General features: G+C 35.0%; 8 protein-coding genes and 1 long non-coding RNA gene across 12 annotated transcripts; 2 read left to right on the forward strand and 7 right to left on the reverse strand.

Annotated features, from left to right (window-relative positions):
* Positions 1–349320: 349320 nt before the first annotated feature.
* LOC126966695 (uncharacterized) lies at positions 349321–376044 on the reverse strand. 2 transcript variants are annotated; one of them, XM_050810889.1, is made up of 3 exons: positions 375329–376044; positions 356561–356718; positions 349321–352201 (listed from the first exon to the last, which is right to left on the reverse strand). In XM_050810889.1, exons 2-3 carry the CDS (start codon positions 356698–356700, stop codon positions 349471–349473), a joined length of 2871 nt encoding a protein of 956 aa, XP_050666846.1. In that variant the 5' UTR covers positions 356701–356718; positions 375329–376044; the 3' UTR covers positions 349321–349470. The 2 variants fall into 2 exon arrangements, with proteins under 2 accessions (XP_050666846.1, XP_050666847.1); XM_050810890.1 differs by lacking the exon at positions 375329–376044 and adding an exon at positions 366346–366416.
* Positions 376045–425122: 49078 nt separating this feature from the next.
* LOC126966732 (acyl-CoA:lysophosphatidylglycerol acyltransferase 1-like) lies at positions 425123–879016 on the reverse strand. The gene is made up of 7 exons (XM_050810997.1): positions 878745–879016; positions 671089–671303; positions 499076–499212; positions 496252–496385; positions 494912–495096; positions 493203–493775; positions 425123–425132 (listed from the first exon to the last, which is right to left on the reverse strand). The coding sequence occupies exons 1-6, from the start codon at positions 878923–878925 to the stop codon at positions 493539–493541; spliced, it is 1089 nt and encodes a 362-aa protein (XP_050666954.1). The 5' UTR covers positions 878926–879016; the 3' UTR covers positions 425123–425132; positions 493203–493538.
* Positions 879017–879100: 84 nt separating this feature from the next.
* Positions 879101–886794, reverse strand: LOC126966688 (plexin A3). Its single transcript, XM_050810848.1, has 3 exons — positions 886492–886794; positions 885847–885967; positions 879101–885307 (listed from the first exon to the last, which is right to left on the reverse strand). The coding sequence occupies exon 3, from the start codon at positions 885250–885252 to the stop codon at positions 879556–879558; it is 5697 nt and encodes a 1898-aa protein (XP_050666805.1). The 5' UTR covers positions 885253–885307; positions 885847–885967; positions 886492–886794; the 3' UTR covers positions 879101–879555.
* A 556-nt stretch (positions 886795–887350) lies between these two features.
* On the forward strand, positions 887351–908066 carry LOC126966713 (fumarate hydratase, mitochondrial-like). Of its 2 annotated transcripts, none has more exons than XM_050810923.1 (11): positions 887351–887628; positions 894728–894844; positions 895034–895115; positions 895718–895839; positions 898227–898459; positions 900257–900462; positions 902081–902187; positions 903049–903145; positions 904508–904669; positions 905884–906014; positions 906928–908066. In XM_050810923.1, the coding sequence occupies exons 1-11, from the start codon at positions 887515–887517 to the stop codon at positions 907057–907059; spliced, it is 1503 nt and encodes a 500-aa protein (XP_050666880.1). In that variant the 5' UTR covers positions 887351–887514; the 3' UTR covers positions 907060–908066. The 2 variants fall into 2 exon arrangements, with proteins under 2 accessions (XP_050666880.1, XP_050666881.1); XM_050810924.1 differs by lacking the exon at positions 887351–887628 and adding an exon at positions 893085–893248.
* A 3974-nt stretch (positions 908067–912040) lies between these two features.
* Positions 912041–915154, reverse strand: LOC126966781 (uncharacterized). The gene is made up of 3 exons (XR_007729802.1): positions 914214–915154; positions 912275–913340; positions 912041–912196 (listed from the first exon to the last, which is right to left on the reverse strand). It is a non-coding gene; the product is annotated as an uncharacterized LOC126966781 (long non-coding RNA).
* Positions 915155–918428: 3274 nt separating this feature from the next.
* On the forward strand, positions 918429–921051 carry LOC126966710 (RUN domain-containing protein 1). Its single transcript, XM_050810918.1, has 2 exons — positions 918429–918545; positions 918641–921051. Exon 2 carries the CDS (start codon positions 918701–918703, stop codon positions 920324–920326), a length of 1626 nt encoding a protein of 541 aa, XP_050666875.1. The 5' UTR covers positions 918429–918545; positions 918641–918700; the 3' UTR covers positions 920327–921051.
* Positions 921052–925313: 4262 nt separating this feature from the next.
* LOC126966961 (uncharacterized) lies at positions 925314–927212 on the reverse strand. The gene is made up of 3 exons (XM_050811277.1): positions 927207–927212; positions 926100–926225; positions 925314–925424 (listed from the first exon to the last, which is right to left on the reverse strand). Exons 1-3 carry the CDS (start codon positions 927210–927212, stop codon positions 925314–925316), a joined length of 243 nt encoding a protein of 80 aa, XP_050667234.1.
* Positions 927213–936947: 9735 nt separating this feature from the next.
* On the reverse strand, positions 936948–949559 carry LOC126966759 (neuroglobin-like). Its single transcript, XM_050811041.1, has 4 exons — positions 949074–949559; positions 941400–941530; positions 939984–940084; positions 936948–937999 (listed from the first exon to the last, which is right to left on the reverse strand). Exons 1-4 carry the CDS (start codon positions 949250–949252, stop codon positions 937853–937855), a joined length of 558 nt encoding a protein of 185 aa, XP_050666998.1. The 5' UTR covers positions 949253–949559; the 3' UTR covers positions 936948–937852.
* Positions 949560–955691: 6132 nt separating this feature from the next.
* LOC126966758 (neuroglobin-like) lies at positions 955692–1064072 on the reverse strand. Of its 2 annotated transcripts, none has more exons than XM_050811039.1 (4): positions 1063965–1064072; positions 997286–997670; positions 964294–964525; positions 955692–960091 (listed from the first exon to the last, which is right to left on the reverse strand). In XM_050811039.1, exons 2-4 carry the CDS (start codon positions 997471–997473, stop codon positions 959936–959938), a joined length of 576 nt encoding a protein of 191 aa, XP_050666996.1. In that variant the 5' UTR covers positions 997474–997670; positions 1063965–1064072; the 3' UTR covers positions 955692–959935. The 2 variants fall into 2 exon arrangements, with proteins under 2 accessions (XP_050666996.1, XP_050666997.1); XM_050811040.1 differs by lacking the exon at positions 1063965–1064072 and adding an exon at positions 1045695–1045816.
* Between the last annotated feature and the right edge of the window lie 22701 nt (positions 1064073–1086773).

Genomic DNA, 1086773 nt, shown 5'->3' on the forward strand with positions numbered 1-1086773 from the left:
TGTCTATCTAAATATTTTTATCATTAAATAGTCATTAAATTTTTGAATTTGTAGTGTACGGTAAGTACAATGTGTGGATTATTATTGTATACGATAACATGTAAACAATTTGTTATGTTTTAAAGTTATAACCCTCACTTCTAGGATTAATAACACAGATAAAATTTGAAAACAAAATTTTATGAACGATGCGGGACTCGAAAACAGTTGGTAAAAGCACTCGCACGGAACGCGAGAGGTCACGGGTTCGAGTCCCGCGTTATAAAATCTTGTATGGTTTGTTCAACTCTCAGGTTGTGGCTTCATCTACAGGATCTACTTTACAGTTGATAACCTGCTTTACCCCAATATTTGCATATTAAGAAGTTGACTTGAGATGTCGCTCTTGTAAATCTAAGCAATTTGTTCTGTTTTTAAAGTGATAACCCTCACTTCTAGGATTAATACACAAATAAAATTTGAAAAACAACAAAATTTTATGAACGATGCGGGACTCGAACGTTTACCCCAGTTGGCTATAGCACTGGCAAGGAACGCTGGAGGTCGTGGGTTCGAGTCCCGCATCGTTCATAAAATTTTGTTATTCTTCAAATTTCATTTGTGTTTTAATCCTAGAAGTGAGGGTTATCACTTTAAAAACATAACAAATTATTATAATTTATATTCAAGATCTGCGCGGCAACCGCCGCTGCACGGTTTTATGACTATTAGTTCCGGAAAACTCATAGCCAATGAATTGATAGTATGGACGAGATCAGTATCACCGACATATGTGCATCAAATTTCAAGAGTGAGGACATCATCAACGCCAAGACGCTCCTGTACGAGGTTTTGATGAAAACCGACTAGATGCCGTCCCGCAGCAGGGATGAAAGGGGAGAGAGAAGTCTTCAGGACATGATAAATCTCCTGAAGGTAACTGACCCTGACGACGTACCGTCTTTCGTGGCAAGGAACTTAAACAAGTTACCGCCCGTCACCTTCGACCAGGTTGCTTAAGGACATCACAAACCTCAAGGCAGGCCTGGCAGATGTAGTGTTGAAATTAGAGTCATCTCAAAACACCGATCAGGGACCTGCAACGTGACTATGCTGCTGCCATTCGCCAGCAACCCAGAAAGCGGACAATGCTGAGGACAGACCCCGCTTGTAGAACTGTGTCGAAGGGTCTGACCGACAAGGATGGCTTCGTTAAGGTGGAGCGGAAGAAGAGGAGGCCTCCTAGTCATGACCAATGTGGCACAGCACCGATTGGACAGAACCAGCTCCTGCGTCTCGTAATCCTAGTGACGTATATCTACGTCTCTCGCTCTCACTACACCACCAATACCTCCGACATTGTTCAGTACTTGGTGGAAAGACAAGGTTCCGGTTGGGGGTCGAAAAGTTGGTGACGTTGGTCCCGACAGAACATATATCGACCTTCCTGGACGTGAAGCTGTGGCCGAAGGAGGTCGTGTTCCGCAAGTATCACGGACATCGCCGACCGCCGGAAGCTACCGAACTCGCGCCTCACATCGCCGCGAAAATGTGACGTAGATTTAAGGTATATATAATATGTATGTTAGACTATAAGGTATTTATTTTATGGGCCTGAAATAAAAGGATTTATTATTATTATTATCATTAAATATTGGAGCGTGAACACAATTTTCCAACTAAAATTATTTCTATCTGTATCTTTGTACTTACATCACGCAAAAACTACAACACTATATAACTTAAAATGTGGGGATTTTACCAAAGGAAAATAATATCTTATTCCCGTTGTTTTTTTATTTAATTTACAACGCTCACTACAATATTAAATATAAATTAACCAATTAACCAAATCTAAATCAATCAAATCTGTTGTCTGAATTCGTAAGTTAGTAATTTGATACTTGATGTAATTCTAAATTTTTATGTTTCTTGTCTTTCACACAATCTCTCTTGCACCGCAATTAAATGACTTTGGTTTCTAAAATATCTAGTATATCCTCTAGAAGTATCTATTATATTAGAAATGACATCAAAAAGTATTCTAAATTAACCAATTTTGAGAAAATGTATACCTTTTATGCCTGACTTTTGCCTTTTTAAACTCCAAAAATGGAATATTAGGTATGACGAAAACATACAAATATTTTCTTCGGGGAGGTAGAGACAGACCATCCACATAAAATGAACACATTTTCGTCTGAACAATGAATACGCAACTCGCAAATGAGATTACTCCTAGAATTGAATTAAAAGAATTTCACTTATTCCAAATAAAAACATGTTTTTTCGTTAATTCGGATTTGTTTCCCTTTTTACTGTAACAGGAAGAAATGTAAAACGTTATCCTCAATTTTATTACCGTAATCTTAATCTACGTAGCTTATGAAATACGACATCTTTCTTTATTTCGCTGCCATGTCTCGTAGATGGGGAAGTGACAAAATTACATTTTTAATCATTTTATTTGAACACGTCTTTTCATCTGCCAAAAAAGATTTCGTGCGGAACGAACGGCCTTTGTTATTTTCAAAGCGCGTCATTAAGAATATACATAAGAGCATCACTAGTCGCTTCAAAAGTAATTTTTCTACTTCTTAGAGTGAATTATGTTTGACTATAGTTTATTTTTTGTACTATTTGTTTTTTTTATATGAAAATAAGGGACGAGATGAGCAGGACGTTCAGCTGATGGTAATTGATACGCTCTGCCCATTACAATGCAGTGCCGCTCAGGATACTTGAAAGCCCAACAATTCTGAGCGGCAATACAATTGCGCTCGTCACCTTGAGATATAAGATGTTAAGTTTGCCCAGTAATTTCTGTAGCTATGGCGCCCTTCAGACCGAAACACAGCAATTTTTACACATTACGCTTCACGGCAGAAAAAGTCGCCGTTGTGGTACCCATAATCTAGCCAGCATCCTGTGCAAAGGAGCCTCCCACTGGTAATGCCCGACTAGTAAAGGTCTTTTGGTAAAATGTACCCATCACTACATAGTATAAACCAAAGTTGCTCCCCGCTGTCTGTCTCTTTGTACGCTTAGACTACGGAATGAATTTTGATGAAGTTTTTTTGTAGATAGAGTGATTTAAGAGGACGTTCCACTTAAATGTATAAAAATGCATATTATAGTAGAGAAAAGCTGATAATTTAAGAGGTCTCCAATATTATGATGTCGTAAATAAACATGTTTTTAGCGCTTACATTGCAAACGTAGGCTGAACTCTACGAGATAGATCAAAATAATGTAAAACAATATTGAACACCTTATAAAGATCTACAAAAAAGTTTTTAATGGTATATGTCTATCTCTTAGGGATAACCCACAATAACCATTTCTTATCCTTTACATTTTCGAGAAATAATGGCTTGTTATCTAAGCTATTTTAAGCAATACAGTATTAATCCTTCTTTAATCTTGTATCTATAAGAGATTTCCACGTATATAATCACTCATCACGATATCTCTGGAACCATTAGGCGTAGAGACTTGAAATTTGGTAGGAATATTCCTTTCGCCGAGTAGAGGTGAGCTAAGAACGGATTTTACGAAATTCCACCCGCAAGAGTTTATTTTTAAATGAACAGAACAACGTCTGTCGGGTCAGCTAGTTAAGTAAATAAAATACATTGTGCATTTAAAGTAAAGACGAAAATTCTCCCTCCAAGACTATTTTGAGCCCGGAACAACTGGAAAAGTTATTTAAATAATTTTCTTATTTATTTTAGAATTCTTGTTTATATTGTTTTCTCACCGTTCTGTTTAGATTTTAATTTAATTTAATTTATATGTCTATTAATTTAAATGTTTTTAATAATGCAACATTAGATATATACTACCAAAATATAAGGGGAATGAGAACTAAGTTGGAGGAGATTAATAAAAACGTATTATTACATAATTATATGATAATTATACTAACTGAGACCTGGCTCAATAGCAATATTTATGATGGAGAAATATTTGACGATCGCTATGAGATTTATAGACGTGATAGGCAGTCTAATTCTTCATATAGTAATAGGGATGGTGGCGGTGTTCTCATTGCCGTACATAAATGTATTAAATCTCATAGAATGACCTCTTTTGAAAGTATTGCTGAAGACTTATGGGTAGAATTAGAGATTAAAATTGCTAATGGGTTTGACAAATTAAGCTTATGCGCCGTATATATGTCTCCTCCTATTGATAAAACAGTTCTTCAGGCCTTTTTCTCGAAATCATCTATTGCTGTAAATGAATCTAAGAAACATTTGATAATTGGGGATTTTAATATGAGTTTTATAAAATGGACCAGAGAGGATGATAATAAATTTCTGGAACCCATTAATTTTCAAACTCCAATAGGTACCTCTTTGATTGACCACATGGCTTTTTGTAATAGTAAACAATTTAATTCTGTGTTAAATAAAAATAGTAGAGTTTTAGATTTGGTGCTGTCAGACATAAAGAGTGTGACGGTAGTGGAGACATTAGATGCTATCTCAAGTACGGATTATCATCATCCACCATTAAATGTTTCGTTAGACCTGCTTCAAATGAGTTATTTAAAAGAAAAAAATAATGTCCGTGAAAATTCTCTCAATTTCTTCAAGGGTGCATATGAATTAATAAAAAGTGAAATTTCATCGATAAACTGCTTTGTCAGAATTAAGTAGCTGTATGGATATAGATGCTATGGTAATGAAATTTTATTCCATTTTACATAAATTTATAAAACTACATGTTCCTAAACAATTCAAACGAAATTATAAATACCCTCCATGGTTCACACATAACCTTATTCAAGTGTTGAATGAGAAAGAAAAGATACAAAAACGCTACAAAAAATATATGAATGAAATGGATAAACTACAATATAACTTATTAAAAGAAAGATCTCGTGTGCTTATAAATAGTGCTTATGAAAAATATATAAAAAAAATAGAAGATAATATAAAAGTAAACCCAAAAATGTTCTGGTCTTACATAAAATCTAAAAGAGGTAATACAAGTGTAATTCCATCTTTAATGAAATTAAACGATAGTTCATCGAACGATGGCACTGAGATTGCTAACTTTTTTGCTGAGTTCTTTTCATCTATATATAATAACACATCAAAAATTGTATCACCACAAAAGGATAGACACACTACATCAAAATTTAATAAAAATAGTACAAATCACCTACAGGTAAGCGAAACAGAAGTTAAAAATAAGTTAATGTCTCTTGTCATTAATAAAAGTGCGGGAACTGATGGTATACCTCCCGTATTCTATAAAAATTGTGCTGCGGAATTATCGATACCTTTATCAATAATATATAATAAATCTCTGAGGGATGGTATATTTCCAAGTGAATGGAAAAAAGGGAAGGTGGTGCCTATATTCAAGAAGGGTAATAAATCGGATATTAAAAATTATAGACCAATTACTGTACTAAGTACTCCTGCCAAAATATTTGAATCTTTTGTCTGTTCCCAAATCTCATGGGAAACTAAACATTTAATAAGTGAAAAACAACATGGTTTCGTTAAAAAACGATCAACCCTTACAAATTTGATGTGTTTTACTGATTCTGCTATAACTGAAATGAGCAATGATAAGGAGGTTGACGCTGTGTATACAGATTTTAGTAAGGCGTTTGACAAAGTCGACCACACCCTGCTAATAAACAAGCTAAGAGATGCATACTGCTTCTCAGAAAGTGTATTGGTATGGTTAGAATCATATTTAGCTCATCGACCACAAGTAGTTAAAATAAGTGGGTATCAATCTAGAGAATTTCAACAAACATCTGGTGTTCCTCAAGGCTCTAATTTGGGACCATTATTGTTTACACTGTTTATAAACGACATTTCCAAAAGTATTCAAGAATCAAATTACGAGTTATATGCAGATGACTTAAAAATATATCGTACAGTTACTTGTTCAGAGGATCAAACGAAACTACAGAATGATATCCATCGTGTAATGTTATGGTGTAAAAATAATTTGATGGAACTCAATGCGTCCAAATGTCATTTTATAAAATTTTCTAGGAAACGAAAGAAATTGGAGATTAAATATCATATTGATGGCATACAAATAAATCAAATAAACCATATCAATGATTTGGGTGTCATTTTAGACGAGGAGTTGAGATTTGATAAACATATTGACAAAATAGCTCACAAAAGTTTTAAAATGCTTGGGTTTTTCTTACGTAACACCAAGGCTTTTACATCAATTCCTACGCTTAAAATACTATACTATTCCCTTGTAAGATCTCAGGTTGAATACAATTCGGTAGTTTGGTGCCCCTATTACAAAACGTACATCACTAGGATTGAGTCAGTTCAAAAGAAATTTATATCCAAATTGAGTTATGTCACTAATAATTACACTATTATAAGTTACAAAGACAAATTAAAATTTTTCAATATGAAAACCTTAGAATTGCGAAGAAATGCGTCACAAATTCTTTTCTTATATAAATTATTAAATAATCAATTAGACTGTCCATTACTTCTATCTAAGATTGGATTATGTGTACCACCTTATCCTTGTCGTATTAGTACATATCTGCCAGTACATGTACGATTTTTCAGAAACAATTATGGCTCAAATTCACCTATCCAACTTATCTCAAAATTATATAACAGTAAATTCCATAGTAATAGTAGTATAGATATAAATTTTAATACATTTGGAATTTTAAAAAATACGCTTTTGAACCCTTATAATTTGGATGTATAAAATTATAGTTTTAAGTAATAGTAAACACATATTGTAGTAGTATTACTTAACTTACAATAATAAATGAAGGCAACGCTGTGCATACCTATAAGTTAGATATACAAATATAAATATAAGAAATTTTATATTATAAGTAGTCATAATATTAATTGTGTGTCTAGTTGGTAAGCCTTTTCTAATAAATAAATAAATAAATAAATAAATAAATAAATAAATTTAATATAGTTAAATGCGGCCCTTTACAGCATGTAATATAAATGAATATTTTCGAAGATATTACAGATTTAAAATGCGGAGATATAGCGGTTGCTGCGTAACCGGCCGGGAAAGCACTAGGAATGAGAATTATCAAGTTCATAAAGTGTTGCAGTCTACGAAACTTATTGTAAGTTATCGACAGATATAAATAACGGCGCCACTCGGAAATTACAATATATTTATTTGATTTTCTGCCACGTGTAACCAAACTATGTAATGCGCTTTGCGCAGTGTTTTCGAGACTATACGATATATTGTGTAGGTTCAAAAAACTTTGTAGATGAAACTAAAACGCCAGCAACGCTTTGTGATTCCTCTGGTGATGCAGGATAACAGGACACTTACGTCATTTATCCATCACTTCTCAAGACGCTCTAACACATATTATATTTCGGCAAAATCGGGGGATGTTTCTGAGGAATATATTATATAAGTACTTACGTTAACACGAGTGAAAACAGCACAGAGGCAATCACAAGGCAAAATATTTCCACAAGTTGTTATCGACGTAAATTATATATCAGATGTTGAGAGACATATGTCAGAACAACAGACTATTGATGTGTGATAAAGATGATTTATTAGTTTTTGTATATTGGGAACAGTTTTGTTTATTCCAAATTTCACCTTTATCTCTTTATTTATACTCTCTCTTCTTGTACCGCTCTACTCTTGGAGGTTAGCCGTCAGCTCATCAAATTCATCCATTTTTGATCTATTAAGCTTATCATTAGGTAGTACTGCTCATGACGCAGCTTTTCTGCGTTTGATGGTCTACTTTGCAGATATTTGGTGAAATACATATCAAATACAAGGACAATTTTATTATGTTTGTTGTCTCTATGTCTTCTTTGGTTTCTTTCATGATATAAGAACATGAAAATAAAATCACGAAATAAGCTGAAAAAATATACCACCACCTTACAATCAGTTAATTTCTTTAAATTAATAATAAAACGATATCTTTTAAATGAACATCAAAGTCCAGTATTCCAGCATTAGTTGCGTTCAAAGAGACTAGGAGCTTTTTTTTATTATTTGTTATTACCATGATTATGTTCTATTTGTAATTACTTTTCATTAACTGTATGTTTTGTTATTGATTTTAAATTAAGTAGTAATTGTTCTTTATGTTTAATTAGTAAAGTAAATTTTATTCAGGCGAGGTGTCCCCCTTGAAGTCATGTATCACGCGGGGGCCACAGAAGATCAGCGCAGCAACACATTTGTATAGGAATACATGCTGAGTGGCTCCTTTTTTAAGCACCACCCTTTTTTATATTTTTAAGTTGTTTCGTTGTTGCTATTTGTGTGGGTGTGCATAAATTAATGTTTTTCTTTCTTTCAAATTTACAATAACCACAATATCATGTCTTCGAAATATGTTTGTATGAGTAACTTTGTCAATAAATCAAATAATGCAAGAATATTTTAATGTATGAAATTATCGTTTTATATTGTAAAATTCAAACTTTTTTGTTAGGTACAATAATATATTTCTTTATTGTAAGTATTTACCGCAGGGTACTTTTACATTTCTGCCATCTTACGGAAAGTTCATCCATACTTTTGCGGTAGACCTCTAGTGGACCTGAACTTAAAAAGCGGTTAGTGGCTTGTTGCTTCGTGGGTCATTCTTCAAGTCAAGACAAACGCACGGTGCTTTGAATGTTTTTATTCTCTCCAAACACAGAACTGAAATTACAAGCAATGCCCACAACGGAATAAGTATTGAAAAGAAACACTAATTTTCTTATTAACTTAATTTTAATGTCGATTAAGAAACCATTGAAATTTATGCAATAGGTACAATTTGTACATGATGTTAATCTAAAATGTTCTAGCTATCTTGTGAAAAAGTTTCACTCTGAAATTTTGCACTAAGGATATTGTAATTCTACAATACAATATACAATCAAAACTCTGGTATAAAGTAGAGTCAGCCAGAAATTAAAGGCCTACAAAGGGGCATTGTTTGGTTTAACAGAATTCAATTCAGTATGAATATAAAATCCTTTCTTTTACTTTTGGCTCAAAAACACCCTTAAGCACTCCATTTTATACTGAGGTAAAAGTAATTCTTTGCCCAGCCTCTTCGCTTTTCATCACCCATATTGCACCATTTACCCTGGCTCACTGAGCTTAAGAAACTTTTATCGAATGTTCAAGGAATGTTCGAGTAACTTATTTGGGATGTATAAGAGCATGACCCACCAGCTGGATATTCATCCTAAAAAGAGTTTTATTAGTTTAAAAAGTCTCTTTATTTGATTATTGTTTAAAAAGTGCATTATTGTATAAATTCTTGAGCATTCATCATGTGTTGTGGATGTATGATATGTAAAATAAATAACCCACTTTAAACCCAAGCACCGAAAAAATACCAACTGCTACATTTTGTAAAACTCAATAATTATTATAATAACTGTAAGTTTTTTTTATTAGAATAAATCAATAAATATTAGAACAATCGCTAACAAATAAAAGAAGTTTATCTATGCTACTAAGGCTGAGATATATCGAACGCACTTAGACTTTGCTGAGACTTAAAACTTAGCTGAGTGAGTGCTTAGCATAATCTTTGATTGCGTTTTTATAGAAATTTGATAGCTGAAATTATGCTGAGCATATAGATAAGAAAGACCTAATGGAAAAGTGAAGTTCTCGTTTTATCCCACTCGGTATATCTTTACGTAATTTAAATCTGAGCAAAGTATGAGTACGCTCTATAAATGTGTTTTTATTTGAGCAGGACGTTCAGGTTATGGTAATTGATACGCCTTGCCTATTACATATTATATGAGATGTTTAAGTCTCATTTGGCAAGTAATTTCACTAGCTACGGCGCCCTTCAGACCGAAGCACATTACTACTTCGTAGCAGAAATAGGCGCCGTTGTGGTACACATAATCTAGCCGGCATCCTGTGTAAAGGAGCCTCACACTGATAGAAATCTCAGCCTAACAGTTTTACTAAATGTTTTGCATACCATATTGTGTATAAGACGTAAACTTATTCAAAGCTAACGCATAGTCGTCATGAATTCGTTATAAAGTTTGGGGCAAGACGTAGTGAAGCATGATTTGAATTGCAAATCGAGTAAAGAAACAAGACAATTAATTGAATTTATGTGTGAGTAGTTAAGTTTAACACGCTTGTAGCGTCGGTGCCGCAGTAGGTAAAACCGTTGACTCTCACAACCACAGATAATCTAAACTAAAGGCTCACAACGGATCCACCGGTGCGCTCCTTACTTGCCCCCTTATCTACCAATGTGTTTTCGGTTTTCAAATTCAAATGTAGTAGTTCGTTTATTAGACGCTTTATAAGGTCGTAATAAGTTCCAAAAAAACAATATACCAAAATTTGTTCAATTAAAACCTTAACCTTCCGTAATCGGTAAGTTCCCCCGCGCCGCGGTATGCCATAGATCGGCGCGATTGTGGCGCGCGCACAGCGGCCTGTCAATGCGTATTATTTTACTTGTATTAATAGATTGCTTATAGAATATATATAAGACCATGCAAAATAAACTATCTAATAAACAAAATAAGGGTGTATATGAAAGATCTAGTGCCAAAGGGCACTTCCCGATTTACGAAGGGTTGAAGCATTTCTTGACACCTGTTGCTGTGGATGTCCATGGGTGGTTGCCTCACCTCTCCCCAGCCCGTTAACCTCTTGCCCGTTTGCTCCCTCTTATATTAAAAAAAATGCCCAAAATTTAATAAACAAGTAGTCGGGCTGGGCAGTAATAAGTAAATATCGTGCTTCACATATATCTCACTCGCACGCAAAACTACTAACACTCAACCCTAGTCCATACAGCATTATGATTGGGTTATTTATTTCATTAATTTGTTAACTTTAAAATTTATACTTTATTCTCACTTTTTGATCGACACTTACCTTCAGGTAAATCACACGCGTGATAATAATTTCATTATACGGGGTGGTTTTTTGAGAAGGGCGGTGATGGCTCAGTCGGAAACTACGAGACTAAGAGAAAAGTCTAATAATACAGGATGAATTTTTTTTGAAAAGTCATTCGGGTCGATTTCCGTCTAAAGTTCAAGAAATATTAAAAACTAAATATGCAGTTATTGGTTTCTTATAAATCGAGGGCATGATTCCTTTCACTAAGTCTCGTAGTTTCCGACTTGGCCATCACCGCTCTTCTCAAAAAACTACCCTGTATAGAACATATGTATATTTTAATAACCTTTGATAAAGAAAACGTTAAGTGCAATGAAACACATCTGGGAACTTTGTTATAATATCACGGTTTATAAACTAGTAAGCTTATGAACTAAATAAATTAACTAGTTAATTAGTTAACTAATTAACTTATGAATTATAAACTAGCTACATTTACTTATCTTATTCCAGCTAATATTTATGTTTAAATATAAATGCTGCTATCGCAACGTTTTCCATATGAGGTGAGTGTATAGTTTAGCAAATATTATGTTATTTTATGGAAGAGGAGGACAAACAAGCTACTTACATGCTCAGACGCCCCGCGCGCCCGCAGACGCCAACTGCTCAGCTGTTTTGGCGCCAAACCTGGCGCAGCCGCTTGAGACGCTTTAGCCACTTGTGTTTACATTAGCCGAGGTATCATTATGCGGTTTATGTTACGGGTTCTTAGATATACAAGCTTGGTTATTGTAAACAAAAAAATGTGCTTTGTTATAGATTCGTGCTGTGATATAGCCGCTCTTTCAGAGACTATTTTGTTAAATGCGTCAAAATAAAAATATTGCAATTGAAATCTTTGTATTGTTTTAGTATAGTGGACACGTTATAATATGATATCAACATTACTTAAAAAAAAATCTAAAAAAAACTTCACAAAATAATGTCGTGTGTTAACACCGCGTCGCATAATGTTTTGTAACACCAAAAAAATCACAAGAGCACAACTTCGGACGGCCAGTGGCAGTTGCTGCCAGTGTAACTAGGATCCGTACACTCATACAAATAGGTAGCACACATATTAAAATCCATTTTTATAAGTTTTAATAGCAGTAGTTGTGGAAGGTTTAATCAAACAAAATGGTATAAACACGACCAGTACAAGAATATTCCTTATTTATATTCCGATGGTTCTGGTATACACAATAAAAATTTAATACGCGTGCAAACTTTTACTTCAAACGAACGTCTTGGAGATAAAGAAAATAACTTAGAAAAGTTGCATAGGTCAGGATATTAATAACATCTTTAAAAGCAGTGAAACGATCATAAGTAAATGATATATCCTTGTGTCATATTAATTAATGCATTAATATGAATACTGATGACGTAGGAATTAGAATGATTTGCATAAACCAGCTTTAATAAACATTAACCAAATTATTTGATCGGTCGCCATGGTATGACTAATTATAATTATTACAAAGCGTCGATATGGGCTTTACTAGCTATGAAAATAATTTTATCTATGGATTGGCGGTTTTGCTCGTTAGTGCATGAAATAATTTAGAAATTTCTAGATCTATTTAGAAGAATTAATGACCCCAGAAACATTATTCCACTCTATATTTGAGTAATAACAGCCGAAATGTCGAATTAACGTACATGTGAAGTAGTAACCAAAATCACATTAGTATATTGCGGTCGAGGATCGAATCGGAGGCGCCGTGGTGAGTTCTATTTATTAAGCGACCAGCGCTTCATACTGTTCCTCCCACTGGTATTATCAGCTTTTGAGATTAATGTAAACAGCTATTAAATATCAACCACTGCTTAAAGGCTCCCCCACACAGGCACGTAATTCCTCCTCCTCTTTCAACTCGCGTCGTATTGCTCATTGCTGAGGGTCGTGATTTCTCTGAGGATTCAACTTTTTGACAATAGTTCGCCATCTGTGTCTGTCTTTGGCTACGTTCAACTACGTACTTCATGACGCATTCATGAAGTCCAGTGTTCAGAGATGTGCGGATTTGGTCAGACCATCTTATAGGGCTGCGATCTCTGGGGCGTCGTCCATCTACCTTCCCAGTAACCATCAGTTGTTCGAGGTTGTGGCCATATTTTCTGGCTATATGTCCAAAGAGCTCTAAGATTCTACGGAGGCAAATGGATGAGAGTCTGGTTTTTACACCTAGAGTGTGAAAGGATGGATTGGTTGGTGTGGAATGCTGTCCAAGGGATTTGGAGAATCTTCCTCCAGCACCACATCTAAAAAGGCATCAATCCGATCTCTGTCGGCCTTCTTTAGTGTCCATGTCTCAGCCCCATAGCTAAAGATGGAAAAAGTTAGTGTTGACTAGACTTTATTTTTCGGAGTTGAAACATTGCAGTTTTGTCCATTCCAATGCGACGTTCCAGCTTACATGACCCTTTGTTGCTGATACTAGATCCCAGACGTTATTACAGGTCGATAGTATCGCATGCGTTATTGCAATATCTGTTTTCAGTACATTTTTGTATTGGAGTTACACACTGCTGCGATAGTAACGCCGCAATGGAAGTAGGGCGTTGCGTTTCTCCGTCCTGCGAACCGATATTAGTTCTAGAATGTTTTGTATCAGGACGCAAACGACCGTACATACACCTGCGATAATAACGTTAGTTCTTGTAAGACGTTTGGTTTTTTCGATAGTTTGAGAATGGTTACATGAGTGTACGAGTGTCCGACGAACGAGTAAAAAAAGAAGGACTCCGTGTCACCTTACATAACAGTAAGGCACTAAAACAAGCCGGTAATCGTGTAAATACATAGCCCCACTCATACACTTACACTAATACAAGCTGATCGGCCGCCATTCTGAGATTTGTCATCATAAAAGTATTTGTGGATATATGATTATTTAAGAGAGGTGCTTCACTTGCTAATATCAGGGCGCGGAGTCCGTCTTTTTTACTAGTCCGTGGAGTGTCCTTAAAACTTTTCTATAATATGTTTAGTAATATATCATCAAATGAAGAATACTTATTACTAACAGTAGCAATGGAAGATGACGAAACGCAGGTAAGATAAAAACACAGCAAGGAATCGGAACGCATTATCGCAATAACGCATGCGATATTATCGACCTATAATAACGTGCCTGTGTGGGGGAGCCTTAATAATGACGAAACACTTAAAGTTATCATGAACACAAATGATTTCTCCTTATATTGATTTAAAATACGTGCTGTTTTATATAAATGTTAAATGTAAAACGTCAACTTTCATAAAAAGTATTTTGAATACCACACTAATTAGTGATATTTCTCGCTTAATTTAATGGTGATTTAAAAATGTTTTTGGACTTTACTAGTTCAGAATCGTTTTCAATTTCCGAAAGTGATAAGAATGATTATGAGGAGTAAAATTTAGTCTCGCCTAAAGGTGTCGCGTTAAGTTATATATTTTGAAATACATGATGGCGAGCCGTGCTAAATTAACGTTAAGAAAATATGGATATTTCTAAGGTTCTCGGGAAGCAGAATAACAATATTTGAAATACAATATAGCTGCTGTGTCTAAAGTGAGCATTTACTGAGGTATACCGTATATTGGAACGAAGTCCCATAAGGGACGGTTCGGAGGTACCCTGTAACCGGGAAAAAACGTCCGGAACGTAAGATTATTATTATTTATATATAATTAATTGAAAAGTAATAATTATTGACATTTGACATATTTCTGACAAATTAAGTACATTGATTGCTTATTTTATTTATTTAGAGCATTGGTAACAAGGCCAAACCAAACCAAAATTCAACAAACGAATATTTAAATCATATTTAAATAGGTTTATAACTGCAAAATTTCATTGACATAAAAACAAAACATGTACATTATGTATACCTTTTTGATGTTCTTGAAGATAATTTTCTTTGACTATTACGTTGCGCGCGCACAACGACATCTAAAAATAAAAGTTTTAAGAAATATTCTGACGTTTGCGACATTTTTTTTTTTGGTTTCTTCGTCTATTATTAGGACAGGCAAAGGGTTTCAATTTCAATAATTTATTTCACTATTTTTACAATATTGTTCTTTCTACAAACGTAGAATAGCACGACGAATAAATAATTTTAAGTTTTTGTTTTGCTACGTCAAAGATGAATAAATTAATTTAATTTTTCTTTTGATTAATTTGGTTATATTATTAATTAATTATTTAATAAAATAATTAATTAATAATATAACCAAATTAATCAAAAGAAATTCAAATATAGCTTATAATTCTTTTTATTTAAAAAAGGAACTGCATCGCATTGGTTAATTACTGAGAAATATAATTCTGAAACCCCTAAGCCATACAACAAGCCATTCAAAAATTTCTAGTTGCTCTCAATAGATGATAGATTTGTTTTCATGTAACGTTTCCATCGTTAGCTCTAGCTCACTCTATTAACAGAGATTCATAAATTCAAATGAAAACAAGATTCGACCACTCACCCAATTAGTTGGAACGAAATTCATCTCATTGAGCGCTGTAAAGCGCTTCACTTCGGCTATTCGGTAAATTGGAGGAATAATTTATTTTTCCACTCGATGGCACATGAAAGAGTACTGAGCCTGCAGGATATATTTGTAATCAAGTGACGAATGTGTTTTGTAAACTGGGAGGAGAAAAATATATAGAGTATACATTGTAAACAACAAATGAGTGTTGATATCATCCATTTGTAGTTTTAAGTACTTTTTACGATACATAATATAATATATCTCAATACATATAAATCCAGTGACCTGATGTTTGTTCCCAGTGAACTCCTAAACTAATGAAGGGATTTTAATGGGGATTACTTCATGGACTGCAGTTTCATGGAGTCCAACTAGAGATAGCGTAATATTTATTTCAAATTGGGACCCATAATTGTTTTAATTTCCAATATTTGTTTTGTATAGACATATTTTCTATGAGAGAAATATTTTATATTGATACATGGTTTGACAGTTCTGCTATGAAACGATTTCATTTTAACAACAGGGAGCATATTATTATTGACAAATTCATAAAAAAACTGTATTCTATTTATTATGTAGAGAACAACGACCGTCGGGTCACATTGTGTTGTATAATGTAATGATTTATCAAAATGAGATATATTTTGTTGTTAATAGCATGTTTGTATTATTTTTTTAATGGAAGGGACCGATTGGGAAAAGACAAATCGGAAGACCTCAGAGACGGTGGGTCGAAGACATACAAGCAACAGCAGGAAAGGAATGAATGAAAGCAGGCCAGGATAGAGAGATGGAAAAAGATGAAGGAAGCTTTTACCCGATAGGAGTCCGTATCAAATAAAAAATTCTATTACATCTTAGTTAAAAGCAGAAATTTTGAAAATTGTATTATACTAACACACTTTGGATGGAAACTATATCACCATAAATAAACCCATATTATAATATATTTTTATAGTGAAACTCTTATTACATCGTCTCAAACTTTTTCGTCTGTGTGTTGCATGTCGCGTGACGGTCGGGCGGCGCCTATAGTTCGCAGCAGCTGACCGTGTAGTGTATAGACTACTACTCATTTGTGCCAGTGCTCCACGCTATTTTGTTTGTTTTTTAAAATGTGTATATAATCTAAATAATTGTTAAGTATTAGGTATATCGTACTCTCCCTGATTAAAAATGTTGATTGAAAAGTATTGGGAATCAGACACCCCATATAAAATATATATCTATATAAAATACATGAAAAAGAATTGAAAATATTCAAAAGTACTCAAATTTCATAAGTTTTAATCCTTTTCAATCAATATTTTTAACCTGGGCTAAGACACAGAGTTCAATAAAAATATTAGTTGGATACTTGGTCTACTTTTATTATTTCTCAGTATCATTCAAATTTTCCAAGTATAAAATTAAGATTGATAAAGCGATTTTTATACTCATTCAAAAATTTTTAGTTAAATGTCTATTATATATCTAAGTTATATTTTGTTAATGTGGTGTCAAAAAAGTGTAATAAATAAATAAAAATATTATGTGAAAAAAAGTTTCAGTTTTTCCGTGGTTTCATAAAACCACGCAATGCTTTTTTCTATTCAATTTATTTTACCGTACTACGAATAATTCAAGACTTTATTAGAAAACAGCACTGTTCATGTTATAAAAACTAAAATATTGGACTTAGGGAACAAATATGACAACTGAACTGCTAAAACCCGTTAATTTCTGCAGCACGCGATTTTGTGTGCGATAAAACGGTGTGTTGTGAGAACGTTAATATTTATTGTTTCATTTATTTCAATCTAAAATTAAGAATACCTTTGAGACTGGTATATGAAGGCTTAAGAAAAAAAATCGTAACTTAAAACAACACGACAATACGAACGCGAGAGCGAAAGCTTCAAGATGGCGAAGTTAACTTTAATTCATACCTAATTGTAATTGAATGCTCGCGCTCTCGAGCCATCTTGACATGAAAAGAGTTACATAGTCGAGCGTGACGGCTCAGTTTCTCAGTTTCATTCAACACCCACAATATCTTGTTAATTAACACAACGCACTTATAAATGTTTTCACTTTAACAGTATATCAAAATTGTTCTTTGATATTTGCATCCTATTAATAAACAATTATTTAATTTTTTCCTTAATCTATGAATTATCAAACTGAACAATGGTATTGTAAATATCTAAAGGTCACATTAATCTGATTCTTTCGTGGATTTGTCTAAAAACATCTCTTATCGCTTGCCATTGTCTAACAACGGTTGCGAAAATGATTGATGGGTTCATAAAAGTCCATTCACAGATTTGTTCTATATTCATAACAATCATTATGAGAATTTATTATTTTCAAAATGTATAGCTTTAGTAGAGTTATGGATCAAGCGGCATATGGACGGTTGGCTTAGTTAACATAACCCGAGAGGCGCAGGTTCGAATCCCCGATTTGAAATTTCAAATATTAGTATACTTAATCCTAGTAATGATGGATATCACTTTCACACAAAATATTTAGAATATTAATGTGATTTCCAAGATTCACGCGGAAGATCAAGTTTGTGATCATTATTGTAATTCATAATGGAGGCAATCCAAAACTATTAAAACAACAATATGGATATATTTTTTTTTTGACTGCTTTTTTACTTACTTTTACTGATGGTAATTCACACATCCTGTATATTACAATGCAGTGCCATAAAGGATTCTTGAAAAACACAAAAATTCTGAGCGGCACTACAATTGCGCTCGTCACCTTGAGACATAAGATTTCAAATCTCATTTGCCCAGTAATTTCACTACACTATTATTATACTTAAGACCGCAACACAGTAATGTTTAAAAAAAACACTATCCTTATATTTTGGCTTTGTTTTCTGCAAAATCATGCTAAACTATAGTACATCCAACTAAGTTTGCGTAAGAAAATATAAAGTAGCATAGTGGGTATAACAACTTTTCCTTTGTTCCTGGTATAGCAATATGAATTCTCTCTATCTCTAGTCGTTCCCTCATGTCTGAGGAACGTGGTCATCAACACGTGGTCCACACTTGGAGTCATCTATTTGTTTCCATCGGATTCTATCCATCGCGACCCTGACGACGGATCTAAACCTCGTAGAACGGGAGTGTTTTATATGGTCGGTCCATTTGGTAGGAGTTTGGTCTTGGGCTCACATGCCAATATGAATTACACTATCGTAAATCACAAGTTTCCCATCGAATACTAGTAGAGTTTGAACCACAACAAGTAGATCATGACGACCTAATGAGAGAAACTTCTCATAATAGGATCTCTTCTTATTAACAAATACCTATCTCTCTAAAATATTTAAATTTCACCTAAGCTATAGTTCCTCAAAGCAACTAGCTAAAGTCTTAGTGGATATTTTGCTCTCTCATAATGTTTTACCTCGATGAGTAAAATGCAAAATTCAACGGAACCTTACCAGAATACCTTTTATATTTACCTTGAATGATGTCACTGACACTGTTAATAGCAAAATATAATTTTTCGCTAAAGCGGATGTCAATCAAAGCTCAAAACCAAATGAACATTTGGCTAAAACTTCGTTTTTTTACCGAAACGCGAAAATAAACTTTACCGTGCCAGTAATAAGGTTTCTTAGGCGTGAACCATTACTGGATTCGAGTAAATTTGACTTTGATCACGGTAATATAACTTATTAAAAACGTAATAAGGAAAGTGACAGGATGAATTCATCCTGTCGCGGCAGGAAATAATTTTTCGCTTTTAAAAAGTCTAATTTTGGTAGCGATAGAAAATTAAACAGATTTCTTAAAATAAAATGCCTGTTTCTAGTAATTAATTGCATATTTTGATTAAAAAGAGCGCAAAAAAAAGAATGCTGGGAGAACACTTGCACCGCTTCTTCTCTCTCAGAGCGCCATTTGTTTCCGAAGCGGTTGTAGAATCTAGTATATTACAAATGACATCAAAATTAATTCTAAAGGAATCTATTTTGAGAAAATAAATGCCTTTTATGCCTTTATTAAAATAATATATGTTTATTGTCGAAGAGATTCCTTTCAGGATTATTCAGTCAGCGACAGGCGTCAAGTATTGAGTATTTTAATCTTTTATTTTTATTTTTTGTTGGCACTATCTTCTAATTACTTCGACCTTGGAAAAACTACTGCATTTCTCGAAATGTTATAGAGTTCATATTACTGTGAGTCTAGTGTCGACCATATCCTAAAATCTAACTCATTTCGTTCAATATCTCTTAAGTCCTAAACTAATCATTGGTTAAAGTCGTTGTGTTATTAAATAAAGTAAACTAATAATTAAAGGCATTTTCATCAGAACTTTTGCCTATTCTAAAATTAAGCAATCTCTTTTATTTGTGGTTTTTAAAACGACTGTTATATGATTTTCTATTATCTATGTCTCTTATCTAAATAAAAATCATAGAAAATATCATTCTCGGGGTGTTAAAAAGGTGTTTTTCAATATTTATGTAACTTAAGTAATTTTTTATCTTAAGTAAAATTAAAGAATTATATAAAAACCCAACGTAATTCGGTAGTTTTATATTTTTATCGTTTCGAACGACATCAAATACCTTTAAAACTATAAAGTAAATAATATTTCAGTGTTCATAAAAGGAATTATTCTCAAGTCAAGGTATCAAGAAATAGCAATTTTCTCTACAAATCTCACTTCGACGAATCCCTTTGTGCCATGAAAATATTCCCGTCTGTGGTAAGAAAATTAATATCAATTGAATGAAATTAACGACGAATGAATCAAATTGGGGATTATTGAAATAGCATAAAATAAGACACGTGTATTCAAATTATTGAATAATATTTAATATTTTGTAGTACTTTGATTATCTTGTAATAAAATGATTTGTAAGTTTTAACCTTATGCACATTTAAAAAAAAGTATTAGCTTTGTTTTAAGATATCTGACTACTTCTCATCTATTTTTGGTTGATGCAAATACCACCTAAATTATTTTATTGAATATAATAAATCTTAACACAAAATTGATAGAACATTGATTATCAAGGGGAGAAAAATTACGTTGTATAACGAGGGTAACATTACACCCTCGTACACCTACAAATTACTGTAGGCTCGAGAAGAAGTCTTGAACTACGTCACAACATAATAGTGGAACCGCAATAAATATAACTAGTTAAATTCTAGTAGAATAAGATCCGAGATCTTAAAATACAGTTCCACGCTTACTACTTCTTAGTGACGCTGCAGTATAGCCATTTATTATATTATCTTAATCTGTGACGTGGTGACACCAATCCAAATTGCGTATAATAACTTGGCCACGCACCTAAACTATATAATATTTTGCTCAATCATTACATTATATTGGGAAACTGACAAGCACATTCGAATGAAATAAATAATTATTATTAAATAAACTAACACGCACAACTAGCTAACACGATTCCAGCTAGCTCAGTACCGACTGACGTCATTAAAACTTCTCCCAACAAAAATAGTTATGTAATAACTTCGGGCATACTTTTAATGACATTTTTACTATCACATTCGTTCGTTGTGTAAGTTTCTGTAATAGTTAGTGGCCTTTCGACGCAACATATAATTTTTGTTACTTAATCTAATTATCTAGTTATATCCAGTAAGGGATCGTGTAACTAAGCCTATTAAGTTGGACAAAATGTCGTTACAGTTTTAACTTATGTTCCTCGCTTAATAGAAGGTGACATCTAGTACTATGTTTGTACTAGTCTTGTTACTGACATAAATATTTACCAGTGGGAGGCTCAGCCTTGCCCAGAATGCCGGCTAGATTATGGGTACCATAACGGCGCCTACTTCTGCCGTGAAGCGTGAAGTAGTAATAAATAAGCATTATTGTGTTTCGGTTTAAAGGGCGCCGTATCTAGTGAAATTACTGGGCAATTGAGACTTAACATCTTTTGTCTCAAGGTGACGAGCGCAATTGTAATAACACTCACAATTTTTATTTAATGGGCAGGGCGTATCAATTACCATCAACGAAACATCCCGCTTATCTCGTACCTTATTTAGTGAAATTAAAAAAAGTAAAATAAAATAAGTTTTTCAATTTTCAACTCCCTCTAAGATCTAACTTTAAGCTAGCGTAAAAAACTATCCAAAACACCACAAATACCAAAAATTATTGATTTTGATTCTCAATTGTAATAAAATCGGTCATAAGCTAGTCCACCTTGCCCAAAAAGGCAAAACCTTTCGTTAAATTCCGTAAAATAATCGTTTCGTAAAAAACCATTGTAAAATTATCTTAGGATTCATTATGAAATTTGCAATATTGACACACTTTTACACAAATATCTTGCCCCAAGTTAAGCATATATAGCCTGTGTTATGGGTTACAAGACAATAATATATTATTTACAATTACAATTTACTTAAACAGACATAAATTCATATAAACATACATTTAAACATCCATATTCATCATATAAATGCTTGCACCTACCGGGTAGTTATGTATTAGTTACCTGAATTAGTATTACACACTCAGACAAAATTTTAGCTGTCTATTTCGGTTCATGAAATACAGCTCGTTGACAGTCATAATGGTAGGTAATTGATAAATCTTCATGTAGAACCCTAAAAAGTTCCTAGACCAATAAAACCATCAAATAATGCATAATACTACAAACACAATTTCAATTTATTAATTAATTAAAATAAAATTATAAAGTGAATCAAAAATATATAAAATTTTATTTTATTAAGTAATCACTCTGTATAAAAAAGAACAATACCTATATTATTGTTAATATTGAAGATAATCGTAAATTTTTTAGTTTGTAATGTTGTTCATAATATTATGTCCTAACACCTATGTTTAGGCTTTTGTTTGTTTTTACATAATTAATATTTTACGTATTTTTAGGTTTTTTCCTTTTTCTTTTATAATTAATTAAGTATTACATTTTAAATTTAAATAATATTATGTATTCCGACGACCTTTCGTACACGGTGAAACTCGAATAAGTCTATATATGTACAAGAATTTTAATATTTATAGTAATATGTTATGTTTTAATAAGAAATTAAAAAAATAAATAAATACATATTAGAAATCGTTTGATTATACATTTAAATATATGATTGAGTAATGATTTTCTTGATCTTTCTTTGACGTTTGATCCAAAAAGGAAATACAAAAATTTAATATAATTTTTTCCCATTCATTAAATGATATTAATATAAACATGGTAATCCTGTTTATGTTCATGTTTGACTGAAATTTTTAAATATCTTAGCAAGCAGGAGACGAATTAAATGCTTATTATTTCCGGAAAGCCCAAACCAAAATGAAAATGGGCCGCTTTTGATAAACAATACTTATTACGTTTTCAGGGACAGTTTGTTTAGGACGCGATCACAACCGTCGTGATGCGGATTGCGTTGTAGAGTTTATATTATTTATTTTTGTAATATCCTTTCAAAATGTTCACTGTCAACAATGGGAATTACTTAAAAGACGTGTTTCTTATAGCACTGTTGTGTTGGTTATAAGATATATTTTGTTATTTGTTATTATAACTTAACAATTTGTTATTTTTTAAAGTTTTAACCCCCACTTCTGGGATTAATAACACAAATTACATTTAAGAACAAAATTTATGAACGATGAGGAATTAACTAGAACCCGCGACCTCCCGCGTTCTGTGCGAGTGCTCTTTCCACCGAGCCAGCCCATCGAGTGACGTATCGTTACTGTGTTTGAGCAGGTTATCAACTGTAAAGTAGATCCTGTAGATGAAGCCACAACCTGAGAGTTGAACAACACATATAAGATTTATCAACGATACGTCACTCGAATGTTTGGCTCAGTGGAAACAGCACTCGCACGGAAAGCGAGAGGTCGCGGGTTCGAGTACCTACCGCATCGTTCAATGTCATTTTAAATTCAATATGTGTTATTATAACGTTCTCATTTTTGCTATTGAAATACAACTCTTCTCAAAAATAATTCAATTATTAATGCATATCCCCACTAAAAATAGTACACAGTATCTATATTATTTTCATATATTATTTTATCTTTAAGTGTTACCTAATAATAATGATAATGAGGTTAAAATTTTTGCACAGCAATAATAATAACAATAGTTGCTCTTTTTAAGTATTAAATTATAAATATTATAACGACTGAGTTTTTGCTTACTTTTTTATTGTTGAAGTTAGGTTGACAAAGGTTTTATATTTAAGCTCATATAATAGAATTAAATTTTGTTCCCTATATTTTAACGGCGTTACAATTAAACTTGGTATAAAGTTATACCTGAGAATAAACCAAGAATATGCAAAATGTTAACAAATACACATTGCTTATGATTGTTTTTTTTTAACGTTTCCCGCGTTTATTTGCAAGGCTGTTTGACATTCGGAAAACTTCAGATTTATCATTGTATTGACAGTAATGTCAGTGATATAGTCAATATTTTGCATTTTCTTGGTTTATTCACTGGTATAACTTTATACAAAGTTTTTTTTGTAAGGCCGTAAAATATTATCATTCATTCATTATTTTACTTTTTCTTGTTTTATTCTTACCCTTAAATAGTAATAAAGGGTTTTTTAAATAATATCATCAACAAAAAAATTATGAATTATGCATTTTAAGCCCTTTAATATATAAAGATAAGATCACATACGGTCTGAGATACCCCACATGGTTTACGGTGAAAGTTTAATGCAAGTGTTTCACGGAGGGTTGAATGGCACTTTATTCAAGCTTCGCGCAAAGTTTTAACTGCAGTATTATTTATAACTACCTTCTAACAGCGACTTTATGATTGAAACTTCTGAATTGATCGTTAGGGGCATATCATTGGAACTAAATAGAAGACAGGCGTGGCTTAACAACGTAGTTATAATTCTTTATACTAGGTAAAAGGAATAGCAAGTGGACAAAAGTGTGACCAAACTAAATTACAACTTGAAATATTGTGAAAAGCATTGTGCACAGCTCTTTACAAACATTTATTTTCAATTGCAAGTTGTTATAATAGTTCATCATAATAAAATAATAAGAAAAACCTAATCTGTTTGCAGACTATATTATAGAAAGTAAAATAAGAATCATGTTTGTATTCCCAACTATTTACTATAATAGAAACTCTTTACTGTTTAGTTAATCGACGAGTTATTATATTCTAGGTATAGTAATAATCGTACAAAGCAATTTAGTTATTTTTTTATGTAACAAACACACAAACACTCACCTTTATAATGTTGCTAAAATTAAAAATTGTATTTGTACTTAAAAATACTTTTTTGCCTGTATAAATTGGAATAAGAGATGCAATATTAGTTATGTACAAAGGCAAAACACATCATTATAGAACTATAAGTCTAGTGACAGTCACAGCTATTACTATATTAAGATCATTAAAATACTTACGTTGTAAGAATAATGTCAACCACACATCACATTGGTAAAGAATTGCATCGCAACTTACCACAGTTTAGATAAAAATGTTAAACAACGGATAGAACCAACTCTGCAAAAGAATTACAACGAAAATCAGTACTTTAGGATTATGTTATCAAGATACAGTCTTGACTAATGTAATTGTACGATGTTGTTTATTGCAAGTTTTACTTAAGGAGAGTCTTTTAATACCAACGTTAGATTTGTAGGGGATAAAAGTAGCAGGAAGCTTTATATATACCAACTAGTGTGTGATAAGTCAGACTACTCCAATAAGTTCTATAATTGCTTGACTAAAAATGCACAATAACGTCAGATAACACAAAAAATAATGTTAAGTAAAATAATAAGGTCTCCAACCATTTTTGTAAACAGGAAGTGTTTTTTTTTCATATTTCAAAGACCGCTTCCAAATATGGCCACACATTTATTTGTGGCAGTATTTCTCTTGCCCTTTTTTTCATAGTATGTTTTTGATCGAAACAGTGTTTTATACAAGTCAGTACAACTTCAATAACAATAACTGATATCCGTGCACGGGATGCAGGAGTGATTAATTAATCAGTGTGATGTCTCATTTTCAATACCAAAAAATAAAGAACAGCATGCGTTAAAAAGTATTTATTCACTCTAAAAAAAAGTCACGTAAGGATGGATTGACTTGACGTAGCCTTTCGATGAGCTTCCATTACATCAGCACAGTTTAAAATATTTTGATCACGCATTTTCTCATACTAAAATGGTTTTATGTTGACACATTGCCTCTCACACATTAACAATAGTTAACCAAAGTGAATTTGATATACGACAGAACTTACAACAACCCTAGAAATTACCAGTAGGAGGCTCCTTGACACAAGATAACGGTTAAATTATGGGAACCATAACGGCGCCTATTTCTGTCGTGAAGCAGTAATGTGTAAACATTACTGTGTTTTGGACCGAAGGGCGCCGTGGCTAGTGAATTACGGGGCAAATGGGACTTAACATCTTACGTCTGAAGGTGACGAGCGCAGTTGTAGTGCCGCTCAGAAGTTTTGGGTTTTTCAAAAATCCTGAGCGGTACTGCATTGTAATGGGCATGGCATATTAATTACCATTAGCTGAACGTCCTGCTCGTCTCGTCCCTTATTTTCATTAAAAAAAAAAATCAAAACAAATGGGCATTCAAATACAGATAAAATACTCTTTGAATCACACTAGTATAATAAAATATGAACATTCAGTTGATCCACTCAACAAAATGATTATAATATGTAAATCTTTTCCTCGCACAAAATCTTTTACTCGAACTTTATATAGCGGAAAATATTAAATTTCGCTAAACAGGTGTAAAAAGGTTACTTGTTTGGGTGTCCTATTTCCCCTCGGAGATTACGAGCCAGCTATATTAAATTTAACTTATTGACATTGGGCGTGGTTCAAGCCGAGAGCATAATTGAAATTGATAATTTCGTTTCTGTAATATTAATTTGAATGAATGAAATATCAATTATAAGCTATCATACTTCAAAGACGACAACATGTCAAATTGTTTCGATTTGTATTTCATTTTGTTATTATTTTTAAACTTTATTTATTTTAAGATAGATTAAATTTATCTCTTTAGTTTATGTAGTTTTTTTGTATACTCTTTGGCTATAAAGCAGTTGTTCTAGTCTTCCAAAGTGACGATTTCATTCAAAGTCAAAGTCAAAGTTTTTATTTGCATAAACATGTTAGATTGATGTTACATAAATATTATAAAGTACATTTTTGCCACATTTGTGACGTGCAAATTTTATAAATTACATTTCTAAATCATTAGTAACAATAATATCAATTTAACGAAAGATTAGTAGCAGTATTATATAGTATATAGTCAAGTTTTTAGTTGAAAATATTCGTCTAATGAATATAAGCAGTTTTTACTAAGGTATATTTTCAATTTAGATGAGAAATTCCTATTTGACGATACCTCTCTTATTATTTTTGGGATGTGATTATAGATTTTTATACACATACAATAACAGTTTCTCTGAAATAATGTAATTCTACAGCAAGGTACTTGTAGTTTGGTGGAATCCCTGGATGAGAAAAGAGAAGCGTTTTACTGTTTACTGAATTCGTTAATTGAATTGACGTTGACATTGACTTCTTGAAACATATTTGCTCGCCTTCAGGGGTTATATCTGCAAGGTCGGGACTGCATTGTGGTCTAATGCTAGTACAATATCTGCTAGCAATAACAACATTCTCTTGGTACAATTTTTATTATTTGAGGCCTTCAAAAACTCATTTGTTACCTAAGCGGAATATGAGGACATATTTTTGTGATGAAGGACGACTTTGGTGCGAGCACATTTTTTGCAAATATGTATTAACAAAAATCCTGCCAACTACTACTACATTTAAATACTAGATAATTTTTAGTAAATGACAATTTAGTTTTTAATTGGTACTATAGTACAATTACAAAAAGAAGTAAATCATTTCTCACGATTTTTCAACTTTGAATAACTTTCGTTAGCAAATCTTCAGAGGAAAGACCCAATCTGCCTTTTTCTTTTAGGCTCAAAGCAATATATCTATGTTGTGACAACATTATTTACAGCCAATCACTGTCTTCTTCTATGATATACAACATTTTTCGGCACCACTCTACATGCAGACTGTTGATTACTTATGTATATGTGGACTGTATAATAATAATACTATGACTGTCTATTGTCAGTACATTTAGGAAAATTTTATATACGTTCACAAAAATCGTCATCTTTTTACTCTTAATAGTGATTTTCATTATTATAACACTAGAAATAAGGGATTGCTTGTATATAATCCTAGTAGGCTTCATAAGATACATAATAGCTTTAAAGCTAAATGTATACACTTTTATAATAAAGTCCCAGGTACTATTCAGGCAGGATCAATAAATAAATTTAAATGTCTTATAAAAAAATAGCTCTGTCGTAAATCCTTCTAATCCACAGCTGACTGAATGACAGTACGATATTGTATATTTTATTAAAAAGGGCCTAAAAAATAATGCGGGGAGAGTTTCTTGTGCCGCTTCTTATCTCTCAGAGCGCCATTTGTTTCCGAAGCGGTAGTAGTATCTAGTATATTAGAATGTCATTTCTATAATAATTCTAAAGGAATGAATTTTGAGAAAATAAATGCCTTTTACACTATTATATTAGGTATACGAATGGTATGATGCTGTGATGAAATAATATACATTTTACTTCTAAAGATCTGTATTGATTCATTTCTCAGGCTAATTAGGATAGGTTTCGTTCACTATCCGCCCTGCCCGCGCGGCCCCCACCAGGTGCGGTGTTTCAGGCGTTTCTTGTTATCCGTTAAACCATGCCTTACTCATATCTTAAGTGTACATGAAATAGTTATTTATGAAACTGTTGCGTAATAAGGGGTGTTAAAACACGAATTTCGCCTCGTGCGATAATATCACATGAGTGTTTTAATACTTAATCATCAATAGTTGCATACAAGACTATCTACACCCATACTATTAATCTATAAAAGATTCTGAAACAGTTAGCTTACTGCTAACAATAAAAAGCCAGTCCTAGTAACCATAATATCATCCAAAAGAGTGTTATTATGAAAACGGATGATGTAATGTTGTACTGAATTTCAATACAACACACGTTTGTATGGTGTAATTGTTATTAGGATTTTGGGTGTTTTAATGTTGCCAATAAGCTAACTGTTTTAGAATCTTTAATAGAGGATTTACATCATTGGTGTAGATAAAACAAGTAACACTCGGCACATACTTATATCTAATACATACAGTATGAAGTTTGTTGTTAATGTTTTTTATGTCTGTTACCTCATATTTTCTTAGGATCCATCTTTATTATGTATAAATTATACTAATTCTTCCCAACTAGTCTTAAATTGAAATATGACCATCGGATTTATGACAAGTTATGGGAAATCCTCAAATTTTAAACTGGGAGATAGAGTAGTGTTTCAGTTTATTGGAATTCTTATAAAACTGTTAAATACAAATATATAAAAATGATATATTATTATATATTAAGACTTAATGCTGAATATTTTAATACAATTCAGAAATAATAAAACTGACTATCTTCAATTTTATAAGAGTATTTATTTATAAATTCTTAAATAACATGTTTCAAAACAAATAATTTATTTGAACTACTATTATACTATTTTCTTTTAGTCTTTTTATTCTAATAATTCACAAATTTACGAAAATGATGACAGCAAATTTAAGCTCCGAAACATTTAAGTTGATAAATAAAGTCAATTAACAACTTTGAAATCAAGTTGAGTCTCAATCAACTAAAATCTGTCCAGCGCAAGATAAAGTTACCTAGATGACTGTATGAATGGCGAAATTCATCTAACTAATTACAAGCTCTAAATTCGAAATACATTTTGTATTCACTTTAAAGTTTATAACATGGAAACAGAATTGTTTTCCTATTTGTTTCAACTAATTCGGTTAAATTACCCAAACTGTGGAATGAGCATCCGACATGGATACCTTAAATAAGAGCGCAAAACTTTTAGAAGGGTTGCAACGATTTTTTTTCATGGAAAATGAGGACAAACGAGCGTACGGGTACTAAGTGATTACCGCCCCTCACATTCTCTAGGCGAGGCTTTAAGGAAGGTGTTGTTGAAGAGCGGTGATACGCCCTTTTTTTTGTGGTAAACGCGCAAACTTGAGCCTTCTGGGGGTTAAATTGGACAAGGTTCTGGGATTCCTCTGGTATTTCAAAAGAGTGGGTATTAGTGTCAGTTTCAGAATATGTAAGAGCATGAAAAACAACTCAAACTCAGATATTATATGTATCTACATATAGCCTTAAGATATTATGCATTGTATTTCGGCTCTTGTAACATTTTGAATAATATATTTAAAAAATAACTAGGCATATAGAAATTGTAACCGCAATTTTATTGATGGAATAGATTTACGTCTTTTTTAAAAAGTTAGAACATAAATAAAATTTAGTCGTGCATCACTTAACTTTTCAATCGGCAGACAGTTTTTGAATTTGAATGAATCATAAGCCACAATTTATTAAAGTGGATGTCCTACATCAAGTAATTTCGATCAGGTTCAATACATGTTTGCAGAAGGATCGCATTGCATCGCTACCAAACTAATATATAGGAAAACACTAAAAAAAATATGCAAATGCAAAGTAGCCTTTAAGTCTGAACTACACAGCCTCTAAGCACAGTACTTGAATTGAAACATTGTACATTATATATTCATAAAAATTGTGCACATATAAAGCTTTCTCTTGCATAAAATAAAGACAAAATATAAAAGCTAAGCCTTTGTATAATATCGGAAAAAAACTCTAATTGCGGGCATTGTTAAAACATGTAACAATGGTCGACTTAAAACACCTTTAACGAATCTGGGTCGCTCCATTTTGTGTTATTTAAAGATTTTTTAAAAACACCTCTCAGTGTTAAAAGTCTTTGAAAAATATTAAACATATTTTCTCGGGCTTAAGTAGTACTCCACAGCTGAATATCTAAGTGATCGGACAGCCTGTGACTAGATTACGATTATTTTATAGCAATAGCAATGACAGTACATTGTATATCAATATAGTAGACAGTATAATGTATATTTTTATTGAAAAGAGCGCAAACAACAGTGCCGGGAGAGTTTCCGAAGCGGTAGTAGTACCTAGTATATTAGAAATGACATCATATAGAATTCTAAAGTAATCAATTTCGAGACAATACATGCCTAATTAATTCACATTTCTAAACAACCTCATAGTCCTGTGGATGTGACCCTGATATGAATAATCCCACATCAGGGTCACAAGTCAATTAAAGTCTTTTTATGATGAATATGTGTGTTTGTTTCCGAGTAATGAATTTTTAAGTTAAATACATCGTTGTCAAGCACCCATAGTACAGGTTAACTAGATTGAGACTTGATAATGTATGTAAATGGGTTCAAAGTTTTTATCGTTTTATACAATTTTTTTTTCATTGGTTTTTTACCATACTCCATTGCATTAGTTATCTCCAAGACGAGCGAGAAGTGCACCAGTATTCTTAAAAACCCCAATTTTCCGAGCGGCACTGCGTTATATTCATCACTTTGTGACGAGATTTTTGGTCTCATTACCCCATTTTTTCACTAGCTGCGGTACCCTAAACTACTCATTGCGACAAGCTGTATTTAAAATAAGGTTACGTTTATTATAGGAAGTTAATCTTAGCGCTACATACTCGAAAAGGAAAAAAGGAACCCTTATAAGGCCACATTGTTTATTGTCCGTCTGTCTATCAAGATCCTTTATCTCAGGAACGCGTGGAGAAATGGAGTCTGCAGTTTCTTGAAGCTGTAAAAAAATCAAACTAACTTAACGTTAAAAAACCAACCGTTTATGCTCCAAAAAACTTATATTTAAACACTTTAAAGGGAAACAACATTTATAAGATACTTTTCGCTAACGTGGAACTATGAGATTTTACATGTAATACCACCTTTTACTCCAAGTATAGGGAAATATGTGAAAACTTGACATTTGTAATTAAAGCATAAAAAAATGTGCGAAACCCTCGATGGGCAAGTCAGACTCGCTCTTGTCCGGTTAAACTGAAACACGCTAGCACATGACGGTAGAGAAAAGCGCAGCTATAGAACCTACCTACCCGGCATACTGTGCAAAGAAGTTGTGAGTAGTAAAGTGAACAATACAAAACAATGCTGTAAAACTTTTGAATATCCAAGAGCCTACGAGCAAAGGAAACTTAACTATTAAGTTGATCTACAGACTGCAAGATCATTATAATAAATAAATCTATCATTTTTGATATCTTCAATAATTGCTCGTAATAGAAGACTTAACGGAAGACGCAGTGTTGGTGGGCGGGAGTGTCGGCAGAAATGAAATCTTAAACATTAACGTTGTGCATTTTTGAATATTTTGGAATGGTTAGGGAATAATTTCACACGAATTGTTTTATTTATCTGTATAAAAGTACTAGCATTTATTGCATCGTACACAACGTGTGAACATATTTTTTATGTTATATAAATGACTATTTATATAACATAAAAAATTTACACTTCAGAACTATTACAATAATTTTACATTAAAAAGTTTATCTCTCAGAAAAATCGACATTCATCCATAATTTTTACGACTGTCTTACGAATTTTTGACCAGGTCACATGTTCTGACGCGAGTTTAACATTTTATAGCTATCCCAAGAAAACTTCTCAACGCCGTTAAAGAAGTTTTCACCTCAAAAACAATATTGTAATAAGAAGGTATAAGATGGTGTTAGATAATGACATAAAATTAATTCTTAAGAAATCAATTATGAGAAAATAAATGCCTTTTAAACCTACCAGTAAAAATATTACTATACCACTTAATTTAGTTAAATAACGTGTAATTAAATATATAATTATATTATTTTTATACGAACAGAGATATTTTTTTTAAATTTGTATATAAATTTAATTCTCGTTGTTTGTGGTTCAATAGACATGATACAAGTTACAAGAGGCGTGGTAGCTGAAGTATGCAAATAATCTAGTTGAGCAGCTAACGTCAGGGTGTTGAATTTGGGTGACGGTGTGCGAGCGCATCGTAAAAATTTACTCTGATAATTTTTCCCTAACGCCAATAACCTCAAAAAACTTATCTCTAACTCTTATTTTCTAACGTCACAAAATACCATGAAAAATTTATACAATAACTAGGATTTACCCGCGACTTCGTCCGCGTGGACTTTCATCTCTTATTTTATCTCCAAATAGATGATTGTTTACTTCTTATCAAGTACCTAAAGCAATGTTTCATGGTTTATCTCCGAAAACTACGAATTTCTATAAAAACTTTCATCCCTTACTTTAACCCCTTCATGCCTTTTTTAACAACAAACGGTAGCTTATGTGTCTATTTTAAACCAAAAATAATCACAATCGAATTCGGAGTTAGGCGTGAAAGCGTGACTTCGTTATGACTTCCATACGAACTTTCATTCCCATACATGTGGAAATTTCTAAAACGCTAAATAAATATTTGTGTCATCTTCGGTAATGTCAAGTTTCCATACAAACTTCCATCCCCTATTTCAAGCCCTACAAACCTTTAATCGCGATAAAATGTCATGTCTTTTCTCAAGCTCTAGTCTATCTATTTACTGAATTTCATCATAATCGGTTTATTGGTGTAGGCGTGAAATCGTAACAAACAAACTTACATTCACATCTACAATGTTAGTAGAGATATATTCTACGTACGATTTATAGCTATGTCATATATCTTTGCCTCGTGTTAACATTTTGCTTCGCAAATGATACTGATTGGAATAAATTTAGTGTTAAAATAGCTCGTCGCTCTTTGTTACAGTGATGACGTCGCTTCATTGCCTCCCTTTCGCTTCGTGGAGCAAATAATTTATTCAAGATTTTAATTTGATGCCCCACAGAACGCAATTCGTAAGGACAATAAGTTCAAGGCTCCTTGCTCTTGAAATTCACCGAATTATTTTATGTTAGACTTAAAGTATCATTGTCTTTTGAGTCGTCTTGATGAAATAATTAATTGACAGTTAAATATCTTAGATGTTTTCTAATAAGAACAAGCTTTCTTTATGGAAAAGGACGATATACGAGCGTACGGGACACCAGCTGGTGTTAAGTGATATCCGCCGCCCACTCTACCTCCTCTAACACCAGAGTAATCACAGGACTGTTGCCAGTCTTTTAGAAACATGTACGCGTGCTTTTTTTAAGGTACCCATGTCATATCGTCCCGGAAACACCGCACAAGGAAGCTCATTCCACAGCTTTGTGGTATGTGGAAGAAAGTTCCTTGTAAACCGCAATATAGAGGAACGCCACATATCCAGATGGCGGGGATCATATCCTTTGTGGCGTATAATACTTAACTGTCAAATGATTTATGTGTAAATTCTATATGAAATATGAAATAGATATAGAAATATTCTATATGAAATAGATGGGATGAATCACTGCCCTGTAAAAAGTCTCAAAGCTTCTAACGCTCTATGGTGTCTGATGCAAAAAAATCTATTTAGCTGAAAGCTTGGCGTGGCATATTGCTAACAGAGACCTTTGTTTCAATTATAGCAAATAAACAGTAAATTTGGTAATGAGTAATCAATTTTCTGTTCTGTAGTGATTTAAATAAGAATTAAATTTGGGAGCCGAAGCAACACGCAAAATTACCGGAGCATTTACGTAAATTGATATTGTTTGGACTGTCCTAACAATACCAATTACAGACTTTATAATGAGTATTTTGATTAACAATCCGAAAATAGAGAATAATATAAGCAAGTATTCCTTTTATTAAAATTGTAAATGATTATTATACTCCACCTAAACATGTTTTTATCTAATTCAGTACTTTAATACATTCTGATTATGATTATTTTATAGTGATAGAAATGACTGTACAATATTGTATATTTTTATTGAAAATAGCGCAAAAAAAGGATGCTGGAAGAGTTTCTTGCGCCGCTTCTTCTCTCTCAGAGCGCCATTTGTTTCCGAAGCGGTAGTAGTATCTAGTATATAGAAATGACATCAAAAAGAATTCTAAAGGAATCAATTTTGAGAAAATAAATGCCTTTATTTATTTCTTTTATGCCTTTATGCCTAATGCTATGTACCAAAAGTTGCTTCTTCTAAAGTAACGCGTGTTTATTTAAGAAATTTATTTATGAGGATGTTTTATTTTTTATATTTGCTTCAATATCTTGCAATCTGCCTAATAACTTGGCATTTAGTTAGAGGTTATACAGTTCTAATTAGTCTTGGAATGGTATTAGTCGAGTGACCAATACATTTTTTTAATGCCAATATGTTATACAATATTGAAGTGTTGAAGGGCTTTTCTCTTTAATCTTTTCAAAGAAGTTTTACTCATTAGATTGCGTTTGGGTGGGCTTTAATACGATTTGCGTAAAACTTGAGTTATATAAGAGGATGTGATTCGGAATCTTAGGATTACCTATTAAGAATTTCGCCTAGCATGGGAAAGTGTAAATTTTGCCACAGTGAGAGGAAAGCAGATGAAACTAAAAAGAATAAAATAGCACGACAATTATTAATAAATAAATTAAACAATTAAATCGTTGGATACTTTGAATACATTATTTTTAACGAGTTGGGAATCGATGCCGTTTCATGCGCCATTTTTGTGAACAGACTCTACTTGTGGTGGCCAGATGATCGTATCATCAAAAACCCTGCTTTTATTGATAAAATTCAAGCTATACATTTAGATACGTCAAATGCCTATTAGATATTCACATAATTCCCTTATTTATTTGATAATAAGTGACGCTGATCATGGGCCAAATACTCTAGGAAATGCTTATTACTAATGAGCATAGCCTGGGTCTCATTTTTTCGTTATTTCTGTATTTAACTGACCTACTCATTAACATTTGTGTTTTTTTTTTTATGTTAAGCTTGCACTAACCTAATTTGACAAGTTAGAATATTGTGTCATATGTGTCACTTTATAGAATGTATAGAAAATAGCTTGTACAGTTATGAGTTTAAAATATTAGTTATGATTTTCATGCCACTCCTTAGCCTTTTCGTCATCTAAATGATGGTAAATAGTAAAATAACTTGGCATTAAGTTTTGAGTTTGTCATTTTATTTATATCTGCATGTGTAAGAAATTTTTGAAATTGACTTTACAATATTTAAATGGAGACTCCAGTGACATAAAGTTGATGTGAAATATAAAAACAACTTATTTTTTTATCACTTAAACTAAAGAAGAGGTATGGACTATGGTGGAGAGATAGTTTTAAAATATATGCAATAGTATTTCCATTATTGTAAACTTCCTAGGAAATACTCACACAGAAAACTACCTTAGTATGTAGTTACATAAACATGGCGCGTCCCAGTAATACAGAGTACATTATGTATGTTGAAATCCTTAGAGTGTAGAATTTGACCCTGCAGGGCAATTCACTGACAATTTAGCGACCCGTCAGCTAAGAAAAGGGTTTGACTGCACTCGAGTTATAAAGGTCTATTTTAAAGACATTTACCTAAAATAAGCCTATTTATATTTAGTTCAAGTATAATAAGCTTATCAGGTCTAAAATATTGTACAATTAGTTTAAAAATGTTAAAAACATTGCATTTTTACATTATCAAATAACAATCCAGAAAAAATCAATGAAATTAATGAAATATATTATATTAGCAATCTTTTCTCAGTGTCTTATTCACAATTAAATTTATAAATATTAAATTATAAAAGATAATAATGATAATAATCATTATATAAAAAGTATATTATGTGGTTTTAAATAATACGTTTAAACTTTTAGTTTGGTACAAAATTTAAAACATAAATTGAAGCCAAAATACAAAGAAACACCTTTTCTTTTGCACTGATAAAATTCTAAATCTTCAAATATAAGTTAATCGTTAGGTGGTGGTAATAGTGACTCATTATACAAAAATTTATTGAGCTAGGTTTAAAAATCTAGGAGAAAACAGTCGAGAACGTTAGTATGGAACAATTACTGCAAATAAATCCTCTTGATATGGTGGGATTCTTTGTTTTTATCAAATAATTATTTTGGGTTTGATTATAAGAACTAATGTAAAACTTAAACATGATTACATTGTTTTTCTTTTTTTTTTTGCTATATTTATTTTTGGAAGTGCTACTTCACTTCATGCAGCGCTCAAACGGCTAAATCATATGTATAGGCCACAAAATCTTACTAGGTATACATATCCGTTAGAAATAAGCTGAAAAATTAACCCACACTCTCCGATATTTCGTTACGATAATTTAAGTGGGAGGCTCCTTAGCACAGGACGCCGGCTAGATTATGGGTACCACAACAGCGCTTATTTCTGTCGTGAAGCAGTAATGTAAAAACATTACTGAGTTTCGGTCTGAAGCCCCATAGCTAGTGATATTACTGGGCAAATGAGACTTAACATCTTATGTCTCAAGGTGACGAGCGCAATTGTAGTGCCGCTCAAAATTTTTGAGTTTTTCAAGAAAATAATCAAAACGAAACCCTGATTTTTAAGTATTTAACTCAAGATTTTTAGGCGGAACTGGACTTGTCCTACCGAGACAAAAATATTAATTTAGAATTATTATATTTGAGAAGGCGTTTTGTTGTTGTTGAATGATACTTCTTGAATACACTGGTGATTTAAACATATTTTTAAGGGAAAAGAGCTAACTCACTTGCAGTTTCTTCCTTCCTTGTTTTCTAGAGACTTCTTCCATAGGTATGCTAGGTTCGCCTTACTTCTAACACAACATCTTACTAGATTTTATTATTACTTCTAGTTGCACACGCTCTAAGTAGTTTAATAAGTCATGATTAATATGTGTCAGCTGGATGTGTTAACAAGTGCTACCAACGATCATGAACTACCATAAGATATCCCAATTAATAATTACATTTATTTTACTACTGTTAATATTTAAATACTATTTAAAATACTAGTAATTATGACTATGATTAGAAATAACTATAAAAGCATATAATATTCAGATCTTTAGTTAACTTGATTGGTGTAAGTTAGTTGGAACTACAGCAGTGCCAACTAACAGTTGGTAGCATCATCACGGTAGACTAGCCCTTTTAAGTTCGAGGTGGGATTACTTTTTGTGAATTGTAAGGAGACACGATGTCCTAATTGTCTTATAATGATTAATAATAAGTTTATATTGTAAGTTGGGAACTTTAAACTACAGATGTTACAGTTTTATTATGTGCGTTTAAATTACCAACCCCTTCTACATATGTAAGTACCTATACAGGTAAGGAAAGTTCAAACTCAATGAACAAATCAAAGAAGCGTGGAGCGGTGGATTTGAAAACTGAACCGCCGGGGTTAGGGGGAAGGCAGAGGTAAGTACATATTTAAAAGAATGATGGACTGCGCGTGTATGTATGTATATATTGATTTATAAAATTAATAATTATTATTGTTATGCAAATAAATAACACAGTAAAGAATAACTTACACTAACAATAAATTGCAACATAATTAAGAATCTGCTTAAGCTTGTGCCAATGAAATCCTTTCATACGTGACACAGTTAACTCAATTCGAAACTTAGACCGCCGTTTCTAGCACAAATATATAGTTTTCAGACTCTTCCTTATACTTGTAGTATGAGACGGTAATAATACTTGTTTAATTTCATCGTTTTTTGCTAGGAAAACACTCCATTAATTTTCATTTTCTTGAGAGTGTCGAAATATTTGTTTTTCGTGGCATAAACTGCCGTACCTATCTTTTTTTCGTTAGTTTAGCAGTTTGACTTTTTCCGCTTCAAGAGACTACAAATATTTATTAATAACCGTCTTATCGGTAAAGACGGCAAATTTATCTTATTAATAATAATTATCTTTTTGAAAATCTTCAGAATTATATCTAAGACGGAGCTCAAATGCTTGACCAGCACATCTTAATAATAGTGCCGACATTCAGATTCGCTCAGAATTCAGGACCTCAATATTTATCATAGATACGTATAATTCTAGCTTGCTAGCTAGGGTCAACGGCCAGATTTGGATATGAATAGCTTGGCGAAAGGAATGAGTGTAGTCTATTGATCAACCCGACACGTCGAAATAATGTGACCGAAGAACTGCGTAGTTTTCTTCAAGGGTAATTTTATTCGAACACTTTTCAATGTAAGGTTTTGCAAAAAGGGCATGAGTAAAGCTGTGTTAGTTATAAGTTCAGGTTATTCATATCAAATTTCAACGCGTTTACAGTTCTCGTAGCTAATAGAAACTTGTAAATTTATGCAAACAGATCTTATAAGAGTCGAAAATTTTTAAATAATTTTCTCTCTAACAACTCATTTAATTTATTTGTCCAATTAGATAATAAATAATACCCCATGCTTAGTTACGAGACAATAATTAGTAAACTTTTAACTAACGAATCATTTGATTAAGTCTCGTGCCGGATTTTGGCGAGTCAATACGTCCTAATGATGCCTCGTGTAGAGGCGAAACACGTGTTGAATTGCTTAAAGACAAATATAAGCGGAATTAACACTAAAGAAAACTCAAATCATTTGTACTAACCAATCTGATGATTCTAGGAAATTCACTACTCCGTCGAAGTCAATGTAACTGTGAAGATCTTCGTAATTCGAAATCTTTGACCACAACGTAACACGATATAATATTGAATCATGCGAATGTCAATTTATAATTGAGATAAGTACTCTATATATTACGTATTTGAATGAGAATTAATATTTTGTGAAGATGAACAAAAAAATAAAATAATGGTACAATTATTCGTATAGGGTTACGTTTTAGCGTATTTAGATAATTAGGCTCACCGTATGGATACCTACATATTTTATATATTATAAAATTGAAATCAAAATATTTATAACGATTACCACTATTCTATATAATTAAAAGAATGCGTAACTTAAACAATACTGTCCGATACCCATTTATCGCGTAAGGCAAAGAGTTCACCTATTTCTGCAGACTCCTTGCAGTGCTCTGTTGGAGACAAAACGCGTAGGCCGATTTTGATGATTCTTTATTTTATTATTTCGCGACAATTTTACTGCTTCCTTTTATAATTTTCCAATCGCAATGTTCTCCAGAGCTTATCGAGGCTCGAGTATGGGTTGCCAGCACGTCAAATTACAAAGCGGCCCTTGTAAGGATCCTAATTATTTTCCCTCAAATACAAGAAAAGGCAGCCAAGAAATATTGGGCACATCATATTATCTGGTATTAAAGCCCTAAATCTAAATATCTCAGTAGAAAGCAACAAAATTTTAACATTAAAAAACAAATTATCAAATGAGAGCATGGGCAGAATATAGTAAGCGATATTTCCTATTTCCATGAAAACTTAAAACCACCCATAAATAGTAAACAGTATTATTTATGTGGAATGGTCATTTTGTACCTTTGTACTTAGCAATTAATGTTTTTAGAATAGGTTGTAAGTAAAAGGATTAAGAAAAATTCATAAAATAACAGGTGTTTAGTTAGGACAGATGCGGGGGTGAGAAACCCAGATAGTATGCAAATTGTATGGGACTCGAGAAGGCACTCCCTATCTTCGATGTACGACAGACCTCTGTCCTTTAACTCTGTTATTTTTCTTAAATAAACACCACTCAAATTTTACCCACCCCGTGTCGTCTTAATTATAACATCATAATAAATATTAGTACTTACCCCACAAAATCCGATATTACGTTTTATAATTGCATATACAGGGCGTCGCAAAGTTATGGGACATGAAGGGAAAGTACCTTTAATATCGTAGATAGGATATTTTACTAAAATAATACTTTATGTTATTTTTAAAAGTTAGTAATTCTGCATTCAAAGATTTTCTAAAAATTACTTGCCTTAAATAATCAATGCTATCTATAGATAATATCGCTACTTTTCGAACGTTGTCGTCGGCAGTAAAATATAACTTTCTTGAAATTTGACTCAAACATTTTTCCTTTCTTTCAAAATACGTTATTAGTTTTTGCCCATTCTTTCGATTGGCATCATAAAAGTAGGGGTGTTTTTATTTTTTACACTTGAGTCGGTTCTATTCCCAGACGAGGCAAGTAATTTTTAAAAAATCTTTGAATGCAGAATTACCAACTTTAATAAATAACATAAATTCTTCTTTCAGTAAAATACCCTATCTACGATATTTAAGGTACTTCCCCTTCATGTCCCATAACTTTGGTACGCCCTGTATACTGAAAAACCGTCATAGTATCTATTATTTAACTTCTTTGGTAACCAGTCCTCATTATATTTCTATGTATAAATGGTTTTCAAATGCCCCTCGGCTTCGGCGGGTAGGATTTATTATCCATTTCAAGTCTATTAAATATCTACAATAACATTGGTCGGTTACAAGGGAATAACGTAAAGTTAACAATAGCAGTTGTGTCGAATTTCAAGCTGTGGGGATCGTAATGGAGCGGAAACGGGACTTTGACATTGTTAAAACCAAAAGAGAATATGATTGACCTCAAGTGAAATGGGCCCTGAGTAATGTGTGGATGCTATTGTGATTTTTTGTTATAACATTTTAATTGGGTTTTGGCTTTACCAGTTCGGTGACTAGGGTCCTTAGAGTTTCGTTCCCGAATGGTCTCTAAAAAACGGGAACTCAGTGTGATGCCGACTTTTCTGAATTGTCTTGTGTTTGATAATCTTAGGTTTTAGATTGTGTGGTTCAGAAATATATAAATCTTATAATTCTGAAATGTATTTAAAGAATATATCTATTTATCAGCGGGCTGAATAGCATATACCGTAGAAACTCGTGGTCGTACTCATTTGAAGTTCAAAATACTTACAATAAAATATGGTCGGCTGTTAGATTTGCTTTTTTTAATATACCTACAGATTTTGACTATAGTATTAACTTTATATTTAATTAGCTGACCCGACAGACGTTGTTCTGTACATACTTAATAAAATAATGTTTTTATATGAATTTGTCAGTAGTATATCATAACATCAAAAATTACTTCGTAAAATATGCACCCTGCCGTCGTAATGAAATTGTTTCACAGCAGAACTGTCAAACCGAGCGTCAATAAATTCTCTCATAGAAATTTTGTATGGACACATCAAAGGAAAAATAATTTGTTGTTTTTATTTAATTTGGCAGCATTTTCCTATTTATCCACCTTTCAAACCTTCTCTGGACTTCCACAAATAATTCAAGACCAAAATTAGCCAAATCGGTCCAGCCCTTCCCGAGTTTTAGCGAGACTAACGAACAGCAATTCATTTTTATATATATAGATGTAATATAATATAATGTTGTATTTGATATTAAAATATGATTTCTATTCAAGACTCGATTGTCATTATATTATTTATTTGTTATATCATAAATTGAGAGATTGTGATACTGCGCTTTTTATAGACCAACCCTTGATGGACGCAGTGTTCTTTAAGACTAATCTTAAACTTAACACTTAAATCTATTTTGAAATGCCGGATAAACATTCGTTGTTTTTGGTCTGTTATTTATTTATAAAATGTAATGGTACATTTCATAATAAATGAATAAAAAGTCATAATATGTCGTAAATGAGTGGCCGTTAAGTTTCTTATATGTTCTTCTCATGAGCTCTATTTTTATCGAATAATAAAGAAGATTCAGTTATTTAAATTAAATGTTTATAATGACGATTCTAAAGCGCTTATCTAAGGCCTTTTTGGAGTAAATTTTACTTGAAGATGACTTGTGGATGCTTATGACTCTCTCTTCGGAAATCAATAAAAACGCAAGGTGACGTTTACTGAGCTGTGACGTAATTCATTCTAATTGGTGTTTCAGTTATCATTACCGACTGTTGTATTTAATATTTTTATTTCATTGAATATGTACTTAACCTCGTTTTTCTATAAAAACTAACATAATATTTAGAAACCTTTTCTTTTACTGCGATATTTAAAAATCTTTGGTTCTTAATGCTTACATTATGCTCTGTATATATCAACGATAGTCAATATGTAGAGAATTTATACAGAATGAACTTGAAAATTATTAATTTTGAAAGTTTCCTGTAGCGTCCATGCTCTGAACTTTGTAATTAAATCTGCGCACCGCTGTAGATTATAAAAATATATTTTCTTGTAAGGAAAGGAAAATTTTCTACAAATATTTATCGAGCAGTTTTAATTTTTAACGATAATGTGGTAAATTTTTGTTTTGTTTAAACACTACTAAAGTGGTCTGGATGAGGTGGACAAACGAGCAAATAAACGGAACGCCTGATTGTGTGTGATTTCTGCGGCCTTTCTTCTACTGTAATACCAGAGGAATGAAAGAGAGTTTCTGATCTTACAAAGAGTATAATATATGAATTTTAAACCGAAAACACATTGGTACATGACATCGAGTCCGGGGAGCCGCGGTAAGAGCAAAAAATTCTACTTATTTTTTAAATTATAATATTATCAAGGCTTTTTAATGTTTTTCGTTTCCAATTAAAATGCTTTTAAAATTATAATATTATCAACGTGGCGTGGTGCTAAGATTAAAGTAAAGAAGTTTAATGTATTACGAGTTTTATAGAAACTGTTGCGTACTAGTAACAGGAAAGGCTAAAAGTCATTTACTTTCTAAAAATTGATTCCTTTAGAATTATTTTCGATGTCATTTCTAATACAGGCACTAGATACTACTGCTTCGGAAAGAAATCGCGCTCTGTGAGAGAAGAAGCGGTGCATTATTTGCATTCATGCATAAGTATCATCAAAAGTTTATAATCATAATATTTTTCTCAATCGTCGTGGCTAGTGGTTCAGATATCGTGAGAAATTGATTGATAATCGGCTTTCTTTAAAAATTTTAATGCTTTGTTCTACAAACGTAACAGCAATTGGCATTTCTTTGAGAAGGTTACAACTGAATGACTGACTCTAGTTGTCAGAGCTGTACGGTTGACTGCGATAGATGATATCATTTGCATCTGCAGACAGTTAATCGAGAAACTCAGCGTTCCACTGACAGACAAGTTTCACTAAGTTATACAATATAATTTCACAATTACTTTTGATTCATTGTGTAGAAACCACAGTTGCTCCAATTAATGTTAACTCTACATAAATATAGTATTATTTAAGCAAAATTAAAAAAAAATTATATGAACGGTGATAAATTTCAGTATCTGTTTTAAATAAATAATATTGTAATGCGTGACTTTTTCACTTAGGATTTTGGGCTAAAGTTGTACTTAGCACACTCATTTTTTTATCCTGGCTACCTTAGCGCAGCACAAATATTGATTAAGTATTCTAAATTCTAAAATCGGATAAAGGCCTTAGCTAATAAATATATACATACAGGGTGGGTTTTTAGACGGGCGGTGATGGCCAAGTCAGAAACTATGTTACTTATCATTAACAGAGTCAATTGGTTCAATAATACAGGATGTAATTTTTTTGAAAAATCATTCGAGTCGATTTCCGTCAAAAGTAAAAGAAATATTAAAAAACTAAATGTGCAGTTATTGGTTGGGAGGCATCATCGAGGGCATGACTCCATTCACGACTTTACTCTAAATCTCGTAGTTTCCGACTTGGCCATCACCGCCCTTCTCAAAAAACCATCCTGTATATATCTCTCAAATGGACATATTTATGACGGGTCAATTCTATTAATTTTATTCTATAACTTTGTAACCCTAATACCCAATTCTTACTCTTATTAATAAAATATTGATGAACTGATATAGGAAAACAAAATGTATCTCACGAATAAACTCGAATGTTCAAGAGGCGGATCAACAAACATATTATATTTATTGCGAGTAATATTAGTTACAAATGAGTTCTAACATAAAAACTAAATCCCGCTGAGTAAGGCTGTCAGGACACTTGGAAGTGGTCCAACCAAGTCCTCCGTACTTGAGTTGGACAATTTTGATTTATGCTGACAATATACGTACGAATCACCTCATTGCCGTAAACATTGCTACTTTCACGGTGACCTTTGTCGAGAATGTCAAAGTTGGATACAGAAGGCGAGTAGATCGATTACTATAAAAGGGATATATTGCGAACAAATAAACAAAAAGAGCGCAAAAAAAGAATGCTGGGAGAGTTTCTTGCTTTTCTTCTCTCTCAGAGCGCCATTTGTTTCCGAAGCGTTAGTAGTATATAGTATATTAGAAATGACATCAAAATGAATTCTAAAGGAATCAATTTTGAGAAAATAAATGTCTTTTATGCCCTTTAATGCTAACAATATGCTAATGTATATAAAAACAAAGCGTGCAAGAGAGAGGAAACATAACATTTAACGGTATCTCAGAAATATAGAAAAGGAAAGTGAATCTATTGTTAATGTAACTGGTTTTGATTAAGAAGTCGTAAACAGTCAGCCACGCTTGGATTAAGTTCTTGAGTGTTTTAATAGTTATTTACGCAACTGTCGTGTAAGAAGAGGTATTAAAACACGAATGCTTATCATTGATAAAAATATCACATGAGTGTTTTAATCCCTAATTATCAGCAGTTGCATACATGACTTTATCTACACACATTTTATTAATTTTCACATGCTGTGAAGTGTAATGATGTAAAGTTGCAGAGTAACTCTCATCTTTTGAGACTTGTTAATAACAGACACGAAAAACTTTGAGTAAATCAATATATATTATTATAAGATATTTTTTTATGGAATAGGAGGACAAACGAGTGAGGTCATCTGGTATTAAGTGATCACCGCCGCCCACATTCTCCTGCAATACCAGAGGAATCACAGCAGCTTTGACAGCCTTTAAGGAAGGTACGCACTTTTTTTGAATGTTCCCATGTCGTATCGTGCCGGAAACACCGCACAAGGAAGCTCATTCCACAGCTTTGTAGTACGTGGAAGAAAGCTCCTTGAAAACCGCAATGTGGAGGACCGCCACACATCCAGATGGTGGGAATGATATCTTAACTAGTGGCGTGTCGTGCGAAGGTGGAATTCGGCGGCAGGAATCAGGTTTAAACAGCTCTTCGGAACACTCCCCGAGATAAATGCGGTAGACGACACATAATGAAGCGACATCTCTACGCAACGCCAAGTGAACCAGCCGTTCACAGAGCACTGGGTCCCCGACAATTCGATCTGCTCTGCGTTAGAGGTATAGATAGTATAGTATAGATACATTTGTCAGTAATGCCTCTATTTACTATAACTTTGGAAGAAAATGTTGAATATTTTATTCACAAAAATATTATACAGAGATCATCAGGATTATTAAAAGTGATTATATCATATCGGCCCAGGATTTTCATCAATTAGATGAAAGATTAAATATAATATTTAAGGGTACTTGCCTATCCGTTAGTTGAATTATCCTTTCATTCCTGAAACAAAACATAATTTAACATTAATGAGAGTACGTTATAAGAATTTCATTGAAATATAAATTAAGGGGTTCAATTTAACAGAATCATGCATGTCCAAACGTTTTGTGGGACTTACATCGTGGGATTCATTTCATGTGCATAATATTATGGTTATTCAGAAGTGTTAATAAGCTGTCAAGAAACTATTTATATAGGTAACCCTTTGGTTACCTATATAAATAGTTTCTTAAAGTGACTGAAACACTTCTTTAAGTGTTGGCGATAAGTAGTCACTCTTACCCTTTATCATCATCATCATCATCAGCCGGAACGTACACTGCTGGACAAAGGCCTCCCCCAAAGCTCTCCACGATGACCGATCCTGCGCTACCTCGTCCAACGTCAGATCCTCGGTCCATCTTTTGGCGGGACCTACCAACACTGCATCGACTTCCAGTACATGGTCGCCATTCAAGGACTTTTCTACCCTACCGGCCATCTGTTCGTCGAACTATGTACCCTGCCACTGCCACTTTAGTTTCTCAATCAATTGGACTATGTCGGTGACTATGGTTCTTGTGCGGATCTCCTCATTTCTGATTTGATTTCACAAGGAAATTCGAGCATAGCCCTCTTACCTTTACTCTTACCCTTACATAGTTATAAATGAAGTTTATTATATACATTTTATAAACATGAAAACTTAAAACACTATGACCCAAATACCTAAAAAAGTATTGCTCTATTGAAGTTAATTCAGTAAAATGCATACAACAGGCATTCACTTCAGGCTCTCAAAATGAAACAATACAAAGAAAAGAAAAAATCTTAAACTGCTTCCGCAGCATAAGTGGAGCTACTTCACGCAATCCGTGTGCACCCAGCCGTTTAATGACCGTTAGGTCAAAGCGGATGTATGCTACAGTTAAAGTCTTAGAATCTTGTACAGAGTTCCGCCATTTGTCAAAGATTTAATTTAACTTTTATTTACAGAAAATTTATTGAATTAGGCGTTACTTTGCGGAAATCCATAATTATACAAATGATTTAAGTTTTCTTCAGTGTTAATTCCCCCAATATTTGTTTTTAAAACAATTCAACACGTGTTTCGCCCCTACACGAGGCATCCTCAGGACGTATTGTCTCGCCAAACAAATATTGGCGGAATTAACACTGAAGAAAACTAAAATCATTTGTATTTTATTTACAGGGCATTTAACGGCATAACTCTTCATAAATTGGTTCTGTATATTTATGAATCAACTTAAATAAAAATATCAATAGTTTTTTTTAATTTATCTTACTAGTCCTACTAATTCCTAATAATATTATAAATGTGAAAGTTTGTGAGAATGTCTGGATGTATTTTTGTAGCTCTTTAACGCAAAAACTTTAAAATAATATAGCTTACACACCACAATAACACATAGGCTATTATTTATAAAACTATTGTATGCATTATCCAAAATATAAAACAAATGTGAAATAAGTAGAAAAGAAATCTGCAATCCACAAGCTGTTCATGCCTTCTCCGCAAAAATCACAGGAGTTACAAATATCTTACAAAAAAGTGAACCATAATTTCAATAAAAAATATTAATTGATTTCTAACGCACATTTGGTAGTTAGTGCTTTTATCGCATCTTAAAGTGGATAATTTTTGTCTTTTACATTATTTTATTTGGACAAATATTTGAATAGTTATGACAATATTATATTGTAGTCTTGCATAGTATTCGCGTGATACAGCCAGCAAGCGATTGAAGACCACTTTTTTTTTTTGCGCCCAGACAAAGGGAAAGGGCTACCCTCCGGGATTACGAAGGGAGGGAGGTGGTGAATGCTCATGCATACATAACCAACGCAGCCTAAGGCTGCGTTGGTTATGTGGGACTCACGTAAGAACCTAAGTGCCTACCCACTAAACACCACCTGAGGTTGGCTTTGGGCAGTGTGCCCTCTAAGCCTTCATCGTAGGCGACCATCTCTCGGGGAAGAGAGGCGCAAGCGGCACTCCCTAGGGAGTGTTCGCTGGGAATGCACAGAAGGTGCTGTCTAATAGAGACTTGGCGACATCAGAGGGATTATCACAACCGGGAGGTGAGGCTTCATGTATCTGGTACCTGTCAATCCAGGTCAGACGAAAGATTGAAAGAGGAGAAAAAATTAAAAGTAGTGATTTGGTTAGATCGAGTGATACGCCCCTAGGCTTCACTCGTACCGCACTATGTGGTAAGCGTTAAGCGCTTTAGGTATTACAAGGAGGCCACCAAATGGTGGTGCTCCGCCAGCGCAAAGAGGCGCTCCTTGGAGGACTTAGCCGTCCTGAGTTTCCGTGCCAGGACGGATATTTAGTGGATGTCGACTTCGCCTAGTGAGGCGTAGATCTCTTCCAGGTCTTTCAGGGTGCTTTGCACCTGTGATTGAGCCTGGGGAGGTACTGCCCGCCTGGGGTCACTGAAGGTGGCCGGGGCGGGGCGGGAGTAGACATTGAATGCCTGAGAGGGAGGGGCTGATTGTCTCCATGAGGTGGAGAGTTGGGGCCCGACAGTTTTATTCCTCATATGAGGAAAATGGGATTGGGTGTTAGAAGCCAGAGGTGGCCTTTGTTTTGGCGGCCTGGAAGTCTGCTTATTAGCAGCCTTCGGGGCGAAACGAGGGGCACAGGGGCATCCGCGATAATTCGCGGTATGGCCCTCCTGCCCGCAGAGCACGCATGCGGGAGGTGTTACCTCGTCGCGAGTGCGTTTGCACTCTTTGGTGCTGTGGGGTTCGAGGCACTTTACGCACCTGGGAGGAGCATAGCAGTTTGCCGCTGCGTGACCATACATCTGGCAGCGGTGACATTGACCGGGGAACCCCCGCTTGTGTGGGGCTTCCACACGTATGTTGGAGAGCCCACATACGGTGAACTCTCCTTTGAAAAGTTCCCTGGCTTCAGGGACGTTAGTTGGAATGACTAACGCTAACGGGTATTTCTTCCCGGTACGGCTGTACATTTTATGTAAAGCCTCGACCGGAAAGCCTTTCTTGACAAGGTCCTCCTGTATGAGCTCATTAGAGAGCTCGTACGGGTGGCCTCGGAGGACAGCCTTGACCTTGCGCTCTTCCGGGAGCGCATAGGTGTGGTAAGGCACGTTGTTACGTGAGAGGAGGAGGGTGAGGTTGCGAAAGTCGTCCGTGGTCGGTACGACTATGCGTATTGTCTCACCTGTGTTTGAGGCACGGGTGTATCGCACCTTGTGATCGATGCAAAGTTGGGCTACGTATGTCCACTTTGCCTTATCACGGAGAAAGATTGGCGGTGGAGGCTTGTTGCTAGGGTGGACGGGCGAGCGTGTCGCCGGTTGGCAAGAGGAGGGGACAGAGTCCGGGGGTAAACTAATGTCGAGGGACATTAATGGTAATGGGTAGGAAGAGGAGGTTGAAACCTTATCAGACGCGATGCGCTTGGCCTGACGCTTCTTTCTGGACTGAACCAGTTGGAATGAATCGTCTGAGGGACGATAGGGACGGAGAGAGGTATCGAGTACGGAACCAGTGAGTGTTCCGTTATCTGATTCCTCCGAGGAGGTATGCACTGGCCGCTTGCGGGCGCAGGAGGCGGAGTCTGAGAACTCCATGTCAGCAGGGACTAGGGCATGAGTGTTGGGCTCGTCGGGGGACGCGGGGGAGTCAGCGAGGGGCTGACTCTGAGTGGCGGCCATGGAACGGTGTATTTTGAAGATTTCTTGGGTATCCTCGGGTGAGGAATTTTTAAGTAATGCCTTAATCTGGGGCACCAAAATCGCGAGGGCCTCCGCTGAGGATCCATGCTGTGGGAGCCTCCCTGCTGAGGGCAGGGAGCAACGGGGGTCGGAAGTGATGCGGCTATCCCTAATGGTTATAGCCGCGAACCGTCACCCTTGGGAAAGCCCAAGTGCAATGGGATCGGGTCGTCCGGTTTCTCTCAGGTCTGGAGGCCTGAGAAACGCACCGGGTCAACGTAAGCCGAGTTAGTTGTCACCGTTAGGTATCCTTCAGCTCAACCGCGATGACACGCAACTCACTTACTACAATAAAAATTGCTGTAAACAAGCTGCGGACCGGAACGCATTCGACGTAACCAGTCGAACTTGACGTGGCGTGGCGGCGTAGCGGGGCGTGAGCACAGGCGCGTGTAGTAGTCTGCTCGGCGCGGGGGCCGAGACAAGAAAAAAAAAAATAAAAAAATTGAAGACCACTGGCGAATGTCCCTTGGCTATGAATCTGTAGCTATGAGTCTGAACGGAACATAACACGATGTTAAACTATATAGTGTATACGGTTTAATTGCATTTCGTGAAATAAGTTTTAATGTTTTTTTTTATATATTTTTATGTTTAAGGCAAAACTAAATGCCAGCTACCTTGAGCGATTTGAGTTCACGGCTTCCGACCGCCATCTATGCAACAAAGACAATATTTTCTAAATTCTTGGGTGGAAAACAGTTTATATGCTTACAATCCTCGTTATTCATTACTAATCTGAATAAATATACCTACAAAAAAAAATTACAAGCTATAAGAATAACTTTTCTGAGAGTTGTACTAAAAGAATGCGTCATGCCATGCCAAAAAACTTGTTTAACTGCAAGGAAAAGTGGTAGTTCAAAAAGGCTCTGGAGTGTTAACTATAACCAACAGCAAGCATTAGCAACCTACAAATAAGACTTAAGGATATGTGTAAAAGGATTGAGTTGTGTTCCTAACTGGAAATGCTATATTTTCACCAAAAAACTTGTCTAAAAACACCTTGAATGCCTGTTTTCTGCTTACTCTTCGCCTTAATGGATCTAACGGTGTGCCACTGGCTCGGAGTGCTACAAAGTAGAAACTGGATTTTGCTGCTTAGCCTGGGGTAATGCGTAGCGTCTACGGAAGAGGCGTGGAGTTCCAATTTACATACATTACACAGTTGTTCGAACACTTATAAATAGAGAACGGCTGGACTGATCTTCATGATTTCTAATTTGTTGAATTTGTCTCCATTCAGAATTATAAAAACATTAAAATGTTCACAAATAAATAAAATTATTTCTAATAATGATAATCTCTGGATCTACTGATACGATTTCAAAATTTTTCTTAACAATGTAAAACCGAATTTTTTGAGTGTCTTATGCTATTTTATATTAACCTGAAAAATCAAAAACTTTTTCGTGGTCGTGGTTGTCGGCTTTAAAAAGAAAGTCTGAGACAAAACGGTCGAACACCAAAAATAATTTATATGGCAAAACAACGTTTGCCGGGTGAGCTAGTTCATTTATAAAGAGATGTACTGGAAAACTTAGTGTATATACCCAGAAAATATAGATATGTAGATTTGGAGAGATTCGGATGCCAGAGCTAGGTACGTATTATAATTGTAATACTGATCACCCTCCAAACAATTTACAAAAAGCAAGGTAATTCGTTTTACAGATTAATTTTTGTGTTCATATTCATCGCTCCATTCAAATACCGTATTCTTAATAATAATAACTACAATGATATGTGACAACCAAACAGAACTATATCAACTTAAATCATTTTTAAATAATTCATAATATTTACTATTAATTATAGTGTAGATAACAGGAATTAAGAGTGTCATATTTTTTTATAAAAGTAACACCCATAAAGTAATGTTGTAGAATTCAGGAGTCATTATTATTATTATATAAATAATATAAGAAAATATTAACAAAATTATAAAAAAGAACAACAAAACATAATCTTTTTTAATAATAATATTAATACATTTTAAGTTTTCTTGTTTTCATATTCTGTTATTACCTGTAAGTTTCTAATATAGAATATATTCAGTCGTACGTATAAGTTTTCCTCCCAAACTCTAATTTAAGAATATAAATGTTATATGTTATGATAGCTCACAAATTCTGAGTTAAACTGAGTTTATGTGACTTTGATTTCAGTTACATCGATAATCGTCCAGTAACGTGGAATAAGTGCATCGACGGCAGTGGCCCCATTGCAGTCGAGTGAACACAATTATGATGTCACAAAATTGTTCAGTTTTATACTTTTTTTTATTTTTTTAAGATAATTCTGATAGTACGTAGTATGTAACGTATAATGTGTCCTGAAATGGTAGAATAGAAACCTATTTGAGTTAATTATATTATATTTCTTTAATTTATCTGGTAAGATAAAAATAATTGAAAGTAAAATAGAGGAGCATTTTTAATTTTAAGTATGCGAGATCATGGAAACTCATCAATATCATATTTTTATATAAAAAATATCTTCCTATATTTTAAAGTACTATAATATTAATAATTGTTCATATATTAAGGTAAAATCTGTTGGTGGATCGATTAGAGCGTATAGCCTATTTATTGTTGATATCATTGTTCCATGTGATGATAAACTCACACACACACTCTCACACCTGTTTCGTCGTAGTAGGCACATACATCTGAATGCCACTTGCTTCTGTCATTACAAAGCTCACGGGCTTCTTCTACATTCCTTACTCTTTTCATACATGCTCGCCGGGTTCTTCCAAGCTTTCCTTTTTTCAAGACTTCCTAGATTTGGTCGATATGTTCTACAAGAACTCCCGCGACCAACTTGCCCACACACACTTGTCTTATAATATATATGATTTGACATTATTTCTTCACTCATTCGCTCCACGTGTTAAACTATTTTAGTATTTTTTTTTTGCAATATATAACATAGTATAAGCTACAAGACAAATTGTAGAAGTTGCTAGACCTAGCACACGAGTACGCCTTAGGGATTATTACGGCTGAACGTCGATTGAGTGTTTTTTTCTGTTATTTTCAACCATAATTAAATTTTGCAAATTTCAACCATATTTACATTATTTATAAATTATAGTTCACGAATCCAGTTCAACGTTTTTTTTTTTTTATGGAATAGGAGGACAAACGAGCGTACGGGTCACCTGGTGTTAAATGATCACCGCCGCCCACATTCTCTTGCAACACCAGAGGAATCACAAGAGCGTTGCCGGCCTTTAAGGAAGGTGTACGCGCTTTTTTTGAAGGTACCCATGTCATATTGTCCCGGAAACACCGCACAAGGAAGCTCATTCCATAGCTTTGTAGTACGAGGGAGAAAGCTCCTTGAAAACCGCACTGTGGAGGACCGCCACACATCCAGATGGTGAGGATGAAATCCTAACTTGTGGCGTGTCGTGCGAAGGTGGAATTCGGCGGCAGGAATCAGGTTAAACAGCTCTTCGGAACACTCCCCGTGATAAATGCGGTAGAAGACACACAATGATGCGACGTCTCTACGCAACGCCAAGAGATCCAGCCGTTCACAGAGCACTGAGTCCCCGACAATTCGAGCTGCTCTACGTTGCACGCGGTCAAATGGAACGAGCAGATACTGGGGTGCGCCAGACCAGAGATGACAGCAATACTCCATGTGTGGCTGGACCTGCGCTTTGTAGAGCGCTAGAATGTGGGCGGGCTTGAAGTATTGCCGTGCTCTATTGATGACGCCCAGCTTCATCGAAGCCAATATGGCTTTGCCCTCCAGATGGCCATGGAATTGGCAATCGCTCGAGATTTCGAGACCCAGTATTCCGATACTAGGCGCGGCTTTAAGAGTTACAAATGGTTTTTTTTAGTGGTAAACGCGCAAACTTGAGTCTTCTGGGGGTTAAATTGGACAAGGTTCAATTTACCCCATTCCGCGACCTTCTCGAGAGAGGACTCGATGGAAGACATAAGTTTCTCCCGGCACTGGTCGACGATTTCCCGAGAGAGACCTGCATGGCCCATGTATACGGCATCACCAGTGCTGTCGTCCGCAGAAGAAACAGCGTAGGAGATAGTACATAGCATAGCCTTGGGGCACTCCAGCATTAACGGGCTTTGGGTTCGAGCAATATCCGTCGACAACGACCTGTATGCTACGCCCAGTGAGGAAGCTGGAAGTCCACTTGCACAAGGTCTCGGGAAGCCCAAATGATGGAAGTTTTGAGAGGAGCGCCTTGTGCCATACACGATCAAAGGCCTTCGCTATATCCAGGCTAACTGCCAGGCCTTCCCCCTTGCTTTCAATAGCCGCCGCCCATCTATGTGTTAGGTATACCAGAAGATCACCTGCCGACCGTCCATGGCGAAAGCCGTACTGTCGGTCGTTGATCAACTGGTAACCCTCTAGGTATACTAAAAGCTGGCGGCTAATTATGATCTCCATGATTTTAGAGAGCAGGGAGGTGATAGCAATAGGCCTGTAGTTCGCCGGATCCGAACTGTCTCCTTTTTTTGGATCGGATGGACAAGGGCTGACTTCCATGAGTCAGGGACTACGCCTTTGGAATAAGAATGCCGGAATAAACGCGTTAGCACCGGCGTCAACTCAGGGGCACACGTTCTAAGCACGATTCGAGAAATGCCATCCGGCCCGCTCGACTTCCTGACATCCAACGAAAACAGAGCTCGCCTTACAGTTTTCTGTCTGAACTGTACTTCAGGCATAGAGCTCTGACACCGCGGGATGGTCGTCGGTGTTTTTCCGTTGTTGTCAAGTGTCGAGTTGGAGGCGAAAAGAGCGCACAGGCGCTCGGCATTCTCTTTTGCCGTATGGGCCAGGGTGTCATTCCTCATGTGCAACGGCGGCATGGACGGCTGGTTGAAGTTACCAAGAGCAGCTTTCGACAACGACCAGAACTTGAGTGTTCCGGTCGGGTAACTGGAAAGCTGCTCGGCGATTGACTGCTGCTTGACGATGTGCTTAGACTTCGCACGGGCGATTTGCCGCTTTAAAAATCTGGAGGCACGTTTATATTTCCTCTTAAGAACTTTGCAGTTCGGATCCTTTGTGCCCAGCGCCGCAACCCAAGTTCGATACGCCTGTTTTTTGCAGTCAGATGCTGCTTTAACTGACGCATCGAACCAGGGCTGTGATCTGCCACCGATCGGTACTACAGAGCTTGGTATAAAAATATCCATGCCCTGCAGTATCACATCGGCTACTGCAACGGCGCAGGCACTAGGATCATCCGAAGCGAAACAAACCATGCCCCAAGGGTAGGATGCAAAAAAGGAACGCATCCTATCCCTATCTGCTGACTTGTGCCAAACGCAGCGGGTCGCTGGTGGTCTGCGACGTTGGCGTCGGATAGGCACTACACTCCTGACCAGGCAATGGTCGGACGTTCCGAGAGGGGCGTCGACAAAGACCTGGTAACCATCGGGATGTGTAGTCAGCAGAAGATCCAATAAGGACGGCATGTGGCTATCCACATCCGGGAGCCGCGTTGGCGACTCATCCAATTGGGACAGACCATACGCCAATGCAAAATTATGCACAGATCGCCCTGCGTAGTCTGTGGTACGTGATCCAAGCCATTCGGCACTGTGCCCGTTGAAATCACCCAAGACTACGATTTCAGCGGAGGGGATCTGTGCAAGTACGTCGTCAATTGCCGCTTGAACGCAGCCCATGAGATGATCGGTTTCTGCGTTACCACTATGGGACCTGTAGACACACGCATAGATGCGGACGCGGTCCTCTAAATCTACGCGGAGCCAGAGTGTGGACAGGTCCCTACCCTCAAAATTGCCGAGACGGCGACAGCAGATATCCTCCCTAACGTACACACATACCCCGGCATGAGGCAAAAAATTGTGCTCAATTTTGTACCCGGGGTACGGTAAATATTACGTATTGCTAGGTCGAGATATCTGCGTCTCAGTAAGGAAACACAAGGCCTGCTGCGCCGTCTCTGGTGGTGGACGGCGTTTAAATTGGAGTGAATTCCCCTGATATTGCAAAAGTCCACGTTGAGTGTGGAGCGGGGTGCCGTGGTGATACTGCCTCGTTTGTCCTTGGTCATGCGCGGTTCTCTGCCCTCCCCAGAATACGAAGGGCAGCCCGAGCTAGAGTGCCCGGGGAGGGATTCTCCAGCTCTGGTAGAGCCGGTACACTCCTGGGGTAAAATCTTTTTTAGTACCGCTGTCATATTCTGGAATGACCACCTGTCCTCGACACTAACCTATGCGAAACATAGCGGCACTAGGCCGCTACTTCACGCCGGTATTCTGTGCGAGTGTGGTAATTAACCCGGACGAGTCTGGCCCGATTGTGCTGACGTCAAATCGGAAAAATTGAACCATAAAAGTAAATCGGATGCGATTCTTATGAAAAAATTCATGAACAGAACAATCAAGTTATTTCCATAAAATAAAATCGAAACAAAGTTAAAACGGTAAAATGAATATTATATTAAAATAACACTTTGTGGTCTACAAATAATACCCAACCCAAATGATGATGATGTCCGGTCAAAACGCAAAAAATACTGAATAAATATAATTTTTTTTTATTGACACACTTTTTACACAAATTATCTTGTCCCAAGTTAAGCATATATAGCCTGTGTTATGGGTTACAAGAAAATGATTTATTTAATACAATATACTTACTTAAACATTCATATATTCATATAAACATACATAAATACATTTAAACATCCGTGACTCGGAAACAAACATCTATATTCATCATATAAATGCTTGCATCTACCGGGATTCGAACCCGGGACCTCTAGCTTAGTAGGTAGGATCGCTAACCACTCGGCTATACAGGTTGTCATAATTCTAATTTTGATTGAATATTAACGTATTATAAACAATTTGTTATTTTTACGTGATATCCCTCACTTCTTAGTAAAAGTATACTAATTTAGTTTGTACCAAAATTCGAATCCCACATCTTCCATTAATTTTGATTTAAATTAAATTTGTATTTTTACATAAAGGTATACAAGCTATTATCAACCTAGTTCAGACTTAGTATTTTTGCCGCTTTTTTTGCGCCACTAGTATTTCATATTGTCTATATTAGTGAGAAAGGTCCATCCTAGGCCTATACCTTTGACCTGCCAAAAAATACACGCGGCGAATGAATTTAAAATTGATTCATGTCAAAAATTTTCAATCGCGATACAAGCGAAAGCATTTGCTGTTCATATCTTGTATCTTCAGCATTCAATATGTCTTTGTGTCCAATATTTTCTTCGATAAACTTCAATAAGCCGACGAGATATTAGGGCGTTGTCGCTGTATGGTTTGGCTCGTTGCCAATGTGGTAGAATTAGTAGAGCCATATATCAAGAACTGTTGGAAAACCAAGGTGTTATGAATCAAACTAACTTCTACTTGGAAGTACCGAAGTTCAAATTTTACTGCCACGTGGTTTCCGCTTTAAGATCTTATGGAATAATATAATATTGACACAAATTATCTTAACTTTGGGTACACAATTTACTTACTTTGGGTACAAGACAGCGATATACTCGTAATATCCAATACAATGTACTTACTAAAACAAACATAAATACAAATAAACACCCGTGACTCGGAAACAAACATTCATATTCATCATATAAATTATTGCACCTACCAAGATTCGAACCCGGGACCTCTAGCTCAGTAGGCAGGGTCAATAACCACGGGGCTAAAGGGGTCGTCAAATATCGGAATAGAGGTACTACATAACATTTTGTTTTAAGATTTGTGTAATAGAAATATGTGATGCAACAAGCAAATGGCCTATCTCATGTTAAGTGGCATTATCCACCCATAACAAAGCAAGTTATGCAATCAGACACCAATCAATTCCACCATAAGACAAGCTGGGATAGCATATGTGCCCAAATCTAAATCGGCTTTCATCCAAACTATAAGAGATAAAAAAGATATAGAACTCCAGCATTCTTGTTGTTATTTAAGAATGAAACTGTGAAAGAGTGAATGCAGTCAGAAATAAGTATAAATACACATAAAAATAAATAAAGAAGGACAAAACAATATGAATACTTTACTTTAACTAGCGGGAGGCTCCTTTGTACAAGACGCCGTCTAGGTTATGGGTACCAGGTTGGCGCCTTTTTCTGCCGTGAAGCAGTAATGTGTAAGCATTATTGTGTTTCAGTTTGAAGTGCACCGTAGCTAGTGAAATTACTGGGTGAATGAGACTTAACAACTTATCTCTCAATCAATCGAGAAAATTCTTTATTTGCGTATAAGCATGGTATGTTACAATGCTACCATCTTACAGATTCAAATGTTTCACCAGGTTTAACTAGGCATGCAAAGGTGACGAGCGCAATAATTGTAGTGCTGCTCAGAATTGTTTGTTATTTAAAAAATCCTGAGTGGCACTTTTTGTAATGCCAGCAGGGCGTATCAATTACCATCAGCTGAACATCCTCCTCGTGTCATCCCCTATTATTATAAAAAAAAAAACTAAAATAAACTGTGATACGCTTAACGCCTCCATACGCTATCAAGAAACACTCTTCAATAAATTTTCTGGTTGCAGGTTAATACGAAATTGTTACGTATAAGTAAATTTATGGTGATCACCAAAATATGTGGCGAAAATCCTAATATTTTTATTGGCATTGCAAGATATTATGGACTGCGGTGATCATTTTACCACTTGAAGATTATCATTTAACTTTTTACCTTTACATAAAACATTATAAATATCAGAAATTATTAAAACAAAAGACATTGTTAAAAAGCTTTCAAATTTCATTTGATATTCGTTTTATTAGACACGTCATACCATCTTTGTAACATTCCAGTGAAACCACGAAAGTACTTGACTCCCGACAGTAAAGTCTTTCATAGAATCACTTCATAAATATAGATGCGGTACGTTCAGTGTTCATGCCTTTGATAACATCACTGAATACAAACTTTGAACGTCGTGGCTTTGCTCTTGACTCGTCATATCCTTTGGGACTAATTGTGTTTTAATGACGAATAGTTTTTGTATGGGTTTACTTTTATGGGGTAACTATTTTGTTTCTTTATTTCTTATCATAGGGTTAGTAAATTAGTAGATTATTATTGCATAAATTAGGGTGGTCAACGTGTAGTTGTGAGTTTTGTAAACGATATTTATCTTTAGGTCGTAGATAAGGCCATAGTGCCACTGGTAACTCACTCACATTTTTATGAGCAGTGCTCTAGCGGCGTAAAGCTTTTTTTAAATCTTTATTTTTATTAAACGACAAGCATATATTGTAAGTATAATAGCTTGGAACAAAGACTGTAGATACTTCTAATATTTGTTCGATCCAATATCAAGAATTTGTACCACATTAATTATCATTGTATTTACTCTTTTTGGATTGTATTGCATCTTCTTGTGTTTGTTTTATTGTATTTTCAGCAATCAGAGGGTTAAGCTAAATAATAATCGCTTCATAGCTCATCTATTTGTATCATTTTATTATTGCTTACGATTTAACAATTCAAACCTTCTGACCACGTGGCATTAACTAATTCCCTTACATTTTCGAAGATTTGTTCAGGGTTTAATTCTTGGCTTAGCTGTCAGTAGTCGAGTCCAGTTATTTTGTTAAGAGCAATGTTGAATATTGTTTAACATCCAACCAGTCCAAATTCCTTACATTACGATAGTGTTTCGACTAGTTTTTACGTTACGTGGAGGAACATCTCCTAAGAAGTAGTAAATACCTCTTGCTTGGTAATATCAAAAAAGCTGCGTGGTTGTAGATTTTATTTACAGTATAATTGGATAAATTGTCATTTCACATGTGGTAATTAATTACAATATTTTTTAATTACAATATAGCGAAAACTTAAAAAAAATACAGGGGATACATAAGTTTTGGTTGTGGATCGCTGATGCCTGTGGTAGGTAATAAAATACCTGTATTACTGGTCACCAGGATTCCACTTTTACACAATGACTAAAAAGCTTGAAATTCCAAAGGATAGAGGTAAATGTGTGTGTGTGTGTGTGTGTGTGTGTGTGTATGTGTGAGTGTGTGTGTATGTGAGAGAGAGAGAGAGAGGGTGTATGTGCAAACATGCGTACGATAGGGTGTTCTCGGTTTATAGGTGTGCTAACTACCCAAGACCTCCAGAAGTCTCTCTGGGTGACAGTAATCTTCTACGAAAGGAGCCATTCGTGTGCAGTTGACCGACATTTGTACATATTTAGACCATACAAAAATAACACCTTGTGTAGCTTATTATAAAGGTACGGTCCCAGAAACAGAAAGAATCTGCAGCTAAATGATGTCCTTACCTTCGTAGATACTGCCACAAGATGATTGCGGCTAGTAGACTCTGGCCTAAACTCTGTTAAAATTTGTTTACTATTGAATTTTATTCCTACTCATTTGATTATTAAAATACTTCTTTAAATATGTCCTTCCACAATTTGACACTAGTATTATGTGAAGCTATTACACTATTACATATATATATCTATCACGCTATGTTTGCGCGCAACCCTGAATGAATAAATTCTTGAACAACACTATTTCCGGTCTCGGATTGTTCATTGCTATGTTAATTAGGTGACAACAAGATCTAAATATTCCTAGTAATTTATACGGCATGCTCGGTAAGGTCTGGCTTTTCTCCAAAACTGGTGTTAAATTTGTATGGGCAATGAAGACGCTCCTGCTTGAATAATGGAAAATAGAATTTCATTGTTGACAAGACTGTATTGTGTTTTATTTTTTATTTCATCAAAACATGCTGTTATAGTTATTTATGCAACGGTTGTGTAACAAGGGGTAATAAAACATGAATGTGGGGTATAACATGAGTGTTTTAATACCTAATTATCAACACTTGCTTACAAGACTTTATCTACACCCATAATATGAATCCTCTAAAATACTCTGAAACAGGTTACTGCTAACAATAAAACAGCCTAGGGAAACGCCCCAGCGCCTTAGCAAAAGTTTGGTTCTTAAATTAAATTTGTAAAATGTAAGTAAGTTTAACCACAATAAAAAAAAATATGAAATAAATCGAGCAAATTAAATGAATACGCAAATTAATCAAATAATTGTTTTCAAAATAAATATAATAATTACACGTTCTTGGCTAATTATTATTTTTATTAAATGTATGTCTTAACTTCTGAGTATTATTTATTTATTTATAGGAAAACAAACAGCTTAAGTTATATACACATTATATTACACAAGCCAATAAAGTTTCCACTTAAATATAAACAAAGTAGGAGTGAATATAATACAAAATATAACGATTTGATATACAATTAAACATAAGGCGAAAAAAGTACACAAAAATACAAATGAAACAATATTTATCAAATTTATCGGTTGGACATATTTTAAGGATGTTTAAGATATTCTTTAATTTTTTTTAGTAAAAGTTGGATAGCTGCTATGAAAAATGTCTAAGTGACTATAATTATTATTATAAGTGTTGCATGCTCTTATAATAAAACAATTGCTAGTATAATTAGTTCTACGAACAGGGATAAAGAATGTATCTATAGAACGTGTATAATGTTTTGGACAGTTAAGTATAATGTTACTTAAAATACGATTGGTATCAATCGACTCATGTAATATTTTGAAAAGGAAAACTTGATCTCTGTGTTCTCTACGCTGTTGTAAAGATAGGTAATTAAATTGACGAGTATTACAATTTTGAAACTTATAATTTAATCTTTTAATAAATTTTTAATTTAATTAATAAACAACCCTTAAAAAACCTCAGGTTAGGGGACTAGTGGTGGCAATCTGTACAGGTCCTCACCACTACAGATTGCCACCCCTGGTGGCGGAAATGACAGCTCGCCAGGTGGTAGAATTATATAATATGCACGGACCACACAGCAGTTGATAAAATACGGAGTTAGACCTGTGAAGGCCGCCCTCTACGAGCCTTTCGAAGTATTATTGTTGGTTTCGTTTACATTGTATTGTTTCGAGAGCTGGCCAGACCTTCAAAAAACATACGAAGATTCATTCAGCATATAGGATATGAAGATTCTGCAGTGGTTAGTAAAAAAAATGTAAACTAGTAAACACAAGAATTAATTAATAAATAAATAATTGGCCGCTCGATGTACAACTGTTAATAACGGCTGAATATACGGACACCCCAGAACTGAGATCGTCTAAAGTAAATGGTAACTGACAAGGAAGAAGAGGAAAAAAATAAAAAAAAAGGGTACTATTACACCACAGTAAATTTAAACAATTTAAATACTTTTTAATTGAAAATACTACACTGGCCTTCAAAAGTAAGTATCACACTTTTAAAATTGGGATAATGTTTTAAGTTCACAAGATATACTTTCGAAATAAAAAGGACTCCAAAGAGAATTTAATTTTGTACATAAAAACTTTATAGTCAGTTACCTTCTTTTAAGAATTGGCTGAAAAAAAACTTCAAAACCATTCCTTTTTCAAAGTGGACGTTTCCGAATTACAATTTTACCATTCACATTTTTCTTTCTGTTTTAAATTTTTTTCAAGATCGATGGGTCTTGCTTTAAAAATTTATGCTAAAAAGCACATAACATTTATTTATCATGCCTCTTTCAGTTGAAGAATGTGCTAGGATCATGGCTTTTCTGGAACTAGGCATCAGTATGCGTCGCACTGCAAGAATGGTGGGTGTGACGGTACGAACGGTCCAGAAGGTAAAGCGAAGGTACGAAGAGACTGGACACCATCTGAGGAGACCTTGTAATGGCAGACCCAGGTGTACCAGTGCCCAAGAAGATCGTTATATTATTTCCACTGTGTTAAGAAATTGCCATCAAAATGCAGTTGAAGTCCAGGAACAGCTACTTCAGACCCGGTGTAGTCCACATTAGTGACAGTACAGTGAGAAAAAGACTTGTTCAAGCAAATTTGAAACCCCGAAGACCAGCGAGCGGCCTCGAGAGACAGCATCGAGTAGCGAGACTGCGATACGCCCGTGAACACATGCAGTGGGATGAAGAAGAATGGTCAAGATTTTTTTTTGCAGATGAGTCTCGATTCTCCCGTTACACTTCTGATGGGAGGCGAAGTGTTTACAGGCGACCTGGTGAGCGATACCTTCAAGCCTGCATCTCAGAAAGAGTCCAATACGGTGGAGGCAGTGTACATGTATGGGCTGGCATATCTTCAGAAGGTCGCACAGAGCTAGTAGCCATAGAAAATGGCACCCTCACTGGGCAAAGATATGCTCAAGAGATTCTCAATGAGTATGCAGGGCCGTATTTAGCAAATATGGGTGATGGATCGATGCTGATGCATGATAGTGCCCGGCCACACGCGGCTCATATCGTACAAGAGTATATTCAGGGGGTCGGTATCAGCGTGATGGCTTGGCCATCAAGAAGTCCTGATCTCAACCCGATTGAACACGCCTGGGGTGAGCTTGGGAGGCTAGTCAGAAATCGCAGACCACCACCTACTACCCTCAGGGCGCTAAAGCAGGCCCTGGTAGAAGAATGGGAGATTGAATTGGGGATTCCCCAACATCGGCTCCGAAACCTAGTGTTCAGTATGCCAAACCGGCTCAAAGCTGTAATCAGAGCTCGAGGAGGCAATACCAGTTATTAAAAATTAAATAACATGTAATACATTTTAGTTGAATTTTTTTACACTAAACTAAAAATGTCTATTTTCATTGTTTTATCTTTTTTAAGTTAAAAATGTTACTTATGTATAATTTTAGTTTCTAAGAATTAAAGCCTATAAAATTTGCAACAAAACGTTTTTAATCTTAAATCTCTACCTTCTATAGTTAAGAAAAAAAAAATAATTAGAAAAGTGTGATACTTAGTTTTGCAGGCCAGTGTATTTAAAATTACTTACTGAACGTCAAAAACTACCACCCATTCAAAATAGTGTGCCTCAGACTTGAAAAGAAAGGGCGCAAAAAACTGAGTGGGCTAATTTTTATAAGAATATGAATATCAATGTAATAATAATAATATAGCCTTTATTCAGATAGTAGAATTTACATATATACTTAGATACTATCCTTAACTAATTATCTAGCACTATCTGTTTGTCTATTGACAAAGGCCTGTTCCAACTTCTTCCACTCTTTTCTATCTTAAGCTAACCTAGACCACGTTTTGCCTGCTATCGTCCTAAGTTCGTTTGACCAACTCCTGCATTGTCCAATGTGTGTCAATGTAGTATCGTACAATAAAATTTTATAATTAAAAAAAGTACGTTTAAAAAACCGACTTCTTAAAGTAAAAAGTATAAAATACTTACTTTAACTTTATAAAGATTTAATTTAATATAACTCTTATGCAAACCAATTACCTTTAATATTAATAAAATAATATTATTTGTATGTGCCACCTATTGATAGCTTTTAAGTCGGTGCCAAGCCCAAAACAATATAAAACTTAATATTATAAGCAGCTTACTTATAATAATTATCAACGACGTTCGCCCACTTGGGTTGTTTTGTTCTAGATGATGATATCAAAGATTCGCGTGCCGTGTACCTCTATTACATTTGGCTCGGCGCAATAACCAACAAACGTTTTTAATTTTTTTTTTTTGAAAATTAGTGACGAAAAGAGCAGGTCGCTCAGCTGATGGTAATTGATACGCCCCACCCAGTACAATGCAGAGCTGCTCAGGGTTCTTGTAAAACACAAAAAATATGATGAACAGTCTCATTTTCCCAGTGATTTCACAAGCTTCGCAAGCAAAGCGAAACAAGCGCCCTTCAGACCGAAACACAGTAATGTTTACACATTACTGCTTCACGTCAGTTGTGGTACCCATAATCTAGCCGGCTTCCTGTGGAAAGGAGCCTCCCACTGGTGACAAATTTCGTAACACATTACAGTAACCGTTAAAAAAAAACAGAAAGTTTGTGCTAGTATAACATGAATAAAGTTGTACAAGTAAAGCATTCAGAAATATACAATTAATTTTCAACATCCAACATTGTTTCACAGTAACAAGTTAAATAAAGTGGCAACACACCAACAGTATTATTCTATAATACATAACATGAAGAGCGTTCTCGAGTTTGATTTCAATTTGAGCAGGCTCAACAAACATACCATTTATAATTCTGTCGCGATGTTATTTACTTAGGCTCAGTGTACATTACATGTATTTCAATTAAGAGCATAATTTATATTACAAAACCGCTATGAACACTTGAGCTAGTACACGTAAACGTCCAGAAAGTCCTTACTGTAAATGTGAATACAATTTTGTTTTTTATAAGACATTCTCAAAAAGGTATGGATCACATTTTATTCTGTTTTTTTGTAAGTTATCTTGGGAGCCGAATTACATTCATGTGAATTCGGGAGTATAAGCTAATAAAATTATAGAAAAATCTTCTTTTAAGTCTTGCCTCTGAAAAATTTCTGTACTCTTTGGGGTTACAACGTACCCATATATCGAATCGTATCGCACCCCTTTCAAGTAAAAGTAGCTCAAGGCTACTATCATAATCAAAAATTATTTTATTGTTTTTTTTATCTACACCCATGCTTTAAATCCTCTATTAAAGATTCTGAAACAGTTGGCTTATTACCAATATTAAAACACCCAAGGTCATAATAACCATTACATCATCCAAACGAGTGTTATAATGTTGTACTGAATTTCATAACAACACTCCTTGGTTTTTTTTTCGATCCCTTCATGCCCAAAGAGTTTCAACAAACAGCCAAACAATAAGAATGCTTATTGCTGGATGCGTGGTATCTCTATGAATTTAAAAAAAAAACACATTTACGTTAAGGCGTCCCACACTACCAGAACGTGGCGCGCCGTAAAAAGTAGGTTATTCGAAACCCCGCCATTTTACACGAAAAAATGTGCGATTCAAGTTTTGACAACACACCGCTGGATATTTTAAACGTTGCAAAAGAACATAATATTCAAGTGAATTTTAATAATTGCACTATACAAAATGTAAATTACTACTAAAATAAATAATTTAACTAATACTTAGTTTATTTGTTTATAATCAGTAATGGATGAAATTAGGTTACGAGTACTACTAGGACTGGCTGTTTTAATGTTAGCAGTAAGCTGTTTCATATTCTGTGTATAGATAAAGTCTTGTATGCAACTGTTGATAATTAGGTATTAAAACACTCATGTTATACTATTATCATACTCGGCTTCGCCTCGTGTGATAAACCCACATTCGTGTTTTAATACACAACAGTTGCATAAATAACTATTAAACGACTTCCAAAAGGAGGAGGTTCTCAATTCGATCGGTATTTTTTTTATGTATGTACACCGATTACTCTAAGATCCGATTTACGTAATTCTTTCTCTTTAAGTTCGATGCGAAATAGATGCCATTTGGTCCCATAAAAATTTTACATAGTTTGGCCCAGTAGTTTTAATGTTATGAACATTTTTTATATCATGTGGTTACAAGCCCAAACTATATAATAATACTAGGGAAAGCAAGTTTTATTACAGGTATTAAGAACGCGTATGTTTTATAAAAATTGTGTTTGTTTGTGAAAACAAGAAATAAAGTCTATGAGACAATCACGATACAGCAAAGCTATACTTTCCTACCGCGTTGTAGAATTTAAATAAGTGAGTGGCACTACAATTGTGCTCGTCTCCTTGAAACATAAGATGTTAAGTCTCGTTTGCCCAGTAACTTCACTAGCTTCGGTATCCTATGCAGGTATATATTATAGGTCCTGTATAGGTAGAAGTTGTTTTCTAGTCTGATTTTTTTTACAGTGAAAACAATTCATTGACTTTTTAAGCTTTACAAATCGCTGAATACAATAATCATATAAAAGCAAGGTTTATTACATTCTGAAACTGGTACATAATACTTCCTGTAATACAGTACAATAAGAATTTTAATACACTTGTTCTTTCAGTTCGGGTGCTCGAAAAGAACTAACTTAAAACTAACCCTCCGCATTTAACACACATTGACACGTCATAACAAGAAATCGAAAAAAAAAAACAACGCATGGTCAAGCGAGTCGTATATTATGGATATAGTGTTAGCAAATGCGGGCAATTTTATTAGTGCACTGGAAAGATATTGGCCACAATCAAACATTGGTCCTTTAGATTCCTTTGACACAACAATATACTGAGTCAGCTCCTTTTAGCAGGGAATCACGCTCACACTGTTATTTTTATTTATTTATTTTTATTTTTTTTAATATTTGTTACGTTATTTAATTTAGTATTTTAATATTTTAATTCATATTGTAAATTATTGTTTTTTGTGTGAGTGTTTTTTATTGCTAATAAAGTGTGTTTCTATTTCTATTTCTAGATGGTATTGTTTGAAAATGATTATAGTTTTACTTATGAATACGTTAAAGACAATATTAAGATACTCCAAAGCGACTAATTTTAATTTTATAGCACGACACTGATCTTCCCACATCTAAAACGAAGCATTTAAATTATTTCCTTCACAATTCTAAGACAAATAAATTTTCTTTACGAGCGGAGTTACAAGATTCGTAGGCTTCAAACAAATCTCTGAAGACAGCCTTGACGAAGTAATTACCTATCCGTCTCAGTGGTAGAGTGTCTTCAGTTTACTTCAGATAAATTTTTGAATTGTATTGGATTTCTTTTTTTTTATAAATCAGATAGTTCACGACATCGGCTAAACTTGCCCAAACTCCCCTATTGCACAATGTTACAGTATACAGAAAATATTGTACACAATATCAATAAAACGAAAAAATAACGCGTTGCACTCCGGGAGTCCCAGCAGAGGTGAAAACTTGAACATTAACGTTGTGCATTTTGGAATGTTAAGGGAAAAATTTCTCACAAGTTGCTTTATTTATCAGTATAAAAGTATCAGGCATTTATGTAGTTAAATACAATCTTCATTCATTGCTATTGTACACAAATTTATATTACATAAAAATTTAACACTTTAGAAATATTACAATTATTTTACATTAAAAAGTTTATCCCTCACAAAAATCATCTTTCATCCATAATAATTATCGACTGTCTTACGAATTTCTGATCAGGTGACTTATCCTCACGTGAGTTTAACATTTTATACAAATCCGAAAAGTGCTCAACGCTTGCTAAAGAAGTTTTCCCTTCAAAAATTAGAAGGAATCAATAGAATTATATAAGTCACATATATGCATGTATTAAGAATATTGTAGTTTCATCCCGATTAATTTTGTACTTTTTTCGTGATAGAGCCTCATGGATGAGTATTTTATAGAAAAGTTGGGAGTCCCGCATTGTTCATAAAATTTTGTTTTCAGTTTTATTTGTGTAAGTCAACTGTTCTACCTATTGAGTCACCGACGCTTCTAGCGTGTTCAACTTAACGTAACTACAAACATACAAACTAAATTAATTGTCTTGTTTCTTTACTCGATTTGCAATTCAAATCATGCCATATTGCGTAAACTTTAAAGCGAATTCATGACATCTCTGCGTAATTCGCTTATGTCTTATACTTCCGATGCTTAAAGTTGATCGTTATATGTATCGGTAATAAAGAATAATGTATATTCTAATAGTTTATAATTAATTTATTTAAAAAAGCGTATTTTCAAAGTATATTTTAGTAACTTCTTTGATTAACTTAAACTTATTAAATATATTTTATCAAGTAGCTTAAGATTTCATAATTCATAATTTTATTTTAAAAATTATTCACTACACTTTATTATACATAAATAAGATACTAGACAAATCAGTAAATGAAATGAACAAAGTGCATTGAAATATTATTCCAATGCGACGTTTGAATCCTGATCAAGTATTCTCCAGTCGAGACTTTCAATAAAAGGAAAACTAATATCAAGCGCAAGTCTTGCCAGATCTTTGTGAGATTTTTTGTGCAAAAAAGAAAATTAATTTCGTTCGACGATCACACATGAATATTTATTACTGTTGGAGACTCCCTTTGTTATCAGAATACTTTAAGTGAAATAATTCTTTGTTTATTTTGGTACCATACTTTGTGATATGTTGAGCATCTAATTATTATTCAGGTTGGGATTTCATTTTGTCAAAATTACTAGTTTGAGACTACAAAATATGTAAAATAATACAATTTACTTTTAAATATATAATAATTATTTTCCGTGATTTAGCCTATCACATAAAAATGCTATAATTTTATCTAGATGAACAAGCACATAGCTCGACGGACAGATTTTCGGTTGGGGCAGTAAAGTCCTTGAATAGCGACCACGTACCGGAAGACGTAGTCCGCGTCCACAAGATGGACCGACGATTTGCTCAAGATAGTCGGAATACGTTGGATGAGGGCAACACAGGACCGACCGTCATGGTGATGTTTGGGGGAGGCCTTTGTCCAGCAGTGGACATCTTCCGGATGAAATGATGATGATGATGCGTTTATATAATATATTATATATTCCTTTATATATGAGAAATAAATAACTTAATAATTATTTTATCTCTTACAGATACTCAGTTTTTGTTTTTGTTTTTGCTTAATACCTACCATTGCACTTTCAGCCTCTAACAAGCCCTGGTATAAACATAGCAAAAATGTCACCTCTTTCAATATACAAAACTTACACTATACAAGCGTATATACAAACAAAGGATGCGAGAGAGAAGAACATCTCTAACGGAGTTATAGCAAGATAGAAAAAGTGATTTTTTTCTGTAACCTATTTTGATTGACACGCTGTAACCTATTTTGATTGACGTAATGGTGCGTACAGAATGGTGAAACGTAACATGAATGTATCATGCAATGAAAGAATTCGTCGTACACATTGCTGCAATGTTTCACAAACTTTGTAACAATTTCTCGTAGTTTGGACGTCTTCTGCGCGCGAAATGTGCATTTTATGCGCACGCTACGAGCATTACGGGTTTGAATCCCGGTAGGTGCAAGCATTTATATGATGAATATGGATGTTTGTTTCCGAGCCATGGATGTATGATTATATGTATGTTTATATGAATTTATGTATGTTTAAGTAAGTATATTGTATTAAATATATCGTTGTCTTGTAACCGATAACACAGGCTATATATGCTTAACTTGGGGCAAGATAATTTGTGTAAAAAGTGTGTCAATATTATTATTATTATTACAAATCGCTCACGGAGCGACCCGGGATCTGTCGGTTTTTCAAACGCACAAAGGGGCGCATTCGCGGCAATGGCGGAAACACGTTTGCGCGAGGTTCGTAGTGAATGCGTGGTATGAGCGCGCGATGCCTTCACGCTTGCAGCGAACGTGCACTGAAAGGTAAAATGATACATTTCATGTTACGTTTCACTAGTCTGTACGCACCTTAAGAAGTCAGCCATTAGCACTTAATTATTTTGAATACTAAATCTAATACCAAAAAGTAGGGTAGGTAGTCACGCATTTTCTGGCTGTAAGGTAAGGCTAAGTCTAGTACCATCTTAATTTTATATACACTATATTTAGGATGATAATGAATTCTTATTTATTCTTAAATTTAAGCTCCTGAGCACTTGTCTTAATAAGTGCCTTATTATTACTGTATTACTCGTAATCTTGAAAACTTAGAAATCCAATATGTTTAATTATAACATATTATTTATATTTGATTTATCAACACTAATGCTGAAGCCAAAATAATTTAAAATTAATGCTCTGTTAATAAGTATATTTTTTTCTAAAATCTTATCATATTATATTTTCATGTACTAACAATAATATCAGAAAAACAAACTGTAGAGTAATCAAACTTTTTCATTCGAACTGTGGATTAAATTTACAATATTATTTTATTGGTCAATAGAATGAAGAAAAAAAATGATATTAAAAAATTTCTAAACTGTAAACTTTTACGCTGATTACAATATTAAAAACGTGTAAATTTTTTTATTCATTCAAAATAAATCCAACATAATTTTCGAGCAAAATATAAAATCATAAAATCCAATTTACGGTGAAAATTCTTCGCATTTTGAAGCCAATTAAAAAGAGTATCTTTTTCTAATTCCCACGAATGTGACGAGACACTATGACTGATTGTAATCATCTAATTAACACATCTGCCCCGGCTCAGTCCCTTTCACGAGTTTAATTAATCACCAGCATTCTGGAGCCTGATTACGGGATTCTGAGAGATTTCCATTAATGTGGCTTACGTCGGAAGGGTAACATTTAAACAAGATTACTTATTGCCTGTAATTAACTCATATTGATATCTCTTATTTATTATACATATTACGTGTGAGTGTATTATTTATTTATATATAAAATTAATTAACTAATATAGTTCAAGAAAACAGTACTCGTTATAAATTTCAGACATCGCAGCTAAAGTGTGTACCTACCAGTATTTTATAAATACAGGTAAGTCCTTCCACGCTATAGGAAAACTCGTTATGGGGATTTTACCGTATAAAGCGTTATTACGACTCATTATTAGTAATAATAATTATAAAAAATAATCACTATTCGTTACAAGTATTTCCAATTGTTTGTCAAGTTTTACTATTTTAGTAAGGTTTTTAATACACAAATTTAATAATATAATTTAATTTTGTAGTAACACAATTGACACACGTGCTATGGTACGCGAAGCTAATTATGAACTGTACCAATCATTATAAATTAAACAGTAAAGAAATAATTAAATGGGAAATCACCGCGTTATGCGAGAAATGATCGTAGACGGACGTGGAATATTAAAACGCGTTATAGGGGCCATTACGTATAATAAGCTGGCGAAACTATCTTATTTTATCAACATATAGAGCGCATATTTTCTGTCAAGAACACAGTATACTCTATCGGTCTGATAAAAGCTGATTAGAGTTAATGGTGTTCTATAGCTTAAAATAAGATATAAACCAAAAAAATAAATCCAATCAATAAAAGCTCAAAGCCGTTTAAATATTCATAGAAAAGACTTTAAAATATTTTTTTTTCATTAATTCCCTGTCTACTTAGTTATTCCATTAAAACTAACGATTTCAGTTTGACAATATCTAGTCGAAATGACAGCAATTACAATCACTTTGCTGAAGGTTACACTCGTAGCTAAAACAATCATAAGAACAAAGCAAGTTACGAAAAGATAATGTTTGATATAATTTAAAAGTCACATCATTCTTAAGACTGTTCAAAGCCGAATTGGCAAAAGAATCGATAACTACGACAACCGGAATATTCAACGGAAGTGGTTGGATTCAGTCGAGTAGATTGTAACGAAGCCTGCAATTTAACCGCAAGCCTCTTGCTAACTTTGAGTTTAAGCCTACTGGGCTTACAGCTATTTCTAACTATTACAAATTTTAAGATTTTTTGGACCTAAGGATTTCGTTTCTGTAAGAAAAAAAAAACAGGATACGAACGTATTCCACTTCACTGTGTCGATATATGTTTTGTTTTTCTCGAAATAGCGTGAAGGAAATTTTAAATTTCAACAAAAACCATCTTCTAAAGAACAAAACTCATGCTTCTAAATGATTCCAGTCAAATGATACAGCTGTGTGCGTATATGTAACACGTAAACAAGTAAATGCAAACCATAGCCGTTACACTTATTTATTTATTTATTTAACCAATAAAGCCCCTATCCTTACATAGTGACCTATTACGATAGAGGCTTGACTTAAATTTAAGTATTTAAATTAATATAAACATAAATCTTAGAGCTACTACTAACAATCTATACCTACTATACTAGATTATTACTATACTAATTACTATTACTAGAACATACAACAACTACTCTAATTTTAAACACGTTCAGTGAGCAAGCAAACAAGTCAATCCTATGCGAAAGTTCATTTAAATTTCGTAAAGCGACTGTAAAAAGCGTGTCTCGCATAAGATTGGTTCTCGCTCGCGGAATTACGAGCTGCTGTCGCCTTCGCCTTGTAGCGCGTCCATCCGGTACCCACAGACGTATTCGCTCCAGTAAGGCTGGATGACTCACCATACCACGCAAAATTTTCCATAAATAATTAACCAGGAGTACATCCCTCCTAGTTTCTAGTTTATTATACCCAACCATGCCAAGAATAAAAAGTGTAGGATATAGAAGAGGATATCCTGGGTATACTTTGTAAAGTTTTAGATATATAAACCTAACAAATTTATTTTGTATTCATTCCAACATGAACTCTCTCATTTAAAAAAATTGTCAATCTGCTTTCTTTTTAATTCTTGTAATTATCATAAGATAACCATCCATGTGGTAGTTTGTACCTTAAGCGACCGTTTATTTTGACGTTCAATTTGATATTTTAAAAATCTTATTATTATACAACGCACCTGTCCCGAACCTCAAATAATGATCCTGTTATGTGATTTCCTCAACAGATTCCCTCAGGACATTTATCAACAAAAACAAACTGAAACTAAAGCCATGTGGGGCTCTCCATGCCTAGAAACCGCATGTACGTTTCAAAGTATTTATATATTTTACCAGTGGGAGTCTCCTTTGCACACGATGCCAGCTAGATTATGGGTACCACAACGGCGCCTATTTTTCGCTGTGAAGCAGTAATGTGGAAGCATTATTGTGTTTCTGTGTGAAGGACGTCGAAGCTAGTGAAATTACTGGGCAAATGAGACTTAACAGCCACTCAGAAATTATGGGTTTTTCGAGATTCCTGAGCAGCACTGCATTGTAATAGGCAGGGCGTATCAATTACCACCAGTCCCTTATTTTCATAAAAAAATATATATGATACAAAGATACATACACATTTATGTAGTTGAATAGGATTTATTTAATATATGCACATATTTATTAATTCATTAGAAATGTGATTATAGCCGTGTATGAAAAAAATATTGTAGGTAAAATGGCTGATGAAGGTAATCAGTAAGTACGATACGTTGCTAGTAGGATAATATGAGACGTGAATTTTGCTACAAGTCGAGAAAAAGAAAATTGATGCTATGGAGGTGTCGTGATGCAGGAGACTGCTGGGAGTTTCGTGGACCAAGTTTCGCACCAACGTCGCATTCTCCAAGAACTTGGCATAAAACAATGCCTTTCGATGTTAGAACAGAGTCGCATACTTAAGCTCTTCGGATACTTTTCCCAGCGCGAAAGTGAGTCCACCGAAGGCCTTGTCGTGCAGGACAAAGTAGAGGACGCCAGGGGGCGAAGCAGGTCGCCCATGCGATGGACCGACCAAATCAAGTCTGCTGTGGGCAGTCCATTGAAAGAGTAGTATACTGACTGTCGGCCAGCAGGGAACAGTGGGGAATCACACCTGCCCCAAAAGATGTAAATGTTAATAAAGTAGATGGTCACCCATGTTTTAATTAAGTATTAGTAGTAGCAATAAAAATTAAATTATCAGTAAATTCAGATTCGTACACAACCATGTGTGTTTTTCCATTCATGACGTTTGAATTCAATAAGGTGGCTCGACTACCTCATATTTTGTCTAACGAGTCATTATTAACGAAAATAGAATAAACATTTTCCGGTAATTTTATAATATTGAATTAGTCTAATGAGATAATAATTTTCGACATGATATCATTTTAGTTACTTGCACTCTAACTGTATTATTAATAAACGCAGTGTAAAGTTACAAAGTAAAGTCCAAGTTTAGAATAACTTCTCCCTGTCATGTAATTGTGTTACCACAAAGGTAAGATAAGAAATAAAAGTTTTACACTTGAAATAACTTTACTTTGCGTTTATTAACAACACGGTTAGCGTATGATGCGTTAATAAAGCACCAGTTTATTTTAAATGCTAAAATTTTATCGATAGGGAGACATATAACGTATCACGTAGATATTTCAAATGTACTTAGCTTCCCAAATGTACCGAGCCCAAATAATCGGCACTCAAGTAGCAGTTTAAAGGAAAAAATACAAATATAAAATGATTTATATTCGTACGTTAGAATGATATATCAAAATTCGCATTGCGAGCTCATTTTGTTGAGTAAATCCTGTTAAATTTTTATTTCGTGTATTGGAATTTAATACAAATCGTATATAATGACGTTGCTATCGTTTTTAAATTTCAGCTCGATTCAGTGGGTTGAAATTTTTAATAACTGTTATAAGATAGATGGACACAATAAATTGGTATATTAATAATATTTTAATTGACACATAGGTTAAAAAATGTAAAAATAGAGCAAAGTTGTTTATAAAAATATGGAGAAGTGGAAGATTTAGCTTAACCTGTATGTGAGCAATATGTGCAGAAATATTTTTTCGGTTATCTGACATATCATCCATAACATATTGTTTTAAAACAATATAAAGATCTATAGATATAACCAACAAATGCAGCTTTCGAAAAGGCTCAGAAATTGCATGTCCCAGACGGATTTCGTTAAAGCAGCACCCGCTTAGCACTTTGGCACGTGCTATTTGCAGCTTAAGTAATCTGGAGGTACGGTTGTACTTCATCTTTAAAACTTTGCAGTTCAGATCCTGAGAGATTTTTGGCGTAACCAATATGGGACCTTTAGGTACCCGTAGATGCGGACGCGGTCCTCAAAGTCTACGCATACCCAGACGTAGATAGGTCCCTATCCTTATAAATGCCGAGACGTCGACGGCACATTTCCTCCCTAACAAACACACAGACCCTGAAATGAGGATAAACTTCTGCTCGATTTTGAACCCAAGTTCTGAGTAAGATAATTATCTAAGTCTCCCAAAACAATAGCAAGATTGGCTGCGGCATATCAAGGTGGTATTGGACGGAGGAGTCCATTGCCCCATGACGCAAAAGTCCACATTAGGCATGGAGTGAGGTGCCATGTTGTTTTAAGGCCGTTCCCAATATTCAGTCTATCTGCGGTTGTGGCCTACTAGGGACAAAAATCGTAACTATCGTTGACTTTTCTGTCTCAATAAACTCGTCGACGGTAACTCACGTTAAGACGTTAGAAGTTTGAATTTAAATTACAATTCACGCGTCCCAATATAAGGCGATACGAATGATTTATCGGGTATATTGGGACAGTTTCAGATTATTGACAGCTAATTACTGACAGTAGAAGGTAGTAATTTATCTCTATTTCGACTGTCACTCATGTGAAACCCGTCATCGTAGCTCATACACGGCACGGCAAGAGAAAAGGCACCAACTCCCACTGTCAGCGCAGACCAACACAAATACGGCTTCAATTTTTAATAGTCAGTTTGACAATTGAGAAGTCTATAGCATTTTGTAAGACATTGTATACACTCTCATTTTAATGAAACCTCTTGGTATTGTTATAATTGCAACAATAAAGTCGAAGCACGTTATTCTTACACGCGTACAGAAAAATAAGAAAAAAATAACTTCAATTGAAATTCCGGATAATGCTTACGATACATTTAAATGGCGACGAATATAGGGGTCCATAAAATGATTTTGTTACATATTGGAGTAAATAGCCATAGTGTAAGTAAATGTACAACTTTGGGAATGATTGAAAAAAGAATATAAGTTTATATACTACAAGTTTTGTACAACATGTCCGATCAAGAACCATGTTTTATTTAAATCGATAGTATGTTTCCCAAATTTAATTTATTTAATATCATAATACTTTCATGTTTTAGTTTGTTATTTGTTTTGTCTATTCAATATCAACTTTAAAAAAAAGGGTCAAAATTCGGATAAAACTGAGATTTTTTCCATCCAAAGAGAAAGCTCGCTTAGTGTTAATATTTCTAAATAAGAAACAGCAAACGGCATATCCGAAATTATTGAGGAATTTTAATCTTTGGAACATTTTTTTTTAAAGTATAATTTGAGCTACTGAATTTATACAAATCTGATACTTTTTCACATTAAACATTAAATGGACTTAACACATAGAATAAATATTTAAGATTTGATTAGATTTTTAAAACCATAGGTTCAATTTAGTATAACATTGATAACATGTCATGGGCTTGAGAGATTGGGGATTTAATGAGTTATCCATTTAATTTTTTTTGAAGTGAAACTTCTTTATCGACGTTTTTTAATTGTTTTAATAGAACTTAAACTGAAAATAGGTATAAAGATAATGTCTACTAGTTTCACACTCATAATAATTAATACTTGTTTATTTCAATGGATTTATACATTTACTGGAGATACTTATTGATTGTAACTTTCACATCTTCCGTGTGTACACTATTACACACACCCTTTTTTGTTTTGGTTTTGTCACGCTCGCTTAAATGGCATCGCTTGAGGCGGTGTCATGGAGTTGGTCACTCTCTTCCCTAAAATATTTCGAGGAAACTAATGGCTGGTACATGCGTCATGCACGTGACCAGGCGCCGCTTGGGGTTCCTTGGGTGAACCTTAAAACCCTCGTGATCTCTGCTTTTGATGATTAGTTTTTTTAAATATTTCTTGAAAATACGTAACACGTTGATGAAATGTTCGCATTATATTATTATTCATTTACAATGTGTGTAGATCATGTATTAATAATTATTATAATTCTTGTCTCATAACTTTGCTTTGATTGTATCTAAATCAATTTGTGAAATGATTAAACTATAAATCTTATATATAAAATTCTCGTGCCACAATGTTAGTTACCTTACTCCTCCGAAACGGCTTTACTGACTTTTAACAAATTTTATATGCATATTCAGTAGGTCTGAGAATCGGCTAATATCTATTTTTCATACCCCTAAGTGATGGGGGTTGTTCACCCTTAACATTTTTTTTTAATTTTTGGACAAATATTTTATTATGAATTACATTAAAAATACCAATTTTCGTATCGCGATTTTATTCTGTTCCATCCACAGAATAGAGTTGCAAGATGACAATCGAATATAATGATTATTGTAGAACGATATATTTGGTTGGTCTGAGAATCGGTTGCATCTATTATTTATACCCCAAATTTTAACTATTGATTTTTTTTTATATGGCAATACAACGTTTACTGGGTCAGCTAGTAATTATTTAAAACATTGACAGTGAGTTTTTTGTCAATTCTTTGCTCAAATTTACTGGATTATAAAACTGTTTTCTTGAACTAATTGAATAAATTAATATGAAAAATAAAGGAATACCTGAAAACAATAAAAAAAAACTAAAATAAATAGGAATGTATGATCCAAGAGTATATAATATTTCTCAACCAACTTTCGTTCTGCCAATCCAAAGTAAACACTTTACGAGGTTTTCAGTTTGATCAAATATTTTAGCTCGCGTACCAATGGGAATTTTTTGTAAAAGTGTATTCTAAAGCATTTTAAGCAATTTCTTCATGGTACATCTTGAATCCCCAACAGGCATTTCTAATTTCTTTAAGAAAGTGGATCCGAGAAAGCGGAAGCTAATTCATTCGAAAGGCTCCCTGTGGGGACATTATATACACACTACCCACGAGACTCTACTTAAAAATGAATAACAATTAAAACAATTGTTGGAAGTGAAACTTACTGAACAAACATTCATGCAAATTGCGTCATTTGTAATATTTTAATTGAGCTTAATGTAAACAGAATTGTAATTATAAAGTACTATGGCCTTACAAAAAAGCTTGGTATAAAGTTACCTGTTAGATAATCTGAGAATAAACCAAGAGTATAACATAAAGTGTGCACTTTTCGTCTTAATGCTGAAAGAGCTGGAGATATTCTTTTTAGGGCCAGTTTTACGAGGTGGTTTAAATTCTTCAGTGGTTATATGACTTTTGAGTATGTTTGTTGCATTACTTTACATATTATTATATTCTAATTGAAATTTGTAAATCGATGAAAATGTAAATCTTGATATAAAAGAGTGGCAATGAGTTTCTTTCACTTCTTCTCATTACCTCAACCCTTTATGAAGTAGCGGTAGATTCAACAAGAAAAAATATTTTTTGACATTCATAAGTGTCATTTCCTGGGCCTACATGAATAAAGTGATTTTGATTTGATTTGAATTAATATTTTGCTCACTGTCACCGCAGAAATACCGAAAAATCTCTGCGGTCTTCTTTGCAATCACCTAAAGTCCAATACTAATGCTTAGGCCAGATTTTATGCATACGCTTATAGGCGTTCATTATCATAACCATTTCAGACACAGAAATCGGAGTGCGTTGTCTCTTTTTCGGCGGTGGCAGCATGTCCTGTTTGGTCATCGAACCAGGGAATGTGGATCAGTGAATGAACAAAACAATATGGCGACCAGTCATACCTGTCACTACGGCCAAGATTTTTTGTAACTAATAATAATGAACATCTTGTCTCAAATTGTCTATGCCGCAAAAAATTTGGGGGCAATTAAGAATTCTTATACCAATGCACAAGACCCGTTGAAATAAAGCAAACTTAAAGTATTATTTACAATATCTATTTAATTAGATATATTATCAAAACATTGAAATATGCTTCAGATATCCTCAACAATAATTCAACTTTAAAATATTTTGCCGTGTAACTTTATACAGCTTGTGAAATATTTGTGTGTAAACGTTAAGGCAGACAGGATTTCAGCTAAGCCATGGATTCTATTCTACGCGGCAACTTGAAAAGATTAGGATTTTTTAAAAGCATTTCTGTGTGCAATGTCAGTCTCTTTGAGTTCAGGGAACGAAGAATTAAACTTAAATAATAGTATGCTTTATATTTAGTTTAATGATTTATTTAATAAAGTTGAATGATTTATTTTTAAAATATCACTAGCCTTAGTAATTAGTTATTTTGATAATTATAGAAGTATTCAACTTATATCTTTAAACGAGCAATTGTTGTATATAAATATATATATATATATATCTATAATATGAATCTCAGAAATGGCTCCAACGATTTTAATGAAAGACTATAAAAGCTCAGATAGGATATAGGGTGATCCGGAAAGCAGATGACTCCGGTTCGAATCGCGATGTCCTATTAGTTTTTTTTTGTTTTTGTTTAAGTTATCTACCCTCTTGAAAATGCGAGCAAGGCTAGGTCATCCGGATATGTTTACATTAAGTACGGCAATAATAAATGTTAGGTACGAAATTGGTAGCATAAAAACTGAACAGAACATAATAATATTAAAGAAGCCATCAGGAATTTTAGTAACCTTAACATTTTATTATGCACTTATGATAACCGTCATTGGCCAGCCATAAATGTGAAGAATAACTTCTATTATTTTTTTCATGATAATAAGGTACGAGACAAGCAGGATGTTCAGCTGATGGTAATTGGTACGCCCTGCCCGATTCAATACAGTGACGCTCAGGATTCTTGAAAAATCTAAAAATTCTGAGTGGCAATAAAATTGCGCTCGTCACCTTGAGACATAAGATAAGTTAAGTCTCATTTGACCAGTAATCTCACTAGCTACGGTGTCATTCGAAACACTTACTGCTTGACGACAGAAATAGGCGCCGGCATAATATGAAAAAAATGTGGAAATTTTTATCCCAGTTCTAACATTTACATATTGCCTGTGTACTAACTAATAAAAGTGGTGTATGACTTGTATTCAGTGCAGACTTTGCATTTTTTCTCTCCCGGTGCAGGGAATGTCTTGCTTCGTAGAGATTAGTATGTCCTATGACAGCGGTAAAGATCAGAACAGTTACAAGAACTAATGCATCCTTCTCGACAAACTGATTTTTCTGTTAAATAGAACATGCTACGCCCAGGATTTGTACATAAAGCCATTTCAATTAAAAATATATTATTTTCAATAGCCATAACTCATCCACAACCGATAGTATCTTCGAGTGAAATAATGAGACTAAACTATCATCATCTTGGAAGATTCTCGATTACAATCAACTTCAGTTGGCCTAAACCATAAAAACTGTAAAAAACGCGACACGTAAGGATTCATAATTATATATTCAAATTCAAATATTTTTATTCAAAATAAGATGTGACATCACTTATTGAAAGTCAAAAACTACCACTGAGAAGAACGGGCGCAACAAACTCAGTGGGCTTTTTTTTCATCGAAAAAATATGTTTACAAAGTAATAATGTACAATTAAACTTATTATTTAATAGCCTGAGGGCGGTCACTCCATTCTTAATCTGTGGTATCATTAAGAAAGTCATTTATGTTATAGTAACCTTTACCACACAAACGTTTTCTAACAATTTTTTTGAATAACGTAAAACCTTTGTTTTGAACATTTTCTGGGATCTTGTTGTAAAAGCATATACATCGCCCCACAAAAGACTTACTAACTCGACTTAGCCAAGTAGTAGGCATCATCAGTTTATGTCTGTTCCTGGTGTTAACATTATGGTTATGACAGTTTCTGGCAAATTCACTTATGTGCCTATGAACATACATTACATTATCAAGAATATATTGAGAAGCAACAGTCAAGATTTTAATTTCTTTGAATTTTGCTCTCAATGATTCTTTAGGACCTAGGTTATAAATAGCGCGAATAGTCCTCTTCTGCAGCATAAATATTGTATTAATATCGGCAGCGTTACCCCATAGCAATATACCATAGGACATAATACTATGGAAATAACTAAAGTATACTATTCGCGCCGTATCTATGTCAGTTAATTGTCTAATCTTTTTACCGCGTATGCTGCAGAAATAAGTCTGTTTGCCAATCCTTCAATATTGCAATTTGCAATTGCAATCCCCATTGCAATTTGGAATCTAGAGTTATGCCAAGAAATATAGCAGATTCCACCGGTTCTATCACCTCTCATTATTCGTATTACACTCATACACTCACACACGTTATACACTCGTATTTAGTTTTCTTGCTATTTTACAATAGGTTATTAGCGCTAAACCAGTACACGATGTCAGATAGAATATTGTTCACTTCGTCATACATAGCTTGGTTTCTTTTCTCTTTGAAAATCAGTGAAGTGTCGTCCGCAAACAATACTACCTTATGTTTTTTCTCTATAAGATTAGGAAGATCATTTATATAGATAAGGAAGAGGAAATATATACTTTCCAGACCTTACTGGTTTAGATTTTCTAATGAAGCTCTCAATATTTTTTTCTGTAACGCATAGATATTTCTTTTAATTATCACTTTTTAAACTGTAATAACGGAGGACTACAGTTCTTCATCATTCATCATGCATGATGTTATTTTGGTTAAAATCTACATTTATATGTGTAGTAAGCAGGTTATAGTAAGGATGAATAATTTACTAAATGAATACTAAATTATGTAATAACTATTGCATTCTGTTACTAATTCAAACACTGAAAACGCCAGCAAGTAAATACAACATAACACGCTTACGTTGATTTAATCTAGTAGCTAACGATGACTTAATCGATTTTGCCCTCTCCAGGACCCATTCACTTGAAAGTCAAATTATCGATATTTAGTTTCCAGTTCCCTTAACTTATATAATTAACAGCAAAAAGTGCTTTTGTTTGAGAGCATTATTCACTATTATTGCTTAGTTAGTATACTTTTACATCGACTAAGAATCAAGATGCTTAACCGAAACATTTTAATTAATTGAGCAGATCAAATAATAATTAATTCACTGCACCTTTATCACAGTAAGTACTACTGCGCCTTGAGATTGAGTGGATATTTTTTAAGGTATTTACCAGTAATAGGAATAAGGCATTTCTACTTAATTTTATTTTCACATTACATAATATTCAGAATATTTACTCAGGGCAATCTTGTCTTATCAAGTTTGAATAATAAGAAATATACATGCCAGTTCATAAACGGAAAGTGCTTGATGATATTCATGACTTGCTCTTACAAATCTAAATAATTCTTTGTTTTTAAAGTGATAACCCTGACTTCTGGGATTAATTCATTTCAAGTGAGCCACAGCCTGAGAGTTGAACAAAGCACACAAGATTTTATCAATGATACGTCACTCGAATGGTTAGCTCAGTTGGAAAGAGTGCTCGCACGGAACGCGTTAGGTCGCGGATTCGAGACTCGCATCGTTCATAAGATTTTGTTTTCAGTTTTATTTGTGTAATTAATCCCAGGAGTGAGGGTTGTCACTTAAAAAAACATAAGAAATTGTTTAGATTTGCAAGAGCAACATCTCAAGTCAATTTCCTAATATACAATTAATATTGAGTTGAGCAGGCTATCAACTGTAAAGAAGATCCTGTAGATGAACCAAAACCTGAGAGTTAAACAAAGCATACAGGATTTTATGAACGATACGTCACTCGAACGGTTAGCTCAGTTGGAAAGAGCGATCAATTCAAGAGGTCGCGGGTTCGAGTCCCGCATCGTTCATAAAATTTTGTTTTATGTTTAATATCTGAATTCATTATTTCTATTGTAAACTATAAATATATTATTATAAATGAATTGGGAAGCTATTGTTAGAATTCCTGTGTGTTTAAGTAATTTCTAAGGGATTCTCTAGAATTCAGATTAAAGATGGCCTTAATCGCCCTTTTTTGCAAAGCCAATTTTGTTTCGATATCAGCTGTTTTCCCCCATTGCAAAATTCCATATGACATAATGCTATGGAAATAACTGAAATAAATATATCTTGCTGTGTTAGTATCAGAAAGACTTTTAATTCTTCTGATAGCAAAAGTAGGAGCACTGAGTTTATTTGAGATTGCCTTAATATGAGCGCCCCGTTGTAGCTTCTCATCTAATACAATTCCAAGAAATGCTATATCTTCTTTATACTTTTTTACATTTGGTAGGGAGAATTCAATACATTTTGTTTTGCTCGCGTTAAGTCTCAAATTATTTACTCTGAATCAATTAGATATGTTTTTTTGATTTCATTCATTTGACAGGCTTGTTTTATCTAAATTCTATGAATGCCTATCAATATTATAAACAAATGAAGTGTCGTCTGCGAAAAGAACAATTTCATATTATTTCGAGGCTACAAATGGCATTAATGAACACGAGGAATAAAAAGGGTCCTAGGATTGAACCCTCAGGCACGCACATCCACATTACAGCTCCTGATGAATGTTTATTATTAATACTACTTACTGGCTTCTATAAGGTAGGTATGAAGTAATCACATCAAGTGATTTGGTTCTTGCGTAGGATGGTCTACACAATTAAATTCTTTCGAAAGATAACAGAATATTTCTATTGCGTTATCTAATCTCTCCCATCCATTAAATATGTGTCGAATCAATGCTATACCAGAATCAGATGTTGAACGACCTTTCGTAAAACCAAATTGCTTAGAATGTAAGATGTTATTATTGCCAGAGAAATGGATTAACAGTTGATTTAATGTTATTTTCTCACAAATTTTTACTTATTGTAGGTAGAATAGAAACTGTTCTATAATTTTTAGTATCTTTCTTATCCCCTAACTTAAAAAATGTTATAACCGACTGTACTTTTGATAATCTGGAAAAAATCCAGTATTGTCATTGATTGTTTGTTATTTTGACAATTTACTTGCGAACGTGAATTGTAACAACACAAACAAAACAAAAAAGTATTTTAATAAAACATAAATTATATATTAAAACGTTATCATGACCAAGACAAGCAATATTTATGAAAGGTTTCATATGATCAAACGGAATGTAACAATATTTGCTAGAGATACAGTAACTTTTTTATTGAAACTTTTATACGGAGAGAAATATTACTATTATACAGTTTTTGTTCATGTCTAGATAATTAAATTCAGTTACTCAGAATGTTTTATTTATGTTAGTTACTAAAAGTATTAACTAGATTAAGTCATTTATATTTGCTTCAAATTATTAACATGTTTATATTTGATAAAAATTCGGAGAGTAAATTTATTATTTGTAATGATTATTTTCCCCGGATTTTCCTTTGACTTGTATATGGATATCCAGTTAAAGTTTTATTTTTATTATTATAAATAAAACTTGGCAATGTGCAACCTTGAGATTATTGTTAGAAAAGCGTTGACTCTCACCAAGGTACCTCTCCATCGATCCTCGTGACGTATCAATGTGTATTAGGTTGCGAATGTAAATGTATGTATATTCGATATAGAACTTATCGTCGGAAATTCGTGCCACTCGACAGTTATAACATATAACCGCAGGCCATCAGTTCACCCGTATGCTCATTTACCCTCCTCTTCTAGTAAATAATCTGTCATCGTCATCATCATCAGCCAGAAGACGCCCATTACCACTTCAGTTTCGCAATCATTTGGGCTATGTCAGTGACTTTGGTTCTCCTACAGATCTCTTAATTTCTGATTGGATCTCGCAGGGAAACTCCAAACATAGTCCTCTCCATTGCCCTCTGAGTGACCATGAGCTTTCTCATCAGGCCCATAGTTAGCGGTAATCACTGGCAACACACACTGGTTGAAAACCTTCGCTACCTGAACGCTGCCCATCCGAGTTGGATTCGACGAGTGACCTCTTTCGCGAAATTGGACCTGTCTAATTGAATTGTTTGTCCAAGGTAGCCGTACTCGTCAATAATTTCAAGAGTAAAGCTCCCAATTGTTACGGTAAAATAATCCATCGGTAGTGCAGTATTAAACGTGCGACCTTCAGTTTTTAACTGACTTCGAAAAGGAGGAGGTTCTCAATTCGGTTGGTATTATTTATTTATGTATTTTTTTATGTATGTCACCGATTACGCTGAGATTTATGATCCGATTTTCTTTGGTTTTCTTCTCTGTCTTTGCCATTTGGTCTCATAAAAATTTGACATAGTTTGGCCCTACTAAAACTACTTTTCATTTTCTGACCATTTTTTATGAATATTTTTTTAGGCGGATGATGTTATTATATTTTGTGTAGTACTTTTTTGTGAGTTTTCATTTAGTTTGATTATATATTATTATTATTTACCCGTTTGCCGAAAAGTGGGTCTTAGGCTACCTATCATTCAGTGTCTCACAAGAAAGTGAAATAGGGGATCTATATTGATTAAGGCACGCGGAACCTTTCGCAACCAAAGATAAATAAAAAAATTACTATTTATATGTATGAAAATAGTTTAGCTGATTAATGGCACTAAAAAGTAAACAATAAACAAACTACTACTTATTAATATTAAAGTTATAAGATTTGCATAAGAGGTATATTAGATTAAATTTATATTAAGTTATTTCATACTTTTGAGTTTTTAAAGTCGGTTTTTTTAATGTAGTTTTTATTATGTTCCACCTTTACTTCTGGTTATTGATTTGAAATATCATAAGGTAGTTTTTATAATAAATTGTTACCCTGCATTTAAATGCTAAAACTATATTTACAAAACTCAATATATATTATTGAATTTAGATGCAAATTATCAAATATTGTAAGCATTCGCTTATAGGTTATACAGTGCCGTATGTGTTTTACGATCGAACCCAGTTTCTAGATATGAGACTTATATGGCTTTCTTGTATAACTTAAATTTATTGACAAAACTTGTACGAAGAGAATTTCATTAAAATTCTTTATATTTTATAGCTAGATTGGGAGTATCCAAAACTGAATATATATTAATATACATCACAAATTAAATTTGAAAAACCAATTTTTTTATGAATTGAATGCTTGCTGATGAATTATGCGGGACTCGAACCCACGACTTTCGGCGTTCCGTGCCGGTGCTCTAACCAACTGAGCTAACCGTTCGAGTGACGTATCGTCATAAAATCTTGTATGCTTTTGGCATATATGTAAACCTTCCTTGAGCTTCAACGAATCTATTACAAAAGTTTCATTAAGATCGGTCGAATAGTTTAGGAGTTATTAGGGAACATACAAACATACATTCTCTTTTATATATATAGATAGAGATAGATAGATTAATCCTAGACGTGAGGGTTATCACTTTAAAAACATAACAAATTGTTAAATATACATCACTTTACTTACCAGTATTGAGCAATAATTTTTCACTATGAGCATCTTAATTTATTTGTTTTGATGATGAAATAAATACATTTTGCATTCCATTGCTGCACAAGGCCTTCAATTTCCACAGTATTGCAAGGGTATATAGCAATGTAAGGAAACAGCACTTTTATTACCTATTTAGAATCCAATGTGTATCACCAACAATCAACTCCAAAGCAAACTTAATATTATACAATTTGTATAGAATTATGGAGATATTATAATATTTATTTATATTGTTTTACTAGCTGACCCGACAGACGTTGTTCTGTCAATAAACGGTTCGAGAGATATGGTAAATGCATGAGTGCGTGGGTGGGATCGTGACACGACAAACTATATATGTAAACCTTCCTTGGGCTTCAACGAAATCGGTCGAATAGTTTACTAGTTATTAGGGAACATACAAACATACATTCTCTTTTATATGTAATATATAGATTTATTTATGTATTTACGATAAACAGACACACTATTGCATAATATTACGTATTTGGTCCCCACACTAGGCATAGCTTGTCTTGTAGGCAACCAATTTACATTCTATGGTTACTAATTAGAAGCGAAAGGTCAAAGAATGCTCTCTCTGTGTGTGTTCGTGTGTGTGTGTGACTATCTGTTAAATCAAGTATTAAAATTATGTGAATGCTAACCTATCACTTTAATAGATATAATCTATGAATCTTTGACGACCCATATAGCCGAATGGTTAGTGACCCTGACTACTAAGCTAAGTGATCCCGGGTTGGAATCCCGGTAGGTGCAATCATTTATATGATGAATGTTTGTTTCCGAGGATGTTTATAGGTATTTATGTATGTTTTAGTGAGTATATTGATTTAAATATGTCGTTGTACTATGGGTACAAGAGTACCCATTGTACAGGCAATGCCAAGTTTGGGGCAACATAATTTGTGTAAAAGTGTGTCAATATAAATCTGATCGGAATAATTATTTATAGAAACCAAGTAAGTGCACGAGGAATAAGTATTGGTAGGCTAACAGCATCATAATAGGTTCCCTGCTTAAATTGCCGTAAATATTTTAAACACTTTCTTTAAAAAAATTTAATTGCAGGCGAGACATTTGAGAGAGATTTAACGTTTTACATAGAAAAAGGTAAAAAAGATTTATTTAACCTTGAAGGCATGTTACAATTGTGGAATTAAGCCACGCTCGAATTTCAAATCCGTATTTTGACTTCATATTCAAATTTTATATTGCCATCTTTAGACTGCTTTTTTGACTATCTCAATAAAATTCCTTTTCGATTCTCAAGTTCACACACACAGAGCCTTGTGCTCGTCAGTAAGACAATCAACTGGTGGTAGATAAGTCTATACATAATATAAATTTATAGATTTCATAAGTATTGTTTTTAAATTTTGCTAAATATTAGATATTTTCTATTAATAAAGCAATATTTATATTCTTCAAACTCAACTTTCTGTCTAAAACTACACCAAAGTCCTTGAAATAGTTTTTTGATGTATAGAATATAAATATAATTTTAGCTCTTCCAGCTGACAATATTTTTTTTAAAGATACATTTGGATTTTTCTTTTCTACGAAAATAAGGGTCGAGACGAGGAGGACGTTCAGCTGATGGTAAATGATACGCCGTACCCATTACAATGCAGTGCCGCTCAGGATTCTTGAAAAACCCAAAAATTCTGAGCGGCACTACAATTGAGCTCGTCACCTAGATGTATTCCATCAGATTATTATTTTCATTACAATGTAGTTACAATATAATATGATCGATAGCTGCTTCTTTGATTGGTCCTCTGAACACATTATACAGTAATAGCACCAAAAATGCATTTTTGATAAGGTCTCTACCATCATACACTTACATATAAAGTATACGTTTTATACCATCGTACAAGGTATATACACCATATGCATTTTAGCCACAGGTTTTGACATACTATTGTAAAAGAAACAGAAAATGTTGCTATAACATGTCATGTCATAAAAAAATACATACACAAATAAAACTAAAAACAAAGTTTTATGAACGATGCGGGACTCGAACCCGCGACCTCTCGTGTTCCGTGCAATCGCTCTTTCCAACTGAGCCAAGCGTCCGAGTGACGTATCGTGCATAAATTTTTCTATGCTTTCTTCAACTCTCAGGTTATGGCTTCATCTACAGAATATCTACTGTAAAGTTGATAGCCTGCTCAACCCCAATATTTGCATATTAGGAAATTGACTTGAGATTAATAATAATAATAATTCTTTATTTGCATAATTACGCTCTTGCAAATCAATACAAATGTTTATTTGTGTAATTAATCACAAAAGTGAGGATTATCACTTTAAAAACATAAAAATTAAAAAAATAATAATACATATTCGAATTCGCCTTTCGGTACTGAATCTTAAGTGAAGTAAAGATCTAACAAGAAACTGAAAACTGTATATACAATCGTTAATATTTTATTCAAATTTTTCTTTCGTATCGATATATATTATGTAGAGTAGATTTTCATTACCGGATTAGACACGGTTGCAAATGTGAGTGGCATCTCGGAAATTAGAAGCTTTTGAGTTATCGAGGTTATTTTCACTGCTACGACGATGTAACTTTGTATTACACAATCTTTTACGAGAAAATACTGACATAATTGTTATACTATTTTTGTATCTGAAATATTCAGTATGAAAACATTTTTGAGGTATTGATTAGGTTGTTTTTGTATGTCTGTCAAAAGTGTGCCATTATGGGTTTTACATACCTGGATAATAATTAACTTTACTAATACAGAAGCTAAACAGAATCATGGAAAATAATTCTGCATACAAAATATTGATAAATAATACAATTCTAAATTACATGTATAATTATATAAGAATAAAGCTCAAACAATCTTTATTGAAAGATTCTTAAAGCTAGCGACATACATGGACTACATAATTTTTCAAAAATTTACCTGTAAAAAGTAGAGCCCGTGAGAAGCACGTATAAGAAAACGAACACTGGCATCTTAACTAAAGACCACATTTTTGAAAAAGAAAAACAATTAAATATCCCACGTGGATAAGCCATCGTCGACATCAACGTCGTCTCTTAATTTACATTTTTCTTCATAAATTGCTAGACCGTCGCGCGCCCCGAACTTGTCAAGTTACGCTACCACTAAAATTCCCCGCTTTGATAGACTTTCATTCATAGGCTAGTAAATAAATTCGAAAACGTTTTAGTTCATAATAAAATTCTTAAAAATATGAGCGATGGCTCATTCGATTCTGAATGACGTCTAGAAAAACATATACTTATAGGTAAAAGTGTATATTATAAGCACAAAATATCACTTTTCTGATGGAAATTTTAGGGATCTTTTTTCAAAATTCCTTAAGTGTTAATAATATTTGAGTCATTAGTGAAAAACTAAATGCTATTTCTTTCTATCTATCTTAATTGTGTGAAAAACAGTTGCTATTTATTTTACAGTCTTTCTAGACGTATAAATTATATAAGGCTAATCTTAACCGTTCCCTTACAACGCATGTACAAGTAAGCAAAGTTACATTCACACTACAATATTACTTAGGATAACAAATTGAAGAGCCATATGAGGTCATGGAACGACCCGGTACGCGATGCTGCTGTAAGCGAATTTTATTAAGATTTCTTTTTTACATAATAGCTCATGACGAGCTAAAATAATTCGCAATATTCATCAAACTGAGAATAACATGAAAATAACTTAAGAGTTAATTATTTCTTATGACTGCAATTATTTAAATGAGTCGTAAAAACTAAATAATTCTAGAAAAATTGTCGTCTTGTATTGGAAATGATGCTTCAGAAAGTTCATTCAGTCCATTCAGACTTGAAATTCGCAGGCAACGTAACAAGGGAATAAAGCCGCAACCTCAATTATCAATTGCAATTTGCGTGATCGGATTTCGATTCAGTAAATTGGCTTAATATTTTCATGATATAGTGTAGTCATCTTAATACTGCTTCACATTTATACAATGTTCTTTTTTCTTTGTTGTGATATAATATTTTATTTTATTTATTTCGAAAACCAACAGCTTTAAACCATAAACGATACTTAAGATAATTACAGAGAGCCAATAATAGGTTTCCACAATTAGTGCTAGAGTAGAAAAATTTAACTGACAACGTAAGCATATGCAATAGCCGATGTGATACTGCAGGGTATGGATATTTTTATACCAAACTCTGTAGTACCCATCGGTGGCAGATCACAGCCCTGGTTCGATGCGTCAGTTAAATCAGCATCTGACTGCAAAAAACAGGCGTATCGAGCTTGGGTTGCGGCGCTGGGCAAAAAGGAAATACAACCGTGCCTCCAGATTTTTTAAGCGGCAAATCACCCGTGCCATGTCAAAACACGTCGTCAAAATCGGCGAGCAGCTTTCCAGTTACCCAACCGGAACACGCAAGTTCTAGTCGTTGTCGAAAGCTGCTCTTGGTAATTTCAGGCAGCCGTCCATGCCGCCGTTGCACATGAGGAATGACACCCTGGCCCATACGGCAAAAGAGAAAGCCGATCTCTTGTGCACTCTTTTCGCCTCCAACTCGACTCTTGACGACAACGGAAAAACACCACCGACCATCCCGCGGTGTCAGAGCTCTATGCCTGAAGTACAGTTCAGACAGAAAACTGTTAGGCGAGCTCTGTTTTCGTTGGACGTCAGGAAGTCGAGTGGGCCGGATGGCATTTCTCCAATCGTGCTTAGAACACCGGTTTGACACCGGTGCTAACGCGTTTATTCCGGCACTCTTATTCTAAAGGCGTAGTCCCTGACTCATGGAAGTCAGCCCTTGTCCATCCGATCCAAAAAAAGAAGACAGTTCGGATCCGGCAAACTACAGGCCTATTGCTATTACCTCCCTGTTCTCCAAAATCATGGAGAGCATAATTAGCCGTCAGCTCTTGGTATACCTAGAGGGTCACCAGTTGATCAACGACCGACAATACGGGTTTCGCCATGGTCGGTCGGCAGGTGATCTTCTGGTATACCTTACACATAGATGAGCTGCGGCTATTGAAAGCAAGGGGGAAGACCTGGCAGTTAGCCTGGATATAGCGAAGGCCTTTGATCGTGTATGGCACAAGGCGCTCCTCTCCAAACTTCCTTCATTTGGGCTTCCCGAGAGCTTGTGCAAGTGGACCTCCAGCTTCCTCACTAGGCGCAGCATACAGGTCGTTGTCGACGGATATTGCTCGAACCCGAAGCCCGTGAATGCTGGAGTGCCCCAAGGCTGTGTGTCGTCACCCACGGTGTTTCTTCTGCATATCAATGATATGTTGGACACCTCTAACATTCATTGCTATGCAGACGACAGCACTGGTGATGCCGTATACACGGGCCATGCAGGTCTCTCTCGGGAAATCGGCGACCAGTGCCGGGAGAAACATGTGTTGAAAAAACTTAAACTTGAAACAGTGTCTTCTATCGAGTCCTCTCTTGAGAAGGTCGCGGAATGGGGTAAGTTGAACCTTGTCCAATTTAACCCCCAGAAGACTCAAGTTTGCGCGTTTACCACTAAAAAAAACCCATTTGTCATATCACCGCTCTTCGATAACACTTCCCTCAAAGCCTCGTCTAGTATCGGAATACTGGGTCTCGAAATCTCGAGCGATTGCCAATTTCGTGGTCATCTGGAACGCAAAGCCAAATTGGCTTCAAAGAAACTGGGCGTCATTAATAGAGCACGGCAATACTTCAAGCCGGCCCACATACTAGCGCTCTACAAAGCGCAGGTCCGGCCACATATGGAGTATTGCTGTCATCTCTGGTCTGGCACACCCCAGTATCAGCTCGATCCATTACACGGCGTGCAACGCAGAGCAGCTCGAATTGTCGGGGACCCAATGCTCTGCGAACGGCTGGATCACTTGGCGTTGCGTAGAGACGTCGCTTGATTGTGTGTCTTCTACCGCATTTATCACGGGGAGTGTTCCGAAGAGCTGTTTAACCTGATTCCTGCCCCCGAATTCCACCTTCGCACGACACGCCACAAGTTAGGATATCATCCTCACCTTCTGGATGTGTGGCGGTCCTCCACAGTGCGGTTTTCAAGGAGCTTTCTTCCACGTACTACAAAGCTGTGGAATGAGCTTCCTTGTGCGGTGTTTCAGGGACGATACGACATGGGTACCTTCAAAAACAGCGCGTACACCTTCCTTAAAGGCCGGCAACGCTCCTGTGATTCCTCTGGTGTTGCAAGAGATTGTGGGTGGCAGTGATCACTTACACTTAACAACAGGTACGCCCGTGTGTCCTCCTATTCCATAAAAAAAAAATATGCAATTCGAAAATTACAATTTACATTATCATTAAGGTTAAAGTTAATGTAACAACTTAAGAAGATGTAGGGTTATTAGTAAATAATTTGATGGCTAAGGCACGTCTTTACAGAGTCTACGCTTGAACAGAAGAGATCTAGATTATTATCACTACTTGAAAGATTGTTGAAGCTATTACTTGCTCGCCAAGTAAAAGTATTTCTTTTATAGTTTAGGTTAGTGTGTTGAAGTCTTGGTAATCATGCTGTCGCAGTAATCTAACAGGGATATTGAACTGAAGCTTAGCAAGAAGGTCTGGACAGTCCTAATTGACTTGGGCTATTTTTAAAAGGAGAGTAATATCGGCTATTTCACGACGATTCTTTAAAGGCAGGAGGTGATGTTTACTGCAAAGATTGAGGTAGTCATCAGAGCGGTATGTGACTTTCACACGATAACAAAGATGTTTGAGGAATTTCCTTTGTAATATGTAAGATAAAAGCTTTCTTGAAGCCTCGCATGCGTACTCTGGATCAAATTCCTCACGTTTTCATCTGGAATCTCCTCCCCGACACTATTTTAAGTGTCAATCAGTGCTGATGTAGACCCCTCGCTCATCCTCTCTAAGCCTTGTAAGGCCAGTTGATAGAATATGGCCGGAAAATAGAAAACAGTATCATTTGTGCCATAATTTCTGTTCCTAAAATATATTTTTGATGATTCAAAGACCTTGTGTTGCCATTCATGGCAGTCACCGTTGAACACCAATCACAAAATCACTGGATATAGTGGTTGGATAAGCGATTGTTTCCAGTGATTATATATCGATGACAATCACGTGTCAGTAGAAATATAGCGATAATAATTAAAGGAAACTTGTTCGTAGTTGGATCTGCGATATGCCACTATCATCAAGGTCCTAGGCTATTTTCTTTATACTTCAAAAAGTAGCCATGGGTATATTTGCCATTTGTTTTTGTATGCATGGTTATTGCCTGAATTTTGTATGTCATAACAACAACGTTTTTTCATATTATTTTAAATAAAAATAAGGGACAAGATGAGCAGGACGTTCAGCTGATGATAATTGATACGCCCTGCCCATTACAGTGCAGTACCGCTCAGGATTCTTAAAATACCCAAAAATTCTGAGCTGCTCTGCAACTGCGCTAGTTACCTTGAGACATTGGGATGTTAAGTCTTATTTGCCCAGTAATTTCACTAGCTTCAGCGCCCTGCTTTACGCATCACGGCAGAAATAGGTGCCGTTGTGGTGCCCATAATCTAACTGGCATCCTGTGGAAATGAGCCTCCCACTGGCATATATATTTCGCTACAACTTTGAAGTAAAATAGTTGTATTTATATCGTAATAATACTTAAATCATATAATATAATACAGAATATCAATTTAGTGATAACATTCTCCTACGAAGTAAAATATAAGGTATTACCAAAAGTATAACAGAACAACACAATGAATATTCAGTTTGTAGCGACACCTCGCCCTGCTGAGAGGATTAACACGAATAAAGAACTCACAGTAAATCCTTTTACATCCTCTCATAAATCATGTAATTCGATACATGAAATTTCCATACCACTGCCCCGATACTCCTATATAAGTATACGATTTTACTCTTTGAATAAATTCGTATACACTGTTTTTAATAGGATATGGAACTTTTGTTGCTATTTGAATATACATGTTTTTATGTCTTCATTACTTTGTTTTTCTACAATCCACATACGTGGGTAACACTGAAAATGTTTAGAACTAGCCAATTAGAAACATTGCTAATGAAAACATTTTTTGGATTTTAAATTTTAGAACTCTTTGGTATCCTCTAGTATATTGCATTCATTTGTCATTTGTTTTTTGCGAATTGGCGGCAAATCTAAAAATCTTGTTACACGTAAAAATGAACCTAACGCTAGAAAATTTTCGATCAATTATTTATTGTGACTTTCGTTGTGGGCTTACTCAACAACAAAGCTATGATAGGCTGCGATTAGCATTTCTTAATGAAGCCCCATCTCGTGCCACTATTTACAATTGGTTTAACGAGTTTAAGCGTGGACGTAGCAATCTCAATGATGATCCGCGTGAAGGACGTCTTTTAACAGCGACTACTGAAGATAATATCAGTGCTGTGCGACGCATGATAGAGGAAGATAAGAGAGTGACCTATCAGGATCCTCCTTCAACACAAAAATGCTGCAGCGCACTCCGCAAAACGGACTCTTGATTATTTGACTATGGCAGGTGTCGAGATAATAAGTCATCCGCCATACAATCCTGACCTGGCACCCTGCGACTTTTATTTATTCCCAAGAACTAAAGATAAAATTCGAGGTATTCACTTTACGAGCCCTGAAGATGCGGTGAAAGCGTACGAAAATTCCATAGAAGAGACCCCTAAGGAAGAATGGGCCCACTGCTTTTCTCAATGGTTCCATCGAATGCGACGATGTGTAGAGAGGAACGGAGATTACTTCGAAAAACAATAAAAGTTTTGGCAACTTTCTAAATTAAGCCGTTTTTCTTTTTCTAAACATTTTCAGTGTTTCCTAGGTATAAGTATTAAAAAAAATGAGTGATTCAATAAATTCAGTTAGACGCTAATTAGGTGTTCTATGTACGTTTCATAATAATAAATTAATATAAACTTGAAAATTCATAATCACATTTTGATAATATTTACTGTGTAAGTTAAAAATGTGTATATTGTAGGAGTCCTGTTTTGTGTTATACGACACGTTTCAATTATGACCTCTTAAAATAAATTTAAATATTGTATAAGGTAAATTATGTAAATATATAAATTTAGTATAAGGTATGTTTCAATTTCTGAATAAGTCTTACTTTTATGTCTTTCTACCACCATCAGTATAATTAAAAACGCCTTATTGATTCCTTAAAAACACACATGAATAGTATGCCTTATCATCCAAAGAGTACGTAAATACTACGCAATAAGGGACGGGATTGCCTGAGTTAAAATTGAAATTTAGTTTATAATGAAACGTGCAGTCATTTGACATAAGTTTGAAATAGTAGTAATTATAGTACTACATTTCAAGCAACTCAATTCAAATTTAGCCGGATTATACTCGTCGCCAATCGCCACACTGTAATTACTATTATTTCAAACTTATGTCAAATTACTCCACGTTTCATATTAAACTAAATTTAAATTTTTACTCCCGTCTCGCCTCTTACCTGACTTCTTACTGAATTACTCCTTTACTCCTTAATCTTACCTGAAATGTATCAATTTGGTTCACTTCCAAAGACAACACATTTTTATGATTGGCATTACCCGGAATTCCATCCACATAATGAAACTCTTCAGTCAATAATTTAGATACTAAATTATTTTCACGCATTCAATTTAATAAAATTTGTTACCGACAATAAAGTTTGCTACGCCACTGAAAATTAGCTCCTTTCAATTAACCTCCTCAATTGCACGAACATTTTGAATGAATCTCCATTAATATGCACAGAAGGAATGGGTAAACAAAAAAAAATGTGTTTGTATGTACAAAAGTATAACTTCTTGCGTGCTTCTTTGGTAGCCCACAAAGGTATTTTTATTTGGTGTAACGAAACAAATATCCTTAAAAAATATTCTTTGTGCTATTTTACGTTTGTAGAAAGAGAAATATTGTAATTAAGAATGTGTGGCGATCAACTTAGTCACAACCGCTAACCGCTCCGCTTATGCACCTTGGACCAGACCACAATACCGGCCGGATAAGTTAATGACGTTACTCAGTGTTTCATTTCAACCGAATATCTAAAACAAGGAGTGTATATGTGATATCGATCGAATCGATGAAAATATTATAACACCGCATAATTTAGTTATGTAACGTTTTTTTTAAATATCTTAAAATTATTTTTATGCCATTTTTATGGTAGGTGATATGTATATATATATAATATAGGTATGTATGATAAAAATGGTTTAGTTGACCAGCTAACATTAGGATGTCGAATTTGGGTGTAGGTGCGCGCGCGCATCGCTTAAATTCACTTGTATAGTTTTTTCTTAACGCGCCAAAAGAAATATTACTTCAAAAATCTTCTCAATTGATTAAGCTCAAGTTTTACATACATAATATTTTGTTTTAATTACAAAGCATTTTTTTTAATATCACTCCATAACGAAACTTTGTGAACGCGTTTAAATTTAAAATGATTTTATGTTCTAGGTTCATGGAAATGTTAATTCAATACTTACAATAATTATTATAGAATTCTTAGGTAATTGGAGACACTCCTCTATATAGCGTTTTATCATTTTGTCAACAACAAATCAAGCATTTTACCCAAAAATATACTTGATAAGTTTTCAAATGTTATAAATGTTATAAATTTAAAAGAATTACTGTAGTACGTATAAAAACGAAACCAAATTCACTGTTTATATGTGAAAGTATTCACGGATTTGTATCCAACGTGTGGTTTATCAATCGAAGCTAGCGGCTTTGGAACCAACTAATCAAAACGTCCGGTACGAGTAAACAAAATACAAAATGAATGGTATCAAATAGTTGTTGCGACCGCTTTTAACAAAACTACTATCAAAATATCCATTACTCTCGTTGTTTTTATAAGTGGTTCATAAATGTATAATAAGAACCTTCATCTTTTTCAAAGTCAAAGTCAAATAAACTTTATTCAATAAGGCTTAAATTAAGCACTTTTGAATCTTCAATATAAATGTTTATTTTAAATTACTGATTTAACCATAATTGTATAAAAATTGCACCCGTGAAAACAACATACAAAAAACTCAACGGCCACTCTTTTCAATCAAATAGTATTTTACAATGGCTCTAATATACAAAACAAATTACTTTGTAAGGTGCTGCATCCAACATATGAATCGTGTTTAAATTATATAAATTATTTCATTAAAAGTAATAAATAATAAACTGTATAAATATAAGCTATCGAATATTGGATGCATTATTTCAGCTGTCAATTGACTATAAAAATGAAATTAAAGATTATGCTAAGCTTACACTAAGCTAAGTTTTACAGAAGTAAAGTCTGAGTAAATTCTAAGTACGCTCTATAGATCTCAGCCGAAGACATTGTTTAAAATTCAGTTGTCTAATACAAGCCAAAGGCTTAGAAAATACTAGCGTATAGCTGACCTGAAAGCTCGGAAATGTGTGACCAATTTTGATTTGTCAATGTGTGCAATGTAAGAAAGAAAGATAGAAAATTATTTTATTTGATCACACAGTTTACAAAGAATAAAATAAAATTAACAAAAAAAATATTTATAATAAATAAAATACTAAATCTAGCAAATAATCAGCATTATTGTTTAATGTGATCAAATACAGGTCTCAGCATTATGCTGCAGCAAACTGCAGCGCTGGTTTTCAGTCAGAGCCTTACATGGTGTCATCACGGATACAGCCTGGTCAAGCTATCAATCAATTACTAACTAATTAATCTTATCTTATATCTTTAAACGAGCAATTCTTGTATATATATATATATACATATATATATATATATATAATCTGAATCTCGGAAACGGCTCCAACGATTTTCATAAAATTAAGTATGCAGGGGATTTCGGGGGTGATAAATCGATCTAGCTAGGTTTCAATTTAAAAAAAATGGTTTTATCCATGTTTGAATGAGAAACAGCTACAAAAACATTAGAATACAAAGGTAAATTTCGCCACTATATACAAGACTATTATAGCTCAGATTGGGTGATCCGGAAAGCAGAAGACCCCGGTTCGAATCCAGATGTCCTATTAGTTTTTTTTTTGTTCAAGTTTTGTACATTCTTAAAAATCCGAGCAAGGCTCGGTCGTCCGGATATTATTAAATTATGAGATATAACAAAAACAAAATAAAATAAATGAAATACAGTGTGTTCAATTGCTGACTGTGTACGACTTTTCAATCAAAAACAGTAGCAATAACTTCACTTTTCTATCTGGCTGTATCTGCGTTAGAAATGTCCGTCACTCTCGCATGCTTTGTTAGTTTATACGCTAGTATATTGTAAGTCTATGAATACAAGAACAGAAAAAGTAATGCTAATACTTTGCCAAATAGAGCAAATATGGAATTTTTATCACGTTTTCTGCTGATTTAGTCGAATATTTTTCACGCAAGTTTCATGATGAAACCGAGGAAAGCCTATCATTAACAGCTGTGCTGCGTGTGTTATACATATTGTGTAGGAACAAATCAAACGCCGCAGCCATAAAGAATATTTTGTATGACTCCGACAAAGATAAAATCATAAATATTTTTTTTTAAGGGACTAGGTAATTTATATGCTCTGCACAATGCAGTGCCGCTCAGGACTCTTGAAAAAACCCGAAAATTCAGAGCGGCATTACAATTGCGCTCGTTACCTTGAGACAGATGTTAAGTCTCATTTGCCCAGTGATTTCACTAGAAACGACGCCCTTCAGACCGACACAATAATGCTTACTCATTACTGCTTAACGACAGCAAAAAGAGGCCGTTGTGCTACCAATAACCTAGCCGTAATCCTGTGTAAAGGATCCTGCCACTGGTAAATTATTTAAGTATGAATCAGTAATAAATAATTAACAAATGAGCTAGTCTGCCTTTGCGTGTTGCCTTGATTTGATTTTTTTATTTAAATGCACGTTTATTTGATGATCCTAAGGTGAAGAAAAACATCTTGAGTATACTTACACATTGCTGCGAAGAACTTAAAAGGTTATGTGCATTATAGCCTAGAAACTATTGCTGAAACAGGCTTAAAACGAGTGACATTTTCACGCAAAGTAGGCGCACAATAGACGTCGAGTTGCGAAAAACAGCCCGTGAATGTGGTCCCTTTATTGATAGCGGTGGGTAACCTATTTAAATTGATGCCATCGTCTTTTTTCATGTTTGTTCATTTAAATCAATTCCCGTATAACTGATTAGTCGGTGCCCAAGCCACTAGTGTAGATTAAAAACCCACATATTGAACACAGATCGAATTCCAAATTAGAAAAACTCTGAGCGGCACTACAATTGCGCTCGTCACCCTGAGGCATTAGATATTAAGTCTCAATTGCCCAGTAACTTCACTAGCTATGGCGCCCTTCAGAACGAAACACAGTAATGCTAACACATTACTGCTAATTAATTCTAACATCTAATTAAAAATTTATAAACATTCCAGAACTTAAATATATATAATATAAATATTCAGTTATCTTTACATTGTATAAATAATGTAAAGATGGCGTTCAAAAGCGAATGTAGATAAAAAATAAACATTATTATTGAAGGAATTGTATGCGAAGTGATCAGTCAACCGTGGTTTTCTAACAGTACCGCGAATGCCTTCTATATGTTAATGAATAAATTTTCACGTCTCAATACATTGGAATCAACATTTCCCACAGAGAGGAATTGAAATTCAATTATTGGATGCTCATGTTTTTATCAAAATGCTAATTCACGGAGTTTGATCTTCCAGAGATGTGAATACAAAATGAATTTAAAGAGTTTGTGAGTAGGAAAACAAATGCGACTTGGTGCTTTATTGAGTTCAAATAATCGGATTTCCTTACGTGTGTTTCAAAACGTAACTTGAATTAGATTGTATTAAAATACGCATCTATTTTCATACTATTTAGTGCATATTATATCTATTGTTTTTGAAGCCGGTTGTTTTTTTGTTAATTTTTTTTTTATTTCAATTCACTGTATGTACCTTTGATTTTGCATATCTCAATAAGAAGGTACTAGAAGTTACATAACTGCGTCGAACATGTGAGCGCAAGGACTGGCGAGTGGGTAGTGATTTAGTATGAATCGCAACGGTGGACGTGAGAAAACGCATAAAAGGATTATGTATGTATTTCAGTGTATCTAACTGCAGAAACTGTTGGAAAATATGCTGCGTATATTTTCCAACAAGTAGTGTCCAACAAGTTTTTTTAAGTTGCTTTATTTTTGTTATTTGTGTGTGTTTAAGTATATGTTTTACTAAGCAATTTGTTATTTTATAAAGTGAAAATTTCTAAACAAATTTATTAACAACGCGGGACTCAAAACCGTCAAATAATTGGATTTCCTTACGTGTACATGCATGAAAAATCAAAATCAAAATTTATTTACTTTTTTTACCCGTTAAGAGGTTAGAATTGTTTTAGGTTAGGTTATTTTCTTGAAAACTGTATTACCTTGTAATAAGGATAGTAGCACTAGAATCGTGGACCAAACTCTATCAAATGCAATTTACAATAAGTGGTTAGGTAAGGTTAAGTTATGTAAGAACAGTTAACACAACGCAAGAGGCGAGCGTAGCGTGCCGCGGCAGCGAGGTCTGGCGAGTGCCAGAAACAAATTGTAGGCGTATCCCTTTTCTTTAAAAATGTCCCAACTCTTAAAAATGTCATAATTTGAGGTTTTGGTTATAAAGCTTTCTTCTCTGGAGCGGTGCATTACCTTGTAATAAGAGTGGTAGCATTATAATCGTGGACTAAAGCTCTATCAATTATAATATTTTTTACCTCATAATTTATGCTACGGGATTTGGTAAAAACTTACCAAAAAATTTGATCAGAAAAATGATTATTTATTATTCATACGACAATCGTATGACTAGCAACAGCGTTGAATAATTCGACATCATTTGAGATCAACACAAGAAACCATCGGGAGACTAGGGAATGCTTGAGCAAGTTACATTCGGCTCGCACCCAAACTTGTTTTTTTGCGGATAATAATATTATAATGAAAACGTCAGCAAATTTAAGTTTTTTATTAAAACTATTTCCTCTTATATTATGAATTTATTTTGTATAGTGCCATATTTAATTTTAGTGACATCAGTGGGGCTGCTAGGGTTTATAAGAGTAGTACAGTGTAATTTTATCAACGAAATCAACTATAACGATAGCGCAATTTGTTTATTTTTCTTTAAGTGGAAATGATATTTTTTCACAAATCCAAACACCATCAAAAAGGGGTTGTAGAGCATTTCATGTTCGCAATTTCAAGGATTAATCTAATACATAGGTAATAAATATATTATTCATTTTGCAAATTCTGTTCTAAAATTTTGCTTCCTAAATTAGACATGCATAGAATAAACAAATGAAATTCACCGATATGTCAAATTCCCACTTGTATACGATTCCAACACATAATTTTAAACCAAAATGTGTTAATTGTGTGCTGTACTATCAATTTTGAACAATATTGTCACACGCTAATTGGTGTGTTTAATTTTAATCAACGGTTTGTGCAACGAGTCAGAAATGGTCTAACAGTTAATTTGTTATTGAACTTTTTAAACTGTGTGACGCGAACTCAAGTTAATTCATTTCATTATTATTTCATTCATTAAATCAAAGTATTTGCACAATTTACTTAATTATCATCATCAACATTATTTCAGTCGGAAGACGTCCACTGCTGGACAAAGGCCTCCCTCAAATATAACCACGACGATCGGTCCTGAGCTGCCCTCATCCAACTTAACCAGATCCGCGTCGGTCCATCTTGGGGGGCCTACCAACACTATGTCTTCCGGTACGTGGTCACCATTCGAGGACTTTTCTGCCGAGATGGCCATCTGTCCGTCGAGCTATGTCCCCTGTCCACTGCCACTTTATATGCGCAACCATCTGGTCTATGTCAGTAACTTTGGTTCTCCTACGGATCTCTTCATTTCTGATTCGATCGCGCAGGGAAACTCCGAGCATAGCCCTCTCCAATGCCCTCTCAGCGACACTGAGCTTCCTCATAAGGCTCATAGTTAGCGACGACGTCTGCTTAATTAATTACTCAATAATAAAAATAATTGGCAATTTATTTTGCGATATTAAAGTTTACATAAATTTCCACTTACGCAAACATTGAGGCAATTATCAGAAAAATTGAATCAGTATCGAATAATTTTGAGACTTCTGATACGAAAAGCACTTTATTGATATTATATATATTACTTCCTACACAGGAGCAGGCATAAACCGATTCAAGAGCCCGAAGTCTTAGCATAAGACGGAAAACTAACCGCAAATTTAATTATACGTCGCCGGAGTGTCTCCGTAAACAGACGAGACAATTTCAACTTGAATGTCCGAATTATCTTCAACTTAATGAATTTGTTTTTTGTCTTATATATATAACTGTCATGATTAAATATTATTTGAAATGGTTAAACCACGATAAACGTAATTCCAATTTTTATCTTGTAATAATTTTAATGCATGACAAAATTTATCACTAATATTAAGTCCCCAAGCTCAATGTTAATTTTTGTATTATTGGAATATATTATGACAATAATTAACAGCTCTAATTATTCACAACAGTAATAATTACTGTTAATTACATACAAATGTATGATGTAGGTATGAAAAATATGAATATTTTTCCGAGTCATATTGGTTAGTAAATTGTCTTTGTTTCTTTATATTGTTGTAATGTTATGCCACCTCTTGGCATACCTATGAGTGACCAGTTGATCAACGACCGACAGTAGAGCTTACGCCATGGTGCGTCAGCGGGCGATAATCTTGTATACTAACACATATGGGCGTTGGCTATCCACAGCAAGGTAGTTCATAGACTATATTAAACAATAACACAATAAACAACTCTGTCTGTCCCTATGTATGCATAGATCTTTAACACTACGGAATTGATTTTGATGCGTTTTTTTAAATCATAGAGTGATTCAAGAGTAACGTTTATATGTGTAATACATGCATAATATAGTAGAGAAACACAGATAATTTTTGAGGTTTGTAATATGAATTGTCAGGGACCTAGTGCTCTGTGAAGGGCTGCATCACTTGGCGTTTCGTAGAGACGTCCGTCGCTTCATTGTGTGTCTTCTACCGCATTTATCGCGGAGAGTGTTCCGAAGAATTGTTTTACCTGACTGGGATATCATCCCCAGCATCTGGATGTGTGGCGGTCCTCCACAGTACGGTTTTCAATGAGCTTTGGCTGTGGAATGAGCTTCCTTGTCCGGTGTTTCCGGGACGGTACAACCTGGGTACCTACAAAAAGTCGCGTACATTCCATATGGTCTGGCAACGCTCCTGTGATACATATGGTGTTTCAAGATAATGTGAGCGGCGGTGATCACTTAACACCAGGTGACCCGTACGCTGTTTGGTCCTCCTTTTCCATAAAAAAAATGATGTCGCCAATAGGCACATTTTTTGCGCTTACATTGCAAACACTGGCTGAATGTAACGAGATAGACCAAAATAATGTACCACAATATAATACACCTTACAAATGACTAGAAAAAATATTGCAGTAGGATAACACACAGTAACCATTTTTCTCTATACGCTTTACGAGAAATTATGTTTTATTGACGAAGCGATTTTAATCAATATAGCATTAATCCTTATCCAATTAAGTACATTAAATACATTGTGCATTTAATGTAGATCAATATGGCCCTTTACAGCATGTAATTTAAATGAATATTTTCGAATATAGATCTAAAATGCAGGGCCTGGAAGCATTAGAATGAGTATCATAGTGAAATTACTGGGCAAATTAGATTTTTGGGTTTTTCAATAATCCTGAGCGGTACTGCATTGCAATGGGCACGGAGTATCAATTATCATCAACTCAACGTACTGCCCGTCTCGTCCCTTATTTTAATAAAAAAAAAAAACTAGTAATGAATATAATATATAATTTATATTGGACCACCAGCTTCCTCATCGCGCAGCATAACACTGCGGTTGGTGCAAATGCTCCGATCCGAAGCCTGTGAATGCTGTAGTTCTCCAAGGCTGTTCGCTATCTCCTACACTTCTGCAAATCCATGATATAATGTTTGATGTCAGCAACATATCATTAATATGCAGCCTATGCATGACATCAACATTCACTTAACGGCTGGTGTCCCGTACGCGCTTTTGTGCTTTTTGTGCTCGTTTACGTATATTGAACATTATAGTTATACTTTAGATTTTGACTTTATAATGAGCCCGGGACCAGTTGGTCAAATAAATTGCTGTATTTTTCTTAATCTAATTTTAATTAATTATAATTAGTAAGTGCTTCGTAAGAAGTGATGAAATCTTAAATATTAAATTGTATATTTGTGAACTATCTGCTACGAGTACTATTGCTAGGCTTCGACGCGCATGACAATGAATAAAACGGCGACGAAGCCAACACTAGTCAACTCAAATTTTTGATCCATTTTCACCACTCCTGTAATCGTTAACTTCGCAATACTCTCAGTATTAAATGTCCCGACAATTATTTTAAACGATCATCTTTGGAAATATGAATTCGCGATCTACCAATAGATTAAACACGGCAAATAGAGATAGTTAGGACACACACTCCGAAGGGAACCAACCGTAGAGATGAACCCTTAAGGAAAACGCAAAGACGGCCTTTCGAAGCAAACCTGACGTGGAGTGTCATTAATGAAGCAAAAGCCATCACGAAGACCTGGAGTGAAATCAAGAGACATGCTCAGGACCGATACCGATGGATCCCTCTGCTCCAGCTAGGATTATAGGAATTATGTTTAGTTTGTCAGTGCTACTATTTAAAACTTGGTGAAGTCATAAAATAGTTCTTAATAATGTCTAAATAAGGTCAGAGTGTATGAGAAATAAATATTCCAGGCAATTTCTACAAATCATAATTTAGAACATAAAAATATTTCTTGTTTTTTGGGTCATCTTCTTCTGAGAAAAGATACAAAACTGATAAAGAATATTAACAGAACAATAAACAAGACTACAAAAGGGGCTTTTATAACCCAATTTATAGCAATAAATCAACATCAAGTGCGTACACTTCAAATCCAACAAAGGAAAGGCTGAGATGTTATTTCACAAAGAAATATTACATCGCGACATTCGAAGACGTTTATGTAATCGTTTGTTTGCGAGTTTTTGTTGGTGATGAGAAAAACAACGCGACAGTTACGAGGAATGTGCCATTTCCACTGAGTAAATATTCAATGTTGCTGCATAATATATCTAATTATTTTTTAGATGCCGATGCTTATATTTATTTAAATTTGCTGAGAATGCGATAATTTTTAAGGCTTTAACTTTAAAAAAGAAAAGACGTCAGTAGTAAAATCATTACTGCTACGTAGACGTAAACTTTACCAGGGGGAGGATCCTTTGCACAGGATGCCGGCAAGATTATGGGTGCTACAACGGCGCCTATTTCTACTGTGAAGCAGTAATTTGTAAGCATTATTGTGTTTCGGTCTGAACGGCGTTGTAACTAGTGAAATCACTGGGCAAATGAGACTTAACATCTTAAGTCTCAAGGTGTCGAGCGCAATTGTATTGCCGCTCAGAATTTAAGGGCTTTCCTGCAGGCACATTGTAATGGGCAGGGCGTATCAATTACCATCAGCTAAACGTCCTGCTCGTCACGTTTCTTACTATCAAAAAAAAAAGACGATCGACTTGGGGTGATTTATGACTAGATAATAATAAAATTGTAACAAAATAAAAACTGCAAATTTTAATATTTTTTAAAAGAAAACTTGCTGTATGTTCCGCAAAAAAAACCGGATCCAAAAAAGTTCTATATATAATTTTTTTCTGTTTCTGTATGTATGGCCAGGCATAATGTTAAAACTACTTAATGCATTTTTAATTTTGAATGAATGTTAAATAGGTCGGGACATCATATTATAGGCTACATATTTTCACACTAGATGTAGTCATAGTATTTTTTCTGCTTTAGCGTCACCAAACAATATTTTTTACGCTGTTTTGTTTAGTTTTTTAAGTGTGGCTAATTTTCTAACTATAGTTACAATTCTATGATTACATTGAATTAATTCTATCATTACGGGGAAGTGTACCAAGAATACTGACAGCGTTTCCGCATTGGATAGCTAGGCTGATCCGTTGACCGAAATAGCTGCCAGCGCTTGAGTTTCCAGTAGCCCTGTTGAGGCGCGAAGATAGTACTTTGTACATTCTCCGCGCATCTGGGCCCCACGAGCCAAGTGTCTCAACCAAACCAAATGTAATAATAGTATTTCATAACCACTTTATAAGGACTAAAGGAACATCATAAACACGGTCTTAGATTGTAAAAATTTGTTTAACATATTGCAAAATAATGAATGTAGTGCTAGTTTTAGACGTATTAAATCAACACGGTATGTGTGATTACACTTATAACATTACTAGCAGATCCAACAAACGTTGTATTGCCATATAATGACGTAATTAAAAAATTCTATAATTAAAATTTTTGAGGTATAAAAAATATATGACGACCATTCTCAAACCTAATAAATTTATCGTACGACAGTAATCATTACATAGGATTGCCATCTTGCAACTCAATTGCGTAAATATATGTGGATGGAATAATATTAAAATCGCGATACAAGAATAGGTGTTGATCGTAGACGGGCGAAAACTTAAAGTTGTATGTATTTTTTTTAATGCTGAATCATAATAAAATAAAAAATCATTGTCAAAAAAAAATAAAAAAAATATTTAGGACCTTTATCATTTAGGGGTATAAAAATAGAAGTTGGCTGATTTTCAGTCCTACCCGACATACACACAAATTTTTTAAACAAATTGGTTTAGCCGAGAATTTTATGTATAATATTAATAGTAATGGATTTTTACTAATAACCGTCTCATTAAGTAAGGCTGTAATATTTTCTCGCCGTTTTGTAACAAATATTAACTAAAAGACGCGATCACCTAAAATATCACAAAACTGCAAATTTTTGTATGCAGTAGAGCGGTGCGTAGTTTGTTTCAAGTGTCGATTGCTATTTACACTACACCAGTTACACGTTACAAAATGGTTGTAGTAAATCCACGATGGACATATTGACTGGCTTCGGACGATTGTGAACGTGATTGGTTACAATGTCATGTATCATTTTGTACATATCGATATTAAATGAGGAATTACACAAATTAAATTTGAAAACAAATTTTATGAACGATGCGGATTTGAACCTGTGACCTCTCATGTTCCGTGCGAGCGCTTTCCACTGAGCCAACCGTTCGAGTGACGTATAGTTGATAATCTGCTCAACTACAATATGTGCATAGTAGGAAATTGACTTGACATGTCGCTTTTTTCGCTTTAAATCAATTTCCTAATATGCAAACATTGGGGTTGAGTAGGTTATCAACTGTAAAATAGATCCTGTAGGTGAAGCCAAAACCTGAGAGTTGAACAAGACATACAAGAATTATCAACGATACGTCACTCGAACGGTTCGCTCAGAAGAGCGCTCGCACGGAACGCGAGAGGTCGCGGGTTCGAGTCCCGCATCGTTCATAAATTTTGTTTTCAAATTTAATTTGTGTAGTGAATCCCAGAAGTGAGGGTTGTCACTTAAAAAATACCAAATTGTTTAGATATGAGGAAATATTGATTAATCCAAGCCAAAGTCTTAATATATCTATTTATTTCCGTAATCGTATCTGTAACTGCTTGATTTGCTTGCAAATCTCCATAATCATACTCTTTTCCTTTTCACAATTAATTCTTAATAAATTAAACTTCAAATAATACACCGGAATCAAAGTATTGAGACACTTTAAACAAAACTAGTCATACTTTGTAATATGCCAGTTGGCACTACTGGACAACGATATATTTAATACAATATATGTTTTTAAACATATTATATTAGTACGTATTTACATCCATGACTCAGAAAAAACATCCATATTCATCATGTTAAAGTTTGACCCAACCGTGTTTCAAACCTGGGACCTCGAGCTCAGTGAGCAGGGTCCAACCACTGGGCTATATGGATCTTAAAATATTAGAAAAAATATTTTAAATGAATCATTTTTGTCCTTTCTGTTATGCTTCAACAACTTGACAAGAAAAAAATTGAACAGCATTTAATCATGGTTTATTAAAAGTGCGCCAAAACATGGGAAAATTTTAAGTATTTATATCTGTAGTAAACTTTGGTGGCGTCCGTCTAAGTGGTATTTTACAATTTACAATGAATGTTCAATTTTTGTGTCCTTGACTGCACGCAATTTTTAAGTAAATAAGAGAGACTCAGATAATCAAAAGAAGAAAAAGGAAAAAAAATTTTTTTTCTTAAATGTTTTTCTGGAGACTTAAAAATCTAAATTGATATTCATGTCCGAATTTATGGTTGATGTGGGAGTAGAACCTGCGCCTTTAGAGTTGACAGCTCTGGCGGAATAACTATACTGTATAACTATATATATATATATATATATATATATATATGTGTGTGTGTGTATATATATATATATATATGTATATATAGTTATATATATTTGAAAGTATTTTTGACTCGTCAGTCGAGACACCATCTACAGGACCTACATTATATTTAAGGCCTACTCAACCATAATAATTGGACAAAGCGAAATTAACCCAAGATTTTTATCTTTTTTTTTATGAAAATACGGGATGAGACAAGCACGCCATTCATATGATGGTAATTGATACGCCCTGTCCATAACACTGGAGTGCTGGATTCTTGAAAAGCCCAAAAATTCTGAGCGGTACTACAATTGCGCTCGTTACCTTGAGACAAAAGATGTAAAGTCCCATTTGTCCAGTAATTTCACTAGCTACGGTGCCCTTCAGACCGAAACACAGTAATGTTTACACATTACTGCTTCATGGCAGAAATAGGGCTTCGTATCCATAATCTAGCTGGCATCCTGTGTAAAGGAGCCTCCCACTCCCACTCCTTTTTAATCATAGCTAAGTTTAATATGTTTAACCTCAATTCTAGATAAATCTGAAAAAATCAATCAAGAAAACAATGAAATATAAATAATAGATCGTGAAGTAGAACGTCATTCCAACTAACCCCTTCTGGCGAACCACTCTAGTAATACTTGTAGCCTCCATTTTTAATATTCTTTTATCAAACAGCGTGTTCCCCAAACAATTGAAGGAGGCTATTGTTACCGGAATTGATAAAAGCCAGAAAATGAAAACGGACCCTGGCGGCTATATACTGAGTATCTTACTCAATTCTCTCGGTAAAAGTTTACCAAAAGCTTACCAAAGAACAATTCGGGTTTTCCGCGCACTCATGCCCGCAACAAGTCACCTCACCGAATACATTCTTAGTGTCATCGATATCGCTTTAACACAGCTGCCGTGTTCATCGACGTCGTGAAGGTATTCGAAGGTCTGGTACAGCTCAAATATTTAGGATTATCAAACTAGGTGCGCCACAAAGACTTTTGTGGAGAATTCAAAACTGTGTTACGAATCTCAGATTTTATAATTGCATCGACGACAAACTCTCAACGGCACGACCCTAGAAGATTGGATGTCCCTCTGGGCTCAGTTCTTTCCCCAACCATATTCTAGCTATACATAAACGTAAACGTATATGTGTGACCTGTTGAGGCCTGAGAAGGTGTGGCTTACTCAGTACACTGGTGACACGGTACTATACTACCATGCTCCACGTAACCCTATTCTTGTGCGGAGGCTTCAAGCCACATTTGATAAACTTGGTTCCGAAAATGGCGTATTGAAGCTAACCCCACTTAGAGAGCAGTGCTACTCTTCTAAAGGATGCAACTATTAAGCCAAATAATTAGGACCCCATTCGGTCCCATAAACCTGTACAGTTCGCCCATTTGTTGGGCTGGTGACGCTAAGTATTAAGAAGTGACGCTAAATCGCAATAATGTGAGTTTCATATTTTTATTCAAAACAAAGACGCGATCTGGCGCTGCTCGCCATAGCTTAACATTTCAAAGAGCTTTCAGTATGCTTATTCAACAAGTCGACCCTAAGGCACGGTATCCACCAAAGCGGGGATGAGAGGAGACGAGAGGAGATAAGCCGTGAAGCTGTCTGGCTATCTTCACAAAGCGGAGAGGAGATGTGAGCTATCTATAGTGAAGATGTGAGCTGTGAGAACTCTCAAATCTCACAGCGAAATCACACACGCCTCTCCTCTCCTATCCGCTTGTTCCATTTCCACCGAAGCTATGCGGAGAGGAGATGTGGAAATAATGAAATCTGATTGGTTACCAAAATCCATCTCCTCTCCTCTCCGTTTTGGTGGATACCGGGCCTAACACCTCTATAAGTGAGGTATGTGACTACGCGAGACCACCACACCCGAGTATGAAACACAATATTATACTACCTCGAAACGTCCTAGTCGGTGCCAAAAACGACATCACCACAGCAAACGCTACACCGACACCACTAAACATGCTAAATAACCCATGCATTCGCATTAGATTAGAGTACACTGCCTTCGATGGCGAAGGCAAGTTCCCTTTTTTCAAACCGCTGCCAAGTGCAGCTGACACCAGTCGCCTAAGCGCGGTCGATCAATTAAATTTTAATATCACTTATTCACATTTGTTTAGCGTACAGATAGGCCAAGGCTCGAAGCTTGCAGGAGGAATCCTACACTGTTTCTTCTGCATATAGCAACGCTTTAACGTACACGACGTTTGTATAACTACAAGGCAAAGATAATTTCGACAGCACCATAAACAATACGCGGAAGCTCAGCGGAAAAAAAGAATATGATACGCTGTAGCCAGAGCCAAGTGTAAGGAATTTTTTGGGTTTTTTAAAGTTAAAGGAAATTTCTAATAAGTTCAGGGTAAATCGAACAGAGAAAAAAGGATGGAAAAAGTGTACGCAGTATAAAAATAGTTCAAAGATATTTCTAGTACAATTTAAATTTAAAGATTCAATGGAAGAGAATCATTTTGAAAATACAACAGATCCGGGGTTATAAAAGCGGTACTAAACGTGGCCTATGGCAGTTCTAGTTCAGACTCGAAAGGGAAAAGGAAAAGAAGGAAGAGAAGAAAAAGTAATGAAAAGTGGAAAGTAATCCAGGAGAAGAAGAAGAAGATAGAAGAGAACTAGTGTTCGATGCGGTGTGATCTGCTGAAGGCACCGCCAGCGGCAGAACGGCGTGAAAAAAGTGAATCCAATAAAGGCTCGTTCCTTTAAGCTTTATATTTATTTTCCAATCCCGGACCCACTCTCGTGTCAATATAAATGATATTTTGGATGCCTCCAACATACATGGGCATGCAGATCTCTCTCAAGAAATCACGTCCTCTCTTGAAATTAACTTTTTATAATTTTTATTTACGTTATTGTTTTTTTACTTCTTTTTAAAATGAAAATAAATCTAGTAGTATTTCCATAACATAGTTCCATTTATAAATTTAATTAACAATTTAAATAACTTTAATGGATCTCATAATGATTAACAATGTTATTGGATTTAAGTTTTAATAATTAACCAAACTGAGTAATGTGTAGATACATGTATTATAGTCATGTGTCAATCAGTCTTTTTCACTTTATTAACTAAAACTCATTGATTGTAAAATGTATCAAAGTAAATAAATAAAAAAGATTGCGGAATAAGGTAAAATGAACATAATCCAGTTTAACCCCTAGAAGAGTCAAGCTAGCGCGTTTACTACTAAAATACCCCATGTCGTCCCGCGTCGATACTTCCAATGCCTCGCCTAGTATGAAAATACTGGGTTTGAAATTTCGAGCGATTGCCAAGTCCACGGTCATGTGTAAGGCTACACACATGTGCAGTCCACATTTGGAGTATTGCTGTCACCTCTGGTCTGGTGCACCCCAGTATCAGTTCGAAACATTTCACCGTGGGGGGCGCAGTGCTGCTCGAATTGACGGGGACCCAGCGCTCTATGTCTTGGCGTTGCGGTTTTTATCTGGTTTGTGGTATATTTATATACCATCCGGATGTTTAGCGTTCCTCCACAGTGCGGTTTTCAAGGTACTTTCTTCCACGTACAACCAAGTTGTGGAGTGAATGAACTTCACTGTGCGGTGTTTGTTTGATCTTTGCGGTGACATGGGCACCTTCAAAAAAGCGCGTACAATTTTTCTAAAAGGCTGGCAACGCTCCTCTGGTGTTGCAATACAATGTGGGCGGCGGTGATCACTTTAAATCAGGTGTCTGACCTATGGCTGACTGATTAATAGTTAATTCGAAAAAACAGGGACTCATATTTTCTTTTCGTCAATGACTGATCGATAGATATTCGTCTTATTTATTCTCAAATAAAAACTGTCATATTAAAGAAAATAGACAAAGTTGATAATATAGAAACACAAAAACTATAAAGATAAATGGACTGAATTCAATTTACTGTTCAAAGTTCTTATTTACACAAATGTCGTTTTAGGTCTAGTTTAAATTGATTTGTTTGATATCACAGTTTTGGGTTGGGTGACCGGAAATTTAACCCTCACGTCGCCTTAATACACAGTGGACCCCGAGGACAGATATCTCCTTCACATTAATTCGCGGGTCATGAAATGCGAACATTTTTATACCGGTCAAAGGTTAGGGTGTTATTGAAAGGTTTTGTTTGTGAGGTTCGCAACTTTTATATAAAATTATAGGAATGGTATACCCTTGCTATGACAGAGATATCTGTTGCTTTATTATAGTATAAATATTATTGTGGTCCCAACCTATATTTTGAGCTTGACAATATATTGATAACTTTAGAATTATGATCCTCATTATATATGGAGTAATTGCAGCCTTTATAAACATGTTATGTAAAAATATTTTTTTACATTATGACATTTTTTTATGGAAAAGGAGGACAAACGAGCGTACGAATCACCTAGAGTTACGTGATCACTGCCATCCCCATTCTCTTGTAATGTCAGAGGTATCACAGGAGCGTTGTCGGCCTTTAATTAAATGCCGGAAGTGATGCTGCGATTCACAATAACATATTTAAATTGTAATTATTAAGACAAAGACAGAAACTATATGTTGAGATTATTATCTCACTTTTTGGAAAAATCTGCACAAAAAAGATTTAATACGCGCTATTTTAAATAATATTAAAACCACTAACCAAAGTATCTTTATCAACGAACACACAATATCCTTTGATGTTTGTATCAGCAAATCGTTTACAAGTGAATCACTATTGAAAAGTAGCTTTCACTGGTGCTTTCAATCAAATTGTGTTTGACCAGAAAATTTTACGAATACAATTTTAAAAAGTATGTTAACTGCACCAAAAATACCGATATTGATAAGAATTATAGGATAAAGTTACGGTTATTGGAAAACTCGTTAAAGCAATTATGTACGTATGTTTTAAGCATACAGGTTTATTTTACCAAAATATTTGCGGGGCTATAAAGACTTGGGTAAAATGGAGGCCTAGCCAGCAATTGTTCGAATTTATTTGCCCGCACTTATGTTCATAATTGGAACAACACAATAATATTATGTTTAAGTTTCTGTTGTGTTGTTCCAAAACTTATTTATTCATTTTAAATTGGCATTGAAGATTTGGAATAATTATTTCAAAATTTTGCAGGAGTTTCAGGCAAACCATTTAATATATTCTTCTTTAAATTTAAAATTAACTAAATTCATTTACTGCAAAGTCAAACAAAATTTTGACGAACTGTAATTATTTGTTCACTTAATAACATTGTATAATGTCTAACTACTGATTTACTATTTCTTGTAAATTAAACCACAGAAAAAACGCTTTACTTGAATTTGAAAGTAAATAATTTTTTTTAGTTTATTACTGGTAAAGATATGTATGGCTACTAGTTAAAATTTTAGTAACAGTAATGTCTCGTCATGAACATAATTAGATCAATTAAAAAATTAAAACAAATTTTATAATAATTAACCTGGATAGTTTAAGCCTGCCTGCACCGTTGCAGTAGCCGATGTGATACTACAGGGCATGGATATTGTTATACCAAGCCCTATAGTACCGATTAGGGGCAGATCGCAGCCCGGTTCGATGCGTCAGTTAAAGCAGCATCTGACTGCAAAATTCTAAAGAGGAAATATAACCTTGCCTCCAGATTTCCAGTTATCCTTTCCAGTTACCCAACTGGAACATCTAAGTTCTGTTCGTTGTCGAAAGTTGCACTTAGTAATAAGTTACTTAAGAGTTAAGAGCCAGCCGTCTCTGCCGTTGCTGCAGACCCAAACGGCAAAAGAGAAAGCCGATCGATCGAATTGGAAGCAAAAAGAGCAAACATACATGTCTGAAGTACAGTTCCGAAAGAAAACTATTCGGAGAGCTCTCGTTTCGTAAGGAAGTCGAGCAAGCCGAATGGCATTTCTCAAATCGTGCTTAGAACGTGTGTCCCTGAGTTGACGCCAGTGCTAACGCGTTTTGTCTATCCCAAAAATAGAAAACAGACAGTTCAGATCCAGCAAACTATAGGCCTATAGCTATTATCTTCCTGCTCTCCAAAATCACGAAGAGCATAATGAACCGCCGGCTCTTCGTATACCTGTAGGGCACCAGTTGATCAACGACCGACAATACGGCTTTCGCCATGGTCGGCCGGCAGGTGAACTTCTGGTATACCTAAACCATAGATGGGTGGCGGCTATCGAAAGCAAGGGAGAAGGCCTGGCAGTTAACCTGGATAAAGCGAAGACCTTTGAGCGTGTATGGTACAAGGCGCTTCTCTCAAAACTTCCATTAGCTCTTCAAGCTTGTCCACATTCTACCGGTCTACAAAGAACAAGTGCAGCCACATATGGAATATTGCTGTCATCTCTGATATGAGCATGATCCAATTGACCACTTGCAATGCCGAGCAGCTCCAATTGTCGGGGTGTACTCTATAAAGTCATTACATAATTCTGTATGAAAAACTCTTCAGTTTGCAAGAGATCACATAGTTGAAAGTAAACACTTCTACCCATTCTTCTGAAATAGCAGAGGAATCCCGGAACCTTGTCGAATTTAACTACCATAAGACCCAAGTTTGCGCGTTTACCACAAAAAAAAAAACAATTGTCGTATCACCGCTCTTCAACAACACTTCCCTAAAAGGCTCACCCAGTATCGGAATACTGGGTCTTGAAATCTCGTGCAATTGCCAATTCCGAGATCATCTGGATGGCAAACTGAAATTGGCATCTAAGAAGCTGCGCGTCATAAATAGAGCACGGCAATACTTTCTAGCCCTCTACATAGCGCAGGTCCTGCAGGCAGCACATATTATGGAGTATTGCTGTCATCTCTGTTCTGGCGCACCCCATTATCAGCTGAACCAATTGACCGCTTGCAATGCAGACCTGCTTGAATTCTCGGGGACCCAGTGCCCTGTGAACGGCTGGATCACTTGGCGTTGCGTACAGACGTCGCTTCAATGTGTGTCTTTTACCGCATTTATCAATGTTCCGAAGTGGTGTTTTACCTGATTCCTGCCGCCAAATTCCACCTTGGCACGACACGCCACAAATTAGGATATCAACCCCACAATCTTAATCAAATTTATGAAAACTTAATATACGTTCACAAAAATCGTTAACTTTTTGCTCTTAATAGTGATTTTCATTATTATAACACTAGATATAAGGGATTTCTTGTAACTAATTCTAGTAGGCTTCATAAGATACAAAATAGCTTTAAGGGTTAATGTATACACTTTTATAATAAAGTCCCAGCCACTGTTCACGCATTATCTATAAATAAATTTAAATGTTTTATAAAAAAAATGCCACTGTTGTAACCAGTGGCAACCACAGCTGAATATATAAGTGATCGGATAGCCTGGGACTAGATTATGATTATTTTATAGCAATAGCAATGAAAGTACAATATTGTATATTTTTATTAAAAAGAGCGCAAAAAAAGAATGCTGGGAGAGTTTCTTGAGCTGCTTCTTCCGAAGCGGTAGTAGTATGGTGGTCCACCACAGAACGGTTTTAAAGGAAATTTCTTCCACGTACCACAAAGCTGTCGAATGATCTTCCTAGCAAACAAGGTTTTCGGGACGACACCTTGGGAACCTTAAAAAAAAGCGAAAGCATCTTCCTGAACGGCTGGCAGTACTCCTGTGATTCCTCTGGTATGGGCGGCGGTGATCACTTAACACCAGGTGACACGTACGCTCGTTTGTCCTCCTTTTCCATAAAAAAAGTCATCAAAGCCGTTCCAATGCTCTTCCCACTTTAGTAATATAAGAGTATGATTGTCAAGCTTAGAAATCAACATAAAAAATTATCAAAGTATCCCAATCAATTACATGGTCTTTTTATTTAATGCCCGAGGTTAGAAAGAGCATGTTAATTCTTCGTAACGTTGTTAACCAAAAATCTTAAAGAACATTAAGTTCCAATTTGGCGTTTGTATGTTAAAAAGAGATTACAAATAATAATATATTTATAAGTAGTTTTTTTTTATTATAGTGGTCGTCAGGTTATTGCAAGACAATTAGATAATAATTAGCTGATGAAACCTCAATATTAGAAACTTTGCGTGCAGCTTTACCCTCCAGCTAAAATAATAAATTGTGAAATTTTTGTATGGTGTGAATACGTTGATTGTTGTGAATCAAATTACGATACGGATCGCGAAATGCAAGCCAGTGAAAATAATATGATCCATCACATTTGCCTATTTCAATTTAGGGCAATTTTATTCAGAACTCACCATGATCGACAGAGCATTGAGTTTCATGAAATAAAGATTCACGTCTATTTCGTTCCTGTTCTATTGATTTTATTTGCTGGCTATACCAGAACACAAAATTAATTCTTGCTCAAATTGCTCTCGCTCTTCAGTTTCTGCAACTAATTCCTCGGAATTTAATAATTCTATCTGACTTTGCAATTCATCGAATTTAAAAAACAAATTTCCTAATCTACCGAACTTCAAAGAAAGCTAAGCAAATTCGACAGTTGTAAATGTAGATTGCTTTGTTATTTTATCTTAATAATTTATAATTTAGTAATTTGACATTTAATTGAGATTCGTTTTGTAAACAACATTTTCATATCAGAATTAATATTCTGAGTTTCACCTTTACTTGCCATTTTTAGCAATTTTATGTTTTTTAGCAAATTATATTGAAGGAATGAATGAATATGAAAAAAAAGGTAAATCAATATTAATTCACGTTCCTCACTCGACGATATTCAACAAAGCTTATCAGGTCAGCCAAAGTGCGGGTAACGCACGCACCTGCTCTGGTTACCACCGTTAGGTATGCGTAACTAGTCTGGAATTATTCGGCAAGAACCTTTAAGTATTAACGAATGAACCAGCACGATTCTAAATTATTTGTGTTAAAGCTATTTGTAAACGTTAATTACTTATATAAGCTTGAATTACGTTAAATTAAAGAAATCCGAAAGGTTTTATAATAAAAAACAGATTAAGGTACTTTGAAAATAGTTATCGTTAATTTTACTAATACGTAAAAGTTTATTACATAAGTGGTGTTCTACTTAATAATGGAAAATGTGATGAATTTTAGGTTAATATATTGATACTTAGAATTATATGAAAAATAACCAAGGCACTTAGCTGATGAGTGATGAACTATACTGCAAGGTGATGTTTTAGCTGCGTCACTGCTTGGCGATGTTCAATATCTGTATATGCCACTATTTTACAAATATAAGAATCAAATCATTTATCAACCTCTTTTACATTGTAACGGATTGGTCTCTTATTAATTTTTAAGATGGTTGACTGACCATTCACGTGTTCAATATTTTATTAAGATTAATTATTTCTTTAAATTTCAGCTATATTTATACTTATGTTTGGATGAGTGCTGTCTTAACGTTACGTTTAAACCAAGCCTGCACTCCAATTTTTCTAGCTAAACTCAGAATTAGAGATTTCCTTTGTTTATGTAGCCTTGATGAGGGAAATGTGGATAATTTGTTCTTCAGTTGTCCATTATTCCAATCTTCTTTGTACAATTACATACCTACTGAAATTCCCCGTCCAACCTCCTTTAAATGTCTCCCTAGTTTTCACTCCTTTTATAAATACATTGTATAAATATATTAAAACAAATAAGATTAAGTTGTAAATATCATTAAGTATTTATATTTAATAATTTAAATAATTTTATCTGTGTATGTCCTTTATAGTCAACAGCATGTATATTATTTGTTTCGGATATTAGTGGAAAAAAACCTTGTCTAATCTTAACACCGATCATTACCGTTAAACTTAGGTACCACATAAGTACTCAAAACTTGGTAGCCTACCTTAACGTGATACTGGCAAAACTGTGGTGTATTTTCCAGAGAAGTTACAGTAGGAAGAATAGAATAGAATAGAAATATAATGAGATTGTTTAAAACAATTATTACAATTGACCTGGATAGTTTAATATCGACAGTAGGTACGAATATATATTGTACTAGCTGACCCGATAGACGATATTATGTACATCCATACTATAATATTATAAATGTGAATGAAGGTTGTTTGTTACGCTTTCACGCCTAAACCACCAAACCGATTTTGATAAAATTTAAAAAACAAAAATAGAGCAGAGCTTGAAAAAGGACATAGGCTACCTTTTATTGCAAAAAAATAAATGGAGGGGATGTAAAAAGGGATGGCAGTTTGCATGGAAATTCGTTACTATCGAAGATAAAACCCTGAAACTTTGTATTTAGGCACTTTATAAGAAATAATTTATAATTTTGTTCGAGCATTTTTGAAACTTTGACCTACAAGGTGATGAAATAGGAGATTAAAGTTCACAGTGAAATACTATTAAAGAGACACTGTGAGTCCACAATGACAAGTCATATGCGCTGAATCATAGAAGAGCGCTGCCAGCAGCGGAAAGAGCAGTTTGTATGTGTATTATTTGAAAAGTATCTTAAAAAATAAAAAATAAATTGCCCAAAGTTACCCATTCAACGCGGACGAAGTCGCGGGTAAGAGCTAGTAATAAATAAAATACTGTTTTTTTATGAATTTGTCAATAATATTTCATAACATCAAAAATTATTTCGTAAAATATGCTCACTGTTGTTGTATTGAAATTGTTTCACAGCAGAACTGTCAAACCGTGCGTCAATAAATTCTCTCATAGAAAATATGTCCATACAAAAGATATAATGGAAATAAAAATAATTATGGGTCCCAAATCGAAATAAAAACTATCCTATGACTCAAGTTGGACTTAAATGCATTCCATGAATTAATCAACATTAGAATCCGTTTATTAGTTTAGGAGGTCACTGGGAACAAACATAAGGACACTGGATTTATACATATAAAGATTAACAGAGAGTAACAATACAACAGAGAGTAATTTAATTATTTTAAAATAAAATAAAATAAATAATAAACACCTTTAAATTATTTTTCATTACAATTATGATTATCTAAGTATAGTGACTAGTGACTATCTCAACGGATACTCCATAGGGAGTGCCGCTTGCGCCTCTCTCTCCCCAAGAGAAGGTCGCCTTCGATGAAGGCTTAGAGGGCACCTGCCCAAAGCCAACTGCAGGTGGTGTTTAGTGCGTAGGCACCTAGGTTTTCACGTGAGTCCCACATAACCAACGCAGACTCAGGCTGCATTGGTATGCATGAGCATGCACCACCTCCCTCCCGTCGTTATCCCGGAGGGTGGCCCTTTCCCTTGTTTGGGCGCAAAAAAAAAACTAGTGACTTTGACAGGCGTTAACGGTATTTTTTTTTACGTAAATTTTAAGTTCAGGTATTTTAACGAAGCGATTGTAATTTGTTTTAAACGATATGTTTGAGTTGTTTAACGTAATATAAAATAATATATCTGCTTCACTCGCGCGACTCATGCATTAGTTGTAACGTGTTAGCAAAGAGCAACAATCCACTTCCTATATATGTGAACTACCTCGCAGGTGATTTTGGCGTTTATCCAGAAAATAAAGTTCCTGCATCCAGACTTAACAAGTAAAATAGACTGACACACGTTACAGAAATGTTTAATGGCGCTTGTGTTATCATCTTTAAAAAGTAACTAGCTGACCCAGCAAACGTTGTATTGCCTTATTGTAAAGTTATAAAAAAAAAAAAATTTTTGGAGTGTAAAAATAGATGCAACCTATTCTCAGCCATACCAAATATATCGTACTACAATAATTATTGTATTCAATTGCCCTCTTGCAACCCTACAGCGGATTTGTGGATGGAACAGAATAAAATAAAATTCAGCCGTTTCGGAGGAGTTTGGTAACAAACACCGGGACACGAGAATTTTATATTTTAGATATGTTTTACCATTCACTGTCCGTCACCTCGGAAAAGTTGAGCTTTACTGAGAAGAAGTGGCAAGAAACTCACTGCCACTCTTTTAAATTAATATTAATAACAGCTTCATTATTTTATTTTAGATATATTAGGAACGTGATGAAATAAAATATGTACTCAAACGTTTCAACTTATACAGTGAAAAAATAAAATATATTTAAAAAAAATTAACAGATGAAATTGCTAATATAAAATTAACTTGTTTTATTATTTATGTAACAATTTTTATAATCTTCATAAATAAGTGGAGAAGTCTCACAAAAGTCATAAACTACATACCAAAATACTTTTTTGCTTACTGTTGCTCCATCTATTTTTTAAATGTCTGTTTTTTGCTTTACATTGCTTGGCACAGTTTTATATTTCTGTATTATCAGAGCGTTTGTAGATTTTTCTTTCTTTGTTTTTACAAAAGCTTATCAAGCTATTTAACAGAATACTAACTTACACGACTAAAAATAGAAATAATCACAAAATAATTCCTATAAATTAATTCACTTAAATTTTAATGAAAATTTTGTATAACTCAATTTTAAAATTAAAGTAGGTTAGTGCTATGTACTGAATAAAAATAGAATCATTGACATAGGAGGCGGAAGAATAACAGAAAACTGAACTGCAGTATTTTCGTTTGGTCAGTAATGATTTTGGCCCCCTAGACCAGAATTGCATTAATGCTGGATTAAAGAGTGAATGCATATAAAATATGTTAGTATAATTTATTTACATTAAATAATAAATGCATGAGAAACTAATTGCGGGTAACTTACTAGTCGCATATGAAAATAGTAAGAGAGTAGGTTTTACAAGAAATTGAAGGGATCGAAAATGAAATGATACTTAACACAAATTAAAATATAACAAACAATATAAAAAAGCTTAATAAGAACTCATTTATTTTAATATGACATTGAAATTTATAAACAATAAAAGTAAAAAACTTAAAAAAATATTTTATAATTAGAATAATTATTATTGGTCTCTGCTGCGTTCCAACTAGATAGCGCAGGCATAGCTGTAATGAGTGGCCTCGTATACTACGCCCGTAGGCGTACTCGAGCCAGTCTCGTGTGGTCTCGTAGCGAACAACGTGTCACAATGTAATGTTCTGTCAAACGTTTAATTAATTTCAATGTAATATAACACGAACCGTATGTTATAACATTAGAAAGATGACATTGAGTGTCAAGGTGCCGCACACAAGCATCTAATAGTTGCCGTAATAAAAAAATTTATTGTTCTTAGATAGTGCGGTATCATAGATATCTACAAGCTATTTAAGTATAAGAGTCTCGTAATAATCAACCCACTCAATGACTGTTATTTTTAGGAGGAGGATAAACGAGCAAACGGGTGATGTGATGATGTGATCACCGCAGACCATACTCTCTAGTAACACCAGAGGAATCACATAAACCTTGGAGACATTTTACAGTACAAAAAGAATAAAAAACATGTTCTACTAGTCTAAGTGTTAGCATTTAGCACAATGTATAAAATACGAAAAAAGTTGAATAATCAAGAGATAAGAATCAAATTTTACCAATGTGAAGGTGCCAGCTGCTTTATATCGAAGCTAGGAGCTATTTCACATATTAAAATAATCAAAAGCCAGCTATTTTTAGTCATAATTTTTTTTAGAGTGATGTTACTTATCGATACACTTAATAATATCAAGTCGATTCCGAATATTTTTTTATTATGTTGGGTTCTATGTCACTTTTATAAAGTTTCAACGCTCATGGTCTACAGTATTTATGGAGTACGATTGACACAATAAAACTCCTTAAAACCGGGGAAAACTTACAAACTAAAAGTTGTTCAAAGTTAAAATATCTGTTTAATTCACTTAAATACATTTTGGGACGGAAAATGAGAACGAGCTTCTATATTGCTTTTTATTCGAGTTTGTTCTAATTTTATTGTGTCTTTAACTGTCTTCAACATATTTTAACTACTCTAAAGTTTACTTTTACTGTGGTATTAGCTATGTTCATTGCTTATTGTTTTTTTAGTGGCTTACATTCGAAAAATGTATATTTTCATCATTATGTTGTCTGCTGCTTATTGGACATCACATGAACAATTTACGGTTTAATATGATTAATATTACAATTTTATTTATAATTTTGTGTGCCTCAATAAGGGGTTAGATAAAAAGAACAAAAAATTACAAAAGAAATAAAAAATATTGCTTTTTATGAATTATGAAAATGGGAAAAATATCACTTTTTGCTTCAATAACTTAGTTTCAAATCGATTGATATTTTGCGAATAAGACCTTAATTAAAAGTGTGCTGTGGTAATATCTTATTATAATTTATTTTGGGCTATTTTAATTAGAGCATTACAACTTACTTTTATAAGAGATAAGGGCTAACTTTCAAGTATGTTAAGTAATATATATCCCAACATATTGGATACTTACTAATGTGTCTGCTAGTTAGTGCGATGCAGCAAGTTTGTGCAAGCCGTAAGATTGTTAAGTTACTTATTGTTGAGAAAAGCTTGCCTACACCAAGCGATAGTAACAAGTAAGTTTGCAAAATGCTATTCTGTTAATTCATGGCTACGAAATAGCCATCAAGATTTGAAACATCGTTTTCTTCCCTAAATTTACAAATGAAATAAAATACTATATTTTACTATCATTCACCACTAACGTATTAGCCCATTTGTCTTTTTTACTACTGATTAATCTACCTACCCACTTAATACTCATTTGTTTGAGATAGATAATGTACTGTCCCTCACCTAGTAGTATCCTAGTTGTAGTTGAAAGAAGATCCTTCTACGATTTCTAGTTCTATTCCGATCAGTTGAACTCTTTATCTTACATCTCTGGGTAATGCTGGTTCGAATAAATGTCTTAAATATTTTTCTTATATAATATGTTAATAATATTATTGGTCTCAATTACTTCTTAAAACTTAAGCTAAGTTCCATTGACGTCCGCCAAAATCGGTTCAGCCGTATAGGAGATTAGACGTAAATTATAAATGAAATTTGGCGTATCTTTCTTTCTTTTATGAAAATAAGGTACGAGACGTGCAGGACGTCCAGCTTATGGTAATGCAGTGCAGCTCAAGATTATTGAAATACCCAAAAATTCTGAGCGGCAGTACAACTGCGCACGTCACCTTGAGATTTAAGATGTCAAGTCTCATTTGCCCAGTAATTCCATTAGCTGCAGTGCCTTTCAAACTGAAACACAGTAATGCTTACACATTACTGCTTCACGGCAGAAATATGTATACGGCGTTGTATGTAAGTTTAGCTGTTATTCTTATAGTACAAGTAGACACTTCAGTTTTATTTATATCATCTAGAGATATTTCTATTATAAGCTTTTATTTAAATTTATAATTACATTTGTTAATATAGTTATAAAGTTTGTCAAAACATTTTGCAGATACCCTTTTAAGTAAGTGAACGCTCCAACAGCTCTAAGTCTCTTAAATCCTAATGGAAAATGAATTGATAGGATTCAGAGCTAGTCTTTACAATGATGGATGGATGCTTTTGACATCACATGAACAATTTACGGCTAAAAGTGTGATTAAGTATACAATTTTAATTAAATTCACTCAAATAAATTCTCAAAAAACATACTTCGAATCTGTTTATACAAAAATCAATTACTGTTTGAAAAAAACTCAGAAACGACTCAACCAATTTCATTTTTTTAAATTGTTTCGTGTGCCTCAATATGGGTGTGGTTTTAAAACCTATTCTTTAAGAATGGAAAATTACAAAATAAATCAACAATGGAGATTTTTATGAAAATGGGATGAAAATTAACTTTGTGAGTTAATAAAAATAGAAATCGATTGAGATTTTGCAAAAAATAATTTGATGTTTTTTTTTTTTTTATGGAATAGGAGGACAAACGAGCGTACGTGTTAAGTGATCACCGCCGCCCACATTCTCTTGCAACACCAGAGGAATCACAAGAGCGTTGCCGGCCTTTAAGGAAGGTGTACGCGCTTTTTTTGAAGGTACCTATGTCGTATTGTCCCGGAAACACCGCACAAGGAAGCTCATTCCATAGCTTTGTAGTACGAGGGAGAAAGCTCCTGGAAAACCGCACTGTAGAGGACCGCCACACATCCAGATGGTGGGGATGAAATCCTAACTTGTAGCGTGTCGTGCGAAGGTGGAATTCGGCGGCAGGAATCAGATAAAACAGCTCTTCGGAACACTCCCCGTGATAGATGCGGTAGAAGACACAGAATGAAGCGACGTCTCTACGATGTTAATAAATTGTTGTAATCATAACGTGTGGGACGCATTTGCACAGGATTCCGGCTACATTATGGATACCACAACGGCGCCTATTTCTGCCGTGAAGCAGTAATGTGTATAGCATTACTGTGTTTCGGTCTGAAGGTCGCCGTAGCTAGTGAAATTACTGGGCAAATGAGACTTAACATCCTATGTCTCAAGGTGACGAGCGCAGTTGTATTGCCGCTCAGTATTTTTCTGCCTTTCAAGAATCCTGATCGGCACTGCATTGTAATGGGCAGGGCGTTTCAATTACCATCAACTGAACGTCCTGCTCGTCTCGTCCCTTATTTTTATAAAAAAAAAAAACCACTATGATATCACAGCTTGTAATATAGTAAACATTACAAGCGCTGATACCCATCAATTTCATATTATATTCCGATTTACGGTAGTTTGGTCAAACAAAACTCCTCTGTTATCCTGACATCCTGGTTTATCGGGAGCTTGTCAGGTGCTGTCTGAGCAGTTTTTTCTTTCCCAAATGAAAACTTATAGTGGCACATTCAGCACTTTATTTGGTTGGATATTGAATGAGACTGAGCTGTCACATTTGATTATGTATCAACCGCTCGTTTGATTCAAGTGGGCTCGAATTTACCAAGGGAAACTCGAGAGGAGACCTCTTTTTCCCCATTAATTCATATAATGAAATACTTGTGCAATTATTCCCAGAAAAAAATGTTTTTTTATAATATTTCACATCTAATTTACAGCCTACATGAATGTGGTTGTTCTTGTATTAATATTAATTCTAGTCGATTCATCCAATAAAATTAATATTATACAGCTAAAAACTTTATTAAAAAATACTAGTACTGATTTTAAAACTGAAAATACTTTTACAAGCTATTTCTGAATTGAGAAAAGTAGCAGTTTTCAATGAAATACTTAAGAATTACGTGTCTCACAAATAAAAATTTGCTTTTCTCAAATGTCTATTAACTAAGTTCGTACTTAAGTATACTAGGGAACTTCTAACTTGTTTGGTTACTTATAATAAAAAACGAAGAAAATCGGCTTAAAACAACTTTTAAGCTAATAATTATCTATAATGAAGGTTTAAAGTTGATATTTTTTGCAAGTTCTTATCTATTTTACACTTCGTAACTTTCCGGTTACCATTTCATTTGTGGTATTCGTAACCAGTTCAACAGCTCCAAATGATACATTTTATATAGAAATGCTTGATTTTTTGATAAAAAACTCAAAAATGCTGTCTTTATAACTGGAGGAGATCTCTCAATTAATCATAGGTACCATAAGATCATTTTTTTCTAAATAATGAAAATGATTTTACACAAAATAAAGAGTGGAAATAAGAGGATGTAAAATGTTTTAAAATCATATAGTCGTGTCGAGAACCTCCTACTTGAAGTCAGAAAGTTAAAATTTGTTATTCGTTTATAAATTATATTTTTTGGGTACCGCTTACAATATGCATAGTCAAAGACAGTTTCTCTCCGTAAAGATTTCATAGCTTATAATAATGCATAAACTCCAACCATATTTCGCGACAGATACCTTACAATCTTCTTCGCATAAATGCTTTGTCGTTAAAATTGATATCACTTTGTGTTTCACTATGAAACATGCTCCACTTAAGGATGGGTTTGCTAAAATTAAATTTCGCTTGTCTACGTCGCGAAATATGGCGGTGCTCTAGAAAGTTGGCAATTTACAATTCATGGACTTTGAACTACTGCACTATAAAGTTCGAATCTATATGCAATGATCTATAAACATTACATCGCGAAATAGTTGAAGGAGACGGAAAAATACTTGCGTTGACTTTTAAAATGTGGTTTCTTCTGTGGCTTTGTAGAAACATAAAATAATTCAAGAGTTAACTTATTTCAATTCTGAAGTTCAGTCGTACTTTTTTATTCTTGCGAGATATAGCATCATTACGCAGTAACCTTATAAATAGTCCAGGAGGAATCGGCGCAAGAGTACCGAAAACTATTCCACCAATTTTTTTATGGGATCCTCTTGAAATTGCCCTATTTATTTTCCTTGCTTAGACACTATCATGCACACAGCATGGTACATGTATAAAAAAATTGTTATTTATTATTTTTCTTAACATTTAAACGCGTACCAATACTTTATTATTAATAATAATAATAATAATAGTCTTTATTAAAAGGTATATACCCAATATAATGTATGTTACTTAAAAATTAAATAAAAATAAAAATTAATAATTAAAAAGTGCCGCTGGTAATATGCTTATCATAATTAACATTTTGTCGTCACTCTTAATGCAAATTGGTCGTACCTGTTTGGTACCTGTCGTATCAGGGCTATTTTTTGTTCGCCTCTCTGTGCACTGAGTGCCACTGCATGAAAATGGAATAGTTGAAATCCTCCGCCAATGTACTGAGAATCTCGTTACTAGAAGTACGAAGACGACTCCAAAGTTATTTACATAATATAACTGTGATTCCAAAAAATGTTGAAACCCCATTATATCTTATCATTGTTATGAGCCCATTTCATCACAGTCACTTTGTATAAAATTATATAATCGTAATATACGGGACTTATCTGATAACAAAACCACGCAGAATCGTTTATTATTATAACAAAGAAAGGTTGAATACAATATTTTTACATCGCGGTACCCGTTAAACCGCTTTATTGATTCGCGATTTCATTCCATCCGATACGGTTACACAACTTTAGTGCTAAAATTTATATTTCTGTCTGAATACAAGATATTTTCAGCCGTAAAATAATTTTACGACTTCTAACATTCCTAACATTCGGTTACGTTTTATTTTTCACATTTCAATAAAGTTTTCGACGAAATTAAGCTTAAATTCTTAACTTAGAATATTGGAACGTTAAGTTATTCCGTGAAAGGTTATTATTACAAGAATGTGGACTAGTTTAATTATTGTTCCATATTTTTTTTGTTGATTTATCTTGAACTGTTGCCGTCTTTTCTAGATGCGCGACCTTCTGCGTACAAGTATGAAACATGGTAGCTAGAATATCACATTACTGATATAAATAACCAAAGAGTTACAAAATATTAAGTTATAGACAAAAAAAAATACGAGGAAGAAGGATTTTATTATGAAAATAAGTGACGAGACGGGCAGGACGTTCCGCTGATGGTAATTGTTACGCCAAGCCCATTACAATGCAATGCCACTCAGTATTTTTGCATGACCCAAAAATTCTGAGCAGCACTACAACTGCGCTCGTCACCTTAAAACATAATATGTTGTCTCATTTGCCCAGTAATTTCACCAGCTACGGCGCCCTTCTGACCCAAACACAGTAATGCTAATACATTACTGCTACACGGCAGAAATAGGCGCCGTTGTGGTACCCATAATCTAGCCGGCATCCTGTGCAAAGGAGCCTCCCTCTGGTAAAAACCATCTGTCACGGAGCATACACCATGTTAGAAAAGGTGAGTGAATCTATTATTAATGTAGGTAACCAAATTTTTATTTATAAGTCGTAAACAGTCGTTGCTTGTGTGAGTGTTCTACCACATTTATGACGGGGAGTATTCCGCATGATACACCATAAATTAGGATAACATCCCAACCATTTAGATCTGTGGCATTCCTCCACAGTGCAGTTTTCAAGACCCTTTCTTTCATGTACATTGACAACTTAGCTGTGGAATGAGCTTCCAAGTGCGGTGCTTCCGGGACGATACAATATGGGTACCTTCACCGCATACATCTTCCTTAACGGCTGGTAACGCTCCTGTGATTCGGCGGTTATCACTACACCCGGTCACTCGGCTGTCCTGCTTTTCCATAAAAAAAGCATTTCCATAAAATAATTAGTCGTATGTTCGTATATCGTAGTAGCGATAGCAACACCACCAAATCACCTGTCGAAGATCATAACAGATCGGGTCGGATCTATAAATAAGATGTTAATGCTGATAAAGTGAGCAAGCTAGATTTATCGGAAATTCTATATGGAAACAAAATAAATTGTAATCCCGCTTTGACTATTTCGCGTGTAATCCAAGAAGCCCTGAAATTTGGTGCTTATCATCGATATACGTGAATCAATCCCTACAGATAAATAGAATGGCTCGATGATACTGCTTGCTTTTCCGATATATGGGTCAAAAATACAGAAATATCTCTCTTACAGATCAAACAATTTCACAATAGTACAGCATTATAACAAGCAAAATAGCAAAGTGCACGCTCATAGCTCCAGAGAAGTATCACAATATGGAAAAGTACAACGTGGTCATTATCCTGCGTGAGTCATGATTAGGTGGAGGTGTCTTATTAAGGGTTCACAAAGGACAATTTTTGTAAAAAAAAGGAGGGAAAGTTTCAGCTAAGGTGTAGGAAACACTGACATAGATTGAGTTGTGAAACCTTTTAACAATGAGCACTACAACAAGCATAAAAGCAAATTGCTCGCTCATAGCTCCAGAAAAGTATGGAAAAGTACAACGTGGTCATTATCCTGCGTGAGTCATGATTTGGTGGAGGTGTCTTATCAAGGGTTCACAAAGGTTCATTTTGTGAAAAAGAAGTGAAGATTTCAGCTAAAGTGTATCAAATACTAACATATATCGTGTTGTGAAACCTATTAACAATTCGCTTTTTGAAATGTACCTAGACAAGACTCTGCACTTAGTTATAATAACAAACCGCCCAAGCTTGGCTGGAAGTCAACGAAGTCAACATTCCGGACTTTATCTGACCCCCTTTTACTACAAGACTTTATCTGAACCCCTTATATTACAAAATAATAGTCAGTTTTAGAAGGCCTCCTCTAAAAAACATGCCGAAATCGAGTCGTTAAAAAGTAAGAACAAGCAGTTACTTAATTTCCCATGGAAACAGTCCGTATATCTATAGATTCATGACCAGACCAGACTGGCCTGTTTGTTTATGTTACGACCGGTCATCATAGTCATTTCAAAAAAGTATTTTCTATGTTTTTTTGTAAATTTCTTTCTATATTTATATGTAAAAAAAGTATTTGAAGTAAAAGATACTTTGAAAATATGTGGTCCGATTAAGTAATACGATCAGTACCTAAAGTAGAATATGTATGCCTTTTATTGCAAAATTGTATTTTGGCCAAAAAATTTGGTAAAAAGCTTCGTTTCTTTCAAACCTTTTATTTTGTATAAATTTATGTAATATATATATATATCTCTCGGAGATTTATTTAGATTTAAAATCGGGCGTCACGGTGTTGGTAACCTCCATGTTGTTTTAAGTCGATCAGTGCGCACAACCGGCGCGGGCGCTAGCTTGAAGACGAATGCGACTTCTCAATACGCTCTACTGATGGACAATAATAACTAACTTCAATCACGTCACCGACAGTGACGTACACAGTGACAACTTCAAACACACTTTGAAAGATGACGTTTGCCATCAGTTCAGCCCAATACACAGAGTAGAATATAGTCATACAGGCCATATTACTTTTATATTCTAATTCTCCGACATATATATATATATATATACATATTAAAATCTAATAAATTAGTCTATTCCTTTGCTTGAACGCTTACTTAGCATTATTCTAAACCTTATCATGGTTACAATGAAATATTTTCCAATATTGACATATTAGGTATATCTGAATTACAAGTATTAAAATTAGCAGTTAAAAGCACATTGAAACAGCATGAATGTAATTGAAGTTATTATTATCATTGTTATTAAATTACCTAAGTATTCTGAATGGAGACTTATATATCATATTTAATCTCATTATAACATTCTAAGAAACTATATTTGTAATTATTATATCTTGATTACTGAGTATTTTATCACCTATTTTATATTAAGCAAAACTGTTTGTTTACCTAATAAAATAAAATAAATATTACACTTTACATCTAACTTGAACAAAATTATTTAAAAGAAATAAATTATTGTTTAATATATCATATTCTTTTTAGTTTAGTGCAAGAGTGAAAAGTTCGCCTCCCTCGCACCTCGAAGCTTTATAAGCTGTTTTTATATCGTTTGACCATGACGGAGGTGGTACTTCTAAAAATCCCATAACCTTTAATTTGTCGTCTTAGAAGTTAAGATTACGGATATTCCATAAAATATTGAAAATTAGTTAAGTTTTAAAATGATAACCCCAACTTCTGGGATTAAATACACAAATAGTACTTATATATCTCATAATAACATTGTAATAAAATATGTTTGTTAACCTCTTGATTACTTCGTAATTAGAGTCTTCTTTCTTGTCATTTAACACTTATGTATTAACCTGTGGACATTGTCGTCAGTTATACACTTAGTATTACTTACGATTTTACATTATGTAATGTAATTTAGATTTAATGTGTACTATTTATGTCTCAAATAAAATATTATATTACTGATTGAAAACTCAAATTATATCATAATATGTAATATATTAAAAAATACATTACTGTCGAAGTGCTTTAAGCTCCTCTCAATAGCACTCTAGTTGAGAAACCAAGAGGTGGCAGTTATTCCGGTCAGTGGATAAGCCTAATTATCAAACACGGAAATGCTCCTAGTGCTTTTGATATACTTTCGCCTAGAGATACTGTTACTAAAATATTACCTTCTTATATATAAAATTCTCGTGTCATGGTGTTAAACTTTAAACTCCTCCGAAACGGCATGACCGATTCTCATGAAATTTTGATTGGGTAGGTCTGAGAATCGGACAACATCTATTTTCATCTCCCTAAATGTTAAGGGTGGTCCACACGAAATTTTTATTTTTTTGACATTTTTATTTAAATTTGATTATGAGTCAGCATTAAAAAATACATACAACTTCAAATTAATTTACTTTAATTAATTAAAATTACTTTTGTATCGCGATTTTAATATCGGCAATACAACGTTTGCTGGGTCAGCTAGTATGTATATATTAGTGTGAATATAGTTAAATGCAAAAATTAAAACATTTTTCAAATTGAGATTCCCCTGAAAGATGTAGGTGTCTCCTGTGACTGTTAAAAACGTTTCCCTCCAAACAAAGACACCCAAATATCGGTTGTGTTAAACATAAAAAATTTAAGTACCTAATTCTTACCAAATCGCTCATTGCAAAATTGTTATTTGAAAAAAAGAAAGAAAAATTGTCATTTGAATTTAATCAATTCAAGAAGAAAGAATGAAATGTACGTGCCGTTTAACAAGTTAGCTAGAGTTAAGGGCTCCTTAATAGGTCTTGGTATTCAATTTATAACCGACTTCAAAAAAGGAGGAGGTTCTCAATTCGTCAGTTTTTTTTTTTCAATATAATTCCAGATAGTATACTAAGACTCACTGAGCACAAATTCAAGAAATACACACATCAAAAAAGTTTAAGCAACATGCATGATATTACAATTTTACCATTTATATTAATTAATTTCTAAGCCTTTATTCACTCAAAGTGCGTAGGTATGTAAACTTTTTTGTTGTTGATGACATACTGGCTAGTTGTAATAAAACTTTCGTTTATGTTTTGTTTTTTTTTTTTCATAAAATTAAATGAAAAGTAATTTGTTTCAATTTAAGTGCGTTTTTATTGCTACGTTTAGTCTTGATTTCATCATTTTAACAACCTTTTAAATAAAGTTAGCGACAAAATTGAATTGTTAGATATTCTTTACGTCATGGAGTGACGTCATTTGACGGCAAATGAAATGCAAAGAGCAGTAGGGATGTTTTAAGCGGGAAGTAATCAATCTCAGGTAGATACCTGACGGTATACTCGCACCGTTCTTGTATCAGGCCTAACCCCGAATCGCGACTCATCGGAAAACATAATTTTATCCCTTTGTTCCTGGGTCCATGTTCTGCGTTCTCTACACCATTCATTTCGACGAGCGCGATTCTCGTGACGTATCGATGGGCACCTAATTGGGCGTCGAGCTGGTAGGCCGTACTCATGCAGTTGATTTCACACAGTTTGGTGACTTACATCAACAGCACTTGAATTTTGTAGCCTCAAACTTATCTCTCGAGCGGTTACCATCGGCTGGCGTCTTGCAGTCAGTTGTATGTACCGGTCTTGCCGAGTGGTTGTACTCCGTTTACGGCCTGAATGAACGGCTGTTCAGCGTGTTCCCTTGTATTATTGTAGCGCTGCCAAATACGACAAATAACACTTCTATGAATGACGATCTCGTCATTTTGGGATCCGTCATTTGGGAAACATGAACGCTAAAAATTACGTTGAGAATATTCTCAGACCTTATGTCCATCCATTTGCCCAAACCTTTGGCTACAATTTTACGTTAATCCATAATCCATGACAATGCGCGTTCACATACAGCTCAGCGAACCAGTCAATACTTGGCAACGGTTTACATCCGGGTATAGCCCTGGCCTGCAAAATCGCCAGACATCAACCCCATCAAGCGCGTGGTTCCAGAGACGTGTTTTGATGGACTTCGACGGAGTGACAACAACCCAACAGCTGAAGGATTTGCTACAATTCCATTGGGAGCGAATACCGCAAGATGACATAAATAGTCTCATTAATTCAATGAATAATCGTTTCCGACAAGTTCTGAATAGCAGAGGAGGCCATACTTTGTATTAAATTATCCTATTCTTTCACAATACATTCATTTTCTTTAGTTGCTTATGTACCTTACTTTCTGCAGTATATTCTTATATTATTAATTTCTGTTATTTAAAGAAGTTATAAAGACAAATGCTGTTATTTTTACATCATAGGACCCTAAAATATTATTTTAAAAATAAAATACAACGTTATAATGTGAAAAACCATCCTAAAATTTAAATTAGTACGTGTTGCTTAGACTTTTTTGATGTGTGTAGTTATAAGTTACAAAAGCTTTAAATATCGATTTACGTATTCTAGGAATTGAGTAATTAAAATAAAGAGTAATCAAATTATTGTGAATATTAATTTATTTTTCAGCAGTAACGCAATAAATACAAATTACTACAAATCAGAACTCCACATTAATTGAATAAAATCCATTTTATCTGTAAATGAATTTATGCGAAAACTTTTAGGAAATTTTTAAACAACATTTCAATATATTTTAAACAGTTTATTCCAGTCAATGAAGTTTTCATTAAATTATGAATGCCGCTTACATGAAATTGCTCTCGGTAACAACAAGATTATCTTTTGAATATACATTATAATTAAAGTTTCCCAGGATCGCTTTTCATCTATAAATTACAATAGAGGTTTATTGAAAAATGTTTGTTTTTATATTTAAACGATCGACTACAGTCAACAGCTTTGATTGAAAAATTCCTTATAGACTTGTAGTTTTTTATAAATGGAATTGTTACTAAAATTCCATTTATAAAAGAAATATTCGGTTATTCTCAATATGATGGAATAACGTTAAAGGTGGACAAAGCCTAGTTTTATTGTGAAGCTTCCGGGAAGCTAACGGGAATGAAGCGAATTTCTATAAATATCACAAACAACTTGTTATGTGACTATTTTTGTTTGCATAAGAGATAACCCTCATTTCTGGGATTAAATACACAAATAAAACTAAAAACAAAATGTTATGAACGATGCGGGACTCAAACCAGCCACAACCTGAGAGTTGAACAAAGCATACAAGATCTTATCAACGATACGTCACTCGAACGGTTGGCTGAGTTGGAAAGAGCGCTCACACGGAACGCGAGTGTTCGGGGGATCGAGTCCCACATCTTTTATAATTTTTTTATCAGTTTTATTTGTGTTATAATTATCATAAAAAGTAACGTAATAGTATAATGTCAACTTTGCTGTTTATATTATTAGGGCGCCATTGCTCGAGTACATCACTACCTCAAATCCTGGTAATACAAGACGTAATGTTTTGACTCTCCAAATTATTAAAGTTCAATAGTTAGATATAAATTATCAAGCCATAGTTTTGAAATGAAAACTTCTTTAGCGGCGTTGAGCACTTCTCTTGGGATGGGTATAAAATGTTAAACTCGCGTCAGGACAGCCCTGATCGAAAATTCGTAAGACAGTCATGAAAATTATGGATGAAAGTTGATTTTTCTGAGAGATTATCTAAACTAGTTATAATAGTTTTGAAGTTTTAGATTATTAATGTAATATAAATTGTCTTTTTGTGTACGATATATACGAGCGCTATAAGTGAATATTATATTTTTAACCACATAAATGCTAGTTCTATTAACTGATAAATAAAGCATTTCGTATGAAATTATTCCCTAACTATACTAAAATATTCAAAAATGCACAATGTTAATGTTCAAGTTTTCACTTCTGAAAGCACTTCCGGAGTGCAAATCGTTTTTTTTTAATGTATTTTGGTTACAACAACACGAGTTTATTTGATTTGAAGTACAGGATTTTTTAAGTCAGTGTACGATCTTTTTTAGAAGGTATCAATATTATATTGATCATAGGAAACGGATGAAAGGTCCAAGAAAACCGTTCTATGAAAGAACGCCACATTTCATCCAAATGGAATTTCTATTTACCTGCGAACTCTTTGCAACAATATCAGGTTCTATGTCCGTATCTTATTAATGGAGTTTATAAAAATTTTATAAAAGATAAGACGGAAGCCTATGAGTTTCTTGCGCCCGTTCTTCTCAGATCTGAAGCATACTTTTTTGAATTTTTGACTTTAAATAAGTCATATCATTTCCTATTTTTATTAAAAATATTTGAATTGAAACAATATGTTATGATTAATCCTAGAAGTGAGGGTTATCACTTTAAAAAAAAACATAACATATTGTTTAGATTTACAAGAGCGACATCTCAAGTCAATTTACTAATATGGAAATATTAGGGTTGAGCAGGTTATCAACTGTAAAGTAGATCCTGTAGATAAAGCCATAACCTGAGAGTTGAACAAAGCAAATAGAATTTTATAACGAGGCGGTACTCGAACGGTTAGCTCAGTTGGTTCGAGCACCGGCACGGAACGCTGGAGGTCGTGGGTTCGAATCCCGCATAGTTCATAAAATTTTGTTTTTCTAATTAAATTTGTATATTTGAATCGTAGAGCATTGTAGAGAATTGTAGAGCTTAAAGTATGCTACATACTTATATCATCCTCACTCCTCTACGTGTAAAAATGCAAAGCACCGACAGTATATTTTTGCTAAGAAGATAATTCTTATTCTTCAACATAAGCTCATCTCTCAAAAGAACAATCAAGATAAAGTCAGACTTAAATACAATTCTGCATCATCACATTAATTTTAGATTCTTATAATTACTAAAACTTCAAAACTTAACACAACTCGAAAAAAGATTTCAAAACTTTTTGTGGTTAAACATGTACTGTGTTATTACAAAAAAGTTGAACATGTGTTGAACACTTGTTTAAAAAAAAAATTATTACAAATCTGTGGCTTCTGTTGTTTAGCGTTCAACAATCTTTAGACATTGCTTATATTTAAACACGAGTCGAAGCTTGTCCAAGGTATGTCTCTTATTTATATGGAGTATTTAGATAATATGACAGCAGATAGACGACAGCTGTCAAAGATTGCGTTCCGTTCCTTTAGTTCTTCCTGTATACTTCAGTTTATGTTGTGCTTAGCGATGATTTAGTTAAACACAACCTAAACACTGTTTTGTAATAGAAAAAGATAAACTCCATTTTAGACTTCGTTATTGTTAGGTCACTGTCTAACAAAACACGTGTCTGACCCATGTTTAAATATTTTTTTTTGTAATAACACCGGTAGTTTTCGGAAAACAAATAACTAAAGGTTCCATATCCTGCATTTTCATTTGTTTGACGAGAAATCAAACAATACCATCGAAATTTTACTCGAAAGATAAATATTTTTCAATCGAAATAGCACAATAGAGTGCTGTGACTGGCTCCCATTCGACGGAGCAATTGTACTGAAACCGTTTGATGCTCACAATATATTGGAAGTAAGTAGAAATTTATTAAAGGAACATCGGCGTATAGGTAGGTTATGTGTAGAGTAATTTTGATGCACTTTTAAGTGACTTCTGGCCCATTTCGCCAATGTTACCTTAAGGCGGATTTCACCTACGTTGTATATTATGTTACCAGTGGGACGCTCCTTTGCACAGGATACCGGCTAGATTATGGGTACCACAACGGCACCTTTTTCTACCGTGAAGCAGTTATGTATAAGCATTATTGTGTTTCGGATTGAAGGGCGCCGTAGCTAGTGAAATAACTGGGCTAATGAGACATCTATGTATCAAGGTGACGAGCGCAATTGTAGTGCCGCTCAGAATTTTTGTATTTTTCAAGAATCCGGAGCGGCACTGCATTTTAAAGTGCAGGGCATATCAATTACCACCAACTGAACATGCTGCTCGACTCGTGACTGATTTTCATAAAAAAAGAAACTCATTCCCGGAATAAGTTGTTATAAACTCGCGAGTAAGTACATTTCAGGTTTCACTAACATTTAACCTAGAGATAGAACCTCTATACCCGAGAAAATTCATCATTAACAACACTGATACTGTGTATATTTGAGACGAGAGACGGAGAAGATTTTACGGAGCTTCCCGAACGCTGCCCATTCGAGTTGGATGCATTTGTATGAAATGAACTCAAGTAAAACATCTTACTTTCTTGTGACAAGATACAGGTTAAGCTTAAATAACAAGGTAATGTGGTTAAAAATATTTTTGGAACGCCTTACTAAAATGTTTAATTTTAACAATTCAAATTAAACTAATGTTACATTAAGGTTAAGAAACTTATCGTGATATTCATAATCACCCATATTGTTAACCCATTGAACTAGAATTCAGATAAAATGCGAAAAAAATATTTATCAAATTTCTATGGACTTTGATTAGATAATCAAATAGCACTTAATTATTGCTAAGCGTTTCTTTGTGCATTTATTTTATATTGGCCTTACCTAGAATCATAATTTTTTTTATCTTTAATTTTTTTTTTTTTGGGTTTAGTCAAAGCTTTCTATGTCACCCCCGTTGCTTAAAAAAATCCTTAATTACATCACACAATATATAAAAAACACAAAAAGCCACATATAACCGAAAAATTAAAAAATACTATTAATATGTTTAGTTCTAACTAAAGTGGTATACTGTTTTATGAATAAATTAAAAAAAACAACACAAATCTTAACGAGAGATCGCGCGGCGCTGCATAACAACCTCCGCCGCGTCTGTCTGTTCGCAATAAACTCAAAAACTACTGCACCCATTTTCATGCTGTTTTCTCCAATAGATAGCGTGGTTCTTGAGGTTTTAGTATACAATTAGTTTTTGTATAAATTTTTGGATTCATTACCAATTTTTGTTAGATGTGTTGGAATAAATTAAGCCGTCTGGGAACTTTCAACGAAATCGCTGTCTAAACCCTTTGAGATATTACAAAATAATGTATGGTGGAATCGTGTATCTTATATAGTTCTACAGAATAGTTCGCGGTGGCATATGTCTAATAACATACTTGATCTAAATAAAACACGTTTAAAGGATTAAAACGCGTGTAACGGTTTTACATTAGGTGTTTGCGTAAAAGTTACATTTTTATTTTAGTTAAGACGACGTTTCAAGACCTTTCCAGATATCGTTTTCAGGGGGACTGCACTGTTGAACACATAACAGACCGTCCTAACCACTACATGAGATGGATGGATGGATGGATGAGAATAGATTTCTCCCAAGACTGGTACGTGAAGCCATCGAAACTAAAAAATACCCAAATTTCACTTTTATACTTAAAAAAATTTGCAATTATAAATCGGTACTATAAAAGCTGATTGCACAAATAGGGTATTTAATCCTTATCATTTTCTATTAACATCATATTATCGTCTGTCTGTTAATATACAAACAAAAAATACTGCCTGGAAAACTTGTGATTGCACCATTAAATTTTTTTTGGATATGTGTCATAATTTCATGGATAAATAACATTTTAATTCGGCATTATCTTAGTATAAAAATAAGTAAAGAAAAGCAATAATTAATAACTGTAATTGGAGAGTATTTAATATTAGCAAATCACCAATCACACTCGATAAATCTACGTAAAAACATTTTTAAATCCAATATTTTTGTAGGTCCGAGCTTGTCCGCCACAGACACGAAAAGTACACTAAAGTATAATTTATGGCATAGTTGCATTGTTAGCGGTGGCATATAAATCACGAGAAATTTTATATTTTATTCGATGCAAATCGAACTTCGGAGATGCCAATTTCCATTCTTGTCTTCCTGCGGCGGATGGTTTCAGTTTTCTATCAATGTAAACCTGTAAGGTTTTCTTTGTCGAAAAAAGATGTTAAAAAAAGCACATTACTTGCATGAACTACGTAAATATAGTAATATTGAATTTATTTTATAATTAGCGTGGTTTCGGTTGATTATTTTAACATAAGATGATATGTACGCAAGCATAATCGAAAAGATGAATAAATTAATAAAAATAAAGGGATTTTTTTCATCAAAACCAAAAATTCAGTTATTTCTGCATTATTATATTATGATTTACTTGCCACCACCTCTAAAATGTTGTAAAAACTACTTGTGGCTTTTTTCTGTTTTTTTCACACACCATACAGTTTTATAATTTCTTTTTTCAATTACACTCTCCATGTTTATTGATTATATTAATATTTTTTGACAATTTATTTGACTCCTTTTTAAATAAATTTATCAGATCTGGAAAATTTAAAGAAATAAACATTTTGACTATTGCATCTTAATTTAGTCTTTTTTATGTTATGTATTGTACGTTGGCACATATGTGAATTTTATAGAAACTGTCATAATTATGGTGGTCAACACCAAGAACAAACATAAACTTACTATGACTACTACTCGGCTAAGTCTTTTTTAGGGCGATGTATATGATTTTACAACAAGATCCCAGAAAATGAACAAAACAAATGTGTTACCAAATTCAAAAAAATTGTTAGAAATCGTTTGTGTGGTAAAGGTTACTATAACATAAATTATTTTCTTAAGGTACCACAGACTGGGAATGGAGCGAACGCCCTTAGGCTATTTAATTATGAATTTTATAGTACTACATAATAATATATTGTCAATAAATGAAGGTATAAAAACCGCTGTATTTCTTGCGCCTAGTCTTCTCAGATCTGAGACTTACTGTTGTAGTTTTTTGATTTTCAATAAGTGAATTTCACTCCTATTTTGAATAAAAATGTTTTTGAAGCTATACTTCTTTTGGCGGGATGGAGAAAAATGATGAGAGTGAATTTTTACGATGCACGCGCACACCGACACCTGAATTCTACATCGTGAAGTTAGTTCTAGGTGGCGTGAAAATCGATAACTATGTTCAAGTTATATATTCTAGTATTTTTATATTTAGAACACGTGTTTCATAACAGTACAATTAAACAGTGTGAATAAATAAATATTATTTTGGTGTTTTTATTAAATCAATTTCATATACGACGGTGATAGTATTTACTGATAATTTATTAGTATATCTATATATATTGAATATTAGTGATAAAACTGATTTGAATAAACTGTTTTCAGTGCATTTATAGATTTGAGGTTAATTGTCGGCATGTATAATTTATTTACATCGTTAATTAAAAATTATTACATTATTATCTAAAATTTTTTTTTTCGTTTTGTTTTATTTCTGGCATATTAACAAATTTTATGTATAAATAAAAAAAAAAAAATTCTTACTTGGTTATATTAACCTTGGGAGTTATATTAACCTGAGTGTTTATACTATCATTGATCTTAATTACTATTTGTTAAAATTTGGTTTATTTTTCCATACGCCAAAGAAGTATAACTTCTAACGCGTGTACATATACACACACTCATACACACATAGTACACCCACTCTTTTTATTTCACACAGCACTTCAAACTGAAAGTAAAGAAAACCCTTATCAAATGACGATATAGGTCATATATGTTTGATGCTTTTTCATTTTCAGAATATCGCTATCTCATTTCGTTTCAGAGAATACTTACACCTTAGGAATATTTGGCTCGTTCTTTCGGAAGTACTTGTTCAGGAATTAGGTAGAAATTTTCTAGATTATTCTTTGAGCTACGATGAAAGTTTTAAAAAATGATAGTTGCAAATTGTATGTCGACATTCATCCAACTTCAACTCACGGATAATATTAGTTAAGTTACACGAAAATGTAAACTCCTTTTTCAGTCAATGTCACTGTAATTTGATCCTTATCGTCATACTGGTAAATTGAATGTTGGGCACAATTTATTCGAGTAGAAAATATTTTTCTTGGTCGAATTGACCTTAATTCGTTCGTAATAACAGATTTTCATGAAATTGAAACGCCTAACTGAAGATTGTTCAAATCTCTGTGAATCGACTCGACTTTACATTATCTTATTACTTTAGAATACTTTACTTTAGTTTCCTACGATTAATTGTAGTTATTATTATACCATCTGCATCATACCACCGCATTTACCTTAGGAGGCTCTAAGATGCCGTCTAGATTTTGGGTACCTCAAGGGCGCCAATTTCTGCCATGAAGCAGTAATGTGTAAACATTACTATGTTTCGGTCTAAAGGGCGCCGTAGCTAGTGAAATTACTGGGCAAATGCGACTTAAGATCTTATGTCTCAAGGTGACGCGCGCAATTGTAGTGCCGCTCAGAATTTTTGGGTGTTTCAAGAATCTGTGCGACACTGCATTGTAATGGGCAGGGCGTATCAATTACCATAAGCTGAACGTACTGCTCGTCTCGTACCTAATTATCATTAAATTATAGTAAATTATACATTATAGAATGGTTGTTTTATAACTTATATTTATTTTATATAACTATTTCACACAATATAATTTAGCATGCGGTATTCACCTTAAAAGGTAATGCATTTAGTAATAAGACCCTTGTAAATTAGCATAATAATAATTATTATAAATGTATTATTGTAATTACCACTGGTGAATCTAAATAAATAAATAAAAATTAAAAAATGCTTTACCCCGTCGTAGGGCTAAAATGAAGACACTTCATACGAAGTAAGTAGGTGACTTATATAGAAATATGTGCTAACGCCAAAGTAAGTTATTTCAATTGTGTTTAATTCGGGTATGTTTGTACAATATTCCATACAAATCCGACGCTAATGTATCAACATTTTTTATTTATAATAATAATAATAATAACATATTTTATTTGCAGCTAAAAAATGTGTAATTAACAAAAGTAAACTTATTAAAACAAAATATATTACAGATTAAATTTAAAATGAAACTTAAACATAATAAAAATAAAAGAAGCTCAAACATCAGCTGCAAATAGGCACAAGCTCGGCATATGCTGACACACATCATGTATGTCCAGCGCCGATCTTCCGCTTGAGCCATTCTGTGACCTTGAAGCTGTCCCAATACGAATGTACGCTATGATTTTTATAATTTTTAAATTTGTTGTGAATTATTCGTTTTGATTTGCGACTTTCTTATTTGTTTAATATATTTGTTTACTTCCATTATTATTATAATTTCTCGAATAATTCAGATCTGATGATATACATGAAATCTATTATATGAAATTTCCACCTATATATTCACTCATCACGATATCTCTGGAATCGTAAGGGTAGCAAACTAGAATTTTTTTTTTAAAAAAGCAATAGATATAATATGCACCAAAAAGTATAAAACTTATACCTTTTGTTTTCGTTATACTTCTTAGTGCATAATATTAAATCTATTGTTTTGGAATAGTGTTTTTGAAGCCGGTTGTTTTTTTGTATTTTTTTTTTATGTTTTGATTTTTAGTGAATTTGAAGTACACTAACTAACAATTTGTCTAAATCCACAGATCGCACCCTAAGTAAGTCATTAAGGAGTTCCATTGATAACAATCGATCATTATATTCGACTACGACAATTACATGACCATAACTATGTTACGGTAGATGACTTAAATACCCTCATAGCATAAAAAATATTCGGCCTGGTATCACTAATTTGCTCCTAAGAATTGAAGAGTCCCATTACTTTGTCATGGATTACATAATCAGAACCCAACCGTTGATGTTGAACCGTTATATCCTTTCCAATAAAAAAAGAATCATCGAAATCGGTTGGAGCAATATTGAGTTATACGTAAATTTGTCAATTTGTATTAAAATTTAAGACTTTTATGGTTTTATCATGGATGCCATTGACAGATCTGGACCAAATTACAATGGGACTACACGGAAAGCATCAGTATTCAAATAAAAAAAATAATAATCAAAATCGGTTCACCCAGTCGAAAGTTTCTAGGAAACAAACATAAAAAAATACCGACGAATTGAGAACCTCCTCCCTTTTTGAAGTCGGTAAAAAATTGGTAGGAATATTCCTTTCGCCGAGTAGAGGTTGGATTTCGAATTACGAAATTCCACCCCCATGAGTTTTTTTATTATGAACAGAACAACGTCTATCAGGTCAGCTAGTGTTTTATATAAAAGAAAGTATTTCATAAGATAATTATTAATGTTTGTTGAACTGAAACTGAACAAGATACAAATGGCGACGGTGTTTTTATGTACGATTGTCTAGTGACTATTGCTATATTATATTATATATATGATATCCAGTACATATATTATGTACAAGCATATAATAACGCTAGTCTCCTAGTCCGAAATTGTTCCATATGCCTTAACCTTTGCCTCATATTGATTAAGGCGGCTTTTTGCCTTAATCTTCGTCAGCGCGACCTGTCTATCACTAACTTAACTATGATCTTCGGAGTGGTCATGACACTCCTTATGTATGTATAATTCTCGAGTTTAAGGTGAACATATATACACACATACATGATCTTTTATAAATTATAAAGATAATTACTATAATATTAACATATTAACTTGCTTATTCTATGCTGTTCTAAGTTATCTGGTATAATATAAACCGTTAAGCAGTTATTAACAGTAATAGAAGCAGTCTCAAATCATCGGGATTCATGATCTCTATCCATCAATATGTGGTCTGGTAACACAGAGCTGGCACGTATGAGCTGATTGTATTTAAGTTGGCACCCTCCCCAGATGGGGCGTGCCAGAGGCATGACGTGACCAAGTCACGTGACTACGTGATATCTTCCAACACAATCATGATGTCCTAACACTTCGACCTTCCAGTCCATTCAAACCTAATTCGATTCAAGTCAAATTTATTTGCATATACTTTTTCCACTATAAATGTATTTTAATTACAAGTCTTATCATAATTATTTGGTAAAAACCAAACCTTTTAAATACCAAAGATAATATTTTTTTGTCATTTCAGGGAACCAATTCTGGTATTTGATCAAATCACTAGATTTGATTCGAGAAATGATAAAATCGTGTGTTATTTACCATCCTCCGTGATTTGATCAGATCGCTTAGGCAATTTAACAAATCTCTGCTTTTATCAAATACCTTCGACATAGAATTCTAAAATTACATCAAGTATATGGCACTTTTTTCAGCCACCAAACAGTAGTAAGCAAGCACTAATTGTGCTAATATCTAGTGAAATTACTGGGTTACTTAACATCTTGTATATTTTATAGGTAGAATCTGCTTATACTTTAGATTTTTCAATAATCCTGAGCGCCAATTCATTGTTGTGATCAGTACGTATCATAAACCACCAGATAACTACGTCGCTGGCCTCGTCATTTCATATTTGCTAAGTTATATTTATTCGTTTTAAGTCTTACATGTTATGTCCAAGTTACGTCAGTTGGTGCTGGGGCGGCTGCTTCGACTGCCGAAGACAGCAAGCATTGCAAATATGATGGTCTCAGTGAGTCATACATTTTTGTGTCGTTTGGTGTCGAGATACTTGGCCCCTACGGCCCAGAGGCGCGTAGAATGTTCAACATACTATCTTCACGCCTCAATAAGGCTACTGGAAGGAAACCCAAACGTTGGCAGCTATTTTGGTCAACCTATAGCCTATCTATCCAACGCGGAAATGCTGCCAGTATTCTTGGTACGCTTTCACGTAATGATAGTTTTAGTTTTATGTAGTCATAGTATTGTAAATATAGTTATAAGATTTGTGCTATAAATAAATAACAATTAGTCTTACAACATTTTCACTATTTTTAATTTAATTAATAACTTGAATAGTGACATATTATTCTAATTATTAGCATTAATTGTAACGTATGTGGTTTTTTAGATGCTTAGTTGAGCTAGTTTTTTATATAAATAAATTGTATTATATATAAATGCGCTAAATTCATAAGCGTTGATCACGAAACCCAAAAACTCCGTCGTGTTGATTGGCGCCTAGAAATGGCTGAAACATTTAGTGGAGACATCTCCGAAATGCTCTGTTCGACATACTTACGTGTGACGAAAGCTTGACTCACTGTTGTGAGACCAAAACCAAACGACAACCTACTCAGTGCTTTTAAGACATTGCCAACTAAAGTGAAGAGAGGCCGAAGCGTGCGAAAAAAGATGGAGGACAGGTAATTACTGAACTATCGATTAGTGCAGAATGGTACACTAACAATAGTTTGCCACTTTTCTTGAACAAACTTCTCTCGGAACACAGCGCTAGGGAACGATCGACTATTTGCCGATGTCACACATATAATTACTGGTTCATCTACCATATAGCCCCGACCTCACACCTCTTGATTTTTATTTATTACCTAAACTAAAATAAAAAGTTCGAAAGAAAATTTATGGACACTGAGGCAGCTGTGGCTGCGTTTCAAAAGGCTGTCGAAGAGACCCCTAAGGACGAATCGGACAAACGAGCGTACGGGTCGTCTAGAGTTAAGTGATCACCGCCGCCCACATCTCTCTTGCAACACCAGAGGAATCACAGGAGCGTTGCCGGACTTTACGCGCTTTCTTTGAAGGTACCCATTTCGTACCGTTCTGGAAACACCGCACAAGGAAGCTCATTCCACAGCTTTGTAGTACGTGGAAGAAAGCTCCTAGAAAATCGTACTGTGGAGGACCGCCACACATCCAGATGGTGGGGTTGATATCCTAATTTGTGGCGTGTCGTGCGAAGGTGGAATTCGGCGGCAGGAATATTGACGTGAATGGACACTATTTCGAAAAGATATAATAATAGTAAGAACTTGCAAGTTTCATTTATTTTCAGTTTTTTTTTTTCTAAAAATATTCAACAAAGGTAACTAACAAATCAAATTGAAGTTAGTTCAGCTCATGTCAATATAACTTTGTTAAAAAATAAACTATAAAATATATCACAAATACTCACAACATTCTATTCTTAGTTTCTGTTTTAAGATAGCGGAACCTGCGTCAACAAAACATAAACCGAAAATGATTTGAGGTAACTCAGTCAAAGTCAATCTGAAGTCGTATCTTAAGAAGTTTGACTTCAATAATATTGATACATTTCTTATATTTTAGTTCTAAAGTTCTAGTGATGGATTGTGTATGATCTTTCAGAACGAGTTGGCCAAAAATTTATGTTCAGATGCCAAAAAGGTTTGTGGGCCATTCGACTGCCAGGCTATTATAACTGTCGTATGCAATTTAGTAACAATAAAAATTGACAAAAGAAAGGATAAGTAAAGTTCTTTATGAAGCCTATTTGTACTCACAATAATTTATTTAGTATTCATTGTAAACAATTCAAAGATATAACAATCTATTTTACAGATAATTAACAATTTTGACATTATTTTTAATACAACATTTTTAATCAATGTACCTAAAAAAAATCATTAACATAGATTTAGGATATGTCTCCGCTGCGCTACAACTAGATACCGCACTATCTAAGAACAATAGATTTTTTATTAGATGCTTGTGTGCGTGGAATTTTGACAGTCAATGGCAATCTTTCAAATTTTGTAACTTATATACACTTCGTGTTATTTTACATTGAAATTAATAAAATGTAAATAACTTACTGATGTTAAGTGATCCCAGTGTTTTTCTTATTTCTTGTAGTATTATTATTTTTACAAAGATTTACTACGCAACCCGGCGTTTTAGTTTCAATTATTAGCAAAGTTTAACAGAACATGTGGCACGTCAACGTCACACATTGTACGGGTCTGGCTTGAGTACGCCTGCGGTATCTAGAATGAGCGCAGCGGAGACCAATACTTAATCTGAGTTCATTATTCTACAAAATGATTTGACGTGTAAAATTAAAAGAATCTGATTATTATCAAACCTTTGTAAAATATTTTGAGTCAACTAATCTCTAGATTTCCAGCGGATAAACTTCAAAAGTTAAAACTTTGGTAGTTTGGAGCTAGCCCAAAATTTGTTAATTTAAAACGTGGGAATTAATGCTCGTACCTTGTACTAATATACAACTCAGCTTTTCAGGTTCCTTATCAAACTATTCTCTGAAAATTTTATTATGATACTGTACTCCTATTTTGTACTTTGATACTATTTAGGTGGTTACGTTTTTGATTTTTATTTTATTTTATTGGGAACAACATACAATTATACATGACATTTTACTTAATAATTACATATGTATAATCAACTACGTTATCCACATATTACATATTTGTGTTGGAGAAACAAATTCACTAAAATCACCTTATCACAAAGGTTTTAAAATACATAAATAAACATATTTTTATACAAAAAACAGAGAATCATACAAATATATATATTAATACTTATCCACATTATATAACAATATTAGTCAAAGATTACGTAATTCTTTTATGCAACTATTAAATATCAGTTTCTTAAAGGTACTCTTGATTCTAGTATGTCAATGTCAAGGAAGTTTTGGTTATAAGATGAGACCATCCTTTGAATTGGAGAGCGCATGCCAGCATTTGTACGACACTTTTTTGAGGCAAAAAGTTGATGAGCGCGTGTAGCCCTGGAGAGATGAAGCATAGGAACTCGGTAACACAGCTTGCGTGTTAGATCCACGCAATCATATTTATTATGGCATATGTCAAATAGAAGCATTACTTCAAGTTGTTCACGTCTGGCTTTTAAATCTAGAATATTGTATTTTCCAAGCAATTGATCATACGAAATATTGGCTATAGTATATCTGTAATGCATACTGCGTAAAAATCTTTTTTGTATTGATTAAAGATACTGTATGTATTTACTGTAAAGTGGGCTCCAAATAGAAACAGCATATTCAAGTTGTGATCGTACAAGCAATTTGTATAAAAGTAACAACGTTGAGGGTTTCTTAAAATTACGCATAGTTCGCATAATAAAACCATATATTTTGTTCGCTTTATTACCTATCCTATCAATATGTGTATCAAAAATTAATTTACTGTCTATACTAAGTCCCAAATCATGGACATTATCAACTTTAACAAGAGTAGTTCCACAAAGAGAGTAAGTGGAGTGATTAATGTTTTTTTACGTGTGAAGGATATTTAGTTACATTTGTTTAAGTTAAGATCCAACCTATTTTTGTCACAGTATACAGTCAAACGGTCCAAGTTTTTTTGTAGTTGATGACTATCATCTAAGTTGCTAATGGAGTGATATATCTTAACCTCATCAGCATACAGAAGAAAATTACTAAATTGAAAGCATCAGCTGATGTCATTTATAAATAAAATGAAAAGAAGGGGACCAAGAATTCAACCTTGTGGAACTCCGGAGCTTATCAGAACTGAGTCCGACTCATATCCGTTAATGGCAACCCTTTGAAAGCTATTGGTTATGTAAGATTTAAACCAATACCAAAGATTTCCACAAATGCCATTAAATGAAAGCTTTTCTAGTAACAGTTTAAGTTTGAGTGTTGTTGTCAATATTTTCAAAAAGCTCTGTAGTATACACTAACATATTTGAAACAGTAGATCGTCTTTGAACAAAACCCTGCTGATAAGCACCTATGATATTATGCAAAATGGGATAAATAGCCGCATGTACTAACTTTTCAAAAAGCTTCGACAGAGTAGGTAAGATAGATATGGGTCGATAATTTTCAACATTTTTCTTAGATCCACTTTTGTGCACTGGTGTTATACGACTTAACTTCCACACTGAGGGGAAAAAAACCTTCTTGTAAACATTTATTAAATATTAGGTGTATAGTTTTAAAAATAGATTGAGCAGTATTTTTCAAAAAAATTGGTGGAATATTATCTATCCCTGACCCTTTATTAATATCTAAGGACTTCAATCCTTTTATGACATCATCTGTTGAGATAGTTATGTCACTCAGCACAAGATCATTGTTTAATTGGTCACAATTTTTAAATTTAAGATCATAAAGGGTTTGAAGATACTACTTCTTTAGCATCGTTGTGATTTGAAAGTCAATAAAACGAAAAATCGCGACAGTAAATTGAGACAGACACATAAATTCATAAGATTTAACGTGGGAGAAAATGAGATAGGAAGCATTGTGCAGTGTTTTGGTACCAGGCGATCATAGTCGAAGATGAGATTGTCTTATGTGTGACGCGTGTATACCTGAACATTTTCTGACGTAATGCGCACGACATATTACTACAAAGACACCAGGAGAATATAAATATGGTATGGTGATTGTTTAATCTTTCATATCGGTTGAAATCATGTGTCATCCTAGCAATATGTACCAGGACTTAATATGCAGTTTAGACGTTCATGCACAATACAGGTTTCATGTCTTACATGTATTATTTATATGCACGCAATTTTATTATTTTTGGTGATAAAGTTTTTCTTCATATTGTTTTATTGTAAAAAAATAAATCTGATCGTAGGATCTATGAGTAATTAAGAGAAGTCCACAAATTGTACAAGTAAAGATAAAGTGTTTGGTGTTTTCAACAACACAAATAATTGTATTCAGAATGAAAACATAGAAAAAAAAACATAAAAATAATACAATAATACCAATCTGTTGAAGAAGGCATCGAAACTCCTGAATAAAAAATTTTTTATAAGGTATTTTTTTATGTAAAAGAAAACAGCGCTCTTCTCCGTGTGTGATTGTGAGTACATACGCAACACCAGGGGTCAAGAGATGCGTTGCCGGCCTTTAAGGTAGGAGTATGCTCTTTTCTTGGAGGTGTAATTCAACTTGAAACTCGAGCATAATAAGTTAATTTGAAATACACACCGTTGATATCATTCAAGTATGAAACGGCCAAACACTAATTTGAAAGGATAAAGATAAAAATAAATTAAATGGGCTGTTACTAGCATTTAGTAGAAACCTTTAACATACTCTTTGGTAAAGAAATGTTACTATCTAAACTATTTGTTATGATTTTAAAGTGATAACCCTCACTTCTAGGATTAATACACCAATAAAATTTTAAAACAAAATTTTATGAACAATGCGGGACTCGAACCCACGACCTCTCGCGTGCCGTGGGGTTGAGCAGGTTATCAACTGTAAGGTAGATCCTGTAGATGAAGCCACAACCTAAAAGTTGAACAAAGTATACAAGGTTTTATGACGAAATGTCACTCGAACGGTTATCTCAGTTGGAAGAGCACTCACACAGAACGCGAGAGGTCGTGGGTTCGAGTCCCGCATCGTTCATAAAATTTTGTTTCCAAATTTTATTTGTGAAATATTATTATCATTCCATAATGAACATAACGTATACATCAAATAATGATACAAAATTGACCTTAGAAACTCGCTTAACTGCAGTAAAATATTATAATCTATTAATTAAATATTCCAACAAGTAATAAGTTTTAAAATGAGAAAATACAATATGAATTCTCGTAATGAAAAGAACAGACTGCTCATTTAATTAACACATCCAGAAGGTTCTCATTAATTAATCACAATTTCAATGTCTCAATCTCGCCACAGGCGCGTAGGAAATAAAGAACTGAATTTCATTTCACTGAGATTTCAACATTTTAGATTAGTATTAGGAAGTGTTTTTTTTTTTATTTAAATCGTAATTCCTATGAAATTATATCGTTCAAATGTCATTGTTGACGGTTTCGTCAATTTTGACATTTTCTCTAATACATAGCCACCTAATGAGCCCGATTGTAATTTTTTTACAGTACTTTTTTAAGTCCATATTTCAAGGTAATCCGATTTAAAAACAATCTGATAATAGAATATAATATATTTGAGCAATTAGAGAAACTTCTTATATCTTGTTAACAAACTAATATCTTTTTAGATATATTTTAATACCTAACAAGTTTATTTACTTGACATCACTTATTTGCACTCAACTGTCACTTAATCTTGAATATGGTTTTACTTTTTAATATAATAATTATTATTTTTACATGATATCCCTAATTTCCGAGATTAAATGTACAGATTTAATTTCTAGCAAAATTTTGGAGCCACAACCCGAGAGTTGATAGACAAATTTACCGATTTACGGATCATGCGGCAAGTGGACAGTAAAATTCGTATAAAAGTTTATTTACTTGACGTCAACCAACAGTTTCAAATAGCACTGCTAACGACTATCTAAGCAGATTTGAAGCGCATGAGTGAGTATACCGTTTTATTTACTCATGTGATTTGAAGATTGTCAAATCTAAATAGCCACTACTTTAGCTAATGTAACGGTTGCTTCCTCAAATTACTTGTAAATCGACTAATGTTATAAGTTTGGTTGTTTACCTGCTTTCTGTTGTTTACAGTTATGTATTGTTATTTATAATCGATCGTTTTCATCGTCATCATCATCATCAGCCGGAAGACGTCACTGATAGACAAATACACTAAGGACGTCTCCCTCAAAAATCTCCACGACGATCGGTCCTGCACTGCCCTAATCCAACGTACTCCGGCGATGTTGACCAGATCGTCGGTCCATCTTATGGGGGACCTACCAACACTGCGTCTTTCGGTACGTGGTCGCGATTCGAGGACTTTACTGCCCCACAGGTCATCTGTCCGTCGAACTATGAGCCCTGCCGACGGCCTCTTCAATTCCGCAATCATTTGAGCTATGTCGGTGACTTTGGTTCTCCTATGGATCTCCTCATTTCTGATGAGCGGCCATAAGCTTTCTCATCAGACCCACAGTAAGCGACCACGTCTGCGTACTATAAGTTATCACTGGCAACACACACTGGTTGAAAACCTTCGTCTTCAGACACTGTGGTATTTGAGGCGAGAAGATTTTACGCATCTTCCCGAACGATGACCATCCGAGTTGGATTTGACGAGTGACCCCTTTTGCGAAATAGTTCGCCCTTGCTTTGCCCGAGACAATAGATTAAAATATAAACAAATAATGAAATAATATGAAGATAGACTTTGTAACTAATTTAAGCAAAATGGTATATTGAGCACACTTCTTTATTTGCAAAGAAATATTGTCAAAAACAGGCGTATAACACGACAATTTACAGTTCATTTCATCATATCATGAAAAATTTACATCCTAAAACGAGTTTAGTACATAACGTAACTATGGTCTAAGTATGTATATAATTTAGTCGACTAGACGTAAATAATAGTCTAGATATATATTTGCATAAGAATTTTTTTTATGTAAATAAGGGACGAGGCGAGCAGGACGTTCAGCTGATGGTAATTGATATGCCTATTACAATGTGGTAGGATTCCGCTCAGGATTCTTGAAAAAACCCAAAAATTCTGGGCGGCACTACAACTGCGCTCGTCACTATGAGACATAAGATGTGAAGTCGCATTTGCCTAGTAATTCCACTAGCTACGGCGCCCTTCAGACCGAATCACGGTAATGCAAACGCATAACTGCTTCACGGCGAAAATTGGCGCCGTTGTGGTACTCATAATCTAGCCGGCATCCTGTGCAAAGGAGCCTCCCACTGGTAAGGTAAAATAATACACAGCCACCATATTTCTAGGTACAAATGAAGATAAAAACAGAGTTTATCCTTTTATTGTTTCTTATAAATGAAGGCAGTGCAGTTATAACAATAAGCAGCACAATTTCGTTTATGCTATTCGTGTCACTGTGTTGGTAATCCGTTTAATCGTATTGCCGTAACAAACTTGCGGAAACAAAACTTCTTAAAACTTCTTACTTATAGGATAAAGTTATTTAAAACTCTTTCCGTATCGGAACAGAAATTCAATTCGATACATTTCTTATTTGTTTTCTCTTACAAATATATTATCAATAGTGATCAGGTAAATTTCGCAGCTATACCATGAAACAAAAAATAATATGTCGAATTCGTAGTTAGCTGTAGCTCCAGAGAATAAATAAATATTGAAGTGAACACCAGGAGTACATAAATATATATATTAGTGGTGGTAGTAATGTCTTTCAAAGCGGTTGAAATCATGTGCCATCCTAGCAATACGTACCAGGACTTCATATGCAGCTAGGTTCATGTACAATGCAGGTTTCACTTCTGACATGTGCGCTTTGTACGCACGCAATATTTTTGGATTGTATTTTTATACTACGACCAGCTGCTAGTCACTTCACCATGCTAGGTTCATTTTTTTTATGCGGAGACTATTAATTTTCTAATAAAACGATTATGTTTGTCACTCCTTACAAGATGTGATATCTCTATTAAGATGGATCCATTCGTATACACATAATAAATTATTCAAAAAAAAATTCTGTCACTCAGAAAAAAAATACAAATTACTACTTCGTTGTCATTTATATAGTGTATAATGTATATGTAACATTATTAAACATCATGCTCAAACTAATGAAACAGTTAGGGCTCAATCCAGATTAATCTAAATCTAAATACATCAATATATCACGGATTAGTGAGATTAATCGCTCGAACAAAGGAATGTATTTGTGTATGAAGCCGTTTGATAGACTCTCCAGTAATGAAGTGCAAACCATAATAAAACTAATTTATCAACGTCAAACGCAGCCTATTGTAGAATTGTATTGGAACTGGTAATTTGTTTTACTGCAACAAATACTTCCTGCCACAATTTGTGATATTAGTACGAGATCCGATTATGAAGCAACATGCACTCATACGTTTGATGCATGAAACGTACGTAAAATCTTTTTTACCAGTGGGCTCCTTTGCACACGATGTCGGCTAGATTATGGGTACCACATCGGCGCCTTTTTCTACCGTGAAGCAGTAATGTGTAAGCATTACTGTGTTTCGGTCTGAAGGGCGCCGTAGCTAGTGAAATTACTGGGCAAATGAGACATTACATCTTATGTCTCAAGGTGACGAGCGCAGTTGTAGTGCCATTTAGAATTTTTGGGGTTTTTTCAAAAATCCTAAATGGAACTGCATTGTTATGGGCAGGGCGTATCAGTTACCATCAGCTGAACGTCATGCACGTCTCGTCCCCTATTTTCATAAAATATCATAAAATCATAGTGCTGTCAATTATTTTAGGTAGGTTATTCAATTCTAGTAATAGGTTGATTTTAAAGGTAAAGTCAAAGTGTTAGTTTTTTTTTTTAATTTATATTTTCAAAACATAAACATTTAAATCGTGTTTAAATGAAGAATAATTTTTCGACGGCATTATCATTACAATACAAGCTACATTAATTAATATACAATACTATGCATTATTAATTTAATATACGAAGGAAAAGGTAAAAAGGCTGAAGAAAATAATGTAACTGCCAGCGTTTGAAATTCAGATAGCCTTAAATGGTAGACCTTCCAAATTACTTCAAAATGATATTGCCCAATAAGATCTTTAATAATGCTATTCGATTTTACGTCTCAGATTTTCTTCAATACCAATTGATGTTACATTCGTATAATACCCAGCCTGAATAATAATACGTACGGTTAGTGCTCAAAAGATTGAAAATTTTCAAGCCATAATCTATTATATGATATGATTTATGCTTTATTGTATTTAAATATCCGGACGACAGAGCCTTGCTTGGATTTTTAAGAATGTACAAAAGTTGAACCAAAAAAACCTAGTATGACATCTGGATTCGAACCGGGGTCTTCTGCTTTCCGGATCACCAAATGTCCCATCTGAGCGATTATAGTCCTGTATATAGTGTCGAAATTTACCTTTGTATTCTAATATTATTGTAGCTGTTTCTCATTAAAACACGAATAAAACTACATTTTTTATAAATTTATCTAGCTAGATATATTTATCGCCCCTGGAATCCTCTGTATACAAAATTTTATGAAAATCTGTGGAGCCGTTTCCGAGATTCGGATTATATATATTGCTCGTTTAAAGATATAAAATTACTTTTTGTGGGATTAAAAGGCAAACACCCTTATTGGTCACCTGATAGTTATTATCGCTGTAAACTTCTCTTACGATGAAGGAACTAAAGGTACCACAGTAGTGTTTCCAGCCTTTTATTAAGGACGCCTGCCAGGAAGTTCAAGCTACAGTTTGGATGGCACTGTTAAGGAACGCCAGTGGTGATGCTCTTGGTAGAGAGGTAGTATGACTGAAGAATCTCCGTTATGTCCGGTGTTCACCTCAGTATATTTGACAACTTGGCGTTGCGTAGAGATGTCGCTTCATTGTGTGTCTTCTACCGCATTTATCACCGGAAGTATTCCGAATAGATGTTTCACGTGATTCCTGCCGCCGAATTCCTACTTCGCACGACCCGCCACAAATTAGTATATCATCCTCTGGCGTTCCGTGCGAATGCTCTGCCAACTGAGCTAACCGTACGAGTGACGTATCATCATAAAATCTTGTATGCTTTGTTCAACTCTCATGCTGTGGCTTCATCTAAACCCCAACACCCTCAGTTGGTTCTAGCACTGGCACGGAACGCCAGAGGTCGTGGGTTCGAGTCCCGCATCGTTCATAAAATTTTGTCTTTCAAATATTATTTGTCGATTATGTTATTTGTTACTTTAAAATGTAAAAAACACACTAGTAGGAGGCTTTTTATCACAGGGTGCTGGCTAAGCCACCACACCACAGTAGTGCCTGTTTCATGCAGTAGCTTTACGGCAGAAACTGGGCTCAATGTGATGAACGCAAAATGCAATGTCGCTCAGAAATCCATCAAGATGAGTTTCATCAAGAATCCTGAGCGGCACTAAATTCTAAGAGGCGGGGCATATTACTACCATTATGTGGACGTTATATTCGTCTCATCACCTCTCATAAAGAAAGAAAAACAAGAGTTTTTGGTCGTGTGAATAATAATTGTTGATTTACTCAACATCATTCTTTAATGTGCTAGCAAGATTAATTCATTATAAGGTGGTAATCGGTCTTCCTTGCTTAGACCGCAACGCTGTCTGTTCAGTATAATGAAAACTGTGTGCACCTAAATTACTTCACTTACAACCACAACACTACTCAATTCAAGTATTTCATAATTCAGATTACAGCGGTTTGTGGAGAACACTTGGACGTTATCTAAGTGCTAGAAATGTCAGAGTTAATATGAATTATGCAGGTTTATACTTCTAACACTCGGATGCAGAAAAGATCTTTAAATTTAGTTAAAACTTCATTATATTTAATGTAATTGTAAATTTAACGACATTGCAAAAGTCTACCAAGCAGTTCATTAAATATATAAAATAATGTTGCGATGACTGAAGTCGCCTTTAAAATGGCACTGAATTTGACTATTTTCGCTCTCATCTTCCCTAGAATGTAGTTAGTATAAATGACATATTATACATGTCCACACATAAAAATTATTTGACTGTTGTTTGGGTTGAATCACGTTATATGGTTATAATTTAATCGGATATTATGCTTTTTTAACTTGATTGATCAAAAATGCTGAAATATTCGGTGTTTCACAAAAAAAGTATAATTAAGAGTTTATTTACTTGAGAAATGTTTGATTTTAAACTTTTAGCCCACTGTCTTTATTTGCCATCTCAGAATTTTGTCACCACGATATGACTTACAGAATAACACCCTATATTGACTATCCTTTTTTTATGGAATAGGAGGACAAACGAGCGTACTGGTCACCTATTGTTAAGTGATCACCGCCGCCCACAATATCTTGCCTTTAAGGAAGGTGTACGCGCTTTTTTTGAAGGTACCCATGTCGTATCGTCCCGGAAACACCGCACAAGGAAGCTCATTCCACAGCTTTGTAGTACGTGGAAGAAAGCTCCTTGAAAACCGCACTGTGGAGGACCGCCATACATCCAGATGGTGAGGATGGTATCCTAACTTGTGGCGTGTCGTGCGAAGGTGGAATTCGGCGGCAAGAATCAGGTTAAACAGCTCTTCGGAACACTCCCCGTGATAAATGCGGTAGAAGACACACAATGAAGCGTCGTCTCTACGCAACGCCAAGTGATCCAGCCGTTCACAGAGCACTGGAATCCTATGATCTTTTCAGGTTTTCAAACAATTTTCATATACAAAATACGTCTTAAATGGATTAATTTAGACAAATTTTTTGCTAAAATTAGTTTTTTAATTAAAATTATAATATTCTGCCCGATAATTCTCAGAAAATGCTCCTCCATTAAGAGCGCTTTCGCTCTACGTCCGATCAGGTTCCGATCCGTACTGGTAAAGAAACGGTCTGGTGTAGTCGTAGAACTATTTCTATGGTAGTTTACTTACTAGATCCGGCTTCTGTCATCCGATTTATTTACGTCAACCGTAGAAAACCGTTGTGCGAAAGCGCTCTCACTCATAAAATTTTCGGAATAATATATCTTTTCTGTTCTAACCTAAGATTTCTGCAGAGTTTCATAGTTAGCATAAAACTAAATGGATACTTGTCAAAATCTTTAAGCAAAACTAATTTTTGTCTATTAATAAGCAATCGCCTTTACTAACAAAAGAAAGGCAAATAAAATATATATAAATAAAATATATATATACAAGAAGAAATATAAACAAAGCTTCATAACTCATATAAGAAATTTTAATTAAAAATTATCCCTTTCTTAGCTGCAAAGTTTATCCTAAAATCTCCGTCCATCTCGGATTCTCATTAAGTGTTGGAATCTTTGATGGAATTCCGGAAAGCAATAACTATTGTACTAGATTTATCTGGACTCAACTTTCCATAAGGATGAACTTTATCATGCTCACTGGGTTTTTAATTAGAAATTTATTTATTTTCATTATTGAATGAAATTCGAAATTTTAAATTTGATGCTCCTGTGATTCGTACCGGCTGCATAAACAATGTTATCACATTAAGAGAGTAGTGGAATATTTTCAATAATTATTTATTTTACTAACTTCCTTTTTCAGGCTATACCATATAGCCATAAGAGTGGGAGGCTCCTTTGCACCGGATGCCGGCTAGATTGTGGGTACCAGAACGGCGTTCATTTCTGCCGTGTAGCAGTAATATGTAAGCACTTATGTGTTTCGGTCTGAAGGGCGCCGTAGCTAGTGAACTTACTGTCTCAATGTGACAATTTCAGTTGTAATGCCGCTCAGAATTTTTGGGTTTTTCAATAATCCTGAGCGGCACTGTATTATAATGGTCAGGGCGTATCAATAACCGCCAGATGAACGTCCTGCTCTTCTCATCCCTTATTTTCATAACAAAAATATCAACATTCTATAAGGATGCCATGATCTTTTTGTGCAGTTATATATCTACGTATTTATTAGCAGTTTGATTACCGTTTTATTGATTTTTTTTTAAAGAAGTGGAACACAAACAACTATACAGGTCACCTGATGGTAGGTGACCACCGCAGCCCATACTCTCGTGTAACACCAGAGGAATCAAAAGAGCGTTGCCGACATTATAAGTGTCGAATAAACGTTTATACAAATTAGCTACAAATTCAAATATTCAAAATAATATAATATCACTTCTTGAAAATCAAAAACTACCCGCCATTCGAAAAGGTATACCTAAGAACTGAGAAAAACGGGCGCAAAAAACTCAGCGGGCTTATTTTTTTAACCAACTTCAAAAAAGGAGGAGGTTCTCAATTCGTTGGTATGTTTTTTTATGTTTGTTACCTCAAAACTTTCAACTGGATGAACCGATTTTGATAATTCTTTTGCTTTATGCTTTATTTGAAAGCTGGTGCTTCCCGTGTAGTCCCATTCTAATTTGGTCCAGAGCTGACAATGGCATCCATGAGAAAACCATAAAAGTCTAAGATTTGCTGTACATCATATGTATAGCAAATTGGATGATAATTTTACGAATAACTCAATATCGCGCCGACCGATTTCGATGATTCTTTTTTAACTGGAAAGAATATACTTCAAAGATATGGTTAGGTTCTGATTACGGAATCCATGACAAAGTAACGGAAATCATAACTAGAATTAGATTAATTAATTAGATTGTATAAAATACGCAATTATTTTTATAGTTTTTAGTGCATATTATATCTATTGTTTAGGAATAGTGTTTTTGAAGTCGGTAGTTTTTTATTAATTTTTTTTATAAAAAAATATGGTTAGAATCTAAATTCGTACAATAAAATTTATTGTTTAATAGCCTGAGGGTGGTCGCTCCATTCCCAGTCATTGGTATCATATTTGATATCATTAAGAAATTCATTGGTGTTATAGTAATCTTTACCACACAAATGGTTTTTAACTTTAATCAAATACTTTTGTATTTCGTAATACAGGGTGGACAAAAAGTCCGTTTACATTTGAATCGGTTGCCGCGTCTAGCAACGGCGGCGGAGGGGGGTGGAAGGGTTACGCATTGCAAGAGCGGCCAATGGGAATTTAGTGCCATGGCGTCGTTTAGCGGTAGTCAACGTGCATTTTGTGTACGCAAGTACTATCGAAACAACGATTCTGCGACCTTAGCTCAACGAAAGTTTTGCAATCATTACAAGATACGACATAAAAATCAAGCTCCATCAGGTGTGTTAATTAAAAAATGGGTGCTCAAGTTTGAGAAGACGAGTTCAACAATGCATTTACGTTGATCTGGCCGGCCTAGAACGTCAAGGGACCCCGAAAACGTGGAGCGAGTAAAATCGTCTGTTCGTGACCAACCTGGACTATCAACTCGAAAGCGGTCTGCTGTCCTTAACGTGCCAAGATAATGATGTATTAAACCGCATTCTCAAGAAAGATTTAAGTCTACATTCCTATAAAATCCAAATGGTGCAGGAATTAAGGCCTCAGGACCATGCCACTAGGTTGCAGTTTGCGAACGAAATGGTAGAGCGATTCACCAGTTTTACAAACATTTTTTTCTCAACAAGGCACACTTCCACCTAAATGGGCATGTTAATAGACAAAATTGTCGTTATTGGAGGGACACTATGTCATGGTGATCAAAAACCCCTGCATTCCAGCCAACCAACCCAGTAACTCGAATTAAAGGATCGTATTCGCACAGAAATCCAAAACATCTCAACAGAAACATGTAAAGCTGTCATCGAAAATTTCCGCTCTAGATTGCAGCAATGCCAGAAATAATGAAGGATTGCAAATGGATGATGTGATTTTTAAGAAATAAATTCCCCTTTTGTTTACTATCGAAAACAATAAACAATTTTGATCTACTGTAATTAGTTTTTTTTTTAATCATCATTCCAATTATAAACGGACTTTTGGTCCACCCTGTACATTCGTTTTGAAAATTTTCTGGGATCTTGTTGTAAAAGCATATACATCGCCCCACAAAAGACTTACTTACTTGACTTAGCCGAGACGTAGGCAGGAGTACAAACTTGTGTGAGCTATAAAGTGTTGAAAACCTCGGAATATGCATGATTGCTTGTTATAAGCAAGACCTCTCGATAGCACACATAGTAATGGATCAGAGATAATGCGATCAGATCAGCTTTGCAAGTTTTTTTAAGGAAATAGGAGGTCAAACGAGCGTACCGGTTACCTGGTGTTAAGTGATCACCGCCGCCAACATTCTCTTGTTACACCAGAGGAATCACATGAGCGTTGCCGGCCCTTAAGAAAGGTGTAGGCGCTTTTTTTGAAGGTACCCATGTATCGTCCCGGAAACACCGCACAAGGAAGCTCATTCCACAACTTTGTGATACGTGGAAGAATGCTCCTTGAAAACCGCACTGTGGAGGACTGCCACACATCCAAATAAAAACATAACAAATTGTTTAGATTTATAAGAGCGACATAATATAAAGTCAATTTCTTAACATGCAAATATTGGGGTTGAGCATGTTATCAACTGTAAAGTAGATCCTGTAGATGAAGCCACAACCTGAGAGTTGAACAAAGCATACAAGATTTTTTGACGTTACGTCACTCGAACGGTTACCTCAGTTGGTTAGAGCACTGGCACGGAACGCCAGAGGTCGTGGGTTCGAGTCCCGCATCGTTCATAAAATTTTGTTTTTCAAATTTTATTTGTGTATTAATCCTAGAAGTGAGGGTTACCACTTTAAAAAAAAACATAAAAAATTGTTTAGATACTAATCGACTTCTAAGGTATTAAATATTTTCAGGCTATCAATTCATGCCTAATTTATCTTACAAGATCATATCTCGTTATTAATTCTAAGTGTGTTTTCGTTTGAAAATATATTTTCCATAAAAAAATGAGATTAGAAATAGAAGAAACCCCTCAAAATTTATAGGTGAACAAAGTATGGTGTTTTTACTCAGGTAAAATTTGTATCGATGGAAACCTAAACAAGTTAAAATGCCATAAACACGTACAAGCGTTTGTAGGAATAATATTACGGGTTCGCCTCTCTTACTAAAATTATTGTCGTCATTATAAATGAGTTACTTCCACATAACTGTTAGAAACGGTTGATCTGTTTAAATATTGGCCATTTAGAAACATCTTCCCTGAGGGATGACGTAGATGTTGAGGGGGAACGAAGGGTGAATTTGATGAATTTCATGCGCCCGTTCTTCTCTTCAAATGGGTGCTAGTTTTTGACAATCCATTAGCGATTTTGAATCCTATTTTGAATAAAAGATTTGAACTTGAATTTGATGTCGGTAAGAGCTAATATGGTCATCCGTAGGTTTGCAAGGTGTTCTTCAGATGTTAAGATTACTCTTTTTAGGACCTACTGCACCTCATTCTACACTTGCAGTATGTGGAGTGAGTATGCGCAAAGATCTTACAGCGCCCTTCGGGTCCAGTACAACAATGCTTTCAGGATGTTGTTGAGGCTCCCTCGCTATTACAGCGCCTCAGCGATGTTTGTCGAAGCACGTGTTTCTATGCAATAATGCGAATGAGAATCACGTTGCTGGTGCGTCGAGTCCGTGGGAGCAACAACAGCATGCTGGCTGAACTGGCAGATCGGCTCGACTGCTTTTATATAAACAGCTGTTGCGAAGTCCACGTTGCACACAAGGACTGAGGAATATGGGGCTTCTGTTATTTATAATGTAAAATTCAATCCTTTTAATAATTTATGCACGTATAATTATATCTGACTGTATTCTGACATTTGAGTGGGTCATAGTCAATCAATCAAAAACGCGAACTAATGCGTCATCAAGATGAGGAAAGTCGCATATTTGGGGCACGTGCTTAGGCACGAGAGATACCAACTCCTACAACTCATCATGATGGGAAAAGTTGCCGGAAGAGGAGGCCTAGGTCGTAGAAAAAAGTCTTGGCTGTGCAATATCCGAGAGTGGATAGGAATCGCGTGTGCGGCAGAACTATTTCGCCTCGCGAAGAACAAAAAGTAAAAATTACAAAACTGCCAACCTTCGCTAGCACGTGAAGAAGAAGAAGATAGTAGCCAAAATGAATAATTCAATTATATATATATTATATTACTACGTGTGCTTATCAATTTTCGTAACTTAAAACATTACTAAAATATATTAACGGAAAATACTGAATTAAAATGAAACAATTAAATATAATTATCAACGGTAAGTGGTTAATACTGTAAGAGAGCAATACATACACAGTATTGTAAGACATATTATTTTCTCGTTAAGTTGATGCTGACTTCAAAATATTGTAGAAAAATTAATAATTAATAGTTGTTACTACATATTGTTTTAAAACATATGAATATTTAAATTCTGATGAAGACCACAAATTACCACCATGATTTTTTTTATTTAATGTTTTTTATATTATGTCTATTTCCTTTGATTGGAACAAATAAATTGCCAAGAATAATTATTTCAAATTGAAACCGAAATTAAAATAACTTAATTTACATATTTGCAAAAGCTACCGTAAAATTATCAAAATCTTACATCCCTTATCCCAGACCCTGTGAAAATTTAATTAATTTAAATCCATAAGTAAGGGTATGTTTGCATATCTTTCGGTTTGTTTAATGTGATCTAATATTAGCATTTTTAATTACTTTGTTTTTATATCGTAACTTTTCTAGCTGAAGTTTCGCTTTATAATTTAAAACTAATGTTTTATTTTGAATTGTATCACGAGAAACTTTGAATTTAATCTAAATGTTCGCTTATTAATTTATTTATATAAAGGTGAACACAAAATTGGTGGAATATAAAACTATATTATGTTATACAATACAATAATACAATTATACAATTTTTTTTACAATTATTTAATTCAATCAGATAAAAGCAAAAAGAAAACAGCATTGCGTGCAAAGCTATTTTCTATTTGCTTCCCGATGTGTCGAGAGCCATTGAGCTGTCATTGGACTACGGTACTTGCTGATTTTATTAGGAATCATGAGAGTAGTTGTACGTGCTCCACTAGTCGTTGACACAAACTCCGCTTGGGTTGACAAGTGGACAGAGGCTATTCAGCTTTGCTCAGGCGTAGTCGCTAATACTACATCTGTAAGCCGTGCTTACATGACCCCGAGTGAAATCCTGTGATCATCAAGTCTACCACAAGCGTCATGACTCTCCACCAGTGTTTACGTTCAATGGTAGTGTCTTTCCGTTATCATTCATACAAATTTTGCAAGCTTGCGATCAGCAGTGTGACGTTCACCTTGGAATACCAGAATCAGGACCGTTGGAGCTGCTGCGCCGCCACCATCAGAGTAGGGTTGGTAGAGTAGGGTTGTTCAGCAGAGTGCATTTTACTTCTTTCCTCATGACTCTAGGTTGATGACAAGTCCCTACATAAATTCATTCATTAAACATTATAGGAAACCTTATGAGAGTCCCAGATATTATTCCTAGAGCCGAACACAGGTCCTGGCCCACCACGTAGAGGATGCTGTTACCAGCGCTACGCAATCTTTCCCAGAAGGAAAATATACGAGCTCTGATAACAGCAAAGAAATCGGGCATTCCCGCCCCAGCGAACATGCTCGACGCACTGTAGTACCTTGGAAACTTCATAAGAATGCGATATGCATCATTATATTGTACCCTAATGGTGCTTACACACATTACAGGCAGTTAATATTAAAACATTTTATTTTAGTTGTTTGGTGTTTTGTTATTTATGATAATATTAAAGTCAAATCATATGGTGGCTTATAACCTAAATCACATTATATTCCTTATTGGATGTGACTAGTCGATGTCATATATATTTTAAGTTTAGAAGCTTTTTGTGTACTGTCTCGATGGTCGTGCATGTAGGAAACGTATTACGGCTGACAACAGCGAGGGGGGACTGGATTATTTATGTGGCAGTCAGACACTATTATAAGGGCAGTTCTGAATTCAGACTATACCTACTGACTTGCCAATGTTTATTTTGTCCATGTTTCGTATTTATATATTCTGCAAAAGGTGGCCATTTTAAGTCCTTTTCATCAATTTCATTTCTCCAAATGATACGTTCAATCTTAAAAAAGGTGGCGATTCGTGGTCTTTAACATTAGCTTCATTTCACCAAATAATATCTTCAATCTATAAAATTTACGTTAATTTTTAAGCGTTAGTTAATTAAACTCGACGTTCGTAACCTACAACTTAAAAACACTTTTAGGAAAATTTATTCACTTTATAGATATTCGTTTGTTTTTTACCCGACATCCGAAAACTTTATTAATCTGAGTTTTTTTGAACTTGAAAAACTTTTTTTTTTATCTATTAGTTTTAATTCTGATAGTTTACTATCGTTTATAATCCAGTGTTCAATTAAATTAAATGAAATATGGTGTAATTCCTTAATATGACACACAATATCTCATTACGCTTACAGGCTTGTATACGAAAGCTCTTACAGTATTTACTGTAATTGAAACCGTATGCAAATGGCATTAGATGCCACAATTGTATTTTATGTAGTAAAGATGTGAGGTTATGAAATGCCTTGCTCTATTTTGCTTTAGTCAGACTGGGGATTAAACTGAACTTTGTGGTTTAAGTTACAAGATTTTTGCTTCTTCGTGTTACGTGTATTGTTTCACTGTAAATAATTGATTTAACTTGTAACAGTTGAGCTTGAGTTGAGTTGTAGCAGTCGAGCGATAGGTTACTGGTAATAATTTTTTTTCATCTAATCCATACGTGTCTATCTCATCCTCGGATAGGTCTCCAAAAATATATTGAGAGAAATATATATATTGACTCAATTTATATTATATTATATTTCATTATTGAGGTTGATATATTATAAGGAGAGGAGAGGAGGAGATATATATTGAGAGAGAGAGAGAAATATATAATTATATTGAGGATTTTGATACATTTTTTTGTGTCGTGAGACACTTCCAAAGTAGTAAAATGTGTCCCCACCGTAACTTCTAAGATAAGAGAATGATAAAATTGAAAAAAATATGATGTACATTACCAGCTACTATTCGAACTTCCACCGTGAATTGGTTTCAACGAGATCTAGTGAGTAGTATTTTTAAATAAATAAAATAAATGATGAGAGCCTATTTGCACTGTATGATTTTATGGCAAGATTTTTTGCCTTTTTCTTTTTAAATAATTGAATATTATTTTCATACCATATAATATATACTTTTGTATTAAGTAACGGAATGCTACGGAACCCTTCATGTGCGAGTCCAATTCGCAATTCGAAAGCGGCCAACGCTTTATTTTAAATGTGAAAGTAAAAATATAAACAAAAAATATGTATAAAAGGGCTATTTTATATTATTAATAACAAAACGGCACGGAACCGTCCTCCAAGATCATAAGCTATTATTCTAGTGTTGCAAAAGTCTGTATCAGTAATCCACTATTTAACTAAAAAGCTACCATTACAGTTCTTATGCTCTCCTAATAGTAATTGAATTAGTGATATTAGTTATAAAATAGCATATGAAAAATAAAATATCAGTGGAATGCTTCTAGGTCGCCACAACGGCGCCTTTTTCTGGATAAGCAGTAGTGTGCAGGCACTACTTGTACTCGTAAATCGGTATGAAGGGTTACCGTAACAAGTGCTATTGATATAGCTGACGATATACAAATTCAAATATTTTTATATAAAATAGGATGTGACATCACTTACTGAAAGTCAGAAACTATCATTCATTCCAAAACGAATGCCTCAGACCTGAGAAGAATGGGCGCAACAAACTCAGCGGGCTTTTTTTTTCATCGAAAAAATATGTTTACAAAGTAATATTTTACAATTAAACCTATTATTTAATAGCCTGAGGGCGGTCGCTCCAATCGCAATCTGTGGTATCATTAAGAAAGTCATTTATGTTATAGTAACCTTTTACCACACAATGGTTTTTTTAATAATTCTTTTTAATAACGACGTATTGAAAAATACCTTTGTTTTACAACATTTTCTGGGAAAAGTTACCAAAGCTAATGAGACGTTATATAGTATGTCTGCAGGTAACGTGTTCAGTGGCAATGCCACTCAGAATTTTGGATTTCACAATAATCCTGAGCAGCACTATATAGATATTCAATTGTTTTTTTTTATTCGACATCCGAAAACTTAATTATTCCGTCTTTTTTTTTCTTTTTTTTATTATTACTTTTAACTCTGAAGGTTAACTATCGTTTATAATAGGATGTTCGACTGAATGAAATGTAATATGGTACAATTTTTTAAATGGACTGGGTGTATCACTTACCATTATATGAACGAATTGCATGTTTCGTCCTTTTTGCCTTAACACCGATGGAACGCCACACCGAACTGCTCACTAATGCATAACACCATCCTTGGTGACTATACCCTACCCCAGGGTGATGACTCGTTAAGAAGATACTGCAGTTCGTAAATGCGACAGGGCTTGATAACAAGCTGCACAAAATAGTTCAATTTTCGACTCGGTGTTACTAGGTTTCATAAAGACTAGAGTCACTCTAAATAATAATAATTCATATTCACTTTAAAATTCAAATATTTTTATTCAAAATAGGATGTCACATCACTTATTGAAAGTCAAAAACTACCACGTATTCCAAAACGAATGCCTGAAACCTGAGAAGAATGGGCACAACAAACTCAGCGGGCTTTACTTTCATTATTAATTAGCCTGACGGTCGCGCCTTTCCCAATCTGTGGTATCATTAAGAAAGTCATTTAAGTTATTGTAACCTTTATCACACAAACGTTTTTTACTAATTCTTTTAAGTAATTAACTGTTGTTTTGAACATTTTCTGGGACCTTGTTGTAAAAGCATGTGCAACGCCCCACAAAAAACTAATTAACTCGACTTAGCCGAGTAGTAGGCATTATCATTGGTCTGTTCCTGGTGCTGAAATAGAGGTGATTGAAGTATTACCTCGGATATACACTGCACATAATAAAGCCAGTTCTACTGCTACTAAACTCTTATGTCTTGCACCATATATACACACGAAAGCTTTAGAGAAGGCTGTGCGATTTCACAGATTGCCATGTGAGGCTTTTGTACATTGTATACATCTGTAGGCTTTGATATTAAATGTTATGGGAACAGTTTTGCATAATTTGAAGCAAATAATGTAAACAATTCCGAATAATGTAATATAATACTAATAATTAAATTGCAATAAATTTTTTCTATACAATGCATAAAAAATATCACTATTTTATTTACTTACGTTCTCGTAACCAATTTCTCATAGCAAATTAATTAAAATTATAAATTCAAGTTCTATAGCTATAAAATGTTTCGTAAAACTCATTAATTTTGTAGGATACAAATTTATTGATACTGCAAATGTAAATTTGTGCAATATTATGAGTAAGAAATGGTTGTTTGGTCAACGTTTTTCAGCAGTTTCACATAAGAATATCATTCGATACCAAAGGTTTAATACAGTTATATGGTAGCCCTGTTTCACTGCGACTTATTGTGATAGTCACTGCAAATTATAGTTCACTGATTCAATTTATTATTTTTATGAATATTATCATATTTTTCTAGGGTGCTGACGTATCTTGATTGGTTAAAGTATTGGACATAAATTTACGTTTATGCAGTTAAAGAAACACATACAAAAAGGATATGTTACGAGGTTTCATCTCCAATATTACAGAATCTATATGCTCTATAATCTCTGAAGCATAGGATTGAGAGGTGTTTGGTTAGTCTGTATTGCTCTGTTAGGGGCTTAGTTAGGATGCGTATGTTTTCATTTTAGGTGCTGGGCTAGGACATAACGGTACAGAAGGAAATTCAAATAAGCTGATGTAAATATAACATCATGTCATTGTAGATCTAGTAAAATGTTATTAAAATAACATAAATCTTAATATGTAACATATCACATAAATATGTTAAGTAACATACTTGCAAATATACTTCTATATGTTACGTGTGTATGAAATGACATAATTATTTCGACAAATATATTTGCAAAGCAAAAATATTCGTGAATATTCTAGGGAAAATCCATCTCAATTAATTAAGAGTTAAAAATAACGGACGTAAATTATTTAACTGCGAGGAGCTGAAACTTTAATAAATTTACTTCCAATACGGGCCGCGATTTAAATTATATTCAAATACGGTTAACGGTAATCTACGGTGATATATTTTATTTACTGGCTGATTTTAAAGGTTCATTTTGAATAAAATTTTATGAGTACTAAGCATCTCTTTTCAACAAAAGCCTTGGCCTTAATGTTAAATTTGCATTTAACTGATATTTTGCTTCTGAAAAATCCCCATGTTCAAAGTCTTCTAATGTGGGATTAGGTTGCTATAAAAATGCTAAAATAAGTTGTATTTAACAAAAGTTTAAAAAATAAAGGTTGATTTTTAATTTGATTTTGAACATCAAAAAAATTGTTTTCTAATGGTTAAGTACCATGGAAAATTTCAACGTGCAATGTAAGTTTCAAATTACACGGAGTTTCTTTAATAACGTGGTCTCCTAAAAGTTATGAGTATGTATTAAAATGCTAATTTTATGGGCATCTGGGCTTGCCTCGTAGTCTTAATCATATAGGTATATGACTGATAATGAGATGATGATTTGGTAGATCACAGGATTAACCTTTGTGTTAATGTTATATTTACGAAAATCAGTGTATGATCGTATTAATTAACTCTTTCAGGTAACAAATTCTTCGTAACAGTTCTTAAATCATGATCAATTTCAAATTTATTCATCATCATCAAATCATCAGCAACGCATCTCTCTACCCCTGGTGTTGGATATTCATGGGCGGTTGCCTCACCATTTCTCACCACGTGAGCCTCTTGCCATGTGTGCAATAAAATAAAAATAAAATAAAAGGTATTTATTTCAGGCATAATAAAACCCATAGTTACAAAAAATTTTGGACACTGTAAAGGGGTGCCAAGTTAAAAGTAAAATGAGACTAACTAAAACTATATAAATATTGCACAAATTTGTGCAGTCATTTTTTGTTCTTGTCCATGAGAACAGAGATCCAGCGCTTAAACACTTGATTCCTGATGTCGTCAGAGACAGCCACAAGTATTTTGTTGTCGGAACGTTTCAGTCTCCACCAGAAAGAGGCAATGCGAGACCGAATTATGGCGAAAAAGTCGGGGACCCCAGCGTCTGCGAACATGCCCGACGCGCTGCAGCACCGCGGGAGCCGCATAAGAGCCCGGAACGCATTATTGTACTGGACTCTTATTCTGCTCATAGCTTTCTGAGAAAACGTTACCCACAGCTGGCAGGTGTACATGCCTAAACAGTATGCCTTGAATAATATGGTTTTTACATCCTTGCTGCATTTTGCAAATCGTCGAGCGAGCATGTTGCCTCTCTGACTGCAAGGGCCCTCCGCTCGCGCTCAATGTCATCATTGTCATACAACCGTTCCGTTAACAAATGTCCTAGGTACCTGAACTGCTTAACTACATCAACCACAGTGCCGTACAAAAACACACTCGGCACTCTCTCCGGAGGCTGTCTGGCCTTAAACACCATCATTTGAGTTTTAGAAACGTTGTATTTCAGTCCGTGCGCATTTCCATAATGCTCACAGACCGAAAGCAGCTTCCTCAACCCCTTGATCGAGGGGCTGAGGAGCACCATGTCATCCGCATAGCTTAGGTTATTCACGCAAACGTTCCCTATATGGCAGCCGATCTTGGTGCTCCTCAGCTCCTCAATCAGCCCATTGACATAGAGATTAAACAGATCCGGAGAGGTCACCCCCCCATGACGAACTCCACACTCTAGCCTATAATTGCTAGAAGTTGCGTCGCCCCATTTTACACAGTTCGTTTGGTTTCCGTACCAGAATCTCAGCAGCTCGACCACTTGTGTGGGTACTTGTGACGCCAATAGCTTGGCCCAAAGGATATTGTAGTTGACCAAGTCAAATGCGCGGCTTAGGTCTAAGAAACACGCATAGACAGTAGTATTTCTGGACGTGTAGTAACCAACAGTTCGCTTTAAACTAAATATAGCGGCATCTGTCGAGAGTCTGGGACGGAAACCAAACTGCGCGTCATCAATTTTGATGTTTTTAAGCAGCTCAATGCAATTCACACGTGGTAGAAGCGAAATCTTCAAAACTTTTGGCTTCAAGATGGTCAGCACTTGTAAAATAATTGTGCATGAACCTCTAAGCTGCATATAATACAAAAATATGAAGTCCTAATACATGTTGCTTGGATGACACATGATTTCAACCGCTATGAAAGACATTACTGTAACCGCTACCGTATTTATGTTCTCCTGGTGTCTATATACATACATCGTGCGCATGACCTAAGAATATATTATGGTATACTCGCGTCATACATAAGACAATCTTTTCTTCAACTATGATCATCCGGTACCAAAACACTGTATAATGCTTCCTATCTCATTCTCTGGCTGGCTGAATCCGGCCTATTTACCTATTTGTATATATATTTTATCGTCTCGCTTTATCGTTTCATCGAGTTTCAAATCATAACGATTCTAGAGAAGTTTCACATCAAAAAGAAAGGATAAAGAATACAGAAATACTATCTGATATAGATTTTTAACTATACAAATTGTATATTAAAACAATTTCGATTTTTTATTCTTATACATATGAAACCAAGAATTTGTTTTTCTTTGAAACCATATCCAATACCAGTTTACTACAATAAAAAACTAGCAAATCGAAATAACAAAAATATCATAAGTTTTATACTGCACAGAATAATTGAATGCAAGGGAAATCTCTACGGAAATAAACACAGGTCTACTCGACACAAATCGTATGAATATCAGATTACATTTAAACGATAAGAAACATTCTGGCAACTCTCCCGTATCCCCGTAGCCGGATTATATTGAGATAAATTTAAATTATACGAATATCGCCGTCCATTATATCGTCCGCTATATTTACACTTTTAATAGTTGACTTACCCACAGCAGGAATGATACACTTATATAGGTGAAGTATAAAAAAACGCAGTGTTAATTAAGATTACACAACAAAATACAACTATTTTTGTTCTATATTATTTTTCTCTAACCACAGAGTAAGGAGAGACACGAATTAAATTTTAACATAACCAGTATATAAAGTTATAGTTATCTAATAGTATATAAGCTACTCTGGTAAATATTCCTCTAACCTCGCTCCCATAGTTGATTCGAGCCAACAACACCGAAACGAGCGCTTCAAAGCCGAGCGTGACATCTCAGTTTCGTTCATCATCATCAGCCAAAAGACGTCCACTGCTAGACAAAGGTCTCCCTCAAAGATCTCCACGACGATCGGTCCTTCGAACGTATTCCAGCTCTCTACCAGATTTTCGGTCCATCTTGTGGGGGGTCTACCAACGCTGCGTCTTCCGGTACGTGGTCGCCATTCGAGGACTTTACTGCCCCAATGGCCATCTGTCTGTCAAACTGTGTGCCCTGCCCACTGTCCCTTCTATTTTGCAATCATTTGGTCTGTATCGGTGACTTTGGTTCTCCTATGGATCTCCTCATTCCCTACTCGATCTCGCAGGGAAACTCCGAGCATAACACTCCATTGCCCTCTCAGCGACCATGAGCCTTCTCATGAGACCCATAGTTAGCGACCACGTCTGCGTACCGTAAGTCATCAGTAACGGAATATGCATGATTGCTTGTTATAAGCAAGACCTCTCGATAGCACACATAGTAATGGATCAGAGATAATGCGATCAGATAAGCTTTGCAAGTTTTTTTAAGGAAATAGGAGGACAAACGAGCGTACGGGTCACCTGTTGTTAAGTGATCACCGCCGCCCACAATCTCTTGCAACACCAGAGGAATCACAGGAGCGTTGACGGCCTTTAAGGAAGGTGTACGCGCTTTTTTTGAAGGTACCCATGTCGTATCGTCCCGGAAACACCGCACAAGGAAGCTCATTCCACAGCTTTGTAGTACGTGGAAGAAAGCTCCTTGAAAACCGCACTGTGGAGGACCGCCACTCATCCAGATGGTGAGGATGATAGCCTAACTTGTGGCGTGTCGTGCGAAGGTGGAATTCGGCGGCAGGAATCAGGTTAAACAGCTCTTCGGAACACTCCCCGTGATAAATGCGGTAGAAGACACACAATGAAGCGACGTTTCTACGCAACGCCAAGTGATCCAGCCGTTCACAGAGCACTGTGTCCCCGACAATTCGAGCTGCTCTGCGTTGCACGCGGTCAAATGGATCGAGCTGATACTGGGGTGCGCTAGACCAGAGATGACAGCAATACTCCATGTGTGGCCGGACCTGCGCTTTGTAGAGCGCTAGTATGTGGGCCGGCTTGAAGTATTGCCGTGCTCTATTAATGACACCCAGTTTCTTTGAAGGCAATTTGGCTTTGCCTTCCAGATGACCACGAAATTGGCAATCGCTCGAGATTTCGAGACCCAGTATTCCGATACTAGGCGAGGCTTTGAGGGAAGTGTTGTCGAAGAGCGGTGATACGACAAATGGGGTTTTTTTAGTGGTAAACGCGCAAATTTGAGTCTTCTGGGGGTTAAATTGGACAAGGTTAAATTTTCCCCATTCCGCGACCTTCTCAAGAGAGGACTCGATAGAAGACACAAGTTTTTCCCGGCACTGATCGACGATTTCCCGAGAGAGACCTGCATGGCCAGTGTATACGGCATCACCAGTGCTGTCGTCTGCATAGCAATGAATGTTGGAGGTGTCCAACATATCATTGATATGCAGAAGAAACAGCGTGAGAGACAGCACACATCCTTGGGGTACTCCACCATTCACGGGCTTCGGGTTTGAGCAAGTCGACAACGACCTGTATGCTGCGCCTAGTGAGGAAGCTGAAGGTCCATTTGCGCAAGCTCTCGGGAAGCCCAAATGATGGAAATTTGGAGAGGAGCGCCTTGTGCCATACACGATCAAAGGCCTTCGCTATATCCAGGCTAACTGCCAGGCCTTCCCCCTTGCTTTCAATAGCCGCTGCCCATCTATGTGTTAGGTATACCAGAAGATCACCTGCCGACCGACCATGGCGAAACCCGTATTGTCGGTCGTTGATCAACTGGTGACCCTCTAGATATACCAAGAGCTGACGGCTAATTATGCTCTTCATGATTTTGGAGAGCAGGGAGGTAATAGCAATAGGCCTGTAGTTTGCCGGATCCGAACTGTCTCCTTTTTTTTGGATCTGATGGACAAGGGCTGACTTCCATGAGTCAGGGACTACGCCTTTAGAATAAGAGTGCCGGAATAAACGTGTTAGCACCGGCGCGCCGGCCCGCTCGACTTCCTGACATCCAACGAAAACAGAGCTCGCCTAACAGTTTTCTGTCTGAACTGTACTTCAGGCATAGAGCTCTGACACCGCGGGATGGTCGGCGGTGTTTTTCCGTTGTCGTCAAGAGTCGAGTTGGAGGCGAAAAGAGTGCACAAGAGATCGGCTTACTGTTTTGCTGTATGGGCCAGGTGTCATTCCTCATGTGCAATGGCGGCATGGACGGCTGGCTGAAGTTACCAAGAGCAGCTTTCGACAACGACCAGAACTTGCGTGTTCCGGTCGGGTAACTGGAAAGCTGCTCGCCAATTTTTACGCCGTGTTTTGACTTTAACTGACGCATTGAACCAAGGCTGTGATCTGCCACCGATGGGAACTACAGAGTTTGGTATAAAAATATCCATACCCTGTAGTATCACATCGGCCACTGCAACGGCGCAGGCACTAGGATCATCCGAAGGGAAACAAACCCTGTCTCAAGGGTAGGATGCAAAAAAGGATCGCATCCTATCCCAATCTGCTGAGTTGTAGTGCCAAACGCGGCGGGTCGCTGGTGGTCTGCGACGTTGGCGTCGGATAGGCACTACACTCCTGACCAGGCAATGGTTGGACGTTCCGAGAGGGCCGTCGACAAAGACCTGGTAACCATCGGGATGTGTAGTCAGCAGAAGATCCAATAAGGACGGCATGTGGCTATCCACATCCGGGAGCCACGTTGGCGACTCCACCAATTGGAACAGACAATACGCCAATGCAAAATTATGCACAGATCGCCCTGCGTAGTCTGTGGTACGTAATCCAAGCCATTCGGCATTGTGCCCGTTGAAATCACCCAAGACTACGATTTCAGCGGAGGGGATCTGTGCAAGCACGTCGTCAATTGCCGCTTGAACACAGCCCATGAGATGATCGGTTTCTGCGTTACCACTATGGGACCTGTAGACACACGCATAGATGCGGACGCGGTCCTCTAAATCTACGCGGAGCCAGAGAGTGGACAGGTCCCTACCCTCAAAATTGCCGAGACGGCGACAGCAGATATCCTCCCTAACGTATACACATACCCCGGCATGAGGCAAAAAATTGTGCTCAATTTTGTACCCGGGGTACGATAAATATGACGTATCGCTAGGTCGAGATATCTGCGTCTCCGTAAGGAAACACAAGGCCGGCTGCGCCGTCTCAAGGTGGTGGTGGACGGCGTTTAAATTAGAGTGAATTCCCCTGATATTGCAAAAGTCCACGTTGAGTGTGGAGCGGGGTGCCGTGGTGTTACTGCCTCGTTTGTCTTTGGTCATGCGCGGTTCTGTGCCCTCCCCAGAATACGAAGGGCAGCCCGAGCTAGAGTGCTCGGGGAGGGATTCTCCGAGTCTGGTAGAGCTGGTACCCTCCTGGGGTAAAATCTTTTTAAGTTCCGCTGTCATATTCGGGTGGAGGGGGGGTGAGAATGGCTACCGGTCCTCGACACTAACCTATGCGAAACATAGCGACACTAGGCCGCTACTTCACGCCTGTATTCTGTGCGAGTGTTGTAAATAACCCGGACGAGCCTGGCCCGATTGTGCTGACATCAAAAGACGGCAGCGTGACTCTCCCACTTCTAAAAAGCCCTTAGTCGCCTCTTACGACACCCACGGGCCTGGGACTCCCCTATTCTTTTTACGCCCCGGGAAAAGTACAGGGCAGAAGTACCTAAAGAAGTTTTCAATTTTATAATACTTTTCAATATTAATTATTATTGATCGAATAAGAATCCATATGGTTTGGTATTAGCCGTCAATATAACAATACTTTGAAATAGCTGGTACAACCACCCCAATTCTGATTCTTTTGGTGTAGCTAGAGCACTAGAGCTAGGTAGAGTCTATAGCCACTGGCATAGAAATCAAAATAATTAGGTACTAGAGGAGTCATAGCTGCAATAAACATGTCACCTCACAGGTGACTCTTAGACTACCTGATGTGATGTAGTGTTAATAGGATCGGCGCGCGTGAAACAACGTGCAAATATAATTACATTGTCACCTTTTCGTTTATTTGCAAAAATTTTTACATATACTACACATATACCCTAATAGATTTTGTAGAATATTATTATTATATTATTGTCCAGTCAATCTAGAGCAAAAAATGAGGCTGAAGGTGCTTAAATTACTAATTCAAACAAGCTGAAAATCAGTAAAATTGTTGAAAACAAAATTATAAATGAGTTTTATAATTTGAATAATATATATTTGAGTATTATGAATAAGTTTAAATATTTGAGTTACCCATCATTCCCGTGCATGGAAAAAAAATTATTCAAGCTCAAAAATCAAAAGAATGAATTTTTCACGATTTCCAGCAAAACGGTAAGTTTTATCATAAAACTACTCCATACAAAATTGTAGATTATAAAATTATCAATGAAAAATGTGTCGATACTTTTAATCCTACTAGCCAGAGTTTCTGGGATATAGAGTGGGTATCTAATAGATAAATATAGGTTGCAAAAAACAGTTAAAAATTCAACACCCTGCGTTTATTTGTGTAACATCTTACGTAGGTCATATTAAAGGCCATAATTTGTTATCACTTAGCTAAACCAAAAGCACATATCAATGCAATGGACTATCAACAAAGCGTTCAACTAGTTTGAGTGATGAACAAACATAACATCTTCGCTTAATGTATTGCGATGTCCACAGAGATGTGTACTCGATATTGTAATAGCATTAGTTTGAATATATTATGGTCAGAATATATCTGAAATAGTGGCTAGGTAATGATTATTACGTAAACTCAAGCGATTATAACTCCATAAAATAATCGCAATTTTATTTAAGAAATCAACAAATTTTTACATAATAAGAGAGAGATGCGTTACCACTCTCTTGGGCTGGGTATGATCTCAGTTACAGCTCATATTACAGTCGCTCATTGAAATCACGCAGTGGCTGTGTGGGGAAAATATTTCTTATGGCATAATGCGGGAAATACATTGAATAAGCTTCCGTTAATTTGTTTAAATGGAATATAGTATAGAATATAATGTATATTTTTTATATATAGTACTATACCAGCGAGAGGCTCCTTTGCACAGGATGCCGGCTAGATTATGGGTACCACAACGGCGCCTATTTCTGCCGTGAAGCAGTAATGTGTAAACATTACTGTGTTTCGGTATGAAGGTAGCTAGTGAAATTACTGGGTGAATGAGATTTAACATCTTATGTCTCAAGGTGACAAGCACAATTGTAGCGCCGCTCAAAATTTTTGGGCTTTTCAAGAGTCCTGAGCGGTACTGCATTGTAATGGGCGGGGCGTATCAATTATCATGAGCTGAACGTCCTGCTCGTCTCGTCTCGTATTTTAATTAAAAAAAATATTTTCATATTAATAAGACTGAACGACAAGTTGATTAATCCTCACGTCTTTTTCCGGCCATTCTAGATTCTAATATCTATCTGCTAACCATAACTTACGATTATTTCAATAACTTTTTATTCAAGTCGAAGTGAAGGAATGTTAAATCGTAACTGCTTAAAACAATGGCAGAATATTTTCGTAGAATACGCTGAGTGGTCACTCGAGAAGCTTCAAGCGATGGACCTACATTTTTGAAAACTTAGGGTTGGCACGCATATTCTATAATTTACAATCTATTAACGGCCGTTTTTAATATTCAGTCTATCTCCGGTTGTGGCCTACTTATGATAAAAAACCGTAACTATCGTTGACTTTTCTGTCCCAATAAACTTATCGACGGTAGCTCACCTTATCCGTACACGCTGTCTGTCAATGGGAGGACGTATAGCTTACCAGCGGTAGAAGTTTGTATGGAAATTTCAATTCACGCGTCCCAATATAAGGCGATAAGAATGACTTATCGGGTATATTGGGACAGCTTCAGATTATTGACAGCTAATTACTGACAGTAGAAGGTAGTAATTTTTCTCTTACTGTAGATAGTATATTGGGAGCGTCCATTAATATATATAATAAAGTAATGAAGCCCGTTTTAAAAGAGATATAGTTTTATATACTTATTATGCTTGAATAAATATGCATAATAAGTATTAAAATTATCAATATTATGGACACAAACTTAACACTTTTTAAATGAATAATTGAAGATTTTACTATGGGAAAAACAGAAATTAGTGTAATTCCAAATATTAACGTCATATAACACTTATTGAATGAATATTATAATATTGGATTAATGGAATAGGAGAAATTAGTTTATCTGCATTTATTTTAATTACCATTGTACACATGTTCCAATGTATACCAATAAACTGTTTGTAGTCATAATCTGTTAAATTTCTTCCGTAGTGACAACCCTGGGCGGATTTATATATAAATCGACTGATTTATTTTCCCATAACTGGATCGCAGTGTTATTGGGTCGGGCTTTTTGTTGAGATTTCTGGGAGATCCCTTATTTTAGGTAAAGTAATATTATTACGAAAAGAAACTTATGGTTCGTCCATATATTATTTGATATGAAATGGTGCTTGAATGAAATATATTTTTACCCACAAAAGACTTTGTCCAACAAAAATAATAATTATAACACAAATCATTTACTTACTTAAGATCTGGTACATAAGAAACTCAGTTTTGTTGCCATTTCAAAAACTTGTGGAAATTAGATTGTAATGAGCACATTATTTTACCCCAAACGATTGTGACATACCTCAGCTTGGTGGCTTAACCTAACCTAACCCAATAATAAAAAGTGATAACCTATGACGACCCATATAGCCGAATGGTTAGTGACCCTGACTAATAAGCTAGAGGCCTCGGGTTCGAATCCCGGTAGGTGCAATCATTTATATGATCAATATGGATGTTCGTTTCCGAGTAATGTATGTTTATATGTATTTATGTATGTTTTAGTAAGTATATTGTATTAAATATATCGGTGTCTTGTACCCATAGTACAGGCTATGCCTAGTTTGGGGCAAGATAATTTGTGTCAAAATTTTTATTATTATAGAAGTTTACAATTTAAGAAGAGTTTTAATATTATTAACCTCGAATTAATAAAGATTTTATCATATGGCATTTGACTGACCGTGTTTTATAGGTAGATTGATAATTTTAATATCTTATTAGAGGACAGTCAATTTTGTAGTTTATATAATAAATTCCAATGTGTAGGATCCCAATCTGCACATTTCCAATAATAGTCATTTTAGGTTTTAAAAAAGTTTTTGAAGGTATGGAGACTTAAGTAACTTGATTTCCTTATGAAACTGATAAAACATTTGCTCCAACAGGGAACGAAATCAAGATAAAAATATATTTGAATTTCCTTTATGTAAACGGAGGGAGTGCTAAGTAAATATGTCATATAAAAGAGGCTCTCACGTGTGACACACAAACGTCAACAACGTAATAGCAGTCTCCCATCCTCAAGTGTCAACTTTGATGCGGGTAAATCCCCTAAATATATGCGATATTTCAGTTTTTGAAATTTCAAAGATTTTCTTCTCGGATAAGCTAAACGGGCTTCTGTCAAGAAAAATGATAATTTATTATTGATACGAAACTTGCGTGTACTAAAATATTCTATAAGGAGATAATATTTGTGTTATATGTAAGTTTCAATATTTGTTCAACTCTCAGGTTGTGGCTTCATCTACAGGATCTACGTTACAGTTGAAAACCTGCTCAACCCCAATATTTGCATATTACGAAATTGACTTGAGATGTCGCTCTTGTAAATCTTAACAATTTGTTATGAAATATGTTAGAAATTTAGAATTGGCAAAGTAACAAGATTGCGCATTTATGTTAATCCGAAATAAGACTTAGATTTATGTCCCTGTCCACTCCACTTTATATTGTCACGAAGTGACAATTGCTATTATTTTTAGTTCATTTCGAAAGCAAATTACCAAGATTTGTGAGATTTATTTATATCTATAAAATTGTGTTCTAGTAGACAAACTTAATGGACCTTATAAATAAAGCAATTAGAGTAGATACATCTAACACTGTATTCGCGTTTGAATTTAAAATATTCCAAGAGCGGTAGCTGGTTCCTACGGTAATAATTTTTATAATTTATTTCCTCACTTTATTTATACTTCCTGTTACCCGCGAGTTCGTCATTATCTACCAGTGTAAGCATATAAGCTGGTGTACCAATGCTGCTACATATAAACAATACAATCTCATTTGTCTCAGTGAGTCTTACGTCTTTGCCGTGTGCCGTTTGGTATCGATACACTAGGGCCGTGGGGCCCAGAGGCGAGGAGAATGTATGATGTATTGAATGTATTGAATTTGAATTTGAATTTGAATTTGAATTTGAATTTGAATTTGAATTTGAATTTGAATTTGAATTTGAATTTGAATTTGAATTTGAATTTGAATTTGAATTTGAATTTGAATTTGAATTTGAATTTGAATTTGGTTTGAATTTGAATTTGAATTTGAATTTGAATTTGAATTTGAATTTGAATTTGAATTTGAATTTGAATTTGAATTTGAATTTGAATTTGAATTTGAATTTGAATTTGAATTTGAATTTGAATTTGAATTTGAATTTGAATTTGAATTTGAATTTGAATTTGAATTTGAATTTGAATTTGAATTTGAATTTGAATTTGAATTTGAATTTGAATTTGAATTTGAATTTGAATTTGAATTTGAATTTGAATTTGAATTTGAATTTGAATTTGAATTTGAATTTGAATTTGAATTTGAATTTGAATTTGAATTTGAATTTGAATTTGAATTTGAATTTGAATTTGAATTTGAATTTGAATTTGAATTTGAATTTGAATTTGAATTTGAATTTGAATTTGAATTTGAATTTGAATTTGAATTTGAATTTGAATTTGAATTTGAATTTGAATTTGAATTTGAATTTGAATTTGAATTTGAATTTGAATTTGAATTTGAATTTGAATTTGAATTTGAATTTGAATATGAATTTGAATTTGAATTTGAAAATAGTTTACCCTCTTAGTCCACTCCGACTTTCGTACTCGACGCTAGCACATTTTAACAGTGATATGTTTATGAAGTAGATGGACAAGATGGACCGACGATCTGGTCAAGATCTCAGCAATACGTTGGATTAGGGCACCGCAGGACCGATCGTCGTGGAAATCTTTGGGGGAGGCCTTTGTCCAGCAGTGGACGTCTTCCGGCAGATAATGATGATGTTCATGAAGTTAGAATTAGTACTTCATACTTTCTATTCAGTGTTTATTTAGGTTACATACGAATTGTAAGTAGTACCACGCTGTGTACATACGAACATATTACATTATTAAGTATTAGGACTACAGGGTTCGCAATACACTAGAATAATTCCAGAAATATTTTTATTACACTGTCTCAGTCATACTTCTTACTAGGTACCAATAACAATTACGAGATTCCGTTAGGCTATTAGATACCGCTCGAATTTAACGTATTTCAGTAAGAATAACATATCATATGAAAACATACATATATATAAATAAAATTGGAGTATCTGTTTGTAATATTAAAATAACCGTTTTTACTACATGTATAATATGAATATATATATATATATATATATATATATATATATATATATATATATATATATACAAAATAACTATTTCTACAATTTTGTCTGTCTGTTTGTCTGTTTGATCCGGCTTATCTCTGAAAAAGCTGGACCTATTTTGACGGGACTTTTATTGGCAGGTTGCAGATGTAATAAGGAGTAACTTAGGCTATGTTTATTTTAGAAAAATTGTTTATCGGCGCAAATACTACAACACGAATTGAAAACCTGTGCACGTGCACCGAGCCTCATAAATACGGCCGCATTTCAAAACACGTGGATTAGCACGTGTGCCGGGTCCTATAAATAAAGCCGCACGGTCGACACTTTAGTCAGTCGTGCTCGGGCTGTCATACGGTACGGACCTCTCTGGGACGTCGTAACGCTGCCCGTTGAATAAATGAAAGTAATAAAATACTTACTCGTGTAGTTTCCTTTGGAAGAACCAATGAGTGATCTTCAGCAAGATAGCAATTGTGATGTCAACAGTTATGACGTCACACCTTTTAAAAACAATACAGAGGTTCTGTCCTCGTCATCAGAAGTGGGATACGACCTAATCAACTGCAACCAACCAACATCCAGCAGAAGGGACCGTTGGTGGATAACAATTCGCCATTGGAAGCAGGGTCACAAGGACTGCAAGCATACCCATATTATGGAAATCAGATGGGAGAGATACCAAGTCATTTCTTGATGAAAATGATGGAGACGATGCAGAAAATTTCGGTGCACTTATGTGCTTTATCTACCGAAGCAAAAATAAAGGATTCAAGTCTACTTAATTAGACTGGAACGAGTGCGCTGCAATGTGTAGTGCAGAACGACGTGTGATGTTATAATAAAATATGATAATACCTTGCGCAGTATTCGCATGATACAGCGACGCTTAAGGGCTGGAAGACCGATGTCTCTGAGAAAGTGTATCGATGTGACAAATTAGTGTGATCTTTATATTAACTTCAGAGGGATAGGTCGTTTGGTCAGGTTCGACCGAACAAGATAACGGAACAAGACCCGATGAAGGAAGACTAGATAATTTTGTAGAAGGGCACGGTTACGTCTATAACACTTATGATCTCTGCGAGCTTGGCATTAATCTTGGCCGATTGCAATGATGGCAGTCATTCAGCGTGGGTAACGTAGCCGAAATTAGGAATTTTAGTCTCACGGTGCGGTTGCGTTGGAGTTATGTTGTGGTTGCAACTGACTGTATGGTGCACTAATTTTAAATCCGTCTGACACCTCAAACTGGTGAACAGTTGACCGTATCTGCGGAAAACGAATTACCCCTCACCGAGATCCTATTACACAACACACCCAGCCATCAATCATATGAGAAAGGCTGTCACTGCAGCCACACTTAGACTCAGTGTGAGGATAATCAGAGTAAAGGGAAGTACCTCTATTCAATAATTTAAAACAACCAGACGAATATCTTTTATAAATTCACGAGGGAGTCCTACGAGAAAAGTGCCTGAAACGTGGTACCTCTGGCGGTGGTAGCTCAGGCTAACAACGTCATACATTTGTGATAACCACGTTTGCTTTATGTATACATCAGAGATACCGTTCGGACGCCTTGTGGAATCGTGACTAGACTCGTAGACGCCACAGATCCTTATGAATATCTGGAGAGTGATACCCCTGAGCTAATCATGTCATAAACTTGGATAACCACGGAACCATGATGTATCCATAAGAGAACCATGGAGATACCGGTGAGAAGCCTTGTGGAATTGTGATTAGACACGTACACACCACAGATCCATACGAGTGTCTGGAGAGTGGTACCCCTGAGCTAATCATGTCATAAACTTGGATAACCACGGAACCATGATGTATCCATAAGAGAACCATGGAGATACCGGTGAGAAGCCTTGTGGAATTGTGATTAGACACGTACACACCACAGATCCATACGAGTGTCTGGAGAGTGGTACCTCTGAGCTAATCATGTCATAAACTTGGATAACCACGGACCCATGATGTATCCATAAGAGAACCATGGAGATACCGTTGGGAAGCCTTGTGGAATTGTGATTAGACACGTACACACCATAGATCCATACGAGTGTCTGGAGAGTGGTACCTCTGAGCTAATCATGTCATAAACTTGGATAACCACGGACCCATGATGTATCCATAAGAGAACCATGGAGATACCGTTGGGAAGCCTTGTGGAATTGTGATTAGACACGTACACACCACAGATCCATACGAGTGTCTGGAGAGTAGTACCTCTGCGCTAATCATGTCATAAACTTGGTTAACCACGGACCCATGATGTATCCATAAGAGAACCATGGAGATACCGTTGGGAAGCCTTGTGGAATTGTGATTAGACACGTACACACCACAGATGCATACGAGTGTCTAGAGCATGTTACCTCTGACCTACTCACGATACACACTTGTGCTAACGACGGACTCTTGATGGATACACAATGTGAACAGTTTTATTCTATAATTCAAAACATACTGATTAAAACCTTTTATTAATCTACGAGAACTCTACAAGACCCTCCGAGAACTCTACGAGACCCTCCGAGAACTCTACGAGACCCTCCGAGAACTCTACGAGACCCTCCGAGAACTCTACGAGACCCTCCGAGAACTCTACGAGACCCTCCGAGAACTCTACGATACCCTCCGAGAACTCTGCGAGACCCTACGAGAATTCTACGAGACCCTACGAGAACTCTACGAGACCCTCCGAGAACTCTACGAGACCCTCCGAGAACTCTACGAGACCATCCGAGAACTATTCGAGGACCTCCGAAAAGCCTCTTTAAACTTTATATTTTTGCAGTTCAACGAGAACTCTACGAGATCCTATGAGAATCTCCAAGAACTCTACGAGAACCACTGAGAACCCTCAGTTATAATTATAGCATTTGTGTTTATGTAACTACAACAAAGCAACTCAAGTTAATAACAGATGCACTACTCAGAAAAACTTTCTATACTTGCAGGTCAACAAGAACCTACGAGAATCTGCGAGGACTCTGCGAGAACATCCGAAACCTCTACGAAAACCTCCGAATCCTCTACGAGAATCTCCAAGAACTCTGCGAAAAACTACCAATCCTCTACGGGAATATCCGAGAACCTCCCAATTCTCTAAGAACATCTTTGAGAAATCTACGAGAACACTCAATCCTCTACGAGAATCTTCAAGCTCTTTACGAGAACCTTCGACAACCTACGGTTACAATATCAGTCGACAAGAACTAACCAGAATCTATAAGAATCCACTACAACTTACAAATACCAACCAGGCTGGTGCAGAGCGCGCACCGCCTGTCAGAATGGCCGTATGGGCGCAAATACTACAACACGAATTGAAAACACGTGCACGTGCACCGAGCCTCATAAATACGGCCACATTTCAAAACACGTGGATTAGCACGTGCGCCGGGTCCTATAAATACAGCCGCATGGTCGACACTTGAGTCATTCGTGCTCAGGCTGTCGTACGGTACGGACCTCTCTGGGACGTCGTAACGCTGCCCGTTGAATAAATGAAAGTAATAAAATACTTACTCGTGTAGTTTTCATGGAGACCTCATATTAATTAAGGTTTTTCCCGTTTTTTGGCCACCCCTGCACATTCCAGGGTTACGTGAGTGACCGTTTCGTCCTCGGCTAGACAGTTAGGACTGTCCATTACGCCGATTGTAAAAAGTTGCTTGTTTAGTGATAGTAATAATAATAACTTAAATAACTTTACTTCTGTATCCCAAACATAACAATAATTAATATTGTATTGCAAGTTAAAAATGTTTCTAAATTATATTATTAATTATTTACATACATTACAGGGAGCAAAGACAGCTTAACTAGTATGAAGTGTGTTTCAGCTATCAGTGAACTCTCGATACCAGACAGACCTACATAGTCAAATCAAAATCAGATAAAATAAAATGAAAAATATTGTCTAAATACAAATGTGAGAATAAAATAAAAATATAACTTCTAAGAATGAGTGTGTATGTAATGTGTGACCCGTTAGGTTGTCCACCATTATACGGATGTCAAGTCAGTTCTGTATAACTAAGACTCTTTCGCGTATCTTTTTCGATATAGAAAGCATGTTTGTAATCAAACCCTACCGTCAAAGAGAGTGACTTGAAAATGCTTGCTGTGTTGACAGCAAGTAAAAAGTACAGCTCTCCTTTACACTGATGAAAATAAATTCACGATTGAAGAGCGCAAAAACAAGCTAATTCTGTAAAAATCGATATTTAAACATGACGTGTTATTAAATGCAGAAATGCTGACATAACAAGTATTGAAAACATTGTCTACATTCCTAAATTATAGGAAGAAAAATCGAAAATTCTAATTCAAATTTGTGGTACTCCATTGTGTAGACTAAACTTACAGTTATTTAATGGCAAATTTATAAATATATCAATTACTTTTTTTAAATGCCATCAGATTTTTTTTGATAACATAAAAAACCACAAGATTCACTCCTTAATTTGCTTTAAAATATAAAATTCTAATGATAATTAGAACCAGCACCAATCGCGGTAAAAAGTATATTTCGAGAAAACCGAAAATAATATATCATTCAAATGTATTGTTTTAGTGTGTTACGTACAAAAATAAAATAACGTCTTATAATGCTCCATGACTGACACTGTGGCAAATAAACACCATATTTAATCATATCAACTTTTCGGATGCATCACTGCAAACTGCACTACTTTGAGTACTACAGTTTGGAGTGGATTTGGTAACATTTTCACAAGGGTTTTTGTAATGTCACAGATAAAACTTTTAACTTTGTTAATTTTCAACTATGCAAACTGCTAGCGCTATAACTTTTAATTTAAAATTTTTCATTGGGAACTATATTAAACAAACTTTACAAACCGGAATATCACTCATTGTTTTTGGACTGACAAACGTTAAAATGATAATTGAAACTTTGCTGTCAGTAATATTGGGAACAGCAATACATTCAGTAATAATTACTGCTTCCAGTTTTAAAACTTAACCTGAAAAAAATAGTGAATTTATAACATTTATTGTCTTATTTAGTAATGAGCCTCTGTGGCCATTAATGACAATCAAGAAATTTAGGATCTCGTAATAGAAGTGGAAAAATGTGCTGTTTTTGATAAGAGTAGAAATAATAATGAAGCTTATGGCTCACTGAATATCAATAAATAATGAATAATATGCCCAATAGTGACTGTACAGGCAAATGAATGATACCGTGGGTCAATATTTTTATGTAACGGGCGAATGGGTCTGAGGTTCACGTGATAGGAAGTAGTGAGGAACCCATGAACATCCGCAATACCAGGGGTTAAGAGATGTGTTGGTGGTATTCCAATTGGAAGTATGCCCTAAGCATAGAGATCCCTATGTCGGACCGGTTCAGGACAATTTTAAGTTAATTCAGGATATCAAGTTTTAAGTGCACGGTGGTCTAAGCTAAGGTGAGAAAAAAAGAATTTATGATTATATGAAAAGTGGACTGCGTACATCTCCATAATCGAAGCAGTAGAGTTAATTGTGAGTGTAGTACTAATTTGGGTAATTCTAGCTGGTTGTGATGTTGACAGCGATCTTTATTATTTATACTCTTATCATGAGAGAATTCAATGTACCTAATGGTCACAGTGACTCATTACTAAATAAGACAGCCATAATACATAATGTTATCAATTATCTATTGTTTTCAGGCTAAGTCTTAAAACTAGAAACAGTAATTATTACTGAATATATTACTGTTCCCTTTATATTGTCACGAAGCGAAAATATATCTTATTATTGCAAGTCATTTCGCGAGCAAATTGATACAATTTGTGTTACGTCACATTATATTCCGGAGATAACATAGATAGATAGAGAGGGCTTACAAATAAGTATATATCGTATATCAGATCATTAAATTAGGCTGTTTCTTTTTTTGTGACTTCACATTTTTTTCTTTTATTAATTACTAGCTGATGACTTTGTCCGCGTAGATAAAGGCGTTTTAAAAATAATAAGCAAGTTTGGAATTGAAGATTATCTCATGTCCTATTCCAGATCTGGTTCCCGTTTTTGCTCATTTCCAACATATTATTATATGAATCTTATGTCGAGGAAGATTTCTATGGCAAGCTAAACCTACTTATTATTGGTATAGTTATAGCTTATTGACGTGAATTTCAATCTGTCACAAATCCCGAGGCACCATGGATTTTCCGGGATAAAATGTAGCATATGTCGTTTCCCAAGTTATAGTCTATCCCTGTACCAAATTTCAACAAAATCGGTTCAGTAACTCCGGCGTAAAAGCGTAATAAACTAACTTAACTTGAAGAAATGCTACCTACTACAAAAGAAGCGCATCCAGTTTTACTCGTATTTTATGAGGGGTCAAAGCGCTTTATAAATGGCCGGGTAGCCGTTTCACGCCAAAAATTGTATACAATATCGGAAAACTCAGTAAACTGGATTTGAACCTTAAAATTAGCACGATTACTGAAACTAGCTAAATTACTGATGAATGCATACCAATATCCCTCGATTGCCAAGTGTTTGATAGCCGAATTCTGAATTCTAGTAATCCACCTTACTCGCTGGATCTCGTTAAGAGCATCGCCTATGTTTTTGCAGATTTTTTATGCATTAAAAGAAACCAGATTTGAGTCTATTGAAATTGTTTAGAATAAAGCGGCTTGTCACCTAAAGGACCTCAGGGAATAATAATGTTTTAAAACAAAAGAAGATTAGCATGAAAAATAAAAAAAAAATAGCATGGAACAATATAGGGAGTATTTAAATTATCAATAATATGTTTGAAATCAATATAAAAATATGCTACAGAGTCAGTTCGTTATATTATCAATCAGAAGAAATTTCGAATGTTCATTAATTTACAATAGATGAGATATTCCAGTGAAAATCGATAAAAACCAATATTGCAAACAAAGGAAAATGTTGCTTTTTGTAAGATTGATGTCGTTTATTGAAATGTTTTAATTCTTCCTCTTTGAATAGTTAATGTTTTTGGAGCTGTTTTTTAGTAATTAACACCATTGCTTAATTTTTTTGTACTTAAGTGGAGTGTTGCAATATTTGACTTACGGATAATGTTGGTTTTTTTTCTAGGGAATAGTTGGGGCCTGTGGGTAAGTTAGTTTCACTCGAGTTTGATAATTTCTGACCATCAATTATAAAATCTTTATTAAAGATACACATGGCCTATTTTAGTGTAAACGTGTAAGTATTTTAAAATACATTCATATAATAGCACACAATTTTTATTTATAAATAAAGCTGTCGTGTTCTTTAAGATTTGGCAGCATAAGGAGTGTATCACTTAAATGTTTAGTCTGTTGCACACTAGTCACAGATAACACTGTAAAATATAATCAAATTATGATATCATCCCCACCATCTAGATGTGTGGCGGTCCTCCACAGTGCGGTTTTCAAGGAGCTTTCTTCCACGTACTCTCACTCTGGAATGACCTTGCTTTTTTGGTATTTCCGGGATGATACGACATGGGACAATAAAATCGTGTACACTTTATTTAAAGGCAGGCAAGGCTTCTGTGATACCTCTGGTGTTGCAAGAGAATGTGGGCGGCGGTGATCATTGAGCACCAGGTAACCCGTACGATCGTTTGTCCTCCTTAAGATTTCAAGCCAAATGTTGTGATTCCATTAGTTTGTCGCCAGTGCACTTCCCTTCTTAATAAAGGCACATTTTATACAAATGCTTAAACAAAATTTAAAATATTTTTGTAATGACATTTGTAGAAGATCAATAATTCCAAAAAATATTTAATTATTCAGTTCTTGTAATGGAAATGTTTTATCAGATTACCAGATATTTCACTGTGCTATGTAATATTAAGGGTCACTGAACGAAATAAAAAGTATGCTCTTTCTCAAGTATCCAAACTACTAACAATGTGAAATTTTTTATTAAAATTGGTGCAGTAGTTTAAGAATTAAACATCGTGACACGATATTTTTATGCATAAAATTTTATTAATATTCAACTTTTCTTGCTTAATAAAACTTTCTTCGCTCAAGAAATGTCAAATAAATGAAAATCCCTCTTTAAAATTCTATACTTAGTTGAAATAGTGAACGTTTATTAAACTCAGATGACAAGTGGAAGCCCTTCAAAAGTTATATATTTAAAGTTTCTTTTAACAATATCAGAAAGCTACAAAATAACTGTAACTGAATTTTATTCTTAAAATTTATCAATAAAACTCGATACAACGAATACAGTTAGGCCTTATCAGCTATCTATTCCCGATATAAACCGCGCTTTTGTCTTAAAAATATAGTTATTATATCAACTATTAATGATTAATTAATGCTACATCAATAATATATAATCAATATAATGTCAAAATATCAATAAATAATGAATAATATGCCAATAGTGACTGTAAAGGCAAATGAATGATACGGTGGTTCAATATTTTTATGTTACGGGCGAAGGTTGTAGGGCCTTAGGTTCAAGTGATAGGAAGTAGTGAGGAATCCTTGAACATCCGCAATACCAGGGGTTAAGAGATGTGTTGGTGGTATTCAAATTTGAAGTATGACACAAAGCATAATATAACCTAATTTAATGATCTGATATACGATATTTACTTATTTGTAAGCTCCATTATGTTTATCTCCCGAATATAATGTGACGTAACACAAATAGTATCAATTTGCTCGCGAAATGACTTGCAATAATAAGATATATTTTCGCTTCGTGACAATATAAAGTGAAGTGGGCAGAGGCGCTTGAAATAAATCTACGTCTTATATCAGACAGATATAAATATGAATGTCTGTCATTTTGTCACGACTTACTTCGTCTGAAAGTTTATTATTCAACAGTCAATAATAATTTGACGTAGACAATTACGTTCTATGTATAGTGGTATAAAAGTTTTTTTTATAGTGTGATTAGAACGAGTACACAAATTAAACAATTGGGATTTAGAACAAGTTAGAATTTAGATTGTCACCCGATTTCAAACAGTGCACATAAAATAATATTATATTTCAGACGCGTGGAAGTGATACCTCGCTATGAGAAGGTGCTGACTGATTTGCTCGCCTATGACGGTGATGCTGTCGTATTTGAATGTCAAGTTTCTGGTGACCCGGAACCGGACATAACATGGTTTCACAATAATAAGGTGTTTATTTTCTTGTTATTTTAACATACCTTTATGAAACATTGCCAAGTTATATATTACCAATAACTAAAAAATATTATAATTAAAATCGATTTCATATCGACATGTGGACATATTATCATTTGGCAGTCTGAAAGCGAACGGAAAAGTGTGCTTAAACGCAATGTAAGTAGACTTTTCTCGTGTGTCAAATGTGTGTCAATCACCAAGTCTAATTGTGCTATAAAAAATGCTCAATAATACGCTTTCGACACAAAAAAGAATGGTATGACTTATCACCGGTAAGTTTACTTCATTTATATAAGATGGCTCGGCAAAATACGTGAATAATTTAGTAAAACGAACATTTTTTCATTAAATAAACGTAGAGCTCGTGAGAAGAACATACAAGAAACTCAACGGCCACTCATTTCGATCAAATACAGTATTTTAAAATGGCTGTAATAATAAATTATCTTGTGCATGCGAGGTGCTGCATCACATCTAAGAATTATCTTCAAGGTTAAACGTGTAATATTTGAAATAAGATGCATAAACCTTCAGACAGTGAATTCAATATTCGTAAAGAGAAATATTTTCTAGAAATTAATAAAATTAGTTCTAAGACTTTTACACAGATTTTTTTTCACCTATTAACGATCAAATTAGTTAACGATCTTATTATTTTCAATATTCATGGATATATAGATTAAAAGATTGCATAAAAGCAATCATACGTAGACAGCGTGCCAGAGGTTGTACATTTCCCAAAAGAATTCCTCAATTACTTGCAGCCTCCTGGATTGCCCCCACATGTTATATTGGTTCAATAAAGTTTAATTATCTTACGAAACCGAATACAATATGTCGACAGGTTAAACTTCCAAAAAGTGTGACGTGTTACTGGAGAAACCGCGCGTCTTCCCCGAAATACAATATGTATATTAAAATACGAAAATTTTTATTCCAAATAGGATTTTTAAGTATTAATTTTAAAGAACAAAAACTACCACCGATGGACATACTAACGAATCTTCCATTCCAATTCCAAAGACTGAAGTTTCAAATTATAAATTCCAGTTACAATTACATACACTCACGCCTTGTTCCCGTCGGGGTAGGCAGAGGCAATAGAATGCCACTTGCTTCTATCCTTACAAACCTCACGCGCTTCCTCTACATTCATTACTCTTTTCATACATGCTCGCCGGTTGCGAGTGCTACGGACCTTTCCTTTTCTCAAAACGTTCCCAATAAAAGAAGCCCGAATGGCTGTCCATAATGGAGTGCTTGTCGCCACGTTAATGTACGGAACTGAGAGTTGGGTATGGCAGAAGAAGCATAGAAGCAGAAGTAATGCAGTTGTGATGACCACTGCGTATTATGTGTGGGGTAAGACTTATTAATAGAAATCCGAATGCGGTAATACGAGCGTCAGTTACAATTAACAACTCAAAAACTGTTCAGTTCAGACATTAAATGTCGCGGACTGGACTTTTGCACGTCATTGGCTGTCGGGAATGTCGCATGTCGAGAAAAATAAGCCACCTAAGAGCTTTTAACTAAAACCTTTTGAGATATAACAAAATATAATGTATGATTTAATTGTGTATCTTGTATAGATCTAGAGAAAGTCCGTGATGGTATATGTCTATCTCTTAAGGGAAAACATATTATAACCATTTTAATACTTTAAAAATATATAATAAAATCATTCAGAAATACGATTTTGTTTCATTTATAACTCATTAACTTTGAATACATTACCAATGGCTTTAGAATACATTATTCCCGAATACATTTATTTCTATTGACAGAATATTGTCTATCGGGTCAGATAGTTAAAAATTAAGGTATTTATTATAAAACAGTAGCCCACCATACATTGTTTTTTCATATCTATATACAATGATATAGAACTTTTAATATTAGCAACCACATTTGTATGACCGAGCATTAAAAAAGTCATTCAAAAGTATCATAAATCGAGGAACAATAGACGGGATTGTTTAAACGAGGCAATATCAAACGTAGAGCTGCCTTCTTGCGATGTTCTAACAATAGAAGAGCAATTGTTTAGACAGATTGTCTTGATGCAATCATTTTATTACTTTACTTGGGGCTAGGAAACGTCGAAGTTTCAAAGTTATGAATGGTGTATTAACGGAGTTGTGATGGTTATGCTTGAGTTTAAGTTTTTTTTCTGCATCGTAAGTGTGTCCATCTACTGAGCCTATTTTCTCAAGCTTATTATTACATTACATTAGAAGAGCTAGTAATACGAATTTCGAATTTGAAGAATAATAATAGAAGACTCTTACCTTACAGTATGACGATTACATGACTGGCGCCTTCGACGGAACTTCGTAGGACCTGATGTTATAGTGGTGGTAGTATAGTTGTAATAAAACCATGGAAATCGTTTATTCTGTTATTATTTAAAAAACTTAGAAAAACGTTATTTTACTACAGAGATTTCTATTTAAAAATAGTATTTATTAATATCACATTGACTATCATTTGCCCAGTAATTTCACTAGCTACGTCACCCTTCGGACAGAAACACAGTAAAGCTTACACATAACTGCCTCACGGCAGAAATAGGCGCCGTCGTGATACCCATAATCTAGCCGGCATCCTGTGCAAAGGAGCCTCCCACTGGTGGGAGTAATTAAATTTTTAGCGATCCTTTTCATGTATTTTAAACTGAAAACATCATTATACGTGCTGGGTATTTTTGGCAAAGGGAAAAAACTATTAAATTCGCTACACTGTTACCGTTTCCAACTCTTCTGTATATAAGTATGTACATGTATTGTGTATGTATGTACATAGACAGATACACATGCATGTTGGCAGTTTTTGAGATGATATTAAACTATAATTGAACTCGCGTCACTGTTACCGTTCCCAAAAAGACTTCATTTAAACGTATTTTCTGTTTAATAGAAAATTTCCAGTAGACGCAAACAATATTTCCTGACGAACCTGATGCCTGCTGCCGAATTGTTTTCACTTCTATGGTGAAGTTTTTATCAAGCGCCGCCTTTTTCGCAAGAACGAGTAACGAAACAAATAGAATAATCTATACCTTAATAATAATATGTGTGATGGTGATATGTGATCTGAAAGCTATCACAACTCAGCACGACTGCCATTAGACCCGTGTCACATCAAACTGCGTCCGTCGTTTTTTTTTTACCGCCTCGATAATACGGTTCAATTTATATTGGAGATACACAATAAAATTTTAAAACACAATTCATGAACGATAACCTGCTCAACCCCAATATTTGCATATAAGGAAAATCCCAGAAGGGTTAACACTTTAAAAACAAATTGTTTGTATTGGAGATGTCATATTCACTAGCCATGCAGGCCTCCTTTGGGAAACTATCGACCAGTGCCAGAAGAAACTTACATAAAGGTAGAAGTATCGAGACCTCTCTTGAGAACATTGCTGAATGATAAAGTATTATTCGTTCAATTTAACCCCCAGGAGACTTAAGTTTGCGGTTTAACCATTAAAAATAACCATTTGGCGTATCACCGCTCCCCGACAACATTTCCCTTAAATTCCTCATCTAGTATCCTCGTCTTGGGGTTCTAGATTTCAAAGCTTCAGCGGTTAAAGTTAAAGACTAAGCCAAATTTTTTACGAAGAATCTGCACCAGTGGGAGGCTCCTTTGCACAGGATTCCGGCTATTATATGTTGTGGTACCCACAACGGCTACTTTTACTACCGTGAAGCAATAATGTGTAAGCATTATTGTGTTCGGGTCTGAAGAGCGCCATAGCTACTGAAATTACTGGGCAAATGAGACTTGACATCTTATGTTTAAAGGTGACGAGAGAAATTGTAGTGCCGCTCAGAATTTTTTCGATTTTCATGAATCCTGAGCGGCATAAAACAATTTCAGGATATCTTATCCTGAAATTGTAAATTCAAAATACGTCTAAATACGTATTTTTCTGTATCCCTGACAATTTGTCTGCAAAATTTCATTTCGAATTTCATTACGAAATTCGGTTACTGCTCAACCGAAAAGTGTGAAATTGTTAGAAACGAATTAAGTTATTTTCTCATTTATAATATTATTATAGTCTGGAAACAAATTAATTAAACAAATAATTTGCAACAAATTAATTAAACAGATAATTTGCAACGTCAGAAAAATTAAAGCGGTTTAATCATAGCCGCTATACATACACTCTATCTAAAAATACAAAAAACTTAGTTGGTAAATTCTAAGCATGCCATGTTGATTTATTAAAAAAATCTTCACTATGGGCCTTATGAGAAAGCTCATGGTCGCTCAGAGGGCAATGGAGAGGGCTATGCTCGGAGTTTCACTGCGAGATCGAATCAGGAATGAGGAGATCCGCAGGAGAAACAAAGTCACCGACATAGCCCAAATGATTGCAAAACTGAAGTGGCAGTGGGCGGGGCACATAGTTCGACGAACAGATGGCCGGTGGGGCAGAAAAGTCCTCGAATGGCGATCACGTACCAGGAGACGCAGTGTGGGTAGGCCCCCCACAAGATGGACCAACAATCTGGTCAAGATCGCCGGAATATGTTAAACGAGGGCAGTGCAGGACCGGTTTTCGTGGAGATCTTTGGAGAGGCCTTTATCCAGCAGTGGACGTCTTCCAGCTGATGATGAATTGACATAATTAGCGTTTAGATATATTATAAGCTCCCTATTGCAATCCAACTTGAGATAGTAAATAGAGCTCTTAATCAATAAAGTTTCGAAATAGTAATTATAACCACATACATTTATAAACAACGATGTCAACTGAAAATGATGATTTCCATATTGTATGATATTAATATAAGATATATTAAACCTAATTCGTAGTAGAACCCGTGTATAAACAAACGATCAAACGTTTGTACTGAATAAATTAAAATACTTTGGTGCGTTTGGAGTAAGTTTGCCTCTAATAGTTTTGATGTATACGACTATTCAATGTGATTAAAAACAGTATGTGGGCAAGGATTCCTCGCTTTAATTTGTTTTTCGATATTTTGACACTAATTTCAAACGCTTTCAGGTAAAATTATATGTTTAATGGGTCTTCTCTACTTAAAAAAGTAATATTATTAACCAGTGGGAGGCTCCTTTGCACAGGATGCCGGCTAGATTATGGGTACCACAACGGCCTGTACTTTTCCCGGGGCGTAAAAAGAATAGGGGAGTCCCAGGCCCATGGGTGTCGTAAGAGGCGACTAAGGGCTTTTTAGAAGTGGGAGAGTCACGCTGCCGTCTTTTGACGTCAGCACAATCGGGCCAGACTCGTCCGGGTTAATTACCACACTCGCACAGAATACCGGCGTGAAGTAGCGGCCTAGTGCCGCTATGTTTCGCATAGGTTAGTGTCGAGGACCGGCGGCCATTGCCTGGTCAGGAGTGTAGTGCCTATCCGACGCCAACATCGCAGACCACCAGCGACCCGCCGCGTTTGGCACTACAAGTCAGCAGATTGGGATAGGATGCGTTCCTTTTTTGCATCCTACCCTTGAGGCAGGGTTTGTTTCCCTTCGGATGATCCTAGTACCTGCGCTGTTGCAGTAGCCGATTTGATTCTACAGGGTATGGATATTTTTATACCAAACTCTGTAGTACCCATCGGTGGCAGATCACAGCCCTGGTTCGATGCGTCAGTTAAAGCAGCATCTGACTGCAAAAAACAGGCGTATTGAACTTGGGTTGCGGCGCTGAGCACAACGGATCCAAACTGCACAAGTTCTTAAAGTCAAAATACGTCGTCAAAATCGGCGAGCAGCTTTCCAGTTACCCGACCGGAACACGCAAGTTCTGGTCGTTGTCGAAAGCTGCTCTTGGTAACTTCAGCCAGCCGTCCATGCCGCCGTTGCACATGAGGAATGACACCCTGGCCCATACGGCAAAAGAGAAAGCCGATCTCTTGTGCACTCTTTTCGCCTCCAACTCGACTCTTGACGACAACGGAAAAACACCGCCGACCATCCCGCGGTGTCAGAGCTCTATGCCTGAAGTACAGTAGTAGTTCAGACAGAAAACTGTTAGGCGAGCTCTGGTTTCGTTGGACGTCAAGAAGTCGAGCAGGCCGGATGGCATTTCTCCAATCGTGCTTAGGACGTGTAACCCTGAGTTGACGCCGGTGCTAACGCGTTTATTCCGGCACTCTTATTCTAAAGGCGTAGTCCCTGACTCATGGAAGTCTGCCGTTGTCCATCCGATCCAAAAAAAAGGGACAGTTCGGATCCGGTTTATCACCAGTTGATCAACGACCGACAATACGGGTCTCGCCATGGTCGGTCGGCAGGTGATCTTCTGGTATACCTGACACATAGATGGGCTGCGGCTATTGAAAGCAAGGGGGAATGCCTGGCAGTTAGCCTGGATATAGCGAAGGCCTTTGATCGTGTATGGCACAAGGCGCTCCTCTCCAAACTTCCATCATATAGGCTTCCCGAGAGCTTGTGCAAGTGGACCTCCAGCTTCCTCACTGGGCGTAGCATACAGGTCGTTGTCGACGGATATTGCTCCAACCTGAAACCCGTGAATTCTGGAGTGCCCCAAGGCCGTGTGCTGTCTCCCACGCTGTTTCTTCTGCATATCAATGATATGTTGGACACCTCCAACATTCATTGCTATGCAGACGACAGCACTGGTGATGCCATATACACGGGCCATGCAGGTCTCTCTCGGGAAATCGTCGACCAGTGCCGGGAGAAACTTGTGTCTTCTATCGAGTCCTCTCTTGAGAAGGTCGCGGAATGGGGAAAATTGAATCTTGTCCAATTTAACCCCCAGAAGACTCAAGTTTGCGCGTTTACCACTAAAAAAACACCATTTGTCGTATCACCGCTCTACGACAACACTTCCCTCAAAGCCTCGCCTAGTATCGGAATACTGGGTCTCGAAATCTCGAGCGATTGCCAATTTCGTGGTCATCTGGAAGGCAAAGCCAAATTGGCTTCAAAGAAACTGGGCGTCATTAATAGAGCACGGCAATACTTCAAGCCGGCCCACATACTAGCGCTCTACAAAGCGCAGGTCCGGCCACACATGGAGTATTGCTGTCATCTCTGGTCTAGCGCACCCCAGTATCAGCTCGATCCATTTGACCGCATGCAACGCAGAGCAGCTCGAATTGTCGGGCACCCAGTGCTCTCTGAACTGCTGGATCACTTGGCGTTGCGTTGAGACGTCGCTTCATTGTGTGTCTTCTACCGCATTTATCATGGGGAGTGTTCCGAGGAGCTGTTTAACCTGATTCTTGCCGCCGAATTCCACCTTCGCACGACACGCCACAAGTTAGGATATCATCCTCACCATCTGGATGTGTGGCGGTCCTCCACAGTGCGGTTTTCAAGGAGCTTTCTTCCACGTACTACAAAGCTGTGGAATTGGTCTCGTCCCTTATTGTCATAAAAAAAAATATTGAGTCATTTCCCATTATAAGATAAAAAAAAAAACAATTTATGTCTTTCCATATCCATTGTGATGCGCTCAAATTGTTTGCTGTTAAGCTAATATTTTCACACAAACCATAATAGCGAAAACAAGCAATCATATTTGTTTGCCAACGTAGCACATGACATTTGACTGATCACAATATTACTCCGCATCCCTTGCCGCCCACGTATATGAGGCCAGTTTCCTGGACTTTTCCCCAAAAACGAGATGTAAATTAGTTATAAGGGTAATTAACTTTTTACCCCCCTACGTATATGGGGGTTGTAGAAATGAGTTTTCTGATACCTTATATACATATAAGTTCTAAATTGAATTATACAAATTATTTAAGTTTTCTTTACACAAGGCATCCTCAGGACGTGTTGTCTCGCCAAAATCTGGGACGAGACTGTCAGTCTCGTGCCAGAGGCAAAACACGTGTCGAATTGTTTTAAAAACAAATATTGGCGGAATTAACACTAAAGAAAACTTAAATAATTTGTATACTTATGGATTTCCGCAAAGTAACGCCTAATTCAATAAATTTTCTAAATTGAATTGTTAATTATTATTATTGAATACACTAGGAGCACTTAGTGCTGATGCTTGTATATTGCTGCACTTGTGTAAGTAAATGTTTGTCCAGTATATTTTTAAAGGAGTACAGTGAGGGTGCATTTATCACTGTTTGTGATAGTTGATTCCACTACTCGATTTTCCAGAAAGTGATGTCTGGGATTGCTTTTACTTAGATTGCGTGATAGTTTTAACGAGTGTCCCCTGCAATGCCTGTTTTGGTTCATAATGAAGATAACGGCATAGCCTAATTATCTTGGGAGTGTTGCCTACATATTTAATAGTAAAATTTAACTCACCCTTTTGCTCGCAGTTCAAGTTCATTTCGCAAACTCTTTAGGTACTCACTCTGATAGGGAGTTCGATCATTCTTCATTTTAATGTTAGAAGGTAATTTTTCTTATTATTAGGATATTTGTTGCTGGTTGCTTGTTGGCAAAAATAACCTTAATTTGGTGGGGAGACGAATCCTTTTTTGGCTTCGCTAAGCGGCTGACCGCTAAAGGACACTTTAAGGGATATTTTTCAACTATCTCACGGTGGTGTTGCTGTCGTGTTCAACTCCGGTTATTGCTGTTGGGTACTGGTATACCAACCTTGATCACATTACAACTTCTTTTCTCCCTTTCTGCTATCTCAGAAATCACTGCTTCGATACTGGTACACTGATTCTGCTTCTTTTCGAGCTCAAAGACTTTAGATTGTAATTGCGTTTCGAAGTTCCTCAAGACTGGTAGATGACGAGTCCCAGTTTGCAACCAGGGCGTAGATATTTTAACGTGAATTTAAAACAACCACACGTAATTCGCTAGCAAGCAATCCACTACACTTCACACATATCTGGCGATCACATCCATGACAAATTACTTTCGGGTTTTTATCATAGTTTTTAGGTATTTGTTTGTCACATTTAAAGCACGAAACTATGATAAGAGATAAAAAAAGTAGAACACAAATGAAAAGTTCTAAAAGTTAGGTAAGGTTTGGACTCTTTGAGCACAATATAAATCCTCCTTGTGCGGGGAAAACTGGGTTCTAATAAAACTAGGTAACATTAAGATATCGTTTTAAAAAATAATACCGATTTTAAACTAAAATCACGACTTGATAGTGGTTTGGAAAATTTAAAGCGCGTAACAACGCAGAACACAAGTGCTCTCAAAATGGCCGACACGTGAAAAAATTACCTGCTTTTATTAATTGGATAGTAAGCACTTATGTAAATATTCAATAGCTCTTAAAAAAATTTTGAGGTAGGAAGTTTTATTTTTAACGTATCTAAATCGTTAAATTTCTTCTGTATGCTGATAGTGTATATGTGTATGATTTTTAATTTTAATATAGCCCAAATATTTGAAGTATATGAAGTGTAACGTTTGTTTGCTAACGTTGCCTAGGTTCACCGGTGCGACCACCGGTCAGCCACGCAATACTCGTAAACTTCGCGGAACTATGTGAGAAATTGAGGAGGTTTTCAAAGGCATAAAAGGCATTTATTTTCTAAAAATTGATTCCTTTAGAATTCTTTTTGATGTCATTTCTAGTATACTAGATACTACTACCGCTTCGGACACAAATGGCGCTCTGAGAGAGAAGAAGAGGTGCAAGAAACTCTCCGAGCATTCTTTTTTTGCGCTTTTTTCAATAAAAATATACAATATTGTACAGTCATTTCTATCGCTATAAAAAATCACAATCTAGTCCCAGGCTGTCCGATCATTTAGATATTCAGCTGTGGACTAATTGGATTTACGACAGATCCATTTTTTTTATAAAACATTTAAATTTATATATAGATAATGCCTGAACAGTGGCTGGGACTTTATAATAGAAGTTTTAGTGGGTATTACCACTTGGCCCTCTTCCACCTCAGTGCCATGTATTTAGTAAACAAAAGACGCAAAAAACGTTGCAATAAAGATTATAATCAGCTGTTCAAAATGTTCAATTTATTACAGATAGATAAGAATTTTAAGTATTTAATAGGATTAGAATATTATTTAAGTGATACACATGAATTTAATAAAAAAATGTGTACGAAACAAAAATTGTAAGAAAAAGAAAATTATATCTAAAAATTAAATCATTAAATGACGTACAATTACTCAAAGAAAACACCCAATTATATTAAGTGTTGTATAATATCCAACCTAAAAATGTTTAAGTTTTCATGTGTGATAAGGTTATTGTTAATAAAATTCAGGGAGTATACAAATAAAATGAGTAACCAAAAATATATGAACGATGCGGGACTCGAACCCGCGACCTCTTAGGTTCTGTCCGTTCGAGTAAGCATGGGTCGTAAATTTTTGTATATTTATGTTGTTGAACTCTCAGTGTCTTCTGTAAGTATTAAATATATTTACATATAGTACTAGTGAACCCGACATACGTTGTCTAGTACACACGTCTTAAATTTGAAAAATAAGTCCAGCCGTTAGGAGTAGGTCACTAACATACACATGAGCAGGAGAATTATATTATATGGACGGAATTGAGAAACTAAACCAATCTCAAATTCACTGGAACACAAAAAAATCATCAAACTCGGTCCAGCCGTTTAGGAGGTATTTCAACCATTCTCGAATCCACATGAAGACAGCAAGAAAGTTTCATTGAAATCGGTCCAGCCGTTTAGGGGGAGTTCAGTTACAACAGACGCACAAAAGAAATATATAAGTACATATATTAAGATTACACCCATTGAAGTTTGCATTTTACAATGTATTGTTTTTTAAGAGCGTTATCTCGCCAACAAACGTTAAAGTTTGGCGAGAACAGTTAATAATTTAGCTTAAACTTTGTATACTGTTTTATTAAACAAATAAATAAAAAAAAACATTATAAAGTCTCATAACCGACAAAAGACCACCGACGTGTAATATAAAATTTAATAAATTGTTCAGAGATTTACGGCGATTTCATAAAAACTGCGTCGATTCCAGCTGTTATACTTTACATAGTTTTAATTAAATTTCGCTACCCATACTTCAATATTAATTTCAACGCTGTTCTTTTTACGGTTCAAGTAATCTTGCACGAAGGATCCACGTTTCACTTATTTTAGTTGAAGAGGAGAGTAATACAGTAGGGGGTCTCCTGATCAAAAGTGATCACCGCCGCCCATATTTTCCCCTTAACACCGTATTATTGTCTGCATTTACGTTATATGACCACAATCGTGCTTTTGACATTCCAATCAAATAAAATTTCTACTGCAATGAAAGTTAAATGTATATAGACGGAGCATTTTTTATTTTACCGAGAGTTATGTTCGGACGATCATAAAAGGTCTTTTTAAAAATTATTATTTATTACATAAAACTAATTACAATGATATTAAAATATGACGTGTTACTTATAACAAGACTGGAGCGAAAGTGAATTATAAAAATATTAAATTATAGACAATCGAAGTTCAGCGTCAGCATCTATTCACTTGTTCAATCTGCCACTCAGCTCTTTCACACCGATGGGGCCCCGGTAACGCGGGTGATACAGTTTTTTACTAAGAACATATTATTATATTTAATACATACAAGCAAAGTTTCTTCAGTACAACACAGTAAACAAAAGCATAATGTAAGCAGTAAAAAAAAGTATAGCCAAATATCATAACCTAACCTAACATTAATGTTTATCTTTCACGACACAAAACAAAACGTTCGCAATTACCTTACAAGAGCTTTAAGACAGCTCCCAGGCGGCTTAATTTTTTCCGACATCCTCAATAATTATTGTCATATTTTAACCATTATAAAATCATTACAATATTACGCCTTCTACTGTCTAAAAGACAAACTGCATGAAACTCAGTTCAGTAGTTTTTGAGTATATTGGAAATTCAATTAAACGATGTTAAAGTATAGAGATAAATAAAATATAAATGAAAAATAAACGAATTACAAGCGGTACGTAAAAAGTCGCGAGACAAACTTAGTAAATGTCGGAACACAATTACTTCCAAAGCAATAAATCTGATAGCAAAAAGTATGAATTATGAAAGTTAAAAAGCTGTAACAATAGTGAGGCCCCGTTTTTATTCACTCGTTTCTCGATGCTTTACAAGAAAACTTTCTGATAAACTTTTATAATATGTAACTTTCTTACTTAGCTATTTATTACGATAAATATAATAAATTGCGGGAAGCTTCTGGAAATGGTTTGCCAATGAAATGCGCCGATACATCCATTTGGTAACTATTAACAAATTACTATACAAGATGGTGGTTATGTTATATCTTTCGTTTTATCCGGTGAATAGGAATGTTTGAATATTGATATTGATAGGTTTGTTGAGTGGTTTAGTATTGTGAATAGAATGAATATTAGTTGAATGACTGAAATTATTTAAAAGCTAATGTATGTGGGAGTGTTGTTGAAGGTTGACAGAAGTGGACAATCCTCGGTCGGTTGGGGGATGTTATGAAAACGAGTCACGTCATTCAGTAAAGCTTGTATTAAATAGCTTGTATGTTACAATATATAATTTATATTATGATTGTAAACAGCAATAAAATATATTAATTAGTATATTGCAAATAGATGTTATACCAGCTCGATCGATACTCTATATAATTAGATGTGTACAGATTATAGATATAATAGTCATGTGTATCAGTCTTTGTTCCTTTGAAAACTAAAACTCATTGATTCTTAAACATATTATGATGTTGATATTCCGTATAATTAAAAGAAAACTAGTTTCATAATGACTTTTTGTTTTACAATAATAAATTATATCAACACCTTATCAGTACTACAATAGTTTATTATTAAAAGTGAAAATGTGATACGTCTGGTGATGGAAGAGAATGTGGGCGGCGGTGATCACTTATTCATCAAATCATCAGATGTCATGTACGCTTATTAATTTAGGATTCTCATCTTCTTTAACAAAACTTATTTATCTTGATACGTATGCCAAGCTGTGAACCCCAGTCCACTTAATCGAATCAACCCTTCAATTTATGTTAGGACTATTGTGGTTTGGGGAAGAGATTATTTATGATTCGCGAGTGTGGGTAACAAGCGTTAAATAATTTAATTTCTGAATATTTTCTGACTCTGATTCAGAATATGATTGGCCAGGTACCCATAATTTGTGTTTATCAGTATGCTTTATGTTCCTCTGTGAAGGTTTTTAAAGAAGAAAATGTATATCGTGTGAATAAAATTGTTCTCATGTTAGATGTGTTTTTTTTTAAATAGCAGATAATAAGAGTTCAACAAAACTAAATCAACTAGAGCTTTCGGCGACACATATAGCCCGGTGGCTAGTGAACCTGTCCAATGCGTAGCTTGGGCTAGGATAATCTATTTAAAATATATCAGTATTACTATTATTTGGCACAGATAAACATAATTATATTCTTTTGAAAGGAATTTGCGACTTAGTAAATAAGACAGTATCAAATAACATAAACACAAAACTGAGACAAAAAAATTAAATCATAAATGATACTACTGTCCATAACACCCTTCGTGTGATCACTAATAGGGTTACAGTGTGTTACGCAATGTCGAATTTTTTCCTTCCCAAATATGTCCTACTGGTCCATGCGTCATACCTACTCGTGAACGGTACTCATACGTACAGTATGTGTAAATGGACGCATTGACTATTCAGATATTTTTATGATGATCAAGTTACTCTTTAAACGTTTAAGTCTTTTACTGCATTACTTTGCATAAGTTGTGTTATATAATTTTTCAAATAGTGGCAATGAGATTCTTGCGACATTTTCTCATCTTTTCCGAAGCGGTGGTAAATGGTAAACTTATTACTTTGATATTTTGTGTAATAAATAAATTCTGAGTTTGAGTTTGGAAATAATATCAGTGGGAGGCTCTTTTGTACAGGATGTAGGCTAGGTTTTGGGTACTACAATGGCACCTATTTTTGCCGTTAAGCAGTAAGGTGTAAACATTACTGTGTTTCGGTCTGAAGGGCGCCGTAGCTAGTGATATTACTGGGCAAATGAGACTTGACATCTTACGTCTCAAGGTGATGAGAGTAGTTGCAGTGCCGCTCAGAATTTTTGGGTTTTCCAATAATCCTGAGCGGCACTGCATTGTAATGGGCAGGGCGTATCAATTACCATCAGCTGAACGTCCTGCTCGTCTCGTCCCTTATTAACATAAAAATGACGTGTGGCACTCGGGGACTGCCGCGGTAAAGCTATTGCATAGCATTTTTTATAAACTTATACAATTATAATTATTTATTTATGCAGTATTTTTTTTTGATAAAATTAATTAAAAAAAGAAAACGGGTAGTGAGTAAAATTTAACTTGCAAGATTTGATTACAGACAGACAACGGGACAGGTAAAACTAAACAAAAATGCTTGTCATAATAATAAAAATTAAAAAAAACGTGATAAAAAAATAAAGAATTTAAAAAAAATCAAGACATACCCCAGGCTCGAACCTGGGACCTTCTGCACAAAAAGCATACGTGATAACCGCTGTTCCGCGTCAACTGTAATGACCGTTGCGAAATATCTATATAAATCTAGTAAGTAAGTGTTAGGTTATTTTCGTTACGGAATTACTGGATTCGGTCTCCACGCCCAAGGCCCGCGATAGAAGCTATGCAATAGCTTAAAAATATCGACAAAATCCAATAATACAATCAATAAACAGTCCGGCTTTATTATATTATTATATTCGACAATGGAACGACCCGCTTCAATACTTTTCAAAAACGTGACTTACAGATTTGGTACGTTTTGTTCGTTAGAATATCTCGCAATCGTGAAAAACACTTCAAAGAACTCTCGATAATTTACATAAAACAAATTTGACAAGTACTCGATCAAACGCAGTACGGGGCGTTGTGGAATCTCTCTATATGGTAATGAATAAATTGTCTAGAAATTGATTGGTGTCAATATTTTCCCGGTTCCAGTGATTATTTATGGTTTTATAAATAGACATATTGCGTAGGTTGAGTGAATGTAAGTTAGGGTTTATATATTATTAGAAATATAGTGAATTTATATCAGTTTCAATAGGCTTATGGGGAAGTCTTTTGTGGGGCGATGTGTATGCTTTTACAATAAGATTTCAGAAAATATTCAAAACAAATGTATAACGAAATTCAAAAGAATTGTTAAAATGTTTGTGTGGTGATAATATAACATAAATGACTTTCTTAATGATACCACAGATTGGGAACGGAGCGACCGCCCTCAGGCTATTAAATAATAAGTTTTATTGTACTATATTACATTGTACCCATATTTTTATGAAAAAAAGAAGCCCGCTGAGTTTCTTGCGCCCGTTCTTTTCAGGCCTGAGGCATATTTATTAAATGGATAGTATTGACTTTCATTAAGTTATATCATATCCTTAAAATTATTTCTATTAAAATCATTTTATAATTCTTATGTCGACAATACTTCACTTCAAACCACTCAACTATAAATGGGAGTACCGTTCTCACCTTAGTACTAGATCCTTCCATTCAGCCGCATACAATTAAATGTGGTTTGAATCATGGACGATCTTTTTTTTGCCGTGTGCTGCCCCGGGGCGTAAAAAGAATAGGGTAGTCCCAGGTCCAAGGGTGTCGTAAGAGGCGACTACGGGCTTTTTGAAAGTGGGAGAGTCACGCTGCTGTCTTATGACGTCAGCACAATCGGGCCAGACTCGTCCGGGTTACTTACCACACTCGCACCGAATACCGGCGTGAAGTAGCGGCCTAGTGCCGCTATGTTTCGCATAGGTTAGTGTCGAGGACCGGAGGCCATTCCCCCCCGTCCTTTCCCCCCCCCCCCCCCCCCCCAAAAAGATTAGAGCGGTATTTAAAGAGAAATTACCCCAGGAGGGTACCGGCTCTTGTAGAGCCGGAGAATCCCTCCCCGAGCATTCGCGCTCGGGCTGCCCCTCGTATTCTGGGGAGGGCACAGTACCGCGTATGTCACAGGACAAACAGGGCAGCATCACAACGGCACCCCGCTCCACGCTTAATGTGGACTTTTGTATCATCCGGGGAATTCACTCCAACTTAAACGCCGTCCACCACCACCTTGAGACGGCACAGCCGGTCTTGTGTTTCCTTACGGAGACGCAGATATCTCGACCTAGCGATACGTCATATTTAACGTACCCCGGGTACAAAATTGAGCATAATTTCATGCCTCATGCCGGGGTATGTGTGTACGTTAGGGAGGATATCTGCTGTCGCCGTCTCGGCAATTTTGAGGGTAGGGGCCTGTCTACTCTCTGGCTCCGCGTAGATTTAGAGGACCGCGTCCGCATCTATGCGTGTGTCTACAGGTCCCATAGTGGTAACGCAGAAACGGATCACCTCATGGGCTACGTTCAAGCGGCATTTGATGACGTGCTTGCTCAGATCCCCTCCGCTGAAGTCGTAGTCTTGGGTGATTTCAACGGGCACAATGCCGAATGCCTTGGATCACGTACCACAGACTACGCAGGGCGATCTGTGCATAATTTTGCATTGGCGTATGGTCTGTCGTAATTGGTTGAGTCGCCGACGTGGCTCCCGGATGTGGATAGCCACATGCCGTCCTTATTAGATCTTCTGCTGACTACACATCCCGATGGTTACCAGGTCTCTGTCGACGCCCCTCTCGGAACGTCCGACCATTGCCCGGTCAGGAGTGCAAAAAACAGGCGTATCGAACTTGGGTTGCGGCGCTGGGCTCAAAGGATCTGAACTGCAAAGTTCTGAAGAGGAAATATAACCGTGCCTCCAGATTTTTTAAGCGGCAAATCGCCCGTGCGAAATCGAAGCACATCGTCAAAATTCGCGAGCAGCTTTCCAGTTACCCGACCGGAACACGCATGTTCTGGTCGTTGTCGAAAGCTGCTCTTGGTAACTTCAACCAGCCGTCCATGCCGCCGTTGCACATGAGGAATGACACCCTGGCCCATACGGCAAAAGAGAAAGCCGATCTCCTGTGCACTCTTTTTGCCTCCAACTCGACTCTTGACGACAACGGAAAAACACCGCCGACCATCCCGCGGTGCCAGAGCTCCATGCCTGAGGTACAGTTCCGACAGAAAACTGTTAGGCGAGCTCTGTTTTCGTTGGACGTCAGGAAGTCGAGCGGGCCGGATGGCATTTCTCCAATCGTGCGAAGAACGTGTGCCCCTGAGTTGACGCCGGTGCTAACGCGTTTATTCCGGCACTCTTATTCAAAAGGCGTAGTCCCTGATTCATGGAAGTCAGCCCTTGTCCATCCGATCCCAAAAAAAGGAGACAGTTCGGATCCGGCAAACTACAGGCCTATTGCTATTACCTCCCTACTCTCCAACCGCCAGCTCTTGGTATACCTTCAGGGTCACCAGTTGATCAACGACCGGCAGTACGGCTTTCGCTATGGTCGGTCGACTGGCGATCTTCTGGTATACCTAACACATAGATGGGCGGCGGCTATTGAAATCAAAGGGGGAAGGCCTGGCAGTTGGTCTGGATATAGCGAAGGCCTTTGATCGTGTATGGCACAACTTCTATCATTTGGGCTTCCCGAGAGCTTATGCAAGTGGACCTCCAGCTTCCTCACTGGGCGCAGCATACAGGTTGTTATCGACGCTTATTGCTCAAATCACAAGCCCGTGAACGCTGGAGTGCCCCAAGGTTGTGTGCTATCTCCCACGCTGTTTCTTCTGCATATCAATGATATGTTGGACACCGCCAACATGCATTGCTATGCAGACGACAGCACTGGTGATGCCGTATACACGGGCCATGCAGGTCTCTCTCGGGAAAACGTCGACCAGTGCCGGGAGAAACTTGTGTCTTCTATCGAGTCCTCTCTCGAGAAGGTCGTGGAATGGGGTAAGTTGAACCTTGTCCAATTTAACCCCCAGAAGACTCAAGTTTGCGCGTTTACCACTAAAAAAACCCCATTTGCCGTATCACCGCTCTTCGAGAACACTTCCCTTAAAGCCTCGCCTAGTATCGGAATACTGGATCTCGAAATCTCGAGCAATTGCCAATTCCGTGGCCATCTGGAGGGCAAAGCCAAACTGGCTTCGAAGAAACTCGGGGTCATAAATAGAGCACGGCAATACTTCAAGCCGGCCCACATTCTAGCGCTCTACAAAGCGCAGGTCCGGCCTCACATGGAGTATTGCTGTCATCTCTGGTCTGGCGCACCCCAGTATCAGCTCGATCCATTTGACCGCGTGCAACGCAGAGCAGCTCGAATTGTCGGAGACCTAGTACTCTGTGAACGGCTGGATCGCTTGGCGTTGCGTAGAGACGTCGCTTCATTGTGTGTCTTGTACCGCATTTATCACGGGGAGTGTTCCGAAGAGCTGTTCAACCAGATTCCTGCCGCCGAATTTCACCTTCGCACGACACGCCACAAGTTACGATATCATCCCCACCACCTGGATGTGTGGCTGTCCTCCACAGTGCTGTTTTCAAGGAGCTTTCTTCCTCGTACCCCGAAGCTGTGGAATGAGCTTCCTTGTGCGGTGTTTCCGGGACGATACGACATGGGTACTTTCAAGAAAAGCTCGTACACCTTCCTTAAAGGCCGGCAACGCTCTTGTGATTCCTCTGGTGTTGCAGGAGAGTGTGGGCGGCGGTGATCACTTAACACCAGGTGACCCGTACGCTCGTTTGTCCTCCTATTCCATAAAAAAAAAAACGATCAAGTAATGTAGTCTATCTCTGCATCAAACACGGCAGGTGTTCGCAGTAATTGACCAGGTTAACACCAATACTATACTTTGTTTTAATTTTTAAACAATACTAGCATTGTGCTGCCTAATTTTTGTAAATATATATAATCGCTTATAATATGCTCACAGAATACCTTTATTTATTTATGGTGTGTGTCAATGACGCAGCTACTGTACTCAATAAGTTTAGTTTGGACTATCTTACATTTCCTTTCTTGACTTACTCGTGTAAGGCATTGACTATTTGACGTTTGATTGTAATTGAAATGATTTGTAATACGATTAAAATGTAAATCTTGATTTAAAAGATTGGCGATGAGTTTTTTGCTACTTCTTCTCATTAGCCCAAACTTTTACGAAAAAGCAGTAGATTCAATAAGAAACAATTTTTTTTGACATTCATAAGTGTCATTTCCGTGACCTACATGAATAAAGTGATTTTGATTTGATTTGGTTTAAACATTTGTAAGTATAAAGTTTTTATCATTTCATCATTCCAGCACTCGGTGGTACTGTATCTAAAACTTCTGAAAATAACATGAAACGCGGTCCTCGTTTCAAAGTTTTACTAGTTGCGGTGTTCTAGCGATTCCAATTTGTACTATAAATATTTTGGTGTTCCATGATATAATACCAAAGAGAATCGTAGCTAAAAGAAGATATAAGTATTTTTTTCCTCGCGAACTTTGCAGAACTACATAGTACTATATACTACAATTACGCTTTATCCAGTGAACACAAATCACAGCATAATGAAATCTAATTAAACCAAAATAACTTTAATCATATAGGTCGCGGTATGACGGAATGACACTTAGGGATGTCAAAAAATTATATAAATGATTTAAGTTGTCTTTAGTGTTCCGCCAATATTTGTTTTTTAACAATTCGACACGTGTTTCGCCTCTACACGAGGCATCCTCAGAACGTGTTGTCTCGCCAATATCTGGCACGAGATAGTCTCGTGTGTCGTCGTGTTTAAAAACAAATATTGGCGGAATTAACACTTAAGAAAACTTAAATAATTTGTATAATTATGAATTTCCGCAAAGTATTTACTTCAATATTTTTTTTTGCATAAAATTAATTTTCTCGTTAAGTTCACCGCCACTTCTTAAAGGATTGACGAGAAGAAGTGGCAAAAAAGTCATTGCCACTTTTTTAAATCAACATTTACAATATTATCGTTTTATAAATTAATTCAATTAGAATATATGTAAAGTGATACAACAAAAACACTCAGACGTGAAATACCTAGTCAATGTCTTACACGAGTAAGTCAAAAATGTAAATGTAAATTAATACAAAACATAAGTTATTGAGTACAGTATTCGCATCATCCACATACACCGTAAATAAACGAAGGTGATATTGTAAGCATTTTATTAGCGATAAAAAAATATAATAACTTTAATTTTAAGAATCTGAAGCAGTTTCTGGTAACAGAATAAAAGTGCGATTCCATTACACAGCTGTATCGCCTTTGTCTTGAGCGTACTAATTGCACAAAAATTTTGAATTTACAAATTTCCCCCTTTATGATCAATGTACTATTTATTGGCTTTTTTGTATGTTTGTAACGATTCGATTTGGGATCGGTTAGTGAAACTACAACAAGTGAAACAGTGGTATTACAACACTTCAGACTAGTCATATTATAAAGCTTGGTTTCTCGGTGATGATTTGAAATTGAATGACTCTTTCACACTTTTGATGAATTAATATGTTATTAATGTTACGAACCAAGGACCAGAAACCTTTTTAACAAGTACACAGTTAATATGTTGTTGTATCCAGTCATTTACCTTGTGACTGACATTTTGGTTTTGCTATAGAGGGAAAAAAAAAGGACAAAATTATTGTTCCCAAAGGCGTGTTTTATATATAAGACATTAAACTTTAAAAAATTTCAAACTTTACTTGGAGTCGAAAATTTTAGTAATGGATATATTGAGGATAAGAAGATTCAAGAAAACTGAAATATTGAAAATAGGTACTATAGAAATTACCGTCATAAGTAAAACAGACAAAACTAAATGACGAAAAATCCAATGGTTATGATATACTAATAAATTTATTTTTGTGAGGTATCCAAATGTTTTGAGTTTTCTTTAGTGTTAATTCCACCAATGTTTGTCTTGTCACGAGATGCTCGTGCTAGAGTTTGGCTAGTCAACATCTCCTGGGGATGCCTCGTGTAGAGGTGAAAAACGTGTCGAATTTGTTTGAAGACAAATATTGGCGGAAGTATCACTAAAGAAAACTAAAAACATTTAGATAACTAACACCGCAAAATAACACCTACTTAAATAAATTTTCATGAAGTATAAAAGCGAATATAAAATGTAGTAAAATATGCTGTATATTTTTTCAATAGTGTTCTGTATCAAACATAAAATTTTTACAAGTAAACAAAGTACATCCCATAGTAATTTATTGATAGTAAGTTTATGCAGCATATGTCGGCTTAGTATGGCAAAGTCCAATATGTTAAGTTCATTCATGTTTGGTAAATTTATAGAGCATAAAATATGTATCATATCATGTTTGCTTCACTACCACTAAGATGTATAGAATCCGTTACAATATTAGCCTAATATTATATTATGGAAACTGCCTCAGCTTAACAATTTAAGCTTATAGGGGGGTCGGGGTATTTTAATTAAAAGTTTAAAGCAAAACTAGAAAATATTTAATCATTTCATTTCATTATTACAAATAAATTGTTGAAACAGAACTTAGACACGTGTTCTGTTAGACAGTGATCTAACTAACTATAACAACCACAATGACCTAACAATAACGACGTCTAAAATTGAGTTTATATTTATCTATTACAAAACAGTATTTCGGTTGTGTTCAACTAAACGTCGTTAAGCACAACATAAACTGAAGTGCACATGAACAATTAAAGTAAAGGAACGCAATTGGTGTCAGTTGTCAGATGACAACTGACACCAATTGCGTTCCTTTAATTGATAGATATCTGTCATCATATAATCTAACAGCCGTTTTCAATAACCTGTCTATCCTTAGTTTAACTTACTGGAGGTAGACAAATATATCCTTTTACGCCTACTTATATTTCAATAACCTGTCGACAGACAGATAGATTGGACATAACTATGGACATATAAGATCTTATCATTAAACGGTGATAGCAATCTATCCGTAACTAGAGAAACGTTATTGAAAACGCCCGTAAAACTTCCGATCTATCCGTTAGACATTCGGAGCGGATTCGGCAAACTATTCGGAGCGTGTTTAAATATAAGCAATCTCTAAAGATTGTTGAACGCTAAACAACAGAAGAGACAGATTTGTAATACAAGATCTTTTTAACAAAAGTGCTCGACACATGTTTAACTTTTTTGTACCACCACAATAAATTTTAATGAAAAACATTTTTAAAGCCTTCTGTATATTCTGCCTGCCAGAAGTAGTATACCTACTGTTATAATTACTAACAGTTTTTAATAATTGTTGTTTCTTATAGGTTCAATCAATGATTTGTGAGTAAGTATAGATGGTTTGGTAATTGATATTGTATGTAATCAAGATTTTTATTTGTCTCAACCCCCTGTAGGTATCGAAATAAAAGTACGTGTGGCGTCCCCTACAGATTAGGCCAGCCTGTAGGGACTCACGAGCGAGCTGTTACATACGCGCGAGCCTTGTTATCACCTACTTCACGGATCCGGCCGATATTTAAAAAGTGGAGAAACATAAATAATGGATATTAAAGGTCATTGCAATCTAAATTTAATTTTTTTAAACATAATAAAGACGCTGGAACAATTTGATTTAAAGTGATATTATTATAGTGAAATTAGCATTCATGATAGCAACCTATTTTATATGCTAAGTAGGCTTAACTATGTTGTGGTCTTCCAACGCATACATTCCTATCTGCAACTAATGTAGGTTTGACATCGCAAGAATATTGATTTAAAATTACGATTTATATTATAGAAAACACTGAGCTATTTTTATAAGATGACCTTATACTAGGTAGATACAGTTTTAGGGAAAGAAGACAACCCTAATCTCGTCAGAAGAGGTAAGAGTCACGCGATAGAAAGAGAGGCAAGTTCTAGGTGATAAGCGCTGCGCGATCTGAATTATACCTTATTGTATGCCCGCATGAGTCTCTATTTCTTTAACTATTATATTATATTATTTGCTTAATTAATTAATTTAATTATTATTAAGTTGTAAATAGGCATGTTGCGAGACTGTGGGAGAATACGAGCAAAAAATGAGTACATGGAAAAGACTGTAGCTAAATGCAAAACGAGGAAGACCAGAAAATTGTTGGGAAAACCACATAGCGCATGAAACTGGACCACTCTGAAGGGTGCCTTAACCACAGGAGTTTTTAATTTAATAAACTAATTTTATGTCAATATGTAAAAAAAACATAATAAAAATAAGTTATATAATTTAGCTTTATGTTTTTATTTTATTAGCATTAAAATCTTATTTTAAACATTGAACAGAGAGTTACAACCGGTCTACTCACAAGTAATTAAATATTCAGTTGTGAAATATCGATAGAGTCAGTTGCTTGAAGCGTAAATAAATATAGTCAGTTTTTTGTGTTAAGCCCAAATGTATTATTGTAGCCGTCTCTATAAAATCCTATAAGAGGTACCTTTTCATATTTAATTCGTAAAAAATAATCTAAAACAAAATTAACAATCTCTCCAACCTTTCAAGAAATCATCAAAGGGCGATCCCAATTTCTTTCATCAGATTTAAATTCGAACGAAAACATCCGCTATCTAAGCGGTGAGGATTAAGATTCCTCGTGTAATATAACTCGAAATCTAATTTGGATTTCGCAAAATTCGACCCAAATTATTTATACAGAAGGACGACTGACGCAGGTGCTTATCTTAATGTCTTTTATTCGCTTACTCCTTTATATTTATTATAATACTTGTTATTAAATTATTAAAACTTCCGTGATTCATTATAAAATTATTTATTATTACAGCTTTACTCACGTTTTTCACGTTCAAAACTTTGTGTCTCGCAAGCTGCTAGAAGCCATACAAATTGACAGTGGACCTAATTTTAATAGAGACAAGGGTTTGGCTCTGCCACCAATTTGGAAACCAAACGTGTCTCGCAATAAGACCCATAGTGCTGATGATCACGTAGTGGACATTGTGAGTATATTTTGTGCACCCGTGGACACCAATAGTGATACAGTGTCAGTGATACTGTGATCGTCATCACCACTGGCGCACCCCGCGCCGCTTGCTCTGTCCAGCCGCACACTTCGAGCCCAAGCCCGCAGTAAGAGGTGGGACGTTATCTCGAACCCACCACACTCAACCTGATGAAGGACCTCCGAATGGTCCGAAACTAGTCGGTACCGACACCGATAAAACGTGAGTAAAGCCGTAATAATACATAATACTTTTTATTGTTGATACTATCATCACGACCAGATCCCTCTAAGCTACAAATCGGTTGATTACCAAGCGATTTTGGCGCGACAATTTTACGCGCGCTAAAGTGCATGTATGCGATATGTGTAGCAAAAGCATGCTTGTAGTAAGGATTACCTCAATAAATGTATTTGAAGGTAATCGAAACATGTTATAAGACCATGCATAAATTATTAATGTGTTTTATTTTATTTAATAAATTTGAAAAACCGTTATATTCTTATTAGAATAAATGAGTACTTTCAATGGAAAAACCTAGTTTTATTTATCAGAGTTTATGGTTTTTTAATTATCTTTTTTCTTATTTTAATTATCAAAATTTATGCAAGATTTCACTGTAATAATTTGAGATATTCGTTCAGAAAGACTAATATAAAACCCTTGACCTTGATCAACCTTGAAGTGTGAGATTGCTTTTGTGTGTTTTGATTGGGATATAATATATTGGGACAAAATAAATACTGAAATATATTTTGCGATAGTTTTTCAAGTAAAGAAAAATATTTCAACATATTCCATAATAAATAAATAAAAACAGATAAAGAAAACGGTGCTTCAAACTCTTTTTTAAATTAGAATGGACGCTATTTCAAGTCGAATTTTTATTAAAAAAGTTACGATTCTATTATAATAATTCTAATGTCTTGGAAGTATTAAAGTCTAGCTATATTATTAAAATAGCAACTTTCAGTCCCATTTTCAGTATTTGTTCTAATTTGTATAGAATTTAACGGACTTTATTATTTATTTTTTAAGTACAAAGTAAAAAAGCAGTTCCTTATAATAAAACACGCTGACCCGACAGACGTTGTTCTGTACATAATAAGTAAATTACTATTTTTTATTAATTTGTCAATAATATTTCATAACATCAAGAATTATTTCGTAAAATATGCTCCGGCCTGTTGTTATAATGAAATTGTTTCACAGCAGAACTGTCAAATCGTGCGTCAATAAATTCTCTCAAAGTAAATATGTCCATACAAAACAAATATTGAAAATAAAAATAATTATGAGTCCCAAATCGAAATAAAAACTATCCTATCTCTCAAGTTGGATTAAAGTGCACTCCATGAAGTAATCCCCATTTAAATCAGTTCATTAGTTTAGGAGTACATCGCGGGCAAACAACGTGACACGTAATTTATATATATTAAGATAAGGTGAGAAATCGAATGAGTTTCGAATTTGTTATTATTTTAATTATCGAATGAAGAATTTGTCATTGCTCCATATGTAGCGGTGGTGTCACATTACGTTTTTTTTTTGGAATATGAGGACAAACGAGCGTACGGGTCACCTGGTGTTAAGTGATCACCGCCGCCTACACTCTCTTGCAACACCAGAGGAATCACAGGAGCGTTGCCGGCCTTTAAGGAAGGTGTACGCGCTTTTCTTGAAGGTACCCATGTCGTATCGTCCCGGTAACACCGCACAAGGAAGCTCATTCCACAGCTTCGTGGTACGACGAAGAAAGCTCCTTGAAAACCGCACTGTGGAGGACCGCCACACATCCAGATGGTGGGGATGAAATCCTTACTTGTGGCGTGTCGTGCGAAGGTGGAATTCGGCGGCAGGAATCAGGTTGAACAGCTCTTCAGAACAGTCCCCGTGATAAATGCGGTAGAAGACACACAATGAAGCGACGTCTCTAAGCAACGCCAAGTGATCCAGCCGTTCACAGAGCGCTAGGTCCCCGACAATTCGAGCTGCTCTGTGTTGCACGCGGTCAAATGGATCGAGCTGATACTGGGGTGCGCCAGACCAGAGATGACAGCAATACTCCATGTGAGGCCGAACCTGCGCTTTGTAGAGCGCTAGAATGTGGGCCGGCTTGAAGTATTGCCGTGCTCAATTTATGACGCCCAGTTTCTTCGAAGCCAATTTGGCTTTGCCCTCCAGATGGCCACGGAATTGGCAATCGCTCGATATTTCGAGACCCAGTATTCCGATACTAGGCGAGGCTTTAAGGGAAGTGTTCTCGAAGAGCGGTGATAGGGCAAATGGTTTTTTTTTAGTGGTAAACGCGCAAACTTGAGTCTTCTGGGGGTTAAATTGGACAAGGTTCAACTTACCCCATTCCGCGACCTTCTCGAGAGAGGATAGAAGACACAAGTTTCTCCCGACACTGCTCGACGTTTTCCCGAGAGAGACCTGCATGGCCCGTGTATACGGCATCACCAGTGCTGTCGTCTGCATAGCAATGCATGTTGGCGGTGTACAACATATCATTGATATGCAGAAGAAACAGCGTGGGAGATAGCACACAGCCTTGGGGCACTCCAGCGTTTACGGGCTTGGGATTCACTTGCATAAGCTCTCGGGAAGCCCAAATGATGAAAGTTTTGCGAGGAGCGCCTTGTGCCATACACGATCAAAGGCCTTCGCTATATCCAGACCAACTGCCAGGCCTTCCCCCTTGCTTTCAATAGCCACCGCCCATCTATGTGTTAGGTATACCAGAAGATCGCCAGTCGACCGACCATGGCGAAAGCCGTACTGCCGGTCGTTGATCAACTGGTGACCCTCAAGGTATACCAAAAGCTGGCGGTTTATTATGCTCTCCATGATTTTGGAGAGTAGGGAGGTAATAGCAATAGGGCTGTAGTTTGCCGGATCCGAACTGTCTCCTTTTTTTGGGATCGGATGGACAAGGGCTGACTTCCATGAATTAGGGACTACGCCTTTTGAATAAGAGTGCCGGAATAAACGCGTTAGCACCGGCGTCAACTCAGGGGCACACGTTCTAAGCACTATTGGAGAAATGCCATCCAGCCCGCTAGACTTCCTGACGTCCAACGAAAACAGAGCTCGTCTAACAGTCTTCTGTCGGAACTGTACTTCAGGCATGGAGCTCTGACACCGCGGGATGTTCGACGGTGTTTTTCCGTTGTCGTCAAGAGTCGAGTTGGAGGCAAAAAGATTGCACAGGAGATCGGCTTTCTCTTTTGCCGTATGGGCCAGGGTGTCATTCCTCATGTGCAACGGCGGCATGGACGGCTGGTTGAAATTACCAAGAGCAGCTTTCGACAACGACCAGAACTTGCGTGTTCCGGTTACTCGAATTGTTACATATGGAACTGCGGTACGCTAAGAGATGTTTTTCTTATTTTTTAATATTATTACCATAAAAAGTAAAAACTGTACATAGACTGCTTTTGAAGAACTTGATATGTGTGTTCCATAATAATCCCGAATCTAAAAAGTACTTTATAGATTTTTTGTCTGTTTGTCTGTATATGTTTCCCGGCTTAACGTAAAAACTGCTGAACACATTTAATTTCAATTTCGCATGTATTTCAAAAAGATGTCGAAACAACATTTTATGGGCAAAATCGCCTAAATAATATTATCAAGGTAGAAGTAGGCTTTTGTTTCTGCCTTCCTACTTTTTTCTCATTTTATAGATTCACGGGGACAATGTCGCGGGCAGCAGCTTGTTTATAATTGTATGATACTCGTGATAGTCGAATAAAATTCAAGTGTTAGGCCGAGCCCATACATACAACTGTTGCATCGACTAAACTCTTTCGTTAAGTTTTGTACTTTTCGTGATTTCTACTCAACTAAATACTTTAATTGATGGAAGTGCGCACACAGTCGATTTTTTATCTCCTCAAATCGACCAGTCTTTATTCAAGAAAGTTTAAGTTTGTGCTTTGTTTTATACAAATTTTAAGAGAGGTAAAAAAAGAAGATACTGTGTACATCCTGTACTCAGTGATAGGTTATCTAGTGGAATATTTCATACGTTACATTCTAAGCTAGACATGTTTATACGAGAATAGCAGTCGCGGTCAGTCGCGGATCGACTGTTTAGTCGATGATCTGCGCACATCAATACAATGTCATATAAATTGAGCGCTTGATCGATAGTTGGCCAAATTTTAAATCAAAAGCAAATCGATATTACTTTTTGACTTCTATTCGAGCAACTATCGAGTTGACAGTACGTGCGCTATAATATATTCTTTTAAACATAATATAATAAACAACAAAACAGTTGTTCAACTAAAAGTTGTAAATATGCGATAACCCTAAAGCTTCGGGTTTTTAATCTCGATTACACTAAGCATTACGGTATGTTATTTTAATATAGAAAGAAGACGTCATTAAATCCAACAACAACATAGAATGAAAATTACTTACCTTATTATGTTTTTCCTTTTGATGTCACTTGTGATTGAGACCTGAAACACAGTATCTTGTTTGTACTGCAGAGTTTTTACAAAACAAAGGATAATTTATTCTCTAATTAGCACAATAAATATTATGCAACAAAGCCCTTATTAAACTTATTTGTATATAAAAAAGGGAACAGATTACCAAATCGTGTGTATTTTTGGTGATTTTCTTTTTTTAATGGAATAGGAGGACAAACTAGCGTACGGGTTACCTGGTGTTAAGTGATCACCGCCGCCCACAATCTCTTGCAACACCACTGATTCCTCAAACCATAAATTTTGTATGAGAAGGTTCACAAATTTTAACTTTGTTTGGAAGAGTATACTCCCAGATTGATCCAATTATTTGAAAATAAAATTTGGATAAGGAACCTATGCGTAATTGACGGAGGTACTCTAATTCTGCAGGAGTATAGCGTAGATCTTCCACCAGAATTCAAAAATTACTTGCTCATGAACGGTCTACTTATATAATTTAACTAAATTAGAAGGCAGAGGTAACTTCTTAACATCACCTTTTTATGGAAAAGGAGGACAAACGAACGTACGTGTCACCTGATGTTGAGTGATCGCCGCCGCCCACTACCTCTTGTAAAACAACAGAATAACCTAGGATAATTGCCAGGCTTTAAGGTATACGAGCTTTTTATGAAGGAACCCGTCGTATCGAACCGGAGACACCGCACTAGAAAGCTCATTCTACAGCTTTGTTGTTTGTGGAAGAAAGTTCCTTCAAAACCACACTGAGGAAAAATGCCACACATCCAGATGGTGGGGTTGATATTTTGTTTCAATGTTTACCCTAGAACGTGACACTTAGCCGTGTATTGGAGTTGTCATGGGACGTACTCTCTATATTTTCCTTTTCCCTTCCTGAAAGAGCGGTGTCATTCACAGCACGAATCTGTCATAAATCATGTTTTTTGTTTACAATAACCAAGCTTGTATATTTAGCAACCCGTAACATAAACCGCATAATGATACATCGAGTATTATAAACACAAGTGGGTATCACGTTTCAAGTGGCCAGTGCCGGGTTTGGCGCCAAAACAGCTAAGGAAGAGGATTTTGCGGGCGCGTGGGACGTGTTGGTATACCAGAGGTTAAACTTCTTCGTGTAATACGTTTAACGTCGAATAATCATTTTAAGTATTGTCTGTATTATTATATTTTATTATTGACCCTGCCTACTGAGCTAGAGGTCCCGGGTTCGAATCCCGGTAGGTGTAATTATTTATATGATGAATATGAATGTTTGTTTCCGAGTCATGGATGTTTATATGAATTTATGTATGTTTAAGTAAGTATATTGTATTAAATATATCGGTGTCTTGCATTCATAGTACAGGCTATGCCTAGTTTGGAGAAAGATAATTTTTGTAAGAGTGTGTCAATATTATTATTATTGTAAGTATAGAAAGAATTTTTTTTTTTTTTTAAACTAACTTTTATTCTAAAAGTTAGAAGAAATACCGTATCATGTGATTAATAAATGATTTTATAACAACTAAAGGTTTGTGTTTAAATAGAAATACTTACATATTGAAGATCTTAGCACATTTCAGAAGGATCCTCATCTAATAAACGTTCAGGATCCAGGAAAATTATCAAGGGATTTTATAAGAGACTAAAGTACTTTATTATGCGTCTGTGATGCTCCTTGAAAGCAAATGGAGTGTTTTCGGGAAGCTTTTACGTTTATTGCCGCATAAATAAATAGATTCGGGATGTGTTGTGGTAGTTTTAATTAGCTTGGGGTGCTTAGCTTAAGAAGTCATGATATCTATACTTTACTTCCAATATACTGAATCCATTAACCCTTATCTATTATGTATTCGGCTGAATATTTTTAATCATCCATATTGTGGAAGTAAAAGCTAAATACATTTGTCGTGATGGATAAATTCATCACCCATAATCAAATGATAAAAGGCTTTACGAATAAGTTTTATTATATTATATTATCTTTATTAATATCGATTATATGGAACATTGAGAGCTTAGGGAAAAAAACATATTATCGTCTGTCTGTCTTCAATCAAGATCCTTTTAACTTTTAAATCAGCATCAAATACTTGCTTAAACCTATATACCGCTTAAAGCTATAAAAAAAATCCCGGCCGTGAAAATACGGTCCGGAGTAGGCGTTGAACTATTTCTATGGAAGCTTACGCACTAGATCCGGCTTCCGTCATCCAATTTCTTTTCGTTAACCGAGAATCTCCATTCCGGAAAATATTATTGACAGAATTAGCCATAGTGTTTTTTGTATGAACGCTCATGCATTGCGTCCGAATCGAATCCAAGATTCCGTGCTGTGTTGGAACACAGCGACAGCGTGGTAGGTAATAGTAGTAGTAGATCTATCTTCATAAGTATATATAACTAAATAATTATAGATATTGTCTGGTTTTTTTAAGGAGCTTTCTTCCTCGTACTACGTAGCTGTGGAATGAGCTTCCTTGTGCAGTGTTTCCGGGACGATACGACATAGGTACCTTCAAAAAAAGCGCGTACACCTTCCTTAAAGGCCGGCAACGCTCTTGTGATTCCTCTGGTGTTGCAAGAGAATGTGGGCGGCGGTGATCACTTAACACCAGGTGACCCGTACGCTCTTTTGTCCTCCTATTCCATAAAAAAAAAGATTAAGAACCGAGTTTTACTTACTTTAATGTGACTACGAGCATTTCATCTGGCGGTATATATTGTCTAAATTGTATGTGTTGTCGCAAAATATTATCATTTATGTGAAGTAAAATAATCAAAAGTGGACACACTCATTCGGTAGTAATTATAAATTTTCCTGTCGTATTAACGTTACACTGCGTGGTAATTGTAAAAAGCATATTTTAAATGTCGGACCACCAAGAGAGGTTGCACCCAGAATTCTCTACTTCTTCCGTGCCTTTATACGTACAATTGTCAGAAGTCGACGCCGATTGAAAGGACTCATAACTGACGTGAACGCTCTACTGTGCCGAAGTCCCAAAGTGCCGTATGCCAAAAAGTGTACCTGAATTGCTTTGCAGTTCGATATCTGATTCAAAAATCAGATATCGAACTAGTGCGTAAGTTTATCAAACTAGTGCGTTAGTAATATCAGAATTCCATCCGAGATTTCTAGATCTATATTTTCACGAGTACGGACTGGACGGAGTGCGAAAGCGCTAGAGCGTAGCTAGAGCTAGAGGTAGACAAATATATCCTTTTACACTTACTTACATTTCAATAACCTATCGACATAAAGCATTGGACTATAACTATATTGGACATAACTGTGGATAGATGAGATCTTGTCATTAAACGGTGACAGCAATGTATCCGTAACTAGAGATACGTTATTGAAATGGCCGTGTGAATTCAAATTTGAAAGAGAAATAAAATAAATAATACGATGTCACAACATTTTCATCGCGTAAAGGATTGGTCAAGCCAATATTTTTCTCATAATGGCTTTTGTTCAATTCTAATAAGAAACAATAATACATTTCCCCTTCAATCACAGTGATTGCAAACAAAAAGAAATTTTATAAAGGTCTGAACCCAAAGACCCGTTACCCAGTGAAGGCTAAAGAAAATCCTTTAGATAAAAATAGAAAGCAACCAAGTCCTTTCAACTCAAAACAATGCCCGTAATTTGTCGGATCGAAGCGAAATTCTTGGTGACACGAAAAAGGTTATTATTTAATGAAAGAGAAATTAAAGAGCCATTAATTTTGAGCTTTTGTTTTATGTCCGCTACGGGGTTCGCGCATTTCTTATTGAATTTCGTTTCAAAATTTACCTGGGCGAAATTAATCTGTTATATTAAAATTTGAATTATATATTATTGTTACTATATACAATCTAGCTATAAATATTTTTAAAATTAAAATTATCCAATAGGCTGTCAGATATAAAACTGAATGATATATGAACTGTTGAATTAAAAATCATAGTGGTAAGCTTTAACGGCTGTCCATACTATATTCCAACACCGGATAAATCACGAAATCACAAGAAATTTTAATACACCAGTTGGTTATGTGGAAGAAAGATTCTTAAAAACTTCATGACAGAAGAATGCCATCCATTCCGATGGTGAGATTAAAATTTTCGATTGTAGCGTTTAATTCGTGATCGTGAAATTCCACAACTGGGATCAGGTTTAATATCCATTAAGAGTTCGCTGCTTGCTGAAGAGTTTCCCGCCTGAATTGCACTTCAGGCATAGAGACTGGATATTCCCTTAATTTTCGTGAACACTATATAGCAGAGTGAAGTGGTAAAACACCACTGTTATAATATAATACAATCCCAGATAAGGCATAATGTTATAACATAGTATTTTCTTTGATTAACGCGAGTCTTACACATTTAAATAAAACGCTTTTAAAGACGCGTTTTAATCCTTTAAAAGTGTTTTATTTAAATGTTAATATCCGGATGACCGAGCCTTGCTCGGATTTTTAAGAATGTACAAAACTTGAACAAAAAAAAAACTAATAGGACATCTGGATTCGAACCGGGGTCTTCTGCTTTCTGGATCACTCAATGTCCCATCTGAGCTATAATAGTCTTGTATATAGTGGCGAAATTTACCTTTGTATTCTAATGTTATTGTAGATGTTTCTCATTCAAACATGGATAAAACCATTTTTTTTTAAATTGAAACATAGCTAGATCGATTTATCACCCCCGAAATCCCCTGCATACTTAATTTTATGAAAATCGTTGGAGCCGTTTCCGAGATTCAGATTATATATATATATATATATACAAGAATTGCTCGTTTAAAGATATAAGATAACAGATAACAGTTATTATTTGTTGACTTAATAATACTGTTGCCGTGAATGATATGATAAGACAGGGCATGGATGTGTATGACCAAACCCGTAGTACCATAAATGCATAAATTATAACAGCAGGTAACTTCAAACAACAGGCGTTACGACCTAGATAGCAGCGCTGGACACTTAAGATCCGAACGGCAATTTCTGAAGTGGAAACATAATCTTGCCTTTAGATACTATAAGACAACAATCCCAATCTAAATCAATGCCTTTGTCAAAATTGGCGAGTGGGTTTCAAGGCACCCGTACAAAATACGTAACTTGATAGTCTTTTCGAACGCTGCTCTTTGTAACTTTAGCTAGCTGTCCCTGCCGCTGTGGATGTTAAATAACTTTCTTTCTTTCTTTTTTTTCTACTCTATTTGTCTAAATTTTAATCTTATCGATGATAGAAAGACAACCCTGGCCGTCATTTCAGAACTTTAGCCGTAGTATAATGTTTTTTTTTATGAAAGATTAGCGCGTTCAAACAAACAAACACTGCAGCTTTATATATTAGTATAGATGAGAACAAACGAGCATAATATTATTATAGCTTATTTGTAACCACCTGCTTACGGATTCACCCTTGATAATAGACGCACGTGGTTCACAATCAACTGAGATAAAAGAATGTGGCCTTAACTGTGGACTTCTTTCATAGGGATCTATGTTTCGACTTCAGTCATAAGGACAATTAGATGTCATCCCCACCATCTGGTTGTGTGGCGGTCCTCCACATTGCGGTTTTCAAGGCACTACCAGTGGGAGGCGTCTTTGCACAGGATGCCGGCTAGATTATGGGTACCACAAGGGCGCTTATTTCTGCCGTGAAGCAGTAATGTGTAAGCATTACTGTGTTTCGGTCTGAAGGACGCCGTAGCTAGTGAAATTACTGGGCAAATGAGACTTAACATCTTATGTCTCAAGGTGACGACCGCAATTGTAGTGCCGGTCAGAATTTTTGAGTTTTTCAAGAATCCTGAGCGGCACTGCATTGTAATAGGCAGGGCGTATCAATTACCATCAGCTGAACGTTCTGCTCGTCTCGTTCCTTATTATCATAAAAAAAACTTTCTTACATGTACTACAAAGCTGTGGAATGAACTTCCTTGTGCGGTGTTTCCGGGACGATACGACATGGGTGACTTCAAATAAAGCGCGTACACCTTCCTTAAAGGCCGGCAACGCTCCTGTGATTGCTCTGGTGTTGCAAGTGAATGTGGGCGGCGGTGATCACTTAACACCCGTACGCTTGTTATTCTCCTTTTTCATTAAAAAGAAAAATAGAGAAGTCTCGGTGGTTAATCGCACGGGCACAGGACCTTCCGATACACCTTCGACACGCCGAGTCCTTGCCTCTAGCTGAGAGGGCTGCACCGGGGTCACCACCGTCAGGGGAGTACCGGACTACGACGTCGAACTAGATCAACTAACCATAAACCTAGGACCCTTGCTCATAACATATATAAATTCATCGTTTTCTATTAAACATATTTTTAAGGCCGGTATGGGTACTTTCTTTTAAAAACCCCGTAACTGTCGCAATATGCGGTTCGCATAATGGTATGTGATAATCGGGGCTTATATTCTCTTGTTACAACAGCGGAATGACAAGAAAATTGCCTCATCATCAACAGCTGGAAGACGACCACTGCTGGACAAAGGCGTCCCCCAAAGATTTCCACGACGATCGGTCCAGCGCTGCCCTCATCTAACATATTCCGACGTTTTTGACCAGATCGTCGGTCAATCTTGTGGGGGGCCTACCAACACTGCCCCTCGCAAGGTGCAGCACGTACCAGAGTACGTGGTCGCCATTCGAGGACTTTACTGCCCCAACGGCTATTCGTCCGTCAAACTATGTGCCCTGCCCATTGCCACTTCAGTTTCGCAATTATTTGGGCAATGTCGTTAACTTTGGTTCTCCTACGGATCTCCTCATTTCTGATTCGATCTCGCAGGGAAACTCCAAGCATAGCCCTCTCCATTGCCTTTTGAGAATTAAGAATTGCCTATACAGCGTTGAACAAATGTATATATGAATACTTAATCCGAAAACACTTTGGTACGTGGCGGGTGAGGTTCGAACCGGGGGCAACGTGATGACTGTCGACGTTTCTTCCTATTACGTCACTATTAGAAGTGACGTGAAGGTTTTTTGTATGATAGCCTAGTATGTTATATCTTTATATAGCGATAGCAACACAAAGAGATATACTAGAATATTTACCCATAATATATGGAGTGTCTAGTGAATAGTGTTACCTTTAATATAATGCTTATTAATTGCTTAATAATGGGCAAGACTCATTGGATTGACTAATTGAACCAACTGTCGTCAAGACTTCAAGATAATTAATAGCACGAAATGAAACAAATTTAATTATTTGTAGATAAAATTCTACCTCCATTAAATGTGTTAGAATTCTTCTTAGACTACATGGCTATGGTTAAGCCACTATGCCGTTATAACGAAATATAATTTCATTAAAAAGCGATCAGGTTGAGCCAATTCGAGTAAATTTATTATTTAGAAATGTTAGTAAAAACAAATTACTACATACACCTTAAAGTCTTTGTATATAATAATTATTTCTCCTTCCCTCAAACATGTGCGAGGGATACAATGGCTGGTCCATGCGTCAACTCGAGAACGGGTGCTGCTTGTGGTGCCAGGTCGACCTGTAATAGTTAATGAATCTTTGTATTTGTTGGATGCAATTACTAATTGTGATAGCAATCACGACCATCATGTTCACGAAGCATCCTTACACAAATAATAAGTTCAAGCTCTAAAGGTTGATGCATCAAATATACGATAATTTATATTTATGCATTTAATAATTTGTTACTTTTCATGAAATCATTTATATTATTTATACTAGACTCATATATGGGATACAGCACCTTACAAACTAATTTGTTATGTATATTTCAGCCATTATAAAATACTCTATTTGATTGAAAAGAGTGGTCGTTGAGTTTCTTGTATGTTCTTCTCACGAGCTCAACTTTTAACGAACATATGGTAAATTCAGTAATTCAAATGAAATATTTGTAGTCACGATTCAGAAGCGCTTAGTTTAAGCCTATTTGAATAAAGTTTATTTGACTTTGACTTTGAAATTAACCAGATGGAGCTTTCTTTGCATAAGTGCCGGCTATGTACCCTCATTAGCGGTACCTTTTTCTGCTGTGTAGCAGTAATCTGCAAGCGTAAATGCTTTTTCTTATGAGACAAAACATCTTATGTCTCAAAGTGACGAGCGTAATTTAGATGCCACACTGAATCTTTGGTCCAACTAACAACCCTGAGTGTTTTCAGGGATACGTGCTCTGAAAAGGTCACAAAACGTCGGGTAGCAAAAAAATAATAAAAATTTAACTTTTACTCAAAAACTTACGTAAAACCACAGTAACAATTACACGCGTTTTAATCCATCCAAATCAAATAATCCAAAAAATGTTTTTTTTTTACATTCTCATTTATAACAATAAGTTAAAAGTAATGGTATAAATTCTCACGTTTAAAATAAAAAAAATAAATAATAATACGAAATAAATCCTTTTTGCGTTTCATATAAAATTACTACCCTACTCCTTAGTCGTTCACTCTTGACAGAGTGGTCGTGGTTGCATGATGAGACTGTAGGTACACAGAAGACGTATCTATGGTGGATAATGCAGCCCTCGCCAGCCACCACTTGCCACGGTCTTCAGTGTTACGGTAACATTGGACTATGGTGGTTTGTGTCCAACGCGGAGGTGACCGTGACCTCGTGACCGCTTGCCTTCCACTCGTCCTTGGACGCGAGTCGTTCTACGGAGTTTTGGTTTCATGTAACGTGCCCAAAGTATAAATTACCATAGCGAGATAGATTTAAGTCTAGAATGCTGAAGCAGCGGGCACAGCTTGTAGTGTTATCATTCAGTGGATGGACGTTACATATCTGTTAGTTTATTTACATTTTTTTAAGTAATATTTGTCGTTTTATAAATAATTTGGTAAAGACACGTGTATCTTCCCCGAGTTAAAGCAAAAATTAAGATAACAACATATTCTTAAAACAATTATTCGGAGCTTTCATGAAAAACAAAAAGCAATTTTAAGTAAATCCATCTGCTAAAGAAATAAATTATAACACAACACAAAAGCATAACTGTAAAAAGTACAGAATTCGAAGACTAGTTACTAATACTGTACAATTAATTTACTGTAACGGGACTATTTATTATGTTAAAGATATGACATAATATATATAACGTAGTAGTTATATAGTCACCGAGAGCAGGAATAAGATGATTCATATAGCATCCGTTGGAAATATTAGCAAAATATAAATTTTAAGACTATATTTGTTTTAAGATTTTTTTTTCTAATTTATATTATGTTATATGAAGTTCAAAAATTATTTTTTGAGATGTATATTAGAGATAATGTTGATTTCATCACAACAAGTCATAATATAAAATTAAACTGGACAAGGGCATCTAGTAAGGAGTTACAAAAAACACTAAATGTTATCTGTTTATTTGCCATAATAAACAATAACCCCTTTTATTTACTAGGTACATAATAGCTTTAAGGGTAAATGTATAAACTTTTATAATAAAGTCCCGGCCACTGTTCAGGCATTATCTATAAATAAATTGAAATGTTTTATTAAAAAATATCTCTCTCGTAAATCCTACTACTCCACAGCTGAATATGTAAGTGATCCAACAGCCTGGGACTAGATTATGATTTTTTATAGCAATAGCAATTAAAGTACAATATTATATATTTTTATTAAAAAGAGCGCAAAAAAAAAATGCTGGGAGAGATTCTTGCGCGGCTTCTTCTCTCTCAGAGCACCATTTGTTTACGAAGTTGTAGTAGTTTCTAGTATATTAGAAATGACATCAAAAGGAATTCTAAAGGAATCAATTTTGAGAAAATAAATGCCTTTTATGCCTTTTATGATCCAACAGCCTGGGACTTGGTTATGATTATTTTATAGCAATAGCAATATTGTATATTTCATTGAATATAAATGCATTTATGCCTTTAGCATAGAGATGTCATTTAATAGTAGTAAAACTTACTCAATCAATCCTTATATGCAATACTCATTCCGAAACAGAACACGATCACATTAGTTCAAAGTCTAGCAACACGTCAACTTTTACGTAGACACGCGTTATTTCAACTTGCGGAACGTCTAAATATTCGCATGTCCACCGACGGACTGAAACTGAAATTCCCGCCATCGAGATTTCTAGTTCGACTCTGAATCTAGACATACATTCACGGTTTATTGGCGTTGAGTTGGTTGGACTCTTGAATTCTTTCATGTGTAGTAAATGATATTATAATATGCACATTATATCATCTGAGACTAGGTGTTTGGTTTGTGATGTGTATTTGACATTCGAAATTTGTGATGTGTTTTCTCTAAAACATTTAGTGACTTTAACATAAGATTTCACCAGTGGGAGGCTGCTTTGCACAGGATGCCTCCTAGATTATGGGTACCACAATAGCGCCTATTTCTGCCGTGAAGCAGTAATGTGTAAACATAACTGTGTTTCGGTCTGAAGGGTGCTGTAGCTAGTTAAATTAATGGGCAAATGAGACTTAACATTTTATGTCTCAATATGACAAGCGCAATTGTAGTGCCACTCAGAATTTTAGGGGCTTTTCAAGAATCCTGATTGCATACAGTGCCGCTGTATTGTAATGGGCCAGGCGTATCAGTTACACAGGCTGCACTAAAAGTATCGAGAATGGAATAGTTCCACTGTTCCTGAATACCATTTATTTATTCAAAAAAAGATTCTCGGTCTTGTCAAAAGGTCTTGTCAAACTTGTTACTAACACAAAAAAATCGTGGCCACGTTTGTCTCCAAAATCGGCCATGTTGTGACTATTCCTCTTGAAGGACAAAGAACGGTTAATGCAGAATGGTATGCTAGCTTTTGTTTGCCACAGGTTGTTTCTGAACTCCGTAAAGAGAACTGCAACCGCCGCATGATCCTCCATCACGGCAATGCGAGTTCTCACACCGCGCACAGAACAAAGAGTTTTTAGAGCAAGAAAACATAGAATTATTAGACCATCCGCCGTACAGCCCCGACCTAAGCCCTAATGATTTCTATGCTTTCCCTAAAATTAAGAATAAATTGGGTGGTCAGAGATTTTCACTACCTGCAAAAGTGTGTGTGGACGCCTACAAAACATGGTTACCATTCAGTCAAAGCTTGCCAGAACGAGAAAATAATCATAGACATAAGTTAAATTTATATATGCATACCTTGACATGTCGTCATGATCTTTTCCATTTTATGGACACCAATAAGTTTATTAGAAAGTATTTTTATTTGACTAATGATAATTATTATCTTTCTAAATATTGTATTCGACAATTATATGTGCTAAATTATTATTTTATTAACTTATCCTGTTCGGTGGACAGACAGACACCTGCTTCTATTGAGCAGGTTAGAAGTACCTTTGGTATTAAAACTGTGGAATATTTTCCAAACCATTTAAACCAGTTTATAAGACAACTGAGAACAACTCCGGCAGAAATTTGAAATCTAATACAACAAAAAATAATAACTTGAATATAAAGCATAGCACACCCGTATTAGATAAATTTAATAATAAAAAATTTATTAACCTGGTGCACCAAAATATTCAGGGCTTGTCTGGGAAACACTTGGATAATTGAGTTGTTTTTAAATAATAATGATATTGATATACTTTGTTTAACAGAACATTGGTTAAAAAGTCATCAGCTTATGTTTAATTTTGGCAAGCACCAGGTTGCTAGTTCGTTCAACAGACAAAATGCAATACACGGAGGCTCTAATACTGATTCATAACAGTTTAAAATATAAAGAACGTTCAGATATTGTGAGCCTGTCAGTTGAACAAACTATTGAGATAGCCTGTATAGAGCTTGAGCAGCATGTTGTAATGAGTGTATACAGACCACCAGCTGCATCATATGACATTTTTGAAAAAATTATGGATGAAGGTTTATTTTAAATTAGTAATAAAAATAATAAAAATAATCTTGTTTGTGGAGATTTTAATGTCCATTTATTAGTTGAATCCGGCCTGAGCACATATACAAGCTAATATCCCTATTTCGATGCTATAATCTAGTAGATTTATTTTTAGAGCCAACCTGAATTACAGTGACTACATCAACCTGTCTTGATAATATATTTACCAATATTGTTCCACAGTCAAAGTCAATTATAAATAAATTAGAATCAGACCACTGTGGCCTACTAACCACTTTTAATTTAAATTATAGTAAACCTAAGTACAGTGTTAAATATGTACCTGTGAACACTAGTCGCCTAAATAATTTTAGATCAAATACTTTAATGAAGTTACCTAATTTAAATTATTATGAGGACCCAAATGAACTATATGATTCTGTTATTGATGTTATCAAAGGTGAATATAATGTTATATTTAAGCCAAAGTATATACAGAAAAATAATTCATTGTCTTTCAGTGATTGGGCAACGGTGGGAATTCATATTAGCAGGAGGAAATTCTACTCACTTTATGAGGAAAAATTGTATAATCACTCAGAAAGATTTGCTAACTATGTAAAAAAATATTCAAAGATATTTAAACGCTCATGTACCTTAGCAACATCAATGTATATAAGTAATAAAATTAAAAATAGTTCAGATAAAATAAAATCAACATGGCAAGTAATAAACAGTGAGACTGGATGAAACAAACCTCGCAACTTAAATTTTAGTTTAAAAATAAATGATAAAATCTTGGATACAGACCAAGATGTTGCGGATGCTTTTGAAAGATTTTTTGCTGATATTCCAGTTTTCACCACCAAGGCCCTATAAAGTCATCGGCCACCCTTGCTTAATCTATAATTATGTCTAATGTAAATGAATGTAAAATAGAGTTCAAATTCATTCATGTTACTTACAATGATGTAATGAAAGCCTTTAAATCAGTAGAATTGAAAAAGGTTGCTGATCTTGATGGCTTATCCGTTTAAATAAATCAGTCCATAGCTGATTGTATTGCTCCATACTTGGTTGTCATATTTAACTTATGTGTTGACAATGGTGTGTTTCCTGATTTGATGAAACAGAGTAAAGTCATTGCATTATTCAAAGCCGGTAGTTCTTCTGACCCCACAAATTTTTAGACCAATATCTATTCTACCGACGCTAAGTAAAATATTTGAAAAGCTTATTTTACAACAATTGCTTATTCATTTTTATGGTAACAATTTAATGAGCACTAAACAATTTGGTTTTTCAAGGGGTCGCTCAACAACAGATGCTGGTGTTGAGCTTATTCAGCAAATTTTTGAAGCCTGGGATAATTGTCAGGATGCCGTTGGTATTTTCTGTGATTTATCCAAGGCATTTGACTGTGTTCATCATGAAATCTTAATCAGGAAACTACATCATTATGGTATCAAGGGAGAAGCACTTGGCCTTCTGAAGTCTTATTTGGGCAACAGGTTTCAGATGGTTGAAGTGAACAGTACGAGGTCAGTTGGATCTCCCATTACCATGGGCGTTCCACAGGGTTCGATTCTTGGGCCATTCCTATTCCTTGTATATATAAATGATTTACCATACTTTGTACAAAATAAACATGAGATAGTATTGTTTGCAGGTGATACTTCTTTACTTTTTAAACTACATAAACAGCATACTGCTTTTGATGACGTGAACAATGCTATCTCCAAAGTAGTGGAATGGTTCACTACGAATAATCTCCTTCTTAATGAAAAAAAAAATGTATTAAATTTTCCCTGCCTAATGTTAGACAGGTTGACACAAATATTGTAGTAAAAGACGATGAGTTGAAACCTGTAGATACAACCGTATTTTTAGGGATTACTTAGATACCAAACTTCAGTGGGGTCCTGATATTATGAATTTGGCGAAAAAGCTTAGTTCTGCAGCATACGCAGTTAAAAAAATTCGGCAACTTACGGATAAAAATACCGCGAGGTTGGTCTACTTCAGCTATTTTCATAGTCTGATGACATACGGTATTTTACTTTGGGGACATGCTGCCGATGTTAACACCATTTTCACACTGCAGAAGCGAGCTATTCGTGCCATCTATAAATTAGGACCAAGAGTGTCACTAAGGGAAAAATTTAAGGAAATAAAAGTTTTGACTTTGACATCGGAATACATATACGAAAACCTTGTTTATGTAAAAAAATATATAAATTCGTTTAAAAAAATTAGTGACACTCATAATGTCAATACTAGAAATAGGGATAGGCTTGCTGTTCATGTAAGTCGACTCCAAAAAGTCACAAATTCATTCAGAGGTCTGTGTATACGATTTAAAATAAGGTCCCTATTGACATTCAGAACTTACCTTTAAATGAATATAAATCAGTGCTAAAGAAAAAGTTGTATACAAAAGGGTAGTATAAAATATCTGAATATCTGGATCTAAAGAACCCTTGGGACTGAGCTGCTGGGCTGTTACATGTCTGTATCATTATCATGAGTTATGTAATTTGAAACAAAATTGTAAGTAGAGGCATTTAGTAAGTATTGCATAATATGTAGATGAACTTGAATTGTTTTGTTATTCGGTAGATTTCTCGTGGCAGGAATCGTCATGCTCGCTTAAATGCCTCTGCTTGTGGCGGCGACGTGGGGCGGTTCGTTCCCTTCCCTAAAATATGGTCGAGGGGGGCGATGGCTGGTCCATGCGTCATGCTCGTGAACGGGTGCTACTCGAGGGGGCTGGATGATCTTGTTACCGGGAGGTCTGCTTGATGTGTTTTTTATTATTATTATTTCCTTTAAAGTTAAAGTTATTATATATTTTATTTTATGAAATTCTCACACAATGCCTCTATTTATTTACGGTATGTGTGGATTGATGCATCTACTATACTCAATAGCTCTTGTGTTTATAATTATTTACATTTTTTTCTTTTTTTGACTTACTCATGTAAGCCTTTCAGTTTTTGACTTTTGAGTATTTTTGTTGCGTCACTTTGCATATATTGTAATTGAAATGATTTGTAAAACAACTTAAATGTAAATCTTGACTTAAGAGAGTGGCAATGAGTTTCTTGCTACTTCTTCTCATTAGCTCAACCCTTTACGAAGTAGCGGTAAATTCAATAAGAAACAATATTTATATATATTTTTTTTTTGACATTCATAAGTGTCATTTCTGTGACCTACATGAATAAAGTGTTTTTGAATTTTAATTTGAATTTGAAACGGCCATTTTGGAGACCCAACTTCCGAATGGAATGGTTGCTTCAATGATTTTATTCCATCGTATGGAAAAATGTGTCAAATTTCGCGGAGAATACTTCGGAAAGCAATAAATACATTTTTTAATAGTAATGTTTTGTCACTTCCTTGATTCCCGAAATTTTCAGTGCCGCCCTCGTATCATCAACTGAACGTTCTGATCGTCTCGTCCCTTATTTCCATAAAAAATAAAAATAAAACAGAGTATTGTACTCAATATCATGTAGGCATACTCTATAATCTATAACAATAATAGAATATGCTAAAATACTATTTTTTACACAATTCTTTTAAAAACCATGAAAATTGTCATGTGAAGAAGAAGTACAAAAAATACCTTTTTATAAATATAAAACAACAATTTAAAAATAAAAAAAATATAATCTATGCAAAAACGACCTGCATCGTTTACACGTAGATAGGAAACTGATTGGTCCAATAGAATTGCCACCAAATTTGAATGGCGCCAAATTTCTTAGTAAAATTGTCCCTGCTGAAATGGAGAGCTTGCCACTCGTCTACAGACGCCGAATTCACCTGCGAAATGCTCAATTGGATTACCGCAGTTTGTTTCGTAACACTATTTGACCCAATCGTTGTCTCTTTCTTACTCACAATAAAAATGTTTCCGTATCTGCTCACACACAACGCAACAAAGAAGCTGGGTCGCAAACGTCCGCTTGACCCCTAAGTAAAGGGGTCTATTTGATCAACAATAACTCTTAAACTATTAGACCAAGAGCAGTGATTTGTATAACAATTTGTTAAGTAACACAAATATTATTATGAAATTAGAAAAAAAATGCACAATTGTAAAATAAAGCGCCTAGATGTGCTCAAATACTGTCAAATAATATACTTTCTCCTTTTGCCTTTAAAATAGGACCAACATTGAGCCCCTACAGGACGTAGAATTTAAACCACCGTTGTTTTACAAAATAAAAGTAGCTGCATACTGGCAGGGTTTTGGACTTGACCCTTATAGGGCGTAAATCGAATGGGGTAATTCGTCGATGAAATAGTTACTACTCGACACATTGAATATATACCGTAGGTATATCTAAAAGAACAATTTGTAATCCGTAACACAGGATTATGTAACAGTTTTTTGAAAATTAAATTTGTTGCTTTGTTTTTCGGGAAGCCTCGTGACTGTAAAACTATCACGGTCTTGTCGCATTAGCACTCACAAACTTGGTCTGAAATTCATGTCGACATCTCCGAGTTTCTAACAGCCAGCTGTTGTACGAACTTGCGTCAATGTTAACTTTAAACTTCACACAGCAAGTCTTAAACAAGACCTATTAATTAAGATATGACTTCAATATTATAAAGTTGTTAAGCTTTTGCCTACGACTTTATATACGCATTTTTTGCCTGACTATGCGCAGATCTAACTTAACATTAAAATTTAATTATTTTGAAATAGTTTGACCTACACAAACTTGCCCTGTGCTTCCCCGGCGCGTAAAAAGAATAGGGTAGTCCCAGGCCCAAGGGTGTCGTAAGAGGCGACTACGGGCTTATTGAGAGTGAGAGAGTCACGCTACCGTCTTTTGACGTCCGGACGGCCAGACTCGTCCGGGTTACTTAGCATACTTGCACAGAATACGGGCGTGAAGTGGCGGCTTAGTGCCGCTATGTTTCGCATAGGTTAGTGTCGAGGACCGGAGGCCATTCCCCCCCCCCCTTCCCCGCAATAAAATATGAGAGCGGTCTTGAAAAAGAAATTACCCCAGGAGAGTACCGGCTCTACCAGAGCCGGAGAATCCCTCCCCGAGCACTCTGGCTCGGGCTGCCCTTCGTATTCTGGGGAGGGCACAGAACCGCGCATGACCGAGGACTAACGAGGCAGTTCCACCGCGGCACCCCGCTCCACACTCAACGTGGACTTTTGCAATATCAGGGGAATTCACTCCAACTTCAACGCCGTCCACCACCACCTTAAGACGGCGAAGCCGACCTTGTGTTTCCTTACGGAGACACAGATATCTCGACCTAGCGATACGTCATATTTAACGTACCCCGGGTACAAAATTGAGCACAATTTTTTGACTCATGCCGGGGTATGTGTGTACGTTAGGGAGGATATCAGCTGTCGCCGTCTCGGCAATTTTGAGGGTAGGGACCTGTCCACTCTCTGGCTCCGCGTAGATTTAGAGGACCGCGTCCGCATCTATGCGTGTGTCTACAGGTCCCATAGTGGTAACGCAGAAACCGATCATCTCATGGGCTGCGTTCAAGCGGAAATTGACGACGTGCTTGCACAGATCCCCTCCGCTGAAATCGTAGTCTTGGGTGATTTCAACGGGCACAATGCCGAATGGCTTGGATCACGTACCACAGACTACGCAGGGCGATCTGTGCACAATTTTGCGTTAGTGTATGGTCTGTCACAATTGGTTGAGTCGCCTACGCGGCTCCCGGATGTGGATAGCCACATGCCGTCCTTATTAGATCTTCTGCTGACTACACATCCCGATAGTGACCAGGTATCTGTCGACGCCCCTCTCGGAACGTCCGACCATTGCCTGGTCAGGAGTGTAGTGCCCATCCGACGCCAACGTCGCAGACCACCAGCCACCCGCCGCGTTTGGTACAACAAAACAGCAGATTGGGATAGGATGCGTTCCTTTTTTGCATCCTACCCCTGGGGCGAGGTTTGTTTCCCTTCGGATGGTCCTAGTGCCTGCGCCGTTGCAGTAGCCGATGTGATACTACAGGGCATGGATATTTTTATACCAAGCTCTGTAGTACCGATCGGTGGCAGATCACAGCCCTGGTTCGATGCTACAGTTAAAGCAGCATCTGATTGCAAAATGCAGGCGTATCGAACTTGCGTTGCAGCGCTGGGCACAAAGGATCCGAACTGCAAAGTTCTTAAGAGGAAATATAACCGTACCTCCAGATTTTTTAAGCGGCAAATCGCCCGTGCGAAGTCAAAGAACGTCGTCAAAATCGGCGAGCAGCTTTCCAGTTACCCGACCGAAACACGCAAGTTTTGGTCGTTGTCGAAAGCTGCTCTCGGTAACTTCAACCAGTCGTCCATGCCGCCGTTGCACATGAGAAAGGACACCCTGGCCCATACAGTAAAAGAGAAAGCCGATCTCCTGTGTGCTCTTTTCGCCTCCAACTCGACTCTTGACGACAACGGAAAAACAGCGCCGACCATCCCGCGATGAGCTCTATGCCTGAAGTACAGTACAGACAGAAAATTGTCAGGCGTGCTCTGTTTTCGATGGACGTCAGGAAGTGGAGCGGGCCGGATGGCATTTCTCCAATCGTGCTTAGAACGTGTGCCCCTGAATTGACGCCGGTGCTAATACGTTTATTCCGGTACTCTTATTCAAAAGGCGTAGTCCCTGACTCATGGAAATCAGCCCTTGTCCAACCGATCCAAAAAATAGGAGACAGTTCGGATCCGGCAAATGCTCCCTGCTCTCCAAAATCATGGAGAGCATAATTAGCCGCTAGCTTTTAGTATACCAAGAGGGTCACCAGTTGATCAACGACCGACAATACGGCTTTTGCCATGGTCGGTCGGCAGGTGATCTTCTGTTATACCTAACACATAGTTGTGCGGCGGCTATTAAAAGCAAGGGGGAATAAGCCTGGAAATAGCGAAGGCCTTTGATCGTGTATGGCACAAGGCGCTCCCCTCATAACTTCCATCATTTGGGCTTCCCGTGAGCTTATGTAAATGGACCCCCAGCTTCCTCACTGGGCGCAGTATACAAGTCGTTGTCGACGGTTTTTGCTCGAATCCCAAGCCCGTGAACGCTGGAGTGCCCCAAGGCTGTGTGCTATCTCCTACGCTGTTTCTTCTGCATATCAATGATATGTTGGACACCTCCAAATCTCGAGCGATTGCCAATTCCGTGGCCATCTGAAAGGCAAAGGAAATTGGCTTCAAAGAAGCTGGGCGTCATCAAAAGAGCACGGCAATACTTCAAGCCGGCCCACATTCTAGCGCTCTACAAAGCGCAGGTCCGGCAGCACATGGAGTTTTGATGTCATCTCTGGTCTGGCGCACCCCAGTGTCTGCTTGATCCATTTGACCGCGTGCAACGTAGAGCAGCTCAAATTGTCGGGGACTCCGTGCTCTGTGAACGGCTGGATCTCTTGGCATTGCGTAGAGACGTCGCTTCATTGTGTGTCTTCTACCGCATTTATCACGGGGAGTGTTCCGAAGAGCTGTTTTACCTGATTCCTGCCGCTTAATTCCACCTTCGCTAGACACGCCACAAGTTAGGATATCATCTCCACCATCTGCATGTGTGGCGGTCCTCCACAGTGCGGTTTTCAAGAAGCTTTCTTCCACGTACTACAAAGCTGTGGAATGAGCTTCCTTTTGCGGTGTTTGGGGACGATACGACAGTGGTTCCTTCAAAAAAAGCGCGTACACCTTCCTTAAAGGCCGGCAACGCTCTGGTGATTCCTCTGGTGTTGCAAGAGAATGTGAGCGTCGGTGATCACTTAACACCAGGTGACCCGTACGCTCGTTTGTCCTCCTATTCCATAAAAAAAACAAACAAACTATATTGCTCATATATTTTGCAAATTATTTTACCACTGGACATTACGTCAAAATGCGGAATTCCACCCACATTATGTTGATGTCTGGCATTCCAACACACAACAACCACGCATTTTGCAGCTAACTTCTTGCCTCGTATACCCCAATTTGTGGAATCACACAAACGCAGCCACACAACATCGGTGCGCTAGGTGAAGGCGCTTGTTACTTTCAGGGTGCAATACTGAAAAGGTAATCAACGGGAACTCTAGTATCTCTCTCTAATCGCTGTCTATCTATCTGTTCTAACTTGTTGCATCCGAGAAATACTATTAAAAAAGACTACATTTTTGTATGCCTCTATAATTTTCCGGAGCTCTCTCATTTACTCATACATCTCATAATAATTATCATGACTTCTTGATATATTTAAAATGGGATTAAACTGGAGTAACAATAATTTTAATTAATATACGGCGCAGATATGTGTATTGCAACGGCGACTATTTCTGCCGTGAAGTATTAATGTGTAAGCATTACTGTGTTTCGGTCTGAAAGGCGCCGTAGCTAGTGAAATTACTGGGCAAATAAGACTTAACTTCTTATGTCTCGAGGTGACGAGCGCAGTTGTAGTGCCGTTCAGAATGTTTAGGGATTTTCAAGAATCCTGATCGGCACTGCATTATAATGGGCAGTCCTGCTCATCTCGTTCCTTATTTTCATAAAAAAAGATATAAAATAATAAAGTTAAATAAATAGTAGTTAAAAAAAACTAAAAAACAGAAAATATTTCCTACTTTTTAGTTTGGTTTATATAAAAGAGCATGTTATTTTTTGAAGTAATATTTGCAACGTTGCATTAAAATTCTGTTTGGTATTCGAAAATGTCCTAATATTATACATATCGGTTAAAGATAATGGTTTAAATTTATAAGTAACATCATTTCCTGCCTTATAGACTTGTCTACTTACTTAGAATCTTATTTTGCAAATTGAAAAATGGAATAGATTTTATCAAATTATAATAATATAATAATAATATCTATTTATTTTCTCCTCACAAAGATCTTAAAGCTAAAACAGTACAGTAGTGTTACATTTTTTTTAACAGATAGTATTTTGTGAGGAGCTGGTGTCTGAAGTAGGTTGACCCTGTATTACAGATCACCAGGACCTCACCCCCAGATATAAGGATCACAATGATTAAAATAGTACACATCCGTACTAGTAGCTAGAAGAGCAACAATAGATCATAACAATAAATCACTTTAAATAAATCCCGCCTAAATGAGTCGGTTACATACAAACAAACATACAGGTGCAGCTAATAAAAAGCATGTAAAAAGAAATAAAATTGTGTTCGTATGATTCAAATATCTATCTATATAAGATATATTTTATAGTTAAATTACATAACACAAGATTAGACATATTTTTATAGTACAAAATATAAGAATATTATTACATTTCGGCGGTGGATATACAAAACTTTATATGTTACTATTCTATTCTATTTTGTTTTTAACGATAACAAACAGTTCTTGTCGTATTGCTCCCGTACTCGTCAAGTCAAGATATATTTCTATGAAAGTTTTCATTGTGAGCTATGACAAGTGTTTGCGATTTCACGAACGATAAAAGTTTGTCAACATCTTTTATTATTGTCGCTGGAAGTCGGGTAAAAGCCTTCATGGTTATGTTGTTTGTGTGAAAATATTTAAGACGTATATATTTAGAAATGGTCATATATTTTAGTTAATTAGGATCTAATACCCATTGTTGCCTGATACAATAATTCAATAGCACTTAGTTTTGGAACTCTACTGATTTTAATAAAGCAAACTCAAACTGAAGCCCCAAAAAGTGATGTTTAAGTTGACTTCTAGTTTTTTGTGCTATTAGTACTGAAGAATCCGTAGGTATATTCGGTAAGTTACAGGCTTTTATGATGATTTTTTCCCAATGCCAGCTATTTTCTCCATTTATAAGCCCAATGCCGATTCTTTTGTCTCTATAGACCCTGACAATAATAGGCATGATGACAATCTTCGCAAAATTAATAAAAGGATGTAAAATTATCTAATTAAGGTACAACTTGACATCATTAGCACACAGAGTACAGTCAGCATAAAAAAGTAATATCTAAAGAGATAACAATAACAAACTCGGATAAGATCAAACTGCAATATACCTAGTTAATACTGTAAAAGTTTAGAAAATGAAAAATGGCTTAATGTAGTAAGTTGTCAATACTTTTATTGTTTTTCGAAGTAATCTCCGTTCATCTCTACACATCGTCGCATTCGATGGAACCACTGAGAAATGCAGTGGGCCCATTCTTCCTTAGGGTTCTCTTCTTTGGCATTTTCGTACGTTTTCACCGCATCTTCATCTCTATTCATAAAGTGAAAAATACCTCGAATTTTATCTTTAGTTCTTGGGAATAAATAAAAGTCGCACGGCGCCAGATCAGGACTGTATGGCGGATGACTCATTATCTCGTCACCTGCCATAGTCAAATATTCAACAGTCTGTTTTGCGGAGTGCGCTAAAGCATTGTCGTGGTGAAGGAGGATCCCGCTTCGAGGGCGCTACTGTCGAATTTTTTCCAAGACAACAGGCAAACAGCGATTGACATTGCAGTAACTATCTTTCCATCTTCTGGCACCACTGTCGCGCAATGACCTTTCCGACTAAAAAATCAATCATCTTTTTTCCTCGACTTCTATCTTTCTTTACCTTAGTTGGCCGATTCTTGAAAGGAAACACCCACTGAGCTGATTGTCTTTTGGTTTCGGGTTCGTAACAATATATCCAGCTTTCATCACCTGTGAATCGTCACACGGCGGTGACTCAAATGCTGTATTTGACATCGGTCAAATACAGCATTTGAGTCACCGCCGTTGAATTTATCTAACATTTGGCGACACCTGTTCATGCGAAGGTGTTTCTGGTCGTCGGTTAAAGTATGGGGAATCCATCTGGTACAAAGCTTCCTGACGCCTAAATGTTCATCTAATTTTTTTGACCTTGACTCATACCAATGCATAGTCTTGCCCGTATCTACTGATAGGTAACTCTCTTATCTTCCTCTATCATGCTTCACACAGCACTGATGTTATCTTCATTAGTCGCTGTTAAAGGACGTCCCTCACGCGGATAATCATTGATATTGCTACGTCCACGCTTAAACTCGCTAAACCAATTGTAAATAGTGGCACGAGATGGGGCTTCATTAAGAAATGCTAATCGCAGCTTATCATAGCTTTGTTGTTTAGTTAGCCAACATCGAAAGTCATAATAAATCATTGAACGAAAAATTTCCCGCGTTAGGTTAATTTTCACGTGTAACAAGAGTTTAAGATTTGCCGCCAATTCACAAAAAAAAATGACAAATGAATGCAATTATACTATATTAGGTTACCAAAGAGTTATAAAATTGAAATTCAAAAAAAGTTGTCATTGACAATGTTTCTAACTTGCCATTTGTTAACATTTTCAGTGTTACCCACCTAGCCTTCTAAATAAACCGGTGTAAAAAGGTAGACACAGCTATTTACAATACACATATGTAAATAAACCCCACAAGAATACAGCGGGTCCGAAGTTCGAGGTCCCGTTTTGGATTTTCAATACGTAAATGTATTTTCCTCCTCTGAAAAAAATATAATTAAACAACAATAGAACAAGAGTATTAAAAAAATTAATGAAAACACTCATATGTGCTGTCCATAGATTTTGCCTAAAAATGAAGAGTTTATTTTTCTACCAGTACTTAGATCAATAAAATTTGTGTATGGCATCATATAAAAGTAGTTAATAAAATTGTTGCAAAACTAGGGGTATAAAAGTACTATTCACAATATAACTATTTTATCTACTCATATGCATTGATCCTGCTGCAAACTCATACATTTTAAATAAGAATAAAAATTTGGCACGAAATTTACTAAGAAAAAATGAATGAACCATTGGCATCATGGCATCATGGCACTCCATAAACCAGCATATCCCAGCACATGGGGTAGAACTTAAGGTATCAATGTGCTGGCAAAATCGCAACGTGTTTTTTTATTGTTTTTTTTTTTAATCCACAGAAAAATTTAAGCCCGGACTACAAGTTTTCAGTGCGAACCATCGGAAGCGTTTTGATAGCGGACCATATTCGATGGTATGTCGCATTGTCCATAATGTTGTATTATTATTACCACCTGAATCGTACCGAGTACGAGGCCGATTCGATTGGTGCTATCCGATGCGTCCAATGGGCCGGCCGTACCGAATTCGATCATGACTTAAGGCAATGAATTTTATGTTGTAAGAGGTAAATGTTAAATGGAATTCCATTAATGTCACCATTTTGTTTCTTGTAAGTCATTATAATATTTTTAAGTATTTTATTTTACCATATGAGACGAAATAAAATGTTTTATTGAAGAATATTTTATTAGCCCACTTTTTTTTTAGAAAAATAATATTTCTGCTTTAAAATAAAAAAGTATGATGATAAAAGAAATGAGAAACTTAGAAAAGTATCATAAGCACATTTTTTTTCAAGCGATACTAACATACTTATAACTCCTTAATTTATTATGGCAATTTTATTTTCCCAACGAAATCATAACAAAACATGTTTGTCGCGTAGAGGATTTTCTTCGTAAATCGTATTGTTGTGTCGGTGAAGTAATTTGGGTTGGCCGCGATTCATCGGCTTACCTTACTAAGAAGCTCTTTACAATTGTCAAATTGTAATTTTCTTCAACTAATTCGGGGCTTGAATTTTCAGATTGAAAATGCTTCTGTAAACGATTTAATTAAGAAAATTGGTTTGTTGGGAAAATTATTTTTTATTCTAAATATTATAATGCAAAAAGAGAATACAAATCTAACAAATTGTTTAGATTAGCAAGAGTGACATAACAAGTCAATTTCCTAATATGCAAACATTGGGGTTGAGCAGGTGATCAACTGTAAAGTAGATCCTGTAGATGAAGCCGCAATCTGAGAGTTCAACAATGCATACATGATTTTATGACGATACTTCACCCGAACCGTTAGCTCAGTTGGAAGAGCTCTCGCACGGAACACGAGAGGTCGTGGGTTCGAATCCCGCATCGTTCATAAAATTTTGTTTCAGGATACAGTTCTTAAGCTTTGTTACTCCTGTTGGTAATTTCAATTCTTCAATGTTTCTGTGCATTATATTTCAAAGATACACAAACTGTAGCTATGATGTGTACTTCGTGACGGCCTTTTTATTTTAAAACAATCAACCCGAAAACAGTTGAATACATCTATGAGACGTATACGGACCTGTTGCTTAATTGGCTCATACGTTCATATTGGTTGACTAACCAACAAATAATATACATTTCGTTTATTCAAATAATTCCTCTCTCAACTCTCAATTATGAAACGTAAAATCACTTATCTTGTATTTCTTGCAGTAAAATCATTTTTTTGTCGAAAAAGTGATTTTAAGTTTTTTTGAGTGCGGTGTTTTGTTCTGTACTTCTTTGAGTTCTACTTTTCCAGACTGGTAATAAATTATTATAATAATTGCACTAACAAGTTATAAAAATTCACTTCTAAGCTTCTTAGCTCGACGTCATAAATAGAGCAGGGCAATACTTCAAGTCGGTCATTCTAGCGCTCTACAAAGCGCAGATCCGGCCTCATATGGAGTATTGCTGTCATCTCTGATCTGGTGCACCCCAGCTCGAACCATTTGACCACGTGCAACGCAGAGCAGCTCGAATTGTTGGAGATCCAGTGCTCTGTGAATGGCTCTATCACTTGGAGTTGCGTACAGAAATCGCTTCATTGTGTGTCTTCTCACATTTATCATGGGGAGTGTTCCGAAGAGCAATTTGAACTGATTTCTGCCGCCGAATTCAACTTTCGCACGACACATGCTTATGTTATTATTTTTGAATTAGTTTTGGTTTATAAAGAAGTGTTGGTCACCAATTTAAACTTTATCTCTTTTAGCGTATTTGCTTATATTACTTTGCTGTTCGTCCTTACGTCTATCTGTCAAGACCCTTTACCCCGGGAACGCGAGAAGTTATCGTGTTAACCGATATACTATCATATCTACAGTTTCTTCAAGCTGTGAAAAAATCAAACTTCTAAGATTACGAAAAAAAAGCTGTAACCTGGTAAGTCAGCTATTCATTACGATGTGCCGATTATAAAGGCATTTATGTGGCTTCATGTGCCTGTTTAGTTATTATTATACTAACATAATTTATTAAGGACATGTTACAAACAATTATTATGGATTTATGCCCCAAAAAAAGGAAAAATTTTAAGGGTATTTTTCCGTTGATCTGAAACTATGAAATTTGACATGATATTCCGTAAAACTTTACAGATTTCGTTAAAAAACAGGGTCTTTATGCATAGAACGGCGCGGTGGTCCAAATTTTGAATTATCTTAACCGTGGCATGTGGGGTATCGCATCAAAGGGCTTTATTGGCACAAGTTTGAACATTTTTTGTATATTTATGATGTTTTTGATTTATGACGAAGGATGAAAAACACCTTTTTCCTTTTTTATAGTAATAGGTAGGTACCTAATAATATGGACGGAACCCTCGGTAGGCCAGTCCAAGTCGCAATTGTCCGGTTTTTAACATTATAATTACAAAAAAACGTATGAAAAAATATTCCCCAATCCGAATGCAAAAATATTGAAAAGAACAATATTTTGGCTTTACATATTTTGAGCGGAGGTATACGACCCAATAAATTACTATTCAAGCGAAAAACGGAAACCAAACCGTAAGGAATTAGTTAAATAAATTGAAGCCTGCTGAATAATGATAAGGCTTAACAAAAGAGTAACAAAGCGTATTCGAAATTCAAATTATTATCATTCTGCCAATTTTGTTAATAAAATAATATTATGTTTTGTTTTACTTAAGATATTATTAGATTTTATTTTATTAAATATTATTTATTACTCTATTACTATTTATCCTGAACAGAAAGATGAAGCTAATATTTTATATTTGGATAATATCGGATGGTAGGAAGGATACGTCAGAATATATAAAAAAAAACCCTACGATTATCATGTCTGCGCCCGTAGGAGATAATTTTATGAATCCCACTTTAAATTTCTTAACTACTGAATGGATTTTGATGAAACTTTACAATGATAACATCTTACACATCACAATAACTGTTCTGACTGATAAAGTTCAGAATTACTTGATGACTTAGGGAATAAAATCACGTATTTCTTCGATAATTGTTTATTGTGAACTAACTTTTAAAGGTTCTTTACTTAAATAACTTAACACTCAACATGTAGTGTGCGTGGAAACTTGTATCGGACAGTTGCTACCAAATACCTACTTCATAACTTAAAGTAATTTAGATCAAACAATAACACAAAGGCTATATAATTTATAAATGTATAGTGTCAAGTAAGTAGGTAGTAGGTAAGTAAAAACTTGCCATATGCAAGCTATTTTCTCAACCCCAGAAATAATTCTTTTTAGCGACAGACAATGTCGAATGGTGTTTGAGTATCTCTCTCCCTAAATGTGTATGTGTGTGTTTTTGAATACGCAATACATATCATCATCAGCCGGAAGAATTCTATTGCTGGACAAAGGCCTCGCTCAAAGATTTCCACGACGATCAGTTCTGCTTCGGACTGATCAGGACGTCGGACCACATCCAGACGTGGAGCCTACCAACACTGCGTCTTCCAGTACGTGGTCGCTATTCGATTATTTTTCTGCCGCACCGGCCATCTGCCGCACCGACCATCTGCCCGTCGAACTATGTGCCCTTGTGCCACTTCAGTTTCGCAATCATTTGAGCTATGTCGGTAACTTTGGTTCTCCTACGGATCTCCTCATTTCTGATTCGATCTCGCAGGGAAACTTCGAGCATAGCCCTCTCCATTGCCCTATGAGCGACTATGAGTTTTCTCATCAGGCCACTATAAATATCCACGAGCATAGCGTTTCTTTTTTTAAAAGAGGAGGAAAAACATGCGTATAAGTCACCTGATATAAAATGATCACCGCTTTGAACAATGTTTTTGCAACATTTAAGTTCTACAGCGATTTATTATAAAAAAAGCGTGTTTACTTTATATTCTATAGCCGTATTATTGATATTAAAAGATTATTATCACCTTATATTTATAATCTGGCATATTTATAAGTTTTATAAGTTTTAAATGATAATTTCTCTGTCAACAAGTGTTTACAGTCGAAATCTGTTCTTACTCTGCCGAAGTGTTTCTGTAAACAACACATAAATTATTATTCAATTTGAAATGATAATATACTAATTTAAATAAAACATAGGATTTCTCCTAAAAATGTGCTCTTGAAAGATCACGGAAAAATCAAACTTTTACACAAATTTAAAGTAAAAACACAGTTACAATTACACGCGATTTTAATCCTTTAAAACTGTTGTATTAAAATGTATAACACTCGCGTTAATCATAGAAAATACTCAATATACTTACTAATCTATCTATATATATAAAAATGAATTGCTGTTCGTTAGTCTCGCTACAACTCGAGAACGGCTGGACCGATTTGGCTAATTTTGGTCTTGAATTATTTGTGGAAGTCCAGAGAAGGTTTAAAAGGTGAATAAATAGGAAAATGCTGCTAAATTAAATAAAAACAACAAATTTGTTTATCCTTTGATGTGTCCATACATAACTTCTATGAGATTCTCTCATAGATTATTGACGCACGGTTTGACAGTTCTTCTGTGAAACAATTTCATTTCGACATCAGGGTGCATATTTTACGAAGTAATTTTTGATGTTATGATATACTATTGACAAATTCATATAAAAACATTATTTTATTTATTATAATATACAGAACAACGTCTGTCGGGCCAGCTACTTGTAAAATAAAAAAGGAAAAAATATGAATTCTTGTATTTATTCTTACAAACTTTATCAACTTACAAAGTCCTGTGTATGATTTATCGAGAACATCCTTCTTCAACCGACTTCAAAAAAGGAGGAGGTTCTCAATTCACCGGTACTTTTATTATGTTTATTACCTCAGAACTTTCGACTGGGTGAACCGATTTTGATAATTCTTTATTTATTTGAAATCTAGTGCTTCCCGTGTTTTCCAGTTCCAAATCAGAAAATGGCATCCATGAGAAAACCATAAAAGTCTTACATTTGCTATAAATATGTGCGCGAAGAATTTACGAATAACACAATATTGCGCCAACCGATTTCGATGATCCTTTTTTTTGTAAAGAATTTTTTTATTAAATAAATTACAATTATCGTAACTAAAATAAGATTAATTAATAAGATTGTATAAAATACGCAATTAATTGTATACTTATATCTATTGTTTTGGTTTATAGTGTTTTTGAAGTCAGTTGTTTATTTGCTAAAAATTTTTTTGCTAAGAAGGTATAAAATGTCGGTTTTGCAAAATCAGTTGAGATAAGCTCGTTATTCTATCATTGCAATGTATTGGATATTATAGCACCTTGATTGTAATAAAAGCCGTGAAAATATTATTTTCGCCGAGACACCTCCTTACGACTGCTTTTGCATTCCGCCCACAGCAATCCAATATACGTACAGTAAGTACACTTAAGCACATATTTGTTGCTTGTAATTGTTTTTAGACTTAACATTATATTAAGTTACTATATAAACTTTGTATGGTATTGAATGACTTTGAGCCGTCATGTTCGCGTGTGTAACGCTCGTTTTTATACGAACCAGACGTTAGATACGTGCGTTACCGTACATCCTGACTTCATATGCTAATAATTTCCGACGTTGCTTCCATTGCACCAGGCAATCATATTATTTCAGAGGCCAAGCTTATTTACATAGTTTAAAAAGAATTATTATTACTTTATTACTACAGATGTTTCTATTAGAAATAGTTTTTAATTTCTTAGTAAATTAATGATAATTAATATATGAATAATTGTATATTTTATTTTATTTTATTTTATTTATTCGGGTCAACAAACAGTAGCACGCAGTGCTTAGAAAATAATCAGTAATAATATAATAATTTCCCGCGTTAGGTTAATTTTCACGTGTAACAAGAGTTTAAGATTTGCCGCTAATTCACAAAAATAAATAACAAATGAATGCAATTATACTATATTAGGTTACCAAAGAGTTATAAAATTGAAATTCAAAAAAAGTTGTTATTGACAATGTTTCTAACTTGCCATTTGTAAACATTTTCAGTGTTACCCACCTAGCCTTCTAAATAAACCGGTGTAAAAAGGTAGATACAGCTATTTACAATACACATATGTAAATAAACCCCACAAGAATACAGCCGGTCCGAGGTTCGAGGCCCCGTTTTGGATTTTCAATACGTAAATGTATTTTCCTCCTCTGAAAAAAATATAATTAAACAACAATAGAACAAGAGTATTAAAAAAAATAATGAAAACAGTCATATGTGCTGTCCATAGATTTTGCCTAAAAATGAAGAGTTTATTTTTCTACCAGTACTTAGATCAATAAAATTTGTGTATGGCATCATATAAAAGTAGTTAATAAAATTGTTGCAAAACTAGGGGTATAAAAGTAGTTTACAATATAACTATTTTATCTACTCATATGCATTGATCCTGCTACAGACTCATACATTTTAAATAAGAATAAAAATTTGGCATGAAATTTACAAAGAAAAACTGAATGAACCATTGGCATCATGGCATCATGGCACTCCATAAACCAGCATATCCCAGCACATGGGGTAGAACTTAAGGTATCAATGTGCTGGCAAAATCGCAACGTGTTTTTTATTGTTTTTTTTTTTAATCCACAGAAAAATTTAAGCCCGGACTACAAGTTTTCAGTGCGAACCATCGGAAGCGTTTTGATAGCGGACCATAATATTCGATGGTATGTCGCATTGTCCATAATGTTATATTATTATTATTACCATCTGAACCGTACCGAGTACGAGGCCGATTCAATTGGTGCTATCCGATGCGTCCAATGGGCCGGCCGTACCGAATTCGATCATGACTTAAGGCAATGAATTTTATGTTGTAAGAGGTGAATGTTAAATGGAATTCCATTAATGTCACCATTTTGTTTCTAGTAAGTCATTATAATATTTTTAAGTATTTTATTTTACCATATGAGACGAAATAAAATGTTTTATTGAAGAATATTTCATTAGACCACTCTTTTCTTAGAAAAATAATATTTTTGCTTTAAAATAAAAAAAGTATGATGATAAAAGAAATGAGAAACTTAGAAAAGTCTCATAAGCACAATTTTTTTTTCAAGCGGTACTAACATACTTATAACTCCTTAATTTATAATGGCAATTTTATTTTCCCAACGAAATCATAACAAAACATGTTTGTCGCGTAGAGGATTTTCTTCGTAAATCGTATTGTTGTGTCGGTGAAGTAATTTGGGTTGGCCGCGATTCATCGGCTTACCTTACTAAGAAGCTCTTTACAATTGTCAAATTGTAATTTTCTTCAACTAATTCGGGGCTTGAATTTTCAGATTGAAAATGCTTCTGTAAACGATTTAATTAAGAAAATTGGTTTGTTGGGAAAATTATTTTTTATTCTAAATATTATAATGCAAAAAGAGAATACAAATCTAACAAATTGTTTAGATTAGCAAGAGTGACATAACAAGTCAATTTCCTAATATGCAAACATTGGGGTTGAGCAGGTGATCAACTGTAAAGTAGATCCTGTAGATGAAGCCGCAATCTGAGAGTTCAACAATGCATACATGATTTTATGACGATACTTCACCCGAACCGTTAGCTCAGTTGGAAGAGCTCTCGCACGGAACACGAGAGGTCGTGGGTTCGAATCCCGCATCGTTCATAAAATTTTGTTTCAGGATACAGTTCTTAAGCTTTGTTACTCCTGTTGGTAATTTCAATTCTTCAATGTTTCTGTGCATTATATTTCAAAGATACACAAACTGTAGCTATGATGTGTACTTCGTGACGGCCTTTTTATTTTAAAACAATCAACCCGAAAACAGTTGAATACATCTATGAGACGTATACGGACCTGTTGCTTAATTGGCTCATACGTTCATATTGGTTGACTAACCAACAAATAATATACATTTCGTTTATTCAAATAATTCCTCTCTCAACTCTCAATTATGAAACGTAAAATCACTTATCTTGTATTTCTTGCAGTAAAATCATTTTTTTGTCGAAAAAGTGATTTTAAGTTTTTTTGAGTGCGGTGTTTTGTTCTGTACTTCTTTGAGCTCTACTTTTCCAGACTGGTAATAAATTATTATAATAATTGCACTAACAAGTTATAAAAATTCACTTCTAAGCTTCTTAGCTCGACGTCATAAATAGAGCAGGGCAATACTTCAAGTCGGTCATTCTAGCGCTCTACAAAGCGCAGATCCGGCCTCATATGGAGTATTGCTGTCATCTCTGATCTGGTGCACCCCAGCTCGAACCATTTGACCACGTGCAACGCAGAGCAGCTCGAATTGTTGGAGATCCAGTGCTCTGTGAATGGCTCTATCACTTGGAGTTGCGTAGAGAAATCGCTTCATTGTGTGTCTTCTCACATTTATCATGGGGAGTGTTCCGAAGAGCAATTTGAACTGATTTCTGCCGCCGAATTCAACTTTCGCACGACACATGCTTATGTTATTATTTTTGAATTAGTTTTGGTTTGTAAAGAAGTGTTGGTCACCAATTTAAACTTTATCTCTTTTAGCGTATTTGCTTATATTACTTTGCTGTTCGTCCTTACGTCTATCTGTCAAGACCCTTTACCCCGGGAACGCGAGAAGTTATCGTGTTAACCGATATACTATCATATCTACAGTTTCTTCAAGCTGTGAAAAAATCAAACTTCTAAGATTACGAAAAAAAAGCTGTAACCTGGTAAGTCAGCTATTCATTACGATGTGCCGATTTTAAAGGCATTTATGTGGCTTCATGTGCCTGTTTAGTTATTATTATACTAACATAATTTATTAAGGACATGTTACAAACAATTATTATGGATTTATGCCCCAAAAAAAGGAAAAATTTTAAGGGTATTTTTCCGTTGATCTGAAACTATGAAATTTGACATGATATTCCGTAAAACTTTACAGATTTCGTTAAAAAACAGGGTCTTTATGCATAGAACGGCGTGGTGGTCCAAATTTTGAATTATCTTAACCGTGGCATGTGGGGTATCGCATCAAAGGGCTTTATTGGCACAAGTTTGAACATTTTTTGTATATTTATGATGTTTTTGATTTATGACGAAGGATGAAAAACACCTTTTTCCTTTTTTATAGTAATAGGTAGGTACCTAATAATATGGACGGAACCCTCGGTAGGCCAGTCCAAGTCGCAATTGTCCGGTTTTTAACATTATAATTACAAAAAAGCGTATGAAAAAATATTCCCTAATCCGAATGCAAAAATATTGAAAAGAACAATATTTTGGCTTTACATATTTTGAGCGGAGGTATACGACCCAATAAATTACTATTCAAGCGAAAAACGGAAACCAAACCGTAAGGAATTAGTTAAATAAATTGAAGCCTGCTGAATAATGATAAGGCTTAACAAAAGAGTAACAAAGCGTATTCGAAATTCAAATTATTATCATTCTGCCAATTTTGTTAATAAAATAATATTATGTTTTGTTTTACTTAAGATATTATTAGATTTTATTTTATTAAATATTATTTATTACTCTATTACTATTTATCCTGAACAGAAAGATGAAGCTAATATTTTATATTTGGATAATATCGGATGGTAGGAAGGATACGTCAGAATATATAAAAAAAAAACCCTACGATTATCATGTCTGCGCCCGTAGGAGATAATTTTATGAATCCCACTTTAAATTTCTTAACTACTGAATGGATTTTGATGAAACTTTACAATGATAACATCTTACACATCACAATAACTGTTCTGACTGATAAAGTTCAGAATTACTTGATGACTTAGGGAATAAAATCACGTATTTCTTCGATAATTGTTTATTGTGAACTAACTTTTAAAGGTTCTTTACTTAAATAACTTAACACTCAACATGTAGTGTGCGTGGAAACTTGTATCGGACAGTTGCTACCAAATACCTACTTCATAACTTAAAGTAATTTAGATCAAACAATAACACAAAGGCTATATAATTTATAAATGTATAGTGTCAAGTAAGTAGGTAGTAGGTAAGTAAAAACTTGCCATATGCAAGCTATTTTCTCAACCCCAGAAATAATTCTTTTTTGCGACAGACAATGTCGAATGGTGTTTGAGTATCTCTCTCCCTAAATGTGTGTGTGTGTGTGTTTTTGAATACGCATCACATCATCATCAGCCGCAAGAAGTCTATTGCTGGACAAAGGCCTCGCGCAAAGATTTCCACGACGATCAGTTCTGCTTCGGACGTCGGACCACTTCCAGACGGGGAGCCTACCAACACTGCGTCTTCCGGTACGTGGTCGCTATTCGATTATTTTTCTGCCGCAGCGGCCATCTGCCGCACCGACCATTTGCCCGTCGAACTATGTGCCCTTGTGTCACTTCAGTTTCGCAATCATTTGAGCTATGTCGGTAACTTTGGTTCTCCTACGGATCTCCTCATTTCTGATTCGATCTCGCAGGGAAACTTCGAGCATAGCCCTCTCCATTGCCCTATGAGCGACTATGAGTTTTCTCATCAGGCCACTATAAATACCCACGAGGATGGCGTTTCTTTTTTGAAAGAGGAGGAAAAACATGCGTATAAGTCACCTGATATTAAATCATCACCGCTTTGAACAATCCTTTTGCAACATTTAAAGTCTACAGCGATTTATATTCTATAGCCGTATTATTGATATTAAAAGATTATTATCGCCTTATATTTATAATCTGGCATATTTATAAGTTTTATAAGTTTTAAATGATAATTTCTCTGTCAACAAGTGTTTACAGTCGAAATCTGTTCTTACTCTGCCGAAGTGTTTCTGTAAACAACACATAAATTATTATTTAATATGAAATGATAATATACTAATTTAAATAAAACATAGGATTTCTCCTAAAAATGTGCTCTGGAAAGATCACGGAAAAATCAAACTTTTACACAAATTTAAAGTAAAAACACAGTTACAATTACACGAGATTTTAATCCTTTAAAACTGTTGTATCAAAATGTATAACACTCGCGTTTATCATAGAAAATACTCAATATACTTACTAATCTATCTATATATATAAAAATGAATTGCTGTTCGTTAGTCTCGCTACAACTCGAGAACGGCTGGACCGATTTGGCTAATTTTGGTCTTGAATTATTTGTGGAAGTCCAGAAAAGGTTTAAAAGGTGAATAAATAGGAAAATGCTGCTAAATTAAATAAAAACAACAAATTTGTTTTTCCTTTGATGTGTCCATACATAACTTCTATGAGAGAATTTATTGACGCACGGTTTGACAGTTCTTCTGTGAAACAATTTCATTTCGACATCAGGGTGCATATTTTACGAAGTAATTTTTGATGTTATGATATATTATTGACAAATTCATATAAAAACATTATTTTATTTATTAAAATATATAGAACAACGTCTGTCGGGCCAGCTAGTTGTAAAATAAAAAAGGAAAAAATATGAATTCTTGTATTTATTCTTACAAACTTTATCAACTTACAAAGTCCTGTGTATGATTTATCGAGAACATCCTTCTTCAACCGACTTCAAAAAAGGAGGAGGTTCTCAATTTATCGGTACTTTTTTTATGTTTATTACCTCAGAACTTTCGACTGGGTGAACCGATTTTGATAATTCTTTATTTATTTGAAATCTAGTGCTTCCCGTGTTTTCCAGTTCCAAATCAGAAAATCCATGAGAAAACGAAAAAATAACACAATATTGCGCCAACCGATTTCGATGATCCTTTTTTTTGGAAAGAATTTTTTTATTAAATAAATTAGAATTATCGTAACTAAAATAAGATTAATTAATAAGATTGTATAAAATACGCAATTAATCGTATACTTAAATCTATTGTTTTGGTTTATAGTGTTTTTGAAGTCGGTTGATTTTTGCTAAAAATTTTTTTGCTAAGAAGGTATAAAATGTCGGTTTTGCAAAATCAGTTGAGATAAGCTCGTTATTCTATCATTGTTTTATTCTAGTATTGGATATTAAAGCACCTTGATTGTAATAAAAGCCGTATAAATATTATTTTCGCCGAGACACCTCCTTACGACTGCGTTTGCATTCCGCCCACATCAATCCAATATACGTACAGTAAGTACACTTAAGCACAAATTTGTTGCTTGTAATTGTTTTTAGACTTAACATTATATTAAGTTACTATATAAACTTTGTATGGTATTGAATGACTTTGAGCCGTCATGTTCGCGTGTGTAACGCTCGTTTTTATACGAACCAGACGTTAGATACGTGCGTTACCGTACATCCTGACTTCATATGCTAATAATTTCCGACGTTGCTTCGATTGCACCAGGCAATTATATTATTTCAGAGGCCAAGCTTATTTACATAGTTTAAAAAGAAGTATTATTACTTTATTACTACAGATGTTTCTAGTAGAAATAGTTTTTAATTTCTTAGTAAATTAATGATAGTTAATATATGAAAATTGTATATTTGTTTATAAGATAATATACCTATTAATGTAAAAGTTATTTAGTTTGTTAGTTACAAAATTAATTTAACCAATATTAATAAATGGAATATTTCGCTTTTGTATTCAAGATTAAGCTAATATTTATTTCATAAACTTATTTTTTTTATTGAATGAAATAAATTATTTTTCATTCATTTTCAAATATATTAAAAATGTCAATATAATACTACTACTTTGTCAATATAAAACAACAAATACCTTTATTTAATAACCTCGCATTAATGATCATTTAATTTTTGTCGTCTCTTTTTTGACAAAATCAGTAGAAAAGATAAAAAGGCATAAAAGGCATTTATTTTCTCAAAATTGATTCCTTTAGAATTCTTTTTGATGTCATTTCTAATAACTACTAGATACTACTACCGCTTCGGAAAAAAATGACGCTCTGTGAGAGAAGAAGCGGCGCAAGAAACTCTCCCAGCATTCTTTTTTTGCGCTCTTTTCAATAAAAAATATGCAATATTGTTCAATCATTTCTATCGCTTTAAAATAATCACAATCTAGTCCTGCCTGAACAGTGGCTGGGACTTTATTAGAGAAGTGTATATACATTTATATTTATATGATTAAATTATACCCGGCATATTCCAATAGGATAAGATATCATATTGCTATAGGATTAAAGGGCATTTTGCAATGCCACGTTAAGGGACATATGAAGCATCGTTGCCATAGTTCTACAGAAGCAAAGATCATTAAAATTCAGATCTTAATGCTTCCCTTCTAATGATGAATTCAGCGGCAGATAAACCATATTTAACTAGTTATGAATGAAAAAAATCAACACAAGATCAGCCATTCCAAAATCGTTTAGTGTTAAATCTTTTTTTATGGAAAAGGAGGACAGACGAGCGTTTTAAGTGATCACCGCCTATGAAGAATATTGGCATATACTCTGGCAATACCAGAGGAGCCACAGGTTTGCGGCCATTAAGGAAGGTGTGCGCGCTGTTTTTGAAGGTATCCATGTTGTATCGTCCCGGAAACACCGCACAAGAAAGCTCATTCCACAGCTTTGTAGTTCGTGGAAGAGAGCTCCTTTAAAACCGCACTGTGGAGGACCGCCACACACCCAGGATGGTGGGGATGATATCTTCCTGGATACTGCAAATTCCATGCTTCGTTTCCTTATTTTTTGTTTCTCCAAACCTCCATAATATTACTATTTTGCACTGTTGCAACAAAAATTAAAAAAAAAAAAAAACAAAAAAAACAAGTTCACTACCTTCACCATTCATAACGATTACAGATTTAGATATCTCCAAAACGTTCCTGCAAAATAAAACAGAAATAAATTGCCCAAACGTAGTTTCTATTTGAATACAATATTTTTGTTTCATTAATTAGCCTTGCCGCGAGAAAATAACTGACGTATTCGTTCGTTACGTTATTTTAGTCGACTGGCTTAGTTACGGCCGGGTTTGGCGTTAAAATTAAATTGGTTACTCGTACATTGACATTTATGTCGTTGCAAACGTGAAATATTATGTAGTTATAATATTTGTAACATGTTTGGCTGCAATCTAAAACAAATGCATGAATGAATTCACTTAAAACATGTCAATGTGAACAGTTTGTATTGATAAACTAACCGTAAATACTAATGCCTAAACAAATGCAATAAATTTCGCCAAAAAACTTCTACGAATATACGCATAGCGAAATTGTGCCGCTTCTTCTTGTCATTAATTATAAGATATCTTATTTTTCACATAACTTATATAATAATTATATTTTATTATTGGTTCAATGCACATCGCATTCAAGTAGCTGCCATTATCTTATTAATATAATTTAATTTAACTATTATTTATAATAAGTGGTATTGATATTAGTAATCCATGCCTTGTATATGCCTTTACAACAAGATCCCAGAAAATGTTCAAAACAAAAGTATTACGTTATTGAAAAGAATTGTTAAAGAACATTTGTGTGGTAAAGGTTACTATAACATAAATGACTTTAATTATGATACCACAAATTGGAATGGAGCGACCGCCCTCGGGCTGTTAAATAATAAGTTTAATTACACAATGTTACTTTGTAAACAAATTTTTTGATGAAAATAAAGCCACGCCCTTTCTTCCCAGGTTTGAGGCATTCGTTTTGGAATGGGTGGTAGTTTTTTACTTTCTATAAGTGATGTCACATCCTATTTTGAATAAAAATATTTGAATTTGAATTTGTGTTTATTTTGCAATTGACTGTACCAAAATCAATTGTAAATGTTATTGAATATTCCTATAAAGCCGTAATCATATGCTTATTGACTTTTTTATGATTTATTCGCATAACGAATAATGTTGGCGAAATTGATGTGTGAATTTTTCCATCTCTGTGCCAATGAATATTTTTTTTTCACTTATTGTTCAAAACAAAGCATACAATAAAAGTTTAACATTTAAATACCACGAAAACTGCTAAAGGATTTATCTGGGTAAGTTGTCGCTTGCGATTTCAGCGTTACATTGCCATAAATAATATATCTTCATGAGCCTTCACATAACTATGGTTGTTGTTCTAAAAACATGTTAACATGATTTTATGACTATACGTCACTCGAACGGTTAGCTCAGTTGGCAGAGCACTGGCACGGAACGCCAGAGGTCGTGGGTTCCACTCCCGCATCGTTCATAAAAAAGATTGCTTTTAAATTTTATTCATGTTAATGGATTATTATAGGATCATCCTTGAATATTCTCGATTAACCAAACGATAAATATTTTTTATTTGGATCAAGCAAAAAAAAAATAACCGTCGCAAACTTCTGGTATCTTTCCTCTCATCTGAGAGGCGCCGCAGAGGAAATCTTGGAATGATAATATTGTAAAAAATTAATGAAGCCAACTTCAAACGCCGAGCGTTTCACCATTGCGTTCAATCATCGTTCACGCTGTAAATGGAAAAGGTACCATTTTAAATTAGTAAAAATATTAATAACCGTATAAATATTCATTTAGAAAAATGAAAAGTATGAAAATAGCTTCACAGCTGTATAAAGTTAAAATATAATAACGATGAAGTACTTAATAATTGGGATATTAATGTAAAAACGACATTACTTCATATATTTACGACATTACTTTATATCTTAAGAATTCTAAATAAAGTCAGCTTAAATTAGTATAAATATATGAATTTTTATAATAACAATATACACACCACACAAATACATTACGCTTTTTAGTTTTATTTTATTTAAGCCGGAAGACGTTCAAGCCTCCCCCAAAAGATGGCGTTGAGGATTGGTCCTGCGCTGGCCTCATCCAACCTATTCCGGCGATATTTCGACTACCAACACTGCACCTTCCGGTACGTGGTCACCATTCGCGGACTTTACTGCCCCACCGGCCATCTGTCCGTCACACTATGTGAACTGCCCACTACCAATTCAGTTTCGCAACCATCTGGACTATTTCGGTAAGTTTGATTGACCTACGGATCTCCTCATTTTTGATTCGATCTTGCAGGGAAACTCCAAGGATAGCCCTCTCCATTGCCCTCTGAGCGGCAAGGAACTTCCTCATAAGGCCCATAGTTAGCAACCACATCTGCATTCTGTATGTCATCATCTGTTTTTGTCTTTTTACTTTTGTATTAAATAATATGTGCGGCCAATTTTAATTTTAATGTTTACATACCGCTCAACAGTTTGACGGTGCAATCGTGTTTTATTAATTAAGCTTTGGAAGCCGGCGATACAGGTTGACCTAGTGCGGGTCCATTATGAAATAGCGCACAAAGGGTCTTTTATTTTCAAAGCGGTAGTAGTATCTAGTATATTAGAAATGACATCAAAAATAATTTTAAAGGAATCAATTTTGAGAAAATAAATTCCCTTTATGCCTATTAAACATTTTGTGATGTTTCATTTTGTGAATATTGTTTTGTATTTGAACATATTATGGTGTGTTAAAATAAGCAATTATGACCCTGCCTACTGAGCTAGAGGTCCCGGATACGAATCCCGGTAGGTACAAACATTTATATGATGAATATGGATGTTTGTTTCCGAGTCATGGATTTTTATATGCATGTTTAAGTTTGTTTATTGTATTAAATATATCTTTGTCTTACCCATACTATAGGCTATGCCTATAGTTTGGGGCAAGATAATTTGTGTAAAAGTGTGTCAATATTATTATTACCATTATTAAGTTCACTTATCATGTAAGATGCGGCCTCCTAAGTCATTTACCCTCCATAATACTATGATTAAGTATAAAAATAACTTCTTTATTAAATTAAGTTCGTCAGTTCTAAGATTCATAAAACTTATAGTTACTTAAAAAGGCTAATTAAAGTAAGTCGTTAAAAGTTTTACGCTTAAAAATATCTTAACAGGTTTAATATACGGGCAAATTTAAGTCTACATATTTCGAAAAACTTTAAAGTTTTCGAAAAGGAATAAATTTATTTACAATTGTGAGCAATATTATTACATTGATTAGTTAATAAGCTCTAACAATGTTATGGATTCATAAGATATCATAATTAATAATTACATTTATATATCAAAACTGTTATTTATTAACTCTGTTTGAAACGTTAATTTTTATAATTATCATTTCAGTTTAAAGATATATTAAATAACATTCAGATCTTTAGTTAGATTTATTTTGGTGTTAGTTAGTTGGCACTACAGCAGTGCCAACTAACATTTGCTAGCAGTAATACGGTTGGCTGTCGTTTCCTATTAAAGCTAGTTGTGCTATGTTGGAGTATTTGAGCGACATTCCCAAGTTTCTGAGTATCCAGCTCGCTCAGTACGCTGACGATTCAGCACTCTACTTTGGCTCCAACAGCTCAACCTTGAGCAAGAACATTAAAGCGCTTCAAGCCGCCGTCAATAAACTAGGCAACTGGTTCAGAAAATGCCGGCTTAAAGTGAACTCTACTAAGAGTGCAGCGGTACTCTTCGGTGACGCGAACAGCATTCGAGCTAAAAAACAATAGACCGATATAATTAAATTGTTTGAAACACCCATACCGTGGGTGAAGGATTACAAATACTTAAGAGTCACATTCAACAGCAATATGAACTTTAAGAAACATATCGATACGGTATGCAATAGAGCCTGATTTGTCCTCAGTCGCCTTTATCCACTTGTGTGTGGGCGAAGCAAACTTCCGCTCAAACATAAAGTGACGTTGTACAAAACCATCGTACGGCCCATACTGTCATACGCAAGCGTCGTATTCGCGCACACCTGACTGAGCTACGTACACCGCAAGTAGTTCAAAATAAATTCACGCGCATGACAACTGGAGCCCCGTGGTTCATCCGAAACGTGGACCTTCACCGCGATCTTGAGCTTCCGACGATAGCTGAACACTTTAAAGAGATATCGCGACGCTTCTTTAACAAGGCGCCTAACCATCCCCACATCTTGGTAAGGAAGGCATGTGGGCACACCCCGCTTCACCATAGTCTCATCCCACTAAGACGTTCCCAGCACGTCACGGTAGACCCTGATGACGACATCACCATCGCGAACGCGACACCCACACAAACACCGACACAGACGCGCACACACTGCCTTTGCAGGCGTAGGCGCGGTCAACTGCAGCAAACGGCTGGCACTCGTCACTATGACGATGGCCAGCGGCCCGCAACCTAGATACACCACACATTCTTTTGATTCTCGACGAGACGGAAGTTCTCGTCCTGTGTTCGTTTCACTCCACTCACACTCACACACGGACTGACATACACCACTTACACAATCACAAACACACTCCACAAACAGACAAAAACAAACATGCACACAAACATTTACACTACTTACATACATACAAACATACATACATACATTCATAAACACATACATACATACATTACACCAAACATCAACACACTCGCCGGCGAATGTGTTCTTCTCATTTTTTCATCTTTCATCTTCATTTTCATTCTCTCAACTTCCCACAAGCACACAGCCGGTCCGACGTTCGAGTCTCCTTAGAAGACGCCCCGTGACTGTTGTTGCGTAGTCTTTGCGGCCTCCACGGCCTAAGTCCTATGTCGCTGTAAAAGCCTCCAGGGCTAACAGCATAGAGGAGGTTTTTAGTCGGTAGGGGGAGTCCGCTTGCGCGGACACTCGTGTCCGATATATGGGCCCCGTTTTGGGGACTAAATACGTAAATTTATTTTCCTCCTCTAGAAAAAAAGTTCGAGTATTCGAATACGTCGTTCACATTCCTGTCTCGGCCCCTGCGCCGAGCAGTCAACTCGCAATCACCCTGTGCTCATCCGCTACGCTGCTAAGCTACACCCCGTGCTACGCTACGCCGCTCCGCTACGAGTGCTACAATGTAGCTCTCCGTTTGTGATGATTCGATGTCTTCAAGTCCCAATTAGATAGCACACTCCCAACGGAGTGACACTTGCGCTTCTCTTCCCCAAGAGATGGTCGCTTCCGATGAAGGCCTAGAGGGTACATTGCCCAAAGCCAACCTCAGGTGGTGTTTAGTGGGAAGGCACTTAGGTTATTACCTGAGTCCCACATTACCAACGGAAACTTAGGCTGAATTGGTACGCATGAGCATTCACCACCTAACTCCAGTCGTTATCCCGGAGGGTAGCCCTTTCTCACTGTCTGGGTGCAAAAAAAAATATCGAGTATTCATTAGTTATTGTGAATTGTAAGGGGAAACTATACCCCAAAACAGTAATATTTGTGAATTCTAAGTGGAAATATAGAAATTATAATTGTGAATGTTAATTGTGTGTTTAAATTGCCAACCCCTTCTAACACATTGTCGATTTTACTTAACATAAAATCATCTTAATTCGTCTTCGTCTGGCATTCCACAACCGCGCGTTTTCTTTGAAATTTCTTGCCTCGCACAGCCACTTTGTGGAATCAACTACCGACAGCGGTCTTCCCGAACAGATACGACTTAGGGACCTTCAAGAAAAAAGCATACTCTCACCTTAAAGGCCGGCAACGCATTTCTTGACACACCTGTTGTTGCGGATGTCCATGGGCGGTTGCCTCACCTCTCCCCATCCCGTGAGCCTCTTGCCCGTTTGCCTCTCATATATAAAAAAAAAAAAGTGCAATATACTACTAGACAGTCACATGAAAAAAATTATAGTATCACGTATAGGGTGTACGTGATACTCAACTCAACTAAAACTTTACCTGATAAAAGCTCATAATAAACTGTGGATAAATATCTGCTTTAAGACAGACAGTCAGGTGACATATTGAAAGCTATAAAACAGGAGTTAGGAAGGGGCATCTATCGCCTATTTAAATGGACCATCTGTAAAAGTTTTCCTCAAATTACTGCTACTTGATTTTAGATTTTAGAGATTAGTTTTTTAACTTACTCTATATTAAGGACAAAATGACGTACCTCAAGTATATCGGCGTTACATTCCGATACGATTATTATGTTACGATTAAATAAATATTGCATATAAATAAATGCTCTTAAATTAATTAGTATATAGTTAAATCATATTAGTATAAAGTAATTCAAATTACAGTTTATTATAACTATAATTAGTCATAGCTATGCTATGGTCCTGCCCAAGTGTGAAATAAAATACTTCTTATTACAGCCGAAGAACATTAATTTAAAAAAAAATACTTCAAGGATTGCCCGAACGTTTTCTCTAAAAATTTTACCAACTGAAAATCATAAATTATTAATACTAAGCGGAAATAAATCACGAATGTTCAGTTTTTGTAAGTTGATAACTAGCTGTACAAAGCGGGTCAATACTGACAGAGATACGACCGAATGAATGGAATCTATTCGTCTTTACGACGTCGACGTTTAGAACAATTTATTACATCGAAAAATTCAGCTCAATAGTTTATACCGGGTTATCGATGTCGATAAATGTTTTAATCACTTTCATCGTGCCGCATTTTTCAACAGTTGACAGTTTTATCACTGTCAATATCATAGAATCATAGCAGATACAACATAACTACACTATCTATATAAGATAACATGATTTGGATAAATTAAGACACATAAAATTTTATTTTATCTTCAATTAATACTTTATTAAGTCAACAGAATTGCCGTTATAACTTATAATGGTGTCTCCCATGAGTCAATGTCAACGTCAGTCAAAGCTTAAAGGAAGTTAAAAAACCATATTATATTAACCAATCATGATATGCGTAATTTCAGTCGTTCTAGGTTGCCTGGCATTTTCCAACATCATGTCTCACACAGGCACTTTGAGTGCATATACTACCAATATAGGCAAAAAATATTTTATAAATTTTAACTATGTGCGTTTTACTTTTTCCAAATTGCAAATTAGTTAAAAAGTTATAAGGCAGCATGAATTACGATTTGTCGTGTTATATTTTGATGTTATTTTTTTAACAGAAATATAGCGATATTTCGAAAAAAAAACGTATAAGCAAGGATAATAGTTCTCATGCTATTGTCATCAACATTAAAATATTTTACTCGAATTAGTAGGTGAAAATATTTTTTTCCTATGCTACAAGTTTCAGCAAAACTAAACTGAAATCGCCAACGGGCTGCATTCCTCTCGAACATACTTTTGGGAAACACCGTGACAGCCTTCTATCACGAAATACCTAAATTGAGGAAAATTGTTTCATCAAAATTGTTTAAACAATAATTAATATTAATCTATTTATAAAGCTTTTTACACAATATACTAGCGAACACAATACACGTTTACATACACACTTACTCACACATACATACACACCCACACCTTATTATTGTTAAGTAGGTACCTACTTAGTGATTATAGATATTGAAGAGCGGGATCTTCTGACACAGGTTTTGTCACCTAAAAGAAGGTCCCAACCAAATATATCATGTGACATAACTTTTGGTACCAATACAGAAATTTGAAATTTAAAAAAAAAAACAAAAATCTAATGTACTGAGTACTTAGACAATTTGTTTTTTATTTAAAAGTGATCCCCCTCACGTCTCAGTGCCAGAATTGAGGGTCACGTGACCCTCAATTCTGGGATTAATTATACTAAAAAAAATTGGAAGCAAAATTTCCGAACGATGCGGCACTCTAACCCGCGACCTCTTGGGTTCCGTTCGAGCGCTCTTTCCACTTGAGCCAACCGTTCAAATACGCATGGGTACCGTAAATTTTGGTATATCTTGTTCAACTCTCAGTTAGTGGCACCATCTACAGGATCTACTTTACAGTTGATAACCTGCTCAACCCCAATAATTGCGTATTAGGAAATTGACTTGAGATGTCGCTCTTTCAAATTGTTTAAATTAGATTATAACTTTTTCTGCAATTCCTTTACCGTAAAATGTAAAAGGCTTAAGTCTCGCTTTTTCATCAATAAATAATGCTTGTGTTATCTTTTTTTATGAAATTAAGGGACGAGACGAGCAGGACGTTCAGTTGGTATTTGACACGCCCTGCCCAATACAATACCTCTCAGAATTCTCGAAGAACACAAAAATTCTGAGCGGCAATACAATAGCGCTCGTCACCGATGTTAAGTCTCATTTGCCCAGTAATTTCACTAGCTACGGTGCCCTTCAGACCGAAACACAATAATGCTTACACATTTCTACTTCACGGCAGAAATAGGCGATTCGTTTATCTAATTTCTTAATAATATTTCATTCCAGTTCAAAATAATATACGGATACAAGTAATAAATGACAATATAACAACTGTACCAAATGCTTGTCTGTCGATTTTGCAATAACTTCCATCACTGAAACAGAACGTAATTGATCGTAAAGAAGTCACATTGCACCGCAGAGCTTGTTGGGTCGTTTCCAATAACCGAGGTTCAATCATGCGCGTTTGGTACTAAATAATCTTACTTTACACATGCTCATACAACACAACGTTACTCAAACAATACAATGTATATAAATCTTCAGGTTCTTTGACAAAGAAGGTTTACTATAATTATACCAGATGATATCTCTCTAATATATATAAAATTCTCGTGTCATGGTGTTAAACATTGAACTCCTCCAAAACGGCTTGAGCGATTCTCATGAAATTTTGAGTGCATATTGTGTAGGTCTGAGAATCGGACAACAAAAATCTATTTTTCATCCCCCTAAATATTAAGGGATGGGAACACGAAACTTTTTTTTTTAATTTTTTTAATTTGTTTGATTATGAGTCAGCATTAAAAAATACATACAACTTCAAATTTTCACCCATCTACGATCAACAGTTACGTTTGTATCGCGATTTTAATATCGGCAATACAACGTTTGCTGGGTCAGCTAGTAACAATATATATATCTATCTTTTATATGTATATGTATAATGAAAATTGTGTTTGTTTGAGGGTCCACTGATCGTATCGACATGAAACTACCACCATTCGATGCGAAATCTATCCTAGATGGTTAATGGCTTATTTTTCAAATTCCATCGTTCCTTCCTTTTAAAATTCGCCCATAGAAGCGAGCGGAACGGCTAGTCTACTATAAAATAAATAATTTTCTTAATGATACCACAGACTAAGAATTCAGCGAACGCCCTCAGGCTAAATATAAATTTTACTGTACGATACTTACTACCTTACATAATTTATACCTCTAGATACAGCGATAGAGCAAACCAATGAAAATAGGCCAGGTTTATTACTTTAGTGTGAATGACAAGCTACGTCTTACACTCGCGATTTGTATTTCATTTTGTGTTAGTGCATTGCTCAAAATAGAGGTTAACTGTCAACCACAATTTTCACAGCTGACACAGTCTATCTAGACGTATAAATGTTCTCAGGATACACTGTAACCAAATTAAGAAAAAAAGGTCACAGGCATACTATTTCGAATGGTTTGTAGTTTTTGACGTTCAATAAAAGATTTTAAATCCTATTTTGAATAAAAATATTGAATTCGAATTTGAATAGAAGATAATAATGCATGCTTCTTGACATGATTATTAAGGGCTCAGTTATTATAATGATTTTAAAGATGGGCTGGGAGTTTATTATTATCTCTGCTCCCCATGTCAAAGCCTTTACTAAATAAACATTTTCCAAGTATTGTTGCAATATCGTATTTTATTGTCACTCCCTATGGTAAATAGGTAAATATATTTCTAGTCTATTCTCAAATTTAATTGTATAAAAGTTCAGGCTTACGTAAAGTGGAATATAACTTAGAAGTACAACACTTCGCAAGAAAGCAATAAAAAAACAAATTTAGATTTATTTATTTATTTATTCATGTATAGGAAACAAACAGTATTATGATACTTAAATATTAACAAATCTTAAATCTTACACTTCCACCAGTGAAATTTCCAACAATTTATAGGACACTTTTAGTTAAAAGGTAAGCAACGGTAAGATAAAAAGCACAAAACAAAAGTAATACAAATTAACAACTAATTACAAGCTATATAAGTTACACAATATTATACACGCCTATTATACATTAAACATAATATAACTTTTTTATAAAAATATATAATATTTTATAAAATAGTTATATTATGTACTCCTGTAATAAATAAACAACGATAGGCATAATACCAAGTACGTAAAAATCACAAGACATATTTTAATTTTATAAAACATTTAAGAGAAACATGTCAAAAGATTTTTTTTTGTGGAATAGGAGGACAAACGAGCGTACGGGTCACCTGGTGTTAAGTGATCACCGCCGCCCACATTCTCTTGCAACACCAAAGGAATCACAAGAGCGTTGCCGGCCTTTAAGGAAGGTGTACGCGCTTTTTTTGAAGGTACCCATGTCGTATCGTCCCGGAAACACCGCACAAGGAAGCTCATTCCACAGCTTTGTAGTACGAGGGAGAAAGCTTCTTGAAAACCGCACTGTGGAGGACCGCCACACATCCAGATGGTGGGGATGATATCCTAACTTGTGGCGTGTCGTGCGATGGTGAAATTCGGCGGCAGGAATCAGGTTAAACAGCTCTTCGGAACACTCCCCGTGATAAATGCGGTAGAAGACACACAATGAAGCGACGTCTCTACGCAACGCCAAGTGATCCAGCCATTCACAGAGCACTGAGTCCCCGACAATTCGAGCTGCTCTACGTTGCACGCGGTCAAATGGATCGAGCAGATACTGGGGTGCACCAGACCAGAGATGACAGCAATACTCCATGTGTGGCCGGACCTGCGCTTTGTAGAGCGCTAGAATGTGGGCCGGCTTGAAGTATTGCCGTGCTCTATTGATGACGCCCAGCTTCTTTGAAGCCAATTTGGCTTTGCCCTCCAGATGGCCACGGAATTGGCAATCGCTCGAGATTTCGAGACCCAGTATTCCGATACTAGGCGCAGCTTTAAGAGAAGTGTTCTCCAAGAGCGGTGATACGACAAATGGGGTTTTTTTAGTGGTAAACGCGCAAACTTGAGTCTTCTGGGGGTTAAATTGGACAAGGTTCAATTTACCCCATTCCGCGACCTTCTCGAGAGAGGTCTCGATAGAAGACACAAGTTTCTCCCGGCACTGGTCGACGATTTCCCGAGAGAGACCTGCATGGCCCGTATATACGGCATCACCAGTGCTGTCATCTGCATAGCAATGCATGTTGGAGGTGTCCAACATATCATTGATATGCAGAAGAAACAGCGTAGGAGATAGCACACAGCCTTGGGGCACTCCAGGATTCACGGGCTTCGGGTTCGAGCAATATCCGTCGACAACGACCTGTATGCTACGCCCAGCGAGGAAGCTGGAGGTCCACTTGCACAAGCTCTCGGGAAGCCCAAATGATGGAAGTTTTGAGAGGAGCGCCTTGTGCCATACACGATCAAAGGCATTCGCTATATCCAGGCTAACTGCCAGGCCTTCCCCCTTGCTTTCAATAGCCGCCGCCCATCTATGTGTTAGGTATACCAGAAGATCATCTGCCGACCGTCCATGGCGAAAGCCGTACTGTCGGTCGTTGATCAACTGGTGACCCTCTAGGTATACTAAAAGCTGGTGGCTAATTATGCTCTCTATGATTTTGGAGAGCAGGGAGGTGATAGCAATAGGCCTGTAGTTCGCCGGATCCGAACTGTCTCCTTTTTTTTGGATCGGATGGACAAGGGCTGACTTCCATGAGTCAGGGACTACGCCTTTAGAATAAGAGTGCCGGAATAATCGCGTTAGCACCGGCATCAACTCAGGGGCACACGTTCTAAGCACAATTGGAGAAATGCCATCCGACCCGCTCGACTTCCTGACGTCCAACAAAAACAGGGCTCGCCTAACAGTTTTCTGTCTGAACTGTACTTCAGGCATAGAGCTCTGACACCGCGGGATGGTCGGCGGTGTTTTTCCGTTGTCGTCAAGAGTCGAGTTGGAGGCAAAAAGAGAGCACAAGAGATCGGCTTTCTCTTTTGCCGTATGGGCCAGGGTGTCATTCCTCATGTGCAACGGCGGCATGGACGGCTGGTTGAAGTTACCAAGAGCAGCTTTCGACAACGACCAGAACTTGCGTGTTCCGGTCGGGTAACTGGAAAGCTGCTCGCCGATTTTAACGACGTGCTTAGACTTCGCACGGGCGATTTGCCGCTTAAAAAATCTGGAGGCACGGTTATATTTCCTCTTTAGAACTTTGCAGTTCAGATCCTTTGTGCCCAGCGCCGCAACCCAAGTTCGATACGCCTGTTTTTTGCAGTCAGATGCTGCTTTAACTGACGCATCGAACCAGGGCTGTGATCTGCCACCGATCGGTACTACAGAGCTTGGTATAAAAATATCCATGCCCTGCAGTATCACATCACCTACTGCAATGGCGCAGGCACAAGGATCATCCGAAGGGAAACAAACCTTGCCCCAAGGGTAGCATGCAAAAAAGGAACGCATCCTATCCCAATCTGCTGACTTGTAGTGCCAAACGCGGCGGGTTGCTGGTGGTCTGCGACGTTGGCGTCGGATAGGCACTACACTCCTGACCAGGAAATGGTCGGACGTTCCGAGAGGGGCGTCGACAAAGACCTGGTAACCATCGGGATGTGTAGTCAGCAGAAGATCTAATAAGGACGGCATGTGGCTGTCCACATCCGGGAGCCGCGTTGGCGACTCAACCAATTGGGACAGACCATACGCCAATGCAAAAGTATGCACAGATCGCCCTGCGTAGTCTGTGGTACGTGATCCAAGCCATTCGGCATTGTGCCCGTTGAAATCACCCAAGACCACGATTTCAGCGGAGGGGATCTGTGCAAGCACGACGTCAATTGCCGCTTGAACGCAGCCCATGAGATGATCGGTTTCTGTGTTACCACTATGGGACCTGTAGACACACGCATAGATACGGACGCGGTCGTCTAAATCTACACGGAGCCAGAGAGTAGACAGGTCCCTACCCTCAAAATTGCCGAGACGGCGACAGCAGATATCCTCCCTAACGTACACACATACCCCGGCATGAGGCACAAAGTTGTGCTCAATTTTGTACCCGGGGTACGTTAAATATGACGTATCGCTAGGTCGAGATATCTGCGTCTCCGTAAGGAAACACAAGGCCAGCTGCGCCGTCTCAAGGTGGTGGTGGACGGCGATTAAATTGGAGTGAATTCCCCTGATATTGCAAAAGTCCACGTTGAGCGTGGAGCGGGGTGCCGTGGTGATACTGCCTCGTTTGTCCTCGGTCATGCGCGGTTCTGTGCCCACCCCAGAATACGAAAGGCGGCCCGAGCGAGAGTGCTCGGGGAGGGATTCTCCGGCTCTGGTAGAGCCGGTACCCTCCTGGGGTAATATCTTTTTACGGACCGCTCTCATAATTTGTGGGGGGTGGGGGGAAGGGAAGGCCTCCGGTCCTCGACAGTAACCTATGCGAAACATAGCGGCACTAGGCCGCCACTTCACGCCAGTATTCTGTGCGAGTGTGGTAATTAACCCGGACGAGTCTGGCCCGATTGTGCTGATGTCATAAGACGGCAGCGTGACTCTCCCACTTCTAAAAAGCCCCTAGTCGCTCTTACGACACCCATGGGCCCGGGACTCCCCTATTCTTTTTACGCCCCGGGGAAAGTACAGATTTATTTGAAATCATAATTTAAGAAAATGCTATTTTACTAAAAAAGTATATTAACACACTTGAGTGAGTTAATCCACAATTGTTAACTTCCTAAGTAAGTTGAAATAAAGACTATCCTCAACACTTTCGCCGCTGTCCGCCATAAGTCTTTCCTAAACATTATAAAATAATGAAGATCCTAAATAGTTTAAGGAGTGTTACAATACGTCTCCCGTTTTATATGTTCTGATTTATAAATAACTTAAAAAACAACTACTATCTTAAAATCGTGGCACAACTTTAAAGCAAAAAACCAACTGACGGAAAGCTGTCTTCTAAAATAAAATGTCTAAATAAGTAAAGAAGCCTTCATTATGTCGATTTTCAGTATTATTCTATATAATATTATATTTTATATTACAGTATTCATATCGTATTCACATTATGATCTCATTAAACGCTATAAATAACATTAATATATTTTATCGGTTAATGTAAAGCGCTTAAGAGTTAATAAGAAGCTTCAGGCAATCGTACACAAAAACGTTCACAGAAATTTGAACTTTAATAACTTAGTTGTAACAATACGAGTTCAAAGAATCTGGTGAAAATTCAAAATCGAATTTTCTACAAAATCAACGACGCGACAATAATATGGGGCTGTTTATCTTACTTACTTGTCATTTAAGGGTGAATTATGATGACACGGCCCAACGAGTGACGAAAACGTTTCACGGGAAGTCAATATTTAATCCCTTGAAATAATCATGCTTAGCAATACCTGAATTTTTGTTTATGTGTCAAGGACAAGGTGATCGAATACTTTGGGGATACTAATTTATCCTGTTTTTATACAATATATAATTTTTCCCTTACACAAATAAAATTTTAAAACAAACCTGAGAGTTGAACAAAGCATACAAGATTTTATCAACGATACGTCACTCGAACGATTAGCTCAGTTGGAAAGAGCGCTCGCACGGAACGCAAGAGGTCGCGGGTTCGAGTTCCGCAGCGTTCAAAAAAAAAAGTTTTCAGTTTTATTTGTGTAATTAATCCCAGAAAGGAAGATTTATCACTTTAAAAATATAACAAATTGTTTAGATTTACAAGAGCGACATCTCAAGTCAATTTCCTAATATGCAAATATTGGGGTTGAGCAGGTTATCAACTGTAGATGAAGCCACAACCTGAGAGTTGAACAAAGCATACAAGGTTTATGAACTTTACTTCACTCGAACGGATGGCTCAGTTGGAAAGAGCGCTCGCACGGAACGGGAAATTCGCGGGTTGGAGTCCTGCATCGTGTATACTTTTTTTTATTTTATTTGTGTAATTAATCTTATGAGGGTTATCACTTTAAAACATAACAAATTGTTTAATTTTTACCTTCATTAATTCATTCAATATAATAAATAATACAATTAATAATAATATATCCACGGCACTGATATGGGTCAAACAGAAGGATTTTGGGTTATTATAAAAACAAAGCTACGAAGACTGAGGCCTCAAGGCCATCGAGCCTATATGCCACACTTGTTATCATTTTATAAAAAAAAAAAAAACAATTCAAAAGTATGATGAAAGTTATAAAGTATTGTTAAATAGAGCACCAGCAATATCTCTAAAAAATCCCTAAAGATTTTTTATATTGGTGATGCATTACATAGTAATTTATATCCACATAAAGCTAAATATATTTCATACTTTGATGACCCAGGTATTGCCTATGTATTGTATAGAATACCTGATTGGTAACATACACATTACAAAGTTAGTAACCCAAAAAAAATCCCTACAAAAATAATAATTTGTTCCTTCTAATAAGGATGTTAATTTTTACGAGGCTTCATCAGTTACCGAACGTCAAAACAGCAGTCATCGTGCTAGCTCGATAATTATTTGCTGCTTCCGACGGCGTTAACTTTGAATTAATGTTATAAATTGGGCCCAGATAATCTCTGGTAACCACGACTCATTTACTGAGATGAAACGTCATGTTACTTTAGTAAATATATAGAACGTGATGTGAATTATTTTATGTGCTGACTTTATCATAAATGACATCGGATAGAATGGAATAATATAATTTCCGCAGCGATATATTGAGACAAATATAATTAGTAGAACGTTTGTTACCTAGTCTGAGGTTTTGTGACTATTAACAAAAGAAGAACACACCAACATTCAAACAAATAAAAATTAAACAAAAAATACCGACCTTAAACATGCAAAAAGAAAGTAATTAAATCTCTCCTACTTTTTCGATTGGCGCCGAGGAGCTGTCTATATTTTTTTGTATTCGAAACTTTTTTTTCAAATTATATTTATACTTTTATTGAGTATATAACAAATAATAAGTCAATATGAAATACCTAGTAATTAGTGCCTCATCAGTTGGGTGGGTCAAAACGAACAACTAGGTGATAGATAAACAGATAGCGTAGCGCTCAAGCAAAAAATAATTATTTTAAATCTCTTATCAAATCGATACCATATAAATATAGCTAAATACAAATACATAAAATATATACAAGAGAAATAAAAAAAAATTGAAATAAATCAGCATAATTTATTTTGTATTAAAATCATCTAAAAAAAATAAAAAGAATTGTGTGGTTTTATGAAACCACGGTAAAAGTGAACTTTTTTTTCCACATTATAGACATTTAACTAAAAATTTTTGGAATAATATTTACATTAAACACTGACAAAAGCAAACAAAATAGCGTGGAGCACTGGCACAAATGAGTAATCGTCTATACACTACACGGTCAGCTGCTGCGAACTGTAGGCGCCACCCGACCGTCACGCGACATGCAACACACAGACGAAAAAGTTTGAAACGATTTAATAAAAGTTTCACTTTAAAATCCCAACATGCTTTATTTATATAGACTATCCCAAAATGTTTAATATATTACGTACTAGTACCTCAATAATATAATAATAATATAATTACAAAAAAGCGTATGAAAAAATATTCCCTAATCCGAATGCAAAAATATTGAAAAGAACAATATTTTGGCTTTACATATTTTGAGCGGAGGTATACGACCCAATAAATTACTATTCAAGCGAAAAACGGAAACCAAACCGTAAGGAATTAGTTAAATAAATTGAAGCCTGCTGAATAATGATAAGGCTTAACAAAAGAGTAACAAAGCGTATTCGAAATTCAAATTATTATCATTCTGCCAATTTTGTTAATAAAATAATATTATGTTTTGTTTTACTTAAGATATTATTAGATTTTATTTTATTAAATATTATTTATTACTCTATTACTATTTATCCTGAACAGAAAGATGAAGCTAATATTTTATATTTGGATAATATCGGATGGTAGGAAGGATACGTCAGAATATATAAAAAAAAAACCCTACGATTATCATGTCTGCGCCCGTAGGAGATAATTTTATGAATCCCACTTTAAATTTCTTAACTACTGAATGGATTTTGATGAAACTTTACAATGATAACATCTTACACATCACAATAACTGTTCTGACTGATAAAGTTCAGAATTACTTGATGACTTAGGGAATAAAATCACGTATTTCTTCGATAATTGTTTATTGTGAACTAACTTTTAAAGGTTCTTTACTTAAATAACTTAACACTCAACATGTAGTGTGCGTGGAAACTTGTATCGGACAGTTGCTACCAAATACCTACTTCATAACTTAAAGTAATTTAGATCAAACAATAACACAAAGGCTATATAATTTATAAATGTATAGTGTCAAGTAAGTAGGTAGTAGGTAAGTAAAAACTTGCCATATGCAAGCTATTTTCTCAACCCCAGAAATAATTCTTTTTTGCGACAGACAATGTCGAATGGTGTTTGAGTATCTCTCTCCCTAAATGTGTGTGTGTGTGTGTTTTTGAATACGCATCACATCATCATCAGCCGCAAGAAGTCTATTGCTGGACAAAGGCCTCGCGCAAAGATTTCCACGACGATCAGTTCTGCTTCGGACGTCGGACCACTTCCAGACGGGGAGCCTACCAACACTGCGTCTTCCGGTACGTGGTCGCTATTCGATTATTTTTCTGCCGCAGCGGCCATCTGCCGCACCGACCATTTGCCCGTCGAACTATGTGCCCTTGTGTCACTTCAGTTTCGCAATCATTTGAGCTATGTCGGTAACTTTGGTTCTCCTACGGATCTCCTCATTTCTGATTCGATCTCGCAGGGAAACTTCGAGCATAGCCCTCTCCATTGCCCTATGAGCGACTATGAGTTTTCTCATCAGGCCACTATAAATACCCACGAGGATGGCGTTTCTTTTTTGAAAGAGGAGGAAAAACATGCGTATAAGTCACCTGATATTAAATCATCACCGCTTTGAACAATCCTTTTGCAACATTTAAAGTCTACAGCGATTTATATTCTATAGCCGTATTATTGATATTAAAAGATTATTATCGCCTTATATTTATAATCTGGCATATTTATAAGTTTTATAAGTTTTAAATGATAATTTCTCTGTCAACAAGTGTTTACAGTCGAAATCTGTTCTTACTCTGCCGAAGTGTTTCTGTAAACAACACATAAATTATTATTTAATATGAAATGATAATATACTAATTTAAATAAAACATAGGATTTCTCCTAAAAATGTGCTCTGGAAAGATCACGGAAAAATCAAACTTTTACACAAATTTAAAGTAAAAACACAGTTACAATTACACGAGATTTTAATCCTTTAAAACTGTTGTATCAAAATGTATAACACTCGCGTTTATCATAGAAAATACTCAATATACTTACTAATCTATCTATATATATAAAAATGAATTGCTGTTCGTTAGTCTCGCTACAACTCGAGAACGGCTGGACCGATTTGGCTAATTTTGGTCTTGAATTATTTGTGGAAGTCCAGAAAAGGTTTAAAAGGTGAATAAATAGGAAAATGCTGCTAAATTAAATAAAAACAACAAATTTGTTTTTCCTTTGATGTGTCCATACATAACTTCTATGAGAGAATTTATTGACGCACGGTTTGACAGTTCTTCTGTGAAACAATTTCATTTCGACATCAGGGTGCATATTTTACGAAGTAATTTTTGATGTTATGATATATTATTGACAAATTCATATAAAAACATTATTTTATTTATTAAAATATATAGAACAACGTCTGTCGGGCCAGCTAGTTGTAAAATAAAAAAGGAAAAAATATGAATTCTTGTATTTATTCTTACAAACTTTATCAACTTACAAAGTCCTGTGTATGATTTATCGAGAACATCCTTCTTCAACCGACTTCAAAAAAGGAGGAGGTTCTCAATTTATCGGTACTTTTTTTATGTTTATTACCTCAGAACTTTCGACTGGGTGAACCGATTTTGATAATTCTTTATTTATTTGAAATCTAGTGCTTCCCGTGTTTTCCAGTTCCAAATCAGAAAATCCATGAGAAAACGAAAAAATAACACAATATTGCGCCAACCGATTTCGATGATCCTTTTTTTTGGAAAGAATTTTTTTATTAAATAAATTAGAATTATCGTAACTAAAATAAGATTAATTAATAAGATTGTATAAAATACGCAATTAATCGTATACTTAAATCTATTGTTTTGGTTTATAGTGTTTTTGAAGTCGGTTGATTTTTGCTAAAAATTTTTTTGCTAAGAAGGTATAAAATGTCGGTTTTGCAAAATCAGTTGAGATAAGCTCGTTATTCTATCATTGTTTTATTCTAGTATTGGATATTAAAGCACCTTGATTGTAATAAAAGCCGTATAAATATTATTTTCGCCGAGACACCTCCTTACGACTGCGTTTGCATTCCGCCCACATCAATCCAATATACGTACAGTAAGTACACTTAAGCACAAATTTGTTGCTTGTAATTGTTTTTAGACTTAACATTATATTAAGTTACTATATAAACTTTGTATGGTATTGAATGACTTTGAGCCGTCATGTTCGCGTGTGTAACGCTCGTTTTTATACGAACCAGACGTTAGATACGTGCGTTACCGTACATCCTGACTTCATATGCTAATAATTTCCGACGTTGCTTCGATTGCACCAGGCAATTATATTATTTCAGAGGCCAAGCTTATTTACATAGTTTAAAAAGAAGTATTATTACTTTATTACTACAGATGTTTCTAGTAGAAATAGTTTTTAATTTCTTAGTAAATTAATGATAGTTAATATATGAAAATTGTATATTTGTTTATAAGATAATATACCTATTAATGTAAAAGTTATTTAGTTTGTTAGTTACAAAATTAATTTAACCAATATTAATAAATGGAATATTTCGCTTTTGTATTCAAGATTAAGCTAATATTTATTTCATAAACTTATTTTTTTTATTGAATGAAATAAATTATTTTTCATTCATTTTCAAATATATTAAAAATGTCAATATAATACTACTACTTTGTCAATATAAAACAACAAATACCTTTATTTAATAACCTCGCATTAATGATCATTTAATTTTTGTCGTCTCTTTTTTGACAAAATCAGTAGAAAAGATAAAAAGGCATAAAAGGCATTTATTTTCTCAAAATTGATTCCTTTAGAATTCTTTTTGATGTCATTTCTAATAACTACTAGATACTACTACCGCTTCGGAAAAAAATGACGCTCTGTGAGAGAAGAAGCGGCGCAAGAAACTCTCCCAGCATTCTTTTTTTGCGCTCTTTTCAATAAAAAATATGCAATATTGTTCAATCATTTCTATCGCTTTAAAATAATCACAATCTAGTCCTGCCTGAACAGTGGCTGGGACTTTATTAGAGAAGTGTATATACATTTATATTTATATGATTAAATTATACCCGGCATATTCCAATAGGATAAGATATCATATTGCTATAGGATTAAAGGGCATTTTGCAATGCCACGTTAAGGGACATATGAAGCATCGTTGCCATAGTTCTACAGAAGCAAAGATCATTAAAATTCAGATCTTAATGCTTCCCTTCTAATGATGAATTCAGCGGCAGATAAACCATATTTAACTAGTTATGAATGAAAAAAATCAACACAAGATCAGCCATTCCAAAATCGTTTAGTGTTAAATCTTTTTTTATGGAAAAGGAGGACAGACGAGCGTTTTAAGTGATCACCGCCTATGAAGAATATTGGCATATACTCTGGCAATACCAGAGGAGCCACAGGTTTGCGGCCATTAAGGAAGGTGTGCGCGCTGTTTTTGAAGGTATCCATGTTGTATCGTCCCGGAAACACCGCACAAGAAAGCTCATTCCACAGCTTTGTAGTTCGTGGAAGAGAGCTCCTTTAAAACCGCACTGTGGAGGACCGCCACACACCCAGGATGGTGGGGATGATATCTTCCTGGATACTGCAAATTCCATGCTTCGTTTCCTTATTTTTTGTTTCTCCAAACCTCCATAATATTACTATTTTGCACTGTTGCAACAAAAATTAAAAAAAAAAAAAAACAAAAAAAACAAGTTCACTACCTTCACCATTCATAACGATTACAGATTTAGATATCTCCAAAACGTTCCTGCAAAATAAAACAGAAATAAATTGCCCAAACGTAGTTTCTATTTGAATACAATATTTTTGTTTCATTAATTAGCCTTGCCGCGAGAAAATAACTGACGTATTCGTTCGTTACGTTATTTTAGTCGACTGGCTTAGTTACGGCCGGGTTTGGCGTTAAAATTAAATTGGTTACTCGTACATTGACATTTATGTCGTTGCAAACGTGAAATATTATGTAGTTATAATATTTGTAACATGTTTGGCTGCAATCTAAAACAAATGCATGAATGAATTCACTTAAAACATGTCAATGTGAACAGTTTGTATTGATAAACTAACCGTAAATACTAATGCCTAAACAAATGCAATAAATTTCGCCAAAAAACTTCTACGAATATACGCATAGCGAAATTGTGCCGCTTCTTCTTGTCATTAATTATAAGATATCTTATTTTTCACATAACTTATATAATAATTATATTTTATTATTGGTTCAATGCACATCGCATTCAAGTAGCTGCCATTATCTTATTAATATAATTTAATTTAACTATTATTTATAATAAGTGGTATTGATATTAGTAATCCATGCCTTGTATATGCCTTTACAACAAGATCCCAGAAAATGTTCAAAACAAAAGTATTACGTTATTGAAAAGAATTGTTAAAGAACATTTGTGTGGTAAAGGTTACTATAACATAAATGACTTTAATTATGATACCACAAATTGGAATGGAGCGACCGCCCTCGGGCTGTTAAATAATAAGTTTAATTACACAATGTTACTTTGTAAACAAATTTTTTGATGAAAATAAAGCCACGCCCTTTCTTCCCAGGTTTGAGGCATTCGTTTTGGAATGGGTGGTAGTTTTTTACTTTCTATAAGTGATGTCACATCCTATTTTGAATAAAAATATTTGAATTTGAATTTGTGTTTATTTTGCAATTGACTGTACCAAAATCAATTGTAAATGTTATTGAATATTCCTATAAAGCCGTAATCATATGCTTATTGACTTTTTTATGATTTATTCGCATAACGAATAATGTTGGCGAAATTGATGTGTGAATTTTTCCATCTCTGTGCCAATGAATATTTTTTTTTCACTTATTGTTCAAAACAAAGCATACAATAAAAGTTTAACATTTAAATACCACGAAAACTGCTAAAGGATTTATCTGGGTAAGTTGTCGCTTGCGATTTCAGCGTTACATTGCCATAAATAATATATCTTCATGAGCCTTCACATAACTATGGTTGTTGTTCTAAAAACATGTTAACATGATTTTATGACTATACGTCACTCGAACGGTTAGCTCAGTTGGCAGAGCACTGGCACGGAACGCCAGAGGTCGTGGGTTCCACTCCCGCATCGTTCATAAAAAAGATTGCTTTTAAATTTTATTCATGTTAATGGATTATTATAGGATCATCCTTGAATATTCTCGATTAACCAAACGATAAATATTTTTTATTTGGATCAAGCAAAAAAAAAATAACCGTCGCAAACTTCTGGTATCTTTCCTCTCATCTGAGAGGCGCCGCAGAGGAAATCTTGGAATGATAATATTGTAAAAAATTAATGAAGCCAACTTCAAACGCCGAGCGTTTCACCATTGCGTTCAATCATCGTTCACGCTGTAAATGGAAAAGGTACCATTTTAAATTAGTAAAAATATTAATAACCGTATAAATATTCATTTAGAAAAATGAAAAGTATGAAAATAGCTTCACAGCTGTATAAAGTTAAAATATAATAACGATGAAGTACTTAATAATTGGGATATTAATGTAAAAACGACATTACTTCATATATTTACGACATTACTTTATATCTTAAGAATTCTAAATAAAGTCAGCTTAAATTAGTATAAATATATGAATTTTTATAATAACAATATACACACCACACAAATACATTACGCTTTTTAGTTTTATTTTATTTAAGCCGGAAGACGTTCAAGCCTCCCCCAAAAGATGGCGTTGAGGATTGGTCCTGCGCTGGCCTCATCCAACCTATTCCGGCGATATTTCGACTACCAACACTGCACCTTCCGGTACGTGGTCACCATTCGCGGACTTTACTGCCCCACCGGCCATCTGTCCGTCACACTATGTGAACTGCCCACTACCAATTCAGTTTCGCAACCATCTGGACTATTTCGGTAAGTTTGATTGACCTACGGATCTCCTCATTTTTGATTCGATCTTGCAGGGAAACTCCAAGGATAGCCCTCTCCATTGCCCTCTGAGCGGCAAGGAACTTCCTCATAAGGCCCATAGTTAGCAACCACATCTGCATTCTGTATGTCATCATCTGTTTTTGTCTTTTTACTTTTGTATTAAATAATATGTGCGGCCAATTTTAATTTTAATGTTTACATACCGCTCAACAGTTTGACGGTGCAATCGTGTTTTATTAATTAAGCTTTGGAAGCCGGCGATACAGGTTGACCTAGTGCGGGTCCATTATGAAATAGCGCACAAAGGGTCTTTTATTTTCAAAGCGGTAGTAGTATCTAGTATATTAGAAATGACATCAAAAATAATTTTAAAGGAATCAATTTTGAGAAAATAAATTCCCTTTATGCCTATTAAACATTTTGTGATGTTTCATTTTGTGAATATTGTTTTGTATTTGAACATATTATGGTGTGTTAAAATAAGCAATTATGACCCTGCCTACTGAGCTAGAGGTCCCGGATACGAATCCCGGTAGGTACAAACATTTATATGATGAATATGGATGTTTGTTTCCGAGTCATGGATTTTTATATGCATGTTTAAGTTTGTTTATTGTATTAAATATATCTTTGTCTTACCCATACTATAGGCTATGCCTATAGTTTGGGGCAAGATAATTTGTGTAAAAGTGTGTCAATATTATTATTACCATTATTAAGTTCACTTATCATGTAAGATGCGGCCTCCTAAGTCATTTACCCTCCATAATACTATGATTAAGTATAAAAATAACTTCTTTATTAAATTAAGTTCGTCAGTTCTAAGATTCATAAAACTTATAGTTACTTAAAAAGGCTAATTAAAGTAAGTCGTTAAAAGTTTTACGCTTAAAAATATCTTAACAGGTTTAATATACGGGCAAATTTAAGTCTACATATTTCGAAAAACTTTAAAGTTTTCGAAAAGGAATAAATTTATTTACAATTGTGAGCAATATTATTACATTGATTAGTTAATAAGCTCTAACAATGTTATGGATTCATAAGATATCATAATTAATAATTACATTTATATATCAAAACTGTTATTTATTAACTCTGTTTGAAACGTTAATTTTTATAATTATCATTTCAGTTTAAAGATATATTAAATAACATTCAGATCTTTAGTTAGATTTATTTTGGTGTTAGTTAGTTGGCACTACAGCAGTGCCAACTAACATTTGCTAGCAGTAATACGGTTGGCTGTCGTTTCCTATTAAAGCTAGTTGTGCTATGTTGGAGTATTTGAGCGACATTCCCAAGTTTCTGAGTATCCAGCTCGCTCAGTACGCTGACGATTCAGCACTCTACTTTGGCTCCAACAGCTCAACCTTGAGCAAGAACATTAAAGCGCTTCAAGCCGCCGTCAATAAACTAGGCAACTGGTTCAGAAAATGCCGGCTTAAAGTGAACTCTACTAAGAGTGCAGCGGTACTCTTCGGTGACGCGAACAGCATTCGAGCTAAAAAACAATAGACCGATATAATTAAATTGTTTGAAACACCCATACCGTGGGTGAAGGATTACAAATACTTAAGAGTCACATTCAACAGCAATATGAACTTTAAGAAACATATCGATACGGTATGCAATAGAGCCTGATTTGTCCTCAGTCGCCTTTATCCACTTGTGTGTGGGCGAAGCAAACTTCCGCTCAAACATAAAGTGACGTTGTACAAAACCATCGTACGGCCCATACTGTCATACGCAAGCGTCGTATTCGCGCACACCTGACTGAGCTACGTACACCGCAAGTAGTTCAAAATAAATTCACGCGCATGACAACTGGAGCCCCGTGGTTCATCCGAAACGTGGACCTTCACCGCGATCTTGAGCTTCCGACGATAGCTGAACACTTTAAAGAGATATCGCGACGCTTCTTTAACAAGGCGCCTAACCATCCCCACATCTTGGTAAGGAAGGCATGTGGGCACACCCCGCTTCACCATAGTCTCATCCCACTAAGACGTTCCCAGCACGTCACGGTAGACCCTGATGACGACATCACCATCGCGAACGCGACACCCACACAAACACCGACACAGACGCGCACACACTGCCTTTGCAGGCGTAGGCGCGGTCAACTGCAGCAAACGGCTGGCACTCGTCACTATGACGATGGCCAGCGGCCCGCAACCTAGATACACCACACATTCTTTTGATTCTCGACGAGACGGAAGTTCTCGTCCTGTGTTCGTTTCACTCCACTCACACTCACACACGGACTGACATACACCACTTACACAATCACAAACACACTCCACAAACAGACAAAAACAAACATGCACACAAACATTTACACTACTTACATACATACAAACATACATACATACATTCATAAACACATACATACATACATTACACCAAACATCAACACACTCGCCGGCGAATGTGTTCTTCTCATTTTTTCATCTTTCATCTTCATTTTCATTCTCTCAACTTCCCACAAGCACACAGCCGGTCCGACGTTCGAGTCTCCTTAGAAGACGCCCCGTGACTGTTGTTGCGTAGTCTTTGCGGCCTCCACGGCCTAAGTCCTATGTCGCTGTAAAAGCCTCCAGGGCTAACAGCATAGAGGAGGTTTTTAGTCGGTAGGGGGAGTCCGCTTGCGCGGACACTCGTGTCCGATATATGGGCCCCGTTTTGGGGACTAAATACGTAAATTTATTTTCCTCCTCTAGAAAAAAAGTTCGAGTATTCGAATACGTCGTTCACATTCCTGTCTCGGCCCCTGCGCCGAGCAGTCAACTCGCAATCACCCTGTGCTCATCCGCTACGCTGCTAAGCTACACCCCGTGCTACGCTACGCCGCTCCGCTACGAGTGCTACAATGTAGCTCTCCGTTTGTGATGATTCGATGTCTTCAAGTCCCAATTAGATAGCACACTCCCAACGGAGTGACACTTGCGCTTCTCTTCCCCAAGAGATGGTCGCTTCCGATGAAGGCCTAGAGGGTACATTGCCCAAAGCCAACCTCAGGTGGTGTTTAGTGGGAAGGCACTTAGGTTATTACCTGAGTCCCACATTACCAACGGAAACTTAGGCTGAATTGGTACGCATGAGCATTCACCACCTAACTCCAGTCGTTATCCCGGAGGGTAGCCCTTTCTCACTGTCTGGGTGCAAAAAAAAATATCGAGTATTCATTAGTTATTGTGAATTGTAAGGGGAAACTATACCCCAAAACAGTAATATTTGTGAATTCTAAGTGGAAATATAGAAATTATAATTGTGAATGTTAATTGTGTGTTTAAATTGCCAACCCCTTCTAACACATTGTCGATTTTACTTAACATAAAATCATCTTAATTCGTCTTCGTCTGGCATTCCACAACCGCGCGTTTTCTTTGAAATTTCTTGCCTCGCACAGCCACTTTGTGGAATCAACTACCGACAGCGGTCTTCCCGAACAGATACGACTTAGGGACCTTCAAGAAAAAAGCATACTCTCACCTTAAAGGCCGGCAACGCATTTCTTGACACACCTGTTGTTGCGGATGTCCATGGGCGGTTGCCTCACCTCTCCCCATCCCGTGAGCCTCTTGCCCGTTTGCCTCTCATATATAAAAAAAAAAAAGTGCAATATACTACTAGACAGTCACATGAAAAAAATTATAGTATCACGTATAGGGTGTACGTGATACTCAACTCAACTAAAACTTTACCTGATAAAAGCTCATAATAAACTGTGGATAAATATCTGCTTTAAGACAGACAGTCAGGTGACATATTGAAAGCTATAAAACAGGAGTTAGGAAGGGGCATCTATCGCCTATTTAAATGGACCATCTGTAAAAGTTTTCCTCAAATTACTGCTACTTGATTTTAGATTTTAGAGATTAGTTTTTTAACTTACTCTATATTAAGGACAAAATGACGTACCTCAAGTATATCGGCGTTACATTCCGATACGATTATTATGTTACGATTAAATAAATATTGCATATAAATAAATGCTCTTAAATTAATTAGTATATAGTTAAATCATATTAGTATAAAGTAATTCAAATTACAGTTTATTATAACTATAATTAGTCATAGCTATGCTATGGTCCTGCCCAAGTGTGAAATAAAATACTTCTTATTACAGCCGAAGAACATTAATTTAAAAAAAAATACTTCAAGAATTGCCCGAACGTTTTCTCTAAAAATTTTACCAACTGAAAATCATAAATTATTAATACTAAGCGGAAATAAATCACGAATGTTCAGTTTTTGTAAGTTGATAACTAGCTGTACAAAGCGGGTCAATACTGACAGAGATACGACCGAATGAATGGAATCTATTCGTCTTTACGACGTCGACGTTTAGAACAATTTATTACATCGAAAAATTCAGCTCAATAGTTTATACCGGGTTATCGATGTCGATAAATGTTTTAATCACTTTCATCGTGCCGCATTTTTCAACAGTTGACAGTTTTATCACTGTCAATATCATAGAATCATAGCAGATACAACATAACTACACTATCTATATAAGATAACATGATTTGGATAAATTAAGACACATAAAATTTTATTTTATCTTCAATTAATACTTTATTAAGTCAACAGAATTGCCGTTATAACTTATAATGGTGTCTCCCATGAGTCAATGTCAACGTCAGTCAAAGCTTAAAGGAAGTTAAAAAACCATATTATATTAACCAATCATGATATGCGTAATTTCAGTCGTTCTAGGTTGCCTGGCATTTTCCAACATCATGTCTCACACAGGCACTTTGAGTGCATATACTACCAATATAGGCAAAAAATATTTTATAAATTTTAACTATGTGCGTTTTACTTTTTCCAAATTGCAAATTAGTTAAAAAGTTATAAGGCAGCATGAATTACGATTTGTCGTGTTATATTTTGATGTTATTTTTTTAACAGAAATATAGCGATATTTCGAAAAAAAAACGTATAAGCAAGGATAATAGTTCTCATGCTATTGTCATCAACATTAAAATATTTTACTCGAATTAGTAGGTGAAAATATTTTTTTCCTATGCTACAAGTTTCAGCAAAACTAAACTGAAATCGCCAACGGGCTGCATTCCTCTCGAACATACTTTTGGGAAACACCGTGACAGCCTTCTATCACGAAATACCTAAATTGAGGAAAATTGTTTCATCAAAATTGTTTAAACAATAATTAATATTAATCTATTTATAAAGCTTTTTACACAATATACTAGCGAACACAATACACGTTTACATACACACTTACTCACACATACATACACACCCACACCTTATTATTGTTAAGTAGGTACCTACTTAGTGATTATAGATATTGAAGAGCGGGATCTTCTGACACAGGTTTTGTCACCTAAAAGAAGGTCCCAACCAAATATATCATGTGACATAACTTTTGGTACCAATACAGAAATTTGAAATTTAAAAAAAAAAACAAAAATCTAATGTACTGAGTACTTAGACAATTTGTTTTTTATTTAAAAGTGATCCCCCTCACGTCTCAGTGCCAGAATTGAGGGTCACGTGACCCTCAATTCTGGGATTAATTATACTAAAAAAAATTGGAAGCAAAATTTCCGAACGATGCGGCACTCTAACCCGCGACCTCTTGGGTTCCGTTCGAGCGCTCTTTCCACTTGAGCCAACCGTTCAAATACGCATGGGTACCGTAAATTTTGGTATATCTTGTTCAACTCTCAGTTAGTGGCACCATCTACAGGATCTACTTTACAGTTGATAACCTGCTCAACCCCAATAATTGCGTATTAGGAAATTGACTTGAGATGTCGCTCTTTCAAATTGTTTAAATTAGATTATAACTTTTTCTGCAATTCCTTTACCGTAAAATGTAAAAGGCTTAAGTCTCGCTTTTTCATCAATAAATAATGCTTGTGTTATCTTTTTTTATGAAATTAAGGGACGAGACGAGCAGGACGTTCAGTTGGTATTTGACACGCCCTGCCCAATACAATACCTCTCAGAATTCTCGAAGAACACAAAAATTCTGAGCGGCAATACAATAGCGCTCGTCACCGATGTTAAGTCTCATTTGCCCAGTAATTTCACTAGCTACGGTGCCCTTCAGACCGAAACACAATAATGCTTACACATTTCTACTTCACGGCAGAAATAGGCGATTCGTTTATCTAATTTCTTAATAATATTTCATTCCAGTTCAAAATAATATACGGATACAAGTAATAAATGACAATATAACAACTGTACCAAATGCTTGTCTGTCGATTTTGCAATAACTTCCATCACTGAAACAGAACGTAATTGATCGTAAAGAAGTCACATTGCACCGCAGAGCTTGTTGGGTCGTTTCCAATAACCGAGGTTCAATCATGCGCGTTTGGTACTAAATAATCTTACTTTACACATGCTCATACAACACAACGTTACTCAAACAATACAATGTATATAAATCTTCAGGTTCTTTGACAAAGAAGGTTTACTATAATTATACCAGATGATATCTCTCTAATATATAAAATTCTCGTGTCATGGTGTTAAACATTGAACTCCTCCAAAACGGCTTGAGCGATTCTCATGAAATTTTGAGTGCATATTGTGTAGGTCTGAGAATCGGACAACAAAAATCTATTTTTCATCCCCCTAAATATTAAGGGATGGGAACACGAAACTTTTTTTTTTAATTTTTTTAATTTGTTTGATTATGAGTCAGCATTAAAAAATACATACAACTTCAAATTTTCACCCATCTACGATCAACAGTTACGTTTGTATCGCGATTTTAATATCGGCAATACAACGTTTGCTGGGTCAGCTAGTAACAATATATATATCTATCTTTTATATGTATATGTATAATGAAAATTGTGTTTGTTTGAGGGTCCACTGATCGTATCGACATGAAACTACCACCATTCGATGCGAAATCTATCCTAGATGGTTAATGGCTTATTTTTCAAATTCCATCGTTCCTTCCTTTTAAAATTCGCCCATAGAAGCGAGCGGAACGGCTAGTCTACTATAAAATAAATAATTTTCTTAATGATACCACAGACTAAGAATTCAGCGAACGCCCTCAGGCTAAATATAAATTTTACTGTACGATACTTACTACCTTACATAATTTATACCTCTAGATACAGCGATAGAGCAAACCAATGAAAATAGGCCAGGTTTATTACTTTAGTGTGAATGACAAGCTACGTCTTACACTCGCGATTTGTATTTCATTTTGTGTTAGTGCATTGCTCAAAATAGAGGTTAACTGTCAACCACAATTTTCACAGCTGACACAGTCTATCTAGACGTATAAATGTTCTCAGGATACACTGTAACCAAATTAAGAAAAAAAGGTCACAGGCATACTATTTCGAATGGTTTGTAGTTTTTGACGTTCAATAAAAGATTTTAAATCCTATTTTGAATAAAAATATTGAATTCGAATTTGAATAGAAGATAATAATGCATGCTTCTTGACATGATTATTAAGGGCTCAGTTATTATAATGATTTTAAAGATGGGCTGGGAGTTTATTATTATCTCTGCTCCCCATGTCAAAGCCTTTACTAAATAAACATTTTCCAAGTATTGTTGCAATATCGTATTTTATTGTCACTCCCTATGGTAAATAGGTAAATATATTTCTAGTCTATTCTCAAATTTAATTGTATAAAAGTTCAGGCTTACGTAAAGTGGAATATAACTTAGAAGTACAACACTTCGCAAGAAAGCAATAAAAAAACAAATTTAGATTTATTTATTTATTTATTCATGTATAGGAAACAAACAGTATTATGATACTTAAATATTAACAAATCTTAAATCTTACACTTCCACCAGTGAAATTTCCAACAATTTATAGGACACTTTTAGTTAAAAGGTAAGCAACGGTAAGATAAAAAGCACAAAACAAAAGTAATACAAATTAACAACTAATTACAAGCTATATAAGTTACACAATATTATACACGCCTATTATACATTAAACATAATATAACTTTTTTATAAAAATATATAATATTTTATAAAATAGTTATATTATGTACTCCTGTAATAAATAAACAACGATAGGCATAATACCAAGTACGTAAAAATCACAAGACATATTTTAATTTTATAAAACATTTAAGAGAAACATGTCAAAAGATTTTTTTTTGTGGAATAGGAGGACAAACGAGCGTACGGGTCACCTGGTGTTAAGTGATCACCGCCGCCCACATTCTCTTGCAACACCAAAGGAATCACAAGAGCGTTGCCGGCCTTTAAGGAAGGTGTACGCGCTTTTTTTGAAGGTACCCATGTCGTATCGTCCCGGAAACACCGCACAAGGAAGCTCATTCCACAGCTTTGTAGTACGAGGGAGAAAGCTTCTTGAAAACCGCACTGTGGAGGACCGCCACACATCCAGATGGTGGGGATGATATCCTAACTTGTGGCGTGTCGTGCGATGGTGAAATTCGGCGGCAGGAATCAGGTTAAACAGCTCTTCGGAACACTCCCCGTGATAAATGCGGTAGAAGACACACAATGAAGCGACGTCTCTACGCAACGCCAAGTGATCCAGCCATTCACAGAGCACTGAGTCCCCGACAATTCGAGCTGCTCTACGTTGCACGCGGTCAAATGGATCGAGCAGATACTGGGGTGCACCAGACCAGAGATGACAGCAATACTCCATGTGTGGCCGGACCTGCGCTTTGTAGAGCGCTAGAATGTGGGCCGGCTTGAAGTATTGCCGTGCTCTATTGATGACGCCCAGCTTCTTTGAAGCCAATTTGGCTTTGCCCTCCAGATGGCCACGGAATTGGCAATCGCTCGAGATTTCGAGACCCAGTATTCCGATACTAGGCGCAGCTTTAAGAGAAGTGTTCTCGAAGAGCGGTGATACGACAAATGGGGTTTTTTTAGTGGTAAACGCGCAAACTTGAGTCTTCTGGGGGTTAAATTGGACAAGGTTCAATTTACCCCATTCCGCGACCTTCTCGAGAGAGGTCTCGATAGAAGACACAAGTTTCTCCCGGCACTGGTCGACGATTTCCCGAGAGAGACCTGCATGGCCCGTATATACGGCATCACCAGTGCTGTCATCTGCATAGCAATGCATGTTGGAGGTGTCCAACATATCATTGATATGCAGAAGAAACAGCGTAGGAGATAGCACACAGCCTTGGGGCACTCCAGGATTCACGGGCTTCGGGTTCGAGCAATATCCGTCGACAACGACCTGTATGCTACGCCCAGCGAGGAAGCTGGAGGTCCACTTGCACAAGCTCTCGGGAAGCCCAAATGATGGAAGTTTTGAGAGGAGCGCCTTGTGCCATACACGATCAAAGGCATTCGCTATATCCAGGCTAACTGCCAGGCCTTCCCCCTTGCTTTCAATAGCCGCCGCCCATCTATGTGTTAGGTATACCAGAAGATCATCTGCCGACCGTCCATGGCGAAAGCCGTACTGTCGGTCGTTGATCAACTGGTGACCCTCTAGGTATACTAAAAGCTGGTGGCTAATTATGCTCTCTATGATTTTGGAGAGCAGGGAGGTGATAGCAATAGGCCTGTAGTTCGCCGGATCCGAACTGTCTCCTTTTTTTTGGATCGGATGGACAAGGGCTGACTTCCATGAGTCAGGGACTACGCCTTTAGAATAAGAGTGCCGGAATAATCGCGTTAGCACCGGCATCAACTCAGGGGCACACGTTCTAAGCACAATTGGAGAAATGCCATCCGACCCGCTCGACTTCCTGACGTCCAACAAAAACAGGGCTCGCCTAACAGTTTTCTGTCTGAACTGTACTTCAGGCATAGAGCTCTGACACCGCGGGATGGTCGGCGGTGTTTTTCCGTTGTCGTCAAGAGTCGAGTTGGAGGCAAAAAGAGAGCACAAGAGATCGGCTTTCTCTTTTGCCGTATGGGCCAGGGTGTCATTCCTCATGTGCAACGGCGGCATGGACGGCTGGTTGAAGTTACCAAGAGCAGCTTTCGACAACGACCAGAACTTGCGTGTTCCGGTCGGGTAACTGGAAAGCTGCTCGCCGATTTTAACGACGTGCTTAGACTTCGCACGGGCGATTTGCCGCTTAAAAAATCTGGAGGCACGGTTATATTTCCTCTTTAGAACTTTGCAGTTCAGATCCTTTGTGCCCAGCGCCGCAACCCAAGTTCGATACGCCTGTTTTTTGCAGTCAGATGCTGCTTTAACTGACGCATCGAACCAGGGCTGTGATCTGCCACCGATCGGTACTACAGAGCTTGGTATAAAAATATCCATGCCCTGCAGTATCACATCACCTACTGCAATGGCGCAGGCACAAGGATCATCCGAAGGGAAACAAACCTTGCCCCAAGGGTAGCATGCAAAAAAGGAACGCATCCTATCCCAATCTGCTGACTTGTAGTGCCAAACGCGGCGGGTTGCTGGTGGTCTGCGACGTTGGCGTCGGATAGGCACTACACTCCTGACCAGGAAATGGTCGGACGTTCCGAGAGGGGCGTCGACAAAGACCTGGTAACCATCGGGATGTGTAGTCAGCAGAAGATCTAATAAGGACGGCATGTGGCTGTCCACATCCGGGAGCCGCGTTGGCGACTCAACCAATTGGGACAGACCATACGCCAATGCAAAAGTATGCACAGATCGCCCTGCGTAGTCTGTGGTACGTGATCCAAGCCATTCGGCATTGTGCCCGTTGAAATCACCCAAGACCACGATTTCAGCGGAGGGGATCTGTGCAAGCACGACGTCAATTGCCGCTTGAACGCAGCCCATGAGATGATCGGTTTCTGTGTTACCACTATGGGACCTGTAGACACACGCATAGATACGGACGCGGTCGTCTAAATCTACACGGAGCCAGAGAGTAGACAGGTCCCTACCCTCAAAATTGCCGAGACGGCGACAGCAGATATCCTCCCTAACGTACACACATACCCCGGCATGAGGCACAAAGTTGTGCTCAATTTTGTACCCGGGGTACGTTAAATATGACGTATCGCTAGGTCGAGATATCTGCGTCTCCGTAAGGAAACACAAGGCCAGCTGCGCCGTCTCAAGGTGGTGGTGGACGGCGATTAAATTGGAGTGAATTCCCCTGATATTGCAAAAGTCCACGTTGAGCGTGGAGCGGGGTGCCGTGGTGATACTGCCTCGTTTGTCCTCGGTCATGCGCGGTTCTGTGCCCACCCCAGAATACGAAAGGCGGCCCGAGCGAGAGTGCTCGGGGAGGGATTCTCCGGCTCTGGTAGAGCCGGTACCCTCCTGGGGTAATATCTTTTTACGGACCGCTCTCATAATTTGTGGGGGGTGGGGGGAAGGGAAGGCCTCCGGTCCTCGACAGTAACCTATGCGAAACATAGCGGCACTAGGCCGCCACTTCACGCCAGTATTCTGTGCGAGTGTGGTAATTAACCCGGACGAGTCTGGCCCGATTGTGCTGATGTCATAAGACGGCAGCGTGACTCTCCCACTTCTAAAAAGCCCCTAGTCGCTCTTACGACACCCATGGGCCCGGGACTCCCCTATTCTTTTTACGCCCCGGGGAAAGTACAGATTTATTTGAAATCATAATTTAAGAAAATGCTATTTTACTAAAAAAGTATATTAACACACTTGAGTGAGTTAATCCACAATTGTTAACTTCCTAAGTAAGTTGAAATAAAGACTATCCTCAACACTTTCGCCGCTGTCCGCCATAAGTCTTTCCTAAACATTATAAAATAATGAAGATCCTAAATAGTTTAAGGAGTGTTACAATACGTCTCCCGTTTTATATGTTCTGATTTATAAATAACTTAAAAAACAACTACTATCTTAAAATCGTGGCACAACTTTAAAGCAAAAAACCAACTGACGGAAAGCTGTCTTCTAAAATAAAATGTCTAAATAAGTAAAGAAGCCTTCATTATGTCGATTTTCAGTATTATTCTATATAATATTATATTTTATATTACAGTATTCATATCGTATTCACATTATGATCTCATTAAACGCTATAAATAACATTAATATATTTTATCGGTTAATGTAAAGCGCTTAAGAGTTAATAAGAAGCTTCAGGCAATCGTACACAAAAACGTTCACAGAAATTTGAACTTTAATAACTTAGTTGTAACAATACGAGTTCAAAGAATCTGGTGAAAATTCAAAATCGAATTTTCTACAAAATCAACGACGCGACAATAATATGGGGCTGTTTATCTTACTTACTTGTCATTTAAGGGTGAATTATGATGACACGGCCCAACGAGTGACGAAAACGTTTCACGGGAAGTCAATATTTAATCCCTTGAAATAATCATGCTTAGCAATACCTGAATTTTTGTTTATGTGTCAAGGACAAGGTGATCGAATACTTTGGGGATACTAATTTATCCTGTTTTTATACAATATATAATTTTTCCCTTACACAAATAAAATTTTAAAACAAACCTGAGAGTTGAACAAAGCATACAAGATTTTATCAACGATACGTCACTCGAACGATTAGCTCAGTTGGAAAGAGCGCTCGCACGGAACGCAAGAGGTCGCGGGTTCGAGTTCCGCAGCGTTCAAAAAAAAAAGTTTTCAGTTTTATTTGTGTAATTAATCCCAGAAAGGAAGATTTATCACTTTAAAAATATAACAAATTGTTTAGATTTACAAGAGCGACATCTCAAGTCAATTTCCTAATATGCAAATATTGGGGTTGAGCAGGTTATCAACTGTAGATGAAGCCACAACCTGAGAGTTGAACAAAGCATACAAGGTTTATGAACTTTACTTCACTCGAACGGATGGCTCAGTTGGAAAGAGCGCTCGCACGGAACGGGAAATTCGCGGGTTGGAGTCCTGCATCGTGTATACTTTTTTTTATTTTATTTGTGTAATTAATCTTATGAGGGTTATCACTTTAAAACATAACAAATTGTTTAATTTTTACCTTCATTAATTCATTCAATATAATAAATAATACAATTAATAATAATATATCCACGGCACTGATATGGGTCAAACAGAAGGATTTTGGGTTATTATAAAAACAAAGCTACGAAGACTGAGGCCTCAAGGCCATCGAGCCTATATGCCACACTTGTTATCATTTTATAAAAAAAAAAAAAACAATTCAAAAGTATGATGAAAGTTATAAAGTATTGTTAAATAGAGCACCAGCAATATCTCTAAAAAATCCCTAAAGATTTTTTATATTGGTGATGCATTACATAGTAATTTATATCCACATAAAGCTAAATATATTTCATACTTTGATGACCCAGGTATTGCCTATGTATTGTATAGAATACCTGATTGGTAACATACACATTACAAAGTTAGTAACCCAAAAAAAATCCCTACAAAAATAATAATTTGTTCCTTCTAATAAGGATGTTAATTTTTACGAGGCTTCATCAGTTACCGAACGTCAAAACAGCAGTCATCGTGCTAGCTCGATAATTATTTGCTGCTTCCGACGGCGTTAACTTTGAATTAATGTTATAAATTGGGCCCAGATAATCTCTGGTAACCACGACTCATTTACTGAGATGAAACGTCATGTTACTTTAGTAAATATATAGAACGTGATGTGAATTATTTTATGTGCTGACTTTATCATAAATGACATCGGATAGAATGGAATAATATAATTTCCGCAGCGATATATTGAGACAAATATAATTAGTAGAACGTTTGTTACCTAGTCTGAGGTTTTGTGACTATTAACAAAAGAAGAACACACCAACATTCAAACAAATAAAAATTAAACAAAAAATACCGACCTTAAACATGCAAAAAGAAAGTAATTAAATCTCTCCTACTTTTTCGATTGGCGCCGAGGAGCTGTCTATATTTTTTTGTATTCGAAACTTTTTTTTCAAATTATATTTATACTTTTATTGAGTATATAACAAATAATAAGTCAATATGAAATACCTAGTAATTAGTGCCTCATCAGTTGGGTGGGTCAAAACGAACAACTAGGTGATAGATAAACAGATAGCGTAGCGCTCAAGCAAAAAATAATTATTTTAAATCTCTTATCAAATCGATACCATATAAATATAGCTAAATACAAATACATAAAATATATACAAGAGAAATAAAAAAAAATTGAAATAAATCAGCATAATTTATTTTGTATTAAAATCATCTAAAAAAAATAAAAAGAATTGTGTGGTTTTATGAAACCACGGTAAAAGTGAACTTTTTTTTCCACATTATAGACATTTAACTAAAAATTTTTGGAATAATATTTACATTAAACACTGACAAAAGCAAACAAAATAGCGTGGAGCACTGGCACAAATGAGTAATCGTCTATACACTACACGGTCAGCTGCTGCGAACTGTAGGCGCCACCCGACCGTCACGCGACATGCAACACACAGACGAAAAAGTTTGAAACGATTTAATAAAAGTTTCACTTTAAAATCCCAACATGCTTTATTTATATAGACTATCCCAAAATGTTTAATATATTACGTACTAGTACCTCAATAAACTTGTTTTCATTTTACATACACGGATTATATTATCTTTTATTCGAAATTACGAACACAATAGTCTACGTTGTCGATTAAAAACACATTCATTATTTTTCCTCGTCCAGTAAAAACTGAATTTGTATCCCGCGGATGTAACTCAAACAAACGATAACGTTCACAAAAGAATGATTGATTGTAATACAAATGTCTGTTATTTTACATTAATAGTTGATATTTGTAACGTTTGTTCGACTGGACCAGCAATAATTGTTTTCGCGTTCTATTTTTGAATCAATTCTTCTTTATGAATACATAATATGTGTATGAAATTCCAATACAACTTATTGTGTTGTAGTGTTCTTCATTTGTTTTTATGGAATGTTGAATTTTGAATTTGTCGGAATACTAAACGGCTGCTCAGCAAAATACTAGCGAGTTACTATTTTTAAAAAGGCTGTCTAACAATATCAAATAACATCCTGTATTCAATTAGAGTTATTGATTTTTGCAATTTAATTACATAAGTTAAAAGAATTCGATTTTTATTTTCCTCGGAAGTAAGACCTGTGTACTAATAAAAATCTTTAGATCACTAAGAAGGTTTTGCGATTCCCCTACTCGGATATTGCAGCCCTTGACTTCGCCAAGCCTTCCACCTGTTAATAAAAGTGTATAATGTAAAGTTACTATCTAGTTTTTCTTTAACAATAAGATGACAGCTAGCCAATAAATTCATGAACGATGATGATAGATGGTTACTTTTTCAGAAAACGTCTACCTAGACGGACGGAGGTTGCAGTCCTATAAGATTGTCTGAGCAAATCCGCATCCGCCGATACCGGATTTCTCACTGCACGTAGCCAAAGACAGACACAGATGGTGAACTATTCATAGCTATGTCAAAAAGTTGAATCCTCAGACAAATCACGACACTCAGCAATGAAGAATAACGGCTCGAGAAAGAGGACTTCGTTTTAATCGATTATGAGTTGAGTGACATTCAAAATATCTTTTAAATAGCTTATCGTTGGTACAGTCTATCTAGTTTTCCAATAAAATAAAAATAAACAAAGATTATCTAGCATGATCGCTTCATCATGAACCAGTTGCTACTTATTATAATTATCTAGTACAAATACTAGAAGATATTTGATACTTTGGATTTTTTGATTAGTTTGCGTTGAAAGATCAGTTTCTAAGTGTTCATTACTCGATAAGCATCATAATTATACAATATATCAAACAATAAAATAGATTGATTTATAATAACTAATTAGTTTATTGAATCACAATTAGAATTACATGTATCCTCCGACAAATATTCAATATAGTCGAACAGTACAAGATCGTATTAATCATTGTTAAAAATATATTAAGCAACATTTTTCTGCCAAGTCACAAATTTTCCTGACATTTATAAATGACGCTCGGAACGTAATAAGCAAAAATCCATTCAACAGTTTTGTAGCGTTATGAAGGGATGAGAATCAAATAGAAAGAAGCCTTTTGGACCGGGAATGCGTTGTTAAGGTCTCTATAAGTAGATATATAAGTAGCGATAACACATTACATTGCTATATAAAGTAGTTAAGTTCGTTTGAGGTAGTTAGTGCAGTAGCTTGAAGTTGTATAATATAGCAAAGGAAATGCAATAAAAATTCATTGGAATTGATGTCGCATACTTTTATCTCCCAAAGCGTAATCATCCCTCAAATTTTGGATAAGGTTTTATGAACAATACTACGAACTTGGATTTATGAAATTTGAAGCAGGTCAAACAACTCTATTAATCATTTTTTAAGTTTAATATGGTTTATAATAAATAAATTTACTTATGGATTAATTTTTTTTATTAGAAATTTGGTTTGAAATTATCAAAAAATTTTGATTTAGGGTGAAGAGAAATTTATAGAGGTCACGTTTATGCAATATTATAAAAAGTATTAAATCATTTTAAAATTTTTACAAATAGATTCAGATATTTAAATATATTTGTTATTTGAATATTATTTTTAATAATTATAATAATAATTTATTTAAATAGCATAAAGAGAGTATAATATTGAAGATTTTAGGGTGATTATAAAAACTTTAGATATTTATAAAAATAAGATTTTAATAACGCAATGAAAATGTAAGTTTTTTGTAAACTATATAAAAAAATAGAAATATTATCTATATACATATATATATATATATATTACATTAGACTTTAAGCTACAATGGGGTGCACATATAAAAAACTTATGTAATCGACTTAGCTCTGCAGTATTTGCGAGAAAAAAAATTAGGCAGCTGACAGATGTTGAAACGGCTACACTTGTATATTTCAGCTACTTTCATAGTGTCATATCTTACGGAATTATATTGTGGGGTAGGGCTGCAGATATTGACAACATATTTGTGCTGCAGAAAAGAACGATTCGAGCAGTCCATAAAATGCGTTCAAGGGATTCATTGAGATAAAAGTTTAGTGAAGTTAATATTATGGCAGTACACTGCCATTACATATACGAGAACCTCCTATACGCTCATAAACATATTAGCCAATTTAAAAAGAATAGTGATGTAAGTAGTGTCAATACTCGAAACAAACATAAATTCACAATTCCATCTACTAGGCTCCGTAAAATTGTTAAATCTTTTAATGTGGATTGTGTTATATTTTAATTACCTATTAAAAAATTTGAATGTATCGTAAAAAATAAATTAACATCTAACGCCTATTATAATGTGAAGGATTATTTGAATGATAAAGATGGTTAGATTTAATTTTCTAAATTTTGTTAATGAATATTGTTATACTCATTTGAATGCTATTGTAACTTTTGTACTTCATCCTTACTTGCACTAAATAGCTTATAAAGTTTTACAGTGAATAAAGATATTTTTGACTTTGACTTTGACTTATATAATAGAAATATATACTCAAATAAAATATGAAAAACAAAATTTTATGAACGATGCGGGCTTCGAACCCACGACCTCCGGCGTACAACTTAATAAGAATATTTCTTTAATTGGAATAATAATTCAATTTTATCATAAACAATGATATACCTCTTTTTGGTTTCAATAAATAAATTAGGAGTCAATCTTATAAGTAATCAATAATCTATCTTTTAAGTCGAAATTAAATGCAATAATAATGCTTCTTATTTTAAGATAAAATTCATTATTATGTAAATGCAAATTAAATGTTTTAAATAAACTATATAGAGTGACGTGATTGAAAGGACACAATGAAGTGACGTCTTTGGGCATTCATAATTGATCTAGCAGTTTACAGAATCCCCGAAATTTCTACCAGTTTAGCTTTGTCAAATGGTTCGAACTGATACTAAAGTGTGCCAGATCAGAGGAGTACTTCTTATGTGGTCAGATCTGCGTTTTGGAGTGCGCTAGAATGAAGAACGGCCGCCTTGAAGTATTGCCCTGCTCCCACTTTGATGACTCCCAGTTTATTCCGAGCCAATTTGATTTTGCCTTTGACTGCAAAACTGGCAACCATTTCATCAGTTTTCCAACACTATGTGAAGCATTGATCCCTCCCCTCACCTCGTGTTTCCCTTATGGGATGTTTTTTCGAAGAGCGGTCATATCCCTAGACCCTTCAGAACTAGTCTATGTCTCTCTTTCTGGGATAAACTTGCATTACCGATCTCAAGTACTAACATAAGCGAGGCAAATCAAGTTGTAGATGTCCACGAAATCAGTAGCAGAAAAAAACTGTGGCAAGTCATGTGGCCTTGTGGCACACCAGCATGAGGTCTGTGAAGCACTGTTGACAATACTTGCATCAACTCTCAGGAAGCTCCTCTCACTCGAACAAAGCCATTTGCTACATTCATACCAACTGCCAAGCCCCCCCCATTGCTTTCAAGTTAAGGCACCCATGTGTGTGTCACGTATATATGAAGATTGCCAGGCTATTAACCATCGCCAAAGCTGTACTATTGGTCGTTGATTAAATAGCGAAGAGCTGATGGTGCATTATTCTCTTCATTATCTCAATAATATAGATCTGACATTTTTTAAATGTTTTTCTTATAAACATTTTATATAAATGCTTAAATTAATATTATTAAAACCAATCACATAACTCCATTTGATTTTAAATTCCAGTAAACAAAACGCAATAAAACCAATGGACTTAAACAAAGTGGTGATGTGAATGTATAAAAACGCAATTGTTATAAGCAAAATACGACGTGAAATAAAATTCTGCTTCATACAGCTGGCACAAACCGGTTGTATTGCAATAAAAATATCATTTTACGAGTGAAAAATTGGATGAAAGCAGAACAATATTTTTCGGTGGCAGATATATTTAAATAATTAATAAAATCGGGTATAGAAAATCTAATTATTTACTAATGTACCATCTATTGCAAGCGAATCTTTTGTTACTATAACTGATTTTGATTTGACTGTTCTTGGACGACGCCGCACCCAAATACGTCCCATCATCATCAGAAGGAAGACGTCCACTGCTGGACAAAGGCCACCCCCAAAGATTTCCATGACGATGAGTCCTGCGCTGCCCTCATCTAAAGTATTACGGCGATCTTGACGTCCATCTTGTGGGGAGCGTACCAACACTGCGTCTTCCGGTACGTGGTCGCCATTCGAGGACTTTACTGCCCCAACGACATAATGGACAAAAACATATATCCCATAATAAAATGTAAAACGGCCTTCGCGAAGTCAATATGATGCTCTCTCCTCTAAGCTTTACAATTAGATTCATGAGAAGATTTTAATCTACACACAAAGCAATTTTGAGGTAAAAACATAAATCACCGCTTATCTTAAGCAATCATCATATTCAGAAACGGAAAGTCTACTGTATCCTACTCACTTAAAATTAAACACACTCACACACACACACAAACACACGGGGTTTCGGGATTTAGTAATATAAGTTATTTGCAGAGATTTGTAAGTGTAAAAAAATAAAATAATTAATGTAAAATATTACGTATTTTAATACTAGTAGCCATGTTTTTAAAGATTTTGTTAAAGTGTATTTGTTTAAGCGTACGCTGAATTAAATTCATATTGTGACCGAGCAAAGCCTGTTTTAGTAATTGGGGTACGAAATTTGGTAATTATATTATTATCATTAGAGTTTTTATTACTTTTTACATGAAATCGTGAAATTATTCCATAAATATGCAACATATTATACGGACACTGAGAAGTTTTCTCGTCATGTAATTGGTTGGTTGGGTACCTAAAGAGTTTATTGGAAATTGTTTTTAGAAGAGTTCTGTGCGCTAGTTCTACCTGAAGCAAACGTTTTGCCAGCTCACGCACAAATGCAATAGGTCATGATTGGAACACAGAGATATGAACACCATCATAGTTGTCCCGACTGGGGCCACGTCTCTTACATTTCTAAATAATAGAATGAGAAATGTTATTTTTGTATTTTTAATTTGGGCCGTCCAATTTAGGTGTTTGTCTAACGCTAACTATTTCACATCATCCCACTGATTTCCTTTAAATAAAACCACAGTATCATCAGCAAAGCAAAAGATACGTCTCGAAATGGAAGATGTCTTACAAAGAGGGTTTATGTAAGCTAAGAATAGCGTAGGACTCAAAACACTTCCCTGGGGAACTCAATAGCCAATAATGATATTGATATAAGATCGCTTATTGGTATCCCCCGTTCGAATCATGTTAACCATAATTTTTCACACTGAATATACATACACCAGCTAGCATGCATATATTGGAAGCATGTTCGTTAAAAAACAAAAAAAATGTTTAAAACTGTTGGACAGGTTCATACGCGCTGCACTAGAAATTTTCATTGACTGGTTTTGGATAGACCACAACGTACTTCATTGCTTCAACGTATTGCATACGGATAGTGTGTTAAATTATTTATTAAAATACCTGACCGCGTACAAAAAAATATCGAATGTAAATTTAGATAAACTCTTAAAAATTTTCTATTGATATTGATATCTGTATATCATAATGTTGGTGAATTCTTAAATTGACACATTGATATTTAAATGACTTATTTTTACAAATAATTGTCTTTTAATTAATTTTATTAAACGGAGAGGTGGTAAAACCAGCCGAATCCGCTGTATTTGTTGGCATTACTCTTGATTCTAAATTGCAATGGGGCCCCATATTGAAGGATTGGCGAATAGGCTCAGTTCTGCAGCATATGCGGTTAAGAAAATTAGACAGTTAACTAACATAAATACGGCTCGACTAGCATACTTTAGTTATTTTCGTAGTATTATGTACTATGATACATTATTATGGGGCAGTGCGGCCGATATTAATACCATCTTTGTGCTGCAGATGAGGGCTTTTCACGCTATTTATAACGTAGGTCCTAAAGAATCATGAAGAGAAATATTTAAAGAAATAAACATTTTGACTGTTGCTTCTGAATATACACACATCAAAAAAGTCTAAGCAACATGTAGTAATATTTTAGGGTCATATGATGTAAAAATAACAACTGTTGTCTTTATAAGTTAATAACAGAAATTAACAATATAAGAATAATCTGCAGAAACTAAGGTACATAAGCAACTAAACATTCATTTTAACAAAATGAAATTTCTAAAGAAAATTAATTTATTGTGACTAGGATAATATGAGAGTAGGATAATTTAATACAAAGTATGGCCTCCTCTGCTAATCAGAACTTGTCGGCAACGATTATACATTGAATTAATGAGACTGTTTATGTAATCAGATGGTATTCGCTCTGTTGGGTTGTTGGCACTCGGTCCAAATCCTTCAAAACATGTCTCTGGAGCATGCGTGCTCGATGGGGTTGAGGTCTGGCGATAGTGCAGGCCAGGGCAATACCCGGACGTACTCGGTTGCAAAGTATAGACTGGTGCGCCGAGCTGTATGTGAACGCGCATTGTTATGCATTAACGTAAAATCGGAGACAAAGGTTTGTGCAAATGGATGGACATAAGGTCTGAGAATAACCTCAACATAATTTACAGCGTTCATGTTTCCATTTACAAAAACGAGCTCAGTTCTCCTCTTCTTCATAATACCCGCCCATACCATAACTGTTGAACCGCTGTATGGATGAACTTCCTGAATGCACCTGAGCCTTATCATGAGCTTTTCAGTATTTCCGGGCCGACGGTACCCTCGCACCCTTCTTGTATCAGGCCTGAACCCGAATCGCGATTCATCGGAAAACATAATTCTATCCCATTGTTCCTGGGTCCATATTCTCTACACCAATCATTTAGACGAGCGCGATTCCCGTAACGTATCGGTGGACCTAATTGGGCGTCGAGCTCGTAGGCTGTACTCATGCAGCCGATTTCGCATAGTTTGGGGACTTACATCAACACCACTTGAATTTTGTAGCCTCTAACTTATCTCTCGAGCGGTTAACATTGGCTGGCGTCTTGCAGTCAGTTGTATGTACCGGTCTTACCGAGTGGTTGTACTCCTTTTACGGCCTGAATGCTGTTCAACAGGTTCCCTTGTATTATTGTAGCGCTTCCAAAGACGACAAATAACACTTTTATGAATGCCAAAATGGCGAGATACCTGAGATTGATTACTTTCCGCTTGCAGCATCCCTCCACCTCTTTGCATTTCATTTGCCGTCGTATAGAATATCGAAGAATTCCATTTTATCGCTAACTTTATTTAAATGGTTTGTAAAATTATAAAATCAAGACTAAAATTATTAGCAATAAAAACGCACTTAAATTCAAACAAATTCCCTTTCATTTAAATTTATGAAACAAACAAAACATAACCGAAATTTTTTTTTCAACCAGCCGGTATGTCATCAATAACAAAAAAGTTTACATACCTTTGCACTTTGATTGAATAAAGACTTAGAAATTTATTAATATAAATGGTTGCTTAGACTTTTATGATGTGTGTATTTATGATAATGTTCTATATTATGTTCATGAGCACATTGAGGAATTTGCTAGAAACTGTGACATTCATAATGTAAACACGAGGAACAACATAAACGTGTTGTGCCTACTACTCGATTAAGTCGAGTTAGTAAGTCTTCTACAATAAGATCCCAGAAAATGTACAAAACAAATGTGTTACGAAATTTAAAAGAATAGTTAAAAATGTTTTCTAAATGATACCACAGACTGGGAATGAAGCGAACACCCTCAGGCTCTTAACTATAAATGTTTATTGTACGATGTCACATTGGAATTAATTCTACATTTATCATCTTATTAGTAGTTCTTACACATTAACTTAATAAAATTTTTTACTAAGTTATTCCTCGTTTTAATCAGTTATTATAAACAATCTTAAGCTTTTGAAAGAAGCCGAATATATTCAACGAGTTCTTTTTAAGTATGGACTATAAAACAGCAATTTTTAAAGTATACTTAAAATGGGCTTTATATTTTAGGAAACTCCATCCAGGCTTAATCAACAATAAACTCAAATTAATGTTGACTTTCCTCTCAAATTTTTCAATATAAATTATGATAAACTATGAGGACAAAGCGCTTTCTTGTTTGGATATCTTTGTTTATATTTTGGTAAAATGTATGCTTAAAAGTATAAAAAATATATGGTAACGTTTAAGTCTTAATGGTCTATATATATATATATTTGAATATTAAAATTCGTTAAATATATTTTCACAAAAAAAAAAGATTTTATATGTCTTATTTCGAAAATATGTAGACAGAATTTTAAATATATGTATGATGTAAAATATATTTAAAACGTTCAGTTGATTGTAATGGATACGACCTGCCCAATGCAGTCCCGCTCAGGATTCTTAAAACACACAAAGATTCTGATCGGCAATACAATTGCGCTCGTCACCTTGAGACACTTATGTCTCAATGTGACAATTATGTGACAATTTTAAATGACAACATTAAGATTTTAAGTCTCATTTGCCCAGTAATTTCATTAGCTACGGCGCCCTTCAGACCGAAACACAATAATGTTGACACATTACTGCTTCACGGCATATATAGGCGCCGTTGTGGTACCCATAATCTAGCCGGAATCCTGTGCAAAGGAGCCTCCCACTGGTAGAAGTTATCGACCTAATTGATAATACTTATACTATACTTGAGATCTACATGGGTGCCGGGTTCTGAAGACAATTTTAAATTCTATATTTTTTTTAAATAGGCCAAACGGGCAATAAGCTTACGTAATGGAAAGTGATGAGGCGACCACAGTTAGACATCAGCTATACCAGAGTTTAAGAGATGCGATTCCGACCTCTTAAGTTGAAAGTATGCTCTAAGTCGTATCAGTTCAAGAAGTACATTGCCCTGTACTTTCTCCGGGGCGTAAAAGAATAGGGGAGTCCCAGGCCCATGGGTGTCGTAAGAGGCGACTAAGGGCTTTTTAGAAGTGGGAGAGTCACGCTGCCGTCTTATGACGCCAGCACAATCGGGCCAGACTCGTGCGGGTTAATTACCACACTCGCACAGAACTGGCGTGAAGTAGCGGCCTAGTGCCGCTATGTTTCGCATAGGTTAGTGTCGAGGACCGGAGGCCATTCCTGACCCCCACCCCCTCCCCCCAACAAAATATAAGAGCGGTCCATAAAGAGATATTGCCCCAGGAGGGTACCGGCTCTACCAGAGCCGGAGAATCCCTCCCGGAGCACTGTCACTCGGGCTGCCCTTCGTATTTCTGGGGTGGGCACAGAACCGCGTATGACCGAGGACAAACGAGGCAAAAACACCACGGCACCCCGCTCCACGCTCAACGTGGACTTTTGCAATATCAGGGGAATTCACTCCAATTTAAACGCCGTCCACCACCACCTTGAGACGGCGCAGCCGGCCTTGTGTTTCCTTACGGAGACGCAGATATCTCGACCTAGCGAGAAGTCATATTTAACGTACCCCGGGTACAAAATTGAGCACAATTTTTTGCCTCATGCCGGGGTATGTGTGTACGTTAGGGAGGATATCTGCTGTCGCCGTCTCGGCAATTTTGAGGGTGGGGACCTGTCTACTCTCTGGCTCCGCGTAGATTTAGAGGACCGCGTCCATATCTATGTGTCTACAGGTCCCATAGTGGTAACGCAGAAACCGATCATCTCATGGGCTGCGTTCAAGCGGCAATTGACGACGTGCTTGCACATATCCCCTCCGCTGAAATCGTAGTCTTGGGTGATTTCAACGGGCACAATGCCGAAAGGCTTGGATCACGTACCACAGACTACGCATGGCGATCTGTGCATAATTTTGCATTGGCGTATGGTCTGTCCCAATTGGTTGAGTCGCCAACGCGGCTCCCGGATGTGGATAGCCACATGCCGTCCTTATTAGATCTTCTGCTGACTACACATCCCGATAGTTACCAGGTCTTTGTCGACGCCCCTCTCGGAACATCCGACCAATGCCTGGTCAGGAGTGTAGTGCCTATCCAACGCCAACGTCGCAGACCATCAGCGACCCGCCGCGTTTGGCACTACAAGTCAGCAGATTGGGATAGGATGCGTTCCTTTTTTGCATCCTACCCTTGGGGCAAGGTTTGTTTCCCTTCGGATGATCCTAGTACCTGCGCCGTTGCAGTAGCCGATGTGATACTGCAGGGCATGGATATTTTTATACCAAGCTCTGTAGTACCGATCGGTGGCAGATCACAGCCCTGGTTCGATGCGTCAGTTAAAGCAGCATCTGACTGCAAAAAACAGGCGTATCGAACTTGGGTTGCGGCGCTGGGCACAAAGGATCCGAACTGCAAAGTTCTTAAGAGGAAATATAATCGTACCTCCAGATTTTTTAAGCGGCAAATCGCCCGTGCGATGTCTAAGCACGTCGTCAATATCGGCGAGCAGCTTTCCAGTTACCCGACCGGAACACGCAAGTTCTGGTCGTTGTCGAAAGCTGCTCTTGGTAACTTCAACCAGCCGTCCATGCCGCCGTTGCAAATGAGGAATGACACCCTGGCCCATACGGCAAAAGAGAAAGCCGAGCTCCTGTGCGCTCTTTTCGCCTCCAACTCGACTCTTGACTACAACGGAAAAACACCGCCGACCATCCCGCGGTGTCAGAGCTCTATGCCTGAAGTACAAATCAGACTGAAAACTGTTAGGAGAGCTCTGTTTTCGTTGGACGTCAGGAAGTCGAGCGGGCCGGATGGCATTTCTCCAATTGTGCTTAGAACGTGTGCCCCTGAGTTGACGCCGGTGCTAACGCGTTTATTCCGGCACTCTTATTCCAAAGGCGTAGTCCCTGACTCATGGAAGTCAGCCCTTGTCCATCCGATCCAAAAAAAAGGAAACAGTTCGGATCCGGCGAACTACAGGCCTATTGCTATCACCTCCCTGCTCTCCAAAATCATGGAGAGCATAATTAGCCGCCAGCTTTTAGTATACCTAGAGGGTCACCAGTTGATCAACGACCGACAGTACGGCTTTCGCCATGGACGGTCGGCAGGTGATCTTCTGGTATACCTAACACATAGATGGGCGGCGGCTATTGAAAGCTAAGGGGAAGGCCTGGCAGTTAGCCTGGATATAGCGAAGGCCTTTGATCGTGTATGGCACAAGGCGCTCCTCTCAAAACTTCCATCATTTGGGCTTCCCGAGAGTTTGTGCAAGTGGACCTCCAGCTTCCTCACTGGGCGTAGCATACAGGTCATTGTCGACGGATATTGCTCCAACCCGAAGCCCGTGAATGCTGGAGTGCCCCAAGGCTGTGTGCTATCTCCTACGCTGTTTCTTCTGCATATCAATGATATGATGGACACCTCCAACATACATTGCTATGCGGATGATAGCACTGGTGATGCCGTATACACGGGCCATGCAGGTCTCTCTCGGGAAATCGTCGACCAGTGCCGGGAGAAACTTGTGTCTTCTATCGAGTCCTCTCTCGAGAAGGTCGCGGAATGGGGTAAATTGAACCTTGTGCAATTTTACCCCCAGAAGACTCAAGTTTACGCGTTTACCACTAAAAAAACCCCATTTGTCGTATCACAGCTCTTCGAGAATACTTCTCTTAAAGCCGCGCCTAGTATCGGAATACTGGGTCTCGAAATCTCGAGCGATTGCCAATTCCGTGGCCATCTGGAGGGCAAAGCCAAATTGGCTTCGAAGAAGCTGGGCGTCATCAATAGAGCACGGCAATACTTCAAGCCGGCCCACATTCTAGCGCTCTACAAAGCGCAGGTCCGGCCACACATGGAGTATTGCTGTCATCTGTGGTCTGGCGCACCCAAGTATCTGCACGATCCATTCGACCGCGTGCAACGTAGAGCAGTTCGAATTGTCGGGGACTCAGTGCTCTGTGAACGGCTGGATCTCTTGGCGTTGCGTAGAGACGTCGCTTCATTGTGTGTCTTCTACCGCATTTATCACGGGGAGTGTTCCGAAGAGCTGTTAAACCTGATTCCTGCCGCCGATTTCCACCTTCGCACGACACGCCACAAGTTAGGATTTCATCCCCACCATCTGGATGTGTAGCGGTCCTCCACAGTGCGCTTTTCAAGGAGCTTTCTCCCTCGTACTACAAAGCTATGTAATGAGCTTCCTTGTGCGGTGTTTCCGGGACAATACGACATGGGTACCTTCAAAAAAAGCGCGTACACCTTCCTTAAAGGCCGGCAACGCTCTTGTGATTCCTCTGGTGTTGCAAGAGAATGTGGGCGGCGGTGATCACTTAACACCAGGCGACCCGTACGCTCGTTTGTCCTCCTATTACATAAAAAAAAAAAAAAGTACAGCAGCCGTTAATTGTTGTTGTTAATTTCACAAAGTCGACAGCCACAGCCAATGGCGAAGAAAAAACTTTCTTGCTAAACTCACGACTATAAAATACGAGGAGTCAACATGATGATATTATTTGATATTGAAAAATAATATTTTGCTGTCATGTCTGGCGGTGAAATTCGGTTGCAAGTATCAAAAAAAAGTTTTCTTGCTCATTCCTTATTCCACAAGACATTGTTGCCAGAACTTGCAAACCTTACATTTTTCTAGCTCAAACTCAACCTAAACGAAGTACTATAATTTCCATAACAACGGAAGTCATAAGACCTGCGGATGTTAGCAACAAAAAACTAATAAAGACCAGGTTAAAATCATATATTATATTACACGAATATACGGAAACAATTGAAAAAAAAATATTCATGAAAGAAAAGCCAGTAAAAAAAAGAAAAAAGCTAATAAAATGGAACTCGATGAATATTCAGAGGAATCTAGTGAAATGCAAGTACGCTAGCAGGAATGCTGAACGTCTCCCATTGATGTAGAAATTATTGATGATACTGTTGATAGTAATCCAATGTCAATTTTGATTTGAAATTAGTGACGTTTCTATATCAAAAACGTCACCAAGATCTTACCCCAACCTCCTGTATGACGGCGTTCTTTAGCTATGATGGCTGTAATTTTTAGTATTGCATATAATTTTAATGGGCAATAAGCCCCGAGTTAATACAAAATGACTTTTAGGATCCTCACGTGGATCTCACACAAAATGGTTGTTATTATCTCATGAAGGTTTTTGTAAAGACTGGTTGTGGAATAGGTAAAGTAAGGGAAAAGATTTTTATTTTTGTTATTTTCATTAAGAAAAATTATATTATATTATTATTTGAGTCATTTTACACATTATTTAGTTAGTTTTACGTAAAATACGTAATATTATAGGTAATTTATTAAAGTAGTAATAGGTTTTTAATTGCTCTATATGAATCTACCCCCTCTCTCTCTCACTCTCTACGAAAGTAACCACTGTTGGGTCCACCTCAAATATATTTTACTAAAAATAATGGCTTCCTTGGATAGCTCCAATAGAATCCCTTAAGATTTTGAAATAATTTAATCAATTTAGTAACTTACTACAATTTATTTGTTTTACTTAGGTACATAAACTAGGCAAAGGTACATGAACTAGGTAATTTAGAGACTTATGTCAAAGAGGTAGAGAGAAAAGTTTACGAAGGGTGAACCCTATTCCATAATATTTGGCGTTTCATTGAAAGGATGCTTCCTCAAAAGGGCTTAGTTTTATTAGTTCATCAACATTTAAAGCTACAATGCCAAATTCAGAAATAAACACTCCAATTGAATAAAATAATGGTATGAAAAAATAATTATGCTTAAATATACTAGGAACAAAAGGGGTATGCAAATTTATGTAATAACGAAATATACAGGTCAGAGGTATTACGTCGTCGTGTTAAAACAGCTTGCATTAAGAAAATGCTTAAATTATTCTTCATTGTGTAAGTTTCACACCAAGATACAGAGTTTTATTGTTCTTGTCCTTTTAAAATGTAGATACACTAAACCAAATAGAACCATATCTACATTAAAAATCAGTTGCAGTCCGTTTGTCTCGCTAAAATGTTATTTTTTGTTGGTAGTGGCGAAGTGGTTTAAAAGAAAATAAAAATAAGTTGAAAAATTAAAAATAGTCATTTTGCACAAATTAAATTTGAAAACAAATTTAAGGACTCGAACCGACCGTTCGAGTGACTTAAAGTTCATAAATCTTGATATCTTTATTCAACTCTCAGGTTAATTGTTAATAAATTTTGTTTTCCAATTAATAGTGTTATATTAATCCCACAAGTGATCCCACATTATCACTCAAAAAAAAAAAAGAATACATAATCATTTTGATTTGAAATTGGGTAAGATTCTAACGCTTGTTCCTCTGTCATTCGAATCATATTTTGTAAATAAAAATTAAAGGGAAAGCAGTAGTCCAAGAGATATTTCTGACAGTTATGTATTATTTATTGTATGTAAAATTTCTGGATTGAAAACACGTGAACCAGCTTTGACAACATCTCTTACTGACACTGCATTAATGCGACTTAATTTTTTTCGCGGATTGTGATGCATTTCATCTTTTTTTATAATATAATTTTGAAATGTATGTCTTCGTTTGATAAGATATAAAAAGAAGGTTGAAATTAATTAGTTGTTAGTTATTAAATTGTTTCTTTTTTAAATTATTTTTAATGTCATCAAAAAACTAACCAGATACAAATAGTCATCCAAACAGGTTTTATTACAAGTTAATACGTTCTATAAGCAAAAAGGCTGTTTTCTCGACCTATGTATTATGCATATATAATATAACTATTGATGAAATATTTTTATGGATTCACCTATAACTATTTAGAATTAATCATCCACATTATCTGAATATAGTGTTATGAAAGGTAATACAAACATACAAGTAAACCTTTGAAAACTGTTTAAAAATATTCTAAATTCATGATTATTTGATTCCACATTATCACATAAAGTTTCTATGTTTAAATGAGCATAAACTAATGAAATCTAACATATAAAACTATACAAATAAATAATCACACGTCTTCTCAGTTACAGTTATAAATTTCAAATACAAGAATTCACTCAAATGTTTATCGACGTAACTCTACGCAGCATCCAAAATAGAGATAATTTTCCTTAAATTTACATACGTTTTGGAAGTTCCATTCACATTAAACATAATTGAAAGATAACACAAGCTCTCTATAATGTAGATAGTTTTGAGATAGCATTCATTGTTTTGAAGTTATATGGAAAATTCATTTACTGACCCTTATCATTAATGTAACAAACGGTGCTTGGAAGCTGTCAGTTGAGTTCAACAACTTTCTTAGATTATGCAATGGTGATATATAGCTTAAACAATTGTTTTGAGGCATGGTTGCATTAGCTCTTGAATTCAAACTCAGCACTGCAACCCAGGTTTAATGCACCTGTTTTTTGCAGTCATCTGCTGAAGATACCTATAGAAGTCACAGTTCTGTGATCTGCAACCAATCGGTACTATAAAACTTTTACTAAAAGAAACGCATCCTGTCATGTCTTGCTGAATTTAAGTGCCAAACGCGATGGGTCACTCATGTTCTGCGACGTCGGATTTGTATGGGCAATTCTATCCTGACCAGGAAACAATTGGGTTTCCCAAGAAGGGCATCGACTGATATATGGTAGCTGTGGGCACGTATATGCGACTATCCTCGTCTGACAGCTTCTGCATGAGCCATGTGGTGTCCGTTGAAGTCACCCAAGACTACGATTTCAACGGATAGTTCTTTCCTAGCATACCGTTGATTGCCAACTGAACGCAGTCAATGAGACGATTCGTTTCTGCGTTACAACGTATTCCTCAAATTGCTACGCATAGCCAGATTCGTCTAGTTGTTGCTTATGTATTGTTATTCATGTATGTAGATTGTTCAGAGACAGGTCTAAGGGACTTCTAACGCAAAAAACCCGTGGATGATGAAAAAAAATGATCAATACGCTGAGTCGCTCAGTCGAGATGCCTGCGACTTCATGTGGAATAAAAAGACCATCTCAAGGTGTTGCAGACAGCATTAAACTTGGAATGGGTTCTCTTAATTTTGCTTAAGTCCACATTAAGTGTGGAGCGTTGTACCGTCGTGTTGTTGCCTAGTTTGTTCTGAGAGATAAGTGCTACTGTGCCCTCATGTACCACTACCCCACATACCCTACATGTTATTAATAAGTGAAGTGGCTGGAAATTATTTTATAACTAGCTGAAGCTACAGGGGACGTAAAAACTATGAGGACAAGGGTTTACAAAGAGAAAATAGTCTTGGTTTTGGAAGGCGTTTATATTAACGAGAAAATTTACTGAAATGAGTATTTTAGTCCTGAAATGAGGATAAGAAGGGATAATACTATTAACCTGATGATTAGATATCTTGGTAAGGCTTGGAAGCTCGTTCTTCTGTTGTTTCATATACCCTAACTGAAATATAAAGTGCAGTAACTAAAACAGTGCCCAAATCGAATGCACCCACAGCTGAAACTGAAACTCAATCACTAATTTTATTTTCCCGACCAACAAATGCCACGTGGAAAGTCAAACGAACTAAAAATGCGAAAAAAGGGAAGTTTCGAAACGGAATTGGCTGTTACGATATTCATAGAGCTGGGATCTACTGAGCAAACGTTTGTGAATTTTACTGCTAAAGCTTTGTGGCATATTGTGGTTTAGATTTGCTATCGTAAGAGGTTTCAGGTGCATTTACATAAAAATGTGATTAAAACTATAAAAACACATACTCTAACATTATTATGAAGAAAAAATTTATTTCAAGGATTGTTTCCTAGAAAAAAGTAAATGAATTTGTTGGGCAACTAAGATGAAAGCGAAACAGGGCTCGCCGAACAGCCCTTTGTCTGAACTTCAAGCATAGAGCTCTTACAGCGGAATGGTTGGCGATGCCTTTTCGTTTGTCGTTGAAAGTTGAGTTGGAGGCGAAAAGACTTCTCAGAAGATTTGCACTCTCTTTTGTTTTAGCACGGAAATTACGAATATTATTAAAAAAAATACAGTTTATTTCAGATAAGTTCTTATTATCCATAGAATGTTAGTAGAAACAAAGATCTTAGTAAATTCTAGTGTTTAGAGACAAGCTGGCATGCTTCAGGCCAAAAATTTCATTTTCATTATGCTTAGATCATTGTGAAGCCAAGCTGTTCATCACGTATTTGCAAGTAATTATCTAGACGCGCATCCAGCTGGCCATGGCCTTAGATAGATAATTATTCTTATCAGCGTGGTCACCAGTTTTGTTTTTCATAATAGGTACGACAACAGTTAGCATGAAGTATGATAAACCATAACACATCTTAAAATATATAAATTACATGATACGTTGTTTGTCCGCGATGGACTCCTAAACTAATGAACGGATTTGAATGGGGATTACTTCATGGAGTGCAGTTAGGTCCAACTTGAGAGATATACTTTTTATTTCGATTTGGGACTCATAATTATTTTTATTTCCAATATTTGTTTTATATTGACATATTTTCTGTGAGAGAATTTATTCCGCACGATTTGACAGTTCTGCTGTGAAACAATTTCATTATAACAACAAGGAGCATACGTCACGAAATAATGCTTGATGTTATGAAAAATTGTTAACAAATACAAAAAAATAGTTTATAATGTACGTCTGTAGGGTCAGCTAGTAATGTATATTTCCAAGAAATGCCTCTGCCACGTCAATAGCTATAATTTCACAAAGTGAAAAAGAGTCAATGAAGCGATATCATCAGATGAACAGAGACTAACGATCTATTTAACACTAAATTTGCTCCAATCAGTAAAAAAGATACGGGTGATTTTTCCACGGACTTATTGTATTTCTTAAGGTACTGGTAAAGACTGTTGCGTCGATATTATTAGTTTAATTGGTTAAATTTGATATACTTCTTTATATGATTTGACAAAATTTAATGATGCAAAATTAGCTTAAAATTGTGGCAGTCAATCAGTTAAAATATTGTGAATATTATGCATCCCTTAGATTCACTTGGTGCAAATGATCGATGTGAAAAATATTAAAATGAGTAAAAGGAACTTTAGAATAAACATGTATTTTATATATATAAGTTTTGCCGATGGGGCTGATTTTCAAATAGCGTTCAGAACATTAAAAAAAAATAATCCGCTTGAGTGCCGACTTAAGTAAAATAATTATCACCTTAAAAATCTGAAAGAAGCATTGAAAATATTTCATAAGACTAGTTCCTGACTCATTTTATACATTAAGTACAAATAAAGCTTATTGCAATTTAAGTCAATTCTAGATCTTCGAAAGGTACCCAAGGTAATAATAATGCTTACATTTATCTGAATCAAAATAATCTAAAATAATGGCAATGAAAATAATATATCCATCACATTGGATTCTTTTTTTTTTCAGTATCTACTGGGCGTTTTGCAAAAGTTTAATTGGATTATTATGACATGGAATCAGCCCCGTGATAGAACTATTTATATTGAATGCAAGTCGTTAAAGCCTTTCTTAAGACCTTGTCTTGGAAGTTATTTGTTAACCAGTGGGAGGCTCCTTTGCACAGGATTCCGGCTAGATTATGGGTACCACAACGGCGCCTATTTCTGCCGTGAAGCAGTAATGTGTAAGAATTACTGTGTTGCGGTCTGAAGGGCGCCGTAGCTAATGAAATTACTGTGCAAATGAGACTTAACATCTTATGACTTAAGGTGACGAGCGCAAATGCGGTGCCGGTCAGAATTTTTAGGTTTTTCTATATGCCACGGTGTATGTGTTACCACCCGCAATGCTTAAGATTGGCAGCTTTGTAGGTGTTAGCGACATAGTTGCTGTTTTAAATGGCCGAATTAATATGGTCGCGCGGATTGACCGGTTTTTCATACGTATACGTATATAACGTATCGCGCGATCGTCGATTAGATACGGACGGATTGGTGTCGTGTTATCTTCTCACGAAATAAATTAATCACCTACAGTCTACTTTTTAATAAGACGCCAAGATTTCCCACCTTCTTCAAGATCAGGGCAATGGGCGCCTCTAGTAGGATTTTTTTATTCGACCTTGATACAGCACCTCACAGTGTTACCACATAGGCTTTAATATGTATTTGTATATTGAAGTATTTTATTAACAATTGTAATCAAACAAACACTAAATCTACTGGGAGGTTGCCAGAAACTCACAATATAAAACTATTATGTATTCTGTGAAGATAATTACAACCTGTACAAATAGTTTTCTTGAAAATCTATCTAAGATACATACGTTTATGTTTCATACATCGCTATTATTATCTCCAATGTGAGTAAACTATTTCAAAACTGAATTTTTAAATGTTTCTGCGACATCAGAATGAAATAAATTATCCAAACCAAACTAAAACCTGCATGAAATATTAATGTTTAATTAATTAGAGTTACCGCGAGAAAATAACTGACGTAGTCGTCTGTTTCGATATTTTAGTTCCTGGCGTTAAAATTTAATTGGTGACATGAACATTTTATGAACGTTGCATGCGTGATATATTTTGTTGTACAAACATTTTTGCTAGCACCTAGCTGCAAATTTCTACACCAGTACTTATACAATTAATATTTTCTTTCCTTAAAATTAATTTAATTTATGAGTCTCATATAGATGCCGTTCGTTGAAATGCTTGAGAGTGTGCCTTTTGAGCAATGAATGTAAATTATTTTTCTCTGTTTCGAGATGTGTTAATGTTATTCAAACATACATACATTTCCTTTTCTGGCGGCTATCTGCTGTTACCATTAAAAATCAAGTAAAAAAATCTCTTACTCTCTCTTGACTGATGTGAATACAGTTCTTCCATAGCATTATGTCATACGATCATGTCGAATGAAAAGCGGATTTAAGTATCGACGATCGAGTCATCTCCGATCAGTTTGATTCTTTGGCATTGCGTTGAGTTGTGAGTTCTCTCTGCATTTTTTACCGCATTTATCATCGAAGAATGCTCAGAGAAGTTGTTCAAGTTGATTCAACGGACATGGTATGATCACTATGGTAAGTACCACCCGCATCACTTTAACGTCTGGCATTCCACAACTACGCATTTATTTTGCCTCGTACAGCCACTTTGTGGAATCAATAACCGGCTGCTGTTTTCTCAAATCAATACAACTCGGTGGCCTTCAAGAAAAGAGCATACCTTGAGGTAAACGCCGGCAACGCATCCCTTGACCCCTGGTTTTGCGGAAGTTCACGGGCGGTTGCTTCACCACTCTCAATAACGTTAGCTTCTTGCCCGTTTGACCCCTCTTATATAAAAAAATTAAGAAATATATTAATGGTTCTTTAACAAAGAAGGCGTAATGTGGTTAAGCAAATTATGTAAAATAAAATAATACTTGGTTCTTGACTGGTTCTGCCACCTAAAATTATATAATATATATTAAGTAGGCTAAGCCATTCTGTTATTCTGTGATTTAAAATATGGGCAAGGTGTTTCCAATAATTTCTTCTTCCCATGAAAAATCCTTTTTATTTCCTTTCTAACCGACTTGAAAAAAGGAGGAGGTTGATATACTTCAAAGATAGTTTGGTGAGAGTTTCGTTAGGTTCTGATTACGGAATCCATGTCAAAGTAACGGAACTCTTCAATTCTTAGGAGCAAATCAACGATACTCTTTTGAATATTTTTATGCTATCCAAATATTTAAGACATCTACCATAACATAGTCAAGCAATTGTCGTATTCGAATATGATGACCAATGGGCCTCCTTAACGACATATTACAGTATGCGTCCGATCTGTGGCAGAATTTCTTATTGTCTGTAATCAAATTTCAAAGCGCTTATGTTCATTGCTGCATTGAAAAATTTAGTATATTTACACATATTTAGACAAATTGTTTGTTAGTGTACTTCAAATACACGAAAAATCATAAAATAAAAAAAAAAATAAAAAAAACAACCGACTTTAAAAACGCTATTCCATAACATTAGATATAATATGCAGTAAAAAGTATAAAAATAATTGCGTATTTTTATACAATCTAATTAATTAATCTAATTCTACGTACAATTATTGTAATTTTTAGAGTTGATGTCATCCAAGATACGTTTGTACATAATTATAGGTGAGATGTGCTTGAGTCGTAAGGAGGCGAGAGCGGGTCGCGGCGGAAGGACACCGATTTCAAAAATAACAATAATTGTAACTAGAATTAGATTAATTAATTAGATTGTATAAAAATACGCAATTATTTTTATACTTTTTAGTGCATATTATATCTATTGTTTTGGAATAGTGTTTTCGAAGTCGGTTGTTTTTTTGTTTAAAATTTTTTTGAACCGTTCTCATTTCAAGTTTTGTTGCAATATGTTAAAACAAAACACATTTCTTTTTGGCTTTCATTTGCTTATATCTGATCCTATACCTATAGACCTACTCAGGCAAGGCTGGGTAATGTTAGGTAGGCTAAAAGTTAAGTAAATTATGGTTATTTTAAATAAAACAACCTAAAATGCTTCGGTCAATCGTTTATTTTAAGCAAGGAAGCCTACGTCCAACGCTTTATATTTTGCTTTCGTTTGAAATAATAATAATTGACAATAATATATTTATTTAAAATCCTCAAATTGAGAACAATACTCTCTTAACTTATACTTTATTTAAAATATATTTATTTTTAAGTAATAATGTAACACGCAAGCATATTAATTGTCATTTCATTCTGTAAAACTGCTATGCTCTGCTACTGTTACCGATAAATTATTAAAATATATTATATGCAAAGTAGAAACACTGGCCAAGCAACAAAGGTTACTTTAATACCTTTAAGAGATTATGCAAACTTTAAAATTAAATAACTATTCACCAACTTATGTAGTAATAAAACTTGTCGCAACTTAGGCTAATAAGCAACCGTGTAGGAAGTGTATCCAACGAACTAGTAATGTCGTTAAAAGTTTAATCCAACGCGACATTAACAATGCACAAGTTTTTTATGTATGAGCCACTGGTTACAGTATACTTTGATTAATAATAGGGGTTAAAGTATGAAATTGCCATTTATTTTTAATAGCTACTTCGAATTGACATAGAACCTTCATGGTTTGAGATTTTTGAGTGAAACTTTTTCCACGTGGTACCAATGTAGTTCTTCTTTTAAAAAATGTTCAACATTCGATTATCGACTTTCAGTTGTTTTTTTTATTCAGCTTAGACAAGAGACATAGATATTTTGAAAATTCGAGTGATTTTTGAATTCGAGTTCCGAAAGAGGAACTAACGAGACTGAAACAGCTCGCAATATCAATGTTGCGTTTGGAGAGGGGACTGCTAATGAAAGCACTGTGCGATTTTGGTTAAATCGCTTTCGTGATGGAATTTGATTTGAAGAACGAACCACGTGGAAGGCTAGGCCCACACAGGTGAAAAACAATGAATTAAAAGAGATCGTGGAAGCCGATCCGAGCCAAACTACCCAGAAATTAGCGGCATGGTTTAACGTTACCTTATCAATATTGACTCAATTAAATAAAAAAATATGAAAAATATGTGCCTCATTATTTAACTGATCTGGAGAAAGAAACGCGTGTTGAAACTTGTGTTGCCTTGTTGAATCGGTACAGAAATTAAGGAATATTGGATCAAGTTGTGACAAACGATGAAAAGTGGATTTTTTGCGATAACCGTAACCGAAAAATGCAATCGCTGTCCCCAGGTCAATAGCCACAACAGTGTCCTAAACTTCAAAGCTTTACTTTGAAAGGTAATGTCAACTCTTTGGTGGTGTCAGCTTTTTCCGATCTGGTGAAACAATAACGGCAGATGTCTACTATGCCGAACTTCGAACTATGATAGCAAAACTTGCAGTGAAACAGCCCCGACTCAGGATTCGATCTTCACGATTATTGCTCCATTATCACGCGAGACCTCATACAGCACGAGAAACCATTTTAACTCTACAGGAACTGCAGTTAGAAACCATTGGATAAGACCATGCTCCAACAGACTACTATTTTATTCGTTATTTGGACACTTTTCTATGTAACAACTAGTTTTCTTCTCAGAAGGCAGTACAAAATACTTTGACACACTTTGTCGTATTTAGATCACCACAGTTCTATCGCAAAGGCATAAATTACCTTACTATTAGATGGTAGCAATGTATAGATTATAGTGGTAATTATTTTGATTAAATAAATATAATAAAAAAAAACTTCTTTCATACTTTAACCCATAATATGATATTTTATAAAAAGTGTAGGTACCTTGTGTAATGTGTGTCAACCGAAACAGCTGTAGTGTGTTTATAAATATTTTAATGTGTGTTTATAATTATCTCATACCGTTCCCATTTACCCCGCTGGATGATATCAATTACCCCATAGGGTATCGGGTTAAAAGGAATGACAACATTTTTTCCTTTTCATTCATATTTCTAAAAATGAGTTGATTGTTCAATTATTTTGTTCCATTATAAGTAGCTAAATAAGCAAAGTTTAGTTTGCAATGAAAGTGGATTATTTCAGTGACTTTTTTCTATCATTTTTGAGCGTTGGAGGTTAAGTGTTCCCAATTCCCCCACTTTCACCTAAGTCAAGTATTAGTCATTCAATCAGTGTACCATTCCATACAAATCTAGCTTCTTACAGAATGTCAATATTGACAGCGAGAAGACCCAACGATTCGCCAATAATAACATTTTTTTTAAGGCAACACTTTGCATAACAGTACAGAAACTTGAAATTTCTTGAGTAACAAGGTGTAGGTGTGGTAACAACAGCACAAGTGAAATGAAAATTCATAAGTCGTTAATTTGTTGTTACCTTATATGTTTGTTGGAGTTTGAGCCAAACTTTTAACGACTACAATATTGATAACAACAAAGTCTCTTTTGCGTCACATTACATCGTGTTGTATAATATTGTATTCCATAATTATGTATCGTGTAATTTATAGTATCTCATCTTGTTCTTTCTCGGGAAATAATAATATTGACACGAGAGTGGGTCAGGGATTGGAAATAATACTCCGCTTATAGGAACGAGTCTTTATTTGCATTCACTTTTCGAAACTAGCACTTCGCCCGTCTGCCGCTGTTCCTCTTGTAAGCGGCGGTACCTTCAACTTCACTGAACACTAGTTCTCTTATCTCTTCTTCTTCTTCTCCTGGATCACTTTCCACTTTTCACTACTTCTTCTTTTCTTCCTTCTTAATTAATCCTTTAATTTAGATTTTTTTGTTGTTTTGAAAATAAGAAAATAAATTTTAAATGCTTGTTGTCATATAAAAATGTTTTTTTGTTTATATTCAAAAACTGAAAACTCAAACCACCTCTATCGATCGACAGATTCAGACTTACTATATAAATAATAAATTTATATAATTAAAACCTGTTTGTTGAAGAAAACAACTTGCAGACTTTATTTATCTTATCCTCCAGGAATTGTGGAAGTAATAACGGTCGGTTGTTATTGTAATACAGCTAGCTACTGATGTGAGTAATTTATTGTAAACAATGAGTTTTCAGAATTCAAACAGCTCTTTGGTTATATTAGTTAGTTGGTAATTAAATGTCAAGAATATCTAAATTGCATAGTAATTCTAAAACTACAATTAGTGAACGCACAAAAACCTTGCTCATTTGCTGAAAAAATTGACGATAAATATAGAAAGTATTAAAAGAGGAAGTGGATTAACCATATACTGATCAATTGACAAATCGATGGTTTTAACATCCACCTGACATTTAGCATTCTACTAGGCGAAGAAGTCGTAGATGATGATTCTCTGGATGGTAATGACAAAACTCTTTGCACTGATACTGCTGGAACGTTAAAATGAACACCGATTTACCCCTTTCAGCCCTTAAACTTTAAAAAGCCAATATAATGAAAAATGTTTCAAGACTTGAAAAAAGTACACTTAACCAGAACACTTTTCATCATAATAATATACTCAAAAAACTGTGTTAAAAATTAATAAACGGGTTAGTGAACAAAGAGCCTTTCGTGTAATAAATAAATAAAAAAAATAAAATAAAAGCTTTTTATTTTTTGCATTATAAAAAGTAAAAATTACAGACATATTTCCTTAGATTATTTACATTTAGATTTTAGGTAGTATAGTAATGTGTATAACGTTAGTTAAATTACTTGATAATATAATGATATAAGATTTACAAAGGTAAAAACCCTTCATAAGTGAGGGTGAAGGCTTCCTCCAGACTTTTCCATTGGTCTCTATCTTTGGCAACTGTATTCCAATGTTTACCAGCTATTTTTATTATATCGAATACGTAGATAGTTACAAATACCTAGGCAAATAAGTTTCCTTTGGAAAACAAAACAATGACTTAGAAGTTGAAAGAAGAAATTTATATGCTGGGTATATCATTTTTGCTTATTTCAAACACAAATCGAATATTTACTTTGATAAATTTGTCATTTCATAGAACACAAAAAGTATAAGTCGAATAAGATGCCGACAGTACTTCAATGTGTAAAATTGCCCCGCACATCTTCGTACGAATTCATTTATAATATTTCACTCATGTTTCTAATTTCGGGTGTGTGCCTGTAGAAAACTTCTAGAAATTTTAAGGTCTACCTAAAGTTACGCTGAAGCAACGAAATACAAAATATGTTTTTAAGTATGATTTTTCTCTCCTTTAATGTATGTTTTATATAGAATATAATAACACGCAGTAAAATTGCTTATCATAATATTTTTCTTTTCAAAAATTTAAAAAATTGATGACAAATTAGAATTACTATCTAAATTTATCTCGGCATGGCAATATTAGATAAAATAATATCAACATTTATTTGTTTCTCCTTTAGTATGATGTATATATATCTTATAGTTACGTTATATATTTACAAACGTTTTTATAATAATAAACACTTTTATAATATCCTATAAAACTTATCTGTATTTCAAATTAGATATTGGATTTCCAGGAATATACAAATAAAAGTATTTTTTTTTATTCTGTGTCAAAGGCTAGACGTGCGTCACCTGGCGTTGCGTAGAGACGTCGCTTCATTGTGTGAATTCTATCGCATCTATCACGGGAGTGTTCCGAAGAGCTGTTTCACCTGATAACTGCCTACCAAATTAACATTTGCACGACACACCACAAATTTAAATATCATCCCCATCATCTGAATGTGTGGTGTGGTTTTCAAACTCCTTGTGCGGTGTTTTCGGGCAATACGACCTGGATTTATTCAAAAAAGGGCGTTAATTTTTCTATAAGGCTAGCAACGCTTCTATGATTCCTCTGATGTTGCAAGAGAATGTGGGCGGTTGCGATGATCACTTAACATCAGGTGACCCGTACGTTACTTCTTCCTCTCTTCCATAAAAAATACCATCCAAAGCGCCATCATCTCCGACTTCTTCGCCAATAAGATTGCCAACTGACAATTGGCTGAAAAAACCATCGATTTGTCGATTAATTAGCATATTGTCAATGCACTTTTTTTAATATTTCAATCTTTTAGTTGCTTTTTTTTTTGTTTTCATGAAAATAAGGGACGCGACGAGCAGGACGTTCAGCTGATGGTAATTGATACGCCCTGCCCATTACAATGCAGTGCCGCTGAGGATTCTTGAATATCCCAAATATTCTAAGCGGCACTACAACTGCGCTCGTCACCTTGAGACACATAAGATGCTAAGTCTCATTTGCCCAGTAATTTCACTAGCTACGGCGCCCTTCAGACCGAAACACAGTAATGATTACACATAACTTCACATCAGAAATAGGTGCCGATATGGTACCCAAAATCTAGCCGGCATCCTGTACAAAGGAGCCTCCCACTTGTAAACTGTTTACTCGTTTATGCTCGTTTCTCCTCCTCTTTTATATAAAATTAGGGTAATTTGTGTAATTAGACACGTTGTACGTCATTTATTTACTCTCAATAATTACGTAGTTATACTGCGAAGAAGACTAATAAGAAAATTGCATTGTAACATGTTTGTCAGGAATAGTATTGGATACCTAGTCCCTTAAAATAAAGCTGAAAGGTATTCTATGAATGGCTTGAATAAGTTAAATTATTTAAATGAGACAATGAACATGTCGATGTTAGAATTGCGTATAATTTTCGTATATTCTTTCCGATCGTAAACATTTGCAATTTAGATTTCTGTCTTCATGGCTTTTAGAAAATTGGATATAGTTTTTTTTTGTGTCAAAACAGTAGATAATACCTATGGTGCTCATCATTTTATGAGTTTATTCGTTTTATTAAGCATAATTCAAGTTATGTAGTTAGTATATGCTGCTTTTTCAACTCCACAAAATTATATAAGAATAAATAACGAAATTGGTCACGTTACCCTACATTTTATTTAATTTTACTATTTACTTTTATACTTTTACTAACATATAATGTAAAATAAGGGTTATGGAATAAATGGCTTATTATATATTTCAACTCCTTTAGGGTGGTAAATATTGATTTCAGTCTACCTGTGTATATTTTTTACTTTTGACATCTTCATCCGTCACATTCTGACAAGCGAGAGAGAAATGGATGTGAATAGGTGTCAAAAATTATTGTACCATATTTAATGAAAAAATATTCGTTTTACAAAATTATTTACTCTTTTTGCAACCAATCTTATATAAATAAAAAAATTGCGTTGTTAACGTATTATTTGAGCACTTTTTTATAGCACACTTAGGCTTGGTGATTTACACACACTTGACACACGACTAAGGAGAAAAGTGTTCTTACATTCTATTGAATGAATAAAATTATTTAATATTATATTAAGAAGGTTAAGTTGTTACATGATATAAAAGATAAGATTGGCTGGGAGTTTCTTATCAGTTCTTCTTCCCTTGTCAAAGCCAAGTATTGTTTCAATATGTTATGTTAGTGTCACTCTTTATGGTAAATAAATATATATCTATTTATATGACTTTACTCCACAAATTTAATTAAATTAATAGTTATGCTATTGTTTAACTAAGCAAGCATTTAATATACCCAATTGTTTTTTTTTTGAAACTTTATGAACTTGAAAACTGTAATCACCATTGCGACAATATGCCTGTATTTAAAAAATTGTTAAATATCACAAAAACGTACTAGGAATTTCTGTTGATTATTTATCTTTTAGCAACCAGAGTTATTATTGAAATTCAATATTTAAACAATTCGGTAAGCAATGGGCTTCTTATGTCTTATTATATCCTCATTTTGCCAACAAGAGTCTCAATAAGAAACGTGAGGAAAAGTTAAATAAAATGCTTGACGTAGAGTGTATATTTATTCGGGCGTTAAAGCAGCTCTAAAGTGCTAGTAGCATCAGCTTCTAAGTCTTGAAGATCTGCAACTCGTAGACATTCTTGAATGCAGCTTTATTGATCAGATGTTACGTGATCCGTCCGGAATTCATGATCTTTTAACAGCTCTACTAACTGATGGTCGCTGTATATTACTGGTTCATTTTCCAAATATTCTAATAATGTTATATCTTCAAAGATCACTGCAAACAATACTTCTTCACATACGATTGGTTTCCCGTGAATTTGAACGAATAGATTTCGTGTTTGCGGTAATCTGACCTTTTAATCGGGCTTTTTCATGTTTTTTATAGCTTCCATTAAATTAAAATTACCGTTTAAAACAAAAGATCGCAATCTGCTTGCGAAAGACCTTCGAAAATCAGTCCAGGAAAACATGAGCGCCGCCAGCCTTCTAAGAAGGCTTTATGTATATATATAACCGCGTGAGGCAATGTCAATAATAAAGTACGTAATTAATTAGTTAAAACAACATCTATTCTTACGCAAACAATAGTAAATAAAGACAAAAAAGTACCTTCATAAACTAATACAATATAAACATTCAAACACCATTTATCCTAACTTCTCATAAAAAGGCAAACACCAAAGGAAAAAAAGAAAAAAATGTCTTTTGCAAATAACATTTACCACTTTAACAGTGTATTAGTTTGATACATAAATATAAAACAATTTCAAATATAAAAAGCTTATTCGAAGTGGCCTCAATTGGCTCGAATTCTTTCCCTTACTGCTTTGATCACCTTTTTCGTACGAACACTACGTTGACGGCCAGATTTTTTTTCTGTCACAAACAGAGGAGGTTTTGTTGATATCGGTACACAAACATTTTACTAATACCAAGCGTATGGAGAGTTTTATAAATTGCATTTGGCTCCATACATATTTTTTTTAATGCAATCACAGCGATTCGGTTCTCTTTATAACCCCACTCCATTTTAATATCGCTAAATATTGTACAATGTATTAGCGCCAAAATGAGGAAACTCAATGAACAATCAAATAAAAATGACAGATTCCGAATTCATATGTCATATCTTGTTTAATTTTTAATTGTAACAGTATTCATGGTCACACTTACTATACATATTAGTTATTTCGACATTGTTTTTGATATAACAAATAAGTTCCTCAAAATTTACTTTAAAATAATATATTTTTCACTTATTTATGTGCTTGTTTTATAAATTTATTTATAAATATTGATGGGCTACTGTAAATGGTTCGATTATAATAATTAATCGTGTTTAAATCATAAAAATATTGTTGATTTTTATTTGTGTTCAATTCAACTCGATTCTGAAATTAAATTCTGTGATTGCTTATATTTTCAAATTATACAATACATTTACAAATCAATATAAATCAATTCTCATCACGTTCCGCCAATTTGATCGTATGAAAGAAAATGTCGTCGTTCGCAAGTCCCGTTTCTTTATCCATTAGAAACCAATCTTTCAGGATATTTTATTATTTCATTTCTGTTCAATCAAGCGAAGGTACGTTATTGTTAATAGAAAATGGTTTATATTTGACAGCTGATGTGAAATTTGCGTAAGAATATATTCGAGTTTGCTAACAATTTCTTAAGTTGAGTAAGATTTTTTGATTTGACCGAGTTTGTATGGAAAATTATTGGAGAATCTCACCGAAAAACTTAAAAATTGTAAATTCCAAAAGTGCACGCCTCGAAAACACATGCTATATTACTCCTGAAAAGTTAAATTTCGAATAAAATCAAATCACCTGCGTTTTTAAATAAAAACCAGAAGGCGTATAGTAGTGATCGAAAGGAACCTTCAGCAGAGTCCGAATTAATTCATCAGAATTAATTCTGAAAATTGTGCAAAAAATATTAAGTCGTTTCGTCAAGTCGTTCGCGAAATAACCGTACCACGCCGTTTTTTTGAACCACAGACTAATGAACGAAAACTTTTTTTACATTAATACGTAATCGACAACCTAAAAAAAGTATCAAGATTATTCATTAGGGTCTCAGCTTTCTATTGATGTGCTTTTTATAATGTGTATAAGTAATAGAAAAAAAATATGCAGATTAAAGTGTGGAAATCGTGTGACCTTGACAGGTCGGTTATAAAGCACAACTTCGCCGCTTCGCGATCGAGGCGAGCAATAATCATAAAATTGTAGATTTTTTTTTTCTACAGTAGTAATGAACTTATGCTATCCTAGTTTTAGTAACAGATTAAGTTGATTTATCAATGCAGACAATTTGTTTATTTTTTTAAAGTGATAATCGTCACTTCTGGGATTAATATTACACATAACATTTGTTTTTAAATTTAATTTGTATAATTAAAACCAGAAGTAAGGGCTATCACTTAAAAAACAATACAAATTGCTTAGATTTGCAAGAGCGACATCTGAAGTCAATTTCCTAATATGCAAATATTGGGGTTGAGCAGGTTATCAACTATAAGGTAGACCCTGTAGATGAAGCCAAAACCTGAGAGTTGAACAAAGACATATCAAGATATATTATGAACTTTACGTCACTCGAACGATTAGCTGGAAGATGCTAATCGTTCGATCGATGTGGAAGAGCTCTATTTTCAAATTTAATTTGTGTAATCAGTGCAGGTAAAAACTGTATTGTATGGTATAACAATAACCATAACGATAAAGTTAATACAATAACAGACAATCTCGCAGACCAGTGGACCGAAAGGATCATAAAACGTATGGTAGTCCACAAAACTGTTAATATTTCATTATTCAGCAGAACATAAAAATAAATTCAATTCTGTACTAAATTACTTTAATTAATTATCCAGAATACTGTTATATAACAGATTGAACAATATAAGCAAGTTTTTTTATGACCATAAGGGTCGAGACGAGCAGGACTTTCAGTTGATGGTAATCGATACGCCCTGCCCATTACAATGCAGTGCCACTCAGGATTCTTGCAATACACAAAGTTCTGAGCGGCACTACAATTGCGCTCGTCACCTTGAGACATATGTGTGCCCTTCAAAGCGAAACAAAATTATGCTTACACATTACTGCTTCACGGTAGAAGAAGGCGCCACTGTGGTACCCATAATCTAGCCGGCATCCGGTGCTAAGAAGCCTTCCAGTGCTTATATTTTATTCTGGTAATATGATGCACATCCTCTCTATTATATATATCGTTATTTATTCATACAATATTCTATAACAGCCTATGTCGGTCAAAATTAATGAAACTTATGATACACATAAGTCTATTCTTGGACGAAGTATGTATACTTAAATAAAATTAAAATTAAAATGTACGAAATACATCTGCTTAAAATTAAAAGGATTGTAGGGAATCTTATGTGTGATCAATGTTATTATAAAATACATAACTTTATAAACGATTCCGTTCCGGGCGACCTCTATAAATAATTTAATGGCGATTCATTTTTCTCAGTTTTGAGGCATATCTAACATTATAAGGAGTTATAGGATAGGTTTTATGATCACCAAATAACTTTACTAATATCAAGTCTTCATCAAATTTAATTTATAATGAAAAGTAAAACTTATAAGGGTTATATTTTTTTATGAAAATAAGGCGACGAGACGAGCAGGACGTTTAGCTGATGGTAATTGATACCCCCTGCCCATTTCAATACAGTGCCGCTTAAGATTATTGAAAAACCCAAAAGTTCTGAGCGGTACTACAACTGCGTTCTTCACCTTGAGACATAAGATTTCAAGTCTCATTTGTCCAGTAATTTCACTAGCTACGGCGCCCTTCAGAACGAAACACAGTAATGTTTACACATTACTGCTTCACGGCAGAAATAGGCGCCGTTGTGGTACCCATAGAGCCTCCCACTGGTAAAATCCATCCCAAATAAAAATATCTATTTCTTTGTCGTAATCGTTAATTAATAATATTGTTGCTGTCATGGGGTTAGATCAACTGTACCAGCGTGAAGCCAACCATTTGCTTAACAGTGAATTTCATTGCAGAAAAAGTCTACATATTTTTTTTTAAATAGCACATGAGAGGGGTCAACTGTCAAGTGGCTTACGTGGTGGGAAGTCGTAAGGCAACCGCCTATGGACATCCGCAATATCAGGGGTCAAGAGATGCGTTGCCACCCTGTTGTGTTGTATCCAATATCCGTGATTAAATTCTTCACGTTTAAATAATTAACATTTATGATAAAATAATGGCTGAAATATGAATAGGTGACAATTTAATAGTAGACGTCACTACATGACCACATTAATTCAATGAACAATTCGTAATAACTCAAAATTACGTACAATCGTGTCATCCCACAACCGTTGTACAAAAATTGTGGGAGTTGGGTTCCTACGCCCGGGGGTACAAATTAGCGCACCACACGGTTGATCGCAACCACAGCTAGAGCTTCCACTAACAGCCAACGCGATCGCCCCCAAGATAGATTCAAAAACACAAAATAATACTCACATAGCCTTCGCTTAATACTTAGAGTGGCACACTCGATGAAGCTTGACTCGGCTAGCCATTCAGCAACTGACTAACTCCTCCTGTAGCAAAACTAGCAACCACCTCGCCTTTGACAAACAGTCATAAAACAGTTGGGTATAAATCATAATGTCAGTACTTACAAAGAGAACATTCAATAAAACGAGTTCATGTCAACAGATGTCGCTGTCTTCGCATTTATCACGGGGAGTGTTCCGAACAGCGGTTTCACCTGATTCCTGCCATCAAATACTACCTTCGCACGACACGCCACAAATTAGGATATCATCCCAACCATCTGGATGTGTGGTGGTCCTCCACATGTGGTTTTCAAGGAAGTTTCTTCCGTGTACTAAAAAGCTGTGGAATGAGCTTTCTAGTGCAGTGTTTGGTGGACGATACGACATGGGTAACTTAAAAAAAAACGCGTATATCTTCCTTAATGGCTGGCAACGCTCCTGTAATTTCTCTTGTGTTACAAGAGAATGCGTGAAAGCGGTGGTGATCACTTAACACCAGGTGACCCGTACGGTCGTTTGTCCTCCTTCTCCATAAAAAAAATATCCTACAGTATATATAAATTACAAGTGAAAGGGTCGAGTATAAAATTTGAAAGCAAACACAAGCGCGCTGCATACACTTTTTATGCGTCCTGTCGAACAAATATTACAAAAATTTTTTGTGAGAAGCTTTGTGAAAAACTCAAACATTTGTTCTGAACGTTATCTATGTTATGAATGTCTGTCAGACAAACGTTTCTAATTTCTAATATTTTATTTGTACCTATAATAGGTACAAATAAAATATGTATGTATAATGTGTGGAATTTACGTAAAGATTTATCACTGTCTGCTTTTTATTTCATAAGTATAAAATATATTTTGTTTTAATGGCAATAAGTATAAGTGCTTTTAAGGCTTAATTAATGTATGCTTATAGATGAGTATTTAGAAAGTTGTGTACAATACAATGTGTAGCAGTTTAAAGCTGTTTCATAGTGTAGAAATCCTTATGATAACAACAATGACGCAAAGATGACTTTATGAATAAGCCGATATAGGTCGCCTTCAGCATTTGAACGGATCTTGAACAAGTAAACCAAAGACGTGTTTACAGTTCAGCTGCAGTTATTTTGCATGGTCTTATAGCTTGTTTCAATAGTTTTCTTATATATTCTCTCGTATCATCCTAATTATAAGCAATCTATTAATACACAAAAAATAAATGCGCTAAAATTAACGCAGCGCGCGCGCCAAAATGGCGCCGATCCATGGCATACATGTGCGCGGGGGCACTTGCCGATCGTAGAAGGATAGTAGTGTCACACCATTTTATATTGCCTATCTACTGCTTGGAACGAACAATCCCTACAATCCTAACCAAATCCAAAACCAACCCCCAAGACCCTGTCTTTATTTTCTGCTCATTGTATGTATCAAGGTTTATCCCACCACCCAATGAATATCTTTTTAAAAAACGGGTCGACCTTCCCTAAGATATGTGCGAGAACGGGCGCTGCTCGTGGTTCCTGGTCGTTCCTAGCACTAGCTTTGTGGATTTTTATTTTTATATTATTTGATAATAATTGTAACATTTTTAGTTACCGGTTTAAATTTATAATTGCTCGCACAATACCTTTACTTATTTACAGTGTATCACAAATTACTTCTTTTCCATTTTTAAATTTACACAAGTATGTAGTTTAAGTAGGTACTTTAAGTAATTTTGGTGCATTACTTACTGTGAATATAGGTTTGTTAGAGTGGCAATGAATTTCTAGTAACTTCATCTCACTTAAGCTGAAATTTTCCGAGGTGGTGGGAAAATCTTTGGCATGAACGCTTAAGTTTTATTTGGACTTAAGTGAAAAAATGATTTATCTTTCCTACTTCTTTCCATATTATAATGGACAAAGGCTACATTATTTATAGAGTTGATTTTTTTATGAATGCCGTCCAAGCTAGATCTCACATTGTTGTTGTTGTTTATCATCTTTATTTTTATCTTCTACCCCGAAGACCACGGTTCGATTCCAGATTTCCTATTAGTATTTTTTTGTTCAAGTTTTGTACATTCCTAAAAATCCGAGCAACGGTCGGTCGTCCGGATATTAGTAATAAAGGTGCGAGTTACATTTATTACCGATAAAAAATTATTACAATTCTTTATATCTTTCTTCTTTGGATGGTGTAACAAAGTAAATTTTATCCACTCTTTATTATATGTAACATACCGATAAATTTGACAATAACACTGAAAAATAATGTCTATAGCCATTAGTAAGTCTAACGATTGTTTCGATCAGACACGCACTTGTCTGCTTTATTATAAGCGGTGGAACCAGTGGGAGGCTCCTTTGCATAGTGGCAACGGCGCCTATTTCAGCCATGAAGTAGTAATGTGTAAGCATTAATGTGTTTCGGGCTAAAGGGCGCCGTAGCTAGTGAAATTACTGGGTAAATGAGACTTAACATCTTATGTCTCAAGGTGACGAGCGCAATTGTGGTGCCCATCAGAATTTTTGGGTTTTTAAATAACCCTGAGCGGTACAGCATTGTAATGGGCAGGGCGTATCAATTACCATCAGCTGAACGTCCTGCTCATCTCGTCCATTATTGTCATAAAAAAGAAAGTGAATCAACAATTATGTTGATCGAGTAACTCTCAACAACTTTCGTTAGAGTCGGTCGTTCAGCTAAAATTGTAAATGTAGTACATAAATAAACTTGTAGAAACTCAACTGTTCAATTATAGAAGTTTTTCTTTGTTCAAGTTCCAGTGAACTCGATAAAGTGCTAGGAACTAACTAAGCGGAACGAGTTCACGCGATTACAAGTATTTCGACAGTATTCAATTTATTAACATATGAATTATATCATAGAAAATGTAACATTTTGAGAGCAAGAAGTGAAATTTCATATTTATTTAATGTTTAATATTACGACTATAGGTTGCTTTACTTATTTTCATAGTTTCTCCCACCGATTCTTTTGTGTTCAAGGTAATAATTAAATTACAATAAGTTAAACAAAGTGCTGTCAATTCACCATCTCAATAGAACTAAATGCAAGCTTATGTTGAAAGAGTGGTTCCAGAAATTGGACAATCAATGGAGGTATACTCCATTGAAAACCTCGTACACTGATAGTAACTGAGAGTATAATATACTCACACACACACAAACACACACATACACAAACACACACACACAAACGCACACGCACACACACAAGTTTATAGTAATCTATTATTATTTTTATGCTTCTTATACAAATGTATAATATTTTAACATAATTATTAAAATCCTTAAATCTATGTGTGAGCTCCTCACAAAATACCAGCTGTTAAAAATGTAACACTACTGTACTATTTGCCTTTAAGAACTTTGTGAGGAGAAAATAAATAGATATTTATTATTATTACTATATATATACATAGTATTATGTTCTATGTAACATTATTATGGAAGGCGGCTTTAGTGCACCCGATCCCTAAGAAAGGTGTACGCTCGGATCCATACAACTACGTAACGGAGTCGATCATCAACCGCCAGCTCTTGGGATACCTAGAGGAGCACCAGCTGATCAGTGACTGCCAGTACGGTTTCCGTCAGGGTCGCTCAGCTGGTGATCTTCTTGCATACCTCACCCATAAATGGGCGTAAGCGGTTGAGTCGAAGGGAGAGGCGTTGGCGGTGAGTTTGGACATAACGAAGGCCTTCGATCGGGTGTGGCATAAAGCGCTTATAGCGAAACTGCCATCCTATGGGCTTCCCGAGAAGTTGTGCAAATGGGTCGCTAGCTTTTTGGCCGATCGGAGCATCAAGGTTGTTATCAACGGTGCATGCTCCGACTTAAAACGCATAAGCGCTGGTGTCCCGCAAGGCTGCGTGCTATCCCCTACACTGTTTCTTCTGCATATCAATGATATGCTGCAAATCAGCAGTATTCATTGCTATGCAGACGACAGCACAGGGTTTGCTTCCTACACCGGCCGTGCCAACATGTCCCGGGATAGCGTCGACGAGAACCGGAACAAACTTGTGTCTGAAATCGAGACTATGCTTTGCAAAGTCTCGGAATGGGGCCGACAAAATTTTGTCCAATTCTACTTTCGGCCTCATGGAGTACTGTTCTCACCTCTGGGCGAGTGCTCCCCAGTACCAGCTTCTTCCGTGTGACCGCATACAACGAAGAGCGGTTCGAATCATCGACGATCAAGCCATCTCTGATCGGCTTGATTATTTGGCATTGCGTAGAGATGTGGGTTTTCTCTGCATCTTCTACCGCATTTATCACGGGGAGTGCTCGGAGGAGAAGTTCGGGTTGATTCCAGCGGCCGAATTCCACACCCGGACACTACGTGTAAAGTACCACCCGCACCACGTAGACGTCTGGCATTCCAATACCGCGCGTTTCGTTAGAAATTTCTTGCCTTGCACAGCCACTCTGTGGAATCAATTACCGGCTGCGGTTTTCCCGAACAGATACGACTTAGGGAACTTCAAGAAAAAAGCCCACTCCCACCTTAAAGGCCGGCAACGCATTTCTTGACACACCTGATGTCGCGGATGTCCATGGGCGGTTGCCTAACCTCTCCCCATCCCGTGAGCCTCTTACCCGTTTGCCCCCTCTTATATAAAAAAAATATGGGAATTGTTGCATTGGCAGCGAATATTAATACAAAGAATATTTGTACAAAGAATCTGTTACAAAATTCAAAATAATTATTAAGAAACGTTTGTGTGGTAATAATAATGGCGTGGTTGCTAACTCTGGGCCTTATGAGAAAGCTCATTGTCACTCAGAGGGTAATGGAGAGGGCTATGCTCGAAGGTTCCCTGCGAGATCGAATAGAAATGAGGAGATCCGTATGAGAACCAAAGTCACTGACATAGGCCACATGGTTGCGAAACTGAAGTGGCAGTAGGCAGGGCACGTAGCTCGACGGACAGATGGCCGTTGGGGCAGTTAAGTCCTCGAATGGCAACCACGTACCGGAAGACGTAGTGTTGGTAGGCCCCCCACAAGATGTACATCATGATGGCAATCTTTGAGGAAGGCCTTTGTCCGGCAATTGACGTCTTCCAGCTGAAATGGACAGTCAGAACAATTCTTATACAATCTTTTTCGTATAAATATAAAACTGTTCTTATGATATTAAAAGAATTTGCAGCAAAGTGGGTCATGAATCGATTTTATCAATAGTACAATCATTAAATAATAATATTTACAATAAATAGAAATAATAATTGTGAAATATTGATTTAATAATAATAATCTGTATCACGATAAGACAGTGCCCGAAAAGAAGCTTAGGTACTGGGTTGCAGCATACAGGACTTAGTCGACTGTTATTGCTCGAAGCTGAAGCCCGTGAACGCTTGAGTTTACAAAGGCTGATTTGATATGAGTACCTTAAAAAGGAGCGAGTCAAGGAATAACTGAATGGTTACTTTATAAAAAAAATAACTTTATTCAATAAACCCGACTTACAATGTTTACGGAGCTAAGACTAAACACAGAATACTTAATTTTACGGAAACTTACATTATATAGCTTATTCTAACAAAGAGAGTCATATTTCTGTGGGAAAGTAATTTGGTACATCAGCAATATTGTTTCCAGAAGGTTCTACACGTGTAAAGTAAATGTACCTACGACTTGTTGCTATGCTCTACTTTGGCTGACAAAGCATAAATTTATAGGGTGAGCACCCTTAACTAGCGCGTATACCTAAAAATTCTTCTGGTGTTGCAGGGTAGAGTACTATATTCAAATGACTCTTACGTTCATTTTTTCTGCGATATCATAAAAAAAGTATAAACATGAACTAATACATTAATATATTGATTTAATTTTTTTTTGATTATTAGAAGTAAAATTTTACAATTTATTTCTAACTGCAAAATCATAAAATAAATATTTATTTGATGAACACGAATTTTAGGTCCCCTTCATGATGTTTCGGTTCAACAAACATTACAAGACCCAACTAGAAATGTAAAATAACAGACATTTGTGTAACAATCAATCATTCTTTTGTGAGCGTTATCATTTGTGTTTGAATAACAACGTGGGATACAAATTGAATTTTCACCCGAGGTGCAAAAATAATAGATGTGTTTTTAACTGATGACGACTGATAGTATTAATATCAACATGTTTTTTGTATTTCAATAAAATATGATACTAGTTTTAGTTGGTGTTTTAGCTCTTCGAATAGTGTTTGCGCGCGTGCGTTGGTAAAGGGTTGATATATTATTAGAATTACGTAATCAGTTATGGCTATATAAAATGCCGACGTACCTGAGATTCCTGGACGTGATGGTATGCAGCTGGGGGCCCCCGCTAGTCCTCTAGGAACTCCTAGAGGTAAGGTGCGTACTACTTCCTCTCGGCGTGTGTAGGAAAAGGGTGTTGCGATGCGTTACACCGAGAACTTATGGATTAACGGCCGTTTTCAATAACCTATCTATCTTTAGTTTAACTTACTAGAGGTAGATAAATTTATCCTTTTACGCTTACTTTCATTTCAATAACCTAATGACAGATAGCATTGGATCATAACTATGGATAGATAAGATCTTGTCATTAAACGGTGACAGCAATGTATCCGTTAGTTAAACTAAGGATAGATAGGTTATTGAAAGCGGTCGTAGATTGTTGATCACTGAAGAAGTCTTCTGAAGAACTTTCCATTATATTATACTTCTATTTATTTATGCGTATGTGACGATTTGCGTGAGATCTATATTTTGTATTTTCGTGTGATCTGTATTGCTCGTTGACAATTTGGTTATATTTTTAGGCGGCGAAATGGATAACTATCATTATGTTAACCTCACAGATGATAATGCATCTGTTGTCTATGGTATTTCTCTGTCTACAGGAAACCAGCGACTATAAATTAGCCATAGTTATTATAGTTGATATAGAATTCTTGTTGAATTATTTACAAATAAAAGTACCTACCATACATACTTATATAAAAACCCGAAAATTTAAAACAATAAATACGATATTATCATTTTTCCTAAAACAGACATGAAAACTCGAGAGATTTTGATAATAAAATATTTTTTCTCTTCAGCTAGGTGCAAATATATAACTGCTACGGGGTTATATCTTATACTATTATGCCGAAATAAGTAAATAATAATAATAGTGACCAATCCTTTAATGAGCTAAAATTTTTGCTAACATTCATTTTATATTCATTTTATATGATATTATTAATATTATATTCCTTCCTTCCTACTTATTGCAACCTATTTTAATTAATATTCTTACCTCGGCTTTCTTCAACCACAAATAATTAACGTATAACCACAAGATGCATCTGACATAATAATTAGTGTCAGACAAGTCGCTATGTCTTTGTCGGAGTCGGGGTTCATTCAATCAGTGCAATGCAAATCCTGAGGGAACCAGCTTGCTTTAATAATGTGCTACTCAAGGATCTCGAATCAATTAAAATGAGTAATTGATCGAATTTTTCAATTTGTGTGTTAAGAACTCAATTTTTGTTAGAACATCAGTCAGCCAGTAGTATTTACTACTGGCTTACTTACTTAATATTATTTAATTTTTGTCAGATGATTTGCATCAAAATTTTTTTAAATCTTTCACTAAATTCCACATAAATTTCGGTTGATGGAACTGGCAAAGTCCATATTATCTATATAATATAAATATCAACGTATGCTTATTAGTCTCTAAACTCATTCATGGATTCAAAAACAAATCCAAATATTTTTATTCAAAATAGGATGTGACACCACTTATAGAAAGTCAAAAACTACCACCAATTCCAAAACGAACGCCTCAGACAGGCCTGACTTCTCAGGAGAAGAATGGGTGCAATAAATTCAGCGGACGTATTTTTTACCAAAAAAATATATTTACAAAGTAATATTGCACAATTAAAATTAATTATTATATTAGTCTGTGGTATTATTAAGAAAGTCAGTTTGTTATAGGATCCTTTACCACACAACCGATTTTTTAACAATAATTTTGAATAACGTAATACTTTTGCTTGGAACATTTTCTGGGATCTTGTTGTAAAAGCATAGACATCGCCCCACAAAAGACTTACTAACTAACTCGACTTAGCCGAGTTAGTAAGTCTTTTTCTGTATTATTTATTTATATGTTATTTTTTTATTTATTAATGGTTGTGATAGTTTTTAGCAAATCCACTTATCTGTCTATGAACATACATTACATTATCAAGAATATATTGAGAAACAACAGTCAATACGTTAATTTCATTAAATTTTCCTCTCGGTGATTCTTTAGGACGCGAATAGCCTTCTTCCGCATCACAAATATCGTATTAATATCGGCAGCGTTGCCCCATAGCAATATACCATAGGACATAATACTATGGAAATAACTGAAGTAAAAGATCCTCGTTCTATCGAGAAATGCTGCCTTGCATGAGCTCCACGTTGGATCCACTAAATCCAAGGTAAAAGCAATAACTTCAAACGTGGCGAGAACTACGCTTTACAGAGCATTAGTCTGCGGGTTGGCACATTTTATTGTCGTGCCCTATTCCATAAAGTCCTGATAAAATCCAGAAAGTATTCCGGTGTTATTCAAATCGAATTGTTTGTGAGAATCAATGGTAGTATCTGTTTTCTTGTTAACAACCTTTATGTGAACCCTTATCTTAGCTGTCGTAGTCTTAAGTAGTGTACTGATTGCTGTGGACCCTCTATAGACAGACTAGTCCATTGCATTAATGTATGAAAATGCTTGAATCATTCGCAAACATCGAAAGGAAATGTTACTTCAAAGTAAGTGCCTTTGCGTTACATGGGATTTCTTCTTCATCGCCCGGGAGACCATCTAACCAATAAAAAGTATTTAATATTAAATTAAATATGATAAAATAATATCACAAATCGGCAAATTTTTCAAACCATAGGGTTTGCCCGAAATAAATCTGTCAGGATTATATCAATACAGCAATTTTTTTTATTTGTTGAATATTGTGAAATAAATGTAAGTTTAACCAGTCAAATAACTGGTATTTACTTATCTCAAATTGTACTAAATTATTAGACGCACTGGGTTCGCACCGGTCCTTACCCGCCTTTTCTGGCGCTCTTACTTATGAGGTGTAGTACCAAAAATTCACACATCGAACAAGGCTGAGCAACATATTCTAATTTAAATTTTAGGATGTTTTTTCACATTAAAAATAAATGTAAAAATAAGAGCTGTTGTCTTTATAAGTTCTTCTAGTAGCAGAAATTAACAATATTAGAATAAACTGCAGAAACTAAGATACATAAGCAACTAAACATTTTTTTAACAAAAAGAAATTTCTAAAGAAAATGAATTTAATGTGTAATAATAATAGGATACTTTAATACAAAGTATGGCCTCCTCTGCTATTCAGAAATTGTCGACAACGATTATTCATTGAATTAATGATACTGTTTATGTCATCATACGGTATTCGCTCCCAATGGAATTGTAGCAAACCCTTCAGATGTTGGGTTGTTGTCACTCCGTCCAAGTCCTTCAAAACACGTCTCTGGAGCATGTTCCATGCGTGCTCGATGGTGTTGAGGTCTGGCGATTGTGCCGGCCATGCCAATTTCCGGACGTTCTCCGTTGCCAAGTATTGACTGGTTCGCCGAGCTGTATGTGCTCGTGCATTGTCATGCATTAACGTAAAATCGGAGCCAAAGGTTTGTGCAAATGGATGGACTGAGAATATCCTCAACGTAATTTTCAGCGTTCATGTTTCCATTTACAAAAACGAGCTCAGTTCGCCTGTTCTTCGTAAATACCCGCCCATAGCACAACTATTGAGCCTCAAGGCTCATTGAAGTTCATCCATGCCAAAGGCTCAAGTGCATTCAAATGCACCTGAGCCTTTCAGTATTTCCGGGCTGACGGTACACTCGCTTTTTGTTGTATTAGGCCTAACCCCGAATCGCGACTCATCAGAAAACATAATTTTATCCCATTGTTCCTGGGTCCATGTTCTGCGTTCTCTACACCATTCATTTCGACGAGCGCGATTCCCGTGTCGTATCGGTGGGCACCTAATTGGGCGTCGAGCTCGTAGACCGTACTCAAACAGCCGATTTCGCACAGTTTGGGGACTTACATAAAGACCACTTGAACTGTTGTAACCTCAAACTTATCTCTCGAGTGGTTAACATCGGCTGGCGTCTTGCAGTCAGTTGTATGTACCGGTCTTGCCGAGTGGTTGTATTCCTTTTACGGCCTGTATGCTGTTCAGCGGGTTCCCTTGTATTATTGTAGCGCTGCCAAAGACGACAAATAACACTACTAACAGAGATTGATTACTTCCCGCTTAAAACATCTCTACATCTCTTTCCATTTCATTTGCCGTCAAATGACGTAAAGAATATCTTACAATTCAATTTTATCGCTAACTTTATTTAAATGGTTGTTAAAATTATAAAATCAAGACTAAACGTAGCAATAAATACGCACTTAAATTCAAACAAATTACCTTTCATTTAATTTTATGAAAAAAGACGTGTAGCACTCGGGGACTGCCGTGGTAAAGCTATTGCGAAGCATTTATTATCAACTTATGCAATTATAATTATTTATTTATTTTATTTATGCGGTTTTTTTTTTGATAAAATTAATTTTAAAAAAAGCAAACGGGAAGTGAGTAAAATTTAACTTGCAAGATTTGATTACAGACAGACAACGGGACAGGTGAAACTAAATGAAAATGCTTGTCATAATAATAAAAATTAAAAAAACGTGATAAAAAAATAAAGAAATTAAAAAGAATCAAGATGTACCCCAGGCTCGAACCTGGGACCTTCTGCACAAAAAAGCATACGTGATAACCGCTGTTCCACGGCAACTGTAATGACAGTGCCGAAATATCTATATACATCTAGTAAGTAAGTGTTAGGTTATTTTCGTTACGGAATTTCTGGATTCGGTCTCCACGCTCAAGGCCCGCGATAGAAGCTATGCAATATTTTAAAAACAAAACATAATCTTTTTTTTTTACAACCAGCCAGTATGTCATTAATAACAAAAAAGTTTACATACCTATGCACTTTGAGTGAATAAAAACTTAGAGATTAATTAATATAAATAGTAAATTCGTAATATCATGCATGTTGCTTAGACTTTTTGATGTGTGGTGGCTTTATGGCCGATCCCTGAGAAAAGTATACGCTGGCACCTCAGTTATTCTTTTTCCTTACTTACTTACTCAAGCTTAGAGCATACTCCCGACTTATTGGCTGGCAACGGATTTCTTAACCCATGGTGTTGCGGACTTCCCACCACGTGAAGAAGGAGATCTTGCCTGTTTTTCCCATCTTATATATAAAAAAAACCTCCAACGCTACCAATGGTGCTAAAGTACCCTGATGATATCTGAGAGAAAAAAAAGGGCTCAAGAAACAACAAAAAGAATGCATGGTGGATTGATTTGTTACAATTTGTGTTAATATAAATCCTTAAACAGGTCAAAAAGCTTCACGATAAAATGTTTTAAGAATATTTTTGACATCACTATCAAGCATAAACTATTGAGCTGAATTTTTCGATGTAATAAATTGTGAACGTCGTAAAGACAAATAGATTCCATTCATTCGGTCGTATCTCTGTCAGTATTGATCCGCTATGTACAGCTAGTTATCAACTTATAAGAACTGGATTTTAAAAATATGCGGGCGTTGTACCATACGGTATTGGAGATATACTTTTGCTTTATTCAGACAAATTTGTTAGTTTTTCCGGGACGATACGACATGGGTACTTTCAAAAAAAGCACGTCCTTCCTTAAAGGCCGGAAACGCTCCTGGAATTCCTCTAGTATTGCAAGAGAATGTGGGCGGCGGTGATTACTTAACTCTAAGTTACCCGAACGCTCGTTTGTCCTCCTTTTCCATAAAAAAATAGTGTACTTCAGATTCACTAAAACTCAAAATAAAGTACACAATAATTAACAAAATTAAATTAAATGCGTATTGTTTTACAATCTTATTAAACTAGTTCTAGTTACAATTATTGCTATTTTAGAATCAGTGTCCTCTCGCCTCTTTACATTGCGCGTGCAACACAAGCACGTCTCACCTCTCCAAAATGTATGGAATTACAAACCTACCTTGGCTGACACCGACTCCAAAAATAACAATAATCGTAACTCGAATTAGATTAATTTATTACATTGTTAAAGAATACGCAATTATTTTTTCACTTTTTAGCGCATAATATTATATCTATTGTTTTAGAATAGTTTCCTTGAAGATTGTTGTTTTTCAGATAATTTATTTTGATTTTTGATTCTTAGTGAATCTGAAGTAAATTAACTAATTTGTCTGAATCTGTATTGACCTACTAAATTTTGCAATGCAGCAATGAACCAAAGTGCATTTCAATTACATTACAGACAGAAATCCTGCCACAGATCGCACCATTACTTTAAGCTGTTAAGGAGTTCCATTGATCATCATGTTCGACTAGGACAGTGACTTGACGTCACTGTCAACGACGACGTTAGGGTAGGTGATTCAAATATCTGGATAGTATATAAAGATTTGGCTGAGTATCGATAATATGCTCCTAAGAATTGAAGAGTTCCGTTACTTTGTCCTGGATCCCATAGTTAGCACCTCACCAAACACTTACCAAACCACCCCTGAAGTATATAACCTTTTCAATAAAAAAGAATAATCAAAATCGGTTGACGAGATATTGAATTTTCGTCCATTTGTTGCGCACACACTTAATGCAATACAATACTAATTTCTCATGTTTAATATAATTATTATATCTAAATTCCTAACCTATATCTGCAATGAAACTGCTAGAGAAAAACGTATCTTTATGTAATTCAAACTTTAAATTTAAGCATTTTGTTCGCATAGAGATTATTAAAACGCTTAGACTAATTAGCGTTAAGAAAACTAAAGATCTCTGGGGAATCTCTGTTAACGTAGTGAAATCTGTAATAGATATTGTAGCCAAGTAGTGTTCTATAAGTGTGTATATTGCGGTATATTTCCAAACCTAATGAAACAGAGCAAGATCACTCCTCTATTTAAGTCTTTCTTATTTTAATCAAGGTCTTTCAACCACAGATGCTAGTATCGAGTTAATAAGAAATATTTTGGATTCATGTGATTCGTTAGGATAATTTTGTAATTTGTCCAAGGCATTAAAATTCTGTCAGGTTGACGAAGACATTGCTGAAGTAGTAAATTGGTTTAATGTTAATAACTTACTTTTAAACAAAAGGAAAATAAAATGTATAAGGTTTACACTTCCAATTATAAAACACCAACCAACACCTACAAAAATTTATAATGACAAACTTGATGTAGTAGAAACGACAACATTCCTAGGCGTTGCATTAGACTTTAAGCTAGAATGGGGTGGGTTAAAAAAACTTGTGTAATCGACCTAGCTCTGCAGTATTTGCGATAAAATATGTTGAAACGGATAGACTTGTATATTTCAGCTACTTTTATAGTGTCATGTCTTACGGAATTATATATATATAATATGAACGAGCAGTCTATAAAATGCGTTCAAGAGATTCATTGAGAGAAAATTTAGTGAGATTAATATTATTACAGTACACTGCCAGTACATATACGAGAACCTCCTATACACTCATAAATATATATGCCAATTTAAAAAGAATAGTGATGTACATAATGTCAATACTCGAAACAAAGATAAGCTCGCAATTCCATCTACTAGGCTCCGTAAAATTGCTAAATCTTTTAAAGTGTATTGTGTTACATTTTATAGTAAACTTCCAAATGATATTAAAATATTACCTATTATAAAATTTAAATGTATCGTAAAAAATAAATTAACATTTAAGGCCTATTAAAATGTGAAAAATTATTTAAATGATAAAAATAGTTGGAATTAATGTTCTAAATTTTGTTAATGAATATTGTTATACTCATTTGAACGCAATTCTAACTTTTGTACTTCATCCTGACTTGCACTAAATAACTTATAAAGTTTTACAGGGAATAAAGTTTTTTTTTGACTTTGACTTTATTGATGATTTGATAAGTATATTTTTCAGTTAGCAGTCAATGGAATGTGTGGCGTTCCTTCACAGTGCGGTTTTCAAGGAACTTTTTTCCAAGTACAACCAAGCTGTGGAATGAGCTTCCTTGTGTGGTATTTCCAGGATGATATGACATGGGTCCCTTTAAAATTAGCGCATATACCATCGTAAAGGGCCGGCAACGCCCTTCCTTTCCTAATTTTCCTTTTAATTCCTTTGGTGTTGCTAGAGGATGTGGGCGGCGGTGATCACTTAAGATCAGATGACCCGTATAATCGTGTGTTCTCCTCTTGGAAAAAGTCAAAGTCAAATAAACTTTATTATTTTAAGCTTAAGCTAAGCGCTATTGAATAGTCACTATAAATATATTTTTTAAATGACTGAATATACCGTATGTTCGGAAAAAGTTGAGCTCGTGAGAAGAACATACACGAAACTCAACGGCCACTCTTTTCGATCAAATGGAGTATTTTACAATGGCTGTAATATACATAACAAATAAGTTTGTAAGGTGCTGCGTCCAATATACCAGTCGTGTTTAAATAAAATAAATTATTTCAGAAAAAGTAATAAAGGGTTAACTGTATAAATATAAATTATCGTATATTGAAAGCATCAACCGTAAGACCATGACTTATTAACTATTACAGTTCGACCTGGCACCACGCACGACCTGACGCATGGACCAGCCATCGTTCCCTTCGCACATATTTTATATACAGTGCCATTCAGTGAGCATGACGGACCATACCAACGCATGATAACTCCAAAATTACAAAATTAATACTCATAAAGCGCGATTTTACGTTTTATTTTTCGTTATAAGGCAAGCCTCATAAAAGTTAGTCCTATGCTGTAATAGTTTTTATGCGACTGTTAAGTAATAAGGGGTTGAAATACGAATGTGAGTTGTGATAATAGTATCACATGAGTTTTTTAATACCTAATTATCAACAGTTGCATACAAGACTTTATCTACACTCACAATATGAATCCTCTATAAAAGATTCTGAAACAGTTAGCTTACTGCTAACATTAAAAAAGCCAGTCCTAGTAATCATTATATCACTCAAAGCAATATTATCATGAAAACGGATGATATAATGTTGTACTGAATTTTATTACAACACTCGTTTGGTTGATGTAATCGTTATTAGGACATTGGGTGTTTTAATGTTGGCAATAAGCTAACTGTTTAAGAATCTTTAATAGAGGATTTAAAGCATGGATATGGATATGGTATAAAAGTACTTGTGTACATAATTTTGCCAAGGCAAACCAAATAATGCTAAAATATTTCAACAATAACACTGATACAAAACATGAGAAGAATTTTGTGACAATTTTATCCAACGAAACTGTTTTGAATTTTTCAAGTGTTAACTATTTGAAGGGACCTTTAATCTGATCCACGCAAAAACTGAAATATGAGCCTTGCTGGTACTACGCGGTTCTCTAAAAAATATACAAACTTTGTGATTTATAGATAGATAACAACAATTTTATGATAATTATATAAATACTTATGTATATGAACTTTGAAATCACGATCCAAAAAAAACCATAGAATTTCTAGACTTCTTTCTGCTCATTAGATATCCCACATTGTATGAATAATCAGAACAATCCGTTTCATTTCGTATAAAAACAAACAAACCATTTCGAAACTTTTTTCATAAGTTAGTTCGTTTGACTTTCCACATAGAATTTTGTTGGTGTTGAAAATAAAAGTAGTGAGTGAATTTCAGTTTCAAATATGGATGGTTCCGAACTGAATTCTTTTGGCAATTGCGGGTATATATTTCAGTAAAAAGACAGAATAAATAATTTTAGAGTTGGAGTATTAAATTTCTACGTGATGCAGAGGCTTTGATTGAGAGTATTCATTTAGCTAAAACTAATTGTATGCAACACTTTCATTTCATTCAGTTTATTTGTAGATTTGTCTATCAGGCGTAGCTCTTGGTTCGGTACTCATTGCCTGTTTTGTTTATTCACACATTTTTCACAGAAATTACTCAATTAATAAATCACATAATTAATAATCACACAAATCTATATAAAATCGCTAAAAATTTAATCACTTTTGACTTCGCTATGTCTCAGGCCACGAACGTCAATTATTAAGTATGGCAAAATTGTAACAGGAGGCTTCTCCCCATGTACCATTTGTGAATTTGAGTAATTACAAGGGAAATTAAGGATTTAATAAAAAAAAAAGCTTTTTGTCTGCAGCTAATAGATTCTTTAATTATGTAACGAATATGAAACTATTTAAACTATAGATGCGTGAATATTGGAATTTGCTTGTGAAAACAAAATCGGAATAAGGGGGCTTATTGTGTCTGAGTATAATATTTAATAAAAGTGCATACCCGCGTCTTTGCTCGGGTATATTTCCGCGTATTACTAAAATAAATTTAATATGTTTGAGATTTTTTGCAGCATTGTTTCAGCTAGATGAGCTAGGTCCTTAAGGAATTCTGACGATCCAAAATTACGAAAAATCATCGTTAAATAAAATTAGATTCGATAGTAATATTTGAGTAACTAGATACCTATAAGTAGTAAGACTTATATTTGCTCTTCTAGAGGCTTAATCTTTGAAACGTTATGCTTATTTTGCGCTACAGAGACATTTGAATAGAAAGGCTTTTGTCTCCGTGGTTGTCCAGACACTGTCGAAAATTCGCTGTTCGTAACTTGTCATGTAATGTTTTATTGGCAATTTTAAGTTCTCTTTAAGTTTTTTTGGTTTTTATATGAAAAACCATTGCATCACCAGCGCTCAGGAGCTTAAAAGTTATTCTCTCTCTCTCTTAGTAAACAGATAATTCACGGGCGTTTTCCCGGCCCCTAATGGTGCTATTTTTGAAGGAACACATGTCATAGTGTCCGCGCAAAAAAGCTCAATCTACAATTTAATCCTACGTGGCAGAAAGTTCCAAAAGGGAATAACTGTATATTCACTCCACTTATCTAGATAGTGTGGATGATATCCAAGTTTGTGGTATGTCTGCGGCAGGGGTCATGCCAAACAGCTCTATTGTGGTTAAGTACATACAGTGTATTCATGCAGCGTCAAGTGATTTATTTATTTATTTTTCAATTAGCACGGCAGTGCCACTTACACTAATTACACGAAACACTAAAAGGAATAATTACAAACAAAAAAGGAATATTAACGAAATTAATTAATTATACAATTTCAATGCTCTCCGCCTACCTTAGTATTTCAGAAACAGGGGAGGTTTTTAAGGGATTTTACCCATCATTTAAGGGATCCCATTGAGCATTCATGTCCAAGAGCTCGTTGAAAGATGCCAATGAATGCGGTGCCCTGGCTCGGGCAACAGTGCGATGAAGCGGGGCCAAAGGCATGAAAGGATAATATCCATAGCAACGTGTGAACAGGTATCTTAGGAAGGCCTTCTGATATTTTTCAAATAATAGTCCGTACTTTTTCTCATAAGGATCCCAGACATAGGTGCGTGTTTCCAGTTTGCTTCGGACTAGGGCATAATATAGTGATCGAACCGATTACAGAGCACTGAATCTACAACAATTAGAACGCGCAGTTAAAGGATTCCATTTGAAACTGGGGTGCACCTTTGCCTTTCAGTACCAAACTATAACAAGTGTTTGATTTTGAACTTGATGGTATGTGATCACCAAAGCCAAAGTAACACCAGAGGAATCACAAGGATTGAACTTGGGGCTGCGTTGAATTTATAATAAGTTTAAGAGTTCAACCTACGTGTGCAATAATTCTTTCAAAAAGTAAAATGCAGTTTTATTTATCATAATTTATAAGCTGCAATACTTTGTAGCATTTATTATTCGAAAATATCCATGAAGCTTCTCACACGATATAGCGCTTTGTCCTCATAGTTTATCATAATTTAGATTGAAAAATTTGAGAGCAAAGCCAACATTAATTTTGCCTTATTGTTGATTTATCCAGAGGATTAATTGCCTCTTTGATATTTATAGTCTATTTTGTGTATTATTAGAAACCGTTGTTCTATAGACTCAAAAAGATTATAAGCAAAAATACCGGTATTTGGGAAATTTTAAATTTGGAAAAAATATATTTCTCAGTGTCTATACTTGCAAGTAAATACTACAGAATGAAAGAAAGTATCTAAATATTTTATTTGTGTTTGTTTTATCTATTAATAATTACATATTTTTTTTAATGAATGAAACCTATCTGGTACAACATGCACCAGTATTTATTCCTATGTTGTTCTATGCAGCTTGGTCAAAGTAACATGCTCTGAAACTCACCAAGTTGTCTGCTTTTTTCGGATTATACCATTCTTTTCTGACTACTTGGTTGCATTGTTATTTATTTGAAAATTTATTTTGAGGAAGCTTAGCTAGGCGCTTTTAACTTTATTATATGTAATCCAGAGAGGAAATCGGTTTTTCTCCACCATTTGAAATATAGGCCTATTTATAATTTCCTACCACTCTAGGCCCCTTCTCGTGTCCAAGTTACTTCAGTTGGTGCTGGGGCTGCTGCTTCGACTGTCAAAAACACCAAACGTCGCAAAAATGCTGGTCTCAGTGTTTGTGTCATTTGGTGTCGAGAAACTTGGCCCTTGGAGCCCAGAGCTTTGATAATTAATTATTAAATAATGAATACGGCTATAAGGGCTTGAACCCTTTGCTTTTCCTAATAATGGACGAAGAAACCAAAAAAAAATAACGGATGTCGCAAACGTCAGAAAATTTTAGGAACCAACTTCACCCTGTTACTGTTAAATTTAATTGCAAATATAAAGTTACGTATATATTACGTATATACGTTAGTGTTTGGTAATCAACGTTTTCTCGCTAAACCATCCGAGATGTGTGATGATGAATGTATGAAGAATGCTGCCAAGTATCTGAAAGGCGTTATAAAATCTTCGCAGATAAGTTTTGAACGATCAATCACGACCAACTTTTATATTTGTAGTTTAACTTGCACAAGTTTGAAAATTGTTTCCGAAACTTTGAGCTTCGATGAAATTGTATGCAATTAAACACTATTGTAGCTGTTTCTTGTTGCTTCACGGTTCAATTATTAAAATTTTTTATTTTCTTTTTGAAGCCAGTCTATCTTAAAATTTAATCAAAGGACTTGTAACTGTATATTTTTATTATCATTTGATTAACCCGATATTTCTTGACCGCTGAAGGACACTTTTTCAGGGGGACTGGGATTAAATATATTAATCATAAAATTTTTACATTAAGGCAAAAACCTAATGTTAAATATAGTTACAATACACACGCAATTTAATAATTCTAAAATTATTTTATTCAAATGTGTATGTAACATTCGCTTTATTTCTTTCGCAAGATGACTTAGGGCCGATCAAACGAATAAAGACTATATCGGGCGATTATATCTATCGGCCCTTTTGGGAGCTGGTTAAGAGCTATGGGTGCGATAATTATGACGTGTTTAAGTTTTTAGGCTATATTAAATATACCACAAATTTTGTGGCTAACATATAGGTCTTAGGTAATATTAACTAAAGTTATTAGATAGCTAATAACTATCTTCTTTTGACGACTACATACGTTTTTTTATGTTATTATTAGATAGTAAAAATTATAAATTATAATATAATGGATATTTTTGAGACAATTGATGACTCGCAATTGAAGAAAAAATCCAGATCCTCAACTTTGAGAACTCTGCGGACAGAAAAAGCAGAGTTGTGAGAGAGAGACCAGACCACGACATTTTCTGGGATGATAATGAGTTCTGGAGGAGATTTTGTCTAAAAAAAGATACTGTTGCTTACTTACTCTCATTGATTGAGAATAAAATTAAATATGAAAAGTAAAGGTTTGTAGTATTTTTTTAATGATACATACCTACATACATATTTTTTTGTAAGCCTTTGTATAGAGTGCCCTCATTCTTTTATAAGTTCAAAGGGAAATAGCACTTCCTAAAAACAGAAATCGAATGAGGCGTGCGTATTTCTAAGTGCTTCCATTTGACTCACTCGGATGACCGTTGGAATTTCAAAATGCTTCCGATTAACTTACTCGGTACGCCATTAATATTAAAAATACTCTGTGCTTAATTTAGGTAGGTAGGTAACTACATATCTACTTTTTTAGTTTATACATGCTCCTATACTAATCGTGCAATGTGGTTCCTAACAGGGGAGTTTCAATCGAATTGCTTATATAGAACAACATGTAAGAATATGTTTTTTTTTTATCCATTGTTTCAGGAATCCCATGTCCCACCAATGCATCAACTACTACTAGCCTTACGTTTTTAAGCAACTGGTACTTTTTAAATAGCAGTTGAAGATTTTGGGTTAATACATAACTCCACCCTATATAAAATCGTAAAGAGGGTGACAGGAGCCGTTACTTCAATTCGAACAAATTTTGTTCATTTACCTAGAACTCGGGCAGAAATCTTGTCCATACAAGAGAGATTATATACCAGTGGGAGGCTCCTTTGCACAGGATGCCTGCTAGATTATGGATACCACAACGGCGCCTATTTTTGCCGTGAAGCAGTAATGTGTAAGCATTACTGTGATTCGGTCTGAAGGGCGCCGTAGCTAGTGAAATAACTGGGCAAATGAGACTTAGCATCTTAAGTCTCAAGGTGACGAGTGCAGTTGTAGTGCCACTCAGAATTTTTGGGGTTTTTCAAGAACCCTGAGGGGCACTGCATTGTAATGGGCAAGGCGTATCAGTTGCCATCAGCTGAACGTGCTGCTCGTCACGTCCCTTATTTTCATAAAAAAAAAACATTTCCAAGAGTCATTGCCGGTTTGGATTGCACTCACATAACAATAAATTCGAAATGTCCTGTTATGTACAGCAGTTATTATCTTTTCTGTATTGGTCACGGCGTCAGTTTTTTTATTCTGAACGGTATTACCTCAAGTGGCTCACTTCGGATTTTCGAAGGTTATGGCACGGTCATGTTTTTTTCTTTCTTTATTTTAAGCACTAAGAACCACGAAAATGTAAATTGAAAATTTCCCAACGAAAAATTCGAGTGGATTCGAGATTTTTTCATAATAATTGCGGCGATAAACGTCTAATGTCAAACAACATCCTTTCTCTGTTTTATGCGTTAAATGATTTAAATGTCCATCTCGCTTGCACATATTAAGTGTGAAGCTACTTTGAAAATATTCTCTGAATAAAAGGTGATTGAAAAATTCTAAACTTTCACTAGTTGGATAAACAGTAAGTTAATATTACTCTCTCGATACACGGACTATTAAAAAAATAAGGACTCCATGTAACCTTACATAACAGTTTAGTACCAAAACAAGCCGATTAACGTGTAAATGCATAGCCCCACGCACACACTTACACTACAACAGGCCGATAGACGGCCATTATGATGAATTATCATCGTCTATGACAGATCAGTTTGCGTCTCCATAAAATATTTAAAAAATACCGTCGTGCGTAGTGAAAAAGTGTAAAAACGGTACTATATATGTACTATATATGTATATATATATATATATATATTTGTGGCCATATATAATCATTTAAGGGAGAAAAAATTGTGTCACTAGTAACCCCCGTAACTGCACACACACGCGGAGTCCTTCTTTATTTACTGGTCCGTGTCTCGGTAGTCTGTTGATGTATTTGTATGTAGTAAATAAAACTCGTGATTATATAATAAAAAGTATGTTATATGTATTTACAAAACCTGTAATAGGTACCATACTATCTATAAATCGGTTATCATATTTAAGCTACACTTAAGTATGTTACGAGTATATTTTTTCAGTTCAATAGTGTGGAATATGCTTTTTTTATTATTACCTAAGTACAATGACGTTCTTATGTATAGAATGTCATTGTAAAAGTAGAACAATAGTGATAAATACAATATAAATTCAGCAGGTTTCCCTCAATCGATCTTCGAGGATAACATTCTGAAATTATAGAATATTATTTATAATGTTATTTTTAGTATCGGTTATTAAAAAAATAAGAAACACTTAAAATAACAATTAAATCAGCCCTTCTCTTATTATATTTAATAACCTTAACTTTCTAATTATATATAGAAATATAGGTATTTATAGTACTAATGTTGGCTTTAGTATTATATTTAGCTAAAGTTCCACTTTATATTTTAAGCACTTTCGTACATTTTTAATTGTATACCAGAACTATCCTGGACTGATATCACTTCATATGTAGAAATCTTGATAATATAACTTTATTAAAACCTAACCTATCGTATCATGTAAATATGTTGATAATAGGAAAATATTAATTATAAGAATTTGTGAGAATACGCTTAAACAATAAATATAAAACCAATAGTCTTTTCTAGCCAATCAATTTACAGCGATAATAAGTCTAATAAATGCAAATATAATATAATAATAATGTAACTTTTATATAAAAGAAGGCAGTCAAAATCTTTATCACGAAGTTTACCACACAAATGTTTAAGTTACAGTATGTATAGTGTTTTGTTAATTATAAAGTTGTACACTAATGAGATGCCTTGGCAGCTCTCTGTATTGAGTCTTCCATGCTTCTTAAGTATCTATTGAGGGACTCAGACGTCGATTGAAGAATACTGAGACCTAATCTATATTTAAAATCTACCATTCGCTTAATAAAATCGAAAAATCCGTAGCCAATATTAGATGGAGGTGGGTATGTTATTATTTCGGGAAAGTAAGTTGGATTTGATTGTTTGCTTGTAGTATCAATAAGGGTTGGCATAGTTGATGTTGTATCCAATTTATGTTCGGTCGTCGTTTCTGTACTAGGATTCCCTGCAGATGTTATCTCTGATTTAATTGTTTCATAGTTGTTCGTTTTTACATTGCTCTTTTCTGTCGTAGTAAATACTTCGTATACTTTGAAAGATTTTGTGGTTGAGTCTACGTCGTTTAACATTTCAGTCTTGGTATATTTCACAATTTTATCTTCATTTACAGGAACAGTTGATACACTTTCAATTATTTCATTTCGTGTGTCATTGGTGTTATCGCGGATAGTATCTTTTAGATTCATTGGTATGGCATAAACAGGATCAACCATTTTTATATTTTTTTCTGTAGTTGATGTCACTATTGAAGGATGCATATTTACTGTAGTACCAAGAGCCTCGTCTATTTCATTGCTCAAAAATATATCTTTTTCTTTTTCACTGGCTGCTTTTAAAATCTCTTCAATTGATCCCACGATACTACGCTTATTGCGTGAAGTATTTCTTCGCTTTCTATGCAAATTTCTCGGTCCATGTTCAGGAACTACTGCTGGTGTTTCAGAATCCGACAGCTCTTTTGGTACGTTACCAACAACAAACTTATTATCTTCACTATCACCCTCAACACTTGATTCTTCGATGTACTTATCATTTTCAAGATGTTCCGGCTCACTGTTTGAACCTAAATACATCGATGTCTGTGGAGGATAGGTAGCGGAGCTACTTGTTGTTTCTCCGTAATATTGAGTCTCATATGGGTACACCGGCTTAAAATCAGTATCAGGAGAGGGTTTCACGCCATAAACAACTGAACTGGATGAATCACTTCCATAAGAGGAAATTTCTGAGGGAGCTGTTTGAGGAACAGCAAATATGGGTTCTGCTGCAGGATAAGATGTAGTATACGCATTTCTTGTTTCATACTGAGGTTGACGGTGATGATAATTGTATGAGTCAGGATAAACAGCACCATGTGCTATACCCGTTTTTTGTTGAGGATAGTGAGCATTATAATTGGGTTCATACTTGGTAGCAACATGCCTATAACGCAGATCTTGTTGTTCTTTTTTAATAGGATATCTACTCGTATATGTGGTCTGACCAGCGTAAGGGTTTAACTTATGTTTTGCATGTGCGGGCATACCCGCTAAAACAGTACCCAACATTTCCTCTTCCGGTTGACCATTTCCTTCATTTGCATACTCCTCAGCATTGTTTTTGTATATATCATCTTTTTTATCAACTTCAAAAGTACGACGAACAGGCGTTGCAAATGGATATAAGAAGTAACTAGCAAGCCCCACTAGTCCAGCTAAGCCAATAACTCCGACACCAACTGATGGCATGACTTCCCTTGAAAAATAGTTATAAATTTGACTTGTGAAAGGGCCTGTCTCAGTAGTGGGTTTTTTCGATGTCTTTGTAGATTTTGTTTTGTTCGCAGTTTTAAGTTCGCTTGAGATAGCAGTTGATGTGGTTACTTCTGGTTTTGGCTTGGATGTTTTCCGTTTTTTGGTTTTCGTCTTCTTTCGTGTCGATGTTCGCTTAGGTTTTTTGGTGGTAGTTGGTGGAGTACTCACCTCTAATTCAATTTCTTGTTCCTTAGCTTCCATTGGTAGCATTGCTGATACACTCACATTTGGTACTAATTTTGTAGTTGTCTTGGTTTTATTTTTATCCTTTTTTTTGGCAGGCTTTGATTTAACTTTTCCTACTGGTGCGACAGTTGTTGAAGGCTTAGTTACAGAATCTTTTTTGGAAGATGCTTGAATTATCTCATCTTTTTTTGTTGCAGGTTCAGTCGCGACTAGCATGGTCGTGGTAGAAACAGTTGTTGAACGTGGTGGGCTATTTTTATTCTTTTTGACATTAGACAAAACGGTATCCTTAATCTTGTTATAAACATTTTCGCTGATAGCTGATCCTCCCGCAACTAAGTCAGATTTATTGGTACTTCCGATGATTGGTCTTTTCGATACAGATGGCTTACTCTGGGGTCGCTTTGGCTTATTTTTATTGGTGGGCTTAGGTTTCACTGTTTCTTCAACTTTAGTTGGTTCAGTTGATGCATTTTCATTATCTTTATTACCAGGGTTACTCAATAAAATCCAAGTGGAAATTCCTTCACTTACTGTTGATGTTTCACTGTTCGAAGAATTAATCTTATTTTCTTGTTCTAATTCCTCCATTGTAACAGGTACAGCGATACCTGCATGAGAGGTTTCAATAAAGTTACCACTATCATCGTTTCTAGTTTTAATTCGCTGCTTTAGAGTTAGTTGATTTTTAACCTTCGGTGGAATTCTCGTATCAATCACAAGTGTGCTATTTGATGATTTATTTTTAATTGTTTCTGTTAACTGATTTGAAACATTTTTTATTGAGTCGTTGATTGTAGCTGATTTAGATTTGACATCTCTTGAGGTGTTTTCGTTTGTTTGTTCTTGTATCACAGACGTATTTTCACCAGATTTCATTAAATCGCTGCTGACAGGGCCATCATTTCTGAAACGAGTAATTAATGTTTTTAACTTATTGTGAAAAAATAAGTATGAAGTTTTTCAAATATCAGAATAACCATTTAAAAAATATCAAGACAATATTGTCTTGAAATTAATTAAATAATGATTAATAACGAAAAAGCTTACGATTTTATGAATGCATTTGAAAGCCTTAGTTTTATCTCAATTATTTGAAATATTATGATGACTATTATTTTACTTAACATCAAAGTGCTTATGATATCGATGTAAGGTAGATAAAAATACATAATATTATATATATATTACTGGAGTTTACAAATATATTTAAATACTTTTACACGAAAGAGCGCATATAACATATCTTAGATTATATAATATATTCACAAACTTTATATATTCTCAACATTAAGGTAAATAAAACAACATCGTTTCTTATTAAAGTTTATTTAAATGAATCGCTTGAATACACTTAGATTCAATAATTAATATTTGTACACACATGAAGAGGTAAATTAAAAATAATTAATGGAATACTTAAATAGTATAAATAGATACTAAAATTATATTTAATTAAATAATACTGGTAGTTTTTTTACTAGCACCATGGATTAAATTAAAATCGTAAAGCTACAAATTTATTTAATAATATTTGTTGTTTCAACCTATCATTAAATAAAATTTTAATGAAAAATATAATGCAAAGACCGGAATAGTTTTAAAACATTTTCATTCACTTCCTTTTTCGTCTCGATTCCCTTGAATATAAAAATGATTACTGTCACGCTAAGCCTTAGTATGATTTTTAAGAAAGTTTTCATCATTTTATATGTAGGATTACTTGGGTATTAAATAAATATATAAAAATATCTACTATTATATTAGGGATTATAAAAAAATCAATTTGCTGGAAATTCAATTTTGATAAAACTTCTTCTATTTTCATTATGGTGAAAAATCATTCGTTAAATTTTGTATGACAACATTTTTTTTATTTCATAAGATTGACTGTGCATTGATGTAGAAAATTTACTGTTAGGCTACTTATCTAGAGAAGTCATCAATTTGAAATATTGTTTTTATTAGCGTCCACTATAAAATAATGGTCCTAGATTATAGAAGTAGGGAGATTGTACAGAACGAAGCTATTTATAAACATCCGCTTGATAGTCATCGTTTTAAAATTAGGCTTTATACATTACTTTACACTATAATTTATAATTAGGAATAGTAAGGTAACAGAAGTTCGATTGTTTCTTATGCTTTCATGCCTTAAGCATACAGCCAATTATACAATTTTTCAGACACCTTGGGTAGGAAAGCACATTGAGTACGTTATATCACGAAATTCCTAAGATTTTCCAATTAATCGCGAATACTTATTTATTCAAAAAGCGCGTTAACCTTCCTTAAAGGCCGGCAATGCTCCTGTGAATGTAGGCGGCGGTGATCACTTAACAAATTTAGGGACGAAGATGCGCTCACTATACAATATTAATTTATTATTGCCTATCCATTAACCAGTCCTACAATCTAAGTACGTATAATTTTTAATCAAGATCGAGCAAGCAGTTCTTGAGATATAAAAACAGACAGAAAAAGTGCCACTAAGGATTCTTGAAAAACCCCAAAAATTCTGAATGGCACTACAACTGCGCTCGTCACCTTGAGACATAAGATGTTAAGTCCATTTGCCCAGTGATTTCACTAGCTACGGTGCCCTTCAGACCAAAATACAATAATGCTTACAGATTACTGCTTTACGGCAGAAATAGGCGCCGTTGTAGTACTCATAATCTAGCCGGCATCCTGTGCAAAGGAGCCTCCCACTGGTGATGTGGCTAATCACAAAATTTTACAAAAAATGGAATTACAGAGAGAGGCTCGAGATTTATATAGCAGCATAGATATAGAATAGAGATGAGAATTTAATTTTTGAAGTTACTTATCAATTTATAATATATCATAATAAAATTGTTAATTAAGTCATAAGCCTCTCGAAAAAAAAAAGTTAAGTAAAAATGCTTATAGAGTTTGCTATTAAAATAGCTATTGGGTATATAACCACAGGTGAAACACAAATTTCCTTACATTTTGTTAAAAAATATCTACATATCCTGCAGATTTACGTTAAAACCAGCGGTGAGTTGATCATTTTCATAAATATTCCTTGAATATTTATGAAAATGATACTCTTCTATTATTGGAGAACTAATAAAGATGTTGCGAATGAATAATTGTTTGTATAGTTTCCCCCAGCATCGCATGATTTTAATTTACGAAACAAAATGAAAAATGCTAAGCTATTGGATGATTTTAGAATTTATATGGACTGAACAAATTTAATTTCAAAATGACGCGCGAAAGGGTAACGATTTTAGGCGGACACCTAATCTAGAAAAGCACTTAATGCTCACGTATAAGTCTGCAATGTTGATTATATCATGTGGGTTATTTCAACATTTTAATTGTAATGAATTTGAAATAATATTTGATAAAAGAAACGCTGATTGTGAGTCCCTTCAAAATAGATATGCCATCGCAGAATTTTCCAATGGACTTTAGGCGATCAACAATTATGTTATACATAATGTCTATGTACGTCTTAAAACTTAGCCTATATAGCCTTAGCCTAGCCTAAGCCATGTTTATTTATTTTTTGGCAACTTAGTTACATAATAATGTTTGTTCTACTAACATTATAATTTTCAAAAATAATTTCTCGATTAATTATTGAAATGATGGTGAAAACCACTTCAAAATCCCTTGCTTCGTTTATTTACTCCCTAAATTATTTTTGTATCTTTGCAGCCACTTAGTTAATACATCAATCCAGTTAGACCCATTTCTTGTATAAAGACGTCCAGAATGTGAAAGATACTCTTGACTTTGTGCCATCCATTTACGGTTGTTAGGATGGATACTCCAAGTTTTATGGTTGCTATCCCATTGCCACTGAGGCTCATGGAAATCTAATTCTGGGGCCTCTCTACCGTACGATAAAGCCCATGGAGCAAAAAAGGCAGCAATTCCCGATGTACCCGCAACCATAAGTATAATGGGTGTCAAAATAAATGAAAGGGCTGGAAAGCTTAAAGGATTTATTGCTGCGAGCCAACTAAAAGCTTTAACTGCAGGACGGAAAAAGTCAATCATTGAAGAAAATCCAAATCCATCATCATCATCGTCATTTTGATTTGGCCTTGACAGTGCTGATATTGGTGAACTGTATGATTGTAAATTTGTAGATTCAGCAGAAATAGGGCTAATAGCATTATTTGCTGCATTGTAATTCAGTGTTTCTAAGCTTTCTGCCGGTGAGCTATTAGATTCTTCATTTTCTTCTGACGCAAAATAATCATTAGAATTTTCCTCGCTTTCAGAATTATCCTCAGGGCTTCCAAAAATATCGGTTAGAGTAGTATCGGCCTCTTCATCTGAATCTATTACAACGTTTTTGTTAACTACATTTGTGTTAACTGCAATGTTGAGGTCAGGACATGCCTCCTTGCCTTGTCCTTGGAAAGTGTTGTTTAATGTTAAAAAAATAGTTGGACAGTCATCTGAAGATGCACTGTATTCTTCTGGTCTAATAACAATCCTATCAGTATAAACATTTGAAGGAGGAAAAGTACTAACATCAAAATTTGTCGGCTGCTGAGGATACGCATTGTAATACGGATTTTTTGATGTAGTTGGCTTAATAGGTTTTTTAGTAACAGGTCTATGATTTGGTGAAATCGCTGGCCAGGGTTTGGGGTATCCAACATTTGTAATGATAGGTGTAGGACTTGGTGTGTTATATACAAAAGTTGGCCGTGTTGGTGAATTTGGATAATTATCAATTATGTGAACATTAGAATAAACATGAGTTTCTTCAGAGTATGGTGAGTGTTGATTGTGTAACATGTTAGTATATTTTTTCTTAGATGTTTGAGAGTATTGTCTAAGGTCTGATCTATCATCTATAGTTTCAGTACTAATAAAGGGGTCAATAAAAATTTGATTATCATTACTGAGAGGTAATTTACTAAATTCATCGGATGCAGACTCGCGTGTAAAATCTAAATTATCATTTTTCACATTATCAGTCCATTTCGTTATAATTTTCTTAATAACAGGTTTATTTCTAGATATAACAATAGGTGCTAGATTATTTTTTTCGTGAATTTTATTCCTATTCTGCGCGGTTTTCTGTTTATAGCTTTTATGGATTAATCGATTAGTTCTTTTGCTGGTAGACGAATTATTGCTATTAAGGTTACTTAAGAAAAATGGTTGGATATACTCTAACCGAGCATAACTTATATTATTATTAGTTCCACTGGTGCTAGTAAAGTTTGACTGATCTATAATAAAGCTAATATTATTCCTATATCTATACCTTATAGATGTTTCTGTAGAGCTACTTAGATCACTTATTGGTGACACAGTCTCCTGAGGACGCGAGTAAACTAACGGACACAAAAACAAAACCACTAAAACTAAAGTCCACGTTACGCAAGCACTTTTTCGCCAGGTCATCGTGTTCACTTTGAGTACCTGGAAATAATAAAAAAGATTATTTAGCAAAACAACAAAATCATAAAAAAAAGTGTTATAAAAATGCCATTAATGTGAAATCGGCAAAGAAAAAGCAGAACAGGAAATTATTGAGAACTTTTTGGTGATTCAAAACTCCAAAACTTGTTTATAAACATTCGGCTAATGAGCATTTGACCGCTAAACCTAAATAACAATGTGAAGATTATTGTAATACTTTCATTCAAATATTTTAATCTTTCTCGTCGCTCTCCGTGACTTTGTTTGACTGTGTAAGTAGTAAAATCTGTAACGTATGTTAACCTTATTTATAGGTATTATTGCAAATTGCACTCCTGTAGTTTTGTTTCTCCTCTCTATTGTTTTATTAAATACAGGCCAAGTAAATCAGTGAATATATATTATTCTATTCAAGAAGGAATTGTTTAAATAGCTCTTATTTGTTTTAATTTTATTCATTACAAACTTAAATGCATTGTACATACACATAATAAGTATAAAAAAACAAATTTTTCCTCTTTATTATAATAGTGAAGTAGCATACTAATATTCATATGTTATTTTTCATCACCAAAATCTGTAGAGCATTTAGTTATTAACAATTTGTTAGATTGAAACAATGGTATGTTTTGAATTGAGAATTCTTAATGCATTTTTATGACTAAAAGTGACAACGCGATCAAGATGTGATCTGTTAGTAATGGTGGTGACACATCATACTCATTACAATGCAGTGGCGGTAAAGATTCTTGTAAAAAACCCAAGATTCTGAGTGGTATCGCAATAATTGTACTCGTCACAATTAGACATAAGATGCTAAGTCTCATTATTTAGCCCAGACCTTAAAACCAAAACACAATAAGACTTAATTATCCTTGTACTAGTAATTAAAAAAATAATAATGCCATAAAATAAGCCTGGTTATTGTAGAATACGATCCGATAAAGACATAAAATGTGCAAATTATGTTTATTCTAGAATAATATTTTTAGATTAAACAACTGTTAAACTGATAAATCACGACATAAATTTATTTCAGTGTGAATTCCACATTCAAAGAATCACTGTACAGAATCATTTGTCAATTGACCACAAAACTTAATTGAGACTAATTACCATAATTTGGCGCCTAAAACCCATTGTTGTGCTTTTATGAATTTTAAAATTAATTCTATTGTCATAAATGTGAGAGCGTAAAAGATTTAATCATTTCAGCAGTATATTAAATATAAATTTCTCATTAAAATGTTTCTTAACTCCGTTATGTAGAAATATATAATCTGTTCACGTAAATAGCCTTGATGTGGCGGTGTACTAAATGCATATGAATTTTTGGTAACTGAACATCAATTATTAATATTTCTGTTTGCTTGTTGGTTTTTTTATACAAAATTATATTTTAATGGTTGTCAATATCTATATTATGTCTTCTATTTTTCAGATTATAAGAATTTTACAGTATTTGAAATTGTTTTAAGCCATTTCTCATGACAAAACTTTAATACAATTTTTAACTTTAATAATAAGTTTGAACACAAGAGCAATGGTAGATTGATTGATAATATTCTTGAATTTATTATAACAAACTATCGTTCACAACTTTATGAAAGGCATAAAAATGCATTTTTTTTCTCAAAATTTATTCCTTTAGAATTATTTTTGGTGTCATTTCTAACATACTAGACACTACTACCGCTTCGGAAACAAATGGCGCTCTTTGAGAGAAGAAGTGGCGCAAGAAACTCTCACGGCATTTTTTTGTGCTCGTTTTAATCAAGTATATAATATTGTATTGTCATTGATATTGCTATAAAATAATCATATTCTAGTCCCAGGCTGTCGGATCACATAGATATTCAGCTGTGGAGTAGTAGGATTTACGACGAGTCATTTTTTCATAAACATTTTAATTTATTTATAGATAATGCCTGAACAGTGTCTGGGACTTATGTATATATAAAAGTGTCATTTACCATTAAAGCAATTAGGTATGTAACTTTTGAAGCCTACTAGAATTAGTTACAAGCAACCCCATATATCTAGTGTTATAATTATTAAGAGCAAAAAGGTGACGATTTTTGTGAACGTATATTAAATTTTCATAAATATACTGACAATGAACAGTCATAATATTTATTTCTTTAAATTTTACTTTGAGAGACTGTCTGAAAGTACGTACAATCAAATTTATTCTATAAATATGAATAAAATGTGTATTTTAAATAAAATACACATTTTCACACTTTTCTTAAATAAGAAAAATGTTTAGGAAGAATACTAACGAGTTGAAAGTGAAGACCAAAATATTCCCATTTATTTTTTTGCGGCTTTTGTGCAAAGCCACAAAATGCAAATGAGAAATATTTCTTTGTCATCAGTTTCGAATTATAATCGTTTATTTACCGTGAGAATCTGTTTTGAATTTTAATAAAAAAAATCTGAGAGACAAAGGATACAATAAGTTTCATTAAAAATCAAAAACAGTGTTTTGCTGTTTCGACAGTTTCACTCAGAACGGTTTTTCAACATGACTGTGTGTTATTGTTTTTGAATGAACTTTACTTTTAAATGAATAATATCGCTTATGTTACCTAAATAACAAGAAATATGACATAATTTTAAATTGTAGTATATATGTAGTAAATATTAAAAATTAAATAACAAAATCCTCCTTTGAAATCTATAATTTTATATAGAAAAAATTCCAACAAATCTTACGTCAAGCGTAACAAGATGGCGCTATACACAAAGGTGAACGACCGGCAATGACAGAGACCTCCGTATCTTACGCAGCATCACTGACCTACTAAGAACCAGTTCTATCCGTTAGCTCCATGTGTGTTGACAATGATTTAAGATTTTGTATCCTTTCGATGATGTTAGTATTACTGTTAAGAAATTGGTTCGCATTCCAAGCGAAAGAGGCCCAACACACTCATTTAAGGAAAGTTGTATTGTGATAATTTGACATATTTTCTTAGTTTTTTTATTCTATTGACAGGTTTTGTTGTTCGTCGTGGATTAAGAAACATTCATTGAATTTTTTTATTACTATCACATTAAAGCCGGCCACGCCGTACTGTGAACTATATACTCGTGAATATAATATATATATAAAAAAACATACTCCTTAATTATTACAATGAATAAATTTCAAAACTATCGGGTAACTTTAGGACATTTACTATTTATTTATTTTTTAATATTTAAGAAATGTATCATCCTTAAACGTGAAAATAAACAATTTTGAGGCTTGAAGTTAAAAGCAACGACAATTCTAGATCAATAATCACTGTACAAATTAGGTTCCTTTATAAGAAAAGTCATAAAATGTTTAACGGAGCTGAAAGGGATGTAGCCCAAGAATACATACAAATAGCTAAAGAAAACCTACAAGAAGATGGTAGGATTAGTTTAAGAAGAAGATGAAACACCTTCCTCTTCAGTTGATGTATGAACAAAGCAGTAATGGGTAAGCATTACTGTGTTTCGGTCTGAAAGGCGCCGTAGTGAGTGAAATTTCTGGGCAAATGAGACTTGACATATGTCTTATGTCTCAAGGTGACGAGCGCAGTTGTAGTGCCGCTCAGAATTTTTGGGTTTTTCAATAATCCTGAGCGGCACTTCATTGTCATATGCAGGGCTTATAAATTACCATCAGCTAAACGTCCTGCTCGTCTCTTCCCTTTTTTTCATAAAAAAATAATGCGCCTATTGGGCGCTTACAACATACGATAAAACAAAAAACGTCACATTGAAAGCCATACCGAATAAATGACGAAACTTCCATACACTTACGTAAAATCAGACATTGCAATTGTTTACGCCACGCTGGTCAAACCTAACGTATAATTTATATGCAACTCCATGGAATAAGGAAAGCATTTCCTGAAAGAAGCCTACAATTTAACACAAATCATCATTAAATATTGCCCTCAGTAGTCCATGACAACTATTGCGGCTTAATAGCGTAGGTAAGCAATAGCGCACAATATTCATTTCCATTCATTTACGTATCTCTTAAGTTAGGTGCTTCATAAGTATTATTTAACTTGAAAAGGCAATGTATTGAGCACGGAACAGAAATTTCTGTTCTGTGGTATTCAAGTTTTAAAGGAAATTCAAATTAAATTTGCAAAAAATCTGTAAATGATTAAAAAAAATTTCAAGTAATATTATTGTAATGAAACTTTTATTTTTATTAATGTATCAAATCACATTGAGAATAAAAGTGGCCTGAAATGAAGAATACTCAAAACTGTTATTTTATATTTAAGTTTCAAAATAACTGTTTTATATAAAACAAAATCATGAAACAAATACAAAAAAGCCCAGTTTGTCGCTGATTCTTCTGAATAAGGCAGTTTTCGCTCATTGATAATGGCTCACTTTGACAAAATCATATTGGCGTGGTCATATTGGCATAAAGTTTCTCCACAGCTGTTATAAGCAAATTTATATTATACTTATATCACAACTTCGAAAAATTCATGCAAACAAGACAAGAACTATCAAAACACTCATTGCCACATTTTTAAATTTTAATCGCACAATTTTTACAAAGAGCTACCTTACAAAGTGTACCACCACCTGATGTCCTAACTTCTCGATTTTTTTTGTATTTAGAAAATTGCGTGGGCAAAGTGAAATGAATTCTGAAAAAAGTTTTTTGTATCCAAATAGAGATTTATTTATAATATTTTATGAAAACTCGTTCTGGAGACTCGAGAAAGACAGTTTTACAGCAATTTTAAATAATATATATAGATATAGATTTGCTAGATGGTACAAAACGATGGTATTGTTTTAAAGGTCAAACGTGATTGACTGTACAAGTCCCGTTAGTTGACAAGCGGCTGGTATTTGGCACACGCCTTTTATGTATTGGTTTTGTTTTAAACTAAGCCTTAACAAATTTGAACCAGTTATTATATTTACTGGTTGTTTTGATGTTTTTAATACCGCTGTACCTTCTGTGTTTTCAAGAAATCTATGCTCATAATAATTAAATCAAATGAAAATTATTTGAAAGCTGTCCGTGGATTCGCTAATTAATAATACTAAATATTGACACACTTTTATAATTATACTGACACTTTTAAACAAATTATTTATCAATAATTTCTACAACTTATCACTAGGAATATGAAAACAAATCTAATAATGAACCATACTCCGATTTTTATAAGATTCAAGCGTGTATAATATTATTATTATTAAGGAAATGAGCACTTAAATCTGTAGATCTATTGTGCCCCCTAAATGTTGTCGGACGCATGCGCTAGGGATGACTTTGCTCTTTGTGATGAGGTAGTTGGGCAACGTTTATTGAAATTTTTCCTTTGCAAAACCGAAGTTCTTTTTCTGTCTAAATCACATGCAGTATCCTCAGTGGGGAAGCATGAATAACTGCAACCTTAAGCGAAATAAAAAAGAACTTTGATTTTCCTCTGTTTTTCACCCGTCTGTACGACCGTTAATCTGTCAACTCTTTTTAAAGAACAGAACACAATCATGATAATGTCAAGTTAAAATTAATATCAAAAAACTTAATGTCTGTGTCTCTTGTTCATTCAAGGTCATTTCAGCTTATTACTAAGGCAAATTATTTGACGTCCACCTAAAATTATGAAGTTTAGGGAGTACATATAATTACATTATACGCATTTCAGAGTGTATACCAAATGAACTTCTAGAGGCGACCGTAATTGTAGGTATATTTAACTAATACTTTGTTCTAATTATTTTATTAGTATGAAATTCAAAAAACGCTTCTCAAACTTGTCTGCTTTTAATGTGTCTATTGTTTTGAATGAACTAAAACTTTGGATTAAATTTCTATTTTAAGAAATTTAACGCCTCGCGCGCGTTGATGTCTTTTCAAAAGACCATGTCTTAGTTATTATATTGCTACAACTTTTTAATACTTAATTTATATAAACATCAATTATCAAAATTGTTCATTAACTTCTGGATTGTAACGATAAGTTGTTAGCCAATAAATTCCGAGAAGGTAAAGAATGAAATTTTCTGCTTCAATTAGCCCAATCGTCCGAATAAAAAATAAAAAAGACCGAAATGGCCCTAAACTTTAATAATAATAACTCGTAAGAAAATACATGAACTTATCTCATACACACATACCACTTAGCACATTTCGCTCTCAGTGCCGCAATAACACGACCCATATAATATGATACAAAGTGTTCGCACAAATGAAAGTGACCCTAATTTCTACGAGTATCGGGCAACTCGTTCGACGGACAAACTGAATACTTTCACCGCTTATTAATGTTTAGATATTTATATATCTGTTAGAGCCTGCTTAACTGCTAATGTTATTATTGAATATGTATAGTAGGTAAGAAAACATGTTATAGCACAATTTACAATGTACCTATAGCACAATTATTATTATTATATCGTTCAAATTATTTATTTTTATTTTTATGGAAAACGTGGACCTGGTGTTAAGTGATCACCGCCCACAGTCTCTTTCAACAACAGAGGAATCACAGGAGTTATACACGGCCTACGGGAGGTATAAAAGAATTAAATTAAATTTAAAGAATTTAGTAAAATAGTTTTCACATGTTGATTTATAACTTAAGATAAACTTCTTTTTCAATTTTAGGATGTTGTGTAAAAGAATTAAATTAAATTTAAAGAATTTTAGTAAAATAGTTTTCATATATTGATGTATAACTTAAGATAAGCTTCTTTTTTAAATTTTAGAATGTTCAACAAAATATATTATAAATTAATTAATAACACACACTGGTAATTTTGTTTCTGTCATACAAAACTTTAATTTTCATTGAAATAGATTTTTTTAAGAACGAAAATCTTAAAAGCTCGTTATCTTTCACGTAATTTATAACCTGACTGACGAATGTAGAGTGGTAATCAGAAATAAATACATATAAAAAATAGCCCGTTCTTCCAGAATAATGGTAGAGACTACATTTATCGTTTCCTATCCTGTCGTGATCTACTATGCACCGGAAGAATTAAATTAAAATATTGAATGTTAAAAACTACCACCCATTCAAAATGCCTTAGACATGAGAATAGCGGGCGTAAGAAACTCAGCGAGTTTTTTTTAATTTAGTTACATTATATGTAGTATCGTACCATAAAAGTTTTTTTATACAATAAAGAGTTTCCGGCCGCTATAAGCTTGTGACATTCATGATACTTTTATATTATTTATGTTTTCATTTAAGAGAACTCACATGGAACCACAATATTAAATAAACACAGGCCTATGATACAGATAAAATATTTTTTTTCATAATAGTATTTTATGTAACGATTGTATAAGAATAATGATCGCAAACAATATTGTTTCTTCGACTAGGTAAATTTAAATGAAACAAAAATGAAACAAACAAATACCACAAGTTTTTGAGTTGCCGTTTAAATGGGCGGGAAATGTATTTATTGTATAACTTATCTCGAGTGGTCTTATTTTTACTTCAAGGAATGGGAAAGGTACACCCATACAAACCATACAAACCCACAAAAAGGTTTATTTTCTTAAATTGACATTTAAACCTTTGATCTAATGATTTAAACAGTGAAATGTATGTATATACCTAATTTAGTTGTATGTGGCACCAAAATAACTGAGCATTATTTGCAACATTTGAAGAAGGTAAACAATGCTTTTTTGGGCTGTAGAGTATAGACTTTTTCAAAGACTCATTATAGTATGTACTTATATTTGTGATCGTAGCTGTATAAATGACAGATAAAAGTAGAAGTGTAGAAAAAATATATTAAAGTTTTATTTCAAGGTGTGTTTTATGGTATATATCAACTGTCGTTTTGTTATGAGACAAAGTATTTAAACAAGCATACCGTTCATCAGATGCGCCCTGCACTATTGACTCTTGATTGAATAAAAATTTTGAGCAGCATCACAATTGCGTTCGTTACTTTGGGACATAAGATGCTAGGTCTTATTAGATCTTGCCGCCGCTGTGGTACCCACCTACCAACCAACTTGTCAAAATAAGCCTTCCACTGTTAATGCATATTAATTGTTCTTCTTATGGACAAGTAAAAATTTTTAATTCTCCATAGAATTCCTAAATGATGACTATGACACAGAGTTAATAATCTTTAATTAATTTAGTTAAGTCGACGTTATTTATTTATTTAAGGTAAAAAATACACTTTTAAGCTATTAAAATTGTCCACCCCTTCGAAATGTTTTTTAATGAGAATAAGTGGCATGAAAGTATTGCCTATCTTTTAAATCAATATTTACAACCTAGAAATTTTACATATATCTTGAACATTCTCTATGCAAAGTGATGCAACAAATACTCAAAAGTTTCAGCTTAAGCAAGTAAATAAATTTAAAGATGTAAGTTAATCATTGGAAAAACCTCAACAGACACAAATATATACACAAATAAAACATTTAAATTATTTGAAGTACTTTAAGAATACATTACTCTAATTTAAAAAAAAGTTGAATTTTCGATGAAACATGAAAAAAGACCATCCATTCACGAGCATAACGCATGGATCAGCGCTTCCCTCCACCATAATATGTTCGGGAAAGTAAGGAGCCTAAGCCTACTCATTTACTTCCATACAAGGTCAACCTAGAGATAGCTTAGTGGTTTGGTAAGGAAAGTTTCTGGAACACCATGATAAACACTGCGCATTCATAGAACACATTATTATTAACATACCCAAATTAATTAATGAAAATTATTGCAAATGTGTCAATAGTTCTACATCCAAATATACAATATATTTGTATTATAATGCATGGCAGTGACAGTAACTAATTCAGTTTATCTAATTAATTAATTCAATACGATGCAACGGACGCCGGATCCAACGTTCTTGACATTGTACGAGAGAAATGACATAGAGCTGTTAATATTCAGAGCCGGGTGGCATAGATGTTTTGTTTTCAAACAAACAACTGAATTTAACAAAATCGTGATAGACTTTGTGAAATATGAAGACAAATATACTGGTTTGAAAAAGATAGATTTTATTTACTATTAAATTAACTAAAGAGAGAAAAGTTCGCTACCTACGAAATAAAACTTTATGTAATAAATATGATATGTTTCGATCCTAATTGATATTCTGCTTGAATAGTTTAAAAAATTCATTTATGTACAGAAATATATAAGAATAATTCCAGTAGCTTTCATTTTTTCTACAGTTTTCATTTCTAGAAAACTGTAGAATAGTCTCACCGCAGTCATGCGCATGTTAGAGAATAACAAACATATTAAGTGAATGCAATTGGATAATATTGATAGATATTTTTGAAATTAACAAATGTACTAAAAAATCTATGAAAAAGCAGAATTTCTATTCGGAATCACAATTATTCATATAGTTATTTAGGTTAGGTCGGGAAACGCGAAAACTAACTGATTGCAACTAAGGCTACAAACAAAATCTTAGACTAATTTTGCTATCATAATTAAAAGTAATTTACAGTTAAAAATTATTTATAATAGTTATAAATGAAAATATATAAAAGTATCAATAATTGAAAAGAACACAGATCCAAAACAGCAACACGCTATTATTTTAAATTGAAAAAATAATAAAAAATAAGGAATCCGATAGAGTCCCGTTACTCACCGTTAAAACAAGTTACGGCTCGACAGCCCGACTGGCACGATGCACACGCGTCAAATACTATGCTTACGGACAAACTGATTGCACAACGGTATGCTGGACTACTTCCGAACGAACGAACCCAATGTCTTGGTACTAAATACATCATTTCGCTATCGTCCTAGCCGCTCCGCACGATCACCGACTACTATTGATATTTTAGTTGACGAGGAGAGACCTAACATGTTCAACAGTCGATGATTTAAATTGAAAAATTATTTTTTTTAATCGTGAGCACCTGCTTGTTATGTATAATGTTTTAAAGCTACAAATGTTGAGTAACGATTAAAAACTAATCTCCTTAACATAAAAATTCAATCCATTCATTGTGCATTGTGGTTGTAAGCACTTTTTATCATCTATCCTATAACAAATTAGTAGAGAAAATATTATTTAGGCTTGAATTTAACGAAACGTCTTTTTTACTGACCCAAAGCATTAAATGAATCTTGCAAAAAAGTAAAATAAGTCTTGTAAGCAAAAATACTTCTTTTCCCAATTAATAAATAGTAAAGTGTAATTATTATTTTTTGTACAAGAAATATGTAACAGAACTCAAGCTTATTAGTTATCTAATTTGAAATCTAATCTAATTAAATCTGATTTGAAATCATGATTGTTATTTCTCATTGATATTAAGTATAAATTAATGAACGATGTCAACGTGATGTATGCAGTCCCTTAAAGAAGGAATTCTACTATATTCAACAGGTCTTCGCCATAGAATTATAATTTTATGTTTTTACTGGTTATTTCTCTAACGCATGTATTCGATACCCACAAAGGTTTTCCCTCTTTTAGATTTTTGATAATTATATCATTTATAAGCCTTATGATTAAACTCAAATATTTTTATTCAAAATAGGATGTCACATCACTTATTGAAAGTCAAAAATACCATCCCTTCCAAAATGAATGCCTCAGACCTGAGAAGAACAGGCGCAACAAACTCAGCGGGCTTTTTGTTTTCATTGAAAAAATATGTTTACAAAGTAATATTGTACAATTAAACTTATTATTTAATAGCCTTAGGGCGGCCACTCCATTTCCAATCTGTGGTATCATTAAGAAAGTCATTTATGTTATAGTAACCTTTACCACACAAACGTTTTTTAACAATTCTTTCGAATAATTACTTTTGTTTTGAACATTTTCAGGGATCTTGTTGTAAAAGCATATACATCGCCCCACAAAAAACTTATATAATCAGTTAGCACAAAATTAAATAATATTAAATAATAAATCTGAAACTTAGGTACTTAATTTAAAAAAATAAGATTAGATTATTTATCCTAGAGTAAAAGGTATAAACGTAGCATCGTGTTTTAAACTATTTCCAGTCAGGTAAAAAAAAATCATATTGCGTGTTGAATGTGAAGCATTGGTACCATGACGGAAATAACATTAGAAAATAACGTTAATATTAACATTTCCATGTTTTAAGACAGACGATATGAATAACTATACAATACAAAAAAGAATTCGTTACAAAATTCTACTGCCGGGTGTTGTAAACTACTACTGGACAAATAATATAGTTGAGTCGCGTAGGTTTCCTCGCCGTTTTCATCATTATCATCATCATTTCAGCCGGAAGATGTTCACTACTGGACTCCCCCAAAGTTCGCCACGACTCATATATCCAATCGATCTTGAGCAGATCGTCGATCCATCTTTTGGGGGCCCTACCAATACAACTTTTTGTCCTTTTGAGGATATTGATACCCCAACCGCCATCTATTCCTTGAGCTATATGCCCTGTCCGCTGCCAGTTCAGTTTCACAACCATCTGGGCTTTGTCAGTGATTTTGGTTCTCCTACGGATCTCCCTATTTCTGATTCGATCTCGAAGGGAAACTTATGTAGCCCTCTCCATCGCCCTCTGATCGATCATAGGCTTCCTCATAAGGCCCATAGTTTGCGATGACTTCTGTATTTCGTATGTCATCACTGGCAACACACACTAGGTGAAAACCTTCGTATTCAGACACTGCCCATCCATGAGTTGGATTGAAACAAAATTATCACCAGGCCAGTTGAATGTTTGAATCCAACTCCAACTCCTTAGTGATAATTTTGTTTATAATTGTAATGGACCTGCCATTGAAATAAATAAAACGTGTTATTTGCGAGTACAAGATGCAACACTAGATATGTATTTAAAATGCTTTTATAGAGCATTTTTTGTATGGCGGCTATTTTGAATCCATCATCTTAGTTTTTTACAATTTAATTTTATTATAAAGGTAAAAAATACCACTAATTACAGACACTTGTTAAAATTTCAGCCGTCTAGATATTAAACTCCAGGTTTGTCAGCGAGCTATTGAGCGCAGTTTTCTGGGTGTCAAGTCAATCGATCGCATTGGAATTACGAAACTGTTCTCCAGAACTGTCATTGCTATCGTTTGAGAAAAAATACCAGGCTAAAGTGGAACTGGTCTGGGCATGTATGCCAGATGCACATGGGTATAGGTCTTCACGCATTGGGTGCCTCAGGACGGGCAAAAGACTTCGAGTGAGACCCCTAAAACGATGGCATGAAGATGGATGCCTATAATAAGACCTGGTCGGCGCTGGCACAGGACCGCGTTAAATGCTTTACTCTGCTTTACTAAGCAGGGGAGGCCGTTGCCCAGCAGGATCCGATAGGCTAATAAAAATCGCGCTGGCAGACAGTTGGACGGAGGAGCAATTGTAATTAGGGTCCCGTTGGGTACGAAACCACTATAATAATAAATATTATGTTTATATAAGTTACTATAATAGGTATCTCAATATAGTGAAGATGTATTGTTTTATCGAAGCTGAGAGAATCCGAGTAGCTATTGGTACGCCATAACTGCTGTCTTGTTTTCTGTTAATTGCAACGCAAGAATTAGAAGAATATTGCCGGCCGTTAAGGCTGTTCTTAATATTTTTTATACCTTTATTAAATTTATTGCATTTATTGAAGAAGGTATTATTAAATTGAACGTATCAACAGCAGAAACCCCCTGGAAAAACAAACAGTATGTGCTTAAGACACCACAAAAGTGAAAATTTTATCAAGCCGATGTTATTGCTACTAAATACAACAACTTTTGTTCTAAAACCATAAAGAAATCACAAGTTAAATATATATATTTACTAGCTGACCCAGCAAACGTTGTATTGCCATATAAAGTTTAAAAAACAGAATTTCATTAATTAAAATTATTTGGGGTTTAAAAAAAGATGACGATTGATTCTCAGACCTATCAAATATAATAATCGTACATAAAATTGATCGAACTACAATTATTGTATTTGATTGCCATCTTGCAACCCTATTGCGGATCTGTGGATGGAACAGAATAATATAAAAATTGTAATACAAAAATAGGTGTTGATAGTAGAAAGGTGAAAATTTGAAGTTGTATGTATTTTCAATTCTGAATCATAATAATAATAAAAAATCATCAATTTATAAAAAAAAATATAAGTCACCCTTTTCATTTAGGGAAATAAAAAATAGATGTTGGCTGATTCTCAGACCTACCCGATATGCACACAAAATTTCATACAAATCGGTTAAGCCGTTTCGGAGGAGGTCTCTAACAAACACTGGACACGAGAATTTGATATATAAGATTTTGATAAATTCTGTTCTACCTGATTACTCTCGAGTCGACTGCTCTCAAAGAGCAGTTTGTGTCTGTATTATTTGAAAAGTATCCTAACAAATAAAAAATTCTGCCCATAGTAACTATCCTACGCAGACGAAGCCGCGGGTAAAATAACAAAGGCATTTTTCACAAAACAATGAGCAAAATGTAATTTTTTGGTGCGGACTATCAGTCTGTAGTTTGGAGTACCAAAATAGGTGCAGGCTACTGACATTAAATCGTGGAGATGTTCATTGGTAAGTCGAGATCGAAATTTACTCTTAATGAAGTTCATCTTCGAAATTCTGTTAGCTCGACGTTTCTTCGCCCGGCCGTTTTCGAATTGACGCCAACAATGACATTTGTGGCCCAAAATATGCGGGGGGGATACATTTTTATGCGATATAATATTATGTGACATAAATAATTATCAAAATACATTACAGCTTTCAAAATTCACCGGACAATAAATTACTTCAATACTGTCTGTCAGATGGGCTTAAACAACACTACAAACTTTGATTAAGGATTGGTCTCTGCTGCACTCGAACTAGATACCGCAGGCGTAGTCGCAAAGTGCGGCAACTAATACTACGCCCAAGCAGGCGTACTCGAGCTACAATCTCAAGCAATGAGCGACGTTGACGTGGCTCCAATTATTAGAACATGTCTGCTTAACATTGCTAATAATTGATACTAAAATTCCGGGCTGTAAGTAAAACTCTTTAGAAATAATACTATGTACAAGAAATAAGCAAGACACTTGGATCACATATCATCAGTAAGTATCTTGTATTTTATTAATTTCAACGTAAAATAACACGAAGCGTACAAAATTTTAAAGATGCCATTGAGTGTCAAGATGCAGGCAGGCTTTTATTGTTCTTAAGGAGTGCGGTGTCTAGTTGGAGCGCGGCGGAGACCAATCCTCCCGACTACAATTCAGTCAATTGATGAACTTATGATGCAATAACAAATGCCGAAATACGAAGCAATAATAATATGTTTTGGTTTATTGGTCTCGTTCTGAGTCTGCGGGATATTATTTTGAGAAAAGAATTAGAGTAGAAGTGGGCTTAGGATAGGTCCTAAGCAGTAGACTGCAGTAGTACTAGATTTGGCAAACATATGGTTATTTTGGGTTCCGAAGTATTGTTTGAAATATTGATGGTTTGAATACCGATCGAACTTGGCCTATTGGAGGATTACTTTGACGCCTCTATCAAGTCTAAAAATCACTAGCGCAACATGGCTATTCATTAAAAATCGCACTTTGAATATTTGTGAAAATATTTGTATAAATAAAATATACTTACAACAAGATCCCAGGTCACAGTAGACAGGATGTGATTCGAATGCCCTGTTCAATGCGGTGGGCTGAGCGGTACTACAATAATTGCGCTCGACACCATGAGACAAGATGTTAAGTCTCATTTGTCCAGTAATTTTACTAGCTGCAATTTATATTAATGGAGCTAGTGGTATTATTTTAAAGTTTATCTTTAAAATGAAAGATAAGAAATTTCCACGGTCTGTGTAAAGCATCTGCCTACTTAACATAAAATTGAGGGGATCATTTACAACAATTTCAAAGAAGTGTTATATTGTTATGTTATAATTTCTTCTATTACTGACGAAACATTTGGTTTACAAGCCAAGATTGATTGTTTATTTACTATTTATTGTATTTATAATTGAGTATCATATATTTTCATACATATATTGTATATAATAAGTCGTTACTTTATAACCTATATTTGGTAATCCATCAAGAAATTTAAGCTTTATGTGACATTCAAAAAGTAAGGTTAATTATTATTACAATGTTACGTTTCTTGAATTTTAATTTAAATATATGAATATGCGCCATCTGTTACAGTAGACAAACACTAGTATGTCAGTACGCAAACAATATACCTAAAGGCCGTTTTTACCGAGGCATCAGTACGTATTGCTTTTAGTCATAATACTAATCACTAGATGGCGCGCATAACAAATAGAGAGATGTTCGCTAAGTTGTAGATTGAAACTTTACAACTTAAGGTTCACACCGCTCTTCACTTTAGATTAAATATTATCATTATCTTAGCTTATGTATTATAATTGTACAAATACAGAAAGAAATAATGAATTCGTTTGCACTGCTAATGTAGATATAGGTACCTACCTAGTATTTATTTTCATATGGATCGCCCTGGAAGCCAAAATTAGACCATTTTGTTTTTATTATTTTGATGACCTGCAGTTTTTGCGTTGCGCAAAAGGTCTATTTACGCTGCAAAAAACTTACATTATTTCTATAGAATCTCTCAAAATATATAATATATAAAAGATTAACGTCTCTCAATATATCCGCCCATAAAACGCTTTTCATACATAAAATATGTACCTATAAAGGGCGTTTACCACCAGAATATTTTGCTAACCAAATATTTTACGAAATGCAATTTATCTTTAAGAAAAGCCATCAGAGTTCTGAAACATTGGTTGGATTCTGACTTTCAATACGTACCTAGCACAAATATGCAACTTTGAATCAATATTCGAAATTGAGTATTTATCCAATACTTCTATTACTACACAAATAAAATTTGAAAAACAAAATTTATTGAACGATGCGGAATTCGAACCCACGACCTCCGGCGTTCCGTGCCGGTGCTCTAACCAACTGGGCTAACCGTTCGAGTACCGCCTCGTTATAAAATTCTTATATTACTATTTAATATCTTTTAATATACCTCTTATTATAAGATAATACAAGTTCAATAACACTGTAGTATTAAAGCGTACCATTTGTCCGTAACTCACGTCCGGGAAAGCGAATTAAATCGAAGTCACACTTATAGTAAATCACTGTTATCTTGTTACATATAGGTGAAAGTGAAAAACAAGTGGATTTGACTTGAACGGAAATTGCTCTATTTTTGTTTGAAACTTGTGGCAGATTTGCTCGTTGAATGATCTAATACTATATAATTCCTTGGTGAGTCTTCTATCGAACGAGTGAGTTGGTAAAAGACTTTTGAGTTGCTCAGACCTTAATGACGTAAAACATAGCTAAGTGTAAGCTTAGTTTAATCTTTTATTTCGTTTTCATAGTTATATGACAGCTAAAATTATACCGAGCTTAAACCAAAACAACCGAATACAAAAGTCAATTTCGCATTTTATCACAATCAGCATCTGCAATACGTAAATATAGTCTGAGCAAAGTCTAGTCTCTCTAGTCTGAGCTCTTTAGATCTCAGCATAAGAGTCAACGGTTCTCACTTTTTTGTTATGAAAATAAGGGACGAGACGAGCAGGACTTTCAGCTGATGGTAATTGATAGGCCCTACGATACTTGAAATAAGAACCCAAAAATTCTGAGAGGCACTACGATTGTGCTCGTCACCTTGAGACATAATTGATGTTAAGTCTCATTTGCCCAGTAACTTCACTAGCTACGCCGCGCTTCAGACCAAAACACAGTAATGTTTACACTTCACTGCTTCACGGCAGAAATAGACGCCGTTCTGGTACCCATTATATAGCCGGCTTCCTGTGCAAAGGAGCCTCCTACTGGTGGTAACTATTACGCCGCCGATCTTTTACTGGTAATAAGATAATTTGATCAATACATAACATAGAATTTTGAAGACTCGTTAGAAAACTTTCGTCACTTTCAATTCGTGGTTATTTTCAACTTTTTGTTGTTTGCTAACGATGGGAATGGGGTTTGTGGTTTTTGTGTTGAACATTCCATCGTAGAATGCAGAGCGTCACTCTTAGCTGCTTGTAAACAAAAAAATGCATAAGTAGTTAAAAATTTTAAATTGTTTATGTTTCAACGCTATCAGTTTTATAACTTTCATCACCAAAATGAAACAGGACTTAATTTAAGGAAAATTAATTGAAAAAACATAATTCAAAAACGTTGATTTTTTTGTACATGTCCAGAAATTCGAATATGCGCTGAAACGAGGTACATTAATGACATAATGAATCTAAAGAGGAGAGAAGAGAGAAAGCTGAGTGAATTTCAGTGCAAAAGTTTGTTTGTAAGTGGACGGTTATTAATAAAGAAACTATAAAGAAATAATATAAACCCATACTCAATATTTCAAGAATAATGCCCGTGAGAGAAAACTTGGTTTTGTTTTCGGATTCAGATCTCTTTCAAATGTAATATTTCATAGGTCACTTACTTGATGGTAAGTGATATTCGCAACCCATGCTTTCGTAAAATGCTACAGGAATTACGAGAGCATGGGAAATAATTTTTTTAGATGAGTGTACGTGCTATTTTAGATGTACCAATTTTTATCGAAGTTTCCTTGATATAATTATGAAATATTTAAAAAAAAAGTGTGTGTGTTCTTATGTATGCACGCAAGAAGTTATACTTCTTTGGCCTAATGAAGCAAAAATCATTAAAATGATTTTTGCCTCGTGCTATTCTACGTTTTTAGAAAGAACAATTTTGTAAAAATCTTGCAAAGATGGCTTTGATTAATTATTAAATAATGAATACGGATGTTTGGGCTTGAACCCTTTTACTGTCTTAATTATGGACGAAGAAACAAAAAAAAAACACGATTGACGCAAACGACAGAAAATTTTAGGAACCACCTTCAACCTGTTACTTTTGTGTTACAGTGCGCATCTTAAAATTTCACTCTTATCGTTTTTTTTATAACGCGCCTTAAGAAGTATAACTTAAAAAATACTCAGCAAATACTACCAAATAAGCAAATCAAGATATCAATCAAGATAAGTATGCAAACTATCTCCAAGTGGATCTAACAACAGAATAGCTGAGTAGAGCTACATTACGGTTCACGATTGTGTCAAGGAATATCTGAGAAGACTTGGAAAGAAAACAATTTGTAATATTTACTCAAATGTAAGAACAAAATTTAAAACTACGAAGAGATATAACATCGACGGAACTAAGAATGTGATTATTTCAAATTTACTAAGATACAGAATTCAAAATAATATAACAAAGATCGGAAATAACCAAAAATAAGATAAAGTTTTATTTTAAGGCGCCGTTGTGGTACCCATAATCTAGCCAGCTTCCTGTTCAAAGGAGCCTCCCACTGGTAAAAGTAATTTACTAGTGGGAGGCTCAAATTAGCATTCTGTGCAAGAAGGCAAGTATTGCTTATATCGCCATTATTAAATATCTACAAAGGTAAAAAATATGCAATATTATAAGTAGAATACTAACTAACTAACTAGTCTCGCAGCTATGTACTTTGCTAGAGGAAATTAAAATCTAATGGAAACAATGCATTGTCCTAAAGTTAAATAATTGTGTGAATTCATAATCTTACCTAACAACCTTTAAACTCTTCCGGAGGCCATCACAATAACATCATTATCCATATTCCGATTTACTTTCAAGATTACACAAACCACGAACTCAATTACCAAGAAAGTTTTGCTGTTACTTAAGTAATTGCTTCAACCGTTACTAAAGGTTATGTCCATACGTTAGTGCTTTTGAGTTTTAAATTAAATAATCCACGGCTGATCAATTTCCGGATGTTATCTCATCAGCTTTTATGATGGATTTCATAATCGTTTTGATATTCCTTTCTGTATATTTCTATTCAACTATGAGGCTTAAATCACTTGATGAATACATAATATCATTCTGTATTCACACCATGGATTATATTCTGTTGTCACTATTACTGTCTTTTCTTGTGCCTTATTAAGATCATCGATCTCTTTAATTATTTCAAGTATTTGAATTTTTTTTTGTCTTTCTCAAAATCGTTCGTTGTTTCTTCAGTTCCTTATATCTATCTTTTCTTTACTTTTCCATATAATAATCGTGACGTGATTATGTATATTGCCAGTGCTGTTAATAAATAATTGTATCTTCATTAAATCTTTCACAATAAATAAGAATTTTATATTCATTCTTGTCAAACAATATTTCTAAGTCGTTGTCGATAATTTTGTATTTCATTTCTGTTACATCTTTTCAATATACTCAAATGGGTCTTCATAAATTGAGCTTTATTTTCTTGATCGCAGGTATCTGTAATGAGAGAACAAAAGAATTAGCATACATATTATGAAATACAACAATGAGTTGAGAGAGTTTAGGGAAAAATGGCTCACTATTTCGTTTTTAATGGTAAGTTTTCTACGGTCTTATTAGCGAGCCCTAAAATAATTAATAATTCATTCAGATTGACTTGAAAAAAGCCTCTTTCTTTCTTCAAATTGCTGAACAGTTGCGGAGCAATAAAACGCATTATTTTCAAATATTTTTCTTAATAATGATACCGCGAATTATTGAGACTTCTTAATTAAAACAATCAATAATACAAGGCCAACCATATCTAAACCTTTCTGCCCGTTAAAAAGATAATTTAATTATATCGCAGAATGTCATTTGTTTCATTAAGACACTTTAAACTTGAACTTTCAAACAAACGTAAGAAGCCCGTTTCGTAACTTTTAGAACAATGCCAAAGCGAAATTCTTAATCTTATGTAGTGTTTGCAATGCTCAGAATATCTGTGAAATAATTTGAAGTGGCCTTCAACCACTTAGGGCTGGCAGTCATCTCTTAAACCTCGCAACCTTCATAAGAAATCATGCAGATAACTTATTTACCTTACAGAACAAAAAAAATACGGCGAGTATAATTTTTGTGTACATTTTCACTTTAAGGATATGACACATAGAATAGGCACCTAATCTGCCGTCTGCAATGTTATAGTTATTAATGCAACTGTTGTGTAAAAAGGGGTATAAAAACACGAATGTGGCTTTATCTCACCAGTTGAAGCCGAGTGTGATAATAGTATCACATGAGTGTTTTAATAACTAATTATCAACAGGTCCATACAAGACTTTATCTACACCCATAATAGGAATCCTCTAAAAGATTCTGAAACAGTTAGTCCTAGTAGTAACCTAATATCATCCATTACTGATTATATACAAATAAACTAAGTATTAATGAAAAAAATATTTATTTTAGTACTTATTTACAGTTTGTATAGTGCAATAATTAAAATTCACTTGAAAATTATGTTCTTTTGCAGCGTTTAAAATGAATCGCTCATTTTTTGTAAACAAAACGATAAAAATAACAATATAAATTACTGCGCGCGACGTTCTGGTAGTGTGGAACGCGCGTAAACGAAAATGTTCTTTTTGTGAAATCCATACAGATACCACGCATCGTGCAATAAAAATGTGGCTGTCTGTTCAAACTCTTTGAGCATGAAGGGATTGAAAAAAAATGTTGAGAGTGTTGTTATGAAATTCAGTACAACATTACAACACTCGTTTGGATGATGTAATGGTTATTAGAACATTAGGTGTTTTAATGTTGGCAATAAGCTAACTGTTTCAGAATTTTTAGAGGATTTAAAGCATCGGTGTAGATAAATGATATGTACTTAGTTTATTTAATTATTTATTTTATGTAAAGTGACTTGCCCCGTACTTTCCCCGGGGCGTAAAAAGAATAGGGGAGTCCCAAGCCCAAGAGTGTCGTAAGAGGCGACTAAGGGCTTATTAGAAGTGGGAGAGGCACGCTGCCGTCTTATGACGTCAGCACAATCAGGCCAGACTCGTCCGGGTTAATTACCACACTCGCACAGAATACCGGCGTGAAGTAGCGGCCAAGTGACGCTACGTTTCGCATAGGTTAGTGTCGAGGACCGGACCATATTCCCCCCCCCCCCCCCCTATCCCCTATTAAAATGACAGCGGTGCTCAAAGAGATTTTACCCAAGGCCGGCTCTACCAGAGTCGGAGAATCCCTCCCCGATCATTCTGGCTCGGGCTGCCCGTCGTATTCTGAGGAGGGCACAGAACCGCGCATGACCGAGGACAAAAGAGGCAGTAACACCAAGGCACCCCACTCCACGCTCAACGTGGACTTTTGCAATATCTGGGGAATTCACTCCAATTTCAACGCCGTCCATCACCATCTTGAGTCGGCGCAGTCGGCCGTGTATTTCCTTGCGGAGACGCAGATATCTCGATCTAGCGATACGTCATATTTAACGTACCCCGGGTACAAAATTCAGCACAATTTTTTGCCTTATACCCCGGGTATGTGTGTACGCTAGGGATATCTGCTGTCGCCGTCTCGGCAATTTTGAGGGTAGGGACCTGTCTACTCTCTGGCTCCGCGTAGATTTAGAGGACCGCGTCCGCATCTATGCGTGTGGCTACAGGTCCCATAGTGGTAACGCAGAAACCGATCATCTCATGGGCTGCGTTCAAGCAGCAATTTACGACGTGCTTGCACAGATCCCCTCCTCTGAAATCGTAGTCTTGGGTGATTTCGACGGGCACAATGCCGAATGGCTGTGATCACGTACTACAGACTACGCAGGCCGATCTGTGCATCGTTTCGCATTGGCGTATGGTCTGTCCCAATTGGTTGAGTCGCCAACGCAGCTCCTGGATGTAGATAGCCATATGCCGTCCTTATTGGATCTTCTGCTGACTACACATCCCGATAGTTACCAGGTCTCTGTCGACGCCCGTCTCGGAACGTCCGACCATTGGTCAGGAGTGTAGTGGCTATCCGACGCCAACGTCGCAGACCACAGGTGACCCGCCGCGTTTGGCACTACAAGTCAGCTATATTGCATATATTTGCATATTAGGAAATTGACCTAATATTTGCATATTAGGAAATTGACTTGACAAATAGTTTAGATTAGAAAGAGGTCGCTCTTGCTACTCTAAAGAATATGTTATGTTTTTTAAAGTGATAACCCTCACTACTGAGATTAATTACACAAATAAAACTGAAAACAAAATCGTGTAATTAATCCCCGAAGTGAGGGTATATATCAATTTAAAAACATAACAAACGAATTTGAATTTAATATTTTGTAGCTCTTTGTTGATAATCAAAAAATTACAATGCATAGAAACAACCCGTGAAATTATATTGCGACATTTAAAGGATTAACGGCTTTGAATCGCATTGAAGATCGAACGATTGCAAAGCAAACATACGAACATGAATCATTATTAAAACGAATTCACGAAGCAGAGTATAACGTTACTATGACGACACAACAAGCAAACCTTTCACGCAAATCAGCGGAAGTGTAAACGACATTATTAAAATTTTATGGTTTTTAAAAAATGACAAACGAAACGCCACTTTCGATTTATTTACTTTCGTTTGACGATTAAGTACATTTCTATCTTATATCTTCATAATCAGGGACGCAAGACGCACGACTAAAATTTAATTCGGGTCGAATGTTATCTCAATTCTTGATGTGTTCAATCACGACATTGTTGACTCTGTTAATGTCTATATTTTTGAGTCGTGATTGAAGAGAGTTTAACCAAATACCATAACCTTCATTACATTCAACTTAGTGTAGAAGCTCTTAGCTCTATTGTTTGGGTATCAAAGTAGATAATATAAGTGTTTTTACACGAAGAGAAAACACTAAACCTGTTTAAGCAAAATATACTTAAACTTTCAATGTTATCGTTCATACTTTTAAAGTAAAGCAGTACATGTAATTTGACACCGGAAAATTTTAATGTCCTAGTTTGGTTGAAGGAGGATCGAGCTTTTTTTATGAAAATATTGGACGAGACGAGCAGGACGCCTGCCCATTACAATGCAGTGCCACTCAAGATTCTTGAAAAACCCAAAATGGCACTACAATTGCGCTCGTTACCTTGAGACGTAATATGTTAAGTCTCATATGCCCAGTAATTTCACTAGCTACGACGCACTTCAGACCGACGCACAGTAATGTTTACACATTACTTCACGGCAGAAATAGGTGCCCTTGTAGTACCCATAATCTAGCCGGCATCCTGTGCAAAGCAGCCTCCCACTGGTGTTGGTCGTTAGATTTTCAAAATATCTAAATCCCTACTAATATTTTAAATGTGAATGTAGGTTTGTTTGTTACGCTTTTACGCCAGAGCTTCTGAACTGATTTTGATGAAATTTGGTACAGCGATATACTAGACTTGACAAAAGGACTTAGGCTACATTTTATCTCAGAAAAATCCATGGTTCATGAAAAAATTTAAATTCACTTCGATGAGCTATAACTATACCAATAGTAGGTTAAGTTTGCCAACGCAATCTTCCTCGATATAAGATTGATATAATATGTTGGGAACGGGAGCGAAAACGGGATAATCTTCAATTCCAAACTTGCTTATTATTTTCAAAAACCTTTTATCTACGCGGATGAAACCCCGCGCATCAGCTTATATTTTATATACTAAGAAAGGAATACTATGTAATATACTTAATTCGCGATCGTTACGACCATCCTAACGAATTTAAATATAGAATGTCTGTTATTCAATTCTAACCAGAAACAACTTAAGAAGTGCACTGATTTGTTTTCTTAAAATTTGTGTGGTACTATATTTTATTTGAATTATATTTTTATGGACAGTTTTTAAAAATGAACGCAATATATAATTCCGTTACCTATTATTAAGAATGTTTTCTTGGTAATTTATTGACCAACCTATTTTTATATCGCACTCTGATTATTGGTTTAGAGTGGCAATAAGTTGCTTGAACAAAGGTATAATAAACAAAATAACATTCTCATTTAATCTTATATCTTTAAATGAGCAATTCTTGTATATATATAATTGGAATCTCGGAATCGGCTCCAACGATTTTCATAAAATTTAGTATATAGGGGGTTTCGGGGGCGATAAATCGATCTAGCTAGGTTTTAATTTAAAAAAATGTAGTCGTATCCGTTTTAATGAGAAACAGCTACAATAACTTTAGAATACAAAGGTAAATTTCGACACTTTATACAAGACTATAGTAGCTCAGATGGGACATTGGGTGATCCGGAAAGCAGAAGACCCGGTTCGAGTCCAGATGTCCTATTAGTTTTTTTTTTTAAATTCAAGTTTGTACATTCTTAAAAATCCGAGCAAGGCTCGGTTGTCCGGATATTAATATATAAATAAGTAGCTTTTGCCCACTGAATGAATGAAATGACATCTGCGTTGAACTCGTATATGGTCCCTCATGAACTCTTATATATTTTGGTATAAAATATAGAAAAGAGTACCTTATCAATGCCTTTCATGAGTAAAAATAAAAATTAACTTAAATTAATAAATAAAATCACAATGTTTTGGTTACCTATGGTATTATTATTAATACCTTTATGCTCGTCAGATGTAATTATGGATGTGTCATTATTTTTCCATAGCAACACAATTTGTTGCATAAATTTACATAATATTCAGGTGTGAAAAATTTCATAACTCACTGTATTACGTCTTAAGCTATATATAGAGTGAAAAGTTATATAGCAAATTGTGCACGCTCGATTCCTCTCTGCATCAAACTTATCATTACGAATTTCTCTCCACTTATTAACCAAATCGAGATTATTTATAATTATAGCTCCCGTCCACAATACCCACTTTAGACATTGTAATTAAATCAATTATAGTGTAAGTTATTACGTGGAATGCTAATTGACAATGACGCTTTCTTTGTTGATAACACCTTATGTGCCTTAAGGGCGGAGGTATAATGGGGCATAATTGATATGATTATCATATTATATTCAATTTGAATGTTCTTTTAAGGGTTAAGGAACGAAATAAAAGTGAAAACGGCCAGAGGTTCTCGATTGGTTTGTGCCTTTTTTGGGTACATTACTGGCTGCACAGTCCACTTTATCTCACAAGTCTAATTGTCAACTCCGAATTTAAGCGCCTGGTTTCTTTCACAATAGTTCAATTCTTGTCTTACCTATATTAACTATATGTAAGAGATTTCCAGATACTGACTCATCACGATATCCCGAGATATCGTGATGAGTCAGTATAAATTGTAGAGGTTTGAAATTTAGACGAAAATAATTTTCCTAATATTCCTACTTTAGCAGTGGGAGGCTCCTTTGCACAGGATGCCTGTTAAATTATGGGCACCACAACGGCGGCTATTTCTGCCGTGAAGCAGTAATGTGTAAACATTACTGTGTTTCGGTCTGAAGGGCGCCGTAGCTAGTGAAATTACTGTGCAAATGAGACTGAACATCTTATGTCTCAAGGTGACGAGCACAGTTGTAGTGCCGCTTAGATTTTTTGTTTTTCAAGAATCCTGAGTGGCACTGCATTGTAATGGGTAGGGCGTATTAATTACCATTAACTAAACGCCGTGCTCGTCTCATCCCTTATTTTCATAAAAAAATATTCCTTTCGTCGAGTAAAGGTCAACTAAGTGATTTTATGAAACTTCACCCACAAGGAGGTTTTATGGGCATTAGATAATACTTAATATTTTATTTCTAATTTGGTTTATAAATGTATTGAGTAAATATTAAGGCTTAGATTATAAGAATAATTGATTTTAGTTTATTTACTATGCACATTACAACGTCTGTTAGGTCAGCTAGTTAATGATAAATAGTCGTACAAAAGGAAAAATAAAGATTGGTATAGATAATTGTTGAAATCGTAAAATCCTTTATCAGACATAAAAGAAGTGTGCGTAGTTTAAAGCTAAAGATTGTCTTGGTCAAACATTTGGATATGGCCCAGATTGAACCACTGACTCGTCAGCTTAAACATACATGAACACCGAATTATGACAAAGGGCAAAAACTCTCGAAAATATGTCGCTCCAGAAGTCTGTGAAACTTCCAGGATTATTGTGAACTTATGGATAAAGCTGGGCTGGTTGGAGTAACAAGTCAATTAAGAGTCACGATACCACACAATACCTACATTAAGCATTCAAATAACCAACACGCAATGTATCCCTGCCCAATAAGTCTAAAAACAGGGTTGCGAACTATTACTAAACTCCAATTGTTATAATTTTATTGTTTGGTAGCCTTGATTGTTCCTAATAACGTAGTTTTTCAAAAATTTTCACCGTGTTCATGGTTACCTAAAATCAAATGAGACGCGTCATGATTATCATGACTTTATGAGTTGCATAAAAAGTAGAGTATCCACCTCGAGAGAAACATTATTTTAAGCTCGAGTTACGTACTTTGAATTACAAAACACTCTCGCCTTAAGCATAGTTTTTGAGTAATCTACTATGAGGGTATCATCTTAATATTGCACAGATAATAAGGCTAGTACATATTGTAAATAAGACCTCGTTCTCAAACCATTACACAACAAACAAAGCTGATTTATAAGCACTTTCATTGCATCTATAATATGCAGTATTGTTATCCCTAGAAAGTAGCTTGTTTCTAGATTCTAGGCCAGACAGCGCGGTGCATACCGACGAAGTAAAGTGCAACCTGTTTTATTTATTAACCGACTTCAAAAAGGAGGAGGTTATCAATTCGATCGGTATTCTTTTTAAGTATGTACACCGATTACTCTGAGATTTATGATCCGATTTACGTAATTCTTCTTTTGTTCGTTGCTATTTGGTCCCATAAAAATTTTAAATAGTTTGACCCAGTAGTTTTCGCTTTATGAACATTTATATGAAAATTATAGTCTACCTGGATGACATAATTGTTTTCTGTGTACGGCTTTTTTTTGAGTTTTCATATAGGTTGATTATATATTATTATTAACTTAACTTTTAGGTAGCACATATAAATAATAGTATATTATTAATATTAAAGGTGAAAGTTTGCATAAGTGGTGTATTAAATTAAATTTTTAGTTATTTGAAACTTTTCAGTTCTTGAAGTCGGTTTTTTTAAACGTAGTTTTTTTTAACTATTACAATTGTTATGGCAAGTATCTGATGGCAGGGTTGATTGTAGTTTTATGATATTTGAATTTAACCTTTTTTAAAAGATTTGAACACCGAATAAACGCATTTTATTTATTTATGAACTACCAACAGAATTACATATGATACATTAAATTAAAGAATTTAAAAAAAATCCACAATCGTAACTATTATCTATGTGACATCTACCGCTGCAGAATCGAGTGTTTTAATTAATTTATCTTTAAATTTTGTTATATTGTCGCTGAACAGATCAATGGATGAATATCTGATAAATCATTGTATAGTCTACTTAATCGGGGTATTAGGGAAGGATGACCGAGATTGGTCCTGTTGGTTGGGTGTGTAAAATGTGAATTAGGATACCCTGAAGGATAGGGGGGATCATTGATGCATATTTGACTCAAAAGAGCTGTGTTATTTGTAATGCCGTTTAGGAGCTTGAATAAAATATACCATGTCATGTATTTTTCGTCTATCTATCAGGGAGTTTAATTTGAATGTTTTTAGCCGCATGGTATTTGATATGATTGTATTGTTATATGTTTCTGTGGCAGAAGTTTCTGATTTCTGTACCATGTAGACACCTGTATCATATCAGAAGCTTTTCAAGTCCTATACTGATATTTGTTATTTGACCCATATCTGAATACCGATAATAATTTTGTAATTTATAATAAATAGCACTATTGTAAAAAAATTTAGTGCGTACAAAGTACCCCTGTCAGAAGTGCAACTTGCTTTGTGCATGAACCTCTAAACTGCATAATATGAAGTCCTGGTACATGTTGCTATGGTGACACAAGATTTCAACCGCTATGAAAGACATAATCACCATTCTTTATATATGTTGTCGTGCATGACGTCAGAGTATATTAAAGTATACTCGCGTACATATGAAATTTCTTCTTCAATTATGATCGCCTGGTACCAAAACACTGTATAATGATTACCATCTCATTTTCTCCCATTATTAAATCTTATGAATCTATGTGTCTGTCTGTCTCTTCTTTCTGTCTCGATTTTTCCTTTCATCGATTTTCAAATCGATGATACGAATGCAACGATGCTAAAGAAATTTTCACTTAAAAATTTAATTTTTTTAATTTTAAAATTACTGATGACTTCTACCGTAAAAACAGTAGAAAACTAGAACTATGGGTTGTACTAGAATTGCATCGTGATTGAAAATTTTGTATAGCAATTAGTTAGCCTTAGATTGAGTATTGGTCTCCGCTGCACTCCAACTAGATATCGCACTTCCCAAGAACCTTTACCTTTTTTACGAGTATTACGGCAACTATTAGATGCTAGGCATCTTGACGATCAATGACATCTTACAAATTTCGTAACAAACGCTTCGTGTTATTTCACATTGAAATTAATAAAATATAAGATTCTTAATGATGATCCCAGTGTCTTTCTTATTTCGTGTAGTATTATTTTTACAAAATACAGCACAACCCGTCATTTTAGTTTCAATTATTAGTAATGATTAACAGAACATGTGGCACGTCAACTTCACACACAGTTCTAGACTGGCTCGAGTACGCCGACTTGGGCGTAGTATTAGTTGCCGCATTTTGTGACTACGCCTGCGGTATCTAGTTGAAGAGCAGCGGAGACTAATCCTTGATTTAAGTAGTAAGCTATGATTATTTTAATTTCATTATGAAATAGCGTAAATACACGTAAGAATTTGGTGCGACCGTCTGTAATATAGATCTGTTTTATTTGTTTACTGCGTTTACTTACATAAAATAACGTATAATACCCACATATATCTGTATATACGGTATAAGTATACACTTCAAAATCCAAACCCGTTCCCGACGGCGTATCTCATCAGTTGCCTCGGATACAACACTCTAGAAACCAGACGGGCTCTCGACCAAGTAACCTACTTAAAGTAAGCCGGGGCTTAATAGATGCCCCTGATATTCATAATGAGCTGATTCGATTGTATACACCAGACAATTATAGTCAACGTATTCTGGCGGTACCCGCGAGTCGGACTGTAGCACGCTACTGATCGAAGCTTCCGCTATCGAGTAGAAGGCACGTTATCCACGCCCCGACCCATCAGGTCGGGAGTGCCTCAGGGCTCAGTTCTGTCCCCGACCCTTTTCTCACTCTTCACGAGTGACCTCCCGAAAACTCAGAAAGTGCAAATCGCACAATACGCGGACGACATGGCTCTTTATTATGGCGCTACTCGAGGGCGCCTCGCGACTCATATAAGAGTGCTTCAGGCCACCGTTAATGAAATAGGAGACTGGTTCAGAAAATGGCGGATTGAAGTCAATCCCTCAAAGAGTGCAGAGGTACTCTTTGGTAATACTAATAAGATAAAATCTTTGGCCCCTATACCTATTGTTAAATTATATTGGACCCCTATTCCGTGGGCCCAACATTATAAATATTTAGGTGTTACGTTCAACAGTAACATGAACTTCGCAAAACATATCAGCACGGTTTGCAATAGAGCCCGGTTTGTCCTTAGCCGCCTGTATCCGCTTGTGTGCAAGCGAAGCAAACTACCGCTCAGACACAAGGTGACATTGTACAAGACCATCGTACGTCCCATTATGTCGTACGCAAGCATCGTGTTTGCCCACGCGCCACTTGCGGCGTTTGCAATTGGTTCAGAATAGATTCACGCGCACGGCCACCGGAGCACCGTGGTTCGTTCGTAACGTATATCTCCATCGCGATCTTGAGCTGCCGACCATCGCTCAACATTTCAAGGAGATATCGCGACGCTACTTTGATAAGGTGGCTGAGCACCCTAATATCTTGGTGAGAGAGGCATGTGCTTACACTCCTCTAGACCACAGTCTGAACAAACAGAGGCGACCTCGACACGTACTAGTCGACCCGGACGACTATATTACGATCGCGAACGCGACACCAACACCATCACCAACACCGACACCAAACCAACCACACCGCCCTCGAAGACGTAAGCGCGGCCGTGTACATCAAACCGCTGCCACTCGTCACTTTGACGATTTCCAGCGGCCACAACCTAATATAATACGATTCACACACTTTGATAGAAGCCCGACGAGATAGTCCTCGTCCTGTAATCGTTTAACACCACTCACAGTCAAATCACACACCTACAATAACACTACACACAAATAGTCACACACTTATATACACTCACACATACTTACATACATATATCACCGCACTCGCCGGCGAGTGCGAAGTCTCGTCAAACCTAGAGTACACTGGACTAACAGATATATTAGATCGTTACTGATCTTCTCTCCATCCAGCGTAGTGAGCAGGCGGTCCGAGATTCGAGTCTCCGTCCGAGACGCCCCGCGCCTGTGAGCTACATTTTCGGCCTCCAAGGCCCCCGCCCGCAGAGGAGGTTTTTAGTCGGTAGGGGTTGTTTACACCCGAGCCCGACATATGGGCCCCGTTTCGTGGTTTACAATACGTAAATGTATTTTAATCCTCTCGAAAAAAAAAAAAACTGTAGCACGCTTTGCGGCGCGAGTCTTGAAATTGTTTAATCGCCTCGTAGAAACCCGCCCTGATTGTGATCTATTTACAAACAGATTTGAGGTGTTGGTGCAGTTGCTGTTCCAACTTTGTGAGTCCTCGCATAGTAGTGTCTAGTAATACCAATGTACTTGATTAATGTTATTGGTATTGTAACCGATTTAATCAAAATAAATAAATAAAAAAAAACTTGGAATATTGTTATAAAGACGCGTGCAATGAAGCTTTAGAAATAAGTACCTACTTGATAGCAGATATATATTAACAAACGTTAAAATTAGTTAAATAATCATGTGGGCGTGACATCGTTAAGCGTTCTTTTGTTACGGATTGACACTTTCGCACGCAAAAACTCACGCACCAAAATCGCCTGGTAAATTAGCGACATTAAAGGTTTAGAGAGCCCGGAATACTTACGCTAATAATCTATAAAGCATACTTTGAACTTTGCTCAGACTTTCATCATTTCAGCCGGAAGACGTCCACTGCTGGACAAAGACCTCGCCTAAAGATTGTCAAGACGATCGGTCCTGCGCTGCCCTCATCTAATCTATTCAGAGATCTTGATCAGATCGTCGGTCCATCTTGTGGGGGGCATACCAACACTACGCCTTTCGGTACGTGGTCGCCATTCGAGGACCTTACTGTCCCAATGGCCATCTGTCCGTCGAGCTATGTGCCCTGCCCACTGCGACTTCAGTTTCGCAATCATTTGTGCTATGTCGGTGACTTTGGTTCTCCTACGGATCTCCTCATTTCTGATTCGATCTTGTAGTGAAACTCCGAGCATAACCCTCTCCATTGCCCTCTGAGCAACACCGCAAAAACTGCTCAGACTTAAGTCACGCAAAAATTATCTGAGTCTAATAAATTGCGAACTCGACTCTTGCATTCCGGGCTGTCTTAGCTTATTCTCAGTATATTTTCAGGTGTAAAATGGCTATAAAAACGAAATCAAAGATTATGCTAAGCGTACACTCAGCATAGTCTAAGTACCCTCTATATCCAAATTCAAATATTTTTATTCAAAACTAGCTGACCTGGCAAACGTTGTTTTGCCATATAAAATATATATGAAAACCTTCCTTGAGCTTCAACGAATATATTACAAAAAATTTCATTGATATCGCTCGAATAGTTTAGGAGTTATTAGAGACCATACAAACATACATTCTCTTTTATATATATATATATAGATGGGGTACGACATCACTTATTGAAAGTCAAAAACTACCACCCATTACAAAACGAATGCCTCAAATCTGAGAAGAACGGGCTGTTTTTTTTTCATCCAAAAAAATATGTTTACAAAGTAATATGTACAATATATATAAACTTATAAGTTAAACTTATTATTGAATAGTCTGAGGGCGGTAGCTCCATTCCCAATTTGTGGTATCATTAAGAAAGTCATTTATGTTATAGTAACCTTTACCCCACAAACGTTTCTTAACAATTCTTTTGAATAACGTAATACTTTTGTTTTGAACATTTTCTGGGATCTTGTTGTAAAAGCAGATACATCGCCCCACAAAAGACTTACTAACTCATCTTAGCCGAGATTCATTCCTGGCCTAGATCTCAGGCTAAGGGTTAAACTAGTTCTAAAGCGAGTAACTGGTGGTCCGGTGCGGAAGTCTGTCCGATTGCACAAAATTCGGTCGTGTATATGTACTTTAAGATCGGCTGAGATTCAGTTTCTGTTTTTTGTACGAATCAGGAATTGTATGACACACGCAATGTGGAAATGAATATGTATGCACTTTATAAATATGTAATGTATTAATCGATTTACAAGAAGACCGGACGAATGATACAGAATTCTTACGCATTTCTTCATTACTTAAGATACTATTAATTACTGCAATATACGCTATTTTGTATTTGAGGTTTTTATTTGAATGTGTGATAGTTTGATGTTCAATAAGTGATTCAAAATATAAAATATTTTGAATATACATAGCTATAACATAACAATCAACTGGTGAATGAATTATAAAAATCGGTCATGTTTGATTTTAAATGTATGCCTTACAAACAAATACACACAGGTAAATATATATCTTTACCAGTGGGAGGCTCCTTTTCACAGGATGCCGGCTAGATTATGGGTACCACAACGGTGCCTATTTCTGTCGTGAAGCAGTAATCTGTTTTCATTATTGTATTTCGATCTGAAGGGCACTGTAGCTAGTGAAATTACTGGGCAAATGAGACTTAGCATCTTATATATAAAGGTGACGAGCGCAATAGTAGTGCCGCTCAGAATTTTTCGGTTTTTCAAGAATCCTGAGCGGCACTGCATTGTAATGGGCAGAGCGCATCAATTACCATCAGCAGAAAGTTCTGCTCGACTCGTCCCTCATTTTCTTAAAAAAAAAACTGGATTCGCCTGTATATATGTAAGTATGTAATGAAATCTTCGAATAAAATATTTACCGTTAGATATACGTTTTACAACCAATTTCTATATTTAATGTTTTAAATGTAATGGATATTCAAATGAAATATTTTAGGTCAAGTTAAAGACATTGTAATATAATCTGAGAAATATTACCTGAATTATTGGATTGCTTGCCGTTTGACAAGGCGTCTGTATTTTAAATAATATTAAATAAACGAACATAAATAGTAGTTAAAAAATAACTAAAAAACACGCTTTTTAACTTACTAAAAATTAGAAAATTTTAGGTTTACTTATAAAAGCTTTAAACTATTATATTTTGTATTGTTCAATTTAATTTTCTCTTCTGTATTGGAAATTTTCCTAATATTAGAAAAATCGGTTAAAGATAATGGTTAAATTTAAAATTAACATCAATTCCTGCCTCATAGACGATAGATGAAATATTTTCCTTCTATCTATGAAACTTCGATAATTTCCCGCCATTTCACATATTTCTTGTCTTACACAAAGTTCAACGTTCCAAACTTAATAAGAGCTGAAGACAGGCACTCGGTCCTCAGCACAAAAATGAACCTTTAAGGCCTTACAAATAAAGTTTTTATAAAGTAATATCTGAAAAGAAATTAAGAATATGTAAAATATTGACTATATCGCTGACAACACTGTTAACCAATCGCAAAATGTCTATTTGTAAATATTTTGCATATTTTTTGTTTATTCCCAGATATACCTTAATACAAAGTTTATTTGTAAGGCCATTAGACTACAAATTATGGTCTTTGGAAACCTGGTTCAAACAATAGGCTGACAACGAGACATTTAAAAAATCTCTAGAACTTAAATTTAGTCACTGCTTGCAGTGACTAAATTTAAGTAGGTAGTTCAGGTAATAATGCATAGATCCATAGATTCGTAGGCCGTATATGCCATGCCACACATATTAAAGGCCTGCATTAATAGCCAAAGCAATTTTGAGTACATTTTATTTATTTATTGCTGAGATTTCAATAAATAAATAAAATTGTTTTATAAACATTACAGTCTAGATAGACTGTGACAGCTGAGAAAATGTCGAAAAAAATGGACGTTGACAGTTAACCTCTATATTGAGCAATGCATGCACACAAACACAAAGTGACATACAAAGCGCGTATGTAAGACGTAGGTTGTCACGCGCACTAAACTAATAAACCTGGCCTCTATTCATCGCTTGTCTAGCAGCAAGAGGCTCTATCTAGACGTATAAATTATCTAAGAAGACTACATTACGTCATTGATACATAAATGTCTTTTTATTTGTAAAAGTTTTTTTTTAGCTAGGTACATAATACTCATTGTAGGAAATAACAACAATAGTGATAATGATAGCGATAGATCTCTTTGGTGCTTTACGGCCGTTTTCAATAACGTATCTCTAGTTACTATTACCGTTTAATGACAAGATCTTATCTATCCATAGTTATGTCCAATATACTTATATTATTAGTTAGTTATAGTCCAATGCTTTATGTCGATAAGTTATTGAAATGTAAGCAAGCGTAAAAGGATAGATTTGTCTAGCTCTGTAAGTTAAACTAAGATAGGTGATTGAAAACGGCCATAAAGTCATTATGTGTACAGTTTTAAGACGAATTATTTTAAGCATGTTTTTCTCTTAGTTTAAATTGTTTTGAACACAACACCTAAGTAAACCAGGCCAGTTATCATGTGACATAGAGTAGGTAAATTACACTCATTATGAACATTATACTATACTGATAAAATCTGAACTCAATTGTGATCCAATTATGAATTAAGCTTTAGTTGTGTTGTTTGATAATCTTATAGCTTAAAACACAATTTTTTATTTTTATTGAAATACTAGATGACCCGGCGGAAGGATGATACGTTGTTTTGCCATATATATTATTTTTAGAGTAACTCTTAAAATAATTACCGTTTCTTGGACATTACAACATTACTTTATTTTTCTTAAATAAAAGAATTTTTCTAAAATACACGTAGCCTAAGTTACTCCCTATTACATCAGCTACCTCCCAATTAAAGTCCCGCCAAAATATTCATATGCATGTACTAAAAAACGGTTATTTCAATATTACAAACAGACACTCCAATTTTATTTATATGTATAGATAGATATAGCCGTCTGTAGTTAGATTTGATTGTAATTTAAAGACTTTAGTAACATTCTGAAGATTTAGCTTGACTTTGTTCTGTGCAATAAATAATATACAGTTTTTCTATGAATTTTTCAATAATATTTCAAAACATCAAGAATTTTTTCGTTAAATATGCTCCCTGTTGTTATAATGAAATCGTTTCACAGCAGAACTGTCAAAACGTGCGTCAGTAAATTCTCTCATAGAAAATATTATGTCCATACAAAACAAACATTGGAAATAAAAATAATTATGGGTCCCAAATCGAAATAAAAACTATCCTATCTCTCAAGTTGGACTAAACTGCACTCCATGAAGTAATCCCCATTAAAATCCGTTCATTAGTTTAGGAGTCCATAGCGGACAAACAACGTGTCACGTAATTTATATAATATATTAAGATAAGATGTCTGTTGGGGTCGATTAATGAAATAATATTATTGATGTCGAGTATTGTTTTTAATTATAATAAGTTTTTTACATTAATAATAATTTATTTTTCATTTTGGCGCTTTTGTATAGGAAACGAAGCTAATAAAATTTTAGTTGTATATAATATATTTGTACTAGGTACTCATCAATGGCTTGAAACTTTGAGCATAATTTATTGAATTAGGTGTTATTTTGCGAAAATCCCTAATTATTGAAATGTTGTGAGCCTTCTTGAGTATTAATTCCGCTAAGATTCGTCTACAATCAATTCGACACGTGAATTCGCCAAATTCTTGAGTCTCGTGCCAGAATTTGGCAAGTCAACATCTCCTGAGGATGCCTCATGTAGAGGCGACTCACATTATTTGAAAAACTTTTAGTATACTATCATTTATGTGAAAATTAAAGTATACGCTATATAGTAAGCTAATTTTTTTATTATTATAAGTTATTTTAAATACTTCAAGAAATGAAATATTTATGGTTTTTTAAATACTATTTTTTCCCTTATTTAATAATATTTGTATATTTAGCATTTTCTAATATTAATTAGAAAAATATATGATTATCGTTTAAACTTACGTTTCTCATCAAATATAAAACACTTTCACTTTTGGATTTCACAAATATACATAACTATATTAATAGACACAGTTGACGTCTGTCGCTCACTGTTTACTTACACACAATGATCGCTACCAACTTAATATGCACACAGACTGACAAGTTGCATTAAGTGAAATTGAACCCAAGTATAAAAGAGTAAAGTCTTAAATCGCTTCATATCATTTATTCTTAGGCTCAAGTAAGGCTTTATATAAAAGTCATTATGTTTTCAAGTCGCGGAATGGCACGCGCTAAAAGTTTTCGTGGAAAGCGAAATTTGATGAGATCTCTCGGCTCAGTGGTTAGTGTTTGTCATTGAAGGGTTGAGTTTGATTCCTTTACGGTGATGAATGTAATTTTTGCAATTTCCATATTTGTGATCAGTGCAAATGCCGTGTGTTTTTAATGAGATTATTCTCATGGATGAGACGAGCAGGACGTTCAGCTGATGGTAATTGATATGCCCTGCCGCCAGCAGAGCCGCTCAAGATTATTGAAAAAACCAAAAATTCTGAGCGGCACTACAACTGCACTTGAGACATAAGATGTCAAGTCTCATTTGTCTAGTAATTTCACTAGCTACGGCGCCCTTCAGACCGAAACACAGTAATGCTTACACATTACTGCTTCACGGCAGAAATAGGCGCCGTTGTAGTACCCATAATCTAGTCGGCATCCGGTGCAAAGGAGCCTCCCACTGGTGAATTGTGAGTATTGTAGTGTTTGTCTGGAGCACAACTAATATTGTCGCTAATCAGCGGTACATTTGTAGCGATGTGTTCCATTTTAGTGGAAGTATCATGTCCTCTCTGATAGTAGTAGATATTCATGTCACCTTTTTACTCTTAATAGTGATTTTAAACTAGAAATAAGGGATTGCTTGTAACTTATTCTAGTAGGCTTCATTAGATACATGTTAGCTTTAAGGGTTAATGTGTACACTTTTATAATAAAGTCACAGCTACTGTTCAGGAATTATCTATAAATAAATTTGAATGTTTTATTAAAAAATGTCTCTGTCGTAAATCTTACTACTCCACAGCTGAATACAATAAATGTATAATACTTGCTTTTACCTACGACTTCGTCCGCGTTGAAAGTTACTTTCGGCAGTTTTTTTTTATCTTTTCGTATACTTTTCAAATAATCCACATACAATCTGCTTCCGCTGTTGGCAGCGCTCTTCTATGATACAGCTTTTATGCCTTGTTATTGTGGACAGTCTCTTTCAAAGTATTTTCCTGTTAACTTTAATCTCCTATTTCATCCCCATGTAGATCAAAGTATCAAAATTTTTTAGAAATTAAAGTCTAACAAATGTTTATAAATAATTATTTCTTATCAAGTGCCTAAATACAAAGTTTCATGGAAGGATACCATCGATGATGGCGAATTTCCATACAAGCCACTTTTTTTTTTTTGCAATAAAAGGTAGAGAGTCTCGTGCCCAGATTTTTGCGAGACAACACGTCCTGAGGATGCCTCGTGTAGAGGCGAAACACGTGTCGAATTGTTTAAAAACAAATATTGACGGAATTAACACTAAAGAAAACTTAAATCATTTGTACCGTATATTTTTTTATATATAACGTATAACTTTTACAGAGTAGTCCGATTTTGATAATTATTTTTTAAATGGAGAGAGTTTTATTTTTTATATCCCCAAAGTTGGCATCATATAAATTTGCATATTGCACTTGCTCAGATTTTTTAACTCACTATTTTTTATGCTGAGTAATGTTTGTATAAAAGCTTTTTTGACTCTTAATCAGACAAAGCAAAACAGAATACCCTCGTATTGTTTTATTCTACTCAGTGCCACTAAGGTTAGCTATTATAAAAGTAATTAATAAATTAAGCATACAGTAATTAGTAGACTATAGGAATAAAAAACTTAAAAAATAAAAAAATCAACCCACCGAAAAAAATTGCAAGGCAAAAAAATAAACTTTTTTTTTGTTTTACTTCGTCTTCTTCTTTTGTCCTTCAACGAATGTTTATTACCTAAGTAATTTCTTTCAATTCACCGTCTAGCCTTTTATAACCTTATAGGTAAAACTTTTAACATAATTTTCATCACCTTCACATGACGTCCGATTTATTTGAAAACTTGCGCACCTATCAAGGGCCGTTGACAATATAACACAGTCAGAACTTTATCCTTATATCATAACCAGGATCACTAGGATAATTTGATTAATGTAGCAATAGTTATTTTTGCAACTGTTGGGTAATAAGGGTATTAAAACACGAATGTGGGTTTATCACATGAGGCGAAGCCGAGTGTGATAATAGTATCACATGAGTGTTTTAATACCTAATTATCAACAGTTACACACAAGGCTTTATCTACACCCATAATATAAAAATAAAAAAATTACCCAATGTCCTAGTAACCATTATATCATCCAAACGAGTGTTGTAATGTTGTACTGAATGTCATTACACCTGACATGACCGGTTTTTTAATAAATGTTAGCAGGAAGCTGTCTTAAAATTTTTAATAGAGGATTTAAAGCATGGGTGTAGATAAATTATATAAAACATACACACTTCATAACAACGTCATAAAATATACCAGCTGTCTATTTTGATTTATGAGACAGGCGGAATGAAGGACACTAGAGTCATTGTTTTTAATTTTTGACGACAATATAGCCTAGTGGTTAGTTACCCTGCCAACTGAGTTAGAAGTCCCGTCTCGTGTGACAATGTCATAAACTGAGAGAGACGGGATTCGAAATTCCGGTAGATGCAAACATTTTCCCGTTGAATATGAATATTTGTTTCTGAGTAATGGATGTTTAATTGTTTTCGTATTAAATATAACGTTGTCTTGCAACCATAGTGCAGGCTATGCCTAATTCGATGCTAGATAATTTGTGTATAAGCACAGAATAGGTTAAAGACAGGTATAAGTTCGACAATATTCTTATATTATTGTAATTATAAATTAACTTTCAAGTTTCAAACACAACTATCAACGTATCTAGAATACTGAAACATAAAACTTAAGACCACATCTGCTGACACACAATTTTACAGGAATTTGATTAAACCCGTATAAATAAAAAAAAAGAAAACTTAGATAAGAAATAGAAGAGAAATTAGATTAGAAAATTAATCACGATAAATAAATATAAAAGGTACATATTATATAATATATATTATATTATATTCATATATTGCTTATTTAAAAAAAGCGGCCAAGTGCGAGTCAGACTCGCCCATGAAGGGTTCCGTAGCAGCAAGTAACATAATATTAAAGTTTTTGTAGTTCGTTCTAACTAGTATTGATTTTAACATTATAATTAGGTACCTAAAAATGGTATTGAGAACTAACTATATACGAGCCCATATAGGCTTGTGATAGCTAAACAAGCTAATATATATATTCCAGTTTGACAAGAAATATTTCCAAAAATATTATCAATTTATGTGCATTCTCGGGTAGTTGGATAAGGTGGTAATAACGTCCTGTATCCAGTGTTCTGCATGAAGGATTGCATACAATTATTGTCTTTAAAAAATCTTCGTTGAAGTCTCCAAAAAGTTATGTTGGCATATTGTTGTTGCAAAATTGCGGTTTACGATTTATGACGTAATGAAAAAAAAAACTTCTTAGTAGATCCCATGCAAACCAATTTGGTGGAAGTTTGCATGATAATGTAAGAAACCTCAATATCATTTTTAAAGACCTATCCATAATCGTAGACCCCACACGCCGATACACACAAAAATTTAGTTTCAGTTCTAAGTATGGGGAACCCCCGAAATTCATAGTTTCAACAGTATAGTTCTTATAGTTTCGGAAAAAAGTGGCTGTGTCATACGAACTGACAGATAGACAGACATGACGAATCCATAAGGGTTCCGTTTTTTGCCATTTGGCTACGGAACCCTAAAAACCAACATGTTTTTTTTTAATGAGTAGATACCTATAAAAAGTACTTATAGGTACTGTTGTAATCTTCAGAATAAAGTAAACTTCATCCTGTAAACTCAACACGCTCCCATTGGCTTATAATTTCTCAAATCATTTAATCCTTGTGGGGTCAAAAATGTCAAAACCAAGTACGTGATCGCTGGTTGAAAATCTCGTGAAAGTAAGCAAAAGTATTCTCGACACGTTTTAAGAGATAATTTGTATTCCTATCGAGGTATGCTGGACTTCGCTGACAACTTTACTTTTGATATTTTCCCATGTTATTTAATTTAATTCATAGATATTTTTATGTCATTCACGAAACATCTACTTTGAAAAAAAAAAAGAGTACGGAACTAGATCAAATATTTCCAAATCTACGTTGTAAATATACGCGCAAGCGACATCTATCCAAAATATCATTAACTTGCTTACTGCACAATTCAATCGGACATGATACTTCAACAGTATTCTACAAGATGTCGCTCTTAGGAAACATGTTAAATTTTAATAACATTTCAAATTATCAAAGAGAATATAAACACTGCGTTCACAAAATATTATTGACTGTAGCATTGGTTATAGACAATTTAAGTTATTAAACTACAATATTAATTAATTTAAATATAATTGACTTTATTTCACTATGAATTTAATCCATATATTATGTATAATTTAATACCTACATACATCTTATGTATTAGAACATAATATAATTTTTTGTAGTACCTATTAATTCCCTATTCCGCATAATACTTCTATCTATCCCGCACTTTCTCGCTTTAGACGCGTTTTTGTTTGGGTCCCTGTGCAATCGACTTAAGAGGGTTTTTCTGTACGTTTAAGAAATAACATTGAACATTGTTTTGTTTTTTTAAGGGTAACCAATGGGGATTGGAAATGGTTGATGGAAGGAAACAGGTTTGAGACATAAGATGTTAAGTAACATTTGCCCAGTAATTTCACTAGCTACGGCGCCCTTCAGACCGAAACACAGTAATGTTTACACATTACTCCTTCACGACAGAAATAGACGCCGTTGTGGTACCCACAATCAAGCCGGCATGCAGTGCGAAGGACTCTCCCACTGGTGAATCAATTAATCCAATATGGTGCCAAAGACTTAGAATATTATTTAGAGTAGAGACCAACTTATTAGCTTAGCGTATAGACGTACTGACAGCCCGAAAATCCGTGACCAATTTCGATTTGCCAATTAGCTCGTGGTTTGCTAGTTTAATATTAATCAAAATACTAAGGTCAAGCGTGGCTTACTGTTTAAGACTTGTAAATTATAATCGGTTACAGTAAGAATAGATTCGCTTTCCTGTTCGATCTTGCTGTATCTCCGCTATATATTTTCTTCTCTCTTGCACACTTTGTTTGGTTATACGCTTGTATAGTATGACGTATCATTCATATTATTAATATCAAGAATATTTTTCATTTCGTGATCTAAAAAAGATTCACACCGAATATTCGAACTAATGAGGTTTTATTTTTAAATAAAGGAGTCAGTTCGCCGAATCGGCAATATCATACTTAAGCTCCTATAACAAAGAGCAGGCAGCAAAAGCTTTTCTATTATGAATCACCGTAATATAGTAGTCTTAATGGTCATCTCTTGTTTTCAAAATTGATTTCCTGGAAATATTTTTTGAAGTTAATTTAATCTCTTTCAGCGCTTCGGTAACAAATGGCGCTGAAACGGCGTATGAAACTCTTACAGGTCTATTCTCATTTGGGCGTTCAGTTTCTTTCATTTGATCTTATTCAACAACTATCACTTCAATCTTGGATCATCAATAAGTCACCTCGGATCGGCTTGATTCTGTGGCGTTGCGTAGAGATATGGGTTCAGTCTGCATCAATTATTTACATCTTATATTATAATTTCTTTAAATTTAAATTTTATTAGGTAATATTAATGATGGAATTGTGAAATCCGACATGTTTCAGTATAAAAATAGTGTGTTGGTACTTCCACAACTTTATAACATATTTTGCATGTCAATTGACGATTCATATTGGATTTTTAATAATACACTTCTGGACACATCTATTGGCCCACCTTAAAGTTTAGGTTTCGATGGACCCTACCTTAATATGATTGCTAGATGGAACTAAAACTATTGATGCAGTTTTAAACCTGATACATTTGCCATCTTTTTCGATCGTATTGTTTTAAATTTGAATTCAGAATACCACACGACATGGAGCTACGTCTAACAAATTGGGGATGCGCCATGATGAAGAAAGTTGATTTTTGAATAAAAAATATGTTTTATCAAATAAAGGTTTAATTTAATAACGCGTGTTGCCTCCATGGGTATCTACGACAGCTCTCATACGATTAGACATAGAGTTTATCAACCGCTCTATGAAATTTTGAGGTCATCTCCCATTCCTCTTCTCCTCCTGCATCGTCTGGACAACAGGCTGACGAGCCCTAACACGTCTTCTTAGCTCGTCCCACATTGCTCAATCGGGTTCATGTCCGGACTTCTGGCTCGCCAGTCCATTAGTGTGATGTTCACATCCCGAAGATATTCCCTGACGATACCGGCCGTATGGCTCTTGCATTATCTTGCATAAAAAGTAAATTTGGGCGCACATAGTCCGCGTATGGAATCACGTGAGGTTCTAAGCACTCACGAATGTACCGCCCCAGACAGTCCATGAGCCACCGCTATAAACAACCCTCTCTTCAAAGCAGAGTTGTGCAAAACGCTCTCCCTTACGTCGGTAGACCCTCTTCCTTCCATCATTGCCATGTAATGCAATTTAAGACTCATCAGAAAAGAGTACACACCTCCAATGCTGCTGAGTCCAATTTAAATGAGTGCGCGCGAAATGAAGGAGCGCTGCTCGGTTTGCTCGCGTTAGTTTGGGGCCAGTAGCTGGCTTGTGTGATACCATATTATCGCGTTCTTTTAACCTTCTGCGAACAGTTCGAGCGCTCACAGATACTCCGTGGAAGTCGCGAAGTTGGTATTGTATACCAATACACGAGATCGTGGCCTTCCTTGGCGGCGAACAAAGCCGCCAGTATCTAGGTACCTCTGATAAACATTTCAGATCGAATTAACCGTTTCGTTTCGTTTCATTTCGTTTCACTTCGTTTCATTTCGTTTCATTTCGTTTCATTTCGTTTCATTTCGTTTCATTTCGTTTCATTTCGTGTCATTTCATTTCATTTCCTTTCATTTCGTTTAATTTCATTTCCTCTTTTACCGCATACATCACGGGAAGTGCTCAGAAGAGTTTTTCATCTTGATACCAATAGCCACATTCAACCACGGGATTAACGTCAAAATGCTAACCTACACATCATGTAGTCTGGCATTCCTCCAGCACATCTTTAGCGATGAACTTCTTACCTCGCACAGCCAATTTGTGGAATAAAAGCCGTTACGGATTAGGAACCTTCAAGTTCAGAGCATATGAGAATAATTAAGTTGGGTACTTAAAGGCTGGCAACGCATCTCTTGACCCCTGGTGTTGCGGATGTCCTGACACTTCCCCATCAAGTGGGCCTTGTCTTGTCCGCTTACCTCCTCTTAAATAAATAAATAATATACATGAGTAATTGCTTACGAAAATCATACGTGAGTCTCAGGTTGTGTCATCGTTTCTGTCTAGGTAAAACAGTTACCTTAACATTTAATTATTTGTTTTTTCATGTGCTATTTAAAATTTAATTTAATTTATTATTACAAGGAAATATAACAAACACATCACAAGAACTGAACAATATAGGAAGAGATACAAAATATAAATATAGATGCGTCCAAACACAATATGTTTCACAAATACAATAATAACAATAATTTTGCAGTGGCGTATGGCCTGTCCCAATTGGTCGAGTCGCCACCGCGGCTCCCGGATGTGGATAGCCACATGCCGTCCTTATTGGATCTTCTGCTGACTACACATCCCGATGGTTACCAGGTCTTTGTCGAACGTCCGACCATTGCCTGGTCAGGAGTGTAGTGCCTATCCGACGCCAACGTCGCAGACCACCAGCGACCCGCCGCGTTTAGCACTACAAGTCAGCAGATTGGGATAGGCTGCGTTCCTTTTTTGCATCCTACCCTTGGGGCAGGGTTTGTTTCCCTTCGGATGATCCTAGTGCCTGCGCCGTTGCAGTAGCCGATGTGATCGGTGATCGGTGGCAGATCACAGCCCTGGTTCGATGCGTCAGTTAAAGCAGCATCTCACTGCAAAAAACAGGCGTATCGAGCTTGGCTTGCGGCGCTGGGCGCAAAGGATCCAAACTGCACAGTTCCTAAGAGGAAATACAACCGTGCCTCCAGATTTTTGAAGCGGCAAATCGCCCGTGCAAAGTCGAAACACGTCGTCAAAATCGGCGTGCAGCTTTCCAGTTACCCGACCGGAACACGCTAGTTCTGGTCGTTGTCGAAAGCTGCTCTTGGTAACTTCAGCCAGCCGTCCATTCCGCCGTTGCACATGAGGAATGACACCCTGGCCCATACGGCAAAAGAGAAAGCTGATCTCTTGTGTACTCTTTTCGCCTCCAACTCGACTCTTGACGAGAACGGAAAAACACCGCCGACCATCCCGCGGTGTCAGAGCTCTATGCCTGAAGTACAGTTCAAACAGAAAACTGTTAGGCGAGCTCTGTTTTCGTTGGACGTCAGGAAGTCGAGCGGGCCGGATGGCATTTCTCCAATCGTGCTTAGAACGTGTGCCCCTGAGTTGACGCCGGTGCTAACGCGTTTATTCCGGCACTCTTATTCTAAAGGCGTAGTCCCTGACTCATGGAAGTCAGCCCTTGTCCATCCGATCCAAAAAAAAGGAGACAGTCGGATCCGGATAACTACAGGCCTATTGCTATTACCTCCCCGCTCTCCAAAATCATGGAGAGCATAATTAGCCGTCAGCTCTTAGTATATCTAGAGGGTCACCAGTTGATCAACGATCGACAATACGGGTTTTGCCGTGGTCGGTCGGCAGGTGATCTTCTGGTATACCTAACACATAGATGGGCAGCGGCTATTGAAAGCAAGGTGGAAGGCCTGGCAGTTAGCCTGGATATAGCGAAGGCCTTTGATCGTGTATGGCACAAGGCGCTCCTCTCCAAACTTCCATCATTTTGGCTTCCCGAGAGCTTGTGCAAGTGGACCTCCAGCTTCCTCACTGGGCGCAGCATACAGGTCGTTGTCAACGGATATTGCTCGAACCCGAAGCACGTGAATACTGGAGTGCCCCAAGGCTGTGTGCTGTCTCCCACGCTGTTTCTTCTGCATATCAATGATATGTTGGACACCTCCAACATTCATTGCTATGCAGACGACAGCACTGGTGATGCCGTATACACTGGCCATGCAGGTCTCTCTCGGGAAATCGTCGACAAGTGCCGGGAGAAACTTGTGTCTTCTATCGAGTCCTCTCTTGAGAAGGTCGCGGAATGGGGAAAATTGAACTTTGTCCAATTTAACCCCCAGAAGACTCAAGTTTGCGCGTTTACCACAAAAAAAACCCCATTATCAAAAAGGCAAAGCCAAATTGGCTTCAAAGAAACTGGGCGTCATTAATAGAGCACGGCAATACTTCAAGCCGGCCCACATACTAGCGCTCTACAAAGCGCAGGTCCGGCCACACATGGAGTATTGCTGTCATCTCTGGTCTGGCGCACCCCAGTATCAGCTCGATCCATTTGACCGCGTGCAACGCAGAGCAGCTCGAATTGTCGGGGACACAGTGCTTTGTGAACGGCTGGATCACTTGGCGTTGCGTAGAGACGTCGCTTCATTGTGTCTTCTACCGCATTTATCACGGGGAGTGTTCCGAAGAGCTGTTTAACCTGATTCCTGCCGCCGTATTCCACCTTCGCACGACACGCTACAAGTTAGGATATCATCCTCACCATCTGGATGTGTGGCGGTCCTCCACAGTGCGGTTTTCAAGGAGCTTTCTTCCACGTACTACAAAGCTGTGCAATGAGCTTCCTTGTGCGGTGTTTCCGGGACGATACGACATGGGTACCTTCAAAAAAAGCGCGCACACCTTCCTTAAAGGCCGGCAACGCTCCTGTGATTCCTCTGGTGTTGCAAGAGATTGTGGGCGGCGGTGATCACTTAACAACAGATGACCCGTACGTTCGTTTGTCCTCCTATTCCATAAAAAAAAAGCAAAAAAAAAAAAAAAACAAAAGGTATATATACAGTCACAAACGCAAACATTCACAGAAATAATAGCAAAATCTACAAAGTGTGGTTTTTAAACTGTTACAGTATGCAAAAGTTGTATGCTACAATTTTATAAAAAAAAAGGAGCAAATGGTTTCCAAGACAGTTTTTCTCTATGTCTTCTGGATTTCCCTTTAATGTCCCAGTTAAAAACACAATATATTAAGAACACAGAAAGGTAAAAATATCCCATACGCGATGATAAAAGAAACTTTTTAAATATAATACGTGTACATTAACATCCTTTGTGACATCGAAATACTTTAAATTGTAATTAAAAATAAGGTTGTCCATATATTTGTGTGTTTTATATAACAATCTCTTAATGCACAAAACATTACAACCAATCAATAATCCAATGTTTTCAATAAAACGATTGAGTCAGTTCATTGTTGATATGAATTTTGAACAACCACTCTGTGTGCATTCAATTAATTAAAATTGAATAGCCATGTCATCACACAATTGTCAGAGAAAGCAATTAATGAGAAAATCTATGAACATTTTTGCAATATTTATGTAAAACTCGATGATATATTGTAGGAATTTAATATTTTGTAACTTTTTTATCACAATAAGGCACGAGACGATTAGGATGTTCAGCTGATAGTAACTGATACGCCCTGCCCATAACAATGCAGCACCGCTCAGGATTCTTGAAAAAACCAATAATTTTGATCGGCAGTACAACTGCGCTCGTCAGCTTAAGACTTAAGATGTTGATGTGATGAAGAAGTCTCATGTGCCCAGAAATTTCACTATACAGTGCCCTTCAGACCAAAATACAGTAATGTTTACACATTACTGCTTCACGACTGAAAATATCGTCGTTGTGGTACCAATAATCTAGCCGGCATCCTGTGCAAAGTAGCCTCCCACTGCTAAAATTTGTTTTAATATTATGGTAGAAGAGGACAAAGTTATGTGACAGGGGCTTATACTCTTTTGTAACACCAGAGAAATATTGTGATTTACAAAAAACGTTGAAAGTGCATATTAGTTCAAAAACGAAGACATTATCATATTCATCGGCGGCACCGTGGTAAGAGTAAACGATTCATGTTCACGTTGTATGTTTTTCACGGTAAACTTAGAGTAAGAATTGTAAAATATTATTTTTGCATGCCTACCCGGCAGATTGTTAGCACCTATGATTATAATGTAACACCAATGTACCACTCAATCTATGCAATTAAATGACTTGGTTTGGTTTGGATTCTGTTAATTGCGCCCCTGAAGTGTACAGAAATTGTAAGATAAATTCAATATTATGATAACAGATATTATCCTATATCCTGATATTATAAGTAAAACCACGAAGCATGTAGCTTCAAAAAAGTTTCACCTTGCTTGATAAACTGTGACACAAATTGAGTTGATCACTTTGTAACATTCCTAGCACTACAAGAGTTGATCAGTGGAGTACTCGTATTTTTGTTGCAATCTTGTGCCTGAAAATGCTCTGACAGAAGTACTTTTCACACTGTGGTGTTCGAAAATGTTTTCAACACAATGTTGTCAATTAGAAAGCTGTAAGATAACTTTTTTTATGGTAATAAGGTACGAGACGAGCAGGACGTTCAGCTGATAGTAACTGATACGCCCTGCCCATTACAATTTAGTGCCGCTCAGGATTCTTGAAAAAATCAAAAATTCTGGGCGGTAGTACAACTCCGCTCCACACCTTGAGACATAAGAATGTAAGTCTCATTTGCCCAGTAAATTCACTAGCTACGGCGCTCTTCAGACCGAAGTACAATAATGCATACACAGACAGTACAATATTGTATATTTCTTTAAAAAAAGCGCAAAAAAAGAATGCTGGGAGAGTTTCTTGCGCAGCTTCTTTTCACTCAGAGCGCCATTTGTTTCCGAAGCGGTAGCAGAATCTAGTATATTAGAAATGACATTAAAAAGAATTCTAAAGGAATCAATTTTGAGAAAATAAATGCCTTTTATTTTATTCACGGCAGAAATAGGCGCCGTTGTGGTACCCATTATCTAGCCAGCATCTTATGCAAAGGAGCCTCCCACTGGTAAAATAAATATTTTGATAAATGAGATTAATTTAGTTACAGCAGGCTACATAAAAAATTATTATATAGTGCGCCAATATTTTGTGTACAATTTCAACAAAAAACACCATTTATTTTATAGATTTATAATAAAATATAAAAATAATATATTGTAGTTCTTTCGATTACCTTCTTTACAACTTAACTATAGAAATTTTTACCACGACTTGATTTTTTTTGTCGTCTGATTCTTCTGGTGTGAGTAAATATAATATTAGGTACCTATATATATTTTGGTATAGATCGAACACTTATAAAAACTATATAAGATCAAATAGTCATAATATTGGTTCAATTTATCGTATATTAAACACTTTAACGTATTTCAAAGGAATCTGCAAAAAAGAAGATAAAACACTGCTTACAAGTAGTCATAATAAAATATCCTTTAAGCCTTCTGTGAAGACGTGCTTCAAATTCCCCACTTGGTAAATGTACAGACAAATTGCTCCTTAATCCGATTAACTTTGATAAGGTGGAATAGCTCAAAAGATTTGTAAGTGTCCTCGAAAAGGGTTGACGTAAAATATTGACTGCGACACTTGATAAATCGTGATAAATTGTGCTTGTGTTCTTTATGTTTCACTGTAGGCTTCTAGCATACTAGCGACTTGCCCCGACTTCATCAGGAAGATACTAATTATTTTATCAAATGTAGAAGGGGTTGGTAATTTAAACGTACTTAAAATAGAAAATCTGTATTTTACTATTTCCACTAATAATAATGATTATAATAAATGACTTAATACAATTTGGGCAGCGTTACCCCTTACAAATTCACAATAATTAATGTTCTCTCGTTTTTTTTTGCGCCCAAGCAAAGAGAAAGGGCTACGATAATGATATAAGATAACGACGGGAGGGAGGTGGTGAACGCTCATGCATTGGTATGCATGTTGGTACGCAGCCTAAGTCTGCGTTGGTTATGTGGGACTGTAAATCCTAGGTGCCTACCCACTAAACACCACCTGAAGTTGGCATTGGGCAGGTGCCCTCTAAGCCTTCATCGAAGGCGACCTTCTCTTGGGGAGAGAGAGGTGCAAACGGCACTCCCTATGGAGTATCCGCTGAGATTTTCTCTCGAACTGAGCGCTCTGGCTTATATAGAGCACGACCGTTACAGTGATGATGCTACCAACTGTTAGTTGGCACTACTTAGTGCCAACAAATTTACACGAATCAAGTTAACCAAAGAATTGAAAACAATATGCTATTTTAGTTATTTCTAAAATTAATCAATCATATTAAATCGTTAACTTAAAAATGTCAAATGATGTCAAAAATGTCAAATGTATTTTTACAGTTCATGACGTTGGTAGCGCTTGTAAACACATCAAGCTGACACAAATTCAAACTGAAAGACGAAATAGAACGTTATATTTAGGTAATGTAAATTTATATTTAGCTAAATTACTTGTAAATATTCAAGGGGAAAATAATTATTGTTATGTATTGTTTTCGTGAATCTTTAAAAGGTGTTGCATTGTGTTTATACGTAGGTACACGATAAACAGCTTTAATTACCGAATGTACCTTGTACGTACGAAATGTTTGTTTTCTCTACCAAGTATGTACATAAATCAATATTCAAGATTTTAGCCTCCTTTTAAGAACTATAGCGCCTATGTTAGAAGGCTCCGCTCTTCCATAGCTTATTAATATAACAATATTTATAGACAATCAAGCTATTCTAAATAATAAGAAGTATATGTAATAAGAAATAATATGTGTGCGTTGGGTGTGTGTTAGTGAGAAGTAAGGTGTGATAGATATAATGTGGTGTGTGTGTTTTTGTGATTAAATTAATAATTATGTGTGTTGTTTGTGTGTCTATAGTAAAATGTTTGTGTTAATCCTGTTAAATTTATATGTTTATGTTTTTAATGACAATCAGGGACGAGACGAGCAGGACGTTCAGCTGATGGTAATTGATACGCCCTGTCTGATTCATGACAAACCCAAAAATTCTAATCGGCGCCACAATTGCGCTCTTCGCCTTGAGACATGAGATGTTACGTCTCGGTTGGCCCAGTAATTTCACTAGCTACGGCGCCCTTCAGACCGAAAAACAGTAATGCTTACACATTACTGCTTCACGGCAGAAATAGGCGCCGTTGTGGTAGCCTTATTCTAGCCGGCTTCCTGTGCAAAGGAGCCTCCCACTGGTGACAAGTTAAAAGTTCTTCAGTATCTGTATAAGTGAGTGAATTTATCCAACTTACTAGCATTGTTTACATTCACGAAGTTTAATGGATATATATTTTCTTATTTACCCTGTTATAAAGCATGGCTGAGAGCTTACTGTACTGACGATTGGTAAATACGGTTTTCGTTGGAGGAGTTTTGCAATACATGGTGATTAACATATCAGCATTCACTCTAGTAGTGGCCTGTAGATGTTACTGTAATACGGATGGGCAAAAGACGCAAGATATCCGAAAAGGGTCGCAGTAAAAATTACACACCATACATTAAAATATATATCACCGTGAGACTGACAAGGTCGCGTGATTTACAAGAATTCGTGTACACATTATGTTGTGATATAATTATTTTGAATCCTTAAATATGTGTGAAAGGAACGATGGCTGGTCCATACGCCAACTCGTTAACGGGTGCTGTTTGTGTGCTAATTATGACAGTAATCACGACCATCATGTGTGAACATGATGATGATCATTGATGCTTCTCACGAAGCATCCTTGCACAAACAATGAATTTAAGCTTTAAAGGTTGATGCATATAATATATGATAATTTATATTTATACAGTTTATTCTTTATTACTTTTTATGAAATAATTTATATTATTTAAGCACGATTCATATATTGGATGCATCATAAAACCTTACAAAGTAATTTAAAATAAATATTCAAAGTGACTATTCAAAAGTGCTTAGCTAATTAAATAAATTTTATTTGACTTTAACTTTCAAATTTTTCATTCAAACAGCGCAAAATACATATTATTATTTATATTTTATTTATTTATTTCTTTACTAAAGTATGTAATTATGCTCTGCAACAATACAAAAAAATACATAGTAACACGATGTGTGTTATAGTCTTCATACGCTCGAAGGCCTCCATTCTTTATGGTCTTGACACCGCTTCACTCTACTATATGTCGCTTTTAGCGTAACACTAGAATGCATTTTAGAAATATTTGGATTAACTGTTTCACGTCACAAGAGAACAAAAATTATTTATATTTTTTTTATAACCCATATATCTATATATAAACTAATATTTAGTCTTGCTAAGTCAAAGGTAATATTAATGGACATTGTGTATCACAGTGAAAATGTCTTGAAATGTTCAGCTTTAGCGAGGGCAGTGATGGTCCATGCGTCATGCTCTTGAACGGGCGCAGCTTCTGGTGCCTGGCCGTTCCTGCATTCTCGAAATTTTTATATTTTCATTGATTACTATTTTAAGTTTTTAGCTTAACCTCCTTATTGTTAATGGTCCGCTTACTTAAAACAGCCGCTGAGGAGTGTTTTTTCTCATTCTGACTGAGGTGAAACAAGAAGACATAGTGTGAATTAGCAATGCTTTAATTTAGCAGTCGATGTATTAGTTTGCACTCGTCTTTGAGCGTTCGTCTATGATTTATGTCTCATTTTTTGAACTTACACAAGTGAGTCAAAAAGTCATTTTACATACATTGTATAAAATATAATTTAAAATGCTGAAACTATAAAATATATTTAAACGAGTAGCATTAAGTTTCTTCCTATTTCTTCTCATTAACCTCCCAAACGCTCCAGTGAACAAGAGTACACGGCAAGCGTATCTATGGTCCTATGCTACCGTGTCCCCGTGGACAGGGCAAGACAGCCGTCAAAAAACTGCCAATATCTACTAATCCCTATACACTACTATTACAGACACTTTGTGGAATCAATTACTGGCTGCTGTTTTCCCGAATCCATACGACTTAGGGACCTTCTAGAGAAGAGCATATCTTAAAGGCCGGCAAATTATCTCTTGACACCTGGTTTTGCGGATGTCCTTGGACGGCTGCCTCACCACTGCCCATCCCACGGGATGCTCACGAACCTCTTGTCTGTTTGCCCTCACTTAAATAAAAAAAATTATGCGATTAAACAACCACTTGTTTGCTACCAACCAGGCCAATCAACCAGTTTTAATAATACACTGCATTTTGGTGTCAAAACATTTGTGGGCTATGGATGATATAACGTATTTTACATATTTGCGGCCGCAATAGCAATTTAAAAGTGGCTTTATGTAATCTATTAGTCTGATGACTCCATACGGATATTTCGACAGCTATGAAATAATGCCTATCATTAACTCGCCATTTGTAACAATTTAAATTTTCTTCTAAATTCACGAGGATTAAAAAAAATATGTTTATTATAATTATTGTTTTTTTTTTATGGAAGAGAGAACAAACGAGCGTACGGTACACCTGAAACACCTGATGTTAAGTGATCGTCGCCGCCCAAATTCCCTTGCAACACCAGAGGAATCACAAGAGCATTACCTGCCCTTTTAAAAGTGTACACTCTTTTTTTGATACAATTTTTTAAAGATAACCATGTCGTATTGTCCTGGAAATACCGCACAAGGAAGCTCATTCCACAGCTTGGTAGTACGTTTCCTGCTGCCGAATTTCACCTTCGCACGACACGCCACAAATTAGAATATCATCCCCACCATCTGGATGTGTGGCGGTCCTTCAGAGTGCGGTTTTCAAGGAGCTTTCTTCCTCGTACTACTAAGCTGTGGAATGAGCTTCCTTGTGCGGTGTTTCCGGGACGATACGACATGGGTACCTTCAAAAAAAGCGCGTACACCTTCCTTAAAGGCCGGCAAAACAAACAGAAAAAAAAGTGAAATATTTTTTCTGTAGTAAAATAATTTATTTAATCGAAGTATTTGTACCTAACTAGGGTGTTATCTATACAATTGTATTTATACCTAACTAGGGTGTTATCTATGCAATTGTATTTATACCTAACTAGGGTGTTATCTATGCCATTCGTTGGAAGGTTATTAATGCGGTAGAAGTCTGCGGACATGCACTGAACAAACTCTGAGATGATATTTTGTATTACTTACTGAGAATAATCTTTTTAATATACCTAATTGTCCATATTATGGCAAATATGGTACTCGGTTAGGGCTCGGTCTAACAAGTATCGGAGGGTTTCTTAATAAGGTTCAGAACAATCATAATCGGATTTTTTTTTGCTTGACTGGAACCTAAGATGTAGTGAATTTCAACTTGAAATGTAACCAAAAACATTTCTATGGATAAGCCTCGCGTTAGGACATTTTTGCACTGTTTAACCTGGAGTCAGATATTGTGATGGTCGCTTGCGATCATCGTAGAAAATATACTTTTCATCATTCGTCACAACTCGCCCAAAAACCTTATAAGGTCCTATTATATTTTTAATCATTTATTATATATAATTAATAGTATGTATATCTTTGATATCGTTGAACATTATATTACTTTTAGATAATTAATTAATTTACAACCAACACAACACCCGATGGACGAATGTCTCAAGCTGTAGACAGTCGAAAGAAGCGATACCTGCACTATCACCCAAACTGACACGTACGCTTATCAGTCTTAACAGACATGACATCCGTATAATAGTCACTCACGTAAGCCTGGAATGTGCGGGGGTGGCCAACCAACGGGCAAAAACCTTAACTACTAGGTCGCTCCAGGAAGTCTGCGAGCACCCCAGGAATGTTCTTAGCTTCTGGAAGGAGCTGGGCTGGTTGGAGTAACTGGCCAATACTGCACGCAAAATGGACCCATACTAGTGGTTTAATTGCGGAAACAGGAGTCCCTATACCATACTATACCCTTAGATAATTTTTACGTCTAGATAGAGCCTCTTGCTATTGGACGATCCAGTAAAGTAACAAGATACGCTTAAAAATTGCGAGTTGTACGTCACTTTGTGTTAGTGTACGTGCATTGCTCAAAATAGAGGTTAACTGTCAACTAAATTTCTTTTCTACATTTTCACAGTCAGAGTCTATAAATGATCTAAGATATTACTGTATATTAAGACACAAACTCGTCCTTATATACTACTTTTAAATTACATTTATAAACAACAAAGTAAAATTTGTCAAAGCCCAAAATACACCTTTTAAAAATCCTTCAATAAAAACGTTCTCATACGCTTGTTATATAAATCTCGTTAATAAAAAATCAGTTGTCGAACAAAACCACTCGGACGTATTATAGGACATATATCATATCATCGTTTACCAAATTGCATTCTCTGAAAGCCGCTGAAAACTTAACATAACTATTCATTGATTTCACCCCGTTCTTAAAATTTAACAAATTTAGACCTTAAGCGATTGCAACTAGGTGGTAAATTGATTGTTGGAGTCACATAAAGAGAGCTAGGGTGATTTATGTTTCGGATGTATCATTTCCGACCTTATTGTGTAAGACTTAAGATGTATATTTTTGATGAAGGAAACGCATTCCCGGGCACCAAATGAGACTGTACTCGCTCTCGAATAATCGATATTTGACGTCTGGCCTCCCCACAGGTGCCCCGCATCCTGGTTAAGGGTGATTACACCACCAATTAATTTAATTATCATTAACTAGCTACGCTCGATGACTTTGATTGAAAAGATTTTAGTAAGAGCATCAGTTTTTAGCGTGCCGTAGCCAAGTGGCAAGAAATTGAACCCTTATAGATTCGTCATGTCTGTCTGTCTGTCCGTGTATGTCACAGCCACTATTTTGAAACTCATTTTTTTTTCACCAAACGCCAAAATGTATCTATGGATAGGTCTTCAAAAATGATATTGAGGTTTCTAATATATTTTTTTTTCTAAACTGAATAGTTTGCGCAATAGACACTTACAAAGTGGTAAAATGTGTATCCCCCACCTGTAACTTCTAAAAAAAGAGAATGATAAAACTAAATAAATATAACTAGATGTTCATTACCGTGCAAACTTCCACCGAATATTGGTTTGAAGGAGATCTAGTTAGTAGTTTTATTAACACGTATAAATGATGAGAGCTCATTTGCACTGTTTGATTTTGAGCAAACATTTTTTGCCTTTTCCATTCAAATAATTTAATATCATTTTCCTTTCTATATAACTTTTATATTATGTTACTTGCTGCTACGGAACCCTTCATGGGTGAGTCCGACTTGCACTAGGTCGCTTTTTTGAATAAGTAACTAAATCTCAAAGCCTTAGGGGTCTTTGTTATTCAATAGAATAATATTAAGCATAGTTCTTGCTACTTAGTTAACGGCCAAAGGTAAACGCTTTAAAATCAGCATTAACTGTTCGCTCTCAAATTTTGAAACCACCTTCGCACGACACGCCACAAGTTAGGATATCATCCCCACCATCTGGATGTGTGGCGGTCCTCCACAGTGCGGTTTTCAAGGAGCTTTCTTCCACGTACTACAAAGCTGTGGAATGAGCTTCCATGTGCGGTGTTTTCGGGACGATACGACATGGGTACCTTCAAAAAAAGCGCGTACACCATCCTTTAAGGCCGGCAACGCTCTTGTAATTCCTCTGGTGTTGCAAGAGAATGTGGGCGGCGGTGATCACTTAACACCAGGTGACCCGTACGCTCGTTTGTCCTCCTATTCCATAAAATAATAAAAAATTTATAAAATTTTCTAAATATTTCTTTTACTTTATGATTAAAGAGAAAATATCTTAGTAGACTGTTTAATTCACTCTAGATATTTTTGGTTCAGAAAATCTTTTAAGCTACCGACATCGGAGCTTGAAATCATATTATGAAATATTTTAAAAGCTAATATTTAATATTTTTACACGATTTTGGATTTAGTATCATTTATTGATTAAGCGTTACTTTGCAGAAATCCATAATTATCCTGTTGTGAGCTTTATTGAGTGTAAGCTCCACTAAGACTTATTTTTAATTCATTCATAAGTGTCATTTCCGTGACCTACATGAATAAAGAGTTTTTGAATTTGAATTTGAATTTAACCAATTCGACAAGTTTTTCAGGTGAATGGTAGAGGTCTACACGAGGCATCCTCAGGAGATGTTGTCTCGCCGAATTCTCGCACGAAATTGAATAAAGATAATTTTTGGATTTATTGGTATCATTCTCATCACAAAATTTATGAAATTCCTTGGTATATATTGAAATGCTCATGCAAAAGTGGCCTTAGGTATAGTAGTGTCAGTTCTTCATCAGTTTCATCCACTTCACCAAATGATATTAATTGATTTCTTGATTTTCGTTTGGAAAAAGCAAAAACGCATAACCTACAAAAATTGAGGAATTCTCTCAATAACTTATGGATTATCAGATCGTTTTTTTTAATCCATCGATATATGACTGAGATCCGAGGTTCGACTTTGACCATTTTCTTTTTAATCAGGGCTTTTTCACAATTATAAGTTGTCTAGGTTTTTGTATTAATATCAATTAGTTTCGGTACTATTGTTTTCTGGTATTCCAGAGAAAATTTTAATGCAATCTATCTTTATAACATAAAATCCGGACGACCGGTCGTCCGAAAAGTCTTGCTCGGATTCTAATGAAAAAAAAAACTTGAAAAGAAAATGTAATAGGACATCTGGATTCGAACCGGGGTCTTCTGCTTTCTTAAGCTATTATAGTCTCGTCTATAGTGGCGAAATTTACCTTTGTATTCTAAAGTTATTGTAGCTGTTTCTCATTAAAACATGGATAAAACTACATTGATACGCACTGGCCTTTTCAATGCAGAGCCGCTCAGGAATCTTGAAAAACTTAAAAATTTTGAGCGACTCTACAATTGCGTTCGTCTATTTTAACTAGCTACGGCGCCCTTCAGACCGTATCACAATAATGTTAATACATTACTGCTTCACGGCAGAAATAGGCGCCGTTATGGTACCCATAATCTAGCCGGCATCATGTGTAAAGGAGCCTCCCACTGGTGTAATAACTTATTGCAATGGATTAGTAGAAAAATGACTGTCAGTTTATGGTCGCAATTTTATCGCTCGCCTGTATTCAGCCTTATTTGAAGCGCTTAACAAGCTCAACCATGAGTGAGCCACGTTGCCCACCGTACCATATTATATATCTAATTGTTTCGAATGTAGCTTAATCTTGACGTGTCTAAGTATATTGCAAAGTGATTAATGATAAAAAAATGCGTAAAAAGGCATTTATTTTCTCAAAATTGATTCCTTTAGAATTCTTTTTGATACACAAATAAAAATTGAAAACACAAAAAAACGATGCGGGATTCGAACCCACGACCTCCGGCGTTTCTTTTTGATGTCATTTCTAAAATACTAGACACTACTACCGCTTCGGAAACAAATGGCGCTATGAGAGATAAGAAGCGGCGCATGAAACTCTGCATGAAATAGACAAAATAATAATCTATTTATTAATTTTTATTACTACATACAAGCTTACGAGTATATACGTCCCTCTTAACTCTAGCACACACACAAAAAGACGCTCACACGCACACACATACACACATTTTAGACAGATACATCCTTATTTTAATTTCACTTTGCATACATTTATTTTTTATTCAGATAAAGAATTTTATAACGTATCTAAGATTTTTTCCGGTACCTAAGGAGAGGTCATTGACAAGTGACAGCTGAAACACAGTTCAAATTTATCTAGTTGAATCCTAGATAATTTTTATTTCTAGATACAGCCTCTTGCTGTTAGACAACAGATGAAAACAGGCCAGGTTTATTATTTGTTTGTATTGTGTTTATTTGTATGTCACTTTGTAATCTATCTGGCATCCTGTGCAAAGGAGCCTCCCACTGGTAAACTCCCACTTCCTTTTGCTATAAAATAAATATAATCTATGGCCGTCCGATCTTTTGTGATATTCTCTTGTTGATTTTTTAGATTTACGTGACATGAAGGTCTTTTACTTAGATCAAGGAATGGTCTTCGCTGCGCTCCAACTAGATACCGCACTACCTAAGAACAAAAGCATTTTTATTACGGCAACTACTAGATGATTTTGTAACATACGCTTCGTGTTATTTTACATTGATATTAATAAAATACAAAATACTTTCTGATGATATGTCTTTCTTATTTCTTGTAGTATTATTTTTATAAAGATTTACTACGCAACCCGTCTTTTTAGTTTCAATTATTAGCAAAGTTTAAAAGAACATGTGATACGTCAACGTCACATATTGTTGATGCCGCACTTGATCTAAGGTCTTGTAATGACTTTATAATTACTAATATTATGACTTACACAGATGTGGTGAACAATATCAGATAAAAGTCGCGTACGTGTCGCATGCGTGCGCACAGCCTTATTTGAAGCGTCTAACAAGCTCTTGCATGAATGAGCCGCGTTGCTCGCCGTAGCGTACTATATCTAATTGGGGCGTCTCGTCAGCTAACATACAGTTTCAATGTAACTGCACCTTGACGAACACGACAGGGCATACAAGATCATTAATTATATTGTGAGCATGTATTATAACAAGTATTAGGCTTGCATATCTTCTATATATATAAATATGAATTGCTCTTCGTTAGTCTCGCTAAAACTCGAGAACGGCTGGACCGATTTGGCAAATTTAGGTATTGAATTATTAGTGGAAGTCCAGAGAAGGTTTAAAAGGTGAATAAATAGGAAAATTGCTGCTAAATTAAATAAAAACAACAAATTTGTTTTTCCTTTGATGTGTCAATAAATAATTTCTATGAGAGAATTTATTGACGCACGGTTTGACAGTTCTGCTGTGAAACAATTTCATTATAACACCAGGGTGCATATTTCACGAAGTAATTCTTGATGTTATGATATATTATTGACAAATTCATATAAATACATTATTTTATTTATTATATACATAACAAAGTCTGTCGGGTCAGCTAGTCTTACATAAAAATGTCATGTCACAATTCATGTTCGAGATTAACTAATAATAATACTTTATTTCATTTTTTAACAGTCACTGCAAATAACTTCGATTTTTTTTATAACAGTAAGTGACGAGACGAGCAGGAAGTTCAGCTGATGTTAATAGATACGCCATGCCCATTACAATGCAGTGCCGATCGGCACCACAATAATTGAGCTCGTCACCTTGAGCCATAAGATGTTAAGTCTCATTTGCCCAGTAATTCTACGAGCTATGTCGCCCTTAGACCGAAAAACAGTAATGCTTACACATTACTTCTTCACGGCAGAAATAGGCAACGTTGTGCCACCCATAATCCAGCCGGCAACCTGTGCAAAGGGGCCTCCCTCTGGTAATTATTAATTAGTATTATGTGGAATACAATACAAATAATTTTAATGTCTTGGTAATAAATTTCAAAAAAGGTTTTACAATGATATCAAACGACTGTCTGACCGCGAAACTAGTTAAAACTGTATCTTTGTGTAATTCCAAAACAACAGAATCCATTTTAATGAAAATGTATATACTGAGTGAATTTTTTATGCATATTTTGATGAGAAAATTTCAAACGCTTGGTTTGACAGTTCTGCTGTGATATTATATCATTTCATGAATAGGGAACAAAAAATTAATATTCATGTAATCATTATTCATTCTGCATTAAAATTTCATAGTTATTGCAAAAATAAGGGAAAGTCTTTGATAATTTATACATCTAGATAAGACTGTGCGAGCTGTGAATACGTCGAAAAAAATAGCGTTGATCTGATAACCTTAATTTTCTACACACTAAAATAAAGTGACTAACAAAGCGCGAAAGTAACACAAAGCTACACAAATAAAATTTGAAAAGACAATTTTATGAACGATGCGGCACTCAAACCCACGACCTCTCGCGTTCCGTGCGAGTGCTCTTCCAACTGAACTAACCGTTCGAGTGACGTATCGTCATAAAATCTTGTATGCTTTGTTCAACTCTCAGGTTGTAGCTTCATCTATAGGATCTACTTTACAGTTCATAACCTGCTCAACCCCAGTATTTGCACGTATTTGTATATTTATCCTAGAAGTGAGGGTTATCACTTTAAAAATATAACAAATTGTTAAGACATAGCTGTCATGCACAATACACTCATAAACCTGGCCTGTTGTCATGTGTCTCTTAACAGCAAGAGGCTCTATGTAGACTTATAAATTATCAAAGTTCTTATATCATCAATGCCAAATAGTACAGTCAGATAAAAGACCACACCCATTATATTGATCAAATCCGGCCATTTTTCTCATCAGTTGTTGGCATAATATTAGTGTTGTTACTAAAAGAGCGCAAAGAAGAATAAACTGGGAAAGTTTCCGGCAGCGTTTCTTCTCTCTCACAGTGCTATTTGTAATAACTGCCTAGGAATAAATTAAGAAAAAAAAAGACTTTTATAGTACGTTTCAATAATAATAATATAATATCTTGACTGCTTAGCTGCTTTGAAAAAAATAAAACAATTTAAATTGAGTTATATATAGAGAAATTGATTAATTGATTATTAATAAAAAAAAATATGAGTACAATACTTTAATAATATTTCATTAAATTATAGATATTTAAAACCAAGGATATTATTAAAAAATAAAACCAAATTCGTAAATAATTAATTGTAAATAGTATTAATAATATACACAGATATAATCTAGTAGATTCATGTTTAAATGAAATAAGGACACGAATAAAAATGAAAAAGGAAATAGAAGAAAGTATAACGGAGGCAGCGATTAACGCGGCAGATGTTGCAAACTGTTGATAAATACTGAACGGAACCAGAGGGTTGTACAAACCTGTATTGTAATTAGGCTGTAAAAAGTACGCTTTGTCATACAGCATTGTTAATATTATATTTAATACTCTTTGTTTATTTATGATAACGCATTAGAGCGGCTAGTTGGTGAAATGGTTCCTGATTTGTGCTTTCGATTCTTATGTATGTCAGAGTAATTTAAGAACAGATTTATTTTCATACCATTTTAAGTTAAAAATTTAAATATATAAGAATGTAAAGAGAATAGGTATTAAGTAGAACTGAAAGTTTCACACATATATTTTTTTTATGGATAAGGAGGACAAACGAGCGTACGGGTCACCTGGTGTTAAGTGATCACCGCCGCACACATTCTCTTGCAACACCAGAGGAATCACAGGGGCGTTGCCAGCCTTTAAGGAAGGTGTAGGCTCTTGTTTTGAAGGTACCCATGTCGTATCATCCCGGAAACACAGCGCAAGGAAGCTCATTCTACAGTTTTGTAGTACGTGGAAGAAAGTTCCTTCCAAACCGCATTGTGGAGGACCGCCACACATCCAGATGGTGAGATATCCTGATGTGTGGCGTGTCCTACGAAGGTGGAATTCGGCGGTAGGAATCAGGTGAAACAGCTCTTTGGAACACTCCCGTGATAAATGCGGTAGAAGACACAAAATCAAGCGATGTCTCTTCGCAACGCCAAGGGATCCAGCTGTTCACAAAGCCCTCGGTCTCCGACAATTCGAGCTGCTCTGCGTTGCACGCGGTCTAATGAAACGATCTGATATTGGGGTGCGCCAGACCAGAGATAACCTGCGGTTTTTTTATGGTTTTTATATTTCTCTTAAGGCTTAGCATACGTAAGCCTTGTGATGTAGATATAAAATATTTGTGTTACTTAAATAGGTTTTGCTCAATACAACCTTCTCTAAAATATTACTTGTCGGTGGGTGAAAACTGGATAAAAAATTGTTGAGTGTTTTATAAAGAGTTACTGGATTAACAGACACAGTGGAAAATGAGTTTGCCTTTTAATTAATTATATAATATTAAAAAACCTCACTGAAATAATTTGTAATGTAATTAAAGTCCTTACTAAAAGATTTAGAATAAATTTCAGGTTAAAAATAATAAATAGTGACATATTCTAATATTATTGTTTTAACCTTTGATAGATCAATCCCAACCTCTTTTCCCAAACCCTATAATATGGGAAGGCTCTCTTTTTAGTTTTACAACACAACAGGGAAAACTTAACGTGTTGGGGTTTCAACGTGGCCCTTTATCGGGGAAAACGTGGAAATAACGCAGACAAAATTGGAAAAACGGCTTATTAAGTTCTTTTCGCAATAATTCCAATAAAATGCTAATTCGTTGAATATTAGTAGTAAGACATATATTATAAATATAACATAAGAATATCGCATATTTTATAGAATTACCAAAAAAATTATACATTTTTCTCATCACTACCAAACTACTCGCTGAGCTGATCTGAAGATTGCCTTAAAACATGAATTACAATGGCTTAACCGTTTCGAACAGGTAAGTACAGCCATGTCAAAAACATAAAAAAACTTATCACCATGTTCTAAGACGCAGTCATAGCAGTCTTATAATAATAAGCCTGATAATAAATTTATATATTTTGTTTGTGAATTTACCTAAAATCTAGCCCATGAATATTTATTTCAAAAATTTTCACAAAAATGCGTATCAGGTACCTGTGAAAATGTGTATTGTATTTCATCACTTGCACTTGACCAAATTTTGTATGCAAATGCTTGATCTGTTGTTAAAATTGCAAAATTCATATATATGATTCTCTCAGCTGATGATAAATCCCCACACTTGAGGGAATCGATATCCCTCCAAGATTCATTCATCAAGGATATGATATCAATTTTAAGTGAAAAAAATTCCAAATCGGTTCATACGCGACGGAAGTCTAAGAAAACACACATTGAAGAAAAACGAACTGAAAGACCTTTTTCTATAGTCGATTAAAAAGAAATTCAAATTATATGGCAGAGTTGTTTAAAAAAAATCGTTAGTCTTACGCCCTCTTTCTTTGTAGTCTAAACCGCAATCCTAAATGGAGATTCGAAATTTATATTTTGTCCCATTTTCTGTTTTTAGCATTTCAGTAACCAATTTATGGATCGTTAGTTAGTTTGTTAATTAATCCATCTTTTATTTGTATGAAAATGACAAATAATTGTTTACGGGTTTGATAATAAAGATTCTCATGTCGTAATGTAGATATAGATTTTAGAATTAGTCGCTGGATAACATTAAATTGAAATTCAAAATAACCGACACTCACCTAGCTTAAAACCTCTGACTTTTAAATCATCGAGCCGATTTATCTATTGGGTGACGTACTAAAATTTTGACGGCCTTACAAATAAACTTCGTATAAAGTTGTATCTGAGAATAATCCAAGAACTTGCAAAATGCTAACTATATCGCAGCAACACTATCAAAATGATAGTTGAACCTTTCCGAATGTCAAACAGCCTAGCAAATAAATGCTTGAAACGTTATACGTCCAAATTAACCGATCTTAAACAAATTGTCTATTTGTAAACATTTTGCATTGTTTAATCTCAGTTATAACTTTACTAGCTTACCCGACAGACGCTATTCTGTCAATAAAAAAAATATGGTGTAATCAATGTTAATAAGTTAAAAATGAAACAAAAACTTATTAATATCGAATTTGTAAAGTAGCTTTTACATTACCACTTTATAATTGCCTATCTTTTAAGTATTAAAATGGATAGAGTAAGTTATTCTTAAGAGATAGACATTTGTCATCGCGGACTTTTCGGTATATCTATATAAGATTCACCATATATTATTTTGTTACATCTCAAATTGTTTAGGGACAGCGTTTTCGTTGTAAGTAAGACTGCTTATTTATTCCCGACACCTCCAACAAATATCGTTAATTTATACAAACTTAACAAATTATATGCTAAACTAAATTGGTAAAGTAAGCATGAAAATCGGTGAAGTAATTTTTGTTTTTATCGAGAACAGACAGACAGACGCGGCGGAGGATAATGTTTTACAATATGTGGTGATACCTAGATAGCTTTATTTGCTAGCCGTTAATTGTTTTTTCATGTGAATTGGTCAGATAAGCGTTTGCTATAAATAGACAGTGTAATAGTGTATGGGCTTGGAAATTAAGATCGAAATATTGAAATGAATATTCAGGATTGAACCTCATAACCCTCCGGTAAACTCATAAAGCCAGAAATGAACTCGATTAATATAACATTAATTAATGTGAACTGTCCAACCATTTCAATTGATTCACGGTTGTCATGATAAATGGGAATGCCTGCTGCAATTACAAATAATTACCGGAGTAGGGGACAACTAATTACAAAAAGGGACGAGAGTCCGATTTAAATTTTACTTTGATCGTGGCCCTACGGCCCGGGCCCTAATCGAATATATACGGAACAAACGAAGCATCAACATATTTCGTCAATTAAGCTATTTCCATGTTAATTTGAACTTAATTAATACATTTTAAACATGTAATTTTAAGGATCTTTTTATAATCTAAGAATTTTAAGTCTTACATTTCATCCTATACTGTTGATATTTTTTATCCAGTGGGATGTCCTTTCAGTTTTGTTAAAGTTATAATAGTGGGACGTAATACTGGAAAGTGATGAAAACAAAAAAAAGGCTTTAATATTTATAATTTTTTATTGGTGTTGTAGCCATATTAATATTATCCACATCTATATTCTAATTTTACCACTCAATATTCTAGGATTACGAATTATTATCATGTATTTTTGCCACATCACACAACTTTCGCTTCTTTACTAAATTCAAATTTAATTTCAAATTCAAATATTTTTATTCAAAATAGGATGTGACATCACTTATTGAGAGTCAATAACTATCACCCATTCCAAAATGAATGCCTCAGACCTGAGAAGATTGGGCGCAACAAACTCAGTGGGCTTTTTTTTTCATAAAAAAAATTGTTTACAAAGTAATATTGTACATTTCAACTTTTTTTTTTTTTTAATATTATTTAATATCCTGAGGGCGGTCGCTCCATTCCCAATCTGTGGAATCATTAAGAAAGACATTTATGTTATATAAACCTTTACCACATGAACGTTTCTTAAAAATTCTTATGAATATAAATAATATTTTTGTTTTGAACATTTTTTGTGATCTTGTTGTAAAAGCATATACGTCGCCCCATAAAAGACTTACTAACTCGACTAATGGCCGTTCCCAATATACTATCTACAGATAGAGATAGTAATTTATCCTTTTACTATCAGTAATTAGCTGTCAATAATCTGAAGCTATCCCAATATACCCGATTAGTAGTTCGTATCGCCTTATATTGGGACGCAGGAATTGAAATTTCCGTACAAACTACTATCGCTAGTAAGCTATACGTCGTCCGATTGACAGACAGCATGTATGGATAAGGTGAGATACCGTCGAAATATTTATTGGTACAGAAAAGTCAACGATAGTTACGATTTTTATCTCAAGTAAGAGATAGACTGAATATTGGGAACGGCCGTTAGCCGAGTAGTAGGCATAACAAGTTTATGTTTGTTCCCCGTGTTATGCTTATGATTGCCACAGTTTCTAGCATATTCCTCAATGTGCTTATGAACATATAGAACATTATCAAGAATATATTGAGTGGCAACATTCAAAGTGTTTATTTCTTTAAATTTTTCTCTAAAAGATTCTTTAGGAACTAGGTTATAAATAGTGAGAATAGTCCTCTTCTGCAGCACAAATATAATATTAATATCGGCTGCACTGCCCCATAACAATATACCATAGGACATAATACTATGAAAATAACGTACTCGTCTCGCCGTATCTATGTCAGTTAACTGTCAAATTTTTTTTGCCGCATATGCTTTAGAAGTAAACCTATTCGCCAATCCTTCAATATGGGGGCCCATTGCAATTTGGAATCAAGAGTAATGCCAAGAAATATAGCAGATTCCACTGGTCTCGATCGATCTGCACTCGATCTTCTGATCTCATATTTAAATAATAGGATTCAGAGGGTCGAGGTGAATGGCAGAAGATCTCCTGGGACTCCTCTCAGTATGGGGGTACCACAAGGATCTATTCTTGGACCCTTCCTCTTCCTAATTTATATAAATGATCTATCTAACCTTGTAGAAAAAAAAACACCAGGTGGTATTGTTTGCCATGACACATGTTTGGATGACACTTCACTTATATTCAAAGTGAAACGAAGCCAAGTGTTATATGATGAAGTAAACAATGCTCTATTCAGATAGACGATGTCAGCATCGTGTACTGGTTTAGCGCCAATAACTTATTGTTAAATAGTCATAAAACCAAATATATTAAATTTACCGCGCCAACTGTCAAAAATGTAGATGCGAATATAATTATTAAATGGAGAGGTGGTAAAACCAGTGGAATCTGCTGTATTTCTTGGCATTACTCTTGATTCCAAATTGCAGTGGGGCCCCCATATTGAAGGTTTGGCGGATAGGCTTAGTTCTGCAGCATATGCGGTTAAGAAAATAAGACGGTAAACTGACATAGATACGGCGCGATTGGTATACTTTAGTTATTTTCATAGTATTATGTCCTATGTTATATTGTTATGGGGCAATTCGGCCGATATTAATACCATCTTTGTGCTGCAGAAGAGGGCTATTCGCGCGATTTATAACCTAGGTCCTAAAGAATCAATAAGAGAAAAATTTAAAGAAATAAACATTTTGATTGTTGCTTCTCAATACATTTTTAATAATGTTCTGTATGTTCATAAGCACATTGAAGAATTTTCTAGAAACTGTGACATACATAATGTTAACACGAGGAACAAATATAAACTTGTTATCCCTACTACTCGGTTGGGTTGAGTTAGTAAGTCTTTCGTTGGGCGATGTATATGCTTCTACAATATGATCCCAGAAAATGTACAAAACAAAAGTGCTACGAAATTTATAAGAATTGTTAAAAACCTTAACTAATTAGAAAATTAACTACTAAACCTAAACAAACTAAAAAACCCAAAATAATGCTAAAGCATAAACGATTTTCTTAATGACACCACGGACTAAAGCGAACACCGTCAGGCTCTTTAATTATGAATGATTGTACGATATCACATTGTAATCCATATTTTATATTTAAAAAAAGAAGCCCGCTGAGTTTCTTGCGCCCATTCTTCTCAGGTCTGAGGCAGTCTCTTTTGAATGGGTGGTAGTTTTTGACGTTCAATAAGTGATTTTAAATCCTATTTTGAATAACAATAGAATTTGAATTTGAATTTATAACTCTCCTTTTAATAAAATATTCGCATCTACATTTTTGACATTTGGCGTGGTAAATTTAATATATTTAGTTTTATGACTATTTAACAATGAATTTGTCTTAAAAGATGAACAAGAAAGAAAAACAAGAGTGTTACCGGACTCAACAGAAATTCGTGACATGACCTTAATATATATAAGACGAAATCGTTTTCATTGATGTGAGAATTATTATTAAGTCCCACTCTTTTATATCTTTTTTTTTCAATAATTGCATTACACTAAAAATATTAATTACGCAGACTTATTTTTATCAATGTTTCATAACAAGGTAATTTCCGTAACTGTGTGTGTGTGGGTTCAATTCTCTTCTGCCTGTAGTAAGTAATACGTTAAACACACACTGCGAGTTGGTCAACCATACACACAACCTTCGGATTACATTGTGGGGGTGTGTCCTTCACCTAAAGAGCATAAAATTGACGTAAATATGAAATCAAATATTGAAACACATTAATACGTCATGGAAAATGAACTGGCCGCTCCCGTATGCGAGAAAACTTTACTACCCTTCTGTACGGTACTTGCTGATTTTATTAGGAATCATGAGGGTAGTTGTTCCACTATCCGATGACACAAGTCGCGCTTGGGTTGACAAGCGGACAGAGACAATTGATCTTGGCTCGGGCGTGGTCGATAGCACTACATATGTAAACCGTGTTTACCTTGAGTGATAACCAGTGGTCATCAAGTCTAGTGTTGACGTTCAATACTAGTGTCTACATATAAACTTTGCAAGCTTGCGATCGCCAGTGACGTTCACCTGGAACACCAGAGTCAGGACCGTTGGAGTTGCTGCGCCGCCGCCACCTGAGTTACGTGGGAGTGTTCAAAGGTTAGTGCATTGCATTTTACTTCTTTACTCATGATTCTTGGTTGATTGCAAGTGCCTACATAAATTCATTTTTTTAACGAGCCAAAACCGGCGACTATAGGAAACCTAAATACAGTCCCAGATATTATTCCTGAGCCCGAACACCTTCCGATCTCTTTTTTATAAGCTTCAAATATTTCTTAATATAAAATCGCACTTTTTAATAATCTATTTCACAATTTATTCACTTTTTCTGACTTAGATCTAATTACAGTACGTTTAAAGTATAAAGTACATCTTAAAGTACAAAGGAACAAAGGATCGTACAGATTGATGTCGGCAATTTACTAAAACTCCTCGCCGAGATTAAAAGAAATCTCTTTGGGAAGTGCTGCCTGCACTCATTTAACTTTTTTATCCTTTTGTGTACTTTAAGACACACTTAAATGTTCTGATTAATTAGAGATCATGTTGGTTGGTGTACACCTTGTGAGATAAAAATAAAACAATATATCGATATTTATAAATATTTTATATAATAAAATTATCACTAAAATCGGTTGATTCTATTTTCTAAGAAACGCTGCTACTTTTCGAAATTTTTTTTTTCCAGATGAAATATATGTACCAAATTTCGTTTCTGTATGTTAAATACGTTTGAATCTCTGAAAGTGTTTATTTTTATGTTCCACAAAAATATGGAAACTATTGGTATAATCTACTAGTCGCTAGACAACTCAATTAATCATTACAAGTAATTCAAAAAATCTCAACTGATATGACTAACGGCTGTTCCCAATATACTATCTACAGATAGAGATAAATTACTACCTTCTACTGTCAGTAAATAGCTGTCAATAATATGAAGCTGTCCCAATATACCCGATAAGTCGTTTTTATCGCCTTATATTGGGACGCGTTAATAGAAATTTCCATACAAACTTCTATCGCTGGTAAAATATACGTCGTCCCAATGACAGACAGCGTGTACGGATAAGGTGAGTTACCGTCGATTAGTTTATTGGGATAGAAAAGTCAACGATAGTTACGATTTTTATCTCAAGTAAGAGATAGACTGAATATTGGGAACGGCCGTTAGTGAGTAAATCTTTTGTTATGTCTGAGGTCATGTTTATGCTTTTACAACATGATCCCAGAAAATGTACAACAAAAATGTGTTAAAGAATTAAAGAGAGTTGTTAAAAGGCAGTTGATATTAAAGTAAATGACTTTCTTAATGATGCCACAGATCGGGAATGGTGCAACCACCCTCAAGCTATTAAATTAATTAGTTTTATTGTAATTGAAATTTTATTAAAAAACACAAGTTTCTAGCTTCCTTTTTTCGTCCTTAGAGTCATATATTTTCGAAAAGGTGATTCCGATCCTATTTTGAATAAAATACTTCAATTTGATGATGAATTCGAATTTGATAATGTAAGAGTTTAAAATCTAACACCTTGCAGTTTTTTAATAGCAAAGTGTAGTAAACCAAAAATACTATTTATATGATATGTGTGTATCAATGATACACACAAATAACTTTCCAATTTTATTAAAGTGTACACTTTTTAGTTTATTTATTAGTTTAGAGGTACACGGTTATTTTTACCATTCATATTCAAGAACAAAAAGAGGTTTTACTTCTATTCTTCTTCGAAGGCTGCGAATCCAGCCATACCATAATATTTTCAAAATTATTTCACTCGGTCCTTGGCAAAGTTGAAAAGCTCCACGACCATTCTATGCAAAATTTACAATTATTAAATGAGACCGCATCAACATAATGAACATCAAATTATACCTTATCGACTCACCATAAGGCTGAAGACCTAAGACATAACAAAGGATTTGCTCACTAACGGCCGTTACCCAATATTCAGTCTATCTCTTACTTGAGATAAGAATCGTAACTATCGTTGACTTTTCTGTCCCAATAAACTTGTCGACGGTAACTCATCTTATCCGTACACGCTGTCTGTCAATGGGACGACGTATATCTTACCAGCGATAGAAGTTTGTATGTAAATTTCAATTCACGCGTCCCAATATAAGGCGATAAGAATGACTTATCGGGTATATGGGACAGCTTCATATTATTGACAGCTATTTACTGACAGTAGAAGGTAGTAATTTATCTCTATCTGTAGATAGTATATTGGGTACGGCCGTTAGTCATTTCAGTTGAGATTTATTGAATTACTAGAAGGGATTAATTAAGTTGCCTAGGGACTAGTAGATTATTACAATAGTTTCCATATTTTTGTGGAAGGCTTAATTTTTTAAGGCCTACTAAATAATACTACCTAAAAAACCGTGTGCATTTTGAAACACACTGATACTTGATGTCGCACTCTTCATTAAAAATGAATACAAAAAAGCTCACTTAATACGTATAAATATGCACAATTACAAAACGAATATTTATTAATTACCGTAAATAATAAACTCCAACCTTTTTATTTCCTAGAAGTACAATTTTTACCACTGTATACACGACCGCTATTTTTTCATTTTAAACAACAAATAATTTTACATATTTGGTTAGGTTGTGGCTTCATCTACAGGATCTGAACCTGAGAGTTGAACAAAGCAAACAGGATTTTATAGCGAGGCGGTACTCGAACAGTTACATAGGCTGCACATAAAGTATCGGGAATGGAATATTTCCACTGTTCCTGTCATATTAAAATCTTTTTAATTGAAAACTCCTGGGTTTTAAAAATCGAATACCATTTATTTATTTAAAAATAGATTCTCGGTCTTGTCACAAGGTCTTGTCAAACTTGTTTAGTCGTTGAGCAAACGGAATTGACTCGAGAAAATTCTAGAGCGCTGATTTATTATGACTTTCGAAGTGGTTTAACACAAAAACAGTGTGTTGACCGGATGATTTCTGCATTGGTGATGAAGCCCCATCCATAACCACAATTTATCGCTGGTTTGCTGAATTTCAACGTGGACATGTCAAGCTTAGTGATGATCCCCGTCAAGGTCGTCCAAAAACTGCAGTCACCAAAGAAAACGTTGATGCTGTGCGTAAGCTGATTGAGGAAGATCGACATGTGACTTACCGCTAAATTCAGGCAACTTTAGACATTGGCATGAGTCAAATACAAATAATCTTGCATGAACAATTAGGTGTAAAAAAGTTGTTTTCCCGGTGGATACCGCATTTGCTCTGTGAAGAGCAAAAAGCGGCTCGCGTTACTTGGTGCGTCAGAACTCTCGAAAGATTCCACGCAGGATCCTCAAATGCTGTATACAACATCGTATCAGGTGACGAATCCTGGATATACGCGTAGAAACCCGAAACAAAAAACCGGTCACGAGTTTGGGTGTTCGAAAATGAGTTAAAGCCAACAAAAATTGTTCGTTCACGGAGTGTTGCAAAAAAAATGGTGGCCACGTTTGTCTCCAAAACCGGCCATGTTGCGACTACTTATCTTGAGGGACAAAGAACGTTTAATGCAGAATGGTATGCTAGCATTTGTTTGCCACAGGTCGTTTCTGAACTCCGTAAAGAGAACTGCAACCGCCGCATCATCCTCCATCACGACAATGCGAGTTCTCTCACCGCGCACAGAACAAAAGAGTTTTTAGAGGAAGAAAACATAGAATTATTAGACCATGCGCCATTTCTATACCTTCCCTAAAATAAAGAATAAATTGCGTGGTTAGAGATTTTCATCACCTGAAGAAGCTGTGGACGCCTACAAAACGGCCATTTTGGAGACCCCAACTTCCGAATGGAGGAATGGTTGCTTCAATGATTGTTTCCATCGTATGGAAAAATGTGTCAAATTTCGCGAAGAATTCTTCGAAAAGCAATAAATACATTTTTAAATAGTAATGTTGTGTCACTTCCTTGATTCCCGAAATTTTCAGTGCCGCCGTTTCGTAGCTCAGTTGGTTAGAGCACCGGCACGGAACGCCGGAGGTCGTGGGTTCGAATCCCGCATCGTTCATAAAATTTTATTTTTCAAATTTTATTTGTGTATTGATCCTAGAAGTGAGGTTTATCACTTTAAAAACATAACATATTGTTTAGATTTCCAAGAGCGACATCTCAAGTCAATTTCCTAATATGCAAATATTGGGGATAACCTGTATCAGGATTTTATAGCGAGGCGGTACTCGAACGGTTAGCTCAGTTGGTTAGAGCACCGGCACGGAACGCCGAAGGTCGAGGGTTCGAATCCCGCATCGTTAAAAAAAATTTGTTTTTCAAATTTTATTTGTGTATTAATCCTAGAAGTGAGGGTTATCACTTTAAAAACATAACATATTGTTTTAATTTGTGATTGATTGAAGAGCCTGGGACATTGGTTCACACGTTTGGATAGCGAGATCTTCTGCGTAGTACATAATTATATTATATCAATGCGCAGTAATATGTGCCTAGCCACTTTTAATGTCGTTGTCTTGAATCCAGAACATATATTTTGATCAAAGGCTACAAGTCTTCTCATAACGTCAGAGAAGAATATGAAGAGATGAAAAACGAAAGCTGTTGCTTGTTTAAGGCAGCATTACACTTTCATGATAAATGTTATCTTAAGAGATATTTTTTCAACTGATTAATAATCCTGAATCTTGCATACAAAGAGCCTCAAGCTAGAAGTGAGTTTCATTTGCAATGATGTTAACACGATTCATAATGTTAACACGAGGAATAAACATAAACTTGTTATGCCTACTACTCGGTTGGGTCGAGGTAAGTAAGTCTTTTGTTGGGCGATGTATATGCTTCTACAATATGATCCCAGAAAATGCACAAAACAAATGTGTTACGAAATTTAAAAGAATTGTTAAAAAACGCTTGTGTGGGAAAGGTTACTATAGCATAAACGATTTTCTTAATGATCCTCAGGCTCTTTACTTATAAATGTTTATTGTACGATATCACATTGTAATCCATATTTTAAATTAAAAAATAAAAGCCCGCTGAGTTTCTTGCGCCCATTCTTCTCAGGTCTGAGGCAGTCTCTTTTGAATGGGTGGTAGTTTTTGATGTTCAATAAGTGATTTTAAATCCTATTTTGAATAAATTTGAATTTGAATGCGTATTGGATTATCTATATCGAAATTATAGGATTCTTGTTTTACTTATAACACTTTATCGTATAGGAGGTCCTAAAATTGTAACAATGGATAAATGTTTAACAATAGAAGCTTATAAAGGTAAAGTTTTATTACAACTCAATTTAACTTGAAGCGAGAGCTTGGCGAACAAGAAATTACAACTTAATTGAAATTACTACTTCGAAATTTAATTACACAATATGAGATTCGAAAATACGTCTTCGAAATTCATTGTAACTTGAGTGGTGCTTACTTGAGTAATAAGTTAGTAGTATACCTCAGGAGCTTTAGGTAAACTTCCCGTTTTTTTTTTAAATAAAGTGAAAAGAAATCTATAAAAGTAAGAATCAACCATCAATATATACAGTACGTTTGTGGAATTAGAAATACGAATTGAAAGTTTCAATATTATTCAAGCAATGCTTCCAACATGACACGAATAAAAAAAAGTGTGGCCTAACGTAGCAAAAATTATTAAAATGATTTATTCTTTGTGCTATTCTACGTTTTATGAAAGAACAATTTTTTAAAAATTTATTTATTCATGTATAGGAAACAAACAGTATTATGATACTTAAATATTAAGAAATCTTAAAACTTACACTTTCACCAGTGAAGTTTCCAACAATTTATACGACACTTTTAGTTAAAAGGTAAGCAACGGTAAGATAAAAACCACAAAACAAAAGTAATACAAATTAACAACTAATTACAAGATATATAAGTTAACAATACCATACACGCCTATTATACAATACTATAATGAATTAGTTACAAATGAGATAAGTATTCAGAAAAAAAATGTAAGAATGGGGTTAAAAAAAATCAGTAATTATTTAAATTATCACAAACCAATGATCTGAAAACATTTAACTTTTCATGAAATATGTCAATATGACTGTATGCTCTATTATAACAGCTACATGCCCGAATTATAAACCTGTTCTTTCCATGTACTGTTCTCGCATAGGCAACATCTAATACATCTTTACATCGGGATGTAGGCCTTCTGCAGTGTAATCCTATTTTACTTAATAGAAATGGAGAATCAGCTTTATTATGTAATAATTTATATAAAAATATTATGTCTCTATGGGTTCGACGGTCTTTCAAAGAACTTAAATCGTTGGAGTGAAAATTAAACGTGGGATCTAAATGTTGTCGGAATTCTAAATGCTTAATGAATTTATTTTGAATACGTTCCAAGCAGTTCTTGCAAATATGGCTTTGACAAATAATCATTAAATAATTAATGCGGCTGTATGGGCTTGAACCCTTTGCCTGTCCTAATAATTGACGAAGAAACCAAAAAAAAATAACCAATGACGCAAACGTCAGAAAATTTTAGGAACCAACTTCACCCTGTTTTACTTTTGTGTTACAGTGATTCGCGCGCATCTTAAAATCTCACTCTCATATTTTTTCCGTAATGCGCCTAAAGAAGTATAACTTCAAAAATGCATTATATTTTATTGAGCTGTTAATTAATGCTATTTTTCCTCCATGAAATTTGAATAGGATAATGGGTTATTACTTATCGCAAGCACATCTTATTCAAAGAAACTGTTGACTTTGCTGCCAAACTTACTTAATCTAGTTGGTACATTTGTTCTCTAATTGAATCCTATTATTTCAATAATCTGAATACCTGAATACTTTTATAATCCTCATTTCTACAGATGTTGATAATTTCATATTAAATAACAGCAAGAAATGTCGTAATAGCTATAAAAATAAAAAAGCTCATTTCCTTTATAATATTTGTATTAGCGAAAACACATTATCAGAAGATTCAGTTTGCGCCCCTCGCAATAAAACAGGTATTTCAAACATGCTCGGTAATAAAGTGCACTCTGCCGTCACACTTTTTCCTGTAGAGCTAAATATTGAAAGACAGAGCGTAGAATCGCTGAAACTTTGTTATTATTTAAAAGAAAACTTTAACTTCTTATTTCATACCGTCATGTCACGTTAAACTACGCAGCTCGTTAAACCCTCTAAAATGGAAATCTTGTCGTAAAAGTGAGAGAGTATTTTACTTAGTAATGCGATTCTTCAACCGGAAGTGTACAATGTTGTTCATATATATACTCGGCTATTTGATCACCAACAAGAAGAAGAACTGAAGAAGGCAAGTGTGTACGAAAGGAGGACAGGTAAAGGTAATTAGGAAATACTCTAACATAAAAGGCCTTTGAGGTGAAAATTAAAACATAAAAATATTTCCTAGCTCAAATATGTTGTGCTGGCTAGTCCGTGTACCCTCGAGCGCTTCGTTATACCACTGTGTGATAGCTTTGTGAGTTTAATATACGTTTCTTATAATAATAATTGAACTTTGAAATTAGAGTACGATTTTTTGTATTGCATGCCAATATTTTGCGATTAAAAAGAGTGGCTAAAAGAAACTGGCGACTTTTTTACATGTTTTAGAAATTCTGTTGGATAAAATTAAAAAAATTAAATAGTTACTAATTAATTTATTGTATACTAATATTATTGTAAAACTTAATGGCAATAAGAATGACATAGTATAAGTCACGGTCTAAATCCACATATGTATTTGAACTTGACTTCATCATATCTCATTGTTAATCGGTATGTAAGTAAAGTATTACAAAAATTGTAAATTAGTATATAACTATTCTATACTGCCTCCAAATTCCACCTTCTCACGACACGCCATAAATTAGATTATCATCCCCACCATCAGGATGTGTGGCATTCCACCACAGAGTGGTTTTTAAGTAACTTTCTTCCACGTACTATAAAGCTGTGGAATGAGCTTCCTTGTGCGGTGTTTCCAGGACGATACAACATGGGTATCTTAAAAGAAAAGTGCGTACGCCTTCCATGGTGGCTGGCAATGCTCCTGTGATTCCTTTGGTGTGGCAAGAGAATGTGGGCGGCAGTGAGCACTTATCACCAGGTGACCGTACGTTCGCTTTTTTGTCCTCATTTTCCATAATTAAAAAATCTAATAAAAATTACAAATTGTCATGTCTATACGTAGTAGGTCTAAGCTCCACGAGTCTGCCACGTGAAACATCGTTTTCTCGCCGCGTAAAATGTAATTAATCAAAAAGTTTTTAGAATTCGCTTTCAGCATTTACCCTGCATAGCTCTTTCACTGTTTCAAAACGTAGAAAGGAAACGCTACAATGTTTTAAAGTGAAAGAAAAATTATGAAAATGATTAACTTTGTTAAGGCTTTATTGATTTACAAGAATTAAAACTTTAACTCCAAAAAGGTGGTCAGTGTTAATTGAGTCTGGCTGAAATCTGATAGTAACGACAGTTTTTCTCTGACTGCACTAAAGCCCTTTTAATCTATTATTGCCTGCCATAATATCATAGGTATTATAAGAAGGTTGTATATTTTTATCTCTTTTATCTCATCCTAGTAAAGATTCCACTCTAATACTAACACAAAGAGGCAAACATTATAATTATGTTGAGTATTTAAAAAAGCGGCCAAGTGCGAGTCAGACTCGCCCATGAAGGGGATTTATGACGAAAAACTTCTTACTAGATCTCGTTCAAACCAATTTTCGGTAAAAGTTTGCTTGGTAATGTACATCATATTTTTTTTTTTGTTCTATCATTCTCTTATTTTAGAAGCTGGTAGCATCTCTCGCGTAAACTATTTAGTTTAGACAAAAATGACATTAGAAACCTCAATATAATTTTTGAAAACCTATCCATGGAGTATTAGATAGACCCGACACGTATTGCTTTGATGTAAAAATTTTTTTAGTTTTAGTTCTAAGTCTAAATCTTAATGCGATTCACAGAATACATCTTACCAAGTTTCAGTATATTACGCATAGTTCCGGAAAAGAGTGGCTGTGACGGACTATGGACGAACAGACAGACACGACGAATCTACGATTTGGCTACGGAACCCTAATAAACTAGTAGATCTTTACCTTTTCACAGTTGTACCGTCTAATACAATGCTTTATATCTATCAAGAGACATCCCCCGAGGTCTTGAAAGGCGAGTGGGGTTTGATTGCCTCCGCTTCAAGTGATCTGCACTGAGCATGGACAAGATCAGGTGGCTAGCTGATACGTACCTACTTAACTAGATAATTTATATTTATGGTACAATATCTAGCATAGCCCTAGACATAATATTTCATACACAGTTCAAATATTTTTATTGAAAATACGATGAGATATCACTTATTGGAAGACAAATAGTACCACCCATATGCCGCAGACCTGAGAAGAACGGGCGCCACAAACTCAGCGGGCTTACAGGTTATACAGTAATATCGTACAATTAAACTTATTATTTAATAGTTTGAGGGCGGTCGGCGGTCAATCTGTGGTATCATTAAGAAAGTCATTTATGTTATAATATCCTTTACCATACAAACGTTTTTTTTGAACATTTTCTGGGAGCTTGTTGCAAAAGCATATACATCGCCCCACAAAAGACTTACTAACTCGACTTAGCCGGAGTAGGCATTGTAAGTTTATGTTTGTTCCTGGTGTTAACATTATGGTTATGACAGTTTCTAGCAAATTCACTCATATGCCTATGTACATACATAAAATTATCAAGAATATATTGAGAAGCAACAGTCAAAATGTTGATTTCTTTAAATTTTGCTCTCAATGATTCTTTAGGATTCAAAAGCCCTTATTTCAGTGCCTCTCCATTCTCCAACTTGTAAAGGCTAGCAGCCATCTCCGCAAATTCCACCCAGTCTTTAACGAGGTTGAAAAGCTCCCCAACCATTCCATACAAAACTTACAAATAAAAGTGTCCGCATAATGAACTTTACCGTGTTCTGTATCGCGTGTTCAAATTATGACGCAAGCAAATATGGTGACTTTTAATCTTCTCATCATATTCCTGAACTGCTGGCGTTGTATATTTTAACATACATATTTGAAACAAGACAAAGTGTAAACGCGACTTTAGACAAACATGTAAAGTTGTCCACATTAACATTCGGGAGATGCTCTGTACACGCAGGTGTTACTAAACTTACTTCGAATAACTTGAAAATCACTGTCTTCATGTCATTGGCCTCTTGCCAAACGCTCGCAATTTATTATTATATGAAATTATACTACACTTCAATTTATACTATTTATTTTGAAAGGGATAACAACGAGCTTGAATTGTTTTTGATAGGGAAAGACAAAATAGTAAATTCTTAAGCCTACTCAATACGCAATGGAATATGTGATTTGCATAATTGTGTTTATAAGGAATATGTCTTGCAATGCTAAAATTAATACATATTTGTATTACGAATACAATCACTTAAATTACTACATTCATTGTTAACATTCTATTGATTATGTCACACTAGAAATAATTCCTAGTGATAAAATTCGTCAAAAAACGAAGTGCATTTTCTTATAGTCAATTTCCTAAGCATCCAAAAACATCAATAAATTCACGGAATACTTACATCGATCAATAGCATCCGATTGACGCTTGTTAATAATAAGTTAGCTTTTGTGTTCGATTACTGCTGTAAGAATTATATCTTTTATAAATTAATAACATAGATTATCAGCCTTTACTTCATATTGTACACCTATTTTGTAAAAAAAAAGAAGTTAATTTATCTGATATGTGTCTATATATATAAAATATTTGTAGTTGAAAGCTTCGCGCATCCCTTATATTATAAATGCACAAATATTATATAGAAACAGAAATAAAAATAAAATAGGTCATAACTTATTTTGTTTACTTATTCTGTTCAAAGATTTCTGATTAGTAATTATCTATATATGAAGTGTATGAATTCAAATTTGGATCTCGTGGAATAAGTTAGAAACTTTGATCATTCTCCTATGTTCGTATAATCGCAATTGTCGTATCATAATGACTGTACCATCTGTCAAGCACCATAAAAGATCATGATGGTCGCTATGACATCCTTTAAGGAAAAAAGAAGATCAAAGAGAACCTGAAGTCCTGAACCTTGGTCCTTAACTCCTTACCGTCGATATACAAGATATACCCTGAATCAATCTCTACAGTTAAAGAGGGTGACTCAAAAGCGGATCAAAATGCTTGCTGTCCCGATATGTGGGTGAATAGTATAGTAATATAATTTTCACAAATGAAAAAAATTGTCACGGTTGCACAAAAAGCAAAATGACAAACTCTATGGTCACGAGGAAGTTCCAGAAGTGATCGGAAAAGTTAAAAATGTACCTAGAATATTACAGCAACACTGCATTAGTAACAAAGCCCAATTTATCCAAATTTGGCAGGAAGTCAACATTCCGTACTCTATAAGAACTTGCCCTTGTCTAGCCCAAATCTAAGCTTCTTGGACGACAAATTATGGTTAGTTTTAGAAAACATGGGCTGCTCTAAGCGACCGCCGACATAGATTTGCATTAATATCTCTCTAGAGATTTCTATGCAAATCTATTTATCTATTGTTCTAACAAGCATTTTATAAAAATGTCATAGACCAGTGATCCGACAGATTTGAGGGCTACAAGCCAATGTTAATCATTTAAGAGAATGTAAACGTCATAAAAAATAAATGCATTTTTATTTGTAACAAAAATTATACTAAAATAAATAAATATAAAACTATACCACCTAACCTAAAAATACTTAATCAAAGTAAAACTATACCACCAATAAAAGTTGCAAATACAAACTTTAACAATATCATCCACGTAAACAAAAATATTCATAAAAAATTCATAAAATGAAAACTATGTCAAATTTTTATGGGACTATATAACAAATATTCTGCATCAAACTAAAGAAGAATCATGGAAATCTGATCATAATCGTAATCGGTGTACATACATAAAAAAAATACCAATCTAATTGGGAAAATCCTTTTCGAAGTCGTTTAAAAAGAACTTAAGTTTATTATAGAAAAATACACGCTATTGTGACATTTCGGAGAAATGGATAAATCATTTATTAAATGTATATTATATGAATGAAATTATTATCTGCTTAAACTATTCTTAGCGGGAAGATTACATCAAAAAATAAACAATAATTATCTTGTCATAGTTTTCAAGAACACTTCCCAACAACAACATTATTAGAAACAAAAGCTCACAAGAGCCTAAATTAATCTCCCCTAACAAAATGCCCCAAAGGGGTAGAAAAACATTTTTTCCGGACAGTACACAGTACTTTTACTCGGGGCTAAGCGCGTCAATCACCGACCGGACGGTAATTGGTGTTTTTACCCTACTATTACACGTCAGATGTTGCCGACGGAAACGATATTAATTTAGGAACTAATGTTGTTCATACAATGTTTATTTTTTAATGTTTCGGAAACAGGCCCTTTTCATTGACAGTTCATTCATTAGGTATAACGAATTCGGCTACATTCAGATGATTGGATGTCTACAAATTTATTTTTCAGTTAATTTAACCACGGCTTTATTAATTCTTAATAACACTAAGTACTTTGGAGGTTTCTTAGCAATCGAAGACTAAATTTCTAAATTAAACTAAATGTCCTTGCAAATAACTTATATATATGTAACTAAATATAAAACATCACGCATTCCTGTCGAAAACAGTCATAAGCGCTGTAATGATTTTATATAATCTTTTGCGCTTTTTTATGATGGGTATTTTAAAATTTTATTGAAATTCTACATCTCACACACTATCAAACGAACGATTACCCATTATCATAAAGAAAATCTACATACACTGTCAAAATCATTACACATAACACTATTAAATCATAAATATTATGGTAAAAAAAAAACAGTTTTTTTTACATGGTTGCCATTTTAGAATTCAAAATCTTGTTGAAATATTGCGCATCGTAAGATACAGTCCATGGACAGACAGGGACGGACAGAGTCTTAATAAAAGGGCTCTCCATTGGTTACCCTACGGGTACCTAACGTTTCCTAGGAAACTAACCTCGCACAGTGACTATGTGAAATCATCTTCCGGCTTCTGTCTGTCCGAACCGATACGACTTAGGCACCTTCAAGCTCAAAGCAAATTGTAAATTCTTAGAAAAGGGAAATGACATTCACAACTTGATTCAGGAAGTAATTGTGTGGTAGTATTCTTCAATCTAAAGTAAGCTTGTTTGATTTGATGAACTGTTTATGTGAAATACATAAAAAAACGTTATTCTGACTTTAAGTATGTCCAACATAAAATATTTGAAATATAAATCTTAGGAGGAAGGCAGTTCTGATAATTTGTATATCATTAAAATCTATATCCATCTACAGATTTGACATATCCCCAGCAGCGAAATAAAATTTCTATAACGATAAAATGGTAAAAAGGCTTAAGTTCCCATAAGTTCAGATCACACTTCCAGGGTTTGTCACTATATTCCCATGGCGCTAATGCAACCTACGTTACGGTGATTCTAACTGTCAAACTCGAGAGGAGACTATCTTCTATCGCCACCCTTGAGATCGACTTTTATAAAGTGCCTTTGTTCGTAAATTATGTGTTAAGCATGAGTGTGCTTACGACTTACTTATGTTATTTGACTAGTTTTACTGTCTTAGGTGGAGGCTTCATAAGGGGGGGTAAGCTCGTATTATTTTTTCCATAGAATGTGTTATTTTAGAATAAGGGGTATCAACTTTTTCAAATATCAATGATTTAAAATTTACTTCAACACATATTGTATTTATTTGTCATTAAAACCCAAAATTATTGTAGATTCAGAAAATTAAATGAAAACCTGTTTATAAGCGCTTAGCTTACGGCAGATTGCTATATTCAATCGCCAAATTCTAAATTAGCCATCCAAGTTTGATATCTTAATCCATTTTCTGCTTTTCGCATTCCAATAATCGATTGGGAATTGTGCGATCTATTATTTCGATCCATCCATAGGATCACGTATTACTATTTTTAGATGGATATTGATAATAATAAAAATGTATTTACATATTCAAATACCTAGTTTTGCAGTAACAAAACGACATTCAAAATAAGCGCGTGCACCTATGTAACAGGCTAGCGACCCTCCTGTGATTTATTTGGTGTTATAAGAGAATATGAGCAGCGGTGATCACTTCACATCAGGTGACTCTTCCATTAAGCGGATTGCACTCCGGGAGTGCCGGCAAAAGTAAAAACTTGAACATAAACGTTGTGCATTTTTGAATATTATGGAATAATTTTGCACGAATAGCTTTATTTATCAGTATAAAAGTACTGTCATTTATGTGGTTAAATACAATATTCATTTATTGCGCTATCGTACACAAAATGACAATTTATATTACATTAACAAATTAACAGTTTAGATCTTTTATAATTATTTTACATTATAAAGTTCATCTCAGAAAAATCAACTTTCAACCATAATTTCAACGACTGTCTTACGAATTTTCGATCAGGTCACGTGTCCTGACGCGAGTTTAACTCTTTATATGAGTACATACCCCAAGTAAAGTTAGTAAGGCTATTTAAATAAGGACTGTATGAGTTTAAAAAATACTCGTTATTATAATGTGTTCGACATAAATATAATATGAAAATTGTTACTATAGTAGCAATAATTTTCATTCCCTCAATGAATGCTAATCCACAATCCAATCTTCTAACCAATATTATAAAAGCAATTTTCCCTACCTGCTCAATGCAAAATTGATCCTTGAAATCCTTGACAAAGGACTCCGGGAGACTGTATTGCTAGTATCCAATATCGGCTGTTCTCATGGGATGGGATCTGAGTTTGCTTTGATACCGATACAGTCACTTTAAACAATATGTGACATTTAAAAGGTTTGTGCATTGTCTTGCTTGAAATCTTGTAACGGGATATCTTTCAGAACTTTATCTATTCTTTATGCATTTCATTCATTTATTATTTAGATATATTTATCTACATTATTATTATGTGTCTATACAAAATCCTAGGCAGTTCTGCTACCAAACCTTTTTAGACCGCAAAATAGCAGACCAATTGTAAAATCTAATTGAGATTTGATGGATGTGGTTCCTAGTGTAATTAAAGGCCTTCGTTCTTTAAGTTTTAACAAAATTGGGGTTGTAGTGTGCAAGCACTATAATTAAGATTCTTCTGAGGGTGCCGTAGCCAACTAAAATTAACGCTCGGATATTTTCAATTTAATTTACAATAATCCTTGTCGGCACTGCATTTTAATAAACAGGACGTATTATTTACCATCGGATCGACCCCCTTGCCTTGCTTATCTTGTGCCGTTTTCTCATAAAAAAATGATAGTTCATTAACACAAACAAGTGTAAAAGGTTCAATAAAATCGCCTTATATTTCCATTCAATGTATATTCATCATACATTTATCGGAAGACTGAATATACAATTCATTCGTTACGAAATGCAAACTCAAATCGGCTGAAGTATTTTTTTATGTGGTAGTAAGGGACGAGACGTGCAGGACTCTCAGCTGATGGTAATTGATACGCCCTGTCCATTACAATGCATTGCCGCTCAGGATTCGTGAAAAACCCAGAAATCCGGAGCGGCACTACAATTGCGCTGGTCACCTTGAGACATATTATGTTAAGGCTCATTTGCCCAGTAATTTCACTAGGTACGGCACCCTTCAGACCGAAACACATTAATGTTTATACATTACTACAGAAAAAGGCTCCGTTTTGGTAACCATAATCTAGCCGGCATCCTGTGTAAACGAGCCTCCCACTGGTAAAACTCAGCAAATCTTTATTGAACACATGTTTAAAGTGATCGGACAGCCTGGGACTAGATTATGATTATTTTATTAGCAATAGCAATGACAGTAAAATATTGTATATTTTTATTAAAAAGAGCGCAAAAAAAGAATGCTGGGAGAGTTTCTTGTGCTGCTTCTTCTCTCTCAGAGCGCCATTTGTTTCCAAAGCGGTAGTAGTATCTAGTATGTGCGAAATGAAATCAAAAAGAATTTTAAAGGAGTCAATTTTGAGAAATTAAATGCCTTTTATTCTTTTAAAGAAATATTTCTTTAATCTTATAAATTAAGAATTTCATACAACGTTCCTTAAGGCTGATATAACATAAGAACTATAAATCACAAAACTCCGAGTATTTCCTACCTAATGATCAATGAAGTTGTAATCCTCAATTACGTCTCAGTTCGATACGTCCACATATATTTCTTGCAGGTATAATAAGCCAGAGATCGACGTCTATAATTCCATATTAGCTCCGCAAGATGTCAAAATCCTATTAGAGAGGCTTAGGCTCAGCTCGGCCTATGTAGGTAGATTCATTCCGACCACGATTAAGTTTTAATATGTTCGAGTTTTTAATTTATTTCTTATAAATGTAATCTTCATCTAGGCCAGTTTAGTAATATTACAAACAAATTTTATATTTTGCTTTATATTAAAAAAAGTAATAAAATTTACAATATGTCAAGGGTCTCATTTAAAACCAACAAAATAAGCTCAGAACGCATTAAAAAATTACATTTCATAAAATAAAATTTTGTCTCAGAATTTCAGATTAAATCCATTTGACAGGTATATAAAAAAGTGTCAAAAATAGTCACTCATTTATATTTTTTTTCTATCCAATGTTATCTTTGGTGTCGCTCATACGAGTATATAATATATAGTAGCTTCTGCCAGCGACAGTTGAATACTTACTTTGTGCAATCTTTTTTTTATTTTTAGGATACTTTTCAATTAATAAACATACAAACTGCTCTTTCCGCTGCTGGCAGCGTTCTTCTATAATACAAAGCAGATACCTGGTCATTGAGGACAGTCTCTTTAATAGTATTTCCCCGTGAACTTCAATATCCTATTTCATCCCCATGTAGGTCAAAGTTTCAAAAATGCTCGCACAAATGTTCATTAATTAATATTTATCAAGTGCCTAAATACAAAGTTTAATTTTTTTTATCCTCGATAATGACGAGTTTTCATACATACTGCCATCCCCTATTTCAACCCCACAATTTTTTTTTATCACCACCGCCATGTTATCAAAAGTTTGTTAATATTTTTTTCAAATAACCATGATAATTTTAATACATTAAATACAATAACTTTAAAAACGTATGTTTACGTTTTGAAACTTTTGAAATGCCTCATAAAATGTGAAAGATATAATCTAATATACGCATACATTTAATAATTACAATATTGCAGAAGGCAACAGAGATATTGAATCGCTAAATTATTATTTTAATTAAGCCCTTGTTATTGAAACTGTAACATAGTAACGTTATAGTGTTTAAAGGCTTATTGGTTACCCGAGTGCTTTCATGTTCAACATAACAGAAATCTCAATAATACCGAATAATTAATTTGGATCAAATGAGTTGGATCGCTGTATCGTAACTCGACTAGTTGTACGATAGATCCATCGACTGATCGCACAAACACTACTAAATTTAGTCAACAAATACCTATTTGTTGGAGCTTTGGAAGTTTGTCATTTCGTGTTGAGTTTGCTCCACTTGGCACTACTATTGTCTTTTAATCTAAAATTTGAGATATTTTAATAGCTTTTTATATTTATAATTAAATAATAAAAATTATTCTAATATGCATATATTCTGTGTTATTAATATACGAGAAGTAATGTTATTCCAAATTTAAAACTTTATGTATTTATCGTTCCTTTGTTACCACAGAATTACATGACCCCTGTCATCTTTCTCCGTAGAAATAATTTTAAGCTTGGAGTAACTTTTCATTGCGCTTATTAGATGAGACAGATTACTTTTCTAAAATATATCATATTATGTCTTTAGTTCATTTAGTTAATCACTTTTTAACCTCTTTTGGTATATTCTAAAAAATTACATTTCAATTATTTTAAAATACAAATATAAATATATATCCATTTCAAACAACCCTCGTTTAGCATAATGAATTTACATAATTATTATGCACAATCTTACAGCAGTGTATTTTGTAATTTTAATCTTTTATCATCGTGAATCTTAGATATTATTGATATTATGATATTATTTTGATAAAAATATGTCTTAGAAGTGTAGTGTTGTAAACAAAATGTGAATTTTATTTGGAATATCTTATTCTAAAATAACTTATAGGTAGCATATTAAAGTGCCAAGTGGAAGAGTCTCTTTGGGTGTGAGCTGAGAGGGAGCTCAAAGGAACGCAGCGAGATCGGTATTAATTATATTATATGGCTGTGACGGCTAAAACTTTCCCTGTGTTTTATTAACTGAATATACCTTGTACTATCGTTTCAGGTACTGCAGTAACCACATTATACTCAATAACTTATTAAGAATCAGACTACGGAACAGAGCATATGTTATTCAACCATAACGTAAACATTAACCCCCTTAGCTAACTTAAAACAGCCGCTAAGGAGTGTTTCTTCTCATTCTAAATTAGGTCAATAGAAGAAGACAGAGTGAGAATTAGCTATGCTTAAAGTTAGCAGACTATTATGAATAAGGGGGTATGTCACTATTTAATTATCAAATTGTGCTTTTTTTGAATTTACTGAAATAATTTTGATAAAATTTATGTTTATTATAATTACCAATGGGAGGCTCCTTTGCACCGGATGCCGGCTAGATTACGGGCACAGCGACGCCCATTTCTGCCGTGAAGCAGTAAAGTGTAAGAATTACTGTGTTTCGGTCTGAAGGGCGCCGTAGCTAGTGAAATTACTGGGCAAATGAAACTTGACATCTTATGTCTCAAGGTGACGAGCGCAGTTGTAATGCTGCTCAGAATTTTTGGGTTTTTCAATAATCTTGAGCGGTACTGCATTGTAATGGGCAGAGCGAATCAATTACAATCAGCCGAACGTGCTGCTCGTCTCATCGCTTATTTTCATAAAAAAACTGACAATTTTGATTAACAACTGGGTAATATTAATCCAAGTGGAATCCCAAACGTAAACAACTAATTAATTTATAGATTATGGTTACCACTAGTAACCCTAATCTAGCCGGAATCCTGTGCAAAGGAGCCTACCATTGGTAAATTTTTTAAAGTTTTTAAGTTTGTTTTTAATATAAAATACCTTATAAATATTATTATATTCAGATTTATGAAGTAGTAAATAAAGGAAGACTCAAAAAGCTCGTACAACCCAAGTTGAATAAAGTTTAACTACAACTTAAGCTTGAGTTATTGTCGTGTCTGTAGTTAGGAACTATAGAACGAATAATACGCTAATAGTATTAGCTTACCTTACATTTTAGTATGACATGTAAGTGCTTAACAACAATGCGTATTCAGACCAACTAATTGAAACAGAGGTACATCGAAGTCTGACTCGGAGTCATGCCATACTGTTGAAAATATTAGAAATTAAATACACAAATTAAATTTATAAACAAAATTTGTGAACGTTGCGGGACTCGGACCTGCGACCTCTCGCGTTCCGTGCGAGTGCTCTTCCGCTGAGTCAGCCGTTCGAGTGACGTATCGTTGATAAATCTTGTATATGTCTTGTTCAACTCTCAGGTTGTGGCTTCATATACATGATCTACTTTAGAGTTTATAACCTGCTCAACCCCAAAATTTGCATATTACGACATTGACTTGAGGTGTTGTCTTTGAAATATAAACAAATTGCTATTTTTTTTAAAAGTGATAACTCTCAAATTTTATGAACGATGCGGGACACGAACCAGCCCTATTACGAAAATCGAAATACGAAGTTTCGGTTGACGGATCGTACATTTTGCTATTTCGAAAGTGTTTCGGATCCAATGTTCGATACGAAGTTCGCGATTAGACATTTCGTCCTTCATTTAGCTTATTCCCAAATTCACTTGACATTTACTTTTTCGACTTTCGATTTTGGTAAAAGACCTCCAGAAGGTGAAGCCACAACCTGACAGTTGAACATGACATATACAAGATTTATCAACGATACGCCACTCGAACGGTTGGCTCAATAGAAGAGCGCGCGCATGAAACGCGAGAGGTCGTGGGTTCGAGTCCTGCATCGTACATAAATTTTGTTTTTAAATTTAATTTGTGTAATTAACCCAGAAATGAGGCTTATCACTTTAAAAAAATAACAAATTGTTTAGACATAAAATAATTCAATCAAGGTATATTATAGAAAGACTAAGCGTACATTTTAATAGTTAATCTACACCCATGCTTTAAATCCTCTATTAAAGATTCTAAAACAGTTAGCTTATTGACAACATGAAAACACCTAATGTTCTAATAACCTACATCATCCAATCGAGTGTTGTAATGTTGTAGTGAATTTCATAACAACACTCCTATTTTTTTCAATCCCTTCATGCTCAAAGAGTTTTAACAGACAGCCACATTCTTATTGCACGATGCGTGGTATCTGTATGAATTTCAAAAAAAGAACATTTTCGTTTACGCGCGTTCAACACTATCAGAACGTCGCGCGCCGTAAGAAAAAAGTAGTTTATTCGAATTCCCGCCATTTTTCTTCAATATTTTTATTGTTTTGTTTACAAAAAATGAGCGATTCATTTTAAACGCTGCAAAAGAACATAATATTCAAGTGAATTTTAATTATTGCACTATACAAAATGTAAATTACTACTAAAATAAATAATTCTTTCATTAATAATACTTAGTTTATTTGTAGTAAATGATATTAGGTTACTACTAGGACTGGTTGTTTTAATATTAGCAGTAAACTAACTGTTTCAGAATCTTTTAGAGGATTCATATTCTGGGTGTAGATAAAGTCTTGTATGCAACTGTTGATAATTACGTATTAAAACACTCATGTGATACTATTATCACAATCGGCTTCGCCTCGTGAGATAAACCCACATTCGTGTTTTAATACCCCTTATTACACAGCAGTTACATAAATAACGAATACTGTACACTTATTAATATAAGTAATAAAAAATTGCATTCACACTCCACACTCTGCTATTACTTATATACCTATGTATCCAGCAACCCAGCTTATGCTAGACATGTTGCCATTCTTTTGTAAATAATATATATATAATGGTATGTAGTAATATGATAAATGTCATGTACAACCATAAACTTAGTATACTAGGGGAACAGACAAACACTTATACTTAGTGAGTTAGTGAAGTGTGTAGCATTTTGATTCATAGGTCCAATTTGACAGGAGACTAATGGACACTAAATTGTTTCATGGTCTTCATCTATTCCGTCGCTTTTTCACACCTAGGTTTTTATTTACGGATAGTTATCTCACTTTCACACAGGGTTCGTCTATTACGATAGTATCATAAGTTTATTTGTACAACAAATTGTATTCAAAATTGAAAATGAGACTTATGAATGTCAAAAAAAAAATTGAATTTACCGCTACTTCGTAAAGGGTTGAGCTAATAAGAAGAAGTAGCAAGAAAGTCAATGCGACTCTTTTAAGTCAAGATTTACATTTTAATTGTTTTCCAAATTCAATTACAATATATGCAAAGTAACGCAACAAAAATACTCAAATGTCAAAAACTGAAAGGCTTACACAAGCAAGTCAAAAAAAGAAAACAAATTAATACTTATAAACACAAGAGTTATTGATTATAGTAGTAGCATCAATCCACACAATATACCGTAAATAAATAGAGGTATTATGTGAGCATTTCATAAAATAAAATATATAATAACTTTAATTTTAAGGAAATAATAATAAAAAAAAAACAAGCAGACGTATGAACTTTTAATTGGCCTCTAGATATACAATTATATTGTCAAGTTCTTATAGTTAGCCTATAAGTATAAGGTTTTTTTTTATGACTATAAAGGACAAGAGTCAAGACGAGCAGGACGTTCAGTTGGTGGTAATTGATACGCCCAGCCCATTACAATGCAGTGCCGCTCAGGATTCTTGAAAAACCCAAAAGTTCTGAGCAGCACTAGCTAGTCACCTTGGGACATAAGAAGTTAAGTCTCAATTACCCAGTAATTTCACCAGCTACGGCACCCTTCAGACCGAAATACAGCGATGCTTACACATAACTGCTTCACAGCAGAAATAGGCGCCGTTGTGGTACTTATAATCTAGCCGGCATCCTGTGCAAAGGAGCCTCCCACTTTGAAAGGTAAATATAAGATGAAAATTCCTTGAAATTAATTGATATTTCTATATCTATATATTAACGAATACAATGTAAAGGCGTCGTACCTAAAGTAGATACGTATCCCCAAATAGAACCGAAACGATTTTCATCAACCCCTATTCCGTTCTAGAGAAACATCAATAAAGGTTTAATTAAAAAGTTTTTAGCTGCCTCTTATTTGACAGGCAACTTTGAGCAAATTTCTACGCCCCAAAATACCTTATAGCCATTTTGCGAAATTGTATAGATTACTTAATGACCCAAAATCAAATTGAATAATTCCAAAGCTCATTAATTTTGGAGTTTGAATAAGTTTGGGTTGTTTTAAGCAATCTTTGTTTTAGTTGGACAAATAAAGGTTTTATGGAGAATATCGTTCATCAGCAGGTTTTTTTTTAACTGGTTGTATTATATTTTTTTACGTCACGCCAGATACTTTTGATATTTAATCATTGCTAAAAATATCAAAGATTAATCCAAATAGGCGAAAGTGGGGTAAAATCGGGAAGCTAAGAGAAAAGATCAATAAAAAGTACATTTTAATTATTACAAATCAGATTTATTAAAATTCGTTTAGTAAGACGAAGCCTCTTTTAAGTTTAACAATGAGATCACTTGTTTAATAAAAATTAATATTAGAAAAATATATACTTATAAACTTTTCCATTTTACGCTTTTGCCCCATGCCCCTACCATACGAAGCACTTAAAAAAGCTAAAGACTGCGATTCCCGGGATGTGCTTGGTTGTGGGCTACCTGGTGACTGCTGCGATGGAATTGATTGTGGAGTTAATACTAAATCTTCTGAAGCCCGATGCTGGTGTTCGTGCACAGTGTGAAATTTAGCTAAGTTGTTGTTAACAACAGTGTTTTCAATTGGAGTTTATATAATAATAAAATATATAATATTTATATAAAACTATTAACTATACCGTATTAGATACTCAAATTAAACACAAAAGCCTAGGACTTGTTTATTTTAGTAGTCTAGGACATCAGCTAGATGTTAAAAGAAAAATTATTCATCAATCAATACTAGGACAAGATATTATATACATATACATATCAATTAATGTCACAAACGTGATCCCACATAACTGGAACATAGAACAATACTACTTGAGTATACTAGAACTGCTAAGTCGGTTAACATGTTCGCGTTCAAAAGGCTATTCCTTCTGATAGTACTTAACATTACAACTGCCTACTAAGTGATTTCCATACTACCTCAGAATAACACAGATGTAAAGTGGAAACATACTGGATATGTATTTCACTTTTTAAAATTCTCCTGATTTGACTATTTACATGGTAGCCACTGGTTTATTTTAAATTAAAAAAATGAAATGTCTCAAGTATGAATGAGATGTATCAAGTTAAAATCGTGCTTATAGTTTTGATTGTCTCTCTTAACGTAATTTGAATGTTGGTTACACACCAAAACAATTCAAGAATTAAAAGGCTTTTGTCAGTCTGTTGTCCAGGTTAGTACCTTACCTTAATATAGTTATTAAGTACAATTAATTACAACTTATAACTCCCTAAAAGACATCAATAATGTAGAATCAATAATAAGACTATTATTTAACCTTTATCTTAAATGTAAATACCAATGACCAAATAGAATTAATTAAGATCAGGTGAGTATCTTAGTGGCCAGTTTACTTATTTATTAATTCATTTAAGTTACACACCAATAGAACCTTCACACATAACAAATTTAATAATATTATTTCAATAATTATATAACTGATGTGAGAACCTATAAATATGTATACAACTTACAATGATTTTAGTTGCTGCTGTTAAAATTAACTATGAAATACTTATTCAGAAGAAATTCAATTTCAACATGACTCAATTTAAGCAATGAGACATGTCTTCAAAAACTTGAGTAATTAACATACGAGTAAATGAAAAGTAACATCAAATCAAATCAAAAATCAAACATGTCAAAAATCAACCAACAAAGACAGGAACGTTTTTTACATACATCATTACATTACATAAAAGACATCTATGTGTACTTTTTAAATACGCTTATTTCATAGCAAGTTATCACCACTGGGTGGGACATTAAATCATTAAGCAACGAGTAATTTTTATTTAATTTTTATTACTAGGGAGATTTTTAATTAATTATTCCTACCTGAACCAAAACTTGACAATACATACATCCAGCTGTAGTAAAATTCAAATGTTATCAGGGAATTCAACCTACAAGCCGTTGCTTACAGATATAAAGGCGTGCATTGTTATCCCTTCCAGTCACACTAATTCAATGGCAGCTTTGTCTCGCGACTGTTGTTAAATCGGGGTAGCTGGCGATAACGCGCCCCCGCTGACGCAGCGAATCCTATTGCCCTCGAATTGCCTCCTATATTGTTAGAGGCCGCGTATTGTACCTACTGTGAAGACACCATAAACTCAACAGATACCTCAGTGTTCGATATTTTAAGCCTAATTCACGACGATGGCTTACACGATGGGACGTTTAACTAAAAACATTTTAATTTAATTCTGTGAACGTATGGAAGTGCATACGCTTGAAAGTTTGCGTTAAAATATTTTTTATATAACATTTATTAAAGGTTCACATAATAGGTTTTAAAAATAACAATATAACAAATATCAATTGCTGATAAAAAATGAATTGAATAAATTTTATGGAATTTGAATTAAAAAAAATTAATAGGCATAATCAGAACATACACGGAAACGGATATGCCATGTCTGTTTAATTTATGCTATGCCAACTATAATGATTGACGTTTAACCATAAATCATTTGATTTAAGCAAAGTCATTGATTTCTTTTATTAGTAGGGGTAACAGGTTGCAGTTCTTATTTTTGCCCTTTTATTAACTATCAACTCATTAGCATGATGAAACTGTTGTGTTTGTAATACTACAAGTTTCAACTTTGCCAATTTTTTTTATGGGAGTGGAGTACAAACGAGCATACGGGCTACCTGATATTAAGTGATCACCGCTGCCCACATTCTCTTGTAACAGCTGAAAAATCAAGGAGCGTTGCCGGCCCTTAAGAAGGTGTACGCGCTTATTTAAGGTACCCATATCGTGTCATAATAAATTATTTAACCACTATTGGTTATTAACATTCATGCTTAAAAGAATTGCCATTTTCTATTTTGACTTTGAAAAGGAGGAGGTTCTCAATTCGAGTGGTATTTCTTTATGTATGTACACCGATAACGCTGAGTTTCATGATCCGAGTTTCGTGATTCTTCTTTAGTTTGATGCGGAATGTTAGCCATTTGGTCACATTAAAATTAAACAGGTTGGCCCAGTAGTTTTTATTTTATGAATATTTTTGTTAACGTGGAAGATATTATTATAGTTTGTGTACTGCTTATTTAGAAGTTTTCATTCAGTTTCTTTATATATTATTATTAATAACCCGTTTACCAATAAGGCTACCTGTCATTCATAGCGAACAAACGTTCTTCACAATATTACAGTGTCTCTCAAGAACGTGAAATAGTGGATATACATTATTTAAAGCACGCGGAATCTTTCGTATGGATACTTATAGCTACTAAAAAAATTACTATTTAATATATGAAAATAAAAAGCAACGAAATCTTGCAGTTTGCCTGATTAATGACACAAAAATAAAAACACTAAGTTTAAAAAAACCGACTTCAGAAACTCAAAAGTATAAAATAACTTAATAGAGATTTAATTTTATTCACCTCTTATGCAAATTATATACTTTTAATATTTATAAAATTGAAGTCGGTGCCAAGCCAAATGTAATAGCAGGTACCTACACTCGCCACATGTGACTTTGAGCGGGATAGCTTCGTCTAGAACCAAACAACCTAAGCGGACAAGCACCGACTTAAACCCATATTCATTATCAATAGGTAGATTATACAACTAATACTATTTTATTAATATTAAAGGTATAAGATTTGCACAAAGGTGTATTAAATTAAATCTCTATTAAGTTATTTTATACACTTGAGTTTTGGAAGTCATTTTTTCTAAAGGTAGTTTAGAATAAAGAGCAAAAATTTAATAAGCATCTATGGTGCCCTTTACACAAATTTTATAAATTTTAAAATAATACAATTATGACATGATATAAATTTAACACAAATATGAACAAATAATATTAAAAATGAAACAAAATTTGAAATTCATTCAAATCACATTACGAAATGGATGAAAGTTAATTCGCGTAACCGCAGGTCTAAATTTAACAAACCTTTGTAGATTACTGGATCGTATAAGCTTATCATTTTCGTGGTAAAAATAATTCAGATGGGTCCGGTTTGATTCAGTTGATGCCTTTATTATATTTACCCATATTATTAATGCGTGAATTAATTTTGTTCATAATATTATTATGTACAGACAGATATTAATCCTTATTTGTAAATGACATTAATTTACGTTGTTTTTAAAGATTTCGGATCCTTAGCATATTAAAAATATAACATGTTTTTTTGTCGGCTTTGAAGCGGTACCCTAATACTTTATTTGTGTCTTTTCTTTTTGATATTCTTTTTTACAATAAGGGACAAGATGAGCAGGACATTCAGCTGATGGTAATTGATACGCCCTGCCAAAATCCTAAGATTCTGATTCGTGCTCGTCTCCTTGAGACATAAATTGTTGTCTCGTTTGCCGAGTAATTAATTCGACTAGCTACGGCGCCCTTCAGACCGAAACACAATAATGTTTACACATTACTACTTCACGGCAGAAATAAGCGCCGTTCTGGTACCCATAATCTAGGCGGAATCCTGTGCAAAAGAGCCTCCCACTGGTAGATGTAGGAAGGTGACGTGATGTAAAGATGACGACAAACTAGCGAAGGGGTCAATTAGTGGTCACCAGATCTCACGAGATTCTCCAACCTCTTCAGTTGCACAAATGTTGCAAACAAATGTCGAGATCCATAAGATTAAGTTATAAATTCAAATTTTAATTTAGAGTTTCGTATGTCCAAAGTCAAACACTTTTGTCCATTTTACAACATCTTTAGTAATGTTATCTACAATTATTCAGCGAAACATTTGTGTCGAGGCTTAGCAGTCTTTTCCTTGTGGTCATTTATTAGAAGCAATTTAATTATATTTTTTGTTTTCAATTTTATCATAATAGAAATGGACAGACTAATATAGTATTAAAATATGTATAATCGTGTTCAAAATACAAACCGTGCTGTCTAGAGACGCCCGAAAGTAGCCTAGCTCTATACTTTATAGTTATAAAGCGATGGAGCTCAAAATTTTTGTCGGTGTTGAAATGAAATGAAATATACCTTTATTGCACACCACAAAATAATTAAATATAATATAAAAGTAAGAAAGTAAAAGTAAAGAAATATAAAATCGAGAATACATAATGAGCTGTCATATCATGGCTATATCACGGCTGATCCGTTGACCGAAATAGGGCTTCCAGTAGCCTTATTGAGGCGCAAAGATAGTATTTTGAACATTCTCCGCGCCTCTAGGCCCCACGGGCCAAGTGTCTCAACACCAAACGGCACAAAAATGTATGACTCACTGAGACCAACATATTTGCGACGCTTGCTGTCTTCGGCATTCAAAACAGCAGCTCCAGTACCAACTGACGTAACTTGGACATGAGAAGGAGCCAGAGTGTCGACGCAAGTCGCATCCCACACCAGCGCCCTTCCCCGTACCCAAGCCACCAGCGTCATTTTTGAAAGAAAGAATATCGATATACACGTAATTAAAACATACACATTTAGTAAATAATACCAAGAAAAGAACTAATGAATTTGTCACAGTGATAAATAATAATTGAATTATTTTGAAAGATTGGAGAGTTTCAGCCTTTCTAATTTCAGTGGGAAAATAATTCCATGGGTTTTGAGAAGTTTTATGAACATGGATATAGTATAGTTAAAACATAAAGAATTACATAGAGCAACGCGTCTGCAAGTTACGACACTGTTATGGACATGCTATGACGCTGGACATCTTTTGGATTTATAGGATCATTCGTACTAATTAATTGGTATTTAAAACAGAAACTTACCAATATTATTTCGGTTGATAGAAAATTTTAAGTAATAAACACCGTAGCAGCAACGAACCACCGTCCACATACGATAAATCTCAAGTAAGAATGTTTAAATTATAAATTTTGATACAGCAACAAAATATAATTTAATAAGTACTTACCAATTTTTAGTTAATAATAAATTCTTTCACACAACTACACTACTAGTGTTACACAACAACGCAAAAAGACTCAATAAACACTACTATGCTTAGCTCGGGTAGAGAGCCCGCGAGGGGCCCGAACATGCTTCTTTCAAAATATTTAAGAATTCACCGACAGTGCAGATGAAAATACACAAATATTAAATGAATAGGCATGCAACATATAACACAAAATCCTTAGGGAACACCTGTATCTGATATCCGTGGGTTTCATCTTGATCGACTTTACAAAAAGTTCCATTCCCAAAGGATGGGGTTTCTCTCTTTCAACATGTTTTTAATCGAGTCAAGATCGGTATTTGTTTCACTGTACATTTGCGATTTTATGGTTAAGTGTGAATTAAAGAAACTTTTATTACATAAAACAACCAACCTATGTAATCAACTTCATTGACAGTTACTACCAAATCTTCTTCTTAAGGCCCGGGACCGAGCCAACAGCCTTAAGGAATCGGGCGAAGCTAGGGTACCTCTGCCCGCGCTAGATCGCTAGGTCCGGAACCTTAGAATATACGGAACCGAATAGCGGTCAAAGTGGGTGGTTGACGACGTCTTAGTCACGTCAAGAAATACACAAGGTCACAGAGCAGCAAAAATGCATTAATTATATTGTTAAGTAATAGATAGATTTTTAAGAAAAAACCTAATTTTGCTTCTCATATTCTGTAGATATAAATTTATTTTTTTGTTAAAATATAAACTTTATATTATATTCTGTCAAAAATTCGAATAAATAGCGCGCAAATTTGAAAATTTATTGGAAAAGCGGTCTTAAACTTAATCTAATAAATTGTAAATCTTCTGGCACGTTATAAGGACTATGCAGAATAGTAACAAATTACCAACAACAGTTTAACCTGCAAGCAAAGCAAAAACAAATCCCAGTTAATATATTAAAAGGAAAAAACTTAACAAATTAAATTTTAATCAAGAACTAATAGTTGTGATCAATCCTAATGTATCAATCATAGCATAACTGACTGAGACTAAAGATGTGAAGCCAGTCCAAAAAATAAAATCGCTACGTCTTGATGTATTGAATAATTTATTGCACTGTTAAATAATGCTTCGTGTAATATAAAAATTAAAATAAATTCTTATCTTATATTTCACTTGAACTGTAAATGTATATTATTTAAAAAATACTGATTCAAATTCAAATTCAAATATTTTTATTCAAAATAGGATTTATAATCACTTATTGAACGTCAAAATCTACCACCCATTCAAAAGAGACTGCCTCAGACCTGAGAAGAATGGGCGCAAGAAACTCAGCGGGCATTTTTTTTTTATATAAAATATGGATTACAATGTAATATCGTACAATAAACATTAATAATTAAAGAGCCTGAGGGTGTTCGCTTTAATCCCAGTCCGTGGTGTCATTAAGAAAATCGTTTATGCTATAATAACCTTTCCCACACAAACGTTTTTTAACAATTCTTTTAAATTTAGTAACACATTTGTTTTGTACATTTTCTGGGATCATATTGTAGTAGTATACATCGCCCAACAAAAGACTTACTAACTCGACCCAACCGAGTAGTAGGCATAACAAGTTTATGTTTGTTCCTCGTGTTAACATTATGAATGTCACAGTTTCTAGAAAATTCCTCAATGTGCTTATGAACATACAAAACATTATCAAAAATGGATTGAGAAGCAACAGTCAAAATATTTATTTCTTTAAATTTTTCTCTTAATGATTCTTTAGGACCTAGGTTATAAATCGCGCGAATAGCCCTCTTCTGCAGCACAAAGATAGTATTAAAATCGGCCGCACTGCCCCATAACAATATACCATAGGACATAATAGTATGAAAATAACTAAAGTATACTAATCTCGCCGTATCTATGTCAGTTAACCGTCTGATTTTCTTAACCGCATAAGCTGCAGAACTAAGCCTATTCGCCAATCCTTCAATATGGGGGCCCCACTGCAATTTGGAATCAAGAGTAATGCCAAGAAATATAGCAGATTCCACTGGTTTTACCACCTCTCCATTTAATAAAATATTCGCATCTACATTTTTGACATTTGGCGCGGTGAATTTAATATATTTGGTTTTATGATTATTTAACAATAAGTTATTGGCGCTAAACCAGTACACGATGTCAGATAGAGCATTGTTTACTTCGTCATATAAAACTTGGCTTCGTTTCACTTTGAATATAAGTGAAGTGTCATCCGCAAACAATACCACCTTGTGTTTTTTTTCTACAAGGTTAGGTAGATCATTTATATAAATTAGGAAGAGGAAGGGTCCAAGAATAGACCCTTGTGGTACCCCCATACCCAGAGGAGTCCCAGGAGATGTCCTGCCATTCACCTCGATCCTCTGAATCCTATTATTTATAGTGGCATAGCTTCCTGACCAGCGTTGAATGTTGAACACAATCAAAAGCCTTAGATAAATCACAGAAGATACCAAGTGCATTCTGTGATTCCTCCCAGGCCTCAAAAATATTCCTGATGAGTTCAACACCTGCATCAGTAGTCGAGTCTCCCCTAGTAAAGCCAAATTGTTTTATATGAAGTAACTTATAAGTGTTAAAGTGAGTAAGCATTTGGCTTAAAATAATATTTTCAAATATTACTAAGGGTCGGCAACACCGAAACACGGCGATAGTTATTCGGGTCAGAAGTGAGTCCCGATTTAAATATTGGTGTAATTTTACTATACTTCAGAAGGTTAGGAAACACGCCATGTTCAATACAGCTATTAAAAACTAGTGCTAGATATGGTGCTATGACATCAATAACAGAACTTATTATTTTTACAGATATGCCCCATATATCAGCAGTTTTTTTCATTTCTAAGGATCTGAAAGTTTTAATTATTTCTGCGGGGCTAACAACACTGAATTTGAAATTTTGTTTACATTCCTTAACATTTTCCAAAAGAAGTGACTCGGCAACACTGGTGGAGGAGACAAGGGTGCTTGAGATGGAAACTGGAATGTCAGAAAAAAAATTCTCAAAAGCAGAAGCTACTTCCTGCTCAGAGTGGATTTTTGTATTGTTTATTATTAGATTATATTCAAACTTGCAGAGTTTCGCTCTTCCAGATTCCCAGTTAATAACTTTCCAAGTCATTTTTATTTTATTTGAAGCATTTTTAATTATTTCTCTAATATGCATTGACTTAGCGATAGTACATACTTTCTTAAATAATTTTGAATAATTTTTCACATATACAAGGAAAGATGCATCATGATTACATGATGATCTCTCACTATATAGTAAATATAACCGTTGTCTGCTCCTATGAATACCAGCTGTTGCCCAGTTGTTAAATGACAAGAGACCACCCGAGTTGACTGTCTTTGAAGTAAATATAGAAGCAAACTCTTTTTTAATTATTTTAAATAACTTACCATACATCTGATTTGGAGTACTGTTATAATTCAAATACAAGTTTGAGAGTTTTTCTGAAACATTGCCTCTATATTTCTCCATTCGCCTATTATTTACCGGAACAAACATAAACTTTTTAGTTGAAGTACATTTGTTACCTTCAATATTAAAAGAGGCTAAACCAAAGTGGTCTGAGCTCAGTTTACTAATTATTGATTGAGAAATAGGTTTATAATTAGTAAAAATATTGTCAATACAGCTTTTAGAGGTGCTGGTTACTCTAGTAGGTTCTAAGAAAATATTTGATAAATTATATGATTTAAACAAAGATTTGAATCATTAGATTCAAGTATTAACTTGTGGTGGATTTTTGTAATAAGTTAATATTAAAGTCACCACAAATCATAATATATTTCTTAGGTTCTGATGATTTTGATAGAACCTACTCCAATACTTGATAGATTGATCTTTAAAAGCCCGCTTAACATAGGACCTAGTCATCCAAACTCAACGGAGATGTAAGCTACATTTCAGTGCCGTTGGGGATAACATTTCTTACTATTAATAATTAAATAAAAGTAATCAATTGAATTTCAGTATTATTGCTTCCTCAACAGCTCTTCTTTCCACATTAGCCTCCGACTTTCATCTCGCTTTTTCTCTCTCGCTATTCTTATTCATTCTGGGCCAAGTATTCTTTTTAAATCTTTCTCAATTTGATTCGCCTCAATTTGCTTCTAATGCTATATTTTGGACTAATTTTTTATTCAATTCTCGCTATTCTCACGTATGGTCCTGCAGAATTCCACTAAAATCACTTCTTTTAACTTAGTTAGTTTTAGAACATGTATATGACCCATAGTTGAATACTTGTTTCTGAAGCATGCCTCATGTTTATCTTGGCTTGCATCTAGTTAATGAAAAGAATAACTTCTACACTCAATGAACTTGCTTGAGAGAGAACTTGAACTTGAAAGTGAAAAAAATCTTCAGCATATTTTACGATGTCGTATTATGCCGAAAGAAGGGTTGAAGCCTACATATAATTTAAACAAGGGCTGAATATATAAATGTCTAAATAACTGCTCTGCATTTAGGAAACCGTTGGGTTAATTTAGTGAGCCGTTTCTGCGCTTTGATTAGAAATATGTGCGCTTTGAATTTTAATTGGACTCATGCCCCTTGTTTTACAATGGAAGAATCTTAATAAGGTTTTATTGTCTGTGGTTTAATAGACTAAGGCAACATACGTTTATTATAGTAGAAGGTCGCTTAGTACATATTTTTATATGAAAGACTATAAAAATAATTTTTGGAATATAATTTTATCTATATTTTGTTTATTATGGTGATAAGGTGAGCAGCTTAATTAAACGGCTGTAATTACTTACAGCCGTTTACAATTACGTAACTCTAGTTACGGATACATGCTGTCACTTTTTACGGTGGTTCCCAATATACTATCTACATATAGAGATTAATTACTAACTTCTGCTGTCAGTAATTAGCTGTCAATAATCTGAAGCTGTCCCAGTATACCCAATAACTCACTGTAGACGCGTGAATTGCAATTTCCATACAAACTTCTATCGCTGCTATGCATCGTCCCATTGACAGACAGCGTGTACGGATATGGTGAGTTACCGTCGATAAATTTATTGGGACAGAAAAGTCAACGATAGTTACGATTTTTACCTCAAGTAAGAGATACACTTAATATTGGGAACGGTCGTTAATGACAAGCTCTTATCTATCCATAATTATGTCAGTAGGTTATTGAAATGTAAGTAAGCGTAAAAGGATAGAATTGTCTACCTCTAGAAAGTTAAACTAAGGATAGATAGGTTATTGCATGATTTTTTACAAGACAACGCATAAAAGTTATGTTACAAACACATGGGATGACAAAAGGTATTCAAATAAATTTTATTTTTACAGATGTTTGAAGCTAACAAATGCTATGCAACAATAACGGAAATTAAAATTGCTCGGCGTTGAAATGAAAATCATCGAAGGCTTATTGATGTCATCGGATATCAGTGAATATTGGAAATCCAATAAAGGTGGATGCAAATGAGGTGACTAGGTGATAATCGTTTAACGTTAGGGTCTTATAAAGAGGGAAGGTTTAAAATATTCAAATGGTATTCCACTTTGCCTCATAACCATAGTGACTTTATACGGTGCGGGTGAGCGCTCTATTTTAGACTTTGTTCTGCATTGATTCTATAAAGCTTGAATTTATTTATATAAAGTTTATATTATAGCCATAAAGTGTGCTTTAAATATATAAGTTACTAGCTGACCCGGCAAACGTTGTTTTGCCATATAAATTATGTTAAGAGTTGGATCGTTTTTATTAATTATTTTTCTAAAATTAAAGAACTTTTCTAAAATATACGTAGCATAAGTTACTCCTTATTACATCAGCTACCTGCCAATACAAGTCCCGTCAAAATAGGTCGGAGATTAGCCGGAACAGATAGACAGACAGACAAAAATTGTAAAAAAACGATAATTTAAATATTATAAACAGACACTAGAATTTTATTTATATGTATGTATAGATGACATGACAGCAACATTTTGGGGAGACAACCAAAATTTAAATAGCAGCGGATGACCGCTAGTTTTTTGTTCAGTTTGCGAATTGTTGTTTTTATACGTTTGACTCGTTTTATAGTTTTAGGCAGGTTTCAGTGGAAGTCTCGTACACCAAAAAAAAGTCGTGTTGAAACATGAAATATTTACATTTAATAGATCATTGTATAAGAATATGTGGTATTAATTTTCTTTTTTTGATAAAGTCATAAGTTAAGTTTGTTTTTTTAAGAAGTTTTGGGGTTATGTTACGACCCCGTTTGCTTGACTTTTAGAGATCAATACCCACACAAATAATTGAAACAAAATCATTCTAATATACACACGTACATACATATGTATATGTATAAATAAACGGTCAGATAAAAAAGCAAGAAACATAATTGAACAAAAATATATAACGCGTCGAATTGAGAAGCTTCCTTGTGCGGTGTTTCCGGGACGATACGACAAAAAACGCGCGTACACCTTCCTTAAAGGCCGGCAACGCTCTTGTGATTTCTCTGGTGTTGCAAGAGAATGTGGGCGGCGGTGATCACGTAACACCAGGTGACCCGTACGCTCGTTTGTCCTCGTATTCCATAAAAAATACTTTTTTGAAGTTTGTTAAATGCTACTTACTGCTCAACTAGCAACAGCGGTCTTCTTCGTGTAAAACCACAATTTTCTCGTGTTCTAGGATAATTTAGAACTCCCACCAGGCAGTCAAAACAACAAAAACAACTTTTCATTAAATGGTCTTTATTGAGACATATCTTATCTACATGTAGATACACGTCTACATTCTACTACACTACATCCTACTCTTAAAATAACGTCATCCAAGAAGTTAGCTGGTCGCGTCACTCCCTCATGGCGAGCATAGCCCAGGTACCAGATGAAACTCATCACATGGGAGCAACACACCCCACAGTTCTCAGCCCTACAATGCAGTTGCAATAATAACTTATTATTGCTTCTCTGCCACGATTACCTACTTCAGTTACAATAAAAACAAAGTATGTTTTTCCTGAAGAGTGGCGAGACTTTATATTTGCCCGAAGCAGCATTGGATATATTCCCTGCAATCCAGGTATTTGGTCACGGCTCACTTCTAATGTGTAAATACCGTGAAACATGAAATGTTCACTGACATATGAACGCGCCTGCTTTATTTGATAGGTGCCACAAGCAAATAGAATCAAGTCGGCCATAGTTTGAAGCAAATAATTGGAACTCTTTTGAGTATATTCTAAGTATGTTGCGTCTGCGATTGTAATGGCTGGTTTTTGCTCTGACGGAAGATCAGGGTCTCCAAGAGTACCATCTGCAACAATTGAATTTTTTGCTGCCACTTGCTCTCTGCCACACGCACGATCGGCATTTTTGTTGCAATAGTTCAGATTCGACTCCACAATCACAGCACAAAATAAGACGTATTAACACAACACAGCGTCCTTTCGCAAACTGTACAGTTTTTTGAACGAAGGAGCACAAACTCAACTCAACGTCGTTGGGAAAAGATGTAGTAATAAATAAGCCAATGTTTCAAAAAACACACAGTACACGACATAAAACAGCTAGTAAATAGAGTTTCACGTTTTTGCAAATGTGAAATAAAATACCCTGATTTTCACTTTGACATGACAGTTGTTCTTTTCTTGGCTTGCAAGATTTAAAACAATCGATGGGCATCCCCGAAAAAGGTTGTAAAATAATTTAAATAATGGCGTTCCATTTCTCTTTGTAAATTGAGTTTTATTTAATTATTTTCTTCCCCCTACTTAAAAAAATATTTGAAAAACTGAAAAAAGAGCCAGTTGCGAAATACATTTGGTAAAATATAAACCCAAAACATTATTTTAATTGGGCGGTACACCAGATGCCGTTCTCATTTGTCATGAAATATAAATATAACCCATAAATGGCCCTGTGGCAGTGATGTCGACAAACAAGGACAACGAGGACTGTCATGCCAAAAAAGTGCAGGCCACTTCTCGAGACATACCGCACTTATCGATATCGAACGCTGGTCGCCATCTTCAACGTGCCTAATCTAAATGAGCTGACTGGTATTGCAAGAGACGATGGCAAGAGACCCGACGGGATGAGTTTGATTCCATGGAAGATGGGCCGGGTGCTGGTATAAGATGCAACCTGTTCAGACAGCAGGCCCCTTTCCATCTACATGGAACCAACAACAGAGCTGGTGCAGCTTGTGAAGCGGCTGATAAGCTAAAGCATGCAAATACAGGGGTCTAGGCTCCAAACATGATTTTGTCCCATTCGGTGTCGAGACCTTTGGTCCGTGGGGTCCCAACGCTAAAAGGCTTTTTAAGGAAATAGCAAAAAGGTTATTCGACATCACAGGAGACCGAAGACCTGGCAGCTACCTCGGACAAAGAATTAGTCTTTCTATTCAAAAGGGGAACGCTGCCAGTATCTTCGGAACCCTGCCTAAACTCCTTTTAATAATATATTTTAATGATTATATTATAATTTTTAGTTTTAGGTTCATTGTCCTAGTTGATTTTTTTTTTCTGTATAAATAAATGCATTGTTTATAGGAGTGTATGCCGTAGCTACCTATAACTTTTGCATTACCATCAATCACCACATACATATTATCTATTTACCCTTATAAACTGTAGCGTTTATATTAATTATGGTATAGTATAACCCATATTTTAAACACAAAAACCGATTCCAACTGAATACTGAATGTAAAACTCTTATGTCCTTTCTCTTTCCGTACCTACTTTCGAGATGTTTTATCTCATTCATACTTCCTCGTGTGACGCAATCACGTTTCCGATCGTATGGACGTTCGCGCTTCCTTGAAAATGAAATCAAAATTTATCAAATGTTCTCAGAAATCTAATAACACAATCAATACGAGCATCCTTTGATATATTTTTCCGGTGAAGGGATGATAAAATTAATAATTACTTATATTGCTCTGTGAACACATGATAACATTAATTCTTCGTGCCCGCTAAACGTCAAATGAAACTTTACTTATTACATAACGAAGCGTACCAAGAATACTGGCAGCATTTCCACGTTAGCTAGGCTTTCCAGTAGTCTTGTTGAGGCACGAAGATAGTACTTTGTACATTCTCCGCGCCTCTGGGCCCCACCGGACAAATGTCTCGATACCAAACGGCACAAAGATGTAAGACTCATTGAGACCGACATATTTATATATATTATAATTGTGATTTGGCTGTAAGAGTACTATTCAAATGCAGCTTTAGTGAGGCTAACTATTTTATTTCTCTAAGTGACGAGAGCATTTGCAATGCCGCTCCTCAATCTTGAGCACTGCATTGCAATGGGCTGGCCGTATCAAATGTACGTGTACCATTAGGTGAACGCCTTACTCGTCTCGTGACTTCGTCTCATGAAACAGTTCCTTCTTTTTTGCCTTCTGATCCTTCTGATCTTTATGTCGACGAAATACTGAACCATTTATAAAAAAACAATTTTTGTTATGGTGGAGGAGGACGAACGTGCGTATAGGTCACCTGGCTTTAGGGATCACCGCCGCCTAGATTTTCTCTCAACACCAGAGGAATGATAGGAGCGTTGCCGGCCTTTATAAGTGTACGAGCCTTTTTTAAAGGGACCCATGCTGTATCGTTCCGTAAACACCGCACACCCAGACTCATTCCACAGCTTGGTTGTACGTGGAAGACAGATCCTTGAAAACCCCACTGTGGAGGAATAAAACTCATCCAGATGGTGGGGATTATATTCAATGTTGTTAACATTCAACATACAAGTACAAACTTTTTTGAAAACAAATATACTAATTAAAAAATTCCAATACATACAAAAAAAAGTATTTGTTGAAAAAGTAAATAATTGTGAAAATTGAAACCGTTTCTCATATTTAACACATTCCCTTCCAGCATTCTAATTTATTAGTCACAACAGTGAGAGACATAATGCAAATTTCATTTTATCGCATAGGGTGACAATACCATGTAGATATTATAAGGGTGAAAAATCAATTATATTAAATCCAAAATGCCTGTGGGTGTGGTTGGAATATTAAGCATTGTTATATTATTTTTGGTGATGTTGACGAAGCAAGTCAAAGAATGGGATAAATATGAGTGGGGTTTGAAGACGAGGTTTACGAGGAGAACACTTTTAAAATACTTTTTAAAAATTCTCTAAACATTTCGGTTTGTAAAATACAGTCCGCTGACAGACGGACAGACGGACGGTTGTAGTCTTGAGAATAGCGTTACCGTTACTTGCCGTTCAAGTACACTATTAAGAATACTTATACGCTATTTAATAATAAATATAAAACGTTCAAATTTCAAAGTCGTGGTGCAATTATAGACTATATTATTTAACGGTACTACAATAGTTACAGTACCAGTAGTAAAGTATAAGTTTACCAGTGGGAGGCACCTTTGCACCGGATGCCAGCTAGATTATGGGTACCTCAACGGCGCATATTTCTGCCGTGAAGCAGTTATGTGTAAACATTACTGTGTTTCGGTCTGAAGAGCGCAGTAGCTAGTGTAATTACTGGCCAAATGAGATTTAACATCTTAAGTCTCTAGGTGACGAGCGCAGTAGTAGTGCTGCTAGAATTTTTTGGGTTTTTCAATAATTCTGAGCGGCACTGTATTGTAATGGGAAAGGCGTATCAATTACCATCAGCTGAACGTCCTGCTAGTCTCGTACCTTATTTTCATAAAAATATAAATAAGTAACTTAGAAAAACACGATTTTATATATTTAAAATATTGGAAAATACCTTACCATAAACAAATTACTCCTGTATTGAGCAACATTGTTTTATTTTACACAAACATAATATACATTAGGCGAACATGAAAACTAATCAACGTATATCTGCAAAAATTCTACGCAAGTGAAGACAAGAAGAAACATATTCTAACGAAACATCGGAGTAACTAATCATCGAAACTAAAACTAATACAAACTTACTGATTACACGTATTCATTATTGGAAAGTTATCTTAAAAGAATCTCATTAAGTCGAAGGCTGCAAAAGTTGCGAACTATCGCGGGCCTTTGATACGAAGCAGCGTTGTGGTCGAGTTTTACTTTGTGCTCTAGGCCTTAAGTCATAAGTTACATGAGTAGAAAAAGTCAAATTAATTTCTGAGATTGTCGATCCACAATAAATTTAGATAGCAATAATATTTAATGAATGAATAGATGAGGGTGTGTTCCCTGACCTCATGAAATGCAGCAAAGTTATACTTTTGTTTACATCGGGCAATTCTTTTGACCCTGCTAATTTCAGGCCTATTTCAGTGCTGCCTGTTTTTAGGAAAATTTTTGAAAAACTTTTGCTTCAATATCTGCATTTTTGTAAATTAATGAATAAAAATCAATTCGGTTTCACTAGGGGCTTATCAACAATTAACGCGGATACTAACTCATTGAGCACATCTTTGACGCCTGGGAAGAGTCATAGGATGCATTGGGCATTTTTTGTGATTTGTCGAAAGCATTTGACTGCGTCCACCATGAAACTCGTCACCTTTTTGCTCTAAACAATGATTTTCATTATTATAACACTAGAAATAAGGGATTGCTTGTAACTAATTCTAGTAGGCTTCATAAGATACATAATAGCTTAAAGGGTAAATGTATACACTTTTATAATAAAGTCCCAGCCACTGTTCAGGCATTAACTATAAATAAATTTTAATGTTTTATAAAAAAAATGTCTCTGTCGTAAATCCTATTACTCCACTGCTGAATATCTAAATAATCGGACAGCCTGGGAAATATGACACTTGCCAGTAACAAAGTTGAATATTTTTTTTATCATTTACCACAATTTGAAAAAATTGAGCTTTAATGAGAATCTGGACCAATCCGTCGGTCCATCTTATGGGGGGGGGGCACCAACACTGCATCTTCCGGTACGTGGTCGCCACTCGAGGACTTTATTGCCCCACCGGCTATCTTTAGGCGAAATATGTGCCCTTTCCACTGAAACTTCAGTTTCACAATAATTTGGGCTATGTCGGTGACTTTGGTTCTCCTATGGATCTCCTCATTTCTGATTCCATCTCGCACGGAAACTCTGAGCATAGCCTTCCCTATTGCCCTCTGAGTGACCATGAGCTTTCTCATCAGGCCCACGTCTGCGTCTCGTAAGTCATCACTGGCAACACACACTGGTTGAAAACCTTCGTCTTCAGACACTGAGGTATTTGGAACGAGAAGATTTAACGCAGTTTCCCGAACGCTGCCCATCCGGGTTGGATTCGACGAGTGACCTCTTTTGCGAAATTAGACCTGTCCAACTGGGTTTTTGTCCAAGTAGTCGTCAACAATAATTTCGAGAGTATAGTTCCCAATTGTTACGGGAGTGAAGATAAATGAGGATTATAAATCCTCTTAATCCTGTAACTTGAAGCTTGAGTGTAAAAGATCAAAGCTTTGCGTCGTCATTAAATCACGTATAAATACGAAACTGCACGGTTTTTCATTTAGTTTTCCTTAAACAATTTGAAGAGACTCGGTATAATTAAGTGACACAAATTTTGTTTGTATATTTATATCTATTCCTCAGTTATCATTAATTATAATTGTAATAGTCAATAGTAATCGAACCTAGATGGATCATTGTTCATGTGAAATATCATCATTATCAGCCTGAAGTATTTAGTGGATGGACCTTGCGCATTGGACGCCACTGAACCCGATTTCTGCTGTTGCTATCCATCTGCTGCTAGCTATTCTTAGTTTACTGCTACTCTAAGTTTTCCGAGTCGCAATCAATCGAACAAAAGAAGATTGAGATCAACTGATTGTATTCTATTAATTCTCTATTTGAACTCCCCTGTTATATCTGCAAAGTAAACTAATTCCTATGAAAATTGTAAGGTGACTGGTAAGGCCTTCAAAATTACTTTGATGATAACAATTAACTTAGCATGAACAATCAAGCTGACGACGCAAACGACTAGGAAAATAGGAAATTAACAAAATTACCTATGATATCTCTAGTTGTTACAAGATGGTACAGGCCGCAATCCGCATCCATAAAAGTGTTTCAAATTTCGTTGTGATCTATTGATCTAGTGATCAAATTGCAGTGGGGGGGGGCCCCACTGAATATTGAAGGATTGGCGAATATGGATGGGCATACTTTAGTTATTTTCATAGTATTATGTCATATGGTATATTGTAATGGGGCAGTGCGGCCGATATTAATACCATTTTTGTGCTACAGAAAAGGGCTATTCGCGCTATTTATAACCTAGGTCCTAAAGAATCATTAAGAGAAAAATTTTAAGAAATCTCAATACATTTTTGATAATGTTCTGTATGTTCATAAGCACATTGAAGAATTTTCTAAAAACTGTGACATTCATAATTTTAACACGAGGAACAAACATTAACTTGTTATGCCTACTACTCGGTTGGGTCGAGTTAGTAAGTCTTTTGATGGGCGATGTATATGCTTCTACAATATGATCCAAGAAAATGTACAAAACAAATGTGTTACGAAATTTAAAAGAATTGTTTGTGTGGGAAAGGTTACTATAGCATAAACGATTGTCTTAATGACACCACGGAATGGGAATACAGCGAACACGCTCAGGCTCTTTAATTATAAGTGTTTATTGTACGATATCACATTGTTATCCATATTTTATACTAAAAAAAAAACCCGCTGAGTTTCTTGCGCCCATTCTTCTTAGGTCTGAGGCAGTCTATCTTAAGGTGGTAGTTTTTGACGTTCAATAAGTGATTTTAAATCTTATTTTGAATAAAAATATTTGAATTTGAATTTGAATCTAAATCTAAATTCCAATTTCATCAATGTACTTTTTCTCTCTCTCTACACCACATATCATCTGATGGTAAGCCTATGCTCGTTTATTCTCCTAAAATTTGGAGTCCTTCTTTACGTGGTTTTAAAACCCGTATTAACACGCGGTCCTGTGATTCCTCTCATATTACAAAAGAGTGTTGGTGAAGGAATAATCCACCATCAGCTGATCATTCATACATACTGTTATGGTTATTTGACATTCCAGTTACTACCAACATTCAGTTTTAATCATATTAATAGAATAATTTGTAACCTGTTAATATTATATTATTTAGGTATTATATTTAGTATATTTTTAGTAACTGTTATATTATATAATCACATGCAAAATCTTAGTGATGTCACTTTGTTATGAAGTTGGTAGCTTCGTATTATTGAGTTGGTAGTATTGTAACTGTTAGGAATTGCTCTCAGCTAATAGGCACTTCTTGTTGGGGCTGTCAAAAGTGGTGGACGTGTTGGCTGCTGGTCATCCGACTGCCCTAGTGTTATATATAATTTAGTACTTGATTATAGTGAAATTATTGAATATATTACATTCTATTCACGTAAAACGTAGAAGTGTTTTATTATAATACTTCGTAAAAAAAGAAAACATATTTAATGCTGTTATCCCCCACGTTCCTAATAATAGGGCAATATGTCAGTGCCAAGCTGCTTTTTGACTTGAACATTAACATTGCGCATTTTTAAATATTTTGGAATGGTTAGGGAATAATCTCGCACGAATTGCTTTATTTATCAGAATAAAAGTACTAACTCACTTACTCTCAATACCAATCGAAGTTATGTATCTCTGTCTAAGTTATGTGCATAAGTATTTACATTATTATTGTTATTTTAATTACTTTTTACTTTTAAGATAATTAAAGTTTTCTCAGTAAGTGAATTGTTAATTCTTTTGAGAAATAAAGTTTCTTAAACCATAAACTATAATGTCGCATCTATTGTTCATCTTCTATATACGTATCACCGCTACTATATTTATGTTCTCCTAGTGTCTATGTAGTATCAGAATATATTAAGGTGTACTCGCGTCATACATAAGAAAATCTCTTCTTCAACTATGATTGCCTGGTACCAAAACACTGTATAAGATTGTCTTACGAATTTTCGATCAGGACACGTGTCATGACGCGAGTTTTACATTTTATATCCATCAAAAGAAAAAAGCTCAACGCCGCTAAAGAAGTATTCACTTCATGTGTGTTTAGGTAGACCATACAGAAGAAAACGTCCTCTTAGATAAGTACAAGTAAGATCGCTCGTAAACATAAACGAACTGTTGCTTGAAAACAAAAATTCATCCGAAGTTCTTGTTTCGAGCAATAAAACTTGCACATTCCCCATTAACTGTCGTGACATCCTCATAACTCTCGAACTTTCGGGATCAACTGTTAATGACGCGAAACAAGCGCTAACAAGTGCCTAACAATTCGAGTCACGTGTGACGTCACACTATGTCACGTTGGATGTAAACACGCTTTAGACATGACGAGGCTTCTTTGACTTGTTCCACGTTCGCTGAATTTATATTAGATTAGTAGAGTTTAGTAGAAGTAATAGTTAGTTCAAACAAAGTATCCGACTATTTATACCTATCTACTTTTATCAAAGGACTTACTAAACTAAGTTCTAAGCTGAAACTTCTTTTGGGACGGTGTCAATCGTATTTTTAGAAATGAAGACGTTTAATAGAAAAGAGACGAGATGATACGCTTATCTATATTAAAGGTTACCTATCCTTATTTATTTTTATGGAAAAGGAGGTCCAACGAGCCTAGGGGTCACCTGGTGTTAAGTGATCACCGCCGCCCACACTCTCTTGCAACACCACGCTTTTTTTGAATTTACACATATAGTATCGTCCCGCAAACACCGCACAAGGAAGCTCATTCCACAGCTTGGTTGTACGTGGATAAAAGTTCCTTGAAAACCGCACGAACACTATGTGGACGGCCTGATCTTTTTCAGTCACAAACAGAGGAGGTAATAGCCCGGTACACAAACATTTTACTAATATCAAACGTATGGAGAGTTTTAAGAATTCCATTTGGCTCCATACCTATTTTGAAATACAATCACAGCGATTCGGTTCTCTTTATCATCCCACTCCATTTTATTATCGCAAAATATTGTACAATGTGTTTACGCCAAAATGAAAAAACCCAATGAACAATCATATTATAAAAATGACAGATTCCAAATTCAAATGTAATATTTTGTTTATTTTTAATTGTAACAGTATTTACGGCCAGACTAGGTATAGGCTAAATATTGCCACTAGACTATATATTTATGCTGCTTTAAAGCGTCCACGCGGATGACGTCACGGGCAACAACAAGTAAAGAATAATTAACTTTGTTCTTCATAGATTTATACTTTATATGACGGCGACCCCTCGTTGTGGTAATATTCATTTAGTTTTTAATAAAGCCGGCTTAAAGTCCACGACGTTGACACAATGTGTCTCGACTTGTGAGTCTTCAGAGTCTAGACGAAGACACTTAGCGCCAGGTGCTTTTAATAAAAAATCTCCTAAATTTTCCCACGACTCTTTCATATTTACTGCCCCCGACATTATTAATATTTTAATGGTGACTCTTTGATTTATTTGTGATATGAATCTACAAAATGAGCTGCTTTTGAAAATTGTTCATTCTAAGTTCTAAGCAATTTATTCTTTATGATATAGTGCCAGTTTTTTCGCTTGTAGCCTCACCCCAGCAAAAAAAAAACTTAGAGTTCATATACTATTATTATTTGGAGAAGATAGCTATCTTAAAAAGCCATTTATCTTGTCCTAGTGAGACCTTGTAAGACCGCGTCCGAAATGGAACTATTGTCTTTACCACTCCTTATAGTCCTGCCGCATATACGAACCCCAGTATTCTCAACGCGAGTATTACAAATATCAACTGGGAGCAGGGTGCAGTCACAAAGGATGGTGTTACGCTTATAAATTTGTGGAGAGGAGATGTAGAGGCGTTTCATCGGCCTTAAGACAAAATCTGCAAGTTTTATCGTTATTTATTCCGACCACACTTAGGCGACAGTGCCCAGTTAGCGTCTTAATAAGTATGCATAGGTTTTTACTGTTCAGTGAAAAGGGTTAATTTGCGTATCTACTTTTCAATATCTTAATCAGTGCTTTAAATTAACAGATTTGCCCCAGCAATTAAGTGGTTCTTGTTGAAATCGTTTCCTCAGGGTATGTTGAATATGGACCATATTGGACTGCTTTTGCTCCAGCTCTTGCAATTCATTGGCAATTCCAATGCCTATGATTTTAAGTAAACAAATATACATAGCTCTAATATTTTTTCAAATCGAGTATACAGAGCACAATTAATATTTGATTACTCAGTCATTAACAGTTCAACAACTCAGTCTTTTTTATGATATGAGCCGAGAAAATGAGCATACGTGTCACCTGATTTCAAGCGTGAATCGCGAACTGATGGCGTGTGATAACTCTTGGACAACCATAGAAATCATAAGAGCATATTATCGACCTTATAAAGCTTAGTATAAAACACACATTTCATAGAAAACACATCGGAAGTTACCATTCATCATCTCTGTTCGCTTTTGGGTTGGAAATAAACAATGACAAATATTATAATTAGAGAAAAAAATTAAAATAGATTATATTATCATTATAAACGTTCTCATATATATATCTCTCATAACTTTAATATAAATAGTGCACATGAATGCAGAGATAAATACATTGTAGCGAAGTATCTAAGTACAAAAGCTTAGAGGAAATAGGAATACATTATAAAATGTAAAGTTGCTTAACTCGCGGTGAATAGTGTGTGCAAGTGAAATTTCTATTTAGAATCAGCTGTCAGGTGTTCAACTTTGTGCTTCTTTGTGCTGTAGCCAATGCGAGTAGATGAGATAGAACGGGAATGAAACCGTTTGCCTCAGTGCTACGTTGACAATGTTTAGTTACTTGCACTTGACATTTAATCGAATCTTGATGATGACATCATATTAGAACTTTTGTATCGGATGAAGTTTTAATCTATTTTGAACATGTGCTGTGCGAAATGGCGCTTAAGCCATGGTTAAGTGCTAAGTGAACGTAAAATAGAGCTACGTTAGAGCAGGGTTTTTCAATATTGGTGATGACATTCTACCCCTTGCTTACTTTGAATTTGAGAAACGAATACATGGTGGGAGACTTTATAATATGATGGGAATTTTTAACTAAATTTTTCAAATACATACGAAGCCGGCGTGCGAACTAGACAACACACTATTGTTAAAAAAACTTTTTAACGTCATCTGCACCATATGATATTATTATGTATGTTAAAAAAGTTGTTATTTTTCTCGAAATTGATTCTTTTCGAATTCTTTTTATGTTATTTCTATTACTACTGCAAAGGAATGGCGCTCTCAGAGAGAAGCGGTGCAAGAAACACTCCCAGCATTCTTTTTTGCGCTCTTTTTAATAAAATATACAATATTGTACTGTCATTGTTATTGCTATAATATAATCATAATCCAGTACCAGGCTGTTAGTATTTTAGTTCTAATTTGATAAGGCGATTAAAAAAAATTAAAAGTTTAATAAACAAAAATAAACAAACTTTCGTAAACTATTAAATAATATTTTAATGAGAATTGTTTTACAATTTCGGTTGCTAATTCGGTATAACTCAGACTTGAAGTGTGGAAAGAAGGAATTCTTGTCCGGAGGGACAAATAGAACAGCGTTAAATACTTTTCCCCTTTCATAGTCATTATTTCCTTGACTTGTGACCAGAAACATAATTTCCACTGTGTGTTCATCGCCGTGGTCAACGTGGTTTATGACGCTGATGCCTACGTCATTTCTTCAACCTTAAATGTAATCACTCTGATACCAGCTCGCCTACGCCGAACAATATTCACGTAACTATGTAAAGACTTCTGACAGTAGGTATTACAGTTATTTCCTGGTTTCTTGCGAAGACCACAGATTTAAACATATTGCTAGCAACTTCTAGTATTAAAAGAATAAATAATTAATTTTTATCTTATGCCCTATTTTATTTTGTTAATAAAAATGTGACTGCTAATAATTCTAAGTTTACTTATACTTATTTGAAATTAGATACACAGGATAAACGAAAGCTTAATCAAGATTTGTGGATAACGAATTCACCTCGTATTCGAGCTAATGTATTTATATTTCCCAAGTTTTACTTAACTCGCCAATACTTCGCAAAGATAAACATGGCTCACAGCTGCAACAAAGTGATTGTTTCAGTTACCCGCCCGACGGCGGTACCTTAATTCCCTCAGAGTTTCAATAAACTCTCGTAACTACAATGCAACTCTAGACAAAACTATCGCTACTGTGTTTAACTATCGATTTTTTGTTTATGTTTCAAATGCTCTGAGCGAAATTGCTTTAGGAAACGAGAACGTCGATAACTCTTTAAAACGTTTAGACTCGGCGGAGTGGTCAGTTTATTTTATAGAAGTTAGCTTTGGAATGGATTTCATTAAAGGCGAATCGACTTCAGTTAGATATATTACTAACTTAGCTTACGTAATAATATTGAACTTTATTTTTCAATCAAAATGTAGATTTGCCAACATTAGATCGGTGCCCATTTGGACATCAAACATTTGACGATCATGCCCATATCACGATATCACACTTGTTTGCCTTTGGTTTCGTCATGGGGCAGATCACACTCTTGCGTAAAATGTTCGACCTACTTGTGGTGGCTAGATGGTTAAGTCACCGAAAACCCTGTTTTTATTGTTAAATTTAAAGTGATATTTTCTTTGAATGTGTAGAATACTGAATATAGTGTACTTTATAGCCTTCGGGCTTATTAATGATTTTCTTGCTTTTTGAATTTTTCACTAAAAATGGGAATGATAAAAAAGACAGCTCAAGTGGCATCAAAGAGGTTTACCCGCCACATTATCAGACTACACAGGAACAAAATATGTAAAAGAAAATCGTAATATGATACGACTACAGGCGTCTTCTGCTCCTTAAACAAATCTTATTTACCTTAGCTGTGATGTGACAGATGGTCCTTTATGCAGGAGATGCATGGATGCAGAAGCGTGGATGAGCAACGGACATAAATCCTCCTATCTCCAGCAGCACTCCTCGATGCCTGCAGCGGTATGAAAAGCTTATACTGCCTTTCAGGGATGGGCTGTTGAAGTAAGAAGATTAACTGACAAGCACAAAGGCGAAATCAATAATTTGGGATAAAATAATTTGTATAAAAGTGTGATAGTATATTTAGATATTATATGCCCGAAGATCTCTCTCAATATATACGGTAAACATGCTTTGTGTGACGTTTACCTTTTTTTTATGAAAATAAGGGGCATGACGAGCAGGACGTTCAGCTGATGGTAATTGATACGCCCTGCCCATTACAATGCAGTGCCGCTCAGGGTTCTTGAAAACCCCAAAAATTCTGAGCGGCACTACAACTGCGCTCGTCACCTTGAGACATAAGATGTTAAGTCTCATTTGCCAAGTAATTTCACTAGCTACGACGCTCTTCAGACCGAAACACAGTAATGCTTACACATTACTGCTTCACGGCAGAAAAAAGCATAAAAATGAGCCTCCCACTGGTAAAACTATGTCCCAACTATGAATATAAATTGTGCCGAATAATTTAAAGTAAGAGTTTAAATTGAATTGGTGTCGCTAACAAAATCAAAGATCATCTACATTCGAGAGCCCACATAATATTATAGATTGCGTGAAAGAATTTGTAACCGAAAAGATATATTGATGTATCATTAGTCACACAAATATATACTATCGGTATTAAACGGTTTTAATGGTTAAAATCTATTAGAAGGTATTATATACCGGATCTTAATCATTAAACAACACATTGTATTGATCAAAGCGCGTATTTGCTCTTTGCTGTCCAATCAAAGATTCGACAGAATCACACAATTATCCGTAATACCGCACATTTACCAATTAAATTAGATCCTAAACAAACATATAGAAGTAACTATGATAGGGCTGACATGATATTATTCTAGTTTTGTCTATGTCACATAATATAAAACACTAATACATATTAGAGTTTTTCTATTGCATGATATTTTTATTACTCTTGGATGTGGGTTGCTATGAAAATATGCGTATCTAGTTAATAGTAAGCAAAAAGCAGTGATAAATCAATAAAAGGCATAAACATTAAAGGCATAAAAAGTATTTATTTTCTCAAAATTGATTCCTTTAGAATTCTTTTTGATGTCATTTCTAATATACTAGTACCGCTTCGGAAACAAATGGCACTCTGAGAGAGTAGAAGCGGCGCAAGAAACTCTCCCAGCATTCTTTTTTTGCGCACTTTTTAATAAAAATATGCAATATTGTAGAGTCATTTCTATCGCTATAAAATAATCATTACCTAGTCCCAGGCTGTCCGATCACTTAGATATTCAGCTGTGGAGTAATAGGATTTACGACAGAGCCATTTTCTTATAAAACATTTTAAATTTATTTATTGTAGGTAAGCAAAACGCGGTGATAAATCAATAATAATTGTTTCGAAATAATAAATGATGAGTTCATTATATTTTCCTCGTTTTAATCATTTTAAACGTACTTTCAAATAATATTCGAGACACACAAAATAACATAATATTTATTGACGAACTAAATACATAATTTGAATGAATGTTTTAATGTTATCTATATGAGTTAATCTATACGTATAAACAACGCCGCTCGGATATTTTTTGATGACCTTTTAATAGGCGATTGGGAGTTATTTCTTGTACGTCATTGATCATTTATTACAATAGTCCTATCGATGTCTCATCCATAATCCTTCCCAGCTATTCTTCTATAGCCTCGTTGTAAAATTATATTATCCAAATATAGTTTAAAAATGTGTAGGTAGGTTTTTACCAATACATCATATGAAATTTTTTCTTCTATGGAACAATAATATAAATTACCAAAAAAACAACAGACTTCAAAAATACTAGTATTCCAAAACAATACATATAATATGCACTGTTGCGGCTTCAGAACAGTCCCTTATACTTGTCCTGAAAGCCATAAATTCAATCCAATATCAAACTTTCACTCCTTACATGCACATCCGTGATGTGCGCCATCTGGCGAACTGTCAAAATAAAACTCTTAATAACCGCATCGACGCTCACGAAAAGTATAGAAATCTAAGGTCTAAGATCGATCAATCGCCTGGACAACTGTGTTCAAGTTATAGTGCTAAGTCTACCAGTAGTTATATATGATTACCAAAACATTAAGTATTAGTGACGTGTGAATTGGCAAAAGAGGTGTGCTCCTGACCAGTGGGTATTCCTTCCAAAACTTCCAGTTTTGTAGCCACTATATTTGTTCTTATTTGAAGCCAACTAGGTTTTGATATTCTTTGTTTCGGTGACTTAGGTAATCTGAAATATATCTAACATATGCACCAATCCATACAAGTGTTCATGTGCCAACATGCACAAAAAATATATACACACTTTATGCAACCTAATTAATTAATTTAATTCTAGTTACGATTATTGCTATTTTTGGAATTAGTGTCTTCCCTCCGCGGCCTGTCGCCTGTCGCCTCCTCACGTTGCGTGTGCGACTCAAGCACATCGCACTTACAACTATATATCTAGTTACAAGCCTACCTTGGCTTTTACCGACTCCAAAAATAACAATAAGCGTAACTAGAATTACTATTTATTTATTTATTCATGTATATGAAACAAACAGTATTATGATAAATATTAACAAATCTTAAAACTCTCATTCACCAGTGAAGTTACCAACAAATATACGACGACACTTTTTGTGAAATTACATTCATTAATTTGTATAATAATACGCTATTTTTTTTATACTATTTAGTGGATATTATATTTATTGTTTTGGAAGAGTGTTTATGGTGGTTTTTATTTAATTTTTTAATTTTTTTGATTTATAGTGAATCATATTCACTACAAATTAAATAATTACTCCAAGTAAGGAAGTACTCTAGAAGATTTATTTATTTATTTATTTCACACACACATAGCAACTATCATTACAGGTATTACCTAATGCGACAGTTACAAACAAACAAGAATAACAAGCACAGCAAACAACAATCAAATCAAACTAAAACTAATCATACAATCAAACTACATTACATTACAAATAATATATCACACCAGAAATAGAAAAAACTTAATCATACTACTATTTACCATAACATACTACATATAACAATACCCTTGTGAGATCACTCCACGTACACTCAAAAATGTCCACTTTGTTGTGGAGTTCATTTATATGGCGAAGGGCTCTAGTTAAAGGAGACTTTGCCAACACATTTGTTCTCGCCATCGGAATGGATAGTAGTGGCGGATGGAGGCGCCTCCACACGTACCGGTCCGGCACACGAAGACTCAAGCAGCACAGAACTCCCGGGTTGTGCTCCTTTCCGCGCAACAACTTCACCACATACGCTGCTAGAAAAAAATCCCTACGGACGCTCAACTCAGTATACCCAACCATACCCAGCACAAACAGTGTCGGATACATAAGTGGGTAAAATGGGTATACTCCATATAACTGCAGAGAGAACCCACATCTCTACGCAATGCTAGAGAATCAAGCCGATCGGAGATGACTTGATCGTCGATGATTCGAGCCGCTCTTCGTTGTATGCGGTCAAATGGAAGAAGCTGGTACTGGGGAGCACCCGCCCAGAGGTGAGAACAGTACTCCATATGAGGCCGAATTTGCGCCTTATAAAGTTGCAGGTGGTGGCTTTTAGTGAAGTACTGTCTCGCCTTACTGAGTACACCAAGTTTTTTAGAGGCCAGTTTGGCCTTCTCTTCCAAGTGACTACGGAACTGAACGTCGCTCGATATATCGACGCCAAGTATGCCAATACAGGCTGTGGCAGTTAGAGGAGTGATCTCGAATCGAGGGAATACGACAAAGGGAGACTTTTTAGTGGTGAACGCACAAACTTGTGTCTAATTGGACTAAATTATGTCGGCCCCATTCCGAGACTTTGCGTATATATATATAGTCTCGATTTCAGACACAAGTTTGTTCCGGTTCTCGTCGACGCTATCCCGGGACATGTTGCCACGCCCGGTGTAGGAAGCATACCCTGTGCTGTAGTCTGCATAGCAATGAATATTGCTGATTTGCAGCATATCATTGATATGCAGAAGAAACAGCGTAGGGGATAGCACGCAGCCTTGCGGGGCACCAGCGTTTATGGGTTTTAAGTCGGAGCATGCATCGTTAATAACAATCTTGATGCTCCGATCAGCCAAAAAGCTAGTGACCCATTTGCACAACTTCTCGGGAAGCCCATAGGATGGCAGTTTCACTATAAGCACTTTATGCCGCACCCGATCGAAGGCCTTCGCTATGTCCAAACTCACCGCCAACGCCTCTCCCTTCGACTCAACCGCTTGCACCCATTTATGGGTGAGGTATGCAAGAAGATCACCAGCTGAGCAACCCTGACGGAAACCGTACTGGCAGTCGCTGATCAGCTGGTGCCCCTCTAGGTATCCCAAGAGCTGGCGGTTGATGATCGACTCCATTACTTTGGAGAAAATGGAGGTAATGGCAATGGGCGGTAGTTGGACGGATCTGAGCGTACACCACACGAAAAAGACGGGTAAGGACCGGCGCCAGTTCCGGAGCACATGTCCGCAGCACTATCGGGGGAATGCCATCGGGCCCGCTCGATTTGTGAATGTCCAAGGTGAGAAGCACCTTAAGCACGGCACTATGCCGGATTTTTACCTACGGCATATATGAATCGCACCGCGGAATATGCGGTAGTGGTGCACCTTGGTCATCCAGAGTCGAGTTGGACGCGAAGAGGGAGCTCAGGAGATCAGCTTTAGCTTCAGATCAGCGAGTCATCATCCCTGTGCAGTGGCGGAATGGCTGGCTGGCAGAAGTTTCCTTGGACAGCCTTGGCGAGCGACCAGAACGCACGAGTTCCCGAGGGAAGGCGTGCAAGTCTGTCGCCAATTCTGCCAATGTGCTTCGACTTCGCGTCTGCAATAACTCTTTTGAAGGACTTGGAGGCATGATTGAAGTGTTTTTTAAGTTCGCTGGAATTCACATCCTTAGATACCACCGCATTGACCCAAGCCTGATAGCACTCCTGCTTTCGGCGAGAGGCCATTTTGCAGGAGCGGTCAAACCATGGTTGGGACCTGCCACCGATAGGCTTAGAGGAGGATGGAATGAAGAGTTCCATACCTTGCAGTACCACATCAGCAACAGCGTCAGCAGCGGCATCTGGATCTCCCAGCGAAAAACAGATCTGCCTCCACGGGTAGGATGCAAAAAAGCACCGCATCTCGTCCCACTCTGCTGACCTATAGTGCCACACGCGGCGACAACCTAAGAAGCGGGGCCGTGATAGGCGCGTGATCGGCACGGTGCTCCGGATCAGGCAGTGGTCCGACGATCCCAGAGGAGGGTCAACGGAAACTAGGTAGCCGTCCGGATGTGAGGTCAATAGAAGGTCCAACAGTGAAGGTGTATGATCTTGCACATCTGGGATTCGCGTTGGCACAATAACCAGTTGCGTCAGACCATATGCTAAGGCGAAGTCGTGAACAGATCTCCCTGCATGATCGGTGGTACGTGAGCCTAGCCATTCGGCGTGGTGGGCGTTAAAATTGCCAAGAAATACGATCTCTGCAGTGGGGATCTGCTTCAACACGGAATCTGTAGCCATTTGGATGTGTTCGAGGAGCCGGTCAGTCTCTGCGTTACCGCTATGGGACCTATACAGGCATGCGTAGATTCGCGGATGGTCATCGCAGTCTACACGCAGCCAGATGATGGATAGGTCCTGTCCTTCAAGAAAACTCAGGCGTCGAGAACAGACATCCTCCCTGACGTAAACGCACACGCCAGCCCGTGGTATAAAGGAGTGTAATTATCTTATTAACATCTGTAATTATCTTAAGAATTGTAATGGAGGAAGAGTGGTGTTCGTCACAGTTGTTCAATTAATTGCTTACCAGAGGCCAATTTTTGTTAGTCTGTGATAAAGTTTATACTCATAATATTGTTAGTAATAATTAACTTGATACATCTTGAATATTGGCTGTGTCCAAATTAAATTAATTTATTATTCATAAGTCATGTTTAAGAAATTACAACGAAAAATTTTCTTAAGACCTTTACACACTTTTTTCAAACTTATTTACATTAGCTTTAATTTAAAATGCAACAGCCCTAGCCTTTGTTAACAGCAAGCGGTTCGACTTTGGACGCTTCTGTTTGTTTTGAGGCTTTCTAGTTAATTATTAATCAGTGGCTAAGCTTACACAAGAATTAATTAATCGCGTATCGTACAATTGTATTGAATGTCATATAATAGAAGACTAACATGAGAGAAACTACTTTTATTTGTAGAAAACAGAGATGAGACAATTTTGAAATAGTTTTGTTATTATTTTTGAAATTAAGAATGAAAAATATGGAAAATACTCGAATTATTTTACAAACTTTTAAATGAAATTAATATCTTATTATTTAACAACATTAGAACAATAAAGAAAAACTCATTTTTTGTGGTTTCAAAATTGTATATTAATCTGTAGCGCTTAAGTGTTTTTGTATTGTATTTTACCTTAAAAATTGACTAACGGCCGTTCCCAATATACTATCTACAGATAGAGATAAATTACTACCTTCTAACGTCAGTAATTAGCTGCCAATAATCTGAAGCTGTCCCAATGTACCCGCTAAGACATCCTTATCGCTTTATATTGGGACGCGTGAATTGCAATTTCCATACAAACTTCTATCGCAGGTAAGCTATACGTCATCCCATTGACAGACAGCGTGTACGGATAAGGTTAGTTACCGTCGATAAGTTTATTGGGACAGTAAAATCGACGATAGTTGCGATTTTTTATCTCAAGTAGGAGATAGACTGAATATTGGGAACGGCCGTAAGTCTAAAACTAACGATACACAAAAAACTATGTTTCACCTCTATTCTATAATATCCGATCCGTATCAAAATTTTACATATAACCGCTAAATTCACAATCTGTGATGCTTGCACAGACATCAGAGGGCCTACCATCAACTTTTAATAAGCGATGCGATTCCGATGCAGTTTGATTTAGGTACCTAAACTGAATCGCTAAAATTCATACCATGAAGTGCCTTCTACTGAATGGCGCTAGGATCGCGAAGAATGAACGAAATAAATTGGTCTGTGGTCCGCGGTATGAGAAAGAGATGACAGTCGTTGCATAAGTTTGTCTCTCTTACTCGAACCATATGCGTCGCGTTTCGAAACCTAAAATGATATGATTTTAGCGGTTTTTTTGCATAGAAAGTATTAAAAAAACATTTTAAAATTGCGCTTTACAGCGTCAAATTATAAACCATTAAGCCTTTTTTTGTACTTATTAAATAATATTAATATAAATAAATATAGTTCTTTGAATTACAAATTAAATGTTTGCTTAGGTGTTTTCGTAAAAATAACGAGTTATGAACGCACCTCCATTGATGTTTGATTTGACAGGACCACAGAGTACATTTTTTTTAATTCGTTCTTGCGAACAGGCTATAGTCCGGGCCCTTACTGCTTCGTCTTTAGTATTTTCATTTTTGGTATTTATTTTCAGTATTTTGTTTTACAAAAAAGTCCGATAAAGTATTCTCACCTCATCTTTCATCAATAAAATTTTCATTTTCTGTATGTTTTCACTATTTTTAAAAGTTATTTACAACACGATTCACTTTCCTCTTAGGAAGTAGGAACTTTTTTCGAATCGCTCACTTTGACACATAAGCTATCCAGTTTAGCTTGAAATGGTACGAATGAATGAACGAACTAAATCAATTTGCGATTCAGTTGATATCATTTTTTACATTCAATTGACATCATTGCGTTTTAATCAGTTGATTTGACGTCAACCTAAATTAGATAGCTCTAATCACATCGTGGTACGAAATAGGAAAGCAGTTCATTTTAGGTGGTCAATTGAATCGCAATAAGAGTTTATGGTAGGCCCGCAGTACTTCAGACTGCTAAAGATGTAATTATTTTACCCGTCCATTGACATCTGTATCATCAAAGGTGAAGAGACCATCAATAAAAATAATTTTGTGTGGACAATATCTCATACAAGTTCTCTTCACTTTTTTCGGAGCTTATCTGATAATTTAAAATTATAAGTTTTGATAAAATGTTTTATACGTTCCAGTACGAGTTGACGCCTCGTTCCTTTGAAGGACTCCATACGGTTTTACCGGTTTTTGTAATTTAATTTTTTAGGTGTCATTAATTATGTTCAAAATACTATCTTCGCGCCTCAATAGGGGTACTAGAAACCTAAGCGCTGGCAGCTATTTTGGTCAACGTATCAGCCTTGCTATCCAACGCGGTAATGCTGCCAGTATTCTTGGTATGCTTCCACGTAATGATAGTTTTAATTTTATGTAGTCATACTATTGTAAATATAGTTATAAGATTTGTTTTACTTTTTACCTAAGCTGTGAAAGTACACTAGCAAAGAGATTAAATTTAAATTAATAATGTAAAACGTACGAGATTATATGCGAACAATGTGAAAATTTTTACAGCTCTAGTATGAATTTCAAATATTATTTCTACTGAATTTTATTACAAAAGTTACTAGTCAGTATTCGAATATCGGTAGTTTATAGACATTACAGCAATATATAATATCTTATGTATTTCTCTCAGTAACTTGTCAGTTTGAAAATTGTGGTTGCCGCTTCCGCAGTGAAACCTTTATTACATTATGTCTGCATAATTAATAGACGGTGGTAATACAATTACCTCTGTATAGATCGAATTTCATGGCCGCAAATTAATCGGGTATTGGCCTGTTTGTCTTTTAATAATTAATTGTACTGTTACGTTTAATTGGCTATTGTATTCTTGTATTTACTCGATTACAGATCAAACAGGTAAAATATATTTTGGTTCGAATATTCGCTCTTAGTAATGCTGCTCGTCTGTAGCATGACATACACTGGCCTGCAAAAGTAAGTATCACACTTTTCAAATTAAATTTTTTTTCTTAACTATAGAAGGTAGAGATTTAAGATTAAAAACGTTTTGTTGCAAATTTTATAGTCTTTAATTCTTAGAAACTAAAATTATACTGTAGTAACATTTTTAACTTAAAAAGATAAGACAATGAAAATAGACATTTTTAGTTTAGTGTAAAAAAATTCAACTAAAATGTATTACATGTTATTTAATTTTTAATAATGGTATTGCCTCTTCGAGCTCTGATTACAGCTTCGACCCGGTTTGGCATACTGAACACTAGGTTTCGGAGCCGATGTTGGGGAATATTCTCCCATTCTTCTACCAGGGCCTGCTTTAGTGCCCTGAGGGTAGTAGGTGGTGGTCTGCGATTCCTGACTAGCCTCCCAAGCTCATCCCAGGCATGTTCAATCGGTTTGAGATCAGGACTTCTTGATGGCCAAACCATCACGCTGATACCGACCTCCTGAATATACTCTTGTACGATATGTGCCGTGTGTGGCCGGGCATTATCATGCATCAGCATCGATCCATCACCCATATTTGCTAAATACGGCCATGCATGCTCATTGAGAATCTCTAGAGCATATCTTTGCCCAGTGAGGGTGCCATTTTCTATGGCTACTAGCTCTGTGCGACCTTCTTAAGATATGCCAGCCCGTACATGTACACAGCCTCCAACGTATTGGACTCTTTCTGAGATGCAGGCTTGAAGGTATCGCTCACCAGGTCGCCTGTAAACACTTCGCCTTCAATCAGAATTGTAAAGGGAGAATCGAGACTCATCTGCAAACAAAATTCTTGACCATTCTTCTTCATCCCACTGCATGTGTTCACGGGCGTATCGCAGTCTCGCTACTCGATGCTGTCTCTCGAGTTTTGGGCCACTCGCTGGTCTTCGGGGTTTCAAATTTGCTTCAGCAAGTCTTCTTCTCACTGTACTGTCACTAATGTAGTCCCTCCGGGTCTGAAATAGCTGTTGCTGGACCTCAACTGCATTTTGGTGGCGATTTCTTAACACAGTGGAAATAATATAACGATCCTCTCGGGCACTGGTACACCTGGGTCTGCCATTACAAGGTCTCCTCAGATGGTGTCCACAGTCTCTTCGTACCTTCGCTTTACCTTCTGGACCGTTCATACCGTCACACCCACCATTCTTGCAGTGCGACGCATACTGATGCCTAGTTCCAGAAAAGCCATGATCCTAGCACATTCTTCAACTGAAAGAGGCATGATAAATAAATGTTATGTGCTTTTTAGCATAAATTTTTATAACAAGACCCATCGATCTTTAAAAAAATTTAACACAGAAAGAAAAATGTGAATGGTAAAATTGTAATTCGGAAACGACCACTTTGAAAAAGGAATGGTTTTGTTTTTGAAGTTTTTTTTCAGCCAATTCTTAAAAGAAGGTTACCGACTATAAAGTTTTTATGTACAAAATTAAATTCTCTTTGGAGTCCTTTTTATTTCGAAAGTATATCTTGTGAACTTAAAACGTTATCCCAATTTTAAAAGTGTGATACTTACTTTTGAAGGCCAGTGTATATTAATACTGGCTGACGCGGCAAACGTTTTTTGCCATATAATTTTTTTTTAGTGTTCGACCGTTTTTTCTCCGACGTATTTTACAAATACTATGACAAAGTATTTTTCTTTTTTGGGTTAATATACATATTTGAATTTCTACCTAACAGAACTTTCGTCTAAGTAGCAGAATTTTCAAAATCGGTTTAGTAGATCTAGAGATAAAGGCCGGCAATGCTATTGTGATTCCTCTGGTGTTGCAAGAGAATCTGGGCGGCGTTGATGATAGTAAGAAGACAGAATGCGTCTTTATTTATATAAAAGAGGGGGCAAACGGGCAAGAGGCTCACTTAACGTCAATTGGTGAGGCAACCACCCGTGGATATCCGCAACACCAGGGTTCGTGAGATGCGTTACTGACCTTTAAGTTGGGAGTATGCTATTATCTTGAAGGTTCCTAAGTCTAATCGGTTCGGGAAAACTGCAGCCGGTAATTGATCCCATATAGTAGCAAGGCAAGGTACAAAAATATTGTAACACCTTCGGCTGTAGAATGCTACAGGTCAACATGATGCGGGTGGAATTTCGCAGAGCGTAATTTCCGGTGGTAAAATCAACCCGAACAACCCCACTGAGCAAGAATCAGTCTTGACTTGATTATCGATGATTCGAACTTCTCCGTTGTATGCGATCAAACGGAAGATGCTGCTACTGGCGAGCGCCCACCCAGAGGTACTCCATGTGAGGCTGAATTTGCGCCTTATATAGTTGAAAGCGGTGGCTAACTCGCTCCTTGTGTTAAATGGGGTAGAAGATGCAGACAGAACCCACATCTCTATGTGAGATGGAGATGACGAGATAATCGATGATTCGAACGTCTTCGTTATATGCGGTTAACTGGAAGAAGCTGCTACGGGGGAGCATCCACCCAGAGGTTTAATTAGTACTCCATGTGAGGTTGAATTTTCCCATTATATAGTTGAAGGTGGTGGCTTGAAGTGAAGTACTGTCTGACCTCACTTAGTACACCAAGCTTTTCAGAGACCAATTTGGTCTTTTGCTTCCAAGTAACCACGGATCTGAGCGTCGCAACTGGACGCCAAATGTAATAAACATGCCGTGACCAAATCACAAACACAGGAATCAGTGCGTAAATCTATACGTGGGCAAGACATATGAGAGGCAGCCAATGTTAAAAAATTTCGAAAATGATTATTTTTTATTTATTACTGAGACTCTAATAAATAAAAACATACAAGTTTTAGTAGCAGAACTAAATATAGTCAGACTAGGTCGAACAACTATTCTAATTTCAACATATCTCTTTTGTGCTATAGTTGGTAGCGACTCCACCACAGTTGCATTTGTGCCCGTACATGGAATCTACAAGCCATGGAGACTGGGCTACTACATACTTAAAAACTCAAAGTATTCGAAGAAGAGAGACATACTCGTTGTTAAATATGATTAGTCTCAATTATTACCTACCTGCCTACGTTACCTACTTTTTACACTCAAACCAGACCATAATCATTTTATAATACCTTGAAATAGTTTATGAAAGCAGGTGTCTAATCTTTCAGTATATATTATAAAATACTTCCAAAATATTAAATTTACACGACAGAACAGTATTTCACGCGGTATAACAGAGAAAAACCATGTTGCCTCAAAAAATATGAAACTTTAACGCAAATAATTCAATTTTCTTCGCCAAATAGAACGTTTAACATTTCGCTTTCCCATCTATAAAAGGAAACCATTTAGGGCTGTTATATTGAATTTTATGTCGCCTTTATAGTCTAGGGTTTATTGAAGCGATCGGAGCTTCTACATTTCAGCTTTACGAGTACAATAATATAAGTTTTCTTATGAATACTATCATTGGCACAAACAATTGTTGGCTTTCTTGGAAATAGATTGTTTTCAAATTTCGTCAATTTATGTTTATTGGTAATGTTTTATTTTTTATTTGAAAAGTAAGCCAGGCGAAGATATAGTGTTCAAAAGTGTTTATAACTTAGAAGTACATATTATTTCTGCGTCAAAATGTTATGTTACCTTCCACACATTAGATAGTCTGGCCTCTAGTTCTGTAATAAAAACACATTCATTCTTTAATGGTGTAATGTAATCTTAATAATTTGAATAAATTGTAACCTCAGTAGTAAATATAAATAATTGTACTGATAACGACTTCCTATGACTTTAATTCAGGACTCTAATCTTTCTGGTGACTAATCCCCAGTTTCATGAATAAACAGTCTTTTAACTTGTACGTGGCCGCCCCGATCTCTTATGGTCTTCGACAGAGGATGTATTGGTATATTTATTCATAATACGATACAGAAATACGAATGATACATAGCTTTTGAAGAGTCTTGAAAATGACTGACGCGATAAATATTTTGCAAGGCAATCATTTTAATTTTGTTTTCTTTAACACTCCATTCCAGTATTATGATTTAATATTAACTCTGAAAATTATAAATAAAGTGGCGGAAAATGATACAATTTTCTAACATGTATATAAAATAGTGAAACTTCTGAAGAATGAATAGCAGTAGGTAAGTTACTTTTTATTTTATTTTTTTCGTTAAAGCTTCGACTTTCATGTCAAAATCAATAATGAGTCTTTTTTTTATCGTTGACATATTCAACTAAGAAATAATTTGTACTCGACTTTTACTGTTTTAATTAAATTTATTTTAACTTGAAAACATGAATAAGAAACTCTAGCCGTGTATATTTTTAGTTTGTTACCTCAGAACTTTGTCAAGTTTATGAACTGAAAGATAGTAGCTAAGTAACCTGGACTTCTTAATAATAAGTAATTCACGGGTTTATACTAATACACTAGTTTACCAGTGGGAGGCACCTTAGCACAGGATGCCGACTCGATTATGGGTACCTTAACGGCGCCTATTTCTGCCGTGAAGCAGTAATGTATAAGCATTACTGTGTTTCGGTTTGTAGGGCGCCGTAGTAGTAGCTAGTGAAATTACTGGGCAAATGAGACAACATCTTATGTCTCAAGGAGACGAGCGCAGTTGTAGTGCCGCTCAGAATATTTTGAGTTTTTCAAGAATCCTGAGTTGTAATGGGCAGGACGTATTAATTACCATCAGCTGAACGTCCTGCTCGTCTCGCCCCTAATTATCATAAAAAAACTTGTACACATATTATTATGACTGTAAACCTGCTGAAAATGGACTATGTTATCATCGGATCTCCTTAATAAATAAAAAATATTGGCCGTGTTTTTGCACTCCCTAACAATTCGCTACCTAATTTTAATCTAATTCCATAGCGTTTGATCCAATTGAACATGATGCGTTACACAATTAATTACATTCTACAAGTTAATGAACTTAAAGACAAACGACAAAAAATATAATTCTCATGCGAAATATATTAATCTCTGAATCGTAGCAAGAATGTTATAATAAACGTTATTCGTGCAGGATAGTAATAATAATAATATTGACACACTTTTAAACAAATTATCTTGCCCCAAATTAGGCATAGCCTGTGCTATGGGTTACAAGACAATGATATATATCAATACGATATACTTACTAAAATATATATGATATCTATCTATAGATATATTCATGACTCGGAACGAAACATCCACATACATCATATAAATGTTTGGGGTTGTATTGGGATTCGAACCCGGGACCTCAATAATTATATAAAATAGCTATATGGGTTCCACAGAGCATGATCCGTCGTCAAGAAATAGTATAAATTAATGCGCTATTTGCTATTTGTTTTAAACAGATCACCCACACTCTTAGGATTAATTAGATAAATTAAATTTGAAAACAAAATTTATGAACGATGCGGGACTTGAACCCGCGACCTCTCGCATTCCGTGCGAGCGCTCGACTAGCCAACCGTTCGGGTGACGTCACGTTCATATTTCTTCAATCACGTTCATATGTCTTATTCAACTCTCAGGTTGTGGCTTCATCTACAGGATCTACTTTACAGTTGATAACCTGCGCAACCCCAATATTTGCAGAATAGGAAATTGACTTGAGATCACATCTTGTGAAAGAGCAACATAAATTTTGTTTTCAAATTTAAATTGTGTAATTAAGATATACCATATGTTTCAAAGTGCCCAGCGCAATTGCAATGTAGCAAAGGTAGGTGAAACATTGTTCTTCTCACAGTTCAACTTTAAACTCCTTTAATAATATTCATATGTGAAAACGAGTTATGAAATAAAACATCGTAAGAAGTGCCACAATTTGCTTTAATCATAGACAGAGCCCTTGCATATTTATATACAGCCAAGCCAAACTCTCGGACAAACATGAAAACATACAAGAATAAACACACTGCTAAGTAAAAAATATAACAATGAAACAATTATTAACAAACAACCATTAAGTAATTCATCTAAAGAAAACTAAATCATATTTTGTACATTATAAAGTTGAATATGGGATGTTCGTTTAACTTTCGAACTTTTACTTGATACCATATTACACTGTCATAACTTTGATAATTTTGAAGTAATACATCGAAATAAATGAGTTACAAGTAGTATTCGACATTGTCTAACGGCCGTTTTCAATAACCGATCTATCCTTAGTTTAACTTACCAGATGTAGACAAATCTATCCTTTTACGCTTCATTAAATTCCAATAACTTGTCGACAGATAACATTGGACTATAACTAATGATAACTATATTGGACATAACTATGGATAAATAAGGTCTTGTCATTAAAAGGTGACAGCAATGTATCCGTAACTAGAGATACGTTATTGAAAACGGCCGTTAAATGATAATAGGTTTATCTAGAGTTAAGGTTGGCATTATAGGAGCTTCAACATTTAATATCGTTTGAAAAGATCTATAGGCACCGACAGTTTAAAAAAAAAGTGTGTGTGTGTACTTAAGTATACACGCAAGAAGTTATACTTCTTTGGCCTAACAAAGCAAAGATCATTAAAATAATTTATCCTTCGTGCTATTCTACGTTTTTAGAAAGAAAAATTTTGTAAAAATCTCATAATGAGTACGGTTGTATGGACCTGAACTCTTTGCCTGTCCTTATAATGGACGATGAAACCAAAAAAAATAACGAATGACGAAAACGTCAGAAAATTTTAGGAACCAACTTCAACTTTTGTGTTACATCTTTAAATTTCACTCTCATTATATTATTCATAACGCGCCTAAAGAAGTATAACTTCAAAAAAGTAGTATTCCAATAACAGACCTTTAAGTAGCTGGCACAACGAAATACTCAACACAGAATTAGAATAATAAAGCCTATTCGTTGTTTTGAGTACTTCTTCTAACATTTAGTAATCATTTAAGATTGTTTGAGTAGTTATTATAACTGATTGATTGAAAAAATAAGACGTAATTTTTGTAAAACAATATTGCAATTCATACAAATAACATAAAGTTTAAATACACCTTACTTTTCTGAATTTGAAACATTAAATTTTCAATTTTATTAATTTACCCGTAACTATTCTAAGCTTCAAAGTTAACAAATATTGGCTAAAAATAAATAATGTAAATTTTCAGTATAGTGTATAATTCAGTTTTATCGAAACCTGTTTATTGAAATTGTATAAAGTATTGACTTTAAAACTCTTTTATTTATATCAAAGAAAATAATGTATAGCCAGAAAAAAAATTTAAAAAATAATATTCTATAATGAATAAGAATCATATGAACACTCCTACAAGTTTCATTCATTTAAAATGATACTCTTCACAGAATTAATTAATTGAAGAAAATTCTTAACATATTTATTTCACTTAACTTTCAATGTATCACAAATCCAGTATTTAGGTCTCGCCTTAATGCTATCATTATAAATTCAATTAACATTATAAAAGCAATTCCAGATTTATCTAAATCTCGAAACAATGGCTATTTTAAGTGATAACTTCAATCACAATAATCATTATTAAACACGAAAGTAAATTACTACGCTTACCTAAGGCCCGAAACAATCCTACGATTCTGTGGTGTTGCAAGAGAGTATAAGTCGTGGAATCCTTTTATTGTATATAAAATAAGAAGAATTTATTAATATGTTCAGTAAAATTACTGTAAATTATTTAAAATTCAACATAATAATATTCTAACTTACCAAACATACACACATTAACCAGGCAGGCCTGAAACCCTTACCATTTATAAAAATTCCTAGAATAAATTCAGCTACTTGAAATTGCCAACCTCAAGCTAAAAAAGCCGAACTACTAAACATAATAACTCACAGACAATGATAATTAAAAAAAACCTAACTTACTCCGAAAAAATAACAAAACTTAGGTCTTCTAATCCTTATACTAATATTATGTGAAAACATAATGATAACCCGTTAAAATTAAACATTGCAGAAGGCGATAATATAAATAAAAATTAACACAACAGAACCCAATTTTAGCGATCCACTAACGGTCGTTTTTACAATTAATAACAAAAGCTACATTGGATTGCATAGCATAGGAAAATTGCACATTATTGATAAGGGAATTCATTTAATTATTCATTTGAAAATATTTGTAAGTTTGGTGTTCACACGTCTTATCTTATCAAAGAGTATATGTAATACCCTTTGATAAGTTTCTTAAGTATCTGATGCACATAATAAGTTCAAGTTAAAACGTACATTAGTTTATTGTGTAAATATTATGGAATATAAGTAGGTAAGTGTTGGCATCACACATATATAACACATAAAGTAGCGCTTAAAAATTTCTAACTTTGCGACGGACTTTAAAAGTGTAATATTTAGTAATCCTAGTTTAACATACAGCTAAAAACTCGCATCTAAGAAATATTAGTACGACTACAGATAGTTTCAAAGAAGAGATATGCTGTGTTTATATAAACAGTATATTTAACTTACGATAAACATTAAATAAATCCTCTAAAAAGGTTTTTAATGCTTAATGATATCCTGTAGAAATCAGTATCACAGCTCATAAATATCAATCATAAATCAATTAATTTAATGTTTAAAGATTGCATCTTTGGTAAAAAGCGATAAAAAAGTTTAAAACTGTATGTTAATTGATCGAGGCTCGTAAATTTCATAAGTAAGTAAATAAAAAAGAACCTATTCCTATTTTTTCGATAATCATGACAAGGCACGCATTTGGACAAAAGGAACTTAGTTGGACATGACTTTCGAAAATAAACGATGACTTAAGTCTGAGTTTTTCAACTACAATTACAAAATTCTGATCGTCCAAGCTATATATATATAAGTAGATGAATTATCGGCCAATTGTGATTGATATCTCTCTTACATTTTGTAAAGGCGCGTCCTGACTTTTAGATATCATCAAAGATTGATACTCCAAATTTCCAAAGGTTTGTTGTTTGTTTTTTTAAATATACTTTTGAAAGGCAAATACAAAGTCAATATTTAGCTAAGACGTACAAAGTTTTTAAATAATCAAAACATTTACTGTATAAACAACCTTTTTGTCATTTAGTCGAAGAACTCAGACTAAAGCTTAAAATACATATAATATTATATACAAAATCACTTAACTATTTGTTATTTTCAATTATGAGGACTAACACTAGTGCTGAATTAATAAATTAACAGAACATTCTAGATAACTCAGTGTTAAGGTTGATACGAGTAAATGCAGATATTTACATTGCATCAATAGAATCAAAAGTTTTACAAGGGTTTAAGACGATATTTGCAAGACAAGATTACTTAAGTACACTAAAATTGCGAAACAGATTACAGGATTCTGAAAAGAAACATAAAAATGTTTGTACTGTTTGAAGATCGTACTCGTCTATACAATATAATCTATACATAAATATAAGAGATTTCCACGTATATAGTCACTCATCACGATATATCTGGAACCATTAGAGCTACTTGAAATTTGGTAGGAATATTTTTTTCATCGAGTTTAGGTCAGCAAAAAACGGATTTTATGAAATTCCACCCACAACAGTTTTTTTTTATTATGAACAGAACAACGTCTGTCGGGTCAGCTAGTATGGTATAATCTCTTTGTTGTTGGCTGCAAAGCTACAAAAGCAACAAACTTCAAATTTGAAAGGAATTTGTCGCTATGAAAAAAAACTGAGAAAGAGCGACGTTACAGGCATTGGCCTAATGCAAATTATTATTAAAGATATAAAAAAAGATAAAAATATATGATGATGAAATAACAAACCTTAGATAATACCAACTATTTCGCCAACGTTTGTAGGCCATGACGAGTACGGTATGAATGATTTAGCAAAGAGATTTTATAAGTTGTTCTTGCTACAATTGTGTTAAAACTAGAAAGAATAAAGTTTTTATGAAAACATTTAACAGCAATTTGAACAATCGCGTATCGTATCATCGTATAGACACTGTAAGCGAAATCGAAGAGCTGATTTCTCACTTACAATAATTGCTGACAGGATGAACTCGGAGCTAAAATGATAGAACAGTTTAACTTGCAGTTTTATGAAAGTTACATTTCGATTAATTTTATTAAAGCAAACCTTCATTTTTGTACTCGAATAAAAATTATAATTGTGAAACAAGACAGTGTGGTTTCTACGGAAAATAAAAATTCATAACTATGTTTCCAAATAATATATTATAAAAGAATCAATGGGCGTTTTTCACCATTCATTTAACTATCACATTATGATAAAATAAAAAATATTTTTAATTATTCATAATATTTTTGGATTTAGCATTATTGCCTTCGAGAATGCGTACGATGAAAACTTAAAATAATTGTTGGTCCCACAAATAAGAATAAATTTAGATTCAGTAATATTCAATATTGACTCGATGAAAATGAATCAAGAGAAAAAACATTGGGAGTACATACACAATTTTAATCTCTAATGGTAAAAATTTAGATGAGTTTTAGAATCCATCGGATATTTTATATTTATAGCAGGACTTTGAAGAATCATTTGGTACGGTTGAAAACTAGACCTATATATACTACAGTATAATATATTGACTCAAAATGTCACAGCACGTTTTGAAATTTTCAACATCCCGTTACACTAACTTATAAAGCATAAGAAACAGAGAAACTAGTATTGTTACCTAAAATAAAATAAAAAACACCTTCACATTAATTATTTAAATTAAACTTCATTCATTGAATTCAAAGAAAAGATGTTTGAAAATCTCTATGTAATATTATGCCACAGGCACACATCCCCCTTTTTAAATAATATAAAACATAGAGGTAACATCAAGAAACTTAAATATAAAAACCTTACCTATAATAATTATGTACTTTTCTAAGCACCCTTATTGATCGTCATGCAGTTTCATAAGTTTCCATTATTAAATGAATCAATTTTTAATAGTATAAAAAACGTCTAATCAAAATATAGGTATTTAAGACAACGAACATAAAGATGACAAAGCAACGCAAAGTAATGTTCAACCAATAGGTGCTTTGATATTTTCTTTAAAGAAATTTAAATTACAAAAATATAAATTGAAACCACATGACTTTAAAAATACAACAGTATTGTGGCATGTGAAACAGTAAAAACAAATATTCACATTAACGCCATTGATTTGCATAATGGAACATATTTTACGCAGAATTTGCGTAATTTAAAAATTCCAGACATCCTATAAAACATATCCACTTTCAATTAACTTCATAAATTTCAAATCCCAAATGACCATTATTCCGCTAAAAGCTGCCACCATTAAATAGGTAATGAGTTTCACTAACCTGAATTATTAACCGAATACTATTTATCGTTAAATAATAACATATGTTAACACAAACAAAGAAAAAAAATGGTTCTGATAAAAACAATTCATCAAACTCAGTTACTAACAAAACACAATTCATTCACACTTGCACTGTTGTTAACATATTACAAAAAGCAAGGTTTACCAAAAACAGCCCAATAATGAACAGAAGAACTTAATCTGTATAAAGGTCGACGCTATGAAAAATAAATGCAAGATCAAATATCGGACATTGTCTTGCCGGACAGGTCTAAAAACGAGGGGAGTATTGCTTTTCGAAGGAAATTGTCCAGTACGATAGAACTCTTCCAGCATTTTCTCTTTTTCTATAAATCGATCATACAGCCACTGCGTCATTCCTTCAGTGTCAGATGGTACCTGAAATTATTATTTTATTTACAATAACCACTCCAATTATTAAAATTGTGGCACTTAAACAAACAATGGATAAATGGTTAATTTTATCGTATTTCGTCTTAGTTTTAATAACTAGAACATCTACTTATATATGCACAATAATAGAATTAATTTAAAATTATAATTATGGCAGTTTTTCCGATTTTTCCAAAAAAAAATATACATACAGACGAATTTAGAAGAACCTTTATTGTCATCGAGTCGATTAATTAGTCAATGTAACTTTATGATTCTAATGTAAAAAGTCTATCTGAGATAGATTTAAAGAAGAGATATGTAAAGATCAGTGGTTTTACAAATTTTAAAAAATAAAAAGAGTGAACATTAAGATATTTGCATGTCTGTCAAGAAATCGTTCAAAACTGTCAATACATCATAAATCTCTACCTTCTTCACCCATGAATATTTTGTTATTATAAAACTTTGAATAAGAAAAACAACAGAAATACGCAATCGCCTCAAGTTGATGATTTTATTCATCGCGTGCCTCTCCGACAAGCGAAGGTTGGCGGTCAGCTTTGTAGTTTTAATTTTTTGTCCTTCGCGCGGCGAAATAGTTCTGCCGCACTCGCTATTCCTGTCCACTCTCGGATGTTGCGCAGCCAAGACTTTTCTGCGACCTACGCCTCTTCTTCGGGTAACTTTTCCCATCATGATGAGTTGTAGGAGTTCCTACCTCTCATACCTAAGTACGTGCCCCAAATATGCGACTTTCCTCATCTTGATGGTTTGTACGAGTTCGCGTTTTTGATTGACGCGGCTTAGAACTTCCACATTTGTGACCTTGTGGGTCCAACTAATGGCTAACATATGTCTATATGCCCACATTTCAAAAGCTTCTATACGTTTCCTGAGGTCTTCTTTAATAATCTACGCATCACATCCGCATAGAAGTATCGGCCAGATGTAGCAGTGCAGTAAACGAGTGCGCAAGGAAATCTTAAGACCACGGTTGCACAGTACTTCTTTCATTTTACTAAAGAATTAATTTATAAGCTTCCCATACCCCTCATGTAAATTAATTGTTTATACCAGAAAAAATATGCTGTTTCGATTGTTCAAAGCATGCCTTACTTCACTCATTTATCAATGCTTACCTCGGAGCTAGGATAGAGCCGGTAGTGAACATGGGTAGTGCAAGCAGGTCTTATCCCGCAAACTATATCTGTGAGGTGGAGAGGTACCCTGTCTGGGTACGCAATAGTTACGTCTAGGATCCATTCGACACTATTCTCTGATTTCACCTCTAAAAGCCTCTCATTGTTTTGGTTGAAATTCTTATCTGGAACAAGGAATAATGTAACAAAAGTAAGAATCATGCGCAAATTTTCTTTCTTTCAGATCATTCCCAAGTTACGCGCAAGTAACTAAATATAAGAACATTATAATTTCTGACCCCATTCAAAACTCAAAAAAATACATTCAGCAGTTTTTCAACAAGTACCCTTCTCATGTGTATCTTAGTATATGCAGTAGTTGTTACAATTTATTTAACGGTCCTGCTGATCAGCGATCAACAACCAAAAAAAAAACATTATACAGAAATTAAATTTGAAAAAAAAAATATGAACGATGCGGGACTCGAGCCCGCGACATCTCACGTTCCGTGCGATCGCTCTTCCACTGAGCCAACCGTTCGAGTGCCGTCACATTCATAAATCTTGATATGTCTTTGTTCAACTCTCAGGTCGTAGCTTCACCTACAGGATCTACTTTACAGTTGATAGCCTGCTCCACCCAAATATTTGCACATTAGGGAATTGACTTGAGAGGTCGCTCTTTGAAATCTAAACAATTTGTTATTTTTTAAAGTGATAACCATCACTTCTGGTATAATTTACACAAATTAAATTGGAAAACAAAATTTATGAACGATGCGGGAGTCGAACACATGAACTCTCGTGCGAGCGCTCTTCCAATGAACCAACCGTTCGAGTGACGTATAGTTCATTCGAACCATTATAACATGGGTTACTGTTTCAACATCCAACAGTGATCCCAAGTCGTACGTCTATTAAAAGACTTTTAATGCAATGCAGTAAGTTTTAACCAAAAAATTTAGATTTACCCGCTTATTGGTAAGTTTTTTTTTTATGGAATAGGAGAACAAACGAGCGTACGGGTCACCTGGTGTTAAGTGATCACCGCCGCCCACATTCTCTTGCAACACCAGAGGAATCACAAGAGCGTTGCCGGCCTTTAAGGAAGGTATACGCGCTTTTTTTGAAGGTACCCATGTCGTATCGTCCCGGATACACCGCACAAGGAAGCTGATTCCACAGCTTCGTAGTACGAGGAAGAAAGCTCCTTGAAAACCGCACTGTGGAGGACCGCCACACATCCAGATGGTGGGGATGATATCCTAACTTGTGGCGTGTCGTGCGAAGGTGGAATTCGGTGGCAGGAATTGCTTTATTACACGTTTTATTACGCTCACCTTTCTTGGTATCCGCATGAGATGTGCTCGCCTGCTCTCTATGGGGCCCCACTTCTTCCATTATGACCTTCATTGCACCAGCTCTTGGCAACGATACATATTCTAGCTTCGGTAGATTATTCTTCTCGGCAAACCTTCAAGAATAACAATAGGTAAATCTAAATATATCTGCAAGAGTAACGCAAACTTCACATTGTACAAAATAACTGCGCAATGTGATATCTCAAAAACCTGCGGTTATTATTATTATAACTGCGTCTGTCTGTTCGAGATAAACTTAAAAACTACTGAACTGACTGATTTTGATTTTATGTATAACTAGCTGACCCGGCAAACATTGTTTTGCCATATAAAATATTTTTGAGTTAGACCGTTTCTTGGACATTGTAAAATTATTTTATTTTTCTTAGACAAAAGATTTTTTTAAATAAACGTAGATTAAGTTACTCCTTATTTCATCAGCTACCTGCCAATAAAAGTCCCGTCCAAATCGGTCTAGCTATTTCAGAGATTAGCTGGAACAAACAGACAGACAGACAGACAGAAAGACAAAAATTCTAAAAAATATTATTTTGGTGTAAACCGTATATATATTCATACACACGTAGTAAAATACGGTTTTTTCAGTATTACAAACAGGCACTCCAATTTTATTTATATATGTATAGATGTGACGATGATTGTTTTGACGGCCGTTCCAAATATTCAGTCTATCTCCGGTTGTGGCCTACTTGAGATAAAAATCGTAACTATCGTTGACTTTTCTGTCCCTATAAATATTGTATATATCGACAGTAACTCACCTTATCCGTACACGCTGTCTTTCAATGGGAGGACGTATAGCTTACCAGCGATAGAAGTTTGTATGGAAATTGCAATTCACGCGTCCCAAATATAAGCCGATAAGAATGACTTATCGGATATATTGGGACAGCTTCAGATTATTAAATTACTAAACCTAACAACACAAATTAAATTTGAAAACAAAATTTATGAACGTATGTAGTGACACGAAATGTGCGAGCGCTCTTCCACTGAGCCAACCGTTAGAGTGACGTATCATTGATAAATCTTGTATGTCTTGTTCAACGCTCAGGTTGCGGCTTTCATCTAACGTATCTATAGGACTTAAGTAGTCGAGTATACTGAGGGATAGGAAATAAAATATTTAGAAAATATTTCAAGTATTGTTAACATATTATATGTGTGCAAACAAAAAGGCAATTAACATAATAATTATATAAAAAAGACTTTTTTGTTAAGAAAAAAATACAAATGAATATTACACAATAACAATGAAGCCTTAAGAAGCATTATGTAAGAATAAAAACAAAAGGAAAAGCATCTTCTTAGTTAATAGGTGCAGTGCGCGACTCCTAAGTCCATAAAACGCATCCTTGACAACAATAGAAGCATAATTGCCACTGGCTCCATTTATGTTGAAACAATTAAAATACATTAATATTTAAATAGTTTAAGTGAGGTACTTATGCAATTTACGGTACCGATTCAGAGATGGCGTAAAAACAGATGTATTCTGTTAATAATAATCATAATATTCTTCGTATGTACCACATTATGTTGGTGTTATTGGTCTCCAATAGAAAAAAAATTGGAATCTTATTGTAGAATTTAGTTGAATTATATATACTACTAGCTGACCCAGCAAACGTTGTATTGCCGATATTAAAATCGCGATACAAAAGTAACTGTTGATCGTAGATGGGTGAAAATTTGAAGTTGTATGTATTTTTTAATGCTGACTCATAATAAAACAAATTAAAAAAAAATGTCAAAAAAATCTTGTGGACCACCCTTAACAATTGAGAATCGGTCAAGCCGTTTCGGGGGAGTTCAAAGTTTAACACCTTGACACGAGAATTTTATATATTAGATTAGCAGATTTTTATTAAGAAATATGAGTGTGCCGATGCTAGTCAAAAAGCGTTACAGGAAGTGAGCTAATCTTTTGAGTTTTTTTAATTTTGGTGTGAGCTCCGGAAATATTGAAAAATTTTTTTTTTATTAAAACAATATTCAAAGTCTATTATTATAAATCCGTTCCATCTGTGACCTTAAACAAATTAAATTTGATACAGTGTGCAACAACAACAAATAAAAACAAGTTGGAGAATTCACAATACAAATTGTTGTGAAATTTCTTGTTAACTCTTATTTAAATCTATAAAAAGAACATGGCGTTTTATTTTGTACAATCGAATCAAAGTTGACTATGTTTTATTATTTTTTTTATGGAAAAGGTGGACAAACGAGCGTACGGGTCATCTGGTATTAAGTGATCATCACCGCTCATATTCTCTCGCAACACCAGAGGAATCACAGAAGCGTTGCCGGCTTTTAAGGTGGTGTACGCGTTTTTTTTTGAAGGTACCCATGTCGTATCATCCCGGAAACACCACACAAGGAAGCTCATTCCACAGCTTTGTAGTACGTGGAAGGAAGCTCCTTAAAAACCACACAGCGGAGGACCACCACACATCCAGATGATGGGGATGATATCCTAATTTGTGGCGTGTCGTGCGAAGGTAGAATTCAGCGGCAGGAATCAGGTTAAACAGCTCTTCGGAATACTCCCCGTGATAAATGCGGAATAAAACATACAATGAAGCAACGTCTCTACGCAACGCCAAGTGATCCAGCCGTTCACAGAGCACTGGGTCCCCGACAATTCGAGCTGCCCTGTGTTGCACGCGGTAAAATGGATCGAGCTGATATAGGCGACAGCTATACTCATTATCCATCATTTATGTAATTAAGAAGTCGGGCGCGACGGTTTTTTTAAATAAAATAAAAATTTAAGGACCTTTGACTGACTTCTTTCCTCTTATGCAAAAAGCCTCCTTCAGGGAACAACACCATATACTGCCGCCCAAGAGGTATATAGTACCGGTGAATGTGTTCTCTGAGTTCTTCTAAGGACTGGTCCCTCCTCGCCTTGCCCTGTCAACAAATATTCAAAGTTAAAAGAGAAAACATTTAGCAGTACATTTCAGTACAAAGAGCTCAAGTAAATTGATTATAATATAATATTTCATCTAAACTCATATGATAAACAGGAAATACTTGTGTTTTTGTATATATGTTTGTAATGTTTTCAAACAAAAACTACTGCGCCGATTTCAAAAATTCTTTCACCATTAGAAAGCTGCATCTTCACTGAGTGACATAGGCTATATAAGTCTTTCAAAGAAATAGGGATCCCCAATAAAAATGCAATCAGATAACCCAAGGTGTGAAAAAATTGGTCATAAAAAATCTGTCATCGCGTGCGCTGCGGAAACTATTGATTATAGATAAAAAAAAAGTGCTACAGTATTATAGGCCGTATCAATATCTATAAGAAAGTGCGCAATACCATATGTCCAACTACTGTAGTTATAACTGCTTTTTTACATTTTAAATGTTTATAAAAGTGCCGACAATAATTTAACCATAATATTATTCATACCTCTGTATAAATCCTTATACCATTAAATTGATTTTATACGTTAAGACCGTTTTAATACCTGTAAAACCGTTTCAATACCTGTAAAACCATTTCAATACCTGTAAAACCGTTTCAATACCTCTTAAAGTATTTTGAAACCGTCTTTATTTACATCTAAATTATTAAAATCGAACGTTCCATTCAAATGATATAACGAATTTAACGAATTAAATGGGCACCATTTTTGCAAGATATAAGGTTTGGACTACTGCGGGACATGTAATAGAGTGTGCTGTTATAGAAATCGGGGCGACGAGGTTACGAAGATCTAACGACCTATAGCAATTCTACGGGCATTTAGTAAAATCTTTGAAAAGCTAATATTAAATCAATTGCTTTCACACTTCACGGTAAATAGTCTACTACACCCAAGCGATTTTGTGCAAAACAAAATTTATGAACGATGCGGGACTCGACCAGCGACCTCTCGCGTTCTATGCGAGCGCTCTTCCACTGACACAACCGTTCAAGTGACGTCTCGTTGTCTCGTTCATGAATCTTGATATGTCTTGTTTTTGTTTACAAAGAATTGTAGACACAAAATTTCTTATGGGATTCATTACACTAATTAATTTTGTTTACAAATTTTATTTGTGTAATTAATCCCCGAAGTGTGGGTTATCACTTTAAAAAATAACATATTGTTTAGATTTGAAAGAACGACATCTCAAGTCAATTTTCTAATATGAAAATATTAGGGTTGAGCAGGTTATCAACTGTAAAGTAGATCCTGTAGATGAAGCCACAACCTGAGAGTTGCACAAGACATATCAAGATTTATGAACGAGACGTCATTCGAACGGTTGGCTCAGTGGCAGAGTGCTTGCACGGAACGCGAGAGGCCGCGGGTTCGAGTCTGGCATCGTTATAATTATTTTATACAAATTCAATTTGTGTAATTAATCCCAGAAGTGTGGGTCCCTCCCAGCATTCTTTTTTTGCGCTCTTTTCAATAAAAATATACAATATTGTTCAGTCATTTCTATCGCTATAAAATAATCACAACCTAGTCCCAGACTGTCCGATCATTTAGATATTCAGCTGTAGAGTAGTAGGATTTACGACAGAGCCATTTTTTATACAACATTTAAATTTATTTATAGACTAGCTGACCCAGCAAACGTTGTATTGCCGATATTGAAATCGCGATACAAAAGTAACTATTGATTGTAGATGGGTGAAAGTTTAGATGATTTGAAGTTGTAAGTATTTTTAATGCTGACTCATAATCAAATAAATTTTAAAACAATGTCAAAAAAATTAAAAAAAAAAATTAGCGTAGACCACCCTTAACATTTAGGGGAATGAAAAATAGATGTTGTTCGATTCTCAGACCTACCCAATATGCACTCAAAATTTCATGAGAATCGGTCAGGCCGTTTCGAAGGAGTTTAACTACAAGCACCGCGACATGAGAATTTTAAATATTAGATAATGCCTGAACAGTGGCAAACCAAGTGTTTCTGCAATATGTTATGTTATTGTCACTCCTATGGTAAATAAATATAATATTTCTTTTCAATTCTATTAAAGCCTCTGTTATAGAAGTGTAAAAACCACGTAGTTAAAATAAGATTTCAAATATTATATTTACATGGAATGTTATATCAATAATAATGTTACGTACGAGGAAAATTATTTAAGCGTGTCAGGAGCGTGAAAGATTGATTTTGTCGTATCAAAATATTCAACCCCGCAGCCCACATGTGAACAAGAAACTCCTCACTCAAGAATTATCGCCCCCCAAGATTAAGAGTCAGCTGTCAATTTTAATATATGTTTTGAGCAATATTAAAAGGAGTATATAGCGTATATTTACCAGTGGGAGGCTCCTTTGCACAGGATGCCGGTTTTTTTTTCATAAAAATAAGGGACGAGACGAGCAGGATGTTCAGCTGATGGTAATTAATAAGCCCTAACTATTACAATGCAGTACCACTCAGGATTCTTGAAAAACCCAAAAATTCTGAGCGGCAGACAATTGTACTCGTCACCTTGAGACATAAGATGTTAGTCTCATTTGCCCAGTAATTTCACTTGCTAGCTAGATTGTGGGTAGCAAAACGGCGCCTGTTTCTGCCGTGAAGCAGTAATGTGTAAACATCATTGTATTTCGATCTGAAGTGCGCCGTAGCTAGTGAAATTTCTGGGCAAATGAGACTTAACATCTTATGTCTCAAGGTGACGAGCGCAGTTGTAGTGGTGCTCAGAATTTTTAGGGTTTTTCAAGAATCCTGAGCGGCACTGCATTGTAATGGGTAGGGCGTAGCAATTACCATCAGCTGAACGTCCTGCTCGTCTCATACCTTATTTTCATAAGAAAAAGCCTATCAGAGTGACCAAAACGATATAAGATTTATATTATAAAACACATATCACGCAATATTGTGCAGTATTTCGTAGTCGTGTTTAATATCACTTTAGACTTTCTGTTCAAGTAAATATAAAATTAAAATATAAAAAATAGCTAAATAAATAATGAAAATGAATTTATTAAAATACTGAAAAACTTTTTATTAGAAAAGTGCTACTATGCCGTTAATGATTTCTTAAACGAGCCAAACTAAATAAATAAAAATATGGGTCCCTACTACGGTCTGCTGTTCAGACCAAATTGCGACACCCAAACTGGGTATCCATAATACTGCCTTGTATAATAATTATAGTCTTAACTCCAAATGTTATATTTAAGGACTGTATTTATGGAATTGCAATAAATTGAAATTGAAATTGAAGCTTTCTAAACTACAAAAAGCGATTCGTTCACAATTGTCAGCCATCTCTTGAACTATAATCTAATCACCACCCCGTATAGTGGCAACAATATGTTAAGTATTAATGGTTACGTCACGGATCATGAACTGAGCCCTAATGGTTATTGGCTCTCAATGAGTGCGCACTTTTGACCACCCTTCATTAAGGGCCGCAGAAAAATTACACGGTGCCTATATTTGATTAACGACATTTACTGATGCACGATACGGGATGGCGAAATCAATTAATACATTTATTTTATGTTTTACATAGATATTTTTCAAAGCTGACTTGTTTAGCTGCAAGGAATAAGCATGACAGACTGAAATTATCATCCAGACATCACCAAAACCTTAAATATGTTACAGTATTTTTTTTATGGAATAGGAGGACAAACGAGCGTACGGGTCACATGGTGTTAAGTGATCACCGCCGCCCACATTCTCTTGAAACACCAGAGGAATCACAAGAGCATTGCCGGCCTTTAAGGAAGGTGTACGCGCTTTTTTTGAAGGTACCCATGTCGTATCGTCCTACGAGGGAGAAAGCTCCTTGAAAACCGCACTGTGGAGGACCGCCACAAATCCAGATGGTGGGGATGATATCCTAACTTGCGTGTCGTACGAAGGTGGAATTCGGCGGCAGGAATCAGGTTAAACAGCTCTTCGGAACACTCTCCCAGTTTCCATTTTTATTCGCCTAATTAATAATAATAACGCATTATTTTTTGTAACTCGTCGTCGGCCACACAGACTTATCATAAATGAACAATACAGCTCAGTGAATATATCAAGCAACGACAACACAACAGAACTAGGCAGTGACGTATGAACTTCGCCCAGCTACAATTATAACAGACAAATTGTGTTAGATCCAAGTTGACGCTGTGTACATTTGTCACTTGCTGCTAAATGGATTCACTCCGAAATGCAAGATATTGCAAACTGTTTGATTAGCTAGTTAGTTTTGACTTTGCTTAAGCTGAAATGGTAATTCTTAAATACACTGCATAAACTTAGCAGCCAAAAGACGTCCTCTGCTGGACAAAGGTTTCCCACAAAGATTTCCAAGACGTGAATTAAAATGATTTCGTATACTTTATTTATAAAAAGCAAGGCGCAGAAGGCGTTGCGTCTCCAATTCGACGCTCTTACTGTGAAAGAATTCATCGTAAGGAAACTCACGTACACCCGTGAAGAAAATTCAAATATTGTGTGTGAAGTTAGTCGACCAGTTTGCACTAGCTCAGTCTGATAATGGCGTCGAGTTGCGGAAATATGACCCGTAAATCTGTATCTTCTTCCATACTACTTACAACGATGATAGGGACATATACAAGCATGCGATGTCAATGATGAAAACTGTATTATAGTTTTGTACTATAGAGCAATGCGGTCGATATTAATTCCAACTTTGTACTGTACAAAAGGGTTAATCGCGCTATTTCTTAACTTGGTCCAAAATAATCATTTATTTTTTTTTTGTAGAAATACACCTTTTAACTGTTGACTCTTAATATATTCTTGATAATTAAATGCATATTAGTGAATTCTCTAGAAACTGACATAAGCAAATATTAGCACCAGGAGCAAACATACGCTATTTATGCGTACTTCTTGGTTAATTGGGCAATGTATATGCATAATTACAAAATGATCACAGTAAATGTAAAGAAAATCTTTATAAAATTCAAAATATAAAATTCAAAAGACATTTTGGAATGGGAATGGTGCAACAACCCTGGGACTTTTTAATTAATTATTTTCAAAAAAGCATCAGAATTAATAGAAGAAGCCCCCTAAGTTTCTTGCTCTTGTTCTTCTCAAGTCTGAGGCAAAAATTATCGAATGGGTGGTAAGTTCTTGACGTTCATTAAATGATTTAAAATCTTATTTTGAATAAAAAAATACGAATTTGAATTTAAATATGCTCTCTTGGAATACCAGACGTATCACAAAATCGTTTGAATATGTCAATCATGTCGTAATAAAAATATGGGAACATCAAGGAAGAAAGTTTGTTGGTCGTGGAAATTCCTTGAAACCCGCATTGTGGATGAAAACTACTCATCCAGATGGTAAGAAAATTTAGGACGATACGATAAAACTTTATACTAAGAAATACTAAATTGAATCTCAATCTCTAAGGTGTTGATTTTTCTGAAAATTGTATCGTTGCGAAACTGAAGCGGCAGTAGGCGGGGTAAATAGCACCATGGACAGTAGGACGTTATTCTGTAAAATCCTCGAATGGCAACCACGTACCGGAAGACGTAATGTTGGTAGGCCCCCCACAATTTGGACCGACGATCTGGTCAAGATCGCCGGAATGGATTGGATGAGGGCAGCGCAGGACCAATCGTCATGGCGATCTTTGGGGGAGGCCTTTGTCCAAAAGTGGACGTCTTCCGGTTGAAATAATGATTGATGATGAATCCTTAAAAATTATTTCTGATGTCAATTAAACCCCCAATCCCAATATTATATTCAAAAGGGACATTAGCGAAAGCATTACAACCAATTACTTTATATATTTTAAATTAAACTTTTTTGAATGAACCAATGAGTTTGCAAGCAATATCGAATAACTACAACAGGTCACCGGAAGTATGCTTGGTTAATGCGCTTGCGCAGCCCACGCGCCTTCCGGTCCGAAGCTCAAACACGTGCCGCCGACAAATGGGTTTTACTTAACGGTCACACCGAGCAGTTAATTAAAGGTCAAACTTGTACACGGTTATGTCAAATAATATTTAAAGATATAATATGTACGTTAATATAAAATTTACGAGTACCTAGACTTTTTTCATTTTTAGATAAACGTCATCTTAAATATAATGTACAATTTTTATTGCAATCAAATATAGGAACAAAATAAAGTTTATGACATTCTTCAAGCAATTTAACCGCAGACTGTAATAATCCATTGTTCTATAGCTGATATGATTACGTTATCCCGGCCGACCGCCGCGTAAGTCCCAGCTCAGAAAAACTACGTAATGAGCATCCGAAATCTCATTTCTTAGATGGGGGAATTCCCGGATAAGAAGCAGGAAATGAAGAGAAGTTTCTCTTCAATTTGCCCCGAACTTCGAAAGCGAAATTAACTGACTACACTTTCGAGATTATCCCTATTTATCTTTCGAGGATCGTGTTTCGTAATTAGGTTTTTTTTCCAAGCGATCTCGGTTTAATGTCGCGATGTTGGAAGCATCGATACTTAAGAGTTCAGAGCTTGGTTTGCGAAATCATTAGTGAACTTTCAATTGGATATAAATGCCTGTTGTTTGTTAACGGTGGATCGTTATAACCACAAAACAGAAAATTCTTCATCTCTTGGGAGCAGTGTCGACGAGATCTGGAAAAAACTTATATCTCTAATCAAGATTGAGCTATGTATCGGCAAACCTATTTGGTGTCGAGATATGGAGCGACGTTCAGTTCCGTGGTCACCTCGAAGCTAGGATCAAATTCACCACTTAAAACCTTAACGTTCTAAGCTGAGGCAATTCTTTACTTCATTCACAGCCTGTAACTGTAATATAAGGCGCAAATTCAACCTACCTGACCCTACGTGCTCTTCCCTGTACCAGCGCCTTCTATTCGTGATTGATGATCAAGTCCAGTAGGAGGAGGAGGTAGATTTTCACCAGGGGGAGGCTCTTTGAACAGGATGCCGGCTAGATTGACAGACAACGGCCCCTATTTCTGCCGTGAAGCAGTAATGTGTAAGCATTACTGTGTTTCGGCCTTAAGGGCGCCGAGCTAGTAAAATTACTGGGCAAATGAGACTTAACATCTTATGTATTAAGGTGACAAGCGCAATTATAGTGCCGATCAGAAGTTTTGGGATTTTCAAGAATCTTTTGCTACACTTCATTGTAATGGGCAAGGCGCATCAATTACCATCAGCTGAAAGTCCTGCTCGTCTCGTCCCTTATTGTCATAAAAATAAGACATCTCCGATCGGCATGCCTATTTGGCGTTGCGAAGAGAGTGGTTTAGTCTAAATTAGTGCTTATGCCATAAAATATTATTGCTTCAATGATTGTATAAATTTTATAAAATATAACACAAGTTTTTTCCTTGAAACGCCTCGACGCAAGTAGGACAAAATCTAAACAGAATATAAGCTCCTTTCAAACGCGACACGCAAAACTTGGAACCGCCGGGGAAATAATACAAAACAGTACAGCACCTCGGTAACGAGCAATGAGAAAATGAAACGCGACTTCATAATTTAATTAAACAACTTTATTCACACTTCGAACTACAATGAACCGGGCATTGTTGTGGCGAACTTTATAATAACTTGAAGCTTAGAGTAAGAGATGGTAGACAGAGTCGGTTTAAAGAATGCTGGAGGTGTTTTCGTTAGTCCAAAATACGGGTCCAAAATACAGGCACCGAAAAATTTTAACCAAGTTTCAGGTTAAATTAAAAAAAAAACGTTGTCGAAGTTTAAAGGTATATTACTTTAAATCAATATATACAAATTTTATCTCTAAGGTTTGAGCCAAACGGTTGTAGAAATGAATTCCCAACGCCAGTTCCACAACCAATGAGCTGAACACCAACTAGGCAGGCCGCGAATGCAAAAACGACAGACACACGTTTATATTATTTCTATGTAATACAGTTTAAAATATCATTTTAATTAATAAAACGATTTGTTTGTAAATCATAAGAGCCGATACCTTAATTATAATAATGGACGTTGTATCAATCAAGCGATTGAATTTACGTCGGCTGGCGCGGGGTGGGAGGGAGTCCAGCTATTGGGAAGTACAATACTGGAAGTGACCAACTCCATATTAGTTTTATTAATAAATAAATTTAGAACATTGTAACAAGCCCGTTTTATACTAACCTGACGGCTTGGTCATTAAAAGTCATTGTTCTACTGATTTGAGTTGAAATGCGTTTGTTTCCAACTTGTGCGAAGTATAAAAAGTTGAAAAGAGCGCTCGCACAGAACGCGAGAGGTCGCTGATTCGAATCCTACATCGTATATAAAATTTTGTTTTCAGTTTTTATGTGTAATTAATCCCAAAAGTGAGGGCTATCACTTTAAATACATAACAAATTGTTCGAATGAATATGGATTTACGATTCATGGCTTAATTGATAATCAAAATAATCATAAAATGAAGCCGACAGCACATCTAGTAGTTTTTGCCCTCAATGTCGTTTCACCCACAGTTTTCAGCCCAACAGTTGTCGACTCCATAATTTTAGGTTGAGTAGCTGATTGCCAAGTTTGAGGCTTAAATAAATTCACGGTTTCCTTATAAATCAGGATGTAATGTAGAAGTAAAGTAAAGATATATATATATTATATAATTGTATTTATTACAGTTACAGTTGAAAAAGCTGAAAGTTGTAACATTTATTTTTATTTTAAAAAGTAAGCATAATAAAATTCAAAGTAAAATTATGTTTAGTTTTGAAAAGAATCCTTGTACGATTTTGATCCACCGCCTGGAAATGGTCTTAGGATATCAGCATGGAGAAGGTTTTAAGTTGGTATTGCATATAATATGTCTGAGTACATAATATAATATATTATGTTTCAGTAGGAAAACGACTAAGATATCTAAATATATTTTCTCCTGTATGGCGAAAGAATCCTGCACTGGCGTTACAATTATGAGCATCATAAACCCAGTGAAGTAATAAGTATGACTGAACACGACGTGTTCCGTACCATCATACAACATATTACGCTGTGTTCTCTTAAATACTTCATCATCATCAGCCGGAAGACGTCCACTGCTGGACAAAGGCCTCCCCCAAAGGTTCTCCCTTAAATATTTTACATAAGTAAAAACGTTACGTAAAGGAAACATCTGTATTAATTTCTTAGATCATTTATACGTCTAGATAGACTGTGACAGCTGTAAAAACGTCGAAAAAATAGAGGCTGACAGTTAACCTCTATTTTGAGTGATGCACGCACACTAACACAAAGTGACATACAAAAAAATTGTTTGTCTAGCAGCAAGAGGCACTATCTAGACGTATAAATTATCGAAGATTAATTGCACGGCAATTATTATATTAATCGAGACAGTGGTACAAATATACAATCAAAATTTATTTGACTGTTGCCCTTTTTGAACTAAATCAGTAAAGTCTTAGTAACAGGGTTCCCGTTTCCCTTTGAGTACAGATATAACAAAAATATTTTTATCAATTAAATTTCCTCTCATAATAACTGAATTTTAACCTTAAATTTTTGGCGAAATTAACATTAAATCTATCCGTATCCAGGCGCTTGTAACACGTCAACCACAAATAAATACTTCAATATGCCCAATCTATCAAGCATCTATGATAATACAATATTTTCAAGAGTCTCTTAAATATGGACACAAATACGATGTATGTAAGAAATCGAGTTTTTTTTAGTAATATGTATGTACGCATATATTTATTGATGTTTATAACTAGGAGGATCCCAAAAAAACATATGTAATACGAAATTCGAAGGAATTGTTAAAGGACTCTTGAAGTAAGGGTTACGATAACACGCCTTGGGAATGCAGCAACTTTCGCCAGGATATTGGATATTAATATGGTAATAATTAATAATTTTTATAGTAATTAACTAAAAAAAGGCCCGCTGAGTTTGTTGCGGCCCTCTCCGAGATCTAAGGCTTTTAAATACGACTGACGTTTAATAAGTGATTTTAAAATCCTATTCTGAATAAAAGATTTATGTTTATTTTCTTACAACTGTTCCATTGAAGTTGAGTGAGAAAAAATCATCATTATGATTGTTTCCCACTCTGAACAGTGTTCAACAAAATTAGAGGAGTGCTAAGCATTCATTCCAACCGACCCTAATCATAGCAGAAAAACGGATTTATATTAAGAGAATGAGTGAATATTTAGTACAGAAATCGGAAGCCATCCGGCCACTCGATAGCGAAGCCACACAAATACAAACTGTGTCATCCACAGCTCTACCTAATGATAGATAATAACGGGTCTTGTTTACTGACTCTATTGTCTACTGCGGTCATTATTCGAATTTACATTTAGGTATCTTTTTCAAACAAAGTTCACATCATACCTTTATTGACAACCTATATAGCCGAGTGGTTAGCGACTCTACCTACTAAGCTATAGGTCCCGGGTTCGAATCCCGGTAGATGCAAGCATTTATATGATGAATATGGACGTTTGTTTCCGAGTCATGGATGTTTATATGTATTTATGTATGTTCATGGGAAATGGAGAGGGCTATGCTCGAAGTTTCCTTGCGAGATCGAATCAGAAATGAGGAGATCCGTAGGAGAACCAAATTTATCGACATAGTCCAAATGATTGCGAAACTGAAGTGGCAGTGGGTAGGGTACATAGTTTGAGGGAATAGCGACCAAGTACCGGAAGACGCAGTGTTGGTAGGCCCTCCACAAGATGGACCGACGATCTGGTCAAGATCGCCGGAATACAAGTGTAAATTTTTCAATCGACTCCAAAAAGGAGGAGGTTCTCAATTCAACAAATTTTAATTTTTTTTTCAATTGAAAGGGCGATTAGTCCCATTTTTTATAAATAATAACTGATGATGGAATCTACGAGTAACTTGGGCAACGCCAGAAAAATAATTTTCAACTGACATCATAAAAAGGAGGAAGTCCTCAATTCGACTGAATTTTTCTTTTAAATGGGCGATTGGTTCGCAATGTGTAAAATAACAACTAATTATGGATTCTACGAATATCATTGGGAAACTCTTAAAAATTTTTAAGCGTACATATAGTAGGACAAACACTACATATGATGTTATTGATACTTAGGAATATTATCATAAAATGAAAACAAGAGCTAGTACTACTCATACACTGAGAGTTAATCGAATAATGTGAAAAAATATACAAATACTAGCTGCCCCCACAGACGTTGTTCTGAACATAATAAAAAAAAATACTGTTTTATAGGAATTTGCCAATAATATTTCAAAACATCAAGAATTATTTCGTAAAAAATGCTCCCTGTTGTTATAATAAAATTGTTACACAGCGGATCTGTCAAACCGTGCGTCACTAACTTCCCTCATAGAAAATATGTCCATACAAAAGAAATATTGAAAATAAAAATAATTATGGGTTGGAATAATTACGGTCCAAATCGAAATAAAAACTATCCTATCGCTCAAGTTGGACTAAACTGCACTCCATGAAGTAATCCCCATTAAAATCCGTTCATTAGTTTAGGAGTCCATCGCGGACAAACAACGTGTCACGTAATTTATATATATTAGATTTTACAATAAATAAGAAAAGAAATATTAAACAATATAATGCAAACTCTGCTTTTGGTATTATTGGGGCATAAAAGGCTTGAATTCACTTTCCAGCGTTTTGAATATTATATTAATAAAAAAACAGATGAACTTTTTCTGAATTCGTGTTGTAACAAGTTGTTTCTCAACAAATTTTATAGTAGTCTATATGACAAAATTCTATAGTTTTGATGTTTGAAACACGCAGGATATATTTAATTTAATATTATTTAATAATAGAATCTTTTTACCTTTTGAAGAGACCAAGAATAAGATGTTTATTCTTATTTTCCTCCAAGCGTGCATGAGAACATAGCGATTGGCAGACAGAAAGACGCAAAATGAATAACCTACACTTTTAACATTATATATCTGCAGGAAAATGTATGGTCTTAGTACAAAGAAACAATAGCGGAGAAGCCAAGAGATAGTGCCATTATGTTATAAGCTGGATGAAACTTTATTATTTAAATTATTTTTTTTAATTATGAAAAAACTCACGGAAACATAACGTCTTCAAAAAGGTCTTCATTCCATCTATTTTTATTAATTTAGTCAATAATACAAACATAAAATCAATAATGAATATTTTTCTATGCGTCTAACAAATACTGTGGAACGCGAACATATTTTTATTTAACCAACATATTTTGTTATCAAAATACTTCGACGTAATCAGGTACTGAGAGCTGGCGAACTAATTTAGTTGAGCTTGCTCCTAGCTACTTTATGAATCCAATAAGAAGCACATACAAGCTCCCTGATAAAATTATCAGAGTAAAACAAGTTACGTTGCTGTCGGTACGTGTATCGATTCATTGTACCGTCAGCATACTCATTCATAATATATTATTATGAAGGGCGCCAATACTCCTTTAGCATATAAAAGGAAGCGATAGTAATTTTAAGGTTTTTGGCGATTGAGATAAAGGCCGACGGGCTGGGGCCGAATTTATGTAGTATAAAAATTATGGAAGCAAAACCTGGATTCTGTCTCGGAAAGAGATATAAATATAGCTCTTAGAATGTTGTTGCTGGAGACATTTAGAGTCACCGGCCGTTTTATAAGACTATAAAAAAAATATCAAAGAAGCAAAAATAGAAGGAAAGCGAGGCAGAGTCAGGTGAATAAGTTGTATATCTCAAAACAAGAATAAGATAAATATCATGGCCAATGACGTTCTATACACTTATAAACGACATACAATTCGCAGTCTGACAGCGGAACGGCAAAAATGTGCTTAAAGACAAGGTAAGCACAAGTTATGTGTCAACTGTCACTGTCGAAATCAAAACTGAACTGAATAAATGTTTTCATTGCTGCTTGTTGACCAAGAATATTTTAAGCATCTGGAGTAAATGCGGCAATGTATAGATATATCAGTCGGAACTTATTATGGTGTAATTTGTGGCATGTTAAATATTTCGACTTTGATTTTATACGACGTGATATGTCTATATGTATGAACGTAATTGGTCATGGCGCATAAGAAGGTCAAGGCATTGGTCAGAGGAGAATGTAGGGAATTACATTAATAATTGACGGCATTGACGTTGCACCGATACTTCTCGCTCTTCAGTTAGGAGAAGAAGAAGACGAATATATAGATTGTAATTATTGAAATACTTTATATCGTTAAGTATTTTTGGAAAGAACACTCAGATAAATCACAATAAGAATCAACTCATAATTAAGTTTTCATGGGAAACCGAATTTTGCATAGGCATACGTGGCTGCATTTGAATCAACAAGCACTTTAACATATTAATTATTTAAATCAATGAATAATCGGTTTCATAATTTGAAAACACACGAAATTTATTTTAATGTGCATATTCTGTCAAAATTTAAGTTCTAATCTATTGCGATTAGTGAGATTTCGGCAGCTAACAAACAGGCGGGCAGAAATTGAACTCCTAAGGTTTCCTGCTGTTTAATCATTGGAGACAGAACCATAAAAATTAACCTGAAAAATGACAACAAATATGTACAAGATAGAAGCGACTATTCCTGGACGTTGTGACCGAACAGACAATTTTGCTGACCGTACCCTAATGCACAGAACCGCGACATACCGCTATTCGTATTCGGCGAACAGTTGACCGCAGCCCCGATTGAAATTACACGAATAATCCTTCCACAAACACAGCGTACCGTCGCATCACACGCTGGACTCGATGTGGTTTACAGATTGATAGTTACGCTTTTAGGATATCTGATAATAAATATAAAAAATACATAACTAAGGTAGCGAGTGGGAGGCTACTTTGCACAGGATGCCGGCTAGATGATGGGTACCGTAACGGCGCGTTTCGGCCCTATAGCAGTAATATGTATACATTATTGTGTTTCGGTCTGAAGGTCTCAAGAAGCTCAATTATATTGCTGCTCAGATCTTTTGCGTAATGGGCAGGGCGTATCAATTACCATCAGCTGAACGTACAGCTCGTCTCATGCCTTATTGTAATAACAAAAATTAATTTCGTAACTGTACTTTGTGCGTTTGTTTCCATAGATAGATGGGAGATATCTTGGGAGACAAATTGCCAGGAACTTTTGTCATGAATTAAAACTTCATTAATACTCAATCCATGCCAAAAGTATACTGAATCCTCTAGATATGTGAATGGTATACGCCTCAAAAGAGCAAGCCATATACAGTAACACGAAAACACAAGCTGATTCATTGTCTTACCAATTACAACACATCCTCTGATTCCATGAACGTTCGCTACACTTCAAACAATTCGATCAGCAACAAGCCGAGACGGCAAATGGGAAATTCAACCAATGAAAGAAATTCCACGTGATGCACAACAACCAAATACACTTGAGCCGCGCGCTGTTTTCTTTCGAACGCAAAATGTTCCATTTTAAAAGCTTTCCACGGGTCAGATCGTTTGGTTACAGCTACAATATCGCAATTTATCAAACGAGGCGTATTGTCGAGGTCCCCTCGCGTTACCTTCTCTCCCCAATGCATTCTACGATTGATGTTCGATAATAATGTTTATAATGAAGGCATTACGAATGAATTTCGCTTGTCTGTAGCAAAATTCAGTTGTGAGTTTTTCTCGTATTTAAAAATCTATAAATATATAGCGTAGGAGCGCAGGTGATGTTTTCATTAAATATTTTTGCTTCTATAACTTTATCTTGTTTGTATGGAAATGTCTGAAAGTTTTCAGCGTGAATTTATGTCGTTGTTTGATTTATTTTTGCGAACTTTTCGCTTTGAAGCACTACAGCCTTTGTATTGAGAATACATGACTCATACGTTTTCTCTACAAAGAGATCTAAAAAATGGAATGATAACGGTGTTTTAGGTGCTTTGAACCAGCAATAAAAGTGAAAAACTTCAATGAGGAGAAGTTAATAATACAAGTTACAACTATTTTCTGTTGGTAAATCAAAAGCTTATAATATTTATAATAATTTAATTATAATAATTATATATTATATGAATCACTCCGGTCAAGGAGTGCTTCGGAAAGGGCGCTCCCTCGACTCGAGAAGACTATCCGAACGAACTCGACTGCTCGGTCTTTTTAAGTACCCATAAAATTGTAAAAGAAGAAGAAAATTTATAGCGCTAATGGACTTAACATGTCCCAAAGTGACAATCGAAATTGAGATGGTGATTCTTGTTTGTAAAAAATTAAAAAAAATTCTTAACTCTGTGACTAAAAGAGCGTTTTATTCACTGTTACCTATATAATTTGGTAAAATAGACTCAGTGATCTTTGCGGAAAATACTCTCTCGTGTTTTAAGAAAGTAAAGATAGAGTAATCACAAGAGCGTAGCCGACCTTATATAGCGTCACATAGATAAAGATCTGCAATGAATGAATAAATGAATGAATGAATGAATATGAATTATAAAACCGAAACACATTGGTACGTGGCGGGCGAACATCGAACTAGGGGTGAGAGAGGCTCTAACGTGGTTGTGACGGTGCCACAATATACAAAACATAATGTTTGTTTATGTCGCATAAAAAATAATATATAAAACTAATATCGGTCTAACTTTAGTGGGTTCACTGGTGTTATTCAATTTAATAAGAAGAATTTTAATACAGTGAATTAGCTTTGCAATTGCTAACACAGATGCAACAACGTCCCTGACTCATGGAAGTCAGCCCTTGTCCATCCGATCCATAAAAAAATGAGGCAGTTCGGATCCGGCGAACTACACTATTGCTATTACCTCCCTGCTCTCCAAAATCATGGAGAGCATAACTAGCCGCCAGCTCTTAGTATACCTAGAGGGTCACCAGTTGATCAATGACTGACAGTACGGCTTTCGCCATGGTCTGATCTGATATCATCCCCACCATCTGGATGTGTGGCGGTCCTCCACAGTCCGGTTTTCAAGGAGCTTTCTTCCACGTACTACAAAGCTGTGGAATGAGCTTCCTTATGCGGTATTTCCGCGACGATACCACATGGGTACCTCTGGTGTTGCAAGAGATTGTGGGCGGCGGTGATCACTTAACACCAGATGACCCGTACGCTAGTTTGTCCTCCTATTCAATATCAATCACCAGCTCTTATATCAGTCGTATTATCGTAAATATAACGTGTGATTTCAAAATAATAACATATTACAATATTATCCTACTCCACAAAACTATCTGCCATTTTCAATCTTCCTTTACAATTAACATAAGAGTAAAACGCGTATAAATGTTTACATCATTATTTGGTAAACGTGATAGCTTGACCTGTCAACCTCAGTGGCTCGTGAACAAGTTAAGTCAATGAAACGTCGGGATAAGTCAATAATTTTTATGTGCATATCAGTTAATCTTTTAAAAAGAAAAAGATTTATTAAATATTGTTTTCCAATTTACTCAAATAACAATGACATCGGGTAAGCAGAAAGAACGAATGTTTCAGACCTTCTTCCGATCTGGCACCAGGCCGCCGAATTTAGTTTTAAATAATTAAATATTGTAGGTACTATGAAATTTTGAAGTTATATATTGTACTAACTGTATTGTTAGAATGTGAACACAATAATACAGCATGTGGCAAAATTTGATTCACTTATATACTTCGTTTTCTTTGTGAACCCATGACCCAATAAGTACGCCATTTAATGCCACCAAAATGGCAAAGTTTTTTGGCTTTAAATAATAATATTTCAACTTTACCAATAAAATGATTGCCACTAGGTGATTAAGGTTCAATATCATTTGAAAATTATACCAAAAATATATAAAATATCAATAACAACCAAATTTTCAACATTATAAACAAAAAATAAAAAGGAATATAGTATTCAGTTATGTAAGCCCCTACGTCGTCTACAATAATGTATTAATATTGATGACAAAGTGTACATTGTACATGTTAATTACTTTTTTAAAATAGTTTCCCATAATTTCTCAATTTCCTTTAATAATTTCATTAGCATGAATCCCTCTTAGAGCAAGCAAGCACTCGGCTTTTCAAAAACGTAATAATATCTCAAAAATGAAACCCAATCACAATATTAAAGCATTTAATAAATAATAAACCCAGGTGTAAATGTTACGAACAATTCGCAATATTGCAATACTGGAGTTGAAAACAAGCCACGAAAGGAGACAAAATTACAAAGAGATAATAAGAAGCATCTATAATAAATAATCTAAGGGCCCGTTCGTCCCTCCTCGTTGACGGAGGTGTGAGGGCCTGCCGTCACTTCTACCTCTCATTTCCCTCTTTGGCGTGTGGTGCGAATTGTAAGATGATCGATTATTCCATGCACTTTTTCTTAAAGTGACAAATACCCTCATGATAAGCATCGTCTGCCTATCAATGTCCTTACGAATCACAGAATCACCTAAGACGCAACGAAATACGATATCCAAAAACAGGTTAGTGGTAGTTCTGCCCTGGATGAAAACTTTAAGAACAGTTCAATTTACATCGTTTCCTCGTTTCGATGCTTGTTTAAATCAATGTGGCGCTTAACAAATTATGCAATTTGATGTATTTATTTCGTAAACTGAAATATCACTTTCCCTTTTCTATATAAAATTGATACAGATACACACTATTTTGTATTATATTTTTTATTCTTATCGATTTTGGAACTTCTTAGCATTGATAGGATTAGTTTTGAAAGGGATTAACAAAATAGCGTCTCTATTCCATGTTTCCTGTCTTTTAAATATTTTGTGCAAATTAATATGTATCTAATGAAGTCTGAAGTCTCAGCAATAAATAAATAAAATATATATTCGAAATTAAACTACCTTTGCTTTTGATGCATACCTTTAATTTACTATCCCGCCACGAATCTATGGCTTTATGCTTGTTCTAGAAGTTTCTTAAGCAAAAGTATGGTAGCGTGTCATTTAGAGCAGGCCATGTCTTCTAAAACTGTCCCTAAATTTGATACTCCAAGGGGTTCTGATCTGGGCTAAACGAGGGATAGTCTTCAGTAATGTAAACTTAAACCGGAACGTTAACTTCCATCGAAGCTATATCGTGCCTTGTGGACTATCAAGAAGCCTAGGTTTTTACAAAACGATCTAAGACAGTCTTTTTAAATAATTCAATAAAAGTATTTTTTTAAAAGGAGGACAAACGAGGGTCACCTGGTGTTAAGTGATCACCGCCACCCACGTTCTCTTGCAACACCAGAGGAGCGTTGCCGGCCTATAAGAATTGACGTTACTAAAGACAAAGCACCAAACGTGAAATGTCTCTAACATGATAGTAAATATTTTAAAATCGATGCAAAGTTAGAATGTCTCGAAAACGCGAACTTCCTGCTCACAATCTGGCACCGATTGCAATCAGTTGCGTGAACCGTAGGTTACAAAATGATCATCAATCTACAGAAAATCTTTTGATAATTTGTAAAAAAAAAGCATACTATTTATATCCAAATTTATATCCATAAACACGCTTTTTCTTACACATTGAACTCCAAAAGCGAGTGGAAACAAAAATTTGTAATTTGAAATTAACTTTGAGAGTGGAAATAAGGAAACAATACAGGAAAGCTTTTTATTGTTTATAGCTCTTGCCTCTACCTAGCTTTTATTAAAATTTGAGTTACACTTGTTCAATTATCACTAACAAGCGGCAATAAGAACAAAATTCAAATATATCTTTTTTTTATTCTTGAAAAGTCCCAAAAATGATGCTCGTTACTATAAATGAGCTCGTCTCATTGAGTCATAAGATGCTGAGTCACGTTTGCCCAGTAATATAATAACTATATATATATATATATTATAATAACTAGCTACGGCGCACTTCAGGTCGAAACACAATAATGCTTACACATTACTACTTAACGGCAGAAAAAGACGCCGTCTTCACTTGGAGGAAATTTTATTTTCATTAAAAAGGCATAAAAGGCATTAATTTTCTCAAAATTGATTCCTTTAGACTTCTTTTTGATGTCATTTCTAATAACTACTAGATACTACTACCGCTTCGGAAACAAATGGCGCTCTGAGAGAGAAGTAGCGGCGCAAGAAACTCTCCCAGCATTGTTTTTTTGCGCTCTTTTCAATAAAAATATTCAATATTGTACAGTCATTTCTATCACTATAAAATAATCACAATCTAGTCCCAGGCTGTCCGATCATTTAGATATTCAGCAGTGGAGTAATAGGATTTACGACAGAGCCATTTTTTTTATACAACATTAAAATTTATTTATAGATAATGCCTGAACAGTGTCTGGGACTTTATTATAGAAGTGTAGGTATACATTTAGCCTTAAAGCTATTATGTATCTTATGAAGCCTACTAGAATTAGTTATAAGCAATCCCTTATTTCTAGTGATTTTCGTTTTATAATAACGAAAATCACTATTAAGAGCAAGGTGACGATTATTGTGAACGTATATTAAATTTTTATAAATGCACTGACAACGAACAGTCATAATATTTATTTATTAAAATTTTTCTTTGAGAGACTGTCTATAACCAAGCTGATACATAGCACGAACAGCTCCCTTTTGCAGAGCAAACACTATATCAATGTCAGCAGCATGACCCCATAGTAAAATACCGAACGTCATTTAAAAGATATTATATAGAATAGTTTAACTTTTTATTTAATACAACATTTAATAAATAATTATAGAAAGTTTGAGTATCGCTTGTTCTTTAGAAATGGAAATCTTATGATTTCAGTTTATCTGAAGCATGGTGTCAGAAATGTATTAAATTAAATTGCGTGCGGCTATAAGCATAATATCTGCTAGAACATTTTCAGTGCGATTCAATTTAATATCTTTATTATAGGATACAAGAAATATCAGGGGTTTTTTTTTCTTGGATAATACTGGGGATAATAATGATTAAATAACTCGACCTTGGAGTACGAACAATATTATATAGCTCTAAAATTAATTACCAAATTGGTTAAAAATCTTTTAGTTACTCATATTATGTCATTTCTCTTTGATGATTATTTTGATAGTTCACAGTAGCACAATATATCTTAGTATTTGGGCTTACGTAATTTATTTATATATACATAGCCCACAGCTCTTAAAAAGATTCAAATAATATATAAAAATATGATCTGACAGCCAAAAAGGGGTTTAAAATTTAAAAGGCCTGAATTGAAGCAACCAACACAGTAAAACACCATGATTGTATTCGGACAGATGCTGCTCAGTTAATATATATAAATGTGTGTGTGTGTTTTTTTTTCCTGAGGGGAAAAATACTTTTACGTATCATAAGATCAAGATCGTATTGATCTCGTATATCGGGCTCGGTTTGAAGGCCAATACCGACTAAAAAACCGCCTCTTCTTCTATCTCCTTAGCCCCCATGGAATCGCCGCAAGGCATTTCTTCACGGGAGGAGAATTTAGCTTTTGCTATTTCCAACTAAAAACTATAAATTTACTACAGTGGCTTTTCTTGCCCTCTCTAACCTACGCAAGTCTTTTAGTATTTCTGCCGCGTATGCACTAGTTGCATCCCATGCTACTTCAGAAGTAAGCATTACGCTGACAATTATCAGGTGTAATGCTTGTACCTACTGTCTTCGCCCATTTGTCCCGAGCGGTTATGTATCGATGGCATTTAAAAAATACATGATTCGCATCTTCGATTGCGTCTGTGCAGTTTGGGCAATCAGGGGAGTCCTCGTGTTTATATCTATGGAGGTACTGTCTGTAACATCCGTGGCCAGAGATCATCTGGGTCAGGTAGAAGTTAACCTCCCCATGTCTGCGGTTAACCCATGACGCAATTTCGGGTATCAGGCGGTAGGTCCAACGTCCCTTACTTGAAGTACGCTAGCGTTCTTGCCATCGTTGCAAACTCTTCTGTTTTTGTTTGCTTTTGAGTTCAGCTGGCAACATTGAGGTTTACGTCTTCCTGTGATGAAACATCGCTCTACTTTCTTCAGCCAGTATGTCTGAGGGTAGGGTTCCAGCTATGACAAATGCAGCTTCGCCCGAGACTGTACGGAAAGCGCTCGCTACGCGGAGAGCACTCAGTCTGTAAACTGGTGTGACTTTGCGTTGTACCTCTTGCTTTGCTAGTGCTTCTGACCAGGTGGCTACTCCGTACATCAGTATTGACGTAACTACCGATGCAAGAACCCTTCTTCTTTTTTGTTTTGGACCACCTACATTTGGCATGAGCCTGGCTAGCTTTGGTACCACGGCAGGCGCTTTGTTTGCAGCATACTCGGCCTGCTTCTTAAAATTTAGGCGTGTGTCTATCATCAACCCGAGGTATCGCATGAAAGGTTGAGAGGTGATCTCGTAGTTTCCTACTTTTAACGATACTGTTTCTATTCTTTTTCTACTGGTGATGAGGACGGCTTCAGTTTTGTGCTCTGCGAGCTTAAGGCCTACTTGGTCCATCCATTTACGCACTACCCCACAGGTCTCATCAAATCTCCACTTAATTTCCTCCACGTGTTTTGATACGATGACAATAGCCAAGTCATCTGCAAAGGCAACAAGTTCTGTATCGAGTGGAAGATCCTGTTTTAATAGCCCATCGTACATTATGTTCTAAAACAGCGGGCCCAACACAGAGCGTTGGGGGACGCCTCCTGTGATCTGGTATTATAATAGTCCAGACTCGGTCTCATATTCAAGGACCCTGTTTGAGAAATAGCTGGCCACTATTCCTTGTAAATACATCGGGACATTCATTTCAGCGAGACGGTACATGATAACCTCCCAACGGGCTGAATTGAATGCATTTTTGATGTCTAAGGTGGCCACAAGGCAGTATTTCTTAGTCCCTCCTTTCCATCTAGAGCCAGAGATTGCTGGTTTTGCTGTTCTTACAATCCGGTTAACAGCATCGTGGGTGGATCGACCCTTACGGAAGCCATATTGGTTGTCTGCCAGTTGAGGCTCTGCTATGACATTGATTCTGTCGAGAATGATGCGTTCAAAAGTCTTCCCCATACTGTCCAGCATGCACAGTGGGCGGTACGAGGAAGGATCGTCTAACGGTTTGTTTCCTTTATTTATTTATTTATTTATTTATTTATTTCAAGGAATATCAACAGCTATTTACACAAAATAAAAATACAGTAGAAACTTAGAGCTAATCACAGATATTCACTAATAGACAATAGAAGTAGTAAGAAGCAAAATTATAAAGAGTAAACATGTAAAATTATAATCTAATAATAAGCACACTTGATGTTCACAGGTTAGGATTCAAAAAACGTTTTCATGATACATTGTTTCATTGCTTTGACAGATGTATTAAAAATATCCAAATTAATTATTTCACTGCTTAGTTTATTACAGGTGGTGCTAGCTCGCAAGATATAACTATTGCTCCGGTAGTTAGTAGATGATTGAGGTATATACAATAAAGGGCTATAGCGTAGTGCAGTTGACGAAGTTCTCAATGAAATTGTCGAAAGAAGATCTGGACAATCAACCTTATTTTGAGCTATTTTCAAGAGGAAAGCAATGTCAGAGATCATACGTCGTTTCTCAAGCGGTAGTAAATGTTGCTTTTTACAATGCTGTTCGTAAGACTTTGAATTGTATCTGTCGTTAGTACGGTAGCATAGAAAGCGTAAGAATTGTTTTTGAATATTTTCTATTCGAGAAATATATGTAGAATACAAAGGATTCCAGATTTGAGAGGCATATTCTAAGTGACCACGAACGAAGGTGCAGTACAATATCTTCAGTGTCTTGACTTGACGTAAATCACGCGAGCTTCTTATAATAAATCCAAGGGCTTTCATAGCTTTAGATATAGTTAAATTTATATGTTGGTCAAATAAAAGTTTCGAATCAAGTAAAACACCAAGGTCTCGTATTGTACTACTTCTCTGCACATTCTCACATTTCAACTGGTAATTGAAAATTATAGGATGCCGCTTACGCGTGAATGTCATTACGCTACATTTTGATGGGTTTAGCTCTAGGCTATGATCGTCACAATAATTTTGCAATCGGTGTAGGTCTTCTTGTAGAGCTATTGCATCATCTAGTGACGATACCTTGTTGTAAATTTTGATATCGTCAGCAAAGCACAATATTTTGGCGGTACGTAAGCAAGTATCAACATCATATAAAAATATTGCGAACAATAGAGGGCCAAGCAAGGAACCCTGAGGAACGCCACTCGATATGGGTACCCACCCTGATATATAATTACTGACAACAACAGCTTGAGTGCGATTATGAATATAGGAGGAAAACCATCTTAACAAGTCACCGCTGATACCAATATTATAGAGCTTATTAAGAAGGATGTCATGCCGTATTCGGTCGAATGCCTTACTGAAGTCGGTGTAAATTACATCAGCTTGGACACCTTGCTGCATTGTTTCAGTTAGATAATTATTAAGAAGTGCAAGATTAGAGACAGACGAGCGACCTCTAAGAAAACCATGCTGACTGGGGCTAAAGGCTTGCCTTAGTGCAGGATAAACCTGACTATAAATGATTTTCTCAAAAACCTTAGATATAATACAAAGCTTAGAAATTGGACGGTAATTTGATATACTAGTCTTAGCCCCCTTTTTATGCACTGGAGTAATATAAGCCATTTTCCATAAATCTGGCATAACACCCGCATAGAGAGATTTGTTGAATAAAATAGTAATGGGTACACATATGGAATCAGAACATTTCACTAAGAATATTCCAGGTAAATGATCCGGACCATCGGATTTTGATGGGTCAATACCATGGAGTAGTTTCTTTACTTCAGTAACGTCTACGTGTATTTGCGAGATATCACACACTGGTAGTGATGATAAAGAGATGACATTTTTATTGACCGGAGGATCGGTAAAGTTATTACAAAAAAAATCAGAAAAGGCATTACAAATAGTGGTGCCGGTATTGAAGGTTTTGTCAGCAAGGTACATGCAACTAGGCATAGAGTTTATATTTTGTTTAGACTTCATATACGACCAAAAGTATTTTGGATTCAGGTTTATAGAATTTTCAATAGAACGTATATAGTTATTGTAACAGGATTTTTCAAGATTTTTTATTCTCGCACGTATCATTTTATAAGAAACCATATCCGACATATTACCATAAGTATTGTATTTACGTAAATATTTATATTTTTCTTTAATAGCTTTTTTAAGATGGATAGAGTACCACACTGGATAGTGATTAGGTTTAATAAATTTAGATGGTATATATCTTGTTTTCAATTTTTCAAAAAACTCATAGAAAAATGTGACCGACTCATCAAGGGATAAATCCGACAGAATAACATGCCAATTAATGCTTTGTATTTCAGCATTAATGGCCTCATAATCACCGCAGTTAAACATGTATCTACGCCTAGGGGCCGACTGGAGAAAACTTTTCGCGGTGAATTTAACTATCAAAGATAAGGCTCCATGGTGGGCGTCAATAGGAACAAGCGTATCATTACTAACATCGCTGACTGTCACCACGCCATTGGACAGCACTAAATCTAGAGTTTTATTGTATAGATTTCGGATTCCATTGAATTGCTTCAGACCAAGAAATGCCAATTCATCCGTGAAAAAAATTTCATCCTGTGATTGACAATTACAAGCGCTAAATGATTTATCACTGTCATTACAGAGATTCCATATTATATTGCTCATATTAAAATCACCGATTATAAGAAATTTATCAGTAGGATTCTCGATTATTATATCCTGTGTTCGGCTTAGGAAATTATGTAGTTGCTGTGAGAAGGAGTAACCCTGGTTTTCAGCACATAGATAGATAACGCATATGTGCAGATTTGTCAGGAGTTTAGTTCTATGACAGTTAATAGTAACCGTCACCCACAAATCTTCAGCACTAGAGTTATAGTATGGCTTTGGAATCACTGAAAGTGATCTACGAGTTGCAATGAGCACTCCACCCCCTCGACTTAGACCAGTAGTAACGTAATTACGATCCCGACGCCACACCATATACCGATTGTCAAAAAGCTCGGCATCTGTGATTCCGTCTAACAGCCAAGTTTCAGTCAATACAATTACATCATAATCAAATAAGGTTACATTGCGTTTGAAGACATTTGTTTTAGTGCGTAAACCCCTTGTATTTTGATAGTAAATATTGAGGTAATTTGTATCACTTATATGAGAAGTAGCCATTTATAAACAAAAGCATTATTTGACTGAATAACAATTCAAACGATGTGTAACAAACACTAAAACGTACTATATTGGTTACAAGGAATAGTCTCACTTTTATGGAACCCATGTACATAATAATATGTACATAAATTCCATAAAAATAAGTATCTATTACCACACAACAGATCAAAATACAAAGAGACCTTATAGTTTCATAAGCCAACAATATCACTACGTACAAATATAATAAGCGAGCACATATAATTATTAATTGGTACATTAGCAAATTATACATAATATTACTATCTAATTTAACAAATAACATCAAATTGCAACCACACTTCTTAGTTTCATAACTCAACAATACATATACTAAGAACAAAATATACAATAAGCGAGCATATGACATATTTATAAACTGGATCATTAATAAGTGAATGTAATAGAAAACACAAGTCAATAGCAACTTATCAGTTACTCTAAAATATTTAAGAATTAAAATAAACATTAAAAATGTTAGGGGCATTAAAGTAGAAGTGAATAGTACACAACAGCCTAAATTATTTTGTTTAAATCACTTTCTTTTGCTATAATTATTACATGAGATGAGTCATTTTTTCTTAAATGTATTTTCCCGAACTTCACCCAGGTATAACGGTACTTTTTTTCTTTTGCAATGGTCTTAGCTTGTGTAAGAAGTTTTTTTGACCTTGGAGTAAGGTGGTCATTGATAAACACTCGCTGCGTACTACCTACGAAACCAATGGAATCAGCCATGATAGTCTTCTTCGCTCTTGCGGCCGCTATGAACTCCTCCTTTACGTACCGATTAATAAATCCCATGACTATCGATTTATCCTTTGAGTTATATGAAGGGACTCTTGCGATGTAATTTATTTGGGATATATCAATTTTGTGTTCTACCACTTTGCTTAGTTTTTCTACAATATTAAAGAGATTTTCAGTTGTCCTGACCGGAATTCCTTTTATTTCTACATTATTTAATCGGGACCTTTGTTCTTGAGTACTCAACTCTTCGCTTAAGTGTTGCACATTTAGAGTTAGTGAGTTTATGCTGTCCGCTAATGTTTCGTACTTAGAACAATTACGTTCAACTTCTGACAGCCGTAAGCCATACTCGTCCAGCTTAGCACAATTGAAGTCACAGGCAGCCTTTTTCAGCCTTTAGGGATGAGGACAAGTTTTTGGAGCTTCCATTTTGCAGGAAAAGTGCCACTTTTAAGACAGGTGTTGAAAAGATCGATAAAAAGTGCGGGTGAAGATTTGATAGCACATTTAAGGGCTACGTTAGGGTTGCCATCAGGCCCAGGAGCCTTTTTATTACCAATCTTATGGCAAGCACGTAATACTTCGTCCTCTGTCACTGGCGGTATAGTTGAATCTCCCATTTGCGTGTTGGTATACTCATACCTGTACAGGTTCTGTTTGGGGAAAAGTGTAGTTACAATGTCACTGAGTAACTTCGGGCATTTCGGACTAGGCGACGGCTGTCTTTTCAAACTGTGACATTACAATTTTATAGGGTTTTCCCCACGGGTCCGTTCCGAGCTCCATCAGTAATTCGTCCCAAGACCTTCTGTTGCTCTCCTTGATTGCTCTACTCAACAGTCTGCGTGTCTCTTTATAACTTGCCCTCATCTGCTGGTAATGTGGCTTCTTACGAGCGCGTTGTGCAAGCCTTCTCGTCTTGATGCATTGCTTTCTGATTGTGTGTAAGTGGGAATGTGGATAAGTGTATGTCTTATGTGTGTGTGTATGTGTGTGTGTGTGTGTGTGTGCGTGTGTGTGTGTATGAGTGTGTAAGTGAGAATGTGGATGTGTGTGTGTTTGTGTGATATGATTATGTCTCAAAAATATTGTTACAATCCTTGGATTTTTTCGTTTTTCATTTTGTTATAAATTATTAGTATTTTATGTTAATTTAGTTCTTAAAAAAGCTAAAGTTAGAATTTCAAGTTTCATTGATGTTTTGGTCGAACTTGGTATAATACAACGGAAATGCAAATCTAATTAAGATTGAGCAGAAAAATTGCTAAACCAAGAACATTCTACAAGTTGCTTTTGCAGCATTTTTGGTAAAGAACAACCGCTGATATCTTGCCAAGAGGAGTACTCACGTTCTAAATTGTGTTATTATATATCTACACATCAGTCTCGCTATGGTAGAGAGATTAAATATTTTCTGTTACATATTAATCTACTACTACTTTTACCAGTGGGAGGCTCCTTTGCACATGATGCCGGCTAGATTATGGGTACGGAGCCTATTTCAGCCATGAAGCAGTAATGTGTAAGCATTATTGTGTTGGTATAAAGGGCGCCGTATCTAGTTAAAGTACTGGGCAAACGAGACTGAACAACTTATGTCTCAAGGTGACGAGCGCAATTGTAGTGCCTCTCAGAATTTTTGGATTTGCAAAGATTCCTGAGCGGTATTGTAATGGCCAGGACGTATCAAATACCATCAGCTGAACGTTCTGCTCGCCTCGTCCCTTATTGTCATAAAAAAAATCAAGGAAACTGCTACCAAACTGCTAACAAAAGTGAGAGAGGTAGGTACTTGATAAATCTTGGCGTCAGCAAAAAATTCACCAATATTCAAAAACAATGTCAGATTTGAATAGAAAAGCATTTAGATAAAGAATAAAGTAGCTTCTGTACTTCAGATTGCAGCATTATATTATTAAACTATGTTTTACTTCGATGCGTCTATTATACCAAACAAATTTGAATTCTACTGCGTACACTTTACGTCTTACAATAGATTTCGCAACTGTATTTCGATAACATTCTAGAATATCGAGACCCGTTTGAAAGAGAATCGTTCTTATTAAATATTTTCATCACAATAAAACCGGTCGACGGATAGCGCTAAATACCTCTCGCATTCCGCGCGATCATAAACCGTAAAATTGGAAATAAATGAAAAATACGAAGTTATATTTAAATTTCAAACGTTTAAAAGGGTTCAATCCGCTGGAAAATACATAGCAGTGTATTTTTATTGGCTACAAAATCGAGGGATAAATAATATAGCTTTATACGGTTTTCGGGTCGCCTTCTATTGATACTAATAATAGGAGTTTGGGAAACTAATTATATTATACACAAGTCGTTGAAATATTTTTATAGACTAATAAATAAGACCAAATATTCAACTTATGATAATATTTATGTTTGTTTTTGAAGTTCTACTTTTAGGCGCGTTATGAAAAAAATATGAGAGTGAAATTTTAAGATGCGCGCACATCACTATAACACAAAAGTAACAGGTTGAAGTTGGTTCCTAAAACTTTTTGACATTTGCGTCATTCGTTTTTTTTTTTTTTTTTGGTTTCTTCGTTTATTAGAACAGGCAAAGGGTTCAAGCCCATACAGCCGTATTCATTATTTAATAATTAATTGTCAAAGCCATCTTTGCAAGATTTTTACAAAATAGTTCTTTGTAAAAACGTAGAATAGCACAAGAAATAAATCATTTTAATGATTTTTGCTTCGGTAGGCCAAAGAGGTGTAACTTCTTCCGTGCATACTTAAGTACGCACACACACACCTTTTTTTTCAAGAGGTAAGTATGGATATTGCATACGTTGGTTCACATTAGAACTGTGAAATGTAGTTGTACCAAAGTCCTTAATTACTAACTGTTATTGACTTGATCATTGATGATGAACTGTTTAGTTAAAAATTATTTACCGATGTAATGTTATATCTTTATTAGAAGAGTTGTAGGTACCATGTGGATAGGTATTATTAAATACACTATATTTAAACGTCGTTTCACGTCCGCCGTTCCGATTTACACTAATCCAATACAACTGTGATGCGACATGTTTAACGTGGCTGTCACTTCTAGTAGGTACAAGAAGAAAAAAGGTTCTTATTTCGAATTCTATGACAAAACCTAATAACGTCCATTCCTTGACTTTCGATGCTAGGAGTACAGATAAAAATAAACAATTAAAAATAAAATTTCGCCAATAAACTAATTCTATAATCATTCACTGATCCGAACCATTGAGATGAAATAAGTCACTCTTGATTGAACAGTGACTTCGTAATAAAAACTCGGAACCAATGAACTTCAATGAACAGATCCGTTCAACCGGACCTGAAATAGGTCCTTATAAAAACTTATAATTGCTTTCACAATCTTTCACAGGCCGTAATAATGAACCATTCCCTCTAGTCATGTTCAGTCATAAACTTATAAATGTGACGCCGATAAGATTCGTAATGTCTTTGTTTTATATTCGAGTAAATAACCTCAAATATAAATATTTAGGGTTTCGTAGCCAAGTTTATCATCAGGAGCCCAGACTCCCTCCATAAGTCTGTAAGGCGGCTGTATCTCATAAACTGAAATAGTCCAATAGCTGAAATTTTTAACTTTGACAGAGCTTAACAAAAAATCAACCAGAATGACTGCCATGCAATTTAAACAAATATTAAGGAATACATAATACAATAGTATTGAACAACAAAAATAGAATGAAAGTGTACACAGGGTCAATCTTGTATGACGGTACGAAGTTTCGTATGTGAGTATATCTAACACTTAGCTGATTTTTTATTTGAACTGCCGATCTAGATTTTAATCTTAATTCGCGTATTTACTATGAGATTAATTAATTAATTAAACTTAATTTCTAAGTTATCTCGTCATTCGAAAGATAAACGAATAAGAATAACGTTTACTACTCGAATAAGAAGCTCGTCAAAATGATTATAAAAATAACGTTAGACATAAGACATAAGTCTCTCCAGAAAAAACGAGAAACTATGATGAAAATAATAATATTATCATCATAGTTTCTCATTTTTTCTAAGTCCTTATTAGTACTTGGTCTCTCCTTATGTTATCAGTTTTCATGTAATGGCTTGATGTTTACCTTCTTATGCTGTTATTCTATTCATGGAAGAGTAGAATTGTTACGTAGATTTTCAGTGATCACTACCAAGTACTCTCTCTCGCAACACGAAAGGAATCACAGGTTAACAAGTATATTCCATTTATGGAAGAGTAGAATTGTTACGTAGATTTTCAGTGATCACTGCCAAGTACTCTCTCTCGCAACACGAAAAGAATCACAGATTAACAATTATATTTAAGGTTAAGATGCACAGTATTTTTATCTCAATATCCACAACTCATTTTGTTTCTCTGCTGATACTACCCCAACTCTTTTATATCTGTAGCTATCCTAGACTATTTAAGGTGTGCATCGTCTAGCAATTACACTTATCTCATTAAATTGTATAATATATAAGATAGCTTAAATCCCAATTCAGCTTGCGAACGATTTCTTCTAGACCTACGGCAATATGTTGAAGTGTTAAGTGGAGAAACTTGTCTGATACGGAGAATTTTCTACAAATATACGGACACTCATGTTAATATAAGGTAATCTTACGAAAAAATCTAAAATGAATAAAATCATAGGGTCCATCCACACACAACATGTACATCTATTTTTATTTCAAAGACAGTGATTTCTTTTCTCCATTCGGGGTAAAGAACATCGCAAAATAAAATCAAAACAAAAGAAATGTTTCAGTTGAATAAATGACATTCTAGCCATATGTTTACACCCCCTGCTGATAATCCTATTAGTGGATATACCGCGCGATAAAATCTTCGCTCGGTTTAATTGAATCGCTCTTCCCCCCGTTACATTATAATACCATCTAACAGGCAAGGATCGCTACATTTTTAATAAGCATTTATAAAATTGAAATTTCGGTAAAACAGGGTGTATCATATATCAATTTATGGAGCTGTGTAAATAAACCAGATGATGTTATGTTAACATTTAAGTGATTATCGATACAAGCAAATCATGAAATTATGCGTTTACAAATTAATGGAAATAATAATTAATATATGAAATCTAACTTTAAAACTATTGAACGGATTGATAACAGTATTAATGTGGATTGTAATTTATGCCAGTTACAAGCCCTTATTTCATCCGGGTCTAATTCTTTTATATCGCGGTGACATATAATATTTTAATAAACATAAACGGCCTTACAAACAATCTTGGTATAAAATTATACCTGGGTATAAACCAAGCATATGCAAAATCTTTACAAATAGACATTTTGCTTATATTTGGTTTATTCGGACGTAAATAACGTTTCCCGCGTTTATTTGCAAGGCTGCTTGACATTCGGAAAACTTTAGAATTATTGTTATATAGTATTGACAGTAATGTCAGCGGTATAGACAACATTTTGCATATTCTTGGTTTATTCTCAGGTATAACTTTATGTCAAGTTTATTTGTAACGCGGTTAATGTTTTCGTTTTCGTAATTATTCATCGGTATCGATAGAGATTTTTTTTTTAAATTAAGTACTTAATAATTGATCTCCATTGCGGAAAAGATAATTTCATATAAATAATGAAGCCGTGATAAAGTAGGTTTGTACTTTACCGATGAGATAGTAAAAAAAGTATTCAAACCTCGTTTGGCAACAAATTTCATACATGAAATATTATTTGCAAAATCATTTATTATAAAACTGCACAATTTTTATATACAGAAGAATTTTTTTTCTTTATAGTGTTTTTTAAAGGCGAGGTTTTCTGTATTGTTATTACTTTTAAATCGGTTCTTTTTAATATATCTAACGCATAAACTTAGTATACTATCGTAATAGATGAACCCTGTGTGAAAGTGAGATTAATATCCTTACGTAAAAACCTAGGTGTGAGAAAGAGACGGATTGAAGAAGACCATGAAACCGTTTTTAAAAATTTAGTGTCCATTAGTCTCCTGTCAATTAGGACCGCGTTTTTATTTTAGTGTTTTTATCGTTATTGTTCTTTCGTGTGGTTGTCTGTATTAGATTATATTGTTACATATAGCAGCAATCCAACTAAAGAATAATTTCACATGTAAATACTGATTCTACAATACTATGTACTTTCGTGATGTTTATTTTCGTGGAACATAAACACTGAAATAGGATATACAAATTATTTAAGTTTTCTTTAGTGTTAATTCCGCCAATATTTGTCTTTAAAACAATTCGACACGTGTTTCGCCTCTACACGAGGCATCCTCAGGACGTGTTGTCTCGCCAAAATCTGGCACGAGACTGAATCAAATGAGCCGGAAGCCGCTCTTTTATACCCTCGCCCCATGAAATGACGCGCTGTGATTGGTCGGCTGTTGTGACGTATTACCCCCGGAAGAGACACGTAACAAAGGTGATGGGACTAAATTTGTTTGTTCATTCAACAATGTAAACATATTGTTATTTTTGTGTTTTATTATTTCTAATTGCTCTAACACATTTAAGCGAAATCCTTTTTCACATGTATGCAAAATATTAAAATTATTATTGTTTCCGAGTGAGTGACCTGTATCAATTAAATGTTTCGCGAAGTTTGATTTTTCGGGATGATTATTCGTAAATGCGGCAATATGTTCCTTTAATCTAATTTCGAAATTTCGACCTGTTTGACCTATATATACCCCGTTACAAGTGTCAGAACTTAGTTTATAAACGCCGGATTTTTCGGAATTATTTAATCGATCTTTGCCATTACATATTCGACTGACATTGTGATTCGTTCGGAAGGACACATTAATATTGTTTTTCCTAAATATTTTAGCTATTTTATCCGATATTGGACCAATATATGTCAAACTACCCACATATTTAGTATTTGATTGTGGTGGGACGGGATAAAGTTCTGAATTAATTAAACGTTTTTGTTTATTTTTAATTAATTTGTTCACTAACTGTTTTGTATAGCCGTTGGAAACCGCGATTTGGTATATTGTATTAAGTTCTTTCGCGAAGCTGTCACGGGACAGTGGGACTGACATTAATCTGTGAACATAGCAGCGGAAGGCCGCTAGTTTATGTTGTACGGGGTGGCAAGATGACGCGGGAATAGCAATATCTGTATATGACGGCTTTCTATAGATTTTGAATTCTAATTTATTATTTACTCTTGTTAATGTTAAATCCAAAAAATTTAGAGATTGGTTTGATTCGAATTCCAATTTAAACTTTATTTTTGGGTGGATCTTATTAATTTTATTAATGAATAGATTGATTTGACGTTCGGTGCCTGTCCAGCAAATTATTATGTCGTCAACGTATCGGTAATAAAACAGGATATGTGGGTCTCTCACCACGTAATTACACTCAAAATTATCCATAAATATTTCAGCCATAATTGGACTTAATGGTGATCCCATTGCTAATCCTTCCTTTTGGCGATAGAATTGATTTTTAAATTTAAAATAATTTTGTTTCATACATAACCTAGTAAGATTGATGATGTCATCCTTTTCACCGGGATGTATCCTCTGTTTTTCAAAGAGATCATCAAGGATAATTAAAGTTTGTTCATATGGAACATTGGTAAATAAACTATCTACATCGAGAGACAATAATTTGGCATTTGGTGGAAGGTTGGTATTTTTTACTTTATTTATCAAATCTAGACTATTTTTCAAACTATACTGAGGATTGAATAATGATTTGTTTTTTATTATTACGTTAAGTTTTTTGGCAAGGTCGTACGTCGGGGCACCGATATAAGAAACTACTGGACGGACAGGATTATTTTCTTTGTGAATTTTAGGTAAACCGTATAAGATGGGAGGTCGCGGATTCATGGGAACTACGTATTTTAATTTACTTGGAGAAATAAATGACAAATTTTTAATGGACTCTTTTAATTCTGAAGTAAAGTTTTTAGTGGGGTCCGAGTTCAGACGTTCAAAATCGTCGGTTTGTATTATATCATTTACTTTCTGTTCATAATCGTTTTTATTTAGAATAACAATGCAATTACCTTTATCGGCTTTTGAAATGACTAAATTTTCTTGATTTAATTTATTTTGTAAAGAATTAAAAACATGTTTATCTGAAGTGTTTTGGTTATATGTGGTACACGATGGTTTTTTCAAAAGGGTCGAAATTTGATATCTGACGGCCATATCTTGTTGACTTCTAACACACGCCACTTCTGAATCTACTGCCAATGTATCAAGGGTTTTTTGGTTAAGACCCGGTCTGATATTGTATTTAAGGCCTTTTTGTAGTAATGAAATTTCAGGGGGAGAAAGTTGTGTTGTTGATAGATTTTTGACGCGCGTATAGAATTGGTGGACCGTGTTTTGTGCATCATCGTGATAGGAGTTATTGTTTTGACTATCCCGTAATAGCTGTGTCAATTTTCTAGACTGTATTTGATATTTTTCTTGTACTAGTCTATTGGCTAATTCCCGCGCTTTATTGTCTAAAATGTCAAACTCGATATTATGTAATTTGAATGTCAATTCGCAATATAACACTCTCAAGTGAAGCTTGAGATTGTCTCTAACTGAAAACCAATATCGGCACTCTTCGTTTAACCATATTTGTTTACATTTATTTACGGCTATAGTACTTGCGCGTGAATGTGTTTTAGATCGAATGTTGATGTAATTAGGGATGACTTTTAGATGTTTACACTGTTGATTGAACCAAACGTTTTGGGCTGCCAGACGCTGAAGCTTGGTCAACTTGATGTATAATTTCGCCTGTTCAGCTATACCTGCCGATTTAAGAAAATTTATTGAATAAGGCGTTACTTTGCGGAAATCCATAATTATACAAATTATTTAAGTTTTCTTTAGTGTTAATTCCGCCAATATTTGTCTTTAAAACAATTCGACACGTGTTTCGCATCTACACGAGGCATCCTCAGGACGTGTTGTCTCGCCAAAATCTGGCACGAGACTGAATCAAATGAGCCGGAAGCCGCTCTTTTATACCCTCGCCCCATGAAATGACGCGCTGTGATTGGTCGGCTGTTGTGACGTATTACCCCCGGAAGAGACACGTAACAAAGGTGATGGGACTAAATTTGTTTGTTCATTCAACAATGTAAACATATTGTTATTTTTGTGTTTTATTATTTCTAATTGCTCTAACACATTTAAGCGAAATCCTTTTTCACATGTATGCAAAATATTAAAATTATTATTGCTTCCGAGTGAGTGACCTGTATCAATTAAATGTTTCGCGAAGTTTGATTTTTCGGGATGATTATTCGTAAATGCGGCAATATGTTCCTTAAATCTAATTTCGAAATTTCGACCTGTTTGACCTATATATACCCCGTTACAAGTGTCACAACTTAGTTTATAAACGCCGGATTTTTCGGAATTATTTAATCGATCTTTGCCATTACATATTCGACTGACATTGTGATTCGTTCGGAAGGACACATTAATATTGTTTTTCCTAAATATTTTAGCTATTTTATCCGATATTGGACCAATATATGTCAAACTACCCACATATTTAGTATTTGATTGTGGTGGGACGGGATAAAGTTCTGAATTAATTAAACGTTTTTGTTTATTTTAAAAAAAAATTTTTAAAAATTTTGCCGCATTTACGAATAATCATCCCGAAAAATCAAACTTCGCGAAACATTTAATTGATACAGGTCACTCACTCGGAAACAATAATAATTTTAATATTTTGCATACATGTGAAAAAGGATTTCGCTTAAATGTGTTAGAGCAATTAGAAATAATAAAACACAAAAATAACAATATGTTTACATTGTTGAATGAACAAACAAATTTAGTCCCATCACCTTTGTTACGTGTCTCTTCCGGGGGTAATACGTCACAACAGCCGACCAATCACAGCGCGTCATTTCATGGGGCGAGGGTATAAAAGAGCGGCTTCCGGCTCATTTGATTCAGTCTCGTGCCAGATTTTGGCGAGACAACACGTCCTGAGGATGCCTCGTGTAGAGGCGAAACACGTGTCGAATTGTTTTAAAGACAAATATTGGCGGAATTAACACTAAAGAAAACTTAAATAATTTGTATAATTATGGATTTCCGCAAAGTAACGCCTTATTCAATAAATTTTCTTAAATCGGCAGGTATAGCTGAACAGGCGAAATTATACATCAAGTTGACCAAGCTTCAGCGTCTGGCAGCCCAAAACGTTTGGTTCAATCAACAGTGTAAACATCTAAAAGTCATCCCTAATTACATCAACATTCGATCTAAAACACATTCACGCGCAAGTACTATAGCCGTAAATAAATGTAAACAAATATGGTTAAACGAAGAGTGCCGATATTGGTTTTCAGTTAGAGACAATCTCAAGCTTCACTTGAGAGTGTTATATTGCGAATTGACATTCAAATTACATAATATCGAGTTTGACATTTTAGACAATAAAGCGCGGGAATTAGCCAATAGACTAGTACAAGAAAAATATCAAATACAGTCTAGAAAATTGACACAGCTATTACGGGATAGTCAAAACAATAACTCCTATCACGATGATGCACAAAACACGGTCCACCAATTCTATACGCGCGTCAAAAATCTATCAACAACACAACTTTCTCCCCCTGAAATTTCATTACTACAAAAAGGCCTTAAATACAATATCAGACCGGGTCTTAACCAAAAAACCCTTGATACATTGGCAGTAGATTCAGAAGTGGCGTGTGTTAGAAGTCAACAAGATATGGCCGTCAGATATCAAATTTCGACCCTTTTGAAAAAACCATCGTGTACCACATATAACCAAAACACTTCAGATAAACATGTTTTTAATTCTTTACAAAATAAATTAAATCAAGAAAATTTAGTCATTTCAAAAGCCGATAAAGGTAATTGCATTGTTATTCTAAATAAAAACGATTATGAACAGAAAGTAAATGATATAATACAAACCGACGATTTTGAACGTCTGAACTCGGACCCCACTAAAAACTTTACTTCAGAATTAAAAGAGTCCATTAAAAATTTGTCATTTATTTCTCCAAGTAAATTAAAATACGTAGTTCCCATGAATCCGCGACCTCCCATCTTATACGGTTTACCTAAAATTCACAAAGAAAATAATCCTGTCCGTCCAGTAGTTTCTTATATCGGTGCCCCGACGTACGACCTTGCCAAAAAACTTAACGTAATAATAAAAAACAAATCATTATTCAATCCTCAGTATAGTTTGAAAAATAGTCTAGATTTGATAAATAAAGTAAAAAATACCAACCTTCCACCAAATGCCAAATTATTGTCTCTCGATGTAGATAGTTTATTTACCAATGTTCCATATGAACAAACTTTAATTATCCTTGATGATCTCTTTGAAAAACAGAGGATACATCCCGGTGAAAAGGATGACATCATCAATCTTACTAGGTTATGTATGAAACAAAATTATTTTAAATTTAAAAATCAATTCTATCGCCAAAAGGAAGGATTAGCAATGGGATCACCATTAAGTCCAATTATGGCTGAAATATTTATGGATAATTTTGAGTGTAATTACGTGGTGAGAGACCCACATATCCTGTTTTATTACCGATACGTTGACGACATAATAATTTGCTGGACAGGCACCGAACGTCAAATCAATCTATTCATTAATAAAATTAATAAGATCCACCCAAAAATAAAGTTTAAATTGGAATTCGAATCAAACCAATCTCTAAATTTTTTGGATTTAACATTAACAAGAGTAAATAATAAATTAGAATTCAAAATCTATAGAAAGCCGTCATATACAGATATTGCTATTCCCGCGTCATCTTGCCACCCCGTACAACATAAACTAGCGGCCTTCCGCTGCTATGTTCACAGATTAATGTCAGTCCCACTGTCCCGTGACAGCTTCGCGAAAGAACTTAATACAATATACCAAATCGCGGTTTCCAACGGCTATACAAAACAGTTAGTGAACAAATTAATTAAAAATAAACAAAAACGTTTAATTAATTCAGAACTTTATCCCGTCCCACCACAATCAAATACTAAATATGTGGGTAGTTTGACATATATTGGTCCAATATCGGATAAAATAGCTAAAATATTTAGGAAAAACAATATTAATGTGTCCTTCCGAACGAATCACAATGTCAGTCGAATATGTAATGGCAAAGATCGATTAAATAATTCCGAAAAATCCGGCGTTTATAAACTAAGTTGTGACACTTGTAACGGGGTATATATAGGTCAAACAGGTCGAAATTTCGAAATTAGATTAAAGGAACATATTGCCGCATTTACGAATAATCATCCCGAAAAATCAAACTTCGCGAAACATTTAATTGATACAGGTCACTCACTCGGAAACAATAATAATTTTAATATTTTGCATACATGTGAAAAAGGATTTCGCTTAAATGTGTTAGAGCAATTAGAAATAATAAAACACAAAAATAACAATATGTTTACATTGTTGAATGAACAAACAAATTTAGTCCCATCACCTTTGTTACGTGTCTCTTCCGGGGGTAATACGTCACAACAGCCGACCAATCACAGCGCGTCATTTCATGGGGCGAGGGTATAAAAGAGCGGCTTCCGGCTCATTTGATTCAGTCTCGTGCCAGATTTTGGCGAGACAACACGTCCTGAGGATGCCTCGTGTAGAGGCGAAACACGTGTCGAATTGTTTTAAAGACAAATATTGGCGGAATTAACACTAAAGAAAACTTAAATAATTTGTATAATTATGGATTTCCGCAAAGTAACGCCTTATTCAATAAATTTTCTTAAATCGGCAGGTATAGCTGAACAGGCGAAATTATACATCAAGTTGACCAAGCTTCAGCGTCTGGCAGCCCAAAACGTTTGGTTCAATCAACAGTGTAAACATCTAAAAGTCATCCCTAATTACATCAACATTCGATCTAAAACACATTCACGCGCAAGTACTATAGCCGTAAATAAATGTAAACAAATATGGTTAAACGAAGAGTGCCGATATTGGTTTTCAGTTAGAGACAATCTCAAGCTTCACTTGAGAGTGTTATATTGCGAATTGACATTCAAATTACATAATATCGAGTTTGACATTTTAGACAATAAAGCGCGGGAATTAGCCAATAGACTAGCACAAGAAAAATATCAAATACAGTCTAGAAAATTGACACAGCTATTACGGGATAGTCAAAACAATAACTCCTATCACGATGATGCACAAAACACGGTCCACCAATTCTATACGCGCGTCAAAAATCTATCAACAACACAACTTTCTCCCCCTGAAATTTCATTACTACAAAAAGGCCTTAAATACAATATCAGACCGGGTCTTAACCAAAAAACCCTTGATACATTGGCAGTAGATTCAGAAGTGGCGTGTGTTAGAAGTCAACAAGATATGGCCGTCAGATATCAAATTTCGACCCTTTTGAAAAAACCATCGTGTACCACATATAACCAAAACACTTCAGATAAACATGTTTTTAATTCTTTACAAAATAAATTAAATCAAGAAAATTTAGTCATTTCAAAAGCCGATAAAGGTAATTGCATTGTTATTCTAAATAAAAACGATTATGAACAGAAAGTAAATGATATAATACAAACCGACGATTTTGAACGTCTGAACTCGGACCCCACTAAAAACTTTACTTCAGAATTAAAAGAGTCCATTAAAAATTTGTCATTTATTTCTCCAAGTAAATTAAAATACGTAGTTCCCATGAATCCGCGACCTCCCATCTTATACGGTTTACCTAAAATTCACAAAGAAAATAATCCTGTCCGTCCAGTAGTTTCTTATATCGGTGCCCCGACGTACGACCTTGCCAAAAAACTTAACGTAATAATAAAAAACAAATCATTATTCAATCCTCAGTATAGTTTGAAAAATAGTCTAGATTTGATAAATAAAGTAAAAAATACCAACCTTCCACCAAATGCCAAATTATTGTCTCTCGATGTAGATAGTTTATTTACCAATGTTCCATATGAACAAACTTTAATTATCCTTGATGATCTCTTTGAAAAACAGAGGATACATCCCGGTGAAAAGGATGACATCATCAATCTTACTAGGTTATGTATGAAACAAAATTATTTTAAATTTAAAAATCAATTCTATCGCCAAAAGGAAGGATTAGCAATGGGATCACCATTAAGTCCAATTATGGCTGAAATATTTATGGATAATTTTGAGTGTAATTACGTGGTGAGAGACCCACATATCCTGTTTTATTACCGATACGTTGACGACATAATAATTTGCTGGACAGGCACCGAACGTCAAATCAATCTATTCATTAATAAAATTAATAAGATCCACCCAAAAATAAAGTTTAAATTGGAATTCGAATCAAACCAATCTCTAAATTTTTTGGATTTAACATTAACAAGAGTAAATAATAAATTAGAATTCAAAATCTATAGAAAGCCGTCATATACAGATATTGCTATTCCCGCGTCATCTTGCCACCCCGTACAACATAAACTAGCGGCCTTCCGCTGCTATGTTCACAGATTAATGTCAGTCCCACTGTCCCGTGACAGCTTCGCGAAAGAACTTAATACAATATACCAAATCGCGGTTTCCAACGGCTATACAAAACAGTTAGTGAACAAATTAATTAAAAATAAACAAAAACGTTTAATTAATTCAGAACTTTATCCCGTCCCACCACAATCAAATACTAAATATGTGGGTAGTTTGACATATATTGGTCCAATATCGGATAAAATAGCTAAAATATTTAGGAAAAACAATATTAATGTGTCCTTCCGAACGAATCACAATGTCAGTCGAATATGTAATGGCAAAGATCGATTAAATAATTCCGAAAAATCCGGCGTTTATAAACTAAGTTGTGACACTTGTAACGGGGTATATATAGGTCAAACAGGTCGAAATTTCGAAATTAGATTAAAGGAACATATTGCCGCATTTACGAATAATCATCCCGAAAAATCAAACTTCGCGAAACATTTAATTGATACAGGTCACTCACTCGGAAACAATAATAATTTTAATATTTTGCATACATGTGAAAAAGGATTTCGCTTAAATGTGTTAGAGCAATTAGAAATAATAAAACACAAAAATAACAATATGTTTACATTGTTGAATGAACAAACAAATTTAGTCCCATCACCTTTGTTACGTGTCTCTTCCGGGGGTAATACGTCACAACAGCCGACCAATCACAGCGCGTCATTTCATGGGGCGAGGGTATAAAAGAGCGGCTTCCGGCTCATTTGATTCAGTCTCGTGCCAGATTTTGGCGAGACAACACGTCCTGAGGATGCCTCGTGTAGAGGCGAAACACGTGTCGAATTGTTTTAAAGACAAATATTGGCGGAATTAACACTAAAGAAAACTTAAATAATTTGTATAATTATGGATTTCCGCAAAGTAACGCCTTATTCAATAAATTTACTGAAATAGGAAATATTAAATACGCAGTAAACTCTCTTTTTTCTAAAGAATCAATTAATTAAAAAATATATTTATATATGATATGTCATAGGGATGGACCAAAAGAAAAATACTATACACTAACTCACTAAAATATATCTAAAACTAGCACACATGAACATTTTAAACTTAATCTCGCCGTTATGAGTGTTGGTCTCTTACGCTAATATAATAGGTTAATGATCTGACGTACATTTCCAATATACGGTATATACAAGGATAACAACTTCACACAAGCCTTAATGTCAAGAATTTCTGATGTTATTATTAACTCCAAAAACAACACGATCTAAGCGTTTGGAATACTTAAAACATTTCCGAGTTCGTGGCTCAAATAGAATTGACCCCGACGCAACTTAGCAAACAAGATTATAAAAGTTAGGGACGATCTTGATCCCTATTACACTGGAGATAAAGACGGGAGATCACAAGCGAAAATTGAGAGAAATGTAAATAATTCCGATGCCAGAATAAATAATCTCAATGTTAAAATGAGGTGAAGGAATCTTGAAATATCACAAAATTGAGATAAAACCTTTGGACGAAGGTAAACAATTTTCAGGATAAGAATTTGCAAATTGAAATACTGGATTATTAAAAAGTAGAATTTGGTCTCAAATATATTTTAATCATAGATCACTATAAAAAACATATTTTAAACCGAAGATGACATACTAGTAATGGTTTTATATTATTTCTTATGCTTATATTTTGTGATCGTTAACTTTAACCATAAAAGGCATAAAAGGCTTTTGTTTTCTCAAGATTTATTCATTTAGAATTCTTTTTGATGTCATTTCTAGTATACTAGATACTACTACCGCTTTGGAAACAAATGACGCTCTGAGAGAGATGAAGCGGCGCAAGAAACTTCACCAGCATTCTCTTTTCAATAAAAATTTGATTTCTATCGCTATAAAACAATCATATATATCTAGTCCCAGGCTGTCCGATCACTTCCATTTTACATTCAGCTGTTGAGTAGTATGATTTAAGACGGAGCCATTTTTAATAAAACATTTAAATTTCTTTATAGATAATGCCTGTCCAGTGGCTGGGACTTTATTAGTTACAATAAAGAACAAAAATAACATAACCATTGCTTTATAATATTTCTTAGAAGTTATTTTCTTGCTTTTAATAGTTTTTGTTATTCTTGTACTGCCTATTTTACCGACGTAACTTTTATTCCTTTTTATTGAATACACGTATCACGATAACATTAGATGAAGATACGTAATCATCGGTGCCAAAAGTAGGAGACTATAATATGTGTGTTACCGGCAATGTGTATAATTCAGTTATTCTACACAATACCTAGGTAGTATAAAGAATACCTGGGCCATCCCGGCGATGTACTAGTATGAAAGTTATAAGCCGTTATTTCTTCTAGATCTAATTCTTTTATATCGCGATGACATGTGAACAATTATTGATTCATAACTGTCTACCAGTGGGAGACTCCTTTACACAGGATGCCGGCTAGTTTATGGGTATAAAACAACGGTGCCTATTTTTGACGTGAATCAGTACTGTGTTTCGGTTTGAAGGGCGCCGTAGCTAGTGAAATTACTGGACAAATGAGTTTTAACTCGTCTTGGACTCGAACCGACTTAAAAGTAAAAAAAACACCCCTACTTTTATGATGCAAATCGAAAGAATTGCCAAAAACTAATAACTCTTCTTAAGTAAGTAAGTATTTTAAAAGAAAGGAGCAACGTAAAATGTTTGAGTCAAATTTCAAGAAAGTTATTCATTGCCGACGACGACGTTCGAAAATTAGAGATATTATCATTCCATAGATACCATTGATTATTCGTAAATAAGTACCCACTTCATAGCATAGTTTTAGTTTAAAAGCGATAGAGTTACAAACAGAATTGTGCCATATCATATCGAGTATTCACCATAAAATGATAAGAAAATCAAAAGCCAGCGGACTCATTAATTGAATGGCGATTTGCGTAAGACAGGAGGGATTACATTTTGATCATTTAATTAATAAATTTACAAAAAATACCCACTTATTCGACTACTTTCATCATAAAAGTAGGGGTGTATTTTCTTACATTTAAGTCGTTTCGATTCCCAGACGAGGCAAGTAATTTTTAGAAAATCTTTGAATGCAGAATTACTAACTTTTAAAAATAACATAAAGTCTTCTTTCAGTAAAATACCCTATCTACGATATTTAAGGTACTTTCCCTTCATGTCCCATAGCTTTGAGACACCCTGTATACACATATATGTATAGCACATTCTCGATACCCTGCTCTGAGACGATAAGTGATACGGCCCGATCCATGTCAAGATAGCTTTTTTCCAATAATCAAAGGAGACGTACGTAGTAAATAACAGATAACCCCAAAATCGGTATACCTTTGGTATCTAAGCAATGTCAGCTGTAATAACATAGCAGATATGAATCAAATTTTCGTATAATATTATATAGAAATACGCTTTCAAAGTAACGAGTAGATTAATAAATACATTTTAGCACACAGTCGCCCGACCGGCATATGGCAACATTTTATGGATCGGTTTTACTTCCGGTCCAAATACGCCATTTTTGGATATTTCACTTCAATCAGAGAACCAAAAACCCTTTGAAACAAAAACTCTAAAATTTGTTCATAAAATTACGAAATCACGTCTTAATTTAACTGCTTAATCAGATTTAATTCTTAAAGGACAGTACAAGCCAATTTTCCCTATCTGGGGGCTGCGATCAAAAATTTTGAAGACCCACTTAAAAGGGTCACGGAACGGCAAGCGGAGCCACCGTATAAAATTATAGCTACTATTAAATCTCGGGTCACGTGCTACTCATTTGACTCGGCCACCCTAAGCCCAATATTAGGACGTAAAGAGGCGCTTTCCTCGACTTATTATTGGCACGGTGGCCCATTATCTCTGAACGAATAATAAAAAGGGCATGTCATGCCGTGACTTACAGCTAAGTATTCCAGAGACTTATTAAAAAATATGGGGATAGTATGATAATTTGAGGAATCAGAACTTTATACAATAACCCAAAGTTTATATGGTTAAGTAAACCTGACCATCAGCCCGAATATAGCGGTTTTGTATTTTTTTTGATATAAAATAAGGGACGAGACGAGCAGGACGTTCAGCTGATGGTAATTGATTGGCCCTGCCCCTAACAATGCAGTGCCGCTCAGGATTCTTGAAAAACGCCGAAAATTTTAAGCGGCACTACAATAATTGCATTCGTCACCTTGAGACATAAGATGTTAAGTCTCAATTAATTCGGTCTAATTTTACTAGCTACGGCGCGTTTCAGACCGACACACAGTACTGCTTACACATGACTTCTTCACGGCGGAAACAATAATAATTTTAATATTTTGCATACATGTGAAAAAGGATTTCGCTTAAATGTGTTAGAGCAATTAGAAATAATAAAACACAAAAATAACAATATGTTTACATTGTTGAATGAACAAACAAATTTAGTCCCATCACCTTTGTTACGTGTCTCTTCCGGGGGTAATACGTCACAACAGCCGACCAATCACAGCGCGTCATTTCATGGGGCGAGGGTATAAAAGAGCGGCTTCCGGCTCATTTGATTCAGTCTCGTGCCAGATTTTGGCGAGACAACACGTCCTGAGGATGCCTCGTGTAGATGCGAAACACGTGTCGAATTGTTTTAAAGACAAATATTGGCGGAATTAACACTAAAGAAAACTTAAATAATTTGTATAATTATGGATTTCCGCAAAGTAACGCCTTATTCAATAAATTTTCTTAAATCGGCAGGTATAGCTGAACAGGCGAAATTATACATCAAGTTGACCAAGCTTCAGCGTCTGGCAGCCCAAAACGTTTGGTTCAATCAACAGTGTAAACATCTAAAAGTCATCCCTAATTACATCAACATTCGATCTAAAACACATTCACGCGCAAGTACTATAGCCGTAAATAAATGTAAACAAATATGGTTAAACGAAGAGTGCCGATATTGGTTTTCAGTTAGAGACAATCTCAAGCTTCACTTGAGAGTGTTATATTGCGAATTGACATTCAAATTACATAATATCGAGTTTGACATTTTAGACAATAAAGCGCGGGAATTAGCCAATAGACTAGTACAAGAAAAATATCAAATACAGTCTAGAAAATTGACACAGCTATTACGGGATAGTCAAAACAATAACTCCTATCACGATGATGCACAAAACACGGTCCACCAATTCTATACGCGCGTCAAAAATCTATCAACAACACAACTTTCTCCCCCTGAAATTTCATTACTACAAAAAGGCCTTAAATACAATATCAGACCGGGTCTTAACCAAAAAACCCTTGATACATTGGCAGTAGATTCAGAAGTGGCGTGTGTTAGAAGTCAACAAGATATGGCCGTCAGATATCAAATTTCGACCCTTTTGAAAAAACCATCGTGTACCACATATAACCAAAACACTTCAGATAAACATGTTTTTAATTCTTTACAAAATAAATTAAATCAAGAAAATTTAGTCATTTCAAAAGCCGATAAAGGTAATTGCATTGTTATTCTAAATAAAAACGATTATGAACAGAAAGTAAATGATATAATACAAACCGACGATTTTGAACGTCTGAACTCGGACCCCACTAAAAACTTTACTTCAGAATTAAAAGAGTCCATTAAAAATTTGTCATTTATTTCTCCAAGTAAATTAAAATACGTAGTTCCCATGAATCCGCGACCTCCCATCTTATACGGTTTACCTAAAATTCACAAAGAAAATAATCCTGTCCGTCCAGTAGTTTCTTATATCGGTGCCCCGACGTACGACCTTGCCAAAAAACTTAACGTAATAATAAAAAACAAATCATTATTCAATCCTCAGTATAGTTTGAAAAATAGTCTAGATTTGATAAATAAAGTAAAAAATACCAACCTTCCACCAAATGCCAAATTATTGTCTCTCGATGTAGATAGTTTATTTACCAATGTTCCATATGAACAAACTTTAATTATCCTTGATGATCTCTTTGAAAAACAGAGGATACATCCCGGTGAAAAGGATGACATCATCAATCTTACTAGGTTATGTATGAAACAAAATTATTTTAAATTTAAAAATCAATTCTATCGCCAAAAGGAAGGATTAGCAATGGGATCACCATTAAGTCCAATTATGGCTGAAATATTTATGGATAATTTTGAGTGTAATTACGTGGTGAGAGACCCACATATCCTGTTTTATTACCGATACGTTGACGACATAATAATTTGCTGGACAGGCACCGAACGTCAAATCAATCTATTCATTAATAAAATTAATAAGATCCACCCAAAAATAAAGTTTAAATTGGAATTCGAATCAAACCAATCTCTAAATTTTTTGGATTTAACATTAACAAGAGTAAATAATAAATTAGAATTCAAAATCTATAGAAAGCCGTCATATACAGATATTGCTATTCCCGCGTCATCTTGCCACCCCGTACAACATAAACTAGCGGCCTTCCGCTGCTATGTTCACAGATTAATGTCAGTCCCACTGTCCCGTGACAGCTTCGCGAAAGAACTTAATACAATATACCAAATCGCGGTTTCCAACGGCTATACAAAACAGTTAGTGAACAAATTAATTAAAAATAAACAAAAACGTTTAATTAATTCAGAACTTTATCCCGTCCCACCACAATCAAATACTAAATATGTGGGTAGTTTGACATATATTGGTCCAATATCGGATAAAATAGCTAAAATATTTAGGAAAAACAATATTAATGTGTCCTTCCGAACGAATCACAATGTCAGTCGAATATGTAATGGCAAAGATCGATTAAATAATTCCGAAAAATCCGGCGTTTATAAACTAAGTTGTGACACTTGTAACGGGGTATATATAGGTCAAACAGGTCGAAATTTCGAAATTAGATTAAAGGAACATATTGCCGCATTTACGAATAATCATCCCGAAAAATCAAACTTCGCGAAACATTTAATTGATACAGGTCACTCACTCGGAAACAATAATAATTTTAATATTTTGCATACATGTGAAAAAGGATTTCGCTTAAATGTGTTAGAGCAATTAGAAATAATAAAACACAAAAATAACAATATGTTTACATTGTTGAATGAACAAACAAATTTAGTCCCATCACCTTTGTTACGTGTCTCTTCCGGGGGTAATACGTCACAACAGCCGACCAATCACAGCGCGTCATTTCATGGGGCGAGGGTATAAAAGAGCGGCTTCCGGCTCATTTGATTCAGTCTCGTGCCAGATTTTGGCGAGACAACACGTCCTGAGGATGCCTCGTGTAGAGGCGAAACACGTGTCGAATTGTTTTAAAGACAAATATTGGCGGAATTAACACTAAAGAAAACTTAAATAATTTGTATAATTATGGATTTCCGCAAAGTAACGCCTTATTCAATAAATTTACTGAAATAGGAAATATTAAATACGCAGTAAACTCTCTTTTTTCTAAAGAATCAATTAATTAAAAAATATATTTATATATGATATGTCATAGGGATGGACCAAAAGAAAAATACTATACACTAACTCACTAAAATATATCTAAAACTAGCACACATGAACATTTTAAACTTAATCTCGCCGTTATGAGTGTTGGTCTCTTACGCTAATATAATAGGTTAATGATCTGACGTACATTTCCAATATACGGTATATACAAGGATAACAACTTCACACAAGCCTTAATGTCAAGAATTTCTGATGTTATTATTAACTCCAAAAACAACACGATCTAAGCGTTTGGAATACTTAAAACATTTCCGAGTTCGTGGCTCAAATAGAATTGACCCCGACGCAACTTAGCAAACAAGATTATAAAAGTTAGGGACGATCTTGATCCCTATTACACTGGAGATAAAGACGGGAGATCACAAGCGAAAATTGAGAGAAATGTAAATAATTCCGATGCCAGAATAAATAATCTCAATGTTAAAATGAGGTGAAGGAATCTTGAAATATCACAAAATTGAGATAAAACCTTTGGACGAAGGTAAACAATTTTCAGGATAAGAATTTGCAAATTGAAATACTGGATTATTAAAAAGTAGAATTTGGTCTCAAATATATTTTAATCATAGATCACTATAAAAAACATATTTTAAACCGAAGATGACATACTAGTAATGGTTTTATATTATTTCTTATGCTTATATTTTGTGATCGTTAACTTTAACCATAAAAGGCATAAAAGGCTTTTGTTTTCTCAAGATTTATTCATTTAGAATTCTTTTTGATGTCATTTCTAGTATACTAGATACTACTACCGCTTTGGAAACAAATGACGCTCTGAGAGAGATGAAGCGGCGCAAGAAACTTCACCAGCATTCTCTTTTCAATAAAAATTTGATTTCTATCGCTATAAAACAATCATATATATCTAGTCCCAGGCTGTCCGATCACTTCCATTTTACATTCAGCTGTTGAGTAGTATGATTTAAGACGGAGCCATTTTTAATAAAACATTTAAATTTCTTTATAGATAATGCCTGTCCAGTGGCTGGGACTTTATTAGTTACAATAAAGAACAAAAATAACATAACCATTGCTTTATAATATTTCTTAGAAGTTATTTTCTTGCTTTTAATAGTTTTTGTTATTCTTGTACTGCCTATTTTACCGACGTAACTTTTATTCCTTTTTATTGAATACACGTATCACGATAACATTAGATGAAGATACGTAATCATCGGTGCCAAAAGTAGGAGACTATAATATGTGTGTTACCGGCAATGTGTATAATTCAGTTATTCTACACAATACCTAGGTAGTATAAAGAATACCTGGGCCATCCCGGCGATGTACTAGTATGAAAGTTATAAGCCGTTATTTCTTCTAGATCTAATTCTTTTATATCGCGATGACATGTGAACAATTATTGATTCATAACTGTCTACCAGTGGGAGACTCCTTTACACAGGATGCCGGCTAGTTTATGGGTATAAAACAACGGTGCCTATTTTTGAAGTGAATCAGTACTGTGTTTCGGTTTGAAGGGCGCCGTAGCTAGTGAAATTACTGGACAAATGAGTTTTAACTCGTCTTGGACTCGAACCGACTTAAAAGTAAAAAAAAACACCCCTACTTTTATGATGCAAATCGAAAGAATTGCCAAAAACTAATAACTCTTCTTAAGTAAGTAAGTATTTTAAAAGAAAGGAGCAACGTAAAATGTTTGAGTCAAATTTCAAGAAAGTTATTCATTGCCGACGACGACGTTCGAAAATTAGAGATATTATCATTCCATAGATACCATTGATTATTCGTAAATAAGTACCCACTTCATAGCATAGTTTTAGTTTAAAAGCGATAGAGTTACAAACAGAATTGTGCCATATCATATCGAGTATTCACCATAAAATGATAAGAAAATCAAAAGCCAGCGGACTCATTAATTGAATGGCGATTTGCGTAAGACAGGAGGGATTACATTTTGATCATTTAATTAATAAATTTACAAAAAATACCCACTTATTCGACTACTTTCATCATAAAAGTAGGGGTGTATTTTCTTACATTTAAGTCGTTTCGATTCCCAGACGAGGCAAGTAATTTTTAGAAAATCTTTGAATGCAGAATTACTAACTTTTAAAAATAACATAAAGTCTTCTTTCAGTAAAATACCCTATCTACGATATTTAAGGTACTTTCCCTTCATGTCCCATAGCTTTGGGACACCCTGTATACACATATATGTATAGCACATTCTCGATACCCTGCTCTGAGACGATAAGTGATACGGCCCGATCCATGTCAAGATAGCTTTTTTCCAATAATCAAAGGAGACGTACGTAGTAAATAACAGATAACCCCAAAATCGGTATACCTTTGGTATCTAAGCAATGTCAGCTGTAATAACATAGCAGATATGAATCAAATTTTCGTATAATATTATATAGAAATACGCTTTCAAAGTAACGAGTAGATTAATAAATACATTTTAGCACACAGTCGCCCGACCGGCATATGGCAACATTTTATGGATCGGTTTTACTTCCGGTCCAAATACGCCATTTTTGGATATTTCACTTCAATCAGAGAACCAAAAACCCTTTGAAACAAAAACTCTAAAATTTGTTCATAAAATTACGAAATCACGTCTTAATTTAACTGCTTAATCAGATTTAATTCTTAAAGGACAGTACAAGCCAATTTTCCCTATCTGGGGGCTGCGATCAAAAATTTTGAAGACCCACTTAAAAGGGTCACGGAACGGCAAGCGGAGCCACCGTATAAAATTATAGCTACTATTAAATCTCGGGTCACGTGCTACTCATTTGACTCGGCCACCCTAAGCCCAATATTAGGACGTAAAGAGGCGCTTTCCTCGACTTATTATTGGCACGGTGGCCCATTATCTCTGAACGAATAATAAAAAGGGCATGTCATGCCGTGACTTACAGCTAAGTATTCCAGAGACTTATTAAAAAATATGGGGATAGTATGATAATTTGAGGAATCAGAACTTTATACAATAACCCAAAGTTTATATGGTTAAGTAAACCTGACCATCAGCCCGAATATAGCGGTTTTGTATTTTTTTTGATATAAAATAAGGGACGAGACGAGCAGGACGTTCAGCTGATGGTAATTGATTGGCCCTGCCCCTAACAATGCAGTGCCGCTCAGGATTCTTGAAAAACGCCGAAAATTTTAAGCGGCACTACAATAATTGCATTCGTCACCTTGAGACATAAGATGTTAAGTCTCAATTAATTCGGTCTAATTTTACTAGCTACGGCGCGTTTCAGACCGACACACAGTACTGCTTACACATGACTTCTTCACGGCGGAAATAGTCGCCGTTGTGGTACCCATAATCTAGTCGGCATCCTGTGCAAAGGAGCCTCCCACTGGTATGTGATAACCGAAGCCCTTACACAACCTTACACAAGGCCCTTCTCTAAAAAACCATTGAGTTTTCGAGAGTCTGTGCATTGATCACCAGCTTGTGCACTGGGCGTGGTAAATCAAGTTTCCCCAAGGCGTATACATTCTGTGAAAGACATAAGCCACTAAAGTATTTTCACAATCTTCTCAAGCAACCTGGTCTGCAGTAAGTTTTTTCTAAACGAACAATAAAAGCCGTACTATCACGGTTAGGTTAGTACGGTAGGAAGATTAACACGAGCAACAAAAGTGAGCGCTAATGTGCATCATAAGTTGACCCCCCAAACTAACAGCTGACCCATTAGTTTCGGAAATAAGTCTCTCCCCTCCGGAAGAAGCTGTATGGCTTAATGCAGAAAATTTATCTATGTCTCGAACACAAAATTTTCCATTTCATCATACAAGTTATGGCATTATAACCTAACAAATAACATCTCTGACCTGGCTGTGGAGTGTAGGCCTAGGAACTTTCCAAACATTTACATCCATATTCCTTCATTCTACATGAACAGAAAGCCTCGACATTTACGTTATATTACTTTTTCTCCACATCACAGTTTCGTAACCTGTCCTTAAAATTGACCACAGTACATCATTATTGCTGTAATTAAAAATAATTAAAAAAAAATATGTTCCTTCTTCTCGGTCGCTATGAAGTGAGTATAAACATTTTAACCTTAGATAATTTATACGTCTAGATAGAGCCTCTTGCTGCTAGACAACCGATGAAAATAGGTCAAGTTTATTACTACAGTGTGGGTGACAAGCAACGTCTCACACTCGCCATTTGTATGTAACTTTGTGTGAGTGTGCGTGCATCACTCAAAATAGGGGTTATCTGTCAACCTCACCTCTTTTTTCGACGTTTTCATTCTGTCACTATCAATCTAGACGGATATAAGATGATCTAAGATTTTAACTATTCCCTCATAATATATCCTTGATGCCATTATATGAACATAGGCACATAAGTGAATATTCTAGAAACTGTGTGCCTACTACTTGGTTAAGAAGATATTTTGTTGGGCGATGTTGCTTTTACAACATTATCCCACAAAATATACGAAATTCAAAAGAATTGTTAAACAACATATATAAATTTCTTTAATATACCACAGATTGGAAATGGTGCGACCCCCATCAGGCTTTTTCAATACTAAATTTGGTTGTAACAAAATTTTATTAAATAAAAGGAGAAGCCCACTGCAATTTTGCGAATTTTCGAATTCATTTTTATATTGATCTTTCAAAATTCGTTCACAATGCCCATGGTTGAAACAGCATTTTTTTTTTTAATTTAATAACATAACTATGCGCAAATTTAAGGTCGTGCTATTGATGCGAAAGGTATATTTTATCTTTAATAATTTTTTGAAACAAACTTTTGGTATCTGTAATATATAAATACAATTCCGTCCAGCGTCAGGACTATGCTTCGCTGTGATTTCTTAGCAACAGGGCGTAGTTACATCGACCTGAATATCCACGAGTATATAATAATGATTAACTAACATCCAATGGTTTTCCTCTTCCACTACTTTTAAACTATAAATTAGTAATAATACAGTTGAAAATGTTGTTTTTTTTTATGAAATTAAGGGACGAGACGAGCAGGACGTTCAGTTGATGGTATTTGGTACGCCCAGCCCATTACAAAGCAGTGCCGCTCAGGATTCTTTTGAAAATTGTAAGCGGCAATACAATAGCGCTTGTCATCTTGAGACATAAGATGTTCAGTCTCATTTTCCCAGTAATTTCACTAGCTACGGCGCCCTTCAGACCGAAAAACAATAATGCTTACACATGTAATGTTAATGATGTCTGTACTTATTAATGTCTCACGAAAAATTTAATAGTACATTAAAGTATTGGTAATAAATTGAATGCTCTATCAATAGAATGTAATATAAAAGTACGTTGTAAGATAAAATCTCAATATTCATGTCTTACAGTGCAATTATATAGTATATACATCAATATGATATTATTACTGAGATCGTAGACGAGCGACGGAGAGACAATAAAGCCTTTTCAGCCTAATGGCCCGCTTCTATTATGTTTATTTGTTTGTCGATGTCGTTGTTTGATAGATTGCGTCTGGCTCGACATAAAACGATACTTATACTGGAACGTTTACTGGGATAAGTGTTCTTGAGGTCGGAAGAGAATATTTTCAATCTGAACATTATCCAAATTAGTATTTTTAACCAACTTCAAAAGGAGGAGCGGGTTCTCAATTCGATCGGTATTTTTTAATGTATGTACACCGATTTACGTTATTCTTCATTAGTTCGATGCGGCGACGTGGGGCGGGTCGTTCCCTTCCCTAAAATATGGTCGAGGGAGGCGATGGCTGGTCCATGCGTCATGCTCGTGAACGGGTGCTACTCGTAGGGGCTGGATGATCTTGTTACCGGGAGGTCTGCTTTATGTGTTTTTTTATTATTATTATTTCCTTTAAAGTTGAAGTTATTATATATTTTATTTTATGAAATGCTCACATAATGCCTCTATTTATTTACGGTATGTGTGGATTGATGCATCTACTATACTCAATAACTCTTGTGTTTATAAGTATTAATTTACTTTTTTTTCTTTTTTTGACTTACTCATGTAAGCCTTTCAGTTTTTGACTTTTGAGTATTTTTGTTGCGTCACTTTGCATACATTGTAATTGAAATGATTTGTAAAACAACTAAAATGTAAATCTTGACTTAAAAGAGTGGCAATGAGTTTCTTGCTACTTCTTCTCATTAGCTCAACCCTTTACGGAGTAGCGGTAAATTCAATAAGAAACAATATTTATATTTTTTTTTGACATTCATAAGTGTCATTTTTGTGACCTACATGAATAAAGTGTTTTTGAATTTGAATTTAATTTGAATAGATGCCATTTGTTCCCATAAAAGTTTTTCATAGTTAGGCCCAGTAGTTTTCATTTTATGTATATTTTTTATTAAAATTTTTGTCTACGTGGATTAAAGCTTACGACTTACGATACCGACTTCAAACCTATCAATATATAGCACATAGAAATAATAGTATATTATTAATATTAAAGGTTTGCATAAGAGGTGTATAAATTCAAATTTTTTGTTATTTGTTACTTTTCAGTTTTTGAATTCGCTTTTTTTAAACGAAGTTTTTTTTTCTTACATATAAATATTATAAATAAAGAACACCATGACATTAATTTTAGGTGTAAATGCTTCTATGAAAGCGAAAGAGTAGTACTTATTTCTCTTGCCATATTTAACGCGTTTACACTTACCATCGCAGGTTAAGATAAGCGCGATCCCGTATGAGCCTACATGATTGTTTTATCTAATATTCGAGGAATTTGAATTTCCTGATCCCTTAAATATGTGCGAAGGGAACGATGACTGGTCCATGCGTCAACTCGTGAACGGGCTCTGCTTGTGGCGCCAGGTCAACCTGTTATAGTTAAAAATTCAGTGTATTTTCATATTCTCGAAGCATCCTTATACATTTATCAGTATACAAGTACTAGCATTTATATGTTTAAATATAATATTCATTGATTGCGTAATCGTACAAAAAAATTACAATTTATATTACATAAATAATTTAACACTTAAGAACTATTACAATTATTTTACATTAAAAAGTTTATCTCTCAGAAAAATCAAATTTAATCTATTATTTCAACGACTGTCTTACGAATTTTCGATCTGGTCACGTGCTCTGACGCGAGTTTAACATTTTATACCCATCCCAAGATAAGTGCGCGCTTCAAAAACTGAGCGCGCGGATACACTTTAACCTTATCTAAGCACAATCTCATCTGAGCCCACATCATTGTTTATGCAAATAACAATTGTTTCCACTATAGAACCCCGCCGTGAAGCCGAGGGTTCACTAAGATTGATCGGCGCAGGTACATTATAATGTATGCACTCATCTCAAGGCTATATTAATTTCCGGCCGGGTAACGAGATCCCCGAGGGCTTTTCCGTAATGATGTACGTCACTGTTGTGATGTGTGTCGCGTCAGCGGAGCCCTAGACCCGCCTAATTATCACTCTCCGTTCATTAAGGCCGTGTTTTCATAATTAGAAAAAAAACGGGTCAAACCCAACACGTACCTAGAAATATAATTTTAAATGAAAACTTCTTGAGAAGCTTGTTGAACTGAAGTTTGTACTTGTCTACAATCATACCGATAAACGTTTGTTCCTAGCTCCTAGCTTGTTGGCCGATTGGTATGCTGTATATTTATATACATACCAAGGAACGTTTTTTGGTCCGATTCCCCTGGTAACATTGCACATCATGACAATACATAGATTAGTTAAGTTTATGTGAGTACATTAGCATAGGAAGTGGGGGGAAACTTTTGCACAGGATGCCAACTAGATTATGGGTACGGTAACGGCGTCTATTTCTGCTGTGAAGCAGTAATATGTAAGCATTATTGTTGTTTGGTCTGAAGGGCACCGTAGCTAATGAAATTACTGGGCAAATGATACTTAACATCTTATGTCTCAAGGTGACGAGCGCAATTGTAGTGCCACTCAGAATTTTCGGGATTTTCAAGAATTCTGAGCGGCAATGCATGGTAATGGGTAAGGCGACCAATTACCATCAGCTGAACGTCCAGCCCACCTCGTCCCTTATTTTCATAAAAAACAAACAAGTGAGCCTGATTTATGACCAACACAACAACTCAATCATAAAAATATTAGATGCAGTTTAACAGGAAAACGAATTTACTTATGAAATCAAAACTGATAATGTATATACGCAAGCTTCTTTGAATTCAGGTACTTATTTAAAAAAATATATGCAATTTTCGAAACATAGATCGTACGTCAAGCAAATCGATGTTCCAACCGGTTAGATGTGGTTTGACTCCAGACTGACACAATTTTTTATTGGCATACAAAACAGATTGAATGACACGAATGAGAAATTGAGAATAATGGAAATATATACTTAATTAAGCCACTCTCTCATCTATGTCTACTTTGTAAGTGTTGGACTTAAATTAACAACAAAAAACAGTAAATGATAAAATAGTATCAAAGAGTCTTGACATTTTCATGCCTGTTAACATTTATTCAACGTAGTGGTTGCCAAGATGCCAATAAAAACATTTCACAGGTCGCATTAAACAGTGGCGAAAGTAAACGCGGAATAATCAATACGGGAGCGCCCCGCGCAGGTACATCGCGCCGCGCTCCGCTCACACCCGCACCCCGCCTCAGAACACAAAGATAAGCCGATTAGCAGAGCCACTAAAACTGTATTGTGCCTGTTACAATATTGCAGGCACTCAATATCCTTTCACGAACACAATAATCTTTAATAGAACATTAAACTATTTGATTAAACTGTGTATTACATTGAACATAATATCATATATAATAATATTATCGTGTTTTTTGTCTGTTCCACTCTAAATATCTAAGTTACTAGAACTACTTGTTTCACTAGTAAAGTTGGAGAATGAAAATACTTTCAGACTATTTATTCTACGACCAATGCTTTATTTTAAAACATGTTGCTTTACATCTTCATAGTAAAATAGAATTGAAGGTAGTTTGATATGTCCGTTCGACATATTTGTATATATACCTTTTTGCCATCAAACAAGAATAACTTATTTATAAAAATAGGCAATTAACTTCATCTTTACTGTAATTATTTAAACCATAGCATTTTGTTTAAAACCCTTTTAAATAACATAGGTAGCAAGAAGGGGCGAGTAATTTATTTATGGATAATTACGGAATAATTACCACGACTAATATAAAAGTATCATCGAAGTAATTATTAAAAAAAACCCTCAATTTATCATAACGGTAACAACAAAGACTTCAGTATTTTTAACCAGGGTATCGTATCGTAGGTGTATATGGCATATCTGTGTGGTGATCTTTGCCAATTACGGTTCAGTCAGTGCCGTAAGCCTCCCGATGCCGAATTGCCAGCGCGCAAACCAATTTCTGTTTCATCCTCAACACGGTAACGTGCTCGTTTGTCTGTCATCGATCATCGATGGACATTGAGGCGTAGAATAAATAATAGCTCTATCAGCATTTGCATGGCCGGTGCGATTTTAATTTGAAATTGTATAAATATCAATATATAAATATATGACATATGTTGAACTTTCACGGAGTAAATTGTTGATCTGATATTGAACCTACTTTTTCCTTAATATAATGCCGAATCCTAATACAGTTTCGAATTGAATATAGAGATATTACAAATCAGACTACTTATCGGACTAATTTAATATTGTTTAATATGTCTAGCTTCAAACGATATAGTACATGTACAGAAACTAAATCATACACATCTTCCGAGTCATTGTTTTTTATATTTCTTGTTTGGTTCAATTTGCATATGTGATTTTTTTTTTTATATATTTAATCAATATAGTATTACGTTATTCTAATTGAAGCTTTGTCCCAATAATTAATTATACCAACCAATTAAACTGATGCCCATTTAGATATTAGTAAAGTATTAGACATATAAATGTTTCTTAATTAATTTATACTTTACTGTTTTTCCACACATTTTAGTCGCTTGATCCCAAACGTTTACGAAGCTTATTTTTCAAATGTATCACAACAATAAAATTTTTGTATGCCCATTTATTGGCGAATTGTGCGCGCAACAATTTTAAGAACTACATGTTTCCACAATTCAGGCAAATAAATACATTTCATTTAATTACAACAAATTAATCATCATCATCAGCCGGAAGACGTCCACTGCTGGACAAAGGCCTCCCCCAAAAATTTCCACGACTATCGGTCCTGCGCTGCCCTCATCCAATGTATTCCGGCGATCTTGACCAGATCGTCGGTCCATCTTGTCATCATCCTACAACTTAGTAATTATTATGACAATCAAAGTAGATGTTTTACATATCATATTTTATTCGTACATAATAAACGTTTGCTCAAGACGAGATATTATTTGGTAACTAGTAAAACTAAAGCTTAATGGAGGTTAACTATTTAAAAGTCAGGGTTAAATTGTGTTAGCCCATGATATCACCGGGAATAGTAATTTGATTCAATCGATTTTATAAATTTCAAAGTAATAAATATCAATAAGGCATACAGATCGGGACGACAAACTCAATTGTAACAACTACCCAGACTAATCTATATCAATCTCAAGGCGAGGCTGTGCGGCTGATTGTAAAGCTTAATTAATCGCGAACCGAGATGGAAAACTGTACAGATGCTGCCTTGTACCGACGCAGACCGTCGAAGATATCGTCATAATCCGTTGTGGCTTCGTCTCATTGATTTCGTAGCGAGCGTCGATTTTATGACGATGTATTTTGAATTTCTTATAACATTACCTTTGTATTAATTATTGATTTCTTTTAATAAACAACACTGATATAGTAAGAAGACTAAAATGAACAAAACCTTTTGAGTTAGTGTAGTGCTAGTTAATTTGTGTAATACAATATAAAAATAGTGATATTATAAAAGGCACATGAACAAAGTGACTTCCCCTTAAAAGAGACATTAAGAAATGTGTTAATGAACACATTCTTAGTTTAATCTATCTTGCAGTTTAAGTTAAAGTAGAATTACTTATTAGTCTAAGTTAAGGCTAGATTGTAATGCAAGTGGGGCAACATTATAAAAACAATATTATTATGTTCGCTTATTGAAATAAAAAAAAAATATTATTAATGTTCTGTGAAGATCTTATCGGTTGAAAGATATGACTGCCGATTTCTGTTTTAAACAGATTTACTTCTTATTTTATTTTAACTCAGTTTAAGCCTCATGTAACAGTAAATATATCTGTCTAACTAATGTATTTACAATAGGTAATATGCTTCAAATAAGTTGTTATTTGTTTTTTATTTAATTTGATGTAAAACATTATTTCGGAGCGCTGAATACTTTGAACTCGATAAAATTTTAGGTCATAGTAAATTTAATTATATTTGTATATTAAATGTTTCTTGCTTATGAATAGAGAACATAAGTTTTATCTTATATTATCATTAAACTTAATAACAATATTTTTTCTTCTGTCTGTGTTCTTAAATAGATACCGTTTTTATGTTGATTTTACTGGCATATATTTAATTTTAAAATTTTCCGATTACTATTCTTTTGTAGCGATCATTAAACTTATTAAGCCTGAGATATTTTTTTCAAGCATCAAAGCTTTAAGAAGATGTTGAACTAGCGCCATCTTGACAGAGATATAGTATGCAGTATATTAAATTTGTGATGCAGATTGGTAGTGTGAACAATAACGTAATTTCAAAATAATTTAATACATATTCAAGCTATAACTATTTCAAAGTTGAGTTAGTTTAAAATATTTATATGAACCAGAAATGCTCTTGTTAATCAGATATTGTCCCTGTATTCCTTTATGCTTAAGAAATCCATTGGTTTACTTCGCACACAATCACGAAGAGGGCACATTGAATTTAAGTGCAACAGCGCATTCTTGATTGATGGATTATTCCATGAACCTTATTTCACATTATATACTACAACTACGCCGTGACGTTCTGGACGAAAGCACTTCTAGAAAACCCATCTTACAGTTAAGTTAACTCCCATTATTCCAAATCGACAAAAGGATATCGAAAACGACCACAGAACAAAGATCAATATATAAAAGAGAGAAGATAGCTGTATATTTATTGAAATAACTTCTTTAAACACCAAATTATATGCTTTACAATATTAGTATTTCTATAAATAAAATTTATAAACACAAAATAACCCATGACCACACATCGTTTTGAGTACACGAAGCGTTAATTAAACTCATAACAATGGAAGGATAAGCAAATAATTCAATAAGCCACGAGGTGGCACTCTAGTCGTATTTCACGATGAGCCGCGGTCGGTTTGCTCAGGGATAGTACAAGAGACCACTTCCAAATTAATCTTACGCTCAAGTTAAACCTATAGAGGGGTATATTTATTTAAATAGTTACGGAACTACCTGCGTGATGTGATCTATTGATATTAGCGGTTATTTTATAAGTCATATGATCGGTGGGTTTGGTTCATAACTCAGGACTCAGAAGATGATATAAATGAGAATAATATATGAAAAAAAATGTTAGAGGAGGAAAGTGTTTGACATATATCTAGCATATCTGATGTTTTACATTTAGTACATGTTTTATAAAATATTTTATATTTTTATTATATACTAGCTGACCCGACAGACGTTGTTCTAAATATATATAAATAATAAATAATATAATAAATAAATATATATAGTGAATAAAATAATGTTTTTATATGAATTTGTCAATAATATATCATAACATCAAAAATTACTTCGTAAAATATGCACATTGCTGTCGTAATGAAATTGTTTCACAGCAGAACTGTCAAACCGTGCGTCAATAAATTCTCTCATAGAAATTATGTATGGACACATCAAAGGAAAAACAAATTTCTTGTTTTTATTTAATTTTGCATTATTTTCCTATTTATTCACCTTTTAAACCTTCTCTGGACTACCACAAATAATTCAAGACCTAAATTTGCCAAATCGGTCCAGCCGTTATCGAGTTTTAGCGAGACTAAAGAACAGCAATTCATTTATATATATATAAATTAATAGGAGAATAAAATTTGATTCTTTTCAACAAAATATATTTGGCAAATAGTATGCTATCTACAGCTGAGTTCAGTCTTATTTTGATGAATTTTTTAAAACTCATCATCATCACCGTCATCAGCCGAAAGGCGCTCACTGCTGGACAAAGTCTCTCCAAAATATTTCCATGACGATCGGTCAAGCGTAGCCCTCATCCAACGTATTCCGGCGATCTTGACCAAAACGTCGGTTCATCTTGTGGGGAATCTACCAACACAGCATTTTTCCGGACGTGGTCACCATTCGAGGACTTTACTGTCAAAAGCCACTACAGTTTCACAAACAGTCTTCAGCTTCGTCAGTTGGCTCTACCCAATAGACGTATTTCGTGCGAATACTTTGGAGCCTTTGTTGCGCTCTATGGCCACTTTCACACTCAATATGTTCTTCAGTTCTGATCTTCAATCTGTGTTATGGCGGCGTATATCGCTAGTCAATGAGTTCGGTCTATTTCGCTGCCTATACTGGGAAGCATCGTACGGGGAAAGGTCATTTGGCGTGTTATATCTATCAATTAGAGGGTAGAGTCTGAGATTTTTCCGGTTCTTTTTGAACGACTGGGTCTCAATTATTCAAGGCCAGTTTTGAACAGTGCCACGCACCTGTTATTATACTCGTCCACATGAACGCAGTCACCTAGGCATTTGAAGCGGTTTTGCAATTCGAGTTGAAAGTTCAAAACCCTCAACCATCCTCTATTTTAGCTATGTAAGGCCGGTAATAATGCGATGTCTTTTTGGTTGAATGCACATATTTTGATCATCACTCTTACCCAAAAGCATTGTCCTCGACTCGAGTTGATGTATGTGTAATTTCAGAATAAAAACAATATGTATATTTATTTCAGGGAGCAATATTGCACCGCCCCCTGGCCTATAAGTATCCACGAACCTCATTGTTTATGCCAGCGCCTGCAGAGCCGATAGCAGAGACTCGGCCAGAGGAACCCAACTAATGTTAATTTTATGAACAGCCTATAACACTGTGAAATATTTACCGATCGTCTCGAACTTTACAACTTTCAATTAATACTTAAGCTTTAATAATCTACACTCATAAATTTTAGGAGTGTTGTTTTGGTTAAATAATACGCTGGGTTAATAGAACAAATATATTCGAATAGTTATTTTTTATTTTGCCAACTTTTTAAGAAGATAAATTAATAATTATAACTGTATTTAACATCAGTTATTGCGGAATATCTATGAGACTGTTGACTTGTTGTAAATTTTGGTTGTTTGTGACCATGCACGTTTCAAAACAAAAGGGAGGAACAGAATTTGTTATTACCCACGTAATAACAAAAATGTAATTGTGCGTGTCTTTATTATTTTTATTGGTATTATAATTAGCTAAACCTTAGATTAAGGATTGGTCTCCGCTGCGCTCCAACTAGATACTGCACTACCAGAACAATTTTTTAACGCAACAGAACGCTTTTTTATTACAGCAACTATTAGATGCTTACTATGTGTTCCCAGTGTATTTCTTATTTCTTGTAGTATTATTCTTACAAAGTTTTAGTTTCAATTATTAGCAAAGTTAAACAGAACATGTGGCACGTTTACATCACACATTGTTCGAGAATGGCTCGAATACGCCCACTTGGGCGTAGTATTAGTCGCAGCACTTTGCGACTACGCCTGCGGTATCTAGTTGCAGCGCAGCGGAGATCAATACTTAATCTAAGAACTAAACTTGTGTCCAGTTCCCACAATTTGAAGTGAAACTCTTCAAAAGTGATTGGCAACAATAAATTGTAAATAATAACAATTTTCCCCGTGAGCAGCCGTAATCCTACCAACCGGCATTATAAATACCCGGGGCCTTCCCTGTCCCCCGGGATGTAGAACCCCCTATCTGCAATTTTCTTACGGCGGAACTATTCCGAATTAATCCCCCAATAGGGCTAAGGAAGATATATTTTTATTTCAAGATAAAATGCTGTTGTTGTATTTATTCGTTTAGTCGCGATGTTTTACAATGATTTTTTAGCATTGAATGCAGTAAATGTAAATTCTATGTTCACTCCTGACGCAAAACTACCGTTACGGTCGCGTTTTAATTATGTTTTATTTATTTATAACATATCATACATCTCGTTGAGATAACTTTTTGATTTGAATAATTAGAAATTTGAAAATTTTACTCAAACATTACCTATATTTCTCCTTTCTCCTATTATTCACAAGACCCAACGTATATTTTTTTATTGTAGTAATTTTTTTGCCTCAATATTATAAGAGGCAAATTAACCAAAGTGCTCTGATCTCAGTTTGCTAATATAATATATTATATAATAATATATAAATATATATAAATAGATTTATAATCTATAATCGTTTAATATCAATACAGCTTTTGGAGGAGTCAGTTTCTATAGTAGGCTCTAAGACAATAAGGGTTATTAACCCCGATTTTTTTTGTTATTATTTTTATTTTATTATGATTAAGCTTTGAAAAAAACATACAACTTAAAATTTTCACCCTTCTACGATCAACCCCTGTTTTTAATCACGATTTTTATACTATTCTGTTCCATCCACAGATCCGCAATAGGGTTGCAAGATGGCAATCGAATACAATAATTATAGTAGAATATATTGGATAGGTCTGAGAATTGGTCGTCATCTATTTTTTATACCCCAAAAATTTTAATATTTGAATTTTATTTTATTAATTTAATTGGCAATACAAGTTTGTTGGGTCAGCTTGTAATATGTGGCATCATTACAAAATCTACTTACAGTCCCAGTCAGTTCGAGCCCCGCATCGTTCATAAATTTTGTTTTCAAATTTTAGTTGTATAATTAATCCCAGAAGTGAGGGTTACCACTTATTGTGTTGCATAAAATAAAAAAATGTAACACACAAGTTAAATATTACAAAAGAAAAATCGTTGCTTATTGACAAAAAGCGTAGAGACGAATTCGTACATTATGTAATACGAACAAATGTGGATTTCACTTTGCACACAAAAAATTCTAGTAGAGGGGCCTTACATTCAAGACCCTTAAATATTTACTTCCTTAGTATTAAAGTACAGTCGTCGTCATCGTTGCAAAAAACGGAAAATCTTTTTTTTCTAATTTCTAACACCATCTAATAGACACTAAAATTCAAAATGGATCTAGTGAAATACTCAAGAAAAAAATATATAAGAAGAATAAATATTTTCATATTAATCGGCCGAAACACTACCTATCCACAAACACTATGCTATTATATATATTGTTCCTTTATTATTTAACGAATTTACAACAAATTATTTATATGCCTAGCACACATTATGTTTGAGGTTATTATATACCATGAACAACTAGCTAATTTTCATACTCATAGTTTGTATAATTCATTGGAAATCCGACGCAGAATAACCGCCACACATTCTTATGTTTGGGACGTATAAACGAGTATACCATACAGGAATCAATGGAGTTACTAGTAACGTAATAATTTTAAATATAATAATTTTTCAACTGCCTTAATATTAATTATCGGACAGCTCATACGAACAAAGTCTTTGTTAATCATAATTATACCCAATTATATAACTATACCCTCATTTTGTATCAGCAACGATGCATGTATCATAAATAATAAATAAATAAATAAAATCAATAAACCTTAGTATATTTTTTCAACTCTACGGTTGTGGCTTCATCTACAGGATCTACTTTACAGTTCTTAACCTGCTCAACAACAATGATTTTAGTAAATTGATTTGAGATGTCACTCTTCCAAACCAAAAGTAATTAATTAGTTTGAAACAAATTACTTAAAGATAACGAATTTGTACCCATTATCGTCCAGGTTTACCTAATTGAAAGCATGGTGTGAGATAAATAATATAATAAATTCAGTGAAAGCGCATTGACCGCGACTGTACAATATTAATACCGGGATATTTAGATCACGTCCCCGCGACTTCAGGTGTCGGGCGTCGCCGCCATATTTTTGCGTCAACACCACATTTATATGATAATGCGAATGATGGCGATACCCGAACTTGCCAAAGATGAGTTCCGAAAAATTTCGGGCTGGCGATATTTGCTCGCAGTTCGACGTTTCGTTAGAACCGAGCGACCGGGGTGTGGGGGTATAATAGACATTACAGTTTCAATTCGTATGAAATACTCCCCGATATTGGGTGAGGAAATGTGAAATTTGTCTCGATATTATTCCGTTTTTACTTTTTTAAAGAATAAATGTTTGTCATTGGCGATAACTACGTATTACTAGAGCTAACTGTCTCTCCCTCTGAAATAATCTAACAAAATAGCTCATCCTAAAATCTATCTACGCCCGTGATCCTGAATTAATATATTTTGGAAATTCTATAACTTTTTTTTTTATTTTTTTTCTGTTTTTCATCAATTAATATACACACAAGCCATAACATGTGTTTGAATCATTAAATTTGATGAAACATTTAATGGAATTTACGGCTTTCCAACAAAATGTCGACTTAGAGAATTTATATATAGGTATAATACAAATATTTTAAAATAAAATAAATAAACATTATAATTATTATCTAGTGCTTTGATAAGCAAACAAAGCACCAGGTAAGATCTAGAAAAAAATTATAGGCGAATATAGAACTAGCCACACGTTTCAATTGACCTACTTTGTCGATTGTACAAAATAGTTTTCAAATAGTGTATTAGATTAGTTCAATAAGATTATTTTTCTGTTTTAAATCAGTTTGGCCGAAAGACTTATTCATAAAGTATAAAAATAGTTATTAAATGGTGTATCGAATTAGTTCAATACTACTAATTTACAGGATTATTTTTTTGTTATAAATAAGTAAAGTCGAAAGAAGTAATTTAAATTGAATTGAATTAACATTAAAGAAGCTTTAAAAATCTACACAAAACCTATCAAACACAAATTAAAACATTACGTAATACAGCCAAACAAATAGTTAAAAATGAAGTGAGATACCTCGACCTCCCTCAAATAACAATAATAATAATTATAATCGTAAACCGCAACTCACGGATGAAAAATTTTATGGATAACAGCACTTCAAGCATTTACGCCTTACCTGAAACAAAAGAAACAACAATTTAGTACAGCAGGGAGATGAATAAAACTCAACAATGTGCTTGAGTCATTGACGTATTGAAATACAGATGGAGTGCCGTCCGAGTTTATAAGAAACGAATTCACTACTCATCTGGCAGCTGAGACACAGTTCATTCAAGTTTTTTACACAAATAAAACTGAAAACAAAATTAAAACAAAACTATCTTTTCTTGCACAAATAAAACTGAAAACGAAATTTTATGAACGATGCTGGTCTCGAGCCCGCGGCCTCTTGCATTCCCTGCGAGCGCTCTTTCCAACTGAGCCAACCGTTTGAGTCACGTATCGTTTATAAAATCTTGTAGGCTTTGTTCATCTCTCAGGTTGTGGCTTCATCTACAGTATCTACTTTACAGTTAACAACCTGCTCAACCCCATTATTTGCGTATTAGGAAATTGACTTGAGATGTCGCTCTTGCAAATCTAAACAATTTGTTATGTTTTAAGTGATAACCCTCACTTCTGGGATTAAATACACAAATAAAACTGAAAACAGAATTTTAATTCGAGGCTTATATTACATAACAATAATGGACCTGTCAGACAATTTCAAGGCATTTCAAAAGCAATTATGTCAATTGTGTGTTTGTGTATTGCATTATCGACATATAGATATATCAACACATCTCCTGTCGAAAACCATAAACTAAAAAAGCTGTTAAATGCCGTGGAATTCAGAATGCGCTAGAATGCTATAGGGACAATAAAAATTGCATCCCGATAAATTAAGATTCCCGCTAGGATTTCTTACAGTTAAAGAGCTCGATTTAGATGCTTGCAATCCTAATATGTGGGTGTAAAGTCCAGAAATTTTTTCAAACTTTGTTTAGGGTGAAATAAGACGGATAATCTCACTCCACTAAATGCCACATTATTTTTATCAGTTAGAAACGGATCTAATCGGCGATTAAATCCGTTTCTTTAATTAGATCCGGCGAAAAGGAAGCAAAAGTAAAAAAATTAGGGTCCGAAGATAATTTTGCTACGTGTTCTGTCTATCTGGTTCTTCTTTTTTTACGCAGTAGCATCAAATTATATCCAACATTCTCATAAATACATATTCCTACAGATACATTTTACGCCGCCCCATGAAATACAGCGGCAGTAACAAGACACGAAAATGAGATAAGGTTTATGGTTTTTCCGGATAAATGCACGAAAAAATTACCTCTTGACGAAGGTAAGGTACAAAGACATAGCCGTGCTTCGCTCATTCGGGAAGGGTTTGCATGTTATGAGGAATAATGGGGGCAGTTATGATTTCCAAGAGGTACGTTTAAATTGTGTTTTGAGAATCATGCATGTAAGATTTATTTTCGGACTTTGATGGACGAATAGCCCTTCATATAGGAATAATTGTACAAAAACTTTATGGAGAGTAACATAATTGTCCCTTGGGTAACATTTATATAAAATATTTTATCACGTATTATAAATATTTATTAAATAAAAGACAAAATAATGTTTTGCTCATAAATGTAACAAGCAAGGGCTTGTAATGTAACAAGTAAGGGATAAAGCTTACTAAGGAGTAAGCTTTATCAATACTATAAATAGATATTAAGAGTTGTATTATTTTTTGCTTTTCACGTGTTAGTAATCAATAGAAGTCTTCGCTCAGGAATTACCTCGCCGCCCAAATAAAGCCTAAACGATTATGTCACTTTTTTAATTTATTATTTTTAAATTACTCCTGAAGACGGACGGTTTTCCGAACCAACAATTTCATCTTGAAAGAACTGAAGATAAAAGAAAGGACATCGTTGACTATGTAATTACGAATGCTGAAGTTCTTTGGTCATATCTCCAAAAATGAAGGATCAATTGAGCGGTTGAGATGGAGGGGAAAAGAGTGAGAGGACGCTCACCCACCCACGCGATGGACGGACCTAATCAAAGCAGTGACCCAGACAACTCTTGTGGAGTACTCCCGCAATGCTACAAACCGCCAAAAGTGGGAGGCTCCTTTTCACGGGAAGTCTGCTAAATTATGGGTACCACAACAACGCCTTTTTCTGCCGTGAAGCAGTAATGTGTAAACATTACTGTGTTTCTGTCTGAAGGGCGCCGTAGCTAGTGGAATTACTGAGCAAATGAGACTGAACATCTTATGTCTCAAGGTGTGACGAGCGCAATTGTAGTGCCTCTCAGAATTTTTGGGTTTTTCAAGAATCCTGAGCGGCACTGCATTGTTATGGGTAGGATGTATCAATTACCATCAATTGAACGTCCTGCTCGTCTCGTCCCTTATTTTCATAAAAAAGTGGAGGAACATCCCGCGGGAGGCAGTGCGACCCAAAACTAAAACGGAGACCTAAGGACACCAACGACAATTAATGCCGAAACATCTTAACGGCCACGACAGCTCTGACAAGAGTGACCGATTGAGAAGAATTTTAAATACTGAATAATAATTTTTCATTTTTTTGTTTCAATATTTTACTCCGCAAAATCTTCAAAACATGAGTTTGATACTGTGATAAGCAGTATAAAACCAGATTAAACCAAAACACAAGCCGCTAACTTATAATTAGGAAACCTAAAAGCATACCTTGTAAGAGCCACTGAAGAGTCCCGCGATAAATTACATTAAATGGAAAATTAATTAAATCCGAAAGCGGACACGCCGGCTCTAAACCTTTTCCGAGAGAATTTAATGAAATTCATAACTTTTTAAGAGTCGGCTCGATTGCGTATCTTCTTAAAAAATTTGTTGACTCGTTATTACAATTTGGAATTTATTTATATTTTGTACGTTTTTAACTTCAAACAACTTTAAGGATTTTATCATGATATTGCAGATGGGCATATTTATGTTTGGAAATAGATACTCCCTCAATATATTATATTATGTGAAGGAATATATTCTTAAATTAAAGGATATTCTTTTAAAAAATATAAAGTATACCCTAAGATGACGTAGACAGGAATAATGCTCAGTAAAGAAAATGTCTGGATCTAAAATGACTTTACAATGTCTGCGGCAACAACCACGTGGGCATGATATATGCATAAAAAACCTATTTAGGAAGGAATGAAGCTCTTTGAATTATTGTTTCATATAAATACAAACACAATAAACCTCAATATTCTGAGCCGAATTCGGGAGACATCCATAAAAACGATACACAGTGTGATATCTATTCCGACTGCCACGATATACCGTCTTAGTAAACTTCATTTTAAATTAACAGATAAGATATATTAGTTCGATAGCTAAAATAATTTTATAAGCGGTAGATGAAGTAGCGGGCACATTATACTAATGAACTAGCAGTGCGCGCGACTTAGATCTATCTCAGCAAGTTATTACAAAATGAAATATGACTTTGTTACCTAGTATAACATATTACATCTGCTGCATGTTCGGACACGGTATAGAATTGATAGGAAGATCATTTGCATAAGTGAAGTCACCTAACGTCCAAATTCGATACTCCTCTGTAATGTAGAGTTTAGCCTTGTGCTTTTCGTGGTATTATTAGGTTAAGGTACACAACGTCTTTCATAAAAAAGAACATCACACTGGCTGCTACATGTCAAAATGTCTGACCCTCGTGGATTTCGAGCACATTTGGAGAATTTTCGGAGATTTCTTTAAAAGATAATGGGTATGCTATACACTATTTTTTACTTATTTTTCGCTTAATAGATAAGATGGAAGGGATGTCGTTTCGACAATTGCCTCATGTGCTACTAAGATGATTTCATTTAATAGAAATGGTGAATAAATGCAATTTTCCAAAAATATCATTACCTTTTGTCAATCAAAAGCAATTCATTTGTTATTCAATGCATTTCCATTCGTTTAAGAGCTGAAATCAAGATCGATGTTGAATGAAATACAATCCGAGCGGAGAATGAAACTTTCAACGAATATAATGTGAATATACATCACGCTTTCAAATTTAATAGTTATTAACGGATTAATATTCTGTGGATTTATTTTAACTGTATTGTTTGTCGAGAGTATTTAAAAGTTGAATATAGAAAAGTGTAATGAATGTGTCATCTGGTATCTTCTGATGAGAACATTTAATTTTATAAAAGTCTATTGATTTTCAAAATTTTAAATATAAAAGTAAGTAGCCATCGAATCAATAAAATTTTTCTTATTTCTTAAGTCGCTATTATGCTATAAGAATAAACTGCAGTGATTTATAACCGACTTCAAAATGGAGGAGGTTTTCAATTCGATCGGTGTTTTTGTATGTACACCGATTATGATGAGATTTATGATCCGATTGACATGAGCCATCTTTAGTTTGATGCAGAATGTCTGACATTTGGTCCCATATAAAAATGACATAATTTGGCCCAGTACTTTTCAATTTATGAAATATTAATGATAGGTAGTATTTTATTAATATGAAAGGTATCAGGTTTGCATTAGAAGTGTATTAAATTAAATCTTTATTTAGTTATTTTAAACTTTTCAGTTTTTTTAAGCCCAGTTGTTTATAATTATATGCAATAACATCTTTATCATGTCGTATAGACGCCGATACTTTAAACAAGTACCTTTTTACCATAACTTCAGACGGTGAAAATATCTAGCAAGTTAATAATTGGGGAGTATTTATAAAATATGCCCCTACATAAAGAAAAGTGTTTCTTGTTCATATAAGTATGCAAATTTAGCAGCTACAAAAATAAGCTTTTCTAAGTCAAAATCACGAGATGACCCAATTACAACAGAAATGAAATTCGGTCACAATTAATGATCGAATATGAATCAATGAAGAGCCGTCGCGTCGGGTAATCCCCGCGCAATAAATAACGCGGAATCAGTGCTTCGACCCAGTAAGACCCACCACGGCCCACCGGCCCATAAAGTTTGACAAACGAGACATTTATACCCTGAATCGACTACTAATGGATTTGTAAGCCTGTTCATAAAGTATCTTACGTTTGATAATACAAATTAAATCAATTTATCGGCAACGTTACAATGCATTGTTTTATCATAATAAAACGTCCGGAACAAAATTGCTTTTAGATCCTATTTAATCACAGTTTTAGAAACAACAATTTAAATGACAAGAAAGAGTTTATTAGCCAAATAGAACTTCTTATAATTTTAAATATATTATATATTGAAAATGTACAAAAAGTATAAATATATAAATAAAAGTAAATTTACATTTTATTTTGTTTTAATATACTCAGACAAGCGGTGCTCTTATCTCTTATGTCTGATTTATTATGTATGTGAAAATTATACTTTAAATTATTCACATCGGGCTTTTCGTTTAGAAGTTATAAAACAGGTACAAAAAAACCGGAAGTTAAATTTCACGGTTTGAACTAACTGTCCTACGTTTAGTCTATAAACACTAAATTACGTTAAATAATAGTTATTAAATTAAAAACTTTAAATATTTTGTATTTTTTATATTTAAAAACAATTTTTGCTGTTTTATAACATCCACGCGGACATAGTCACCGGCAGCAGCTAGTAATTTAAATAAAATATTTTTAAAGGATATATTTGCACAATAGGTTTTTGCGTTAAAGCTACATTTTTATTATTATTTTCTTTAACCCGATGTTTCGTAACCTTTGCATATCATCATCATTTTACCAGTGGGAGGCTCCTTTGTACAGGAAGCCGGCTAGATTGTCGGTACCACAACAGCGCCTATTTCTGGTGTGAAGCAGTAATGTGTAAACATTACTGTGTTTCGGTCTGAAGGGCGCCGTAGCTAGTGAAATTACTGGGCAAATAAGACTTAACATCTTATGTCTCAAGGTGCAATTAACGAGCGCAATTGTAGTGCCGTACAAAATATTTGGGTTTTTCAAGAATCCTGAGTGGCACTGCATTGTAATGGGTAGGGCGTATCAATTACCATCAGGTGAACATCCTGCTCGTCTCGTCCGTTATTTTCATTTAAAAAAATCATGTTTTCGGGGGGGCTGAAAGCGAACTTCTGTATTTAAATATGTCTCACTCACGTTAAAAATATATTAGCAAGTAGTTAAATACTATAAGCAGCTAGTTATGTCTATAATAATATGAAGTTATGCGTATTAATAAATATAAACACAATATTGTAGTTTTTTTCCATATTTATTTAGCATAAACTGCATAGTATCGGACCGAGAGCGAACAAAGGGGATATTAATCAAATCCTTTTATCAACAGTTTACTATTGACGTAAAACTACTTAGGCAAATAGTGCTCGACCTGCTAAATCTCGGAATCCATTGGTATTAGCTGAGGTAAGCAGCTTTGATTTTACATCCCCTCTTACGACTTGCACAGCGTTAAGTCTAAAAGTGTTTAATTGTAAAGTATTGATTGCGGCGAGGTTTGCAGAAGCATGCAAAGTTGAAGCGGCTCCGAGCGATGTTGTAAATGCAAATCGGCCCGTGAGCTGTTAAGCCAAAGTGGGACGGAGCAGATGACGTCACTCGGAGCGGACGCCTAATGGATTATTCTTTAATGGGTGAGATTAATTGAGGTATATTTATGATAATTTTCTAAAAACGCAAGTATATCCGTTGCTATATTGTCAACTCGGCTGTTATAACTAGAGCACCTGGTGTATTGCAAAATATTTATATCACCTGCTGCTAGTAACTGGTTTATGAATATTTTTACTATGGATTATGAAGACAGAAGAGTGAACATATCACTAATTGGTAAGTGTACCCGCTATTGTTAATGGTTGGCCATACCGACCTGGAAACGCCGTGCTGCGAAGTCGAGAACTTGTACGTAGAAAAAAGTTTCTTGATAACCGCATTGTGGAAGAATAACTAACACACATCACATATGATATGAAAGCAAGGAGTCTCCTAGTACAGGTGCTATATTACTTAAAAGGAGGCACTTATAATAAATATTGATGAATATACTTGGTAAGTGCCTAAGGTACATGGCAGTGGGCAGGGCACATAGTTCGACGGACAGATGGCCGTTGGGGCAGTAAAATCCTCAAATGGCGACCACGTACCGGAAGACGCAGTGTTGGTAGGCACCCTACAAGATGAACCGACGATCTGGTCAATGATCAATACGTTGGATGAAGGCAGCGCAGGACCGATCGTCGTGGAAATTTTGGGGGAGGTGTTTGTCCAGCAGTGGATGTCTTCCGGCTGATGATGATGATACTTGGTAATGAGAATAGACATTTTTTATTTGTATTTTGTACATTCAGTTGTTAAGGATGATTTAAGTTTAACACTTCAAAAGCTAGGTATTAGTCATATTTTGTTTCATCATACTATCGTTAGATATACCAACACGAAGACCATAAAAGATCATGGCGACCGCGTGCTGTTTGAACTAAAAAGACTATCAAAGCCGAAATTCGTCGAAACCTTAAAAGTAAATAGAAAATTATATCGCAAGAAATGAAGATTTCCGGTAGATTTTTTTTGTGTATATGCCACGGTAGGACCACCAGTTATAATCTTTTTTAAAACAAGAGTTCGACTGCTGTTCTACAAAGACATGCTGATATCGAGACGCTTAAGAATTATCTAGAATAAGCAGTTGTTAAATTGCACATGTTGAATAGTGGAGTAATCCATAGATTAAAAGCCTGCATAAAAACAAAAGCTGAAGAGATTTTTTTTTTATTAATTGGGGAGGCTTCACTTAATAAATTCGAAATAAGTTTTATAAAGATTATATGACGCCAGAAAAAAAACATTGCGTGCGTACAAAGTACACATGTCAGAAGTGAAACCTGCATGGTGCATGAACCTCTAAACTGCATATGAATTCCTGGTACGTGTTGCTAGGGTTACACATGATTTCAACCGCTATGAAAGACCTTCCTACCACCACTAATATATATAATAATATGTTCTCCTGGTGTCTATGTAGTAATACGTCGTACGCTTAGAGTCAGAATATATTAAGTTATACTCGCGCCATACTTAAGACTATCTCTTCTTTAACTATGATCGCCTCGTACCAAAACATTGTATTATGCTTCTTATCTCCCATGTTAAATATTATGAATTGATGTGACTGCTATTTTTACCGTCTCTTTTTCGTTTCATCGACTTTCAAATCACAACGATGATAAAGAAGTTTTCACTTCAATAGTATGCATATTTCTGTCTCATTCTTTGCCGGCTTCATCCTACACATTTTTGTATTTGTGTCTCTTACCTGTCGTTGTTTCCGTTGCATCCGGTTTGAAATCACAACGATTCTAAAGAAGTTTCACTTCAAAATGTATTTTATTATATTTTATATTAATAAAACTTATAGCTAGATTAAAAATGCTTCCACTATTAATAAATTAAGATAGTATGCATTGTTGTCATCCTAGAATATTCATTATCAAAGCACTCAATAAATGAACTGTCAGCAGAACTAGCAGTTAATCTGAATGATGCCAACAGAAGAAAGCAACAGGGTGCAAAGTTAGAAACATTTGACAAATTCTTTATCATTCAAACTACAACCTTATTCTCTGATATCAAAGTTTGATTCAGCACGACGAGGGCGTATTGTGTCCCTGCGAAAGGGGAAGTGAAGCAGACAAAAAGAACTTGTCAAAAACAATCTCTCAAATGAATGAACGCTTTTAAGGATAATTATAGAGTGTGTCAGTGTCGGAAATTACAAAACTCAATTTGTATTGTGCGAGCGAAAGATGATAATTGATATAATATATATATTATTATAACACATATTATATGCTGCTGCGAATTAATTCTTATGGCATATTTAGTGATTGAATTTGATAGTATTAAAAGAAACAAATGTAATGCCACGCCTTTTATGAAAGTAATGTATTGAAAAAAGCATTATTGGGTACAAACCTATTATAACACTACAGCAATATACTTTGGGGTTTTTTTTTAAATTTAAATACGTATGTCACTTGTAATAATATACCATCTTATTACAAAAGTGTGAAAAAAATAAAGAATTTGTCAAGTAATTTAGATTTTATTAAAAAAAAACAAATCTTATCCCTTTTAAAGTTTTAGTAAAGATATAGAATAATAATATGGAATAACCTTAAAAATGTTTATTAAAACCTGGATGAAGTATTTGTGGATTTGTGGAATTTTCATTTAAAGCATACCAGTGGGAGGCTCCTTTGCACCGGATGCCGGCTAGATTATGGGTACCACAACGGCGCCTATTTTTGCCGTGAAGCATTAATGTGTAAGCATTACTGTGTTTCGCCTGAAGGGCGCCGTAGCTAGTGAAATTACTGGGTAAATGAGACTTAAAATCTTATGTCTCAAGGTGACGAGCGCAATTGTGGTGCCGCTCAGAATTTTTGAGTTTTTCAAGAATCCTGAGCGGCACTGCATTGTAATGGGCAGGGCGTATCAATTACCATCAGCTGAACGTCCTGCTCGTTTCGTCCCTTATTATCATAAAAAAAAATACAAAAACAACACCACAAAAATACAACAACAAAATTCTTAAGTCTACTTATTTAGAAAGATAAATATAATTTACTTCAATATACATTGATATTATAATTACTTTAAGTTATTTATTTCCTTAAATAACCAATCTTTATTTAATATCATTCTTTTTAAAATATCATAATATATCCCGACGTTTATTAGCTAATGCTCCAATTATCGTGGAAGGGCGGTGGAAACCAAGTCCGTTACAATTCAGTTATCGTAACACGAATCTATAAAAGTTTTCGTAAGTAATATGTAATGCTCGCTTCAACGGAAGAAATTAGAATTAAACGATTTCGTAGCGTAGAGTTTGAACGTAGCTAACAACTTACTACATTTACTACGTCGTAGCTACAAAGGCTACGCTTAATGAATCTATATTGCAAGCTACGCTTCGATGCCATATAATATTTTATGTTGTAATATATTTTTTAAGACTTTACGTATTAATACTAATTACCACTAATATTATAAGATACGAGTGTGACTGTAATAAAAGAAGCTCGACAGACCAAGAACCATTGAACTATTTTTAATATTTCAAAACATCCGCGCGCATTTTTCTAAAAGGCCGGCACCGCTCCTGTGATTCCTCTGGTGTTGCAAGGAATGTGGTCGGTGGTGATCACTTAAACATGTATTGTCGACATAAATATATTATAAAAATTACCAACACTTAGGTAGCAAAAAGCTGTGTGCAGAAAATCAAGTTCCAAATTCACCCGTTGAAGGCGATGACGGGCGGCTAAAAGCCGTGAAAGACTTAAAATAAACTTTCTCGATAATTCTATCATAAGCACAAAAATACACTGTCATAGAATTTGCTTTTAAATATTGAAATATAATAGCTGACTTGCACTGTACCTATTGAGCCAATATTTTCCTAGAACAGATTTTATTTAATGTTTTATATTATCAGATTTAGATAAAAAAAATTAAAGTGGCCTATAAACTTCTTGATGATTTTGCGAAAGTGACAACTATTTTACCTGAGGTACAGGTAAAAAGATTCCGACACGCCTTTTCTGTTTCTGTAACGTAACGGAAATAAGTTTACTTTTTTCTTTACAAGACAAATCTTTTAATCAATAACATAATTTACATAATTTGTTAAGTAATGTTTGTCTGGATTTTTTAAGTATTTATTACTTTTTCCAAATCACTGAAGCGAGATGTGAAAACTACTGAATATTCAAAGCGAAAATATATTAAATTTATCCGAATAGCGTATTTAACCCGATATGAGTCGCTTACACAAACACAAATATCGCTCATCTCTTTAGTACAAAACTAATCCAATCCAAAATCAACTTTCAAACTCTAGAGTTATACTACACATTTGATTAACATGCGTATAAATAACAGTGGACATTACAATAGCCCTTGGTACAGCGTTTTCAAGGTTCTATTTTGCGTGTACACCAATAAAATATCCAATCGTAGTAGCCCGAAGCCATGGCCCGATATTGGGAATTTTCGCTGGGTCCTTTATACAAAATCTATTTCAGTTGGACAAAGTTCGATGGATTTTGACGAAAAAAGTGTAAACAGGAACGTTGATCCGAATCTGTGATTCAAATCAGCACGAATACTATATAAAATGTTGCGTCGGAATTTGTTTGAAAAGAGAGCTCTTTTTTATGAGTGCGTTAAACGGATGTACATGTTAAATATATTTCGTATTGGAAATACAAATTGGTTTTAACTACGTTCATATAAAGTTTAAAGATTTGAAGTTTTTTGGACATGTACCAACAAACTTCTGTGGTCAGCTGTCAATAAACAGGGTGAGATATATATAGGACTAATAATGTTATGCTAGACCCAACTTAATCTTGTATCAGAATTCAGCGATTCAATATCTCCTGAGGATGCCTTGGAGAGACAACAAAACATGTGTCAAACTTATTAATTCAGCGGAATTAACATTCAAGAAAACTTATAAAAAACATATTATGGATAATTATTTATTTAGATATTCGAAGAAGATCGCCTAATATTTAATTTGTTTGTAAAACGATGAAAATGTAAATCTTGATTTAAACGAGTGGCAATGCGTTTCTTGCTACTTCTACTTAGCTCAACCTCTTACGAAGTATCGGTAGATTCAATAAGAAAAAATAATTTTTGGACATTAATAAGTGTCATTTCCGTGACCAACATGGATAAAGTAATTTTGGTTTGATTTGATTTGATTACCTCATAGTATGAAATCACCGCGGCCTTTTCCTTTTATTAATACCGCGTCGTACCAGTGAAATTACTGGGTTGATGGCTTATATCTTTCGACTCTATTTTGGATTTTTCGAGAATAGAGCATAGCATAGAGCAGAGCGCTCACTCACCATCAGATGAACTTCTTGCTCGTCTCGTCACGTTTTTTTATAAAAAAGGCAATTCAAAAATCAAAGTAAATTTATTCTAGTGGTGGTGGAATTAATATTTCGTTAGCAACTGGTAGTGCAACAATGTTGAGTCTCCTCAACATAAAGTACTACGAATACTTTAACAGCGGTTAAAAGCGGTAGTTAAAAGTAACATAACCCAAATTATATCAAAATCAAGTTTTTGTTTTTGTTGTAGACTATTTGAGCTATTGCTATTGCTCTGAAAAAAAATAATAGGATGCACTCCGGGAGTGCCGGCAGAAGTGAAACACTAACGTTGTGCAATTTTTAATATTTTGGAAATGACGCTATTGTAGACAAAAACTACAATTTTAATTACATGAACACTTCAGAAGTATTACAATTATTTTACATTAAAAAGTTCATATCTCAGAAAAATCAACTTTCATCCATATTTTCAACGACTGTCTTACAAATTTACGATCAAGTCCTATCATGACGCGAGTTTAACATTTTATACCTATCCCAAGAAAAGCGTTCAGCATTGCAAAACAAGTTATCATTTAACAAAAGCGATTTTTAACATATTTACAAACCAATATTTAAAAGTTTTCACTTTTCAATGAACCACTGCGACTACTCTTAAAAATGTCTTCGCAAGATTATTCAATATATTTCTCAATACGTAATGACAATGATTTGATTCAATATAAAATCATTCAAAAGTGTTTTATAACGAAGTATAAATATCTCGTAGAATCAATTAACGTTCTCGTTCATCGCACATCAAACTTTTACAACGACGAAGTGTTTAAATCGGCTTTAAACGGCCATCAGCTAAAAATATTAAGCTGAGTTCATAAACGAGCGGAGCGAATTGCGGTTTAATTATTTCATGTGAATATTATTTTTGATAAATTGTTTACGCTTTTCAGCGATATGTAATATTTATAAAAAACTATATCTTCTTTTAGATAGACTTTGGCAGCTGTGAAAACGTAAAAAATTGAGTTTGGAGTTAACAAAATCATTAATACGTCTAGATAGACTATGTCCGCAAAATAACTCATTTTAGAGTTAACCTCTATTTTGAGCAATGCACGCACACTAACACAAAGTGTCATAAAATCGCCAGTAGGTATAAGACGAAGACGTAGCTTGTCACGCACACTAATGTATTAAACCTGGCCTGTTTTAATCGGTTATTTAGCAAGAGACTCTGTCTAGACGTATAAATTATCTAAGGGTATCTTAATATGTACAAATGAGCCTTTGAAGATCATTACTGACAGTACAAATACCAGTTGGAGGCTCCTTTGCACAGGATGCCGGCTACATTATGGGTGGTAACGGCGCCTATTTCTGCCGTGTAGCAGTAATGTGTAAGCAATATTGTGTTTCGGTCTGAAGGGCGCCGTAGCTAGTGAAATTACTGGGCAAATGAGACTAAACATCTTATGTCTCAAGGTGACGAGCTCAATTGTAGTGCTGCTCAATTTTTTTGGGTTTTGCAAGAATCTTGTGCGGCACTGCATTGTAATGGGCAGGGAGTATAAATTACCATCATCTGAACGTCCTGCTCGTCTCGCTCATTGTCATAAAAACATTCAATATGATTTTTTTTAAATAAAAGATGTAACACGTAATATTATACATCTTTATTCATCAATAAACTTAATGATACAGTTACAGTTCTACAGAAAGTATCTCAAGTGCATATCATACCTTGATTACCGACCAGATATGATTGAAACAACGATACGAATTATTATTAGGAAAAGTCCCGCAGACGGTAATCTTATTATTGTTGAATATTGAGAGATTTATGTTTGATTGGATTGAACTACCGCCATAAGGACCCCTGAGTACTACCGAGGTAGCTGGAAAAAATGTTTCATTTCTAAAAAAAACACACAACTTTCAAGTAACTTTAAAAAACAATTCATATGTATGGGAATTATAAAAGAACAAATAATGAAAGAACTTTTTAAATTGATCTGTTCTTACGGAGATTCGCAAATCTATTAATTTAATTAAATAATTTAAATAATATTCACACATTTTAACACAGACTATCTTGCCCCATACTTGAGCCTGTACTATGAATGCAAGACAACGATAAAGTTTGGAAACAAATTCAAAATCCATAATCTAATATATATAATTCTCGTGACATGGTGTTAAGCATTGAACTCTTCCGAAACGGCTTGACCGATTCTCATGAAATTTTGAGTGCATATTGGGTAGGTCTGAGAATCGGACAACATCTTTATTTCATTCCCCTAAATGTTAAGGGTGGTCCACACGAATTTTTATTTTTAATTTTTTTGACATTTTTTTTTAAATTTGTTTGATTATGAGTCAGCATTAAAAAATACATACAACTTCTAATTTTCACCCATATACGATCAACAGTAACTTTTGTATCGCAATTTTAATATCGGCAATACAACGTTTGCTGGGTCAGCTAGTAATCATATAAATACACTCTTTTGCAAAAAGAAAAGGGGCACCTAGATAAATAACTTGTTTCTCTGGCATCTTCAGATTTTTTCATTATTCTATGTAGCGAGTTTCTGTTAATTTCGTCATTACATTTTGATGGAACTAATAAAAAATGATTCCAGAGCCTAAGCAGCTAGTTGCGTATCTGTTCATAAAAAAGCAGGCTAAAAACTTAAGTATTTTTTATCATAAAAATAAAAAGTAAAAGTTTAATATCGAGTGTGGCTCCCTCTTGCTAAATGACAGCTTGTTATCGTCCGGGCATGCATCGATGCTATTCTTAATTGTTTCTTGTGGAATACGCTCGCACTGCGCAGCAATTACATATCTTATCTCCATGATGTTTTGCAGCTCTGCATCGATCTCACTCTTCGTTTTACGTTGAACTAAAGTAAACTATGTACCGGTGTGCATTCAAAGTGCCGTTTTCTATAAAGACTAACTCCGTAAGGTGCAATACATTTATCACTGCCCAAAACATAACTGAGCCTCCACCATATGGGTTCATTTCTTCAAAGCAAACTTCTGCGAAACGTTCCCCTTGCCTTCGCAGTACTCGCAAACGTCAGTCCTCACCATATAGTGATATTCTGGCTTCATCCGAGAAAAGCACTACACCAGTCCTCTTCACATAATTTTGATCGAAGCTAAGTTTAGCAACTCTGTGCTCGCAGAGGTTATTAAGGGGCTGGACTGTATATAATAATGGCAGCAAGAAACCTCCTCCTGACAGTCCATTAGCTGGTTTGCACACTTCTCAGTTCGTCTAGTGTCTTTTTGAGGACGACATAACAAGACTTGCGATTTTTAAATGCTTGGTGTTCACCAGGAAGTCACATTTAGCCTTTGGGACACATAACATTGACAAAAAGCCTTCATCAAGTAGTAGTAGTAGCTATAATTTTTCTCGCTATTATCGACCATTTTAGAGACCGCTAAATAATGGTATCGACATTATACAAATGTTTTAAGATTTCTTTAGTGTTAATTCCGCCACTATTAACACTAAAGAAAACTTAAAACATTTGTATAATTATGGATTTCCACAAAGTAAAGCCTAATTCAATAAAAAAATTTTAAATAAAAGGTATATACATTCTCTAAATATCAAAGAAATAGGATAATCCGACAAAAATTCCATAAAAATGATTTAGAGTCAAAACGAACTAAAAATGATTCCCGCCACGATACGCAATTAACTGCAATTTTTATTAAAGTCCGACTATGTCTTCAATTTGTACTTGAAACAATCTTTTTTATGCACCACAACACTTCATAAATGTGCAAGTAATATTCTCAAATGATTAAAACCTCTTTTGGTATTGTTTTTTCTAAAGGCACGGAAAAAGTTAAAAACAGCCATTCTTTTTGCAAATGAGTTAATTTACACCTACTGGGATTCGAATTCGGGAATCAAATTTAAATTTTGTTTATTTCAAAGATTACATATACATTTTTATTGGTTGAGACTTCCCAGTAAGTTCTCTTAGGACACTTGTATTGGGAAAACCCTTTGGCTATATACCCGTCAGTTTCAAATATTTTCGCTCGCTTAAGTAACGTGACCGCTGCTGAGCCTTCAAAAGTGCTTATATATTAAAATAGGCGTCCGTGTACTTTCAACGCTTTTTAGCAGAATTATATAAAATGAGAAATTCATTTCAATTCCTCGCTTCATGTACGCTCCGTCCTGTCTTGTTGCTTCAATTTTCAATGAGCGGCTGAAAGAAGGAATATATAATTTATTTTTATTTAAACATCTAGTTGCTGCCCGTGACGTCATAAAGACGATATAAAGCAGCAATATCACTGTGGTAATCTAGAATGAGAGAAAATGTAGATTTTTCCCAGAAATATATACTGAATAAAATTCTATGATTCAGCTTTGGTGTTCTCCTAAGCACGCACACTAAAAAAATATTAATGTACGGTATTACTTTGTGACGGATTTATTAATTGTTTAGATTTGACAGTTTGGCGTTTCGTGTTACAGAAAACAATTAAATAAATAGCTTTTAGTTTAGGTATCATAGTATTTAATACTTATTGGGTAATGCTGCTGATAATGATACTATTTTTGTGCTGAAGTAAAAAGATTTTATAGCTTTTGGGGATGAGAGAGTCGCTTAAATCTAAATTTAAGGATTTTAAAATTGTGACTCTTTACAACCATTAAAAGCTGAATGGTGTCAAAGTAAGTCCAATGCACAAATATAATATATTACTTTTCTATAGTAAGCAATTGAATATCCAAAAAAAAAAAAAACATTGGTAAACACTATTTTAATATAAAACTGTTAGCCTAGTCATTAAATTAAAAAATGTGTTAATTCTTGATAAAGGTAGATTGATTGATTGACAGATGACGGCGATCACCTTGTAATAATCGGAGATAGCCGAAATCCACTACGTTTTTTAAGCAACTGTCCGCTTTCAAACTTAGCTTGATTATATTGGTGACGCCAATCGCCATAATGTAATTACTATTACTATTTCAAACTGATGTCAAATCACTGCATGTTTCATACAAAGCATAATTTAAATTTTTACTTAGGCACTCCTCTAGGCCTCTTATTCTCTAGTATTTACATCCTCTTTAATATCAAGGCCATAACATCTAGTTGAATACGTATTCCTGATATACATACACTAATAGAAATGAAATATTAATAATCAAATTAATGGTTAATCTTTCCGTGAAATTGTAACTTCATAAAATTAATATTGTGCTAAACATTTTAATGAGACAAAAAACTTTGAAGCTGAACTTCAGAAGCAGTCGAGTGTCGAGGAAAAAAAGAAAAATAACTTAATAATGGGCACAAAGGCGTTTCACGTTAACTCACCAACAAAGGATAGGTAACTCAAAGGGTTATTGGGCCTTTTTATAAGATTGCTATTTTTTATTTATCTTCAGGAAATATTTCACTTTGATTTTTTATTTTGTTCTACAGACAGCGAGGCAATTAAATTAGAAACATCTATAAAGTACCTACATTTATAAGGCATTATTAGCATTATACTTTTGTTGATGAAAATTTATCTAACAGTTTACTTACTATATATATAGTTTACTAGATGACCCGACAGACGCTGTTCTGTTCTCTTAAATTAAATATTTCTACCAAAATTTCAAGTCCGGAGATATCGTGATGAGTCAATACATAGGAGAAAATCTCTGATATATATACTAGCTGACCCGACAGACGTTGTTCTGTAGATATTAAAAAAAAATACTGTTTTATAGGAATTTTCCAATATTATTTCAAAACATCAAGAACTGTTTTGTACAAAATGATCCCTGTTGTTATAATGAAATTGTTTCACAGCGGAACTGTCATATATGGGGTATAAACATAGATGCAACCGATTCTCAGACTCACCAAATATATCGTACTACAATTATTGTATTCGATTGCCATCTTGCAAACCTACAGCGGATTTGTGGATGGAACAGACTAATATACAAATCGCGATACAAAAATAGTTGTAGATCGTAGAAGGGCGAAAATTTGAAGTTGCATGTTTAAAAAATAAGAAAATATATTTAGGGGTAGGTCACCCTTATCATTTAGGGGTATGAAAAATAGATTTTGGCCGATCATCAGATCTAACCGATGTGCACACAAAATTTCATACAAATCGGTTCAGCCATTTCAGAGGACTTTGGTAACAAACACCGGGACACGAGAATTTTATATATAAGATAGTAGCTGACCCGACAGACGTTGTTCTGTTCATAATAAAAAAAACTCTTACGGGTTGAATTTCGTAGCTGACCTCTACTCGGCGAAAGGAATATTCCTACCAAATTTCAAGTCTCTACGCCTTATGGTTCCAGAGATATCGTGATGATACAATACATAGGTGGAAAATATCTTATATATAATAATATATAGATGACAAGCTGGTGATCGGTGTGCTTCACTTCATCGAAACAAATGCATATATGTAGATAAAAAATGTTATAACAAAATTTAAATTCTTACAATCAATGAAATAATTATTTCGTCGTTCTCTGTTCTGTGAATTAAAAATATATCTCATAAAATTATTCATACACAAATACATTTGATATAAAAAAAAATACGGGTCACGAAACGAAATAAATACCACCCTATCTCTTAAATTGGATTAAACTGCACACAGTGTGTAAAATCGGTTCAGTAGTTTAGGAGCTCATCGCGGACAAACAACGTGACACGAAATTATTATAATATACTAAGACTTATAACGCAAATTTTCATCAAGTTAATCCTAATCTTTATGTTTTTATGCAGGAGGCAATAATCCAACCTGATTAGTTTTCCTAGTTCTATTTTAAAAACAACTTTAAACAAAACCATCAAAAATCCATCCCGTATTAATTGCTAGTGATCGATTCCAATAACTAAATCAGAACTATTTCAACAACACTTTAAATCGCTTTAAGCGCTGCATTCAATAGGAAGCGTATTCATCAATTCCACGAAGTGAGGCCGTGATTTTTCCATCAATTTTATGCAACCATTATAGCTTAATGGGTGCTCTGGTTATCTAGCTGCTGCAGCTCCGAAACTAGAGCCTCGACACAGGCACGTATTCAAAAACAATTGAGGCCCATAGCTGTAAAATAGATTAGTTTAGAAATAATTTGAGTTTATCCACCTTATTCATAATTAAGCGCTTGTCGAAGGTATACCAGCGACAACGTGTTATAAGCCATCGAACGTTTGATAAAATTCCGAATGTTCCGAAGAGCTGTTTAACCTGATTCCTTCCGCCGAATTCCACCTTCGCACGACACACCACAAGTTAGGATATCATCCCCATCATCTGGATGTGGCGGTCCTCCACAGTGCGGTTTTCAAGGAGCTTTCTTCCACGTACTACAAAGCTGTAGAATGAGCTTCCTTGTGCGGTGTTTCCGGGACGATACGACATGGGTACCTTCAAAGAAAAGCACGTACACCTTCCTTAAAGGCCGGCAACGCTCTTGTGAGTCCTCTGGTGTTGCAAGAGAATGTGGGCGGCGGTGATCACTTAACACCAGGTGACCCGTACGCTCGTTTGTCCTCTTATTCCTTAAAAAAAATCTTTTTCCTCGGATTACCAATATGCATACACAATTTTACCATTATATAGAAAAAAATTTGGTTATATTAGTAGTTTATTCTCTGCAAATAGACAACTGGTACTGTTAAAAAAGTGTCAAACAGATGACAACGATTTTCAAGTTTACGCGGAAACTTCAATTATGTAATGCTGAGACCACATGGGAATATTATCGACGATGTGATTAATGCGTTATGAGATTCTATTTCTTCAGTTCACATTGTTCAAATTTAATTAAAGAGAATACAAAGTTGATAATATCACATTTATTGAATATCATTTACCAATCAAATATAATCGTTCTATTTAAATTTTCCGTTAAGCCAAGTGTGACCCCGGCTTAATGTTATAAACTGACTGACTAGCTTCTATAAGTCATATAAATTTTATCGGAACAATAACATCTATGAATTAGCCATGAATAATTACTAGAACGCGCAACCAAATGAAAAAGCTGAAAATAAAATTTATATAAATGGACAGTTTGTTCTTATACCAACAAAAAGTCCACTGAAAATTACAATGAACTAGATGACTTTATGGAGTTAAATAAAACACTTTTAAAGGATTAAAACGCGTGTAATTGCAACGGTTTCTTTACAGAAAAGCAACCCACACAGATAGGTACCAAAACGGTGAATCCAATCAACACCCATTACAACTTCTTTCTGTCGGTAAATGTTTGTTTCAGAGAGCTCACCGCTTTTCTGATGCTGACCATCTCAATGAGGAGTTACAGCATCACGAATCAAGAAAGTACTGCATTAGAACAAACTGCGGCCTCTTCGTCAGCATCAGAACAGAGTTAGGGCGCCAACAGTGCCACGTCAACCAGCCTACCTGGCATATGTAAAGGGTATTATAGACAGAATTAGCAGGATCCTAAAACGTGCTTCAGTTAATACTATTTTCAAGCCACACAAAAAGATCCAGCAATTCTTAAGACCAGTAAAGTGTAAAATTCCACTGCAAGATGCAGGTGTCTAAAAACTGGACTGCGACTGTGGCCTGTCTTACATTGGGCAAACGAAACGTTATATCTCAAGCCGACTTAAAGAACACATTGCGGATATCAAACACAGACGTCACTCTAAGTCAGCTGTATGTGAACACATGAAAGACCGTCCTAACCACTACATCCGGTTCGACCAACCAAAAGTTTTGGTAAAAGAGAATAGATTTCTCCCAAGACTACGGTACGTGAAGCCATCGAAATTAAAAAACACACAAATTTCAATATAGAAGATGGTCTAAAATTATCTAACACCTAGGATCCAATAATCTCTACATTAAAACCCATAACTACACATACCAAACAAGAAGAGGACACTGTCAGTAAATTTTGCCAAAAACCATCTGTGTACAGCAAATACCACCTCCGAGGAAATAAATGGCGCTAAACTTCATAATGACAACTATGAGAAAAACTAGATTTGATCACTTCATCTGCAGTCCCCCTGAAAACAAGATCTGGAAAGGTCTTGAAACGTCGGGTTAACTAAAATAAAAATGTAACTTTTACGCAAACATCTAACCGTTACAATTACACGCGTTTTAATACTTTAAAGGTGTTTTATTTAAATGTGTAACACTCGCGTTAATCAAAGAAAATACTTTATGGAGCTATAAAATTATGTTTTTATTTAAAAAACTAAATAGATTAACATCAAAATACAAAATAGATCCTATGTTCTGTTATTATCAATAGTTTTCGCAATCCATGCTTAATCATGTTTAGTATATTGTTAGTCTGTGGCTGACACAATTATAAACTATCAATGAAATTTTTATGAATATCAGGGACGAGACGAGCAGGATGTTCAGCTGATGGTAAGTGATACGCCCTGACTATTACAATGCAGTGCCGTTCAGGATTATTGAAAAATCCAAAAATTCTGAGAGGCACTGCAACTGTGTTTCTCACCTTCAGTATTAAAATGTCAATTCTCATTTGCCCAGTAACTTTACTAGCAACGGCGCCATTTAGACCGAAACACAGTATTGCTTACACATTACTGCTTCACCGCAGAAATAGGCGCCGTTGTGGTTTTATCAATTTTTTAATAATAAAACGTGATTATATTGCGAAGGATAAAACACATTAAAATGATTACTTTAAATACGCTAGACATAAAGTAACATGAATATGTAATAAAATAAGTGACGCGAACAGCGATTTCAGGTAACACCGTGACGATTAAGATTTATGATGGAGAACAGTTCTTACAGCTTTCCTTTATACCTCTCGTATTTTCTAAGTTTTACAAGTCAGTGCTCTGTGAACGGCTGGATCACTTGGCGTTGCGTAGAGAAGTCGCTACATTGTGTGTCTTCGACCGCATTTATCACGGGGAGTGTTCCGAGGAGCTGTTTAACCTGATTCCTGCCGCCGAATTCCACCTTCGCACGACACACCGCAAAGTGCGGTTTTCAAGGAGCTTTCTTCCACGTACTACAAAGCTGTGGAATGAGCTTCCTTGTGCGGTGTTTCCGGGACGACATGGGTACCTTCAAAAAAAGCGCGTACACCTTCCTTAAAGGCCGGCAACGCTCCTGTGATTCCTCTGGTGTTGCGGGAGATTGTGGGCGGCGGTGATCACTTAACAACAGGTGACCCGTACGCTCGTTTGTCCTCCTATTACATAAAAAAAAAAACAAGCAAGTCAACGCAGGAATCAAGTAGATATTGTCAAAAATAAAATTCTAAGAGACTTTTTTTTATATGATTCTTCAATACATGTGAAAACGGTATCTTGAACTTGCAAAATCCATTGCCCAAGCAGATCATAAATCCAGCACATCTAAACTTATATCATCATCACCATAATTTCTTTGAAACTAAACCTATATAACGCATTAATTTAGTTACGTAAATTTTTTCGAGAAAAAGATATTCCTTAGCATAATCACACAATGAATCCAAAACAACATATTTTATTATTACGGTACAAGTATTGGGCACGTTAACCCTAACTTTGAATTGCCTAAATAATATAAATAAAACAGGTTACATATTATGTTATTGTATTTACTCGTAAATTTGTACATTTGTATATAATAACTAGCTGACCCAGCAAATGTTGTATTGCCGATATTAAAATCGCGATACAAAAGTAACTGTTGATGGTAGATGGGTGAAAATTTGAAGTTGTATGTATTTTTGAATGCTGACTCATAATCAAACAAATTAAAAAAAAATATCAAAAAATTAAAACAAAATTCGTGTGGACCACCCTTAACATTTAGGGGGATGAAAAATAGATGTTGTCCGATTCTCAGACCTACCCAATATGCACTCAAAATTTCATGAGAATCGGTCAAGCCGTTTAACACCATTTCACGAGAATTTTATACATTAGAAGATAATAAAGTTTTGCATAAACTATTTTGTTTTGTTGTTTAATTAGTACAAAACAGTAACTGCGCCAGATTACAAAAAAACAAAAAAGGACTACGAGGATATTTTCTATCAAAATTTACAATTATGAATATGTGTAAAATGTAATTAATACATCTGAATATATTCTATCTACTTTTTCTAATAACAGGGCCCCAAAATATTTAATTTATTTTCACTATCGAAGCCTTGGAGTCGTTCCCATTTATAGTTTTAAGTAATTGCATCGCGCCGGTTTCCAATACTCCTTCGCTCGACCGCCCGCTGTTGACACGCCGTGCATGCATCAAAACTGTATTTAGGCCACAAATACACTCGACATCTCAATAATTGAAGTTGTTGGATCATGAGTTATAGGTGTCAATCGGTAAAGTATTCATTAGTTTTTCTATTCTTTAAAATAAATTAAAGTAAATGGCAGTTTAAATATTTGACCAGGATTCACATAATATTCTTGTTTTTTTTATATAAAAATAAGACACGAGACGAACAGGACGTTCAGCTGATGGAAATTGATACGCCCTGCCCATTACAATGCAGTGCCACTCAAGATTATTGAAAAACCCAAAAATTCTGAGCGGCACTATAACTGCGCTCGTCACCTTGAGACTTAAGATGTCAAGTCCCATTTGCCCAGTAATTTCCCTAGCTACGGCGCCCTTTAGACCGAAACACAGTAATGCTCACACATTATTGCTTCACGGCGGAAATAGGCGCCGTTGTGGTACCCATAACCTAGCCGGCATCCTGTGCAAAGGATGCCTCCCACTGGTGTTTGCCCGATTCCGTCAAACTTTTATGACAAAATTGTTGATCCAAATGCGATTCATACACATATTCAATTAAGTAAGTAAGCATTTGGCTTAATATTATTTTTCAAAAAATTTACGAAGGTTTGGCAAAACCGACACAAGACGATAGTTATTCGGAACAGAAGTGCATCCCGACTTAGATATTGTTGTATTTTTACTATATTTCAGGAGATTTCATGACCATGCTTAGTACAATTATTATACTTAAATAAAAAACTTTTTAAGAATTAAAACGTGTGTGATTGTAACTTTGTTCTTACATCAGATTTCTGTGTAAAAATTACATTTTTATTATTATTTTAGTTAACCCAACGTTTCAAGACCATTCCAGATCTCGTTCTCACGGGACAATTATTAAAGTATTGCAAGAAATGATAACAAAAATGACAAATTCTTGAACTTATTATTTTGACAGAAATGCACCATATATATTATATATAGATATTATATCAGCAGTTTTTTATTTTATCTTGAGATCTAAAAGATTTAATTATGTTCCCAGTGAAAATTATAAGCTTTTCTTTTACAAAGCCATTTTATTTGTTATAAAACTGTTGTATAATATAATACATTAAGATATGAATATTCTCAAGGAAATTTCATAACTAAAACAGAACCATGAGTAAGATAACATAACACGATGTAGAAGCACATTCTAAAGTACACGAGTGAGTATGAAGTGTAATTATATTACCTGCATACCGCCGTGATGTATGAACGTAAACTTTACTCATCCGCGTATTCTAATAGAGACTTAGGTGGGGGTGGCTCGGGAATTGTGTCACAGAACAAGTGTAATAGTATTATAAATTATCATCAATTAAAATTCTTCAGAATCATGTTTCTAAGCATTTTTATGAGTGGCTAGACTAATTATGAATAAAATATCAACTCCTAATTTAGCTCACCTGGTTATAGATATAGACTAAGTTCTTAATTTTCTATCACAACAACATCATAAGAATTATGGACACACGTCCTGTACTATGTATGGGGACTTTTTACTCGCCATTGTACGTGTAATGCAGCGGTTAGGTGATTCGGGCATTATAATATGATAAAACACCATTAGAAGGCGTGGAATAAACAAAGAAAGGATGTTGTTTTATTATTACATCATACGATTTCTAAAACAATTCAACGAAATAAAAAAAAATAAAGAAAAAGAATATTTGAACTTTCCAATGGTGCTAGATTTATTGGAAATTCTGGAAGAATGGAATAAGAAGCAATGATTTCAAAAATGATTTATAATTTTCTGTTGAATATAAAAAAAAATAACCTTTATTTTTACTATAAACTGAATCATGAATAAAAATGATTAAATAGATATATAGCAAAGAAACTCAACACAATCAGAATCTATAGCATATATTCAAAGACAAATAAAATTTGAAGTGAGGGTTATCACTTTAAAAACATAACATTTTGTTTAGATATTCAAAGGTTAATAATTTTCACAAAATAGGTATGTACTAGAAAATAAGTAGAAGAAATCTTTTCTACTAATGATAACAATCAGTTTATAACAAAAAATGTTTATGATGTTCCATTCCAAACTGTTACAACTGCACTGCAATATGAGGAAGCTTCTTAAATAATTACCGAGCAGTTTGAGTAATAAATATTACTTATAAAGCGATTTATGTCCGAACAAGGGAGCAGAGTTTGATATATTTGTATCTATTAAGATTTTAATGATGTGTTTTGAAAATCTAATTGTTAATCATTTGCAGTGATTCACAACCGCTGTGGCTTTATGTTCGCGGTTATTTGCAATGTTATATTTTATATATCAATTCAAGTAACATACTTTCAATGTACATTTATCATTTGTTTTTATGGAAAAGGAGGACAAAAAAAGCACATTATAATTTTGCACATAATACCTTTTTATGACAATAAGGAATGAGACGAGCCGAACGAGCCTTAGGTGATGGAAATTCGTACGCCCCGTCCATAATAATGCAGTGCCACTCAGGATTCTTGAAACGATAACTCTGAGCGGCACTACAATTGCGCTCGTCACCTTTAGACATAAGCTGTTAAGTCTCATTTGCCCAGTATTTTCACTAGCTACGGCGCCATTCCTTCAACGCTGCTTCACGGCAGAAATAGGCGCCGTTGTGGTACCCATAATCATAAGCGTCTTGTGCAAAAGAGCTTCCCACTGGTATTTATTTACAGTGTATGTACTGATTCATATACATGAATATAAATGACATGCAATATCATATTTCTCTGTATTACATAAAATAAAATATCCACAAACGCAAAAAACATGTAAAAAGAAGAATTCATATAAGCCTTATTTGGGTTATAATGCAAAATACTCACTATAAAAGGCAGATAAAGGTCTGCATCAGCAGGTATTTGAATAATGAGCTGGTTCTCAATAATTACGGTAATACCTCATTATATTGGGATTACAGCTTTGTTTTCGCTACACTACTTCAGTTTATCATAATTGACACTCGTATGTTCTACAATAAGCTTTATTGAATCGTCAAATTTTTAAATTTCGAAGCCATCAGTCTCATTGTAAAAAGGCATGATATTTATATGATGTGCACTGGTTCTGGATTGGTTTAAAAATGCTTGACTTAAATCTAAAACAATTACGTTGAGAATAAAAAACACATAAAGGCTCCTTTTATGTTTTTATAAGAAAAATTGACGCGAACTTTTTCATCTTCTACCACATTTACGGTCACGCGTGCATGAGTTGTTGGGGATGATACCAGCGGCCGAGTTCTACTACTAGACATCACATCAAAGTGCTGAATGCCACCTGCATCAAATTTACGTTTAGCATTCCATAACTTCGGCTCTTGACGCCTGCTTATGTGGATGTCAATAGACGGTTGCCTCTCCACGCCCTATCACGAGAGCCTCTTGCCAGTTTCATTATTATCATCATTTCAGACGTCCACTGCTGGACAAAAGGCCTCCCCCAAAGATTGCCATGACGATCGGCCCTGCGCTGCCCTCATCCAACGTACTCCGGCGATCTTGACAAGTTCGTCGGTCCATCTTATGGGGAACTACCAACACTGCATCTTCCGGTACGTTTTTTTTGTTCATTTGTACATTTTTCTTGCCCGTTTGCCCCCTCTTATATAAAAAATAACTCCCACAGTATATAAATCGTACTAAATTCCAAAATATGTTGTTCTTCTTGCAAGAGTGATCGAAACTCTTCAGCGTCTTACCTTCAAGTGTCACTCGAAATGTCGTAATGTTTTATACTGCGACACCGCAACATTAATTATGCGACTAATTTATTTCGGCTTTTGATTCGGAGAAAACGTTAATTAATAATTGAATATTCGTGCGTGACTAAAAAGCCTAAATTGTAGCTTGGCGTTTTATAGCAGTGGTATTAATACGATAAGTTCTAGAATATATATTTTTGTATGGATTGTTGTGATTTTCAGCTTTAACTTAGCACTTAACTTCAAAATGGTAAAAAAAATATTTAATATTCACTTTTGATGTTGATATTTTGGTCAAACATCTAATCGCTAATATATCGCGACGAGCATGGTGCATTAAAAAAAATATATGAGTGCAGGTTTTTACGATGCGCGGGCACAGCGTTTCTATTTTGCAATTCATTTATATTATAAAATTCTATAGAGTTATTTTGTTTAGCAATAACAAAAACGTTTAACTTCTAACGTGCGTGCATAAGAACACAAACACTTAATTTTTTAGTGGATCATGTTTTATTATTTACATTATGCCATAATTATATATTTTCATACTTATTTTCTGTACAATAGAGTTTCGAGTTTTCACACCTATGAGATATCCCACAGCAGCAATTTCATTTAATACCCTTATCGTGAGTGTATATTTGAATTCGGTATTTACTTTGGATTTTTTTTTTTGTTTATACATAGGTCTGATGGTATAGGCCTCATACGCAGGAAGTAGTCACCAATAATCCTAAATCCAATCCTCGGCCTACCCCTATGAGTTATTTAAGTTGAACTTAATACACGTTGTAGGTTTATTCACACCCCGGCTAGTATTATTTTATTCAAGGAACCACATTATACATTCGAAACACTCATGTACATGCGAGATTTCCATAAAATTTGCATAATCCAAGCCCCGCGGGCAGCGGCAGGGTACTAACCGGGCATCCCTCATTGCTTTAACTCAGACCAATAAAATTAAAAGACGGAGCAGATTGACGTTGTCGAACAGCAATCAAAATACAACTTATTCTTCGTATACCAATTTAAAGGGGAGAATTCTCACAGTAAAAAACAAAACTTAAAATAAAATCCTTTTGATGCCACCGTAACGGCAATATTTGTTTGCAGCAATCTTTTAATTTTTCTTCATTTCGTTAGTTGGGTTTATTTCGATTTTATTGCGCAGCCATGTTTTGATTTGGGCACGATACAGCAGTGATTCGGTCCATAAACTACAGTATCAAATCCAGCAATCTTGACTACTTTGCCTGCAATATAATTAGCCAGGGAACTGCAGTGCTAAATTTTTTTTTAATGAAAATAAGGGACGAGACGAGCAGGACATTCAGCTGATGGTAATTGATACGCCCTGCCTATTACAATGTAGTGCAGCTCAGGATTCTTGAAAATTCCAAAATTTCTGATCGGCACTAGAATTGCGCTCGTCTCCTTGAGACATAAGATGTTAACTCTCATTTGTAATTTCACTAGCTCCGGCGGCCCTTCAGACCGAAACACAGTTATGCTTACATATTACTACTTCACGGCAGAAATAGACGCCGTTGTGGCTTTCGTGTGCAAAGGAGCCTCCTACAGTTGTAGGTTTACTCTGGTTTCCTCGTGTTTGCAAGGGATTAGAGTGCGTACATTTTAGTAAAAGAACAGAGTTGTTGCAGGAGAGCAGATATAAGACCTCCTTTTGGAACAGTTACTTTTGAAGGTCTTTTCATGAAATATCTGTTATTCTTGATACTTTTGATTTGGCCTATTGTTTAATATTTTATTTGATTATAGATTCAATGGGCATTTCTACCTTTCCTAACACTAATCAACATTTATTCTTTAATATTATATACATAGCACTATCATGTGAAATTTTCCCACCATCTTCTCAATAAATAATAATATAATCAAAGAACCACAACATTCCCTTTTTATCATCTATTTCTTCTTATTCTTTAAATAATTACTCTATCTTTTCATCATCGTTTTGTACTGCTAATCAAATAAGCTTTCATTGTTTTTCTTAAACTCAGCATTCATTGTCATAGGAGATCGTATGATTCCACACGTCTCTATAACAGGCCTGATGTGCCTTATTGGGTCTCACAAGAAAGTCTAATTTAGGTGCGCAGATACGCGTGCTAGGCTCCAGCCTAATAAATATTTTGCGAATATTTAATGTGTTCACGAGCTTTCACACTCAAAACCAAAGCCAGAACTCCGACTAATCGAAATACCTTTGGACACAAATATCCATTTGATCCATATTATAGACAATACACGAATAAATATCCGCTTGCGTTATGTATCTAATAATAAATCATAATAATCTAGTAATAAAAAGAAAGAGAAAGAAATAACTTATTTTTTAAGAGGTTCCGTCTAATCTATACATAATTCTAGGGGCCAGTTGTTTTGCTATTCAATAACATTATTGGAACCCGTGACAAATCGCTTTGTGGCTAGACGGGATTGAAACCTAGCCGTATTTTGTTAATGTACTGATGAGAAAAATATTTTTGTATCTTTATATTTTTGATTGCTTAATATGAATTTCAATTCTACAGGTCATGGAATTTATAAAGCGTTTCTTGATTAATAAAAGAAATAAATAATATCCTCGGGCATAAAATACTTTTGGAAACAGCAATGCATCTGAAGATTTATAATTGAGTTTTGAGATAAGAATTATATTAAGATTATTAGAGATATTTAAAATTCGAACGATAGGGTTGCAATGGAATATATACTACTTGCAATCTTTAAATAAAAAAAATGGCGGTAAAACAAAGGCGGTTTTAAGTAGCAATATTGTATATTTGCTTAAAAAGAGCCTAAAAAAAGAATGCCGGGAGAGATTCTTGCACGGCTTCTTCTCTCTCAGTGCGCCATTTGTTTCCGAATGTTAGAAGTGACATCAAAAATAAATCTAAAGGAATCAATTTTGAGAAAATAACTGCATTTTATCCTTTTTATGCTTTAAGTGATTAAATACAAACCCTAATTTATTTAGCTTAAATTTTATTAGTTAATTTAGCCTTGCTGTATGATTCTGAAGAGAACTAGGTCGGGTTTTTATTTTTTGTATGATTTATAAACCGGCACAGTTTTCTACGTGACGGGATTGTGTAAGGCCGGACTGAAAAACAGAGTTGTGGACAAAGTTGCGATATGTTGTAACAACTGTAAAAACAACCTACATTCGCTTGAAAACTGGTGCTACTGCTGAAGTACAGCTAGGATATATTTATTTATTTGAAATAATAGTTTTGTTATCTTGTTCTAGATGAAGCGATATATATACTAGCTGACCCAGCAAACGTTGTATTGCCATGTATAGTAATAAAAAAAGTTCAATAATTAAAATTTTTGGGGCATAAAAAATAGATGACGACCGATTCTCAGACCTATCAAATATTTCGTACTTAAAATTTATCATACTACAATAATTATTGCATTCGATTGCCATCTTGCAACCCTATAGCGGATATGTGGATGGAAAAGTATAATATAAAATCGCGATACAAAAATAATTGTAGATCGTAGAAGGGCGAAAATTTGAAGTTATATGTATTTTTCAATGCTGAATATTAATAGAATGAAAATAGATGTTGGCCGATTCTCAGACCTACCCGATATGCACACAAAATTTTATACAAATCGGTTCAGCCGCTTCGAAGGAGTTGGGTAACAAACACCGGGACACGAGAATTTTATATATACGTTTTAAATGTTTACACTTGCGTACACCTTCCTTAAAGACCGGCAACGCTCTTATGATTCCTATGGTGTTGCAAGAGAATGTCGGCGATGGTGATCACTTAACACCAAGTGGGTCATCTCGTTTGTCCTTTTCCATAAAAAAATATATAAAATAAAAAAAGATTACTAAATTTTATCAATAATTTTTAATGAAGTCTTTATACATATTATATGTTAGATTTTTTTAAAACATTGTTATCAAAATGTTTTTGGGATAAAAGGAAATACTCGTAATAGGTAAAAGTATGTTAAGCGAGTGAGCACGATATGTGAGCCGAGAGTGTAATGAATGATCACCACTGCACACGCCATTCATACCACGTTTTTCAACACACTTGGTTTGTACACGAATATAACCTTTTATGCTACCTTGCTACAAAAAATAAGAGATAAAAGATAAAAAGAGGAAGGTATTTTTTTTGGAGTCGGTGTCAGCCAAGATAGGTTTGTAACTACATATATCTAGTAATTTCTCTGATTAACGCGAGTGTTACACATTTAAATAAAACACTTTTAAAAGATTAAAACGCGTGTAATTGTAACGGTTTTTACATAAGATGTTTGCGTAGAATTACACGCGTTTTAATCCTTTAAAAGTGTTTTATTTAAACGAGAGAGTGAGATGTGCTTGAGTCGTGAGGAGGCGAGAGGCGAGAGCGGGTCGCGGCGGAAGGACACCGATTCCAAACATAACATTAATCGTATCTAGAATTAGATTATTTAATTAGATTGTATAAAAATACACAATTATTTTTATACTTTTTAGTGCATATTATATCTATTCTTTGGGAATAGTGTTTTTGAAGTCGGTTGTGTTTTTGTTATTTTTTTTTTTAGATGCTTTGGGCAAACATTGTTCGCAACTATGTTTTAAAAACTAAAACTGCGACGTAGGAGTAAAACATACTGTACTATCGCTTTGTACTTTACATCAATGATACAATTTGTTTACAACAGACCAGTAGACCTATGTTTCACTGATATTTCATGGTTCGATTAGTATTTCCCGCGAAGAAAACCGCCGTATCACTTGCTCTTCTTTCTGCATTTGATTATTTATTGTCTGTTTTGTATTATGAGTCTAGAAGAGATGTTATAAGAGCGACGGCACGAGTCAGTGATGAAAGTTTCTTTATTCGAACTATTTTCAGTTTGCCAATAGGAGGCTACTTTACACAGTCGGCTAGGTGGCTACCATTGCGGCACCCTACTCTGCCGTGAAATAGTAATGCGCTAGTCTTATTGTGTTTTGGTTTCGAGGGTGCCGCAACCAGTCAAATCATTGGGCTAATCAGACTAAGCATCTTATGTCTCAAAGTGACGAGCGCAATTACAATGCCGTTTAGAATTTTGGGTTTTAAAGGAGTCCTGAAGGCACTGTATTATTATGCTGGGCTTTTAATTAACCATAAGATGAAAGTCATCTCGTCGATTATTATCATTAAAAAAAATTCTGTGAACGGCTGGATCACTTGGCGTTGCATAGAGACGTCGCTTCATTGTGTGTCTTCTACCGCATTTATTACGCGGAGTGTTCCGAAGAGGTGTTTCACCTGATTCCTGCCGCCGTATTCCACCTTCGCACGACACGCCATAAGTAAGGATATCATCCCCATCTAGATGTGTGGCGGTCCTCCACAGTGCGATTTTTAAGGAGCTTTCTTCCACGTACTAAAAAACTGTGGAATGAACTTCCTTGTGCTGTATTTCCGGGACTATACGACATGGGTACCCTCAAAAAAAGCGCGTGCGGAAGGTCCTTAAAGGCCGGCAACGCTTTTGTGATTGCTCTGGTTTTGCAAAAAAAATCTCAAATCGAAGGATGTGTCACTATAAAACGTAAACCATTTCTAACCTCGGTACTTAACGAGATTATAAATGGTTTTAATGTAATGCTTAACTAAAGCCAATATTAACAACAAATTAAAACAAATTAAAGTAAATCCAGTCACAGACTTGTATAGACTCCGAGAGCGCATCACAAACGGTTCTATTAACTGAAACCTAACATGAAAACAAACTCACTCACCGAACAAATTCCTTTGAAAAACTTATTCAAATAAGTCTTCCGTCTTCATAATTTACAAGCGAAATAAATAAAAAGTCACGACAAATTTATTTCTCCATCGCGCCTCGTTATACGCGAAAAGGGCTTAATATTTTTATTTATTCAAACGACAGCCGCTTAATTAGTTGGTTTGCTTTATAAACATTTCCTTTGCTTATATCGGAGTTTAAAAAATATATCATTACAAAATGTAACGTTGGTTCTGTTTAAAGCAAGAGAAATCGCCATCACAAAAGTCATATTTTAAGTTCATACCGAGTGGTCTGCCTTTCAACAACAGGGTTAAAGATTCAATCATTGCTGATATCTATATAAACATCATAGCATAAATGAATTTTATCACTCAGATAAGATTATCTGAGTGATAAAATTCATTCTTGTTCCAGAAATCGGCGAGTCAACAGCTCCTGAGGATGCTTCGTGCAGCGACGAAACACATGTCAATATGGATTCGGGTTACACATTACTAACTAACCCGAGCTTTCAGTCAAGATTTCAGAGAAAGCCACTTCTTTGGTGGAGGTCGCGCTTAACCCTTAAGTCAAAACTATTCGGGCGGGCGGAATGTGCATTCTGCATCTACATACCCTAAATAATAGTATACTAACAAAAATTAAACAAATTAACACTTAATATTATGGATTTCTGCATGCTCATCAAAAGACAGATTAAAGGTACAAATTAAATAATTAATAATTATTAATAAAAAGCGCGTACACCTTCTTTAAAGCCGGCAACGCTCCTGAGATTCCTGGAGTTGCAAGAGAGTGTGGGTGGCGGTGATCACTTAAGACCAGGTAACCCGTACGCTCATTTGTCCTTATTTCCCATAAAAAATGTAAGCAGGCAAAGTCGCGGACTTCCGCACGTCATTATAAAAAGTTTTTCTATTACTGTGTGTCGCAATGATCTATAACTTGCTCAAGAACAGTATATATATTATATAAGATTAATTATTAATGAAGTTATATATATTTGTCTATTTCGTTGAATATAAAATATATTGGATTATTTGTAAATATACTAAGAATAAACAGACATAATATTGACACCTGTAAATATTTTAATGTCACCTCTGCAATTCGTTCATCTATATCACCTCTAAGAGACTGACAGCAGTCTATCGATATCAATGATTTACGTGAAGGCGTTAAAAAATGATTGTTTTTGGTAAATTACGGCTAAAAACGCTGATGCTAAAAATTGGAGCCGATTTCGAGACTTACAAAATAATGAAAGTTGAGAAGATGCATTTAGTGAAATTTAATAATACGGTTATTGAACGATCTTTATTGTGATTTCCCATACTAGATTCGCTTTACAAACTGCTATTCGTGCCGAAGATTACGAAGGCTGCAGAATTAAAACTCGCACATACAAAGAGTCGAATCAACACGCCAAGGTTTACGTACCATGTGTAATGGACGGCTAGCTTAGCGGTACACTTGGCGAATTATGCGCGCCAATGGCGTATACTGTGTAGGCTTAGGTCCAAATCCACATCGTCCGAGAATTTTCGAACAATAAAAAATCATTATGTATGTTCTTAGGAGAACTAAAGTCACCGACATGATTGTGAAACTGAAGTGGCACTGGGCAGGGCACATAGTTCGACGGATAGATGGCCGTTGAGACAGTAAAGTCCTCGAATGGCCCCCCACAAGATGGACCAACGATCTGGTCAAGATCGCCGGAATACGTTGGATGAGAGCAGCGCAACGATATCAAATTAGAATTATATAATTTCAAAGATATCGTCAGAAATTTTAGCAGGTAAGACAACTTATGCAGCGGTAGTAGATGATAAAGGTATCATCATAAGACCTTTAATAATGTTCAATTATATTTTCTAAAGAACTGATATAATAATTTCATTTCGACCACATGGCCAAGACAAGCATATTTTACAAAAATTCGAACAGGAAACTAAGGTAAAGTATTGGGTCTCGGATTACGCCCCAGCGCTCAACAAAGCTAACCGTTCGAGTGACACATGGTCCATAAATCTTAGTATGTTTGTTTAACTCTCGGGATGTGGTACCATCTACAGGATATACATTATAGCAATAAACTGCTAAACACCAAAAACTCCATATAACATTTTGAAACTGACTTGAGATGTCACTCTTTCAAATCTAATATTTATTTTTAACTTTTTAGTACGAGTCCCACATCGCACTTTAAATTATGGTAAAAAACTATATTTGGATATTTTTTCAAGTTAAAACATTTTTACTAAAAATAGGATATGAAAATCACTTATTGAAACTTAAAAGTACTACCCATTCCAGATATGAATGCCTCAGACCTGAGAAGAACGAACGCATGAAACTCAGCGGGCATCTTTGTTTAATAAAATTTCGTTACAATCAAATTTATAATTTAAATAGCTGACGGCGGTCGCTCCATTCCCAATCTGTGATATCAATGAAAATGTCATTAATGATATAGTAAATCTACCACGCAAACATCTTTTAACAATTCAATTTTCCTTCCCTTTCAACCCTTTCCGTTTAGTTCCAGAAGTAAAGGAGATAACTTAAAAATAACAAATTATTTAAGGTATCGTCATTAAAGGTAAAGTAAAAGTGAAAAAATATTTTTTTTTTAAATAATTCTGTACGAACTAGTTAAACACAGACAATAGGCACTCCTTTATCCAGTTAAATCATCTAATTTAAACAGCCCATTCCCAACGCATTACAGCAAAGTGTGTTCCGACACTCAGTCAGAATCGTACTCGTTTTCCGCACACAGTTACTCAGTTGGTACGAGTGCGCCCTCAATCAAGAGTGAATCTCGGGGCTGCAAACATTTATCTGCGCGCCTGAGGGTTGTCACGGCACGGAATTACATCCATTTGTATGCAGATGTCAGGCGCGACGCCTTTGACGCCATGCAAATAACTTGCGAAAATTAACTCATCGATATGAAACGTCCCCCTTGGATGTCTTGTGAGCATGAGTGTTAATTATTGTTTATATTAGAGGCAAACAGAGGCACGGATGCATTGCACGGTTTTAATTGAAACAGTGCAAGCAAAACAGGCATTGAGGTAAAAAGAACTATTTACAAGAAGAGAATAACGTTTTACACATGATTAAGCATAATATGTCCAACAAGGGCATGATGTTAAGCAATTAAATAATAATGAAATCGCATAATTTAATATAGGTTACTATATATAATCTAGGTATATTATCAAAGCCGGGATATTACAATTTCACTAGTGATATTTTAATTAAACGGTAGATTTTCAATAGACTACATTTCTTACAAAATAATTTAGTGATATTGTAAGACAATGATATTTTGACAATTTTACTGATCGTTAGTTTATGAGGCCGTCTCTTATTGGTCGTTATTGTACAGTCATAATTGTTAAGTAATGCATTAGTGAAATCAACTAATTGTTATCGAACCGGCCCTGGTTCACTTGTAGGTCCCAAAAACAAATTAACACTATACAAATGATTTAAGTTTTCTTTAGTGTTCTTTCTAGATTTTGGCTAAACAGCACGTCCTGAAGTTGCCTCGTGTAGAGGCGAAACACATGTCGAATTGTTTTAAAAACAAATATTGGCGAAATTAACACTAAAGAAAACTTAAATCATTTGTATAATTACGGATTTCCGCAAAGTAACGCCTAATTCAATATTTTTTTTTTCAAATTAACACTGTTAATGCCAGAACGGAATCAGTCCTTGCTCACTACTATTTCAATAATAATTTCAGATAGTTAATAGCATACACGCTTCAATGTTTAATACTATTATTTTGCAAATTGCGTATGAAAAAAAAAAATTACCAATCAGAACGCTCGATGTCTCACACTGCTAGCTTCATTTGTAATATACCTAGATTTATTATAATATCTCTATAATCTCATTACAATGTCACTTAACTGTTTAATTACAATATCACTAGTGAAATTGTGCTATCACGGCTTTGACAATATACCTACGACATATATAAGATGGGCAATAAATACAAATATACAGGTACCTAAATATTATCAGTTATTTGAAGTGCTAATTCCGCTAAGTTTTGTGAATCTACATGCAGAGTGCACCTAGAATCCCCGACCGAACAACCGAGTTAATCGGCATTGTAAAACTATGCTTCAACCAATTCGACACGTGTTCCGCCTCTGCACGAGGCATCCTCAGGAGATCTCTCTCTCAGCTTTCCGAACTCTGGAACGAGCCATTTCTTCGGCGGCCGTTAGGTGCATTTTGCATATAGATTTACCTTAGCGGAAATTATACTTAAGATAACAGTTAAATAATTATTGATTTTTGCAAAATAGCGCGTAATGGAATAAATTTCTGATTATACATGGAAAAAATTATCCTCTGCGTGTGTTTACTGAATAATGTTACGACGTCTACTTCGTAAAAATTGTGGCCAGTTGAATAACACGTTTGATTATCCTCATTATCTATCAAGAAATAGATTCCAGTGATTCACAATCATCATATTCAGAATAAAAACTTAATTACTTACTTAAATAATGTATAAAAATGGAAACCTGTTCATTTGAGTACGATTGACAAACATAACTTTGAATTTTTTTTTACCACTTACTCAACCAGTAAAGTACAAAAAGAATCTTTACCGGCATCGGAGTAAATTTAAATATTTATATTGAATAATTCTAAAGGATTCAATTTTGAAAAGAAGGAATACCTTCTACCCCATCACCATGGCTTAGATGGATTCAGATACACCCACTAGAAGACTATTAGTTATATTAAGTACATTTATAAGAAACCATTAATATGCTATTGTACTAGTATATTCATATGAAATTCGTCAAGCTCAAACGATTTTAAATTGAAACAGACAGATTCTAAAACGATGGGGTACTATGCATGTTTTATGCCGAGGGGCATGTGGAGTATGGGGTATTTTGACAATATCAAATGACGCGCGACACATCTGCGGTAGGCAGCTCAACCATTCAGCTTTAATTATACCGAAATAATGAGGAAATCTGTTATCATACACGATGGCGCCGAATTCAATATCAAGCTGCTTAATTAACTAGAATGATTTCTCTATGTCGCCTAAAATCACACAGCGTTTTCATTCGTAATCAAACATTAATTTATTAATATGGAACGTGAAATTGTTCCTTGGCTGATCCATGGTAAACTTGCACTTTTGACATTTAGAAAGTGTGAAGTATGTAAGAGAAAGAGAAAAGACTTGTCCTTCGATCTACTTTTTGTACATATTTGCAAATTTATATTTTCAAATAATTTCCAATTCTTTACTGAATTAGGGTTGCACCCTCTGGAATAATCAATAAAAATTCAACAACTAAGTAATTTGCCGTGAAATCATGTTGAAAAGCGATATATAAAGACAAAAATGTACAAAACCCATTTCCTTGTGATAAATAACCATAGATCAAGAGTAAAATTGACAATATTATATTAAAGTTTATGTATAAGCAAGCTTATATCTGCAACTATGTCTTCTTGGTATTGAAAACTGGGCATAATATACATTATGGGGAAGGTTGGCCAGCAGCTAATAATTGAGGATTCACAATTCATTCTTTTTTCAAGAAGGTGTCGAATCTTTTAAAGATACTTACCTACTTTACTTTAGTATCAAAAAACGATAATAATCTTATTGAATCTTATTTTGAATAACTACTGAATTACTGATTTGAGTAGGTATAGATAGTTTGATGGTGTCGGAACATTCATATAAAAAATTACTATCATGTCAAAAAAATGTAGATGTCGATTGCGCAAAATGTTCTGTTAGTGGATGTTGACTATTTTTTTAATAAATTATAACAATTTATTTCTTTTGACTCCCATATCTAAGCGTCTCAATAATTTTTGTATAAATATACACGATGTATATATACGATGCTTCCTTAATTTTAAATTATGTGGGTCCATTCTCGCCATCCTCCTTTAATAATGACAACAGAATTTATAGAATTCGTCCATTTTTAAATGATTTAGATCGAATAATAATATAAAATCTAATTATTATAAATGGCCTATCAAAAAGGGATATCCAATCAAAACAAAACAGTAACAAACATTAAAATTTTAGGTAATTTAACAAAATATAGAAAATATAATACTTATGAAAATTAAGAATAATAAGAATAAAAGTTAAGAATAAAAAAAGCCTGCTGAGTTTCTTGTGCCCGGTTCTTCCTCTTCTTCTCAGGTATTTCGAATGGGTAATAGTATTTTTGACGTTCAATAAGTGATTTTAAATCATATTTTGAATAAAATCTGAGCATCTACATATGATTTATGTTAATAAGAAATATTGAAAGATTTCTTTTATAATGAAAATAAGGGACGAGACGAGGAAGACGCCGGTGGGAATTTATACGCCCTGCCCATAACAATGCAAGGCCGCTCAGGATTCTTGAAAAACGCCAAAAATTTCCGAGCGGCACTACAATTGCGTTTGTCACATTGAGACATAATATTTTGTCTCATTTGCCCAGTAAGTTCACTAGCTCAGCGACCTCCAGACCGAAACACAATAATGTTCACACATTACTTCTTCACGGTAGAAATTGGCACCGTTGTGGTACCCATATTTATTATTATTGAGACATAGAATAATCAAAGACTAATTTCAATGTTAACATGAATTCAATTTGTCTTTTCAATCATATGAAAAATTCAACAATGGCTTCTGATTCGTACGGTACATGTATTCATTAATGAATTCATACAACATCAAAAAGCCTAGTCTAAATTATACAGAGTTCAATAACGATTTACTCATTACCAACATGTTTACTATTTAATTCTATAAATTAATCTCAGAGCTGCATCGCAGAATATCAACAACCTGCTAATTATTTAAAACTTGCAAATGATTTGGTAAAACTACAGAGATCCAAACTTTCAAACGATATAAATAGAGTTAAAATTTGAACACTAACCGCTTTAGAAGTGCTCGAAGCTAAAGCTAACAGAACTCGGGGACATCGCAAAACAAATACACACGAGGTACGTTTTAATCTTAATATTAAAACATACTTCGCTTGTCCGGGCAAACAAACTAGACACTGCATGGACATTGCACGACTTAATTAAAATAATATATTCATCATAGATTATGGGATCAGAACTTACAGTGTTATATATCATTACAGTGTACCTACGTCATCGTTGCATCGGTCGCACAGTAAAATTTCAATCAACCACCAGAGATTATTTATTAATGATTTTGAATTATATAAATAAATAATAAAAAATATAAATACTGACAGACTTTTGCAAAAAAATTCTTGCCCCAAAAAAAAATAGCCTGTAGTAGTATAGGTACAAGACAACCATATATATAATACAATATTACTTACTGAAACATACATAAATACTAATAAACATCCATGAATTGAAAACAAACATTCATATTCATCATGTAAATGTTTGCACCTACCCGGATTTGAACCCGAGACCTCTAAGCTCAGTAGGCAGTATCACTCACCACTGGGCTATAGGGGTCGTCAATTATTATTAATTATTTAAGAATATTATTAATTATTTAAGAAATAAAGTAAAATAACTTGAAAAAATGTATGATTTGACTTGATGACGGATGATTATTGCATTATAAGTAGGTACCTATTAACATACCGATGTCTCCTGATATATGAAAAATATGAGTTTAATTAAATAATATCTATATTACATTATTTTCAAACATTTTGTCTATAGTGATTTAATTATAATCGCCACGAAGTAATATTGCTTAATATTTACTACGGCGTAGTCCGCATTGTGTACTACGTCGACTTTTATATTGAAGTGAATGTCGATTCTGAATTATTTTTAATCTTTGATGAAATATAGAGCTTGATAAAACATTCATTAACCATCCACGGTAAAGATTAATATTAAATGTATAATTTCATATCCTATTAACTATGATTATTACTAAATTTCAATAGAGATCGCTTAAGTTACTTAATTTTAACAATATTTCACATTTATTTACATCTATTAATCCTGTTATTTTGCGTGCTGTGACCTCAAGACAACATGGTGAAGATAGAGTTTTTTTTTAGATATGAAGGGACAAGACGGGCAAGTCCAACACAACAAAACAAAACACCTGAAGTACGTCCATAAAAAAAACATTTTGGATCACTGAACAATGTTTCAACATTAACAGAGGGGCAATGAGTTTCTTGCTACTTCTTCTCATTATCTCAACCCCTTACAAATCAAAGCACCAATGTCAAATCACAGCACCTTCGCGACGATTTCGTAATAGAAAAGCAAAACATATCAGAAAATGAAAATATATTCGTTTTTTGTCCCAAAAAACGTCTAAAACTGAAAAACCTCAAAAATAATTGGTACACAAGACCAGTTCACATTATTCGAGCATCATTCACCTGTTGGGTGATCTGTAACAATACATCATCTCGTTTGATAAATTATTGTAAAAGCCCGCGGTTCGTAAATAGATCGATCAAAACTTTTTTTTACAAATTACTTGAGCTTTCGCACAATATGATACGGAGAGAGTATAATTAATCATGCAAGCTTTTGAGGAAATTTGCAATTTGAACAGCTACCATTGTCCTTAATTGGTGGTGGTTTGAAAGTTCGACGAACTGATTCATGGTGATGATTAAAATCACATTGAATATATTCCATCTTTTAGTTTTGACAAAACGCAGCTGGCTGTCAGCATATGCCATTTGCTAAAAATAATAAATAATGGTGTGTGCTGCAGACCACACGACAGAAGTAAAATTTATTACTGAAAAAATATTAATCAAACAAAAAAAAAAAAATGAGTTGAATATAACTATTTTTGTTCTATATTCATCCGGCCTTACAAATAAACTTGGTATAGATTTATACCTGAGAATAAACCAAGAATATGTAAAATTTTTACTATACCGCTGACAACACTGGCAATGATAATTCTGAAGTTTTCCAAATGTCAGGCAGTCTTGCAAATAGACGCGGGAAACGTTAGACGGCCGAATATATCAATCATAAGCAAAATGTCTATTTGTAAACACTGCATAATCTTGGTACAACTTTATAACAAGTTTATTTATAAGGCCCTCAGATTATATAAGACTATATTCTTAACATTGACATTATAATATCAAATGATAATTGTGTGTATATTAAATGGTAAATTATGTTAGATGGCTGATCAGACAGTACAGAGACACGTTATTGTTCAATTTCGTTATAGTTCACAAAAAAAAAACAAAATTTTCGAAATGAAGTTACAGATTTTTGGCCTAGTTGAATTTATTGTTGGTACATTTGGCCCTTGCGGCACAGAGGTGCGGGTTTTTTAGTACAGCATAATAAATGATTTCTAAATGATACCACACCGTGAGAATGGATAGATCACAACCAGGTTATTAAGTCAATAAATACTTTCTAAGACGCTTTATAAAAAAATATACCCGCTGTGTTTACTGCCCCTTTTTTCCAGATATGGGCAAATCTTTTCGAAAGGGTAATTTTGACGTTTAATGAGCAATTAAAAAAACTGTTTTGAATATTAAAGTTTGAGTTTTAATTGTAAAAAGAACTATCTATGCATCGCACCTATACCTACTGGCAATTCAAATCTCTATCCATATTAATTAATCCTTGATACAATTCAATGTAATGATATTTTTTTAATTTTGTGATATTTATAAAACATAATATAATTATATTAAGTAAAATAAATTATAAGGACTGTTTTATTATAAATAAAAGTAATTAATAGTCTAAATTATCTTTCTAATCCCAATATGAGCTAATAGAAAAATTCAAATTCAAATGTGAAATCTGCACTGCAATGTCATAACAATATAAGCATTTATATTTTTCAAGCTCAGAACACTAGACAAAAACAATGTTTAATAATTCTACATTTTTGTTCACAATATTATACTTGGAAGTCATTTTCTAAATTAGAAGTAACCCGAGTTACGCCTAAAATATGATCTTACTTTTATATAAACATTTAAAAACAACATGCTTTTATTTTGTACAAGGCCAATTTAAAAGGCAGTTATTTTGAGTATACAAAAATACACCTAATTTTCATTCATAATACTATGGAATCTACAAGTAAATGTTAAAGACTGCTAGAGGCATATTGCTTTGATCGCCTCTCCTATGCATGTTTAACTACATAGAAAACTATTACGGTACGCTCCGGGTGGTACTAGACCAAATGCTTGCAGTGACATCTAATTCGCTTCTCCGCAAAGGGCATAGCTAATTAGCTCGCTGACGTAAACACTGCCATTGCATACTAAAGTATTTACACTTACATTATTCATTAATGACGGGAAATTACCTTAAATTGGTACATAGCTTTTTGGTGCAGCGTTCAGCGTACAGCGATGGGTTCAATTTCGTCTGAGCAATGAGCTATATAAACGTAGCTAAATTAAAACCTTTTTTACAGTTTTACTGTATTTCAAATTCACTACAAATAAAAAAGAATTAATAAATAAACAACCGACTTCAAAAACACTATTCCAAAACAGTGGATATAATATGCACTAAAAAGCATAAAATTAATTGGATATTTTTACACAATCTAATTAATTATTCTAATTCTAGTTACGATTATTATAATTATTGGAGTCGGTGTGATCTAAGATCGGTTTGTAACTACACACATAGTTATAGGTGAGATGTGCTTGAGTCGTAAGGAGGCGAGAGCGGGCCGCGGCAAACGGACATCGATTCCAAAAATAACAATAATCGTAACTAGAATTAGATTGATTAATTAGATTGTATAAAAATATGCACTTATTTTTATACTTTTTAGTGCAAATTATATCTATTGTTTTGGAATAGTGTTTTTAAAGGCGGTTGTTTTTTTGTTTTGAATTTTTTTAAATAAAATCGTTTATAATATATGTATATTTAATAATTAATTGAGGTCAGAAATATGACCCTGTCATACTAATTAATTCACTCATTAGATTGCACTCTTGGTGTACATCAATAATTTTGTTGAAATAATATCTGGGTGCCTACTTTTAACCGACTTTAAACATGGAATGTGTTAACAATTCACTTGATTTTTTGTGCATTTGCTACAGTTTTATCCGACACTTGTAAGATGATTATAATCATAGTTTTAGAAGAAGAATATATCTCAAGGCTGTTCATTTAAATAAACTTTTTACATTTACTAAGAGCAGAGTTTTTCCTTAAAGTTGTTTAGCAGTGGGAAGTAAGCTAGGAAGGTATCATAACCAGCGCCATTTCGCTCGTGAAACAGTATCGTGCAAGCATTATTGTCTTTCGGTATGGAACGCGCCGTAGCTCACTCGCACAAGAATCTCTCTAAAATACTGGGATAAAGAGATTTACTATCTTATCTCTCAAAGCGACAACCGAGAATGGCATGCCGCTCAGAAGTAAGTTCAATCAATAATTCTGAGCGGCACTATATTGTAATGGACAGGGCGTATCACTAACAAGCAGGTGAATGACTAGCTAGCGTCTCGTTAACATTTCTTATGAAAATAACAGAAGAGAAAGCCTAAATCAAGGTTTTACTTTAAATATTTTTGGTAACGAATACGCCTTATGAGATTCCAAAAATTTTATAAAAGCCTTATTTTTTGTCACATTTTTCAGAAATTATGTGGTTGAAATAAGTTTAAGATTAAGTTCTGATTACGAACATTTAAGGCAACATCTGGCGCTAACACACTTCAACGAGGCCAACTTTGAAAGACTTTAAAGGAGGGAGAGATTCTCAACCCGAACAAAAAGTTCCTCACCCGCTACAACCCAATGTGTATCGGTTTTCGAACTTACAAGATAGTATAGGCCGCGGTACAAGTATATCACAGGTGACGTATGCTAATTACGCTCTTAAAAAAAAAACTAGTATTTTTTTATTACGTGTATATTAGGTACATGATTTCTGCGCTTACTGTGACTTTAATGCGATTTTAATAATAATTACTTAGATATAGGGAGAGTAAATTAAATATATCTCGATAACTCCGCCTTCTGTGGATAGAATTTTAACTAGTTACCTTCCCATATTGAAAATATATAATTAAATTAACCGAATTTAAGTATAAGTTGCGACTTTAGAAATATACTTATAATTACTTGTTGGTAGATCCATTACTTCTAATGTTATAAATATATATTTTTGAATTGTGTTGCTATGAAATCAATAAAAAATCTTACATCTATACGTACCCAGAAAGCTATATTACTAGTAAGAAAGTTGGGTTGTGTTTTTTTAAAGTTAGAGATCTCAACAAAAGTTGGTATAGTTGCGCAGCAAGGTAACAAAAAGTTGCCAAAAAAGTCATAATGCGTGCGAAAAAGACTTTTGATGATATTTAAAAGGTTAATATCGGAGTTAAGCAAGGGCGGGTCATTAGTAACATGTAATGCGCCAGCACATTGATATATTTGAATGATGGTTCACTGTTACGGAGGTAGTTATTGATATATATTTCTACAAAGACACAACAACACAACAACGATATAACAACACACATACATACATATAGCCAAATATGGAGACAGACCTGAATACCACACGGAAAGCAAATTTGTCAATCAAAAATCAGCTCAGGCATACTTCTGCATAAAAGTACGCAAAAAGGCCTTTATATTAATATTAACATGCATTTGGTTTATTTTCCAAGAAATATTAAAATAATTCCACCCCATTCTACATATCGTGTTTCACCCCCGGCCCGGCTGTATTATAACTTATTATGAAATATTTCTTGCATTCTGAGCACCGCTTGCACACTGCAACCTAATGAATACATTCCGACGGCACGTGGGGTTCGCTCCCCAAGCCATGCTATTTCATATTATTGTTCAATAGTTGTGGATTTTAATGCACAAATTGAGGTATGGTGCTAGATACAGCGTACAGTGTAGTTTTAATTGATTATAAAATTTATTAATTTCGAAAGCAAGTTTTAAGGAAAAAAGGACCTAAAGCAGTGGTTTTAAATACTCTGTAAATACTAGTATATTAAAGTGTGGATATCAAATTATTTGCGCAACGGTAACGTCGCATAACTTACGTGTTTCAATTTGAATATAAATAACAAATTGGTTTATAAATTTCTAAGAATAGCTGAAAATGTCAATGAATTAATATTTGTTTCTTTAATCATGTAAAACGTTATGTAGGGCACGCTGTTGGTACTGACCTCGGCTAATGGATGAGACTCAGATGTCATTCTCAAGTATATAACCCTCGTTTAGTAATGCTCGAGCAGGGCTTCGGATCGCTATTAGTCAGAACACAACCAGAATAATTAATACACAATTATAAATATACTCGTACATACTACATATTTTATTACTTTTTGAATATATAATTGAAAAAATGTTAAAATTAACATCAAACACATGTCAGGGCAAAAGAAGGTAGACTTCAAGAGTTGAGACTAACCAATGCAAAGTATAGTAAGATGATAGATGCAAAAAGATCAGGTATCCTAAAATCTTATAATATTTCTAACACTAAAATAATACGAGACTCATGTGAAAGGACAGAGAAAATGATGAGACTATAAAAATATACGTGATGAAATATGTTCGAAGCATTTGTGCCGTAACTTTGCAATCTGGTAAGGTTTAAGTTAAAGAGACTACTTTGTAACAACAACATATTATACATTAAGGTGTAACTTATATGAGGTATTAAGCTTGTATATTATATGAGGATATTTTCATATAATGGCATATAAATTATGAAATTATTTCCTCCTTTATTGTGAATTTGGAGCAGTCAATGGGTAATTAAGTATGGAGCCTGGTCCTACAACCTACAAAGCTGATAAGTTATTAAATAAGTATTTAAATCCACTTTATATCGTTCTTTGTTTTTTTTTTATGAAAAGGACGAGAGGAGTAGAACTTTCAGCTGATGATAATTGATACGACCTGATAACAATGAAGTGCCGTTCAGAATTCTTGAAAAAACCCAAAAATTCTGAGCGGCACTACAATTTCGCTCTCACCGTGAGACACACGATTTTAAGTCTTATTTGCCCTGCCATTTCATTAGCTACGGCGCCCTTCAGATTGAAAATAATTGAATAATTAATCGAAAATAAAAGGCGCCGTTGTGGTACCCATAATCTAGCCGGCATCCTGTGCACAGGAGCCTCCCACTGGTGAGGACAAAAATTTTACGAGTATGAATTCAAATTTTATTAGAGACACAGAAAATTTTTCATGTTTTAGCCAAAGTGATGTGACTGAAATCGAATAATCTAACGATCTATAAGAAAACTGATTTTTCTAAGAGAATCATAAAAGAAGATCAAAAGTTACTATGACACCGAAAGTTTTTTAATAAAAACATTTTTGTTTAATTAATGGTATCATTAAAAGTGTTTTTTGGTTACAGCAAGTTTTTATCTCATTATGTCTATAATTAAGTTGTACAGTACAGTAAACACCACTCTTGACTATCACATCACATCATCAGCCGGTAGACGTCCACTGCTGGACAATGGTCTGCCCCAAATATTTCCACGACGATCAGTCCTGCGCTGCCCTTGACCAAATCGTCGGTCCATCTTGTGGGGGCCTACCAACACTGCGTCTTCCGGTACGTGGTCGCTAATCGAGGACTTTATCACCCCAACTGCCATCTGTCCGTCAAACTATGTACCCTGCCCACTGCCACTTCAGTTTCACAATCATTTGACAATCTTGACTATAGTCAATATATAATGTCATAACATTAATATATTACTTTGGAATCGAATTCAGCTTAGTGCCTAACGAATAATATAAAATAGATACAAATCCCAATTCAATGAACTCACTCTCAGCGTTGTATTTAAACCATTTTAGACTCATAGTCCTTTAAAGTTTGTAATTAAATAACCGAGTAGTGGATTCCATTTTGGTAAGAGGGTTTTTAAATGAGCTTTTAGCTGAAATATAGCTGAGTGGAAGGAAGCTAAGGTTTCGATGTAGCGAGACGGGAGAGGGCAAGATAATTGCTAGTATTTTCCTGAAGTATTCGAGTGTAATTACTAATGTATCGCGAATGGCTGGGGCGCGGTGATTGAAACGTACCTGGTGATGACTCTAAATCGCTTATGTTGAAATTGTTTTGGGACCTTAACCATATACGTTATCTTGCTAATTTTACCGGTCAAATTGGTAGTGCAACGAGCAAATAACAAAAAAAATGTATAGGTACAGGGAATGCTCACAAAATGCATCTATTCACAATAATACTTGAAACCAATATTCATATGCCAGCCACCATCTGGGTGTGTGTGGTCCCCCACAGTGCCGTTTTCAAGGAGCTTTCTTCTACGTACCTACTACAAAGTTGCGGAATGAGTTGTTTTTTGCGGTGTTTCCGGCACGATACATGGATTTCTTCGAAAAAAGCTCGTACACCTTCCTCAATGGCCGGCAATACTTCTGTGATTCCTCTGGTGTTGCAAGAAAATGTGAGCGGCGGTGATCACTTAACATCACCGGTACGCTCGTTTATCCTCCTTTTCCTTAAAAAAACCAATAATGTATGTACGCACGCAAGACGTTATATTTCTTTGGCGTAACAAAACAAAAATCCTTAAAAAAATAATCCTCGTTGCATTTTACCTATTGTAAAAAGAACAAGTTTAGTGGTCAACTAAACCATTTGTATCATACTTCAACTATCATAAGCCTTTTGAAACACATAATATGTCTACTGAACCAATGGACGACACTTAAATAAATTTCAATATAGGTCGTTTCACTCCGTTGATTTCTTATTAATAATCTTAATCTTTCCATGAATTCCATCAAAATTTTGCAATAAGCAACTGAAATATTTAAATCGTTTAAATTTATTGTTTATTTTGAAATATTTGTATAAAAGACAACTTATAGAATAACTGGAACTAAAGGTATGTTAAATTGAAATCAATTAAACCTTCTTTTAAATCTGCTGATTACTACGAATTAGTAAACTAGTTAAGTAACTATTAGTTTTATATTTTTTTTTATGAAAATAAGGGACGAGACAAGCAGGACGTTCATCTGATGGTAAATGATACGCCTTGCCCATTACAATGCAGTGCCGCTCAGGATTCTTGAAAAACCCAAAAATTCTGAGCGGCACTACAATTGCGCTCGTCACCTTGAGACATAAGATGTTAAGTCTCATTTGCCCAGTAATTTCACTAGCTACGGCGCCCTTTAGACCGAAACAGTAATATTTACACATTATTGCTTCACGGCAGAAATAGGCGCCGTTGTGGTACCCATAAACTAGCCGGCATCCTGGGCAAAGGAGCCTCCCACTGATAAATTATCTGATCACCTTATTTATTTTTCGATCCTTCAGAGTAATGCCAAGCACAATATGCCCTTTCCATACCTAGGTAGGTAGCATAGTTTTACTTTATTCTAAAGCAATATAATTAAAAAAATAAAATATTTCACGGCTGAGATTCAATCTCTTCACATCCCAACAAAAGTGCTCAACGCCGCTTAAGAAGCTTTCACTTCAAAATATTAAAGTAATTTAAATAATGATAGAACTCTTATACATAGTTATACATCAAAAGTAATTTCACTTCAGAGTCTACTATGCAATTAGGCTTCGGAAAGAGTCGCTAGAAAACTCTTTTATAGCAAAATAATTCTCAAAACTTCGCGAATTCAACAGAATTAGTGCACATCACGCCAGTTGTACAAAATGACAGCTCAGTAACAAGGCACTTCGCAAACGCAGTGCGAAATTGCATCGCCGCCCCTTGGGTAATGTCACATTAAACTTTTTAAGTCCCATTTCACATTTGGCCTGCATTGTGTCACCATACGTCATAATTCGATAAGGTCCCACTGTATTTTGAACTGATCAATTTCGCATGCCATTCACTGTTCTCTAGGGATTTAGTATAATTAAAAAAAATTCGCTGCCTGATACAATGTCGCAGAGTAATACTGGCATCAGATCAACACACACGAATTTTTGTGGTTAACCATAACTTAACTTTTTTTTAAATACATAGAACATAGAGTAATTATTATTTTAAAACACCTCATGAATACCACAACAGGCTTTAGACAAGCTTCAGTGTACAGTCTTATCTCAAAGATGGCGAAAATGGCGAAATGGTTAAAAAACGACGATTAAATGTTTAGACTTAGCTAATTCGCTGACCATCTTTACTGAATTTCTTGACCATTATCCAAGACATTAAAAATCAGCCAAGTGCGAGTCCGACTCGAACTCGATAAACGTAGAAACGAATACCATCGTAGAAGATGTAACACTCTTATGCTGTTGTAAATAAAAACGTTTTTTTTATTTGTATGGCGGCCATTTTGGATCTCGCATTTTGTTTAATATTTGTTGGTATAGAGCTCATAAAATGCTCATTTAATTCGAAAATAATTGAAAAACTATCACAGCTATATAAATAATAATGTTACGAAAACACACACTATTATATTATTAGAAGGCTAGTCTGTTTTAACTCTGTCTTACTGTCAAGGTGTCTGAGAACACTTGTTAATTATTAGTCAATCACTAATCATACTATAATAGTCTGAATAATTATAAATAAGTATAGTGTCAAAGTTATTAAATATATTTTCATTATAATAAGTTCACGAAAAACTTAACTAAAATAATACAATATAGAGACAACACATCCCTCTCTACAACGTCAGGCGAGTTATCAACTTCTGAAGACGCCTCGTGTAAAGGCGAAACGGTTTCAACAGGATTGATTGCAAGCTAGCAACTGACCTGGTCATTCAGTCGAAAGTTCAGCGGGAGCCATTCAGTGAATGCATACTAACAAAACTTAGTGGAATTAACACTTCATTCATAGCATTTAAAATAATATGAATCTCCGCAACATAACACCTAAATCAATCAATTTTCAATATTTATCGTATTTAAGTCTAGAATGTTCGATCGTATTTGAGCTTGAATTAAAAGATTCAAAGACACAAAGATATCGAGCAGCACAATGTAATTCGTTCATTAAAGTCCGATTCCAAGCGCTTCGTTCACCGATCTTAATTGCATATCTTCACGCATTATCCTGAACGGAGCAGTCGGAGATATACGAGTGCCACGTGCAAATATCTTTCGACACATTAATCGCTCGGACATACATTTATTTAGCAATATCGCCCTAAATGACTCGCTGGTCAAGTTTTTTTCTTTTTACCGAAGCCAAATCAAATATTATATTTAGTTCATAAGAAAAACATTGATGATGTTCAAATTTAAATTCGAATATGCAATTTTTTTGGAAGATTGTAAAATCTCACATACTACGCCATGTATGACTTTTTGAATTTATAATAATTTTAAACTATTTATTATATTATACATAGAATACATTTACATTTCTTTCAGAGCCATTGTGGATTGGTACATTATTATTAAGTAAACAAAACACAGACTTTATTTATTATTTATAAATCATAATAAAAAAAATTACATAATATAAATTCCCTTACTAATTTTAGTAAGGGAATTTTGATTTGCTGATTTCAGTACAAATAAAATGTCGTCTGAATGGACGTACATCTTTTTTAAATATATAACATTTTTAGTTTTTTATTGTTTCTCAAAAACAAAAAAAAATACAAATTTAATGCAAACATCTATTTTATGTCCACCACATATTGTTTTTTATTTAAATTTGGTACACTTATCTCAGACATTCTGTCCTTTTTTAATGGGCACCTCTTCAGTGATATGTGACAGAATGTTTTCAATATTCTCTCTCAAATTTCGGATTTCCAATCTAGACTGATTATCAGTCCATCTTGTGGCCTACCAACACTGTGTATCGCAGAACATGGTCTCCATTTGAGGACTTTGCTGGAATAGAATTTATATTTCAATAAATCGCTGACTTATAGACTCCCTTGCAGACATGCTGTATATTGAACGCATCGATGTCTTTTGTTTTTTTTTATGAAAATATGGGACGAGACGTGCAGGACGTTAAGCTGATGGTAATTGATACGCCCTGCCAACAACTGCCCGCAGTATTACAATGCAGTGCCGCTCAGGATTATTGAAAAACTCAAAAATTCTGAGCGGCACCACAACTGCGCTCGGCACCTTGAGACATAAGTTGTCTAGTCGCATTTGCCCAGTTATTTCACTAGCTACGGCGCCCTTCAAACAGTAATGCTTACACATTACTGCTTCACGGTAGAAATATGCGCAAATAAGATAGGTCCAATATCAAGTACCCTCTCACAGAGCATTATGCCGCCTTACCACTTGGTTACATTTTACTACTGTTTCTATAAAACCTACTCACAATTTTAATGTTATTTTATATTTAAAACATATAACAGATAGGACAAACAACAATATTCCAACAGTCGTGAAAACAGAAACGGTAAAATATTTTAATGTATTCTAATCAGATTCTAATATAATATTCGGGAGGATTTGAATATAACATTATTTCTTTTCATCAAAATACGTGAATTTTATTAGCTTTATGACTCACTGACACCAATTCAACAATTTTTTTTTTTTTTATATTATTTGACTAAGTAGTTCTGACTGTCTGTATGTACTTTTATGATTTAAGTACAATTTCACAGTTCTTGATGAAAATCAGTGCTCTGTGTGTCTGTATATATAGGGTTCAGCTAGGGTGAAAGAACTGGCTCAACCTGACAATGTTCTGAAGTCGACATGGATGAAGTTGCGGGTATCAGCTCGTTTGGTATAATAGTCCGGAATTGACATATTATGCATTTATTATTATTATTATGAGGGTGATATTGAAAGAAGAGTGAACGCAGGACACGTGGTGAATGGAGCTTTGCACTCCTTTATGGACAGGTAGAAGTTGTCTAAAAAGGCTCGTTTGACTGTGCATGAGTTGTTCCAACACTCATGTACGGAAGTGAATGTTGGGTATGGCAGAATAAACATGAAAGCTGAATAAATGCACTTGAGATGAGAGCGTAAAGATGTACGATAGTAGTTAAACTGAGTGACAGGATAAGAAATAGTGAGATAAGGAAACGTTGTGGTCTGAAAGAAGATGTTGTGACAAAAATTGAGAAAGGTATGCTGAGATGGTTTGGCCATGTCAAGAGAATGAATGAAGAACGATTGACGAGAAAAGTGTATCAGGCCAATGTGAATGGAAGTGTTGGAAAGGGTAGACCTAGGCGGACGTTTCGAGACCAAATCAGGGCCGTCTTGAAAAAAGGCCAGGTCAAGAGTACCCTTAACCGAAGAGCATGTATGTAAGGATCGTAAGCAAGTGGAAAGAAGTGTTCTCTGCCTACCCCTACGGGAAAGAGGCGTCATTATATGTAAGTTGATTATATGATATGTATGTATGTATGTATGACCGATATCATGGAAAGTCTAAATAGGAAAGTACTAGAAGAGACATTCCCCGTCAGACATTTCGCATTAATAAGAATGACGGACGTGAAACAATACATAAATATGGTGCATTTACTTATATCTAACTGCCACAACTCTTCCACAATCTGCAACTGTACCAATGTTAAATATTACATTTTATCTTAAAGTCTTTTAAATGCTATTTTAATAAATTATACGACGTCTATTTTTCACTATTACTTCTTCGTATTAACGTCATTTTTCACACCATTGCTGCACAAGTAACTCAATATACAGACCGGTCCAAGCATACGCAGCAATGTTAAGCAGCCATGAGAAATAATCGTCCCGCAAGAAATTAACATTTAGATTTCAATGAATGATATAAAAAACAACGGCGACTAGACGTAAGATATTTCAGCAAAAAGCCCTCAGAAAAAGATTATTAAAAACCATTTACAACCAAAGGCATTTACCCTTTTGATTCAATTAAGACCTGAATGAACCATCCTCAGGCGTACAAAGCGGCAGACATTTAAATTAGTTCTAAAGCGTGCATTAAACTTTTAAAAACAAACCTCTATACCAATCAAAACCCCATCTATTCCCTAACAAAAACAAACAGGAACTACTGATGCACACGTTTTTCATTAAAATGAGTCTTATTTAAATCGCTCAAAGATTCAATTTAATTTGTACGTGCAAGTGCAGGGGATTTGTCGTGTCGGTCTCCTAGGATACGAGCTCAGCCGGGCCAGACTACGCCAGGTTGCTAAAGTACACCACTTTAAGATAATTTAAACCTTATTCTTTAACCATTTAGGACTTTTATTGCGTGATCAAACATTAAAGCATTTAATATTAGCAAACTTATTATATTAGATGTACCAAGAATATGAATAAGGGATCAATCTAGAAAAATGTTTGAGATTTAAACGTTTAGAATTGCTTTCTTTTTGGGTTTTTGTCGGTCAACAACATACGGTATTAAGAAATCTGAGAGCATATCATAATGAAATACGATTATAACGTAAACATAAAAGTCTTACCTCACTAATTTTATTTCAAACTACCCGACAGACGTTGTTCTGTATATAACAAATAAAATAATGTTTTTTTATGAATTTGTCAATAGTATATCATAGCATCCTGTTGTTGTAATAAAATTGTTTCACAGCATAACTGTCAAACCGTTGCGTCAATAAATTCGACGGGGTACGCATCAAAGGAAAAACAAATTTGTTGTTTTTATTTTATTCCGAGCATTATCCTATATTTTATTCACCTTTTAAACCTTCTCTGGACTTCCACAAATAATTCAAGACCTAAATTTGCTAAATCGGTCCAGCCGTTCTCGAGTTTTAGCGAGACTAACGAACAGCAATTCATTTTTATATATATACATTGTTACCAAAATATTGTAAAATCAAACGAATTAAGATAATATGAGTTTGAGGAATACGTTGTTTGAATTTTTATTATAATTAGATTAAGATTTTTTTATGAAAATAAGGGACGAGACGAGCAGGACGTTCAGCCGAAGTTAATTGATACGCCCTACCCATTACAACGCAGTGCCGCTCAGGATTCTTGAAAAACCCAAAAATTCTGAGCGGTACTACAATTGCGCTCGTCACCTTGAGACATAAGATGTTAAGTCTCATTTGCCCAGTCATTTAACTAGCTACGGCGCAATTCAGACCGAAACAGGGTAATGTTTACACATTACTGCTTCACGGCAGAAATAGGCGCCGTTGTGGTACCCATCATTTAGCCGGCTTCCTGTGCAAAGGAGCCTCCCATTGGTGAAATTGATGATTGACCGATGAATGCAAATTAAAATTTTAGCAGCCCGCGTTCGAATTTGCTGTTTAATACTATGTAATGTACACGAAAAGCCTTTCACGAACGTGGTGTTCCAACAGATTGGCGCCTTCTTTATTCTTTTCGTCTCAACAACTGGGTAAATGAATGAAATCACTCGTTAGTAAATGTGTGACTGTCGACATTATATATGATAATTATTGATAGTTTAATATTCATGGTAATAAAGTTTGATATTTTACATTAAGGTACAGGTACACTGACCACTGTTCCAGAACAACATATAACCTAAATAGTAGCTATGCAATGAGTTTAAAATTATTCAATCAACTACCTCTAGAAATAAAATAAAAACTTACCACAGAAACGATTTAATGGACACCTGTTTAAATAGTTAATCGACAATTTTATTTATAAAGTTAAGGATTTTTTAAATTTCAAGTAAACTTTTTGCATGATAATTTAAATTAGCCAAATAGAAGACACTAGATAAATTTAATATCTATAATGTATACTGTATTCGACGCTATAAATAAATATAATATCATTTCATTACACCTATGAGACCATTCTCTGAGGAGTTATTCGTTTTTGATAATCGAACTAAACTAATCAAATAAAACTAAACATAAGTTCGACAGTCAAACGTCATCTAATATATTAAATTCTCATGTCGCGCTGTTTGTAGTTAAACTCCTTCGAAACGGCTTGACCGATTCTCATGAAATTTTGAGTGCATATTGGGTAGGTCTGAGAATCTGACAACCTGGGCTCTGAGATCTGCAACGATGGTTCTTGCAAGGGAGAGATTCGTCGTAGGATCGGCATGGCAAAAGGCACCATGTCACAATTAGAGAAAATATGGAAGAGTAGAACCATCAGCATAAAAACCAAGACCAATCTTGTGCGTTCACTGGTGTTTTCCATTTTCATATATGGCGCTGAAACATGGACTTTAAAGAAAGCCGACCGAAAACGAATCGATGCCTTCGAAATGTGGTGCTGGACAAGGATGTTGGGCATACCTTGGACGGCACGCCGAACTAATGTGTCGATCCTGAAACAGCCAGCTGTTTCAGGATCATTGATTTTTTATTATTATTATTATTTATTATTATTATTATTATTATTATTATTATTATTATTATTATTATTATTATTATTGATACATTCGTATAGCAAAGTGGATGATTTATTTACGAATAACTCAATATGGCGCCAACCGATTTCGATGATTCTTTTTTTATTGGAAAAGTTCAGAAATAGTTTGGTGAGAGTTTGGTTAGGTTCTGATTACGGAATCCATGACATAGTAACGGAACACTGTCTGTAATCAAATTGCAAAGTACTTAGGTTCATTGCTGCATTGAAAAATTTAGTATATTTACACATATTTAGACAAATTGTTAGTTAGTGTACTTCAAATTCACTAAAAATCATAAAATAAAAATTTTAATGCTTTCAAACAAATATTCCCCACTCTTATGTCCTAGTTGTAAGTACTCAGGTGGAATTGCACTTAAAGCTAATTTGGGTAGGGCTGTCACTTTTAAGTAGGGTCTTCAGATAACCCTTAGGCGTATACGGGTTTAGGAATAACCACCAATACTTTAGTTATCTCGCACAAAAATGATTTCAACATTAAACTATATGAACTTTATGTCGACCTTAACACTGACATTCACAAAATATCACGAGAGAAAATTGATTCAGCCCAAGTCGAAGTCAGAATTATGAAAGGCCAAGCGTAGGTTGAGATCGCGCACCAAAAGTTGTCAGCGCTCGTTGATATTCGGTGTGTTAAATTTAATATTAATATAAATATATTTTAACAATTCTGCTTATATGAATTACAAAAATAAAACTGTAACCAAAATATGAACGATGCGGGACTGAGGTAACCGTTCGAGTGACGTATCGTCATAAAATCTTGTATGCTTTGTTCAACTCTCAGGTTGTGGCTTCATCTACAGGATCAACTTTACAGTTGAAAAACTGCTCAAGCAAAATATTTGCGTATTAAGAAATTGACTTGAGATGTCACTCTTGCAAATTCAAACAATTTGGTTTGTTAATCCCAGAAGTGAGGGTTATCACTTAAAATATAACAAATTGTTTATAATATGAATGTTAATTGTTCTTATTCTTATAACTCTCGTCTAAGTGGCGTTCAATCACGTTACATGTGTGTGTATGTGATTACTGAGTGTGACATGTCCTGTTCACGTCTATTCGCGAACAGAGACAGCTTATGTTTTGTAATTGAAAACGTTTCGTTTTAATAAGATTAAACAAAAAAAAAACAGTTTGACGCATCACCGAATCGAAATCGAAAAAAAACTGAGTATCTTTTCAATACTAATTAAAATCATTATACATCTAATTCTCTGAAATCCAATCTTTATATATATATAACCTGAAACAGCATTTCAATAAGTCGACCTTAAGTCCAAATCCATAGAAATACCAACGTAAAAATACCAAAACATGATGTATAATACTCTTAAATGGATCGAAAAAAGAGGTGACCGTAACATTTCATAGACAGGTTGATAAAAACATATTGGATCGCCAATTTTGACTGAGAATAATGAAATTGGTAATAATTTAGTGTGAACCAGGTACCTAAATAATAATTCGTTAAGTTTTCTATGCATTAATTATTAGATAATAGAAGGGATAACACATTGTGCAGCAAACGTCACCCGGCAAATAAGTAATTCAACTCGTAATTACCACTTCAATATTACTTGTTGCTAGCCGCAAAAATTCAGAAACGCATTAATGTTTTACGAGGGACAAAATAGCGAAGCTACGGAAAAGTTTTCACCCACCTCGGCAACATCCAAAGAAAACTGGCACTTAATGTCTCTATCACAGGGTCGGGAATTGAACACAACATTCATGTTTCCTACTTTATGAGATTCAAGGCGTATAGCCTTTAATAGTCCGTCTGGGACTTTTCTCGTAACTCCAACTCGTAAAATGAAAGCCTGAGTCTCCACATACTCCTGGGGGTCAGATGTGTTTTCCTAGAAAAGTATATCGCAACACAAAATGAAGCTATCCAACTAAACGAGAGAAGAACTTTCTGGATAATGTTTTGGATGATTAAGCTGAAGACGGATTACAATCGAAATGACGTCGTATTCGGCCACTTGATCTTCTCGGACCTATTTATGATGTAAAAGAAAAATTATTACCATTATAATAATACTCATTTAATATAATTAGGAAAAAGATTTAAAACATATCTTTTAGAAAAGTACCTTTACATTGCTGTGACAATACGGGAGGAAACGTTGTATGAAAATCCATTAATAACGTGGTTTAGAGGGCAAAAGATGTTATAAAAACCCATTTCTAACCTGATTTCGACCCGATTGACCTGATTCCTGTCGCCGACTTGGACAACATCTTCTCCATCTAGATGTGAAGTGTTCCTCTACAGAGCGGTATTCAAGGAAGATACTGCCACATACAACCAAACAAACAATTTGAATGTACTTTAATGCGCGGTGCCATTATCCCACCAACCCACCCACTGTATACTGACTATAATGCCGAAATATTGCAACTTTTTTTTTACAGTGGGAGGCTCCTTTGCACAGGAAGTCGGCTAGATTATGGGTACCGCTGCTATTTCTGACGCGAAGCAGTAATGTGTTAACATTACTGTATTTCGGTCTGAAGAGCGACGTAGCTAGTGAAATTACTGGGCAAATGAGACTTAACATCTTATGTCTCAATTCTAGTGCCGCTTAGAATTATTGGGTTTTTCAAGAATCCTGAGCGGGTAGAGCGTATCAATTACCATCAGGTGAACGTCCTGCTCGTAGTCCCTTATTGTCATAAAAAAAACTAGATGTGTCTGAAATAACTGGTTTTGTAATTAATAAGGTAAGACGATATGGATCTAGACAAAGTGCCCACTTTTTAGCTAGTTCAGGTGAAAAAGATTTATTTGATTACGCTACCAGCATAAGTTTATACAAAATAATTTACGTATCCTTTAAATGTGAACACAAACAATCATACGCTTCCCGCGAACCATTTATACGGAACGAAGAGAAATGGTTGATCTGGGAGGTTTCAAGTTAGCCCAGAGCGGAGTACGACAGCGACATTCTGACCAATGGCGGTCATTTATCACATTGTCCAAGCTCGCTGTATCGCCGCCGCACCAGGACTCCCTTGACTAAGGGCTATTTATTTTGTACATCAAATCTACTCATATAATTCTGAATAAGTATGACATTATTTTATGGTTATTATGTGGATTTAAATTTTGTGGTACTCAATTTTTTTTTAATATAAGAAGAAGCAAGAGGCTTACGGGATGGGAGTGGTGAGGCAACCGCCCATCGATATCCACAACAATAGGTCTAGAGATGCGTTGCCAGCCTTTAAGATGGGAGTATGCTATTTTCTTGAACGTCCCTTACGGTCGTTCCCAATATTCAATCTATCTCCGGTTATGGCCTGGCCTACTTGAGATAAAAATCGTAACTCTCGTTGACTTTTCTGTCCCAATAAACTTATCGACGGTAACTCACCTTATCCGTACACGCTGTCTGTCAATTGGAGGACGTATAGCTTCCCAGCGATAGAAGTTTGTATGGATATTGCAATTCACGCGTCCCAATATAAGGCGATAAGAATGATTTATCGGGTATATTGGGACAGATTATTGACAGCTAATTACTGACAGTAGAAGGTAGTAATTTATCTCTATCTGTAGATAGTATATTGGGAACGGCCGGAAGTCGCATCGGTGCGGGAAAACAGCAGACGGTAATTGATTCCACAAAGTGACAGATTCTATCCAAATGATGTTAAAAAAGTAGCAAAAAATGTCCGCTGCTCATCAAACTGTACTAGGAGTAAATAAAACGTAAGAGATAATAAAACGTGTACACGTCCCGACCACAAACAATGCGGCATTCCAGGCACAACAAACACACCGCGTTCATATTTAATCGTAAAAAACCCTCTCCTTTATATGATAAGCGCCATCTGTTCATTAAATACGCACTTTATATTTGCTTTGATATGCTTTTGTAGGCATTTTACTGCTTACATAATGAAATTATTCAACTACATGATTTAGGCCCCGAGCGAAAAGAGTTTTGATTTTGTAATCCAATATTTGTATGGCGCTTACTGGCTAGTAGGTGATCACTCACAAATGAAAATTGTATTATTTTTTAATTGAAAAGAACAGCAAACGAGCTTGCAGACAGCCCAACGGTGGTCATGCTTATATATTAGAAAAACAAGAACATTATAAATTAAAGAAGTATGTGCTATTTCTAAAAGATTGCTGCGAGAAAGATAGTTTCACTATTGAGATGTTAAACTAAACTCTTAGTAGTATTTCTAGTACAGTTTTTTTTATGAGGGACGAGACGAGCAGGACGTTTAGCTGATGGTAATTGATACGCCGTGCCCATTACAACGCAGTGCCGCTCAAGATTATTAAAAAAAAAAACAAAAAATTCTGAGCAGCACTTTATGATAAGAGAGATATTTTGAGAGATAACAGAGAGACATAAGATTGACTTCCTTAATTTACTACTTACTTAATTTCACGGAGCCCTTCTGACCTAAAAACAGTAATGCTTACACATTACTGCTTCACGGAAGAAATAGGCGGCGTCGTGGTACCCAAAATCTAGCCGGCATCTCGTTCCGGAAATAGTTAATAACAGAGGCCATAACGGGCAATATCAGCCTCCACACGTAGACTGTAATTTCTTTCTCCCTAAGAAATGTACTATAATTTTATACAACTTTAAATTTCAATAAATATTGCACTACCTTCAAGTTACGCTTGAATATGAATAGAAGTAATAGGGTACCAGTACTCCTTTAGATAGGAAACCCTAAAAAACACAGCATAATATATGTATATATAAGCCCACCCAAAGACGAGACACATCCAGCTAAATAATTAAAATCAAACAGATTAAGTCCCGAAAGCCTGTTTGTCTTTCAAATAACTGATGCAGTCGTCGAGATCCTTCCCATGTTATTTATTGTTCAAACAAATATAAGTTCACTCAATCCTCGGCACCCTACAATACTATAATAGCATTTGTTCGAAAACTTTGTTCCGCAACGAACAAAAAGAACCAACTTTAAAATACGAAAAAGTAAAAAGATTAACAAAAAGTCTAATATAAAATTGAATATGTTTATATATATAATTCTTCTGCACGTGTGTTGACAGTGAACTCCTCCTAAGCGGCATGACCGATTTGAATGATTTTTTTTGTGTGTGTTCAAGTGAATTCGAGGATGGTTTAGATTCACAATTGAACTAAAGGCTAGATAAATTTTGACGATGTTTTGTGTGTTTCAGTGAACTTGAGATTGGTATAGATTCTCAATTCAGTCCATATATAATTATCCTGCCCATGTGTATGTTAGTCAACACATATTAACGGCTGGACCGATTTTTTAAAATTTAAGACGTGTGTACAGAACAATGTCTGTGGGGTCCGCTAGTATTTTATATAACAGCGAAGTAGCTAGAGTTTATGTAAAATTGGAGATTTTTTTATAAACACCAAAAGCAAAATCGTGTTCCTGTCAAATCTGTGTTACTTAAGCAACCTTTAAATTTTTCTAATAAGCTCTTATAAAATGTATAATATACAATTTTACCAAATAAATTTAAACATAATCAAAAATCGGTGTGTCGTAAAAAGTACTACAGCAGTGATAACTTATTTAAGTCGAGGTTAATAACAACTATTGATCTATACTCATATAAAGAAATAAGAAATCACATTTAAAATATATAGATAATCTTATATTTATCTAGTAAATTTTGCTCCAACTGATCGCACTACCTTAGTCGATTCGAGCCAGCTTTACCCCAGTCTCAGGCTGATACCTATAGCGCGTACTTACACATTGCTCAGACTTAATACTTAAATAAGAAAAACCGAATAAGAAATTACATATTATGTACTAATAAGTTATCCGGTTGGAATTTATTTCGGTTTCCAAGCCGACGGTTATTAAGGTGATGAAAAATAATGATTCTGTTCACATAAAAGACGAGTGAATTTGTGGCCGGAGTTCCTCTAATCGAATTCCTTTATTTTGATAAAATTCAATTAAACCATAACTTTTTTCCGCGTTCTTTTCTCTTTTCAATTACTTTAAACGTTGCAAGTTACGGCGAATGACGAAATTTCCCAATAAAAATCAACATTCGGTTTGAAAACAATCTCCTGTAAAGCCTCGCTATGTTCAAATTCAAATTCGAATTCAAATATTTTTATTCAAAATAGGATGTGAAATCACTTATTGAAAGTCAAAAAATCTACCACCCATTCCAAAATGAATGCCTCAGGCCTGAGAAGAATGGGCGCAACAAACTCAGCGGGCTTTTTTTTCCATCAAAAATATGTTTTACAATTAAAGTAACATTTACAAAGTAACATTGTACAATTAAACTTATTATTTAATAGCCTGAGGGCGGTCGCTCCATTCCCAATCTGTGGTATCATTAAGAAAGTCATTTATGTTATAGTAACCTTTACCACACAAACGTTTTTTAACAATTCTTTTGAATAACGTAATACTTTTGTTTGGAACATTTTCTGGAATCTTGTTGTAAAAGCATATACATCGCCCCACAAAAGACTTACTTACTCGACTTAGCCTGGTGTTAACATTATTGTTATGACAGTTTTTGGCAAATTCACTAATGTGCCTTTGAACATACATTACATTATCAAGAATATATTGAGAAGCAACAGTCAAGATGTTGCTTGGGATTTCCAACCCTCTAGTTTTTTCACGTACAACATGAGGGATATGTAAAAAGTAAAATGTATTTTAAATATCAGAGGGGCAACAGACAAGCGGCCTCACCTCATTTAAAGTAAGAACCGACACCCACAGGCTATTGACACATCTGCAATGATAAAGTTTTAGAGATGCGATATGATATAACCGTCGCCCACGAAAAAATAAACTTTTCATGATCCTGCTTCATCGCACAAACATCAAAATTTATTTAAAAATAATTACTGTCTATATAATATATAACGTAGTGCATATAATTAATTACTTAAATCAATATTTTAGATGAAATGCTACAATACTAAATATGAGTATGATTATTATTACTAAGAACTGTTAAAATAAATTGAAGAATAAATATGTTATTTTTATGATAATTGGCTGGGTGATAATTTATAGAATAAAATATACAGTCAGTATATGAAGACATTTATCCAGATTTTAAAGGGTATTTGTAGCCATTCAAATATTTATTTTAAAATAATACAATAGTTTTAGTAACATTAAGAGAAATATATTCAGTAAGTTTATAGACACTATGAGCATTTTTCAACAAAATTTTGTACTTAAGATCACTTCATCATAATTCGTATTGAGTCATGGCACAATATGAAGGCATACTCGCCGAATCAAAAACTCCTCTCTCCATAAGTCGGCTCAAAATAATACAAAACATCTTTACACCTTCAGCGGCCCCGAAAATTCGCGAGTGAAAGCCCGGTAACAATACCCAGCCGTGCCAGAAGTTATTTTTTCGCTTCATTTTATTATTTCACCGGGAGCTCACCGCTCTGAGTTCGGAGTGGCGATACACTCTCCTACGTGACTATCATTCTCCACTGGGGCGAAATTTAATTCGTATTCTGGATTATTTGACTTTATTTATGTGTCTGATTATTTCAGGATATATTGTTTTCGGTTACATTGTTGTTTTCTTTCTTTGTCGTATTAAAATTGTTGAAATTATTTATTTTGCGAATATTTTTATAGTCATTTTTTGTCTGTGGGGATAGCAGCGTGGATTTAGGTGACTCAGCAATTGCACCAGCTCTTTTGTACTATAAGTACATTATCGAGAGCATTTTAAGCTCAGTTACGAGGTATTAATTTACTGCGTATGATAAACACAAAACAAAAACATATAATAATGATAAAGATATTAACTTTATGGGATACCAAAATACTTCCGATTAAAGGCAGTGGAACTAATGCCGGGTTACTTGATGGTGTCAACACTTATACCTACTTCATACAATATAACTGATATTACAACGACTGTGGACGATAGATACAATTTATATAAAGATGATTACTCTCAATGAGAAGATCAATCAGTGTACTCTAATGATAAGCCATAAGTACCTATAAGTTGATAAATAAAAGCAAACTGTCCTAAGACATGACATAAAGACACGTTGTGCCCCGCGGTTTCGATTGCTGAGTCCTAATATCTACGTTACAACAACATCTTTTGTGTATGTCTTAAAAACCAATATACTTTTATTAAAAGTCTTCATCAAACAGACTTCCGTCAATGTAAAAAGGTGTTGCGCCTAAAGACTAATTAAATATATTCAAACCGCTAACAGTACACAGATGAATAGAAGGCAGCAATTTTGGCAGCCGAATCACTCGTGATATGGACATAACGAGTGTATAAAAAGAATCTGTCTATTTTTTTAAGCATAATTACTAACACCAACATCTGTCAAATTCCCCCCAAGTAATTTCGAGGAGGGCAAAAGCTATAGATTCATGATTTTTGTATACTCAAAGTTAAAAACATCCTATTTTATCGACACATTATGTTTGTGTCGCTGGTTGCAGACCAAAACTTTAATTTATAATTAGTCTACAAACAAGAGTCTTAACTTTGTTTTTGTTACGAGAAACTTGATGCTCGAATTCTAAACAATTTTAATTGAAGTCGAGAACTTATTAGAAAATAAATTAACGAACTCCCCGCAGACACAAAGAAACAAGGCGAATACTTCAATTATAAGATTTCGTAAACTTAGACGCGAGATCAGTTTTCTTTCGGGTATTTGTCATTTCAAAAGTGCTTTCTTTATACGGTCTCCGACAAGCGAAAACAAATACCAGATTTCTAAATTTTAAAAGGTGAAACTTGCAATTATGATAAATATATGTTTTTATAATAAGTTGGCATGTTAAAAATTGTTGGCATTACAGTTTTCAAAGACTGTCCAAAATGGACGGGTCGTCCAAACTGACACATTGGCTGACGTGAATAGCACAGGTGCAGGTTTCTTACTGCTACTTATTTTCTCAAAAATAAATGCCTTTTATATCTGATTCCTTTTGAAGTCATTTCTAATATACTAGATACTACTACCGCTTCGCATATATTTTAAATTCTTCACTATTATTGTAATATTTCTCATAATAAAGGCTGTTTCTCATAATAATGTAGACCATTCATTAAAACAATGTTTATTGTTTACTGCTTCCGTTATTGGAGTAAAATCCTGTCAAATTCCTTACAGACGGAATTGAAGACTAAGTTATAGTGAAAATTAACAGTTTCACCACAGTGTAAAAATGGTATGGTATTTACGTTCGGTTCATTTCTAAACCTCTCAAGACGGCTAGCAGTAACTGGTGTAATCGTCACCTTTTTTGGTCTGAAATTGTCCAATCTTGTATTTACCTTTATAAGTTGCCCACTATGGTCGGACTGAAGATTATTAATTATAAGTTTACTAGTAATAGTAAAATTTGTAAAAATTATTATCTAAGCAGGTTACTGTAGTAGAAGTAATTCTAGTAGATTCAATTTTACGTACGTTTATTTTGCCAAAAACACATTATGGTAATTTCGCCTTCCAATTAATTTTCTCTCAGCATTATTGATGTAAATTTCAGAAACCTAATATCCGTGTGAATTATCTCAAAGCAATCGCGATTATGTCCGCCCAAAACATTTCATATCAATAACAAATAGCCGAGTAACCTCACAGTATTACGTGCACAGAAGCATCAAGTAATCACAACACACCCGCACATATACAGTCAATCCCCGGAATCCCGTGTAGTTCCATTTCGTGACGTAATCGCTGTCTGCGCCGCTTCGGGCTGACCACAAAATTAATCCCCGGCAGAGCCTCTACGTATTAAAACGTTGCATTTGCGAATCCTATCTATGATAATATTAAACTGAATTAATAATACTACTAAACATAAACTAATAACGTCTAAATAAAACTATATTTTTTATGAAAATAAGGGACGAGACGAGCAGGACGTTCAGCTGTAGGTTATTGATACACCCTACCAATTTCAGTGTCGCTCAGAATTATTGAAAAACCCAAAAATTCGCGTCACCTTGAGACATAAGTTGACAAGTCTCATTTGCCCAGTAATTCCACTAGCTATGACGCCCTTCAGACCGAAACACAGTAATTATTGTGTTTCGGTCTGAAGGGCATAACTGCTTCACGCCAGAAATAGGCGCCATTGTGGTACCCATAATCTAGCCGGCATCTGGTGAAAAGGCGCATCCCACTGGTGGCTTAGTGTAAAAAGAGATTTTTTTAATGTTTATAGTTTACATTATACTTTTAAGCAAATATTATGCTCAAATTCAAATATTTTTGGTTGTTTAAAACTGTTGTTAATATAGATTAAAAAGAGTGGCAATGAGTTTCTTGACACACGTTCTCATTTAAGGTCAACTTTCGGAAGTGTTTGTAATTTTTTTGACATAAGTGTAATTTTTATCTAATTGAATAAATGATTATTCTTTCTTTCCTTTTTCGTCTCAAAATATCTTTGATTATTATATTTAAAGCTATAGCCAAAAAAAACCTGCAAAGCCCTTCGATCCTGCATACAGACCCTTTCATATTTTTCTCTTGTATTGGTTCATACACGCTCGATAAGGGTTCCGAGTTCTTTTTATGACGACGTGACTGAGCAATTTGTATCGTATTTTCAAAAATTCAAATTTCAGGTTCCCTTTATCTCCGCCATGATTTTTACTCGATATTTCTTCGACACATTTTCATACAAAACACCTTTTCATCGTTTTTTTATGTTAGAGGAGAACAAACGTGCGGGTCTTGTAAGTTAAGTTAAGACTTAATAAGTTTCTTATGTAAGTTGATTTGCACATTCATTTACGGCCGTTTTCAATAACCTATCTATCCTTAGTTTAACTTACCAGAGCTAGACATGTTTTTTATTTTTTATTTTACAATTTATTGAAATTGATTTAATTCTCGTCCACTGTTTGTGGTTCAGTAGACATATGAGTTAAAAGAGCCTAATGATAGCTGAAGTATGAAACGAATGATCTAGTTGACCAACTAACGCCAGGGTGTCGAAATATAAAGTTTCCCTCTGATAATTTTTCCTTGGCGCGTCAAAAGAAGTATAACATTAACGGTCTTACAAATAAAATTGGCATAAAGTTATAACTTAACATAAACCAAGAATATGTAAAATGTTTACAAATAGACATTTTGCTTACGAATGGTTTATTCGGACGTATAACACTTCAGAATTATCATTATATTGACAGTGTTGTCGACGATATTGTAAACATTTTGCATATTCTTTGTTTATCATCAGTTATAACTTTATACCAAGTTTATTATCAAGATTATCTATTACAAAAACTATAGCAGCTAAGAGAAGTTGAACCTGCTAAGTGATATTTATAAGTTATATTTATTCGTTTTTATGTCTTTAAAAATATTTTCACTGTTGTTCATTTAATTTATAGCATAAGTTGTGAGTTGTGACGTGTTATTGTTATTAGCATTAGTTGTTAACTTTTGTGGTTTTTTTAGATGCTAAGTTGACCTAGTTTTATATCGGTATATGCAATACGATAAATAAATAAAAAAAAATGGTAAGGCCGCAAAAGTTTAAAGTGTGTTTTAACTGAGAAAGTTGCTGAATATATAAAATTGTTGCAAACAGAGTTTGTCAGTCATCGTAAGCTGAAAGCTGACTCAGATCAAAAAGCCTTTTTTATATCACCGTTTTGGCTTGGTGAGATATAATATAATCATGAAACATCCACAATTACATCAAAGGTTGCAATGGGTGGCCCAGGGGAGACGGGTCACTCCCTAGACCTACTATTCTTATTCCGGTCTGACCTCGCAATTTTACGTTTAAAATGTACCTCACGCCTCTTGTTAACGACAATTTCATATTCCTAGCGATTTGATTATTGGAAATTCTTAAGCTACAATTCTTCTGAGAATTTTATCGGAGATTTATCTTTTGACTTTTAGAAGTAAGTTGGTACTATTTTATTATTTTAAACAGGTTTGTATTATAAAAAGACAATTATATTGGTAGTGTAAACAGTAGACTAAGCTTATACAAAAATAATTATCTACTTTTTAAACTAAAATTATATATTGTAACAGTACGAGATAAAACCTTCTACTGAATGATACACAAAGTTAATACACTTGTAAAGTGTAAACATCTATTCAAATCAATAGTTATTTATTCATGAAAATTAAAAAATACATTATCAATGTCACAGTTATACATTTTACTATTTATCACAATTTTGGATAAGATGAGCTTAAATGGGATGTGGCACAAAACTCATTGCCAATCTTACAAATCAGTTTAAATTCTGATCACAATAATTTAAATACAATATACTAAAAGTGATGCAAGAAATACTCTAACGTTTCGACTTAAGTAAGTGATAAATTAAAAAATGTAATTTAAAACCCTCAAGATTTATGGCGGACTTTGATACATCAACTCCCTCACGCTGTAAATAAGTAAAGGTATTATGCGGAGATTTAAAAAATTTAAGTGTTTACAGAAAGTATTCCTTAAAATGTAACAACGTGTTTTTTGTGGCTTCTTCTCAGCTTAGTCTCAAAAGTTAATTCAAAAGCCTGACGATTCATAATAGTTACATTCTGTTGAACAATCATATTTCAAATTTTGAATTGCATTTTGTATGTAAAATAAATATTAGTAAACTTCTGGGATTATATCTCTATTTTAATTGATAAATATTTAATTCACGAAATCTGGCTTCTACGATGCCTAGAGAATACCAGTGTTGAGAAGTACAACATAATGCTGACAAGGCACCATTTTGATTCTTAAATGTTCATATTGTTATAAGATTTCTGTAAACTTTTGAACCAAATAAACTTTTTAAAGTGAAACTACACATCGTCTCAAACTGTTTCGTCTGTGTGTTGCATGTCGCGTGACGGTCGGGCAGCGCCTATACGTCGCAGCAGCTGACCGTGTAGTGTATAGACTATTACTCATTTGTACCCGTGCTCCACGCTATTTTGCTTGTTTTTATCTTATGAATATGTAAAGTGTAATATATAAAAAAAAACTTAAGATTTTTCAATCTACATATAGTTTGTTGTCAAATGTCAAATAATATTGTTTGCGTTCTTAAATTTAATTTGTGACAAATCTCAAGATCAATCTACATAAAATAATCTGATAGATAGTTAACAACTGTAGTTAATCTAGCTTCTATACTTACCTAAAATTAAGTTTATTTTTTACCTCTTGAGAAAGTTAGAAATATATAAAAATTCTAATTAGTTATTCATTTTAAACTTTTATTTTAACTTGATTTCTGAACGACGTGGGACACATCAAAGAAAAAAATTTAAATCGTTGTTTTTATTTAATACCGAGCATTTTCATATTTACTTACCTTTTAAACCTTCTCTGGACTTCCACATATAATGCAAGACCAAAATTTGCCAAATCGGTCCAGCCGTTCCCGAGTTGTAGCGAGACTAACGAACAGCAATTCATTCTTATATATATAGATTAAATACATATGATCTGAGTAAATATGCTAAAAGATTTCAACATCTCGTTTTATAACAGTTCTGACCTAAATCTATAAAATAAGTTCATACTTTACTAGATTAAACCGATAGAAAAGCACGAGTCGAAGCTATCTAACTAATAAATGTCGCGGATCTCATATCTCTGCACAACAAGATAATGGCAATTTCCTTTGCGTTTTAACAATCTCGCTAGCGATACATTTTCTGCATCAAAGACATACGGGATATTATTTTGTAGCGGAATGATATGATATGGAAATTATGTAGCGACGGTCTACACGTAAAGAAGATTGCTATTACCTCGTCACTTTTATCACAGTTTAGCTTTTGTAAGCGGTGTGAATAAATATGCTTTCAGCAAACTTCAAAGAGAATGAGGTTTCCAATGCGTTCCAAAGAGGATGTAAATACTACGTAATAAGAAAAGTAAAAATTTAAATTTAGTAGAAACTTGCAGTGATTTGACATAAGTTTGAAATAGTAGTATTTATAGCATTGCGATTGGCCATGAAGTATAATCCGGATAAGTTCGAAAGCGAACAGTTGCTTAAAACGTAGTAGATTTCGGCTGTCTCCGTTTATTAGAAGAATATAGCCGTCATCTGTCAATCTATCAATGACTGCACGTTTCACACAATCGAGTGAATCACCTTTTTTTCTTAGAGTTTCACTAGGCTGATTGAAGTTCTTTTTTCCAACCCAAATCAAGCACCTTAAGATTAAAAATATCATTTGGAGAAGTGAAATATCGCAAACGACCAGCGCCGGCTATGCCCACCAACTTAAAAATATTCTAATGAAAATAATACCATATAATTGGTCTAGTAATGAAGCCGAAACGCATCGGAACTTCTATATAGAATAGTATATCGTAGCTGAGTTTGGGATACTTTAAATTGACTCAAGATGCATCTATTATTCTTAATCTATTGTTCTTAAAATGTAAACTTTCTCCAGGAATAATTCTGCCAGTAATTGTTGCTTGAGCCAAATATATTTTTGTAGTACGAGTAATGATGAAAATCAATAAAAAAAATGCCCGTTTACTTGATCCTTAAGCACATTCTTGAAACGCAAGTGTACTACAGTGTATGGTTTGACTTATTATACTTTATAAATACGTTACTCAATCATACGTCTTATTAAAGCTCAATCGACCCAAAGAAATAGAATCTTCAATGTTATAAGAAATATTAATAATATTTTCAAATAGACATAAAAGAAGATATTTTATCGAAGCATACAAAAATTACATATCAAAAGGCATTTTCCATTCGGCCACGACAAAAAAATCACTATAACGAAGACCAAATTTATCACAAAAGTCCTTTGTGTTCATTTCAGTGACATTCTTTGGGAATAGCTTGTCTTTTTAACACACCTGCCTACAAGAGGGCACCTCAATCTTTTAAGGGAATTTAATCATTCATTCCCTCGACACTGGGGTCATATTCCCACGGGAGTGTCCCGAGGGAGACATATAATTTCGTCAGGCTGAAGTATTAAGGAGGGAAGGCATCAGGATTTGTGATCGATCGAGAGTTACTTAAGATTTTAATATGTTTTAGAAGATTGAATATTACCGACGTTATTTCAACTTTGTCGGAAGTTAAGCTTACATTAACATTTATGAGAAAATGCGCCACGTTTAGCATATAGAAGCTGAACTAATATTGATAATGTTCGGATGTAATAAAACACTGTAGGAGTTACAATATGAAATATTATTATAATATATTTTTATACGAGCAGTGCGTCTTAATTTCACGAGGCTGATTTTGTAAGATAAAATTTTGATTCATTTTAAAACTTGAAACTAGGTTAAGGAATTAAGTAATATACGTAGTTACAAATTTAAAGATTTTCACAGATAGGAATAAATATATATTATAATATTTAAGTAGGTAGACTAGAAAAGCAAAATATATAAAATCTTACATCGAAAATGCATTAAACTTAAGGCTTTAGACTTATCCATTTTGTGCATCGAAGCACACCGCGTTCTGAATTTTTTTTAACTGAAATTGTTTACGTTAAATTTTGAGTATATACAGTCTGAGCTGGCTGATACGTTTCGCAATGGCACAGAAAATCCCCCCAAAAAAGTAATTATAAGTCTATATCAAGTTATATACAAACAACAAAACAAACAAGAATTACTCAAATAGTGGCTCCTTCCGTGATTAATCACATACACAATAATTGCACTTTAATTTTATAGTATTAGTTTATATTAATTATTATTTGTAATAAAAACTATTTATTCTCCTTAAGCTATCAATGACCATGTAGCAGTCACAAATTAATAGTATATTACGCACATAGGGAGAAAAGTTATAGGTCATTCTCACCCGCGGGATATTGACAATCGCGGGTGGCAATGTCCTACTTACTTATCTCACGTAGTGCGTTTACGATTTTTTTCCCATCTGGATGAAAGGCTCGCTTTTAGTCCCTGGTACGAGGGCCAAAAGTCGTCTTGCCGGGAGAGATTCGGCCACTTTTGTCCCTCGTACCAGAGATTAAAATACAGCTTTTCATCGAGGTGGGAAAAATAATAATAATTTGTTTCATACGCAAAAAGTGAGTGAGATATTTGGCTTTCTATAATTTCTACTATTAGGTAAGTCAAGATGTTCATAAATGTGTAAATTTTGCAACAATGCATTAGATTCGGAATTTTTCGTCTCAATAAAATACCAAAATTCTGGAAAATAATGAAATTTTTACGAATAATAAATATTCATTTATAAGACAAACAACGCCACACAGCTCGTCAGCAGAACAAATAACTTCGCGGAAAAATTGCGAAAATATCTTTAATCATTATTTCCATATAACCTCCCCGAAGGTAAGGAAACAATAGGGGACATTAATTGATTGATACTACAAAGGGGAGAATTATTGGAAAGAGGCATCTACAATTCTACCTCCGTTACCGACGAGCTCCCTAACATTGATTTAAGTCATGTTCCACCAATGTGACTTTTATTTGACGAACTCATTTATAAGCTTTGTTTTTTGGTAAAGATAACTGGAATCCGCGAGCTCTAGCGTTCCGTGCGAGCGCTCTTTCCACTGAACCAACCGTTCGAGTGACGTATCGATGAAATCTTGTTCAATTCTCAGGTTGTCTCTTCAACTCTTTAAAAAATAACAAATTGTTTAGAAATCTAAACAACATTCAAATTTATGGGCGATATCTCTAGTCAATTTCCTAATATTGGGGTTGAGCAGGTTATCAACTGTAAAGTAGATAAAGGCACAACCTGAGATTTGAACAAGACATACAAGCCGCGTGAGGAAGCGGGTTCGAGTCACGCATCCTTCATAAATATTGTTTTCAAATTTAATTTGTGTAATTGATCCCAGAAGTGAGGGTTATCACTTTAAAAAATTACAAATTGTTAAGATAACTGGACTTGACAGAGTTACACAAAGTTAATGAAAATGTGAGAAAAACATATTTATCTAATGGGGATAAGTAAGCCAATTATATAATACACTATGAGTGGGAAATGTGACGGAGAATCAAAGCTTTCAATTAATAATCATGACGGTAGAATGATCAAAGAAATAGAACACAAAGATGTTTCACGCAGTACTGATGAAATGAAGAAAACAAATAAATATTACGCATAGATTACTCAAAGATAAGTAAACTATAAGGTTCAGCCTTTTATTTCTTACCTACATACAATATTGTAGGACAGTGACATCTGTTGAATGAATTCATTTTACTTTTTTTTATAAAAATTCTTTTGGATTTTCTAAACTATAGTTATTTTATTTTTGATTTGGTTAATAATTAGTTTTGAACATATAACTTTTTTCATAAATGGAAACACGAAAAATCCAAAATAGAAAGCCAAAGCATTGCGATAGACCGAATGTTTAGGAATTACATTAAAATCCTGTAGTACCCTGATAGATAATTGATCAACGAATAGATGATTCTTAAGTTAAAACGATACCATTTTTTTATGATAATAAGGGACAAGACGTGCAGGACGTCCAGCTAATGGTAATTAATACGCCCTACCCATTACAATGCAGTGCCGCTCAGCATTCTTGAAAACCCCAAAAATTCTGAGCGGCACTACAATTGCGCTCGTCACCTTGAGACATATGATGTTAAGTCTCATTTGCCCAGTAATATCACCAGCTACGGCACCCTTCAAACCGAAACACAGTAATGCTTACACATTACTACTTCACGGCAGAAATAGGCGCCGTTGTGGTTCCTATAATCTAGCTAGCATCCTATGCATCCTTTGCTGTCGATCGGCGTAATGACTGAAGCTAAATCTAAAAGGCTGTAAGTATTTGGTTCCGTATTTGTCGGAGCGGATACTCTGCCGGTCTAAATAGTAAGCGAAGGATAAGTGAATATTACTTTGTTTTCGCATGTATCACGGAGGCGATCGCGTTGGAGTTAAAGGAAGTTGAAGTGGCTGTGGTTGCGATCAACCGCCTGGTGCGCTAACCCCCGGGCTCCACTTCCTTAGGACTAAGGGACCTTCGAGAAAAGGGCATACCCCGACCTAAAAGGCCGGCAACGCATCTCTGGACACCTGTTGTTGTGATGTCCATGGGCGGTTGCCTCACCAGGCGAGCCCCTTCTTGCGCGTTATCCGCCCCTAATATAAAAAAATCTAAGTTTGGCATTATTTTGACAACTGATCAAAGTTTTGCAGCAAGATCCAATTGTGAGGTGTTAAATGTTAAGTCCAACTAACAGAATTGATTTCGGTAAAACCTCCGTATAAATCACAACTATTATTGTTGTAAAAGTTCACCGAGAAGATCATTCACATACGAATGATACAACAAAGTTAGAAACAATACGCCAAGAAGGAGCATCGATCTCTCACACACAGGGGCCCTCATCAAGTGATGGATCACCCACTCCCGACCCGTTTTAAATTTTTCAACGGAATGAACGTTAGACGTTGCCCTCTTTGGAGTCCGTTGGGTGAATACAAACATCTGAAGCAGGGTGAAGCGAGCTGTGCTTAATGAGACTTAAATCGAGTCCCGAGAACATCTCCGCAATATGCATTATATCCAGGTCTCTATTATGCTTCGGTTTATAGTTTATCATATATTATATTATTACATAGAATGTGATGCACAAATGGTTCTTTTGGTTCTAATCTTCTATTCAGGATCTAACGCACTTGGACAATTTGTATCGTGGAAGTCCTCCCACAACAATTGCATGGACATGCATACTGGACACCTACGTGAATATGGCAGGGAAATTGGTCGAAATAATTATCGTACCGTAATAATTTAAATCCTTATTATCTAAAGTAACAAACACACTGCGGACTTTCTAAATTTAGGAGCGTTAGATTCATTGTCGTTACTTCTTTATTTTCATACATTAATTATTACTTTACTTACATTCATACATAAATTATTATTCATAAAATACTAAGATACGACTGGACATCGATTACACTCAAATAATAAATTTTATTGTAGATGGTATTATGAGGCTTGCACTTTTGGATTTTCTAAACTATAGTTATTTTATTTTTGATTTTGTTAATAATTAGTTTTGAACATATAACTTTTTTCATCAATGGAAACACGAAAAATACAAAATAGCATGCAACAGTATTGCGATAGAGCGAATGTTTAGGAATTACATTAAAATCTTGTAGTACCCTGATGGATCATTGATCAACGAATAGATGATTCTTAAGTTAAAACGATACCATTTTTTTTATGATAATAAAGGACGAGACGAGCAGGACGTTCAGCTGATGATAATAGATACGCCCTGCCCATAACAATGCAGTGCCGCTCAGGATTCTAGAAAAAACCCAAAAATTCTGAGCGACACTACAATTGCGCTCGTCACACACACACGTCACACATAAGATGTTAATTCTCATTTGCCCAGTAATTTCACTAGCTACGGCGCCCTTCAGACCGAAATACAGCAATGTTTACACATTACTGCTTCACGGCAGAAGTAGGCGCCGTTGTGGTACCCATAATCTAGCCGGTATCATGTGCAATGGAGCCTCCCTCTGGTACATACCATAAATAAGTGCCGTTCTGTAGACGCAGTACATTTAATATTACACATAAGTCAGTTGTATATCTCTATGGCAGTCAGCTTTTCATTTATCTGAACAAAATTATGTAGCAAAAAATAAGACTTATGATGAAGCCTTTCGATCGGTATGATAAAGCTAAATTATATATTTTTTCTCGTTTAGCAGATCCCGGATCAATCGGATTTAAAAATCTATGAAGTCAGTTTAAATTGTTTTCAAATTAAAATAAAGTCTTCTTTTAGCAAAATGTTACATCTAGAATATTTAAAGTACTACCCTTCATGTGGCTTAGCCGTGGGATACATCTTAATATATATAAATTAAGTGTCACGTTGTTTGTCCGCGATGGACTCCTAAACAAATGAACGGATTTTAATGGGGATTACTTCATGGGGTGCAGTTTAGTCCAACTTGAGAGATTTTTTTTTTTTTACTTTGATCTGGGACCCATCATTATTTTTATGTTCAATATTTGTTATGTATGGACATATTTTCTATGAGAGAATTTAGTGATGCACGGTTAGACAATTCAACTATGAAACATTTTCATTATAACAACAGGGAGCATTATATACGAAATAATTCGTGATGTTTTGAAATATTATTGGCAAATTCCTATAAAACAGTATTTATTTTTATTATTATCAGAAAAATGTCTATCGGGTCAGCTGGTATAATATAATAATGACAGTACATTATTTGGTATTACTACTTACGTCAATATTTTGAACCGATACCGTATCCCTTCAGGATCTAGAAGATTTTAGAAAACGATGATCAATCCACAGCATGTCACTGGAAAAATGAACTACCGACAACAATGAAGAACTTAGTATATAATTTATCTTATCATCTCTATCAAAAGTAGGATGCTTTCATAAGATCTATTCCGTGGTTTCGCTAGATATCAACTCCCAAAACAGTATTTTGTTAAAACATATTACAACCCTCTTTTAATATTACGAATAGTTTATAATGCTGTACCGGGGCACACATAATGAAACATATTCTGAAACAGCCCATACAATCTCATGAAGAGAGTGAAAAATAAAACACAAACCAAACTACAGAGAGGAGCGATGTTCCGCTAGTTTTTAAATTGAAAATATACTCGTCATTTATATTTAACGTGGACGCAGAGATTCCTTCAACAAAAACGCCAAACAAATGTTTAGTTTCGTCGTTTCGAGAGGAAAATTTTTACATCAGAGAGCTACGCCTGTGCCGCCTTTATTAGCGCATACTACATATTTTCCCCGTTCACTTCCGCTGAATTAAACTCAAAGGAATCTCGATGTGAAAATCTGAGATGCTGCAACTTGGAAATACTTATTCGTTTTTATGATTCTCCGTATACAGTTATTTTTATACGAACGTTATATTATTACTTTGAAAGAATTTCATCAACGTGTATCGTTTACTTTAAGTATTTATAATCAAATTTTTGATGGAAAATTGTTTGATTTGCAACTGTTGGACAATACTTATAATACAAGATGCTAAGTAAAATTATGGTAATGGAGCAAGATTCAAACGTTACAGAAATCGTACATTTTTCATGTAGGTAATATCTTAATAGACTTTTGTATGTGAACTAAATAAAAAAATTAAAAGAAAAAATCTTTTAAGAAACAATGTTTTATTACTTTTCAATAAAAAAAAAATCGTGTGTACAAAGTACACATGTCAGAAGTGAAACCTGCATTGTGCATGAACCTCTAAACTACATATGAAGTCCTGGTACATGTTGCTAGGATGACACATGATTTCAACCGCTATGAAAGACATTACTAACACCGCTACCAAATTTATCTTCTCCTGGTGTCTATGCAGTTATAAGTCGTGCGTATGTTATAAGAATATATTAAGGTATACCTACTCGCGTCATACATAAAAATAAAATAGTATGCATATTTCCGTCTGATTCTTTGCCGGCTTCATCCTACACATTTTTGTATTTGTGTCTCTTACCTGTCGTTTTTCCGTTGCATCCGGTTTGAAATCACAATGATTCTAAAGAAGTTTCACTTCAAAAACTATGAGTTACAAATAATTTAAACCTGATAAACAAAAACCATTTGTAAAAAGGTCTACATTGTAAAACTAACGATATTTAACCTTCTTTGTTTACGTCACAATAATCCCATATCGAATATAACTAACTATATATATTTACTAGCGGACCCGACAGACGTTGTCCTGTACACACGTCTTAAATTTGAAAAATCGGTCCAGCTGTTAGTAGGATTAGGCAGGAGAATTATATTTGGACTGAATTGAGAATCTTAAGTCTATAAACTATTCTCAAATTTACTGGAACACACAAAAATATCATCAAAATCGGTCCAGCCATTTAGAAGGTAGTTTAATTGTGAATCTAAACCATCCTCGAATCAAATCGCTCCAGCCGTTTAGGAAGGGTTCACTGTCAGCACACGTACAGAAGAATTATATATATAAAGATCAAAGCCTAAAACTTTTTACACTTTGTATTAAATCTTTGCGTTTTTATCACAGACCCATTTTTTTGTAAATAAAAGCGTCTTACATTTAGATGTTACATTAAGAACATGTACTATATTACACCTTCATTATTGCAAGCCATCTCTAAGCGGCTCATTCTTTCTTAAGAGTTTCAGTGGTTTCATTACTACAGGGTAATGGTACCCTGGTACCCTGAGGCGCAACGTTAGCGACATGGCATGTTTATACACCCCCATACCTTACAGCCGCCGGCACCTTAGGATTGGGTCATTCATTTAAAACAAGACAGGTTCTACATTCATAAGAAACGGAACGGATCAACGAACGAACTTAATTTCTCAAAGATGTCGTCGCGTATTCACGTCCACTAAATCACCACACACCACCCATCAAAAACGGTCCACCTATCAAGACGAATCAAACTCGATGCAGCTATTTCGCTTAATTACTGAGTTTCTATGGCCACCTTCCAGTTCCAGGATTAGACCCTGGTACCATCTAGCACCAAAGTACTTGTCAAGATGGATCAAATGAGTCCAAACTCGATGGGGTTGTGTCCTGTAACTACAGAGTTCCTACAGCCACCTTCCAGTTCAATTATCAGATCGGCTTCATGTCATGTTAAAGAGTAATTTTGCATTTTCATCCGATTTACACATGCATGCAAAATTTCAGTTCAACTACCGGGAAGTGGATCAAATTTAACATGCAAGATTTGATGACAGGAAAACATAGGGACAGGTGAAACTAAATAAGGGCTTGTAAAAAACAGTTTCAAAAGACAATCGCTAACTAAAGGTTAATATAGGCATACCTTCAATGATGAGTAGCCAATACTACTTATTAGGAAGTCCAATACCACCTTAAAAATAAAGATCAAAGTCCTCGATAATGATTCAACTTTTCAATTCAACTTTTAAGAGCAGCGAAGGAAGCTTCCGAAAACTAAAGCCGAAGAAATTTGCATCACTTAGTGATGGGTTGGTGCTTATTACTTCCGTTTGGATGAAGACGATGGCTTCTTGGGGTCCGTTAGCAAAAACCCTCGTTAAAGAGTTGCGCCTTGTATATTAAACATGTTTGATTAATTATTATGATATTATATTGAATATTAGTAAGAGATAATGACACACAACCGGAAAAGATGGCAAGCTCAAGGCCTCCCCTTGTGCAAGAACGGAAGACAATACTAGATTAATTCGCGGTCAATAAATTAAAAAAAAATAAGACTTATTACTATTAAGGTTAGATATAATACCTTCTTTTTTTACTTTATATTTTATACTATGTCCTAACTTACTAAGATTATTAAATGAAGGCTAATAAAATAAAATAGTGAAAAAAAATCAACCACCAGCCACCGATTCGTTAAGCTGCTTGTGTTGAGAAAAATGTGCAGAAAAGTCACAAGTACTACCAACCTTAATTTATAAATAATAATCTACCTTAGTAAATAAGTCACATTTACACTAAAAACACAAAAAAATTTACGTCAAAACAATTAATAATTTAACAATAATTCACATACCTAATATTCATAAAGATGTTTCCCTAATAATTTTTTTTTATTGGTGATATTAAATATTTTACTTGTAAGTGCTGAACTAAACACTTTATCATTTGTGGTATAAGTACAGTACACATTGCCAAAATAAGATCAATACGTTCGAACACATTTTGCAGTGTTAAAGCATTCATTCAATCTACGAATAAAATGATCAAAGATCTGCCAAATTGCAATTCCCGCGGCTTACAATTTACCGAAACACGTCTCCCAACACAGTAAATCCTTTTCACATCAAACGCATTGCGAACAGAAAATTTTGATACAAAATCGGAAAGGGAACCATGAGATTAGTGCTCCTTTGCATTGATTGAGTAATCTATGCAAAAATACAACTTTGTTCACAGAACCGTTTTGTGTTGTTTATTTTTAATCACCAGCATGGTTTTGAAACAAACGTATTTGGTGAATAAGAAGAAAAGCAGTTTTATATAATTCTTTTAGAATTTTTTTAACAAAATATTAACACTTTTCACTGTTTTGAGATCAAACATTGTAATTAATCAAGTAGTATTTAGTAATAAATTACTATAATAATAGAATTTAAAACATTTTAATCGACCATCCCGTACCGGTGTTACAACTTGAATTCCTGTTTTCATGGTCAATTGACAACGCCATATTGGTGTTGTCAAATGACTGTCTATATTTTATATTTTAATAGATTAATACGTTAAGAAGTTGGGTGACTTCTTGGAGGAGCTTGGCTGGTTGGAGTAGCCTCTACCACCCTCGCACGCAAAATAGGCGCATATGACGTCGAGTTGCGGAAAGCGCCCGTATGAAGAAGAAGAAGAAGAAGAATAGATTAATACACTTTAACAATAAAATTGATAGTTAAATAAATCATGCTAATTAATATAATAAATGTTGGTAACGCTAACAAAGATATCAGAACGAAAATTATAAATGAGAAAGATGATTTGTTTGTTATGACGCAATGACGCCTGAACTACTCGTCATGAATTTAAATACTTCACTGATGAGGTACACAGGTTATTGTAAAGGTCTATTTTTTAACTTACCTACTCATGTACATCATTGAGTATTTGACGTTTGAATCTTTTTGTTGCATTATTTTTCATATACTTTAATTAAAATAATTTGTAATAAACGTAGTTCAAAAAAACTAAAAAACACGCTTTGGTTGAAAAGATAATGGTTGAAATTTAAAATGAACATCAATTCCTGCCGTATCGACGATAAATGAAAAAAATAGATAAATTAACAAAAATCTTATTTTGCAAATTGCAAAATGAAATAATTTTATCAAATTAATGTATTGTCATCGGTTCTCGATAATTCTACGAAAATTGAAAGAAATCTGGCTGTTTAAAGTAGGTCAAAATCGTGCCCAAATGAGTACAAACAAACATACATACATAAAATGGTGAAAAAAGATGAAGCTGTAAATGTTGATTTAAAAGAGACAGTTTCTTGTCACTTCCTCTGATTGGAGCTCGAAGAGGTGGTAAATGGTAAAAATGTTAACTTTTGGCTTATTTATAAGTGTAATTTTTTGACCTGAATGAATAGTGATTTTTTTTATTTGCCTGGTTTCTACCACAAGCATCAAACCTTTCCTACATGCTCTCTGTTCTTTTTTGTAACAGATTTGGTTAAATGTTGGTTACCATCAGTAACTACAAAAGAAACTATAGTCTCAAAGTAAACCTACATGAAACCCATCAATAGTTGACACCCTTCACAATGTGAGACATACAACTGGTTCTCCCTCAGGCGACGTGCGCGGTACCCACGTGAAGTACCCATTACTGGAGGGTCGATGATAATAGAATTTCAATCAGCTACACGCTATTGACAGTGTTAAGATGTCGCTTTGTGGACCACCTCCTGCGGCTCACATACCTTTTAGGAGCCGAGTGTAAATGGAATTGCTTTGGTCACGTCAAGCGCGGGATGGTTGTAATTTAAATGTATCGCTACAATATATTACTATACGTACGAAGTACATAGCAAACAACTGACTTTATTTGAGAATTAATCTATGTTATTTAAACAAAAAAATATTGTAATCGAAAGATAACAGTTTACAGGGAACATAATATTAATAGGGGTTAAAGTATGAAATAACCGTTTTATTGTAATACTTGTTGGTACTTCGAATTGACATAGAAACTTCATGGTTTGAGATTTTTGAGTGAAACTATTTTCAAATAGGACCTATGTAGTTCTTTTTCTAAGAAATGTGCAACATTCTATTTTCGAGTTTCAGTTTTTTTTTTGCCCCAGGTCAAATACCGCAACAGTGTACTAAAGCAAAGCTTATCAATTAAAAGTAATGGTAATTGTTTGGTTTTTTTTTTTATGGAATAGGAGGACAAATGAGCGTACGGGTCATCTGGTGTTAAGTGATCACCGCCGCCCACATTCTCTTGCAACACCAGAGGAATCACAAGAGCGTTGCCGGCCTTTAAGGAAGGTGTACGCGCTTTTTTTGAAGGTCGTATTGTCCCGGAAATACCGCACAAGGAAGCTCATTGGTGGTCTCAGTATGATTTTATTATTATAGCTTTCATCGATCTGGTCAAGCCATAACGGCAGATGTCTAGTGTGCCGAACTCCGAACAATGATAAAGTAAGTAGTAAAAGTAGCAGTGAAACAGTCCCGACTCCTGAATCGATCTTCACCATTATTGCTCCATGATAACGTGAGACCTCATACAGCATGAAAAACCGTTTTAACTCTACAGGACCGCAATTATAAATCCTTCGTCACCCTCCGTATTCACCAGACCTTGCTCCAACGGAAATTTTGGATTTTTATTAGGATTATTAGTTAGCCAAATTATTACAGGATTATTCTTATCAATATATTATTGTGCTAATATTGAATTAGCATTTTACAGAGTAAATTACATTTGTCGAAATATTAATTACTTCCATTTTTTTCGTGATTTGGACAATTTTCTACGTGATAAAAAGTTTTCTTCTCAGGAGACAGGTCAAAATGCTTCCACTTAGTTTGTCGAATCTAGGTCACCACAGTTCAATCACTAAGGCAAAAATTTGATTTTCCTATTAGATGGCAGTAATGTATAGATAATAATGGTAATTATATTTATTAAATAAATATTTTAAATAAAAAAAAAATTTTAGATTTTTCAGTACAAAATCGGTAAATTCATACTTTAACCCCATTTTTTTGCATTCCTTATTATAATGTTTGTTCCGCAAAAGCCGCAAGACAGCTGCTTTCACTGGCAGAGGGTGTTTAATATATTAAGGTGACAGTTAAAATACTATCTACCGTAGAAAATAAAACAGTTACAGAAAAAAAGCAATTGTGTGATTTTATGAAACCACGACGAAAATGAAACTTTTTTTATAAAATAATATCCGAAGGAAAAACAACAAACTTAGATTATACATTACCCACTCACAAAATCTAAATATAATGAAATAAAATTACCTTTATCAGGTGTGAGGTTCGAACCTACGCTCCCTTTTGTGAACCAAAGCTTAAATCTGACGCAATAGACCACTCGGCCATCCTGACATGAATGTAATGGTTACACCTGTGATAGACTGAAGAATGAAAACATTTGAGGCGATGTATTAAAAGATTCACTTTAAAATAATTAAAACCATGAAATTCTTAATAGTCCGTTTCAAAGCTGAGACGGGCAGGTAAATGAGATGCAGGCGAATTTGTAGGCAATCGTTTGTTATAAATAAAACTACATTTGCCACGGCCCTGAGGTACTTCAACCTACCACATCAGTTCCATGCATATTAGCTCTATAAATTTGTGCAGGCAATCTACCTATATATTTTTTATTAAAATTTGAGGATTACGGCACTCCTGAAGTGCATCCCGTATTTTTTTAAACATGGCCCAGGACCTCCGTTATTTCGTATTTAGTTGAACTGTTAGATGCTGAAAAATATTGATGTGTTAGGAACGTGCTAGACTGAGAGATATAGCTTCTCACTGTCTCTCGGGATAACAGATGTCAAGTATAAATTCATGTGACGTGTAAAATGAAACTGTAAACTTATACCCACGAATATAAAGCTATTTGCTAAACTTCGTTTTCTGTAATAGAGCCATTACAATTGATAACAGTGAAGAGTTTAGATTAGTATAGAGATTTTGTTCAATCCAAAACTTAATTGAGCTTATGGCAAATCGATATTTTATATATCTTATTGCTTCCACTTTAGTAGCGTCATAACATCCCTACTAATATTACAAATGTGAATGTAAGTTTGTTTGTTGCGCTTTCACGCCTAAACCATTGAGCCGATTTTGATGAAATTTATTACAGAGATAGACAAGAGCTTTTGAAAGGACATAGGCTACCTTTTATTGCGAATTGTAAGAAAGTTCACCATCATCGAAGGTAACACCATGAAAATTTGTATTTAGGTACTTGATAAGAAATAAATAAATATTTATTCTATCGTTTTTAAAATTTAGACCAGTGTGGGGATGGAAAAGTGGGATGAAAGTTCTATAGTTGGTAGCTTATAAAAATGTATTAACCACAGCACTTTGTGGATAATTTTCAAAGTGTGTATATAAAAAAATAGAAAATGCTGCCCAAGGAAACTTTGCATGCGCACGAAGTCGCGAGTAAAAGCTAGTAAAACTATAAATGAAACATAGTATTTCGATACGATAAAACGTACATCAACGTATTGCATAATATGCAAATTGGAACCTAGATACGAAATCAAATTCGTATCTTTGATAGCGTTCGTCCAATAACAGGAATGATAATCGAAACTGGATATCCCATCAGATCTACAAAGGGACGTAATCTCGCAGCGAAATTAGGCCTCGTTGAGTGATTAAGCGCTCGGCAACTCAATGTCTATACCTACCGATCAGAAGCATTTGCTTTACATCTCGATATTACTTTGTGTAGCAGCTTTTCCCTTGCAAATAAACTCATTAACATTCTTGCAACAATCACTCTTTTATCGACTCAAGCCAAATTTGAGTCGGTAAGAAAATATTGTCCGTTATAATATGCTGTATCACTTGATTATTACTAAACTCTACTAATATCGAAAGACATGAGTTGTTTCAAATTTTCAGGTACTTTAAGGAAACTAGATATCGCTTTCAGTATATTTAGATTCAACCAATGTTTCAAACTCTAGATTGGAATTAAGCAATCCTACTTGTCCACTGATGGCAAACTGTAGTACTTCATCATTATTGTTGAAGCTCGGATCTACAGTTTGACATCAATAGCTGTCTCGCTTTTTATACCTCGATTTTACCATGTAAAGGTAATATACTTTACATTTCATTATATTAATAATAATAAAATATAAAAGATAAGACGATAAAAGTGATGCCTAGGCTGAGAGAAGTGATCACTGCCGCCCACTCCCTTAAACACTATCAAAATTACATAAACATTTCCAGGCTCATAAAAACAATTACTTTTAAACTTCATACCTCAAACGTTTTAAAAACACATTGTATCTGTAAAATGAAAAGAATTTCTTGTGCAGCTTCTATTATGAATTTTTTTTTAAATAAAATTTTTCAATTGCTGACACTATAAGTAAAATGTGTATGTAAGTAAAACCGCAAACCCTAACTTAAAAACGGGTTTCCCAATGCAGAACATTAACACATTTACTAAGACGATTTTCAACAACCATTATCTATGCCGATGCTTTAAATCCTCTATTAAAAATTCTAAAACAGTTAGCTTATTGCCAACATTAAAACACCCAATATCCTGGTAACCATTACATCATCCAAATGAGTGTTGTAATGAAATTCAGTACAACATTACAACACTCGTTTGGATGATGTAATGGTTACTAGGACTGACTTTTTTAATGTTAGCAGTAAGCAAACTGTTTCAGAATCTTTTATAGAGGATTCATATTATGGGTATAGGTAAAGTCTTGTATGCAACTGTTGATAATTAGGTATTAAAACACTCATGTGATACTATTATCACGCTCGACTTCACCTCGTGTGATAAACCTCGTGTTTTAATACCCCTTATTACACAACAGTTGCATAAATAACTATTAAACTTTAGCTGCATCGATAAATATGGCCCACATTAAATAACATGTACTTTATTTGAAAACATTGTAGTTAATGTTCGCCAGTAAACAGGTCAGTGATTGTCGCTCAGCCCGTGTTCACTCGTACGGCTTTGCGTTACTACGTCGGGTCAGGGCTGACATTGATACGATAAGTTGTCGTCATTTTATCGCACATGCACTTAACTACTTTGATGTGGTTTAGGTACGGTTGGAGTTTACTATTCATATGGCAGATGTCAGTGTTATCATCCGTCCATGGCTTCTAACACCAGACGAGTGTATTCAGCTGTCTAATCGAACTGGCAGATGATTGGAGAAGACAACATTTGAGATATTCGCGGTTGAAAGTATCGAGGATCGTTTTACTACGTTTCTCTTTCAATAACTTTGTAGAGCTCTGTGCTCTATCTATCTTACATCATAAGCGTTGAGAAAAATTATATGTACAGGTTAACAGTTATTTTTATTTTACTTATAATTACTTTCAACAAAGTGATACTAAATATACCAACAGCATCGTCAACTGTATTATATACAAAACGTGAGAAAGGTAAGTTACATACACCCATTAAGCTCATTCCAGTGGGAGGCTCCTTTGCTCCTTTCACTAGCTACGGCGCCCTTCAGACCTAACCACAGTAATGCTTACACATTACTGCTTCACGACAGAAATAGGCACCGTTGTGGTACCCATAATCTAGCCGGCATCCGGTGTAAAGGTGCCTCCCAATGGTATATAGAAATTGAAATATATTTTCTCTACAACTGCATATTAAAATATTTTTTTGAGAAATAAAGTTATTAAATCGCAATGTCTGCATCTGGAAACCTCTATAATAGTGCCCTATATTTGTCGTACGAAAAAACCGCGTTAATCACTACATTTGCGCTACGACTACGACTCGCCTTTACCTTGCCGCCGGCCGTAGCTGTAAACATCTCTCGCGCCATGCTGTATTGGAAGACTTCATTCGCCAGATTTTCCCAACCTTCAAGGTGGCGAGTATCTTAGAAGTGAAACGGTATTGTATACAACAATGTACTACTTGGTTAAATTATCCCTGGGCCTGACGACGATGACGTCACATCATCGCTTTGGTACGGTGTGCAGAACAAGCATCACTAGGATATTATTATCATTAATAAATAAATGTTTTATTTTTTCAGTATAATTGATTGGTGTTGTAATATGAATTAATGAATAACTATTATTATAATATGGGTGTGCTGGTGAGGAAAGATATTCAGGGACGGAGGGAACTGACCTGGTGAATGCTGGTACTCCTCTGCAGCCCCCGGGGGAATTAAATTGGCCTGCATATATATCCTTTCTTCTACGTTAGTACTTCTAGGTCACTTATCATTGACGAGCATTACATTAAGAGAATACGCGGGTCGCGGAGATGACATGTACCACCGACGAGAAAGTGTGTGGCGAAGTAGGGGGAGAGAGCACGGGGTGCGGAAGGAGGGATGACGAAGCGGGGAGTGCAATAAGAGAACTTAACAACTGACGTTGACGCTGACAGTTACAAGTTCGTTACGAAATGTGCAAATTAAATATGGCGCCAACAAATATTATTATAATGATAAAAAACCAATGAGAGATCTGGGTTGGGTAAGAACAGCTTTTATTTTTCTGGTAAAACTATTACAGCGACACATAACAACAGAAACGACAGAACTATTGATAGCAAACGTCAAAACGTAACAATGAAAACTTCAAAAACAAAGCTGTGATAGCCCGAAAATATCACGACATGTACCTAACGGTAATAAAACTGTACTGACGCAACAGGATGAGCGCGAGGGAGTGAAAGGGGAACGGGAGGGGACTTCACGTTCCAGCAAGTTCCAGAGATACTGTGGCAGTGTATTATGTGTTAGGGAGGATATCTGCTGTCGCCGTCTCGGCAATTTTGAGGGTAGGGACCTGTCCACTCTCTGGCTCCGCGTAGATTTAGAGGACCGCGTCCGCATCTATGCGTGTGTCTACAGGTCCCATAGTGGTAACGCAGAAACCGATCATCTCATGGGCTGCGTTCAAGCGGCAATTGATGACGTACTTGCACAGATCCCCTCCGCTGAAATCGTAGTCTTGGGTGATTTCAACGGGCACAATGCCGAATGGCTTGGATCACGTACCACAGACTACGCAGGGCGATCTGTGCATAATTTTGCATTGGCGTACGATCTGTCCCAATTGGTTGAGTCGCCAACGCGGCTCCCGGATGTGGATAGCCACATGCCGTCCTTATTAGATCTTCTGCTGACTACACATCCCGATGGTTACCAGGTCATTGTCGACGCCCCTCTCGGAACGTCCGACCATTGCCTGGTCAGGAGTGTAGTGCCTATACGACGCCCACGTCGCAGACCACCAGCGACCCGCCGCGTTTGGCACTACAAGTCAGCAGATTGGGATAGGATGCGTTCCTTTTTTGCATCCTACCCTTGGAGCAGGGTTTGTTTCCCTTCGGATGATCCTAGTGCCTGCGCCGTTGCAGTAGCCGATGTGATACTACAGGGCATGGATATTTTTATAACAAGCTCTGTAGTACTGATCGGTGGCAGATCACAGCCCTGGTTCGATGCGTCAGTTAAAGCAGCATCTGACTGCAAAAAACAGGCGTATCGAACTTGGGTTGCGGCGCTGGGTACAAAGGATCCGAACTGCATAGTTCTAAAGAGGAAATACAACCGTGCTTCCAGATTGTTTAAGCGGCAAATCGCCCGTGCGAAGTCAAAACACGTCGTCAAAATCGGCGAGCAGCTTTCCAGTTACCCGACCGGAACACGCAAGTTCTGGTCGTTGTCGAAAGCTGCTCTTGGTAACTTCAGCCAGCCGTCCATGCCGCCGTTGCACATGAGGAATGACACCCTGGCCCATACGGCAAAAGAGAAAGCCGTTCTCCTGTGCGCTCTTTTCGCCTCCAACTCGACTCTTGACGACAACGGAAAAACACCGCCGACCATCCCGCGGTGTCAGAGCTCTATGCCTGAAGTACAGTTCAGACAGAAAACTGTTAGGCGAGCTCTGTTTTCGTTGGACGTCAGGAAGTCGAGCGGGCCGGATGGCATTTCTCCAATCGTGCTTAGAACGTGTGCCCCTGAGTTGACGCCGGTGCTAACGCGTTTATTCCGGCACTCTTATTCCAAAGGCGTAGTCCCTGACTCATGGAAGTCAGCCCTTGTCCATCCGATCCAAAAAAAAGGAGACAGTTCGGATCCGGCAAACTACAGGCCTATTGCTTTTACCTCCCTGCTCTCCAAAATCATGGAGAGCATAATTAGCCGTCAGCTCTTGGTATACCTAGAGGGTCACCAGTTGATCAACGACCGACAATACGGGTTTCGCCATGGTCGGTCGGCATGTGATCTTCTGGTATACCTAACACATAGATGGGCTGCGGCTATTGAAAGCAAGGGGGAAGGCCTGGCAGTTAGCCTGGATATAGCGAAGGCCTTTGATCGTGTATGGCATAAGGCGCTCCTCTCTAAACTTCCATCATTTGGGCTTCCCGAGAGCTTGTGCAAGTGGACCTCCAGCTTCCTCACTGGGCGCAGCATACAGGTCGTTGTCGACGGACATTGCTCGAACCCGAAGCCCGTGAATGCTGGAGTGCCCCAAGGCTGTGTGCTATCTCCTACGCTGTTTCTTCTGCATATCAATGATATGTTGGACACCTCCAACATTCATTGCTATGCAGATGACAGCACTGGTGATGCCGTATACACGGGCCATGCACGTCTCTCTCGGGAAATCGTCGACCAGTGCCGGGAGAAACTTGTGTCTTCTATCGAGTCCTCTCTTGAGAAGGTCACGGAATGGGGTAAATTGAACCTTGTCCAATTTAACCCCCAGAAGACTCAAGTTTGCGCGTTTACCACTAAAAAAACCCCATTTGTCGCATCACCGCTCTTCGACAACACTTCCCTAAAAGCCTCGTCTAGTATCGGAATACTGGGTCTCGAAATCTCGAGCGATTGCCAATTCCGTGGCCATCTGGAGGGCAAAGCCAAATTGGCTTCAAAGAAACTGGGCGTCATTAATAGAGCACGGCAATACTTCAAGCCGGCCCACATTCTAGCGCTGTACAAAGCGCAGGTCCGGCCACACATGGAGTATTGCTGTCATCTCTGGTCTGGCGCACCCCAGTATCAGCTCGATCCATTTGACCGCGTGCAACGCAGAGCAGCGCGAATTGTCGGGGACCCAGTACTCTGTGAACGGCTGGATCACTTGGCGTTGCGTAGACACGTCGCTTCATTGTGTGTCTTCTACCGCATTTATCACGCGGAGTGTTGCGAACAGCTGTTTTACCTAATTCCTGCCGTCGAATTCCACCTTCGCACGACACGCCACAAGTTAGGATATCATCCTCACCATCTGGATGTGTGGCGGTCCTCCACAGTGCGGTTTACAAGGAGCTTTCTTCCACGTACTACAAAGCTGTGGAATGAACTTCCTTGTGCGGTGTTTCCGGGACGATACGACATGGGTACCTTCAAAAAAAGCGCGTACACCTTCCTTAAAGGCCAGCAACGCTCCTGTGATTCCTCTGGTGTTGCAAGAGAGTATGGGCGGCGGTGACCACTTAACAACAGGTGACCCGTACGCTCGTTTGTCCTCCTATTCCGTAAAAAAAAAAAATTGCAATTACTATTGCGTTTCATTTGTTTTTAAAATATGTTTTAATAATTCAATTTGTTTGGAATTTCAAAGGGATTCTCGGATCATACACCACAAACAGTAATTATTCTAACACAAGTATAATTTCGACTTTCCGGTTTCCGTTATCAAAATCAACAGACCAAACAAAGCCACAATCAGACATCAAAAAGTTCAAAACAAACATTTCACAGTTATATAATTTGAATAACATTAAATTGTGTTTGAGCCCGCATTTTATACATTACGTTTGGGTATCACATATGTAAAGAGCGAAGTTAGTACTGCTTACATTATACGAGGCTATTTACCGATCGTAAATTGACCAAAGTTAATGAACACAATCCTCACCCTTTCTATGGTCAAAATTTATTTTTGTATGACACAATCTAGCAGGTACGCTAGTAAGCAAAAAGCGCAAATAAATGCTGGGAGAGTTTCTTCTTGCGCCGCTTCTGCTCTCTCAGAGCGCCACTTGTTTCCGAAGCGGTAGTAGTGTCTATTATATTAGAAATGACATCAAAAAGAATTCCAAAGGAATCAATTTTGAGAATAAAAATGCCTTTTATGCCTTTTAAGGAAATAAAATTTAAAGAGCACCCTACGAAGGTAAATTAGGGACGGCATTTCACGAGAAGTATTACGAAAACCATCCCAACCTCTTAGTCCTCTGCGGTTCGATAGAACACTACTAGTACATAAGCAGGGTCTATTCTCTAAGCATCGATACTGACCTTTTTCACATTGTGACATTCACACTCACACAACAATTAAGGTTTAAAAATGAAGACGCGAAGGTATTATGATCATCGCTCTTACAGCTGCGTTTGAAATGATGATTAATTTCGACGCAGTTATCTGTATGAAGCTATATAATCGTGGAAAACATTCCAAATTATTATTTTATTAAATAAAATCACTGAAAGAATTAATAATAGTTTAGATTTGAAAGCGATATCTCAAATAAGTTTCCTAATTACAATTATTGGTGTTGTGCAGGTTACCAAATGTAAAGTAGATTCTGCAAACAGAGAGTTGTCCAAACATACCAATATGGAGAACTCTTTTTGAGCACGGTTAGCTCAAAGCATTGGAAGTGATATCCCAGGAGTCCATAAATTTAAGTATAAATATAAACTTCTTATGAACAAAATAATTGAAGCAACACTGAAATATAGGAGAAACTCAGGTCACGATAAATATATAATAAATGATTGTTTTAGGAGTTAAATTAAGTAACTTAGCTATATTACCGAATGCGACAAAAATTTTCCACACATCAAAGCAATGGTCCCTGTGGTATTTGGTAAAAATGGGATAGGTCGGATAAGGGACCTGCGAGAAGTTTTTCATATAAACCTGTCACGAGTATGACCTCGAGCCCAAAACCAACAGAGGCTTAGAACGAATTCGATCAAAGGGGTGGAGAAGCAATTTATTTTTTCGACGGGGACGAAAAAGGTGTTAACTTGAATGTACCTTTAGATTCACTTCACTATATGTACTACGAAAATAAATAAACGTTTCAAAAACAAAATAAAATAAATATTGTTTCGTTATTATTTAAAATTGTAATTATTATGACGGGTACTCACGATATATATTTTAAATATTTGATGCCGATATTTCGATACAATTGCATGAAACGTGGACACGGCGGGACTGCGGGAGCGGCGAGAAACACTTGACACGTTGACACTTGACACTAATAGTACATCAATCTGTCCACTTGGCGCCTAGTTCATTTTGGTCTTTGATTCCCTAATTCACGACACACACTTCTGACGACATCTATACTTACGGATCATTAGTAGTATGTATATAGTAGTATGTTTAAAATTAAAACATAGCTAAATCTATTTATTTCTATAATAAATTTCATTAAAATTGTTGGAGCCGTTTCCGAGATTCAGAATATATATACAAGTATTGCTCATTTAAAGATATAAGATATAGACAGCATAATATTGTTTTTAATCTGAGTCAAACTATCAATATTGCTATGACTCAAGTTTTAAAGAGAATACCAAATTTGGTAATAAGTATTAACAATTGTTAATACTTATTATTAAGTACTATGTTATAGTCTATCACTTTAAGAATAGACCCCATCAGCCGTCACTAACAAATGCAAGAGGGCACAGTCCGTTTCTATTTCCACAGAAGCGCGTTTTATCGAAATATTTTATTCAGGAGCGTTAATAATTCATCAATTTTCGACCTTATTGTATACGTCATACGGACATATTTATTACACTAAACCCGCCACTTTCGTGAGAATGTCGGCGTATTACGTCTATAAAGAGGGGAATATTACGTGGAAATAATATAAATGTAACTAGAGCAAGTACTGTATCATAAATTATATAAATATAAATTCATGTCATCTGCATACATTACGCAACTCGAGCGACCTTCCGTGGGATTATCTATGAAGCTTTGAATTGAATATCTGAGATTTCGCAATATAAATTTTTATCTTTGTAAAGGAAAGGTTAAATAAATTATATATATATATATTGTTTATCATTATAAAACAATAATAATATTATATATAATAATTATCGCTCAGCGGGCAATGGGGAGTGCTATGTGTATGCTGTATCTCACCGCGGGCACCGCTGAAAATCAGTGCTGTTTCATAGCCACGGCCGTGTCACAGATAATCCTGAGTCGGTGACCCATTTCCTGCACTCCACAGGAACTCTCCAATATTAAATCTATTACTATTTAAATACTTTCTTTCTTTCTTCTTTCTAATCTCGGAGTTTCCCTGCGAGATCGAACTAGAAATTAGGAGATCCGTAGGGGAACCAAAGTTACCGACATAGCTCAGATGGTTGCGAATCTAAGTGGCAGTGGGCAGGGCACACAGCTCGACGAACAGATGGCCGTTGGGGCAGTAAAGGCATCGAATGGCGACCACGTACCGGAAGACGTAGTGTTGGTAGCCCCCCCCCAAGATGGACCGATGATCTGGTCAATATCGCCGGAATAGGTTGGATGAGGGCAGCGCAGGAAGGATCGTCATGGCGATCTTTGGGGGATGATGATGAATTAATATTCATTATTATATTTTTACTTCATTAAGGACCTCTTGACCTAAGGACCTAAATGATCATTTGCACATTATAATTGTAATTTTCAACCAAAATATACTTAAAATGTACCTACGAGTAAAATTATATATTAAACGAGTTCAGCTGGTATGTTCTGGACATTTCTCCTCGAGGATACAACTCACTGTAACTATCATTATTAGTAAGTAACTGGCGCAAAGTATCATAAAAACTACAGATAAAAACTATGTATTACAGTTCATAACAAGCGGAATCACTAAACACTTGGCACCAAGCCACACAATACATATGACCTACAACTAGTGAACATTTCCGACAGAAACCTTACATTTATAAACTCTGTTCTAATTTATTATTTATACTTGATATGTAATGCGATGCATTGAAATGAAACCAATGCGAGACGTCATCGATACAAGCAAGATCTGGTCTTTTTCCGTTCCCAAATACGGTTATTTTGAACAACTTTACTGGTCCAAGAAAATAGATCTCTGGAAACGGTTCAATGAGGCGCCGATAAAACAGAAAGTTAACGCCGAAAATGAAACTATTTGGGCCTGAAATCTGAAAGGATTCTGTTCATATACTGCAAGCCATTGAAATCCCCAAGATAATAATAAGCGTGGCTGCTCTAAGCAAACCTGACGATAAACAACCATTGCACAATCTATTTGCGAAGTTCTGTAGAGAAATGAAACATGAAACACGAAACCGTTCAGGATGGCTGAGCACTGTGGATGCCCTTCGCCTCACGTAGGACCTTAAGTAATAAAAATTATATTTATGTATGATCAAAAGTGACGAGACTGTAAGACGTTAACATTACATTTCATAGCAATTTTTAAATAATTTATCGGCATCGCAATTGCGCTCATCCCTCCTATAAGATGTTAAATCTTATTAGCCCAGCTGTTTCACTAGCTAAGGACCCCTTTAAACCGAGACATAAGGATGCTTGCACACTACTTCGTCACGGCAGGAAATGCCGCTGCTGTGGTTACCCATCTAGTTTTATGCTGCCATAATACAGCCGTATATTTGTATTGCTGTGTTGCGGTTTTATTAAGGATATAGGTAACAGGTTAATTAAAGGCATTGAGCGTAGTCCGACCCTGGTATGTCATGCCAGGGGCATGCATTCCATATATGCCAATAGGCTACCTACCATATTTAGAGTCCAAATAATATACCTACACTAGATTCCAAGTTAATTCAGATAAATTTAGTTCTTTTATTCTATAATCGAACTTCTATTGAACACCCAAACCGTAAGTTTTTCGTTTCGCGATATACTAAATACTCACAGTAAGCAGTTCCGATATAGCTTACTCGAGCCTAGTAGAATACGTTCAATTTCTATAACAAAATTTATTTGTCAAGGTTATACGACCACAGCAAAAAATATACAATTACTATGTACCGTTCTTAAATATGACCATCGCAATTTGACATCTTTAACACATCCGGGGTAAGCAAGCTTATGACACTTCAAAATGACAACCGCAGCTGTCACGAATTAAACCAACGAAAGAAATTATACCTACGTTATGATTTATGAGTAATTATTATGACTTGTCTCGTTCTCTTAGTGTCCGAGTTAAAACCTTATTGCGCTTCAATAAGAGTGTTGACATCGCACATGACGTGATTCTTGATTGTGAGATATAAAATATAACATTTCCGGAAATAAAATTATATTATTCAATATCAACAATGACAGCGCCATGTTTTTAGTTGTTGTGTTTTCTTGAACTTTATATCACGGGCGTGAACTATTAAGCTAATTACATTAGTTATTTGTTTTGTGTTGATTTGTTTATTGTTAATTAGTGTTTATATTGGGAAAAAAAAAGAAGTTGCTGTGTGTTTTGTGTTTAAAATAGGTAACTAGTAAGGAATTAAAATATGATGGAGAAATTCCAGTGTCGCGATTGTGGCGAAAATACGGTTTGTTTACAGAAATTAGGTACGTATCTTTTTGCATTAAATATGTGTTATTATTCGTAAATAATACCCGGTATTCGTGAGTGATGTGAAGTAAAATGAAACAAGTAACAACGGCTTTTCTTAAGGCCACTGCGGCTATCGCTCAAATGATATGTGTATCTGACTCTTTATGAGTCATGTATAGTATTCATGCATTTTTGAGATATCTGTAGTGGCGAAATGGTCGTTCGCCTCCAGGTGCCAATGGATATTTTATCTTATAACTAGGAAGCAACAAGCAAATTCACAAAACATTACTTACAACCTGAATAAAACGGCAGAAAAATGTTGGTAAGTGAACTTATATTTATCTTTATAACAGGAACTTAATTTTTAAATGTTAAGCGCAACTACGACTGTTAGGCTTCCAGTGCCTACCGCGCTGGAAAACCAATGCACGCCCCTGTGTCATGCTCACCAGACAAGGTCTACATCTGATGGTAAATCTGATGTATCTACAGTTAAGAATTGTTCGGAGATAAAACATTAAAAAGGAGAATCCCATATAATATACAAAATAGTTTGCCAGCAGATAGATATAAGATACGATAAGATAGATATAATATTATATTGACGATCTAGACACATTCTATTATATTAACATTTAAATAATAATAGTCGTTAGTAAGGTTAGACAATATTAGTAACAATTTTTAAGATTCCTCTGATCCCACAGACAAACTATTACAATGGTTTTGTGGAACCATTAATTTTAGTTATTGTTGTCAAATCTGTAATAAATAATAAATAAAATAAAATAATTAGCTATTTCGCTATTCTGAGCTGAGCTTTTCAAGGTCCTTCCAGAAGGCGTCTCGAATGTAATCCACGATCAAGTGTACTATTATCTCTTTTATACGCAGTTATGAAGACAATGACAGTCAGTAATACACTCTGTCGTGGATTACGCATTGAGGCACCTCTTCCGGTGTCCGGTTAACATAAACTTTCAAATCTTATGTAAGATATCTATTGGGTGCTGAAAGGATGAACAGCTACATTGATTAGATAATCATGTCAATTAACAGAGTCTATCAAATTTTTCGCCACAATCCTATATTAATTTTGGGTATCTGTAAGGCTGATTACGCAATGATCATAAATTAAACTGAATCTTTATTTACCTTAATCGAGTATAATTTTGATTCAAAGTGCAAAACACAAAAAGATTTATAACAAAACTTGCAATTTATAATCTAGAGAGGACACGTTCGATGCTGTGCCTGAGACTTTAGGGGTGTGTAGTAGATTTATTAGACACAGTGTCGATGCACCGCAGACTAATACCTCGCCCGAACACAGAAGTACAATGGTATCATCAGGATGGCAAACAGGCGGGAAATGGACAAAAACAAAGGAGGCGAGACGATGTTGTCGAAGAGGCGGTAGTTTCGTAGTCTAGCAAGAGACTGTAGTTAATGGATATTTATTACACGTGTATTTGAAACAACAATTTTTTCAAAATAATTATAACCCTTTGTACGCCTTTAGATAAGTATTATTAAGAATGTGAAAAAGGAGGGTACTTATAAATCTTTCATTGCAATGAGATGAAACTATTGCTATTTTGACACGTTCAGTCGTGTGATTTTTATTAAGTTTCAGAGAAACTTACTACAATATTATCTATGTATATACTTAACAAAAGTAACGTGTTGATACATTAAATACTTTTTCAAAAGATTTGTTGAAAGAAGTTGTACTTATGTACCAAAATTGTTGTCTGAGAATTTGCGCACTGTTACATACAGTTTTTGCAGCATATAATATTCCTGAATCCTAAATTTGTAGCCGATGAGCTAAGTTATAATCAATCAGCAATGTATAATTCGATGCCAATCGGTCCAGTGACAGTTCAGCCAATTGTATGTATCTCGTGCTTCTGTGCTTAATATAACTTATAAGTGAAATAAATAATAATCAACTATTATTAGTCATACGTATTTAATATTAAATAGTATTAATAGAATGTGTTCAACAATTATTTATAAGCACGTTTATATCAGAAACAGCTAAACCGATCTGAATGATGTAGTGCGTCAAACACCCTCTAATATCAAGTGTTTTTCATTCCAATTCCACTAATTAGTATACCAACAATAGAAGTAGCACATCTGAATCTACGTAAGCAAAGTAAAAAGTAAATCGTAGGCTCGTAATCTATACTAATATTATAACTAAACTATATAATATGAAATAATAATATAAAGAGGACAGACTAATTGCTTTTTTGCATTGAATAGGCTCCGAAACTATTGAACCGATTTGAACAATTCTATTTGGAAGCTACACTATTCCCGGGTTACATATCTATATTGTATTTTCAAAAACAAATTAGGGGTCCTTACTAAAATTCCAAAAATGGAAGGTGTTAAAAAATACCTAAAATATTCTTTACATCGCGTGCGCTGTGAAAACACATCATTATTTACAAAAAGTGTCGCGACAGCATATTTTACAAGCGTTCTATTATTTTTTAAATTTATGAAATGCCGCTTGCTTAGTTACGCGGATGAAGTCGCGGGGTGTCAGCTAGCAATCAAAAAAACTCTTAAATACCGATGTATCAAAGTACAACAATAGGATATCAACATCAAAAGGAAGTCTGCAAACAGAACTCAAACCATTTAGAAGTACAATTAACACAGAAAGTTGAACCTCCCCGTAAGCCGTCTACGACTGCATTACAAACGTTTGTTAGTAAAGGTAAAAGTTAGCTCGGCATCACCGTCGACTGGCGAGTAGCCAACGCCTCACTGAACCATTGTTGAAACTTTCCTGCCGGGTCACGGCTCCGTGACTCATAACTCAAATGATTCCACCTCGGCTGCTAACCTAGTTTTTAAATGTTTTTATATCGATAAACGCAGGGCGGCTTACTGCAGCAAGAAAATGTGCGACGCGAGCCTTCGTGTTTTATATAAATAACAATGAACAAAGGTAAACCTTCGAATATATAAAATTCTCGTGTTTGTTACCAAACTCCTCCGAAACGGCTGAACCGATTTGTATGAAATTTTGTGTGCATATCGGGTAGGTCTGAGTATCGGCCAACATCTATGTTTCATGCCCCTATATAATAAGGGATACCGACGCGGTAATATTATTTCATTTGATAATTATTTTTATTGAAAAGAAACTTCTTTAGAATCGTTGTGATTTCAAACCGGATGCAACGGAAAAAACAATAGGTAAGAGACACAAATACAAAAATGTGTAGGATGAAGCCGGCGAAGAATGAGACAGAAATATGCATACTATTGAAGTGAAAACTTCTTTATCATCGTTGTGATTTGAAAGTCGATGAAACGAAAAATCGACATTACAAAGAGCAGTCACATCAATTCATAATATTTAACATGGGAGATAATGAGATAGGAAGCATAATACAATGTTTCGTTACCAGGCGATCATAGTTAAAAAAGAGATTTTCTTAAGTATGCCGCGAGTATACCTTAATATATTCTGACTCCAAGCGCACGACGTATTACTACATAGACACCAGGAGAACGTATCTTTATATATTTATATATATATATATATATATATATATATTTCTTGTGTGCGTGTGTATGTCACTGAACTCCTCCTAGACGGCTGGACCGATATTGATGAAATTTTTTATGTGAGTTCAAGGGGATTCGAGGATGGTTTAAATTCACAATTGAACTACCTCCTAAACGGCTGGACCGATTTATCAAATTTAAGACGTCTGTACAGAAAAACGTGTGTTGGATCCACTAGCTATTATATATATATTAGTGGTGGTAGGAAAGTCTTTCATAGTGGTTGAAATCATGTGTCATCCTAGCAACACGTACCAGGAATTCATATGCAGTTTAGAGGTTCATGCACCATGCAGGTTTCACTTCTGACATGTGTACTTTGTACGCACGCAATGTTTTTTTTATTTATTATGATTCAGCATTGAAAAATACATTCAACTTCAAATTTTCACTCTTCTATGATTTTTAATATTGATTTTTATATTATTCTGTTCCATCCACAGATCCGTAAGAGGGTTGCAAGATGGCAGTCGAATATAATGATCATTGTAGTACGATAAATTTTATGCACGATATATTTAGGTAGGTCTGAAAATCGGTCGTCATCAATTTTTGTACCCTAAAAATTGTAATTATTTGGTTTTTTTAATCACTTTGTATCACTTTGGGTCAGATAGAAGTAATATGTACAATACTCATTTCACGAAGTTTCAGTACAATTCGTGATATCCAAAAATTCAAATAAAACTCGAAAGTGTCGAGCATTTTAAATATCAAAAAAAAATTGTAAGTTTCTATCGAAATTGGGCACTAAAACACTATGGAACTATCTGTTCTGTATCCAATTACTAGTTAAGATTATATTTTGAAAATCCAGATTTAATGTCATAAGTAAATTGATCCTCAACCAGAATTTCAATCAATGTGTCAAACTTGAGTTCCAAACACGTATAATATTGAAAACAATTATGTGTCACATTCATACAGATATCAAGCTCAAATTCCAAATAGGTGAATTGAAAAAAAATATCAGCGAAATATCAAAAGCAGAAAATGGAGTAAATATTCACCAGTGGGAGGCTCCTTTGAACAGGAAGCTGGCTAGATTATGGGTAACACAACGGCGCATATGGGTAACATATTTCTGCCGTGAAGCAGTAATGCGTAAACATTACTGTCTTTCGGTCTGAAGGGCGCCGTAGCTAGTAAAATTACTGGCAAATGAGACTTGTAATCTTATGTCTCACGGTGACGAGCGCAATTGTAGTGCCGCTCAGAATTTTTGGGTTTTTCAAGAATCTTGATTGGCACTGCATTGTTATGGGTAGGGCGTATCAATTACCATCAGCTGAACGTCCTGGTCGGCTCGTCCCTTATTTTCATTAAAAAAATATCAGAGGAAAGCGAATTTAGACCTTATAGAGAAGTCCATCTTCGACGACCAGTAACACTTCCGTAGGTTTATTTCTATCCTTGTATCGCAAGGAAGCAGATGTTCTTATCGTATGTCGTCTTCTACAATAAAAGCAATAATATTCTCTCATGTACGTTCATTACTACGTTTATAAAACTGTAACGTTTTGTTGCGCGCGTAAAAGAGACGAAAAGCTCGTAAATTTGTTTACAGCATCGTCAAAATACAATGTTTTTAAAACCTCGATGCGAAACGGAGGGGCGTTGTTACATTTATGCCTGTATATTTGCTGCCATAAGGGGCATAGTAACTGACATATGAATGGATTATACGGTTGGAAACCTTGTTTTAAAACAGATATTGTAAAAAATCCGTAATGATTGTATCTTGATTTTACGGGTATCTAAAGTCGTCATGAAACGAGGGACCACCATTGGGAGGCTCCTTTGCACAGGATGCCGGCTAGATTATGGGTACCACAACGGCGCCTATTTCTGCCGTGAAGCAGTAATATGTAAGCATTACTGTGTTTCAATCTGATGGGCCCCGTAGCTAGTAAAAATTAATGGACAATTGAGACTTGACATCTTATGTCTCAAGGTGACGAGCGCAGTTGCAGTGCCGCTCAGAATTTTGAGGTTTTGCAAAAATCGTGAAAGGCACTGCATTGTAATGGGCAGGGCGTATCAATCACCATCAGCTGAACGTCCTGGTCGTCTCGTCCCTTAATTTCCAAAAATTCTGGGCGGTGCCACAACTTCATTCGTCAACTTGAGATATAAGATTTTAAGTCTCATTTGCGCAGTAATTTCACTACCTACGGCGCTGTTCAGACCGAAACACAGTAATGTTACACATTACTGCTTCACGGCAGAAACATGAGCCGTTATGGTACCCATAATCCAGCCGGCATCCTGTGTAAAGGAGTCTTCCACTGGTAAGTATGTCTCCCTATCATTCGAAATAATTCATGATAAACTATTAGGAACATCATCAACACGCAAGTCAGTGAATGAAGTACGAGATTAAAGTAAATCACAATATGATTAGTTCTGTTACATATTAACTGCTTTAATTGGATGTTGGAGGAATAGGATGTCCCATCTAAATAATAGCATCGTTAAAACTGTATTTCTCTGACACAACAAAATCATTTCTATTGCCTATCATTATGTAATATTTCTGGCTTAATTATAATAAAGCACCTATTTCTTACCGGTTATGTGAGAACATTGCTACTTAGTGCGTAGTAAAATTACCTGGTAACTACCAATCTATAAATAAACCTTCAACAGCGAATGTTAGAGTTTATAATTGAACAGCTTTATAGCCTCGCATCGTCACATCCGCTTTATTTTGATAATAGAACATCAATATTTCTTATCGTGGCGACACATCCGGTGAGGTGAATGACTTGGGTGAGTAATGTCGATCACAGAGTAATGGAATATTGGGTGTATACATATAATTATTTATTTTCTTGAACTTTAACAACTTCAACTTGTAATTTTTACTAAAACTTGTAAGGGACAAAAAGTCAACAGCTGTAAGTCAGACTTGTCTCCAGATAGTTGCGAATGTTGCTGTTATGTTATAGGTTATGCAATATATGTTTAGGAGTTCGGAACCGGCCGGGGTCAATATATCTGATAAAGTTCTTAATAACAGGCAAGTCCAATCGGAATAAGTGATAACCTACCCTAAGTAGGTTACGTGTTACCTAACAGTAAGTGAGCAGCGCCGAACACACTCTCTAACAATACCATAGGAAATTTTTATTGAGGTAGGCGTTACTTTGCGGAAATCCATAATTATCCAAATGATTTGATTTTCTTTAGTGTTAATCTGAGTCTCGTGCCAGATTTTGACGACTCAACACGTCCTTAGGATGCCTCGTGTAGAGGCGAAACACGTGTCGAATTGTTTAAAAACAAATATTGGGGAAATTTACACTAAAGAAAACTTAAATCATTTGGATAATACCATAGGAATCACGGGCCATGTACTTTGGTTCGGAGCGCGCTACGAACTTCATTGCAAAGCACAATTCATAGGTTGGTTGTACGGAGGAGGGACTTCCTTGAAAGCCACACGCACTTTGGTGGAACGACACATATCCAAATTGTGGTGTATCCTTTATTTATATGCACATGAGAAACACAGAATGGAGAAACAGGAAAGGTGCGAGCAAACGAAGAATGCGGCAAAAGAATTTTGTTAGTATTATAAGACATTATTTTCAGTATACGGTCCGCCTTTAGCGGTAAAAGTGAGAATGAGTAGAAAGTAACCTCCATTAATTTCTACTCATTCTCATCTCCTGCAATTCTTGTCTACATCTGTCCTTCTGTTTCTATCTCTAAATCTCCATCTCTTATTAGCCTTGATTTCGTTTCCAATTTATAGGGTACCAGTTCATTACTAATTAGATTAGTACGTTTCAAATGAACATATTATGGCTAAAACAGTACAAGTAATCTTAAAGCTAAATGCTCAAAGTAAAAATTAAAGCTAAGGCGAGTTATGAGAAATAAATTATTTCCAACATACCTTCTCACTGAAACATGTAGGGTGCCAGTATTTTCCGCCTCTCTTCAAAGGCAAGCCGCTAAACGGGTATCAAGGGTATTAAAATTTACATTTTGTCACTTAATTATTGAAGAGAGCTAACCGTTCCGCCGAGGGTGTGGCGACTACGAAACAATTTCTACATTGAATGCTTGGATTTGACATGACATACGTTCCGCGTGCATTATAAAAAAAAAAAACCGAAATGTGCGAGTTCCGTTTAATATATTATTAGGTACCTTGTTGGTTTTTACAATAAAAAAAAGAATAAGAATACAGTAGTAGGTATTCAAAGTACATAAGCACACGACTATTTGTAATAACATGGTTTTTCCCACCTCGATGAAATGCTCGCTTTTAGTGAGCGAAAAGCGGGCGTTTTTTATCCAAGTGGGGAAAAAAAATCGTATCGCACCACGTGAGATAAGTAGGACATTGCCACCCACGATTGTCAATATTCCGCGGGTGAGAATAACCCACTTTTCTCCCTACGTGCGTAATATACTATTATCATATCCGCGAGTAGAAAATTGTTTTATTTTTTTTGTTATACAACTTGAACCCGGCTGGGGTCGTTCTATCAGATAAAAAAACAGCACAAATATTATCCGTGTTAAAATACAGCAGAATACCAAATTACTTTAGGATCGGTTCATTGATTTAGAAGTTGGTATGCTTCAGCACCACCTGTGGGGGCCCTGTATCTTTAGATGCCACAAAAATAATAAAACAAAAAACCATTTTCATATTTTTTTTATTGTATAAAAATAAGGGACGAGACAAGCAGGACGTTCAGCTGATGGTAATTGATACGCCCTACCCATTACAATGCAGTGCCGCTCAGGATTCTTGAAAAACCCAAAAAATCTGAGCGGCACTACAATTGCGCTCGTCACCTTGAGACATAAGATGTTAAGTCTCGTTTGCCCAGTAATTTCACTAGCTACGGCGCCCTTCAGACCGAAACACAATAATGTTTACACATTACTGCTTCACGGCAGAAATGGGCACCGTTGTGGTACCCATAATCTAGCCGGCTTCCTGTGCAAAGGAGCCTCCCACTGGTATTTTCATAGTATGTTCATTTTCAAGGTAGGTTGAAGGGTGTTCGAGTGAAGCGATAACATAATTTATACGAACATCCATTTTATACATGTACGATAACTCGATAAGTTAGAAGATACATATAAATAGCCAAACGCAAAATGTATTCCTAGAATATTTATTACGTAGTAGCTACAATAATACATTCCTCGTTACAAAATATTAATGTAATTATATATTCGGAAAATATTGACCTCAATCAAGTAAAATTAACGATAAACATTTACGTATAATTAACGTAGTTAAAACACGTCGCCACTCGATCATCAGCTAATTGATAACGATATTTCAATTAGTACACGTAATTCACTTAAATAATTTCAATATGGCGGATGCATTGAAATTGAAACACAATGACAATAACTATTTTACATTATTATATATTTCCTCATTGGTTACTTTAAAGTTTTGTACAATTTATTAACAAATGTATACTTAAAATATGGAGATACGATTTATCCCCTCGATTTTACCGCGAAAACTTCTGAACTATCTTCTACTGATGATTTTAGTATGTGATATGTTGGTGAATACTTATCCGGCACATATATTTTTTGACTTAGAAATACCTATATATTCGCAATACAAATAAGTCAGTCAATGACATTTCATCACATATGACAATTCATACAATGAGCGGGCGCAGCAATTGTACACAACTATTAATTATCGATATAATTTGTAGAAAAACTGTAGTACTCAATATTATATTCGATGTCGATAACTTATGTGGCAAATTCGATAACCGTTCCTCGGGCTCCATCTCTGGAACAGTAGATTGTTAACCGAGGGTCGAAAGAATCAATTCCCGAGGTATTTAGGAGGCTATAGTCCGAGTAGGAATTGATTATTTTACTCGTGTGAAACACTCTTCTTTTCATGTCGAATATGAGGAAATAAAACTAGTTGTTTATCTAAACTATTTATTGATAATATATAATAATATTAGTAGTGCCTATTTAAAATTAATTGTCAAATTAGGACAATTTATGTAGACTTAAAGTCTATTTGAAATATGGAACTCACCGCTTAATTGTTGCAGCTTATTCCGCTCAAAGAAGTTTGCGCTAAGTTCACACTGGCTGTTTAGAAAGTCACATGGCCGCAGTTTTTTTTTTGTTTTTTTTTTTACATAAAACAACACAGCTGACAGCAGTTCGCTTTTTAAAATTCATTCCGGCCCTTAGGTGGGTAGTAATTTGTATGAGTTTTTCCATCTCCATGGAGGAAAGCAGTATTTTCCACCCAATAATCAGATCAAAACAACATAACTTTCCGAGTACGAGAAATGAAAAATTTATTTCATACGTGTACTTGCGTAAAACAGTACCGTATCATCTAATGTAAATAAAAAAAAAGCCTTGCGCGTTAGCCTTCGGCAAAAAGACATTACCGGGTATCGGATATTGAAAAATCGCTAATCCTGAGAAGTATAATGGGATAGGCTGTTTTGATGAGCATGCAGATTCAAAATAACTTTGGAAGGGGTCCAAAATCACGTTCAAAGATACAAACAAACATATATACCAAGCTAATAAAAGCGAGTTAAAATCTGTTACAAAATACAAAAAAAATACTACTGTTTAGTTCAAAACACCAGTTCTACGGCTTAAATAGATAAGATCAGTCACGATCTTTTTCAGTTTTAGACTCTTTGAGTACTGTACAGTACAATCCCCCTGAAAACGTAATCTGGAAAGGTCTCGAAACGTCAGGTTAACTAAAATAATAATGAAAATGTAAATTATACACCAAATCTAATGTTAAAACACGCGTTTTAATCCTTAACAAAGTGTTTTATTTAAATGTGTAACATTAGTGCGTTGATCAAAGAAAATACTATAGGAAGTAAGTTAAAATTAAATTACATCTATCTATAATGATATTTAGTAGATTTAAAGACTTACCGCTTGTATAAAGAAGTCCTTGTGCAAGACGCTGACGATGCCGAAGTTAGTGAATTTAAAAACTCTGTCCATGATCCACATGAGGTTGGAGAGCACCCCGGGTCGAGGGTTCCACGTAGACATCAGCAGCGGAACGTCTGCGGTGCTCTGGTGGTTCGCTATCACCAGCGTTCGTCGACTGGTACACACTGCTGGCTCGTCGCCGGATTCTATTACTGTGGACAATAATGTTGCTAGATAAGTAGGTATAGGATTGGATGTCAAGATACTGGTTTCTTTAAGTTTTTATTACTATATTATAACTTTAGGACCTTCACGGCCGGCAATGTATTTCTTGAGATCCATTATTGCTGGTCTTGCTCGTTATTATTAAAACCAGTACCCAGGTTGATGTTTTTTTTTCAGGGAAAGAGACCAAATTGTAAAGGCCGGCACCACTCTTGTTCCTATGTTCTTGTTAGGTGACGACGACAGTGATCACTAGGCACCAGATGCCCAATCTTTTGTAAACAACCGCACAAGATGTTAATTTAATGGTTTTACAATAGCTCGTACGAGTGCACTCGGACATACACTATCTACTGATAGTATAGGAGTTCACTGGGATAGTCGTTTACAAATATCCGAAACCAGTGTTCGAGTCGCATTTGTTTTCGTACACCATTTATAGACGACGACCCATATAGCCCAGTGGAGTGACCCTGCCTATTGAGCTATATATGTATATGGAAGTTTGTTACCGAGTCATGGAAGTTTATATGCATTTATATATGTTTAAGTAAGTATTAAATATATGATAATTGCCTTGTATCCATAGTACAGGCTATGCCTTGTTTGGGGCAAGATAATTTGTGTAAAAGTGTGTCAATTGTGTTGCAGAAGTTGTAACGACTAATTGATCGATGAAGCACAATATGATAAAAGGGAATGATAGCAAAATAAATCTGTGGCTTTCAATTGGATTTATTTATTAGATAATTTATAAGCTCTCCAATAACAAATAAGTGTATCTCAAATAAAAGTGGATGAACACGATAATTCATTTCTATTTGTCTTTCTCCTAATCTAACCTAATCAAAAAAGAACAACCAAAAATACAAAAGGCAGATATAAAAATATGCTGCTCCTTCCAATGTTTTTTGAAGCTGTGATAAAATCAGAGTTTCAAATTGCCCCCCATTTCAAAAGATACCGCCATGGAAGCGTCCGTATGTAAATCAAAACCTATGGTACTCTATACTGTACTCTTCCAACTGGCGTAAATCCTAGATTCATGAAACTTTATGAGAAGTATGGTGTCACGGAATTAGCAAAGGAAAAAGTTATTTGTTTTTGTATTAAATTGTGAACCAAATGCAGTTTAATCGCCTACAAAATTTTAATGTCAAATAATATTTTTATTATCAAAATAAGGGACGAGTTGAACAGGACGTTCAGCTGATAGTAATTGAAACGCCCTATCCATTACAATGCAGTGCCGCTCAGGATTCTTGAAAAACCCAAAAATTCTGAGCGGCATAAGATGTTAAGTCTCATTTGCCCTGTAATTTCACTGGCTACGGCGCCCTTCAGACCGAGACAGAGTAATGTTTACACATTACTTCTTCACGGCAGAAAAAGGCGCCGTTGTGGTAATCATAATCTAGCCGGCTTCCTGTGCAAAGGAGCCTCCCACTGGTAACAATTTGACATATTATGGTTTCCTTTGTCAGATATTGTGTAATAACTTTTATCTACACCCATGCTTTAAATCTTCTATTAAAGATTCTGAAACTGTTAGCTTATTGCCAACATTAAAACACCCAATGTTCTTATAACCATTACATCATCCAAACGAGTGTTGTAATGTTGTACTGAATTTCATAACGTTTTTTTTAATCCCTACATGCGCAAAGAGTTTCAACATACAGCCACATTCTTATTGCTCGATGCGTGGTATCTGTATGAATTAAAAAAAAAGAACATTTTCGTGTACGCGCGTTCCACACTACCAGAACGTGGCGTGCCGTAAAAAAAAAGTGGGTTATTCGAAACCCCGCCATTTTTATTGAAAAAATGAGCGATTCACGATATTTAAAACGCTGCAAGTGAATTTTAATAATTGCACTATACAAAATGTAAATTACTACTAAAATATATAATTCTTGAGTTTATTTGTATATAATCAGTATTGGATGATATAAGGTTACTACTAGGACGGCTGGCTGTTTTAATGTTAGCAGTAAGCAACCTGTTTCAGAATCTTTTAAAGGATTCATATTCTGGGTGTAGATAAAGTCTTGCATGCAACTGTTGATAATTAGGTATTAAAACACTCATTTGATACTCCGCTTCGCCTCGTGTGATAAACCAATTCGTGTTTTAATACCTCTTATTACACAACAGTTGTTTAAAAGTTTTCTATTCCCGCCTTTTTTCATCTTTTTTTTTAATTATTTTTTTCAAGCACGAAATTGACCTTCGCCGTTCGATAGTTAAAATTGATGACTATTATATTCATACGAAGACAAGGCTGAATAGTGAAGCGACCTCTTTTGTCATTGGGCTGGCATGATGTCTATTGCCAGTATGATGGTTAGATGTACGCGAACTTTTTGAAAGAGTGAAGAGATTTTTTTTTAATTACTTACCTCCCCATGGCTTTTCTAGCTACATTATTACCCTAGAGCGTTAATTGGTCACCTACAAGCCCCATTTTTGGGGGTAATAAGGACCTACTTACCGAATATGAGAGATGTAAAATATATTACTTTATTAATTAGGTCAAAGAAATGACACTTACAAATGTCAAAAGTTATAGTTCAGCTTCCGTAGAAGTTCTAATTGTTTTCTTTTTTTCTTGACGTGAGCTTTCCAGCGGAGCTTTGTTCAAGTATCATGCCCAGATATTTAGCTGTAATTTCGTATGTAGGTAGTATTTTCTTATTAATGTCAACTGGCTCGTAATCTGGTTTCTTATTACTAGAGTTTACATGAACAGATTTACTGTCATTAAGTTTAATTCTCCATTGTTTAGTCCATTTAACTACTCTGTTTACCGCTATTTGAGCTTACTCTGCTGCCTCTTTATGGTAACTACCCACGCCCATTAGAGCAGTATCATCAGCAAAGGTCGCAACAGCGTTATTTTCTGTTTCAGAAATGTTATCTGTGTAAAGTAGGTTCAGGGACCGGGCCTAATTCACTTCCCTGAGGCACTCCAGCTTTTAGCTCCTTAATATCTGAACAGATATCCTCTTGTCGAATCCTAAAATATCTATTGGTAAACTTATGGCACAGCTTATGGTATCAGGTGAATCAATTGTCGACTAATCCTTCAAGTCCTATCGTCCATCAAAAAAAAAACGCATGATGTCGTAATAAAATGATCATAACTAACAGAATAAATCCTTAAATATTTCCATTTTAAATTTTATAGAACTGTAGTTCTTATGGAAAGTAGAAGTTACCGCAAGTTTGTCTAACAGAATGTAAAACGCTTGAGTCTTATAGCAGTTCTATACGAAATTAACATTATCGATTTTGTTGATTAATATTCGGGTTCCTTTGGATGTTTTCTAATTTTCCCTTATTTTAAACCCCTGTATACAAACAAAATAGTAAAAGAAATATTGAAATCGCTCCAACCGTATCTGAATTTTAACGAGACTAACGAACAGCAATTTGTTTTTAAAAAAAAATTTTTGAAGCTTCTATCGGTTCGCTTAGAGGAGAGAATGACGTATATATGTATTTGGGTCACAAGGTGGAACTGGGTTTGGAGCAGCAAACGGCAGAAGTTATAAAACGAATCACGTTCACGAATCAGCTTAGACCGCATTCGGAATCACCCTTGTCCCTTTTTGAAGTGAAACCTTCATTAGCACCGTTGTAATTTAAAAGTCGATGAACCAAAAAACGAGACATTAAAAACAAACTAACAAGATTTAACGTGGGAGAATATGAGATAGGAAGCATTATACAGTGTTTTGGTATCAGGCGATCATAGTTGCATAAGATATTGTCTGATGTATGACGCGAGTATACCTTGATATATTCTGAAGTTCATGCGCACGATGTAGGTATTATACATAGACACCAGGAGAACATAAATATGGTAGCGGTGACAGTAATGTCTTTCATAGTGGTTGAAATCTTGTGTCATCCTAGCAACATGTACCAGGACTTCATATGCAGTTTAGAGGTTCATGCACAGTGCAGCTTTACTTTTGACATGTGTACTTTGTACGCACGCAATTTTTTTTATTAAATTCTCCACGCACTAATTCCTTTGCTCAAATAAATGTGAGATCATCAGTATAAGGTAAATAAAATACAATAAAGCACTCGAACCGTCCCGAAACACCGAAATAAGGGCGCAACAAACATTATCCACGCATCTGACTGTTTCCAATATTTCTCTGAGCAACTAAAGTGACCCTTATCAAAATCCATCTCGTTGTTATACGTCACGTTCCCCAAACAGTGGCACGTATGAACGGGCTTCGGAACAAATAAATATTTCACCGCCGGCAATACTTACGGCTCTGTCTATATTGAATCGTACAGCGGCTAAATTGTTTTCTCTACGATTGATATTCTCCCGAAAAAGGGAGAGTGTAAATATTTTGATTAATAAATAACAATTTTTATAAGAAATTAGAATCATACGACTTAATATAGCTATAGGTCACAAGCTTATTCTCCGACAACTGCAACAATCGCCGTAAAAGGACCAAATTTCTAAATAGTACATTCGGATATATTCATGTAAATCTAAGGCTCTTTAATATCACCAGTGGTAGGCTCCTTTGCACAGGATGCCGGCTAGATTATGGGTACCACGACGGCGCCTATTTCTGCCGTGAAGCAGTAATGTGTAAGCTAATGCTTAATACACAGTAATCTGTGTTTCGGTCTGAAGGGCACCTTAGCTATTGAAATTACTTGGAAAATGAGACTTAACATCTTATGTCTCAAGGTGACGAGCGCAGTTGTAGTGCCGCTCATAATTTTTGGGGTTTTGAACAATCCTGAGCGGGACTGCATTGTAATGGGCAGGGCGTATCAATTACCATCAGCTGATCATCCTGCTCGTCTCGTCACTTCTTTTCATAAAAAAAAATGAAAACTAAAATGATTTTTTATAGTAGCATTTTAGGGAAGAGAACAAACCGCCACGTCGCTAACATAAGCAAGGAAACAATGACTAAATGGCAAGAACAAGTACCCATATATTAATAAAGATCTATCAAGCAGATACAAAGATCATAATTTTATATATTCACGTAGAACAGGCAAAGTTAGAACATCTTTAGGGTAACTTGACACGATGATAGTAGCACAATTAAAATGTGTTTCGAAAAAAAACCCAGCAAAAATCAATAAGAGCACAACATAAATTGATGAAACCGCTTCATATAACCTACATAACAATATTTACTTTAAAGATGTCTAAACTGATAAGCACTTACTGTAAAGATACCGATAAAAAGTTCAGAAATCCGAATACTCTTCCTAATGTTAAACACTCAATTCCCGAGGAGTCTTATAATATAAGTTATGTGTGTCGCATTTACTCAAGAAAAAATATATGAATGTGAGATAAACGCAGGTCACTTAAGCCGTATGATTGTCTCCATAATATTTGAATGAATTATCAAGGTTAAAGGATACGTAAAATTGTACTTTAAGGTATACGAAACAGTAAGATAAACCGCCCCATGTTGTATCGCCTTAACATACTGCGAAAGTAAGATCAATCTACAATGACTTCGGCTAGATAAAAAATATTTTAACAAAAAAAAACAACCGACTTTAAAAACACTATTTCAAAACAATAGATATAATATGCACTAAAAAGTATAAAAATAATTGCGTATTTTTATACAATCTAATTAATTAATATAATTCTAGTTACGATTACTGTTATTTTTGGAATCGGTGACCTCTTGCCTCTCGCCTCCTCAACCGCGTGTGTGACTCAAGCATATCTCACATATAACTATGTAATATGTATGTAGTTACAAACCTACCTTGGCTGACAACGACGAATTGAGGACCTCCTCCTTTTTTGAATTCGGTTAAAAAGTGTCCGTGTATGAGTTTAAAAAAACAAACAAGTGTACTGGTCAACTGATGATAAGTGATCACCGCCACCCATTCTTACTTGTAACACAAAAGGAATTAATAACCGTGGCCGCCTTTAGTCTTGAAGTAATATTTATAATATAGAACAATCAACTTAAACAGAAAACAAACACTAAAAATGTATATCACGATCTAAATACATTAACTTCATTTCAGAAACTCCACTTCCAAATTCCCATTTGTGAAGTGTTCAGTTGGCTGTTATTTCAGTATAAATCCACAAAAGAAATATGTTAATATAGTCTTAATAAGGCCCACTGAGTCCACAAGCAGCGAGCATCTAAATAATTCCCTACACCAACAAGATTCTACTTTCAATTCGATGTAAAAAAATCACATCATTACCATAAGAAAAAATACTTCAGTCTTGTTCAAATACGAACTCATGATTTAAATTAGACGATAGCGTCTTAAGTCTCGACCATAGACCGAAGAATAATATAGACATAATATTGGCAACAAACCTATGTAACAAATAATAAACATAATTAACAAAATTTGTTAACGGAAAACACGTTTATATACGTTGGTGAGAACATTATTAATACCACGATACTAACACATGTCCTGCCTGTGCCGTACGAATTGTTGTGTGTGAAAATTATATTTAAAACTAGATTTCATCCCTATTAGATATCACCCAAGATAGATATTGTGCAATAAAAATATAAATAAAATAAAAACTATTAAAAAAACAACCGCCGAAAAAACTAAAAACCAAATAACCTTTATTTATTTAACCTTAATAAGTAGGTTCTTAATCTATCATACAAGGTGGGCCAAAAGAAATCACCCTATTGGAAGATGCCCTCATTTTTGCAAATGGCCGCCAATGTCAAATATGTTTTGACATTTATGGACTAGACAGATGCAGAATACAAGTGAACAAGCCATCGAGGGGTGTACTCCCCAAGAACGCGGAATAACTGTGTCTAATATTTTGCGTAACAATTCATCTGTGGTGTTGGCGCAGCGCGAATTCCGTGGCCGATTCCCCGGCCGTCCGACACCGACTGTGCAAACACTGCGCCGTTTGGCCACCAACTTTGAAGAGTGTGGGACCACACGAGACTTTGCCAAGAGTCAGCGGCCCCGGAGCGCCCGTTATGCCGAGAATATCGCCACTGTTGCCGAGGATGTCGAGTTGTCGCCGGAAACATCGACCAGACGCCGTGCCACGCAATTAGCCATCAGCCGGACGTCACTGAGGCGAATTTTGGCCAAAGACCTGCGTATGTTCCCGTACAAAGTCCAGTCCGTGCATCAGCTGTTGCCTGCCGACCGCCATTCGCGCGTAACCTACGCCCAAGCCATCCTCAATTTCGAGGAAGAAGTGGACGATTTTTCGACCAAAATCATAAGCAGCGATGAGGCTCATTTCTACCTCAGCGGGTACGTGAACTAGCAAAACTATCACTTCTAGGGAACCGAAAATCCACGAGTGATGCACGAGGAGCCATTACACCCGCTCAAAGTGACTGCATGGTGCGCTGTTCACGCTGGAGGAATCATCGGGCCATTTTTTTTCGAGAACGCCGCTGGCCAAACGACAACAGTGGACGATGCGCGCTATAGGGTCATGTTGACCGAGTTTTTTCTGCTGCAATTGGACGAATTAAGACTGCAGGACATGTGGTTGCAACAGGACGGAGCAACGGCACACACTGCGCGAGCCACAACCGACATTAAGAAGGCGGCACTCTCGAGCCTCATCTCTCGTTTTGGCCATTTGCACTGGCCCGCAAGATCACCCGTTTTAGACTTTTTTTGTAGGGCTTTTTTTGAAGTCCAGTTTTTACGTGAACAAGCCCGAGACTCTGGAAGCCCTCAAGGACAACATTCGACACGAGTGTGAGAATTTGTCGCCCGAAGTTCTCGCTGAAGTGATGAAAAATGCCATAAAACGAGTCCGTAAGGCAATCAATTGTGACGGTGCCCATTTGGCCGATATCATCTTCTGGACTTGACCAATACAATTATAAAGGTTCAAATAAACATAATCAAAATACAGAATCGAAGTTATTCAATTAGAAAAAAAAAGAGAGCCAAACAACATCGGATGACATTCTTTTGGCCCACCTGTATAAGATCGACAGTTATCCCGCAAGGCATTAGCACTTCTAAAATTTATATTAGCTTCTAGTTAAGACTTATATGAACAAGAATATCTCTATGATATTTGGAGTCATGTACAGGTACCGCCTGTACATGACTCCAAATATCATATCGTAAAGGTATCTTGCGCTACTAAATCGGCTACTCCGTCTATATTGTTCTTTACGTTTTATCTCTCCCCCATAATTCCCTAAATAAATAATCTTGTGTCGCCATTCAGGCAGCGCCATAAAAGTTATTAACATTTTTATGAAGTCAGTTCTTAACATTGTTTAAATTATCCTAAGCGATGATATTCAAATTAAGATACAGCTAAGTGACAGTAAAGCTGAACTTAATCTTAAATAGTATTTGCATGAATCCAACACAAGCAGATGCAGAATTAAATTAGTATGGAAACTGTTATTTGAAAAATGTCGTTAAAATTTATAATAGCGTGATTCTTTTTATGTGTTAACTTTATAAATAAAATATTCAGATAAGAAATTCCAAGTAGTAATAATGTGTTTAAGGCATAATATAATAATAATAAGATGTGCTCCCCGCTGTGAAATTTTTTTTTTTTCATTTGTTTGTTTCTTCTTTCTTCTTCTTAATAAAGTGTTTATAATGACTAATTCCATCATACTCACTCCAAACATACGAGTTTTCTTGTCAAATGTAGAAACCTAAACTAGTCAAGAGGAAACTTGCGTGGTGTAGAGGAAAAGGGGAGGTTGCGATCAGTCGAGATAACTGCAAGTGAGATGTTTACCGACCGTTACTTTTAATTAGAATCATATAGTAAGGCCAATATGATTCTTATTAAAAGTGTGATTGATGGATATAAAAATATATTGTTTACATCTGGTTATGGGGTTCCTTTATAATCTACTGCGACTCCGTTTGTTTATCTGTCTGTCTAACAGTGGGCTATATCTTATAAACAGTCATAATTACACTGCTGAAATTATGAAGAAGCTTTTTGATCACGATCTAATTAGATTTTAATGTTGATAGCTAGTAATTTGATGACCCATATAGTCCAGTGATTGATTACACATCCGAGACACTATGTTAGGGGCTAGAAATCCAGTAGCGGAAAACGTTTGTGTGATTAATATATTATATATTTCAGTTTGTTTACCTATAATATGTGCATTAAACATATCGTTATTTGAAACCCATAGTACAAGAATATGCCTAACATTATGCGTAGTTTGGGAATATATTAATTCAATGGGTGTGTCAATTACAAGAACTAAAACGCATATCTCACCTAGTTAATATTATAAAACTAAAAATCAAATACACATTAACATAAAATTTCCTACAAAGAACATCCAAGACACAAAGCCCGTAGTACAAAAAGAGAACATCTCAAAAGGAGTCGTCGAGACATTTATAAAAACAAAATGAACCAAGAAAATCCGAGACGTCATAAAATGCAACGTTTAATTAATAAACTTAGATTAAAATACAATATAGACGGAGCGCACGAAACCAATCTCGAACCAAATATTTCCAATAATTGAAATATTGCAAAAATCAATCGCAGTCTACATTAATTGATATTTAAAAGTCTGAACAAATATTGCAAAATATGGAAGATAATCACAGAATTATATTCTGGAGCAAAAAGCACTTTAAACATACAGCATTTTAGAGGAGTATCATCCTAAGCGAAGAAATCTTCAATATTAGTTGACTATCTATTCTAATGAAGGTCCAAAAATTACTACATGTTGGTCGTTTCCTATAATAGGTATGCTTACATTACAGACATACAAAGAGAAAAGAATCTAGGAGAAATTCTAACGGCCTTACAAATAAACTTGGTATAAAGTAATACCTGAGAATAAACAAAGAATATGTAAAATATTGACTATATCGCTGGTAACACTGTCAATACAGTGATAATTCTGAAGTTTTCCGAATGTCAATCAACCTAACAATTGATAGCGGAAACGTTATAATATGTCCGAATAAACCAATCGCAAATGTCTATTTATAAATATGCAGCATATTCTTGGTTTATTCTCTATAAAGAGTTTTATTTGTAAGGCCGTAAGAGTTTAAAACTTGATGAGTAAGTGGGGTCAGTGTTATCATTTGTATATTTTTTCCTTCTTGATCCATACGTAAGAAATATACCATCAAAATTTACTACTGGATGCTCCGTCTATAACATTCTTAATGTAGGTGACTTGGGCGATCTCATTGCGACGCGGACGCGACGTTTAATTACAGGTATCGCGGCTTATTCAAATTTAACTCAGCTATTAATTAGACGACAATATCTTATAACAAAATACGAAAAGATCTGGTAACGGTTTTCAAGTCATGAATGACATTTAAACATGATATTCTAATTAGGAGGTATTAAGTTTGACTTTGAGTGAAAAATGATTAAGATGAGTTAAGCAGAAGAAGAAGACGGAAGACGAAGTGTTGGTAGGCCCCCCACAAGATGGACCGACGATCTGGTCAAGATCGCCGGAATACGTTGGATGAGGGCAGCGCAGAACCAATCGTCGTGGAAATCTTTGGGGGAGGCCTTTGTCCAGCAGTGGACGTCTTCCGGCTGGTGAAGATGAAAGCAGAAGAATGTTATGAATTCAATATACTTTCTAATTAATTTTACGTACAATTCTTAGGTCGCAAACAACACCGTGTGAACTATTTACCACAGATACCTCTAGGACTCTGTTTACTTTATTTTGATAAATTTTACAATCGCTTCGCATAATCGAGATGTGTCACTTGATAAAACATAATATTCAACAATACAAATATTGCCGAACAGAAGTAAATATTTCAATTCTAAGCTTCCTCGGAAACGATGCCAAACCTGAGACGCCAGAACGCTGGGAAAGCGAACCACTAGGATGCAATGCCGCTGATAATTTTGGCTTTTTCAAGAATCACTTTTTCTCATAACAAAAAAAAATAATAGAGGCAAATTCGAGTATACTTACTGTACGACAAAAGTATGGCACAGTAAAGGTTTAACTAGTTTTATATAAACTCCACAAAAATCATTACCTTCTTGCTCAAAGTAGTAATTTTCACAGTTACAACACGAGAAACAAGAATTAATTGAATGATGGTACGCTCCATAAAAACAAATGAATACACTTAATCCATTAATTGTTCTCAGGATGTTTTTGATGCAGTTCTTAAACTGCTCTCATGTAAATCCTATTACTCAATTGCAGACTACCTAATCGATGAGACAGTAAGGCAGTAAGAGTTCAAAGAAATAAAAAAAAAATGTATAATAAAAGAATGGTAGGTATCTGGTATATAATATATGTGTCCTAATATAACTTCGAGTCTCAAGAGTAGGCTCTTTTGCACAGGATGCCGCCTAGATTATGGGTACCACAACGGCGCCTATTTGTGCCATGAAGCAGTAACGTGTAAAGATTATTGTGTATCGGTCTGAAGGGTGCCGTTTGGGTTTTCAAGAGTTCGTCAAATCCATTATTTTCATTAAAAAAAAAACGATTATTATTCTAAATATAGCGGTATAAATAATACTCGAAGAAAAACATATTAGCCGAAAGCTCGCAGAGCAAAAAAATACTTGAATGTAAACTATATATCCAATAACATGAGTTTCACTTCCATGACAAATGCTAAGGTAACCTTTCTAAGCGAATTAAATATAAGTTTCCGCATCAGGTAACCCCTTGAATAAAAGTTACTGAATGTAATTACGGTATTGTACACTCAAGTAAAATTGCTCGGAAAACTATAAAGTGGAGAGAAGCACAAGGTTACGGATTACAGTTAGCTTTGAAGGTGGGAGCTGCACAGCTTATGGTGTAGGGTGACCATCATTTCAGTTAATGAGTGTTTAATTCAATTATTTTTAAAGCATTACATGAATTATAAAATCATGATAATGACTAATACACATCTGTTACCCACGAAACACCTACCCAATAACTGTTTGGGTTTATTTTTATTATTTTTTTTAACTTATTCAAGTAAGTCATTGAGTATTTGACGTTTGAGAATTTTTCTTGCATTACTTTGCATTTATTGTAATTAAAATAATTTTTAAAACGATTAAGATGTAAATGTTGATTTAAAATAGATGCGTAAAATAAAAATTATGTCATTTTCGGCACGAAAAAAATATCTCAATTCATACCAATGGGAGGCTCCTTTGAACAGATTGCTTAGATAATGGGTACCACAACGGCGCGTATTTCTGTTGTGAAGCAGTAATGTATAAGCATTACTATGTTTCGGTCTGAAGAGCGCCGTAGCTAGTGAAAGTACTGGGCAAATGAGACCTAACATCTTTTGTCTCAAGGTGACGAGCGCAGTTGTAGTGCCGCTCAAAATTTTTGGGTATTTCAAGAATCCAAAGCGGCACTGCATTGTAATGGGCAGGGCGTATCGATTATCATTAGCTGAACGTCCTGCTCGTCTCAGCCTTTATTTTAATAAAAAAAGCAATTGTGTGGATTTATGAAACCACGATGCAAGTGAAACTTTTTTTCATAAAATAACATAGGTATTAATATCAGCATAAAAAATATAAATATATTTATAATATGCATTTTAATTGCATGCATTGCATTTTAATTGAAAAAATTATAATTTACATTTTCATAAAATAAAAAAAACTTTATCAAGTGTGTTCGGGGTTCGAACCTACTCTTCCACCCGAACGCAATTGCATCCAATATGCGAACTATACGCACGACCGTCACGCGACATGCAAGACACAGACGAAAAAGAATGAGACGATGTAATAAAAGTTTCACTTTAAAAATATTATTAATAAAGTACTAGTATGAATATATCAATTCCAACGCGTAGCAAACAATAAAAAGGAACAAAATGATGGTCACAGCAGGAATGCATGTCACGTAGTAATATTGCGAGATAAGCCAACCTTGTACACAGTGTTGTATATGAAAACAGAAGTTATTCGCTCTTGCTGTTGAGCCCGGCGCACACACTCGCAACTACATTGTTTCATACTTAATTCGCTTCACATTACTATGATATCTTAAAGAACCTCTTTCTTAATTGGACAAACGTACCTATGCGTCACCTGATGGTAAGAGATCACCGCCATCATGTTCTCTTGTCGGCATACGACTACGCGCTTTTTGTAAGAATCTTAGCCGTATCGACCATGAATCACTCCGCAAAACATAAGCTTTAGAATAATCAACAGTTTGTTGCACGTGAAATAGACCTCATTACAGTTTGAAAAATTCTGGCGACCCGCTTGACAATAAGATTAATAAATTATATAAATTAAGAAAACAAGAATATCCAGAGCTGGCAGGGGAATCTCTAAAATTATTTGTACCATTCGACACTTCATTCCTATGTGAACTAACATTCTCATCTATAATATATATAATATTAAAGCTAAAAAGAGAAACAGACTTCAATTAGCAAATGATTTATTTGTTAACAAAATGGCACCACGTATTTACAATTTTTTTTTTAATCAAACAAGCTCATCCTGCTCATTAAAATAGTGTTTTTATTGTAGTCAACCTTGCCTTTTTCCTTCTGCCGGTGACCCCCCAAGTAAGGCTTGGCGAAAAACACTACTGTAGGGAAACGCCACACAGATCCAGATCGTCACATGACATCTTATTTTGTGGCATGTGGTGCGATGGTAGAATACGCCAGCAGGGATTAATTGGAACAGATGTTCGGAACAGTCACACATGATAAACTGTAAAAGACAAAGATTGGCGCGACGTCTTAACGAACCAAAAGAAAATGTATTGAATGAGTCTTATCTAATGTTTGAGTTATCTTTAATGCTAATTCCGTTAAGATTTTTTTAGTCTACATGCATCTAAGGCCCAACCGCACGGCCTAGGGTTAGGGGTTATACGTGACCTCCACCTAAGAATCGGCCAACGCTGAACCCCCGACCCAACGACCAGGTTAATCAGCAACGTACAACTCTGCTTAAACCAATAAACCAATCCAGCTTAAACAAATTACTGGGCAAATGAGCCTTAACATCTTATGCCACAATGTGATGGGCGCAATTGTAGTAGTAGGTAGTATTCCGCTCAGAATTGTTGGGTTTTTTCAAGAATCATGACCGGCACTGCATTGTAATGGGCAGGGCGTATCAATTAGCATCAGCTGAACGTCCTGCTCGTCTCGTCCCTAATTTTGATAAAAAAAAAAAAATATTCCATCTATAGCTATATTTTGGCAGCTATCTTATTGTTGGCACTTTGTTGATGTAGGCTTACACTTTCGACTTTTGAAATATAACAATTTTTATTTATTTACCACATAGTCGGAAAATAAAGCCGGTGAAATGAAAGTACGAGAAACTGGTTGGCATTTCGGAACTTCCCTTTCCGATCTGGAAGCTGTACGCCAGAGACGACATTGCAACAACATTTTTATCCACAATTCCTATTGATGTCTTCGTTGTGCAATACTTTATAGCTAGTATATAACCAGTGGGAGGCTCCTTTGAACATGAAGCCGGCTATATTATGGATACCACAACGGCGCCTATTTCTGCCGTGAAGTAGTAATGTGTAAGCATTACTGTATTTCAGTGTAGCTAGTGAAATTACTGGACAAATGAGACTAAACATCTTATGTCTCAAGCTGACGAGCCCAGTTGTAGTGCCACTCAAAATTTTTGGGTATTTCAAGAATCCTGAGCGGCACTGCCTTGTAATGGGTAGAGCGTATCAATTTCCATTAGCTGAACGTCCTGCTCGTTCCGCCCCTTATTTTCATAAATAAAAGCTATTGTAATCTATCATGTATGCATGAGATCATATAATTATAAGCCACATCTTCCATAGCTTCACATACTGTCACTAATATTAGGTTCACGGAGTTACAATTAAGTCAGTTTTTGTTTGATTAAACAAAACAATGGAAGCCATTGGAATCCATTGAAGGTCACCCATTTCTTAATACGTATGTTACTTAATGCTTAGTATATCAAACACAATACAGTGGCCGGCTTTCGGAAGGCATATAAGTTGTGTGTCGACTGTGACCCGCTTAACGTAAATCCCTGTCGGTCGCCAAATTAATGATTCATGGTCATCAAGAACCCGATAGGCTTACCTACGAATGTCAAAATATCATCATTTATTGGCTTATTCTATTATTTGATGACTACTTGCCATATTATGCGATACGTCTACAACCAGCACATTGTACAAGATATAACCCTGTGTTATTTATAAATAACTTTGTAACAGTAACTTTCGTTCAATTCTCATGGTCCGCCATTTTACATTTTATAGTTTATTGTAAGACTCTGTCAAAAGTTCAACTAACTCGTGGTCTTTAAAAAATAAACAACGCTGACAGAACTTATGGACGTACAGTTTGACAGAAATAACTTCGTAATGCTTATTTACATTCGGCGAGTTAGCCTGCGACGCACGCATTTTAGAGGTCGGTAATAGAAATAGCGAATAGAATAGATATAATACATATAAACATTTTACATTATGACTTTTGAATGATGGTTAACGAAACTTTACAATATAAGTTATTATTGCGAAACCTAAGAAAAAGTAAACAAATTTCATAGTAATATACATTACTGGTTATGTATTACGAAATATTACATATATCTAAATAGTCTTAACCCGAGTATTTACTAGGAACCCAATGACTAAGACATATTCGTTTTTATTGGAAATTATTTTGGAACTATAATTTATCGTATAAATATGGTATAATCAATTAAATAACAAATATTATAATATTTTTATGAATATTTTTCTTATACAGACAATAACTGATAAGAAAAAATTTAAAAGACGATGTTTACTTTAGGCCGATTAACACGATAGAAGTGAAAAATCAACAAGACAAGTTTAATAATAATATTATGATGATTATAATTTTTTTATAATTATTTCATTATTACCATAAAGAAATAACATTAAAATATATTTAATTGTACCTAATAGTGTATAATTTTGTAATACGATGATGAATTAAAGAACTTAGCCTAACAATATTTATTTAAAGGGTCTACAACTAACATTAAAACTAAGTGATCGTCTTTAAAATATATAAGCGCATTTCAAATATCCATCAATTTTTATGGAAATAATTTCAAACCAGTAATTATATGATGTTTATAAAAGCACTATTCGTTCGCAGAATCTATTCCATAGAAACTTCTAGAATTATTAATAAAAGAAACATCATTACTCGCATAACAAGCGAGCAATCCTAATTAGCTTGCGAGATCTACGTTTGAAATAAAAATTGTGATAATAAGAAAATCTGCAAGAAGCATACAGGGTTGGCTTGGGGCGCTTTCAACGAGGAATACTCTACAATAACCGACAAAGAATATCTTTCCTTTGGAAAACTGAGTCGAGTTTTTTTCTAGTGGCTCGTTAGCTCGGATAGGTATGTTGACATGAACAGTAGTTTGCAGTATTTACTATATTACAATCTTCTTAATTAAATTATTATTATTTAAAAGTGGCAGACTCCATTTCGCAGAAGTCAAAGTCAAAGTTTTTATTATTTGCATAAACATGTTAGATTAATGTTACATAAATATTATAAAGTACATGTTTGCCACATTTATGACGTGCAAATTTTATAAAATACATTTCTAAATCATTAGTAACAATAATATCAATTTAACAAAAGATTATTAGCAGTATTATATAATATATAGTCAAGTTTATAGTTGAAAATATTCGTCTAATGAATATAAGCAGTTTTTACTAAGGTATATTTTCAATTTAGATGAGAAATTCCTATTTGACGATACCTCTCTTATTATTTTTGGGATGTGATTAGAGATTAATATAATAATGATGGCTAATACATATCTGAAATAACCCACGAAACAGCTACTCATTATCTCATTTGGTTTATTTTTATTAACTTACATTTTTTTTAATATGAATAATCATGCAAGTTTGAATATTTGAGTAATTTTGACAAAGGAATATTAGCATAAAAACTAATTGTGTGACCAGGTTTTATCCGGAGCAGTAGTGCCACCAATATTTCTGCCGTAAAACAGTGATGCACTTGTGCTTCGGTATTTCAGTTTTAAGTTCGATGTAAATGCGTATGCCTATAGCATGTAAGACGTTCTACTTTCTCAAACACTTATGACGTCACTCACCCCGTCACCACAATACAATTAATTTGATGCCGATATTTCGATCAAAGGCCAAAACGAATTAGGCGCCACGTGGACAGATGTACTATTAGTGTCAAGTGTCTATGTGTCAAGAGACTCTCGCCGCCTCCGCAGTTCCACCGCGACCACGATTCATACAATCGGATCGAAATATCGGCATCAAATTGATAAGATATATATCGTGAGCACTCGTCATAATAATTACAATGGTGTTTACTATTCTTATAACTACCTAGTTAGTACATTTAATATATTATTTAATGTACTACAAGCCTTAAAATACATCGAGTCTCAAGAACTTTTTAGGTAAGTTATTTAGTAACTAATTACAATACCTCGAGATATGTATACTGAAAGTCGCTTCACCAACATGCTAATGAGAATATATCACCTATATTATCCCCTCCCGGATCAAGTTCTGCGTCATAGAGAAAAATGAATATAGCTTATTAAATTTAGAGGACATACATACAAAACATATGAAACTACATGGGGTGGCCTAACCACGTGATAGTCCCTTCAATTACGTAAGCGCCATAAAAGATTTTATTTAATATGTGATAGTTTTTCAGTTGCTAAAAAATTCCTGTAATGTTTTAGGAAAATACAGGAAAGTTAGTACCAAATTCAACAAAACATACTCGTAAATGTTAAATTTCGTTATTTGGTGGTGATAATAATAATAGTAATTCAAAAACCTTTATTACAGTTAACATAAGAATTAACTTAGTAATAATAGGTACACATAATATAATATATTTTTATACACTATTCTTATCTACTTAACTATATTAACTAAATTATATGCAGTAACTTTTATACAGTCTGTGTCCTCTTCCTGTTAACTGTTTGTCCCTCACCAAAGGCCTCTTCCAAGGTCTTCCGTTCTTTACGGTTTTTCGTTACTACAGTCCACATGGGTCCTCTATTTGTTTTAATTCATCGTCCCATCGAATAAACTGCATTCCTCTACTCCTCTTATATCCTCTGGGATACCATTCGGTTACTATTCTATTCCATTTTGGTGTTTCATCCCTCATTAAGTGGCCTATTTAGTAGTCAAACTATTGTTGAACACAACATTTAAATTAAATTAACATACACATATCTATATCTATCGACTATCGATAAAGCTACCGACCAACCATTATATTATTATTATTATTTGAATCGATATTTAGCACAGCACTGTCGCAAGATTGCGTATCATATCTATGGCTCGGTTTGTTCAGTCCCCAATCGATCAGGGTATTAAAGGATGTGGTAAGAACCCTCTTAGGTAGACATCTAGATTACATTTTCGTGTACTTTAACACCCTCGAGACTGTTAAGAATTTAAACTAGAGTTTGGTGAACGATTGGGACGCATTGATTAGGGTGAACATGTTGCTTAGAACAAAATGTGTGTGCAAGAAATGTTTTCTATCTGAATAATCACTCTTCATTTACTTTTTACGTATTTTTTCTAAAATAATTAAACAAAAGTTCTGAATGGGCTCAACAAATCAAAAATTATTGCAGACGATTTCTTGAAACAGTAAAAAGTCAAGCTTCTTCAGTCAACGCAATACAGAAAAAAGCCATTGAGTTATGCTCATATGAGATAATAATAATAATCATACTTTATTTCAGACATACATAAATAGTTCAACAACAAATATGTACAATGATAATATAAGGAATAAAGAAAAAAATATATACAAGATAACACTTGTGCATGTCCTATGATACGATAACCTACATACGTACTATATTACATAACATTACAAATACTCTTTGTGGTTCCCATTGCGACGGACACTTGTCCAGTATTGAAGTTATACTTCTTTAGGCGCGTTATGAAAAAAAAATGAGAGTGAAATATTAAGATGCGCGCGCATCACTGTAACACAAAAGTAACAGGGTTGGTTCCTAAAATTTTCTGACGTATCGTACGTATTTTGCGACATTCGTAATTTTTTTTTTGGTTTTTCGTCCATAATTAGGACAGGCAATACCCATACAGCCGTATTCGTTAATTATTAATTGTCAAAGCCATCTTTGCAAGATTTTCACAATATTGTTCTTTCTACAAACGTAAAACAGCAGGAGCAATAAATAATTTTAAGGATTTTTGCTTTGTTACGTCAAAGAAGTATAACTTCTTGCGTGCATACATAATTACACACACACTTTTTTTCTAAATGAGACAGTTCAAGTATTCGGAGACCGAAGTAACCAAAAGGAGACAATCTTGGATCGCAAAAAAAAGTCGTTCACACAGGCCGACGCAGATAATTCATTATGAAATTGTGATGTGTAATCAAAGTATGAGGTTCACCGCTAGCTATGATGGATGCTCCAGCTATCGTAGACACAACATCGCGGTGTAGTGAGCCCCGACACGATGTAAGCCATTAACAATGTTAGACGCGGCGCGTGGCTCGCCGTCGCCGCAACATTCCGTCGACATTATTAGCAACATTGTGATCCACGGTATAGCTCGCATAATTAGAGGTTTCTCAATTAATCTGCATAAACACCACAATATATACTTACATGCTGGAGTTATGGAAGGGAACCAATGTAACGTGAGCCATGTTATATTTATCAGATCTGAGATCGTAAATTAATAAAACATAACCTGAATGTTCCTTCTCTCTTCCTTATAAGTTTTTTGTTATTCAGTTGTTATTACATATTACTTTAACTATATAGTATTTTATAGATGAAGCTAGTACGGTTCTAGCTTCAACAAAAGATCTCGATTCCTTGGCATTTTGGTCTCCGCGTCAACTAAGTTTCAAATTTAAATTAAATTCTTTTAAATCTGTGCAGCTAACATTGTAACAATGAGATCTCATTGTTACATCATCCCCTCCAAAGGAGCACAAAGTTCTCCTGATGGTATTTGATCATCGCATGTTCTCTTGTCATCAGACAAATCACAAGGGCGTTGGCGAAACGCATATTAGCATTATAAAGCATCAAACCAACGAATTTATGAATTTGAAAACTAAAAACACATTGGTCTGTGGCGGGCGAAGATCGAACCGGGGGCACTGTGGTGAGGGTGAACGGTCTACTACTAGAGTAATCTACAATCACGACGCAGCATGAACAAACGTTCACAAAGATAGAAGCTTTAATAATAATACACATTTCGATCCTCACAAACTACTTGGTTAATTTTTGGAGGAGGGAATTGCCGACAATAAAACGCAGTTTTTTGAGTTTTCTACCCACGAATTCTATTCGCAGCTGTAGTTGTCCCTATCGTACTAATGATTGTCTCGGCCGTGTTAACGCGATGGTATATTGCTTTAGAATTCTCTAATCTGAAAAAGACTAGTGGAAGAAGCCTTTGCACAGGATACCACCCAGATTATGGATACACAGATTAGTGAAGCAGTAATGTTTACACATTACTGATGACGGACTGAAGGGCGTCGTAGCTAGTGAAATTACTGAGCAAATGAGACTTAACATCTTATGTCTCAAGATGACGAGCGCAGTTGTAGTGCCGCTTTTTGGGTCTTTTTATTTATTTATTTAGATTCACCAGTGGTAATTACAATAATACATTTATAATTATGCTAATTTACAAGGGTCTTATTACTAAATGCATTACCGTTTAAGGTGAATACCGCATGCTAAATTATGTGTGATTTAGTTATATAAAAAAATATTTGAAAAAAAAAACAACCGACTTCAAAAACACTATTCCAAAATAATAGATATAATATGCACTAAAAAGTTTAAAAATAATTGCGTATTTTTATACAATCTAATTAATTAATCTAATTCTAGTTACGATTATTGTTATTTTTGGAGTCGGTGTCATCCAAGATAGGTTTGTAACTACATATGTACTTATGTACTTTTACACTTTTTAGGTAATGCTTCCGTTTATATTAAATAATACTTATAGTGGTAGAGCAAGTGTCTCAGCACAGTTGATTAGGTACCCTTAATACGATCGAGATGTTTTAAGTTTCTGAATTATCTCATCTCAATCAAGCTGTATAGACGATAGACACTGACAATTGAATTTAATATTGTTTAGGTTATTTAGAATTTAGTTTTTTCATATAGATTGAAATTTCGCTGAACGTATATGGATGAAAAGTGTGATGAAAATAGATTACAAATGCCTTGTCTTTCAAGAATCCTGAGCAGCACTGCATTGTAATGGGCAAGGCATATCAATTACCATCAGCTAAACGTCCTTAGACCTCAGCTGCTAACGTCCACTTAATTCTTATTAAATAGATTAGTTGATAATATGTTAGCTTATACATATTATCTTGTATATTCCGAAGTATTGGTCAATGTTAAGAAGATTATAAGAAGTGATACAATATATGCCACAAATGCTTCAAATTTCAATCCACCTGCAATATACCTTCGTTCTTAATCTGAATTATTCTAAAAACTTAATGAGATCGTGCACACTGTTGCACATGCAATACTCTCATTATCCAACAACGGCTCCGGGCTCACTTTATTTATTGCACCACTGCGAAAGAAACTATTCACAAATTCTTATATTAAACAACATAAATCGTCCTTGCTCCTTTATTGTATACAATAACTATCTTGGCGAATACTCCCCATATTCATATTACTTTGAAAAGTTTCATCTCCAGATTCAGAGTTTCATACGAGTACTTATATATTTTATTTCACCTTCTCTAAATGAGAGATTTTTTTTGTATGAAAATAAGGGACGAGCAGGACGTTCAGCGGATGGTAATTGATACACCCTGCGAATTACAATGCAGTGCCGCTCAGGATTATTGAAAACTACAAAGAATTCTGAGCGGCACTAAGTTGTCAAGTCTCATTTGAAACACAGTAATGCTTACACATTAGTGCTTAACGGCAGAAATAGGCGCCGTTGTGGTACCCATAATCTAGCCGGTATCCGGTGCAAAGGAGCCTTAATATAAATATAACAATAAATGTATAAAAAAAATAGAACGAAAGAAAAAGGATGTATATAGCCAGGCTAGCAAAACAAAAGGGAGACCTTATTCAAGTGTTCACAAACAAAACAAGGCCTTAATTGAAGAAAATACTATCTATTTACTATTAAGTAAGTAAGGCAAGTCAATGGACCGTCTCAGACTTCTTATAAATATTGTATTTAAAACCAAATCTATTACAGTGACAATATAATTTCGTAACCAACTCTATGCGTAATTAATTATCTATTCTCACAATACAACACAGCGTCGGCCCACGAGTCCAGGATACAATTTGTCAAGCTATTCTGATCCTTCATCCCTTGTAATACCTTCTCGTGAGGAGAGCACAAAGAACAATGCTATTATTTAGGAGTTGTGTTACATAAGTTAGACGCGTCACCGTCTTTTTGTTATTGTCGAGATGAAATACGTAATGTAATACTTGTCACCGAGTTCCGTAATTGTACTGAGTACTTTGATGGCGAGTCGGTTCGTAGGTGAATAAAGCGATACGATTACAGGGACTTATCTGACGTGAAAATATTAATCCTATTACTTTATAAAGACAAATGGCTTGTATACCTGATGGATATAGGGCAAATGGATTGAATACCTAATGGAAATAGGGCAAATGTATTGAATACCTGGTGAAATTGGGCCAATGTAATGAATACCTAATGGCAATAGGGCAAATGGATTGAATACCTGATGGAAATAGGGCCAACGGATTGAATACCTGATGGCAATAGGGTAAATGGATTGAATACCTCATGGCAATAGGGCATATAGATTGAATACCTGATGGGAATAGAGTAAATGGATTGAATACCTGATTGAAATAGGGCAAATAGATTGAATACCTGATGGCAATAGAGTAAATGGATTGAATACTTGATGAAAATAGGGCAAATAGATTGAATACCTGATGGCAATAGAGTAAATGGATTGAATACCTGATGGAAATAGGGCAAATAGATTGAATACCTGATGGCAATAGAGTAAATGGATTGAATACCTGATAGAAATAGGGCATAGATTGAATACCTGATGGCAATAGAGTAAATGGATTGAATACCTGATGGAAATAGGGCAAACAGATTGAATAACTGGTGGCAATAGGGTATATGGATTGAATACCTGATGGAAAAAGGGCAAATGGATTGAATACCTGATGGAAAGTAAAAAAATCCAATAGACCACTGACAGTCGGCAAGCCGAAGGGAATTATGGTAACATCGCTGCTTCTGAAGCTCATCTATACTAATTACTAATAATATTATAAAGCTGCAGTGTTTGTTTGTTTGTTTGAACGCGCTAATCTCTGGTACTACTGGTCCGATTTGAATGATTCTTTCAGTGTTGGGTAGTCCATTTATCGAGGAAGGCTATGTTTTTTTTTTCAAAATTAGGGATCCGTAATAAAATTGCTATTTTGTAACACAAGGTGTAAAATCGAAAACCTATTTTTGCGTGCGCTGCAAAAACTATTGACAATAGAACAAAATGATGTACAGGCTATAATATAGGCAATATTTTATTACTTATAAAACTATCGCGTGAATTATACTTTATATGGCAAAACAACGTTTGCCGGGTCAGCTAGTTTACAATATTGAAGCAATCATTAACATTGCAAAATTTTTCTTATGTTTGGCTTTGACAAATTCATAAATAATAGTTGTCCACTTATTATGATTCAATAAAAAATACTTAACATATTAATTTTTTATACAAATTTAAATGCTAAGCTAGATAGAAAATCACAGAAGAGAACTTTGAATTAAAATTAAAGATTGATAAAAAGGCATATATTTTCTTAAAATTGATTCCTTTAGAATTCTTTTTGATGTCATTTCTAATATACTAGATACTACTACCGCTTAGGAAACAAATGGCGCTCTGAGAGAGAAGAAGCGGCGCAAGAAACTCTCCCAGCATTCTTTTTTTGCGCTCTTTTTAATAAAAATATACAATATTGTTCTGTCGTTGCTATTGCTATAAAATAAGCATAATGTAGTTCCAGGCTGTCCGACCACTTAGATATTCATCTGTGGAGTAGAAGGATTTACGACAGAGCCATTTTTAATAAAACATTTAAATTTATTTAAAGATAATGCCTGAACAGTGGCTGGGACTTTATTATAAAAGTGTATATATTTACCCTTAAATCTTACCCTTATCTTATCAAACCTACTAGAATTAGTTACAAGCAATCCCTTATTTCTAGTTTTATAATAATGAAAAGCAAAAAGGTGACGATTTTTGTGAACGTTTATTAAATTTTCATAAATATACTGACAATGAACAGTCATAATATATATATTTTTTTCTTTGAGAGACTGTCTATAACCAATCTGATTGCACGAATAGCTCTCTTGTAGTTGTAGTTGATGTATTACTTTTTCTTTATAAAAATTAATTGCGGAAGGGCCCTTTCCTGTAAGCTGCGGTGCCACATAAGTCATAAAATTATATTCACGCGTATTATCCACTTATACAAAAAATCATTTTACGAATACATCACAAAATAACATACAACTTTGTCTATATAAAAATATATATTATAAAGCCTAGCGCATAACTATTATGAATATACTTCCAGTGCCAGCCCTAGTTCCCTAGCCCGTATCCTTTAATCAGATTAACGCTACTCGACACATCATTAATAATATAATAAATATTCACGTATATTTGAGGATATTGAACTGTTATATACGTGACATATTTTGTGAACATTTCACGTAAACAATCAAATTAATGAATGAAGCGCTAAAGCAAGTAAAGGGAGACATCCCCAATACCAGGGAAAAGACATATCAATTACACCAAGCAGTGATTAACATAAGTGAATTTAAAAAAAAAACATAATAATCTGTACATATATGAATATATATATGGAATATACACCAAAATAACATTTTTTGTCTCTCTTTTTGTTCCGGCTAATCTCTGAAATGACTGGACCGATTTTGACGGGACGGGAGTACCTTAGGCTACGTTTATTTTAGAAAAAATATTTTATTTTAGGGAAAATAAAGTATTGCTACAATGTCCAAAAAACGGTCTAACTCTAAAAATATTTTTTATGGCACATCAACGTTTGCCGGGTCAGCTAGTTTAAAATATAATATCAACATGGATATGGTATCTATATCATACATAGTCAAGAGGAATTTCAGAGCAAGTGCTATAGGAAAATATATTATGAAGAAGAAAATATGACAGAGATCGTTTTCTGCGAACGGAAAAATCATAATGCACAAAAACATAACCTAAAATTTGACACTATTAAATTTGCAGCCATAAGTTAGCGTCGCAGGTTAATACGTTTTTTTATAAAATATATCGGAATTGAATTGAAAAGGACTGCTCATTCTCTTTCTACCAAGAAAGTGGTAATAAAACAACATCTGAATTGGACCGTAAACATAGAAGACAACCGTTCCCTTCCTCTGAAATAATTCTCACTGAGCCTTTTCAATACTTGTAAAACTCAGACGCTTTAAGTACATTTTATAAAGTGATGAAAGGTATAAAAGCACAAATTACTAGTTTCCTTTGCGGATAAAGAGATTCATTCAGAGGCTCTTTCTGTAAAGGTTTTAAATGAACTAAACAGCATAAAGGCGTTCCCCACTATAGCACCTCAGTAGGGAACCTCGTTTAGATATATAAAAATATCCAACACATAAGCCAATCTTAATATATATAAATAACGTGACACGTTATTTGCCCCCGATGGACTCCTAAACTAATGAACGGATTTAAATGGGGATTACTTCATGGAGTGCATATAGTTCCAACTTGAGAGACAGAATACTTTTTATTTCGATTTGGGACCCATAATTATTTTTATTTTCAATATTTGTTTTGTATGGACATATTTTCTGTGAGAGAATTTATTGACGCAAGGTTTGACAGTTCTGCTGTGAAACAATTTCATTATAACAACAAGGAGCATACGTTAAGAAATAATTATTGATGTTATGAAAAATTATTGACAAATACATAAAAAAACAGTATTTTATTTATTATGTACAGTACAACGTCTGTCGGGTCAGCTAGTAGAAACTATATTTTAAACTTTGATATCAACGAAAAGTTACACTGTGATAGTTTGCAAAATTTCTTAAATATAATCATTTATGTCTCAGATCTAATGATAGAAGTACAACACAAATAAAACACGTTCATGCGAATCTACATTCCGAAATAGAATTCATGAAGCCCGTGTCCATCCCTACATGTATATCACTGTCATTTTATGCTGTGATTGCGCTTAAGGCGTAACCTGAGGGTATGTTATCCTATTTAGAGAACGAAAATTGACCTAATTTTAGTCTTATTTCCTCTTAAAAGGGAACATTGTTTATTGAGTTTATTGTCTATGGATATAGCCCACATAAAATTATTTTTAGTGGAAGTTAGAAGCGAAAAAAACAGGCGACTGCTTTAGGTCATGGAAAACACAAAGGCAATATTTCTATTTATACATACAGACACACACAACCATTTTCTTTGTGGAGGTAGTACTGTACTATCCTCGATCCTTCGACTACTTACTATTTTGGTTAAATAACAGATATCACATTAATTTAAGGAAAAGAGAAGAATCGAAATACCTTAAAATATTGCTTTGTAAAGATATAGACACAGGTGTAATTTATTAAAAAAAAATCTAAAATGAAAGTTCGACAGGGATACGTGACTATTGGCTGTTAATCGTCAATTATCACAACCTTAACATCGACCTAAAAACCTAAAGCTATATAGAAACCTAATCAACTGTTACTGAGTATGTAGTAGGTACAGAAACATTACATTTCATACTACTTGTGAAACTTGAAATTTAAAATTCCTTGTACAGCCGGAAAAATGGGCTCGTTATATTTTGAATTAGAAAATATATTGACAATCAAAGGTTGCCAAAAAATAATTAAGTAATAATCTTAATATATATAAATCTCGTGTCACAATGTTTGTCCTCAATGGACTCCTAAACTAATGAACGGATTTAAATGGGAATTACTTCATGGAGTGCAGTTTGCTCCAACTTGAGAGATAGGATAGTTTTTATTTCGATTTGGGACTCATAATTATTTGTATTTTCAATATTTGTTTTGTATGGACATATTTTCTTTGAGAGAATTTATTGACGCACGGTTTGACAGTTCTGCTGTGAAACAATTTCATTATAACAACAGGCCGGAGCATATTTTACGAAATAATTCTTGATGTTATGAAATATTATTGACAAATTAATAAAAAATAGTAATTTACTTATTATGTACAGTAAAACGTCTGTCGGGTCAGCTAGTTATATATAAAAATGATTTAAGGCGAAACACGTGTCGAATTGTTTTAAAAAACAAATATTGACGGAATTAACACTAAAGAAAACTTAAATCATTTTTATAATTATGGATTTCCGCAAAGTAACGCCTAATTCAATAAATTTTTAATAATTATATATTTTATAAGTACCTATTGCTAATTGTTGTGAGGTCTGATTATTTGATTTTGTTTAGCAATAAATGAATTGATTTTATTTGTGGTTTAATCTTATGATTAATAATATTAATTCTTGAGTATTTTTATTGCAAAACTATTTTAAATTTTAAGGCACGGATAAGTTTATAGATATAATATCAGAACAAATTAGACTTAACACAAATGATTCATCGAATGAAAGTGAGGATGAGAATGAGGGCGAAATGTCTGGAGTTGAAGAACTTACAATTAAATATTATGTTTAAAATTAATATTCACTATTTTAATATCGTTATTAGTAGCAAATGAAGTACCTGGCTAAAAAATTATACAAAAGTATTAAGTCATTTATTTATGTGCTGACCGCAAACGTCCACAAACCCAAGTGGAAAAAAGACTCGAAAGTAATTTACTTGTATTTAAGTATAGCACTGCACTGTCATTTTTGTCTTACACAATATTGAAAAGAAAGCTTCAAAACAATCGCAGGTACACGCAAAGCTACTAGATTGTCCTACTATTCAGTGATAAAAAGATGACACTTGAACAACTCGCAATAATTAGGAAGAAGGCAAAGAAGCAATTAGGTACAGTGCTATTTTGTTAATGTGTTTGTTAGGTGACAAGCCGGACATAAAATGATGTTCTGAGGTAATTTGCTTACAATTTTTCTAGCAGTGCCTTTTGTGAATGAATCTGTCTGGCCATTCTCCAAATTATTCTACAAAGTAGCTGTGCGAGGTAAGATTTTTTTCAATTTAGATTAACGTGAATGCGGAATGCCCAACAACGTGGTGCGAGTGTTATTTCACAATATTGAATATGTCCGTGGTGTTACCCTCACGAAAGCTGTTTACTTGCTATTAGCGTTATTTATTTATTAATTACGATATTTATTTATTCAATTTATTTTTTTTAAAGTCTTAGCCTCACTTCTGGGATTAATTTAATTAACTTTGTACCCAACATTAATAAGCGATGCAGGACTCGAATCCACAACCGCTCGGATTCCGTCCGAGAGCTCTTCCACTGAGCCAACCGTTCGACTGACGAATCGTTCGTAAATCTTGGCATGTATTGTTCAACTTTCAGGTCGTGGCTTCATCTACAGAATACAGTTAATAGCCTGCTCCAATAGTACCTAAGCCAATTTACAATAACAATAATAATATATACTTTCTCTCACATATGTTACCCTGTTTTATTTTGCAGCGCAGTAGAAAGTACAATAACAGAAGCGGGTCGTCGGCCTATCAATTAATCAATTGTTAAAACGGGATGTTCTCGTTTAGGGACATTGGGACGCCACTGGACCACCTACACACCACGCTGCTAACTAGTGTTCCCTCCCACGAACTAAAACTATTTCGTTGTCAATCCCAGTTGTTGCAATAAAAATGCTTGGTAATTATTCCACTTACTCAATGGTGTTCTATTATGTATAGAACGTCATTGGACTTACTACAACATTCGAATTCACTAACGGCCGTTCCCAATATTCAGTCTATCTCCGGTTGTCTCCTACTTGAGATAAAAATCGTAACTATCGTTGACTTTTCTGTCCCAATAAACTTATCGACGGTAACTCACTTTATCCGCACACACTGTCTGTCAATGGGACGACGTATAGCTTACCAGCGATTGAAGTTTGTATGGAAATTGCAATTCACGCGTCCCAATATAAGGCGATAAGAATGACTTATCGGGTATATTGGGGCAGCTTCAGATTATTGATTACTGACAGTAACTAATTACCAACAGTAGAAGGTAGTAATAATCTATCTGTAGATAGTATATTGGGAACGGCCGTAAGCGGTTTCCGTGTATTATGTTCCCTTAAGATTACGTGTAATACATAACTGTACATAATTGAAAAGTGAGTTACAGTAATAACAATTGTTATAGATTGTCCTCAAGTATATTTAATATTTCAGCACAGAAACCAAGCATGACAGTAGACCACCAGCTTCCTCCCTGGGCGCAGCATGTAGGTCGCTCGCGATGGTTGTTACTCTGACCCTAAGCCAATGAATACACGGTGTTCCCGTGTAAAAGAGCTAACGCCAGAGAAAGAACGGGAGCGCTGCCCTCCTTTTAGATACCGATCTTGTTAAGGTAACTAATGTCTTATCATCCTGGAAACACTGCGCAAAGAAGAAAAGAAACACTCCCGTGATCAATGTGGCGGAAGACAGACGACGTCTCTACGCAACGTTAAGTGCTTAAGCCATTCACGAGCACTAGATTCCTGACGATTGCGTTGCACGCGAACAAATAGTTGAAACTGATATACTGGGATGTATCAGACTAGCAATTAAAGCAATACATAATATGCTTTGGACCTGCGCTTTATAGATTTTTTTAATGAAAATAAGGGACGAGATGAGCAGGACGTTCAGCTGATAGTAATTGATACGCCCTGGCTATTACAATGCAGTGCCGCTCAGGATTCTTGAAAAACCCACAAATTCTGAGCGGCACTATAATTGCGCTCGTCACTTTGGAACGTAAGATGTTTAGTCTCATTTGCCCAGTAATTTCACTAGCTACGGCGCCCTTCAGACCGAAACACAGTTATTTTTACCCATTACTGCTTCGCGGCAGAAATAGGCGCCGTTGTGGTCCCCACCATCTAGCCGGCATCATGTGCAAAGGAGCCTCCCACTGGTAAAATTGATTAGATCATACACCTAATTTAAAGGAAGGCAACGTTGGCTCAACACTTTCCATGACGTGAGCTTCTTGCGTATCTGCCCCTAAAAAAAGCGGCGAAGTGCGAGTCGGACTCGCCCATGAAGGGTTCCGAAGCTGCAAGTAACAATATAAAAGTTCTTGTAGTTTGTAGTAACTTTGATCGGTTTTAATAATAGTGTTTTTTTTATTAAGTTATTTATAATACGATTTATGACGTATTAAAAAAAACTATTAGTAGTTGTCTAGTTTAGTCTAATAAGAGGCCATAAACCATTTGAGTTTAATTTCGCATATTCAATGCGATGGTAGTTTCATGTCGATACGATCAGTGGTTTAGGCATGAAAGAGACTCAAACAAAGACCATTTTCATTATATGTATTCTTCTTCTTCGTCAGATTACTCTTGACAGAGCAGTCGTGGTCACGTCGAACGACGAACGATTCTACGCCAGTTATCCCTGGCTATTGCTTCTCTGGCACATGTGTTGAGGGGAGTATTGGTTAAGGCTTTGATCTGGTCTGTCCAGCGCATAGGGGAGCGTCCTCTTGACCTACTGCCGTTGACCCTTCCCTGAACAACAAGTCTCTCTATGGCATGCTCTCCACGTCGCGTGATATGTCCGAAGTATCTGAGGATACGGGCTCTGACTATAGATGAAAGCCTTTCTTTCACCTTGAGCTCTTCAAGTATCGAGACGTTTGTGCGGCGTTGTGTCCAAGATACTCGTAGCATTCGTCTCCAACACCACATTTCTAGTGCGTCAATCCTTTGTCTCTCTCGTTCTTTGACTGTCCATGTTTCGGCACCATATAGTAGTATGGGAAACACTAGAGATCTTACTAACTGAACTTTAGTACCTTTGGTGATATTCCTGTCCCGCCATATCCTCGTCAACTTCTGCATTGCAGATCTGGTAATAGCCATTCGCCTTCTAATTTCGTCTTCCGAGCCACCAGTATTAGCGACCAGTGATCCTAAGTATATGTATGACTGTACAACCTCGCAATTAGCAATCTCGACTATATCTGGTGCATTGTTTTGACTACGATCGACAATCATCATTTTTTTTTTCTGCCGGTTTATTTTAAGGTCATACTGGAGGCTGGTATGCTCGATACGATGTAATAATTCGGCAATGTTTTCCTTACTTGTCGCTATTAACGTGGTGTCGTCGGCATATCGGAGATTGGATATGTTTTTGCCGCCAATTGGTATGCCATCTGTCCAATCTTCTAGAGCTATCCTCATAATGTGCTCCGTATAAATATTGAACAGAAGAGGCGACAAAATGCAGCCCTGCCTGACTCCTGCAGAGGGATGAAGTGGGTCGGACGTGACATTATCCACCTTGACTGAAGCGGAACCATGTTCATAAAGGGCTCTGATGATTTGCACCAAGTGCTTGGGCACTCCCATCTCTATGAGGATCTTCCATAGTTGTGGCCATTTAACAGAATCAAATGCCTTTTGGAAATCAACGAAGCATATGAAAGTCGGTCTGTTGAATTCCTTTGCTTTCTCTATTATTTGTCTCACAATTAGGATCTGTTCTCGTGTACCTTTGCCCTTTACGAAACCGGCCTGCTCTGGTGCTATTTCCTTCAGAATATAAGCCTTCAGTCTTTCGTTTACTATATGGAGTAAAATTTTGCTGGCATGTGGTATGAGCGCTATAAGACGATAGTTATTGCATTTCGTTGTAGACCCCTTTTTGTGTAATGGTATGAAAACAGAGTGCGTTATTTATTATATGTATATATCGGCGCAAATCCTACTACGCACCTATTATAAAAACGAGAATAATTCAGTTTAACAATTTTAGTTAAAAAAACTTCATAAATCATCCTTTGATTTTTTTTATGGAATAGTAGGACAAACGAGAGTACGGGTCACCTGTTGTTAAGTGATCACCGCCGCCCACACTCTCTTGCAACACCAGAGGAATCACAGGAGCTTTGCCGGCCTTTAAGGAAGGTGTACGCGCTTTTTTTGAAGGTACCCATGTCGTATCGTCGATTACATTGTGATGTGAAATTATTGTTAAAATCGTGAATTGAATATACGGCCACACGGTCGACAATGTCGTGCTCGGGCTATCGTACGGTACGGACCTCTCTGGACGTCGTTACACTGCCCGTGGAATATACGAAGATGATCAAATACCCGAGCAGTTTTCTTTCGATGATCCAATTATGAATGATCACCAGCAAATCAACAATTGTGACGTCAACAGTAGTGACGTCACACCTTTTAAAACTATGCAGAGGTTCTTTCCTTGGCATATATATAGATTTAAAAGTAGTTTCATAAATTTCTAGTAAATGTACATAAAAAACTGCACATACTCGTATACGAGCGCAACAAATTATTCATTACAGCGAGCGCCGCGTGCCATCCAGAGCGGAACATTTCGTCCACATCATGAGTCAATTTGCATTGCGAACACAAAAGTTGCCAAAACTAATAAATCCCGTATGAATATTTAAATCTAACGCAACTCCAGCTATTTAGTGCTGACGAGCTGCAATTTTAGCACTATGAAGTGAAACGTATTATTTTACTTTAATACGAAATTATTTATTTCCAACAGAATGCGTTTTTTACTGCTCGACAGATTAGGATAGACATTACCGGCCTTCCAATAAACTTGGTATAACGTTATGTCTGAGAATAAACCAAGAATATGCAAAATATTGACTACATCGCTGACCACACTGTCAATACAATAATAATTTTGAAGTTTTCCGAATATCAAGCAGCCTCGCAAATAAACGCGGGAAACGTTATACGGTCGAATAAACCAATCATAAGCGAAATTTCTTGTAAACTTTTGTTCAACATAATGAATTAAATACAATTTAGATGTATGTTAATATTTTATTGGTTTTACAGAGATCAGTAAATAGTAGCATACAAAGAGTTTTGAGAATTCATAACCTGCCTATGAGAGATAGGGGTAGAAAGGGATTACAGTCTTCAATTTTCTATAAAGTTATTCGTAGCACCAGCTACAAAGAAATTATGAAAGAGATTTGTTATTTCTAAAGTGTTATCTTTCTGAAATAAACTAAATTAAATTTAGTACCAAAATTTATGAACGATGCGAGACTCGAACCTGTGACCTCTCGGGTTCCGTCCGAGCGCTGTTCCAAGTGTGCCAACCGTTCGAATGACGTATGGTTTGTAAATCTTGGTATGTCTTGTTCACCGACAGGTTGCGGTTTCAAGTCCCGCATCGTTCATATATTTTGGTAACAAATTTAATATAAAAGAGATTTCAATAATCTACACACTTAATGAAATCGTGACAGAGCAATAACCTGTAGATTGATTTTTTTTACAGAATATAAATATTAAAATTTTAATCGATTATTTTACTTAGCGAGTACGGATAACAATAGATGTAATGTCCTGTAAGCCAATATACTTATTTATTTGTTGTGATTAAATAAAAACGTGCAGAATTAAACGATGCGTACACCTTCCTTAAAGGCCGGCAACGCTCCTGTGATTCCTCTGGTGTTGCAAGAGAGTGTGGGCGGCGGTGATCACTTAACAACAGGTGACCCGTACGCTCGTTTGTCCTCCTATTCCATAAAAAAAAATTTTAAGAATATCAATACTATCGGTAAAAACTAACACAGTTAAAAACGTGTTGAACACTTGTTTTAAAAAGGAGGCTATTACAAATCCATCAATCTTTAGACGACGCTTAAGATATAGTTACACACTGTTTTACAAAATACGTGTTTAAACCATGCTTAAATTATTTTTTGTAATAACACCGTAAGACATTAGCGATTTTCAGCATTGAAGGTTAATTATTTCAGTTTTTTATGAAAAACAAGGAACGAGGCGAGCACGACGTTCAACTGATGGTAATCGATACGCCCTGCCCATTACAATGAAGTGCCGCTCAGGATTCTTGAAAAATCCCAAAAATTCTGACCGTCACTACAATTGAGATCGCCACCTTGAGACAAAAGATGTTAAGTCTTATTTACCCAGTAATTTCACTAGCTACGACAACCGTCAGACCCAAACACAATAATGTTTACACATTACTGCTTCACGGCAGTAATAGGCACCGTTGCGGTACCCATAATCTAGCCGGCATCCAGTGCAAAGGAGCCTACCACTTGTAAAATGCTATTTTAACACAACCGACATCATTGTCTCGTTTATTATTCAACGATAAGATTAAAATCGGAACGTATTATGATGTGGTCGATGGGCTCCGTAAAAATCACCAACAAAAACTTTCCTATATGTAACGACATTAGCCCAAGGAGTCTCACATATATAAGATTAACAAATTCAAACTGTCAAATGTACTCTTAGTTTGTGAGTGACAACACCCCGGGGCGTGAGTATCGCAGAGTAGCGGCATATTATGTCGACTATAAACAACATTTCCAACACATTACCCAACCCATACATTTCATCATACTAATGTACCATCTAAATTTCCGTTGGAACGCCAAGATATTGGGATAATGTTCCTTCCTTTATAATCGCACTAATATAGCATATAGGTAAAGGCTTTAGAAGACTATTTTAGACAAAGTTGAGTTGATTTTGAGTCATAATTTCAACGTGATTTATTTATTTATTAGCATCGCCAACACAATAATCACTAACTAAGGACAGTATATATTATTCTAAATAAGTCTACACCAGTGGGAGGCTCCTTTGCACAGGATGCCGGCTAGATTATGGGTACCACAACGGCGCCTATTGCTGCCGTGAAGCAGTAATGTGTAAGCATTACTGTGTTTAATATACAATATAATATAAAACAATTATATAATAAGATACAATACAATTATATAACTAGTTTCTATAAAGTGAAAATTAAATAAAATAAACAAAACTTGTTTTACTGAAATACGGCAGAACTACGACAGAAATATTACATTTAATGAATAATTTTTGTTGAACAGCAATTTATATTCCTGTATAGCAACATATAAATTTCCGAAGTTTATACCAAAAAGCAGACAACTTATCATTAAAAATGTCTATACTTCGATCAACTTTCGGTAGGCTATTATTATAAGACTTATAATAATCGAACTTAGTGCGAACAATTGTATAAGGAGTACGAAAGTGACTTACTAGAGTACGAGAGTTACTTCATATTGATATTCATATTCATTTATTTGCTATTAAATAGGGTGGTACAAATTATAATTTTATAAAATACAAAAAAAATATTAAAGTCAAGATAAGAATAATCCACTTACAATGCAATGTTAAAAATCCTTTACTCTTTGTGGTCAAAAAACTCTTCTATTGAATAAAATGTGTTTTGAAGAAGCCAACTGTGTAAGGATACTTTAAATCTTGAAAAAGGTAACAACTTAAATGAATCAGGGATCTTATTGAGAATTTTCATGCCCATCCAGAAGCAATTTTTCTGAAATAAAGTGCTATGCGGAACGACTCTAGTCACTAACCTATCAGATTTCCTAAGTATCTAGTACTGTGGGTCATATGCATTTGCTGTAAGTATAGCACACTGTGATTTTCCTTTACAAATTTTGCCATCTCGTAAATGTATAGATCGGGCAGTGTCAATAATTTCAGTGACTTGAAAAAGGGCTTGCATGAAACGTCAGGCTTAATACCACAGATTGATCTGCATGCACTTTTTCTGTGGAATAAATGTTTTGTTTATTATTGAATAGTTGCCCCACAGTATGAGACCATATCTAAGTATGGACTCAACGTACGCATGGTAGGTAATTAAGGCCGTTTGTCTCGAACTAACTTTCGTCAACTTATAAAGTGCAAAGGAGAAACTGTTTATTTTGCTACAAACTTTGCTTACTTCATGTTTCCAACTTAGATCTCTATCGATAGTCACACCAAGAAAAATTGTACTTTCTACATGGGTTATCATATTTTGGTTAAAATGTATATTCATCGAATCGGAATTGTCAATATCATTATTTCTTTTATTGAAATGTATATATGTCGTCTTATTAAAATTTATCTGTAGATTATTAATCTACAGATAAATTTTAATTCCGATTACTATAACCCATGTAGAAAAAGATTAAGGCTTAATCAATTTTGATTAAGCCATAATATTTTTTTTTATTGTGTTATTAAGTTCTGATTCGTGGACACGTTACACTTTGACACTTTACACTTTGCAGTATTATATCGTAATTTGGTTGAGTGTAGACGAAAATCCTTAAAACCATAATAATCGCTCGTTTTCATAATTTTTGCAATCAAAACATAAAACACAATTACACCAAAATCACTTCAAAGTATCAAACATTTTGTTTGACGTCCAATTAATTCAGTAAAATTAATCTAAATTAAAAAAGAGAAGAACGTCCGATAAATAAGACGAAGTATTTCTAAATTAAAAAACGTGCTAGGGTAAGCACATCAGGCACCCGTACTATACAAACTCTACGTAGAGCATTAGACTAATGCAGGTATTGCGTGACAGCCCTGCTCCGGTCGTGAATAAATCAGGGCTGACACCTCTGATCCCTTAAATAAGAACTCTCTCGTGTGTGAAATATCGAGTGCGTTTGACTTCGAAGCTGTGTACGTTAAAACGGCAGGGCTACATTGAGCTGCGTTTTCTTAAGAAATATGCTGAAGGCGTTATCAATAAATTAAAGTAATAACCTCATCATTTTACAACAAAATTTTATTTTCAGTCGGCTAGAAAATATAATAATATTAATAACATATATCACATAATTTCGTCGCAAGCCGAACGCTTAGTCCGATCATGCCTCTCTATCGCTTATTCCCCGCTCTCAATTGCGAGCTGGGCTCTGGCGGAAGGTGAAAATGAGTCATGCTATTTCGTGCGTGCAACCGGCGGTCATTAATTTATAAGACGTTATGACGTCAAAAAGAAGAAAACTGAAAGTGTGCATTTTTATTTATTTATTTAAAAACAGACAGTCACATATATATTTAGGTTTACAAAGAGATGTTAATATCTACTAACTTAGACCTACAGTTTCCTTAAAAATATTTTTTTAAATATTTTATTTTAATACTAAGTTATCTGTATGCAATACTTTTTCTATGCTAAAATTTTTTATATCCCCAAAAGTCTCGCCATATGAACGCACGCAAACACAATTTCCATTCAGTTCACGTCACTATACACCAAGTATTCTGAACATCATTCAGCAATCTCCTCGCGTTGCCTAAAACGTGTACAAACTCGCCACCCGACTTTGCCCGTTGATCGTTTTATAAGATACGTCGTAATTAAATATTGACGAATGAAAATCACCAACTGGTTTTCAGAGGGCCTTCTAGATTTGAGTCAAGTGAAAATCAACAGCGCTCCCAAAAGTAATTGTTAGGTATTGGTTTGTTATAATTTAAATTCTTAATAATAATATGCTGATGGGGGTCCATTGTGTTACATCTTTCTCACAATTTAACAATAGTAAATTGTCTATTTCACTACGTTTCGTATTGCTGTACACTTTACTCTACTGCATGCCAATTTAGGTAACTACAATATTATCATACATATAGTAATCATTTAGTATCAAATATAATGGAAGGCAGTGGTCTAAAGCCGGAACAATGCTAAGACACGAAAGACCGTGTGTAGTGGGGCGAGTGAAAGAGAAGAGAAATCTTTCGCTGTATGTGGACGAAGCCTAAAACGGTCGAAGTTAAGTCAAGATACATATGTTTGATTATCTCTAGCTTTTACCTCTACAGGACAATTCCTCTATGACACGCTCATGCAGATGCGTTAGGGATCTGATAAACAAATCATATTAAAAATTTTCTTTTAGATTATAGGTCCTATTGAATTTTCGTTATACACGATTAACTTTACTTTACTTTCATGAGGTTCAATTCTTTATGTAGAATCCTTATTCATTTTCGGAAATAAACGATACCTAAAATCACTTACAGTTACTTACAATTTGTATGCTACGTAAAATTACAACATGAGATCTCAGCACCTGTGAAGTCCCAAAATTGAAAATTAAGCAGAAAAAATAAAGAGACTTCTTTCTATTTGTTTCCACCGGAAACCGTCTAAGCATTAGTATGAATTCGTATTATTATACGCAAACCCGGCTACATCAAGTATTTTTTGGAAATATAAAAGTATAGGACACTGCAAAGATTTTCAGCATACAGTTAGCGTTCTTCGCGCAACAATATCAATGACTACTTTAAGACGAACTCATTAGTTTTGCTCGTCGCTAAATAAAGTAACTAAGACCCCATCCCGTCTTTGTTTGTATGGGTTAGGTACAAATGTATAAAATGTAAATATTTTTATTCACAATAGAGTTTAAAATCACTTATTGCACGTCAAAAACTACAATTCGAACCAGTATGCCTCAGACCTGTGATGAACGGGCGCAAGAAACTCTTCGGTTTTTTTTAATTAGTAATATTTATATTTAAAAGGCCTGAGGGTGTTCGGTCCATTCCCAGTCTGTGGTATAATTATCGCCTTGCACTGTTTCGATAGCAAAGTTTTACTAATGAACATTGCAAAAGATGTTTACCAGCTTTTCGACGGGAAATATCATTAGCGCTATGGCGCATTTGAAGTAACATAGTCCGAATTGTAAAATATAAAACGATATGACGCTCTCTGATACCGTCATGCTCCGGGAGTTATGAGCACAGTAATATTTCTTTTTATTGCAAGATTTATATAATATATAAGTAAACAATATATATGATTAAAATTTTGAATAGCAAATAATATACAAACGTAACACCAGATCCATCTTTTAATATTTTATACTACAGGTAACTTTATTGTTATTTATTAAATTCAAATTTCATTATATACTGAGACATATTTTACTTCTGCCGGTAGTGTCTGTCTGTTTTTTTATATCATAGCTTTTTAAGTGGGTTAATATACAGCTAATCTATACTTAAATTCCTCGAGAACGTAGATTGCTTCTGCATCTTCTACCGCATTAATGACGAGTAGTGCTCAGAGAACTTTTTAGGGGTGATATCAGCAACCGAATTCTCCAACCAAACATTTCCGGAAATATCAATCGCATGTTGACGTCTGCCATAGAACGACCTCTTTATGGAATCTATTACTGGCTCAAGTTTTTCTGAACCGCAACGACTAGAGCATACTCCCAATTTAAAGGCCGGTAATGCATCTCTTTACACCTGGTGTTGCGGAGGGCAAAATATTGCGGTTTGACAGAACAGCCTACTGGCAGATAGAAATTACGGACAGCGTTGTCTTAGTTATAATTGGTTATCCTACAGTGTATGATATTCGACACCCCGATTAGATTTCTATAAGATTTTATAATAAAGACGATAAATACAAAATTATGGACGAATAATTGTAAAGCTAATTCTTTTCGAAGTAATTGACAATTACAAAAATATACAAATACAATTTTTTTATTTTGTCTCAAAAGCAAAACGTATACATACAAAATACAAAAAAAAACATGTACAAGTTACAATATACTCATAATACCTGCTACACAACATTATACAACACCATCATTAGGTACAAACATTAAGAAGACCTCACATACTTAAGTTTGGTAAATGCATCTAGTCAAGTAGGTACGAATTTTTTATTGCTAGGACTTCTTAAATAAACTAGGCACCTACAGACAGTAGGTTTATGTGATACATACATAAAAGCTGGTACCTTATTCCACAACATAGATATTTTGCTGGAGAGTAGGTATGTAGTCTACATTATGACAACTATCTAGTACATAGCTGAGCTCTAACTCCTAACTAAATTTCCCTGTGTTTAGGATATTAGTACTCCCCGTGTATCGAGTAATTGCATAGTTCAAGAATGTGTATGTCTGTCTATTATAATGCACAATGTGAGTGAGTAGTAGTTTAATAATTTTGAGAGGGAAAAATAACTTAGTATTATAATATAGTATTCCATGAAAGTAGGTAAAATATAAATTAAAGGTATGAGTAATTATGATAATTATATACATACTAGTGAAGGTATATAATTGAACAGTTGATTATATGTATGGAATATAGATATATATAATATTTTCTAAGGGAATATGTGATTATTTGCTTTAAATGTATCCGTAAACCTGTTCAAATACATATAAGTATTAATAATTAATATCGTATAAGTGTTAATTATTTAGGTCAGCTGAAGTAATCTTAATAATCACACAAAAACAGTTACGATTATAACAATAACATTTACAATATACTTACTATATTATATCAATTGTATATTATTATGAAAATGAATGTCATCTGTTTTGTGGATTTGCAGTTCACTCAACTCTTTATGTTTCCTGTTTTGTCACATTATAATAATATTCGCATATTTGATTGATTCATTGTTTCCTGAGCATTATATTTGGAACTTTAAATCAAAGGAAAATGCGGCAAGAATATTTTACTAAGCACACCGAAATAATTTCATACATTTCACGGAAAATCTATATTGCTACTAGGTAAGTACTATCTACCTAGTTTCACACGCGTATAATTTTGTAAAAAGTTTTATAGAAAATGTTATAACATATGCAGAACGTCCACGTACCCTCAGTAAGTGATGCACCCTTCCCATTACAATGCAGTGCCGCTCAGGATTATTGATTGAACCCAAAATTCTGAGTGGCAATCACGCTCGTCACTTTGATTCATAAGATGTTAAGTCTCTTTAGTCCAGTGATATAACGAGCTACGGCCTTCAAATCGCAACATAATATTTGGACACCGCTGCTTCAAAAAAGCTTTGGAAGAAAGAGGCGCCACCGTGGATACTAGCCGGCATGGTGTGCAGGGCACATAGTTTGACGGACAGATGGCCGTTGGGGCAGTAATCAAATACGACCACGTACCGGAAGACGACGTGTTGGTAGGCCGATGGTAGACAAGATGGACTGACGATCTGATCAAGATCACCGGATTACGTTGAATGAGGGCAGCGCAGAACCGATCGTCATTAAAATCTTTGTCCAGCAGTGGACAGCTTCCAGCTGATGATGATGATGGTATTACATTGTAACGATATTCTTATGAATAAAAGAAGTCCGCTGAGTATCTTGCGCCCGTTCTTCTCAGGTCTGAGGCATTTTTTCGAATAGGTAGTCTAAGACGTTCAATAAGTGATTTTAAATCCTATTTGAATAAAAATATTTGAATTTGAAATTTGTGTTTTGTATTGGAGAAAGCAATGAAACGAGCCGATGGTCTTGATTGTCTAGAAAGAAATACCATAGACAACAGACTGATTGCCATCTGAGAGGTTAAGTTTTCCTAAGCTAATATACTAGACTTCAGGCGATACATTTCATGTACCTGTAACTTTATTGGCAACCACACCCTTTAATAAAAAGTTTGTAGACAAAAATAGTCTATTCTCCCACATGTACAAAGCACTTTTTTAATATCGTATGAATAAAATATGATATCCAATGAACGTTAAATATTTAATTATACTTGGAAACATTTCAACGTGAGCACAGCACAGCGCCGTATCTACACCGGAGTGCAATGACCTGCATGACACATAAACACAGTTTGATTGTCTCGTCAATCTTATTTGGATATCTCCCGCAGACACGTTATTGTTTTGACTATTTCTAGTTTTATGTCGTTTTATAATTCATTTGAATCTGCCAAGCACGAGTCGGCCGCTTGTGCCGCGCCTTTTTTATTTATCTTTTAGTTCGTATCGGCAAATAATATGTAAAAGTACGTACACACGCCATAAGCACAACGTTGCCTATTTCTGCTGTGAAGCAGTAATGTGTAGGCATTACTGTATTTCGGTCTGAAGGGCGCTGTAGCTAGTGAAATTACTAGACAAACGAGACTTAACATGTTATGTCTCAAGGTGACGAGCGCAGTTGCAGTGCCGCTCAGAATTTATGGGTCTTTCAAGAATCCTGAGTTGCACTCCATTGTAATGGGCCGAACGTCCTGCTCGTCTCGTCCCTTATTGTCATAAAAGATATACTTATGTATCGATAAACTTTTCCTGTAACTGGGGAAAATATAAATGGTAACATACATGTATATTTTTGATATTCGCAAATATATATATTGGACTGAAATGTTTTTTTAAACAATAGCAGGACAAACGACCGCGTAAGGTTAAGTTATGGTAGGTAGCTAGAGACGGTAGTTAGGTACTTACTCACAACACCAAAGGATTCACTGGAGCTTTTTCGGCCTTTTAAGACACTTAAGTGAATGCGGTGAAGATTTTGATTTAATTGATACGAGTACGATAAGGTAGTTTTAGATACTGGTAAAGAAAGGATCATGGAACCAGCTTAAAACATTCTCGCTATATTTGCTTATAATAAAAATATGGATGTCATTTCGCATTCGTGAAGCGTTATAATTGATAATTTATTTAAAAAGGCAATTGAATTAAATCCTCGTTCCATCCGATTACCGGATAGACTAGTTTATGGCCACTGTCACAGAACAACTAAACTAAACTACATACTTAAATAGTAGCTACGCAATGTGTATAAAATTATTCAATCATCTACCGCTAGAGGTGAAAAATGTAACATGTAAAATCCACAGAAACGATTTTCTAGACTCCTGTTTAAATGGTTGATGGACAAAAAAAATGTATAGATATAAAATTTTGTTTACAAATTTTATTTGTGTATTAATACTAGCAGCCCTCACTTCTATCACTTAACACTTTAAAAACATAACAAATTGTTTAGATTTGCAAGAGCGACATCTCAAGTCAACTTCCTAATATGCACAGTCTGGGGTTGAGCAGGTTATCAACTGTAAAGTAGATCCTGTAGATGAAGCCACAACCTGAGAGTTGAACAAGGCATCATCAATCGCATTTGTCAAATAAGTAGTTTTTCTTTTTTTTCGTCTTCATTATTTTAATAAATTAAAGTTATAATTTGTCCTTTCATTTTTTATTTTTTTGTTTTTATTATAGTTTAGATAGTATTAGTTCTATTTTTCAGAAGTATTTAGGGAGTATTTTTTGTAATTTTTATGTTCACCATAATTGTCGTATACTTTAGAACTACTAATTGTAACACTAGATTAAGAAAATTGTATTGTATATGATGTGGCGTGCTTTAATAAATAAATAAATAAACCAGAAAAAAAAAGCATACAAGATTTTATGACGATGCGTCACTCGAACGGGTAGCTCAATTGGAAGAGCACTCGCACGGAACGCGTTCGAGTACCACATCGTTCATAAAATTGTATTTGTGTAAAATTTATAGTGTTAAGGATTTTATTAATAATAACATTAAAAAGAAAACTTTTTTGCATGCTTATTTTAAGGACGCGTTTACGAATCCGACAAAAATATGATATTTTTCGGTAGAGTTTGTGATGAAATTAAACTAAGTCTAACAAAACTAAAAATTGCCACAAATAGATTACTTCTTTATCTCCAATTAGCGGGAAATGTTTGCTTTGAAATTTTGATATTTTATGTCGTAAAAACGATTATCCGTTACCTCTTCACACAAAATTGACGAAATGGGGCTTCATTCAGGATCAGTTTTCTGCTACCACTTACACAATTTTGGCTCTTAAAAATTATGTAAGGAAAGCAGATATAATATTTTCAAAAACACGGGAAATGCATTAATGAATATCTAATAAATAATCTCAGAAAAAAATAAAAATGAATCGTCTAAAATTCATATATATTTCTGATAAGCATGAGCTTTAAAGTGTGGTATTAAGGGTTATTTTATTTTGTCACTTTGTACGCATTGCACAGAAAGATCTATCGAAATAACCTCAGTCCGCGCTCGGCCACCGTCGTGGGTAGACTTTGTGTCGGTTGTAAGCAGCAGCTCGTACTCGGAAAGATCGCTGTACGAACATGAATATTTTTTATAAGCTATACAATACTGTCTTTGATACTTTACATATTTTGTACGCAGTCAGATTTTCAATAAATTATGTTTCTGTATTTTTTTGAAGAATTAGTGATTTATAAGTTCATCTCTAAATATAAGGTCTAATCTAAATCCAAGATGGCGCTTATAAAATTGGCAACTTTTCTTCATGGGTGTCATTATCATGGTTTTCGGGGTCAACAATAACGAATATCGGGTCAAAATCGAAATCCAAGATGGCGCCTATGAATTTTACCAACTTCTCTTCATGGGTGTTATTTTCATGATTATCGGGGTTAACAATAACGAATATCGGGTCTAAGTCGAAATCCAAGATGGCGCCTATGAAATTTACCAACTTCTCTTCATGGGTGTCATTTTCATGGTTTTCGGGGTCAACAATAACGAATATCGGGTCAAAATCGAAATCCAAGATGGCGCCTTTTTTTTACCAACTTCTCTTCATGGGTGTTATTTTCATGATTATCGGGGTTAACATTAACGAATATCGGGTCTAAATCGAAATCCAAGATGGCGCCTATGCAAATTACCAACTTCTCTTCATGGGTGTCATTTTCATGGTTTTCGGGGTCAATAATAACGAATATCTGGTCAAAATAGAAATCCAAGATGGCGCCGATGAAATTTACCAACTTCTCTTCATGGGTGTCATTTTCATGTTTTTTTAATAATATTAATTAGTAATTAAATACTTTATTTGGTTCAAAAATACAGAAATCTTATTACTAATAACAATATTATGGACATTACAGAACCAAAATGGTGTCTAGTCAGCATTATGTTGGGAATTTTACTTCTCAACGCTGGTATTCTCTAGACACCGAGACACAGACTTTGAGAATTAAATATTTATAATTCCCCAAGTCTACTGCTACCATAAACATTGGCAATAAATTTATATAAGTATATATATATATATACAAAAAATAAAATTAAATCTGTTAGTAACTAATACACTTCTCAATTTAAGGAAAATATTAATAGCATAATATTAAATCATAATATCATAACATTGGTAAGTAATCGGAAAAAAATTTCTTATAAGTAAACAATAGGTTTGAATAAATACTAGATAAGTCATAACTTTGACCTTTTAATCAAAATAAAATATATCCATAAGACATCAATAAATCAGCTATAAAATCCAATGATGTTCCAACATTTAAATTTATTTATTTATACACATATAAATAAATAAATTTAAATGTTTTATAAAAAAGGCTCTGTCGTAAATCCTATTACTCCACTGCTGAATATCTAAATGATCGGACAGCCTGGGACTAGATTGTGATTATTTTATAGCAATAGAAATGACTGTACAATATTCTATATTTTTATTGAAAAGAGCGCAAAAAAAGAATGCTGAGAGAGTTTCTTGCGCCCCTTCTTCTCTTTCAGAGCGCCATTTGTTTCCGAAGCGGTTGTAGTATCTAGTAGTTATTAGAAATGACATCAAAAAGAATTCTAAAGGAATCAATTAAGAGAAAATAATTAATGCCTTTTACATAAAAGCCTATGAAACTTACCAACTTCTTTACATGGGTGTCATTTTCATGGTTTTTGGGGTCAACAATATCGAATATCGGGTCAAAATCGAAATTCAAGATTGCGACTATGAAATTTACCAACTTCTTATCATGGGTGTCATTTTCATGGATTTTGGGGTCAACAATAACGTATAGCGGGCCTAAATCGAAATCCATGATGGCGCCTATGAAATTTACAAAATTTTCTTCATGGGTGTCATTTACATCGTCAAAATTAGAATTCATTCATAAACTTAAATTATCTTATAAAAGGCCAGTCTAACAATATCCCACATACTAAATTAATTCTTCATTCCCTAAATATAGAAATATTTACGTTTCGACTTTTCACTCACAATATGTACAAAACACATTCCGTTACCAATCTAATTAAAAAATCTCAAAATTTGATTTTGAAAGACCTATTTAATTGTTCTCTGCACCCTCGATAACCTCGGATACGATACCCATATTGTTGAAATCATAATTTTTCGCGGCGGCGATCTTGGATTTAAAAAAACTGCGTTTACTGCACACGACGTTATGCGACAGAATTGCCATCTATAATTCTAATATTTAACTACTAAACGAATACATCAACCAATTATCAAAAATACATAGGTATTAAAAAAATTAAATTCAAACTTGCTAAAGTATCAAATTCGTTTGATTCCCGCAATTAACTTTAAGTACGTGTATGTGTTTGAGCGGTGTCAGTGTAGTAGTGCGATTCGATACCTCTCTGTTTTGAGAACGCGTCCTTAATCAGCCGAACAGAAGACACTATAATAAATTTAAGATATGTAATGTATACTGTATTCGATACATACATACGCAATAAATAAATCTCATTTCATTTCATATCACCAACCATCAAAAGAGCCCATTGTTAGTAGATATATAACCAATATTATCGGTACTTTTAAGTAAATAAATAATATATAATAGAGAAGTGCACAATTTAATTCCACTAATGCAGCGTTCCCGAGTGACTCGAACAAACCAAAGTTCAAGTATATTCGAACTTAAAACACAGGCTTCTTTTATTTTACTTTGCTCTCTACGAAATGGAAGTGAATAGAAAATGTTTAAGATTCAGTTCAATCAAAGGCGTTTCAAATAAAAACGCTCATTGATATTTCATATACAATATTATTCTGTTTAAAAAATATAATAATGTATAAAAAAATGTTTGCTTTGTAGTTTTAGCAAAAATACTATATTAGTACCGGCCTGCATTTAGTTCCGTTATCGAAAATACTTATAGCATTGAACCTCAGCTCAGGGTTTTTTCGCTGTCCGCTGACACTGCTTTCTATAAATGATTGACAATTCAAAATCAGTTACGTAGTTCTTGACTTTCGAGTTTCGAATACAAATGTACAAAATAAATAACTAAGCCCTTTCTCCAGAAGTCTTCACTACATGCTATTTCGGAGGTTAGTGTGCCTCATGGCAAAAGCTTCCTCTATCAATTTTCATTGAACCCGGAATGACCTACGAATGGTCCGAAAATATTCGTTACCAACACCAATGAACCATATGTGAAGTCGATATAAATCTATATATATAAAAATGAATTGCTGTTCGTTAGTCTCGCTAAAACTCGAGAACAGCTGGACCGATTTGGCTAATTTAGGTCTTGAATTATTTATGGAAGTCCAGGGAAGGTTTAAAAGGTGAATAAAAACAACAATTATGTTTTTCCTTTGATGTGTCCCCGTCGTCCGATATTTGTTTTGTATGGACATAATATTTTCTGCTGTAAAACAATTTCAATACAACAACAGGCTGCATATTTTACGAAATAATTCTTGATATTATGATAAATTATTGACAAATTCATATAAAACATTATTTTATTTATTATATACAGAACAACGTCTGTCGGGTCAACTAGTAGATAATATTAACTTTGGCTGAGTAGTTGTTGTTAAATACGTACTACTTTTGTAATACTCCATAAACTGTTAACATACTGTAAAACATGTATATATGTGTTCCTTCTCGGGAATATATAAATAAATACCCCAAAAGTGTAATGAATCTATGGTATATTAATTGACTTCTACAATTAATATGACTTGAGTGCCGCGGCCGATAGGTTACTTAATTATGATGCGTGCGCGACGGTTGACCGTCCTTGGCGAACTGAGTAGTGAGTGGTGGGGAACTGGGGACTGGAGGCTTCGTTCTCGCGCCTCACCCGAGGCACTAGTGATGTGCCGCAACAATATGCATGCCCAAATAAATATTAGAAGTCCTACTACTCAGTAATATGCAGAGTAATTGTTGCAAGTATTGAGAATAAAACACCAAGTCTAAACAGTTTGTTTGTATTACATTATGTTTAGAGATTTCCATCACGTCTGGAATTAAATATACAAATTTTATGTATACGACGATTTGTGGACGGTGCGGGACTCGAACAAGCTCCTCCCGGGTTCCTTCTTACTAAGCCAACCATCCGAGTATGAGCACTACTAGTGCCGAAATCAAATTTGTAAAACACCTTAAATGCTGTACAAGAAAATCGAAATGTACCAGTGGGAGACTCCTTTGCACAGGATGCCGGCTAGATTATGGGCACCACAATGGCACCTATTGTTGCCGTGAAGCAGTAGTGTGTAAGCATTACTGTGTTTCGGTCTGAAGGGCGCCGAAGCTAGTGAAATTACTGGGCAAATGAGACTTGACAACTTATGTCTCAAGGTGACAAGCGCAGTTGTAGTGCCGCTCCTCCAAAGGAGCCTACCACTGGAGTTCAGCGAAGAACTAGAAAGACTCCGTAGTAGTGAACACAATAGTTAGAATGCACTTTGTTATCATTCCCACACGATTAGGCCGCCAATCACGTGACAACGCATGCTATTTCCGTGAACAGATGGCTTTATGACGAGCGTGCAATCTCCGCAGCTCGCGGCGCTTAGCTCGTATTTAAATATTTATTGACATAATACTGACATTTCGTAACATCTTGTAGATTTTGCTATTTAGTATGCTTCTACAATCCAGTTATTTTTTTATGAACATACCAAGCTCATATCGACATAAAACATACATCCTATTATATTTAGTAAGTATATTATAGTACTAAGGGCACATAAATTCATAGTACTTCGTAAGCAGTATAAGTATGTAGTTTAGTAAAACTTGATTGAAGGATTCACGCACCAGAAATGTGGTGTTGGAGACAAATGCTACGAGTATCTTGAACACAACGCCGCACAAACGTCTCGATACTTGAAGAACTCAAGGTGAAAGAAAGGCTTTCAGCTATAGTCGCAGCGCGTATTCTCAGATACTTCAGACATGTCACGCGACGTGAAGAGCATGCCATAGAGAGACTTGCTGTTCAGGGAAGGGTCAAAGGCAGTAGGTCTAGAGAACGCTCCCCTATGCGCTGGACAGACCAGATCAAAGCCCTAACCAATACTCCCCACTACATATGTGCCAGAGAAGCAACAGCCAGGGATAACTGTGACGTCGACGTGACCACGACTGCTGTATCAAGAGTAATCCGACGAAGAAGAAGAAGAAAAACTTGATTTCGATTTGCATCTATATTTGGGTGAAAACCTAAAAATATATCTGTATTAGTAAATAAAAAATTGTAGGGGTGTATGTATTTATTATGTAGAAAAAATTTGATGAGTAGTTGGTACAACTCATCAATCTACACACGGTATAAATACTTAAGTTTAACAACATGTAGCGCCCGTTCACGAGACGCATGGACCCACCATTAACTCCCTAGATCATATTTTAGGGCCCGCCCCACGATAACGCCACAAGCTATCAAACAAATGATATTTAAGCGAACATGACAAATCCTGCCACAAAAAGTTAACCTATCAGCAAGAAAAAATGTAATAAAACCATGATATCCTTCAAAAAATGATATTTTTTATTCCATCTTATTTAGTTGGAAAGTGAATCCCAATTATTGTAATCGTAAAAGAACAGCTGAATAATCAACTGAGAGCTACCGACCTGATGCAGCCAATATAAACACTGTGTAGACAGACAGCTATGTTGATACTGGGTACATCTTTAATATGATTATTAGATATCAATAAGGAATAGAATAAAACTGTATTGAATCTATGGTATATTAATTGACTTCTACAAATATGAATTGAATGCCGCGGCCGATAGGTTACTTAATTAAACTACTAACACACTACTAACACACAATAATTAAAGTAATTTTATATTCAAGAAAACTTTTGTTAATTTAACTACAAATTAATAGAATGGTATTTTATGAAGTGAAGGACTGAATGTGTCCTAAAGCAAAACACAACGAAAAGAAAGTATATTGGAAAATTTCTAGTTCAACTGAATAAATCCAAAAGGTACTCATTATTCATAAGTTATCGGAAATGCTGTTAGTTATGACAGAAAGATTCAAAAGCAACAAATTTGGTAAATTACCTGAACAAAAAAATTTAATTTATGCTTTTTGTGTTCTAATCTTACTGAGCCAACTTCTGCAGGATTAAAATGATTTTATTGTAGTAGTTTAGAATATGTATGACGGACAGCAACACAACGAGATTTTTTTTATTTGTATTTATGTTAATTTTTTTTTGGGTTCCAACGGGAGCCCTACCACTAAGACTCCCTGTAGTCCGCTGTCCGTCCATCTTGTAAACCATCACATAACCAGTTTGACAACTGAAATTTGGACAGATTTTATATTTATTGTCTATGTTACAACACAAAAACAAATTGTCGATTTCCAAAATACTGGTTAATATTTAAGATTTTTTATTCATTATTCAAAAGTCCAAACATTGTTTCACAGCTGGACTTCATCGTTGCTTTTTGGACTCCTTATAATATGTAAATTATATCACAGTTAAACTTGTACTTATAACAATACTTCAAACATAATAATGCATAATTGGATCCGATTGCGCCCGCTCCCGCACAAATAATCTATGGAATACTAAAAACATGTCTCTTCTAACTGACACCAATATAAATATAATACCAAATTCGATTGACATTACATTAAGTGTATAATGTAAATATTGAAAGTCGTAATATTTATGTAGAACTTAGCAACAACTCTTTGCAGGGAAAAATATTTATGAGTTTTAAAGTAGGTGTACTATTATAGTGCGGATAAGTAGTAATTGTAACGCAGGAAAATACTATCACAAACTTAATAATAAATGAATATGAATATAAAGAATTTATATACCGAAGGAGTGCGTTCCATTAAAATTCTATGAAGTGTCAAACATGCTAGAAAATTGATTCTATTATGGAGTTGCGATACCTACTTTCGGATCTTATCACAAAATCAGTCGTTAGTACTATTTTCAATTCCATTAAATTTGGCGGATTGAAACACGCAAAATACTTAATTAGTTCCGATGGCTACTTCTTCATCAGTTCCACTTCACCAGATGATACATTTTGCATATGCTCGAATCGTTGTCAAAAATCCCAAAAAATCTTGATAGAAGAAAGAATTTGAGAAGTTCCCCAAATTACGCATAGATTCCATCATCAGATCTTGATTTTTATTTGGATCAATTCAGGAGTATACACTTTAAAACGAAAAAAAAATTGTCAGTCAATTTAGAGCAGAGAAATGAGCAGTAAGCTGAAAAAATACTGTCAAAAATAAACTCCTCCTTCTTTTAAGTCGGTTGAAAAATAAATATAATACATTAACTACCAAGAATTAAACCAATTTAATAAATGTAGTACATTCAAATCTAGAAGAAAAGGGACAAAAATATTAAAAGTCGCTCAAATTACTCTTTTTATCACTAAGTCCAAAGAAACAATATATTTCTACGTTTTAACTTTCAAATCCTAAAAAACAGTCAACCACTTCAAATTACAAAGCAACAGGTAAAATGTATTGTATCCCTAAAGGAGTGTTATTTTAAAGTGAAATCATGTCAGGACCTGTTGGATCATTGGGCAACATGTCTGGGTCGGAACAAGTGATACGTCAAAGAAGTACCATAAATACTGTTGAACAAAGGATCGGTAAAGTATTGGTGTAGTGTTGTATGCTTCCGTACAATATCGATAGTTTCCGAGTTACGCCCACCCGTGCCCTGCCTCTATTACTGACCTATTGATTTTATCTACACAGACTAGATGTTGTTCCTAAAGAATATCAAGTAAATGAAAATCAGTATCGTGCCTTTAGTATAAAGGCATAAATATTTTGATAAAAATAGCTCGTATGGGATATACTTTAATCACAAAAGCAAAAAGTAATTAGCCAACAAATGCCGTTCACAAATGTAAAATGTTTTGACGAAGTTTAAATATATAATAAGAACTGTGTGTATCTTATACAAGATATAATAAGCGATAGTTATCACGTACGTAGTACACTATGACTACAATTATTATTGATTTTTATGACAATCCTTGATATCCATCACGATTCCAATCATCTTTGATGTAAATTATTAATTGAAAGAAGAATGCTTTATGAAAATCCATTTAGAGAATATAATGTGAAGGTAGTATAAAAATAGTATAAAATGGGCTAACAAGAGCTTATCAACAATATAATCACATTCGATAAAATTATGAATAATTGAAAATGTAATCTGATCAATCGCCAATCAACGAAGAGTATAAACAATATTATATAATTAATTATTATGACTGATTTAAAGTGTATTTAGTTTATAGAGTTTGCTTTTGCAATCAACTGTAAATATGGTGGGAAATAAACATTAAACCGACGTTTTAACAATCACGTCAAAGTAATCATAAATTTAAATTCCCATCGAGCACGTACGCCTTAGACCTTTATCAGCACTCGGCGTAAATTATGACATCGAATAAACATAATATTTACAGCATAATAAAAGCCTAACGAGTTCCCAAACGATTCAAAAGTAATAAACATAATCGTTGCTCGACACACGACTTCATCGATATCAACATCGACATCTCTTTGACATCACTACGTTGTAAAACATCCTGTAAGGGCACAAAAGAGCTTTTGTGTGAAGTGTGAGCAAAAAATAAGGGTTTTTCGAGGAGCTCGCCGGAGAAAAGAAATTAGTAGATCTATATCGAAGATAATTACTATGGTCACTCGATTGTGTGAGACGATGAAACGATTAGTAATTCAAATGATTATACCTGTTATTAAACCAGACGGTTGATCAAGTGATATATTTGTTATAAGCAACGGGTGTCGGGTACAAGATATTTATTAATTTATGTAAAACTGGGTATTGGTAAAGAATTTCGGACGAGAAAATGAATGGTTCATTCACTTAAAAAATTAAAGGCTGTGATATCGCCAGTTACGGCCACAGTTAGTTTAAAAAAACGAATGCGTCTAGGGACCCGCGACAGAAGTGATAACTCAAACTAATTTAAGTTGAACAATTTAAATATTATGAAATTGTTGAAACTGAAACTTGAGAAAACCTTAGGTTATTACTTATTTTTTTTGCATATTAATATGACAATGTAAGCAAGGGTCATTTATTATAAAAACTTTTTTTGATTATATATTTTATTTTATTCTAAACTACAATTCTTGAATAAGTACATTCTCAGTATCATCATAGATTTAATCATATAAAAGTAACAATTGGGTTATGGTAGCTATAATAAGCAACGAAATTTTACATTGTATGTAATCTAAGTCTTGCAAAGACGGCTTTGACAATTAACTACCTATTAAATATTAAGGAATATGGCTATATGGGCTTGAACCCTTTGCTTTTTCATATAATGAACGAGGAAACCAATAAAAAATTAACGAATTCGACAAAAGTCAGAAAAGTTCTGTAAACTTTTGTTTATTATTTATTACAAAACGAGTAATAAATAAACAAATACACTTGAAGATTTTCAAAAAATATTACTGAGTAATTTGAAACAATTAGCAATTGAATTATAACGGTTAAAAATTGTTTCAAATGATTTTTTTTCTGACGGAAACTTCAGAAAATTTCTGAAAACTTTTATTTATTATTTTATAAATAAAGTGTGTTTTCATTTTAGTTTTCGATTGTCTCACCTAAAAGAAATTCCGATTAAATATACATAATATTAGGATTTGTGGCGTTTCGGTCTTGTGTGGATTTTAAAGAATTATGTTCCATATTTCACTGATTATTGAATCGCAAAATTCGTTTGTGCTGTTGAATACCAGTGTGAATTCGATTGTTATATGTATGTTGAATGCAATACCAGTGGGAGGCTCCTTTGCACAGGATGCCGGCTAGATTATGGGTACCACAACGGCGCCTATTTCTGCCATGAAGCAGTAATGTGTAAGCATTATTGTGTTTCGGTTCAAAGGGCGCCGCAGCTAGTGGAATTACTGGGCAAACGAGACTTACCTTCTTGTGTCTCAAGGAGACGAGCGCAATTGTAGTGCCTCTCATTATTTTTTGGTATTTCAAAATCCTGAATGGGCTGGGCGTATCAATTACCATCAGCTGAACGTCCTGCTCGTGTCATCCCTTATTGACATTTAAAAATGTTGAATAGTTGCTGTGGGTCAATTTGTGGTGCCTTTCAATGAATCATGAACATTAAGTTCATTCTTCTGGCTAATGAGGTCACAGACGCCACAAATGAGCCATCTGCTTCTTCACATGTTATTTCTATGAATAATGTAACTAATTAGATAAATAGTCATAATTTTAACATCATTAAATCAATTTGTTATGTTTTTAAAGTGATAACCCTCACTTCTAGGATTAATACACAAATAAAATTTTAAAATAAAATTTTATGAACGATGCGGGACTCGAACCCACTCGTTCCGAAACAGTGCTCTGCCAACTGAGCTAACCGTTCGAGCAACGTATCGTTATAAAATTTTGTTTTCTAATTTTATTTGTGTATTAATCCGAGAAGTGAGAGTTATCACTTTAAAAACATAACAAATTTTATTTGATCATTACATCAGAAAAAAATATTCGGCAAAATGTCTTCATTACCGACTTTCTTTAACCACAATTACATAAACGACCAAAGCTCATTAACCTTTCGTAAGTTGCATTTCGTGTCGCTCATACATTCCGTTCGACATCCTGTCCTGCTTTTCCATCCTGCGTGGACTGGTTCCGAAGAATGTGGTCCGAAAAAATTTGGACAACATTTAATTAAACTTAATTCATACGCGAGTTTTTGACCTTAAACGATAGCGCGGGCTTAAACTAGTCTGTCAAGTGAGTCGCGGGTATGACATTCTTCAGGTACTGAAATAACCACGCTTGTTATTACAACTTTTATATTTACAATTACAAAAGAGACGAGCAGGATGTTCAGTTGATGATTATTGATACGCCCATTACAGTGCAGTGCCGCTCAGATTCTTTGCGCCGCCTTTGCCGCGATTCTTGAAAAACACAAATATGATGAAATAACTGGGCAAATGAGACATAAGATGCTAGCCACCTTGAGACATAAGTTGTCAAGTCTCATTTGCCCAGTAGTTTAACTAGCTATGGCGCCCTTCAGGCCGAAACACAACAAAATTTACACATTATTGATTCACTGCAGAAATAGACGCCGTTGTGGTACCCACAATCTAGCCGGCATCCTGTGCAAAGGAGCCTCCCACTGATTCATGGTTATCTTTTTAAATTATAAAGCAGAAGAGGACATTTTCAGTCATTTTTACAAAACCCAACAGCAAACATTAAATGGATTTTGATGAAAATGGCGACATCGAGCTGATCTGTTGATGAAGCCGGAAGACATCGGATCTCCATTACAATGATTAAACTTAGGCATGTTTAGGCTTATTGACTTAGGATATTCTAGTGTATAGAGGAACTGAAAGCCCGGTAATGAGTGGCCAATTATATTTGTCAATGTACTAGTTAGCTAGTGGTTTAATAATTAAATTACTAAGGAGCTAATGCCAAGCGTGGTTGACTGTGTACGACTTGTCGACAAAATCTGGATGTGTGGCGGTCCTCCACTGTGCGCTTTTCAAGACGATTTCTTCCACGTACTACAAAGCTATGTAATGAGCTTCCTTGTGCGTTGTTTCTGGGACGATACGACCGTCCTTAAGGGCCACTAACGCTCCTGTGATTCCTCTGGTGTTACAAGAGAATGTGGGCGGTGGTGATCACTTAACACCAGGTGAACCGTACGCTCGTTTGTCCTCCTTCCATATATATATTATGAAAATGGTCTTTGTTTGAGGCTCAATCACGCCTAAACAAATGATCCTATCGACATGAAACTACTACCATTCTTGATGATGATGATTTATGGCTACTTATTTTTCGAATTCCAACGTTCCATTTTTTTAAAATAGGCCCAGCGAAGCGGGCGGTAACGGCTAGTTTTCCATAAAAAAAAATCCGTTAGTATTAATAGATTCGCTTACCATTTGTATCTTGCTGTATCTCCATTAGAGATATTATTTTCTCTTGCACACTTTGTTTGCCTTTACGCTAATATAATGTTAGTCTATGGTTGACACACATCCCATATTTGTATCTTAAGAAAAAAATATACAAAAAAACTACCTACCAGTGCTTGGTATAAAAAAAAAATACTTAATAATTACTATTTCACTTCGAAATGCTTTATAATATAATGTAATCCGTATTGCATAACTATTACATAATACACAAGAAGGTTCTAATTTCAAAAAGATTTAGAAAATATATGTTTACTTTATAACAGATTCCTGTACTATATTTTTGTGGTCCATGTTTCTCTTAAAAAAACATTTAGGTGGATAATGTACTCAAGGCGTATAATTTTTCTCATTTCGTTCACGATACAAGAAGTAATCCAATGTTTATTGTATTTTCCCAGACACATTTATATAAATGTTTGTCCTTAATCCATGCTCACCGCAACAAAATCGAGTGCGATCCGCAAATTACATAATATCAGCACCCGACAATGTTCGTCTTAATAATGACACGCCGCTGTGGCCATGCCGACGGTTTGCAAGTCTTGAGCGGCAAGCGGTATTACTCTTTTGATTAAATTTTTGAACAACTGTAGGCTTATCAATCATGCAATTTCATAGGCCAGCTGAAGTTATTTCTATAGAATAAGAGAGAATGTGCTGCAGTGAAACTTTTTTTTTATTTCAATACGGGACGAGACGAGCAGGACATTCAATTGATCATAATTGATACGCCCTGCTTATTACAATTCAGTGCCGCTCAGGATACTTGAAAAATCTAAAAACTCTAAGCGGCACTACAATGCGCTCGTCACCTTGAGACATAAGATGTTAAGTCTCATTTGTCCAGTGGAAAACTCACTACAAATAGCAAAGTTTAATCCAAATATTTTGATTTAATATTATATTTATCAATCACTTACTCGTACTCTGAATCTACCACTCATTCAAAAAAGAAAAAAGGCTTAACGAGAGCAAAAAACGCAAACTCATTCATTATTTAAGTGAGTGAATGTATAATATTTAGGCGCGCTGAATCCTTTATGTTGTGGTTATTGATGTCGTCATGCTCGGCTTCTTTTAATAGCCGAGCTTACTTTTGTAAGAAATTAAATGTTAATTCAACCCACGACAAGATTGGACTTACGGCCGTTCCCAATATACTATCTACAGATAGAGATAAATTACTACCTTCTACTTTCAGTAATTAGCTGTCAATAATCTGAAGCTGTCCCAATATACCCATTCTTCCAATATAGTCATTCTTATCGCCTTATATTGGGACGCGTAAATTGCAATTTCAATACAAACTTCTATCGCTGGTAAGCTATACGTCGTCCCATTGACAGACAGCATGCATGGATAGGGTGAGTTACCGTCGATAAGTTAATTGGGACAGAAAAGTCAACGATAGTTACGATTTTTATCTCAAGTAAGAGATAGACTGAATATTGGGAACGGCCGTTAATGTATAATTTTAAGTATCAATGGAGATAAAAAATAATTGTAATTCGTATTATTAACCTCGCCGTTTTGAAGTTTTACTATTGTCGTTTGGTTTTAATCTCACACCGTTTTAGCTCATGAGTAAATAACCATATAATTTTCTCATGTGGTTTTTGTTCATTACTACCATTAAAAATTGTTTCATAAACTATTCTGGGATAACTTTCTGCCTTTGATTACTTCACTCATTCATGCTCAAGCCTATTGCAGAATATAATGCATTGTTAGTTAAAGTAAAACTGTTAACTGAATAATAATATTATAATATTCCCAACTCGATACTGTGTACACATTTCTTGAATTGTGTTCAGATTTTTTTTATGTAAGCGAAACACTCATTCATATACTAAAGAATAATTAGATTAAGTGACCCCTTTGAATATTACTATAATAGCTTCGTAGTAAGTCTTTTAAGCTGCCCGTTAAAACTATTTCATAAAATTCGGAGAAAACAAAATCGCTACAGCGTATCACTTACATCGCTACCAATCGAACAATCGTCGAAGCCGTCTCAATATAACAAAAGCGAGCGCCGTTATTTCCCACGGTCTTCGAAAATATCATACATTTTTGGTCATCATATACATTCTTCCGCCAATTATTTACTGTGTAACAGAAATCATTATAGCACCGTTGTTTTAAAATTGGACACTATACTGTAACAAACAAGATTTACATTGCAATAAAGATTTGATAATGTTCATTTCACACATTACAAGTTTGTCATTCCGAAGAAGGTAACATATGCATTTATATTGAAAAATAGTCTACAATGGAAATTTAGATTTAAAACGCAACACATGCAAATTCAGCTTGCCTAACAAATGGTCCTTCGAGTCGGATCGATGGTTCCATGTATAGAATAGCGGCGTGACTACAATTCCGCGAGTGCAACTTACAGACCCATTCCGTTTTACTCTGATTTATATACGATATTTTATGGCCACAGCTTGCTTATCTTCTGATGGAAGTGAAATGCGCTTTTGGCGAGGTGTGACGGTGGGTAATAATATGTCACAGGACCTATAAGACTGACATAATCAATAACTTAAGCCTAAACAATTCTCAGAAGAGAATAATCAAGAAGATTAAAATCTCGTTTCGCTACATAGTGGGAAAACACTCTTAGTACATCTATAACACGAATACTTGTATAAGACGTCCGACTCTCAACTCTTAATATAATACTTGACAATTTTCGTATAAAAGGTTTTTTGTTTTGGAAGAATTGTTCGGGTTAAAAACAGCAGTAAATTTTTAACACCAGTAATCACATTAAAGTTAAGGTGAAAAATCAGATAAGCTACGTTTGCCCATTTACCTCCACTATTATAAAAAAGTACTACTTACCACAAGTTAAGAATAACCAAAATATATTTGGAGTAACTACTACCCAGAATAAAAAAATGTAAAACTGTGTGCAGTCGAAAAAAATTAAGTGTGATTTTAGTGCGATTTGATTTAAAATTTTTATGTAAAATACTCTTTATTAATTTGTCGTTTATAGTACAACACTGTACTGATAGAACAACACTCAAATCCAAACAGATTCCACATTTGATTTATAAAAAATTAAAAAACGTAATTCTCTAAACAATCAATGAATTCAGTATATTATATCAACACAATACATGTTTTTTGTTTTTGAGGTTTTACAAATTTTTAATAAATTGTACTCACCAACTGCAATTTACTTGTTCAACTTGTCATAAAAATTTAACTTACCTGGAACAAAATAAAAATATAATTATTAAAGATAAAGCAATCATTTATCACGGACTAGTAAAAAAAGAAGGACTCCGCGCCGTGATAATAGCAAGTGAAGCACCTTTATGCTAGTGTGTGTGCGGTTACGGGGTATATCAGATACATTTTACAATTTTTTTCTCCCTTAAATAATCATATATCCACAAATACGTTAATAGTATTGTTTTTAGACTTCATCACAACGCACGACGGCATTTTTAAAATATTTTATTGCGACGCAAACTGATCTGTCACAGACGATGGCAAATCTCATAATGGCGGCCGATCGGCTTGTATTAGTGTAAGCGTATGCGTTTTGGTGCCTCACTGTTATGTAAGGTGACGTAGTCCTTCTTATTTTACTCGTCCGTGTCATTTATAAGTAATAAATAGTAAAACTCGTTATACATTTTATAATAATCGAAAAGTATAATAAACACGAACTTTTGCAAATATCAAATTGATTTAAATTAGAATTAACTAGCTGACCCGACAAAAGCTGTTCTCTCAATAAAAAAAAATGATTAAGTATTCGGGAATAATGTAGTAGTAAGTCTGAAATAAAATTAATGAGATAGAAATGAAACATAATCGTATTTCTGAACGATTTTATAAGTAATAAAATAATAACGATTAATATCGTATCTGTGTAAACAGCTTTTACATAACCGCTGTATAATTGCCAACTTTTAAAGTATTAAAATATTGATTAAAGTGTTACAGTATGGTTATAGTATTTTATTCTTAATAGATAGAATATCCAATCGCAGACTTTTCTGTAGAACTATATAAGATACACAATTCCTACATACATTATTTTATTATATCTCAAAAGGTTTAGACAGCGTTTTCGTTGTAAGGTCCCAGACGGCTTACTTATTTCCGACACCTCCAACAAATATCGTTAATTTTTAAAAAATATGTAAACAAAAACTTAACAAATTATATACTAAAACCTTCCTCGAAAAGCACGCTATCTATTCCTGAAAACAGCATAAAAATCGGTGCAGTAGTTTTTGAGTTTATCGCTAACAGACAGACAGACAGACGCGGCGGAGAATTTTGTTTTATAGTATGTTGTGATTATTAATAATGAAGTCTGAGGTTCATCAAAGGAGTGTCGCTGGATGAAAGCAAACAACATTTATTTTCCCACCCTTTAATAGTGATATAAAGGCTCAGCTACTTTTCAAAAATAAGCACAAAACAAAATTATAAATACATGACGTTTCAATAGCCTATTTTTCAAACAAGAAAAGAAAATACCAAACAATAACAATAAACGCGTAAGCTCTCATTTCGATAGAAAAATAGTCCTGTCATGTTAGGCGGTAGTAATATTTCGTGTGAGACGGGGTGTTTGAGACCGGTGTCAAACATTCGTGAGAAGGGTTAACGCAAGCGCCGCAGTCCGAACATGAGGTCTGAACAATCCTTGAGGGCACGTAAGGGTTGATTCAGACTTGGCCAAATATATTGTTGTATTGTATAGCATAGCCTCCAGACAGATTCAATATTGCGTAAGTCGAATCGATAAAGTACGTCTTATAATGCGGTATTATTGTCTGTAACTAATGTGGACACAATCAAATATTTAGTAATATCAAATTGCTTTAGGTCATTTTGCCACTGAGGGTATGGAAGAAGCATATCTATTTATTTATTTATTAAATTCCGCCAACAATGTATACACTAATATAAACACAGCATAATACAAAAACAATAACATTCACATGGTAAGTGATGCCTCAATTATAGGCGAAAATGACATGCTATTCAATTAAATTAAGCCACAAAATAAAATAAGAACTATAAATTATTATATATCTATGAATACAATATTAATATAAATTTACACAAAAAAAAAAGAAAAATATATCAACGTAATTCCAAAATAAGTGGAAATAAATAAATTATATAAATTCGTATGTGAGTTTAAAAGCTCTTACTTAATAATTGCACTGTATTATATATACTAAATCATAAATACAATTTGAAAACAAACTTCATAAACCCGCGACCTCTCGCGTTTCGTGCGAGCGCTCTTCCACTGAGCCAACCGTTCGAGTGACGTATCGTTGATAAATCTTGTATGTCTTGTTCAACTCTCAGATTGTTTATATTAAATCAGCTAAGTTTTGTGCATTTTGTTCTTACTGTTATATTATGATAAAGTCGAGTTTTGAAATGGAAAATAATAATATATAATACTAGCTGACCCGACAGACGTTGTTCTGTTTATAATAAATAAAATAATGTTTTTTATTAATTTGTCAATAATATATCATAAAATCAAAAATTTCTTCGTAAAATATGCACCCTCCTGTCGTAATGAAATTGTTTCACAGCAGAACTGTCAAACCATGCGTCAATAAATTCTCTCATAGAAATTATGTATGGACACATCAAAGGAAAAATAAATTTGTTGTTTTTATTTAATTTTGCAGCATTTTCCTAATTATTCACCTTTTAAACCTTCTCTGGACTTCCACAAATAATTCAAGACCAAAATTAGCCAAATCGGTCCAGCCTTTCTCGAGTTTTAGCGAGACTAACGAACAGCAATTCATTTTTATATATATATATAGATAGATAGATAATAAATTTGACACACTTTTTACACAAATTATCTTGCCCCAAATTAAGCATAATATATAGCCTATGTAATGGGTTGCAAGACAACGATATATTTAATACAATATACTTACTTAAACATACATAAATACATATAAACATACATAAATACCTTTAAACATCCATGACACGGAAACAAACATCCATATTCGTCAAACAAATGATTGCATCTACCGGGATTCGATCCCGGGACCTCTAGCTTAGTAGGTAGGACCGCTAACCGCTATACACCTGTATATTATATGACAACCATGTCATATAATAATTTATTAGTGTTTGCTTTAAAAGGAACATTTATTACGAAAATTTTGAATATCTATTTGATCTAGTTCATATACATATTAGTTAAAGTATGAAAAGTATTAATTTAAGATTATTTCTAAGGAATAGGTCAAAGAAGCAGAAGGGTCATGCGATTAGAAAGTAAGCACAGCCTTCGAAGCCTTAAAGTAAAGCCTGGACAATCACAGGAGCTTACTTGGCTTTACGGTGTGTGTTTTATTATAACCTAGATTCTCATCTCATGTCAACTTGAAATCACTGCAAATAAAACAAATAAAACTTGTAACCAAAATTTATGAACATGCGGGACTCGAACCCGCGACCTCTCGGGTCCCGTCCGAGCACTCATAAATTTTAGTTACAAATTTAATATGTTTAATTCATCCCAGAAGTGAGGATTTCACTTTAAAATAACAACCTGCGAATTAAGTTCAATCGAGAAATTAATTTTACAAAGATAAACATATAAACAATTTTACAAAGGTGCAGACATTTATATGATGAAGACGTTTGTTTCCGAGTCATGGATATTTATATGTATTTATGTATATTTAAGTAAGTATATTGTAATAGATATATCGTTGTCTTGTACCCACAGACTATGCCTAGTTTGAGGCAAGATAAATTGTGTAAAAGTGTGTCAATATTATATTATATTATAAACAGAAAATCGCAAAATAAATAGATTTTTTCGCCTCGTAAATCATAATTTATTTCTTAATATTAAACCAAAACAGTAGCTTTACTTGCATTAGTACAATCATTCGCAAAAACCAATGTTAATAAATCCCTATAGTTTCATCAGTAGATACCGTGGCCGTGCGAGCCCTTGTTACACAAGATCTCACCAGCCAACTAAACAAGTGTGCTGACTATAAACTATAGACGGAGTCGGAAATTATTTATTTATATATACTTATTTAAATAATTTATACTCCTTAACCTGACGGTTATAATAAAATATACGTAATTGCATCTGTCTGTATGTTAAAAGCATGGGTGGTTTAACCGATCTATCAACATGCTGCCCCCGGTTCGATCCACGCCCTTGAAGTATCCGATGTGTTTTCTGTTTTCGAATTATTCATCCGGACGTTTATTCGACGATTCAAGGCAATACTCTTGTAATTCCTCTGGTGTTACAGAGAGTACGAGCCGCAGTGGGTACATACCATCAGATTGGTACTGATATGTTTGTTCCATAGAAAAATTACTTTCCATTTATCTGTACCGGGGTTATTTACGTCTTGCTTTTTCTATTAGAACTTCACTTGTCACAAATTCAAAATTATTTAAGATCTAAGTTTGAGCACCAAAGCTTTCAATTGTCACAAGTGTCAGTTTATTGTACTTACTGCGATTCGCTTCAAGTCGTCGAAAAAACTCTATTTTGAGCAATTCACACACACTACCACAAAGTGCAACAAGTCCCGAGTGTAAGACGTAGCTTATCACGCACATAAATATAATATTTCTGGCCTGTTATTATCGGTTGTCTACAAGCAAGAGTCCCTATACAGGCGTATAAATTATATAAGGTTATCACACGTTATCTTCTTCAGTTTCTTTCGTAATCTTAATCAATTTGATTGAATTTTTAGTTGCACCGCAAGACCATCGTGAGGGTAGTTATAAAAATGTAAGCAGACCAAAAATACAGTAAGACTCATTGAATCTGATCAAGGATGGATTATTATTATATTATACTATTATTGGATAAATAGTCATAAGTCCAATTAAAATTTAAATTATTAAACATCATATACTTATATATGTTAAATTATTGGTTTCTATATTTTAAATCACCTAAGAATTATAGTTTAAAATATTTACAAGTAGGTATTGTCTAGAAGTTGTAAAAGTTTTTAAGCAAACAACATAAATGAAAGATGCACATTTTGACTTAGTTGAGTTTGTCGAATGTCATCTCGTATATCACATAAATGGTTTAAGATTATATATGTATCCAAGATGGATAAAATAATCACAGCGGTATAATTATAAAAGTATAAAATAGTTAATTATTAATTCAATTACGCATGACAAAAGCTCTGTCTAAAGCTAATATAGAACATTTACTTAGGTATTCTAAATAGAACTCCTAATAGTTTACGAATTCCCACAGCTAGCGAAAAGGTTAAGCCGGGTTGAGTAATCATTTTGACTTCGTGGCTTTACAAATTGAAATTCATTTTGGAAATAATTTCAACTGTTAATTAATTGATGTTGTTACACGTCACTTAATTTTAATAAAGAGCAGTCATTTTTGATTGAGTGAAAAGTTCTTTAGGCGCGTTGAGCGTTTTGGTAGGGAGAACCTTATTAGTTAGCGTCACGGTTGACATCGACATGCTTGCGCCAGTCCAAAGAGTCCTGAGTTCGAACCCCGAAATCGGTAGTATATATTTATTGTAACAGCCGACAACGTGATTGTCCTGTGATTCCTCTGGTGTTGAAAGAGAATGTGTGCAGCGGCGATCACTTAAAATAAGGTGACCCGAGCTCTCGTTTGTCCTTCCATTTTTTAAGTATGTAATTATATAGTATCAAACATATCTTTGTCTTGGACAGATACTACAGGCTATGCCGCGATACTATAATATAGATATTACTATAACTAAATATATTTCAAACATTTATTAAATCAGATTATAGTTGATTTAAAAAAAATTGCACACGTATCAGGCATCGATGACAATGCAATAATTCAATTAGTCCGTCTCTATAATGTGTGTAACGGAATTTTTGAACGTAATTTTCAACCCCTTCAAAATGTTGCATTAAATTGAAAAATTAGCACACTAATTATCAAGGAAAAATGAGCGTACGGGTCATCAGATGTTAAGTGATCACCGCCGCCCACATTCTCCTGCAATACCAGAGGAATCACTAGTGCGTCGCCGGCCCTGAAAATAGTGTACACGCTTTTTTTCCTGCAAACACCGCAAAATGGAAGAAAGTTCCTTGAAAACCACACTGTAGAAGGATGCCACACATCCAAATGGTGGCGATGATATCTTAATTGGTGGCATGTTGTGCGAAGGTGGAATTCGGCGGCAGGAATCACGTCAAACAGCTCATCGGAACACTCCCTGTGATAAATGCGGTAGAAAACAATGATACATCTAGCGAAACCATGGGGCATAGCTAATACACTTATATTTAATAAATAATTAATATATTAAATTATATAAAAGACTTTATATTGTCATATATACAACGTAATTAACAAAATAATGAAGCACTAATTGCAATTTGTAATAAGATTCCTACATGAAATAATTTAGTGAGATGGCACCCCGCATCTACCTATACGTAAATCTGTATGTCCGTATGTACACGAGGCGGGAGCTCGACACACACTACAACTTATCTTAGATTTATAGCCACAGACTGTAGTGAATAGTTCAGGCCACTAAAATGAAGATGTGATGAAATAGACAAATGTCATTATAGAGACGAACCAAAGTTACAATTTTGAACTCATATTCACCGAGAGATGTAACACCGTAGATACTAAACAACATTCTGCTATTACAATATTTATACAGTTAACACTTAATTTTCTATTTTTAGAAAACAATCGCGCGGACCTTTGATGGTATGTGACTATTATACAGAGCAGAACTTTTCGCTCGTAATGAAATGTTTGAGCATAAAATGAAATAAGAATGTATTCATTAATAAACCGCTCCACCGATGTTGGATTTAGGCATTTAGTATCGTTCACGCTCTTTGCAAATGATTACAGAGGCATAAAAAGGCATTTATTTTCAAAACATTGATTCCTATACAATCCTTTTTGATGTCACTTCAAACAATACAACCGCTTTGGAAACATATGGCGCTCTAAGAGAGAAGAAACTCTCCCAGCATTATTTTTTTGCGCTCTTATCTAATATCATTAAACGAGCAATTCTTGTATATATATATATATATGTATATAATCTGAATCTTGGAAACGGCTCCAACGATTTTCATAAAATTTAGTATAGAGGTAGTTTCGGGGGCGATAAATCGATCTAGCTAGGTTTCAATTTAAAAAAATGTAGTTTTATCCGTGTTTTAATGAAAAACAGCTACAATAACATTAGAATACAAAGGTAAAAGTCGTTACACTCTGGATAGAGCGGTCGTGGTCATCACGAAGTGAAAACTATATACAAGACTATAATAACTCAGATGGGACTTTGGGTGATCCGGAATGCAGAAGACCCCGGTCCGAATCCAGGTGTTCTATTAGTTTTTTTTTGTTCAAGTTTTGTACATCCTGAAAAATCCGAGCAAGGCTCGGTCGTCCGGATATTTATAATTATTCAGGCACTCTGATTAAAACATAATGTCTCGAACGACGGTAAAAAGCGACGGCAAGCGTAATCAAAGCTAATTAGTAAATTAAACTAAGAGGATACTGAATATGACATTAACCAAAAAGTAAAGAACATTTTCTCAGAGATGATTATAATGTGGTTCAGAATATTCATCGGCTAATCAACAATGTATCTGAAATAATCATTTTTTTTTTAAATTTATTTAAACTACCTATGGTAACAACCACCACCACCGCGGATATTTTTCTTAATTTTTTCGACGACATATTGACAAAGAAAAGAGGACATTACTAAATACTATCATTTTCAATGCCATTTTAAGTACGCCATGTAAACATAGAATTAAATAAAAATGGATATTAATAAGAGTGAAGCTAAAGTCTGATTAAACTTGTTTTGCTTTAAATAATACATATATTCTTTTCTATTTCTCATTACGTTGTATTCTGAAAGTATATCCCTATTCAATCTATGCCCTGACGCCAATTTAGTGGCCACATGGAGAAACTCCATACATTGCTTTACGGATGTATAAAAAGGTTGTAAAATTCTCCGTCTACTTAAGCCACGGCTCATTGGGTCAGCCATAATATAAATCCCTTATATTTATTTTCCCGGTTCATTTTGCTACCGATCATAACAATTTGATGAATCATTATGTACAGAACTTTGTTAACGATGGTCCAAAGGTAAATTGTGCTCGATTACTGCGATATCGTATTCGTGGAATTTAGTTATATTAAGCAATCTTAAAAACATTTCTAAATATTGAGATGAAATATATTCTTTTCTGCAGAATTTCATGAATATCGGTTGATTGGTCTCCTAAAAACCCCATCGGATTCTTTGTAAACATTATTAATAGTGTCGTAACCATATTTATTTACTATAGACTTAAGTGATTATACTTTAAGCATATTCGTTTTTTACTTTCTTATTCCTTATTATACCTAAATGCAATTCACTTAATGCTGTATAATTTCTTTTTTCATTCTACGAAGTTTTCTGCGATATTATAAACTAGAAGTGCGTACTATCTAAATTCTAAATGATTAAAATTAATTACGCACAATTAGATACCTAATACGAGTAAAATATATAGTGGTACCGCCTCGGTGAGCCCGGTCCACATAAAACTGATTGAAATCGCTTTCACGACATGTATCGTAATTTGGCATGTATAGAGCCGTTTCCAGTATCTCAAACTATTTTCATAGTAAGTTACCTTAGCATTTATAGTAGCTTTCATCTATATGGAGTAAATTAATGTTATCTTTTAACTAAAAAAAAACTGTTATTATGTTATTTAATTAGTGGTATCCTACCCAAATTTCACTGCAAAATATTGTCCTCGCAAAAATGGCTAAAAACTTTAATTAAAGTATTAACAGGTTAAATACTCTGTTGGACTGTATCCTGATATGTCTCTATCTACATATTAAAACACACAAGATATAATCACTCGTCCGAGCCAGTATTAAATAATATTATATCTTGACAAGACATAAAACAATACATATATCACTGCATTCAATGTAAGCATCGCAGAAACAATGAAATACGAGGTTTATGAACTTGTTATTTTTTAGTTCATCGATAGATATTGAATGTGATTGACTGACGTAAGGCCCTCCATCTGATAACCTACAAATTCAGTGAAATTCTCAACTCAATAAAGTTTTATTTTGATTTAGATTCCAACATGACAATGGTCTAGATTGGTCGCCATTCGTTCCGGCTTGCAGCCAATTCGATGAAGATAATGTGGAGATGAGTGCAGATCTACGGGCTTTTTGAAAGTGGGAGAGTCACGCTGCTGTCTCATGACGTCAGCGCAATCGGGCCAGACTCGTCCGGGTTACTTACCACACTCGCACAGAATACCGGCGTGAAGTAGCGGCCTAGTGCCGCTATGTTTCGCATAGGTTAGTGTCGAGGACCGGAGGCCATTCCCCCCCCCCCCCCCCCCCCAACAAAATATGAGAGCGGTATTTAAAAAGAAATTACCCCGGGAGGGTACCGGCTCTTGTAGAGCCAGAGAATCCCTCCCCGAGCATTCGCGCTCGGGCTGCCCTTCGTATTCTGGGGAGGGCACGGTACCGTGTATGTCACAGGACAAACAGGGCAGCAACACCACGGCACCCCGCTCCACGCTTTGACTTTTGTAACATCCGGGGAATTCACTCCAATTTAAACGCCGTCCACCACCACCTTGAGACGTCGCAGCCGGCCTTGTGTTTCCTTACGGAGACGCAGATATCTCGACCTAGCGATACGTCATATTTAACGTACCCCGGGTACAAAATTGAGCATAATTTCATGCCTCATGCCGGGGTATGTGTGTACGTTAGGGAGGATATCTGCTGTCGCCGTCTCGGCAATTTTGAGGGTAGGGGCCTGTCTACTCTCTGGCTCCGCGTAGATTTAGAGGACCGCGTCCGCATCTATGCGTGTGTCTACAGGTCCCATAGTGGTAACGCAGAAACGGATCACCTCATGGGCTGCGTTCAAGCGGCATTTGATGACGTGCTTGCTCAGATCCCCTCCGCTGAAATCGTAGTCTTGGGTGATTTCAACGGGCACAATGCCGAATGGCTTGGATCACGTACCACAGACTACGCAGGGCGATCTGTGCATAATTTTGCATTGGCGTATGGTCTGTCCCAATTGGTTGAGTCACCGACGCGGCTCCCGGATGTGGATAGCCACATGCCGTCCTTATTAGATCTTCTGCTGACTACACATCCCAATGGTTACCAGGTCTCTGTCGACGCCCCTCTCGGAACGTCCGACCATTGCCTGGTCAGCAGATTGGGATAGGATGCGTTCCTTTTTTGCATCCTACCCTTGGGGCAGGGTTTGTTTCCCTTCGGATGATCCTAGTGCCTGCGCCGTTGCAGTAGCCGATGTGATACTGCAGGGCATGGATATTTTTATACCAAGCTCTGTAGTACCGATCGGTGGCAGATCACAGCCCTGGTTCGATGCGTCAGTTAAAGCAGCATCAGACTGCAAAAAACAGGCGTATCGAGCTTGGGTTGCGGCGCTGGGCTCAAAGGATCCGAACTGCAAAGTTCTGAAGAGGAAATATAACCGTGCCTCCAGATTTTTTAAGCGGCAAATCGCCCGTGCGAAATCGAAGCACGTCGTCAAAATTGGCGAGCAGCTTTCCAGATACCCGACCGGAACACGCAAGTTCTGGTCGTTGTCGAAAGCTGCTCTTGGTAACTTCAACCAGCCGTCCATGCCGCCGTTGCACATGAGGAATGACACCCTGGCCCATACGGCAAAAGAGAAAGCCGATCTCCTGTGCACTCTTTTTGCCTCCAACTCGACTCTTGACGACAACGGAAAAACACCGCCGACTATCCCGCGGTGTCAGAGCTCCATGCCTGAAGTACAGTTCCGACAGAAAACTGTTAGGCGAGCTCTGTTTTCGTTGAACGTCAGGAAGTCGAGCGGGCCGGATGGCATTTCTCCAATCGTGCTTAGAACGTGTGCCCCTGAGTTGACGCCGGTGCTAACGCGTTTATTCCGGCACTCTTATTCAAAAGGCGTAGTCCCTGATTCATGGAAGTCAGCCCTTGTCCATCCGATCCCAAAAAAGGAGACAGTTCGGATCCGGCAAACTACAGGCCTATTGCGATTACCTCCCTACTCTCCAAAATCATGGAGAGCATAATTAACCGCCAGCTCTTGGTATACCTTGAGGGTCACCAGTTGATCAACGACCGGCAGTACGGCTTTCGCAATGGTCGGTCGACTGGCGATCTTCTGGTATACCTAACACATAGATGGGCGGCGGCTATTGAAAGCAAGGGGGAAGGCCTGGCAGTTGGTCTGGATATAGCGAAGGCCTTTGATCGTGTATGGCACAAGGCGCTCCTCGCAAAACTTCCATCATTTGGGCTTCCCGAGAGCTTATGCAAGTGGACCTCCAGCTTCCTCACTGGGCGCAGCATACAGGTCGTTATCGACGGTTATTGCTCGAATCCCAAGTCCGTGAACGCTGGAGTGCCCCAAGGCTGTGTGCTATCTCCCACGCTGTTTCTTCTGCATATCAATGATATGTTGGACACCGCCAACATGCATTGCTATGCAGACGACAGCACTGGTGATGCCGTATACACGGGCCATGCAGGTCTCTCTCGGGAAAACGTCGACCAGTGCCGGGAGAAACTTGTGTCTTCTATCGAGTCCTCTCTCGAGAAGGTCGCGGAATGGGGTAAGTTGAACCTTGTCCAATTTAACCCCCAGAAGACTCAAGTTTGCGCGTTTACCACTAAAAAAACCCCATTTGCCGTATCACCGCTCTTCGAGAACACTTCCTTTAAAGCCTCGCCTAGTATCGGAATACTGGGTCTCGAAATCTCGAGCAATTGCCAATTCCGTGGCCATCTGGAGGGCAAAGCCAAACTGGCTTCAAAGAAACTGGGCGTCATAAATAGAGCACGGCAATACTTCAAGCCGGCCCACATTCTAGCGCTCTACAAAGCGCAGGTCCGGCCTCACATGGAGTATTGCTGTCATCTCTGGTCTGGCGCACCCCAGTTTCAGCTCGATCCATTTGACCGCGTGCAACGCAGAGCAGCTCGAATTGTCGGGAACCCAGTACTCTGTGAACGGCTGGATCATTTGGCGTTGCGTAGAGACGTCGCTTCATTGTGTGTTTTCTACCGCATCTATCACGGGGAGTGTTCCGAAGAGCTGTTCAACCTGATTCCTGCCGCCGAATTCCACCTTCGCACGACACGCCACAAGTTAGGATTTCATCCCCACCATCTGGATGTGTAGCGGTCCTCCACAGTGCGGTTTTCAAGGAGCTTTCTTCCTCGTACCACGAAGCTGTGGAATGAGCTTCCGAGTGCGGTGTTTCCGGGACGATACGACATGGGTACCTTCAAGAAAAGCCCGTACACCTTCCTTAAAGGCCGGCAACGCTCTTGTGATTCCTCTGGTGTTGCAGGAGAGTGTGAGCGGCGGTGATCACTTAACACCAGGTGACCCGTACGCTCGTTTGTCCTCCTATTCCATAAAAAAAAAAAAGATCTGTTCTCCGCCCATGCGGCATTCCTTTTCTTTCCCCTGAGGATCTATATGTTTAGAATACAGGGTATGCTATATGGATATGATCGAGGTTCAACACATTACATAGTAAAGAAATAACCCCATCAGGCGAAAAGACTGCTCATTGCGATAATATAATTAATAAGTTTACATTTATTACCTACGCCTACGCGATTTAATATTTTTATTTTAACTTGATTTAATGTTTTTAAAATCTAATTAATTCGTTTACACCCATTTAATATTTTTATTTTACCTTTATTTAGACATACTTCCAGTGTGGGAGGCTCCTTTACACAGGATGCCGGCTAGATTATGTGTACCACAACGTCTTAACCTATTTCTGCTGTAAAGCTGTAATGTGTAAGCATTACCGTGGTTTGGTCTGAAGGGCGTCATAGCTATTGAAATTACTGGGCAAATGAGATTTAACATCTTATATCTCAAGGCGACGATGCAGTTGTAGTGCCGCACGGAATTTTTGGGTTTTTTTCAAGAATCCTGAACGTCCTGCTCGTCTCGTTCCTTATTGTCATAAAAAAATACTTCCCCGTGAGCATCTATTTGTATAACTCTGATTGCATGGTCACGGTCCGTGATAATGTAATCTGCTACGAGGTCACACCGGCAGCGGACGGAAACCCGATAAACTATAATATCTTACTGCGGCTGAACACCCGCGCACTACCACAACTGATAGGTCCCTATTCTCACAGTACACTTGAACCTACAATGGTTATATATATTGACTATATTTAAATAATTGCACTCCTCGTAAGCGAAACGTTTAAGGTAGTTTTACGCCTCATAAGCAAAGCGTTTGAGGTAACAGAACGTCTATTACCAAAAAATTTTAAAGCCGAAGTTTCCTCCGAAACGAAAGAACGACGAACTTCATATTAAATCCCATTACTAAAGGATCCAAATATTACGGAGGGATTTCGTTTCTTAACCATATACATAACGAAGTTGAAGTTACGACCTTATTAATCTCAAACAACGAAAAGTAAATGTCAAGAGAATTTAGGAACAAGGGAAACGAAAGACAAAATGTACAATCGCGAACTTCGTATCGATCTTCGGATCCGAAACACTTTTGTAAAAGGAGAATATACGATCCGTCAAACGAAACTTCGTATTTGGATTCTGGTAATCCAAATACGAAGGCAAGGGCTCCTGTGTTTTATTCTCGACATGTCAAAAAGAGCAGTTTTGTTGAAACTGAAATATGTTTTTTTCTTGTATTGCACTTACATGATTATATTAATGCTTTTATATGAATTCAAATAATCTTTGAGGTAAATAAAATATATTTCAATAACAATTGTTCTGTTTAACATAGTAAATATTAACAAGTGTGCGGATGTGGCAGGGAAATTGGTCGAAAAAATTATCGTACCATAATTTTTTTACCATCCAAACTAAGAAACTGCGGAATTTATCAATTAATATGACGATTCAATTCATTGTCGTTTAGTTATCTATACTTATATATAAAAATGAATTGCTGTTCGTTAGTCTCGCTAAAACTCGAGAACGGCTGGACCGATTTGGCAAATTTTGGTCTTGAATTATTTGTGGAAGTCCAGGGAAGGTTTAAAAGGTGAATAAATATGAAAGTGTTCGGAATTAAATAACACCAACAATTTTGTTTTTCATTTGATGTGTCCCCCGTCGTCCGATATTTGTTTTGTATGGACATATTTTCTATGAGAGAATTTATTGACACACAGTTTGACAGTTCTGCTGCGAAACAATTTCAACAACAAGGAGCATATTTTACGAAATAATTCTTGATGTTATGATATATTATTGACAAATTCACAAAAAACATTATTTTATTTATTATATACAGATGTATATAATAAATAAAATATATTCATGATGATGGACTTTGCAAGTTTAGATATATACGCGTAATATTACGCTTATATTAGTAATTATATACGCGTGTCATTGTATCTGTACATTTATATTAGGTTTTTGCGTGAAAGTTACATTTTTATGATTATTTTATTTAACCCGTTTCGTTACATTTGCAGAGAACGTTTTCAAGGGGACTGTGAAGAATGACTTTCAAAGAATATAATATGTCCTTTAGTCAGTCAATAATATATGTTTGTTAGTAAACTTAATCGAACCTAGCCAAGCATATTCTGAACCCGTTTTACACCTCAAAAAATATCCACAATGCAATATCGCCGAGTCAAAACATAAATTATTCATTCACGCCACTTACTCCGAACTTACATAATAAATAAAAGCACCATTAGCCACGCTTCAATGGAGTATTTGCATATAATCCGCTCAGTCTAACAAATATTAACATAATTAATTATTGGCCATTGTTTACACTCCGACTCGGCAAAAAAGAAATGTGTACGACTATGCAGGTTGTATGTAGATTCAAATAAAGTTTTTTTTAACATACTATTAATAGCTATATAACAACAACTCTTGTACACACATGAAAAAAGGATAATTAAGATTATAAATAAAGTTACATATTTACCACAACCTAAGGAATGTTGAGTCTATCATAAAAATCAACTCATTTTTTTTTATTAAAAATAGCAAAACAATTAAAGTCAAATAAACTCTATAAAGTTATGCTTAAATTGAACGCTTTTGAATCGTCAATATAAATATTTCTTTTAAATTACAGAATTTAACATATGCTCAGAAAAAGTTGAGCTCGTGAGAAGAACATACAAGAAACTCAACGGCCACTATTTTCAATCAAATAGATTATATTTACAATGGTTCTAATATACAAAAACAAATTAGTTTGTAAAGTGCTGCATCTAATATATGAATCGTGTTTAAATAATATAAATTATTTCATAAAAAGTAATAAGGAATAAACCGTAAAAGTATAAATTATCGTATATTGGATGCATCAACCTTTAGAGTTTGAATTCCTTGTTTGTGTAAGGATGCTTTGTGAACATGATGGTCGTGATTACCGTCATAATTAGTAATTGCATCCAACAAATACAATGATTTATTTCTAACAGGTCGACCTGGTACCACAAGCAGTAGGTACACGAGTTGTAAAAGTAGAATGTTTAATATTATTCGACATTCATTCAGACCTGTAGCTACAGATCTGAACTTTTCTGGGAGGCTCCTTTGTACAGGATGCCGGCTAGATAATGGGAACCACAACGGCGCCTATTTCTGCCGTGAAGCAGTAATGTGTAAACGTTACTGTTTTTCGGTCTGAAGTGCGCCGTAGCTAGTGAAATTACTGGGAAAATGAGACTTAACATCTTATGTCTCAAGGTGACGAGCGCAATTGTAGTGCCGCTCAGAACTTTTGGGTTTTTCAAGAATCCTAAGTGGCACTACATTGTAATGGGCAGGACGTATCAATTACCATCAGCTGAACGCCCTGTTTGTCTCGTCCCTTATTATCATACAAAAATAAATTTTAGCTTTTATTATTGCTTTAGACTTTAAAACCAACAAATCTAGATCTAGCGCATTTTCAACATTTTAAACAAGCATGCGCGACCGTTTCGCGAGAGTGTCTCTAAATCAAAATGGCGAGTATCTTTGAGATATGGCAGACACTGGGTCGTGGTTATGCTGAACTTAATACAGTATCCTGCAAACGGTCGATTTGTCATCCAACCCAAGCAGCAGGGCTTTCGAGATGAGTAATAAGAACTGCTGAGTATTTGTTTGCTCAAACGAATATCTAGCTCATATTGTGCTGTGAATTGAACCGGTAGAAATGGTGTGAAATTGGACATATCAGTGATATGAACAAGAAATAGCTCAGCACACAGCACCTGCTTTCAAGGGCTTTTGGTGTGAGAGATAAAGTTTTTCTACTTGAAAAAACTCCCAAAAAATCACATCAAACAAGTGGTGTAGAGAGAGAGAGAGAGAAGAATCGGCGCAAGAATCGCTCGCTGTATTACACTCCATGTTTTAATCTCAACTAATATTCTACATTAGTAATTGATAAATACGATTATAATCTATTCCCAGGCTGCCTCACCATTCAGATTATTTGCAGTTGAATAATAATAATTAGTAATCGATGTGCTTGCTATGTGTGGTGTCTAAGGTATTTGCTATGTTCAGACTAACAACCAATCCCCTATCCAATGCTTTCCATTGCAGAAGCTCATATTTTAGTAAGGTGCACTAAAAGACCGCCAGCTGATTTAAGAATACAATATTATAATATCCAATAAGACTTTTCGAAGAGCTATAGCTACGTTATTTCATTTTTAAGAATTGTATTAGTAGTGTTTCAAAACGTTGAGAATATTTTTACCAGTGGGAGGCTCCTTTGTACAGGATGCCGGCTAGATAATGGGAACCACAACGGCGCCTATTTCTGCCGTGAAGCAGTAATGTGTAAACGTTACTGTTTTTCGGTCTGAAGTGCGCCGTAGCTAGTGAAATTACTGGGAAAATGAGACTTAACATCTTATGTCTCAAGGTGACGAGCGCAATTGTAGTGCCGCTCAGAACTTTTGGGTTTTTCAAGAATCCTAAGTGGCACTACATTGTAATGGGCAGGACGTATCAATTACCATCAGCTGAACGCCCTGTTTGTCTCGTCCCTTATTATCATACAAAAATAAATTTTAGCTTTTATTATTGCTTTAGACTTTAAAACCAACAAATCTAGATCTAGCGCATTTTCAACATTTTAAACAAGCATGCGCGACCGTTTCGCGAGAGTGTCTCTAAATCAAAATGGCGAGTATCTTTGAGATATGGCAGACACTGGGTCGTGGTTATGCTGAACTTAATACAGTATCCTGCAAACGGTCGATTTGTCATCCAACCCAAGCAGCAGGGCTTTCGAGATGAGTAATAAGAACTGCTGAGTATTTGTTTGCTCAAACGAATATCTAGCTCATATTGTGCTGTGAATTGAACCGGTAGAAATGGTGTGAAATTGGACATATCAGTGATATGAACAAGAAATAGCTCAGCACACAGCACCTGCTTTCAAGGGCTTTTGGTGTGAGAGATAAAGTTTTTCTACTTGAAAAAACTCCCAAAAAATCACATCAAACAAGTGGTGTAGAGAGAGAGAGAGAGAAGAATCGGCGCAAGAATCGCTCGCTGTATTACACTCCATGTTTTAATCTCAACTAATATTCTACATTAGTAATTGATAAATACGATTATAATCTATTCCCAGGCTGCCTCACCATTCAGATTATTTGCAGTTGAATAATAATAATTAGTAATCGATGTGCTTGCTATGTGTGGTGTCTAAGGTATTTGCTATGTTCAGACTAACAACCAATCCCCTATCCAATGCTTTCCATTGCAGAAGCTCATATTTTAGTAAGGTGCACTAAAAGACCGCCAGCTGATTTAAGAATACAATATTATAATATCCAATAAGACTTTTCGAAGAGCTATAGCTACGTTATTTCATTTTTAAGAATTGTATTAGTAGTGTTTCAAAACGTTGAGAATATTTTTACCAGTGGGAGGCTCCTTTGCACAGGATGCCAGCTAGATTATGGGTACCACAACGGCGCCTAATTCTGCCGTGAAGCAGTAATGTGTGTGCATAATTTGTATACTTATATTTGTGTTTCAGTCTGAAGGGCGCCGTAGCTAGTGTAATTACTGGGGAAATGAGACTTAACATCTTACGTCTCAAGGTGACGAGCGCAATTGTAGTGCCGCTCAGAGTTTTTGGGTTTTTTTAAGAATCCTGAAAGGCACTGCATTGTAATGGGCAGGGCGTATCAATTACCATTAGTTGAACGTCCTGCTCGTCTCGCCCCGTATTGGCATAAGAAAAATATCTATTAATCATATTGAACTAAAGTGTTACAATCGTTCGTAGGCAGCCCTAGCACAATCCATCTTCGTGATGCCCGAATGTTTGAACAGTCTTTATTTACTGTACTAACGTTTTGTCGCGATTGTGTTATCTCATTCGAGATTCGGCACAATCATTCCACGTACCAACCGCTATTCGGTGCCATTCAACTGGCCTTATTATTTATTGGACTCATTTTAGGTCTTACGTCAATCAGGATATTCATGTCTTAATCCAAAGGGGCAAAGGTTATTCACAGAACCATTATAAGCAATTTGTTATGTTTTAAAGTGATAACTTCTGGGATTAATCACTTTAAAACATAACAAATTGTTTAGATTGAAAGACCGACATCTCAAGTCAATTTCCTAATATGCAAATATTATCGTTGAGCAGGTTATTAACTGTAAAGTAGATCCTGTAGATGAAGCCACAACCTGAGAGTTGAACAACGCATACAAGATTTTTTATAAACGATACCTACGTCACTCGAACGGTTACATTTGGAAAAACCGCGAGAGGGCGCGGAGTCCCTCATCGTTTATAAAATTTTGTTTCAGTTTCAGTTTTACTTGCGTAGACATAGTAGTAGTATTTTGATTCAACTTAATGTAATATTAGTTCATATTAAAAGTACTTCGTATATAACGAAGATTTCTTCGACTATGAAATTAAGATAAATTTAAATGTAGACATATAATCCGGAAGAAGACTCTATTGAAAGTTTGGTAGTTACAAGTCAGTCAAGTCACCTATACGCTGGACTGGTCTAATTGAAAATGTCATCAAGCGTTCCATAGTCGAATGTTTACGTAATGCCACCGGCAAAAATGGAAGACTATCGCCATAAGAGCAGCAGCTCAGAGGATAGCACTATGATCACCTCACTCTGTAAAAGGCGAACGATTGAGAAATGTAATATATTTTGCTAACAGCAATATTTATTCCAGAAAACGGTAACTTCCACGTTGTTTTCGCTGGTACTGCTCTCTGAATTAGACCATAACTTATGAAATTCCGCTTAGGTATTACTTTAGGGTATTGGATGAGCAAAATATGAAAACGCACGCCGTAGGTAATTCACGAAGTTATTTTGATAGCTTCAAATATATATTAAGATATAGACCCTATATTAAATATGAGCTTCTTATATGTAACTTCGATTGTCATTCTTTGTCGCCATGCAAGAACAAATTCAAAAACTAGAGAGCCAAAGCTCCATGATGAGGAGTATGCTCAAAACTAATAAAAACTGAAGGAGAAATATTATTATGAGAGAAAAATCAAATAAAACGCATAACATTTGTGTTAATATTCTTGTTATTTGTCGGTAATAACAGAGTAGATCCATCACAGACCAGTAATTCCAGAACTATGAAAACATGGTGTAGGAAAGCTAAAGATAGTAAAGATTTGAAGTGGTAGAAGAGGCCTTTGGTCAGAAAATAAACAGTTGTACACATGTCGATAAGGATATGCATTTTAACATTTACTATCTGAATAAAGGCTTGTATTATTATTACCATTTATATCCTTTTAATTTTATCGTTTACTTACCCAAATTTACTAATATATCAAAATAAGAAAATTAAGATGAACAAAGAAAAATTTTTGAAAAGTTTACACTTTAAGCTCTTTCTTACTCCAACAACCAATAACCAAACAGTATATTATATTTATTTGACTATTGGACGAGTATAGCCCGATACAGTGTTCTACACTATTTTATTTTCGACGATATTCTTTATTTTCTGTTGTACAATATCACACTTATGATTTATGTCAGCAATCGACAGATTTCGACGAGAACTGGCTGTCTAAACGAGCATCGTAGCGAGATCTTCAAATCCAAAGGAGTTCTATACGGAAATTACCTGACCCTGTGAAAATAGCCTAAGTAGAGGTGCTTTCACTCCACCATGTGCGATAAATCACAGTCTCTAATCAACGTAAAGACTTATTTGATTTTTTAGATATCGTTTGGTATAGTTAATCTTTTAATGTTGACGATAGATAATATGCGGGTACCACATCAAACCGTATACGCCTTATTTGTTATGATCACTTTTCTGAAATCTATATTTCATTAAATACTTCTTCTCTCTCAGAGCGCCATTTGTTTCCGGAGCGGTAGAATATTTGAAATGACATCAAAAAGAATTCTAAAGGAATCAAATTTGAGAAAAAAAAATGCCTTTTATGACCTTATGCCTCCCTCAGTAGAGACTCAAGCAAATTTTAAGAAGTTATTCACGTCAAAAATTGGTGAAATAATTATTAAATAGCATAGATAGTTTTTAAGATAACGATATTCATCCAAACTTTTAAATGAATATGTTTTTCATTTCAATACTTTTGTTGGATTGAGATGATTAGGATTTTATAATCCGGTGAACTATAAGATGACAGCTGTATATTAATCCGCACCTCATCATCATTCAGCCGTTAATAAACTGTCACAGAGTTGCGCGACCGGAGCCATAACTCCCGCTGTCAGCCATGTTTCATTCTGACACATACCCTGGGCTCGCACCACCGCACCAGCTAAATATAGCCATGTCCTTGACAAGCAGTGAAGATTGAATTGAAAGGAAATTGTTGTGTAAATCACTTTCGTTTTCGCTTTATCGGCTGATGTAGCGTTTTGCTTATCTATGAAAGAAAGTAGATGGTAGGACACAAGAAAGATAGGCAGACTGGTTTAGTTATCATTCATATAATAATTAACATTATAGTTTTATATTATTATATTCTTAGTACTAAGTATATATTCAAGACAACTAATATTATGTATATTTTTAACCGCGAAATTCCGCCAACTGCAATGTCAATTTTAAAATTCAGTTTTTGTACATGTGAGGTGAGAATACAATTAAAGATATTTAATTTTAAAGTGCATTACTCACGTTGAGGAAAAATAAACACAGCAATAATGAAAAATGTATACATTCTGATAAAAAATATGATTAAGTATTAAACTAGCTGGTGACCGAAGCGATTCGCTTCACGAAAACAAATGGATTTATAAAAAAAGTCATTTTAAAACTTAAAGTAAGTATTATTTGTTAATTATGAATTTTATAGAGGTTGAATAATAACAATAACTGTTGTCAAACTGTGCGTCAAAAATTTACCTCATAACATTATTCATACAGATATAAAATTTGTAATAAAAAAAAAATCTTCTTCGTCTTATCATTGAATTTGATCAAACTTCACATGATGCGCAAAATTTGATTTAAGTCAGTTCAGTAGTTTAGGAGTTCATCGCGGACAAACAACGAGACACGAAATTTTTATATATATACTCGTAAATACTAGCTGACCCGACAGACGTTGTCCTGTCTTAAACGATATTACGTTTTTTTTTTACATTCTGTCAATTCTGTATCAGACGTCATAAGGTTACATTAAAAAAAATATTGTCCAAAGCGCTAAGGTTAGATTCAGTGAATTTATATAAAGCTATGCGTTCACTGAATCTAGCCTCAGTATTTTATTTGCGTTCACTGGTAAGATTAACATGGTAATTAAGTATTCTTCATTTTTTTTTTCCGAGCAATTTTCTAAATTTTTTCATTCATAAGAAGCTTAGACAATAAGAAACACAACAAAACAACATTTGGCCATAAGGAATGTGAACTTACTTAAATGTGAACTCTAGAAAAACAAGTTGCACGGAACCCTGATTTAAACTTAATAACCAAGTGATATATCCATAGCTTACTCGTAACTATATGTTGCAGCAGTAAGTTATAGCTTCGTAATAAGCTAATTGTCTCATAATAAGTGATTACAGAGCAAACAATGCGAGGCTAATACACTTGATATATCAAGTAGTTAACAGCATTGTGATGACTGCAATTAAAATGATATACAACGTCCAGTTCACTAGTTCAGAATCACAAACTATCTTAAGTACAGGAAATGATAAAACTCTGCACAAAATATAGGTAATGATAGTATTAAAACATTGTGGCAAGAGTAAGAGCGCTTTCGCACTACGTCCGATCCGAATCCGAACCGTATCCGTGAAAGTGTACGTCCGTATGGTAGTTTACGCACTAGATCCGGCTTCCGTCATCCGATTTATTTCCGTCAACCGTTAGAAATAGTTCTACGACTACACCGGACAGTATTTTCACGGATACGGATGTAGTGAATGAAAGCGCTCTTAGTATTAAAACATTGTGGCAAGAGTAAGAGAGTCGCACTACGTCCGAACCGAATCCGATCCGTATCCGTGAAAGTGTATGTCCGTAGTCTATGCACTAGATCCGGATTCCGTCATCCGGATTCATTCCGCCAAACGTTAGAAATACTTCTACGACTATTTTGGACCGTATTTTCACGGGTACTGATCGGATTCGGATCGGATGAAGTGCAATAGCGCTCAAAGTGTGTGATTTCGTTTTGGCACTGATATTTAATGACATAATATATGTATCTTTTGAATTCAGACAGTTTTGTTATCTAGTATAACATATACTACTTCCTTAGCTATGTGGAAACGCACCATTGACTTTAAAAGTAAACACTGCAAAGTTGGACAATGATGATGACGAGTTGGTCGAGAAGTATTTGTAAATATCAAACAACGGTCTGTGGTTTCATTCTCGCTGGGATATGTGCAAATTTTCCCTAACTGTATTTATTATTATTCAAGTATAGCGTGGTATTATGGATGTTTAATTAATAAACTCCTACAATTTAAATTATTAATAATTATAAATTAATTAATTATATATAATATTAATAATTACTAATTTAAGCAGAATGGTCAAATTGTAAGTAAGAAGTATTGCATAATATGTAAATGAAGATTCTTATTTTGTTATTTGGTGAAGTTCTCATGACAGGCTTCGTCATGCTCGCTTAAAAGTCAAGTTGTGGCGGCGATATGGGAGGGGTAGTTCCTTTTCCTAAAACCTGGTCGAGGATGGCGATGGCTGGCCCATGCGTCATGCTCGTGAACGGGCGCTACTTGTGGTGACAGGATGGCCCTGTTACCAGAAACTCTCCTTCGGATTCTTAAAATTAAAGTTATTATTTTTTTTATCGCTAATAAAATGCTCACAAAATACATTTATTTATTTGCAGCAAAAATAAAGTTCGGTTTACCTCATTCAGATATCTTTTTGTTATCACAAATTATATCAGAATATAAGTAAATCGAATCAGAATGAACAATGAACGCTTCAACCAACTATTCAATCTGAAAATATATTTTATGGACCTCTATGGTAACTTAACTGTAGGTAGACCTACTAGTAGAGTAGACTCCGAAAAACGAAGTTTTGATTGAAGATTCGAATGTTTTATACTAAGGTTCAATTCGTTTCGAAGTTTCGTCCCGAACGTCATTGCTTGACATTTCGAATTTGTAAATCTACTCTAATTCATTTACGTTCCGAACGAAAATATGAAGACGACAGCTGTTTTGTTCGGGATTTTAACGTCAATTTGACGAAACCAAAGATGTAACATTTTGGTTTTCGTTTGTGTGTATTTTGTTGCAAATTGGCTTGAAATGGTTTCAAGAATGCTATTAATTGAGGCTGCTCTACGTGAAGATCATTAAGAACGTAGAAGAAACCGACGCCGCTTATGCAATCAATTTAATATTATTGAAATTCCTGAATTAGAGTTTGCAGGAAATTACAGAATAAAATAAATTATAGCATGTTGTGTTCTACAAAACTTATGTATCAAGGGTGGTATTAATATTCCTGAGTTGACAGAGGATGAATTCCTATGTGAAAGAAGCAGGCGGGTTCCCTCTTCATCAGCTGCGTCTTCACCTCAAGCTCTACAGGCAGGTCGAAGGGCATGAACTGCATTAGTACGGATAAAGGTAGAAATTTATCTTACTTATTCCTTTCTAACAGTAGTGGTATTCCTATCTTTAAAATAAATTTCATCATATGTGCAGCAGCAAAAGATGTACCTATAAAAGTTTAAATTTCGTTAGTTTACAAAGTTTCGATTCGGACAAAGAGAGTAGCCTGAATTACCAGAAAATAATTCTGATACTACGTTAGTTTATGTATACTAAATAATAATTTAGTAATAATTGTAATAATGTCCAACTGCAAATTGGGGACAGAAAAGAATATTACAGAACGGTATATAACGACGGGGACTAAATCGTTGCATGCTATTGACGAACAAAATCTCTGAATACTTTCACGTCGATAATTCAAACTCGAATTACGACACTGAAATACCGACTAATATTATCAAACCAGAAACGCATAAACTTAACATTACCGCTGTAGATGAAACTTGCCCTATCCTACAACACTGGTACAATAGCATCACCCCAGGCGTAACATAGTGCAATGCAAACCCAACCCTAACCAACTGCTTTGTAAATTAAATTTCGCTTGGCAGCATAAGACTCAACAATCGCCTATCTCCTTTCAACGTTGTTCTATGAACCGTAGTCACGAACAACATAAATAAACACAATCACAAATATTTATCTGACGTAGTCAAATTTTTATCTTACATCTGTGTTATAAGGTCCAGTATTGTAATAACGCAAGCTTACACTCTGCGCTAGAGTTTCGAGTTAAACAAAACAGGAAGACGATGATTTTCTTCAACGCACCAAAGGGCTTTAATTTTTTTTTTAATTTCCAAAAATACACGCATAAAGAATCTATTTTGAATTCGACAGTTGATGACTTAGATAAAGAGAAAGCCTAGGATTACTTTAAAATACAGCTTTCATTTAACAATACAGATTCCTTCATAACATGTCGATAATTTCAACTGTTCTTTTTAAAAATGGTACATAAGGCGACGGACAGATGGCCGTTGGGGCAGTAAAGTCATCGAATGGCGACCACGTACCGGAAGACGCAGTGTAGCCCCCCCCCCCCCCCACAAGATGGACCGACGCGACGATCTGGTCAAGATCACCGGAATACGTTGGATGAGGGCAGCGCAAGTCCGGTCGTCGTAGAAATCTTTGGGGGAGGCCTTTGTCCAGCAGGGGACGTCTTCCGGCTGATGATGAATTTCAATTATGTTGGCAGGAAAGATTATTTTAAATTTGTTTATGTGCATAGGTCATACAGAGTATTTCTTCAAAACTACTAAGAAGAATGTCTCATTAAAAAAGAGAGTCATGGACTGTGGATGAAGCATTACCCACTAAATATTTTTTTTGAATTTATTTATTTATAAAACAGCATACAAAGTTAGAACTTAACTGTATTGTACTCGCCAAACTTTAACGTTTGATGGCGAGATAATGCTCTTATTTAAAACAATACTATCTACAATGAACACTTGAAATAAAATAAATATTTATATACAGATTATATTACGAACTTACATTATATTATCAACGTTAACTTTATAACACATTTTCTAAAAGTAAGACCTTTTTAAGTTTGTTTTTTACACAACACTTGCTAATTTTTGGTGTTTGTCTGAGTAATTGTACATTATTGAATACCTTCGGTAATATACACTTAGTTAGTCGTTCTCCATAATAATTATTAAACTTTGGCTGATATAATTAATTATCTCTTACACTTTTTGTTTCATAAATATTTTTTACATTAAAATGTTCATCACTAGAATAATATTGTAATCCTATTAAATACCTAAATTTCTTATCTATCAGTAATATATTGCACATTTTAATACACTTTTAACCTATATACTCACAAATCAATGTGATCTTTTATATAAATCGTTTTGTAAATCAATGAAGTACAGTTACAACTGTAAATATCGAACAGCTCTCAGACACGCACGAACTACATTCTTAAAAAGAACAATTAGGCACTGCGCTCAAAGCGGACTTTGGTGAACAAAAATACTGTACCCACAAACTGCCTGCGGTTGCGAGTTTCACTCATTAGCCACATGATTTTCATTTTTAAATGAAAATAAGGGACGAGATTAGCAGGACGTTCAGCTGATGGTAATTGATACGCCATTACAATGCAGTGCCGCTCAGGATTCTTGAAAAACCAATAATTCTGAGCGGCACTACAATTGAGCTCGTCATCTTGAGACATAAGATGTAAAGTCTCATTTTCCCAGTAAGTTTACTAGCTACGGCCCTTCAGACCGAAACACAGTAATGTTTACACATAACTGCTTCACGGCAGAAATGGGCGCCGTTGTGGTAACCATAATCTAGCCTGTGCAAAGGAGCCTCACTGGTAAATTTATTGAAACATTACACAGACGGGTCCCAAAATAGCGAAGACAAGGATATGATAGAGCTCATTGATAGCTCAAACAGCTGAAGGATACATTTGCAAAAATTCACGGTAAATCCACAAAAGGAAAAAATAAAAAATAGAAGGAAATAATTATGATCATTCGCATTTCCATATTATATCGAAGTGGTCGAGACTATCGTCCCACTTAATACACATCCGGGGGCGTCAATCACGTGCTTAGTTTTTATGATGGTACGTGAACAAATTTAAAGAAACCAAATAACTAGACGATAAAAGAACAAAAAGAAAAAAAGAGAATTAAAAAGAAATAGGTATGTTATAGATTTAAAAATCATTTTCAGAAAAAAACCATAGTTTTAGAACAAGCGAGAGAGACGTTGATACATCAATAGAAAAACAATGCGAATATATTATTAAGTATGGTAACCGATTTTGATGTGATAAGTCGAAAAGAGTAGGCCACGCAAATCAAAATTGTTTACCCATTATCCGTCAGTCAGGTGGCGGTATTGCTAGTAGACTCTAACTGACTTATTCATAATAAAACGCTTTTCGAAGGTATAAAGCTATATTAGTTAAAACGTGTTTTAGGCCTATCGAACGTTCGATAAAATTCCTTATTCATATTCGTTACATAAATCTCCCATAACTAATACGTCTCTATAGTACGCAATGTTGCCATTTCGTACAAAAAAAACATGATTTTAACTAATTTAATGAGGAACTGTCAATGAAACAGACATCTTTTCAATATCAATGGTTTGTCAGTTGTCAAAAGTCGATGTCAAAATAATTTCAAACTTCTAAAATCACAGTTTTGAAGTCTGTCGGTTGTCAATCTATGACGGATATCCAACAACTTTGAGCGGGAAGCTATACACATTATTATTTAACGAACAGCTGATCGATGTCGGCCATGTTTTTTTGCGTTCGAGTGATTAAAATAGGTTTATGGAAGGGTCCTAGCTACTATAAGTCACGTCAGCTTTATCGAAGAGATAATGAGCGTTTTAGCTCTAATATGCGATTTTGAATACCATTTTTTAACAAGCGTATATTAGCGATGTTTTAAATCTCCGCTAAGTCATAATAATGACTGTATAATAATAGTTACTGTCTTATTAATATAAGACAGTAACTCTATTAAAAAAAACTACTGACAACCTAGCAAATATCACAAAAAGTACCTAACAAATTTCTGTATATTTCATATTCTGTATTATCATATATATATACTAGCTAACCCAGCAAACGTTGTATTGCCGATATTAAAATCGCGATACAAAAGTAACTGTTGATCGTAGATGGGTGAAAATTCGAAGTTGTATGTATTTTTTAATGTTGACTCATAATCCAACAAATTTAAAAAAATGTCAAAAAAATTCAAAAAAAAAATTTCGTGTGGACCACCCTTAACATTTAGGGGTATGAAAAATAGATGTTGGCCGATTCTCAGACCTACTCAATGTGCTCACAAAATTTCATAAGAATAGGTCAAGCCGTTTCGGAGGAGTACGGGAACGAACAATGTGACACGAGAATTTAATATATAAGATATATATGAGATATATAAGATATATATATCAAACAAAATGAGTTTATGGCTATTAAAAGAACTAGTTATGCACATGTCGGGCATACCTTTTTGCTTAGATGGAAGGTGCTCCAGACAGCGTTAGCTCATTGAATAAGAAACATAATATTAACAGTAACAATCTATTATGGTCATGTATTATTACATGAAATAGATTTTCATTATTCAAGCGCGTAATGACGCGACTGCAATGCAATGGCATTGCAGGATAAAATCATCGTATTTGTTTTGTTTAACACGCTTCTCTTCCAAAATCACCATCAACTTTTTTTTTTATGAAAATGAGGGACGAGACGAGTAGGACGTTCAGCTGATGGTAATTGATACACCCTGCCCATTACAACGCAGTGCCGCTCAGGATTCTTGAAAAACCCCAATAATTTTGAGCGGCACTACAACTGCGCTCTTCACCTTGAGTCATAAGACGTTAAGTCTTATTTGCCCAGTAATTTCACTAACTACGGCGCCCTTCAGACCGAAACAGAGTAATGATTACATATAACTGCTTCACGGCAGAAATGGGCGCCGTTGTGGTACCCATAGTCTAGCCGGCATCCTGTGCAAAGGAGCCTCCCACTGGTAAGTATGTCTAACTTCTCCAAAGTAGACTTGCGAAAGCAAGCGTCACGTTATAAATAATGATTGTAACAGCGCGAGCGTTAGCTATGATTTATCTTAAATCACGTTCTGGCGGTAACTGACCCACTCATTGCTAGCGACCGGTGTAGCTCCCGGGCATAGGCCACTACGCGTACTATTGACTAGTGAATTAAAGTCCATTTATATCATCGCAATAATTGTTTCTACTCTCTTATTTCTTTCATAATGTATTGATTTGCTGACTGACTTGGAACTAGTGACACAAAATGAAAATCATATATTTTAAACTATCAAATAGCAAAGTTATCTCGTTCTCTCTTAATCGTAGCACTCACCTTTTCCTTGCAAGTTCGTGAGAGTATTCGGTGTAATAGTCTATTTGTGTAAAAAAATTGTTGTTTTTAAAGTGATAACCCTCAAATCTGCGATTAATTACGCAACTAAAACTGAAAATACAATTTTATGAACGATTCGTGGCCCGAACCCGCGCCCTCTCGCGTTCCGTGCGAGCGCTCTTTAGATCCTGTAGATGAAGCCACAACCTCAGAGTTGAACAAAGCATACAAGATTTTATATTTTTATATTTTTAAGATTTATTGTTTTCAGTTTTATTTATGTAAATTTTAATTATCACAATTATTACAATAATAATTAATTATCACAAAGTATTTTTGAATTCTGAACTTTAAAGGCACGCTGAGCACTTCATTTTATCAGTATTGAATGAGACTAAGATGTCACGCTCAGCTGTGTACGCCTATGTCGGCTAAAGGAGCGCGTTCAATAAGACCAAAATTTACCAAAGTAATTTTTACACCATATATAATTATATTACATTTATATTATATATATCACTAGCTGACCCAGCAAACGTTGTATTGCCGATATTAAAATCGCGATACAAAAGTAACTGTTGATCGTAGATGGGTGAAAATTTGAAGTTGTATGTATTTTTTAATGCTGACTCATAATCATATAAATTTAAAAAAAAAATGTCAATAAAATTTAAAAAAAAATTTCGTGTGGACCACCCTTAACATTTAGGGGTATGAAAAATAGATGTTGGCCGATTCTCATACCTACTCAATATGCTCACAAAATTTCATGAGAATCGGTCAAGCCGTTTCGGAGGAGTACGGGAACGAACATTGTGACACGATAATTTTATATATAAGGTAAATGTAATAACTTTATGAATTATTAACAATAAAAAATTTCGCATTACTAACCTCGCCTTCATAAAGTTTTCACACTTCTAAGTCACAGTATCAAATCTTATAGGTATGTAAAACATATTATTAAATATGGTTCGAGATTTTTTTTATTTTCCAACACATCGGTGTTGTTTTCGTATTCATAAAAATACACATAAATAAATCCGCTTATGTTTTTTACCAAATAAAGTAAAAACCTAAACACTCAAATTGCATGACGCATCGCCAAATAAAGTGCTTGCATTTTACGTACCTACATAGCATTAATTATCGTGTTTTGTTATTGTTATTAAAGGTAATTATTAACTATTGGTCCGCAGTATCTTAATTTTAAAAATAAATTCCAAGACTCCGGCACAACTAATCACTAAACAATTTGTTATGTTTTTAAACTGATAACCCTCACTTCTGGGATTAATACACAAATAAAATTTGAAAAACAAAATTTTATGAACTAAGTGCAAGTTCAAGTTCAGTTGGAAGAGCACTCGCACGGAACGCGAGAGGTCGTGGGTGCGGGTCCCGTATCGTTCATAAAATTTTGTTTTCAATTTTTTTTTACCACCAATACAGAATATTGTTTCTTAATCTTAATATATATAAATAACGTGACACGTTGTTTGTCCGTGATGGACTCCTAAACTAATAAACGGATTTTAATGGGGATTACTTCATGAAGTGCAGTTTGGTGCAACTAGAGAGATAGGATAGTTTTTATTTCGATTTGGGACCCATAATTATTTTTATTTTCAATATCTTATATCTTTAAACGAGCAATTCTTGTATATATATATATAATCTGAATCTCGGAAACGGCTCCAACGATTTTCATAAAATTAAGTATGCAGGGGATTTCGGGGGTGATAAATCGATCCAGCTAGGTTTCAATTTAAAAAAAATGGTTTTATCCATGTTTGAATGAGAAACAGCTACAATAACATTAGAATACAAAGGTAAATTTCGCCACTATATACAAGACTATTATAGCTCAGATGGGACATTGGGTGATCCGGAAAGCAGAAGACCCCGGTTCGAATCCAGATGTCCTATTAGTTTTTTATTTGTTCAAGTTTTGTACATTCTTAAAAATCCGAGCAAGGCTCGGTCGTCCGGATATTTTTTTTTGTATGGACATATTTTCTATGAGAGAATTTAGTGACGCACGGTTTGACAGATCCGCTGTGAAACAATTTTATTATAACAACAGGGAGCATTTTTTACGAAATAATTCTTGGTGTTTTGAAGTATTATTGGCAAATCCTATAAAACAGTATATTTTTTTATTATCTACGGAACAACGTCTGTCGGGGCAGCTATATATATATAATATATAAAATTTTTAAAATTTTTTGGTCTTATTATTGAATGAGTTTGAACTAATCGAACTGTTACTAAACGCCTTATTCACGTGGAGGTCAAGCTTATATTGTGTTCAGAATATTTATTTAATCAAAACAAATCTTATAACTATATTTACAATACTACGACTACATAAAATTAAAACTATCATTACGTGGAAGCGTACCAAGAATACTGGCAGCATTACCCCGTTGGATAGCAAGGCTGATCCGTTGACCGAAATAGCTGCCAGCGCTTGGGTTTCCAGTAGCCTTATTGAGGCGCGAAGATAGTATTTTGAACATTCTCCGCGCCTCTGGGCCCCACGGGCCAAGTGTCTCGACACCAAACGGCACAAAGATGTATGACTCACTGAGACCAACATATTTGCGACGCTTGCTGTCTTCGGCAGTCGAAGCAGCAGCCCCAGCACCAACTGACGTAACATGGACATGAGAAGGAGCCAGAGTGTCGACGCAAGTAGCGTCCCACACCAGTGCCCTTCCCCGTGCCCAAGCCACCAGCGTCATTCCATCAGGACGCTTGCCATCGCGGCGGGTCATACCATTTGGCTCTAAAACAGCTGGTATATTAAGAGCGGCAAATGCCCTGATTGTAATAATATTGTGTTCTGATTCAAATTTATATAACCCGTGTCACTTTTAGAACTAATACAAATCTATCGACACCTTTGAAGCTACAAATCCGCCATATATTTTGTCAGTGTCACTCTCACAGTAAATACGAACCTAACGTCATATCAAATCAAATCAAATCAAAATCAGTTTAGTCAAGTAGGTCACGAAAAACTTATGAATGTCAAAAAAATAAAATATTTTTCTTATTGAATCTACCGCTACTTCGTAAAGGGTTGAGCTAATGAGAAGAAGTAGCAAGATACTCATTGAAACTCAAGCTAAAATCCATCCAGCCGTTCAGGTTGCAGAGCACCGACTTCAATTGGTAACACGTCATACAAATAATAGTATTTTATTAAAATTAAAAGTATAAGATTTGCATATGAGGTGAATTAAATTAAATTTCTATTAAGTTATTTTATACTTTTGAGTTTTTGAAGTCGGTTTATTTAAACGTAGTTTTTTTTTTACTTTTTAGTGTCATTAATCAGGTAAATAGTAATTTTTATAAGTAGCTAGTCCGACAAAGGTTCCGCGTGCCTTAAACAATATAGATTATTTCACGTTCTTGTGATACACTGAAATATCGTGAAGAACTTTTTTTTAGCTTGAATGACACCTGTAATGGCTGCCTTAGCTTGAGACCCACTTATCGGCACACAGGTTAATAATAATAATATTTAATCAAACTAAACGAAAACTCATAAAAAACCAGTACACAAACTATAGCAACATCATTCACGTCAACAAAAATATTCATAAAAAATGAAAACTACTGGGCCAAACTATGTGAAATTTTTATGGGACCAAATGGCAAACTCTCCGCATCAAACAAAAGAAGAATCACAAAAATCGGATCATAAATGTCAGCGTAATCAGTGTACATACATAAAAAATACCGATCCAATTGAGAACTTCCTCCTTTTCGAAGTCGGTTAAAAAACATAACCCTCCTTCTAGCGCATTCGAGTATGAAGAAGATAGGTATTAAGCAAGTCAACCCAGATTTATTATTACACAATAATATATATATATATATAATATAATCTGGTAAATCTATTTCAATAATTCATTCAATCGTTCAACACTTACAACCGGAACAATAAAATCTATTGCGACGGCAATCTTAATTCCGATGCGATAAAAAGCGTACAATGGCGGACAATAACTCGCTCCCACATCCTGGGAGCTACGATGACGGCGGCTCATGCAGAGACGGGAGGAAATTGCGTACTTGTAGAACACTAATACGACAACTTAGATAATATCCGGGTCATACAGATACGAGTACGTCTATATAACACTTTGAACAGAGGTCTATCATTGCGAATAATGTTAATGAAATGTATTAATATTTTGTTCTTCAATATTTGGTAAGCGCGGGTTTCGATACATTCACACAGAAATACTATTTGAAGAATTAAAACTTGTGTTTTGATGATCATTTTTAATAAAAACAAATCTATTTAATTAGTATTTATATTCAGCTATAATAGAGAAATAATTTTATTAAAAATTATTTGTTCCTTATATCTTTAGATCAATCAGTTTTCTCGTACCTCAGTTTTTTTATATGAAAATAAGGGGCGAGACAAGCAGGACATTGAGTTGATGGTAATTGATACGCCCATTACAACGCAATACCGCAGGATTATTGAAAAACCCAAAAAGTCTGAGCGGCACTACAATTGCGCTCGTTGATTGAGACATAAGATGTTAGGCCTCATTTGCCCAGTTATTTCACACGCTACGGCGCCCTTCAGACCGAAACACAATAATGCTTATATATTACTGCTTCACGGCAGAAATAGGCGCAGTTGTGGTACGCATAATCTAGCCGGCATCCTGTGCAAAGGAGCCTCCCACTAGTAAAGTAAAGTTTATGGTAACTAATATAGTTGTTGTAAATTAAAATACTTTAGAATCACACGGTACATGAGCGCAAATCTAGTTAGGCGACAAATGACATCAGCTTCAAAAAAAGCGCGTACACCTTCCTTAAAGGCCGGCAACGCTCCTGTGATTCCTCTAGTGTTGCAAGTGATTGTGGGCGGCGGTGGTCAATTAACAACAGGTGACCCGTACGCTCGTTTGTCCTCCTATTCCATAAAAAAAAGCTGTTAAGGTTAATAACAGCAGCCAATTCTCTCCACCGGAAATTACGTCTAAGTGCAATCAAGTTAACGCATCTCTTGACGTCTCATATTACCAATGACAAGGGGTTTTTTTCTTTACATCAGGTTAGCCATTTGCCCTTCTCATATTAAAACGGATTTACAATCAATTCAAAAAAAACTACGCAATTCCAATCATCAAACATCTTACTTTATCACCTAAAAGCTATAGAATCGAAAACAGTAATCTTCCCCATTAATATCAGATTCCAGTGGGAGGCTCCTTTGCACCGGATGCTGGCTAGATTATGGGTCTCAAAGGCGCCGTAGATAGTGAAACTACTGGGCTGTCTGACATCTTATGTCTCAAGGTGACGAGCGCAGCTGTTGTAGCACAGTGTTGTAGTGGCGCTCAGAATTTTTGGGTTTTTGAATAATCCTGAGCAGCACTGCATTGTTATTGGCAGGGCGTATCAATTACCATCAGCTGAACGTCCTGCTAGTCTCGTCCCTTATTTTCATAAAGGAAAAAAAATACTCCCTGCGTCGAGTTCGGATCTATAAGGGATCGTATTTTATACTTAACTAGGACACTTGCAATACAAAAAAGATTGTCATCAAAAAAACCATGTCATCGTCGATAATATATCACGTGTAACATCAAACTTCGTTACCACTTCAAGTTCACCAAATATTTAATAGTTCCGTACAACATCGCGTGTGAACGCCACTGATTACTATATTTTGTGGAGAATCAAAGGCACCGCGTGGGGCGTCTAATCGCCTTTATTTGAACTACACCCCACCTATAATACTTTATGCCGCTATAAAGGCATAGCCTCACAGAAACGGTTGCGATAATCCACTTAAGAAGTGGATGCTGAATGCAACGTAAATAAGAATTAGAAAATCAACAAACATTAGAAGTTTTATTTGAAACTTGTTAAACGTGGTCTATAAAATAAAAAAGTCATTTCATCAAACGTTCAAAGTGTCCGAAAAGTTCCGCAAACAATAACAATGCTCAATTAAATAAAAGAAAAGTGTGAATCAATATAAATGGAAAGAGCGTCTAATAATGCCCGTTAAAACAAAAAGGTAATTTTTAATTACCGTTTTTGAAAATAAAGTTAAATATAGAAGTAACTATTTTTATGGCGCTAATTATTAATAATACTATTAGGAAAATAAATAAAAATTGTACCTTGATAATATTTTATACGTAATATCTAAATATGTTTACTAAGATACAAAAGTAATATTTAGATAATGCTACAGACTCAGGCTTTGTTCAACTACAGTAGTTCATAATCTGTACACTTAATTCGTAATATAAATTTACACTAATAAAAAATACACACAGAAAGTACACAGAACTTTTTATGTGTAAATTTCAACAGATGAGAGTTCGTTTGTAGTTGACTTAAATTAGCTTTCAATTTTGTGTTTATATCTCAGAAAACATATAATTCTACAGTAAATCATGAGTAACTCGCTAAAATCAACAATTAGAATTTTACCATTTGAATTTTGTATATAAATTTTACTGTTAGGGGTCGCATCACAATGTCGCATTCAACACCGTCACAACCTGATCCCCCGTGTGAAGCACCTTTAGAATACATCAAAAATGTTCTTTTGACGAAGGGTCTGAAGCGATCGGTCCAGTATTGATTTAGAATTACCTGCAGAGGGTTCGTTCTCACTCGGCCTTAGTATTTACTCACAATATCTTTTGTTAACGGTTTTAAAATACAGCTATTGAACCTGTGAATGATATCATTCGACGAAACGGATTCAATTTTTGCAATGAAAGGGTTACTTTTATATCAGCTTGGCAATTAATGATCATGTTTTAGTACAAAGATACACAACCACAAATTAATATTTGAATTCAAGGTTTAAGGTACTTTTAAAAGAAAATAGGAAAAATCTGCGAACAAATACTTTCTCTATCAAACTGTAGGTAGTCTATATATAAATTATCAATTTAGTTAAGGTCTTTAGATACATTTCATATAAAAAAATTAAAAGAACGCAAATATTAATTACAAGGTTTATTGCACCCTTTTATCTTCTCAGGCCGTCACATTTACTTATGCTATTTTAAATGAGCTTAAAAAGTGTTCCCTTAAATTGTAATTTGAGAATTACCGTGAGTCAACGAGAAAGGCAATCGCAAAAAAAAAGTTACAAAGGTAAAGACTAGTTGACTACCGTTGAATATGTAGTTCATTTTCTTAATTTAAAAAAAACAAATTTATATTGCTCTCTAAAATTTGTAAATTTTAGATTTCAAAATTTCACATGTATTTCGTCTAGTAATGTTGTGCCTACCTATAATTTAAGTACATTTAAACTATTTTATTATATTTCTTTAATTTTCAGTGCGTAAGATAATAAATTGTATTAAGTTGGTAAGCCTTTAGGAATAAATAAATAAATGTGATCATTGATGAAATAAGTATAGGTACCAGATACCTGCAATTTCCAACATAACCGAGTTGAGTTGCAATTAACATGATGTAAACAGTTCGATTCTAGAAATCAGTGCATGACACTCAAAATTAAATCAATTCTACTAACAAGGCAGCCAGCAAGCTATCCGGATGCATAGATATTAATTAATAGAATCTATTCTCAGCCAACAAAGCCAGCCAATCAAACAAGCACTAAACTTAACAAACGTATTGGGATCGAGCTTAGTCTTGCAGACAATCTGGAGAGTTCCTAGGCTGACTATTACACCGATGCACAATAAAGCATACTGAAAAATAGCAAAATTAAATAAGAAGGAGTAATACCAATAAATACATTAATAATAAATTTTAAAACTCCATTTTTACTATACTAACTCACAAACCTTTTGTTGCGAGTTAATATAATGAACAGTATGCACAATTACAATAAAAATATTTTGACGTTTAAGGCATAAATAACAAAACAAATCCGCTGTTCTGGATACAGGCGTAGTAAAAGAGTTTTTATTAATTATAATTTATTAAATAATATTATCTATATCATTTTAATTTAAATATATTTTTTTTAGCCCATTATAGTTGATAATGCGCCATATGGATTTATAATTATGTAAGTGCTTGTGTATCACTGTTCCTGAAATTTGATACAGATAAGAATAAATGATGAATTAGACATAATTTGCATTCATTATACATACCAACCACAATAAAGTATTCTTTATTGTAGTTGTTAGTTATTACTAATAAGGATAAACCTATAAAATACCGCTACGATAAATCCCACTATAAGCGCAAGACAAACACACAAAGCAATGCAAGCCGAGAACGGTGTGAGTGGAGGCCAACTCGTAGCAGTTATACTAAGTACGGATTGACATGAACGAACACACAATCCGCCGCCATTGCGTCCTATTTACTACTAATGGCGTCTTGCCGTTGGGAAACTAAGCGTATTCTTTTAATTATTCCCATGTGCAATTATAATTTTAACGAAAAATTATTTCACCTGAATAACAACTAAAATACTTGGTACCTACACAAGTCATGAAACTTGGTACAAGTAAGACTTATTTTAGGCCTTAATATTGCTTTAAATTTTTAAAATTCAAAATGTTTTTGTGGTGGTATGAGGATGTTTGCCAGTGTCAGGTCTACTTTCTCAAAAAATATATTTTAGTATGAGTATTAGTTTTCGAATCTGTAGAATTTAAGTACCTATTCCATACAGTATAGAAATGTATAGAATACCTGAGGCGTTTAGAAAATGCATAAAATATTATGAATTTTACTGTCCATTACATACTTTCCCTAAGTAAAGTATACAATTCGTTTAAATTGTAATTATTATGACGGTTACTCACGATATATATTTTATTAATTTTCGTAACTTGGTTTGAATATTTTGTAGTCTATATTTTTGTCTCTTCAAAAGTTTTTTCAATACACTGCAAGGTTATACGACTATAATGCTGAATAATACTGAATAAATATATAATAAAATAATTAATGATTTCAATTAGGAATAAATAATATGGTGACGTGTATGTAGTATTGAACTGGATATTTGTTTAAAAGAACCTTAAAGTTTGATCTACTTAGATCGGTCTAAAAAAATTTGAGGACAGTTAATAATAAAGGTCATCTATAAGAAAATATTTAATTTTAATTTTTCACCTAAATTAGTGATTGGTCAGGACCACACGTCATTTGCCTTGGAATAATTTCTTAAGTCTGGTGAATCGTTGGTTCAAGTGCGTTGTAGTTTCTGTTCCTATTTAGATATTCGGCGATTAAACGATGCTCCCAGAAAGCAGAACATTTTGTCATGGGTGGAAAGATTTCGACAAGAAGGGACAATGTTTAGTACTTCACCACTAGCACCATCCGTATTCAATAGGTGACATGACAACATCGAGCAAAAATCTCAATATCGAAGCTAATAAAGATTTTCACTGGAAAAGTTTAAAGTAATCAGCACGTACACAGAGATTTCACGGCCACCTTGATTACCGGATGTGACGTAGTGTGATTATTTCAGGTGAAATAATCTACCTCAAGTCTAATTAATGTGCTGTAATAGTCCACGCACCATATCTGCCCACAAGAAATCATTCGGCGTGAAACCCCGCAAGCTCGGCGCTTTGTTCGCGCGTATTCGCCATTATCGCTTTCAAAAGTGTATTGAAAGGAATGGAGCTGACTTGAAAGACATAATTTTATAAAGTAAAATCTGCATTCTCTTTTTACATGTAATTGAGTCTCCTATTACGTGTTGCTCTGATTGTGCCGTTATATGTCAAAGTCAAAGTAAAATAATCGAGCTCTCAGATTTGTGACGAACCGCAATAGCAACTAGACGATGACGACTTACAATTTGACTGACAGCTTAATCCCATTGCGAAGTCCTAGGCCGATATCTCTAGAGACGCCCCTAAGTCATTCGCTACAAACACAGAGGCGGATCCTCGCACTGCCTCTAATATCGATGAAACTGGAGCCTTTAGGGCTAAAAGTACGTTCCTAACAAATGAAAATTCGCCTGACTTCGTAGAGAGATTGAAATGCATACACCTTCAATGTTAGTGTATGTTGTGTCGTTTATACGACGAATTTCGTCGCACAACTTCATAATACCTGAAATTAATTATTCCATTTCAAAGGATATTCCCTCCCTGGTCCTACATCTGCATTTGTCGACAAAAGGGATAACAAAGTTACAGCCAATTATAAGTTGCAGCGTGCATCGGGAGAACTTTTATAGGCTTGCCACAGACGAACGCGACGTTCCCCTCAGACGGAGCTGCCCGCATAATTAAAAATGAATAGTCAGGAAATATGAGCGAATATATTGGAAAAAATTTTAGTTAACTGCACATAGTTTTAATTCACAGATTCAATTCGTAATTTATTTACTTACTATACAAAATTATTTCATAGACTATACATAAAAATTAGTTGCCACCGATATAAGGTATGAATTCAATGAACATTGTATTAAATTTTAAAAATAAAAACTGATTTCCGTTTAAAGAGTTATGAAACATGGCATATATTTGCTTACATATTATCTTAATTTAGTTACGACGCAGTCTATCAAAGTTCTCCGATATAGTTTGTTAAGCATAACGCAGGCACTATGTATTCTTAAGAAATACATCAGTAACACGAATAAATTCATTGGATTCAGCAAAATTAAATTTAAAAAGAACTTTAGTGCCTGCAAATTCACAAATATTCCTTAGCAATGGGATGACTGTACCAATCGAAGGCACTCCGTCTACAGGATTGATTAAGTCTAAGAGGTTTGTGTTGTTTGCACACGAATAACCGGAGCTTTATATAAGTCGCATGTATGGAAACTTAAAATAATAAAAGCATTATAAGCTATGAACACAGTTCGAAATGATGTTGTGTTCTATGTTAAAGTTGTTAAGTTTGTTTTGGCTTAAATATAAGAATGCCTCATTAGGTACCTATACTATACATAATACTATGACTACGCCCTAGAGAAATAATTAAGAACAAATTACAGTGCGCAATTTGACTAAAGAGGGCATAGCACTTTGACATTCACATTACCGATATACTGGTCATCTCGGTTATCGACAAAATATTATTCAATTAAGCATGTTTTAATAAGAGTATGTTAGTGAAACTTGTAAAAGTCACTTGTTGATGTGGTAGGTGGTAGGTGTGACATACTGAAACTCCTACCTTTAATCGTCCTTCATAGTATACTTAGCTGAACCCTCCAAAATAGACATCTATGGCTCTTTGGTCGTCTCACGAATAGCGAACATAACTTATTAGTAAGTACACTCCGATATTACCAAGTGTTCTTTTGTACATCAGCCTTCAGACGCCTACGACTCGTTTTCTAAGATATTAAAGTTCCGTAGAGGTAAAGTTTTACCATTCTCAACCAACAATTCAAAATTGTACAAAGATTATTCAAAAGTATAGCTCTTAAACTATCAAGATATTATTAACACATTAAACACAGCATATTACAAAGAAAATACACGTTTAACAGACGTTTTACGAAATAGAAACAAGAACAACAATAAATCAAACAGATCACGTAGAAGCGAAGTTATTATTTAAGTTCATCAATAATTCCTAAACTATTGGCCATGGACAGTTTTTTGTTGGCTATTAAATCATCCGCGTCGCGTGGGGTCCCAGTGCGTGGGGCAACCCACCCTCCCCCGCTATCCAGTGTAACTTGACCCCCCTACTACTAACACGATACTTACAACATTTGCTTGATTAAAAATTAGTTTACGACAGTTTAAATACTTAATGCTTAGAGGGTACGAGCAAATGGTATACATACAAGCATGTTTTACTTCGTCAATGATCTATATCGCACAAATAAAGTACAAATAGGTGTATTTTTTACCAAAGTAGTAATGACAGTACAATATTGAATATTTAATTATAAAGAGAGCAAATAAAAGAATGCTGGGAGAGTTTCTTTCGCTGCTTCATCTCTCTCAGAACGCTATTAATTCCCGAAGCGGTAGTTGTAACTAGTATATTACAAATGACATCAAAAGGAAGTCTAAAGGAATTAATTTTGAAAAAATAAATGCCAGTAGTAGCTTTATACTGAATTCATGTAAAAAATTACATAATACAACACAAGTATATCAATTATTAAAGTTTTGTTTGTGTTTCTGCCTTTTTTTGAGCTGACCTCGAAAACAGTTAAACCGATATTGCAATGCCTCGTATTGGCAAATTACTCATGTTATACAAAGTGAAAAATAAAACTATTATGGTATTTAACATTAGGAACTAACCAATGGTCAAATTACATATTTTTTAACATACATTTATGTAGAATAAGTACGTATACAAAATAAATAAATAGATGTTACTTTGATTTACTGTTTGTGTACTTTTATTAATTAATTATATTAAGGAGACAGGGGGTTATAAATAATATCACATTAAAATAAACACTAGGTTTTAAGTCATAATAAAAAGCCAATTCTATAATGACTTTTATATTCACTTATGTATGTTGTTCAACTTGCATTGAATAATAATGATGTATTCACGAGAATTCACCTTCCTACCTATTTTTTGCAGAATTGATAAGTATAGAGAGTATAAAAAATATTGATACTGATTAAAATAATATTATTTTAGGTACAAAAAAATAATTACCAGTACTATACTCAAACCAACATCCCACCACATGCCACGTACTAAATTAATATCATCTTATTATCAAAGGGCTCGAAGGCCGAATCGAATCGAAAGATCGCCGGAATAGGTTAGATGGGGGCGGCACAGAACAGATCGTCATGGCGATGTTTGGAGGAGCCATTTGTCCAGCATTTGACGCCTGAAATGAAGACTCAAGGGACTTCCTTTCACGTAAGACTGAAAGGTTTCCAAGTCGAGACAATATGGGTACCTCCAAATAAAGCGCATACATACACCTGAAAGACTTGCAACCCGTTGTGTTGCCAGAGAAAGTGGGCAACGGTGATCGCTTGCAATAAAGTAACTCGCAAGCAAATATGTCATAGTATCCCATTAAAAAACACTATTATCGTAATTCCCATTACATGGATTTATAACTTATAGGTTTACTATTGTAATATTCTTGTAATATAAGCACATAATGCTATTTCTCCTTATTATGCTATTTTTCCGATTATATAAAATTTAAAAAGTTGATTCTATAAAAACCAGTCTATTCCGGTACATGTATTAGAAATTAGTTCTTGGGCTTTTTATTTAAAATACGACAAAAAACACGCGTTACACAGAAGGTTCACGCTACACTGGTCGCAACAGCTGCTTAAAACATGGCACAACTCTTTGAAGTGCACAGCTAAGTCCCGTATTGTTTACTATATCTTCGCTACGTTTTTAAAGGGTGGATTCGTGTCCAAGGACAGAGTGAACTATCCCTAAGCGATCTTGTAGCGACCCCTCTACGAGGGTTCCGCTCACTAATGTTAGTTTTAAGCATTCCTTTTATCTTACCATCAACATTACGTAAGCGTTCAATAGTTCTGTTTTGAACTCACACGAACATGACGTCATGCAATCACAAACATATAACAGAAGAATTGGAACAGAAGAATTGTAGCAGATGATTATCTTATGCACCATCTGCCTTTTCAGTTTGATTGAAGAATGAAAATAGATAGCGACAATTTAAAAATAATGTTTATAACAAAAAATATATTAAAATACAAAACAAATTTTCAATCAATTATTATTTCGCGAGACATAGCTACAACACTAATTAAATATTAAGACTCAACTCATAGTATATCACCGTGTTAGTGAAATTATAGAGATTTATGAAGTGGGAACTTCTTTTGGCAAATTTGTTACTTTTCGTATGGGGGTAATTACTGAACTCGGGACATCGTCAAGGGAAAGTTATTAAAGTACATAATATATATAATACAAGCTGACCTGACAGACGTTGTTCTGTACATAATAAATAAAATACTGATTTTTATGAATTTGACAATAATATTTCATAACATCAATAATTATTTCGTAAAATATGCTCCCTGTTTTTATAATGAAATTGTTTCTGAGCAGAACTGTCAAACCGTGGATCAATAAATTCTCTCATAGAAAATATGTTCATACTTTAAACAAATATTGGAAATAAAAATAATTATGGGTCCCAAATAATGTCCCAAACCGAAATACAAACTATCCTATCTCTCAAGTTGGACTAAACTGCACTTCATAAAGTAATCCCAATTAAAATTCGTTCACTAGTTCACTGGATACAAACATCAGGACACTGGATTCATTAATCAGATGACAGAGCGGATTACAAGAAAAAATCTTTTACCAATGACCACTCTTTGTAACTACATAGATCTTTTTGTCGTCACGCATTTGATATTTGAGAGGATTTTTACATCCCTAACCGTTCGTGTAAAAAACAAAGCAGTCAAAATCATCAACGACATGACGATCTGCTTATACATTTTTTTCAACTTTTTTAACTAATAATTGTTCGGTCACTACCATTGCTGGATGACCCGAGCAAGGGTCATCGTTGGTGAATATTATAATAATATAAAATTCGGATTACCAACGTGCAACTCTAGTAATACGCTGAAGTATTTGCAACTAAGGCGTCCTATAAATCTTGATCAACTTATTCCCCACTGAACTTTTCCTACATTTTTGACAACACCAATAGACTGATAACGAAAAACTTCCATATCAACAAAACCAAAAGATATCGCAATGATTTCTTTTTTTATCTAATAATATTCCAGCTTTAACATGCAGTATTTATTTTTATTGGTTCCAAAACAAAATACATCAAATTTAAAATATTCAACCTCACATTAATTAAATCATTTTGTGTCGCAAAGAAAAACTATAATTATTAACATTTTTTACTCGTACAATAGTAAAGCCACAACATGTTTTCTACAAGTAACACAGATGAATCTACTTTCTCATAAAAGAACATTTATTAATAAATGTAAAGAGAAAAATATAAATCAAACCAAATCCCATCATAACGCTTTTTATTCCAAACTCTCTTTTATCTCATTCATATGTAACGAAAAAATCCAATCCTGGTTATGTTTGTCGCCACTCATTCAGAAAACATTCCATTTAGTAATTTTTTCTGCCAAAATTTAATGTCGAGGGTTGCATCCCACATGGGACTGTATCATCTAATCTTGGCGTGTTTACAAAAACAACCCCTAAACATGTTTGATTACTGCCGATAATTCTGTGCTTTTTATCAGAGCTAAGACTTAGCCAGCTGCGAAAATGCCCTACGCGGTCCAACCCTCGAATGCAACTAATAATAAATTTTCAAAGACAAGGTACTCAGTCGCAGGGGTCCCAAAGGATATTAGCGAGTGCTCAACGAAATATCCTCACCTCTGTCCTTTCGATTATTTCTTTTTGTTCACAGAGCATGGATAATCCCCGTGTTAATATGGAACACAATACGGTGCAGATTTCAGGCATGACTGCCTGTATTCGATTGTAATTGCGTAGCGGCTGATGAGACACCATACCTTGTGGGAATGGCTGAATTTAAATTAAAGTATTCATAATGTGTACATCGAATGACGAATCAGTTCAGAATATCAACGAACGAGTTGTATCAATATTATTAATGAAGTAGATATTATTAGATGATAGACACATAGATGACAGAAACCGCTGTATTTTTAGCTATATGAGCTAAAAATATAAGATTTTACCAATGATCACCACAATATACCGACTATGTGGGTACCACAGTTTTTTCTTTAGTGGTGTTGAGCATTTTTCTTGGGATTGGTACAAAATGTTAAACTCGCGTCAGGACACGTGACCTGATCGAAAATTCTTAAGACGGAGGGACTTGAGACTTTTGTGACACTCATAAACTATAATATAATAACAAAAATATAATTAGTAAGTTGAATTGTGTAATATAAATTGACGTTTTTGTGTACGATAGCGCAATAAATTAATACTGTATTTAACCACATAAATGCTAGAACTTTTATACTGATAAATAAAGCAATTCATGCGAAATTCGGCTTTCCATCACATTGATATGTGGCGGGCGAGGATCAAACCGGGGGCTCCGTGGTGAGAGTCAACGGTTCTACCTCGACCCTTTTTTCAACAGCAGATGTATTGTGTGTGTAAATCAAATAACACAATATGATTTATTAGACGCTAAACAACATTTAAATATTATATCGCGACACAAATCGTTGCCGAAGCACTCACATAAAAATGTACTCGGAGAAGTAAAATATCTTACCCGCAAAGACTACTCGATTCAGCGTCCATTCAGCACTTACCGACTACTTAACCGTGACCCTCGCCTTATTCTTGTATCACAATGTATGCATCTGAGGCAGAGCTAGTTCTAACGTTCTGCGGGTCAACGTAAACTGGTCGGGGAACAATAGAGGTGTGAAAGGGGTTTTAAGCAAACACCCTTTTGTCGAGCTCGCGGTTGGTGGGACGGCTCGTGCAAATAGATTATGATGTGTGAATTGGTGTCGCCGGCTAAATACCTTGCGAGTAAAGCTTCCACTAATTTCTGTCAGCCTGGTCAGGAATGATTTGGTTTTAATCAAATATTATTTTTAATTAAAAAATTATAGATTCGAATAATAAAGCTTGACAGACATGATGATATCCTTCTCATAACTAATAGATAGACTAAAGATAGACTAATAGATGCAATAATTGTATAGCTTTACTATACCAGGTACTCAAGGAAATAAAATAAAAATTATTACTTTTACAGACCAAGGGTTATACCTACTGTATAACGACGGTAAATACATTTTTCTTCCTAATTTTTGTTCCGACTGCTGTTAAATTGTAATTTTAAAACTGAAAATTATTTATTTTTAGCAGTGGACATGTCAATTACAATTCTGCCTAGCAAATCTTCATTTCTGCAAAATGCATTTACAATGATAATGTTGTCTAACGTTGCCAACAAACTTTAAAAATAGGTAATACGAGTACGCACACTTGGCTTAACCGGTCGAAAATATAAAATATTACATTTCTCTTTGTAAATTAATGTTGTTATTGCTTTAAGAAATGGATTTCTATGGTGTTTCTAAGTCGATGAGACTTAGGTAATTTAAAAAAGCGCGTACATCCTTCTATTCTCGAGGTGCCATCTCCATCGGAAGTCGGCTATCATTAGTGCTATTTTTATCTTTGACACAGCAGCTCTTAACAGGGATCCTGTAATAAGGTTGAACTATGTCCGGAGATTCTTATGCCACGAAGTACGCCTTCTTCCGGGTGGACTCTTTCCCTGGATTTTCCCTTGCATGATGAGTTGGAGCAGGTCGTATTTAACATTACGCATAATGTGACCAAAGTACTGCACCTTGCGTTTCTTGACAGTTTTCAAGATCTCTACCATTTTGTTCATCATATGCAAAACTCTTTCATTCGATATTCTATCCGTCCGATATCTTCAGAATTCTTCTGGACATCCGTAAAAACCAACAGCACCGTTGTTCTCTCTCTGGTTTTGAAAGATGGCGCATGGGCGGCGGCCATCCGATGTAACCGGGTAACATATTATATTCTATTCCTTATAGTATTATCGCATAGATTTCAATTAATGATACAATACAATACAAAACCGCGGTGCTTAGTCACATCTCACCAGTTTATTTAGAGTACTGTAGCTCTGCTAGCTAGAACTGGATAAGCCACACACTCCGGAGGGTTCCCAACCATATACCGAGGCAAGCGCTAGACTGGAACCCTCAAGGAAACCGCAAACGTGGCCATCCAATGCAAACCTGGCGGCGGATTGTCATTTACGAAGCAAAAGACATCGGAAAGACCTGGAGTGAAATTAAGAGAGATGCTCAGGACCGATCGCGATGGAGATATGAACTGTGGATGCGTTTGTCTCAGCCAGAAGATACAGGAACTTAAATGAATAAATGATGTAGCTCTGCTGTCTATCCGTCCGACTGTCTGTCTGTCTTTTCAACCCGTAAAACCCTAGATGTAAAATACTGAATTTCCAAATTTTTCCTAAACAATATTGCGCCCTTTGTTAATGTTTGTTACGGAAACATTCGTGTAGGATATCCAACTTACACTTGCCCGGTTTAGTAATATTCTGGTTTGGTTTCCAACCGATGTAACTGTTTACTGTTTCTAATTGGTATCTGCGTTGTGTTGTTGTTTAGAAGGAACCCAACATCGGGATAGCAGGAATGTCTCATACATTCCTGCTATCCCGATGTTATTGAAACAAACTCTTAATGAACCAATGCTTACACAGGAGACTTTTGGAAAACGGGTTGAGGTAGTATTTTGAAAAACTTTCAGTTGAAAATATTGCTCTCAATTGATTTTTATTGTTTTTAATAGTTGTTAAGTTGTTATTACAAATTAGTAAAATTATAAGATTAAAAAAAAAACCGAAAAAATTTACCGATTTTTACACAACTATTTTTATGGAGAAAAGAACGTACGGGTCGGATCACCAGATGTTAATAGATCACCGCTGCCCACATTCTCTTGCGCCACCAGAAGAATCACATGAGCGTTGCCGGCATTTTAAAAATGTGTATGCGTAATTTTTTCGCGTTGCATATGAAATGTGGGGTCAGCTCTCTGCATGCTCTAGGTCTAGCTCGTATGTTAAGGGATGTGTTCAGAGGAGTAGTTCAGACTATACCAGCAATCGAATTACACTACAATTTGCGGGAACCAAGACGAAATACGAAATTTCATCCGCATGAATTCGTACATTTCGCTAGAAACATTTTCCCTCGCTTAGCCATTTAGCGGGATCATTTGGCAGCTGCAGTATTCTAGAACTGATTCTACTTAGGTGCTTTCAGCTTAGAGAACGGCATCTTATCTCTAAGCCTCTGGTTGTGTGTTTATCTTATGCCAGGCAGATTTTTATTTCTATCACCAGTTGCCCGTTTGCCCCCTCCAATTTAAAAACAAATAAAATGCAAGTATGCCAGTGAGAATTGATGTCTCCCTTGATGTCTATATCGGACGCGATTCCTTCAGCACTAAATTATCAATCACATCAGAAGTAATTTAAGAGGCGAGGATGATCACCTAACATCGGCAGAGCCCATACTTGGTCATTTATGACTGATATATAAAAATTATTTACACAGCTTAAATTGTACTTTGAAATTGATTTTTCTAGGTGTTCCATCTCACGCACATTTTAGTCACGCAACATTTTATAAATGCCCCGTGACTCAGACTTACCGAAACAATTAAAAAGTTAATTCAATAACACATTTCTATGACTTTTAATTATTATAAGGTAAATATATTATATATTTCAATTTTGTCGTGTGAAACATCCCTTATCATGCATCATAGCAACGCCCTATCTACACTCCTAGTATAGCCCCTTTACAAATTTCTAATAATGTAGGTACTATTATGAATAGTTACGAAATATAAATTTTCCACATTTTAAAAATGAAAAACGTGAATCAGAAGTGAGTTTGGTGAATCAGAAGATAGTTAATAAATATGAAACAACCCAAATTTGAAAAAATCGATAAATTTTGTTTATTGTATTGTTTAATATGTTACAAACACAATTAGCCCCAGCACATTAATACAATAATTAAATAATAATAAATAACTATTTTTTCTGTAAGTTATTTACATTATCACAATTTTCGTTATTGTTTGTGAATAAAATTAAGCCCATGGTACTCTACAAGTATCTATATTTTGAGCTTATCCGGAACAATTAAACAATCGAATATATTTATATCCTTATAATATTTAGCCTAGGTATCATTTTATCCTTATTATTAGGTACTTATTTTGACTTTAAACCGTCCCTGTCGTAATCAGAGTCGTAATTTTTCTTCCTAAACTTTTTTTTTATGATAATAAGGGACGAGACGAGCAGGACGTTCAGCTGATGGTAATTGGTACGCCCTGCCCATTACAATCCAGTGCCGCTCAGGATTATCGAAAAACCAAAAACTTCTGCGGCACAACAATTGCGCTCGCCACTTTGAGACATAAGATGTTAAGTCTCATTTGCCCAGTTATTTCACTAGCTACGGCGCCTTTCAGACCGAAACACAGTTATGTTTACATACTGCTTCACGGTAGAAATTGCGGTACCCATAATCTAGCTGGCATCCTGTGCAAAGGAGCCTCCCATTGGTAACTTGCCGCTATTTATCATTTTACGCCGACACATATAAGTACATCACATTTATCGTATATCCATCGTGAACAACTTCACATTGCCACGAACATAATATCAAAGTTTCACGCATCGTTTCAAACTCTGATTTCGCTTACATTTAACCCCGCGCACTCCGAACAAAGTTTTATTCCGCTCACGTACGACACATAAGCGCTCCTACATCGCATTAACAATGGGGCAAAGGGGGAATACCCCATTGAGAGGATTGTTTTGTGAATATGGTATATGTCAGTTGCGTACAATAAGGGCGGTTGCCGATACAAGTAATACTTATACCACACCGTACAAACTTAGGAACTCAGCTTACTGTTTTTTTATTGTTTTGCAGTTTTATTAAATTAAAACAAATATTCTTCATTCTTGTACTCAATAAAACTGAGGTTTATAAATTTGATAATAATAAATTTATTGAATCAGGCTTTATTTTGTGGATATCCATAACTATCCAAATTTTTTGAGTTATCTTGAGTCAATCAATTCGACACGTGTTTCGCCTCTACACGAGGCATCCGGCATCCTCAGGAGATGTTGCCTCGCTAAACTCTGGCACGAGACTCATTGACGAATAGAGTCTCTCACACTAAAGATAACTAAAAAAAATTGGATTCTACAATAATTATTGGGTATGTTATCACCTACGTTTTCAGCTCAAAGGAACATGTTTAACGTGAATTTTTCTTTGATAATAATGTAATATGTTATACTAACTATATCAACTACCATATCATCAGGTTCATTCACTGTGAGGCAATTATTTTATTTTTAACTGTTATTATTACAAAAGTATATTAGATAGACCAGGGGGAGGCTCCTTTGCATAGGATGCCGGCTAGATTATGGATACCACAACGGCGCCTGTTTCTGCCGTGCCGTAGTTGTAGTGCCGCTCAGAATTTTTGCGTCTTTCAAGAATCCTGAGCGGCACTGCATTGTAATGGGAAAGGCATATCAATTACCATCAGTTGAACATTCTGCTCATCTCGTCCCTTATTTTCATAAAAAAAAAGACGAAAATATTCGGCGATTCGGTAGACTAAGCGTCTGTGGTCTAGCGTACTCGTATAGTGTAGTCAAGCCTAAATAGTAATATTATAGGCACCGGACACGCGAGCCCTGGCGCGTCTATCGGCTCGAACAAGTTTTAATTGCACTTGTACATGTAGTAATAAAAGGTTATTGTTCCACGCAACTCGGTACGCAGCGCCGCCGGGGAGGCTTTTGTCATCACGGAGCTCAATAATTGTCGCGATTGTTTTGTGACCGTTGACAGTCCGCTATATTCATAGCGATGTTTTTTTAATGGATAACTTGATTTTTTCATAACAAATCATTTTTCGTCCAATTTGCCCCTACAAATCATTTCTAAATATCCCCTACGCATTTAGTTTTTCGGTTCTGTTAATGACGCTTTTAATAACTTTAATATAAATTACCAAACTCATAGTTCTTTTACTCAATGTAGCATTTGCACTTCGAGCGTTGTTTAATTCTCTGTCATTTTTTTGTCAGATAACAACTGAGCACCTTCTCAATCCTCTACACTATATACCACTGGACTGGCGGCTGTCAAAGTTCTTTTGTGCCTGTTTGATATTCGTCTGCGGTACTAATACAGGTAATGACAAGTTCAGGTAAATAAACTTCGATAGTAAAATAATTTACAAAAAAAAAAATTGTGTGCTTTAATTAAAATGCAAAAATACTTCAGAGTATTGTACGCTTCTCTCGCAGCCTTTGTATTATACGTCAAAATTAGTTCTCTAGACGCTCGCGAGTAGCGCTTCAAATAGGCACAAAAAATTTGCTGTCAAACATATTATACAACCTGTCCAGTGGTATTTAAACAGGTCAGTGTACTCAATTGATAATTCAACAAGATAAACACAGGCGTTGGGGTGTTATAGATTTTTACAGTGACCTAAACAGGTTCTGAGACTCTGTTATCTTGATTTAGATTGTTTAAGAATTTGTATATGACATGGTGCTAGTGATTAATATTATACCAATGTCTTTACATATTAATACAATCATATAGGTATTAAAACGTAATCTTATATAACACACTAGCTGACCCGACTGACGTTGTTCTGTACGTAATAAATAAAATAACGTTTTTATGAATTTGTGAAAATATTTCATAACGTCACGAATTATTTCGTAAAATATGATCGCTGTTGTTATAGTGAAATTGTTTCACAGGAGACATACATAATATGTCTCCTGTGGTAAAACTGTCAAACCGTGCGTCAATAAATTCTCTCATAGAAAAAAAGTCCACACAAAACAATTATTGAAGATCAAAATAATTATGGGTTCCAAATAAAATATCCATACAAAACAAATATTGGAAATAAATATGGGTCCCAAATCGAAATGAAAACTATCCTATCTCTAAAGTTAGGAGTGTAGCAGTTCACAGGAAACAAACATCAGGGCACTTGATTAATATACAAATATATTAATATGCAAATTGAACGCAATTTATTAAGTTATCAATTATCAAAATTTACTATCATGGAGGCCTAGAAACTAACCAATTATACTTTTTCAGTGCTTAACAAAAATCATAAACTAACAATTAGATGAACCAACCACTGAGGAAACCTTTTTATCGGTTGGGTTATATCAATAAGTAATCCCTACGATGGCGTGAACCTGATGAAGTCTACCTCATCATCATCATAATCAGCCGGCAGACGTCCACTGCTGGACAAATGCCTTCCCCAAAGATCTTACGACGACCGGTCCTGCGCTGCCCTCATCCAACGTATTCCGGCGGTCTTGACCAGATCGTCGGTCAATCTTGTGCAGAGCCTACCAACACTGCGTCTTCCGGTACGTGGTCGCCATTCGAGGACTTTTCTGACCCACCCATCTGTCCATCGAAATATGTGCACTGCCCACTGCCACTTTAGTTTCCCAATCATTTTGGCTACGGTGGCTTTGGTTCTCCTGCGGATCTCCTCATTTCATTTCATTCGACCTCGCAGGGAAACTCCGAGCATAGGCCCATAGTTAGCGACCAGCCTACCTACCATAGTAATAATAGTAGTAACCAGCTCGAATCATCGACGATTATGTCATCTTCGATCGGCTTCATTGTTTGGCGTTGCTTACAGATGTGGGATCTCTCTGCATCTTCTACTTCGTATATAAGAAAGAGTGCACAGAGATCTTATTTAGATTAGTATCAGTAGCAGAATTCACTACCGGACATTACGTTATATTGCAAAATTCCATATTCAATAGCCGCGCGTTTTGCTAAGATATTTTTGCCGCGCGCAACCACTTTGTAGAATGATATGCCGGCTACAATATTTCCGAACCGATAAAACTTACGAACCTTCAAGCTTTTACCAGTGGGAGGCTCCTTTGCACAGAATGCCGGCTAGATTAGGGGTACCACAACGGCGCCTATTTCTGCCGTGAAGCAGTAATGTATAAACATTACTGTGTTTCGGTCTGTAGGGCGCCGTAGCTAGTGAAATTACTGGGCAAATGAGAGTCAACATCTTATGCCTCAAGGTGACGAGTGCAGTTGTAGTACCGCTCAGAATTTTTGTGGTTTTTCAAGAATCCTGAGCGGCACTGCATTGTAATGGGCAGGGCGTATCAATTACCATCAGCTGAACGTGCTGCTCGTCTCATCCCTTATTTTCATAAAAAAGGCTAAGTGTTTACTCACACTTACATCTTAAAGACCGGCAGCGCATCCCTTGATATTGACATTTTTATTGGCTCACTGTTTTCCTTTAATATAACGAAACTGTGGTATGAAAATATGAAGGCTTTTGACGAACTCACGAAGACTTAAACCATATTACAACTGCATATAATACGTATACACATGCACTTGCAATTTGCCTATTTAATAAGGAGTACAGCGAACTACTTGAGCCCATACGTGGGAAAACTCAACTCATTTTAAAGATTCACGAAGGATTTCACGGGCTTTCATTTCGCGAGCTATTAGCCTCTCGGATAGTTACGGTGTGGCCACTAGTAACCACTGTAAGCGGGGCAGAAAGCGGCAGAGAATATGACACAAATATCAGGATTTAATGACAGAAGATAGTCCACCTGGTCTGAAGCGACAACATCTGCCCATAATAGTGACTGATACTCTGATCCATAATGCTTTACAAGACTATATCTATTGCATTGATCGAATATCTAATTACACAGATTTTTGTAAAAAACGAACGACTGAATATTAGTATATTGTCAAAATTTGTCGCTTTCAGCCTTAAAGAAGAAGCGGTTAAAACGAGAGGATTGACGTCTAATATTATTATACAATGGAGCTGACACTTTGAGATACATCATCATTAGCCGGGAGACGCACACTGCTGGACAAAGGCCTCCCCCAAAGATCTCCACGACGATCGGTCCTGCGCTGCCCTCATCCAACGTAGAGTAGCAATAATTAGTAATTTGAGATACACATATCGTTTATTCAAATTTCAAAATATTTGTAACTGTTAATATAAGGGTACTATGATTCATGGGTGAAAGCTGATTTAATCATCATCAAATTATTTAAAAAAAAATTGATGTCTAGGTTCACATAATTTATATCCATCTCTCGACGTATTTAACACATTTTGGATGGGACATAGACGGAAATATATTCGATATCTGTCATGTCTGTCACATTCCTCTTCCGCTACCGCTTCCGCTACTTCGGCGTATCTCGTGGCCAGGCCACAAGACCGTCTTAGTGGCGACATGAAACTTGAGCGATGCTTTCATAACCTACCCGCGACTAATACATTTTTGATTGGATTTGCTTTGAATGTCGCGCGCATACAGCGTCTTACGAAATTAGTTTTGTTGTAAAGTATTCTTTCCTGAGCCGAGCTCAGATGGAGCTGTCATTACTTTTATAATAAAATATTAAAACAATAAACCTTTTAAATATTATGAGTCATTTTATTATATATTAAAGATATTAAAATATATTGTTGTTACATATACGAGGGGCGGTCAAAAAGTTCGCGGAATGGCGGGGTTGGCGGGGGTGAGGTCGCTCCTCCAGGTAGCCGCTACTTGAGTAACTCATAATTACTATATATGCCAATTTCTAGCCTAATTGGGTCATTAGCTTTCGAGTTACAAACGAGTGAACAAGTAAATCGGGAACAAACTAGCCACTATGGAGAAAATTGAACATCGCGCCGTCGTAAAGTTCCTCACCAAACAAGGAAAAACGCCTCAAACTATTTTGCAAGAGATGTTAGCTGTTTACGGAGACTCTGCTCCTGGTAAAACCATGATTTACAAATGGCACGGCCTTTTCAAGCAAGGAAGGGAGTCAATTGAAGATGATCCTCGACCTGGACGGCCCATTGAGGCCACTACGCCGGAAATCATTGAAAAAGTTGAAAAACTTGTATTGGAAGACGGAAGGTTGAAGAAGAAACAACTTGCAGCATCAGTTGGAGTATCAGAAACCACAATTTTAAATATTCTTCATCAACATCTTGGCATGAGTAAAGTGTGTTCAAGGTGGGTCCCGAGAATGCTCACGCCGCTGCAAAAACGTGAGCGCGTCAACTGTTCCCGCGAGTATTTGGACCGCTGTGGAGAAGTTAGGGAAGAAATTATGGCCCGAATTGTAACCGGTGATGAAACTTGGGTTCACCACTATGAGCCTGAGTCAAAGCAGGAGTCGATGCAGTGGCACAAAAAAGGCACACCACCCCCAAAAAAATTTAAAGTGTCGCAATCGGCCGGAAAGATCATGGCGACTATTTTTTGGGATACTGAAGGTATTCTTTTGATCGATTATAAAGAACGTGGTGTTTCTATAACGGGAGAGTACTACGCTTCCCTATTGGACCGATTAAAAGAAGCTATTAAAGAAAAAAGAAGAGGAAAACTGACAAAAGGTGTACTCCTTTTGCACGACAACGCGCCCGTTCACACGAGTCATGTTGCGACGGCTGCCATTCATCGATGCGGTTTTGAACAACTACGCCATCCACCCTACAGTCCAGACCTGGCCCCTAGCGATTTTTATTTATTCCCAAAGATGAAGAAAGAGCTGCGTGGAAAAAAATTTAGAGACGATGATGAAGTCAAGTCGGCGATTTCGGCGTATTTTGACGCCCAAGACAAAACCTATTTTTTCGACGGTATTAATAAGTTATATGCCAGATCCCAAAAATGTATTCGTGTTAAGGGGGAATATATTGAAAAGGAAAAATAACATAATGTATCATTTCATCTTTTTTCCCAGTCATTCCGCGAACTTTTTGACCTCCCCTCGTATCACATACATTAAAAGTAGTTTTATATTATTTATACCTTCGGTAACATTATTTCATTCATTGTAGACATCCAAATATTTCGAATTCATAAGTTTTTCAATACATAAATATTACGTTATTCAAACGAATTGTTAAAAAACGTTTGTGTAGTAAAGGTAACTATAACATAAATTACTTTCTTAATCATACCACAGATTGAGAATGGAGCGACTGCCCTCAGGCTATTAATAATAAGTTTAATTGTACAATATTACTTTGTAAACATATTTTTCTGATGAAAAAAAAGCTCGCTGAGTTTGTTGGGCCCATTCTTCTCAGGTCTGAGGCATTCATTTTGGAATCGGTAGTAGTGTTTTTGACTTTCAATAAGTTATGTTACGTCCTATTTTGTATAAAAATATTTGAATTTGAAAATTTGAACATACGTATGTTTATTTGACGCTTTACGAGCTCGTGTGATACAAGAGAGTATAGACTGTAGTGATTACTATACCATCAGATGACCCTGCATCTCTCCTCTCTATATTAAAAATCTTCCATAAAAAAGAGAATTTAAGCAAAATGATTTTCAACATTTCAGATCAGTACTTTAGTAATAAACGTAATAACTTTGATACTTTCAAAACCCCATGTTCCGCTTACAAAAAATACTCAAACAATAACTCATGAAGAGTTACCTACCATTAAACATACCTTATTATTATCATTTCAGTTCCCGGTACACTAAAGCAACTGTGCAGGAATGAGAAGGAAAATGGAAACCATTCGAGCGATAAAGACAAAAGTATTGTCAACAAGGCATAGAGTTCGTGCAGTAACATGATCATTGAATGGATATGCAGTCAAACATACGATTGTTGTGATATCGATCCTGATACAATAATGTGAGTCTTGTGCCGATGAAAATAGAGTTCATTGTTATAAATCCAGCGGTAAATTACAGGTATTCAGATATGCATTCGCCAGTGTCATTGACTCGTTCATTAGGACTATCAGATCTAGATGGCGTAAATTCCAAATATACGAAGTAAATCAAATAGAAAGGTTAATGCATTTGAAAATCATTTCACAGTAGTGAATGTAATGCTATTTCAAATCAAGTCACAATCTCAATTATATACATACATCAGCTGTAATGTAGATTACTTAGAATTATGACATTAAGGGACGAGACGAGCAGGACGGTCAGCTGATGGTAATTGATAAGCCCTGCCCATTACAATGCAGTGCCGCTCAGGATCCATGAAAATCCCACAAATTCTGAGCGGCACTACAATTGAGCTCGTCACCTTGAGACATAAGATGTTAAGTGTCATTTGCCCAATAATTTCAATAGCTACTGTGCCCTTCAGACCGAAACACAATAATGCTTACATATTACTGCTTCACGGCAGAAATAGGCTCCGTTGTGGTACCCATAATCTAGCCAGCAGCCGGTGCAAAGGAGCCTCCCACTGGTACAACTGGTTAAAATACCTACATCTGTTTGACGTTATCGAGGCTATTTTTAAAGAAAGTTAAGTGCATCAGGGTAAATTCGGATTTTATGTCACACCACACAAAACCAGCGCAACGCATCGATAGACGCGAGGAATAAAAGGGAAGGGCTGAATTTCTCACAGAAAAAAAGAATTCATCAATACAATTACAATTCAGCCACACGATTTGCATTTTGCGTCTTGATTTATTGGTATCCCACGATACAAGTGACATTAGCTCTCCTTGTAAAGGCGAATAGCATCGAACGCTATCTTGATCTACAACGGGCCAGATCAATTAAGTACTACGTAATATCGATAGACTTTAGTCGTATATGCTGCAATGGCTGAAGATCTGCGAATAGAACTTTACTAGTAGTATTTTCTTTAGTTAACGAGAGTGTTACACATTTAAATAAAACACTTTTAAAGTATTAAAACGCGAGTAATTGTAACTGTTTTTACATTAGTTTTTTCAGATCTCGTTTTCAGGGGGACTCAGTCCCCTGGAAAGGTCTTGAAACGTTGGGTTAAGTAAAACTTTTTTTTATTTAAGCTTTACTAGTATTCAGTAAAAGGTATAAAATGCATTTATTTCTCGAAACCTCCACACTCTCCCATTCTTGAAACCCAAGATACGGAAAAGCGTCTAAAATGCTTTGTTATTTTCGGCGGTTTAGAACTTCAGGTCTGCCAGGGTTGGACCTTCCTTGGCAATTTCATTCTTAAGCTATTCTCAGTGCCAGAGTCAAAATCCCTTCGCTTGACCGCCCTAGATCTGCTGTTGATAAAGTTGAAGCTACCCTATATGTACAGAACCATTAAAAGTCCACTATACAATATATAAAATATTTCATAACCCAGCCAGTGTTACAAATTTTAACCTTCGCGGCCCTAATCTCATTCTCAATCACACTCATCATCATCATCATTTCAGCCGGAAGACGTCCACAACTGGACAGCCTCCCCAAAGATCGCCATGACCATTGGTCCTGCGCTGCCCTCATCCAACCTATTCCGGAGATCTTGACCAGAACATCGGTCCATCTTTTGGGGCGCCATTCGAGGACTTTACTGCTCACACTAGTTTCTTTTAATTACACGCGAGTGAAACCATGAGGCACGCCTAGTAGTTTACAAGGTGTAACGATGTAGACTTTAAAATTTAACCCTGCATAAATTCTGATATATTCATCATCAGCATACTGATTAGCCCGTGAACACGCGTCATAGCAACAAACAGAACTACGTAGTTATATAATGAGGTTTCAGTTTTACACAGGCAACCTAATCTAATACACAAACATACATCTAAACACATCATCTAGCTTCGTATTCAAGAGTTATATTTCACAAGTATTCTTTTGTTTTCGTAGAAGATAGATACCAATAGCAAGATTCTCACGAGTGCATGAAATATTTCAATATTAAAAATTGTCCATAAAGGCGCATTCCAGTTTAAAGTATGTCTGGCTGTCTGGCTATTGCGCTCAACTTCCAATACGTTTTACCAAAATATTTATTAATCTTATATGTTTTATATATAAACGAGAATAATTCTTTGATTTAATTTATCTTTGGGCAAAACGCATTTTTGGCATTTCACCCAGACCTTGTAAATTCAAATGAGCAATTTCTGTATTTATGTAGGTCTATTTTGCGTATCTCGAAATTGGTTCTAACGGATTTGGATACAATTTAATACACGAGGATTTTCGGGTGCGATAACCAGTGAACGTAGTGTTCAAATTCTCTTTGATAACCAGTATCATGTCTGGGAGAACGCGTTTTTACGAGTTACTATCCCGACGACCAAGGTCCTCCGCTTTAAACGCCCCAATACGTTGTTCGTGGGTTCGACTTTGGTGCAAATAATCATGACGGGGCAACAAGCAGGCGTCTTCATTCCAGTAATGAGATTTCAATTCAAATGAAGCACAGTTTTTTTTATTTAGGCTAAACATGACAGCTGTTATGAATGTCACAAACCTGTACTTCTAGAAATAGCACACGTTCAACCCCTGTTCAACGAGTTCTAGAGCATGACGCAATTGTGACACAAATAACGAATATCTTGATAGATGATTTAGAGACGTTTGTCATTTACTTTCATTAAAAGAAAAATGGAGTAGCCATCGCTTCCTTCGTCAACATTTCGCCGACATGAGAGTATGCCAAAGAAACAGTAGAGAATGTCTCAAATTCTCACGAGAAAACTCAACTTACAAGACAAGTTCACTTATAATGCGAAAACTTTGAAATGGTGTAAAATGTTTTTCACTATTGTATAGTAATTAAGTTATAGAAACAATAAGTTTCCCAAATAAAATAAAATAAAATAAATAAATAAAAATGTAATACATTTTCTATTTCATTGTCTTGATACACTTCTATAATAACTGAAAGTTAAATTTAATTTATAAATGTATGATACAACTTACTCTTTTTCACAGATTCAAAACAAAAAGTGAATAGCTTACCGAGATTTTATATGATGTAAATTATATAAAATTCAGAAAATTTACAGTTATTCAGTGGTCCCGGGTTCGAATTCCGGTAGGTGCAAACATTTATATGATGAATATGGATTTTTGTTTCCGAGTCATGGATGTTTATATGTATTTATGTATGTTTAAGTATATTGTATTAAATATATCGTTCTCTTTGTACCCCTAGTACAGGCTATGCCTAGTTTGGGGCAAGATAATTTGTGTAAAAGTGTGTTAGTATTATCATTATTATTAACTTAGATTTTTTCACAGATTCAAAACATCACTTAACGAGATTTTATAGGAAGAATAGGATAAATTTCAGTATTTTACAGTTATTACTTGAATAAAACCTGTAATATACTGAACGATGTTTTGAATGATAAGTGTTCAAGCGAATTTGTCAAAACAAAGAAGACACGCGTCAACAGTTAGTATCCAATAAGATGTGTGGGTGTAAATGAATAAATCACCATTTATATATGACTCCGATTTTGTGCTCATAAATCATTTAACGAGATGGTGCGTTTGTTATCTTCTTTTATTTTGTCGTTTTATTCCCATCAAACATTATTAAGACACATTAGACATCGGCTTTTTTTTTTGAAGTGAAAACTTCATTTTTTTATAGGCTTTTTATCAGCTTCACCTGGATGTATGTTTATTGTAAACGACTCATTTGGGCGGGTATTTGACCCACTTTTAACGGCTAGATTTTGTTCAAACTTCGTAGACTTTTCAAGGACCATTGACAATACATTAATTTGATAAAATTATTCCATTTTTCAAATTGCAAAATAAGATTTTTGTTAATTTACAGAATGTTTGTCTGGAATTGATGTTAATTTTGAATTTCAAAATAAATTTCCTACTTTTCAGTTCGGTTTTCTAGAAAAAGGTATTTATTTGAAATGAGAAAAACCATTGAACTCGCGACACTGTTACCGTTACCGACACCTCTATATATAAATATGAACATAATATATTGTTCATGTACGAACACAAATACATGGTCGCATTTGTAGAATATTTTTATTAATAATATTGTATGTATAGATTTTATATAACAACAATTTATTTAAAAGTATTTCTAGCACAATAAAAAAATTTCTGTACATTCAATAAGTACACTCGTAATTGGACAAGTTTTCACTTCTGTCGGCACTCCCGGAGTGCCACTTATTTTTTCTATGGTAAGAAGTGACGAGCAAGAAGTTCACCTGATAATAATGACAATGCCGCTCAGAATCCTCGTGAAACCCAAAATTCTGAAAAGCACCGTAAGTGCCTTAAGACATAAGAAGTGTCAATAACGTTACTACCTACGGCACACTTCAAAGCAAAACACAAATGCTTGCTCACTACCACACAGAAGAGGTGACGCTTCATTCTGTGCTAAAAACCCTCCACTGGTATATCACTACATTAGCACACATAATTTTTTTTTTTTTATGGTATAGGAGGACAAACGAGCGTACGGGTCACCTGGTGTTAAGTGATCACCGCCGCCCACACTCTCCTGCAACACCAGAGGAATCACAAGAGCGTTGCCGGCCTTTAAGGAAGGTGTACGCGCTTTTCTTGAAGGTACCCATGTCGTATCGTCCCGGAAACACCGCACAAGGAAGCTCATTCCACAGCTTCGTGGTACGAGGAAGAAAGCTCCTTGAAAACCGCACTGTGGAGGACCGCCACACATCCAGATGGTGGGGATGATATCGTAACTTGTGGCGTGTCGTGCGAAGGTGAAATTCGGCGGCAGGAATCAGGTTGAACAGCTCTTCGGAACACTCCCCGTGATAAATGCGGTAGAAGACACACAATGAAGCGACGTCTCTACGCAACGCCAAGTGATCCAGCCGTTCACAGAGTACTGGGTCCCCGACAATTCGAGCTGCTCTGCGTTGCACGCGGTCAAATGGATCGAGCTGATACTGGGGTGCGCCAGACCAGAGATGACAGCAATACTCCATGTGAGTCCGGACCTGCGCTTTGTAGAGCGCTAGAATGTGGGCCGGCTTGAAGTATTGCCGTGCTCTATTTATGACGCCCAGTTTCTTTGAAGCCAGTTTGGCTTTGCCCTCCAGATGGCCACGGAATTGGCAATTGCTCGAGATTTCGAGACCCAGTATTCCGATACCAGGCGAGGCTTTAAGGGAAGTGTTCTCGAAGAGCGGTGATACGGCAAATGGGGTTTTTTAGTGGTAAACGCGCAAACTTGAGTCTTCTGGGGGTTAAATTGGACAAGGTTCAACTTACCCCATTCCGCGACCTTCTCGAGAGAGGACTCGATAGAAGACACAAGTTTCACCCGGCACTGGTCAACGTTTTCCCGAGAGAGACCTGCATGGCCCGTGTATACGGCATCACCAGTGCAGTCGTCTGCATAGCAATGCATGTTGGCGGTGTCCAACATATCATTGATATGCAGAAGAAACAGCGTGGGAGATAGCACACAGCCTTGGGGCACTCCAGCGTTCACGGGCTTGGGATTCGAGCAATAACCGTCGATAACGACCTGTATGCTGCGCCCAGTGAGGAAGCTGGAGGTCCACTTGCATAAGCTCTCGGGAAGCCCAAATGATGGAAGTTTTGCGAGGAGCGCCTTGTGCCATACACGATCAAAGGCCTTCGCTATATCCAGACCAACTGCCAGGCCTTCCTCCTTGCTTTCAATAGCCGCCGCCCATCTGTGTGTTAGGTATACCAGAAGATCGCCAGTCGACCGACCATGGCGAAAGCCGTACTGCCGGTCGTTGATCAACTGGTGACCCTCAAGGTATACCAAGAGCTGGCGGTTAATTATGCTCTCCATAATTTTGGAGAGTAGGGAGGTAATAGCAATAGGCCTGTAGTTTGCCGGATCCGAACTGTCTCCTTTTTTTGGGATCGGATGGACAAGGGCTGACTTCCATGAATCAGGGACTACGCCTTTTGAATAAGAGTGCCGGAATAAACGCGTTAGCACCGGCGTCAACTCAGGGGCACACGTTCTAAGCACGATTGGAGAAATGCCATCCGGCCCGCTCGACTTCCTGACGTCCAACGAAAACAGAGCTCGCCTAACAGTTTTCTGTCGGAACTGTACTTCAGGCATGGAGCTCTGACACCGCGGGATGGTCGGCGGTGTTTTTCCGTTGTCGTCAAGAGTCGAGTTGGAGGAAAAAAGAGTGCACAGGAGATCGGCTTTTTCTTTTGCCGTATGGGCCAGGGTGTCATTCCTCATGTGCAACGGCGGCATGGACGGCTGGTTGAAGTTACCAAGAGCAGCTTTCGACAACGACCAGAACTTAATAATAATAATAATAATGTTAATATTTGTCCAACCATAGCGTCTTTATTAAACTAGTATGTTTAAATACTTGATTTTTCAAATGATTTAAGACATTCTCTGGCAGTCTCGTGCCAGATTTCGCCGAGACAACACGTCCTGAGGATGCCTCGTGTAGAGGCGACACACGTGTCGAATTGTTTAAAAACAAATATGGGCGGAATCAAAACTAAAGAAAACTTAAATCATTTGTATAATTATGGATGTCCGCAAAGTACCGCCTACTTCAATAAATACTTGATTTAACAAGATGTGTTTCAATGTCCATGTTTTATAATAATATTTGATGGGGGAGGTATTCCGTCTAGTCCGTTGAAGGCTGATATAAGAAACGAAAGTTCTTTATCTTTAAATAATAAGATGTCTAGTACCAATAAATGGAGAACTCAAAATATTGGTATTCGAATTATGTTGACATAGAGTGAGTGAATGAGTAATCAAACAACAGATGGTAAAATATAATAAGATCGTTGTTACACAAAAATAATAATAATAATTTTGTGAAAGATTATTTTTAATTTGTTTGAGTAAAAAAACATAAGGCCAGCCTAAGTAAGGCAATAATAACTGATATAACTGAACGACAGACAAATACTGACATGATATAGGTAGAGGAGGAGGAATTTTGTAACTTCACAGTCGCCAGAAAATATTATTAATGTAGAATCGTAGAACAGTCTCAGCAGTTCATAAATGATCACAACCGAACATGGTCTTTTAAAACTCCAGGAAATATAAATAATAAACGCGACCAGAGAAATTGAAAGAGCTGTAATAATATAAAGTTGAATTTATGTTAACCGTATAATATGAAACATCCACTAATTAATTACAATGAACCATGAACCAAATTAGAAACGAGCGTACATTTAACAATGCAATAGTTCTACAATAATCGTTATCCAAATGCCACTAATGCCAAAAACAATAATTGGAAATTGATTTTGAACTAGGGTTGTCACTACACACACTCATTTACCTGTTCAAAACTAATTATATTGGGACATATATAATAATACCTAAATATATGTAATGCGAAATTGATCCCTGCTAGACTTGAAAAAGTTAATGTTTATAATAGATTTGAGTACTCTGTCATTTCGTGCAGTAAATATTCATATGTCATAAATATATACAGGGTCACTAGTCATAAATTATTGTAGAAGCCTTTAGCGACTAGTTCAAAATTGGAAAGGTAATCTAAAATTGGTCGGCGTGATAAAGTGCTGGTATATTAAGACGAGAGAGCAAAACATATAATGTTCGTTATAAACATCCAACACATCATAGATTGTAAGAATATTATTAGAAAACTTGAGTTTTGAACAAAAATGTGGTAAGTCAACTTTTGGTATACTTTCATAGCCAAAGAAATAGTATCGCCCATACTATCATATAAAGCTATTTAAATATTGAAAATGTAATATTATTACTAAGTGGCAACCCTATACACACAGACATATAAATTTTTATTGAAACGCGGTCTAACATAATGCATATGGCGGTTCGCTCACAAACAAACTAAATTGGAGCCTCAATAGTAATTATATATGAAAATTGATTGTGATTACGGCTTCCGTCAACGACATTTAATTATGGTCCAAATGTGGTGTCAACGTTTCTAAAACCGATTTACTACACACAAACAATGTCCGACGAAAAATAAATGTCATCGCGAAGATTTTTGTGAGACATATTTTTAGAGATTGATATTTTATTTAATTTCGAGGATATATTAGTAGAATATAATTTGGTTTGACGTCAGTGGTGTGTCTCTATTGCTAGTGTTGTTGCCTATGGATACGGCAGGCGCCCGTTCGATCCTCAACGTACCAAAGTGCTTTCGATTTCCGAATTCATTTGTAACGTACATATTTGAGGCTCTTTCCGTAAAGGGAAAGCATCGCAAGAAAACTTCCATATATCTTATAATTTTTAATATTCATTTCGTGGATACCATATTACTGAAAAAAAAAAGATTTTTAATACAAAAAAAGTTATTTAGGTTTAGCTTAAATTATATTTATAGCCGACAAACTGACACTATTTCTTTCGCCGACACTACAGTCATGCTACACACGAGTGTGACTATAATATTATTATCTCGTTTGTCATTTTGATGTTATATTTATTTTACTGTCTCTTTAATAAATAAATAAAAGCAACTCCACAGCATTATTATTTAAATCTTTTGTAATGTTTAAAATTAGAATAAATAAGTTAAAAGTAAAATTTAGGCGAGTTGACAGATTGCACGCGAAAACGCTGATAAGTTTCATGGTGGCCGATTATGACGTCACGCTAACCTTACTAACTAACCTCTCTCACTCTAACCAATTGTTACTTTTATATAATTATACTTATAATACTTGTTTTGTACTGACAATAATCAAAATGTCAAGTCACAATGTCAGGACTAAGTGAACATATTAAATTATTTTAATACCATAGCCGTATCTTAAATCAATACAAAACACCACGCGACAACCTGCGCCTGCCCATGACTATGACTAAGCACAGCACATGCAAAATATACTACGTAGTTGTTATTATAAGAGCTGTGACCACAAGCTTCGGTATTGACAAGCCACAAAACATGTTAAGGTGAGTGCACAATATCGATGAGATGATTATATTTTATTCAAATACAAAAAAACCTGTTATTAAACTTTATTTATCACAACAATGTTTGAGTTATAACGATAGTTAAATTCTCTTCAATAGTCGCTTAAAACAAATTCTTCATAAAGTGAGCTTGTAATGAGGCGTTATTACACTGTTGGATGTTATGAATTTTTGTACATTCAAAATATTTGTATCATAACATTATTATTTTCATTTCTAACATGTTGGCATGTCTATCAACGGGTAATGGTTGACCCACGCGGAAGCGGATATCGACGAGTATGATGCATTTTTTTTTCTACATTTAGCCTGAAGATATTTTAAAACATTTGCAACTCGACACTGAAGTAAATTTGTGCTTCATGGGTATTGCAATGTACGATCATCTACGAACTCATTTCTGATGGTCGTTAAATTGAAAGAACATGAAAAAAGTGACGAGATGAGAAATATGTTCACCTCATGGGAGGTAACGCCCTGACCCGCTCAGGATTTCTCGAAATACCCAGAGTTCTGAGCGACATCGCAATTACACGAGTACAATTTAAGAACTTGTGATATAAGCAATATGTTATTATTTTAAAAAGATAACCAAATAATATGAGTGATAATCAGTTTAGGGATTAATTAAACAAATAAAATTTATAAACAAAATGAATGACCGATGCGAGACTCGAACCCGCGAACTCGCGTTCTGTGCTCTCTTCCGTTCTCTTCCACTGAGCCAACCATTTGAGTGGCGTAAAGTAATAATATCATATATATCAGTAATAAATCATAAATCTAGATATGTCTTGTGCAACTCTCAGGTTTAGGCTTCATCTACAGGATCTACTTTACAGTTGATGCTCAACCCCAATATTTACATAATATAAGAAAATTGACTTGAGATCTTGCTCTTTCAAATCCAAACAATTTGTTATTTTTTTTAATTATAATTTTTTCTACAAAAATATGGATTATGGGTACCACAACGGCGCATATTTTTGCCGTGAAGCAGTAATGTGTAACATAACTGTGTTTCGGTCTGAAGGGCGCCGTAGCTAGTGAAAATCCTGTGCAAATGAGTCTTAACATGTAATGTCACAAGGTGACGAGCGCAATTGTAGTACCACTCAGAATTTTTGGGCTTTTCAAGAATCCTGAGCGGCACTGCATTGTAATGGGAAGGGCGTATCAATGGCCGTCATCTGAGCGTCCTGCTCGTCTCGTCCCGTATTTTAATAAAAAAAATATATGTATTTATATATATTAGACAGATGTGTACCAAGCTGTACATAAAAAAGATCAACTCCACAAAAGCATGCAAATGAGAGGGTCGCTAAAGGAATCTGAAGACGGGTTTAATTATGATAACATCCAAGCGGCGGTTGTTCTCGGGAGACAATAGGCCGGGTACACATCCTGTACATAACAGCATTATTTGTTGTGCGCCTAAACCCTCGAGCCGGCTTGAGAGCTTCATTGAAAACCTCTCATTAAAACGGTCGAGATTGTTTACAACTTTTAACACGATCGCTTCTATACCGTCCAACTACTAGATGACAAGTTTACTGTGAACAAGTATAAGGGTCAAATGATGCTACCGAAGTAGATAACTATATATCAATGCAATGTATTTATTCATTTTGTAATGCGTTTCGACACGGATCATAGCGTAGCTGTTACATAAACAATAGTACCTACACGGAAACAATTTTTTTGAAAAGGCATTTATTTTCTCAAAATTGATTCCTTTAGAATTCTTTTTGATGTAATTTCTAATATACTAGTTACTACTACCGCTTCGGAAACAAATAGCGCTTTGGGAGAATAGAAGCGGCGCAAGAAACTCTCCCAGCATTCTTTTTTTGCGCTCTTTTTAATAAAAATATACAATATTGGACTTTCATTGCTATAGCTATAAAATAAACATAATCTAGTCCCAGGCTGTCCTATCACTTAGATATTCAGCTGTGGAGTAATAGGATTTACGACAGAGGCATTTTTTTATAAAACATTTCAATTTATTTGTAGATAAAGCCTGAACAGTGGCTGGGACTTAATTATAAAAGTGTATACATTTACCCTTAAAGCTATTATGTATCTTATGAAGTTCGTAATCCTTTTTTTTTGTATATTCTTAGGGATCTCGTTTTAAAAGAACAAAGACTTACTAATCGACTTAAACAAGCAGTAGTATTTCTGATAGTAACATAATGATTATCACATTTTCTATAAAGTTCGGTAATGTGCCTATTTACATACATTACATTATCAAGAACATATTTAGAGGCAGCAGTTAGTATGTTAATTTCATTATCAATATAGAGCCATTTCCGATGTTCGTGAAATATAAGTACTTACAAGAATTTCTCGCTTAATAGTATTTTAAATAATATGATAAAATATGATGTATTTTATTCAAACATTGTTTATATGTTCAAGTAACTATGTCAAACTAGAACACTTTTATTTATTAATTAAAAATACTCAGTCATTATGGCTGATTTAAGATCTTTGAGCAACCAACTTTGAAACAATCAGTTGAACATACGATTACCAGTGGGAGGCTCCTTTGCAAAGTTTGCCGGCTAGATTATGGGTACTACAACGGCGCCTATTTCGCCGTGAAGCAGAAATGTGTAAGCGATACTGTGTGTCGGTCTGAAGGGCGCCGTAGCGAGTGAAATTACTGGGCAAACGAGACTTAACATCTTATGTCTCAAGGAGACGAGCGCAAGTGTAGTGCCGATCAGGTTTTCAAGAATCCTGAGCGGCACTACATTGTAATGGGCAGGGTGTGTCAATTAACATCAGCTGAACGTCCTGCTCGTCTCGTCCCTTATTTTCATAAAAAAATATAATACGAGCGTTTTGACTACTATTTTATAAAACAAAGCCTCGCAGATTTGATAACCAAATAAATGAGGTTTTTGTACAAATGGCTGTTATCAAACTATCAAGAGTTTTTAAGATTATTTGGAACGGTTCGTAACCAAAGACTGATGGAGCAAAGATCTAGCAGTTTATATGTATCAATATATATCAAGCTCAACAGTTTCCTAACCGCCGCTCCTAATATACTATCTACAGATAGAGATAAATTACTACCTTCTACTGTCAGTAATCTGAAGCTGTCCCAATATACCCGATAAGTCATTCTTATCGTCAGTTCACTGTAGCAATTTCCATACAAACATCTATACCAGGTAAGCTATACGTCGTCCCATTGACAGAAAGCGTGTACGGATAAGATGAGTTACCGTCGAAAAATTTATTAGGACGGAAAAGTCAACGATAGTTACGATTTTTTATCTCAAGTAGGCCATAACCGGAGATAGACTGAATATTGGAAATGGCCGTAAGTGGTGGTAAAAAATATAAAAGAAAAGTTTTGAGACTAATAAGTGTCATTTCCTTGACATGCATGAATGATTTGAAAGAGTCTCAAGTCAATTTCCTAATATGCAAATATTAGAGTTGAGCAGGTTATCAACTGTAAAGTAGATCCTGTAGATGAAGCCACAACCTGAGAGTTGAACAAACTTACAAGATTATCAACGATATGTCACTCGAACGGTTAGCTCAGTTGGAAAGAGCGCACGCACGGAACGCAAGAAGTGGCGGGTTCAAGCCCCACATCGTTCATGAATTTTTGTTTTCAAATTTAAACTGTATATATCATTTAATAGACATATTTAGAAAAAATGATCACGATAAACCTCACAAAAAACAATTCACAACCAAACAGATATTAGAGCATAAGATGTTCCCTTATTCCCATGTAGTCCTAACTCTATCTAACTATGGAATGTGCTTCCATGAGCTGTGTTTTCAGGACCTAATGTGCTTCCTCTGTGTTGCAGGACAATGTGGGCAGCGGTGATCACTTAACATCAGTTGACTTATATGCCATCCACAAAAATAAATAAATAATTAAAATAACTGAAGCCAAGCCTATATCGTTTTAAAAAATTACAATTTGTATACCCTTAAATGTTCAAGTTTTGTAAATACGGGATATGAATATAGTAATGACGTCAGTCGTGCCCCTCAAAGCCCTTGACCCACTCGGAGGCTCGCACTGTCTCATTAAAGCCTCCTCGGAACAAATACTCCCTAGTCATCAACGTCATTTATTTTAATTTAATTTTTTTGGAACATCTGTACTTGCAGTTGAGCAGTAAATAATCGGTCCTGACAAATGGCATGACGCCATCGCATGTCCCCAGCGACTAGCTAAACAGCTTAATATTTCGGAAACTAGCCCAAAATGTTTTTTTACCAATTTATTTTCTTTAAATAGAGCATTTTACTCTGTGTTGTTGTACCCATAATTTAGCCGGCATCCTCTGAAAGGGACCCTCCCACTGGTTAAGGAACTAGCACTAAGGAGGTAATGCCAAGCGTGGCTGATAGTTTACGACTTGTAAATGAAAATCGGTGACAGTAACAATAGATTCGCTTTCCTTTTTTATCTTTTTACATCACTGTTAGAGATATTATATAGACTTCTCTCCTGCACGAATTATTTGTCTATAAGCTAAAGTATATTGCAAGATTATGAATTGAACACGCAAACAATAACTACGCGCGCCTTGGCTCGACCACAATAAACATAAATAGCACCATTTTTCTTGCCTTTTTTCCTTACCTTTAATCCAGTTCATATTTGATCGAAGCGCATTCTAGAACACAGTACTTAAAATTAAACGTAGATGATGCTTTACGCGTATATTGCAAGTATATGATGATATACAACATAATATGTATCGATTAATGTGTGTATCGGCGGCAGTTTCTAAAACGCTGGACGATGGACATGAACAATTAACCAATGAACAGTTATTAAAACTTTTATATATTAAAAAAATTATGTCGCGATCCGCTGGTTTACCTAGGGTTGCCGCTTTTAGATTTATCACTTTAACCAATAATTAGTTAACGATTAATTTGTACAGTTACATCTTCCATTCTTATCAGATTAAGATTGAGTTGTAAAACTGTACATTCGTACAATACTTTTTATAAAAATCACAGCACGATTCAAAGTCTCGTCAAATAAACTCTATCTAAATTTCATCTATTTTTTATTTTTTTAATGAAAATAACGAGGCGAGCAATGTGGTGTTGGAGAGGTATGCTACGAGTATCTTGGACACAACGCCGCACAAACGTCTCGATTCTTGAAGAACTCAAGGTGAGAGAATGGCTGTCATCTATAGTCAGAGCGCGTATCCTTAGATACATCGAACAAGTCACGCGACGTTGAGAGCAGGCCATAGAGAGACTTGTTGTTCAGGGAAGAGTCAACGACAGTAGGTCAAGAGGACGCTCCCCTTTGCGCTGAACTGCACAGCTCAAAGCCCTAACCAACACTCCCTTCAACACATGTGCCAGAGAAGCAACAGCCAGGGATAACTGGCGTAGAATCGTTCGTCGTTCGACGTGACCACGACAGCTCTGTCAAGAGTAATCGGACGAAGAAGAATAAATCTTTCATCCATTATTTCAACGACTGTCTTACGAGTTTTCGATCAGGCCAGGTCCTGACGCGACGTCTATGTTTTATACCCATCCCAAGAAAAGTGCTCAACGCCGTTAAAGAAGTATTCACTTCAAAAACTGTCAACTGAGAGAAAATCTAATTAAATCTGACGACGTAGCCCTGAAGAATAAAAAGTCGCAATTAGCCCCTTGGCCCTCGCCAATTATTATAGATGTTGCTCGGGCAACATAAAAAGTATCATGCTTTGTTGTATTTTGCTACTTTCAAGACTCGGAGCATTTTTGTCACACTGTATAGTTAAAGAAGTTATGAGTATTATAAATAAACTTGAGAAATAATAGATGTTACATGCTACATTATCACTGTATGCATCACTAGAGAACTTGCAAGAGATGTGATAAGTCTCTGGTTTTTCGAATTACCACGGGGAATCCAATTACTATTAAACCGCTGTCTGTCCGTTCGTTCATCTGTAGTATCTTTCAATCTCTAGATTGGCTGTATATACCGTAACCGTATTAAATAATAAATAAAAAAGCAACTAAAAAATTGAAAATAAATTTAAATTAACATCAATTCCTGACTTACAGACAATACATGAAAATGTTATAAAATGACAAAAGTCTTATTTTGCAAATTGAAAAATGGAATAATTCTATCAAATTAATGTACTGTCGTCCGTCCTCGATAAATCTACGAAGTTTGAACAAAATCTGGCCTTTAAAGTGGGTCAAAATCGCGCCCAATTGAGTCGGTTACAAACAAACAGACATACAGGTGAAGCTAATAAAAGGATGTAAAAACAAATCTAATCTTAACCAATAATCTAATACCACTTTTGAAGCAAATTTAAAAACGTCTATAATTATTTTCATTTATGGTACATCTTTTACGATGGTTTGGATCGAGTACATTAGGTGCAAGAACCTGATCTATTCCTGTTTAACCACACTCATCCATACGCTTCCAGCAAGTTGCTTATAGTCATCCCACCATTTATGGTGGGATTTATAGGGGTATGTTCAACGATATCTTTACTTTGTGTGATTTCCGTATGGGCATTTTTTGTGGGAAGATGTGACGAAACGGTATCATCACTATAAATAAACTAATGTTTTATTAAAATATGGCTCTTCTATAATTCTTACTACTCAACAGCGAAATATCCTAAACGACCGGACTTTACTTTAAAGGAACAGCAATAACACACTACAATATTGTATTTAAAAAAAGAGGGCATAAAGGAATATTGGGAGAGTTTCTTGCGCCGACCTTTCTCTCTCAGCGTTACCCTCAAAAAGTATTCGAAAGGAATCAATTTTGATGAAATATTTTTAATAAATATTTATTATCCTTCAATTTTATGACTTGAATCGTAAGCGATGCTGACGTAAAGAAATAGAAGAGGTAGTGACAGTTATGACAATGTTGGGGTGCTTCGGTCATGGATGAATCATTATAAATACAAATATTTTTACTCACATAAGGAAAAATCACTATTGCCTGGACATTTATTCTGGAAATGTGGAAGTATCAGAAAGGTTGACTGAGTAAATTCCAACAAATCGACAAGGTCAAGTCAAGAGTTTGTTTCGAAGGTTTGATGCTAGTGAAGGAAGGCAGGCATGTATTTCAGGAGGCAAATCATCATCAGCCGAAAGACGTCCACTGCTAGACAAAGGCCTCCTCCAAAGATTTCCACGACGATCGATCTTGCGCCTCCTCATCCAACGTATTCTGGCGATCTTGACCAGATCGTCGGTCCATGTACGGCCTACGTGGCAAATAGAAGTATGAATTCTACGTCTACCCTCCAAGGAAATAGCTTGATTGTATGGCAATTATAAGTTCCCAAAAAGGACAATATGACCGCAATCACATTGCAGAGGCACTGTGAGACTTATAGGAGTCTAGACACGCACTACAACGCATACCATTTCCTAGGATTCTGCCAGGCATTCAAATATTACTTGTATTGGAAAGTAAGTGATTCGCTTATGATATCTTGAAGTCAGTACAGTGGTCCGTGTCGTATTTCTCTCCGTGCCTGATATTTTCATAGCACAGTCTTAACATGGCACATTCATAGCGGGCAGTATTCTTAAGCTGTATCAAAGGAACTATACTACAAGAAGGGTGGTGCTTCAACAGATGCCAAGCATAAATACATACAAATCAACATTTTTTTTTTATAGAAACTGAAGACCAACGACCGTACGGGTTACCTGGTGTTAAGAGGCCATAGCCGCCCACATTCTCTTGCAACACTAGAGGAATCACAGGAGGGTTGCCGGCCTTTAAGGAGGGTGTACACGCTTGAAGGTACCCATGTTGTATCCCGGAAACACCGCACAAAGAAGCCCATTCCACAGCTTTGTAGTAGGTACTTGGAAGAAAGTTCCTTGAAAACCGCACTGTGGACGACCGCCACACATCCAGATGGTGGGAATGATATCCTAATTTGTGGAATTCGGCGGCAGGAATCAAGTGACGCGGCACTTCAAAACACTCCCCGTGATTAATGCGGTAGAAGACACACAAAGAAGCGACGTCTATACGTTTTTTAAATTTTCTCATCCACGAAGACGATGATATTTATTTACGAGTGCAATATTCATGAATGCCATTAACTAAAACTGTTTGTTATCAATCACATTACGAACGAATAAACAAAGAATAATACATAGTCAATATTTCTCTTAGAATTTCATTAGTACTTCATAACACAATCGCGCCAAAGTATGTCATGTCCATATTTTTTTTAAGTTGAGGATGGATCCTAATTCAATATTTAATATTACTTATTGAAAACAGATGACTTTTAAAAAGAATTGTGTATGTAAACATATAATTATTATGACGTACTTATTTAAATCTTAATTTGAATTATTTGGACAATGTTTTTCCAAGGCGTTTATAGTACTATTGTTGTATTAGTTTCATCTTGAATAAAGTTTTATCAAATGTGAGTATTTTTTTTTGCCATTAAGCGACGAGTCGGGCAGGACATTCAGCTGATGGTAATGAATGCCGTCGCCATTCAGACCGAAAAAACAATAAAGTTAACACATAACTGCTTCATGGCAGAAATAGGCGCCGTTGTGGTACCCATAATCTAGCCGGCATCCTGTGCAAAGGAGTCTCGCACTGGTCAAAAGGATGACACTTCACTTATATTCAAAGTGAAACGAAGCCCAGTTTTATATGGCGAAGTAAACAATGCTCTATCTGACATCGTGTACTGGTTTAGCGACAATAACTTATTGTTAAATAGTCATAAAACCAAATATATTAAATTTACCGCGCCAAATGTCAAAAATGTAGTTGCGAATATTTTATTAAACGGAGAGGTGGTAAAACCAGTGGAATCTGCTGTATTTCTTGGCATTCCAAATTGCAATGGGGATGGGGATGGGCATCCCCCATATTGAAGGATTGGCGTAGTTCTGCAGCATATGCAGTTAAGAAAATTAGACGGTCAACTGACATAGATACGGCGCGACTAGTAAGTATACTTTAGTTATTTTCATATTAGTATGTCCTATGGTATATTGTTATGGGGCAGTGCGGCCGATATTAATACCATCTTTGTGCTTCAGAAGAGGGCTATTCGCGCGATTTATAACCTAGGTCCTGAAGAATCATTAAGAGAAAAATTTAAAGAAATAAACATTTGTTATGCCTACTACTCGGTTGGGTCGAGTTAGTAAGTCTTCTGTTGGGCGATGTATATGCTTCTACAATATGATCCCAGAAAATGCACTAACAAATGTGTTACGAAAATTTAAAATAATTGATAAAAAACGTTTGTGTGGGAAAGGTTACTATAGCATAAACGATTTTCTTAATGACACCACGGACTGGGAATAAAGCGAACACCCTCAGGCTCTTTAATTATAAATGTTTAGTGTACGATATCACATTGTAATCCATATTTTTATAATAAAAAAAAGCCCGCTGAGTTTCTTGCGCCCATTCTTTTCAGGTCTGAGGCAGTCTCCTTTGAATGGGTGGTAGATTTTGACGTTCAATTAGTGATTTTGAATCCTATTTTGAATAAAAATATTTGAATTTGAATGAAAATAGACATAAATTAGTAACTCGATTTTTATGAGCGTGAAAAGAATCATTTATATATATTTAATTAAAAAATTTAAGAATAAGTGTGAAATTAACGTCTTACGAGATATATTTATAGGTATTTTCCGAGTCATGGATGTTTATAAGTATTTATGTATGTTTAAGTACGTGTACTGTATTAAATATATCGTTGTCTTGTACCCATAGTACAGGCTATGCTTTGTTTGGGGCAAGATAATTTGTGTAAAAATGGGTCAGTATTTATTTTATTTATTTATTTACATAAACCAATAAGAGTTAAAGTAAGTCCGCCACTGTTAATGGGTTAATTGGTGAGGTGGTCAAGGCCGGTTCCGATAGCTGGCTCGACCGGTCCGTTACGGATGTATAAAATCACTGCTAAAATCAAACGCTGAATTATTGTTACTGATAATAATACTTTATCTAAAATATAATATTCGCAATTTATATCATTTAGAGGCTGACAAGACCTAATTTTGTTGAAATTGATGTTATTTAAGGAGTTTTTTAAGACAAACTATTTGTTCTAGTACACCAATAAAATATATGTAATTATTCATCATATTTCAAAGACAGTGACCGGACTGGACATAACTGTACAAAATCGGCTCGATAGAAAATTATTCCAAAGATTGGTTTTAAAATCATCATAAAATAATGTCTTTATTTTTCTTACATACGACTTATATAACACAAATAACCCACCGTTTTTTTTATTTCAATATTTATTTATTATTATGCTATAGGACCTGGCCGCCCAGTAATAAGTAAGAATAGCAACGAACATACATTATCGATATAAGTCCACACAGACTTATCTTCATAATAATTACCAGTGGACATTTTATCACTTCGTTTTATTTCGCTGCATGTTGAGAAATTACTCCCTACAGTGTTATTTTATAAATAAAATTATATATTTCAAAGTTAGGCTTTTGCCGCGTTAAGGAAAAAATATCTGAGATTTATTTTTTGATGCGCACGCATACCGACACCCGACACCGTGACGTTCTTTGGTCGACTAGACTATTTGTATCGTACTTTACCTATATATATAAGCCTCTTGTTACTTATATATCTAGTCAACCACAACCAATGGACGAGAATTAAATAATATTTCAATATATAAATAATGTACTACTCGAAACAAACTATATATAGCTTCCTTGTGAGGTGTTTCCGGTACGATACGACATGGGTGCCTTCAAAAAAAGCGCGTACAACTTCCTTCAAGGCCGGCAACGCTCCTGTGATTCCTCTGGTGTTGCAAGAGAATATGGGTGGCGGTGATCACTTAACACCAAGTGACCCGTACGCTCCATTGTCATCCTATTCCATAAAAAAAAATCTCTAGTAGGCTCTGTAAAATTGCTAAATTTTTCAAAGTGGATTGTGTTATATTTTATAATAAACTCGAAAATGATATTAAAATATTACCGATTAAAATATTTAAAACTATCGTAGATAATAAATTAACATCTAAGGCCTATTACAATATGAAAGATTATTTGAATGATATAGTTGGAATTAATGTTTCTAAATTTATTGTTAATGAATATTGTTATACTCATTTGAATGCTATTGTAACTTTTGTACTTCATCCTGACTTGCACTAAATAACTTATAAAGTTTTAAAGTGAATAAAGATTTTTTGATTTGATTGATTCAAAAATTTAATTTTATATATTGTTTAAGTCATGAAAAAAAATTGTTTTTTTCAATATTCTGGCGATTCTATTGAACACGCGACGCTAGAGTACTAAAACATTCGTCAGCGGTCATCGATACTTATTTTCATTTCAATCGGCCCGACAAAAAAATTCCGTTATATTTAAAGATACAAACATAGATATAAAACGAATAAAGGCGTTTGCCCACTACAACATATCATACCCCGTGCTTATGATATTGTCGGGTAAAAATATTCACTATATGAAAAGTATAAGATTAAGCAAACAAGACTATTCAATCCGTGAATGGCTCAACCATGAGCGTTAAATATTTCCGTGCCTGTTACGTTCATAGCACGGTCATAGTATGGCACAGTGTAGAGCAAAGACAACTTTTGCGGCAATATGGAACTGGTAAATAGCTGCAGTTTATATATAATTATAGAGAAACCGTTAACTCCAGTTGCGAGTTTCGATAATTTACAACAGTTTTCAGTTTCTGCACTAGATGACTTAATCATTTTCAAATCGCTGCAACTTGCACCTGTCTAATTTGTACAAGTTTCCGCGACTGGGAATCGGAATTAATGAAAATTGATTGAGTTTTTACAAAAAAGCTAACTCAGAACAAACGATTACTACGAATAGATTTACGTTGATAACGCCGGTGGCGGCGACGAAAATTGCCACAATGATAATTTCTTCGTATATAGTTACTTTGCCTGAGGCTTGGGCGATTCTTTTTCAAATTATAGAATACTAGCTGACCCGTAAATAAAACACTGTTTTTTATGAATTTGTCGATCATATATTTTCATAACATTGCGAATTATTTCGTAAAATATGATCGGTGTTCTTATAGTGAAATTGTTCCACAGGAGAACTGTCAAACCGTGCGTCAATAAATTCTCTCATAGAAAAAACGTCCATACAAAACAAATATTGGAAATACAAAAATAATTATGGGTCCCAAAACGACATAAAATCTATCCTATCTCTTAAGTTGGACGAAACTGTACTCCATGAAGTGATCCCTATTAAAATATGTTCATTAATCCAGGAGTTCACTGGAAACTAACATCAGTACACTGGATTTATATATATAAAGATAAATTCAACAAAACCCATTCAGAATGGGTAGAACTAGCACAGTTGAGCTAAGTCTTCTACGCTATGCCAAGGGACACCGTTCACATACAAAATGCATTGACTCTACAAATCGACTCGTAGCATTACACTCTGTTTCCTATTAGGGTCTACCATACCAGACATAATAGAAATAAAAGAAGAAGAAAAAAAATTAAATCTACTATTATACGATTGATGATATTTAAAACAAATTACTCTTTATAAGTGACAGCCCTAGAGGCACCTGACCGGAAGGCTGTACATCGTCGACGAGTAATCGATACTAGTATAAAAGTCAATTTCCCCACACTCCGTTGAAAACTAATATGCATCAAATAACATTACAACAGCGATGTAGTAGCAGTAAACTTAGTAATATTTTAGTAATACTATTTTGGATAATTTATCGAAAAAGAGAGCTTATCAATTACGAATTAAGATCGTTCTGTTTCTTGTTTTTTAATTTCGAATCAGCTATTTATTTTCTGGAAGTTGGTTGTAACATATTTATAAACATCTGACTCTTTCCACAGCTAGACGGAAATCACAGACGCCTTCTTCTGCTGCCAACCAGAAGTGTGCAAACAATATTTATGTTTTGGTTTGAAGGGTGCCATACCTCTCTCGAACATCTTATGTGTCAATGTGACTCAATCGCATTTCTGAGTCTAATTTAAGGATTTAGAAAATTCTGCAGCATTGCATTGTTAACAAATAGGGTATAACCTCTCCCCAAAATAAACGTCTTACTCGGCGTATTGTTAATTATACACACTATGTCAATATGGCTGACTAGCTATTACAGCTTGTGATACAGCTCGCTGACTGACACACACAGACGTCGGACGGACGGCTAGAGGAGTTTTAGTACTCTTATTTTATGACAATAAGGGCCGAGACGAACAGGACGTTCAGCTGATGGTAAATGATACGCCCTGCCCATTACAATGCAGTGCCGCTCAGGATTCTTGATAAGCCCGTAAATTCTGAGCGACACTACGATTGCGTTCGTCTCCTTGAGTCATAAGATGTTAAGTCTCATTTGCCCAGTAATTTCACTACCTAAGGCGCCCTTCAGACCGAAACACAATAATGCGTGCACAGTACCCATAATCTAGCCGGCATCCTGCGCAAAGGAGCCTCCCACTGGTGGTTCATTCCCGTTAGATACTTTTCGATACGAGGTCTTACGGTTATTATGACGAATGATTACCTCAGACGTTATACAGCGCATAACGCGGGCGACACGGTCCGCGTGTTCTATGGTCCATTATCTATTAAAATACCGCGAGCCTATTGCCCCTCACAACGAAGCAAAAATACTTTACGGTAATACTTTTAAATTTATAACATTGATCAGTTATGACTTGGGATCGGCCATTAGAAGAGCCCATGTGTTTCGCGCGTGAACAATTCAATAATCACAATATTACCACGTTATCTAATGTCGACTTATTTTCGCACTCCTCTACTGCGTCATTTAAGAATAAGTTAAAACAACAATTACTGTGCTTACCTTAAACCTTTATTCATTATTATATCCACTAGTATGTCTGTCGGTGTCTTGATTTCGCCTAAATATTGTAATGTTTGCTTATCTTACCGTTCTGTTGCCATATCTGTATAATTGTATTCTTTTGTGTTCTCAGTGAAACTATTCTAGGAATATATCCTAGAAGTATCACTTGTTTTCCAATATTGTAATTTTTATATTTTATTTAACTTCATTTTTTACTATAGTGATCTGTTTGTTTCTTGAATAAATAAATAAATCTAAATGTTCGCGAGTTAAGCACAAACAGCCGGACACATAACTCGACCTTGTTATATAATTTACAGATACGCAAATAAACATGTGCTACATTTGGAACAGAAGAGTGATAGACACTGCCACCTGGTGTAACTTGATTGGCAGCTGTTCTATTACACCGTAACAATCCAACAGCTGAACAAGTTTTAACTTTACCATTGGGAGGCTCTTTTGCACAGGATGCCGGCTAGGTTATGGGTACTACAACGGCGCCTATTTCTGCCGTAAAGCAGTAATGTGTAAGCATTACTTTGTTTCGGTCTGTAGAGCGCCGTAGCTAGTAAAATTACTGGACAAATGAGACTTGACAACATATGTCTCAAGGCGACGAGGGCAGTTATAGTGCTGCTCAGATTTTTGGATTTTTCAATAATCCTGAGCGGCACTGCATTGTAATGGGCAGCGCGTATCAATTACAATCAGCTGAACGTCCTGCTCGTCTAGTCCCCTATTTTCATTACAAAAAAACAAGTATCAAGTACAGACTATGCTATTGTGACACGGACGAGTAGAAAATGAAGGACTCCGCGCCGTGATATTAGCAAGTGAAGCACCGTTATGCTAGTGTGTGTGCGGTTACGGGGGATACTAGTTACACAATTTTTTCTCCCTTAAATAATCATATATGGCCACAAATACTTATATAGTATCGTTTTTACACTTTTTCACAACGCACGAAGGCACGTTTTTTGAAATATTGTATTGAGACGCAAACTGATCTGTCACAGACGATTACAATTCTCATAATGGCCAGCTATCGGCGTGTAGTAGTGTAAGTGTGTGCGTGGGGCTATGTATTTACACGTTAATCGGCTTGCTTTGGTGCTACACTGTTATATAAGGTGACACGGAGTCCTTATTTTTTTACTAGTCCGTGTATTGTGCTAGAAAAATTCGAAGAACATTGTGTCAGTTTAGTTCAAATTTTTTGATACTTCGCTAAACAAATTTGTTTTTTTTATTTTAATAATAAGGACTTTATATCGAAACAGAACTAACTGTTATTGATACTAAATTGTTTAAGTTTTTTTAAACTGTTATCTACTACATATAAATGTTATGTTTAATTATATAAATGAAGATATAAACAATGCATTATAACTATGTATTTAGAATTAAACGGCTGGATTTATTCTTACTGTATCGATTAAATGTCGATATTTTGTTTAATATCCTGGTGATCCCGGTCAGATGACAAGACCAAAGTATATACAAACATTAATAATTCTGGTGCTGTTAAATTTAAAAAAAAAAAGATTTGAGGTCTCTGTTTATATTCTACTGCATCTCTCATGTGCAACGCTCAAAGGAGTTCAGGTTTTCAGTAGCCGATTCGTACCACAGATTACATTAAAATGCAACATTCCACCCACATCAAGATCATCCGTAGATGCTTGGCATTTCAGACGGGCCTTTCTCCCTAATTGATCTTTATATACATATAAACCCTCCTAAACGGCTGGACGGGTTTGAATGATTTTTTTTGTGTGTTTAAGTGGATTCGAGAAGGTTTTTACAATTGAACTGCGTCCAAAACGGCTGGACCGATTTTCATGGTTTCTTTGTGTTCCAGTGAATTTGAAATGGGTTAAGATTGTCAGTTCAGTCCATATATAATTATCCTACCCGTGTGTATGTTAGTGAGCTCCTCCTAACAGCTGGACCAATTTTCAAATTTAAGACGTGAGTACAGGACAGCGTCTGTCGGGTCCGTTAGTTATCTATATATAATATTTTTGCAAAGTTTTCGAAATAGGATGGAGAGTTTTAACAATTATCTCTTACATTAAATTCCACAAAGATACCTCTTTTTTTATATAAATTGTATCCGAAACTATAAATAAACCTTGTTCATGGTTCAGGTACAGGGTTGACAATTTCATTGCGCACCTTAACACGGAAGAAACCTTTATTAAACCCAAGTGTACGTCTAACTCAATAAGCTTGAACTGATGACGGTACAGGTGTAAAAGGGATTTGTCAAAGTGGAAAATGCAATTGGAAAAACTGGACCTCTGCTGGGCCAGGAGAAAATGTTTCCCATTATTCTTTGCGAATGAAACTCTCAAACCCTTGGCTATTCATGTTTGTGTCTACGTCGATTCCAAATCATATATCTTTAAACGAGCAATTCTTGTATATATATAATCTGAATCTCAGAAACGGCTCCAACGTTTTTCATAAAATTTAGTATACAGGGGAACCCGGGAGCAATAAATCGATCTAGCTAGGTTTCAATCTAAAAAAAATATAGTTTTATCCGTGTTTTAATGAGAAACAACTACAAAAACATTAGAATACAAAAGTAAATTTCGCCTCTACAAACAAGACTGTAATAGCTCAGAAATGTATGGGAAATTGGGTGATCCGGAAAGCAGAAGTCCTCGGTTCGAATTCTGATGTCCTATAAGGTTTTTTTTGTTCACGTTTTGTACTTTCTTAAAAATCCGAGTAAGGCAAAAATTGGTCGACCAGATATTGATATTAATACCAAAGCTGTTTCCATAGCAGTTTATCAATTAACATTATTGAAACAGCGCTCTATTGCTAATACACTCATATGAGAATATTTTGTGATATGACAGAACTATTAAAATGCCTAATAATTTAATTCAACGGCTAATCGCACGCCATGAAATAAATAAAACGCCCCATTCCAGAATCTGTCACGTACCTTTCTCACACATAAATAAATTGTTAAAAGTGTTTACGTACTGATTTAAATATCCATTAATAACAAACAAATTCCACACTAAATAAACAGCAAAGAAATTTGAACTCTATAGGCATACACCGAGAGGACAGTAAACATTAGGCACATAATATCCATTGAAAGTTAATAGTGAATAGGATTACGTCGACATCAATGACAAAGTAGGCTTCGAAGGCTCATACCTTGTTATGACACTTTATTGCTCTAATACTTTAATATCGCTAACACAAAGGCGGCTTTCTGTCGACGATTGTACCGGGTCCGTTGTCACTAGTTTTAATAAATCTTTATATATTTAACATTAAGAATATAATATGATACAGTATAATAATATTTACAATATTGCAGTACTTATAAAGAATATAATTTAAAACTTAAATTCAAATTCAAGATTTATCTATACTATATCAGACTTCCACCTTCGCACGACACGCCACAAATTAGCATATCATCCCCACCATCTAAATGTGTGGCGGGACCCCCACAGTGCGGTTTTCAAGGAGCTTTCTTCCTCGTACTACTAAGCAGTGGAATGAGCTTCCTTGTGCGGTGTTTCCGGGACGATACGACATGGATACCTTCAAAAAAAGCGCGTACACCTTCCTTAAAGGCCGGCAACGCTCTTGTGATTCCTCTGGTCTTGCAAGAGAATGTGGGCGGCGGTGATCAATTAACACCAGGTGACCCGTACGCTCGTTGTCCTCCTACTCCATAAAAAAAAAAACAAAAGGGATAGTGTTCTCCACGGATGGTGTCTACTTGGTAGGTCAATCAAGAAATGACTGTTGAAATTAGGGTTATCCTTATCTCAATTCAAAATATGGTAAGTCAGTGCCCTTGTTGTTACAGACACAAACACACATACACACACACACACACGCCTGTTTCCCGTCGGGGTATGCACAGACAACAGAATACCACTTGCTTCTATCCTTACAAACCTCACGCGCTTCCTCTACATGCTTCGGACGTTTCCTTTTCTCAAGACGTCCTCAATTTGGTCGACAAATGTTCTACGAGGTCTCCCGCGACCGACTTTCTTACACACACTTGCCTTACATATTTGATGTCAATCTTTCTTCACTCATTCGCTCCACGTTTCCAAACCATTACGGCATCCCTTCCTCAGTCATTGTCACAACATCTTCTTTCAGTCCACAGCGTTCTCTTATTACTGCATTCGGAATTCTTTCAATCAGTCTCACCCCACACATACTACGCAGTGGTTGCATCTCAACTGCGTTACTTCTGCTTCTATGTTTCTTCTGCCATACCCAACTCTCACTTCTACTTTTCCACGTTAATGTACATTAACGTGGCGACAAGCACTCCATGGAGTTATGGAGCTCGCTTCTTTTGGCACATTTTCATGTACTTTTTATTTTGTGAATAGTATTATACGTTATGATAGTTGTGTCATGCATTAATAATTTTAAACAGGGCCCATTCCTCGGTGGTCATTCCGCTATGTCCATTTCACAATTGGATGGCTGGCACACAATACTAAATCAATACACGTATTAAGTTACAAGATTTAATATGTAGATAATATTCTCTATGAAGCCTTGTGGTTATAGGATTGATTACATTTCGGATATATTAAAGCCTAGTTACAAAGTAAGATGAACATTTTAAAGTTACAATAGTGTTATGTTCGTAAGCAGATTTAACTAGCCGATATAATAAGAATAAGTACAATAATATTTTTTATGACAATAAGGGACGAGACGGGCAGGACGTTCAGCTGATGTTAATTGGGATGATTGCCCATTACAATGCAGTGCCACTCAGGAAACTTGAAAAACCATGAGAGTCACCTTGAGATATAAGATGTTAAGTCTCCAGTAATTTCACTAGATACGGCGCCCTTCAGACCGAAACACAGTAATGCTTACACATCACTGATTCACGGCAGAAATAGGCGCCGATGTCGGCCTATAATCTAGCCGGCATCCTATGCAAAGGAGCCTCCCATTGGTCACACTCCCACACACATTATTAATCAACTGTATTATAATAGAGTAAATTGTAATCAAGAGTATAATAATTTATATGTTTATCAAAATATGACCACGACAAAATAACCAAAATAAAAATTGTATATTAGTCACTATTACTGAACATATTTACGAAAAATAAAACAATGAAGATAAATTATCCGGCGAAAATTGCAAATTGTTGTCGACAATCATTGACAGTGCAAGACACACGACGGTGTTCGTCAGTGACGAAACAACTTTATTTTTTTTTGTCTGATACGTTCATATCACGGTCATGGTATGAGACTGTGAGAATATTTACAACCACCAAGAAGTTCACCAATGAAAACAAGTACCTGCAAGTTTTATAATTAAGAGTCATAATATTTAAAATAACTCAGCATACATTGATAAAATGTTGATTTATCAATTAAGCGTTATTCAAATGACGAAGAGTCAATACGAAATGAGAATAATATAATAATTATATTTGCCTTAGCGAAGATTTTATCTTGGTGGTTCAAATACAGAATTAAATTACATTGTAAAAGATCACCGCGGCACTCCTCCCGCCATAAACTACCTTTTAGTTTTCACAAACCGCGATATAAAAGAAACTATGCTAGTGTTGTATGTTATTCATTTGTACTTGAACATGAGTAAACTGAGGCACTTTAGTGAGGCCCTTAGATCATAGACTGTGCCAGCTGTGGAAATATCGAAAAAAAAATTACAGTTTACCTCTATTTCGAGCAATGCACGAACTCACGAACTCACGCACATAGCGACATACAAATCGCGAATGTAAGACGTAGCTTGCCACGCACACTGAAGTAATAAACCTGGCCTCTTTTCATCAATTATCTAGCAGGAAGAGGCTCTGTCTAGGCGTACAATATATATTTTTTGTTCTTCATTCATAAAAAGTCAAAATCTTTTGATTAATCCCTAAAAGTCTGAATTAAGTAGTGGCATGTGAAAAAAATTGTGTGTCAAGTAAAGGAAAATGTTTGCAATGGCGCCTTTATTCTTTTTTTTAAGTTGTGCTTATGGTTGCCAGTTCGATCACCGGGTTTAACAATGTTCGATTCTTGAATAAAACCTCCTTTCTATGTTCATATTATTAAGCTATGAGTTTTGAAACGAATTTCAACGTTCCAAATTCAAATCGTTTTATATCCTTTGGGAATTTCTACAATATTATCTATCTCGCAAGGCAGGAATCTTGAAAGGAGTTAAAGACTTTACTTTGACATTTCGTGACATTTTCGAGCTTGAGCTGTGAAAATACTTTTTCGAATTTAAATGCGCTTAAAATTCTTATTTAAATGCTATATATACATTTTCATTGGATAATGAAAAGAAGTCTCACAAGTTTCATTTCCAAAAAACATTTATTTTTCAACGTTTATATTACTAATAATTGATTTTAAGACTAAACAACTAGCTTTAAGTATTAATTAATTACTTGTTAACATAAATTTATTTCGGTATGGATTAAATAAACGTTTTCTTATTTATTTGTATATTTTCATTTGCTGTCAGGTTGGTATCAGTCTGTTTTACTTTATACAGACAGACAAAATGTACCATAAAACATTTGATCACACACGTTGTTATTTTATTAGATTCTCGCCGTAATATAAAGATGGAACCTTTCGCTAAGATTTGTCTTTAACCATTTCGCTACGTGTTTCACCCCTACACCAGACATCCACAGGAGATGTTGACTCACCGAACTCTGGAACGATATACTTTAGTTTCATAGTTCGCAACACGTGTCGAGGTTGTCAAAGACATCTGAGCGGCATTCACACTTAGGACAACCCATAACATAATGTGCAATAATAATGTGCAAATGATTTAAGTTTTCTTTAGTGTTAACTCCGCCAATATTTGTTATTAAACAATTCGACACGTGTTTCGCCTCTACACGAGGCATCCTCAGGACGTGTTGTCTCGCCAAAATCTGGCACGAGAGTCTTGAGGAATTAACACGAAAGAAAACTTAATTTTTTATTTTTATTTTATTTATTATATACAGACACTTTATCACATAATATTACATTATATTTGGTCCCTACACTAGGCGTAGCCTGTCCTGTAGGCAACCAATTTACATCCTAAGGTTAACAATATGAACAGAAAGGTCAAAAAGTGCACTCTGTATATGTGTGTGTGTACACGTGTGTGTGTGTATGTGTGTGTGTGTGTGTGAGGGTGGGTGTGAGTGAGTGTGAGTATCTGATTAATCATGTTACAAAGTATTAACATTATATGAATGCTAAGCTATTTACATTAGTATAACAATGGATTTCTTCCAAATAACACTAATATAATGTTTGTTTGTTTCAGGTGATTCATTAATACAATAGTGAAAACTGTCAAAATACATCGGTGCGTTAACCTACGCTCGAAGGCGTTACGACACAACAGAAGAACAAATGAACATCAACATCCGCGGAGCGAAGGCCACATATATAAAGTAATAACGAAGTCGGTCAGCCGGTAATGCATAATGTGGAACAACGCTACACATCGCCGACTCTCCGTATCCGAAACTCGATAGTTTCAATTTGAACATTTAAAAGTTTATTGCGAGCTGCGACTGAATTGAATATTGGCTTGTATTGCAGCTTAGCACTGCCCTTAGGTTCGGTTAGGTTATGACTCGTGTTTTATTTATTTATTTTATCAAAATACACACTATCATTACAGAATATTCCAATGCGATAGAGGTACATACATTATTACATGTAACATTTTGTGTATCCTTAGATTTTATAACATACTAGCTGACCCGACAGACGCTGTTCTGTACATAATAAATAAAATAATGTTTTTTTATGAATTTGTCTGCTATCGTAATGAAATTGTTTCACAGAAGAACTGTCCGTGTCAATAAATTCTCTCATAGAAATTATGTATGGACACATCAAAGGAAAAACAAATTTGTTGTTAATTCCGAGCATTTTCCTTTTTATTCACCTTTTTAACCTTCTCTGGACTTCCACAAATAATTCAAGGCCATAATTAGCCAAATCGGTCCAGCCGTTCTCGAGTTTTAGCGAGACAAACGAACAGCAATTCATTTTTATATGTATAGATAGATTATAAATTAGCATTATTTATAATATTCTCATGAATTCACCCTGAGTGACACAAAACAGATCCGTCTGTGAGGCTATTGCATGAATTGTACGATTGTGCACGCGTCATCTCCGCCTGGCCCAACAAGTTGGTGCGCGCGGAAGGCACCATAACCACCACCATATAGTACATAGTGAAGCTGTGTAACTACTTCTTTATTGTTATTAGTAAAGTTTACAGATGAACTCAACCTAAACCTTGTACTTTTTTATCACAGAATGGCTCGAAGCTCATCAGATTGAAAAAGAAGACGAAGACTCCATTTGGACGACTATAAGTAAACTGCTTACAAAAGAGACACAACCTGACCTGACAGCCTTCGACAGAAAATCTTTCATGTAATTCTTCAAAAGCTGAATGTAATTCTGATAAACAAAAAATAGATTCTGGTAAACAGGGCGAGAAATTATTGTTTTTTTCCAAAGTATGCGGTTTCCAAACATTTACATTTTTTACAAATCTTCAAATGGGTCTACAGTACACCCGCACCAATGCGACTTGAAAGGAGAGATCTAGTAATAATAATAAACCTAAGACCTCCGGAATGGCTGATTTCTAAGGGCCACGTATTCACTTAAAATCAGAAGAGTCGATCGCCTGTTTCACCCCTCTAACTTAGTATCTACTGTAACAGAGACCTCTCGGATCAAGCAAAATATCGGTACGGCTTTTGCCAATAATAAAAAAAGTGTGTGTGTACTTATGTATGCACTCAAGCTACTTTGGCCTAACGAAGCAAAAATCATCAAAATGATTTATTCCTCGTGCTATTCTACGTTTTTAGAAAGAACAATTTTGCAAAAATCTATTATTTAATGGCTTTGACAATTAATTATTAAATAATGAATATGGCTGTATAGGCTTGAACCCTTTGCCTATCCTAATAATGGACGAAGAAACAAAAAAAAATAACGAATGACGCAAACGTCAGAAAATTTTAGGAACCAACTTCAACCTGATTCTTTTGTGTTACAGTGATGCGCATGCGCATCTTAAAATTTCATTCTTATCATTTTGTCATAACGCGCCTAAAGAAGCGCCTGTAACTTCAAAAATAGTGGAAGTTACCGCAGTTACTGAACTAAGTTTAGTTAAACTTAATGATTAGCGGGAGTTTTCAAATATAAACTCAATTAGCAGCTTTGCATGGTTATTAGTGTTTAATAATTAATAATTATAAATTAATCGTCGCTGGAATATTAACATGAAACATGCAATGCACCAGAGTTCCCAGTAATCATAAGTAAGCATAAACATTGCTAAACGCGACAAACGATTCCTCGGAACTATGTCTAGACATGGCCTGTATTTTAATTTGGAGCTAAATATTTGCAGAAACAACATCGTGGACAGAATTAATTAGCAGACTCCATAATAAGTTAAATTGTAGTGCTAAGACCACATTGTGTGTATGTATTTACAATCACTTACAATAATACACACAAAAATAAAAGGTAGAACCAAAAACTAGGAACTAAATGTAGTGATTATTTACAGATAAACACAGTATGCACAGAAATGATAAATTTTATGTATTATATAGATTAACTAAAGAATTCAACAGTTTTTTTTAAATTAATAAATGAGTAGGTTACATAGTTTGTTTAGTGGGTCCTTTGAACAGGAAGACGGCTAGATTATGGGTACCACAACGGCGCCTATTTCTGCCGTGAAGCAGTAATGTGTAAACATTACTGTGTATCGGTCTGAAAGGCGCCGTAGCTAGTGAAATTACTGGGCAAATGAGACACAACACCTTTAGTCTAAAGGTGATGAGCGCAATTGTAGTGCCGCTCTGAATTTTTGGGTAGGGCGTATCAATTACCATCAGCTGAACGTCCTACTCGTCTCGTCCCTTATTTTCATAAAAAAACAGTTACATTAATTTTCCAATTATAACATTATTAAAGATTACCAATGTTGGTGCAAATGGTCTTGCGGAATTTAAAATTTTACATAACCGTGGGACTGGGGAATTGGTACCTAGGATCGTTCGACGAAGTGGGGGACAAAGTGGAGTAATAGGCTTACGTGGAATTCTTACTTATGATTTAACTTCCCAATTATCTTGGTTCAACATATAGAGTGTTGGCTATATTATAGGTATCCATGTCGTAGCGTTCTGGAAACCCTGCACAAGGAAGCTCATTACACAGCTTAGTTGTTATTTTAAAACACTCCATTTCCCAACTGGATGGCATCGATCAGATCTCCGGTAACTGAAGTCATTTGCAAGTACTTGATATTCAAATTAGAACCTGTCCAAATTAGAAATCTGTACCAAAATTAGAACCGACGACTCTAGAGATTACACCACCACCCTAAGCTAAGCAACCAAACGGCGCATCTACCAGAAATCTGTGTACGTTTTGTTCAACTCTCGATTTGTGACGCCCTCTAAAGCTTCTACTTTACAGTTGATAACGTGCTCAAGCCTAACATATGCATGTTATTAGAAAATATACTTGAGATGTAACTGTTTCCAATATAAACGAAATGCTGTTTTGCAGCATTTCTCGCGCTAGGTATGTGAGAAGTATGTGGTAAATAGGTTTAATTGTAATTATAATATTATGTTTGATATGAATTAATTAAGAAAAGTTTAACTTTTTATTATTAGTAGAGGTATTTAGTTAGCAAATAGATCACACATCTGCTAGGTTTGTTTAGTTGAGTTCCCCTGGCAAGGGTTGTGGTGGGATTGTGGACTTTCCCTAAGATATTAAGTGCGAGGGAAGTAATGGCTGGGCCATGCGTTATGCCTGTGAACGGGCACTGCTTATGGTGACTGGCAGGTCTTGTATTCGGGGACTTTACTCTTTATAATGATTATATACCATTTTAAGTAATAACTTTAAATATATTATTCCTCGCATAGTACTTTTATTTATAGTGTGTGCGAATTGATGCATCTACTACATTCGTTACTCTTTTGAGTTTTTCTGCCTACTCATTATAAAGATGCATTGGTTCACTATTTAAGACATTTTCACTAATTACTATAGCATGGCCACAGTTGGAGGCATTTGGCATGACGGACTCATTGTGCTGACGTTATCACAATGACTTCTACAATTAAAAACAAATAAACATATTAACAGTCGACCTTAATTCACAACAACAAAACTCAGCTACTTGGTGATGTGTTAAATAAACAATCAACTATTAAACTCTTTTGAAATGCTTTCAAGACGGTTCATGCATCTGTCCACTCGTGATATCCACTTCATAAGCACTTATTGGTAACGTGGGAAATTCTTATTATCTGATTTAATCAATTTTACTATAGAATAGAATTTAGATTTATTAAATATTTATTCATTATAATGTGATCGAAACATTGTCTTAACAAAAAAAAATGCTTAAGAACCTTAAAAAATATTAAGGAAGGTTCATAAGAATCATATTTGAATTAAATATTATGTCTAAGACTAGCTGACCCGACAGACGTTGTTCTGTATATTATAATAAATGAAATAATGTTTTTATATAAATTTGTCAATAATATATCATAACATCAACAATTACTTCGTAAAATATGCACCCTGCTGTCGTAATGAAATTGTTTCACAGCAGAACTGTCAAACCGTGCGTCAATAAATTATCTCATAGAAATTATCTATAGACACATCAAAGGAAAAACAAATTTGTTGTTTTTATTTAATTTAGCAGCATTTTCCTATTTATTCACCTTTTAAACCTTCTCTGGACTTCAACAAATAATTCAAGACCAAAATTAGCCAAATCGGTCCAGCCGTTCTCGAGTTTTAGCGAGACTAACGAACAGCAATTCATTTTTATATATATAGATAACCATTTTATATATAAATTAGGTTGTCAATCTTTAAAAATCGTATTTTTTTTTTATGATTGTCATTTGAAAAAAGTAATTTTGATTCATCAATGACAGATAATAAATATTTTAGTCACAAAGTCAGTATAAATATTTGACTTTGGAGCAAACACAAATTAAAAACAATTAAATGATGCTGAATGAGCCTTTTGAATGAACCTTTCTTAGTAATTGGGTGGTTAACTGGAGCTATTTTATCCATATAGGTATAAAAGAGAATGTATATTTGTATGTTCCCTAATAACTCCTAGACTATTCGACCGACCTCAATGAAATCTTTTGTAATAGATTCGTTGAAGCTCAAGGAAGGTTTACATATAGTTTGTCGTGTCACGATCCCACCCACGCATTTACCATATCTCTCGAACCGTTTATTGACAGAACAACAGTAGACATATACAACGAAATAAATAAAAAATTACCTGCCAATTACAGTTAACTCCATTTTCACCTCCTTTGGTGGTTATTTTAGGTCATTGGAAAACAATCAAATAATTATAATAAAATGAGGTTAAGATGCCTATACCTTAGATGCAATTGTTCTTTTTAAAATAATAGTGCTTGTAAAAATAATACAATATTGGAATTCAATAAAGATAAGTTATAAGCGATAGCGGAGCTCCGTTCGAACAAATATGAGGTTTATGGTGAATTGGAATTAAATACATCACCAAACATTTCTATACATTTCTGACCTAACACTTTAAGTCTCCATCAAACTCATCATGACTTAAGCGGTATCTGCCAGAGGAGTTTCAATAAACTAAAAATACATGTTACAATTCTGGCTGAGTTTACACATATCTTATAACTACGTTAATTAAACTTCCTTTATTAATTGGAAAAATTGTTCAAATTCAAGGGGAAAATAAATGTGGAACTGAGAAAATAGCCCAGAAGTGTTAACTGGGTCTTTTGTTTGTCACGACACAAGCCTCCGGTAAAGTTTTGTCAAATAATGGTTCATAACAGGGAACATCATCAGTTCGTGAAATAATTAATACAGCGACGGAGCCAATGGCTGGTCCTTGCGTTATACTGCTGGGGTTACTGGTAGAGTTTTATTATATTGTGTTCTTTTTTACGATTTATTTACATTTTGAAATGAAAACGTCTGTAGGAGCGATATACCAGTGGGAGGAGAAATTACTGGGGAAATGAGACTTATCATCTTATGTCTCAAGGTGACGAGCTTAGCTGTAGTGCCGCATAGAATTTTTGGGGAATTTCAAGAATCCTGAGCGGCACTGCATTGTAATGGGCAGGGCGTATCAATTACCATCAGCTGAACGTCCCGCTCGTCTCGTCCATTATTTTCATAAAAAAAGCGCTGAACACATTATTTTGAAGATACTGAATTAGACTTAGCTGTCACGCTCGGCTAGAAAACGCCAATTCAGGTAAAGCGGATCGTGTCAATGGGAGCGCAGTCTGAGCAAAATTCGCCGGAGTAATGAATACACAATTATAATTTAACATACGTATTTTAAATGTTTTTAATATGGAGCAGCAAAAAATGTTTTGTTTCGTATTATACTTAGTCTGGCCATAAATACTATTACAATTAAAAATAAACAAAATATGACATTTAAATTTGGAATCTGTCATTTTTATATGATTGTTCATAGAGTTTTCTCATTTTGGCGCCAATACATTGCACAATATTTTGCGATGATGATGCAAACAAAATAACCGTATTTATGCTCAAAGCTTTAAGGAAGCTTTCCAATTAGTCGACAGAGTGCAATGTGGGCACTATCCGACTTCAGGGATGGCTTGGTGGGGTATTAGCTATGAAGGAGTGACTGAGCCATACTTTTGTGAAAAAAGGCAATGTTTTGATTTTGACTTGATACATCAAGATACCATTCTTAAGAAGGTTGTGAAGCCCCTTAACAACACCATGTTCAATAACCAAGAATGGTCCTTCCAGCAAGACTCGGCGCCGGGTCATTAAGCTCGGTCTACGCAGTCTTTTTTGGAAAGGAACGTTTCGGACTTCATCAGAGTTGAAGACTGACCGTCATCTAGTCCCGATCTTAATCCCCTGGAATATGATTTATGGTCAGTATTAGAGAGTACGGCTTGCTCTAAACGCCATGATTATTTGGAGTCCCTAGAACAATCCGTACGATTGGCAGTGAAGAATTTTCCCACGAAAAGAGTGCATACTTCTATTGATAACTTGCCTCAACGTTTAAAAGACTGTATTGCAGCCAGTGGAGACCACTTCGAATAAGCTTTTTATATTTTAAATTTTTTTATATTTATGTATTAAACTAACACACTGTAAAAGTAATTAATCTTATTTGCAATAGTAAGTTTTATTTCTTCGTTTCAATATTTATGGCAAGACTAGGAATACCTTGCTTCGATAAAGTTTTAACTTTTGTCGTGAGATCAATGTGGGAGTATACTCTATTAAACTAAAAATCGGTTCATATTTATCACCGTTTCTTTTTCAGCAACAAAATATATTTAAAGTATCGTTTGGTCAAACTGAATTAAAATTCCTATATTATAAGATGAAGACTCGAAATGGTTGCCGGAACTTTTAAAGATAAGTATTTCACGTTTGGTGACAAGATACACTGGCCTTCAAAAGTAAGTATCACACTTTTAAAATTGGGATAACGTTTTAAGTTCACAAGATATACTTTCGAAATAAAAAGGACTCCAAAGAGAATTTAATTTTGTACATAAAAACTTTATAGTCGGTAACCTTCTTTTAAGAATTGGCTGAAAAAAAACTTCAAAAGCAAAACCATTCCGTTTTCAAAGTGGACGTTTCCGAATTACAATTTTACCATTCACATTTTTCTTTCTGTTTTAAATTTTTTTCAAGATCCATGGGTCTTGTTTTAAAAATTTATGCTAAAAAGCACATAACATTTATTTATTTATCATGCCTCTTTCAGTTGAAGAATGTGCTAGGATCATGGCTTTTCTGAAACTAGGCATCAGTATGCGTCGCACTGCAAGAATGGTGGGTGTGACGGTACGAACGGTCCAGAAGGTAAAGCGAAAGTACGAAGAGACTGGACACCATCTGAGGAGACCTTGTAATGGCAGACCCAGGTGTACCAGTGCCCGAGAAGATCGTTATATTATTTCCCCTGTGTTAAGAAATCGCCACCAAAATGCAGTTGAAGTCCAGCAACAGCTTCTTCAGACCCGGAGGGACTACATTAGTGACAGTATAGTGAGAAGAAGACTTGCTGAAGCAAATTTGAAACCCCGAAGACCAGCGAGTGGCCCAAAACTCAAGAGACAGCATCGAGTAGCGAGACTGCGATACGCCCGTGAACACATGCAGTGGGATGAAGAAGAATGGTCAAGAATTTTGTTTGCAGATGAGTCTCGATTCTCCCTTTACACTTCTGTTGGAAAGCGAAGTGTTTACAGGCGACCTGGTGAGCGATACCTTCAAGCCTGCATCTCAGAAAGAGTCCAATACAGTGGAGGCAGTGTACATGTATGGGCTAGCATATCTTCAGAAGGTCGCACAGAGCTAATAGCCATAGAAAATGCCACCCTCACTGGGCAAAGATATGCTCAAGAAATTCTCAATGAGTATGCAGGGCCGTATTTAGCAAATATGGGTGATGGATCGATGCTGATGCATGATAATGTCCGGCCACACACGGCTCATATCGTACAAGAGTATATTCAGGAGGTCGGTATCAGCGTGATGGCTTGGCCATCAAGAAGTCCTAATCTCAACCCGAATGAACACGCCTGGGATGAGCTTGGGAGGCTAGTCAGAAATCGCAGACCACCCCCTACTACCCTCAGGGCACTAAAGCAGGCCCTGGTAGAAGAATGGGAGAATATTCCCCAACATCGGTTCCGAAACCTAGTGTTCAGTATGCCAAACCGGCTCGAAGCTGTAATCAGAGCTCGAGGAGGCAATACCAGTTATTAAAAATTAAATAACATGTAATACATTTTAGTTGATTTTTTTTACACTAAACTAAAAATGTCTATTTTCATTGTTTTATCTTTTTTAAGTTAAAAATATTACTAATGTATAATTTTAGTTTCTAAGAATTAAAGCCTATAAAATTTGCAACAAAACGTTTTTAATCTTAAATCTCTACCTTCTATAGTTAGGAAAAAAAAATAATTTGAAAAGTGTGATACTTACTTTTGCAGGCCAGTGTAGTTGAGCGGATATAACCAACCAATTTTTAGAGTGAATAAATGTACTTATCATATATTTTAATCATTTCTGTTACCTATCTCATTAAATTCAATATTTTAAGATTGTAATTAGTTGTAAATTTAAGATGTGTGATTTTTATTGCTAATAAAGTGTTCAATTCTATTCTATTTAACACACTATAATTAAATATTATACCTTCCTTATTTTTATAATTCATTTTTTATTTAAATTATTTAGGTTAAATAAATTTCGTCATAATTACTGAGACCAATATATATTATATCGTTTTGACAAATTTTCCTGAACAGTAAAAAGATGAGAAAAATTGAAATTTTATTCAAATCTTAATCGTCAGATAGAATTCGTTCGACAGAAATAAACCCTCTATCAAGTAAACTTACAAATATAATATATACGACCTTTGCTTGACCTTTATTTACTCTTTACTGTTTAAATTATCAGTGATTTTAGTCATATCTATTTTAAGACGTGTAACACCAGATCATAATATTAAATTAGTAATATTTGCAAATTAAAAACTTAAGTTACTTTGTTTGATTTTATTTACAAGCTTATGTGTCTGCAAATTCATTTGCGTGGACTTCTATACTGGTTCCACAGTGATGAAACACAACTTTGTATTGAAAACAAAGGGTTCCAAGATCGTACAAGATTTAACTATGAAATTGCATGAAATAAACTAAAGTAATATTTTCTTTGACTAACGCGAGTGTTACATATTTAAATAAATAAAAGATTAAAATGCGTGTAATTGTAACTTTGCTTTTACATTAGTAATATGCCCTTAATTTACTAAGCCTCCATTTTAGAAAGTGTCCCGACTGCTAAAATTTTTCTTGTAGTTAAAAATACTTAGATTAAGGATTGGTCTCCGCTGCGCTCCAACTAGATACCGCATTATTTCTTAAAAAAATCTACTTGATAACTTTAGTATTCACTTCTCAGTATATATTTATCAATTCTCAAAGAAAATTTTTAGCACTTGGTATTTTAAATTTATGGAATAAATCATTTAAAATAATATAATATGGAAGCTAATATTTAATTATGGCAAATATTTCAAACCATTTGCATGGATCAGTCATAGAAGACATCGGGTAGAAGTGCGTAACATTAAGAAAATTTTAATTTCCTGTTTGCTTGCAACACGAATTTTTTAATAACGTTAATAAGACAGACAGACAGACTGTGAGGACGTTTAATAGATATCCGTTTACCTATATTTGAATTCTTATATAATTTGCGTTTTAGCTTTTACGATTTGATTCATATCAGATAGACCAAAATTGCTCAAGGAGACTTGCATTATCACATGTCTTAAGGCGTGCGTTTGCAAATACCTTATATATATCCATGGTATGGAATGGTATGGTATAATCGGGAAAATTTCCGCAACTCGACGACTGTGCGCCTATTTTGCGTATATTTGTTATTCCTGCCACCCCAATTCCTCCAGAAACCTTAGCAACCCCTTCTCCTTCCTAAAGACTTCTGGGAGTGTGTTTGGGGTACCAAGATGTTGAGCCCGGTAAGTTGCTATACCTGGACAATGCATAAGCACAAGTGCAGCAGTTACCTCTGCCACCATGCAGGCCCTGCACAGGGGGCTGTCAGTTATGCCCATATTAAAAAGATGTTTATTAAATGACCGTGCCCGGTTAGGGCCGCCGTTATCCGTTTAAGTTGGATTATATTGAGCTTAATAAGGCAATTTGCCATACTGGCGTCAATGTTGGGGAGTGTTTCCCGTGTTTGTCTGCAGTCCTCTAATAATAACCATAGATTTTTGTGTTGATTTCTTATGCGTTTCCGAATGTGGCTTTTGTGCCAGCCAGAAGGTAGAGGTAAGATGGGTTCTGACCCTATGGTAGTAATATTTGAGCCTACCTAGTCTTCTACCTAGTCTTCTACCTAACTCATCCACAATATCATTTCCACATGAGTTACTATGACCTTTGATCTATTGTATAGTAACTTCGGTATGGAAACACACATAATTTAGGGTGTTATGACATTCATAGATCATACCCGAAGTGGTGAAGTTGCTGTTCAGTTCTATAGTATAGCTGTATTTTATATTTTTTGTCGAAAATATATTTGATTTGAATTCCATCATTTGGTGCTTTCATAAGAGGAATGTCATTTATATATATAGAATGTCATATGCATACCCATATTCAAATTCAAATTCAAATATTTTTATTCAAAATAGGATGTGAAATCACTTATTGAAAGTCAAAAAACTACCACCCATTCCAAAATGAATGCCTCAGGCCTGAGAAGAATGGGCGCAACAAACTCAGCGGGCTTTTTTTTTCATCAAAAATATGTTTTACAATTAAAGTAACATTTACAAAGTAACAAAGTAACATTGTACAATTAAACTTATTATTTAAAAGCCTGAGGGCGGTCGCTCCATTCCCAATCTGTGGTATCATTGTAACTTGTAATTGTTATACATAGTAACCTTTACCACACAAACGTTTTTTAACAATTCTTTTGAATAACGCAATACTTTTGTTTTGAACATTCTCTGGGATCCTGTTGTAAAAGCATATACATCGCCCCACAAAAGACTTGTTAACTCGACTTAGTCGAGTAGTAGGCATTATAAGCTTATGTCTGTTCCTGGTGTTAACATTATGGTTATGACAGTTTCTGGCAAATTCACTTATGTGCCTATGAATATACATTACATTATCAAGAATATATTGAGAAGCAACAGTCAAGATGTTAATTTCTTTGAATTTTGCTCTCAATGAATCCTTAGGACCTAGGTTATAAATAGCGCGAATAGCCCTCTTCTGCAGCACAAATATTGTATTAATATCGGCAGCGCTGCCCCACAGCAATATACCATAGGACATAATACTATGGAAGTAACTAAAGTATACAAGTCGCGCCGTATTTATGTCAGTTAATTTTCTAATCTTATTAACCGCGTATGCTGCAGAACTAAGTCTGTTCGCCAATTCTTCAATATGGGGGCCCCATTGTAATTTGGAATCCAGAGTAATGCCAAGAAATTTAGCAGATTCCACCGATTTTATCACCGTGAGAATACCTTACACAGTTTGAATAAGTAGTATCGGTACTGGAAAACCGGCAGCCGAATCTACTGACTATGCGAGGCAGAAATTTTCGTCAGTATCTCGAGCAAATTCCACCCATAAACATTTTATTTTTTTTTATTAGGAAAACAAACAGTATTACATAACATAAACAGGTTAAAAAAGTATACATCTATTTACCATTGACAGTTATCGCATAGGTATAAGAAACTATAAGCGTATTACAAATAATGGACAAAAAACAAAAAAAAAACAAGAAGTTAATGTATATAGATATAATACACGAAGGCAAGATGAATGGAAATTATAGTATTCAGGTATTCAGCACTCAAGAGAACACGCACTCAGCCAACGCTTCGTCAATCTACCTCTTAACGCGTTTGGAAACATATTTAAAAATAACATGGCTGTATGTATAGTTTGAAACCTTTCAGGGAGTTCAGATATATAACAACCTGCCCTCAGAAATAAGAAATGCCAAAACATTGACTTTTTTTAAAGCGAGCCTTCAAAGGCACATACTCAATAATTATGAAATGTTTCAATAACATATGTAGGTTGTTTTACGTCTTATCTGTTTGCCTAACATTGTATTGCATTCTGTACCTACCAAAAACCATTGTTGTTAAGTACCTACTTTAATTGTTAAAATATTAATTTCTCATGTAAGTTACAATAGGTCTTAATGAGAATAAAGTAACTACACATATTAACCTAACCCAACATAAATCAGATTGATCAAATCTTCAAGCAATCATTAAAATGACGCATCAAAGAATAATTAGCGAGCTCTTTACACGCTTCATACATGTCGCACTTAGTTTTATAACTTATCTGTGACCTAACGATGACGTCATCTTTCAAGCGACACCATAAGCCACGATCATGAGTCACTACAACCAGTCTCTAATTCACTAGCGACTTTAGACTGTAAGAGAGTTAAAATAGAGGTGAAAATCAATGCAGTATACCCATACTACTATTACCTTTTAATTACTGTACGTATTTGAAATATTTTATCTAGTTAGCGGAGAGCTTGGCGCTTGCTAAGTTTTATAGAGAAAGGCACATTCATCGTACAGAACGACGGCTTGCCAGTAATTGCTGTTTTATAGTGTTCGTCTAATTAAATGGTGATGAGTGGCGCCCGGGCGTGGAGAATAGATAATTCAGATTCTACGTACTTGGTATATTTTTAACTATGATCACCAATAGAAAGATCAATTGACAACGCACTAATTTCATAACTTCATTCTTATTTCATTAGCATAAACAGCAAATAACGAGCAGGACGTTCAGCTGATGGTAATTGATACGCCCTACCCATTACAATGCAGTGCCGCTCAGGATTCTTACAAAACCCAAAAATTCTGGGCGGTACTACAATTGCGGTCGTCACCTGATGTCAAGTCTAATTTTCCCAGTAATTTCACTAGCTACGGCGCCCTTCAGACTGAAACAAAGTAATGTTTACACATTACTACTTCACGGCAGAAATAGGCGCCGTTGTGGTACCCATAATCTAGCCGGCTTCCGATGCAAAGGAGCCTCCCGCTGGTCATAAAAAATAACTGTGTGTGCTTAAAACCACTTGACAAAAGTGAAAACTTCATAAATGCAAGCTGATTAATAATACGAAATACAACTACGCTCATTGAGCAAGTATCCCTAAGTCAGTTCAAATCTAAGCGTGATAGCTCAGTCTCATCCATTCATCGCGATTCTCAATCAATACCCATAAAATAAAATTAACCGCGTCAAAAGAAAATATCACTTAATCAAAAAATTATACACGTTAAAAACTGTATAATAATAACCGTCCATAACAGTTAAAAGTTTATTCCGTTAAAACTTAAATATCAAAATCATTTGGAACAAGTTGACATTGAAATCTGTATAAATTAGGAATATTAAAGAGAATATTTATAATAGTATGTATGTAATAGTATGTACGTATTACCTTAAACCCGAGAACAACGATCATATTTACACCGATTAATATGGTTACACTGTTAATAATATTGTTTAGGTGAAGCAAAGCGCACTGGTGGCCAGCTTGTACTAAAACTAATGCACCGGTTTTCATACTGTTTTCACCAGTAGATCGCGTGGTTTTTGTGGGAGGTTCTAGTATATAATTTGATAAGTTTTGTCTACATTTGTGTATACAACGTGTAATGTGTAAACGATATTTGTTGGAGAGATCGGAAAAAAATAAGCCGTCTTCCCAGACGGCTTATTTTTGAAAGATCTATAGAAAAGTCCGCGAGGGCATATGTCTTACTCTTAGGGATAACAAACTATATTCATTTTAAAACTTTAAAAAATTCCCAAATATCATTTTATTATTAAATATTATAAAATCATTCAGAAATATGTTTTTGTTTCATTTTAAACTCATTAACTTTGAATGCAAATTTCCCATTTCTTGAGTCTCGCCATACAATCATTACTCATTCCAAAATACTTACCACATTTTTTTTTCTATTATATATATAAATATAAAATGACGCTATTGAACCTTTCAACAACTATTGCATATATTAAATAGCCTTATGATTCTGATTGCCTACTAATAAAATTCTACTAACAGCTCGATCACTTAGCGTTGCGTGGAGACGTCGCCTCAATTCAATGTGTAGCTTTTACTGCACTCATCGCGATGAGAGTTCCAAAGATTTCCTCTCTCTCACAATCACATCGAAATAATCCAAAAAAGTTTACTTAAACTATCGTTCAAAATTGAAATACATTCCCTACAAAGAAAGATTTGTATACTCTAAATAAATTTCTGTAAATGATAGAAGATTGTTACTTGAGACGTCGGTGTTTTATGGAAAAGGAGAACAAACGAGCGTATGGGTCACCTGGTTAAAGGATCACCACCGACTCATTCTCTAGCAACACCAGAGGAATCCCAGGACCGTTGTCGGCCTTTAAAGAAGGTGTACATGCATTTTTGGAAGGTATGTCGTATCGTCCCGGAAACAAGGCAACTCATTCCGTAGTTTTGTAGTACATGGAAGTAAAGGAAAATACGATATAAGCTATCCTTAATTGCTCTCGCCCTTAGGGTACCACACTGCTCGTCGCGATTGACGCATGTTGTCTTTTCATTGCAAGCATCATGCATCAACTCGAGTCCAAAAGTGCCATTAACCGTAACGTGCTTAAATCGTATATTTATCTTAATATAAATTACGTGACACATTGTTTGTCCGCGATGGACTCATAAGCTAATGAACGGATTTAAATGGGGATTACTTCATGGAGTGCAGTTTAGTCCAACTTGAGCGATAGGATAGTTTTTATTTCGATTTGGGACTCATAATTATCTTTATTTCCATATTTGTTTTGTATGGACATATTTTCTATGAGAGATTTATTGACGCACGGTTTGACAGTTCTGCTGTCAACAATTTCATTATAACAACAGGGAGCATATTTTACGAAATACTTCTTGATGTATATATATATAATATTTAATAGAAATATTATTGACAAATTCATAAAAAAACAGTATTTTATTAATTACAGAACAACGTCTGTCGGATCAGCAAGTATATTATATATATTTATATTCGAGTTAGTACGACTTTTATTGAACGATGTATATGCTTCTACAATATGATCCCAGAAAATGCACTAACAAATGTGTTAGGAAATTTAAAAGAATTGTTAAAAAACGTTTGTGTGGGAAAGGTTACTATGGCATAAACGATTTTCTTAATGACACCACGGACTGGGAATAAAGCGAACACCCTCAGGCTCTTTAATTATAAATGTTTATTGTACGATTTCACATTGTAATTCATATTTTTATAATAAAAAAAAGCCCGCTGAGTTTCTTGCGCCCATTCGTCTCAGGTCTGAGGCAGCAGCTTTGAATTGGTGGTAGTTTTTGACGTTCAATAAGTGATTTTGAATAATATTTTGAATAAATCTATTTGAATTTGAATTTGAAAATTTGAATATAGCATTGACCTCTTCTATCTTAATAACAGTCCTCGTAAGATTCAGCTAATAAAACAAACCTTTATCATAAACCTAAAATTTTGAAAGTTTTTGTAAAAATTGTATATCCTTGGTTGCAGATATGTAAGTCCCTTATTGTTAAAATCGTTACGCTTATATATTTTAATTAAATCTTTTATTGAGCTTTATATTTAGGGTAAATTTAAAATAATGGTTTTTAGCTGTTTGACCTGATGCCTGCCACGCCACAAACTTGGACATCACCCTCATCATAGGTTCAGGACAATACGTCATAGTTCGTAATTAAAGTTCCAAATATTATTTTTGCAAGTAGTGGTACAGACAGCAAAATAAATCAATAAATAATCGTTTGTCTCTCTGTAATAAACAAGTTAGGCAGGGTCGTAGCCACCGCTATCAATTATATGGGAAACCGACGTGCGTAAGCAAAAATTAAAAAAAAAAAACTTTTGCTACTTGCCGAAAAAAAAAAGCAATAAGAGTGTAAGTAGTATATTTAATTTCCATTGTTTGTAAAAGTTTTGGATAAAGTGACAGATAATTATGATGAATAAATATTTCTTTTAATTTTAACAAGGCACAAGCCACGCTACGCCACTGAGGTTAGGTTACATATCTACGAAGTGCTTACTTTCTAATGTAAATATATGCTTGCAGCCCGTGTTGTCTATAACGTTCGACAAACTGACAATTCAATCGTCTACTGTTTACAAAATCGCCCTTTGTACTAGTGAGTTATAGGACAGTCTTGCGATATTGAATTGCAAGGAATGTTTGGACATATAACTGCAGTAAGAATTAGGCTCCCTGCACACGACACCGAAGCTCTACCGGCGCCGGACAGGAACTGGGTGCACACCGCATTAAATACATAAAAATGTTCTCATTTACTTAGTTTGAAATTAATTTAATTAAATGACATCCATTAAATAAACAAAGCAAAATAAAAAATCAAAATCAAAGTTAAATTGACTTAAAATTAAATCATAAGAAATCAATCAAATTTACATTATTTGTAATGAAATGAAAGTGAGAAGATGTCTGTCTCTAATCCATATACTCGTACTGATGACATAAATATAAACACTTCACACACTTCAAATTTTCACCATTCTACGATCAATACCTATTTTTGTATCGCGATTTGTATTATTTTGTTCCATCCACATATCCGCAATAGGGTTGTAAGGTGGCAATCGAATATAATAATTATTGTAGTACGATAAATTTTATGTACGATATATTTTTTAGGTCTGAGAATCAGTCGTCATGTATTTTTTATACCCTAAATTATTATAACTTTATATGGCAATACAACGTTAGCTGGGCCAACTAGTATTTATATACTCGTATATATTAAAAACTAGTTGACCCGACAGACGGTGTATATAAATGAAATAATGTTTTTTATTAATTTGTCAATAATATATCATAACATCAAAAATTACTTCGTAAAATATGCACCCTGCTGTCGTAATGAAATTGTTTCACAGCAGAACTGTCAAACCGTGCGTCAATAAATTCTCTCATAGAAATTATGTCCATACAAAACAAATATTGGAAAAACAAAATTGTTGTTTTTATTTAATTCCGTTAACTTTCATATTTATTCACCTTTTAAACCTTCCCTGGTCTTCTACAAATAATTCAAGACCAAAATTAGCCAAATCGGTCCAGCCGTTCTCGAGTTTTAGCGAGACTAACGAACAGCAATTCATTTTTATATATATAGATGTCATTACTTAATAGATAAAGATTAACCGCGCCTCAATGAGGTTCTCACTTGAATCGTATATTCTTCAGCACACACTGTTTTATTTTCTAATAATAATAATCGCGTATGAAGAGGTACGGTCCGGCGGCGGTTCTACGACGGTATAAAGCCGGTGCGGCAACGGGCGTCATTTTCGTATCATAACAATAAATTATTTATCCTAAACTTAAACTATTTATTATTTAAACAACGCAACTGTATTTGTTACGTATGCATATAAATTTTTATTTCATTTATAATTACAATATTATGTGGGTTCTGGAGCGTGCAAATTACCTAATTTATAACATATTAAAATTCACATAATTTTACAACGCACGTAACTTGGGGTGCAAGAATTATCTGAAACGACGATTAAAAAGGCTTATTACATTTATATAACTTTTGGTGACGTTTTTGTTAGAAAATCATTTATATTTCATTTTAGGTTTGTTTTTACGACCATTCACATTCTATAGTGACTAATATTATCAATGTTCTGACGAGGTGATATTGTTGGAGTTTCGTGCGAGTTTGTCCAAACCTGTTGTTGGTATACGGAATAATTCCCGGCGGATTTGTGCTTCAATGCTATGATGTTCTCGGATGGTCATTATAAACTTCAGCTTTGAGACAGCCCCACAGGAAATAATCCCATGGCACAAAATCTTTTATTTTATAAAAATAAAAGTTGAGACGAGCAGAACGTTTAGCTGATGGCAACTGATACGCAATGCCCATTACAATGCAGCGCCGCTCAAGATTATTGAAAAAACCATAAATTATGAGCGGCACTACAAATGCGCTCGTCACCTTGAGACATAGTTGTCAAGTCTCATTTTCCCAGTAATTTCACTAGCTAAGGCGCCCTTTACACCGAAACATAGTAATGCTTACACATTACTGCTTCACAGCAGAAATAGGCGCTGTTGTGGTACCCATAATCTAGCCGGCATCCGGTGCAAAGGAGCCTGCCACTGGTGAATTGTCTTTGGACCGCGCGGCCCCGGGAAGTTTTTATATTAAAAGTGCGCCATCATCTGCTTCATAAAAATAAATTTTGCCTCGCGCGAATTATAGCATTATCATACGTTAATTGCATATGTACACAATATCATTTCAACAGGTGCACGGCAGTACAAGAGCACCACTATTCTACAGCCATAGCCCAAGCAGCACTTAAACGTCGTCAACATCAAAAGAAAGCCTATATAAAAGTTAGAATTATTATTTTTATGGAAGGGAGGACAAACGAGCTTGCGGGTCACTAGATCATAAGTGATCATCGCCGCCCACGTTCTCTTGCAACACCAGAGGAATCACAGGAGCGTTGCCGGCCCATTAAAAGGAGTATGCGCTTTTTTGAACGTACCCATGTCGTATCGTCCTGGAAACACCGCACAAGGAAGCTCATTCCACAGCTTAGTTGTATGTGGAAGAAATCACAAAGGTGTCAATATAGTTCTAAATATTTATAAAGGGGGTAATAATACATTTATAACAGTTAAGTCTCGAATCAAAACTTCAATCTGATTTGATAGTTAAAGCTTACGATCAAATACTACAGCTCTAACGGCCGTTCCCAATATACTATCTACAGATAGAGATAAATGACTATCTTCTACTGTCAGTAATTAGCTGTCAATAATCTGAAGCTGTCCATAAGTCATTCGTATCGCCTTATATTGGGACGCGTGAATTTGAATTTCCATAAAAATTTCTATCGCTCGTAAGCTATACGTCGTCGTCCCATTGACAGCAGCGTGTATGGATAAGGTGAGTTTCCGTCGATAAGTTTATTGGAACAGAAAAGTCGATTTTCTCGAGTTAGAGATAGACTGAATATTGGGAATGGCCGTAAGGGGTTATTATAGCATCGCTCAACACATTTTTCTGTACAATTGTATAAGTAAACGCCAATACAGCTACATATTGTTATATTAGTAGACTGTCAGTAATTCAGTAACCTCAATTATAATTGAATCTAACTTGTAGAAAAAATGATGACTTATAATAAAAACCCTTCGATTCTGATAATGTTAAATTATTAAACTCTTCTTGAATTTTAATATCAGCATAATAGTCATTGTGCACTAAAAGCGTGTGTTCTCATTTCATACGAAGCGTGAAGCAATCATGCTGCGGAGGTGAAAATGAAAAATTTCTCGTGCGATCATCCGACCACCAACAGGTAATAAAACGTATCAAAATGAGGCTTTGTTCGAAATGAAATACTTCACCGGACCATGTGATGTGGGATAATTAACATTTTTTGAATATTTTTTATTCGATGTCATTGGTGATTTCATAAATGAAAAAATTATTTAAAATTATTTAATTAACGAAAATAAAAGCTATATTGCTTTGGTTATATGTTGTTATATAGAATCGTATTCCATACAAACAAGCCGTGGATTGTGGTGTAAGCCTTGTCCACATACAACGAACAACGCCGAACGAAAGGTCTTCCTTTTCTTTCATTCGGCGCGCTACATACACTCTGTCTCTTTCACTCGCTACGCCGTACATTCTCTGTTTTTTTCACTCGCCTCGCTACAAATACTTTGTCTCTTTGGCCCTATAGCTTTTTTTCACCGAATTTGTGATGACGTAATATAACTGAGCGAAGCGATGTGAAGCTTTCTTCCGGTATTGAATTGTTTCTCGGCCATTTCTGGATTAAAATTTTTTAAACTCATAGAAAGCTTTCGAAATTTTCTAGGTTATTGTCGAGACAGAATTTTGAATTTCGACTTGATTCAATTATTATATTTTAAATTAAATTAAAAACAAACATGATTTACAAATTATTCTAAATTAGCACGCGCTATTTATATTTATTTAAAAATTGAGCCGATTGATCAAATCACAATAAGTTTTAATTGTGACACTGCTATCCTTTGATCATTTTCGAATGTTAGCAGATTTATTATTTACATATTTTTGTGCAACTTCTAGTCTAAACCTAGTCTAGGTTTACCTCGCTTCGCTCAAATAGACGCCGCAGCGAAGCGGTACGTCGCGCCTGCGGCATCCTAGTATTATGAGGGTCCTCATTAGGGCTTTACAAGAAAATTAGATCACTAACCATCAGGTTATCATCATCAGGTATTTATTTTCGCTTGTTTGTTCTCCTACTCTACAACGAGAAATGTCGTATTTAAGATCTGTGGTAGAACATACAGTACGCGTTATTTTTGAAGGTACACATTTAATATCGAACAGAGCCGAAGGAAGAGCGAAAGCTTGATTGCACACGGAACAAAGGACTTAAAAATTAAATTTTGCGCCTGTTAGGCAGAAAGACTAAAGTAGGTAATAACTATTGTAGTCCAACTTCTTATTATATAATAAAATCACTCTCTGTTCGGGCACATCGGGGTCGAGGTTAACTTGAAAGGTTAACAGATATCGGCCGATATGAAGAGAGGCGATGAATTTCTTGCGACTTCACAATTATTATTAAGTTCGACTTTTGGTAAAAGTGTTGGCGAGAGTTAATTTAATAAGTATTATTAACTCTTTCCCGCTTTGTTAGTCTGGACTTAAATCTATCTCGACGTGTTAATATACGCAAACGAAATCAGTCTATGTTTGTCCGTCAGTATTACAATTAACACCATTTTGGTGTTTGTTAGTTAGGCGTGTTGTAGATTGGATAGGACAGTGACCTACGTACATGTAGCTGCAACCGATGCTCATATCATATCTGTACAATCTACAATAACACTTCTTTGTATATCTATGTCAATGCTATTTTTTTTTCTAGTGCTCGAGTCTCGTGCCAGAAATTGGCGAGTCAACATCTCCTGAGAATGCTTCGTGTAGGGGCAAAACACGTGACTGAAGACAAAACTTGGCGGATTTACACACAAAAATCACAACATTTGTATATTTTTTTTTATTATTATTTAACAATATGTTGGAATATTTTTGTTGTTGAGACTAGATGGTTATTATAGGCATATAGGTTAAAGAGATAACAGTAATAGAACTCAGAATATTACATTAAATTGATTTACCCAGGCAAACATAAAATTTACACAACCCTGAGGAAAGGGTGCAACTTATCCCGAAATAGTTAACATTTCCTGTGTCATGTTTGATTATTAAATATATACGGACGAAGTCGCAGGCAGAATATAGTCATGATTCATGCCTTTCAATTGACGAGGGACGAGTCACATGTTCTAGCTATACGGCAATTTTAAACAATGCGTGAAAGCCGACACATAAATTACGGACAGACAGATTTTTATTTTTTTATTTTAAGAATTAATGACGAAGATAATCATACGTGATCAATTTTAAATACCAATATAAGTAATGCTCCAATCGATATAGCCAAAGATATTATACAGAGCTCACTGACCTCTTCTATATACCTCTGGACTGGCGGCTGTCAAAGTGCTTTTGTGCCTGTTTGATATTCGCCATTTTGGCGCTGCTGGCCATATAGCGGGAGTCTGCGGTACTAAAACTAGTGATGACAACCTAGTGGATAACATAGATGGTGGGAAACTATAAAGAAAAATTGTGTACTTTATTATGTTGATTCTCGAAGCATAAATAACACGGAAAACGATCGAAATTAATTCAAAATGTAAAAATACTTCAGAGTAGATGCTCGCGAGTGGCGCTTCAAAAAGGCACAAAAAAAGTTCTGTCAAACATATGAACAGCCTTTCCAGTGGTATTTATACAGGTCAGTGATAGAGCCGTTTAACGGCTCCGTCGCGTTAGTATCACTGACAGCTGGAATTTTTATCGCTATGAACCTAGTTTTGACGTCCGCCGAGACGAAAAGTTCGCATTAGATTGTATCGAATAAGTGCAAGTATTATAAATGCCAATCAAATCATTGCAACGCCGCGTCACTTTATTCGATGTCGCAAGTCGCAACAGCTGACATGGGAATATTTTACGGTTATTAACCCGTACATTGTTTGCCACCTAACCAAAGTGTCCACTATTTGCAAATTTATTATGTCACGTAATTCGAACTGTGAAAAGTTTTAAAGAACATAATAAAGTACATTTTAACATTTATAAGTTCATTATTACAACAACTAATGGCAAAAAATACAAGATATTATGACAATATGACGCAGTTCTCCAAGAATTTTTCTTATAATTTTTTGACAAACTTACTTGTCGAGCTATCCTTCAAAGAAGTTAATACTTATGTTAGTAATAATATTATATTTTACTAACTATTTTTTCTACCTTAATTTCATAGAAATATGTTTTCAATGAGTCCGTACGAGAACCAAAGTTACCGATATAGTCCAAATGATTGCGAAACTGAAGTGGCAGTGGGCAGAGCACATAGCTCGACGGACAGATGACCGTTGGGGCAGTAAGGTCCTCGAATGACGACCACGTACTGGAAGGCGTAATGTTGTTAGGCCCCCCACAAGATGGACCGACGATCTGGTCAAGATCACTGGAATAGGTAGGATGAGGGCAGCGCAGAACCGATAGTCATGTTAGTAATAACTGATTATAATTTTTTACACTATTTTTTCTACCTTAACTTCATAAAAATAAGTTTACAATGTATGTTTTATACCTATTATAAAAGTATAAAGTATTGCAACTTGAATAATGTTTCAATATATGTCTTAAAATCCATTTCTAGCTAGAACTGCGATGAAGTGCCTAATAGCCATGACTGATATTTTATCTTTTTAAAAACTCCAAAGTAATAAGGTAACTATAAACTACCCCATTTTCGTAGAGTACCCACCTGACAGAGTTTAAACAAACAATCATTCCAAATAAAATTTCCAGGCAAACAAAATTAGGAGAGTATAACAATCCAGCAACTTTGGAAATGCAAGAGTCTGCGAGATCTTATTCAAACTACCCGCATATCCCTCCCTATTGCACCCGATATGTATCGATTAACATTAATTGTATAAAAAGAGGGCAATGACAAACATGTAATTTAATACTAATTATATCTCATAAGAATTTGTTATCAGTATGTTTATTTAAACCAGTAACTGTTTGTTGAAAATATTTAACAACATTTTGTGAAAGATACTTTAACATAGTTATTTCAATTTGACTATAATTTATGAATGTAGATATCTTATACAATTTTTAAACGACTTCAAAAAAGAAGGAGGATCTCAATTCAACTGTTTTTTTATGTTTGTTACCTCAAAACTTTCGTCTTTGTGAAACGATTTTGATAATTCCTTTTTTGTTGGAAAGCCGGTACTTCCCGTGTGGTCCCATTGCATTACAATGGTCCAGATCTGACAAACCATAAATAAACCACATGAGAAAACCATAAAAGTCTTAAATTTGCATTAAGTGTACAACAAATGGACGAATAATTAAATACTCGTATCTCGCCAACCGATTTCGATCATTCTTTTTTTTATTGAAAAGGTGTAACTTCAAGGGTATTTTGATGAGAGTTTGGTGAGGATCTGATAATGGGACCCTTGACAAAGTAACGGAACTCTTTAATTCTTAGGAGCAAATTAACGATACCCAGCCGAATCTTCTATATGCTATCCGGATATTTGGGTCACCTACGTCAGTCACCTCGTTATTACTCTTAATTACAGTCAGGGTGCAAACTGTGGTATAATTTCAAACAGTATTTTATCAAATTGCAGTGTGCTTACGCTCATCGCTGCATTGCAAAATTTTGTAGGTCTATAAGTATTCAGACAAATTGGTTAGTGTACTTCAGATACTTAAACAAGCTAGGGATTTATCAAAGAAATAAAAATTGAACTTAAATTCATATAGAGGGTACAATTTGTATACTCAAGCGATATTTAAACATTTATAATTCGAAGACAAAACGGATCGTTTCCCTCTGGTTTTTCCGACCTGACCTGTCCCCAGCTACATTCCTTAATTGGTATCTGGTCTGTCTTTACGTGGGAGTCTCTAGTTTATCGCCTTATTTAGGCGGCCGCTTTATAAGGAAGTCCTAAATTGATCCTTATAAGATACTTAGCACGCCGTTATCCCTTGGAGTACGTGTTTCGGTTTATTATATTCGTAACACTCTGGCAACCTTAACATGTAGAAGGTATTGATGGCAATAGGATAATATTCTTTCATTATTCGAATGAATCAGTGAGAAATCTGAGTGAAAATTTGGTGGTTGAGTAAATGTTTCAAACCAACCAAAAGTTTGTATTATAATTTAAATTATTTTTCTACAAATAAGCTACATACGGGTACTTGATGGTGATCACCACGAGCCACACTCTATAGTTACAACAGTGGAATCACAGAGGTATTGCTTTTTTTTATGAAAATAAGGGACGAGACGAGCAGGACATTCATCTGATGGTAATTGATACGCCCTACACATTGAAATGCATTGCCGCTCAGGATTCTTGTAAAACCCAAAAATTCTAAGCGGCACTACAATTGTGCTCGTCACCTTGAGACATAAGATGTTAAGTCTCACTTGCCCAGTAATTTCACTACCTACGGCGCCCTTTAGACCGTGACACAGTAATGCTTACACACGACTGCTTAACGGCAGAAATAGGCGCCGTTGTGGTACCCATAATCTAGCCGGCTTCCTGTGCAAAGGAGCCTCCCACTGGTTGGATTGCTGATCTTACAGAGCGTCAAAAAACGTACCTACTTAGGTATTAATTCGAAACAGAAACACATTGGTACGTGGCAGGCGAGGATCGTATCGAACCGGGGCTCCGTGGTGAGCGTCAACAGTTCAACTACTTCATTAAAACTTAGTTTTAGTATTTCACTGTGTCCAACAATAGTAAAACATATTATTGAAATGACAACTTTTTAGGCGCGCTTATTACTTTACTTTGCGAGTATTCGTAAAGGAGACAGAGTCGAGTCGACGAAGGGAGACAAGAAAGTTATATTTCGTATTTCATCGTCTTGATAAAGTTTTCACTTTTCTCGTGTCTTAAGCACACACCGCTTTTTAACAGACTACTTCGCACCTTCCGGATACAGTATTTAGTATTACGAATTAAAATTGTCTAAGAAATTTTCCATGTACTGAATATATCCTAACTGTGAAATTAATCTTCTGTAAAAGGCATAAAAGGCATTTATTTTCTCAAAATTTATTCCTTTAGATTTATTTTTGATGTCATCTATACATATATAAGAGATTTCCACGTATATAGTCACTCATCACGATATCTCTGGAACCATTAGAGCTAAATACTTGAAATTTGGTAGGAACATTCTTTTCACCAAGTAGAGCTAAGCTAAGAACGGATTTTCCTATATTCCATCCGCAATAGTTTTTTTTTTATTATGAACAGAACAACGTCTGTCGGGTCAGCTAGTATCTAATATACTAGATACTACTACCGCTTCGGAAACAAATGTAATGTTCCCAGATCCATGGATACTTTAAAATAAGGCATACATTTCAAAAACCTAAGCAAGCAACCACCTACCTACCTTCCACTAGGCCACCTCATAGTAGCTAGCTTTGTTAAGCATTCAGCTCCTTGCTAGTTAGCTAGCTAGATAGTATAACTATATAATATTAGGTACAATGTGCTAGCAAGCATACATAATAAAATCTTCCCACTAAATGTGTCATATCACACATCGTAACAGTTATCAGTTTCTGTAGCTATAATTATAATTTGGTACAAACTCCACACACTCTGCGCGATAACGCTGACCAATGATAACATTTTATGACAAAAAAATTAATATTATTATATAATTAAGTATCATAACTAAACATTATGTATTCAAATTCAAGCGCAATAGAGTTTAATTTGTATTTTTAAATGATCTGATTTATATTTGGTTTTCTTTTAAAACGTTAAGAAATGTTGATGTGGAGCATGGCCTAAAAAATTGTTGGGAAACACTGAATTGAAGAACGTGTACATTACTATCACTGCAGGCTTTTTATAAGCATTATGTCAGAAAAATATTTAACCTATAGCTTTTCGTTGATTATCCTGAATAACTAAAAAAATACATACCTATGGATACATCTATACGGAACATAATATATAAAGACAAGCTAACCCGGCAAACGTTGTTTTGAAATATAAATTATTTTTAGAGTTAGACCGTTTCTTGGACATTGCAACATTACTTTATTTTTCTAAAATAAACGTAGCCTACGCTACTCCTCATTACATCAGCTACCTGCCCGTCAAAATCGGCCCAGACATTTCAGAGATAAGCCGGAATAAACAGACAGACAGACAGAGAAAAATTGTAAAATATGTTATTTTGGTGTATGTACCGTATATAAAACAGTTATTACAATATTACAAACAGACACTCAAATTTAATTTATATAATAATATGTATATAGATTATTCGTAGAAGGAAAACACAGTTCTGATGCCAGGGTGAACAAGGGACTCTTAAACTTGAACACAATGACAGTTTTATGTGAGAGTAGCACAGAGCCACACTCACAACAAACGCTACCCCAAAATAATCCCGAAACGTGGAATGCTTCATTTAACGCAACCAATAAACAGAGCCGATTGAAATGTAAACACCGTTTGTTTATTAAGTCATGGCAGTCATTCTTAAGGCATTTTGAAATTGTTTTGAGAATAGAAGAAAAACTAATTTTGAGGTTACAATATGAGTAATCAACGACATAGCTTTATAGTTCATCTAGGTGCTCTAACCAGAGTAATCAGTAGGAGGCTCCTTAGCACAGGATGCCGGCTAGATTATGGGTACCACAACGGCGCCTATTTCCGCCGTGAAGCAGTAATGTGCAAGCATTACTGTGTTTCGGTGTGAAGGGCGTCGTAGCTAGTGAAGTCACTGGGCAAATCAGACTTACCATCTTATGTCTCAAGGTGACGAGCGCAGTTTTAGTGCCGCTCAGAATTTTTGGGATTATTCAAGAATCCTGAGCGGCAGTGCATTGTAATGGGCAAGGCGTATCAATAACCATCGTCTGAACGTCCTTCTCGTCTCATGCCGCTTTTTACATGAAAAAAAATTACAAGAGCGATGCCGTTGCAAGGACTTTAATTGGTGATTATTTTAAGATGTTCAGATTATATGGAGCTGAAACCCCGCGGGCCAAAACGATTTGTACTGCAGTGTGAACTCTTTAAGATCACGTTAAATGTAATGAAATTACTGAGTTTTATTTTAGTTATAGTATTTGGTTGTCGAAATTACAAACGGCTTAACCCAATAATTTTCACTGATGTACTCCAACAAGCACTCCGTTACTTTACTTTACGTTTGATCTTCACAAACTAAAAATGTTAGCACAACGCAAAAAGATACATTATCTCAAATACCTATCAATCTTATTACACGCTTTTTATTAGCTTCACCTGTATGTATGTTTGTTTGTAACCGACTCATTTGGGCGCGATTTTGACCCACTTTAAACGGCTAGATTTCGTACAAACTCTGTAGATTTATCGAGGACCGATGACAATACATTAATTTAATAAAATTATTCCATTTTTCAATTTGCAAAATAAAATTTTTGTTAATTTATAAAAAAAATCATTTATTTTCGATAAGGCATTAATTGATATTCATTTTAAATTTCAACTATTATCTTTTCAACCAAAGCGTGTTTTTAGTTTTTTTTAACTATTTTTCTTTTGTAATAAGTCTTAATTAATTGTTAGTTCTACATATAAACAAAACTGTGACTAAATGATCTTAAAAGTCTTTAAAAAACTAAATCAAAAACATACGAAGAAGCGCTATAAAGTTAAGTTTAAGTAACCAGGATACTCCTAGCTGCCTAAATTTGATTACTAAGATTCCTAAAATGAAAAACGTGTCGATGATATCTGTTTATCTTATCAGCAGTAGCAATACGTCATAGTAACATCAGTTGAGAGTCGACCTTGAGAGCACTGAGCCAGTCGTGTCATCCACAAATAGCAACCCACCCTCGACCCTCATCTGTGTGCCTGTGATACATCCAAAACACTCCTTTATCTTTGTAAGGCGACCTTTGTTTACTCTCACTGTTTTTAAACGCTTCCTTCGCCAATGGTTTCTCTTTTTTTAAGAAAATAAGGGACGAGACGAGCAGGACGTTCAGCTGATGGTAATTGATACGCCCTGCCCATTACAATGCAGCGCCGCTAAAGATTATTGAAAAACCCAAAAATTCTGAGCGGCACTACAACTGCCCTCGTCACCTTGAGACGTATGTTGTCAAGTCTCATTTGCCCAGTAATTTCACTAGCTACGGCGCCCTTCAGACCGAACCACAGTAATACTTACACATTACTGCTTCACGGCAGAAATAGGCGCCGTTGTGGTATCCATAATCTAGCCGGAATCCGGTGCAAAGGAGCCTCCCACTGGCAATTCTCTTGTGAGATGTTAGCCACTATAGTTTTATAAGGCATAAAGGCTTTTTAAAACAGCAGAAACAAAACACACTTTCTTAATTATAATTTAATAGCCTGAGAATTAAATAATAAATTTTATTTTACCTTCTAACCATATATTTATTTTAAATTATATTATATTTTTATTTTAAAAAATGGAAGCCCGCTGAGTTCCTTGCGCTCGTTCATCTCAGGTCTGACGCATTTTCGAATGGGTGGTAGTTTTTTACTTTCAATCAGTGAAATTATATCCTATTTTGAATAAAAATAATTGAATTTGAGTGAATTGGGTGATGGTGATTCATACATATGGATTGATATACTGAAGAGCAGTTAGGAGTACCAAGAACAATTGCTTTCATGAAATTTGTGTCAATAGAAGTTTTTTATGAGACTAATCTATTGGTCCACTACAGCAGAAAAATCTAGCAGTATGCCGTCACGGAGAACGGCGTGAATCTCTCATGATGTCATGCCGCGTATGCTACCGCTCATCTCGATATTCTTGTATGCGTGCGCTTACTATAATATACTCTGTTGTTTCACTGAGCTCCTTACTATAAAACACACTACAAAGACTACAATTACATAGACTTATAGCTCTTCAAAAATGAATACCACTCCCTCAATATTACAAATTTCAACATAAAGTGTACCCCATATCCTCTCCTGTTGTCCTGTGTATGTGTGTTGTCCTGTTATATACAAACTTATAACAAACACGCAGAAACGTATATAACACGGAGATACTCCAGTTAATTATCTATACCACGTGTTAAATTTCAACCAGATTCGTTCAGTCTTCAAGGTAGGTCACAAACATCCATTCTCCAAACTTTATCATTCATAATCATCGTTGCATTATAGAATAATAATTGAATGTTAAATCCAGATAAGCGATAATATCGGCCCACGAGGTGCAGCGCTAATCCATTCATCAAACATCTATCTATAAACATCCTGCGAGCGTCTATTGTGGCGGAGCCGCACGGTGTGGGAAGTAGAACCGGTCTGGACGCAGCTATTTCGTGAGGTTAAGCCGTCGCCTTACAACGACAAGTTTTTGTAAAAAAAAACGATTATACGGGACGTGATTGATTGGAAAGGCATCAAGTATTTTTGTTATTTAAAAGCTACGTTTTATGGTCTGGCTCTCATCAGTTGTTGGGTAGTATATACCTGATGATGCGATTATGATGAGGAGCTATCAAGAGTCCGTGTAATACTGACTGTTTCAATCCTAATATCTCCGCTATTGTATTATATGGTTATGGAATACCACAGATTTCCCTTATTTATTTCTCTTAGTTAAAAATCTTTCTCGTTTAAATATTTTTTTATGAAAATAAGGAACGAGACCAGCAGGACGTTCAGTTGATCTTAACTGATAATTGCCTTGCCCATTATAATGCAGTACCACTCAGGATTCTTCAGAATTCCAAATATTCTGAGCGGCACTACAACTGCGCTCGTCACCTTGAGACAAGATGTTAAGTCTCATTTCGCCATAAATTTCACTAGCTACGGCGCCCTTCAGACGGAAACACAATAATGTTTACACATTACTGCTTCACGGCAGAAATAAACGCCGCTGTGGTACCCATAATCTAGCTGGCATCCTGTGCAAAAGAGCCTCCCACAGATATTATATGCTTCTTAAACTACAATTTTTACTATTTTAGTTGCTTCAATAAAAAAATGGTGTATGCTATACCACAAACCAGAATTGAAAACAAATTTTCTTTATTATTATAAGATTTACAAAATATACATACATTTAATTATAATATGTATTATATAAATTACTCTGCAAAATTTTGCTCTCGAATGATTGCGCTTGATTCGATTTATTCGAACGGGCCTTTTTTTATGAAAAATAAGGCACGAGACGAGCCAGACGTTCACCTGATTGTAATTGATACGCCCTGCCCATAACAATGCAGTGCCGCTCAGGATTCTAGAAAAACCCCAAAAATTCTGAGCGGCACTACAACTGCGCTCGTCACCTTGAGACATAAGATGTTAAGTCTCATTTGCCCAGTAATTTCACTAGCTACGGCGCCCTTCAGACCAAAACACAGTAATGCTTACGTATTACTGCTTCACGGCAGAAATAGACGCCGTTGTGGTACCCATAATCTAGCCGGCATCCTGTGCAAAGGAGCCTCCTACTGGCCTGATACGAGTACCTACGTATACATTTTTTGTGTATTACGTCAAAAGTCAATACTGGAACTAGTGACTTGAACCAAAGCAATAACGTCAACACTCTCATACGCTTTCATTGTAAATGACGTAGCGAGAATGGCACGCGTGTGAATCAACAAGTAACCGCTGTATGTTCCTTAATCTATTTCTTATTATTGCACTTGCATCTCCATTACTATGGATAGTATTGTATTTAGGGACTATAATCCTTTTAGAGTAAATATAATGGAAATTATAGTATGTAGCAGTGATTTTCATTATTATAACACTAGAAATAAGGGATTGCTTGTAACTAATTCTACGAGTAGTATGCCTCATAAGATACATAATAGTTTTAAGGGTAAATGATTTTTTAATAAAGTCCCAGCCAGCCTAGACATTATCTATAAATAAGATTAAATGTTTTATTAAAAAATGGCTCTGTTGTAAATCCTACTACTCCACAACTGAATATCTAAGTGATCCGACAGCCTGGGACTAGATTATGATTACTTTATAGCAATAGCAATGACAGTACAATATTGTATATTTCATTAAGAAGAGCGCATAAAAAGAATGTTGGGAGAGTTTCTTGCGCCACTTTTTCTCTCTCAGAGCGCCATTTGTTTCCGAAGCGGTAGTAGTATCTAGTATCTTAGATATGACATCAAAAAGAATTCTAAAGGAATCAATTTTGAGAAAATAAATGTTTTTATGCCTTTTATAAATTTGGGAAAAAGCATATTCAGCTCCTCTTAAGACATTTCCAGCGTTTTAGTAACAGTAGAATTAACTGTATATGTGCAGTGTGCGAAATTCACATGGAGCTGCGCTGCCAAGCAATATAGGAGTGCATCTGAACTGACGAGTTCCGGTTTTAAGGATGCCGATAGTTACAATCATACTAGGCATCTATATGTGTCAGGGAGACAGGCGCAGTACGACTTGGTAGGTCGTACCACATTACGATACGTTTTTAGATCAATTTTTGATAGAAGATTGCTTTTGTTCTGTGCAACAAATGGAGACATGTCTCTTTATGGAAGAGAATATGTTACGTTATTGTCACTGCCAATTGAAAATAAATATATTTTTATTCTAACCTTTTCTTTAAATATTTCTTAAACATGGACCGAAACCTTCCTAAAATAAATCCTTGGTAAATAAAAGAACACTCGATAATTCAAAATAATTATTGTTTCCACTCGTTTATATCTTATCGAGGTTTTGTTCATTATGTTAATAGCCGGGTACTGACTGAGCTAGGAGCCTCGCGATGAAGCGTCGGACGTTTGCCGCGCAACGTTTGCCGCGGGAGGCTGCCTCGGTCTATAGATTTTTTGCATGAGTTAAGGCCACGCCACGGTCAGGCTGAGCCAGCATCGAGCTCTCAGCTTAACGTGAAGTCGAAGTCCCTAATGCGGTATATATTATAAGCCAGTTTTGAGTGAGACCGTACGTTCGAAAAGCTATAGCCACAACTAATATTAATTCTTCGAAGTATAAAAAAGAAAAATGAAAAAAAAAATACAGGCTGTCCAGAGTAAGAGGCATTTTAAGTTCTGCGTACAGAATATTGAGGAAACCCTTACTATTAGAATTAAAAAAAGATTCGGTCGTTTGTCGAACAAGCGAGTCAAAACTCAACTGTATTGAGTGCGCGCGGCAAACTTACCGAGGCGCTTTTGAGCATGGACTAAAAGCGACAACATCGCGAGGCTGCTCGCTCAGTCAGTACGCGGCTAATTACGATAATGTACAGATAACAACTCCATGATAATACATAATAGGTTGTAATTGTAAGTAAATATAATATATTAATGAACCGGTTGCATGTTATTTGGCTTGCAGGCTTGCGGTGGTTAGAAATATAATAACATTATAATCGAAAATAAAAACTTTGAATTTAGCTAAAAAAAAAAGGAATATTCCCAATTTATTAACATGAGCATAAATGTATCTAATTAATAAAATTGCGATCATACAAATTGTTAGCCATAAATAATTTAAGCCGACACATGTTAACAAATAACTTAATATTCATAGCAACTCTAGCCGGAGCACAGCAGGTCCAAACTTGCCCGCAGCAACTAGACTCCTTAAATGGTATCATTTTTTAGAGAAACGGGATTAGTATGGCCGATGTGGGGATCGATAACCTTGCTCCGTTATCGAGTGAGCCGTTCTGTGCTAGCTGCTAGGGTTGCCTATGCTATTTTTAATTTAAACATCCTTCGTGAAATAAAGAAAAAGAAGAAAAGATAAAAAGAACACCTTGAAAGAAAGACCATAAAATAAATAAAATTAATTATTCAAAAATGATACTGGAGCCGCTTACGACTTTAGTCGTCAGTACAGTATACATTATAACTATCAAATTTATGGTATCATCAATTCGGCTAATTTAAATAAGAATACAATAACTTTACTTAAAATTTATAAAAATCCTTAACACTTTATTTTTTCGTTAATTAATCATTTAAACAGGTGTCCACGATATCGTTTCTGTTAGATTTCATTTATGTGACAATAAATGATTTAATATTGTAAATGTATTTTTTATATAAGGTATTTGAATAATAGTTATAATACATTATTTATAATTATTCATTTAATTAACCCGACATTTCGTGACTTTTGTAGGCGCACGTTTCAGGGGGACTGTGGTTGACAGGAGAGATAGTATTAGTCATATTTGTCATTGTGAAGTTTAGCTGCATTTGTTGGAGTCTGTACACAGATAGTTTTGGTAAAATTGAATGACAGTGCCCTTTTTTGGGATGTTTAGTTTTTGGTTTTAATTTGGAGAATGGGTTACTCAAAAAAATCCTACATACATTTCTAGTTTTTAAATTTATTAACTGAAGGATATTATGTCCGTTGATGGCATATATTTTGGACTGGTTACAATAAATTGGTGTAATGGACAGTTCATACATATTAATAGTGGACCAGCGTGATGAAGACGTGAAAATCAGTAATAGGCAGAAAGGAATGGCATGGATGATATTATAATCAAGGGAATAAGTTCTCAAAAGCAAAGTAAAACTCATATTTTTCTAGACAGTGGCAGCCCTAGCAACACTCAACGAAATTATGGTTTATTTTTATATGATTTCATCTACCAATAGAGTCTATTTAAGATAGCGATGCCCGTGCCCAACCATGCATGACTCAGTATTCACAAATCTCTGTAATATATTCATGCGTTTTTACATAATATTATTAGACTTCTCCGTTATCAACTTCACTATTCGCTTGCTTCTATTTTGTAAAAGAAGTATAAGTTAAGTATTTTATTTAGTGATGCAAGTTTAACTTAAGCAATAAATTTTGCTGTCGGAGAGCCCTTCAAGAACGAATTTGCTCTTCTTAAACAACGAATTTATATTGGTTAATAAATTTATCTTTATTATACAGGTTTAAAGGGAAAGTCCTACAGATATTAAAGGACGTTATTATTCAGTTTACTTCTGATGGATTTAATTCTGTACTATGGTGTCCGAAATGTAACCGTTATGGAGATGTTAAACCATATTGGATAGCTAAAGAGACGTATAAGTTTTTAAAATACTTTGCACAACTGTTTCCATACATTTTTTCAAAGAAGCGCTTCTAAGTTAATAACGACCTTTAATGTTCGGTACGACTGTCCCTTTAACCCTGTATATTTAGTTATATTTTTTTTATATAAATTTATCTTTCATTTACTAAAAATTAGATATAAAATAGTGAATTACATCTTATGGACAAAAATAATTGTTCTCAAGGGATTTGATACAAGCAATTGAGCACAACATTCGTTGCAAAGAGTGAATGAGAGCTTTCAGAAGGAGAAAAACGATTATCCTTCACGTGAAACTTGTTATCAGAGTTAGCTGATAGCTGTTAGCCTATGGCAGAAATAACGTTGGTTAAATAATCTGTATGATAATAATATAACATTATATCATACTTCCTGTCAAACATCAAAGGAGCAGGAATTAAACTTGTCAGTAAGTAATTAAAACTTCTTTAAATTTATAATTATTTGAGCAATCCTGCTAACATTACAATTTCCAACCTTCTCGTAAGTGCAAGACAAACAGTCTTGCAATAATATTACAAAGTAATTACATCATATTATGTGACTTCAGATTCCAGTTTTAATTTTTTTTTAAGAAAAAGTGAGAAGACTATCCAGATGTTCACCTGGTAATTACAACAAGAGATAAGCCATGCCTCTTAAAAAGCAGTGCCGCTCAGGATTCTTCAAGAAACACCAAAATTCTAAGCGGCATCGCAGTTGCGGTGTTTTCACTAGCTACAGAGCCTTTCAAACTGCAACAGAGTGACCGCTGTGGTGGGTACCAGCCATATGCTTATCTGGTCGGTATCGTGTGCAAGGAATATTCCCACTGGTTCCGAATATCTGAATAGTATAACAAAACTTACAAGAGGAATAATTACAATGTTCCATAAAAAGTTAAGTTTTAAACTTAAAATATAAAAAAGTATTAACAATATTATTGTGGATGCAAGTCTCGCCATGGCCTTTTTTTATGATAATGAGGGACGAGACGAGCAGGACGTTCAACTGATGGTAATTGATACGCCCTGCCCATTACAATGCAGTGTCGCTCAGGATTCTTGAAAAACACAAAAATTCTGAGCGGCACTAAAATTACGCTCGTAACCTTAAGACGTAGGATGTTAAGTCAGCAGTAAGAATTTCACTTGCTACGGCGCCCTTCAGGCCCTTCATGGCAGAAATAGGAGCCGTTCTGATACCCATATTCTAGCCGGCATCCTGCGCAAGGGGTCGCCCACTGGTAAGGAATTTTGAAAGGCTTTTGGGAAATTTCTTAAAATTAGACTACTGACGTACAGTATGCACTCCAACGTTTAGAATTTTAGACGAATAATAATGATCGTAGGTGATACAAAACTTAAAACACACACGTGTCATTGCAACGGCTCAGGATACCATCATTCTATATTTAGTTCAACATCCATTGCAAACTTAAACAAAAACGCACCTTGTAACAATTGCAGTAGTGACTATATTCCACCTCCTACATAAGAATGACGCACACAAATAATGTGAAATACAATGTGCATAACACATAGAATTGAGTAATTCGATTGGTTCATTTCATAAAGCGAAACAATAGGTACCTAATAGCGTTTAGAGTTGGTAACCGTGCTCGAAAATACTATCGATATTGCACCTACTCGATATCATACATTTCAAAAAGATTTAGCATTATCAGCACACCCCAGCTATGCCATAATAGGTAATATATTAATTAATCACAGAAAAAAATAACTCCTATTTAAATTTAATAACCAAAAAGCAATAAGTTAATGGTTGAATTTCTAACCATTAGTCACATCAAAATACAATATCTCAAGTTATTTAAAATACACTCCCAATAAGAAAAAAAGCACTTATATCTATTAGCCTTAAATAGCCATGACTCTCAAGATCATAGCCCATCCTTAATTAGTCATTATCATGGCACCCGTTCGATGACATCAGGCATTCTTGAAGTACCTACTGTAAACAATTACTTTGGTGATAGAACTTTAAAGAAAATAATATCATATCTGCTTAATAGTTTGCCAGAGGACATTCGACGAGAACCAAACAAAAACAAATTTAAAAAACTATTGATGTATTATTTATTGTTGCAGTTACAAAGTTTTACAGGGCATTGTATTAGCATTGGGAGGCACCTTTGCACAGGATCCCGGCTAGATTATGGGTACCCATGTATGTATAAGCAATATTGTGTTTCGGTCTGAAGGGCGCCGTAGCTAGTGAAGTTACTGTGCAAATGAGACCTAACATCTTATTTCTCAAGGTGAATTGGAAAGGTAAGAATTTTCTTTTTCAGGTTTTTCAAGAATCCTGAGTGTCACTGCATTGTAATGGGCAGGACGTATCAATTACCATCAGCTGAAGGAACTGCTCGTTTCGCCCCTTATTATCATAAAAAAAAGTTTAAAAAAAAATGTGATAAAATATTGTAGGAAAAATACATATTTTAGGTAAATTAGTTATTTTTATTAATCTATACTCATTTTCCCTCTTTGAAATTAGACATCACATACAACAGGAAAAGGGCAGCCCTAACAGCGCCGTTCATTGTTTGAACGGCAGTCGATACTCCAATCCTACATGTTTGATCTTGTAGTTTTCAAAACAGGTTGTCACCTTACCGGCGCGGACGCGAGCGTCACAATTATTCGAAGCCTGGTGTGGAATTTCTCTATTCAATGAAGCATTGCGAGGCTAGAACCTGTTTCGGGTTAATTAATTATTTTAACTCACAGGGTTAAGTTTAAGCCACTGGAACAACTGGTTACTTTTCAACGCTATCTTTTACGCATTATGTAGTGATTACATAATTATTTGAAGGGCCTCCAAATGTTTAACGGTCATTTTACATTATACATTTATTTTTAATGACACTTATGAATAATAAAGACTTACATTTTTTGTTAAATTTACCGCCACTTCGAAAAGGGTTTAGCTAATGAGAAGAAGTGGCAAGAAACTAATGGGCACACTTTAAAATCAACATTTACAAGTTCATCGTTTTATATTTTATTTCAATTACAATATAGGTAAAGTGATGCAGCAAAAATACTCAAACGTCAAATAGTCAATATCTTACACGAGTAAGTAAATAAAATTAATGCAAAACAAAAATTATTGAGTAAATAAAGGTAATAAAGGTATTTTGTGAGCATTTAATTAGCGATTAAAAAATATATAATAACTTCAATATTAACAGTCCTATCAAGTAGCGCCCGTTGACGAGTATGACGGATGGGCCAGCCATCGCCTGCCTCGGCCATATTATAGGGAAGGGAACGACCCGTCCAATGTCGCCGACACAAGCAATGATATTTAAGTGGGCATGACGAAGCCCGTCCCGAGAACTTTACTTACTTAACTGTAAATAAAAAAGTAATACAAAACTTAAGTAGCCGTGCGCTAGTATAGGGACTGAAACCTACGTCACAGCAGACATAGATATGTCTACTGTGCTTACGTCTTTGTGCAATATTGTGCGAACAAGTGATTCCTAATATAAATAATATTTTGTTTCTTTTAAAATTTAAAACTATTTACTTTAATTTTTAGATTTTTTTTATTGTTGTTTATTGTGAATTAGACGTTATTTTGCGGAAATCCACAACATTTGGATAGTTATGGATTTCCGCAAAATAACACCTAATTCAGTAAAACAAAAGTTCCAAAATAGCTGTCACGGAGATAAAACTACTTTAAAGTAGGTGCATATGCAGCCGCTATGTCATAAGTTATATTCTAATATATAAAATTCTCGTGTCATGGTGTTAAGCATTGAACTCCTCCGAAACGGCTTGAGCGATTCTCATGAAATTTTGAATGCATATTGGGTAGGTCTGATAATCGGACATCTATTTTTCATCCCCCTAAATGTTAATGGTGGTCCACACGTTTTTGTTTTTAATTTTTTTTATTTTATTTTTTTAATATTGTTTGATTATGAGTCAGCATTAAAAAAATACATACAACTTAAAATTTTCACCCATTTACGATCAACAGTTACTTTTGTATCCCGATTTTAATATCGGCAATACAACGTTTGCTGGGTCTGCTAGTTTTATTATATTAACTTACCGAAAGCGTAGAGTGACACACGTGACACGGGCTCTTGTTTTCTTCCCTTATAGAATCAAATATAAACCGGACATTACGCTTATTTGAATAAAAAATTAAGTTTGAGTTATATGTGTTTCTTACAGTAGCTACTCCATATTCTATGTTCCACTCACACTTAATGTAACCTTTATTTAAGAGTGAAAAAAAAATTTTTGAGACAGAAATTGTACACACAGAAATAGAGACATTATTAAAACCAAAGAGACCATTACAAAGCAGGTTCATACTAAAATTTCTTTGATAAATAAGCCACAGGAATAGAAATAGACTTTTGTCGTCATTTTTTATTAAAAAGTATTCCATAAATATTAGCGCAGATTCGAGACCATTGAATATTCAGAACGTTTGAATATTTTTCATTAAATATTGAAAGGACACAAGTCTAAAATGAAATGCGCTGAGGCTTTTGCAATTTCTTTGGTTTGAAAAATGGAATTCTGGTTCACCTTAAAAATTAATTATTTCGAAAAAATGAGTTCGAATTAGCTCTTAGAAACATAAATAATGAAAAGTTATGATTATTATATGAGTCTATAAGCGCGGGCGCGTGTCGCGCGGGTTTAATTAAAATATTAAATTTATTTTATGAAGATAAGGGACAAGACGAGCAGGACGTTCAGCTGGTGGTTATTGATACCCATAACAATGCAGTGCCGCTCAGGATTCTTGAAAAACCCAAAAATTCTGAACGGCACTACACTTGTGCTTGTCACCTTGAGACATAAGATGTTAAGTCTCATTTGCCCAGTAATTTCCGATCGAAACGCAGTAATGCTTACACATTACTGCTTCAAGGCAGAAATAGGCGCCGTTATGGTACCAATACTCTAGCCTATCCAAAGGAGCCTCCCACGTAGGATAATTAGGTCAGGCACTGTGTTAACTATCTTTTAAACAAGTCTTGTATTATTATTTTATTTTGTAATTTAAAAATCTTTTAATAAATAAATTGAATTGAAATTGGATGGTCAACGAAAAATAATTATTAATTGTATATTTTCTACGCATTGTTAATAGAAGACGTGTTGTTTAGTAGCAGCAGAATCAAAATATATATCGGGGATGTAACTGCCGTAAATTTTTGTCAAAAAACAGCAATTGGTATGGGTGTTGGGTACTGGTGTAATACCAGGTACATGAGATAGACATAAGACGGATGACTTATGGTACGCAGACGTGGTCGCTAACTATGGGCCTGATGAGAAAGCTCATGGTCGCTCAGAGCCAAATGAAGAGGGCTATGCTTGGAGTTTTCCTGCGATATCTAATCAGAAATGAGGAGATCCGTACGAGAACTAGAGTCACTCTGAATACCGCAAAAGACATTTATATATCATATATATTTTTGAAGTTACATTGAAATTATTTCAGGTAAGTACTTAACAGAAATTGGCATTCGTTATTCCTAACTCTTTTTGTCCCAGATCACTGCGTTTTAATAAATCTAAAACTATTTTCTACCTTCAATAAACATAATATAACACAGAACAGTAATTCAGTCCAGATAACCACCTCCTTTCGTGTAATCAATTCACCACATTCACATGGAAATCACTTTCATTCCAATTTACAGGTATTTACTCGTTCACAGATAATAACGTTAAAGTATCGCACAATATTCACAATTAAGTATTCACTCCAGCCTCTCTGATTTCCGCGGCACAATTGTATTACAGCAGTTATTGTAAGTTGCGATTACAATCCTGTTTACCAGTGGGAGGCTCCTTTGCACAGGAAGCCGGCTAGATTATGGGTACCACAACGGCGCCTCTTTCTGCCGTGAAGCAATAATGTGTAAGCATTACTGTGTTCCAGTCTGAAGGGCGCCGTAGCTAGTGAAATTACTGGGCAAATGAGGCTTAACATCTTATGTTAAAGTGACGAGCGCAATTGTAGTGCCGCTCATTACCATCAGCTGCACGTCCTGCTCGTCTCGTCCCTTATCACCATAAAAAAAAAATCACAATAATAATTAACGTCACACAGGCTAAAACTGGACTATATAATAAGAAGATAATCTTTTAGTGGTCTTTGAGGAAGATAAAAAAAGAAAGCGGTCATGAGCGAAAGTAGAGCTTATGTCTCATGAAAGTTTTAATAAATTTATAAGATACTTCTGAGCCAGCAAACGTTAGTTTTGTCATATAAAGTGATAAAAAAAATTCAATAATTAAAATTTGTGGGATATAAAACATAGATGACCGATTATAAGACCTACCAAATATATCGTACTACAATAATCATGAAATTCGATTGCCATCTTGCATCTCTATTGCGTAGCTGTGGACGGAATAGAATAATATTAAAATCGCGATACAAAAATAGTTGTTGATCGTAGACGGCTGAAAATTTGAAATTGTATTTATTTTTTAATGCTGAATCATAATAAAAATAAATAAAGATATTTAGGGGTGGGTGACCCTTATCATTTAGGGGTATGAAAAATAGATGTTGGCCGATTCTCAGACCTACCCGATCTACACACAAAGATATTCATACAAATCGGTTTAGCCGTTTCGGTTTGAGTTTGATAACAAGCACCGGGACACGAGAATTAGTTAAGTTAGATATTACTATCTACTTTTTAAATACTTTACTAAAAAAAACGTAACGTGCTATAACAAAATGTTAGAAAAATAAATTAGGGTTTGTCAACTTGGCTTTATTATTTGTTGCTATAGTGGTATTAACAATTATACACTATTTCAACAATTCAACTATCTTACCGGTTTAAAAGATACAGCCTGTTAACAGACAGGCTGACGGACCGACGGCAAACTCATAGTATTAGGGCTCTAGGGTAGGTACCTATCTGACATACGATGTGTCCCTAACCAAGCGTCGGAATTCTAATAGAAATAGAAACACACTTTATTAGCAATAAAAACACTCACACAAAAAACAATAATTTACAATATTAATTAAAATATTAAAATAGTAAATTAAATAACGTAACAAATATTAAAAAAAAAAAAAAATGAGCGTCATTCCCTGCTAAAAGGAGCTGACTCAGTATATTGTTGTGTCAGTGCAGAAGACACCAACACAACACTGGTTTTTAGCAGCCCCTCGTGACATTTGAAGTAGAAGAAAAAGAAAAGAAGTAGTAATACAGAACATAATTCGAACTTGACTCCGAGATGTCACAGTATCTGAATTTCATAGTCGTTTTAACTGACTCCATGCTGTAAATAGCTACAGCTAGATTCATGACAATGTAACTATTTTTACACTTAACTCTAACATTGAGGATCGCTGACCGAGATACTGCTTATTATCCGACACGAGAAATGTTCTCATTACGAACTTACTGTGCTACATTCAGTGAAAACACGAGTACATAACTCGAGCGATACCGACCAGCTACCCGCAGATATCAACGGTTTTGCCGGGATATGTATTAAAAGGCATAAAAGGCTTAATTAAATTTATTTTCTCAAAATTGATTCCATGACAATTCTTTTTTTTGACATTTCTTTTAATACGACGACAAAGGGGACTACGGCGGGGGCGCTTAGTGAAATGAGCGATTACAAGAATTCGCCCGCCGCCCGCACCTGTCTCAGTCCCCTTTGTCGTCATACCCCCGCGCCCCTGTACTGCGCAGGCGAGGACTCAGGTTAACGGTCGGCCTATATTTTATGTAAGCTTCCAAGATGGTCGTTGGCGCAAAAGTTAAACGTGCCTCTCAACCAGGAGGAGCCAATTCGATCCCCGAAAACATGTTTAGAGAATTTAGTGTCGGTAATAATATATAATATCTAAGTTTTTTTTTGGATCCTAGGACACTTCTGCCTTTTTTGATCCAAGTTGAGTAGACTAGAGTTCTCGCATAGTGGTCAAATAAAGTGAAAAAAAAAATAACAGCGGGAGACTGAAACCCTTTCAAGTTTCTAGTCTCGTCCGCACTTTCGTTCAAATCATTCATGTTATAAATAAAATATCAAAAACAAAAATAGTCACACGACGCGTTTGTTCTAAGAATACCAGCCCGTACATTTCAAGAAACAAAGAACTGGTTCGTCGGTCCGTCACCGCGTACGTCCTTCCACACAACAAAGTACTTGCTAATTTTAGAGTTAATGCGTCAGCCTGCATTCGTTTTAATGGCTTTCTTTTAACGATGACACGGGTGCGCCTTACTGCGCGGTGATAAGGGTGGAATTGTTTCGCACAGTTCTGACAACAATGGACAATTATGCGGTTTCGCTCAAGTAGCGGCTACTTACGTAATGGCAAGGTGAAACAAGATTGTTTCACTTTTAAACACTATCTTATAGAAGTAATAGTTACCTACTAAGATTAACTCTAATCATAACACACTTCTTGCCTTTAGCATGTCTTGTCTTAGTCATGATCATTAAAAAGTTGTCAACTGATTGAAAGTGCGAGACTAAGGCTGAGATAGACTATAGAACGCACTTAGACTTTGCTCAGACTTTACTTATATTGATAGGAAGAAGAAACACTGTAGGAGATAGCACGGCCTTGGAGAATGTGAGCGTGCACGTCCTTCGCGTTCAAACAATATCGAGTTTGATTTATATTAGAAATAATAAGATTATAATACGATTCTCAGCGATAGAGACGCCTTCTTGAATTTGGTCCGTGCTTAGATAATTTATACGTCTAGATAGATTATCTTGCTGTTAGACAACCGATAAAAACAGGCCAGGTTTTATACTTTAGTGTGCGTGCATTGCTCAAAATAGAGGTTAACTCTCAATTTTTTTCGACGTTTTCACATGTCATAGTCTATCTAGACGTATAAATGATCTAAGTGAACGTGATTTCCAATTCAAACAATCAGATGAATGTAAGATTTATCATGAAAATTAAGTACTTGTATCATCAAATAGCGGATATTTATATTAGGAAGTGCTTTAAATGACATTAAATAGATAAGGTTATCTTCGATTATCTAGCTAAATAGCACATGTCCTCCTCCATTTTGCAGTTGGTTAAAAATTACATATTATACTAATAAAGGGGACAATATACTATTAGAGGAAGCTCAACTGCCGATCTCCCTGCAAAATTTTGCACTAGAAATACAAAGAAATGTCAAGTATCATTAAAATATCTATTTCAAAAAATATTTAAAGAATTAAATGTCAATTAACGCGTGATTCGTCTACTTTTGGTAGATGTAATTTTGTAAATATTTGCCCTTATTATTCACATCCCACATAATACAGTTCGATGTACGAGTGCCCTCCGTTTATTTACATAAAATCCAAGCTATAGCCGCAATACCATATCAGTGAATTTGAAATTATAATATGATATAGTTCAGAAACACATCTAGCTATTGTGTCATATAAAAATACAATAAAAAAAGTAGTTTAAAATGAAATTTAAAATTAACATCAATTCCTGCCTTATCGAATTAACAAAAATGCTATTTTGCAAATAAAAAAATTGAATAATTTTATCAAATTAATGTATCGTTGTCGGCCAAGTGAGTCGGTTACGAACAAACATACATACAGATGAAGCTAATAAAAAGCGTGTAAAAATAGAATATTCTCTATAAAAAATTCACTAAATGGATTCTAAATCATTAATTAACTGTCAGCATTAAAAATACTTTAATATTTACATTGTACATAATTAAACTTTATAAAAATCATCCGTATTGTAATGCATATTTTTAAAATATCGGATTGTCGAATATACGAGTTTTTCTTGCCATTTTTTTTACTTGTTGCGGAAAGCTGTAAAATAAAGAATTAAAATAAGCGAATGCATACATTTTTCTTAACATAGTTCGCAAATACAACGTAGGTAATATAAAATAATATAATAAAAAAAGAACATTAATTTACTAACGCAGTGGCAAAAAATAACATCTGCTAAGGAGAAACCCAAGCATTTTAGAGATATATGAAATTTAATATTCAAAACTTTTAACTTTGTAGGTATTTTTTTCTTTTAAAATTACGGAAGCCTTAGAAAGTAATAAGTAAAAAAAGTGTGTGTGTACTTATGTATGCACGCAAGAAGTTATACTTCTTTGGCCTATTACTATAAAGCAAAAATCCTTAAAATTATTTATTCCTCGTGCTATTCTACGTCTGTAGAAAGAACAATATTGTAAAAATCTTGCATATTTGCAAGATAATATACAATTATTTATTGAATATTAACGAATACGGCTGTATGGGCTTCAACCCTCTGCCTGTCCTAATAATGGACGAAGAAACCAAAAAAAATAACGAATGTCGTAAACGTTAGGAAATTTTAGGAACCAACATCACCCTGTTACTTTTATAGTGATGGGCGCGCATCTTAAAATTTCACTCTCATCATTTTTTCATGCCTATAGAAGTTTAACTTCAAAATTTACAAACACCTGATGTAATTAATCAAGAGCCATTACCAGAATGCGATAAGGAAATAGTCTTACGTAAAGAACTGAACGCAGCAGACAAGAGGATGGTCTCATTGGCGGGAGGGTACGAGGGCGGGTGTGTGCAGATCGCAACCATCGTGCGATTTGTGTTCGTCGCGCGATTCCCGATCCGATATCGATACAACTGTTCCATATTAAAATTACCAACTCAACATAAAAGGCTTGAACCATAAAATAGGCCCAGGAACGCAATCATTAGACGCGGAGATATCATCCGATGAAATTAAAGAAAGGAATTAAATCGTTCTCTAATAATTTACGATAACGATAGCTTTATTGGTTCAGTTTACGGCGTCGAATCCGAATCTCCTCGGAGTATTGTGGCCGAGGAATGTTTCAATGTGAATTTATTGGTTACTTACAACTTTTAACGAGACACTTCGCTGTTTAGTAATACTTACTTTGAATACGAAAACGCATAATAGACGTTATAGTCAGTTGCATGTTGTCACATTAAATAAATATAATAGCAACTAGCTCAGCATTCTCTAACAAAATACTAGCTTTCTGGTAATAAATTGCCAATGTGTTGCGACACACATAACATATCTTTATGTTTTGTCAATAATACCTACCGTGTTTTAAAACGAAGATGCAACCTGCTTTGCAACAAGAGCATAACATTTACAGAAGAATCACAAGAGATTTGAAAGAGTTTTTTCTAAAGCAGCAAGAGGAGAAGTGTCAACTCTTGTGTGAAAGCACCTTAATGGTTGATGTATGTGTGGCTTACTATTACATCATGCTCCTGCAAGAGATCTAAAAGCGACATTTCGGTGGTCCACTGCAACATCCAAAAGCATTCGAATGATGTTGTATTCTTACATCTGTTCTTGGTAGTTTTATGGATAATTGTCATCCTGTACATAAAAGAGACAAAATACACTAAGATCACGACTATCGTATCGAGACATCTACTGGTATATGAACCTAGGAAAACCCAGGTTAAGCTAAGATTACTTAATCTTCTAGAAAGACTCGTAACAGCAACAACAAACATGTCGTTGGCACACAAAACCAAAACAAACACGAGCATAAGTACTGAGTCACGCGGCGCAGCGCGTCACATAACAAGTACACAAAGACGATCAATGGACTAATTCATTTGGCTGAGGACGTGAATCATTGCGACGTCTTCAATAACTTGAAGACGTATTCTTGGTCGATCTTATTCAATTATTTCTAGAGAAGTTTAAACAATATTTGATTTACCAGTGGGCCTCCTTTACACAGGATGCCGGCTAGATTATGGGTACTAAAACGGCGCCTACTTCTGTCGTGAAGCAGTAATGTGTAAGCATTATTGTGTTTCGGTCTGAAGGGCGCTGTAGCTAGTGAAATTGCTGGGCAAATAAAACTTAACAGCTTACATCTCAAGATGACGAGCGCAATTGCAGTGCCGCTCAGAATTGTTGGGTTTTGCAAGAATCCTGAGCGGCACTACATTGTAATGGGCAGGGCGTATCAATTAACATCAGTTGAACGTCCTGCTCGTCTCGTCCCTTATTTTCATATAAAAAAAAAATTAAAAATGTACGTAATGACAGTTGGAAAGAGGAATTTGGCGTGATTTTGTCGTGTTGAGTGATAAGAGAGTTGTGATTTCTTCCACAGAATAGCAATAATTGTTTAAGTAATTTTATTTCTGAAGTAAACTGCATTTTAATTGTATTGTTCATTAAGGATTACGTGGATAAATGATTATACTACTTGTTGTTTATCTTAAAATGTACCGATAAAACTCAAAAATAACCTCACTTGTTCTGTTTTTGTGTGAGAATTAAATTACACGCAGCGGGTACACAGTTTATTAATATAATAATAAAATACGCAAATAACATTTTATTATTAAACTTAGTACTTACCAAGATGATAAATAATTATCTTATGAATAAAAAAATAATGATAAATTGATCGCCGTCCTTATTTATATGATACTTATTTCTTCGAATACAAATATTTGGCCGAAAGATCGATAAAAATCCTTATCAAGTCGATCACAGATAGCGATAAAGATACACCTAAAACCGTAAAGTTAATCCACAAGTTATTACATTATAATTCAGCCGATGGTACGACATAATTAAATTCAAATTCTTATAAAGCCGCTGGGAGCGCGCAGGAAGAGCCAATTGCCGGGAACAATCGTAGGATGTCCCGGGAATTTATGACATGCGTGATTTTTATACGTAATCAACATTCAACATGGCATCGGGACTGGCACATTTGATTATAGTGTAGAATATGTTTAACGTTTAGTTTTCTAGAATCTATGTGTCATTAAATGCAAAATAATTGTCTGATCCTAGTGCTTTACCCGTGGGAGGGTCCTTTGCATAGCATGCCGGATAGATTATGGGTACCACAACGGCGCCTATTTCTGCCGTGAAACAGTTATGTGTAAACATTACTGTGTTTCGGTCTGAAGGACGCCGTAGTTAGTGAAATTACTGGACAAATGAGACTTAACATCTTACGTCTCAAGGTGAGAGCGATAGTAATGCCGCTGAGAATTTTTGAATTTTGAGAGGCACTACAATATAATGAGAAGGGCGTAACAATTACCATCAGCCGAACGTCCTACTCGTCTCGTCCCTTATTTTTATAAAAAAAGTGCTAGTGATAGCATCAGACGGGAGAGTGAACTCGCTGTCTAATTGAATGGAATATAAGAAAACTGTTAACTCCACTAGGTATGTGTTACGATAATAACGAATGAGAATTTCAGAAGGCGTCTGAATTTGTAATCAATGAAAAACTTGATTAAGGATTTACGTCATTTGCACCGATTCCTCGCGACCAAAGAAGAAGAAGAGGAACAGAGGAAGAATTAGCAACAAAATTGTCGTTTTTCTTAGTCTTCTTAATTATCATAGAAGTTTGAGCGAGCTCCATCCCAAGTATCTTATACAAACAATAACACCAGAGTAGTAGACAGGGATAACAGACCTCCTTTAGTAATTTCATCATGCTCGCTTAAATGTCACTGCTTGTGGCGGCGACGTGTGACGGGTTGTTCCCTTCCCTAAAATATGGTCGAGGGAGGCGAATTTTGTTGCATCACTTTACATATATTTTAACATAAACGATTCGTAAAAAGTTGAAGATGTAAATGTTGATATAAAAGAGTGGCAATGAGTTTTTTGGCACTTCTTCTGATTAAAGTTTTACCCTTTCCGAAGTGGCGGTAGCTATAAAAAGAAAAGAAATCTTTTGACATCCATAAGTGTCATATCCTGGACCTATATGAATAATGTGATTTTGATTTGATTTGAATGGTTCTAACATACTTACCGACCGTTCTTTCTTATTCTTGACTCACTTGACCTAGCTTTTCTGTTCAAATTTGATTTTTTATTTCAGCCTTTATTGCAAACATGATATTTCAACTCCTCGGTAGTTATGTACAGCCACTTCTACTTATTTGTTCCCACCTTGAAGAATCTTTAAAATACAGGCCTACGGTAATTATATCAAACAAATGATGCTTATGAACACCGTTGCGAAAAACTAATGATTGAGGTGACTTGTTTCCTAAATGCTCTTAACAGAAACAGCATTAGCTTGTTCACATCATGATTGTAAAGGTTTAAGGTAGATTAGAGAGAGTTGAATGAGCTCTGATTGTTTTGCAACAAAATAAGAATCAAATTGGTCAAAAAATCTCATTATGATATAGACGTCCCGATAGCCCAATGGTTAGTGACCCTGACAACCAAGCTAGAGGTCCCGGGTTCGAATGCCGGTAGGTGTAATCATTTATATGATGAATATGGATGTTTTTTTCCGAGTAATAGATGTTTATATGTATTTATGTATGTTTAAGTAAGTACATTGTATTAAATATATCGTTGACGATATAGACGACCCATATAGCCGAATGGTTAGTGACCCTGACTACTAAGCTAGAGGTCCCGGGTTGGAATCCCGGTAGGTGCAAACATTTATATGATGAATATGGCTTTTTGTTTCCGAGTCATGGATGTTTATACGTATTTATGTATGTTTAAGTAAGTTTGTATTAAATATATCGTTGTCTTGTACTCAAATTACAAGCTATAACTAGTTTGGGGCAAGATAATTTGTGTAAAAGTGTGTCAATATTTTCGATGCTATCAGAGATGCTGACCAAATAACGAGTGAGCGCCATACTAAGATCTCTGCGGCAAAAATAAAACAAATCTTTTAAAACCATCCTATGAATAAAAAGAACTTAACGATAATTGAATTTAAGAAACATATCGGAATTCTTCGTTCATTTGACAACCTTACCGCTGGTATTCAAGATATCAAAATGCGATAAATACGACGTATCGAGTAACATTACTTCGATTGGAATTCAAGCCGTTTTTATATTTTACTAGCTGACCCGCCAAACGTTGTTTTGCCATATAAATGATTTTTAGAGTTAGATCGTTTCTTGGACATTGCAACATTACTTTATTTTTCTAAAATAAAAGAATTTTTCTTAAATAAACGTAGTCTAAGTTACTCCTTATTACATCAGCTGCCTGCCAATAAGAGTCCCGTCAAAATCGGTCAAGCCATTTCAGAGATTAGACGGGACAAACAGACAGACAGACAAAAATTGTAAAAAATGTTATTTTGGTGTATTTGCCGTATATTTATTCATATGCATGTAGTAAAAAACGGTTATTTCAATAATACAAACAAACACTCTAATTTTATTTAAATATATGTATAGATGTATAGATTGGATTATATACAAGGAAAGAGACCCACTCATACCAGGCAAAAATGAAAATTGTAATACTATTTTTTATGAAACTAAGGGACGAGACGAGCAGGACGTTCAGTTGATGGTATTGATACGCCCTTCGCATTACAATGCAGTGCCCCTCTGGGTTCTTGAAAAGCACAAAAATTCTGAGCGGCAATACAATAGCGCTCTTCACCTCGACACATAAGATTTTAAGTCTTATTTGTCGAGGTGAAGAGCGCTTTCACTAGCTACGGCGCCCTTCAGAACGCAACACAATAATGCTTACAAATTAGTGCTTCACGGCAGTAATATGCGCCGTTGTGGTACCCATAATCTAGCCGGCATCCTGTGCAAAGGAGCCTCCCAATGGTAATAATAATATAAACAATTCAAGTGATCATATTTGACAGAGAGGATTACGTAATAACGGTTTCCACTTGAATGCTCCTAGTCTTAAGCCATATTATATTATGACATTAGAGAGAGACAAATAACATACTGTTCTCAATAGCAGACGGGTGTAACGTACGACGGAATAACAGACCTTTTCTCAGCTCAATTCTACCTGAAGACATCTAAAAAAAGCATTCACTGACTCGTCAAATAAAAAATGGTCAAAGTTGACTTCGAAACTTTTATTTCATTTAAGTAAGTATATTTTTTCTTAGAATGGATGTTTGTAAATTCGCCGGTAATATTAATATTAATATTCACATTTTTTTATACAGCTAGAACTAAATAATAGTTTTCTATTTTATTCAATTTGTCCCACCCGAGTACGAAAATGGTCACAGATCATACATTTTACCAGTGGGAGGCTCCTTTGCACAGGATGCCGGCTAGATTTTGGGTACCACAACGTCGCCTATTTCTGCCGTGAAACAGTAATGTGTAAGCATTATTGTATTTAGAAATGAATATTCATCCAAATTAGGTCAATTAGGGTTATCACAACGCAAGTTCGAGCTGCGATCTCAATCGCTTAAAATTCATTAGCACTTACACATTCATGACGCGACACAGATCTATGGTAATGGAATACACGATTGCTCCACAGCTAAACAATATCTCCTAATTATTTAATCTTAACACATTGGAGTATTTATCATAGACAGAGCACCACATACAAAAAAGTTTTAGTACTACCCGCAAATCGTATTACGAGATTTTAGGTTTTTATTTGTCAGTTCTGTATTGTAGCAGAACAATATTTTTTTTTGAATGGAATCGAGATTTTGCCTCAGTACTAAAATATTTATTTCAACAGGCTCACTAGCACAGACCTACAAGTCTATTGGAGCAATTAAAATATGGTGTGTATTTTTTTATGAATATAAGGGACGAGACGAGCAAGACGTTCAGCTGATGGTAGTTGATACGCCCTACCCATTACAATGTAGTGCCGCTTATTATTCTTGAGAAACCCAAAAATGCTAAGCGCCACTACACTTGCGCTCGTCACCTTGAGACATAAGATGTTAAGTCGCATTTGACCAGTAATTTTACTGGCTACGGCGCCCTTCAACAACTACTGCTTTACGGCAGAAATAGGCGCCGATGTGGTACCCATAATCTAGCCGGCAACCTGTGAAAAGGAGCCTCCCACTGGTAAATGTATGTGTACTGTTAGCTTATTGAAGTAATAGACCCACTACAACACTGCACTCAATAAGGCGGTCCAACTGCGGGAACATGCGCCCCTTACCATACACGATTTGAAGATACCAGGAAACACCGCGCTAGAAAGGATATTACCGTTTGGTTGTATGTGGGTGAAATTTACTTGGATACCGATTCGTGAAGGACCGCCACACATGCAGATGGTGAGGATTTAAGCTCTGTTCAAACTGAGGCGAATAACGCGCGAGACGCTCAAAGTTTGAGCCTCAAACTGGCGCGACTTCCCGCATTTTTGGTTCTACAGTGGAGAAATATAATGCATTGTGAGATCAATCAATTCCGTCGGGCGTCCCGCTCTTGTTCCGCGATGATGATGTTTGCCTGTGGCTGGTATCAGATCAAACCACACTTGGTATTGCGAACCTACTATACAAAACACCAAATATAACGACGTCTCTACGTAACGCCAAGCGATTGAGCCGTTCACAAAGTAACAACCGTATTGTTACAATGAGAGTAGAATAAAAGATATGAAATAGAAAATATTGTAAATAAGGGCAATATAGCTATTAGTATTTTTGTTTCGTTAAAGTACAGAGACAAATACATTCTGACACCATTGACATTGAATAATGACAACCGCATTGCTTCAGCAGTCTCGTGGGAATGACAACAAAAATCAACAAATATATTTTTATAATAAAATATTCACTACATTACCGTTTCATTATTTAATTCGCGTTGTAGTTTTTTGCTTACATGTTATTAAATATTAAATTATTATTTAAAAATAATATATTATTTTATGTCGTTTTTAAATAACAGACTGCGTTCCCGAAGTTTTTGTTTAATGAGTAAAATACACTAACTATTAAAGCTTCTACTTGTTTATAAGTTTTTCTAAATAGCCTATAGTTACACGTATCGTATATAATATTGTTATATTAACACAGGTATGTAATTAAATCGTAGGCATGAGCAGTGTCTATACATACGAAGATATGTTATAATAATTGTTCATGTGCTCGCTCAGAAACAGCCAAAACTGATTCTCACAATTGTATTGAGGCAAGCTCCCCGTACCATTAAGTGTTTCTTTCATTTCAAACGGAAACTATAGCAAAGAATATGTAATGGTACAAGTAACTATAGTTAAGACCAGACGACAGAATAGAAAACTTCATCAAAGCGCGACTTATTATTAATACTATATAGATATTTTTTTTACTATAATGATAAAAGTAATAAGTATCATTACTACAGACTTGATAATAAATGGAACTTTCTTCCATGTACCTAAATATAATCTATTTTATTTGCTCACACGCACACAAATTTCGGAAAATTCCAACATTATCTCAAACGAAATGCTCCATCTAAGACTCATTATTTCTGCGCTGAAAAGCATAACTGTAAATAATTAAACACATTAACTATTCAATCGTTAAAAATAAGTATTGAAAGCGAACCATCAATCACAGATTATGATCGGCAGTCGGCTTGATGGCAAACACGCAACAAAAGAGTATCTGTGAAAAATTAAAAGGTTGTAGAGATATTATTATACAGCATGAATCAATTCGCTTTAGTTCATTAAAACTCGCTCAAATCTAAGAAAAATGAAATAATATTTATTTCAGTAACAAAAATGGTACAAACATAAAAGTGGATGTGACCTTCTATTAAGTGAGGGACACCTGTGCCAGAAGGCCACGCTCTTCCATATCAATGAACAGTACCAAACACTAGGGATCACAAATTAAGTCATTCTATTGTCATCTATATTCAAATCTATAGATTAAATACCTACATTTTTTTAATGAAAATAAGGGACGAGACGAGCAGAACGTTCAGCTGATGGTAATTGATACGCCCTACCCATGACAATGCAGTGCCGCTCAGGATTCTTGAAGAACCCAAAAATTCTGAGCGCCACTACACTTGCGCTCGTCACCTTGAGACATGAGGTGTTAAGTCGCATTTGCCCAGTAATTTCACTAGCTACGGCGCCCTTCAACAATTACTGCTTTACGGCAGAAATAGGCGCCGTTGTGGTACCCATAATCTAGGCGGCTTCCTGTGCAAAGGAGCCTCCCACTGGTGTCTAAAAATAAGTCTAAATTGTGGAATTAATAGGAATATTAGGAGAAAGCTACTTTTGTACCGATACACATCGACGCACGTTATCTTGAATTCCATCTCAAGCATCAGACGTTATTCTATAAAAGCCTATGGTGTATAATTATAACAATATCTGATTGTCATTGGGGTCATAATAAAAGTATACCGTACGCACCGGACATAGTAAAAAAGCTTTAATGTTAGCATCTGTAATATTCAATCTACAACCTTTTTATTATGATATTTATAATAAAGATATTATATCCTATGATTGCTTGATTTTATCCCATCACCCATCGCATAAAATGTTGTCCAGTAAGAAATAAAGAATTTTATTTGATATTTCAATAGGAATTAAAAAAAAGTCCAAGTCCGAGATGAAATCGCACAAGAAAGGCTCTTATACTTGGACGAATTAAGCACTGAACTCGGAACGAGGGCCATATTCGATTTTACCTCTCTAGTTACCCCCACTTACTGAGCCTAATAGCCTCAGTAAGTAATATGGTCTTGTCAGTATGACACGAGATGTCGAAGGAAAAATATGTCTTTTCACGTATACATAAGTACAATTCCAATCTATTAAATTATTTTTTAAATAAATTAAATTTGTAAACAAAATATAATAATTCATAATAAAAGGTACTTACTCATTGTACATTTACCAGTGAGAGTCTCCTTTGCACAGGATGCCGGCTAGATTATGAAAGGCATAGAATTTTTCTCAAAATTTATTCCTTCAGAATTCTTTTCGATCTTATTTCTTATATACTAGATACTTCCGCAGGGAATGGGTACCTACCACAACGGAACCTATTTCTAACGTGAAGCAGTAATGTGTACACATTATTGTGTTTCGGTCTGAAGGGCACCGTAGCTAGTGAAATTACTGGGCAAAAGAAGACTAAACATCTTATGTCTCATGGTGACGAGCACCATTGTATTGCCGCTCAGAATTTAAGGGTTTTTCAAGAATCCTGAGCAGCACTGCATTGAAATGGGCAGGGCGTACTAATTTGAAAGTCATTATAGTTAGCCAATGTTCTTGTATATCTGTCTTTAGTATACAAGAATTGTTATCTAGTGGAAATTACCAACTTGAAATAACCGCTGGTTCGGAGAAAAAAGATAATAATTATGCAAGAAATTTTAATAAACAGAATTTACAGTCAGTTTAGAGCGATTAGATTTTTTGTGAAATTGCAAAATCTGGGTTAACATGCAAACCGTGGACGTGCCATCAATCGTCGTTTATGTATTACGGAAAGAAAAGTAATATATATTATATTGAGTCCATATAGAAAATTAATTCCATAAATCTTTAAATAGAACTAGGTTAATTACTTGCGTTGATATATAGGTCAGTGAGTTAAATCTTCTTTAATAAGTCTTTATTTCCTAACGGCCGTTCCCAATATACTATCTACAGATACAGATAAATTACTACCTTCTACTGTCAGTAATTAGCTGTCAATAATCTAAAGCTGTCCCAATATACCCGATATTAAGCCATTCTTATCGCCTTATATTGGGACGCGTGAATTGCAATTTCCATACAAACTTCTATCGCTGGTAAGCTATACGTCCTCCCATTGACAGACAGCGTGTACGGATAAGGTGAGTTACCGTCGATAAGTTTATTGGGACAGAAAAGTCAACGATTGTTACGATTTTTATCTCAAGTAGAGATAGACTGAACATTGGGAGCGGCCGTAAGTCGTAGATAGGTTATAAATTTACTTGGTACATTATAAGCTTCTTATAAAATGAAAACCTTAAAACCTTTAAACATAAGTCCATCCGAATGTTACTTATAACAGAAATGATATTTGACAGATCGTCGTTTGGGTTCACAGGAACGCTTAAATATAAATTCAAGTCACCTATTCTAACTTCACTTCACTAGCAATAATATTTTTATAATTTTTTTTTAAATCAACAATTCGCTTCTAGCAATATCATTGGAGTCGCCACTTACCAAAAACAAATTAGTTAATTATAAATTAAGGCGACACTAAATGCCAGCGCCCTTGAGCGATATGAGTTCACGGCTGCCGGCCCGCTATCTATGTAACAAAACCAATATTTTCAAAATTCTTGCGTGGAAAACTGTTTATATGCTTACGATCCTAGTTATTCACTACTAATCTGAATAAATGAACCTACACAAAAAAGTACAAGCTATTAGTAAACATTTCTCAGAGAAGTAGGTACCAAAAAAATGCGTCACGCCATGCCAAAAAACTTGTTTAACTTCAAAGAAAAGTGGTAGTTCAAAAAGGCTCGGCAGTGTTAACTAAAACCAACAGCAAGCATTAGCAACCTACAAATAAGACTTAAGGATATGTGTAACAGGATTAAGTAGTGTTCATAGCTCGAAATGCTATACTTTCACCACAAAACTTGCCTAAAATCACCATGTTTGCGTGTTTTCTGCTTACTCTTCGCCTTAATCTTAGTATATCAAAACATAGCTATTAAAATCGACAATTAAATATTAATTTAAGTATACGAACCTATGTATGAGCAAGGCTGTGGGTAATTCTTAAATACCCGCATAACTTATTCCAAATTGATGACCGTAGCCTATCTGGGTGCAACAATACGCTTTGATCACAATCCTGTCTAGATACGGTAAGAGCATCGCATAATATAAATAAGTTGATATGTTGATACAAGTGTGTGGGTGTTTTAAGTGTCCTTTCGTGACTCATCCGTTGCTCGGAAGTGGGTTAATAAATGCAAGAATTCACTTCAACTTAATATATTTTAACGGAGATAGTTGTTATAAATTCGATATAAATGCTGTAGGTAGATATACCACACCTCACCTGTGTTCGGCAATTCTTTTGGGTAATTTAAATTAAGATTACAACATGAATTTCATTTGAAAATTACAGTTATTTAATATCTGTAGATATAATTATTAAAGACATTTTTAAGAATTCACGGTTTTTTTACATATTTATCAAACGAGCGTGGAATACTTTTGTAAACCTAGTACCAAAGGGGACTGACCGCCAATAGGTAAACTTGAAAACTATAATGCAAAACATAAATATGTAAATATTTAAAATGAGTTCAGAAGCACCGTCTTTGAATAACAAAATCACCCGACATATAAATGAACAATGAACAGGTTTATTCCGTTGCCAAAGAGATTTCTTTTTGTCTAGAACCTTAACACAGATCGTATTTTAAAATGCCGTCCAGATAAAAATCACGCCTCGGCACCGATATCACACTCCAACCGAATTGGGACTCAAATACTTGTGCAAAAGTTTCAAAGTCGTAATCCGATAGCGACATGTAAATTCGCCACTCGAAATGCAACGTGCTTCGACGAGCGGTGGGGAAAGGCATTCCTGGGTGGGGGGAGAGCGGTCATCGACCGTCCTCCGTCGGCCAACGCGGGACGTGTAAACCACGCAGTCGCATAAGGTCAGTACAAGACCGGTTTTGTCGAAATACCTTCGTTCCATTGACGGTTCTGTATAAAAAGGGTCGCCACCGAACGAACATTTAAACAGCAACGACCATTTTCATCCACTGACACCACACATACAATAAATGTCGACTCAATCTTTGTATATCTATCAATTTGTATATCTGCACTTATTTAGACAAGTTGTTTGTTAGTGTACTTAAAATTCACTTAAAATTACAAAAAAAAATAACAAAAAAACAACAGACTTCAAAAACACTATTCCAAAACAATAGATATAATATGCACTAAAAAGTATAAAAATAATTGCGTATTTTTATTCAACATAATTCTAGTTACAGTTAGTTATAGATTGTATTAATTCTAGTATTTTTATTATGTACTGAACAACGTCTGTCGGTTCAGCTAGTTTTAATACATATACCACACTCTTATAACACCCAAGAAATTCCCAGAGCCTTAATCTATTTCAATCAATTTTGTAGTTATTTAGTGTATCTCCTTTATTTACTCCTCCCAATAGTAAAGCATTCTATACAATGTCAAGAGGACAAACACACTCTCGATACTACTTATCAATATAAAAAATCTGATGATCTGATCCTCTCATTTGCAATAGTACTGGACCTGAGCCTCAGTACCTGAAATCAATTACGGAGCGACACGCCAAATGTAATCTGTGGCTGCAAGAGGATATTACAAGCAAATCGGATTCGCAACGCGTTAGTCGTCGGCGAATATTCAAAGCCTACTTTTACTGAAATCCGGTCGACGAGAGAATGTAATTCACCAAATTACACGTATCAATCGGTTTTCTTTTCGTCGCGACTCTTTACGTAAATGTTTTGACGAGGCTTATTGACAATGAATTATTTTTACTTGAAATGAAATGTATTCATTTATAGTATTTTATGCAATAGTTGTATAATGAGGGTCAAAAAACACGAGTTTTTTGACCTAGTCATGCAACGTGTCGCATACAATATGTTTTCTACGTCGGAGTTTAATATGAAACAACAATTAAAAAAGCACAACAAGATTTCGTACATATGTAATTATTTCTGATGAGTGGTTTTATTTTTACTTCAAGGAATAGCAAAGGTTCCATACATCCAACGCGGGAAAATTGAAAATTACAAAATATACCTAATATATTATATTAACAAGTATTTTTCTTAAAATGTTTAGTTTAATAATTTAAACATGAAATTATTATGTATGTAATATAGTATGTACTACGTATTACATGGTATTACCAAATATTTCTATGAACCTACCATACCTAGCCTGTATTTCTTTGTCTGTAGCACCACAACAATTGTGCTTTTTTCGCGACGGTAAACAATGCTTTTTTAGGCCATAACTCGAGTATAGACTTTTTTAAAGACTCAATTAAGTATGTAGATAAATTACAAATAAAATACAAATAAAAGTAGAGGAGTAGAAAAAAAAATCGATACATACCCTTTTTATATTAGCCATGAATAGTCGGACATAATTATGGATTCATAATGGTATACCACTGATCGATTTCATTTAACTTCGTGTATAGATACAGTAGCATTTTATCGATGTGTGCAATTAATTGTGAATGTAGATTGGCTTTACCGAAATGTTTTTATAGCTGCGGTGTCATTGAATACGCAGAATTCGTAGTTTTCATAAACATGACCCCATTAAGTAGTGGGGCGGGTAATACATGCGTTCTTTGCACAATAGAATTTTAAAGCATTCGACTGTACCTTATGAAATAAATGAATGAAATTAATTATAGAAGATTGGCAGCCTCTGGGCGACAACTTATCAAAATTATCTAAATGTTATTATTTTGAGTTTTTGCGACCATTTTATACATATCATATACCAATTATTATTCTAAACAAATTTCTACTCTTAAAATTTCGAACAATAAGTAATTATTATTATTTCGGAAAATTAACACTATTATTTACGTCAACTTTTCTCCAAGTCTGCCGATAAAATGGTCACTCACGAGTCACGGGCGACTCATTCCCATCTAAATGTGATATTTTGACCCTCTTAGAGTGACATGGCAGGCATCTATAATATTTATAAAAATAGATTTGTTGAAAATTAATTCAGCATGGTAACTACACATATGTAAATAAATGCAGGCTTATGAACATAGTAGTCGTTAAATCATTCTTAGTCATAATTTAACTAGAATTTAGTCATACAAGGCTATTGTATTGTACAATTTAAATATCTAATGTATTCATAACGGATGCGAACAGGCCATCGCGCGTCATCCACCGACTCGAAAAGTTATTATCAAAAGTAGATAAGCAATTTCAATTGTAAAACATGTCACATCACTATAACACACATTGAAAATATGTTATAATAAATCGAATTATTTTGTTTTATTTTTTACTAGATAATATCAATCATCATCACAAGAGAATACCGCGCTGACAGTAAGTATAACAAAAAATAAAATATAATTCCGTTTTTCGGCGAAAAGTTAACAAAAAATACTATATATTATTTTCGGTAGTAACGTATTATAAAGTGGTCAAACGTTTCGCTAGAAGTAGGATTCCAGAAGCGAAATGTATCTCTTACATAATATCGAATGTTGTTGTTTATACGGGAAATTATCATTTAAGATATTCTTGTCTTTATATTTTTTAACAAAACATTTCTTAAAATCAAGAATTATTTCGTAAAATATGCTCCCTGTTGTTATAGTGAAATTGTTTCACAGCAGAACAGTCAAACTGTGCGTCAATAAATTATCTCATAAAAAATATGTCCATACTTTAGGTTAGGGTCACCCTTATCATACATAGACCTACCCGATATACACACAAAATTTCACACAAATCGGTTAAACCGTTTTGGCGGTTTGGTAACAAACACCGCGACACGAGAATTTTATGTATTAGAAGATAGATTAAAATATTTATGCTTATATCATATCAAAAGATTTCATTTCTTTGGAGCAGTCGAACACCTGTCCTATAATCTACTAGACTTACCTGAATATGTACATACTGCTGACTGCAACTACTTCCTCGGGGAATCTCGAGGTCCATGAGAAGATCGCCATCACTTATACTCAACCTCAAGAAGTTCTAAATTTATCTTGATCTTAGAGATTTTAGATAAGTATTTGATTCCATGTAAGTATATAAAATTCTAATTACATCAATCGAGTCAATAATGTTGTGTCATCACTTTCATTATAATATCATATTATTAAAGTTGCAACATAGTCTAACAGGAATCGGCGTATGAGTACCGAAAACTATTCCACCTCAATTTTTTTATGCAATCCTCTTTAAATTGTCTTACTGATGATATAAATGCATGTTGCCATGGGGCAACCCCGTGCCATATTATAATCCATAATGCTCAGATTCATGCTTAAATAACTTTTGTTAAAAAATTGTAAAAAATAGTTTAAAACAAATTGTAGACAAATAAATTATTATTACATAAAAAATATTATTTAAATTTTTTAATATATTTTTCATGGTCTAAAGTACCCAAATTTGAGATTTATCGAACCTTTGAAATATTAACTGTATTGTGAAAAGTCATAGGACCATTTTTGTTTGGATTTTAATAACTAATATATTAAGTAAAAAAATTGTCCGGTTGAAAAATAACAATTCCTTGCAATCGTTTAAACAATTTCGGTTTGAACAATATGGCACGGGGTTGCCCCATGGCAACATGCATTTATATCATCAGTAGGGTAATTTAAAGAGGATCACATAAAAAAATTGAGGTGGAATAGTTTCCGGTACTCATGCGCCGATTCCTCTTGGACTAACATCCATGACACTAAATTATAAACGACTTAGGTACAAGCTGGCAATTATAACGTAAATCCTTAGATAATTTATAAACCTACATTTAGAGTCGTACATTTAACCTCTATTCAGCAAACACGCACACAAAAAAAGAGACTGGCATATTGCGAGTTTAAGATGTATGTATGATTTAGTATGTTTATTGCGCATTGTGTATCGCACACTAAAGCAATAAACCTGGACTGTGGTCATACATTGCCTAACAGCTAAAGGCTCTATGTAGACGTAAAAATTATCTAAGCATACATGTTTTGTATGGCATTTTCGCAGAAGTCTTCACTCAGATTCCACGAAACGTTTTTATATTAGAGATTTATGATTCTTTCATATATCCTAATGTAATTAAAATTATTTGCGCATTATAATTTAAGGCTATCAATTTCTGAAATCTATGGTGATGTGCCCTTCTGTGACAAGAACTAAGAGTAGGTCTGAATATTGAGCACATATTCACACACTTTGCTCTGTTAGCTCAAACATTTGTCACGCTTCGATTTGCAGGTATTGTGCAGCTAGTGTTTGATATTTAAAGCACTTACTCTCATATCCGGCCGTCCATGTCCAGAGCGAGACCATCGCCAGCAGCCAGTGGTACATGAGCCCTTCGAGCTTCCAATAGAGGGGTGCGTATAGGGGGCGGGTGATACGCAGCGCCATCATCCACACGACGTAAGCGGGGATGCAGTACAAGTTGTTGACGAGCGCGAATAGGCCGCGCATCGCGATCCGCACGAACCGGCTGAAACAGCAGGGCCGGGGTTCATCTCGCCGCCTCGCCCGGGACGAGACGGCAACGCGCCCGCTATCCTCTCCCTGCGTACTGCACTGCATACTTTCAGAGCCGGGCTTTCGTCGACACAGACAATGGCGCTGCGCGTAAATCAAACACACACACTACATTCGACGATATTTATTAATGGAATCGTTCACCGGTTCAGTGTCGGTATTTCGTTAAGTAGACTGCGAGTACAAATTGTTTAAAATACCGCCCGACAGCGAGGCGCAGCGCTCGCCGGCGAACTTACATGCGAATTCATTGGCAACACACAATTATACACCGATCGACGTAACATTAACTCGTCCGACGCGAGTACACATAGACATACATATACACAATTTAATATTTTACCATGATTACTTGTGGCACGACCGCGGCCGGTCGGTTCGTCGTGTAAAATTAATACAAAGTTCATTATATAAAATTAAAAAAAAACGACATCGGACCGCTGAAATTATACAAAAATTACAATATTAAAGACTGTACACTATCTAATATATACAAAATATGCCAGCAATTTAGATATGTGCGAGGGCATTATGTACACGGCGCGGAAGGCGGTGGGTTGAGCTTCAGACGTTATAGTCGTGGGCCATGAGACCGTGGACCTGCTCCAGGCGGTACGCGAGCCGCTGCTTCTGGGAGAACTCGTCCTCCTCCAACGTCACCATCAGTTGCTCGTTGTATTTAACCGCGTAAGCGTACAGTTCGTTCAACGCGCAGTTAGTGTTGAACTCTTTAGTGTGGAGGCGCGACTCCTCCGCTAGCATCGCGTTCATGTCCTGATCCGATATGGCCGGCATCAACTTTATATCCGCATAATACCGCTCCACCCATTCTTTATATACCGGTATATCTTTAGCGTATAAAAGCTTAGAAGACGGCGAATCTTTGCCGAGGATGTGATCCGAAGTGGAACACGAATCCATAAACGTCTGCCCGATCACGGATAAGCATGAATCTACGGTATTTGATTTATGGACATCGAAAACGAAATTCGGATTTTTAATTAAATTGACCCAGAAACGCAGAGGCAGCGAGTTGCTCTTCCAAGTGTGAACCACTTCAGGGTCGGATATAGCGTGCTGGAGTGCTTGATCGTCGAGGAAGTCGAACATGTATTTTATCGCGAGAGGTAACGCGGAGCCGCGATGCGCCGTACTAAATATAGTCTCGAATAAATCATCTACAAACTTCTGCAGCGTACCCTTGGTAGCGAGCAAGCGAGTCAGATATATTTCCGATACCATTTTATTTCCGCGCTCTCCCTCTTTGTGTGCGTCACCGTCGTGATGCCTAACGAGGTGCCAATATTTGAAGCCTCCGCCGTGTTCGTACTTCAGAGGGCTGGCCGGTGGACTGGCCGAGCCGTATTTCCCTCTGTTTAACGTTTCGTAAGTGTGGGACTTATCATTCTTTTCCATATTAGACAAGTTATACACGGAGCTCTGTTTTGCAACTAAACTGAGGCAAGCACCGTCTGGCACGCGGTAATGATTGAGTGTATTTAGTTTACGCCATTCTCCTTCGCATTTAGTGGTACTATCTTCGTCGTACAATATTAATCGACCGCAGGCCCCGGTTCGCCATTCCAAATCTAACTCGTCACGACTCGGCCTTTGCGAATACGGTGTAGCGCGGTAAATAGCATCTAAACATTTCTCTTTAACTTGGCTAATCGTATCACAGTCGAGAACTTTGACTTGCACGTTTTCTGTGGGAGCCTCTAAGCCGCTAACGAATAATGTCTGTTGTGAAATGGACACACTGACGGTCATCGCTTTGAAATCGATCGACTGCCTAATTAGTTTCTCTTCGCTTAGAGAGTATCGTGCCTCGGAGGTAATCACGTCGACCGGCCCTTTGTCTACCTGACCTTTCATAGATCTGAACAACAGATAAAGCGGCTCACCGGCGCATTCGCGCAGAAATTTGTATAAAAGAAAGGTGAACCAAGCACTTAACATTTTTTCGGCTACGCTTTCTGTTCTTCTTAACAAAAGTTTAGGGTGACTTTTACTTTCCATGCACTTCTCTATAAGCTCTGCCAATAGCGTTTTCAGAACATCAGTGCAGTATTCCATCTTACTTTGTAATGTTACCATAATAAGTGAAGCGACATTGACACGGTCGCGCATTGAAAAATATCTATTACTTTCTAGAGTACGAATAAATAATAAAAGGAATGTTTTATTTAAAATAAGCTGTCCAAACAGTCTGAGACCTTTCTCTTTACGCATAAGTTCAGGACGTTCCCATTGCAGAACGGCATGATCATCTATATTAGGAAATAATATTTTCATAGCGTATGTACGGTAATCAAGGAACGGTATCCCTCCCGTTATATCTCCCGTCAAATCAGTCATTTCAGTCTGCAACTCTGCGAAAGCTTCCTTGCATTCCGCTGCTACTCTTAATTCTAATATATCCATTTGCTCTTGCATATTTTTTAATACTCGAATATTTTCAGTTGATTTACGCCTATACATAACTAGAAACACGACAAATACTAAAATGAGTATTACAATACTAGCTACAACACCGAATAATACTGGTTTACCTATAGCTGCCTGCAGGCCAGCTTGCGAAGAGTAAGACAATTTACCGATTTTATAAGTGAGAGCTCGGCCAACCCTCACCACTACCTCGGGAGTGTCTACACCATCTGGCAATTCGTCACGCGCTGGTGGGCGGCATGTCAATTGATGCCTCGACAACGACGTAACATTGCATATACTTTCGCCTATCTCCACCTCAACATCGTGTTCCGTACACGCTCTATCCAAATTTTGCCCATTTATAGTCAAATATTCAGATTTATAATACTTTACATCTTCATCAAACTTCTCATAAACAGGGTCGGGGTACAGTAAAAACGCTTCACCTGTCTTTGTTGTGATATTTTGTACGCTCTGAACGTCGTCCATATTGAAACCGTATTCTAACTCTAATGGCCTGTCAGGATCTAAATTGAGTCCAGCGCTTTCTATACCTGGCGATTCACAAATGAGGTGCGTTTGAAAATCGACTCTATGACACGGGGCGATATACGGACGATTATCATGATAGACGTATATTTGCGGAAATTGAATGGAATGGAAATTACGTCCCATCACTTTGATGTTTATACCACCAGACGGAATACCTTTGGGTTGTTTGCGTTGTGATACTAATGGAGGACCAGATTCGACCGAAACCACAACAGGATCCTCTATGTATTCGAATTTCTCCCGTTCCAAAGTACGCATTCCATTATCGAAGCGCATCCGCAGTGTGCCCATTTTGAGTTGATACGAGTGACTCGTCCTACACACAGCTTCCTCGTGAGACACAGATAAAATAGCGCATGGTAATTCATCGATGAACGCTTGTATATTACTTCCCGCATTCAAGTATTCCCCTGTTATACGCAACTTGGTGCCACCGGATTGTGGACCGTATTTCGGTTGAATAGAGTTTATTTTGGGATTAACGAAAGTATAGTGGTGTTTGGATTCACCGCGATAATCTGCCACACGAACGACTACAGGACCGTCTCGAGGAACTTCTTGGCCGGGTCCGTCCACCGTACATACTATACGTCTTGTCTTTACATACAACTCGATAATAGGCTGACATTTAATACCTGCTATAGTTACACCGGTATAAATATCGGATATGTTACGACCGAGATTAATACCTTCAATGGTAATATTAGTGCCACCATCCCAGGGGCCAAGTTGTGGCTTAAATACGTGTATTTCAGGGTTCGGACAGGTTTGAGTTCGATTGAGCCACACACTTGGTGCACCACACTGCTCTTGGACTTCACATCTATCTGAACCCTGACACCAGCCACAACCGAACTTCTCAGGTAGCGCTAAACACATACCACAATTATCCGCCATATCGTGACATCGGTAAATCAATATATGGGTATTATCTGGGTTATCTAGAGGTTTTGATCCGCCCCAAATAACAGCGAATGACGCGGTTATGTTGGGTTCACGTGAGGTGTACGTGAATTCAACTGCTTCACAATAAATAGTATCGGCAAGTAGTTGAGCGTTCACGTGAGTCACTCTTCCCTCTATATTGAATTGGCATACAAATCTAGTTTGAACTATAAACTGTCCAATAATATGAACCTTCACTTTTATTGCTTTTTTAACGCCAGAAGGAACCAAAATTTCATTGGTACCATCAGAGGTAGAATTAATAGTAGGACAGAAACCAGGCCCGGAGCGATAGCTAGGACCTATTCTACTGACGCCTGTAACAAGGATATCATTCCTACAATTCTCCGCCGTATCGTGAGTACAACGATGACCGTCAACGCACCAATCGCATGGGAAGGAAGAACTCACGCACTGAGTGCACGAACTGTACGTATTACAATCAAAAAACGTAAAATTTGTCGCAACAAAATCAGGCCCTTGCGTCGTGCGAACTGATAGTTTAGCTGTAAAATGATGCTGGCCGGCAGGAATAGGCGGAAGTGTATCAGTCCGTGGTGTTGTACAATTGACACCATAATGTTTCCTAGTAGCGTTGGTAATAAGAGTACGATCTAAAGCGGTAAATGCACACAGAAATTGTCCGTTAAGAGTGGGTAAATTTTCTATAACTAAATCTAAAGTTCTTGAAGTTGTTCGTTGTAGCTGATATGGGGTAACCTGTGTAATGGTTGTGCAACGTCCACTGCGGTATGATATCCAATACAATACATCTTTAGCTGCATCTTGACAGTCCGATCTTAAGCTGCACTTGTTTTCCAAAGAACACCAGCCGCAATACGGATCTTTGGCTCCCAAACATGTCAAACACGACTTATATACGCTGCACTCTTGAACTTTTACTTTTGATACCTTACGTTTCGTCATTACGTATAGATGCATCAACTGTGTGTCGAAGAATAAATCCTTATTCACTGGTGACCCTTCATCTACGACTATGTCTCCATATTCGAACGCAGAAGTAGCGCTCTCAACAACGACCTTCTTGAGATGTCCTTCGGCGGTGCCAGCAAATACAACAGTATAGTCTCCGGTCGCCGTAGCTGCTACTGCAGTCAGTCTTTTCTTAAATACTGCAACAGGTACTGCTTCAACAGGTTGTTCTCCACCAAGAGGCGTGTTTACGTCCAGCCCACAGAAATCTTCACTAATTGACTGTAATTTGGTGCCTATACAAGCGTGTGATGGTGATATAAAATCTAAGCCTCTAGATCCATTACCACTGAAGCAAGTTTTTATATTTTGCATAAATTTACGTCTAATAGCTTTGAGTGAATATACACATAGGGCTGACATGTTTGAAGGAACGTTATTGTTTATAGATTCACTCTGACTGAAAGCTGCAAATAATACGTCATGTTGGGCAGTGATCCCCAGTTCACCAGCGAGTACAGACCCTGCTTTTCCGACGAATGCTGCTTGAACCAGGTTATATCCAAAATTACCGCCACCTTCTCCCATACAAGACATGGGTATTTCTGTGTAGGAGTAATAGTTTTCGTCATCATGACATACACGCACTAATTTACTATAATATGTATCTGAACCCACTCCTCTCAACTGGCTTGTTAGGAAATAGCTGAATCCCTCCGAACTAAAACCATAAACATAGTTTATAGGGTATCGTTCACGAGATAAGGAATTGACAAACATCCTAGTTCCTGTAGTCACTGCAGTTCGAGCAATCATGAAAAGTCTATCGTCTTCCAAGGAACGACTGCTCACTGTCGGTACTTCGGATCGGTATGGGGAGTTCCCCGTGAATGTAACACCAACATACATAACTTGAGTCATCGGTGGGTTGGGAGGCCCTGGCGCGATAAAAGCTACGGTGGAAGCAGTCACATTGTTAGCGACGACCGGTTCCCGCACTTCCCGGACATCATGCGAAATATTGTTCAGATTACGTACAGAGCACAGTCCTTGCAGTACCGAGCCACACGTGATGAGACGACTAGTCGCATAATCTATAACGAGAGCTTTATTAACATTGTCTGTGGGCTTTTTAACAAAGCTGGGGGGGCAATCAAACGTACACTGGGAGGAATCATTGACGGGACCCGTGATGATCTTCTGTGCCACTTCGAGGTCGGGCGAGAGCTGGTATATCCGATTGACGGCGCCGACGTACACCCTGCCCGTGTTGCGATCAACAACAAGATGGTTGAAGTGGGATGAGGTCTCAGCGAGGGCATCGGAGAAGGTCCGGACGAGGTCCTGCGAGGCGCGCGCGGCGACGCACGCCGCCCCGAGGGCCAGCAGCACGCGCCACATCGCGCGGGCTCATGTGGTCTACCGCCGCCGCCCGCGCAGACACCCTCCGACCCATCTGGAACGCGACACAGCCGCTCAGCACTCGGTCCGATCGCACAGCACCGCTCCGGAGTGCTCAGCCACGGAGAGGTCCCGTGCGATGGGAAGTCGCGCTCTGAGTTGTCCAGTGTCCCGTTTTCCACGAAGTACCAACCTATTTCTTGCCAAAAAACGACAAACTACCTACGCTACGACTGTCTATTGCTATCCACACGAAATTCGTGAAACAAAATAATAAATCGAAAGCATGCGCTGTTAAAAAACACGATGGAATGTTTCAGCCTGCTGAACGGATGTTTTTTCAATCACCGCGAATAAAAATAGGTTAGTACGAGGAATGAACGGGCACCGACAGCCCCGACGCGGTCAGTGCATTCATAGTTTTACGCCGACGAAAGCCTCAGCATTACAAATGGGGAATAACAAAATAAATCATGTAACTTGGCATGCTGTTCGTACGAGGGAGCGAACGTGGTAGCGTAACGATAAATAAAAGGAATTAAATCATATTATAATGAACTAAAAACATCGACGACAACAATTCTCAATACTTACAGAATAGCCATTACTGGGTTAAGACGGACGGGCTTCAATATTATATATTTTGTACTCGATCAAATTCATGTACAGAAGCGCTTTTTCATAATCGCGAAAATCGCGTACTGTCCCAAGGAACCTGCAACAACAAATAATATATTTTAAGGCCCTCCTGGGCGCACAGGAAACGTTTACTATCTGCCCCTATATTATTAACTAATTTCAAGAACAGAATCAAAATTTTCCCACTGATTAGTTAGTGTGAAATCGAGAATTTCACTCATAAATCCTACAGATTGCATACGGCACTTGAACCTCAAAAAAACAGCGTAATTCAATGCAATGATATATATTGTGTACAGATTACAGAACGGCCGACCACGACCGGTCGGGTTGTCGTTCTTGTTGATTGCATACGCTGCCACCACCCACACTTTAAAACCTTCGACCTACGCACAAAAACCAGCGTAACAAACTTGCTCAGCATTAATCTCATCACATTTAATATCATTATCAATGATGACTCAGTTTTATAAGTGTAATCTTTATAGAATGACGAAAAGAAAGTCAGCCATTACCGCGCACGCGAGTCGATAAACGGAAGCCATTCCAATAAACGCCACGCATTTAGTTAAACAAAACGGCATTAGTTCGTAATCTTACCTTCTATTACAAATAAAGATAATCCTTTAAATCCTATGGTAGTTGATAACTGAACACTATTGCACCACTTCACAAAAATTCCTCGTTAATATCACTTGCGCTCGTATTCCATATATAAATCACTATAACACCACTTCTACATCTAAAATCACAACATTGTTCCTAAAAAATAACTTATATTGCGGTAAAAATTCCGTTCATAAAGTAAAACTGTTAATTTGCTCAAAGAACGACAAGAGCATCAGTCTTGGAACTTCGCCATGGAATGATGTCGGTTTCGTTGCACGAACGAGTCTAGGCGTGACTGATGCCGAGAAAAACCGACTGAGCCCGATTGCCTGATTAATGCTTTCGTTTACAAAATAGCCACAAGAGGCAGCACTATCGAATGTTGCGTTCAGAATAAAGAAAGTACAGAAAACTGAAATATATAATTTTATTTATGAAATATGTTTAAAATATGTTTGATTGGTTTTTTTAATTTCAAAAATGTTTTCTCAAACGTTACTTATAAATTAAAGGTATATTAATTATATTATGCACTTATGCAGTTAGCATAATATGCTGAACTTTTTAAATTTGAAGTAAACATTCTTTAAAATGGAGTTTGCTCTCATTGCAATAAAATTATCAATAATTTATGACCTTTTCAAAAAGTATAGCTTTTAAGTACAAGTTATTTAGATATATGTAGATTTTCATCGTCTACGCTTACAGCTAATAAGCTTTTATAGCTGTCAAATTGATAAATGACAATTGACAAATGATTGGATAGGACATGAGTTTTGACTGTTGACATTCACAAACCTTTCAGAATTCAGATACAGTACCTACCTACCTATCAGAATTGTGTGAATTAAGAATGACTGCCTTTCAGTGACATTTTATAGTATGATAAGGCTTCGTTATTCGTTTGTATAATAGCGGCTCCACGGGCATCTAGTAATTACTAAATACTAATTAGTTATAGTTCCTATCAGTTCTATTCAAATTTTCTGCCGCTAGCAATTTTGATACTAAGTTATGGCTTCGTCGATTTTCAAGCTTTCCTCGGTATTGGTGAATTCATCGAAAAACTTGCGATGTGTCGTTCGTCTGGTTGAGAAACGACAATTAACCACGACAAATGTCAGAAATGTAAGTTGCATAACTGCTTATATTTAAATTCTGCATGATAACAAACCACCATAAATCCGCAGTTATCTGTACTTTTAAAATTAATAATAGCTCTATCGACTGGTCAATATTGTTTGGAGTGTGGGGATATATTATGAGTGGGAACTTATATAATATTTCTTGTTAATTTTTATTTTAGATAAAAATGTAATTATTACACTTTGTCATTACCTTACTAGTATAATATGTCAAGCAGGCATCTCAAACATGATCAAAATACCTACATACTTCAAAAAATTTGTTATGCATATTCCGTAGGTAACACCTATAATTTTTATTCCAAACCCATCTGTTGACACCAAATAGAACCTCCAGGGCAACAATTCGAGCCGGTCTGTATTGCATGCTCTTAAATGGCCTGAGCTGGATACTGTGTCACACTAGACCAGAGATGAAGGCTCCATATTGTGTGTGCAGAGTGCAAACCCCCACCTAATGAAACTATAATTAATTAATATTATTAGGTGGTAGTTAATGATAATATTTCATATAACATTTTCTTGCATAGGATAGATAAATTTAGGCTTATTCTGACATTAACTAAATGATTCTTATATTAATAGTATAATATCCGGATGACCAACCCTTGCTCTGATTTTTAAGAATGTGCAAAAAAAAAGCTAATCATATATCTGGATTTGAACCGGGGTCTTCTGCTTTCTGGATTACCCAATAACCCACCTGAGTTTTTACTGTTCTTGTATATAGTGGTGAAATTTACCTTTGTATTCTAATAATATTGAAGATGTTTCTCATTAAAACATGGATAAAACTACATTTTTTAAATTGAGACCTAGATCAATTTATCGCCTCCCAAATCCCCTGTATACAAAATTTTTTGAAATTCGTTGGAGCCATTTCCGAAATTCAGATTATATATAATATATATACAAGAATTGCTTGTTTAAAGATATAAGATATCCCATGTTGTAATTTCACTACTTTGACAATTACTTCAATACTTAATAATACAATTGTTTTGATGTCCTTCTTGATGTTATGTTGCGTTACAATTTTTACTTGTTAATAGTGTAATAATATAAAAACCTATCAACTGTGAAATGTCATAGAATTTGTTTTTAATTTGTAGTAACTTCTTATTATTTTATTACAATTCACTTATGGTGCTAAACTTCATATTATTAACCTCTAGTTTGCTGCCTGAGCGGCATGAGACCACCGTTTAGTACTCTGTTATTTGTTGAGCGTACAAGACATTAATGTTGAGTTGAATAAATGCGGCATGAGACCACCGTTTAGTACTCTGTTATTTGTTGAGCATACAAGACATTAATGTTGAGTTGAATAAATAATACTATTTTGACCAAAGATCCAGTGTCAAAATACATTTAAGAGGTCTCTTTCCGGTCCGTCTATCGGCAATGTGAAGATGGTTGAAAAGCATGTTATTTCATCCAACACACAGCCTGTTGATAAAAAGCATGAAAAAACAATAATATTTAACAAAGATTGTGTGCATAAATTCCATTAAACTTCTTCCATGTTTTTAAGGAATTATTACAAACTAGCTGACCCGGCAAATGTTGTTTTTCCATATAAAGTATAATTCACTCGATAGTTTTATAAGTAATAAAATATTGCCTATATTATAGCCTGTACATCATTTTGTTCTATTGTCAATAGTTTTTGCAGCGCACGCAAAAATAGGTTTTCGATTTTACACCTTGTGTTACAAAATAGCAATTTTATTAGGGATCCCTAATTTTGAAAAAAAAAACATAGCCTATCCTCGATAAATGGACTACCCAACACTGAAAGAATCATTCAAATCGGACCAGTAGTACCAGAGATTAGCGCGTTCAAACAAACACTGCAGCTTTATAATATTAGTATAGATATGTGAAATAAATGATAAGCATTATAATCTCTAGAATATATTTTGTCATGTAGAATTTCATAAATTATGAATATTCAGAGTTCAGGTAAAATTTGTACAAAATGGAGATAGTTCGTTGAACTTAATTTGTATTTTTTAGTTCAATAGAAACTTGGATCCAATAAACTTTACAGTGTAGAAATTTTGATTTTGAGAAAACATTAGATCTAACTAACTATCTAGTAACTTTTATATACAGGTAAGTACCTATATTACAAAAACCTAAAAAAGGTAATATTTGTCAGAACTTCATTAAAACATTTATTTATTTTAAGTACCTATGTTACATGTTTCTAAGTTCCTCTGATGTGTTGCATAATTAAACTATTATTATTTTTAGTGTCTTAAAAATATTGAATGTATATATATACTAGCTGACCCGACAGACGTTGTTCTGTATATAATAAATAAAATAATGTTTTTTTATGAATCTGTCAATAATATATCATAACATCAAGGATTACTTCGTAAAATATAAACCCTGCTGTCGTAATGAAATTCTTTCACAGTGGAACTGTCAAACCGTGCGTCAATAAATTATCTCATGGGAATTATGTACACATCAAAGGAAAAACAATTTTTTGTTTTTATTTAATTCTGAGCATTTTTTCATATTTATTCACCTTCACCAAATTAAACCTTCCCTGGGCTTCCACAAATAATTCCAGACCAAAATTAGCCAAATCGGACCAGTCGTTCTCGAATTTTAGCGAGTCTAACGAACAGCAATTCAATTTTATATATATAGATATCTCTTAATATATATAAATTACGTGACACGTTGTTTGTCCGCGATGGACTCCTAAACTAATGAACGGATATAAATGAGGATTACTTCATGGGGTGCAATTTAGTCCAACTTGAGAGATAGGATAGTTTTTATTTCGATTTGGGACCCATTTATTTCCAATATTTGTTTTGTATGGACATATTTTCTTTGAGACACACGGTTTGACAGTTCCGCTCTGAAACAATTTCATTATAACAGCAGGGAGCATTTTTAACGAAATAATTCTTGATGTTTTGAAATTATTATTGGCAAATTCCTATAAAACAGTATTTTTTTTATTATCTACAGAACAACGTCTGTCAAGTCAGCTAGTATGTATATACATATAGGCAAAAGAAATATAACACTTTAGGGATATAATCTATCAAAATTAAATACTTTAGTGATCTAACAACTATACAGTACAAGGTACTCTGCCATCAGTGTTATTAATTGGTACTTAAATCATTTGGTTTTAACATTCCATTAAAGTTCTAAAAGAAATAATGGTTTATTTTAGCTTGCACAGTTAGACATTCTTACAAAATTTGATTCTACTTCAATAGGACTTTTAGGAATTGATTTATACTAAGTGCTTAAGAAGTATGTGATAGATTTTATTTGTTTTTTTTTCAACTTAAAGGTAAATATTATAAAATATATTTGATGTTATTAACAACTCCAAGCAATTACCAGCTCTATAAGTTCTTGTCCATCATATATATAAAAATATAAAAAGATCCACATTGTTTCTGGCTAACAACAAGCAATAGACCTGTAGTCTATTGCTAATCATGAACAGCCAGTTTTTGACTCTTCATAGTTAACAGTTTATCAATGGCCAACAGTATGGCTTTCTCCAGTGTCAATCGGCTGGCGCAAGCCTAATGCAAAATGTAGCAAAGGTCATAGATTGAGGTAGTACAAGCTGCTTCTCTCAAAAATTCCTTTCTATGTGCTCCTTGACAGTTTCGTAATTAAATTGGGAGCTTTGCTCATTTAGCCCATTAGCCTGCCCAACAGAAGTTGTTCTGTTCATAATAAATTAATTTCTCAACAGCCATCATGCAAATCTAAATCAATGAATAGTATAGAATAGAATAATTAATTTGTATATTTAATAGTATTATTAGGATTGTTAGTGTCGGACTTGTAGTTTTCCTTATAGTGATTTCTGTTTATCTCATTAAATAAAAAAAAAATCTTAGGCAAAATATCAATAAATTAACTAATTTTTTTTTAAACTGTACCTTTTCATAAATATAAAATAAATAAAAAGGCAAAGGCTGTTCCCTTAGGGGAGCGTCACAATCTGTTTTTAAAACCAACAGCAGGAAGGCAGTCAGGTGCAAATTATTTTGTCTTCAGAACATTTATAACGTTGAAGCTCTTGATAGTGATAAGATTTTTTCGTGTCATGATTCTAGTTCAATGTGATCCAATAGGTTATGATTTAGTGGCTGAAATATCAGTATAGATTCATTGGTTTGATTTTGACCTAATTATTTTATAGCTTTGAAGTCTGCAGCCAGCTAATTTGTAGGTTTTTCTATTTTCAACTTGATGCTTCTTTGCATGAGTGTCAACGGAGTGATCCTTTAGGTTCCTTTTTACGTACTTTTTACCTCAAATGTACCAAAACCTCAAAACCAGTACCCTTACAGTATGACATTTTTTGTCCATAGGTCTGTATGTCTGTCTGTCAAGACCCCTTATCTCGGGGATGTATGGAGATATCGAGTTGAAATTACAATGAGGAAATTAAAATTTATAGGGTATTTTCCGTTGACCTAGAACTATGAAATTAGTAACGCAAGTAGTATCGTCTTTTCTACAAGTATTGGGTAAAAGCCTGAAAACTGTACGTTAGTAGTTTCATCATAAAAAACAGGGTCTTTATGCAAGGAATGGCGCGTCGGTCCAACTTTGAATTAAGATAGAAGACTGTGACATAGCTTAAATACATTTTTATTATTTTTATGATGTAGGTACGTATAGTTTTCGTGTTATGGCGAAGAATGAAAAACATCCCTTTTTTTTTACTTATACCAAATAATATATTTACCCTCGGTTGGAGAGTCCGATCCGCACTCGTTTTATTTAAAAAAAATACAAAGCTGCGGAATCCTAAATAGGATATTATTATAATTAAATCAAAATGATGGTTATTTTATAGACTTTCTTAAAATATTGCTTAAGAGTGACTTAGCCGCTGTGAAAACGATGTACATATAAATTCTAAGCCTTATACTGTACAAGTGTGCAGGCTATATGCTCCTATTGACTCCATTGATTTAATTTGATTTGATTTAATTGTATTTACTCAAAGCCGTATTTTTAAACAGCTGTAGTAAAGTTGCATCGCTCGAACAATGACGCTTAGTAAGATAAATTGTGTAACAACCACGAATTCGATAATATCGTTCACACGTGGTTCAAAACCGGATTCCGCAATGTGTGGCTTACCACTTACTGCCTCTACTCAGATAGGCCGGTCGGCGGTATACTGATTGATAATATTTGTGTGCTAAGAAATTATTATAAGTCGAGACAGACGTGAAGCGAGCCAGTCTCTCTCATTTCGCCGAGAGTAATTCGTCGCGCTGCCTTTCGAGCGGTTTCAATTCTAATCGAAAAACTTGTTCTCATTGGGTTACATTTTGTGCTCATTTCAACTTATACTTGCTCGGTGTTTGGCTGTTTAACACCGAGTATAAACTTAAAAAAAAATTGACACATCAAAGCTTTTTTGCTTTTTGGTCATTCTATGTAATTACCTCTTTGGTGTCGTTCGTGTCATATTCAGTCATTGTTAGCGAAGTTTTGTAATTTATTTTTGTGGATATATTTTGATATTGTTTACCACCATGTCGTGCTCTGTTTGCATGAAAGCCGAAGGAAGACCAGTTAAGATGGTAAGATTGAGCAAATATGTTAATATTTATGTAGGTAAGCGGTATTCGTGCAAGTTTCCTATGTGATCATAGTGTATCTTATTTATATTCAAAATATCGTTGTAATATATATTTTTCTGTGACTTTGCTTGTACGAAACGTTTTTATTATTGTATGAAAAGCCCGCGGGCATATGCGCATTGGAATAAACACATGGAAAACAATTGTTTGTGTCTATGAGCTACCCACTATGTATAATAGGTTTATAAGTATAGTTATAATACTGATAAATGATCCTTATCGCGAACTTGTATGTTCATGAACTCAAATGTTAATTGTAAACAAGTATCTATGAGAATGTAAGAATGTTTTAAATTTCATAATATGTTTGTGATTCGAGTTCTGCGGACTGCCATTGTCCATTTTCTTAGTTTTACTCTTTTTAGCGACGATTGATCTTCTTGATAGCTGGTCATCTACTTTTGAATATAATTATTTTAAGATTGGCTCCTAAATTCAAATTTATAAGGAATATATTTTTATTCAAAATAAGATTTTAAATCCCTTATTGAAAATCTGCCACCCATTCGAAATATATGGCTCAGAACTAAGAAAACCGGGCGTAAAATAATTCAGCTGATTCCGCTTCATGCCATTTTTCTATTAGAAATATAGAAAACCTACGAATGTGTCCGGTTCATATCTTATGGTGCGGTATAGATTTCAAACCACAATAAAACCTTAGCACAAAGAATTTCGGAGATTTATGTTATTTTTGCATGCATATCCAATAAACAGTCACCTATTATCCTGATGAAGGTTTCTCGAATCCAGTTTAGTGCAGCAACCGCACAAGGCACCGATTTGCTACTCTTTATATTAAGATAATATGCGCTCACTGCATCAAATCCCAAGTCGTTACCGGAACTCCTCCCTCACAATCTGTCCACTACGCGCACCTCCCTAGTCACCTATTTGATCACTCGGTAACGACCTGCCGCTTGCATGCTAGTATTGAATTAGTCCACGGCCAGTGTTGGAGTCTGAATTCTGAATGAACCACCAGTGATTCACGGCAAGACAGATATTCACCAAGCGTGACAGCATTGAAAGTCTTAAGAGTCTATCACTGACAGTCTACCTGAACACACGATCTCCACTTTTGGATCGCGTTATATCCACTCGTTGTTCTCTGGCGATAACAAACGAGCGTACGGGTCACCTGATGTCAAGTGATCACGGGCGCCTACATGAGGAATCACAACGTACTTGGGGACGTATCCAGATGGGGATGATATTCTAATTTGCGGCGTGTCGTGCGAAGGTGGAATCAGGTCAAACAGCTCTTCTAACACTCCCCGTGATAAATGCGGTGGAATACACAATGGAGCGACGTCCCTACGCAATGCCACGTGATCTAGACGGAATATAGGTAACTCTATCGCTTTACCTCATCCAGTGACTAAATCGCACACTACAAAGTTGCATGTTTCATTCCAGAGAAAGGAGCGCGACACGATGGGCGAGCTGGACGTGCCTGATGATAAGCTGTACGGCTCCCAGACCGTTCGATCTATCATTAACTTCCCCATCGGTGGTATTGAGGAGCGGATGCCGGTAAGTGGCTTCCGATATTCAGACTTATTGTATACAGATACGTTCGTATTTTTTAACATCGATAGCTACTAAAAAAGATCACTTCAAAATTTTTTGTTGAAAATGCTTCCGATTTTATCTAAACCAAACCAGTTTTTGCAATAGTTTGAAAAAATCTAAAATAATTTTAAAGAAATGTAATATTTTCAGTACCCCGTTATTGTTGCAATGGGGATCTTGAAGAAGGCAGCTGCTAAAGTCAACGTTGAGTATGGATTGGACAAAAAAATTGGTGAGTATCTGTTTAAGTACTCAGTGCCTAATCATTTAATATTTATTCGTATAGGAAGCTTGTTACAATAGACCTGATATCAATAGTTACAATAGCCTATAAATATAACAATGGCTGTTGAAATTTAATTTTACGCTAGAAGTTCGAGATAACGAATCCACTTCCTACACCGCTGTTGTGGCAATCACGAACGAATCTACAAGACTATAATTTTATACTGTTATATCTAGGCCTTTGTTTGGGAAATTCCGTCACGTATAGAAAATATCAAGCCGCAAACATATTGCATTAATCGATATTTGACTTGATAGATCAAGCCTGTAGTCCAAATTTGCCTTGTATTGAAATATTGGAAGCAATATATTTTTGACAAAATAAGTGAATCTGATTGCAACTGAACATTATCGTTGCCCTATTTATATTGTAAATAAAGCAGTAGACGTGAGGTTTGTGATCAAGCATTTAGGTACATCAATTATGTATTGTGTAACATAAAGAACATAAATGTGAACCCTGGGCGATTCCCTAGAAAAATTTGAAATAACTAAGATTTATAGTAGGTGCTTATGGTTACAGTAATACATACATGGTTAAATTTTTAGCGGATGCGATAATCCAGGCGTGTGATGACGTAATATCTGGGAAGCTGTACCGCGAGGGTCACTTCCCCCTTGTTATCTGGCAGACGGGCTCCGGCACTCAGACCAATATGAACACTAACGAGGTATAATTAATCTATAGCTACTGCTATGTTAATAAATCTATAGGCTCTGTCTGTAATTTTAATAATTTAGCGAGAATCGGTAAAAGGACAATAGGTCGGTACTTATTAAAGTCTGAAATGTATACACTTTTATAATAAAGTCCCAGCCACTGTTCAGGCATTATCTATAAATAATATTAAATGATTTATTAAAGAATGTCTCTGTCGTAAATCCTACTACTCCACAGCTGAATATCTAAGTGATGGGACAGCCTGGGACTAGATCGTGATTACTTTATAGCATTTACAGTACAATATTTGATTAAAAAGAGCGCAAAAAAAATGCTTGGAGATTTTCTTGCGTTCCATCTTCGGAATCGAATTCAATTCGAATCGCTAGTGTCTAGTATATTAGAAATGACATCAAAAAGAATTCTAAAGGAATCAATTTTGAAAAAATAAATGCCTTTTAATTCATATGTACGATTTTTTTGTACACACAATTCTTTTTTTATACAATTTACTTAAATTTAAGTACAAATATAAACCCATTCGGATTTTACCGTTTACTACACACTCGTCGCATGTTATAAATAACTAAGAGAAAACTAAGAATATACTATATGACATAATATCAGTACTTCAAACTAATTACAATATGACTTCAAAGCATTTATTACAATTAATAACATTAAACACTTATTCTAATTTTTACAAACTTATTATATAAAATTACAAACAAACAAACCTAGTTCTTACCGCATACTTATTTACAAGTACCCTTCAATTAACTTACGTTTGTTCTTTGTTGAGGGTAAGGTAGTTTTATTACGACATATACAGGATGTTTGTGTTTTATACTTATCTATTTATTATGTAATTATCAAGATAATATTTTTTTAATTTAACCTTTATATTTTTTTATTGTTATCTCCTGTTTTAAAGGTGTAGGAAGTTTATTTATTAGAAATGGTACCTTGTAATTTAGTTTATTTCCAACAAAGCCATTAGAAAATCTAGGTAAAAGTATTTTTGACTCCCGAATACTGCGGGTACATACTTTGTTACTATCGTTTTTTTAATCACTTTAAGATTTTCGTTAATATATTCTTCATTTAATATCGCAAGTTTTATCTTTTCATGGCATGGTAGTATTTTGCAGAATTCTAATAATTTAGGGTCTAAATTCTTAAGTTTTTTTTTTAATATTTTTTGGAACAATAGTTTTAACTAAGTTGCAAAGTGTATATTCTGTCTATGTGGCTTTTATAAGTTCTTCCATAGCTCGAGAGCCCGTAACTGATAATTGATTCAGCTAATGAATTATATAGTAATTTAATACGCATATTTTTAGATCATCTGGATGGAATGATTCTTCACAGAATCCTGTCGTATATTATCTACCTTTATAATATTGTACCACCATTTTGTATTAATGTGACTCGCAAGAAAGTTAAAAAGATTTTGATTTTATTTTATTGGAATGATGTGTTACTCATTCGCCTGAAGTGTGCGGTGCTGACAGCTTATTATTATTCGGTTTTAAAGTTATTAAGTTATAAGTATTATTATACGATTTTTAAGTTTGTAAATACTAAATTGGACAAACACAAATATTTTTTTACTTTAGGTATTTAGAAGGCATAGTTGCATCGACATTATTTTGGGAAATATATCATTACAATTTTTTTTTTTTTGGAAATACTTAGCTTATGTTTAACTAAAACGCCGTTAAGCATAACATAAACTGAAGTGTTCAGGAACAATTTCAGGTACGGAACACATTTTTTGTCAGGTGTCATCTATCTGTCATCATAACATAATCTAAATCTTCCATATGAATATGATCTATCCGTTAGACACACCTTAGACAAGCTTTGGCTCGTGTTTAAATATAAGCAATATTGTTGAACGCTAAACAACAAAAAGATACAGATTTGTAAAAGAACTTTTTTGAAACAAGTGTTCAACACATGTGTAACTTTTTTGTAATAAATAACACAGTTTTTTTTTATGAAAATAAGGTACGAGACAAGCAGGACGTTCAGCTGATGGTTATTGATAAGCCCAGCCCATTACAATTCAGTGCCGTTCAGGATTCTTGAAAAACCTAAAAATTCTGAGCGGCCCTACACTTGCGCTCGTCACCTTGAGACATAAGATGTTAAGTCTCATTTGCCCAGTAATTTCACTAGCTACAGCGCCCTTCAGGCTGAAACACAGTAGTGTTTACACATTACTGATTCACGGCAGAAATAAGCGCCGGTGTGGTACCCATAATCTAGCCGGCATCCTGTGCAAAGGAAGCCTCCCACTGGTTAATTAAATAAACAGTTAATGTCGTGTTGTGTAACTGACGTCACAACGCAAGGTGCTCAATTAACTAATTAAATCATGAATTGTTCCAGGTAATCGCCAACCGCGCAATCCAGATCCTAGGCGGCAAGCTCGGCTCAAAAGATCCAGTGCACCCCAACGACCATGTGAACAAGTCCCAGAGCTCCAACGACACGTACCCTACTGCCATGCATATTGCGGTCGCCATGGAGCTCCGCGACCGCCTCATGCCAGGGCTCGTGGTCCTTCGAGATACGCTCGACTCAAAGGCCAAAGAGTTTGATAAGATTATCAAGATCGGGAGGTATGTCGATCAAAGTCACTTTTGCAAGAATAAATTTTTAAGGTTTTTTTATGAAAAGAATAAGCAATTAGTAAAACGAACATGCACATTTAAATGTAGAGCTACTCCCAATATGTTATTTTTGAAAGTGATATCCCTCACTTCTGCGATTAATTATACAAATTAAAATTGTAACCATAATTTATGAACGATGTGGAGCTCGAACCCGCGACCTCTCGGGTTCCCACTCTGGACCATTGAAAAGCATCGCGATTGTGCTCGTCAAAGTCTCAGTAGTATAGAAAGTCAGCTAGCTATGACGCCTTCCAAACCGAATCTCGAATTAGATCCTACAAATTTCTGTCATAGCTACTACTCAGCATCAAATGTAGGTTCATTTGTAGGTATCAAATGAACTCAGGATCTCAAAATTAAATCCTTATGATCCTTGGCACTCTCTTGTTATATTTATTTGAACTCTTTAAAAATATCTAATCTCTCCTCTTGATATTGGATATTGGACTATGTAATTACTATTGCTAATATTATAATAAGCTAGTCCCTGGCTGTTAGATTGCTTCGATATTCTGCTGTTGAGTTGTAAGGTTTACAGCAAAGCCTTTTTAATAAGACATTTTATCTACACCCATGCTTTAAATCCTCTATTAAAGATTCTGAAACAGTTAGCTTATTGCCAACATTAAAACACTCAATCTTCTAATAACCATTACATCATCCAAAGAGTGTTGTAATGTTGTACTGAATTTCATAACAACACTCCTATGTTTTTTTATCCCTTCATGCGCAAAGAGTTTCAACATACAGTTCCACATTATTATTACTCGATGCGTGGTATCTGTATGAATTTCAAAAAAAGAACATTTTCGTTTACGCGCGCTCCACACTCCCAGAACGTCGCTCGCCGTAAAAAAAAGTAGGTTATTCGAGTCCCCGCCATTTTTATTGTTTTGTTTACAAAAAATGAGCGATTCATTTTAAACGCTGCAAAAGAACATTATCGAGTGAATTTTAATTATTGCACTATACAAAATGTAAATTACTGCTAAAATAAATAATTGTTTCATTAATACTTAGTTTATTTGTATATAATCAGTAATGAATGATATCAGGTTACTACTAGGACTGGTGTTTTAATGTTAGCAGTAAGCTAACTGTTCCAGAATCTTTTAGAGGATTCATATTCTGGGTGTAGATAAAGTCTTGTATGCAACTGTTGATAATTAGGTATTAAAACACTCATGTGACACTATTATCATTCACACATTCGTGTTTTAATACCCCTTATTACACAACAGTTGCATAAATAACTATTAATATATTGGGTCCGTGTCGAACCTCTCATGAATGCACTTTATAATAAGTCGAAAAACCTACACAACTCAATAAAATTTTTACCTTCCCTGAGACCTCAAAATCACCTCTAACTCAAGGTTATCAATTAGGTAAAATCAATCGAAGCAACTTGAAACATTTTTTGTATTTAGTTGGACATTTGGAGAGACGATTGTACGACTCACCTGATAATAAATGATCACCGCCACCCACACTTGGATGAATCACAGGAGCGTTTGTATGCACATGTTTTAAAGGACTTGTAAACACCAGGCAAGGAAGTTCATTTGTTAGTTGACTTGTGTGGATACTGTGTTGAGTAATACACATTCAATTTCGTGCGCGTAATGAAATTGGGCGATATCGTTCGGGTTAATATCTCTTCTCGCAATAGATGTAGTAAAAGTCGCAAAGAAGCGACGTATCTACGCGAAGCCAAGAGATCCATTCTTTGTCATTTGTCAGGACACACTTGATGGATGCGGTCCCGCTGACCCTGGGTCAGGAGTTCAGCGGTTACGCGGCACAGCTGACGTATGGCATCGAGAGAATCTGTGCCACGCTGCCGCGCCTGCACTACCTGGCACTGGGTGGTACCGCCGTGGGCACGGGACTCAACACGCGCATCGGGTTCGCGGAAAAGTGCGCCAAGGAGATCGGAGCTCTCACTGGTTGGTGACGTCATACTCTTGCATAAATGACGACTGTTACACTTCATTGGAATACAACATCCTGGACATTACTATCAGCCCCCGCCTTCACCTCGGGCTGCTAAAAGTCTCGGATGAAAATGGTTCATTTTGTACAATCGTTGTAAAATCTACTATTGTTCATTTAGGTCAAAACTCTTCGATAAAAACGACACTTAGTAAATCAAAGTTGATTGATTCATTTTGCCATTTACTAGCACAACGGAGAAAATGGATTCAAAGAGTAATGATTGTGGCAAGAAACTAATTAATTGTCATTCGTTTAAATCGATATTTAAAACTTCAGCATTTTACAAAATATTTCAATTTCTGTGAGGATGAAATGTGCTATGTCCTGAGTGAGATAAAAAAAAATTATTCAACCATAGAACGCGTAAAAAGAGTTGTGAGTTACATCAACCTACAAAAACTATGAATAAGTAAATTTATTTTTTAAGTTTATATTAATTGTGAATATAAACATTCAAAATTATTAAAACTTTATTTAACACTTACATGGTGGATGATGCTTACACAGACTTCGGAGGCAAAAGGGTGTGGTGGCAAGAGAGAACAGATTACATTTCCTTTCCATAGACATACATCATAGAACAAAGAGTATAATCGCAACAAATATTATATCAAACATGTATGTACCTACATCGTAACAAAATGTGAAATTATTTTAATTTAAGAATCAAATGAAGCTTCTATTAACATTAAAGGCAGAGTTAACGATGACCAGTTACCCCATGCAAAGCTACTCCCGTGCATGACGCATGCTCATTATCTTCATGTGTGTGTATGTGACGCGGGAATCTATTCTGTTCCTAAATGTAATTAAAGTAAAATATTTAATCCAAACCAGAGGTGTGGCTTTGCCTGCTTGTAAAACTGTGGATTTAAATGGCGGGATAGTGGGCTTTTCTTTATTTTTATTGAACTAAAATTAAAGATTTAAAATAACATAAAACTTACAACACAATTTTTAATATAATTTGACACTTTCTTAAATCTAATAAATAAATATGCATATAATCGATTAGGCCCCCAATAGGTGGTCCGACAATCTGGTCAAGATCGCCTAAATATGTTGAATGGAGGCAGTGCAGGACCAATCATCGTGGAGATTTTTGGCCTTAGCCCAGAAGTGGACGTCTTCCTGCTGATGAAGATGATGATGCATATGATTACCATATGACTGTTTATTTATTATATGTTGCTATCATTTATTTATTACATCATTATTGTATTCAATAATCGGAGCACTTGTGGTTGTAATCGTGACGGCCGCCTTCTTGAAGGTAACTACTAAAAATCAGTGTTGGGTGATACCCAACTAATATGCTGTGTAGCAAACCTTTTTGGGACAAAACACTGCAAACCACCACCTGATTATGTTGATATAGAATAAGCCTTACTTTAGTTTTTTCTTTGGCTCTTAATGTATGTTAGTTTTAAGTTGATTAGGCATTTATATTATATTCGTAATTATTTAGATAAGCTTTTCATATTATTTGTTATTATATTTTGTAAATATTTACTTGTATTTTAGTGTTTGTTCCAAATAAAGTTATACTTACTTACTTACTATTTTCAGGAATACCGTTCGAGAGCGCGCCCAACAAGTTCGAAGCGCTGGCGAGTCACGACGCCATGGTGGAGGTGTCGGGGGCGCTCAACACCATCGCCTGCTCCATCATGAAGGTGATCTTTTGATGTATTTATTTAATAATAAAACTATCGTGAGATATTATTAACTTTATTTGACTAAAACGGCTTTATTCACGGTTTGTCGGAGTTGATTGTCCCGTCTCAATCTGCGGATTTGCGCTCGCAGTGCGCGGCTTGACATGGCGCGGGGTGCGCCGCGATGATGTCGAACACGGAAGGACCGAATGTATTGTGTCACTATTGGCAATCACGAGTGCACAAAACGTACTCACAATGTCCACTCCGTAATCATCGGCACTGAAGCCGCCATCACCGGAAACTCACTGCACTCGCCCTGACGAAGGACCTCCGAATAGTCCGAAACTAGTCGGTACCAACTCCGACCAAACTGTGAGTAAGGCCATTTTAGACAACTAAATATTTAACAATAATTTTCATTATAGACCTAGATGTAAGTTTTCATAAAAAATTAAAATTAAATATATAATTTAAATAAGTGTGGCAATGCCTATCGTCATCTTGTCATGAAACTTAGGTAATGTTGAAATGTACAACTTTGGTATTCATAAGTGTTATTTTTGGCATGAATAAATGATATTTGAATAATCATAAATCTAACAAATCTTTGACTTTAGCAAAGTTTTGGAATCAGTTCGAACAATGTTGTTTAATTGTATTGCTTGCATAAGTTAAAATCCTCGTTACAATCCAATATATAATAAGAGAAAAAGTTGGCAACACCTGAAGTTCAACTATTCTTGCAGGAGAACGTGGTCAATAGTAAATACTAATTATCAAGAGACTTTCAGACTGATTTTCTATCCTCTCGAATATTATATTCCGGTGAACCATTACCTATCTCTGCTTCAAAATTGTTTAAATGCTGCTTTATAGATCGCGAACGATATCCGGTTGTTGGCATCCGGTCCGCGATGCGGTCTCGGTGAGCTGATGTTGCCAGAAAATGAACCCGGATCATCAATTATGCCAGGTGTGCTTATATTCTAAATATGGTTACCAACAAGTTATATTCTATTGTACAATACATATTAGATAGATATTAATTAGAAGGATTTTTACCTTTGCAGAGCACGTTTTTAGGGGGACAGGGGGGACGTGCTTTGAAAACGTCACGAAACATCGGGTTAAATAATAATAAAATGTACTTTTTTCGCCAAAAAATAATGTAAACACACAGTTACAATTACACGCGTTTTAATCCTTTAAACTATGGAACGCGTCGGATTCGCCGCAGTCTACGGTAATTAAGTTAATTAATCAACATATCATGAGATCATTTCCCAAATCGGAGGTTAAAAAGTGTTTTATTTAAAGGTACTATTGTAGTTCTTACCTACGTATATTCATTTATTTGTGTTTCGGCTAAAAACTAATTGAGTATAGGCTTGAAGCAGACCTACCAAAACCAGCAGTTGTTACGATACTAAGATTGGTAGGCCAGGTTTAAACTATGTGCTTATTTACAAACCCAGACCAATTAGTACCATAGATAGTCGGAGGTTAAATAATATATTATAATTAGTATTGTTAGTTGTTCAGTGTTTCAGTTCACTCATTCATACAAGTTACGTTTCGCATGTAAACTATATGAAAAAAAAAATTGTAAAACATGTCTTGTTCATATTGTCACTTCTTATCATGCAAATAATATTTTAGCTCTAGTTTTGTGAAACTATCATTTATTATCCCTACAAAATTAGCATATGCAGGTATTGGATTTAATTTTTGTATCGTGCTTCTAACCCGACTACTTCTAAAACAAATCAGCAACGAAATAATAAGACCTTATTATATTATTCTGACAAATACGTGTCTCACAAATTTACTCTGTCGAACTGTCTGAACGTTCCGAGTTCAAAAATCGTCTCCCTAAGCGCAACTGAATTCTATTATATCATATTGTTGTTTTCTCTGGCTTCTGACCCATTTGCAATACATAGCAACATTTTATATTGTTGCATATTATGTCATCTTCGGTCATTAAAATAGAAATATATCCCATTTTATTAAATAAGTATAAATCTTTCCTATCATGGTAATCTGTTATCTATGTCAAAATTCTCTAAAAATCGTTTTTTACTTTTGTTATTGTATTATTTAAATATTAAATTTAATAAAATTGGACTTATTCCTAATTCATCTCGTATCTTTGAGCTATAGTAGGTAACTAAACCCTTTTTTGTTCACTGTGAACATCATTCGTTAACTTTCATTGCAATGTATTTTATATTGATTTTATTTTGAAATGTCTCTGTAGATATTGATTACAGTAAATACATAAATGAACCTATGTCATTGTTATCTAATGACAAGTGCGTGCTGGTGTCTCCAGGCAAAGTGAACCCGACGCAGTGCGAGTCGCTGACGATGATAGCGGCGCAGGTGATGGGCAACCACGTGGCGTGTACGGTGGGCGGCTCCAACGGACACTTCGAGCTCAACGTGTTCAAGCCCATGATGGTGGCCAACGTGCTGCGCTCCATTCGCCTCATTGGTACCTACACCCTGATACTAACACCACACTCTCTGTTTGTCAGTGAGCATGGATCCTGCTAATATTGTAAACGCGAAAGTTTTGATGTATGTTTGTTACTCTTTCACGCGAAAACTAATGAATGGATTTTGATAAAACTTAACAATAATATAGCTTACACGTCATAATTTTTAAGTATAGAGTGTCAATTATGCAATATATATACGTCTTATCGTTATATTTTGGATAATTGTGCAGTGTTTGTCCAAGACCATGTCTTTTTCTTCAACAAAAAGAGTATGTGAGGAAAGTAAGGCAAGTGAAAGCAAATCATATCATATTCCATCATCTTATAAGAACATAACACATATTGAAGTATTTTGGGTGACTTAAAAAGCTATTTTATTCTCTGAAAATTTAAATTATTTTCATGTTTAAATTTTATTTTATTTTATAATAAATACCTGCCCGAATCGTCAGGATCCAGTTCTCTGGGTACTACTCGTTCTCATTCCGTTGCGCAGAGACGTTTCTTCATTATCTTGTACCGAATTCATCACGAGGAGTGTTTCGAAGCTGTTTGACCTGATGAGAAAGCAGGATATACGCACCACAAACACCAAATTTAAATATCAATCAGTTACTATCAAATTATAGAATGAACTTCATTGCGTGTTGTTTGCAGGCAATATTTGAGTAGCATTTTGAAATCAGCACATACAATTATTCAAAGGCCGGCGATGCTCCTGTGAGGGCCCTGGTACTACAAGAGTGGGCAACGGTGATCAATTGCCAAGAGGTGACCCGTACGCTCGTTTGCCCTCCTTTTCCATAAAAATAATAAGCTGCTGGTGACATATTTTTGTATATTAAAATTTATTTAAAAATCGCGTTTAAAATGTAATATCCAATATATAAAATTTTCGTGTCACGGTGTGCGCGACTGAACTCCTCCGAAACGGCTTGACCGATTCTCATGAAATTTTGAGTGCATATTGGGGAGGTCTGAGAATCGGACAACATCTATTTTTCATCCCCCTAAATGTTAAGGGTGGTCCACACGACTTTTTTTTAATTTTTTTTTAAATTTGTTTGATTATGAGTCAGCATTAAAAAATACACACAACTTCAAATTTTCACCCATCTACGATCAACAGTTACCTTTGTATCGCGATTTTAATATTGGCAATACAACGCTTGCTGGGTCAGTATTTTTATATGAAAATTGTTTTCAGGTGACGGATGTCAGTCGTTCAACGCTCACTGCGCGGTTGGTATCAAGGCTAACACCGCACAGATCAGCAAGATCATGAAGGAGTCGCTTATGCTGGTCACAGCGCTCAATCCTCACATCGGCTACGATAAGGTTATCACTTTTAATGTTTTATATGTATACTATTAATAGACCAGGAACTGTTTAGACTATGATGCCAGATGGAGCCACAACCTGAGAGTTGTGATTTACGATCAATGCGACACTCGGTTGGTAAGTGTCGTATGGACCCGCGAGGCATATGTCGGGTTCGAGTCCCGCATTATATATATATATTTTGGCACAAATTAAATTCGTGTATAACAAACTGTCCATACCTTCTCCAACTTATTGGCATTTGTGGGGCATTGCCTAAAACTTATTTATTCAACAATCTTTGTTAAATTTTATAGAAATAACTACGACTTAAACTCTCCCATTCAACTCATGTGTGTAAATGTTATAAAATATTTAAATTGGTTATATTTTATATATTACTAGCTGACTCAGCAAATGTTGTATTGCGTTAAATTAAGTTTTCTTTTTACTTCCTGAGAAAGTTAGAAAGATACAAAGAATTTCTGAACGTCCGACGTGTGACACACCAAAGCAAAAACAAAATTGTTATTTTTTTTTTAATTCCGAACATTTTCATTTTTATTCACCTTTTAAACCTTCTCTGGACTTCCATAAATTATTCAAGTCCAAAATTAGCCAAATCGGTCCAGCCGTTCTCGAGTTTTAGCGAGACTAACGAACAGCAATAAATTTTCATATATATAGATAATTATTATAATATTATTCGTGCTGTATGTAAAATTATGTATCTAGTTGGAAAGCTTAAATAAATACGAATCCGATTAGTTGATCCTTAGATGATTCTTCATTCCACCTGAGATTGTAACGCATCTCACAGATACTAACATCTGTTTCTCGTAATCCTACTTTATACATGTATTTTCTAATACTTTTCTCTGAAACTAGGTAATTTGGAATGGATAAGTACAGCTCTACTGTTTATTTACAGGCGGCGCAAATTGCAAAGACGGCGCACAAAGAAGGTGGCAATCTTAAGGACACGGCGATCAAACTAGGAATCCTGACTGCTGAGCAGTTCGACCAGTGGGTCAAACCCGAGAACATGCTTGGACCGAAGTAGACCGCGAACCGAAATGGAATAATTCTTTATGCAACGGCTCCTTGTCTATTTAACTGAACGTTTCGATTTTTCTGAACTCGCAATCTATATCGATAAAGCACCGATTGCTATAATTATTACTTTTTTTTTTGTCGAAATAGACAAAAATTTTTACTCAATTTTAAACCCATACATTTGGTAAAGCTGTTATAGTTTCTTTCATAAGTAGGTAAGTACTTCCGACATAGTCCCGAATGAGCTTTGGCTAAAATAAATAAAACATACTTCTGCTCGATAATTTTTTAGAATTATCTGTTAAGATATTTATTGCGACATAAAAATCGAATCGAAATTTGGTGAAGACAGTATTAATGGTATAAAATATTAAATTAGAAATTAAAATCGGAAAACGATCTAGAACATTTAATTTAATAGTATTCTTTATTGGAATTAAGTCGCTGGGAACTGTTACAATAGTATGAGGTATCTGCTTCGACTCATTTTATGAAACGTTTTTTTTTTAGATTTTGTTCAAAAAACGTTTCGTAATTATTGTACTAAAAATAATGTATCTAATATATTATTTTTTATTAATTAATGCACTGCCACACCGTTTATTTCATATACAATATAAAAATTGTCTTTTCTGGAAATGTTATTAGCCGGTTGGGTTTTTCATGGTATTAGTCTGGTGTCCTAGTCTCGACAAAGTGATAGGATATAAACCATTGAATGAATAAACCAAACTCGACACAACTCGATTGATCACCATGATTATTGTTATAACTCAAGATGGCGCTGCAACTTATACAGAAAGGCTGTTGAACCGGGCCGATCTTTGATAGATTATAATAATATTTTTTTTGTTACATTACTTTTAAAAGAATTTGTGTATTATAAAATATACATAATTGTTTATTGAAATGTTTTTGTATTACCGACTGTATGTTGTTTGTAGTATAATGACATAATTATTATATTTTTTTTTATTAAAGACTAAAAATGTATTAAATGTGTTCACTTGTTAACTGTTGTTAATTATTTGTTGTTCAAAAAGTCGTATTTTTTAAGTAGTGGTGCTTAATAAAATTAATGATAAATAGATATAGATTTAACAGTGGGAGGTTCCTTTGCACAGGATGCCGGCTAGATTATGGGTACCACAACGGCGCCTATTTCTGCCGTGAAGCAGTAATGTGTAAGCATTACTGTGTTTCGGTCTGAAGGGCGCCGTAGCTAGTGAAATTACTGGGCAAATGAGAGTGAACATCTTATGTCTCAAGGTGACGAGCGCAATTGTGGTGCCGCTCAGAATTTTTGAGTTTTTCAAGAATCCTGAGCGGCACTGCATTTTAATGGGCAGGGCTTATCAATTAGCATCAGCTGAACGTCCTGCTCGTCTCGTCCCTTATTATCATAAAAAAAAAAGATGTGATTGTGGTTTTGGCCAATTTCCCGCCAAATTTTCATTTATTGAACATTGTGTGATGAATGGTGGGATGGCTCAAGCGAAATGGCTAAATTAAAATACTGTTAACATTCTCAATACTGATATGATTTTAGTTATATTTTCTAGTTGGGAATGAAAGACAAAATTGCATTTATATGTTAACCAAAATCAATTGAAATACAAACTATATCTCCTCCATTTCAAAAGTCTCCCCCGCCCCCCTGCCTCTTGTACATGGCGTCGATATATCGACGGACGATTGTGTTCACCTAGAAAGGAAGATCAAATTTACTAATCTTCCACCTCAAAGGCTAAAGTTGCAAATGTCTGGGCGGCTGGTATTTACTTTAAATCAGGTGACCTTTACCACATTTGATATAAATACATCTCGTACTTGATAAAATAATATATAAAAACTAAGATGAAAGTGATTAATGATGATTAATATACATCAGAAATAACATTTATTTATAAAATAGGTGTCATTATTGAAGTAAAACTTCAGGCGCGACTTGGGGGTAACTAAGTATAACTTCAATGAAACATAAAAAATAGTCTGGGCTAGACTAGACGGCTTCATCAATTATAATTTTTAGACTAAAAAGGCTAGAACGTAGAGTTGTAAAGGCAGTAAAAAAAACAATAATTATTTTTTCACTTTCATATATTGTTTATTCTGTTTTCCTTTAATGCTTATACTTTTTTCAGTTTCTATCGTAGTTGTGTGAATGTTCTTGTGTTCTGTAATAAAACTATTTACGTGTTTTACCCGTTTAGAGATTATAATTTTTTTTCGTTATTTTCTTGAAAACTGTGCATTACCTTGTAATAAGATTAGTAGCACTATAATCGTGGACTAAATTTCTATCAACTATAATTTATAAAGATTGGTTAGGTTAGGGTATGTTACAACAGTTAAAACAACGCACAAGTCGAGCGTAGTGGGCTGCGGCCGTGGCCGACCGTTTGCCAGAAACGAATTCTAGGCATTTCCCATTTTTTCATTCCCATAAATATGTCATAATTTGAGGTAGAGTTATAATCGTTTTTTCTTTGGTACGGTGCGGTATCTTGTAATAAGTGGACTCGTGCTACCGGATACTAAGTTTTAACCATTTGTAGAGTAATTGCCTAAGACATTTCTAATCTATACTATGTAATGAAAATCTTGTAAAATATTATCTGGTTTAAAATCTGCTTAAAAGCCGGTTAGATGGGAGTAAGAGAATTAAATTATTTTTGGCTAAATTCCCTTTGGATATAGAAAGGTGAGACTAAAGAACAAGCAATAAGCCAATAAATAATGCTTATAGTGATTAAAAGTGATAGAGTATTGATTCAATTCATCTAGAGTAAAAATTATAATATCTATTACATATAATCTATCGGTAGTGGTTGACACTTCTTTATCGACTGTCGATATTTTATTTTCAATAATTATTAAATTTATTTTTATTTATTTAATTTTTATGGTATCTATATTTTTGTTTAATAAGTTTATTGAACTTAAAATATTTTTTAAGTTTATTAACTTTTAAAGTCCTTTTTTTATATAATATACATGTTATCATATACAGGCTGTCCCAGAAAGAATGGATAATCCTTGAACCCCGCACGGGACAGCTCTCCAGCGCTCAGAAAAAAATATCAAAAAAAATAATTCCAAGTGATACCCAAAATATGTTTATTTTTTATAGTTTATAGTTATTTTTTTAGAAAAATATACTTTTTTTACTTCACATTCATGTGCACAACGCCCGCAAAGTAATGAAATAAATGAAGAAATATATTAAATAATATACTTATAATATCTATGATACTTTTTTCAAAAACAAAATAAGAACTTGAGTTTTTGACATGAAATTTGATACCAAAATAATTTTAGCATAGTTTGAGAGTGTTTCATGTAAAAAAAAGTATGAAAACGTAAGTGGCCAGCTATTTAAAAAAAATGCACAGTTCATACAGTTTACAAAATGGTATAATACATAATTTTATTTAATACCACTACGAAGATTGAGATGTAAAAAGAGTAAATACGACTAAAAAAGAAAAGATAAGTCTTAATAAATTTTAATAATAAAAATATCGGGTGTACGTAAATCGAGCTTTATTCACAACGGGTGTTCAAATTGTCTGCCACCGACTCTAATACACGCTCGACATCTTCTAATAAAGGCTCTACTAAGATAACGTGCATAGCGTCGTTCATTTATTCTTGAACACGGTTGCGTATTTCCTCGAAATTTGAAATTGTTTTCGAGTACACTTTTCCTTTAGACAGCCCCAGTAAAAAAAGTCCAGTGGGTTTAAATCTAGGGATCGAGGAGGCCACAAAATGGGACCCAAACGACCAATCCATTTATTTGGATACGTAGCATTTATTATTTAAATGCACAGACGTTAGTACGATAATGTGCAGGGCAGCCATCATACTGTAGCCAATCGGATTCCCTTACCTCCTCAGGCACTTCTTCCATTAAGTTCGGGAGATAATTTTGCAAAAAATTTAAATAACTATGTGAAGATAAATTTCCCGGCAGTTCGAAAGGACCAATAATTATCCCGTTTAATATACCAGTCCAATAATTTACTTTGAACTGATATTGCGACCTCTCTTCTCGCATTAAATTTGGATTCGAGAGTTGCTCTGCCATTCCCTTTCCCATTAAAGAAGAAGAAAATATTGTCTATTGTCTAATGTAGTGTTTTAATTCTCTGTGGTCTAAAAATGAAGACTTGGCTGTATGGGCTTTTGACCCCTTTGCCTGTCCAGATGGACGAACAGAAAAAAAAATCTCTGTGGTCTAGAAAAAAAGCGCGGGAACTCTTGATTGCTTAGGGCGGTCTTTTTAACTATAAAATTAAATATTTCTATTATATTGTATATAATCCTCATATTTTTGAAAAGTATATAAGTATTTGTATATATTTATCATTTAATTTGTTTAGTATAAGTAAAAGTCTATATATTTAGTAATTTAGGTTTGTGCTAAGAGATGTCGAAAAGGCGGAAAAAAACCAAGCCGGAACGAGATAAAGGTGAGTCTATTTTAGATTCCACCTCTGAAAGTAGCGAATACTCAGATTCGCGTACAGTTTTGGAAGACCACGAGGACTTTTATTTGCCATATAGGGTGGCCGACTATTGTCGCCGATATCCGGAAGACGCAGGTCATGAATTTATAGTCTTCATAGAAAGTGTCACTGAACAGGCACTTGGTAGTCGTGACATGCTTACTCTTAGTAGCTACTTATCGCGCTTCATTAAAGGCATTAAATATCTTAAGAAACTCAACAAATATAAGATAGGAGTAGTGTTTGAACGACCCAATTTGGCTAATACATTCCTAGACAACACGACATTTTTAAGGGAACAAAATATTAAGGCGTCCATCCCAGCTGGTGCCACTGAATTATCTGGAGTGATTTCCTCCGTACCCATTGATATGTCCTACAAAAAAATTTTCAAATCTTTGTCAAGTACAAAAAAAAAATATTTCTGTTCGGCGTAAAATGAAAAAAAAAAAACAAATCCAATAGTGGTTTTATATTACAACCTACACAGGCAGTCATTATTACTTTTGCGTCATCTACTTCACTCCCAGATTACGTTCACTTAAAGATGTGGCGTCTACCAGTGCGACCTTATGTGCCGCCAGTTAAGCAGTGTTTCCGATGCCTTAGGTTTGACCACTTGGCTAAATTCTGTAAGAATTCTAAAGCTCGAAGCTCAGCGTTGCTCAATCTGCACTGAAAATCATTCATATAAAGAATGTACTATACCTATTGACAAAGCAGTATGTGTGCACTGTAAAGGTAACCATCTTGCAGTATCAGGTCAATGCCCTATAAAACAAAAAAAGATATTGGATAGTAAAAATAAAAGTAAAACACCATTATCAGATTTATTTAAACATCCAACAAACTTTCCATCACTCAATAAGACAGAGAACACACAAGACATCATTAATTTAATTTTATCCAATCCAGCAGCAATGAACCTAATCACAGAATCAATAATAAAAGTCATTACACTAAATAAAACACAGAATCAAAGCATTAGCTCACACGCAATTAGTTCAGCTATTAAAGATACCATACAAATTTAAAATAAAACGTCACATTCAACTGTCACAAACTTAACATAGTACAGTGGAATGCACAAAGTCTGTTGAGTAACAGACTTTAGCTTCAAAACCTACTTTATGAGCAGGACATACACATAGCACTTATATCAGAAGCTTGGCTTAAACCAAATATACAGTTTTCTATCTGAGGTTATACAATACTAAGAAATGATTGTGGTAATGATCACAATGGTGTAGCAATTTTTGTTAGAAATGGCATTTCTTTTCAAAAGTTACAAACATTTTCTGATAACTCCTTGCAAAATGTAGCAATCAAAATTAAATACAAACAAAAAGACATCTCAATTGTTAGCTTTTATAGTCCTGGCAACAGTGTACCTAACTTTGATAAATCTAAATTTAATAGAGTGTTGCATAGTATTCCAAAACCACTAATAATTGCTGGTGATTTTAATGCTCACCATACCATTTGGGGTTGTAATAGAACCAATTCTAGAGGTAGAGACATCATGGATGTAATGGACGATAATGACTTAATGCTCTATAATAATGATCAACCAGATACAGTGGGTACTAATTCTTGGAGACCAAATGGACTAGATCTAACAATAGTATCATCTTCATTATTCCTGTGCTGTGAATGGCAAGTTCATCAGGACTCTTTGGGCAGCTATCACTTGCCTGCAATCACAAAATTTTCCATGGTAGTGTCGGAAACTGAATCTTCTTCAATTCCATCCAACATTCCTCCACACAGTAATCTGAAAATAGTAAATTGGGACCAATATGAGAACTTAGTAAATGACTTGTTAAAACAATTTGAAATAAATAATTATAATCTACAGAAGTCTTACAATAACTTCTGTTCCATAATTCTTAGAGCGGTAGAAAATTCAGTACCTAAAACCAATTATCACTGTAACAATATTACTCATCTACCTAAAAGAAAGCGACAACTTCCCTGGTGGAATGGGCAATGTACTAAAGTGGTAGAAGATTGCAAGCAGGCTTATCTGTTATTCAAATCAAATTGCAATATCCAAAACTACATTAATTTTAAGCAAGCTCAAGCAAAGAAAAAATGTATATTAAGACTTGAACGTCGTAAATCCTGGACAGATTTTTGCTCCACCATAAATAGGTTAACGCCAATGAAACAGATTCGGACAAAAATGAGGAAATTTAAGAACTTATATTCTAATAATAATTGTTTCTCTAGCAATAATTGGATATCCAGCTTTTTACACAAATATACTCCAGATACAGTACCAAATTTGACAATTATTCACAATAATCATCCTTTAAATAGCACCAACTCTTTTATGATTGCCCCTTTTACTATTGAAGAATTAACAGCTGGTCTATCATCAAGAAAGGACTCTGCATGCGGTTTGGATTGGCTCTCCTATAAAATGTTTAAACTCCTAAACTCTTCTAACTGAAATAAGTTTCTAAAAATATTAAATCTCCTATGGAAGAACTCCACTATTCCAGAAGATTGGAAAACAGACTGTCTAATTCCAATTTTAAAGCATGGAAGAAGAAGAAGATTCTAGTTCGTGTGTTGGTAAAATTTTTGAACAATTAATAAAACTAATAATTAATATTTTATATTGAAAGTAACAACCTCTTACCTAAAAATCAATTTGGATTTCGATGTGGTCGTTCTGCTTGTGAGAGTATACGGCATTTATGTCTTGACATCCATAGTGCCCAGATTGACAATAAGATATTGGTGTTTTTTAAGACTGGTGTTTTTTTGGATGTTGTAGGAGCATTTAATAATGTTGATTTAGAACAATTATCATCCATCTATCCTTAAATGTCCCTGAAAAAATAGTTAGTTGGATATTCAATTTCTTGCGTGGTCGTTAACTTTATCTTAGAGTTAATAACTAATTAATAGGTCCTCGATATTCATATAGAGGCGTATCGCAGGGCGGAATTGTGAGTCCATTGCTCTTTATAATCTACATAAATCAAATAAATATGGTTTTGGGTAATAGAGTTTCTAACCACCAATTTGCTGATGATCTAGTAGTGTATAGTTCAGGACTTAATTTATCAAATGTTGTGTTAGATCTTAATGTAGCACTCAAAAAATTTGAGCTTTATTTTCAATTTCTTAGTCGTGAGGTCAGTATTGACAAAAGCAAAGTAGTAATATTTTCAAAGCATTCTATAAGAATAAGAGATGCAAAAATATATTATGGTACTCAAGAAATTTCAATAGATAATTCAATAAAGTTTTTAGGAGTTACGTTTTTAAGTAATTTTAGATGGCACAAATATGTTGAAATATTAGAAAATCGAGCATTAAAGGCCTGCAATATTCTGAAATCATTAGCTGGTACATATTGGGGTGCAGACCCATGCATCTTGCTAACACTATATAAGTCATTAGTCCGTAGCCATTTTCAGTATGCCTTCTTTTGTTATGGTGGAGTAATTACATTAGTGAATAAATTATAAAAAATACAAAATAAATGCTTAAGGATCATAACAGGCGCTTTTAGGTCTACTCCTATTATATCATTACAAGTAGAATGTAATATTCCCCCACTAGCTCTTAGATTCAAATATCTACGAACAAAATTCTTTCTCAAATTAACTTCTATTAATAATCATCCACTCCTATTAAAGATACAGGACTATATTAACCGAACTGACAATAATTCCTACTATCAAGTAGAAGGCATCTCTGATTTGTTACATTTTTCTTGTGATATAATATAATTCAAAATATACACCTATTAAAATAATTATTAATGAATCATTAAAATATAAGGAAGATGTATATACACCCGCCTGCAAGTATCACACTTTACAAATTAATTTTTTTTCTTAACTATAGAAGGTAGAGATTTAAGATTAAAAACGTTTTGTTGCAAATTTTATAGACTTTAATTCTTAGAAACTAAAATTATACATTAGTAACATTTTTAACTTAAAAAAGATAAAACAATGAAAATAGACATTTTTAGTTTAGTGTAAGAAAATTCAACTAAAATGTATTACATGTTATTTAATTTTTAATAACTGGTATTGCCTCCTCGAGCTCTGATTACAGCTTCGAGCCGGTTTGGCATACTGAACACTAGGTTTCGGAGCCGATGTTGGAGAATATTCTCCCATTCTTCTACCAGGGCCTGCTTTAGTGCCCTGAGGGTAGTAGGTGGTGGTCTGCGATTTCCGACTAGCCTCCCAAACTCATCCCAGGCGTGTTCAATCGGGTTGAGATCAGTACTTCTTGATGGCCAAGCCATCACGCTGATACCAACCTCCTGAATATACTCTTGTACGATATGAGCCGTGTGTGGCCGGGCATTATCATGCATCAGCATCGATCCATCACCCATATTTGCTAAATAAGGCCCTGCATACTCATTGAGAATCTCTTGAGCATATCTTTGCCCAGTGAGGGAGCCATTTTCTATGGCTACTAGCTCTGTGCGACCTTCTGAAGATATGCCAGCACATACATGTACACTGCCTCCACCGTATTGGACTCTTTCTGAGATGCAGGCTTGAAGGTATCGCTCACCAGGTCGCCTGTAAACACTTCGCCTTCCATCAGAAGTGTAAAGGGAGAATCGAGACTCATCTGTAAACAAAATTCTTGACCATTCTTCTCCATCCCACTGCATGTGTTCACCGGCGTATCGCAGTCTCGCTACTCGATGCTGTCTCTCGAGTTTTGGGCCACTCGCTGGTCTTCGGGGGTTCAAATTTGCTTCAGCAAGTCTTCTTCTCACTGTACTGTCACTAATGTAGTCCCTCCGGGTCTGAAGTAGCTGTTGCTGGACTTCAACTGCATTTTGGTGGCGATTTCTTATCACAGTGGAAATAATATAACGATCTTCTTGGGCACTGGTATACCTGGGTCTGCCATTACAAGGTCTCCTCAGATGGTATCCAGTCTCTTCGTACCTTCGCTTTACCTTCTGGACCGTTCGTACCGTCACAACCACCATTCTTGCAGTGCGACGCATACTGATGCCTAGTTCCAGAAAAGCCATGATCCTAGCACATTCTTCAACTGAAAGAGGCATGAAAAATAAATGTTATGTGCTTTTTAGCATAAATTTTTAAAACAAGACCCATCGATCTTGAAAAAAATTTAAAACAGAAAGAAAAATGTGAATGGTAAAATTGTAATTCGGAAACGTCCACTTTGAAAAAGGAATGGTTTTGTTTTTGAAGTTTTTTTTCAGCCAATTCTTAAAAGAAGGTTACCGACTATAAAGTTTTTATGTACAAAATTAAATTCTCTTTGGAGTCCTTTTTATTTCGAAAGTATATCTTGTGAACTTAAAACGTTATCCCAATTTTAAAAGTGTGATACTTACTTTTGAAGGCCAGTGTAGTATGCTGTCAGAGTGGCAAAATTATAACCAACTTTATACTGATGGATCTAAAAGTAATACTGCTGTCTCTATGGCAGTTTATGACATACAACTGCGGAGTGGGTTTGGTCATAGGTTAAATACCTTGGCTAGTATATACACAGCAGAATGTGCTGCCATATATGCTGCTCTAGAATATATTGGAGAACAGTCATATAATAATTGGATCGTTATAACAGATAGCATGAGTGTTTTAAAAGCTTTACAATATCCTAAATGTAATGTTACAACTAATTTCATCATTTACAATATTAGAGACAAATATCAATGCTTAACCCTAACAAAAGATATTGATTTATTCTGGACTCCTTCACACATAGACGTGGAAGGAAATGAACAAGCTGATTATCTTGCTAAATCTATTGTGAATAGTAATCAGATACATACTGCTTTGAACATTCCCATACCACACACAGATGCACTGTCTCATGAGGTACATGTCTGCAAGTCTTGCAAGACTTTCTGAATTATTGGCAACAAGTTGTTCAAACAAAGGGCAAATGGTTAGCCGACATTAAAAACGAAATCTCTCCTCCCTGGTTTGTTAAAAAGAAAAAATACTTACACAGAAAATTTTTCGGTTTGTCGACACGACAATTTGTCGGTTACGTCTGGGACATTCTCGTAATGGTGCTCATTTATTTAGGATCGGAGTTTTAGATTCTCCAACTTGTCAATTCTGTAATTTATCCATCCAAACTCTTGATCACATTTTCTTTGACTGTCCCCAATATAATCTTTAAAGATTTACATTGATAGACTGCCTCTTGGATATTTATAAGAATGCTGAAGACATCCCGCGCTCACTTCAGCAGTTATTGAAGACTTATGACTGCTTCGTGCCGCTTTACAAATTTATAGTTTCAACGGTAGGCGAAATTTGAAAATACGTCTTGGCTTTTGACACAATACCTTACACAGACTTAAAACATATTCGTCCATAAATTATTATTGGACTTTAACTTTAATGCAAATTTTAATGTATAAATGTAAATATTATATTTGTAGCTATACCTTAAATTAGTTTCATATTATCTTATAATTATATTCAACTAATATTCATCATTATTATTTATAATTCATGTATAAATTTCTTATAACGTATATGAGATTTATATTTTAGTATTATATCATACAAGTTTATTATTAAAAATAAGGGGCTAAGCTTGATCTTAATTGGAACAAGAATATTATCAATAAAAGACTTGGCTTCGGCCTTTCATGCGAACCTATATGTATATGAAGAAAATGAAACATGAAGAACACGAAATACTACTTTTATGGGAAATTGTACTATTTATGTTTGAAGATGAAGATTATATAAATATTTAGCTTGACTTTGAACAAGCTGTGTAACGTGAAGAATAGATAAATAAAAATGTAGACTTGGCTGTATGGGCTTTTGACCCCTTTGCCTGTCCAGATGGACGAACAGAACCAAAAAAAAAATCTCTGTGGTCTAATGTTTTGAAAATGATCGATCTATATTGTTGCAAATAATGTAGATTATGTTGATAAAATAATATCATTAGTTTTTATTTCTTATTGGGACGAATCAAAGTAAATGATAGCATAACTTTAGAATCTACATTTAATGTTCTTGTTCTACAGTTAATAAAATCATAAAATAACTAATGTTGTATTGATTTTCTCAGAAAAATGTCAAAGACATTCACAAACGTATTAGATTAGAAATGAGGTATTATTTCTAAGCAATGGAGCCAAAATTGGATGAATATGAAGAAGGTGAGATACCTATATGGCAAGAGCCTCGATGTGAGCCTTTGGGAGCCCCAAGAGAAAATCTCTGCGATGGCGAGAACTCTGAACAATTTCAAGATAATAGAATACATGCACTTGAAGAAGAACAGGAACTCTTATCATCATCTGTATTTTCTTTAACGTCACATTTGGCGCAAGTTGAATTCCGCCTGAGACAGATCATGAAGGCTCCACCTGAAGAGAAAGATGCAATGTTGCATGCTCTCGAGGAATTTACATCTAAAGGTGTGGATACTAGAATTACTCCACAAGGTAGCTCAGGTGAAGGCAACTGTAGTGAATGCACGGAATTAGAGAGAAAAATTCGTAACCAACGAGAAAAGCAGGCCCGCTTTATTGAAAGATTAAAAGCGCAATTGAGAGAACTTGAAAGATTTGCTGCATCTACATCTCATGATGATGGTAAGCATAGAATTTTAATTGAACATTTAAGGACAGAAATAGACCGTAGCTTGGAAGAAAGTTGCCAACAGCCTTTGTCAACTGAAGAGTTGCGACATCAAATTGACTGTGCAGTCAAACAATATGCAGAGAGGCAGCTCTCTAAAGATGAAATTATTAGCAAGCTCCAAGCCCACATTGATGACATGCAAAAATTTATTAAACTTATGAAAAATGATGACTTCAAAGAACAATCAAAATCTAAGCCAGCACCAAAGGTAAATAGAAGCAAAGCATTTGAGAATAGTAAGCAAAAAGTAAATGATGAGTTAAAAGCGGAAACTTTGAATTTAATGAGAAAAGCATCTACACTGATACAAATTTTTACTGTGTCACAATTTGGGTGCTCAACAAATACAAATAAACGGCATGACAAAAGGTCTTCACCGTATGTAACACATTGGGGTAATTTAAGAGCTAAGCTAGAAATGTCTATAGATGCAGTGCTCCATTTAGTATCTCGCGACAGACTAGCCCATACATTGATTGACAGCTATGATAGTGAATCTGAAGAGGGATGTGTGGTTATCAATGATGCACCATTAACCACAGCAGTTAGACGCCACTTAGCAATAAACCTACGAGACCTATTACAGCATGGCCTTGTAGGGCCAGAGTCTACATCACTAGTTCCTATAATGGGCTGTTTTCCTATAAGGAGGTCATCAGCTTCCGAATCAATGCATATCTGGGATGTTATATTACGCTACTATGACTTAAATGATGGTGATAGATTTAACTCTACACCTGCCCGGAAACTTAGTCAGAGTTTTAATTTGGATATTGTTGGAGGCACAGCTATTACAAACAAACAAAGCTTGCTAAGTGCTATTGGAAGTATATTAGCTTCACATGAACCATATAAGAGGAGTTATGATGCACACTTCAAAGCCTTTGTGTGTGCGGGATTAAATTCTCATAAACTTGTCATATGGCTCAATATTATATTGAAGTGCAGATCTCTTATTGATACATATTATTCATCAACAAGTTACATTGTCAATACGGGATTCCAAGATGCCTTACAGAGTCTAGATAGGTTAACAACACATAATTTTGATTTGCCTGTCGATCTTGCTGTAAAACAGTTTCAGAATATTAAGGATATGTTTATGTAATCATATATTGTATTAGTTATATGTTACTTAGTATTATTGAGTGTTTATGTGCTTACATAGGCTTTGTATCTTGTATGTTATTCTGTTAAAGCTAAAGAATTGAACCCTACTTAATAAACAAACCCCAATATATAAAATTATTCTGAAGGTATATCAAAAGATACCAAAGTTCAAGCTTTCATCAAAATTTTGGTCTCATTGAATTAATTTATCAAAAATAACATTTAGAAAATAACTATTTATATCTTGTTAGCTTGCCGGCCTTGCTACTTATGCATAATGCATTTATAAAAATGTTAATTTAAAGCTAATATTCCAAAATGTGTCTTATGTTGGCACTAGTATTTTATATTCAGTTGTTTTACAATACAGTTGTTTCAGCCACTCTAAGAATGATTGTATTCTGTGTTGTCACGCTCTAGTGGAATATAAGATCCCACTACGTTCTGATGTTCTTTACATTTTCTAATTTATATACAGTATCTCTATTTGATATTGGATTGGTGAGGTTGATAAACTAACAAAGGGCTAGAGAAACTACAGTATCAAAAGGGTTTTAACCTTAAATTTAGTATACAACCGTAATAGACGAACCCTGTGTGAAAGTGAGATCCTTACATAAAAACCGAGGTGTGAGAAAGACTTTCTGTTTAATTGGACCATATTTTAATTTTAGTTTTTTTATGATTATTGTTCTGTCTTAAAAGATATTATACTAATACAGAAACAACACCATTATATATTCAAAAATATAATGGTGTTGTTTCTGTATTAGTTTTATATATGCAGTACACACTGTTATTTTCTAAACATTATAATAGTTAAAAAAATATGTGTTAGAAAATAAAATATTGTATACATGAATAAGACACTGTTTATCAATACTTGTCATAGGGATTGTCTAAAAGCAAAATACTACACACTTCTCTAACACATCTGTTAAACTAGCACACATGAACTTTAAATTTAGTCAAGCCGTAATGAGGAGAGTGTTCATCTATTATGGTAGTATACTAAGTATGGTATTTCTATTATGGTACTATGGTTTTAACCCAGTGCTGTTAAATAAGTAGAAAAAGATCTTGTTTATAATTAATGATCTATTACATCTATATATTCACAGTTGGCAGTACAAAGACAACTATATTATATTACATAATTTCCTAGAATTTTTATTTTAACATTTATGTATTGAGTAGTTTCTATAAGTACTTCATCTCAAACCTAAAAGGGTATTAACTATTATTCTAGTCCATTTTGATTTATGTATAAAAATAATACATTATGCTTGGCCTATTACTTGAAAAACGTATAAACAAATTTTAGTATTATTATATTTTAAGGTAACCAAAGAAACATTCCAATAACTTAAAGCAAAGATTTATCATTGTATATTTTTAATCATAGGTATATAATATCATATATTATTATTAAATAAATAATTTAGTTCATAATGAATGTGTTTTGATATTTCATGCTTTTTCTATTTCAACCCAATAGATGTAAAACAAAAAATGTATTGTCAGAAATTCCATTATAAGTCCCACATGTTATGATGTGTTAGTGACATCAACAATAAGTAGAACGTTCTGTTGGTGCTATTTTAGAATATCTGCCGGGGTCTGATGCCACTAAGATAGAGGTCTTTCCCATTTTATTTATTTATTTATTAAATTCTGCCAACAAGGTATACACTAATTTAAACATAGTATACTTAATACAAAAACAGTAACATTCATATGGTAAGTGATGCCTCAATGATAGGTGAAAATGACATGTTATTCAATTAAATTAAGCCACAAAATAAAATAGGAACTATAATATATTTTATATCTACGAATAAAATCTTAATATAAATGGTAATTTATACAAAAATAGATTAAGGTCATCCTTGAAAGAACTGTTTTTTTATATTTTTTAAATTTGTGTAAATTGTGATCAAATATGTCGACTTCATTGTGATGACTGTTATATTCCCTGGTAATTATTTTCAAGGGAGAGTGATTTTCGGGGATTATAGGAATACTGCATGCTGTCTAGTGAGGAAGCCGGTGATCCACTTGAAAAACTGGGGAAACCCATAATGAGGTATCGAGAAAAGCACCCTGTGGCATACACAATAGCTTACTGCGAAGCCTTCTGCCATGGTTGCCACTCATCTATGTATAAAGCCATGGGGAAAGACAGACTTCCTCTTGTAATGCCAAGAGGTGGAAGTTCATGATGCACACCATGATGTTTGAGAGCAGGTAGGTTATGCCAAGATGCAGCTACTTTTTTTGGTGATCGTATAGATTTATTTATTTATTTATTCAATGAACAAAATTATCTTAATATATATAATAATAAAGACATACTCGCAAAACCTCTAAGGTTTATGTGCGAGCGGTAAGTTCGCATTACAATAATTGTTATAATTACTTAAGACTTAATATAACATATAGTAGTATTATTAAAAATAAACATCATAGGTATTCCTGGTTATTAACTTCTAGATAGTATTTTTTTAGCTTTACTTTGAAATTTTTCTTTTGCAGATATATATCTATTAGATCATAGGGTAATGTATTTAATATCCTAGGTAATACATAGTTACAGGTTCTTTTACCATACACATTTATATATTTAGTTAGACAAAACTTATTTAGGTAGGCTAGCTTCCTCATATTTTGTTTTCTGACCTGTATTAGATGACCTGGGCCATTCTTCTTTTTTTTGTCTAAAGCCACCGGCGTGATCCAAGTTGTTTTATGTATTTACACAGTCTTAGTAACCTTGGCAAAGTTGAATGAAAAATTCAGTTAGTAAATATAATAATAAATTTCTCAGATATTTGCACCAAAACCGAGAGTGCCGTACGGCACACTATTCCCTCACCAAGTTCTGACCTTTATTTTGTTTTTAAGATGGTTTATTTTGCATGGTCTTATAGCTTTTTTAAATAGCTTCCAGATACATTCATTCAAATCATGCTAATTTTAAGCAATCTATTAATACACGTAAAATAATACGCATTGACAGAACACTGCCCGTGCACCTAAATAAAATAATAAATAATAATAATACCTAAATCACGCCGATCTGAGACATACCGCGCGCGATCATTTTTGGGAATGAAAAGGTTAATCTGCGATATTCCTGGAATATGTACGCGATAAAACGTTAAGTATAACCATGTAAGTACCTATAGTTTCTAAAAATACTTACTTATACATTGTACAATTTCATACTTTACGTGAGTATTTCTTAAGTGCGCGTAGGTGCTTATAAGTAGGTACCTACCTATATTGTAAGGCACCTACCTACTTACTTTTAATAAACTCGGCCGCGATGAACGGGTAAATGTAGAACTTATTACAGTCGTTAATTTTAATGGCTTTTTAAATTTTGGACCCTTATTTTAATATCTGATATTTTTTATTATAAAGTAGGTACAAGGTCAACTTACAAGTGTATAACTAAATTTACTTGGCTTTCTTTGCGGATGGCGTGAGTTGTCGGCATCATTCAAATAATCAAGAATGTAATTAATCGCAGTAGATCTGATAACAAATTATCTTCAGGACTTAACAAGTAGACATCCGACACTAACTTTAGTGTAGGATGCAGCACAATAAAATCAGTAGGTAGGTTAAAATCTAAATACTTATTTTTCCAATTCTCATATATTTTCATAATTTATGTACAGTTGTATTTACACCTACGTGATTTTTTGTGTATTGTTTGCGAATTATTTTTCCTCATATTATGCTACCTAGCGCGGGTACTTTTAATTTTCAATACAATCCGTCGCAGGCCTATGTCAACTCAGTTACCTACTAGCTGTTCGTTGATCCGCAACTACTGCTCGCTTGCGCTCCATTTGGCAATTATTGAAAACCCGCCGACCAATGATATAGTATTAAAAGAGGATATTATCGTAATACTTTTAAAAATAATTGCCGCCGACCACATTACCGCGCACGCCGCCATCTTATAACCTCCTAAATTCTGGTACACCAGTATTAACTATCAGTGATCGCTAGTGACAATAGTATCGATGACTGAGCATCCAGACTCCAGAGTATCTAGATCGTGGGAGTATCCCTATCGAAAGTAAGGCGTGCAATCCTTTCTTCCGCCATTTTCCTTATTACTGTGAAACAAACCAAATAGTCGTTAAAATCATGAAAATATAGTCCATTAGGATAGATAGGTAATTAACAAATGAAATAAAGATAAATCTTTTTTCATGGTAAATATCCTTATTTATAAGCATACGGACTGCCATCATTTGCAAGGGTTTCAGTTCCTTATCAAGTTGATAAGTATTACTTTCATGGAATTGGGTGTCTGCTACTTTATACTTACAAAACATCTAGTAAAATAGATTACAATTAACATTATCATCCCCATAAGAGAAGAATTTAGCTAATACTAAATTCTGCAATTATTTAACTTTTTATATTGATGAAAACACGAAAAAAAATCGAATGCAACTACAAGCATTTTAACTGTGGCTTCGACACACAAGCCCAAGACTGACTGACCCTCACAGATCCCTGATAAAAGGTTTTTGGGCTTTTATTGCTAGTGAAGATAATCCTACTTTGTGATTCTGTTTTGGTTGAATAAGTTTAGTCGGGGAGCTGGGGCTTATAATTTGTACGATTTTATTAAATTTGCTCTAAATAGTGATTTTTAATGTTACAACACTAGACGTTAAGTAATTGTAGAAAACTATTTTTTTTTTGAGAAAAACTCATTCGAACATAAAGATTGAAAAAATCCAAAAAACTGAGTGGCATTAAAATAGCGTTCATCACTTGGGGCCTTTGGAGAGTCTCATTGGCCAAGTAATTTCACTAGCTACGGCGCCTCTTCAACCGAAACATGATATTGCTTGCAGATGACTAATACAGCGTCGCTATGGTAACCATGTAGCCGGCATCATGTACACCTGCTTATCAATTACTATAACACCCAACATAGGTACAGCCCAATTAACTCAGTGATTCATTATAACTGCTGGGCCTAAAGAATTTACTGAGTTCAGACATCCTGTATACGTCACATCAGCGCATTGACAAAAGATAAAACTCAGTCCAATAGCAAGGGACCAGAAACATCACACTCAACATAACTTGTATTTATAACCCTCAATACAACAGCGACAGGCAAAAACGTCTTAATAATTTCCAACTCAAGAGAGGACCCGTCTGTCATTTCCTCCAAGTCCAACAGGTGAGGAAAGCCTCAGTATTGGTAAGTTCATAATTTCCTATGCAACTGCTGATCCCAAACTTGACCCTGCTGCTTGCATATTTAGGTAGAGAATCCCATTTAGAATGGGTACCCTTGATTTAACACTGCAATGGTTACTTATTTTTATGACAGTAAGGCACGAGATGAGCAGAACGTTCAGCTGATGGTTATTGATACGCCCTGCCCATTACAAGGCAGTGCCGCTCAGGATTCTTGAGAAACCCAAAAATTCTGAGCGGCACTACAATTGCGCTCATCACCTTGCGACATCAGATGTTAATTTCATTTGCCCAGTAATTTCACTAGCTACGGCGCCCTTCAGATCGAAACGCAATAATGCTTACACATAACTGCTTCACGGCAGAAATAGGTGCCGTTGTGGTACTCATAATCTAACCGGCACTCTGTACAAAGGAGCCTCCAACTGGTAAGGATTACCGGACACATTACCAATGATTTATAAAACTGATGCAACCAATAGGCCATACGTAGATGATGTTCCAACAGGGTATGAATCTTTGGTTCATGCTAATAGTGCTGTAGATAAATACTGAAATATTCCAATAAATTCAGCTACCAATCGTAGTCGTAGTATAATCCTTTTTGCTGCAATATCTCGATAGCCAACACTTTTAACAGACTGTGTTCTATAAAGCTGTGTCCCGGGGCCTTACAAATTATCTGATTTTTTTATAAAAGTACGTATTTATAATTATTAAGTGTTATATTATCATATATGATGGTATGAAACCCTTCGTCTATGAACCCAACAATCGAATTTGAAAGGTTTTTTTACAATTTGAAACAAAAGAGTTTTTAGAGCAAGAAAACATAGAATTATTAGACCATCCGCCGCGGCCGTACAGCCCCGACCTAAGCCCTAATGATATCTATACTTTCCCTAAAATAAAGAATAAATTGCGTGGTCAGAGATTTTCATCACCTGAAGAAGCTGTGGACGCCTACAAAACGGCCATTTTGGAGACCCCAACTTCCGAATGGAATGGTTGCTTCAATGATTGGTTCCATCGTATGGAAAAATGTGTCAAATTTCGCGGAGAATACTTCGAAAAGTAATAAAAACATTTTTAAATAGTAATGTTGTGTCACTTTCTTGATTTCCGAAATTTTCAGTACTGCCCTCGTATCTAAAATGTTTAGTTTTAGTTTTTAGTTATATCCAAAAACATTCTAGAGTACGTACTCAAATTAAAACATTTTTCTAATGTGTGACTTTTAATAATTGATGAACATGATCTACCTGTAGGTAGATCATGTTCATCAATGCGGAATATCGGGCGTTAAAAACTCTGTAAATAGCATAATACTAAATAACAGTTATTTTGGGAAACTGTATTTAAACTGATATCCTTGTAATTTACAAAATAACATATGTTTAACACATAAATATGTTGTATTTTTGTAACGTAACCTCATGAACAATTATAGCGACTTCTTCGGTAAATAAATCATTGTATTGAATCAATGTTGACACAATGGTTCATGTAATTGAATTGGATGTATCAGTTTATTCAACCCTAAATAAATAGTTTTATTTGCATTACATTATTGAATATAACTTTAGGTACTTATAACAATTATTCTGTTATTTTTATTGTTTTTATTATTGACTGACAGACATTTTTGCTTGACGTTTTCATGACAATTATAATATAATCTTTATTTGCAGCATTATAATTTTTATTTTGAAGGGAGAAAGCTTGAAAAATTCGACAAACGAGCAGATTGCAGACCCATCTATTGCTAAGCGGCATCCTCTGCTCATAACAGTGACAATATAATAATTCGTAGCACATGGAAATGCTAGATATGGTGTGGCGTATAGCGATATGATCCCGATTACTCTTTTCTCATTCTGTTTTGTGGCAAAAATAGTGGTGGTGGCTATACTGCCCCGGACTAACACTGTTACTATAGTTAGTCTACTGCTATTAAGCTTAACTTTACGTAATAGTTAATTGCTATATTATATATAGCTACCCGACCCTGTGAAATGTACACGTCATTTGTGCTGGCACGCTAATAAATTAATGAATAGGTTTCATATATCCAGGGACAATAAATGTGTCGAGTAAACGATATTTTGTCCCAATTCCAGCGGCAACAATTTCAATAGAGGTGGAAACTGACCTCCACAAGATTAATGATCTCTTGGACACATTCTAGTGTTCTCCAAGGGCTTTACTCCAGGGGCGATACGTAATGCTTTTAGTTAAATTTTATAAGTATTTTAACGATGAAAAGATTTACGTGGCGAAGCGGAGGTGTGCCATAGATTACATTGTTTTTTTTAATGAAAATAAGGGATGACACGAGCAGGACGTTCAGCTGATGGTAATTGATACGCCCTGCCCATTACAATGCAGTGCCGCTCAGGATTCTTGAAAAACCCCAAAAACGCTGCTTGTGGTAGTTGGACGATTCTGTCAACGAGAAACCTGTCTCTGTTGTTTTTCAAGGAATATTTGCTATAAGTACTTCTGTCTTATAATTATGGCAAGGTAAAGTTAGTCTAAGCTTCTTTACTTCTCACTCTCATGTAATTCTGTAGTGACAAAGGTAAGATAGACAAACTCCCTTATTCATAATGGTCGGCTAACTTAAAACAGCTGCTAAAGAGTGTTATTTCTCATTCTGACTTAGGTCAATAGAAGAAGACAGAGTGAGAATTAGCAATGCCTTAAGTTAGCAGACTATTATGAATAAGGGGGAAAAAGTTTAAAATTTTGAATAAGTTTACTTTGCGTTTATTAATAACACAGCATAGTCAATCAAATAAACCTCTTAATTTGGATAGTATTGCATTTACACATTTACACTATTATGAATGGAATTTACATTATGTAGTCTAAATTAACAGAAAAACAATCGACTTCAAAAACACTATTCCATAAAAATAGATTTTATATGCACTAAAAAGTATAAAAATAATTGCGTATTTTTATACAATCTTATTAATTAATCTAATTCCAGTTAAGATTATTGTTATTTTTTTTTGCATTTCGCATTGCAATTTGATTACAGTCAGAAATTCTGCTACAGATCGCACCCTTACTGTAGTGTCATTAAGGAGTTTTCCATTGACCATCATATTCGACTACGACAATTACCTTACCCTAACCCATCGACGTTACGGTAGTTGACTCAAATATCCGGATAGCATAAAAAGATTCGGCCGAGTATCGTTAATTTACTCTCAAGAATTGAAGAGTTCCGTTACTTTGTCATGGATCCCATAATCAGAACCTAACCAAACTCTCAGTTTTGAAATATATCCTTTCCAATAAAAAAAGGAATCATCGAAATGGGTTGGCGCGATATTGAGCTATTCGAAAATTTGTCGCGCATATAGTTAAAGTACCATCTTACAGAACAACGTCATTCGGGTCAGCTAGTATTACATATATTTCAAAATTATAAGAAAAAATGTAGCATAAATTATTGATCTGACTTTATGCTACAATTTCCGCCACAAAGAGCGTAGCTTTACCGAGCCCACACGTAATTTCATAAGCAATTCAATTCCCTTTTGAATGACTCGAATAATTTCCCCCGCGCTCTCAAAGCCGCTTATTTAGACCGTCATAAAAATGCAGACGAAAACATTTCAGAATGACCGCCCTCTGAATGAATAAATTCACACTCAGCTTTACTAAGCGTGCTATTTTAAATATTAACTTAGGTACTTGTTTATCCGCTACTTTGTATTATGTTATGAAGAATTTTACTACCAATTTCTGAAACGACATTACTCATTCAGTTTTTTATTATATGATTATGATACAAGCGAGCTAATAAAATTTTCAATTATGAAATTTGTTTGAGAATATATTATCGAACCACAATTTTGTTTGTGACTGTCAAAGTCATGTAATAGTATATCGTGAATCAGAAAGGTTTTTAGAAACACTTGACTTGTCAAATACATTTTTGCACTGTTTTGCAAACATAAGGTAAGTAAGGATAATACGTCCTTTAATAAAATCTCCACCGGGACCTTAACATCGAGTTCGTTGACAAAGTAATGCCAAAACACGCTGAAGCTCATCAACATAGACTTCACCATCACGTGAATGTCGAGGCAATCCATCTCTTTGACAACACTGATATATTAAGAAGACTAAAACGAACCAAACCTTTTGATTTGGTGTAGTGCTAGTGAATTAGTGTACTACAATATGAAAAAAGTGATATTATAAAAGACACATGAACAAAGTGACTTACGGCCGTTCCCAATATACTATCTACAGATAGAGATAAATTACTACATTCTACTGTCAGTAATTAGCAGCCAATAATCAGAAGCTGTCCCAATATACCCGATAAGTCATTCTTATCGCCTTGTATTGGAACGAGTGAATTGAAATTTCCATACATACTTCTATCGCTGGTAAGCTATACGTCGTCCCATTGACAGACAGCGTATGTTCGTATACGGTGAGTTACTGTCGATAAGTTTATTGGGACAGAAAAGTCAACGTTAGTCACGATTTTTATCTCAAGTAAGAGATAGACTGAATATTGGGAACGGCCGTTAGACATTAAGAAATGTGTAAATGGACACATTCTTATTTTAATCCATCTAGCAGTTTAAGTTAAAGTAGAATACTTATTAGCCTAAGTTAAGGCTAGATTGTAATGCAAGTGTGGCAACATTATAATGTGCTATTTACTTCATATTTGCGGGAAGTGTACTAAATAGCTGTTTGACTTATAACATACTACCCGAACCAAGAACTGCACCACATACCGAAAAAGCTCATACTATCCTCAACATCTGGATGAAACTATCTTCCACGTTCAAGTAAACAGTGGCACTGCCTCGTCGTTTGCACTCCAGTCCCATAAAAATTGCTGTGACAATTGAGTAGTCTATAAGTCAGCAATATACGAATGTATATTGAATGAAGCTTTTGGTGGAAAATATGCTGTGTCGTCAACCGTCTTATTTACAGATTTTTGTCACAAATTTTTGATAAGTAATTATTCTAAATTTTTTTAAGAGATTTGCGCTTACCAAAGGGTAAGGCTCCTTTGCACAAGAAGCCGGCAAGATTATGGGTACCACAACGGCGCCAATTTTTTTTTATGGAATAGGAGGACAAACGAACGCACGGGTCACCTGGTGTTGAGTGATCACCGCCGCCCACAATCTCTTGCAACACCAGAGGAATCACAGGAGCGTTGCCGGCCTTTAAGGAAGGTGTACACGCTTTTCTTGAAGGTACCCATGTCGTATCGTCCATATATATGTTATATCATTACATATAAATGAATAATAATAACAATTGACACCCTTTCACACAAATTATCTAGCCCCAAATTAGAAAGAAAGAAAGAAAGATTTTTTTTTATTTTGAAACGTATAGGAAGCTCATTCCATAGCTTTGTAGTACGTGGAAGAAAGCTCCGTGAAAACTGCACTGTGGAGGACCGCCACATATCCAGATGGTGGGGATGATATCCTAACTTGTGGAGTGTCGTGCGAAGGGCCGCCGAATTCGGCGGCAGAAATCATGTTAAACAGCTCTTCGGTACACTCCCCGTGATAAATGCGGTAGAAGACACACAATGAAGCGACATCTCTACGCAACGCTAAGTGATCCAGCCGTTCACAGAGCACTGGGTTCCCGACAATTCGGGCTGCTATTTCTGCCGTGAAGCAGTAATGTGTAAGCATTATTGTATTTCAGTCTGAAGGGCGCCGTAGCTAGTAGATTTACTGGCAAATGAGACTTAAAATCTTATGTCTCAAGGTGACGAGCGCAATTGAAGTGCCGCTCAGAATTTTTGTGTTTTCCAAGAATCCTGAGCGGCACGGCATTATAATGGGCAGGATGTATCAATTACCATCAACTGAACGTCCTGCTCGTCTCGTCCCTTATTTTCATTAAAAAAACACTTATTAGTACACATGATTTCACCATTTAGTAATACTTAATCCACCCGTACTCTGAGGTAGCAGTTAGCAGGTCTACATGTCAAGGAGAAATCTAACCAGAGAATAAAATCCAAACAGTAAATATATTTTCACTTCTTCATTGTGTATTGTTCAGTTAATTATCACAATACTTATTATCACGAATAAAGGAAGTAGGAAGGGACCGTTTCCTCCAATTTTTCGATGTCCAATGCCTTCATTAGGGCGAAAAATCACTGGTTCTTATTTTGTTACTATTTTACTAAAAGACAAACTTCCTTCCTCATTACATATAAATGAATAATAATAAAAATTGACACCCTTTCACACAAATTATCTAGCCCCAAATTAGAAAGAAAGAAAGAATTTATTTTATTTTGAAACGTATGAGTAGTTTGTACAAATACAACAGATATAAGATAAAAATAAATATTAACTAAAGATTGATAAACAAGCAAAAAAACAAAATGACATACCTACCTACGTAAGAAACATACCTACTATATACGTTTCAAAAAATGGTCCCATCTCAGCATGTTTGCTGGTTTGAATACCAACGCTGGTCTTCCGTTGGGCCATTTTGTGACGTCACGAAAAAATATGTTGATATAAAATAAAAGCAAAACCATTTAATGGTAGGCAACTAAAAGTAACGTGGTAATAAAACTAAATCTCATAAACTTACATAATGCAACTTAATTTAAATTAATTTCTTAAGTGTTTCGATCTGATAAATTAACGATGGGCAATGAATGAGTTAGAACGTTCTTCTATACTCAGTGGCCGCTGTAAATAAATAGGTAATTTCTGTTTGTTGCTTGTTACGTCAACTGTCAATTATAATTTATCCCAAAAAAAAAGGAAATGTATAACAAATACCCAATTAAACATACATAAAAATATCCATGACTCGAAAACCAACATTCAATCTAAGGTCACTCAATAATCTCGTCACTAATTAGATGACCCGTACGCTCGTTTGTCCTTCTATTTCAAAACAAAACTGTTAGTCTAAACATAATTTCGTTGCGAAAATGTATCCAATCAATTGAAAGTGGACGGCAGAGTTCAGTACTCATCCAAACACTGTCAAGTATTCATTGAGCTTAATTGAATTAGCAGAACACGAAACATCTACTGGATATTCCATAAATTTAATCTGTACATATTATGCCCTACACATCAAATATAATTCGACAGTTTCATGGCGGGACAAGGGTGCAGATTTGACTTACTACCCGAAAACTGTATTATATTATGTCCGGCGTTTATTGATGACTTGATGAGTTTACAACTTTAACATGTGTTTTTATAAATATGGGTTTAATTGGTAGTTTATGATATCTTAATTTATAATTTATGGAAAGATGACCGCTGAGGCAACAAATATTTAGATAAAATAAACCTGTACTTTGGAAACATATCTAAAAGGTTCGAGGTTGTTTTGTCACTTAACGCGAGTAAAACAAAATGTATTGAAATCTCCGTACCAATGTAAAAAAGTATCAATATTAATTATTGGGGAACCTTTAAAACTTGTAAATTCTACTTCATTTTTTGGAATCGTATTTGGTTGCGCCAGGGAATTTTAAGTGGACTGTATTATTAAAAGACGTACTCAGGTGAACAGAACAGGAATCATTGGAGTAAAGGGAAGAGCCGATACTCACCTCTTCTGCAAGATCCTGGGTCCTTCTTTATTCGCCTGAGCGTGCTGGCGTACCACAATATTATATATATCGCGGGAAACTTAATGTAGAAATGACTACGATCTCATGGCGGTAAATCAAACAGGAATTCGAGGATTTCCTGGATTTATAATTAAATGTAGCGGGTGCTCAACCTTCGCGTGCGGTTACTTTACGGAATGTGTGTTACGCCATACGACCATAGACGTCGCGGCTCGCGGTTTATTCTTAACTTGTACCGGCTAAGTTGCTATAATAAAGTTGTCAGGGGTTAAGGTAAAGGTTGTGTGTTATTTGGACAGCTGGCGTTACCAGTATTAGATGAAAAACTTCAATGGGGTTCTCATATTGAGGCAATCTCAAATAATAAATGTTTTCTTACTCGTCCGTGATAGCACTACGTCATTTGGAATTTTGCTATGGGCGAAAGCAGTTAAATCGAAACAAAATTTGTTTTGCAAAAAAGGGCAAAACCCGAATAGGGTTATCTATAATCTAAATTCTAGAGAATCCCTTAGAAATCACTTCAAACAAATAGTAATTCTTAAAATAGCATACTAATTCAATTATAATTATATATAGATGATTCATTAAAGAGGGAATAAATACATTCAAAATAAAGATATCATGCTATTAACACAAGAAATAAGAATATAATACATATAAAATAAAGCGTGTACACCTTCTTTAAAGGCCGGTAACACTCGGTGGCGGTGATCACTTAACAACAGGTGACCCGTACGCTTGTTTGCCCTCCTTTTCCATAATGAAAAAATACAAAACTCATTTGTATGTCTCAGCGTACAGTTCTTTAATATAATTACAAATAATATTACATGTCTGATTCCTGCTAAATTCAAAACAGTTATAAAGAATCGTCTTACCCAAAAAGCCTACTTTTAAAAGCGATTTAGAAAATCTAGAGGACAAAGAAATATGAAAAATAGGTATTCCACCAAATAATAATTCTTCATATTAGGATTGTAACATGAATATAATTTTACTCTTTTGATTTATATAAAATCTAGTGTATTATACTTGCATTATACAATGTGTCCCGGCGTATAGTAATGAAACTTTAGGAGCAGTAATTATAAACTATTTCATCGATGAAAATACCCCATAGAGGGCGCCAATACCAGTGCAGTTCCTACTGGTACTTTTATTTTAATCTCAATAAAATTCACCTTAATTTGTAAAACAACGGCGGTTTAAGTTCTACGTCTTGTAAGGACTGAATTTTGGTGTTATTTTAAGGGCAAGGGTATAGAGTAACTAATACTAAAAAAAGCTGGCAAATAACTGTTTTTTTTTGTGATTGCTGAAGGGGGAAATGTTTATTTTTTACAGTATCTGAGCACAAACTACACTACCCATCCTTTTTTTCTTATTTCATTAAATAGGTATTTGAGTTGTTTAAGAAAATGATATAGGAATCACTGCTCTCGGTCTAATATTTTAGGAATTATTCTTGATCAAATTGACTCCATTACTTGCGGGCGCAAGCGCAGGTAAGCGAACCAGCTCCTTTGTTGCGTTGTGTGTGAGACGTTTTTATAGGGAGTAAGAAACACACAACAATTGGATCTAATAGTGGTGCAAAACAAACTGCGGTGGTGATATGGAGCACATCGCAACTACATTCGGTGTCTGTAGACAGGAGGCAAGCTCTCCATTTCAGCAGGAACAATAATATATTAAAAAACTCCAGAATTTTTTAAACAAACAAAAAAGAAACACCAGGTTCTAGTTTGTAAAAATTTCAGGAAATCTTAATTCAGATTAAGTGCCAATTCTAGTGGACCAATCAGTTTATTAACAACTAACAGTTTTTTTGGCACTGTATGCGCATTCAGCCAAACTAACAGTTAAAACAACTGACAAGCGCAGTTAAAGATAACTAAAGTGTTTCATTATGTATAGAATTTTATTTACGAAAATAATGGACTAGACGAGCAGGACATTCAGCTTATGGTAATTGATACGTCCTGCCCATTACCGTTGTAATGGCAGTACGTTTACTGCCGCTCAGGATTCTTGGATAAACCCTAAAATTCTGAGCGGCATTACGATTGCGCCCATCACCTTGAGACATAATATGACGTTAAGTCTCATTTGCTCAGTAATTTCACTAGCTATGCTGCCGTTCAGACCGAAATACAATAATGTTTTCACAGAAAAAGGCACCGACACTGGTTAAATTACGGAAAGTAAAAATTCTTAAGCGTAACTGAATACGGGATGTGAATAAAATTCATCCCAGGTATTCAATTGCTTGGAGTTTCAAAATATTATTTGTAGAGATAATGTCGCCCGCGCGCCAACGGAATATTAAGTTTATCTTTGAGATATCCGGCAGCAATGGTGTAGAAAAATGAACTGAATATTATGAAAGAACAGTTGTAGGTACTTTACATATTCAATATCTTATTTTTATTATCATTATTATGAGATACTGCGTAGTAATCCACTTAGGCTCCTTCCGTTTTTTTTTAGTAAAAAAATAAGCTTGTGACTTCAGACAAAAGCGTCGATGACGATTAGGTTGAATCGTTGACTCTCACCACGGAGTCCCGATTCGATCCTCGCCCGTCGCCTACAAATGCGTTTTCAGTGTCGAATTCATACCTATGTACGTTTATTCGACACTTATAAAGGTCCGCAACACTCTTGTCATTCCTCTGGTGTTATAAGACATTTTGGTCTGCGGTGATCACATACCACCAGGTTCGCTCGTTTGTCCTTCTTCCATAACCAGGGGCGTGCAATGCTTTTCTAGCTAGGTAGGCACTGTGCATCTAACTAGTCGTAATTGAGCTTTGGAAAATGCAGAAGGAAAAATTTTATGAGTGCATGTTTAATAGAAATTTGGTTGTAAAATAAGTGAACCAAATTAAATAAAATTTACTTTAACAGTAGTGCTAGTTATTTCGATTTATAACGAGGTAGTACACTTTTTTTTTATGAAAATACGGGACGAGACGAGTAGGACGTTCAGATGATGGAAATTGACACGCCCTGTCCATTACAATGCAGTGCCGCTCAGGATTCATGAAAAGTCCAAAAATTCTGAGCGGCACTACAATTGCGCTCGTCACCTTGAGACATAAGATGTTGAGTCTCATTTGCCCAGTAATTTCACTAGCTACGGCGCCCTTCAGACCGAAACTCAGTAAAGCTTACACATTATTAGTATATTAGAATATACATTATTTTAAATTATTTTTTAAAACTGTATTTGACTTGCTAAAAATGCTGTTTGCTGTTGCAATTTGAGTCACTATTATTTTCTTTGTTAATCTTTAATTTAAGTAAGGTTTATTTAGGTAAAATTTACGTCAGTGGTTTGACAAATTTATTTATGAAAATCAACAATGTCCAGACTTTTTTAATAAAATAAATCAAGTTATACATCAAATCTCAATACCAATCTCTAGATAAATATTATATATAAATTATATTGATGAATTAATATTTTGCAAAAAAAGTGAAAAAAATTGGTGGATATCTTTTGTATTAATATATCGCAGAAGGAATTAACAATCATTATATAAGTTTCATAAATACAACAAAAATAACATGAAATCATCAAACTAAACGAAACAAATATTCTAAGATGTGCAACTCTGTTAATAAACGTTAAGAAAACTATCACATGTATTATTAAAACGGAAATAATACTAAAATGTTAGTGAAGCGCTACCTCCACGAGCGAGTACATTGCGACGAGGCCGCCCTTCTAGCTGTTACAACTTCAGGTACTTGTACTATTATAATATAGTGTTTGCGTAAGGTAATCTCCACGAGACGACAATTAGACAGCGTATCACGTCACTATGGACTCGGTACTTGATAAAGACAACATATTATTAAACAAATATTTTGGTGAAAAGACTTCATTTGACAGAGCGTTAGTTGTGCTCTACCTGGTAGGGTGCTGGAATTTTTCGGACATATTGCTCGTAAAAAGGGTCACAATCTTGAAAAGCTGATGGTGACAGGTAAGGTAGATGGGAAACGTCCCAGAGGACGCAGTCCCACGAGATGGTCGGATCAAATACGATCTTCACTGAACGTCAACTTCCACAATGACCTTCATGAAGCTAAGGATCGCAGCAGATGGAGCGAAATCGTACGGGAGAAACTGATGCAGCGGGGGAGTCACGAGCTTCAGTAATGAGGAAAACGACGCGAGGAGGAGGAGTTGCTCTCTCGCAGCATTATTCGCGTCAAGCCACTCGTCGTCTCGCTGCCACTACATCGCCGGTGGTCGACATGGCAAACATATCCACGTGGAGGTGGTGCCTAATATATAGGCGGAAACATTATTCAAGTAGCACATACTGGAACCACTATTGATGGATTAGTTGTTATTATATTTCGTGACACACTAGCTTATACTAGAAAACAAGCTTGTATTATGCAACTAAGCTAAACTACTTGAAATAGAACATCACCCCACTACATCGAGGTATACGCGGTAAAAAAGGTTAACAAAAAACAGAGTTTGTAGACTCATAGAAATGTTTAACAATAAAGCTATGTAAATGCTTATTTTATGCTGAAAGTCGAGGCTAATAATATAATGTCATTAATTTTCAGCAGCTGTTTTTATTGCGTATATCGGCGTCAACTTCTTCAAGTCTCGTAAGTTTATTCCCTTGGAAGAGCATCTTCATAGCCCTTCACCAAGTTCTCCAGAATGAACCTGATAGTGATTTTGTAAATATTCTCAATATTAGGCGTGTATCTGTCGCCCAGTGTCGTCTTGACCGCTTCTAGGAACGGTTGCTCGATTTTCTGTAAAGTAAAGTTGATTCGATTAATTCATCAATAATAATATTTATTTCTTTAAAAAACATATCGTAGCCTCAATAACCCGGGTTTGAATCCCGGTAGGTGCAAGCATTGATATGATGAATATGGATGTTTGTTTCCGAGTCATGGATGTTTATATGTGTTTATGTATATTTAAGTAAATATATTGTATTAAATATATCGTTGTCTTGCAACCCATAACACAGGCTATATATGCCTAATTTGGGGCAAGATAATTTGTGTAAAAAAGTGTGTCGTTATTATTATTATTATAATAACCAGGCAGTGCTCTCTGAACCGATAAATGCTGCATCTCATTTTTTTACTGTCCTCTTTGCAGAGCATGTCTGTCTTACGAAGAAACCAACGCTCACGTAATTCTGGAATGCGGAGCCTGGCTACCACCGGGCTAAACATGCTTGGCAGCCCCATTTCACCCCAGCAGGCTTGTGCAGGCTACTTCGCCTTTGGTCGGAGTTGGGTTGGCTGGAGTAATACATTTCACGCACCATCATCTTAAGACCAATTGCGGAAAATTGAAGACTAACCTAACCTAAGCTATGATTTTCAACCGTGTCGTGTAGGTATATAACTTTGCACGTAATAAATTCTACTTGAGAACACACTATAATGTTATGAGCTGATAAACGATATATGGCACACAAAAATATTACCTGTTTTCTAGGTAAGGTTTTAAAAGTTTAAATAGAACAAAGTTCGATCTAAAGTGTTACCTATACAAATTGGTGAACCCTACAAACTTATTAATTGGTGGCCAAGCTAAGGAAATAATAATTCATTTAATTGAATTAATTATTTAATATATATTTGGCCAATTTCTGTAATGAAACAGAGATTTCTTTGATAAAAATCATAGCATTGTTTTCAAAGCTTGTAATTGACCTAATTCGGGGGAACTGAAGGAATCGCCTTAATAAAGGGTGGGCTCAAATTTCATAATGTTCTTAGATTGAATGAGTAACCTTTCGCTGTATATTGATATAAATATCTACAGTCGCATGTATAATACTTGGTGTAATGATTTTGTCAACAATAACGGCGTGGCTTAAAATAACTTCAAAGATTTTTAGTCGCAATAAAATGATGCACAACATTAATTATTTGATGAAGTGACAATTTTACGGATAATTAAGCAATAATTGTATTATTAATAATAACGATTGGTGTATGTATATCAGGAATATTAAAGGCCATGAACTAGTAACACAGTTTGAGACGTAGTATTAGCCACAGAACATTAAACAATAAAATAAAGTGTACGTCTGGAGTAGGTATAATTTGTGTAATATAATAATTTTTAAAACAATTATAGTTTAAATTAAATTCAAATTCAAATATTTTTATTCAGAATAAGATTCAAAATCAGTTATTGAACTTCAAAAACTACCACCCATTCAAAAAAAGGGCGCAAGAAACTCAGCAAGCTTTCTTTTTTATATAAAAATATGGATTACAATGTAATATCGGTACAATAAACATTTATAATTAAATAGCCGGAGGGTGTTCGCTACATTCCCAGTCTGTGGTGTCATTAATAAAATCGGTTATGCTATAGTAACCTTTCCCACACAAACGGTTTTTAACAATTTGTTTTGTACATTTATTCTTGGTGGGTTATTAATCTATTACTATTAAAAGAATCAGGTCCAAATTGTTCAAGCAAAGCTGGATTGTGGGAAAATCATGGGCCTCCCTAAGATTTTTAATTGGATTATGGGAAGACCTGTACTGGAAAGTCAGATAGTAAAAATCTTACCGACGGGGTCAAAGATATTACATTTAAAAATTATTGATCTTACGATGTTTTTTTTGATAATCATCGCAGTTCAAAATAGATACAAGATTGTATAAAATGAAAGATTGTTAATATCTAACCTAGTTATTTGTTGTGTTTGCTAAAGCAGGTCTACGTACGTAAACTATGTTGATAAAAATCTAATATTACCATAAAGTTTTCGGCTTTGAATCCAGGAACTTGTCTGTGTGTACTTCCGATGTGTCGGATATACGCGAAGAATGAGTCCATGTCACCCAAGCCTTTGATACCTTGGAATAAGATTACAGGTTATTGAAGTTATAACAAATATTATTTATATTTTTTGGTCTTAAATATTATAATTTTGGGCTTGCACTATGTTTTATTCTTTATTAAGGACTACGTAGTAGATTCCCATGCAATATAATATATAATATCATTTTTTTTTCTGACAAAAGGAAGGCAATGGTGAATGTGATTCTTCTGGAATACTAGAAAAGTTATAAGAGCTCTTGACACTTACATTTTATGGTTAGTATGAGGACTTTGTTCTCAGCAATCCTTAACTTGATGAATAATTTGCTTTGGTCATGATTTTGTTAGACTCTGTGAAACATTACTAAAAGGAAATTTGGACTGCAGTGTTTCCTCGCAAGACTACAACTGATTAGAGCTTTTACGACATTTGGATGTGTGGAATTCAACCACATTGCTAACTTCATGAAACCAATAAAGCAGCAACAACCAAATAAAGCTTCTGGCTAACCCGATTTAAGGCTGAGCTTAATCAATCATAGGTTAAGTTGTGCTTAGACTGGGTCTTCGGGAAAAAGTAGTTTTTTTTATGACAGTAAGGGACGAGACGAGCAGGACGTTCAGCTGGTGGTAATTTATACGCCCTGCCCATTACATTGCAGTACCGCTAAGAATTCTTGTGAAACCCAAAAATTCTGAGCAGCACTACAATTGCACTCGTCACCTTGAGACATACGATGTTAAGTCTCATTTGCCCAGTAATTTAACTAACTACGGCGCCCTTCAAAACACAATAATGCTTACACATTACTGCTTCATGGCAGAAATAGGCGCCGTTGTGGTACCCGTAATCTAGGCGGCATCCGTGCAAAGGAGCCTCCCACTGGTGAAGGTAGTGTAGCCTGCAATCCATTTTCGGAATGACGCCTTGCGATTTCATTTCTAGTTGAAACTCTTACTTCATGTGGGAATATGAGAATATTCACACACACACACACACACACACACTCTCACTCACACACACACTCAAAAACACACACACATTATATTACTAGTAATTTACAAATTTAAAGTTATCTATTGTTATTAATGCTCTTCTAGCTACTAGTACAGATGTATACTATTTTAATAATTGTGATCCTTATGTCTCGGGGTGAGGTCCTAGTGATCTGTAATACAGGGTCAACCTACTTCAGACACCAGCTCCTCACAAAATATGAGCTGTTATAAAATGTAACACTACTGTACTGTTTTAGATTTAAGATCTTTGTGAGGAGAAAATAAATAGATATTTATTTATTATTATTTATTTATTACATCCAAATTTATTTAAAGTCCTACAACTCTTACCTTCGTCCAATGTGTGCATGACCTGCGTTGCATGTTCAGCTAATTCCGCGGAACTTACTATAGCTTCTTTGGTACGAAGCTCACGAAATTTCTCGAACAAATGGAGAAGTTCCTCGTTTTCCTCGAATAATCTGTAACAGATACCTATATTAGCTCTGCAGGGTAATTTTTATTTGGTTCATCTTGCAGAAATTGGAATTTCGTTTTATTTCACGGTATATTAACTTATTTCAATTTGCTCGAAATTTCAGCATGAATAGGCGAATTCACTAGTAGAAATACAATTATAGCACGTTTCTTACTGTCTAATTTATTAAGTTTCACCGCAAATTCTATGGACAATATTCAATTAACTTTATAATTCTTTATTAATTCTGTTTTTAACCGACTTCAAAAAGGAGGAGGTCATCAATTCAATTCGTTTTTTTTTATGTATGTACACCGATTTCGCTGGACTTAAAACCTATCAATATGTAGCACATACAAATAATAGTATTTTATTATTATTAAAGGTTAACGTTTGTATAACATGTGCATTAAATTAATTTTTTATTAAGTTTTTGTATACTTTTTAGATTTTGGAGTCGGTTTTTTTAAATGTAGTTTTTTTAACAGGTATAAAATAAATGTAAGTCAGGTTCCTCCGTCTTGATACAAATCGATGAATACAAATTATTTGAAGAGCATTCAACTCTGAATATTATTGTGAATGTTATGGAAGAGCTTAAATAGAGGCGAGAAACAATATGATGCCGGGTGCAGCAACGTTTCTGTTTTGATGCCTCTTGTACTTTCGCTGTCATAATACTAAATGATTTTATACAAATGATTTAAGTTTTCTTTAGTGTTAATTCCGCCAATATTTCAGAATCGCCTCTACTACGCATGAGACTGTCTTTACAGTCTCGTGCCAGATTTTGGCGAGACAACACGTCTTGAGGATGCCCCGTGTAGAGGCGAAACACGTGTCGAATTGTTTAAAAACAAATATTGGCGGAATTAACACTAAAGAAAATTTAAATCATTTGTATAATTATGGATTTCCGCAGGGTAACGCCTACTTCAATAAAAAACTAAATGATTTATTAAAGTGAAACTTTTATTACAACGTCTCAAACTTTTTCGTCTATGTGTTGCATGTCACTTCACGGTCGGGCGGCGCCTATACTTCGCAGCAGCTGACCGTGTAGTGTATAGACTATTACTCATTTGTGCCAGTGCTCCACGCTATTTTGTCTATAATGTCTATAATGTGAAAAAAGGTTTCACTTTTACCGTGGTTTCATAAAACCAGACAATCCTTTTTTGTATCTATACAAGATCTCAGCTTTTTGTGAATGAGCTACCTTAAACTTTTGAGTTTTGTCGTTTCGATTCATACAAAAATATTTGAAAAAATTGTTATGTTTTTAAAGTGATTATCCTCACTTCTGGGATTAATTTCAATTTAATAATAATAAAAACAACTGAAAATAAAATTTTATCGAGCGCTCAGTTGGAAAAAGCGCTCGCACGGAACGCGAGAGGTCGCAGTTTCGAGTCCCACATCGTCCATAAAATTTTGTTATCAGTTTTATTTGTGTAAATAATATTTGTCTATGTCAAATTTACATTTGGAACCTTTCTTATCCTTTCTAAAAGGGGGGCCGTCAGTCGAAGTCAAATATTTTTTTCTAGTAGGTTGACATTAAAACTGTAGGTTTTCCAAAGTTGCATGACTAACGGCCGTTCCCAATATTCAGTCTATCTCTTACTTGAGATAAAAATCGTATCTATCGTTGACTTTTCTGTCCCAATAAACTTATCGACGGTAACCCACCTTATCCGTACACGCTGTCTGTCAATGGGACGACGTATAGCTTACCAGCGATAGAAGTTTATATGGAAATTGCAATTCATGCGTCCCAATATAAGGCGATAAGAATGACTTATCGGGTATATTGGGACAGCTTCAGATTATTGACAGCTAATTACTGACAGTAGAAGGTAGTTCTGGGTTTTCACAGAAGACCAGCGCCGTGGATTCTTTCGAAACCACAACTATAGTGAGTTGGGGGCCCATAAGCGTCATTAGATCATAATTAGAATAGTATAATTACTTTAAGAACTATAATCAGAATGTATTATGACGACAATAAACATTTTTTCTTTCTTTCTTTCTAATTTATCTATATCTGTAGATACTACTATAGAACGGCCGATAGAAGCGTTGGTAAGCAACTTAACAATTACTCATTTAAAAATCATATTAATTATCGAATATAAAAACTAGCAGTCCCATTTCATGTTTGTTTCCTCAGTTCTTACGAATGTTTGAAAAATAACAATAATTTTAACTATATTGTCGTAATTAATTGGTTGACTTTGAGGCAGTCTTATATTTTTCATTTCATTTTACTAAAGAGAACTATAAAAATTTGTGGGTTATTATGTTGTGCATAATATTATATTGTTTTGAAATAGTTTATTTGAAATCGGTTGTTTTTTTTTGTTTAATTTTTTATAGCATGACGTATATTTAAAGTCACCATGAAGAATTTGAATAAAAAAATTTGGATGACGGCTATGACTTGGCATTAAAGGCCTTAAAGGCCGGCAACGCATTTCTTGACACACCTGTTGTTGCGGATGTCCATGAGCGGTTGGGTCACCTCTCCCCATCCTGTGAGCCTCTTGCCCGTTTGCCCCCTCTCATATAAAAAAAATTCATTGGTAGGCATTTTGACCGAACTGCTGAATGATAATATCCTACCATTGGTCGTACAAGATTGCTCAATTCTAGCCATCCAGACTGAAGACACCCAGTCACAAAGTGGGTTAAAACGTCAGACTTATGTCTATCTAACATCCTTGCTTAAAGTACAATTAAAATCTACCAAATAGCTTACTTTATTATCATACATGTTAATGATATGTTAACAATATTATCATAATGGTTCAAACCATTTTATTCTAATTAAGACTAATATTGTTAATGACTGCTGGACGCAAGTGTACATGATACGAGTCTGCCAAGTCCGACAATAGCATTATTACGTCTCCCACTTCTCACCCCCTCTCCCACAGGGTTTGGGGAGGTAGGCGTGAAAATGATAATACCTAAAAACCTCCTTCAGCATTGTTTACGCATCCGACTGTTCGCACAAATTAATTTGCCACATGAACATAGGTTAACATAAGCAAGTATTTAAACAGAGACAATGTCTAAGCTCTGGTGAATTCGTGGTAACATTTTAGTTAAACACTCATTTTTGTTTTTATTCCTTCTTTTTGCTAAAATTCCAGTGGAATTTTTTTATGAGAGAAAGGGACGAGACGAGCAGGACGGTTAGTTGATAGTAAGCCCTGCCCATAACAATGCAATGCCGCTCAGGATTCTAGAATAACCCAAAAATTCTGAGCGGCACTACAATTGCGCTCGTCACCTTGAGACACATAAGATGTTAAGTCTCATTTGCCTAGTAATTTCACTAGCTACGGCGCCCTTCCGAACGAAACACAGTAATGCTTAGACATTACTGCTTCACGTCAGAAATAGGCGCTGTTGTGGTACTCATAATCTAGCAAACGGCATTCTGTGCAAAGGAGCCACCCTCTGGTAAAATGGTCAAACAAATTACTTTAACTGTGCTCTATTAAATAAGGATATTTTTGACATTCAAATCAAATCAAAAAATTTTTTTTTCGTAGGTATATTGGGCGTGGGGAAGGGCGCTGGTGTGGGACGCGACTTGCTTCGACTTGGCTCCTTCTCATATCAAAGTTACGTCAGTTGGTGCTAGGGCTGCTGCTTCAACTGCCGAAGACAGCAAGTGTCGCAAATAATATGTTGGTCTCAATGATTAAGTCTCAATGATTAATACATCAATGTGCCGTTTGGTCGAGACACTACTATCTTCTCGCCTCAATAAGGCTACTGGAAACCCAAGCGCTGGCAGCTATTTCGGTCAACAGATAAGCCTAGTTATCCAGGGCAGAAATGCTGCCAGTATTCTTGGTACGCTTCTATAGTATTGTAAATATAGTTATAAGATTGGTTTTGTAGGTACTTATATTATATTACACTTGAAATATGTCATTTGTTCATACAGCTCATTCGGAAGGCAGATTTCCTTAAAGAGGAACGTTCTTGCACGCTAAGGTTGCTCTTTTTAAAACAGAATGGTATTACAAGTTCTTATTTTCGACTTATTTTACAAATCATTTCAATTACATTATATGCAAAGTGATACAACAACGTCAAATACTTAATGCCTTACACGAGTAAGTCAAAAAAATGTAAATTAATAAATAAAAGGAGGAGGACGAGCAAGGAGCTTTCTTCCACGTACTACAATGCTGTGGAATGAGCTTCCTTGTGCGGTGTTTCCGGGACGATACGACATGGGTACCCTCAAAAAAAGCGCGTACACCTTCCTTAAAGGCCGGCAACGCTTCTGTGATTCCTCTGGTGTTGCAAGAGATTGTGGGCGGCGTTGATCACTTAACAACAGGTGACCCGTACGCTCGTTTGTCCTCCTATTCCATAATAAAAAAAAAAAAGTTTATTTACGATTTGTGTGGAATGATGCATCTACTGTATTGTACTATATGTATGTTTGGTATCTCAATAACTCTTGTTTTTTTTTATGGAATAGGAGGACAAACAAGCGTACGGGTCACCTGTTGTTAAGTGATCAACGCCGCCCACAATCTCTTGCAACACCAGAGGAATCACAGAAGCGTTGCCGGCCTTTAAGGAAGGTGTACGCGCTTTTTTTGAGGGTCGACCCATGTCGTATTGTCTCGGAAACACCGCACAAGGAAGCTCATTCCATAGCTTTGTAGTACGAGGGAGAAAGCTCCTTGAAAACCGCACTGTAGAGGACCGCCACACATCCAGATGGTGGGGATGAAATCCTAACTTGTGGCGTGTCGTGCGAAGGTGGAATTCGGCGGCAGGAATCAGGTTAAACAGCTCTTCGGAACACTCCCCGTGATAAATGCGGTAGAAGACACACAATGAAGCGACGTCTCTACGCAACGCCAAGTGATCCAGCCGTTCACAGAGCACTGAGGAATTAAGCGAGCATTTTATTAGCTATTATATATCACAAATATAACTTTATTAAAAAAAAAAAGAAAAACAAAACATGAAGCAGACATCCCGGTGAGAGGTAGTCCATGTAAACATTATCATTGTAAACAATTTGCTATGTTTATAAAGTGATAACCCTCACTTTATGAACGATGTGGGACCTTAACCCACGACCGCGCGCGTTCCGTGCGAGCGCTCTTTCCAATTGAGCTAACCGTTCGAGTGACGTATCGTTGGTAAAATCTTGTATGCTTTGTTCAATTCTTAGGTGGTGACTTCAACCTGCTCAACCCCAATATTTGCATATTAGGAAATTGACTTGAGATGTCATGCACACGCAATTGGGCTGAGATGTCGCTCTTGCAAATCTAAACAATAAAGCCACAACCTGAGAGTTGAACAAATTACCGTTGTTTGATGAAACATAAAAATAGTCCAAAAATTTACAACCTATCATTTGTTCATTTACAAAAAAAGCGCAAAAAAATGATGTTTGTGACCTTTGACCTTGACATTTAATAGTTGCTTACACCCTACCATATGTAGATTTTGAGACAACTTTCGGGGTGTCAATATACAAGTATTTAGAGACTTAAAGCTGGGTATCTCGAATTCCGAGATTATTACTTAATTTAAGCTTAAATGACTGGACTACTAGTAACAGACTCACATTAATTTTTATACGATTTCTCAAAACAACGAGTGTTTTCCTTAGAGCGGTTCGCTGACTGAAAAGAAAATTCAAATCTATTTAGTCTGCGAGTAAATGAATGAGTATGTTTGTTTATATTTGTAACAGATTGAATAATTACAACTTGTTTATTTACGTTTAAGTTAATAATTCTTAAGTTCTTGGTTTTTTTAATTGCCTGTTTCTTAATTTTTTTAATTGTTAAAATTCCGTAATTGCAGTAGATGAATTTAGTTTAGATTATCATAAAAGCAATCCTATTTTATATATTTTTTTATAAATATTGAGGCTGGTAACCGAGCGGAGGGAATCGAGCGGAGCTAAGTTACCTCTCTGCCACAAGATCGCTATAGTTTTAATTCAGAATTAGAAGCATTTTTTCAGAATATATTAAAAACATAATAAATTTTCTTTACAAAAGTAACAAAACTATGTCATGTTAAATAGTATTGGAGTACAATTAATAAATTTTCGTACAATTTTTAATTGAATGATTAGCATAACTGTAAAAAATAGGGATATTTTGGTAATTTTTTCGTACTGTCTTTAAAAAATAGAAATGTAAAAAAAAAAATGATTTTTTTTCTCATATTCCGTCAAGAAATGGTTTCAATTATGGGCTTTTTTGGCGATTTCTTGGGATAGCGGTCTTAGATATTATCGCTACTCGGTATAACTACATCAATCATATAGTTCTATTTTACTATATGATGGATGATCGTCACATGCAAAAAGTTCCCTAAAACACCCTCACTCCGTCAGTCACGAGAGTAATTCTCTCAACAAAATAGGAGATCTTATAATAGTATAACATACATATATATAAGCACTTAAAGAAGAATGGATTTAAATTTCTGAACAAAAACTATCAAGCCACTAAGAAAGTTTAACTGAAAAAGTTTTTAATACGAAATTACTTTTTTATGTGTCTAGGAACTTGCATTAGTCAGCCTGTTTGCAAGTACCAAAACTCATTAGAGAAAAAGTATATTTCATTTCGAATTTACATCTGAATTTATTCAAGTTTTCAGTGTTATCGTATTATTAATACTTCATGGAACACGGTTTTGCGATCCCCAATGACTTGAATGATTATTACAGTGTTAGCTCCGATCAAAAATATACTAGATTAAGGAACGGTAAGATACATTCTTGACCAAAAAAGGCCCTAATTTTTTATATGTTCTGGAAATTATATTGTTTTATCACTGTATGTCAATTGGATATAATATATTGTATTTGCAGCCAAGGAATTGTCATAATTATTATATTTTTGGGTATCATAACGAGGAGCGTGAATTCAAGGAGACGTGTTGTATATTTGGCTACTTATTGCTTTTTCAGATAGCTTCGTCAATGGAACCTAACGTCAAGGAAATCATGTCTTATAACTATATCTACAATACTATGACTACATAAAATTAAAACTATCATTCCGTGGAAGCGTACCAAGAATACTGGCAGCATTTCTGTGTTGGTTAGCTAGGCTGATCCGTTCACCGAAATATATATAACATATACCCGGCGTTCCTGGAAGCAGCACTACACAAACAAAACCAGTAGGCTGACTAATCTTTTCCCCATGATGGCCACCTCTAAGAATCAAGCTCACTGTAAACGACCTTTATTAAACCGACCGAGCTATCGAGGTTGCGGCTTTTTGGGCTGCCCGTATTTGAGGTGACCGTCGACTAAATAAGAAGAAAAGGCCAATAAGAAATCGCATTAGTATTTTTTAAGTAAGTTTACATAACATTATAAATTTACTTTTAACTATAGTCAGCTTTGTGTACAATTTGTAAAATAGATAAAAGTTGTTAGACTAAGTTTAAAATTGAACCCTCCACAAATAAGAAGTTTGCTTAGAGTATGGAGCTCGTGATTTCTATATTAATCCTAAACTTACTTGATAAACAAGATAATTCCAGTCTTCTCGATTTGTCTGAAGATTCCCTTCCATGATGCACGAATGCAGTATTGTTGCTTGGTTGTTAGAGGTGACCTGGGGTCAGCAGGAGGCGGTGGACGGTGGAAAGGATCGTGGCTGAAGTCTGATGTTGCCAGTTTAGATAATTCACAACCCATCACTGCACTTTCGTTGTCTGTCCAGTTTAAAAAAAATATAATTTTTGACACTTGACTGTATATCTATGATAATAAAGCCATTGAACTTTTGAATTAATCCATAAGGAACAATTAATAATCTTATATTCAAATTAAAATAAGAAATAATTGTTATTGTTTCATGTTATAAATCACACCAGACGGCTATGATAGACTAGTAAATAACAATTTATTTTGCTTCTTTTAATGACTTAATAACTGTTTAGGTCGTTAATTGCTATTTAAGCTTGACCAGTGAAACGCGTTGCTAATTTTTTGTGACTGATGAACTATACGATGGAAAATATTTTAGTGATGTGATTGTTTTATCGATAATAATGAATTAGTCACTTCGAGTCGATTTACGTTTTTTACCATTGTCACATTGGATTGTGTACTTGAAGAGTAGTTTTGCATTGAGTACCAATACTTAGATATGATTTTTAGGCGAAACTTAATATTTTCACTTTTTTGTCCAGTTTTCTTTAATTATATATTGACATTGGATTAATTATTATTTAAGTAGGACAGTGATAATCCAATCGCATTGTTGCTATTTTACAGAGTCTTTAAAAGAAATATATTCTTCGTCACTGTCGTGTAGTCGTGATTTCCATCAGTATTTTACTTTCATACTATAATATATTATGAATAAACTTACATGTTAAACGTTAATAGCATGATATTCCATTTTCCTCAAGCGATGGAGCAATTTGCATGCTCATTTGTATCACAAGTAGGTAAGATATTATAACTCTATTTTTTTATTGCATTCAGACGAACCCACTAGGGTACTATGTTTGCTTCTGATCATTGCGTAAAATTTACAACTAGAGTCACAATCACTTATTAATAGGTCGTCAAAAAATGTCCGAGTGGTGTTGTATATAGTATATATAAATTAACTTATACAGATAACATTAATGCACTCATTCATATTAACACCTTATTTCGTGGCAGTCATGTTCAAAGTCTATTGTATACGTTCATTAGAATTTGATTTAGGGTTTGATTATGGTGTGAAAGAGACGGACGCGAACACGAGGCGAGAACTGAAGATGAAGCCACAACGTGAGAGTTGACAAAGCATACAAGATTTTATGACGATACGTCACTCGAACGATTAGCTCAGTTAGCAGAGCACTGGCACGGAAAGCCAGAGGTCGTGGGTTCGAGCCCCGCATCGTTCATAAAATTTTGTTTTCAAATTTTATTTGTGTATTAATCCTATAAGTGAGGGTTATCACTTTGAAAACATAACTAATTGTTTAAGTAATGATAAGCCAAGGGCCGAAAGGTTCGAATTGTAGAAGTAAAATAAGCATTTGTATTAAAAACGTTTATCACATAATAAATTGTACATTCCTCTGAAGTTTAAAGAATACAGGTGTACTTTTTTTTACTGCACCTGCAGTGGTGCAAAATGGTTGATTGATATTATTACACGACAACCTTCACTAATACCATCATCACCATATGAGTTTACAAAGAAACGATTTTTTAAAAAAAATAAGGGACGAGACGAGCAGGACGTTCAGCTGATGGTAATTGATACGCCCTACCCATTACAATGCCGTGCCACACAGGATTTTTGAAAACCCAAAAATTCTGAGCGGCACTACAATTGTTAAGCCTCATTTGCCCAGTAATTTCACTAGCTACAGCGCCCTTCAGAGAGAAACACAGTAATACTTACGCATTACTCCTTCACTGCAGAAATATGCGCCGTTGTGGTACCCATAATCTAGCCGGCCTACTGTACAAAGGAGCTCTCCCACTGGTTCTTCCACCCTATTACGAGCATACCCAATATTATTAAATGAACTTTTATTGGTGGTTGTCCGGTTCCATATGATAATTCAATAATTTCGAACTATGCTTATACAATTACACATGCGTGTCAAAGAAGCATGATTAACAGACATTACTAACATCAGGTATGCCCCTAAGAAACATTTGTCCACCTATATATTATTACTACAAAATATCGATAACACTTTCAATCACTATATCTGCGCCATAGAATTTTATGACGCACAGTTAGGTATTGTATGCTAATATTCTATCCTTTTTTGAAACTATGGCTATCACACGTCAAGGGTTCGCCATTTTGCGTCCCAAACATAATTACACGACTCTTATTTCAACGTATTACGGCTTAATTCTAAATATTTTTAAAGTTTAGTGTTGAGTGTCGGTGTCTCGATTGTTTTTCTTTTGTAAAATTACGGCTACGTGCAGAGAAAGTTGTAGTACGAATGTGATTTCCACATTCATTTGAAGGGTTATGAGTACCTTAATGAAATCTGAGTTCGAGACAGTTGGGCATACCATGGGATGTGATGACCTACTTATTTTGAATTAATATCAAACAACTACTACCTAAATTAAGCTGTAGGCTTTGTATCGGCTTTTAATGAAAATTGGCGTATATTACGAATATGTGATTGCGCAAAATTTTAGGCAAAATTTACTATGGGAAAGGAGGACAAACGAGCGTACGGGTCACTTGATGTTAAGTGATCACCGCCGCGCACATTCTCTTGCAACACCAGAAGAATCGCAGGAGCGTTGCCGGCCTTTAAGGTAGCGCTTTTTTTGAAGGTACCCATATCGTATCGTTCCGAAAACACCGCACAAGGAAGTTCATTCCACAGCATTGTAGTATGTGGAAGAAAGCTCCTTGAAGACCGCACTGTGGAGGACCACCTCACATCCAGATGGTGGGGATGATATCCTAACTTGTGGCGTGTTTTGTGTGTGTAGTTCGGCGGCAGGAATCCGTTGAACCAGCTCTTCGGAACACTCTCCGTTATAAATGCGGTAGAAAACACTCAATGAAGCGACGTCTCTACGCAACGCCAAGTGATCCATCCGTTCACAGAGCACTGGGTAACTACCCAGAGCTCGAATAGTCAACTGACTATTCGAGCTGCTCTGCATTGCACGCGGTCAAATGGATCGAGCTGACAATACTTGGAGTCTGCCAGACCAGAGATGACAGCAATACATATTATGATGTTTAAGTTATTATTAATTGATAAGTTGCGGGCATAGCTAGCTTTTTTTATTATTGATGCACATTTAGAAACTCTCCGAATTTCTCCGTTATCTCCAGATTTCCACCCAAACAACTATAATTTATGTGCGATTTGGCATTTTTTTTAGAAAAAAGCGAAGCAATACAAATTTAAATATTGAAGGTAAATGCTTCGATTAAAGAAATAGTTATAATATTTTATCTTTAAAATTGCAATTTCATACGCTTACCTTAATTTTTTATCTATAGTTTGAGTTCTAATTGAAATGAAAACCAACTGGATAAATTACCAAATATATTGTTACATTATTAACTTCTTCTTCGTTGGTTTTTTAAAGAATCAAGGAACAGTATTAAGAATTTTTTTGATTCGTCAAGTGTGTTTTTAATATTCTTTAATTAAAAATCCCTTATTAAGTTTACAATTTTATATTAGTTTTAGGCTATGATTAAGTCATTTTAATTTCATCATATGTAGTCTGGTTTTAATTTCGTTGTAAGCAAAATATAAAACCGCTGCCGGGCTCATCGTTCATGCCCGGGTTAAAGTGGAGCCTTCATCATAATGGAAAAATGGAACGAATGAAACAAAACTAGGTGAGGTGGCCAACAAAGTTGCGTCGAACGAAGTTATCATGTAAGGTTATATTAACAAACGTTTGAAATTTCACTACAGTTGTACTACTGAGAACGCAAGTAACGCAATATTTTCAGAATAAAATATAACATTGAATTGAGTTAGACTCTCTTTGTTTTAATTTTCAGCAGTCGTGTGTAGATAATGCTTGAGTCCATGGTGAATGCGATGTGACTAGGGAAGTATTATTTTACTCTTTGGACTAGGGACTTTGGCGGGCACAATGGCGCCCAGGCGTTCGGTGGCCACAGTGACCAAAGAGTATGTAAAACTACGGAATAAGAGGACAGCCTATGTAAAAATTTGAAATTTAGTTTACTATGAAACGTACGGTGAGATTTAACACCAACTTGAAATAGTAATTACATAATAGCAATTAATAAATAATAATTAATACATTTCAAGTCGCTACAAGTGACGAAGTATAATCCGGCTAACTTTGAAAGTGGATTACGGCTTTCTCCGTTTTTTACAAGACTAAAGCCGTCATCTGCCAATCTATCAATGAGAGTTTGATAGGCTGATGATAGTGACTTGCGAGCTGCTATAGCGTTAGGACTGGTTAGGACTAATCTCAGATGTTACAAATCATGGACGAAGATTTGTTAATCTTAGAAGATTTTATAAAGAAAAAAATATTAGTTCTGAAGAGACATTGTTCACAACCCACTAAAAGAAGATTTTAATTTTACGTATTATTAATGGAAGAATCAATGGTAGTAAGTAAAAATATATCAAATAATTTAATACTAAAAAGGGCATTTGCGTGTAAAACAACTTTGACAATTATTTTCCTCGTATCTCTGAATGTGAAAACTCTATTGTCTCTATCTCGTATGATCACTTGGGTAAACTTATTTCTAATTCGTTGCTTTCGTAACTCGGTACGCACACTAAGTGAAGTGGAACACTATTGTACCTTTAGTTTGCACATTTTCTCAAGAAAGAAAATCTTCATTAGTGATCATTGTGATCATGGGAACAGCGGCCAAAACCTTAAAAGAATCTGTAAATAGATATAAAGGACAATTTATAGGGATACGATTTTACAGGAATATGTGGCTATAGTATTTTAAACTGTAGCCCAGCTTTATCAACAATATTTTAAGTGGATTTAGCAATAGGTATTAAACAGCAAAAATTTTGATCCATACAACCCTGTGCACGTCAGTTGTACTGGTACGGTATGGTTTGCGAAATAATGACTTTTTTTTAATGAAAATAAGAGACGAGACGAGTAGGACGTTCAGCTGATGGTAATTGATACGCGCTGCCCGTGCCGCTGAGGATTCTGGAAAAATTCCAAAAATTCTGAGAGGCATCACAACTGCGCTCGTCACATTCAGACATAAGATGTTAAGTCTCATTTGCCCAGTAATTTCACTAGCTACTGCGCCCTTCAGACCGAAACACATCACTGCTTCACGGTTGAAATAGGCGCCGTTGTTTTACCCATAATCTAGCCGGCATCCTGTGCAAAGGAGCCTCCCACTGGTTACTGGAGTTACTCGTACATTGATAATTTTAAATAATTCTAAATAATCTAAATAGTAAAAATTTCCAGCCGGATATAAGTAACTAAGTCCATAACGCTGAAATTTTATTAAAACTAAGATCACTTATACGTCTATCTGTGAAAACGTCGAAAAATAATCAATTCACGCACACTAACACAAAGTGTCATTAAAATCGCGAGTGTAAGACGTAGCTTGTCACGCACACTCAACTAATATTTCTGACCTGTTTTTATCGGTTGTCTTAGAGTGCTTTCGCATTATGCGTCTCGATAGAGTTTCTTGCTGTTAGAGCGCTTCCGCACTACGTCCGAACCGACTCCGATCCGTATCCGTGAAAACACGTTCCGAAGTAGTCGTAGAATTATCTCTATGGTAGTTTACGCACTAGATCCGGCTTCCCTCATCCGATTTCTTTCCGTCAACCGTTAAAAATAGTTAGAACTATAGACGGCTACATCGCACCGTTTTTCACGGATACAGATCGGATTCGGTTCGGACGTAGTGCGGAAGCGCTCTAACAGCAAGAAACTCTATCGAGACGCATAAAATATTTCTGAATATTAAAAATATATTTCCGAAAATGATAACATGCTGTCGCTATGGCTAGAGCTTCGAGGCGAGGAGCGCTGCGCGGGATTGTGGTCGAATTCCAGCTAAGCGTACAGTTTTAATTTTGCTGTATTATACATCATGTATATCGTAGACAGCATAGAATTGGACAATTACTCGCGGCCAACTTCATGTCGCGTATAAATCGATGTTCTTATAGGGCTGTCTCCTGACATCCGCAGGAGAATCAAAGTCACCGACATAGCCCAAATTATTGCAGACCGATGGCCGATGGGGCAGAATGGTCCTCTAATAGCGAGCAAGTACCGGAAGACACAGTGTTGGTAGGCTCCCCACAAGATGGACCGACGATCTGGTCAACATCGCCGGGATACGTTGATAAGGCAGCGCAGGACCGATCGTCGTGGAGATCTTTGGGGGAGGCCTTTGACAGGCAGTGGACGTCCTCCGGCTGATGATGATGATCATAGAGCTGTTTGTAATAACAATATAACACACCGAGAAATATTGCAGTGCTTTCGACAGAAGATTTGAAAAAAATTCGAGATGCATAAAAGGTTGTCTGTTGCCTGTTTAAAAGCATATAAAAATTATATATATTAATAACTAGCAGTTAAATATAAAGCTTTTTTTTATTAAAATTAAGAAATGAACACAACAGTTTTAAATAATATTTATTATCAATAAAATAACATTTAATACACTGATTGTAGAACTTAACATAATATGATATAAACATCCATCCCTTAAGTATGATAAATACACAGTACTATGTCTATAGGGACACTAACATCATTACAACGATATAATATAGATATCTATAATAATATGTTGTTCTTACAAATAGTTATAAAGATACCATTTTGTTAACTTTACGCTCGTTAGAAATAATAACCGATGGTTTGAAGAACTAAAAAACTACTCGCTTTAATATCAAGCTGAAGTACATAGTATACACTATAGCGAATAGCGATCATAGAGTCCACTAGTTTATTAAAAAAAAAACAATTCTTATTGGACGATATATCGCTATAGAACGAACTCTCCTTTAAAAAAAATAGTTTTTTTGGTTTCCTTGCGCTATAAAAGCGAGTTTTCCAGTTAAATATAATTTCTATCTGACTTTTTTCCTTTGAGTCTTAGAACAGCATCAAAAGTATACTGTAACAGAGTGTCGTATGTGTAAACAATATATTTACTACATTTCTGGCTGATAAGCGATTATCCTAGTGATCCTGGATGGGATATAAGGATAAAGTTCTGAAAATTTTATATGGTCAACGGCCCTTGATGGTTGCGCAAGTTTTCTAATAAATCGGTCGTCATGTAGGAGATGAAAATCATGTTAAAAGGTTTACTTACAAGGTATATATAAAGTGTATAAAAAGCTTTAGTTAGGACTGGACACAATATGAAAGGTTACAAGAAATTCTGTAATGCTATAATTATAATTATAATGCACAACTTAGAAAAGGATAAAATTAGCAGTAGCAGAGCCTTTGGGTATCATACCAATGGCAGTATGAATCCTTCTTTTAATTCTTAACGGCATTCACTCGGCTCCGAAGCCAAAGTTTTGCTTCAGTCTATGCAAGTTTTGTTTATAATCATTTTAGGGAACTATACAATACTGAAAGGTTTCATATATTGTTGGTGACAAGTCATCACTGGACTATATAATTGGCCTTGATTCAATTTTGTTTCAATACAGAAACTATTTTGTAAATGCTGACTAGTTGAACATTCCTACATTTTATTAATAATTTTTAATTGAAAAATACACAGTCAGACACTTCCTTGACCTTATTAGGCCTCCGTTTCAATAGGATATCCAACGCGAGCACTATTACTATGACTCCAATGTCTGTCTGTCACTCTGTCAAATTTATGTTACAAATAATCTAACTAAGATTTATTTGATATTGGTGAGTGTCTGTTGTTGTAAAGTTGTAATTGTCTTAAAGTTTGGTTAAATTTAAGAAACTTCACTCTCAGATGGTACCTTAAGCCTGAAAACTCGGATGGCCGTTTAAGGTTGTTTTAACTGGAAGGTAAAAAATCATTTATCCATTAAAATTAATTAAGGACTTATGAATCTTATATAATAGTTTATATTAAAATACATTATCAGAAAATAATGATAAGTTTTATTAAAATAATAGACAATTTTATATACAAAACATTGTAAGATTTATTAAAATGACATTCAATATTAACGGAAAAAATACCTAATATTTACACGGTCAAACATGCAAACTTTCATATAGACTATAGAGCATGTCATTATAGAACAGATCACACCATAGATTTGTATTCGATTCTAATATTAATGATAGACTTCGATTGAATGAACTTAACAATTGATCCATAAACACACACTTCCTACAGATTATAGGTTCTCTTTAAATGTTTATCAATCTTTAAAATAATTACATTAGCAACTAGGTACATCTTCTATTAACCTTTGAGTAAATCAGCATTCAGGTTGTTTTCGACGGTGCAGTCTCCGACAAAAATCTGTATACGCTGGTTCCCGCAAGGGTGCGTGCTATCCCCTGCACTATTTCTTCTATATAATATCAATTATGTATACAGGGTATGCCTCTTACACCAGCGGTACTGACATCTGTCTGGATAGCGCTAACGATAGCCAGAAAGAATCTTGTGTCTGAAATCGAGACTATGTTATGTATTCACGGAATGGGGTTGGAAAAATTTTGACCATTTCAACCCTAACAAGACACAAGTTTGTCGTTCACCAGTAAAAACCGTATCCCATCGATTCGAGATCAGTCCTCTACCGGTACAGCCAGTATGTAGCGTCGATATATTCCGTCACTTGCAAGAAAAGGCCAAATTGGCCTCACATGTTGTACTGTCAGCTTACGCAGCTCTGCATGGACTTTTACCAGTACCAGCTTCTTCCATTTGACCGCATACAACGAAGAGCGACTCCAGTCAACGACAATCAACTCATTTCGTTTAATTTTAATCTAATTTTAAGGACAAAATATATTCTGCCGCTTTAATAAACGCAATGAAAAGTTGCTCCAAGCTTAAAATTACTTCTCCCTGTCATGAAATTCTGTTGACCAAATGATTTGAGTTTTCCTTAGTGTTAATACCGCCAATATTTGTATAAATATTTGTTAAACAATTCAACACGTGTTTCGCCCTACAAGAGGCATCCGCAGGACGTGTTGACTCGCCAAAATCTGGCACGAGACATATTTTTGCGAGCCAGATTTTGGCGAGTCAACACGTCCTGAGGATGCCTCAAATCTCATCAAAACGTTGGATGAAAGAAAACTCAAATCATTTGGATAATTATAGATTTCCGCAAAGTACCGCCTTCTTCAATAAATTCTGTTGTGAAAAAGGTAAGTAAGATAAAGACAAAAAGTTTTAAACTTGGAATAACTTTACTTCGCTTTTATTAATAACACATATTAAGTTTAACACACACCAGGTTAGAAGAAAATACGTCTGTCATTGTCACCCAGATAGAGCTCAATAATGATACTTGAACAAAGATTTATTTAAATATTTAATCTGTATAATATTATCTCATACACTTAAAGCTAAAAGTTACATCAAAATAGACATTTACTAATGATTCACGCTAGAATACTCATCGTGGTACTATTACTATACAATAACATTTATATTTTCCATATATTATGTAACTGAAATTATATGTTAGTATATTTCAATTATTATACACAAAATTATCATCAGAAAAGAAAGATGCTCTCACTGAGCATTGTTAGTTGTTTAAAGTTATGAAGAAGGAAAGAAACCTAAAAATAAAAATTGTGTTGCAATGGCAAATAAATAATAATAATCATATATCAAGGATTGGTCTCCGCTGCGCTCTAAATAGATACTGCAGGCGTAATCGCAAAATACGGCAACTAATACTGGCTCCAGTACGAGTCAAGCCAGTCTCGAACAATGTGTGACATTGATTACATTAAAATTAATAAAATACAAAATACTTATTGATGATAATATGTAATCCCAGTGTCTTTCTTATTTCTTGTACTATTATTTTTAAAAAGTTTTACTACGCAAGCCGGCATTTTACTTTTAATTATTAGCAAAGTTTAACAGAGCACGGGTACGTCATCGTCACGCATTGTTCGAGACTGGCTCGAGTACGCCCACTTCCATCTAGTTGGAGCGCAGCGGAGACCAATCTTTAATCTAAGATATAAGACATTTGATTTTCAATTAAAATTATATAAACGAACTAATATTTGTGAGTACAGCATTGTGATGAATGACTAGGTTAACTAAAATCAATTTAGTGTGATGTTTGTGATGGCTTAATGTATGGGTTGAACTTTCAACGCCTTAATTAGCTCAATACAACGCACAAAATACTTAGTTTAAGTTTGAAAGGTTTTCAACATAATTCGACGATTGTGGAGTTTCCCGATATTTTAACATTTTTGCAAACGTTATGATCATGGGGTGACCGAATTCATAACTCAATTCTAACACCTTGTGATCAAGTCGTTTGGAATCACGATTTATTTATGGAAAATTTCTTCTCTTTACTTTCCCTTGCAACGCCAGAGGAATCATAGGAGCGTTGCCGGCCTTCAAGGAAAGTGTACACGCTTTTTTAGAAGGTACCCATGTCGTATTGCACCGCAAACAGCGCAAAAGGAAGCTCATTCCACAGCTTTGTAGTACGTGGAGGAAAACATAATATTTAAAAATTATCGAACTATAGTAAACATCAGTAATATAGTTAAGATAAATTAATACAATAATTTGTTTAAATAAACGTTATCCAGTAAACTAAAGTAGTACCAAACGTAATAGTAGACCTTAACTAGAATTGAATTCTGAAATTGACACTTCATCTCGAGATCAAAAAGCCTTCGTTCATTTCACGTCGTAACTTCAGGCTTCGACGTCTTTTCATACCCATCAATAAGCGTCTGTAAAATGAATTTAATAGTTATTTTATATATGTTTTCAACGTTTGGAGTGTAGCGATCTCCGAGCGTTGCCTCGACCGCTGCAAGAAACGGCGCCTCAATTTTCTGAAACAAAGAATATTTAAGTCACAAAGGTGCTTATGTAAACAGTGTTTCTCACAGTACAATACCATGCAAATGGACGTCACTGCTCATACAAAGTCAAACGTGACTTTGCGAACGGAAAAGAGATTGAATCATGATTTTTTCAGATACGTAAATTTATCTTATGGTTATTCAAAGAGGATGTACTAAGTAATAAGAGATGGGAGTGCCTAAGTAAAAATTGAAATTTAGTTTATCATGAAACGTGCAGTGATTTGACAGAGGTTTGAAGTGGTAGTAATTACAGTATAGTGACTGGCGACGGGGTATAATCCGGGTAAGTTTGAAAGCGAACAGTTGCTTAAAACGTAGTGGATTTCGGCTATCTGCGTTTTTTTTAGCCGTCATCTGTCAATTTATCAATGACTGCACGTTTCATACAATCGAGTGAATCGCTTTTTTCTTAGAGAGTTTCGCTAGGCTGTGGTTATTATTTTACGTTGTTTGTACAATTTATATTTTATGAACATGTACGTAGGTGAGTGCTCTTTTAATTTATGTTTTAAGCTATATTTGATTGATAAAAAAAGGGTTTTTTTTTTCTTTCACAAAAGTTTTACTAACAATAAATGCTTCTTAAAAATTTATTAAATAAGTGGTTCCGCATTATATCAAAACGCGTTTTAGGGGTATACCCATTAAGAGCGATTTTAGGACCTCGTAATTTGAAATAATAATAATAATAGAATTAATCACAATTCGGAAAAAGTATTTCCAATTGTTTGACTAGTTTGACTATTTTATTAAGGTTTTTAATACACTAATATAATATAATAATTTAATTTTGTAGTAATACAAATGACACACGTACAACGGAACGCGATGCTAATTATGAACTGTACAAATCATTATAAATTTCACAGTACAGAAATATGTATGTGGGAAAACCCGACGTTATATAGCACATAGGCCCGTGTTATAGATTACTGAATATATAACCTTACAAATAAAATACTATTAATCTTCGTCAGGTACTTCGGTAATATTTTATCATACACTGACACTTCTTTAAGTGGCCAGCATCCACGCTTTGTTTGAGTAGTCAAAAGAAAATAATTTTCTACGTGTTTCGCAGCAATAATGACTTGTATATTATGACGGGATCTAGATTCGTTTTAATAAAAGAGATGTTGGTAGCTCTCGATTAGTGAAAAAATTTTCAAAATCGTATAAGTATTTTTTAAGTTTATATAGATTGAATTCTGAAAAAAAAAAAACTGATAATATATGAAGTAATAAATGAAACGCCTTGCTTACTTAAATCGCAAAGTATTGTAACCCAAACACAGCTAAGATGTTTACTTATTTAAAAACATGACTACAATTTACATAATATTTTTTTTTAATATAATAAATAGTTTATATTTCAATGGTAATTTGCTATTCTACTTATGAAAGAATATTAAAATTTGTCATGTAGTTTTTTAGGTAACTTATAACAAAAATACATACTAACAAAAAAAATTTTTTTTTTGATTGAGCTCGAAAAATGATCATACTTGCAAGAATATATAGATCCGTATATATATTCTTGTAACACCAGAGGAATCATAAAAGCGTTGCCGACATTAATGAATTCGAAAAAAGAAGTAGCTTTTAAAATGATTCAATCCTTTATTTTAATTTCAATTAAAGCCGTAGAGGATTAAAATTTATTATTTATTAAATCAACTTAATTTAAATTAATAAACGGGGAGTGATGGTACCAGCCTTATCTATATAATTAGTCTGGCCATAAATACTCTTACAATTAAAAATAAACAAAATATTTGAATTTGGAATCTGTCATTTTTATATGATTATTCATTGGGTTTTCTCATTTTGGCGCCAATATATTGTACAATATTAAAATAGAGTGGGGTGATAAAGAGAACCGAATCGCTGTGATTGTATTACACAAAGTAAGTATGGAGCCAAATGCAATTTTTTTAAACTCTCCATACGCTTGGTATTAGTAAAATGTTTGTGTACCGGGTTTGTGATAGAAAAAGATCTGGTCGTCCACGTAGTGTTCGTACGAAAAAGGTAGTCAAAACAGTAACGGAAAGAATTCTAAGAAATCCTGTCTGAAAGCAAAAGATTTTATTTCGGGAGATGGAGATAGCACCTAGAACCATGTCGTGTATTTTTAAAGATGACTTTGGAGTTGCAACCTATAAGAGACGTACTGGTCATTTCTTAACTGATAATTTAAAAAAGAATAGGGTGATAAAATCGAAACAACTACTGAAGCGGTACGCAAAGGGAGGTCACAGAAAAAATTTGCTTACGGATGAGATTTTTTTTACAATTGAGCCACATTTAAACAAACCAAATGACCGTATTTATACTCAAAGCTCTATTAAGAAGCTTCCTAATAAGTCTACAGAGTGCAAAATGGGCACTATCCGACACAAGGAGTGACTGAGCCATACTTTTCTAAAAAAGGTATCAAAACATTGGCCCAAATGTATCAATATACCATTCTTGAGAAGGTAGCGAAGCCTCTTAACAACAACATGTTTAATAACCAAGAATGGTCCTTCCAGCAAAACTCCGCGCCAGGTTATAAAGCTCGATCTACGCAGTCTTGGTTGGAAACGAACGTTTCGGACTTCATCAGAGCTGAAGACTGGCCGTCGTCTAGTCCCGATCTTAATCCGCTGGATTATGATTGATGGTCAGTTTTAAAGAGTACTGCTTGCTGTAAACGCCATGATAATTTGGAGTCCCTAAAAAATCCGTAAAAGTGCGTGTTTCTATTGATAACTGGCCTCTTTTAACGTTTAAAGGACTGTATTGCAGCCAATGGAGACCACTTCGAATAAGCTTTTTATATTTTAAATTGTTTTATATTTATGTATTAAACTAACACACTGTAGAAGTAATAATTGTTATTTGCAATTGATATTTTTTTTGTTTCAGTATTTATAGCAAGACTAGGTATAAGAGATTTCCACCATTATATTGACTCATCACGATATCTCTGGAACCATAAGGCGTAGAGACTTGTAATTTGGTAGGAATATTCCTTTCGCCGAGTAGAGGTCAGCTAAGAACGGATTTGTAATAAAAACGAAGTTGTAATCATATAGCCATCAGATAAAAGAAATATCGACACGCTACGTGAACATTTTTCAAATAATACATCACGATGTTATTGCATACGTGACTGCGTGATATTTGGTTTAATCTTTATAGAGTTATTTGTGGAACGAATAACAGTTTTCTTTTGGGTTCTCATCAGCTGCGAATGCCTAAATCTTATCACGTTTTCACAGATGCTGGAAATGTGGCCTTATTTTTGTATTAGCTTTAATACTTACAGTAAAATTATTATTGATCCTAGACAAGCTTGATATTGATGTAGATTTTAGTTCTATAAAAGTTTGATTAAATATTACTGTATTTTTTTGTAAAATCTTCGTTCATTAACATTACCAAAATATTTTCCTACTATATAATATATATATATATATATATATTCAATTTATGATGAAATTAAACAATAAAAAAATTATAAATTCTGCAATAGTTTTTAAATGCTCCCTAGGGGTACTAAATAATACTTTATCCTATATTGCCAATGACGTTCTATACATACTTTTTTGTTTATTGCGCTATTATAAGCTACTTATAAATAACTTTTCACCATTTTTATGATTATTTTAATTTTATATAACTTTCATTTACTTCCTATGGTATGATCATTTATATTGAGAGGACTACGTTGTAAGATAAAAATAAGTCGCTATATACAGAGTGTCCCAAAATTCAACGTCAAGCCGTTAGATGGACGATAGGGCAGATGGTAAACATCACCAGAAAAGTCAGAAAAAGCAGATTCCATTTTTTTAATATTTTTTTTGGTGATTGTGGTTAATATTGGTTATTTTTGTCCATTTGAAACATGTCGCCATAACCCTTAATAACATGTATTTGATCATAATAATAAAAAAATAACACAATCGCCCCAAATTTTCCTAGAAATAACACGTTTTGCAATGACTTAAACAACAATGAATTCCATATTTTAAAATATCTCGACTTTGACAGGGGCTCCTGCTTGACAGCTTGACATTGAATTTTGGGACATCCTGTATATAATATAGCATATTACACACTTTCTTATCCATCAATTCACAGAAGCATATATTTGTAAATGTAGTATAATTTCTTCTTACCCAAAAATACTCGACTTTAAAGCCAGGTATCCGTCTATGGCTAGCACCCACTTGGTGTAAGTACTCAAAAAAATTATCTAAATCATCCAACGTCTTGATGCCCTCGTCCAAAGTGTTCATGACATTGTTCGCATGTTCCGCTAACTCCATCGAGTTAATTTGCTCTTCCTTCGTCCTGCATTGGCGAAACTTCTCAAACATATTCAGAAGTTCCTGGTTTTCTTCGAACAACCTGCAATAATGGTTTTATAATATATTGTTTTATAGGATTATTGTCAAACACAATGTTAGGTTTCTAACTATTTTTTTAACCAGCTTAAGCTATCTACGATTGTTAATTTATTTTGTATTGCTCTATTCTGTAACGTTTGTCTAGCCAAAATCGTCTCTCTCACAGTTATTATAACGTCGCTTATCCCAGATTGACAGTTACACTTGTAGGGCTATATTTCACCGGAGCACCACGTCCGTAAGCTTCCAAACTAGACACCATACAGACACCAGAGTATACGCGTCCGACCTGGCCGCGCCACCAAATTTGGACACCAGGTGAGTAACTAATAATAATAAATTTCGTTTATTTCCAAGATTACATATACATTTTTAGTGGTTGAGACTTCCCAGTAAGTTGTCTTAGGACACTTGTATTAGGAATATCTCGCAACTTCCTAGCAGATACATAAATTTTAATAAACAATATAGAAATAAACCGAAATGATTAAAAATCAAATTTTACAATTATCGCACAATGAAAACAAGTCTGAAAACTGTGCGTGTGTGTGTGTGTGAGTGAGTGTATGCATGTGGGTTTGAGTTTGGAGCTTTAGGGGGTCCATCTATTGAATGCGTGTGCTTGTCATGTCAGTCTGATCAGAAGAATGTTCCACTTCATCATAAGCAAGACAAGTTAGCCAATGATTTATCTTATTAATAATTTTTTATTTATTTATGTAACTCCCTATGGAACTGTATATATTTCTTGATAGCGGACTGATTGCGTCACCATGGTGTCCCGGTGAAAAAATAGCTCGTAGTGTAGAAAAATCGTACGTTTTATGCGTTACATAGCACTTATAGTAGGTAATAGCAGAGTATAATTTAGCACTCCATACAGCATTACCTGTGGAATACTGTCAACCTGATCTGCGCGACCCATTAGATTAGTTCTAAAACACATCATTACTATATTAGTGTATTTATATTACCAATACGAAAATCATAAAGCGTTATTTTTTATTTAATATTTTTTTCGAAGTCAATAAAAACCTTATAAATCCACACCATCCAAATGAAATCTCCACGGCATGGAGATTATTGAACTGAGCATCCTGTAGGATCGTTAGCGTTTTATGCTATTTACTATCAGTTGTAAACTATTTCAACTTTACAGATAACTTTTTCTCTCAGAAATAACTGTGACAACATATTTATAATATTTTGGGAAAAATACTTATTAAAATATAAGAATACATTTCTATATCGATATAATTGAGCAATGTTAAGTAGCAAAATATATTCAGCGTAGATAAGCCCTTTATTTTTTTAACGAATTCAGAGGCATTGAGTATTGTTATCATGCCTTTCGATAACATTTAAATTTAAATACATACTCTTGTGTATACAAAAATAATGCTAGCTTATTTCTTAATTTTTCTTCAAAAATTATAAAATTTTCATGAAAAATTACTCTGCGCAAATCTAGCAGAAATAAATATTTTACAAATAAAGATTGAACTTTTATGTTCTTGCTAGAAAACAGATAATTTTTTTGATTCAGATGAATAAAAAATATCAATTAATAGATAAAGGCTATTCAATATTCGACACAATATCACACAAGATATGTTTCACAGTTTTCGAATAAATCAAATTAAAATCGAGAAATAAGGAAAATAACATAATGAAAACATATCAAGTAGTAATTGAACATACAGAATCTGCCTTGAATGATTGTGAAACAGATCTCAAACTATTTAATATTAGAACTAAACAAATAGCTAACAACGCAAGTTCTACTGAAGCGAAAGCAATCAAATTCACTGCATGGGGCGAGATAACCTCCTAGTATCGAGGGGAAGCGTATTGTATCTATGTTGATTTAGTAATTACTCTAACTACAACACTTTAGCTTTAAGGCGTTATTGTCAATGATAGCCATTTAAAAACGCCTGTAACTTACTATACTCGATTAAACATTGGCTATTTTAAGGAGGTTTTGCACTGGATTTCTGTTAGCAAATAGCCAATTCTTCCCAGTTTCCTGGATTTTCCCCCACAAACCATATGTATTCGTTTTAAGCATAATAAGGTTGTATCCCTCAACACGTAGATAGGGTTGTAGATATACGTTTCTGAGACCTACATACAGGCTTCATTGTAAATTGCTATAATAAGTACATTATAAGTAATTTGTATATATTTTAATATAATTTTTTGCACTGGATTTCATAGCCATCCATAGATAGATTTGTTTAGGAGATACTGAGATTGCAAGTTCACTTCATACAGTATCCAATTTAATGGCAAATAAATAGCCCTTTTTGGATTATTTTCGTCTTTTTTTTGGTTTGTTCAAGTGATTTACTACCATAAAACAATTACACACGTTTACATATTTTGAGAGCAACTAATTAGGACAATTTAAGAAAAAATCTATAACTACCACTAAATAATACATGATATATATAAGAATCTGTCGCTTCTATCAGTCATTATAATTATTTTCTGAAAAGTTACGATGATAAAAATGAATTTTCATTTTCTGCCTTCATTTTGGCTAAAGAGACTCAACATTTTGTCTCAATGTGCCGAGCGCAATGTTGCTCACAATTGTGTGTTTTTCAAGAATCCTGAGCGGCACTGCATTGTAATGGGCAGGGCGTATCCACTCACCATCTAGTGAACGGCTTGCTAGTTTTGACATTTTATTCATAAAAAAAGAACATATAGCACATGCATTTTAGTTACGTTAAGTTAGAATTTTTTTGTGATTATAAAAATTATTCTCTGCAGTTCTCTGTCGTTCCAGAGTTCGGCGAGTTAACATCTCCTAAGGATGCCTCGCCTCACGAAACACTTGGCCAATTGGTTGAAGACAAATCTTACCGCAATTAACACTTCCGCTAACTTAACATTAGCATAATTATGGTTTTCCGAAATATGACGCTTAATTAAATAAATTTTCAAAATAATAATTTTATATACCAAGGGAAGCAGGCAGGTAATAGGGAATATATAAATAAATATGTAATATATCAAACCCTCAAATACGAAAGCGCTTAGTTTAAGCCTAATTGAATAAAGTCTATTTGACTTTGACTTTATAAGGTAAAGGTTAAAAGATAATAAATACATGAAAAAGAACTTTAATTTTCCTTAAATTAATGTTGAACAGCATGTTAATTGAATAAATGCATGGTTAGTTTAAGAGCTACACAAGTTGACATAAAACCCTGAAAGTTTCGGCTTTACCTTAATCATGTTCACGTTTCTGTAAAATAGGTCACATCTCGCTGGTGTAGATATATTATACTCGTACACATAGCTAACTAGTTTCAATACTTGTATGTCATTTCCCTAATGGTAGTTTCAATTTAACTGACATTATCCACGACCTTAACTCGGAACTCACAAAGGAATATATCGGATTTTTTCGCATGCGAGGCTTCTTCATTGTATTATTATCCAACTTCAAAAAAGGAGGAGGTTCTCATTTCGTCGGTATGTTTTCTTTATGTTTGTTACCTCAGAACCTTGGACTGGGTGAACTGATTTTGATAATTCTTTTTTTTAAAAGACCATTTTGTGTTTAGTAGTGTTAATAGCCTGATAGATTACACAAGCTTATACTGCAATAGGCTTATAGGCAAAGTAGATGGGAAACGATACCCTGAGGGGCTTGGTGTCACTCGGGGGGTTCTTTCACCAACATTACTGGCCTGCAAGTTACGTGAGAAACGCCGATCACGTTCGAATAAGAAAATTATAGACAAATGTATAGCAACAATATTTTATTACTAGTTGTTGCCCGTTGCATTCGCAGCTAAAAGTTTTATCTCAATAAAATGTTTAAGTAGGGATAACAGAGAGAGTTGTCGTACAACATGCAGGGCAAGCCAGTCAGCCATTAAGTTGACATAGCGACATCCCATTCTGCATGGACGAACGCTAAGATAGGGAAGATATTAGTAGGATATTTCATGGCCATGTCTATCAGACTCCGTATGTAGATTATCTCACACTTGTTGACTTTATTTTTTTAATCAAAGTCAAAGTCAATAATAATATTTATGTTACATCAATCTAACATGTTTATGCAAGTAAAAACTTAGATTTTTTTAATCGAAACCTTTTCTCATCATCCAGTATGGTATAACCTTTTTCGTGACTGATAATAGTGATTGTATATTTCTGGACACATCTTTGAGCTCAATTTATCCAAATATATATTATTAAAATTTCTTTTTATGTCTTCTGATAGTAACCGAATTGCTTCTTACAACACCAGAGGAATCGCATAAATTAACATCCTTTTTGGTGCTTAGTTGGTAACACGGCTTTAATTAATGTATATCATTAAAATGTATTTATGTATCTTGATTATTATTAAGTTTTACTTCAATCGCGCGTAAAGTTGCGTGTATGATATATATATTTTTTTATATTGGCGAGTACCAGAAACGAATCTAGGCGTTTCCCTTTCTTTCCTCCCCATAAAAAGTCCAACACTTAAAAATGTCATAATTTGTGGTTAGGTTATAATGCTTTTTTCTCTGGAACAGTGCATTACCTTGTTATTAGAGTGGTAGCATTATAATCGTGGACTATAACTCTATCAATTTAAATATTTATTACCTCATAATTCGTGCTACGGGATACTAAATTTTAACCCAAGTTTCATTCAATGATGTCTTTTTTCGCTCTAATCCGATAGTCGGACGAATAATTAAATTCATTCGTCTAGTTGCCGGACGAATAGCAACAGCCTAAAATAAAATTATTCGTCCGACTTCTGTACGAATAATAATAAATTATTTGTCCAGTACCCGTATCAATAGATTCAGCCTTTTTTTATATAGGACGACATATTATATTAGTACGATATAATATGACGCATATACCAATAAAGGCTAGACCTCACTTCTTATCTCCCATCCGACTTTTGATTGACGTGATCTCCTGGGTTTAACCTAATTGAGGTTATAGCTTGTAAGTTAAAGATTAAAATGTGATAACAGCATTATATTATAAATTGTTTGTTAGGTATTTCGAGGAAAATTATACTTTAAGCCGAATATGAATGAAATGGCATCGTTTTCTTTGAGATTTCTTCGTAAATGGTCGTTTATAAGAAAAACAAATTCATGGCAGTTTTATTGTACGATACTATATTATATATAAGTATTGTAACTAAATTAAGGAAAAAAGATAAGCCCGCGAGTTTCTTCTTAGGTTTGAGGCTTAGGTACTATTTCGAATGGGTGATAGTTTTTTGAAGTTCAATAAGTGATTTAAAATCCTGTTTTGAATAAAAATATATAAATTTGAATTTTATTTTTATAACAAGCCCCAAGCCCCTGTCTATTACAGAGCGATGTCGGGCAGAATTTTTTAAAAACTTTTTAATATTGAGCAACTGGCGTGCGCTCGTCACCTTGACAGACATATAATGTTAAGGTCTTTGTTCCAAAAGGTATTAAGATTATTCTTTACAATTATATAATATAATGTTTAATCTTGTACGACCGTACAGAACCCTTCACGTCCCACAAGTTCGACTCACACTTAACCGGATTGCGTAATCCCAGTTAAGACGATTTACAGCTTACTTTGCTTGTTTCAAACTACACCTCTCACCAAAAAACCAAAAAGCTCTGGAGTTTGGTACGAATGGTTTATATTTGGAATGTTATCCGACTCTTTTTGTGTAGCTGGCCAAGCGTCTCCGGACCAGGATCTCTCACTTGCCAACCCATAACAGTATCAATTTTCTTTCTTTCTTTCTCGATGAAGTTTCTTGAGCCCGTTCTTCTGAGGTCTGAGGCATACCTTTTATCAAATGAGTGGTAGTTTTTGACTTTCTATAGGTCTAGAAACTATCCTAACCATAATGTTAGCACCAGGAAGAACCATAAGCGATAAAGCGGGGCGTTGTAGATATCATATCCTATTTTCGATAAAAATATTTGAATTTAAATTTGATCCCGTTAACTTTAAAAAGCGTTATTATCCTGAACTCGCGCGGATCTATATCCTTATTTTCATTCTCATAACATCCCACTATTGCTGTTATAATAATTTCGTGTATAATTCGACCATTAAAATCTATATTTTCCTCTCACCTTATAGCCGCTCATGATAACCCAAATATTTCACAAAGCTAATTTCGTATTCCGTCGGCAACATCTACGAATGACAAAATTGTTACATTAGTATAATTCGCTCAAGTCGTTCAATATTAATGCTGCTTGTCATAATGTACGGGTTTGAAAACTAAAATACGAAAGACGGGTATTAATAAAAAAATAACAATGTCTTATGAAAGTTTTAATAATTTAATTATTAGTGTTCGTTAACACCAGCGTTTAAGTTATTAATATTAGTGAATTATATTTCCAATTCAAAGTTATGTACAATTTCCTTTTTAAATAATGATGTTTTTAATTATACTTATAATATAAAGTTTTTGAAATCGAATTTAAAACAAATGCACAGAATACCTACCATTAGGAGCGATATTCTGTTTGCCTACTTATGTAGACCTGGAATACCTGAGTATTTAAAAACATGATTGGTCTAAAATATTTAATAATCTATGAATTAATATGATCGCACCTTTGTAAAAATCCCTACCAATATTATAAATGTGAATGTAAGTTTGTTTATTACGCTTTTACGCCGGAGCTACTAAAACGCTCCTGAAATTTGGTACAGCAATAGACTAGAGCTTTGGAAAGGAGATGGCTACATTTTATCCCTTAAAAATACATGTTTCCCGCGAGATTTGTGAAAACTTGAAATTCACGTCAATGAACTATAACTATACCAATAGTAAGTTTATTTTGTCATAGCAATCTTCCTCGAAATAAGACTCATATAATATGTTGGGAACGGGAGCGAAAACGGGAACCGGAACTGGAATAGGACGTGAGATAATCTGCAATTCCAATCTTGCTTATTATTTTTAAAACCCTTTATCTACGCGGACGAAGTCATGGATATCAGCTAGTATTGTATAAATGATTTGGCAATTTGGAAATGTTGTTAAATATATATAGGTAATTTTTTTTATGACAATAAGGATATGAATATTATAATATTTATTCAAGCAGACTTAATGTATGTACATAAATTACTCTCAGCACGGAAGGCTGTTTCTATGAGAAGAACCACCAAGTAATTCAACGCTTACAGTTTAAATATTTATAATGATATGTCTGTAATAATTTTATTTTTATACGTTTAAATAAGTTATATTTATAAAACAATGTAAAAGCTTCGCCTGTATATATCTGTGTATGAAACGGAAAATATGAATTTGGTTTGAAAACCTGTTGAAAAAAGGTTGTGAACAACCTTCAAGACGTTTTATTTAGTTGAAATTTGTAATAATATTTCTTCTATTTCTATATATTATTTATCTGTGATCAGCAGAATTATTAAAATAATTTTTGTACACAAACAATTAAAGAAGAAAATGAGCCATTTAATTATAAGTACTTTTATGACCGTGATCAATATTAAGAAATATTTTTTTTGTATGAGAATAAGAGATGAGATGAAAAGGACGTTCAGCTTATGGTAATTGGATACGCCCTGCCCATCACAATGCAGTGCCGCTCAGGATTCTTGGAAAAACCAAAAATTCTGAGCGGCACTTCAATTGCACTGGTCTCGTAGAGACATAAGATGTTAATTAAGCCTCATTTTTTCCCAGTAATTTCAATAGCTACGGCGCCCTTCAAAGTGCCAAGTGTGAGATTTTTTTATGTATTCGATCGCATAAAAGTTAACTATGATGTTTTCCTTTACTGTTACTAGATGGCGCTTTTTTGACGCCAAACAAATCGCTATTAACTTTTACGCGATCTTATAGGTAAAAAATCTCACACATTGCAGTGTGCTTATTACTGCTTCACTGCAGAAATAGGCGCCTTTGTGGTACCCATAATCTAGCCGGCATCCTGTGTAAAGGAGCCTCCCACTGGTAGACCCACAAAAAAATACTAGTTAAAAAACACACATCGCAAAAGTAGAAAAACACATGGACAGTAACTAAAAATCTGAGTGGACTTTATATCGTTATAGAAACAATATATAGATAATGTTTTTTAGTTTAAAAAGATCTAATAATAAAGCACTCGATACAAAATAACGAAACATTAATGTTGCCGGAGGTCTATCGAACGCAGGGCGTAATTCTATTTCCCCGTCATAAAATAATTTAAACTTCAATAAAATTGCTAGATACACCGCTGGCTCCTAATAAAGTGTCACTCAGAAATATTGCCACTTGCGATATTATAAACCAATTTCTTAGATCCTCTGGAGTAAATAGAATAAATTACTTTTGCAATTGACTCCATTGCCCGACTTTTCAATGGCGTCGTTATTTTAAAGCTCTTAGGAATATTCTCAGGGATTGAATTACGATATTTTATTTCCATGTTCCGTATCGAATTTACATTCAAAATTATCTTTCCGTCCAATTCTGTTGTGAATTTTAATTTTTAAATTGCTTTCCCTCTAGTCTGACGCATCACACATACTTTTCCAAAAGTCCGGTAGCGCTGCTGTAATTCCTCTGGTGTAGCGGTGATCACTTAACGTCAAGTGCATTCATATTATGCTCGTTTGTCCTGCCCTTCTATAAAAAGAGCTTTTACTTTTTCTGTACGCCGGGTTATTGATTTTTTTTGGTTCGTAATAAATGTAAAAAAAACGTTGGAAAATCAATATGCACAAATTTTATTATTTCGTCGATAGCGCAAAGAGGAGAAAAGTTCGTTTTCAGACAAATATAGGGGCACGATAGACATTGAGTTCTCGATAATATGTTGATTATGTCCTATGGTATATTGTTATGGGGCTGTGCGGCCGATATTAATACTATCTTTGTGCTGCAGAAGAAGGCTATTCGCGCGATTTATAACCTAGGTCCTAAACAATCATTAAGAGAAAAATTTAAAGAAATAAACATTTTGACTGTTGCTTCTCAATACATTTTTGATAATGTTTTGTATGTTCATAAGCACAACGAGGAACAAACATAAACTTGTTATGCCTACTACTCGGTTGGGTCGAGTTAGTAAGTTTTTATTTGGGCGATGTATATGCTTCTACAATATGATCCCAGAAAATGTACAAAACAAATGTGTTACGAAATTTAAAAGAATTTTTAAAAAATGTCTGTGTGGGAAAGGTTATTATAGCATAAATGATTTTCTTAATAACACCACGGACTGGGATTAAAGCAATACGATATTACATTGTAATCCATATTTTATATAAAACAAAAAAAGCCCGCTGAGTTTCTTGCGCCCATTCTTCTCAGGTCTGAGGCAGTCTCTTTTGAATGGGTAGTAGATTTTGACGTTCAATAAGTGATTATAAATCCTATTTTGAATAAAAATATTTGACTTTGAATTTGAATAGGCCGTGAATACGTACCTAGCTATTTATTACTCGATCTCCCTGTGCTATAAGTTAGATTTTGTTATTAGTTGGTCATACTGATTGTATCTGGAAGAAAGTTTTTATATACGCTCCGTGGATGTATTCATGTTTAGGACATGGCAGCAAGGGCGTACATTGGTTTTTTAGTAAGGTAGGCACTGTGGATCTAACTAATCGTAGTTGAGATTTGGAATTTGAAAAGGTATAATAACGGAACCAAATTAAACTAAATTAACTTAAACACTAGTGCTATATTTATTTAGGTTCATAACGAGGTAGGCACTGCCTGATTGCCTATATGATATGTACGCCCCTGCATGGCAGGTAATTAAAATTAATACATAATATGATTCTCTTCCACGACAGAAATCTGGTTAAATGCGATTTAGGAATACTCACTTTGATAAATGTTCAAGACAAGAAGTAAGGGATAGAAGACGAACAAACTATACGTGTAACGCAGTTTACAGAGACTTAGATCCTATATTATATTACATCCTATATTACATATAATTTAGATCGATTGAAGCGATAAGACCGCCCATTGCGTATCTATGACTGTAATTAGCTTAAGATCTTTTTTATAAATTTATATTTTTAAGTCTGTTTGGAATGCAATAAAGTGTCTATCTATCTATCTAACATTTTACAAAGTAGTAGTGATATGAACAAATATATTTTTATGTAAAATTCAGTTTAGTGTAAAATGTGCACAAATAACTAAACATAATGAAAAGAAACCCTCAAAATTCTTAACAATAATCCACACACTGAAAATTAAATTCATCGTACAAATTGTAAATCACACATCAATTCTTTAGTGCATATCTATTGACGTTTATCGTAATATTGTATAGGTTTGTAGATAGTCATTCGTGTTTGAAGTTGCGAACACGTTATTGTTTCAGCAATATCGTAAGATCCCAATTACTTTATCTTCAATATATTATTTACCCCCCGTTAATTGCAACTTAATTGTACCTACTTGCCTTCATACTCTCCGTTTTTATTCAATTGTACATTATTAATATACCTAGTTTAATAAAATCTTCAGTATCTATGTGGTTTTTTTAATGTTTTTATGTATTTGTTTAGGTTGATGCGCCTACAAGTATAACAATGCTTCAACAAGATAGTCAGAACTTTATTGTGTTTTATGATTTCCTCAAGTAAGTCCAACAGTTTTACATCTTTTGCTTGCATCACTGAATACATCGATAACTATTTATAATGACGAATCCATCAAAAAGTTTAAATTTACAGATAAGTTATTGTTTTGGCTTACATTGTAAAAGTAACAAAGTAAGATCTCTGAACTTGAGTTAAAATTGCGATAACATCGGTGCAGCTGTGTTGTAGATAAGCGAAACAACCAGATTGACAGATAATTATATAAAAAAAATGTTCAAACGGACCTTTATATGCGATTTTGTAAAAATAAGTGTTTGTTTTTGATTCAATTCCATTTAATTTTATATTTTGTCGTATTGAGTCATGTTTATGTAAATTCTAACAGTTTTGGTATTCTTTAAATTTCTTAGGTATTTAAAAAAATTCTTATATTCTCATTTGACTGTAACATATCCATTGAATTGTGTTTGAACAATGCTATCTATTGTCTGATCTCATCGATCCGTTAATATTGCATCGAAATGAGAATTACAAATGGGAAACTATTATTTTTATTGCATAATATTAAACATCTGCTGCACTAGGTGTATTAGTCTTTCGCTGTGCCTGTACATCCAATTATTTTTGTCAAATTTTGTAATAAATATTCATTTTATGACTCACAACAATTCTACGTTATTTGAAATGTTTGTCTATCTGAGTATCCTTCAATAAATCAAGAACTGCCGCACTAATCTTTATGAAAATTTGTGTGCAACTAAGGATTAGGTTTATTGGTTTAGATTAGGTGATTAAACTACTTGCAACAAAATGGTAGAAGTGCAAACTGAAATTCAAAAAATCTGTATTGACTTAAAAAAAACTTAATAAAAATTATATTAATTTTGTTTTGTTTATATAAACACATTTGTGTGCTTTATAAATATAACATTGAAAAAGGCTTATAAGTATTTAAGGTACAACGTTATGTAATTTTTAACCGACTTCAAAAAAGGAGGAGGTTCTCAGGTCGGTATTTTTTTTTTATGTTGCACCGATTTTGATAATTTTTATTTGAAAGCTGGTGCTTCCCGTGTGGTCCCATTGTAATTTGGTCCAGATCTGACAATGGCATCCATGAGGAAACCATAAAAGTCTTAAATTTGCTATACATACGTTTAGCAAAGTGGATGATAAATTTACGAATAACTCAATATCGCGCCAACCGATTTCGATGATTCTTTTTTTATTGGAAAGGATATACTTCAAAGATAGTTTGTTTAGGTTCTGATTACGGAATCCCTGGCAAAGTAACGGAACTCTTCAATAAGGCGCTTACGTTCATTGCTGCATTGAAAAATTTAGTATATCTACATATATTTAGACAAATTCTTAGTTAGTGTACTTCAAATTCACTAAAAAAAAAACAACCGACTTCAAAAACACTATTCCTAAACAGATATAATATGCACTAAAAAGTATTAAAATAATTGCGTACTCTTATACAATCTAATTAATAAATCTAATTAGTTATTTGATACTTTACAGTTTATGAAGTCGGTTTTTTTAAACTTAGTTTTTTTAAAAGTAGTAAACCTGGCCTGTTGTCATGCGTTGCCTAACAGCAAGAGGCTCCAGACGTAGAATTATCTAAGCTAAAAACTATTTCACAGTTTTAAAAATATATTTGATCCGTGATTTATTCCCGCTCAGTAACGTGGGCTGTATATTTTTTGAGATACCTACATAAATTTCAATATTGTTATAAAAATAAACATCGGAGCCAATGTTGACAAGCTTATTGGTAGAGAATTCTCGGATTTCGAAATTTGAAGTGAAATTTTATAGCAATATCGTCACGATTTTCCGTAACGCGCCATGTTGTTTTTTTTTATCAAAGTTCAGAATAGTGACTCAAAGAATAATATATCAGTTTGAAAGTGATAAAATAAAGACTTATTTGTATGCGTAGTTGTGTAATAAATAGTATTAAAATGATATTATCTCATAAAAAAGTTTCACTTCGTACCTGAGTACCCTGTTACACACCCATATTTTTAATACGGTCACACTGAACAAGTTTGACGATATACTGGCCTATGAACGTGCATGAACAATAAAACAATATTGAACTTTAAGTCTTGAAACCCTTCCGTAACCTTATTGCTACAAAAACTCCCCCGACGCCGAGCCACAATCCTCTTCATTCAATAAGCAGAGTAATATAGTTGGTGACGCATGTACGCTCTCGTGAGTCCCTCGGGATGCGCAGAGACTATTTAGGTAATGAAGGTATGAGCTCATTTATGGAGCCGTTGAGTCAGTATATTTATTACGTGGTGTGTGTTCTGTTAAGGGTGTGGAGCCCGAAGGCATGATTTTACTAATGTAAACGAGAAAATATAGTGAGCTTACTTTTAGCAGTTTGAGAGGTATAGCCGCCATCTTTGAGGCTAGATGGTTTAGTAAGTACCACGGCGGATACACTATATTGATGTACTAGCCGACAAACGTTGTTTTGCCATATAAATTATCTTTAGTGTTCGACGGTTTTTTCTCAGACTTACTTTTTATAGCCGACAACCACGACCACGAAAAAGTCTTTTCATTTTTCGAGTTAATATAATAAAGCATAAAGCACTCATACAAAATGTGGCTTTCTATAGGTAAGAAAAAATTTAAAAACGTTTCAGAAGATCCAGAGATTATTAATAGCTTGCAGATTTCTTTTCTACTCACTTCACACTTCTTTTATATTGTGGATAATTCACGCAATATTTTTAAAAATTATAGCCTATGTGTTATTCTGGTGTGTAAGCTATATTATTGTAAAGTTTCATCAAAATCCATTCAGTAGTATTTGCGTTAAAGAAGTACAAACATACATCCAGACATACAAACTTTCACATTTATAATATTAGTGGTGACGCATGTACGCTCTCGTGAGTCCCTCGGGATGCGCAGAGACTATTTAGGTAATGAAGGTATGAGCTCATTTATGGAGCCGTTGAGTCAGTATATTTATTACGTGGTGTGTGTTCTGTTAAGGGTGTGGAGCCCGAAAGCATGATTTTACTAATGTAAACGAGAAAATATAGTGAGCTTACTTTTAGCAGTTTGAGAGGTATAGCCGCCATCTTTGAGGCTAGATGGTTTAGTAAGTACCACGGCGGATACACTATATTGATGTACTAGCCGACAAACGTTGTTTTGCCATATAAATTATTTTTAGTGTTCGACGGTTTTTTCTCAGACTTACTTTTTAAAGCCGACAACCACGACCACGAAAAAGTCTCTTCATTTTTCGAGTTAATATAATAAAGCATAAAGCACTCATACAAAATGTGGCTTTCTATAGGTAAGAAAAAATTTAAAAACGTTTCAGATGATCCAGAGATTATTAATAGCTTGCAGATTGCAGATTTCTTTTCTACTCACTTCACACTTCTTTTATATTGTGGATAATTCACGCAATATTTTTAAAAATTATAGCCTATGTGTTATTCTGGTGTGTAAGCTATATTATTGTAAAGTTTCATAAAAATCCATTCAGTAGTATTTGCGTTAAAGAAGTACAAACATACATCCAGACATACAAACTTTCACATTTATAATATTAGTAGGATGTTCAATGTTATTTTTGCAACTTTGTAAAACCATAGTTTTTTTCAAGTCAACGATTGAAGATGTATAATCGCGGTTCACGAATGGGAGTTACGTGATAAAAATCGACACGTTAGGCCTTCTGGACTTACAAAGGACGACAGCGAACGAGCGTGTGGAGCGTCATGCTCGTATTGTCCCTTAATTTCATAAAAAAATTATAACATGGTACAATTTGTGCAAAAAATTTCAGTTTTTATTTTGTCAACTAATAATTATTGAAATATAATTATGTCTGACTTTAATAGTGGATTCAGTGGATAAATCTATACTAATATTATAAAGCTGCAGTGTTTGTTTGTTTGTTTGAACGCGCTAATCTCTGGTACTACTGGTCTGATTTGAATGATTCTTTCAGTGTTGGGTAGTCTATTTATCGAGGAAGGCTATAGGCTATGTTTTTTTTTCAAAATTAGGGATCCGTAATAAAATTGCTATTTTGTAACACAAGGTGTTAAATCGAAAACCTATTTTTGCGTGCGCTGCAAAAACTATTGACAATAGAACAAAATGATGTACAGGCTATAATATAGGCAATATTTTATTACTTATAAAACTATCGCGTGAATTATACTTTATATGGCAAAACAACGTTTGCCGGGTCAGCTAGTAAATTATAATATATTAATCATACATTTATTTTAATTAAAAACCTTAAATTATACGGATGTACTCTTAATTATTGTTTCATTAACGATTTATTTACATTAATTTTGCTTCCGACAGCTTCTTCATACATATTGACGAAATTATTTCCGATCAAAGATACGTAGACATAATTATTTCTGATTGCATTCGATCATAACGAGAAATGAATCCCCTAAAGTGAATTTCGTAGCACGATATCTCTCAACGTTAGCTGCTCTATGTACCTACTTCATCTATATTAAGCGTGCAGCCTGGTTGGATTAAACTGTTATTTCGCCATTGTGTGTCTAACGCAAAGCCTTTAATTAGTAGCCTCTCGGCCGAAGCCTGATCTTAATTACGGCCACTTGTTGGCTTAATTAAAAATACAATTAGAATTGTCATTGAGTGGTTTGATTGCAATACAACAATAGGATTTGTTAATTATTTTAATTGATGTTACCGATCAACACATAAATAATCTGAAAGGTAAAGGAAAAAAAAATTTATAGAGCTCATTAGTTTCCGTATGTTGAATTCTAATTCAAAATATTGGTAGTACTTATGTTACAAATATATGTAAAGGTTGTTCAGAGATCAGCAGGTTAATATGTGACTTCCTGTACGGTATAGTAGCATTCAAAGGCTTACAAATTTATATTTTTATTAAATGAATTCATTAAAATTTATGTCCTCTCCTCTAAGCTTACATTAATAAAAGTTATTGAATTATTCGTTATATTTTTAAAGTGATAACCCTCACTTCTGGGATTAATTACACAAATTAAATTTGAAAACAAAATTTATGAACGATACGCGACTTGAGGTTGAGCCACAATCTGAGTGTTGAACAAGACATACAAGGTTTATCCACGATACGTCACTCGAACAGTTGGCTCAGTGGAAGAGCACTTGCACGGAACGCGAGAGGTCGCGGGGTTGGAATCCTGCATCATTCATAAACTTTATTTTCAAATTTAATTTGTGCAGTTGTTATTTTAATTAATTATTGTTATATTAATCGGATCTCAGAACTAGAACTTTAGTGGCAACACTGTGTTTCACATATTTTATTGTCTTGGTTGGTTGATTTTGTTTTTCACAAATTAATTTTTGTTTTCAATCGAAATAGGCATCAATAAAAATGGTAATATGAGATGTCCTCATACATGGCCACCACCATCACGTCTGAGTTTGTCGAAGTCGGAGCGTTAACCTGTATGACCTTCAACGAATATCGTTCAGTAATTCTGAGTATTAGGTACGCTACTCTAGTCGATACGCTCCCCACCTCAGTTACGTTGCTGATGAGAGACTTGTGAACGAGGAACCCGACAGCACCATGGGACAGTTGGTCGCTCTCCCGGAAGTAGAGCATATTATGTCCGGAATTTAGGATTATTGAGTCCTCACCCTGTCTTCGGACCTCAGATAGCCCCACGACATCCCATCGTAATCTGCTCACAGCTTCCTCGAGTTCCTCGAATGGCGACTATGTACCGGAAGACGCAGTGTTGGTAGGCCCCCCACAAGATGGACCGACGATCTGGTCAAGATCGCCGGAATACGTTGGATGAGGGCTGTGCAGGTCCGACCGTGAGGCTGATGATGATGAAAAATGATAATCAGTACAATGTCTCTGTCTGATTACGAGTAAGAGCAACGATGATCACTTCTGTGATTAGCGCTTTAACTAGCGCCTTACGCGAACGGCTCAATTGACCTAATTTTCCTAAAGTCTTTGGTATATATTGAAAATCATATAAAACCCTAAAGTTACACGTACGACATTTTCCCAAGCTACAAAAATGAGAACTTTCCAGGTAAACAATTTGTTATGTTTTTAAAGTGATAACCCTCACTTCTAGGACTAATACACATATAAAATTTGAAAACAAAATTTTATGAACGATGCGGGATTCGAACTCTGGCGTTGTTTAGATTTACAAGAGCGACATCTCAAGTCAATTTCCTAATATGCAAATATTGGGGTTGAGCAGTTTATTAACTGTAAAGTAGATCCTGTAGAATGAAACACAACCTGAGAGTTGAACAAATCATACTAGATTTTTATGACGATACGTCACTCAAGCGGTTAGCTCAGTTGGCAAAGCACTGGCACGCAACGCCAGAGATCGTAGGTTCGAGTCCCGCATCGCTCATAAAATTTTCTTTTCAAATTTTACTTTCCAGGTACATTTTACATAAATATATTTATTATATTTTGTATCGGTACTTTTTATTGGAATAATTATATCTAATATCCGTTGCCTGCAAATGACAGACGGAAGACATCAGAAAAAGTAATTAATAATCTTAATTATAGCTGGTAACCTTACATTGATCTAACATATCTCTACTAAGCGTTTGTTTACTACATTTACTGTGTCAGCTTTCATAGCGAAAATTGTGTTAAACTGAATTTTATATGTTGTTTTTTTTTATCCGATCAGATTCAGTAGTTTATAAAACACTCTTGCAATATTTCTCGGGCGATTTAAAAATAAAAGCCTTTAACGTCAAGAAGCATTTTATATCAAGTAGAGGTAAGCTAAAAGCGTTTACCAGGATTTTATAGGGTAAGTCGAGTACTTAGCTTTGATGGTTTTACTATTATTTTGTTTTGTTGTGCTATAAAACATAGCATTCCCTAAACACTACTTCAGGCTATGTCTATTATCGAATATGAATCGCGAATTCACTTTCAATTTCCCTCGATGTTACACAAGATGTTAAGGCTCTTGCTTAAATTCTGAAATGGATTTTTGATGTGTAACATCTTTCCTATCGGTTGAGATATGGCTGATAGTGCCAGCCTATTTTAGGTGATGTTGGTACCGCGACGTACGACTATGTTGGCCTACATCATCCTAGCGAAACTCTAAGAAACAAGCGATTCACTCTACTGCTATCCCACCATCTATCGATGTTTTTTGTTTGTTCGACGTTCGACTAAACTAGATTTCAATTTTTACTTAGGCAGTTATTACGTAGTATTCATTTCCTTTTTGGCCTACATAGTGCACGCATGTGTGTGACGAGAAAGAGAAATGGAAATAGAGAATAACGCAGCAGTTATGAGGTATTGTGTATAAATCTGAGATTTTTTCTGTGATAAATCTGCATTCGACTAATTAATTAGTCATAATCAGACGTGTCCCTGTTTCTTTTTCTGTGTGATGGAGTCTCGTTGATCTGAACTGCGCAAGTGTAAGTGCAGTCAAATATTTGAAGACAGTTGTAGTCTTTTATCAATGGCTAGGTTAATGTATTTCTTCAGGCGGGGCTCTTGTGCTTAACGATTTATGCTCTTGTTAGAGCACTCTTCTGTCATTACATATAGTGCACCTGTGTTCTTCCTTTTAGCTTCCTCTTAAACCTCTTTATCTTAAATTTCTATATTTGGGATGCTTGCAGAACTCCACAGTTCGTTGACATATCACCAAATGGGCTTGATTATATCATATTTTGTACACGAGTAGTTTGTTTTCTAGAGTTAGCAAGGTATGGCGTCCTATTCACCAGTATAAAATTGCTTTGATGTTTTCGCACCAGGTAAGTCGCCTGACTAGTAGTAGACCCAGATACGTGACTTTTGTTTTGTGTGGTAAAACTACTCCACCCAGTGTGATATTGTTATATTTATATGTGTAAAATATATTAATAATTATCATAATTACTAAGCGCGTGACAGAGTTCATCATAAAAGATTCAAGTAAGTAGTATGGAATTATTGGAATGAATATTTTAGTGCGAATCTTTTTCTCAATTTTTATTTCTGTCACTGTCAATTTAATATCTTTAATAATGATTAAAAAAGGTGTCCTCCATTAAAAAATAACGGGTTGCACTCCGAGAGTGCCGGCAGAAGTAAAAACTTGAACATTAACGTTGTGCATTTTTGAATATTTTGGAATGGTTAGGAAATAATTTGGACGAATTGCTTTATTTATCAGTATAAAAGTACTAGCATTTATGTGGTTAAATACAATATTCATTTAGTGCGCTATCGTACACAAAAAATGACAATTTATATTACATAAAAAATTTACCACTTCAGAACTATTACAATTATTTTACATTAAAAAGTTTATCTCACAGAAAAATCAACTTTCAGCCATTATTTCAACGACTGTCTTACGAATTTTTGATCAGGTCACGTGTCCTGACGCGAGTTTAACATTTTATATCTATATAGAAAAGTGCTCAACGCCGCTAAAGAAATTTTCACTTCAATAATTACACGGGTATATAATAATGACTCGTTTCTACAGCATTAAACTATATTAATATCACAAGCATAAAGCCATTGAAAATACCGTACCTACATCATGTTTTTAATGTATGTTCGGCAGTTTTCTTGGATTCTGAACCGAATTTAATGATTATATTTCCACGAGGAACGAATATCTCAAGAATGTAATTAATGTAAGGATCACCTAAGAGTGAAAAATTCAGGAGACTAATATCAACGGAGGCTTTGAACAGATTTTAATTAGTTTTCTGTAAATTAGTAAAATTATAAGGCAACTATTCTTTGTACAAAGTTGTGAATTATTAATTAAAATTATATTGAACCTCGTCTTTAGACGCGTTTAGAAAAATAATATATTAAAGACTATATATTTTATACTACTCTGTGCTTTTAGCGTTAAAACATATTTTTATTATTATTCTATTCATTTAGGCCTCTAGAATCCCAAGATTATAAAGTGAAATACATACATACACACACTCAAGCCTTGTTCCCGTCTGGGTTGGCATAGACAATAGAATATCACTTGCTTCTATCCTTACAAACATCACGCGCTTCCTATACATTCATTACTCCTTTCATACATGCTCGCCGGTTGCGAATGCTTCGGACCTTTCATTTTCTCAAAACGTCCCCTATTGAATTAAAATTGAAATATTGTTTATAATATTTATATTTTGTTATCAAACATCTATTAGTTGCAAGATTCTTTCATATTTGAGAATTGGACAACCCATATCTCATTGTGTATATGATTATATTGATATCCCAACGCGTACCTTTTCTACAAATATCATTATTGTAGACATGAACGCGGGTGATAAAAGATTGTACGATAGCGAAAGGCCTGAAGAAAATTAACAAGATCAAGCTTTTCCTGCAATCTGATCTAAGAGCTTTTAGATTTATGAATATTTTCCGTGTCTAAATTTAATATCCTCAAAACAAACGTCATATCTCTGCTAAAAGGTTGTCGCCGAGATGTTTCCGGCTAAGATGTGCAAAATTAATCTTTCCTGTTATTAATGTATCTTTGTATTTTTAATATTTAAGATGATTATATAAGTTAAGTTGAGACATCTTTGATCTTGTAACATTAAGATTTTTGTAAGCTTATTGTGAAGACTTAAAGAAAGTTTTACTAGTTTTCGCAATGGTTATATGTTTATAGGCTGGCAAACGTGGTTGAGTTGAAGTGAGTGATTAACTGCCATTCCCAATTCTATCTCTTACTTGAGATAAAAATCGTAACTATCATTGACATTGCTGTCCTAATAAACTTATCGATGGTTACTCACCTTATCCGTACACGCTGTCTGTCAATGGGACGACGTATAGCTTACAAGCGATAGAAGTTTGTATGGAAATTGCAATTCACGCGTCCCAATATAAGGCGGTAAGAATTACTTATCGGGTATATTGGGACTGCTTCGGATTATTGACAGCTAATTACTGACAGTAGAAGGTAGTAATTCATCTCAATCTGTAGATAGTATTTTGGGAACGGCCGTTAGACGCTTGTATTTAAAGCGGTCACAGTCCGTAGATGGCTAATGTCTAATGTACACTAGCAACTGTCTTTTCACTAAGCGGAATGGCGGGGTTTTGTAAGATTTCAACTTAACTAAGGTATTGAATATCATAAGATTCTTTTAGCCGTGTTGTTCAGCGCTTAATACAAATGGATGAACAATACTCGCATATTAGAATGCCAATATGTTTTATTTCAATTAATTTAGAATTGAAATAACAAAATGTCGGTGTTTTTGTAAATAAAGTTTATTGTACTCCTGCGAATCCGGCTTTGTTTCTTTATCCGATATCCGATATTTCGGGTAACGACTTGTCAATTACGACTCGTCCTAGATACGGGTGTATAAAACGTGCTATTATTTGGTGTTATATTCAAGAGTTCTCGTACACTGTCAGACTATTAGATGAATGATGAACATTGTAATGTACTGCAATAAATTTATTATGAACAAAATTATGAGTTAGATCTCTGTTATATATTCTTTTCAATTTACCATTTCTTCATTAATAAAATCCACGTGATGTTTATTTTTCTAGACAGCAGGTCGAATTTGCAAATTTTTCACCGATAGGTGGCGCTTATTGCTAAATTACTTTTAATCCAGTTTCCCTTATGTTTTTGTTAATCTTACTATATAATTAACTTTCTATAAAATTAAACATAACTCTTTCGGTCGGTCAATAAACGTAATGTTAGGAAAATAATATTTTGTGCTCATAATATTCATTTGTACTTCACAAAATCACGGTAGATAAAGTCAAGCTGAATGCATTTACATTTGAAGTAATTTCTATCAAGCATATTGAAATTCTACGGATGAATAATATTTCCAACCTATTTCCCGAGGCTGTTGATTCATGTTAGCGATTGCATTTCCTGTTGAAATTGCTTAATAATTTAAAAAGTATTGCAAAAGATACCAGCATGTTTGTAGGTCTAAAATGTATAAAATTTACTTCACCCAATAAACATAAACATGCGAGTATTTTGTTAACGGGGAACAGGTAAATATTCAAAATTACAATTGAACCTTGAAGAATTGGCTGATAGACTCAGCTCTGCAGCATACGCAGCTTAGAACAGAATCTTATAGAGTAACTCATTAGGCTAACTTAGAAATGATACGTAAGATCCCGGGCCCCACCCTGTCTGAAAATGGGGAATGGAGAGTCCACAAGAGCGCCAAGATAGAAGACCTCGTGGCTGAGCCCAACATTATTGGAGAAGTTAAGGCGCACTGTCTACGCAGGCTCGGCCGCGTGGGAGAGGATCGTGGAGTGAGAAGACTCGGGACTTTAAGGAGGCCGACGCCCACTAGGTCTCCCTGAGTACAGGTGGAAAGACCGGGTGAACGCTGATCTGTGCTAGATGAATATAAATTGGCGTGAAATCGCACAGGAACGAAATAAGTGGAGGAATCTCACGTCGTAGACTAAGACCGACCTTTGGTCGCTGCGCCGCAGAAGAAAGTAAGTAAGTAACTAGGTTAACTGATACAGGCTCACCCAGTTTACTTTAGTAACTTTCAAGAAGTTGTGATTATCATACTTGGATTAGCTTAGATATTCATGTTAGTAAATATTTTGTTGCGACATTCATAAGAATTATTAAAAAAAATGTATTTAACATTTGTGTGCTGAAAGTTGCTGACTTTCATAAGTGATTATCACCAATCATAAGTTCTTCTATGAATAAAAATATTTGAAAATGAAATTGAGAGATGAGCGATACGATTGCGATGGTCGAGTACAGTGATATTGCCAAGGCACGCACGACGTTACGGGGAGTGTTCTGATGAGCAATTAAACCTGATTTCAATTAGCGATCAAGCTTAATCTGAGCAATTAAGCTTAATTTCAACATCGCATGCACAAATTTGGATACTTTCCTCACAGTTGTATATAAATACTTCATCCACGTTACGGTTTAAAGGAACTTTCACTTCCACCCCAAACTAAGAAATGAAATTTATTGCGTGATGTTTTCAGGTTGAATCGGCATGCGTCCCTTAACAATTTGCCGGACACCTACTTAAAACATTGGCAACACTCTCATGATTCCTGACATCATGCAATCTGGACACTCATTTGTCCTACAATCTTTCAAATTTGCTCATTCAATTACAGCGCTCAAGATCCTAGGCAAAGTCAAAAGGTATGATGCTCTTTTTTAATTGCTTAAATTCAAATAGTTTGTCAGATTGCTGATCACTCAAAAATTTTAATGAGGCAAATAATGTCTTTGGATGGATGGCAAATTAACAGATCAAATCGACAGATGGCGGTTGGGGCAGTAAAGTCCTCGAATGGTGACCATGTACCGGAAGACGCAGTGTTGGTAGGCTCCCCACAAGATGGACCGACGATCTGGTCAAGATCGCCGGGATACGTTGTATGAGGGCAATGCAGGACCGATCGTCGTGGAAATCTCTGGACGTCTTCCGGCTAATGATGATGAAATAATGTCATGATTCAGAGTATATAATATATATCTTGATTTAGACTCGATTAGTGATGTTGAATTGACGTAATAGCGAAGCTAACGGTTTAGCTAATCTAGTTAACCTTATCATTAAGTGATTAATGGGCGTTTAGTAGATGAACTTTGTAAAGGTTGAGATTTCACATTCGATGTAAGTACAAACTCTATGAGCGAACATTGATAGTTTTACCAACAAGTAAATCTAAAGAGTGCAGTAACACAAAAGGCATTGTAGGCTTCTAGTCTTAACAATACTAATGACAGATGACGATTTAATTATTTACTCCCTAATCATAATCATAGAAAACCGATTTTTTGCCACACTTACCCAAATCTTACAATACCAATTCGTCTTCCAATATTTGCAATGTAAAACAAATCAATTCGATCCATAGATCAGTAATTGAAATGCTTTTAGCAGGAAAAGAATTGAAAGATCAACCAATTGAAAATATCATCGCCAACTTAGGGCTACAATTGAATATAGAATGCGGCCGTTAACAGATAAAAGAAAACGTTCCTTCGTCTCGGAAACTTGAACAAGTTTTCCTTATTGTTGTAGTTTGAAAGTAATTTACTTAAGCGCTTCATCTGTTATTGTTCTAATGACGTTCTTCTCGCTAACTACAAATGTTTGTTTTCATGTGCCGAGTGTTGCCTTGAACGATCTATCATTTATTTATTGTTGTCAAGTGCTTGCCCATGCGAGCAAGGTCGTGATTTCAGCAGGCTTTAAGCCACCTAAGAGTAGATCTAAGACAACGGCAATGCAGAGCTGCTCTAATTGTCGGGGATCCAGTACTCACCTGGCGTGTCGCTTCATTGTGTGTCTTCTACCGCATTTAACCCGGGGAGTGTTACGAAGAGCTGTTTGGTCTAATTCCTGCCCTCGATTCCACTTTCGTACGATACGCCATAAATTAAGATGTCATCCCCACCATCTATATGTCTGACGTTGTGCGGTTTTCAAGGAACACGAAAACACCTAATCACCCACATCCTAACTCACCTACTATAAATATACCTATTATTATTAATGTACGTAATAATACTACCATAAAATAACAGATGTACTCCTATTTAATGTTTTGTAATTAATATTTTTGTCTCAATTGGCATATTTGTAAAGTTATTTTGTAAGTCTATTGTAACGTAATATAAAGCTGTTGAATGATTAGTAAATAAATAGATTTAAAAAAAATATTGAAGTAGGCGTTACTTTGCGGAAATCCATAATTATCCAAATGTTTTAAGTTTTCTTTAGTGTTATTTTTTTTATGAAACTAAGGGACTAGACGAGCAGGACGTTCAGTTGATGGTAATTGACGCGCCCTGCCCATTACAATGCAGTGCCGCTCAGGATTCTTGAAAAATCCCAAAAATTCTGTGCGGCACTACAACTGCGCTCGTCACCTTGAGACATAAGATGTTAAGTCTCATTTGCCCAGTAATTTCACTAGCTAGGGCGCCCTTCAGACCGAAACACAGTCATGCCTACACATTACTGCTTCACGGCAGAAATAGGCTTTAGTGTTAATTCCACCAATATTTGTCTTTAAAACATGCGCAACTGCAAGCAGTCTCGTGCCATAATTTGGCGAGTCAACATGTCCTGGGGATGCCTCGTGTAGAGGCGAAACACGTGTCGAATTGTATAAAGACAAATATTGCATAAAGACAAATATTAGCAATTAATTAACACTAAACAAAACTTAAAACATTAGGATAATAAATAGATTGACAAGAATAAGCCCCTGTGATTCCTCTTGTGTTGCAAAGTAATGTGAGCAGCTGTGAAAGTATTATTGTGCTTTGGTTTGAAAGGTGTCGGTAGTGAAATAACTGAGCTATACACACTGTTTATTGTGACATAATTTTGTCTATTTCAAGATTCTTGCGGCACTGTTTAATAATTTGCACGGCGTACTCATCACCAGGTGAATGTCTTGCTGATCTTAAAGTCAAAGTCAAAAATATTTTATTGACATAAAATCAAAAGATCTCGGCACTTGAAACTCTATGAGAAATCATAAAAAAAATAAGCAGACGAACACATGTTCGTGTGTGTAATATTACCGAACCTATTTTCCTTGCGGGTTGAATAATGACACTTACATATATAACTAATTGCTATTGATTTATCTGCAAATTTTCAGTGTAGATTCTAATGCATATCTTTCATTTAATTATTATCGCATAATATTATGTAAATATTTGTAAAATCACTTAGATGAGGACAAAACATTCAAATAGCATGTTCTTAGAAGGTACCTTAATAGTTTCAAACAGTATTCTTATTAGGTCTAATCGAGTGTCTTCTCTCAGAAGAGATACTTATAGATCTAATCTGCTAATGACGGTTCTACGAACACTTATTATTAGCTCAGTTCGAGTGCTATTTACTTCATAAGGTAATGCAATATCAATATACACTTAGATATCATTGCTTGTGGTGAAATAGTGGTGCGGGTCATTAATTCTTTATCTAATCGTTAATAATAATCATTTCTGATGCTCGTGAAAGGGAGCCGCTTGTAGTGATTGGTCAATCCTGCCATTGAAGTCTCCCTTCTATTTTTAATTATTTTTAAATATGACTATAGACTAATTATAACAGTAATCACGACCATCATATTCACGAAGCATCAAACACAAATTATAAAATTAAGCTCTAAAGGTTCATGCATCGAATATAGGATAACTTATATTTATACAGTTTATTCTTAATTACTTTTATATTAAGTATTTGCAATTTAAAACGCTTTTAACTAACACAATTCACATATTGGATGCAGCACCTTATAAACTAATTTGTTTTGTATATTACAGCCATTGTAAAATATTCAATTGATTGAAACGAGTGGGCATTGAGTTTCTTGTATGTTCTTCTCACTCTACTTTTTTCGAACATAATATGGTAGCTTCAGTAATTTAAAAGAAATATTTACAGTGACGATTCAAAAGCGCATAATCTATATATATATAAATGAATTGCTGTTCGTTTGTCTCGCTAAAACTCGAGAACGGCTGGATCGATTTGGCTAATTTTGGTCTTGTTTATTATAATTATTTGTGGAAGTCCAGAGATGGTTTAATAGGTGAAAAAATATGTAAATGTTCGGAATAAAAAAAAAAACATTTTTGTTTTTCCTTTGATGTGTCCCCCGTTGTTCACAAATCAAATCGAGAGAATACTTTAAAATGAATAACTAATTAGAATCTTTATATCGTTCGAACTTTCTCCCCCAAAAATTTTCATATTTTTTTCTTATTACTTTATATGGCAATACAACGTCTGCTGGGTCAGCTAGTAATTAATAAAGTTTATTTGACTCTAACTTTAAATTATGTTTAATTTGCGTTTTAATTTATTCCACACCTTTGAATCATGAACACAAAAGTACAAGTGTACCGATTTTTGGCGGCGTCAATTGGTGTTGAGGCATTATTACCCCTGATTAACTCTAATTGTCTGTCTATCAGAATATCCATATCGCAAGATCTCTTAAATGGCCCATCCATGGGTGTGTAGTTTGTTGTTGTTGAATAGAAATTATTTTAATTACAGCTGCGCTGGGTTTCAATTCAAATTCAAATTCAAATATTTTTATTCAAAATAGGATGTGAGGTCACTTATTGAAAGTCAAAAAACTACCACCCATTCCAAAATGAATGCCTCAGGCCTGAGAAGAATGGGCGCAACAAACTCAGCGGGCTTTTTTTTATCAAAAATATGTTTTACAATTAAAGTAACATTTACAAAGTAACAAAGTAACATTGTACAATTAGACTTATTATTTAATAGCCTGAGGGCGGTCGCTCTATTCCCAATCTGTGGTATCATTAAGAAAGTCATTTATGTTATAATAACCTTTACCACACAAACGTTTCTTAACAATTATTTTGAATAACGTAATACTTTTGCTTTGAACATTTTCTGGGATCCTGTTGTAAAAGCATATACATCGCCCTACAAAAGACTTGCTAACTCGACTAGGTCGAGTAGTGGGCATTATAGCGGTTTCGATATAAGCCGTGCCAAACGGTTCAACTTTGTCATTCGTGGGTCGATTTTGGCTCGTCGCCTCTCCATTTGGCTCGTTGTGCTCGCAAATGTTCATTTTTACCTTCAGACCAGAACTTATCAACTAATTATTGAAATAAAACACTTTTTAAAGCATTAAAACTCATGTAATTCTAACTGTGTTTTTACATTAGATATTGAGTTAAACTTACAGAACACCTGACCTTTCCAGAACACCTTTTCAGGGGGACAAAGAAAATACCAACTTATTATTGTTCAATCGATCCTGTTGCCCACAGTATTTAAAGCCGGGTGCATATTATGTGAAAGGAAGCTTTGGATCATATGAAATATAAATGACAACAATTAAAATTACTTCTTCATTATGTGTACTAGTAACACTTGTGATTGTATGATTATGTTGAACTAGAATTATATTTTCTTTAGTTATTTTTTATTTTTATATTAAATTTAACTAGATGAGGCCTATATAATATTTGTAGTTCCATAAGTTTTGAAAGAGAAACATAATCTAGTTTTCGTTCGCCTTCGTTATTTGTATGTGGTCAATGCCTATTATTATATAATATATAGTAGGTATAGTTTAATAGTATAGTAATAATATATATAAATCAAAGACACGGAAGTTATAAAACACATAAAACAAATGAAATTGAATAAAAGTCCTGGTCCGGATGGAATCACGACCGAAGCTATAAGAATAGGAATACCCGCCATAACAACTCATCTCACTCGACTTTTCAACTTAATATTAACCACAGAAACCATACCCTTGCAGTGGACTATTTCAGAAATAATACTGCTAAACAAAAAAGGAGACCCTCATAATATAACAAACTATAGACCCATTAGTCTTATGTCTAGTATTTATAAACAGTTTGCATCAATAATACTAAGCCGGATCGCAGAACGCATAGATGCCACACAACCCAAAGAACAGGCTGGCTTCCGATCCGGTTTCTCAACAATGGGTCATATACATTCGGTCGAACAAATAATTGAGAAGTACAAAGAATATAATAAAACCCTCTACATAGCCTTTGTGGACTACAGCAAAGCTTTCGATAGCATTAGCCACACAGCCATCTGGAATACTCTAAATAATCTAAAGGTCAACTCAAAATACATAAAGATAATAAAAATATATATATATATGAACAGTGTTTGCAAAATTAAATTAGAAACTAAAGGAAAAGACATCAGGATTGAAAGAGGAGTCAGACAAGGAGACCCACTCTCTCCTAAATTATTCATAGCCGTACTAGAAGAAGTTTTAACAACATAAACTGGGTGAATAGAGGTATTATGATCAACAAAGATTTCTTAAGTCATCTTCAATTTGCCGACGATATAGTCATCTTTAATGAGAACCCAAAGCAACTGGAATCTATGGTTAATCAGTTACATGAAGCAAGTGCCATAGTAGGCTTGGAAATGAATTTTGAGAAAACAAAAATTATGACAAATGGTCTATCAGTACCAATAAGCGCCGGATCACAAACACTTGACTTTGTGAATGAATATATATACCTAGGAAAGCTATCCTTTAATAAAATAAGTCATGAAGAGGAATTAAACCGACGAATAAATCTAGCCTGGAAAAAATATTGGACCCAGAAGGAAATTTTAAAAGGAAACTACAGCTTAGAATTCAAAAAAACGGTAATGGAAACCTGTGTTCATCCAACTTTGTTATATGGCTGCCAAACATGGGTGTTTACGAAGAAAATACAACGCTAAATTAGGACATGTCAGCGCGGAATGGAAAGAAGCATGCTTAAATTAAGAAAAATTAATAAGATACATAGCCAGAAGATAAGGAAGAAAACAAAACTAACTGATGCCTTAAATCAAGCATTAAAATTAAAGTGGCAATGGGCCGGACACATTTCCAGACTAACAGACGCTAGATGGACCATTCAGACCACAACATGGAAGGGACCTGTAGGAAAGAGAAATGTGGGCAGACCACATAAAAGGTGGACCGATGAGATTAGAGAGATTAGCGGAACTAACTGGCTCGCAAAAGGAAAAAATAGAAAGGAATGGAGGAGGCCTTTACCCAACTGGGATCCATTTGAAAATAATCAAGAAAACTAACATAGTGCATGCATTATAACTTACTAACATAAAAGTTAATAATAAAATAATCATGTTTGTCGACTAACCGTACTAACATACTAACACTAAAATGTAGAAATCAAATGGAAAATCATTAATAAAGGCCTTATTATTATTATATTATTATTATATAAAGTTTAATAGCATATTATTAATAAATAAAATTTATGAGGAAATACGGCTGTAAATAAATAATACCATACCAGTTAAATTTGTAACCAACATTTATGAACGGTGCGGGACTCAAACCTGCGACCTCTTTCCGCGTTCTATCCGAGCACTCTTACCAACTGAGCCAACTGTTCGAGTTCCGCATGAATTGCAAATCGTTATGTCTTGTTCGACTATCAGGTTGTGGCTTCATCTACAGGATTACTTTACAGTTGATAACCTGCTCAACCCTAATATTTGCACATTAGGAAATTGACTTGACATCTTTAATTTAATTAATCCCAGAAGTAAGAGATGTCACTTTAATATAACAAATTGTGTGTATTGTGATTGACAGTACAGTTCCATATTTGAATTTGAATTTCCAGTAACTTGTGTTTCAAACAAGTAATAATAATGTTAGATTATGTCTCATCTCTCTCTCTAATCACTTGTTACGTCTTGAGTAACATTCTTCGTTGACTTGAAGGGATGCCTTCGTGGCTTTAAATTTATGCATTTAATTTGTAATATTAAAGCTTGCAGGGTTTCCATGGAGGATGTGTTACTTAAACTTATTAATTAATAACAGATATAGCTTAGATCATTTATATGTCTAGATAGAGTGTCTTTCTGTTAGGCACCTGATGAAAAGAGGCCAGGTTTAATACTTTAGTGTACGTGACAAGCTACGTCTTACACTCGCGATTTGTATGACACTTTGTGTTAGTGTGCGTGCATTGCTAAAAATACAGGTAAAAGGTCTAAACTTAATTTTTTTGACGTTTTCACGGCTGTATAAAAATGACGGCCGTTTCTAATATACTATCTACAGTTAGAGATAAATTACTACCATCTACTGTCAGTAATTAGCTATCAAAAATCTGAAGCTGTCCCAATATACCCGATAACTCATTCTTATCGCTTTATATAGGGACACGCGAGTTGAAATTTCCATACAAACTTCTATCGCTGGTAAGCTATACGTCGTCCCATTGACAGAAAGCGTGTACGGTTAAGGTGAGTTACCGTCGATAAGTTTATTGGGACAGAAAAGATAACGATAGTTACGATTTTTATCTCAAGTAAGAGATAGACTGAATATTGGGAACCGCCGTTAGATATTGATTTATTGGTCGAATGAGAACCTATGTAGTGCATTATAATTATAATATTTTCTTAAAGTTTATTTTTGTACAATATATAAATATAAAATATAACGTTAGTGAAGTTTATTTCTATTCAAAAATACCAGAGATATATCATCTCTTTAGCGTTAAGAACTGAATTTTTCCATCTGTGATTTTTCTGAACTTCTGACATTTTCTTGTTTGACACTGTTTAAACGAACGATAAATCATATTAATTCAGTTGTTTAAATTTATGAATTTGTAGTACGTGTTACAATAATATTCGTTGGGACTTTCTGCGTTTCTTCTCTCTGTAAACATTCTAAAAAGGGGTCTATTGTTTTCGAATTAAGTATTTATGAATAATAAGCATAAAAATATTGCCTACAAAATCCGAAAAACTAAAAAAATCACACACTTGTCAAAATGGATTAACCTTTTAAAAGTACCAGGATATATAAATTGTTATATTACAGTCAGTTTAATATCTCCTTGAAAGCTCATGTTAGGTGATATCATTCTGAATTATATTAACTATAGAACAATGAACTCAACATTATTTTTTATTTACAGTTATAATCTTCTTATCTTATTCTTATAATATATTTTTTATGAAATGAAATGAAATGAAATGAAATTTATTTGCAGGAAACATTGTACTTAAGGTGTTAACAATATAATGGATAATCCAATATGTTTCGTCAATTGACATGCAAAATATGTTACAAAATTGTCTAAACACTAATCGTACTGTTATATTGAAACATGTCGGATTTCACAATGATATCAATAATATTTATAAAATGAAATTTTAAGATATTATAATATGAGACGTAAATAACTTAATAATTCATTTAGTACCTATGTATAATATTAACAAATTCAATGTCATAAAAGTATATTAATTTACATACATTATTATCAAATAGACTAATTCATTTTGTATTGAAAAATTCATTTAAACTATAGAAGCACTTATTTGTTAACCACTGATGCAGTCTTCTTTTAAAAACTTTGAACGGTAAATCTTTCAATTCATTGGGCAATTTATTATATATTTTCACAGACATGCTGAAACAATTTCTACTAAAAGATGCAGTTCTACAGAAGGGCATTATGAGTTTATTTGGATTCCTTGTATTTAAAACCTTCTGGCTTTTTTTTGTATAGAAATCAAACATATGTTTTTGAACAAATAGGCTTATTTCATAAATGTATAGGCATGGCAGCGATAGAATTTTCAATTTTTTAAATAGCGGTCGACAAGAATCTAGGGGGCCGGCTCCACAAACCGCCCTGATACACTTCTTCTGTCCAATAAATAAATGCCCTATGCTCACCGAGTTGCCCCATATGACCAATCCATATCTTAAAGCTGAAACCACGAATGCATGATATGCCATTAGCGCTGTTTTTTCACCTATTGTTTTTGATACGCGTTTGAGGACAAATACATGTTGGTAAATTTTTTTGCTAATTTTGTCAACATGTGACTTGAAGGACAAGTTGCTGTCTAAAGAAATACCAAGAAAATTGACAAGTTGTGCTTCTTTAATATTCTCATTATGATAATTAACATTAATATCTTTTCCTTTCCCATTCTTATTATAATACTGCATATACATTGTTTTTTTTATATTTACAGTCAGGTTATTTTCAGTAAGCCATTAAATTGTGTCCTTTATTGTTTTATTAATTTCTATATCATATGTAAATTCATTGTTACATTTAATTACAATAGAGATGTCATCAGCAAAAAGAGTACAGTTATTAGTAGTAATGCTAGGTAAGTCGTTTATGTAGATTATGAATAGAAGTGGACCCAATATACTTCCTTGTGGTACACCTTTTGTTTTAAGTCTAAGTTCTGATCGATAAGGTATTACTTCTTGTTTATTATTTAATTTAGCAATTTCAACGTATTGAGTACGGTTTGAAAGATAACTTTTAAGCCAGTCGTTTGCTAGACCTCGAATACCATATTGAGCGCATTTATCTAATAGTTTTTCATGATTAATTATTATTAATATATCTGCCGCCACAATGTACGTTTTATATCTGTGCGAAGATATTTACGATAGTTATACATGATCTTAGACTCGTACTAAACGGTACGGTTAGATGAATTTTAAAATATTTCTAAGAATTTATCTATGAATAGGTCATAAATTTTAAAGATCCATAGGCCACAAAATACTTACTTTATAAACATACATATCCCAGTCTTCTCCATCGCCCTCGAAATTCCTTTCCAAGACGCAACCATTGAGTATTTCTGTTTCGCTGTCAATGGTAGTCTTGGATCCGTCTGTGGCGGAGGTCCATCGCTCAAGGTCTGGGGACAAGACCTTCGCTCCGCAGCTGCTAACTTCCCTAATTGACAACCCATGATTTCTAACCACTTACAATAACCATCACTTTATCAATCACTTTATCACCACTGTCTTCATCATGCGGATAGATCACTAAATTGGCTTCACGTGTTTCGGAGTCTATTAAATCATAATTTCTACTAGAGTCACTGTGTGTAATTGGATTCTCTACTGCAGCGCATGGCCCCTTAATTTAATCTTCGCACGGCTCAACCTGAAACGAGAAAAACTTATTACAATAATAGAATAGAAGGGATCTTGAATTACGTTAAGGTATTTCTATACAGAATTAATTTTGCATTATCCTGACATCAACATGACGAGTCAAGACTTTTCCTTGAAGAAATTACGGCGAATATTGTTTTATCATTTATTTTGCGAGCGTTGGGTGACGTAACGTTGAGTAGGTATTAATTACCTTTAATATCAGCTATGAATTTCCCAGAAGGACTTTCAATGTTTGCTATCAACGAGCCTTAGCGAAAGCCATTTAAGAAATATAACGCATTTGTTTATGAAATTATACATGAAATTTAAACTCATGGATTAGACTCACGGAAAGAATATAGTAATGGCATTAGCATTTTTAAGGCTTTTACTTTACTTACTTACAATTTACTGAGGAATTTATTTATTTACTTTTCATCAAAATAGAAACACACATATTATCATTATAGGATATCGTAATGCGATACAGGTATAATATTTACATAGATAGAATCTTATGTTAGAAACTTCTATCATTTGACATATTTTTACAAATTTAAATTAAATTATTATATAAGAAATAATTTTGTGACGTTGTTTGACGGCTGGTTATACAGTAATAACGAATTATATAAATTTAAACATATTTTAGAACTTCTTCTACACTAATAATAAGAAAAATATATTGAAAGAACAAATTTAAATTAAATTATTAAGTAAAAAATAATTTTGTGACGTTGTTTGTCGGCTGGCTATATAGTAATAACAAATTATATAAATCTAAAACATATTTAAGAACTACTTCTACACAAACAAAAAAGAAAAACATATTTAAAGAAGAAATTTGAATTAAATTATTATGTAAAAAATAATTTTATGACGTTGTTTCCCGGCTGACTTCTACACAAATAAAAAAAAAAATTGAGTACCATGGTGACAGTCAACAGTTCTATCTATTGTGCAAGTAAGCCTTTTATAACTATACTATTGCTATGAATTCAGTTTAAAATTCGCTTTACAAGTGAAACAAATTAAATATTCTTATAACTTATTTCAAAGTCGCTCTTCCAGTTTTAATTAAAACACGTCTGAAATCCGAATAAAGTTACTGCTCTGTTAAGAACGATAAAAGTCAAACATCAAACTTAATCTTCACTTAAGACCTAAAACTTTATATTCCAATTAAAATATATTAAATAAAATAGAAAAGAAACAATTTGTATTTTTAATTGTTCATCTAAAAAAGGTTTTACGGTTGTTTTACAGGCTAAGGAGCCTGTAAGTAGTAGTACTTCACTACTCAGTCTTAGCAGCGGACACTTGGTGGTGATGAGATGATGGATGGGCTTGCTATAAATTATAAAATTATTTATTTCTCACCAAGTTGAAGTCTGCACAGTACACAGATCGTAGTACGGTTACAAGGCCGATCTCAGTCTCATTCAATACTAACAAAATAATTATCAGCACGCCTATAGAAATAAGCACTTCAATATCAGATTAATACGTTTAGAAAGACTGTGACAGCTGTGAGATCGTGTGAAAAAATTGAGGTTAACTGCTAACCTCTACTTTGAGCAATGCACTCATACTAACGTAGCTTGTCAAGCATACTAGAGTAATAAAACCAGTCTGTATTCATCGGTTATATAGCAGTAAGAGGCTCTGAACACATAAATTATCTAAGGTTAGAATTAAAAATAAAACAATTTATGTATTAAGAATAGAATAGAATAGAAAACACTTAACACAATAACACACACTTTAAATTTACACTATTAATTACAATCTTAAAATACTAAATTAAATGAAATAGGAAACAAAAATTATCTTAATTATCTTAATTTACGTGAGACGTTGTTTGTCCGCGATGGACTCCTAAACTAATGAACGGATTTATATAGGGATTACTTCATGGAGTGCAGTTTAGTCTAACTTGAGAGATAGAATAGTTTTTATTTCGATTTGAGACCCCTAATTATTTTTATTTTGAATGTTTGTTTTGTATGGACATATTTTCTATGAGAGAATTTAGTGACGCACGGTTTGACAGTTTCGCTGTGAAACAATTTCATTATAACAACAGGGACCATATTTTACGAAATAATCTTGATGTTTTGAAATATTATTGGCAAAATTCCTATAAAACAGTACTTTTTTAATATCTACAGAACATCGTCTGTCGGGTCAGCTCTAGTTAAAATATAAAATAAAATAAAAACTATATAAAATAAGAAATTAAAAAGAACTGTGCGGCGCGTGATTCCCTGCTAAAAGGAGCTGACTCAGTATAGTGTTAGTCATTGCGGAAGACACCAACACAACACTGGCTTTCAGCAGCCCCTCGTGACATTTGGAGTAGACAGTTGCTGTAGTCTTCCCATCGTATTTAATTTTTTTGTTGTCAAAGGGAATAAATGAATATCATAATATGTTGATTTTGTCTTATCTTGAAAATGGATAGAGTAGATAAATTGATAAATAAATAATAAAAAATAATATAAAATAAAAAATTTATTACAACTGTATAAAAATTTATTATATATTAATTATATAGTATCTACATCTTTCTAAATTTGTGGACTGGACGCAACATCGACTAATAAAGATCGAATCAGTGCCTTACGAGGGCTGCACTGAAAGTATCGGGAATGGAATATTTCCACTGCTCCTGTCATAGTAAAATCTTTTTAATTGAAAACTCCTTGGTTTTAAAAATCGAATACCATTTATTTATTTTAAAAAGATTCTCGGTCTTGTCACAAGGTCTTTTCAAACTTGTTTAGTCTTTGAGAAAATGGAATTGACTCGAGAAAATTCTAGAGCGATGATTTATTATGACTTTCGAAGTGGTTTAACACAAAAACAGTGTGTTGACCGGATGATTTCTGCATTTGTTGATGAAGCCCCATCCAAAACCATAATTTATCGCTGGTTTGCTGAATTTCAACGTGGACGTGTCAAGCTCAGTGATGATCCCCGTCAAGGTCGTCCAAAAACTGCAGTCACCAAAGAAAACGTTGATGATGTGCGTAATCTGATTGAGGAAGATCGACATGTGACATACCGCGAAATTCAGGCAACTTTAGACATTGCCATGAGTCAAATACAAATAATCTTGCATGAACAATTAGGTGTAAAAAAGTTGTTTTCCCGATGGATACCGCATTTGCTCTGTGAAGAGCAAAAAGCGGCTCGCGTTACTTGGTGCGTCAGAACTCTCGAAAGATTCCACGCAGGGTCCTCAAATGCTGTATACAACATCGTATCAGGTGACGAATCCTGGATATACGTGTACGAACCCGAAACAAAAAACCAAGCAAGTTCTCACACCGCGCACAGAACAAAAGAGTTTTTAGAGCAAGAAAACATAGAATTATTAGACCATCCGCAGTACAGCCCCGAGCTAAGCCCTAATGATTTCTATACTTTCCCTAAAATAAAGAATAAATTGCGTGGTCAGATTTTCATCACCTGAAGAAGCTGTGGACGCCTACAAAACGGCCATTTTGGAGATCCCAACTTCCGAATGGAATGGTTGCTTCAATGATTGGTTCCATCGTATGGAAAATGTGTCAAATTTCGCGGAGAATACTTCGAAAAGCAATAAATACATTTTTAAATAGTAATGTTGTGTCACTTCTTTGATTCCCTATATTTTCAGTGCCACCCGCGTATCATGATTATCATTAATTTTAAATTACAAGCCATATTTAACGTAACACGAATATATGGAGAGAATTGAAAAAAAAAATTCATATGTAAATCATATCTGTCTCGGAAACTTATTTCAAATCACGTACAAAGCTAATTTATATTAATTGCCAAAAACATTTCAGTGGGATGAAAAACAAATAAAAATGGTAATCCAGTTCAATACGAAAACGTCTCCAAATCGAGGAATACTTAAAAGTTTAAATGGTAAAATTAATTGAAAAGGGGATAAAGGCGGAAGTCTTCATGAGACTTAAGCGAGTACACACGATCATTTTACTGGTAATGAAAACCCTGCCGACACATCCAAGCTAAGTTTACCAATTAATATTCCCACATCGGCTGAACTCGCATGAGCGCTGACATCAAAATGTATAATTACGACTGAAAGTCGAAAGCGACGGGTATTATTGCATTAACTAACATAATATTACATTTATTTATGACGACCGGTTGGCTTGATATTGTTTACGTGTAGAACCTCTCTAAGAAAAAAGCGATTCACTCAATTGTATGAAACGTGCAGTCATTGTTAGATTGACAGATGACGGCTATAATCTTGTAAAAAAAGAAGATAGCTGAAATCCACTAAGTTTTGAGCAACTGTTCGCTTTCAAACTTAGCCGGATTATACTTTTTTTATGAAAATAAGGGACGAGACGAGCAGGACGTTTAGCTGATGCTAATTGACACGCCGTGCCCATTACAATACAGTGCCCTCAAAAATCTGAGCGGCTCTACAACTGTGCTCGTCACCTTGAGACATAAGAAGTTAAGTCTCATTTGCCCAGTAATTTCACTAACTACGGCGCCCTTCAGACCGAAACACATTACTGCTTCACGGCAGAAATACGCAGTTGTGGTACCCATAATCTAGCCGGCATCCGGTGCAAAGGAGCCTCCCACTGATAAAACTTCGTTGCCAATCTAGATACTGTAATTACTACTATTTCAAACTTATGTGCACTGCACGTTTCATACTAAAATAATATTTAAATTAATAACTAGGCAGTCACTCCTTAATTTTATTAAGTGTAACTTAATTGTATAGCAAGAGTACTTCTTGGATTGATTTTTCGGAGTGAATTTTCTGTAGCTGTACTATTATGTATTCTGTGGTTTTATTTAAATTTTGTATACGTTTAATACATTAAGCCAGCGATTTCAGTTACCTGGATTATTTTGTTCCTTAGAAATATGCGAAAACATTTTATAAGATTAGACTAAATCTCGCAGCTAGCCTTATATAAGTTTTTATGGAGACGTCCGAAAGGAGATAAAACTGCTCTTCGTACATCTAAATATGGGATTATTTATTTATGGGATATGTGCCTATTTTATGACATAAAATAGTTAAACGAGTGTAAAACCGTTTTACTCAGTTTGCATTATTGCAATACAAAGCAGCCTTACCGATTTTAAATTTAAAGTTTATTAACGGTTAAAATCGATTTGTGTCTCTTATTCCATTCATAGAGTAGACGTTAAGGATATTGTTTTATAATTCCTATTAAGCGGGTAATTCCGCAAGAGTCCGGTTGGTTCTGCAAGGGTAGACCTTTGAGAGGCACGCTCAAATCGTGCGGTGTTTTTAAACAAATACTATGTGAATATTACGAAAACTTAAACTTAGCTCACACAAATGACTCGGAATTGAAGATTTCCATTCAAACCCGGCTTATCAAACAAAAGCTTTATAATTAACTTCATAGCACCTAGCCTAGTAGCACAATTGCGCCTGTTTCGCATGGGGGTAGGCAGAAATTATGTATATTTTTTTCTTTTTCTCTTATACAAATTATCTTGCCCTAAACTAGGCATAGCCTGTACTATGGGCACAAGATATCTATATATTTAATACAATATTATACATACTTAAACATACATAAATACATATATACAGAAACTGATGACTCGGAAATAAACACTCATATTCATCATATAACTGTTTGCTGTTACCTACCGGGATTCGAACCTCTAGCTCAGTAAGCAGGGTCGCTAACCACTGGGCTGTAGGGGTCGTCAACGTACCGATTTCGTTTTGGTCCAGACATATCATCTAACTCCCCTGAATCTCTTTTTAGTTCATTAATATATCATATCATTAAAATATCATACTGCATGTCTGTTGATCATACATTTTCTTTAAAGGAATAGGATGAGCATACATACGGGTCACCTGATGGTAAGTGATCACCTCAGCCCATACTCTCTTGTAGCACCAGTGGAATGACATGAGCGTTGCCGACCTTATAAAGCATGGAATAAGCATATATATTAATTCGAAAATCGTTAGCATATTAGTACGTGACGAGTGTGGATCGACCCATGAACTCCATGGTGAGAGTCAACTGTTCTAGCTATTGCGCCAAAGATGCTTATTCATGTATGGTTACACCTTTGTGACAAGTTAAATAACGTTTCCTCTCATCCCACAGAACATTCAAAACTCTTACCCTATAATGAAATTGTTTACGGGAACATTTCATAATGCGACCAAAAGAGCTTTTATGTTAAAAATTTAATTTCGGTGATATGGGTCACAACTTGAGGGGACAGCCAGTTGCAAGTGATAAACAAAATTCGCGTTAAATTTGCCCTTTGTTTATGACACAGATGGAGTTTTTAGGACAGTTTACGGTCGTAAATAAATCGCATTATGAGCCAAAGCTTCGCAACGTACCGGTGAGGGAGGTAATTCTGTTTTTATCGTTTGACTAAGTTTGTAAAAGTCAAATATTTACGCATTTTTTCTTGTTAAAGTGACAAATTCAACCCACCCTTGTATTATTGTGTTTAGTTCTCGATGCTTTAGCACTATTATTACATTTATATTGATAGTCTTATATTTTTAATGCATAGTATCCCGACGTTAGCAAATGGCGCCATCGATTTCGATTATGGTCCGAGAGCTGGCACCAATTTTTGGATTTGTATTTGAGGCAAGCTGAAGACTTGCTCCATACATCTCCTACTAAACACCACCTCGGAGCTGCAGACCTGGCTGGTGAGTAGCGGGGCTAAATGAACCCCTAAAGTTTAAAAAAAATATAATTTTTATTGTTCCAAAAATATGTTTGAGGCATATGAAATTTTTATATGTTGTAGTTTTATGTTTAAAGAATAAAAAAAATAAGCCGGACGATTTAGTAACCGGGAGGTAAGGAACAAGTTTTCAGCTTGCCTCAAATACCTACCTAAAAAATTGGTGCCCGCTCTCCTACTATTAAACTTTTTGTAGTAGGTAAAAGATAAAGTGCCACTTAAGCTCGGTTGCACTTGATATTTCACTTTTGACTAAGAAATACGATAGTGCAACACATTCCAACGTTACCGAAATATAGGATCTTTGATTATCAAATGCGTTTATAAATCTACCTATATGATTTTAATTATATATCAAGGTACTTATGTGTTGGGGTGCGTAACTGATAATTTTTTATGACCAAAATTAAATAAAAAATACTTTAATATAAAAATAAGAGATATAATAATGGTCATAGTAGTACAAAACCTTTTTTTTATGAGGGACGAGACTAGCAAGACGTTCAGTAGATGGTAATTGATATTACCCCATAACAATGCAATGCCGCTCAGGATTCTAGAAAAACATAAAAATTCTGAGCGGCAATACAGTTGTGCTCGTCATTTGGAGACATAATGATGTTAAGTCTCATTTGCCCAGTAATTTCACTAATTATGGATCTAAAGTACCCTTGGGACTGAGCTGTTACATGTCTGTCTTAGTTTGATAAATGTCATTATAGTTATATAATTTAAATATTAATATTGTTTCTGTTTTTTAACCAATTTTAATAATCATTATCATGAGTTATGTAATTTGAAACAAAATTGTAAGTAGAGGCATTTAGTAAGTATTGCATAATATGTACATGAACTTGAATTGTTTTGTTATTCGGTAGATTTCTCGTGACAGGTATCGTCATGCTCGCTTAAATGCCTCTGCTTGTGGCGGCGACGTGGGGCGGGTCATTCCCTTCCCTAAAATATGGTCGAGGGAGGCGATGGCTGGTCCATGCGTCATGCTCGTGAACGGGTGCTACTCGTGGGGGCTGGATGATCTTGTTACCGGGAGGTCTGCTTGATGTGTTTTTTTATTATTAATATTTCCTTTAAAGTTAAAGTTATTATATATTTTATTTTATGAAATACTCAATGCCTCTATTTATTTACGGTATGTGTGGATTGATGCATCTACTATACTCAATAACTCTTGTGTTTATAAGTATTAATTTACTTTTTTTTTTCTTTTTTAGACTTACTCATGTAAGCCTTTAAGTTTTTGACATTTAAGTATTTTTGTTGCGTCACTTTGCATATATTGTAATTGAAATGATTTGTAAAACAACTAAAATGTAAATCTTGACTTAAAAGAGTGGCAATGAGTTTCTTGCTACTTCTTCTCATTAGCTCAACCCTTTACGAAGTAGCGGTAAATTCAATAAGAAACAATATTTTTATATATTTTTTTTTGACATTCATAAGTGTCATTTCTGTGACCTACATGAATAAAGTGTTTTTGAATTTGAATTTTGATTTTGAATTTGAATATGACACCCTTAATACCGAAACACAATAATGCTTACACATTACTGCTTACACATTACTGCTTCACGGCAGAAAAAGGAGCGATTGTGGTACCCATAATCTAGCCGGCATCCTGTGCAAAGGAGCCTCCCACTGGTTAAAAGTAGGCGTCACCTTTAAAAAAAATACTAGAAATTCGATCTATGGAAGTATTCTGCAAAAGATCTAAAAGTCCATTGCACCTCAATAAATACTGAAAGACCTCGAAAACACTTAAAAGGAGTTCCGAGACTGAGCTCTTAATTATGCAGTAGTTGTTAATTGTTGAACGTCGTTCGTTAGACGAGTCATTTGTTTTGCTACAGATGGTTACAAACGCTTAGCTTGCACTTCAATTGTAAGCGACGGGATTCGTTTGACAGAGACCCTTTGACACCAATTGCTAATTTACCTCTAAGCACTATTATTTACCATTCTGTGATAACGAGACGTTCTGAATGGAGTAATTCTTTCTAAAATCTAAGCTTTATTTAGGGGTTCCTTGTCATCGAATGTATTTTTTAACTACCCTCTCTTATAATCCGGGGTTCAAAGTATTTTAAGCCTGTATGGAGTCCATCATCGGCTACGCTGGCACCACAGACGAGTAAAAAAATAAGGACTCCGTGTCACCTTACATAACAGTGAGGCACCAAAACAAGCCGGTAAACGTGTAAATACATGGCCCCACGCACACACACTAATAGAAGCCGATCGGCCGCCATTGTGACATATTTTGCCATCGTCTGTGACAGATCAGTTTGCGTCGCAATAAAATATTTTAAAAATGCCGTCGTGCGTTGTGAAAAATTGTAAAAACAATACTATAAAAGTATTTGTTGATATATGATTATTTAAGGGAGAAGAAATTGTGTAACTGGTATACCCCGTAACCGTACACACACTAGCATAAAGGTGCTTCACTTGCTAATATCACGGCGCGGTGTCCTTTTTTTACTAGTCCGTGGCTTTCACATTGTAGTTGGTGAATTTCAGACACAATCTCTGAATTTCTTCGCAGAGTTGTGTAAGATTTCCTAACGGAAATCGAAAAGACATTCGGGACCAAATAAAAAATAAATTTCAAATCAGTCAATCATAAAAAAATACATTCGAATTGAGAACCTCATCTATTATTGAAGTCGGTAGAAAAGACATCTTAAGTTTACGCATTCCGTTTTTATTTAATGATTCAAGTATATTTTGAAGTTAACTCAGATAACTTCAATCATCCGTAACCAAAAAGTTTAAGATAAGATCGAAATTCAACGATCAACCTGAAAGCTACTACAGATTACGGGACCACTGAGAAAAACAATTTGTCCACTCGTCCTTAGGGGTCTTCGACAACCTTTTGAACGCAGCCACAGCGTCCTGTTCGACCATTAAACGTTTTCCTAGAAGTTTTTTCTTTTATTTAGGGAATAAATAAAAATCTTATGTTGAGGTCTTGTTTATACGGCGGAAGACCCAGTAATTCCACATGTGACATCGCCAAATAGTCGATCATTTGACTGGCGGTGTGCGACAAGGCGTTGTCCTGGTAAAGCAGGATTTTTTTTATGACAATAAGGGACGAGACGAGCATGAAGTTTAGCTGATGGTAATTTATACGCCCTGCCCATCGTAATGTAGTGGCGTTCAGGATTCTTGAAAAACCCAAAAATTTTCAGTTTTACTACAACTACGCTTGTCACCTTGAGACATAAGATGTTAGGTCTTGCTGCGTGGTCGCGTCTCCCGTTTATTACATGACAAGTGGCAAACAATTGTTAGTATACCACTCTGTAAGTATTTTTCGATCCTCTTAAACAATTTTCGCGAGATGACTTTCCGAAGAACGAGGCCACCATAATTTTACCACGCTTCCACTCTCAGGCTCTCTTCATTTAAGTTGGCAGCTAAACCAACTGAGCAGACTGTCTTTTGGTTTCATCATCACAGCATTTGAGTCACCTCCATTAAATCTTTTAACCTTTTCATGGCACCAAAGTTTTGGGCCTCGGTCAAATTAAGAGGTATCTCTACGATTAACACCTATTCTTGTATCACGATTTTTATATTATTCTGTTTCAACCACAGATGCGCAATAGGGTTGCAATATGGCAATCGAATACAATAATTATTATTTTATGTACGATATATTTGATAGGTCTGAGAATCGGTCGTTTTCTATCGTCTAAATATAGACCATATTTTAATACCCCAAAAATATTAATTTTTGAATTTTTATTTACTATAATATACAATACAACGTTTGCTGTGTCAGCTAGAACTCAATAATATTGGTGAAGAGTTCTCTTTTCAACTTTTAAGCATATTTTTTATTATAATATTGTTTACAAGTGGCCAGTTCTAAAAACAACAGTGTCACCGTTGTGTATCTTGGGTTCTCTAGATTCTAGAATTATCTAATAAAAATAATCGTAGAATGGAACTGTGACTTGTATATTATATATACGTTTATCAGTTAGGAGTCGATTGTACAATGAAATTGATAGAAATTAATTAATTTAAATAGTTAAAATTGTTCTTTTTTCAGTGCTCTACTTTGAAGTAACCTTTCTTATAAAATTATCCGAAAGCTTCCAGAAATATCGCGGCTATATTAAAATATCATCATGGTAAATAAATAAAGTGTATTACGTATATATTATATTCGGTTAACAGCCACAGTTTCGTTGATTTATATTCAAGGTCGTGCACCTGTACTTCAGCGCCATAGTTATAGTTAAGAACTAGACGGAGTGTGCTACTTTCATTCAATTCATAATAAAATTCGACGACCTCATCACAGCATAGACTTAAGTAGCCCTGACCTGTAACTCGTGGGTTTGCGCCCCATTTAATTCAAACATTAAAATAATTAATAATTATAATATTTGTTTACGAGTCATGGTTGTTTATAATATGTTATATATATTAAGGTATTGTATTAAATGTATTGTTGTTGGAATATAATTATTCCTGTTACTAATGTAACAGAGAAGTTTAGGTCTAGATAAATGTGCGTCGATTTAATAAATAAATTGGTAGAACTGTGGACTCTCACTACGGTGCCTCCGGTTCAGTGCTCGCCACTCACAAATAACTTTTCAGTTTTGCGAGAATTCAAATTCAAATATTTTTATTCAAAATAGGATTCAGAATCACTTATTGAACGTCAAAAACTAGCACCCATTCAAAATAGACTGCCTCAGACCTGAGAAGAACGGGCGCAAGAAACTCAGTGGGTCTTTTTTTACATAAAAAATATGGATTACAAAGTAATATCGTAGAATGAACATTTATAATTAAAGAGCCTGAAGGTTCATTCCTAGTCTGTGGTATCTTTAACAAAACCGTTTATGTTCCCACACAAACGTTTTTTAACAATTCTTTTGAATATCGTAACACATTTGTTTTATACATTTTCTGGGATCATAGTGTACATCGCCCAATAAAAGACTTACAAACTCGACTTAACCGAGTAGTAGGCATAACAAGTTTATGTTTGTTCCTCGTGTTAACATTATGATTGTCACATTTTACAAAATTCTATAGCGGTGATCACATAACATCAAGGCCGGCAATGCTCTTGTGATTCCTCTGGTGTTGCAAGAGAATGTGGGCGGCTGTGATCACTTAACACCAGGTGACCCGTACGCTCGTTTGTCCTCCTATTCCATAAAAAAAAATCAAGTGACCCGATCGTATGCTCGTTTGTCTTCCTCTTTCATTAAAAAGAAGTCTGCACTCTATCTAAAAACTTTAAGAATAGTTCGATCCTTGGTCTATGACGCAATAAGCCCACGTGTTCTACTGAAATGTATAATGTTCCTCGATAAATCAAAATGTACCAAATAGATAAATAAATATGTATAAGGATTGCTGTTCCAGAAAATCTATTAACGCATGATATGTAAAATATTACTAGTGTTTTTTGTGGGAAATAGTTACAGTAGAAAAAAATTATTATTTGGGCGGATAAGGAAAGTTTTTTATTTTAACCAATGAAGAAAACGGAACTTTCAAATTAATGTAAATATAAATTATAAGATTTAAAAAAAAATTGCTAGCCTATGTTGTAAATGCGTTGTTGTTAACGAAAAAGATACCTTCTGTATCTGACACGTAATGTAACCCAATTATTGGGTGAAACATACATATATATATATAGAAATACAGATTTCTATAAGGAATTGATTATCGAAACAATAACTAATACGTAAACATCCCCATGTCGGTAACATACTGATTTGGGTGTACGTATATTACCAGTTAGGCTTAGTAAGGTTAACTCCTTAGTACTTATTATAGCATTTTTTAATTTTCCGATATTATTTTAGTATTTTATACACATAAATCAAATACTTTTTTAAAGGATTAAAACGCGTGTAATTGTAACTGTGTTTTTCCATTAGATGTTGTAAAAGTCCCTTTTTTATTTTTATTTTAGTTCACTGCTTCTACTTTTCGGGGACTGCACTTCAAATTAACAAAGAGAGTATTTATCATAGTTGTACCATCTGTCTACAGCATCCGAGGCAATAAATGGCGGTAAACTTCATAATGGCAACTATGAAAAATACTATCTTGACTCATTTCAACCGCAGTCCCCCTGAACACGAGGTCTGGAAAGGTCTCGAAATATCTGGTTAACTATAATAATAAAAAAATATAACTTTTTTAAATGCATTTTTATTCCTGTTGATAACTACCAACTACGCGGTTGCCAATAATCGGGAAACTCAGATATCTTTGGAGCATCGAAAATATTCCATCATTAGTTTATTGAAAGCCATAGAAAACTACTAAAAAGAAGTTGTAGGTGAAATTTAACAATTTGTCCATTTCGGCTTTATACGGGAGAGTTATTTGATATCAAGTGATCATCGCCGCCCATACTTATTAATATAAAGAGGCATCACACGATCCGATGTCCTCATTGACTTTGAAACACCATGAAGTGAAGCTCTTGATATAGTTTGGTTTTACGTGGAAGTAAGCCTTTCTTGCTGAAAAAGTTGTTCAGTCCGGGATGAAGATTTGGTCTTTGCAGAGTTCTGCACTACCCTGTTCTAGAGCCACTTTCACAACAACTTCTAAAAATGGCACCTTAGTAAACACAAGATGGTATCGAAATTTGCTATTCGATAATCTAGGCACTAAGTTGTGTCTTTACAAATACACGTTGGCAAATAATCCACCATCTATATATTAAAAAAACAATTATCCATCTATATGTTGCATATAAGGTGTTAATAAAAACGTGTTTAAGTGAAATAAAATCTTTGAAGAAAATAATGCAAAAGCTATTTTACAATCACTACTTATTGCATAACACATCCCGCCAACTCTAGTAATGATCTATCACCTGTTTCAACAAAAGCTTTTAAGTTTCGAATCACGCTCGATTTGAAATACTTTTCTTGTCAATGTTGTTTACAGTAGAAAATACTTTGTAAAAAGAAGTTTCATCGAACAATCAGAAACTAGTTATTTTGCAGATTTTCTGAAATCATTGTAAACTTTACATTGTGAATACACAGTCTATATTTGCATAAAGCGCAACGTAAGCAAGATAGTTGCAGCGTGGTTTGAACTTTAGCGCACAGGGAACAAAGTTCAATATTAATGTTGTAATAAGTTGGTAGAATGAAACATGCTATAGATAGGTGTATCAGAGCTCCAGATGCACGAATTTATATCTCTCGTAGTGATTCAGCTTCAAACAAATAAATTACTTTTTTGTATATTTGATTTTGAACAAAGAACGGCTTAGTGAGTATACAAGATGACTCAATGTGACATGAAAGTGTATTTTCGAACACATCGACGATAGGACGGGATAGTAATCGTGTCTCTTTTAATGGGTGATTTTGTATGAGAAAGCTTACATGTCGTCCGATAAACAGTGACTATAACTGCTCTTAAAAGAAGTTTTTTTGTGGTGATGTCATGACGCGGGCCGCTCACTTTCCTCTTGGTCAGTAGAGTGAGAAAAGTCAGGTTTATATTTGTCATCAAACTGCATTAGTTTAAATTTGCAATTAGCACTCAATCAATCGATTCTTTTCCAAAGATAACATACGAATCTAAACAAAGAAGAAGTTTGATGCAATATTGCATAAAATTAGTGTACATGTCCTCAAGAATTGTATCTTACAGTAGATGGATTACCACTGTCATCCGATACACGAAATATTTGTCTTAATAACAGAAGTCAATAACCAGAACCTCAGCAGATCGTTAAAGACTGATACAAATTATATTGTTTACACGACACGAAGCAGCACACCTTGATTCTCAAACATATTCGTACCTGATATATTCTCAAAATAAACAAAGAGGTACACGCAACCATGTCGATTATTCTGATACAAGTTGTTAATACCAGTTTCACCTTATTCCCGGGGGAGAATCAAGGTTAGACGAGTACCTCGTTAAGGTGTTTATGGTCTCAGAAACAATAAGGTACACAGAAGTGTTATTTCGGTACCATTACAGAATATGGTGGTACAATGAACACATTGCAGTTATAAAATCTAATGACTGAATCCCGTCTATATCTCGCGAAACAATAAACTGAAAAAAGATTTTTATGCATTATTTATAATTTTATTGCTTTGTTTTCCTTATTATTTTTTTAAATGTATGTTTAAGTAAGTATATTGTTTTAAATATACCGTTGTCTTGCAAACCATAAAACAGGCTATATGCTTAATTTGGGGCAAGATAATTTGTGTAAAAGTGTGTCAATATTATTATTATTATTATAATGTTTAAGGACGGCTACGAGGTCCATTTCTAACGAGTGATTACTTTTGGAACTTGCAAAATGGTAAAAAAAATATTGAAATCGAAGGTAAGATCAACTAAAAACTATCATATACTCGTAAACTATTGATAAAATAAACTTCAAAACTAATATTATAAAGATGAAACGTTTGTGTTGTTGTATGTATGTTTATAATGTTTTCCCACAACTACTGGACCAATTTCAAAACTTCTTTCACCATTAGAATTTCATTTCATCACTGAGTGACAGAGGTTATATTTTTTTTAAATAGGCATCCCTAATAAAAATTAAATAATATAACCCAAGGTGTGAAAAAGTTAGTCATAAAAAATCTGTTATCACTGTGTAAAATGTTGATTAAAGAACAAAAAATTTTCTACGGTAATATAGAATCTAATCAATATCTACAAAAAAGTCCGCAATAGCTATTTTTTTACATTTTAAAAGTTCATATAATAATAATAATATTGACACACTTTTACACAAATTGTACTGTCCCAAACTAGGCATAGCCTTTACTATGGGTACAACGATATATTTAATACAATATACTTACTTAAACATACATAAATACATTTAAACATCCATGACGGAAACAAACATCCATATTCATCATATAAATGAATGCACCTACCGGGATTCGAACCCGGGACTTCTAGCTTAGTAGTGCATATAGAAGATCTCTATATAAATGCTGACAATAATCAAACCATATTATTAATATCTCTGTATTAATCCTTATCCCATTAAATCATATTTTATTAAAGACCGTTTCAATACCTGTAAAATACTTAATAAATAATTCGATTTAAAAGAAATAACGAATTTAAACATGTCAATCTAAAGAAAATAACGCAATAATAAAATAATAGCTAAGTGAAATCAAACTTTTATGTTAAAAAAAAAAAATCTATAGTCCGATTAGTACACATTCCACTACCACGAGATAGGTATCTAAGCGAGTGTAACCGCGGGGCAATGCTAGTTAATATATATATTTCTATAACAGATTTTGAAGTATGTATTTGAAAATACAACTTGATTTATCAAATATTCCACCGTCAATGCAAACTGATGATTTATTTATTATCACCGACAGCTGCGATCCGCCTTCGTGGAAAGTTTAGTAAAATAATACTGAAATATTTTTGTAACAAATAACTGAATTTATAAATAGTTGGCGAAGCAATATTTTTGTGAAATTATAAAATTACGCTGTCATAATATTTAGCTAAACGAAGCCCCACAGCTCATCGTTATAAATAAATAATTTGATACGTTGCATCGCTACCTCGTGGAAAGTTATATTAAAGTATGTTGAAATACGTATGTATACCGGGTTACCTTGTTTTAACTTTAACCAAACACTTTTTTTATGACAAAAATGGACGAGACGAGCAGGACGTTCAGCTGATGGTAATTTATACGCCCTGCCCATGTCAATGGAGTGTCGCTCAGGATTCTTGAAAAACCCAAGAATTTTTGGGTTTTTCAAAAGATGCTACGACTCATTTGTCCAATAATTTCACTAGCTACGGCGCCCTTCAGACCGAAACAAAATAATGTTTACACATAACTGCTTCACGGCAGAAATAGGCGCCGTTGTGGTACCCTAATTCTAGACGGCTTGCTGAACAAAGGAGTCTCTCACTGGTAATATACTATTGAAACTTTTTTGCTTTTAATAGCGATTTTCATTATTATTACACCAGATATAACGGATTGCTTGTAACTAGTTCTAGTAGGCTTCATAAGTTTCATAATAGCTTTAAGGGTAAATGTATACACTTTTATAATAAAGTTCCAACCACTGTTCAGGCATTAGCTATAAATAAATTTAAATGTTTTACTAAAAAATGGCTCTGTCGTAAATCCTACTACTCCACATCTGAATATCTAAGTGATCCGACAGCCTGGGACTAGATTATGATTATTTTATAGCAATAGCAATGACAGTACAATATTGTATATTTCATTAAAAAGAGCGCAAAAAGAGGATGCTGGGAGAGTTTTTTTGCGCCGCTTCTTCTCTCTCAGAGCGTCATTTGTTTCCGAAGTGGTAGTAGTTTCTAGTATATTAGAAATGTCATCAAAAAGAATTCAAAAGGAATCAATTTTGAGAAAATAAATACCTTTTATGCCTTTTAATTCAAATAGGATTTAAAATCACTTATTGAACGTCAAAAACTACAACCCATTCGAAATTATGTGCCTCAGACCTATAAAGAACGGGCGCAAAAAACTCAGCGGGCTTTTTTTCATGAAAATACGGTTACAATGTAATATCGTGCAATAAACATTTATATTGAAATAGCCTGAGGGTGTTCCTAATAGTCTAATACATGCTGTTTCGAGTCACGAGATACAGTTGACAGACGGACATACAGACTCATGGACGGCGGAGTTTTAGTAGTAGGGTTATCTTGATTACTATTCGGGGTGTTCACTTTCTCCAAAGAAAAAAATAATATTCACATTATAAGTTTGCTGCCAAAGTGATGGATTATCCCCAAAAAAAGTATTACACCGGAATACATTTATTCTAATTCACCGATTATTGAAAAGGGTTCGAATATTTAAGCAGGCTATAAATATAAGCTCCGCACGAACTTCCGGCATTTGAATGTTTCAGGGGCTTAACGCGAAAATGGTTTTATCATACTTGAACCACCTGAGAATGTATCCATTGGTTTTGAAGAAAATATTACTTGGGTAACACTGAAAATGTTTAGAACTGGCCAGTTAGAAACATTTCTAATGAAAATTTTTTTGAATTTCAATTTTAGAACTCTTTGGTAACCTAGTGTAGTATATTGCATTCATTTGTCATTTGTTTTTGTGAATTGGCGGCCAATCTAAAACTCTTATTACATGTGAAAATGAACCTAACGCGAGAAAATTTTCAGTCAATGATTTATTATGACTTTCGTTGTGGGCTTACTCAACAACAAAGCTATGATAGGCTGCGATTAGCATTTCTTAATGAAGCCCAATCTCGTGCCACTATTTACAATTAGTTTAACGAGTTTAAGCGTGGACGTAGCAATCTCAATGATGATCCGCGTGAGGGACGTCCTTTAACAGCGACTATAGGAAAATAAGAGAGTGACCTATCAGCAGATACGGGCAAGCCTAGGCATTGGTATTAGTCAAGTTCAAAAATTTAGGCGTCTGGAAGCTTTGTACCAGATGGATTCCCCATACTTTAACTGACGACTGGTGTCGCAAAATGTTAGATAAGTTCAACGGCGGTGACTCAAATGCTCTATTTGACATCGTCACAGGTCATGAAAGCTGAATATATTGCTACGAACCCGAAACCAAAACACATTCAGCTAGTGGGTGTTTCGAGGATTGGCTAACTAAGGTAAGGAAAGGGAGAAGTCAAGGAAAAAAGATGATTGCCTCATCTTTTGGTCGGAAAGGTCATTTCGCGACAGTCGTGCTAGAAGATGGAAGGACAGTTAGGTACTGCAGACTTTTTTTTTATGGAATAGGAGGACAAACGAGCGTACGGGTCACCTGGTGTTAAGTGATTACCGCCGCCCACATTTTCTTGCAACACCAGAGGAATCACAAGAGCAATGCCGGCCTCTAAGGAAGGTGTACGCGCTTTTTTTGAAGGTACCCATGTCGTATCGTCCCGGAAACACCGCACAAGGAAGCTCATTCCACAGCTTTGTAGTACGTGGAAGAAAGCTCCTTGAAAACCACACTGTGGTGGACTGCCACACATCCAGATGGTGGGGATGATATCCTAACTTGTGGCGTGTCGTGCGAAGGTGGAATTCGGCGGCAGGAATCAGGTTGAACAGCTCTTCAGAACACTCCCCGTGATAAATGCGGTAGAAGACACACAATGAAGCGACGTCTCTACGCAACGCCAAGTGATCTAGCCGTTCACAGAGCACTGGATCCCCGACAATTCGAGCTGCTCTGCGTTGCACGCGGTCAAATGGATCAAGCTGATACTGGGGTGCGCCAGACCAGAGATGACAGCAATACTCAATATATGTGTGGCCGGACCTGCGCTTTGTAGAGCGCTAGAATGTGGGCCGGCTTGAAGTATTGCCGTGTTCTATTGATGACGCCTAGCTTCTTCGAAGCCAATTTGGCTTTGCCCTCCAGATGGCCACGGAATTGGCAATCGCTCGAGATTTCGAGACCCAGTATTCCGATACTAGGCGAGGCTTTAAGGGTAGTGTTGTCGAAGAGCGGCGATACGACAAAATATGGGGTTTTTTTAGTGGTAAACGCGCAAACTTGAGTCTTCTGGGGGTTAAATTGGACAAGGTTCAATTTACCATATTCGACACAAGTTTTTCCCGGCACTGGTGCTGTCGTCTGCATAGCAATGTATGTTGGAGGTGTCCAACATATCATTGTTATCTATGAGTAGTTTGCCGGATCCGAACTGTCTCCTTTTTTTGGATCGGATGGACAAGGGCTGACTTCCATGAGTCAGGAACTATGCCTTTTGAATAAGAGTGCCGGAATAAACGCGTTAGAACCGGCGTCAACTCAGGGGCACACGTTCTAAGCACGATTGGAGAAATGCCATCCGGCCCGCTCGACTTCCTGACGTCCAACGAAAACAGGCATAGAGCTCTGACACCGCGGGATGGTCGGCGGTGTTTTTCCGTTGTCGTCAAGAGTCGAGTTTGAGGCAAAAAGAGCGCACAGGAGATCGGCTTTCTCTTTTGCCGTATGGGCCAGGGTGTCATTACCAAGAGCAGCTTTCGACAACGACCAGAACTTGCAGTTCGGAACCTTTGTGCACAAAGCGCCGCAACCCAAGTTCGATACGCCTGTTTTTTGCATTCGGATGCTTCTTTAACTGACGCATCGAACCAGGGCTGTGATCTGCCATCAATCGGTACTACAGAGCTTGATATAAAAATATCCATGCCCTGTAATATTACATCGGCTTCTGCAACGGCACAGGCACTAAGATCATCTGAAGGGAAACAAACCTTGCCCCAAGGGTAGGATGCAAAAAAGGAACGCAACCTATCCCAATCTTCTGACTTGTAGTGACAAACGCGGCGGGTCGCTGGTGGTCAGACTAGTATGTCAATCGCTGTTTGCCTGTTATCTTGGAAAAAATTCGACAGTAGCGCCCTCGAAGCAGGATCCTCCTTCACCCCGACAATGCTTCAGCGCACTCCGCAAAACAGACTGTTGAATATTTGACTATGGCAGGTGTCGAGATAATGAGTCATCCGCTATACAGTCCTGACCTGGCACCCTGCTACTTTACGAGCCCTGAAGATGCGGTGAAAGCATACGAAAATGCCATAGAAGAGACCCCTAAGGAAGAATGGGCCCACTGCTTTTGTCAGTGGTTCCATCGAATGCGACGATGTGTAGAGAGGAATGGAGATTACTTCGAAAAACAATAAAAGTCGTTTTTCATTTTCTAAACATTTTCAGTGTTACCTAGGTATCAGCTGGGCAAGTTTCAGCGGTTCTTGGACTATGAATATATTTAAGACTTAGGAATTATAAAAGGAAATATAAGCATATTAGTACTTGATGAAGATTGAACCGGCGCTTCCCAGATGAGAGGTAATGGTACTAACCTTTGCGCTACCGTCGCTTTTGTACCGTTCCGTACAAGATAATAATGAAATATTACTTATCAGATACGAGAGCACAGTACGTTGATAGCAATATGTGTCAAGGTTGCGTTGTCAGGTCACGAGCGCTGAGACCGTCTCCACTGAACGATACAATGGCTCCGGGCTAGCATTATCTTATACTCAATTACTTGATAACTGTTATCTAGAAATTAGGGAGTTGATTTGATATCTGTATAAAACGAAAACGAATTTTCTTCGACGCGCTGTCACGCAATAACTATTATTGGGTATTGGATTATTCGATGCGGCATTTTTTGTAGATGGTTTTAGGCTATACATACATTTGGATTCCATTGACCCTTTACCACTTTTTTCGATTTACTGTGTCGATTTTTCCTTTTGTTATAAGATTGAGCCATGTTATAGACAGGTTAGCTAATTTTTACTTATTGCTAGATATCTATTATTTATCTGTAGTTGGGTCTGCATCTCTATTTATAATATGAATGTGAATTCTGGTCGTAACTAAGATGTAAACCTGTTGGCAAATCTTATATATAAATAAATATCACAATAGATATGCCTTACATAATTTATATTCAAATTCAAATATTTTTATTCAAAATCGCTTATTGAACGTCAAAAACTACCACCCATTCAAAATAGACTGCCTCAGACCTGAGAAGAACGGGTGCATGAAACTCAGCGGGCTTTTTTTAACTTACCACTAAGAAAATTTTCTAAAATTCGGGATTTTGTTGTTTAGGGACCCGTATTTGAAAATCGAGTTTTCATAACATCTCGACGTTTTAAGCTCCTAGGAAGCTTCTCTGACTACCCTGTATCCGTATGTATGCATGTGTGTGGGTGTGTGTATGTAACCCTCTTATAACTTTTGAACGGTTGGACCGATTTCGCGGTTGGCGCTATTCGAAAGGGTTTGACCAAACTTAGATTTTCAATACAATTCGGACCGGTAGATTTTAAGAAATCTCAAAAAATACTACGAATTTTTTTCATATGTGTTTTTTTTGGAATTACTTTTAAACTGCTTTACCTACCGATCGGCTCCAAAAACTTATCAGCTCTTAACATCACAAAACTACGTCGATCACCACCAAGCCGGTCAAAATTGGTTGATTCGATCGTGAGTTATCGTTGACGAAAGAAAACTGAAATAGGTTTTCTCGGAATTACTTTGAAATTCCAAATTTGATCAATTGAAACTCAAGGATTCTTGCTCAAAATGCTCAAAAATGTGTGAAAATTGGTTCATTCAATCAAAAGTTATTGCCGTTTGAAAATTCAAATAATAGTCTTTTATTAAACATTTATCAGGCTATTGAGCTCTAATATCTCAAAAACATACAACAGCTAACTCGTCATAAGTACAATTTGAAGCGTTTAGGTATAGAATTAACAGGAAGTTGCAAGGATGGCTTTTAGGATCGATCGTTTTCCTATATATTTTATAAAAATATGGGTTACAATGCAATATAGTACAATAAATATTTATATGTCTGTAGTATCATTAGACATTGGGTTGCGGATATCGTAATTTCTTTCACGTGGTTTATTCAATAGCAACATACTTATTCAATAGCTGTGTGGTCATTCTGTGGACTAGTATTGACATGGGACCCTCTGCCTTTAGAAAACGTGGTAGACTTTTATGGCTATAAGTGACGCGAGGAATAAGCCTGGTTTAATACAATGATAAGGCAAAGAAATAAGTGGTGTTGCGATTTTGCTAGTCACCTTGAGCTATAAGTCTCTGTAGGGCCTTACTTTCAGTAGCTGTGGTCATAAATTACCCTACATACTTGTACAATACTGCTAAGACAAAGACACTACAGATCGCGCAGCGCACATCTTTTGCAAAGGATGAACCCTATAACCCAGTGGTTAGTGACCCTGCCTACTGACCAGAGGTCCCGGATTCGAATCCCGGTAGGTGTAATCATTTATATGATGATTATGAATGTTTTTGTCCGAGTCATGGATGTTTATTTATATTTATGTATGTTTAAGTATGTATATCGAATGAAATATATCGTTGTCTTGCACCCATAGTACAGGCTATGCCTAGTTTGGGGCAAGATAGTTTGTGTATGGTGTGTCAATATTATTATTATTATTAAAAGGAGCCTCCCTCTTGTTTGAAAGCACACCCACAGCTAGCTAAATTACACGCACACATTCTCGGTATAACAGGTGTAGATCGTATTTTAACTCGTGACTAAAATCAAGGAATCAACATTATACGTAGTTGCCCAATAATATTTATTATTATTTATTTTATTTATTCATATATAGGAAACAAACAGTATTATGATAAATATTAACAAATCTTAAAACTTACACTTTCACCAGTTAAGTTTCCAACAATTTATACGACACTTTTAGTTAAAAGGTAAGCAACGGTAAGATAAAAACCACAAAACAAAAGTAATACAAATTAACAACTAATTACAAGCTATATAAGTTACAGAATACTTTACACGCCTATTATACAATACTATAATATGATTATTTAAAGTAAATTTCCCATCATACTTGTTGATGACATAGAAATAAACAATTGAAAATAGTATATTACGCACCTAGGGAGAAAAGTATGTCATTCTCACCCGCGAAATATTCGCAATCGCGGGTGACAATGTCCTACTTATCCCATGTGGGGCGTATACGATTTTTTCCCCACCTGAATGAAAAGCTCGGTTTAAGTCCCTGGTACGAGGGACAAAAGTCGCCTTGCCGGGAGAGAATCGGCCACTTTTCTCCCTCGTACTAGGGAGTAAAAGATAGTTTTTCATCGAGGTGGGAATATTGTTTTATTAGCAACAAACATACTCCTCTATTTATATACGATGTTACAATTGGTAAAGTGAAGACCATATCACCCGGTCTAAGATCTCTGAGTAAAAGAAAAAGTTGCCCAAAGCGACTAATACAAATTCTTTAACCTAGTTCGGCTTTATATTAATTCCCGGCGCAAGTCTCAAGGCTGTTCTTGCAATAAAACTGTGTCTGTATCACGATGACGTAACAACGTTCAACACGAAATGTTGACTCTTGAGAATATGAGAGTGGAAAATGCTTGTTCTGTCAAGTATACAATTTTACTCAATCCAACGTACTTTCACATAAAACAGTTTTTTGTCGTTGAAATATTGTTATTAGCATTATTTTACAAGTATATAGAGCAAATTTATTGAAGTCGGCGTTACTTTGCGGAAATCCATAATTATTAGTAGTTTTTTTGACTTTCAATAAGTGATGTCACATCCTATTTTGAATAAAAATATTTGAATTTGAATTCAAAAGATTTGAGTTTTCTTAAGTGTTAATTCCGCCAATATTTGTCTTTAAACAATTCGACACGTATTTCGCCTCTACACGAGGCATCCTCAGGATGTGTTGTCTCGCCAAAATCTGGCACGAGACTCAAGTTTCAGTCTCAGGAAGTGTTGTTTCGCTAAAATCTGGCACGAGACTCAAGTTTCAAGATAAATGATGTTTGGTTTTGTATATTTTAAGCGACTTCAAAAAAGGAGGAAGGAAGTTCGCAATTCGTCGGTATTTTATGATTGTTACCTCAGAACTTTCGACTGGGTGAACCGATTTTTATAATTCTTTTTTTATTTGAAAGCTGGTGCTTTTGGTGCAGACCTGACAATGGCAATCACGAGAAAACCATAAAAGTCTTAAATTTTATTTAAAGTCGGTGTCAGCCAATGCAGGTTTGTAACAACACACATAGTTATAGGTGAGATGTGCTTGAGTTGCACGTGCGACGGAAGAAGGCGAGAGGCGAGAGTGTGGCCGTGGAGGTTTCCAAAAATAACAATATAATGTTGTTTTTTTGTTAAATTTTTTTTTTCATCGAGAAAATTAACAATTATGTATATATCTTTTTTTATTATTCTCTTAAAAATTTTTTCAACGTAGGATTTGGTACACTTATCAAGCACCGATATCAATTTAATAAGCTATATAGTCCGCCCATTTTTCTTACCAGAACCTTCAGAATTAGCGAATTAGACCATGTATTTAATAGTAATATTATTCTTATAATATTATGCCAGAGTCATCACTTTATTTAAATATATATTAATAGACAGTTCATGAAACATTGAGGTGCATATATCTCTTAGCACCTCAATGTAAACACCGAGACGATCATAAATATATCCAGTGCTGGTAAATATATGAAGAGTTAGTTTATTTATATTCATACATAATAACGACTTGCTGTTCCCGCTCGCCACGCTGGGCCAATTTTAAAAGGAAATAAATTAAATTTTATTCATCTTATTACAAATACAATAAAACAATGATAAACCATCTAGGATATATTTCGCATCGAATGGTGGTAGTTTCATGTCAATACGATCAGCGGTTTTGGCGTGATTGAGCCTCAAACAAAGACCATTTTCATTATATATATATATATATATATATATAGATTTTATATATGTGTTGGTGCCTACTTATTTCATACACCCACAGGAAAACATTGCCAACAAGTAACTCTGGGACTATTTCTTAGAAGGTCCTTATTAAGTTGAATATTTAAAGAGACAAGAAAATTTGAGAATTTCCCTAAAAGCTCGAATGGTTTTCTTAATAAGAAAATACGCTTAACCATAACTATCACAATTGTGAAAGAAGAAAAAGCATACATTATTAATGTATTTTGAAAGATAACTAATGAATAATTTTTTTTATGAAAATAAGTGACGAGACGAGTAGGACGTTCAGCTCATGGTTATTGATACACCCTGCGCATTACAATGCTGTGGCGCTCAAGATTCATGAAAAACCCCAAAAATTCTGAGCAACATTACAACTGGGCTCAAGATTTGAGTGCTACAAATCTAATTTACATAAAATTTAAGCAAAGCATACAGTATGACTTTAGCTGTGTTTAATTCCTTTTTAGCCTCGTATCTTTTTTGTCGTGTGTATATATTGTGCACACATCCACAAATTTAAGTTCTACCCCAAACATTTAAAAAATCATATATATTTGGATCGGACGTAGTGCGAAAGCACTCTAAGTCTATGAGACTGAAATTTATGTGAGCACGTCAGAAGTCAATGGACTTGTTAAAAAATTTAGGATAGTACAGGATCCTAATTTGTTTGTTATCATTTACGTAACTTTGTTAACTATTTAGATCTTTGTGCATGGAACATGATTCCATATTGTATTCGGAGAAGGGCATTGTTAGCTGCGCTGCAGTTTATACTTTTGCAGCTATCATCTTTAGTTAGTTGTAGTGGTTTTGGTTTTTGTATTAGCTTTTTGCAAATCGTTCCAATTTTTTTTTTATTTTATTATTACTTAAAGTCTAAAAATGGCTCACAATCTTTGCAATTTATCAGATGCGACAAACAAGCTCATAGCGGATTCTTAGAAATTCTTTCTCACTGGCTATCCTTTGGGTGCAAACCCTTATAAACAAGTGAAAAATAGTTTTATTTGCATGAAAATATAAACGGCACAAAAGAACCCAATTCACTGTCTCAATAAGTCTTCAATAAAATGTGGATTGTCCTACTTTTGTAAATTGTATTGTGTCCGAGGGATCGTCACGGGTCCTTCCTTCGTGGACAAATCGATTGAATTCACTATTGATGACATATTAGAAGGGTTTTCTTTGATTGCTTTACGAGGGAACTTTTCGTAGGTATAAATGTATTTCAAATTAAAGGAATTCTGTCATCATTTTCGCCTAAGTAGAAATTGAAGTGCATTTTTTATTCTACGAGATACTCTTTTAGCTTGGGAAGCAACTTTGTGCCGCCACAGTATTCCCAAACCAATTCTACTAAGGTTCTTTCAAGCTTCTAAGCCTCAGTGTGTGCTATAGAATACTCCTACATCTCATTTTGCGAATTCAAATTCAAATTCAAATATTTTTATTCAAAATAGGATTTATAATCACTTATTGAACGTCAAAATGTACCACCCATTCAAAAGAGACTGCCTCAGACCTGAGAAGAATGGGCGCAAGAAACTCAGCGGGCTTTTTTTTAATATAAAATATGGATTACAATGTAATATCGTACAATAAACATTAATAATTAAAGAGCCTGAGGGTGTTCGCTTTAATCCCAGTCCGTGGTGTCATTAAGAAAATCGTTTATGCTATAATAACCTTTCCCACACAAACGTTTTTTAACAATTCTTTTAAATTTCGTAACACATTTGTTTTGTACATTTTCTGGGATCATATTGTGGAAGCATATACATCGCCCAACAAAAGACTTACTAACTCGACCCAACCGAGTAGTAGGCATAACAAGTTTATGTTTGTTCCTCGTGTTAACATTATGAATGTCACAGTTTTTAGAAAATTCCTCAATGTGCTTATGAACATACAAAACATTATCAAAAATGTATTGAGAAGCAACAGTCAAAATGTTTATTTCTTTAAATTTTTCTCTTAATGATTCTTTAGGACCTAGGTTATAAATCGCGCGAATAGCCCTCTTCTGCAGCACAAAGATAGTATTAATATCGGCCGCACTGCCCCATAACAATATACCATAGGACATAATACTACGAAAATAACTAAAGTATACTAATCTCGCCGCATCTATGTCAGTTAACCGTCTGATTTTCTTAACCGCATATGCTGCAGAACTAACCCTATTCGCCAATCCTTCAATATGGGGGCCCCACTGCAATTTGACATCAAGAGTAATGCCAAGAAATATAGCAGATTCCACTGGTTTTACCACCTCTCCATTTAATAAAATATTCGCATCTACATTTTTGACATTTGGCGCGGTGAATTTAATATATTTGGTTTTATGATTATTTAACAATAAGTTATTGGCGCTAAACCAGTACACGATGTCAGATAGAGCATTGTTTACTTCATCATATAAAACTTGGCTTCGTTTCACTTTGAATATAAGTGAAGTGTCATCCGCAAACAATACCACCTTTTGTTTTTTTCTACAAGGTTAGGTAGATCATTTATATAAATTAGGAAGAGGAAGGGTCCAAGAATAGACCCTTGTGGTACCCCCATACCGAGAGGAGTCCCAGGAGATCTCCTGCCATTCACCTCGACCCTCTGAATCCTATTATTTAAATATAAGATCAGAAGATCGAGTGCAGATCCTCTTATACCATAGTGGCATAGCTTCCTGACCAGCGTTGAATGTTGAACACAATCAAAAGCCTTAGATAAATCACAGAAGATACCAAGTGCATTCTGTGATTCCTCCCAGGCCTCAAAAATATTCCTGATGAGTTCAACACCTGCATCCGTAGTCGAGCGTCCCCTAGTAAAGCCAAATTGTTTTATATGAAGTAACTTATAAGTGTTAAAGTGAGTAAGCATTTGGCTTAAAATAATTTTTTCAAAAATTTTACTAAGGGTCGGCAACACCGAAACAGGGCGATAGTTATTCGGGTCAGAAGTGAGTCCCGATTTAAATATTGGTGTAATTTTACTATACTTCAGAAGGTCAGGAAACACGCCATGTTCAATACAGCTATTAAAAACAAGTGCTAGATATGGTGCTATGACATCAATAACAGAACTTATTATTTTTACAGATACGCCCCATATATCAGCAGTTTTTTTCATTTCTAAGGATCTGAAAGTTTTAATTATTTCTGCTGGGCTAACAACACTGAATTTGAAATTTTGTTTACATTCCTTAACATTTTCTAAAAGAAGTGACTCGGCAACACTGGTGGAGGAGACAAGGGTGCTTGAGATGGAAACTGGAATGTCAGAAAAAATTTCTCAAAAGCAGAAGCTACTTCCTGCTCAGAGTGGATTTTTGTATAGTTTATTATTAGATTATATTCAAACTTGCAGTCTTTCGCTCTTCCAGATTCCCAGTTAATAACTTTCCAAGTCATTTTTATTTTATTTGAAGCATTTTTAATTATTTCTCTAATATGCATTGACTTAGCAATAGTACATACTTTCTTAAATAATTTTGAATAATTTTTCACATATACAAGGAAAGATGCATCATGATTACATGATGATCTCTCACTATATAGTTCATATAACCGTTGTCTGCTCCTATGAATACCAGCTGTTGCCCAGTTGTTAAATGATAAGAGACCACCCGAATTGACTGTCTTTGAAGTAAATACCCTATGTCCTAGGGAGGCTAGTTTTTACTTCTCATCAGGTAAACCATTTGCCCGTTTTCCCCTCACAATTGTTAATACCAATGACTATCTCATACTAATTCTCAAAACAAAATTATCAAGCATCTACCCATCATCATAAATGGGCATAAATTATCAGGGGCTTGTTGAGACCTTTTTATTTCTATTCACTTTCTTACAGTCAAAGAGCCTTAAGTACATAGAGTGATCATTGGAAAATTATCCAACTTTTTTGATCCCAAACAATAATGGTGCCCCCTAGTGTAGTATTAAAACAATCAGAACGTTTTTCAGTCATCGAATCAATTCAGAGACAACGCTGCTTTGCAGCGCTACTGTGAACTATCAAAATTATCGTCAAAGTATAGGTCTGTTGAATATCCATATACTTTTCGAAGACCTATATAGCCGAGTGGTTAGCGACCCTACCATACCAACTAAGCTAGAGCTCCCGGGTTAGATTTCCCGTAGGGGCAAGCATTTATATGATGAATATTGAATATGGATGTTTGTTTCCGAGTCATGGATGTTTATATGTATTTATGTATGTTTAAGTAAGTATATTGTATTAAATATATCGTTGTCATGCAACCCATAACACAGGCTATGCCTAATTTGGGGCGCGATAATTTGTGTAAAAGCGTCTCCTAATTTTTTATTATATTATTAACATTTTATACCAGCGTATATAAAACCTGACAGCTCGTGTATCCGATGATGCACGACCAATTTTTTTTAATATTGCCAAGAAGCTAATAATAAGCGTGGCTGACTGTTTACGACTTGCCAATCAAAATTGGTTACAACTAACACTAGATTCGCTTACCTTTTCTATATTGCTGTATCTTCATTACAGATGTTCTGTTTGTCTGTACGCTAAAATGTTTTAAGTCTATGTGAATACCACATGAGTAACAAAAATATTGTATAGCAATTTGGTAATAATATTATATTTATAATAATCGTCCGCTCTTTGTCATATATACTTTAATCTATTTGCTTACAGTACTCGGAGTTAGAAATGTATCCAATGATGTCTCAACCTTTGTGAATAAAACCCTATTTATTACCTTTGTTCATTTGACTGTCAGCAGTACCTGATTCTAAATTAATTAAATCAAGCCACTCTGTCAATCTAAAATTAATTAACATAAGTTCTACGTAGCTGAAAATTTATTTTCGACCGTATTTCAATCTCAATGTTTATGTGAATTTTATCATAATTTTTAATTTCATAATTTCATTTTTAATTTTTTAACTGAGTGAATGAAAAGTCCTTGAGCACTCGTCCTTTTCACGAGTGGTTATCAAATACAAATGTTCATAATTGTATCATTCATTGACTGTGAAACGTGACAATCGTCGTCATCTAGTCTTAGGCTGAGATCTGATCTAATCTTTGCTCAGACTTTACTTATCTAAAACTTAGCTGAGTGTAAGGATAATCTTTTATTTCGTTTTTATAGTCATTTGGCAGCTGAAATTATGCTGAGCTAAAGCTAAGTCAAGTTCGCCTTTTATCACACTCAGCTAAGTTTTACGTAAGTAAAGTCTGAGCAAAGTCTTAGTACGCTTTATGTATCTTAGCCACCACTAGACATGAACTAGATTATAACTGAAAATATTATGGCTAGGTTGAACCTTTTCTATATTATCCTAGACCATGGTGATCTCAACTCGAATTCAATTATTTACTTTAATGACAATATGGAAAATAATACTCTGAAAATTTTATAAACAGAATTGGCTCAAGTACATCTAGGTAATTCTTCAACTTGACAGCTGATATACGCCGCCTATTGTCGATAGATAAACAATGAAAAGACTACGAGGATTACATAGCAAAGATCTTGGATCATTTATACGCCTAGATAAGTATATCTGTCACAGTCGTGACAGTTGTGAAATCGTCGATAAAAGTTGAAGTTGACGGTTCACCTATTGAGAAATGCACGCAAACTAGCACAAATTGATATACAAATCGCTAGTGCAATACGTAGCTTGTCACGCACACTAAAGTAATAAGCCTGGCCTGTTTTCATTGGTTATCTAGCAGCAAGAGGCTCTACGTATAATAAGAGGATCTAGACGCATAAATTTTTTAAGGCAAAAAGATATCAAAAAAGCATGAAATACTTCTGAATACCCTGAAATGCCAAGACAAACGTAATGTCATTTGTCAACTAAATCTTGCCTTTGTCTTGTAGTCAACGGTAAAATTACTTATATAAATTTTTTAAATGGCATGGGAGCCATCTGACTTTACTTATAATGTAACAACATTATATTTTAGTCTGAAGATAAGATATTACTTTTAATAATAATAATAAAGCCTTTTTATTTCACATCCTTAATATATGTACATTTCAGATAGTGTTATTGAGTGTTAGTTTATATCTTAATTAATATCTATATGTTAGTATGTGTTATTTTTGAATGAACCCTTCCTAGGGTGAAGGCTTTCTTCAACTTTTTCCACGCGTCTTCTGTCTTTACCCATTATTTGGTAGTCTTTCCGGGCCATTCCTATTATTTCATGAGCCCACCGTCTTTCCGGTCTGCCTACTCCTCGTTTTCCTATAGATCCCTTCCACCGCGTTGCCTTATTACAATGACATTACTTTTATAGAGTACAAAATATTTGAGAGTCCTTGGTTATTCATGTACAGGTCACATGAATACTAATGAAATATTAACATAAAAGCAATAATTGGGGCACAATTATTTTACTGAACAATTTTAAGAACTACAATAATATTTTATAACATAATAACAAAAGACTTCACACATATTTCTAGACCCAAATTAGACATACGCTGTACAATGGGTGTGTGATAACGATTAAGGTACTTAATTTTTTTTTTATTAGGAAAATAAGGGTCCAGACGAGCAGAACGTTCAGCTGATGGTAATTGATACACCCTACCCATTACAATGCAGTGCCGCTCAGGATTCTTGAAATACCCAAAAATTCTGAGTGACACTACAACGCTCGTCACCTTCAGACATAAGATGTCAAGTCTTATTTGCCCAGAAATTTCACTAGCTCCGGCGCCCTTCGGACCGAAACTAAGTAATGCTTATACATTACTGCTTCACGGCAGAAATAGGCGCCCTTGTGGTACCCATAATCTAGCCGGCATCCTGTGCAAAGGAGCCTCCCACCGGTAAAAAGGTAACACAATATACACATTAATTAAAAAATCATCCATGACCTGAAAACAAAAATGCATATTCATTATACTAATGTTTGCACCCGGTTTTGAGCTCGGGTCGGGTCATATGATAAGGTTACAATTTTGTGTGTGGCTAGCGTTTAACTTATCTTTATAATAAAATTAAATCACCGTAAGTTTAACTAGCTGTTTAATAATTTAGATTTCTTTTCGTATGGAGTAATAATATTTATGGTTATGGTTTGTAAAGCGGCTTTGGTACAGTTCAGTGAAGTCCTGTTTCATTGGGAACAACGTGATCTTTTGTGCTAAGATTGATTCTTTTCATGAATCTTACTGTATCTTTTGCAGTGAGCTGACGTTTTTCAAGTGGTGAAGAATTGGACTTCCCAAAGAGATGCTACGTTTACGCATTAAAGATGTTTCTATTAAGAGTTATTTAAAAGTCTATTTGTCCAATTGATATGTCAGTTGGTAGATCTTATGGCACATATTTATACGTCCAGATAGAGTATCTTGCTATTCGAAAACCAATAACGTTATATATGTACATTTTTTTTAAATAATAATATTGACACACTTTTTACAGAAATAATCTTGCCCCAAATTAGGCATAATATATAGCCTGTGTTGTGGTTTGCAAGATAACGATATATTTAATACAATATACTTACTTAAACATACATAAATTCATATAAAGATCCATGACTCGGAAACAAACATCCATACATATCCAAACCAGGATTCGACCCGGGACCTCTAGCTTGGTAGGTAGGATCGCTAACCACTCGGCTATACAGGTCGTCAAACATACAACGTCATTGTACACAACCGATAAAAGCAGGCCAGGAATATTACTTTAGTGTGCGTGACAAGCTACGTCTTACACTCGCGATTTGTATGACACTTTGTGTTAGTGTGCTCAACTAATTTTTTTTCGTTTTCACAGCAGTCATAGTCAATCTAGAGTCTAGACGTAAGACGAAGTGATCTTGAAACTGGCGAGCCAAAACTCCAATACGTGTGATCAAAAAGATGCTACATACTACAAAGTTTTGCATTTTATTATGAATTTGCTTTAACTTTTAATTTTGCAATATCCAATTTTCAGCATTATTTATGTAACCTAGAGGGTAAGTGTGGCTTGGATCTGTAACAGTGTTATCATCCGACTATTTGCCTTGTGGTTTATTTTGTAAGATAATTCCGACGCACCAATGAAACGATAAAAGACCGCAAATGCGGTGTGCTCGTATCAGCATCACTTTAAGAATATCCACCATCCAGGATGTAAAAATATTAACAATTTGTTATGTTTTAAAGTGATAACCCTCACTTCTGGGATTAATTACACAAATAAAATTTAAAAACAAAATTTTTATGAACGTTGCGGGACTCGAACCCACGATCTCTCGCGTTCTGTGCGAGTGTTCTCCTAACTGAGCTAAACGTTCGAGTGACGTATCTTTATAAAGTCTTGTATGTTTGTTTAACTCTCAGGTTGTGACTTCGTCTACAGGATTTACTTTACAGTTGTAACCTGCTCAACCCCAATATTTGCATATTAAGAAATTGACTTGAGATGTCGCTCTTGCTAACTTCGTCACGAAATTAGGATTGAGTACGCATTTATAAATTTGAAACAAAATAACTGACATATTTGAGTAAATTATACAGTATATAGTAGTCATTAAAATGGTCTCCCTTGACCGTAAGAAATCTCAAGAAAGAATTTCCAAAGATTTTCCTCCTTGTTGACAAGAACTCAAACAAAAGAAAGCATTGAGAAGTGCTTTTCAGAGGTTTAAGCTTTTCAACACTTTTATTTTTATCAGAACTTAAAAGTTAAAAGCTTCCTCAGAGCTTTTGATAGATTAAAGCATTCTGAAGCTTTTGTAAGATTACCCAGTTTATATTTTTCAATATTAAATGTAATATTTACCAGAATGTATTGTAATTTATAAGTTAATTTGTTATTGGATAGTCAAATTTATAAAAATAAGAGAAATCATACTATGAAGAATAATTACTTACATTTTTGTAATTGTTTAAATTTTTTCGTTACTGTATTATGTAGGTTGAACGACTAACACTTTCAGGAAACGGGGTGGTTGAACTTTAAGGCTGCATGAAAAAAGGTTGTTAAAGTGAAACTTTTATTACATCGTCTCAAAATTTTTCGTCTGTGTGTTGCATGTCGCGTGACGGTCGGGCGGCGCCTATTGTTCGCAGCAGCTAACCGTGTAGTGTATAAACTATTACTCATTTGTGCCAGTGCTCCACGCTATTTTTAGTTAAATGTCTATAATGTGAAAAAAAAGTTTCACTTTTACCGTGGTTTTCTAAAACTACACAATCCTTTTTTTTTATTAAGAGACAAGTAAATATGTTATCAAAAGTCAAAATCATAGTTCTTTATATGCCAGAAACATTCACAAGTAAAGTTGTTACAAATTTAAGAGTAGGCACATGTTTCGTCTTGACAGACATGCAAATATTTCAGTGGTTTCGTTTTATAATATTATTATCCATACACAATCAATCACTACTGCTACATTTGATTTGAACAACGCAAAGCCATACCCAAAAAACCCTACTATATACAATTACAATAATTATTGGTTACATGTGATATTGGTTATTAATTTAAGGGTTTTTTTTTTTTTTTTTTTTGAGAGGAGGAAATACTGTTACGTATTTACGCCCCGGAACGGGGCGTAATATTAATTTAAGGGTTTTACGCGAGATATCGCCAAGAAGGGTAGAACAACGGGGATGATACTAAAGGCAACGGCTATATAAACTTATATATCGCCACAAAGAAACATGTTGTACTATTTATATTTAGTATTGTCTAACCCAGTGGTCGGCAAACTTATTAGCCAAAGAGCTAATGCATTTTGAACACGAGCGGCACAGACTTGCGGAGAGAGAGAACTTTTAAAATCATAAAAAATCATCACTCTAAAATCTTTTCGACTTAATTCCATTTTCGTTGCGTACGTACAACTTTGATGTGTGATAAAAAACGATTGACAAATGAAGGGATCAGGGGAAAAACAACTTATATCACATTTTTTATTTTTTTCAATTGACAATGCAGTCTGAATGGTAATATCTGTCGCTAAGGTCTGTCAAAAACAACAGGGTATACATCCATAGTCTGTGCGCTTTCAAACTTTTAAAATATCGGTACAGAGAAAAAACACCCAATGTCAGAACCGTGCAGGAAAAAAACAACCGTTGTCCATGGTAGACTATGACAGTTACATAAAACTTAACTCTTAGCTGATGTGAAGTCAAAATGAAAAAAAATATAATTATATTAACAATAAATATCCTTTCAATAAAAAAAGCTTTTCTTATTTGTTTGGATATAAATGACACTATTTTACTTAGGTCTTGTCTTTTAATTAGTAATATCATGGTGACGGGTGAAGACCAAATTATTAAACTAAGAAACCAATGACTAAACTTAGGTAAAAATATTTTTATTTTAACTAAAATAATTTATTTATATATTTTATCATTATTATATTTTTGCAATTATTATATCAACATATTGTACAAGGCCAACTACACACACTCATTTATATCAAAAATTATAATATTAATTATCTACCAAACACATAACATAACGGGTCATTACTTAAAACATGAAAATAGAATTTTAGCGATTTATAAAATATATTGTAATGGATAATACAAACACCGTTTTGCATGAATTAGACAATCTCACTAATATAATTACACATCAAGGTTCAATTGATACATTTCATAAAAACGCTTTAAAAAAAGTCCCTGCATTTACATTAGTTAATCAAAATATTCGCAGTATACATAAAAACTCTAACTTAGATGACTTAGACATTAATATTAGTTTGCTAAACATAAACATTGATGTGATCATTCTAACTGAATGTCGAATAAACCTTGATAAACCCCTCCCTCAAAAAAGTAATTATGTGACTTACAGTACCACAAATAAAATTAATCAAAATGATGGAGTTGTCGTATTTATAAATGAAACTTTAAAACACACAGTCAAAGAAATAAAAATAGAAGGTGCTTCATGTCTTGAAGTAGGTTTTACAGATGGTTTTACTCGGCTTAAGCTAATATGTATATATCGTCCTCCTTCGGGAAATGCAGAAATGTTTGTGAACTCCCTTGAAAAATATTTAGAACAACCTTATCTTAATAATAACACATTAATAACCGGAGATATTAATATAAACATAATAGATGGAAATAATGATAAACACTCGGACTCTTATCTTGAAATGCTAGCTGCACATAACTTACTACCAGGTCATAAATTTGACACACGTATAAATAGTTGTATAGATCATGTAATTACAAACATAGATAATACCAAATTCACAACTTATCTTGGGGTATTAGATACTACTGTAACCGACCACAAAATGACGGCAATATATTTGTACCACACAACTATATCCAGTCAACCTCCAAAAACAAAAGAGGTTACAAATTACAAGGGTGCATTAGATACATTACAAGCCAATTATGATCCTAACTTATTAAAGGAAGAAGATCCCAACACACTTACCAAGATAATAATAACCTTAATAGTAGATTCACTTAATATAAATACTAAAACTGTAAAAATACCCTCCAATAAAAGAATAATTAAACCTTGGCTAACTCCTGGTCTTCTTAAATGTATAAAAAATAGAAATCTTCTGCAATACAAACTTAAAAATGATGACACTAATGAAATATTAAGAATAACATATAAGAGGTACCGAAATTATTGTAATAACTTAATTAAAAAACTGAAAAATACTCATGAAAGACAACTACTTGAAAAATCAAAGACAAATAACAAATCATTATGGAAATGTTTAAAAAGTATTACAAATTTAAATAATACAAAAAGTAAGAATATAGAACTTATTAATATAAAACCGACAGCCATCGAATCAGCAAATTACGTGAATAACCACTTCAGAAATGTGGGTAAATTACTTGCTGAAGATATATCTGTAAGTAATAATCATTCAACTTCCGCATATTTTAAACAACTTCCATCACAGATTAATAGCATTGGCATAATAGAACCTGATCCACTTGAGATAGAAAGTATTATTGATAACCCTAAATCTGAATCAGCCACTGGATACGACAATATCCCTACAAAATTTTTGAAATCAGCTAAATCCGTTTTGATCCCAATTATTACACACCTAAGCAAGATCTCTTTACAACAAGGAGTATTTCCATATGAATTGAAAAAATCAATAATACATCCAGTGCACAAAAGTGGGCCTAAAGACAATGTAAACAATTACCGCCCAATTTCTGTTCTTTCAACTATATCTAAAATACTAGAGAAAATTATTAACAAACGTTTACTAAAATATTTAGAGACGTATAACATACTCTCACCATCTCAGTATGGCTTCCGTAAAGGTGTAAGCACTGAAGACGCTATACAAGACTTAACTCAGAATATTACAAATCAACTTGATAATAGAAACAGAGCTCTTTGTATTTTCCTCGATTTAAAAAAGGCATTTGACACCATCTCTGTCCCCATCCTCTTGAAAAAACTTGAAAATATAGGTATAAGGGGAACTTTTTTAAGTTTAATAACGGATTATCTACAAAATCGCACACAGAGAACGAAAATTAGTGATGATATAATTAGCTCTGATGCACCTATACTACAATTCGGAATACCGCAGGGAAGTGTATTAGGGCCAACTTTATTTTTAATATACATAAATGATTTATCTAGCTTTAAATTAAAAAATGGAAGGGTATTTTCCTACGCTGACGACACCGCGTTACTCTTTCATGGAAGCAGTTGGGCAGAAGTATTTTCCACAGCCGAGTTGGGATTAAACTCAGTGCTTAAATGGTTACAATTAAATCTCTTATCTCTTAATTTAACTAAAACAAATTATATTACTTTTGCCATTCGTAATTCTACACAGCCTAATAAGAGCATGAGATTAACTGTTCACTGTTGCAACTTAATAAGTCCTATTAATTGTAAATGTTCTCAAATAGAAAGAGTAAATACCACAAAGTACTTGGGTGTGATTATTGATCAAAATTTGTCATGGTATCCCCAGTTAGAACTTGTTGCTAACAGAGCTCGGAAAATGATATGGATATTTAAACGCCTGCGAAATGTATGTAATAGAGCGCTGCTAACTTATATTTATAAAACTCTAGTGGAATCCGTTCTCCTATACTGTATAAGTGTATGGGGTGGTACCTTTAAAACAAAATTTCTACATATTGAACGTGCACAACGAATAATAATAAAAATCATATATTCCAAAAGTAAATTCTATAATACTAGCAAACTTTACCATGAAACATCACTACTTACAGTCCGCCAGTTATATATTCTGCAATGTATATTAAAAATTCAGAAACATAGAATCATTGACTCTTCCCTTACTTTGAAAAGAAACCCGTATACTGTCCTAAAACACAAAATCGTAAGAACAGAATTTGCCTCAAAACAATTTGTCGCACAATCCACCAATATGTATAATAAAATTAACAGATCCCTTAATATTTATTCACTTACATTTAGGGAATGTAAAATTAATGTTATTAAATGGCTAAAAACACTCAACTATGAAGATACGGAAAAAATACTTAAAAATTAATTAGTATAAAAAAAATGTATTATTATAAAACATAAAAATTAAAAGATTTACAGCCCGTTCACAAAATTTGCTCCTATGTATGAATTTATTTATCTACTTAAAGTACAGTATATATATATTTTTATATAGGTTTAATATATATATATATATATATATATATATATATATATATATATATATATTGTTAAGATGTTATATTTATGTAAGTTCCTATGTTTACGTGCATATATATATATATATGTGTGTGTGTGTGTATCATAATATGTTTCAAAATCAGTAATAATAAGTAACTACAATGTTTGATATATTGTACATTTTTATTATAATCTTTATTTATATCAAAAAAAAAATGTTTGTACATGATCCTAACTCCCATGTTTATGTAGTCGTCCGGCTGCGTACCTGCGGCTAGCATGATGCTAATATAACCTGATCCACATTGAAATTAATGACTTATTTCGCGTGCGATCGCCCGGGCCGCCGGGCCGACTAGATAACTGGTTTTGTTTGTTTATAATCCAATTCACTTGAGTCAACAACTTCCTTACTTTTAGTTTTTAATATTGTTTTGTATAACTTGCAATGAGCGATTCTCTCCTAACACAGATTATCTAAATCTACCAGGAGAGTTTCATATGTGATTGTAAATGACTGTGTACAAATAAAGAAATTTTGAATTTTTGAATTTTGAATCTCAGTTTGTTAATTATGTGACAAAAGTTATTTTTCCCCTGACCCCTTCAAATGATTTCTTTAATTACTAAGAAGGTTGTAACGTTTAAAAAAATATAATATTCAAAACTCAAATAATTCCGATTAGCTAGAAGTGCAAAACTTTTAATGTGCCCCATGTCCTAGTGCCAGATCCGTACTCCTTGAGGTGGCTCCTTAAGCCAAAGAGCCACCTGCGGCTCTGGAGCCGCACTTTGCCGACCACTGGTCTAACAACAGCAAACGTGGGGACGGTGCTGTAAGTACGGTAAAAATAACACAGGCTGCTAACAAAAAACGTCCTAGTTTCTTACTATCGGTATTTTTATCACAATAATTAAACTGTGAATATTTATTCAAACAATTAACGTATAGGGTCATATTATAGTTTTTGTATTTACTTGTAATGAAGAGTGGTATTCGACTTAGTCGAGTAGTAGGCATAACAAGTCAATAATTGTTCCTGGTTCATTAATATTATATATCTTAATTATTGGGTAATAATTACGTATTACAGAGCAACGGTCAGATCATCATCATCATCATCAGCCTGAAGACGTACACTGCTGGACAAAGGCCTCCCCTAAAGATTTCCACGACGAACGGTCCTGCGCTGCCCTCATCCAACGTATTCCGGCGATCTTGACCAGATCGTCGTTTCATCTTGTGGGGGCTACCAACACTGCGTCTTCCGGTACGTGGTCTCCATTCGAGGACTTTACTGCCCCAACTATGTGCCCTGCCCACCGCCACGTCAGTTTTGCAATCATTTGTACCATGTCGGTAACTTTGGTTCTCCCACGAATCTCCTCATTTCTGATTCGATCTCGCAGGGAAACTCCGAGCATAACCCTCTCCATTACCCTCTGAGCGACCATGAGCTTTCTCATAAGGAAATTAAATAGATCGCAGGTTATTAAATGCTCTCGTCAGCTGCATAAAAACCACAATATTAAAATAACTAAACTTTTTAACAGCGTATGTTGCTAGACTGAGAACCAACCAACCATCCAATGTTTGGGATTAATCTTAATGAATAATAATACCAAATAATCTCTTTAAAAAACAAAACATCAATTTATGTTAGGAATAAAATGTAACGGACTTAGTTAATAATTTTAAAAATTTATATTCATGTTGTAGGTATTTTGTTTTTATTTATTATTAATGGCAGACCTAGTAGAACATTCGTCGACAAAATTAGACAGAGCAGTGTCGATAATTTTTAAAACCAAAAAAAAATAATAGGAGGATTAAACCCATTCGAAATGGAAGAGAATATAACAAAAATGAAAGGAAAATAAATTACGGGCGATCTGAGGTCGAGAAGTGGAAGGGGGTGATTAAGGGTAAAAAAACGGTTTATGTCGATTTACGGCAAAACTGCAATTCTTATGGCAATAAGTCAAATGGCAAAGTTGTAGGTAATAAAAAGATCTAAAAATTTTGTAAAAGATTTACAATTTTTTGACATACTTAACCTCAAAATATATGTGAAAAATTCAAATACCAAGTATTGGTTTTTTATTTTTCACAAAATTTGGTGAAAAGTTACCTTGTAATGTCCCAAATACACTGTTATTTATTTGATTTGAAATATTTATTTTATCGCCTTATTTTGACTCAAATATCGAAAAGAACTCTTATTTTCAATCGAAAATTCACCCGTCAAAATATCAGCTTTTTTCTAAACATCTGTTTTCTGTTCGTCAAATTCTCTACTTTCCGATAGTGTAAAAAATATATAAATTACACTAGTAAATGTTCGGAAAATATAAGCCCATCAAAAGGCGTTTCATAGAAAATTCATACGTATGTTATTTCGTAGCAGCAATAATGTGGATTATAATTAATCAAATCTATTTATAAATGTAAAAAGGATAGTAATTTAGTGTTATGTCCTTTTTTTCATTATTATTGATTATGTGCCCATTCTGAAGAGTATAGTCACTCTTGTCACAATCAGACTCAATGTAAGGAGCTCAATTATTACGAAGAAATCTCAGAACGTTGGTTTCATTCAATAATAAGATTGAAGAGTGGCAGAGAGAGTGAGAAATTATTAAAACTGGAACCTGCATTGCAATGGCAGGGCGTAACTTACAAGCAGGCAAATGTCTTGCTCGTCTCGTAAAAGATCATCTGAAAGGTAACTTTTTTGTACTATTTGGCAATGAAAAACCTCATATAACGTTTTATTAAAAAAAAAACGAACTATGGTCAAAACATAATTCAAATTATGTTCGATCTCTAGAATTAATTAATTAAGAACAGAAACTAATTAAACTGTAAGCAAAATATAAACAGAGACATCTCTGTTTTGAGTGATATTCCGCATCTTAACCCAATTGAGAGTTGAACTAAATTTAAATGTTACCCTGCGGGACCCACGCGGGATACTTGTGACTCAAGAATTAGATCTCAGACATAGTTTAACTCATATCCTATTAGCTTTGGAGACATAAATTGGATCTGCTTTGCTTATATATGCGAAGTTACTTCTAATATATTGTATTAGTAGCTGTTTCAAATGTCATCTTGGTTCTTAGATAACTTATACATATAGATAGAGTCTTTTTCCGTTAGACAACCGATAAAAAACAGGCGAGGCTTAAAAGTTTAGAGTGCGTGGATTGCAAATAGTGGTAAACTCTAACCACAATTTTTTTTCGACTTTATCACAGCTGTCATAGTCAGTCAAAAGGTTAATAATTTATAATGCTGACATTAAGTTAGTGTTAAGGCCTTCCTTAAAGGCCGGCAACGCTCCTGTGATTCCTCTGGTGTTGCAAGAGATTGTGGGCGGCGGTGATCACTTAACAACAGGTGACCCGTACGCTCGTATGTCCTCCTACTCCATAAAAAAAAAAAAAATGTACAATTTTTTGCAATACCAGTGGAATCACAGCAACGTCTTTTAGAAAAGTTTACGTGCTTACCAATGTCTTCAAATATAAAGATAAATATTGTAATGTTCATCGTTTGCTCACGATTGAAACAACTAATGTTTACTATGTAGTACTACACCCGGACACGTCCGCACGCAACCAACAGCCGATTAGAACAGGCCTTCCGCTGTACTGTGCATTCGTTATATAGCACTCAACGTCACACGGTTAACGTCACTGTCGATGTCGTGACAGTGACAATAATAGTTAACACATACTCTGTTAAGACTAGATGTCAGTACACTACAAATATAAAACAAATGTATTTGAGTTAATAATTTAACAATACGCTACTTTTTAATAAAGTACACCTTAAAATCAGTTCACTAATGGCAGAGATATCGTAATTTGTCTTGCTACGGTTCATTATATGTATTATGTTCAAACCACGATAACATTAATTTTTCTGAAACTCATGACGCTATATAAAATTTTATGATTTTGCTCAACAACAATCAACAATTTTCAACGCAAAACTGGGCATGAAAACGTAGCGGCGATGAGTCAAGAGTGGGGCAATTTGGTTATGGAAATCGGAACGCCTGAGGCCAGATGCTGGCTGACTTCATGGAGAAGGAGGATCTATCGTAATCATTTGACTATGGAAGACTAAAGCCATATGATAGATGGCCTCAATACAGCTTCCCAAAGGAGTAGGTCTCAAAATAAACATGGACAAGGCGAAGATCACTCCCGTTTAAAGTATATCTACCTTGGACAAATAATTCAGTTGTGCAGGTCCAATTTCGAGGTCACTCGGCGAATCCAACTTGGATGGGCAGTGTTCGGAAAGCTCTGTAAAATCTTCTCGTCTCAAATACCACAGTGTCTGAAGACGAAGGTTTTAACTAGTGCGTGTTGCGAGTGATGACATACGGAACGTGGTTGCTAACTATGGGCCTTATGAGGAAGCTCGGAGTTTCCCTACGATATCGAATCAGAAATGAGGAGATCCGTAGGAGAACCTAAGTTACCGTCATAGCCCAGATGATTGCGAAACTGAAGTGGCAGTGGGCAGGGCACATAGCTCGACTGGCCGTTGGCCGTTGGGGCAGTAAAGTCCTCGAATGGCGACCACGTACAGGAAGTACCCCACAAGATGGACTGACGATCTGGTTAATAGCTGGATGAGGGCAGCGCAAGACCGATCGTCATGGCGTTCTTTAGGGGAGGCGTTTGTTTCAGCGGAGTTCATTAAAAGTTCACAATCTGTTTCAAATTGTAACATTGCGTGTTTATTTAGCCCGATTTGTAAAATGCTGAACAAGTAATAAGTCTTTTTATACGACAACCTTGAATCAGATAATAACATAAAGTATATAAACAGATGACGAAACGTATACTAACAATACTAATTTACTGCTCATTTGTGTAGTATTGACAGACTGACAGGCTTGTTTAAACTATATTTTAACGAGTTGTTGTCTGCTTTTAGACGACAAGTCACGTTCCTATTTGATACTGTACATCTCTACGTCACCTGCAATTATTGATATTTGAGAATATTTAATTATGTGCAATAAAAACTTCATTTTTTCTATTTATATATTCTAATAAACGGAGAGCTGTTTTTTTTTCCTTCGGTTATACTGCGAAAACTACTGAGCAGATCGGTATAATATTTATACCATAAAATGCATAACAGAATTTTTTATTTATGTATTTCGGAAAAAGTTTTTTGTATATAATTTTTGGTGATTACTTATCCGCAACTAAATTTTTTATTTATTTAGAAATACCTAGTTATATACTGGCAAATAATTCAGTCAAGGTCATGCGACAATTCATACAATGAGCGGGAGCGGGGTACTTAATGTATATCGCAAAACAACATTTGCTGGGTCAGCACTCGTATAGAGCTATAAAGCGAATCTTCCATATTTAAATTTTCTGTTTGAAGAGTATTTTTCTATATTAATTTTTTTTAGTTGTATTAATAACAGCATTTTGTACTAACTTATAACCGAAAGAGAGATCTGTTCATATATCATATTAGATTCGATTTTTTTTTCATTTTCCTGGTTATTTTGGTTATGATATAGGTCCAAAGTAATCAAAATATTGTGAATATATAAAGTCCTTGGATAAATATGCTGATTTAAGGAACTCGGACGTCTTGAAGTGGGTATACATAGACACAATGTACATAAATAAAGATGATAATATTACAATAATTATGTAAATAAAAACTAAAACAAACCTTTCACTTGACATAGATAAACGAAGATTTGCCTCAAGTAGTTCATATATGTATTCAACATTAACTGTATTTTTTATTTCGAACAAAGTTATCGGTTTCTTTGGTACAAAAATAAACAAAGTCAAAAGTAAAAACTGTTTAAGGTAATAAAACCCTTACGAATTTCGAGTACAGTATAGAAGTAAGAAATACATTTCATAATTTCAGTTGAATAATAAATATTGAAACATATAAGCAACTCAATAAAATATAATTTAACTGCTTAAATACATATGTTAATTAGGTTATGGTTAACAGAAACCACTGCTGTTTTAAGTTTATTAACTTCTACTAAATTTTTAGTTTTATTAAATTTTTTTAAGCAGCTCTTTCGGTCAACTGATCAGCCTAGCTATTCAACGTGGAAATGCCGCCAGTATTCTTGATATGCTTCCCCATAATGATTGTTTTATTTTAATGTAATGATATTGTTATTATAGATAAGATTATAAGATTTGTTTTGTTTGAATAAATATTTCTACTAATTAGGTTAGTTTGATGAAGGCACATCTTGATACAGTGTGAAAATACTTTCCAAATATATATTATTGTAGAAAAGACTTAAATATGTCTATAAATAGTCATAACAAGCCTAAAAAATACAAATATGTCATACCATAAATATATAGAAAAAAGATATCAAATTTCCGATCGCAGAAATTGGCTATTAAACTAAATATTAAAGTAAGAAAAAACATCTTTTATGATAATATTAGTAGATATATAGATTATGGTTAAAAAGAAATCAAAAATATTTGATTTCTTTTTAACTATAATTCATATAAAATAATAAATAACAGTCAAAAATACACCATCTTAGTGAAGTACGACAGATCACGTGATGCTTCGCACGCATCCCACGACAAGTGAAGCAATTTGTGACAAAATGATACCCCAGAGACGGTAGAAGCCGGCAGTACAAATAGAGGGATGATGAGTTCAAACTTATAATTTGCTTTGCAATGGACATGGACTTTGTTAGAGAAATGAAAAAACTGTTTATCAGTTCTGTGGGCTATGTTAGCTTAAGATTATTTCTATAAACGATTAATAATACAAATAAATTTTTGATGTGTTTCTTTTATTGCAATACCGCATGCCAGCGGCAGACTGTCTAGGGTTGGCTTACTATTACTTACCTCACTATCTTATGTCTAGCATGCATGTTCTGTTTTATTACTCTACTAGCTGACCCGACAGACGTTGTTCTGTCCATAATAAATAAAATACTGTTTTTTTTTTTATGAATTTGTCAATAATATTTCATAACACCAAGAATCATTTTGTAAAATTCGCTCCCTGTCAATGACGTTCATAAAGCTAAGGATCGCAGCAGATGGAGGGGAATCGTACGGGAGAAACTGATGCAGCGGGTGAGTCACGACCCTCAGTAATGAGAAAAACGACGCGAGGATTAGGAATGACGTTCTATTTATGTATAGAACGTCATTGCTCCCTGTTGTTAACTATAATGAAATTGTTTCACAGCAGAACTGTCAAACCGTGCGTCAATAAATTCTCTCATAGAAAATATGTCCATACAAAACAAATATTGAAAATAAAATAATTATGGGTCCCAAATCGAAATAAAAACTATCCTATCTCTTATTATAACTTGAGAGATCAAGTTGGACTAAACTGTACTCCATGAAGTAATCCTCATTTAAATCCGTTCATTAGTTAAGGAGTCCATCGCGGACAAACAACGCGACACGTAATTTATATATATACTAAGTAACGTATATTATATACTAAGATGTAATAGAATATATACTTTAACATATTGTGTGTGCAGTTTTGACCATCATTAATTAAATCATGTCTTATATCCTCTTATGACAGGGTCATTGATTTAGAGTTTAGACTACTACTGGAATAGCAGTAGTCTAAACCAATACAGTTGTATTATTTTGTCAAAACGAGGTCAGAGACGTTCAGCTGATGGTAATTGATACGCCGTACCCGTAACAATGCAGTGCCGCTCAGGATTCTTGAAAAACCCAAAAATTCTGAGCGGCACTACAATTGCGCTCGTCGCCTTAAGACATAAGATGTTAAGTCCCATTTGCCCAGTATATATATTTGACGAGCTACGGCGCCCTTCAGACCGAAACACGGTAATGTTTACACATTACTTCTTCACGGCAGAAATAGGCACCGTTGTGGTACCCATAACCTAGCCGGCTTCCTGTGCAAAGGAGCCTCCCACTGGTATAGATATCCTAAAAGAGAGAGATCATGATTCAATGCTGATTGTTTTATTGATTTACTGACTCAAGTCTTTGCTTTGTTTGAGTTTTTTACACGTACGATAGTTTAATTACCAGATCAAAAGAAAGACTTCGAGTACCAATGTGTTTTCAGCTTTGAATTCATATGTAGGTTTATTTAATTACCGCTTCATGAGGTCAGCCACGCTCTTGAGATTCCACTGGTGTTTCAAGGGAATGTGGGCGGCGGTGATTACTTACCATCAGGTGACCCGTACGCTCGTATGTCCTGCTCTTCGATAAAAAAAAGTATCATTTAATAAAATATCGATGATTTACTGTGTTTTATCTATCTATTTATACATATATATATAAAATACATTATATATATATCTTAATATATATAAATTACGTGAAACTTTGTTTGTCCGCGATGGAATTTAAATGGGGATTACTTTATGGAGTGCAGTTTAGTCCACCTTGAGAAATAGGATAGTTTTTATTTCGATTTGGGACCCATAATTATTTTTATTTTCAATATTTTGTTTTGTATCGATATATTTTCTATGAGAGAATTTAGTGACGCACGGTTTGACAGTTCCAATGTATAAAAATTTCATTATAACAACAGGGAGCATTTTTTACGAAATATTTCTTGATGTTTTGAAATATTATTGGCAAATTCCAATTTTTTTTTTTTATTATCAACAGAACAACGTCTGGTGGGTCAGCTAGTATTATATTTATTATATATGTATATATATAATGAAAATAGTCTTTTTTTGAGGCTCTTTCACGCCTAAACCACTGATCGTATTTATCCAAGATGGTTTATGGCTGCTTTTTTTTTATTGTTTAAATTAAATTCCTTTTAAAATTCGCCCAAGAGAAGCGGGCGGTAACGGCTATTTTAATATATTGATATTAAATTTGGATAGAAGATGGGTCACCGATACATATTTTTATATATTTAATTATGTATAAAGTATACAAAAATTAAAGATGTCAGTTTAATATCTACTTGATTTTAATGTTAGTTAAATAATACCACTTTTATATTGAGAAAGAGTATTGGGGATCGAGCATCATCATATAACCTTATTTGCCTTGATTTTCAGAAAAAAAGAATTCATCAAAAAGTCACGAAAAAGTGGTATAACAAAATAAATATTCAATGCTGTTCAAGTGCCTACATTTGTCATCCGCAGGCAATCCGGGAAATGAAACCCTCAAATAAATCTCCAACGAATCTAGTACAATAACACAGCGACTCACCTCGACCAATAACAATCCACAGAAACATCACATCACATTAGAGTCACACTATTGGCCCTCACCAACACGGGAGCACTCGCCGAACAGCTCTACCTAACTGCCCTAGACACAACTCGCTGGTCATAGACTATGTGGCTGAAACTGAAAAAACAGATGCGGATAAATTTACTGCCTATGAATCGGGTTCTTTTCGATGCCTTGATTAACAATAAACTGTGTTAATACGCTTTGGAAGCAGATATATTATTGACATAATTTGTTATCCATCTTCTTAAGTTATTTCATATCATCAAATAAATCATGCTTTACAGCTGGTCGTTGTGGACGACTCTATCGTATGGGAAACAAATAGATTGTGATTTTCAATCAATTCTACAATAATTCAACCATAAATACACGTGCTTCTTTAACAAAAAGTGTATTATATTATTATTTTTATAGTTAAATATATAAGATTCTTTCGAATTTTAAAGTGATGTCAGAATAATTTAAATAACAACATAAGGAATACTAATACATACCTTGGTTACGAATTACAGCTTCAGCTAAAAAGTTATCAAGAGCCGTATCTGTCTTACTAAATTAATCTATTACAGGCTCCATTGCTATCTTGTTTCGGTTCTACATTTCCATAGTCTGTCTCTTTCCTACGTGACGTGAACACGTTAAAGTGAAAAGCCTCATTTAAGGTTGTATTTGTTTTATGAAGGTGAGATCTAGGCTTGGAATTCTTTAATCTTTGTTTGGTCTTTGCGATGTTAAGGTAGCTTGGAAATCCCAATCAAATTCTTTGAACCTAGAGATTTATTGAGAATTACAAAAAATATATAAAGTTCTATAAAGTACATTTGTGTTAGGTCTCATTATAACATTGTATTAGATTAAAAGATAACCTTAGGAAATATTCACATGTTTTAAAAAAAGTATTTGGGAATCATAAATCGAACTAACTAGGGGGCTTACTTAATGATAGGTACTTTACACTACGCTTCCATGTGCGGTGTTTCTAGCACAATACGGGTAACATTAAAAGAAAGCGCTATCACTTTTCCAAAATGCCGGCACTGCTCCTGTGATTCCTCTGGTGGTATAAGAGAATGTGGTCTGCTAGCTATGTTCGCATATTAGGGTTAAGTGATTAGTTTGATTTTTTTTTTTGACAGCAGTTTAGTTAAAAAAGACTTACCAATTAAATATTTTATTTTGTTTTATATAGTTGGCGGTTAAACACGGCCCACAATGGTATGTACTGAAATACGCCATATTTATACATTGTTCCACATCCGATATCCCCCAAAATTATATTTTATATATATGGTAATTAGTTATTAGCAATTTCGATCAGCCTAGCAATCCGACGCAGCAACGCTTTTTTTTTATGGAATAGGAGCACAAACGAGCGTACGGGTCACCTGCTGTTAAGTGATCACCGCCGCCCACATTCTCTTGCAACACCAGAGGAATCACAGGCTTTTTTTGAAGGTACCCATGTCGTATCGTCCCGGAAACACCGCACAAGGAAGATCATTGCACAGCGTTGTAGTACGTGGAAGAAAGCTCCTTGAAAACCGCACATCCAGATGGTGGGGATGATATCTTAGCTTGTGGCGAGTCGTGCGAAGGTGGAATTCGGCGGCAGGAATCAGGTTAAACAGCTCTTCGGAACACTCCCCGTGATAAATGCGGTAGAAGACACACAATGAAGCGACGTCTCTACGCAACGCCAAGTGATCTAGCCGTTCGCAGAGTACTGGGTCCCCGACAATTCGAGCTGCTCTGCGTTGCATGCGGTCAAATGGATCGAGCTGATACTGGGGTGCGCCAGACCAGAGATGACAGCAATACTCCATGTGTGGCCGGACCTGCGCTTTGTAGAGCGCTAGAATGTGGGCTGGTTTGAAGTATTGCAGTGATCTATTGATGACGCCCAGCTTCTTCGAAGCCAATTTGGCTTTGTCCTCCAGATGGCCACGAAATTGGCAATCGCTCGAGATTTCGAGACCCAGTATTCCGATACTAGGCGAGGCTTTAAGGGAAGTGTTGTCGAAGAGCGGTGATACGACAAATGGGGTTTTTTTAGTGGTAAACGCGCAAACTTGAGGTTCAATTTACCCCATTCCGCGAACTTCTCGAGAGAGTACTCGATACAAGACACAAGTTTCTCCCGGCACTGGTCGACGTTTTCCCGAGAGAGACCTGCATGGCCCGTGTATACGGCATCACCAGTGCTGTCGTCTGTATAGCAATGTATGCTGCCAGTAATTTTATTGTATTGTATTGGTACAATTGATACCCCGTTAATATTGTTTTAATTTACGAGTAATAAAATCATAGTATTGTAAATATAGTTATAAGATTTGTTTTGTTTGAATAAATATGTTATAAGCATAATAAATATTAAACTCTATATAGAGATAGTATTATAGGAATAAGCTTTCTAAAGCCCACATATTAGAATTAAATACAATTTCCTGTATTAAAGTAGATTATAAGAACTTTTGATTTTTTTATGGAAGAGGTGGAAAAACGAACCACATACAGATCACCTGTTTACACGAGAGCAATCACAAGAGCCATGCCGACCTTATAAACCGTCGAAAATTCGAACATTTGAAACCAAAAACACATAAGTAAGTGGCAGGATTTCCTTGTGCACTCGTTTACTGCGCTATTATATCTAGCCCATGCTTCTATACGGATGTGAGGCGTGGACTATTAAAGAAGACCTCAGAAAATGTATAGAAGCTTTTGAAATGTGGGTATATGGCCAGACGTATGTTGGCCATTTGTTGGACTCACAAGATCACAAACATTTGTGGAAGATCTGCGCCGCGGCAATCAAAAACGCGAACTCATACAAACCAACAAGATGAAGAAAGTCGCATATTTGGGGCACGTGCCTAGGCACGAGAGGTACTCCTACAGCTCATCATGATGGGGAAAGGTGCCGGAAGAAAAGTGGAACAAACGAGCGTACCTGGTACGTAATGGGTCACCTGGTGATCACCGCCGCTCACATTCTCTTGCAACACCAGAGGAATCACAGGAGTATTGCCGGCCTTTAAGGAAGGTGTACGTGCTATTTTTAAAGGTAACCATCGGTTACAAGAAAAGTCTTGTCTGCGCAAGATCCAACAGTGGACAGGAATCGCGAGAGATCTCGCGAAGAAACCTGACTGCCAACCTTCCATAGCTGGAAAGACACGCGAAGAAGAAGAAGACCGTGGTGAGCCAAAGCGATCGGTTCTGCTTATTGCGCCAACGACGCTCATTTCAAATAGTTACCATCAAATAAAGAACTTTGAAATTTTATTGTTTTAACTGGGCGAACAGAAGATTACATAAATCCATCTATCACTCGAATAAAACCGATTATTTAAAACAGGCGTGTTGTTAGTGACATGCTGACAAACATACAGATGGAATAATGATAACGTATACAAACCAATCGAGCACATACACCGGAAGACGGCGTAGGTGAAAATAGATAGAAAACACTGTCTATTAGTAACAAACTTATTTGGATCAAAGTGATACATACAATTATATAATTCAGAATAACAAATTCAATGTTCAATAAATTATATTATGAAATGATATGGAACTGTCTCTTTATACCTGTGTTCATTTCAGTTCCATAAATCGAACTTTGTGAAAAGGCTTACTGTCAAAATTAATTTTGTGTGTGTAAAATGTCCAATTATTATCATATTTGGGGGATTTTATTTATTTAAGCAAACATTACAGCATATTTTCTATTTGCCTTTTACAAAGTTTGACAGGTTAAATTATAGTGAAATAATAACGCTAATATTCTATAGATTGTTACTATTATGGTTATTATATAAAAAAGGAAAAAAATTGGAATTGTAGCACAAAACTCTATCCCCACACATCATCATACTCCAGAAGGATGTGTATTGGTTTTCGTTGGCTATGAAGCCAAGAGGCAGAATCTGTGTAGACTTGTTGGTAACATATAGTTCGTAACAGCCAGGGAGAAGCCCGTTAGGGTTCGTATTTGAGCCCGCCTGAGATCATTTCTGCCCTGGCAACAAAATCATGTTAAGAGTCTGCTTATGTCTATATGTATCCTAAAGCATGAGAAAAATATACAGAATATTCTTATCTACATACTTATGTAGAAACTGTTCGGGATTTATCATTTTATGCACAGTTATTTAATGAATATGTACATGCCAAAAAAAGGCATAAAACGAGTTTATATCCATTAAATAAAATCTATAAACTTGTTCGCGGAGATATATTCGCGGTCTCAGAGAGAAGAAACGGCATGAGATGTTTTTTTTTTATGGAATAGGAGGACAAACGAACGTACGGGTCACCTGGTGTTAAGTGATTACCGCCGCCCACATTCTCTTGCAACACAATATGTTCTCCTAGGATTGTTTTGTACTCATTGTAAAAGTGTATATATTTACTCTTAACGCAACGCAAACTAGAATTAGTAACAAGCAGTTCGTTATTTATAGTATTGTAACTTATAAAAACAAAATTCACTTTTTAACATTTAAAGATTGATAGATATACTGATGCTGAACTTTTTTGAAGTGAAAACTTTAGAATCGTTGTGATTTGGAACTCGATGAAACAAAAAAGCGAGACGATAGAGACACAAACCGGTAAAATGGTAAAATGTATAGGATTCAGTCGGCGAGAGAATGAGATAGAAAGCATTATACAATGTTTTGGTACCAGGCGATCATAGAAGAGGTGTCTTGAAGAAGAGATTGTCTACCTTAATTTTTTTAATGAATCACTAAGTGGTTATTCTGTTATTCAGAAGATAGCCGTGGTTCTGTTTTACATATTGATTACACAGTACATTATTTAATGTAACAGACCTGTTTTATCTTTATAGTGTCGAACTATAGATTTTTTTTTAATTTTCTATCCCATTTTTGTAAGTATCTTCTCACAAATCTTCAAAACAACTATCCCGAACTACCGACTTTTGTAAAAAAAACTTCGTTGAATATCGTAGATACATAATATTCTTCGATTAATATTGAGGTATCACAATGTTAAATAAAAATCGAGGTCGTTTAGTTAAGATAGTATTGTTCTCTAAAAATACTAATTTATTTTTTACTTTTGGTATATTATGGTATAGCGCTATCGCGACGGTTGAAGAGTTTAACTTAACTTTCCAGAAGTGTGGGTTTTAAGTATTTTATAACAATAGATATTGTTATAAAATATTTATTAGTTTATTAGTTTGATTAAGAAATTAATTATTACTGCTTCACTTTAAGATGTCTTATCGAGCATAACATGTTAATTATTTTTTATATTAACTATACCCACATAATGTTTATCTTAAGGGTACTTTTTATCTAAGTAAAGCTAATAAAATATGAAAGGAAGAGGTATGAAAGTTGAATGAAAGTAATCAGACAAAATTAGGAATTTGTAGACAAGAATATTTGTAGTGTAAGTCATTCCAAAAAAGTCATACTTATGCTTTTAATTTATGGTTAATTCACCCTAATGTTTAATGTTAGTGGACACCTCCATAAAAGAAATACATTTAGTCTGGATATAGCGCTTCTTCTGATACTGCATATTCATGACCATTGCTGAGACCAGAAGACCGTGAAAGCATGAGTTCTCCAAGGCTTGACTTCACATCAAAAGGTGATATTATATAGATGCCTTCAGTATGCACTGTTCAATGTCAGCGATAGGGTTGGAGGCATCGCGTGCAATAGCCATGCCGACATCTTTCTGGAAATCGTAGATTGACAGCCAGTGACGGAAGAAACTGTGTTTTCTATCGCGATTAAACCAATATTTTTCATCTATACTTATTTGTAATATCCACAAAAAATTAGGGCGTGGACTTTATAAATAAACATCCTACATATCTCCAACCTTGCAACACAAAATTATTTTGCTTCACACTTTGCAACTCTACATTACCACTAAATAACTGCGAAGATGCCAGCAAGCTTTGACTAGTGTTGAGCTGGCTGGAATAGGATGTGAATAAATAGAGTCTTAAAAAGAAATGTCAATTTGACCAATAAATAAGGTGATAAGGTTTGGTCCTAAAGATATAGTTCGAAAAAATTACTGCTTTACGTCTCACAAATAAAAATTAAAATTAAGTACTTAGGTCAAAAAATTCCAATTTTTGCAGTTTAATAGCAATTTAAGGCTTTACCCTCGTCATAAAAGCATTCAACATAAAACTGCCGCCACATTGATAATTCTTAACAAACCAACTTGTAATAATTTAATGTTCCATAACATTTTATAGCTGCCACCTCCGAAACTTTGTCTACTTTGAATAACACTGGCTCAAGGTGAAGTACAAGATAATTATTTTATGTGTTTGTAGCAACTCTACTTTGAAAAAAAAGGTGTGCGTTAAGTACAGTTTTCAGAAATGAAACCTATTTAGAAAAATAATTTTTAAATCTCGTTTATATTAGGTTATTATCCTAATTTGTTTTCCACCAACCAAATATTTTTTGTCAATATTAGAAATTATTAGATGTTCTACGTACTCATAGCCGCGCGCTAAACCTGCACGATACAACTCTAGTAGAGAAGATGTTCTACTTACTCACGGCCGCGCGCTAAACCTGCATGATGCAACGCTAGTCGCGAAGTTGTTCTACTTACTAGCGGTGCCATGTGCTTTATGCTACGTTCACCCTTTCTCGCTCTATTTCAATTGGTCTCGATCTCCCTCCTGCCTCTTCTTGAATAAAAACGTGCCACATTTTCGTGACACTTTATTGCGTTTCATGCGTAAAAATTATACCCTCATGCGCGCAAAGCAGTTTCACTTCAAAAAAAAGTTAGTCTTTTACAAGAAATATAGAATTTCTACAAAATAAATACCAAAAACTACACTAGTATAACAAAGATTACAAAAGAAAATATGCAATATTATTATTATATTTATCATAGAAAGGGTGAAGCATTTACTCTTGTTTGACTTTAAAGCTGTGACCGTCTACTCGTATTGACTAGACACTGTAAATTGTCATGGAATTAAATAGAAATAGAATGAAAATATATGAATTGCTGTAATACAATCATAATCTAGCCTCAGTCTGTCAGATTGATGATGTTCTGCTGTTGAATAGAAGACTCCAGGAAAGTATTTTTTTTTATGAAACCTGTTTTTTCATTTAACGTCTTAACAGCGGCTGGGCTTTAAATAGCGTTAAGTGGTATACAGTTTTCCTCACATCTATAACCACATGTGTAAAGATTCTTAAAATGCCTATTAGAATTAGTAAAAAGTATTTCTTTTGTATTTAAATTTTTTCAAATGTCAGTTTGTGAACGTTAAACTGTAATGCACAAAAGTATTTGAGTAACTTTTATGTTATACAATTGGTGTTTCGTTGACTATTTAAAATTTAAGAGGATTCTCACAAAATAATAATTTTGTGAATAAAAATTCATTGAAAGCAGCAGCATGTTCAAGTACTGTTACCTCCAGTCAAGGTTCTGACAGGTCTGTGTTGTATAAGTGCCTCACTTCACTGATCTGTCTCGCAAAGTATACCACGCAACACGAGAGTACGTCCTTCAATCTATATCTGTCCGGCGCTTCACAATCAAATAGCGAAAAATATTGCCTGGTTTATACCGAACACTGTTCAATAACATATTATTTATTAGCCCTAATATTTATAACTATTACGACCTTGCAGGCTTGGATATATTGCTATTATGAATTGTAACGCTGCAACCAATGTTTCATAAAGTTAAATATACAAGTTTTATTATTACTGTACAAGTGTTATATTTATTGTTAATGTCTTTCTCAGTTTATTATTCACACTTAACGATTGAATAGGACAATTCTGATTTTAAATATTTACGTTAACCAATAAACAATATATCGTTGTATCTCCACGTTTCTGTGATTTCTGTTTAAATATTTGATTCTGGTCTGGCGCACCCCAGTATCAGCTCGATCCATTTGACCGCGTGCAATGCAAAGCAGCAAGAATTGTCGGGAACCCAGTGCTCTGTGGACGTCTTCATTGTGTGTCTTCTACCGCATTTATCACGGGGAGTGTTCCGAAGAGCTGTTTCACCCGATTCCTGCCGCTGAATTTCACCTTCGCACGACACGCCACTAATTAGGATATCATCCCTACCATCTGGATGTGTTTTCCTTCACAGTGCGGTTTTCAAAGACATTTCTTCCACGTTCTACAAAGCTAAATAAGAAGTAGTAAATTAAGCTTCCTTTTGCGGTGTTTCCGGGACGATACAACATGGGTACCTTCAAAAAAAGCGCGTACACCTTCCTTAAAGGCCGGCAACGCTCTTGTGATTCCTCTGGTGTTGCAAGAGAATGTGGGCGGCGGTGATCACTTAACACCAGGTACCCGTACGCTCGTTAGTCCTCCTTTCCCTTTGTAGTTGCTCTGGTCTCTGGACTTGTGCACCCGATATCAGCTATCAGTTTAAGCTGTTTGACCGCTCACAATGTAGTGGGCCACAATATGAATGTAAAAGAACCATAAATGATCAAAATATATCAAATAAAATAAAAAATAAACCCTCGACTAAAAGTTGCATGACTGGATCTAAAGCGAATGTATATGGGACAAATTCTTGGGTGAATGAAGAAGACCCTAGAATAGATGCAAAAAGTATCGTTCATCCTCAAGTAACCTAGCTCAGAGTTCGCAAGCTCCACTGTTATATCTGGCCTGTACCTTGTGTTACATAATATTATATACGGTATCGGTGACGTGCACAGAAGTTTACAAGAGTGGCACTTCGCATTTTGACGTGATGTCACTGAAAAACTCATCTGCGCACTTTGAGCACATTTTTACTAGAAATATTTAAATTTCATATTGTAAGAAAAACTGATCACAGTTATAACGAAACCGTAGTGGGCCTTGATATGTCTTTGATCAAATAAATGTATGATTGAACAAAATATAACTGATGTTTAAATCAAATTTTGCGTTGAATGATTTCAACCAACTACAAATATATATATTGCGACTGCCGAAGACAGCAAGCGTCGCAAATACGAGTATGTCGGTCTCAATGAGTCTTACAGCTTTGTGCCGTTTGGTGTCGAGACACTTGGCCCGTGGGGCCCAGAGGAGCGGAGAATGTCTTCTTCTCGCCTCAATAGGGCAACTGGCAACCCAAGCGCTGGCAGCTACTTCGGTCAACAGATCAGCCTAGCTGTCCAACGCGGAAATGCTGCCAGTATTCTTGGTACGTTTCTCTGTAGTGATAGTTTTAAATTTATGTAATCATCATATTGTAAATATGGTTATAAGATTTGTTTTGTTTAAATAAATATATAGCATTAGTAAGTATATATAAGCAAATAATAGGAAGTTTGCAATGACAGATGATTAACAGACCAATAAATCCTACCAGCACCGACAAGCCATCGCTTCCCTCGACATAATACCACTATACGTTGCGAACGCCACAAGCGGTAACATATACTGAAACATGATGTTATATCATTCGTACTGATGTGTATGCAAACGAAAAGAATTGATTTATTGTTTTAGTCAAATTTAAAGTGGTTTATTCCTTATGTTAGAAGTCATGAGTTGAAATATTAAACATAAACATTTTTTCAATAGGAGCACTTAGGCATTGTTTGAGATAGGTTTTCTTCAAAGAACATTTGAAATATTCCAATTTTCATTTAACATTTCATAACAATGTTACAAATCGATGTTTTTTATCGAATTCAAAAAGAGTATAACAATACATGCATAATAAATTTGGAACTACAGATTCATTAATAAAATAAATAAACAGTAGGGTCAAAAAGTCGAAAATAATTCTAAATCCAGTTCTAAAAAACATCCAAAGGAGAATAAAATTGTAACTTGTACTATTAATCGAATAAATCTTCAAATAAACGATGTTTTCATTCTCTACTTCCTCTCTCCTCACGAATTTTCATCTCTTTTACTGTATTGGTTTAACTTTTTATGTTCCAGACAGAAATCTAAATAAAAAGGTAACTACTAGAAGTGACATAGCCGAAAGCGTGAAACATTTCGCCTCATAGATGACATAAAGACTAACGAGTAAGCAGTGATTAGCACTAATTGGATCGATGGACGTGAAACAACGAATAAATATGTTGTATTTCAGTGTATCTAACTGCCAATTCTCTTCATCAACCTGCTCTGCGGTCGTTCTCTCGTGACGGAGGATCGTGGTCATCGTCGGATGAGGGTTCTGGCACTGTGATCTGCCTCCATTGGTGGCCGTCCATTCCTCTCTACTAGCCGAGCAGAACTTGATCGAGGGTGGGCCTTTACCTTTACTTGATCGCTCCATCGATATCATTCAAAACAAACAACTTACCGCAATTAATGCAATAGCATTTCATCGGTAAGTTGTTGTTTAACTAAGGTGCTATTTAAATACGGCAGTTATTTTATTTGTCACTATTATTTACCAGCTCCTTTGCACTGGATACGGGCTAGATTTTGGGTACCACAACGGCACCTATTTCTGCCGTGAAGCAGTAATGTGTAAGCATTACTGTGTTTCGGTCTGAAGGGCGCCGTAGCTAGTGAAATTACTGGAAAAATGAGACTTAACATCTTATGTTTCAAGGTGACGAGCGCAATTGTAGTGCCGCTTAGAATTTTTGGGTTTTTTAATAATCTTGAGCGGGACTGCATTGTAATGGGCAGGGCGTATAAATTACCATCATGTGAACATCCTCCTAGTCCCGTTCCTTATTTTCTTAAAAAAATCTATGAGATTCATAATTTATTCACACTGCCGACATTTTACACACCATTGTTCCGCAAGTTTCTCAATGACATGAATGTCAGCATACGTAGCAATGTATGTATGTATATAGGCGACATTCGTCCCGCAAGAAAATTTATATATTTATTAATACTATCAATATTTGTAATACCTTCTTATCTGGATTTCTTTGGTTCCAGAAAACCCATAACACTTTACAAACACCAAACAGACCCGATCAACCCCGGTACTCTAGAATTATACCAGGATTATATTCAATTTTATTTATTATACATTGATTTAGGGTATAAGAGGGCAAAGAAGTGCCCAGGTCATCTGATGAAAAGTGATCATCTAAATTAAAAAAAAGGGGACTGACCTTTTAGCCGACGGTTTGAACTGAAAAAGGAAGCCATTTCCCTAATTTATTGATGTGAGGAGTAAACATGTTGTAAAACTGCACAGGAAAGATTTAATCAGAAGAAAATCCTGAAATTGTTATCAATCAAGCAAAAGTATCGATCATTGTAACAGATTAGAATTATTTGCATAAGATTAGAATTCATCAGTTAATTTTGACAGAACGTAATAATAATAGCAATTTATAGAACACTAGAAATAAGGGATTGCTTGTAACTCATTCTAGTAGGCTTCATAAGATTCATAATACTTTAAAGGGTAAATGTATACACTTTTATAATAAAGTCCCAGCCACTGTTCAGGCGTTATCTATAAATAAATTTAAATGTTTTATTAAAAAATGTATCTGTCTTAAATCCTATTACTCCACATCTGAATATCTAAGTGATCGGACAGCCTGGGACTAGATTATGATTATTTTATAGCCAATGTTGTATATTTTTATTAAAAGGAGCGCAAAAAGAGAATGCTGGGAGAGTTTATTGCGCCGCTTCTTCTCTCTCAGAGTGCCATATGTTTCCGAAGCGGTAGTAGTATCTAGTATATTAGAAATGAAATCAAAAAGAATTCTACAGGAATAAATTTTGAGAAAATAAATGCCTTTGATGCCTTTATTTTATTCTAGAACAGAGGCAGGGCGACTCCTTAATTAGCTACACACTAACACATATAAACAACCCTCTGAAAATGAGTAGTTTCAGAATTCCTTTGACATCATAGCTTTCCATTCACTACATTACAATCTGTCCTTCAATTACACATCCTTCATGCTTCTACATGTTCATCATCATCATTTCAGCCGGAAGACGTCCATTGCTGGACAAGTATCAATGGCCAAATATCGCCATGACGATCCAACCTACTCCGGCGATCTTGACCAGAACGTAGGTCCATATTGTGGGGGGCCTACCAACACTACGCCTTCCGGTACGTGGTCGCCATTCGAGGACCTTACTGCCCCAATGGCCATTTGCCCGCCGAGCTATGTGCCCTGCCCTCTGCCACTTCAGTCTCACAATCACTTGGGCTATATCGGTGACTTTGGTTCTCCTACGGATCTTCTCATTTCTGATTTGATCACGCAGGGAAACTCCGAGCATAGCCCTGTCCATTGCTCGCTGAACAACAGTGAGCTTCCTCATAAGGCCCATAGTTAGCGACCACGTCTGTGTTCCGGACGAATTTCTGATCATTTAAAAAAAATGAAAACTGGTCCTCAAGTGTTTGATAAGTTTCCTTGACGCACACAAAATAATCAAATTGTCTGAACTGGTTCAAAAGCTATATAATGTACTCAGTGTCATAACAAAAACCTCCTTGGAGGACTCCAAAGAAGTATATTAGGTCCCACGTTGTTTTCTCTTGCATGTAAATGATTTTAGAACTATATCTATAGAGTCTATAGCTCTGACATATTTTATACAGCTATAATCTTTTCTACTTGTGGTGCCTCTTAAATGGCCAATACTTATTAACATTTACATTTAAATCTGTATTATGGCTGCCAGCCCCCTAATATAAATAAAGAAATAATATTTTACGGGAAATAACTGGGCACTGCATTACACACAGCGGAACTATGAATACGAGTATAGCATATTGGATACAAAGTTATCTTCTCACATTAAATCTCACTAAGACATATTTCATCAGTTTTCATGATATGAAAGCTACATCCTCTTTCCACACTTTTCATAATATTTAAGTTCACACATGCCCTGTTACTTTATCTTGCCCTTGCTCTTGCAATACGATAAGTACTACTCATATAAAATACCTCGTAGTCGTCATTGACGAAATTCTAAATTTTAAACAGCATCTTAAAACAACAGCTTAAAGAGTCCTCAAACCTGATGTACATTTGAACTTACGTGCTTATAAATAAATAAATGAAAAATAAATATTATAATATCAACTGTTATGTATTTGTAAGTGGAAAAGTTTTTTGTCCTATCCTCTTTGTTGAAGCTCTCCACCAGGTGGCACTGCAGCAATTCTACTCCTGCATCGTTCAAACCTTTCACTGTAAAAAATGCCATATAAATGTAATTTTTCATGGAGAATTCGTTTTAATTATCCACGCCTAGTAATTCTTTATCAGATTCTGCAGCATGTCAACTTCTATATCAGTCAACCGATCCCCGTAAAAATGGGTATACTGATTTATTTGAACAATTAGAATAAAATCCATTTTGTTATTATTTTAAAATAATAACCGTAATTTCTTGGATGAAATACACAAATAAATTTGATAACAAATTTATGAACGATGCGGGACTTGCGTCGTGGGACTGTAGATGAAACCCAAACCTGAGAGTTGAACTTTACGTTACTCGAAGGTTTGGCTCAGTGGAAGAGCGTTTGCACGGAACGCAAGAGGTCACGGGTCGAGTCCCGCATCATTCATAAATTTTGTTTTCAAATTTATTTATGCATTTAGAATATAATATTTTATTGTTCGAGGAAATTTAGGTACTCAGTTTCGCCTCATGCCTTCAAATAACACCCTCGTAGTAGCTACAAGCATACATACTCGCAAAATAAAGATCACAAGAATTAGATAGGTACTGAATAATATAAATATTAATGGAAGGAAGTTACTAGTGACCTATAGTGTCTTACTCAAACAAAAAGCTTCCATCTTTATGAATCAACGATGAAGGCTTTTGATAAAACTTTTACAATCGTTTCGTGACCCGGCGTCGACCAATTACTGAAAGTTCGATTTTCATTATTTTTCAACCTTTTAGAGCATTTAATCGAAAGCGAATCATATCTTCGATTTTATGTTTTATATTTTATACGAATATCTGAAATAATTGAAAAAATTCATCACATTGCTAATTCAGTCTAGTCACGAGGGTGAATGACCGTGAATTTAATCAGTTGGCGTGGCATTTCTTAAATCTTAAAAGTTGGAGTTCATTATGCAATTCAATTGTTAACAATGTTATGTGAATTTTTAATTCAAAGTGTTAAATGCGTGAATTAATAATATGATAGAAGTTTATATATTATAACATAATATGTATAGCGAAATACAAGGTTTAAATGAATATGACCTAACAGTGTTTTACTGTCTATCCCGTGCTATATAGACTGTCCTTAGATAAGTCATGGGTGTACTATATAAAAAGGTAATATTAAAGTACCTATTTGATATAGCTATCTAGCTAAGTAGGATTTACATGTTAACTTTTCGATTGCTGAAGCTATTCGCTGAGGTTTTGAAATGTGTCAAAGCTCCTTTCAAGACTGCGTAATGGCAACTATGGAACCCTATACTGCTCAGCCTGACACGCTTTTCGCCTATTTGTTATAGATAATATAGCGTATTCTCCCTATCTATTAAGTAAAATATGATTACGCTGCAGCCTACATGCCCACTGTTTGGGGATGTATTAGATATTGCATTTTTTTTATGAAAATAAGGGACGAGACGTCCATTTTAATGCAGTGTCGCTCAGGATTCTTGAAAAACCCCAAAAATTCTGAGCTGCACTATAACTGCGGTCGTCACCTTGAGACATAAGATGTTAAGTCTATTTTGCCCAGTAATTTCACTAGCTACGGCGCCCTTCACACCCTAACACAGTAATGCTTACACATTATTGCTTCACGGCAGAAATAGGCACCGTTGTGGTACCCATAATCTAGCCGGCATCCTGTGCAAAGGAGCCTCCCATTGGTATGCGCCTATGCGAGAACAGTACAGTTTTAGTATTTGGGCATGTAGCTCTTATAACAGAGTATGCAGTCTTACGTGTATTGACATATTTCATGAAAAAGAAAATTACGAAAAAAATGAAAACATCATCAAACACTTGCATTAACTGCCAAAAACATGCTGCAAGCTATAAAGGTTTCCTATATATATATTGTACCTCCCAAAATACTGACTACATAATTACATAATGAAAAAAAACAAGTCTTGCAACTCAGTTCGTCTACCGTAAAAAGTTGTGCGATACATGTAGTAATTAATACCAAGTCTATCAATTCCTTCCTTCTATCTAATGTTATTACATAATTGACAAACCTAACAATATCTTTATTGGACCCTATCAATATTTTATGTTTTAAATAAATAGATTATCGAGGCCATCGCATGAAAACACAGTATATGTTTTTTTAACAAATATGTCATCATAGAACACATAACGGAATCTAACGGATAAATATTAATACACCCTGGTTTACTGGCAGTGACAAGATGCATAATTAACTGGAAATGCCACAAACACACACATGACGCTGGGCTAAATTGTCCTCTCAAGCCGTAAGAAGACTAAAAAGAAAGCTAATCTGATCAATAAAGCTAATCTCAGTAAGTATTCAAGGATTAGTTGAGGCGATGGCCTCCAAAACCGATATCCGTTTACAAAACAATATAAAATTGCTTACAGCCGCTACGGACTGAAGGCAGTTTTTAATTGGAAAATAAAAAATATATACCTGTCACTCCCTAGCCGTTATTATTTATTATATCTATAATATGAAATTATTTTCGAAGCAGCAATATACGGCCACGCGAAAGGTTCTCTCAAGGGTCCGTGGTTATTCGATAAATATTTTATTCATACAAACCATTACCCTACAGATTTTGGGCGTGCGGCATTGACAGGTTCTGCCCAATATTTAATTCCGTTGGGTTTTAGGGTTCCCTTTTTCTCTCACCTGAGATCAAACGTTGTATTACTTTTACAGGATAAAACATTTAAGTTAACCCTTGCTTATAATCTTTATGGCATCCGTTGTAATTAGTGGTAACTAAGTGAGCTGTTCCGCTTATAACATTAATATTTGGTCGTTTATCGATACATCTATAATGAAGCACGTGTATTATCTTATATCTTTAAACGAGCAATTCTTGTATATATTATATAATCTGAATATCGGAAACGACTCCAGCGATTTTCATAAAATTTAGTATACAGGGGATTTTGTGGGAGATAAATTGATCTAGCTAGGTTTCAATTTAAAAAAAAAATGTAATTTTATCCGTGTTTTACTAGGTTTCAATTTTAAAAATATTTAATTTTATCCGTGTCTTAATGAGTAACAGCTGATAATATTAGAATACAAAAGTTAATTTCGCCACTATATACAAGACTATAATAGCTCAAGTGGGACATTGGTTGATCCGGAAAGCAGAAGACCTTGATTGGAATCCAGATGTCCTATTAGACATTTTTTGTTCAAGTTTTGTACATTCTTAAAAATCCGAGCAAGGCTCGGTCGTCTGGATATTTTATATTAAATAAGGCAACAAGCTAAACAGTTCAACTGGTGTAAAGGCCTGCGCACTGACATCTGCAATACTAAGGCCAGGTTAGTGCGTCTAACTTTTAAGGCTAACCTCTATAGTCGGCAGGGCGAGTAAGTTGTATATCGGTTATACTATAGCTGGTAGCTAATGAAGTGGCTGTGGAAACTGTTAAAACAGATATCGAAGTGGTGGTGGTTGAATATAAAGGCAAAATTTCACCAGTACCTTCTTAATTACAATCTTGATTCCTTGAGGAGATTAAGAAAGTTAAATTATTTATTACTTGTGTAATTAGCCCATTTTGACTTTGCGCTGTTTTTGTTAATGAACATTGGCGACGTTGTTCTACACCTATTATACCCCTTTCCTTTCCTTTATATCCACTATATACCCCTTTCATTTCTTTGTCTTAAGTTCTAATTGAACAGAACAGTATAAAATCAAAGTCTACTTTATTAAATGTTGTGGATGAACTTTTAAAATAAGTAGGATATTTCCATAATAATCCAACGAAGACAAACATTTTTTTTTTTCAAAAATATATTATTAGTACAAGATATGACCAAATATCACCACATCTCCGATTAACTTATGATCCTTCTGTCCATATTTTATATCCTTAAATTTTAACTTCACTAGCAGATCTGCCAAAGAACAATCTTATTTTATACTGTCATCCATATTAAACTTGTGGAATACCACTTTATATTGAGCAAGCTACTAACTAAAACTCTTTCAATACATTGCTTATCATGCAAAGGCCAGCAACGCTCTTATTTTAGTTTTTAGTTCTGGTGTTCAAATAGATGATGGCAAGCGCTGAGCACTTACATCATAATAATTCAAAAATATAATAATGTAATAAGTATAAGTCATCGAGTGGCAACAAGATGGATCGACGATCTGGTCAAGATCGCCGGAATAGAAAGAAAGAAAGAAATATATTTATTTGTAACTAACACATTTACATAATATTATAATAGAAATAATATTTATAAAATATGGACTACGTTGCATGAGGGCAGCGCAGGACCGATATCGTGGAAATCTTTGGGGGACGCCTATGTCCAGCAGTGAACGTCTTCCAGCTGATGATGATGATGAAATAAATAATTAATGTAAGTAAGCAATAATTTCAAATCCTGAAGCATCTAGAAGGTTTAATTTCTGACATATAAATAACTATTTATTCACCTCTTAAAAAAATTCTCTATTACTCAAAAAGAAAACAATTTTAGGGCTCATACTAGATATCTTACGAAACCTAAAACTAGTTTGTAAGAAACTAAAATCAATCCCCCCTCTTGGAATTAATGTATGTATGGTGGTACTATGTCATTCATACATTTACGGTCTATGTATTGGACGCAGTATAACTATGAACCAATCCTTATTGGGGTCCAGATTGTTTTATCATTTACTCACTCAGGAATTAAAATACTGGAATAAATGTTAAAACAAACATCCTATTATAACTACATAATTGCCATATAAGTGTATTAGTGTTTTCCCATCTTTTATTGTGCATAAAATAGTCAAGGGATTACTGTTTATTCATTCATTCATTCGTACAAGTTTAAAATACGTATAAAAAAACTCGTCAAATCAACAAATTTATATATTTGTTGATTTTATTTATGCTATAGCAAAACACACCATTACAAACAGACAGACATACTCCCGTCCGTACATATAACTCCCGTTGAACTCTTTCAGACATAGAAATCTAACACAACCTCTTAGTACCTTCTTAAAAACCAAAAGTTTTTGAGTTATGTATAATATTTGTATCTTATATTATTTGTGTATTTTGTCAAACCACTTACCTCTTCGTTAAGTTCCTGCTATGCTATATTTAAATCGATGTTCAGATGTTCACACAAACACTAAGGGTACGATTAGACGTGCGACACAACCGCGCGCATTTCACTCACTGAAAACTGCTTTTCAGTCGACCGCTGTTAAGGTCGAGGCGCACCGAGCTTGTTATTTATGAAACTAAGAATAAAAATGAAACGGATGTGTATCCACACCTGAAACCCGCTTTTAAACAATAATATCAGAATAAATTAAAAATTGTGACTATTTGCAACGTTAGCGTCATTTCATCATATGCTGCTGTAAAAGTCAAAGATTAGATAGTCTCTTCACGGAACGAGTTTTTTATTGTAGAATAGTTAGTATGACGAACGCAATTCAGCCAAATTAAAAGTAAATTACAAATTCTGTCTTTGAATGATCGTTATTCAAGCAAACTTAGAATTACATACCTGACTTATTTGTCAAACATAAATGCAAATATTCTGTTTCGAACTTTGACTATGGATCAATCCATTAATCTTTTTGTTAATGAAATGAAATTGAAACCTTGATGTACTCAGCCCATTTATATCTAAATTGTCAATAAAAGGATGTTTTTTGTTGATTCACTGGTAATTAATACCTTGATATTTTGTTCCTTACAATTTTCTTACTAACTCCCGCTATTGCCCTATTAAAAATAAAAAGTAGAAACATACTTAAAAGCATCTTGTATTGTTATTCATTTAAAACGTGTAAGTTTCGCTGCCCTTTTTTTCACAGTAAGCCCTAAAAACAAAAGGACAAACTATTTCCACAGTAGGCCTAGATTCGATTTCGTGCTCTTATATTTTTTATGGAAGGGAAGAACTAAGGAACGTACGAGTCACCTTTTTTCAAGTGATCAACGCCCCCAACATACTCCTACAACACCAGAGAAATCACAAGAGCCTATAAGACCTTTTAGAAAAGCGTACGCGATTTTTTTTCGATAATTAAAAATACTGCTATGCGCACATTCCTAGAAATTCTCTATGTCTCTAATCAAGTATAATAGTGCTGTAAATAACTATACAAACAAAACCAGAAGTATTATCAACACACTGAGATAGATCAAAGTTCACGCTGACTGTACAGGGCACGGCTAGTAGTATTATAATTAGGTATCTGTAACTGTTTATAATTTCTATGAATAATATTTAACTATAATATGAAGCTTTTCGTTTGTTAATATTAAATCTCCATGTGCATCCACAACTTTATGCATCGTTACGGGAGTGAGGTAAGAGGGAAAAGCTCAGTGAATCGAAAGTGGCCGGTACACATCATTATAACGCCCTCGATATTCATTATATATCTCTTTTAGCACTAAAAGGAGCAGTAAAAAGTACTAAGTAATTAATAATACTGATATTGCATATTCAATATACAAGATAAAATGTTTTTTTTCTCATTGCGAGCAAAATTTGGTATCGAATAATCCACCCGCGAATTTATTAGCTTTTAAAATTTAAAATTTTAGCTGTCTCACGTGGTTTATGAGATACAGCCCATTGACAGACGAATTAATGGACGGGGTTTTAGTACCCTCGGGTACAGGGTAATATACTTCTATAAATACTTCAGAGTCGAGTATGCAATATCAATTTTTACTTGATATACAAATATGAATGAAAATGAGAAATCTCATGGTCGCTCAGAGGGCAATGGAGAGGGCTATGCTTGGAGTTTTTCTGTGAGATTGAATCAGAAATGAGGAGATGCTTAGGAGAACCAAAGTCACCCAAATGATTTTGAAACTGAGGTGGCAGTGGGAAGGGCACATAGTTCAACGGACAGATGGCCGTTGGGGCTGTAAAGTCCTCGAATTGCGACCACGTACCGGAAAACGCAGTGTTGGTAGGCCCCCTACAAGATGGACCGACGATCTGGTCAAGATCGCCGGAAAACGTTGGATGAGGGCAGCGCAGGACCGATCGTCGTGGAAATCCTTGGGTGAGGCCTTTATCTAGCAGTGGACGTTTTTCGGCTGATGATGATGATGATACAATTATGTAAAAGCATGCCTAGGGTTTTCGAATACAGAGGATCTTGACAAACAGACAGAAAGAGACGATAGAGGATGACAAGTGATCTTAAATTAATCCTTTTCCTTTTTCTGTAGTGGTACAGGCATCATAGAAAAATTATTGTGCAAAAAGTAATTATAATGTTTAAAGAAACTGAGGGTCGTATATAGATCGTATTCTAGCACACAATAACGCGTAGGTTTGGCTCTATGTGGAATATTTCTTCCAGCTCTGATGTGGGGCATACAACCACTAATACCTGTGATTCCTCTGGGTACGGCTTAAGAGTGCCGGTGGTGATCACCCTTTTTTATGAGACTAAGGGACGAGACAAGCAGGATGTTCAGCTGATGGTAATTGATACTCCCTGCCCATTACAATGTAGTGCCGCTCAGGATTCTTGAAAAACCCAAAAATTCTGAGCGGCACTATAATTGCGCTCATCACCTTGAGGCGTAAGATATGATTAAGTCTCATTTGCGCTGTAATTTTACTAGCAACGACGCCCTTCAGACCGAAACACAGTCATGTTTACACATTACTGCTTCACGGCAAAAATAGGCGAAATTATGCTAGTATATCCCTTTCTTCCATAAAGAGGAATAAATAAATAAATTCCGTTATGAGAACGAGCTCGCTAAACTGAATACAAATTATTGATTGCCAATTACATTCAAACGGAAAACTCCAATCTCTATTTTAAGTTTTATAAAAACATCCACGAAGAAAATTTATGACCGTATTTACGTCTTGCTTACCAAGAACTCGCTTCAATTTCACTTTCATCATCGCAAATTGTATATTATCATAACATATTGATAATAATATGAACAGAATTGATTGGATTATAATGAAAACAGCTATAATGAGATCGGTTTATTCCAGAATAAAGATAATATCGTATTACAATTTGAAGCTCAATAATTATTCAATGAGCGATTCCATGTTCTCTATTGAGATGGTGAATTTTAGTTACATTTTTTTTATGAAAATAAGGGACTAGACGAGCAGGACGTTCAGCTGATGGTTATAAATACGCCCTGCCCATTACAATGCAGTGCCGCTCAGGATTCTTAAAAAATCCAAAAATTCTGAGCGGCACTACAATTGCGCTCGTAACCTTGAAACATTAGATTCTCATTTGCCCAGTAATTTCACTAGCTACGGCGCACTTCAGACCAAAAAACAATAATGCTTACACATTCAGAAATAGGCGCCGTTGTGGTACCCATAAGTACCTCGCGCTAACTCATTGTATTAATTGTCATATTAGGTAATGAAATGTTATTTAGTGAATTATTTTTATCGCCGACATATAGGTATTTTTAAGTCAAAAACATTGTGAAAGCTTTTTGAACTGTTATTTACAGCATAAGCTGGACTTTTTTTCAAATTTTCTCCCATATGAGATGATTCTTCTTGCCTCTATCCTCCATGTAAAATATCGAATGCATTTTACGTATCCTATCTCAAAGAATGTATCGAGATTTTATAATAATTTAATATATGTACTGCCCATATTATACTGGTAACAACCCAATAGATTTAGTTCACCAGTGGGAGGCTCCTTTACACAGAATGCCGGCTAGTTTATGGGTACCACAACGGCGCCTATTTCTATCCTAAAGCTGTAATGTGTAAACATTACTGTATTTTGGTCTGAAGGCGCTGTAGCTAGTGAAATTACTGGGCAAATGAGACTTAACATCATACGTAGGTGAGCGCAATTGCAGTGCCGCTCAGAATTTTTGAGTTTTTCAAGAATCCTGAGAGGCACTGCTTTGTAACGGGCAGGGCGTATCAATTACCATCAGCTGAACGTCCTGCTCGTCTCGTGCCTTATTATTATAAAAAAAAAGTTATAAAGCCTAGTTACTAGACGCATATAACATGTAATATTTTATATAAAAATTTAAAATATATTCTTAATCCCAGAAGTGAGGAATATCAATTTAAAACAACAACCTGGTTAATGTGTAATATATAGCTTAATTTCACATTGTCTTGTCCACATAATATAAAGAACAACGGCATACATTCGTCTCATAACTATTTTCGCCGTCATTCGTCATAATATATGGATACGGCTTAAGAAGAAAATTTATGAAGCGGATGTTATTATATTTAATATTTTTTAGTACCTTGGGTTTAATTTTTTAAATTGATCAGTAGCTATACTAGGTACAATCACAATTTCTAACAATAAAAGAGCTTAGAACAAAGAATCACCAAAAGATTGAAAGCAGAGATCTCTTCTGTGTAATGTTCGAAACGTGGGAACACTCAAATGTTATCTAAGGACAATAATTACTAGTTGAATTATATAATATTGTGTATGTTGCAGGCCGGATGAATCGGGCGAAACAAAATATGTCTAGCACGTCACGGAGAATTTTTATAAGTTTATTTCTGTTTCTCTGTTACATGCATTAAGTCCAAGTCTCTGTTCCAGAGGTATGCCATATACCATACATACATATAAACCATATCTGACATTGAGCTAATACAAAACAATACTTCAATTTAACGATCTCCATTTTAGCAACTACTATAGGTACTACTTCTATTTATACATGTGAAAACACAAAAACGAAAAATGGACAAGAATCATAAGTGTTGTTGTATCAAAAATGTTATTATTAGTAAAACAGAAAAGGCTTATTTTTTTATTAATTATTTTACATGTAAAATAAGTGGATGTCTCAAATACATATTTTAAAATTACAACGACAGAAGTGTACGAATAAAGTATTAACGTAAGTTACCAGTGGCAGGCTCCTTTGCACAGGATGCCAGCTAGATTATGGGTACCACAACGGCGTCTATTTCTGCCGTGAAGCAGTAATGTTTACACATTACTGCTTTGCATTGTTTCGGTCTAAAGGGCGCCGTAGCTAGTGAAATTACTGGGCAAATGAGAATTAACATCTTATGTCTCAAGGTGACAAGCGCAATTTTAGTGCCACTCAGAATTTTTGGGTTTTTCGAGAATCCTGAGCGGCACTGCATTGTAAATGGCAGGGTGTATCAATTGCCATCAGCTGAACGTCCTACTCGTATCGTCCCTATTATCATAAAAAAAAAGTTAAATTTTTAGAAAACCTATCTCTTTCTATATAAAATTCAGTTATTATTAAAGAGACACTTTTATCGCATCTCAAATTTTTTCGCCCATCTATCGCATGTCATATGACAGCCAGCCATGAAGTAGGGGTAAAGTTAGAGGCGCTCGGCAGAGCAGCCAAGGCCAAATATGGCGACCCCTATGGCTTACATCAACTAACCGTGTAGCATTTATATTCTCTATAGTAATATAAATGTTGTGACAACAATATAGCTACTGAGTTATACGAGTATACGCGAGCAAAAAACCAAGAAAAGAGTGTGAATTTGTAATGTGAAATTTATATTTGGAATTCTTGTATCGAATCCCATCTTTCAATTATTAAGTTGAGATTTAAAATTTGAATGCTCTAATCTCTATCGAATAACTTTCCAAAACATTCTATTAAATTTGTACAACTTGCTTCGTGGTTTAATCACACCAGAAAAATTTTCTTTTTCAGTCTTATCTTTTTCGAAATGACCCCCAAAATTTAATTAGCCAAAGCTTTTAATATCTCCGTTTTTATTCAATTTTTAAGATTAATTGATTTTGTAATTCTTATGATATGGTCAAAGTAACATAAAGATATGTTATTTTATTTATTTTATTCTTTAAGGATATCAACGCTTAACATTTAATTCAAATTCAAATATATTTAAAACAAATCAAAAACTACCACCCATTCAAAATAGCTTAAAGCAGAGAAATGAATAAAAAGAAAAGTGACAGAAAAAATCTATAATTATTGTGCACTATCAGTACCGGCCTGAACACATTTAAATTTTCATAATATATTTTTATCTAACTATTCTCTATAAGCCTGGGCGTATTCCATTTTGCCGATTTTTGTTTTAACCTGTAACAAATCTAATTAGCAGTTAGGCAGGTAATGATAACATTGCGGACATATTCTGTGAGAACTAGACATACATAGCTATTGTTTCTGTTTAGTGAATAAATCGGAATTCATTAACGCTGTCCACGGCTGTCCATCACTAATTTCTGTCATATTGACAACATATAAATATATTATTTGAGCGTATAATATAAGTGAGTTCAAGTTGAAATAAATACATTTACCGCATTTATCACGGGAAGTGTTCCGAAGAGCTGTTTAACCTGATTCCTGCCGCCGAATTCGCACGACACGCCACAAGTTAGGATATCATCCCCACCATCTGGATGTGTGGCGGTCTTCCACAGTGCGGTTTTCTAGGAGCTTTCTTCCACGTACTACAAAGCTGTGGAATGAACTTCCTTGTGCGGTGTTTTCGGGACGATACGACATGGGTACCTTTAAAAAAAGCGCGTACACCTTCCTTAAAGGCCGGCAACGCTCCTGTGATTCCTCTGGTGTTGCAAGAGATTGTGGGCGGCGGTGATCACTTAACAACAGGTGACCCATACGCTCGTTTGTCCTCCTATTCCATTAAAAAAAAACATTTTCATTTGGCAGTGATCATTGTATCAATGGATAGAATGACTTGATCAATTACAAGTACTTATGGCAAATACGTCTTGAGTAGACTTTATTGTTTATGCTAAATTAATTCTAAAAATTTTATCGAGTCTCTTACTCAAACGATTGTAACAAGTTTGGATTTAGTCATCATATTATCTAATTACGGAAATCTAAACTGTGTTGTGTTTATTATTGCGAGGATATTGGAACCGTTGATACTGCGAGCTCTTGGAAGGAATGCACAGTCCTAAACTAACATATTTAGTGGCTATGTTTACCGGGTCACACCCGCACGAAAACTTATTGACATAACGAAACACTCCCCAGGTTTTCCTTCCACTAACAAGCTCTGCGTTTGGACAGTTGTGGGGAGATGTAGTTTTATGTGTTAAGTACCTTCATCTAACTAGAACATTCTTAACCTAATTCGATCTGAAATTGTATTTTTAATAGTTCTTTACGAGCTTCCTTTAGATAATATTTTTATTGAAGACAGAGATGAACACTACCCACTTATATATTGTCCTTTAGAACTTTGAATCGAGTTGGAATTCCAATAGTGAGCGCAGCAGAGCACTAAGTGATTAATAGATGATTGAATAATTTTTTATTCGTTCTATTCTTCAGTAAACTCGCGTCGATGGTCCACCAGTCCACGTAACGAAAGATATCCCGTAAGACTTTTAATAAATTGTTGATACTCATTCTCTCATTATATTGCTTCTTACGGCCGTTCCCAATATTCAGTCTATATCTTACTTGAGATAAAAATAATAACTAACGTTGACTATTCTGTCCCAATAAACTTATCGACGGTAACTCACCTTATCCGTACACGCTGTCTGTCGATAAAAGTTTGTATGGAAATTGCAATTCACGCGTCCCAATATAAGGCGATAAGAATGACTTATCGTGTATATTGGGACAGCTTTAGATTATTTACAGCTAATTACTGACAGTAGGTACAGGTAGTAATTTATCTCTATCTGTAGATAGTATATTGGGAACAGCCGTAACGATACTATACAAAATTATTTAATTATCTTCAAAATGACATGAAGAAAATTTGAAGTAGTAAGCTTATATTATATTAGTGGAAACTTATCTGTATTTAAACAACCTTAAATAAATATATAAATAATATGAGCGCTTAAGGCATACAACTTTGGATTTACCAAATTTTATATTTAAATATTAAATATGGTGCTTCGGTTGTGTTATCGGTATGAAAATATTGAATACTGCGGTGAATATTGAATTCTTCGGTACATTCAGGATTCTATTAAACAATTCTTCACTTCACTCTGAATTCGAAGTAATGCCCTCGAGGAACAAAATATCACTTTGGTGCCTTGTCATGTAACGCAAATAAAAAATAAGCCTACTAATAAAATAACATGCATATGACATTAGTGTGTTATTGCAATAGAATAATAACAGGCGTTAAAATTTCAAGTGGAATTTACAATTCTAACGTATTTTAGATGAAACTATCTGGCTTAGGTATAATTTTAGATGTATCGTGTAGTTGGGACCTACCAGCAATGCAAGCACCATTGATTGTAAGTGCCAACCAAACGGGCAAATTTTTTGGGCAGTTTCGAGTCCAATCATTCTACAAAAATTTGTGTTTTTAGATGTTATGTTATTATAATATATAAGTATATGTTTTGGTTTGCGACCTTTTAGTTTAAAATAAAACTCCATTTAGCTATAATCTAGAAACAATGGAGAGAAAAAAGTTTAATTAACGTTTTTACACCAGTGGAAAAATCCACGTCTAAAGGCAGACAGTGCAATTATTAGAGCGCTAACCCTGCCACGTTTTTTTCACACTCAATTAATATTAGTCGTTTTAACTTTTGTAAATCAATACGTTGCTTTAAAATGTATTCCCACCGTTGCATAGACATTATTTTGTTTTTCTTGTCGTCATGTATGTATATCAAGGAAAAAGCTGTACGCATACATCAATTTGGCAGATCTAATCTTGTAATCATTTTGTACAAACACTCCGTTCCGAATGCCTAATAAATTCATCGTATTGTAATATGAATTGGCTCAAATATTTTTCATAGATATTTCGTGCGTAAACAATGTAGCTTAGGTAATGTAATAATTCACTGGTTTTGTACAATCTACTGAATAAAATATGAAGCTTGGCTCATTCCAAAAACAGGATAAACAATATAAAAATAATAAGGCCAAGGAAACTGTTGGGTAAGCTGTTCTTTTTTAAATGCTTTTAATATTCTTATTGCAACAACTCACTGTTTTCTGTAAGACTATAAACGGAAAATGTTAATAGTTATTTATGCAACTGTTGTGTAATAAGGGGTATTAAAACACGAATGTGATAATAGTATCACTTGAGTGTTTTAATACCTAATTATCAACAGTTGCATACAAGACTTTATCCACACCCAGAATATGAATCCTCTAAAAGATTCTGGAACAGTTAGCTTACTGCTAACATTAAAACACCAGTCCTAGTAGTAACCTAATATCATTCATTATTTATTATATACAAATAAACTAAGTATCAATGAAACAATTATTTATTTTAGTAGTAATTTATATTTTGTAAAGTGCAATAATTAAAATTCACTAGAATATTCAGCGTTTAAAATGAATAGCTCATTTTTTGTAAACAAAACAATAAAAATATCAAAAAAAATGGTTGGGATTCGAATAATCTATTTTTTTTTACGGCGCGCGGCGTTCTTGTAATGTGGAACGCGCGTAAACGAAAATGTTCTTTTTTTGAAATTCATACAGATACCACGCATCGAGCAATAAGAATGTGGCTGTCTGTTGAAACTCTTTGCGCATGTAGGGATCGAAAAAAAAACAAAGGAGTGCTGTTATGAAATTCAGTACAACATTACAACACTCGTTTGGATGATGTTATGGTTATTAGAACATTGGGTGTTTTAATGTTGGCAATAAGGCAACTGTTTCAGAATCTTTAATAGAGGTTTTAAAGCATGGGTGTAGATAAAATATATGGAAACTAGCATATGGTTGTTGTAGAACAATACTCTTTATTGAGTAAAAACTTGCCACAGATGGATGCATAGGATTAGGATGTTTGAGGTTTTTAAGCACTGCTATTAAAACTCTTCCACCATCGTTTTTGTGAGTTATGGGTTATGCTCTGTCATGACTGAACACAAAAACGGTAGTCGATAAATTCAGAATTATTAATATCTGTTATAATATAACATGGCATATTATGCCATCCATCCATAAGGTATCCACGGTTTTTGCATCCTTAACAAACAAACCAGTGTGAGGCACCTATGTACAGGATGCCGGCTACATTATGGGTATCACAACGGCGCCTAATTCTGCCGTGAGGCAGTAATGTGTGAGCATTACTGTGTTTCAGTCTGAAGGGCGTCGTAGCTAGTGAAATTACTGGGCAAATGTGACTTAACATCTTATGTCTCCAAGGTATCGAGCGCAGTTGTAGTGCTGCTCAGAGGTTTTGGGGTTTTCAAGAATTCTGAGCGGCACTCCATCGTAATTTGCAGGGCGTATCAATTACCATCAGCTAAACGTTCTGCGCGTCTCATCCCTTATTGTCATTAAAAAAAACCAAGCACACAGATACCCTACTCTAAGGCTAAACTGCTGAAAAAACTAAAAATAACTACTGGGATTGTTTGACAGAACAGAGTGATATATAATTTAAAAAAAAAACAGTTTTTATTTACTAATTACTTTTCTATAATTAATTTAAATAGCGATTCATTAATAATTACTACTAGCCTACATGTCACTGATGAGAATTAAAAAGGAAACACATTCAATCCAAATACATAATTACTAGGTTACATCTAATTAAATCTGATCTATAGCAAGTAGAATCCTGTGGCCGCTCGTTAAAGAAAACAAGGGAACGGATAAGGACCGGTTTCAGCGGAAACTGTCGACAAAATTGTTTGGAACTTCCTTTGCTCATAGCACCTATTATTGATAAAAAATATTAACTCGCGTTATGTCCCATTTGTGTGATACGATTTTTTACTACTTGGAAACTTCTACTTACTACTACTACTGACTACTTTGCACAGGATACCGGCTAGTTTATGGGTACGACAACGGCGCCTATTTCTGCAGTGAAGCAGTACTGTGTAAACATTACTGTGCTTCGGTATGAAGCGCGCCGTAGCTAGTGAAATTACTGGGCAAATGAGACTTAACATCTTATGTCTCAAGGTGACGAGCGCAGTTATAGTGCCGCTCAGAATTTTTGGGGTTTTTCAAGAATCCTGAGCGGTACTGCATTGTAATGGACAGGTATCAATTACCGTCAGCTGAACGTCCTTGCCTCCGTGCTTGTCTCAACCCTTATTTTCATTAAAAAAACTTCTAATAACGACATTGAACTGACAATGGTAAGCTGCTGATCAATTTTGATTTATCTTCGAATATAAGGAATATGATTCGATATTTGACCCATATTTACGAGTTTTTCGATCAAACCTCAGGAGAGATATATGACCAGAACATTTTCGTCTACTGGCTACCCCTGGGTGGTAGATTTGTCTGGAAGCTATTGTCTCTTACCTTACATACTTGCATCCACGTGAACTGTCATGAATGAAGTTATTGTTGCTGCCATTGCCATATACCATCTGAATTTACGCTTTAAGCAACGAAAAAATTTGACTGTCAAGCAATTCCTGACAACAGGTCGACAATACAATATATATTTGCGAATGCTATAATCCTGACGTCAATCTATCAGGGAGTGTTCGGAAGAGTTATTTCTCGCAAATTATTCTCTCGTTAAATCACGCTTCGCACAACATGCAACAAATTAATTTTAGGATCTCTTAATATTTTAAAAGTTTAATATAACTGTGGAATGCTTCCCTTGAGTAGGATGCCGGCTGGATTATGGGTACCACAACGGCTCCTATTTCTGCAGTGAAGCAGTTATGTGTAAGTATTATTGCGTTTCGGTCTGAAGGGCGCATAAGCTAGCGAAATTACTGGCCAATGAAACTTAACATCTCATGTCTCAAGGAGACGAGTGCAATTATAGTGCCGCTCAGAATGTTTGGGTTTTCAAGAATCCTTAGGGGCACTGCATTGTAATGGGCAGGGCGTATCAATTACCATCAGCTGAACATCCTGCTCGTCTCGTCCCTTATAATCATGAAAAAAAAACCTCTGGGGAGGTCATCACCATAAGATATGGCTACTTTCATAATTATAGTACATTGATCTTAAATACCGGCAGAGCTCTTGCGATACCTATGGTATTGCAAAGAATACTCGACCCTTGCTCAAAAATTGGTCATGGTCTTCCTCTTACATCTTCAGCTTTCACGCTTCCCTTGTCACTTTCTCAATCTTACTTTCATCTTCTGTCACACAATGTGAAACAGATCACCGTCTCTCACTTTATCATTCAATATCATATAATCAATCAATTTTAAGAACGATGCGGGACTCAAACCCGCGACCTCTCACGTTCCGTGCGAGCGCTCTTCTAACTGGGCTAACCGTTCGAGTGACGTATCGTTGATAAAATCTTGCATGCTTTGTTCAACTCTCAGATTGTGGTTTCATCTACAGGATCCACTTTACAGTTGATAGCCTGCTCAACCCCAATATTTGCATACTAGGAAATTGAGTTGAGATGTCGCTCTTACAATTCTAAACATGTTTTAAAGTGATAACCCTCACTTCTAGGATTAATTGGACGAAGGTTCTCAAAAACCTTCCAAGCCACAAACATCACATTTTAAGGAATTCATGCTTAAAGTTTAATACGTATTAGTGTATTCCATACATGTGGGTTGGGTCATTTTTTGTCAGTCCGTTAATATGAATCACGTGACCAGTTTTGTGTTCTTAACTCAATTTAGACATGATTGTGGCTTGGAACGTTTTTCTGGAATTAAATAAAATTTAAAAAGAGATGTTTTCAACCATGCCCAATTAATCCCAGAAGTAAGGATTATCACTTTGAAACAAAACAAATTGTTCGTACTCAAATGGTTAAACTACTATTTAAAAATTATAATAGCCTGAGATGAGAGATTGATTGAAAAGTTGAAGGCGAACTCCTGAACTATTTGTGAGTTCGCTAGTTTCATTGGATTTTATTTCCACTACAAAGAATCTTTTAGACATTGTTGTATTTCAAGAACGGAGCTATAAATTGCATTATTTGATGTTCAGCGGTGGCTCTATATCGATACTCAATGGGTTTATAGCATAAAAAGGAAGCAGTGAAATTTTTAAATTAAGTTTTGCCGTTAAATATAGTTTTATACTTACAGGTAATCTATTATCACTTTTAATAATGTCGGTTCCGAATCAGGATTAACAAAAATAAATTAAAGTTTATTTTAATTTGAAGCAGTATCCTTTGCACAGGAAGCCGGCTAGATTATGGGTACCACAACGGCGCCTATTTCTGCCGTGAAGCAGTAATGTGTAAACATTACTGTGCTTGGGTCTGAAGGGCGCCGTAGCTAATGAAATTACTGGGCAAATGATACTTAACGTCTTATGTCTCAAGGTGACGAGTGCAACTGTAGTAGCCGCTTAGAATTTTTGGGGTTTTCAAGTATCCTGAGCGGCACTGCATTGTACTGGGTGGGGCGTATCAATTACCTTATTTTCATAAAAATAGATGATCTACTGATATTTTTCTTACATTTAACATGCCGATCTTGTTATGTTTATCTAAAACGTGTCTATTCTTTGTTTGTAGCATTGAAAATAAAAGCCTTCTTTGTCCAATAACGCAAACTTTGACCATTCACTGTACGTAGCCAAAAATCCGAATGATGAAGTTCCGATGTTGTTCCTTTGTGCATTAAATGATATTTCCTTGTCTGTAGAAACATTTTCAATTTTAAATAAAGGCCTTTAATAAGCCTTACTTCGGAGACACGAAACATTATAAAGATATTTATAATACCCATATAAATCATTTTTAGGGTTCCGTATTATAGAATCACATTGTTCTCCGTCTGTCGATCTGTCTGGCAGCACCCTTTATTTCGTGAACACGTGGAAGTATCTAGTTGAAATTATGTATAAAGAAATACTCAAGTCTTTATTATACACTATAAGCTGTGAAAAATCAAACTTCTAAGTTAACGTACGAAAAAGATATCGTTTAAAACACTCACACTCAAGGGAATCAAAATTGTCCTAGTAGTTCTGAAACTTGGCAAGGAGTAAGAAAACCAAAACTACATGCAATTTTATCAACATACATAACGATTTGAATACAATTAAGTGTTTACATCAATGGATGCACCAAAGATTTGATAACTTTAATTATTTTGCACAAAATATCAGTCCAAATAAAGTTGGTAAAAAACACGAATTGACGACTGTCTAAGAAAATGCCAAACGCTCGAATCTTATACCGTTACCATACAGAGGTAGAGAAGTTTCGATTCTTCTTTGTCGATTTATCAGTCGTTTATCACGAAGGACCAGCTCAAAGCTGGTTTCCATTTTGTAAGCCACCAACCAGTATTGTGGCAAAAAAGATATATTCAAAACGGTCAAACATTGCCAAACTTTAGTTTTACAATTTTTTAACTTGTGACCTTATGGTCCTTCCCAATAAATTGGAGTGCGGGAGCACTTTGGATTCTTTATTGGCGGCAGACCCAGCTGGCGCCCTGTGCAAAAAAATCTCCCACAATTCTAAAGAGATGTAATTAAATTTGTATTATATATATTATAGACAGATTGCGATTTTTTTGCACCAGTGAGAGGGTTCCTTTGCACAGGAAACCGGCTAGATTATGGGTACCACAACGACGCCTATTTGTACCGTGAAGCAGTAATGTGTAAACATTACTGTGTTTCGGTCTGAAGAGCGCTAAAACTATTGAAATTACTGGGCAAATGTGACTAAACATCCTATGTCTCAAGATGATGAGCGCAATTGTATTGCCGAAAAGAATGTTTGGGTTTATGCAAAAATCCTGAGCGGCACTGCATTGTAATTGGTAGGGCGTATCAATTATCATCAGCTAAACGTCCTGCTCGTCTCATCCCTTATTTTCTTAAAAAAAGATAAGAAACAAAATCTCGACTGAGATGAATATTCGTCTAAATAGTAACACGACATTTGAAATATATTTTATTTCTCGGCAAATGGAAGACGAATTCACGGGTCACTGCCCTGTTACTTCGGACTTACTTTATATTTCACCGTATCCTTCAATTATTGGTTGGAATTTATTTAAATGTAACCTTGAAAGATATTCGTAACGTCGGTTATTGGTCAACAAGATTACTATTCACCAACGAGACAAAGGCTAAATCACTGCTATCGACGACAGAACATGTAGTCCGAATTGTGCCGCGTGAATCTTGAATAGCTAAGCCGAGTTTACACTTATCTGAAAAATTTTTAAGTGAAAACTACCTTAAGCTTGATGGGTACTTTTGGTATATAGAAAATGCAATTAAACCTCAAAGAGATTAAAGTATCCATATAACCATTTTGTCCATATATATTATTACAACTTAAAAATCACGGACGAGTAAAAAAAGAAGGACTCCGCGCCGTGATATTAGCAAGTGAAGCACTGTTATGGTAGTGTGTGTGCGGTTACGGGGGATACTAGTTACACAATTTTTTCTCCCTTAAATAATCATATATGGCCACAAATACTTTTATAGTATCGTTTTTACACTTTTTCACAACGCACCACGGCATTTTTAAAATATTTTATTGAGACGCAAACTGATCTGTCACAGACGATGACAATTCTCATAATGGCCGCCTATCAGCCTGTAGTAGTGTGTGCGTGGGGCTATGCATTTACACGTTAATCGGCTTGTATTGGTGCTACACTGTTATGTAAGGTGACACGGAGTCCTTTTTTTTTACTAGTCCGTGTTAAAAATATATTTCTTTTTAAATTCAATTTTGGAACGCATTGTTTTTGGAGGCTTCGATCAGTACAATCGTAAAAGTGTAACACTGTCATCTTCCTGCGTCAGTCATGGTTTAGTGGAGGTTTCTTATAAAGGAGTCACAAAGCTTGCTTTGTACAAAAGAGTGAAAACTTTAGCCAATAATTATCAAGGGACTATTCTATATGGTGGTGTAAAACCTGTTACTTTGGCATTTCCAGCAATACTCTTCAGCTCATCAGAAGGCATGAACTACATAAGTATTCCTGGAAGTAAACGTTCTGGATTAGAACTACATTAATTCATTCATTTAGGTACCAATTTCTACACTTAAAAAAGGCCAACATTGATGTCAACGGTTTAAGAGACTCCCAGGAGGTCTTGTTTTAACAAGAACCGACAAGAAACTCAGCAAAGTTTTATCAGTTCCCTTTTCAGTTTTCATAGCATCCACATATTTTTGTCGGATATAATAATAATAGTAAGAAATCTTTAAATATTGTATATTATTAGTATATTCGTCTATATATTCCTGAAGTTTAAGCTTTCTTCATTAGAGTTTGATTTTTGAACTTTGGACTTATATCGACATCGATTTTTGGCAACTGACAAGCTAACACTCAAAAGATAATGTTTCTATAGACAGTTTCTCGTTAAATCAGTTTCATTGGCTAACTAGTGGGATACCTTGCATAGAAGCCACAGTAGGAAGAATAGAATAGAATATGATAGAAAAATCATGTTTTTTGTACGAAATGGTAGCATATTAGACACGTATGAGTTATCGGAGGTTTATCAAACTATTATGACGAGTATTTTCAAACGTTCGATAGGCTTTAAACACGTTTTAACTTATACCTTCCATAAGCTTCGGTATGTGTTTGTTATTATATTTTAAGCTATACGGTACCTTTTATTTTAAATAAATAAATAAAAAAAAATTGTGTATTTTGTACGAGGGTACATAGTCTCACCCCTTTTAGTAGAATTAATTTTGATGGACCCAAGGCTTAGTGCAATACTTCACAATGTACACCTGCCTTAATACCATATTAATAACTACAGTAAGTCCGAGAACGGATAATCATATCGCTATTTTCAATCTATTTTAGAATAATTTACTGGAAATAATTTGTATAGATAAAATTCTTTGAATTTTTCGATGTTGTGTTGTAGGCTACTGGAAGAATTTTATTTATACTATTTTTTAAATTTTATATATTTTTGTACAGTTGTATTCATTTCACCTTATTCAAGAGTTTAGCTCTCTCTCTAATAAATAAAACGTTATATGAAAGGCGAATACCATCAGTCTCAGCAATACGAATATCCAGGATATATTCAGGATAATATCCACTTAATGGATATCCACGTTTTCGAAGTCGTATGTCCCTTTATTTGACGCTTAATTAGACTAAACACATGATCGGATTTGGTACGTCCGAACCATCGGACGCAATCCAGTACCGGACCATCGTCATCATCAGCCGGAAGACGTCCACCGATGGACAAAGACTTTCCCCAAAGGTTTCCACGACGATCGGTCCTGCGATGCCCTTATCCAACGTATTCCGACAATGTTGACTAGATCGTCGGTCCATCTTCTGGGGGGCCTACCAACACTGCGTCTTCCGGTACGTGGTCGCCATTCGAGGGCTTTACTGCCCGAACGGCCATATGTCCGTCGAACTATGTGCCCTGCCCACTGCTACTTCCATAATTATCATTTGGACTATATTCAATGGTATTTCGTATTGTCCATCGTACAAAATTATTATAATTACCGTCTGGACCGCACCGATTATAACGCCGGGCCAAGTGGTGAGAAGCGCCCATTGGACCGTTCGATGGTCCGGCCGTACCAAATCCGACCATGTGTTTAGGCTATAAATAAGGTCGGCAATGCTCTTGCGATTCCTCTTGTGTTACAAGCGATTATGGGCCGCGGTGAACACATACCATCTTGGAAAACCGTATGTATGCTAGTTTCTCTTCCTCTTCCATATAACAAAATTAATCACAAAATATAGAAGATAACTTTTCCATTTCTGAACGGTAGATTGAGGCGTCGAAGACAAGACAAAAAACAATATGAGATTTATCCATTTAAATACAGTTTTGTTTCGCATTTATTGTAGTATAACTTACGTTTTTGTTCCGTTGGCCTATATTGAGCGGGGAATGCGAACGCCGCGGCTGTATTGAGCAAAAAATGATTGTGAGCGCGAGCTGTTCAGTGTCCAACGTTACTGCGATATAGACGGAGCCTACATCATAAGTACGGGCGTGAGAGAGAAGATGGAGATCACTTAATCTAATAATTGATATTATATTATTACGTCTACTAGCTAAGCCCTGTGCTTCACTGGGTATCATAACTGCTTCTCCGTCGTCTTCGGCACCAGTAGGAGGCTCCTTTGCACAGGAATCCGGCTAGATTATGGGTACCACAACGGTGCCTATTTCTGCTGTGAAGCAGTAATGTGTAAACATAACTGTGTTTGGTCTGAAGGGTGCCGTAGCTAGTGAAATTACTGGGCAAATGTGACAACATCTTATGTCTCAAGGTGACGAACGCAAATGTAGTGCTGCTCAGAATTTTTGGGTTGTTCAAGAATCCTGAGTGGCACTACATTGTAATGGGTAGGGCGTATCAATTAATCAGCTGAACGTCCTGCTCGTCTCGTCCCTTATTTTCATCAAAAAAAAAACAGGACGTTCTACGCTAAGGATTCTGTCTCTTAATCTGTGAACGTAACATATCTTTAATAACGTTTGGTTACTGCATGGTGTGCGCCCTGTTTTACCCTTTTTCTTATATGAAATTGCTCAATTTACCAACTGCCCCAACTAGATCGATTGGTCTAGTTTAAAAGAGATTGATAACCTACTAAATTTTTTTTTGAACCGTTAGCCATTGTTTGCTATCATACAGTTAGAGTATTTTAGTCACACCTAAGATATTCACTCAGTCCTGCTTCAACTGATATGTTTTCCTCTACAGCAACTCTCCATTAATGAAGGCGCTTAGTTAGCTAAGATTACACACGGGTTGATTAACAATTGACTATTTTTGATATATGTTTCAAAACAAGTTGATACTGTTATTTATCTAATAATCAAGTTCCTTACAGTTCTTTCTTTTTTCAGTAAATTGATATTCCAACCTCCAGCATTTCAAATTTAGTTGTTTTTTTTGTATATATGTTTATAGTCAGTTTGGATAAAACATTTTATAACAACTAGTTATATCTCACGGTTGCGCCCAGGTTGAACCATTGACTCTCACCACGGAGCTCCCGGTTCGATCCTCGCCCGACACGTATCAATGTCTTTTCGAATTCATATGTACGTCTATTCGGCGCTTCATAAGTTCAGCAACGTTCTAGTAGAGTAGCTCCCATACCATCAGATGACCAGTATGCTCGTTTGTCCTCTCCTTCCATAAAAAATAAACAAAATACTTCTACATAAACATAAATTTAATTTACAATTATTATTGTCATCATCAAAACTATTTAGTAGCTTGGATTAGATAAACATTTGTAAGCAAACGAACGGATATCATAATCAAAATATGTAAATATCAAGCCCCGCTTAATTACAACGATAAATAATGGAGTTTAGCATAATTTAGATTAACAAGTTAATAATTTCTTATTAGGTTGGGGTTTTGGCTTAAATTTCATAATTTTGAAGCGAATACTTTACCGGTTTCTGAAAACTACTTTTTTTATACTTTTGTCTGTAACGTGTGTGTGATCTGAAGTTACTCTTCTAGAAATTCTCAGGGATTATGTACTGTGAGAATGGCTTACTTGCTTTGCCGTTGCGTAAAGAAGTCGCTTTCTTGGGACTTCTATCGAATTTGTCACGATAAAGTTTTTGGTCTTCTTCCTGCCGCGGGTTTCCACATCCACACCATATTTTAATTTAAAAAAATAAAAAATACCACAAGCTTGAAAATATCATGCTTAACATGTGCATGTGAGACGTTCCTCGATGTAGAACCAAGCTGCGGCGTAAGTTCCCTTGCACGGTATTTTCAGACGATACGACACGTGTACCTTTTAGATTTTTGAGTACTGCCAATAGCCAATCAGAGATCGTAGAGTTTATAATTTATAGCCATTGTACCTATACATGTACATTATATTTTATAAATAGTTATGCACTTCACAATTTTTTAGATAGATCTCTTTGAATACTATACCTTCAAAAAAACAGCAATCCCACTCGTAACCTAAAAGGCTTCTAACGATCCTCTGGTGTTACAAGAGTGTGAGCCATTTTTAAAAGATTTCTTGGAAATGTTGAAAAGTTGAAAGTTAAAAGTCTTAATAACCCTCCATGCAGCCATCCAGCCAGCTGCATGCAGGTTATCTAATGGTTACCAGATAGGTAAGTACCAGAAGAATTAATTCACTTCTTCCATACTTAAAATAAAACAATAATACTCATACTAGCACCTAGAAGAAATAAGAGTGCTCCCTTAACTTAAAACTAATGCAGGAAACTCAATAAACAAAGGAGCAGATTTTCTACTCATACATACAGACTTTTATCGTAAATTGTGGGTACACAAACAAAAACTTCAATAAAACAAGAGACCTAGCAGAAATTGACACACTGCCAGAGATGATGCCAGGGAAGTCGATAGAGCGATTAAAATACAAAAGACGATAAAACACCTGATTATATAAGAAATCAGATATTACTATCATATAATTTTAATAATCCCAATGTCAACACATTCATTCAAACATAAATACCAACCACTAATACATAAAAAAGGTGCCTGAAAAAACGTGAGAAACTATAAAACCTAATGTCACAAAATAATAATGATTATAGAATATTTTATACAAGACAACAGCATCACAAGAAATTTTGTCTCGAATATTAATTAAAAGATCTAGGTAGCCCCAATGAACTAAAGAAAGCATTGAAAATAAAAACATCAGAATCATATATAGATATAAAAACAGTACAGATAAATTGGATAACAAGAAAGCAGATATTAAAATTTAAATAGTAGGATACTTACGTATGTGTTACTGAAGGTCTTCTAAAGTATTTTATAGGCGGAAAAATGGGCAAGAAATTGATATTATGGTAACCGATGAATGCGAAAAGAAAATTTAGACCACAACAGAAAAGACGAAATAAAATAATATAAAATGATCCACAATAGCCAGGATACAATAATCAAATTAGGATAAGGACAAAATGGTTATCGATGAAACATAATTTAAAAAAATTTGGTATTTTAATATAACTATATGTGATTATTGGCTTAAATTATTATTATTAAGCCGTTTATTTGAAAGATCTTGTTTATGATATTACATAAGGCACGTATCACATTGTGTGGCTCCTTCTATTTTTAAGTGCACTTGTCTTTCTGTACGGCATCAAGTATAATTGTATCCGTTACGATAGTTTGTGAGAGCCTCATTATAACTTAATTTCGTGTATTGATTCGCTGGAAACCGCGTATGGACATACTTATTAACATTATTAATTTTTCTTTAATTCTTATTTAATTTATGTATGAGTTCTCGTTTAAGTGCGTATCACTTTTGGGAAATTAACTGTTGATTATTTGGCGTAGTTATTGAGCTGCTTAAAGGTATTTATGTTAATTTTTTTCTTTAATGTCTTTATTTATCGGGCTTTCGACGAGCCTGTTTCAGTTAGTAGCATGTCGTGCAAAATTCAATGATTTAATTTTAAAAAATTTTGGACAGAGGTACAAGTTTTCGTATAAGCTATTATTAGGTATATTACCTATACCTAATCTACAAATACATTCAATTTAAATAGCCTTTAAATATGTCTTATTCCAAAGCAAGAAACATTGACTAATATTTTAAAAGTTTCCTTTAATAAATAATCATTTCATTGATCCTGTTAAAAAGGGATCTCTTGGGTAATATAAATTACTTAATATTTTCCCCCAAATATATTCACTGTTTGTTGATCTTTACCAACCGAAGCATCTCTAAAATGAGAAAATCAAAGTCTAACGAAACGACCGTTTCGTAGCTGTAAACACTTGATCAAGTAAAATTAAATACTCCAAAATGAAAGTCCCTTAAATGAATAATTTTAATCTATTTTGAGAACAAAATTTTCAGAGTGAATCAAGTTCGATTGAAATAGAGAAAATAAGTTATGCTAAATGTTCAACATTTTGATGTTTAATTAATTTCTAAAGCAGTTTTCGCAAAGGTTTTGGTAAGAAATAATATGGAAAACAGATCTTTCATATGGAAGAGGAGAACAAACGAGCGTAACGGTCACAAACATCAGGTGACCCGCACCGGATGTTAAGTGATCACCGCCACCCAAACTCTCTTCCAACTTTTTTTAAGGTAACCAATAGCTATGGTGTATCGTCCTGAAAACACGACACAAAGAAGCTTGGTTTTACCTGGAAGAAAGTTCCTTGAAAACCGCACTGTGGAGGAACGCCATACATCCAGATGGTGGAGATGATATCCTAATTTGTGGCGTGTCGTGTGAAGATGGAATTCTGCACCAGAACTTCTCTCAGTCAATACCCGCTAAAGAGAACACTTACACAACGTATCAACTATAACAATCTTTGGACTGTAGTTAATGAACTCCTAGAACTCATTAAGGCTGCACTTGGTAGCCAGGTAGCAGTGAAAGTAATTGCTGATTTAATCTGTAATTGTGCACATCCCTATATTTGAGTCACAGTTCTTAGGTCTCAGGCACTGTTGGTGTTGCTCGGACCACACGATGAACCTGACACCCACACGATAAATCCATGTTGTCAAGTAGATTGAAGTTTTTTTACATTATTAGCTGATGAAACTGCTGGCCATGAATATCTGCCAAAGGTTAAGAAATTTTAAGAATTCGATGTCTTTTTCAGGTGAGAGTTTACCAGACGATAAAAGATTTTTGGCTGATATTCCAAGTTCTAACACCAATGTTCTAAAGTCATCTGCCACTCTTGCTGAATCTATAATTATGTGTAATATACATGAATGTTAAATAGAGTTCAAATTCACTCATGTTACTTAAAATGATGTAAGCCTTTCTTCATAATCATCATCATCATCATCAGCCGGAAGACATCCACTGCTGGACAAAGGCCTCCCCCAAAGATTTCCACAACGATCGGTCCTGCGCTGCCCTCATCCAACGTATTCCAGCAATCTTGACCACATCGTCGGTCCATCTTGCGGGGGGCTTACCAACACTACGTCTTCCGGTACGTGGTCGCCATTCAAGGACTTTACTGCCC

Source organism: Leptidea sinapis, chromosome 11 (genome assembly GCF_905404315.1).
Source record: "Leptidea sinapis chromosome 11, ilLepSina1.1, whole genome shotgun sequence".
In the NCBI taxonomy this organism is placed as follows: Eukaryota; Metazoa; Arthropoda; class Insecta; order Lepidoptera; family Pieridae; genus Leptidea; species Leptidea sinapis.

Excerpts from the sequence above, each read along its gene's own strand:
- LOC126966695 (XM_050810889.1), bottom strand. The coding sequence starts at position 356,700 with ATGACCTGGCGAAAAAGTGCTTGCGTAACGTGGACTTTAGTTTTAGTG. Across the intron at positions 352,202-356,560 it reads TCTACAGAAACATCTATAAG|AAATGATGGCCCTGTCAGCA; the intron begins GTATAGATATAG and ends TACTCGTTTCAG.
- LOC126966732 (XM_050810997.1), bottom strand. The coding sequence starts at position 878,925 with ATGCGCGGCCTATTCGCGCTCGTCAACAACTTGTACTGCATCCCCGCT. Across the intron at positions 499,213-671,088 it reads AGGACTTCTTTATACAAGCG|GGCAAGGCGAGGAGGGACCA; the intron begins GTAAGTCTTTAA and ends ATTTGTTGACAG. Across the intron at positions 493,776-494,911 it reads GGCTCTATCCTAGCTCCGAG|GTACCATCTGACACTGAAGG; the intron begins GTAAGCATTGAT and ends TAATAATTTCAG.
- LOC126966688 (XM_050810848.1), bottom strand. The coding sequence starts at position 885,252 with ATGTGGCGCGTGCTGCTGGCCCTCGGGGCGGCGTGCGTCGCCGCGCGC.
- LOC126966713 (XM_050810923.1), top strand. The coding sequence starts at position 887,515 with ATGGCTTCGTCGATTTTCAAGCTTTCCTCGGTATTGGTGAATTCATCG. Across the intron at positions 894,845-895,033 it reads GTATTGAGGAGCGGATGCCG|TACCCCGTTATTGTTGCAAT; the intron begins GTAAGTGGCTTC and ends TAATATTTTCAG. Across the intron at positions 903,146-904,507 it reads CGGATCATCAATTATGCCAG|GCAAAGTGAACCCGACGCAG; the intron begins GTGTGCTTATAT and ends TGGTGTCTCCAG.
- LOC126966710 (XM_050810918.1), top strand. The coding sequence starts at position 918,701 with ATGGAGCCAAAATTGGATGAATATGAAGAAGGTGAGATACCTATATGG.
- LOC126966961 (XM_050811277.1), bottom strand. Across the intron at positions 925,425-926,099 it reads ATTTATCTACAGCACTATTA|TCCCTTGCTATTGGACTGAG; the intron begins GCATGAACCAAA and ends TGATGTTTCTGG.
- LOC126966759 (XM_050811041.1), bottom strand. The coding sequence starts at position 949,252 with ATGGGTTGTGAATTATCTAAACTGGCAACATCAGACTTCAGCCACGAT. Across the intron at positions 940,085-941,399 it reads CATGCACACATTGGACGAAG|GTATCAAAGGCTTGGGTGAC; the intron begins GTAAGAGTTGTA and ends TCTTATTCCAAG. Across the intron at positions 938,000-939,983 it reads TCAAAGCCGAAAACTTTATG|AAAATCGAGCAACCGTTCCT; the intron begins GTAATATTAGAT and ends TTTACTTTACAG.
- LOC126966758 (XM_050811039.1), bottom strand. The coding sequence starts at position 997,473 with ATGGGTTGTCAATTAGGGAAGTTAGCAGCTGCGGAGCGAAGGTCTTGT. Across the intron at positions 964,526-997,285 it reads GGGATATGTATGTTTATAAA|GTTGTTCGAAGAAAACCAGG; the intron begins GTAAGTATTTTG and ends CCATTATTGCAG. Across the intron at positions 960,092-964,293 it reads TTAAAGTCGAGTATTTTTGG|AAAATTGAGGCGCCGTTTCT; the intron begins GTAAGAAGAAAT and ends TCTTTGTTTCAG.